The 1055874-nt window shown below is 36.2% G+C and overlaps 220 protein-coding genes, 17 long non-coding RNA genes, 10 other non-coding genes and 33 pseudogenes across 445 annotated transcripts; 132 read left to right on the top strand and 148 right to left on the bottom strand.

Moving 5' to 3' along the window:
* Window positions 1-3717: 3717 nt before the first annotated feature.
* On the top strand, window positions 3718-6432 carry LOC104739887 (deoxyribodipyrimidine photo-lyase). The gene is made up of 9 exons (XM_010460364.2): window positions 3718-4305; window positions 4511-4851; window positions 4943-5183; window positions 5291-5448; window positions 5533-5569; window positions 5661-5719; window positions 5794-5875; window positions 5959-6030; window positions 6143-6432. Exons 1-9 carry the CDS (start codon window positions 3997-3999, stop codon window positions 6326-6328), a joined length of 1485 nt encoding a protein of 494 aa, XP_010458666.1. The 5' UTR covers window positions 3718-3996; the 3' UTR covers window positions 6329-6432.
* Window positions 6433-6439: 7 nt separating this feature from the next.
* Window positions 6440-11974, bottom strand: LOC104739886 (SNARE-interacting protein KEULE). The gene is made up of 21 exons (XM_010460363.3): window positions 11592-11974; window positions 10836-10894; window positions 10663-10744; window positions 10492-10570; window positions 10350-10400; window positions 10158-10254; window positions 10007-10039; window positions 9743-9868; window positions 9477-9668; window positions 9246-9329; window positions 9058-9156; window positions 8902-8978; window positions 8578-8674; window positions 8177-8302; window positions 7993-8088; window positions 7792-7911; window positions 7638-7712; window positions 7309-7508; window positions 7015-7105; window positions 6835-6924; window positions 6440-6736 (listed from the first exon to the last, which is right to left on the bottom strand). Exons 1-21 carry the CDS (start codon window positions 11662-11664, stop codon window positions 6683-6685), a joined length of 2001 nt encoding a protein of 666 aa, XP_010458665.1. The 5' UTR covers window positions 11665-11974; the 3' UTR covers window positions 6440-6682.
* Window positions 11975-15940: 3966 nt separating this feature from the next.
* LOC147927856 (uncharacterized) lies at window positions 15941-16818 on the top strand. Its single transcript, XR_015580460.1, has 3 exons — window positions 15941-16074; window positions 16174-16418; window positions 16516-16818. It is a non-coding gene; the product is annotated as an uncharacterized LOC147927856 (long non-coding RNA).
* A 125-nt stretch (window positions 16819-16943) lies between these two features.
* On the top strand, window positions 16944-17161 carry LOC147927855 (small nucleolar RNA U3). The gene has a single exon (XR_015581240.1). It is a non-coding gene; the product is annotated as a small nucleolar RNA U3 (small nucleolar RNA).
* Window positions 17162-17307: 146 nt separating this feature from the next.
* Window positions 17308-19247, bottom strand: LOC104739885 (phosphopantothenate--cysteine ligase 1-like). Of its 4 annotated transcripts, none has more exons than XR_015580459.1 (9): window positions 19041-19229; window positions 18874-18943; window positions 18693-18737; window positions 18495-18580; window positions 18357-18409; window positions 18208-18267; window positions 17972-18073; window positions 17766-17881; window positions 17308-17683 (listed from the first exon to the last, which is right to left on the bottom strand). XR_015580459.1 is itself a non-coding variant. In XM_010460362.3 (9 exons), exons 1-9 carry the CDS (start codon window positions 19168-19170, stop codon window positions 17444-17446), a joined length of 954 nt encoding a protein of 317 aa, XP_010458664.2. In that variant the 5' UTR covers window positions 19171-19247; the 3' UTR covers window positions 17308-17443. The 4 variants fall into 4 exon arrangements, 2 of the variants coding, with proteins under 2 accessions (XP_010458664.2, XP_087341584.1); XR_015580458.1 differs by having other exon boundaries at window positions 18826-18943; window positions 19041-19226; XM_010460362.3 differs by having other exon boundaries at window positions 17766-17885; window positions 18826-18943; window positions 19041-19247.
* Window positions 19248-19678: 431 nt separating this feature from the next.
* Window positions 19679-22108, bottom strand: LOC104739884 (IRK-interacting protein). Its single transcript, XM_010460361.3, has 3 exons — window positions 21707-22108; window positions 20195-21298; window positions 19679-20106 (listed from the first exon to the last, which is right to left on the bottom strand). Exons 1-3 carry the CDS (start codon window positions 21779-21781, stop codon window positions 19783-19785), a joined length of 1503 nt encoding a protein of 500 aa, XP_010458663.1. The 5' UTR covers window positions 21782-22108; the 3' UTR covers window positions 19679-19782.
* Window positions 22109-26237: 4129 nt separating this feature from the next.
* Window positions 26238-27309, bottom strand: LOC104739883 (uncharacterized). Its single transcript, XM_010460360.3, has 2 exons — window positions 27147-27309; window positions 26238-26965 (listed from the first exon to the last, which is right to left on the bottom strand). The coding sequence occupies exons 1-2, from the start codon at window positions 27204-27206 to the stop codon at window positions 26381-26383; spliced, it is 645 nt and encodes a 214-aa protein (XP_010458662.1). The 5' UTR covers window positions 27207-27309; the 3' UTR covers window positions 26238-26380.
* A 2478-nt stretch (window positions 27310-29787) lies between these two features.
* LOC104739882 (putative calcium-binding protein CML13) lies at window positions 29788-30545 on the top strand. Its single transcript, XM_010460359.3, has one exon. It carries the CDS (start codon window positions 29931-29933, stop codon window positions 30375-30377), a length of 447 nt encoding a protein of 148 aa, XP_010458661.1. The 5' UTR covers window positions 29788-29930; the 3' UTR covers window positions 30378-30545.
* Window positions 30546-32088: 1543 nt separating this feature from the next.
* LOC104739881 (putative disease resistance protein At1g12290) lies at window positions 32089-36185 on the top strand. Of its 3 annotated transcripts, XM_010460358.3 has the most exons (3): window positions 32089-32516; window positions 32635-32745; window positions 33391-36185. In XM_010460358.3, the coding sequence occupies exon 3, from the start codon at window positions 33446-33448 to the stop codon at window positions 35975-35977; it is 2532 nt and encodes an 843-aa protein (XP_010458660.2). In that variant the 5' UTR covers window positions 32089-32516; window positions 32635-32745; window positions 33391-33445; the 3' UTR covers window positions 35978-36185. The 3 variants fall into 3 exon arrangements, with proteins under 3 accessions (XP_010458660.2, XP_087342562.1, XP_010458659.2); XM_087486436.1 differs by lacking the exon at window positions 32089-32516 and having other exon boundaries at window positions 32611-32745; XM_010460357.2 differs by lacking the exons at window positions 32089-32516; window positions 32635-32745 and having other exon boundaries at window positions 33149-36185.
* A 117-nt stretch (window positions 36186-36302) lies between these two features.
* On the top strand, window positions 36303-40484 carry LOC104743260 (disease resistance protein SUMM2). 3 transcript variants are annotated; one of them, XM_087486434.1, is made up of 5 exons: window positions 36306-36450; window positions 36553-36603; window positions 37025-37073; window positions 37165-37248; window positions 37617-40484. In XM_087486434.1, the coding sequence occupies exon 5, from the start codon at window positions 37619-37621 to the stop codon at window positions 40295-40297; it is 2679 nt and encodes an 892-aa protein (XP_087342560.1). In that variant the 5' UTR covers window positions 36306-36450; window positions 36553-36603; window positions 37025-37073; window positions 37165-37248; window positions 37617-37618; the 3' UTR covers window positions 40298-40484. The 3 variants fall into 3 exon arrangements, with proteins under 3 accessions (XP_087342561.1, XP_087342560.1, XP_087342559.1); XM_087486435.1 differs by lacking the exon at window positions 37025-37073 and having other exon boundaries at window positions 36303-36450; XM_087486433.1 differs by having other exon boundaries at window positions 36345-36450; window positions 37025-37248.
* Window positions 40477-42795, bottom strand: LOC104739880 (hsp70-Hsp90 organizing protein 1). Its single transcript, XM_010460356.3, has 7 exons — window positions 42159-42795; window positions 41726-42014; window positions 41521-41606; window positions 41196-41419; window positions 41045-41111; window positions 40882-40941; window positions 40477-40712 (listed from the first exon to the last, which is right to left on the bottom strand). The coding sequence occupies exons 1-7, from the start codon at window positions 42672-42674 to the stop codon at window positions 40599-40601; spliced, it is 1356 nt and encodes a 451-aa protein (XP_010458658.1). The 5' UTR covers window positions 42675-42795; the 3' UTR covers window positions 40477-40598.
* Window positions 42796-55232: 12437 nt separating this feature from the next.
* LOC104739879 (NAC domain-containing protein 7-like) lies at window positions 55233-58392 on the top strand. Of its 2 annotated transcripts, XM_087486431.1 has the most exons (5): window positions 55233-55731; window positions 56673-56859; window positions 56969-57240; window positions 57377-57661; window positions 57821-58392. In XM_087486431.1, exons 2-5 carry the CDS (start codon window positions 56700-56702, stop codon window positions 58130-58132), a joined length of 1029 nt encoding a protein of 342 aa, XP_087342557.1. In that variant the 5' UTR covers window positions 55233-55731; window positions 56673-56699; the 3' UTR covers window positions 58133-58392. The 2 variants fall into 2 exon arrangements, with proteins under 2 accessions (XP_087342557.1, XP_087342556.1); XM_087486430.1 differs by having other exon boundaries at window positions 55312-55731; window positions 57377-58392.
* On the bottom strand, window positions 57663-58868 carry LOC147927854 (uncharacterized). The gene is made up of 2 exons (XR_015580861.1): window positions 58708-58868; window positions 57663-57994 (listed from the first exon to the last, which is right to left on the bottom strand). It is a non-coding gene; the product is annotated as an uncharacterized LOC147927854 (long non-coding RNA).
* A 1134-nt stretch (window positions 58869-60002) lies between these two features.
* LOC104739878 (thylakoid lumenal protein TL20.3, chloroplastic) lies at window positions 60003-62664 on the bottom strand. 2 transcript variants are annotated; one of them, XM_010460351.3, is made up of 7 exons: window positions 61959-62664; window positions 61664-61852; window positions 61546-61575; window positions 61234-61340; window positions 60679-60713; window positions 60444-60572; window positions 60003-60347 (listed from the first exon to the last, which is right to left on the bottom strand). In XM_010460351.3, the coding sequence occupies exons 1-7, from the start codon at window positions 62123-62125 to the stop codon at window positions 60156-60158; spliced, it is 849 nt and encodes a 282-aa protein (XP_010458653.2). In that variant the 5' UTR covers window positions 62126-62664; the 3' UTR covers window positions 60003-60155. The 2 variants fall into 2 exon arrangements, with proteins under 2 accessions (XP_010458653.2, XP_010458652.2); XM_010460350.2 differs by having other exon boundaries at window positions 61664-61847.
* Window positions 62379-63643, bottom strand: LOC104739877 (uncharacterized). The gene is made up of 5 exons (XM_010460349.3): window positions 63311-63643; window positions 63056-63228; window positions 62900-62968; window positions 62744-62795; window positions 62379-62664 (listed from the first exon to the last, which is right to left on the bottom strand). Exons 1-5 carry the CDS (start codon window positions 63578-63580, stop codon window positions 62515-62517), a joined length of 714 nt encoding a protein of 237 aa, XP_010458651.1. The 5' UTR covers window positions 63581-63643; the 3' UTR covers window positions 62379-62514.
* Window positions 63644-63695: 52 nt separating this feature from the next.
* LOC104739876 (acid beta-fructofuranosidase 4, vacuolar-like) lies at window positions 63696-67851 on the bottom strand. 2 transcript variants are annotated; one of them, XM_087486428.1, is made up of 6 exons: window positions 67169-67851; window positions 65813-66057; window positions 64936-65553; window positions 64412-64827; window positions 64238-64325; window positions 63696-64136 (listed from the first exon to the last, which is right to left on the bottom strand). In XM_087486428.1, the coding sequence occupies exons 1-6, from the start codon at window positions 67581-67583 to the stop codon at window positions 63918-63920; spliced, it is 2001 nt and encodes a 666-aa protein (XP_087342554.1). In that variant the 5' UTR covers window positions 67584-67851; the 3' UTR covers window positions 63696-63917. The 2 variants fall into 2 exon arrangements, with proteins under 2 accessions (XP_087342554.1, XP_087342555.1); XM_087486429.1 differs by having other exon boundaries at window positions 66811-67676.
* Window positions 67852-70818: 2967 nt separating this feature from the next.
* On the bottom strand, window positions 70819-72804 carry LOC104739875 (uncharacterized). Of its 3 annotated transcripts, XM_087483225.1 has the most exons (3): window positions 71451-72804; window positions 71333-71371; window positions 70819-71186 (listed from the first exon to the last, which is right to left on the bottom strand). In XM_087483225.1, exon 1 carries the CDS (start codon window positions 72757-72759, stop codon window positions 71557-71559), a length of 1203 nt encoding a protein of 400 aa, XP_087339351.1. In that variant the 5' UTR covers window positions 72760-72804; the 3' UTR covers window positions 70819-71186; window positions 71333-71371; window positions 71451-71556. The 3 variants fall into 3 exon arrangements, with proteins under 3 accessions (XP_087339351.1, XP_087339350.1, XP_010458646.2); XM_087483224.1 differs by having other exon boundaries at window positions 71333-72804; XM_010460344.3 differs by lacking the exon at window positions 71333-71371 and having other exon boundaries at window positions 71420-72804.
* Window positions 72805-75579: 2775 nt separating this feature from the next.
* LOC104739874 (uncharacterized) lies at window positions 75580-78599 on the bottom strand. Its single transcript, XM_010460341.2, has 12 exons — window positions 78406-78599; window positions 78171-78309; window positions 77639-77717; window positions 77376-77451; window positions 77198-77281; window positions 76999-77103; window positions 76825-76905; window positions 76684-76748; window positions 76520-76589; window positions 76274-76449; window positions 76051-76189; window positions 75580-75961 (listed from the first exon to the last, which is right to left on the bottom strand). The coding sequence occupies exons 1-12, from the start codon at window positions 78553-78555 to the stop codon at window positions 75815-75817; spliced, it is 1311 nt and encodes a 436-aa protein (XP_010458643.2). The 5' UTR covers window positions 78556-78599; the 3' UTR covers window positions 75580-75814.
* A 3558-nt stretch (window positions 78600-82157) lies between these two features.
* Window positions 82158-84262, top strand: LOC104743257 (putative pectinesterase 56). Its single transcript, XM_019235970.2, has 3 exons — window positions 82158-82391; window positions 83107-83362; window positions 83487-84262. Exons 1-3 carry the CDS (start codon window positions 82215-82217, stop codon window positions 84179-84181), a joined length of 1128 nt encoding a protein of 375 aa, XP_019091515.2. The 5' UTR covers window positions 82158-82214; the 3' UTR covers window positions 84182-84262.
* Window positions 84263-88322: 4060 nt separating this feature from the next.
* On the bottom strand, window positions 88323-89037 carry LOC104743255 (uncharacterized). Its single transcript, XM_019235287.2, has one exon. The coding sequence runs from the start codon at window positions 89035-89037 to the stop codon at window positions 88408-88410; it is 630 nt and encodes a 209-aa protein (XP_019090832.1). The 3' UTR covers window positions 88323-88407.
* LOC147927853 (pentatricopeptide repeat-containing protein At1g12300, mitochondrial pseudogene) lies at window positions 88323-89895 on the bottom strand (annotated as a pseudogene). The gene has a single exon (XR_015580859.1). The product of XR_015580859.1 is annotated as a pentatricopeptide repeat-containing protein At1g12300, mitochondrial pseudogene (transcript).
* Window positions 89896-90411: 516 nt separating this feature from the next.
* On the bottom strand, window positions 90412-92761 carry LOC109128605 (uncharacterized). Its single transcript, XM_087486425.1, has one exon. The coding sequence runs from the start codon at window positions 92649-92651 to the stop codon at window positions 90924-90926; it is 1728 nt and encodes a 575-aa protein (XP_087342551.1). The 5' UTR covers window positions 92652-92761; the 3' UTR covers window positions 90412-90923.
* Window positions 92762-93159: 398 nt separating this feature from the next.
* Window positions 93160-96633, bottom strand: LOC104739873 (uncharacterized). The gene has a single exon (XM_087486426.1). It carries the CDS (start codon window positions 96058-96060, stop codon window positions 95422-95424), a length of 639 nt encoding a protein of 212 aa, XP_087342552.1. The 5' UTR covers window positions 96061-96633; the 3' UTR covers window positions 93160-95421.
* An 811-nt stretch (window positions 96634-97444) lies between these two features.
* Window positions 97445-99970, bottom strand: LOC104743252 (putative disease resistance protein At4g10780 pseudogene; annotated as a pseudogene). Its single transcript, XR_015580860.1, has one exon. The product of XR_015580860.1 is annotated as a putative disease resistance protein At4g10780 pseudogene (transcript).
* Window positions 99971-101785: 1815 nt separating this feature from the next.
* On the bottom strand, window positions 101786-103191 carry LOC104743251 (uncharacterized). Its single transcript, XM_087486615.1, has one exon. It carries the CDS (start codon window positions 103076-103078, stop codon window positions 101786-101788), a length of 1293 nt encoding a protein of 430 aa, XP_087342741.1. The 5' UTR covers window positions 103079-103191.
* A 77-nt stretch (window positions 103192-103268) lies between these two features.
* Window positions 103269-104093, bottom strand: LOC147927852 (uncharacterized). Its single transcript, XM_087485911.1, has one exon. It carries the CDS (start codon window positions 104091-104093, stop codon window positions 103269-103271), a length of 825 nt encoding a protein of 274 aa, XP_087342037.1.
* An 812-nt stretch (window positions 104094-104905) lies between these two features.
* LOC104743250 (uncharacterized) lies at window positions 104906-107235 on the bottom strand. Its single transcript, XM_087486423.1, has one exon. It carries the CDS (start codon window positions 107096-107098, stop codon window positions 105176-105178), a length of 1923 nt encoding a protein of 640 aa, XP_087342549.1. The 5' UTR covers window positions 107099-107235; the 3' UTR covers window positions 104906-105175.
* A 1406-nt stretch (window positions 107236-108641) lies between these two features.
* Window positions 108642-111165, bottom strand: LOC104739872 (flavin-containing monooxygenase FMO GS-OX-like 2). Its single transcript, XM_010460340.3, has 7 exons — window positions 110428-111165; window positions 110099-110169; window positions 109828-109980; window positions 109627-109709; window positions 109391-109526; window positions 109112-109288; window positions 108642-109017 (listed from the first exon to the last, which is right to left on the bottom strand). Exons 1-7 carry the CDS (start codon window positions 110987-110989, stop codon window positions 108802-108804), a joined length of 1398 nt encoding a protein of 465 aa, XP_010458642.2. The 5' UTR covers window positions 110990-111165; the 3' UTR covers window positions 108642-108801.
* A 1860-nt stretch (window positions 111166-113025) lies between these two features.
* Window positions 113026-115759, top strand: LOC104783551 (uncharacterized protein At3g43530-like). The gene is made up of 4 exons (XM_087485910.1): window positions 113026-113484; window positions 113616-114341; window positions 114421-114588; window positions 114698-115759. Exons 1-4 carry the CDS (start codon window positions 113227-113229, stop codon window positions 115757-115759), a joined length of 2214 nt encoding a protein of 737 aa, XP_087342036.1. The 5' UTR covers window positions 113026-113226.
* A 1300-nt stretch (window positions 115760-117059) lies between these two features.
* LOC147927851 (protein FAR-RED IMPAIRED RESPONSE 1-like) lies at window positions 117060-119226 on the bottom strand. Its single transcript, XM_087485866.1, has 2 exons — window positions 119211-119226; window positions 117060-119092 (listed from the first exon to the last, which is right to left on the bottom strand). Exons 1-2 carry the CDS (start codon window positions 119224-119226, stop codon window positions 117063-117065), a joined length of 2046 nt encoding a protein of 681 aa, XP_087341992.1. The 3' UTR covers window positions 117060-117062.
* A 2533-nt stretch (window positions 119227-121759) lies between these two features.
* LOC104743249 (putative F-box protein At1g12190 pseudogene) lies at window positions 121760-122910 on the top strand (annotated as a pseudogene).
* Window positions 122911-127878: 4968 nt separating this feature from the next.
* On the top strand, window positions 127879-129007 carry LOC104743247 (putative F-box protein At1g12190 pseudogene; annotated as a pseudogene).
* A 6575-nt stretch (window positions 129008-135582) lies between these two features.
* LOC147927850 (small nucleolar RNA R71) lies at window positions 135583-135689 on the bottom strand. Its single transcript, XR_015581148.1, has one exon. It is a non-coding gene; the product is annotated as a small nucleolar RNA R71 (small nucleolar RNA).
* A 6345-nt stretch (window positions 135690-142034) lies between these two features.
* LOC104743246 (uncharacterized) lies at window positions 142035-142829 on the bottom strand. Its single transcript, XM_010464352.2, has one exon. The coding sequence runs from the start codon at window positions 142827-142829 to the stop codon at window positions 142035-142037; it is 795 nt and encodes a 264-aa protein (XP_010462654.2).
* A 141-nt stretch (window positions 142830-142970) lies between these two features.
* On the bottom strand, window positions 142971-144082 carry LOC147927849 (uncharacterized). Its single transcript, XM_087485908.1, has 2 exons — window positions 143239-144082; window positions 142971-143137 (listed from the first exon to the last, which is right to left on the bottom strand). The coding sequence occupies exons 1-2, from the start codon at window positions 144080-144082 to the stop codon at window positions 142971-142973; spliced, it is 1011 nt and encodes a 336-aa protein (XP_087342034.1).
* Window positions 144083-147329: 3247 nt separating this feature from the next.
* On the bottom strand, window positions 147330-147749 carry LOC104739870 (14.7 kDa heat shock protein-like). Its single transcript, XM_010460339.3, has 2 exons — window positions 147704-147749; window positions 147330-147601 (listed from the first exon to the last, which is right to left on the bottom strand). The coding sequence occupies exons 1-2, from the start codon at window positions 147747-147749 to the stop codon at window positions 147330-147332; spliced, it is 318 nt and encodes a 105-aa protein (XP_010458641.1).
* A 5167-nt stretch (window positions 147750-152916) lies between these two features.
* On the top strand, window positions 152917-154004 carry LOC109128641 (putative F-box/kelch-repeat protein At1g12170 pseudogene; annotated as a pseudogene).
* Window positions 154005-155418: 1414 nt separating this feature from the next.
* Window positions 155419-156354, bottom strand: LOC104743245 (flavin-containing monooxygenase FMO GS-OX-like 1 pseudogene; annotated as a pseudogene). Its single transcript, XR_015580767.1, has 2 exons — window positions 156175-156354; window positions 155419-155911 (listed from the first exon to the last, which is right to left on the bottom strand). The product of XR_015580767.1 is annotated as a flavin-containing monooxygenase FMO GS-OX-like 1 pseudogene (transcript).
* Window positions 156355-159740: 3386 nt separating this feature from the next.
* LOC147927848 (uncharacterized protein At1g43920, Chloroplastic-like) lies at window positions 159741-160228 on the top strand. Its single transcript, XM_087485905.1, has 2 exons — window positions 159741-159899; window positions 159965-160228. The coding sequence occupies exons 1-2, from the start codon at window positions 159741-159743 to the stop codon at window positions 160226-160228; spliced, it is 423 nt and encodes a 140-aa protein (XP_087342031.1).
* Window positions 160229-160396: 168 nt separating this feature from the next.
* On the bottom strand, window positions 160397-163292 carry LOC104743244 (uncharacterized; annotated as a pseudogene).
* Window positions 163293-165071: 1779 nt separating this feature from the next.
* On the top strand, window positions 165072-166341 carry LOC104743243 (putative F-box/kelch-repeat protein At1g12170). Its single transcript, XM_087486575.1, has 2 exons — window positions 165072-165673; window positions 165824-166341. Exons 1-2 carry the CDS (start codon window positions 165130-165132, stop codon window positions 166207-166209), a joined length of 930 nt encoding a protein of 309 aa, XP_087342701.1. The 5' UTR covers window positions 165072-165129; the 3' UTR covers window positions 166210-166341.
* A 1434-nt stretch (window positions 166342-167775) lies between these two features.
* Window positions 167776-169900, bottom strand: LOC104739869 (flavin-containing monooxygenase FMO GS-OX-like 1). Its single transcript, XM_010460338.3, has 5 exons — window positions 169323-169900; window positions 169157-169227; window positions 168911-169054; window positions 168611-168829; window positions 167776-168348 (listed from the first exon to the last, which is right to left on the bottom strand). The coding sequence occupies exons 1-5, from the start codon at window positions 169864-169866 to the stop codon at window positions 167941-167943; spliced, it is 1386 nt and encodes a 461-aa protein (XP_010458640.1). The 5' UTR covers window positions 169867-169900; the 3' UTR covers window positions 167776-167940.
* Window positions 169901-170200: 300 nt separating this feature from the next.
* On the top strand, window positions 170201-172550 carry LOC147927847 (WEB family protein At1g12150-like). Its single transcript, XM_087484837.1, has 3 exons — window positions 170201-170428; window positions 170661-170857; window positions 170993-172550. The coding sequence occupies exons 2-3, from the start codon at window positions 170690-170692 to the stop codon at window positions 172463-172465; spliced, it is 1641 nt and encodes a 546-aa protein (XP_087340963.1). The 5' UTR covers window positions 170201-170428; window positions 170661-170689; the 3' UTR covers window positions 172466-172550.
* LOC104739867 (flavin-containing monooxygenase FMO GS-OX5) lies at window positions 172479-174978 on the bottom strand. Its single transcript, XM_010460335.2, has 5 exons — window positions 174297-174978; window positions 174116-174186; window positions 173464-173616; window positions 173157-173375; window positions 172479-173062 (listed from the first exon to the last, which is right to left on the bottom strand). The coding sequence occupies exons 1-5, from the start codon at window positions 174838-174840 to the stop codon at window positions 172667-172669; spliced, it is 1383 nt and encodes a 460-aa protein (XP_010458637.2). The 5' UTR covers window positions 174841-174978; the 3' UTR covers window positions 172479-172666.
* A 327-nt stretch (window positions 174979-175305) lies between these two features.
* LOC104739865 (flavin-containing monooxygenase FMO GS-OX5) lies at window positions 175306-178822 on the bottom strand. The gene is made up of 6 exons (XM_087484836.1): window positions 177959-178822; window positions 176938-177547; window positions 176759-176829; window positions 176302-176454; window positions 175989-176207; window positions 175306-175891 (listed from the first exon to the last, which is right to left on the bottom strand). Exons 1-6 carry the CDS (start codon window positions 178079-178081, stop codon window positions 175496-175498), a joined length of 1572 nt encoding a protein of 523 aa, XP_087340962.1. The 5' UTR covers window positions 178082-178822; the 3' UTR covers window positions 175306-175495.
* Window positions 177701-178746, bottom strand: LOC104739866 (flavin-containing monooxygenase FMO GS-OX-like 6). Its single transcript, XM_019236220.2, is given in 3 exon segments — window positions 177701-178473; window positions 178475-178611; window positions 178614-178746. Coding segments are annotated over 3 exon segments (558 nt in total). The 3' UTR covers window positions 177701-178185.
* Window positions 178823-180140: 1318 nt separating the features above from the next.
* LOC104739863 (uncharacterized) lies at window positions 180141-183000 on the top strand. Of its 2 annotated transcripts, none has more exons than XM_087484835.1 (3): window positions 180141-180438; window positions 181168-181334; window positions 181453-183000. In XM_087484835.1, exons 2-3 carry the CDS (start codon window positions 181218-181220, stop codon window positions 182836-182838), a joined length of 1503 nt encoding a protein of 500 aa, XP_087340961.1. In that variant the 5' UTR covers window positions 180141-180438; window positions 181168-181217; the 3' UTR covers window positions 182839-183000. The 2 variants fall into 2 exon arrangements, with proteins under 2 accessions (XP_087340961.1, XP_087340960.1); XM_087484834.1 differs by having other exon boundaries at window positions 180141-180485.
* Window positions 183001-185522: 2522 nt separating this feature from the next.
* Window positions 185523-189869, bottom strand: LOC104739862 (protein NRT1/ PTR FAMILY 6.3). The gene is made up of 5 exons (XM_010460332.2): window positions 189624-189869; window positions 189287-189464; window positions 189156-189195; window positions 188397-188971; window positions 185523-186615 (listed from the first exon to the last, which is right to left on the bottom strand). Exons 1-5 carry the CDS (start codon window positions 189733-189735, stop codon window positions 185751-185753), a joined length of 1770 nt encoding a protein of 589 aa, XP_010458634.1. The 5' UTR covers window positions 189736-189869; the 3' UTR covers window positions 185523-185750.
* Window positions 189870-201812: 11943 nt separating this feature from the next.
* LOC147927846 (uncharacterized) lies at window positions 201813-202793 on the bottom strand (annotated as a pseudogene).
* Window positions 202794-206913: 4120 nt separating this feature from the next.
* On the bottom strand, window positions 206914-208649 carry LOC147927845 (uncharacterized). The gene is made up of 2 exons (XR_015580201.1): window positions 207678-208649; window positions 206914-207446 (listed from the first exon to the last, which is right to left on the bottom strand). It is a non-coding gene; the product is annotated as an uncharacterized LOC147927845 (long non-coding RNA).
* Window positions 208650-210614: 1965 nt separating this feature from the next.
* Window positions 210615-211381, bottom strand: LOC109128801 (14 kDa proline-rich protein DC2.15 pseudogene; annotated as a pseudogene).
* Window positions 211382-213481: 2100 nt separating this feature from the next.
* LOC104739861 (putative lipid-binding protein AIR1B) lies at window positions 213482-216108 on the top strand. The gene has a single exon (XM_087484833.1). It carries the CDS (start codon window positions 213667-213669, stop codon window positions 214096-214098), a length of 432 nt encoding a protein of 143 aa, XP_087340959.1. The 5' UTR covers window positions 213482-213666; the 3' UTR covers window positions 214099-216108.
* Window positions 215382-216108, top strand: LOC104739860 (putative lipid-binding protein AIR1B pseudogene; annotated as a pseudogene).
* Window positions 216109-220198: 4090 nt separating this feature from the next.
* On the bottom strand, window positions 220199-221236 carry LOC104739859 (cytosolic calcium-binding protein 2-like). Its single transcript, XM_010460329.2, has 2 exons — window positions 220887-221236; window positions 220199-220722 (listed from the first exon to the last, which is right to left on the bottom strand). Exons 1-2 carry the CDS (start codon window positions 220899-220901, stop codon window positions 220339-220341), a joined length of 399 nt encoding a protein of 132 aa, XP_010458631.1. The 5' UTR covers window positions 220902-221236; the 3' UTR covers window positions 220199-220338.
* Window positions 221237-224402: 3166 nt separating this feature from the next.
* Window positions 224403-226343, top strand: LOC104739858 (rho GDP-dissociation inhibitor 1-like). The gene is made up of 5 exons (XM_010460328.2): window positions 224403-224855; window positions 224982-225048; window positions 225376-225600; window positions 225700-225824; window positions 226030-226343. Exons 1-5 carry the CDS (start codon window positions 224667-224669, stop codon window positions 226099-226101), a joined length of 678 nt encoding a protein of 225 aa, XP_010458630.1. The 5' UTR covers window positions 224403-224666; the 3' UTR covers window positions 226102-226343.
* A 325-nt stretch (window positions 226344-226668) lies between these two features.
* LOC104739857 (uncharacterized) lies at window positions 226669-227255 on the top strand. The gene has a single exon (XM_010460327.2). It carries the CDS (start codon window positions 226800-226802, stop codon window positions 227130-227132), a length of 333 nt encoding a protein of 110 aa, XP_010458629.1. The 5' UTR covers window positions 226669-226799; the 3' UTR covers window positions 227133-227255.
* Window positions 227256-227446: 191 nt separating this feature from the next.
* On the bottom strand, window positions 227447-228274 carry LOC104739855 (BAG family molecular chaperone regulator 5, mitochondrial pseudogene; annotated as a pseudogene). The gene has a single exon (XR_015580043.1). The product of XR_015580043.1 is annotated as a BAG family molecular chaperone regulator 5, mitochondrial pseudogene (transcript).
* Window positions 228275-228428: 154 nt separating this feature from the next.
* On the bottom strand, window positions 228429-231898 carry LOC104739856 (fumarylacetoacetase). Its single transcript, XM_010460326.3, has 15 exons — window positions 231471-231898; window positions 231027-231105; window positions 230875-230933; window positions 230672-230796; window positions 230507-230581; window positions 230189-230264; window positions 229973-230072; window positions 229830-229889; window positions 229646-229716; window positions 229509-229571; window positions 229348-229412; window positions 229165-229261; window positions 228957-229082; window positions 228745-228820; window positions 228429-228635 (listed from the first exon to the last, which is right to left on the bottom strand). The coding sequence occupies exons 1-14, from the start codon at window positions 231675-231677 to the stop codon at window positions 228758-228760; spliced, it is 1266 nt and encodes a 421-aa protein (XP_010458628.1). The 5' UTR covers window positions 231678-231898; the 3' UTR covers window positions 228429-228635; window positions 228745-228757.
* Window positions 231899-231916: 18 nt separating this feature from the next.
* LOC104739854 (leucine-rich repeat extensin-like protein 1 pseudogene) lies at window positions 231917-234569 on the bottom strand (annotated as a pseudogene). The gene has a single exon (XR_015580042.1). The product of XR_015580042.1 is annotated as a leucine-rich repeat extensin-like protein 1 pseudogene (transcript).
* Window positions 234570-237106: 2537 nt separating this feature from the next.
* Window positions 237107-238923, top strand: LOC104739853 (uncharacterized). Its single transcript, XM_010460323.2, has 2 exons — window positions 237107-237605; window positions 238227-238923. Exons 1-2 carry the CDS (start codon window positions 237230-237232, stop codon window positions 238727-238729), a joined length of 879 nt encoding a protein of 292 aa, XP_010458625.1. The 5' UTR covers window positions 237107-237229; the 3' UTR covers window positions 238730-238923.
* Window positions 238924-240015: 1092 nt separating this feature from the next.
* On the top strand, window positions 240016-241220 carry LOC104739852 (uncharacterized). Its single transcript, XM_010460321.3, has one exon. It carries the CDS (start codon window positions 240289-240291, stop codon window positions 240976-240978), a length of 690 nt encoding a protein of 229 aa, XP_010458623.1. The 5' UTR covers window positions 240016-240288; the 3' UTR covers window positions 240979-241220.
* Window positions 241221-243848: 2628 nt separating this feature from the next.
* LOC147927844 (small nucleolar RNA snoR111) lies at window positions 243849-243979 on the bottom strand. Its single transcript, XR_015581248.1, has one exon. It is a non-coding gene; the product is annotated as a small nucleolar RNA snoR111 (small nucleolar RNA).
* Window positions 243980-246536: 2557 nt separating this feature from the next.
* LOC104739851 (pyrophosphate--fructose 6-phosphate 1-phosphotransferase subunit beta 1) lies at window positions 246537-250467 on the top strand. The gene is made up of 16 exons (XM_010460320.2): window positions 246537-246921; window positions 247153-247311; window positions 247398-247519; window positions 247728-247781; window positions 247884-247990; window positions 248137-248242; window positions 248404-248467; window positions 248568-248656; window positions 248809-248940; window positions 249046-249216; window positions 249317-249432; window positions 249545-249656; window positions 249766-249850; window positions 249933-249977; window positions 250064-250132; window positions 250222-250467. Exons 1-16 carry the CDS (start codon window positions 246723-246725, stop codon window positions 250293-250295), a joined length of 1704 nt encoding a protein of 567 aa, XP_010458622.1. The 5' UTR covers window positions 246537-246722; the 3' UTR covers window positions 250296-250467.
* A 4023-nt stretch (window positions 250468-254490) lies between these two features.
* LOC147927843 (alpha-galactosidase 3-like) lies at window positions 254491-256169 on the bottom strand. 2 transcript variants are annotated; one of them, XM_087484831.1, is made up of 5 exons: window positions 255690-256169; window positions 255317-255404; window positions 255120-255184; window positions 254886-254943; window positions 254491-254792 (listed from the first exon to the last, which is right to left on the bottom strand). In XM_087484831.1, the coding sequence occupies exons 2-5, from the start codon at window positions 255397-255399 to the stop codon at window positions 254774-254776; spliced, it is 225 nt and encodes a 74-aa protein (XP_087340957.1). In that variant the 5' UTR covers window positions 255400-255404; window positions 255690-256169; the 3' UTR covers window positions 254491-254773. The 2 variants fall into 2 exon arrangements, with proteins under 2 accessions (XP_087340957.1, XP_087340958.1); XM_087484832.1 differs by having other exon boundaries at window positions 255575-255709.
* A 422-nt stretch (window positions 256170-256591) lies between these two features.
* Window positions 256592-259857, top strand: LOC104739849 (O-fucosyltransferase 2-like). Of its 9 annotated transcripts, none has more exons than XM_010460318.3 (10): window positions 256592-257404; window positions 257544-257636; window positions 257754-257847; window positions 257929-257990; window positions 258069-258157; window positions 258288-258408; window positions 258509-258652; window positions 258727-259082; window positions 259176-259416; window positions 259515-259857. In XM_010460318.3, the coding sequence occupies exons 1-10, from the start codon at window positions 257042-257044 to the stop codon at window positions 259818-259820; spliced, it is 1869 nt and encodes a 622-aa protein (XP_010458620.1). In that variant the 5' UTR covers window positions 256592-257041; the 3' UTR covers window positions 259821-259857. The 9 variants fall into 9 exon arrangements, with proteins under 9 accessions (XP_010458620.1, XP_010458619.1, XP_087340951.1 ...); XM_010460317.3 differs by having other exon boundaries at window positions 256745-257404; window positions 257751-257847; XM_087484825.1 differs by having other exon boundaries at window positions 256810-257404; window positions 258069-258166.
* Window positions 259858-260860: 1003 nt separating this feature from the next.
* Window positions 260861-265442, top strand: LOC104739848 (hyperosmolality-gated Ca2+ permeable channel 1.3). The gene is made up of 12 exons (XM_010460315.3): window positions 260861-261251; window positions 261819-262219; window positions 262346-262501; window positions 262581-262716; window positions 262800-262901; window positions 262984-263103; window positions 263190-263270; window positions 263357-263697; window positions 263778-264023; window positions 264103-264427; window positions 264581-264814; window positions 264963-265442. Exons 2-12 carry the CDS (start codon window positions 261906-261908, stop codon window positions 265224-265226), a joined length of 2319 nt encoding a protein of 772 aa, XP_010458617.2. The 5' UTR covers window positions 260861-261251; window positions 261819-261905; the 3' UTR covers window positions 265227-265442.
* Window positions 265443-266301: 859 nt separating this feature from the next.
* LOC104739846 (lysine-specific demethylase JMJ26-like) lies at window positions 266302-270684 on the top strand. The gene is made up of 13 exons (XM_010460313.2): window positions 266302-266595; window positions 266975-267527; window positions 267608-267723; window positions 267814-267913; window positions 268011-268143; window positions 268228-268291; window positions 268381-269083; window positions 269163-269492; window positions 269573-269854; window positions 269940-270012; window positions 270099-270184; window positions 270271-270390; window positions 270474-270684. The coding sequence occupies exons 2-13, from the start codon at window positions 266991-266993 to the stop codon at window positions 270546-270548; spliced, it is 2619 nt and encodes an 872-aa protein (XP_010458615.1). The 5' UTR covers window positions 266302-266595; window positions 266975-266990; the 3' UTR covers window positions 270549-270684.
* A 213-nt stretch (window positions 270685-270897) lies between these two features.
* LOC104739847 (uncharacterized) lies at window positions 270898-274609 on the top strand. Its single transcript, XM_010460314.2, has 6 exons — window positions 270898-271041; window positions 271123-271217; window positions 271875-272749; window positions 272852-273454; window positions 273752-274347; window positions 274431-274609. The coding sequence occupies exons 2-6, from the start codon at window positions 271202-271204 to the stop codon at window positions 274552-274554; spliced, it is 2214 nt and encodes a 737-aa protein (XP_010458616.1). The 5' UTR covers window positions 270898-271041; window positions 271123-271201; the 3' UTR covers window positions 274555-274609.
* A 1442-nt stretch (window positions 274610-276051) lies between these two features.
* LOC147927842 (uncharacterized) lies at window positions 276052-276495 on the bottom strand. Its single transcript, XM_087485904.1, has one exon. It carries the CDS (start codon window positions 276493-276495, stop codon window positions 276052-276054), a length of 444 nt encoding a protein of 147 aa, XP_087342030.1.
* Window positions 276496-276824: 329 nt separating this feature from the next.
* On the bottom strand, window positions 276825-278994 carry LOC147927841 (uncharacterized). Its single transcript, XM_087485903.1, has 4 exons — window positions 278335-278994; window positions 278112-278245; window positions 277373-277877; window positions 276825-277286 (listed from the first exon to the last, which is right to left on the bottom strand). The coding sequence occupies exons 1-4, from the start codon at window positions 278992-278994 to the stop codon at window positions 276825-276827; spliced, it is 1761 nt and encodes a 586-aa protein (XP_087342029.1).
* A 1697-nt stretch (window positions 278995-280691) lies between these two features.
* Window positions 280692-283259, top strand: LOC104739844 (glycosyltransferase BC10-like). Its single transcript, XM_010460310.2, has 10 exons — window positions 280692-281163; window positions 281244-281360; window positions 281446-281546; window positions 281662-281733; window positions 281836-281917; window positions 282091-282171; window positions 282337-282378; window positions 282544-282600; window positions 282678-282824; window positions 282915-283259. Exons 1-10 carry the CDS (start codon window positions 280864-280866, stop codon window positions 283080-283082), a joined length of 1167 nt encoding a protein of 388 aa, XP_010458612.1. The 5' UTR covers window positions 280692-280863; the 3' UTR covers window positions 283083-283259.
* A 5473-nt stretch (window positions 283260-288732) lies between these two features.
* LOC104743236 (F-box protein At1g11270 pseudogene) lies at window positions 288733-289940 on the bottom strand (annotated as a pseudogene).
* Window positions 289941-292059: 2119 nt separating this feature from the next.
* LOC104739843 (uncharacterized) lies at window positions 292060-294040 on the bottom strand. 2 transcript variants are annotated; one of them, XR_015580198.1, is made up of 7 exons: window positions 293599-293986; window positions 293439-293505; window positions 293155-293201; window positions 292835-292922; window positions 292604-292713; window positions 292413-292511; window positions 292060-292321 (listed from the first exon to the last, which is right to left on the bottom strand). XR_015580198.1 is itself a non-coding variant. In XM_010460309.3 (7 exons), the coding sequence occupies exons 1-7, from the start codon at window positions 293872-293874 to the stop codon at window positions 292247-292249; spliced, it is 786 nt and encodes a 261-aa protein (XP_010458611.1). In that variant the 5' UTR covers window positions 293875-294040; the 3' UTR covers window positions 292060-292246. The 2 variants fall into 2 exon arrangements, 1 of the variants encoding a protein (XP_010458611.1); XM_010460309.3 differs by having other exon boundaries at window positions 292604-292737; window positions 293599-294040.
* A 1895-nt stretch (window positions 294041-295935) lies between these two features.
* LOC104739842 (uncharacterized) lies at window positions 295936-296986 on the top strand. Its single transcript, XM_010460308.3, has one exon. It carries the CDS (start codon window positions 296292-296294, stop codon window positions 296715-296717), a length of 426 nt encoding a protein of 141 aa, XP_010458610.1. The 5' UTR covers window positions 295936-296291; the 3' UTR covers window positions 296718-296986.
* Window positions 296987-297762: 776 nt separating this feature from the next.
* On the top strand, window positions 297763-299519 carry LOC104739841 (putative pectate lyase 2). Its single transcript, XM_010460307.2, has 4 exons — window positions 297763-298478; window positions 298565-298668; window positions 298766-298904; window positions 299000-299519. The coding sequence occupies exons 1-4, from the start codon at window positions 297786-297788 to the stop codon at window positions 299219-299221; spliced, it is 1158 nt and encodes a 385-aa protein (XP_010458609.1). The 5' UTR covers window positions 297763-297785; the 3' UTR covers window positions 299222-299519.
* A 12-nt stretch (window positions 299520-299531) lies between these two features.
* On the bottom strand, window positions 299532-301141 carry LOC104739840 (wall-associated receptor kinase 3-like). The gene is made up of 3 exons (XM_010460306.2): window positions 300240-301141; window positions 299998-300039; window positions 299532-299887 (listed from the first exon to the last, which is right to left on the bottom strand). Exons 1-3 carry the CDS (start codon window positions 301057-301059, stop codon window positions 299757-299759), a joined length of 993 nt encoding a protein of 330 aa, XP_010458608.1. The 5' UTR covers window positions 301060-301141; the 3' UTR covers window positions 299532-299756.
* Window positions 301142-302491: 1350 nt separating this feature from the next.
* Window positions 302492-303056, top strand: LOC147927840 (uncharacterized). The gene is made up of 3 exons (XM_087484389.1): window positions 302492-302512; window positions 302604-302711; window positions 302903-303056. The coding sequence occupies exons 1-3, from the start codon at window positions 302492-302494 to the stop codon at window positions 303029-303031; spliced, it is 258 nt and encodes an 85-aa protein (XP_087340515.1). The 3' UTR covers window positions 303032-303056.
* A 727-nt stretch (window positions 303057-303783) lies between these two features.
* On the top strand, window positions 303784-307804 carry LOC104739839 (aspartic proteinase A1). 2 transcript variants are annotated; one of them, XM_010460304.2, is made up of 14 exons: window positions 303784-303938; window positions 304766-305118; window positions 305204-305264; window positions 305438-305532; window positions 305625-305737; window positions 305828-305996; window positions 306085-306124; window positions 306256-306320; window positions 306415-306528; window positions 306624-306688; window positions 306829-306985; window positions 307080-307199; window positions 307293-307381; window positions 307469-307804. In XM_010460304.2, the coding sequence occupies exons 2-14, from the start codon at window positions 304771-304773 to the stop codon at window positions 307551-307553; spliced, it is 1521 nt and encodes a 506-aa protein (XP_010458606.1). In that variant the 5' UTR covers window positions 303784-303938; window positions 304766-304770; the 3' UTR covers window positions 307554-307804. The 2 variants fall into 2 exon arrangements, with proteins under 2 accessions (XP_010458606.1, XP_010458607.1); XM_010460305.3 differs by having other exon boundaries at window positions 303787-304058.
* Window positions 307805-308026: 222 nt separating this feature from the next.
* On the bottom strand, window positions 308027-309485 carry LOC104739838 (uncharacterized). Its single transcript, XM_010460303.3, has 2 exons — window positions 309203-309485; window positions 308027-308736 (listed from the first exon to the last, which is right to left on the bottom strand). The coding sequence occupies exons 1-2, from the start codon at window positions 309483-309485 to the stop codon at window positions 308354-308356; spliced, it is 666 nt and encodes a 221-aa protein (XP_010458605.1). The 3' UTR covers window positions 308027-308353.
* Window positions 309486-309729: 244 nt separating this feature from the next.
* Window positions 309730-311298, top strand: LOC104739836 (pentatricopeptide repeat-containing protein At1g11900-like). Of its 2 annotated transcripts, none has more exons than XM_010460301.3 (2): window positions 309730-309853; window positions 310135-311298. In XM_010460301.3, the coding sequence occupies exon 2, from the start codon at window positions 310141-310143 to the stop codon at window positions 311170-311172; it is 1032 nt and encodes a 343-aa protein (XP_010458603.1). In that variant the 5' UTR covers window positions 309730-309853; window positions 310135-310140; the 3' UTR covers window positions 311173-311298. The 2 variants fall into 2 exon arrangements, with proteins under 2 accessions (XP_010458603.1, XP_010458602.1); XM_010460300.3 differs by having other exon boundaries at window positions 309739-309870.
* On the bottom strand, window positions 311245-313615 carry LOC104739837 (25.3 kDa vesicle transport protein SEC22-1). The gene is made up of 6 exons (XM_010460302.3): window positions 313420-313615; window positions 312653-312877; window positions 312175-312335; window positions 311926-312072; window positions 311700-311776; window positions 311245-311560 (listed from the first exon to the last, which is right to left on the bottom strand). Exons 2-6 carry the CDS (start codon window positions 312838-312840, stop codon window positions 311477-311479), a joined length of 657 nt encoding a protein of 218 aa, XP_010458604.1. The 5' UTR covers window positions 312841-312877; window positions 313420-313615; the 3' UTR covers window positions 311245-311476.
* Window positions 313527-317476, top strand: LOC104739835 (uncharacterized). 8 transcript variants are annotated; one of them, XR_015580195.1, is made up of 9 exons: window positions 313527-314411; window positions 314504-314609; window positions 314704-314796; window positions 314919-315118; window positions 315376-315554; window positions 315648-315877; window positions 315955-316130; window positions 316232-316307; window positions 316749-317476. XR_015580195.1 is itself a non-coding variant. In XM_087484820.1 (9 exons), the coding sequence occupies exons 1-9, from the start codon at window positions 314078-314080 to the stop codon at window positions 316823-316825; spliced, it is 1467 nt and encodes a 488-aa protein (XP_087340946.1). In that variant the 5' UTR covers window positions 313527-314077; the 3' UTR covers window positions 316826-316952. The 8 variants fall into 8 exon arrangements, 6 of the variants coding, with proteins under 6 accessions (XP_087340946.1, XP_010458601.2, XP_087340948.1 ...); XM_087484820.1 differs by having other exon boundaries at window positions 314919-315114; window positions 316749-316952; XR_015580194.1 differs by lacking the exon at window positions 316749-317476 and having other exon boundaries at window positions 316232-316674.
* Window positions 316969-317130, top strand: LOC147927839 (U1 spliceosomal RNA). The gene has a single exon (XR_015581052.1). It is a non-coding gene; the product is annotated as a U1 spliceosomal RNA (small nuclear RNA).
* Window positions 317319-317470, top strand: LOC147927838 (U4 spliceosomal RNA). The gene has a single exon (XR_015581242.1). It is a non-coding gene; the product is annotated as a U4 spliceosomal RNA (small nuclear RNA).
* Window positions 317477-317750: 274 nt separating the features above from the next.
* On the bottom strand, window positions 317751-320637 carry LOC104739834 (serine--tRNA ligase, chloroplastic/mitochondrial). Of its 9 annotated transcripts, none has more exons than XM_010460295.2 (10): window positions 320350-320637; window positions 320107-320258; window positions 319880-319973; window positions 319654-319802; window positions 319463-319555; window positions 318993-319172; window positions 318732-318898; window positions 318479-318613; window positions 318308-318401; window positions 317751-318215 (listed from the first exon to the last, which is right to left on the bottom strand). In XM_010460295.2, exons 1-10 carry the CDS (start codon window positions 320558-320560, stop codon window positions 317940-317942), a joined length of 1551 nt encoding a protein of 516 aa, XP_010458597.1. In that variant the 5' UTR covers window positions 320561-320637; the 3' UTR covers window positions 317751-317939. The 9 variants fall into 9 exon arrangements, with proteins under 9 accessions (XP_010458597.1, XP_087340942.1, XP_010458598.1 ...); XM_087484816.1 differs by having other exon boundaries at window positions 319880-320030; window positions 320350-320621; XM_010460296.2 differs by having other exon boundaries at window positions 320107-320255; window positions 320350-320621.
* Window positions 320638-320885: 248 nt separating this feature from the next.
* Window positions 320886-323818, bottom strand: LOC104739833 (uncharacterized). The gene is made up of 10 exons (XM_087484815.1): window positions 323622-323818; window positions 323425-323490; window positions 323026-323281; window positions 322748-322930; window positions 322507-322649; window positions 322044-322323; window positions 321779-321943; window positions 321537-321685; window positions 321274-321340; window positions 320886-321180 (listed from the first exon to the last, which is right to left on the bottom strand). The coding sequence occupies exons 2-10, from the start codon at window positions 323488-323490 to the stop codon at window positions 321125-321127; spliced, it is 1365 nt and encodes a 454-aa protein (XP_087340941.1). The 5' UTR covers window positions 323622-323818; the 3' UTR covers window positions 320886-321124.
* Window positions 323819-325501: 1683 nt separating this feature from the next.
* On the bottom strand, window positions 325502-326670 carry LOC104743235 (F-box/LRR-repeat/kelch-repeat protein At1g09650 pseudogene; annotated as a pseudogene).
* A 1411-nt stretch (window positions 326671-328081) lies between these two features.
* On the top strand, window positions 328082-329122 carry LOC104743234 (putative WRKY transcription factor 4 pseudogene; annotated as a pseudogene).
* A 2467-nt stretch (window positions 329123-331589) lies between these two features.
* LOC104739832 (aminomethyltransferase, mitochondrial) lies at window positions 331590-333957 on the bottom strand. Its single transcript, XM_010460292.2, has 4 exons — window positions 333599-333957; window positions 332651-333223; window positions 332426-332544; window positions 331590-332287 (listed from the first exon to the last, which is right to left on the bottom strand). The coding sequence occupies exons 2-4, from the start codon at window positions 333209-333211 to the stop codon at window positions 331741-331743; spliced, it is 1227 nt and encodes a 408-aa protein (XP_010458594.1). The 5' UTR covers window positions 333212-333223; window positions 333599-333957; the 3' UTR covers window positions 331590-331740.
* A 616-nt stretch (window positions 333958-334573) lies between these two features.
* On the bottom strand, window positions 334574-335169 carry LOC104739831 (uncharacterized). The gene has a single exon (XM_010460291.3). It carries the CDS (start codon window positions 335115-335117, stop codon window positions 334830-334832), a length of 288 nt encoding a protein of 95 aa, XP_010458593.1. The 5' UTR covers window positions 335118-335169; the 3' UTR covers window positions 334574-334829.
* Window positions 335170-337318: 2149 nt separating this feature from the next.
* On the bottom strand, window positions 337319-340126 carry LOC104739830 (lactoylglutathione lyase GLX1-like). Of its 2 annotated transcripts, XM_087484814.1 has the most exons (9): window positions 339672-340126; window positions 339038-339142; window positions 338820-338944; window positions 338610-338674; window positions 338301-338513; window positions 338178-338225; window positions 337974-338081; window positions 337717-337869; window positions 337319-337623 (listed from the first exon to the last, which is right to left on the bottom strand). In XM_087484814.1, exons 2-9 carry the CDS (start codon window positions 339136-339138, stop codon window positions 337582-337584), a joined length of 855 nt encoding a protein of 284 aa, XP_087340940.1. In that variant the 5' UTR covers window positions 339139-339142; window positions 339672-340126; the 3' UTR covers window positions 337319-337581. The 2 variants fall into 2 exon arrangements, with proteins under 2 accessions (XP_087340940.1, XP_087340939.1); XM_087484813.1 differs by lacking the exon at window positions 339672-340126 and having other exon boundaries at window positions 339038-339267.
* A 1782-nt stretch (window positions 340127-341908) lies between these two features.
* Window positions 341909-343529, bottom strand: LOC104777082 (uncharacterized). The gene is made up of 6 exons (XM_019231130.2): window positions 343486-343529; window positions 343067-343194; window positions 342808-342897; window positions 342577-342663; window positions 342306-342427; window positions 341909-342200 (listed from the first exon to the last, which is right to left on the bottom strand). Exons 3-6 carry the CDS (start codon window positions 342810-342812, stop codon window positions 342040-342042), a joined length of 375 nt encoding a protein of 124 aa, XP_019086675.2. The 5' UTR covers window positions 342813-342897; window positions 343067-343194; window positions 343486-343529; the 3' UTR covers window positions 341909-342039.
* A 1083-nt stretch (window positions 343530-344612) lies between these two features.
* LOC104739829 (glucan endo-1,3-beta-glucosidase 1) lies at window positions 344613-347967 on the top strand. The gene is made up of 4 exons (XM_087484812.1): window positions 344613-345177; window positions 345398-346708; window positions 347363-347390; window positions 347504-347967. Exons 1-4 carry the CDS (start codon window positions 345105-345107, stop codon window positions 347646-347648), a joined length of 1557 nt encoding a protein of 518 aa, XP_087340938.1. The 5' UTR covers window positions 344613-345104; the 3' UTR covers window positions 347649-347967.
* Window positions 347968-348082: 115 nt separating this feature from the next.
* LOC104770582 (uncharacterized) lies at window positions 348083-350144 on the top strand. The gene is made up of 4 exons (XM_010495036.2): window positions 348083-348617; window positions 348836-348984; window positions 349078-349188; window positions 349283-350144. The coding sequence occupies exons 1-4, from the start codon at window positions 348125-348127 to the stop codon at window positions 349865-349867; spliced, it is 1338 nt and encodes a 445-aa protein (XP_010493338.2). The 5' UTR covers window positions 348083-348124; the 3' UTR covers window positions 349868-350144.
* An 87-nt stretch (window positions 350145-350231) lies between these two features.
* On the bottom strand, window positions 350232-354340 carry LOC104739827 (arogenate dehydratase/prephenate dehydratase 1, chloroplastic). Its single transcript, XM_087484811.1, has 11 exons — window positions 353741-354340; window positions 352186-352253; window positions 352005-352097; window positions 351714-351914; window positions 351550-351630; window positions 351380-351475; window positions 351120-351197; window positions 350947-351036; window positions 350793-350860; window positions 350634-350715; window positions 350232-350549 (listed from the first exon to the last, which is right to left on the bottom strand). Exons 1-11 carry the CDS (start codon window positions 354168-354170, stop codon window positions 350493-350495), a joined length of 1344 nt encoding a protein of 447 aa, XP_087340937.1. The 5' UTR covers window positions 354171-354340; the 3' UTR covers window positions 350232-350492.
* A 2181-nt stretch (window positions 354341-356521) lies between these two features.
* Window positions 356522-359336, top strand: LOC104739826 (DNA N(6)-methyladenine demethylase ALKBH1A-like). Its single transcript, XM_010460283.3, has 7 exons — window positions 356522-357485; window positions 357605-357756; window positions 357869-358191; window positions 358279-358417; window positions 358514-358580; window positions 358674-358795; window positions 358933-359336. The coding sequence occupies exons 1-7, from the start codon at window positions 357385-357387 to the stop codon at window positions 359070-359072; spliced, it is 1044 nt and encodes a 347-aa protein (XP_010458585.2). The 5' UTR covers window positions 356522-357384; the 3' UTR covers window positions 359073-359336.
* LOC104743233 (berberine bridge enzyme-like 2 pseudogene) lies at window positions 359238-360629 on the bottom strand (annotated as a pseudogene). Its single transcript, XR_015580191.1, has one exon. The product of XR_015580191.1 is annotated as a berberine bridge enzyme-like 2 pseudogene (transcript).
* Window positions 360630-362137: 1508 nt separating this feature from the next.
* On the bottom strand, window positions 362138-362758 carry LOC104743232 (S-protein homolog 21-like; the record flags this gene model as incomplete). The annotated part of the gene is made up of 1 exon (XM_010464339.2): window positions 362138-362758. A coding segment is annotated over one exon (420 nt), but the record flags the coding sequence as incomplete, so codon positions are not given.
* A 275-nt stretch (window positions 362759-363033) lies between these two features.
* LOC104739825 (mediator of RNA polymerase II transcription subunit 32) lies at window positions 363034-364340 on the top strand. 2 transcript variants are annotated; one of them, XM_019236343.2, is made up of 2 exons: window positions 363034-363165; window positions 363571-364340. In XM_019236343.2, the coding sequence occupies exon 2, from the start codon at window positions 363577-363579 to the stop codon at window positions 364027-364029; it is 453 nt and encodes a 150-aa protein (XP_019091888.2). In that variant the 5' UTR covers window positions 363034-363165; window positions 363571-363576; the 3' UTR covers window positions 364030-364340. The 2 variants fall into 2 exon arrangements, with proteins under 2 accessions (XP_019091888.2, XP_019091887.2); XM_019236342.2 differs by having other exon boundaries at window positions 363080-363246.
* Window positions 364341-364418: 78 nt separating this feature from the next.
* Window positions 364419-366544, top strand: LOC104739824 (uncharacterized). Of its 2 annotated transcripts, XM_087484810.1 has the most exons (8): window positions 364419-364489; window positions 364694-364746; window positions 364943-365213; window positions 365291-365352; window positions 365570-365768; window positions 365838-365934; window positions 366020-366102; window positions 366289-366544. In XM_087484810.1, exons 2-8 carry the CDS (start codon window positions 364699-364701, stop codon window positions 366294-366296), a joined length of 768 nt encoding a protein of 255 aa, XP_087340936.1. In that variant the 5' UTR covers window positions 364419-364489; window positions 364694-364698; the 3' UTR covers window positions 366297-366544. The 2 variants fall into 2 exon arrangements, with proteins under 2 accessions (XP_087340936.1, XP_010458582.1); XM_010460280.3 differs by lacking the exon at window positions 364419-364489 and having other exon boundaries at window positions 364527-364746.
* On the bottom strand, window positions 366534-368962 carry LOC104739823 (ATP-dependent Clp protease proteolytic subunit 6, chloroplastic). The gene is made up of 9 exons (XM_010460279.3): window positions 368598-368962; window positions 368446-368507; window positions 368285-368339; window positions 367792-367993; window positions 367638-367703; window positions 367411-367551; window positions 367264-367317; window positions 367049-367141; window positions 366534-366822 (listed from the first exon to the last, which is right to left on the bottom strand). The coding sequence occupies exons 1-9, from the start codon at window positions 368690-368692 to the stop codon at window positions 366775-366777; spliced, it is 816 nt and encodes a 271-aa protein (XP_010458581.1). The 5' UTR covers window positions 368693-368962; the 3' UTR covers window positions 366534-366774.
* Window positions 368963-369557: 595 nt separating this feature from the next.
* Window positions 369558-373474, top strand: LOC104739822 (uncharacterized). 3 transcript variants are annotated; one of them, XM_087482962.1, is made up of 4 exons: window positions 369589-371022; window positions 371520-371853; window positions 372944-372973; window positions 373069-373474. In XM_087482962.1, the coding sequence occupies exons 1-4, from the start codon at window positions 369637-369639 to the stop codon at window positions 373314-373316; spliced, it is 1998 nt and encodes a 665-aa protein (XP_087339088.1). In that variant the 5' UTR covers window positions 369589-369636; the 3' UTR covers window positions 373317-373474. The 3 variants fall into 3 exon arrangements, with proteins under 3 accessions (XP_087339086.1, XP_087339088.1, XP_087339087.1); XM_087482960.1 differs by lacking the exons at window positions 372944-372973; window positions 373069-373474 and adding an exon at window positions 371967-372143 and having other exon boundaries at window positions 369558-371022; XM_087482961.1 differs by lacking the exons at window positions 369589-371022; window positions 371520-371853 and having other exon boundaries at window positions 372680-372979.
* A 1165-nt stretch (window positions 373475-374639) lies between these two features.
* Window positions 374640-375399, top strand: LOC104739821 (uncharacterized). Its single transcript, XR_015580190.1, has 2 exons — window positions 374640-375048; window positions 375140-375399. It is a non-coding gene; the product is annotated as an uncharacterized LOC104739821 (long non-coding RNA).
* Window positions 375400-375793: 394 nt separating this feature from the next.
* LOC104739820 (putative beta-1,3-galactosyltransferase 1) lies at window positions 375794-378977 on the bottom strand. 4 transcript variants are annotated; one of them, XR_015580189.1, is made up of 11 exons: window positions 378589-378977; window positions 378032-378113; window positions 377925-377953; window positions 377644-377837; window positions 377494-377557; window positions 377331-377403; window positions 377126-377246; window positions 376905-377030; window positions 376697-376822; window positions 376501-376613; window positions 375794-376316 (listed from the first exon to the last, which is right to left on the bottom strand). XR_015580189.1 is itself a non-coding variant. In XM_087484809.1 (11 exons), the coding sequence occupies exons 1-11, from the start codon at window positions 378702-378704 to the stop codon at window positions 376168-376170; spliced, it is 1155 nt and encodes a 384-aa protein (XP_087340935.1). In that variant the 5' UTR covers window positions 378705-378977; the 3' UTR covers window positions 375794-376167. The 4 variants fall into 4 exon arrangements, 2 of the variants coding, with proteins under 2 accessions (XP_087340935.1, XP_087340934.1); XR_015580188.1 differs by having other exon boundaries at window positions 377925-377956; window positions 378589-378906; XM_087484809.1 differs by having other exon boundaries at window positions 376943-377030.
* Window positions 378978-379112: 135 nt separating this feature from the next.
* Window positions 379113-384829, bottom strand: LOC104739819 (starch synthase 3, chloroplastic/amyloplastic). Its single transcript, XM_010460277.3, has 16 exons — window positions 384341-384829; window positions 383726-383789; window positions 382500-383630; window positions 382180-382394; window positions 381783-382056; window positions 381529-381704; window positions 381343-381450; window positions 381144-381253; window positions 380937-381042; window positions 380670-380840; window positions 380428-380556; window positions 380163-380345; window positions 379959-380090; window positions 379760-379871; window positions 379534-379657; window positions 379113-379457 (listed from the first exon to the last, which is right to left on the bottom strand). The coding sequence occupies exons 1-16, from the start codon at window positions 384455-384457 to the stop codon at window positions 379328-379330; spliced, it is 3282 nt and encodes a 1093-aa protein (XP_010458579.1). The 5' UTR covers window positions 384458-384829; the 3' UTR covers window positions 379113-379327.
* LOC104743231 (uncharacterized) lies at window positions 384629-387575 on the bottom strand. The gene has a single exon (XM_010464338.3). It carries the CDS (start codon window positions 387215-387217, stop codon window positions 385244-385246), a length of 1974 nt encoding a protein of 657 aa, XP_010462640.2. The 5' UTR covers window positions 387218-387575; the 3' UTR covers window positions 384629-385243.
* Window positions 387576-388204: 629 nt separating this feature from the next.
* LOC104739817 (F-box/LRR-repeat protein At2g43260-like) lies at window positions 388205-389416 on the top strand. Its single transcript, XM_010460276.2, has one exon. The coding sequence runs from the start codon at window positions 388205-388207 to the stop codon at window positions 389414-389416; it is 1212 nt and encodes a 403-aa protein (XP_010458578.1).
* Window positions 389417-392075: 2659 nt separating this feature from the next.
* Window positions 392076-393083, bottom strand: LOC104739816 (protein S40-5 pseudogene; annotated as a pseudogene). Its single transcript, XR_015580631.1, has one exon. The product of XR_015580631.1 is annotated as a protein S40-5 pseudogene (transcript).
* Window positions 393084-396572: 3489 nt separating this feature from the next.
* On the bottom strand, window positions 396573-397460 carry LOC104739815 (uncharacterized). Its single transcript, XM_019235922.2, has one exon. It carries the CDS (start codon window positions 397319-397321, stop codon window positions 396629-396631), a length of 693 nt encoding a protein of 230 aa, XP_019091467.1. The 5' UTR covers window positions 397322-397460; the 3' UTR covers window positions 396573-396628.
* A 689-nt stretch (window positions 397461-398149) lies between these two features.
* Window positions 398150-400848, bottom strand: LOC104739814 (sterol 14-demethylase). Its single transcript, XM_010460273.3, has 3 exons — window positions 400311-400848; window positions 399596-400074; window positions 398150-399344 (listed from the first exon to the last, which is right to left on the bottom strand). Exons 2-3 carry the CDS (start codon window positions 400067-400069, stop codon window positions 398352-398354), a joined length of 1467 nt encoding a protein of 488 aa, XP_010458575.2. The 5' UTR covers window positions 400070-400074; window positions 400311-400848; the 3' UTR covers window positions 398150-398351.
* A 7403-nt stretch (window positions 400849-408251) lies between these two features.
* Window positions 408252-411728, top strand: LOC104739813 (protein DETOXIFICATION 36-like). The gene is made up of 7 exons (XM_010460272.3): window positions 408252-408772; window positions 409044-409675; window positions 410428-410484; window positions 410603-410841; window positions 410942-411060; window positions 411156-411242; window positions 411396-411728. The coding sequence occupies exons 1-7, from the start codon at window positions 408458-408460 to the stop codon at window positions 411453-411455; spliced, it is 1509 nt and encodes a 502-aa protein (XP_010458574.1). The 5' UTR covers window positions 408252-408457; the 3' UTR covers window positions 411456-411728.
* Window positions 411729-415022: 3294 nt separating this feature from the next.
* LOC104739812 (heat shock 70 kDa protein 16) lies at window positions 415023-419268 on the bottom strand. The gene is made up of 10 exons (XM_010460271.2): window positions 419112-419268; window positions 417461-418738; window positions 417095-417307; window positions 416863-416958; window positions 416662-416775; window positions 416290-416481; window positions 416022-416168; window positions 415803-415931; window positions 415550-415680; window positions 415023-415423 (listed from the first exon to the last, which is right to left on the bottom strand). Exons 2-10 carry the CDS (start codon window positions 418631-418633, stop codon window positions 415321-415323), a joined length of 2298 nt encoding a protein of 765 aa, XP_010458573.2. The 5' UTR covers window positions 418634-418738; window positions 419112-419268; the 3' UTR covers window positions 415023-415320.
* A 537-nt stretch (window positions 419269-419805) lies between these two features.
* Window positions 419806-420397, bottom strand: LOC104739811 (uncharacterized). Its single transcript, XM_010460270.2, has one exon. The coding sequence runs from the start codon at window positions 420304-420306 to the stop codon at window positions 419962-419964; it is 345 nt and encodes a 114-aa protein (XP_010458572.1). The 5' UTR covers window positions 420307-420397; the 3' UTR covers window positions 419806-419961.
* A 1663-nt stretch (window positions 420398-422060) lies between these two features.
* LOC104739810 (polyadenylate-binding protein RBP45B) lies at window positions 422061-425435 on the bottom strand. Of its 2 annotated transcripts, XR_015579577.1 has the most exons (7): window positions 425049-425433; window positions 424452-424917; window positions 424108-424192; window positions 423247-423305; window positions 423027-423157; window positions 422825-422921; window positions 422061-422570 (listed from the first exon to the last, which is right to left on the bottom strand). XR_015579577.1 is itself a non-coding variant. In XM_010460268.3 (6 exons), exons 1-6 carry the CDS (start codon window positions 425310-425312, stop codon window positions 422367-422369), a joined length of 1221 nt encoding a protein of 406 aa, XP_010458570.1. In that variant the 5' UTR covers window positions 425313-425435; the 3' UTR covers window positions 422061-422366. The 2 variants fall into 2 exon arrangements, 1 of the variants encoding a protein (XP_010458570.1); XM_010460268.3 differs by lacking the exon at window positions 424108-424192 and having other exon boundaries at window positions 425049-425435.
* A 64-nt stretch (window positions 425436-425499) lies between these two features.
* Window positions 425500-425571, top strand: TRNAW-CCA (transfer RNA tryptophan (anticodon CCA)). The gene has a single exon. It is a non-coding gene; the product is annotated as a tRNA-Trp (tRNA).
* Window positions 425572-425737: 166 nt separating this feature from the next.
* Window positions 425738-427205, top strand: LOC104739808 (pentatricopeptide repeat-containing protein At1g11630, mitochondrial). The gene has a single exon (XM_010460266.3). It carries the CDS (start codon window positions 425798-425800, stop codon window positions 427010-427012), a length of 1215 nt encoding a protein of 404 aa, XP_010458568.1. The 5' UTR covers window positions 425738-425797; the 3' UTR covers window positions 427013-427205.
* Window positions 427206-427228: 23 nt separating this feature from the next.
* Window positions 427229-428355, bottom strand: LOC104739809 (putative F-box/LRR-repeat/kelch-repeat protein At1g11620 pseudogene; annotated as a pseudogene).
* A 459-nt stretch (window positions 428356-428814) lies between these two features.
* LOC104739806 (putative F-box/LRR-repeat/kelch-repeat protein At1g11620 pseudogene) lies at window positions 428815-430125 on the bottom strand (annotated as a pseudogene). Its single transcript, XR_015580753.1, has one exon. The product of XR_015580753.1 is annotated as a putative F-box/LRR-repeat/kelch-repeat protein At1g11620 pseudogene (transcript).
* A 3816-nt stretch (window positions 430126-433941) lies between these two features.
* On the bottom strand, window positions 433942-435832 carry LOC104739805 (cytochrome P450 77A3-like). Its single transcript, XM_010460263.2, has one exon. The coding sequence runs from the start codon at window positions 435677-435679 to the stop codon at window positions 434147-434149; it is 1533 nt and encodes a 510-aa protein (XP_010458565.1). The 5' UTR covers window positions 435680-435832; the 3' UTR covers window positions 433942-434146.
* A 2024-nt stretch (window positions 435833-437856) lies between these two features.
* On the bottom strand, window positions 437857-440222 carry LOC104739804 (glucose-6-phosphate/phosphate translocator 2, chloroplastic-like). Its single transcript, XM_010460262.3, has 5 exons — window positions 439546-440222; window positions 439104-439329; window positions 438790-439012; window positions 438456-438669; window positions 437857-438187 (listed from the first exon to the last, which is right to left on the bottom strand). The coding sequence occupies exons 1-5, from the start codon at window positions 440044-440046 to the stop codon at window positions 438167-438169; spliced, it is 1185 nt and encodes a 394-aa protein (XP_010458564.2). The 5' UTR covers window positions 440047-440222; the 3' UTR covers window positions 437857-438166.
* Window positions 440223-440363: 141 nt separating this feature from the next.
* LOC104739803 (uncharacterized) lies at window positions 440364-441991 on the top strand. 3 transcript variants are annotated; one of them, XR_015579346.1, is made up of 4 exons: window positions 440364-440701; window positions 441118-441380; window positions 441476-441586; window positions 441727-441991. It is a non-coding gene; the product is annotated as an uncharacterized LOC104739803 (long non-coding RNA). The 3 variants fall into 3 exon arrangements; XR_760063.3 differs by having other exon boundaries at window positions 441476-441623; XR_015579347.1 differs by having other exon boundaries at window positions 440570-440701; window positions 441204-441380; window positions 441476-441623.
* A 2453-nt stretch (window positions 441992-444444) lies between these two features.
* Window positions 444445-444921, top strand: LOC147927837 (uncharacterized). Its single transcript, XR_015579348.1, has 2 exons — window positions 444445-444656; window positions 444735-444921. It is a non-coding gene; the product is annotated as an uncharacterized LOC147927837 (long non-coding RNA).
* A 422-nt stretch (window positions 444922-445343) lies between these two features.
* Window positions 445344-448221, bottom strand: LOC104739802 (tryptophan synthase beta chain 1-like). 2 transcript variants are annotated; one of them, XR_015579345.1, is made up of 5 exons: window positions 447706-448221; window positions 446926-447291; window positions 446102-446535; window positions 445859-445948; window positions 445344-445756 (listed from the first exon to the last, which is right to left on the bottom strand). XR_015579345.1 is itself a non-coding variant. In XM_010460261.3 (5 exons), the coding sequence occupies exons 1-5, from the start codon at window positions 448015-448017 to the stop codon at window positions 445569-445571; spliced, it is 1395 nt and encodes a 464-aa protein (XP_010458563.2). In that variant the 5' UTR covers window positions 448018-448221; the 3' UTR covers window positions 445344-445568. The 2 variants fall into 2 exon arrangements, 1 of the variants encoding a protein (XP_010458563.2); XM_010460261.3 differs by having other exon boundaries at window positions 445859-445953.
* A 4923-nt stretch (window positions 448222-453144) lies between these two features.
* LOC104739801 (protein CER1-like 1) lies at window positions 453145-456862 on the top strand (annotated as a pseudogene). Its single transcript, XR_015579344.1, has 7 exons — window positions 453145-453661; window positions 453745-453964; window positions 454050-454440; window positions 455645-455752; window positions 455846-456046; window positions 456149-456422; window positions 456521-456862. The product of XR_015579344.1 is annotated as a protein CER1-like 1 (transcript).
* Window positions 456863-460499: 3637 nt separating this feature from the next.
* LOC104739800 (pectinesterase/pectinesterase inhibitor 18) lies at window positions 460500-462769 on the bottom strand. The gene is made up of 3 exons (XM_087483121.1): window positions 461956-462769; window positions 461548-461812; window positions 460500-461356 (listed from the first exon to the last, which is right to left on the bottom strand). Exons 1-3 carry the CDS (start codon window positions 462640-462642, stop codon window positions 460665-460667), a joined length of 1644 nt encoding a protein of 547 aa, XP_087339247.1. The 5' UTR covers window positions 462643-462769; the 3' UTR covers window positions 460500-460664.
* Window positions 462770-464959: 2190 nt separating this feature from the next.
* Window positions 464960-465509, bottom strand: LOC104739799 (uncharacterized). The gene has a single exon (XM_010460258.2). It carries the CDS (start codon window positions 465380-465382, stop codon window positions 465113-465115), a length of 270 nt encoding a protein of 89 aa, XP_010458560.1. The 5' UTR covers window positions 465383-465509; the 3' UTR covers window positions 464960-465112.
* A 200-nt stretch (window positions 465510-465709) lies between these two features.
* LOC104739796 (nuclear transport factor 2B) lies at window positions 465710-466579 on the bottom strand. Its single transcript, XM_010460254.3, has 2 exons — window positions 466190-466579; window positions 465710-465932 (listed from the first exon to the last, which is right to left on the bottom strand). Exons 1-2 carry the CDS (start codon window positions 466574-466576, stop codon window positions 465858-465860), a joined length of 462 nt encoding a protein of 153 aa, XP_010458556.2. The 5' UTR covers window positions 466577-466579; the 3' UTR covers window positions 465710-465857.
* A 410-nt stretch (window positions 466580-466989) lies between these two features.
* Window positions 466990-468033, bottom strand: LOC104739798 (putative dolichyl-diphosphooligosaccharide--protein glycosyltransferase subunit 3A pseudogene; annotated as a pseudogene).
* A 147-nt stretch (window positions 468034-468180) lies between these two features.
* TRNAL-UAG (transfer RNA leucine (anticodon UAG)) lies at window positions 468181-468260 on the bottom strand. The gene has a single exon. It is a non-coding gene; the product is annotated as a tRNA-Leu (tRNA).
* A 2609-nt stretch (window positions 468261-470869) lies between these two features.
* On the top strand, window positions 470870-472604 carry LOC104739795 (putative xyloglucan endotransglucosylase/hydrolase protein 8). The gene is made up of 4 exons (XM_010460253.3): window positions 470870-471171; window positions 471362-471462; window positions 471557-471759; window positions 472077-472604. Exons 1-4 carry the CDS (start codon window positions 470967-470969, stop codon window positions 472483-472485), a joined length of 918 nt encoding a protein of 305 aa, XP_010458555.1. The 5' UTR covers window positions 470870-470966; the 3' UTR covers window positions 472486-472604.
* Window positions 472605-473579: 975 nt separating this feature from the next.
* LOC104739794 (sulfite exporter TauE/SafE family protein 1-like) lies at window positions 473580-475572 on the top strand. The gene is made up of 4 exons (XM_010460252.2): window positions 473580-474482; window positions 474771-474920; window positions 475010-475138; window positions 475218-475572. The coding sequence occupies exons 1-4, from the start codon at window positions 473721-473723 to the stop codon at window positions 475524-475526; spliced, it is 1350 nt and encodes a 449-aa protein (XP_010458554.1). The 5' UTR covers window positions 473580-473720; the 3' UTR covers window positions 475527-475572.
* Window positions 475573-475669: 97 nt separating this feature from the next.
* Window positions 475670-476664, bottom strand: LOC104739793 (thioredoxin-like protein CXXS1). Its single transcript, XM_010460250.3, has 3 exons — window positions 476443-476664; window positions 476078-476200; window positions 475670-475961 (listed from the first exon to the last, which is right to left on the bottom strand). Exons 1-3 carry the CDS (start codon window positions 476518-476520, stop codon window positions 475806-475808), a joined length of 357 nt encoding a protein of 118 aa, XP_010458552.1. The 5' UTR covers window positions 476521-476664; the 3' UTR covers window positions 475670-475805.
* A 583-nt stretch (window positions 476665-477247) lies between these two features.
* LOC104739792 (putative transcription factor At1g11510) lies at window positions 477248-478547 on the top strand. The gene has a single exon (XM_010460249.3). It carries the CDS (start codon window positions 477248-477250, stop codon window positions 478394-478396), a length of 1149 nt encoding a protein of 382 aa, XP_010458551.1. The 3' UTR covers window positions 478397-478547.
* LOC104739791 (protein DESIGUAL 3) lies at window positions 478366-479373 on the bottom strand. Its single transcript, XM_010460248.3, has 3 exons — window positions 479212-479373; window positions 478910-479139; window positions 478366-478824 (listed from the first exon to the last, which is right to left on the bottom strand). Exons 1-3 carry the CDS (start codon window positions 479323-479325, stop codon window positions 478596-478598), a joined length of 573 nt encoding a protein of 190 aa, XP_010458550.1. The 5' UTR covers window positions 479326-479373; the 3' UTR covers window positions 478366-478595.
* Window positions 479374-479557: 184 nt separating this feature from the next.
* On the top strand, window positions 479558-481510 carry LOC104739790 (uncharacterized). 2 transcript variants are annotated; one of them, XM_010460245.2, is made up of 3 exons: window positions 479558-479722; window positions 479796-480579; window positions 480664-481510. In XM_010460245.2, the coding sequence occupies exons 2-3, from the start codon at window positions 480138-480140 to the stop codon at window positions 481308-481310; spliced, it is 1089 nt and encodes a 362-aa protein (XP_010458547.1). In that variant the 5' UTR covers window positions 479558-479722; window positions 479796-480137; the 3' UTR covers window positions 481311-481510. The 2 variants fall into 2 exon arrangements, with proteins under 2 accessions (XP_010458547.1, XP_087339235.1); XM_087483109.1 differs by having other exon boundaries at window positions 479560-479722; window positions 480009-480579.
* Window positions 481511-481904: 394 nt separating this feature from the next.
* On the top strand, window positions 481905-485120 carry LOC104739789 (uncharacterized). Of its 2 annotated transcripts, none has more exons than XM_087484047.1 (6): window positions 481905-482352; window positions 482606-483503; window positions 483598-483782; window positions 484132-484168; window positions 484295-484356; window positions 484455-485120. In XM_087484047.1, exons 1-6 carry the CDS (start codon window positions 482255-482257, stop codon window positions 484912-484914), a joined length of 1740 nt encoding a protein of 579 aa, XP_087340173.1. In that variant the 5' UTR covers window positions 481905-482254; the 3' UTR covers window positions 484915-485120. The 2 variants fall into 2 exon arrangements, with proteins under 2 accessions (XP_087340173.1, XP_087340174.1); XM_087484048.1 differs by having other exon boundaries at window positions 482167-482356.
* A 235-nt stretch (window positions 485121-485355) lies between these two features.
* Window positions 485356-487033, bottom strand: LOC104739787 (DNA-directed RNA polymerases II, IV and V subunit 10). Its single transcript, XM_010460242.3, has 4 exons — window positions 486781-487033; window positions 486488-486546; window positions 485652-485746; window positions 485356-485548 (listed from the first exon to the last, which is right to left on the bottom strand). The coding sequence occupies exons 1-4, from the start codon at window positions 486814-486816 to the stop codon at window positions 485523-485525; spliced, it is 216 nt and encodes a 71-aa protein (XP_010458544.1). The 5' UTR covers window positions 486817-487033; the 3' UTR covers window positions 485356-485522.
* Window positions 487034-487714: 681 nt separating this feature from the next.
* Window positions 487715-489887, top strand: LOC147927836 (uncharacterized). Its single transcript, XM_087484694.1, has 6 exons — window positions 487715-488059; window positions 488176-488293; window positions 488539-488762; window positions 488871-489063; window positions 489636-489688; window positions 489807-489887. The coding sequence occupies exons 1-6, from the start codon at window positions 487715-487717 to the stop codon at window positions 489885-489887; spliced, it is 1014 nt and encodes a 337-aa protein (XP_087340820.1).
* A 333-nt stretch (window positions 489888-490220) lies between these two features.
* Window positions 490221-492839, bottom strand: LOC104739786 (WAT1-related protein At1g11450-like). Its single transcript, XM_087483436.1, has 6 exons — window positions 492517-492839; window positions 492243-492305; window positions 491926-492042; window positions 491189-491591; window positions 490930-491081; window positions 490221-490802 (listed from the first exon to the last, which is right to left on the bottom strand). The coding sequence occupies exons 1-6, from the start codon at window positions 492585-492587 to the stop codon at window positions 490667-490669; spliced, it is 942 nt and encodes a 313-aa protein (XP_087339562.1). The 5' UTR covers window positions 492588-492839; the 3' UTR covers window positions 490221-490666.
* Window positions 492840-494206: 1367 nt separating this feature from the next.
* On the bottom strand, window positions 494207-495843 carry LOC104739785 (uncharacterized). The gene has a single exon (XM_010460241.3). It carries the CDS (start codon window positions 495532-495534, stop codon window positions 494377-494379), a length of 1158 nt encoding a protein of 385 aa, XP_010458543.2. The 5' UTR covers window positions 495535-495843; the 3' UTR covers window positions 494207-494376.
* Window positions 495844-496027: 184 nt separating this feature from the next.
* LOC104739784 (multiple organellar RNA editing factor 9, chloroplastic) lies at window positions 496028-498045 on the bottom strand. Its single transcript, XM_010460240.3, has 4 exons — window positions 497539-498045; window positions 496651-496748; window positions 496485-496550; window positions 496028-496384 (listed from the first exon to the last, which is right to left on the bottom strand). The coding sequence occupies exons 1-4, from the start codon at window positions 497904-497906 to the stop codon at window positions 496212-496214; spliced, it is 705 nt and encodes a 234-aa protein (XP_010458542.1). The 5' UTR covers window positions 497907-498045; the 3' UTR covers window positions 496028-496211.
* Window positions 498046-498270: 225 nt separating this feature from the next.
* On the top strand, window positions 498271-501218 carry LOC104739783 (DUF724 domain-containing protein 5-like). Of its 3 annotated transcripts, XM_010460239.3 has the most exons (7): window positions 498271-498730; window positions 498932-499324; window positions 499427-499547; window positions 499642-499721; window positions 499806-499890; window positions 500053-500722; window positions 500991-501218. In XM_010460239.3, exons 1-7 carry the CDS (start codon window positions 498728-498730, stop codon window positions 500992-500994), a joined length of 1356 nt encoding a protein of 451 aa, XP_010458541.2. In that variant the 5' UTR covers window positions 498271-498727; the 3' UTR covers window positions 500995-501218. The 3 variants fall into 3 exon arrangements, with proteins under 3 accessions (XP_010458541.2, XP_087339248.1, XP_087339249.1); XM_087483123.1 differs by lacking the exon at window positions 498271-498730 and having other exon boundaries at window positions 498935-499324; XM_087483122.1 differs by lacking the exons at window positions 498271-498730; window positions 500991-501218 and having other exon boundaries at window positions 500053-500726.
* A 385-nt stretch (window positions 501219-501603) lies between these two features.
* LOC104739782 (G-type lectin S-receptor-like serine/threonine-protein kinase At1g11410) lies at window positions 501604-505335 on the bottom strand. Of its 5 annotated transcripts, XM_087483119.1 has the most exons (8): window positions 505008-505335; window positions 503605-504916; window positions 503364-503483; window positions 503072-503274; window positions 502725-502935; window positions 502381-502618; window positions 502152-502296; window positions 501604-502062 (listed from the first exon to the last, which is right to left on the bottom strand). In XM_087483119.1, the coding sequence occupies exons 1-8, from the start codon at window positions 505062-505064 to the stop codon at window positions 501736-501738; spliced, it is 2613 nt and encodes an 870-aa protein (XP_087339245.1). In that variant the 5' UTR covers window positions 505065-505335; the 3' UTR covers window positions 501604-501735. The 5 variants fall into 5 exon arrangements, 2 of the variants coding, with proteins under 2 accessions (XP_087339245.1, XP_087339244.1); XR_015579342.1 differs by having other exon boundaries at window positions 503095-503274; window positions 503605-505112; XR_015579343.1 differs by having other exon boundaries at window positions 502152-502279; window positions 503095-503274; window positions 503605-505112.
* A 1188-nt stretch (window positions 505336-506523) lies between these two features.
* Window positions 506524-509272, bottom strand: LOC104739781 (partner of Y14 and mago). The gene is made up of 5 exons (XM_010460234.3): window positions 508892-509272; window positions 507707-507966; window positions 507447-507560; window positions 507132-507362; window positions 506524-506887 (listed from the first exon to the last, which is right to left on the bottom strand). Exons 2-5 carry the CDS (start codon window positions 507893-507895, stop codon window positions 506738-506740), a joined length of 684 nt encoding a protein of 227 aa, XP_010458536.1. The 5' UTR covers window positions 507896-507966; window positions 508892-509272; the 3' UTR covers window positions 506524-506737.
* On the top strand, window positions 509244-512604 carry LOC104739780 (uncharacterized). 2 transcript variants are annotated; one of them, XM_010460232.3, is made up of 5 exons: window positions 509244-509755; window positions 509973-511305; window positions 511395-511658; window positions 511780-511935; window positions 512160-512604. In XM_010460232.3, exons 1-5 carry the CDS (start codon window positions 509748-509750, stop codon window positions 512277-512279), a joined length of 1881 nt encoding a protein of 626 aa, XP_010458534.1. In that variant the 5' UTR covers window positions 509244-509747; the 3' UTR covers window positions 512280-512604. The 2 variants fall into 2 exon arrangements, with proteins under 2 accessions (XP_010458534.1, XP_010458535.1); XM_010460233.2 differs by having other exon boundaries at window positions 509267-509755; window positions 509988-511305.
* Window positions 512605-512808: 204 nt separating this feature from the next.
* LOC104739778 (uncharacterized) lies at window positions 512809-514822 on the bottom strand. The gene is made up of 5 exons (XM_010460231.3): window positions 514299-514822; window positions 513835-513898; window positions 513564-513728; window positions 513386-513451; window positions 512809-513291 (listed from the first exon to the last, which is right to left on the bottom strand). The coding sequence occupies exons 1-5, from the start codon at window positions 514622-514624 to the stop codon at window positions 513139-513141; spliced, it is 774 nt and encodes a 257-aa protein (XP_010458533.1). The 5' UTR covers window positions 514625-514822; the 3' UTR covers window positions 512809-513138.
* Window positions 514823-518306: 3484 nt separating this feature from the next.
* Window positions 518307-521448, top strand: LOC104739774 (universal stress protein PHOS32). 2 transcript variants are annotated; one of them, XM_010460225.3, is made up of 4 exons: window positions 518307-518451; window positions 518544-518801; window positions 519854-520744; window positions 521130-521448. In XM_010460225.3, the coding sequence occupies exon 3, from the start codon at window positions 519983-519985 to the stop codon at window positions 520709-520711; it is 729 nt and encodes a 242-aa protein (XP_010458527.1). In that variant the 5' UTR covers window positions 518307-518451; window positions 518544-518801; window positions 519854-519982; the 3' UTR covers window positions 520712-520744; window positions 521130-521448. The 2 variants fall into 2 exon arrangements, with proteins under 2 accessions (XP_010458527.1, XP_087340214.1); XM_087484088.1 differs by having other exon boundaries at window positions 518312-518801.
* A 212-nt stretch (window positions 521449-521660) lies between these two features.
* On the top strand, window positions 521661-524886 carry LOC104739775 (G-type lectin S-receptor-like serine/threonine-protein kinase SD1-13). The gene is made up of 7 exons (XM_010460226.3): window positions 521661-522931; window positions 523008-523115; window positions 523208-523401; window positions 523479-523689; window positions 523780-524017; window positions 524110-524260; window positions 524354-524886. Exons 1-7 carry the CDS (start codon window positions 521662-521664, stop codon window positions 524660-524662), a joined length of 2481 nt encoding a protein of 826 aa, XP_010458528.2. The 5' UTR covers window position 521661; the 3' UTR covers window positions 524663-524886.
* Window positions 524887-525078: 192 nt separating this feature from the next.
* On the top strand, window positions 525079-532144 carry LOC104739776 (G-type lectin S-receptor-like serine/threonine-protein kinase RKS1). Of its 6 annotated transcripts, none has more exons than XM_087484085.1 (9): window positions 525079-526492; window positions 526604-526723; window positions 526813-527009; window positions 527101-527311; window positions 527399-527636; window positions 527715-527859; window positions 527948-530010; window positions 530127-530254; window positions 530879-532144. In XM_087484085.1, exons 1-7 carry the CDS (start codon window positions 525217-525219, stop codon window positions 528260-528262), a joined length of 2502 nt encoding a protein of 833 aa, XP_087340211.1. In that variant the 5' UTR covers window positions 525079-525216; the 3' UTR covers window positions 528263-530010; window positions 530127-530254; window positions 530879-532144. The 6 variants fall into 6 exon arrangements, 5 of the variants coding, with proteins under 5 accessions (XP_087340211.1, XP_087340212.1, XP_087340209.1 ...); XM_087484084.1 differs by having other exon boundaries at window positions 525186-526492; window positions 527948-528215; XM_087484086.1 differs by having other exon boundaries at window positions 527948-528215; window positions 530127-532144.
* Window positions 528705-532247, bottom strand: LOC104739777 (G-type lectin S-receptor-like serine/threonine-protein kinase At1g11330). Its single transcript, XM_010460230.3, has 7 exons — window positions 530599-532247; window positions 530398-530505; window positions 530116-530309; window positions 529810-530020; window positions 529487-529724; window positions 529263-529413; window positions 528705-529184 (listed from the first exon to the last, which is right to left on the bottom strand). The coding sequence occupies exons 1-7, from the start codon at window positions 532109-532111 to the stop codon at window positions 528876-528878; spliced, it is 2724 nt and encodes a 907-aa protein (XP_010458532.1). The 5' UTR covers window positions 532112-532247; the 3' UTR covers window positions 528705-528875.
* An 883-nt stretch (window positions 532248-533130) lies between these two features.
* On the bottom strand, window positions 533131-535493 carry LOC104739773 (uncharacterized). Its single transcript, XM_010460222.3, has 3 exons — window positions 535046-535493; window positions 534407-534871; window positions 533131-534045 (listed from the first exon to the last, which is right to left on the bottom strand). Exons 1-3 carry the CDS (start codon window positions 535142-535144, stop codon window positions 533350-533352), a joined length of 1260 nt encoding a protein of 419 aa, XP_010458524.1. The 5' UTR covers window positions 535145-535493; the 3' UTR covers window positions 533131-533349.
* A 1424-nt stretch (window positions 535494-536917) lies between these two features.
* Window positions 536918-539420, top strand: LOC147927835 (meiosis-specific protein ASY2-like). The gene is made up of 4 exons (XM_087484693.1): window positions 536918-537761; window positions 537842-538009; window positions 538125-538468; window positions 538722-539420. The coding sequence occupies exons 1-4, from the start codon at window positions 536918-536920 to the stop codon at window positions 539418-539420; spliced, it is 2055 nt and encodes a 684-aa protein (XP_087340819.1).
* A 7664-nt stretch (window positions 539421-547084) lies between these two features.
* On the bottom strand, window positions 547085-548440 carry LOC147927834 (uncharacterized). The gene has a single exon (XM_087484690.1). The coding sequence runs from the start codon at window positions 548438-548440 to the stop codon at window positions 547085-547087; it is 1356 nt and encodes a 451-aa protein (XP_087340816.1).
* A 149-nt stretch (window positions 548441-548589) lies between these two features.
* LOC104739772 (MLO-like protein 2) lies at window positions 548590-551932 on the top strand. 2 transcript variants are annotated; one of them, XM_087484081.1, is made up of 15 exons: window positions 548590-548829; window positions 549106-549212; window positions 549364-549421; window positions 549569-549831; window positions 549961-550077; window positions 550163-550223; window positions 550306-550469; window positions 550583-550683; window positions 550803-550852; window positions 550930-550970; window positions 551061-551234; window positions 551316-551351; window positions 551438-551505; window positions 551617-551677; window positions 551791-551932. In XM_087484081.1, exons 1-14 carry the CDS (start codon window positions 548805-548807, stop codon window positions 551660-551662), a joined length of 1311 nt encoding a protein of 436 aa, XP_087340207.1. In that variant the 5' UTR covers window positions 548590-548804; the 3' UTR covers window positions 551663-551677; window positions 551791-551932. The 2 variants fall into 2 exon arrangements, with proteins under 2 accessions (XP_087340207.1, XP_087340208.1); XM_087484082.1 differs by lacking the exons at window positions 551617-551677; window positions 551791-551932 and having other exon boundaries at window positions 551438-551509.
* On the top strand, window positions 551791-552311 carry LOC147927833 (MLO-like protein 2 pseudogene; annotated as a pseudogene). Its single transcript, XR_015579883.1, has one exon. The product of XR_015579883.1 is annotated as an MLO-like protein 2 pseudogene (transcript).
* Window positions 552312-553075: 764 nt separating this feature from the next.
* LOC104739767 (MLO-like protein 2) lies at window positions 553076-556546 on the top strand. Its single transcript, XM_010460215.3, has 13 exons — window positions 553076-553605; window positions 553846-553903; window positions 553999-554264; window positions 554357-554473; window positions 554557-554617; window positions 554694-554857; window positions 554945-555039; window positions 555128-555177; window positions 555264-555478; window positions 555586-555621; window positions 555708-555775; window positions 555873-555933; window positions 556025-556546. The coding sequence occupies exons 1-13, from the start codon at window positions 553483-553485 to the stop codon at window positions 556436-556438; spliced, it is 1728 nt and encodes a 575-aa protein (XP_010458517.1). The 5' UTR covers window positions 553076-553482; the 3' UTR covers window positions 556439-556546.
* On the bottom strand, window positions 556420-560119 carry LOC104739768 (G-type lectin S-receptor-like serine/threonine-protein kinase At1g11300). The gene is made up of 7 exons (XM_010460216.2): window positions 558269-560119; window positions 558070-558177; window positions 557815-557993; window positions 557531-557741; window positions 557206-557443; window positions 556994-557123; window positions 556420-556912 (listed from the first exon to the last, which is right to left on the bottom strand). Exons 1-7 carry the CDS (start codon window positions 559554-559556, stop codon window positions 556604-556606), a joined length of 2463 nt encoding a protein of 820 aa, XP_010458518.2. The 5' UTR covers window positions 559557-560119; the 3' UTR covers window positions 556420-556603.
* Window positions 559837-563972, bottom strand: LOC104739769 (G-type lectin S-receptor-like serine/threonine-protein kinase At1g11300). The gene is made up of 7 exons (XM_010460217.3): window positions 561691-563972; window positions 561489-561596; window positions 561233-561411; window positions 560944-561154; window positions 560624-560861; window positions 560410-560539; window positions 559837-560329 (listed from the first exon to the last, which is right to left on the bottom strand). Exons 1-7 carry the CDS (start codon window positions 563105-563107, stop codon window positions 560021-560023), a joined length of 2592 nt encoding a protein of 863 aa, XP_010458519.1. The 5' UTR covers window positions 563108-563972; the 3' UTR covers window positions 559837-560020.
* On the top strand, window positions 563340-569734 carry LOC104739770 (G-type lectin S-receptor-like serine/threonine-protein kinase At1g11280). 2 transcript variants are annotated; one of them, XM_010460218.3, is made up of 9 exons: window positions 563340-565891; window positions 566019-566052; window positions 566523-567830; window positions 567967-568074; window positions 568254-568390; window positions 568474-568684; window positions 568787-569024; window positions 569141-569291; window positions 569368-569734. In XM_010460218.3, the coding sequence occupies exons 1-9, from the start codon at window positions 565877-565879 to the stop codon at window positions 569659-569661; spliced, it is 2496 nt and encodes an 831-aa protein (XP_010458520.2). In that variant the 5' UTR covers window positions 563340-565876; the 3' UTR covers window positions 569662-569734. The 2 variants fall into 2 exon arrangements, 1 of the variants encoding a protein (XP_010458520.2); XR_015579882.1 differs by having other exon boundaries at window positions 563445-565891; window positions 565981-566052.
* A 3133-nt stretch (window positions 569735-572867) lies between these two features.
* Window positions 572868-573177, top strand: LOC104739766 (uncharacterized). Its single transcript, XR_760062.3, has 3 exons — window positions 572868-572905; window positions 572984-573050; window positions 573138-573177. It is a non-coding gene; the product is annotated as an uncharacterized LOC104739766 (long non-coding RNA).
* A 3824-nt stretch (window positions 573178-577001) lies between these two features.
* On the bottom strand, window positions 577002-580620 carry LOC104739765 (sugar transport protein 1-like). Its single transcript, XM_087484080.1, has 4 exons — window positions 579739-580620; window positions 579179-579501; window positions 577897-578526; window positions 577002-577619 (listed from the first exon to the last, which is right to left on the bottom strand). Exons 1-4 carry the CDS (start codon window positions 579869-579871, stop codon window positions 577140-577142), a joined length of 1566 nt encoding a protein of 521 aa, XP_087340206.1. The 5' UTR covers window positions 579872-580620; the 3' UTR covers window positions 577002-577139.
* A 1663-nt stretch (window positions 580621-582283) lies between these two features.
* Window positions 582284-587631, bottom strand: LOC147927832 (uncharacterized). The gene is made up of 2 exons (XM_087484689.1): window positions 587625-587631; window positions 582284-582954 (listed from the first exon to the last, which is right to left on the bottom strand). The coding sequence occupies exons 1-2, from the start codon at window positions 587629-587631 to the stop codon at window positions 582284-582286; spliced, it is 678 nt and encodes a 225-aa protein (XP_087340815.1).
* Window positions 587632-589212: 1581 nt separating this feature from the next.
* Window positions 589213-591601, top strand: LOC104739763 (polyadenylate-binding protein-interacting protein 13-like). The gene is made up of 9 exons (XM_010460211.3): window positions 589213-589339; window positions 589831-589940; window positions 590011-590146; window positions 590286-590389; window positions 590481-590547; window positions 590637-590705; window positions 590783-590953; window positions 591035-591234; window positions 591329-591601. Exons 2-8 carry the CDS (start codon window positions 589831-589833, stop codon window positions 591080-591082), a joined length of 705 nt encoding a protein of 234 aa, XP_010458513.1. The 5' UTR covers window positions 589213-589339; the 3' UTR covers window positions 591083-591234; window positions 591329-591601.
* A 436-nt stretch (window positions 591602-592037) lies between these two features.
* Window positions 592038-593851, bottom strand: LOC104739762 (F-box protein At1g11270-like). The gene is made up of 2 exons (XM_010460210.3): window positions 593619-593851; window positions 592038-593369 (listed from the first exon to the last, which is right to left on the bottom strand). Exon 2 carries the CDS (start codon window positions 593345-593347, stop codon window positions 592133-592135), a length of 1215 nt encoding a protein of 404 aa, XP_010458512.1. The 5' UTR covers window positions 593348-593369; window positions 593619-593851; the 3' UTR covers window positions 592038-592132.
* Window positions 593852-595925: 2074 nt separating this feature from the next.
* On the bottom strand, window positions 595926-598432 carry LOC109125034 (uncharacterized; annotated as a pseudogene).
* A 431-nt stretch (window positions 598433-598863) lies between these two features.
* On the top strand, window positions 598864-599548 carry LOC147927831 (uncharacterized). Its single transcript, XR_015579522.1, has 2 exons — window positions 598864-599010; window positions 599088-599548. It is a non-coding gene; the product is annotated as an uncharacterized LOC147927831 (long non-coding RNA).
* A 3838-nt stretch (window positions 599549-603386) lies between these two features.
* Window positions 603387-605571, bottom strand: LOC104743228 (uncharacterized). Its single transcript, XM_019235435.2, has 8 exons — window positions 605269-605571; window positions 604881-605161; window positions 604621-604797; window positions 604396-604532; window positions 604269-604313; window positions 603874-604171; window positions 603608-603781; window positions 603387-603522 (listed from the first exon to the last, which is right to left on the bottom strand). Exons 2-7 carry the CDS (start codon window positions 605131-605133, stop codon window positions 603678-603680), a joined length of 1014 nt encoding a protein of 337 aa, XP_019090980.2. The 5' UTR covers window positions 605134-605161; window positions 605269-605571; the 3' UTR covers window positions 603387-603522; window positions 603608-603677.
* Window positions 605572-608571: 3000 nt separating this feature from the next.
* Window positions 608572-609875, bottom strand: LOC104739760 (F-box protein At1g61340-like). Its single transcript, XM_019235884.2, has 3 exons — window positions 609535-609875; window positions 609091-609165; window positions 608572-608998 (listed from the first exon to the last, which is right to left on the bottom strand). The coding sequence occupies exons 1-3, from the start codon at window positions 609811-609813 to the stop codon at window positions 608810-608812; spliced, it is 543 nt and encodes a 180-aa protein (XP_019091429.1). The 5' UTR covers window positions 609814-609875; the 3' UTR covers window positions 608572-608809.
* Window positions 609876-617196: 7321 nt separating this feature from the next.
* LOC104739759 (uncharacterized) lies at window positions 617197-618242 on the top strand. The gene is made up of 2 exons (XR_760061.3): window positions 617197-617657; window positions 617935-618242. It is a non-coding gene; the product is annotated as an uncharacterized LOC104739759 (long non-coding RNA).
* A 1283-nt stretch (window positions 618243-619525) lies between these two features.
* LOC104739758 (syntaxin-125-like) lies at window positions 619526-620914 on the bottom strand. The gene is made up of 2 exons (XM_010460208.2): window positions 620239-620914; window positions 619526-620140 (listed from the first exon to the last, which is right to left on the bottom strand). Exons 1-2 carry the CDS (start codon window positions 620700-620702, stop codon window positions 619708-619710), a joined length of 897 nt encoding a protein of 298 aa, XP_010458510.1. The 5' UTR covers window positions 620703-620914; the 3' UTR covers window positions 619526-619707.
* A 191-nt stretch (window positions 620915-621105) lies between these two features.
* On the top strand, window positions 621106-622722 carry LOC104739757 (uncharacterized). The gene is made up of 4 exons (XM_010460207.3): window positions 621106-621332; window positions 621480-621585; window positions 621990-622113; window positions 622271-622722. Exons 1-4 carry the CDS (start codon window positions 621208-621210, stop codon window positions 622525-622527), a joined length of 612 nt encoding a protein of 203 aa, XP_010458509.1. The 5' UTR covers window positions 621106-621207; the 3' UTR covers window positions 622528-622722.
* Window positions 622723-623399: 677 nt separating this feature from the next.
* On the top strand, window positions 623400-624780 carry LOC104739756 (uncharacterized; annotated as a pseudogene). Its single transcript, XR_015579546.1, has 2 exons — window positions 623400-624079; window positions 624213-624780. The product of XR_015579546.1 is annotated as an uncharacterized LOC104739756 (transcript).
* Window positions 624781-628338: 3558 nt separating this feature from the next.
* LOC104739755 (uncharacterized) lies at window positions 628339-629905 on the top strand. Its single transcript, XM_010460206.3, has 2 exons — window positions 628339-629124; window positions 629287-629905. The coding sequence occupies exons 1-2, from the start codon at window positions 628551-628553 to the stop codon at window positions 629682-629684; spliced, it is 972 nt and encodes a 323-aa protein (XP_010458508.1). The 5' UTR covers window positions 628339-628550; the 3' UTR covers window positions 629685-629905.
* Window positions 629906-629958: 53 nt separating this feature from the next.
* On the bottom strand, window positions 629959-632567 carry LOC104739754 (uncharacterized). Its single transcript, XM_010460205.3, has 5 exons — window positions 632490-632567; window positions 632117-632368; window positions 631458-631725; window positions 630926-631339; window positions 629959-630303 (listed from the first exon to the last, which is right to left on the bottom strand). The coding sequence occupies exons 3-5, from the start codon at window positions 631719-631721 to the stop codon at window positions 630097-630099; spliced, it is 885 nt and encodes a 294-aa protein (XP_010458507.1). The 5' UTR covers window positions 631722-631725; window positions 632117-632368; window positions 632490-632567; the 3' UTR covers window positions 629959-630096.
* A 107-nt stretch (window positions 632568-632674) lies between these two features.
* LOC104739753 (endonuclease 1) lies at window positions 632675-636179 on the top strand. Of its 2 annotated transcripts, XR_015579879.1 has the most exons (10): window positions 632687-632947; window positions 633242-633422; window positions 633589-633696; window positions 633817-633872; window positions 633984-634067; window positions 634150-634245; window positions 634353-634417; window positions 634847-634920; window positions 635090-635290; window positions 635856-636179. XR_015579879.1 is itself a non-coding variant. In XM_010460203.3 (9 exons), exons 1-9 carry the CDS (start codon window positions 632822-632824, stop codon window positions 635212-635214), a joined length of 915 nt encoding a protein of 304 aa, XP_010458505.1. In that variant the 5' UTR covers window positions 632675-632821; the 3' UTR covers window positions 635215-635434. The 2 variants fall into 2 exon arrangements, 1 of the variants encoding a protein (XP_010458505.1); XM_010460203.3 differs by lacking the exon at window positions 635856-636179 and having other exon boundaries at window positions 632675-632947; window positions 635090-635434.
* A 592-nt stretch (window positions 636180-636771) lies between these two features.
* LOC104739752 (secretory carrier-associated membrane protein 5) lies at window positions 636772-639697 on the bottom strand. Of its 3 annotated transcripts, none has more exons than XM_010460202.2 (13): window positions 639555-639697; window positions 639369-639475; window positions 638833-638955; window positions 638660-638722; window positions 638484-638517; window positions 638182-638304; window positions 637985-638047; window positions 637811-637904; window positions 637644-637689; window positions 637490-637557; window positions 637358-637406; window positions 637177-637242; window positions 636772-637072 (listed from the first exon to the last, which is right to left on the bottom strand). In XM_010460202.2, exons 2-13 carry the CDS (start codon window positions 639426-639428, stop codon window positions 636986-636988), a joined length of 876 nt encoding a protein of 291 aa, XP_010458504.1. In that variant the 5' UTR covers window positions 639429-639475; window positions 639555-639697; the 3' UTR covers window positions 636772-636985. The 3 variants fall into 3 exon arrangements, with proteins under 3 accessions (XP_010458504.1, XP_087340205.1, XP_087340204.1); XM_087484079.1 differs by having other exon boundaries at window positions 638833-638920; window positions 639555-639644; XM_087484078.1 differs by lacking the exon at window positions 639555-639697 and having other exon boundaries at window positions 638833-638920; window positions 639369-639546.
* On the top strand, window positions 637456-638202 carry LOC147927830 (uncharacterized). Its single transcript, XR_015579880.1, has 2 exons — window positions 637456-637585; window positions 637696-638202. It is a non-coding gene; the product is annotated as an uncharacterized LOC147927830 (long non-coding RNA).
* Window positions 639698-640152: 455 nt separating the features above from the next.
* Window positions 640153-644192, bottom strand: LOC104739751 (uncharacterized). Of its 4 annotated transcripts, none has more exons than XM_010460199.3 (17): window positions 643808-644192; window positions 643142-643231; window positions 642964-643054; window positions 642773-642874; window positions 642634-642663; window positions 642435-642545; window positions 642256-642339; window positions 642047-642165; window positions 641801-641902; window positions 641593-641709; window positions 641438-641503; window positions 641284-641350; window positions 641138-641191; window positions 640895-640990; window positions 640771-640797; window positions 640628-640663; window positions 640153-640535 (listed from the first exon to the last, which is right to left on the bottom strand). In XM_010460199.3, exons 3-17 carry the CDS (start codon window positions 643042-643044, stop codon window positions 640314-640316), a joined length of 1314 nt encoding a protein of 437 aa, XP_010458501.1. In that variant the 5' UTR covers window positions 643045-643054; window positions 643142-643231; window positions 643808-644192; the 3' UTR covers window positions 640153-640313. The 4 variants fall into 4 exon arrangements, with proteins under 4 accessions (XP_010458501.1, XP_010458500.2, XP_010458502.2 ...); XM_010460198.3 differs by having other exon boundaries at window positions 642628-642663; window positions 643808-644055; XM_010460200.3 differs by lacking the exon at window positions 642964-643054 and having other exon boundaries at window positions 642628-642663; window positions 643808-643999.
* A 4970-nt stretch (window positions 644193-649162) lies between these two features.
* LOC104739750 (katanin p80 WD40 repeat-containing subunit B1 homolog KTN80.1-like) lies at window positions 649163-656093 on the bottom strand. 4 transcript variants are annotated; one of them, XM_010460197.3, is made up of 19 exons: window positions 655703-656093; window positions 655146-655276; window positions 654860-654977; window positions 654479-654705; window positions 654282-654384; window positions 654070-654140; window positions 653892-653966; window positions 653661-653804; window positions 653396-653558; window positions 652436-652918; window positions 652200-652343; window positions 651610-651666; window positions 650782-651515; window positions 650590-650703; window positions 650426-650500; window positions 650228-650340; window positions 649911-650027; window positions 649749-649817; window positions 649163-649640 (listed from the first exon to the last, which is right to left on the bottom strand). In XM_010460197.3, exons 1-19 carry the CDS (start codon window positions 655725-655727, stop codon window positions 649580-649582), a joined length of 3024 nt encoding a protein of 1007 aa, XP_010458499.1. In that variant the 5' UTR covers window positions 655728-656093; the 3' UTR covers window positions 649163-649579. The 4 variants fall into 4 exon arrangements, with proteins under 4 accessions (XP_010458499.1, XP_010458498.1, XP_087339144.1 ...); XM_010460196.3 differs by having other exon boundaries at window positions 652436-652924; window positions 655703-656084; XM_087483018.1 differs by having other exon boundaries at window positions 652436-652924; window positions 654479-654710; window positions 655703-656062.
* Window positions 656094-663036: 6943 nt separating this feature from the next.
* On the bottom strand, window positions 663037-664350 carry LOC109128865 (putative F-box/kelch-repeat protein At1g13200 pseudogene; annotated as a pseudogene).
* A 520-nt stretch (window positions 664351-664870) lies between these two features.
* On the top strand, window positions 664871-666853 carry LOC104778675 (uncharacterized). The gene is made up of 5 exons (XM_087484688.1): window positions 664871-665425; window positions 665539-665961; window positions 666040-666075; window positions 666209-666430; window positions 666525-666853. The coding sequence occupies exons 1-5, from the start codon at window positions 664871-664873 to the stop codon at window positions 666675-666677; spliced, it is 1389 nt and encodes a 462-aa protein (XP_087340814.1). The 3' UTR covers window positions 666678-666853.
* Window positions 666854-667398: 545 nt separating this feature from the next.
* On the top strand, window positions 667399-668771 carry LOC104743226 (uncharacterized). The gene is made up of 2 exons (XM_010464335.2): window positions 667399-668142; window positions 668223-668771. Exons 1-2 carry the CDS (start codon window positions 667501-667503, stop codon window positions 668769-668771), a joined length of 1191 nt encoding a protein of 396 aa, XP_010462637.1. The 5' UTR covers window positions 667399-667500.
* A 3677-nt stretch (window positions 668772-672448) lies between these two features.
* On the bottom strand, window positions 672449-676986 carry LOC104739749 (protein STRUBBELIG). Its single transcript, XM_010460194.3, has 16 exons — window positions 676502-676986; window positions 675982-676111; window positions 675812-675883; window positions 675585-675650; window positions 675412-675483; window positions 675257-675328; window positions 675103-675174; window positions 674955-675020; window positions 674791-674856; window positions 674220-674710; window positions 673758-674116; window positions 673400-673671; window positions 673184-673322; window positions 672980-673095; window positions 672702-672858; window positions 672449-672619 (listed from the first exon to the last, which is right to left on the bottom strand). The coding sequence occupies exons 1-16, from the start codon at window positions 676590-676592 to the stop codon at window positions 672557-672559; spliced, it is 2304 nt and encodes a 767-aa protein (XP_010458496.1). The 5' UTR covers window positions 676593-676986; the 3' UTR covers window positions 672449-672556.
* Window positions 676987-680190: 3204 nt separating this feature from the next.
* On the bottom strand, window positions 680191-681308 carry LOC104739748 (uncharacterized). The gene has a single exon (XM_010460193.3). The coding sequence runs from the start codon at window positions 681191-681193 to the stop codon at window positions 680372-680374; it is 822 nt and encodes a 273-aa protein (XP_010458495.1). The 5' UTR covers window positions 681194-681308; the 3' UTR covers window positions 680191-680371.
* A 1417-nt stretch (window positions 681309-682725) lies between these two features.
* Window positions 682726-684325, bottom strand: LOC147927829 (uncharacterized). Its single transcript, XR_015579878.1, has 4 exons — window positions 684006-684325; window positions 683541-683611; window positions 683326-683423; window positions 682726-683237 (listed from the first exon to the last, which is right to left on the bottom strand). It is a non-coding gene; the product is annotated as an uncharacterized LOC147927829 (long non-coding RNA).
* Window positions 684326-684582: 257 nt separating this feature from the next.
* LOC104739747 (uncharacterized) lies at window positions 684583-687038 on the bottom strand. Its single transcript, XM_010460192.3, has 2 exons — window positions 686577-687038; window positions 684583-685026 (listed from the first exon to the last, which is right to left on the bottom strand). The coding sequence occupies exons 1-2, from the start codon at window positions 686898-686900 to the stop codon at window positions 684886-684888; spliced, it is 465 nt and encodes a 154-aa protein (XP_010458494.1). The 5' UTR covers window positions 686901-687038; the 3' UTR covers window positions 684583-684885.
* A 1148-nt stretch (window positions 687039-688186) lies between these two features.
* LOC104739745 (uncharacterized) lies at window positions 688187-688713 on the top strand. The gene has a single exon (XM_010460191.3). The coding sequence runs from the start codon at window positions 688325-688327 to the stop codon at window positions 688565-688567; it is 243 nt and encodes an 80-aa protein (XP_010458493.1). The 5' UTR covers window positions 688187-688324; the 3' UTR covers window positions 688568-688713.
* Window positions 688714-689366: 653 nt separating this feature from the next.
* On the bottom strand, window positions 689367-691544 carry LOC104739744 (protein GID8 homolog). Of its 2 annotated transcripts, none has more exons than XM_010460189.3 (8): window positions 691494-691544; window positions 691265-691346; window positions 691122-691145; window positions 690862-691021; window positions 690672-690778; window positions 690380-690499; window positions 690005-690173; window positions 689367-689758 (listed from the first exon to the last, which is right to left on the bottom strand). In XM_010460189.3, the coding sequence occupies exons 2-8, from the start codon at window positions 691286-691288 to the stop codon at window positions 689631-689633; spliced, it is 732 nt and encodes a 243-aa protein (XP_010458491.1). In that variant the 5' UTR covers window positions 691289-691346; window positions 691494-691544; the 3' UTR covers window positions 689367-689630. The 2 variants fall into 2 exon arrangements, with proteins under 2 accessions (XP_010458491.1, XP_010458492.1); XM_010460190.3 differs by having other exon boundaries at window positions 691265-691334.
* Window positions 691545-692051: 507 nt separating this feature from the next.
* On the top strand, window positions 692052-697975 carry LOC104739742 (helicase-like transcription factor CHR28). The gene is made up of 12 exons (XM_087484077.1): window positions 692052-692621; window positions 692714-692795; window positions 692925-693146; window positions 693262-694370; window positions 694676-694747; window positions 694962-695039; window positions 695148-695988; window positions 696078-696208; window positions 696331-696540; window positions 696672-697265; window positions 697342-697551; window positions 697641-697975. The coding sequence occupies exons 1-12, from the start codon at window positions 692466-692468 to the stop codon at window positions 697749-697751; spliced, it is 3816 nt and encodes a 1271-aa protein (XP_087340203.1). The 5' UTR covers window positions 692052-692465; the 3' UTR covers window positions 697752-697975.
* On the bottom strand, window positions 697885-699008 carry LOC104739743 (caffeoylshikimate esterase). Its single transcript, XM_010460188.3, has one exon. The coding sequence runs from the start codon at window positions 699006-699008 to the stop codon at window positions 698037-698039; it is 972 nt and encodes a 323-aa protein (XP_010458490.1). The 3' UTR covers window positions 697885-698036.
* A 6808-nt stretch (window positions 699009-705816) lies between these two features.
* On the top strand, window positions 705817-709301 carry LOC104739741 (serine carboxypeptidase-like 31). The gene is made up of 10 exons (XM_010460184.3): window positions 705817-706324; window positions 706731-706838; window positions 706953-707048; window positions 707224-707316; window positions 707495-707583; window positions 707763-708059; window positions 708162-708295; window positions 708396-708491; window positions 708711-708816; window positions 708906-709301. The coding sequence occupies exons 1-10, from the start codon at window positions 706024-706026 to the stop codon at window positions 709050-709052; spliced, it is 1467 nt and encodes a 488-aa protein (XP_010458486.1). The 5' UTR covers window positions 705817-706023; the 3' UTR covers window positions 709053-709301.
* Window positions 709302-710226: 925 nt separating this feature from the next.
* On the top strand, window positions 710227-711462 carry LOC104739740 (uncharacterized). 2 transcript variants are annotated; one of them, XR_760060.3, is made up of 4 exons: window positions 710227-710476; window positions 710552-710722; window positions 710944-711000; window positions 711164-711462. It is a non-coding gene; the product is annotated as an uncharacterized LOC104739740 (long non-coding RNA). The 2 variants fall into 2 exon arrangements; XR_015579240.1 differs by having other exon boundaries at window positions 710236-710354; window positions 710558-710722.
* A 762-nt stretch (window positions 711463-712224) lies between these two features.
* On the top strand, window positions 712225-715955 carry LOC104739738 (uncharacterized protein At4g04980-like). Of its 2 annotated transcripts, none has more exons than XM_087484074.1 (9): window positions 712225-712504; window positions 712592-712918; window positions 713271-713366; window positions 713489-713612; window positions 713704-714715; window positions 714801-714966; window positions 715054-715218; window positions 715323-715475; window positions 715581-715955. In XM_087484074.1, the coding sequence occupies exons 1-9, from the start codon at window positions 712478-712480 to the stop codon at window positions 715797-715799; spliced, it is 2289 nt and encodes a 762-aa protein (XP_087340200.1). In that variant the 5' UTR covers window positions 712225-712477; the 3' UTR covers window positions 715800-715955. The 2 variants fall into 2 exon arrangements, with proteins under 2 accessions (XP_087340200.1, XP_087340201.1); XM_087484075.1 differs by having other exon boundaries at window positions 712381-712504; window positions 713271-713357.
* Window positions 715956-716263: 308 nt separating this feature from the next.
* Window positions 716264-721534, bottom strand: LOC104739739 (wings apart-like protein 1). Of its 2 annotated transcripts, none has more exons than XM_087484072.1 (13): window positions 720906-721534; window positions 720276-720375; window positions 719801-720140; window positions 719481-719593; window positions 718926-719054; window positions 718695-718788; window positions 718489-718593; window positions 717773-718383; window positions 717422-717675; window positions 717105-717252; window positions 716901-716998; window positions 716729-716810; window positions 716264-716642 (listed from the first exon to the last, which is right to left on the bottom strand). In XM_087484072.1, the coding sequence occupies exons 1-13, from the start codon at window positions 721358-721360 to the stop codon at window positions 716559-716561; spliced, it is 2613 nt and encodes an 870-aa protein (XP_087340198.1). In that variant the 5' UTR covers window positions 721361-721534; the 3' UTR covers window positions 716264-716558. The 2 variants fall into 2 exon arrangements, with proteins under 2 accessions (XP_087340198.1, XP_087340199.1); XM_087484073.1 differs by having other exon boundaries at window positions 719471-719593; window positions 720906-721490.
* A 4092-nt stretch (window positions 721535-725626) lies between these two features.
* LOC104739735 (putative receptor-like protein kinase At1g11050) lies at window positions 725627-728045 on the bottom strand. Its single transcript, XM_010460180.3, has one exon. The coding sequence runs from the start codon at window positions 727778-727780 to the stop codon at window positions 725804-725806; it is 1977 nt and encodes a 658-aa protein (XP_010458482.1). The 5' UTR covers window positions 727781-728045; the 3' UTR covers window positions 725627-725803.
* A 589-nt stretch (window positions 728046-728634) lies between these two features.
* Window positions 728635-730746, top strand: LOC104739734 (uncharacterized). The gene is made up of 3 exons (XM_087485896.1): window positions 728635-728908; window positions 729202-729941; window positions 730034-730746. The coding sequence occupies exons 1-3, from the start codon at window positions 728768-728770 to the stop codon at window positions 730482-730484; spliced, it is 1332 nt and encodes a 443-aa protein (XP_087342022.1). The 5' UTR covers window positions 728635-728767; the 3' UTR covers window positions 730485-730746.
* Window positions 730747-731093: 347 nt separating this feature from the next.
* On the top strand, window positions 731094-731167 carry TRNAR-UCG (transfer RNA arginine (anticodon UCG)). Its single transcript has one exon. It is a non-coding gene; the product is annotated as a tRNA-Arg (tRNA).
* A 299-nt stretch (window positions 731168-731466) lies between these two features.
* LOC104739733 (uncharacterized) lies at window positions 731467-733385 on the bottom strand. Its single transcript, XM_010460178.3, has 3 exons — window positions 732566-733385; window positions 732124-732247; window positions 731467-732016 (listed from the first exon to the last, which is right to left on the bottom strand). The coding sequence occupies exons 1-3, from the start codon at window positions 733025-733027 to the stop codon at window positions 731637-731639; spliced, it is 966 nt and encodes a 321-aa protein (XP_010458480.1). The 5' UTR covers window positions 733028-733385; the 3' UTR covers window positions 731467-731636.
* Window positions 733299-733383, bottom strand: TRNAM-CAU (transfer RNA methionine (anticodon CAU)). Its single transcript is given in 2 exon segments — window positions 733299-733334; window positions 733346-733383. It is a non-coding gene; the product is annotated as a tRNA-Met (tRNA).
* Window positions 733386-733785: 400 nt separating the features above from the next.
* Window positions 733786-738211, top strand: LOC104739732 (MLO-like protein 4). Of its 2 annotated transcripts, XM_010460177.2 has the most exons (16): window positions 733786-733893; window positions 734027-734228; window positions 734606-734663; window positions 734779-734999; window positions 735096-735212; window positions 735524-735584; window positions 736016-736107; window positions 736238-736312; window positions 736493-736578; window positions 736693-736742; window positions 736835-736875; window positions 736959-737132; window positions 737228-737263; window positions 737349-737416; window positions 737490-737550; window positions 737658-738211. In XM_010460177.2, the coding sequence occupies exons 2-16, from the start codon at window positions 734103-734105 to the stop codon at window positions 738108-738110; spliced, it is 1719 nt and encodes a 572-aa protein (XP_010458479.2). In that variant the 5' UTR covers window positions 733786-733893; window positions 734027-734102; the 3' UTR covers window positions 738111-738211. The 2 variants fall into 2 exon arrangements, with proteins under 2 accessions (XP_010458479.2, XP_087340197.1); XM_087484071.1 differs by lacking the exon at window positions 733786-733893 and having other exon boundaries at window positions 733951-734228.
* Window positions 738212-739390: 1179 nt separating this feature from the next.
* LOC104739731 (zinc transporter 4, chloroplastic) lies at window positions 739391-742087 on the top strand. Its single transcript, XM_010460175.3, has 4 exons — window positions 739391-739683; window positions 739768-739825; window positions 739962-740668; window positions 740881-742087. Exons 1-4 carry the CDS (start codon window positions 739669-739671, stop codon window positions 741334-741336), a joined length of 1236 nt encoding a protein of 411 aa, XP_010458477.1. The 5' UTR covers window positions 739391-739668; the 3' UTR covers window positions 741337-742087.
* On the bottom strand, window positions 741441-742013 carry LOC104739730 (ferredoxin-1, chloroplastic). Its single transcript, XM_010460174.3, has one exon. The coding sequence runs from the start codon at window positions 742011-742013 to the stop codon at window positions 741576-741578; it is 438 nt and encodes a 145-aa protein (XP_010458476.1). The 3' UTR covers window positions 741441-741575.
* Window positions 742088-742481: 394 nt separating the features above from the next.
* Window positions 742482-747499, bottom strand: LOC104739729 (transmembrane 9 superfamily member 1). Of its 2 annotated transcripts, XM_010460173.3 has the most exons (12): window positions 747075-747301; window positions 745856-746048; window positions 745661-745765; window positions 745279-745296; window positions 745095-745192; window positions 744859-745011; window positions 744520-744654; window positions 744241-744407; window positions 744019-744113; window positions 743562-743935; window positions 743006-743279; window positions 742482-742882 (listed from the first exon to the last, which is right to left on the bottom strand). In XM_010460173.3, the coding sequence occupies exons 1-12, from the start codon at window positions 747162-747164 to the stop codon at window positions 742815-742817; spliced, it is 1770 nt and encodes a 589-aa protein (XP_010458475.1). In that variant the 5' UTR covers window positions 747165-747301; the 3' UTR covers window positions 742482-742814. The 2 variants fall into 2 exon arrangements, with proteins under 2 accessions (XP_010458475.1, XP_087340195.1); XM_087484069.1 differs by lacking the exon at window positions 745279-745296 and having other exon boundaries at window positions 745642-745765; window positions 747075-747499.
* A 347-nt stretch (window positions 747500-747846) lies between these two features.
* Window positions 747847-750641, top strand: LOC104739728 (serine/threonine-protein kinase SRK2A). The gene is made up of 9 exons (XM_087484068.1): window positions 747847-748500; window positions 748666-748740; window positions 748836-748937; window positions 749049-749102; window positions 749199-749291; window positions 749413-749505; window positions 749653-749757; window positions 749841-749939; window positions 750030-750641. Exons 1-9 carry the CDS (start codon window positions 748381-748383, stop codon window positions 750372-750374), a joined length of 1086 nt encoding a protein of 361 aa, XP_087340194.1. The 5' UTR covers window positions 747847-748380; the 3' UTR covers window positions 750375-750641.
* A 7-nt stretch (window positions 750642-750648) lies between these two features.
* Window positions 750649-758579, top strand: LOC104739727 (ATP-dependent DNA helicase Q-like 4A). 4 transcript variants are annotated; one of them, XM_087484065.1, is made up of 26 exons: window positions 750649-750921; window positions 751375-751462; window positions 751567-751725; window positions 752175-752232; window positions 752457-752858; window positions 753095-753268; window positions 753361-753491; window positions 753761-754097; window positions 754174-754305; window positions 754449-754535; window positions 754651-754778; window positions 755010-755130; window positions 755225-755376; window positions 755443-755578; window positions 755667-755790; window positions 755859-755929; window positions 756041-756109; window positions 756226-756348; window positions 756429-756587; window positions 756674-756754; window positions 756993-757154; window positions 757318-757373; window positions 757504-757630; window positions 757724-757818; window positions 757920-757997; window positions 758095-758579. In XM_087484065.1, exons 2-26 carry the CDS (start codon window positions 751458-751460, stop codon window positions 758441-758443), a joined length of 3516 nt encoding a protein of 1171 aa, XP_087340191.1. In that variant the 5' UTR covers window positions 750649-750921; window positions 751375-751457; the 3' UTR covers window positions 758444-758579. The 4 variants fall into 4 exon arrangements, with proteins under 4 accessions (XP_087340191.1, XP_087340192.1, XP_087340189.1 ...); XM_087484066.1 differs by having other exon boundaries at window positions 750671-750921; window positions 751570-751725; XM_087484063.1 differs by having other exon boundaries at window positions 750700-750921; window positions 753343-753491.
* A 166-nt stretch (window positions 758580-758745) lies between these two features.
* LOC104739725 (disease susceptibility protein LOV1) lies at window positions 758746-762009 on the top strand. 4 transcript variants are annotated; one of them, XM_010460165.2, is made up of 4 exons: window positions 758746-758805; window positions 758948-759827; window positions 759972-760124; window positions 760220-762009. In XM_010460165.2, the coding sequence occupies exons 2-4, from the start codon at window positions 758951-758953 to the stop codon at window positions 761923-761925; spliced, it is 2736 nt and encodes a 911-aa protein (XP_010458467.1). In that variant the 5' UTR covers window positions 758746-758805; window positions 758948-758950; the 3' UTR covers window positions 761926-762009. The 4 variants fall into 4 exon arrangements, with proteins under 4 accessions (XP_010458467.1, XP_087340193.1, XP_010458469.1 ...); XM_087484067.1 differs by having other exon boundaries at window positions 758765-758805; window positions 759978-760124; XM_010460167.2 differs by lacking the exon at window positions 758746-758805 and having other exon boundaries at window positions 758808-759827; window positions 759978-760124.
* LOC104739724 (pentatricopeptide repeat-containing protein At1g10910, chloroplastic) lies at window positions 761947-766170 on the bottom strand. The gene is made up of 10 exons (XM_010460163.3): window positions 765684-766170; window positions 765508-765592; window positions 765142-765402; window positions 764596-764898; window positions 764064-764168; window positions 763721-763820; window positions 763026-763345; window positions 762714-762890; window positions 762504-762632; window positions 761947-762328 (listed from the first exon to the last, which is right to left on the bottom strand). The coding sequence occupies exons 1-10, from the start codon at window positions 765944-765946 to the stop codon at window positions 762086-762088; spliced, it is 1986 nt and encodes a 661-aa protein (XP_010458465.1). The 5' UTR covers window positions 765947-766170; the 3' UTR covers window positions 761947-762085.
* A 2556-nt stretch (window positions 766171-768726) lies between these two features.
* LOC104739723 (phosphatidylinositol 4-phosphate 5-kinase 7) lies at window positions 768727-773546 on the top strand. Of its 2 annotated transcripts, none has more exons than XM_010460161.3 (10): window positions 768727-769057; window positions 769583-769696; window positions 769798-770871; window positions 771180-771347; window positions 771516-771681; window positions 771893-772003; window positions 772096-772283; window positions 772502-772656; window positions 772871-773036; window positions 773116-773546. In XM_010460161.3, exons 2-10 carry the CDS (start codon window positions 769686-769688, stop codon window positions 773393-773395), a joined length of 2319 nt encoding a protein of 772 aa, XP_010458463.1. In that variant the 5' UTR covers window positions 768727-769057; window positions 769583-769685; the 3' UTR covers window positions 773396-773546. The 2 variants fall into 2 exon arrangements, 1 of the variants encoding a protein (XP_010458463.1); XR_015579877.1 differs by having other exon boundaries at window positions 768749-769057; window positions 772502-772721.
* Window positions 773547-773926: 380 nt separating this feature from the next.
* On the bottom strand, window positions 773927-775319 carry LOC104743225 (F-box protein At1g10895 pseudogene; annotated as a pseudogene).
* Window positions 775320-780989: 5670 nt separating this feature from the next.
* On the bottom strand, window positions 780990-784478 carry LOC104739722 (uncharacterized protein At1g10890-like; annotated as a pseudogene). The gene is made up of 5 exons (XR_015580519.1): window positions 784259-784478; window positions 783720-783962; window positions 782655-782861; window positions 781899-782118; window positions 780990-781485 (listed from the first exon to the last, which is right to left on the bottom strand). The product of XR_015580519.1 is annotated as an uncharacterized protein At1g10890-like (transcript).
* A 242-nt stretch (window positions 784479-784720) lies between these two features.
* Window positions 784721-785781, top strand: LOC104739721 (EMBRYO SURROUNDING FACTOR 1.1-like; annotated as a pseudogene).
* A 1261-nt stretch (window positions 785782-787042) lies between these two features.
* On the top strand, window positions 787043-787585 carry LOC147927828 (uncharacterized). The gene is made up of 2 exons (XR_015579186.1): window positions 787043-787246; window positions 787339-787585. It is a non-coding gene; the product is annotated as an uncharacterized LOC147927828 (long non-coding RNA).
* A 354-nt stretch (window positions 787586-787939) lies between these two features.
* LOC104739713 (serine--tRNA ligase, chloroplastic/mitochondrial-like) lies at window positions 787940-790400 on the top strand. 3 transcript variants are annotated; one of them, XM_010460153.2, is made up of 6 exons: window positions 787940-788361; window positions 788632-788725; window positions 788803-788898; window positions 788997-789566; window positions 789648-789741; window positions 789837-790400. In XM_010460153.2, the coding sequence occupies exons 1-3, from the start codon at window positions 788026-788028 to the stop codon at window positions 788877-788879; spliced, it is 507 nt and encodes a 168-aa protein (XP_010458455.1). In that variant the 5' UTR covers window positions 787940-788025; the 3' UTR covers window positions 788880-788898; window positions 788997-789566; window positions 789648-789741; window positions 789837-790400. The 3 variants fall into 3 exon arrangements, with proteins under 3 accessions (XP_010458455.1, XP_010458453.1, XP_010458454.1); XM_010460151.2 differs by having other exon boundaries at window positions 787963-788361; window positions 788803-788875; XM_010460152.2 differs by having other exon boundaries at window positions 787963-788361; window positions 788803-788889.
* Window positions 790401-790932: 532 nt separating this feature from the next.
* LOC104739714 (F-box/LRR-repeat/kelch-repeat protein At1g09650-like) lies at window positions 790933-792951 on the top strand. Of its 3 annotated transcripts, XM_087482959.1 has the most exons (3): window positions 791036-791134; window positions 791223-791451; window positions 791518-792951. In XM_087482959.1, exons 2-3 carry the CDS (start codon window positions 791265-791267, stop codon window positions 792429-792431), a joined length of 1101 nt encoding a protein of 366 aa, XP_087339085.1. In that variant the 5' UTR covers window positions 791036-791134; window positions 791223-791264; the 3' UTR covers window positions 792432-792951. The 3 variants fall into 3 exon arrangements, with proteins under 3 accessions (XP_019091711.1, XP_087339085.1, XP_087339084.1); XM_019236166.2 differs by having other exon boundaries at window positions 790933-791134; window positions 791223-792951; XM_087482958.1 differs by lacking the exon at window positions 791036-791134 and having other exon boundaries at window positions 791141-791451.
* Window positions 792812-796098, top strand: LOC104739715 (pentatricopeptide repeat-containing protein At1g10910, chloroplastic-like). 4 transcript variants are annotated; one of them, XM_087482956.1, is made up of 8 exons: window positions 792812-792951; window positions 793287-793387; window positions 793485-793550; window positions 793696-793926; window positions 794136-794438; window positions 794817-794921; window positions 795060-795159; window positions 795533-796098. In XM_087482956.1, exons 1-8 carry the CDS (start codon window positions 792942-792944, stop codon window positions 795895-795897), a joined length of 1281 nt encoding a protein of 426 aa, XP_087339082.1. In that variant the 5' UTR covers window positions 792812-792941; the 3' UTR covers window positions 795898-796098. The 4 variants fall into 4 exon arrangements, with proteins under 4 accessions (XP_087339082.1, XP_019091714.1, XP_019091713.2 ...); XM_019236169.2 differs by having other exon boundaries at window positions 792827-792951; window positions 793222-793387; window positions 794146-794438; XM_019236168.2 differs by having other exon boundaries at window positions 792827-792951; window positions 793222-793387.
* Window positions 796099-798621: 2523 nt separating this feature from the next.
* LOC104739717 (glycosyltransferase BC10-like) lies at window positions 798622-799789 on the top strand (annotated as a pseudogene). Its single transcript, XR_015579184.1, has 2 exons — window positions 798622-799129; window positions 799201-799789. The product of XR_015579184.1 is annotated as a glycosyltransferase BC10-like (transcript).
* Window positions 799790-800030: 241 nt separating this feature from the next.
* LOC104739718 (uncharacterized) lies at window positions 800031-801494 on the top strand (annotated as a pseudogene). The gene is made up of 5 exons (XR_015579185.1): window positions 800031-800260; window positions 800367-800560; window positions 800681-800803; window positions 800905-801099; window positions 801198-801494. The product of XR_015579185.1 is annotated as an uncharacterized LOC104739718 (transcript).
* A 30-nt stretch (window positions 801495-801524) lies between these two features.
* On the top strand, window positions 801525-809080 carry LOC104739719 (ADP-ribosylation factor GTPase-activating protein AGD4). 3 transcript variants are annotated; one of them, XM_010460158.3, is made up of 19 exons: window positions 801525-801859; window positions 801998-802074; window positions 802417-802517; window positions 803124-803194; window positions 803518-803580; window positions 803705-803749; window positions 803935-804000; window positions 804195-804242; window positions 804332-804427; window positions 804529-804570; window positions 804747-804953; window positions 805378-805503; window positions 806050-806265; window positions 806651-806737; window positions 806826-807086; window positions 807490-807611; window positions 807759-807849; window positions 807997-808442; window positions 808689-809080. In XM_010460158.3, exons 1-19 carry the CDS (start codon window positions 801812-801814, stop codon window positions 808801-808803), a joined length of 2328 nt encoding a protein of 775 aa, XP_010458460.1. In that variant the 5' UTR covers window positions 801525-801811; the 3' UTR covers window positions 808804-809080. The 3 variants fall into 3 exon arrangements, with proteins under 3 accessions (XP_010458460.1, XP_019091708.1, XP_087339081.1); XM_019236163.2 differs by having other exon boundaries at window positions 801635-801859; window positions 804325-804427; XM_087482955.1 differs by lacking the exons at window positions 801525-801859; window positions 801998-802074; window positions 802417-802517; ... (2 more) ...; window positions 803705-803749; window positions 803935-804000 and having other exon boundaries at window positions 805378-805868.
* A 1836-nt stretch (window positions 809081-810916) lies between these two features.
* LOC104739711 (uncharacterized) lies at window positions 810917-812661 on the top strand. 2 transcript variants are annotated; one of them, XM_010460149.2, is made up of 4 exons: window positions 810917-811047; window positions 811773-811846; window positions 811980-812084; window positions 812309-812661. In XM_010460149.2, exons 2-4 carry the CDS (start codon window positions 811778-811780, stop codon window positions 812312-812314), a joined length of 180 nt encoding a protein of 59 aa, XP_010458451.1. In that variant the 5' UTR covers window positions 810917-811047; window positions 811773-811777; the 3' UTR covers window positions 812315-812661. The 2 variants fall into 2 exon arrangements, with proteins under 2 accessions (XP_010458451.1, XP_010458450.1); XM_010460148.2 differs by having other exon boundaries at window positions 812305-812661.
* LOC104739712 (inactive leucine-rich repeat receptor-like serine/threonine-protein kinase At1g60630) lies at window positions 812641-815643 on the bottom strand. The gene is made up of 2 exons (XM_010460150.3): window positions 813613-815643; window positions 812641-813508 (listed from the first exon to the last, which is right to left on the bottom strand). The coding sequence occupies exons 1-2, from the start codon at window positions 814946-814948 to the stop codon at window positions 812847-812849; spliced, it is 1998 nt and encodes a 665-aa protein (XP_010458452.1). The 5' UTR covers window positions 814949-815643; the 3' UTR covers window positions 812641-812846.
* Window positions 815644-816683: 1040 nt separating this feature from the next.
* LOC104739710 (eukaryotic translation initiation factor 3 subunit H) lies at window positions 816684-819556 on the top strand. Its single transcript, XM_087484100.1, has 12 exons — window positions 816684-816947; window positions 817080-817159; window positions 817335-817451; window positions 817554-817657; window positions 817748-817814; window positions 818084-818217; window positions 818293-818341; window positions 818481-818552; window positions 818645-818746; window positions 818832-818899; window positions 819090-819242; window positions 819333-819556. The coding sequence occupies exons 1-12, from the start codon at window positions 816938-816940 to the stop codon at window positions 819388-819390; spliced, it is 1014 nt and encodes a 337-aa protein (XP_087340226.1). The 5' UTR covers window positions 816684-816937; the 3' UTR covers window positions 819391-819556.
* Window positions 819557-823720: 4164 nt separating this feature from the next.
* LOC147927827 (pentatricopeptide repeat-containing protein At1g02370, mitochondrial-like) lies at window positions 823721-825201 on the top strand. 2 transcript variants are annotated; one of them, XR_015580980.1, is made up of 4 exons: window positions 823721-824259; window positions 824363-824681; window positions 824831-824870; window positions 824964-825201. XR_015580980.1 is itself a non-coding variant. In XM_087486605.1 (2 exons), exons 1-2 carry the CDS (start codon window positions 823858-823860, stop codon window positions 824642-824644), a joined length of 684 nt encoding a protein of 227 aa, XP_087342731.1. In that variant the 5' UTR covers window positions 823763-823857; the 3' UTR covers window positions 824645-824829. The 2 variants fall into 2 exon arrangements, 1 of the variants encoding a protein (XP_087342731.1); XM_087486605.1 differs by lacking the exons at window positions 824831-824870; window positions 824964-825201 and having other exon boundaries at window positions 823763-824259; window positions 824363-824829.
* Window positions 825202-827689: 2488 nt separating this feature from the next.
* LOC147927826 (pentatricopeptide repeat-containing protein At1g02370, mitochondrial-like) lies at window positions 827690-828677 on the top strand. Its single transcript, XM_087482954.1, has 2 exons — window positions 827690-828102; window positions 828221-828677. Exons 1-2 carry the CDS (start codon window positions 827707-827709, stop codon window positions 828512-828514), a joined length of 690 nt encoding a protein of 229 aa, XP_087339080.1. The 5' UTR covers window positions 827690-827706; the 3' UTR covers window positions 828515-828677.
* On the top strand, window positions 828635-830583 carry LOC104739709 (15-cis-zeta-carotene isomerase, chloroplastic). The gene is made up of 4 exons (XM_010460145.3): window positions 828635-829141; window positions 829227-829373; window positions 829466-829675; window positions 830137-830583. The coding sequence occupies exons 1-4, from the start codon at window positions 828725-828727 to the stop codon at window positions 830470-830472; spliced, it is 1110 nt and encodes a 369-aa protein (XP_010458447.2). The 5' UTR covers window positions 828635-828724; the 3' UTR covers window positions 830473-830583.
* Window positions 830584-830618: 35 nt separating this feature from the next.
* On the top strand, window positions 830619-837101 carry LOC104739704 (uncharacterized). Of its 11 annotated transcripts, none has more exons than XR_015579180.1 (11): window positions 830619-831142; window positions 831265-831548; window positions 832001-832100; window positions 832989-833045; window positions 833603-833708; window positions 833813-833895; window positions 834087-834148; window positions 834259-834355; window positions 834679-834939; window positions 835310-836855; window positions 836943-837101. XR_015579180.1 is itself a non-coding variant. In XM_010460142.3 (9 exons), the coding sequence occupies exons 2-9, from the start codon at window positions 831328-831330 to the stop codon at window positions 834733-834735; spliced, it is 777 nt and encodes a 258-aa protein (XP_010458444.1). In that variant the 5' UTR covers window positions 830619-831142; window positions 831265-831327; the 3' UTR covers window positions 834736-835257. The 11 variants fall into 11 exon arrangements, 4 of the variants coding, with proteins under 4 accessions (XP_010458444.1, XP_010458443.1, XP_087339079.1 ...); XR_760053.3 differs by lacking the exon at window positions 836943-837101 and having other exon boundaries at window positions 835310-835450; window positions 835585-835806; XR_015579179.1 differs by lacking the exon at window positions 836943-837101 and having other exon boundaries at window positions 835256-835450; window positions 835585-835806.
* LOC104739706 (putative aldo-keto reductase 1) lies at window positions 835278-836832 on the bottom strand (annotated as a pseudogene). Its single transcript, XR_015579178.1, has 5 exons — window positions 836610-836832; window positions 836315-836515; window positions 836057-836229; window positions 835864-835966; window positions 835278-835739 (listed from the first exon to the last, which is right to left on the bottom strand). The product of XR_015579178.1 is annotated as a putative aldo-keto reductase 1 (transcript).
* Window positions 837102-837618: 517 nt separating the features above from the next.
* LOC104739703 (uncharacterized) lies at window positions 837619-838468 on the top strand. The gene has a single exon (XM_010460140.3). The coding sequence runs from the start codon at window positions 837639-837641 to the stop codon at window positions 838371-838373; it is 735 nt and encodes a 244-aa protein (XP_010458442.1). The 5' UTR covers window positions 837619-837638; the 3' UTR covers window positions 838374-838468.
* LOC104739702 (uncharacterized) lies at window positions 838459-840107 on the bottom strand. The gene is made up of 3 exons (XM_010460139.3): window positions 839711-840107; window positions 839409-839524; window positions 838459-839310 (listed from the first exon to the last, which is right to left on the bottom strand). The coding sequence occupies exons 1-3, from the start codon at window positions 839970-839972 to the stop codon at window positions 838642-838644; spliced, it is 1047 nt and encodes a 348-aa protein (XP_010458441.1). The 5' UTR covers window positions 839973-840107; the 3' UTR covers window positions 838459-838641.
* Window positions 840108-841553: 1446 nt separating this feature from the next.
* Window positions 841554-844265, top strand: LOC104739701 (F-box protein At1g10780). Its single transcript, XM_010460136.3, has 4 exons — window positions 841554-841862; window positions 842565-843365; window positions 843457-843734; window positions 843823-844265. The coding sequence occupies exons 2-4, from the start codon at window positions 842588-842590 to the stop codon at window positions 844057-844059; spliced, it is 1293 nt and encodes a 430-aa protein (XP_010458438.2). The 5' UTR covers window positions 841554-841862; window positions 842565-842587; the 3' UTR covers window positions 844060-844265.
* Window positions 844266-844548: 283 nt separating this feature from the next.
* On the top strand, window positions 844549-845377 carry LOC104775106 (uncharacterized). Its single transcript, XM_087482952.1, has one exon. It carries the CDS (start codon window positions 844615-844617, stop codon window positions 845116-845118), a length of 504 nt encoding a protein of 167 aa, XP_087339078.1. The 5' UTR covers window positions 844549-844614; the 3' UTR covers window positions 845119-845377.
* Window positions 845378-845728: 351 nt separating this feature from the next.
* On the top strand, window positions 845729-855738 carry LOC104739700 (alpha-glucan water dikinase 1, chloroplastic). Its single transcript, XM_087485748.1, has 33 exons — window positions 845729-846185; window positions 846601-846884; window positions 847091-847132; window positions 847239-847339; window positions 847450-847528; window positions 847654-847745; window positions 847844-847997; window positions 848255-848650; window positions 848754-848861; window positions 848985-849080; window positions 849178-849318; window positions 849410-849498; window positions 849731-849865; window positions 850046-850208; window positions 850520-850609; window positions 850677-850862; window positions 850994-851056; window positions 851135-851197; window positions 851306-851365; window positions 851465-851617; window positions 851744-851827; window positions 852051-852227; window positions 852316-852422; window positions 852524-852737; window positions 852821-852924; window positions 853076-853208; window positions 853388-853513; window positions 853856-853966; window positions 854309-854407; window positions 854486-854659; window positions 854762-854854; window positions 854944-855059; window positions 855155-855738. The coding sequence occupies exons 2-33, from the start codon at window positions 846636-846638 to the stop codon at window positions 855357-855359; spliced, it is 4203 nt and encodes a 1400-aa protein (XP_087341874.1). The 5' UTR covers window positions 845729-846185; window positions 846601-846635; the 3' UTR covers window positions 855360-855738.
* A 2733-nt stretch (window positions 855739-858471) lies between these two features.
* On the top strand, window positions 858472-862335 carry LOC104739699 (protein neprosin-like). The gene is made up of 8 exons (XM_010460134.3): window positions 858472-858753; window positions 858840-859229; window positions 859626-859712; window positions 859802-860011; window positions 860714-860878; window positions 860974-861027; window positions 861115-861261; window positions 861794-862335. Exons 1-8 carry the CDS (start codon window positions 858739-858741, stop codon window positions 862169-862171), a joined length of 1446 nt encoding a protein of 481 aa, XP_010458436.1. The 5' UTR covers window positions 858472-858738; the 3' UTR covers window positions 862172-862335.
* A 2089-nt stretch (window positions 862336-864424) lies between these two features.
* On the bottom strand, window positions 864425-864890 carry LOC104739697 (EMBRYO SURROUNDING FACTOR 1.2-like; annotated as a pseudogene). The gene is made up of 2 exons (XR_015580957.1): window positions 864785-864890; window positions 864425-864687 (listed from the first exon to the last, which is right to left on the bottom strand). The product of XR_015580957.1 is annotated as an EMBRYO SURROUNDING FACTOR 1.2-like (transcript).
* Window positions 864891-866396: 1506 nt separating this feature from the next.
* Window positions 866397-869283, top strand: LOC104739696 (uncharacterized). Its single transcript, XM_010460133.3, has 8 exons — window positions 866397-867250; window positions 867355-867449; window positions 867528-867631; window positions 867732-867832; window positions 867927-868030; window positions 868146-868583; window positions 868697-868828; window positions 868914-869283. The coding sequence occupies exons 1-8, from the start codon at window positions 867011-867013 to the stop codon at window positions 869104-869106; spliced, it is 1407 nt and encodes a 468-aa protein (XP_010458435.2). The 5' UTR covers window positions 866397-867010; the 3' UTR covers window positions 869107-869283.
* Window positions 869284-872324: 3041 nt separating this feature from the next.
* On the bottom strand, window positions 872325-876120 carry LOC104743224 (AP-1 complex subunit mu-2-like). 8 transcript variants are annotated; one of them, XM_087485071.1, is made up of 14 exons: window positions 875068-876018; window positions 874797-874899; window positions 874639-874698; window positions 874351-874467; window positions 874159-874275; window positions 874007-874078; window positions 873811-873912; window positions 873657-873725; window positions 873460-873559; window positions 873271-873346; window positions 873077-873174; window positions 872846-872987; window positions 872645-872767; window positions 872325-872548 (listed from the first exon to the last, which is right to left on the bottom strand). In XM_087485071.1, exons 10-14 carry the CDS (start codon window positions 873292-873294, stop codon window positions 872480-872482), a joined length of 456 nt encoding a protein of 151 aa, XP_087341197.1. In that variant the 5' UTR covers window positions 873295-873346; window positions 873460-873559; window positions 873657-873725; window positions 873811-873912; window positions 874007-874078; window positions 874159-874275; window positions 874351-874467; window positions 874639-874698; window positions 874797-874899; window positions 875068-876018; the 3' UTR covers window positions 872325-872479. The 8 variants fall into 8 exon arrangements, with proteins under 8 accessions (XP_087341197.1, XP_087341199.1, XP_087341196.1 ...); XM_087485073.1 differs by having other exon boundaries at window positions 872325-872576; window positions 874797-876120; XM_087485070.1 differs by having other exon boundaries at window positions 874797-876120.
* On the top strand, window positions 872662-873269 carry LOC147927825 (uncharacterized). Its single transcript, XR_015580334.1, has 2 exons — window positions 872662-872789; window positions 872863-873269. It is a non-coding gene; the product is annotated as an uncharacterized LOC147927825 (long non-coding RNA).
* On the bottom strand, window positions 873850-874846 carry LOC147927824 (eukaryotic translation initiation factor 3 subunit H-like). The gene is made up of 7 exons (XM_087484687.1): window positions 874801-874846; window positions 874639-874698; window positions 874454-874467; window positions 874351-874412; window positions 874174-874234; window positions 874007-874078; window positions 873850-873912 (listed from the first exon to the last, which is right to left on the bottom strand). The coding sequence occupies exons 1-7, from the start codon at window positions 874844-874846 to the stop codon at window positions 873850-873852; spliced, it is 378 nt and encodes a 125-aa protein (XP_087340813.1).
* On the top strand, window positions 875055-877572 carry LOC147927823 (uncharacterized). The gene is made up of 3 exons (XR_015580335.1): window positions 875055-876954; window positions 877051-877181; window positions 877317-877572. It is a non-coding gene; the product is annotated as an uncharacterized LOC147927823 (long non-coding RNA).
* Window positions 877573-885866: 8294 nt separating this feature from the next.
* On the bottom strand, window positions 885867-889273 carry LOC104739695 (AP-1 complex subunit mu-2). The gene is made up of 11 exons (XM_010460132.3): window positions 888654-889273; window positions 888054-888200; window positions 887860-887922; window positions 887533-887709; window positions 887340-887443; window positions 887134-887241; window positions 886943-887039; window positions 886749-886846; window positions 886520-886661; window positions 886326-886448; window positions 885867-886214 (listed from the first exon to the last, which is right to left on the bottom strand). Exons 1-11 carry the CDS (start codon window positions 888780-888782, stop codon window positions 886116-886118), a joined length of 1287 nt encoding a protein of 428 aa, XP_010458434.1. The 5' UTR covers window positions 888783-889273; the 3' UTR covers window positions 885867-886115.
* A 31-nt stretch (window positions 889274-889304) lies between these two features.
* On the bottom strand, window positions 889305-891358 carry LOC104739693 (uncharacterized). The gene is made up of 3 exons (XM_010460129.3): window positions 890601-891358; window positions 890215-890402; window positions 889305-890113 (listed from the first exon to the last, which is right to left on the bottom strand). Exons 1-3 carry the CDS (start codon window positions 891274-891276, stop codon window positions 889628-889630), a joined length of 1350 nt encoding a protein of 449 aa, XP_010458431.1. The 5' UTR covers window positions 891277-891358; the 3' UTR covers window positions 889305-889627.
* LOC104739694 (protein POOR HOMOLOGOUS SYNAPSIS 1-like) lies at window positions 890754-894273 on the bottom strand. 2 transcript variants are annotated; one of them, XM_010460130.3, is made up of 10 exons: window positions 893912-894273; window positions 893593-893709; window positions 893385-893450; window positions 893155-893258; window positions 892909-893070; window positions 892628-892827; window positions 892488-892540; window positions 892347-892374; window positions 892187-892228; window positions 890754-891358 (listed from the first exon to the last, which is right to left on the bottom strand). In XM_010460130.3, exons 1-10 carry the CDS (start codon window positions 894188-894190, stop codon window positions 891276-891278), a joined length of 1134 nt encoding a protein of 377 aa, XP_010458432.1. In that variant the 5' UTR covers window positions 894191-894273; the 3' UTR covers window positions 890754-891275. The 2 variants fall into 2 exon arrangements, with proteins under 2 accessions (XP_010458432.1, XP_010458433.1); XM_010460131.3 differs by lacking the exon at window positions 890754-891358 and having other exon boundaries at window positions 892010-892228.
* A 321-nt stretch (window positions 894274-894594) lies between these two features.
* Window positions 894595-895172, bottom strand: LOC147927822 (uncharacterized). The gene is made up of 2 exons (XR_015580332.1): window positions 895002-895172; window positions 894595-894909 (listed from the first exon to the last, which is right to left on the bottom strand). It is a non-coding gene; the product is annotated as an uncharacterized LOC147927822 (long non-coding RNA).
* A 2516-nt stretch (window positions 895173-897688) lies between these two features.
* Window positions 897689-898259, bottom strand: LOC147927821 (uncharacterized). Its single transcript, XR_015580710.1, has 2 exons — window positions 898097-898259; window positions 897689-898004 (listed from the first exon to the last, which is right to left on the bottom strand). It is a non-coding gene; the product is annotated as an uncharacterized LOC147927821 (long non-coding RNA).
* A 1780-nt stretch (window positions 898260-900039) lies between these two features.
* On the bottom strand, window positions 900040-902342 carry LOC104743219 (ribose-phosphate pyrophosphokinase 3, chloroplastic-like). The gene is made up of 7 exons (XM_010464327.2): window positions 901791-902342; window positions 901253-901568; window positions 901059-901154; window positions 900892-900960; window positions 900626-900754; window positions 900450-900549; window positions 900040-900346 (listed from the first exon to the last, which is right to left on the bottom strand). The coding sequence occupies exons 1-7, from the start codon at window positions 902183-902185 to the stop codon at window positions 900213-900215; spliced, it is 1239 nt and encodes a 412-aa protein (XP_010462629.2). The 5' UTR covers window positions 902186-902342; the 3' UTR covers window positions 900040-900212.
* A 2442-nt stretch (window positions 902343-904784) lies between these two features.
* On the top strand, window positions 904785-905656 carry LOC104739692 (cyclin-dependent kinase inhibitor). The gene has a single exon (XM_010460128.3). The coding sequence runs from the start codon at window positions 904957-904959 to the stop codon at window positions 905290-905292; it is 336 nt and encodes a 111-aa protein (XP_010458430.1). The 5' UTR covers window positions 904785-904956; the 3' UTR covers window positions 905293-905656.
* A 5468-nt stretch (window positions 905657-911124) lies between these two features.
* On the top strand, window positions 911125-916751 carry LOC104739690 (ABC transporter B family member 10-like). Its single transcript, XM_087485063.1, has 13 exons — window positions 911125-911529; window positions 911775-911829; window positions 911931-912106; window positions 912554-912754; window positions 912848-913107; window positions 913202-913730; window positions 913814-914181; window positions 914282-914670; window positions 914767-915008; window positions 915126-915373; window positions 915455-915867; window positions 915991-916331; window positions 916417-916751. The coding sequence occupies exons 1-13, from the start codon at window positions 911275-911277 to the stop codon at window positions 916618-916620; spliced, it is 3681 nt and encodes a 1226-aa protein (XP_087341189.1). The 5' UTR covers window positions 911125-911274; the 3' UTR covers window positions 916621-916751.
* A 58-nt stretch (window positions 916752-916809) lies between these two features.
* Window positions 916810-920039, bottom strand: LOC104739691 (ATP-citrate synthase alpha chain protein 1). Of its 3 annotated transcripts, none has more exons than XM_010460127.3 (13): window positions 919883-920039; window positions 919572-919688; window positions 919234-919345; window positions 918802-918978; window positions 918551-918712; window positions 918370-918450; window positions 918225-918276; window positions 918023-918137; window positions 917853-917934; window positions 917655-917750; window positions 917464-917565; window positions 917271-917387; window positions 916810-917168 (listed from the first exon to the last, which is right to left on the bottom strand). In XM_010460127.3, exons 3-13 carry the CDS (start codon window positions 919330-919332, stop codon window positions 916980-916982), a joined length of 1272 nt encoding a protein of 423 aa, XP_010458429.1. In that variant the 5' UTR covers window positions 919333-919345; window positions 919572-919688; window positions 919883-920039; the 3' UTR covers window positions 916810-916979. The 3 variants fall into 3 exon arrangements, with proteins under 3 accessions (XP_010458429.1, XP_087341190.1, XP_087341191.1); XM_087485064.1 differs by having other exon boundaries at window positions 919792-919897; XM_087485065.1 differs by lacking the exon at window positions 919883-920039 and having other exon boundaries at window positions 919467-919631.
* LOC104739689 (uncharacterized) lies at window positions 919955-922518 on the bottom strand. The gene is made up of 9 exons (XM_010460124.3): window positions 922369-922518; window positions 921733-922065; window positions 921607-921640; window positions 921292-921516; window positions 921101-921184; window positions 920902-920967; window positions 920719-920810; window positions 920508-920555; window positions 919955-920383 (listed from the first exon to the last, which is right to left on the bottom strand). The coding sequence occupies exons 2-9, from the start codon at window positions 922041-922043 to the stop codon at window positions 920287-920289; spliced, it is 957 nt and encodes a 318-aa protein (XP_010458426.2). The 5' UTR covers window positions 922044-922065; window positions 922369-922518; the 3' UTR covers window positions 919955-920286.
* A 469-nt stretch (window positions 922519-922987) lies between these two features.
* Window positions 922988-924215, bottom strand: LOC104739688 (uncharacterized). Its single transcript, XM_010460123.3, has 4 exons — window positions 923902-924215; window positions 923699-923804; window positions 923410-923487; window positions 922988-923240 (listed from the first exon to the last, which is right to left on the bottom strand). Exons 1-4 carry the CDS (start codon window positions 923974-923976, stop codon window positions 923194-923196), a joined length of 306 nt encoding a protein of 101 aa, XP_010458425.1. The 5' UTR covers window positions 923977-924215; the 3' UTR covers window positions 922988-923193.
* A 5070-nt stretch (window positions 924216-929285) lies between these two features.
* Window positions 929286-931967, top strand: LOC104739686 (BOI-related E3 ubiquitin-protein ligase 1). The gene is made up of 5 exons (XM_010460122.3): window positions 929286-929863; window positions 930007-930063; window positions 930622-930809; window positions 930909-931267; window positions 931364-931967. Exons 3-5 carry the CDS (start codon window positions 930701-930703, stop codon window positions 931895-931897), a joined length of 1002 nt encoding a protein of 333 aa, XP_010458424.1. The 5' UTR covers window positions 929286-929863; window positions 930007-930063; window positions 930622-930700; the 3' UTR covers window positions 931898-931967.
* A 9-nt stretch (window positions 931968-931976) lies between these two features.
* LOC104739684 (uncharacterized) lies at window positions 931977-939204 on the bottom strand. Of its 50 annotated transcripts, none has more exons than XR_015580310.1 (34): window positions 939112-939204; window positions 938947-939023; window positions 938629-938693; window positions 938486-938522; window positions 938282-938377; window positions 938143-938169; window positions 937953-938019; window positions 937764-937839; window positions 937578-937690; window positions 937419-937491; window positions 937256-937303; window positions 937076-937153; window positions 936904-936989; window positions 936626-936802; window positions 936410-936487; window positions 936200-936304; window positions 935953-935997; window positions 935768-935839; window positions 935634-935687; window positions 935433-935537; window positions 935159-935258; window positions 934940-935030; window positions 934780-934812; window positions 934413-934470; window positions 934193-934290; window positions 933993-934057; window positions 933815-933904; window positions 933654-933729; window positions 933526-933564; window positions 933272-933423; window positions 933062-933185; window positions 932946-932980; window positions 932342-932644; window positions 931977-932259 (listed from the first exon to the last, which is right to left on the bottom strand). XR_015580310.1 is itself a non-coding variant. In XM_087485050.1 (34 exons), the coding sequence occupies exons 2-7, from the start codon at window positions 938985-938987 to the stop codon at window positions 938013-938015; spliced, it is 285 nt and encodes a 94-aa protein (XP_087341176.1). In that variant the 5' UTR covers window positions 938988-939023; window positions 939112-939204; the 3' UTR covers window positions 931977-932259; window positions 932342-932644; window positions 932946-932980; window positions 933062-933185; window positions 933272-933423; window positions 933526-933564; window positions 933654-933729; window positions 933815-933904; window positions 933993-934057; window positions 934193-934290; window positions 934413-934470; window positions 934780-934812; window positions 934940-935030; window positions 935159-935258; window positions 935433-935537; window positions 935634-935687; window positions 935768-935839; window positions 935953-935997; window positions 936200-936304; window positions 936410-936487; window positions 936626-936802; window positions 936904-936989; window positions 937076-937153; window positions 937256-937303; window positions 937419-937491; window positions 937578-937628; window positions 937764-937839; window positions 937953-938012. The 50 variants fall into 50 exon arrangements, 24 of the variants coding, with proteins under 24 accessions (XP_087341176.1, XP_087341180.1, XP_087341173.1 ...); XR_015580325.1 differs by having other exon boundaries at window positions 936429-936487; XR_015580328.1 differs by having other exon boundaries at window positions 936429-936487; window positions 936908-936989.
* Window positions 939205-947405: 8201 nt separating this feature from the next.
* On the top strand, window positions 947406-950237 carry LOC104739683 (polygalacturonase At1g48100). The gene is made up of 6 exons (XM_010460120.2): window positions 947406-948134; window positions 948586-948717; window positions 948802-949023; window positions 949117-949161; window positions 949259-949466; window positions 949538-950237. Exons 1-6 carry the CDS (start codon window positions 947733-947735, stop codon window positions 950122-950124), a joined length of 1596 nt encoding a protein of 531 aa, XP_010458422.1. The 5' UTR covers window positions 947406-947732; the 3' UTR covers window positions 950125-950237.
* Window positions 950238-950333: 96 nt separating this feature from the next.
* LOC104739682 (ADP-ribosylation factor 2-B-like) lies at window positions 950334-952703 on the top strand. The gene is made up of 7 exons (XM_087485036.1): window positions 950334-950581; window positions 951115-951281; window positions 951670-951740; window positions 951828-951947; window positions 952036-952154; window positions 952242-952323; window positions 952480-952703. Exons 2-7 carry the CDS (start codon window positions 951134-951136, stop codon window positions 952483-952485), a joined length of 546 nt encoding a protein of 181 aa, XP_087341162.1. The 5' UTR covers window positions 950334-950581; window positions 951115-951133; the 3' UTR covers window positions 952486-952703.
* Window positions 952704-953196: 493 nt separating this feature from the next.
* On the top strand, window positions 953197-962184 carry LOC104739679 (putative proline-rich receptor-like protein kinase PERK11). The gene is made up of 8 exons (XM_010460116.2): window positions 953197-954503; window positions 954726-955166; window positions 955435-955521; window positions 955671-955741; window positions 955880-955956; window positions 961185-961332; window positions 961415-961576; window positions 961682-962184. Exons 1-8 carry the CDS (start codon window positions 953606-953608, stop codon window positions 961919-961921), a joined length of 2124 nt encoding a protein of 707 aa, XP_010458418.2. The 5' UTR covers window positions 953197-953605; the 3' UTR covers window positions 961922-962184.
* LOC104739680 (transcription factor bHLH90-like) lies at window positions 961987-965302 on the bottom strand. 2 transcript variants are annotated; one of them, XM_010460118.3, is made up of 9 exons: window positions 964905-965141; window positions 964527-964656; window positions 963702-963893; window positions 963556-963625; window positions 963409-963477; window positions 962886-963314; window positions 962585-962785; window positions 962323-962499; window positions 961987-962239 (listed from the first exon to the last, which is right to left on the bottom strand). In XM_010460118.3, exons 2-9 carry the CDS (start codon window positions 964631-964633, stop codon window positions 962153-962155), a joined length of 1332 nt encoding a protein of 443 aa, XP_010458420.1. In that variant the 5' UTR covers window positions 964634-964656; window positions 964905-965141; the 3' UTR covers window positions 961987-962152. The 2 variants fall into 2 exon arrangements, with proteins under 2 accessions (XP_010458420.1, XP_010458419.1); XM_010460117.3 differs by having other exon boundaries at window positions 964527-965302.
* A 233-nt stretch (window positions 965303-965535) lies between these two features.
* Window positions 965536-967506, bottom strand: LOC104739678 (AMSH-like ubiquitin thioesterase 2). Its single transcript, XM_010460113.3, has 7 exons — window positions 967207-967506; window positions 967020-967109; window positions 966623-966685; window positions 966455-966529; window positions 966291-966353; window positions 966107-966159; window positions 965536-966013 (listed from the first exon to the last, which is right to left on the bottom strand). The coding sequence occupies exons 1-7, from the start codon at window positions 967345-967347 to the stop codon at window positions 965839-965841; spliced, it is 660 nt and encodes a 219-aa protein (XP_010458415.1). The 5' UTR covers window positions 967348-967506; the 3' UTR covers window positions 965536-965838.
* On the top strand, window positions 967464-968826 carry LOC104739677 (uncharacterized protein At4g28440-like). The gene is made up of 3 exons (XM_010460112.3): window positions 967464-967737; window positions 968016-968269; window positions 968432-968826. Exons 2-3 carry the CDS (start codon window positions 968038-968040, stop codon window positions 968620-968622), a joined length of 423 nt encoding a protein of 140 aa, XP_010458414.1. The 5' UTR covers window positions 967464-967737; window positions 968016-968037; the 3' UTR covers window positions 968623-968826.
* A 322-nt stretch (window positions 968827-969148) lies between these two features.
* LOC104739675 (gibberellin-regulated protein 8-like) lies at window positions 969149-969783 on the bottom strand. Of its 2 annotated transcripts, none has more exons than XM_010460111.3 (2): window positions 969600-969783; window positions 969149-969486 (listed from the first exon to the last, which is right to left on the bottom strand). In XM_010460111.3, the coding sequence occupies exons 1-2, from the start codon at window positions 969679-969681 to the stop codon at window positions 969299-969301; spliced, it is 270 nt and encodes an 89-aa protein (XP_010458413.1). In that variant the 5' UTR covers window positions 969682-969783; the 3' UTR covers window positions 969149-969298. The 2 variants fall into 2 exon arrangements, with proteins under 2 accessions (XP_010458413.1, XP_019091475.1); XM_019235930.2 differs by having other exon boundaries at window positions 969149-969483; window positions 969600-969782.
* A 1408-nt stretch (window positions 969784-971191) lies between these two features.
* LOC104739674 (transcription factor bHLH168-like) lies at window positions 971192-972660 on the top strand. The gene is made up of 3 exons (XM_010460110.2): window positions 971192-971455; window positions 971865-972185; window positions 972364-972660. Exons 1-3 carry the CDS (start codon window positions 971318-971320, stop codon window positions 972430-972432), a joined length of 528 nt encoding a protein of 175 aa, XP_010458412.2. The 5' UTR covers window positions 971192-971317; the 3' UTR covers window positions 972433-972660.
* Window positions 972661-975593: 2933 nt separating this feature from the next.
* LOC104739673 (gibberellin-regulated protein 8-like) lies at window positions 975594-976271 on the top strand. Its single transcript, XM_010460109.3, has 2 exons — window positions 975594-975840; window positions 975963-976271. The coding sequence occupies exons 1-2, from the start codon at window positions 975759-975761 to the stop codon at window positions 976145-976147; spliced, it is 267 nt and encodes an 88-aa protein (XP_010458411.1). The 5' UTR covers window positions 975594-975758; the 3' UTR covers window positions 976148-976271.
* A 902-nt stretch (window positions 976272-977173) lies between these two features.
* LOC104739671 (uncharacterized) lies at window positions 977174-979822 on the top strand. Its single transcript, XM_010460105.3, has 2 exons — window positions 977174-979005; window positions 979499-979822. The coding sequence occupies exons 1-2, from the start codon at window positions 977294-977296 to the stop codon at window positions 979503-979505; spliced, it is 1719 nt and encodes a 572-aa protein (XP_010458407.1). The 5' UTR covers window positions 977174-977293; the 3' UTR covers window positions 979506-979822.
* On the bottom strand, window positions 979765-983458 carry LOC104739672 (ubiquitin-like-specific protease 1C). Of its 4 annotated transcripts, none has more exons than XR_015580020.1 (14): window positions 982975-983414; window positions 982720-982768; window positions 982569-982636; window positions 982200-982477; window positions 981995-982034; window positions 981852-981905; window positions 981704-981733; window positions 981494-981598; window positions 981297-981399; window positions 980923-981020; window positions 980609-980731; window positions 980374-980485; window positions 980175-980282; window positions 979765-980093 (listed from the first exon to the last, which is right to left on the bottom strand). XR_015580020.1 is itself a non-coding variant. In XM_010460108.3 (14 exons), exons 1-14 carry the CDS (start codon window positions 983305-983307, stop codon window positions 979992-979994), a joined length of 1635 nt encoding a protein of 544 aa, XP_010458410.2. In that variant the 5' UTR covers window positions 983308-983458; the 3' UTR covers window positions 979765-979991. The 4 variants fall into 4 exon arrangements, 2 of the variants coding, with proteins under 2 accessions (XP_010458410.2, XP_010458409.2); XR_015580018.1 differs by having other exon boundaries at window positions 982720-982771; window positions 982975-983411; XM_010460108.3 differs by having other exon boundaries at window positions 981820-981905; window positions 982975-983458.
* Window positions 983459-983784: 326 nt separating this feature from the next.
* LOC104739670 (U-box domain-containing protein 18) lies at window positions 983785-986228 on the bottom strand. The gene has a single exon (XM_010460104.3). It carries the CDS (start codon window positions 986166-986168, stop codon window positions 984048-984050), a length of 2121 nt encoding a protein of 706 aa, XP_010458406.1. The 5' UTR covers window positions 986169-986228; the 3' UTR covers window positions 983785-984047.
* Window positions 986229-987855: 1627 nt separating this feature from the next.
* On the top strand, window positions 987856-988435 carry LOC109128600 (uncharacterized). Its single transcript, XM_019235256.2, has one exon. It carries the CDS (start codon window positions 987900-987902, stop codon window positions 988254-988256), a length of 357 nt encoding a protein of 118 aa, XP_019090801.1. The 5' UTR covers window positions 987856-987899; the 3' UTR covers window positions 988257-988435.
* A 1895-nt stretch (window positions 988436-990330) lies between these two features.
* Window positions 990331-992475, top strand: LOC104739669 (putative xyloglucan endotransglucosylase/hydrolase protein 33). The gene is made up of 4 exons (XM_010460102.2): window positions 990331-990747; window positions 991107-991207; window positions 991315-991523; window positions 991982-992475. The coding sequence occupies exons 1-4, from the start codon at window positions 990507-990509 to the stop codon at window positions 992388-992390; spliced, it is 960 nt and encodes a 319-aa protein (XP_010458404.1). The 5' UTR covers window positions 990331-990506; the 3' UTR covers window positions 992391-992475.
* Window positions 992476-992995: 520 nt separating this feature from the next.
* On the top strand, window positions 992996-996456 carry LOC104739668 (nucleobase-ascorbate transporter 8-like). The gene is made up of 14 exons (XM_087485035.1): window positions 992996-993563; window positions 993656-993753; window positions 993846-994022; window positions 994124-994224; window positions 994321-994396; window positions 994488-994547; window positions 994626-994816; window positions 994896-994992; window positions 995097-995183; window positions 995289-995347; window positions 995460-995551; window positions 995643-995720; window positions 995832-995992; window positions 996074-996456. The coding sequence occupies exons 1-14, from the start codon at window positions 993452-993454 to the stop codon at window positions 996290-996292; spliced, it is 1608 nt and encodes a 535-aa protein (XP_087341161.1). The 5' UTR covers window positions 992996-993451; the 3' UTR covers window positions 996293-996456.
* Window positions 996457-996484: 28 nt separating this feature from the next.
* LOC104743217 (RNA polymerase II C-terminal domain phosphatase-like 4 pseudogene) lies at window positions 996485-997593 on the bottom strand (annotated as a pseudogene).
* A 2676-nt stretch (window positions 997594-1000269) lies between these two features.
* LOC104739667 (uncharacterized) lies at window positions 1000270-1001434 on the top strand. The gene is made up of 3 exons (XM_010460100.3): window positions 1000270-1000718; window positions 1000801-1000901; window positions 1000986-1001434. Exons 1-3 carry the CDS (start codon window positions 1000427-1000429, stop codon window positions 1001091-1001093), a joined length of 501 nt encoding a protein of 166 aa, XP_010458402.1. The 5' UTR covers window positions 1000270-1000426; the 3' UTR covers window positions 1001094-1001434.
* A 43-nt stretch (window positions 1001435-1001477) lies between these two features.
* Window positions 1001478-1003579, bottom strand: LOC104739665 (protein PLASTID REDOX INSENSITIVE 2, chloroplastic-like). Its single transcript, XM_010460099.3, has 4 exons — window positions 1003324-1003579; window positions 1002829-1003164; window positions 1002650-1002745; window positions 1001478-1001934 (listed from the first exon to the last, which is right to left on the bottom strand). Exons 3-4 carry the CDS (start codon window positions 1002719-1002721, stop codon window positions 1001746-1001748), a joined length of 261 nt encoding a protein of 86 aa, XP_010458401.2. The 5' UTR covers window positions 1002722-1002745; window positions 1002829-1003164; window positions 1003324-1003579; the 3' UTR covers window positions 1001478-1001745.
* LOC147927820 (small nucleolar RNA U3) lies at window positions 1003321-1003538 on the bottom strand. Its single transcript, XR_015581241.1, has one exon. It is a non-coding gene; the product is annotated as a small nucleolar RNA U3 (small nucleolar RNA).
* A 138-nt stretch (window positions 1003580-1003717) lies between the features above and the next one.
* On the bottom strand, window positions 1003718-1007534 carry LOC104739664 (DNA polymerase lambda). 4 transcript variants are annotated; one of them, XM_087485033.1, is made up of 14 exons: window positions 1007173-1007534; window positions 1006871-1007011; window positions 1006217-1006537; window positions 1006002-1006080; window positions 1005798-1005928; window positions 1005572-1005634; window positions 1005248-1005427; window positions 1005107-1005160; window positions 1004926-1005014; window positions 1004747-1004837; window positions 1004488-1004568; window positions 1004279-1004346; window positions 1004095-1004203; window positions 1003718-1003999 (listed from the first exon to the last, which is right to left on the bottom strand). In XM_087485033.1, the coding sequence occupies exons 1-14, from the start codon at window positions 1007281-1007283 to the stop codon at window positions 1003901-1003903; spliced, it is 1617 nt and encodes a 538-aa protein (XP_087341159.1). In that variant the 5' UTR covers window positions 1007284-1007534; the 3' UTR covers window positions 1003718-1003900. The 4 variants fall into 4 exon arrangements, 2 of the variants coding, with proteins under 2 accessions (XP_087341159.1, XP_087341160.1); XM_087485034.1 differs by having other exon boundaries at window positions 1004095-1004179; XR_015580305.1 differs by lacking the exon at window positions 1004747-1004837.
* A 2248-nt stretch (window positions 1007535-1009782) lies between these two features.
* LOC104739663 (uncharacterized) lies at window positions 1009783-1014173 on the bottom strand. Of its 2 annotated transcripts, none has more exons than XR_015580303.1 (18): window positions 1013814-1014097; window positions 1013450-1013729; window positions 1013046-1013258; window positions 1012763-1012821; window positions 1012524-1012661; window positions 1012250-1012324; window positions 1012059-1012142; window positions 1011890-1011955; window positions 1011726-1011795; window positions 1011481-1011556; window positions 1011255-1011385; window positions 1011078-1011137; window positions 1010910-1010984; window positions 1010716-1010820; window positions 1010520-1010615; window positions 1010337-1010417; window positions 1010151-1010252; window positions 1009783-1010068 (listed from the first exon to the last, which is right to left on the bottom strand). XR_015580303.1 is itself a non-coding variant. In XM_010460097.3 (18 exons), the coding sequence occupies exons 1-18, from the start codon at window positions 1013859-1013861 to the stop codon at window positions 1010000-1010002; spliced, it is 1824 nt and encodes a 607-aa protein (XP_010458399.1). In that variant the 5' UTR covers window positions 1013862-1014173; the 3' UTR covers window positions 1009783-1009999. The 2 variants fall into 2 exon arrangements, 1 of the variants encoding a protein (XP_010458399.1); XM_010460097.3 differs by having other exon boundaries at window positions 1011890-1011951; window positions 1013814-1014173.
* LOC104739661 (iron-sulfur assembly protein IscA, chloroplastic) lies at window positions 1014110-1015549 on the top strand. Of its 2 annotated transcripts, none has more exons than XM_010460095.3 (3): window positions 1014110-1014479; window positions 1014726-1014941; window positions 1015251-1015549. In XM_010460095.3, the coding sequence occupies exons 1-3, from the start codon at window positions 1014296-1014298 to the stop codon at window positions 1015391-1015393; spliced, it is 543 nt and encodes a 180-aa protein (XP_010458397.1). In that variant the 5' UTR covers window positions 1014110-1014295; the 3' UTR covers window positions 1015394-1015549. The 2 variants fall into 2 exon arrangements, with proteins under 2 accessions (XP_010458397.1, XP_010458396.1); XM_010460094.3 differs by having other exon boundaries at window positions 1014723-1014941.
* On the bottom strand, window positions 1015249-1022308 carry LOC104739662 (RNA cytidine acetyltransferase 1). Its single transcript, XM_010460096.2, has 27 exons — window positions 1022183-1022308; window positions 1021866-1022001; window positions 1021683-1021774; window positions 1021251-1021422; window positions 1021038-1021160; window positions 1020788-1020961; window positions 1020576-1020686; window positions 1020358-1020491; window positions 1020177-1020270; window positions 1019869-1019967; window positions 1019635-1019771; window positions 1019420-1019517; window positions 1018802-1018925; window positions 1018596-1018683; window positions 1018414-1018513; window positions 1018283-1018335; window positions 1017954-1018130; window positions 1017832-1017869; window positions 1017667-1017760; window positions 1017399-1017578; window positions 1017193-1017307; window positions 1017026-1017095; window positions 1016762-1016909; window positions 1016420-1016548; window positions 1016173-1016298; window positions 1015969-1016034; window positions 1015249-1015873 (listed from the first exon to the last, which is right to left on the bottom strand). The coding sequence occupies exons 2-27, from the start codon at window positions 1021968-1021970 to the stop codon at window positions 1015634-1015636; spliced, it is 3087 nt and encodes a 1028-aa protein (XP_010458398.2). The 5' UTR covers window positions 1021971-1022001; window positions 1022183-1022308; the 3' UTR covers window positions 1015249-1015633.
* Window positions 1022309-1027185: 4877 nt separating this feature from the next.
* LOC104743216 (uncharacterized) lies at window positions 1027186-1028049 on the top strand. The gene has a single exon (XM_010464325.1). The coding sequence runs from the start codon at window positions 1027186-1027188 to the stop codon at window positions 1028047-1028049; it is 864 nt and encodes a 287-aa protein (XP_010462627.1).
* Window positions 1028050-1029795: 1746 nt separating this feature from the next.
* Window positions 1029796-1030826, top strand: LOC147927819 (uncharacterized). Its single transcript, XM_087484686.1, has 2 exons — window positions 1029796-1030017; window positions 1030065-1030826. The coding sequence occupies exons 1-2, from the start codon at window positions 1029796-1029798 to the stop codon at window positions 1030824-1030826; spliced, it is 984 nt and encodes a 327-aa protein (XP_087340812.1).
* A 4625-nt stretch (window positions 1030827-1035451) lies between these two features.
* On the bottom strand, window positions 1035452-1036228 carry LOC104739660 (zinc finger protein 5). The gene is given in 2 exon segments (XM_010460093.3): window positions 1035452-1035475; window positions 1035478-1036228. Coding segments are annotated over 2 exon segments (645 nt in total). The 5' UTR covers window positions 1036099-1036228.
* Window positions 1036229-1043813: 7585 nt separating this feature from the next.
* Window positions 1043814-1044995, bottom strand: LOC104743215 (uncharacterized). Its single transcript, XM_087484685.1, has 2 exons — window positions 1044140-1044995; window positions 1043814-1043848 (listed from the first exon to the last, which is right to left on the bottom strand). Exons 1-2 carry the CDS (start codon window positions 1044993-1044995, stop codon window positions 1043814-1043816), a joined length of 891 nt encoding a protein of 296 aa, XP_087340811.1.
* A 2160-nt stretch (window positions 1044996-1047155) lies between these two features.
* Window positions 1047156-1050520, top strand: LOC104716923 (uncharacterized). Of its 2 annotated transcripts, XM_087484762.1 has the most exons (3): window positions 1047243-1047491; window positions 1049779-1050002; window positions 1050079-1050520. In XM_087484762.1, the coding sequence occupies exons 2-3, from the start codon at window positions 1049791-1049793 to the stop codon at window positions 1050368-1050370; spliced, it is 504 nt and encodes a 167-aa protein (XP_087340888.1). In that variant the 5' UTR covers window positions 1047243-1047491; window positions 1049779-1049790; the 3' UTR covers window positions 1050371-1050520. The 2 variants fall into 2 exon arrangements, 1 of the variants encoding a protein (XP_087340888.1); XR_015580169.1 differs by lacking the exons at window positions 1049779-1050002; window positions 1050079-1050520 and adding an exon at window positions 1049207-1049673 and having other exon boundaries at window positions 1047156-1047491.
* A 3265-nt stretch (window positions 1050521-1053785) lies between these two features.
* Window positions 1053786-1055635, top strand: LOC104739659 (two-component response regulator ARR4). The gene is made up of 6 exons (XM_010460091.3): window positions 1053786-1054259; window positions 1054353-1054525; window positions 1054639-1054715; window positions 1054792-1054869; window positions 1054964-1055034; window positions 1055128-1055635. Exons 1-6 carry the CDS (start codon window positions 1054237-1054239, stop codon window positions 1055483-1055485), a joined length of 780 nt encoding a protein of 259 aa, XP_010458393.1. The 5' UTR covers window positions 1053786-1054236; the 3' UTR covers window positions 1055486-1055635.
* The last annotated feature ends 239 nt before the right edge of the window (window positions 1055636-1055874 follow it).

Raw genomic sequence — 1055874 nt, 5'->3', positions numbered from 1 at the left:
ATTTAAGTTACATACAAATAGATAAGTCAAGTACCTCTTTTATTTTTTACTCTGTCACACATACATACAGACATTCTAAAGCACTGTTATATTAAATAAGTAATTTTCATAGTAAAGTTTACTTACTAACTAATAGTAATATTTTAAAGCTCGAATCTTTATAGTCTACTGATTAAAGGGAAATTAGGTTTTACCTTAAATTATTTGACAAGGAATCATTTTCATTGAGGTGGTAATTTGTAACTATGGTGATTGAACAAGGGTGGAACCCCAAAAGTAGAAATCAATAATTATATTTATACCCCACAAATAGCAAAGTATTCTACTTTTCTAAAAAAATGAAAAAAATACACTTTTGTTTTCCTCCTTGTAAAATTTTGAACTTTCTAGCTTAGGCATTATATTCACCTCACCCACCTCCTCGAGTAGCTGATATAACAAAAACAAAAAAAACAATCAAAACTTAAATCAGGTAATTAATCAAAAAAAACCTTATTAGAATATATACATCGGCGTTCACTTTGTACGTTATCCTTTAAACAAAATTTGGAAGAGATAGAAACGTACGCTTTTTTTATTGTCTATGATTAAATAAGATACCATCTGTATTCGTGAAAAAAGAGGTGATATAGTACTGTAATTATGTACTAAAATAATTATAACAAAAATAAAGTTATTGTAATTATTGGTTTGGTATTTTTCACCATTTTGGTGGTGAGGCAGAACTTCCTGTCGGCAATGCTGACTTCTCACCAAATCTCTCTCGAATTATATGGAATATGTGTATTTTGATTTTCTTTTTGAGTTAAAAAGTTTAATAAAGCTAAAAAGAGAAATAAAATGAAGAATAAGTCTGTGATTTGAATGAGGATAACATCTTCTTTTAGTACGCAAGAATCAGTAGAACAAATTTCAATGTTGTTTTAAGAAAACTAAAGTTTATGTTTTCATCCCTTTAACAAATGGAAAAATATGACAATCTATAATAATACGCTTGTTATTTATTTACATATATATATATATATATTGATTTGTATATCGTAGTGCATATATTATAATAATATTCAGTAAACAAATACCATAGTGCACATTCTTCTTATAGAAATATGGCATTAGGTATGATCATTTTTAACGTATAGTATTACGTATGTTTTGCGTAAAAGATCTATAACAATCATTGCAATGGGTGTATTACCTTTTTCGTTTATAAATATTTCTATAGGATTTATATTGCATATGACTAATGTAATTACATTACATGTATCCCAGCTTGATGGTCAAACTTTTACAAAGATGCATCAAACACAATAACAAAAATGTTATACGTGTAACCAAAAAAAAAAAGATTTTGGCTGTATTTAGGGCATTTGATTGCGCTACTGAATAATCTCTACCACGTGGCAAGATCAGTGGCTTAGAGATGATTGCATTCGTGTGCGGTGGACGCTTGATTTCATAATCTACAGACTCTCCAGTATTATTCTTACACGTGTCTTTTCTACGAGAGTACACGTTGTATGAGTAGCAGCAGATAAATGTCTCCCATCAGTAAAGAAACAAACTACGTCGTTTTGCACTGACAAAGTTCTGAATGTTTTTTTATACTCGTTTCTACTGGCACGTGCGGTCAAACCGTCTCTGTATTTGACCACTGGATACATAGATCTCCGCAGTTTTATTTATGATGCAATAATTCTCCAGAACTGACGTCATTTAGTATTTTGAGAACATATAATAACGATTTTAAACTCTTATAAAAATGATTCACCGATCGATTTGAAAAATCCTTTATGGTTTTTTATTGTATAGAGTTAAGAAGAGTAAGCTTTGGGCAGACGACATAACGAATGATAACAACCACATTGCGGACACTAAAACATCATTTTGATTTGTGATTATTAAAGCAAGCAATCTTTATAATAACATGATCAGTATTTCTTTTTGTCCACAGATATTGCAAATTAAAAAAAAATTCTTAGCGCTACTATCTCGCGATTAATGTTTTAATTGGTTTGTAGTTTGTACCTACAAAAAAATCCCATTCTCATGTAATATCGTTGTTATCTTTTTGCTTGTTTATTATATTATGAAAATGAATACATATTATAGACTATTTATGATGAACACAATCATACTTACCCAAAAAAACAACACGACCATAAATTTATATGTTGTAAAAATAAACTAAGTTTTGAACTTAAAAAAAAAGAAATTAATATAACCAACGGCTGAAAATATAAAGCTTAAAAGATTTTATCCAAAATAAAAATAAAAAAAGGAAAGTCTATTTTTTATTTTATCTGAAGTTATGATTACATTTTTTGTAATGGCTATATTATGATACATTGGCTAAACTAAACCATAGGTGGTTTTGTCATGGTAGATGGAAAGTAAATACAAACAAGTCAAACATATACAGTACATGTAATCTAAATAATGTGTTATTTAATTCCCTGATTATCAGCTTTTGTCTCCCTATAAAGTTGATAAATTGAAAATCAGGTATATAAGACAATGATTCTGTGCAGTGCTAGGTGCTGTCATTAGGGTCTTATAATATAATTAACCCACCCAACCCCAAGTGTCTTTGTTCTAATTAAATTTTGATTTAAAAGACTGGAATAGCCTCAGTTTCATGAGTCTAGAAATCCATGGATAAGGTCAATATAATCTTTTACGTATTTCAAGTTTCTTTTATTACATTTAAATAATGAAAATTTGGTATAGTTGAGGTCAAATAAAATTTTTAACTACTGAATCGAATCAGAAATTAAGATATGGTAGGTATGCTTATAGACTAATAGTACAGGTAAATCTAAGGAATGCAAATTTTGGAATCTGTTAAAAAAAAATCACTAAGTCAGATCAAAATAATGGTAATTGTGGGAATAACCAATCTTCTGAGCACATTTTGTTATTGTTTATATATCTGTTTACATACCAAATACATGTTGTTCACCCACTATCGACGAATCGTATTGATATATTATGTGTTAAATTAATGAAAGTGAAATATTAATCATGAATTTGGTTCTTATGATAGGCTATTCATAATAATGAATTTAATTATTAGGGGCAGTTTGTGGAAAGAGCGATTATCATTCCTCATGATGTGATATAAAATGAAAAACTTATACAGTAACAGTATGTATAAAAAAAAAGCATAATGATAAAAACAGAAGGTATGTTTTCCAATTATGTATTGGAGATATTACAATGATCGTAAACCCTAGATAAGCACGATTGAGCATGTGAAGGAATAATTTGATCTAGGTTTCTTTTTTAATTTAAAGGAAATGATGAACCAAGACTATATAGGTCAATTAATCCATATATTCTTCTTTTCTTTTCTTTTTTCATCATTAATCAGCACCATCGTATAAATTTGATTCGTTTAAAAAGACGTACTTACACGTTTATCTTCTTAACAATTTCCGAATATATAACTCCAAGAAATCAAATGATTTGTTAGGATGTTCTTCATCACCACAACGCACACACAAATTCATGGATTCATGAAAGAGAATATCGAAGAACGTCATAACGAACATGTATACTGTATACACACATTACAAACCAAATATAATGGGGTAGATATAAGACGATCATGTAAAAATCGGCGATTCTTTTTAGTGAATTACACTTTGATACACATATTAAAGATAGATTCTGTGTACTACATATATATATATATATATCAAAGTGAATACTAGAATTGCATTATGCAACTTGCATAGACTATAACTAATTAATTAATCACTAGGGATGTCTCTAAGCAGCCAAGGCCAAGAGTGGGTTCAAGAAATCAACCACAAACTCACACGTGTCAATAAAGCAAATCAGCCACGTAGATCAAAGTTAAACCACAAACTCAAACAGTGCATTGTTGTCTTCCCTCCATTTTTTCGAAGACGTCGCCCGCTTCGTCGCTTAAGCAAATCCTCCGCTGTCGCACATTAGAGGAAATCCGAAAAGTTCTGGTCTCTTCTTCTCCGTATGGCGTCGTCAATCTCGGTTCAAACGGGTCGGATCCGGGTCCTAAAGAAAGGCTCATGGCAACCGTCGGATCAAACTGTGGGTCCTGTCGTTTACTGGATGTTCAGAGATCAGCGGTTGAGAGATAACTGGGCGTTGATTCACGCCGTCGATTTGGCGAACAAAACCAACGCGCCGGTGGCCGTCGTTTTCAATTTGTTCGATCAATTTCTGGGCGCAAAGGCGAGGCAATTAGGGTTTCTGTTAAAGGGTTTGCGCCAGCTTCACCGTCAAATTGATTCTCTTCAAATTCCGTTTTTTCTATTACAGGTGAGTTCCGAGCTCGATCTCACATCAAACCCAATTTTAAAATTTAGGGTTTTTACGTTCTTGTTATATATGGAGATGAGATGATAGATCAAGCGATTTGAACTTTGATTATTAACCTCAGAATTTGGTAGGTTTAATCAAATTTAGCTGTAAAGTTTTGTTCTTTACTTATCTCAAGATGAACTTTACTCTGTAACAATGTCAGGGAGATGCAAAGGAGACAATCCCTAATTTTATAGAAGAATGTGGAGCTTCACATCTGGTTACTGATTTCTCTCCTTTACGAGAAATCAGGAGTTGTAAAGATGAGGTTGTTAAGAGAACTAGTGATTCATTAGCGATACATGAGGTTGATGCTCACAATGTAGTTCCAATGTGGGCTGCTTCTGGTAAATTGGAGTACAGTGCTAGAACTATACGGGGTAAGATCAACAAACTTCTACCTGATTACCTCATTGAGTTTCCTACACTCGAACCGCCAAATAAGAAGTGGACTGGGATGGTGGATAAGGTGGATTGGGATAGCCTCATAGATAAAGTTGTAAGGTTAGGTGCTGTTTAATCTGTTTGATAACGCCGGCTACTTTATGGTTTTTTAAGATTTGAGAGTTCTATGGTGATTATGATTTGTGGATAGGGAGGGTGCAGAAGTTCCTGAGATTGAATGGTGTGTGCCGGGAGAAGATGCGGGGATTGAAGTATTGATGGGGACTAAAGATGGGTTCTTGACGAAAAGGTTGAAGAATTATTCAACGGACAGGAATAATCCTGTGAAGCCGAAAGCACTCTCTGGTCTCTCTCCTTATCTACATTTCGGGCAGATATCAGCTCAGCGATGTGCCTTAGAGGCGCGTAAAGTCCGGACTACTTCCCCTCAGGTTCATAAGCCAATCATACTCTTGAATGTGGGCAGTTTTCTCTTTCTGTGGTTACCCTTTCTTGTTCACACTCTTAGTTTGGTATTTGCGTTGTTTGTCCATTACAGGCGGTAGACACATTCTTGGAAGAAATGATTGTGCGAAGAGAACTCTCGGACAATTTTTGCTATTATCAACCTCATTATGATTCTTTGAAAGGAGCTTGGGAGTGGGCACGCAAGTCATTAATGGATCATGCTTCTGATAAAAGAGAACACATTTACTCGTACAGTTGTTTACACCTATTTTCTTTTGGAAAGCAAATCTTCCTTATCTTCTCTATTTACGTTCAGGGGTATTAATATTGTAGGTTGGAGCAGTTAGAGAAGGGACAGACAGCAGATCCTGTAAGTCACTAATCTCTCGTCGCATAGTTTGTTTGTAGCTTTGATTTTCATTTGCATCATGCGTTATTTTTCTGGTTGTTGAATCTTGCAGTTATGGAATGCTTCACAGTTGGAGATGGTTTATCAAGGGAAAATGCACGGTTTCATGAGGCAAGTAAAATCATTACTCTGCTATATAATGGCAACGACCGTAATAAGTGACATTTGTCAACATTACATTGCAGAATGTATTGGGCAAAGAAGATTCTAGAATGGACCAAGGGACCTGAAGAGGCTCTCTCAATATCCATCTATCTAAATAACAAGGTTTTACTTCCGACTTAATTTCATTCTGACCCTTTTCTTTTTGTATCTACGGATCTACCACAGATTTTCTTATGTTGATGTAGTATGAGATCGATGGTCGTGACCCTAGTGGATATGTTGGGTGTATGTGGTCTATATGCGGGGTTCATGATCAGGTTCTTTCGTTTTCTCCTCTTACTCTGACTAGAAGTGATAGTAGGATATGTTGGAGAATATTGTGCGTGTGATTAAATCTGATTTTTTGGTTTATGCTTTGACGGGTTGTAGGGGTGGAAAGAGAGGCCGGTTTTTGGGAAGATACGGTACATGAACTATGCAGGTTGCAAAAGGAAATTTAATGTGGACAGTTACATCTCTTATGTCAAGAGTTTGGTGTCAGTAACAAAGAAGAAGAGGAAAGCTGAAGAACAGCTCACCCGAGACTCTACTAATCCGAAGATATTTAGTGTTTAGTTCAACTTTGAATGCCTTGGTGTTGTTACTTGTTAGACTACATTTGTGTTATATTGTAATGAATGATTCAACATAAGAAATCTTTAACTGAATCACTTACAAAAGAGAAGATTTTGAAAAAGCAAAGAAGGATTTAAGTGATTTACACAATCGAATGTAACAAGACAATAGCCAAAGATCTAGAAGTCAACTTTATGAGTTGCTTTACATACTTATCCCACAAACAATAAGTGTACACTTACAGTGTCATGATCTCATAATCTGATATTTTATCCTTTGTTTTGTTCACTTGGTTACAAATTAGATTGAGAGATAAGAGAACAAAGACAGGGATATGATTTGAGATCTGGATTCTCATATTTGGAGATCGTCTATTGATAACTCATTTGCAGTCAGAAGCTTCAATTTCTGTGGGACACAAAGAGGAAAGAGAAGATTACTTAAATTGAGAGGATGAATTCAAAAGTTTGCCAAATCTCTGAATGTCAAGTATGTGTGTGGCTTACCGTTATGAACTGTGGAGGATCGTCGAGGCTTGTAGACCCGAGGATTACTTCTCTCTTGAGTTTTGTGGATAGCTTGTGGCATACTTTTAGCTGGAAAATCAAAGATTCCAGGAAAAGAGATGAGCAAATATATCATGATTTTAGTTCCAACAATAAAAGTCGTTTCCCATAGCTTCTAACCTCTGATCTCGTCGCTCCACCAACGATGAACACAAATATTCGCTGTCCCATCTTCCTGAAATCGCTTGATGCATGTCTCAGTACCGAATCACTGCAAGAAAGAAAAACTGATTCAGGTTAAAAAGTTTCCTTTTCACTATTTTGAAATGATGTGAGCAAGAAGAAAATTCTGAAAATGAACAATGAGACCCAAAAACGTTATGAAGTTCGACAAACAATCCAACTTATGTTTAGGTTTTATTCATATTGGATTGATCTTTGGATTCTTTGTTGGATTGTTTAAAAACAGTTTACCTTGAATATCCATCATCTGAACCTCGAGGTTTCGCCCATGTTGGTGTGCGTCTTGATCTCATCGACTGAGCAGCTTGACCTTGACTACTACTTGCTGCTGCTGGAAGTGACGTTGATCCATGGAAACTTGGGCTTGGTTCGTTCATACATGGGAAATCCTCTTTTGGCAATTCTCCTTTACTAAGTTTTTCGATGAGTTCCTGGCAAATTCCAGAATGAAAAAAACAATAAGCACATGAAAACTTGTATTATATGCTAAAAAAAATTAAAGTAGTGTCCTGTGCAAATCTTTTTTAAGGAAAATCAACAAAGCCAATTGCGATTAGTACCTCAATCATGGGATAAAACCGAGATAACTGCCATGCCGCTTCCTCTTGGCGCTCTTTCCTAACAGCTCGTTTTTTCTGCAGCCGTTAATAGGGAAAATTAAGAAGATGTACATATTTTCGTATATAGGTGGAAGATTCGGAGAGAAGACGTTACCTTGTGAAGATCAAACTTCAAAGTGAAACCTCCCGAGATACTCTTTTTGGCATCAACAGCTGAACCAAGTAATCTCATATTGTTTACCGCGGTCATGTCATCAGATGGGAGTTTGGCCAACTATAAACCAAAGCAATAAAGACTTAGATGGTGTGGATGGGAGTCAAACAAAGATCCAGAAGCACAAAGACCCCCAAGTACCTTCATTAGATTTAGACCCTTTTCACCTTCAAACTTTTCAGGGTAAATTGTTGCAAGGATCATCAACAGGCGTAACTTACCTTCACGGCTTGCCTCCTGTACATGAGTTCAAAAAAATATAAAGCTCGACAGCTGAATGTCTCAATTTACAGTACTAAATAACCACTATTAACTGGATGCAAACCTCTTGCGTACTCAAATATTTAATCACATCTTTCATCCCAGCATCACCAAAAACAAGGTCTTGTTCAAGTTGTCCAAGCTCCCGAAGACCCTGTTCTCTGATAAGGTCGTTAAGTTTTCTAGCAATCTGCAACGATAAGAAAGAGTTATATGCATTCCAAGCTTAGAGAAAAAAAAAGCCTACGAAGCGGTAACTTTGGACATCTACAGACAGCTTTGAGACACTAAATCCTATGAAATGTTAACCAAATGATACAGACTAATAGAGTACTTGTGTGTGGCACCACCATAAATTGAAAGTTATAAAATTTAAAGAAACGAACCAGGGGCTTATCACATTTGAAGTGGTGGTGGACGTAAAAAGAAAAGACAAGGGAGCGGTGCACATAACTACCGAATTACCTCTACATGGAGCGAGAGCTTGTCAATTTGTTCACTGTACTGTGGCAACGCTTGAACCATCTTCTGCAGATCCCTTGTAGAAAGCTCACCTCCATCTCTAAAAATAAGAGACGAATAAATTTGATTAAAAAAAAAGGAGAGAAAAATTGAAAGTACTTCTCCAATCATATTTGTTATAGTACGTACTACGTAGATCAACACAGAGTGTGATCAACCTGAATGACAAGAGCACAGAATCCAACAGTAAAATCCGGTTCCACCAGTTCAGGGGAAGTGTAAAAAATGCTCAAGTTACATTTACTACAAAAATAAAGTAATACCTACCTCTTACCATGCTGAAGCTGAGCAGCTTTGTTTTTCGATAAGAAGTTAGTCATCTTGTCATGCAATCTTTCACTAGCCTAATCAAAAACACAGGTCAAGAGGATTAACTTTTTTTCCAATACCAAAGTGAAATAAAGACCTAGGCATCAGACTCACATCTGCTATATGTGCATGTCGAAGCTCTAGCCAAATAGGATCGTGTTCCTCCAAGAGCACATCTTTCTTCTCTGGTTGTCCGCCTGATTTGCTTGGAATCTAAAAACTAAAAGAACATCACATGGAGTATCCAGGAAGAGAGCCATCACAAGATCACAATACCTTATACAGCAAAACAATGAACTTACCACATGTACATATTTGTTCCCTTGCATGTCCAGTAAATCGTGGCACATAGCATCATAAGTCCACTCATGTATAATAGGGGCAATCTAAACATTCAAAAAGAGCAGATGCTACTAATCATATATCATATGTAGAGGAGAAAGCATGAGCGACATAAGTAAATGGATGCAATCTTGAGTAATTAAAAAAAAGGATAGACCCATCAAATTCAGATCCATTAAACAGTTCTAAACCTGGTCTATGGATCTATCAAGGATGAGGAGCTCGCACGTTTCCGTCTGAGGGAAATTTTCAATCGATTGTTTATGTTTTGCCAGACAATTCCAGATTCCAGCTGCAAGCTTTGTGGGGATTAAATCGCGCAAAGTAGTCATTGTCAATGCATCAAGTGACTTTGCAGCTCGGTATCGTACTGCTGGAAATTCCTGTCACGTCCAAAATGATTCAGAAGAATGATCCGCAGATAATAATCATTAAACGACAGAAAAATGATTGGCACCCGTAGTGAAGCAAAGACTGTGGCAATTCGAGAAGCCATAACATTCAAACATGCATCGCCTTTTCGAGAAGTTTCATCGTCACCGAAAAGATCCTCTAAAGCTCTCTCATGATCAGTGATGAAACCCTGTATGAGTTATGTTAATAAAAGTCTCTTTCAACCCTCTTTCACATCACGAACAACACGATACCACATATGACACTGCATTTCAGACCATATGATAGAGAATAATATAAAAGCGACTAAAGTGCACAAACCAATTACCTGGCTATCAATAGCAAAAAACTCCAAATTCATCTGTAGAATAAAATTAAATGACAAGTTATCGATATGGATGTTATCACAGCTCTATAACACAGAATTGAATAGCAACAATCAGTATACACTAGAAAGTATGATTTTTTGCAATATACACCTCTCTCAATGCTCCAATCCGAGGTAACACACTCGAATCCTTTTTGATGTGACCAACCAGCTCCTTGGAAACCGGTGAACTGAAGAAAACAAATGCCCTTCACAGATGAAGAGGAACAAATAAGAAAATCAGTATTCTAAAGAAACTGTATCTAAGATAGATCAGGTAACTATCAGGGAATCATTTCCTTACTTCTTGTACAAGGGTGATTTTCCAGACATGTCTGACAAGAACATGATGACGCTGATACAACAGAATCGAACATTAATACAAGAGGAAATAACAAATGTCACATATTTTGGAAGCAAAAAAGAGAACATCAAAGATGAATTACTTCTCTTTAGTTGGCTGGATGAAATAAATCGCATCCATTGAAGGTAGAGGTTGTCTTCGTCTAAATATGTCTTCAACAACTACAGTGAAATGATAGCTTACGCCAATTAAGTTATTCCCAAATAAAGCATCAAATTGACCTAGAATATTTACAAAAATACTTCATTCTCACGTGAAACTCCTTCTTGTGTGATATCAGCCATTTTGCAGGCGTATGACATTATCTTGACAGTGAGTTTGTCCATGATGAGTACCTAAAATACGGAAAAAGAAGAAAATTTAGCAGAAAATTAGGTATCATCCCATAATCTGGGCAGCCCAAGGTGAAAGTAGCCGAAAACAAACCTTCCAGGTGGATTTTGAGCTCCCTGTCTTTGCAGATCTAAGCATCTCATACAAGAGTCCTGGGAAATAAAGAAATGTTAATGATCAGATACACTATCTCTTGTATGGAATAAAACTAAAAGAGCCTTCAGAGAAACGAGCAGTGACAGCAGTCAAAGCTTCAGACCCAAACAATACATAACATGAACTACACACCCTTAACTCTACAATGTAACTACAATAAAAATCCATGACCCTTTCTCAAAACACTAAACAGAAGACCATATCTGCCCTTTATTATACACAATACAAGATCACAAACATGTAAACAGTTTCTGTTCCTAAGTGTCCGATAGGCAGCATTGGGTTAAAATGTATCAACAACATTTTAGCTCTATTGACATCTCCCTGAAAGAACCATATGATTTGTCAATTCTATTTATAAATCCATAAACCTCATCTTATATCTTAATTATAACCTTTTTGAACCCCAAATTTTAAAAAGAAACTGTCCCAAATGCAAATTCCGCGACTAATTGAACTCAAAAATTATTCTCTACGAATTTAAAACCGCAGAGAACCTAAACATTATCTTCCTCGTGAACGTAGTAACCCAAAATCAAAAATGAAACAATCACAACTGGAAATGGACTGCTCCGCAGAATCCGGAATTAGAGATATAGATCACGAGAATCCAGAAATTAATCGACAAGTCAATCCGAATCAACGAGAGTCAAAAAATACATATAAAAATTGTGAGGTCGAGAGGGAACTCACGTTCACGAGTAATCTGCCGGAAATTCTTGTACTCGCCAGCCTGAGACGACGAATCGGAATCGGAGTAGGACATAGCTGCGATCTGCCAATTTCTTCTTCAGAACTTCTTAAAATCTCCTCCAGTCAAAATCTCCGATCGACGGATCGAACAAAAAGATTGACCGGAGACAAAGAGAGAGAGAGAGAGAGAGAGAGAGAGAGAGAGAGAGAAGATCGCGAACTAATCAAAAAAAAAAAAAAAAAAATAGAGAGAAACGACAAAATGACCGAGACGAAGACCGATGAAGAAAGCTCTAATTTTTTTTTTTTTTTGGAACGTTGTCGTTGTTGTTCTCTCTCCTTCCAATAACTTTTTTTTTTTTTTTTTTTTTTTTTAATTTTAACTAGGAATTATTTAAATTAAACTTATCTCTCTCGAAAACCGCGGTGAAGACCGTGTTGACCCGAACCGGCGATTTGAATCGGTAAACCAAACTTCTAACCTTCATTTGTGGACTAAGTTATAAATACTTAATACTCTATAAATTAATAAATTAATTAGTAAATTTTGCTGGTTCTATATCAAGTATAAAAAATAACAAATTCTGATAAAATAATAACATAATATTTTTTTTGAAATTTTTTTTGTAAAATATAATCTCAATAATATCATAAATTAATAATTATGTAATGTTATATATATATATACTATATAATAATGTATACTTCAAAATTTTGTTTTTTTCCAAAAACTCATATCTATAAAACAATTGTTATGATGTATTTTCAAACTATAATAATATAAAATACTTTATAACATGTCATAAAAATAATTAATTTTTCAAAGGTTTCAGATATCTAGATATGTATCACTTTCATTTTGATAGTTTTATAGACTATTAAAATACGACAATTGATATTATTATCCAATTTGAATTTATGTATGTCATGTGTATAAGTGATATTGTTTATAGTATTTGTAATTTATGGTCACTAATATTTTCTAAATATAATAAATTCAATTCTAAAACCTTAAAATTTATAACATCCGAAAGTCTAATTTTTTTTTTGCTAAAATTGTCTCAACTAATAATTTTTTAAAATTTAAATAATTAAAATATATATCTATAAATTAATAATTATTAATTAATATTATAAAATAATAAATTTTAATTTATAGATAATTTAATATTACTATAAATTAATAAAATGTCATAGCCGCAATAATATTAATTTATAGAGGTTTACTATAGATAAATTTGTTTATGAATGATTCAGTTGATCTTGAAAATATAATTTGGTGGAGCACCCATCAGAGAAATCTTTTAGTTATTTCTATAAACTACATGATTAACTAGAAGACGTGTACTAACTAAGTGACAAGTAAAAATAATCTTAATCTTATGCAATTAGTTAGCTATTTTCGTGCATCATTATTTGCTAAATACTAGTAAATATACTAATTGAAATTCTGGCTTTTGTGAAATACAAATATTTTAGATTCAGTATAACTCTCATTAATCAAATTGGTTTATGATGAAATTGGACATCCAAATGATGACTTTTTTTTGGACAAACATATGCTTCATTCCATTAACATAGAACACAACATACAACATAAGGATCATTGTTTAAGATACAACAAAGGAAATCAGTGATAAAAGCCAATACAACAAAGAGATAGAGGTAGATAAGGGTCATCGAGATTGTAGACTTAAGAGCTATAAGTCAATTCCTTGCAAGGGATTTGGAACCTGTGAGGTCAAGAAATAACAATGCTTCTTCCTTGAATACTTCGATGGATGAATAGAAGACCATTGTCTTGGATTGAAGACCAAACGACGTTGAGGAAGCTAAGGCTGAGAGCATCTTCAGAAAGAAGATGTCTACCCGAAAGAGGGTTTTGCCAAAGGTTTACGCAGGGTTGTTAGCGGCTTTAGGTTCAGAGGAGAGACGCTTGAAGGTGTTGTGGTAACCCCCACTACAATGAGTTGGGATCATAATGCCACTAATCTCCAGGTTCTTAGGCGGAAACTTCAAAAAGTTGATGAGAAGCAGTTTATCGGGCTCAGGAATCAGGCGAGTTAATGGAGGGAGCTTGAAGACACATTGGTAACCACAGTTCCGTATGGACTGGATCATAATGCCGATTGTATTCAAGCTGCTAACTCCAATGGCAGAGACCCTAGGTGATACTAACAACAAGTTGTCTAAAGAAATCTTTAACCAAACTAGCAACAATGGTAATTTACTAACCAAATGCAGTCTTCGAACAAAAGGTTAATAAATCTACACAAAGGTTGGCTAGAGTGGGAGAGATTTGAATTTCGATCGAACCTGGATACACGCGAAGAAAGTTCTTATGGGAACCTTGTATTAATGGCTCAAAAGCCTTAATGGGCCGAGAATTGATGGGTCCGCTAAAGGAAACCCTAGTTTTCCGGTCGGATGCAGAGGATTGTGCAAGCGGCGGCCGGGTTGAAGCGACATCTGATTCAGGAGGTGGAGCATCTCCGACGAAGGGGAGAATGCTGGGTGTGGGTTAATAGCAGAGATCTCTTCTTGGTGAGATGAGAGCCTAGATCTGAAGGTTGCTGGATCTTTTGATACGTTCTCCAGGAAAGAGGTGGGTAGCGAGTAAGAGCTGCGATACTCCGACCAAACGCTGGCCTTCTTAGATTTATAATCGGCTATTTGGTGCATGTGGTTGGGGAGAGTTCGAGAGGGATTAAAAGAGATCGAAAGCTTAAATAAAACTAGGAAGAAGAAGAAACAGAGAGTGCAAGAAACAAGAGAGAGAGATCGGGTTATGTCCCGACGCCGGCAAAGTTTTCATTTGCCGGCGTCGGAGAAGAATGTTGTTGACGGTGTCTCGATTCTCGTGTCTGGAAAAAAACGATGCTTCTTTCTTTGGGTTTTAAACGTTTATCCAAATGATTTAAGTGACAAAATGACAGAATGTCAAATAGCAAATTCAAAGTTATTTTATTCTTACTTGACTGATCATAAAATAAGCTGTACAAAAGTTGTATACTAACTAATGTATGTTGTGCATCAAAATTTAATTATGTACATGGATGTGGGATCCTGTGTCAAACTAATTATCTTTTACATGAATGATTGTGATAGGAAATTTAAATTTTAAAGCATATATTACTAACCAAATTATTCAGATTATAATCACTTGAAAGTATATTATAATTATTATATCTGGTGTAATTATTGAAAGGCTTCTTGTGTTGTGTGTCATTGTTATCTTATAAAAAGGACAATATCATTTTCTATGTTAAAAAATGACAAGAATTATCGGATACTTTATTAGTTTGAATGATTCTTGATCAAATAATTAAAACATTAACGTTAGATATAAGTATTTTGAAACTAAAATTTAGTTTATTAATGAATAAGTTGATCTATAATTATAATTTGGTAGAGCATCCATCAGAGGTCTTAATTTCTTACTGACTAGAAGACGTGTACTAAGTGACAAGTAAATAAATTAAGCTTAGTCTGATAATGCATAGTTTGTATATAATCCAGCGTTGATCAAGTTATTGATTTTTTTTTTTGTTTGTTTTCCAATTCGGGTTCATGGAGAAACCGCTCGATAACCAAAAACCGGAAAAAATGTTGAAAGAAACAAACCGGTCGGTTATCAGGAATTGATTTCTTGGATTTTAAAGGTTTTGACTGACGGTTGACTCAGGGCGCGCTTCTCTGCTTTGGTTAACACAGATCAAAGCTAGCTGCTCTTTTACCTCTTTGCTCGCTTTTCTCACCATCATCCTTCAGCTTCTGTCTCTGTTAATTTTACAGTCAAGGAATTGGAATCAGTGGGTGTAAGTAATGGAATCGAAAGCGTCAAACTTTTTAATTCGAATGAGTTTTTTTTTTTTTTTTTCTCAGTTAGAGGCTTTTGCAATAAGCTAAAACCTGTGTTTGATTGGATTTTGATGTTAGGTAACAAAAAGAAACTGGTGCGAGGATGAGGACGAACGTAGATAGTTTATCTTCATCACATTTTGTCAAAATCGGTGGTCAAGTGTGCTATGGTGCTACGACAAGAACAGACTCGACATTAACAGGTTCGCTTTTTATCAACTTTGTGTTTGAATAAATAAGATATTTGCCAAAGTTGAAGCTTATACTTGAAACCTGTTATTAGGAACTTAATTGAAGCCTAGTTAACGGGGGTTAACACATTCTTTAGTGTGAGTTTCTTTTGGTCAATTGGATCCTCAGAAACTTGACGTTTTTTCTCGTTTTCATGATGTGGGGGATGTCACGCATTGTTTGCCCATATTTGTGTTTTCTTTCACGTTTAATTTTGTTTCTTGATACATTCAGGATTTTGAAAGCTCTAACTCCACGTCTAAAACTGTCTTTGCTTATGGTCCTGACCATTCACAAGGGATTTTTGACAAAATTTGTGAAGAGTTTAAAGGAAATAAACTTCTGAAGAGAAGATCTCATCTTCAGCACCCATAGTGAAGATGTAGATAAGGTAACTTTGAGGTTCTCCACCATGACTGATTCAGTTATGTCCAGGTTGATCTCTTCCCAGCAAATCATTCAATAACAATAGGTTGTAAATTCATCACAGGTGTATCCAATGCATTTGGACTCATAGTCTGGACGGGAAACGATGTGTTGAACATAAGGTATGAATATGATATAATACATGTGACCCATCACCAAATACATACATTGTTGGTAAAGAAAGAAAAACAGATAGAGTTTTAGATGCCATGGAAACCGCAGACTGAGATTTGCTAGCAGAATCCAAAGGCTATCGACTTTGATGACACTGGACTATTCCCGGCTACTCACAGCTCTCGTGATAACCGGGTAAGGGACAAAATCCAAACACCACTTATGTTTTTTTCTTATGGTTTTAAAGTGAATGGATGATGATTTTGAAGCTGTGATAACGTTTCTTTCTCAGGGTGCTAGAGGAACTGCAAGTCTGAAACTCTCGACTGAGAAACAAGTTTTTGATTTCTTAGGATTTCCTTTGGTGAGTATGGAAAAGACTTTGGTTGTTGAAGCTAAAGAACAAAATAATTTTATTTTTGCTCGTTTTGAATAGGTTCCTCTGTAGTTTAATCGGTTCTTTTGTAATTTGTATATCCATAGGACAACTGAATTAGATGTTATGATGTTTTGTAATCTTAGAAAGCTTATGGTACTGAGGTAAACAACTTGTTGGATTTCAGACTTTCAAATTTATTTACTTTCTATTTCTAAATTAATTAATTACACGTGTCATAAGCTGTTTGGTTTTAGTGTGGAAATAAGATGTTTCAAAGTCCCACATCGGAAAAATTGTAGAAAACAAAGTTATTTATATATGGACAGAAACCATCAATGGTCACGACCTTACTTGAACAGGATCTGTTCTATAGGCTCGTACCTCTGTTTCCTTGATTTCTAAGGAGACAGGCCCTTACCCCTGGTTGATGAACCATGACCGTGCGATCAGAGCGTGATTAACGGCCACGATTATCTTCGGATGCATCCGGTGCTGTAGAGGATCGTTACTCGGCTCGGTTCTACCTTGCCGGGGTGGTCGCACGGCGGTCTGACAGGTTCCTTTTTTTATTTTCATTCTCAGACTCTCTTTTTACAAATCCACCCTCAAATCTTCCACTTTGTTGACCCGAACCGGCCGTTTGAATCAGTAAACCAAACTTCGAACCTTCATCGTGGACTGAGTCAGCCTTATCAGGATAATAAATACTAGATAAGTTCGTTCATTTATTTGTTGAAAGTATTTGAATCAAATACTCAATTCTAGGATCAGTTTATTCATATAGTCCGAACATGTCAAAAGACAAAAAAACATAAGCTCATACACGTCTTAAGGAAGATGATCAAGTGTGAGATTCTTTGATGTAAGTTGAGTGTCGATCTACGATGAGACGAATGAGATTATCTTCTACAATAGATTCAGGCTTGCCGGGATCACGTCTCACCACGACGTTACTGCTGCTTGAAACAACCACAACCTCTTCCTTGCGCGTTGACAACTCATTGGCTACAACTGCGTGCACTTTGTATTTTTGTAGAGCCTTTGTAGCCTTTTCTATCAAAATCTTCGAGTCTGTCTCAAGCTGGATACATCATACATGATCAATTATCAAATATTTGGAGAACTTTAATAAAAGTGAGAGAATAGAGAAAGAGAAGATTGACCTGAAATGATATGCAGAAAGCCTTTGGAGCCCAATTTGATCTCAAGATTGAAAGCATTTTAGGGACTTGAGCTAGTCTTATGTCTAACGGACCAGATCCTGATTCTATTTTGTGCTCTGTCTAGTTTCACCAGAAATATATAAACTACTATTAGACACAAGAACTATGTAGCCAATTAATCACAAGGGATATGAGACTCTTCTTACCATGCTATTCCATGGCACATAGAAGTCAGATACAGCAGCAGCAAGATAAAACATTGAACATGAACCCACATCTTTCAATGCTGTTGCCATCAACCGCAACATCTGTTTGTAACCCAATATTAACCAGAAACATTCACAAAAGAGAAAGTAATTTTCAGTTGCATCTATTGGTTTGTTTGGATCGCCAAGACAAAACAAGAAAGATAACTAAAGTAGCTGGTCTAAGATTCAAGAACCTGGAGATATTCATATATGGTTGAGAACGGGAGTTTTAGTAAACGACCTTCTTCTACTGCCTGCAATGTTAATTTGCAAGGTTACTACACAAGACTCAATACAAGAAACAAAAAAAAAATAATCGCTTTTTGTAAAAGAAAACACATACAGCTTGCTGGTCCATAACAGCCATCTTCACAGCTTCAGAATGTGACTCATGAACTGAAAATATAATCAAAATATGAAACAAAGGCAAATAATTACACTTGAAGATAAAAAGATTGAGAAAGAGATTGTAATGAAGAACCTCGAATGGTTTTGGCATCCGGAAACTCAAAACATTCAAGGAATGGATCATCGGGAAGAGACCGGCAAAACGGTTGGCAAGTTCCCCTTAAAGATCACATAAATAAAACCAATATCAAGAAGCACCATCATATTACCAGCAAATATAATATCACTCATCTTTCAGCAATACACAATTATAAAACTAAGAGTTACATACCTCCTATACAGAAAGATCACAGCATATCCAGCCTTGACAAAGTTCCTTAAAATAAAAAATCCAATTTTGTATTCAAGAATCTTTTTTTCATACGATTTTAGAATGATAAGTCATAAGACTAAGGAACTCTTACTCAGTAGACGCAGCACCTCTATTTCCAGAGCTGAAGTTATCGATATACCTTACGCATCGTTGCTCCAATGGAACTGTAGTTCCACCTGAAGTCACACACACGATCCTCCTCTTCTCTCCTGAAACAAAAACATATATATATATATATATTAAAGCCCATCTATATATATCATCAAGAAATCAAAATGTCACACATATACACAATTCTGATCTCACCTTGCCGCGAAGAATTCAGCTCAATGAACTGATTAAGCTTTGCTACGATCTCTTCCTTTTTCTTCAGAGGTGGTGATGTTTCGAAAAACGAACTGATTTCATCTTCCACCAACCCAGAGATCGAACTCATTTCAGTCCAAATCGCAAAACTGAATTAGTGAACTACTCTGATATGAGTGATTGGACGAACCAAAAAAAAAAAAAAAAGGTTGGGCTTTTTTATTCAAAGAATAATAATGCTCAAACTTTTGATAATCAAATCCTATATATTGGGCCTCAGATACGGCCCATAGTGATATTACCCGCGGAAATTAGCAAATGGGGGACAACTTAATTTATATAGTCAAGACTTGAGAAGTTAGATATAAGATTCTGTTTGTAATTATAGTTTATAAATATATATATATGCATGATCCACGTGACGACAACCATTAGATGCCACAATGAACAAAACAAATGTAATCAAATCCAAGATATAACGAAACCAACGAGAAAATTCCAATATTTTACTTTAGAGACTCTTTTCAATTTTCATGAATCACTTTGACAACAACAACAACTACAAATCTTCACAAACCAGTTAATTCTTAATTATATCCTTACCGAAGTCATTAACCAAACAGTTTTAAACTATTCACTTGCAAAAGCCACTTGATTTTTTTTTTTTTTAATTACAACCTCACAAGACAAGACAAAACATAAACCCCACCAATTTTATAACTGCCTTATTCAACGTACGTAATTAACCTCCTAATGGGCTACAGATGCTTATTAAACTCTTGTCGCTTTTATTACATTCCTTGACCGTACGGTCTTCAACTAATTCTTCCTCGTCGCTGACGCAATGCTTGCAGACCACCTTGCACTTAACCACACTCCCATAGACGTAAAAACCAGGCTGAACCATTGCTCTAACCAGACTCTTAAACCTTTCCCCACCAGTTTCCTCCATGTATATCGGATCAAACCGGTCATCTTTCTCCACGCGGAAGATTTGCAGACCCGGGTTCACCGAATTAGCCAACAGATGAACCAACCACACACTCTTCGACGCACCAAAGAAGGCCTACAGAACAACAAAAAAACAAACCGGTTCAATCCAATTAGTTTTGAAATAAATCATTATAAACCGCCCGGTTTAACGCTTGGCTTACCTGTAAAAGCGGTTCAGGCCAAGCTCGGTTCCAGCAAAGCATCGAAACGACGTCGCTCATTTTCCGGTCACAGAATCGGCTAAACTCCTCGGAGAAATGCTTCGTTCCTCTGCTCAACACCTCATCCCACGTGAGCTCCATCAACACATTGAACGAAGCGTAATTGGATTCACAACGATCAATCGGGTTCAAAATCCGGGTCGACCCGTTAGTCTGAAACCCGGAAGCTTCGAAATCCTCAAAGAAGGCTCTGCTCAGAATCGCTTCGAGGTAAAAGATCAGACTTTTAGGGTTCTTCGCGAAAGAGTTGATCTTTACATCGAAAGGTTGAAGAAGAAGAGAGAGTCTCTCGTAGACTTTCCCACCGACGGTTCGTAGCTGCGAGGCGAGAGATCTGCTCAAAGCTCTGATGGAAGATCGAGATTCCGATACAGAGACGAGGAACTGCTGAATGATCCTGTCGTTGAACCCGTCTTTACGAATCGGAACACTCTGTTTCTTGTTGCTACACTCATCAAGACCCGATTTGAGATTGTGGCAATAAATCTCGAGCTTGTTGAGCTTCTTCTCGAGCTCTGCCATGGATGACTTCAACCTTGAAGCTTCTATAACCGCGTCTTCTTTCTTTTTCGTGGCTTGGATCAGTTTATGAGAAAGCTCCGCCACGGCTAACCGCCACTGCTCTTCTCTCGAAGCGTCAGCGGCAGAGGAGGATGAAGAGCGGGGAGGAAGCGAAGCCGTGGCGGAGGAAGGTTTGGGGCTCCTCCGTGTGAGGGATTGGAAGATGGATTTGATTATTAGATTGGGGCTGGAGATGAAGGAAGGGTTGTTGTGGCTTTCGAGAGGTACGACTGAGAATTTGTCACGGTGAGAGTGGTGAGGTCGACACTTGTTGCAAGAGACGGCGCCTCCGTCGTCTTCGTCGTTGTCGTCGTGACGTTTTCTGTTTGAGGGTTTTCCGTTGTGGTGGAGAGGTGTTAGAGTGTGTTGGTGGTTGTTGTTACGGCGGTGGTTTGGTGTGGCGGAAGAACCACCGTCGCTACTTGGGGTTGCTCTGTTTTTGTATCTTTCTTCTTGTAGGTCTTCTTCTTCGCATTCTAGAATCTGAAAAGAACAGAGAAAAATGAAAATTATGCCAAATTGAGCGGAAAAAAAACAAAAACTTTGGATTTGTAAATGAGAGATTCGAGATTCTAATGGAATCATTGAGATCAAAGGAAGAAACTTTAGAACGAAAAGGTTACAGTTCTTGCTTCTTTCGACTTTTCCTCCATCTTCTCGAGACTAATAATTGTGGGTTTAAGGTTTAACACGTAGGTAAACACTCAAGAACAAGAAAATTCTAGCTAAACTCAAATCAATTCTACAAAAAATTTGAAAGGAAAAAACAAAAACTTTAATTTGTTACAGAGCTAAGACAAATTTAAGGTCTGTGTGGTCTTCGTCTATGGTGAACAAAGTCTTGCGTTTTTTTCTCGGGAAACAAAGAAGAAGGATTTGAGAATGACTTACAGGAGTGAACTGAAGGGATTGGTGAAGAGATGGAACAGGAGATTTGGAAGGAGACGATGAAGACGAAGGAGCCATTTTTTTTTCCTTTGCTCTCTTTTTTTTTTTTTTGGGTTTGCGTTAATATCTCACTTTTATTTTATATATACACTATATCATATGATAATATAAATTATTTATCAAGTCAATTTTGTAAAATGAATAATTTAAAGAGGAGTACTAGAATAGTGATGATTATTTTTTCTTTTGTTTTTTTTTTTTGCCTGTAAGTTTTGGTCAAATATTAAAGTTTGTTTCCATCTTAGTCGTTCAAGCTCAATACCAAAATGAAGACTATGCTCTTACTAGTCATGTTTTGTTGTCCAGAACAAATACATTTGAATCACATATTATTTTCCCCAAAACAAATTCCTCTATTATTCAACAGTACATTCATTAGAAAACAAGACATATTGTTTCTATAAAAATATATTTTTCTAAAAGTTTAAAAATTTTATATCGATCTAAAATTAACGCGTGTTAGAAAACCGTCAAAAACTTTATATTGCTATTTTTTGACACGTGGTTTTGAACTTTTGATAGAAAACGTAAAGAATCCAACTATTATTTATGAGATCATTTAATTACAAACTTACAAATCTGTTTTAGATAAAAATATTGTATCGATATAAAATTAACGCGTGTTAGAAAACCGTCAAAAACTTTATATTACTCTTTTTTGACATGTGGTTTTGAACTTTCGATAAAAACGAAGAGAATCCAACTTTTATTTCCACACTTTTAAATAAAATAGAACTTATTTAATTCACATTAAAAATAACAATTTGAAATTATCATATAGAATGGTTTTATCTTTTGGAATAACTATATATATCAAGATAAAAATCGGTTTTAATCTTTTTAAAAAAAATTTTTTTGAATGAATGTAAAATTTTAGTCAAACTAAAAAAAAAACTGTTTTACATCTATCCTGTGACTTTGTGTATATCAGATAAATTTCATAGTATAGATATAGTTTTGTAAATGATCATCATTCAGCATTTGTTTTGTTTCATCGGCTGTACCAACATAATTGTGCTTAACTTTGTATTCGCTCTACCTGTGTCACTTTTTTTTTTTTTTCAATTTTGTAACTCAAATATCTAAATTTACGTGTGTGCGTGTGTGTGTATGACTATATATATATATCAAGTGTAATGATTATAGTTTCCTTGGATATGTAAAAGAGATGTTTAATCAGGTTTCTCTTTTTCTGTTTTTCTCACCATCAATTTTGTTCATCTCGTCAGCTTGTGATCATTTCTTCTGAAACAATCAGAGTATTTTGCTAAAAGCTAGTAGGAGTATTTACATTTCACTCAATGCCCACAAATTTTATATGTATTTATGAGCTCTTAAAGAGAATCTATAGTACATACTTACACATTTTACAATAACGTACATGTAGACTATTAATCCCAAGTGCCCACTCAATTTTATGTTTTGAAACATACGGTTGGCTGTCATTGGTTACATTGATTTGAATTCCATGTATTAATTTGTGAACAAATATTTGGAAATATAAAAAAAACAAATTACAAACAAAGCTATACGTAAACGTAGGTGTATAGTCATGGGTGTAACGACAATCTCATGTCGGTAATTAAAAGAGTTTACTCACCGTATAATTTGATTTCGATGTCTTGGTGAACGTATTTACTTGGAATTATACATAAGTACAAACAAAGCTATACGTAAACGTAGGTGTATAGTTACGGGAGTAACGACAATCTCATGTCAGTAAAAAAAGAAGAGATTTATAAGCACTTTTTTTTCTTCTTTTTTCAATCTTTTCCTTTTTATAGAAATGTACAAAAAAATTTGCTTTCAGTAAATGCACATTGGGTTGCAAATAGATTTGATGTTTGTAAGTTTTGGTGTATCTAATTAATTATGTTACCATTCAGATCCCATTACAGTGGAAACTGTAAATTAAAAAAAAAAAAAAAAAAAAAAAAAAAAAAAAAAAAAAACAGCTTATAGCGAAGACTAAAAAAAAAAAAAAGACTAATTCAATAATCAAAATGCAAATCCTATCTTTAGCTTCAAGTTTTGTAAGGATAACCCTAAAAAAGGAATTTCATTTTCTTAAATGATTCCACATGCCTTTGATTGTTTTCTAATGTGATTTCGTTAGGTTAGAGCTCCGGTTGGTACGAGTAAAAACCTATTATACCTTACAATATTATTGATTTAGTGATGTAAAATATTCACCGTTAAAATTCACCACTCCACAATTTTTCACAGCGTACTGATGCTTCTTGAAGTTATACCATTATATTCATTACATGTATCTACCATTGTGATTGATAGCTAGATGTTTGTTTTTCATTAATAAACATATAAAGATATGAAGTTCCATAATTCATGAGAGAGCTCGTGAGCATGTATGTAAGAAAAACATACACATCAAATCGCTTAAAATGAAGATATCAACTTTTGAATTTATGATTTGTTGCTTAGTAATAAATATAGAGTAGGGGGAATTGTCACATTAAATTTTTTTGAGAAGAGCAACAAATGCAAATCCAGCTACCACATTTATGATATTGGTTGACCCACATTACCAAACAAAAACATCTTTTGGCCTATGACTCGTTAGATTTGTGTGCATTATTCATTGGGTCAGTCTTCTCTTTCAGCTCCCACAACTTACTTTAATTCTCATTCTATATTTCATGTGATTGTTGTTTTGAAATGAATACATAAGCATGAGAATTGAGAAAGTAAGGGGAAAAAAAGCATTTTGATTAATGTAGTTTTCAGCATACTAAGGTATTAGTCAATGCTAAGTTGCTAACTAAAGGATTCAATTCATGTAGAATCAAAACCAATATATGGCATATATGTAGCGGTAAAACATGAAGGTTATAACAATCATTCAACTCATAGTTCACCTAGAATGGTAATCACAAGATTCAAAAACGGATATTAAGTATCTATAATCTATTGGAGTACGTGATTTATCGAATGTATATATCATGCTTGAAGTTTTGATTAGGAAAAGAAAAAGCTTAGCTAATTAATACACAATGACACAAAAGTGAGGAAACAAGGGGCGTGTGATGGTAATAAATGGGAGAAAGAGAGGGTAAGATAGTCTGAAAGCTCATAATTATTTTAAATGGGGATTTTGGATTTGGGCTCTGAAAAATGGCTGACTTTGCGTGACATGTCTCTGTTCGCACCGGTTGGATCATGTGCACGTGACGCACTTCTTACCTCTCCTCCCTTCCTTTCTCATTTATTTCTCCTTTTTTTCTTGATCAACATTTTGGCCTTTTTTTACAAATAAAAAATATTAATGAAACGCATGATAATAATGGTCAGACGGACCTGCTCAGGATCCGGACAGCCCAACACCGCAGGGAACTAGGGTTCACGACAAACGCCAAACGTCATCTGTTTTTTTATTTTCATTGCCCATGTTTGTATTTTTCTGAACGTACGCGTATCACTTTTTTCAGTCATTTGTTTCTTCACTTTTGTATTATTAAACTTTTTGTGTTTATATTTGAGAATAATACAAAAAAAAAACTATCCATAATTAGCATATGTTTATTTTTAGATGGTTAGGTTTTGTGTTGATTGATTAGAGTTTAGCCAGTAAAGTCCAACCAAAAGCATTTTAAGAGCATAGAAGCCAAAACCATGAAAGGAATTGGATTAAACCATAGCGATATTACCCTTCTAACCGGTAAATTAATATCTCGACAAACTAAACCGGGAGCTAAACCATTATATGCTTGCTTCTATCTCTTGTCCCTTTGATTTCTCGTGACATTATCGACATTGAAACCTCAAACTGGAAAATGGCACGAGTCCATGACTCGATCGACGTGAGTTTATTTACTATGATTTTGTTTTATTCGAAGTTAATCTAAATCTGGTTGGAGTATGTTATACTATTCCACATTAGATGCAGAAAAAATATCATCGTATAACAAAAACGACATAAATCAATCTAGCTATCAATTGCTAATTAGTTTTGAAGTTAGAAGCATATGATTCATAAAATGCTTTAGAATGATGACTGATCTAATGGATTATTCCCACTTTGTTAGTGGTATTTGCATGAATGATGTGATGTTTCCGTTCTCATCTTAAAAAACTTGTAAATATAGATCTGACATAATATTTAAAGAAGATACGTTAATCAACTTATAAAATGGATATCCCCGTCGGTAACCGGACCTCCAAATCACTTTAGGTCGTTTTCTTAAGCACTGATGTGGGAACCCAATTACTTTTCTTGAAGGAAAAGTCAAGTATATGATTATAGTATACTAAAGAGGTTGTAATTATTCCTAAGTCATTGAGAGCACTACCAATGTAATGGGCTCAAGAACTCCTAAACAACTGTTTTAAGCCCATCACTCTATAGTGTTCTAGTGTTCATTCTGTCCCAACATGATAGATAAAGAGAAGAGAGGCAAGTGAAAAGCAATGAGAGACAGAGACACTAGTTTTGCTTAATCTGTTAACACATGTAAGCTTTCTTTACATAACAACGATCACATTTATAAGACAAACATGTTTTTCCCCAATTACAAGGACATCTATGGAATCATATGTACAAATACATATACATTAAGATCCAATAAACTATGTCTCACAATTGTATCTGTCTATTACTTTCTAGATACTAAACACATGTTCTTCTCCTGATCTCTGATCAACATGTGTGATCCATCTCCTCTTTCTATTCTCACTCTTCCCTGATGAGTTCCTAGCCGCAATATGAGCAATCTCAATACCTCCGGTGACCGGGAGAGTCACCGTCCTAACAACGTTCCGGTCTCTCAAAACCCGTCTCAAGCTCGAACACCCGTTTCTACAAACCACAACCGCTCCTCTGTTTCCAAACGCAGCGTTCCTCAACGCAGCAGCTGCGAACTCCTTGTTCCGCCAATCAACGACCAAGAAATCGATTCCTTGTAGCTCCTTCATGGCCTTTTCGGGTTCTTCAGCGACGATTGTCTCTGGTAAGTTCAAGGGAGATGAAGATGATTCTTGAATGGCTTGGAGATAAGCAGACTCTGATCTCGAGTTTTGTACTATACATATGTGTTTAGCGTTTGCGTGTTGGCTCGCTACGTTTAAGCCGATACTTAAAGCTATTCCGTCTCCGTCTGACCAAGTTTCAACAATCAGCTTCACGTTCCATCCCGCCGCCATCGCTGCTATTAGCTCCGCCGCATCCGGCGTTTCAAGATTCTCGCACTAAACAACACAAAAACAGGAAAAAAAATCTCAAATTTTACGAATATCTATCAAAACTAAGATCTGGGTTTTCCAAAAATGGGTTTCATCGTTTTGAATTGAAATTATTGGTTCTTGTGAATGATAAGAAACAGGGGTTGTTCCGGCACGATTCACCGGAAAACTAAAAATAAAAACTTACCGATTTGACGGTGTCGATATAAGCCTTGGATGCTGTTTCCGGAGACCAAACCAATTTCATTTTCTCTTTTTTTTTTTTTTCTTCTTCTTCTTCGCCTTCTCTCCTAGTCTCTCACGTTTCTTGGGTTCTTCTTCTTCTTTGTTTGGGTTTTAGCTTCAAGGTTGCTTTTTATAGACGACGTAGACAAATAAGAAAAGTCTTGTTTCATATTTTATGGATATGGCCCGTGTAGTTTAGTTTTGTTTTCTGATTTACCCCCAATACTATCGAATTTTAAAAATACCCCCAGATTTAGCTGTTAAAATCAGCGAGTGGACATAGAGAATGCGTCTGTTATGAATTAACTGAAAATAATTAAGAGTACTATTATCTTAGATTTTCGCGGTGTAAAGGTTAGATTTAGAAATTGTGTAATATTTGGGAGTGATAGGTAAATTTTCTAAGAGATTACTAAGTTTTGTTGTCTCATTCTTTTCTGTTTGAGTGTTTTCTAAAGATAAGGTTGTTTCTAGATTGTCGACGTTGACACTCTTCTAGACGAATTTGACATGTGTATCGTGTAGGCTAACGAGATTTTAACTAGTTAATCTTATATTTAGGCTTAAACGATTAATCTACTGTTTTTTGTTTTTGTTGAAGTAGTTAAGTTTTGAAGTTTTCATTCTCATACGGTAGTTTGGATTTAGTTAATATCACCCTACATCCTAATTCAAATAGAAAACAATGCTAATGAATAACATATATTTTACTAAATTTGGAAGACAAAACTAATACAAACTACTATGTTATATGTCAATATGTCATGATCGAACAAAACCGGATTTTATTTCATCGCCTAAGAAAACTAGAAGTGGATGATTAAGCTAACAAACAAAAGTTGTTCTCTACTAATGATGAAGGTATCAACATTTGAATATTCATTATATACACTTTGAGTTATCTTTTCTTAATTGGATATATATAATAGATAATGTTTCAATAGATCATTGATAAGGAGTGTTGATACTTTTTTTCAACCTAGAGATAATGGGGATTGTCATGGATAATGCAAAAATTTCAAACAAGTGAATCACACTCCAAAGAAAAGATATAAAGCATATATGGAACTCAAACATGTGAAACTAATTCAAGTGGAAGGGTGCCTTTTAAATCACATGATGATATCATATGCTATATACATTGATGGTGACCAATGCATTTAACCAAATTGTCTTTGTGCCCCATAAATCCAACTAGGTGGGACAAATCAAACCTTGTTTATAATTCCTATGTCACTTTGAAAACGACTCGATCGGCTAAGGCTTAAAGAAACTATTAATTAGGTCATGTTTATTCTTTCTATCCCACTTTCTCAACTCTTAATCATTTGTTTTATCGTGGAAGCGATTTCATTTGCCATACTTGTATGACCCCATACAAATTTTTTTTTGTGAAAAGCACTTAAAACACTAACCTTGCAAACCCACTCAAATGATCCTATTAATATTTAATTTGTAGCTAGCAAACATACGAAGACTTTATGGGGAAAAGGCGATCTTAGACTTTAAACTTCCACTAAGATGTTCACTGGTTCTCCCGCTACCTCCCGCAAACACTGCGTTTGCGGGTGGTAGCGGTTGCTAACGATTGGAACCAATCACATAAAACACTCTCAATCGCTTTCAATCGCTCCCAACTGCTTCAAACCACTGAATTTCAAAAGCTGCTTCCCGCAAGCGTTTGCGGTTGCGGGCGATTGCGGTTGGATTTATTTATTTATTTTTTATAAAAAAAATCAATGATAATGAAATTCTTTTGTGTTATATCTTCTATATAACCATTTTACTCATTTAGGACGGGAGAAAATGAAGTACGAATATGATTACAGAAATTATAAAATAAACAATTAGAAGAAAATAATATTCCAATTAACAATAACCCAAAAAACTTGATGTAAATTTAATGACACATCGCACATAAGTTCAAAAAAATCTAAATAAATATAATATTTCATCAGCATTTTTTTAAAAATAAGATTATTTGTGAAAAATATTAAAACAAATCACCAGTGACTCTTCTCAACTCTCACTTAACCATTCCTACCGATGCAACTACTGACCTATGATCTAAGAGAAAAGAGAAAAGATCTACGATCTAAAGCATATGTTTTGTCATTTATCAAATTACTTGATTAAAGTTTTGGTAAAAAGCCAAATGCATAAAGGAATAAGTATTTCAATATAAAAATTATTTGTTTTTTGAATAATTATTTTAGTATTTTTTAATAAATTTAAATTATAAATCAAGTTTAAATAATTTTTTTGTGTTTTTAAACATTTATATATAATATATCACATTTATTATGTTCCAACCGCTATTGCACCCGCTAGTCAACCAGTCGTAAACCTCCCGCAAACGCACCAATTTTAAACCGCTAAACCAGTCGTTCAAAACGTTTAATAACGCTTGAAAGTGCAACTGCTTACTTCCGCAATCTCCCGCAACCGTAACTGCAACCGCAGCATTTGAACGAGTGAGGCCGTAAGATGATTGGTTAGATAAAATTATATCAGTTTTTGCTTTGATCTCTAATTGAATAGCTAAAGTTTTTATTTTCAAAAGATAAATGGGCCAGATTTAGTTGGGCCTTGAATCTTGTATTTAAAACGGCATCGTACGAAACCTCTCTCGTTAAAAAGTTACACACGCCACACTCCGATCCCAATTTCGTTTTTGTACTGAAGAAGGAGAGAGAGAGAAACACCCGACCCGGAATCTGACCCGAAAACCCGGAAAAATCGAAGAATGGGGAAAGATGGACTGAGCGACGATCAGGTCTCGTCGATGAAGGAAGCGTTTATGCTCTTCGACACAGACGGAGACGGCAAAATCGCACCGTCGGAGCTCGGGATCCTCATGCGATCCCTCGGAGGAAACCCGACCCAAGCCCAGCTCAAATCCATCATCGCATCGGAAAGCCTCTCGTCACCGTTCGATTTCAACAGATTCCTCGATCTCATGGCGAAACACCTGAAGACGGAGCCGTTCGATCGCCAGCTCCGCGACGCGTTCAAAGTCCTCGATAAGGAAGGTACGGGGTTCGTGGCTGTAGCGGATCTGAGGCATATTCTCACCAGTATCGGAGAGAAGCTGGAGCCTAATGAGTTCGATGAGTGGATCAAGGAGGTGGATGTTGGATCCGATGGGAAGATCCGATATGAAGATTTCATAGCAAGGATGGTTGCTAAGTGAGATCTAATCTTCTTTTGTTATGAAAAATTTGAAATTTTTAAGAATTGAGAGATTCTTTGTTTTTTTGTCATTTTGTGGTTTTGCTTACTAACTTTATTATTGTTCTTCATGTTTGTTTGTTTTTTTTTTTCAATTTTAATGGAATATGATGTCTGTGTGATTCCTTTTTATCTTTATCTAATCTCTAAGAATTTGAAATTTCTAAAAAAAAAAATTTCTTTATGCCTTTGTGATTCCTTGGATTGGATCAAGTAGTCTAATCTGATTCCAATGTGCGTACTTTTGGGTTGTTGGATTTTGAAATGTATATGATTTAGATATCTAACAGTGACTTTCATAAGCTCTTTTTTTTGTGTGTGTGTGTGTGTTTGGATGACTTGATTTCATGTTTGTGCATCATATATAAGCTAGTCATAGTTAAGCATGATAGCTTTTACTGATTGAGATCCTACCATTCTCGGTCACTGCCTAGGACTGTGTTATGCTGGTATTTCATATGGAAAGTAAATGATTTGGAGATCTTGTTGTTGTTCTTACGATATTCTTCGCACGATTTTCATATGCTGTTGGGTTTCGCTATGTTGTTTTCGCTTTTGCGATTGAATGTTGTAAATGGATAACATAGAAGTTCGTCATTGTTTTTAAGGCAATCACTTTTTAGCTTATGGCACTGTAGTTCAGTTATACTTGTTATGGTAGTTTTCTTGCTTGTTATGGTAGATTTTGACATAGTAGTTCAGGCGAAACCGAAATTTCGAACTGATGCAGGTTTCATTTTGATTAGGTAGATGCAAACTTTGCATGTTCCTGTGACTTCCTACTACCATGATTTATGTGAAGATCCAAATCTCTCAAAACAATATATCCGTTAATGAATTATGAATACCACTTGTGTAACTTGTAAATCATAAGAAGTTAACAAGTATTGTAGTGGTGAAAAGAAAAGAAAATATTTAAACACGAGAATGATACCCAAAATTTCGGTTCAGTACAACCTGTGACTCGGTTAACATACAATGTCCGGTTTAGATCGGGTAAATAAGAACACTGACACCAATAGTCAATGAAATGAAAACAAGGCTCTTTAATCCCGAGTTTATGGAGTCTCCCTGGCACGAAATGAGAACTTCAATGAAAGGAGGCAGGTATGTTCCATTATCAAAACTAAAATACCTTGTATGATTTATTTACCGATGCTGAGGGAGCATCTACATGTGTCCGTTACCATTCATGTTTGAGGAAAAGCTGAGAAAGCTTCCTTTGATTCGAAGAGTGTTGTCAGGATTGAAGAAGTTGTCATCCACTCTACTCATCTGTCTTTGTATAGTCCACTTGTGTGTGAGATACAAGGTAATTGTAATATTGTATAAGGCTGATAAACAAATAAAGCTTCCATTGGAGTCTAGTAGTTGAGCTATTTTTCTCTTACCTACCTTTTGTTTCTTTTTGTTTACAGTTTTTTCTGAATGATTCTTGGAATGTGTGTGCAAGTGTTTTTTTCTAATTAACCACTCTAATATTGTTTTGCTTGTACTCTTTGGCTTGTTGAGTGTGTGTGTTTTGCCGGAGTGTTCATTGAAAAATCTTAAAAATCCTCATCAATGAGATTTCGAGCTAATAATGAGAGAGACATACATCCACGACACCGTTTTGATATTTTGGGCCATAGGCCCTCTCTTCTTAATGGATCCAAAGATATGGCTCCTGCACCACGTGAAGACATAGGTGACTCTGTCACTGCTGGGATCTGGGGAAGATGAATCAAATTGAACATAGATTCGTCTCGTTCTGTGTCTGTATTTTTTTCATTCATCACTGATAAGTTTGTTGCTCCTCTGTCTCAGTGTCGTGTGATCATCAAGTTTGTTAAGGGTTACGAGCCAACCAAAGGGGGAGTCATAATGTCATACTCTCATCAAAGATGGATTCGGGATTACGCATCTGTACGTATGGTCGAAGTAGGCAAAACCTCACCTTTCCAGCAGATCAACCATGAATTTTTTTTGAACTGATATGCTTGAGATTTGAGTAAGATTTTGCCTCCTCCGCCCATACCATACCTTTCCTTAATCCTGAGTCCATCTCTGGTGGGTAACTTACTGGAGTTCAAATCTGAGAAAGCCCTCTGCTTTTGGAAAGGTTAGACTTTTCAATTACTTTGCCTAATCTGAAGACTTTTTACACTTAAAAGATTTCACTGATCTGAAATGTTTATGGATTGCATCTTGCCATTGCTTGAATGCGTGTTTTGTTGCAGAGGGAGGTAAAATCTTGCTGTTCCTAAGCCATCATACGATTGAGTTCATGCTTCAGTTCTTGGTTGGTTGGGAAAAGCCATGACTTCCGTGTTCCAGAGCTATTAGTTCAGGTACTCATTTCAAACATTACGGTTATCTGATTCTGCATCGACCTTATGTGCTATGTATTCATGTGAATGAAGCTCTTTTGCGAATAACTTTTTTTATATTGTACTGATGACTGAGCCAGTTCCTGTAATTTGTTAAGACAAAGTTAACTTATCTGCTAAGGTGTAATTAACAGCGCTGACTATTTTTGGTATGGTTTTACGAATTAACTTGTTGTGCCTTTGAAAAAGACGGGGTTGTATTAAGCGTCAAAAATACAGATGAAGATCTGTTTTCGTTGGCAATTTCCTCATTTATTTATAGTAGAAATGAAAGTGACATAGCTACTGTAGTCGTTTCTACAACTGTCATCTTCTTTGGATTTTTGCTATATTACATATGAATTTGATGCTACCATACAAAAGAAGAAGACTTTGACTCATTCTAACAATTTTTTTTTCCTGCAAATTTCTTAGATGGGGAGAGTTATTTCTTGTCTTTCCATCTAATCTTTTCACATCTCATTTACTAATTATCAGTCTAAGATTAAGGTTCCTCGTTGCATATGTGAATCTTTCTTTGTGTGTCAAGTGCAAGATGGGTGGTTGTGTCTCTGTCCAAGTGTCATGCGATCAATTGTTGAACCATCTTTGTAAATGCTTTTGCAGAAAACTTAGTTTTATTCATAATCTCAAGGAGAATCTCACGGCTCTGGAGGAAGCCATGGAAGATCTCAAGGCTGTACGAGCTGATCTGCTATGTAAGGTGCAGACAGCAGAAGAAAGAGGTCTTCAAAGACTTCATCAAATCAAGGTATGGCTTAAGAGAGTCAAGACTATTGAATCCCAATTCAATGATCTAAATAGTAGTAGAACTGTTGAACTTCAAAGGTTGTGTTTTTATGGTGCGAGCTCCAACAACTTAAGATTGAGCTATTGCTACGGGAAAAAGGTTTTCGTGATGTTGAATGTGGTTCAAGACTTAAAATCTAAAGGGTTTTTTGAAGAGGTGGCTCATGCAGCTGTGAGAGCTATGGCTGAGGAAAGGCCTCTACAGCCTACGATTGTTGGTCAGGAAACAATTCTTGAAAAGGCATGGAACCACCTCATGGATGATGGAACCAAGATTATGGGTCTCTATGGGATGGGTGGAGTAGGAAAAACAACTCTTCTCACTCGGATCAACAATAGGTTTTGTGACACCGATGATGGCGTTGAGATAGTCATTTGGGTTGTGGTGTCTGGTGATCTACAAATACACAAGATACAAAAAGAGATTGGCGAGAAAATAGGATTTAAAGGCGTGGAATGGAACCAGAAAAGTGAAAACCAGAAGGCAGTTGACATACACAATTTTCTAAGCAAAAAGAGATTTGTGTTGCTTTTAGATGACATATGGAAGAGAGTGGAACTAACCGAGATTGGAATCCCGAATCCAACAAGTGAAAGCGGATGCAAAATAGCATTCACCACTCGCTGTCAAAGTGTATGTGCAAGCATGGGGGTTCATGATCCGATGGAAGTCCGATGTTTAGGTACAGTTGATGCGTGGGATTTGTTCAAGAAAAAAGTTGGGGAAATCACATTAAGAAGCCACCCTGACATTCCCGAAATCGCAAGAAAAGTTGCTCGAGCATGTCGTGGCTTGCCACTAGCGCTAAACGTCATTGGAGAGACAATGGCATGCAAGAAGACAACTCAAGAATGGGATCATGCAGTAGACGTTTTAACTACATATGCTGCAAATTTTGGTGCTGTGAAGGAGAAGATTCTTCCTATTTTGAAGTACAGCTATGATAATCTGGAAAGTGAGAGCGTCAAATCTTGTTTTAAATATTGCTCTCTGTTTCCTGAAGATACATTGATAGAAAAAGAGAGGCTGATAGATTATTGGATTTGCGAGGGATTCATTGATGAATATGAAAGTAAAGAAGGAGCTGTAAACAAAGGCCATGTGATACTTGGCACTCTTGTGCGTGCCTCTTTATTGGTGGAAGGAGAAAATTTCAACAACAAGTCATATGTGAAGATGCATGATGTGGTTCGTGAGATGGCCCTATGGATAGCATCTGACATCAGGACGCAGAAAGAAAATTGTATTGTACGAGCTGGTGTTGGGTTAAACGAATTACCAAAGGTGAAGGATTGGAAAGTGTTGAGAAGGATGTCATTGGTGAATAATAGGATTAAAGAGATAAATGGCAGCCCTGAGTGTCCGAAACTTACAACTTTGTTCCTTCAAGATAACCGCCTTCTGGTAAATATCTCTGGGGAGTTCTTCCGGTGTATGCCAAGGGTAGTTGTATTGGATCTATCATGGAATGTCAATCTTAAAGGATTACCGGAGCAAATATCAGAGTTGGTTTCATTGCGATATCTTGACTTGTCAGATTCAAGCATAGGGAGATTGCCAGTTGGTTTACTAAAGTTGAAAAAGCTAGTGCATCTGAATCTAGAGTCTATGTTGTGCCTTGAGAGTGTTTCAGGGATTGATCATTTGCCGAGTCTGAAGACGTTGAGGCTACTAAATTTGAGAATGTGGCTAACTATAAGCTTACTGGAGGAGCTAAAACGCTTGGAGAATTTAGAAGTTCTAACCATAGAGATCACGTCAAGTTCAGCATTGGAACAAATGTTATGCTCTCACAGGTTGGTGAGATGTCTTCAAAAGGTATCTATTAAATTTCTCGACGAAGAATCAGTCAGAATATTGACGTTGCCATCTATAAGCGATCTCCGGGAAGTCTTCATAGGAGGATGTGGAATGCGGGAGATATCGATAGAAAGGAACACAAGTCTGACAAGCCCAAGCTTTCCAAATCTATCCAAAGTTCTAATAGCTGGTTGCAATGGTCTTAAGGATTTGACGTGGTTGTTGTTTGCTCCAAACCTCACTCATCTCAATGTTTGGAACTCACGCCAAGTAGAAGAGTTAATAAGCCAAGAGAAAGCAGCCAGGGCTGGTATTGTTCCTTTCAGGAAACTAGAATACCTGCACTTGTGGGATTTACCTGAACTGAAGAGTATATATTGGAGTCCTTTGCCTTTTCCATGTCTAAATAGGATCAATGTACAAAACAAGTGTCGAAAGCTGAGAAAACTTCCACTGGATTCTCAAAGCTGCATTGTAGCGGGTGAAGAACTACTTGTCATACAATATGGAGATGAAGAGTGGAAAGAAAGAGTCGAGTGGGAGGACGAAGCGACAAGACTCCGTTTTTTACCATCATGCAAGTTGGTTTTGTATAATCGATGAACGAAAGCAAAAAGCTTGAGAAAAAACAACGGTGATATTGTTAATATACTGCCTTATCGTTCCTTTCTTAATACTCTTAGACTCTTGGTCTTAGACCACTGTCTTTGTTTTGTTACGCTTTGAAGTGTTCTTTGGATTTGAACTTTGTATGAATTTCATCTCCCTTTGTTTTGTTCTAATCTAAAAGTGTTCTACCGGTTCTTTAGAAGATTAAAATGGTGTATTCATATACTAAAATGGTGAAGGAGAAACAAAAATACTTAACATGCAGTTCAATACCTCCTCATGTATGTATTAAACAGAGTCCGGTTTAATGTCAAAAATCAGAAGGGAAAATAAGAAGATTGGGTCGAAGTTTCACATCATCAAATAGAAAACACATGACGATGTCATCTCGTTCTCGGCACCGCCTCCACCTCCGGCGGGAGCATCACCGTTTCAATCAACGGAATGGAGAACTCTTGTGCATGGGGGTAATATCGTCTTGATTTTGGTTTCAATCACTTACTTGTGTTTCTCAAAATTATTGGTTTGATGTTGTTTCGCTAAACTCTTCTTCTCTCTTAAAATCCAAGGAAGGAGAGGTTCGTGGTGCATCTGATGATAGGTTCTCCAGAAAGAAAAGGGTCAGTTTTGTTTGATGGATTGTAAAAATAATCCCTTTTTTTTTTTTTTTTAAATGTCGAAATGAAAAGGTTCTCGAGTTAGTCTTGGGTCAAGTAGCTCACCAACTCCCACAATTTTGTTCTTTGGCTTTTCGTATGGTTGAAATCAGGTTTTTTTCTGAGCTGTGAAATTTTAAGTCTTTGTCTGCTTTTGATTGTAATTTAATCTAAATGTTGTTTTATAAGCAGCTATATGAATTGCTGTTATGATTGTAGTGTTTTATTGTGTTATTTCGTATGTGGAATGTTATTGGATTTTTATGTTGGATTGTTTGAATGTGAGGTCTGACTTGTTTCTTGAAGAGGTGAAGTCTGTTCCTAAGCCATACAATTCACCAATCATCACCCATATGATGGAATTTATGGTTTTGTTTTTGGTCAGGAGAGCAGATGCATAAGCCATAAGTATCTATCTATCGTGTTTCAAATCGGTTTGATCAGGAACCAATTTCAAAAATGAGAGCCTCAAGTTCTCATCAGTCTTATTTTCATGAAATTCATTTAAAAAGAGATATTTATCAGGTTCTTGTGCTGCTTGGGAATCTCCAAAGTGAAGTTGATATACACGCAGGAATACAAATGGAGTTGCCAAGTAGGTTCATTCAGGTAATAATGTTGCTCGAATGCATCTAATGTTCTGTATCAAGTAGCGATTATATATATGTGTATGTTTTTCAATATTCTAGGGAAAAGGAACCAAAAAATCCAGAAAAAAAATAGTACTCTTTAAGACATTTCTACGAGACTTCTAACTTTTGTGTTTTGTCTTTTTTTGCATTGAAATTTCCTAATCGTGGAAAAGTGGAAAAGTCTAAATATTCTCATCAATTATGCATACAGTGACATCTTGTGTGGTTGAGAAAATCGATTATACTTCTCAATCTCCTCTGTTCACACTATTGAATAATTTTCACTCTCTCAATTGGGTTTCCAGTTTTGCTCTCTGAATCTCTCTTTTTTCTCTCTCTTTTCAGCAATGGGAGGTTGTTGCTCGGTCTCGTTACCATGCGATCAAGTCGTGAATCAAGTCTCTCAATGGTTAGGCCTCAGGGTAGGTTATATTCACAACCTCGCAGATAATCTAGCGTCTCTCAAGAAAACCATGGGACAACTCAAGGCAAAGCAAGAAGATGTGCAAGGAAGGGTACGCAGAGAAGAGTTCACAGGGCGTCATAAAAGACTTTCTCAAGTCCAGGTATGGCTTACCAATGTCCTGACCGTCGAGAAAAAATTCAGTGATCTGCTTAGCACTATGGACATTGAGCTTGAAAGGTTGTGTCTCTTTGGATATTGCTCTAAAAATGTGAAAATAAGCTATGTTTATGGGAAAAGGGTTATCCTGATGTTGAGGGAGATTGAGAGTCTTAATTCTCAAGGAGATTTTAATACGGTGACTGCCACTTCGATAGCTGAGGTTGAAGAGGTGCCTATTCAACCTACAATCGTTGGTCAGGAAACAATGCTCGAAAGGGTATGCAACCGTCTCATGGAAGACGGAGTAAAGGTTGTGGGTCTTTATGGCATGGGTGGAGTTGGCAAAACCACCCTTCTCACACAAATCAACAACAAGTTTCCTGAAAAATGTAGCGGATTTGGGATTGTGATATGGGTTGTGGTGTCTAGAACTCCGGTGATCCATAGGATTCAAGGAGAGATCGGCAAAAGACTAGGCTTTGTGGGCGAAGAGTGGGATAATAAACATGACGACCAGAGAGCTCTTGACATACACAAAGTTCTCCAGAGGCAAAAATTTGTGTTGTTGTTGGATGATATATGGGAGAAAGTTGATTTAAAAGCGCTCGGAGTCCCTTATCCAAGCAGACAAAATGGATGCAAAGTAGTCTTAACCACTCGTTCTAGAGATGTGTGTGGGCGTATGGGGGATGATGACCCGGTGGAAGTCAGTTGTCTAGAGCCCGACGAAGCCTGGGAATTGTTCCAAATGAATGTTGGAAAAAATACATTGAAAGGCCATCCAGACATACCTGAACTCGCAAGAAAAGTTGCTGGAAAATGCCGTGGCCTACCTTTAGCACTTAGTGTCATTGGCGAGACCATGACATGCAAAAGGATGGTACAAGAATGGCGTAGTGCAGTTGACGTTTTGAGTTCATATGCTGCAGAATTTTCTGGCATGGAAGACAAAGTTCTTTCAATTCTAAAGTATAGCTATGATAATTTAAACAAGGAGCCTGTGCAATCATGTTTCCTATATTGCTCTCTGTTTCCTGAAGATTATCGTATGGAGAAAGAGAGGTTGATAGACTATTGGATATGTGAGGGATTCATAGATGAAAATGAAAGTAGAGAAAGAGAACTAAGACAAGGTTATGAGATAATTGGTATCCTTGTCCGTGCATGTTTGTTGTTGGAGGAAGCAATCAATAAAGAACAAGTGAAAATGCATGATGTGGTTAGGGAGATGGCTCTATGGATATCATCTGACCTTGGGGAACATAAAGAACAGTGTATTGTGCAAGCCGGTGTTGGGTTACGTGAAGTACCGAAAGTCAAGAACTGGAGTTCTGTGAGAAGGATGTCACTGATGGAAAATGAGATTGTAACGATATCTGGCAGTCCTGAATGTGCGGAACTTACAACTCTGTTCCTTCAGAAAAACGATTCATTGCTACATATCTCGGATGAATTCTTCCGGTGTATCCCAATGCTAGTGGTTTTGGATCTATCAGGAAATTCACGTCTCCGGGAATTGCCAAAAGAAATATCTAAGTTGGTCTCCTTGCGGTATCTTGACTTGTCATGGACATACATGAAGCGGCTACCTGTCGGTTTACAAGAGTTGAAAAAGCTAAGATATTTGAGATTGGATTACATGAAGAGACTTAAGAGTATTTCAGGGATATCAAGTTTGTCAAGTTTGAGGAAATTGCAGCTTTTACAGTCTAAAATGTCGCTAGACATGAGCTTAGTGGAGGAGTTGCAGCTCTTGGAACACTTAGAAGTTGTAAACACAAGTATCAAGTCGAGCTTGGTTGGGGAGAAGTTAGTAAATGCTCCCAGGTTGGCTCAATGTCTTCAGATTGTAGTACTTAGAGGGCTTCAGGAAGAATCATCCGGAGTATTGACTTTGCCAGCTATGGATAATCTCCGTAAAGTCATCATGAGGAAGTGTGGAATGTGGGAGATAAAGATAGAGAGGACAACATTATCATGGAACAGAAGTCCCACATCTCAATGCTTTTCAAACCTCTCTACTGTGCATATAAGTAGCTGCGATGGTCTGAAAGATTTGACGTGGTTGTTGTTCGCTCCTAACCTCACTAGTCTCGAGGTTCTGGACTCAGGACTAGTAGAAGGAATAATAAGCCAAGAGAAAGCTATGACTACGAGTTTTACCATTCCTTTTCAGAAACTAGAGAGTCTACGCCTACACAATTTAGCGATGTTGAGGAACATCTACTGGCAACCTCTGCCTTTTCCATGTCTAAAGACAATCCACGTAACGCAGTGTCCTGAGCTAAGAAAGCTTCCGTTGGATTCTAAAAGTGTCATGAGGGTCGAAGAACTTGTCATTAAATACCAAGAGGAAGAATGGTATGAACGTGTTGAATGGGACGATGAAGGCACTAGACTCCGTTTCTTACCTTCCTTCAAGTTCGTTGGACCTGAATGGCAAGTTATGTATGTGCGGTAGCGATTTTAATGAATGATTCAAATTTTGTGATTGACAAAGTTGTTTTGATAAAGGAGAGTAGTTAGACATTGCTCTCTAATGGATTATGTCCAATAAAATTCATTGTACTGTAAAGCAACGCAAATTTAACTTCATTGTATAAAAAATGAAGGATCGCAGTAGATATTATATCAGAACAGTTTGAAAATATGATTGCAATTTTACTAATTTGGAATTGTTGCACATTGCAAAGATATAATAAGAGCAACAAATGAATGTACAAAAACGGATATTTTCAATGGTTCAGCTATCCTGAGTCAGTCTATTTCATCTGGACGATCCCAGCGCTAATAAGTTTTTGAATCTTGTTCATAACCATTGGATTTTGCATATGTCTCTGTGCTGCGATCAGGTTCTCTTGAAGATCGGTCAGTACCTGTTTGGAAAAAAGGATTTACATTGTTCAGAGGCATACTAACATGCAGACTCGAACCAATACCCTAAAGACAAATTCAGATACTCAGATCTATCTAGACATATCAGAACAGAGAGTTGCATCAGACATTCACAATTTAGGTGTCGGAAGACAGAGTTTGTTGCTTTACCTGTCTCATTACAGGATCTGTGAGGATGTTCTGGATTTCTGGGTCTTGCATCCCCTTGGCCTACACAAAAGAAAAGAAAAGGAGAATTCCAAGTTTGTTTCCCGGGTTTTCTTTTAACCACGAATGGGGGAAAAATAATACATGAGAAGTATCAGAATGTAACCTGTCTCTCTTTCAATTCTACAGGGGTAAGATCACCTCGACTAGCCTTGTTAATCTCTTGTACACATCTGGAGAACAGATTTGAACAACATTTAGCAAATTTATGGCAACAGATAGAAAGTTAATAATCTCTGTGTATCTGTGAATATTACCTACTAATACCGTCGAGAAGTTCCTGATTATGCGGATCATGCTTGAGACCCTCTTGGTATGTTTTCATCGCATCGTTATACTCCTTCAAGAAGAATTGAACTGTAGCTTTTCTGCTGTATCCTTTAGAGAAGGTTGGATCAATCTCAATACACTTTTCTGCATCGTTTTGTCCATCAGGCATTGCACCTAGCTTAGTGTAACACGCAGCTCGGTTGCTATATGCCTAACAAGAGTGCAAAAAAAGTAGAAAGTTACTCAAACAGTCAAAATAAAGAATCATAGTAGAAGAACTTGAGTACATATGGAAAGATGAAATGGCCTTACTTCTGGGTCTTTCGGGTTCCTTTTGATTGCTTCAGTGTAATGTTTAATAGCATCAGGATACTTCTGCTCCTTGAAAAAATCATTACCTGTATTAAAAAGCACCATATCAGCAGCAGTAAAAAATGCTAACTCTTTCTTGCTTTCGCAGCTCTACTATAAGCTTTCTTTCCCCACACTGACAAAATAAGTTTCAAAAATCAAACACCTTTTTCACGCTCTTCATCACCGATCTTGGGATCGAAATACTCCTTCAGCTCCCAGTCTTTCTTAGCTCGTTCTGCCTCTTTCAGTCTCTCCAATGTATCAGAGTTTCGATGCTCTGTAAGAGCTTTCTGGAAAGCTTCAATAGCAGGTTCATAATCTTTCGAGCAATTCACCATCTTGGTCAAAGCAGTCCCTTTCCTAGTCAAAGCTTTAGCTACCATCTTGTAATCTGTACTAAGATCTCTACCCCTTTCCACTGCCTCATCACAATCCTTAATGCACTCATTGTACTGAAATCAAAACATTTTAAAACTAATCACCAATCCATTGTCCCTCAATACCAAAGCAAAATCATCATTCTAGCCCTATCATCATCAACGTAAAAGAAAAGAACAAAAAAAAAAAAGAGCACTATACATATGAAAAATTTATACCTCTCCCAATTCAAGATAAACAGCAGCACGATTTGTGATATATGAGATATCTACATCATCAATCTCAATGGCTTTACAATAATGCTCAATGGCAACTGCGAATTCTTTCTTCGTGTACGCAGCATTCCCAAGCTCGTTCTCCTTTTTGGCTCTCTCTTTCTTGTAAACAGACGCCTCCGCATCAGCCAATCCCGATTTCAACTCCTCGTTCGTCGGATTGATATCTAAACCATTCTTGTAAGCCGTTACAGCCAAATCGAACTGGTTTAACCCTAGGAGAGCAGCTCCGAAACGGCTGTAACCTTTAGGCCAGTGAGGTTTGAGTTTAATTGTCTCATACGCGTCGGAGAGAGCATTGGCGTACTGGTGAAGTGAAGCGTGAGCAGCGGAACGGTTAGAGTAGAGGACGTGATCGGTTGGAGAAAGATCGATGGCTTCCGTGAAGTGAAGTATAGCGGAGGTGAAGTCACCGGAAGAGAAAGAAGCGTTTCCTTTAGCTTTAGCTTCTTCCGCCATGGTTGAATTGAATCTGAGATCACTCTCTCTTTGGAGCTTTCTTGGGAAAGAAAGACAGAGAGAGAGAGAACTGGGAAATAGCTTTATTATACAAAGACTCTTCTTGTTTTTGGAGGAAACTGGGGACTGTTTGGGTATGAGACTAGAGTTTGTTATATCCGGGTTTACTACTATCCTCGTTGCGTTTAATTGTGTGACATTGCTGAGAAACGGTGTCGTTTTCTTATGTTGTTGTGGAGACTCCGGTTATTAGTTGACCCATACGATTTAGTTTCCGGTTCAATTGTTTAGAGTTTCATTTCTCCGGTTCGATTTTTTTTTAATTCGCTTTTCAATTTCGTAGTAAAAGCTCTTGAACTGATACATCTTGAGCTTATTGACCAAGCTTATCAAAGAAAAGATGTTGAAGAGACTAATTATTAAGCGTAATTAAGCAAAACCGTGATAAAATCAAATTTCACTTTGCTTTTTCAAGTTGACTTGGGATATATAGTCATTGTGACATTGAAATGGTCATAAGACGTATAATACAGTATGATATATCCCTCGTTTTGGATCCAAACTCATAGGAATATATATACCTTTTTTCTTTTTTGTCAAACACATACTATATATACATACAAAGAGAGAAATAAAGAACACCGAGAACATCTCCCAAAGCCGACCAAAGTCGTCAATCGCATAAAATATTGAAAACGAAAATCAGATGCATATACTCTACATGCATGCTGATGACTAAATGATCGTCTGTTATCACATTTTACCGAAATACAAAGCAAAACGGGAAAAAGGTGTAAATGTAATTTAGATTCATCACTTTTGTGATGATTTCTTTTTGTTAAGTTCGACATTATTCATTAGCATGCATTTGGAGTATGCATGTGATTTTCGTTTTCATTAGCATGCATTTAGAGTATGTATCTGGTGTATACATTATGATATATGTGAATCCTTGCGATGCATTTCTTAATCTTTTTTTTGTTTTTAATGTTTTTAATGCATTTCTTAATCTTTTTTTTTGTTTTTAATGTTTTTAATGCATTTCTTAATAATCGACGTTTGTCTGGCCGCTTGCCAAATTCTAGAACTAGGACACATGTAAACCAGTAGTATTATGAGATATTAAAGTCTTTTTGTTTGGTATTTCAATTCTGATGGGGTTAGCTAGTTATTGATGAGAAAGAAACATTCAAATTCAATGCTTTTCGAATATATAGTTTAATCAAATTTTGTTTTTTAAAAGTATGTTTTTTTAGAAGATTCAAAAACATATTTGGTGAGATTCATATATCATGGTGCAGATTACCTATCGAGCTTTAACACGACGATCAGCACGAGAGCGGTGAAGCTAAAAACATTTACACCTTTTTCCACTTTGCTTGATTTGTCTTTTCTTTCTTTTTAGAATGGAATGAATTTTGAACATAATCATCCAATTGTTGTATACTATTATGTACTGTATGTAGTTCTCTTCAAGAAAGGAAAATTAATAGTTTGTTCGTAAAATAGGCATGTGGACTGTTAATTAGGAATGCGAGAACGGAAGGTGTAAATTTTGCTATTTTTGATATATATATATAGCTTAAAACCAAAAATCGGGATAGAGAGTGTGGTGGCCTTTTGGGGAATAGTCCACTCTGAAGCACTTTGATGCGTTTCTACCGAAGTTGACCGGATCAGTCGATAGAGTTTATCAAAAAAAACCAAAAATCCAAAATGAAAAAAATAAGACAAAAAAAACAATTTAAAAACAATTTCCTTCCATAGCCTAAATTGCAAAATCAAGGCTTCTTTATTTTCAATACACTTAACTAGAACATAAATCAATGTCGGTGTGTATATAGACTCATCATGCTCAATTAGATCTAGAAACATATTTTCTTACTCTTTTTTTTTTATATATTTTATTTTCTTAATCTTTTTGGTACCCTCTTTATTCTAATATGAGTCTCTTTTAATTTGTGTTCATTTTCTTTATCTTATGATTACTACTATAATTCGTATTATTGTTCCGAAGAAGACATATAAACCAAATGCAATCATATCGCCCATTTCCATTTACATCTTACATTTTCAAAAGCATATACTAAACGAAAAAAATAATAAATGTAACTTCTAATAATTAGACACACGCCTTGAGCTGGCCAACTGTGAAATCATGAGGGTCGGTGTGCATATTGTTTTTGCAAAATGGTTGACTTTTACAGTCATACATACTGATACAGTCAACTCAAAAGATAAATTCATTTATTTCCTTAAATTTCAGATGCGTATATGTTGACAAAAAATATCATATATATAAACCATATGCTTGCTGATGATGTTCCAAAATCGTTCCTACAAATAAAAAATATAATGAATATAATTACTTTCATGATAGTAGAATGATAAGTGTAGGTTAAGCTATTATTAGGCTCATGTTAGCTTAACCTTATGTTGTATATAAACAGAGAACACTGTACAATTTACATTTAATGAGAATTAGAATCAATTCTTTATCTTGTTCATTCATCTCAATCTAGAGTTTGTTACAGTCTGTTATGGTATCAGAGCTCTCCGATCATGAGTGCCTCTTGTATTGATCTCGTTCTCATTCAATTTCTTTTGGATTTTGCTAATTTCTGTTTCGTCATCTTCTTCGCAACGATTCGTCTTGTGTTTGCATCTCTCTTGATCTGAATTTTTCGTGTATTCTTTGATTCTATACACGATATGGCGTCTCATTCATCTTCCGCGATTCCGAATATTACAACGGCGACTCCGGTGACGAATTCGTCTTTGTGTAACGATCTTTATGAGAATCCGTTGTATCTTCACAGTACCGATCATGCTGGGCTCCAGATAGTCACTGATCGCCTCAATACTGGAGCGGAGTTTCATTCTTGGCGACGATCTGTTCGCATGGCTTTGAATGTGCGAAACAAACTTGGATTCATTGATGGTACTATTACTCAACCTTCTTCTGATCATCCTTCGTATGGTTCTTGGTCAAGATGCAATGATATGGTTAGCACTTGGTTAATGGGATCCGTTTCTAAGAAGATAGGTGCGAGTTTATTGTATATGCCTACTGCTGCTGCGATTTGGTAGAGTATTATTTCTCGCTTTAAGCAGGATGATGCTCCGCGTGTATTTGAGATAGAACAACGTCTAGGATCATTACAACAGGGCTCAATGGATGTTAGTGGCTATTATACTGAGTTAGTCACATTGTGGGAGGAATATACCAGTTATATCGAGATTCCTGTTTGTACTTGTGGGCGTTGTGAGTGTAATGCAGCGGTTTTGTGGGAGAGATTGCAGCAACGAAGTAAGGATACCAAGTTTTTGATGGGTCTTAACGATGGTTTTGATCAAACAAGGCGACATATATTGATGCTTAAGCCTATCCCGAGTATTGATGAAGTTTTCAACATGGTTCAACAAGATGAACGACAGCTGAATGTCAAGCCGATTATCAAGGCTGAGAATGTAGTGTTTCAGACGACTGGATCTTATGATGGAGCAATGTATGAGTCTGGTGAGTTTGCTGGTGCTTACAGTTCGTATCGACCAAGGAGTAATAGGCCATTGTGTACTCACTGTGGTCAGATGGGACACACGATCCAGAAGTGTTATCGTCTCCATGGCTATCCTCCTGACTACAAGCATTATGATAGTAACAATGGTGGTACTAATAATGGTGGTAATAACTCTGCTTATCGACCTACTAATTCTTTGGCTCCTCGCGGTCAGAGTTACACAGCTCCAAAATCCATGTCTAAACCATCTGAGACTAATATGCAACAGACTGTTGCTAATGTGTTCGCTGGAACACCGACTGAGCAGTTTCCATATTATCCTCCTCCACCAGTTTCTCCAATGAGCTTGGATGTTACTAAAATCTCTCAGTCTCAAGTCCAGGGGCTTATTCACCAATTGAATCAGATGTCTGCTCAAGTAGCTGCCTCAGAGCCTGTAGCTCCGGTTCCTCAGTCTTCCAGTTCAATCTCTGAAAAAGGTGTCATGGCTGTTAATTCGACTTCCGGTAATGTCTTTTCTATTTCTTCTAACTTGAGATATGAGAATCATTTGCTTACTTTCCATCATCATTGTCTTTCATCACTACAAACTGCTTTGCCTAGTGGTTCTTGGATAATTGACAGTGGGGCAACAAGTCATGTTTGCTGTGATTTGTCTAGATTTAGGGATGTTCGTGTTATATCAGGCATAACAGTTACTTTGCCAAATGGTATAAAATTGCCCATTCATCATTCTGGAAATATACATTTGTCTGCATTATTGATTCTTTATGATGTTTTACACGTTCCTGACTTTCATTTTAACCTGATTAGTGTAAGTAGTTTACTTCATCACAATCAAGGTTTTGCTCATTTTTATCCTACTTTCTGTTTTCTTCAGGGGTTTTCTCAGGACTCGATGATTGGTAGGCGTCATCTCATGCATCATCTTTACATTCTAGATTTACAATCCCTATCATCTCTCGACGTTCCTGAGTCTTCTTCTTCTGAGTTCTTTTGTAGATCCTTGTCATCTGATGCGACTCTCTGACATCATCGCCTAGGACATCCGTCAAGTGCCAAGTTACAAGTTCTTTCTGATGCATTGTCTATACCGAAGCTTAGGATATCACATGATAGTCATTGTCATGTATGTCCTCTTGCTAAACAAAAACGCTTATCTTTTCCTTTTCATAATCATATGTCCTCTCATCCATTTGACCTTGTCCATTTAGATATATGGGGACCCTTTTCTACAGAATCTGTTGAAGGTTATAGATATTTTCTTACCTTAGTAGATGATTGTACTAGAACAACATGGGTTTACTTCTTAAGAAATAAAAGTGATGTTTCGACTATTTTTCCACAGTTTTTACAGCATGTTTTTACTCAATATCAGAAAAGAATAAAAGCTATTCGTAGTGATAATGCAACTGAACTTTCATTTGATGAATTGGTTAAAGAAACTGGTATGATACATTACTTTTCTTGTGCATATACACCACAACAGAATTCAGTAGTCGAGAGGAAACACCAACATGTTTTAAATGTTGCTCGAGCTTTATTATTTCAATCGAATGTACCTCTTGCTTATTGGAGTGATTGTGTGAGTACTGCTGTGTTTCTAATCAATAGGACACCTTCTCCATTGTTAGATAATCAGACACCTTATGAGAAATTGATGAATAAAAGACCAGATTATTCTTTGCTTAGGACTTTTGGTTGCTTGTGTTATGTTAGTACTTTACAAAAGGATAGACATAAATTCACCCCTAGGGCTACTTCTTCTGTTTTCTTAGGCTATCCACCAGGTTATAAGGGTTACAAAGTACTAGATTTGGATACTAATCGCATCTCGATTACTAGGAATGTCATCTTCCATGAAAATGTTTTTCCATATAAAACTGCATCTTCGATCATTCCTGATTTTTTCAAGCATACTGTCTTGCCTGTTCCATCTCCTGATCCTTCCCCTATTCCTGATAATTCTTTGTCTTTGCCATCTCCTATTCACTCATCATCCTCTGATCCATCCTTATTGTCTTCACCTCATGCATCATCTCATTCTACTACTCGGCAAAGTAATCCTGTTGTGTCTGTTGGAGCATTACCATCACATCAGTCTAGGCGTTCACAGCGTCAGACTAAAGCTCCTAGTTACTTATCTGAGTATCACTGTGCACTTGCACAAATTTCTCCATCTTTACCTCCGAAACACACCACACCCTATCCTCTTTCTTCAGTCTTGACCTATGATACACTTTCCACCCATTTTTGTGCCAATATCCTTACATATTCTCAAGAGACAGAACCGAAAATGTTTCAACAAGCCATGGCTTCTGAGAAATGGACTGGTGCTGCGAATGCGGAGCTTACGGCTATGAAATAGAATCATACTTGGGACGTCGTTTCTCTTCCCCTGGTAAGAATGTAGTTGGTTGTAAGTGGGTTTGGACTATTAAGTACCATTCTGATGGCTCTGTTGAGCGTTATAAATCGCATTTGGTAGCGAAAGGCTACACACAGGTCGAAGGTGTTGATTATATTGAGACGTTTTCCCCTGTTGTTAAGCTGACTAGTGTGAAGCTGATGTTGGGCTTAGCAGCTAAAGAAGGATGGTCTCTAGCTCAAATGGACGTCTCGAATGCATTTTTACACAGCGACTTGGAGGAAGAGATATATATGAGCCTTCCTCAAGGCTATACTCCAGGTCCTGATGAAGTTCTTCCTCCTAACCCTGTTTGCAGACTTCGTAAATCTATATATGGATTAAAACAGGCGTCTAGGCAATGGAACAAGTTGATAACCTCTGTGTTGCTTAGTGATGGATTTCTACAATGTCCATCTGATACGGCTTTATTCGTCAAGTTTACCAAGAGAAGAATTAATGTTCTTTTTGTTTATGTTGATGATATTGCTATCGCAAGTAGCAATGATGAAGATTTAGCTGCTATTAAGACTGTGTTGCATAGCGCTTTCAAGATCAAGGACCTTGGTCAATTGAGATTTTTCCTTGGTTTAGAGATTGCTCGCTCCTCTAAAGGCATCTCTGTTTGTCAGAGGAAATATGCATTGGACTTGTTGGAGAATACAAGTCTTCTTGCTTGCAAACCAGCTGATGTTCTGATGGATCCTTATGTCAATCTTACTTAGGAGACTGGTGTACCTTTGGCGTCTGCGACTTCCTATCGTGAGCTGATTGGTCGTCTTCTTTATTTGACACTCACGCGACCGGATATTACTTATGTTGTACATAAGCTCAGTCAGTTTCTTCAGGCTCCTACTGATGTTCATTTCCATGCAGCACAAAGAATCCTGAAGTACATCAAAGGTAATCCGGGACTTGGTTTGTTTTACTCTGCAACAACAGAGAATTGTTTAAATGCATTTGCAGATGTTAGCTGGGGTGCTTGTCGTGATTCTCGACGCTCTGTTTCGGGTTACTGTGTTTTCTTAGGAACTTCATTGATCTCTTGGAAGTCCAAGAAGCAGAAGACGACTAGTCGAAGTAGTACGGAAGCAGAGTACCGTAGCTTAGCTGATGCTACCACGGAAATCATTTGGCTACAACAACTTCTTGCTGCTTTCCGGATCAAAGAGGTTCACACGGCCAAGTTGTTTTGTGATAACAAATCAGCGGTGTATTTGGCGACGAACCCTGTTTTTCACGAGAAAACCAAGCATGTGGAAATTGACTGTCATACTGTGCGTGACCAATTGAAGCTTGGTACTCTCAAGGCCATTCATGTTCCCGGTAAGGCTCAGATTGTAGACATTCTGACCAAGCCACTTCACCCGGGACTTTTTCATTCTTTCCTTGGACGAATGTCACTCTCAAGCCTTTTTCATCCTTCACATAGTTCGGTTTCTAAAGCTTGCGGGGGCGTATAATGAGTATAATTACTCTCTTGTGCAGGATAGAATGATAGGTGTAGGTTAAGCTATTATTAGGCTGATGTTAGCTTAACCTTATGTTGTATATAAACAGAGAACACTATACAGTTCACATTTAATGAGAATTAGAATCAATTCTTCATCTTGTTCATTCAGCTCAATCTAGAGTTTGTTACGGTCTGTTAAAAAACAGTTCCGTTCCGTTCCAAAGTTTTAAATTTTCAGATATCTAATTGTCATTCATTCGGTTTACTGTTTCTACTCTTGAATTGGGCAAAAAAGTTTAAAATCAATCCAAAACTATTTAAAGGTCATTATTGGTTATGTTTGTTGAGTTAGTATTCGTCGAATTGGAGACCGTCACCCAGTAAATTTTCTTATTTAATGATTCATATGGCATGAAATAATTAGTCGTTTGGTGCATGGTATAGTGATTAAAGCCATGCATTCAAACTATTGTTACGTCTAATAATTAATGATAATTAGCTTACTAATTATTAGGAATTTTAGAAAAATTTGGGCAATTAGTTATTAGATTTTTTGTGCGTTTTTATTTATTTATTACATATATAAATTGTGCATGGTGGGGCTAAATGTTATTTACTGGGACAGAGTATACTTAAACAGAAATCTTCTATAAATTATTTAAACCACAATACACATATATATATATACTCAAATTTTCTTCTTTAAATACTAACAAACATTATTAATTTTGAGCCTCATAACAAAAACCAATTTTTTAAAAATAATTCACAATTAGGACACCATATTATTTGTTTGCATGCAAATATTTTGTATCTCTCAAATACACCTTTATAAACTCTATAGCACATCGGAGATTTTGGATCACTAGTTACACATACAATAGACAATAACGTAATTATTGATTACAAAATGTCATAATGGAATTACTTAATCCGGCCTCGTTTTGGCATGGCAATAACGCCATAATCGGTTCCATGGATCGATCTTTGATCTTTTTTTTTTTTTGTTCTTTCAAGATTTACACTTGATCCGATTTCAGGTCTGGGGCCATTACAGTCAGCTTGCATGCTAACAATTTTTTTGAATATATACATACATATGGAATTGGTCTGACCAGCCTCAACTCTATAAGAAAATTGGTCAAATACTCAAATATGTATGAATTGGATCTGATTCATCTGAAGTTGAGTTTTTTCTTTTTTCTTTAAAAACTAAAATAATCGGCTCAATCTAATTCCCTAAAAGTCTAAAACTAACGAGACCAATTTGACACACTGACCTTTGACTAGCTAGCTGTTCTGCCTGTACATCATCACTATTGGTAACTGTAATCAAACCAAACATTAATTAGGATGGTAGAATCTTTCACAAGTGTTTTCACATGTAACAAATTTTTCTCATGGGACAAGAAACTGACAAAAGGAACAAACTTTCCCACGTGGTTTAATTCTTAGGGCTTCTCGTAATGATTAGGGTTATGGGACAAGTTGTGAAGAAATATGTATTCTCATCAAATGGATTTACAACACGACTTCATGCGTAAATTCCCTCTAGAGCCCTAGAACTAAAGAAAGCCTTCGACTTGGACCGTTCATTTAGTTTCGATCATATACTATATATATATGTAAATATTAAAATATTTTCTTAGGCCTTAATTACTTAATGTGTCATGATGATCATTGTTGGTTCTAAGATAATACAGTATATTGTACCAGGCCGGAAAATTTTGGAAGGGAACTCAATTTTTTCTATTTTTATAAGAAAATGTATGCCACCTTGGCCCATGCGTATATAGGATAGTATAATTAGTTGTCTTCAAGGTTTTTATACACTCAATTGAAATTGTTAACATAAATCCAATTTTTATTAAAGAAAAATAAAACTATCAATTTTTGTATTCATGGAGATTCTTCTTCTAGAATCCCGAGTTATTATTTATACATAGTGGTAACTTGCAATTTCAGCAGGATCTATGTGAAAACTAAAAAGTATTATATCAACCATTTTGTGGGTGAATTGTAACGTATAATTTTGGATTCTACAAGTAAGGAAAATATTATTTTATTCTTTTTTTAATATCCGAAAAATGTTAGGTGGTCCAATGAGAGCTCACCATTCACCAATCCAATACTGATAATTACTATATTTAACAAAAGATTTGATTAATGAAACTGTCATTTATGCCTCAATTCCGACCATTATTTTCTAGTAATCAACTAGAGAACTAGAAATACTTTGTTTTTAGAACTGGTTGGTACTATGGCATGGCGAGAATGCAGATATTTTAACAGTCTTTTCTTATTACATACTCATGTAAGACGAGAATTTGTATTCAGAGTCATTCTAATATATACTTACTAACAAAAGCATCGTGTCCCACATCTTTATTTGATTGACCATGGTTTGTCATTTTGCAACCAACATTTTATAACAAAAAAAAAAAAAAAAAAACCAGAGTTCGAAGATCATAGAAAATATAAAACCACAGAAAATATATGGTTTTGCTTACATATCGAATATTAAATAACAAAAGTATAGAATACTAATAATAATTTAATCTCAATATCAAATAGGTAATGGACAAGAGGCGAAGTGGGACCCAAAACGACACTTTTGGGATCACGGTCTTTACTTTTGCTTCACTTCTATGCTTCGTTTCAACAACACACAAAAGCAAAAAAGAAAAATATTAAACGAAATCTATATCCAATTTCCTCTCTACTACTTTTTTCTTTTGTAATTCTTTATTGTAGTTTATGTATGTGTGATTTTTTAGACACCAAATCTTTGCCCTGAAGTCCCTAACATCAGCCGCATAACCATCCGATTTTTGATGAACTTACCTAAACACAAACTATACCTATATTCTAAATATAACTTACCTAATATGTATGTTAAAAACATTATCCTGTTAGTTGGTTAGTTAATTAGTTAAATGATTACACGATATTGATATAATAGGGGTCGGGAAAAAAACTGATATAGTTAATAGGGAAATCATTTTTGTTTGTTATATTTATCATCGTTTCAAATATATATATGAATGTAATGTGACGATGGTTGGAAAATATTTTGGCATCTGGCCTTTTCGATAATGGGATTAAAATCTTTAGAGAATGATCAGAATCAGACTTGCAACTTATATACATTACATTCACGGATTAGTGTTAGAACATACTAGAAGGAGTATATATATGCAAGAAAAATATGTTTGATAAGTCAGCAAATACAAAGTTTCGCATAAATTTTCTAAATCGGGACAGAGATCAAAAGTATTCAGATGTATACTGTTCAATTCACATATTGATAATAATCACATGCACATATATATATAGAAGTTTTTTAGTTGAAGCAAGTGATGATGGGTTAAAGTCACGGTTTTTTTTTTATGGTTTTTTCATGTGAGATATGAATTTCTTGATTTTTGTTGTTGTTGTTGTTGTTATTAACACTTTTACTATTATCTCTTCCTAGATTGCTAAACGTTTGAAATGATAAAAAACAAAACTATATATGAGTTAGTTATAAAAAACAAAAATAAAGTTTTGGAGTATACTCGACCAATTTATTCTGATAACTCGCGAAGAAGCAAAATTCGTTTGTGTTAGTTTAAAAAGAAAGAAGATCATCATATTTAAGTTACAGAATGACATTATTCACTGTAAGATCAAGTAAACAAAATTAAAAGCCAAATAAAAAACAAAAATAAAAAACAGAAAATAAAGAAGAGAACGGTATAACGGGATGGGGTCCATGTGACCAACCGGCCTGCCAACAGCAAAATCATCGATGGCTCACTCCACGCCGGACCACCTCCCGCCACGTAATCACGTCATTCCTTTTTTTTTTTTTCCCTTTTTTCCATGTAAAATTTCATAAATAGAAATATCTTATGCTACCTACACATACATACATACATACAACGCGTTTGCTTTTAACATTTCAGGCTGTGTATAAAAAACTTTGTTTTCAGTTTTTTTTTTCTCTGAATATTCTCACACACTACTCTAAAAGATCTTTGAAGAATTCATTTAACACTAACTTTTCGTTGCATGCAATCTCTTTTTTTGTTACTTCAAACTTTACATAGCAACTTGTAACTTCTCTGGATCATTAGTTGGATTTAGGTGTAAATGTGTAATATACATCATTATGCGTATTTTGGCTCCTTTTTATACATATTGTTTTAGCAGTATATATTGGCAACTAGGCTTCATGTTATGACAAACTTATTATCTTTGGATTGAAAAAGGTAATCAATGACCAAAAACTTTGATTTAAAAAGTTCACGGTAAGACTTTAGATGATAATTTATTAAAAAAATTTATATGCTCAAAATAGTTAAGTAGTTTAATAAGATGAATCTTTTTATCTAGTCCATTCGACCAAAAAGGAAGTGGGTATCTGTCTATGGTTACTTTTGAAGTTCCCAAACGATGAAAACTATTCACATATGTAATAATGTATATAGACAGTAATAATTACTTTCAAAAATATCTTATATATATAAACTTGTTTTGCAGGTTATTCTTCAAGAAGATACATACACTTTCCTTATATTTTTGGTATGTCTCCACATTTTTCGTTTCATCAGAATGATTATGTGAATGCAAGGATGTATATACTGTATATTTTTTTTCTATTTCAATATTAACATAAACAATTTTATTTCATACACACAATAAAAAAAAATTGAGAGCAAAAAAATGAAAACCAAGTAATTCACTTTATTGGTGGGGTTACACTGTTTGTTGTGAATGTATTAAACTCATATGAAGTACTGAAAACTTATAACTATATTATCCTCAACTTTAATATTATATATCTCTCGATAATATGATAGTGTTGTGTGTGTCTATCAACAAAGTTTTTCTCCCAAAAACCTACCATCAAACCAGCAATATCGTTGGGAATTCTAGCTAGTTGAGTTACTTTTAGTAAGGATATTTGACATCCTTTAGCAATTAGCACAAAAAAGAAGTCCAAAATAAAACCAACAAATTAACCTTAATGCGAGGACAAAAAAAGAAGGACCTTAATGTTGATGATCAAGCATATCCATCAAGAGCTGGTGGGTGGTAATGGATGTTGCCACCTCTCTCTGTCTCTCTCTAAATCTTACTTGACTTCTTTATCCTCCTCTCTCTTCTCCCCCCCCCCCCCCCCCGAAGCTTTTGCAACAAATAAAGTCTTTCCCTCTCTCTCTCTAGGTTCAAAAGGACTCAGAAGAGAGAGAGATGTTATGATTGAAAGGGAAAGAAAGAGAGAGAGAGAGAAAGTAAAATATAATAGATTATTAGGACACGATTGTCATCTTTTGATTTGTGTCTTGTGTGCTCCCTCTTTCTTTTCTTCCTCGATTGATCTTCTTTATATAACCCTACTCTCTTTCTCTTTTCCCATTCTTTCTATCATTCCCTCTCTCTCTCTCTCTCTCTCTCTCTCTCTCGGGATCTGACCTCTTTCCAGTAACCTATTCCCGAGGAGCACTGTCAAATCTTGATCCAGTCTTTGGTCTTTCAAGGATCTCTCTTTCTCTCTCTAGTCTTGTGGTGAAAGTGTCAATTCAAACTCTTCTGATAACAAGCACGAGAGGATCATACAATAGCCGAAACATAAAGCTTTGTTAGAAGCTGTTCAAAAAGTTTCAGCTGGATCATCTAGAATTTCTTCAGGTAAACCCTAATTTTATGTCAACTTTTTATTGAATCTCCGATCGTCCCCTTTACAAATAATTTTGGGTGTTTTTTCTTATTTAGGTAAAAGTTTTTGCTTTAAGATCATCCTTGATCATCATCTTCATTAATCACCTTGATCATCATCATAATCATAATCATCATCATCTCATCATACTCATCAATGTTGCTGATATTACAAGCAAAGCAAAATATTATGTAAAAACCTAAATATTAATTTAATAAATAAACAAATAAGTAGATCGAGTTGGAGTTTTTTGGCTGAGATAATTAGAAGGTTTATTAAAATTCTATATATTAATCTAAAAGATGAATCTCTTGAGATGGATAATCATTTCTAAGAGATTGTTCTTCTCTTCTTCTTCTGATAATTACTTGTTGGTTACTTTTTTTTTGGACAAACACTTGTTGGTTACTTATATGGGGGAAAAAATCCAATACATGTTGTTATACAAGTGAAGCAATAAATAAGCAGAAATTAAAGTTGATTAATCTAGTAATGTTTGTAATTCATGCATCTAATATAACAACTTAACTATCATCATATATACTTTTTATTAAAAATTGTTCCGATAATTAATTTACTGGTTTCAGTTTTGGAAATTTCAATTCTATACCATGAATCTAAATTATTCTTACAGAAACTAATTGGTCTTCACATATTTAGATAGTTAGATGTAACAAAAACTATTTCTTGTAACAAATAAATGGATAATGTACAATAGTTCTGTCGGTTTTTATTAACTAGCTATAAGATGATTAGATGCGTAGTTAATCATATGTATATGTTGAAATAAACCAACACAGATAAATCACATTACGTAATAAATGTAACTAGCTATAACATATTCTTTTCTTCTTCTTTTTGACGTCAAGCGCTGTAACATTTATCTTATGTTCGTAAATTCATGAATTTATAGGTTATCATCGACCAAGAAGACTAAAAGATGAACTCATTTTCCCACGTTCCTCCGGGATTTAGATTTCACCCAACTGACGAAGAACTTGTAGACTACTACCTGAGGAAAAAAGTCGCATCAAAGAGAATAGAAATCGATTTCATAAAAGACATTGATCTTTACAAGATTGAGCCATGGGATCTTCAAGGTTTTCTCAATCCCATCATCTTTATCCTTTGATCCTTAAATTCACGTTCTCAATTAATTAAGGAAAGTTTTTTAAAAGTGATTTATAATTCTTTTGTGGAAATATATAGAGTTATGCAAAATTGGGCATGAAGAGCAGAGTGATTGGTACTTCTTTAGCCATAAAGACAAGAAGTATCCCACAGGGACTCGAACCAATAGAGCGACAAAAGCAGGGTTTTGGAAAGCCACGGGAAGAGATAAGGCTATATATTTGAGGCATAGTCTTATTGGTATGAGGAAAACACTTGTGTTTTACAAGGGAAGAGCCCCGAATGGACAAAAGTCCGATTGGATCATGCACGAATACCGCTTAGAAACCGATGAAAACGGAACTCCTCAGGTATTTATATATCAACCCTAAAATGTAACTTCTCTTTACAATTTATTTGGATCATACGCTAAACAATAATCTCAAACTATATATCATCTCCTAAAACTAATATAAGTGATCTCATTATATGATATTTGGGGTGTAGGAAGAAGGATGGGTTGTGTGTAGGGTTTTCAAGAAGAGACTGGCTGCAGTTAGACGAATGGGAGACTACGACTCATCGCCTTCACATTGGTACGACGATCGACTTTCTTTTATGGCCTCCGAGCTTGAGACGAATGGTCAACGACGGATTCTCCCCAATCATCATCATCAGCAACAGCACGAACACCAACAGCATATGCCATATGGACTCAATGCATCTGCCTACGCTCTCAACAACCCTAGCTTGCAATGCAAGCAAGAGATAGAACTACACTACAACCACATGGTACAACAAAATCATCTTCTTGGTGAATCTCATTTATCATTCTTCCAACTTCCTCAGCTAGAAAGTCCTAAGATTCAACAAGATAACAGTAATTGCAACTCTCTTCCTTACGGAACAAGCAACACCAATAATAACTCGAGCCATAATGCTAATTTGCAGCAATCAAATATCGCGCATGAAGAACAACTAAATCAAGGGGATCAGAGCTTCAGCTCTCTATACATGAACAACGACAACGAGCAAGTGATGGACCAAGTCACTGACTGGAGAGTTCTCGATAAATTTGTTGCTTCTCAGCTCAGCAACGAGGAGGCCGCCACTGCCTCTGCTTCTCTACAGAACAATGCCAAGGAAACAAGCAATGCTGAGTACCAAGTTGATGAAGAAAAAGATCCAAAAAGGGTTTCAGACATGGGAGAAGAATATGCAGCTTCTACTTCTTCTAGTTGTCAGATTGATCTATGGAAGTGAGCAGACAGAATATTATCTCATATAAATGCATATAAATATATATAATATACGTACACACGAACACAGTACTAATCAAGTGTAGATGATGATGGTACAGATTTATGTTTGACTTGATTTTCAATTACTACATTATTGAACTGATGTTATATGCATATAGACATTGCGTATCTATGCATGTACTCAATATGATTAACCATATGTAAACTCTAATCTAAATGTAACTTCAATATTTTTTTAATAATAATTGTCTCTTCCCACTATTTTAGTATTTAGATAATCTTCTAGCGAAATATACTCAAACACTAACAAAAAAACCTCAAATTTATCTATCACACATTCTCTCTGTAATATATCCACATCTCAATTTGTTATTTTAGATGTGTTCACTTTTTAATATAACAAATTTCAGACACTTGAATTTCATATTTCTGGACAACTATGCATGAATTATGTACTTAATATATATGTACAATAGTAAAATACACACAATCTACAAAGGTCATAAGCATATATAGCAAATTCAGAAAGAAAGAAAAAAATATACTAATAAAAAGTTGGGCTAGCTAGCGACTTACCGGAGTTGTGTTCTTGAAAATAACTACTTTAAGGAAGCTTGAAGAATATGTACAGCCATAAATAGTGAAAACGAAAGAAGGAGAAGAATGTGGCCTTGAAGGACATTCATAATTTTTAATGACATGTATGTTGGCTCGAGTCAAGATTATGTTATATAGAGACAAGCAGTGGAAAAAGAAAGAATAACCTTTTTTTTCTTTCTTTCATCTGGTCACAAGAAAGAAGAAGCTAAAGCATGTACTCTCTCATGAAGAATTTTGTAATTATTATGTTTGATTCAAGGTCGGCACAAAAAGAAACCGTAGATTATAATTTACTTGGATGGGAAACTTATTTTTTAATAAAATTACTGCATCCAATATAATTTGTAATTAAAGATTAAAACATGAATTAACTTAGACGACTAAATTCTATTAATCGATCACCAACACAATGCCACAACTGATTCATCATAATTATGGTTGTCTTATACTATGTTGCATACAGTATATACATAGGACCAAATTAGTTTTTTTTTAAAACCAGTTTGAACTTGTACATTTAACGTATTCAAACCTTTGTACAGTTAAACGAAGTATATATCTCCATCAACAACTAAACACTCCATCGCTATTCGACAAGATATTTAACCAATGGCGCGACAAATATTACTTCATTTTTTTTTATCGAATATTAGGTTTTTTTAAGAAAACAACCCTTTTTTTTTCAATTAGAAAAATATGATCGAAAATATTCCGCATTTAATTTGGTACAAGGAACATAATGATTTGGGCGTGCTCTTTGGGGTTGACAAACACGGTCCAGAGAAGTTTGGATACTGGCCACAATTTATTTTTATTGCCGGCGAATATTATAAACAAAAACTAACAATTATCAATTCCTAAGAGTTAGATTAATCACTAATACTTGTCGATACCCCGACCTTGAATCCTGAGTAACAAACAATAGGGAGCGAAGGAGCATAATAGACAATAGCATGTGACGTATCATCATTAGTGTATATCTACCTTTTCATATAAGCCAGAAATCCCAAGACCGTATTATCTTTTGACACACTAATGATTATTTAATTAATTTTGGAGTAATTATTTTATTCAATTGCTAAGCTTGTGCTAAGTGCTAACCATTTGGAAGAATACTATTGAACAAATTATGTAGTACTAAAAGTAATCAGTTATTTTAAAATACTGATCTGACAAAGTGCTAGGGGACAACCTAGGTAGAGACATTCACCGGTTAAACAGGCTTTTTTTTTTTATATCTTTTGTCTTACGAGACAAAACTGATCATTATCTTCAGTGTAATCTTTCAAGTTCTTTTTTCTTTCTTTCCAGTCATTTACAATTCAATACTCCTATTAACATACGTTGCACAACATATAAAGATACAAATGCTATATATGCATTGTAAAGTACACATGAGCTATATAAGTTATAACATATTGAAACTACTTGGCATCACAGAGTCCGGTCTTTTCATCGCAGAATCCATCACGGCCGAGCAGACGTTGAGGTGGTGCACTGAGAAGAGGAGAAGAAGGCGAGCCATATGCATTCCTCCGGCTATTCCCGCAGCCAAGACTCTTCCTCGTGTCCACTCCGGTCAATGGGTTTGTCCCGTTTGCGTATTTACACAGAGCCTTCACATAAAGATGAAAACAATTTGTCAATGGCTTTCTCAGCTTTTGATAGTGGAAGTGATGGATAAATGCAATGGTGTTGAGAAACAAAGCTACCTGTTTCTGAAGAAGATCAATCACAGCGTCACTAAAATCCGCACCTTCGATTTTGGCACCACCAAGGTCGCTCCTGGTTAGCACCGATCGGACCAGCACAGCATTTGTCAGATTGGCTTCATTTAGCACCTAACATCGCCAGAAAATAATCGAGCTTTAACCGAAAGATAAAGGCCTCATATAGTCATATGCTAGTATATGTTACAAAGCACGGTGTATAGTGTATGGTGTTTACCATGCGGTCCATCAATGTATCACTCAAATCAGCACCTGCCAAATTCACAGCTTTCATAAATACAAAACCATATTAAGATTAAGGTACACGAGAAGAGTTATTGTGAATGAAATTTCCCCTCAAAATATAAATCCTTTCAAGAGAAGATTTCTTGGCTTAACTAGTTTAGAACTTGCCAGATTTTCGTTGGACAAAGGTGGAATCAAATCCAAGTACTCAATTCTCAGATTTCTAAAACTAATTCACTTCTAGCTTTGAAAACTCTGGCATTGAATCTAAAGAGTTGAAGATAGACATCTCCAGGGTCCTAATTGCTCCAAATGGTTCCAAGGATGTAACACATAGAGTAACTGTTACCGGACTAGAAACTATCTCAAATTACTTGTGGACGCAAAGGAAATTGAGAATCAAGGAAGTTTAGTAAAAGGGTACATGAGAAGAATCGATTATGATGATTTGTGGAAGTTGTTCTCTTTCATAATTTTCTAATGCAATAAATCCACCATCATTGCAAAGAGAAGATAAGTGATAGCACAGTTGAGAGAGACTACTAACCTGAGAAGTTTGCTTTGTATGCAACTGCTTTCTCAAGATAAGCACCATTGAAGGTCGAACCACTGAAATCAGACTCTCTCATGTCTGCAGAAGTGAAGTTGGCTCTTCTGCAATAATCAATTAAGCCACTTCACACAATTAGAACAAAAATCTTGCTTCTTCAAATTGATGGTTTGTTTATTCAAGATTTCATTTAGTTAAAAATTAAGCAAAACACATAACTTCTAACTTCCTAAAGCTCAAAGCTTTGAACTTCTTTTTTTTTATGTTGATTCCAATTCTCCATTCACCAACCAAAGTCAAAAACTTTACCTGAAATTTTCATTGGAGTGAACTGTTTTGCTGCAAAACAAACAGTGCTCATCTCAGCGACCTTTTCACCATCAAAATGACCAACGAACTTCTTAAGACAAGGAACAGAATATGATACCTGAGATCAGCAGAACCGTACTGAGCAGCCGAACCAATCCCGAACTCGCCACGTGTATCGGCCTCGAACTTGTTAAGCTCTGCCATAGCCGGCAGGCCAGAGCTTGAGGCGATAACCGCAGCCGCCATTGCTGCAGATAAGATCCTCTTCCACGTGTTTGATTCTTCTGCGCTGGAACAACAACCTTCCCTTTTCGGAAGAACAGTATTAAGTTTCTGAGAATCCGAAAATTGAGAAAACAAGAAAAGACATTGAGACTCTACGTTTGCTAGTGGGGAAGTATTCGAGTCCTCACCTAGTCGTGTTTGATGAATCTCTGATTTCTGAGTTTGAACGAGCATTTAGCTGTAGACGTCTCAATGGGTATCTCTGAAAATGGTAAGGAGATCTTGAGACAGAAGACGAGGATCTTGAAATGTCAAGTGACTTCATAGGTAGAGGAGAGAGTGAAGAGAAAGCCATTGTTAAAGGTCTAAACTTTTGCAAAGAGCAGAACTCGAAATGTTTACATTCAACTTTGTGGAAGATGAGATGAATCTGGCACGTGTGACTGATATTTCCAACTTTATCCACTTTGCTTGGGCAAGGTGTGCACACGTAGGTCAGTTTTGCTCTCCTGATTTGTTCTTGACTTCTTGGTTTCAAAACTTCCCAAGTCTTGCATACAATTTCACTTAACTCAGTTCTGCCTTGTGAAACACAACACAAAAGCAGAGGAAACAACAAAAGACCGGATCTTTTAGTTTGACTTCAACAAAACTGTCAGCCATGTGGACTAACAAGGTCATACAGAATCGTTGTAATCCTATACTGATCATTAAAGTAGCAAGAGGTCCACAAAGCAAACTAGTTTAGAATGTGTAATACTCTTCGAGCTTGTCCGGATTAAAGTCAGGGTCTACAGATGCACCGTTCTTGATCTTCTCTTGAAGCTCTAAACTCTTGGGAAGTATAATCTCAGCTCCTAGACCTTGCGTAGAGAAATACCTCTCCAACAATATCTGTAACATAAGATTCAATCAGAACCATAGTAGTTACACGTTAATAACTCAATAGATCATCATGTTCTCATCGCCTTACCACAGCAGCGTATGCATCTGATCTGCTCTGTCTCTCACTCTTGCCGAGTCCCCTGGAAATCCGAATATAGAATGTTCAAACAACAATACACACACAAAAGTTCAATCCTTTAGGAGACACTAACACTAAAGCCAAAGAACAGAGAGAGAGACTAACATTACAATCATTCGGTCTGAAGCTTCTGATGTTGTCCCATGTTCATCAAATACATAAACTCTCCAACCCCTGACCAAAAAAGCAAAGAAATTTCGAATTTTTATTATATTACCTTGATATAAACACAATCTTAAGTGTGTGAGTGTGCTTCATCACCTCTCAGCGGCTTGAACAGCAAGACGTCCAGCAACAGAACGGATTTTGTTAGACTGTATCGTTTCTTTCCCATCAGAAGATCTCGGCAACCCAATTATGAATTCATCAACCTCCTCTTCTTCTGCTATTTCCAATAACCTAGTCTCGAGCTTTTGCCCTCTCGACTTCAAAACCTAATCATATATATACCGAAGTCACATTCAATTCCATCAAACCGAAAAAAAAAACGAGAGCGAGAGAAGTTTCGAAGTTTACCGTGAGAGGTTTAACGGAGTAGCCTTTACTAATAGCGATCCCGGTTCGAGATAAACCTAAATCTACGCCGAGACTGAACCCACCTCTCCAGTTCTGGTCTTTTTTCCGAACGGCATTAGGAGGGATTTCGTCAATTGACGTCGTTGCCCTCAACGCTTGAGGATAATTACGGGTTCCAACGAGAGATAATCGATGAACGTGAGGGCGATTTACGTACTTTTGGGTTCTGAATGATATTGCTCTAGAGGAGAAATACTGAAGAGAACACATTGCAATGGTAAGAAGACGAACCAGTCTCAGACGATGATGAAGCCAAAAAGACTCTGTTCAAGAACACTCCGAGCGAAACCGAAGGTTTTATTTATCTTATTAAATAAAAATCTGATTAAAGAAAAATATGTATATATTTATTTCTCCAAAATTGGAAATTCGTTATAATGATGTTTCAGTGCTCTTTTTTCTTACATGATGAATGATAGATCAAATAAAAATATTAATAATTAAACAGCTAAATAAATTGAGAAGAGAACAAAAAGAAAAAAAAAACATTATTTATTACAGATAAATCTAAAAAATGAGGTTGGGGAAGGAGTAAAAAAATAATAAATCAGGTGCGGGTGAGAGCACGGACAGCTTCCTCAGAGTAAGGATGAATAAAAGCACTGTTCATTTGCCAGACTTTAAACGAGGCAGTAACAGTTGCATCAAGAGCGTTGTTGAACAAGAAGAGCTTCGCTGCTCCATAGATTGCTGTTGTTGGATATACTCTTGACGTTATACATGTTCTTCCACCTTGTCCGAATGCTTCCACTATTGAATGATCAACCTATTTAAATTTGAAGGAAAAAAAAACATATAAATTCAAGTCCATATTGTTTTGTGTTAATGAAAAAATAAGATATCAAAGTGTGGTTAAAATAAATTTACCAAAATTCTCATGGTTAGTTTCTCTCCTTTTAGGACTGGTACGACGCTACCGTATATTGGCTTGATGACATCGTTTGCAACAGATGACCTGTTGTCATAGTAAAATGTTGTTTTCATATATTATGGTTGGATATAAAAAGTTGTTGTAGTTTATGAAGAAAAATTGATATATACCTTGAGGTGTCTGTGCAGAAGAAAGTTTTGAGTTTTGAATCTTTTCCCTTAGCTATGTAGAAGTAAACTGGTGTTTGCTCGGACAAGCTCTCAGTGGCGAGAACAGAGAATCCGAATGGCCCTAACGCATTACGGACGGTGGAGCCAGCTCCGTTTTTCTCGCAGCTGAATTCCTCAGCCTCAGCCACCACTGAAGCGTCTCCGAAGAATTTGTCGAGAGACTCTTTCTTGATTTCGAATTCTGCTTCGATGTCGAGTTGAGTCGCGGTACCTACATCAACAGGTACCACAGACCCGGGACTGAGTTCGAGATCGAATTTCTTGCTGCTTAGTCTAAGAGATTTGATTTCTTCCACTGGCGATTGAACCAAGTTCTTCCCTGTCTTTGTGTCGAGGGCAACGGTTCTTGGAATACCCTGATCATCATTGTATCAACAAAAATATCAGAAACTTGGGTTACAAGCAGCTACTAGAAAAAAAAACCTAACTTTGACAACACATAATGTCAAGGAAACAAATCATACCTGAAGAGAAGACCAACCCTTTTGTACATCTGCAGCCTCACTATCAGATTCACCAATCCAACTCCACAAGATTCTTCTACCTTTGTTCTGGTCGTAAAACGTCTTTGAAGCATAGAATTTTCCGTAATCATATCTTAAACTGGAACTCATCCCGACATCGATAGTAGGATCATCCGGGATCCATGTTCCGTTAGATTCGAAATACGTGCCTACGGCATAATGGTCGAACCTGGTGTCGTCCATGCTAGCCTTCACGATGTGCTTCACATCGGGTCCGTTGACCGATGTGTCAAGCCCTTTCCTCGCGGTCTTAGATACCGGGTAAAAGTCAACGCACTCCCACATCCCTGTGTTGGGAACTCCGTGCAACAATGTGTCAAGTTTCTCGTATGTTTTAAAATCGGTAGTGTCGTACACAAGTGAAATTCCGGTCTTGTTGATCTTGGAACCAATGGTGATCCGCCATTTTCCTTCGGGTGTTTTCCACGCAGTCGTTGGGTCACGGAAGTCCTTGGGGAGGATACCGGGAGGAGGTACTAGAACCGGATTTCCAGGGAACTTGACCCATTTCAACAAAAGTGGGTCGTTGAGGTCCTCAGGGTAGGCAAGGTTTTGCACCTAAAAACATTATATGAAGATCATTGATTAGATCATTAAACCTAATTTACATGTTCTATATCTAACTAACATACCAAAAATCTGGCTATAAACGTATTAACTCTACTATTAGTCTAACTAATAAAAACAATTGACACTATCATATCACATCTTATGTTTATTACGAACATATTGATTCAGAAGTGTTTTTTTTTTTTTAATTTTGTTTCAACAATTTAAAATAATGAAATATAAGTTGGAACATTTTCGGGGTACATACCTGCACGGCTTTGTCGGTGGAACCGGTGTAGAGCATGACTATAGAGCCATCGGGGAGGATTGTGGCTGAGCCGGTCCACACACCATTGGAGTCGTACCATTGATCAGCAACCATAGCTAAGGGCAAATGGACCCAATGGATTAGGTCCCTAGACACGGCGTGACCCCAAACAATATCACCCCATACGGCTGCGTTTGGGTTGTATTGGTAGAAGAAATGGTACCATCCCTTGTAGAACAATGGACCTGTACACAATGTAAAACATTTAATTTAATTTTACTGGGGCTAAAACGAGAATAACTCAGAAATACTGGGGACTCTTAACAGTATATAAGAAAGTTTAAGGTACCAACTCGAAAGATAGCATAGTTTTGTATACATAACATACCCCACTGGCTTTATCCAATTTGAGACAGTATCCAAACTTTGCATTCACAAGGAGCCCACTTTATACTCAAGATTACTTTTCTATGGCAACCCATGATTTGTACATATCTTTTTAGCATGGGGTAAATCCCACGTGGGTTACTACAAACTGGCAAAATAGTGTTTTTAACTAAAATAAATTTGCAATTGGTTGTGAGGTAACTCTGTTCTGATTTTGTCTCCAAACATTTTTAACCTTTTTGGTTCTAAGGTACAACAAACTGGCAAAATAGAATCCAAACTAAATAATTCTACTATTAATTTTACAATTGGTTGTGAGGTAACTCTGTTCTGATTTTGTCTGTGAACTTTTTAGCTTTTTAGTCATTAAATAATACTATTATCTTTTCTTGACTGACATTAACATTTATTACAACGTGAATTGTGTGATATGTTGTTCTGTGATCTACTACTTTTTGTCGCTCCAATTATTTCTTATAAGTTTTTTTTTTTCATACTTAAGATTTAACATTAGAAAAAAACATATATATACCAAACTAACGGGATCTAAAAGAAATTCAATTTCTTAAAACATGAAAATTCAGAACAAAAAAAAAGGAAAGTAAACTTACCATTAGGATCTGCAGAAAGATAACAATCCCAAGTTTTCCATAGAGCAGCAACACCATATTGGATCAAGATAAACAAGAAAAAAAGCAAGAAAAATATTAGAGTTGTATAATTAAATGAATCAATCACTACTGCATAATTTAGATATAAGAATATGGGTTTAACATTATATCTCTCAGATTATGGAAAAACAAATAAACATGAAAAGGAAGAATGAATATTCTATGAATTTGTAACAAAATAAAAAGGAGTATATCGTTTAATTTCTTTCTTCTTTTGCTCAAATTAAACAAATAATTAAAATGAATAATTTATTATTATGCGTTTTTTTTGTTTAATTTAAAAAGAGAAATTGCGTACCGTTCATCCAGTTCTCCTCAGGCTGGAAATGAAACGCCGTTCGTTGCCACGACAACATACTGTTGTTCCATTCGAACGCCGGCGTGTTCCGACCACCGGAAAGTTTCCACAACCCTTCATTGCTTTTCTCCGACACACCAGCAAGACGTGCACGTGACGACGACGTCGTCTTCTCTGTTTCGTCGATCGCATTCGCAGCTTCGTTGGATCTAGATCCGTCTTGTGTGGCGATAAGAGCGACGTAGAAGGCTATGAGCAAAAGCCCGAATGAGACGGCGAGGAGACCTTTATATGGTCTTCTTCTCCGGGGATGTGTTTCCGGGTCGGATCTTGACCCGTCCGGTAATTTGGTGTACGGACATGATGGCTCTTCTTCTCTGGCGGAGATTGGCAAGAGAGCATCTGAGCTCGCCATTTTTTTTTTTTTTTTGGTTTCGTTTTCGAGTTTTTTCTTTTTTTCTTTTCTTGCTGAGATTTGATGACACGAGAAAGAGCAAATGTGTTTATTATATTTATAACACCGAGAAAATGTATATTTATAAATAATAAAAAAGTTGGATTTTATTATTTATGTTTTCCTGCTTCGCTGGAAGAGAGAGAACTGGGTACAAATGTCAAAAGCAAAAAGAGTTTGGTCTCCGAATTAGAACTGTAAAAACAAAACAAAAAAAAAGAGTTTGGTCTGCAAATTAGAACTGTTAACAAAAATAAAAAGAGAGTTTGGTCTGCAAATTAGAACTGTAATTTTCTATTTGTACTAACGCCGTATTATTTAGAATATTTCATTAATATAGTAAAAACTAAAAAAAAATATTTTTAATTTTATGTATTTGTGCTGTAGAATTTTTCACCATTCGTGTGCACAAAAAAAGAAGAAGATTCTTTTACGGATTAGATCAAGAACGTAAACTAGAAAAGTTTATTTTCATAAGGAAAGCAATTGTAATCGTCCTTATCGGCTTAATTAGTCTTTTGTTTGTTTGAATGGGGGATTAGTGTGACAATGATATTTACATTGGATTGTCCACGTCGTATCATACATATCCGTATATAGATTGTTTTCAGAATTTTTAGAATACCGACTTGGGTAGATGTAGTTCCTAATATGAATTTTCAGAATTTGTGCATTGCATATAATATCTGTAAGCTTGAATAGAGTTTGATGTCCTTGTAATCTTATTGACAAGAATATATATAGAGTACATAGCGTATTACACAGGATCGTATATGAGAATATTCACAATGACAGTAATGGGAAGAATATATTTTGCATATATTCATTAACACGCCCCCGCAGTCGAATCGGGAGGTTTCCGAACGTTGAGACTGGAGCGGAAGTCGATGAAGAGTGATATTGGGATCCTTTGGTGAAGATGTCTGCATATTGAAAACTGGTGGGAACATGAAGAACACGAATTTGACCAAGCGCGACACACTCCCAAACAAATGAATATCAATCTCGACTTTTTTCTTACGTTGATGCTTGACAGGATTAGACGATAAGTAAACGGCACTAATGTTGTCACAGTACACGATCGTAGCTTTAGGCAGGGGACATTTCATCTCAAAGAGGAGGTTGCGGAGCCAAGTTGCTTCAGACACAACGATCGCAACACCGCGGTACTCGGCCTCTGCACTTAAACGAGAAACAGTCACTTGGTGTTTAGATGACCAGAAGACAAGACTATCACCAAGAAAAATGCCATAACCAGATGTAGAATGACATGTGGATGGGCAACCAGCCCAATCAGCATCAGTATAGGCAGTTAGTTGAGTGATGGAGGATTTGAAAATTTGGAGGCCATGAGAGATGGTACCCTTGATGTAGCGGAGAATACGTTTGAGAGCTTGAAAATGAGGCTCCCTAGGGTCGTGCATAAATAGACATATCTGACAGCAAAGTCAATGTCAGGGCGAGTGAAGGTGAGATATTGGAGAGCACCTGCGAGACTGCGATACAACGTAGGGTCAGAGACAGGTGCACCATCGGGAGTGAGCTTAGACTTGGTGTCCACAGGAGTGGAGCAGGGATTGCAATATGTCATGTTAGCAGGATGAATGATATTGGCGGCGTAGTTTTGCTGTTGGAGAAGCAAACCGGATGCAGTTCGAGTGACCGAGATGCCAAGGAAATAATGGAGCCGCCCAAGATCAGTCATCTCAAATTCCTTGTGAAGAGCGGCGATGATGGAGCGAAACAAAGGCGAAGTAGAAAGGGTGAGGACAATGTCATCAACATAGAGCAGGATGTAAGTAGACTGGTTGTTGTGACAATAGATGAACAATGATGGATTCACTTACACTCTGAGTGAAACCAATCTTTTTGGCAAATACCGCAAAACGATTGTACCAAGCCCGGGGAGCTTGTTTTAACTCATAGAGAGAACGCCTGAGGAGACACACATGGTCATGATTCATTTTGTCAATGAAACCCAGAGGTTAGTGCATGCAGACCGTTTCATCAAGGTCGCCATTTAAAAACGCATTTTTTACGTCAAGTTGATGGAGAGGCCAATCCTTTGCAATAGCGACATGGAGAACAGACCGAATAGTGGCAGGCTTGACAACTGGGCTAAACGTCTCATCACAATTGACTCCAAGCTGTTGAGATCTGCCGTTTGCAACGAGACGTGCTTTGTACCGCACAAGCTGACCATCCACATTAAATTTATGCCTGAAAAGCCACATAGAACGCACAATATTAGTAGCAACTGGCCGCGGAACCAAGTCCCACATTCTCTTTTTAATAAGAGCGCTATGTTCATCTCCCATGGCACCATTCCAGTTAGGATCCTTAGCTGCTTGTACGTGTGTCAAAGGAAGGGGAGACACAACGGATGTGTGGAGACAAAGACGTTGTCGGGGCGTGACAATGCCGTTTTTGCTCCGAGTTACCATAGAATGCGTGGGTAATGTTGGAGGAGGCGGAGGAGGGGTCTCGTCAGCTGGAAGGGGAGGTGTAGGCGGTAAAACAGAGATAGGAGGGGGTGGAGAAATGATGTCGGGTTCAGAAGTTGGGGTCATGACTGGAGGTTGATGAAACAGAAATGTGTCTTCATCGAAATGAATGTGTCTCGAGAATATGATTCGGCGAGTGTTCAAATCGAAGCAACGGTATCCACGGTGATCAGTAGGATAGCCGAGGAAGACACATGCCATGGAGCGAGGGGCAAGTTTATGCTGAGATTGAGGAAAAAGATTAGGATAACACAAGCAACCAAAAACACGGAGGTGAGTGTATGGGGGTGGTTTGTTGAAGAGTGTGGTGAATGGGATAGCATTGGAGATGGAAGATGATGGAGAATTTTGAGAGTATGAGCAGCCGTATGAAGGGCCTCCACCCAAAATTCTGGTGGCATATAAGCTTGGAAAAGAATGGTGCGTACTAAGTTATTAAGAGTACAAAGCATTCTCTCCGCGCGTCCGTTCTGCGGAGAGGTGTACGGACATGAGAATCGACATTTAGTGCCTTCGGCTGCAAGGTAAGAAAGGAATTGTCGATTGTTGTATTCTCCAATGTTATCACATTGAAGAGATTGAATGGGACAGCCAAATTGAGTTCGAACATAGGAAGAAAAATGAATATATTTGCTGAGCGTGTAACTTTTGCGCCTGAGAGGGTAAACCCAAACATAATTAGAAAACTGATCAAGAAAAATGACATAGTATTTTATTGCTCCAAAACTCGGTACATGAGAAGTCCAAATATCCTAGTGAGAACAATTTCAAAAGGTTTAGAAATAATAGACGAAGAAGCAGAAAAGGGAAGGTGAACATTTTTGCCAATTTCACATGCGTGACACAAACTTGGCATGTCGCTTTTATTAAAAACTAAAAAACCAGAAGAAGCAAGAGATTGTAGAACAGAGCTCCCGGGATGTCCCAAGTGACGATGCCAGAGAGTGCTACTAGATGTGGTGATGAAAGCCTGCGGTGGTGTGAGTTTGTTGGTTGGAGTCACCGCATAAAGAGGGCCTTGACTATCACATCAGAGAAGAGGAGTCTTGGTTCGAAGATCCTTAACAAGAAAGCCAAAAGGATCAAATTCGATGGTACATTGATTATCAGTGACAAAACGACGAACCGACACCAAATTTTTAATAATAGAGGGACAAACGAGAACATTTTTGAGTAGGAGAGGATGAGATGAGGAGGGAATGATACCATTACCGAGCTTAGTAACTTCAAAGGATCCATTACCGACTGTCACAATAGGAGAAGCGCTAGTATTAAAAACAGAACGAAGAGTACCTCGCAGTGATATGAGTGAGTTCTGATGTACCAAGAGTTGTTGTTTGGATCCTGTAACGTCATCGTGTTGAGAGCATGAGTGAGTTCTGATGGCAGATATGGTGATGTGGTTTGTGGCGGAGGATATGGTGACTGAATCATATGAGCTTCAGCAGGAGAGCGGTGTTGTGGAGCAGTGCCGAGGATGTCATTGGTAGGAGAGAATGATTGCTGACGTGGATAAGAAGGAGCCATCGGAAACTGCGACTGGTGTGAAGGGAAACCATAGGGCAGTGGCCATTGTGGAGGAGGTCCATACGGCCATTGTGGTGGTCCGTATGAGTGATGTTGCCAAGAATGATTACCATGATGACGCCCCTGCCACGGTTGTTTCGATTGCCACGACCACGGTTGTTATAGCCTCCTCGACCTTGGTGAGGTGGATGTTTCAAGTGTTGGTGCTCCGATGCCGTGTAGAGAACAGCGGGAGCAGAGGAGCTATCGTTGTTGTTTGGTTGTGGTTTGCTCTGTTTTGCAAGCCGATCCTCCTCCATGATAAGCATTGAGCGTGCCGTCGAGAAAGTTGGGAAGGGTGTCTTTTGTTTGATGAAGTTGATGATGTTGTCATACTTGTCGGAGAGACCATTGAGGAGATGCATAACAAGTACCCGATCTGTGACGGGAGAGTCAAGATTCGCAAGCAGATCAGCGAGATTTTTGAGTTTGTGACAGTTGTCATGAACACTAAGATCGCCAATGGTGGTTGTACGTAGTTCATGATCACACTGTAGAGAACGGGCTTCCTTGTTATCACGAAAAATATTCTCGATAGAGAGCCATAGATCACTGGTTGTGCACTTGGCTTGCATAACTGTGTCAAGGAGAGATTTGGAGAGGGTTCCATAAATCCACATCTTGACCAAGCCATCACGCTCCTTCCATGCCGTAGCAATTTCCGGTGATGGTTTACCGGTACCGTCGATGTGTTTGAGAACACTAAACGTGATGCAGTGTGTTTCAAATAACTCGCGCCACACATCGTAGTTGAATTTCTTCATATCAAGGACAATAGGGATGTAGGCCTTGATTTGGGAGATAGTGAACGGTTTTTCAGATTTTTCGGTGATGGTTGTCATGGAGAAAGAAAGAGAGGGAGAGAGACGAAAGGAGGGAAGATGTGAGAAAAGTAAAGAGAGAAGGAGGAAGAAGAAGAAGTGAACAAAAGGAGAAAAGAAAAGATTTAGAGGTCGAGAGATAGACCTAGAGCTCTGATACCATGTAAGCTTGAATATAGCTCGATGCCCTTGTAATCTTATTGACAAGAATATATATAGAGTACATAGCGTATCACACATGATCATATATGAGAATATTCACAATGACTTTAATGGGAAGAATATATTTTGCATATATTCACTAACAATATCTGATTTATCACACAAACCTAGATCCAGTAAATAATTGTATATGATTAGTGATACATGCATGAAACCAGGTCACTGAACACAATCCTATCATTATGCTGTTACTGATTCAACTGTACTACTACTTTTCACTTCAAGATTTGGAGAGTAGTTTAGAAATGTGAGACTGGGACAGAGTAATTTAAGTACAGTAAATGCTGAAGTTGGTTTCTGAATATGTTTGCTCAAGTTTAGTCATTGTCTATGATTGATGTAATTAACCAATTTTTTGCTCCCCGGCTCCCCCATTGGATACTCCCCTAAGATTAAACCACTTTGATTAATTTATATCGTAATCATGGTAAATTTGGTAATTACATTAATGCAAGCCAGTCCGAGTAAGGAGTAACGCATACGTCACATACACGCTATGCAACATATTGGGTTATAGGAAAAAGGGCATGAGAGGATTTGCTGTGTCATTTTTATAATACTATAACTTTTTTTTTTTTTTTTTTAATACTATAACCTTTGCTGTGTCATTTAAACTATTAACGAGAAAAGAAAAGTTATTCAACTTCATTTGGACCCAGATATATAGTTTTATACTACTAGTTTTATTGTTATCTAGTAACCCGAATACAAATGTTGTAGTATGACATATGTTTCTTTCACGAACCGAAGTGGTAATAATAATAGGTGTCAAAAAAGGGGTTATTTACCAGACAAGAAATTAGGGGTTCGTATCGGTTAGGTTTTTGGTGCCTATAATCACTACCTCAATTCTTGTTTCAACTTCCAGATAATTTTTTAGTACACTTAAAATTTTAAAATTATTCAAACGAATGATTCGCGACATTCCATTGTGTATCCGATCGATGCGTTTTAGTATATGCTGTAAAATGTTAAACTATGTCGAACAAGTAATCTTTATAACATTTACGTATACAATACATAAACTTTGAGTAATACGATACAAGTTAGGTAACCCATCTGAAAATGATAGCGCGAGTCGAATAGTATACGAACATTTTTCTGTTTTTGACGTCCGTGTAATAGTGATATAACTTTTTAAACGTTAAAATAATAATAATTAATCTAGAAAGACTCGAGAAACACGAGAACATGACCGGCCAAACTACTAGTTTAACTTTAAACTTTCATAATAAAGTAAAGCTCTTTGCCTAAATCATCAAATAAGTTAAAAATAACTAAGTAATTCTTATGTGTTTCGAAACCATAGTAAAGAACTAGCTAGACTCCAAAGGTCTGAGATCTCAGATCTATAAAAACATCATGGGCTAAGGAAATTTGATTTTTGTTTTTCTGGATTAATCAACAATAATTATTAGGTTCACTGGGAAAACTAGTAATGCAATCAAACTATACATCTAACCACTTGTTAGTTCGGCCAAGCACATGAATCATTTGTTTAAATATATAATACATCATCTCAATCACAATCGTCTTGTCAGAATTAGTGTCCAATAATGATGAAAAGAAATGTACCAACGCCGATTTATACAAAATAATATAGTAATTAACAATTACTATTATACACGTGAAACCTCTTGTAGCCACATAGCAATTGCATGTGGAAGCGAAGGATTGGCCAACCAAGTAAAAATGTGAAATTAATTATGGTCTCTTAATTCTTATGGCATCCACTAACCAAGTGAGATCATAAAAGAGTCTACAGTTTGTTATAATTGTGCCATATACACAAACACGGTTCAAAAGTCATGTGAAACCATTTTTCTTTTCCTCATTTTGTTTTTACAAACAAATCACTTTAAGGTTGTCTTTCTGTTTAATAGAATTTACAGCCATTTACGTGGAATCAACGAACTGGAAAAGACAAGATCTTGTATATGATTGTTGGATGTGGGAAAACTAGATCCACATGCAGAAGAAGACCGATAGGTTTTTTTTTCGGCAGAGACCACGTGCTCTGTCTCCCTATAGAAATAGTATAATCTTGATTTGTTGCTAAAACAATAATTCTAGAAAGAAAGAAAAATAGTCCGAGGAAATTTGAGAACCTTATAATTTTCGTATTGCAAAAAGTAATAATAGCGTTATCCTTTCTCCTATAAATCAAAAAGGATAAAGCAATCACTCTATTGCACTCAGATTTTTCGAATCAGTAATGAAGTTTACATTGAAATGGAGCCTATATTATTGGAATTATTGATTGATACGAACCCACAACAATCTACAATCACACACGTCGTCAAAAGAAAACACAATCAGACGGGAAAAATAATGATTGAACTAAACTCTACTAATATTTGTCAACTTTAGAAGATAAATATATATTACACTCGATAATGAAAATCGTACGTTTCTGCTTGTGTGAAAATTACTAAATCATAAGTATTATCTGATATTAAAGAGAAGTGACCACTGACCAGTGATCAGATAATGCATCTGACTGAGATGGATAAGTTTTATGTGTTCAGTCTCTTCGTTTTCTTCATGTTCCCTTTATCCTTTACCTTTATCATTTGGTTCACATAATTTCCCACTTATTTTTTGGATTTATTATTTTAGTAAGTAAACAGGACTTGGATGTCATCATGCCAATGTCCAATTTTTTTTTTGTATAAGAAAATAATTTTTGTACTTTCAGTTCATAGTCAAAATTTTAGTTTGGTTTGAAGTACTTTGAACTTTAATAGAACCAGTTGGTTTTACGAAATTAATCGGTTTAATAATTGTTCGTATAATTCGATCGGTACTAATATGCTTTGAGAGATCAGAGAACCTACTAAGTCATTTTACAGAAGAAAACAGACCCCAAAGTTTCAGATGGAACAATATGAAAAAGATTAGTTTTAGTCTCGTCTTGTAGCCGAAGTCTTAGACAAGAGACCATGATGAACTACAAGGCACACGAAAAAGAAGAAAGGGGAAAGAAGATTAAGAGGGTAGTGTTCAAGTAACATGGGCTTTTAGTTTTCTTACAGTCTTATTGATGTAGATCCTTAGTGATGAAGGGAAAAGCTTTGTTTTAGACATTAGGAGGTGGCCAAATCTTCCCAAAGAGCTCTTCAACGCGTTTAGCTTGGTTCGCATAACCCTCGACACCAGCTGATAAAAGCTCCACTGATGCAGGACCCATAGCTGAAGCCATGCTTAGCTGGTCCCATTTGACCAGCTACACCAGAATCAAACAAACAGAGTGAGACACTGGTTAAGTGAAAGCAGAAGCAAAAAGTGTGTTGGATGTATAGGTTCAAAACTAACCTCTTTGTTGGTGAAGTTGTAATGCGTTGCTGTTTCAGGAGTAAGTTTCCGAACAAATGAGTATTTTTCATCGTCGGGGATGGCAGGTGAGTCTTTGAGAGATTGCAGTACCTTTAATGGTGCAATCACATAGTCGACCCTGAGACCGAGGAGAACACTGAGAGTTAGAATGGGTTCAGAATCTGCTGATGGTCGAACCTGCAATTTGGAAGTTTGTGTTTACCCGAGAAGACTGAACAAGTCTTGTTTGTTCCGGACAGCAGCAGCCATCAGCTTGGACTTGTAACCATACTTGTGAATGTAGTTATATGATCTTCTCACCAAGGCCAAACCAGGATCTTCTCCGGATTTAATAGCAGTTTCAATCTCGGTATCTCCCGAATGATTACGCGCCCAGTCCTAAAGATTTTAAGATATTAACTTTGCCATATCACTGAACTTACTAAGCATATGTTGAGAAAATGGTTACCCTGAGGCGACCAACGAAAATCTGAATGACAGAAGCACCGGCTTGAGCAGCTGCTGCAGCTTGAGCAAAGCTGATGATATATACAAGAAGAGATTATAAAGAACAAAAATCATGTGGATGAACAGTTTTACTATTAAAGAGTCAAAAGGTATGTTCTATGGTACCTGTAAACGAAGGTTATATGCGTTTGGATTCCCTCAGATTCCAACAATCTTGCAGCTTCAATACCCTATCAGAGCGATAAGCACAACAATGAGAGACCATTAAATGGGAAAGCTTTGTTATTTGCTGAACAACAATCTTACTTGCCAAGTTGCAGGGATTTTGAATAGGAGCCGGTCGTGTGGTACATCTATTTCATTGTATAGTCTCAGCAGATCATGAACCTACACATATCATCACATCACATGTCAGTGATTTGAAGATACGGTAAACATATACCCAAATTATATTATATATGGTCTGCTTCTAGTAACTACCTTGCGGATAATGCCGTTTGTGTCATAAGCAAGACGTGCATCCACTTCAGTTGAAACTCGACCTGGAACGAGTTTGACTAGATCGCCACCTACGTTAACCATTGCCTGCACTTTCCTCATCAGTAATAAGGCAAACAAACTCTTCAAGCAGCAAAGATCTGAAAGAGAGGGAATACAGATAAGAAATAAGAAGATCAACCTTATTGGAAATGCAAGAGAGCCGAGATTCGGTGGTTTCAAGCCCTGCACAAGAAGAATCCGCCAAAGCCATGTCCACAGCATTCTAACATGATGTGAAAATGTCAAAATTAAATAAGCTCAAAACAAAAAGTGTCATATACTATCATATAAAATATCAAAACTCCTGAAATGCTTACGCGGAAAACTGTATCAGGTAGACCACAGATTCCCAGAAGAAGAGAAGAGCTAACTGTAGCTGCAGTCGGTGGGAACCTGAGCAGATCAGTAAAATACAACAAAGGTATTAATCAAGCAAAAACCAAAAAGTTATACTATCTCCAAGCCAAAAATAGGATTTCACAGTAACTAAAGGTTAGAAGTTAGACTTGTGAGGGAGCTTTTACATCTTAACATCTTAGACTAATTTATTTCTTGTATCCTTGATAAAGATATATCATACCTCTCAAAGTCATCGAAAACGACTGTATCAGGAACAATCTCGCTAAAGGCTGATACAGCATCTAGCTCATTGTTCTCACCTGGAAAAACAAAGGTTCAATAAACAATATCAATGATGGTCCAAAGCATTCCAGAAAAGTAGAAGGTTCAAAACTTCAAGAAAATTAGACACCAAAGACACAATTTTTGTTGCTAAGAACTTCACATGCAACACTTCAAATTCAACCACAAAGCAACAATGTTCAGCTAAGAACTAAAAAAGCAACCAGAAGCATCGTATCATCAATGTTAGACCAAAATGGGACTCACATCCCCTCCAAGTTAGAAAGGTCCCTGTTTTCAAACTAAAGATAGTAACTTTGTAAAGCATAGTATCCTAACAAGTGATTCCAGGCATTGCAGAAACAAACCCACATAAAAATTAAAAGCTTGAATCCTAATTAATCTTTCAAAAATCCATACTTTTTTTTTTTGTTTTCCAAGAAATCAAATCATATTGATGATGAACAAACAGGATCGATAAAAACAGATACCAGCTCCGAGAGACGAAGACGATGATGGAGAGGGAGAAGAACTAGCGGAAGCACGAATCGATCGCCGGTGACTGAAGTGAACAGCTGGAAGAGGAAGAGTAACGGAGAATCCGGCTGCGAGCATCTTCCATCGTCCCTTCTGCGAAGTTCAAAGATCGCACACATTCCCATTACATACATGCGATTGAAAAAAGAAAAAGCAAAGCAAAAGATTTGGAGAGAAGAGAGTGAGTACCTGGATCGAAGCAGAGAGAGTTGCACAAGACGGAGTTTGCAAAGAAGAGAGTGGCATTTTTTGTTGTTGTTGTTTCTTCAGTTTGATTTGATCGATCTCGATAAACACATCCAGCCGTTGATATCGTCCGATTAACATGGGTCCCGCCATCTCTAATTTATCCCAAAAAAAATGTCACAAAGATTAGTCTTTACACGACATTTTAAATTAGTCTATTGAAACTTTAATTAAGAAGAAGAACTTTAATACAGTAAAATCTCTATAAATTAATAATGTTATAACCATGAAAATCTATTAATTTATAAAGGTTTTAATTTTTTGATAAATTAATAATTATTAATTTAGAGAAAGGCTTTCCTAATTTGGTTAAAAAGTTAAAAAAAAAAGATTTAATCAATATAACTAATATTTTTATAAAATCAATTACAAGGAAAATAACAATTATTATATTTTGAATATAACACTCAAAGATTTTTATATAGTAAAAATATTAAAAAATGAACTTTAATAAAAATTGATGTGTATATATACACATATATTTATAGAATTTAATAGAATTATTAATTTATATTATTGATGGGACCATATATTTACAAAAAGATTTTTAAAAAAATTATTATATTATTATATTATCGAATTGTGTCTAAAATTACATTAATTCTATCTTGGGACCGGAAAAAATTATTAATTTATAGAGATTATTAATTTACTGAATATTAATTTATAGAGGTTCTATTGTAATGTTAATGAAACACCACTTTCGATTCGACCGGACTGTACCAGAACAGATAATTTCCAGTTATTAGTCAATTCTAAATTCAAACCGGATAATGATGGCTAAACCGGTTCCGGACCCTGAAATAGCAAAATTCGTTCGATACGACGACTCTGTCCCGTTACTTAATCTTGAATTATCACTTTGGTCATCTTATATAGCGTCACAACCAAACTACTCTATTGAAAATCACTTGCGTTCTTAGTCCTAGGCTACTACTAGCTATATAGACTCCTAGTGTGATATCTTCAGATGTAAACAAATGCAGATTTACTTTCATATGCACATCAGCACATGCATTTACAACTATTAAACTATCTTGAAGTTTTAAGATTATTTTATTATTTTCTACAATCTACATTGAAGAATTTAAACCATAAGACACTTTATGAAAAGAGCGCTTTTAAAGGGAGAAACTCTCTCAAAACCCTAGTTTTTACAGAGCGCCGTCTCTCTGCTCCGTTTGCCTCTCCGCCGCCTGCGGCTTCGCCGGCGGTGTGAGAGGGCTTTGTTCATCCTTTTTTTCTTCTGTTGTAGTGGTAGGGTAAAAGGACTCGACCTCCTCTTCTCTGGTAGCGCGAGGAGTCACCTCTGTTGCGTCGATTCGGTGCAATGGCGGATGTTACGGAGAGAGATATCGGCTCGTCTCTCCTCTCCGGGAGATTGGTGGCGGTTTGAAACTGCTTCGGGTGGCTTTCTTTGCAGTTTATGGGCGACGGATTTGGGTTCCTGAGTTGCGCCCCCTGCTTCCCCATCTCTTCGGTGGAGTAGCTAACCGGAGGCTTTCGGTGGAGTACGAGTTCTAGAGTCGACTGGTTGTTGGGGAGAATCCGTTGGATGTCGGTGGCTGAGATTTGAGGTTATCCTCAAAGCTGGTGTTCTTGAGAGCTTCCTCAACCTCTGGTTTCAGTCCGACTAAGAAGTGAGACAACATGCAGATGCGATGTGGCTAATCCGGAATTGCATCGTAAGGTGAAGATTTGCTAATCTGTGTTTCAATCTTATCATTAGATGATTAGTATTACAGGCTTTGAGTGTTTGTTTGGAGAAGTCTCGGATCATGCTGGTTTTGTTTCGCGTCCCTTGGTCGGGTCAGTCGGATATTTGTCTGTTTTTTGGCTTAGGATCTGAGCAATGAAAGCCGGAGAAACCAAGTCTTTCTGATGTTGCGCCTCTGGGTGTTGATGCTATTGGAACAAGAACTACACGCATATCATGAGGTTCAAATAGCTTGGATTTGTTTTTTGATCTTCAATATAGATTTTGGTACCTTTTGTGTTAGTAGTTGTTTTCGTATCATAGGGTTAATATTAGTTGGTTTAAGCGATGATTTCACTTTGAGTTGTAGAGTGTTATCTATCTCATAGTGGTTAAAAAATGCAATGGTTTTTCGGTCAGGTAACGTTGGATCCATTAGTGTTTCACGGCGATACTAGATCGAACCATTGCATTTGGTCTAATTCTGGTGGGGAATATTTTGTATCTTGAATTTGGATGTATTCTTTGGTTAATGAAGAATTGAAGTTGAGCCAAAAAAAAAAAAAAAAGACACCTTATGAAATGATTTTTCTTTGTGGATGATTAAACCTAACACTGTTTTGGCTACTCAGGTGAGAAAGCAATTTCATTGATCACGCACTCAAGTTTACTAGCTTCAGCTCTCCATTTTCCTCTGAATCTGAAAGCAGCCGCTGAAGCTCAGAAGATACTAACAAAGTCTATGTCCACTCTACTTTTTGGCATAAGAGATATGCCACGTTCTTGATCGGAAGCAACAAACCAAACCATCTATAGCTTATATTATTAGCCTTGTGCGAGATTTTTATCAATGAGACTATGAGGTTATAATGAATTAGGTTTTTTTACCGTGTTAGACTTTTTGTTTTCATTATATGCATTTTCCTAGATTTTGGTATTCTTTTTTTTTTTTGAATTAAGGCATGTCCAAAATCATCTCTTTTCTTGTTTTTGGATCTTAAATTAATTAATTGGATGATACTTCCAGTAATTCTACATTTCTTATGATGAGTTTATTAACAAATAAGTTTACTTAAAATTCTCTTGAAAATAAGTTTACGTTATGACTCAATCTTTTAAAAATCAGCACCAAAAAAACAAAAACCTACTAATTCACTTTGATTTAAACTTACCAATGATTAACTCGATGTATAAAGAACAATACAATAACTCTTACACTAACTAATTAATAGTCGAAAATACTACAAACCAAAATAGATTAATATCTCTTTGTTTAAAAAATATAGAATAACATTAAATTAAAAAATATTAATTTGAAAACAAAAAAATAGTCTCGCGGTGTACCGCGGGATCAAACCTAATCTTCAGAAAGGTAAACAAATGCATATTTACTTTCATATGCACATCAGCACATGCATTTATAACTATTAAATTATCTTGAAGTTTTAAGAAATTTTATAATTTTCTACAATTTACATTGAAGAATTTAAACCATAAGACACCTTATGAAATGATTTTTCTTTGTGAATGATTAAACCTAACACACTTTAATTTGCAAGAATCATTGCTTCACCTCTGCGCATTAAATTAACGTTTTAAAGGAGAGCTTAAATTAAATTTTCTTCTAGTATATACTTTTTTTTTGTTTCTTAAATTATATAATGATCAAAAAGTATAAGAATTTGATTGGAATTGAAACCAATGATATATTAAGAAAGTGTTTGGCCAGCAAAACAAATAAATTTGAATTTATGTATATCATGTGTATAAGTGATATTGTTTATAATATTTGTAATTTATGATCAATAATCTTTTCTAAATATGATAAATTAAATTCTAAAACTATAAAATTTATAATATCGAAAATCTAATCTTATTTAAACAATTAAAAATATATATAAATTAATAATTATTAATTACATTGTACATTAATATTTAATAATTAATAATTATAAATTAATTTCACTATAAATTAATATAATATCATGATGTTAACATTATTAATTTATAAAAGTTTTACTATACTTGAAGAGAGACAAAACGAACACTCTTTCTAATGGCGGTTGGTTACACAAGTCTTTCAGCTTTTTACCTTCTTCTAGTATCTTTCTCAACTCTCTTAACAATTCCATTCACTGTGAGAGACGTTGACGAACTCCAAACGGCTTCGGCTGGCTTTCCCTTGTGGCTTACTAATGATGATGACAAGAAGATTATAGGTGGCAATACCAAGGTAGTTTATTTCAAAAGCCTAAATAGATTTGTGTTATATGATTTGATAATGGAACCCAAAATAAAATATATTTTTTTCTAAATCAGAACGATATATACAAACATAAAATTATTTTGGTTTTTTAAAAATATTTGTTCTTACTTAAAAGATTGGTTTCTTTTCAGTAAACATTAGCTACTTGTGATAGCGAAAATGTTTTTATTTTTACTTTTTTGGAATTGAAGTACTTAGCTTAAATACCTTTGGAGTTTACTTACCCAATTTATTTGTCAAATGAGTATATATCTTCTCAAATTAGATAAATCACAAAAATTCAAAGATCTTCTAAATCAGCATTAAGAGAATGTATGAAGTGGCATAATTGATGTACATAACCATTGGGTTGATGTAGAGATCATATGGGTCACAAAATATCGTCATAATTGGTTTCCATAAAGTATTTATCATTGTTACACTTATATGCATTTAAACAATTATTGTTAATCGATATCAACAAATTTATTTTCTGGTAATTATATTACTAGATAATTATTACATAAACTGTTTATTAATTAAACTATGTTTTCTAGTAAAAGAAAAGGTTATATAAATTGTTACAATGGATAAAATATTTTCTAAATTTAGAATAAAATAATCATGACAAGCTAAGCAAAACTTTTACTATTGCCAAATATTTATTAAGTTTCTTATGTTTTTCTTAATAATATATTTGTAGGTCCTCAAGATGAACGCGGACATAGTAGTTGCCAAAGACAAACAGATATCGCTAAATGAAGCGATATCTGTTGTACCTGAGAACAACAAGAGAAGATTTATCGTCTATGTGAAAAAGGGCGTTTACAAGGAAACAATTAAAATTGGAAAAAGAAAGACGAATTTAATGCTCATAGGCGACGGTAGAGACATAACAATTCTTACTGGCAATTTAAACGCCAAGGATGGATACTCTATCAAAGAATCGGCCACGTTTGGTAAAATATATGTTTTCTCTACTTGTAGAATATTATTGTTTGTTATTTAAGAAAAAGAGATAATACTATTGTTTTTGTTCTATATATATCATAGTGAAATGAAAATTCTTGATAAAATTTACAGCTACTAGCGCCAACGGATTTATGGCGCTAGACATTTGGTTCCAAAACACGGCTGGGCCAGCAAAGGAACAGGCGGTTGCTCTTCGAGTGTCTGCCGATGTTTCGGTCATATATCGCTGTCGAATAGATGGCTACCAAGACACACTTTTTGCTGACATGTATCGCCAGTTCTATCGTGATTGTTATATAACAGGAACAATTGATTTTATCTTTGGAGATGCTGCAGCAGTGTTTCAAAACTGTGAGATTGTGGCGCGAAAGCCTATGAGCGGACAGAGCAACGTACTGACGTCTCAGGGACGCATTGACCCAGCGAAAAACTCTGGCTTCTCGTTTCAAGGGTGTAATATATTAGCGAGTTTGGATCTTGCTCCGATCAAAGGAACAATAAAATCATTCTTAGGACGTCCGTGGAAAACATTCTCCAGAGTGGTAATAATGCAGTCTTTCATAGACGATTTTATTGATTTGGCAGGATGGACTCCTATGTACAACGATGTTGGACGTTTATCGACGTTATTCTTTGGTGAGTATGAGAACAAGGGTCCTGGAGCAGATACTAGAAGCAGGGTTAAATGGCACGGATATAAAATGATTACTGATCCGAAGGAGGCATCGAAATTCACGGTGGCAAATCTTATTAACGGTCACTTGTGGCTTAATTCGACAGGAGTACCTTACAAGGAAGGACTCTAATTAAAGACTTGTGTTTATGTAATGTTAGTAAATAAATGTAAATCATTTGCATTATAAAAATTGGTAAAAATTTTTTTTTTTTGTATTTTATGTTATTCACCAACCAAAATATGAAAGTTTCTACTTAAAAAATCTATAGTGTAATTTTAAAAGCTACTTAACACAGCAAGGAAAATATTCAATGTCTTTTTTTTTTAACAACAACATCATATTGATTGGGGAGAGATCTTGTCGTCATACATATTATCTAGAAAAATGGACAAATATCCATTACAATTATTACATAGTATTTAGTCCTTAATCCCGCTTTTGGTAGAACATCGACACACTTAATATTACTCTATGTTTCTAGTTAATTCATGTTTTAGAATTTTACATATATTAAAGAATTTTCTGAAACAACAACAACTTTATTTTGTTAATATTACATATTTCTAAGTGTTTTTTTAAGTAATAAAATATCTTAAGGATAAGTTGAGAATCTTGGGTCAAGCTAATTATATTATTTTTTAAAACTACCATATTTTTCTTTTGGTCAAAGTCTATAACATTGAAAACTCATTTTACTATGGTAAATAGTCTATTAGCATTTAAATTTGAAAATATCTTTTAGTCTATAAAAATCTCGTCTAATTTCTCCAACATTGGAAATAGAAAAATGGTTACTTCCGTCAACAAAAAAAAAATAATGGTTCTTATTGTGGTATTATTTCTTATTGTCTCATCATATGCAATATTTAGTCTTATGATTACAAAAGGAGAGATCAACTCCATTTGCACCAAAAGAAAAGAGCTTTCTTCACTCTGTTTTGAGGTTCTAAAACCAACCTCTGAAATTGCATCATTAGATCTTTTTGGTCTCACCAAATTTTTGATCAATTATCAGACTCAAAATATATCAGATACGCTAAAGCAATTGAAATTGTTTGCAGACAACACAACTGATTTTCGTTCTCATAATATGTATCTAAGTTGTATTGAAAATTATGACAGTGCTCTATACGATAATCAGCTTTCCCTTGAATATTTGGCAGCCAAAGACTTGATGCTTTAAACCAAAGAATTGGTGGTGTGACAACAAGAATGTATGAGTGTAGTGATGATTTGTTAACAATCAAGCCAATACCGCAATCAATTATCACGATGTGTAATGTCATTGGAAATTTGTCAAGCATTATGTTAGTAATTCTTGAATATTTCATAAGAAAAGATTAAATACAATGTAATATGAAATCATAATAAAGTAATGATAATATTGTCTTGCCTAGCGTATGCCTTTTTAAAATTATGAATATACATAACAAACGCATAAGAGTCATATAATATACAGTTGACAAAACAGAAGTAAAAGAAATTAGAATTAATTGATTTTAATGTTATAGACTTTTACCAAAAGAAAAATATGGTAGTTTTAAAAATTAATAGAATTAGCTTGACCAATTAGAAGAAAAAAAAAAAAAAAAATATATATATATATATATATATATATATAGGAAAAGGAAATAGCAAAGACCAATAGGAAAAGGAAAACAGAAAAAAAAACAGAAAATATAAGAAAGAAGAATCTAACGGTTCAAAAAGAAAAAAGGAAATAGCTAACATCAAATCCTGACCGTCATAAACCTTATCTATAAATACTGTATAAGTGCTTCGACTCTTTCACATGACTTGTTCATCTATTTGTTCTCCCCTTCTTAGGTGGTGTGGTGTGATAATCTTCTAAACCCCGACGGGTCTAATGATCATCGCTACGCTACTAGTTCGTTCCTACTTGTGAAATCTTCTCTAGGGTTTGTTGATCTCTTTCAATTGCATCTCTAGTTGTTGTAGTTCTTGCTCTGTTAAAATCTTAGGATTCTGATATGTTGTGTTACATCTTCTAGGTATGATTTGTTTTCCTGTGTATTTGTTTCCTTTTTTATGTTATTTACTTGTGGTTTTTGTTTTGTTGGTTTAGGACCGTTTGTGAATGATCCTATGATTGATCGGTGATGGCTTTGACTGATCGTTTTTATTCTTCTCTGGTTTGGTTTCTAAACTGCATCGGTTGCTATTTTCTTATGGATACGTTCTGTTATTTCAGGTTTTGAAGGATGCTTGCGAGTCATGACTTTGATGGACACGCCTCTTCTCTGTTCGACATCTTCAGGGGTTTTTCTCCTTGTCTTAACACTTTTTTTTATTCTCTTTTTTGTTGTTCCTTACGTTCCTTTCTTCTTCGTCTTGCAGGTGTTTTGGAAGCGAATTATGATCAGATTCAAACATTGCATAATCTCCTTGAGGCAACATTTCAGGCTTTCGCAGGGGTTCCTTAATCGTTACTTCAAACTCATCTCTATTTGCTTCTGAATTTTCAACTTTTAATTATATGTTACTTACTCTCGTTTTCTGTTTTGGTGGTTTAGATTTGTGGAGGAGGATCCTACAATTGGTCGGTGATGGCTTTGACTGATCGTTGTCACTCTAATTCATGTTATTTATCTAAGGTTTGGTGTCTATATATCATCGGTTTCTAATTTTATTTATGAATATGTTCATGTGATTTACTTTTCGTTATGTTATTTCAGGTTTGGATGATGTTTTTATCGATGAGAGTGATGGCTTTGATGGAAATGCTTCTTCAGAGGTTTTTTCTTCTCTTAACAATTCTTTTACTCCCTTTAGTTTGTTCCTTACGTTCCTTTCTTCTTCATCTTGTAGGTGTTCTGGAAGCAATTATGATCGGATCATTATATATATTATTCTTCTCCAATGTTATGAATTTATTTATGTGGTTTACTTGTCGCTCTGTTATTTCAGGTTATAGTTGATGCTTTTATCGGTGAGAGTGGTGTCTCAAGGAGAGACAAAGAAACGCTTCGCTTCTTCTCTGTTCTAACGTATTCAACGGTTTTGTTCTTCCTCTTAACACTTCTTTCATTCTCTGATAGTTCCTTTCTTCTTCGCCGTGCAGGTGTTTTGGAATAAGTATGATATGATCGGATCATTGCATATTATTCTCCAGGCTACGTCTTTAGGCTTTCAACGCATCTCTATTTGCTTCTAAATTTTAACTCTGGTTCGGTGGTTTTTTTTAATTACATGTTACTTACTTGTCGGTTTAGATCTGTGGAGGAGGATCCTTCGATTGATCGGTGCTAGCGTTGATTGATCTTTGTCACTCGAATTCATGTTATATTATCCATCAGTGATTGTGGAGGAGTATACTAAGAAGATCTATCGGTTAATTTATTTAATTTTGGCTATTTTTGGTTAGGTGTGATCTGTCCTCTGTGTGTCTTTTATTGGTTGTTTCCAGATTTTCTGCATCAATCACTCCTCTCTGTTTCTCTGCTGATGTCTGTCTACACATATTCATATGAAAGGTGGTCTTAAGTTTCCTTCCAAACGAGTTTAATCATATACTTTTTTTTCCTCTGTAAGTAGTTTTGTATTGAATGTTATTATGTCTTTTAGATCTGCTAAGTCTGAGGTCTCTGATGTAGAAGGTTGTAACTGTGGTTTACTCTGGTTGTTTTTTCCTCTTTTCCTTGGGTATCTTTTAACAATCTGTTTGTTTCCATTGACTTTGTTATTGGATGTTTCAGGATACTAGTAATGTATATTGATCTCCCTAGTGATGTTGGCATTATCTTTTTACTTGAGGTTCTAAAAGAGAAAATGTCAGGTTACTAACTGGTTCTTCCCCTTGATTATGTTTAGGTGATGCATTATGTTGTTGGATTACAGGGGAGGCTAAATTTTTATGGATAGACTTCTAGCGAATATTTTCAGGTAGTCAGTGAAAATTGAAAACATCACCTTCCTTACATCTGGTGAAGAGGCTTATTAAGTAAGTTGTTGTTGGATTTGTTACCTCCAGATGATAGTTTCTTTCTTCCTTGGACTTATTGGCTTGCAGGTCAAAGCTTTCAGTCTAACACGTTAAAATAACCTCCATTATGGTTACTTTGATTCATATTCTACCACAGGTGTGGGTCGCTTTGACTTGCCTCTACATTGCGCAAATGCTGTTTTCTCAACTTCTCATTGTTCGGAACATAGAGGAGCCTCTTTTTGATTTGTCATGTCGTGACCATGAAGCCTACGCTGGTGTTCTCATGGGAAGCACTGTGACTGGACTGGAGTAGACTGAAAATGATTGAAGTTTGTAACAAATATTCAATTGATAAGACCAAATACATCAATCATTAAACGAGAATGGTTAGCTTATATCTCTCGTTGATTCAAGAAAGCATATCCAAAAAACTTTTGTCCAATCTACCATCCGATAGCATATCCATAACTATCTTTATAGTCGAAGCATCAGCAGCGAACCCGCACCTCTTCATTTCTTCGATTAGTTGAGCTGATTTGATTACATCACTAACTAGGAGATGAGCTCGGATTAGAGTGTTGTATGTGCAGTCGTTTGGAGCAGGCCCATCCTCTACCATTTTTGTAAACAATTTATTTGCTTCAGAGAGTGACCCTTTCTTACATAATCCTGAAATCATTATGGTGTATGCCCTATTATCAAGCTGCATTCCTTTGAGAGGGAGTCTACAGAATAAATCCCAAGCATCATCCACTTTACTAGCATTGCACATCCCGTGAATAATGATACTATACATACTAATATCAAGCTTCATCTCACTCTTCTGCATTTTTTCAAAAATTTCCAATGCTTTTTCTATTTCCCCATTGTCACACAATCCATCCAGCAAAATTTTGTAAGTCACAATATTAGGAGGAACACGACGAGAAACCATCGTTTGGAAGAGTTCTTTAGCAACCTCAAGTTTTCCCGATTGACAAAACCCTTGGATTAGAGTGCTATACGTAACTGTATTAGCAACCACCCCTCTCATAGACATTGTGCGGAGAAGTTCAAAACCATCATCGACCCGCTTAGCCTTACAATATCCATTTATTCCTTGTGATCATATCCCTGAGCAACTGCGCACCATCATCCCATCTACCATCATTACAAAAGCCTCTAATGAGAGTGTTGTAGGTAATAACATCTACTTTAAAACCTTTCACTTCCATTTCGTTGAAAAGGTTGAGTGCATCGTCGAGGTTTTCGTCTTTACAAAGACCATCGATGATGATACTGTAATGGACTACATTAAGCTTGATCTTTCTTTCTTCCATCTTTCTGAGCAACTCCATGGCCAAGGCAGTTTTGCCGGACTTGCACATTACATTTAAAACCGGTCCATATGTAGCTTCATCGGGTTAAACGTGATAGTGCTAGGCTCATACCCAAGTTTCAGGATCTTCCCCAAAACAGAATAAGCGAAACAAACTCTACCACGCCGACAGAAACAATTGATGACAATATTGAGAGAGTACAAGTCATACGCAATCCCAATCAGCTCCATCTGCTTGGAGAGAGCTAGAACGAGATCATACTGCTTTGTTCTGGCAACGGCACTAAACAATCTATTCAAATCAATGACAGTGGGAAGAGGACGAGACCTAATCATGGGTTGAAAGAGATCAACAGCATCCTCTGCCTTGATATCAGCAAGCCCACTTCTCAATCTCTCTCTGTAAGACAGATTCCTATCGCTGAAACCAGAATAGTCTCGTTGGCAGCAAGAAACTAGCTCATTCGGGCAATGGTGAAGTGAAGCATTTCTCAGAGTACCTGTCTCCAGGAAGCGAGGCTGAACAAATTTCGAAGCTTTTGTAGAGCTCCATCTCTGTATCATCATCAACTTCATCATCCAAAGCTGAATCGTTCCTTTTTCACTGTGTGTGTAATTTGCTAACCCTACAAACAGACAATGCGCACGATCTGTTGACAAAGGATTAAACCCGGTTCAATCAAAGCTATACCGGAATTGGTTTAGAAGAGATTTTACTTACTGTCACGCAAATATAATTTGTCAAATTATATATCGTCGACAGAAAAAAAAAAAAAGAAATATTACAGTATTGTTTGAGATCGTATTCGTGTAAAGATTTGTTTACTTGAAGAAGTAAGTCTTCAACATATGGAAACTATTTTTTTTGGACATCAAATGGAAACTAATGAACGCAGGACTGAGAATTGTTCAATCAAACTGTTTCGCCGAATCCAATTGATACGTAAGTCTGTCTGTATTTGCTGATACATACTCACAGTTGCAAACGTTTTCTTGGATCCTAACAGATTTTTATGTCACAATGTAAATTTCAACACTCGTTATGTTCTTACTGATACAAATATATATAGGATATTAAAAATAAAAAGAGAGAGAGAGAGAGACAAAATTCTGAACTTTAACTAGTTATAAAAGTATCTGAAAACTACATAATACAAAAGCAGAATTACATCTTTTACCTTATAATAGCTTTGTCTTCCTCAGTGACAACAAGCTCTCCATCAACAAACTCACAATACAAGAAAGGCAAACCAAGCTGCTTCTCCATCTTCTTCACTATAAACACTTGTGATTGCTCACACACTGTTACCACCGTCCCTTTCCTTCCCAGCCTCCCTGTTCTCCCAGCTCTATGAGCATAGTGAACCGCATCCGTTGGAAGCTCTAGATTCACCACCAGGTCACATTCAGCAACATCAAGACCCCTAGCAGAGAGCTCATTTGTCACTAGTACCTTAATTTCCCCGTTCTTGAACTTCTTTAGAACTATTCATTATAAACATCAATCAGTTACATTAGAACAGAAACTAAATTGTTCATAGCTAATTACTACTACTCTGTTATGGGTTTAGATGAAACAGAACAAACCAGGGCTTTCTCGTAGGCATTCACGATAGCCTATCCAAAAAGCTTTTGTTCAATCTACCATCCGATAACATATCCATAACCATCTTTATAGTGGACGCATCAGCAGCGAACCCTCCCCTTTTCATGTCTTCAATGAGTTCAGATAGTATGTTGTATGTCTTAACATCGGCCTTCACTCCTCTAAGAGGTAGACTACTGAATAAATCCCAAGCATCATCTACCTTACTATCATTGCACATCCCGTGAATGATGATGTTATAGATACCAATATCAAGTTCCATCTTACTCTTCTGCATTTTTTCAAAAATTTCCATTGCTTTTTCTAGTTCCCCATTGTCACACAACCCATCCAGCAAAATAGAATAAGTCACGATATTAGGAGGAACACGACGAGAAACCATCGCTTGGAAGAGTTCTTTAGCAACCTCAACTTTTCCCGATTGACAAAACCCTTGGATTAGAGTGCTATAAGTAACTGTATTAGCAACCACTCCTCTCAGGGACATTTTGCGGAACAATTCAAAACCATCATCGACCCGCTCAGCCTTACAATATCCATTTATGAGAATACCGTAAGTCACAATATCAGGATCACACTCTTTGCTAATCATCAGATCCAGCATCTGGTTTGCCTCGTCTAGGCGGTTCTCCTTGCAAAACCCATCTATCAAAGAAGTATATGTAATAGTAGTAGGAGATATACCTCGTCGAATCATCTCCTTGTACAGTTCTTCGGCCTCTAGAAGTTTTCCCTCTTTCACAAAACTATCAATCAAAGAGTTGAATGTGACAACGTTGGGGGCGATTCTCCTTGTGATCATATCCCTGAGCAACTGCGCACCATCATCCCATCTACCATCATTACAAAAGCCTCTAATGAGAGTGGTGTAGGTAATAACATCTGCTTTAAAACCTTTCACTTCCATTTCGTTGAAAAGGTTGAGTGCATCGTCGAGGTTTTCGTCTTTACAAAGACCATCGATGATGATACTGTAATGGACTACATTAAGCTTGATCTTTCTTTCTTCCATCTTTCTGAGCAACTCCATTGCCAAGGCAGTTTTCCCGGACTTGCACATTACATTTAAAACCGGTCCAAAGGTAACTTCATTGGGTTGACAGCCATTTTCAATCATTCGATCTATCAAAACCACAGTTTCAGACACTTTACCTTTGAGACAAAGTCCATTAACCAGAGTGTTAATGGTAATGAGATCGGGTGTCTGTCTCATTTCCACCATTCGATCAACTAATCCCACGGCTTGGGAGACTCGGCCCTCGAGACATAACCCATTAAGTAGAGTGTTAAACGTGATAGTGCTAGGCTCATACCCAAGTTTCAGGATCTTCCCCAAAACAGAATAAGCGAAACAAACTCTACCACGCCGACAGAAACAATTGATGACAATATTGAGAGAGTACAAGTCATACGCAATCCCAATCAGCTCCATCTGCTTGGAGAGAGCTAGAACGAGATCATACTGCTTTGTTCTGGCAACGGCACTAAACAATCTATTGAAATCAATGACAGTGGGAAGAGGACGAGACCTAATCATGGGTTGAAAGAGATCAACAGCATCCTCTGCCTTGATATCAGCAAGCCCACTTCTCAATCTCTCTCTGTAAGACAGATTCCTATCGCTGAAACCAGAATAGTCTCGTCCGCAACAAGACGAGAAAACATGAGTTCTTGGAGTACCTGCTCTCTCTAGAAGAAGAAGACGACGTGTCTGAACCAATCCCTTCATGACCCAAAACTATAGAATTTGAAAGCTCTTAATAAAAATAAAAATGAGTGTATGTATCAGCTTCTAATTTCATGGAGGACGCAATGGAATTGGTAAACCTAAAATCTCTCAAAATCAGATGACTGTGTTCGTCGATATGCTTCTATAACCGGCTTAAAGAGACGGTTCATATCAAACCGGTTATCTTTATCCTCCTCTGCTTCCATTCCATTATTTAGTTGTTGACGAAATAAACAATTTGTTTGTTTCGGTACCGGTTGTCTTGTACCGGTACTACTATTTCATGATTAAATCAACATTTGTTTGTTTAATGACCGTTTAATAGTGTTATTATTCTAATTAACGTATCTTATATAATTATATTAATCAGTTATCTAGACTGTGTCTGCGTTTTGATCACTTCATTGAATTTTAGAAAATAATTGTGGTGAATACTGAAATCTGAAATGGACTCCAACATTATTCGCTAAATGCACAGCTTCTTCTATAATTGTGAGTGCTAAATAAGTAATCAAATTTCTATAATATAACATAATCACTCGTACGCATGATCTACTTATATTAGTCTAGTTAAAAAATATAAATATATACAACTAAAGCAAAGAGTTGACAAATAAATATTCCTTAGAAAGAGTTAGTAACTATTTCACGAAGAGAGTGGTGACTGGTGAGCCATATGCTAAGCTCAAACCAAGCTTGTAATCCTTCTTGTTCTTATGATCCAAATTTGCAGAAAGAAGACACTCGAGTCCCACATATAATTCCTTTCCAAGAAGTGCAGATACAACACCGTTAGAATCAATTTTTCCCTGGACACGAGACTGAAACAAAAGCTCACTATTATTAGAATTTAAACGGATTTACATAAGACATTGTTTTCCATTCCATTTCACAACCTTTCTTTTGTGCAGCTCTTTCTTGAAGAAATAGCTAGAGATATTCACGCGGCCGAACCAGTATGGAGAATTGTTCTGCTGAGGTACTTCAATCCTGTGGGAGCACATGAGAGTGGCAGAATTGGTGAGGATCCAAAGGGCATCCCCAATAACCTCATGCCTTACATTCAACAAGTGGCTGTTGGACGTCTAGCTGAACTCAATGTCTACGGACATGACTATCCCACCAAGGATGGTAGTGCGGTAATTACAAATCAGACCCCAAATCTCTTGTTCAGTTTTCTGATGACTGCATTTTAGAATCCAAGCACACACTCAATGCTTCGTGTTACATCATGTAATAGTCTTGTATGATCAAACATCTTCATTCTCCCCCTTTTTAACTTAGTTTGATACTCAAGCACATCCTTTAATCACTAGTAGAACTCCCCCATAATCTTTGCTCTTAGTTCACATCAGACTTTACATTCTCTTCTGTCCCAACTTGAGTGCAAACTAAGATAAAAACAAACAACATATCATATTCACTCCCATCTGGACTACCTTAGCTCTGCAACTATCCTCTGTTTTAATGATATTTGTGAGCTGATCGTTACATCTTATATCCAAACCAACAACTCTGTTTATCTCCCCCTTGCTTGAGTGCATCAATGTGTTCAAAACTCCAAACAAATGATATTTGGTTTTGACATCTTGAGAGTTTCTGAGTTTTAAGCTTGACCTTTGTCTATGAATTCTCTGACTTTAACAACTTCATGGTGATTTCCACAAGCTTATAATTGTATCTTCAAAATCTTCAAACATTCAATTTAGAGAATAACACTATTCCTCACCTCTGACAAGAGCAACCAAATCATCTTAATAGCAACCACCACAAAATTGTATTGCCTTTGTACTTCAAATTAATCAGCATCTCCCCCAAAACCTGCAGAAAATATGCTTCATGGAATCCTTTTACTTTACCCGAAAAGTGAGTCAGATCCTTTACCAAAAAACACAACTGAAATTTGTGTTTTTCAGAAGCATCATTTTCAGTTGTGTTTTTCAGAAGCATCATCAGGAATTAATCCACTCTTTGTCTCCAACTGCAGCTTGTGCCAATATTCACACCACCAAATGAAGGCTTCACACATTCTCTGATTTGACACTTAGAAACATAACCTTCTTCTTGACAGTCCATAAGCTTCATTCCATTTGGTATTCATACCCACCTTTTAAAACTAAAAGTCTTAATCTTCAAAGACTGAAGATCCCTGAAACTTCTTTCACATTCACCATACAAAACTTTGCAAAGAAAAACACAATTATAGAAGTCTTTGAATTAACTTCTTTGAACCGCCATTCTTTGACTATGTTTACAAACTCCACATACAATATCAGAAACTAGCTCCACACTTCTAGAATGTCTCTGCAAAATTTTCTTTCATTCTGAGTTCATTTGATCGCTCATTTGATGTCTCCACAGAAACTGGTCAAATCTGAAACTTCTAATAGACTGATTCCGGAACAGACTGAAGATCCTTGAATAAAATGCAATTCAACCGTCAAAACTTCAATCCAACCGTTGAATCTCAAGTCCGTACTATCACAAAGCTCCTCACAAAATTTCAGCTTGATCAGATTACTAGACATCCATCAAACGTTGTCTTCAAACAAACATCACGAAACTGTTTTCTTCTTTCTTCTCTTATCTGGGTTGATGATGCAGTTCATATCTCCTCTTCTCTTTCTTCTCCCACATTGCTGCAGCTCTCTCTTTTTATCTCTTCAATCACACAACCTTCCTTATGATCTTTGTTAATAACATATACATTTTTACATGACCAATCGAGATCATCTCTAAAAATATGATCTGCAGACTAGCCTTCAAGAATTTATTCCACAACTTCTTGTCTTGAAGCAACTAATATTCTGCCTGGGAGACATTCTCTCAGGGACATTTTGCGGAACAATTCAAAACCATCATCGACCCGCTCAGCCTTACAATATCCATTTATGAGACTACTATAAGTCACGATATTAGGATCACAACCTTTGCTAACCATCAGGTCCAGCATCTGGTTTGCCTTGTCTAGGCGGTTCTCCTTGCAAAACCCATCTATCAAAGAACTATATGTAACAGTAGTAGGAGATATACCTCGTCGAATCATCTCCTCGTGCAGTTCTTCGGCCTCTAGAAGCTTTCCCTCTTTCACAAAACTATCAATCAAAACACTGAATGTGACAACGTTGGGGGTGATTCTCCTTGTGATCATATCCCTGAGCAACTGCGCACCATCATCCCATCTGCCATCATTACAAAAGCCTCTAATGAGAGTGGTGTAGGTAATAACATTTGCTTTAAAACCTTTCACTTCCATTTCGTTGAAAAGGTTGAGTGCATCGTCGAGGTTTTCGTCTTTGCAAAGACCATCGATGATGATACTGTAATGGACTACATCGAGCTTGATCTTTCTTTCTTCCATCTTTCTGAGCAACTCCATGGCCAAGGCAGTTTTGCCGGACTTGCACATTACATTTAAAACCGGTCCATATGTAGCTTCATCGGGTTAAACGTGATAGTGCTAGGCTCATACCCAAGTTTCAGGATCTTCCCCAAAACAGAATAAGCGTAACAAACTTTACCACGCCGACAGAAACAATTGATGACAATATTGAGAGAGTACAAGTCATACGCAATCCCAATCAGCTCCATCTGCTTGGAGAGAGCTAGAACGAGATCATACTGCTTTGTTCTGGCAACGGCACTAGACAATCTATTGAAATCAGTGACAGTGGGAAGAGGACGAGACCTAATCATGTCTTGAAAGAGATCAACAGCATCCTCTGCCTTGATATCAGCAAGCCCACTTCTCAATCTCTCTCTGTAAGACAGATTCCTATCGCTGAAACCAGAATAGTCTCGTCCGCAGCAAGAATATACCTCATTCGGGCAATGGTGAAGTGAAGCATTTCTCAGCGTACCTGTCTCCAGGAAGCGAGGCTGAACAAATTTCGAAGCTTTTTTAGAACTCCATCTCCAGATCATCATTAACTTCATCCTCTTCAAACTCACTGTGTATTCAATTTGAAAACCCTATAGAGAGAGCCATGGGACACGAGCTTCGAGACAAAACACCCCAAAACTTGCGATAAAACCGGCTCAATCAAAGCCATACCGGGATTGGTTTAGCTAAAGTTTGCGGTCACGCAAATGAAATTGGTCGAATAATGTTTTGATTTTCTTGTATCTTTGTAAAATAATGCTTTGCATGATAATATTTGAGTTTTGTTTAAGAATATTTGTATAATTAAATGGACTAGAGTTTAAATTCACCACTAATTGTTTTTTTTTTTGTTTTTCTTTTTTTTTGCCAACTAATCGACACTAATATTTGTTCGGTGATATTTGTATAATTTGACTAATTATACTCGTAGATAAAGGCTGTTAGCCTGTTCTTCTGAATTTGATTTTCTTGCATGTATGTGTTGCAAATGTTACCTGAGTCAACTCAGATTTATGGCATACTGTAAATTCAATTTGGTTTCCCATGTTGTTACTGTGGTAGAAATTTAAATTTGTTTCAGATACTTCAGACACTAAAAAAAAAGAAAAGACAAGAGAGGACCAATTTTTTTTTTGAGTTTTAACTATATCCTTCGGAACATTTTAAAATAATCATCTGCTTACGTTAACCAAACCAAAACCAAAACCAACAATCTAATTTGTGTCTTTGTTTTTAGGGAACATAAAAATTCAAAGATTAATACCGAACCAAAACAGAGGTAGAAAAAGAAATCATGAGTTGTATCTCTGTTCTAAGAGCTGTAGCTCTTTCATTATTTGGCTCATATACAAGTGTTGTTTTTGAATCCCCTAGTCTCAAATCTCAATGTTCTCAAACTTGACAAATATGATATCCCTGAAAATGCTCTCAAGTCTCCTCGCCCTTACCAGTTTCAAATGTCATACCAACTTGTAGTTTTTCTGAAGGAACAGAGTTATAAGTTCAATGACATCCTATTGCATAGCTCTCTAGTTCTTGACTTTTGGTAGTTCATCTAATCCAACGCCCGGCCTAAACAATACATCTCTCTTTTTGCGTGTCGGCAAGAAACGGAGTCTTGTGTGAAAGCAAAGGAGGAAGGGAGGTATACCATTTTGCGTGTCGGCAAGAAACGGAGTCTTGTGGCTTCATCCTCCCACTCAATCCCTTCAATCCAATCTGTAGCTTCACATTTTATGACAAACCCTTTAACTTCAGCTACGCTTTTAGAATCAAGCGGAAGCTTCCCCAGTTTGGGACATAGTTCTATGTACATTTCCCTCAGACATGGAAACAGCAAGGGAGTCCAGTAGATGCTCTCCACCACTGGTAAGTCAAGCATCACTAGAGTTTCTAGTTTTCGAAATGGAACAATACCCTGTAGCTGCTGCTGCTTATCAGTTTTCTCTTTGCTCACTACTTCTTCTAGTCTCCCTAAACTCTTCACTTCTAAATGTAAAAGGTTTGGAGCGAACAACAACCAAGTCAAATCTTTAGACCAAAACACCTTTCTATAGACACATATGAGAGGTTTGGGAAGTATGGACCACTGGGGCTACGGAGATTAGTCGGAAAAGTCAATAATTCAATAGATTCGTCCCAAATGTCTTTGATAACTACCTTTTGAATACATCTCCACAACATGCCAGAGGAAAACAGTGTCTTTAAAACATATCTTGACTTGATCTCAATGGTTAGAACTTCTAAGCGTTTCAAGAGAAGCAACTCCTTCAACCTTCCGTCAAACACGAGTTTATTGCAATAACGTAACGTTAATGTTCTTAAGCGCGACAAATTTGATATCCCATCGATGCTCCGAAGACTTGTTGTACCCTCTAGATACAGATGCATTAGTTTCTTTAATTTTTGGAGACAAGCAGGTAGTCGCACGATCAATGTTCTTGATAAATCAAGATACTTCAAGGAGACCAACTCTGATATCTCATCCGGCAATCCATCAAGACGCAAGTTCTTAGACAGATCCAAAACAACTAGCTTTGGCATACACATAAAGAATTCACCTGCAATACTTAATCTGGTCACCCTTCAAACTGTCGTAGCTATACTTTAGAATAGGAAGGATTTGGTCATCCATGCCAGAAAAATCTGCAGCATACGAATTCAGAACCTGAACCGCATGGTGCCATTCTTGTATAGTCCTCTTGCATGACATGGTCTCGCCAATGCCATTGAGCGCCAGTGGTAGGCCACAACATTTTTCGGCAACTTTTCTTGCTTGCTCAGGTATGTCTGGATGGCTTTTAAGCGTGAGTTGTCCAACCTTTTTCTTGAACAAATCCCACGAGTCATCCTTTGCTAGACACTCAACTTCCATTGGATCATCAACCCCCATGTGACCGCATACTTCCCTAGAACGAGTGGTGAATACTACTTTGCATCCATTTTCTCTTGTAGGAAATGGGACTCCAATTTCTGTTAAATCCACTTTTCTCCAAATGTCATCCAATAACAACACAAATTTCTTATTCTTCATAAGAGTGTGTATATCAGTGACCTTCTGTCTTTTCTCTTTTTGGTTCCAACCCCCTCCACCAAGGCCTAACTTCTCAGCAATCTCATCTTGAATCTTCTCAACTCGAAGATCGCTGGACACCACAATCCAAATGACAATATCAACCCCAACACTTACGCCACAAAACTTATTGTTGATCTGTGCGAGAAGAGTTGTTTTTCCTACTCCTCCCATCCCGTAGAGACCCATGATACCAGTCTCATCATCCATGAGACGGTTCCATGCCCTTTCGAGCATTGTTTCTCGACCAAAAATTATTGGTTGCAGAGGTCTTTCCTCCACCACATCTGCCACTACTGAATCAGCCACAACTTCAAAGACTCCATCAGATTTGATACTCTCAATCTCTTTCAACATCAGAAATACCCTTCTCCCGTAACGAAAGCTAGATGTTAAGTTGTTTGAACAAACACCGAAAAGACACAACCTTTGAAGTTCAACGGTTTTACAACTACTTAAATCATCAAAATGGTTCTCGATGGTCTGAACACTCGTAAGCCATACCTGGACTTCGTTAAGCCTTTGAAGACCTTTGCCCTCTTCCCTCAGCACCCTTCTTAACACATCTTCTCGCCTTGCCTTAAGTACTTCCATGGATTTCTCAAGGGCCACCAAATTCTTCTCAAGGTTACGAATATAATTACCTCTGCCACAAAAGCAGCTACCGGCACGGTTCAATACTTGATCGCAAGATAGTTGGAAAGACACACAACCCCCCATCCTGCACTTACACAAAGACAGATTCAAAATGCAACCAAGGAAGCTTAATTCACAATTAAGAACTGTGATGGTTAGGAGATCACATCTAGCCAAAAAGAAGACTTGGACTTTTGTTAGTCATATTCGTGAATGAATGATTTCGTCCAAGTCAAAAGTCGTCTCTATCACTAAGGTCCACTCCAAAAGAAAAAAGAAAAAAAAACTTTAGGGGGACCAAACTTTTTATTCACCACTTGATTGGAGATAAGACAAGAGTAACAGAAACTAACTAACTAACCATTGCAGCTCATGGAGAGAGAAACACACAGATAAGTAAAATTCAATTAAAAATTTAAAACCCATAAAAGAGATCAGGAAAATAAAGTAGAGAGTAGAGAGACAGAGATCAAACTTTGAAGCAGCAACTCAAGTAATCTCTGAAAAGCAAAGAGCATACATACTACGCAATAAGAGGGAGACATAAATTGAAGTGAGAAGGAGAGATAGAGATAGTATCTTTTTTGTTTCGAAGTAGGGACTGCATCACCCAAATTAAAAAAAAAAATACCGATCGAAATTACGAAAAAGTTTCAATTTTTTTCGAGCCCTTTTGCTCTGAACTACGTACGATTCAGAGTATCATCAAACTCAAATCTATCTTCTTAACCTCGAGATTCGATTCCGTACGGCTAAGAAAATATTGACAAACCAAACCGAAGTTTAGGTTATGGGCCTGGATCGGGAGTTGAAAATTGGAAACCTTGGAATAAAAATATGTTAGGCCGGCCCAAATTACTTAAACATATATATAGCATTGTAGCCTTAGGGTTTAGGAGGCACAAGACGTACAAGACAAGAATCATGGGGAAGCAACGCCCGCGTGGTCGAGGAGGGTGTTTCAAAAAACGTTGCCCGATGCTACGTAGCTATAAAAAAACTCAACGTTATAATTATGCAAGAAGAAGAATATGTGCGTCTCAGAAGGAATCGGATCACTCTGAGGTTACTATAGCTACCGCCGACCCTCTTCAGTAGGTGTCCATTTATTATATCTCTCTAGTGTTCACTCCTTTTTAGTCAGAATTTTTTTTTTTTTAATTTAAGTGATATATTGCAATTTCAAACGATACAGAGAGTGTATATGATCAATTAATTAATTAGCAATACGTAGCTAGCTATATGGATCGTTGTTGCTCATATATTTCTCTATGTTGAATGTTTTTTCACCTGACTGATCAGAATAGCTAAGCAAGCTCCGATCGAGTTCAAAGATACGACTCCTCCACAACTACAAGCGCAAAACTTTGGAAAAGAAGAAGAAACTCTTGATGATCAAGCGCAAATTGCCAAATCCACCATTTGAGTCAGTAATTATATATTTGGCCGCTCTCTACGACTACGTTCTCTAATTTAATACCCGGCCCGAACGGAATATGTTTTCTGATGTTTTGTAACTTTGCGATGCTTTTTTTTTTTGTTTTTGTCTTTTAAAAGACCTGTTATGCTATATGCATATGATTTTGAGAAAACCTTTGTCATGATAATTAATGTCCCCGATGGTATTGTCTCCTTGGTGTAATCGCTGGTCAAATATGTTCATTTCACTCATTTGCTCTGTTTACGTCAACAAGTGCGAACCAGAGATCTGTTTATTTCGCTGTTTCTCAATCATCTCCAAAAAAAACATTTAAAACCAAGCACAATAGCTAAGGATATTCAGGGGTTAACCAATTGTTAAAATCGCCATAAAGTTGAAATGAAGAGCATTCTTACGCTTTTCGTTGGAGGCATCATAAGGTCATCAACCATCATCATAAACAGTCAGTTTATCATTATGGATTTGTATTTGAAGAAAGAAGTTCCTCTGTCTTTGAGTCAGCCAACTCCTATATTTGAAGCAGTGGCGGATCTAAGAAAGAATTTTATCAGTGGCAACAACCATGTTTTACAAAACACATAATAACGTTTGAACAAAATATCTTATAAAAGTATCCTACGCTCACTCATAGTCTGAAATCTTTTAATCACCTTTTCATTAGTGACCAATCTAAATAAATCTTTCTCAATATAACATACTAAACAATCGCTTAAAAACTGATCTCCAATTCTGTTGCGTGATGATGTCTTCACTAGTTTCATTGCAGAGAAACACCTTTCCACACTTGCAGTAGCCACAGGCAAAGTTAAAACTAACTTCAGCAGTCTATAAACCAAAGGATGCGCAAGATGCTTTCTTGTTTCCACCATAAGACGAGAAAGATCTCCAAGATTCTTCAAATTCTTGAATCTTATATCGGCGCGTATATTGTCGATGTAGATTCCGAGTTGTTGTTCAAGACATAAACGATCCCCAAAACTAAAGTCCTCTGGGTAAAATCCAGCCAATCTCATCAACTTTGTCTTGTCAAACTCATGAAACGAGTCAAGAGGACTTAAAGAAGCCATACAAATAAGTAATTCAGTGTTTACCTCGGTAAAACGATCACTAAACTCCTGAAGTTGCATATCCAAAACAGTATAGAAACAATTAACCTTGTAATGATGCATAGTGGTTATGTTGGTTTTTTTTCTTGGCTTCCTTGAATCAACAAAATCTTCATCCATCTTGAGCACTTCAACATTATGTTTCTCACAAAAATCAGAAACATTAATCAGAAATGAATCCCATCCACCATCTCGTAGTTTTTGTAATTCTCGCTTAGTTGATTCAACCAGTGACATGGCATTCAAAATATCTTGATCCTTCCTTTGCAAAGCCATCGATAAATTCTCGGTCATCCCCAAGATGAGTAACATTAGTTGCATATAGAACACACAATCAAATGTATGAAAGTACTTGAGAAGACCATATGCTTGACGTCTTTTTGAGTCATCAACTCCTTCATCTTGAATATACTCAAGAACTTCAATGATAGAAGGAAACAACTCAACCATACGCAATAACGTTTTGTGATGAGAATTCCAACGAGTACTTCCAGGCCTTTGAAGAGAAAGCTCTTGATTCAATCCTGTTCTAGTGCTAATGTCACCACTACTAATTCCCTCCTGCACTTTATTCCGATAACTTTCTCGAATCATATCCTTCCTCTTACAAGAAGCTCCAACCACATTCAACATAGTAGAAACCATGTCAAAAAAATCACCAACACTAAAGTGTTTTTTAGCAACTGCAACGACCACCAGCTGAAGTTGATGAGCAAAACAATGGACGTAATATGCAGAACTGTTTTCCCTAGCAACCAATGATCTAAGCCCATTGAACTCACCCTTCATATTACTTGCTCCGTCATAACCTTGTCCTCTAACCTTTGTCAAGCTTAACCCATATTTTGCAAATAAACCATCAATTGCAGACTTCAGAGATAAAGAAGATGTTTCTTTCACATGAAGAACTCCAACAAATCTTTCTTTAATTGCTCCACTCTTATCAACAAACCGAAAAACAACAGCCATTTGTTCCTTGTCAGAGATATACAGACTCATCAACCAACAAAGCAAACACATCATGATCAATTTCTTCTATGATAGATTTCACAACTTCTTCTGCAAAAGAGTTTGCAATATCCTTTTGAATCACTGGAGAAATCATCTGGTTATTTTTTGGAGCATTCTCCAAAATAACCTTATGTGCACCATCATTTTGTTCTCCAGTGTATCTAATGAGCTCTAAAAAATTACCTCTATTAGCAGACTCTTTTGATTCATCATGACCACGAAAAGGTAACCCTTGTCTCAACAAGTACCTGGAAGCATCAATCGAAGCATTCAACCGGACGCGATACTCCTTTTTTACGACATCGTCTTGCTTATGCAGAGCATGTACAATAGACTGAGCTTGATTCAACAAATCATCACATTTCCTAGCAGCAATCTTATGAAATGTGTTGGGTGTATCACCCACATGATCCCTTAGTGACTCAGGCTTATTCCACAGAGAAAAACCTTCTTCCACAAACGCATAATTGTTGCCTCTTTTTGGTATCTCATCTTTAAATAAATAACAACACAAGCAATAAGCTTTATTAGTCGATGTACTATACTCTAACCAGGTAGAGTATTTACCAAACCAAGCTGAATTAAATCGCCTCAATGCAGTTCCAATTCTTTTCTGAGGAAATATATGATCATAAGGTTGACATGGACCTCTAGTTAAGTACTTGCGCCTTACTTCATCTCTTTGATTTGGATGATAATCCAATATTCTTTTTCTTTGAGCAGGATCCCACGGCAAATCATCCAAATTATCATAAATATTTGAAGCAGAAGTTGGTTTGTAATATCGCTCCATTGTTTTATCTGCAAAACTCAACTGCTCAATTATGTTTCTAAAATCAAAGTAGAAAAGGAAAGAGACTCAGACACCCGTAGAAATATAACAAAACATCTAATAAAAAAGGATCAACTTAAATTCTAGAAGCATAGAAGAAGCAAAAACGTTACCTGAATATGAGATTTTGCGTCTTTAATGGAAACGAACAAAACAAATTTTGGCTAAAAAACGAAATCAGAAAGAAAAGAAGCTGAAAAATCTCACGTTTTAGTTGTGTAATGGGGAATGAGATAAAACCAACTAAAACGAAATGGGCTTGTAGTATTCTTTTTATCAACTAAATGGGCTTCCAATTGTAACAAAATAAATTAGGCTTTCAATTCAACACAAAAATCCAAATTTATGTATTGATAAAAAACGTGGATATAAAAATGTTGGGGGCATTAAATATTTTTTTAGCAAATGCAAAAATTAAAATGGTAATAAATAACTCTTGTTTTTGAAATTTTGACCGTGGCAGCTGCCCCTCTTTACCGTGACGTGGGTCCGCCCTTGATTTGAAGTGGTATATACGAGAAGAATTCCTCTTTTAGCCTAGAAAATGCAGTCATGATCTTAGCCTCAGCCCTTAGATGATGGACTTAATTAGTGTGACACAAAAAAAAAATGGATTCACTTAAATAAGGATCAGTCAAAAGAAACTAATAATAGTATATGGTCACAAATTAGCAAATACAGACAGACGTAGGTAAGAAATTGATCTTATTTGCAAGTGCTCAGAGCGCTGTTTAGTGTTTTGAGAGTTGTTTAAACAAGGTACATTGCAAATGTAGTACAAATATGTTTTTGATACTCATTAAAACTTTTTTTCTTGAACATTAAATTTCAAAGAATAATTCAGAACCGAAACAGGGGTAGACTAAAAGAAGAAGATACAAAAACAACAATATTCTGGGTCATGGACTCATATGGCTCCTCAACGCAGCCTACAAGAAGGTAAGAAACGGTGTCATCGTGTGGCATCTTCCTCCCATTCAACTCTTTCTATCCATTCTTCCTCAGAGTATTCTATGACCAATTCTTTCTAAGATGAAAACATTCTAAGAAAGCATATCCAAAAACTTTTTGTCCAATCTACCATCGGATAACATATCCATAACTATCTTTATAGTCGAAGCATCAGCAGCGAACCTGCACCTCTTCATTTCTTCGATGAGTTCAGCTGACGTCATTACATCACTAACTAGGAGATGTGCTCGGATTAGAGTGTTGTATGTCCAATTATCTGGCTCACACCCTTCCTCCTTCATTTTTTTAAACAACAGGTCCGCTTTAGATAGTGAGCCTTTCTTACACAGTCCTCCAATCATTATGGTGTATGTCTTAACATCGGCCTTCACTCCTCTAAGAGGTAGACTACTGAATAAATCCCAAGCATCATCTACCTTACTATCATTGCACATCCCGTGAATGATGATGTTATAGATACCAATATCAAGTTCCATCTTACTCTTCTGCATTTTTTCAAAAATTTCCATTGCTTTTTCTAGTTCCCCATTGTCACACAACCCATCCAGCAAAATAGAATAAGTCACGATATCAGGAGGAACACGACGAGAAACCATCGCTTGGAAGAGTTCTTTAGCAACCTCAAGTTTTCCCGATTGACAAAACCCATGGATTAGAGTGCTATAAGTAACTGTATTAGCAACCACTCCTCTCAGGGACATTTTGCGGAACAATTCAAAACCATCATCGACCCGCTCAGCCTTACAATATCCATTTATGAGAATACCGTAAGTCACGATATTAGGATCACACCCTTTGCTAACCATCAGATCCAACATCTGGTTTGCCTTGTCTAGGCGGTTCTCCTTGCAAAACCCATCTATCAAAGAATTGTATGTAATAATATCAGGAGCTATACCTCTTGTGATCATCTCCTTGTGCAGTGTTTCGGCATCTACAAGTTTTCCCTCTTTCGCAAAACAATCAATCAATGCGTTGAATGTGACAACGTCTGGGGTGATATTCCTTGTGATCATATCCCCAAGCAACTTGGCACCATCATCCCATCTACCATCATTACAGAAGCCTCTAATGAGAGTGTTGTAGGTAATGATATTTGATTTGATCCCTTTCACTTCCATTTCGTTGAAAAGGTTGAATGCATCGTCGAGGCTCCCGTCTTTGCAAAGACCATCGATGATGGTACTGTAATGGACTACATCGAGCTTGATCTTTCTTTCTTCCATCTTTCTGAGCAACTCCATGGCCAAGGCAGTTTTGCCGGACTTGCACATTACATTTAAAACCGGTCCATATGTAACTTCATCGGGTTGACAGCCATTTTCAATCATTCGATCTATCAAAACCACAGCTTCAGACACTTTACCATTGAGACAAAGTCCATTAACCAGAGTGTTAATCGTTATGAGATTGGGTGTCTGTCCCATTTCCACCATTCGATCAACTAACTCCATAGCTTCGGGAACTCTGCCCTCGAGACATAATCCGTTAATCAGAGTTGAAAAAGTGACTGTGTCAGGCTCATACCCAAGTTTCAGGATCTTCCCCAAAACAGAATAAGCGAAACAAACTCTACCACGCCGACAGAAACAATTGATGACAATATTGAGAGAGTACAAGTCATACGCAATCCCAATCAACTCCATCTGCTTGGAGAGAGCTAGAACGAGATCATACTGCTTTGTTCTGGCAACGACACTAGACAATCTATTGAAATCAATGACAGTGGGAAGAGGACGAGACCTAATCATGGGTTGAAAGAGATCAACAGCATCCTCTGCCTTGATATCAGCAAGCCCACTTCTCAATCTCTCTCTGTAAGACAGATTCCTATCGCTGAAACCAGAATAGTCTCGTTGGCAGCAAGAAACTAGCTCATTCGGGCAATGGTGAAGTGAAGCATTTCTCAGAGTACCTGTCTCCAGGAAGCGAGGCTGAACAAATTTCGAAGCTTTTGTAGAGCTCCATCTCTGTATCATCATCAACTTCATCATCCAAAGCTGAATCGTTCCTTTTTCACTGTGTGTGTAATTTGCTAACCCTACAAACAGACAATGCGCACGATCTGTTGACAAAGGATTAAACCCGGTTCAATCAAAGCTATACCGGAATTGGTTTAGAAGAGATTTTACTTACTGTCACGCAAATATAATTTGTCAAATTATATATCGTCGACAGAAAAAAAAAAAAAGAAATATTACAGTATTGTTTGAGATCGTATTCGTGTAAAGATTTGTTTACTTGAAGAAGTAAGTCTTCAACATATGGAAACTATTTTTTTTGGACATCAAATGGAAACTAATGAACGCAGGACTGAGAATTGTTCAATCAAACTGTTTCGCCGAATCCAATTGATACGTAAGTCTGTCTGTATTTGCTGAAACGGCTGATTCCCCAGCTACGTTACAATACCTCGCGCCTTATACAGGAGCAGCCTTGGCTGAATATTTTATGTACCGTGAACAACACACTATCATAATTTATGATGATCTTTCCAAACAAGCACAAGATTATAGACAAATGTCTCTTCTATTACGAAGACCGCCAGGTCGTGAAGCTTATCCAGGAGATGTTTTTTATTTACATTCACGTCTTTTAGAAAGAGCCGCTAAATTAAGCTCTCAATTAGGTGAAGGAAGTATGACTGCCTTACCAATCGTCGAGACCCAGTCAGGAGATGTTTCAGCTTATATTCCTACTAATGTAATTTCCATTACAGATGGACAAATATTCTTATCCGCCGATCTTTTTAATGCTGGAATCAGACCTGCTATTAATGTAGGGATTTCTGTCTCGAGAGTAGGGTCCGCCGCTCAAATTAAAGCTATGAAACATGTAGCTGGAAAATTAAAATTGGAATTGGCTCAATTCGCTGAATTAGAAGCCTTTGCCCAATTTTCTTCCTCAATATCTAAAAGCCCACTTCTCAATCTCTCTTTATAAAAGCACAATAGCTAAGGATATTCAGGGGTTAACCGATTGTTAAAATCGCCATAAAGTTGAAATGAAGAGCATTCTTACGCTTTTCGTTGGAGGCATCATAAGGTCATCAACCATCATCATAAACAGTCAGTTTATCATTATGGATTTGTATTTGAGGAAAGAAGTTCCTCTGTCTTTGAGTCAGCCAACTCCTATATTTGAAGTGGTATATACGAGAAGAATTCCTCTTTTAGCCTAGAAAATGCAGTCATGATCTTAGCCTCAGCCCTCAGATGATGGACTTAATTAGTGTGACACAAAAAAAAAAATGGATTCACTTAAATAATGATCAGTCAAAAGAAACTAATAATAGTATATGGTCACAAATTAGATTTAGTGGGTACTTTAAGTAAAGAAAAAAAAAGAAGAGGAAATAGATTTAGTGGGTCCGTGTATCACAGCAAACAAAAGTAAGTCCCACTCATTCATAAAGCGCCACAAGCAAAGAAGTGCTAACTGATGATGTCATGCGTGATGAGTGCACAATCATGCTATGGCAAATTTCCTTCTTTTTTCTTTTACTTCTGAAAGGCTCACCGCATGACTACTTACATATTTTTATAAAGTCATTCCAATTATTATTGTTTCTACACTTAGTCCCCATATACATTTTTGGACACATACCAGCCATACAAGACACACTTCCAATTACAAAACATACCCCATGCATCGTTTTCACATATTTAACAAAGCTCCCACATCAATTATCAATTTGTTAAGTTTTCAGCATCGGCAACAGTTCAGGATAGCTTGACGTAAATTTGACGAAATCATCGTATGCTTCTGCGATGAGATGATCATCGTCCCAATTATCCCGATATGTAGCGGATTGTGCATAAATTCTCTTGAAACCAATGTAAAACATTTGTTCTCTCCATTTCTCTATCAGGGGATAGTCACATTGATCCGCAAGCCAATTATCATATTCAAACTGCCACAATAATTCACCAAAAGAAAAATGTTTAGCCTCCACCATTTGTTATCTTTATTGCGAAAAAATAGTGGTAAGAGATATATATGTGTACCTGAGAGTCATCAGGCATCAAATGTGTATATCTTTTGGGAATTCCCGAAGATTCAAGCTTCTCGTAGAACGTCTTAGTGTCTTCCATCATCTCGTCTTGTGATGGGAGAGATACTCGACCGGACAAGACCGCTGCGACCCACTTGCTTTGAAGCTCAAACATCGGAAAGGGGGTGATCTAAATACATCAAGTGAAACCAAACAATGAGATTATTTGCATACGCAACAAGATATTCACACACACAAAAATAAAAATGAAAACATTTTTACGATTATTAACCTGCCATGGTAAGCCAATGAACGAAAGGCCCGGGGCAAGAGCCGGAGGAAATACATGCTTATACAACGGTCCAACTCGATTATCGTCCACGGTTACTTCACCTTTTGTGTCGAGAAAGGGGAAGTAATATTTGTACCTGAAGATAGTTATAACAAGATCAAAATGGGTCAATGAAAAACGTTTTCACATATTTTATATGCTCTGTGTTTTAATGTTTAAGCCATGGTCTATCTAACCCGGTACAATGCATAATGGTATCTGCGTAAACCGTCTCTCCGTTCTCGAAAACCACCGAACCGTCTTCGCGGGCAATTTCAATCTATTGTACAATGAACGTCACCAAAAATTATTCAATGGTTTATGGAGTAAATACTTAAATCACGTAGCCTGATGAATCTTATCACAAAACAATCAACATGATTCATTAGCCTATATACCCTTGGGTGAAGCCATAGATTGTCATAACCGGGAAGTTTCTCGTAGGTCTCCGGTGAAGTCGACCTAGACGAAACATGGACTTCTTTCGCAACCTTTGCAACATCTCTGCTTATATCAACTCCACTCGCCGAGCTTCCGATCACTATCACCACCTGCAAAATTACACAACAAACAAGGAAACGATTCAACAATTAAGAGTGAAGAGAAATGTTAATATATATGAAATTGTCACAAGATTCAATATAGTATATTACATATTTCGACAAGTACCTGATCTTTGAATTGATCAGGAACACGGTAGTTGTGACTGTGAATTTGCTTGCCTGGCCATGAATCTATTCCTGAAATAAAAGCAAAATTATTGTTATTTTTCCCTAAGGAAAACCTAAATGATCCCGAAGAGAACTCTGTTTTTTTTTTTTTTTTTTTTTTTTTTTTTTTTTTCTGAATAAAGAGAACTCTGTTTTCTATATATAATGTTTATTACTTACAATAAATTTTAATGTAAATGTTTTTTAACCAATTCATATTTCAGTTAAATTAAATCCTTCTTCAATTGAAAATTTTAACTACACAACTCAGGACACTTGCTTATTTACCAGCGATAAGAGCGTGACGAGGCTCTGTATAGTGTCCGTTACAAACCATGACAGCGTCGTATATCTCGTCGGCAACACCATCGGAGCTTCTAGACTTAACCCTCCACTTCCCTCGGTCATCCTCCTCCGCCTCCACCGGCTCCGCCATAACAACCTCCGTCTCGAACCTTATCATCTCCTCGATATCGAACTCTTTAGCAAAGTCTCGCAGGTAAGCAAGAACCTCAGTATGAGCCGGATGTCTTCTCGGATCCCTCGACCCGTCATGTAGTCGGGCCGCAAAAGGGAAGTCGGTGAAACCCATGCATTCTCTGGGGATGTTGGTGCGTAGGGATCTGTAGAGGCTCGAGTGGACGACGGGTCGGGTAGGGTCGAGGCTAAGCGGGTCTGGTTCGACTTGAGAGGTATAAGCCCACACGCCTCCGATTTGGCTCCCCCGCTCTAAGACGACTACTGAGTGGCCTTCACGACGTAGCTCACGAGCAGCTACGAGTCCAGCGGCTCCGGCTCCGATTACTGCTACGTGGCGAGAGATGGATGGATCAGAATGAGTCGGTGCCATGTTAGGTTATTCTGAAATATTATTGTGAAATAATGAAGATGAAGAGATTGTGATGGTAACGAAGAGAGTAAGGTGATGGTGTTTGTTTTGATCATAACGATGTGCATTATTTATATACGAAGAAAATAGTGATACTAACGATGACGTGTCACTTCATTGTATACAATTCTTACATTAATCTCGTCTGAATATTAAATTCAGTTAAGTAGCAAGGTTCCAGCCGTGGTTAGATGTTACACTCTAAAACTGATTATAAAAATTGGTGGTTTCTAAAAAAAGCATAATCTATTATTGATTCTACAGGAAGTTGAAAATTTGATTATATATCATGAAGTTTCTTAATTATAAATATTTGCGTATACATTTTATATGGGATTTTTACAAGAGGTATAGTATACAATTTCTTGTTTATTTGATCAACTGAATGTGCTTCCACGATAATTGATTTTAAAGATGAAAAGAAATAATAATAAGGTTTAATTAAGTCATTGTAATTAGCTTTCCTTTATTAGGTTACTTTTTAATATCCGACGAAGATTGGTTACTACTTCTTTTGAAGTGTTGCCGAATGTATCTACCACCCAACAGTGTCCCAGACCATGTGTGTACTATTCAACATGGCATACAAAAAAATAAACTTTTTCTATTGTAATATATGTATGACTAAATAAATTATAGTAGAAAGGTGGATATGCATCATTAAATATTCTTACCACCATCCACATCATATTAACCAATATCATTGCTTATTTCAGATTATAGATACTAAGTGTGATAGACATGTAGCTCAAATTTTCAGAAGTGAGCTTCTTTAAAAAAAAAAAGAATCAGCAGTCGATCGATTTAGAAAGTCTGAGTAGAGAAAACGTAAGACTGATCTGTATATTAAATATAATATTGAAAATATATAATATATACCAAAATTAATTTTATGGTTGGAGACTTAAAATCGGTAAAAGCTGTATGGAGACGGCAAATACGAATCGACTACGCCATTCTTTGAAAATGAAAGACGCCAAATATGAAAAAATATCTATCAAGTTGCAAACAAAACCATTACGAAAGTAGTTTAAAAAAATGGAAACATTTTAAATTACTTTATCGACACTTTCGTCTTTTTGGACAAAACACTAACACCACAGATTATATATATCAAACTTCTTAAAAGATCTACCAATTATAGGATTTAGCTTACAACAGATGTGGTTGAATTATTGTACACGACACTATTCTTTCCTTTATCTAAAACTAACTTTTTATATACATTTTTGCATATATTAAATAATTCATACTAATTAATTTGCAATTTTGATGTCTTTTAAAATAGGTTATGCAACAACAAATATTTTTGGTGCTGTACATCTAAAAATAAAAATATACATTTTTTCTCTTTTTTTTGGTATCAATATTAAGTTTACAATATACATTCGACTAACCCCGAGACCAAAAGGTTTCCATGACATTAATTTTTTTATGTAGTTTTAACAAGCGAGTTTAGCACGGATCGAAGTGAATTTTTTTTTTTTCGAAGATGATGTGAGATGAAGTTGCAACGTTAGTATGAAGACAACAATTTCTCTGGTTCCAAAATATCATATATATTGTAGCTTGGAAAAGGATGTGGATAACATATAGTCCTGGTTTGTTAGTAACCTTTTTGTTATTCATAATTATTTTGGGGACCAAAATCTAGTATACCCTTGCAATCAAAAGTTTATTCTCATATCCCCTGCAAAAATAACAAATTATATATATATTTTTTTAAATCAAAAATGTGGTTAAAGACAAATAAACCTATATCATTTCTGTTATTTACAGATCCAACCACCTTATACCCACCCAAACCCACAAAATTCGGACAATCCAGTTGAAATCGGATCTCTCTTTTAACTACCCAACTTTTCGAATTCCTTCATTCACGACTCCACTCTCCCTCGTTCAATTCCCGTTAATTATTCTTCTCCCTCAAGTGCAACTAAGGATAACTCGATTCTGGGTAAGTTGAAATAGGTTGGGGTTTTTCGAATTTGGGTTATTTGTTTTTCAAAATCGGGTAATATGGGTTTCGATTTTCGATAATTTGGTTTTCAATTTTGGGGTTTTGTCGATTTTTTTCATGTGTTGATTCCTCAGAACGTTGAAAGTCATCATATTTTGGGGCGTTTGTTTTATGTTCAATTTGGTTTGTGGAAAAGCTTGGAACAAACGTCTGTTTCATCAGATTATGTTCAATTCTGATGAAACAAAGTCCTCCAAACGTTTGTTTCATCAGATTATGTTCAATTTGGTTTGTGGAAGTTGAAGTTGAAATCAGTTGTTGTTTTTTTGTGTGCATGTGTGGAAGAATCATAATGGTTCGTACAAAGAACCCAAGCTATGTGGAAAAATCGAATCCCCCAGCAGATCTCGAAGAAGAAGCAACTCGTGGAGATGAATCAGAACGTGATTCCGATAAAACGGACTCAATTGAGAAGTCAAATGATAAGGATTCATCGGTAAGTATCTCTCCCTATATTGGTATAACCGTATAAGAATTCGTTCTAAAAAGTATAACTGTATAACTTGGTATAACTTAGAAAGGGTATAACTTAGAAAAACTTGGTATAACTAGATATGTGTCTTGCAGGAATCTGAGGATGAATCCGATGTAATGCAACCTTTGAGTATGTACTTTGATTACTCCCAGTATACGAAGCCTTTCAAGATGTCTGGAAAGTGTTATATTTCAGAGGCGGTAAACTTATTAGGCGGTCATCTTAAGGAAGAGGAGTTGGATTGGTTCTTAGGGCACCCACAGTTCAAGCATTTCTTCCATATGCCTAAGGATTCGAATCATAAGTTGATGGGTATGTGGATGTTGTTGCTTCGCACAGCGCATTTGGAGAAGAAAAATGAATGCTGGTTCATTGTTAATGGGACTCCCATCTGGTATTCTCTCAGAGAAATGGCAATCATTTTTGGGTTATATTGCCATCAGTATCCAAAATTCAAGGATGGTTTGGGCAGTTTAAATTTTGCTCGGAAGCAATTTAAAGGTGGACAAATAATACAATATGGAGATGTCAAAGCGAAGCTACTTTCGATGAAGAAACCTTCAGAGGATCGTTTGAAGATGGCCGTACTGTATTTTTTATCTAGCGTCATCATAGGGAAGAAAAAGGGTGGAAAGAATGCACCCTCTGTGGAGCCTTTCTTTCTTAGAGCTGTGGATGATCTTGATTTGTGTAGAACATTCCCTTGGGGTCGAATGGCATTTGATGAGAACATGAAAGACATCTTTCATTTGATGGGACACTTTGGTGGAGTTGTGGGTCCACAGTGGGTCTTTCCTAGTTTCATCATTCCTTTGGAGGTAATTACTAGTTTTCAAAATGTACAACTTAGTATAACTGGATCCAACTAAACATTGAATGTTCTTGTGTTGTGTGTAGCTTCTTGCGTTTGAAGCAATTCCTGTGCTAAAGAACACCTTCCGAGAAGACGTTTCTGATTCACATGCATACCGTAACTGTCCTCGGATGTGCAAGATGAAGTTTAAAGCAAGTAAGAAGAAAGGTTTTTCTTTGAAAGAAATATATGACCAACTTGGTACAACTAAGGTTAGTTATTCATATTCATTATTTATGTAAATTACTTATCAGATTCATTATTTATGTAACTTTGGTTGATAGGAGATTGATAGTATGTTATGTTTGTTTATTTTGACAGGAGATTGATAGTATGTTAACTCCAACTCCTCGGGAGGCACGCCTTTTAGCCATGATCATAGATGAGGATGGTGGCTGTGATGATGCGGATGATCCAGTTGCTGATGGTTGGAGCAAACGTTTAATTGAAAAGCACAAGTCAATTTGGTTTGAAGAGCTTCACAATCTAGATGTGGCCGCCCGATCATTTGAGGCAAATCCGGTGATTGAGAATGTGGATCCGGATGATGTGGATCCGAATGATGTGGCTAAGGATGATGCGAATTCGGAGAATGATATGGTAGGAGGTAGCTTGATTCAGCTAAGAGCTAGCTTGATTCAGCTAGAAGATCTGGTGAAGAAGGGGTTTAAGGAAATCAACGAAAAATTTGATGACATGGATGCTAGGATCAAATCGGTGGAAACATATGTGAACTGGGAAAGAAATGGAGAAGGAGTTTTTCCAAGCGAGGAATTTGGTGCAAATGAGTGTGACAGAGTTGGTGCAAATGAGGCTATAGAGGAGGAGGATGCCGAGAAGGAGAAGGCCGAGAGGGAGAAGGCCGAGAAGGAGAAGGCTATAGAGGAGGAGAAGGCCGAGAAGGAGAAGGCCGAGAAGGAGAAGGCCGAGAAGGAGAAGGCTATAGAGGAGGAGAAGGCCGAGAAGGAGAAGGCCGAGAAGGAGAAGGCTGAGAAGGAGAAGGCCGAGAAGGAGAAGGCCGAGAGGGAGAAAGCCGAAAAGGAGAAGGCTGAAAAGGAGAAGGCGGAGAAGGAGAAGGCTGAGAGGGAGAAATCCGAGAGGGAGAATGCCGAGAAGGAGAAGGCCGAGAGGGAGAAGGCCGAGAAGGAGAAGGCCAAGAGAGAGAAGGCCGAGAGGGAGAAGGCCGAGAGGGAGAAGGATCCAATGGAGAAGGATCCAGTGGAGAAGGATCTAGTGAGATACGAGAGAAAAAAGAGAACAAGAGAAGGATCTAGTGGAGAACAACTTGGTACAAAGGTGAAGATTATAAGTAAGAAGGGGACGGGACCTTCTGTTGTCGTAAGGAGTCCTATTATAACAAGGCAGAAGCCCTCCAAAAAGTAATGAGCATGTAATCTTGTATGAGTCAGTATGTGAACTCTTTGGTTGTTTTTATGTTTTTTGTTAAGTACTCGGAATGTTTAACTAGGTACAACTCTGTTTTTTTAAGTACAACTCTATGTTTTTAAGTACAACTTGGTTGGAATGTTAAAGTCAGTATGTGAACTCTTTGTGTGTTTAAGTAGACAAAATAACGGCAGTATGTGAACTCTTTGTGTGTTTAAGCAGACAAAATAACACACAAGAACAAGACAAATTACCGGCAATCGGCAAATGGAACCAGACAAACGATCCTTAGTTATACCATTACAAAGAACAAGTTTTACTTAGTTGTACTATTACTACGTAGTTGTACCATCTTCCAAGAACAAGTTCTACTTAGTTGTACTATTACTACGTAGTTGTACCATCTTCCAAGAACAAGTTCTACTTAGTTGTACCATCTTCCGAGGAACCCAGAAATCGCAAGATAGGGAGAGAAATGATTTTTTTTGTAGGAACCCAGAAATCGCAAGAGAGGGAGAGAAATGATTTTTTTTTGACCCAGAAATCGCAAACCCGCCCTAGCATACTTGGCTTCAATTTTAATTTTTCAAATTGAAATTTTGTTTGGGACACATAAAAAACACGTGTAGCCGCCAATTTACACACGTGTAGCCGCCAATTTACACATGTGTAGCCGCCAAAATGCACTAGTTGTTCCAAGTTTTCAGATTGTACCGATCTTGACAAGTTGTACAATTCCGAATTTTTTATTGTTTTTAGTTATACCATGTCAAAACCCAATAATTTTAGTTGCACACATGGTTTACGGTTAATTGAGATACATTTACACATGTTCATGCGATCATATGTTTGAAAAGATAATTTCCTAAACTTTTGTAATTATATGTGGTTGTAAACCACATATGAACCCTTAAAGTATATGGTGTTTCATGGTAAACCTTGAATATGATGAAAATTGTTATGACAATTCTTTCTTTCAATTAGTTATATAATATTTTTGTTGTTAACAAATATCATATTTATTTTTATTTGAAAATTTATAAATAATAACTATGTTATTTTGATTTTTTTAATTATTTTTAATTATAAAATTTTAATTACAATTTTTAATTATAAATAATATATAGAATTATTTTTTTCAACTAACCTAAGGAAGATAATCACAATTTAACTGAAATAAGTTTTCCCATAAAGATAAGCAAACATGTCTATCAAGATAATCCACAAAAACAAACACACACAAACGACAATAGTTGTACCGAGGAAAAAACAAGTTTTACTAAGTTCTCCAAATAAGAAACTAAGTCCGAGAACCCTCACTATCAAACCAGCTCCTACTCGAATTTTTCTTCTTCTTCCTGCGTCCATGTTCTCCGGCTGATGGAATCCTTTTTGTTGGTTTTCTTCCTCTTTTTGTGACATAAAACTTAGGAAGAACAATCTTAGCACGTACATCGTCAGGGACCATCCACATAGACATGATAGGAACTGGATATATCGTCCTCGAATACCCCAATGTCCACTGCTCCATCCAATAGTACTTACTGCACAAGTCATGCAGTTGGATCTCATTACCAGCGTTCCTTGCTGCTTCCATCGCAGCAGCAATTGCATGCACACACGGATATCTGTCAATATCAAATTGTTTACAGTAGCACGTTTTCCTTCTCAGATCAACCACATAACTACTACCATCAACTCCAGTCACGCTGTATTCCAGAAAATAGCTGTTTAGTTCAGTCACTGGTAAGAGCTTTGCTTCAGAACACCTTGTGTGCATCAGTGTCTCAACAAAAGGGACTAGTTTCTGCTCTTTTGGAGTCTCTAAGGATATCTTCCTGTATTTGTTAAACCATTCAGCCACTTTACTAACAATCGCATCAATCATTGGTAATAACGGGTATGCCCTTGCAAATCGAAAGACACCATTGATAGATTCAACCGTATTAGTGGTGTCTATGTTGTATCTAGCTCCTGGAAAATAACATCGAGCCCATTTGTTCTGTCCTACATGATTATCAAGATAAGTACTTGCAGCTGGATACCTTCTGATAAAATCAGCATAGAGTTTCTCAAACTCAGGCTCTGTGTAAGCCTTAGCACATTCCATGAACTTCGTCGCAACTAAATCCCTGTTCACGTTTTTGCAGCTCAATGTAACATTCTGGGACAAATGATAAATACAATACCCATGATGAGATAACGGGTACACCGTATTTATTGACTTGATTAGGCTTTGATTTCTATCATAACAGAAGACCAGGTCAGGACAATCTGGTACAACTGATTTCAATTTGCTGAAAAACCAGGTCCAACTTGTATCTTTCTCACCATCAACTACACCAAATGCAATCGGATAATGGTGATGATCCGGATCTTGAGCTGTAGCCACGATTAGTACTCCACCATAGACATTTTTAATACTTGTTGCATCAACAATGATCACCTTTCTCATAGCTTTGAAGCCTTCAATGCACGCTCCCAAGGCGAAGAACAAGTACTTAAACCTCTGTGCTTCATCCAATTCAACAAATGAAATTGTACCTGGGTTCATTGTCTGCAGCATGTGCATATAACAATGCACCAACTTAAAACTATCCTCTGGAGTACCGCGAAGATCATATGCAGCTAGTTTTTTTCCTCTATTTGCGGTCGAGTAAGACACTTTAACACCAACTCTTGATTGAACCAAAGGGATGAGATTTTTGGGAGTTGGAGTGTCTATCAAACATGGGTAATCTTCACGCAAAACTGATGCAACTAAATGTGGTGTGCCTCTCCTTTTTCTCCTCATTGTACTTGTATCTGACCTCAAGCACGTATGCGTCTTGTTGTAAGTTCTGACCGAGAAACTGTTTGAATTCCCATTCCTCGCAGCTCGTAAAGACCACTTGCAACCCCTTTTAAATTCACAGCATTTAACCACAAACAACATAGTATCCGACTTCATAATAACAAACTCAAAACAGTTCTTGTGTGCAGCTTTTTCAACTAAATCTTTAACTGCTTGCTTGCTTTCAAATTCTTGACGTAAAGTCAAATCCAAACCATCTTCCCATTCACGATTTACAACTGGTGTGAACTCAGAACCTTCAATCATATCATAGTTATCTGCTATTGCTCGTTCTTCAGACTGTTCTTGATAAAGAACCATGTTCCCATCACTATTCTCCATCATCTCAAAACGTTCAGACGGCTCATTAGAATCAACTCCTCTACTTGAAATCAACTCCTCATTAAGTGAACAACCTACAGTCCCTCGACTTTGCTCATCCCCCTTATTTATTTCAACATCATTCACGACTTCCACATGCAAAACTTGGAATTGATCTGGATTCATTTCCAAGTAACACATCAGATCATCATCATCATGTATGTGTATCGGTCTCTTAGGATGCACCGATTCGGGAACGTAACTCAATTTCAGCTCAGTCATAGTTTCATCAACCTTCGCCTTTCTGCATATTTTCTGCACCAATGCAGAATAACTGACCTCTTCAATAGATGTCTCCATTCTAAGAGATTGATGAACTTTTTCTCTTGAAATCCATCTTAGTTCATTTTCCCTTGTTGCATAGTATCCCCCGTAATCAAAAACGATGACTATCCGACGATTATTATTCATTGTGCCTGAAATAAAATAAAAAACTCACATTGGAACCTCTGTCGTGTAAATAGTATTACCAAGTTGTACCAAAATTGTATCAGTTGTACCCGTTTAAGTTGTACCAAACTATTACCAGTTGTACCCGTATCAGTTATACCTAGTCTACCAGTTGTACTACATCGACTCCACAAAATCACTATTTATTTCGGAATATTTTTACGATTCAGTTCGAATGAAGTGTTACAATCCACTTAGTATGCGACCCATTTCGACACTAATACAAATGAGAATAAATTGAATGAGCATTCAAGGTATATATCCTAATTGCTTTAGGATGAACCTCAAGAACCCTAATTGCATTGGTAAATAAATGTAAGAATATCACCTGAATCTTCTGCTTTGCTTTGCTGTTTGCTTCAATCCCAATCTTTTGCTTTCGTTTGGAATCAAATCGATTTCTATAGACTCGATTTGTATCGATTGGAAGGGGGAGAGAGGAGCAAAAATGGGGGAGCGGGGACGAGGTCGGGAGAGAGAGGGGAGAGAGAAGGAACCCGATTGGTGGAGAAAAATTGATGGGGTCCACATGTTTTTAGGGGTATATGTTGGTCCATATGTTGGTCAACCTTTGTCAAAAGGTACTTAGAAAACATAAGGGTATTGATGAATAAACTTTTGATTGCAAGGGTATTGTAGAGTTTGGTCCTTATTTTGGGGTACATTTTTTTTCTTTCTAATTCAATAAAAAAGACTTTATTCATCGATACCTTTTAAAAGAGGCATAATTTGATATCACAATGATTGAACGAAGATGAGATAAAGCAAAAGAGAAGTCAACTTGTAAACGGGATACAACAAAGAAAAGTCGAAGTCATCTAAGGTTGGATAAACCTATTTAAACCAAGTTGAAAGAAAGTTTCCTGCATCTAACGAGTTGAAGAGACCGGAAAGGACCGATCAAGACCAGAGCAAGTTTCCCGCTAAGTGTGACTATGTCTTTCACTAATGGTAGCTTGGTAATATCCGTCAAGTATTTTTCTTAAAAACATTTATTTGTATTTGTAAGTACGATTAAATAATACATGTCCATCCAAATTCTTCGAAAGTCGAATCTATCGTTGGTCCCAGTAATCTCTAATACTAAAGATTAGAAGGGTCCAAGCAGGAAAGCGGAGACGCAGTCTTTATAAACCGCCCTCATATATATTTGTTTCTAAAATAGAGTTGGAACGCATGCAGTACGTACGATAAAACAAGACAAGAATCATTGCTAGAAACCAAACTCCAGTATATGAGAAATTTGAACTCAGTTCAGTTCTAACTTGGTGAAACCTCGATCGCAAACTTCCGCAATGTCGTAATCATTAAAAAAGTCGGATTGAGAGCAATATCTCTTGAGAAATTAATATTTTAATTTTGTTCTCACAAGTCACAAATGTTCACTAATAAGTACTTCAGTGGTGAGCCAAGTGCACTTTTCGACGGTCCAATCAAAATATTTAGAAAAGTTTGGAAAATATTGAAAAGCATCTCTTTCTCATGAGACATCAACATCCCATTGTAAAGTAAAAAAAGAAGAATTATTGAAGCCACATAACAAAAGTTACTAAATAAATTTTAAAACATGATAAATGCTTGCTTTATTGCTTAATAAATAATAATGCACGTCGTATAACTTTTGCCAAAGAGCCTTGCTTCTGAGAGTAGACGCGTTGGGTCTAGTTTAACTTCTAGAAGTCGGTTGAATATACAATGTTGATTTTTTATGAAGATCCCTTAAAAAAAAACATATAATTTTGAAATATATGTCGTGGAATAACTAAAAATATTAAAATATATCTTATGTTAGATTTTCAATTTACTTATTATAGATTCTAAATTATTGAAATGACCATATATATATAATTAAAAGTATATTTATTTCTTAACTTTTTAGATACATTAATTACTACAGTTGTTGTCTCATATAAAAGAGATAAAACATAACATACTATGTCATATACTCATATGATGGAGAAGTTAATCCAAGTTTACTAGTTATGATTTAAAAAATATTATAATTTTAGAGTATTTAAATTAATTCTTCTATATATATTGTATAAAACATTTTCTTTTTATTTTATTTATTTTTTATTTTATTTTTTTTGTTAACTAAGAGTAAATCCCAAGTTTATGGAGCGCCTGAGACTAATCTCTGGGGGAGATGCAGCTCACGGATAAACCTTCTCTCCGAATATTCAAATGGGCCGTTAGATAGGCCCATATCCGTGTATAGTTTCGCGCAACAAGGGAATCGAACCTGAAACGTTGTAGCGTCCCAGTCCCGCTCCTTTTATTTTTTTCTTAACTATATTTTCCCACCTCTTATTATATATTGTAAATTATGTTTGTTTACCTTCATAGTTAAATCAAAGACCAAAATGGCGCATGTGAATCTTCCCGAGGAATTGGTGGAAGAGATACTCCATCGTTGCCCATCTCTATCTCTTTCCCGATTCAGAACCGTTTCCAAAGAGTGGAATACACTTTTCAACGATACGACGTTCATCCACAAGCACTTGGCTCTGATCCGTACTCAATTCCTTTTATGGACCAATTCCAAGGTTTATTCGGTAGGTCTCAATCTCAACGACAATGATCCAAAAGTAGAGCTGCGTGAGTTAGCCTTAAATATTCAAGATTTTACTGATCATAGGACAACAAACTTTCTTCCTTGCAATGACTTATTGTTTTGTGCCTCATGGTGGTGGAACAGCAAAGCGGTTGTTTGGAACCCGTCGTTGAGACAAACTAGATGTATCAAGTCGGAGGAAGAACATTTCAGGTTTGGTGGCATAGGGTACGATAGAGGTAATCCCGGAAAGGGTTATCATATATTTGGATATAGTTATCGTCGACGAAGTGTTAAGGGAAACAACTCTATGTTTTTTAAAAGTTTTTCTATGTACAACTTTGGAAGTGTATTAATGATGTTTCAGAAGAAGAGACTTTCATAAAAGGATCAGATTCATTAGATAACAATGTGTCTTTGAATGGAAATTTGTATTGGGCTGCTTCTGACTTCACGGTTGATGAATATGTTATCCAAAGTTTCGATTTTTCTAAAGAGATATTGAAAGTCTTTTGCGTTCTACCGTGGAAGAAGAAATATTCTGATATTCCAGTCCTCTCAGTTTTTAGGGGAGATCGACTTTCAGTATTGAATAAATATAAAGGAACAAATAACATCAAGATTTGGGTGACAAAGAACCAGATTAACGAAGATGTGGAGAATGTGGTGTGGATGATAACCATGACAATTTCAATACCCATTTAAAAGGGCTCTTGTCCAAGTTACTTCATCACTGATATCTACGAAAAGAGACTCGTCATGTGTTGTAGTGACGAAAGTGGAAAGGGTTGCATTTATATTGTCAGTGGCCATGCGAGGAAGAAAATTCAAATAGATTTTGATGTTAGTGAGTTTAGTCATTGTTTCTATGATCCTAGTTTAACTCCTATTCCTTGCGAGGGTTCAGATCAAGAGACCAACAATAATTAGAAGTTTTTATTTTTTGGTTATATATTTGCTTATTGGGTTTCTTTCATCTTTTCAAGAAACTCTAATAATTATATATGACATAAATTTTATTAAGAAAATGTATATATATTTTAATTTGATGTTGTTTTTTGAAAAATGGTCCATCAAAAATGGTGCTTCATGAATTTCTTCAACAAAAAGGTTACACGTTTTAATTTGTTTTCCAAATACACAATAAAAACCTAAATCCACAATGTAACAAATTCACTTTTTAGTATGACACATTAGAATGTGAAATTACAACTATGTATTAAAACAGATCCCATCCTAATCTTATATAATACGACAAGGTTTCACTTAACTTTCCCTCTCAAACTGACATGTGGCACTTTTTTTCTTCCACACTTCTTCTCTATTACCTTCTTTGGTGAACGTCTTGTTTTTAACGTCCTACTTTCTATTAATTGCTTAACGTTTTAGAACACTAAAACTTAAGACCAATGTATATGGGCCTATGAATGAATATAATGCTAACAATAGGCCATATGTATTTTTGACAATTTCAAAATTAGAGCATGGTTAATACTTTTTAAGATTTGATGTTCTTCATCGTCAATTCAATGAACAGTGGAAAGCTAAATATTGTTTTAGTAACATTCCATTATCGCCTTTAAATCCTAATAAATTAGCTTACATTTATATCAAAAAATCAGTTTCAATGTTTATGCATAAATTTTCCAACCTCTTATTTCTCTTCATCTAAAATTCTATATTGTCCCATTAATTTTAAACGGCCAGATTCTGCTACTATAATGGCTGACTGGCTGGTTCCTTAATATGTATATTTCATTTTTGGAGAAGACTTTGAGACAGAGTGATCGAAACTGAAACTAAGAGAGAAGTTGAGACATAAAACTTTCTACCAAAGCATATTGATTGAGAAGTTGTCATGGGAAAAAAGTTCAGTCAAAGGGTTTTAAAGAGATTTTGCTAGAAGAAAACAAGCTTGGCTCATGGTGGTGATGTGAAGAATTTTCAAGTAGAGTTAGAGTAACACTTTGGAAAGGAAAGAGTTGTTCCGTATGTGGTATTTAGTTGTTCATCTAAAATTCTATATTGTCCCATTAATTTTAAACGGCCAAATTCTGCTACTATAATGGTTGACTGGCTGATTCCCAAACATGTATATTTCATGTGACATGCTCATTGATTTTTAAATGAAAATGGAGGATTTAAGATCTCAGACAAGGAACTAAAGTTTATGCCAGCATGTAAAGTAGTAGTCTGGACTGGTGGTTAGGTGGAGGAGAAAACCTTTACGGAATGACCAAACAATCAAATAAAAAATTTAGTTACTCATATTTTCTCCTTTAAGCTTTTTTCCTATTGCCATATTGAGTAAGGTGTAATAACATTTTCTGTTTTATCTCAACGAGTTCTAAAGGTTAATTACGGTATGGAGACACCATGAGCCTACGTGCATGTACACTACGACATATTCATAAAGTCAAAGGTATCCGTCACATTTTCTCTTGATAGGGAAGACTTCTTTCCGTCCTACAATCTCGCAGCTATTTACTAGAGTCACGGTGACATCTATCACAAATGAACAATGCAACTTAGCCTACGATATATATCACACAACAGTATAATTGTTTTAGAAAATGATTTTTGAGTTTAAAATTTAATTTAATTATACATTCTTTTATTTATATATTATCCTAACTTGGATATTTGTTAAGATTACTACAGATAGGGAGACCTAAAACTTAAAATAAATGATCAGATCTCTATTATATATATGTCGAAGGAAGACATTAGAAGAAACAACGTTAGACGAGGTGATTTGTAATTGATTTCAGTTAACTTGTGATATGGGATTTCAATTTCAACTTTCGCTTATGTCTTCACGTAACAACAAAATAAAGATGACGAGGATTTGCCTTAAACAATGTCGAAGTGAATAAAATCACCAAAAGGTGATCTTTATTTTATTTTATTTTTGGTTTAAAGCCACTGAATAGGCTTTGAAGTTTGAAGGATTCTTATCATTTTCCGTCTTGTGTTGACAGGACAAAAAGGTGTTTTTGATGTTAGGGGTTACCAATAGTTAAAAGGGAAATAAATCACATATTATCTGAATCTGAGGATGAAAAATGTGCAGCATTAAGGAATATAATATTTATTTTATATCTCTAAACTTCATCATCTTTAATAAAAGATTACTCATTTAATGTTGTATACACAGAGAGTTCGCCCTAGCCGTTTCTCTCCCTAGCACAACTCCCGAGCTTTCTCCTCCCGGTGGCGTCGTTTCAAATCAGCGCCGCTGGGCTGCTTTCCGTTCACCGCGGCTCTCTCCTCTTGTATCAACACTGCTTCTGGACCGATTTTGTATCCACCGGAGGTACTTGGATCTGTCACGCTACTCCGGCCATGCGTAAGCTTTAACTCTTTTCTCACCCCTCTGCTCAACCGGTGGTTCGTCTCAACGAGGTGATTCTTCCGAGACTCCAGCCATTCGATGATAAATCTGAGATCTCTAGGCTCGATGTGTGTTCTACTCTTCACCTCTCTTACCAGTTCCCCTTGAAGTCAATCCCAACACCTCCTTCCTCCTTGGGTTATTACCCCATCACCAAGTGTTCTACTTGGTTGATGCTAGAAGTGAGCTCTGTTTTGACGTTGGAACTGTGAGAGACCTGGTCGATAAAAGCGTCAATCATGGTGACCTTTTCTTATATAATATGAGAAGGTTTTCTCCTAACTTTGCATAACACAACGACATTTGGCAGCATATATTTTTGACACATATCCTCACTTCTTAATTATTAAACTATTTTAATTCATTTTTTTCAATATTACATACCTTATTTTTTATATTCACTAAATTTAAATGATATTTCTGTACTAAAAAAATATATTGACATTTATGCAATATTCTTTTAGTAATTATATATAGATATCATTTATCAATATTTAATATAATTACCATAACATTATAATTTTGCATAGGTATAATTTATCAGTATTTTATATAATTACCATAGCATTATAATTTTGCAAAGAGGAAATAATTAAATATTAATAATATAATTTTGGACAAAATAAATTTCCGATAATTAAATATTTAAATAGTAATATCATAATTTTGGAAAATATAATGTGATGGTTATTAAATTCGTTACTAATTTCAAGCTATAAAAAAATTATAATATTATAATAATTATTTGTTGACAAAAAATTATAATATTATAATAATTATTTGTTGACAAAAAATTATAATATTTGTTTCACAGTTTTTGTGCCAAAAGATCAAATCAATTTATTCTAAAATAATTTCATAATATAAAACAATATGATATTTATTTTTCTTCAATAGTAATCATTAACACAATTTATTGCATATTAATTCGACAAAACCTATGGTATATTTATTCTTTGAAATGTAACCATAACTCCCATAATGTTTGACTAAAAAAAAATCATAATCTATCTCTCACATAATTTTCTAAATTTTGTAATATTTTACTTTTTCCTTTATGTGATATTTGTAGGTTTTAAAATATATAAGTTGAGTCGAAATTTTGGAGCATATATAGAAGTGAACATGTGAAATGTGGTGGTTATTCATTAGAAAGAGTTAGATGAAGAAAGCCTTAGGAACATAACATATTCTCACTTGTAAATGTTGGTAAATATTGTTTCGAATGCCTATTTTGTATATCAATATTGTAATTTGTGTTTCTTATTATCCATTTGATAAATTATTAATATAATTTTTTTAGTTTTAGATCATAATTCATAACCCATAATAAATTTTATATCTTAGTCATAATATTTATGCTACTTATTACCCATGCTATATTTTATACAAGTGTGTTTGTATGTATTACCCATGAAAATGAGTTTAAAATGTTTGTACGTCTTGATTGTGCATCAAAACATGAAGAGTTTTATATATTATGGGATACAAACTAAATATTTTAAAGTAACATTTTATATTAACAAAAAAAATCAGTCTAACGCTTAACTAATCAATAGTCATTCATTTTAAGTGACTGAGAATACTTATTTAAAAACAAAAGAAATAACAAACATTAGATAATTTATAGAAACATAAAATATAAAGTTTTAAATATTTTAATAAATCTAAAATATGTTAAAATTATTATAAAGTTGTCTTGCGCATCACGCGAGTCTACTTCTAGTATTTAAAATAGTTTAATATATTTTACTTAATTAGCTATAAATTTTGAAGTTTATTATCATAAAACTAAAACCATACTTTAAAGTTTATTTAGTTTATGAAACATTAAATTAGATTGATTTCTTAGTTTATCTAAAAACTTACATTAATTGCTAACATTATGTATCTTAAAAGAGATAAGACTAGGCCTGGGCATATTACCCTGAACCCGAAACCCGAACCCGAATGCCCACCCGAACTAACCCGAATTAAATGTGAAAATATTTACTTAGAGGGATTTGAACCTAGTACCTTGAGCATTTAAGGGTATATCTTTAACCATTTTGTCATCTTAGTTTGTCATAATGTGAAACGTTAAATATTTATATATATACAAGTGTTCTAAAATTTATAACATAGTAAGAATTAGTCTTTTTTTTGTTTTTTTTTGTTCGTGGTTTGTTTGAGTTCGGGTATACCCGACTTATCCGAACCCAAACCCGACCCGATAGTATAAAAAATCCGAACGGGTTTTATATGTCTAAACCCGAAAACCCGAACCCGAATGCCTGATAAGACAATACTATGTCTAATGCTTGGGAAGATAATCCAAGTTTTAACACATAATATATTTTTAGTGTATGTGATTTAATTCTTTTTTTGATATACAAATTTTTTCCCCTTGTGTTCTTTTTGTCTTTTTTTTTTTTTTTTTTTTTAACTCTAATTTTTCAACATCTTATTATATATATGTTGGGTTATGTTTGTTATTATAGCTTCGTTGTTAAATGAAAGACCAAATGACGCATGTATTGCTTCCGTGGGAATTGGTAGAAGAGATACTCTACCGTGTTCCACCTCTATCTCTTATAAGATTTAGAACCGTCTGCAAGCAATGGAACGCACTCTACAATGGGAAGACGATCATGAACAAAAAATTGGCTCTCATCTGTCCGCAGTTTCTTTTGTGGACCAATTCCAAGATTTTATTCTTTAGGCATCAATTTCAACGATGATCCCAAGACTGAGATGCGTGAGTTACTCTTGGATATTCCTTTTTCGAAAGATAATACGACTACCCAATTTCTGCCTTGCGATGGTTTATTGTTTTGTAAGTCGTGGTTGTGGGAAGGTGTGGTTGCGGTTTGGAACCCGTGGTCAAGAAAGAGTAGAAGGATGGAGCATAAGGACGCAAGGTTCACATTTTGTGGCACAGGATACGATAGTGGTAGACCCGAAAAGGGTCACAAGATGTATGGGTTTAGTATTTGTCAGCGAAATGTTAATGAACCCACCTCTCAGATTTATCGGAAATTTGCTATCTACGAGTTCCAAACCAACGCGTGGAGGTATATTAAAGCTTTTTTTTTTTAGTATATAAAAGCTGATCCCGAAGAAGAGAGCACCACAAGGGGAATTTCATTTTATAATAATGTATCTTTGAATGGAAATATGTATTGGACTACTTATAGCCTAGAGAGCCGTGAATATCTTATCAAAAGTTTCGACTTTTCGAAAGAGATATTCAAAATATATTGCGTTCTACCGTGGAAGATTGATTCTTCTAATTATCCTATCCTCTATGTTTTAAGTGGGGTTCGGCTATCAGTGTTACATACATTCATAAAGCCATATGACATCGAGATTTGGGTGACAAAGAACAAGATTAACGAGGATGTGGAGAATGTAGTGTGGATGAAGTTCATGACAGTTTCAAGACCTATTACTAAGGATTATTATCCAAGTTACTTCATCGATAATGTCTATGGAAAAAGACTCGTCATGTGTTGTGGGGACGAAAATGGTAAGGCTTGCATTTATATTTTGAGGGGTGATACGTCCAAGAAGATTCAAATAGGTTTTGATTCTAATCACATTAGTCATTGTGTCTATGGTCCCAATATAGGTCCAATTCCTTGAGAGAGTTAGGATCAAGAGACGAAGAAAAATTAATTAGAACTTCTTTCGTTATATTATATGGGCTTGCTTGTAATTGGTTTTGTGGTTAGTGAGTTAAGACATCGTCCATATGCTCCTATTTTGATCTCAAATCCTTCGGATCATGAGAAGAACAATTTTAAGACTTTGAAAAAGTTCGTTTTTTATTCGATTCGTGTGTGCATTTTTTATAATAATATTTCATTTATATTATTATAAAAATTATAATTACTATTTTATAAAATTATATAAAAACTAAAATAATATAGTAAATTACTAATTCTGATATGAAAATAAATGTAATTACTAATTTTTGTATAATATATTACTTTGATATATAAAGCGCAGTTGTTTCAGTGATGAGGAGATGAGCATATAATAGCAACAAAAGATAAGATGAAGTTTGAATAATGACACAAATGAGCATGATTTGAGTTTTCTTGATTGGAGTTTTGAGTCACCAGAAAGTCAGAAACCACTCTTTTTGTTTGTTTGTTATCTATATATAATAGCAAACCCATTTTTATGGGTCAATCTAAATTTAACAGATGAGATTGTTTTTATTATCTATTTCTAACGGTTTAGATTTGTTAATGATATCAAAAGTTGCAATGTTTTGATCCAATAGTTGTGTTTCTTAGTCGTACCCGTAACTTTCAATGTTTGTACTTGTTAGTTTTCGCACCTTTTTGTTTCACACCTCTTTATATATATATATATCTTATAGACTTTGAAAAGAGTTTTTGTTCTTTTATTATTGTTTTACACCTCCAAGTTTTAAAAATTCCGAGTATTATTTTCTTTCAGTTTATTAATCAACATTGATTCACTCATCTTCGTTAAAATTTGAACTTTTTTATTTATTGATTCTTTCATCTAACTTTTGTTTGGTGTCGTTTTCCATTTATACCCGCATTGATCATCTCTTCCAAATATTAATCTAGGTAATTGATTGTGATTTCTATTTTTTCATAGATTTATATGTTTATATATATTATAGCAAACCCACTTTTAGGGTCAATTTAAATCTAACAGATGAGATTGTTTTTATATATATATTTTTTTTTTATGGACCTGGAAAAGAGTTTTTGTTCTTTGGATATTGTTTAATACCTCCAAATTTAAAAATTCTGAGTATTATTTTTTTCAATTTATTATTCAACATTGATTCACTCATCTTTGTTAAAATTTGGATTGTTTTATTTATTGATTTTTTCATCTAACTTTTGGTTGGTGTCATTTTTCATCTAATACCTGCATCGACCATCTTTTCCAAGTATTAATTTAGGTAATTGATTGTGATTTTTATGTTTTCATTAACTTATTTTTTTTGTAAATTTGGTTGGTTGGTTGCAGCTATGAGCTCTTTCTCCCTGCTTCTCTTATTTTATTATTTTTTTTTTTTTGTAAATTTCAATAGAATAATGATTTAATTTTTGTTTTAGATGAATATCTTTCAAAATTGATTATCTGTGTATGACTCAGCAAACCTAGATTCATATATCTATAACATTATTCTCTTATTGTCACTAAATCGATTTTTATATATATAATAAAAAATTATTAAATTAATTTGGTTGATTCATCTTAGTCATTATCTTTTATCTCTGACTTTTATACTATACAGTTAAAGAATTACCTTAAAGTTTTCATTCAAAATGTAAAATCAACAATGTTAGTCATTTTAATTTTTCACTTTCCGGGCAACACACGCACCGACATTATAATATTAGTAATGGTAAAGTTACTTTTGATTTGTTTCATATGTTAAAAGAAAATATATGGATTTCTAAGAAATTAACTATTGCATTAATGTACAGAAATTTGTCTTACATAAACCTGACTTTATTTTTTTTCAATTAATTATTTAATAGATTGCTTGATTTCGTTGACAAAAAAAAAGATTGCTTGATTTCATAGAGGAAATCTTTCTTTTACGGTATAAATATATATAGTTTTATTAATTATTCCATAAAACAATCAGGAGCTTTAATAATAAAACTAAACACACCAGTTACGACGATAAGTTAAATGAACTTATATATTCTATATATAAGTTCATATATTCTAGTTTTTACTCGAGGGATATTCGTTTTTTTCATCAGACTAGACTTTGCGCCTCGCAACAATGAACCAGCAATCATTACTACCCCTAACAACCAACTTCTCCGTTTTCATGATGTCGTACTGCTCGGCCGGGTTAAATCTTACATGGTTGTATCACTTTATCACTTTATCACTTATGTTTTATTAACAGATATAAGAAAATTTTGTGAAACTTTAAGTTGTATTCAAAATACCAATTTTATTTCATTCAAACTTAAGAAAATTACATTAATTTCTTATTTTTATTTTATTAATATTCTTATATTATGTTAATCACTAATTTTAACACATTAAACCTTTTTATACTTTAATCACTTTTCTATATAAGTTTATTTTTACTCTATGATTATAATAAATAATAATTGCATTTAAACTGCAAATATTTTTTCCTTATTAATTGCACGTATTTTTCTATTGAAATTAGTAATTTAATAGATAACTTTCCTATTAGATTTTTTTTTTGGTAGGAAAAGGGAGGCAAGCCCCCCTAAATTTATTCAAAAGACATTAAAATTACAATCTAACTTGTCTCGGGAACATAGTTCCACCAACATCCTCAAGCAAAATAGCATTGACACAAACTGGGACAAACTCTAACAAATGAAAACCTAATGATAATGAAAAGGCATAGGTCGCCAATCCGTCCGCGAAGCGATTAGCTTTCCTATAAACATGTGATATACGGACTATCCAGTCCCGTGATAACAAGCCATGGCACAAATGTACCGGGAAAGACAAAGGATGCGCATCACTGATCCCTGTCTTGAGAAATCCGACCACCATCTCTGAATCCAGCTCAAGTTCCAACCTTGTAACTCGCTTCTCCCAAGCAATGTGCAAACCGTAATAGACACCCCACATTTCAGCTAAAGGTGCAGAGCAAATCCCAATGTTAAGAGCAAAACCCCTAACCCAGCTCCTAGTCTCGTCCCGCAAAACTCCACCCGCAGTAGCCTGTCCAGGATTACCTCTAGACGCCCCATCAGTACTCAATTTCATCCACCCTTCACGGGGACATTTCCAACTTATCATTCTCTTGACTCTTCCCCTTTGGTCACTCGGCTCTGCCATCTTCCTATAAGCCGCCGTAACTTCTCCCGCCAAAGCCTTGAGGAACTGCACTCGGTCTCGACACTTACCATTATTTCCAAAGATAATGCCACAACGCCATTTCCACCCCCACCAAACCGTAAGTGCAAACAGTGTAGCCCAAGAGCTATCGCCTAGCATCTCAGTCCCCCCTAGATTACCATATAACCACTCAATTAAGGATTGCTCAAAGAACACCCTTCGTCGCCGAGGCAGAAGTAATCAGTTCCAAACCCCTGACATGGCTGGGCAGTCACGCAGGATATGAATAATGGTTTCCTCAGCCCCCTTACAGACATGACAAATCCCGGAAGCACATAAGTGGCTTCTGTGCCCCTCTGTATTCGTCATCAGCACATGATTCATGCCTAGCCATAAGAAAACCCGGAATCGTTCTGGTACACGCACCCTCCAAACTCGTGAGAAAAGGCTGCTAAGATCTCTTCGAGGATTACTCTCTCGTGTCAACAATAAGTAGGCAGACTTGACTGAAAACATACCATCATCCTGACCTCCCCATGATAAACGATCCCTTGCACCTGTAACATTATCAATAGCCACCGAGCTCAGCTGTAGAACCCTCTCTATGGAAACATACTGTTCAATCTGATCCCATCTCCAACCCCTACCAATCTGCCATACATCACAAACTGGGATGAGCTCCGCACCCAAAGGAAAGTTCTCTTCATTTACTGACAGGAGAGATTTCTCTGAAACCCACTTATCAGCCCAGAACCTGACATTCCGGCCATCTCCAACAACCCACCTTATATTCGGTGCAACCACCTCTCTAAGACCTACACTTCTCCACGTTGAGGACCAAGTGCCCTTAGGAACCAGCCATGTACAATCACGAATATCCTTCACCTTGTATTTTCCCCGCGAAACTTTGGTCCAGAGAATAGACTGATCATGTAACAAACGCCAACCCAAATTTGCGAGTAATACTTTATTCATATTCTACGAGGACCGTAACCCCAACCCACCTTCACTTTTATGGCGACAAATGATATGTTACGGTTTTGACTCACTTTGACCCCGTTTATTTGATAGTTTTGTAGTTGTTTGAGTCCTTTTCAGGTTATAATAAGAGGCTAGGAAGCTTAAAGCAAGGATTGGAACAGCAGGAGCAGTCGGAGCAGAAAGGAGTTGAATTGGAGCAGAAAAGCTGATTTTAGACCCAGGAGCACATGCTCCCGATTTCCGAGCACATGCTCCCAACTCTACGGATTCATGACGACACGTGGCAAGCATCTAGGCGCCGATTCCCTGCCTAATTCCCCTTATTTTAGGCGATCCTTTGTGAGAGAAAGAGGGCTGAGATCGCTTTTTAATAGGAAGATTTGAATTTGGATTCTTTCCTTATTTTTCTCTACTTGTATGCTATTTAACCTAGGGTTTTTAGGAGACAGAATATACCCTTTTTCTTTTGGGTTTTGGGAGCGACGTTTTGTGAGGGAGAAGAGCGGCTACCTTGTTTATCATTCTCTGAACCCTTTTTATTTTTATGTCATTGAATTTCTCATCTTTTGCTATGATTCATTCCTCTATGTCTAAGTAGTTTTCTTTGCTAGATTAGGGGTTTCAAAAGGGGTTTCATGGGTTAGCAACAGAACACAAATAGGGCTTTATATAATCGATTGTCTTCACTATTGTTAGACTTAATGCTTAGGTTGATTTGATCACGCAATCTATGATTCTAGGTTTATCTATTCATCAAAAGTGTAATAGGTTGCTAGAAAAGACATTAGTGGGCAAATTATCCTAGACCTGCGAAAGTTGATGTGTAGGTGATTTGTGAACTTATCATTCCTGTTCTTTAATGCTTGTCTGCGATTCTGGGCTCAAACGACAGTTTAAGGTTTATGGACCGCCGAGCATGTGCTCCGGACGTCTGAGCACGTGCTCCGCGAGTCCGCACAGAATCGATCAGATAGAGTTATTGATGCCACGACAGTGGATCAGTTTATATTTATGTTTGAGTTCTAGACTGGTACTTAACCTATGCCCTGAATAGTTGTTTAGTTGCTGTCTCTGAAATTCCCGAGAATTACCCCTGATCTAGTGTTTTGCTTATTGCATTTTTATACCGTTTTAATCGCGTTACTGTTACCAAACAAACCCAACTTTGAATTGTCTTAGCTTGAAATTGAACCAATAGAACCATAGAGTAAAACTTGGTCTTCGTGGGATTCGACCCCTAAGTACTACTTCTTTGCTGTGCACTTGCAGTAGGAAAATAGGGTTTAAAACTCTGTGTATCAACAAACACGATCCTAACAGATTAGATGTTGACGCTTCTTAGCTTCCGTACTTCCCCACAAAAAAGCTCGTGACACTTTATCTAGGTTGTCCAGGGTCGACTTTGGTAAGGATATGGTGCTCATGGTATGAACCGGAATTGATGACAGAACAGCTCTCGTCAAAGTCAATCTGCCTGCAAAACTCAAACATTGGCTTCTCCAGCCTGATAACTTCGATGAAACTCTCTCGAGAATCTCACCAAACGTCTCTTTGTTAAGCCACTTTTGTAGAACTGTCATTCCAAGATACTTACCCAGGTCCTTTGTTGCTTTAATGCCACTCTCATCACTGATCAGTTTCTCCAAGTCTCTTTGCTGTGCACTTGCAGTAGGAAAATAGGGTTTAAAACTCTGTGTATCAAGTTTTTGGCGCCGTTGCCGGGGACCAAATTTTTACCTTTGGTTTTCGGCAAAATTACTAGACTAAGACCTTACTGATTTGTCTTTCTGCTTCTTCTTTGCGTGTGTTTCAGGTGCATGTCAAGAAGATCTACAAGAAAAAACAACACCGAAGAACTAGTTGCTTTGTCAGCCGCAGAGCTCTCTTTGGCAGAAAGAACAAACCGCAAGAACAGAAAGTTTCAATCCGTCAACATGGGTGACAACAGAAACATTGAGGATATGGCTGCCGAGTTGCAGCAACTTCGACAACAGTTGGGGCAGTTGCTCCGTGCTTAACACGAAAGAGCCGCGCCGCCGCAACCGTCCATTGGGGACAAGGACAACCCGCATGTGTCCTACACCAACCGAGCTGCGATTGTTCCTCCCACCATCCCGAACCAAGATTTTGAGATCAAGCCACAGATGATCTCTCTAGTGAAGCAGTACCTATTTCACGGTCTCCCAGCTGAGATTCCGATGGACCACATCGAGAATTTTGAGGAGATATGCAGCACCACTGGTTCAAATGGGATACCGACAGGCTTTCTGAAGTGCAAGCTCTTTCCCTTCTCTCTTGCGGATAGAGCTTCACGTTGGCTGAAGTCATTGCCACCTGGGTCTCTGACATCATGGGAACAGTGTAGGTCTGCGTTTCTGGACCATTTCTACACCAAGGCTAAGACCGCTGCCCTGAGGAACAAGATTTCATCGTTCCAACAGCACACTGGAGAAGCCTTCTGCAAGGCTTGGGAGAGGTACAAAGAGTACTGTAGAGAGTGTCCGCACCATGGATTCAGTGATGAACAGATTCTGGGCATTTTCTATGATGGAGTTAAGTGGGACTACAGAAACGTTCTCAACTCGGCCAGCAATGGGGATTTTATGACAAAGTCTAAGGAAGGAGCATATCAGTTGATTGAGAACCTAGCTGTAAGCTCCAGCAACAAGACTCCTGAGTATGACAGGTCCGTGAAGGTCAACAGTGTCGATACGCAAAAGATTGACGAGTTGACAGCCAAGGTGAACCTTCTTCTGAAGAGGAGCCAGAAAACTGTCCATTTTGTCGATGAGACCGGAGACATGCCGCTAGCTCAGGAGATTTGTGATGGAGAGGATGAAACGATGGAGGTTAATTATGTGAGTGGGCAAGGTTTTGTGCAGAACAGGGGTTTCAACCCGAACTACAGAAGCCACCCGAATTTGTCCTATAGAAGCACCAACGTGGAGAACCCTCAGGATCAGGTGTATCCGCAGCAAGGAGCTCAGAATCAGATGAGTTATCAGAAAACCTTCTCAAACAACTTCCAAGGCAAACAGTTTGTGCCCACTCAAAACCGTTTCCAAGGGGGGAACCAGCAGGCATATACAAGCGCTCAGCAAGCACTGCTTTTCACCAACCAGCAGTTGGGACCTTCATCTGCTAGTAGCTCTCAGGATGAGCTCAAAAACATGATGCAACAACTCTTGGTGAATCAACAAAAAGCTTCAGTGGAAATCAACGGTAAGGTCGATACCATGTACAATGACCTTAATGGGAAGTATGAGACAGTAATGTCACATGTGAAGAAGCTCGATGTTCAGGTTGCACAGACTGCTGAAGCCGTGAAAAGAACTCCTGGGACTCTGCCCGGAAAAGGGGAAGCAAACCCGCAGAACGAGTATGTCAATGCGATTGAGCTAAGGGGAGGAAAGAAGTTACCCCCTAGAGAAGCACCATCCGCTAGGATTGACAAGGGCAAGGGTATTGCTGAAGAATACCTTCCTCAACATGCTGCTGAGACTCCACCGTTGAGTCAAAAAGAAGCCGAAGCATCCGGCGAGCATGTGCTCCCATCCAGCGAGCACGTGCTTTCGACTCCCGATCAGACCGTTCCTACTGAGGTACCTCCTGCATGCGTGTACACCCCTAGGGTTCCTTACCCAGTTCCTCCTAAGAAATCTCGCAAGGATTTGGAGGATGCAAAGTGCAAGGAGATGTTGAGAGAATTGACGGTAAAACTACCCCTAGCTGATGCTGTTCAGATGATACCTGCTTTGAAGAGATATGTGAAAGGGTTAGTTTCTGGGAGAGTATCAAGGGAAGAGAACGTGATGATGGTTTCCAGAGAGTGCAGTGCTGTGCTGCAAAACAAAGTTCTAAAGAAGAGAGATGATCCAGGGCGATTTGTCTTATCCGTGAGAATCGGTAAAACGATTTTTGCAAACTCCCTCTGTGATCTAGGTTCCAGTGTGAACCTTATGCCATATTCAGTGGCTAAAAGGCTGGGATACACGAAGTTCAAGTCTACACGGATTTTGTTAGTATTCGCGGATAGATCCACCAAGCGCCCCATAGGAGTGTTGGAGGATTTACATGTCCAGATAGGGGACACGCTTATACCAGCAGACTTTGTGGTTCTGGAACTTGAAGAAGAACCACGTGACCCCCTGATCTTGGGTAGATCATTCTTATGCACAGCTGGTGCGATTATAGATGTGCAAGGGGGAGCGATCGATCTCCAGCTGGGGGATATGATCGCAAGGTTTGAGATGAATAAGCTGCTCAAGAAACCTATGATAGATGGTCAGAATTTTGTGGTTGATGATGGTTCAGAGGTTGCACATGAGGTTACCGATGAAGTTCTCACTCTCGACCCGTTGGAGGTTGCCTTGACAAAGGCAGAAGGAATGTTGGAAGAAGACGCGGAGCACATGCTCGCAGGACGCGAGCAACCCGATGCACATGCTCGGCGAACTGAGAACAAAAGAAAAAAAGATGCGGAGCACATGCTCGCTGGACGCGAGCAACCCGATGCACATGCTCGGCGAACTGAGAACAAAAGAAGAAAAAGAGAAGAGCGATTGGGCCAGGTAAGTTTAATGAATTTCAGGCCCAGGCCCAGACTGATTTCAGTGATTTTTGAGACTAGATTGCTTTATTATCCACCACGTCGGAGGCGCCGCCTTGCCCGTTCGGAGCGCGAGAGCCCAGACGATTCCGACGCCTGATCGCGGTTACACACACCATCATTGTCCTATCCGCCTTCTTTTCTTTTCATTTTTGTTGTTATCTTTATTCTTCTTCTTGTCTAGGTCTCTCTTTGGCTTATTTTCACACCGAAGACGGTGTGAAGTAAGTCCGGGGGAGGGTCACCTATGACATTTGTTTTCTTTATTTTTCTTTTTATTGAGTCAGTTTGTCATGTGAGTCGAACCAAAACTTGTGGGAATTAGGACCGAAATCTGTGATGTTTTTAACCATTTGTGAGTTTGACCGTTTTTCCTAGTGATCATTGTTGCAGAACTAAGAGTACAGAGACGAGCTAATACCTCTTCACATTCGGACCCTTCTCCTGGTCAGAAAAGCTTCATCCCATTAAGGTTTCACCGGAAAGACTTAGACTCTACTTTATTGAAACCTAACCGGATTTAAATTCTTCTCGTTTTGGGCATTAGGATAGGGAACGTGTCACATATTCAGGACTTCTTATTCATTTTGCCAATCTTGCTGATCCTGAATAGCTAGCTCATTTTAAGTTAGTACCCACCCCGAGCCTAACCTCCTTTCAAACCACTTGCACTTGTATTTTTGTTTTCTCATTCTGTGCAGCTATGTGCAAAACGGTCGGGGAGAGCAGGACTGACACAATCTCTAACTTGCTCTTGCTGGAGAACCAAAGAGGAAAGAGCCGGACGGCCAGAGCACGTGCTCCAACCCAGCGAGCACCTGCTCCGAAATTATATACATCCGAGTCCGCGAGTTGTTTTGAGCAGAGAGAAAGCCTAGGATACGGTCCGCATGCTCCAGGGGCAATATCAGAAGAAGATCCCCCATCATCCTTCATTTCTCATCAAAAAAAAAAAAAAAACGTTTAAGGATGATGGAAAGGGACCAGAGCTAGTGTTACACACCCTCGAGCATGCGTTGTACTCTGAGGAGAAAAGAGAGGCTGAGTTTGAGAAGATAAGAAGAGGAGAGTGATTAGAGGTTGTGGACATCAATGAGTCCACTCTCCCTTACCATTTTGTGCGATATCCTGCATCTCTTTCGAAGTAATGGTAATCCCTAAACACTCTATAGCTCCACCATTAAAACAGCCTTTTATCTACCAAGCCTCGATTTCACTAGCTTAATGCCCTTAATGAGAAGCTCACGTTCTAACACATGTGGTTTGAGTTTGTTTGAGGACAAACAAAGATCTAAGTCCGGGGGAGTTGATATGTTACGGTTTTGACTCACTTTGACCCCGTTTATTTGATAGTTTTGTAGTTGTTTGAGTCCTTTTCAGGTTATAATAAGAAGCTAGGAAGCTAAAAGAAAGGATTGGAACAGCAGGAGCAGTCGGAGCAGAAAGGAGTTGAATTGGAGCAGAAAAGCTGATTTTAGACCCAGGAGCAATTGCTCCCAATTTCCGAGCACATGCTATCAACTCTACGGATTCATGACGACACGTGGCAAGCATCTAGGCGCCGATTCCCTGCCTAATTCCCCTTATTTTAGGCGATCCTTTGTGAGAGAAAGATGGCTGAGATCGCTTTTTAATAGGAAGATTTGAATTTGGATTCTTTCCTTATTTTTCTCTACTTGTATGCTATTTAACCTAGGGTTTTTAGGAGACAGAATATACACTTTTTCTTTTGGGTTTTGGGAGCGACGTTTTGTGAGGGAGAAGAGCGGCTACCTTGTTTATCATTCTCTGAACCCTTTTTATTTTTATGTCATTGAATTTCTCATCTTTTGCTATGATTCATTCCTCTATGTCTAAGTAGTTTTCTTTGCTAGATTAGGGGTTTCAAAAGGGGTTTCATGGGTTAGCAACAGAACACAAATAGGGCTTTATATAATCGATTGTCTTCACTATTGTTAGACTTAATGCTTAAGTTGATTTGATCACCCAATCTATGATTCTAGGTTTATCTATTCATCAAAAGTGTAATAGGTTGCTAGAAAAGACATTAGTGGGCAAATTATCCTAGACCTGCGAAAGTTGATGTGTAGGTGATTTGTGAACTTATCATTCCTGTTCTTTAATGATTGTCTGCGATTCTGGGCTCAAACGACAGTTTAAGGTTTATGAACCGCCGAGCATGTGCTCCGGACGTCTGAGTACGTGCTCCGCGTTTCCACACAGAATCGATCAGATAGAGTTATTGATGCCACGACAGTGGATCAGTTTATATTTATGTTTGAGTTCTAGACTGGTACTTAACCTATGCCCTGAATAGTTGTTTAGTTGCTGTCTCTGAAATTCCCGAGAATTACCCCTGATCTAGTGTTTTGCTTATTGCATTTTTATACCGTTTTAATCGCGTTACTGTTACCAAACAAACCCAACTTTGAATCGTCTTAGCTTGAAATTGAACCAATAGAACCATAGAGTAAAACTTGGTCTTCGTGGGATTCGACCCCTAAGTACTACTTCTTTGCTGTGCACTTGCAGTAGGAAAATAGGGTTTAAAACTCTGTGTATCAACAAACACGATCCTAACAGATTAGGTGTTGACGCTTCTTAGCTTCCGTACTTCCCCACAAAAAAGCTCGTGACACTTTATCTAGGTTGTCCAGGGTCGACTTTGGTAAGGATATGGTGCTCATGGTATGAACCGGAATTGATGACAGAACAGCTCTCGTCAAAGTCAATCTGCCTGCAAAACTCAAACATTGGCTTCTCCAGCCTGATAACTTCGATGAAACTCTCTCGAGAATCTCACCAAACGTCTCTTTGTTAAGCCACTTTTGTAGAACTGTCATTCCAAGATACTTACCCAGGTCCTTTGTTGCTTTAATGCCACTCTCATCACTGATCAGTTTCTCCAAGTCTCGACTCACATTACCTGAAAAGTAGATCTTCGACTTCTCCAAACTGACCTTCTGGCCGGAAGCCAGACAAAATCTCTCAAACACTCGCCTTATCACACGTATTTGTGCTACATATGCTTCAACAAACAAATTCAAGTAGTCATCAAAGAAAATATGAGACAATTTAGGACCCCCTCGAGACAACGTGATAGGCTTCCACTCCCCCGCGTTAATAGACCCGTCAATCAGGTGACACAACCTCTCAAGACAGAGAACAAACAAATATAGTGACAAAGGATCCCCTTGACATAGTCCCCTCAACGGTTTAAACGATTCATACTTCTCACCATTCCACAGTAGACTCATTGACGGACCGGTGACAGACATTATCCAATCCACCCATCTATCGGAACACCTTGCTGCCTTGAGTGTATCTGCCAGGAAGTCCCATCGAATCCTGTCATAAGCCTTCTCCAAATCCAACTTCAGAAACATCCACCCTTTATGACCCTTTTTACGACGCATCGAGTGCACCGCTTCCTGGACTACTACAATATCATCAAGGCTTAATCGGCATGGGATAAAACTGGATTGAGCCGGACCAATTAACTTAGGCATTACCTGCTTCAACCTTAAAACCATGACTTTTGTGATGACCTTGAAGAGCACATTGCAAGGACTTATTGGTCGAAACTGCATTATCCTCTCCGGCTTACTAACTTTGGGAATCAAGACAACGAGTGCATCATTAAGCCCTTCTGGTAAACTTCCAGTTTCAAAGAATTCGAGTACACACTTCTTAACTGAGTTTCCAACCGTCTCCCAACACTGTTGATAAAACACCGGTTGAAAGCCATACGGACCACGCGCTTTAAACCTCCTGCTCAATGAAAGATTTCTCCAATACTCTCACTTCCTCATGATACAAACGCACAAAACCCTCCTGTGGCAATGAATCAACAATCAGGTCAACATCATCTAACGAATATAACCTTTTGTAGTAATCCAACGCCAGCTGCTCAAGTTCTTTAGCATCCGTAACCCAGCGTCCCTCTGCATCCTTCAACATCTCAATGCGATTCCTCCTTCTCCGAATTATTGTTGAGGTGTGAAAAAGGTAGTATTCTGATCTCCCAGAACTATCCATTTTTCACGAGGTTTTTGAAACCAAATGGTTTCCTCCTGCTCGAGAGCCACATCAAACTCCTTAATCAGTTCCACCTCTTGTTGTAATAAAGAATATGTTTGCTGAATGTCCAGCAAATCCTGAACCCGTTGGATCTCTCTCACCAACTCTTCCTTACGCTTTAAGCTTTTTTTGAAGTCGAGATAGTGCTTGCAGAGTAGTAACCTGACTATCTCAAGAATTCATTAACATCTCCTTGAAACTTTCTTGCTGCAGCAAGGCCGTCTTGAAACGGAAAGGTCTTCTCCTTGGATCCACCTCCACCTCAAGGCTCAACTGAAGAAACAATGGAGCATAGTCCGAAGCAAGGAAGGGAAGATGCAAAACTAATGCATCCTGCCATTTCAGTCTCGCATGAGCATTACAGAAAACACGATCTAACCTTTTCGCCACATAAGTACTTTCCACACACCCTCTTCTCCAGGTAAACTTACTTCCCTTAAACCCCATATCAGTAAGAGAAGATGCATTCACCCATTCTCCAAATGCTAGCGAGTCCAACGAAACCCTCCCGTTGCCGCCTGTCCTCTCATCTAAGCGCAGAATTGTGTTAAAGTCCCCTCCGACAACCACCGGCTCCAAAATCCCGTGTAACATCTCCCTCAGTTTATCCCACAACCCACTTCGCCTACTAACCGTTGGATCTGTGTATACCACCACCAGGTGCATGATATCAGTCCCCTCCCCAACTGTTGAGTATATAAACTGATTATTAGCTTCCACGACCTTAACCGGACCAACCCCGAAACGCCAAAGCAACCACAGTCCACCACTTTGACCAACTGCATCCACCCGAAAGGAGTTGTCAAATCCCAATCCCTGACAGATTCTCCCGGCTCTGTCACCTCCCACATGCGCCTCAAACAAAGCTAAAATATTGGTCTTAAACTTCTTAAGCATATAACGTATGAATATTTGAAAATTAGGTTTATTCGCCCCTCGTTCGTTCCACATCAAAACGTTCATCATCACGATCATAAAAAGGAATAATAAAACCACCAGGGTCAACCGTTACGCAACCCTCAAATCCCCATCCCCGTCCGATGAGACCCGACTTTCAACAGAATCCACTTGTTTTGGATTCGAACCCAACTCCAATAGAGGTGGCCTCTAAGAAGCCGCTCCGTCAGGAGGCTCAATCAGAGTCGACTCATCAGAACCGTCACTCTCGATATTAGGGATTTCATCCTTCCGACCAGCACCATCACTCTCGACTCGGGGAATCTTACCCGAGATAGACAAACGGGTCTCCTCCTGAACCGGGCCAAAACTTAAACCTTTGGTGGGCCAATTATTAACTCTAGATCCCGACCCATTCGCACCACTGGGCTTTCGAACCCCGACCGTTTATCTTTTAAACCTCCTCTCGCGGCATTACCTGCCTTAAGTGCTCCCTTATTCGAATCCCCTTGCTTCACGCTAAATATTTTCTTGTCATTATTCTGAGGCATCTCAACATATTCATTTTCCTTATTCTCCCCTCTAGATCCAACTCCTTCCCTTATCAGTAGTGAAGAATGATATTGCCCTATCGCGTCAAAACTGTTTGATACCACGATTCCCGCATTTTCCTTAACTACCGAGATTTCCCGCAGATTCCTGCGAAAACCTCCTCCCGAGTTTTCTGCCGAAAAGGAAACTCGCTGATTCGTCTTCTCCGGCCGATTTCCGGATCGACGCACCACCGTGAACCCCTCCTCATCCTTATCTCCCCCACCAGACCGTCTTACCACCGAAGGAGGAACTACGACCACCTCCTTCTTTGTTCCTCTCTTCGGACAACCATGGACCAAATGTCCGTACCCCCCGCAACCAGAACAAATATTGGTTAAGCCTTCGTACATCACAAAATACCGTGCACCATTGATGACTACTGACCCTTTCAACGGATTTTGCAAGTCAACCTCCACATATATTCGAGCAAAACGTGCTCGCTCAACATTCAGGGTCATCGGATCTATCCTGATCGGTTTCCCCAGACTACCAGCTATTCCCATCAGGATGGCTCTATGATAGAGATTAAACGGAATATGAGACAACCTAATCCAAACCGGTGTGGTAACAATATCGTCCGTTAGTGGATCAAAGGACGGAGACCATGCTTGCACCATAAGGTAACTACTAAACACTTTCCATGGTCCCCTTGTCACAGCTGCCATATACTCCTCCTCAATTTCAAAACGAATCATGAAAAACTGCCTCGGAAAGTCGAGAACAGTCATCTCCCTCTCGGTTTCCACAATTCCCTCAACTTCCTACTTAGAACTGGGAGTGGAACATTCCTACCAAACACCTTGACAACCATACACTGCTTCCACAATCCGTCCATGGCCTCCAAAACATAATTCTGAATGGTGATCATCGGTTCTCCATGCTGACCATCCGGAAACTCCACACGCAACCTCTCTATTACATATTCATCCGGTATAACCCTCTCCGGACAAGGTCTGCCTCCACTCAGACCCCCTGTCACTTTCCTTACCCATGTTCCGGGGATATCTGGTGGATCTTCCGGTGGAGGTCCCTTGTCCCCGATATCCATCATCTCAGTCACGTTTTCAGCGGAAATCGCTTCAGACATCTCTTACAAAATCAAGAGTTTTAGAACATACTTACTTTCCTATTAGAATTAGTGATATAATAGATTATTTTTGATTTTATATACTTTCAACAATATTAATTGTAATCATTTTATTTTTATGATTTTTTAATTTTCTTATAATTATTAAATAAAATTTATTTTTACACATAAAAAAATAAATCGATATATTTCACACATGTCGCGAATATATTAAATAATAACTTTGAAAATTAAAGTTTATATAATAAGATTAGCTAACAATTGTTGATGAATTAATTAAACAAAATTTTCCAAGAATTAATTAAACAAAATTTCCCAAGAATTAATCACCCGTAGGGATGGCCGCAGTAGTCAAGGATGAGCTGGCGTCATTCGAGGTAGAAATGGCTGCAGCCGAGTAGCTGGCTTCTTCCGGTTATGATCCACTCATTGTCGATTTTTTTTTTTTTTGTAAGGAGTATTGAAAACAGAGAGACAGAGGAACCAATTTTTCTTTTTCTTTTTTCTTGTGTGTACATTCCATTGTCTTACGGGCTGTTTAAATACAGAAAATCTGGTGGGTTTGGATCCATTTAGGGAAACGGGAGAGATCAGTTGTAATTTAATTTGTGTAATTTAATTCTTTTTCTTTTTTCACTAATTTTTCAACATCGTTTTTTATCATAGCTTCGCTGTTAAATGGAAGACCAAATGACGCTTGTAATACTTCCATGGTAATATTGGTAGAAGAGATATACTCTACCGTGTTCTACCTCTATCTCTTATAAGATTTAGAACCGTGTACAAACAATGGAACATTACTAGTCAAATCATAACTTCAACATTTAGGTACAAAAGCTACAATGCGCGTAGCCGAGTTAGACAAATCTTCAAAAAAAAGCATAATAGCATTGGTGTAAACTATGTCAAAATAAAACTGTCAATTTATGTAAGATAAGATACAATACAATTCACAACAACAATAAGAGGGACGTAAATTGACTGGTAAATAATTGTAGCGCTTAGATTAAGAACAAGGAGGCGAGCGCTAGCCCATGGAAGTTCACAGAGTCAGTCAGTCAGCCCGCTAACTATCTGATGGACCACACTGGTAAGGGGCATGTCTTGGAGCGAAAATTTGGTCATATAGGTTGTCTTCTGCTCTCTTTTTTCGCTTTATATATATATTCTCCTTTTCCATTTTTGTTCATCAGGCCACATTTTTCAACATAGTTTGTATATATATTCATAGAAATATACCACTATTAAATTGGAACAGATTGAATACTCTTCAAAATTGGTGGTTGCAAAGGCAACACGAACGTGATATGTATAGTGTGTTTATATTTTCAAGACAAAATAGATACAAGTCATGATAGTTGATGATGATTCGTAGAAGGAGTAACCAAGGAGAATGTTGAAAATCTGTAAGCATGTACATATCAACTTGAAAACAAATTTCAAATACTGAAGCTTTTTATTAAATTTAGAGAGTCCATGTGGTGATTACGTTAGATGGTGGGGTTAGGTACAGATAACTAATTTATGTAACGTAAAATTCCACATGCATGCATGAAGATGATCAATTAAATCATTTTTAGTCAACAATATATCACGCAAAAAAAACAAAATCATTGTTGCCAAACATTTTGTACTGAAATAAAAATAGAAAATCTTAAGTTTTTTTTCATTACATACATAGATAATCTATTTAATTAATAATTCTTAAAGTTCTTGGCTTCTTGCATTCTCAGTTAAGTGACCCATTTATAGTTAGGTGCTGTTCGTTTCTTGATTCAGATGAATCATCTAAGTGAAGATGAATCTACTTTGCAACCTTTTTTTTTCTCTGTGGTAAAGATTGTTTCTTTTTTTCTTTACTTTATGAATCGGTTGCACCTAATTTCTTACCAACCTCGTTAACGCGTATTGATAACTTGTTGTCTTGTTACAATGGTAATTTGGAGAAAAATTGTTTTCCAGTAGATCTGAGATCATTTTTATATTCTTTGTCGTCTTCTCTCTTGTTTTTTGTTTTTTTTCTATAATCCCTTTTTCTATTTTTGTTATCTGGCCAGTAGCCACATTTTTCAACATACTTTTAAACGGTTGGGCAAGGTAAATACAAATGGTAGAAAGACTAGTTTCCTTTATTCATGAAGGGTTACCCAATTATTCCACCATGTACTTATTGGTTACTCCTTTTACAAAAAGATATATCTTCAAAATTTAATTATTCCAGTGCAATTTTCTCTTTAGTTATTTTTTCATTAAAACATCTAATTAACTCCTCAAATTTTCAGATATTTGTAATTAAAAGAACAACAAGCTGCTGTATCTTTTTTCCCTTTCGTCATTAGCACTAATTGAGTTTGAATGCGATTTTGGTTATCAATTATTTTCCAACTATTGTTTTTCAAATGTCAAAGATTCTTTCTGTACAAATGGTAAAGCTTTAGAACTTTCTCCCAATTCCCTTCCAAAAATAGAACTATTTTACACACTTCGAAAGCAGCGTACGTACGCAAGTTTTTTTTTTTTACAAAATTCATACTCAACACAACTTAGCATTTTTAGAGACGAAGCTGAGAGAAACTAGCATTAAGTTGACCGGTGGATGAAATTCTTGGACTTTCTTTGCGGTTAACATAAATTTTATATTGATTATATAAGATAAAACAAACAAAAGAGTTTAACACAACCATGAAAGATAAACAAGCTTGCTGGGTTAAACAGATAGCGAGACACACCATATATATGAAACCCTAACAATATACTAGACACACCGATTATTAAAGAGAAATTAACCCTGACAACACGGGATGGTACCGACCATGCAGATCTGTATTATTCTAGTTTTAATAAGACGTAAATTAAGCAGCAAATGTTCACTCTTCTTCTTGATTATATTAACCTTGGTGGTGCTTAGGAGCGGTGATCCAGAGCACGCCATCGACAAACTTAATCTCAGCTTTTTCCGCAGCGTAAATCTTTGGGTTACAATCGACGGAGCCGATGTATTTGCGTCCGGAGCGGTCGTTCTGGTCCATGGCTACTTCTTTAATGCCAAATTTAACGCAGGTATCTTCGTAGAAGAAGAAGATTTCTGCACAACCCGGAACAACTACCCTCGCAATGCACGAATCCTCCTTCAAAGTCCACTGGACTGGTTCGTAGTTTCCTGTTGTTATTAAATAAAAAGAACAAGATAAATTAAAGAAACAGACAGAGATTAATTAAAAGAGGAGGGGAGAAGCAACATTTTTTGATATAGAAAAGGTACCATCACTGGCGGCGGAGGTGGCTGCTCTCGAGGAAGATCCACTCATTCTCGAATTAAGATGTCTTTGGAATCTTTTGATGAGTTTAAGAGTGAGTTGATTGATTTGATGCCAATGGCGATGATCATATAGTTGCTAGCTATTTATAGACTGAAGAAGAGATTGTGATTGATCTGATGTTGTGGGTTTCACCTAACTCACTTGTTTCGTTTCGAACCTAAGTTTATAACTTCCCTCCTCTGCTAACTTTATAACATCTAATTAACTCTTCAGATTTTCAGATATTTGTAATTAAAAAAACAACAAGCTACTGAAAGACAATATTAATATGTTATTAGGTGCATCAGCTTGACCAGATTAAACACTGTGGTGGCGACGCAGTTACGATCTTCATCTCATGCACCTTCATATACACAAATAAGCGATTATATAAAATTCTCTTTTTTGTGTTATAAAATATTTTAAAATCATCCGAAAGTTTACAAATAAAATCTCATAGAATCACATCTCATTTTTCTTTTAAAAAAAAAAACTCTAAAACAAAATCACATCTACTAAAAATTTTCAAAATTTTAAAGTATTGAAATCCTATCAAATCCTTAAAATATCAAGTTTAATACCCCCACTAAGTAAATTATAAGCGTTACTATATGAATACAAATATAAGTTATGAAATCTCTATGACATGGAGCTATCTTATTATATAAAGCTTGATGTCAAAATTACTCATTAACAAGATTGTGATACGTGTCAACTGTATCGTTCAGATGTTGACACATGTCAATTCCAAATTTATTGAAATATTTAAAATGTAAAAATTCAAAACCTATCATAAAAAGGTTCTATAGAAAAGTAAAATAGAGAAAAGAAAACCTAATTTTATTTAAAATCATTTAAAGAAAAAAAAACCTTTGCAAACTTCCAAATGTAAAACAAAAGTTTTGTTTTCAAAAGGCAATTATAAAAAAAATTATAAAATTTAAACAGTTTTAAAATTTAGAAAAGATCATTATAAGGAAATTATATATATATCTTTATCATAAAATTCAAAATTAGAATATTGTTTACTTATTTTAATTTTAAGTTGCTAATTTTACAAGAAAGAAGATTTTTTGTTATATAAGATAAAAAAATGATTGTGAAAATTATACAATTAATTACTGTTTCTAAAAAATATAAATACTCACCTTGACATAAAGAAAAAGATTGTTGAAGTAAAAAAATTAAAAAAAAAAATCTATAGTCTAATATTTTTTTCACCAATCAAATAATTTATTCAAAAAGACTGTTATTTTAATATAGAAAATAGGAGTATGTAAGACTAACACATGCGTAGGACTCCAGTGAGTTAAACTCATCAAGCAGGTTGAAGAAGGACGACCAATATTCAGGGGATTGCACCATAGTGAGTAACTCAGCACAATCAGTCTCGAAATGTTGACAAGCGATTCCTACAGCAGGTAACTGACACTTCTAACTCCAAATGGAGGGGAGAGGGGCTCCGTCTTAGACATTTGGCCCCCAACAACAAGGTTCGCTCCTCACCAACGCAACACCACCAGCCCAATCATGAATGCACATTGGTTGCTTTCCAAGAACCATCAATCTTACAACTAGGTGAAGAAACCTGGATATCCGAAAACGGAGATGGAGCTGACTTGACCGCCGTAAAAAAGAGCGCTTCTTCCCATGCTAACTTGTCGCCCAAAGCTTGAGCAATATATCATTCGTCTCAATCTCTAAACCTTAATAAATATTTTTTATTTATGGCTTTCTAGATTGCCCATAAAATCTTTGGTAATTGAAGAAGTTGATCAGGATCACCCTATTGAGAGGCACCCCTCCATAAAACAAAATCCAAATTCAAGATAATTTGTTGGTAATAGTAAAGAATAATGAGTATATTTTAACAGTAAAATATATTTGCGTGTACAAATACACTTCAAGTAGTAATATAGATAGTAGATTTGTAAATGGATATACATTAGTGTATTATAGCAAAAAAAACAACTATTTTCTATAACTAAAAGTTTATCTCTTTACTTTTATACATTGTTTTACTTACGAAAAGAATTAAATAAATATATATTCTTTGTTAAATTTAATTTAATTTTAATAAATTTGAAGTCATCTACAACTATTTTCTTAACTAAAAATGTATATGTTTACTTTTTTTTCATGCAAACAATAAATTAAAAGAAAATTCTTTGATTAGTTGCCCAAGCCGGAGGGAAGGGGTTTACAAAAGAAACTTCATGGATAAGAGAGCGCGAAGCACATACAAGACAATTCACCTTCGTATTTGACGCACGCAGGATCCAAGAGATGGAGAATATTTGGAAGGACTCCAACGAGTTGAACTCATCGAGCACATTGGAGAAGAACGACAAATGTTTAGGGGACTGAACCATAGTGAGTAACTCAGCACAATCAGTCTCGAAATGTTGACAAGCGATCCCTACAGCACATATCCGCTCCATGGCCCAGTACAATGCTTCCAACTCCGAATGCAGGGGGGAGGGGCTCCGTCTTAGAGACTTGGCCCCCAACAACAAGGTTCGCTCCTTACCAATGCAACACCACCAGTCCAATCCTGAATGCACATTGGTTGCTTTCCAAGAACCATCAATCTGACAACGAGGTGAAGAAATCTGGGCGTCCAAAGACGAAGATGGAGCTGACATGACCGCCATAAAAGAGAGCGCCTCTTCCCAGGCTAACTTATCGCCCAAAGCCTGAGAAATTATTTCATTCACCTCGATCTCTAAACCTTGAAAAACTTTTTAATTTATGGCCTTCCAGATTGCCCATAAAATTCAGGGTAATTGAAGAAGTTGATCAGGATCACCCTGTTGAGAGGCATCCCTCCATAAAACAAAATCCAAGTTCCAGTACATCGACTCATATGGAAAACCCTCTGATAAGACCGGGGTCGGAGATAAATCTCAAACTTCACACGAGCGAAGACATTCAAAGAAAACATGATTAATAGACTCAACCGCAGAGTCGCACCTTCTACATCAAATATCACATTGGACACCTCCGTGTATCTATTTACTTGTATAGATAGTTTTTACTTACTAAAAATATTTACTTTATATTATTTGTTAAATTAAATTTTATTTTAAAACTCTAAATCCACACAACGGGCGGGTCCTAATCTAGTATAATGTAATCTAAATTAAAATATTATAAAAATTAAACTAGATTTTTGTTTCTTAATTTAGTTAGAACAGAACCTTAGATTATTTCAATTAAGAAAAAAAAATCAATATTCCTTTTTTATATTTAATCTATACTATTATATATATATATATATATGTTAATTACATTAAAGTTGCTAGATTATTTCAATTTTACATTAATTGCTACACTACAAAAAAAAATGGTATTACATCATTTATATTATATTTTTGCATCAGATTTAAATGATACAAAAATAATTTACATCACTTTAATGAATGATTTATATTTTGCTGATGCAAATAATTCACATCGGTTGAGACAAATATTTGTATCGATTATTGTACTTGAAGTTATTAAGTATCAATTGCAAAAAATGATACTAATTTTACATCAGTTAATATAAATGATTTTAATATTTTTCCGGTTATAGTAAGTGATGCTAAATATTTATGTGAATTTTAAATAGTTGATGTTAAGAAAATATCATTTTTAATAAATGATTCAAACAATTGTATATTTTACAATTAAAATTTTAAATTAAATCAAATATGAATAATCGATAAATTTATTGTTAGTTTTTAGAAATAATTATAAAAATTTTGCTATTTTTAATAATCAATAATTATAAATAAAATAATATAAAAATCATAAATTTCGTACAAACACGAATACATTGTTCAGAATTAAAAAAAATCCCAAAATCATAAACACTTTTCTTCCTAATTCACCATAGCCTTTGAATCTCATGATGAAAATCCTTTAGATCTTTCCATCAATGTCACTATAATCTCCATTAGGCCCGCTCAGCTCCTTCTATGTCTCATAATCCTAGAAATATTAATTGACATCATCGAAAAATGTTTTTATTCTTCTCACGGTCTCTCTCACCATCCTTCATCATCTTGATATCAAAAGTTGTAGTAAATGGAACCACTGTGACCTTAGCCTAAGGATTGTACATCGTTGACATTTTTTTTGCGATGACTTCTACGATCTTCTTCACCGGTTACACAAACGTAGACTTGAACGATTGGCGCTCTAGGGACAGTGGTATGGTTCGTTTTTTTCGCTGCGCTTGGATGGCATACGAAATGGCAAATCACTGTAAAGTTAATAATGTATTAATAAGGTATATTGATAAAAGAAAGAAGAAGAGGAAGAAGAAGAATAAGAAAAAGAAGAAGTTATATTAAAAAGAACTTTAAGAAACTGTTAAATAATGCAAAGTAAGCGTAGATTTCTAGAGAATTTTAGAGAAGTTAGGATTCACTTAATAGTGGGGAAAATGAATATTGTGTTTTCAACAATATCTTGAATTATGGTATTATGGAGGTAAGAAACAAAAAACTGACGCCCATTTAAAATAAAATTGAAAAGAAAAGAGACTTTTTTTTTTGGTTCCGCAATTAAAAAAAAAGTGATATGAAGTCATTAAAAACTGATGCTAAACTACCAGTTTTATAGGAAGTTAAGAACCGATACAGTTTTGTTTGGATGTAATTAGTATAATTTAATCAGCATCACTTTTTAATGATGTAAATCATATATCATTTTTTTAAGTGATGTTAATATAAATTGATAAACATATCAATTATTGAAGTGATGTAAATTTTTATATTTGCATCAATATGTAAAATTGATACAAATTAATTTAGTTTTGCATCAGTTTAATCAATTGATGCCACACAAATTAATAACGACATCGGTTATTGCAACTGATGTTACATTTTAATTTTTGTATCAATTATAAATAAATAATTTAATATACTATCATTTAGTTTTATGGTTCAATTTAAGTGATTTTACTTAAGCTGTTTTTTTGTAGTGCTACAACTATATTATGAAGATGTAAGATATATATATTATGTCTTATCTTGGAGAAGGTAAATCTAGCTCAATTTGAAAGATGTAAGATTATATTATTTAATTAAAAATCTTTTTTTTTTGCCTAGTTAACTTTTTTCTTTACATTTTATATACTGCATTATGCATATTATGTTGTTAGCTTCATGGTTATAGTGAAAACCAAATGATGCATGTACAATTTCCATGGGAATTGGTAGAAGAAATACTCTATCGTGTTCTGGTTCTATCTCTAATCCGATTCAAAATCGTTTGCAAACAATGGTACACACTTTTCAAAAGAAAATCATTCATCAACAACCACTCGGTTCATGTAGTACGTCCTCAATTTTTCATATGGACGCATTCCAAGATGTATTCGGTAAGCGTCAATCTCAGCAATGATCCAAAGATAAGGATGCATGAGTTATCTTTAGATATTCCTAATAATAATGTCATGGGTATACACGTCCTTCCTTGTGATGGCTTATTGTTTTGTGACGCGCGGTCATGGATTAATTAAGCTGGGATTTGGAACCCGTGGTTAAGACAAACTAGATGGATCGAGGGTAAATACAAAGATTTCATATTTCGTGGCATAGGATATGATAGTGGTAAACCTGAAAAGGTTTACAACATCTTGGGTTCAAGTAGTTATGAGAGAAAAACTGATATCTACGAGTTAGGAAATAATGAGTTGAAGTGTACAAATTCTTCTCCTCAAGTATATTTCCGCTCATGTATTGATGTGTCTTTGAATGGAAATTTATATTGGGTTGTTTTTGATTTTGAGACTGATAACTATCTTTCGAAAGTTTCGATTTTTCGAAAGAAGTGTATAAAGTTTTTTGTGTTCTACCGTGGAAGAATACGACGAACTCTTACAATTTGCCAGTTCTCTCAACCTTTAAGAAAGATCGGCTTTCAGTGTTAAAAAGAATGATTGGAGCAAATAATATAATTGAGGTTTGGGTGACAAAAAACAAGATTAATAATGACAATGGGGAGCATGTAACGTGGATAAACTTCATGACGGTTTCTATGCCTATTTCTTTGGGCTTTCGTCCAATAAGTTACTTCATCGATAGTGTTTACAAAAAGAGTTTCGTCATGTGTTGTATGGATGAAAATAAACAGCTTTGCATTTATATTGTGAGGGGCAATGCGTTGACGAAGATTCAAATAGAAGTTGAGGCTGAAGATTTTATTAATATTTGTTCCTATGTTCCCAGTTTGACCCCAGTTCCTGGAAAAAGTTCAGATTTTCAGAACTAAAAAAAATTAATATTTATTATTATGGGATGCTTGTTGTTTTTTTAACCAGTTATATAAATTGATTTAAAAATATTGTCTTATTAAAAACATATATATATAATATTTTTGTTGAAATAATAATATATACTCCCTCCGTTTCAAAATATAGGATGTTTTAACTAAAGCACGCAGATTAAGAAGTCTTTACTTTTAACAAGTTCAACCAATCAGAAACAATACTGCATAATATAAAATACTAAACTAATATAAAAGTTGCATAAAAAATTGAAAACATCATATATTATGAAACAAAAAAAACTTCTCTAAAATATCTTATATTTTGAAACGGATGGAATATTTTCAAAATATCGTAAAGAGGCATATTGACTTGAATAGAAGAAAAAGTAATAACATGTCGTTATATTGTCTTACAAGTTACATCTATGTGACATGCATAGGGTGTTATGTTATAATATACATAAACTATAAGCAAAAAGACTCATTCGAGTGCAATTTTCATTTTAATATATTTAGGTAAATTTTTCTTTTGTAACGAATTTGCTACTACTCTAATTCGATGATAGATAAACATTTAATTTTATTAAGAAAAAAGAACAGCTGATCTAGTTAAGTAGGTGGCATGATGTGTAAAATGATATCCACACAGTTAAAAATATATATAACAAAAAAAAAACGACTCTTTCCTCTGCAAACGGTTCATTATTAGAGAATTCACAATATTTAAGTTGACAAATTTGTCAAAAACAAACATTATTATAACTTTGCAACACACATTGCTTCTTCTGCTATAAATAGATAAACCTCCCCCTCATTGCTCAAATATATTCACTCAACAAAGAATCACATAACACAAACAATTTCTTTTCTTCTTCATCAGTAATGTCTAGTAGTGCAATCCTAGGTTCTGAATTGGACGCCAGCCTTGTGGTAAAGTTTCTATTTTTTTTTCCTTTTTTTTATAAATGTAAAATTTTCTTCAAAAGATTATAAATTTTATATTACTAGTTTTATTTTTAATCAATTTAGTTTGGATTTGGTGAACGATCAGATCATTTATGTCCGTCTTTAGAAAAAAAATGAGATGCAGTTTTTCTTTATAATAAAGAATGTTTTTAATCAATTTATGTGATTTTATAGGCGAGTGAGATTGACGTTGCACCAAAGACAGTGGAGGAAGAACCAGTGGTGGAGAAGGTGGAGACCAAGAAGCCCGAAGAACTCGTTGTGACAGAAACACCGGAGGTGACTCCGGTTGAACCTGAAGAAATCAACGTTTATGTCGATGTCGAGGAGTAACATGGGAAGAAACTTACTGTGACTCTCTATATTACATGTTTGCATTTGGTTCATAAATAACGAAAAATCATTGAATCATTGATCATGTTTACAACTTTTATTAAGAATGTCTCCACTAGTTCTCAACTTAACAAATTACAGTTCCAATATTCAGACTGCAACTGTTCCCTTTGTCACGTTTCAAACACCTTCCATGAATCAACAACTAAGAAGAACAATTTTGGTTCGATTTCAATTTGGCAAATTCGCGGTACACTTCTTTAATGAGTTGATCAGCGTCCCATCGATCGCGATAACAATCTCCACCAAAGAAAACTTTCTTGATAGCGACGTTGTATGGATGCGCAACCACACTGTTCTGCTATCCAGTTGAAATAATCACTTTGAGAGATCACAACTTCATCCTCCGGTTTAAATGTCCCGAGCATTGGATTCCCTTGAGGATCGGTTAGAAAATGTGTATATCTCTTAGGGATCCCCAAATCTTCAAGCTTCGCGTAGAAAGCTATAGCCTCTTCCATCATCTTATCCTCTGAAGGAAGCTTAGCCCGTCCCGACAGAACCGAAGCAACCCACTTGCTCTGGATTTCAAACATAAAGAACTGAAGTCCCTGGATTATAACAAGTTAAAGAACAAAGGTCAAACCAAGTAATGAGCCCAAAATCAAAATCAACCCACTTGTTAGAAGATCTAAACTAAGACATTATACCATCATGTATAACAAACACCTGACCATAGCTTCAAAGATAACAAAAGATTTTCAAATATTATTCTAACGTTCTTATCTTATAAAAGTGTATATTTCAAGATTATCCAAACATTCTAAATCTCTTAAAATCTACATTCTATCTAACATGTAGTAGTAATACTAACCATGAAAGGTAAACCAATAAAGGAGATCCTAGGGGCAAGTGCGGGTGGGAAAACATACTTGTAGAGTGGTCCAACACGATTATCCTCAACAGTCACATAACCGTTGGTTTTAAGAAACGGGAAATGATACTTGTAACCAGTGCAATGAACTATTGCATCAGCAAGAACCACTTTACCTTTTTTGAATACCACGGAACCATCCTCGCGGGCGCGATATATCTACATCAAAGGAATTTTTAAGAAATCAAAATGAGATTATATTCATATTCTTAACTGTCTTTTTATTTCATATTTATCTACCGGGGGATGAAGCCGTAGGTTGTTGTAACCGCTGTACGACTCAGATGTAACCCCTTTAGCTGAGATATGGACTTCTTTTGCCATGCTTGCTATGTCGCTGCTAATGTCGTTTCCACTAGCTTGACCACCTATCACTATCACTACCTACAAACATGTCAAACCACAGTCAACGTAGAGATCTTAAACGAAATTATAAGTATTTAAGGAAGTAAGATTATTAAAGTAAATAATATAATTGCAAAGACCTGATCTTTGAATTGATCTGGAATCCGATAATTGTGGCTATGGAACTGCTTTCCTGGCCATGAATCTATCCCTAAAAGACTTAAAATTTATACGAAAAGGAGCTGTTTGAGAAGAAACTGAAAAATCTACAAGAGAAGTATGGCTTGGAGAAGGAAAGATCGACAAGGTTGGAAAAAGAGTTGAATAAAAATCACAAAAATATCATAAGGTTGAACAATGGAGGTCAAAAGCTGGATGAATCTTATCGATGGGAATTGTGGGATCCCAACATCGAGGTCTGGGTTATCACAAGGAGGAGACGGTTGAGCTGTTGTCTCGTGATAAATCAGTATGCTTTGTTAAGAGTAATTTAACCCATGAAACCGAGTCAAGTACTCTGGAAAAACTGGTTCAACAGGAAGCCCTTGTAGCACTAACCAAGAACACACGAGTTCAATCTATATCCGATCCTAAACAAAAAGGTTGGACTAAATCCAAGCAAGGACGTAGGGTTTATGAATGTTTTCATTGTGGTAAACCTGGTCATGCCAGATCATTTTGTTACAAGTTTAAGAACAAGATCAAGGAGCTTTGGATGGCTAGGAAGTGCTTTATCGATCCAACTCACTTTTGCAAAGTCTGGGTTGCTAAAAAAGGATCTTTACTCTAAGGTTTCTGAACATAATGAAAGACAATATGATCAAGTAATCCAGGAAACTGAGGAAATCAACCTATGTTGCAATCTCTCGAAGATAATCATTGAAGAAAATGTTGGGGTTGAACCTGAGGGTCTACAGAAGCATGTTGCAGAACCACCTTTAAAAGAAAAAGCCACAACTGAATCAACCAGATCCAATAGTGCTGACTGGAATGATTAATCGTCAAGAGTCTTAGCTATATCTAAACAGTTTCAAAGTCACAAGAATCACTATCCTGCAGTTGCAGTTGTTAAGCAAACCTCTCATCATGATGAGATGAATTTTCAAGAAGTGTTGCAATATTGTTGTGTTTCAAATGTTGAACCTACGGATATTATAACAGCTCTTGAGGATTATTTTTGGTACAAGGCATGATAGGAAGCTTGTTGTGTCTCCCAGCTTTTATGTCTTCATCCTTGTTTTTATATGAATGTGCACTCACGCTAGGGGAGTATGATGAGATGATGATATTGGTGATGATGTTGTAGCTGAATGTGGTTGAGGCTTGTGGTTTTAGAAGATTCTAGTACTATTCACATTTGGAGCTTGAGTTGTCACATTAAAATAAAAAAGGGGCGAATGAAAGCATGAAGACTTTGATTGCTACAAGGCTAGTCTGTAGGACTCTGTAAGAGAGGTTCGTGCGTAGAAACCGTAACGGATATCGAGTGACGTGGTTGTGCTTTTAGAGACTCTTTGATTAGAGAATAAGTTATTATCATATCTATTAAGAAGATTTGGACTTATCCTTTAATAGGAAAGTATGTCATAAGAGATTCATATATATTGTGTTATTGGGGCAAACATGTTCTTTGGTCGTTCAAGAAGAATTTTTAGAGAACTAAACGAATAAGCATTTAGAGTTCTTAGGGATTTTAGTTAGATTAAGAATTGGTCAGTAACAAATCGTATTGACTGTGTGTAAATCTGATTAAACATATCTTTTCTCATGAGACATCAACATCCCATTGTAAAGTAAAAAAGAAGAATTATTGAAGTCATGAGACATCAACATCCCATTGTAAAGTAAAAAAGAAGAATTATTGAAGCCACAACATATCAAAAGTTACTAAAGAAATTTTAAAACATTGATAAATGCTTGCTTTATTGCTTAATAAATGAATGCACGTCGTATAAGCGAACTTTTGCCAAAGAGCCTTGCTTCTGAGAGTAGTCGCGTTGGGTCTAGTTTAACTTCTAGAATTCGGTCGATGATACAATGTTCATTTTTATCGACGTGTCATGAAATAACAAAAAATATTAAAATATATCTTATGTTAGATTTTCAATTTACTTACTATAGATTCTAAATTATTGAAATGACCATATATATATATAATTAAAAGTATATTTATTTCTTAACTTTTTAAATACATCTATACTAATATTTTTGCAGCACTTTTGACAAAATAATCATTTTGGAAATAGTTAACCTTCAATGCATTAACTTTAATATTAGTTACCAAAAATTTCAAAATTATTTATAGGTAAGATTTAAAAAAATAAGGAAATCTTTCTATCTTATTCAAACATAAATATATGATTCCCTTTTATTTTTATTTGAATTTATATTTAAATTATCTTGAATTATTCTATAATACATTTAGTTAATAAAAATTGTGATTTTTCCTGCATATGATATAATACAAATGTTTCAAAACGGGCATATATTAAAATATGGGTACAAAACTTCAAATATGAGAAAAACTCAACCATTTTAAGAATTCTAAATATTATAATATTTAAACTTTATATAAAGCGCCAATCTTATAAAATGTAAATGGTAACAATCTTAATAAATAACATATCAACTCAATCTAATATTTATAATACAAAACAATATATATTAAAAATTAAAATGCTATGGTGCGATTTAAAATATCTCGGGACGGGGTTATATAGCGGGATGAGTTTTATCGATATTTATATAAATTTTAAATATCATTGATTCGGTGTTATACGGGTAAATCATCATTTCATTATTTTGTTAATACTATCGGTATCAGAGGACATACATATCTAATTAAATTGATTAAATAAATATTATGTAAAAAAAAAATTATAATTGCGGTTTAAACAATAAAATTAGCAATTATTATATAATTATAACATATTTAACCAACAAATACAACTTATAATTTAAATGTTTTGGTTATAAATAATTTTCCCCGCGGTGTACCTTCCCCGTTAGTGTCAAAACGACATTGTTTGAACCCGAGCAAACGGAGGTAAAAATCCCCAAATCGATTTTATTCAAAAACAAAATCCCTAATTCTCATTTCTCCAATTTGATTTTTCGATTCTTATCTCAATTAAAAACTCTTATATCATTCCCCAACAGATATGAGTTGCAATTATGGGCAATCATGTGGTGAAAAGAAAGACCGCGGATGCCATGGTGTTCCCTCGAAGTGGCATTACGGCTTAGATGTTGTTCTCTACACATCGAACACGCAAGCAAACCCAGGAAGACCTTTCTTTCGCTGTCCAAACAGAGCAGATGTATGTAATAGAATTGTTTTGCTTTTGTGTGTTTTTGAGTTTTGATTCAAGTTTTTGTTTTTCAGGACCATTTGTTTAAACGGGTTGAAGAAGGTGTATACGAGGAGGTTGTAGATGCTTTACCAAAATTTTCAATCATTGGCAGAGAGATTGAAGATTTGAAGGAAAAGATCGAAGAACTGAAGGAAGATGGAATGTTGATCAAAAGAGACACTAAGAAATGGAAGTTGATGAGCTCATTGTGCTTGGTATATCTTACTTTTAGTGTCATTGCCATTGTGATCCTTCTTCTTAAAACCAAAAACCAGAAATTTGTTCTTGGTTACTAGAGTCTTTTGTATTGTATTTTGTGTTTGTGGTAATGTGACTTTGTAATGGTAGTTTGGCAATGAAAGACTTTGTTGCAAGATTTGTTTTGACAACAAACCAAAAAACCCAAGACAACAAAACGAAACAAAACAAATGCTTGACAACATAAATAGGTTCTACTTTGGTCCTTACCCTTGTGATCCTTGTGTTTGTGGTCTTTGTCTTTGTGATCCTTCTCCTTGTGGTCCTTGTGATTGTGATCCTTCTCCTTGTGGTCCTTGCGGTTGTGGTCCTTGCACGTGTGCTCTTGATGCGTGTGCTCTTAAGACGTGTGCTCTTGATCCATGTGAAACATGTGCTCTTGATCCTTGTGGTATTTGAGAAGATTGAGATCCAACCGATACTTGATGAGCTCCTTCTCCTTATGGTACTTGATGAGGTTGAGATACTTGTGGTACTTGATGAGCTTGTGATCCTTGTGGTTGTGGTTCCTAATAGAAGTGTAAGTAAAAAAAACTGAAACAAACACTTATATTTGTAAGCTTAAGTTGACAAAAAATCAGAAAAACCTGATATTTTCGTGGTCTTCCTCTTGGTCTCTTTGGCACACTAACAACAGTTGGATTTTTGCAAGCTTGCTTGTTGTGGCCTTCTTGATGACAGTTAGAGCATGTCATTATTCTTTTTTCCCTTGACATCTTCTTGGTATTTGAAGAAGACGAAGATTCATTTCTTCCTTTCCTCCTAGCATAGAAGGTCTTTCGGGATTTCCTCTTCTCCATGGTGGTGGCAATACAGGCAACCAGTTCAATCTAGGCCACAATGGCATCCCTTGCACAGGCCTAATACCATCAAGGTATGTCTCTCGCCACCTTTTCTTTGTGTAGTAGTCGCTGACATAATCTTCAACCTTCTCTTTTTTCCCTATTATCATACTTGTAGCATGAGAACATGGGATGCCAACCATCTGCCACTTCCTGCATCCACAACTTCTTGCATCCATATCAACACTATAACCTACACCATTCTGACATACCTCATGTATGTTGTTTCTAGCCATATATCTCTCGCAATATTGGGCTCCAGCAATTGCTTTTTCAATCTCAGCATGAGCTCTTTTGGTGAACCGTGTCTTCAACCTATTATCAGCTATGATAAACCTCTTTGCATTTCTGACCATGCACTGTCTTCTTATGTCCTCAAGCAAATCCAGCAAAGGATTTCTCCTGGCTTGTCTAATAGTCCTATTGAATGACTCACTGAGATTGTTAAGATTGTCATTACAGCAGATACCAATCTTGAAAAAAGCTCTTGACCATGTTATTGGATTTGTAAGTTGTAGAGAGTTGTATGCTTGAGGATTGTAATGCTTGAGTTCTGCCATATTGTCATTGAACTGACCTGTGGTGTAGCTGCGTGCTATCCTCCAAAAAATGTGTTGTAGTTCTTGGTCGTGACTGTCTCGCTTCCAATTATCCATTATGTGTTTTGCACATTGTCGATGCTCAGCTTGTGGAAGGATGTTACTGATTGCTTTAACTAGACCATGCAAAAAATAATTATGAAGTGTAATTAGTCAATAAGGTCTCAAAATGAAACCCGAGACAACAAAAATAAAAATATGAAAGTGAAAGTATCATACTTACCGATTGTTTATCAGAAATGAGAGCTAGAGGTGTCGTTGTAATCAGACTCAAACTTGCAGAGAGATGTCTCAATAACCAGTCTCAGTTATCATCATTTTCTATTTCTACAACTGCCCAAGCCAAAGGAACAATCCTATTGTCCCCATCCCTTCCAACTGCAGCTAGAACATGCCCTTTTATATCCCATTTTTAAAAAAGCTCCATCTACTCCTATGATAGGTCTACAAGTTTGTTTCCATGTTTCCATTTGAGCTTTAAAACAGATATACAACCGGTAAAACCTATGTTTGCTTCCAATTACTGGCCCAGGAACTGTCTCAATCTCAAATTCTGAGCCTTTGTTCTGATTCAATACCTTTGCTTAATAATCCCATATTCTTGCAAAATGTGATTCATGACTGGCCTTTCTTGCACTCATCACTTTGGTCTTCGCCTTTGCACACTGATCTGGAGTTACTTCTAAGTTATACTCCCTCTTAATCTCAGCAGCCATCTCATATTTTGTAAGCTTTGGATTCAGTCTCAGCCTTTCCTCAAACAAAAATGTTATAGAAGACCTCTTCAACATTTTTGAATATCCTGATCTAACACATATATGCTCATTCACATAAACTCTAATTTGCATCTTATGTTTCCTCTTCTCATATGAACAATACACTCTCCAAGGACACTTAACACCATCCTCATCAACATAGTAACACTTTGCACCAACTAAAAAAGCATTAGACCTATAGAGCTTAATGTCGTACCTTGTCATCAAAGAGTACATCAACACGACAAGCTTGAAGTCTTCAGGAGAGTTGTATGTTTTCGCCACCGCTAGCAAAGACTCCGGATCAGAACAATCTTTAGGAGGTGCCTCGTCTTTGTCTTCTTCTTCGATTTCATCTTCGTCGTCCGACAACAAAGGATCCGGTATCTTGTCGTCGTCCCATATATCATCACCACTATAAGAATCGGAACCAGCTTCTTCTGTTCTAACCATCTCAGGGGAAATCATCTTCGATGTTGAAGTTAGTTTCTTCAAGAGCAGCTTCATCAGCATTAGCTTCTTTGACATTAGCTTCTTCATCTCCACCACCTACTGCATCATCAACATCATTGCAATCTTCATCTCCATAAACTGCGCAGTCATCGTCACTATCATGCTCCACTGGAGGCTTATCTTCGTCATCTTCATCACTTTTTTTTTCCGTTTTTGACGCCGACGTGAAGCTCCACCTCTATCTATCTTTCCTTTATCTCCAACAACAGATTCATATACGCATACACCTCTGACATTAGAAACTGCAACGTCTTGCAGTGGAGCTCGAACTCCATCATCAACTCGAGGAGCTTCCCCTAAAGGGTTTCGATCAAACACAATTAAACTTTGTGATTCATCTTCCGATGGAGCTCCAACAAACAATATCATACCTTTATTTCTCACTTTCGGCATTTGGGACTGAGAAATCGATTGGAGAAATTCGAAAATTAGGGTTAATCGAAAAATCAAATTGGGGAAATGAGAATTAGGGATTACAATGCGAATTGGGGATTTTTGTTGTGATTGATCGATTTAAAATGGTGTCGTTTTGACACTAAGGGGGGAGGATTAACGACCTCTTAACGCTGGCTAATTGCTCCGTTTAGGAATTTAACGACATGTTTTTCCGTCCTAGTCAACAAAATTTGGTGTTTTAAACGGTAAGCCAACAGAAGTTCGTGATTAAAATGGGTGATTAAAATGGCCACAATTTGAAAGTTTGTGATTTTAATGACATTTTTTCCATATTTAAATTGACTAATTTGTTAAAAACAATCATTATTATCACTTTGCAACACATTGCTTCTGCTATAAATATATAACCTCCCCCTCATTGCTCAAATATATTCACTCAACAAAGAATCTCATAACACATACAAATTCTTTTCTTCTTCAGCAATTCTAGGTTCTGAATTGGACGCCAGCCTTGTGGTAAAGTTTCTATTTTTTTTTAATCAATCTGATCAGATCATTTATGTCCGTCTTTAGAAAAAAAAATGAGATGCAGTGTTTCTTTACAATTAAGAATGTTTTTAATCAATTTATGTGATTTTATAGGCGAGTGAGATTGACGCTGCACCAAAAACAGTGGAGGAAGAACCAGTGGTGGAGACGGTGGAGACCAAGCAGCCCGAAGAACCCGTTGTGACAGAAACACCGAAGGTGACTCCGGGTGAACCCGAAGAATTCAACGTTGATGTAGGAGTGAAATGGGAAGAAACTTATTGTGACTCTCTATATTACATGATTGCATTTAGTTCATATTATTGACCATTTGCTATACCAAATCAAATTAGAAGTCTATAGTTTCTAACTTTTTGATCTATTAAATATTTATGATATTCTTTAAAATATCAAATTTCAATATTTTGAAAATATTTCAAAATAAATTATTTAAAGTTTATTATATTATATAAAATTCAACAAAAAAATGAAATTGAATATAAATTCAATTTTTGACCCATTACTCAGTAAAAATTTTAATTCAATAGATATTATTTTTAAAGAATAATATTACTAAAGCTTGAATAGTTTTTAGATTGAACAATTTATATTTGTTTTTAAAAATTTAACTTATGGTATATCTAGAAATAAAATTATTTTTTAATTATAATTAATAATATGATAATTTAGTTTTTTCATCAAAAGATTTTACTTGATGAATAATTTAATAAAAGAAATTAATATGGTAAGTTAGATGATATCAAATGACTTTTTAGGATATTCTTAAGTGTATAACCAATTTTTGTAACCAACTTATATTTAATCTATAACCTATTTTGTAACCAACCTATAAATATTATATAGTTTACAAAGAAAATTTGTATACTTATGTAATATTATATAGGGGATATATATATATATATATATATATATATATATATGAATATTATGAAAATTAAGCTAGATTTTTTTTTCTTAATTTAGTTAAAACATAACCTTTGATTATTTCAACTAAGAAAAAAAATCAATATTCCTTTTTTTATAGTTAATCTATATTATATCTATATGTCAATTACATTAAAGTAGCTAGATTATTTCAATTTTACATTAATTGCTACAACTATATTATGAAGATGTAAGATATATATTATGTCTTATCTTGGAGAAGGTAAATTTAGCTTAATTTATAAGATGTAAGATTATATTCTTTAATTAAAAATCTTTTTTTTCCCTAGTTAACTTTTTTTGTTTAGAATTTATATATTGCATATTAAGTTGTTAGGTTCATGGTTACAGCGGAAACCAAATGATGCATGTACAACTTCCATGGGAATTGGTAGAAGAAATACTCTATCTTGTTCCGCTTCTATCTGTAATCCGATTCAAAATCATTTGCAAACAATGGTACACACTTTTCAAAAGCAAATCATTCATCCACTCGGTTCATGTACGTTCTCAATTTTTCATATGGACGGATTCCAAGATGTATTCGTTAAGCGTCAATCTCAGCAATGATCCAAAGATAAGGATGCATGAGTTACCTTTAGATATTCCTTATTTTAATAATGCCTTGCGTACAAACTTCTTTTCTTGTGATGGCTTATTGTTTTGTGACTCGTGGTCATGGCATAATAAAGCTGGGATTTGGAACCCGTGGTTAAGACAAACAAGATGGATCGAGGGTAAAGACAAAGGTTTCATATTTCGTGGCATAGGATATGATAGTGGTAAACCTGAGAAGGTTTACAACATCTTGGGTTCAAATAATGCGAGAAAAACTGATATCTACGAGTTAGAAAATAATGAGTGGAAGTGTACAAATTTTTCTCCTGAAGTACGTATCCGCACAGGTACTGATGTGTCTTTGAATGGAAATTTATATTGGGCTGTTTTTGATTATAAGACTGATAAATATCTTATCAAAAGTTTCGATTTTTCGAAAGAAGTGTCTAAAGTTTTTTGTGTTCTACCGTGGAATACGAACTCTTACAATTTGCCAGCCCTCTCAACTTTTAAGAAAGATGGGCTTTCATTGTTAAAAAGAATCATTGGAGCAAATAATATAATTGAGGTTTGGGTGACAAAAAACAAGATTAATAATGACGATGGGGAGCATGTAACGTGGATAAACTTCATGACGGTTTCTATACCTATTTCTATGGGCTTTCGTCCAAGTTACTTCATCGATAGTGTTTACAAAAAGAGTTTCGTCATGTGTTGTAAGGATAAAAATAAACAGCTTTGCATTTATATTGTGAGGGGCAATGCGTTGACGAAGATTCAAATAGACGTTGAAGCTGAAGATTTTATTCATCATTGTTCCTATGTTCCGAGTTTGACCCCAGTTCCTGGAAAAAGTTCAGATTTTCAAGAACTAAAATTTTAATACTTATTATTATGGAATGCTTGTTGTTTTTTTAACCAGTTATATAAATTGATTTAAAAGTATGTATTTAAAAAAACATATATATATGTAGATAATGTTTTTGTTAAAATAATAATATATACTTTTAAAATATCTTAAAGCGGCATATTGACTTGAATAGAAGAAAAAGTAATAATGTCGTTATACAAGGTAATATTGTCTTACAAGTCACATCTATGTGACATGGGGTGTTTGGTTATAATATACATAAACTATAAGCAAAAAGACTCGTTCGAGCGCAATTTTCGTTTAATATATTTAGATTAGGGCTAAAGCCCGCAGGCTGGTCCGGCCAGTCCTGAAAAACATCGAGCTCGAGCTTAAATATATATATTCAGAAAAAATTGGGCTTTTCAAGCTCAGTCCGTTTGGGTAATAGAGTTTTTTGGGCTTAGCTCGTCCGGCCCGGAAAGCCTTTTAACAAATATATTTGTACGTTTTTTTTTACAATTAAGAATGTTTTCAATCAATTTATGTGATTTTATAGGCGAGTGAGATTGACGTTGCACCAAAGACAGTGGAGGAAGAACCCGTTGTGACAGAAACACCGGAGGTGACTCCGGGTGAACCCAAAGAAGTCAACGTTGATGTCGATGTCGAGGAGTAAAATGGGAAGAAACTTATTGTGACTCTCTATATTACATGATTGCATTTGGTTCATATTTTCTATAAAAATGTGTGTTTATGTCGTTACGGTATCTTTGGCTTTTGGTTTGGAATGATTTGCGGTAATAAAACAAAAAGTTTGGATTTTTATTTTCGATAATTGGTAATCGTTCAATAAAAACTATGATAACTGAACCGGGAAAACTTATGTCATGAGTTAATACGGTTCGACCGGGGTCAACCGGGTTCAATTGATTTTGATGATATTTTTATAAATAATAATGAAGGATATGTTTTCTATTTTTTTTTTCAATGCTTACAACTATGATATAATTGGTTACACCAAATAAAATACTTCAATAATCATAATTTTTTTTTAAAATAATAAATTTAAAGTGTAACAAACTAACTATTACCAATAAAATATTTTAGTAATCATTCTCTTCTATTATGTACACTAGAGAAAAAAATGAACACCAAATTGATTACCAAAACATGCACTGATCAAACATCTTTTATTATCAAAATAATTGGTTTCAATAAAATTACCTTAATTTTGAAGATTTGCGGTGTGAGTTGCAGAGAACTCAAAATAAAAGAAAAAAAACTAGTATGAAAAGTAAAAAGTTTAATTACAGGACTTTTTATTTTAAGAAACCCTACTGCTAAAAATAAAACTAGAAAGGTAATTAATTGCACTCGTTTTTACAAAAAAAAAAAGTTAGAACCCGGTTTTATCCGGTTCAATGGTTCACCGGTTTTTGGGTTTTTGGCGGGTTGATATGGTTTTGTTACCGGTTCAATTTTCTTTGGGTTTTGATATTAATCCAACCCGGGTATGCTGCCGGTTCGCGGGTGAACGTGGTTCGACCGCCGGTCCGGTCCGGTATCTAAAACATTGCTTTTAACTAACACCTTAAATAACAAAAAATCATTGAATCATTGATCATGTTTACAACTTTTATTATGAATGTGTCCACTAGTACTCAACTTAACAAATAACAGTTCCCAATATTTCAGATTGTGACTGTTCCCTTTGTCACGTTTCAATCATCTTCCGGACTGGATCAACTAAGAAGAACAATCTTATTTCAATTTGGCGAATTCGCGGTACACTTCTTCAATGAGTTGATCAGCGTCCCATCGATCGCGATAACAATCTCCACCAAAGAAAACTTTCTTGATGGCGACACTGTATAGTCGCTCTCTCCAAGGTTCTATGGAAGCGCAACCACACTGTTCCGCTATCCAGTTGAAATAATCGCTTTGAGAAATCACAACTTTATCCTCCGGTTTAAAATTCCCGAGCATTGGATTCCCTTGAGGATCGGTTAGAAAATGTGTATATCTCTTAGGGATCCCCAAATCTTCAAGCTTCGCGTAGAAAGCTATAGCCTCTTCCATCATCTTATCCTCTGAAGGAAGCTTAGCCTGTCCCGACAGAACTGAAGCAACCCACTTGCTCTGGATTTCAAACATAAAGAACTGAAGTCCCTGGATTGTAACAAGTTAAAGAACAAAGGTCAAACCAAGTAATGAGCCCAAAATCAAAAAACAACCCACTTGTGAGAAGATCTAAGACATTATACCATCATGTAATTCAATAATGTTAATTACTGCCTTATGAATAGCTTCAAAGATAATCAAATATTATCCTAACGTTCTTTTCTTATAAAAGTGTATATTCAAAATTATCCAAACATTCTAAATCTCTTAAAATCTACCATTCTATCTAACATGTATTAGTAATACTAACCATGAAAGGTAAACCAATAAAGGAGATCCCAGGGGCAAGTGCGGGTGGGAAAACATGCTTGTAGAGCGGTCCAACACGGTTATCCTCAACAGTCACATAACCGTTGGTTTTAAGAAACGGGAAATGATACTTGTAACCAGTGCAATGAACTATTGCATCAGCAAAAACCACTTTCCCGTTTTTGAATACCACCGAACCATCCTCGCGGGCGCGATATATCTACATCAAAGGAATTTTTAAGAAATCAAATGAGATCATACTCATATTCTCAAACTGTCTTTTTTTTCATAATTTATCTACCGGGGGATGTAGCCGTAGGTTGTTGTAACCACTGTACGACTCGGATGTAACCCCTTTAGCTGAGATATGGACTTCTTTTGCCATGCTTGCTATGTCGCTGCTAATGTCGTTTCCACTAGCTTGACCACCTATCACTATCACTACCTATAAACATGTCAAACCACAATCAACGTAGAGATCTTAAACGAAACTATAAGTATAAAGAGCTAAGATTATTAGGTAAACTAATAGATTTTGACAAAAGACCTGATCTTTGAATTGATCTGGAATCCGATAATTGTGGCTATGGAACTGCTTTCCTGGCCATGAATCTATCCCTAAAAGACTTAAAAACGAGATAATTAAGAAATTAACCAACCACTGATTACATACTAATCACACTTTTTTAATTAAACCAAACAAAATTACTTACCAGGAATATGAGCAATACGAGGCTCAGTGTAGTGACCATTGCAAACAACGACCGCGTCGAAGGTTTCTTCGCCGGAGACACCACTAGAGCTCTTAAACTGAACTCTCCATCTACGGCTATCCTTCTCCGTCGGCTCCACACACAAAACCTCCGTCTCGAATCTGACCATTTCGTCGATCTTGAACTCCTTGGCGAAATCTTGAAGGTACATCAAGACTTCCCTGTGGTCCGGGTACCGTCTCGGGTCGCCGTCTCCGGATCTAGTTACGAACGGAAAGTCACTGAAACCCATACATTCTCGTGGTAGATTGGTGCGGAGGGATTCGTAGACGCTCGAGTGGACGACGGTTCGATCCGGGTCAACGCTAAGTGAGTCGAGTTCGACTCGATCGGTGTACATCCATAGTCCTCCAACATGTTTCTCACGCTCGAAACCGACGACGGTGTGACCTTCACGGCAAAGCTCTCGAGCTGCTACGAGTCCGGCGGCTCCTAGTCCGATCACGGCCACGTGACGACCACGTGAGAGGATTAAGCTGGTCATAGTGTGAAGTCAATTTGTCAAACAATTTGGACTGTCATTAATCAGATTCCTTAAAAGCGGTGTTGCATATTTGCTTATAATAATTGAAGAGACCCTATAGTTATTGAATATTTCTAATTCGACCTCTAATTATGTTTTACAACATTATCAAGCATTATCAATCTAAAAATCTCTACAATGCTCAAATTTACGTAGCCTCCACATATAAGATAAAATATGTTTGTTTTTTAATTGTTGTAACCAGAATTTGTTTTATTTTAGTTATTTTTTCTTATAACATTTTGATGAAAACTTGGGGGGAAATTGAAATTTTTACGAGTTCTTCTTAAAAGTCATAAATAAAATTTTTAAAAAGGAGATTTGAGACAGAGAGACGTGGGTGCAGACAGAAGAAGGAAAGGTGTCGTGCCATCAACTAAGTTTCTATAAATAGATCGAAGAGACAAAATGGATTAATAACCAATCAAAAATCCCGTTATTGTAAAGGAAGAAAGAGATTATATAAGAAGAAGACAATAAGAAAAAAAGCAAACACAAGAACACGAAGACAGAGAAACTCGAGGTACGTACATTGTCTCCTTTCGATTCATCTAATCTCTTCCAATCACGCTATTGATTGTTGTTATGCATGTCTTCACGATGTTGCTATGTAAAATCTCTTATTGTGGTTATTAGTTTTATTGAGTTTATGATACAAAAATGGGGATTATAGTATGACGATCATGTGAGGATTATGATATTTGTTTCATCTATGATTCATGTTTTCTTTGGTTTGTGTGAAAATGTTTGTGTAGGTAGAGGCAGAAGAAAAAACTAGTAGATAATGGTGAACATTAGAGTACAAAAAGGTCCTGAATCTCCGAGGACGATGGAGGTGGGAGAGATAGACACAAGAGCACCGTTCCAATCGGTAAAAGCTGCGGTGAGCTTGTTCGGAGAAGTTGTATCTAGGCAAAGAAGTACTCCAAGGAGGTCTCGCCTTTCCTCTGAGGTAATTAATTTAATAACAACTTCATGTGATCATAAATGTCTGATCAAGAACGGGTTGTATCATGTTTCTAGAGATTTTTTTATGTAATGGATTGTATGTAGGCAAAATTAAACATTTTCTTTTGATATAATTCAGAACGTTTGCGATAAAGAAACACAGCTAATGCTAGTCCACAAGGAATTCATCAAGATCAAGCAAAAGCTAGACAACGCTGAGAGCACTAGATCACGTGCTCTTGCTGATCTTTCAAAGGCAAAGAAGACGATGGATGATCTTAAAAACAAACTTGAGACAGTCAACAAGTCTAAGCAATCCGCTATTGACACCAAAGAAACTGTCCAACAGCGTGAAGAACAGCTTGAGCATGATAAGTCTCATGGCTCTCCTCCTCACCATCATGAACTTGACATTGCTAGAGAACAATATCTCTCTACCACCGTTGAACTTGATGCTGCAAAGCAACAACTCAACAAAATCAGACAGAGCTTTGATTCTGCTATGGACTTCAAAACCACAGCCTTAAACCAGGCTGCAGAAGCCCAACGTGCACTCCAAGCCAACTCTGCTAAGGTTAACGAGCTTTCTAAGGAGATTTCAGATATGAAAGATGCTATTCATCAGCTCAAGCTAGCGGCCGCTCAGAATCTGCAGGAGCACGCCAATATTGTTAAGGAGAAAGACGATTTACGAGAATGTTACAGAACTGCTGTTGAAGAGGCAGAGAAGAAACTTCTAGTCTTGAGGAAAGAATATGAGCCTGAGCTCTCAAGAACTCTTGAGGCCAAACTATTAGAGACAACCTCAGAGATTGATATTTTACGGGAGGCGATGAAGAAAGCTCATGAATCTGAGATGAACACGGTTAAAATCATTACAAATGAGCTTAACGAGGCTACGATGAGGCTACAGGAAGCAGCTGATGACGAGTCCTCTCTCCGAAGCTTGGTGAATTCTCTCAGGATGGAGCTAGAAGACTTGAGAAGAGAACGTGAAGAGCTTCAGCAGAAAGAAGCAGAGAGGTTAGAGATTGAGGAAGCAAAAAAGATGGAAGCTCTAAAGGAAGAGAGCTTGAAACTGGAGCAAATGAAATCAGAAGCTATGGAAGCAAGAAACGAAGCTGAAAACATGAATAGAAAGATAGAGAGCTTGAAGAAAGAAACCGAGACCGCAATGATAGCTGCAGAGGAAGCTGAAAAGAGACTAGAGCTTGTTATAAGAGAAGTCGAAGAGGCGAAATCAGCTGAAGAGAAAGTCCGGGAAGAGATGAAGATGATATCTCAGAAGCAAGAGAGCAAGAAACATGACGAATCATCTGGTTCAAAGATTAAAATTACGATTCAAGAGTTTGAATCTTTGAAACGTGGAGCAGGGGAAACAGAGACTGCAATCGAAAAGAAGTTGGCAGCTATAGCAACTGAACTGGAAGAGATAAACGCGAGAAAAACTGAAGCGGATACTAAGTTAGCAGCAAACCTTAAAGCGATAGAGGAGATGAAGCACGCAACAGATCTGGCTCAGAAGTCAGCAGAATCTGCAGAAGCCGCAAAGAGCGTGGTGGAAAGTGAGTTGAAGAGATGGCGTAAACAAGAAGATGTACATAATGCTTAAGGCTAATTCCATCTGTATAAAACTTTGTTTTATTCCAACATTTAAAGATAAAAAGACAATAAAAATCGTTAAGAATTAACCTAAAGTGTTTATCAAATGATAAACTTTTTGAAGGCTTTTATTCTTACACAACAACAAAGAACAACACAAAAAACACAACAACATACAGACATGTGAATCATTTGTCCAAGGAATCAATCATCATTTTCCGGATTCCAATAACTCAGAAGGAAGACTCTTGATTAGCTTCTCTCTCAAGAAACCCTCATAAGCCTCAACAATGAGATGATCATCGTCCCACTTATCACGGAAAGTGTCTGGTCGTGTGGCAAGTCTGACATAGCCGCCATCAAGTTCCTGAAATCTCCACTGCTCACCAGGCGGTGCACCAACTTGCTCGGCTATCCAGTTGAGGTATTGAACATTACCCGCACCAAGTCTATGTGTGTATCTCTTAGGAAGCCCGTGAGTATCACGTATTGCATAATCGGCAGTAACGTCTTCCATCATTTTGTCTTCTGAAGGAAGCTTGATCCGGCCGGACAAAACTGCAGCCACCCACTTGCTTTGGAGCTCAAACATAAAGAATAGCAGTGTCTGATTTAAGATTAGAAAACACAATTTGTTTAGAGAATATAAAAAAAAATCAGAAATAAAAGCCAACAAAAGTAGATTGAAAGAGAGACTTAACCATCCAGGGTACACCAACGAAGGAAAGCCCGGGAGCAAGCGCAGGTGGAAACACATGCTTGTAAAGCGGTCCAACACAGTTATCCTCAACGGTAATATAGCCATTGGTGTTGAGAAACGGGAAGTAATATTTGTAACCGGTGCAATGCACAATGGTATCAGCTTGGACAACCTTACCATTCTCAAAAACAATCGAACCATCTTCGTTTCCACTTTTGATCTACAAAAAGAAAACTGAATCAGCGACTCGTCTAGCATGATCATAGTGCTCTCTTCTGAACGATCTACAAATATTATTTGTTATTTACCATAGAGTGAAGCCATAGATTGTCAGACCCAGGAAGTTGTTTGTATGTTTCAGATGAATTCGATCTAGAAGCGATATGGACTTCTTTAGCCACTGCCATTATGTCCCTGCTGATATCAGTTCCACTCGCAAAGTTTCCTATCACTACCACCACCTGTCAAAGATTTCAGACCAACATTGTCAGATAATTGAATTCTCCTATACATTTCAGACTCAACACCAACTTACTTGAATTACTTACACCGTATATTATTCCTACTAACCTAATAGCATCTCCAGAGGTATCTTACATTAGGACTCCAACATGTCTTGTGTTACAATTTGTTTATTTTTACTTATCATTTAAATTTTTAATTTAATAACAAAAATATTACTATGAATTTATGATATTAATAAAAATATTCATTAGTTTTATTGAATGTCTAACCCAGTGGGAGTGCTCTGCACATCCCATACCATAAAGAAAATATAAAAAATTCACAAGATATTAAATTCGAATATCATCAAAGCGCAATGATGCTACTAATATAAAATGAGAAGAAAAGAAATAAAATATTTCCTTTTAAGTGTATATTGGAAATAAAAAATCAAAAGGTGTCGACATACTGATGACAAAAAAACAAAAATAAAATATTTTAAAAATCTGTAAGAACCTGATCTTTGAATGGGTCAGGAACACGGTAATTGTGGCTATGGATCTGCTTCCCAGGCCATGAATCTATGCCTGAAAATAACAAACTTATCATCAATCAAAACATAAATCACTTCAAACTCATGGAATCTATAAAATAAAATAAAAAACTTTTGGATCAGGTTTTAATAAATTAGAAGTACCAGGAACATGAGCAACTCGAGGTTCTGTATAATGTCCATTACAAACAACGACAGCATCAAAGATCTCATCACCGGAGATCCCATCAGAGTTTTTGGATTGGACCCTCCATTTCAAACCATCAGGCTCGACAAGAACCACTTCAGTATTGAATCGAACCATCTCCACGAGTTTGAATTCCCTAGCAAAGTCTTCAAGGTAAGCTAAGACTTCTTTGTGAGTAGGGTACCTTCTCGGGTCTCTAGATTCGTCGTCGTGTTGAGGCACGAAAGGGAAGTCTCTGTAGCCCATGCACTCTCTTGGGAGATTGGTTCGGAGAGAGTCGTAGACGCTCGAGTGGACTACGGTTCGATTTGGATCGAGGCTTAGTGGGTCGACCTCGCTTTCGGGTGTGTATACCCAGAGACCTCCGACTTTTGAGTCACGTTCGAAGACTACGACGGAGTGATTCTCATCGCGTAACTCTCTTGCAGCCACGAGCCCGGCGGCTCCGGCTCCGATCACAGCCACGTGGAGTGACTTGATTGTGCTCTGTGCGGGAGCCATTTTTTATTTCTTTCTTTTTTTAGATGTGACGCTATGCATACTCCATAAAATATAGTCCATCTGTTAGTTATCTTCCAGACTGGAATAACGACAAGACAAAACGTTTTATTCGTGGAATACCAAAAAATAGTATTTGATTTGACCTTTTCTGTCATTTTTTTATTCGTTGCTATCACCAACATAGGAAATTTCTAACTCTTGGTCTCGTAGGCCGTAGCGCACTTACTTTGGAACTAGTTACAGTGGGTAGAACAAACTTTGGATGGTTTGAATTTAGCGAAATCACGGTACGCTTCTTCGAGAAGTTGATCATCGTCATCACATTAATCATCACGTTAAGTATCACGAGCAAGAAACATGATGAATCATCTTGTTCAAAGATAAAAATTACGTGGTGGAAAGTGAGTTGAAGAGTTGACGTAAACAAGAAGATGTACAACATGCTTAGGGCTGGCTGATTTCATCTGTATAAAAACCTTGTTTTATTCCAACATTCAAAGATAAAAAAGACACTGAAAATTGGTTAAGAATTAATCTTAGATTAATACAAGTGTTTGTCAATGGGAAAACTTTTGACGGCTTTTATTCTACACAACAACAAAGAAGAACACAACAACACACAGACAGGCTAATCATTTGTCCAAGGAATCAATCATCAGTTTCCTGATTCCAATAACTCAGAAGGAAGACTAGTGATCAGCTTCTGTCTCAAGAAATCCTCATAAGCCTCAACAATGAGATGATCATCGTCCCACTTATCACGGAAAGTGTCTGATTGTGTGGCAAGTCTGAAATATCCCCCCTCAATTTCCTGATATCTCCATTGTTCACCGGGCGGTGCACCAACTTGCTCGGCTATCCAGTCGAGGTATCTAATCTGATTCTGACCAAGTTTATGTGTGTATCTCTTAGGAAACCCGTAAGTATCACGCATTGCATAATAGGCAGTAACGTCTTCCATCATTTTGTCTTCTGAAGGAAGTGTGACCCGACCGGACAAAACTGCAGCCACCCACTTGCTTTGTAGCTCAAACATAAAGAATTGCAGTGTCTGATTTCAGATTAAAAACACACACAATCTGATTAGAGGATGAAAAAATATCTGAAAAAAAAAAGCCAACAAAAGTAGAGTGAATGAGAAACTTAACCATCCAGGGTAAACCAATGAAGGAGAGCCCGGGAGAAAGCGCAGGTGGAAACACATGCTTGTAAAGCGGTCCAACACAGTTATCCTCAACGGTAATATAGCCATTGGTGTTGAGAAACGGGAAGTAATATTTGTAACCAGTGCAATGCACAATGGTATCAGCTTGGACAACCTTACCATTCTCAAAAACAATCGAACCATCTTCGTTTGCATTTTCTATCTACAATGAAAAAGCAAAAACTGAATCAGCAACCCGTCTAGTATGATACTAAGTTCTCTCTGATCGATTCTACATATAATATTTGTTATTTTACCATAGGGTGAAGCCATAAATTGTCGGAACCAGGAAGTAGTTTGTATGTCTTAGATGGATTCGATCTAGAAGCGATATGGACTTCTTTAGCCACTTCCTTTATGTCCCTGCTGATATCAGCCCCACTCGCAAAATTTCCTATCACTACCACCACCTTTCATAGATTCCAGAACAACAACATCGTCAGATAATTGAATCCTATAGATTTCAAACTCACCAACAACAATACTTGAATTACTCATACCACATTTTCTGACTAACTCTACCTAAGGTACTTCAAATACTATCAAAACAGAGTAACTCTTACCAATATAAAAATAAGAACAGAAATAAAGTAATTCCCTGTGTGTATAATGGAATTGAAAAAACACTTTTTCCATAGTTGTCGAATCAGAGCAAAAGCACTTTTTAAAAAGGTGCCGACAAAACAAAGAAAGATTAAACAACTCTGTGAGAACCTGGTCTTTGAATTGATCAGGAACACGGTAATTGTGGCTATGAATCTGCTTCCCTGGCCATGAATCTATGCCTGAAAATAACAAATTTCTCATCAATCAAAACATAAACCACTTCAAAAGCATCGAATCTTTATAAAAAAACCAAACTTTTGGATCGGGTTTCAATAAATTTATATTACCAGGGACATGAGCAACTCTAGGTTCTGTATAATGTCCGTTACAAACAACGACAGCATCAAAGATCTCATCACCGGAGACCCCATCTGAGTTTTTGGATTGAACCCTCCATTTCAATCCATCAGCCTCGACAAGAGTCACTTCAGTATTGAATCGAACCATCTCCACGAGGTTGAATTCTCTAGCGAAGTCTTCAAGGTAAGCTAAGACTTCTCTGTGACTAGGATACCTTCTCGTGTCTCTAGAGTCGCCGTCGTGTTCAGGTCGAGGCACGAAAGGGAAGTCTCTGTAACCCATGCACTCTCGTGGGAGATTGGTTCGGAGTGAATCGTAGACGCTTGAGTGGACTATGGTTCGATTTGGATCGAGGCTTAGTGGGTCGACCTCGCTTTCGGGTGTGTATACCCAGAGACCTCCGACTTTTGAGTCGCGTTCGAAGACTACGACGGAGTGATTCTCGCGGCGTAACTCTCTCGCAGCCACGAGCCCGGCGGCTCCGGCTCCGATCACTGCCACGTGGAGTGACTTGATTGTGCTCTGTGCGGGAGCCATTTTTTTATTTCTTTTGACGTGACGCTCTGTGCTCATTAGTTGGGTTTTATAAAGAAGCGTCTTCAATTCCGGTTAACCGGTTCGGTTTAAAAATAAACCAATTATTAGTACCGCGGAATTAAGAAATTAAAAACCCAACTGAACTAATCAAGTAATTACATGGACACATGGTGACCATAGAATAAAAAGTAACTTTTTGCAATAATTAAGCTGTAATCGACCTAAATTAAGATTCTTATATTATTATGTGTTGCATGTTCATATACTTTATTCTCAAAATACATAAAATATGTTACAAAAGTCAAACTTTGTAATATACTCCATTAATCACCTTCCATTCTGGAACCACCAAAAGAGAAAACGTTTATTTTGTGGATTACCAAAAACAAGTATTTTAATTTAACCTTTTTTATTCGTTTCACCAACATAGGAAATTTCAACTCTTGGTCTCGTAGGCCGTAGTGCACTTACTTTGGAACTAGTGGCAGTGGGTAGAACAAACTTTGGACGGTTTAAATTTAGCGAAATCACGGTACGCTTCTTCGAGAAGTTGATCATCGTCATCACATTCATCATCACGATAAGTATCATCATTTTTCTTGATGGCGATATTATATTGTTCCACTCTCCAAGGCTCAGTAGACGAGCAACCACACTTTTATAGTTAAGAGATATTTAATGGTTTTGGATACTTTAAATTACTTACCAGGAATATGAGCAAGACGAGGCTCAGTGAAATGACCATTGCAAACGACGACTGCGTCGAAGATATCTTCACCAAAGACACCTCTTGAGCTCTTAAACTGAACTATCCATTTAAGACTGTTCTCCGCCGCTGGCTCCACCCGCACGACCTCGGTCTCGAATCGGATCATCTCATCGATCTTGAACTCTTTGGTGAAATCTTGAAGGTACATCATGACTTCCCTGTGGTCCGGGTACCGTCTCGGGTCTCTGGACTCGTCATCAGGTCGAGTTACGAACGGGGAACTCACAATAGCCCATACACTCTCGTGGGAGATTGGTGCGGAGGGACTGATAGACGCTCGAATGGACGATGGTTCGATCCGGGTCGATGCTCAGTAAGTCTGTCTCGACGTATGGAGTGTAAACCCAAAGTCCTTCACTTGTTTCTGACGCTCAAAGACGGTGACCGTGTGGCCTTCACGACAAAGCTCTCGAGCTGCCACGAGCCCGGCGGCTCCGGCTCCGATCACGGCCACGTGACGTGAGATGATTGAGTTAGGCGGCGGAGCCATAGACCATAGTATTTGTTTCCATAGACAGAGTACTTATAGGTGTAAACGTTCTCAAATCTGACCCGATATTATGGATTTATTTTCCAAATCTCCCTACGTAATTCTTGTTATGGGATTGAAAATAGCGCAACCTGTTCCTGACACGCTTAAGAAAAGTGTACACGTGGCATGACTATACTTTTCTCAGCGTTTGTTTCTTTGTCCAAGTCAAACGATAACAAATTCTAAGCGTCATTCAGTAAACATTACGAGAATTAAGGTCAGCAAAAAAAATAAAAGAGGATTAATTGAGTATTGCCTATTGAAACTGAAAATTTTACAAATATAGTCAAATCAAAATTTCTATTTTATTGAAGCTATCATAGTTATAAGGTAATGTGTAGTGTGGAAGAACGTTTTATTTTATTTTCTACATTTGAAGAATTTAAATGCTCTACTTATTATATTAAGAAATTATTTGATACTCTATATTTTAAAGATCAATAAATAAAAAATTGTTCAAGAAAGGTCAATAATTCAAGAGGAGGATTACTTAACTAAAGAAAAAAAAAACAAAAAAAATGTAGAAAAACAAGAGAAGTACAACATTTTCCGAGAGAAAAAAACCCGAAAACCAAGACAGTAATGGATTCGTTTTCTACATGAAAGAAAATCAAAAATTCCAATTCCATCACCCCCGTACGTACGCTGAACGCCTAAAACGATATAATCGAGAAGGACCCCCCCCCCCCCCCCCCCCCCAAAGGAAGGTCGTACGATACTACCATATCGTTTAAACTTTAAACATTATACTACTAGTCTATTACACATTAGTATGGTTGTCAAAAAAAAAACTACAAGTTAATAATAGTAGTACTGTAGTATTTGGTTTAGATTCGTACGAGATAGTATAATAATAATAAGAGAGAGAGAGAGAAATCACATCACCCAATAAATACTTGTGGGGAGAAATTGAAATAAAAAAAGAATGAAAGAGAGATGGAAAAAAAGAGCTGGAAACTAATAACTGGGCTACTACTACAAAAAGCCTCTACTCTGTCCCAAACACTATGCTTGGTCCTCTTCTTCTTTCCTCAACTCAACCCAACACAACACAGATCTGACCATAATAATCTCCCACTACACGACAGCTGCAACAACAACAACATATATACTCTCTTTTTTTTTAAAAAATCATCAATTTAATTATATATCTTTCCTTTTTTAAAAAATCAATTGTCACGAGTAAACAACCCCATTCGATCATAATTAGAAAAAAGGAAAATAATAATAAAGTGAGGAATCCTAAAACACACACACCTAAAAAACCTTTTTGTCAAATAAACATAATATATACTCCAATAAACTTTGTTTTTTTTTTCTTCTTATAAAGTTAATAAATCTCAGAAAAAGATAGCTCATGATGTTGCACACTAACCACTAATAAGGAGAGACCCCTCTTTCTCTCTCCTCTCTCTCTCTCTCTGAGATTTTGAGAGAGTCTCTCTCTCTCTTCTCTCTCTCTCTCGCTCCTCATGATCCGATAATATAAAAAAAAAATTATTGGTGATAATTACAGATACACGTTATATGTGTATATATTGATGGAGACAATAACCATTGGAATCTGACCCATTGGATCTCATTTCTTCTTGAGATATTTTTTCTCCTGTTCTGCTCCTCTCCCAGATCTGTTCCTCAATCTCTCCATTGGTAAAGCTTCGAGCTTTATTATATCCTCTCTCTCTCTCTCTTTCTGGGTAATTCTTTAATTTTTAAATAAATAATAATTCATGTTTTTTTATAGTGTTTTCTTCCTCTTCTTCTTCTTCTTCTTATTCTTTACTATATGTTTATGTTCGTCGTGAAGTGGATGCTTTTACTTTTCCGCTTATAGCTCTTAACTGTTGAATTCGGGTTAAGGAAAATATATATTTATATCTACGTGAATGTGAAGTACTCTGAATATAGCGTTTATGGAATCTCCCACTAAAGCATTACTTATTTGTTTGCATGCTCAAGCATAATCATTAGTTTGAAAGATTTATATGTGTGTGTTGATCATCATCATATACGCTAGGTTTAGTTTTAACACTACAAGTTTAGGAGCGTTTAGCAGATATGTATTGGTTTACATAGGAACAGGATTAAGAATTCTAAATTTGATTCCTTCTTTTTTTTTAAGACCACCTGTGTGTTTTCATTTGATAACTGGTCTTAAATAATGAGCATTGATGGTGTTATTGTTTTACGTTCATGGGCTTCTTGATTCAATCTTTTGAGCTGTAGAATGAGCTTCCAGGGGTGTTCAGTTTATGAACTGATGGTTGTTTTGTTTCTCTCTTGTGTTAGAATGCTTATGTTTGATCCATTTATACAGTTTGATTTTTTAGGTATTGATCATCTCATTTTTTTTTCCGATTTTCTATTTATATATGATAGGGACGGGCCATAAGAAATAGAATAAAAGAGTTAGACCAGACGAAACTGCCATGTATTTCTTCGGTTTGTCCAAAGAAGAAGTGTTGTCACAGAAACATGTTGTATCATATAAAGAAGGGACTTGTAAGCAGAATCCAATCAATATGGTCACTCTATTTGGGAGACAGGTAAAAGATTGTGTAGCTTATTACAGAGTTTTGACCTTTTTGTTCATCATGGCCACTCTCACTCTGTTTGTGTTAAGAAGAATTGTAGAATAGATTGTTCACAAGGTTTTCATTTCAGGTGTATCAGGTGAAAAGTGAGAGCTCCATGTCCAGTGATGGATATAAGAGATTCAACTCCCCTAAGCTGTTGACAAAAGATATCGATCTTCAGCGTCCTGCAGATCACTATGCGTATATGAACTTTCATGAGACACTTGGTTCAGGGAAATTTTACGGCATTGGTGGTTCCCGAAACACCGTAGAGTTGGGATATCATTCGGGTATTGAAGCAAATAATGTGAAGGAAGCAACAGCCACAAACTGGAGTGGCAAGAGAAATCCAAGAATTGTTATTGATCTTGAAGAACCTCCTCCTCCCTCATGGGTCTCCGAAACAGAGAAAACAGAGCATGTTGCAGCTTCTGTTAGCTATGTTACTATGAGAAATCCTGAAACAAAACCGTCCTTCTTCGATCGGATCAGCTCAAACATTCTCAAGGCAGTGGATCAATCTCTTCTTGTTGAGGATGTTAGTGATAAGACAAGTAATGAGGAGGAGCCAAGTTTACTGGATCTTAATAGCGCTCCGGTTGATGAGTCTGCTGTTTCTGAGCCTCATTATTGTTTCTTACAAGATTTGAACTGTCCATACATCGAAGAGACAGAAACGAGCTGCGAGAAGAGTGGAATAGACGATGGTCCTACTCCGCTTTGCTCTCCACAATGCCAAAATGTTCATGAAAAAGACGGCACAGCATCTCCAGCTTCATATACTTCTTGCTGCACTACTGAAAACAACTCGAGGACTGAGTCAAGAAGAAGTTCTTCTCCTCGAGCATTGGAGCCTTCTTGCCGAACCCGCCTTGAGTTTCCCGTCACAGAAGAAGACTTACAGGAGGAGAATGGATGTTGTAACGAGGAGGAAGATTCATCTGAAGTGATTCAAATGGCAGCTGAATCATTAGTCCACATATCAGAGATTTCATATCAAAATCAAGACTTGCAGTTAAAGCTTGTGTCAAGAACCAACAGCTTATCTCAAGATCAAGACTTTTCAGATAAGCCCGAGATGGGTAAAGCGGAACCGGGATGTTCATGCGATTCATATGAGCGACACACGTTAGGAATAAGCGAAACCAACACTGAAGAAGACTTCTGTGTGTCATCAATGGCTCTAGATGAGCTTAATAACAACATCACAAGAGATAACAACAAAGAGATTGGACTCAAGCTGAGAAGAGGGAGAAGAATGAAGAACTTCCAAAAAGAGATACTCCCGTGCTTAACGTCGCTCTCTAGACATGAGATCCGGGAAGACATTAATATCTTGGAAGCAGTTTTGAGATCAAGAGAGTACAAGAAGATGCAGGGGAAGACGAAAGATGTCAAATTCGGAGCAAACGCAAAGAACAAACGTTCAGCGCCGCAGAGGTGCGTTGGTAAAAGAAGGCGAAACACCGAATGAAAATATCGAACCGCCTTCCCGAGTTTCTGATTCTTTCATACAATTTGCTTTCATCATGTAATCTTATAACAGTCTGTGATTTCGATTTATTTGTTTTTAACTTATGACATTGATTTATGATAAGAGGTAAAAACTAGTGAGACAGTTTCTCCTTCTCTCCCATATTGTTGTTACTTCAGCCTATCTTTACGTATGAATGCAATCTTCAACTACACCATATGGACTAAGTCCCGCTTTGAAATTTCCAAGTTAGAAGAAGTTTTCTAGCCGACCGTGTTGATTCCATCACTTCGAATTTTGAATTGTCTTAGGTCATCGTCGTGTATGTTTTGAGTCATACATAGATGGACTCAAGACCTTAGCTTAGACCAATAGATGATAAAAATTCAAATAGGCTTGAATTGTTGAACAATAACAAAAAAAGGCTTATATGTTTACATATCCAGGCCCACTTTACGAGCTAAGCCTCAGAGTCCAGACTACTCTCCAATGAGTTAGCAACCCTTTATATCAATGTATAAAAGATGCAAGTCCATAATGATTACATGGATAATAGGAAAAAAAATTGTGGAAAATATACTAGATTAGTCTCATCGGCTCTAGACTATGGGGATATTACTGTTTCGGCCAGTTAAGTTTGTATTTCATGTATTTTTCAAGTTTATTATCAATAATATCAGATGACAAAAAAAAAATACTAGATTAGTCTCATCAAATACTGCAATAAATATGTCCACTAAATATATAAACAAACCGGCATTTAAAGAAAAACTATTTCATTTTTAACTGAAAAAACTTAGAATATTTGAGTGATGAGTAAGAAATAATTAACTTTCCAGAAAATCGGAACATTCGAAGATTTTCTTGTCTATTTGTCATTGAGCTGTTACAAAAGTAAAAATGCGTGATTTTTTTCTATTATATTTTTTTAATGTTAAATATCTAATGAAAATAATATATCGAGTGATTTTTTTGCTTCCCGCCATATGAAAGTGAGATTGTTTTAAAATTGCATATTATTATTTATCACATTAATTAAAAGTTAACATTGATAATAGAATACCAAGTAGTCAAATATATACATACATCTGTTAAAAATATATACTCCCTCCATTTCAAAATATAAGATGTTTTAGAGAAGTTTTTTGTTTTACAATATAAGATGTTTTCAAGTTTCTATGCAACTTTTAAATTAGTTTAGTATTTTATATTATGTTGACTGGTTGAACTTGTTAAAAGTAAAAATTTCTTAATATGCATGTTTTTTTAATTAAAACATGTTTTAATTAAAACATCTTATATTTTTTGAAACGGTAAAAATATTTCTTATTTTTACCCACAGTTTTATAGGGGTTGCTGAATCGTCAATGTCAGCAGTGACCCCCTATGAATCTATGATGGTTCGATCTGATTGTAAAGAAGTTGTGGTATTTTGTGACAATTAGACAAAAAGAGAAAAGACAAACCAATGAAAAGATAGCCTGGGAAAAAAGTAATTCTCCCTAGTCCTCCCCCACTTTCTCTTTTCGTGTCTTTTCAAAGTCAAATAAAGACACATTAAACTAAACTAGTATATTCCTTTAAATCAAAAGTTCATAATTACTCGTTGTGATTGGCTCATGTAGTTTCCAGATCCAAAAAAAGTCTCACTTCATCACTATTGTTGTTCCACCAATCATTACAGTAAATCATATTCATATGTTACCACTTCTCAAGATATTTTCTAATTTTGTTCCTTTTGTGAAACATGTAGTGGAATTTATGCAAATTTATAGTATTTTATATTGCTGGCAATTAATGTATTAGGGCCAACCAATATTATTAAAATATGTATGACTACCAAAAAAAAGATCTCCTGTTCTTAACTTAGTAAACTACATTAAATGAAACATTAACCTAAAAAAATGAAAAACTTCTTTAACAAAAAAAAATAATAATAATAAATGAAAAACTAATTGAATTAATTAGGCTAGAGAAAAGGATACTCTCTTATAAGATATAGCGAATTCTTGAAAGAAATATCACAAGCATACTGTTAGACTAGTATATATGAATACTTAGTCCATAATTCGATGGATTTGATTGATGTCCATATGCAGAAATGGATATAATCGCTCTGCAGTATCATGCCAGAAGTGATCACATATATATATATATATATATATGTCCTCCAAACTGAGATTTTAAATCTACATGATTGGTTTGGGGATATTTGAGAAACTATTATTTTGTATCTCAAAACTAGATAAGCATCAGGAGACAATAATTAGACAAAGAAACGTGCACAGAACATTACTTACTAGTAAGTCTTAATCATGCAGCTCCCTAATTTTTCTTAATATGTGTGAAAATGTCAAAACATCCATGAGACTTAATCATGCAGCTCCCTAATTATTTAAATTAATCACTTGACCAGTAATCATCGAGAGAGAGACATTGTATTCAGTAAATTCCCAGTTCGGTAATGAATTCAGTGACACCTTCTTCTTTTTTTGGGTTAACCAAAGATTAAAAGAAAGGTGTAATAGTCCACTAGTTAATTAGTGCTGGTGTAATCACACCTTTTTAAACACAAATAAATTAAATAAGTGAAAAACGTTAATTACATAAAACCTCAAGTATTAACGCTGAAGAAAACGCGAAGTTTTTAAGTTTTTTTGACATACTGAAAAATAAAATTAAAATTAAAAATTAAAACAGAACGTTAATTGCGTCAAATCTTTGGAAATTTTACAATTTCTGCTTTTATACAGAACCCTGGGAAAACTTCACTTTTATCCCTTATCGGTCGGTCCATTATTTGTCGACTCGGAAACAAGAGGTAATTAAGAAAAATCATCATAAAATATACCACAAAATTCAAAATCAAATTTTAAACATATCAACATAGACATGCACAATGTTCATCATCATCAATGACCCATGGGAATACTCGGCTCATCATCCATCTCAATCCCGGCCTCAGCTAGTCGTTTTTCCTTGTAAACGTACCACTTTGAGAAAACGAGGAAAATTAGGAAGTTTATGGCAACAAGTACGGCCACAAGCCAATAGAAATTGTAAAGACGGCCCTTGTTGAGATCATCAGCAATCCACGGGTGAGCTTTCCCGGTGAATTTCTCAACGATGGTCACGAGAACCGAGCTGAAGAAAAACCCTAATGCCAATGTGCTCAACAATAGACCAGTGCTCATCCCTTTCATGCCTTTAGGGCACTCTCTCAAGAAGAAATCTAATTGTCCCGTGTAGATTAATGCCTCTCCGATACCGACAATAAGATATTGTGGAATGAGTAGATAAAACCCTAGAGGAAGCGTTTTGACCGTTGGACCATGGGCATGTGCGGTTCGAAGACGTTTGATCTCTACCAAAGCAGCCACAGCCATAGCCATAGATGCGAGTAAAAGCCCCAAACCGATTCGTTGAAGCGGTCTCAGACCGTGGGGGTAGTTGAATAGCTTTTTGCAAAGGCGAATGGCGACACGGTCATAGATGGCGGTGGTTAGAAGGAGGCCTCCGACGTAGAAGGCTGCCATCGCAGCTGGAGGGATCTCGAAGCTCCCCATGTGACGGTCCATCGTCTCAGATTGTGCGACTGATAATGTCGTCAACTGTGCGTGAACGGTCCAGAAGAGGATGCATGTTAGCCAAATTGGTAACATCCGCACGATTTGTTTCACTTCCTCAACATCTGTTAGTGTTGAGAGTGTCCATTTGTTGAATACGTTCGAGGTCACTGCCGCTTCCTGGTCCCTTATTGCTGCCTTGTCCAATGCACTGTGGCATCAAAAATGATATAAGGAATAATTAGAACATAATTATTGTATGATTATATATCCTTAAATTTGCATTAAAAGAATTTTTATGTGTTTCGTAGTAGTAAGCGTTGGCTTGTTATTGTGCAATAGTTACGTATGTGAAATGCCCCTAATTATTTAAATTTCATAGATTATTATTTACCAATAATACACCTTTTTGGAATATAGCCTAAGCATTGAATCAACAACATGTTGTGGAGTCAGAGATAGTTACGTGGAATCTTTTCAAGATGACGTACACCCTTCACACACCCATAGCAAGAAATATAAATATGCACATACGTAATTGTTTTTTAGAATAGTCCAGAAAAAAAAATGTTAAAAATTGAAAAATAAGGAAAAAGGTAAAAGTTTTCTCTAATGTTTTTTCAGCTATATATTACCTTAGAAAGACTCAAACAAAATATAAATGAAGCACTTAGCACGCAAAGCACGTGACGGTAGGGTTAATGTTACTGATGTTATATGCCTAACTAATTGGGTCTGTCCCGGTGAAGGTGTATAGTAGTGGAGGTCTTACGACACTAAACGTGAACGTTTTCACTACAAGACAAAACAACTGTCTCCCCTAACTTCTCGTCTCTTCTTCTTTTATTCATTTTATTTTCCAAAAAAAAAAGGAAGAAATTCAAATATATATCTAGAGATGCCAAAAAGATTTTTAATAAACTGTCTGGAATAAAAAACAATTTGATTCCTTTGGATTCTTCTGTTTCTTTGTAGGCATGCATAGGGATTGATGGATAAAAGATACTGTACTTAAGGTTTGCATAAAAAAAGATACTGTACTTACGAGTCAGGTGAATGAATATATATTTGTGTCAGTGTGTGTAATGATATACTAGTATAAGTTTTAAGGCAACATAATCAGTTAATAATAATAACAATAATATTATGAAAAATATAATTTGTCACGATTATGGAGCTACGCTTTGTGTGAAAACCAAAAATAATCAAGAGAGGCTGTCAAATTTTCTAACGTAATTGTATAGGTGAAAAGTAAAGCTGGAGAATTATATCCCACTTGCTTTTTTTTTTTTTTTAACCACTTGCATATATTAATTTGTATTATATCGTTTGAGAGACTTCTTTTCTTTTCCTACCTATGATATCAACCGAACTTGACGTGTTATCTAACGAACATACACATGCATATATACACACACTCCTAAGGAAAAAAAAAATCTACATATAAATGACAAAGTAGGGCCTTTGAACCCAAAAAAATATCTTTAAAAGTTGCAATTAGCTGTAAAAATTCGTATCCAGGACCAGTTTGGCTGTATGGTCGAGTGATAATATTATGAAAATGATACCCAAGAGACAAAACAAAAAAAAAAAATCAAGCTTTTCTAATTTAGTTTTTTTTATGGCTGTCAAAAAAAATTAAAAATCGATTTCTAATGCCAAGTAGGCATATAATCAAAAATATTTGTGGTCCCACTATAATTAAAGGACACGAGCTTTTCGAGTTATTTACCCACTTCAATTTCACATTTTTCAAGTCTATTGATACTACTATCAGATTCAATTATGGGAACCTACACTACACCTCAATTATTTGAATTAAACCATTATAATGGAATATAAAAATTTGACAATTTTTAGTCTTCAAATTATTTTTAAAAATTTTAATCTTGAATCAAGAGAAACGTACGTGGGAATTTGTTTTCTTTTTTCACTAAAATGTTTTAAAATAGATTTGGAAAACAAACGATGAGTTAATTAAAGAAATCGTACCGATATTGTTTGGTGTGAGGCAGCTTTTGTTTACCCTTCATCGCACCTTCCGCCGCAATAATATCGTCAACATCGTAGAGATATGACGGATCCGCCGGCAGCTCGAGCTTCCTATTCCTCCACGCCGCCACGATAACAGCAGCAACCTGCGTCATCGGGCTACCAACCAACTTCTTAAAACGGTAGCGGTTTGTGCCGGCCAGGAAAACGCTCAGTGCAAGCACGATCGCAAACGCGCAAATGCCATAGCCCCATTTGCGTCCAACATCGTCTTGTATGTAGACAAGGACCGTCACGGCTAATAGAGAGCCGACGTTGATACAAAAGAAGAAACGGTTGAAGAAATATGTCATTTGTGACCGTTCTTTTGGTTCGGTCTCATCGAATTGGTCCGACCCGAAACCCGAGACGCTTGCCTTCACACCTCCCGTTCCGAGGGCGGTGAGGTATAAGGCTAAGTATAGGACCGTCAGTTGTATTCCAGTTGCTTGTTCGCAATGAGACGATGTCGTTGGGTTGCATCTTGGTGGTCGAAGTCCCGGTATGATTGTTGATAGAGTTAAGATCGAAACACCCTGATAATAATCATAGTTCATACACATGAATATTAATTTTTCGGAAATTTTGTAACAAAAATAACGACTTATGTTGTTTCCTATTTCGATTTGTTTATTAGGCTAGTCAATAATTTTATTTAATTTATTTCATTTTCTTGGCTACAAGTTTTGGTAATAAAAAAGGGACTTCTATTGTCCTTACCGTGGCTTGGATTGCGGCGAATATAGCAATCGTTAGGTACCTATACAAACCAAAATAATTAATTCAATTTGTTACTTAAAAAAATAAGTTGAATGATTTAAATTTTGTTAAATATTTATTTGTATACAAACCTGCCGAGAAAGGTATCTGCGATGAAGCCACCGAGGAGACAAAGCATGAAAGAAGTTCCAAGGAAATTGGTAACGGTGTTGGCCGCCGTTGCATTGCCTAAATGCATAGTTCCCGTCAAATACGTCACCAGATTAACTCCGATACCTAACGTCGTCAGCCTCTCCACGGCCTCAATACCTTCACACAAATTTTATTTATTAACAAGTTAGATGAAGACATGGGAGATCAAACGATGCCCACAAGAAACTTATAACTTATAGTAAATGGGCCATCAGAAAATTCTAAGTGTTGTCTTCAGCATATATATTGTTGGTGTATTGTTCTATATATACTTACAGAGAATCATGGCGGCGCTGGCCCATCCGCCAGTTTTTGAGCGATCGGCGGGGCGGCCTTGGAAGTCCCAAGCATCAAGAAGGATATCAGATTTAGTTTCAGGAAGAGACATATCTTGAAGATGGTTTAGGAGTTTTTTTGCAGTTTCTGGGGGTTTGTTCTTATGGAAAAGGCTGTTTTGTTTGGGAGCTCTTGGTCTTGGTTTCTTTTGTGGTATTAAATGTGTCCATTAATACATCTATTTATACTAGGAAAGTTGCCGAGATAAATTTTTATTAATTTTTATACATAAAATAAAATATTGAAGGAAAAAGTGACACATGTGTGACTCTGATGAGTGTTGTTTGATTGGGGAGAGAATATTTAATTAAAATAATTAATATATTTGTAGAAAGAGAAAATTGAGAGAGAGAGAGACCAGAGGCTAAATCTTACCACTTCCTCTACCTTTGGAACTGTGGGTTTGAACTTTAAGTTAAAGTCATAGGTCATTTTGTCAGTGACTCAATGGCATCAAGCGCATCAATTTTACCCACCACCTGTTTTACATTTGTTCAATTTCTTGAAAATAGGGGGAATAAATATGTAAAAAATAATTGTAGTTCGATTGTGATTTTACTTCCATGGAAGATCATTTGTGTTTTTTCACGTCTGAGCTACGGAATATAATTCAAAATATTTGATTACGGTGTTAGAGACACATTTTAATCATTGTTCATTTCATTTGCATTATTGTCAACGCATATCTATTTTTGTTTTCGTTCTCATCCTTCCATTTTTCGTTTGTTCATTATCGAACTTTGCTTGTAGGCCCACGGTTATTTCCTTGTTATAAAACGTCATTATAATGATCCTTTTCTATGCTAGAAAGTCTTTTTTTTTTTTTTTTTTTTTTTTTTTTTTTTGTAATCAACTAATTCTAAACTGAGACTCATGTATATTTTCACATGTAATTATCAAATTATAGTTGTATTGCATATAATCGGAGGAAACTATTAGATTATATGAAATTCTAATCAAAACGTATAATAGAAGTCAATAAAAGTGATTCTAGCTATTTGTGTTTTTTCTTTTGTCTGTCAACAATTTAGGTCTTTGTGTTTATAGATTTGGTATGATTACATTAATGAACCAACTTTCTTCTTTTGTGTTAATGGGAAAGTCTAGCTTGAGATTTAATGGCTCAAAATGTATGCTTCTTAGACGCCACTAAAAATGAGTCATGCTAGGACATAATTATTACCTTACTTTTCATTTATTTAACGTTATAATTAAATGAAATAAAATAAAGGGTATTGTCACAGGAGTTTCATGAACTATATATATATATATAATTAGAAGCCTTGCAATTTCAATGGTTATCTTTATCTCTTTTGCAAATAGGAGGCTAGGAGCATAAAGAAGATGAAGAAACGGAGAACTCATTTTCATTTTGTATAACCAACAAAATAATAAAAATGATAACTCATCCAACAATTTGCAAGAGAGAGTATGTTACATAGTTTTATTGTAAGTCCCAAGTTCTATGTAAAATATCCACACACACACAAAAAAAACAAGTCAATAGTTCCCATGAATATGAAGAAATTGTAAATTTTAAAATTCATAAATATATATATATATATATATATATATATATATATATATATATATATATATAACCTGTGTCATGTCATGATCCATCTCTTTCTGAATTATTGGTATGCAGATCGATGAAGTTTCAACCCCATAACGAACACTTCTTCTCGTTGCTAGTTTCATATTCATAATATCTACGCTAGTATCCCCAAGAATCGATTATTTTTGTGCATATCCAAAGATTGAGGAGGAGTGAAAAAGGGGACAATGAGGAGAGTCCCATCCAAAAAGAAAAGGAGAAGGAGTGGTGAACCCACATTTGTTATCTTCTATATTGAATTAAATTGATAAATGCATCGTCTAGAAAAAAAAGAAGAAGAGAAATTAATATAATTTTATAAGATAAACCCCATATATTCAAAAATGGAAAACAAAGATGAAAATGGATGGATCAAATGTTTTAGGCGGAGCTGGCTTTGCTTATTAGATAGTAGTATATTATCTCAGGGCCCAGATTTTTGGCACGTGACATTTTCGTAGGACCATGCGAGAGATTCTCCCCCTCAACGTTGACTCGGTCATTTCAAGAGGATGAATCTATTATTGATCTTCGCACGAAAAGGAAACCACAGTTTTACTTTTGCTTCAATTTTAATTGACTTGTCCCGAAAATAACTTTTAAAAAAACTCATCAATGTACTAATAGTATTTAGAGATAACGATTTACATGTTATAGCTCAATAGCTGTATTAAAAACTCTACGATCACCTTGTAAATCAGTATGCAGAAGTACAGTATGAAACTATGAATGGTGAGTTTGTTTTTGCCCTCATTTTTTTTCACTCTTATGACTAATTATGGAAGAAATAAGTCTTTAGGATTAGCATTGAATCCTTTAGTACATTCTTATTTTTCTGGAGATAAAATGGTGATCGTGCATGTAAAGCATTCTTAAATGTAATTAGAATAGAAAGAAAAAAAACCCTTAAATGTTCTATTAAGATAATGACACATTGAGATTGAGTTACTATATATATAAATGCCCAAATTGTCTAATCTTTATTTGACTGGTTTTTATTTTACCAATTGTTTATACTTAATATGCATCAAAGTGATCACATATATATAGATCGATGAAATCAGTATTTCAATCTTAATAACAAAATCTTGTTTATCTGAATCAAAATGATTTACATCATTATTTTAGTATTGTCATTGCTTTTGCACAAAGATTCGAACCTGCAACATTGAGGTAAAATCAACCAAGGTACTTTGTTTTGACTTAGGACACTAGCTATTTTGTTAACTTGATAAATACAATTAAATTAAGCTGTAGGGTCTATTGACAACTTAATGATTTATTATTAACTATATGTTATTTATATTCCAGCAGGTGACGAAGGAAGAAAAAAAATACAGATTCATTTAAAAAAGGATTGATTGAATCATGGAGAAGAAGAGTATCGAATTAAATAATTGGGTATGGAATCCTTCTGAGTATCCCAAAGGCCACGGTTGACCAAACATAGGAATGACAACTTGTTCAATAATACAATGTTAACTAATATTGTAAATATAGTATGTTTTACGAAATTGTATTCTTCTTCTTATTATACAGGGATTATGTTAGAATTATCGGTAACGGCGTCTTGATTTCGTCACTAATTAGGAAATTAATTAACAAAGTGTTTAGGAGAAATATATGGCTAACTTGGATGGTAACGAAAACGTCCACTTGTCACAAAAAGGTAAAACAGATTATCAAATTCTTATTTGCTGACATCAAATTTGATTTTAGTTTAATGCATCCCACTCTCTCGTATACGCGCATTTGTAAATTAATCAAGCCACAATAAGATGTAATTTGAGTGAAAATACAAAATAACACTAAGTAAATAGGTACCAAACAGTATGATTTGAAAGTTTGAACCAACAACCTCCTCATTGAATCATTGTAGACACTTGCATGTACCAACGAAATTCATAATAGTTGTGAAAGTGATTTAAACCAAGTTGGTGTAAGGATAATTATACGAGATTCAATTTCGGTTTTAACAATATTCAAACGGAACTCATCCGGTTAATTTAACCATAGTTGAGTTATTTAATAACTTTGGTGTGTCTAAGTTGGACTAAATATTTAAAGCTAAAAAAATAAATGTTACAAGTTATAAGTTATAACTATTGAATAGATGACGGATGGGCGGCACAAGCTCACCCTCTCTCTCTCCTGATATATTAAAAAAAGTCAAATCCTAAATAACTAAATAATTGATATTATTGTTTTTGACTTAGGGGGACAGAACCATATAATCACGCTTTATTACGAGGGGCATGTAATTCGTGTATAGATACATATAAGAGAACTACTACATGTATATATTAAAAAAGGTGATATCTCGGGAAGCTTTTAGTGAATCATGACCGGATCCTGGGTACATGTCCAGAACTAATAAACTGACCGGATCCTAGGTACATGTCCAGAACTAATAAACTTATTTTCATCGGTTAGAAAATATATATACAATCCGCTACTTTACGACAATTCGATCTTCATCAAATGTATTTTTTTCTGCCTGATGCAGTTTACACTTAAATGAATTCATTTCTGCATATTATATGTAATTAAGCATCATTTTTAAAAAATTGATCACGGACCATAACAATTTTTGTGATATTTACACCGGCCATGAACACATTTACAGTATAAACGCAAAAATTTCATTTTACGCTTAAAACATGTGTGACCTGGATCCTTAATGGACTAATAATAGGTAAGATTTTTGAAGCAAGAGTTTTATGGAAGATGTTGAACTGAAATTTGGAATTAGAGATATGCAAAAATTAAAACAAGGAAGCAGTTATCTCTGCGAGGAAACAAATTTATAATGCTTGTAGGTATCAAAATGCTGACTAAAAGTCGGGTTTTTAAATATCAATTACATTTAATATGCAGAACTGAATTCAAGTGTTGACACTGTAACAATTAGGTTACAAATTATGATCATTAAAACTCGAGACTTAATATGTTAATGTGCATATATTTAATTGTTAGTGTATGCTTTATAACAATTAAAGATTATTTTTCTAGATTAAGGATTTACGGATAGATAATGGGAAGAGGGGGATCGAAAGTGAAAGACACCTTACATCACTGCAAAAGAAAAATGATATTGCTAAGTACGTCCAAGGCGGACGTACGTTACGGTAAACCGGTACACTTGCCACGGTTAAATTTTTCAGATTAATGTTATTTTACATGAGTTTTTAAGTATGTTCCTGCTAAAATATTTTTTATTGCCCCATTAACCTATTTTCTTCTTAGATATACTTTTTGTGTTGTGTATAATATTAAAATATCCTACAAATACAATACAAAAACTTAATTTTGTTTATATTTCCTATGTTAACAAGCCCATATTCTATTAATAAAACAAAATTTTGTTACTTATATTAACTTGAAACTAATCAAATATTTTTAACTGATATAATTTTATTTTTTAAAAAATAATAATAATTTAATATTATTGCCCCGGATAAAATAATTTTCTGGATCCGCCACTGAGTACGTCGTGATCTTTCCAACTGAACCAGACATCTAAATATGGTCTTTTTGATGTTCTCAAAAGACATCTTTTAATTATACCTAATTTTAATCAAGCAAAGACAACTTAACAGGAGGCGCGTTTGTATAAACGTCCACAAATTTCTAAAACAAAAACACAAGTTCGTCGTTTGTGTTTGAAACATTTACATATAGAGATAGCATTTCGGTTTATTTAATTCGATTCCCATTTTAATTAGCAGCTTAAATGTATACGAGCAGTTTTTTTTTTGGCATAAAAATTTAAGATAGTAATGTAACTGTAATAGTTGTTAGAAGTTTTGGTTTGTTTTGTTTGAATAAGCTTAACATGTTAAAGTTTATGATTGTTAATTATTAGTGTCGACATTGTCACATTAAAGGATATATATACATTAATTAAAAACTTGGCAATGCTACTCGAATGGTTGACTTACTAATAGATAACAATATTGCTGCCAAAACATAAACATAAATAATGAAATATTCTGATTTCATATAACATTCTATATGATGAAGCTGATGCATGCAATTATTCTCTACACCAGATGGTAATTTTGAATCTCCTATCTTAGTATAAGATAAAGTAATGCAAACCCATTTTTATTAGTTGTGTGCTAATATAAAAGGAATTAAAAGAAAAACGGTAACAAAATGCCCCAATCTTTTGTTGATGTCAAATATTTTTTTCAATATTTTTTCTATAATATTGCCCGTCTTCAATCTGTAATTTTTTAAAAGAGTAACCAAACCAAAAGTAAAACGATAAATGTGTTATATATTATTATTATTATTACTATTATTATTATTTTGAAAACCATGTCATATTTTCTTTTTAAAGATCATATGTTTTACTAACAATTATTATGATTGTTTTTTTAACGATAAATTTGTTATCTTTATTTTTTTTAAATGTACATTAGTAGTAAAAGACCTGTTATTGTTAAAGTTGCACGTTGCATATTTATAAATTATATTATCTAATTTATAGAGTGACTAAATGCTTAATTCAAGGGTTGCTTACAAAAATGGTAAGCAAATAACACCTTAACTGGTATAGAAGATTCTCTATCAATGTCCAGATATCACCAGGCAGGAAACAACTTATTATGTGGCCAACACATTCTGTCAAATGAGATTCTTTGAACTTTTTATTATTTTATCCTAAAAGGTTGGATCTTACCCTCTTCAAAACTCATTATTGCTTATATTATGGATATGCATAGCTTTTCTTCTCCTTTCATTCTTCTTGAGAGTTAAGCTAGTTGTCTTATATCATTTTTTTCAAGGATTTTCCATAGGAACACATATGCTTGCATGAGAAAGATAAAAATTCGCGATTACCATGAATGATTACATATTGAAAAAGAGATGATATCTAATAACAGTTGTTTATAAGATTTACATTATATTATTTCTTTCGATGTCTAGTTAACTAATGGACTCAATTGTTAAAGTACAAACTACGCAACTAACATGTGTCACAGTTTAGTGGATAAGAAGGTACTAGTTCAATCAATTTCAAGATGTTTAGCTACGTTTTTTTTTTATGTTAGTTTTATGGGTGGGCAACAAAAATTGCTTGTTCGTATGTATCTTAAGAATGTTGAGATTGATGTATTTGTTACTCACACTTTATGCGTTTGATGTAACCGAGCCCACGTAAAAAATTAAGAGAACCTATAACCTATGCGTTCATATATAGCTGGCTTCATGTGGTTAGCCTTGCAGTGAAGTTTGCACGTCTTGAATACTTTAAACAAAAAACATTATTGCTGCTAGAATTTCTACTCGAAACATATTACAGGATGATGTCAAAAAGAAAATTATGTTCCAAGAGATTTGATCGTTCATATTGTTTTGTCTTGGGTTTAGACTCCTAGTATTTGCGCGCACACGCACACACCTGTAGCTGTAGTCGTATATCATAATAATTTGATTAGAAAGGAATAACTTTGGGAATTTTTTTTTTTTTTTTTTTTTTTTTTGGGGAAAGTATAACATTGGGGTCATTGGTTTGAAAGACACCCATACATGTGAACAAAAAAAAAGGTTCATTTTTTTTTAATAAAGCATTAGTCTTATATTATTTGTACATATATTTCTATGAGAATTTATCTTATACCTATTTTAAAAAAAATATCAATTCTAAAAGATGTATACCATTTCGCTTAAAAGTAGTGACTGTGTGTGTACACTCTATAATGGTATAAGTTCTTAACTCGAGGAAAATAGTACTATATAACATTACTATTCATACATTATTCAAACTTTAAACATTATTCAACACTAAACATTGGGCAACTGTTTCTCATTCATATTATAACGTTGAAATATATCAATACTGTGAGTCAAAATGTCACACCCAAGTTTTCGCGTCTCGCATCTCCACTTGCTGCTTCGAGGAGTTACCCAAGAGACACTAGCTAGAAGCTCCCGTTACATAGACATATTCAACTTATAACATTATTAATAAGTTTATATATACAATTACATAAATATTTCAATGCCGTTGAAACATTGGATTTTCCGCTTCACAATGACGCTCAAGAAAATAAATGTCGTCAATGAGTTATGAACTTGATTATTACATATACTAGTATTTTTTATAGACAATATGGACTTCATATTTAGGATTTTCTATTGCAGGTTCTTAATCTTTTAATGTTTACATCATAACATCTCGATCGAGTTTTTGCATCTTAGATTTGAGTTGCAGTTTCTTAACGATTCGAATTATTTTAATAAAACGGACCAAGCTCATACTAATTATGGGCCACAGTTAGTTATATTACTAATGGGCTTAATATTTGATGGGCTAAACTATCTAGTTCTTACGGTGCGGATCTCAATTGTATAAAGTGACCATGATTTACTGGTTTTAAGTTTTATAATATTCATGTTGTTATAAATAAGTGTTTGATTTTATGGTGAATATAAATAATAAATAGAGAGAAATTTATATCTGCAAAAATATTGGGATACTGAATAAAAGAGAGATGAGAGAGAGATTTTACTTCTTCTATAATTGAAGTTTTGTAAAATGTATTCGTATGTTATAATGAACGATTCATCGCTCAATTTATAAAGGTGAAAAGAGAAGTTACAGTGCTTGCATAGTGACGATGGGCTCCACAAAATTTACGTAATATTTATCACATGCACGCATCCTTTTGTGACTTTGTGAGTTCCTCCTATTTTTGACTTTCGTAACACTCCCCCTTTGAGACCAGTGTCACTATGTCTCTTGCGTAATATCTTTTGTTGCCTCGTTAAAAACCTTTTTAGGAAACCCCAATGGGAAAAAACTTAGTAAGGTAAAAAGAGTACAACCTCGCAAGCTCCCCCTCGACTGATCAGGATCGCATCTTACAAGTCTTGTTGACGACGCATTCCAATGTTATGGACATGTTTCCTGAATATAGTTGTAGGTAATGACTTTGTGAAGAGATCTGTAGAATTCTCGGATGATCGAACATATCTTACTTCAATGTCTTTATTCTTCACAAGTTCTTGGGTGTATGAAAAGAACTTTGGAGGGATATGTTTGGTTCTATCACTTTTGATGTACCCTTCCTTTGTTTGAGCAACACATGCAACATTCTCTTCATATAAGATAGTTGGCTCTGTATTCTGATGAATTCCGCTACTTGATTTAATGTGTTGACTTATCGATCTTAGCCATACACATTCTCGACTTGCTTCATGAAGTGCGATAATTTTAGCATGATTCGAAGAAGTAGCTACGAGTGTCTGCTTTTGAGAACGCCATGATATAGCAGTGCTTCCAATCGTGAATACATATCCTGTTTGTGAACGAGTTTTGTGTGGATCTGATAGATATCCTGCATCTGCAAAACCAATCATTTGACCATTTAAATTGTTAGGATAAAATAATCCTAAATCAATAGTCCCTTGAAGATAACGAAAGACATGTTTAATCCCATTCCAATGTATTCGTGTAGGAGACGAACTAAATCTAGCCAAAAGATTAATTGAAAATGAAATATCAGGTCGAGTGCAATTTGCAAGATACATAAAGGCTCCAATTGCACTTAGATACAGAACTTCAGGACCAAGTATCTCTTCATTTTCATCAGGATCACTCTCAACATTTAATGATCTAACAACCATTAGAGTACTAAGAGGAGTTGCCTTATTCATATTAAAACGTTTTAACACTCTTTTAGTGTATATGGATTGATGCACAAATATACCCTTTTGAGTATGATCAATTTGTAGACCAAGACAAAACTTTGTCTGTCCGAGATCTTTCATCTCAAATTCCCCTTTTAAATAGTTTGTTGCTTTCTGTATTTCCTGTTGAGTTCCGATTATATTAAGATCATCAACATATACCGCGATTATCACAAATCCGATGTTTGTTTTCTTGATGAAAACACATGGGCATATAGGATCATTCACATATCCTTCTTTTGTTAAATGCTCACTGAGACGATTATACCACATACGTCCAGACTTCTTTAACCCATATAATGATCTTTACAACTTTATTGCACATAACTCTTTGGATTTAGCTTTTAATGCTTCTGGCATATTAAATCCATCAGAAACTCTCATATAAATATCAGTGTCTAATGATCCATATAAGTATGCTGTAACAACATCCATGAGACGCATCTCTAGATTTTCGCCAGCTGCTAGACTCATTAGAAATCTAAACGTTATTGCATCCATAACGGGGGAATATGTTTCCTCATAATCAATCCCGGGTCTTTGAGAAAATCCTTGAGCTACAAGGCGAGCCTTATATCTTGTATTTCATTTTTCTCATTTTGTTTTCTTACGAATACCCACTTGTATCCAACTGGTCTCACATTTTCAGGCGTGAGTACAATAGGTCCGAATACATTTCGTTTATTAAGCGAGTCAAGTTCGACTTGTATTGCATCTTTCCATTTTGTCTAATCATGTCTCTTTTGACATTCATATACAGACTTTGGTTTTGGATCCTCAGTTTTCTCATATATTTCCCTTGAAACAAGGTAAGAGAAAGTGTCATCAACATCATCGATTTTATTTCGATTCCATATCTTTCCAGTATGGATATAGTTGATAGAAATCTCATGATTTTCTTCAGGCTCATGATGCTCAATACTTTCATTAGACTCATGATTTGTTTCTTCCAATATGCTTTCTGCTATTTTGGGCATATCATGCTTTTCAGCTTCCTTTCGTTTTCTAGGATTTTTATCTTTAGAACCAACTGGCCTAGCACGCTTCAAGCGTATTCTAGACTCTCGTGTATCATCTGCTTTTCCACGTTCTTGTGGTATTTCAATTTTAGCAGGAACATTTGCAGCTGGTATATATGATTTAGTTACCGTTTTGGTATCAACAAATGCATTAGGAAGTTGATTTGCAATACTCTGCCTATGCATGATTCGTCGAACTTCTATTTCAGACTGCTTGGTAGGAGGATCAATGTGTAGCAAAGATGGTACACACCATTTGATATCTTTTCCTACTTGTTTATTTTCTCCCCCTAGAACCGGGAAAACTTTCTCATTAAAGTGACAATCGGCAAAACGTGCCGTAAAGACATCACCAGTCTATGGTTCTAGGTATCTAATAATTGATGGAGAATCACAACCAATATATATACCCAACCTTCTTTGTGGTCCCATCTTTGTACGTTATGGAGGTGCTATAGGCACATATACCGCACAACCAAAAATCCTTGGATGGGCTATATTTGGTTCTCGACCAAATGCTAACTGCAAAAGGGAATACTTATGATATACACTTGGTCTTATCCTAATAAGCGCTTCTGCATGCAAGATGGCATGTCCCCATACAGAGGTTGGAAGTTTTGATCTCATGATCAATGGTCTTGCAATCAATTGCAGACATTTAATTAATGATTCCGCCAAAACATTTTGTGTATGAACATGAGATACATGATGTTCAACTTCAATTATTGTTACCATGCAATAATCATTAAATGCTTGGGATGTGAATTCACCAGCGTTGTCCAGTCTAACTCTCTTAATAGGATAATCAGATAACTGAGCTCTTAATTTGATAATCTGAGTTAGAAATCTCGCAAATGCCAAATTTCGAGACGGTAATAGACAAACATGTGACCATCTGCTCGATGCATCAATCAACACTATATAATAGTGGAATAGTCCACATGGTGGATGTATCAGTCCACATATATCGCCTTGAATTCGTTCAAGGAACTTTGGTGATTCTTTATCAATTTTGGTTGGCGATAGCCTTATGATCAATTTTCCAAGAGAACACGCTTCACATGTCATTTTACTCCCCTGATATATCTCATTAATTTTCAGTGAATGACCATGTGAGCTCTCTATAATTTTTCGCATCATTGTAGTGCCTGAGTGACCAAGGCGATCATGCCATAATGTGAAATCTTTTGGATTTCTTTTGATCACAAGATGCGATTCTATTGCATCTATATAAGTATGATGCAAACCAGAAGGAAGTTCTGGAAATTTTTCCAACACATGCCTTTTTCCAGATTTATTAGAAGTTATATACATACACTTCTTTCCATTCTCAGTGGCAGATTGAGTTTCATATCCTTGAAGGTATATTTCTTTGAAACTCAACAAATTCTTTTTAGAATTCAGAGAATATAAGGCATTCTTTATGGAAAACTTTGTTCCATTAGGCAATACAAATTTAGCTTTACCACTTCCTTCAATCAAGTCTGTAGGACCTGATATTGTATTGACAATAATTTTTGTTGGTTTTAACTCAGAGAAAAATCTCTTATGTCTCAGAATAGTGTGTGTTGTTCCACTATCTGGTATACAAATTTCTTTGATATTTTTCCTTTTAATTGTTTTGTTTGAATCTTCATCCATTTCTGTAATAAACATAAACGTTAATAATAAAAGTAAATTTCATTTATAGAAAAACATATAATGATTATACATTTATCTTATTTTAAGAAACAATAATATTTTAAAAACAACTAAAATACATAATACTTATTAATGGCGTTACTGGAGACTACTAGTCTCACTACAAGCATTTCAGTTATCCGCATGAGCAGTCTCTTCGAACTCGTTCACGAAGTCAGATGCATCGAGGTACGATGTACCCTCAAAATGCTCCATGAGGTTTACTTCTTTCCCTTTTCCCTTTTGGGACTCTTTAAACAATTTGCAAAGATGTTCGGGGGTTCGACACACATGGGCCCAATGCCCTTTCGATCCACATCTATAACAGATGTTCTCACGCTTCTGTGCGTTACTTCCTTGGAATTCTTTTCCCTTAGAACCTTGTTCAGATCGAACTCATTTATAAGACCTCTTGTTTTGTGGTTGAAAATATCTTCCACGTCCGCGATTAAATCGACGACCACGACCTCGATAGGTTTGATTTCCTCTCTCCGGATTTTTCACATCTGTTGCATTTACTTCTGTAAATGCCTTTGTTCCCGTAGGACGGGAGTTGTGATTTTTGAGGAGAAGTTCATTATTCTTCTCCGCCAATATGAGAGTCACAATTAACTCAAAAAATCTCTTGTATCCGCAATTTCTATACATCTCTTGGAGAACTCGATGTTCTTTATGAAAAGTGAGGTAAGTCTTCTCGACCATTTCAACTTCGGTAATTGGCTTACCACAATATTTTAATTGCGATACAATCCTCAGCATAGCAGAATTACAATCCTCCACTTTCTCAAAGTCCTGAAATCTCAAGTTTTTCCAGTCCTCTAATGCATGAGGGAGAGTTATTTCTCTCTGGTTGTCAAACCGTACTTTTAAAGCTTGCCACAGCTCTGCTGGGTCTTTTATGTGCGCATAGTTATGCGTCACATTTTCATCGAGATGTTTTCTCAGGAATATTATTGCCTTGGCCTAATCTTTGGAAGGCGACATATTTTCCAATTTTATGGTCTCCGACAATTCTTGCGACTCTAAATAGAGTTCCACATCTGTCTTCCATGCTATGTAGTTTGCTCCAGTAATTTTGAGAGCTGGAAACTTAAGTTTCTCAATGTTTGCCATTAGTTATCTAAACACAAAAGCGAATAAATATTATTAGTAAGATAATTTAATTTATTTTAAAATGCCCCATTTATATTTATAATGCAAGCGATTACAAAGAACACAAATGCATAGAAAAGTAAACCGATGTTAATGGTAAATTCTTCGTGAGTAAATTCTCCAACGAAGAGACCATAAATACAAGTAATAATTGCAATTAAACAAACAATTAAAAACAAGCTAATCATTTTCTAAAATGAAAAACTAAAACCACTTTCTTTAGAAAATTTTATGAGGGGTGATGCGGTTTTAGATGAATGAAAGAGTGAAAATATGAGTGTATTTATAGATTGAAAATTACTGTTCATAGCCGTTTGAAAAGTGTAAGATTTTTGAAAAAAAATTCTTTGTGATCGTTGGTGAAAAATATTTAACATAAAATAAATCATATATTAAACGATCAATCAGTTAACATTTAGCAATTTCAGATATATGTTAATAGACAGGTGGCTGAGCCTCCTTATATATTAACCATAATGTAAATATAATTTAACGACAATATTATGGTGACAGAGTCATCCATGTGATAACAGTAAATAAATTATGGTGACGGAGTCATCCACATTATCGGCGGCTGAGCCGTCCATTGTTATGGTGCGTGAAGCAACCACTACAATAATTACTTATAGGGGCGGAATACCTCCCACTATAGTAATAAATAAATAATGGTGTTTTGAACAACCACTGAAAAATAATTTTTTTTTAACGAGGCGACATACCGCCCAATAGAATAACACATAGAGTATAATGAAATATATATTATAAATATATAATTATAACCCACCGTAGAGTGATCGTGCTGATAACGTGTTATAAATAAGTGTTTGAATTTATGGTGAATATAAATAATGAATAGAGAGAAATTTATACCCGCAGAACGATCGGGATACTGAATAAAAGAGAGACGAGAGAGAGAGATTTTACTTCTTCAATAATTGAAGTTTTGTAAAATGTATTCGTATGTTACAATAAACGATTCATTGCTCAATTTATAAAGGTAAAAAGAGAAGTTACAGTGCTTGCATAGTGACGGTGGGCTCCACAAAATTTACGTAATATTTATCACATACACGCATCCTTTTGTGACTTTGTGAGTTCCTCCTATTTTTGACTTTCGTAACACATGTCTATTTTTTCACGTGTTAGTAGTGATGCGGATACTTGCCTAGGTCGGCGGCCACCTCCCAGTCCCGGAACGTCTACTAAATTGGCTTAGTTGCCGAAGGTAAAATATATGCTACTTGAGTCTTCTGAGGATTGTTCGTGTTACCTTAAAAAAATGCTACATGTGGACGATCATACTACTAATTTGTGCTACATGTGGACGATCATGCTACAAATTTGTGCTTTGTGAAAAAAAATTACGTGTGAAGTGATACTGATATATATACTTATATAGTACGTAATATACTTCTTTGTTTTGATCAAAGGAATGTTTGGCCGATAAATGCGATTTAAAAAAGAAAATTCATTTTCTCTTGGATACAAATAAAAAAAATGTTTTTTTTTAATATGTGTTTCCAAAATAGCACCCACAACTGGCTAATTAGTATAGAGCCATTGTACAAAAGGTCGATACTTATCCGAGTCATTTAGGTCATGGACATTCCAAAAAGATATATGGGGATTCATTGGGGTTTGGATTGAGCCTCTTTCTGGGTAAAAAGAGGAATCTGACCAAGAGTAGAAGAAGAAACTTTAGAATTAAAGGGTGAAGGTATAAACAAGGGTTGAGAGGTTATTACTGAGTAGGAGTTTTTGGTAGGTGAGAAGGACTTTGGAGGGTTAGTGTTGGTGTATGGTGGCTCAGAGGGGATAAAAGGGTTAAACGAAGTGGGGGTTATTTTCTGGCCATCATATTTATTGGTTAAAGGTAGGGCAAGCGAATTGTCTGAGACCACAATAGGACGAGACACAAACTCTGCTTTCAAAGCGAGAACACAATCCACCTGAACATCCATTGGAGAGTCAGCAGTAATTGGAGACTCAAAGGTTATAACCGACTGATTAGTTTCTTTATATGGAATAACATCAATAACCATATGCTCCTCTAATTGAGATGTCTCAGTAGGTGACACAAGAGTTGGCTCAGTAGTAGGTTCCTCTAATTGGGATGTCTCAGTAGGTGACACAGGAGCTGGCTTAGTAGATACTGGAGCAACATAGTCAATCTTGATACCAACATTAGTTGACTTTATATGTGATAAAGGAGTTGACTCAAAAGGTAAATCAGTAGCCACATGAGTTTTAGGAACAGTTTGAACAACATGATCAGTTTGAGCGGTTTGAGCCGTGTGCTTGACATGATTACTATTAGGAACATGGTTTCTCTTTGCCTTAGAAGTAACAGGGGTGCAACGGTTAACCGATGTTGGACAATTTCTCATGAAATGACCAACTTCTTTACAGAGATAACATGTATGGGGGACAACCTGCGGACCAGAAGAGTTTGTAGGTGCAGCAGGTGGAGAAGACGTTGCAGGAGGTGGAGCTAGCAAACAATTCCTTAGAATATGACCCACTTCCTTACAGTGGGAGCAAATCGGAGGCACCCACGGGTATTCAACCTTCACAGTGAAGAGTGATCCATCTGCCCTTAGAACTTTAAGAAATGGGAGCAGCGGCTTAGTGGAATCAACCTCCACCTTTACATGAGCAGTACTTATACTGGTAAGATTAATGGTCCAGTCATCTGTTTATTTTGGTTCACCAATAAGTCCAGCAATGTGACTAAGCCCTTGTTGGTGAATAAGGTCAATAGGAACATCTTTTAAGTGGGCCCAGAGTGGAATGCGCTGTAGAGAAGGAGAAGATTCGTTGAAAGAGGTAGACCATTGGGACACATAAAACATAGTAGTCTCCACATAGCACGCTGAGTATGAGTGTTCGGTGCATCCCCAGCACCAATGTTTCGCGGTCCTGGATGTGGTCCATTTGGTTGTTCCATTGTGACGGGTGCGGGATGATCAGTGAGTTGACGAGCTTTTCGTGGTCTTTGTAACCGGTTGATATCGTCGATAGCAGGAAGGAAGTTCTGATGTCCTCTTGATCTGGTGTGCATGCAACGTTGCAATCAACATATTCCTGAGATGCAAAACAAACAAGCAGACAACCAAAACAAGTCAGTACTCAGAATGATATGTGTAATAAAATTTAATATTGCAAAACTTGAAATCTTAAATGTAGGAAAACGAATCCCAAATGGCAACAGCGCCAAATTGATACTAGGATTTTTGTGTATCTATCCTAGCAGGTTCAATTAACCTTATACAGTTGTAATACTTAAGGTGTCAATCCAGTTGGGAAACTTTACTATCACTCAAGATGCAATCAGGATTTCACAAGTCAAGCCAATTCAAAGAGAGTGTTTTTATCTAACAATCCTAGAATGATGAAAATGCAAAACGGAAATGAACTACAGAACTAGAAACGAAAATGTATGGCAAGAAGTAAACAAAAGTAAAAATGAAAATGATTCTAAGCATGAAGAAACGAAATTGTCTCAGGAATGTAATATCAATCAAAAAGAAAGAAGTCATGTAATCGATGTCTGTGGAGTATCCTAGTCTACAGAGTGTTTAACATGCCACAAGCAAACTATCCCTAAACAGTGAACACACGACTTAGCTAATCCAATCTCTTGACAAAAGTTACTCAAACTCAACCACTTCCAAACCTAGCTCTCGCTAGAGAAACATGATCAAGCATGGCATGAAAAACAAGTTCATTCACATCAACAAACATCATAGACAACTAATCTCTTAGGCTAGGAACGTAATCTCTGGCAATAGTTGGTCAGGCATTTCATCGAACACCTTTTGGATGCAGAAATGTCTAAAACCCAGTTCCAATTGATCATAGAGAAACTAATATTTCTAACTCTAGTCCAGAAGGGAATCATACAATCAAAGCTTAAACACTCTACATCCTAAGATCCCCCACCTAATCTATCCCATCCTCAATAACTACTACACTACTCAAATCCGAAAATCATCATCAAGGATGCAAACCCAGAAAAAATTGAAACAAGCATTCTTAGATAGATAAAAATGAGATGAACAAGTTTGTAAAACAAACCAAATGCAAAAACTCAATGAATTAAAAGATATTTGGATACAAAGTCTGAGAACGTTTTTGGAGGCTAGATAAAACCTTAAGAACAAAATGAGATAAAAGATAAGATGTCTCCGCAAAGACTTAACAAAACGTATTTATTGATAAAAACATGTAAATCCCTAAAACTTAAAACGACAAGATGAAGAGTCGGTTTTGGAATCTCCTGAAGCGTGTAAGACGGAACGTCTTCGGTCTTCCTGACATGTGCGAACGAGTGGTGGCTCGAGTGGGTGATGGTGTTGGCTCGAGTGGTGAGGATCGAGTCGACGGGCAGCGGGTCGAATTGGGTGTATACGCATCACTAAAACGATGATAACTTTTGAACCACACCTCCGATTGCTTGAAATAAACGGCATTGGAAAGATGACTCAATTCTCTACAACTTTGATGAAGACGTCGAAAGCTAAATCCTACTAGAGTGGAACGGCTCGAACGGGGTGGCTCGAATGACGGTTGGAGAGTGGCTCGAACGATGCATTCTCGACGTCTCCTAAATACCTGAAATACTCCAAAATGCACAATATATGCAAGGATGATGAAAGAACTACCTAGACATGCAAAGTGTATAGAAAAGACTAAAAAAATGATGCAAAACAATGAGTTATCCTAGCTAAATGCATGATAAATACATGCTAAAGAGAGACAAAACATAGACATATCAGTAATCATTTGACAGCCTAACAAGAACAGAGTTTCCCGCTGGGGAGAGATGGATTTCCAGGTGTTTACCTTTAACGCACATGTAGTTTAGGACACTCTGAGTAAGGTGGTAGGGCGGTATCCGACCAAAGAATTTGCATATAATAAAATCTTTATGAAGTTCAGCTCCTTTATGGAAAACTTCATCAGGAATTTCAACTCTTGGGACCCCTGATGGGGAGTAAGAGACAAGGATAACCTTTTCAAGGATTTATCTACAAATGGTTTTACTTTTGAGGCATATGAAATTGGATCAGTAGCAGTTTTAGGAGGTAATGGGACATTTAGAGAAGTGGGAGGATAATGGGAGGGGAGAGGGGGAGATGCTTTAGAGATGACAACATAACTTGGTTTAGCATTTTGAATAGGAGGGTTGGACGAATCAGGTAACTGAGAGGGAGTAGTCCCAAGAATGCCATAAAAAGATTGAGAAGAAGGAGAAAGAACAGTAGTAGAAGAAGAATTCAAGTTTTTTGTAGCTACTGTAGCATTTTCAGATCCAGAAAGAAGAGAGCCAGATCTGGGATTCAAAGATAATTTTGAAGAGGAGACCAAGTAAAAAGTCAAGAGCTGGGTCGTAGAGACAACCTCAGGAAGAAGTTGGAGAGGAAGTGTAGAAGGAGAAGTAACTTCTACATGACATGGAACGGTAGTAATTTGAGTTCTGTGAAAGTTTTTTTGTTTATGAGGAAAAAGAAGACCTGAAGCAAGAGAAGGGAAGTCAGAATGAGATGAGAGGTTATGGAGGTCTGAAGGAAAAGACGGAGGGCGGTTGAAACTACCAGCCGGAAAGTTGAGAAGAGAGACGAGAGAGTTAAGGAACCAGGAATTTGCCATTAGCTATTATTAGATTTGTGGAGAATTACTTCATGTGTGTAATTAAAAAAAAAAAAAAAAGTGTTCCGGAGGCGAACTCCTAATAAACAAATGTTCTATTCACAACTTGGCTAATTATTGCATGATCGATTTTTTTTTTTTTTTCAAAATTATTGCATGATCGATATGTAGCTACTCTCTGGATCTTGGATTTATATGAACATACAAAGAAAAATTTAAATGAATTTCTTTAAATTTTTTGTTAAACTAATAATTGAATTTAACTGATTTTACAACTTGCATCATCTTCATTATCATTTTAGCTTTTGAAAATTATATCATAATAATAATAATAATAATAATAATAATAATAATAATAATAATAATAATAATAATAATAATAATTGAATTAATCCCCCTCCATAACAAAAATTGAATTAATTTTTATCATTCAAAAATAAGAAAAAAAAGGGGTAAAGATCCACAGCCATGTCTTTCACAGAACAAAAAAAGATCCAGCCATACATGCACGTATACGTACAATTTACTTTAATTATTTTTTTACTTCTTTAGGTGGTGGCATGCGCAGATGGGTCCGTGTCACGGGTTCCAATTTCCTATTTTTTTTCCATGTTAGTATGTTACTATAATTTTATAGCTCCATATAAGTTGTAAGACTAAAAATAAAATAAATAAAAAATCTTTTAAAGGGTGTTTAAACAAAAAAAATTATCTGGTCCTTATTTGGTTTAACGTTAACTTTTTCTTTTCGTTTTGTTAGGGTCTCTACTGATTTGTTAATCTCACTCAAAAGAATTTGGCGTGGAACTCCCCGGCCTACACAGAGACCAGCAGAAGTGGCCTAAATCACTTGTCCGAATGTTATCGTGCGGATAATTAGATATATAGTAGGTACTGACCGATGGTAACCATGGGCTGAATTTTTTATTTGAGGTAAATTTGTAATAAAATATTTTGTTATTATGTTATTTTTAATAGTTTATGATTATAAATCCTTTGTTTATATAATAGCTTTTATATTTTATAAATGTTTTTTACAGAATTTAGATAATATTGTTATAAATTAAAAATTCGTTGTTGTATTTGGGTAGCTTTAAAACAACCATTATATTAATGACATATTTATATATACTGTAGTTGGTAATCGTAATTGTCAAGAGAGAGATTTTAATGGAAAACCTATCTCAATAAAACATTAGCATGTAATAATGAATAAATTTTTTTAAGTCTTTGTTAATATCACTCAATCCTTGCTATGGTTTTGAAATAGGTAAAATGTAACTAAGTAAAAACTAAAAAGAGATTATTAGTATAATCTTATTTTTGGTGAAGGAATTATTCGAGAAATAGAGAAGATATTCTTTTCTGTTGATGGAATAAAACATTCGGTAAATATATATGATACGATAAGGGGTTCAACGTGATATTTTTTCACTTTTTTAGCTGAACTGATATTATAATTTGTTTGATTTTCTGTTAAGGGGATAAGTGGATAAATATTCGGTACATATATGGGATACCGTTACAAATCTAACTTGTTTAACTGAAGTGGTTTTTTTTTTCAACGTTTTTTCTTGAATACCAATATAACATTAATCTGTTTAGTCAGATGACTAATTATTTTTTTTACCCTTAATGATTCTAACATTTTATTAACTATTCCTAATGGCATTTTGATGTAATTTTTTATACTTTAAAGATTAGATTTATTTTTGTACTTCTCAATTAATATAGTGGGATATATACCCTAAAATTCAAACTAATCCTAAATTTTACAAATACCAGTAATAACCAGCCCAAAAATGTAAGCTCATCAGAACGGTTCAGGATCTTGATTCTTGACCACCATGTTTTTTTTTTTTTTTGGGGACAAAACCAACATGATTAAATCTTTTAATTCTTGCATATAATTTACACCAGATAAATATCACATGAGATCTTTCAATATGTGCACATTTTCTAAATGTATTAAAAAGTATTTTTCATCCCATTTTCTGAATCGAAATCCAAATTATCTTGGATTGTGATACAAAGCTATGGTTGCACGCGTTTAACATATGCACGGGCGTTTCTAATTATATCATATTTTTGTTAATTTATCCGATCATTATATTGCCAAAATAGAACCGGTTTTTGGTTGTAAACCCAAACAGATAAATATTACACCAACCAAACTAGTAGTTGGAACCAAGAAGTTTCCAGAAAAATACATGCGGATTCGGTTAGCCGAGAATCAACCAAACAAACAGAGGCCAAACAACACACACATGACTAAGGTAAAATTACTCAATCGATCCATCATTTTACAAGTTATCAGGCGCAAATAAAATCAGAGGGAAGCTTTTTGCCGCAAGTGTTGATTAGCAAACTCAAGGAGATGGGAATGTCGATGTTAATCCCGAGAATGTTAGCTTTGATGGCGGTACAAAAACAAACGGCAGCTTCAAGATCGACAAGCCCTTGAAGTACTGAGCAGCAAGGGGTGTCAGGTGGGTTTCCGATGACAGTTCCGACTGCACCATCTAGTATTTTGGCGCAAACACCAAGTTTTAGGGCATCTTTCGGGCAGCTATGCGTTGTTGGATTGCTGATTGGGTTAGGGTTTGGGATTGGCTTAGTTGGCAAGCAAGTGTTACAACCACTAACACATGCGAAAAGCATGAGATTAAAAGATAAGAAGAGAGCTGCGGAAAAAGATATGAGGGATTCCATTAATCTTTAAGCTAAGCCCTAATCAATGTTAACTAACAATGTGACTAGAGGAAAGGATGTGATTAGCTTTGGGACTAAGTGTGAGCGACAGCTAGGGCTTATATAGGAGCAAGTGTGAAGGCTCCTCCGAAGTGAACCAGGCAGACTCGCATCGCATGTGTCAATAAAACTAGTGTGTAGGTGCTATTATTATAGTTACCAACTTGATACTTCTTATAAAGACTACTTTTATGCACTTTTCGCTGAATTAATTAGAAAATGATTATACAAGTACAATCTTGTTAAGTTATTTAACATGTATTTACTCATAACCAGCGGACAAAAAGTAGCAGACAGTTTATATATAGTTTCATTACCAGAATAAACATATAGTTAAATATCATTTTGTTGTCCAATGGATTACAAGACGAACCAATGGGCGATTTAGACCAATGGGCGATTGAGAAATCTTATGCAATCCCGTGAAGGGAACAATAATAAGAAATTTTCCTTTTTAAAAGTACTTTGTTTTCTTATGTGCAATAATTAAAATCATCTGTTGGGGCGCCAGGGCGGAAGGCCAAGTTGCAATTGTTTAGTAGTTTAGTTTCTAACTCTAAATTGTGATTTTGTTGATGCCAAAGAAACTCTGTATTATCACACAAACACCCAAAAAACAAAAAAAAAATATAACTCAGATGCTAAAAAACGATATGGCGATGAAAAATATATGCTACTGAGGGCTAAAACAACCACTAATTTTGATATGATAAAAGAACTATAGATAAATATAGTCCACATAACAGCACTAGTCCGCTTATTTTTTTAATTCACATTTTTCTTTGCTTGGGGATTAGATTCTGATATACAGTCGATAACTACATACGCACTCACGAGCAAGTGGGTACGTTGAACTGGAAATAAATTTACGCTTAAATTGGATGCTACAAAAAGGACGTTTATTTTTTAAAAATCTGAACCTTATAAGACGCTAATATTGGATGCTAGCAGAGGACGTTTACTTTACCTAGAGTTATTTTCCAATATATCTTTTGCAGGATTAATTTCTAATAATATTAATTAACTGTTTTAAAAATATAAAGTATCATAATTCTATAAAGGTGTTATTGAAGTTAATTTATTACTATTCTTTTTACCTAACTGTTTTTGAAAAAGTTATTTTAGTCACATGTCGGTCATGTAGTTTAATTTATATAGTAAAAGTAATTTTACACCCTTGAATGAAGCTAAATTTTTGTCTAAAAAATTGGAAATTCAGTTAGCTTTCATTTAGTATGGCTTAAACTTTAAAGCCGATCATGCTATCATAGTAAGAAATACATATATTTTGGTAAAGACAAGTCACTATGATTAAAAGATAAACGATCACGGATGCAAAATTAGACGAAAATTTTATGAATTAAAATAAATTAATAATACCTGATTTGCCATATTCTTCATAAGCTTTTGTATTTTAAAATCATCGTTAGTCATTTAAAACACTAATTTTGATCCTTCATAAGTTCATATCACACATCAAGCATCTTAAATCATTTCTTGTTGTTTTTATTCTGATCCTTTTGATGTGTAAATAGTCACTCATCTTGGTTATGTGGTAAATTATGCGTGTAAAAGTCATGGAATGTAATATTACTATATACAAATTTTGAATTATGCATCGCCAGCTAGATCAATGTAAGTAGATATCAAGATGTCTAGGTATATGTGTGTGCAGTGAGACGCTTCGTTGTACTATCATGATCCATCTTATCTTCTTTTACATTTGTTTATGAAGGGTACAAGCGAACCAGCATTTTCACTCACTTTCACATGGTTTCTATGGATACCATGCATTATTATATATATTATACGAAAGACATATTTGAAAAAGAAAAAAATTAGAAAGTCTAAATAATTTTGTGTACTTTAATGTACATTGAAGAACAACATTAACATAAAGTCTTTCTTTTCAAATTAGAAAGCCTCAAAACGTATAAATCGCAAATTTTATGTAAAACTTAGAAATGTGACATGAAAATCAGACAAAGAATAAATCAGTCACAATTCGTAACAGAACGTGTGTAAACATCCAGTTGAGGATCGATCGTGTTTCGACAACGTATTAAATCCCAAAACTAAAAGAAACTACAAATCAATTAATATACCCATACAAAATTTTCAGATTGTAGACCAAATAAAAGATTGACATCACAATTATAATTTCGTATATTCATATACCTATGGACAATATTTAAACTTCGGTGTTATAGTCATATAATATTTTGATTAATTGTAATCAATAAAATAATGATAATGGTAGTCAATCATTCATAATTTTTATAAAAAACTTCCAATAATATCTTATGGACGCTCTTGGGCTTTCCTTAAAACCACTATAAAACCTGTCTCAATTCCCTTCACTTTCTCACACCCAATTCACTCACAAGTCACAACATAGATCGCTAGTGAAACAGTATCTCCTAAACAAAGAATGGCTTCAAGAACCACAAGCTCCATAGCCCTTGTCTTGGCTCTCAATCTGCTCCTTTTCACAACAATCTCCGCCTGCGGTAGCTGCACTCCGTGCGGTGGAGGTTGCCCCTCTCCCAAGCCAAAGCCAACCCGTAAACCTAAACCAACCCCAAGCCCTAGCTCTGGCTCAAGCAAGTGCCCTAAAGACACCCTCAAGCTCGGTGTCTGCGCTAATGTGCTCAACGGCCTCCTGGACTTAACCCTTGGCAAGCCACCAGTCGAGCCATGCTGCAGCCTCATCCAAGGACTCGCCGATGTTGAAGCAGCCGTTTGCCTCTGCACCGCCCTTAAGGCTAACGTTCTTGGAATTAACCTGAACCTCCCAATCTCTCTAAGTCTGCTCCTCAATGTTTGCAGCAAACAGCTTCCTCCAGGCTTCCAATGCGAATAACCATATTGATATATAATTTAAACACACTTATGTGTATATTTTATCGTCTTGTTTGAAAGAGACAAGGTGAATCTATATACTCTTATTATTGTGTCTTTATATATTTTACTTGGTGATTTCTTCTATTCTTCTTGTTATGGTGTTCACTGGAGTCTTTTTGTCTCTTTCGGTGTGGTCCGTAAGATTCTTGAAATTTTACAGTTTTATTATTTTCCGTTACTCTTATTGGGGATATTGCTATATTGGTTTGTATTACGATTCTATGAATTAATAAAGCATTAAAATTTTATTTTATGCATTCATTGTTAATGCATATTATGTTTGGTCTATAACTCTATATATATTATATCTGCTCTACCCAAATATTTTTGTTCATAATTGTATAAAATTAACCCGTTGCCAATATATAAAATTTATCGAATATGTAGTTCTGATCGAATTTGATATCAAGTAATCGATATATACAATAATCTTACTATATACAAATTTTGAATATTTATGCAACGACAGCTAGACGAATGTTTGTAGATATGAAGATGTACTCTTTAGTATATATGTGTGTGCAGTGTGGCGCTTCGTTGTACTATTATGATCCATCTTATCTTGTTTTGCATTTGTTTGTGAAGGGCACAAGGGAACCAGCATTGTCACTCACTATCACATGGTTTCTATGGTTACCATGAATTATAAAATATCATCATACGAAAGACATATTTGAAAAAGAAAAAAAAATTTAGAAAGTCTAAATACTCTCGTATAGTTTAATGTACATTGAAGAACATTCACAAAAAGACTTTTTTTTTTTTCAAATTTAAAAGCCTAGATATGTAGAACTTAGAAATGTGATATGACATGAAAAGCAGACTAATAATGCAGCAGTCATAATTTGTAACAAAACGTACATAATATTTAGTTGGAATCGATCATGTTTCGCATCAATTACAAGACAACGTATTTATCCGATCCCAAAACTAAAAGAAACTGCATCAGTTAATAGTTAATACATCCTACAAAATTTGTAGATTGTGGATAAAAAACACAAAAACAAAAACATTGACATCACAATTTTTTTTTTTTTTTTTGATAATTACATCACAATTATCTTATGGACAATGGTAGTCAATCATTCATATTTTTTATTCTAAAAAAAAATCCAACAATATCTTATGGACACTGTTGGGATTTCCTTGAAACCACTATAAGACCTATCTCAGTTCCCTTCCTTTTCTCCACACCCAATTCACTCACAACATAGTTAGTGAACAGTATCTCCTAAACAAAGTATGGCTTCAAGAACCACAAGTTCCATATCCCTTTTCTTGGCTCTCAATCTCCTCCTTTTTACAACAATCTCCGCCTGCGGTAGCTGCTCTCCGTGCGGTGGAGGTTGCCCCTCTCCCAAGCCAAAGCCAACCCCTGAACCTAAACCAACTCCAAGCCCTAGCTCTGGCTCGAAAAAGTGCCCTAAAGACACCCTCAAGTTTGCTGTCTGCGATAATGTACTCAAAACCGTCTTCCATTACACCCTTGGCAAGCCACCAGTCGAGCCATGCTGCAGCCTCATCCAAGGACTCGCCAATCTTGAAGCAGCCGTTTGCCTCTGCACCGCCCTTAAGGCTAACGTTCTTGGAATCAACTTGGACGTCCCAATCACTCTCAGTCTGCTCCTCAATGTTTGCAGCAAAGAGCTTCCTCCTGGCTTCCAATGCGAATAACCATTGATATATAATTTAAACGCACTTATGTGCATATTTTATCTTCTTGTTTTTAAAGAGACAAGGTGAATCAATGTACTCCTATTATTGTGTCTTTATATATCTTAGTTTGTGGTTTCTTCTATTCTTCTTGTTAATTATGGTGTTCACTGGAGTCTTTTATGTCTCTGTCTGTGTGGTCCGTAAGACTTAAGATTTACATTTTCATTGTTTCCTATTACTCTTATTGGGGATATTGATGTATTGGTTCGTATTGCGATTCTATGAATTAATAAAACATTAAATTTTCTGAAAATTGTTTGGAATAAAGTTAATCTTAGTATATGAGAGTATATTTCTAACCAGTTTATTTCTGGTAGAATAAATTTCTGAAAATTGTGGCAACTTCATATATAAGACTTCTAGAATTTTTTCAAAAAAAACATTGTTATGTATCCACTCAATAAAAAGTAAAAGGCTATATACCAAAGCATTAGAATTCCAAAAATTGGGTTATCTAGCTACTGTAAGAAATGGTGAGTCACGGAAATCATTAATTTGAAAACTCAAATATACACATCAAAGATAAGATTAATAATAATATATACACAGTGCGAGATAAAGTTCGTCAAAATAGAAATAATATCAATTGTGGTTTAGATATATCATGTCGGATCCTTTTATATAAAGCATGCAATAGAATAAGTTTTACTGATAGATATAAGTATAACGAATGAATCCTTCACAAAACACCATACAGAAAGATAATTACAAGAAAACTATCAAAACTTACTAAAATATGTTTTTTCAGTTAGAATATCACGCTACGTACACAAACCTACGTTACGTACAGTACATATCTGTCAACTCTACAAATAAAATTATAACTTTTTTAAGTATCAATGGTAGAAAAAATTGTAGTTATCAGTTTGCTGGTATGTATAGTATCTATTCCCTACAAAAATTTATGCAATTCACTTGAAAATTTAATAATTTCTGAATAGAAAACGGCGACTTATTTTGAGCCACAGGTACAAGGAAAGATCTTAGTAGACATCTGTCTCACACTGTGCTCTCGGGCCTGACGTCTTGATCAGTCTTTAAAATGTTGCGTCTCTTAGCTAAAAAAAAAAAAACGTTGCGTCCTTATTACTATTGTCTTCATGTTAAGGCATTAACCGCATTACAACATTTATTTGGCTACCAATATTATTATAGATGCCCAAACATATACAAACAAATACCGCCAATATATATACTCCTGTATATAACCAAATGTGTTTTGACATGTGTGGAGGGGAGAAAATTTAGTGTGTATAAAACAAATTAATGTGTTTTGACAGCGGGGAAAGGGATTAATTCACTGGTTCTTATCTTTAGCTGAACAAGAAAAGAAAAGAAAAAAACATAAGTTATCTGGTGTCCATAGATTGGTTGCTTAATCCATAAATATTTCTAGGAAAGACGTAGATGGTTTAAGTTCAGACACTTAGGATTAATGAGTATTTTCTTCTTTTTCAATATATTTTCTTTGACTTTGGTCCGAAAACAAAAATGTAGTGTAAACAAAGGGGATAATAAGAAAAGTCATAGGATCGATCATAATATATTTATACTATTATTTATTAGTTAGGCATTTCAGCAAGTCCCACTTTTTATCTAGCGTTCGAAAAATCAAGATGAAATGTTTAAAATACGTGTATATATTATCAATGTACAAAAAAAATCACCTTCTCTCTTTTTATGCCAAAACCTAATTTAGTCTAATTCTTGAGTTTATTGTGCATATATATAATAGAAAGTAGTTTTCAGCATACATGCAATTAATGATGATAAAAAAACATGATAACATTTTTGGGATTATTTCGATAAATCTTGAATGCTCTTTAGGATAGTGATCGTTTATCGGATGAAATAGGGCTACAAGCCTACAAATGTGAAGAAAATGACAAAATCAAACGTAATGATACACCAAAGGAGTATATATCGTGTTTAATCGTGTATAGTATTTTGAAGTTAAAAGGGGATGACTTCAGTTATAACATATTCAAGATTTTATTAAAATATAAATAAAAAACATATTCAAGATTGCCCAAATCTTGATCATATATAAGATCTAACTATTAACAAAAAATTCTTTTCCGTGAATCAAGAATCTAGTGAGGGATATATTGAAGAGTAAGTTATAATATCTCTTTTGGTCGTCACATGGAAGGAAGGAACGAACATAAAGGTGTGTTTTTGTTTTGCTTCGACTTTTCGGGATAGTAGCAAGTAGCAAGTAGAAACCACTTCAATAAAAAAGTTGAAAGATACCAGATCACGTATGGTCTCAAACCACATGCATTTCGAAAGAGAAAATCATTGTATATATATGATTGGGACATTTATGCATATTAGTCCATTCTTTGTAAGAACGAACAGTTATCATCTTAACATAAAAAACTAATTAAAAGAAAAAATGGAACAGTTATCATTTGTTATCGTTGATACAAATAAATACTATATGCATACGTACTAATAATCTCAACGTTAACTGAGGTAAGCAACATACGATGCTAGTTCGTAGAGTCCAAAAATGCTAAGGAACAGAGATTCCTTTTCACGATCACTCCAATAACTAATAAATAAATTAAACATATAGAAATATTTATATAAAATAGAGGAACTTAATTACACTTTGTGAGTTTGTGTCATCACAGTTTGTGTCATCACAGTTTGCTGTCACGGTGTATTGCGTGTCATTTCAGAGTTGGATGGTCCCTAAGGAGCAATTGTAAATTCGGTGGATGCATAATGAGCCCGTGAACTCTTTTTGTTTTCTTCTTACTCTTAGTTCAGCGAATATCGCCAAAATTATTTATAATGAGGATATCGATTAATTATATGCATGGAACAGACGAACAGTAGAAGCAATCTCTATCTTTTGATTTTGAATCATGAACATCATATTGTATCATGCATGGGCTAAAATCCAAAAACAAAGTAGTGGATATATTGGAGCAAAGTTTTTGCAACGTACATATTTATCAAATTTTTGCAATGATTTCATTATTATTAACAGATTTGAATCTTTATGTATTGAGTTGTGAAATGACAAACTTTTTGTTGATATGTTTTGGATATGATCATTTGTTGTTTGCGATAGGCGATACCATAAGGCTTAGCACACTTTTTATAAACTACTAAAATGTGTGTATTTTGTGTCCATAGATTTCTCACATCTGTACAAACGTAATGGTCTATCAGATCTGTTGTAACCGATTTGTGTTTTATGTATTACTCAAACGAATAAGATCATATTAAAATTAATATAGGATTTATTTACATCATCATATATTAAATCAATCTACCAATAATTTTTATTTGTAATTATATAATAACTAGACTGCATATATGATATATAATTAAATTATTATTTTACTTAAATCTATGACAAATTCCGTTTTCTTATCACAATTTTGATAGAAAAAGTTCCATGAAAATGCGAAGGTGGGCTTGGCTCATATAACATTATTTGCCTACAGATCTCGCAGACTAAAGTAGGCCCAAATATATAAAACCAACAACACCACCAAGTGAATTCTATAAACGATATCATCATCTTTTATCTATCTGACATCTACAATAACGCATTATATAGACTTTGACTGATTCTACTGCTATCTTTTTGTAAGTATGCCTCCGCTTTCAAAAGCTTCAAGTAAAAGAGTAGCTTTGTTTTCGTCTGTAGTGGCGAATGGTTGCGTGAAAATACTCGCTATGGTTATAAACTTATGTTCTTTTCCAGAATTGTCAGATACATATATTCGAATACTCTCAAAAGCATAATTATAAGAACAAATCACCATGCATTTATCGAGTTTCATTGATGTACTCTGTAACTTTCGAAAGGGAGTAATGTGTATCAAATTTTCACGAATTTGAATTTCCATGTTAGAAAAATATATCAATTTATTTACATGCTCGCACCACGGAGATTATATATAGATTAAAAACCAAAAATCTTTTGATAAATTCACAAAATTATTATTGGGGTAACTTTGTGATTCATATACTAAAACCAAAAACGTCAGGTCGTTTGCATTCAAGATTCCATCATTGACCTTTTTGAAATTATCTAAATCATCTTGATGAAATTAAATAGAAACATTAAATTTTATTTATTAGATTCCTAGTTGGTAACGTTTATAATTAATGTCAAAAATTCCAAATAAAACCACAAAACTTATACTAGTACATCTTAAGAAATTTCCATTGCTAATTGCAAACGCTAACTTGTATATGTATGTATCTTATGAAGAAAAAAACTGAATAATGTTGTATTATGTAAATGTATTTTTTGCATGTAAACGCAAACGCAAATGGTTTTCTATCTTCCATGTTTTAAGGTTTTAAGGTTGTAATTATGTAAAAGACCCAAACATCTGATATCATTATAATAACAAACGAAAGAAAATACATAGTTATGAGATTTTGATTAAATAAATTAAAATAGAAAACGGGATGAGACCCAAAATAGGTCATATAGCTTTTTCCTTCATCTTCACTCCTCGGCCTTCTCGACGACGACTTCCTCAGCAGCCGCAACTTCAGTCGGTTTCTCCTCCTCCACAACCGTTGGAGTCTCCGTCACCTCCTCCACAACCGCCGGAGTCTCTTTCACCTCCTCTGCTTTCTTCTCCTCCTCTACAACTGCCGGGGCTTCCGTGATCACCTCTGTCTTCACTTCTTCCTCCTCTGTTTTCTTCTCTGTTTCATCATCTTTCTTCTCTGCCTCTTCCACAACGACTTCTTTGCTCGTTTCTACGACTGGTGCTTCGGTTTCTTCTTCCGCCACGGCGGTGACGGATTCTTCAGGCTGTTGGGTCACCACTGTCTTTGTTGGTACCTCAACGTTCTCTACTGCTGCTGGAGTCACTTGTTCAACCTGTAAGCGCAAAACACACCTTATTAAACGAAAAAACTGTATGCCGTTTTTTCATTAGCTTAAACAATATGATCATTAATCAAATCTTGGTAAGAGTAACAAATAATAATGACGTACAGATATAGATTTGTAATCTGAACAAGAAAAATATATAAAGACAATACCTCAACGGTGGCCATCTCGAAATGAAGAAGCTAAAGAGGACAAATATATTGACAATTATAAGATGGGGAGAAGAAAGTGTATGTGATGCTTTGGTGAGTGAAGAGATTTGATCAAGAGGTGAGGTATTTATAGTAGAAGCAAATGATTTACAATAATGTTTGTTAACAAAAGTATGTATAAATTATTAGTTTTTTTTTAGCTTGTCTACAATTAATGTCAATAAAGAATCGTGATAATGAGTATTGCACATGAAAGAATCATTTTTTGCTTATATAAAACAAAATTGTACTGTTGTCAAAAAAAAAACAAAAAAAAATTGTACCATTATACACCTCATGCCACATAGTTATAGAACATCATCACTTAACCATTACTTATCAAGTTGTAGTTAGAAAAAAAAAATCTTTAATCAATTTTCAACTAAGAAATTCAACTTTAATTTACAAAAAAAAAAAAAAAAAAAAAAAAGAGAGCAATAGAATTTCTTGAGAAGTTTATTGTTTTCTTCTTCTGCGCGATCTCAGTGAACGTTACAACAAACCTTTCATGCTATTAACGTTTGAACTCTCAATTAAACTGAACGTTACAACATCTCATGTGAACGTTGACCTCTTTTAGAAATCCCATCAGTTAAAGCTATTAAGCTACCATTAAATGTTCTTTTCACTAGGTACTGTAACGTTTGAATTCTACAGCATAAATTTAGAGGTCACATTCAACTCTCTGCGTATTCAACCTAGCTCTAATCATTTGCGATTTCGACTCATTTTATTTTTTTTGATTTTTCCTACCATTAATTTGTTTGATTTTTCACATTACATCACATGCCACGAAAGAAACAGGTTTAAAGAACTTGCTAAAACTGTGTGTATCAGTGTATATAATGATTATTATCTTTTCAACATTTTGATCAGGTTTAACGAATCTAGATTGATTATTGTCTGCCAAAGTGAATGCAATCTCTACTATTAGAGTCAACCAAAATTTGAAAAATCAATAGTTTTATTTATGAATAAAATAGAAATCGAAATTTGCGTATTTAAATTTTCACATATTTAGTACTACTGCTCTATTTTAAATTTGGTACTTCAATTTTTTTTTTTTTTTTAAATTGGTACTATATTTGACTAAGATGACGTGGCTACAAGTTAAAGCGGGCCCGTGTGAGTGTGAGCCAGGTAGGATTCGTCATGAATGTGGACCCTTGTACATCAGTTTACTTTAACTAAATAAAGATTGATTAATTTTATGATTTATCACACCAAAATAAAAATTAATTTTATGATTTTAGATTATTGTATGAAAATATAATTAACGTTACAATTTTTTTTCATTCAGTTAGAAAGATTGATTAGTTATGTAAAGCATATATATTGATGCTGGTAAAAAACAAATTGTGTGATTGATGTTTTCTCTAATAATTTTATTCTTTTTTCTTTTATTGGCAAGATGACAAGTCCTAGGTTAAAATCTTTTTGTAGAACCCGGAATGTCATTTTATATGATATTCACATTCCTACCATTATTTTTTTTTCTCTAATTAGGTTTTATATATGTTCGTTGTTGCTGGCATCAACAAGCAGTAAGAATTATTAATTATCAGTAACAATTAACAATTTTTAACATTAGATAATGTTTAGGTCTTAGAGAACCTTAAAACAATCTATATTTATTTGCGTTAAAAAAAACAATCTATATTTAAGGTTTACTTCTTCTTCTTTTTTTGTCGTCAATTTTTGGGTTTACTTTTACTTGTGGAAATATATAAGAAGAGCAAATTGTGATTATGATTTTGTTTTTTTTCTTCGAAGAAAAAGCTAAGATACAGGCAACAGGCCACGTACTCATCAGTCACTACAATCTGTAAAGAATGGCCAGCAGAAAAGCTGGTAAAAAGGATTGGACGGCTAAGATGACCCCCATGCCATTGGTCCCATTGATTGTGTATATGTATTTGTCCGAAAATTAACTAAAGACCAATAATGCATAAAGGATGATGTTACAAAATTGGAAATTTTAGGTAGAAATAGGGAGAAAAAGAGTTAGATATCTTAGGTATAAGTCAACACCGAGGGACATATCGATCAGTTATAGAAATCTACAGTACAATCTTAACATAAATAATGCATCTATCACCCCTATTGCACTGACATCACCAAAATTCAGAGGTATGAAAAAAAGGAAATACACATATATATCCCTTCCTTCTCGGGTATAAGTTTTATTAATAGATACTTTTGTTCGACGTGATTGATAAATAGTTATGATGTAGATCTGAAACGAACGTTGCAAACAATTCACTTTTGGTGTCCCAATTATGATAAACGTCCCATGTCTTGAACATGTGTAACGTTAAAGCTGGACAAAGTGAAGGACATGTGTCTGTAGAATATATTTTCTCTAACGTTTGGTTTTATACCGTTGATTTTAAAAAGAAGATCTAAATCTGATGGTAGAAGATTCATACTGTAAGGTTTATCTTAGAGAAAGGGAATCTCTTCGTCGCCAAATTAGTTGGCACTTGCAACTTGACGGTGATGAACCTTTACGAAATTCCATTTTTTTTTATAATAGGGTATTTACAAGTGTTAATCTGAAAAGGTCCGATTTTGCTCGACCAATAGCCAAAAAAACACAAAATTATATAGTACATTTTTGGACTATACGTTTATACCTGATGTCATTTTTATGCTATATACAATATTGTGACAACTAAGTGGTGGATCATGGTCCATGGATATAAAGTTCTCATATCATTAGACTTGGGGCTTGAGGCTTAACTAAACTGATAAATTCTCCCCTCTCTCTTTAACACCCCTGATTTTTAGACCAATACCTCTCCATCGCTACGACTTATGAGGTTCGCTGGTTGTCTCATGATGGTTTATAACAAAATAATTACATAGAGCAAAGCGATAAGCTTAAGTCTCCTCCATTACCTCTAAGTTTAGACCAATCTTTCCTGCCGCTGTGTCTTAAACATGAAACATGCGTCTTCCTCCTTAAGAAGTTTCCAGAGGTTCTACTAACTTCTTGCTAATTATTATCAAAAAACTTGAATATGGACTCAAACACACAACATATTTCTAAAGACTCGTAATAATATGGTGCAGTTATATATTTTATCAACAGTTATATATTTTATAGATAAAGATCTTTGTCTCGTACATGTTTTCCAATTATAACACAATTACACAAAAACTTTTTCTTATTGACAAAATAGTGTTAAAATTCTTTTTCTAAACGATTTAAGTTATATTTTTTTGATAATTTCATTGCATTTAGTCTCGATGAAAAATACATGTATATGAGACGTGAATACGTATATCGAGTTACATGCATGCATGCATGTACATTTAGTTAATTATATTGTACAAATTATACTATTTAGGAAAAATAAAATCCTGTGAACGGGAAGACTACAAGTCTTAATTAGTTATAAGGATCACCACATGACTTTTTCTTCCCAAATCCATATTTAAACATTCATCAAACAAATACACCAATTCTTTCTCCCTCTCTCGTTGTCTTATAATTCTCAATATTTCTCTTCTTGTTACTTTCTTCTCATTCTTTTTGACGAAAAACAAATCCTATAATTAGACTCTTTATTCTCTTTTTTGAAGTCTTTTAGTTGTCTCCCCTTTCTTGAATTGTTTTTTGTTGCATCCTCGTCAGTTACGTTGCATAACCATCTCCAGGAAATCATATCCAACCGTATAGAGAATTTATAGGATCCGAATTATATTAGAGACCGAATAGAGATCAGGAAAGCAAACATGGGTTTGAAAGATGAAGAGAATAAAGCTGAAGGGTCTTCAGAAGAGCCAAAGGGACAAGGGCTAAGCAGGAAAAACAGCCATAGCTCTATATGTCCGACTGATGATGATGACGAAGAGGAAGAGGAAGACAAGAAACTTGATCTTGGTCCCATGATCGCTCTCAAAGAACAGCTCGAGAAAGACAAGGTTTTGATCTCTCATAGTGTCATGTTATCATGGTTTCATAAACCTCTATGTAATAATGGGTGATTTTGTTTTTCATATCTCAACGACAATCTAATCACTTTTCTATAATTAAAAAAAAATGTGTAGGATGATGAAAGCTTGAGGAGATGGAAGGAGCAACTTCTAGGCAGCGTAGATCTTGAGGAGGTCGGAGGTAAATACCCGGTTTATATCATAGCAGATGAATCCGGTTAAAGAATTTCCAATGAGTACAAACTTTAGTCCATCTCAAATTCCATATATCTCTTGCCTCCTTTAATTGTCATCAAGTGAATTAACGTAAGATAAGACTAGACCAAGTAACCATATTTTTTTTACGTCAAATAAGCATATAAGAATATTATCTTCGTGAAAAATTACAAGAAAATAATGTGTCACTTTTTTATACTTAGATATACAGATAAGAGTTATTGTTTTTCTAGAGTTCACTAGCCCACAATGAATGTTGTTTTTCAAAGAATTTGTAGAAATGTAAATGCAGAGACTCCGGATCCGGTGGTAAAGATATTGACCTTAACACTTAGGTCACCGGAAAGAGAGGACATGGTACTAACGATCCCGGAAAACGGAAGACCGACTTCGAAAGGACCATGGTTCATTCTCAAAGAAGGCGCTAAGTACAGTCTTGTATTTACTTTCCGTGTCACCAACAACATTGTGTCCGGCCTACGGTACAGCAACACAATCTGGAAGACCGGAATTAAGGGTATTTTATCTTTTACACATTCTTTTTCCACAATTACACAAACTTTAATTTAGAAGCCTTTGTCTAATATTTTTTCTTTTAACTCTTTGTGGAGAACAGTGTATAGTAGAAAGGAGATGCTAGGGACGTTTAGTCCACAGGCGGAACCTTACAATCATGTCATGTTTGAGGAAACTGCCCCCTCTGGTTTCCTTGTTAGAGGCTCCTATTCCGTTAAATCTAAGGTACCAACACTCTAATAACTAACAGTTTTGAATATAATTGACTGAGGACTTATTGCATTTTCGATATATTAATAGTTACAACTTATATAGAGTAATGAAAAAAAAAAAAAAAAAAAAGAGTTTAAGAAAAACATCAGTTTACGGCAATTTGTAGATATTGCTGGTTTATAAAGGGATTTATTATTGTCTTTCTAACAATTTTCAGTTTGTCGATGACGATAATAAGTGCTACTTAGAGAACAACTACAACTTCGACATTCGAAAGAATTGGGTGTGATCCACCACATAATTTAATTTCTGGAAGAAGAGAGAAAAAAAAATACATATATGTACATCATTTTTTACATATTTTTACCTCTTTAATTCAAATTCTTTCATAATTTAATATTTGTTCATAGAGTTCTTCGCCTGATTTTTTTTTTGATGATTCGTCATCTCACTTGATATAGACAATTTGTTTGTTTGGTTTTCTGTATGTTACTTTTTTCGGGTTATATTTTATTTTGCAAACTAGCTAGAGATCGATTGAATTATACTTTGTTTCGAGATGCAAGAATATAACATGAATTTATTTGCTGTAAAATAAATTGACTACGTCATCGTTAGGGATTATAGATTTCTGTCAAACACATTTTTCTACTATATTTCTGTGTCACAAAAAACTATTTTTAAATGGTTGAAAAAAAATAATGAGATTGATCAAGAAGAATGCATTTAAGGAAATTGCACACTTCAAGAACAAATAATGAATGCCTCACTTAAATGCATCCTTGGTGCACAGCACTATCAATCTCGTATTTAACTCTTGTGGAAGTCACTAGAGAACCTAACCTAACCAAGTAACCAATAGACTGATATTATATAACTATTTTCTTATAAACCTCTATATAAATAAAGCCAATATCATTCTCGAAGAAGATACTAATTTCAACTCTCTCTCTCTCTCTCACACACAAACCGAAAACAAATTCCAACATGAAGAAGACCTACAAGTTTCAAAGCCTCTTCTCTTCTCTCATCTTCCTCATAATCCTGCTATCGATTTCGAGAGACACCGCCGCCACCGGCTCCGGTAGTGTCTGCCGGCATCCACCGTCACGAAACAGCTGCAAGACATGCATGGCGGAGCAAATGAATTACGTTTGTCCTAAGTGCGTGCCGGTGCTCCGATGCATGGCTCGTTGCCTTTGGGGAGGTGTGAATCAGAGGGAATGCACCACCACGTGTAGTTGCGACACCACGGCCAAGCCGTCGTTGTTCGAGTGTAAACGTTGCGTTTCCAGGTGTAAGTGTAGTTGTGCGGCTTAAGGAAATCGTAACAATCGACTTTTATTAATTAATCCCCTCTTTGATGTTTGGAAGTAATAATAATGTATCAACTGCTGGATCTTTTGTAGTTTAACCTTTATATATGTTATACATGTTGATTAATCCGTACAGTTCATATATAATCAGTATTACTAATCACATACTTACGTGAGTTTATTGAATTTTTATCTTTTAATAACGAGTGTTACTACTAACACGATTTCTTCTAGCATTAAAATGGGCCCAAATTTGAGTTTGGACTTTGGAAACGAATTCTCCTATGATCCATGACTATATTTAGAAACTACGCGACGTTTTTCATGGATGCAAGACGGCGCGTATTCCACTTCACATACATACAAAAAGATATAATTCGTTCGTGATTTTAACATAAACGGAGTAAAACAAAAAAGAGAAAGGTGCTCTAATCATTCACCGCGACACACCGGATTAATTTTTTTTTACCGCCGTGGTCATTCTCTGAGAAATCTCTGGAAACATCTGAAACCCAAATACTGAGCACAGAACCTCTCCATTTCCTCACCGCCTTTCTCTCTACACATCTCCTCCTCCACCGCTTCTTCCCAATACAAAGGCCACGCGCCGCCGCCGACTTGTCCGCCGTCAACTCCTCCGAGATCGTTGTAATTCCACCACTGAATTTCGTCTTTGGTCTCAGAGATCGAATCGAGTATTTCCTGCATCCCTACGATCTTGCGGCTCACTTTTCTCCGAGCTTCTCTGATCGACGGATCTAAACCAGGTACCGAGTCGAGTCTCAGAAGCAGAGACATCAGAATCTCGTTCATCCGAAGACGTTCCTTCTCATCGGTTCTAATGGCGTCTACCGTGTCTTGCCGTTGGATCATGCTCTGTACACGATTCGCTTCTCGATTGACGGATGAGATTGTCTTGTATAGGTTTCGGATCCTGTGAGAACGGTAGCCAGACTGGATCCTCGCTGCTGCTGCTGCTGCGGTGGAGGAGGAGTTAGTCTGGACGGTGGATTTCGCCGCCGGTGATGGAGTTTCGATCGGGATTTGTTTGGTTGATGGAGCTGGAGGGGTATTATGGTCATTGTAAAAAGTGTGGATAACGGTGGTGGTTGTTGCCGACGATGAGAATTTTTTTGAACTTTTCATTTTTTTTCTTTTCCTGTTTTTGATTTGGATGAGAATTTTTCTGACGGTGGTCGTTATTGACTCATATAACTCACTCTCACTATTAAGTTGTAAGAGTAAAAAGACCAAATTATTCAAAGTTTTTGTGACCGACCGTTACTAAAGGACACATTACTTACCACTCGATGATAATCGCTTTTATATAGAAAGTTATTAATATTCCGTTGTCTTTCTTTATAAAAGAAAACATTCAATAACATCCATTACACCAATATCGAGATAATTTTATTATTAATCGGATGGGGTTATCTACTTAATCATCATACTCCATAACCCAAGTGCGTAATCGTGCTTATGGAAATCTTTCCTTTCACCATATTTCCTGCAAATAAAGTGAAAAAATGATCTAATTAATTATTATTGGGGTCTAAATATTAATAAGTCAGGGTTATAAGGAAAATAGTTATTAATGTGATAAAAGGTACGTTTACCGGCGAGAGCAGATCAAGGGAGTGAAGGTACAATTTTCCCTGTGCATGTTCCAAATCCAACATTGTAACCATCTCCCTGCACCAATCATCGCCGTAGTTTGATTAACAAGTGTTAAGCAAAATATCATACAACAAGTTCACAATTATTTGGACTTGTTGGGACAAAAAAAAAATGAAACTTGTGTTAGTTAGCTTATACAGTAGTCTTTTACCTTGCATAAACCTGAGAAGGTCACCTCGTCACCGTCTTGGAGAAATGTCTGAGTTGTTCCGTTGAGTGATAAAGGTTTCTGTCCGTTCCAGGTTAACTCAAGTAGGCACCCATATGAATCTGGCTCCTGCGTTAAGAATCAAGAATCAAATGTCCTTGTTATGTTTTTAGTCGTCGCATGAGGAGAGAACCAGTTTGAAAGAGTTTACCGGTCCGCTTATGGTTCCGGTTCCAAGGAGATCACCAGGCCTTAAATTGCAACCATTAACGGTATGGTGTGCTAGCTGCTGCGTTATGGTCCAGTATCTGTCAAGAAAAGTTAAAAAGAGTTGGAATCTTACTGTGTTAATTATATGGAGAACTAGATAAGAGACTATAGAGGAGGAACTCACAAGTTTTGGAAGTTGCTCTTTGTCACTACACAAGAATCATCTTTGCCGGAAGGTTTCAGTTGAACCTACAAGCGGAGAAGCATGGTATTTCTTTTTTATTTAATCCACCATAATTTGTAGTTGATAGTGAAAATGAAAAATATTAAACTCCACGATGCTACCTCCAAAGAGATGTCATAATTTATAGAATCTTTCTCATCCAAATATGGCAATGGAGGTGGATCCTGCAACAATCATATCTTAGCTTAGAGAATCAATGATTGCATGGCACAAAAAGAATGTGATGCCGAGTACCAACCTGCTTGGGAGCTTGAACACCGAAAGGCTCAAGCGCATCTAAGGTAACAATCCAAGGGGATACAGTAGTCCCTACAACACAACAAATCAACATTGGCTGAAGTTCCTTACTCAAATACTCCAACTGGTATAAATGAAACAGACGTTTTGAAGCCAAATATCAATCTTGAATACTTATTTCTTACCAAAACTCTTCCCTAGGAAAGGCCCAAGAGGCACATACTCCCACGCCTGAATATCCCTAGCTATAACAACAAAAATTCCATAAAACAGGTCATGCACGGTCAAGTTAAAGATAACTCAAAGAATACTATAATGAAGTAAGTACCACTCCAGTCATTCATCAATACTAGACCAAATATATGATCCGCTGCATTATTCACGTCAATGGGATTTCCCAATTCATTTCCTGGACCAACCACAGCAGCCTGAATATCATGTGATAAAAGAGATTTTCAATGGTGTAATACTTAAACTAACAACAAATAGCATCAACTGAATCATTCTTAAGCAAATCCACACAACTGAGGCATCGGATGCTTACCATTTCAAGCTCAAAATCAAGTTTCTGAGATGGTCCAAAATACGGGACAGAGTTTCCTTGTGGATGGCCCTGACCTCTGGAAGGATACAAAAAGAAAAGGGGAAAAACAACTGACTTTAGCACTTCATCATCAATTTTTTCATATCAGTTTCAGTGTAAGAATATCTTATAAAGCCTTTAAATTAAGAACAACTATTTTTCTTGTCAAAGCATCAAGTCTTGCATGACGCATGACTTTTAATATGACGTGTGAATCCTTAACAACCATTCTCAGTATAAGAACCAAGAAAACCGATAATAAACACACAATTTCCTAACCTTGGTCGAATAATGTCGGTTCCAGAGATGACAATAGATGATGCCCTTCCATGATATGCAATAGGAAGACGAAACCTGGAAAACATAGTAATGTCATGTAAAATTTGCAGAGTCACTCGACCATTACATGAAGAAACTCTCAACTCAAAAGTAATCTAAACGCACCAATTTGGGTTTATCGCATTTTTAGGTCCACGAAACATAAGTCCACAGTTCTTTGCGTGATGCATAGATGCAAAGAAGTCTGTATAGTCCCCAATCACCATAGGAACAATCATTTCTACTTTACTCTACAAAATCCTAACCAAAATAGCTTCAAACAATCTCATCTCGCCTGTTTCAGGAACAATTTTTGTTTCAGTACTAACCATCTCATAGAATGACTTTCTCCTCAAAGCATCATTATCTCGTAAGATGGGTTCATTAGCTACACCAAAACATACCAAAACCAAAACCTTAAAAGCCAAATAACAAAGTCCGCATAATTTACATAAAACCAATAAGATCAAACAGAGCTTACATGACAAGATTCTTTGAAGCGTAGAGCGCGCTTCCTTCCACGCAGGACGTCCCATGGCCAAGAACTTATTCAAATTAGGCTGTAAACACAGAGCAAAGAAACTTAAAACATTAACAACAAGAAGAAATAGACTAGACCATGAACAAGAACCTGATCCTTATAAATAACATCACCCTACACCACTCATGTAGCTTAGTGTGACTGTGTGAGCAATCAACTATAACCATCAGATCATAAAAGAAGGTAAAAAATCACACCAAACCCAGCAATTTAGTAGAACATCCGAATTTATCGAGCTAAAAGGGATTGGATAATACAGTGAACTTGGTCAGCGACGCAATTACAGAGCTACTAACCAACTTTAACCATGGAGCAAACTTGAGAAAAATATCAGTTCCGAGGGTTATATAGTAATCCGAGTTAACAGGAATCGATAAAACGAACCTGAAGGAAGCAATCAGCGTCCTTAAGGATCGGACCATCGAAAAGTCCAGCTTCGGCAATCGCGGAGAGGTCCAGGACCAAATCGCCGATAGCGACGGCAGGACGAGGAGTGGAGTTCGATTTCGGCTTGAATACACCATAAGGGAGATTCTGGATAGGGAAGTGTGAGTCTGTACCAACATCGATAAAGGACTTCAACAACGCCATGGACAGGACGAATAAAAACACTAAAAAACGACGACGTATGAGTTCTCCGGCGAAGTTTCCCAAGCTAAATTCCCAAATCTCTCAGTAGCGAAGAGATAAAAGAGAGAGGACAGTTATTTCCAAGTAGTAGGTAGCGTTTAGATTCTTTTAAGCTGCCGTTCTTAAGATGATGACTGAGAAGTTGACGTCATATGAAAAATACAAAGATGACAGTTTATTTTAGTTTTGAGATAAGAGAATTTTATTTTTAAGTTTAATATTTATCATTATTGTTTATACAGAACATTTTAGTAACAGATACAGAGATAATAATTGACAGATGAACTTTGAAGTGAAACCTATATACTCTCCAATGCTGCTAATGCAGCTGTGTTAGGGGGAAAAAAGATAACAAAATATCCAAAAGAAGAGAAAAAATATATATGGAAAGAAAAATAACTTTCTTTAAAAATCAACAAAACACACAAATTAAAGTCTCGCAGCCAAAAGAATGTAATTGTGAGTAGTCGTTAATCATAAGGCCAGAATGCATTTTTTTACTCAATGGGGGGTTTGAAACTAGTAGTAAGACGGAGGAGAAGGAGGAGACGCATCATACGAGACACTTGGAATCGGTGGAAGAGACGTCTCCGGGTAGGAAACAGGAGACGGTGGTGGTGATGATGTGTATGAATATTCAGGAGTTGGTTCGTAAGTACTCGGTGATGCTTGTGGTGGATGCCCTTCGTTACATCCCTTTGCTGGTGGCGGAGACTGGCTTGGTGAATAGTAGTACTCAGTTGGTGGTGGAGGACTTGGTGTTTCCGACGGATAGTATACTGGTGACGGGGGTGGAGGACTTGGTGTTTCCGACGGATAGTATACAGGCGATGGTGGTGGCGGGCTTTGTGTTACTGGTGGGTAGTATACAGGCGATGGCGGTGGCGGGCTTTGTGTTACCGGTGGGTAGTATACAGGCGACGGTGGCGGTGGGCTTTGTGTTACCGGTGGGTAGTATACCGGTGATGGTGGTGGCGGGCTTTGTGTCACGGGTGCGTAGTATACCGGTGGTGGTGGTGGCGGGCTTTGTGTCACGGGTGCGTAGTATACAACAGGCGGTGGCGGAGACGATTCAGTACACGGTGGGGGTGGACTTGAGGGAGGCGGCGGTGGAGATGAGTATACGTAAGGCGGTGGCGGTGATGAGTATACGTAAGGCGGTGGCGGTGATGAGTATACGTACGGTGGAGGCGGAGATGAGTATACGTAAGGCGGTGGCGGTGATGGTGATGGCGGAGGCGGAGATGAGTATACATAAGGCGGTGGAGGAGATGAGTATACGTAAGGCGGTGGCGGTGATGAGTATACGTAAGGCGGTGGAGGAGATGAGTATACGTAAGGCGGTGGCGGTGATGAGTATACGTAAGGCGGTGGTGGAGAGTAAGCTCGAACGGTAGGGGACATTTTGGAATAAGGAGGCGGTGGTGGAGAGTATGCTCTGACGCTTGGCGACGTCTTGGACGACGGTGGTGGTGGAGGAGAGTATGCTCTGACAGTAGGCGACATTTTGGATGACGGTGGTGGGGGCGATGAGTACACGTAAACCGGTGGAGGAAGTGTCCGGAACTGGGGTGCCATCTTGAACGTGGGTGGTGGTGGAGAGAAGATGTTGAAACATCCAAACTTACTGCAATCAACAGGACGAGCAAGCAGAGATGAGCACTGCTTAGCCGATCTTTGACTAGCCAAACCTATGATACAGTTCATGGAGCCGTTCACCACAGCGTCTACTAACGAACCAGCTGCGCATACAGGGGGACGACCGGTGAAGAAGTTGGAAGAGTAAGTAAAGTTCTCAAGGTTTGAAAGCTGGCAGATACTTGGAGGAATGATTCCCGCGAAGCCATTGTTAGCCACGTGAAGCTCTTCTAAGCTCTTCATGTTTCCGATGCTAGATGGTAACGGACCTTGTAGATTGTTTGAACTGATGTCGAAAACTGTCACTTTCTTGAGGTTTCCGATTTGAGGAGGTAAACAACCGGTTAAGTTGTCGTTGGAGAGGATAAGCTCGTTGAGTGTCTTCCCCATTTGACCAATACTTCCCGGTATGCATCCTCCGAGATTGTTGTCCGCAAGAACCAAAGCGGAGACAGGGGAATTCCCCATGTTCGTGGGAATTCCATACCGAAACCGATTATGGTTCAAGAATATAGCGTCGAGCTCTCTGTCGAAGAGCTTTGACGGGATCTTGCCTTCGAACTCGTTGTAGCGGAGATCCAAGAACTTAAGGGAAGGCAAAGAGAGGACAACCTTAGGGAACTTACCGACGAATCGGTTGTTGCTAAGATCAAGCTCGTGGAGAAGCTTCATGCGATCAAACGTGAGAGGTACTTCACCGCAAAAACGGTTTGAGTTAAGATGGAATAGAGCGAGATCAGAAAGGAGACCAAGCTCGGAAGCCAAGTAACCAGCCATGTCAGCGTGGTTGAGGTCAATGCCTGCAACGACTCTGGTTTTCGGGTATGAAGGAGAAGGAGCACAGTAGATTCCATTGTAGGAGCAAACGTCCGAGCCATTCCAGTTAGCTGTGAAGTTGAAAGGATCAGAGAAGATTGCTTTTTTCCATGACTGAAGAGCAATGTAGGCTTGACGTAGGCTCGGGTTCTCAAACTTTAGACGCTTGTCTACTTTGATATGACTGCCCAAGCCGCTTTCATCGTCGTGGTCTGCTTTGATCTGTGATAAAAAAAGGGCGGAGGACAACAAGAAGAGGAAGAAGAACGAACGAAGAGGTGGGAACAACATTGTTTATGGGTCAAGAAACCCACTTTTACTAATTATGAACATCTAATATCTCTTTGTGCTTCATCTTTATAAAACGGTTTAGAAACTCCAAAGTCGTATCTCTCTCTCTCTCCAATTTTACTCTACCTTTTCGTTTTTTTTTAATCTGAATGTGTCAATTAGTGACATGTTTACACGTTGAGGAAAACGTAGAGAAGACCAAAAAGAGCTGACCTTTGCGCGGAGATGAAACCATCGTCACTGATTTTCTCAAACTTGGATGCACGTTCCTAAAGATTCTCGGCTGTTGTAGAATATAATAATCAGCGTCAACGTTAAATCATATAAAATAATATAGAGTTAAATGTGTTAATAACTCAAAATGACAATACTGCACGATCTATGGAATTAGAAGCGGTCAAAGAAAGACAAACCTGCACGCACGACCAAATGGGAACAAAACTTGGACGCATGTCTGTTGCAAAACGTGTATATATCATCATCCCTTAGATCTTTCAATCCTATGAATATTCATCAGTTGTCAAGTCTTCCTAAAGGTGAGTAATAACTAACATAAAACCGCAAGATCCATATCTTTTTTGTGTTTGTAGAATGATTTTTTCTATATAGCGTGATCATAAACGCTCTGGTTTCATTCTTTGTAGTGTCTTGAAAGCCACGTAGATAAACATAGGAACAAGGAATCTTACAGAGGCACTCAGAAATAAGTGACTCCTGGTAGGAGAAAAAAAATGTTGTGCATTCGTCTGATCAAACAAAATTTAAAGAAAATCAAAGGAAGTGTTTATTAGACATAAAATACTTCACATTTAAGCAATGTGCCCGGCAGGTAAATAAGCAAAGCTCTCACATGTAAAAACATGTGGAATTGGAGTATCTCAAATACTCTAGAGAAGATAATTTATAGGGTTGAGAACAAGTTAGGAAACTACAAAATCTGCGGATACTATTATGGTCTCTGAATCTCAATAGCTATAAGCCTATAACAAACAACATTTTATAAAGTCAAGCAAAGCTTGAATCAAGCTGTTTGATCAAGGTAAAGATGAAACCAAAGAAAATGGCCATTTTAGTGCAAATGTATATTTCTTTCTTCAGTGAGTAGGTAATGTACATTGGTCATACTGTTTCTTTCTCATATCCAAAACTATTTCCCTCATGAATTTGTGAATTTGATAAGAAACCTGCAGAACCATGGACTAGCTTCACTCACCACAATTTGTCAATATTTTGTCCCCTTATTGGTCAGCTCTCTGCTTGGTTCAATGACTTTGCCTAAAGCAATGACATTGCCTAAAGAGTCTCAGACCTCAGGTTGGACTTTTCCAACAGAGGCCTTGTTCATATACAGAGTCTAAAAGTTTGAAATTTATGCAAGATTACTGTAAAATATAAGCTTAAAGGTGAACCGGAAATGGTTATTAAAAGTGTAAAAGTTTGAAATTTATGCAAGATTACTGTAAAATATAAGCTTAAAGGTGAACCGGAAATGGTTATTAAAACTGTAGACGGCAAAAAAAAGGCACACACAAATTAGACTACGACACCTGGACTGATTCAATAAGGAATATAGTCAATTTGTGCACTAAATTACCAATCCGATATATGATCGTTGATCAGTGTTCAACCACGTTACAAAACCTAGCAGGTTTATAACCACGAATCAAAGTTCGGCCCAGATTGTGTAATAAAGCCCACAAAATCGTTTTCTTCAATCTTAAAACGTGGATATATAATTTGAGATATCTCTAAGAGTAACATCAAAACCAAAAAAACTAGTGCCATCACGTGTAATGGATAAGTTTCTATCTGAATCAAGCATCACCGGTGACAATTTAATATATTCAACTAATAATTGCATGAACACAGGAAAAACAAATAAGCGAAGGGGAAACCTTAGATACGTTGAACCTAGACAGCTTTGTCAAATTCATTGAACTTGGACGGGTTTTGAGTTCACTCCACTTCTTCTGGTCTCCGCGTTTGATGTAATAAAAGATATCTACAAAGTTAAATGATATCATCAAATCTACAAAGTTGAAAAAAAAAAAAAAGTACAAGACGTAAGATCTATCCTCAACTCGCCACGGGGCAACCTCAGTTTAACTTGCTTCGTGTACGTGTTTCCACGCGGATACTTTGTCACGGACGTTAGTAAATAAATATTGGCGTCCGTTTTACTAATGCCTTTTTCTAGTAAATTAAGTAGACAAAGAGTAGAAATAATTATAGATAAAATTTTAGCAAAAAATCTGTAGTCTGAATCTGAAAAAAGTAAATAAATTTAGTGAAAAAGAGAAGAAAATCTTTTAATTTTTCTGAAAGTGGAGTTTAGTAATTAGAGTAGCACTTATATAGAACCCATGCATCTCTTTTTCCCAAACTAGAACAATTCACTTTACTATTATCGACTAACATTAATGCTTAAGTATATTTTTTGATATTATTCGTTTTTAAGTGAAATGTATTTGGACGATATGGTGATAACAATTGAGAATCTAAAAGTTAATCAGCCAGCACATCTCAATACTGTAATTACTTTGTTAACGGGGTAATTTGGGGTTTCTCCGTTACACAAAACGCCGTTAAATCCTTTTTGTTGCACCATCATTTCACCATCCTGTTGTCATATTTTTACCATTTGTCTTACTCCGTCAAAAAGTCAAAGTCTCTGTCAACACAATGAAAACATCACTAAATAAATATTCGTGTATATATATAAACCAACGATTCTCCGAAGAAGAGAAGAAATCAGAAAAGGGCATAGAATGGTAGAGATTGTGGGGAGGTTCATGAGAACAGCGGCGGCTTTTGACGTGGCGGCGGCGCGTGCACGTCCTCCGTGCGGTAGCAGCAGCGGAAGCGATCACTCTCTGGATGACACAGCGGATCTTTGGGATATGGTCGAATCTTTTATCGACAGAGAAGTAGAAGAAGCTTCATCTAAGGAGGTTCCTGAGGAAGAAGATGATAAGTCAGATGAGGATTACGAAGATGTGAAGGAGAGGCTGCGTGAGATTCTTGAAAATCACGGAGGCGAAGAGCGGCAGAGAATAATGGATGTGGCCGTGAATGTTAGTCGGTTCGTTGTCGGAGAGAAACGTCACTTTATGGCTTATCTACGTGGCAAAGGGTTTGATGCAGGTAATAACAATGATCTTTATATGAATTTTACATTTGTATATATTTGATTCTGAGGGATTGGTTAATTTTGTTAATATCTCAAATCAGTTTGAGATATAGTTGTTGACTCTTCTAGACCTAGCTAAGCTCTTGAAGTTTTGGTCACTTGATTTTATTATATTTTATTTTTTGCTAAAGGTTGAACTATCGAAAACAAAATAAGCTTTTCGAAAGGAATGTTTGGTTTAGAGGCGTGATTACAAAACATGATTAGGAACTAAAGTTGGTCTTGAGATTGTACACTGCTTTTGTCAATAGAGTAGCACATTTGAGCTTTGAGGTTGATTAGTCATTTTATTCTTATGACGAGTTTCCAGGCTAGTAATACACAATATAGCATACGGTGACATGTAGAACAAACCACAAGGATATAGATGTAAATGTCGTATCTTAACACTTTAATTAGCATATGAAAATGGGATTTTATCCAAAAAAATATCATTATAAGATTGGTTTAAGAACAATATGTAATCGTATGTGAATTTTAATCTTATATGATGTTGTAATATTCACATTTTTACATGTTTTGGATTAAAATGTGCAAATATACTGAATTGAAATGATGAATCTCTATGTGAACAGGTCTCTGCAAGTCCCGGTGGGTGAAATTTGGTAAGAACACAGCCGGGAAGTACGAATACGTCGACGTTAAGGGAGGAGATAATAACCGTTACATCGTCGAGACTAATCTGGCCGGAGAGTTCGAGATTGCTCGGCCAACGACAAGATACCTCTCCCTCTTAGCTCAAATACCACGTGTCTTTGTGGGAACACCTGAGGAGCTAAAACAGCTTGTGAGGATCATGAGCTTTGAGATCAGACGATCAATGAAGCGAGCAGAGATTTACGTGCCGCCATGGAGAAGGAACGGTTATATGCAAGCCAAGTGGTTCGGTCACTATAAACGAACCTCTAACGAAGTGGTGAGTAAGGTTAAGAGCTGTGACTGTGGACTGCGTGTAGGGTTTGAGGAATTGGTTAAGACGACGGCGTTTAATGGTTTTAAGGAGTGGGAGAATAAGAGGAGTGGTTTGAAGGTTGGCCAGCTTACGGTGGCTTTCAACGACAGTGGATTGGGGTTGTAATTATTCTAAAATAAAGTATAGGCTCTATGAGTTAATGTTTAAGGGTTCTTTTATTATTTTTTGTAAATATAGATAAGTTTTGAGCAGCAATTATCTATAAAGTTTTTGTTTGGCTACCAACTTATTTTAAGTTGTAGACTTGTAGTGGTCTATATTATTTTGTTTAGGCAACCTTTATTAATGGGGCTTTTCACTTTCGGCCCGTTATTGGCCCGGCACTATCAGATTCCCGAAATTAAAAGAGTAGAAGACTACTTGCGATTTATTGCGTGAAAAAACTGAAATATTTGTTTCCTTTTGGTACTAATAAAACTACAAAAACAGTATGCTTAAGTTCTTAACTGTAACAAAATATCGTGAGTGGAAGAGACCAACTTATTTCATTAACATCTCACTCAATCTGACTTAGATGTTTGTTTCCTTTTGACAAATTATTGGAGTGTGGTGAGTTTCTTAGTTATAAAAGTTAATTGGATGATGAAAACTGAAAAGCTTGATAAGCATTTGCAACTCTTTCCTCCAAACTTTATTTATTAAAGCTAATTGAATGATGAAAAGGTAAGGTACACACTTAAGTGTCTTACCAATCACACCGTAAATAACCCTGTTGCAAATTGCAAGCATATTAATATTTTTCATTTTTACCACACTCCACTAACTGTAGTGACGGACTGCAAGCAAGCACCATGCACCACTATACATAAACATTGGAACCTACAAACTATACATTTATTTAAATATCATTGGTATATGAGTATGACTATATGCTAATATGCAAATGATATACTAAACAAGTGTTGGACGAAATAGTGTTGTAACTAGAGCAAACATTTTCCTGTCAACAAAGTAATAAGCATTTTAAAAGTTTGAAACAAACAAATTTCGTGAAACTAATGTACTGTATATGTTTCCAAAAACAAATGTATACTCGTATACTACGTCCAAAGCGAAGGATTGACGTGAAGTACATAAAATTGTAAAATTAAAAACAAACAGTTTATAACACACAAATATTTAATTTTTCTTTTTATTAAGTAAATTTTGTTTGTTTGTTTCGGCTTTTCAAACATTTGATGTGAATTTCCCACATGGAAGTAGTTTTTTTTTTGTTTATCGATTGTATCTAAATTATAGGTTCATTTCACATATAAATAATCAATGTTCAAAATTTTGATAAGCGTTAATCGAAATGAGTAAAAAGAATCTAAAGATGGATGACTTACTTTAATAAAATGTCTTTAAGCCAGCCGTCTGAGTTGATCAATTGGTCTAAAGATGATTGAAAATATATAAATCTTAATAACATTTTACTGTCTAATTCTTTTAACCAATTAGATGAAAATCCAAATGGTCGAGTGGTTTAGCCTTAAACCTAGTTTTACCAAATAAACAAACGTTTAGGCGGTGGATTTTTAAGACAAGAGAACAATAACTATAAAACAATACCGAAACAGACAAAACCTAATAAAACCTTTCGGTCTTTAAAGTCTCGATAACATCTACTTACACAAGTCTCTCTCTTTCTTTCATTCTCTCTCTCTTCCATAGAAAACTACAATATGAAGAAGCTCTACAGAAAAGGAACCGTACACCCATCGCCGCCGCCGCAGATAAAATCCGACGACCACCTTTATTCTCTTCTTCCGGTCGCTATCTTCTCACTAGCGGCAGTTCTCTCCCCGGAAGACCGTGAAGTTTTGGCCTATCTCATATCAACCGCTTCTTACTCCGGCGACCGAAACCCTACCTCTCGTCTGAATAAGACCAAAGCTCACAAGAAAGCTCATTTCGACAATCACTCGCCTCTCTTTAACTGTGACTGTTTCAGCTGCTACACGAGTTATTGGGTCAGATGGGACTTGTCACCGAGTCGTCAGCTTATTCACGAAATCATCGACGCTTTCGAAGATAGCTTGGAGAAGAAGAAGAACAACAACAAAAAGAAGAACGTGACCGGTAAGAAAGATCGGAGAAAGCGTCCTGTGAAGTCTTCTTCTTTGCTTCTTGCTAGCTCTAGCTTTGGTGCGGATGATTCGGAGATTCCGAGTCGACTCGGTGAGTCAGTTGTGAATTCGTGTCCGTGTTCAAGTGAGTTGGGTGATGGTGGTGGTTGCAACGGCGGTTTGGAACCAACGGAGGAGTTTTGTGGTGGAGATGCTCGTCAAGAAGCGGAAGAGGAGGAGGAGAAGGGGACCGTAAGGAGATTTGTGAGTTTCATTGGTGAGAAAGTTTTTGGTGTTTGGGGATAAGAAAATTTTTGCCGATAAAATGGCTTACAATATTTAATGAAATAAAAAGCTAAAAATGTTTTTTTCTTCTTTTCATAGTTGTGAATTTATTCACTTGGATGATATGATATCTCTAGGGCAACATGTTGTTAGATTACCCCAAAGTTTTCCAGTGGAATCATTTAATTTGTGTTTATAATGCGACAACAGTATCATTGTATTATAACATTTTGATTAGTAAAATCGTACGTATTTATTACGCTTATGCAGTCCCATTAACTATTAAGGTGTGAGTCGTGTGAGGTGTGACCACAGATTAAAATAATCAAACTTTGTGCATCACTTATTATAGTCACAGATTTAAATTATGTATATTATTGAGAACACTACAAAGTAGAATTGTTACTTCCTCGATACTAGCTATTAGCTAGACATGTGTAATTGATTAATCTTGAATAGGATTACTTTTGAAATTTGAGAGAAGCTTTTACAATACTATAATACAGTATGTGTAAATACTAGTATATATTATATTATTTCCGGTCCAAAGACCATATTTTGTGCTGCCCACCACCACAGGCATTTATATGCTACCCATGAATTGTTGTTGTCACATTATTTGTCTGTACAATTTTACCCTTTACGGATCACTCAAACTGATCTCTTTCACCAAAGCGTTAAAGTCTCAACACCAAAAACTTCCATTCCTCGGAATACTGATGCTATGTTGAAATGGAATATTATAAAAAAAAAAGATAATCACTTTTAGAACATTTCGTTAGACGTGTCGATCGAGTTGGGTTAGACTTCCGTTCTTATCAGATCGTATATATAAATTCTCAAAGCAGAAGGGTTATAAAGTATTTGTGAACTTCTCCAAACTTTTATTATTTTTTTTCAGCTGGATATTATTTAGTATCCAATTTTTTAAAAACTATTATTCTAAATTTCAGTTAAACATCTAATTGTTTAGGTAATCATGGTTCTGATTTTATATATATGGTGTTTTTTGGTTGTTTGGGATTTCATGCAACTTGGAGAATAATACTGGACCCCGTTTGCCTTATCTTTTCTACGTACAATTATTTTATTTCCTCGTTTTAATTTCGTCGAATGCAATTCTAAGAAAACATATATAAAAAATCAACTTTTGAACAAATGCGAGGCTTTAAAACGTGTATTGACGTTGTTGCTGCTGGATCGTAGGAAGGTAATTTATCATTTGTAGCATTTTACAAGGTAGTACGTAGTTAACTTGACCTATACAGTTTGAAAGTCCAATGCAAAAGCTTAAAATTACCTCTAAAAAGGTGATGTGATCATCATTCTTGTCTCTTGGGTAATGGTTTGTAACCACGATAAAAATAAAAAGTAAATAATAATTCAACTTTTTAGACAAAACGAGGGAACTAAATCCTAGAAATGCGGATTTTTTTGCATTGGGTTTGACAAAAGAAAATAGAAAGAGGAGACATAATGGCTCTGGTCTCGGTGTAACACTTTAAACACAGTTTTCAATGGCAAGTATATTTGTTTGAACTAAACGAAATAAGTATAGAAGTACTTCTGTTCTGATATGGTTTGGTTCAAAACTAAACTACGTTTTACTAATCTAAGAAAAAAATCTAAAGAGTATCCCAATTGTATGAATGATCAAAACAGTGACCAAAAAATCCATATCTTGAAAATTTAAGGTACATCTTAATAGTCGAACATTTAACAATTTCGCATTTGCGATATTATTCAAGAATTACTGATGTTTATTTTTTTTACTTTTCATTAAAATCACTTATGTGGTGATGTCAGAGTTGTCATCGTCATACTAATAAAATTTAAAAGTGTCAGACAGTCAGAGGGAAGATGTCATTGCAACTGAGGCGTGTTTGAGAGGTTCTGTTATCAGTAAGACTTGGTAGTAAAATCTCAACGCAACGTCTTTGACTCGTTTATCATCCTCTTCTTTTAGGCTTGTCACTGTTACCACGTAACAACACATTATTATCAGAAAAGTGATACTAAAAGCTAATAACGTATCGAAGTAAGTACTGTTGAATAAATCATTAGTATAAGAATTAGAGAATTATGAGATTCTCTTTCACCGTCTCTGGATACATTGCAACAAGGACTTCCAGATGGGCCGTTCTAAAGAAAAAGAGTGTCTCTGATTTTGATTGGGCCTTCCATATTTCAAGAAATCAAACTGAATTATGTACATTCGTATTATTTACTAGTTTAATAGTATAACATAATACCAGAGGCCTATCAAAATTCACTTTTTTTTTTTTGGCAAACGTCTTTAAAAGAGTAAATTTATATATATTTTGTCTTCTTATTAAGACCCTAAATACGAAAACACTGATATATATGAATATAATTTCACTGCAAAATTCACGCTAGCTATTGGTTTTAGCAAGATATATAGTCGAACTAATCTGTCCAAATACCTCTATTTTCGAACTCAAATTAGTTTTGGTAAGATAAACATATCGATTAGTATCAATTTGTTCATTCGAAACTTACTGATTTCACATCATTTTTATGATATAGTTTTGTGTTTTTGCCAATTAACAAGTTCCCACCTTTTAAGTTCGCTTTTTCTCATCATGCATCCTTGTCCAATAGAATTATATTAGAAATCTTAACTGATTTAATTTTATCGACTAATAAGGCAAACATAAACAATTCGTCCAATATCCAAATCTCGAGTTAAAGTTAAGAAATTTCAATACAAAAGTAAAAAACTTAATTTGTGAATGCGTCAGTCAACTGAATTATTTGTCCACACGGATAATAAAATTACCCAATCGGATCAAAGTGAAGAAATAATAAAATTCTTCATCCGCATTAAAACTTTAAAATTTTTACCAATTAGATCAAAAAAAAAAACTCAGATGTGGACAAGCAACAATCAGATCGTTAACCAAAAAAAGAACGACTGAAACGATATATCTCGGCCAGATTAGTTTCCCTCGCCGGTTCATTAAGGACTCAGAGACACCGTTACTCTCTCTTGCCCGATTAACAACCCCGAGGTTTTTTTCTTTTCACAAAATCAAACCCTAATAAGATTGACTAAACCAGATCCAATAAAGAGAAAACTACTAATCAACAACATTCAAAAACAACCCTACGAAATCGAGATGAGTTAGCTTTGGGTCTGCAGAGAGGTATTTATAGTATACAGAGTGATGATGTTGCCCTAGAAAACTCTAAATGACAAATTTTTATTGGGCCTTTGGGCCTAAGTTATAAATAGGCCTATTAAGATTTTGGATATAATTTTATTGTTTTTAGAAACCCACACAATTATAAATTATTTGCATACATATAATCACTCCCACGCTTACTTTAATTGGTAGGTCCTTTAGAGACACAATTAATATATCTGGGTTTGCTTGCCTGTTCGATGTGTAGAGAACAACGTTTAAGCCGCAATGACACTTCGAGGGAACACCATGGCATCCGCGGTCTTTCTTTTTATCATATGATTATCCAAAATTGTAACTCATATTTGTTGGGAATGAGATAAGAATTTTTGATTGAGATAAGAATCGAAAAATCTAATTGGGGAAATGAGAATTAGGGATTTTGTTTTCGAATGAGATCGATTTGGGGATTTTTACCTCTGTTTGCTCGGGTTTAAACGATGTCGTTTTGACACTAACGGGGAAGGATTAACGACTTATTAACGATGGCTCATTGCTTCGTTTAGGGATTTAACGACATGTCCTTTTCATCATGGTCAACTAAATATGATGATGTAAACGGTAAATCAACAGAAGTTCATGTTTAAAATGGCCTGACATAAATTTGGTGATTAAAATGGCCATAATTTGAAAGTTCGTGATTTTAATAACATTTTCCCAATTAAATATTGTGAATTCTTTAATAATTAAATGGTAAACCATTTGCAGAGGAAAGACTCTTTTTTTTTTGTTATATTTTTTTAACTGTGTAGACATCATTTTACACATCATGTCACCTACTTAACTAGACCAGCTGTTGCTTTTTCTTAATAAAATTAAATTTTTATCTATCATAGAATTATAGTAGTAGCAAATTCGTTACAAAAGAAATCTTTTAACTAAATATATTAAAATGAAAATTGCACCCGAATGAGTCTTTTTTGCTTATAGTTTATGTATATTTAACATAACACCCTATGCATGTCACATAGATGTAACTTGTAAGACAATATTACCTACATTGCTCGTTTAATTAGACCTTATAACGACATGTTGTTACTTTTTCTTCTATTCAAGTAAACATCCGCTCTTAATTTCATATATTCTCCTTTTGGTTTAAAGTCAATATGTCTCTTTACGATATTTTAAAAATATATATTATTATTTCAACAAAAATATTATATATATATATATATGTTTTTCTAATTACATACTTTTAAATCAATTTATATAACTGGTTAAAAAAACAACAAGCAGTCCATACTAATAAATATTAATATTTTAGTTTTGAAAATCTGAACTCTTTCCAGGAATTGGTGTCAAACTGGGAACATAGAAACAATGATTAATATAATCTTTAGCCTCAACGTCTATTTGAATCTTCGTCAACGCATTGCCCCTCACAATATAAATGCAAAGCTGTTCATTTTCATCCTTACAACAGATGACAAGACTCTTTTTGCAAACATTATCGATGAAGTAACTTGGACGAATGCCCAAAAAAAAAGGTACAGAAACCGTCATGAAGTTTATCCACGTTACATGCTTCCCATCGTCATTATTAATCTTGTTTTTTGTCACCCAAACCTCAATTATATTATTTGCTCCATTGATTCTTTTTAACACTGAAAGTCGATCTTTCTTAAAGGTTGAGAGGGCTGGGAAATTGTAAGAGTTCGTATTCCACGGTAGAACACAAAAAACTCTATATACTTCTTTCGAAAAATCGAAACTTTGGATAAGATAGTTATCGGTCTCATAAACAATCCAATATAAATTTCCATTCAAAGACACATCAATACATGTGCGGATACGTACTTCTGGAGAAGAATTTGTACACTTCCACTCATTATTTTCTAACTCGTAGATATCAGTTTTTCTCCCATAACCACTTGAACCATTGTGCGTGTAAATCATTGAGGCAAGCGAGTGAAATTGGTAACCATCAGCTTGATACTCTGTAATCCACATACAAAAGCCAATTGCAACAACATCAGATTCATAAACCAAAAAAAGTGAAAGATACTTTCCTTCTAGACTAAAAGGGTGAGCCCAACCATCTGATCAGCTACTGCATAAGAATGCACGATGTCCAAAAAGACAAGTAGTAGTCCTAGGCCTGTATATAGATTTAGATTATGTTTACCATGTGCTTCGTCAGCTACATTTTTGAATCAAAGGTTATAGTACATCAGAGAGAGAAGAGAGACGAGAAATACTTACCATGCGCTGTGCTTTGAGAGAGAGACGAGGGGAACGAGCAATAACAAAAAAAAGCCAATCATAACTTGACACACTCAAAAGCCCATATTTGTATTATTGGGCCTTAAGTGACGAACGTCATAGAGCATGCCGTGCACACTGGATATATCCCTAAAATACCCTTTGCCTTGTAGGATGAGGCAATTTAATTGCGGAATATACCCTTTGGGTCAAGAGTATAAATTCACACCAACCCAATGCGGAGACCTCGAAGTGAACTCTCCATTGACGCTGAAGTGAAGCAAAGGAGAGGGAAGTTATAGAAGTTAGGTTCGAAACGAAACGAGAAAAAGCGAGTTAGGTGAAAACCCTACAGAAATGGCCCCTGCTCTTGCCGTTACCCGAGATCTCGCCTCCGCCGCCGGATCTCCCGACAATGCTCCGGCGAAAGGACGTGCTTCGGTTTACAGCGAAGTTCAATCAAGCCGTATTAACAACGCTCTCCCTTTGCCTTCTGTTCTTAAAGGAGCTTTCAAAATCGTCGAAGGTCCCGCTAGTACCGCCGCCGGGAATCCAGGTTAGGGGGTTCTGATCTGATGATTTTGGATTTGTGTTTCCTTTGCTTGATCTAGATCTTGTTTAGTTTGGTGAGAAAAAATTGATTGAACTGTAATGATATTTGTGAAACTTAAGCGATTTAGTTTTGATTGTGATTTATGTATTGGCTCTCGAGGACAGATCTGTGGTTTATAGAGTTATATATAAGAGTGTTGTGGAGAATTTAGTGTTTGCTTTGATATGATTGCAGATGAGATAGCGAAGTTGTTTCCGGGTCTATATGGTCAGCCATCTGTAGCAGTGGTTCCAGATCAGAATGCACCTACTTCTGCACAGAAGTTGAAGATTGGGGTTGTTTTGTCCGGTGGTCAGGCACCTGGTGGGCACAATGTTATATCTGGACTGTTTGGTAAGGGTTTCAAAGACTTATTTTTTGTGTGTTTTAAATGATGATTTCCGTCGAATTCTAACTTACTATGCCCACTCTTGATTTAGATTACCTGCAAGAGCGTGCCAAAGGTAGCACATTTTACGGGTTCAAGGGTGGTCCAGCTGGTATCATGAAGTGCAAATATGTTGAGTTGAATGCAGAATATATTCAGCCTTACAGAAATCAGGTACTTGGGTCTGTTTTAGTTTATGGATCCATCTCACGAGCTTTGTGATTGATTTGGGATGTTAGAACTTGCATCATCATTTTTCATCTCAGTTTGTATCAAAGCTATCAACATTTACACTATGGTGAATCACATCTAGTAGAGCATAATAAGTCCTTGTGCTTGTCTTTTTATGTCAATGTGGTTATAATTCTTTCGGTTTCAACAGGGTGGTTTTGACATGATCTGCAGTGGAAGAGACAAGATTGAAACACCCGACCAGGTTGAATTTTATTTACTGTTTTAAAAAGAATTGTTAGTTTGTTACTGCTTCCAAAGCCTCTACTCCACGCAGTGAGTAATTATTAATGGCTGACATTTGCAGTTTAAACAAGCTGAAGAAACAGCAAAGAAGCTAGATTTGGATGGATTGGTGGTTATTGGTGGAGATGACTCCAACACCAATGCTTGCCTCCTCGCTGAAAACTTCAGGTAAAACTAGCTGTCAAATCTGTTTCATGTCTTGTCGTAACTTATTTATCCTAGTGTAAAGTTGTTGCTCTTGTAGATTCATGTAAACTGAATCTTGAATGCTCTGCTGATTCAGCATTTGACTTACTTTTTACTTATATCATTAGGAGTAAGAACTTGAAAACCCGAGTCATTGGGTGCCCCAAGACTATTGATGGTGATTTGAAATGCAAAGAGGTTCCTACTAGTTTTGGGTTTGATACAGCTTGCAAGGTGAGATTCCGTTTTACTCAAATTTATTCTGGGCTTTCCTTGCTTTCCCTATAACTAATTGTATTGTGTTGATTTTATTGCTTGTCAAGAATCTAATTGCTTATTCCACCAGAAAAAGTAGTTTGAAAGAAGCCTATTGAAACGTTTTATTGCTTGTGCAGATTTACTCTGAAATGATTGGGAATGTCATGATTGATGCAAGGTCAACTGGCAAGTATTATCATTGTAAGTAATTGGTTAACAGAAATTCTTGAAGTTGCATTATTTCTGTCGTGCCCTATTTGATCACTGATGGCTTGCAATCTTGTACACTTTTTCATTGCAGTTGTACGACTTATGGGCCGAGCTGCTTCCCACATTACACTTGAGTGTGCTTTACAAACTCACCCTAACATAACAATTATTGGAGAAGAGGTACGCCCTTGTTTGACTTCAAATCACCTTAGTGTTATTTGAGTCTTACTGATGTTAGAATTAGACTACATATCAGATTCATTTTGGTGACAAGTCTCAGTAGCAATCAGTCTATATTTACTTAGCTTTGATCTGAAAATACTCTTTTGCAGGTGTCCGCCCAGAAGCAGACTTTGAAGAATGTCACGGACTACATGGTAGATGTTATCTGCAAACGTGCTGAACTTGGTTACAACTATGGTGTCATACTGATTCCAGAAGGTCTGATCGATTTTATCCCCGAGGTGCGTTTTTTGAGTCAGATAATAGAAATATAGAATATACCACTTTCAAGCCAATTAATATGATTGTTTTTCAACTGATCATTACTATAATTTATGACTTCTCAGGTCCAAGAGCTGATCGCAGAACTGAATGAGATTTTGGCAAATGAGGTTGTAGATGAAAATGGGCTTTGGAAGAAGAAGCTCACCGAGCAATCATTGAAGCTGTTTGATCTTCTGCCTGAAGCGATTCAGGAGCAGCTGATGCTCGAGAGAGACCCACATGGAAATGTCCAGGTAATTGATTATTGTCCTGCTACCTCGTATTGAATTTCCACCAAGACGCAGCTTCATCTTTCATGGATTATTGATATATATTTTTCCTACATCTTGATAGGTTGCCAAGATTGAGACTGAGAAGATGCTTATTCAGATGGTTGAAAGTGAACTGGAGAAAAGAAAGCAAGTTGGTGCCTACAAGGGACAATTCATGGGACAGTCTCATTTCTTCGGGTACTTTCTCTCATTTTGTTCTTTCAATGAACCAAGACCCTATATGGGCTGCATAATACAGTGCTTATATATCTTGCGAAGGAAAAAAGCTCAATTTATTGTTTTGAAACAGGTATGAAGGAAGATGCGGCTTGCCTACAAACTTTGATGCTACATACTGTTATGCACTCGGTTATGGCGCTGGAGCACTCCTCAACAGTGGGAAAACCGGACTGATTTCTTCGGTTTGTACTCCACAATTTCCACTCAATTAGTTTTCCCTCTGTTTCTCATTTATATGTTGATTGAAACAGCCTTTGTGCTTAGAATGAGATTAGTAACTTATTGGCGCAGGTCGGGAACTTGGCTGCTCCTGTGGATGACTGGACCGTAGGTGGGACTGCTCTCACTGCCTTGATGGATGTCGAGAGGAGACACGGTAAGAAAATAAATTAATAGAGTTTGCTAAAGACACATTTGAAATATATAGGTATTAAAAATCGAGTTGTATCAACTTGCAGGTAAGTTCAAGCCTGTGATCAAGAAAGCAATGGTGGAACTTGAAGGTGACCCTTTGATTCCCATCTCTTCTCATAATTGTTAATACGGCGGTTTCATGGTCTTTGCTAAGTGACTTTTTTGGAATCTGCAGGTGCACCTTTTAAGAAATTTGCATCGCTGCGTGAGGAATGGGCATTGAAGAACCGATACATCAGCCCAGGTTCGTTGCAAACTTTTTTTTGTTTTAAAGCAAAACACCTGTTGTCTTGGATTCTTAATGTACCACCCTTTGTGGAAATATTATTGCAGGTCCGATCCAATTCACAGGGCCTGGTTCAGAAGCTCTCAGCCACACACTACTTCTGGAACTCGGGGCTCAATAGGCTCTGGATCAACGACCATTCCCTTGCTTTTCTGTTTTCCCTATAAATGTCGCATTTGGTCTCTTTCTATCTTGAATTCTACGTCCCCGTACCATTTCGGTTGTCTTTTCCTCAACATATAAGATTATTTTAATATGGACGACAGCGCCTAAATTTAATACACAGTTCTCAAGTCGGAGTGACCAATACAAAGTTCTTTGTGGTTCTATTCGGAAAATTTTAAGCTACTAGGATCAACAATTGGTAGCGTTGAAGGTTTTAATTATAACTTTCTGTAGATTATTTTAAGGGTGATTTACTCAAATTATCCAAACTATATCCAAATTAGGTAATATTACCAAAATCTACAAACAAAAGATTTTATTACTAGAATATTTCGGATATTTTCAAAATACCCAGTGTACTTTTGTTTTATGTTACTGGAAAAAATGTAATTACAAAAATGTCATTGTTCATGTTAGACGTCACGTTAAAAACGCTGACGTGTAACAATAACTCAGCCATAACGCGTTACAAAGGTATGTTGCGGCTGAGTTATGGAAAAAAACATTTGAGAAAGAGCGGACGGCTGAGTTAGAGCATAACTCAGCCAAGTGTTACGACTGACTTATCAAAATCTGGCTGAGTTAGAGCATACCTTAGCCAAGCGTTACGGCTGACTTATCAAAATCTGACTGAGTTATGCTCTAACTCAGCCGTCCTTACGGCTGAGTTTTCACCCGATGGTTGAGTTGTCAAAATTTTGGCTGAGTTATCACTACGACACGGCTGAGTTACCATTTTCCGACTGGCTGAGTTATGAAAAACGACTGACTTATGAGATGTTGTTACGGCTGAGTTATCGTACAACTCAGCCTTGATACGTTGACTTATCGTACAACTCAGCCATGATAGGCTGACTTATCGTACAACTCAGCCATTTGACGACTGACTTAGTAGCAAAAGATTAATTACTAGAATGTTATTCAGTTACGGCTGACTTATTAAACGATACGGCTGAGTTACATATTTTCAGTTGATGAAGCGGCTGAATTTGGCAGCAATTTTTTTGCTTTTTAATTACTGTAATGTTTTTCATGTTGTGACTAAGTTATAGTTTGTTTGATGGCTGAGTTTTATTTAGGCTGAGTTATTATTTGTTTGATGGCTGACTTGCCACGTCAGATGCAGCATCCATGTCAGCATTCCATGTCATCATTTTTTTCTCCGGAAATACGAAACGTCATTCGACTCTTGTTCTTCAACTGGTTAATAAGTGAACTATTTACCTTCTTATTCTACTTGTTCTTCTACTTCTTCTTCACTTTCTTCTTCACTTTCTTCTTCACCTTGTTCTTCTACTTGTTCTTCACCTTGTTCTTCTACTTCTTCTTCACCTTGTTCTTCATTTTCTTTCATGGATCCAGTTCCGGTTCTAGTTGTTTCCGGTAATTGGGTAAAGACACAGATATATGTATTTAACACCGACGATAGAGGGTGTATAGTTGTGCAGATAGATGGAGGCACAACACACGATCAGCTACGTCTCTGTGTAGAGTTTTCGGCGAAAGAGTCTACAAAAACTAGTGGAGCTAGAGGAAGTATGATTCGGCCAAGAAGTGACTCTAAAGTAGAATCTACATACGAAGTATACGGTGGGGGATTTGAAGGCACTTGTTTTGATTATGGTAAGATCGTTGACAAAGAAAACCAAGAAGAAGAAGAAGATGTCGAAGTAGCATCTGACGAAGAAGAAGACGATGAATTTTCAATCCGATTTAATGTTTTTGACGACTCTGATATATCAGCCATTAAGGATTTACAAATCACTATAACTCAGCCTTCACATGAATCGACGAGACCTTTCGTTTTCCCGTAAATATTATAACTCAGCCGTAAAGTCATATATATCAGCCATTTACTTTCATATTGTTTCTTGTGATAACTCAGCCATAAAACACTATAACTCAGTCGTAACATGAATCAACGAGACATTTCGTTTTCCTGTAAATATTATAACTCAGTCGTCAAGTCATATATATATATATATCATTCATTTACTTTCAAATTGTTTCTTGTGATAATTCAGCCATAACTCACTATAACTCAGCCGTCACATGATCTTTTGTTTTCCCGTAAATATTATAACTCAGCCGTATAGTCATATATATCATCCATTTACTTTCAGATTGTTTCTTGTGATAACTCAGCCATAACTCACTATAACTCAGCCGTCACATGACCTTTCGTTTTCCCGTAATGATTATAACTCAGCTGTAATGCGATATTTTGGCGGGAAATCATCAGTTAACCTAATAATAGACATATTCCATTCTAAATTTAATTTTGAGTTGTAATAATTTTAATATTCAATTGTTGGAGAAATACTTTTAGAAAAATTCTAAATTCGAATAATAATAATTTAATTATTTGCAATAATATCTTGTGATAAAAAACTCACTTTATGAATTTATTATGCGTGTGGATTTGAGCAGACACATAATTAGTGATTTTTCGCGCTTCCCTAACAATACTTTTTGTGACATCGACGTTTTAATACTTATTAGGAATCTGACAGAACAAAAGATCCAGGAAAGAAAGAAGAATATGTTTTCATATTATTGAGAAGACCCTAAACCGACCAAACCGAACCGAATCAGAAATAATAGACATATTTCCATTCTAAATTTAAATTTTGAGTTATAATAATTTTAATATTCAATTGTTGGAGAAATACTTTTAGAAAAATAAAATTCTAAATTTGAATAATAATTATTTAATTATTTGCAATAATATCTTGTGATAAAAAGCTCACTTTATGAATTTATTATGCGTGTGGATTTGAGCAGACACAGAATTAATGATTTTTCGCGCTTCCCTAACAACACTTTTTGTGACATCGAGAGACGTTTTAATACTTATTAGGAATCTGACATAACAAAAGACAGAGGAAAGAAAGAAGAATATGTTTTCATTATATATTTTAATTTTGAGTTATAATAATTCTAATTTACAAATATTTCATAAGTCAGCCGTTTATGTCGATAACTCAGCCATATCAGTCAATTGTTTGAAAAATACTTTTATTACAAAAAAAAATTTTAAAAATTCAAATTCAAATTTTGAATTCCTTTTAAATAAAAAAATCGCTAAAATCTCATTTATTACGCGTGTGGTTCTTAACAATAAATATAAATATTGTTTGCATCTCCCCAATAATACTTTTTGTATTCTCGAGAAGGTATATAATAAATTAATATATCCATTGCATAATTCAGCCATAACTTTACCATAACTTAGTCAACCCTCAAATTAGAATGACTAAATAACCGACCAAACCGAACCGAATCGAACCAAAAAAAATAATTTTTCCAATTTGGTATTTTTGAATTGGTATGTTTGGTTAATTTCGGTTATATTCGGCTTACTTTCGGTTATATTAGGCTAATCTACTTAATTACAATATATTTTGAGTTATTTATGGTTATATATTAATCTAACCTGCCTATAACCGGAAATAACCAAAAAAAATTTTGATTTTTAAAAAAAATATGCAAATGGTAATAATATTAGTATATCCATATTACCACCTTACACCAAGCACATTAAAACACATTAGAACCAAAACCAAAAAACAAATAATATTACTCATCTGAACCCTACATCTCAAACCTTAAACTCTAACCCTAACCCTAACCCCTAAACGTCATGTGTTGTATGTTTAACACTTTCTGGTGAGAATGTGTAAAAATCAATCTTTATATATAATTATTACTTTTTATTGGTTATAATAATTGTAATATTCATATTTCAATTGTATATTTAAATATTGAGTTATAATAATATAAATTTACAAATATTTCATAAGTCAGCCGTGTAAGTCAATAACTCAGCCATCACTTAATCACTTTGTCGGAATTTTTTTATTTTTATTCGAATTTTGAGTACTATTTTTTAATTATTTTATATAATATATTGTGAAAAAACTAATTTATAAATTTAATACGCATGTGGATCTGATATAATTATTAGTTCCAGAATATGCTTATGAATCATCTTTATTATATCGTTTTCATTAGTTTTCAATTTTAGCTCAATATTAATAAATTTAATTTAATATTCTCCTCTCTTCTCCAAGGAAAATAATGAAGCTTTCACCCAACAAAAAAAAGTAAGGGTTGACTCTTACCAAAAGAAAAAGAAAAAGAGAAGGAAATTGCTTAAAAATCCCTACATTTTACAACAATTCCCATTTTCTATAAAGGAAATTAAGTATGATTTTCAGAATTTTTAAATGGCTACGATTCGAATATTTGTATTTAACAAACTGTACACATAAATCATCACATCACTAAACTCCCACGTAACCACATTAACAATCACAAAAGCCATGTTCTTCATTTTTTATGGCCCCCGTTTTATATTCAACCCCCATGATGCTGTAATGGTTGCAGGCTCAGAGCAACGGTTCCAGAGAGCGATTACCATACGGTCACCAGTTAAAGGTCCTGACCACACCTGCAATGAAACAGTTATCACAAATTTGAGTCCTCAAGTTTGTGTTACTGCTATTTCTATGAGTCTGGTAATTCTGTGGCTCCCAATTCAAACCTGCTGACATTCTCATCTCCATTGGCTTGAATTTTCCTTCCTTGAACACCAAGTGGGTCTGCAACCAGAAATGTTCTCAGATTCTCGTTCTTTGCCAATGAATTATGTGGACAATCATGTATACAGTGAAGCTAACAAGTCAATTAATATTAGAACAATTGTGATCAATACTTTAGTGTACTAGTTCTTACTTCATAGCAGAACAGTTTTTAAGATAAAAAAATGACTGCTTACCATTCCAACCACCAGTTCCAGCATAAGCAGCCCACTTGCTATTCAAATCAGCAACTGTAGTCATACTTTCATAAACATAAAAAAGAAAGTAATGCAATCAGATCATGATTTAAACAAACCAATCCCTCTCCAAGCAAAGAAATGATCATAACTACTCAAATGACACACGAGATTTATCTAATGCAAAGAGATTTCACCTTGCCCATGTATGTATCATTGATGTCCTCAGTTGTGCGCCAACTGTTTCCAACTTCTTTTGCCCACAAGGCAGGATCATCATCACCCCTGCATACGTAAAAGACATTTTGAGTATGTACCAATCACAAAGCGAATAAAAGATTGAGCGAGCATCACGCATGGGAGGGTATCTAGAAAGCATAAACCATATCAAGTCATTCAAAAACTTATACCAAAAAGATTACATGGTACCATATCAAATCATATAAAGATCCAACCTTTTGATTGGTTTTATGCCCAGGTTGAAACAGTTGTCATATTTCAGATAATCCACACCCTGGAAATCAAGTCTACCGATAAGAAGGCCTTTAAATACAAAGAAGGATAGCACACCTTTAGGTCCTTGATGAACCTATCAAAATGCTGGCGTACACCTCTGAGAAGCTCAAGTACGAACTCATTGCTCTGGCATGGGATTTTAGTGGCTTCAAAAATAATGTATGTGAACCGAGTTTAGGCTCAGCCAATCCTAAGCTGAACTTGGGTTTCTTTCCCTCTTTGACTTTAGGAAGATTCAACTCCAGTAAACTTCTTAGCTCGTCAGTCATAACACCTACCAACATCAGATAAATCCAATTCCAGAGATCAATGATATAATCAAAACAATGAAACAAATTCAGGACGCAAACAAAAATATGAAACAACAATAAATTGAAGCGCTCTCTACAATATATATCCAGGGGTTTTGAACTATGAGGTTGAAAATAACGAGTATTTTAATTTGGTGATGTATATATATTTTTTTTTTTTTTTACTCAAAATCGAAAAATAAAACTCCATGGGTAAATTATAATTACACACAGAACACTAAACAAACATTTGAGTAATTTTCAAAAGATTTATAGATATGAATAATAAACCAACTTTTGGATAGCTAATGATGATAGGCTTTAGAGATACATCAAAATCATGCTTCTAAATTTAATACTAAGTGCTAAAGTAAGAGTCTAAATCATCAAATGGTAGTTGTAACCTTAAAATCAAAAAGTTTATACTTTCTACTTTGTAGAATATAGATGTGATTTATAGCCAACTTTTCTTTTAAACCCATTAAAAGTTAGGCTCTAAAGATACATCAAGGTCCCATGCATGCACTAATTAATCAATTTTCAAATAAATCATCTACTGGAAGATTGGTTTTGTTAATGGGTATTCTACTAGATCTGCTAATTTGAAAGCGAAATAACACTTATGACTTAACTTTATATGTATAGTAAAAACGTTTATAGATAGATAGATCCTAAAACCTATAGTTAGTCCATATATTTTGTCAAGTAGCATTATTAGTAGAATTTAGTTATTTTTTGTTTTCATATTAGCAAAATCTGTTTATGGTTTATTGGATGGTGATCAATAATTACAGAACGTGTAGTTTTCTGTTCATAGCTAAGCAAAACTGTATGGAGAAAACGAGTTTATAAAATTCAACATGCATGCGTATGGATCTAAAATTAAACTAAGGTTATACGTTAATGATATTCGAAGTTCCGAACGAAGAAAATAATATATAGACTCACTCAAATAATCTCTTTCTCTCTCTCTCTCTCTCTCTCTCACTATCATCGTTAAATTCGGCAAAGCTTTCGCTTGCTTATTTATGGCAATTTCTTACATCGATCCTTTAGTTTAGTCTCTCTCTCCCCCTTTGTCGATTCAGACACAGAGAGGAGAGAGAGACAAAGAAAATGAGACTTTTGTTGATCATGGGACAAGAGAGACTTGACGACGAAGAGAGACCCGAGTCACCTGATCTTCACGTCTACGGTGGTACACCATCTCATTCGACGCGTCTAGGCCCGATCCGGTGTTCTGCATTCGCCGGAGACCTGATCAATCCAAAACAAACGATAAAGCGAGGGAACAAGAAGAGAATACGAGCTTGTTCCGAGAGAGGAACGGCTAAAGCAGCCATTGGCGTTATCGCGATTTTGGGTTTCTTTTGCCTCGTTAATTGGTTCATGCTCTCTCGCCTTCACGAAGGTCGTGTCTGGCTTCGAAGAGGACTCTCTAAGAACCCTAACCGGAACCCAAAACTGATTCTTTCACAGGTCAATGACCTGTTTCTTCTATAATTACTTATGTTTCTTGTGTTACACTCTTTTCACATACAATTTTTTTTGTGTGTTTTTTTTTGGGTCTAATCTTAAAGTTTTATTCGATCTAACTTTATGTTGTTGTGTGAACCAGAAGGGAGAGCGTAAAAGGTTTGAAAAATCAAAGAGGAAATATAATGGAACATATGGTCGGATGTTGAGTTTGGCTTCTCATGCTTTGGGAGAGGTAAATGTAATCTTCAAAAACCAATCTTATACTTCCTTTGGCCATAACGCTGTTTTGTTACTCTTAGTTCTATTTCGCATGGTAACGGTTATTGTAATGGTGTCTGATATTTAGCAGAACAAACTTGAGCCAAAAGACTTATGGCAGGAGCCAAGGGAACAAGCTTCGGCATGGAAGCCTTGCGCTGAGAAACGTTCTTGGACTCCTAATGGTTTCTTTCTCTCTCCCTCTCTTTCTTTAAATTTGTATTACAGCTTGTTTCTTATGGAGTTTTACATGTCCTGAATTTTAGATGGCAAAAATGGATATATAATGGTAACTGCAAACGGAGGGATTAATCAACAAAGAGTTGCTGTAAGTTTTCTTCTCCTCGTCCTACAATTTATATTTAAAATTTCTCTAGTGGACTATAACTATTTCATTTCTTCACAGGTATGTAACATTGTTGTTGTAGCTCGACTGCTCAATGCGACTCTCGTCATTCCTAAGTTCATGTTGAGTGACGTTTGGACAGATGCAAGGTAACTATTGTAAGCTCTCCGTCCTCTATCTCAAACTAGCTATAACCATTTTCAAATCATATATACTTACGACAGAAGACTTGGCTTTTACATTTGTAACGGATGTATTGAACTTTGATACTTCATATAGTCAGTTTGGAGATATCTACCAAGAGGAACATTTTATGAAGTATTTGTCTCCCGATATTCGGATAGTAAAGGAACTACCAAACGATCTTCAGTCTTTGGATCTTGAACCAATCGGCAGTGTCGTGAGTTTTACATATATTCTCTCCCTAATCTTGATGCGTTCGAGTCTCATCTTTCTGTTTTCTTTTTGTTCATGTTGTTGTCACTTTTATCTCTCTTAAGGTGACAGATATAGAAATGATGAAAGAAGCCAAACCAGACTTCTATATGAAACATATTCTCCCTATACTACTCAAGAACGAAGTAGTCCATTTTGTCGGATTCGGTAACCGCTTAGCCTTTGATCCAATGCCATTTGAGTTACAGGTAGATAATTTCTTTCAGTCCTCTGCATTTCTATCTCTAGTTAGCTTCTTTGTGCTAAACTTTTTTGGAAGTAGAGGCTTCGGTGCAGATGTAATTTTCACGCGCTAAACTTCATCCCGAGAATACAAGAAACTGCGGCTTTGCTTGTGAGGAGATTACGAGGAAGCGGATCTTACGTTGCACCTCTTGATCAACAACTTCTTGGTCCAAAATTCGCTTCCTCAGTCTTGGACAATAAGTCGTCTGATCCTCCTTTGCAGCAGGAGGGTGCTTCTTCTTCTAAGTACCTTGCTCTCCATCTACGGTTTGAAATCGACATGGTGGCTCACTCTCTATGTTACTTTGGAGGAGGCAAAACAGAAGAGAAAGAGTTCGATTCTTATCGCCAAAAACACTTTCCATCTCTTTCAACTTTAACTAAAACAAAAAAGTTTGTTCCTTTTACTTCACACTCAAGCTTCCTCTTCCTTGTTTTCAAACCTAAACCTAAATTACTCTGTTTCGGTTTTCTGTTGTAATTAAGGTTCCCATCTGCTGATGTTTTGAGGACGGAAGGACTTTGTCCGTTAACACCCGAAGAAGCCGTGCTTATGCTCGCGGCTCTCGGCTTCAACCGTGAAACCCGAGTTTTTGTAGCTGGCGCAAATATATATGGAGGATCAAAACGGTTAGCCGTGTTAACAAGCTTATACCCGAACGTAGTCACCAAAGAGAAGTTACTAACACAATCCGAGCTACAACCATTCAAGAACTTTTCATCTCAGGTACATAACAAAAGCAAAACGTTTCCATGTAGCTTAATTTGATCCGTTTTAAGACCTCATATGTGTTTTTTTTTTTGTTTGTTTTCCTTTTGGTGTAGCTAGCGGCATTAGATTTCATCGCTTGTGCTGCGGCAGATGCGTTTGCGATGACGGATCCAGGGAGTCAGTTATCGTCTCTAGTATCGGGCTATCGGATATATTACGGAGGCGGGAAAATGCCGACAATAAGACCGAACAAACGGAGACTTTCGGACATATTGATGAAGAACAGTACGATAGAGTGGAACGTGTTTGAGAAAAGAGTAAGGAAAGCGAATAGACAAACAAAACATGTATCCGCTAGACCTACTGGACGCAGCGTTTACCGTTACCCAAGATGTAAAGAATGTATGTGTCATGCATGATAAAGATCAATAATAATAAAATTTCATGATTTTCCTACTTTCTACTCTCTTTTTTTGCCGTCCGGTTTTGATTTGGTTTATTGAGATGGTTAAAAGAAAGCGATTAACAATGGGTTGTTCTTCTTTTTGTAACGGTTTAACCAATTGATCCTATTTTTGTGTTATCATGTTTCGAATCAAAACGTACGAGTTGAGTTTTTTCGTTATATGATAAAGATTTTGGTGTAACATTCTGATTTACCAGACCGGATTAGTTGCATATTTGTTGTTCTAGTAATCAGAGTAGGCAAAGTTCAGAATTTCATAAAATCACATTCACAACCCACCTATACAGATCAACTGTAAAGAATGTTTTTTTTCCTTTCTCTTGGGGTTTGCAATCTGGTTTTTCTAGTAAGTTTCACAAAGATTTCGAAATCACATAAATTCAATTAAAAATACGAAAAAAAAACTAACTAATTCCTCTAAAAAAGTAGGCAAAAGTCAGAATTTCGTAGAACCAAAACAACCAATTAACATGGGGGAATCCATAAGAACAGAAGAAAGAAAAAAGTGAGAGAACCAAAGCAACTAGACTACCAGGTTCGAGGTTGTAATATTTGGCGGTTTGGTGGTGGTCATCAGCAAGTTGTGTCCCGGTGAAGACGAGCCTCTGTTGAGAAGGATGAATGCCTTGTTTCTCTTCGATCCGTTCCTTGATCCAAGCAATCGTGTCCATTACATCAACCACCAACACCCACTTAAAGCTAAAACGATGTCGTTCTTCATTCCCCGCTTTTCCATTCAAAATATGAACGTTGCTAGTGGATCATCTAAGTATTATTTTTATTGGAACGTGCAAGTCACGCTCAAAGTTCGGCGCGTGACATAATCAACAAATTCTCAATCGACGGAGAAACACACGTGGCACGTACAGGAAATACAACCGTTGCCGCCCCCACGTGGCAGATAGCTGAACTCGTGATCAAATCTAATAACAATGCACTTAAATTAATTGAAATAAATAACGCTTTACTACTACTAATGACGAAATTAACTTTGAAGAAAGAGCCAGATAGAAAACTCTGACTATACGCGGACCAACATCACCTTATTATATATATATTTAATTAAATTCACCCAAATGCGCTAATCAACAACAACCAAAAAAAAAAAAAAAAAAAAAAAAAGAGAAAGCTTTTTGGACATTTAAAAAAGTGTCTTCATCTTCTTTTCTTCCTCGTCCTCACTTTATTATTATTCCTGATCCGTGTTCTTTCAGCGTTTTTACACAGCTATATCAACGACAGACACATCGTCTCTTTTTTTTTCCCTTCTACTTTCTTTGGTTTATGTGTAAAGAATCAGACCGATCTCTCTCTCTCTCTGTTCTTTAAAGAGTTTGGTGAATGTTTTTCTCAAGCTTCTGTATGAAACAGTGACAAATCTAAGGTATACCCTTACTTCTTTAATTTGGTTTTCTAGTTTTTTCTTTTTACATTTTTTTTTCTCCTTCTTCAATTTGGTATTTAAGTAAACTAATAATTACTACTAGTTAGATTGCTTATACAGAAATTTTAGGAAAAAGTGTATTTTCTTGTCAGAAAGATACGTTACTCCAACAACAAAAAAATAAAAAACACAATTTTTTTCTGGGTTTTTGGGTTTCTTTTAGAGATTTTGATTCTAATCACTTGTTCAATGTACTAGTTTCTCAATTAAGCTTTTTTTTATATAAAATTATTAATGAGTGATGTTATTCCAAGAATGTAGAGATAAAAGTTCTATCTTTTTAGAAATGCTGTGAATTTGTTCTCTTTATCAATTCCTCCTTATCTTCTTCCTTTCTCAAAAAGATTTTATAGGTTTACCATTTAAAAAAAAAAAAATCTTTATAAATATAAATTTCCATATTAATTACTTCTTCTTGCTTTTAATAAATACACAACACAACACGCCATTTCAATGTAAAAACTTTTGTGATTTCAAAGGTTTTTTTTTTTTGAATCGATTTTGCAGGTGAAGAAGCGTTTGAATTCCAAACGGGGGATTATTAGATTTGAGATATATATAGATTGAGAGCTAAAGAGTTATTAAAGAGAAGAGATGGCAACACTAGGAGATATTGGAGTAGCAGCAACGATCAACATACTCACAGCCATCATCTTCCTTTTGGCATTTGCAATCTTGAGGATTCAACCTTTCAACGACAGGGTTTATTTCCCTAAATGGTATCTCAAAGGTATCAGAAGCAGCCCTTTGCATTCTGGTGCTCTTGTCAGCAAGTTTGTCAATGTCAACTTAGGCTCTTACCTCCGCTTCTTGAACTGGATGCCCGCTGCTCTTAAGATGCCTGAGCCTGAACTTATTGACCATGCTGGTTTGGATTCTGCTGTCTACTTGAGGATTTACTTGATTGGGTACTCATCTTTTTTGTTAATTTTTATTGTGAAAGGTTGTTGCTTTAGGCCTTTAGCATGGTTTCATCTTTAAGACTTATTATTTGTTGTTTTCTCTGTTTTTATTTATTTTTTTTTTTTAATCAGGCTTAAGATCTTTGTCCCCATTGCTTTACTTGCGTGGTCGATTCTTGTACCTGTTAATTGGACTAGTGAAGGTCTGCAACTAGCGAAGCTTCGTAATGTTACATCTAGTGATATTGATAAGTTATCCATCTCGAATATCGAACGTGGTTCAGACAGGTTTGCAAATCCTATAAAAACAAATCTCATATCTGATTCTTTCATCCTTCTATGTCTTTAAAGTTTGTGTTTTTTGAAGGTTTTGGACTCACTTGGTGATGGCTTACGCCTTTACATTCTGGACTTGCTATGTTCTGATGAAAGAGTATGAGAAAGTAGCTGCTATGCGTTTGGCATTTCTCCAGAACGAGCAACGGCGACCTGATCAGTTCACGGTAAAGCATTATTATATATGATCACTGATCAGTTTTGTTTCCTGATGTTATAACCTTTGGACTGATCCAGTTTGTTTTCACAGGTTTTGGTTAGGAACGTACCAGCAGACCCAGACGAGTCCATTAGTGAGTGTGTGGAACATTTCTTTCTAGTTAACCATCCAGACCATTATCTTACACATCAGGTTATAATCTCATTCATTACTTAGAAATAATCAGTCTTTTTTTCCCATGTTGTGTTTAAATCTTACAACTTGATTTATCCAGGTTGTGTATAATGCAAACGATTTGGCAGCACTAGTAGAGCAGAAGAAGAGCACGCAGAACTGGCTTGACTATTACCAATTGAAGTATATGAGGAACCAGGAACAAAGGCCAAAGATAAAGGTAACTAAGTGGTCTTAGACACAAACTTAAAGAAGCTTGTCTCTTTGTCTCGAAACTGTCTTATGTTGTCTTATTTGGGGAACCAGACGGGGTTTCTTGGTATATGGGGCAAAAATGTTGACGCAATCGATCATTATATAGCTGAAATCGAGAAATTAAACGAGCAAGTAAGTATCATTTGTCTTCTCATTTCTTGCTACAACACCTTTCTCAGTTAAAACTAGTCAAACCTGACTTAGCTTTTCTTGAGTAGATATCGGAGGAAAGGAAGAAAGTAAAGAAAGATGACTCGAGCATAATGCCAGCAGCTTTTGTCTCTTTTAAAACACGGTGGGGTGCTGCGGTTTGTGCACAGACACAACAGTCGAGTGATCCGACCGAATGGTTAACTGAATGGGCTCCCGAGGCAAGAGAAGTGTTTTGGTCGAACCTCGCCATACCTTATGTCTCTTTGACAGTAAGAAGACTTATAATGCACATTGCATTCTTCTTCCTCACTTTCTTCTTCATGATTCCTATAGCCTTTGTTCAATCCTTAGCAAGCATCGAAGGCATCGAGAAACATGCTCCGTTCCTCAAATCCCTCGTCGAGAAGTAATGTTTCCCTCTCTCTCTCTCTCTCTGTCTCTCCTCTCCTTGTCCACTTAGATGTTTGAATATGCTATGTTTTGCAGGGACCTTGTTAAATCGTTTATCCAAGGTTTCCTACCGGGTATTGTGTTAAAGCTCTTTCTAATATTTCTGCCGAGCATTTTGATGGTAATGTCCAAGTTCGAAGGGTTTGTATCGTTATCATCGTTAGAGAGAAGAGCGGCTTCTCGATATTATATGTTTAATCTCGTCAATGTCTTCCTTGGAAGCATAATCGCTGGCTCTGCATTTGAACAGCTCGATTCTTTCCTCAAACAATCCGCAAATCAGTAAGCTCTCTCCCTTTTCTCTATGTCTCTTGGGGGAACGTTATAGATTGTTGAGCTTATGTATTGTTGCACTTGTCAGGATTCCTAGGACGGTTGGAGTCGCCATACCGATAAAAGCAACGTTTTTTATTACATATATAATGGTGGACGGTTGGGCGGGTGTTGCAGGGGAGATTCTGAGGCTGAAACCTCTCATCTTTTTCCATATAAAGAACTTCTTCTTGGTGAAAACTGAAAAGGATAGAGAAGAAGCAATGAACCCTGGACAGATCAATTATCATGCGACAGAGCCTCGGATTCAACTCTACTTCCTCCTCGGTCTTGTCTATGCCCCTGTGACTCCTGTTCTACTCCCGTTCATTATAGTCTTCTTCGCATTGGCCTACCTCGTATTTCGTCATCAGGTTAGTAAACAAACTCTGCTTTCTTCTTTTAACATCTTCAAGATTATTTTCTCTTGTCAAACTTTTCCTTGGTAATCAACTAAACCGGATAAAGTGTTAAATCGTTTGTTCTTGAACTTTCTTGTTTGACTGTTTTTTTTGGCTTTATTGCAGATCATAAATGTGTACAATCAGGAATATGAAAGTGGGGCTAGGTTCTGGCCAGATGTTCATGGACGTATAATATCAGCATTGATCATCTCGCAAGTCCTTTTAATGGGACTACTGAGCACTAAAGGAGCCGCTCAGTCCACGCCTTTCCTCCTCGTCTTACCGATCCTCACATTTTTCTTTCACCGGTTCTGCAAAGGCCGGTACGAACCAGCATTCCTCCGTCACCCCTTGAAGGTTAGTCGACAAAAAAATCTCACATTTTTACTCAAACCAAAGGTTTTGTCATCTGTTAAGTAAAACTCTGTATTTGATTCTACTGTATGTGGCTGGTTTTGGTTAAGTATATCTTTTTGATTGAGATATCATATGGTGTGGTTTACAGGACGCAATGGTCAAAGATACATTGGAAAAAGCTAGAGAACCAAACTTTAATCTGAAACCGTATCTTCAGAAAGCATATATTCATCCGGTATTCAGAGACGACCACTATGAAGACAGTCGGTTTGATGATATGTCCAGTTATTGCGTCGAGGATTCGGATGATGAATGTGTTACTGTGCCAACGAAACGTCAGTCACGGCTAAATACTCCGGCGGCTAGCCATGTTAGCCGCGGTTCCTCGCGTTCGCCACCGTCAAAGTGTTAAAAGAGACCCCCATTGATTCACTTAAACCGGGCTTGGGTTTTATACCTTCATACAGTATATAAAGAAATTGAAAGTAACATGTTGGGAATTTTTTGTTTTTTATTAGTTTTGTTTTTATATAGTCAGATTTTGTATATTATGAGAATATTTCTGGTTCTGACTTTTGAGTATGTTTTACATTAAATATTTGGGTTTAAAATATATACTTTTCTGAAATCCCATTGGATATGTTCGTGACAATTGTTGTCTTGTTGAGGAAAAACAAATCAGTGCTAAAAGGAATCTATATCCTTATTGCCCAACGCCTCAACCATCGAAGTGTATCACACATCTGTCAATACCGAACAGGTTCGAAATTTAGTTTCTATTTTTAGTAGATAAACTACTCCCAAAGTTCCGAATCTATGCGTGGTTTTTTTATACTAAAAAAAAAACACACACACAACACTTTAGTTTCTTTTGATAAGTCAACACTTACAAAAAAAAAAAGAAGATAAGAGTCAACACTGTATTGTAGAGTATAGTATTTTTTTAGCAAAAATGGTTATACGTATTTATTTCTCTTTAAATGCTAACAATTCAAAAGAAAAAATCTGACCACCATAATAATAAATGCAAAATTGAGTAAATTACTCTCATAAATATAGAATGGTAACTGGTGGAATAGTATACATTGTACATAGGAATAATTTATTTCCATCTTTTCTTATTATACACACACACACATATAAAGAAAAAAATATTTTGGTTGAAAAAAAATTATCAAAGAAAAACATATTTCTTTATATTCAACTTTATTAACATATCTTCGTATTATTTACAGAATTAGACAGCCTAAAATTACACCCATGATTGATATCATATTAAAAAAAAACAGCTTTAGAAAAAATCTTTACTTATAAAAAAAAAACTGCAATTATGCCTAAGATTTTATCCATATTGTGTATATCGATGAGTAATTTAAGTTTGAGTAAAAAAAAAGCTTTGGGTGGATGTGACGGAGAGCGAATCAGTGGCTTCGGGGGTTCTAACAAATCGACACGCGCGCGCGTGGTTCCACTCATAATCCGAACGTACGGGTAATATGAATCAGTCGCTTTAGCTACTTTTTAGAATCGCTTCTTCTTCTTCTTCCTTCCTTCTTCTTTGACTAATTAAATTTTTTTTTTTTTTTTTTTTTTTCTATTCCTCAGAGAAACTCTTTTTTAAAAAAAACGTTTTCGAACATATCCTTTTCTTCTTTCTTTATGTTTCACTGAATCAGGAAGTTCTGAATGCGTTTCGCTTCGTTGTGTGAGAGATGTCGACTGAATTTGAGTAGATGAATAAATCTCTTGTTTGAAAAAGCTTTTATCAGTATTTTAAAAAGGTGATGCTACTCTCTATACTCTCTGACCCTGTTCCCAAGACTCCTTTTTTTTTTTTCGGTTTCTGTCGTTTAAAATTCTTATTTCTTGTTATCTTGAATCCGATATTTATGTTTCGAGTTCGTCAAGTTCTGTTTTTGTTTTAATATTACCCTAATACCCCTTGTTCCCTTCACTCGACTTAATAATCTCTCTATCTGGTTTTGGTTTTTGTGATTGTTAGGGTTTTAGAACTGTATACTAATTTGATAGTATCCATTTCGTAATGTGTGGGAGAAACCTATAATCTTGGAGACTTCGGTGTAGAATCCTTTTTCCGGTTTATTTTTTTTAAGGCTAATCCTATATAATCTGAGTCTTAATTTTTTCTGGTTTTTGCAGGTGGAAATTGAGAATTATGGAGAGTCTAGTAGTAACTGCTAATGGAGTGAACAATGGTGTGAAGGAGAAGAAGAAACTGGTTGGGGCAACGAGTCTCAGCAGTGGCTCATCGGATTTAGAAGAAGAGAGTAGTAGTGTGGAATGTGTGAAGCGAGTGTCTAACAAAACACGGAAACGCTCTAAAGCTGATGAGATTAAAGCGAAATCTTCAAGAAAGAAGAGACGAGTAGGAAGTGGTGGGGATGATGATGAATGTGAGGAAAAAAAAAAGAAGCAGAGGAGCTCTGTCAAAAGGAGAGCTAAAGAAGAAGTAGAAGAAGAAGTTGTTGATGATGAAAAGAAGAATCGGGAACGAAAACTCCAAGTTGTTCCTTTCAGCAAGGCAACATCTCGTAGCCGGAGAAAGAATTCAGATAGTGCGGATGTTTGGTTTCGTGGTAACGAGATAGATGTTGTTAGCGCTTCCAGTTCGCGTTTTGACTCTGAACTCTTGGATTCTCATCTGAAAATTGAGTATTGGAATGACTGCAGAAGCATGACAAGGAATTTGAAGGTAAAACATTTGTTCTTCTATACACAACCAGAACACATGATGTGTGAAAATCATGTTTCTTTTTTGCTTCTCCTACACAGGCAGATTTGGGAGATCTTGCAATTTGCCATCAATGCTCTCAAGGGGAAAGAAGATATCTCTTCATTTGCACTTTTTGTGAAGAAAGATTGTATTGTCTTCCATGCATAAAGAAGTGGTTAGTTTTTTTGTCCTTAACTTTTGTTACATTCTTTCTTCTGTCTATGTGCTTCAGTACCGTTTATACAAAACTTGCGGTTTGTCACAGGTACCCCCATATGACCAAGGATGATGTCATAGACCAATGTCCCTTTTGCCGCAGAACTTGCAATTGCTCCTCATGTTTGCATTCGAGTGGATTAATCGAGGTATGATTGTATTCTTACCAAAGGGTTCATAATTGAGAATTCTCAATATGATTGGTTTTTCATGAGTGCATCCTCATATGATCTGTTTGTCTTACAGACATCAAAGAGAAAGCTGAATAACGACGAAAGATTTTATCATCTTCAATACTTGATTGTGTCAATGCTTCCTTTCCTGAAAAAGTTTTGCAAAGCACAAGATCAAGAAATCGAAACCGAGGCAAAGGTTCAAGGTATATATATAGTGATCTTCCTCTACTACTAACACAAGATTTTTTTCTTGCTACAAGATAACGTAATTGATTTGTTCTATATAGGAGTAGTGGCTTCACAAGATGATATATCTGAGTCTCTATGCTCAAATGAAGAGCGCGTCTTCTGGTAAGTATCATCCTTTTGCATGTGTTTGAATAGTTACATGATATTGTATCTATTTCATATATTACTGACTTGTTATTTTTTTGCTGTAGTAACCACTGTGCAACTTCAATTGTCGACTTGCATAGAAGCTGTACAAAGTGCTCTTATGAGCTTTGTCTGAATTGTTGCGAAGAGATCCGTGGAGGAGGGCTTTCAGAACGCTCGGAAGTCAAGCTAGAATTCGAGAATAAAGGGGCCAGATATATGCATGGCGAAGATGCAGAACCAAGCTCTTCTTCTGTTTCTAAGGATGAAACTATTAATATTACATCCATTAAGTGGAATGCTGATGAAAATGGAAGCATACCGTGTGCACCAAAAGAGCTAGGCGGTTGCGGTGAATCTGTGTTGGAGCTTAAGAGAATCCTACCAGTGACTTGGATGTCAGATTTGGAGCATAAGGCAGAAACATTCTTAGCCTCTTATATTATGGATCCGACAATGTCATATTGTAGATGTTCATCTGATTTGGATGAGAGTATGAAGAGGAAGGCAGCTTCGAGGGACGGATCCAATGACAATTACCTCTACTCTCCTGATTCTTTTGATGTCCTGATGCAAGAAGAGCTTTTACATTTCCAAGAGCATTGGTCCAAAGGTGAACCAGTGATCGTTCGAAACTCTCTTGACATCACAGCTGGTTTAAGCTGGGAGCCAATGGTGATGTGGCGGGCTTTATGTGAGAATGTTGATTCACCAACTAGCACTAACATGTCTGATGTCAAAGCTATCGATTGTTTAGCTAACTGTGCGGTAAAAACTCATTTCTTATAACGTTTTTTTGAAGGTGTTTTAGAGGTTCCATAGCTCATATTGTTTCTTAATATTTCAGGTGAAGATCGATACTCGATGTTTCTTTGAAGGATATAGCAAAGGAAGAACATATGCTAACTTCTGGCCTGAGATGCTGAAGCTGAAGGATTGGCCTCCTTCAGACAAGTTTGAAAACCTCTTACCTCGCCACTGCGATGAGTTCATTTCTGCATTACCATTCCAAGAATATAGCGATCCTAGATCCGGAATCCTCAACATTGCTGCAAAACTTCCTGAACGAATCCTTAAACCAGATCTTGGTCCAAAAACCTACATTGCATATGGGACTTCAGATGAGCTTGGTAGAGGCGATTCAGTCACTAAGCTTCACTGCGATATGTCAGATGCAGTAAGTTTTCGGAATTCTTACACAATAATGTTAAATACAAATGTAGTTTGTCAAATAATATAAAGGTGTCTTGTTTGTAGGTTAATATCCTGATGCATACGGCTGAAGTAACAATAACTGAGGAGCAAAGAGCTGCAATCGAAGCTCTGAAACAGAAACACAAACAACAGAATGAGAAAGAGCTTCAGGAGCAAATTGGTTCAGAGGGAAAAGAGATTGTGAGTTATGAGAATGAGTATCATGATGAAACGGGAGGTGCACTTTGGGACATATTTAGAAGAGAAGATGTTCCTAAGCTTGAAGAGTATCTAAGGAAGCATTGCAAAGAATTCAGACATACTTTTTGCTCTCGTGTGAAAAAGGTTAGCAAATATAAAATAATCTGCGAAACGTTTCGTTTCTGAGTCTCTAGTAGGTTATTTTGGCTGATAGGATTCTTTTTGTTAGGTGTATCATCCTATACATGACCAGTATTGTTTCTTGACCGTGGAGCACAAAAGAAAACTCAAGGCGGAATTTGGTATGGTTTACTTGTAACTGTAATAACTGTGACTTCCCAACGTTATATTCATATGTTTGTTTTGATTGGTGTTCTTTGAATATAAGGGATTGAGCCATGGACATTTGTGCAAAAGTTAGGAGAAGCAGTGTTTATTCCTGCGGGTTGTCCTCATCAAGTTCGGAATCTTAAGGTTATTGTTTGAATGATTCTTGTCTTATAAACTATAACTTCTCATTGTAACTAATATAACAAATTTTTAATGTGGATTTGGAACAGTCGTGCACAAAGGTAGCTGTTGACTTTGTTTCCCCAGAGAACATAGATGAGTGTCTCCGTTTGACTGATGAGTTTCGACAACTACCTAAGAACCACAAAGCCAGAGAAGACAAACTTGAGGTGAGTCGTTTGCGGTGATTTCTAACTTTGGATTTTCTTTAATTGTTTTAATCTTCTTTGAATCTTTGGCATGTGAAAAACAGATTAAGAAGATGGTGATCTACGCAGTGGAACAAGCTCTGAAAGAAGTGGAGACATTATTGGCAGATCTCAGCTAAAAAAGCCTCTCTATGCTTTATTGTTGTTTTAGGATTGACAGCAGATTTTTTGTAGGACTGTAAAGCCATGACTATTTGTAGTTGGCTTTTGCTCTTGGGATATATATATGAAAGAATTAATAGACTAGTACATAAATCGTGGTTTATTACTAGATTAGGTCAGTTTTTTTTTTCTTACTAAAGTAGTACTACTTAATTGGTAAAAGTCGTTTAACCATTTGGTTATCTGTTTAATTGCGGGTATGCCATTTTGATTAAAAAAATCGGATTCTATCAAAAAAAATTGAAATCGTGAAACCCTAGGGAAAGTTTAATTGTGTTCTATTGTGTGGTGTCGACTTGGCGAAGCGATTGCAGAAGCGATATCGTCGGGGATTCGGACGGAGATCTCGGTGGGTGGTTAAATACATAATAGATTTCAGTACAAATTTGGGTTGGGTTTCGTTGGGAGATTATCTTGAAGGGAAAATCAGCCGCGTTGTAACGAAATAGAGTAAGGGGCGAGTATATATGATTGACGTATTTTGTTAAATCTTGTTGAAATATCTAATGGAGGGTGTGGTGTTTATGCTAGGGTTAGAATCGGCGAGAAGAAACCGGTGAGTGGCGGGGTGCTAACGAAGAAGGTTGAGTCGAAAGAATTTGGGTTAGTGATGAAAAAATCCAAAGGTAAGTGTGTGATTTGAGAGAGATGTATAATTTTGAAATTGGGTGTTTGGGATTGAGTTTGATAAAGGAGTTTAGGAGGGATATGGGAGGGTATAGGAGGAAAAGGTTAGGAGATGTTTTGTATTGTTGTTTTGTGGTGTATTTAGCGTTGGATGTAGAGTGTTGTGATAGAGTTGTAGTGAGTGTTGTGATAGTGTTTTAGAGAGTGTTGTGATAGAGTTGTAGTGAGTGTTGTGATAGTGTTTTAGAGAGTGTTGTGATAGAGTTTGATAGATGGTTGTGATAGAGGTGTGTGAGTGTTGTGATAGAGTTTTCGTGAGTGTTGTGCTAGAGTTGTAGTGAGGGTTGTGATAGAGTTTTTGTGATAGAGTTGTAGTGAGGGTTGTGATAGAGTTTTTGTGATAGAGTTTTAGTGAGTGTTGTGATAGAGTTTTCGTGAGTGTTGTGTGATAGATAGTTTAGTGAGTGTTGTGATAGAGTATGATAGATGGTTGTGAAAGAGTTGTGTGAGGGTTTTGATAGAGTTTTAGTGAGTGTTGTGATAGAGTTTGAGAGAGTGTGGTGTTTAGGGTGTAGAAAAACCAAGACTTAAGAAGATTTGTCGTTTCCGCTAATCAGGAAATAGAATCTAATATAGTATTGTGTTGTCTTTTGCAGTTAAAGGATCAAGGGCAGAGAAGAGGTACCCTCCAAGGTTGTATCCTGAAGGGAAATCGTCTTTGCAAAGACGGAGCATGCATAATAATTGCACATTGAGCAATTTTGGATTTATGAAGGAGTGCATTGGGGAAGATATGTACACGAAAATCAAAGAGAAATCGCAAGTAGGAGTTATCTTAGAACTTGCGGATAGTGATTATGTATGGTGGCCAAAGTTGGTGCACTACATATTAACTCGACAACTGGCAATAGAGAGGAGCTATGAGATGTGGGCATTGATTGAAGGGAGTCCTATCAGGTTTTCTCTTTATGAGTATGAAGACATAACAAGCCTGAAATGTGATATGATAGATAATGAGAATAAAGTGGATGTTGATCACACTCAATTCTGGGCTGAGTTAAAGGTTGATGTAGGGGTTGGTCCAAACTGGTTTGAGTTGGATGAAGCGATGAAGAATCATCGGACCTTGCTTCCTCAAATTAGAAAGAGGATTGGACTGTTGTTTGTCCTTCATGTTGGTATATTGGGACTATCTCGGCCCAGCAGGATTCCATTAGAGTATGCGAAACGAATGCTGGATATTGAGGTGTTTGAGAGATTTCCTTGGGGTCGTGTTGGATTTAAGGAGTTGAATCAGTCAATTAAAATTGTGTCCTTTGAGAACGACACATATGCTATACATGGATGTGTACATGTTCTAATTGTATGGGCATTGGAAAGTTTGGTTAACTTTGGGAAAAAATATGGGAGGAAACGGATCATTGATGATGATGATGTCGAAGTTGTTGTGCCGCTTCTTTGCTGGGGTGGAGGCCGACCAAGGATTTCAGTTGAAGCAACCTTAGTTGCAGAGAAGAAGTTAAAGAAAAAGGTAGGGTAAATATCCAGAATAAACTTAGTAAACCTGTGAATTTTATATGTTGACAAACCCTATTGATGTTTCTATTTTTATTTGTGTGTCTTTGACGTGTAGGTTGACGTTAAGCATTTGGTTTTCAGACGTGAAGAGGATATATATCCAATGTGGCCAAGGGAAAATGCAGTATTTGGAGAAAGAGTTGGTGGAAATAAGTTGTTGGATAATTTGCTACATGATCTTTTCCTCGGATGTGTAGATGAAAAAGAATGGTCCGGTGATGGAGAGGAGGGTGTCTTCGAGGACCCACCTCCTTTGAAGAAGTTTACGCCATCTTCCTGCTCCTCCACGCACAAGAGAGCAAAAGGTCCGGTGAAGCTTAAAGATTTAAATGATGATGGTGCCGATGATGTTGAGCTGGAGGGCGGGGATAAAGGGGCACTAAAAAGTGTATTAAAGGTTTTGAGTACTCTTGATTGGAAAATTGATGAAATGAATGAAAACTTGGGAGGGAAGTTGAAAAGTATTGGTGAACAAGTGAAAGAGATAGAAAAAAAGGTTTCAGTCCTTGAGAATGATGTGATCCAGTTGAAGAAAGGAAATTCTGGATTACCTGATAAGGCAGCTTTGGAAGAGAATAGAGTTAGAGAAGAAGTTCTTGCTGCCCACGATGAAGAATCAAAAACAGGGGAGGCTGGTGGTTCTGCCGAGAAAGATGAGGTATGATGGGTTTTAAATAAAATCTTTTTTTAAATTACAATGTGAAATGTTTTACAAAGAGGAGTGGTTTGTCTGTGCAGACAATGGAATAGTTGGTGGGCATTGAAACGTTTTGAAGCTTTAGTTTCTTTCTTAGCCCTGTATTATCTTCTTTTCCATTTTCCGATTCTCTTTTTAACGTTTAATTGGTTGTGTAGTCACACAAGACTTGACTTGTTGATTTAAATTTAGTATTTCAGTTTCTTAATAAATTTATTCATCCATGTTATGTGTTTCTATTAATATCTCCCGTTTTAGTCATGGGCAGTAAAGATGAAGCAAACATCGCAGGAAGATTTTCCTTTTTCATGTGCGGTGAGAAACCCTACTAAGAAATCCATGTTGCAAGCGAAGAATGCTAAAAATGTAAGAAAGGAAGGCCTTACTTGGAAGGAGAAGCTCTCGACCCCTATTACAAAGCAACCTATTGTTGTTTGCCTTCGAGATACAAGTCAGGAATTTACAACACCCAAGAACCAATGTATAACACCGTTTGCTTTAGGTGGGACTATACGTGACCAACAAAAAGCTGGAGAGGTTGGTTGTACACAGGAAAAGCAACCCGCATCGCCAGATTCAGATTCAGGTTTTTCAGACCCTATTGAAAATGCGGCTAGGAAAAATATTGAATCGGCGCTAGACAAGTTGTATTTGTTGTGTAAGGATGATGGAGAGAGTAGTCTACATAAAAGGGATAGAACCCTTGCAGCAACAAAGCTTGACCCCTACATTGGGAGTTCGGTGGTTAAGCGCATTCTTAAGGGGAAGGTACTTTCACCAAGGCATTATGATCCTTTTGAGAAAGTGTCTGCAGGCAAGGTTGACAAGTTAATGGGGTTCATAGACAATGAGCTGTTAGTCTCCCTTTTTTCATGATGTCAATTTATTGTATACTGTGTAATTATTGTGTGAATAATTGTTTAATTTTGTGTTGTAGAGAAACTGGTCTCGACACCTGCGACTCATCAGCTAATTTTTACTTAAGGATAATGACACCAAAGGAGTTGTGGCCTAAGAAAGATCCGACTTACGGTTGGTTGAAGGATGCGGTTTGTTTATGACACATTTACAGTTTATATGAATGAATATTATGGAAACAATCGGATACTAACGTTTTATTTCGAACCTTGCAGCACTTGTGTCCACTGATGCATATGCTTAGGAAAATATCTATGCAGGCGTGTCCCCCTTCTTAACCGATAGGATTGCCTTCTTAGATCCATGGTTTGTCAATCAATGGATGCAAGACTACAAGCAGTTTAACAGTCAGAAGAATTGGTTGTTCACTGATATGTATTTCAAAGTATACAATGGTCTCTACCCTAATTACGGAGTCACGAAGAAGAGGTGGGTTGATGATGTTGATGTTCTGTACTTTGCACACAACATCAACAATGACCATTGGGTAGCTGTAGAAGTGGACTTAGTGGGCAGAAAAGTTAAAGTTTATGACAATATATGCAGCTTGTACAAAGAGGATGAGGTTATGAAGTCTTGCAAGCCATATATGCGTATGGTTCCAGCGTTGATGCATATTGTCGCCACTCCTGAGAACAAAAAAAAGATGAGTGCAAGGGCTTTCACGTTTTATAGGTCTAAAACGTGTCCCCAAAACTTTTAGCAAGGGGATTGTGGAATTTTTGCATTTAAATAAATCGAGTGTTTAGCTATTGGCATTTCATACGAAGGTTTATCTGATGTTGCAATGCCCGCCATCCGACTAAAACTTGCTGCTGAGATATTTGATGAGGTTCCAGACACTGATTGCTTCATCCAAATGACTGACCCAAAACCTCGTGGTTCCGATACTGGTGGCGTTGAGTTTCTGTCACAGCGAGCAGCCTTCATATAATCACCGAGTTTCATCAAGAAGGAACTCTTTTATATTATGTACTCTAAGTTGCTAACCAATATTTTTTGAACTTCGACTGTGATGTCCAAGATTCATTTTGTATACATTACAACGTTGCATGTTCTTAGATACAAAGTATAGAACATGCAATTTTGTTATGATCTTGGGGTCGTATTTTGTAAACATGGGTTATGTATTTTGGGATACATATGGCGGTGTAAAAGTTGAAAGTTGCATGTAATGAATGATGGTGATGTGAACATCTATAATGTTGTTGGTTTTTTTGTGTATACAAAACGACTATAAAGTATATGGAACGATTGTCCTAGTAATCAACATTCATATTACACATATTCCTTACCCTAATTAAAACATGGATAATACCCACCTAATACAACTTAAAATATTACACATAACTGATACAACTTACAATATTACACAATCGAAAAAACCGTAAACGAACTGGCAAATACATCCCGACATTAGGAAAACGATACAATAATATGAAACATGATAGATTTTACCTTGCAACACATTTCTCGAAATTTATAAGCGTAGGTGAATGCGAAACAATTTTCACATATGTCAAGTCCGCTGTGATGCTCTGACCAACACAGAGGAGCAATTTCGAAATGATAATACCCATCAAAAATATGATATCCAAGAAGACCCATTTCCCTGATTTGTGTCTCAACTTGATCAGCGATCATGATAGCGTCGTGTATGTGTGGGACCTTTCTGGAAAAGCTTTCGTCAAAAGTATACCGTCTTCCAAAGCTCCACAGCAGATGAGCATCATAGCATATGCGAAGTGTGCGTATATACTATCAGTTGCGGATTCACCAAGCGTATCCAACACCGCTTGTGAAGGACTAACTTGAGTCAATATCCTTAGAGATTCAACGTATTTTGCTGTGGGATGTCCTATCTCAAGACATTTCATCAAGAAGGGCCTATAGGAGGAAGAAACATTAGCAAGTTGGCCATTGAATATAAATTCATCCAAATCTACCTCACACAAGACTTCGTTGGAGTATACAAGCTCTTTGTACGTCGGTCCCGCAGCGATAAATGGACCAAGGTTCCTAAACCCATGCTTCCCCAGACGGCGGATTATATCAGTGACCATGGGCGTCGGAATGTAAGCCATGTTGAGTTTCACTTTGTGTTAGGGTTAAGCGTGTTAGGCCAACACATTCATATGCAGCTTTTATAATGGGGTTGGAAAAAATTCATATTTTTACTCTAGAGTGGACGTAAAGTAATTTTACAGTTCACGGTTGAGAAGAATCATTAATGTGGGTTAAATGTTCCATTTAACACACACCTAACTTGGTAATGTGATAGAGGTTTAAAGTGAGAGTTTTAAAAGGAAAGAGGTCACATAATATAAGGGTGTTGTTCCAGAGTTAAATTTTGGCCACAACCAAGTCATTTACCACAGTTACAAAAAACAAACAAATATTGTCACTTAATATATTAAACATTGCATGTTTGACGATTGTGGCCGACATGTCCACAGTTTCCACAACAATGGGATTTCCTGGGCCTTTTCCTATCCATGGCAATCTCAACTGGGCCTTTAGCTCTACTCAGCTTCGGTCTTCCAGATTGAGTCCTTACATGTGGTATTTTAACTTTCTTCTCAATGAAATTGTCTGGTAATGGGCAGGTTTCATCCTTCGGCATAACTGATTTAGCATAACCATGTCTTAGATAATCTGTTCGAAAATAGGGATGGCACTTAGAAATTCTTGAAATATTTGCGGTCTCCAAGGCAGCAATTGTGTGGATACACGGTAGTTTGTCAACATCAAACACACGACAAGAACACTTATTTTGTGATAGGTTGACCACATTCATGGATGCCCCACTTCTAACTTCATATTGGTTTGGATCAATCTCTTGGACAGTTAGCAAACTTGCTCGAGCAACTCGGGCCTGTAAAGCAGAGGGCACTACATATTTAGTAGATGTAAAACGTGAAGAAGCTCATCTGCTTGACAAATAAACATATGTTATCTTACCTGGAGAAGCGTCTCAACTTGAGTAGTCAGAATAATTGTCATAAGAGCAGACTGTTTCCGTCTCGCAGCAAACCATCTAGTCAACATAATCTGTATCTCCTCTAGCAGACTAACTATGGGATACTGTCTAGCTGCTTTTAAGACATTGTTGAGAGACTCCGCTATGTTGGTGGTGGTAAAATTACACCTATCACCTGGAAAATGGAACCGACTCCACTTACTAACATCAGCCCGCACCAAATACGCGTGTAAGTCTGGGTTCGCCTGTTGCAGTTGCTGAAACAATTCATTGAACTCTTGGAGCCTATATGCAGTTGCAACCTTCTTCACCAAACCAAACGTCTCAGAGCCTTTAAATCTAACCAGAATATTTTTGTGTAGATGGTAAGTACAAATCCCACGACTAGCAAGAGGATAAACTTTTCCTATTGCTTTCCCGATGGACTTATGTCTATCTGGTATAATGGCAAGCCTTTCATCATCTTCAATAACACGACTGAGTTGTCTAAAAAACCATTCTCATGACTCATCATTTTCAGTATCGACCATAGCAAAAGCTAGAGGGTATATGTTATAGTTCCCATCTTGTGTCGTCGCCATTAGCAACGTTCCTAGATATTTTCCTTTCAAAAAGGTACCATCAAACACTATGACTTTCCTCATGAATGGGAATCCATCTATGCTAGCCCCAAATGCTATGAAAATGGATTAGAATCTATCTTCTCCATCCACTTCTAACCTAGTCAGAGTTCCGGGATTTGCTCTTCTAATCATATATAAGTACGAAGGTAGTTCTGAATATCCACTTTCATAACTACCCCTAACTAATTCACGAGCACAATTGAGAATACGATGATCTTTCCAATAACCCATCTACAACAAATTAGGAATAAGAAAATGTATAAGATCAAACATGAACTTACTGCCATATAACAATCAAGTGTAATGTTCCATACACTTACCTTTATTCCATACCGTAGATTAAGACCAGCTGCAACATGGTTTGGCACAACACCAATCCCTAAACCCCCAACGAATTCCTTGTAGAGTTCTGCCAAAATATCTGGTGTTGCTTTTCTTGCACGCCTATTCCGTTCGGTCACGGAACAACTGTGTTGCCTTTCATAAATCCAAATATGTAAAATTGGAGAATCACCAATCGTTGAAGCTCTCACCCTCCACCGACCGCCACGAACCCAACATTTCACAACATACAAAGTAGGCCTTGATTGAGGCACATAGAAGTCAAACTTTTGGACGACACTTAATATCTTCAATCTAACACACAAAGCTTTTCTTGACTCATATGTTTCCCCAACCGCTATATCAATTTCATTGATATCTAATTCCTCAAACAGACTGCGAAAACTACAATTACTTTTAGGAAACGAACAACCTGTTTTTGCTTTTGTTGTTTCCACAATTGCCTCTTCGTCGTCCTTAATTTTCTCAACTTCATTATCATTAAGCACACTATACTCTTCATCCCCTGAACTTGCTCCATCTGGGTCATCAAAACAATCAAACCTCAATTTGTTGTCTTCATCGTTTTCTTCCTCGTCTTCTCCCACTTGTCTTTTCCCTGCCGCCTTCACTTCATAGTAATCGTGACTGGTAGCCATCTCCAATTTATTGTATTTCCAGCTTTTAGAGATCTCCTCCTCCTCCCTTGAATGGACAATTTCAACACAAAGCCGACTCACTCCTTCTGCTTGACTTTGTCGGATGAGTCCTTGAAATTGTCTCCCATTACAAACAAACACCGGCGGGGTGTCCTCTGGTAATGAAAAAGCAAAGTCTTTGTTCCTAATTTGTATGATAACTTCACCTCACAAACTCTTCTATCTAACCCGAAATCCTCATACACCATTTCAACAAACTCCTCATAACCAATTCGTCTTCTCAGTCCTATCACTCTACAACCTCTTCTTGCATCCACCCTAAACACCCAACGGTTGCTAGAAAATACCCACTTCCCACATAACAAAGGGATCTCCACCATTTCTCGAGCAAATTTCTGAAAGTACTGGAATGGATGGGTTCGAGATGTGTTCGGCTAAGGAACACATCTTCAGGGCAAATTTGTCTTTTCATTTAGTAGGGAACTCCCTTTTAACCTACAAAAAATTGTTACAACTCAATAACTCTACCACCACACCAAACATAAATTCTATGGTTCTTATGCTAATTTAGTCAGTATAACTCTATCATAACATCCTTTATAAACTCTATTATCAGCTATAACTCAATCAACACCACTAGCTCTACTGTCACTTCTTATTAGTCTGCCACATAACTCAATTCCATATTATTACTTTACCATCACTTCGTGTAAGTCTATCATCAATCTCTATTTCACGCATAACTCTAACAATCTTTTTATAATTTACTCTACCACCACTAATTATAACTCTACGGCTCTGACTTAATCTACTAAATAACTCTATTGAATTTACTAAATCTACCATAACTATTTATATCTCTGTCGCATAACTCTACTACGCATGTAACTCTATCGCTTAACTATATCTCTCCCGTCACTATACTTTAATCTACCGAATAAATCTAAGTAAACCGATTAAACTATTATATAATTCTACCAATTTTAACTAAATTTACCATTACTTCTACGGTAGACTTATGGTTTGGCGAAATTTTTTCCCTCCAAAAACAGCTCTCTTTTAACACTCTCACCGATGGCATGTAACGTAATTTCCTTTTTCCGAACACATTCCGCCAAAGACTGTTTTGGCATTTATAAGCAAATCTACCTACCCCCATTCTAATAATAAACAACGATTTATGTACTAGTTTAGTAAAACTCCCTATGTATATTATGTAACATGCGTCTCTTGAAAACAATGATTCCTTTTTTTCAAATGGGGATTTTGATGTAACTTTTTGAATTGGAGGAAGCCATTGGTTTTTTTGGCAGAGGAATATTTGATGTAATCTTCTTTTGAAGAGCAAATGAAAAGGTTGCGATATTGTAACATCATAAAATGTGTAGTAACCGTAGACACCCTGTTTTGACTTCTTTTTTTTTGGTTATTATTTTAGTTTTTGATCAATGTTACCTTATATTATAATTTATAATGTACATTAAACCTCAAAGTTGAATATTTTCTATTTGTTTAGAAAGAAAATAAAATACATTTTATGTATTGGATATTATTTATATTCATAGTCAAAAAATTGTAAATAACATACCATATTATTTTGAGTTTATGACATATATTCGTAGTGTTTTCAATTTTTTCATATTAACGTAGACCCCACCAAACTTAAACGTGTACGCGCCTAACGACGTCGTTTTCAGAAGGTTTATACCGTCTCTAACTACCATCTTCGTCTACCTTTCTTTCTTTCTTCTCTCAAATGTTTTTAATTCCAATTCTTCTGAACTTTTTTTTGACTTCACAAAACCTTATAGAGAGGGAGACAGTGAGAGACTCGAATGATCGCGATTTTATCGAGGTACTACTACGACGATGACGAGGAAACCACAGCCGCAGATTCAGCCTCCGTCGTCACGTCGCGGCGGCGTCGTTTGGCTTGGATGGAAGCTCGTTATCGTTTTCTCCGCCGCGCTTTGCCTTTTCGCTCTCTTAAGGATCCAACTACATTACCATTCCGTCTCGACATTGCCGCTCTCCGTCGTCGCGAGATCTCGTACCACCACCACCACCCGGCTCCGTGAATACTCCGGCGATCCTCGTCCCAAGCTCGCTTTCCTTTTCTTAGCTCGCCGTGATCTCCCTCTTGATTTTATGTGGGATAGTTTCTTCAAGGTCCAACTCGTAGTATTAGACCCATGTCTTTTGATTTAACTCTTATAAATTCAAAATTGCTGATTCTGGTGAATTTGTAGGGTGTGGATCATGCTAATTTCTCAATCTATGTACATTCGTTGCCTGGTTTCGTGTTCAATGAAGACACTACGCGGTCTAAGTATTTCTATAATCGCCAATTGAACAATAGCATTAAGGTGAGTCTTCATTTTTAGGACTGTTCTTAAGGATTAAGAGTGGATTGAATTGAAAAACTTAGGATGAGTGTGTTTTATTATATAGGTAGTATGGGGTGAATCAAGCATGATTGCAGCTGAAAGATTGTTGCTTGCTTCTGCTTTAGAGGATCAGTCCAATCAAAGATTTGTTCTTCTCTCTGACAGGTGTGCTTCTTCTTCTTTCAGCATTACTCCATTGAGTTCGAGTTCCCTTTTGCTTGCTGAACTGTACATATGTGATTTACGCACTTATTTCAATTTGCTTTCGTCTGTTTTGCAGATGTGCTCCATTATATGACTTTGGCTATATATACAGTTATCTTATCTCTTCACCGAGGAGTTTTGTGGATAGGTAGATATGCAACTCTGAATTTTTTTGATGAGGTTTCTTAGTACTTCAGACTTGACATATATGGCCTGATTGATAACTATGATTCTTGCTTTCTATTTGCAGTTTTCTTCATACTAAAGAGACACGGTACAGTCTGAAAATGTCTCCTGTGATACCTGAAGATAAATGGCGAAAAGGATCCCAGGTTCTATCTTCACTGTCTTGCTTATGAAAACAACTTTGCTGAATTTGATTGCTTACCAAGATTTTTGAAGCCTGAGTTTCTTTTGGAAATTTAAGCATCAGGTTGTGAGGGACAAGAGGTTCCTTTTGCAGTTCATAAAGTTTATAATCTCATCCTTGTTTTATCTATTGCAGTGGATAGCTTTGATCAGAAATCATGCAGAGGTTATTGTAAATGATGGTAACGTATTCCCAGTTTTTAAGGAATTCTGCAAGGTAAAGATTTAGCTTTACGTATATTCCATTCCTCTCGTGACTGTTTAGTTTTCATTGAGTAGCAACCAGTTCACCGTTAAGCATTAAGTGAAATGTCAATCTTGATTCTTTTTTTTTGCTGAAGAAGCAAGATATTTATTTGTTGATTTCTCTTTTGGTTTGCAGAGATGTCCACCTTTAGGTACCAATGAGGCATGGTTGTTTCTTGTAAGTGATACTTCGAAGTTGAGATTTTTCATTTTATAGCAGTCTGAACCAACCAATTATGTTGATTCTTGTGTTGGTTTCAAAACAAACTCAATACTGTCTATGCTTTTAACTCTTCTTTCATAATGAATTGGTGGATTTTTTTTATGTTTGATGTGAACTCAGAAACAGAAACGGCGCAACTGCATCCCCGATGAACACTATGTGCAAACATTGCTTACGGTAATCCTCTCTGAGAAAAATCTCTCCCATTTTTATAGTTCCATATTGGTTAATGTATTCCAAACTGATATTTTCAGATGCAAGGACTAGAGAGTGAAATGGAACGACGAACGGTGACATATACTGTATGGAACGTTTCGGCTACAAAATATGAAGCCAAATCTTGGCATCCCGTCACTTTCACATTTGAAAACTCTGGCCCTGAGGAAATTAAAGAAATAAAGGTACATAAATCTTATTCTACTGGTGATCAAAATCACAACCAAATAGATCTTTGAGTAATTTTGTCGTTCTCGTTCTTTTCTTGGGGGCAGAAATTAGACCATGTCTATTATGAGTCTGAATCTCGAACTGAATGGTGTAAGGCGGATTCAAGACCAGTCCCGTGCTTTCTTTTTGCAAGGAAGTTCACGAATGAAGCTGCTATGCGCATTGTGAGCGAAGGACTAATAGGATCATCAACAAACATAACCTTATTATAACTCTGCAACAGTGTAAGCAAAGTTGTAATAACCTATCATGTAGGTCAAGCAACAGAGAGTATACATAGAGTAGGGCATAGCATTGATTTATAGAAATCCCTCATGAGTGTTACTTAATTGATTTTATATATGACGCTTAGAAGAAACCAACTCAATGAATTTTCTTTTACTTTGGAATCTTGTTTGGGTGCTAAATTTCCCCGAGGAAACTGGCTTCAATTATAAAATACGTTACGTTTAGCAAGTGTTATACCACTCTTCCTAAGAGGTACAAGTAATGTTGAGAAAAGAAGTAACCGACATAACACAAGTAATTTTTTTGACCTCCCCGTCTTCGATCAACCAAAAAACCTGAGACGGATGGCTTTTAGACGACCACTGATTACTGATACTAATCGTCATCTTCATCGTTTTAACCACTGGCGTTAAAAATCGCCACCGCGGATGAGCCTGTTTTGTTCTTGATTAGTGTGATTTAACTGGGAATGAGAGTAATAAAACCAGAGATTGAAGAAGAATGGAGGAAGATTGTGAAGTTACTATAGTGTCTGATTAGGATACTCTTTGAGAGGTTTGAGTTTTTTTTTTTCGTTTGAAGTAGGAAATTGAAATACCTTAGGAGAGAATTCTAGGTTTTGGCTAAATTCAGTTGATCAAAGTGGAGCTCTCTCTCTCTGCAGATTCGAAGTTCTCTCTTGTTTCTTACTACTTCACTCTAACTTGGTCATTCTTTTTACAAAATATCCGTATTTGTGGTACTTGACTGCTTTTTGATATTTGACTGAATCAATATGACCAATGTAACTCTTCTACCTTCTGATTCTTTTGCTGAGATAGATTGATTGATTAATTCTAGTTGATTCAGTCAAGAGTAGATTTATATGAACTTCTTTGATTTGGTGTTTAAAAGCTAATTAAGTTTGTAAATCGGCGACTTTTCCTCTTGTTTAGATTACAATCTTTTATGGTTTAAGCTGTCTCCAAACTCATAGAAAATAGTTCACACAGACCTGTCTCCAAACTCAAGATGATGATAATGAAACTGAAGAAGATTTCACAGGAGGAGATGAGGATACTGAAGTCTGTGTGGAAGATGATGAGACGGATTTTTTTTAGAGTTTTAGACTTTTAGGCTTTGATCTTAAGTTTTAAACTTTGGTTGGATTTGCTTTTACTTTGTTATCATTTCTCTGTTTCAGACTCATGATTGGCTTTGGCTTTTTCTTTGTTTTCATTTCTCTGTTATAACTATTATTGGATTGTGTTTGTTTGTGTAGTTGCGCCTCACACCAAAGGCTTCAAGTTCAAGGCTTGTTGGTTAAGCCATTGTGTTTCCTCTTTCAAGGAAAGGTTTACTATGGTTCTCGAAGTTCTTCTTTTTGACACTACGTTTTCTTACTTGTGTTTCCCATCTATGACACAACATTGTTTCTTTATGCAGGTTATTGCTTATTGGGATGAAGAATGTTATGTATATTGCATTATATGGATCTGTGGTGAGTATGTATTACCATTGTCATTGTCCCTTCTTCTGCAGAAAACTACAAGTTTCTCTTTCACTCAATCTTGCTTTCCTGGGTTTACATATATTTTCTTTATATTTCCTCTCTCTTTCAGTTCTTGTATGTGCTCTTTTGATATTGTAAACAGATTTATGTCTTCCAAATTGATGTGTATTGCAAGCTAGTTTGTATGCAACATAAGCATAATAACAATTGCTACTTGGTTCCCACTCAGGTTGCAATACTCTTGCTTGTGAGAGTAAGCTTTTTACCCAAACAATGTTGCATACACTAGACTAGAAGACAAGTGCTAGATATGGTTTTACTTATACTGCAGAACTCCCAAAGCAATTAGTACGTGACTTCCTTTGGTAAAAAGATTAAGATGTTGTTGGGACAATTTTTTAAATATTCTTTATAACTAGCATCGTAGCAAATTTATAAGGGCCAATAATAAGATTTGGGTGTATAAAGCCCCAAATGAACAAATTGTTTGTTATTTATTATTAGAGCAAAAAATGTCAAATTGGCAATGATGAACCTAATGAATTAGAAAAAAGATTTTCGCATACAAATTTTCATGTTTTTCCAAGAACAAAAAAAAATTTACTAGTACCCAAAAAAAATTTGGCTTTAGATCAATTAATCGGAGATAATTTTTTCGGCTTTGTCAATCTGAGTTAGTGAGATTTGAACACCCAAAATTTGAGCCCTATCCCATTATTCTAAATAACCATCATCAAAAATTAATAATTCATGAATTAATACACTATAAATTAATAAATTTGGTTGGTCCCAAATCCTAGTGTAAAAAATAATAAAATTTGATAAGGTAATAAGATAGTACTTTTTTGAAAATTTTCATCTAAAATATAGTTCTAATAATATCAATAATTAATAATCATCTAAATATATATATATATATATATACGTTGATATATGTATGTTTTAAAATTTAAAATTTTCTCATAGAACTCATATCTATAAAATAATTGTCATGTTGTGTTTTCAAACTATAATGATAGAAAATACTCTATAACATGTCATAAAAATAGCTAAGTTTTTTAAGTTTTCAATTTCTACATATGTACCATTTTGATTTTGATATTTTTATAGAGTATTTATAATTCATTATCAATAATGTTTTCTAAATATTACAAATTCAATTCTAAATTAATAACATCAGAAAATCTAATCTTATTTTGCTAAAATTGTCTCAATTCATAATTTTTAAAAATTAAAACAATTAAAATATATATCTATAAATTAATAATTTATAGATAAATTAATATCACTATAAATTAATAAAATGTCATGATCCCAACGTTATTAATTTATAGAAGTTTTACTGTAATTAGTAACAACCAATCTATATAAATTAGATATAGTTTTGTACCAAAATGGCTTGCTCCGACTACCAATGAAAGTAAAAACCTTTTTCTAACGTTACAAAATCTTTTGATAGTAACTAATGTTAAATTTCCCAATGTATTTGTGAAAGTGTTTGACACACCATGACGAAACCTCTGTCTCTGTAACGCCTCAAACGCCACATTGCTTAGTGACCATGTCCACTCTCAGTCCATGGGCCCACCTTCCAAAATGCGCTCAACATCTATTCCCGGCTCGTAGACCCACTCATATTCGATGGTCGGTTTGTTACGTATAGGAGACTTTGAAAACTTGTTTACCAACCTTACAAAACAACAAATGATTTTTTCCTGTGTTTTGTCATCACTCTCACAGTTCCGACAATCACTTACAGGAAGGTCACTCATCATGAAGTTCTCTGAGGACCCTTGACCAAAAAAATAAGTGCATTTTGGTGACGTATACGGCCAAATCAATTCTTTTAAACCTTTCTGCAAACCAGAGTGTCAGAGTGCTTGAGCTCATATGGATCTATCAACAACGATTTATCTTTATCCAATCTATCTATCTATGTTTGTTGTACACTTGTGTTTGATTAGCCTATTTTATCCATTCATTAGGTTGATGAGCTTTTACTCGTTATCTTCCTTTATGATTGAATGAATAATGGTAACAATTATGTTTGTAAAGAAAAAAGGGTTTATGACCAACCAATAAAGATTGAGAAATTAGAAAGAAAAAAAAATTGGCATAATTTAAGAAACAATAGAAAATTCTAAATTCCAAATAATTCAATGATAAAAATATCAATTAAATAAAATAATCTAAAAATATTACAATAAATTTTAAAATACAGTTTTAGGAAAAGAATACGCATATATTAATTTTTTTTGGTTCAATATATTAACCTTACTTATTCCCAACTGAAAAAGAAGAAAGTAGGAGAAAATTTTAGTAAAAATAAGAAAAATTTACTTTCCCATTAGAAAACAAAATTCCAATTAAGCAAAGTAGAAAGCAATGTTTTTGAATAAATTATTTAAATATGAGACAATTTATGTTTATATAGATGTAAGTATTTATAAAATTTAGAATTAATAATTATCTATATATTTTCCTTAATGTTTTTTTCTATATTTGTTTTTGTAGAATTAATAACTTAAAATTAAAAATAAGGAAATAATATTATAATTTCAAATTTTATGAAATAAATATGTATATATAATTTTCTTATAATTATTTGAATAAACTTTGTATTTTTTTTTTATAAATTCTGTATTTTTTGAAAATTATCTTTTTACATTATTAATATTTTTAAAAAACAAAATATATTTTTTTTGTAATCCAATTCTTTTAATTAAATATTAACTTTTATACATGTTAAAATCTGAAATTGATAATATGACATATGTCAAAATCTTATTAATGGCTAATTTTCAAAACTCAACTTTAAAATCAGGTTTTTTTTATTTTATTTTTTGTTATAAAGTTACACTCACCGACATGACTCTTTTTAGTTTATTATAGATTATTATAATTAAAAGAAACGACTTCGATTCTCTTTAGTAAACTAATCATATCCAACATGACCCCCACCCAACAATGTCTCAATTCGAATGATCTTTTGGAGGTTAGTTCATTGGTGGGTTATATATATATGACGCTTACTTTACAATTTTGCTTCGGTATTGACGTATTGTTGTACTAGTAAAAACCTACACAATTAAAATCCGAAGGCAAAGACGCATGTAACCAACATATCTTCACAAAACCTTTCAAGCAAGGTGATGCCCTATCGAGCGACACAAAACAATAATACTAATACACTATAACCTCTATAAATTAATACTCGCTATAAATTAATAAATTTTTTTGGTCCCAAATTGGGCCGGTGTAAAAAATAATACATTTCGATAAAATAATAAGATAATAACTTTTTTGAAAATCCTATGTAAAAATATAGTCTCATCAGTATCATAAATTAATAATCAAATAAACTAATATATATATTGAAATATGGCTCTATTGTTATTTGGCTATTCTTTAATTTGCATTCTAATAGAGTTCATTTCTAATCTTTTTCATTATTTATCTTCTCAAATCGCATCCAAAAATTGTAGAGAGTCTTAGATTCGATAATTACTTCTTTACTAACTGGTTCTAAGGTATCATAATATCTTATTCGACTTCATCATTACCATGAAATATATTACTAGCAATTTCTTGTAAACTTTAAATTTCTATCATTTATCATTTTTACCTATATAATTCTAGTAAACAATTAACATTCATCCTATTGCGATACCAAGATTATATAAATTAAAAAAATTCTTTTAAAATGTGAATGATAACAAAAGTATCTTATTTTGTAATAGAAAATTTTCAAAATTATGAAAATGAGAAAATATCTTCATAAATTAATGTTTTATTAATTTATTGATAAATTAATAATTATTAATTTATCGATAAATTAAAACATTTATAAATTAATAAAATTTCATAGTCCTACCTTATTAATTTATAGAGGTTTTACTGTAAACAGTCAGAGAAGTGGAACAGTTTTTAAACATCTTCATAACCGCTTCATAGGCATCACCTTGTTGGAACAAGTTTTTGTTATGCGTCGAACCTCTCAAGATGAGTATAATAACAAGAAGCCAACGAAAACTTCCTGATGAGTAGAAAATCATCTTTAAATTAAAAATGAAGAAGATGTTAGATTACAAATTAATTCATCAGTACAACAAATAAGAGAAAAGAAAGACAAATTAATATGATTAAACAGAGAATAGACTTGGGGAATAAAAAACACAATCTCCGTTGGTGGTAGGTGTGAAAAGGACATCATTATATTTGGTATGGAGATCATGTATCACCACTGGTTGCAAGTGCGAACGACCGCGAATTAATAACTTAGTCTTGTCTAAAATTGCTATTGGAAAGAGTGCTTCCAACCAAGTAAAAGTTTTCGTGAGATCAATGGAGCACAATTTCTTCCATGGCTCGTTGCCGCCCGAAGAATCAAACGACCATATGACTTGAGTGGGTCAATTTTTCTCGGACACGCACAAGCGGTTATCGAGGATGCACATGATGAAGTCGCCAGGCGGGTCACGCACATGCGGAAAGGGAGTTTTTGAGATGACATGAAAAGTTTCCGTGTGGAGATCCAAAGATAAAACCTTGGTTTCTTCACACTCAGTGAACCAGTAAAGTGACCCATCTAGATACACGGGGTAATGGAAAGAAATAATCCGATAGGGAGAAGCAGGGAGAATGTACCTCCAAGCGTTGGTGCTAAAGTCGAAAACTTCACAAGCGAAGTGGTAACGTTTTCTAGGCCAAACTCAGATGAATTATACAACCAAACGGGCTTGTATGTGCCTCTTACTTTGTCTTTACCGAATCCAAGCTTGGGACATGGGGTGTCAAACATTAATTATTTTCTTATACCTTTCCAAATTGAGCTGTTGAACGCTGGAAAGAGGGAAACTTCGATGCCCTCTAGTAGCGGGATTCACCACGAAACTCGGTCTGTCGATACTGTAAAGGCAAAGCACACCGTCACAACTACCATGGCTAGCTGCGGTGCCAAACGTAGGGAACCTAACCGTACAAACTACTGAAGACCCCAACACAATCTTCCTCCTTCGAGCTTCATCATCACCAAAGGACACGAAAAGAACATCTATACCTCGGGATTGCCTACAACGGATCAACTGTCGCTCCTTGAAACGCTGCGACTCGATGGTGGATTTCCAGCTCTTTGATACAGACTTGAACCTCACCAGAGACTCCACAGGAAGCCTCTCGAGGATGAGCTCTACAACATCGTGTGGTAGCAATTCCACACTCGATCGATCTCGCTTCGATTCCACAGTCGAACCATATCTTTTCAACATTGTGTCTTGTCGCTCTCTCGCGAGCTCTGTCCCTCCCCTTAGAACAAATTCTTCACGTGGCCGACATCTCATCGGAAACTTGACTTCTCCTGCACTCTTTCTTTTAGGGTTTTACTTTTATTTGGGCTTTTATTTTCAGTTGGGCTTAAACCCATAACTTTTACACCTTCTATATTTGAATATATTGAAAATCATTGATTTTTTTTTGGAGAAATTTAACCAACGTGCTAAAGTGATTAATTATTTTTTAGTAAGTTTTGAATCTATTGTCTAGATTCTTACATATTGTAGTCTGTGAATTTAATGATGGTGAAAAACTTCCCTTTTCAAAATTTTAGATAAAATAAATTTAGTGTTTAGCCAAGGTAAGCTTATTCATCTTTTACAAGTATCAACAATATCGATTATATGTGGATGTGTATGGATGGTAATGATTTACAACATATTATCAGTTTATCACAACCGATTATTGGTACAAAGTTATGTCTAATTTATGTATATTCTTACTTACTTCTTACTCAAATTTAATTTATCTCCAAATTACATTGGAATTTGTAAGAGATGATTAACCCTCACCAATAAACCTCATTTATAAAATCTTGTTGATGTGAGCTATTGTAGTTTGTGAACTGAATCTTCCTTTTTCAAAATTTTAGACATCATAAATTATGGTTATCTTGGATACAATGTTAAAATTGTTATTGATTATGTTGAAGTAGACAACCTCATTACAATGTTGATTTTGATTTCATATATAGTGATGTGGTTAAGAATGCGTTTATATATCTAAGTTGTATTTCAATTGAAAATTCATGTACCATTCATGTTCAAAATTCATGTTATTGAGTTTTGAACCAGATCAACAAAACACATATTTAAATTCAAGGTGTGAGCCAAGATTACCAACACCACATGGCTTAATTATTAAATATTGAGTTTAAAGCTAAATTATTATTTATTTGTTTTTAGTGAGATCAAAACAATTTCAATGAGAAAGTTTGGATAAACCTGATCTTTTAATTTAACGATGTGTTTTCAGATTAATTAAACTTCGATCCATAATTGCGTCTAAAAACAATAGTGGATAGGAACAAACATTGCAAATCTCATTTGGCAACTGTACTTTTGTCATTTAAAACACAAACACACTTGACAAATTTGATTTTTAATGTATGTTGGACATTGTCTTGTCTCTATATAATTTATTAATCAGCAAAGGATTGAGACTTTAAATATATATTAGGTATTAATCTAAGGTAGACCGTGGACTGAATTTTTTATTTGATGTAAATTTGTAATAATAGATTTTGTTATTATGTTATTTGTAATATTTTGTGATTATAAATTCTGTTTGTTTATACAATAATTTCTATATTTTTTAAAAAAAAAAATACAAAATTTAGATAATGTTGTTTTAAATTGAAAATTCGTTGTTGTATTTGGGTAGCTTTAAATTGACATATTTGTATATAGTTGGTAATCGTAATTGTCAAGAGAAATATTTTAATGGAAATTTTTTGTCAATAAAATATTAGCATGTAATGATAAATAAAATTGTTTAAATTTTTGTTAATATCATTCAATGATTGCTATGGATATGAAATATGGTAAAAGGATGTAACTAACATTTAAAAAAAAAGATTATTAGTATAATCTTACTTTTGGTGAAGGAATTATTCGAAAAAATATAAAAAATATTATTTTCTGTTAATGGGATAAACATTCGGTAAATATGTATGATTTACCATTATCAACGTGATATGTTTTTTATTTTCTTTAGCTAAATTGATATTATAATTTGTTTCTTCTTCTTCTGTTGAGGGGATAAGTATTACTGTATATAGGATACTGTTATAAAACAAACTTGTTTAAAGGAAGTGAATACCTATGTAACACTAAATTGTTTAGTCAGTGACTGATTATCTTTTTACCCTTAATGATTTTATCTTTTTCTTTAACTATTTATAATGACATTTTAATGTAATTTTCTATATTTTAAAGGTTAGATTTATTTTTGTACTTTTCAATTAATATAGTAACATATACAACCATATATACACACGGTCCACCTCAGCTACGACCGACTTCGAGCTAGCAAATCAAAAACAAAAAAGGGGAAAACTTCCATTAACGAATTTGTGATTTCAAAACTCTAATCTCTCTATCCATATTTTTTTGACGCTTATCTTCTAATAAAAAAAATAAAAAAAAATATTACGGGTTTAGTCGAATCAATAATAGCAAGGACAAGATGTTGTTTTGTAATGTAGTCACAAGCAAAAGCAGAGCAAATACAATGCGTATACAAATTAAAAAGACACTTTTACCATTAAAAACCTCACGCTCTTGTTCAGACTTAAAAATCAATCTCAGCACCCGCCAGTTTACTTCATTTCTTCTTAGGATACTCTCTCGCCCCAAAAATTGTAGACCCTATTCTCACATTTGTGCTTCCCAGTTCAATCTGTAACTCCCAAAGCCATTAAGAAAACTCTTAACATTTTGAGCAGATCTCAGAACTTTTTTACTTGAATCAACAATCAACAACAACTTACGGCTAACTCAAAGTCACCAGACATCCCCATAGATAGCTCACACTGCTCCTCCGGTATTCCAAGCTCCTTACACACTTCACTTCTGCATTTCGCAAGCAACTAAACAGATATATAATAAAAAACGAAAGTGAGCTCCTTTTAGTGTTCTAAATTATTACCAAACATGTTAGGTTCAAAACAGATTATATAACCTTGAAATTCTCTGGGGTTGAAGTGTAATCAGCCATCCCTATAGTCATCAACCCAGAAAACTCGAGATTGGAGCATGCTTCCTTCACGTGTTTCGCCAGTCTTACGCATCCTGAGGGTTCCACGCCGAATTTAGCTGGAAGTTTCAGTTAGGATGATCACCTCAGATAGTATTAAGAAAGGTGAAAGCTGGAAAACAATTAAAGTTGAAGAAGAATTTCTCAGACTCTTACACTCTTCGCCACTTGTATTCACTTGGACCAAGACCTTCAAGGGCTTTCTTCCGATGTTTCCAGCCACACGATCAAGCGTATTTGCAATCTATGAAGCAAATATAAACAAAATCAGAGATTGGCACATGTATATTCATTCATAAGTTAGTATGGTTTGATCTAATTGAACTCCCAATGCATCTTTACTTGTCATCACATCAAAACAAACCCATGAGATTTCATGTTTTTGCTATCTAACACCTGGAAGGAGCTATAGAACAGTTACAAACCAAATAACAAAACCCTTCTCTTACAATATACAAAAAAGAGAACTTTTTTACCTTTTCATCATCAACACTTTCCACCATCACAAGGTTAGGCACTCCAGCTAATCAATCATGCAACCAAATCAAAGAATTCAGAACAGAACATACCAAAGACTAAGAGATTTCAGAAACAAAGTGGCTCATATTCAAACCAAATTTAGTGCCAACGAACTGAAGAACTCAAGTGTGGAGTTTTTAACATCCAAATTAGTAACTCAAAAAACTGATTGCATGAAGAAGAAGAACCAAGTATTAATGATAGTAAGACTTTTGAAATGGGCAAAAAAAACCAAATTTACTTAGTAAAGGTTTCACTTTGTTGCTCTGCAAATTCCCAATGAAATGCCACTCTATATCTTCTGGAAGCTGCAAAATTTCCAAAAAAAAATCAAATTCAAGACTCTTTCTCTCTACTCAGTTTTCAATTATCCAAAGGATTCAACAAAAAAAGATGAGAACCTGAGGCGCCTTCTCGATGACCTCTTGCACATAGTTCTCACCAAAAGACCTATGACCAGCGTCGTAGACTTGACGAATCAGAGAAACTGGTTTCGTCTTGCTCACCGCTACGACCCGTATCCGATCCGACACACGACCCGCTTTCTCCGCCGCTTGGTTTACTCGCTGAAACACCGATCTCAAAGCCGCAACTCCATCAATCGCCGCCGCCGATGACATAGCCGATTCAACCACGTGTTCGTTCTCGGGCTTCTCTTCGTTTTCTAGAACGTTCATCGAGTAATCAATCACTGATCTCTTCTTTGTCACAGTTTTGTGGAAGAGATTACGAGTGCGACGCCACTGAAACAAAAGAAAAAAAAAAAAAAAAACTAAGATATGGTTACTTTCGAGGATCGAACTCGTCACCTTTATTTTTAATTTAACGCACTTGTTTCTAAAATTGTTTCTGCTTTTCAAAACCAATGTAAACCGAACCAAAATCAATTTGTAATTCCAAAACCAATGTAAAACCAAACCGAAATCAATTTATCTATGTAAGAGTCAAACCCCTTGGTGCTCTGATAACGGCTTTAATTTGAATATATTACAGCTATTGTGGAGATATCTATTTTAGATAAGTGTCATGAGATATTTGCTATAGAAACTACAATTACTTAGAGCAATGAAACAAGTTGTTCGTGAGAACGAAAAAGGGTAAATTGTTGGAAACTGAACACACATATCTTTGATTGATATTCATTTTGGCTTTCATAAAATATCCTGTTTGTTTACCACTAGTCATATATGCATTGTCTTTCATATATTCCCAAGTCTCTGAGAGAGAGCATGGTTAACTTAGTTGTGCACTTGTGTGCTACAATGTCACAGTCCCAACTTTTTCAATTGCAGTAATGTCCTTTGAATGTGACTTATTTTGTACTTGTATACGAAAATATATTAGGGTCCCAATATCCCACCAAGACCAAGTGTCCAAGTGTTCAAAGTGTCAACGCCTACTCGAGTGCTCTCATAACCGATTTTGTTCAAGTTTGAACAAAGATTCATGTAGCGTGTATTACGGAAATCTTGTATTGTACTTTGTATCCTTTTCTCACCGTATATATTTTTTTTTCGTACTTCTAATGTGGATTGTGGAGTAAATGAGTAATGTTCAACCTTTTGACAAAATAAGAAAAAAAAAAAAAAATCGTAAACATGGCACCTAAAGGCTAAAGTGTGTACAACAAAAAGACGAAAGACTTGGTTCGGTTGGGAAATTTGGATAGTGGAGTTCCGTATGCACTCTAGAAAATAGGGTTGGGCATTCGGGTAACCCGTTCGGGTTCGGGTATTACTTATTCGGGTTCGGGTAAACGGGTTTAGAAAAATAGAATTTATTGGGTATTTTTAGATATATGGGTTTGGTTCGGTTTGGGTACTATCGGGTTCGGGTCAGTTTGGGTTACAAATTTTAGAACCCGATTAGTACCCGAACTACCGGGTACCAAAAAAAATATAATTAAATTTAAATAAATTTAGTTAAATTTTGATTTACATAACAAAATATTTTAGATATTTCGATTATTTTTGATATTTAGGTATAAAACTAAATGAAATATTCAAAATTATAATCATAATTTTGAAGTAATTGCATTATATTAATGATAAATATTATAAATATGTTTATATGTTCGGGTTTAATGGGTACCCAAACGGGTACCGGGTATTACCCAACCCTAATCTGAACCCATAGGTATTAGAAAATAGAACCCAATAGGGTTTTATAAACAAACTCGTACCCAACCCAAATCCAATTTTCCAGGTCGGATTTCGGATTAAGTATTCGAGTACGATTTTTATGCCCAGGCTTACTAGAAAACATATCTTACTAAACTATCTACATATACTTTTCCTATATTATGAAAATCGAAATATTATAATTTGTAATCGAATTAACAAAATTAGTTATTGGTTTTCTATAAAAAAAAACTGAGTAGATAAGTCCTTTGAGCTTTTTAAACTTACTAATCTGCTTTGTCAGGATCAGGAAGTGATAAATTTCACCAAGGGAGTCGATGGAGACGTTACAATAATAGTTGGAATAACCTTTTTTGCTAAATTATTACTATTTCTTTAGTTTTTCTTTAGATAATAATAATAATAAATACTTGAGTATATATATATATATATATCATTATATATATATATATATATATATATCATTGTCTGATCCTGAGGAAAATATCTAGATATTTCCAAAATATCCTGGATATTGAAATTACGATAACATATATTTGGAGATATATATATGTAAGTGATACTATAGCTAAACTATACAATTGCTAAGTGAGAAAATGAATGTCATGTGTTCAACTTTTGTTCTGCCTAATTTCAGAAATTTATTCAATCTTTTTTTCTTCTACGCGAGCCTAACTCGTTTTTATACTTCTCATTTCTGAAATGTAAACTCTTCGAGTTAAATTGACCACTCCACTAAAAGAGTCTTAAAAAGTCAAATAGTTTTCTTAGACGACCTAATTGTTTAACAAACTTTTCTTTTGACCTATGCATCATTCTCTCGTCTATAAATACCCATTCACGTCGTTCCTTACTCTTCACCTAAAAACATTCATACACACACAAACACAAACAGATACCAAAGATTTTGATTGTAATTTCTCTCCTTTGATTTCTTATCCACAAGTAGAAGAATGAATACATTCAAGATATCCTATTTCATTATGGTACTCATAGTGGTCTTAGCCATTGCTATAACACTCAGCGAACCGCTAAGGGTCGAGGCGAAACATCAAGACAAGAACGGTCATCAAGAGATAGCCGCTACTGCAAGGAACAAAGGTAGGAAACGTATAGGTGCAGCAATGACATGTGACAAAAGCTCCAAAGTATGTCGTCTCAAAGGCAGTCCTGGTCGTGATTGTTGTCGTAAGAGGTGCGTCGACCTGAGAACCAACAAATTGAACTGTGGAAGATGTGGAAAGAGCTGTCAATACTCGGAGGTTTGTTGCAACGGATATTGTGTAAACCCAATGTTTGACAAGAGACACTGCGGAGGTTGCTTTAAGAAGTGTAAGAAAGGGAGATCGTGTGCCTATGGGATGTGCAACTATGCATAAAGAAACAATGCGGTATAAAGGTCATTTAAAAAAAAAGAATTTTAATTTGTTGGTTTAAATTGGATTAAATTCATATTATACATACAGATCGACATTCAAAGATTATATAGCTAGCTTAAATAAAGGTCGAGTACTTGCTATAAAAGATAGAAAGTCTTGTAAAAGTTTGTAATCATTATTATATTGTTAATTTTATTTATATGCCCATGTCTCACGCATGTTAACAATCCAATGTATTATTATTGAATAAAGTTTGAATTTATTAACTATCTTATTTCTACCTAAAAGGACTATTTAAGATAAATTTTGAAGCTTTATTTTCCACTTCAAATCCAAATTATCATAATCTCAATCTCTACTTGTAATACCAACATAAAAGTGAAAATGATCGAGGAAGTGTACGGATTTGACAGAAGTTGACTTTAGTGCCTATACGAAAAGTGTTGATGATGCCAATTTCTAAATTCTAATTGCCGTCTCAAATAGTATTCTATATACTTTTCTTAAAAAATATTACTCGTTTTCAGTCTTATTAAAAAAATAAAGCACCATTATATTAAACAAGTTGAAGTATTTACCACTATATTAAATCTGATCATTGGCACCATGTTGTATGCCTCGGCCGATACCATGCATGTCAAAAAGCAGTGTTTTGTATACCAAACTGACGAATCATAGAGTAGACTACTGACTATATTTATATATAACGAGGAAATAGTGATCACTAATTCTTCTCTAAACTTCATGTTTAACTTATAAATAAACTTATTATATAGATAATAATTAATTTGATATGTAACCAAAGTCAAACCAATCCATCGTCATCTCAAGCTCGTGCAACCACGTCTATCTATAACAAAGAGCATTGATCAAAGAAGTATTGCGAACGAAGTTTTAGTTCAAATGATAATATTGTTTCCTATCATTAGTCAACACCATCCGTGTGTCCCACCTTCTCATCTTTCAAATTGGATACATTGTCAATTTATAATAGCTGCTGCTAGGTACGTTCGTGTATATATATTTGCACACATATAGTTCAACTGAAGCCTACATATCTTCTAGCAAATGGCTTCTCTTTTCTTAACAATTTCACTTCTCTTTGCAACTTTCTCTTCTTCTCTTGTAGAAGCTGCTTATTACGGTAATGGTTACACTACCGTTCCCAAATTATTACTAAATCCTATCGATTCTTGCTGGCGTAGAAATCCTAGTTGGGCGTATAACCGTCGTGCCCTTGCGGATTGCGCGGTAGGGTTTGGAAAAGCTGCGGTTGGGGGAAAATACGGGTCGATCTACGTGGTTACAAACCCATCAGACGACCCCGAAAACCCTAGACCCGGAACTCTTAGACATGCTGTGATCCAGTCTAAACCACTATGGATCACATTCTCACGTGACATGGTCATAGTGTTGCGAAACGAGCTCATTATGAACAGCTACAAGACGATCGACGGAAGAGGTGCAAAAGTAGAAATTGCATATGGTCCATGCATAACGATCCAACATGTGAGCCACGTCATTATACATGGGATAAGTATCCATGATTGTAAACCGGGTAAGTCAGGTCGAGTGCGGAGCAGCCCGACTCATATTGGCAGCCGGAAAGGATCAGATGGTGACGCAATCGCTATTTTTGATTCTTCACATATTTGGATTGATCATTGTTACTTTTCTCGGTGTCAAGATGGTTTGATCGATGTGCTTCATGCTTCGACGGCCGTTACTATTTCTAATAACTACTTCACGCAGCATGATAAAGTAAGTTTATATCTTACATAACTTTAACTTTTTTATAATGTATTTTAATTATTTGATGATAATTAATTTACTTTGTTATTATGAAGGTGATGTTACTCGGACATAATGACAATAATGTGGAGGATAAGATCATGAGAGTTACAATTGCATTCAACCATTTTGGACCAGGTCTCATTGAGAGGATGCCAAGGTGAGTATAAATATTTTGTTACTTAGTTTAACTGAACCAGATTAGAAAAATGTTGACATGCATATGTAATTGATAATATGTCTTGATGACGTGGCAGAGTGAGGAGAGGGTATGCGCACGTAGCAAACAATAGGTACGAGAAATGGCAAATGTATGCGATCGGAGGAAGTGCTGATCCAACCATTTTTAGTGAAGGCAACTACTTCGTTGCTTCTGATGACTTTAGCAAAAAACAGGTATCTTCATTTTTAAGGCATGCTAATGTATCTATTGCCAATGATATTGAATTACAACAGTATATATATGATTAAATTCTTTTGTATATCTATAGGTGACAAAGAGAATAGATAGTGGATATGATTGGACGAGATGGAAATGGAGAACGTCCAAAGACGTTTTCAAGAACGGAGCTTACTTCGTGCCTTCAGGCTACGGAACCGTCACACCATTGTACAGAAGAGCAGAGTGGTTTCCTGTGTCCCACGGATCTCTGGCCCCTTCTCTTACTTCTTCCGCCGGTCCTCTCCGTTGCTACTCCGGCAGGATTTGCTAACTAATTATATTCAACTATATGGCTATATAGTGATTATATATAATGTTTCATAAATGTATGTAACGTTTTGTTTTGTTAATTTTTATTTCCTTTCCTTTGAAACAACGAAGCGGAGTTCCTGTATCTGAGGTGCGTTTTGTGAATTCTTCAGTACCCGGGAAGGAATTCGTATTATCTTGGAGGATTTAAATATTTTTGTTTTCTTTCAAGATTTGTATAATCAAAAAGATTTGAAGTTGACTATGTGAAAGAGTACATAGTATTTTGATTTGATGTCCATATGCTTGGTATTCCAACAGATTTACTATTCGACCAAAACGAAAATAATTAACTAGTATATATGATATACAAAAATGTTTATCCCGAAACTTGTAATATACACAAAATCAAAGATAAAAAAGACAAGAAAAAGAAAAAGAAAAAGAAAAAGGAAAAAAAAAAAAAAAAGACAAAAAAGAACGAAACAGAAGAAAAGAAGAGTGTGAGTGTGTGACCATGCTTTTGTCTTTGTATAACTATGATTTCATTAAAGCTTTTAGAAAATTCTGTTCTCATTGCTTTGAACACCACAAGTGACCGGAGCCTTGGCTCTCACTTTCCTCAAGTACCAATACACTCCACCCACAACGCCGATCGCTCCGGCCGCCGAAACTGCCGTCACTGTTCCTGTTAGCGACAAAAGTTTCCGGTTCAAATCAGGTCACAAAAGTATAGTCATAAAGTAATAAGATGACCTAAAAGTTCAAATAGTAATTATTGTAAACTTGGTGAGTTACCTGCGATTGCTCCAACGTGTTTATGCTTTAGGAGGCTTGGATCTGCAAATTTATCAAAAATGATTGAATCGTACGTATTACGGTATTAGTACTGTATAAATCAGAATCACATACTTTTTAATTTTATAATCTATATAAGAACTCAAAATAATGTCTAATAGCAGTTACGTATTTTTTAATAACATAAGATTAATTGTAGTTAGAACGAAAAAAATATTGAAAGAAAGATTTTAGTATTTTACCTTTGCAATAAGTAGTGGCGTTGCCTTGTTTGCAAAGACACAGGAAATCTCGAGTCCTCGTATTAAACCCACAAACTCCAGCACCTTTAGTAGTTTCTTGGCAAAGAAGGCACTTCATAGTCACTGGAAATTCGTAATCAACCCTAATCCCGTACTCTGGAAACTGATCATACGGTGCATTCTCCACACCCGTACTCCTCCAATACACGCTTGTATACGTCGCGCAGTTCTCCAGCATGAGCCTAAGAGACTGAGTTGCTTTCGGGTAATACGAACAACAAGAAACCCTAGACCCCAAAGCAGAGCCGCATTCAGGCAAATGCCTGCATAGGTAGCTTGAGCTATCGCAAGACGAGTCGCATCTATCTGGAAACCTTTCGCAGAAGAGCGGTTTTGGCTCGACGATCACTTTCTCGGGGTTGCAGTTGAAGAACAAGTAGTCGTTTTGAGGGGAGACAGTAAAGTGTGTGCTTGAATCAATGCTGAAAGATCTAGTGGGTCTAAAATTGTCTCGATCTTGACAGTTCCACATGAATGGATCGGAGACAAGAAGGTGAGGATCGGAGTAGCTTATGGATTTTACAGGGTATTTACCAGACGGTGTTCTAAGTTCGAGCTTGGTGTTATTGTCGGAGCAAATGAGCATGTGTCTGTAGTAAGGGCTACCACAACCGTCGTCGATGGAAAAAGGGTAATTTATTGGAATGTTGCCGCAAGAAGATCTGCAGAGATTTGATTGGGATGATGTTGTTGATGATTGAAGAAGGATGATGGCCATGAGAAGGAAGAAGAAGACTAAGTAGGAGTGAAGTGGAGACATTGCTAAAAATCAGGGGTTTTGATTTGATTATTGGGCATGTCTTAGTTATGAGATTATAATTTGGTAATGTGAAGTGTTGAGTAAGTACAGAATGTCTTGTTAAGGAGTTTAAGAATCAATCTTGTCATGTGCTTGTTAATAGTTACTTTAGAATTCTGTTTCTCTAAAAATAAATTTTAAGTCTTCTTTCTTTTTCTTTTTAGTATATAAAGTATTGATACCGATATTATGTCGAGTACACCATAAAGAACGAATTTTATCTTGGAACAAAAATTACAACTCTATATATAATAACTTGAACAAAAACATTAAAGAAACATTACATGGATGAATAAGAGTATAAATATAAGAATCACGTTAATTTATAAGATTACGTTGTGCGGCTACATAAAATAGTACGCAGCTCAAAGAGAACCGTGACAATGACATTTAGCAATTAAAACGGAATAATGTTGCAATTAAATTATGACCTTTAAAAATCAAAATTCTATAAACATATATAGTGCACGGCCACTTAATGATTTTTCTAACTTTTTAATTTCACTAAAAGTAAAAATCACAAAATCTTGCTAGTGTGGGTGGATTATCTACTGATTAAAGAATGTGTTTAAATATGACTACATGCGTTTTCAAGTTATCGACTTTTATAAGATACTCCATTTAATGTTGAAATCAAAGTTAACCGAATCTAATGTTGAAATTTTGATCCATTTTTTTTTATTCGTTTTATTTGAATGGCGCCCGGAACTAAAATCAACCGCGCACGTTGTGAAACAAATAAATAAGGCTGGATCTTAAGAATACGTACATTCGATAAATCGAACTAAAGGCACTTGCTTGTATATAAGTTAATTACCAAATGGAGCTAGCTAGCTACTCAGCGGAGCGGAGGAGTTCACAAATTTTGAATTCCAAGCACCCTATTCCAAGTGGAATCGCAAGAAGATCGTTTCTTTGAGGATCGGTGAGAGTAATGACGTACATTATAATTACGTACGTGGTATAATGTTGTTGTAACTAAGTGAAAATGGGTTGGGTGCGCGTGCGCCATACAAATTTTAATATCGTGTATTCAGTTCCGAATATCCAAAATATTTTCTTTTTAAAACTATATATTAATGGGATACTGTTGCATTGGGGTAGGCCCAATATAAACACCACATTGCATTGATCCACCATGTATAGTAATAATAGTAGAGTAATTTCAATTGTTTTTTAAAATAAAAATATAACTAGGGACCAAATTCTATGCAAAATGAAATTATAACAGATTTATAGAAATTAATCGAAGAGAATTATCCAATTCATTTCTTTTATATAGATTTTCCTAGATTTTATATTTGGATTTAAAAAAAAAAAAATATATGAAGCTCGATTTAAATAAACACACTGCAGGGATTCGTGATTAGGCCGTGAAATCGACAACTCCAAGATGGAAGATCGTGCCAATAAGGTAATTTCAATACGTAAGAACAAAAATTTCTTTGATCTCATAACTATTAATTGATATTTTCAGTAGTATTAATGTTTTGTTTTGTCTTCAGATGGCGGATTTAAAGAAATTAACATTGGAGAATGAAAAGCTAATTAAAGAAACGCTTACACTAACCCGGAAGAATCAAACTTCAGTTGAGGTTAACGCCGAATTACAGGTAACAGTAATCAGTACTTACATCCAAAGTAGATCAATTGGCTAACCAATATATACTTTCTTATCACTAATTTACTACATAGACTTTTTTTTTTTTTGGGGTCAAAATTTACTACATAGACTATAGTTCAAAATTTGTATGAATAGGTTTCCTGATCTGACGTAAACTATTTGAATTTTTTTTGTTTGCAGTTGGCGAAATTACAAGCGGAGAATGAGAAGCTTAGCGAAGCAGTTCTTACACTGACGAAGAAGAATAACATTTTACTTGAGATGCAATCTGATTTATATAAAAAGGTTATCATATTGCGCAGGAACTAGAGATAGCTATGCCAACTAGTTAATGTAGTAGTATAGTTATTAGACCTCTTTTTTTGTTTTTGTTTTTTTTTGTTTTTTGTATAATCTTGTAGTCGGAGTCGAACATTAGTGAATTTAAAGTGTTTTTGACAGGCAATAACAAGCTAAGTCCATATAGTCAATTCTTTTTTTTCCACGAGACAAAATCGAAAAAGGTCCAGAAAGTGAAATACGTACGTGAGCGTAATGATGTACATAAATACGTACGTGGTATAGAGTTGTTGTAACAAAGTGAAAAACACTCGCGAAAGAGCAGGCGAGTATATAGGTAATTTTGACAGAATGGCCAATGGGTGCGCCATCCAAAATCTTTTAATAGTACGTGTTTTGGGATCTTCAGTTCCGAATATCCCACGTGAAAATAGGTTCATATCTACTTAAAACCTTATTGGGCTTCCAATAGGCCCAATATAAACATCACATTACATTGAACTCTTCAAATCGAAACCGTTCGATTTAAAGTCATCTCAATCCAACGGTTGAGATATCAAAAGAGCACGTAATCCACTCTAACTTCGTAAACACCTGATTGATTTGTTCGCTAAATAGAAAAAAACATCGTGATACGTTCGGCCTTCCTATCCATTCGTCAACGACGAAATCTAACCGTACATCATAACTAATCCAACGGCTCGAAACGAAAGATTAGCCAACACGAAATATCTCTCTTTTTTTCTTTTGACGGGATTATACAGTGGGTCCCACCTGTAATTGTCATTTATGGGGAGACAGCGCTGTTAATTTAGCATCTCCTCTTTTCCTCTTCGTCACAGTCACCCCCATAAATGTAAAACCATCTCTCCTCTTTCTAGTTTTCTTCAACAATCCTTTCATTTCATTTCTCTGAAGAATCTGGTGCTTAGCTTTGGTGTGCTCTCCTCTCTTCTTATGTTAAAAAAAACTCATCGATTCTTCAATTTCTTTATCGTCGATTCTCTTATGTGAATTTTGTTGTTCATAGATCATTTTTTTTCTTCTGAGCAGTTAGGTAGGGGTTTTGTTTCATATTTTTTTTTTTTTTTCTGAATAGTTTTATTTTTGTAACATCTGATTAGTAGATTCGCTTAGATTTTGCTCTTTTGTCCACGATTCTTGTATTGTTCGTGGCTAATTATGGTTTCGCTAGTCATTTCATCGGTGGTTATGTATTAGGTTGGTTTGATTATGTAACCGGACTGTGTAATTGATTTGTGTTTCCATTAAATTAAGAATATGAGAATTAGTTGTATGCTATTTTTTTTCGCCTGATCGATTGTTGTTACGATACTTTCAGAGTCTTATATGTATGATTATTCTTCTGCATGTGAGTCTTGATACTGGTTGAAATGGTTTAAGGTTTTTTTTGGGGATGGATGATGTTTCTAGGGTTTTTGTTGTTATTATCAGGGTATTTGTGATTTTGCTATATTTATATCTTCCACGCTAGTGCTTCGTGGCTGATTGAGGGAGACCAAGTAATCTAATAGTAGTAATTTTTTCTACAATTTGTTGCGTGTAATATTCTCCTTCCTTATCTGTTTGAGAAGGACCGAGTAAGTCTATTTTTAGTCACTTAGTCGTAGACCTTTTACAGTTTTTTTTATGATGTTTTCAACATCCAAATATGGACAGTTGTAGTTGACTTGTGTAAGTATTGTATTTTCAGCTTGATGATCGCTTTTCTAACTTTCCTTTTTTTATCTTGTCAATGGATAGGCAAAATGAGAATATACTCTACAACGCTTGCTCTTTCACTCGTTGTGTCCTTCCTGCTGTTTTTCACTGCCTTTTCTGAGCGCAATGACGGGACCTTCAGAGTTGGCCTGAAAAAGCTTAAGCTGGATCCCAAAAACCGTCTTGCAGCACACGCTGGTTCCAAGCAAGGAGAGCCCCTGAGAGCTTACACTCTTGGAGATTCCGGAGATGCTGATGTTGTCGTCCTGAAGAATTACTTAGATGCTCAGTACTACGGTGAGATCGCTATTGGTACTCCACCTCAGAAGTTCACTGTGGTTTTCGACACTGGAAGCTCTAACCTCTGGGTGCCATCGTCAAAATGCTATTTCTCAGTAAGCAAACATTTGGTCTATAATTGTTACCTGTGATTATGTTACTTTTTAGGAGAAAACTAACTGTGCTCTGTCCCTTGTGTAGATTGCATGTCTCTTGCATCCTAAATACAAGTCGTCGCGCTCAAGCACATATGAGAAAAATGGTTGGTCTTTCTTCATTTGAAACTTTCTGCACTTGGCTTTCCCAGTTGGTAGATACTTTACTCTTCACTCAGTGCAGCCTCTAGAATTCATGTTAATGTGCAGAGGATCTTTGTCACCATTGTTAATAATATGAGCTGTGAAGTTGTAACTAACTCGCTGGTTTTTGATGCAGGAAAATCTGCCGCAATACATTATGGCACTGGTGCTATTTCTGGTTTCTTTAGTAATGATGCTGTCACCGTTGGCGATTTAGTTGTCAAGGATCAGGTAAACTATCTATCCTACCCTACGCAGCACTCTTACTTTGCATTTGTCCTTCATCGTTGACCTTCCTTCTTAACATTTGTCTATCTTATCAGGAGTTTATCGAGGCAACCAAGGAGCCTGGTATAACATTTGTTGTAGCTAAATTTGATGGAATCCTTGGTCTTGGATTCAGAGAGATCTCTGTTGGAAATGCTGCTCCTGTTTGGTATGCTTGCACTTTCTTCTTTTGATTGGGTTGAATTTACTACATTCCTTTAGTGTTAATCTAATGCCAAGATGTCTGTTTTTTATACAGGTACAACATGCTTAAACAAGGCCTTATCAAGGAACCAGTTTTTTCATTTTGGCTTAACCGTAACGCAGAGGAGGAAGAAGGTGGTGAACTTGTATTTGGAGGTGTTGATCCAAATCATTTCAAGGGCCAACATACATATGTTCCTGTGACACAAAAGGGCTACTGGCAGGTTTGTTATACATCTCTTTCTTCTGTGGGTTTTTCATTATGTTTTCCTGTGATTGTCTAACTCAAGCTATACATGTATTTTGTTATAGTTTGACATGGGTGATGTTCTCATTGGCGGCGCACCCACTGGTATGTGTAACATTGAAATCCTCGTTCTTTATAACATATATCGCTTTTCTTAACAAATTCAAAAAGGTTTAGCTACTTATGTATGTTTGCTGGTGAGAGCTGGTTCTAAAGTTTGAGTTGCTGTTATACAGGGTTCTGTGAAAGTGGCTGTTCTGCGATAGCAGATTCTGGTACATCTTTGCTTGCAGGTCCAACGGTAAGCAAGAACGAAGTGGCTTTAGCTTTATAGAATTATGGTTAGTTAAATAGTATTTGTAGTGATACTTCTATTTTTGTTTTTCTCTGTGTAGACTATTATCACCATGATAAACCATGCTATTGGTGCGGCTGGAGTTGTAAGCCAGCAGTGCAAGACTGTTGTGGATCAATATGGGCAGACCATTTTGGATTTACTTTTGTCTGAGGTTAGTATGCTTGACTAGCTAATAAAATCTGTGTGACAAATCAAATATTGTGAAAATTATTTTTACTTACCATCCGTCTCCCTTGGGCGTTGCAGACCCAACCGAAGAAAATCTGCTCGCAGATTGGTCTGTGTACTTTCGATGGCACCCGTGGTGTCAGGTAATGTTCCACTCGTCTCATTAATGTTTATAGAGAAGTTATAATCTTTAAACATTGCAATTAATCAAGATCTTCATCTTGGAATACTTTTTTTCCCTTCTGATCTTCTGATATTTGGTATGTTTATTTCAATCCTTTAGTATGGGCATTGAGTCGGTGGTGGACAAAGAAAACGCCAAATTGTCCAATGGTGTTGGAGATGCTGCATGTTCCGCATGTGAGATGGCAGTTGTGTGGATACAGAGCCAGTTGAGGCAGAACATGACTCAAGAGCGCATATTGAACTACATTAACGAGGTAACCAATGAGTGTCCATTTTAACACTTCTGGCAAACAATAGTTATTGTTGTTGTCCTGATTAGTGAATGACTTCTGTGGGTTTTCTTAACAGCTTTGTGAACGCCTTCCAAGCCCAATGGGAGAGTCTGCAGTGGACTGTACACAACTCTCAACACTGCCCACTGTTTCACTCACCATAGGAGGCAAAGTCTTTGATCTTGCTCCAGAGGAGGTATGGTGTTGAACAGTTTAGGAAAAGATTCATATTATTTAGTGAACATCATCTCCATATACTAATCTGTTGTTACTTGTATTGTGCGAGCAGTATGTTCTGAAAGTTGGCGAGGGGCCTGCGGCACAATGCATCAGTGGGTTTATTGCACTCGATGTTGCTCCACCTCGTGGACCTCTCTGGTAAACCCTTGACTTTATTACACAGTACAGTTTCTTATTCATTGCTTCCTTTTTCTAACCTCAAGTACGGTGGTAATAATATGACAGGATCTTGGGAGATGTGTTCATGGGCAAATACCACACCGTGTTTGACTTTGGTAACGAACAGGTCGGGTTTGCAGAGGCAGCGTAAACACGGGTTGGGTTGGTTTCGGGTATGGTTTTAGTATGAACAATCTGTGTCTCAAAGTGTTGTTTGTATGTTTTCTGGAGTTAAAGACTTTGAGTCGTGGTAGAAATGGTGGCGCAGGTCCTTTATCTTTAATGGTTTCCTAACGAAAAAAAGGCCTTTGTAGTTTTGAAGGCATTGGCTTTGTAAATACCTTCTGCTTAAGTAAGTTCGATGGTGAAAACTTTTAATAAAAAGCCTGCCTCCTTTGTTTATGCTTTGTAATATTGTCATACGTATTAAATGATTCGAAAGAAAACACAACGTTATAGCATGAACATTCGAGAATGATCAGCGGGTTAGTGATGAAATGAGACCTGGACCTTGAAATTAGAATTGCTCAGTCTTATATTAACGAACCTGAATCCATTGATAAAAAGGCTTGCCTTCTCCGCGAATTTTGAAGTTTAGACAGGTGTATCTGAATGAACAAGTACTTGAAAGAAATTGGAACTTTGCGGCGAACTGTATATCTATCTACATGGTAGGAAAGAAGAACCAATTCGAAGTGTTTGTTGCAAAATGAACCAGTTACAACCGAGTTACATTATCCTAGTAGAAGAATTGAGCATTTCTACATTAGCTAACACTCAAATAAGAAAGCAAACCTATCTTTGTTTTGTATTCTCTGATCTTTCCCCATCATCTGCCCCGTTAGCAAGATGCAATAACACCAAACTCCAAGCTCTCGATATCAAACTCAAAAACAAATATATTCAAATGGCAGCACCACACAGAGATCTAAAATCTTGGAGTCGAGTCTCTCAAGTATTCTTTTTGCTGCTTGAACGCGAAAGTTTCGAATCCACAGTGTGCAATTGGTCTCGAAGACCCTGGTTTTCCTCAAGCAACCGGTTAAACTCGATAAGGAACCCTTCAGATTGCTTTTGCAGAGCAACCGCACTGGTTTTTTGGGTACGGATTTCTTTAGACCTTGCTTCAAGCTCAGAGTTCAGCTGCTCTTGCCTTTTCTGAAGCGACGTTATCTCTTCTTTCAAGTTTTTAATTTCATCTAAACCTCTGGCCTTTACACCTTCCAATAATGCTCCTTCCTTCTTTATAACTTCCATAGTCTTCCTTCTTATGCGTAGTTCCCTCATGTAATGATGTAGCCTGTCTATCATTAGTCCAAGGAATAGAAAACCACCTGGAAGAAAACACCAACTAAGGTTTACCAAAAGCAGAAGAGAAACTTCCAAAAAACCAAACTGAAACTGGAAAAGCTAAGCTCATATAACAAAACCTCCTTAAGAGACTATATGGATCCCTGCAGAGCAAATTTGAATGAACTGAACAATCACACTAGCAACCAAAATTTACCAAAGCAGCCAAGGCTCTAACTGAAACCAGCTAAGCCAATTTGATAAACCAACCGATACTCTAGCAACTCCAGATACGAGAATCATCAATCTAATCGAAAATTAAAGACCTAAACCAACATTTTTAGCAAACTCCAGAGACAAGTATCAATCAACCTATGTTAGACACGAGTAAGATCCAGCACAATCACAATGATCACAAAACACTCAAGAGTTTCTAAAACAATATATGGATCTCCAACTCTGTACAAGTTATAGGCGAACCGGATCTAAGAAGAGTAGCGACGAGCTTACCCATAAGAGTCGATTCAAGGAGATGCTTAGCCATTATAACCTCATCTGTAGGGTTCACAGCACCATCCTCGATCCAACGCTTCTGGATCGCCATCATATTGTACACACTCGCCACAAAAAGCACAATAACCGTCGCCGAAACAGTCTGAATCACCACAGGTCCACGTCCACGCTTCGCACGATCCAAGCTCATGATCAACAGCTTTCGAATCGGAGTCTTAAACGAAAGCGCCACAATCACAACAACCTCGAAGAGTACAACCGCGAAGAGTAATTGCTCCATCTTCGTTTGATCTCGTAAGGAATGTGATCTTCTTTAAGGAGATAAATCAAAACAATTCAACCAAGCGAATTCGAGAAACTTTTCTCGTCGGAAAATACGAAGAAGCGAAGTTGAAGTCGCGAGGAAATTAATTAAGTCGTCAATTACATTTTTGCTTTTGAAACTTTGCTGATTTCTCTTATTAGTCCCTAAAGTTTTAGATTACTTACGAAGTAGTCTGATGTTTATTAATGAGTAATTGTAACCCAAACAATTTGATTAAAACAATCAAAACCTGAAATTGTTTAACAAGCTCTCTGGAGAAAGAGATACAGAGAGGAAGATGATGAAGTGGTCGATCGTTAAGAGAATCCCCGTATGTGGAGCAGGTTCGTTTACTTCTATGGTATGGATACTACAAAAATGCCCCAACCCTTTTCGTGATTTTATGTTTTTGTTCGATTCGATATTTCGATGATTCACTCTTTTGATTGTTACTGCTTCTACAAACGTTTGATTCGATAAAGATATGAAATTGCAAAACATTGTTGTTCTTCCGAGTCTGATTGATAAGTTGTGTTTGATTACGAAGTTTTGAAGAATTCGATTCACATTGTTTAAGCTTCTTCTTCTGTTATTGCAATTTTTTATTCTCTTGTGTATTTTGCAGAAGCATATGGTGTTAGCTCCAGTTGATTTGAGTAGGAGCTGCTCGTTCTCCGGTATGCACTCGTTCATAAACACAGGAGAAGAAGAAGAAATCGTGAAGAAGATGGTTAACCATAGTGAAAGTGGTTCGAAGGTCATCAGCAAAATCGACTACATGAATCTCGTTGAGAAGTATACAAGAGATGGGAATGTCTCTGCAGCATATGACTTGTTGCATTCCTTACAAGACAAGGACATATGCTTGCCTTTTTCAGTTTTCAAGAACCTTCTTGCAGCTGCGGGTGAGCAGAACGATATCAAGCTTTCTTGTAGAATTTTCAGGGAGGTATTGGTTTCGCCTGGTAAGGAACCATTGAGTTCAGATTGTTATCTCAACCTAGCTAGAGCATTCATTAACACGGATGATTGCACGCATTTGATTAGTCTTCTCAAAGAGATATCAGAGTCTTCTCTTCCATGTAGGTTGATAGTAATGAACAGAACTGTCCTTTCATTTTCTGAAACTAGACAGATCGATAAGGTTCTTATGATACTTGAGGAGATGAAAGAATGGGAATGTAAGCCTGATGTGATCACATACAACTCGGTTTTGGATATCTTGGGACGAGCTGGCTTAGTGAATGAGATGATGGGTGTGCTGTCAACGATGAAGGAAGATTGCGATGTACCCCTAAACATCATTACATACAACACGGTACTAAACGGGATGAGGAAAGCTTGTAGATTTGATATGTGTTTGGTGATGTACAACGAAATGGTTCAGTTTGGTATCGAGCCGGATTTGCTTAGTTATACTGCGGTGATAGACAGTTTGGGTCGGTCAGGGAACATAAAGGAATCATTGAGGCTTTTCGATGAGATGAAACAGAGACAGATTCGACCATCAGTTTATGTCTACCGAGTATTAATCGATTGCCTGAAGAAGTCGGGAGATTTTGAGAGAGCATTGCAGCTTTCAGATGAGTTGAAGAACACTTCTTCATTCGATTTGGCAGGTCCGCAAGATTTCAAGAGACACTTGCGGTCACATAGACGATAAAATAGCCTGTTTAAACTGTTATAGATTGTGTTAGAAACATATAGTACATGTATGAAATTCAAACACAGTCTATTTTTGTTTACTTATGGTTCTAATTCAATTTAAAGAAGCCTGAGAAAATGACAATGACGGTTTTTAAGAGTATAATATGACCAGTCTCATAAAAAGTTTGCATACTACAGAAGTACAAAATGTGTCAAAGTTTCTCTTTGAAAGAAGTCTGGAGATTTGAGTCCACGGTCGGGAGGTCGATATGTGTCTGGAGAAGTCTGCTAATTTCGAAAAATAGCCTTTAGGTTCCTCCTTACCATAGCTTGGTCTTGACCCAGAATAAGAGGAAAACTACACCGAGCACAATTGCAACTGGTGCCCATTTCCGGATCAAAGCCTGGTTAACCAAATTCAATGTTTCAGAACCATATGCAAACTATCTGATCTATAATACATCATGATCACAAGGAATGAGAGCATCTCATAACCGTGTGATCAATATTGCATTGTGTAATGAAAGGTATAAAAAAAATCACCTGACGGTTCAAATCTTTAGCCTTATCAGCATATTCACGAGATTCTAATGTTAACCTGCTCGACATCTGGCTCACCTCTGCATTCAGAAAAACAAGAAGAGGAAATGGTACATGGTAAGCATATTGTCCAGCTGAATATCATAAACGGAAAATTAGTGGTTGCATTTCTCCTTATTCTAAAAGCTTAATTTCATGATCATAGGACAAGGTATTGGATGGGACTTACGGTCCAGCTTTTCACCAACACCCAAGACTTCTTGCACATTCCGCGTCATTATTTGATGAACCTCATAGAGTTCATCATTCAACTTAGAAATATTTCGTTGCGTACGAGTGTCTTGGTACAGTTTCTTGGTTTTCTGTATGAATGTATCTACAAAAAAAAAAAAAGCAAAAGGGGGTAAAAGACTGAAACTAGGAAGGTAAGTTTCCAAGATACTGAATGAATACAGAAGAAAATCGACACTACACATACCGAATTTAATAAAGGCATAAGGTCGAGCAGCTGTTTCAATGTTAGGTCCATTGACACGTTCAAATTCATTCTTGAGATCTTCCAGGTATTGGAAAGCGAGTTTCTTTGGGTAAGAGCGGTCACACATTGTCAAGTAGCAAACACGTCCTTCTATGATGTAACTAAAGTTTTCTGGTCAAGGAAGCAAAATATATTTGGTTCTTTCTTTCACCATAGTTCCAAGTTAAAAGTATACAAATATGAAAAAGAAGTTTTTAAACAATGCAAGAGGATTTGAAACGTGTTATAAGCTAGAAACTGGTCCAAATCTACGAGGCTGTCAAAAGTTTGAATCTAAGTAAACTATCTGCAATCCTTATTACTATAAACATAGTTCTAATGATGTAAACTACCTAACAAATTTCTATAAAGCGGGACTTATATCTATCAATCAACATCAACAAAATGAGGGGAAAAAAAGGGCAGATGTAAAGGATACTGGAAAATATAGGGGCCAGTTTCAACAGACATTCTGGAAGCGTCATTTTGACCTCTGGAAAGATTCTTAAACAAAGCCTTGACCTGTTGCTTATACATATCAGAATCAGGTAAGTCGCGTCCATCATCGAGTCCCTCTGCTAGAGGCAACCCGTCAGTAACACGAGCTATCAAAGTCATTTTCACCATCTTCGCCTTATTCCCTTTTCCAATAATAACAAATTCACTGCAATTTTCGAAACAAGAATATGAGTCATGTAACTCACTAAATTCAACAAAACAAATCTGAAGAAGATGCATGGCAAGGCAACTGAACCACATATGTCTAAAGACTCAGGTTCTAGCAGAGAGAGAACACACAACCTTAAAGAAACTCAAACTTTTGAGTATACATCAAAAATTCAAAAGCTTCCAAAATTCCACATTGTGACAAAATTCACCACCAAAGATGTTATATTATCTACTCAATTCCAAACAAACACATCAAAAGCTTCAGTGAAATTTCATCAGAAAATTTCTGCATTCGAATCTATGTTTGACAAATTATACATACGAAAATTAAGAGAGACATCAAAGATCTTAGAAAAAAAATCAACTAAAGTTTACAAACGAAATAAATTGATCCAAGGGCTACACATATTCAGAACGTCGTATATAGCTCCGATCCCAAACGGAAGGAAGCAAAATTGAACAAAAGAAATTCTCCATGCTATGTAGATATATATATAACGGAAGATTACACTACTAGAAACATGGATTTGAACAAACCTTATACGAGCATTCAAAATTTAGTTTCTTCTCGATTCAAAGATCTGAGAACCAAAGAGAGGAAGACGATGATGATCCAAGGAAAGAGAGAAGTAAATTAGTTTTTTTTTTTTTTTTTTTTTTAATTAAAGGGTTTATCAAAGGGGATCAATTATTTATTCTTTTTTTTATTATTTTGTTTTGTCGTTCAAATACTACAATTTATGACGATCTATACGTTCTGCGTTACCCTGGCCTCACGTGATTGGCTTCGTGACGCGTTTTGTTTGACATGTCTTGATGACGTGGCGCGTTTGGCGTTTGGCGTTTTGAAACTGGTCCTTCTTTCTGATTGAACCGGCCGGTACATGAATTAAATCGAAACTCTCTAAACGAGTTAGAAGGTTTTGAAACACGGAACAAATCCGACCTTCTTCTCCGACGACGACGAACCTTCTTCCCCTCTCTTCTTCTTCAGTTCCCTTCTCTTCTCTGCTTCAAAATCACAAAATCGTCAGCTTTCTTTGTTCTGCCATCGAGAAGCATCTGTAAACCAAATCTATCTCCCTCAGATAGAGAAATCGAAAATGTTAACTTTTGTTTATTCAGTTTGATTCGTCTTCAATCTCTGTTCGAGTTTAGCAAAGGGAGGGCCTCTTTAATACGAGCTCGTGAATCGATGACAAAAGCCATGGAATCAAAATCAAGGAAAGAAAGCATCTTGATCAAGTACGCCATCTTCTCAAGACTTCTCGTTCTGTTCTTAACTCTTTTGTGGCGGAGCTTACTCCAACCGTACGATACATCCGCTGCACTCAATCCTCCTTGCTTGAATCACAAAGAAGATTCCTCTCCGTTTCTAGTAGCCAATGCAGCTTCGAGATCACTTGAAAACAGTGTCGTATGGGACAGTGTGTATTTTCTCAGAATCACCGAGTGTGGGTATGAGTATGAGCAGACTTACGCCTTTTTGCCTCTTCTTCCTTTCTTCATCTCGATCCTCTCTCGCACAGGTTTCGGAATTTAGATCTACCCACTTGATTTCCTTGTTTCTGTTGTGTCATTTCCATAGTTTCTGATTCTTTTTTTTTTTTTTTGGATTCAGTTTTTGCTCCTTTGGTTCCATTCATTGGTCTTCGAGCTGTGATGGTGTTGTCTGGTTACACGGTCAGCAACTTAGCCTTCGTATTTGCTGCTATCTATTTATTCAGGTACTTCTTTGACATTCATCTAAAACCAATCATTGTGTCTGGAAATAAGTCGAGTCATGAGTCTTCTTCAAGCTTAATTTTTTTTTGCTAACAGGGTTTCAGTTATTATCTTGAAGGACACTGAGGCATCATTCAGAGCTTCAATTATCTTCTGTTTCAATCCGGCGTCCATATTTTATTCCTCAATGTAATGTATTTAAGCTATGATCTCTCTTTAAGTTTTTATTTACTGAAAGTGAAAGTGTTCAATCTTATTAAAGTGGTGTAATTGGTAACTGAAGACCAAAACTGTTTCTTTGTGACTTCCAGATATTCAGAAAGTCTGTATGCTCTTTTTTCTATTGGAGGCGTCTATCACTTGTTATCTGGTACCAGCAATGTAGCCGTTCTCTGGTTTGCACTCTCTGGCTATGCAAGGTCCAACGGAGTTCTTAATGCTGGGTATATCTGTTTCCAGACTATGCATCGAGCATATGAAGCTTTATATCAGAAAAGGCGCATTTATGTAGGTAATACATATTTCATTGAAGTTTGAGAAATTATGACTGGAATTCAAACATTGGACTTTGTTTGTAGCATGCTTAGTCTGGATCATTCTATTTCCTAAGTTTAAGGTTGCAATGGATGAGTTTCTTGATTTAGTATCTCTCAAATTGAAGCTGCTTGATTTATCATGTAATCTCTGAATGATTTAAAGCCCATCTGTTTAACTTGCTGTCAACTCTTGAAAGGTATGGTAGCCATAATGATTTGTCTCGCTACCCAGTTGACTATGCAGGTTTTGGTGGCTGGGCTTGTTAGATGCCTTTGCATTTGTCTTCCTTTTGTCGCGTTTCAAGCTTATGGATACTATAACATTTGTCATGGACATACGATTGATGAAATGAGGCCTTGGTGCAAAGGAAGGATACCTTTGCTGTACAACTTCATTCAGATTCATTATTGGTAAGTACTTTGAACAACCTTTTCTCGTTCTTGCAAGTTTTCTTCCTTATGTTTGATTTTAAGCCTTTTATCTTCTTTTTTTCTTCCTGATAGGGGAGTAGGTTTCCTTAAATACTTTCAGTTTAAACAGCTCCCAAACTTTCTTCTCGCAACCCCAATTCTCTCTTTAGCTGTGTGTTCAATTATGAGTTACATGAAGTCTCGACCTGAGCTCTTCATTTCATTGGGGTTTCAAGCTACCAAGAAAGAAAAGAGATCAGCTGCAATGCTTTATTCTCTGAAGGATGTAGTTGAACCAAGTGTTAAAACTTCAACAAATGAAGGTATCATTTTCTTCTTTATGTTATATAATAGTTCCAAACTTAAACGTTGATGGATCCTCTCAATTTTTCCTGAGTAGGAAACCGTGACATTAGGCAGCGGAAACCTAGCAGTAAGAAGGATGTGACTGTGACCAGAGTGGCTGCAGAATCCAGCTCTCCAGAAAAATCGGGATACTTTTCAGCTGATGTCTTCCCATTTATCGTACACTTGGGTTTAATGGCAACCACGGCGTTCTTCATCATGCATGTTCAGGTTACAATCCTCAATGCCATAAAGAGAAAATTATAAACAGAATTTTAGATGAGACTAAGGTTTTACTGAGACTGCCCCTACGTGTGTTGTGGTTATTACAGGTTGCAACACGGTTCTTGTCAGCAAGCCCACCTCTTTACTGGTTTGCATCGTATCTGATTGCATCTTCAAAACATGGTAAATGGGGATACTTGATATGGTCATATTGTGCAGCCTATATCCTTCTTGGCACCTTGCTCTTCTCAAACTTTTATCCCTTCACTTGAATTCATGGTTTTGTCAGCGCATCTTTGGTGTTTTATTAGAGTACCGACACAAGGGCATAAGTTACCGGTTTCTTGTCCAGTCATGTAAATGCAGAGTACCAACCGGTTTTGTTGTTTCTGCACGATTTTAACCAATTAGTATTAGTTTTTTTGTTGTGCTCTCAGAGCTCACTGTGATCTCACTTGGCAAGACATTGATATGTTCTTTTTGGCTTGTTTGTAAAAGATTTGAAATTGAGGCGACTGTTTCATTATAAAAACGAGCTTGATCCATGGAAGTGTGGTGTTACTCTCTTTGTTTTGATTCTTCATTTATCTCTGAACTAAAATGCTTCAACTTTGTTCCTAACAGCCTATTTGGCCTCGAGTGTCTACTGTCCCACAACTGTCCTAGAGTGGATAACACACAGAAAACTCATACCGTTTTAAGCTTGTGAGAGACCAGTACGTTGTTAAAGATGAGGAGCATCAAACGGCACGCTGTCTAAGTAATAATATCCCACATCGCTTGGTGTAGAAACAATGACTGGGATTGCAGGTGTATAAATAGAGGCGTAACAGGAACAAGCAAATTACTTACCTGGACGGGGTCAACTCGTGATCAAGAAGACGAGTGGCCTAGGCTAGTGACCTCCATTGCACATTAAGGAGGGGTGCTTAGCTTAAGGTCTTCCCATGAGGAAGAGCCTACGTCATTATTTGTGGCAGGGGGGTTTGCGTCCGCGCAGCCCCTACCATTATAAGTCTTAATCTTCATATATTCTAAACAATAATAAACTAACTTAATATGTCGGCATAATATTAATGTTACGAGAGCTTATGTCTATTTTGCTCTAGGTACGGTGTCCCACATCGGAAAGAGGAGTCAAGTTGATGGGTTCGTTCGAGTATAAAAGAAAGAGGCTTTCGTAAGTTGAGAAGCATCTTTGCGCTTGGGGCAATGACGCAGCCACTGAAGTCTTAACTGAGGCGCGTCTATTGCTGGTTGAAAACTATTTCCAAACCCCCTCCCGGGTTCCAAGCTTGTCTTGGTCCCTCGAGAATTTCTGGAAGGGCTCCCTTCGGGGTAAAGCCCTACAATTTTCTAGTTCAACTTTTTTTTCATCAAAGATGAAGATTGTATATGTCACTCAATGTGCAATCAAAAACGTCAAAATAAACACAAGTAAAATTTTGGTTCAATAAACATTTACCTCGATCATTTGTCCCTCACATATGGGCAAATACTGATTGTTTTTCGAATTCGTCAACAAAAAAACACAGGTTTTTGAATTTTTTTTTTTTTTTTTTTCAGAGGTTTTTGAATTTAAGAACTAAAAATTGTTAAGTGTATATTTTCCCTTTTTAAGTACTATTGAAGCAAATAAGATCGGTTAAATAATGATATAAATGGTGTGTTTTGAGTTACATAAAACGACAAAGAACACAACAAAACTCAGTGCCTGTGAGCTGTATAATGAACAAACCTCAATTATATCAAAAAAAATTGCAGAGAGCACAAGAGGAATAACAGTAAGAAATTGCAGAGAGCTAATCATCAAAACTACTTGAGCTTCGGTTTGATGAGTTCGATGCCTCCCATGAAAGGCCTAAGAGGCTCAGGGATCACCACGGATCCATCTTCTTGCTGGTAATTCTCCAACAAACACACCATCATCCTCGGGACCGCACACGCCGTTGCGTTTAGAGTGTGCACAAACTTAGTAGCTGGAAGGTTCGCTTTGCCTTTATTAGGACCCGTCTGAAGTGGTTCAGATGGGCGGTAGCGTATTCCCAATCTCCGGCTTTGGTAATCCGTGCAGTTCGATGCACTTGATATCTAGTTCATCAGTTAGAACAGCAAGCTCAGAGGCGAAACTAAGATTTGGATCTAGTGGTCTGACACAAATAATTAAGAGTTTGTTTAATTACCTCGCCAAACCGTCCAAAACCAGGCATCCATGCTTCAATATCAAACTTACGGTAAGCTGGAGCGCCTAAATCCGCTGTGGCCATATCCAGTGTTCTGCAAAGATAAAGTTAGATTTCCGGAAGACAAAAACTGGGGTGAGAAAAGATCAGGTTCGAAATGTAGTTTCTTACTTGAAGTGTAATCCTAGAGAAGTGAACAAATCCTCTTCAATCTGAATGAGTTCGTGGTGAAAGAATTCACTATCTTCAGGTCGGCAGATGACAAACATTTCTGCTTTGCTGAACTGATGAACGCGGTAAAGACCTCTGCAAGAATTGAGAAAGTACAGGTGTTTTAAGTAGTACATATGTATACCTATGTGTATATAGAAAAAGCCAAGAACATGCACATGCTTCATGTAATAAACACTTTATTCAAACTTACTTGGTGGCGGCGCCAGCTGCACCTGCTTCAGTACGGAAGCAATGAGAGAATGCTATATATTTTAACGGTAATGCTGATTCAAGAAGAATAGAGTCCATGTGGATTCCTCCTAAGGGGATTTCAGCGGTACCAATGAGACATTGGTCAGTTCCATCTATCGAATAAACCTATTCAGAAGAATAGAAACATCATTGGCAAAAAAACAACAAAGAAAAAGGTTTACTTATCAAACAGAGTAAACACACAAGTTAGTGCTGAAACCTGAGTATTATCTCCACGAGGTTGGAAACCGCATTTCTCAACGATAGAAGATCTCACAATTTCAGGGGTTGTTAGGGGAGTATAACCCTTCTTCATGACTTGTGATAATGTCCAATTAAGAAGGGCCATCTCCAATAAAACTGCTTCATTCTTCAAATAGAAAAACTTTGAACCACTAACCTGCAAGAGTGTAAATAACAAGGAAGTTACTTCAGCTCATCTCCTTGGTTAAATTTACCAGAAAACCATAAAATTTGGTCATCAATCTATGCGTAATAGAAGGAGATAATCATTCACCAATTAACTGAACTCTACCAATTTGAACACAAAATACTCGGTCCATATGTTGTAAAGGAGAATAGTTGGCTATTGATGACATCTTTGTTCAGTAGCTAATCACATAGCAACGGTGATCCAACAACCTATGAAGTGTGCTTTAGTATCTATGGATAAGAGAAAGCGTATAATACCTCTGCAGCAGAGTCAAAATCAATGAGATCAAGATCCTTCCCAAGCTGAAGATGATCCTTGATTGGAAAATTAAACTCACGTGGACAACCAACCTACAACGATTATTATGAATGTGTTTAGAAAGACCTTTCACAGCAAAAAAAGCCATAGTCAATGCAGCAGTTGAGGGAGTTATGACCAAACTAACTACCTCCTTTCTAATTGCCGATGAATCCTCTCCTCCGACAGGAACATCAGGGTGAGTCATATTGGGTATAGACTGTGCTACGTGTTGCAGCTCATCTTTAAGCTTCACGAGGTCTTCTTCAAGAGACACAAGACTTTCCTTAAGATATTTACCTGAAGGAGAAAACGCTCTGTTATCTCTTTAGCAAAGAAGACAAGACTGACAAACAAAATGAATTCCTCATATTTACCTTCTTCTACGAGTCTGTCACGTTCAGACGGCTCCAGCTTCCCTTTCATCTTCTTTGCAACATTGTTTCTTTCCTCACGAAGCCTCTCAACTTCCTGCTATCTACAAATAAGTTCTTCCTCAAAGTAGCTGACTTTACATGTTTTCCATTACTAAGAATCCAAAATTAGAATTGAGCTAATTGCAAACAGGTTCAACGAGAGAGCAGAGTAGAAGATAAGATATAACCTTTTGGAGATTGACCATGTTCTCGTAAAGCTCAAGGACAGCATCCAAATCAGCATTCGAGTTCCTGTTCTTGATGTTGATTTCGACTGCTTCCTTATTATCCCTTATCCATTTGAAATCAATCGACGCCTTCCACTGAGGCCTCCTCGCTACTAACAAAAACAAAACGAGGAGCTTTCAGACACATTCAAAAACCAATGAAGAATTTTGAAAAAGGTAAGAGAGGAGCGAAAACTGTAGTACCGGAGGAGACGGTGGTCTGATTGGCCGGAATATCTTGTACGGCGGCGGAAGCGGAGAAGGCCCTGACTAAGAGAGGCTTACGTGGTTGAAGACGGCGGGAAAACAAACCTAGGGTTAAGGTATTGGGAAATGGTTTGAGGAAGAGGCGAGAAGAGAATGTGGAGATGGTTACAGGAACCGCCGCGGCGAGTCTCAGTTTGTGTAAACTCATCGCCCGAGAGCTTTCTCTCCGCTGACAAAAGGACGATGACTTGAAACTTTAGTTTACGGATAGCTAATTTAAACGTTGTCGTTTTGGATCTATGAGCGGTGAGAGAGATGACGTGTCAAGTTTGACTTTTAGTTTCCACGTGCTTCTCTTTGATTTGTGTTTGATGTTTCCACTATGAAAACGAAACGTAGACGTTTTTTTATGGTCCAAGTCGAAATTTTTGCCAAGGAAGAAGAAGACGAAGTTGACACAATACAACGTTGAGCTGAAAGAGCCCAAGGGGGCATGACACAATGCATGTTTGTTATTTTTCAATAGATTAACGTAGTGAAAAGTTCTTGAATTATTTCAATGGTTTTTTTTTTTGGTTTGGTCTTCTTTTGCTCAAATCACAATGTTGTGTTTTAACTTTGGAAAACTGCATTTTGTCTGCTACTTCTTTTCTCACTTTATAAAGAAACACTGACTACATGATTGGTAACTTCCGATGGTCTTCACAAGTTAACCAAACATTTGCAGCTACTAACTCCTTAGAGAAGAACAACATCAAGGGGGACTTCTTATTCAGTAATTCTTGTAATTCTTCCTCTTCCTCTTGTTTTTGTTCTTGTTCACGTTCCCTACAATGTTTTAGTTTTTCATATTCATAAAGTAAACTCCCAAGATTCTAGAGATTAGAAATCCCCAAACGTTAATCAGATATTAAAACTTGCCTTTGCTTGATTCGCCACCATGCTCCTGACGAGAAAACCGAACATTCATAGGTAAGAAGTCCAACATCTGTTTGAAAAAACAAAATGCACAAGGGGGTCAAAATTATGCAAACAAAACTACAAAGTGAGTAAGGGAAACTACTTCTGGGTTAGAGCTTGTGTTTTGACTCCTCAAAAAAAAAAAAAAAAAAAGTTATGACAATGACAAAAAATCTATTGATACAATAAGTCCTTCCGGTTTGGCTAGTAAGATGTTTCATTACCTTCCGTTGATGTGCTCTACTAGAGAGATGCGTAATGAATTCTTCAAAGCCTTTCTCTTCAACATCTTCGCAGCAAACAGAGCACATCCAGCTGGCAGATTCACCCGTTTCACTGCACTTATTATCCTCCTCAAGTGCCCCTGCTGAATCTGTGGAAAAAATATTAAAAGGTAGACCAGTTCAGCAGCAGATTTGCTGGTTATATATGTCAACAACACTGTGAGATGGGGACAAATACACACCTGTCAGATGATGAATAGAAGACTCAGAAAGAAAGCTGTATCCCTTCGATTCTAAGTAGCGAGCAATCAACGGGAAGACTTCCGGATCGGATATGACCATTATATTAGCTGGAGGTGGATTACTGAAGGTATAACGTAAAACACTATCTTCAATGTCTGAGGGTCCTGTTTCAGAAACAGAAAAGACTTGAGACTCTCTCTCTCTACTCAATTCAAGGTAAATATCCATTACAGTAGAAATGCACAAGGATGAGAAGATATTAACTGTAGATGACTTTACTGTTATCTAGAGAGATTCCACCGGCATAGACTCCTCTCAGGATGTCATTAGGGACGTCTTGTAGTACGCCAGCAGCAGTGATGGTGAGAGGACCAGAGTAGCCACTATTCTTCAGAAACCGTTTGATACTCGGACCGACCAGACGAGGATCAAAGCCAGTGGGAACCGGACACCTATTGATGTCCCAAAAGACCGATGTTACAGCCTCAAGGTTTTTCTCAGGACCCTTACTTGGTGGAGTAGGCAACAGGTCCAGGTCCAACAACTGCTTGAAAACCAAAATGCACATCCAATGGTCAAAATATAGGCAAACGAAACTAGAACTAAGAAAGGGGAAACTAAACTACTTGTGGTAATAAGGTTGTCTGACTCAAATATAGCTAGACAGTGATCAAAATGTATTATTGATACAATAAGTTTGTCCGGTTTGGTTAGGATTCTTGATTACCTCCTGTTGGTGTTGTCCGCTAGAGATATGCATGGTGAAATTATCAAAGCCGTTGTTAGCAACACCGCTTTGGCATAATGAGCAAAACCAGTAGGCAGATTCACCCGTTTCACAGCACTTATACTCCTTAAGTCCCCCTGAATCTATAGGAAAAAAAAAAAAAAAAGAATAGGCAGTTCAGTAAACAGAGTTGTTGGTTATTTTCAACAACACTATGAGAGGACAAAAAACACACACACACCTGCCGGAAGAAATCTTTCAAGAGAATCATATTGAAGAAGGTTGTATCCCATCCTTTCTAGATAGGATTGATGAGAAGAAGAGATTTTTGAATCGGATATGACCATTATGTTAGCTGGATGTGGATAGCTAGCGATAAACTCAGAAATGAGACGCTCAGTGTCTGTGGAATCTGTTTGAGAACCTGTTTCAGAAACTAAAGAACTAAGACTCTCTCTATTCATCAAGAGAAAAAAAAATCAATTAGTGTAGAAAGGCGCCACAAGGATGAGAAGATACCGTAAGGGACGTTGGTAAGAAAGATTCCACTGGAATAGACTCTCCTCAGGATGTCAATAGGGAGGTCGGTTAATAAGCCAACTGCAATGATGGTAAGAGGACCAAAGCAGCCTTTCTTCTCCAGAAACCGTTTAATGCGCGGACCAACCAGACGAGCATCACAGGAATGGGGAACCGGACACGTATTGATGTCCCAAAAGACCAATGTTAGAGCCTCTGATCTTTTAGCTCTTGTAAGAGGCAACCAGTCCCACGCCTGATTGATAACAAAATGCACATCCAAGTGAGAAAGGGAAACTTGTGGTAAAGAGGTTTTGCAAGCAGATAAGTTTAGGTAAACGAATCAAAATTTAAGAAATCTCAAAAGATATTAAAACATGACTTTGGTTGCTTCCTCACCATGAGAGTTCGATCAAAATAAACGGGGCGCGTAACATCATTATCGTTAGGTGGTAGGTCCAACATCTGCTTGAAAAAAACGCAAATGCACCATGCATGGGGTCAAAACTAGGTACGAGTGTGAAAGGGAAACGTAAGAAACAAAATATAGTTGAAGAGGACAATGAAAAAAAAAAGTGATTTGGATGCTTGTTTACCAGCTGCTGATGTTCTTCATCGTAGAGATGCGTGGCGAAATTTTCAAAGTCATGGCCAGGAGGATCACGGCAGCATAACCAGCAATTCCAGCAGGCAGATACACCTGTTTCTGTTTTCTCCTCACGTCTCCCCGAATCTGTGGGTGGGGACAGAAGAAGAAAAGTAGCAAGTTGAGCAACAGATTAATTTGCTGGTTAGTTGGACAACACTGTGAGAGAGGACAAACATACACACACACCTTTCTGAAGAAGGCTTTGAAGAGAATCGTAGGGACACGGGTGAAATATCAGGGAAGAAATTGGGATCGGATATGACCATTATATTCGCTAGAGCTGGATCCTCATATGTAAGCGTAAAAACAAGCTCCGCCGTGTCTGAGGAACCTGAGAAAAGAATAAATTCTTAAGACTCTCTCATATGTATATGCATATTTATTGTATCGAAAGGGAGGCATAAGGAAGAGGTTAGTTAACCATAGGGCACGTTAGTAAGAGAGATTCCACTGGAAAAGACTTCTCTAAGGATGTCAACAGGGACGTCTGTTAGTACGCCAGCAGCAATGATGGTGAGAGGACCATAGTATCCATATTTCTCCAAAAACCGTTTGATACACGGACGGACCCGACGAGGACTAAAGCCAGAGGGAACCGGACACAGATTGATGTCCCAAAACACCCGTGTTACAGCCCTAGCCTGCTTCCTTGTAGCATTCTTCATCATTCAAAAACCTAACTAACGAAAATTCCTGATTTGAATAAATATAAAATATATATCGATGGGGCGATTAGATAGGGTTAAGAATGGGCCTGCAGTTTATATGAATCGGCTTCTTCTTCTTTTTTTGGTGCTTGTGACACAATTTTGGTCATACCACTCATACTATCTTGTTTTGTATTTGAGTCAAGATTGGTGTTCTTATTATTAGCTTACATGAACCTGTCTTTTGTGAGATGGTCAAATAGACTAACGCAGTAAAAAGTTCTTGAATTATTTCAATGGGTTTTTGGTTTGATCTTCTCTTGCTCAAATCACAATGTTGTGTTTACTGCATTTGTCTGTACTTATAAAGCAACTTAAAACACTGATTACAGACTTCATTTGTCGCAAGGGGGGGGGGGGGGTCACAATTGGTCTTCACTCTTAATGGGTTTGTAGGTAGGTACTAGTCTATCAATTTTGAGGAAGGATGTCATATTACTTGTTTCCATCACCCTTATTGATCTTTCCTTGATTTGTAGGTTCCCATTTGTGTTCAAAGGCTATGAGGTGGATTCCGGAAAGGCTTATGAAAGATGATGGCTTCAAACCTAGTGGATCTGCAACTCAGGTTGATGAACAGAGAAGAGTAAACCAGAGGAAAAAGAAGAGAAGGCAAAACCTGTAGCAGAGGCTCCTGCTTCATCAAAATTGGATAGTGGGCTGGAAACTTCACCTCCAAAAGAGAAGCCTAGGGCTGCTTCAGGACCATCACCAAGACCTCAAATTCCTCCAAAAGGACAGGGAAAGAAGGGTGCCTAATGGAATTATGATGAGTTTGCATGCTTGATTAAGAAATTTCCCAAGACTGATGAGAATTATATTTGAGGCAAGTGATCTTTGAAATGAGTACCTTGAGAATAGAGAAGGATGCTCTCACAAGCCTCTTCGGTTTTGTAATTGTCTCCTACGTATGTATATATGAGATTTTGAATTCTAAACGGTTGTGGATCATAATCCATATGTTTTTGTGACTTGCAGAGCAAACTTGGATAGAGAAACGGTTGATGAAAGAAGCAAAGATTACACCATTAATATTATCCATTGATTGACTGACAAGACGTATGATACATAATAGAGATTAAGCCGAAGGTGGAAAAAAATAACAAAGATTTTTTTTTTTTTATGAGATAGAGATTAAACTCTGGAAATAACAAACAGGATCACCGATGGAGAAATCATGAAAAACAACATCATATGTGTTGGTTTGGAGATCAAGTTCCACCAGTGCTTCTCTTCGCTCACGACAGTAAAACAACAACTTCTTCTTCCCATCGAAAAGTGCTAGTGGCAAGAGCACGTGTGTGCATCTACCAAACCATTGAGAAGTTGTAGCCAGATCAATGGAACACATTTTGTGCCATGTCTTATTGGCTGAATTGAATGACCATATCACTTGGTTGGGCCACTTCTTCTCCGAAACGCACAAGTGGTTGTCGAGGTCGCAGATAGCGATATCTAAATCATCAACATTGGCAAAGGGAGCTTTACAGACGACTTGAAAGGCTTCGGTGTGAAGATCAAAGGACAGAATTTTGGGTTCCTCCTCGCACTCGGTGAACCAATGAAGCGAGCCATCTACATAGACAGGGTCGGGGCAACCAAAAATCCGATAAGGAGAAGCGGGAGAAACATACCTCCAAGAGTTGGTGCTAAAGTCGAAAACCTCGCAGGTAGTAGCGTTGTCTCGGCCGATCTCTGAAGAGTTGTACAGCCAAACGGGCTTGTATGTGCCCGTGATTTTGTCTTTACCGAAACCAAGACTAGGGACCACGTAATGAAGGTCGTAGAAACTACGTCCTAAGTCGAACATGAGTTGTTGTAGCTTACAGAGAGGGAGAGGGCGATACCATCTAGTGGTTGGGTTGACCACAAAACCGGATTCTGTGTGATGGTAGAGACAAACGAGACCGTCACAGCTATTATAGGGAACCAAGAATTGGGTGTTATCGGCATCCCAAGGAGTAGGGATACTGATCGATGATGATGAACCCAACACCAGTCTACTTAGAGATTCTACAACCGGGTCACGAATATCATCAGGATATAAAGAGACTATGACAACATCTGGATTACCTCTTGGAATGTATATCCTCTCTTCACAAACCCACTACTAACCGATGACGTGGGTTCAGCAACCAAGTCAGATTTTATATTCATTGCACTGACGATAGCCTGCATTTAGTGTCAGATTCTTTAAAATTAATCTGGCTTCAGAATAGAATATATCAGGAAAGATACAAACAACATGCAAGCGTTTTGCTAATGTACCTCAACATCATCTACGTCCATGTTGTAGTGGATCACTAGCTAGGAAATCTGGCTTCAGACAATTGCAACACAATTCACTCAAGCGGATCTAGTTTTTCTCATCGAAGAGGTCGGAAAAGCATTTACACTCATGTGATAGAATCTTAATGATATAGATGTGATACAAAAGAAAAGAGTCAGAGAGAGTTATGCTTAACGGGTGGCGGCATAAACTGAGATGATCCGTGTCCTTCACGAATGCTACTATGGTTGATACAAATTCATGGTGTTATATATTAATTATTATTATCTCGTAAATGGAAACTTTAATATCATATATAATTTACATGTTAAATGTTAACAAAAGAAAAGTAATATTATATAATTACTATTTTCTAGAGTTACGGTCATTCTTGCAAAAAAATTCCTCTAAATAATATATTTATGCAAATTTACCCCAACTTGAAAAAATGCAATGCAGCTAGGTTTCAAAGACTTGTGCATCACCAATCGCTTAGAGTAAGATTAAACTTGTGCATCAAAATATGCATAAATAGAATCATTCAACATATAATATAATGGCACAATCGGTTACGTATGTTACTTTTTTTGTCAAAAAGTCAATGTTTTATTCTTGTAAATAAAGAACATATTTTCAATCTACATCAAAACAATGTTGTTTGATTAACATTACAATTTTTAAAAGTAATTCATGTTTTTTTTTTTATATGATCGAGACTTATTTTTCAGATTGAGATTGATTTAGTGTTTTTTTTATTAGTTAGAGTTTTTTTTTTTACATTTTGCCTATATACAAATATAAATTCCGAATAAAAGAATATCAAGCAAGATTATAAACTGAATTTTTTTAAATGGAAATGATGATCATGATCTACAATGTTATCACCTATATATAAATCATTGTAAGAATATAAAACACGTGAAAATTAATAATGTTTACAAATATTAGTTAAAACACTTGGCTGTCACATTGTTATTCAACTTCATTGTTAATTGTCTAAAATGTTGACAATTAAGTTTTTGATTCATATCAGTTTTAATGCTGAATGATAATGTGACAAAATTTTAAATTGACTGAGACTAATGATAGTGTTAATTACTTCTGAACATAAATTGCTCAATAAGTACTTACTCAAAAAAGAAAGTAAAAGTAAATGCAAAACCAAACACACTAATATACACTTTTGGTAAAAATCACATATGAATATCAAAGTTACTCACTCTTTTGCTTCTTCATTGTTTACTTACTTTGCGGAACATAGTCCAAATGTTCCTTTAGACAAGCCTTTGTTCTTTTGATAGGGTTATATAGTTTTTGGGTTACTAGCCGGTTTCGTTTCTCTGGCTCTTCGTTTTCTTGACTCTGAATCTGTCTTACCTATTTTGATGTGTGCTTGGTTCTTGTTCTAACCTGAAATGTAACAATGTGCAGGGATCATATGGAATGACACATCAGCAAGCTCTAGCTCAGGTTACTCCTCAAGCAGTTCAAGCCAATGCCAATATGCAGCCACAAACCGAGTACCCTCCTTCCTCTCAAGTTCTATCATTTTCATCGGGTCAAGCTCATATCCCGACCTCGGCTCCACATTCTTCAGTACTAGCTCAAAGAGAAACCTCAGATGTAACCATCATCGAACACAGATCACAACAGCTGATTATGGCTAAAACTAGCGAAAATATGGGCAAAAGCAAGTTAAAGGCAGTGAGTTTCCTCGAAGCTATTACAAATGCACGAATCAAGGATGTCCTGTCAAGAAGAAGGTTGAGAGATCTCTTGATGGACAAGTAACGGAAATCATCTACAAAGGTCAGCACAATCACAAACCTCCTCAAAACACTAAGTGAGGAAACAAAGATAGCAATGCAAACCTAAATGGGAGTTCGGTAAATAACAATCTTGGGAGTTCTGAACTGGCGGCGTCACAGTATCAAACCAATAGATCCAACAAGACTAAAAGAGATCAACATGAAGCAGCAAGTCAAGCTACCACAACAAAGCACATGTCTGAGGCAATTGGAAAGGTACTTTCCATCTTTTTTGATTCTTCATTTATAAACTTACTTTGCTTCTTCACTTTTGTGACCATGGTCTCTATGTAATCTACAGAGAGTATACGAAAAAGAAAAAGAGAAGAGATCGGACACCTACGAGAGAGTAGAGAAGAAAGACCCTCTCGCTTCTTCTTCCGCTCCTTCCATCCCTGAAATTGGAAAGCCTGAAATTGGAAAGGTACGAAACACTTCCAGTAGTTAATAGGAGTTATACTGACGCCAGTCGCCAGTAGTTAGCCTTTGCTTCTTCACTTTGCTTTTTTGTTGAGGTTTCTCTGTTTGTCTTTTTCTTCAGAGCTGGAGGGATATTGTGTCAAATCTTCAGAAGAGTGCATCGTCCCTTAAGAGAGAGTATGATTGCAAGAAGATGCTCTCTAGGGCACAAAAGAGAGAGAGAGACCGATTTAAGAAGAGGTGAAGAGAGAGACTGATATAAGAAGGTTTCTTTACCGTTAATTCTCTAGAAAGTTTCTTCTGTGTCACATGCACTTGTGCTTATTGAGAAATGAACATAGAATAAGACTACCAACTCTGATCTTATTAATCAATCAGAACTATCAAGTGCGTCACAAAAAATTGGTTCGCACATAAAAAGTTGAAGTATTAAGTTTGAATTCGCCTCAAGTTTGATGTCTTCAAGTGTCCTAAATTCGATACGTATATACAGAGACGTTAGAAGCACTAGGAATCATCCAAGTTTTTGGTGTTTTTTTCACAATTTCATAGAACTTTTATCCTTTTAAACTTATCTGTTTGTTCGGAATTTTGTAGATGGAAAGATTTATAACGGATATATATAGTTGGTAGGTCATAAAATGCTGGGACGATGTAAAACCAAAAATTTGAAACCAAAAAATTCGTGTAGATAAAACCACAATTAATTTAAATAAATAAAACATTCGTTCGTTATGCTCCTTGGATCCTCTGGTCTCACAGGTGACCATAAAGTATCGCTGCTATTTATTTTTTAATATTTGTTTCGCCTTTTTGGGTAATGAGAGACCATGTGTTAAAAGCCTAACTTTACTATATCAATATTTTGCATAAACGCTTTTTTAAAGAGACCAATAGTTTCAAAGCAATCTAATACATCTTCCAGACTCGTAACTAGTTTTAGTAAGTATATAAGTGCTACAATCATTATTTGCATATTAACATGAAGTTTGTATTTATTATTGATTTAAGTAGTGGTTGATAACTTCATAATGCAATAACCGATTTGGGTTAACTGATCTTTGAAGTACAAGAAAGTGAATCCAAAATTTGTTGTCTGATATGGTCTTGGTTTGAGTTCGGTTATGTTTTGTTGGTTGATCTAATCGTAGTTAATTATCATTGTGATTATCTTAAATGAACAAGGCGTGAAAGTTTTCAGTTGCGGTTTAAAGATCTTTGATTATTATATAGAAAAGAAGTTATTCTCAAATGAAGATAAATAAACCAAATTTATTTGGTATTTTCGTTTGATGATTCAGGTAAGTAAGTATATATATAGTTCATCACTAAACCTGAAACGGCTACAAGGAAAAAGAAAAGAATAGAAAAAAAAAAAAAAAAAAAAAAAAACCCTTTTGATTACAATCCAAGGAACACTTGAAAACATATAACAAGACATGACACAGACAGTGGTAGAGAAAATACAAACAAGGTCTATGAACATAAGAGGGTATTTAGAGGGGGAAGATATTGATATTACTTTCATAGTTTCTCCATTAGGGAGAGCTTGAGAGAAAATAAAATCGGAGAGAAGAGAAATTCTTCATTCAAGTGTAAATGTGATACAAGATTAGGTTAAAAAATACGAAGAGATAACCAAAACTATACACAATATAGATAACCGGAATTAAACCAATTCTATATACACTAATACTCCCCCTCCATCTTGGATTAATTTGAATAACTTGTGTGCTCCAAGGACTGTGATGAGAAGATGTGCTTCAGCAAATGAAAGATATATGAACGTGAACGTGATATATGATATATGAAAGATGAATCAAGGAGTTGTCATCTTCTTCTTCAAATAACTATCGTGAGAGGCTTGAAACTGTAATCACAGAGCTTCTGGTTGTATTATTGGCACTGAGATCAACTCCAACTCTCAATGCCATGACATCAGCCATAAGAATTCAATGAATACAGCTCACCCTTTCTTGAAACACAGCCTACAATAACACAGCCTGAAGACCATGGAAACACCATGTGGGTGTGGACGAGATCTGCAGAGGAGCTAATGTTCTGACAAATAACTCAATAGTAGTCCATCACTGTCAACAGATGCTCAAGTAATTTTATTTTAACATGAGGTGAGCCTCACATGAACAAGCGACTGCAGAGATGATCGCAGGGTCTGTATAACAATCACAGTAACATGGAAACAAACGAAACCAGCCACAAGAGAAGCAACCACTTGCAATCCTCCTAAGTTCAGCAACAACGACATGATCCATAGCCAAGAGAGATACAGCAATTTTCAGGAATAGTTTGTAATGTTGAGACCAGTTCTAGTGAAGAACTTATCTCATTAACATGACAAAACGCATGACGATCAACCACAGATGCAGCTAGATCGAAGCATCGTGTATCAACATCAAAAGCATGGTTCTGCCTAAGCCTAAACCGTTCTAACTAAAGCTACCCCTCTCGAGGAACAACATCATCCTCATTTATGAAGATAATTCCAGAATCTTTATCCAGATAGAGCAAAGGAAGTAAACACGTACATAATACAGGAGATTGAAGGTCTGGTGGCCGTGAAAGAGATCCATATAGGAACACCGGCTCGATCATCAAGTGCAGTCCACATCAATTCCATATGCAAGATTCTGGCCAAGACTTGCTAATTAGCTCCCTCTCTCGAGGAACAACATCAACAGCAACTAAGATAATTTTAGAGATGTTCAAATCTGTAAACACATTCATAATTTGGTCTTTTACATGTGTTAAATTTATTTCAATAGAAATGAAATAAGCAATGCCCTCTTGGCAAGATATCGTACATATTTTCAGGCGAAATCAAAATAAAAGAAAAACAGAAGATCATGTTGGCTTGTAGTATTTGGTGGCCACAAACGGCATCTTTGTGATGTTGCCTTCATATGGTTTCCCACGAACCAAGATCTTGACTTTAGTCCCGGTCTTGTGCTGACCTGACTTCACATACCCCATGGCTATGTTCTTCTTCAGGTTCGGGCTAAACCCTCCACTTGTGATCTCTCCAATCTTGTTCCCACTCTCATCATGAACCTCGCTATGCGACCTTGCTGGTGGTCCTGAGGAGAAAAAACCGACCCTTCTGATTGTAGGTCCGTCTTTAAGCTGTTGGAGAATCACATCGGCGCCAAGAAATCCACCTTCGGCTCTTCTACGCTTCCCTATGGCCCATGTGAGCCCAGCTTCAACAGGAGAAATGTGTTGCTCCATGTCATTTCCATATAGACAAAGTCCTGCTTCTAACCTGAGACTGTCTCTTGCTCCTAGACCCGTAAGCCTTATCTTACCCTCGGATTTCTCCAAGATTGCTTTCGCTAGATCCACTGCGTGCTCAGATGGAACCGAAATCTCAAACCCATCTTCCCCTGTATACCTGGAAACCAAAACAGACACAATCATTACCTATGTGATCTTCAGAACTCTTACTCATGAGCTATTGTCTACTTGAACCAAGAAACAAATATATGTTATAGCATCTGACTCAAAGCGATAGTGAGACATAAGATTATACCCGGTCCTGGTAAGGAAACATGTGGAACCATTGATGTCCAGGATCTGGAATTGCCCAAAGTAAAGCTTGCTCAAGTCTTCTTTAGTCAGATGTTGAAGCACCGGAGCAGCCAAAGGACCCTACACATCACAAGGTTCACAATCGCAATGTACTGTAACTACAAGTATACAGCAACAACAGAACAGCAAATGGAACAATCTTTTGGTTCAAAAGTAATAGCCAAACCTGAAGGGCGAGAAGAGATCTCTCATCATGGATATGCCACGAGACATCACCTCCTTTGGATTTGAAAGCTTTCATGTGTTCTTCAATGTGAGCCAAATCCTTATCCCTACAACCAGCATTCACTACCAAATAGATATGGTCATCTGTCACTTTGGTAATCACAGAGTCATCAATGGCACCTCCTTTCTCATTCGTGAACACGGTCAAGCTCCCAGTTCCAGGAGCCAAACCAGCCACATCAGCAACCACAAGTGTCTCAAGAAAAGGAACGCAATCTTTGCCCTTAAGGCTCAAACCACACATATGTGCAACATCAAACAAACTCCCATTTTGCCTGCAGTTAACCGTTGAGTCAATGATGGAATCTTTGTACTGAATTGGCATACTCCAACCAGCAAAAGGAACCATCTTTCCGCCATGGGCGACATGGAAGTCATAAAGAGCCGTCTTTTTCAGGTCGGCTTCAGATGCAAAGTAGCGGCGTGACACAACCTTCTTGTCAGTTTGAGCAAGACGACGTGTTATGGATTGCCCTAGCTGCCATAGACTACCACCTCTCATCTTCTCCTCAAGCTACATAAACAGTTTGATCCAAGAACACTCAAAATCCATAAAAAAATACATTTTCAAATTCAGTGAATTGACATTGATAAACTCTTAAACTATGAATGAAGAGAGGAGATTCATGTAAAGGCAATACAATCCACAGACCACAGGCATAAAGAGAACATTTTTAAAGTCTAGAAATCATCAACAATAAGATTCAGATTCATTATATAACATCTGAAACAATCTGGGAAATCAATAATCGCAATTAGATCGAACTCTTATTGTCACAAAGAAGAGGAAGAAGAACAAATCATAGACAAATGTTGTCTGCGATCAAAATAAAAACGATTCTGTGGAAAGAAAACGTAAAAACTAAAATGGGTAGCGTAGAAATCTTACAAAGATTGAGACTTTGCCACTGGAGGAGCTTCGTCCAGTTCCAGATTCCTGATACTACTATGTAAGTATTAACTGATGGTTTTGTTGGAAGTAAATAAATGAAATAAATATTGGTATCAATGGCAAAAGGGACTTTATATATATATATATTTTCTAGGATTAAAAATATTAAAAATGGAATTAATAAAGGTTTAAAATTGAAAAGATTTGTGAATAGGAAAAATGGGAGGACAAAAGATGGGGTTGGTGGTGGTGGAGTGATCTGATCATCAGCCAAACGAAGAAAAGGCCAAAGCAACCGCATCCCCATTGAGTGGTAAGTATTCTTCTATCTTTATCTTCTTCCTTTTTTATTTTATATCAAACCCAATTATATAAGTATTTTCCGATTAAAATTTTGGAGTTGTAGACGTTTTTCTATGTTAGCATTTTTGTCATATTATTATTCCAAAAAGAATTCAGGATTTTAATATGAATATGGACTCAAAATAACACTTCTTGTCATGGTTTGACTAAGTTATCATGTATCTCAAGAAACATTTAAACCAAATTTTAGAATCAACTACTATGGAAATATGATGCAATATCAAGCTGTTTTTCAGAAATTTTTATTGCTTGTATGTGACTTAGCATTATGTTCATTTGCGATCTTGTGTTCCCTGCAACCATCAATCATGTGATCATTGGCATTTCAATATATTTTCTTTGGTTTTCACGATTTTTGGTAAGAATCTCACATCTTAAATAATATATGAATTGGGAGCTAATAAGAAATTTTACAGTTTTCTATAGTTTGATTTTTTGGTCCTTGCAACCCTTAGTTGGCCATATTGTCAAACCTTATGTCCAATACTCCAATCATATGTTTTAGTTCTTGTAGCTATAGTGTGACTATATATTTCTTGATCAACTTATAGGATTTTTTTCTTTTCATAATCGATTTATTAATAAATAAGAAAAAAAAAGTAATGCCAGTAAGAGAAACGTTGCACAGTTGCACTATTTAATCATAGATATGAAATGGCGAACGTTACACAAAATACGATTACTAGCATTACGGTAGCTAGCTAGTAGCTAAGACGTTTGATTCAAATATTGAAGTTTAAATAAAAGTTGAAATCCGAAGATTGAAGGTAACCTCTAAATTTATTAAGACAATGAAAGTGACTTAATTAGTATAATAAGCTGAGAACTAGTGAGCTCTCTCACGCACACTTGACAGTTTACACGTTCAAGGAAGGCCACCACCACCACCGAGTCCGCCACCGGCTCCCCCGCCGAAACCGCCCCCTCCACCTCCACCTAACCCTAGTCCAGCTCCGGCACCAATCCCAAGCCCACCAAGACCAGCTCCGCTATCAAGGCCAAGCCCTAGGCCACCACCGCTATCGCCGCCTCCGAGGAAAGATTTCTCATCCTTGAATTTGGTATCCCCGGACATAAGTTTCCTAGCACCGACATTGGCACAAACAAGTGCAATGAAGAGAAGCACAAGAGAGTGAGTAAATGTGCCTTTCATGTTTTGCTTTTATGTTTAAGATTCTTTTTGATTATGGTGAATCAGAGAGTTGTGTTACAAGCCTATATATAGGCAGTTATGAATACACACACACACACATATATGTAATGTTTGTGAGCAATAAATGCAAATATGTAGCGTATTAATGACGACCTACGTATGAGTACAATGTAGGTTATGTAGCGTATATAAATTAGTCTACTGAACATGTCCAACGAATTGTATTTGTATACAACGAGATTTAACTTAGCATCAATCGACTTTATAGAATCTTGTTAAGTAAATCGTCGTAATGCATGGAAACGTTATCTTAAGCAATATAAATATTTACATTTATTTGCAACTCCAAATTTTAGAGACTTGAGTTCATTTTATCAAACTTTCAGTACAATTGATCTGTTTATACGATATTCATGTGTTTTGGGAATCAATGGATGATCGACTTATATCGCTCATATATTAGTGTTAGTATCATTTCACAGTCTCATGTTAGAATATGGATGTGATCATCATCGCTAGCTCGTATATAATAATATAAACATAACACTAAATTAGGATCCGTGCTAAAGCACGGGTTGTAATTTGTTTTGTTTATTTTATAATTACCATAATGAAATATTATTTATATGATTTTGATAAGAAATAATTACATCTTGATAGGCCAAAACCATCTCAAATGACATTCCAACATTTTTGGAATAATTAGTCCAATCTTTGCCGGAATGCACTATGAATTTTTGTAGGATTTCAGATGGTTTAACATTGTGAACTGAGAAACCATCGTCATTTTTTTTTTGTGTTTAGGTATATGAATATGAGCGAGGCATTTTTTGTGAGAGGTGATTTGTATTATTTATATTGGCAGTTTTGAAGATTCTTCTGTGATTTTAAATTTAATGTAGATTAAGATATTAGAAATCACGATTAATTGTTATTATTTTTTTAGATTTTATTCCTTTTTTATGCTTACCAGTTTTTTTTATTTTGTTTACAATTAATTTGTAATATTTTGTTTCTTTTTTTTGGAAATAACGTGATAGCAATTAAATCTTTGGAGGATATATTTTGGTGTGAGCAAAAAGAGAATTAAGAATATTCTCTTTTTAAAATTTTTGGAAGCAACTGATTGATTCCTAAAATCTTCCGAAAATGAACTGTTACGGGTTACACCTACCACATAACTTGTAACAAATTAATATCAATATCAATTAATGTAAAACATATTTGTAACCAACTTATTAAAATTATATAGTCTACAAAACAATGTTGTGACTTCCGTTTTATTATATATGAGATACATTCTTAAACATTTGTTTTTGTTAATACACATTTTTAAACAATTTTTGTCCAGTAGTTTCATTTTATTGTCATAATCAGTTATCTAATTTTTGCAAGATGCAAACATGTTACCGGATGTTAAAAATGTGTGAATCGAGATGCCGTGATGGTTAGGTAAATAAGAACATAAAAAGACCCACAACCCAACCGTTTTTCAATGGATAATTTAATTGGGAGGTCAAAAGAAATACCACTATATACAGTCTATACTACTTTTGGTCCCAAATCCAAAATCAAATTTATATACACACATGATCTTGAGACCTATGAAGATCAGATCCGCCCTAAACCTAAACTAAACCGAATGACGTTAAGTTTAATTGTTTCTCTTTTAACCGGTACTGGATACATATAACTGATCGAACTTCTGCAGCATCAGTTTTCATCGGCATGTAAATGTAGCAAGCAAAGTGAAAAATAGAGATTTATGATTAGAAATTTTAGAACCTGCCGGTTTCGTAGTGGGTAGGGCTCTATATGGAATGTGTATTATAAATGGCTTTCAAAATTCGAATGATAGTTGTAGTACAAAGTGGGTGGATCCATACTCCATTAATATAGCCAACTAATTTGATCTCCTTATCTTTTTGCGGTAGTGGCTGAGTTTTCATGTGACTACATATATTGAAAACGCATGTTGTTATATTGAATACAAACACATGTTTTATATCCAAACTGTTATTTTACTCGATCCTAGTATAAGTACTACTTATCAACACTCAAACTAACAGTTTTGTTTGGCTAAGAAGGTTGTTTAAGTTCAATCAATGAATAAAACACACTCTTGTACAGAGTTTAGTTTCAATGAAATCTTTATCTAATGCTGCATATAGTTAGCCGGATTTGATAGAAGAGAAAACCGATTTGGTACGGAAAATCTTATTCTACTAAACCGTCCATACCGGAAAAACACCAAACCCTCTCAAGGTGGTGGAAACATTTTTATTCAGGGACCATAGTAGAGAAAAGCTCAAAGACAAAAAGGAACAAGCACACATAGCACGACACAAACTAAACCACATCTTCTTATTTCAGATCAAACACGACTAAGTCTTCCTTTATTTTTACCATCACATGTTTATTATAATGGTTTCGTTATCTCGAGTCTCGACCATCATCGCTCTCCTCATTCCAGTTCCTTCAGAAAATCTTTGTTGTCTACCAGCACCTGTCATTTTAAACAACCAAACCTTTTAAACACCAAATCAAAATTCCTGAAGGTTCCACCGTTAGAAACATTTTTAATGGATTGTATACTAACCGTTTTCCAGCCATCTGGGTCGAGGAATGAGACAATCTTTGTGCCAATTCCAGGAACGGGACCAGGTTCTCTAGTGATCTTTCCTCCTAGCTCTTGGCTGACTATCTTCACAACTTCACCGCTTTTGTACACATCATCAGTGCCTATTGCAATCTGTTTTATCACATTTAACCATTTAATTTATCAAAGAAATGAACACGAACCGGTTTTAATGACATCAGAAAGAGTAGCAACAAAGGCATGTCTAGAGCCCAGACCTGTGCATATGCATTTCCCTTTGTGTACTCAGTCACATCGTAGTTGTAGGTCAGCTCCAAAACTATGGATTCGTATTCTTCAGCATATCCCATCATACCAATGGTGTACTGTTTCATCCAACAACAACAAGACTCAGTAAGTCACAATGTAGCTCAAAAAGGTAAATTATGTCTACATGACAATGACTGATTACAGTACTTCACCTTGTATTCAGGTCTCTCAATCTTTCTCAAGAGTCTCATCCCGAGGGCCTGCAGGGAATTAGAAGTTTAGTTAACACTACTAATGAATATATAGACATAAAGGCAACATATTCACTGCATTACCTTTTCATAGAATTTGATGGCGCGGTCGAGATCACCAACACGAAGCATAACTTGACAGAGTGGTTCAGGAGTTGGACCCCTCTGGATGAGCTCAAAAGTGTAACCATCAGGGTCCTTCACAAACGCAATGATGCTGTTTCCACCTTTGACTGGACCAGGTTCCCTAGTGACATTTCCACCCTTGGCACGGACACTCTCAACAATTTTGGAAACCTAAACAAAAAGGTGGTTAATCCTCTCTCCGTTCAGGGCTTCACACACATACATATGTTGATTCGTGATATCCAAACACAATGTAGGAAGACTTACATCTTGAGTTGAAATGGCAAAATGCCCAAATCCAGTTCCAATATCATATGAGCTAACTCCATAATCTGCAAAACAAACGTTTTTGACTCATTTAACATTAGAACTAAGTGACTTCACTTGTGAAAAAAGCGCATAAGTTGATATTTTTGAAAGATATGAATATTGAAACAGTGCTAACAGGGAACAACAGAGAGTGAAAGAGGGCCATACTATAAGTCAGCTCCACAACAAAGTTAGATGTTTCAGGTCCAAAACCCATAAAAGCATTAGAATACTTCTCATCAGGGATATCTCTTTTCCTCAACAGCTTCATACCAAAGCAGTCAGTGTAAAACCTGGTGAGAAGTAAACAACATCATCAGATACTCCAGTCACATCAAAATGAAGAATCATAATGGTATCACAGCGGAAAGTGATAAAAGACATACTGAATGGTGCGATCAAGATCACCAACGCGGTAGACAACATGGAGAAAACGACGGTTATCCTTCTTAGGCCAATCCATCACGTCAGAGGAAGCCTCAGCCATATTTCTAAAAACAAAATTCGATTCAGCTGCTATCATTGAAACAAAGTGAACACTACAAATCGACACAAAATAGTGACACAGCCTCAACATGGAAGCGCAAGGAATCTCATTCATGTTCCCACCCCCTAAAAACTTGCTCTCTCCTGATATAAAACACAGTTAAATCCTATACAAACATATCACTAATCTCAACAACACCATATGCATTTTACAATCCCCAAAAGGTCTCAAATTTACATACCCAATGAATCGAATAATACGAATCAGTCGCTATAAACAAAAACAAAAAAAAGGAAATCAATTTCGATTTCTCAATGATCATTTATATAACACAAAGATCAGTCAAATACAACACTTAGATTCACGAATCCTATCCGAAATCAGATCCGGAAACACACCGGATTGATAGAACGAAACTGATCGGTGGAATCAGATTTTGAAAATCAAAACTTTACAACGGGACTAGAGATCATCATCTTCAACAACAACAAAACAAAACTGAAAAAAAAAAAAAAAAAAAAAAAAAAACTCACCTGGAAGATGTACGGAACGAAAAAAACTAAGCCACTCGATTCAGTCAGTGTTTTGGCAAAGATCGTCACTTTAAATAGAGTTTGAAGGTGATGTATGGATGATGATGATGACACAACACAACAGAGAGAAAATAATAATAGAGTTTTTTAATAGCAGATTGCCGACAATGTTTCTGCTACTGCCTGTGATATAGTGCGATCATCACAGACGCATTACAACCGATGGATGAATGTATTATTTGTGAAAAGATGGTGAGCCACCGTTTCTAACAGCCCTGTTATGGAACGACGCGTGGGCGCGTGAAACAGGTGTTTTTAAAACATGCTCTGTTTTCGACAGTCGGCACAGACTCAGCATAGAATGGAATCACGTTCAAGCAGAGTCGTGTTTCATGTGATGTGATCTTTGTACATTTGCCAAAAGCCGAGACACACAAAAAGAAAAAGAAAAAAAAGAGATATTTTAGAATACCTCATATATTGTCAGTAAGCTTTTTTTTTTTTTTTTTGTGATTCTTTGTGTTTGGTCTCTCTCTCTGTGCCTTGCCCGAGCATCGAACTTGCCATGCGTTGCACTGAGAGTACCGTCGCTGACCACTCGAGCTACAAGAGCTAGGCAACACACAGGCACAAAAGTTATTTATTATATGAAATGAAGCAAGAAAGCCACATTATTTATCTAAGTTAGGTGTATTTATTTTAGTTTGGTAATGTGTTTTGTCTTTTTTGTCTGAGACGTTCATGTATCATGACATTGCTATTATGATTGTTATACCGAATACCGAGGCCCCATCATTCGGTGAAATCGGTCTCAGCCCATTTAGAAAGTATTTTTTCTTTTGTTATAAACTTATAATACACATTTGTAGTGATTTTTTGTATACAAAAGTTTACATACGATAAAAAAATAATATTTGAAGGTTGATCAATTTCTTATTTATGAAATATCATAAGCTTCATATATGTTTAGTTTTGATTTTTGAAATATAGTCATTGTTCATTGTTCTTTTCGGCACTATCATAAAGAAAGAAGAAGGCTTCTTTATGCATAAAAGTGATTAGAAAGTTGTCTTCAAAATTGAATTCTCAATTCTGAACCATTGCCTAACTACATTATTTTGTTTTTACAGTTGTGTTTAAGGTGGTGGTCTCTTTCTCTAGGCCAAAGTCATCATTGAATGACAATTATTTTTTTTAATCCAATTAGTAACACAAAATAGTTATAAACGAGAACAAATGACTAAAACCTTAGCAATAGGAAACATAGATTGACACCATAAACTTTTCGTCATTTTTATGATTGATAATCATCAAACGACATTTCTCTTCAAACTAAGGTAAGAGGTGTTAAATTTGGATTTATCTTGGGTTTCTAACTAAAAACCAATTGGCAATTAGTAGATTGACTCTAACTTTTTATATATTAATGATAAACTTTTCAAGTTTCAAATGTGGAACTTGGATTGTATCCCAACAATCTCCTCTTCAAACCAAGGACCACATATGAGATTTTAACACACCTCCTCGAGATGATAACTCCATCTCGAACCGATTCCACTTGGACCGATAATAAACCTCTTATTGGGCTCCCATTATTCGGGTTAACAAGAGGCATGTCCGTATCCACTTTTCTAGGTCCACCAGAATTTTAATCTTGGGCTCTGATACCATGTTAAATTTGGGTTTATTTTGGGTTTCCAACTAAAATCCAATTGATAATTATTAGATTAACTCTAACTCTTTATATATTAATGATAAACTTTTCAAACTTCAGATATGGGACTTGGATTGTATCCCAACAATCGGGTTATAAATCAAACTCTTTGTGTATTTTCTTTTAAATAAATATGTAACTGTTTACTGTACTGTACTGTAGATTTAATCATTGCTAGACAGAGACAAAAAAATGTCACGGTTCATTTATTTTTACTATTTTTATCTGATTTTTTTAAAAAAGTTTCAGAATCTTTTAATAATGTAGTCGTTTTCTTTTCTTCTCCTCCACCCACATCATTGAATATTATTATTATGTTCAACTATTACTGTGAACACATTATTTTAGTAATATATTTATTTAGGTTCGTTTTCGTTTAGCTTAGTTAAAGTACCTCCATCAAAGAATCTTAAACAAAGTTGCTTAACACATATTTTCTTATTAATTTTGATAAAAGTTAGATTAAGAACTTCTTAAGAAGCTGTAAATTTTTATTGGTCCATTGAAAGTTGCTAAAAAGTTAGATTAAGAACTTTGTCTTATTCTTCTTCTCCCCAAACCGCATGAAAGGATACAAACTAAAACACAAATCAGTCAAACATGTTTAAATTAAACTAAAACTCATACATAAAAACAAAACTGAAACACTGAAATTCATTCATAACAAAGAAACATTAACCGATTGTGATTATATATGAAACCAAACAAGTTAGACGGTGAGAACGGTTTGAATATGAATCTGCAATTCCCAGTCAATTTCCAGCTATATATAGGCTTATCAGCAGCTTCTTCCACTTTGGCTAAGAGATAAAATCCTGCAATTTCAGCCAATTGAATCTAGAATAAGAACCAGAGGTAAGAAAGCTATAACTGCAAAAGCAAACTGAAGATATATATCAACATAAACCCTTAGCACTAACCTGCAGCCCAAAGCAAATACGTAGAATGTGTATACATTGGAGGTAATAGAATAAACATCAAGGGAATGACAATGCAATGAACAAACTGTACTAAAGCATATGGTTTAAGGTCATCGAAAAACCTGTAATATTACAGCCTCTCATCAATCCTCTCGATTACAAAGATAGCCATGATTGATGTGAAGGCAATAGTTATTTAATCCAAAACGAGTGATCAAAAACAAGAGACAATAAGCAAGTCTCAGAGAAGAGAAGAGAGAAAGAAGCGTACAAGAAGAAGATCCTAGAGGAGAGTTGCATGGTTAGGGTGAAGATGATAGTAAGAAGTTCCAAAAGCAACACCAACGTTGTTCTAAGTCTGAATCAAATTTGAAGAGTCAGAAGTCTATCTTCTTTTCAATATTCCAAATCGAAGATTCGACTTCAATAACAAAAAAAAAAAACAAATCGATAAGAAGAATCAAAACAACAAACACTAGTAGAAGGAGTAATCGAAACTAACCTCATTGAAGAAATCACCCATCCCAGAAACAGAGAGAATGGTGAACCGACGGAGAGAGAAGAGAGAAAAACAATGTCAAGCTTTCCATCACTGCAACGATAAAACAAATCTGGCTTTAAGCACAATATATGGAAGAAGCAGTGATGATCCTCAGCGAAAACAAACAACCCAATTCAAAATATAAACATCTAGTTGTGAGTAAGTGTTGTATACAGAATCAATCAACATAATAGAATTTGGTGGAAATAATAAGTCATACCTGTTAATATCAGCAATCAAGGGTGTAGCATAAACGCTAGAAGTGACTTCACTATTCCATCGCAGCTCCAATTTCTTCGGGCACTGAGTATTCAACAAAGCATCTTCATCACTCACAACGAAACGGCCCTGAAAAAAAAGGCTTAAATCGGAGAAACCAAACAGAGAGAGCCTTACGACTTACGAGCAAATAAACATATCTCCAACAATCAACGCTACCAGTTATGAAACAAAATAAATATGAACGATTCGATCATATTAATTCTGCGAATACTAATTCTCTTGCACAAATAAAATAAAAAAAAATCGATTCAGGTTCCTGAACCCAATTATGTGGATGAGATTTTGAAGAACACAAAAAATTTGGGGTTTTGGGTATTGGGATGGGGAGTGATCGACAAAGAGAATGAGAGAACAAACCTTGTGAAACTCTTTCAGGTGTTTGAGTCGCTGAAGCAGAGATTCTCACAAAGCTCTTGAGAACAACCTAGATGCAATCAGGCGGAGACAAGAACGACGGTGAACAAAAATTTGGCGGTGGATCGTAAAACTGAGAGAGAGAGAGCATAGGCGACACAAATGAGGCAAAGAAAAAAAAAATCTCTTCAACCAATCAGGAATTGACAAAACCTTGATCCTTAGTGATCCTTAAATATCTAACATAAGGATCGATCACTAGGTAATTTTGTTTTTTTTTCCATTTATCTGATTTATTTTTTTACCTAAGCAACTCTTAAGATATAGTTTACAACCTTTGATGGAGATACTCTTAGATAAGAATATAAGATCATAAGAATATAACTACTTTTTTCTTCGTAGTTTTTAAGTTTGAAGGCGATTACGATAATATTCAACATCTTGTAAATGTTTTAGAATAAAGAAGCTTGTGGCTGTAGAAATTTACTTTCTAATTTTCTATATCTAAAGATTTCTTACCATCTTTTTTCCTTTTGTAATGAAAATTTGCTTATGTTTATATTAAGGAGATGAGCTATATATATATTAATTATATAGTTTAAGAAAATGTTTATTATTTGAAATATGTAATTTATACCTAAAAGCTACAACGAGGGAATCTGATTAAGATGCCTTAACTTTTTAAACTCCATAAAACGTTCCTCTTTTCTTAGTTTTGGTTTGTTTGTTTGTACTTTTATCATAAGAGTTGCATATGTAAATTTGAAAACATTTTATATTATAAAACAAAAAACTGTTCTAAAACATCTTATATTTTGAAAAAAGGTATATTTAGTTATCTAACTATTGGTTGAGATGATAAAATCAAAATGTGTTATAATCAACAAATAAATAAAATGGGCTACCGTCTTCTAAGTTTATTCAACGAAAGCATAGGTTGTAATTGTTCTCTTTTTCTCAACTTGTAGTTCAATGTTTTTGATGGAAATATCTCAATGACCAAAAAGATAAATACACATAGAAAACTCCTAAACAGTAGAGAGTGATTCCACAAAAAGGGCATTGTTACCTTCTTACATTTGTCCACTTTTATCACATGTGGATGTGGTCAACACCAACATTCCATAGCCAATATTAAAACCAAAAAAAATATTTTCGAATTTTTTTTGTTTATCTGTGTGTACAAACAATTTATCTTTATTTTATTTTAATTTGTTTTCTTACATAATTTTACAAAAAAAATGTACCAAAATCTATTAAAGATTACATATAGTGATGTCTAGCTGGCGCTTTATCAGAATTCAAGGGTATTACGGTAAATTCAGATATGGTCTGATGCAAAAGAAACCAGTTTGTGTGGGGAGGAGCGAGCAGAGTCGGTTCACGTGGAAGCTCAGAGTCATAAATCTTTCCTTCATTCAGCCTAAACCCCCCCCCCCCCCCCCCCAAAAAAAATGTTGTCTAATCTCTCTTCTTCTTCTCCTCCTTCGTTCCTCTTTAGGTTATCTCAACCATACAGCAACAAATCTACCGGAAGATAATGCAAGAACCTCTAGCAGCCGACTCTGAATCTGAAGGGGAAGAGTTTTTGCATAATCACTTCAAGCTCAAGCTCCTCTTCAATGGCTGTCTCTAACATGCCTTCCACCGTTCCTGTTCTCTTCTTCTTCTTCTCCGTTCTTCTTTTGATTTCTGGTAAGTTTCCTAAAAATCACATTTTTTTAGTTCTAAATTCCCCCAAATTGACGAATTTTATATATTTTATATTTTCTTTAGAGTTAACACTTGGCTAAAGATTGCCTTTTTTTATTTCGAATCCAAATCTAGACAAAACCTCTATTAACTGATTTCTTAGTTTATAGTTAAAAATCATTGCCAAGTTTCGATTTTTAACTAGCTTAGTCTTGCTTTATAGGTGCAGCGAGTTCGTCGTCTTTATCTCACAATGTTAAGGTTCAGGAACAAGACAAAGATCCCTTTGTTGGTTTCAACATCGGCACAGATGTCACTAATCTCCTCTCACCGACGGAACTGGTCAAATTCCTCCAAACTCAGAAAGTAAACCACGTCAGATTATACGACGCTGATCCAGAATTGCTCAAAGCATTGGCTAAAACCAAGATACGGGTTATAATCAGTGTACCGAACAATCAGCTTCTCGCAATTGGATCTTCCAACAGTACAGCTGCGTCTTGGATTGGTCGTAATGTGGTTGCTTATTACCCTGAGACGTTAATCACAGCTATCTCTGTTGGAGATGAGGTTTTAACTACTGTGCCTTCTTCAGCTCCTTTGCTTTTACCTGCGATTGAGTCTTTGTACAATGCTCTCGTTGCTTCTAATCTCCACACTCAAATCAAGGTCTCTACGCCTCACGCAGCTTCCATCATGCTTGACACTTTCCCGCCTTCTCAAGCTTACTTTAACCAGACTTGGCATTCCATTATGCTTCCGTTGCTTCAGTTCTTGTCCAAAACTGGTTCTCCTTTGATGATGAATCTGTATCCTTACTATGTCTATATGCAGAACAAAGGCGTGGTTCCTCTCGATAACTGTTTGTTCGAGCCCTTGACGCCGACTAAAGAAATGGTTGACCCCAACACTTTGTTGCATTACACTAATGTGCTTGATGCTATGGTTGATTCTGCTTATGTCTCGATGAAAAACTTGAATGTGACTGATGTGGTTGTGCTTGTGACCGAGAGTGGGTGGCCTTCAAAAGGTGATTCGAAAGAGCCATATGCTACTATCGATAATGCTGATACGTATAACTCCAATTTGATCAAGCATATATTTGATAGATCCGGTACTCCTTTGCATCCTGAGATGACCCCAAGTGTCTACATTTATGAGCTGTTTAACGAGGATTTGAGGTCTCCTCCTATTAGTGAAGCTAGCTGGGGATTATTCTACGGGAACTCTACGCCTGTTTATTTGCTTCATGTATCTGGAAGTGGAACATTCTTAGCAAATGATACAACAAACCAGACTTACTGCATTGCTATGGATGGTGTGGATGCAAAGACTCTTCAAGCTGCATTGGATTGGTCTTGTGGACCTGGGAGAGCTAATTGTAGTGAGATTCAACCTGGCGAGAGTTGTTATCAGCCGAATAACGTGAAGGGGCATGCTTCGTTTGCTTTTAATAGTTATTACCAGAAGGAAGGAAGAGCTTCTGGTTCATGTGACTTCAAAGGTGTGGCAATGATCACTACTACAGACCCAAGTAAGCTCTTTTCGTCTCCTTCCTTTTCTTCTTTTTCGTGTTACGGTTTTCAGTTTGAAGATCTATAGTAAAAGACTTATGACAATCAAGAAGCACCTTCTGAATTTGTTAGAGTTTAGATTCTAAGTTGGGAGGGTCTGATCTGGTCTTATGCCAAAATAGAGTCTTGGTAAATACTTATATGCTGAAACTTGTGTGACTTGGGTGACTTTTAAGCTTTTCCATTCTCAATTCAGTTTCTAATCGCTGTAAGCAAGTAACACGTCCTAGACCAGTGTTAACCAGATTTTGTAGCCAATACATAGAAGGTAGTTCCCAAAGAAGGTTCTGGTGTTTATGAATCTCGAATCATGGTTGTAAATCACCTTCAGTAAAGCTTGTTTGTTTTTGGGAATCCGGAGGAATATACTGCGACCATATGGTCTCAGAAAACATCCTAGCCTTGCTTGTACCTTCTCATCCATATTCAACTCTTTTCTTCTTCATGTCTATTACTTTGGTTCATAAGCAGGCTATAACAATAAAAGTTTTGTCAAGATCATAGCCTTGTTGTGTAAATCTGTAAATGGTGTTAACTAGATCTAAAAGTCTTTCTCCTTTTTCGTGTCTTTCATTATAAAAGTTTCTAAATTAGGAAGATGCGTATGTTTTCAGGTCATGGAAGCTGCATTTTCCCGGGAAGGTATGAAAGTTTTTTTGTGTATAACAACTCCCTTTGACAACACATTATCTATATTTTTAGACGTGATACAATCATTTAAAAGCTTTCGTTAATCAATGAGATTTTTTGTGCAGCAAGAAGGTCGGAAATAGGACACAGACAGTGGTGAATTCAACTCAAGTCGCCGCGGGTGAAGCCACCTCAAGGAGTCTCTCAAGTGGCTTCTACGTCAGTATCATGATTCTTGTAACATCTTCTATGTTGCTACCATTTTGGTGATTTATCATTTTTGCACGGTGAGTTACAAGTGTTTAACTCCATTGAAGCCCATTTTGATCCCATGACGGGAACGCACTCGAACTCCAGTGCCATATAGTACCAACCAGGTCTTCATAGTGGCAACACCACTAGCCTACGAAGGTGTCAGCAAAGTTACTATTTTAGGTCTTAAAACATTTTATTAGATTGTAATTTCTTGTTTTATTTGTAGACCATTTTATTAGTCTCTTGTATTCTTGTTTGTGGCAATTAAAATTTTGTATAAAACCTGTCTTCCTTGAACATTATTGACATTGTTATACTGTATTCTCCTTTCGAATTACGGTTTTGACTCGGTTAGTTTCGGTTTAATTACGGTTCACCATTTAAGCTTTGAATTTGAGAGCCAATCGAAACGGCGCCGTGTTATACGTATAGCCGTTAAGTGGAAACCTAAGCGACAGAAGCCAAAATCGGAGAAGGGGAATTAGGGTTAAATGTCAAAAACTCGATTTTTCAGAATTCTCACAACTCTTCCAATGTCGTCATCGTCTTCCTCGACCTCTTGGTCCTGCAACAAATGCACTTTCCTCAATTCTCCATCTCAGAAACTCAATTGCATGATCTGTTTGACTCCCGTATCTCTCCCTTCTTCTTCGTCTCCTTCTCTCGCTATTTCCACGAACGATGAAGCGAAGTGGGCTTGCAAGGCTTGCACTTTCTTGAACACGTACAAGAACTCAATCTGCGATGTCTGTGGAACGCGATCGTCAGCGTCTTCTCTACTGGGCTTTGATGAATTGACTGATTCGGGTCTCGATAGTAGTAACCCTGATTCCTCCGTCGGCTCTGTTTTCTTTCCTCTTCGGCGGTGCAGCAACAAACGTAAGGCTATGGATGATGACGTCGTAGAGGTTGATGGTGGTTCTGTTGTTCGTTCTGAATCGCAGGGTGTTGTGAAGAAGAAGAACAAAGAAATTGAAACGAAAGGTCGGTTCTTTTTGTACTCCCTAGGGGTTTTAGAGGTCTGTGTGATTCTGTATGGCTCATACCTTATTTATAACTTTAATAGACTATTCTCTTGTTACTGTGTGATGTGATGTGTGTTTCATCCAAGATTTGGTGGTTTCTACTCGTTCAGCTTAATGGTTGCTTTCTATTGTTCCTTGATGCATAAGTACTTAGTTTGTCACTTTTTGTTTTTGTAGGGGAAGCTTCTGAATCAGGAACACCTTTGTCTAGTTTAAAGATCTTGAGCTACAATGTTTGGTTCCGTGAAGACCTTGAGTTGAATCTAAGGATGAGAGCTATCGGTCAGATTATTCAGCTTCATTCTCCTCATCTCATATGTTTTCAGGTCATTATTTTTTCATTTTACCACTGAGTGATGTCTATCTTCAAATTTTAGTAGTTCAGCTTTTTGACAAACGGTTTTTGTGAGGTCTTATAGGAAGTCACTCCTGCAATCTATAATATTTTCCGCAAGTCCAACTGGTGGAAAGGGTATTCTTGTTCTGTCTCAGTTGATGTGGCTGATTCGGGAGCCTACTACTGCATGCTGGTAAAAGACTCTTCCCGCTTCTACGAGGCTCTGAGCGTTTAAATTTGGATATTTCCTGTTATTTTGTAATTGACCCCTTATGGGTTATTTGCAGTTGAGCAAGCTAGGGGTGAAATCATTCAGCAGCAAAAGCTTTCGGAACTCGATAATGGGAAGAGAACTATCTATTGCAGAAGTTGAAGTTCCAGGGAGAAAGCCACTTGTCTTTGCAACAAGCCATCTCGAGAGTCCGTCTCCAGGTCCTCCAAAATGGGACCAAATGTTCAGTCGAGAACGCGTTGAACAAGCGAAAGAGGCAATCGAGATTCTTGGAGCTCATACCAACGTGATATTCGGGGGAGACATGAACTGGGATGACAAGCTAGATGGTAAATTTCCTTTACTAGACAAATGGGTCGATGCTTGGGAGGTTTTGAAACCAGGTGATATTGGTTTTACATACGACACAAAAGCAAACCCAATGTTGTCTGGCAACCGAGCTTTGCAGAAACGGTTAGACCGGATTTTGTGTCGTCTGGATGATTACAAGCTTGGTGGAATCGAGATGGTTGGGAAAGAGGCGATTCCTGAAATATCACATGTGAAAGAGAAGAAAGTGAGGGGTGATATCAAGAAGTTAGAGCTCCCGGTGTTGCCTAGCGATCATTTCGGTCTTCTTTTAACCCTTTCCCCAAAATGAGGTCAAACTACTCAGAGCTCGAAGTTTGGTTAGTATAACTTTTGTGACTATGGTCAAAAACTGTATGAAACACCAAGATTGGTGTGTAGGGTTTATCCGTTTCAAACTGATGTTAAACGGTATCTTGGTTTTAGTTTTTTTTTTTTGTTTTGTTTGGGAAAGTCCTTATTTCCTGATTGGAACTGAAAGATCAGTCTTACTGATTAACAATGCCCCACCTTTTGTAATGAGGATTAAGAAACTAATCACAAATCAATATGATCCTCACCTTTTGTAATGATCATATGGTAATCACAAGTTGATTGATTAACAATGCCCCACCTTTTGTAATGAGGATTAAGAACCAGAAACTATTTGGTATCGATTTTATTTTCCAGACAACAAATTATTCACTGATATTAACTGATTAAACCTGTTTAATGTACAAAACATGTTCTTAACAAAAGCTAGATCAACTGTTTCTGTCTCAGCAATGAAGAGTTTGAAGCTAAACTTCTAAGAGGAGAAAATGGTGAAAGAAGAGTCTTCCGGTATACCAACGCCACAAACCTTGTTCTTCTGTTTGAGTATATTCACATGGTTCTGCACGGTATGGTAACATGAAATCGATAGGAGATTTGCTCGATTATCTGACTAGGTCCATTGGATAACACCCGAGGATACGGATGAAACTTGCGAATTCCTGCAAAACCAAAAGATAAGATCTTTAGAATTGGTGAGCCTTATGACCAGCTATAAAAGCTCTGGGGTTTGCGAGGACTGGGACCTGTAGATGGCCAAGAGCGTGCTGAGCACGTGTTTCAGCCATGGAAGCTTCAAAATCAATGTAGAATAAGTAATCAAAGTACCTGTCATCATCTCAAAACAATCACTCAACTACTTCTCAAAAAAAGATGTGTGCATGTTGTGTTTGAAAACTACTTACTTAGCGCTTCCATTGTTAGAACCATCAACTACTCTTAACGGTCTTCTTCTCTGCGGACGACTTTCTATCTGAAAGAGAGCAAAATCTACGTCATATATTCCTATTTTCTGAAGAAGTTACTGATAACAGGGTCCAACTTTTCCTTGGAGCTTACCTTCGATAAATTGATGCTTCTTAAAGCAAAAACAGCCAAGGCCTTGAACAGCACACCAGGACCTTCTTCTAACGAGAACACGATACTTGTCTGAGAGAAACTTAGAGCATTACTATTGGGAACTATAAGTTTAAGCCAATTTAGTTAGTATGTATATAAAAATATGTGATTACCTTATATGGTCGATCTGTTCTTGGAATCATAGGCTCTCTCGCAAGTATAAGAAAGCGGGTCACATTGTTAGCATCATCCTGAAAACCGTCGAAAGAACAAATTATCAACGTACAGATTATGGATAATCGATATGTTTAGTATCATTCCTTCTATGTCATAAATCATTCCACTTTTTACCCAATGATGAGCATCTTAGTTTGTTGATACATTCCCATAGGTAACAAATTTATCAATAGGATAGAGGATGGAGACTAGTTACTTGTATATTCTCGGCAAGAATATCTAGGCCATATATATTTGCAGCCCGTACACTCGCGATTGCTCCTACATCGCTCTTATCGCTTGAAGAAACAGTCTGAAGAAACGCTTGATGTTTAATTGTTTTATGTGAACTGAACTAAGAATAAAGTCGTTATCTCGAGCTGTCACCTGAGCAGCAGTGGCAGTGTCTTTTGCAGAAATTCTCTGTATGCCTAAATTGTTAAGTGAATTCACACATTGATCAAGTGCCTGGAGAGAAAGAATAAATGAATAAACAGTATTCAAAATCAGTGAACTTGAAGCGAGTCTGAAGGTAATGGGTGCAATAGAACCTGAGGATGGCTTAGAACACATTTAATCTCTTCTATTTTAACACCAGGCACTCCTAAGAGACAATGATTCACAGGCAATTGGACTTCTTGGACAATGTGAAGCCTATGACGAAGAAGCAAATCATAATTACGGTGGATACTACCACCTATCGAATTCTCGATCGGTAATACTGCTTTATCCACCAACCACAGCTCAACAGCCTAAGAATCAATCACATGAAAACATAGTAAAGCACCATACCTTTTTTTGTTTGGGTATGAATATATTAGAAGTGATAGATAAATCAAAACCTGGAACGCAGCTTCAAACTGTTCACATGGCACGGTTTCACAATTTGGATATGCTTTGAGTGCTGCTGTCTCACTATATGCACCTGGTATGCCCTGCAATTGTAGAGTGTATGTAAACACAAGGAACTTAAAGAACGAGAAACACAAATTTACAGTTAGGTAAGGAGATTTAATATTTCACCTGAAATGAAATTCGCACTTTTGAATCATCACTGGCAGAAGAGTAAAGACTGTTGGCAGTTAGTGGTTCTGTAATTAAATTTAGATGTTAGGGCTTAACGAAGATATTGATAGTAACGAAGATATGACAGACAATGCACTGGAGTTTCATAATACTTCTGGGATTGGCATGTTACTGTTCATTGACAACATTTCGGAAAGCAAGTTTCGTTTCACTCAAAATAGATTTGAGAACATATTTCCCTATGACACGATACAAATGACAATGATTCATCCCTTTATGAGAGAGACTACATGAAAAGCAAGACTGAATCTCGAACATCAAGTGGAGCTACTAATATGGAAAAGGGAAACCAGTATTAACAAAACATGTCGTACCCTCCATTTTCAGTGCAGATAGTAAGCCCTATGTTGTGATGAAAATGACAATGATTGATCCATTTATGAGATAACATGACAAGAATGGACAAATCTGAAACATCAAATGCAGCTACTAATATGGAAAAAGTACTTAGTATTAACAAAAACATATCGAGTATGTCCATCTCCAAAACAGATCACTATACGTGTAGCTACTAATGATTGATCTACCCAAGAGACTACACGACAAGAAAGATCGAATCTGAAACATCAATGCAGCTACTAATATGGAAAACAGATTTTAGTATTAACAAAACATATCCAGTACTTTCCTTTTCAAACAGATCGATATACGTGTAGTCAAAAATATGCTGCAGTGCAAAGGACAATGATTGATCTATCTATGAGACTACACGACAAGAAAGATCGAATATGAAAGATCAAATGCAGCTACTAATCTGGAAAAAGAAACCAGTAATAACAAACATATCGCGTACTCCACTTTCAATGCAGATTGATACACTTGTAGGAATAAAGAATCTAGTATCAACAGAACATATCTAGTGCTCCATATTCAATAAACAATGTTGGAAATTAAAGTATTTTAGATAAGTTCACATATAGCAAAGCCTCAAGTTGCAATGCAAATGACAATGATATTGATCAATTACACGACAAGAAAGATTGAATCTTAACATCAAATGCAGCAACTAATATGGATGGTAAACAGAAGAAATCTAATGTCAAAAGACATTTGCCATTATTGGAGTCAAGAAAGTGCCGAAACATTAGTCTTGTCAATGCATAATTTAGTGTATCTATAACAGCCAAACCAACTGTTAAATTCAGCAATCTAGAGAACAAAAGTTCAGAGGACTTTCATAGAATTGTATTCACATATAAACAGAAACAAGCAACGATGCAAAGGACATGGTCATTGTTATCTCTTCAGACTTAGTCTAGGCTATTGATAAGAATGCGAAACAAAGATGAATGATCGACGACAATTGTCAGCATGTAATGGTTTCTCATCTACTTCAACAAAGAGGATCCAACAAAATCAAATTCAGCTAAACCAATCCCCTAAATATACAATTTTGAATTCGATGACCGCATAACACATAACAAACCAATCAGCATTTCCATAAAAACAATATGTTCCAATGAAACTGAGAGAAAGGGGAAGGAGAACTCACTAGGAAGCATACTCAAGTCTCTATGAAAAGTAACAGATTCAGTCTCCCGAGTCAGACCCATTTCATCAGAGGATGACTTTTTCAGCTCACGCCCATAAGGAACCTCGCCTTCAATGGCAGTGACGACAGCTCTCTGAGAAGCTGAGGAAGAAGAGCAAACCCAGAAGCAGAAACGACGGCGTTTAGCTTCGAATTCGGAGTAACCCACAAGAGGAGAACGATGATGAGTCGTTTGAGGACAAACCCAAATGGGAAAACAACAACACCTCAGAGCCATACCACACAAAAGCAAAAGTGAAGAGATTTTGTTTTTGTGTTCAGAGGAGAAATAATAAAGAAGGGGCAATGTGAAGAGAGATTTAGAGGAATTTAGGTCAACAGAAGTCTCAATGGGGCAAATGGATTTGGTAAGAAAGAATGGGAGAGTCATGGAGATAACGTCAAGTCACAACAAAAAAAAAAAAAAAAAAAAGTCTGGATTTTTTTGTTGTTTTTTTCTGGAAGGTCTTTCAAAGAAAAGAGCAAACTCTATGAATACTCTCTTAAGACGGAAAGGTCCACACTTTGCGAGACGTTTACTTATACTATACAGTACACACCATATATATCATTTTTTAATAATTGAATTATAAAATAGTTTAGCCGACAAAAAGGAAATAGATTTTTTTTTTTTTTTGCTGTGAACAATAAATAGTTTTGATGACGCATGGATATTTTATTTATTGAAAAGTAAGTGGACTTTAATTTTGACTTTATTTCTAACGGATTAAATGACTTTATTTCTAAAGGACTTTCTTAAAATTATTATGAAATAGTTATTCTAGAAATAAATTAGATGAAACAAATATAAATGAATAATTTTTTTATTCTTTATATTTTTTTATAGAGTGGATGAAAACTATTTGATATATGGTGAATTTTATAAAATATTTTTTAAAAAAAAGTAATTAGCTCTAATATATGGTAAATACGATAAAATAATTAAGTTCACGAGGAAATTGACTATTTTTCTCTCATGTTATTCATTTAATTTTTTAAAATAGTATAATATATTTTTAATTATATATTTAAATTTGGTTAATCGGCAAATTGGCACTTTTATTTAATAAGCGGAAAAAAACACTTTATATAATATAAAAAAAAATGCTTTATAAACCATTTTCCCCAAATCGTTTTTCACATCTTTATGTCTATCTCTCACCAATCTTCTCAAACAATCATCTTATTTTTTTTACAAAAATGGCGGCAGAGTGGAATGAACATGATGACTAGATCTTGCTACAAAAGTATCGGGCTTTTTCATCGGAGGAACTGAAAATTTTTGTGTGATCTCTTAGGAGGGAGATTCACTAAGGATGAGTGTTTTGATATATGTTGAATTTTATGAAATATTTAAAGAAAAAAAAATGGAATTAGCTCTAATACTAGATGAATTATCAATTTTACATTTTAGTACCATTTGAGATAAACTATTTTTCATTCAAAAGTGGCTAGCATTTTCAGTTTAAGAAAATTATTTGATATATGGTGAATTTTCTAACATATTTATATTAAAAAAAAGTAATTAGCTCTAATATTAGATGAATTATCAATTTTACATTTTAGTACCATTTGAGGTAATCTATTTTTCATCCAATTTTTTCCATTCAAAAGTGGCTAGCATTTACAATCTCAGAAAACTGTTTGATATATGGTGAATTTTATAAAATGTTAATTCAAAAAAGGAAGTAATTAGCTCTAATATTAGATGAATTATCAATTTTACATTTTAGTACCATTTGAGATAATCTATTTTTCATCCAATTTTTCATTTAAAAGTGGCTAGCATTTACAATCTAAAAAAACTGTTTGATATATGGTGAATTTTATAAAAAAAAATTTTTTAAGAAGTAATTAGCTTTAATATTAGATGAATTATCAATTTTACATTTTAGTATCATTTACAATCTAAGAAAACTGTTTGCTATATAGTGAATTTTATAAAATATATATATATTTTTAAAGTAATTAGCTCTAATATTATTTACACTAAAACTAAAAATACAACCATCTAAGACAATCTAACTTTTCTAATGTGATAGGCGGTGATGATAACATCCTATTATGTTTAACTTTGGTGTGTAGTTCACACTTGTCTTGTTTTGTTTTAGATTGGCTCAGAGAAAGACAGACTAAAAGGCGAAGCCAAACGGATGGATTTGCTTACGACTACACTCTTTGACAGCGAGAAGCACCAAGCGGTCATTATTAGGAACTCACAGATTGCTATTGGGGTAAGTGTTCCTTATTTTGAATTCTGCAGCCATTTTTCTAAAATATTAAAACAAAACTAAACTTGAAACGTTCTAATATAATTTACTTTTTTCTTTTGAATTGTTAATATCATAAAACGAATTTAGGAACAGCAAATAAAAAAGAGAAATATTCTAAAATACAATTAAACATTAAACAAAAAAAAAATATGAATCCTACACCAATTAAAAAAAGGAAAACATAACTCTAATTTAAGGAAGGGGTATTGAAACATTTTAAAGGATTTTAAAGTATTTTTAAAATCCTTTGTTATTCAATTGAGAATTTTAAAAAATCTAATGAAATCTTATGTTATTCAACTAAGATTTATAGAAAATCCTTTAAAATAATTCAGAATCCCTTGTTATTCAATCAATAGTTTATAAATCCAACTTTAAATCTCTTGTTATTCAAAATATCACAACTTTTTTTTAGAATGCTACTTTAAATGATTTTAAGAGATTTTTTTTTTCTTTTTAGTTAAAAAATACTCCTCTCAAAATCATATTCTTTGAGGTAGAATTTTGAAAGATTTCATTTTAAATAAAAAACACAGTCATGAACTTCTGCACTTTCCGCAGATCATCAACCATCTTCTCCACAGATGAACCTAAAGCTCTCTCTCTTTTCTCCATATGTGTCCTTCTCCACATGTGACAATGTAGAAGGTGAAATGAAAATTTAAAAAAATGAATTAATGCCCTACACAAATGAAAGGAGCATAAAACTCTTGGGCAACAAGGGTCAGCAAATGATGCACGAACCCTCAACCCATCGTCTCTTATTACAAGTTGCTCCCTCCTTTCCTCGTTTACTCTCATAATTGGTGCCTTTCATAACGTCTCTCTCTTTTTGTTTTTGTTTTTTTTTTTTGAAAAATATGTGAATTTCTTTAAACTGAAAGTTTGCATAAGTTATAAAAAGCATGATGCAAAGACTGTCTCTTGCCAAAAAAAATTAAAAACAAGAGAGCGTCTAAAAATTTAATACGAGAGTAGGAATCTCTAAACATACTTGAACTGCTTCCTCGTTTGCCTAAAATGACGCCTCTAACTTGTCCCTTAAATATATTTTTATTTTATTGTTCCTTAAATATATTTTTTTGTAAAATATTTCAAAATCAGGCAAAGTTTAACTAGAAAATATCATGGAATCTCATAGGATCACATTTCATTTTCCAAAAACAAAAAATAAAAAATCTAAAACACAATCAAATCTCTTAAACATCTCCTAATTCTTTCAAAATTCTAAAAATATTAAAATGTTGCCAAATCCTTTAAAATATAACTTCAATACCTCTCTAAAACTCGGCTTAAGACAGAGAGAGATTAGACATCTACCGAAGTTGGAAGATGTACGAACCGGCGAACGTCTCTGACGACGCTACGGCTTTCCGGCGAGCTGAGAAAAAATACAAACTTTACTATGAACAACATTCTAAATTCACTAGAAAGTAAGTAAAATTCCAAATTTCTCTCACTAAATCGTTCTTTCGACTTCTTCTCACTTTTGCGTTTGTTTTTGTATCCCTTCTTCCCACTACTTATATGTTTCCTCCACTTGAACTCGCAGGAAGAAGCTCCCAAAGCCGATTGATTTGTCTGATTTGCTCGATTTCGATTTGATTCTTCAAAATTTCAACAAAACTGGTGTTTTGCTTGACGGGATTAGGGTTCTCGAAGCTGTTGATTCTTCCCCAGTCTTCTGCATCGAGGATCGACCCGGTATGTTAGAAAAAAATCCCCAATTTTCCAAATTAGGATCCTAAAGACTCACTTTTTTTTTATAACAAATTTGCCTAAAACTTATGGAAGTGGGATTGTTATGATTATAAAGGTTTTTACTTTATCCCTGGTGCATTGAGTTTGGAGGAGCAATGCAAATGGATCAAAGAGAGCTTGACGACTTTTCCTCAGCCTCCTAATATAACAAACCACAATGCGATTTATGGTCCTATTGCTGATTTGTTTGATTCAGCTAAAGAAGACAAGGTGTTGGTTCAAGAGGATCTTCCTACCAACAACAACAGATGGAAGTTCTATGAAGAAGAAGAAGGTATTGCAAAAGCAAAAGAGAGAAGTTGCAAAACAGTTTCAGCTTCAGTTCTTTTGAGGAAGCTTCGATGGAGCACTCTTGGTCTACAGTTTGATTGGTCCAAGGTCAATTCTTGAACCTGTTTTGATGAGTTTTAGCAACCTATTGTGTAACCTAAATGAATGCTGAGACTTATGTCTTCTTTTTTCCAGCGTAACTATGATGTTTCTCTCCCTCATAATGACATCCCTGATGCACTTTGTCAACTAGCTAAGGAACATGCCGCCATTGCAATGCCTGCCGGGGAAGAATTTCGTCCAGAGGGTGCCATTGTAAACTATTTTGGTTTAGGTAGAATTAACCTAAAATTTTGTATTTTCTTGCTTTGGAAAAGTTTAATCTTTCGAAGATGTAGAAGTTTGAAAACCTTTTTAATTCGCTCTTTAGGTGATACCCTTGGAGGCCACCTTGATGACATGGAAGCTGACTGGAGTAAACCCATAGTTAGCATGAGGTATCTCTCTTTGCCTTCTATCTTAGCAATACGTAATCATACCTATTTTGAAGCGCAATAGTGAGTTATTTTCCTTACATTTTCCTTACGCAGCCTTGGATGTAAAGCTATTTTCCTCTTAGGCGGAAAATCAAAAGAGGATCCTCCTCATGCTATGTATCTCAGAAGTGGAGATGTTGTACTAATGGCAGGAGATGCCAGGGAGTGCTATCACGGTAACCTGCTTCACTTTACACAGTCCTTTGACACTCTATTGCAAAAAGAAGCCCGAGTTGCTCATATTGTTCTGTCTCTGATTGTGAAACTGTTAATATACAGCCTGATTTTGAGATAATATCTGTTGACTATGCAGGCATACCCCGTATCTTTACCGACGAAGAAAGTGCGGAAATTGGCGCTCTTGAATCAGAACTGTCCCGTGAAAGTGGAAGTTATTTCGCAGAGTACATCAAAACTTCGAGGATCAACATAAACATCAGGCAAGTTTTCTGAGTTGCCTGAATGCTCCTGGTGCCTATAAAAGCATCTGTATTAGCATCGAGCCAGAAGATTTGAGAAGCATCCCTTTGTTATGTTGCACTATCTTGGTTTCTTATGTCCTTAGGATCATAGAATCTCTTGATTGTGTAAGATATGAGTGGAACTGGGGTAGTTCATACAAAAGCAGATTTAATTTTGCTGAAATTTTGAGGCTTTAGACCGTTATTGATAACATTTTTATAATTACAAAAAGGAAACATCATTTTTCAGATGGCATATATATTGTACATACATATTCGTATATTGTTCTTTTGGATATCAAAAGAAACTCAGTTAGGTGCCTACACACTAACGTCTAGGTGGTTTGTTAGGCAAGGTAGGTATACTCTGTTCGTCTCTGAAGAAGTTTTGCGGATCCACGGCAGTTTTCACTTTCACCAACCGATCAAAATTCTCTCCGAAATACATTCTCCCGTAAACCTCTGCTTCTCTGTAACTGTTTGTGCCATGGCTATTAACTCCAATATCCAGATCCCTGTAATTGATATACGTGTGTCTAGGGTTCTTGGTCACATAAGGAGCCATGTAGCTATAGAAAGTTCTTGCCTTCTGCAAGAAACTGCTTTCTGCTTCTGTTCCCGGATCTTTCCAGTTCATTGAATGCTGGATTTTGTAAAGCTTAGTCCTGTGCGGGAATGGAGTCTTCGTCGTAGGCACCTCGGTCATTATCCCTCCGTATGGATTAAACACTAAACCGATCTTCCCAACTTCAATCATCTTCTTGAACAAGAAATCTAACCCTTCTTTGGTGATCTCTTTATCGATGAAATCGGACTTCCTTTTAAGGAAATATGCCGAATCAGGGTCACGGTCCAGTAGAATCTCGGGTTTAATCGCTGTGGCGTTATCGTTGTTCGCCCACCACATCACCGACTGTATCCATGTCATCTCTGTGCAATTCTCCTTCTTCAAACCAAGCTCTGGGAAATCTTTGGTTAGCAGAGTCATAACATCGTTTGAGTTCCCCAAGAACATAGCCACAACAGATGCTCGAACCGTTTGGATTTTGTTCCTAGTCACCGGCTGTAACAATAGCCTCATGAATAGACCTGGATCAGTCTTGGGAGCAACGAACTGCCATTTATGGACCATGTCAAGAGCATTCTTGTCCAAGTTTTTCTCTACTCTAAAAACGATTACGGTCGGTGGGACGGGGACAAGCTTGATTCTGAAAGCTAAGATCACACCGAAGCTCGCACCACCACCGCCGTTAATAGCCCAAAACAGATCTTCTCCCATTGCTTTGCGATCAAGAATCTGTCCATTAACGTCTATGATTTTAGTGTCGGTGACGTAATCAACTGACAGGCCGTACTTTCTGATCATGTTTCCATAACCACCGCCGCTAATGTGACCTCCAGCTCCAACCGTGGGACAAACTCCAGCAGGAAAGCCGTGAGTTTTGGTTTTTTCCCAAATCCTGTAGTAAACCTCACCGAGTGTAGCACCAGCTCCGACCCATGCAGATTCGCTGGCCGGGTCGACAGTGACGTTACGTAGATTAGACATGTCGAGGACGAAAAAAGGAACGTTAGAGACGTAGGAAATGCCTTCGTAGTCATGGCCACCACTTCGAGTTTTCAGCTGGATGTTTAGCGATTTCGTGCAGACGACGGCAGCTTGGACGTGGCTCTCAGAACGCGCAGCGATTACGATCGCGGGTTTGGGAGACGCGGTGGTGTTGAAACGCGCGTTTCGGATGTAAGCACGTAAGACGGGGGTGAAAGCTGCAGCGGTTTTTGGTAAAACAACGTCGGATAATGAGTCAGGAGGAGCTTTTGTTTGGTTTGTGAAACATTGGAGAAAGTTTTGGTAGATTGTGTCGGGAGGAAGTTCGAGCAAGAGAAGTGGAGACAAATAATGAGAATAACAAGAGAATTAAACAAAAGATCTTCATTTTTGTTTTTTTGCTTTGCTAATTGAATTTTTCTGTAGTATAAATAGTGCATGGGAGTCTTCTCTTATTTTCTGTTGTGATTCTAATCTTTGGCCACTTTTAAGATTTGTTATATTTGGTCAAAGATATTCTTGTTTCTTTGTTTTTTTTGGGGGTTTAGATTGCAATATAATCAAGTTAACTATAGAAAGAGCACAACTTTTAGAAGGCATTGTGAGAAAGATAATTGTTTTTAAGAGGTATGGTAGAATTAGGTTAGCTTTGGGAAGAGAATAGACATGTTTTACTTTCACCCTTTAAAAAAAATATGATAAGTTCCTTTGTCTATTGAAATGTTGGGAATTAAAAATAGTTACAGAGCCAAGTCCTATTGGTTTTTTAAAGAAAACATTAGTTTTATAATTGGAAGTGAAGAAAATGATATGAACCAGAGTTGGCCCTTAACTAGAACTAGAACCAACCAACCAACTCTTTACAATTATGTCCCGCGGGTTCTTATGTTTGCCACAAATGAGCTGAGAGAGACGTGGGTTTGCATATACTTATATAGCAGTTGCGATGGAGACGATGATTTGGTTCCGTCAGGTTGTCGAAAGTCAATAGTGGCAAGCCAAGCACAGAGTGTTTTAAAGGAATGGCCGACTCTGTCAGCCATGACATATTTTATTTAGGTTTAACTTTACAACAAAATCTCAGCTATAGTGATCGTAAAAGATTAATATTTTCTTGTGATGAAATGACTATTAAGGTTGAACTTCTAAATATGAAACGACATGTATTCTCGCGATGCTATTAAATTACAAATTAAATTAATGTAATGTTTTCGAGGAGCCAGAATAGCACAAACATAATACTTTATACCTCTAAAAATCATTTAGTAATGTTTAAGTCTTCTACACACAAATTAAAACATAATACTCTCTAGTTTATTTCTTTTATATGAAAACACCATTAAATGAATTCAACCAACAAGAAAACATACAATAGAAGAAAAAAAATCAAAACGAAAACAGGAAAAAATCCTTAAAACATCATTTTAATATTATAGGGATGGGAGTATTTAATAATAGGCAAGTTAGGTTAAAGAGAAACAAAAAAAAAAATGTTTTTCTTAGAATCATTATGAAATTGATCTCTCTTTGCTTTTATATTATAAGAAAAGAAAAGAGTGAGTTTTTACATGAAACAAAATTGTAATATATATATATATATATATATATATTTTATTTTACAAGTATGATCAAATCAGTGATTTGAAGAATAAGCTTTTTGAAAGATTGGATAACATATAGGAGATTTTTAATATAGCATCGATCCTTAATTAGTTCCAATTGTACATCTTATGGATACGTGTTAGCATAGTACTGTGATAGATCCCATCGTCTTGAGCAACGTAATTATAGAAGGTTCCGTGAGGCTTTCTATTGTCTTGAACATAGGCATCGAACTTCTTATGTACCTTATAATCAGCTCCTTTGGACAACGTGCACCAGATAAGTTTGTGTCCGACAACATCATCGTGGAAACTAAAGCTAAAATCTTCGCCGTTAGGTGGCATGTATTTTTCACGAACCTCTTTGTCTCCAGAGTTGCAGCGAACCTTGAGCCATTTGTTGTGTGAAAGGCTGTTTCTGAATGTCAACGTCGTCTGTTTCCCTTTAATGGAGATGACATGCTCCATATTCTGAATCATGCAAAAAGCCAAAACAACTAGAAAGATTGATATATTTTTAATTTTTTTTTAATTTTTTTTCTCTCTAGATGTTTTTATTTTATTTTTGTCGGATTAACTTGTTTGTTTTCTTGTATGTTTCAACAGTACTATATAAATTGTCTTGTGTCTCTGTTTTCAGATTTTTTTTTTTTTTTTTTTTTCTTTGGTCAGACAGATTTTTCTATTTTATGATTTGTGGTATCAAATCGTCTCCAATTAACATCAACAATAGATATGAATGGTGGAGAACCAGGTATGATTTGTGGTTTAGACTTTAAAATTTTTTAATCCGGTCTAGGTCGGTCCGGCTTGTATTGAAACCAGGCTTAATTTTAATTTTCTAAACCAGTCTTGACCTAACCAGACAAATAATAATACAAAGAAGAAGAAGAAGAAGAGTGGCACAAATCGAGAGACTCCGTTCATCTCCGGTGGTAAGTTTCTCATCTTCTCTCCGGCGGTTTGGGCTGGTTTCGTTGGATTTATGTCTAAATATTCCAAATTTCTTCAACCGGGTAATTTTATCATCTATGCTGTGAATGATCTTTATATTGTTTACTTCCGACTTGCGATTAAAAAATTCGTACATTTGCAGTTTTCGTTATGTTTATATCTCAAAGATGTAATCTTTTTAGTGATTTAGCTTCCGTTGCATCTTTTGTGTTCCTTAGATTTTGATTTGCTTAGCTTTTTAGCCTTAACGAATTCAGAATTTAGAGGTTTTAGGGTTTCTTATTTTCTAAAGATCTGTACTTTTTGCTGGGCTCTTATCTTACTTGATTCCTATTGAACTTGAAATCTCTATATTGATTTGATGATGTATTCTTGGGTGTGAGCAGTTTAACATGGATAACATTGTGGACTCATTGAACAAAGCTTACGAGAAATTTGTTCTTGCCTCGGCTAGTGTTATGGAGTCTAAAGAGAGTGCAGGAGGGCAAAAAGCATCTCTCACTGATGCTGCCTTGGAGAATTTCAAGGAGAAATGGGAACTGTTCCGTGTGGCTTGTGATCAAGCAGAGGAGTTGGTGGAGTCAGTGAAGCAGAGGATTGGATCTGAGTGTTTAGTTGATGAGGCTACTGGTTTAACTACTGCATCAGGAGGAGGCCAACCAGCGGCGGCTACTGGTGCTGCCACTAGTCTCCCGCCCATTAGTGCAGTAAGGCTTGAACAGATGAGTAGAGCTGTTCGATGGCTTGTTCTTGAGCTTCAACGTGGCTCTGGTGTAGCTCCTGGCTCGGTGCATTCCTCCTCTACTGGGTTTGATACTAGATTCGCTGAAGACTCGACTCAATAATAGTGTGTATCTCTGCCTACACACACACACACACCTTTATAACTTCGAAACAACGCTTACAACCTCAGCTTCATTACTCCTTGGTCAAGAGTGGCCAGATATATCTTCTGTTACATAATGTGATTGAAGTATTGAACCAAGCAAGTAGCAAACACTTGGGTTTTGATTTTAGTTGTTCTGATTCCTCATATGTTATGTTTTTTTAGTTGTTTTAAAAACAAAACAAAAAAATGCCTAATTTTGTTTTCTTGTACGTACAGACATTAATGTTGTTTTTCTATATTGGGTTAATCTAATCAGCTTTTAGGTTATGTATTAACCATGATTATCACGAGTTTAAGAGACCCCCAAACGAGATTATGATAGCTATATAATTCACAGCAAAACCATGATAATTAAACGCAACAAAAAGAAAAAAAAAAATTGTCTCACTCACAACAAAACCGTGACGAGAGAAAAGGTTAGAAAACACTTAACTTGGTAGAGTTTGAACTCTCGACGTCTCAGACTCTCACGATACATCGTTTTGTTTAGTTTGCAGCATACTAGGTGCTAAAACAAAACGAATTCTGGCATCTGGGGTCTCTAGACTCTAAAAAGTGTGTCCCTTTTTCTCATGTCGGCGATCTTCTGTAATTCCGTTTCGTTTTCCTGAATTTTTCAGATATTATGGATTTGAATCAATCTATGCGGCTCCTGAGTTCTTGGATTGCTCAAGTAAGTTTTTTAGTTCCTTAATTACGAGGCTTTAGTTCATTAGTGAGCAAGAACAGTCTTTTTGATGTCTACAGCCTCTTTTATATCATTATCTATGTAAAATTAGTGATGCGCTTTGAGTTTTGATTCTTCAAGCCATTGTTTCGTTTCTGACTGAGGATTCATGTTTATTTGGGTGTCCAATTTTTTTCCACAGATTGGTGTTTTAGGTCTTGATTTGCTATGGCGTTTCATACACCTTGTTGTGAGCTTGTGCTACATTGTCTCTGGTATCATTGAAGCAGTTGAAAGCTATGCCATATCGTTAGGATTGAATAAAAAGTACAGTTCCATCAATATTGAGAAACTCCGGTGTCTAGCTGTTGTGGTGGACATTGAAGAAGCTAGAGATGTTTCCAAGGTTATTGAGCTTCTGCAATGGCTAAGAACCATTGGGGTGAAACAAGTTGGTCTATTTGACTCCCAAGGTAGATGCTTTAGCTAATTGTCTCAATTGTTTTTCGTTTATCAATACAAATATGATTGCTAAAGTTTGCTTCTTTAGGTTTATTGAAGAAATCCAAAGATTTGATCCTTGGAACCGTCCCAGGTTCAGTGTTGTCAGAGGTATAATAATCTCATAGCTTCATTTAGCTCATGAATCACATCTTTAGCTTCTCTCTAGCTTCTCGAGATATAAAGGACTTGATAGATAGGAAAAGAAATGTACATATTGATATTACTATAGCATGAAAGTATCTGCAAGTGATGTCACTTTGATTTTTTCCATGAGCTTCAGATTTTAACTTTACCTTCTCAATGTATTTTTGTTCTCCTTTCTCAGGAGATTGGTGAAAAGGATTCTTCCCCTGACCAAAACCCCCTGGCATTAGAATTTATTTCATCTTCTGACAACAAAGAAGCTGTTATGAAAGCAGCAAACATACTTCTTCAGGACCACTTGAAATCTAGTCGTCCCGAGAACGATAAAGGGGAAAACTTTTTTACAGAGACTCATTTGAACGAAGCACTAAGAGTTGTTGGTTTGTGTTGCCGATCTCAAATGGAATTCAAGTCTCTTTCTAAGAAACTAATGATTTAAAATCTGGCAGGTGAGAATGTACATGCACCCGATCTGTTGCTTGTTTATGGACCTATAAGGAGCCACCTCGGCTTTCCTGCTTGGAGACTTCGATACACTGAGATAGTGTATGTACGTTTTACTCTTTTCTCTTATATCTTTAGAGCTAAGTCTCATAAGAATTTGTCTTTCTTGGTATATGTTTCTTGACAGACATATGGGATCTTTGAATTACATGAGATATGGTTCCCTTTTGAAGGCAATTCACAAGTTCACAGGTGTACACCAAAACTACGGTAAGTCTTTCATCTCCTACTATTTCACATGTGTGTGTGCGCACAAGTATATATAGAGTGAGAGAGACTACAGAAGATCAGTTCACAGTTCTTTAGACACTAAAGTTTCTACCTTCCACTTGGATTGAGTCGCCCACTAATTATATTCTGGTGTTTAACTGGGATGTTTTCGGTTTTTCTTGACAGGAACTTAACGGTGATGAGAGAGCAGAGAGTTTCAGAGATCAATTTTTGGTTTGTGATTTCCACAGTTATCTAAAGGAGACATTATTGGAGAGCTATTTGATTCAGTGCTGCCGCAGTTGTTGCCAATTTGTTCAAATTGTGTTATTACGGTTCTATGTTACATACACTCGGTACCCAAACAATATATGCCTTGGCATTGTATAGGATTTTTAAGTTTTCAACTGAATGAATAGTAACAAGGCTGGTTTTTCATAAAGTTCCGGTATGCTTAATTATCTTGGGTAACAAAAATAAAACATAAGAAGATTTCAGACTGTTTCAGAGCCAACTAAAAATGCAGCCTAGTTTTTTGTTTAGTAGACTGTAAACCAAAAAAAAAAAAAAAAACTGGTTTATACACAAATTTCAGTTACAAGTGTTCATATTCAAATGAAATTGGAAGCTTTAACATTGCAATGAGCTATCTCTGTGCATTGTCATGCTGCTTCAGTATTCTGTTTCCAATAGACCATCAATAAGCCCAAACTCAAGAGCCTGCATAAGAAAACAACCGAGAAATATCATATGTGAAACATCATGAGGAACATAACAAACAAACAAAAAAAGACAAGTCCATGAGCCATGGCTAGTCACTGGTTTTGAACCAAGGCCTCTCTATTCCTAACTACCACTGAGCCATAGCTCGATAGAAGGAATTCAAGTTAATATATTAGATTTGATTGGTAATATTAACTTAACCATGAGATCAGCGGCAAATTACCTCAGATGCGGATAAGAAACGATCTCTTTCGGTGTATTGCTGCACTTTTTCAAGAGGTTGTCCAGTGAAAGCTGCATACATCAGGTCAATTTTCTGCAAGTAGAGACAACCAAAGAGATCAATCAGATCAACTATTCAAAGTTTAGCTCCAGAGACTCGCTCGATCTGTCATATTCTTACAGAAAGAAGCATAAGGATAAAAGAGAGAGACTTACTTGTCGTGCTTCGATGGCTTCATTCACTTGTCTCCTCACGTCCTCCACATGTCCCTGCAAAATTATGTTAGCAAGAAAACAACCAAGTTCATACGCATATATGACTCTAACTAAAATGGTTTTAACAAGAAGATTGAAGAGCCATACTCCACATCCAGTTTGCGGTTGATGTATCATGACCCGAGTATTAGGCATTGCATAGCGCATTCCTTTTTCACCTCCAGCAAGAAGAAGTGCTCCTTGGCTTGCAGCTACTCCAAACGCTACCGTTCCAACTTTAGGCTTGATCTAAAAACCATTTTCGAGCAAATTCAGTAGGTTAATATACCAAAGTTTCTAGGTGATAAACACGTTATTACAGGAACAAAACTTACCCAAGACATACAGTCATAAATTGCTAAGACGGAGTAGGTGCTGCCACCAGGACAATTTAAGTACATCTGTAACAAAGATTACTTCTACTAAGTAAATATGAGATTTTACTTATATTGAAAAGTGACTGGGAAAAAAAGAGAGCTTTTGACTAACCAGGATGTCGGATTTATCATCAATAGATGCGAGAGTTACAAGCTGAGATATAACTCGCTGAGCCACCTGTGCGTTAATTGGTTGTCCGATGAAGATTATGCGGTTGCGGAATAACACAGAAGAAAGGTCTAAAGGCCCTCCAGGGGTCATCACTGAAGGCATTACAGGCGGGTTTCCTTTTTTCGCCTCAATCACTCCAAATCTAAACATTGCAACACAGAAACAAAATCAGTTGAACACTGAAAAGAGAGGTTGAGCTAAATAACAACTAACATACAACCATATACTCTAATAGTGGCATGTACCAAGAACTCTAGCAATCAATCTACCTTAGAGAAACACATAGAACTGGATAGTAAAAGAGCTAAAAGACTTAAAGAGTGCCGTAGAAACATGAACGGCAGAGTGAGCTATTGCAATTTCAATGGTGAAAACGTAAACTTTGACAGAATGGCGCATTCATAACTAGAGGGATAACAGAAATAGAGATGACCTTGGATCCTTGTTGTCAAGCTTTATTGGTGACCCAGAAACATTACTCGAAAGTCCTGAATCAAACACAACCCAATATTAGACACAAATCACTAGTAGCGGCAAACAACTCAGTGCCAACATTGAGAAGAACCTAAACACCCCCAAATGCTTTAAAGTTACCAGCTTTCAATGAATCTCCATACGGACTCGGCAGAGCTGAAACTATCCGTCTAATGGGATTCCTACACATTGGGTCATGGAATCAAATTCTTAATCGAAGCTGAAGCATAATCATGTGAAGAGTGTGATTGCGTTATCATAAAAGGTGATACCTTTGATTGTGAGATAGATACGAAGTGGGTTTAGGGTTCCGAGTTCGAGAAGAAAAGGAAAGACCGAGAGGAGGTGAAATTGCCAAACCCGCCATTACCAGAGCTCAGCTTTCTTGAGTTTTTTCTTTTTTCTTTGTTCAAAGAATCAAAAAGACGATTTTTTTGGTTTTCCGGGTTCAGGCGTGGATAGAAGATGACAGAGGACGGCAAGACTCAAGATTACTGTTTGGACACGAACTTTAACTGAGCCCAACCAAGGTACAAACAGAGCAACAGGTCCAAGAGGCTCTGCCTGAGTCAGAAGGTTTTTAAACGCCCAAAATAATACTACTATATAAATAATTTGATTAATTTCAGGAAACAACACCAATTCGCTAAACAAACGAAAAAGAGTACTTTGTGAGAAAATGAACTTTTGTGCACCATTACGAGAACCATTAGTTATTGTTTGACCACAATACTTATTTCTCCGTATAATACATTACTCAAAATTAATTAGCTTGTTTTGCATTGACTATTTTTTTTTTATACAAATATATTTCTGTTCTCATAGGAATCCCATTAATTTAAATATAAATTCATGCACCTTATCTTTGTACTGTTGAATTGTGTAAAGATCAGATTTTGAATGAAAAGTTCAAGATTTAGTCATTTGTTGTCAAACAAAGATTTAGGATTTTATATAATAAGAATATGATTCAGCTTGACCACAAGTCCACAGCATTTATTTCTCCGTATAATACATTACTCCAAATTAATTAACCTGTTTTGCATTGACTGATATATTTATTATAAAAGTATATTTCTGTTTTCATATGAATCTCATTATTTTAAATATAAATTCATGCATCTTATCTTTGTCCTGTTGAATTGTGTAAAGATCAGGTTTTGAGAAAAAAAAAATCGAGATTTAGTCATTTATTGCCAAACAAAGATTTAGGATATTCAATCTAAATAAGTATTTTAAACCATATGGTCTTGAATGTCGAGAAAAGTAATTAACTCTATTAAGTACTCACCTGCCCAAAAAAAATTATGAATGCAATTGTACATGCGTTTGACTCTTGTCCAAGATAATTTCGAAACTTACTTCTTATTCAACTCTCTCATTAGTGTCATTATAACGGTCGCCGGGAAAATCATGGCAAAGTCATCGCCGACAAATATTCCGGCCACTACGATAGAGGATTATGCTCATAGTCCCGTCCACTACGCCGTCGTTGTAGGGGATCACGCCGGTTTGACTCGTCTAGTTTCGTCATTGCCTAAACTAACCGAACCGGAACAAATCCACACCGAGTCCGACACAGTAAACCAAGAGCGAGTTGCGGAGCGAATCTCCTCCGTTCTAGACCGCCGTGACGTTCCTTTCCGAGAGACGCCTCTCCATCTAGCGGTGCGTCTCGGCGACGTTTTCGCCGCGAAGACGATCGCTTCCGCCGGAGCTGATGTCACGCTCCAGAGCGCCTCCGGTTGGAATTCTGTGCACGAGGCTTTGTGTCGTCGGAACTCAGAGATCACGGAGGCTGTTCTCCGGAACCACCACCGTTCGGCGTGGTGCAAATGGAGACGGAGGCTTCCTCATCTGATCTCCGTGCTCAGCCGCATGAGAGACTTCTACATGGAGATATCGTTTCACTTCGAGAGCTCCGTGATTCCCTTCGTCGGAAAAATCGCTCCTTCCGACACATACAAGATCTGGAAACGCGGCGGAGACTTACGCGCCGATACTTCTTTAGCAGGGTTCGACGGTTTCAAGATCCTCCGCGCGAACCAGAGCTTTCTCTTTCTTAGTGACGGAGACGAGTTTCTTGACGTGTCTCCTGGTACGTTGCTTGTGTTGAACAGAGACAATAAGACGATCTTGAACGCTTTCGAAAACGCTAAAGATCCGATTAGCGATAGCGATATAGCTGGCATTTGCGGTCAGTCTAGCGTGTACCGTCCAGGGATGGATGTTACTAAAGCTAAGCTCGTTGAGGTTACAAATTGGCGAAGGCAAGAGAAGATTGAAACCGTTGGAGAATGGAAAGCTAAAGCTTACGATATCGAAAACGTTAGTTTCAGTTTCAAATCGAGGAAAGTGGAAACAGAGTTGGACGAGAATCATCGGAGGAGTGTTACAGAGCCTTTACGGCAGCAGAGCCGGCGTTTTAACGTTGAGGAGTCTCGGGCGTCACGGGGGAGGAGGTCGGTTTCTTTACCGGAAGCGGCGATTCCGGTGGCTTCTTCTTCTGCGGAACGGATCAAAGAAAAAGAGTTTGTGAAGAGTTTGAGTCCTTTGGTTTGGTTGACGGATCAGTTTCCTTTGAAAACAGAGGAGCTGCTTCCGTTGCTTGATGTTCTAGCCAACCATGTCAAGGCTGTTCGGAGAATGCGTGAGCTGCTTACCACGAAGTTCCCGGCGGGAACTTTTCCGGTCAAGGTATAATTAAGGGCATTCTTGGGCATGACTCGTTATTTTTAGTTTCGTTGTTTTTTTTTGCTATCGTCGTAACTCAAAATTATTTTTAAAGCGTTTTGCATGATAAATTTATGAACCTTCTATCTGACGTGTCGTAATTTCATTGGTTGGGTGTTTAAAGTGATGTGACAACATCACAAATTCGGAGGAATAAACTGTACCGGTTTCGGTTTAGTTTTTGCTTTCAGATTTCAGATTTTATCTGGTTAATTAATAATGGTATTCCAATTTATTTGGTTTAGTTTGGTTCCGTTTTGAGTTTCGGTATCTATACTATACTGTAAGTCCTAAAAAGGTGGAGTTTGAAATCGTTTTTTTTTTTTGTGATCAGATCAACAGAGTTTGGTTTATATTATGGATTTTTGCGAAACCAACAAAATAAATCCAAAACCGGTTTAGATATTGCTTTTCACATATAATAGTTTGTATTTTCATCTCTTGGTTTTTTACTTTTTTAGTTGTCCATACCGGTGATACCAACAGTGAAGGTAGTCATGACATTCACCAAGTTCGTGCCTCTTCAGCCGTTGGATGAGTTCCACACACCGCTCTCAAGTTCAAAACATCTTTCAGCTGCAATGGAAGACCAACACGACGTGGATGATGACGAAAAATCCGACGACACAAGAATCTCAGCTTCACGTCCATCGTTTTCAGCGCCTTCTTGGTTGAGACTTAACATCAATGCCATCGGCAAGAGCTCACGGCGGCGTTTGAAGGAAGAAGAGCAAATGGTGGATCCATTCACAATACCAACAGGATATAAATGGACTAGCAACTCAGATAATTCAGGTAATTCTAAATTTTAGTGATCTATTATGTAACTATACTAAATTTGTTAATATGTTTTGATCACATTTCATAACAATGGGGTAATATGTCTCATGCAATTTTTCATTTTGTAGGTAAGAAAATGCAACTATCATGTGGATGTGCTAAAGTAAGTTTTCCAATGAAATAAATATCTTGGGACCATGTATGTACCTAGCTAGTGGTTTGTAATAATATTTCCATTTATGCTATTATTCGTGTTTAGTATTGGCATAATACATAAGTTTTGAAGTAAAGAGTAATGTGCAAAATATTTTTAATGAGCCAATAGTTTAGGCGCTAGATCATTTACAATCATATGTAATTTTGTTGTTGTTGTAAAAATCACTCATGACTTTTGGTGATGATCCACATTTACACAATTTAGGGGATACAAATATTCGTGATGATCTTGTTTAGACGGTGGAAGTAGTTCGATAGATTATTCGCTGATCAATAGTTATAAATTAATTAGGTTGGATGAACGTTCAGTTGTTCCAACTATATTTAATGACAAGACAGATTTGTTGAATAATAGCTCCTTGACACCAATTTGTTGTCTTTATAATCTCTGTTTCCATCATCATATCTTACCATTGGTTTATATGAAGTAGTCTTTAAATTCCTTCCTTGGCGATGTTAAGTAGAAACTAGAACGTAACAAAGTTATAGTCTTGTGGAGTAAAATGATTAAACACAAAAAAAAAAAAAAAAAATTCTTTCATAGGGTTGGCTAGGTGTTTTTTTAGATCATTGTCCGTTTCTTCTGCTTCATTTTTGGTTTTGTTTGTTTGTTTAAAAACTAAAGTTGAAAGATTCCAAAACAACGTTTGCTTTGCAAGTTGGAAACGAACTAACTTGAGTTGGCAAGTCCATTCAACGACAACCCAAATAATCATATTTAAACATTTTATATCAAAAGTAATAAAAACTTTAGATAAGACGACAACCAAAATATATAGTATAGTTACATTTACATTAGAAACACAAGATTTGACAACCCATCCACTCACTATTAGTCGTCTTTCTCCACATTTCCACTTATTTTGCTCATCTAAAATTGTTTTTTCTCTTTTTACCAAGAAGAGCTCCAAGAATCAGAGTCAAGGTATATGTTTGGTTATGTAGCATAACTTCTGCTTATATATTCATAGATGGTTTGATCACAGTTAATTATATGTTTTGTTATATATATAGGGCACATAAGATATTGGGATAACTACAAAATGGCGAGTGAAGCACCGAGTTGGGCTGATCAATGGGGGACCGGAGGAATTGGGGTGATGACGACGGAGGAGACAGCCAACAGCAAAAAAGACGTCGCGGGAAAAAAGTCCGGTAAGACTAAAGCAGGGTTTAATAAAGCCAAGATTGTTGTATTTATTGGTGTCAACTGGATGAAGAATCTTGTGCAGCGGAAGAAGAAGGACTCTATTTCTTCATAACTATAAAACGTGCTTCTGATTCTTCTTTTTTTATTTTTTTTACAATGTCTCAATCTTCTATACTAGTTTTTTAAATTCCTTAAAATGGTATTTTGGAGCTTCAGTGGTGCATCCCACGAATGAATGAAGATTTTGAGATTTAATCAACGTTCACAAAATTATACTGTCTGATGAATCGCAAAGTCACTTTATAATCCCTACTACTTCTTGTTCCGAATTATTGTTATTAGTGAATTAGTTAACCTAAGTGTTACAAATGAGACACGTATCATGACATAACAAAATTACAATTCTTTACGGATTCGACACATTCTCTTGGTTGTCAAAAGGAAAAAAAAAAACCACTCTTAATTTATAGTTCAGATGGTTGTATCAGATGATATCTTTTCAGCAAAGTCAATTATTTCTTAAGTATAGTTTTCGAATATATTTTGTTGCAAGATCTTGCAATGAAAATTTATAAACAACTCTTAAATATAAAGTTGATCACTCTATTATTGATAGGAAATCATCGAAAATTAGGACAATTATTCTATGTATGCATTTTACTTTGTAATCTATTAAAAACTTTGGAGATGTAAAAGTTGGCAAAACGAATATTTAGAAATAAGTTTTGAGACATGAGAAACAGACTCCGGTATAAGATCACTTTCATGATTTTTTTTTTGAAAGACGACGATTCATATGTTTTATGTTTTTCTAATAGGTACATAAAACATATCTTTACATTTTTTTAAGGATATATTAAAGAAATGATAGTAACTTAACAAGAAAAGAAATAAATAGGGAGGGAGAATATTTGGAAAGTTGAGCCATATTAATTTCGAAATTCAAATGTATATTGGGAGTGGCACAACCCCACCAACATGCTTGCTCTCTCTTACAAACCTCATAAATACTAAATTGAAAGCTCGTGGGAACCTTGTTCGCTTGTTCCTTTGATTAATCGTCGTTATCTACCATATAACACACACACACACACACCAAGTTACCAATATACAAAAACCCTATAAAAAAAACAAAGAAGGTGTAAACATCGGAAACAAATACATAACTATCCGAAGTTCTTCAAGAAAACAACAAAAGCAAAAACTTGTTCTTCAAAATTCATTTGAGATTATATTTGCTAATTATTGATATCATCGATTATATATAAACAAATATCAGTATTATCTTTTGAAAAAGAGTTTTTTTTATATAGAAAACAAATTCAAATTTAATAAACCAACCTCCTTTTTGGTATGGGGTTGTTGGTCTAATTTAATGCTTGTCGCTTGCCTTGCCTCTCTTTTCAACCATCTTCGTATTTATATCTTCTTCTTCACTATGCACACCCATGAACTTTGCTAATAGCCGCAATTCTATTTCTCTTCTTTGTTTCTTCTTCTAACTATTAATTGGTTTTTGACGTCTCTGAGATTATCATACGGTAAGAGTTTCTCAAGGATCCCAATGGTTCTCTCCGGTAAGTTAACATTTTTTAGTGTCCATACTCATAACTAGCTATTGTTACTTTTTTGTTTTGTTTCTTGGTTTTCTGGAGCTAACTGGAGTTAACAATCGAACGAGAGTGGTTTTATGAGAGGTAACGCGAGATATTAGTGCGGTTCAATCAAATAGTCGTCCTCTTAACTTATGGAGATCGGTGTTGTTCGATTGAGCCGTGCCAATATCACGCGGTTAACCAAAATCGCAAAGATGGTTTATCATATCCCGAACCCTAACCTTAAAGGTATGTATCATTATTTTTTTATTGGTTTCATTTCTGAATAATATTCCTTTGAATCACTATTTTAAAAAATATTATGTTTTTTACTCTACAGGCTTCGAAGGAACAAGCAACACACAACCCAAAATCCAAGTACAACTGCGATTTGCACTTCTATTTTTAGGAAGTATTTAAGGAATTATTAGTAAAAAATATATCGTAACATGCTAAGAGAGTAAATGTACTAGCTAAAATGTAAAAAAAAATCGTTTTTTAGTATCATGATGATATTTCAAAATACAATAAGTATTTACTTTGTAATTATCTGTACCTTTTTGTCTTAAATAAATGTGTGTATATGCTTCTTGTTGTTAATCTCACGAAAACTAGGAAGTCTGTCTTCTGGACTTGGTCTCTCAATAATGTTAAAATCCAAGAATTTCCATAAAATCGTTCCACATTTCCGGAAGTATGTTTGTGAGACAAACAACACATACTGTATTATATTATTTCTAGTTTAGTGAAAAATAAACATGTCCTTTTCTTGTTTCCCCGACGATGTCAATTAAACATTAGAGAATAGGAGAATTACAAACTACGTGAACAAAACAAGAGAGTCGTATTGAAAATGTGAAAATCTGATTTCATGACTTCAAAAAAAAAAGCCAGAAATCTGATCGAAATTAAATATAAAATAAATCGAATCGAATAGAAAAACTTAGGAGTTTTGAGCCTTCTTATACCAAGCCATTATCAACACAAAATATGATTTAGAAAAGCACAAAAGGAGTCCAATAACGATTTAATGAGGATGCAAAAACAAAAGGACATGTGGAATTTAATAGAAAAGCACAACAATAAGGACTCTCTGTCTGTCATAGGACAAACCAAATGTGACCAACACATTATTTCTTTGTCTCTCATTAAACTACTTCACTAACTATTTTTTGCATACCATTTATTTATTTTCTGACCAAAACCCTACTAACTGTATAACCCCACCCCCACCCAAAAATAAAAAAAATAGTATAGTCTTGAATTATTTTCACTCCTTTTTTTTTTCCTTCAAAAAATTAGCTTACTGGAATTATAAACTCCAACTTAATTAATATTAGCAAGTTTACCCATTAAGAAATTTTGTTTTCAGGAAGTTAACGTCCATAACGCATTTTGAGGTTCCCCACAACGTTCGTGAACGTCTGCCATCCTCTCGGCCGACCGACAGATTCCGCTGCATTTCCAGTCAAACGACGCAGCACAAACACTGCCCATCACTGCTTTTAGTTCACAATCTGCGTTTTCAAAAACCATAGAAGTTTTGATTAATAAAAAAGTCTATCATGTAAATATAATGATAAAATTTTACATGAGAATCCTAAATTCTGTTGTAAATCAACTTATAGTAAGACCGGTAACATCTATGGACTAAACCAAACCAAACCAAATCAAACCAGGATTAATGTTAAGGTCTTTTACCATGAGGAGAAGTACTGCAACAGAGTTTTTTCTCATCAACATGTTCTACATTCAGTCCGATGAACCAAGATCCCAACGAAACATCCTCATTCGCATACTTGTGCAGTAAATCCCTTATTCCAACGTAAGAAAATGAGATCTTTAGATTTGGTTTGCATTTAACCGCTAATACCATGTTAGGAAAAAAAAAACTTACTGGTTTATCAATATGTAAGTAGCTAGATCTTTAGATATGGCGTAAAACTGTCCCGTGGCATGGCGGAAATACTTGTTCCCTACCTCTCCAAACTTCCAATACTCCGGTTCATGGTACTTCACACTCCTGTTTTTTTAGCCACAAATATAAAAAATTCCGGAAAGATTTGCTGTTTTTACGCTGCTTAAGTACCTATACAAATGCTCACCTTAGAAGGTATATATAGGTAGTTTTTTTTTAACTTACTTTCTGGCTAGGACGGGGCCGGACTTCATGCAACCAACATAAACCCGAGGCTTGTTTCTGTGTGTGGCTAAAGTCGTCTTGAGAGTGGCTGCAAAAAAAAAAAAAAAAACAGATCAAGGCTTCAATACAAAATGGATGATTGATATAAGATAAAAAGTGAAATAAGTTTGATATTTTTATTACCAAGATTTACATGAACGTCATCATCAACTTTAATGTAGAATTCAGAATCCCACAAGGAAACAGCGGTAGCGAAAAACGTCTTTGTCTTGGCGGATAACTCCATGTAACCCTCAATATGTTCCTGTTTTGTTTATCTTAAATTGTTGAATAAAAGTAGCAAAACACACACAAAAGTTTGTAATCATCTCGCACAAGTTCATAATACCAGTCTCAAGAAATCTCCATGTATTTTCTCTTCTGCTTCAATAGCTTTATCAAGAATTCCACGAGACAACACACTGCAATCAGAACATTTCCAAGAATACATAAAAATGTCGGTATAATTGCTTTTATGTTTTTCACTACAGAACATGACTTCTTTATTGTACCTGTGTCCTATAACAAAGCGAACAATGATGCCTTTCTCTTCTTCAAGTTTCTTAAGCTTCTCTCCTGAATGATAGTTTATAAACCGAAAAAAGTTACAGTTTATGGTTAATTTACACAAGAAATCAAGAAACCAGAAACAGCCTCCTTACCTTGTGGCATCCATGTTGACCGGACCGAGTCACGTCTCTTACGACTACTAAAGGCCGTGTTAATACCGATAACCATGAAGTACTTTCTTTTCTTGGCTTCATTGGAAATGTTGAAATTCCCGGACAGTGACTCGCGTTCGGCTCTAGCAGCTACTAACTTCATCTCTAAATTTGATATGGATTTATCTAAGATCCTGCATATTTACATTCATCATCACCTAAACAAATATACTATAACAATTGTTCATTAATACATCTGGTAAAGTTTCCAAATGTTTTACCCGATAGTGTTGTTATCATAGTCCAAAACCTGCTAAGAACACAAGATTAAACAGTGTATCATCGAAATTGCCAGGTGATTGATGATGCAAAACCGTAAAAATCTTACATTCTTTCTATAACAATTACTGGAACTTAAGCTTAGTTTGGATAGTCTTGATATGCCTCTAGCTCCAGGTACATTCCACATCCTGATATAATGATGATCATTATCCCATAATCAAGCACAAATCTTTAACTCCACAAGATAAAAAAGAAACACAAAACAGAACTAAAATGCAGATCAAGTCAACATATTTCGTAGTGATACATAGTTTTGCAACAAAGAGATACAGTTACAACGTGACACCATCTGATCAAATCAGCCCAAGATATAGTTTTGTTTTCTTAATTCTTCACAAAAGCTACAAGGGATACAGATAGACCGACAAAACTCAAAGCTTAAAAAGCATGTCTCTTCACCGACAAAACTCTAAGCTTCAAAAATCTACTTAATTAAGAGAAACAAAAGAAGATTTTAGTCCCAAGAAGATGAAATTAGTAGTAACAAATTAGAAAATACCCAAATGATTAAAATTCCAGAAGACGAAGAAGAAAAAAGCTAGAATCAGACATGAACAGTGAGATACCCAAAATTCAAACACAATCATGTAGTAATAGATTTACCTGTTAGTGAAGAACATTCCAAGGCAAAAACTTGCGAGGCACAAGAGAAATACAGAGTTTCTATAAATTACATTTCTTGGAGTAAAATAGTAATCTCCTCTGTTCTTCAAAGACATTAGGAGTTGGCTTCTTGTGGATTCAAAATCCGTGAAAGCCAAAAAAAAAAAAAAAAGAAAGAAAGGGTCAATGCAAAATCAAAGATTTGTTTAATTTGGAGTCAAAAAGATTCAAGCTTTTTTTGTTTTCTTTTCTTGGTGGGTCTATTTTACAGTTCTTTTATGCACTCTCACACTCTCTCTCTCCGCATGAAGAAAGAACAAAACATACACCTGTTGTTTCACTTTATTTTATAACTTAAGAAATGGGTAACGTTTGGAAAATACAATAATGACGTTTCTAATTATAGATTTTGGAGTTGTATATCAAAATACCAAAACTGATGATTTCTTTAGCCACTTACTAATAATGATAACTGCAGCTGCAGATCAAGTACCGGGTTGTATTGCACTTTGAACCGGTTCGGGTTTAGGAGTATGTAAATTTTGAGAAATATAATCAGTGTGTGTGTATAATAAAATTACAAAGCAGGATGCAAGAATCCATCCATAGTCCTAAACGTTCATTTAATGGCAATGGGAATGTAAAAGAAGAAGAAAGGATCAAACTCAGATCTTATTAGCTAATATCTGTACATACAAAGAGTATTTGATCATAAAGTTTCCTTTTTGTTTTTTTTGTCTCACTTGCGTGCGGAGTGATAGAGCTCAAGATACTCAAGTGCAGGACGGTTCCATGACCAGTCTTGTTCCATCACCGTCTTGCACAACGAGTTGAACCATTCTCTACCATCGTACCACGCCGATATCGCCCTGCAAACACACAAGAAACACCTGTTTGATAATGCTCGAATCAAAGAGAGTGTTAGTTTAGATTTTGGTAGTTTACCTATTGAGAGCATAATCCACACCAGGAGCATCAGCCCCGTCGAAGCTGAAGCCATTAGGTTCTAGAACTTGAGCTTCTGCCCTTTCTTTATCATGGTCAACATCAAAAACTGTGTCGTAAAGTCCTATTGGACAAAGATAAACCATTACCCTGAAGTCAGCTAGCTCTTGAGTGAAATAGGTAAAAGAAAGCTTTAAGATATCTAATCATAACCAAAAACAGTTACCTCCAGTTTTTCGAACGACAGGAACAGCACCGTATCTCATGGCTATGAGCTGCGTCAGGCCACACGGCTCAAATATCGACGGTACAAGAATAAAGTCAGCCCCTGCGTAAATCTGGAGGGTACATCACATACTTAGATCAATACCAAAAGCAAACTAAGGAACAAAAAAAACGAATAAAGGTTTGTTATTTTGTTCTACCAAATGGGAGAGAGGTTCATCATAGGTTAGAACAAGCCGAGCTCGGTCTCCATGAGAAGAATGCAATTGGTTTGCCAAGTTTACGAAATCATTCTGGATCCGAGGATCTGGAGCTGAACCTAACAACACAACCTGCTTTTAAGAAAACCGGTAAGGATTGTGTATTAAGTTCATGACAGGAATTTAATAAGGCGAGAAAAGAACCTGTCCATTCCGTTCCAAGGTACGCCAAATAGCGTGCTTGATCAAATGTATTCCTTTCTGGTGAGTTAAGCGTGTAACAATTCCTACTACCGGAAGGTCAGCATTCTTTAGTCCAAGCTTGTTTTGCAATTCTTGCTTCGCTGCTTTTTTGCCTTCTACTACGTTCTCTGGAGTATAAGGTACCTAAGAAGTAAGAACCACACAAAGTGTTCAAACATCACAAGAAATTTAAAGACGGGAAAGGAGAGGATGCAATGAAGCTTACGGGAAGGAAGTTATCGTTATATGGATCCCATATTTCTGGATCGATCCCGTTTATTATTCCGTGAAACTTGTATAAATGTGGAGAGATTACAGAGTTTCCAGCAACTTCCTTGGCATACGTTGGTGAAACCTAGTAGTGTTAAGAGTAGACCGAGTTCATGTTTGTTCTCAGCTTCTTCGGAGAAAAGGCACAAAGGATATTTCTGTGATAACAGATCTCTTAAAAGGAGTTTCAGGATTTACCGTTGTAGCTTTGTCTGCAAATGTCATTGCTTTACCAATCTCATTTGCTCCAAATTCCAAATTATGAATTGTGAAGACAACACGGGTTTTAATTAAACCGTAATGCGTGTAATGATCCTTAAATAACCATGAAACCGGAGCACTGGACCAGTCGTGGCAGTGAAGAATGTCCTGTAGATGGTGCGACCACGGGTAAGAGCAGCTAGTTAGAACAAAGTAGTAATATACTTTCTAATGAGAATTCTCCAAGAGAACGTGTAGACTCACTGGATGAAAACCTCCTTGGAGAAGAAATTCAAGAGCTGCGTGACAGAAGAAACCAAATCTTCCTGCATCATCTTTACAACCGTAAACACATCCTCGCTGAAACAATCTGCAATAGTCAAGCAACAACAACAACTACTTCTTCATGCCCTCAAGAGATGATGAATGAAATGTGACAAGAGCTTAAAGAGAAATATCCATAAATCTAACCCATTTTGTGGATCTAAAAAATAAACCGAAAGGCCTTCTACTTTTCCATGCCAAACTTTTATTTCGGTTCCTCCCCAGTGATAACTTCTGTTGAATTGCAAGTCCTTCACCTATTTTCAAAAACATTCAGGACGTAGGGAGAGATGCAGAAAAGAAAAGGGAAGTGAAAACGAAGAATATGAGAAGACATGGATCTTACAAAGTTGTGCTTTAAGCAATCATACTTTGGAAAAATGATATCCACATTATGGTTTAATTCTTGAACAGCGCGAGATAAACTAGTGACGACATCACCTAGGCCTCCAACCTGCACGTATTAAATACACATAAACCTGAATACAAATACAATGTTCTGAAGGCTATAAACCCCACATCTTACGGTTACCTTTGCGATGGGTGCCATTTCAACAGCAATATGAACAATGTGCAATGGTGGTTCCTTTGATACACCTCCCACGACTGGTAAATGGTAATCCAGACCATTTTTGTTATCAAATATTCCACCATCCTCTTTATCAGAGAACACAAAGTCCATCATGTAAGCATTCAATGGGACCTTAGCTGGAAAAAGAGAAAAATTAGTCACGTATTATGTGTAACAGGCTCTAGAATGGAAACCTGTTACAACTGTAATCGTACCTGTAGTCTTCACGTGTGAGCTTCCATCATCTGCTGCTTCCATTTTCTGAGGTGGCAAAGGACCCAAGCGATGAGTCCAACGATTAAAAGAGACTCTAAACCAAATTTCAGGCTTTCCATTCAGAACCGTGTTTGTAGGATTGTAGAAGACAGTAACAGGGTTTCCCGCTTGAATCTCTAGAGGCTCGGTGTAAACCACGTCTTTCTGGGATAGAAGAAACTTTTTAAGTGTTCTTTCCTTTGTTTTGGCTTTCAAGCGAGCTGTTTTTTCCATCTGCCAATAAGAAAAGATGGATGAAGAAATGTTTTCCAATGTAGTGAAGAAGATTTGACATGTATGCCAATATAACGTAAAGAGGATAAACTGTTCTTTCTTTTAAATGTACTGATCACTGACCTTGGCACGCATAGCTTCCTCTTTTAATCGCCTTTCCTCCTGAAGTTTCCTAAACATCAGATTTTCTTCCTCTAACCAGTACATCTCTTCTGGAGTTCTTCGAGGAACAAGTGCGTGGAAATCTTGGCGACTATTATTGTCATACAGAAACGCTCCTTTAGGCGGTCCATCAGCAAAGACCCAATCAATGACTAGAGCACCACTGGGCACTACGACTACATATTGAAATGAAAAAGATCAATAAAGCAAATGGCTGTGACTACAAAATCATATCAAAATGCAAGTTTGTTCAACAAGATATGAATGTTATACATACATACCTTCAGCGAACCACCAATCTCTGCTCTTTGGATCAGCCTTCAACTCAGCATCAACAAGCTTTTCAACAATAGATAATCCCTCAACCCAATTATTAAACCCTCCATGTAACCAGAGTTCCTTGGAATTAGCCAGAGGACCTGAGCTTTTATTGTAGTATAATTTGACTTTATCTTCAGCCTTAAAATCACTTGGCTCAATGTACCAAACATTCTCAGCTGAGATTACAGCTTTCTTAATAGCCGGTTGAAGCAGTTCACGTCTCTTCTGAGTCTCAGCCTTTGCTTGTGACCTATCAGCTTCAATTGCAGCCTTTCGAGCTTCAATTATTCTCTTCTCTTCTTTTTGCCTCTCCCTCTCAGCTTCTTCCTTGGCTAACTTCTCTTGCTCTCGCAATTTCTCTTCCAGAAGAAAATTCTCAAAGTCAACTTTATCCATCCCACCTTTTATCTCTACACAGAAATCTTTTGAGTCATTGTTGTCATATACACTTTGCCCATTGAAAAACACAAAATCCACCTTATAAGCTTCTTTGGGGATATGAAGGAGACATGACCACCAATCACCATGAATCCATGTCTTTTCCAATCTCCTCGTAAAAGACTTCCATCTCCAATCGTTGAACGCCCCCATGATCAAAGCATCGGGTTCATATTTCAGATTCGATAGATTCCTGTTGAGAAACACTTCTATGTCTTCATCAGGTTTCACAACAACGGGATACACAAACATTCTATTACCCCTCGCCAAATTTTCCTTAGCAAGCGCTTCTATTTCCTTCCTACGAAGATTCTCTCTCTCAATTTTTAACTTTTGTTCTAACAAATCATCATCCTCGGTTGTTTTCTTATCCAAACGGCCACTTCCATCTTTAATATCCAAGCTATCTGACACATTCTTCTCATCAAAAACAACAGAGCCTTGTTTCTGTACATCCGCTTTAGTTTCGGGCAACTTACTAACCCCTAAAACCTCATTTGTTACTGTGGAAGTGGCATTACTATCTTTTTCACCATTCTTCTTCTGAGTTCTTTTCTGAGCACTTCCTGCTGTTGTTGGCCGCCCAAAACCTCTGGGACCTGAGCTTTTTGGTCCTGAAGCTGCCATTCTTCCTTGCTTCTTCCTTGAAAAATCTTGGTTCAAGAAAATAAGAAACGCATCAAAAGGACTGAATCAGTAATCACAATGAAAAGTTATAAACCGTATGAACAGAGTCTTGATTCTTAACCTGCACTTGCCGTGATCTGATGCAGAAACCCATTTGATTTGTATTGACTTTCCAATGAAGCAAGCTGCAAAACCAAACACGTCGATGGTAAGACAAACTAATTCAATCACCTTCTCACAAGCTCTAAGCCACAACCAAGAATACATATACTCACACCAGAGGTAAACAAGCTAGATATAAAAGATGAGACATTTGCATTTGTCTAACTCTAAACCGTGAATCTTCAGATCGGACTCTTAAACATAAAAGCTCATTAGTCCCCAAAAATCTTGTCTCTAACTTGGTTTCAAAAGTTAAGGCTTTCAATGAGCTGATGATGGTACCAAGAAAAATTGAAAATTTCTAATAGATTAAGCTCTGGTCCTACAATACATCAAATTCGAAACGAGGTTTCTAACATGAGTATCCCAATCCAGAGACCCTACCAGAGTTGAATCCTCTAAAAAAAAGAGTACATTGATTCAATTAAGGATATCCTATTCTAAAAGACGATCCCACAGAGAGAAAAAAAAAAAGTAGAGAACAGTGTGCACTTCAATTTCCGATAAAGTAGAATCCAAAGTCACATCAGCGAAAAAGATGGAGTCGGGAAGAAGAAAAAGCAAAGAGCTTTACACTAGAATTAGAGCGAGGAAAAAACCCAAGAGAAGAAGTACTGATCTTGAGCCGACCCTTCTCCTGCAAAACCGCTCCGAGACTCGCCGGTCTCTGCATCTGCCAAGACACTTCCATAGCTGCCAAAGAAGAAGAAGAAGAAGAGAGAGATAGACTAAAGAAAGTGGCCGTGTACTTCCCTTCAGGTATATGCTTGCTTAGACGAGAGAGAGAGAGAGAGAGAATGTTTGTTGTTGAAGCAGCCCCAGCCCCCTCCCACTGCCTCACCACTCTTCTTAATCACTCAAGTCTGAAACTGATCTCCTTCATTATTTTATTCTTAATTTACAAAAATTCACTAAATTAATAGTCATTAGAATCCATGCGTTGATTTAGTAGTATAGTACTATTATAAAATTGAAAAACCTAAGGTGCTCTGATATGTTGACATCTAGCAAAATTACAACAGAAGATTTTATACAAATCGCAGTCTCTCACACGCGGCCATTCATTCATTTTTTAACTTGTAGCATTCATAACGGAGATACTATACATTATTCGTCTGCTTCTCAGGTAATATTCCTTACGGTGTCTAAGCAACATAGCATCAATCTGGACGGTTGTTAATTCATAAGCAATCAAACTTGGTTAGTAACGTAAATGTAAATCAGTAAATGTATGTGGTCTTCTTCATCTTTTTTTTTCTTCTAAATACAAAAGCTCGTGACAACGAAATCGTCTCGCCGGTGCGTAACCGTCACGTGTCAGACAATCTCCTATTTACAAGTCCACGTCAGGACTAGGCACGATCCTGTTTCCAACACTGACCGTTGATTACAAGAATCCTCCAAGGCTCCCCACGTGTACGAACAAGAATACAGCCTCCACAAGAAAACCCTCCGATTGATTCAGTAGTTTAGTTTGCTACGGCCTAGGATTATCTCCAATAAGAAGTGGATGAACAATAGATCGGTATATATGTTCATGAGGTGTAACTCCTTGAAGAATCATGTTATCATGAAGCTCAATGACTTCTTTTTGACCGAGATTCTTACTAAACGAGGTGATCAAAGTTGCATATGTTATAGGATCCGGAGCAACACCTCTCTGAATCATAATCTTCAAGACCTCTTTCGCTTTCTCGTAACAACCAAACTTGCATAAGTGATTGATCAAGATGTTGCAAGTCACCAGACTGACCAACTTCTCACCGTCCTGCGTCTGCATTTGAGATAAGATGTTGACAGCTTCTTCCAGATTCCCGGTTTTGAGAGACTCGTTCAACAGCGTGTTGTAAGTTACAGCGTCTTTGCTTACCATAGCGTTCACAACCGCTTCTGCTGCACCAGCTAATCCTCTTTTGCTTAATCCATTCACAATTGAATTGTAAATCACAAGATTCGGAGTTTTCTTCATTTTGATCATACCATCATATATATCGATAGCTCTTTCCAACTTCCCTTCCTTTAGGTAACCATCAATCAAAGTACCAAACGTAATCACATCAAGAACCATACCACGAACCAACATATTTCCCAGAATCTGATCAGCACACGCCAGCTTTTTATCCTTTACCAAATGGTGCAAAAGCGTATTGTGACAAACTACATCTTCCATAAGTTTCTTCTCTGAAATCTGTCTCTGAAACTCAACAGCTTCCTTTACATATCCGTTTTTGCATAAACCTCTGACAACAATGGCATGAGTAAACTTATCAATTTGCATCTTTTTACTGATCATATCACGCAACACCCTCATTGCTCCTTCAGTATCACCTTCCATAAACAGCCAATAAACAATAGAGTTACAAATAACAGTATTAGCCACAAGTCCCTTACTTGTCATCTCATCACACAACCTTAAAGCTTCATCAGAACTTCCAGCTCTACCATACGCATCAACTAAAGCTCCATAAGTTCTTTCATTGCAACCAACACCTGAATCAACCATATCACCACGGATTCTTTCCGCCAAATCCAATCTCCCCACCTTGCAAAACCCATTGATAACCGAATTGTACGTCACAGCATTAGGTGAGACAAAGAATCCAGACATCACTCCCATCTTCCCTAAGAGCTGCAAAGCAAATCCCATATCCCCAGCCTTACAAGCTCCATCAATCATCATATTAAAACTAACAACATTAGGCCAAACCCCACACTTGAGCATCCGGTAAAACACTGATAACGCTTCAAGCAACTTATTCTCCTTACAAAACGAATAAATGACAAGATTAAAAGTATTCACATTCTCAACATACCCTAAAGAACCCAACTCCTTGTAAACCTTCCAAAACCAATCAATCTCATTCAAATTCAATAAACAACCCATAAAATTATTCAAGGCATGAACAGAAATCCAAAAACCCTCTGCTCTCGTCTTCTCAATCACTTCATAAGCTCCTTCAGGATCACTATTCTGTGTACAAGCCCTAACTAACGAATCAAACACATCAATACTCGAACCACAAGCTTTGTAACTTCGAATCAAACCCGACAAAACATGTAAAGGACTCAACTTTTCACCTTCCACAGACATCAAATCCACCATAATCGACAAAGCATCATCGAATCTTCTCGATTCCACCAGCAAATGAATCATCACACAAGAAGCTTCGAAACGATTCTCAGACTTAGCAACATTATTATTACCTAAAACCCAGTTGTAGAACTCTAGAGCTAGCTTCGGTGAGCTTCGAAACTCGCGAAGAACTCGACTTATCAACGGATTTGTGAGATTTGAGGAGAATTGATGAAGAGTGTTCCATCTTCTCTGTTTTAAATTCAAACAGAGAGCACTAAAGAGAATGTCTTCAGGCTCAGGATTCGAGAACTTCTTAGCGACGTGGAAGAAACGTACAAGGAAGCTCGTTCTTCTGGAGAAAACGTGAGCTAACATACGTTACCAGAAACAAAGTAATCAGATTACGATATCACGCTACTAAACCCTATTTGCAAAAACCCTAATTCTAGGTAGAGTTCTTTAAACGTAGAATTCGAAGGCATGATCTTCCGATAGATGAGCCTCGATACAGGGCGCTTGAAACTTCGTGATGAATAACTCCGGCGACGGCGACGGCGGCTGTGTAAGTTTTTAGTTGCAGAGAGAAAGATGAGAAACGGTACAAATAAAAAGACGACGAGGTTAAATACTTAACCAGATTACCGATTTAGAAATAACCGAAATGGTTTGGTGGTTCACAAAAAAACTTGGAACATTGAGGCTTAGATACAAAAAAAAAAAAAAAAAAAAAAAAAAAAAAAACTGTATTTTGATTAATATCTTTGTAGCCCGTTTGCTTCCGCATATTTTCTGATTAATTTATACTGAATATAAAAATTATAATTAATTAAGCTACCGCTCTATCTTATTTAACTTTTTGATTTATTTTTTTTTCCTCCGATATTCTAAACTCATTTCAAACTCATTTTTATGCGCTAATGGAGACCCAAGTCTTTTGTCCTAAAGTCAACAAGGTTCGGACAAGGACAAAAGAGTCGACCGGTTTGGTACTTTGGTTAGTATAATTAATATATATATACTAATATTTTAATCAACTCAATAAAGGGGGGGGCAAGGAAAAAGAAAACCTTATATTTATTTTCTTAACTGTCTGTATGATATTATCTTCCTTTTTTTTTCTTTTTTCTTTATCGTATATGACAGATTATCTTTCAAAAAAAAGTAATTAAAAAAAAAATGATAATATCTTTAGGGGGGAAAAAAAAAGGAAAAATAATAATAACATAACCAAATTCTAATCGGAATAGTCCTTTTGTCCTAAACGAGTCGGTTTGTTAGTATAAAAATATGTGACTAAATCACAAAGAGGCGACATAAAAACAAAAACTTGAGCGAGAGAGAGAAAGAAGAAAATTAACAAGCATGGCTTCAACAACAACAATAGCAATACCAATTGATGTCGTGGAGGAGATCCTCCAAAAGATTGCCTTGAAATCTATCATCAGATTTAAGTGCGTTTCGAAGCAATGGAAAACGTCAATCGAATCCCATAGTTTCATCGATAGACATCGGATGGATAGCTCCCGGCGCCGGAAAATCCTTTTGGCTTTCGGTTGCCGAGACCACGGAGACTACTCTCCACCGTTTCTTTTCCCCGAAGAAGAAGACGAAGACGAAGTTAAAGAAGAAGAGATCTGCTATATCGGCAACTGCGACGCTTCCCGTATCTCACTTACATGCGACGGTTTGATCTGCATCCCGGGGTCGGATTCCATTGAAGTTTGTAACCCGGCGACTCGAGTATCCCGGCGATTCCCTACCGGCGAATCTCTCGTCTCGAATCCAATCTTTCTTCATAAAGGAACCGGGGGTATCCCCGCCGAATCTCTTGTGCACCGTCAAAGATATTTAGAGCATGAACACGTGCCTAAGTTCCCGACGGCGGCACCAAGCTCGTTTGGATTCGGTAAAGATGAAGTTACCGGTGCGTATAAAGTCGTTGAGCTACGTGCTCATCCTCGTTCCTCGCTCATCGTTGGCGAGTGCAATGTTCTTGATCTCCAAACCGGGCGGTGGAGACACGTCAACATCGTTCCTTATAAGGTTTTTGCCAGGGAAAGATCCGTCTATGTCAATGGTTCCCTTCACTGGTTCACTGTTGATCTCTGGGAACCCAACGCTTCAAGAATTGTTGCGTTTGATCTTCATCTTGAAGAGATTAGAGTCGTCTCCCACCCAAACCCGATCTATTCTTCAGACGATGGCGGCACTCCCTATTTCTCTGAGCTTCTCCTCCTCCGAGACCGCCTCTCTGTATCCGAGATGAGGACCACTAATGTTCCCCATCCCCGACTCGATATCTGGAGCATGTTGGATGCAGTAAAACAAGGATGGGTTAAGATGCATTCTTTGTGTTTATGCCAACTTTATCGACCACGATCAAGTGAGACTCGCCTATTCACGCCCTTGGTGATTCTTGACGACGACCAAGGAGATGGAGGATTGCTGATTGTTTGGGATTATCAAGAGTCTTTGTTCATGTCTTACCCTAAAAATTTCCTCCTTAACAAGGTTTCTGCATACGCTCGTGTTGTTGCTTCATCTTACTTCCAAACTCTGGTTCCTGTTCCCTAAGTATGTATGTCTCCTTTGCGTTTTTTCTTTTCTTTTTTCTTTTAACATTATACTCTGCTTTTTCTTTATCACTACAAGTTGATTCATCAACATAAGTTTTGGCAAGTCCTTTACTACTTTCTTTTAGTAATCCGATAATTGAGGTTTTCAATACTTATGAAACACATCAAATATTTACTACCACCAATCTAATTGTTGGTTGGAATGACCAGTGGCGAAAGTTAACTCTCCACACTATCAAAAGAGGGATTTGTGTATAAAATCTTAATTTATTATTTCACATGCATGTTACATCTAAAAATTATGTAAATACATTTTACATAAAATGAAAATAATAATATACTATATACACAACAACAACAACAACAACAACAAATATTTGACTCGAATAAGTATTACACAAAATAAAACACAACAATATTAATACTCGAATAAATTTGACCTCCACAATCTCCGAAATATTGTCAGCAAATAGAGAGACTCATTTATCCATCAACAATGCACGATAGAATTACAAAAATAATTTCATTGAGTTATGGCTCGAATAAATTGGGGCCAAAGCTTGTACTCTCTATTTATGATATTGTATTATCTTAAGAAAATTAACATTGTTTAACATAAACCAAACTCTAATCGGAATAGCAATGACATTGATTGATAATTTGATTACGACTCAAGTCTAATTGGAGTCGGATTGTTAGATATAAATATATATATATATATACACACAGTAAGTTTCATTGAGTGAGAATAAAAAACATGGCTACTGCTTATCGTTCGTATGATGATCTCTTCGTCGAGGAGATTTTCTTAAGGCTTCCATTGAAGTAATATTATTTCTACGTCATTTTTCTACATTCCTCATATAATAAGGAACAATATTGAGGCATCGGGCAACACAATCTATTGCCATACAGGCCCAATTAAGCAAAAACTTGGAATATTGAGGCCTTTTAAGCACAGTATTTTTAATTTATTTTTATATCTCTTTAATTCACTATCACAAGCCATTTCGTTACGTATCAGCAGTTTAGATTAAGCCAGACTTTAACCCTCATTTTATGAATAATGTTCACTAGTCTCATCACGTACCATATTAAACTACCACAATTTGGGTACTTTAGACTTGCATGCTTTCGTTTGTACTTTACTCCATAAGAAGGCAATTACCAATATGTAATTTTTGGCTAACAAATCAAAATTAGAGCATTCTTATAGTCTTTCTACATCAAACAATGATTTTGGATTTGTGTCTATAAATGATAGGAATAAATTTAAAGGAATCAAATTATTGAGAGAGAGAATGTGGTGAATGGTGGAAGAGAGACTTTGAGATAAGAGTGTAAAGATATGTGGTTGAGCCCACATATATGAATTTAGGCCATGATATTATTATAGACTTCTCGATCGATCAAATTCACTTTCAAAGGTCCTTTCTTGAAAAAGGCAAAGGCATATAACTCACAAAGTGATCAACACACATTTTTTTGACAAAACTTCCCTCTCTTATGCTTTAACACAAAACACTCTCTAACTCGTGTCACTTTCTTTTGACCCCAACCATACCCTACCCCCTCCATAACCTCATCTCCATATAATATGTCTCTAGTGTTGATACATACACATATCCAAAAAACTTATAGCTGATTTGGCCTGAACTGATGAGATCCCAAGCATATGTACATACACTTATATATTTGACATATAATAAGTCTTTCGAGTGAAGTAATACGTGTTTCTAGCACTAGATATACATCCTTTTAGTTAGTTTTTGTCCAGAGTTCTATGAGTACAGAGAGAATTAGTTATATCATTAATCTTTTCAAAATGTTATAACTTTTAGTGACGTCTGTGTAAATATAAATAAGAAGATGCCATTTCATGAGCAATCATGATTTTATTTGGGAAAAATGAATTGATAATACAATGTCTTTTTCTTGCTCGTGAGTGCCCCCACTTTGAAGTGGATTCTTTGGACAGTTTACCTGTGGACACAATAATGTTGCAAGGACACATCTGTTCTCATTTAATTATACAAAACTTGCCTTTCATATCATATCAAATTACCACTTAATTAATAACTAGACCTAATATATTATTCATAATCTAATCGTTTACTATTGTAAATCAATATCGGTGCTCAATCATTAATATCCCTTGTTACGTAGTACATGACATATGATGATTCATGTACAACTAAAAATGAACACTACGAGGAAGAACATCACATAACCAATTATATTTATAGCTTAATTTTTGTTTTTGTATGCTAATTCAAAGTTTCGAAATTTTCTTGTTAATTATAATTAATTATGTTTTATAATAGTACTTGATATAATATATTCAAACTCGAAAGGAAGAATTCAGTCAAGTTCCCTCTCAAGAATTATTGCTTAGCATCGTAAGCTATCTGCTTTTTACTTTTTTTTTTTTTTTTGTCAAAAGCGTTTTATGATACTGATATAATTATAAACCTCCATTGTTCTACACCTTTTTGTAATGCTATAATGAAGACATTAAAACATTGAACGATCTTGAAATTACTCGATACAAAACAAGCAAAGAAATTTATACACAAAGCAGATGAGGTTCGTTATTAAAATTTTCCCACAATTAATTTATCAATCTGTAAAGAAAAGGAAAAAGAAAAAGAAGAGCATTTGCATGGGAAGCCAATATTAATCTTATACATCTCAAGCTTGGGATTCAAGAAAGTTGCAAAAATTTAACTCTAAGCTGACAAAATAAGCAAATATTTTTCAAAGTTCTTTTAGTTGGAAGTTTTAAAATGTTTTTTTTTCAAATTATATATTATTACTAACTTATTTATTAGCCGTAGAAGCCTGTTTGGCTCCAAATCGCGTCACGAACGCGCCTTAATTCTCGTCCTTTGAGAGTCCTTCCAACTCCTTCAAACACCGACGCGCCTCCGCCTAATCCGCCGCCAGATTTCCTGCTCCGCCGCTTTTGGCTCTTCGCTAGGTACTCATGCGGCGGCATCATCAACCCGGAATCTTCCTCGTCCTCTTCATCCGACTCGTGTATCGACTCAACCGAGTTGACCCTATATATCTTACTCCAGTCAGGCACGTTCACCGGCGCCGACGATGCCAACTGCCGCTGAACTCTTTCTCCTCCTCCCCCTCCTCCTTCTCCTCCGCAACGTATCTGATGCACGATCCTCGGCGACGACGACGCGTCCTCAAACGCCAACGACAAACCACCACCGACACGCCCATTCCTCACCACAGCATCGCGTGTGTTCCACGCTCCATGAGACTCCAGCATCTCCGGGCTATGATCGACGGCGTGTGACCAGATGTCCTCCTCCGTGAGCTCTGGTTCGTCGCTCACGTTACCGTCTCCGTAGCTGTAGCCGCTTCCAAGATACCTCTCGCTCTGGCTCATCGTCAGCTTTCGACCTCTTGCCATTGTTAAAGATTCTTTAAATCTCCACAATATTAATCACTAGTAATTGTTATACTTAAATACCTTTTAGATTATTATTATAATTGTCTTAAAACATTCAGTAGAGATTAAGTAATTAGAGATTTTGCTATAAGTTTAAAACGAAGCGAAATGAACGAGTATATATAGCATTTTAGGGTAAGCAGAAGAGTCCAAAAGTATGTATATAAATTTCAAATATACCACTATATTATAGACGTTCTTACAGAAACACCGGGTAACATTATATTTATATCTGATAAACCCTGGTTACAATTTCTAAATTTTAGTGGTCCTTCTTTAATAAGAGTTTCTTTCCACCGTTGGATTTTAATAAATTTATGAACCAACTTTTTTTTTTTGGATGGAAAAAGTTTGCACGAAAGGTGGTATGCAATTTCGTGAATGTGATTAATATTCTGCCATCTAATAAGTGCAACGAATTTTTAATTTAGACCATCTCTTTTGTGTCTTTTGGTCATATCAATTATCAAATAAAGAATCTTTGTGATCTCATATCTGGACTTCTGAAGAAATAAAGGGCTCTTATTAGAGAAATAAAAATAAGAAGGAGTAAAATCTAAATATTGAGAAATGTTAATTTGATTAAATAATGTGGATAAGTAAGCCCCTTCCCTACATTTCCCACACGTAACAGTTCACAGATAAACAATTTGGATACGCTGTAATAAGCCGAGACATGCCACGTGACGCGCTTTCCGGAGGCGCGTGTGAATCACTCCATAGTCTCTCTCTCTTTTTCATTTTTGTCAACTTGCCAAATTGGGGGAGATATAAAAAGTTGCAAATTTTAGATCACTAGTTTTTGGCAAGAAAAAAAAAATTGTTCAAGAGAAGTTTTTCTTTGCTCACGATTATTTGTAGCAAGATCAAAAGAGTTAGCCTAATTGTTTGTGTGCAACTAAGATGTTCGTAGGTGACCAAAATTGATTGATTAAGAAAGATAACAATTTTAAATTTTGGTGTTGTTGTAAAGAGTATAATGAACTTTGGCCAAGTTAAAGAGGATCATACATCTGTAAATTTTGATTGAGAACTCAGTGTTTAAATCCCAAGTGGAATCCATATATAATAACTCAAGTATATATCACACTAAAACCATTAATTAATATATAATCTGTTTTGATTGTTGATCAAATGGTGTCGCAATTTAATTCAATACTAAAAACTTGTAGTAGTACTATAATTAAAAGCAGGTCTCCCACTTTGTGACGGACTTATATAGTACAAAGAAGCCCCACTGTGTCCACATTGAACGGCTGAGAATGAGAGACACAAAGAGTATCATACATACTTCGTAAACATATCAGCTACGTACGTACGTACGTTCACGTTGTCTCTAAAAATTTTACACATCTTTAATTCTTTATTTTTCATTTTTAATTTCCCTCTTTTGAACCAATTATTTATAGTATAAAAAAATTTAGGTATATTTTTCAAAAAGGAGCAAAACAGTTCATCACGAAAAAATGACTTGAATCCCGTTTTAATGCTTGTTCTATCACGTATTATTTTCTTCATGTATTATTTCGTCAGTTCAATATAATGACGAGACAGAAGTATCAAAATTTCTTCATGCCATGTTTTCCGTAAACGAACACTCTTTCGATTATGAATCAAATTGATAGTTACACAAAACTTTTGTCTACTTCTCTTAATTTAGATCATATGAATAATAGATGAGAAAACATTTTAGTGTTTGGTTTATCCACGTATAGTAAGATCAACATATGAGAAAAGAGTTGAATGTCTTCATGATATTCAAGTATTATGTTACACTGAAAGAATATTCTTACGTTTGTGAATCCATCACAGTCACATATATGATATAATTATAGATGAGTCATGAGTGGTTCCACAAAAATATTCCACTCAATAATGCTTAATTACGAGAAAAAAAATTAAAAATACCTAAAAATATAACATAAGATCACACAAAAATACTGAAAAAGATGATACAACAACAAATTAAAAACAAAAATCCATGACACTATCGATATAACTATATATTACACGTCTAAATCAATGTAGGGATACAGTTTTAATTTGACGAACTTTCTTTTGCCCAATAATATGACGAGATTATTGGTTTTATAAGTCATGTAGTTGTCTTTTTAAGAGACGAACAAGTCGCTATGTTTACCCCACCATAGACCCCTACCACCTCTAGCTATGGCAATTGCAATAATCTAAATATTTAAATACGCTATTTATCATTTTTGTTGTGATATGGTACAAATGACTCAATCCTATGCAATAAAAGATTTACGTCTATTTGTTCTGTGTGAAATGCACCAAGCAATGGAATCCATCGTAGTCTTCTGATCAGGTCTATAGTTAGAAGGCTGTATATGATATAATTTTTGAGTTTTTATGAAAATGGCAATGGAAATTTTCTTAGGTAGGATATCTACTTTGTAGGTTCAATTCTTAGAAAAGTAGAGAGACTGCGTTACAAAACTTCTAAACCGGCAGAAGCGAGACAAGCTAGATTTCTTCTAGTTTTAAATGAAGTATTCAATTGTGAAATGGAATTTTTGGAGTTGGAAAATATAAAGAGAATAACATTGATTGGCCATGTGCAGAGCCGTAACGCTGGCCAAAGATTGGATCTCTAGATTCCATGGATCATTCATTAGCAACCAAAAAAATAGACAAAATATATGATATTTTGTTACATACATTTTATAAAGAAACAAACAAAACAAGTGACAAACGAAAAAGAAATCTAAAAATGGGGTTTTAATTTTTAAAAATATATATGACATGTAGAATTCAACAATTTATAAATACTAGTATATATGACGACAAGAACTAAAAAAGACATCCAAGAGAGGTTGACATTGATAACTTCCTTGGTCTCTAATAACAAAATGCTTATTCTAAATCAAAATGACAAATTTTGATCACAATGTTTGATTCATGTTGCACACTTGCACTAGTTTTCTAAAATTAAAGATGAAATGATTTAATAAAAAAAGTTTGGACGATGCACTGATTAAAGGCGTAAGGTAAATTTATTTATACATGTAACCATGTCCCAAAAATTATGGGAACACTTTGACCTAATGATTGGTTAAAAGATATAATTGTTTCTTTACTTTACATTGGAGCTTCAAATTCCAAACTGTGACAAAGTTGTTGCAAATGGTCGTCTTCGTAGGTTCCCCACACTAGACCAAAATCGTACTATCAAATTGCATATGTTGCCCGTTAATACTTCTATCATGAATGGAGTACGGATTATATATAGTCGTTGCGAATGGATTAATTATTACTTTTTTATTGATAAATTATCTTTTTTGTTACAATGTTTATAATCTAACGGATTTGATGTAGCTATATTGATTATTTGTGTATGTTGATAGTATTTTAAAATAACTGATAAAAAAACGCGTTGTTGTGAAAAAAAAGAGGACATATTAGAGTTAAAAACTTAATATTCTGTCTTAAAAATAATTAAGGTGTTTCATCTTAGTGTTAATTTTGCTCTATCGTAGTTTCTGTTTGTGGTTTCGGCTTTGCGATTACTACTTTTACTTTGTTTCCGTTTCGTAGTTTTTGGTCTTTTATCCGTTACTTGTGTATTTTGTAATCTGATGTCAAAAATCTATATAATATGAAACTTAACATTCTTAAAAAAAACGGACATTAAACAAATTCATCTCCGCATACTTTTCTTGCAACACATTACATTTGAGTTGATGAACAATATCTCCATCAGACACAAACTCAAATCTCTCCTCAGAATCTAATCTTATCATCTATAGGTTCCAAAGATCTTGCAATCTTTATTAAACCTTCACCTCTCCTCAGCCTCATCTCATCAATACCTCCTACTTCTTTCGCCATCTCCAAACACTTCTCTAACTCATTTACATACAAGTCCATCTCCTCGTATTTTTCTTGCAAGGAAAGTTTAGCTTCTGTGAACTTAACCCTAACCCTTTCTTCCCTCCACATCTCAGCCATCTGCAACATTTCCCTCTCCTCCTCAGTCTCGTTCCACATCCTCCTTGCATTCGCCTTCAATTCATCTATCCTTGTAACCAGTTCCTCGCACACTTTCTCCATTGTATCTCTTTCTCTTCTCAACCGATTCACTGATGATTCCATATTCAAAATCTTCTTCTTTAACCTAGAATTCTCAGCTTTAGCTCTTTTCATTTCTTCCCTCTCTTTGCTTAACTTCTCCTTCAAGTAGTCAACAGCTGGATCAGTAGTTTTTTCTCTCTCAAATCTTTGGTTTCTTATGAAACACGATACATACTTTTCGGCCTCGAGCTCTTTGATTCTCGATTGAGCCTTCCATAACTCCCCTTGAAGTTGAGGAACAAGGCTAATGTCTAGAACCTCCTCTTCTTGAAACTTCTCCCAAGGTTCAATGGAGTAATAAGTTCGGAGTGATCCCAAGTCCCACTTCGTTATGCTCTCCATCTACAGTATCGTGATTACGTACGCGAGTTAACCTAGGAAAATTTCAGAAACCAAACCAAATGAACACAAACCTAACAGATAAAGCGTTATGACGAGGAGACTTGGCGTTGAGAAGGAGGCTTTTGAAGCTTAGACGCAAGCTTCCACGCCGAGACTTGGATCCTTTTAATCAAGGTTGTCGAAAGATATTACACGGGACAAAAGTGGGCGTTGTTGTCTCCAGTGACTTGAACATGCGTCGACGGATGAAATGTGTTTTTTCCGGCGATGAAGAGAGAGAGTCAGAAGACGTTCATAAGAGACGCGATGGCAATTCTGATATTTAACCATTTGAGGGATCTAGATATAAAATTTATACATGCATTCATACCTGTGTTTACATTGCAATGCAGAGTATTAAGAAAGAAATTTGAACCATTTAAGACACTGATTTGGCACCAGATTTGGTCTCTTTACCTCCATCTATATACATATATTGTCTATATTTGTGGTCTCTTACGACTTCAAATGATATAAGACAGTTTTTACTAAATTAGTAGTCCAAGATATTCACCACAATCAAATATTTTCTTCCTAAAATAGAATTTTACCAATTAAACAATTGTGTTTTGTGTAGATGACTAATGTTTTGGTTACCTTTCATTTTTGAAAGATTCGTTCTAACAGTATTCGTAAAAAAGTTATCTGTTACGTTTTTTAAGGCATGCAATTAGACTTGACTCACCTAATCTTTGGTGTTCTGCAGTTTAACAGATTTGAGTTTGATGACCTTTGTATAGTTCACTAATGAGACTATCCGAGTAGTGACTAAGGCTAAACCATATTAAGTTACGCATAAATTCTCCATTTGAATTAGCACATTCCCCAGTTCCAACAAACTTAGAGAGCTTGAAAATAAAGTCAATTAAAGAACAGGAACAGTTAACAAAGCAGAAGAATCATCCAAACAACAAAACTAAAACCAAAGAGAGACAAAAGCAAAGCTTAAGGCAGAAGAAAAACCAAAGTTGCAATAACCTTAAACCTGTCTTCAAGAAAGCTGGCGCCGCTTGTAACGCACCATCACACTGCCTTTAACACCAACAACCATAGCGTTCCAATCTATCTCGGGGAACGGTGAAACCAACTCAAGCTCAAAGTTCCTCAACAAATGACTCCATATGGCTTTGATCTGCAGGTAAGCAAACGGCTCTCCGAGACACCCGTGCCTACCTCCACCGAATGAAATGTATGAAAATGCTCCTGCAGTTTTGTCTTCTTCTCTTCCCGGGGAGTATCTTTCTGGGTCATAGGTGTCCGGATCTTTGAAGATATGCGGTAACCGGTTGGCAAATGCAGGCGAGGTTGCAACAATGTGACCCTTTGGGATATCATATGTTTTTCCATCCCGAGCTGTCACGCTGAAATCACTGTGTGAGGCTCTCATGAGCATTATCAATGGAGGGTGAAGCCTCAACGCTTCCTTAATGCAGCGGTAGAGAACATCCATCTCGGATAAGATATCGTGATCGATCTTGTCTCCATGTTTGGCAATCAGGTTCTTCTGCTCATCAAGAGCAGCCGAGAAGTACTCTTTGTATCGCATCAGATAAGCACCAGTCCACGTGGAAGTGATAGAGCTAGTGTGTTGTCCTGCAAACAGAGCAGCAATGAGCAAACCGGTGACTTCAGATTCCGTTGTCTGTCTACCGTCTTTGTACTTTGATTCGATGAAACACTGCAACATGTCGTTCTCTGATTTGCCAGAGCTTTTCCTCGACCCTATGATTTTTGAGAAAATATCAGCAAGCTTTTCTCGGGCACGGTCACGACGTCTGTGAGCTGGAAGTGGGAGGTACGGGAAGAGAACACTGATGGGAAGCATTCCATTGTCAAGATCATGGAACAAAGCAGATACATCATCAAAAAGCTGGTCACGAACTTCTCGACCCAGTAAACATCTACTTGCAGTCAAGATGATAAGACGCTCTAACTCAACCTTCAGATCAACTTCACCAATCTCTCCCCATTTCGAGAAGTAATCCTGCCAAGAACAAGGACAAGTATTTTATATATGAAAACTACAAACAAAAAAAAAGCACACAACAACTTCTTCAGTTGAAGATTATAGCAGGAGAATCAGATCCAAGTTTTAAAAATGAATCCCAAGTATATGGCTTTATTAAGGTACTAAGGAAGCAGAAGTATGAAAGGTGAACCTAATTCATATACTCACTCATAACTCATAAGTGCAAGGAAAGAAAAAGAACTCAAAAGGCCAAAACTTTGTTATACCTCAGCTTCAGTAACCATCATATCCACATAACCCTTCAACTTGTTGACTCTAAGTGCCTCAGTGAAGAACCTAAACTGCTCCTGACGAACGGAATAGTCGACATCGAAGACAACTCCAGGACCAAAAGTAGGCACATTGAATTGATAAACTTCCTGCTGGCTAAGATCAGATTCAGAAGCTTTGAAAAAATGAGCAGAGACTTCAGGACCAATGAGAAAGGTGATCTTTTTATGAACAAGATTGACAGTGAAGACACTACCAAGCTTAGGGTATTCCTCTCTAAGCATAACAATAGGTCCTTTCAAGAATTTGATAAGACTTCCGATCAAAGGAGGCCAAGCTTTAAGAGTAGGAGGTAGACGCTTCTTCTTGGAATCAGAGGTGAAGAAGGAGAAGATGAGTTTGGCTATGACAAGTGTCGCCACTATAACCAAACCCGTCTTCAACAATTTGTTCTCTGGATCCGATTCCATGTTGACTGTCAAAATCAAAAAGATCAAAATCACAAAGAGTGTCAGAGGATTCAGATCCAGATTGGTTCCGATAGAATCGTGAGTGGTCTAATCTGGGTAAAAGGGTTTCTACAGTAGAACGAGAAACAGATCAAAACATAGAAAAAAAAGCTTAGAGAGAAACCACAGTAAGAAAGAAAGAAAAAAAAAGCAGAGTATGATTTGGTTTGAAGAGGGAGAAGAAGAAGAAGAAGAAGCTTACTTTGAAGAAGGATGATACGATGATGAGATGAGAGATGGCGCGTGGCGAAGAGCGAAGATGAAGAAAAACACAAAACGGGTCTGTGTGTGTAGATTTGCTCTGCTCTCACGATGGGAAGGGAGAGAAGAAAGTGTCGCTTTCGAAATCTAAAGGCTGAACCTTCCTCTTTACCTGATTCACTCTTTTTACTCTCTGATTCTTTTTTTTTCTGATTTCTTTTTATTTATTTTCGATTCTTTTTTTTTTAACAATCATGTGATTGGATGGTATTTTCGATTAAAAGTAAAACCAACGGCGATAAAATCAAATTAGTAAAAAAAACAAAAACTGATACTCTTAATTAATTACTTATTCACACTAATGAGTGCTACTCACACATTAAAATGTAGCATATTGTTGTGTCAGTGTCACCAATCAAAGCTTATATTCATTAAAATGCATGTTGACACTTGACAGAACTCAGAGAGTTTGGTAGATAAACTGAAAAAATTATGAGGGAAGAGTTTTGGATAAAAACGTTAAATCTGTGTCTAGTAATGATGGGGGGGGGGGGGGGGGGGGGGGGGGGTACGTTACGTAAGTTGGTGACAATTGGAGTCTCATGGCTCATTAGTTTCGGATTCGATCCACTTCAAACAACACTAATGTGCATGTGGACAACAACAACAACAAAATTGTGCATGTCGACAACGATACCAATGTAAACAACGAATAATAAATAATTCATTGTAAAAGTTTTTGTGTAATATGCCTTTAGACGGAGAAAACAAAGTAACTCAAACTATTTTTTAACTATATTATTATAAACGAAGAAGAACAACAAAGTGACCGAGTCGTAGTGAGCTCGTGGAATATTTCCTGAGATTTATATCTCTGACCACACCTTTATAGTATTATAGTAACTCCTTTGTTATTAGTGCCGATCGGATTAAGCTACGCTTTAAATTACAATAATTGTGTTGTGTGTCGATGAACCACCACCACTAGCAATCCTTTTAGATAGATAACATCTATGTTATACGCACACGGGATTCTTACAGAAATTTAACTACACCCAATACCATGAGTAATCCGGTTTAGCTTTTTTTAAGGCTTCATTAGATAACAGTATAACACTATCACAGAAAGGATTTAATAAAGCAAAAATTAAATTAAAGATCATCAAATTCATGGACAATTTATATTTTGTATAATGTTCTATCATCCTACCCTTTTTATTTAACCCACCACTCAAATCAATAATCAATACTTTTACGTTCTTTAATTTACTATATATTATGCAAATTTGCTAAAATTATAACTACTTTAGTTACTTACTAGTTAAATACTTACATGTTCTAGTCATCTACTGAAGTCGTTTCAATGTTCCATTTTATTAATTTAAAACAGTATTCAATTAGAATATTCTTTTTCTGTTATTTCATATATTAAAAAACGAATAGTAGATCTTTTTTTCCTCAGTTAGTGTCTCACAAGTCACACGACTTAGATTTTGACACTTTCTAGTTTCTTAGCTGTCACTGGAAAGAAGTATTTGTATTAAACTATTAATTATCAAAGATGGCTAAGCTAAGATACTCTAATAAGTGAAATTCAATCGATGACTAAAATCATTCCTCAGGGATATTGATGATGGGAACCATCTCGGAATATATCGTTATATAAACAATATATTGTAATGTGATAAATTTGCTGTCAATTTCTTTGTGGCAGCAATTTGCTATCAATTCAAGTTCAACTTTAAAAACGTTTTTGTTTATATATCCTTTTCTTCAACTGTGTTTAGTACTACTCTTTGGCGCTTTGTTTGTGCACTGCAATTCTCTCTCATTTCACGGCCAAGATTTTCTGATTTGTCTCTTGGGCTTGTTTTATATTAAGGCCCACTTATTATATTGGGTGTGGTTCCGTTTAGGATTCTCATATCCAAAAAAAATTAACAATGTAGAGTCTCTCTCTTTTTCTCCGCGTAATTTCCCATCGAATCAGTCGGATTTCCAACGGTTCTTAGACCCGGCTATATGTTCCGATCAGTCCAGTTTTTTTTTACATTTTTATGGCTTAACGGTCAACATAACAAACCACGAGAAGAAAAAGCAGCTCAGTTTATTCTATTGTACTCCTACCTGATTAGAACCGGACACAACCACTCTAATTATTAGTCAATTGGTGTTAATTAGATCGCACCGGTACCATGACGATAGGTTTATCTTATTAGTTCATGATTCTTGAAAATCTTTTATTATAAATATATGTTCATTGTGAGGCGCATACAAGATTTTGTTTATCAACGATGTATGTTTTAAAATTTATATATTTCATTTTTGTATCCACTGCTAAATAGTTTTTATTTACTCTAAGCTTTCTTTGTTGTTAAGGAGGTCATACTCTAAGCTTGCTCCATACATGCTTATCTTTAATACATATCAAACAAACTTTTAGGATCACCAAAAAAAAGGACATGGTAATATGCAAGCTTATTAAGATATAGTTTGATTCTTCTATAAGGAGATCACATGGACCATCTTTTTAAAATCGATTCATTTCAGTGGATGATTAACTTAATGACAACAATCATGTACATGCGAATAATGTATCCTAACGGCCCAACACTCGGATATATAGCAGAGAATTAAGAAAAGTACAGGAAAATAATTAGACGAATAAATAGCTGTCATGGTTTAGCTTTTATTAATTAACCACTAAAAAATATTGTCTTGTATCTAAGATCTTTGATGAATCTATTTAGCTTAATAGTCCCTCTAAACACGAACTTTTTTTTTTATTCATATGCATTTTCGAGATTCAGTAGATTAGAAAAAAAAAAAAAAAAAAAAAGGTATGAAAATGGCTCCCTCTTACATTAAATTTGCGAGTCTAACTAGAATAATACTACTAGTTAAGCTACTAAAAAAAAGGTAAGCTGCTTCTTTTTGTAGAATAGCGTATGAAATAAATAAAAATACATCGCAAACCTCAAGATATCGCTATATATATATTCCTCAAAATATGTGTAATATGCATAAATCTATTATTTAGTATTTATAGATTAGATACTATGCAATCCAATAAAATATCTAGCAATGGCTATAAAATACAATCCTTGTGTAACACTTATATATTAGATTAATGAGATGTTGATATTTAATTATAGTTTTAGGGTTTTCTAATTCGGCAAAACTGATTCTTACCAAACTAATTAGACCTGCTGAAACTGATGTGCAAATTAGCCCAAATAAATATAATAAATCAAATCCAGTTGTAACTTCAGCTTTATTTTGACGTTATGAAATAAACCTTCAATTATTTTGGAACTTTTTCAACAAATTGTATGTTTTATAAGGGAAAAAAAAAAAAAAAGCCAACTATGAACCCCCGATCTTAGCAGAGTCAAAAGATGTTATTTTGGGATTTAACTTTGTTCCCATAAATTCATTTTTCTTTCTTATTTGTTTCACCAACTCTGATGCTTATCAACAGTTTATCTAAAGAAGTACATAGGATCCCACGAGATTCTCGAGTTGTAGAATTATTTTACCTTGATTATATAACAACCAAATCATAAAAATCCAAACTTTACACTTTAAAAAAAAAAAGCTCTTTATGCAACATCAAAAAACTCGTAAGTTTTCAAGTTTTGGAGAGAAATAGCAACTAAAAAAGTAGATCATAAATCTAAAACTTGATAATAGACATTAAAAGATCGACTTTCTCACTTTTTGGCAATCTTTGCGACGACCTCCGTGATGAACTTGACGCCATGTTTTGTACGCCTCCATTCTAACCGTGAACCATGGTCGAAAAACCCTTCTTCGTCACCTTCTTCTTGTTGTTGTCCGTTGTAGCGACACACTTGTCATTGAAATCTATCTTTCTAAATTACGACGATTTGTGGATATATTTATTTCATGCGTAGCAAAAGGACAATAACTAGTCCCATTTTAGGCACTCTGCTGACTTTCACAAGTTCACACAATCACACAACTAATTACCCTCGTTTAATTTATTTAGAAATTCAGAAAACAAACAAGAATGTATTATAAACACATGTCCCAGAGAAATTTGTAAAATGGAAAATCTTACGATACATTGTCTCTTATTAATTACGACACTTTGTTGATATATACATAATGCATAATAAATTAAAAGACAATACAACTTCTTATACTCGGGACAAAAATTTTCGAAGGAAAAATGTTTGAATGCACATTTAGGCTCCCTAATTTGATCCTACAAAGAGGTAACGTAATTAGTTTTGTTCCACGTCTCCGATGAAATTCTTAAACTAAACTTTTTTCCATACAAAAGGTATTTGCTAAACACTCATAAAAATTTGGTCTACAACGACATGGTTACTATTAGTTTATTACTACTATAGTATAAATATAAACAGAGACTACTATTTAACATTTCTCTGCTTCGCGCTCTTGCTTAGTCACACACATACAAGTATGTGAATGTCATTTTCAATTAAGATTTTCCGAATAATCAAGGGACAAAGGAATATGTGTTCATATTAAAGAGTCATAGCACCAGTCGTCTCAATATATATTTTATACATGTATAAGATTTAGGGCTACACACTTGTGTCATTACATGCATCATATCTGTTTATTTTCTAAACGAAGTTATTATTACTTGTAACTATACGACTCATTTGTTTTTATATAATTATTTAGTTTTCATCCTTTTGATTTTATAAAATGGTTTCAAAGTTGTTAATTTCTTTTCATATGATTCAAAAAAAATTATGCAAAACTTAAATTTTATTTGATGTTTTTTTAACATTTATGTTTTATTATTACTTGAATTATTTTTGTCATATATTAAATGATGGTCTTAAGTAAAAAAAAAATAATCATACAAAAGTAACATATACTATCATTTATGTCATTTAAAATTTTATGGGTAAGAATATCTCTTATAGTACATAATTTTAAATTAATAAAAAGTTCTTAGAGAAGTGACATTGCTAGAAATTAGAACTTCTTTTAACATAAAATGGAAATATACATTAAAATGACATTCAATCACGAGGATGATATTGGTCGATTTAAACTTGGTCAAGTAATTACCACTAATATATTCTTAATACCTTGACGATTTCCTTTGTTTTTTTCTGAGAAGTACTTGTCAAATCCTCTACATAATAATATAATTAATCATATGACACTATGATTATCAATAAACAAAGCTATGAAAACATTAATCACACCTAACACTACGTACGAGTATGACGAGCTTCATATAGACCGTCCGTGTGCTTACGGCTTACCTGTGGAAGTTTGTGACTCTATAGTCAATATTCAACGTAATTTGACGTCGAGCAAAGTTTGTCTCTGTGAATTTTTAAAGCACGAGTTTGGCATGCCCAACGACGCCATGATTTTTCTATTTCTCAGCTACTTTAAATTGCTAAAAAAAGGAAAAAAAAAAAAAAAATCCATTTTCGGCTCTCGCTAATTTATATATTTTATACTTTTATTTTAATGAAATGTTTTTTTTTTTTTTTACCTTTTTTACTTTTGGAAGGGCTGTCACACACAAGTTATCGATATACTATAATTTGTAAATTGAGTTATCATTACTTATAGAATTTGCTTAAGAGTTAACCGGTATAATCTAAATTAGTTATTCTGATTTAGTTTTTTAGAATCACATGTAGAAATGTACTGGTATGATAAGAAGAGCCAGAAAACTAAAATAAATTAATGGTTTCTGTTGGAAGTTCGATCGCAGATGGGTTGCAGCTAGTACATTTTCTTTGTCGGCAACCCATAAATCATACCCGCACAGTTTTTGCAGATCGGATTGTTACATTGTAGATCTCGTTGTGTACGGGCATTAATTATTTGGTTTTATATACAAGTTCTTGAAACATTAATTTGCGAATTGATTCAAATTCATTCGTTTCATACTAAAAGTAAAAGCTTTTTCGGCTAACATTATTTTTGCTTTACAACTTTAACTGGTGATGACGGATCGAATTTATATAAAATCATGACACTCAGAAAAGCAATTATATATTAACAGAAATATCTTTAAATCATATATTTTTAAGCTTTATATTATAAATTAACAGAAATTAGCATTATAGGCTTAATATTTTTTACCTAGTCGGCCAATCGTGTACGAGAATTAGTTGGAATACGTTATTTTTTTCGTCAATATATTAAATATATATATAGCCTTGTGATCATCGTAGAAATATCAGACGAGTGACTCGTTGGTTTTCATAATTGGCACGATGCAACTGCCATATTTTCCAACGTATCTTAACTGTAAGCATTTGCAAGACTTTATTATATATTTCCTCCGTTTCAAAATATATGATATTTTAACTAAAACAAGTTCAACCAATCAGAAACAATACTGCATAATATAAAATATTAAAGTAATCTAAAAGTTGCATAGAAACTTGAAAGCATCATGTATTATGAAACAAAAAACTTTTCTAAAACATCTTATATTTTGAAATAGAGGAAGTATATGTTAATGTGATGTTGTCTTTAAAATCTGAAAATTAAATAAAATGATATAGTACTCGCCGTCTTTGATTAGCTAGTTGGGTAATGAGAATGTGATTATGACTAAAGTTATGTTATAAGAATGAAAGTTTGTAAACTAAAGTTTAGGACGAAGATGAAGATCAAATGTACATCAACATGTTCAAAAGATTTTTCAATTATATAAAGAAATTAAAGGCACGATCACGAAGGTGGTTTCGTCGCTAGCACATTGCAGGCATTCACGTAAAAGTCGTGGACGAGAAAAACTAGATTATGTCAAAATCAACTAATTAAGATATAAACAATTGGGGATGTTCATAATAAAATTTTAAAAGACACGTAATAACTGGACTGGAGTTGTATTAGTTAAGAATACAGTGTTAACCACGTTGATAAAAAAAAAAAAAAAAAGCTTTTTTGGGCCACGGTCACGTAAGATACGATACGTACGTACGTACGACGCAACTGTAACAATTAAATGTAACAGAGAGGGTCAAAACTAGAAAGGTTCCATTTTGATTTTCGGAAAGGTTACTTCATTGCTTTCTTGATTGCGGAGTGGTGTGTGTGTGTGGACTTTATTTCCGGGAGGGAGGACAATTCACGTGTTCTGCTTTGTTTTCCGCATCCGACTTTCATTCACTCCATAGAAAAAGACCACAAGTGTTGTTGTTCACAAATACTAACAATAAAAACCAGAAGTTAATTTCATCAATCATCATTATCAGTTCATCACTATTGTTATCATTAACAGTTATGAATACTTTCTATTTTCTAATAATGTACTCCGTAGTTGATACGACAAAAAATTTGTTAAGAGAACCTAACTAGTAAACGGTGACGACGAAGAGTGAAATGCTGTGAATGTAGTTTGTATGATAAAATTTGATCAATGACGTCATTTTTAATATGAAAATAAATAACATACATGGTCAGAAGTTGTAATATCTTTGTTTATATATATATGAAATTTTTAACTAGTTTATATTTGCATTAAAGTATATGCTACACGCCTACACCACATACGTTTTTAGTTAAGCTTAATGAATAATACATTAATACATTTGTGATTTTATTGTTTTTTCTTTTCTTTTTGACAGCCAATTTAATTGTTTATTTATTTCTTGAACTTCATGGATTTGCAAATCTATATATGTCAATTTGCTAAACTAATCCGGCTTATCCCACTATAATCAGTCAGGCTTGTGTAGACTAACTTGTTTCCATGTACTAGGTCATATCTGACTCATATTCTTACACGAAAGAATATACTATAAAATGATCCAAATATTTAATTATAATTACATTTTCACCTAAAGAGTCAGATACGATTAGGATTGGTTGACACGATGTGATAATGCATAGCCTTATTTTGTGTAAACATTAAATACTATTTTTTTTTTCATGAAACAGATATGATTATTAAAATAAAGGAAGAAGGCTTTTTTTCTTCTTTTTTTCAGCTTTCTTTATTTCTTGTGTTAATTAAAAAAAATGTAGACACGGCAAAATTGCCTTTATATTACAGCTCCTCTCTGAGCCAAGACGCAGAAAGATACAGACCAAACGAGCAACGAGTTCATAGATTCATAACCTTTTCTTTTTGTTCTTTCTCTTTCTTGAACAGAAAAAAAAAACATGGGTACGGAAGCTACCACCGCCGTGGACAACCTTCAGCAACCGTTGCTGGAGTCAACGAAATCGGAAGTTGACTTCAGGATGGAGAGTGTGTTAACGGACACACATTTGTCATATTTCCGGCGGATCTACTTGGCGGCGTTGATCGAGATGAAGTATCTTTTCCACTTGGCGGCTCCTGCGATCTTTGTTTACGTTATCAACAATGGCATGTCCATGGTTACTCGTATTTTCGCCGGTCGGTTAGGAAGTATGCAACTGGCAGCTGCTTCTCTCGGAAACAGCGGTTTCAATATGTTCGCCATTGGTCTCATGGTACTACTACTACTATTACTTACATTTTTCTTTTTCTTTTTCATTTCTCTTTAAATAAGTTTCACATATACAAAAAAATATACATAAACAACAGATCTGATGAAAGATTGCATCAAATATTTTATTTTATCGCATATTAAACCAGTTCTTTTAAAGTTGAATATTATGATTTAAAAAAATTAAAATTAAAAACAGAGAAAATGAAAAAACGTCTTCTCTGTTCTTCACAACCAAAGTATATCTGACTATATTTGTTTTTCCGGTGACGTAGCTTGGAATGGGAAGTGCAGTGGAGACATTATGTGGGCAAGCGCATGGAGCTCACAGATACGACATGCTTGGAGTCTACTTACAAAGATCCACGATTGTTCTTGTCCTTACGGGACTTCCAATGACCGTACTCTTCATATTCTCCAAACCTCTCCTCACTTCTTTAGGAGAGCCAGCTGACGTTGCATCAATGGCCTCAGTCTTCGTCTACGGTATGGTTCCAATGATCTTCGCATACGCAGTCAACTTCCCGATCCAAAAGTTCCTCCAGTCACAGAGCATCGTGACGCCAAGTGCGTACATCTCAGCCGCTACACTCGTCCTCCACTTAGTCCTCACTTGGCTCTCAATGTTCAAGTTTGGCTGGGGCTTACTTGGTCTCTCCGTAGTTCACAGTCTCTCGTGGTGGATCATTGTTTTGGCTCAGATTGTTTACATTAAGATCAGTCCAAGATGTCGCCGGACTTGGGTTGGTTTTAGCTGGAAAGCTTTTGATGGTCTTTGGGACTTTTTCCAGTTATCTGCGGCTTCCGCCGTCATGCTCTGCCTTGAATCTTGGTATTCTCAGATTCTTGTTCTCCTAGCCGGACTTCTTAAAGACCCTGAACTTGCTTTAGATTCTTTAGCAATCTGGTAAGTTGTTTTTTTTTTTCATGTTTTACATTTTACTTTTTATTTTCAGTATTTTAACTTATCAAGTAGGACACATAATGTGCCAAACATAAAATATAGAAATACACATACAGCCGAAAATAGATAAAAACCTTTATTTTTGGGTAACAATCGAGTACTATTAAAATTTTAGAATACTTCCAAAACTTTAGTTCCTTCCATGAAATGTAGCCGTAATTGTTACAATTTTTTTTTTTAAATGTGGATGATTTTGTTTAGTATAGAATTAATAGCAGTGAATCAGAACACTGGGTCAATAATGGTATTGTGCTGTTAATCATTTGTCCGATCAAACTCTTCAACTTTTGGCTAGTTTTTGGGAATCTCCTTTTTGAGGAACAAAAAAGTCACGTTAGTCTCAATGTATGTTTGCGTTAAAGCCAAAATCAGTGTTTTATTTTGGACGTTTCTTACTAGCTCTATTGAGAGCGTAAACTTCGTGTTGTTTCCTTGATAAACAACGGCATGCACTTCCTGTGCCTTGGAAAACTCAAAATGTATCGATAACTTCAAGACCCAACTTGGAGTACTACTAGTTTATTACAGCGACTTATTTTAAGGATTTGATTTTTTAAAGTGTATTACTGACTCTTCTGAGCAAGAAACAAAAAGTTTATTACCGACTCTTTCTTATGACTTGGTCATAACTCATAATAATATACAATTTCTTATTACTCTAAGTTATCTTACTTTATTTTTGTTTTTATTTGCAGCATGTCTATTTCGGCAATGTCATTCATGGTGTCCGTTGGATTCAACGCAGCTGCCAGGTTGGTTAAAAAAACGTTTTCTATTATTCACACATGCGAGTGGTAATAAATAAATAACACAAGTGAAGTTACAAATGGATAATAACTACTAATATTTTAAATTTATTTGTTACTACAGTGTGAGAGTTAGTAACGAATTAGGAGCTGGAAATCCAAGATCAGCAGCATTTTCAACCGCGGTAACTACGGTGGTATCATTTTTACTGTCATTGTTTGAAGCCGTCGTGATCCTCTCATGGCGTCACGTCATCAGTTACATTTTCACGGATAGTGAAGCCGTTGCTGAAGCCGTCGCCGAGCTCTCTCCTTTCTTAGCCATCACCATTGTTCTCAACGGAGTACAACCTGTTTTATCTGGTATAAATACGACAAAAACTTAAATCAATAAGTCGATTAGTTGTGATTTGTGAATAAATGATTCAATTATTGATTTTTGTTTATTTTTGGATAAAAACAGGTGTGGCTGTTGGATGTGGGTGGCAAGCATATGTGGCGTACGTTAACATTGGATGTTATTACATTGTGGGGATTCCTATTGGTTATGTTCTTGGTTTCACCTATGATATGGGAGCTAGGGTAAATTTCATTTTTTTACATGGTCTTATATTAGTTGAAGTGGTGTATTAGTGTAAAAGGTGAAATTAAATTAATCTTTTGATGATTTGGTGCAGGGAATATGGACAGGGATGATTGGGGGCACACTCATGCAAACTATTATTTTAGTCATTGTCACTTTCAGAACTGATTGGGATAAAGAGGTAAATTTCTGATTATTATTTATATCTTCATTCGTTTTTTTTGTGCAAACTTATATCTTCACTAATACAACAATTTTAGTCAGTGTGTTTTGACTATGGGTTCATTTGTTTATTTATTTGATGATATTTATATTTTTTTGGTTTTTAATTCAGGTGGCGAAGGCGTCAAGACGATTGGACCAGTGGGAAGACAGCTCTCCGCTTCTTAAGTAATAAAATAAATAAATTGATCTTTTCAAAATGAAATTAAATCAGTGTTTTCATCCGCGACCCACTCAATCTGCCGGTCGAACCGGTTGATCCGCGACCCACTCAATCTGCCGGTTTGGGTTTTGCTCTAAAACCGGGATGTTAACAAACCGGGAAAATTCAGATAAACTCGGTAAAAACCGGCGACCCGCCTTAATTAACCGACCCACCGGGTTTTGGGTTTCACTAATCAAACGATTTTAGCATTTTAATTTGAACAGATCTGTTAATTTTTCACCTTTTCTGCAAAATTTGATGAAAAACAATATTCTAGCTGGGTTTGAGTTGAAGTGACGAAGAAGAGGGAAGAGAAGAGACACGTGAGAGAGAGGGTTAAATAATTAATAGGAGAGATAACAAATCATTTTTATTAATTTTATATTTACAAGAATTTTTTATTATTATTTGGTTAGATCATCCCACTAGGTCCAAGATATATATGTATAATATATACTGATATATATACAAACAATATGCTGTCAAATATAAACAAACAAATTAAAATTAACAATTTTAAATATGATTTAGTTCTATGTAATTAAATTAAACGAGTGAACAATTATTAAAATTTAGAAATAGAAATTTGTTACATATATCAAAAATAAAAGAATAACATTATATTTATAAGATGTATAATATATATATAAATAATTATATATATTTAAATATTATGACCCGCGGTTGAACCGGGTTGACCCAATGAACCGGTGATCCGATAGCTTTCCCGGTTTAGCATCCGGTTCGGGTTTCAAAACAGTGAATTAAATCTTAGGGAGATTTGGAGGTCAATTCTATATATATTTTTCTGGTTTTCCCCAAATTGATTAAAAAGAAAAGAAAGATAAACCCTAGTTAGTTAATCAAGAGATTCGATATGCGGATCTCTTAATTAATGAATTGGAAAATAGAAAAGTTTTCAGAGGGGTTTGGAGTACGAGAACGTCAATGTACATGATTTTGTAAGGAAGTAATATTAAGAAGTAAGATTGATGATATGTTGATGCATTGTGTGAGAAAGTGAAATTTCTTGTAAACGTTTCTTGTGTATGGATCAAATAATGAAACATATATGGCTGTTATGGTCCACAATTCTTTCTTAGTAACCCTACCAAATGTGGGAATTTTTACATAATTTTTGTCACTCATATAATTCCTTACGTAATAGTTATATGATTTCAAGTGGCATGTTTTTCCATTTTGGTGATTTTGCATTTTGTTCCGTGGTGTTACAAGTTGGAACTACTTATACTATTCGTTTATAAATTATTTTGTTCTATTTTATTTCATCTATTTAATCCTTTATTTGTAATATGTAAAAGCTTATATAATAACTCTTTCTCATATAATCAATTATGTAATCTGTAAAATAGTATATGTTATAATTAAGCTAGTGAAAGCTAAGTACTCTGTATTTTCTGAAAACTTTGGGATGATTAAAGATTATTTTAAATCGTTTGAAACACTTTTGGACTATGTTTCTACAAATCCTTTGTCATAATTCATAAAAAATGTTAGGGTAGAGTCAATGGTCAATAAAAGTTAACGTAGGATAGTTTCGACGGAGGCAGAGAATAAATAATATTTGTTGAGTTGTTAGTGGGTCAACGTCAAGCGAGTCAGATTAAACTTATCATCGTCTGCAGTAATGCCAATCATAGTAAAACAAGTAATCCTATAAACTTTCAAGTGCATATAACTATTTGTATGATTTATTATTTTTTAAAGACCACAAATTATAACTATAAGATAATTTGCCATCTTAACCGACTACATGCAGTCGGTATCATCAAGTTTACATCTTAGAAGTTAGAACTACATTTCTTACGGAAACTTAACCTAAACGACGACGAAATTCACATAATATATATATATATATATATATATATATATATATATATATTATATGAGAAAAACTTTATCGTAGTTAAGTTTAGTCTGCTAAAGTAATTATCTCCATCTAACGATGACGAAATTGTTATAAGTATTCAAACTTTGTAGTGAGTGTTGTACTAGTTGGAAAACAAAAGAAGTCACGTTTATTTAGCCTTAGTCATTTTTTCTTTTCTAATACCATTATAGTAGACTATTAAACGTTCGTAAGACTAATGAGTCTCTTCGCACGAATGTTGAAAGCGAGGTGGTTATCACTGAAATAGTCAAAACCTGGTTTACTGAAACTACTTGGCTTTTGAATGAGTAAATTTTGGTGGACCAAATTCAGTTTATCATTTAGTTTTTGGATCTGATTTGATTTGATTTGGTTTGATTTACTTTGTTTGTTTCTGTCTAATAATTTAGAACAGTCATAACGTAGTTAGCATACCCTGAATAAAAGTGGAACACCATCACCATGCATGATGCATTCATACTACTAAAAAAAGATTAAACTTGGAATGAAACTTAAACTACGACAGAACCAACCCAAACTAGATTTAGTTTTAAATTCGATTCACTGATTTATCCCCCATACCAGAATACTCGTTTATGTATATATGACGTCCATCGTTTCCTTTTTTTTTTTGAAATTGCATTTATATTTAATGATAAAATTATAATGTTGACATTTAACAAAGAATACAATATTGTTAATTTTATTTATCAGCCGCCTATGTTAACTTAAAATATTACAAACGGTTTACATTTTTTCTATCTGCATTTTTTTAATAAAACTTTGGAGAATACTGTATTCTAGTTGAATAGTAACACAATACAGTATTAGCCAAAAAATAAATAAACATCAAGACTCATATCGCTAAGAATGCGATGTGACATAGCCTTTGTGTGTTTGAGCTTCCCCAATTCCCAGTCCCCAATACTAGTTTTCAATGGTCCATGTGAAGATTCATTCAGCTAAATAATACTTAAATGCTTCCATCATGTTGGTGAAGTTATTGAATATTGCGGTTGGAAACAATTCACCTCACTTATTATTTTATTTTTCTAATTCATAAGTACTGCCTGATTTCTTCAAAAGAACCACAAAATAAGAAAATGAAATGAAGAGAAAGATATAGGGTTATATATACAAGATGATGATTTTGTGTACACACACTATAGATTTAAGGACTAATTATATGGTAAATCTAGTGTTATGTAGTATAGTATTTTGTTGTTGTTGTTGTTACATGAAATGAGTGGTATGACTATAAGTTTGGTCTTATCATCTTCCACAAAATCGGCTAATTTTGTCTCGTGATCAAGAGACATACTTTGGCGAAATAGATAAAATAAAAGATTCCTACTTGTACGGCAATATTAAATGTTTATGGTTGGATCCGTCCGAGATTCGACCTCGTACGGGCAGAAAGAAACAAAATTGAACGGATGATAGGAACTGGGAGGGAATCATCTCAATTTGGGGTATACGGATCCACTCACCATCACGCGTAGTTTGATATGGTGATCTCCAACAAGACCTATCCACTTGTTATTATTCACTCGCACGGGTTTTATGTAGGACTAGTTTTAAATACTTGTAGGTCCAGAATTGGGTTGCACATGTCACGACAATCGAGCCAACAAATATAAAAGTGGTTACAAATTGAAAGTGAAATTGAAGCATATAATAGAACATTTTTCTGTTTTTTTTAAATAAATGTTTAAAATCAACCAAAAAAATATTCACCATAGGGGGGACAAAAAAGTCTTCAAAAAAGCAAAGTCGAGAAAATTTGTTTCAAATAGTTGACAAAAGAAGAAAAATCGTTTCAAATCACCGGACACGAGAGATACGCAGTGAGATTGTTTGGCCTTATTATTTTTTCCTTCTTTTTCTTGCCCCCATGTAGAATAAAAGAGTCAAAATTTAGACTTGATAGTTTCAGAAAAATCAATCAACCTCCATATCATCTGAGTTTCTACTTCCTTGTGATCCTCCATTATGTTCTGGTTTCATGGGCGGAGAGTTTGATTTCCCAATGTACTTGCACGTCCTGAAAACACATTCACATCCTTTCATCAGTTTAAATCGTTTCTATCAATTACGACCAAAGTTTGTGCGGTTATATTGTGAAGATAGCTTGAAGAGTAAATAAGAGAGAGGGTTATGTTATATTTACGCGTTAAGAGCATCAGCTTTTCTCCTGATTTCACCAGATTGCAGCTCTGGATTAGCGTCTTTGGGTAAAGATTCTTGTTCCGCGCTTCTCTCCTGAAGCCACCTCTCAGCTTTATGACATTCATCAAGAACCTGAAAACGAAAAATATAATCAGGGGTCTCATCATATAGCAATCTTGACAAACTTCTATCCATCTCATTTCAGAGTGTATTGCCAATAGAGTGAGACTTATGTTAGTAGTTTAGAACCAAACCGCGTTCTTTCGTGTAGGAGGAAGAGACTCTGCAGCCATTCGATTATCTGCAATAATTTTCAGAAGATCTTTTGATGCTTGTACTCGCTCTTCTCCATCTTTATACCGACTTTCAATAGGATCGATGAGCTGCTCAGCAATATAAGTCATTAATTAGGACATGAAAGTCATCTGCAGAGACTAACCTTTATAAACAGAACTTTTGAGAGATTTACTTACCTTTTTGATATCATTCAATTTCTCAATGTAAGCATTTGCAGATTCATCATCACCATCTTCGTAGAGCCAGTCCTCTGTTTCCTGAAGATTTCTAGCTATGCATTCCCGTTCTGACTCGGTTGCAGTGTTCCGATATGTATTTAGCATCTGCCCGTATATACAGTGTTTACTATTAATTCTTGGAAGTGATAACATCTTAAAAAGGAAACAAACAATTTTTTACCAAAAATCTAGAGGTGGGAGCTATTAAACCCAGATGGAGTAGTACCTTATCACGCATCTCATAAACAAAGGATTCAAGAGCATTTTTCTTATCCTTTGTCGATTCCATCTTCAGATCTTGCTCCACTAAAGAGTTCTCTCTCTGTTTGGCCTCCGATAACTCATCCTTTGTCAATGCACCAGATAGATTCGCAACAACTGGAATTTCCATTCTTTTGATAGCCTTAGGCTCATTACCCTACACAAGACAAAACTATATCAGGATTTTTGTAGACCAAAATGCTCTGGAAAATCTCCGGAACAACCAATTGAATGGAGATGCCAATGTTTAAGATCAGCTTTTTATTTTTCGGACCTCCGGCTTGCAGCATTCTTGCTATGCAACTATATTTTTTAGACGGTGTTAAACTATACTTACAGTAGGAGGACCTGACGAAGCGTCTAAAGTGTCATCCTTTGTAGCAGCAGATTGGTGGTTGTTTTCGGATATCACATCTTCAGATGTTATATTCTCCTTGTGATGTTCTATTAGCTGTTCAGAAATGGAAAGTTTAGACTCAAGCAAGGTAGTGATGTAAAGGCAATCATATCTGGAGAGGATTGATGAGATTGTACTTACAGAAGCTGAATCGATCGTTACAACCCCGTGGAGATTTAACTGAACTCTTACTTTGACACGTGCTGCTTCTCCATGGGAAATATGGAAAGGACCAATCTAACAAACATTACACAGCAAACTTAGAACTCCATAATATATGCAGTGCCCAATAATGGAATAACTGCCAGTGTGAACTCAGAGCTATAAAGACTGAATATAGATGCAATAAATGAAAGCCTGAAAGATAGCATACCTTAAAACTGCTTATCGGAGTCGGCAAATCTGGTGTTATTTCGTTATGGTTTGCATAAAAGGCTTCCAAACGGAAAGTGTTTTCCCTATGTAGAGTAAGAACCTTTACACTTGGAAAGACCTGGCCTTTCGGAAAGAGCAATTCATTCGATGTTGTGTTTATGGGACCTTTCTCAGATGAGAAGCCGACTGCGAAAGGGAAAGAATCTTGAACCTGAAAATAGGGGAAGCATAAACAAAAGAAACATTAGCCATTCATAGGAAATAAATCTGTTAAGGTATAAACGTCATCATGTTTTACTACACACTAACTATAACTACTGTAATAATCTTATTATTGTCCTAGATATTTTTTTTTAAAGAATACCTCATAATCTCTAACTCGAAAAACTGGACTGAGCATTGCACATTGAAGCGCACATCCTCGAGCAACACATTCACTTGCATTCACAGTCCTGCCTAGCTCCCTCTTAAACAAGGAGCTTAGCATCTTAGATATAGCTGGAATTCGGGAACCTGAACCAACTAGCTCCACAGAATGGATATGATCCAAACTTAACCCAGAGTCAGCCAAAGCCTTTTGACACGGTACAATTAACCTCTCCAACAAACCTGCTGACAACTGCTCAAACTCTTCTCTCTTGATGAAGCTCCTCACGTCCTTCTCCTTCATCAGACATTCTATATTCAGCTGTGCCTCAGCATTTGCACTCAAGACCTTTTTGAGTTTCTCACATGATGCTCTTAACCTAACACACGCCTTGGTATTTGTATATACATCTATGCTGTATTTCTCCTTAAATTCGACGGCAAAGTGGTTGAAGAGAACCTCATCAAAATCTCTCCCGCCCAAGTTTCTATCAAAAGCATGAGAACGGACTCTCATGCTTCCAGACTCAAATGATGCCACACACACTTGTGTATCGCAGTGACCAATATCGATAAACACAATGTAAGTAGGGCTCGAGTTAGCTGCCAGGTCTGTCTTGTATATACCATATCCAAGAGCAGTGGCTGTAGGATCATGCATCAATCTCAACGGCCTCAGGCCAGCAATGGCTGCAGCATCCAAATAGGCAAGTCTCTGTGCGTTTGTAAAGTAGGAAGGTATCCCAATGACACAATCTGAAACAGGAGTTTTGAGACTCTTCTCCGCGGTCTGCTTCAAATGTGAAAGCAACATGCCTAGTATCTGCACTGGACTAAACCTCTGAATCTCACCCATGTACCGAAGCTGAATTTGAATACCACCATCAGAGCCTTCGGAAGCTTCAAAAGGGAACAACCTCAGATCATTCTGAACATCAGGTTCCCTAAATTTCCTACCGATCAATCTCTTTAGCTGCGAAATGGTAGATTTGGGATGCATAGTAGCAGAGGCAGCAGCAGCAGCACCCATGAATCTCTGCTTCTCACCAAAGGAAACCATAGCAGGATTTTCTCGGTTGGACTCATCGTTCAACAAAACATCGATCCCTCTTTGCTTTGCAACCGCAATAACACAATTCTCATTCCCAACATCAAATCCTACCACACTCATTTTAGCAAACCTCAAAAAACCAAAATAGATAACTTAAAAGATCAAACTCCAATTCTAAACAGGATCTCTACACTATGAGCTTCCTGCGAATCAAACTCCTCACTTCTGCAGTACAAGAAACCAAAACCACAATCACATCAACAACTTAAGAGAATATATCAATTAAAGCAATAGGATCAATGCAACATAGAACTTAATACATGTAACCCATAAAAGGTAAGCACCAGAACCCGTAACAATCTGAGAAACGACGCTATCAACTTCACAAGAATGTGGAAATTTCAGCACTAAAATCCTCACAGGATTCGTTGACACTAAAACGGAATCAGAAAATTTTCGTATCTATTGTTCACTCTTAGATTTTCCTAAGCAAATCAACAAGAGATCTTAGATATATATACGCATTACGAAACTATAGCTCGTCAATGAGAAATCAAATCAAACGAGAAGAAGGAGAAAAGGATGAAGAAGACTATACGGTGATCAGAATCTTCGAATCGCGTGACGCTAAGACCTCCGATGACTTGGGGACGAGGACGAACGAAGAAGATGAGAGAAAAAAAAAAAAAAAAAAAAAACAAAGTTAAAGAGGGAGAGAGAGAGAGACTAAGGGAAAAAAGGGTAAAGAGAATTACAGAAAAGGAAATTTTATTTATATTTAAGTCCTTATCTATTCCATTTAATTGACATTATTACCCCAAGATTTTTTTTATTGACCTGACCTAACACCAAGATTTTTTAACTTAAATTTTGTGTCGTGCGGATTAGAATTTTTTTCACGATATCGCACGAACGTGTACACAAAGTTCAGTTGAGGTGTGATCGGGTTCAATAAATTATGTTTAATTTTCAGAAATATATTTATCAAAAAAAATCGTAGTAAGTAGTATGTATATAAAAATATGGTATAGAGGCAAAAAAATTTACATATTTATTTGTTTGGTTGATCAAATTTTGAAAACTGTCAAAACAATATAATCTATATCCGATATAACGAATGAGAGTTTGAGTAGTAATTAGTTATGAGATTACCGACTAAAATTCCATAGCCCAAATTAAAGAGCAATATAATCAGCAATACGTGTCTAGCTCACAAATATTTTTGAAGCATCATATAGTTAAATGGTTATTATTATACACTTATAAGATTGTCTCCCCCTTTGACAAAAAAAAAAAAAAAAAGATTGCTTCCCCCTTTTATGAAAAAGTAAAACTCATGATCTCTTCATATTACATTTCTTGATAAACTTTTGTAATAGAGATCAACAGAAACTCCAGAAACAAAAGAAAAAAAAATTACACAAAAACAAGAAATATGAAATTAGAAATCAAACTTCAAAAATAGGCCTAGGTAGTCCACTTGTTGCACCACCACCTTGGAAAAGCTTCTTCAACGTTCTCACGCCGTTGTGAGAATGCTTTCGAATCCCGCCAAATCTAATGGCGGATACTACGCTCCGACGCAGCTTAGTCAACCTCTTTGCGATCTTGACCTTCAACAGATAAAGCTTCAGCCGTATAAACGACGAATGAGGATCACGCCGAGAAACCAAGTCGGCTTCTTGAAGTGTTTTGTAAATCAAGAACTTGGCTCGTCGGTGAAGCACCTCTTCGGGGTCTTCCTTGTCCACCTTCGTGTAAAGGCACGGTGAAGGCCTTTTGAAGAGGGTCATGTCCGTCTTTTTGAGTTTTCCCGACGACGACTTTTGGGAAGGAGAAGGTCAATGATCAGAGAGATGAGGAGACGAGTTAATATGATTCGAGTATTTGTAGTCCTGCATTGAGCAGTGCTGGTGCACTAACTAGTCTACTTGTATACGTGTTTAGTATATTTTTTTTCCCTCGAGATATATAATTTCTTATAAGAAAAAATAATAAGAAAAATTAACTTAAAAGTCAAATCATTAAAGATAATATATAAGATAGACTTAAAATATATGAGATGGCCTGGTATGAATTTCCAGCTAACAATCCATAATTAATCCTATAAATATAATCTTTCTTCTAATTTAATTATGCGAAATGAGGTCATATTCTGTTATATTCTGTTATATACTTGTAAGATAACAATCTCAGACTAAAGATATTTCCATTTATGCCGTCCAAATATTCTAATTTATTTTCTTGCAAAATGAGGTCATTTGGTATATAGTCATAATATGACATTTCGAACTCTAGCATTTCAATTTACGAGTTTTCTAAATGTTGCCGAAATGTATGTTGCATGGAAACTCTTTTCGAGGTCCGTTTCTTGTTTCCGAAACGTTTCGAAAAACAGAAACTCGTGGAAACTCGGAAACAAGGTACAAAAACATGATTCCTAAAAATTTCTGTTTGGAAACACGATGGAAACTCCATTTCCGTTTTGGAAACATGACGGAAACTTCTTTTTTAATTTGAAACTTAATAAATAAATATTTTTAAAATATAAAACTTCATTATAGATATAAATATATAATATTATTAGTGTTTTAATTCAACTATTTAATATTTATATTTGAAGTTTTATTGTTTGAAGCTTTTTGATATGGTTTTTATGTTTGGTGTTTTATTATATATATATATATATATATAAATATATAAATCTATATATATATATATGTATATATATATGTACATATATATGTATATATATATGTACATACGTTTCCAAAATATTTCCATTTCCTAATTTTTGAAAAAAACCGTTTCCTATTTCTGAAATGTTTCGTTTCCGTATATCCGTTTCCGTTTCCATGCAACCTAGGCCGAAATCACATACAGTATGTACAATCAATATTTTAACCTCTCCTTTTTTTTTTCGTTTTGTTAAAGCATCTTCTTAATAACCTTTTATTTATATCTTTATCATTTATCGGGTATATATACCTTAGTATCTACGTTTAGAACAAATCATTAATCAATAATTTTGTTGAGTTCAAAATTCTCGAACTTATATAAATAATGATTTCAATTAATGAAGGAAATTTAGAATATTTATTGATGAAAAAGAGAAATAAGTATTCTTTAATATGACTCGGAAAATAAAGTAACAAATTTAATTATGAAAAAGAGAAAATAAAATTTCAGTTTTGTAACCAACATTTTAAATAGTACTACCCTCTATAAGACTACAAGTTTGCAAAATCTACTAAATTAATCAGATTCTTTTCTTCTGTCCTTTGGTTGGTTTGGACAAACGGGTCAAGGCAATTTTGTTTATATAATTTTCAAAGCTGAAAGCTGTTAATGTGAGGTCTATTAGATGACTTCCAGAGATTCATTATTTGTTATGTAGAATGTTAACGTTTAGAGACGCACATCCCAGTATCCCACACTGCCTCTACATAGACCTCTAAAGACTCCCCAACTGTTCTAATTCTGGATATTAGTTGTCAAGCTCTTAAGATTTTGATAAATATTGAAAGTTTTTATCAAAACAATAATCTTTCAAATCGTCCAAACATAGTAATAATTAATATCGTTCCTCAAACACTGTTTTTAAGTTTTAACATTCAACACAGTACCCAAAAATATATCAAAGCTTACGTTCTTTTCAGAAAGTGATGACAAAATTAAAAACAGAAACACCACAGAAACATTATTAAGACTTTAAGAGTGAAAAACTTAAGCAGAAGAAGACACACACACACACACACCTAAGAGAAAGAAAGACAAACCAAACTGTGTTTCGGAACACGTTCATAACAAAGTACGCAAACAACAAACAAGCAACATTAACCCTGGCTCGCGGTCAGTAGCTGAACCCGACTTGTTGCTGCTGTGGCGGTTGCTGTGGTGGTTGCTGTCCTGCCTGCTGTGGTGTCTGCTGGTAACCGCTGTATCCACCACCAGAGTAGCCACCGTAATATGCATTAGGGTCTTGCGGCACTGAGTACCCATACTGCTCCTGTCCTTGTCCATACCCACTGTAATAAAACTGGCTTGGATCCGCTGCCTGGAACCAATATCAAAAAAAGCAAATTTCATATTACCAAAAGCTATTTGGAACATTCCAAAACCATATCTCCCAACTGTTTTAGGTGATTTTATTATCAACTAGAACTCGAGCCTGAACAACATAATTCTCTAAATTTTTCATTTAAAGGAAAGGTGAGAAGATGAAGAAAGTGGCGAGAGAAGCTGGGAATAGGCCACACACAGTAAGCTGTTTCTTCCTATCTAACTTATATGCAAAGTTAAGTCAATTACTTGTTTGTTCGAAGGACTTCGGCCCCATGAGAGCCTGACGGTTGTTCCCCCCAATTGCACTCCATTCAGCATTCTCAGAGCTTCCTCAGCGCAGCTTCTGAAAAGTGCAGGTTGGTCACAAAACACATGATCAAACAGTTAGATTGGTATTCCAAAGAATAGGGTCAAATGACAGAGTTCCTAGTAGTAGCAGGGGACTTACTTCTCGGAAAATTGAACAAATCCACAACGCTTTCCGGCGGGTATTTTCACATGTACAATCTCACCATACTGGCTAAAGACATTCTTTAGATGATCATCCGTGACAGATGGATCTAATCCACCAACAAAAACCTGCACATCAACTTAAAATGCGTCAGAAATTACCCCTTTGGAAGATTACCGAGTATGACACATATGTACTATAGGAGCATATAACCCACAGTTGTGTTATTTGGATCATTATCAGTAGGTACCCCTGCAGCACCGCCCTGGTATGAATCTGCATTTACAAGGAAAAACACAGGTATAGTGAACGGAGTAAATATCTGTGAATTACACATGCAACAAACACAAATGAGACCGATTTGCAGCCTACTATAAACTTCCTAACAAAATTGAATGCAGATGAAAAGAAGGCATGAATACATATACATAACACCACTCAAACTCCAAAAGAAGGAGGAGTCTTCTGTCTGTTGATGACAAAATTGCAAAACAAGTAGAGGAACTTGCCATTTGTGAGCAATCAAAAAGGAAATGAGGAGCCACAACCACAAATGATGAGCAAATAGACAACAAGAAATGGTTTTCGGCTACTTAAGGATGGTAGGTGCAAAATTTACAAGGTAGTGGAACAAAATAATTAAAATGCCTATAGGGACACAAAGTATAGAGGAATTGTAAAGGCCAATGCTGAAAAGAATTAAAACAATATAACTATTTCTCTGGCTACCTAGAAATTGCCAAATTTGACCAACCACCTTTTTAAAAGGGTGAAACGAAATCTTTCTCAAAGAACTGCTAAAATATTGGGTGAACTTCTAACATCTAGACACACAGAAGTAGTAGAAAGGAGCTTTATGTACAGATATAAGTAAAAATTAAGTAAGAAATACGAACGTCAAGTAGAGCGGAATGAAATAGAAAAGTAAATACATAAAGAATTGACTTATAAAAGTAATAAAATAAACTGACCAAGAACTGGAATAAAGGCTGTATCGAAAAAGATAAATGGAAACCAAAGTAGGGCTGAAACGAAGGAAAGGGCTAATAAAGGACAACACATGAACTTTAAAACTGACCTAAGCATGGGCACTCAATAAGGGGATAACCATTTCAGCTGAAATCAGTTCCAGGCCTCAAGATGATAGAGAGCCTCTTGACTCCCTGCTTTGAAACAAACAGGATACAACAAGTGTGCTATAAGAGTTTTTATATTTTTAAGTTTTAACAGAATTTACTGCGGCCTGAAAGGTAAATGTAGGATGCGGCTTTAACAAAACAACGGAGTCATACTTCACAAGGCTGTTAACTAGTTGTTAAACCTAGTCACATAAATACTACAGCACAGAAATCCAAACAAATCATGTGAATGCAAGAACAAAGCAATTCTAATGTAACATTATACTTCCAATATTACACATACCTCTTTGACCAGTTACACCTTTTTTGCTAGCAGCTGGCCCAATTCTCATAGGCCTAGTAGAACAAGGAACACCATTCATCTCCGTCATAGCACGTATCTGTTCACTTTCATCAGAGAACCTAACAAAACCATATCCCTTCGTACGCGCAGTGGCTCTGTCAATAACAACCTTAGCACCCTTAACTGAAGGATAAGAGGCTCTGAACGTCTCAAGTAAGATATAATCCGTGACATCAGCAGCCAGATCACCAACAAATATAGTGTAGTCTGGTGAATCGTCCCGTTTATCTCCTGAACTCAATGATGCCCAGTTCAATCTAAAGAGCTGATCAGGAAAGCTCGGGATAGGAGTGTTGTTGAATGTTTGTAGAGTTCGTTCAGCAGCAGCATGAGACGCGAACTCAATAAAACCGTACCCTTCAACCTGGCCGGTTTGCTTGTTACGGATCACTTTAGCAGAGAGAAGCTGCGAAAATATAAAACTACTCATTAACAAGACATAACACTAATACACATATAGAAAGTTTCAAACTTTAAAAATCCAATCTTTATTAACCTCAATATCCTAATTCAAAAACAGAGATCTGAGAAAATTACCTCTCCGGTATGAGCAAAACAACCGTAGAGGAAATTCTCATCCATCCAATACTGTAAGTCACCGATCCAAAGAGTACGGATCTCGTCAGCAGTCATAGGCTGAGTTGATGGAGGAGCCGCCGCTTGAGGATTCCACATCTGTGGTGGTGGAGCAGCTCCAGCAATCCCGTAAGGAGACGGTTGCTGGTAACCGTATTGTTGTTGCGCAGAAGGAGGAGGAACGTGGTGTGGAAGGATACCTCCGGGTGGTGGCTGCTGCATCATGATCGGAGAAGAACAACTCTTTTGAATGTCTCTGACCGTATAATAATAGAATTTTGTGATGATGAAGAAGAGGATAACAAACAATGCTAAGATGAGACAGAGATAACCTTTGAGAAAGCGGCGGTTTGTAATAAAACCAGGTATATTTATTTAATATATATAACTAATTGTGATAATAGTCACCAAGGGATCCGTGGCGCAATGGTAGCGCGTCTGACTCCAGATCAGAAGGTTGCGTGTTCGATTCACGTCGGGTTCAAACCCCCGGTTTAAATGATCCTTCAACTTTTTTTTTTAATTTTTCTCTCTTACGATATCTAAAAATTCATCCGAACCGTCCAAATTGATGACTATTGACAAACATCAACGGCTCTTATGAGTTGTTTACTAACTAAACCAATTATTAAATTTTAAATTTCGAATCACGAACCGGTTTAATCCACTTCTCTCTCCACCGTCGTCTCCATTCGTCATGAACCCTACCAATGGCGTTCCTCTCCCGCATTCCAAAATCGGAATCTCTACTCCAGAACGTGACTCAATTCCGATTCCAATCTTCTTCTTCTTCATCTATCTTCTCACTAAACTCGCTCACTAGCAAACAGAAGAAGAGCCGAGCTACTCTCTCCCTTCTCAAATCCGAGAAAAATCCGAAACGGATCCTCGAAATCTGCCGGTCCGCTTCTCTCACGCCTGATTACCACGTCGACCGTATCGCCTTCTCCGTCGCGGTTGTGACACTAGCGAGAGAGAAACACTTCGCCGCTGTGTCGCAGCTACTCGACGGGTTTATCCAGAACCAACCCGATCCCAAATCCGAGAGTTTCGCAGTCCGTGCCATTATCCTATACGGCAGAGCTAACATGCTTGATCGATCTCTACATACATTTCGTAGCCTCGAGCAGTACGAGATCCCAAGGACGGTGAAGTCTTTGAACGCTCTTCTTTACGCTTGTTTGATGGCTAAAGATTACGAAGAAGCGAATCGTGTCTACCTCGAAATGCCGAAGATGTATGGTATCGAGCCTGATGTGGAAACGTATAATAGAATGATCAGAGTGTTGTGTGAGTCAGGTTCAACGAGTTCATCATACTCCATTGTTGCAGAGATGGAGAGGAACTGTGTAAAGCCTACAGCTGCTAGCTTCGGGTTAATGGTTGATGGTTTTTACAAGGCGGGGAAGTATGATGATGTGAGGAGAGTGTTGAGGATGATGGAAAGATTTGGTGTTCATGTAGGTGTTGCTACATACAACATCATGATTCAATGTTTGTGTAACAGGAAGAAATCTACTGAAGCTAAGGCGTTGCTTGATGGTGTGATCTCTAGTAGGATGAGACCTAACTCTGTGACGTATTCTCTCTTGATTCATGGGTTTTGCAGTGAGGAGAATTTGGATGAAGCTATGAATTTGTTCATTGTTATGGTTGATAGTGGGTACAAGCCTGATAGTGAATGTTACTTCACTCTGATTCATTGTTTGTGTAAAGGTGGAGACTTTGAGACTGCTTTGATCCTTTGTAGGGAGAGTATGGAGAAGAATTGGGTTCCGAGTTTTAGTGTCATGAAGTGGCTTGTTAATGGACTAGCAAGTCTTTCTAAGGTTGGTGAAGCAAAGGAGCTCATTGCACAAGTTAAAGAGAAGTTTACTAGGAATGTTGATTTGTGGAAAGAAGTCGAAGCTGCATTGCCTCAGTGAACAACAAGGAGCACACACACAAAAAAGGTCATTCGTCTTATTCAAGTGTAATTGAGTAAAGAATCTTGTCAATCTTGTCAATCTTGTCATTGAGGTTAAGTAGTTGGTGTTATCAATTTTGTCACTGAAAAGTTTTCAACATGTTGTTGTATATAAAATGTGCTAATAGCAAAAATAGAAAAGCCTTAAAATCTGAGTCATAGTTTTAAACAAATATAAATCTCTAACCTTATCTAGCCAGCTAATTAGTCTTCATCGTCTCACCTCGAAGCTCATGGAAACTGAAGCAAGCTCTCAACATAGCAGCAATCACTGAGAGTACGACCGGTACCATTGAGGCAATCAATTTTTTGGTAATCTTGATTCTCTCCCACATTAATGTAGATGCTAATACACTGCCGCTCGCTTTCGGTATATAGCGCAAGCATACCATTTTTCTCAATGAAGGAACTTAAATACTGACCAAATATCGGAAGTTGAGGTACATCAACTGTCAACACCGTGCGCCAATGCTGCTGCTTCATCACCCATAAATGTATCTTTCTAGTTCTGTAGCATTCAAGTAACAAAGAGAGTTGATCTCCTCTGAAAATCCCTAAAGAAAGGTAATTTTCCAAATCAATGGATGGAGGAGGAAGATACAAGGGCTCAAATCTCTCTTGTAAGAAATCGAAATTCTGTATCGACGTGAGTCTTTTACCATCTTTATTGTAACCTAGCCAATAAGGAGTCCCTCGCAAACACACACTTGAGAATGGTACTCCATAGAAACCATTAAAGTTTTTATCGACGACTACCTTCCAAGATTCAGATTTGAATGCGTAGACTTCAAGCCTCGATGAATTATGAGTGCTGAAACTACAACGAAACCTTACAATTTTGTAATCATAGGAACCTGATGATTGGTTACTAGTGTATCCAAGACCATACACATCCATAGAATGGTCAAATCCTTGGCTACCTTTGATCCACCTCTTTTGATTCAACAAAGGATTCGAAACCAAAAGCATACTCTTAGTGACGTATAGCAATAGACCGTCACAGTGATTCATCGCCGGTGTCAAAGCTATTGGAAACGGCAATTTCAAACCAATTTTTTCTGGTTTGTTGAAATCGATACCAACGTAAGAAATTGTGGAACCGAATGAAAGAGAAACTATGTGTTCGTTGCTGAAGATCGTGAATTGTTGCTCACGGCAACGCATGTGTAACCAGTGCTTGTTGACGAATCTAGGCTCTGCAATTAGTGTTTTCCACTGCTTGCAAGTGTATCTTAATCTTCCAAGAGATCTAGCTGGAACCCTTGAGAGTATCTCCTCTATCAAATCAGACGGAAGTTCCATAGCCGTCGTCGTTTGAGTTTGAGTGTTCATTCAAAACAATCTTAACCTATGTTTTTTTTGCCTTCAAACCTATTTTTTGCTTTTAGACGAAAGAAAGCTCCATCACGACGGACTTCGCAAAATATAGAAGCCCATTTGTGCGACTTAGGCTCAATACAACTCAAGAACACGTGTTAATTCTTTTTCCAAATGGTGGTGGTAAATTACATTTCGAATGTTTATACTTTTGTTGATTGCAGAAGCTTGTGAATTTAAAAGGGATTTTGGGGTGAAATATACTCTGCTAAGATGGCCAGTTTCTGCCAATTCGATGACAGTTTTGTTTCTTCTCAATGACTCTATACAAACAATGGAAATAATCTCAACTTCTGAAGAGAATCTTTTTGTTAAGTTAAAAGAAGAGAGCATAGTCTATGAACATATGCTCTTCAATTGTCAAAAAAAAAAAATCTCATAACATTCTTGAACATGTTGTGTATATAATATATACTTTTAAGATACTCGAATAAAACAGTCTTGATGAAAGAATGAAGTCATATGATAAGAAGTTGAAACGACCCCAACAAACTACAACAACAACCAAAAAAACGACAACGACAAGACAACATTTTTTGAATCAGATTCAAACTCATATATAAACAAACTCAACTGGGAACGGGAACCAAGGTAGGAACATAGTAGCAACAAGAACCACCAGTTGAAGGATCTATAGAAGAACATTTCACTTTTTGGAACTCTTGTTTCTTTCCCACAATGTAGATACTCATATACCCTAAACCGCGAACAGATAAAACAAGCCTACCATTCTTCTCAACGAAGTGACTTGAAAATTTAGGACACATGTAAAATTCAGGTGGAGAAACTGTCATCAGCCTACTCCAATGCTTCTTCATCACCCATAAGTGTATCTTATTTGTATCCCGACATTTATGTAACAATGAAAACCGATCTCCTCTGAAAACGCCTAGAGAAAGAGAGTTCTCCAACTTTTTAGACTCAATGCAAGAAGGAGGAAGAAACAAAGACTCAAATCTCTCTTTAGCGAAATTAAAACTCTGTATCGTCGCAAAAGGTTTACCATTAAGACAACCTAGCCAATAAGGTGTTCCTCTCAAACACACACTAGACTCTGGTAGATTAAAGAACCCTTCAAACCTTTTATCAACAACAACCCTCCAAGAATCAGATTTGAATTCATAGACTTCAATTCTTGATTTGCCAACATCACAAGGACCACAAAGAAACCTAACTATTCTGTAATCAGAATGACCTAACGATTGGTTGCTACTAATACATCCAAGGCCATATCCAGACACATACTTGAGACGGTAGCAACATTTGATCCATCTTGATTGTTGCAACAGAGGATTCAAGACTAAAAGAATATTGGATCTCATGACAAACAACAACAAACCATCAGAATGATACGTGTTCTGTACCAATAAACCTGGGGTCGAAATTGGTTGCAAAACCTGAAGGTTCAGACAAGGGATTTCAAGTTCGTCGAGGTAGATACCTACACAAGACAGTGTGGAAGTCGAGTAAGCAACTTCGGTGTTGGAACTGTGGTTGAGGACTATGAATTGTTGCACACGGCCACGCATGTTTGACAAGTGCTTCTTGATGAATCTTGGCTCAGCGATTAGGGTTTCCCACTGCTTGCATGTGGTTTTCAATCGTAACAGAGATCTAGATGGAACCCATGAGAGTATCTCCTCTATCATATCCGACGCAAGCTCCATCGTTATCGTGTCGTTTGAGGATTTTTCTTAGCACATTTGCAAAAAAAAGCTGATGTGTGAGCGTTACAGAGCTCATAATACTTTTTATGAAACAACCCTCAAACACCAAATTATTTACAATTCTCTGCCATTATATTTATTAAAATAATAAAATCAATACAATCGATCAGCCTCTCAAAAAACAGAACCTCTTCTCTCACCTATAAATATTTTTTTTTTACCATTAACATATACATCTCCACAATTCTTTGGGTGTTCCACTAGAGAATAGCAAACAACTCCAGAATTCTTCTAATTCTCCATCTACAATTTTCACATGCCTACTTTCAGAAATGTTTCTCACTTTAACACAAAGTTTCAACTAAATACTGAAACTGAAGTTGTACCTGCATCTAAAGCAGATTCTGTCCCATTGCCAAAGTTTTATGACCGTCTTTTTGCATCATAGTTCCAAAGAAATAGCCAATATAAAGCATGAACATATATAATACAGTTTTAGAATAATGTATTTCATGTCTATTAATAAATAGGAATAAATACAATTATGTCATTTTGAGAAATCCATTAATATGTGTATTTCATTTGAATAATGTCTACATAATTTCATATTCATTTCAGTTTTAAACAAGCACTTCTATTTTCATCATCTACTGATCTACATATTAGCCTTACCCCAATATATTTAAAAATATATTTTTTTGGGTCAAAAGAATCAGATATTATTTCAATATGAATATTTGATCGTGATAATAAGTTTTGTTGAAAAACAAACCAGCATGACACTACGTAACAACCGCTTTATTATTATGTTTTAACAAAAAAAAATTATTTTCCTGTTTTAATCAACTACTCCTTAATATATTCTGCTATTTAAAATAAAATAAATGTATTCCTGTAATTAGATCTCTATCAATATATAAGGATTTACTTAAAACGAATATGATAAATTAAAAGAACAAAATCCAAAGAAAAACGAATATTCGTAATCTCATTAACTCTTCAAGGCCCTTTATTTTAGGAGAAATAAATCAAGTAAGTATATACAATTTAAAATTTCCAATTTAGATGTTAATAACGTAATCCTTGATTACAGAATCTGCAAAGAAGATAAATATATCAAAGATCTTACGTGTTTTTATTCTTTTATTCTCCGAAAGTGTTTAAGTTTCCAAATTAATTTACGACATTAAATTCTTTTATATAAAACAAATATACTCCAAACCGAAAAAGGAATCATATATAACACACGCAATCTTTGATTTGCGTAGAAAAAGCGATTAACATATTAACATAAACCATAATCCTTAATTTGCAGAAGCAAATTTCGCCAAAAATCCTATATCAAAGATCTAATCATACAAGCTATATATTCGAAATTGCTTAATTGAAGGAACGGAACTCACCGAAAAATTATTTAACAAACCTAATTGTAATTACTATCCCTATAAATACGTATTACCTCCCACCATCATTTCCATCAATTCACCAAACAAACAAATTCAAAGTTTACAAGCACTATATGCTTCTTTCAACAATGTTTTTGACCTTTCAAGAATATGTGGAAGATCAATGTGAAGATCATCAGATTGTGGAATCAGTACTCAGCTACCACTGGTGAAACTATTGAAATGATCTTGATAGATGCTAAAGTAAGTTTATAGTTCTCTAATTATACTGCGTCTATTTTATTATTGGTGTATCAAAACTTTTTAATTTATATGCCATTATATACCATCACAATGACTGACTAAAGTTTTTATGTTTCTAATTGACTCTGTATTAGGAACATGATCGTCAATACGTCTAAGGAAAGAAGACATGGGATGATCCAGAACGTGTATTAAGTATATTACTATAATAGAGAGTTTTTTTCAAAAAATTGGTTTTGTATTTGCCCAGACCCATTTTTTTCCCAGGTCACTACTCTAAGGAAAGAAGATTGGGATGAAAAAGAACGTGGATTAAAATGAAGATAAATTTGATAACACGAGTTTGTTGAACCATACTCAACGATAACGCCCATAATTGTATGCTCTTACGCCAAACTATTCAAGCCAAAAACATGGATTAGAATGCCATTATTACAAAACTAATTTAGGTGTTGTGAGATTAAGGTGTTTCTGAGATTACAAAACATGGATTAAAAACATGGATTAAAAAAAACTAATATAATTTGTAGTTAAACATGATCCCGCACGTCCTCTACCTAGTAATTTATTAATTTTGTATAGTCAACAACATATGGTTAAGGGCCATTTATATGATTAAGGCCCAACATAATAAATTCACAGATCCACATATTACGCTGTCTAATTTTGATTTCAGAATATCGTAAACAAGAATTTTACACGGGTTTTAGATGAGAGCAAGAATAAATTCATTAACAAATTATAATCGAGATAAATTTCAAATCGGTTAAATTACTTAAATGGGTCCATTAGAGTTTTAGATTTGTTTGTTAAAAACAATATTATTATTTTATAAAAAAAGAGGGTTGTTTAGAACTTAATTAGAAAACAAGTCTTGGTCTAAATCAAAATATATAAGTTATGTCCACCATGAATAATAAAGTCTTGTCTTGACGAAACATCTTTCTAAGAAAACGCATTGACCCATTTCAAACAGCAAACAGCAGGGCCGACCACTATTTTCAAAATTTAATTCTTGCTAAAAAAGGAAAGAAAATTGTATTCCAATTTCAAATGTGTCTTGCTTGGTTAAACCTAGGGAAATTTAGTAGTACCTTTAGTTAAAATACTTAAATATGTACAAATTTGAAATGGGGATTTCGTTTTTACAATGTTATCAATCAACAATTTAAACCCCTTTTTAAAAAACTACTAATAATATTGAACTAAAATATTCACTTTTATATAAAAACAGTTAGGCAATAATATGTAATAAATAAAATAAGAAATTCCTCGTGATATAAAAGCAAATAAGTGAGTTCAACACTTGTTGTGGTTTTGAACTTTGAACGTCTTCTCAAAAGGAAGAATGCATAGACGTAACAAAAAGAAAAGAAAAAAACTTTCTCATAAAACTAATGCACGGTTGGGCCAACGAGAGGGTTTGGAAGGTTGGAAAATTCATGCTTGTGTAAGTACGTCCTATTGAAGCCAACACACAAACTTCAATTATTTTCACATTTATATTTTGTCTTTGGAAAGTTTGAATCTCGGCCATATCTTTACTTATTTCAAACATTCGATATATATTTTTTCAAAAATGTTTTGCAGTTTAAGACAATCAGTTTATTATACTATAATCATCTATACTTAAAAAATGTATACATTATACATGACTAATTTGAATAGAAAGTAATTTCTTTATATGGACAACTCCATACCTAAAGAGAGTAATTCATATAGTAGAATTCATCTTTCAATTTTACTCTAATTGTCGGTGGCCAAAAGCCAGTTTGATTTGTTCTCGGTAAAAAATATCTCTATATATAGTTCAATATGGGCACAACTATATATATATTATAAGTTTATAACAGGTTTATTTTTATTTTTTCATCGAAGTTAATGTTGTTCAGCGTACAGCTTGGTAGCCCCAACATATTTGGGTGGAATTTAAGTGTCCACCTTACTACTGACAATTTCATTTATATTTGATAGGTCTGCGTCAGATTTACCCATTTCGTCGTGGTACAAGATAAACTCTATTGAATTTGAATTAAATCGGAATATAACTATTAATTCTCTTTTCTCTATACTTGACTAGACTATTTATGATCTATAACGTTTATAATAGATATAACTATAGAGTGTTTGTTAAATTACAACGGCACTAATATTTCAAGTAGTTAATGAACCATTACACCTACAAACACATAAAGTTATAAACCAACCGAAACTGCATATGATTTATGTAGTATATTATACACTCCTTGAAAATAGATAAAGACAGTCCATAAACAGCATTAAAAAGTAAAAATATGAAGACAACATTAAATATAGCTAACTAAGACTAATGCGACGACGTACAAAAGGAATTAAATATTAATTATCCCACATTACGCATAGAAAACGAAACATATCCGTCTAAGTCCTTGACGTGATCTGAGCTTTAAGCGAATTTTTCATCACGACCGTGAAGGCATAAGTCTCAGTCATGTCGGGTGGAGAGTCCGGAACAGGGATCCATTTAAACGAATGGATCATCCTAGCAAGCATCAAGTTGATGTGTAGGATCCCCAAAGACCAAGCCGGGCATATCCTGCGACCCGCTCCAAAAGGCAACATCGTAACGCCACGTGTCCCGGTCCAGTCAGCATCAACACCATCCCCACCGGTTAAAAACCTATCTGGTCGAAACTTAGCTGGATCCGACCAAATCTCCGGGTTCTCGGTAACCCAAGCAGTGTAAAATTCCACATATGCCCCTGCCGGGATATCGTATCCTCCTAGCTCCGTGTCTTTCACGGCGGCGTGAGAGAGAAGAAAATGTCCCGGAGGATGTCGCCGGAGAGTCTCTTTCACGATAGCTTCCAAATAAGGCATTTTCGCCACGTCATCCTCTTCAACGACCCCGTTTTTGCCGACAACTCCAACAACTTCGTCGTACAGCTTCTCTTGAATGTTTTGGTCACTCACTAGATGACATAACGCCCACTCAAGCGTCGTTGCACTCGTGTCTGTACCGGCTGAGACGATCTCCGAACACAAAGTCACTATCTCTTCGTCTCTAAGCTCACCGCTTCTCTCGACCAGGTTCAAACCAAACAAAGAATCCACATAAGCCGCACCGATCGGACTAACCATCTCTTCGTTAGGACTCTCCTTAGCTTCAACGAACTTACGACGGTTTCTTATCAACGGAACGAGACACTCGAGCTGTGTCTTCCTCAGCTCTCTCGCTTCACGAACTTGACGCCGAAACAACGGAGTAAAAACCGGCAAAAAGTCCGGTAACGTCGGAGATGTTATGAGCATAACGTCCTTAAGAACATTCTCTATGTTTTTAATCTTTTCCTCGCTGATCTTGGCACCGAAGCAAAGACAGATCAAGATGCTACATATCGTTAGCCTACACTGACTCATAACCTCCACGAAACCTTTCTCAACATTCTCTGTTTTAATCCTTTTCATATGATTCTCCATAGCCCAAGTCCGTATCCACGAGCACTGCTTCACCCTCGGCGCCGTCACTAACTCTGTCACAAAGTTCCTCCTCAGAGTCCTCCACAAAGATCCGTACTCGGCTGAGTTTATAGCGCATTTCCCGACACTAAACATGAGCCGAATAGGCGAGTCCGGAGGACGTGAAGCGAAGGTAGGGCCGCGTTGGACTAGCGCCTCGTGGATGAGTTTTTCGTCCGTGACGATAATCATTGTACGTTGTCCCATCTGCATGGTGAATATTGGACCATACTTTTTACGTAGGTCACGCATTAAGAAGACGAAGTGGCGACGTTGGAATATGACTTGGAGTAAGTTCCCGACTAGTGGCCATCCTTTTGGTCCCGGCGGGATGTTCAGGCTGCACTGACTTTTTCCGGCGGAGGAGAACCGGCGCCACCATAGGTTGATGAAATAGAGAGCGAACAAGAATATGATAACGTCGGTAAGATCCATATTTGCTATTATTGGAGAGAGAAGGGTGGGAGAGATAAATGAAGAAGAATGTTAGATGATGTTTTGGACAAGTGAAGAGAGATTTAGGGTTCTTATTATATAGAGAAAGTATACTAACATAGAGATGAAGTGAATCTGCCAGTGCCACATGAACCAAACGAGCTGTAAATTTGTCTCACCAACCACCTGTCATCTGTGGGCATTTACTGCTTTGCCTACAGTATATAATTGGTATATGGTTTAAGTTTACAATTAGATCTTAACCTTTTTAGTAATTATCACTTTATCAGTATGAAAGTATTATAGATATGACTCTTTTTGTGTGTGTCAACCGGTATTATTGATTTAATTAAATTATAGTTTCTATAATAGCATACTTTAAGGTATATTTGTTCATAGGGTGATAGGTGACACATTAGTCATCGCATTATTCTTTGGAACAACATTAATTAGGGGATGTAAAGAAGTTTGTTGTGAGCGTCAAGTCCTATAGCTAGACTCTTTAGTCATACTTTTTGTTATTTTGTTTAAAGTTTATCTTTTTGGATAGAAAAAAATTAGTTGATCTATTCAAATCTTATCTAACACACACAAAAAAAGGTACTTCATTTCTCTGTTTAACTTATCTATCCTAGTTAAAGAGAGAATTAATTGCAAAGAAGGATGATATATTAATTGAAATAAGATGCAATTTCATAACATATTATGCAATATTAATTAGTTGCATCTCCTTAGTATAATACTATCGATCATTACTGTTATTAAAATTACGTTAAGTTAATGAGAAACAATATAAACAGTATTAGAAAAGAATTATGAGTAATTAGTATGCCAACAAATGTTCAGAACTAGACTTCTCCTATATTGGATAATATTATGCTAATAATAGAATCAATAACTGAACCACGCAATTCCAATATTCGTAGAACACACAAACTGGTTGGTCCGTGTCAAACAGTTAGACATAAGCCTCTGAGTCTTAATTACTCTCTGTACAATCTAACAGAGAAGGGTGGAGGTTAGTTCGCCAAATGTCTTTATTGGGGCAATATCCTTATTTATTTTTTGTATTTCCTTTACATTTCGGGTGTAACGTACTTTCACAATTCATTGTTTTTAAGACACAGCTAGGTTTTCTAGAACATACATACTGTATACTTTTCTTTTTAGACAGCTCTTATATTTTAACATGTATGTCAGAATCAATGTTCGTATGTACGTGGGATTAGATACGTTTCTCAACTTACAATCATTCATTCCTATAAAATCATTTCACCTACTCTTATTGTTTTAATTTCAATTGTTATATAGCTTGACTAATGACTAGTAACAGACTATTGACTAATGACTAGTAACAGACTAGTAGTGCATGTATGCACCTAATCCAAATCTATAAACAAATGTATTCATTTGATAAGAAGGAAAGAATGAACCAAAAATGTTATGAAAGTGGTAAACCAAACGAAAACAGAGCAAACCAAAAGAAAAAAAAAAACAGAGGAATCACACGAAGGTGATCAAAGCTCTCTGAGCTGATAAGATTGTAACCGCATGTCACGTACCACACTTTGGGCAATCTCATAAGCACCCAAGTACCCAACCATGTTAGATGAGGGAATACAACATATGAAAATATTATCATTCCTCCTTTTTTTTTATTACTACATAAGAAGAGCATTTTAATTAGTTGCCAAATATTGTTGCTATTCATCTTCCTTCCATTGTTGATTGCGTTGCTTCGTTAATAATAGAGAACACGTAGTCGGACGACACTAACCTCTGATTGCAGTTTAAAACATTTGTGAACGTTGATTGTTTCGGAACCGGGAGATCAATGATCGTAACTCAACATATAAACGATTTGGGAAATTGTGGGCCTGTCTTTTGGATGATCTTGAACGCAAAGAAGTGCGATGTGAACGCGCACCGCTTTTGAAGAATACGTATCACCCAATGCTTCATCTACGATGCTTACACCTTTTGTGTAGCACCAAGATTCCCATGCCTAAAGATGATCAAGGTCAACGACATACATTTTGGGTTAAACTTAAGTTAGGAAGGCACGTTGAAAAGTAAGAGCAAGAATTAATTAGGGAAAACGAAATTCTTAAGAGGATAGTCACAATGACGTAGTCTTCTTGACCAATCACCATGACACATATAAGAAGAAGAAGAAGAAAAAAGAAAAAAACTTCCAAAACGTGAAAAAGGAATCTTGCAATATATCAGTAGGTTTGTACTAAGTATTAACTTTATTAGATTATTCACTTAAGGTGAACTTTTGGATCCTTTGGAAGAAGGTAAAACTATATTATGCAAGTATAGCAGTAGGCCATGATTTTTACGGCGTTGATCTTCCAACTCCATTTGCTCAGATCCGCCGATTACACATAACCAACCCTCTTGAGATCTTCACAAGAATCATCTTTTTTCCTCTGCTCTCAGTATCTTGGTGCATCAAACTCCCCTGTGAAAACCGCTCCTCCTTCAACTCCCTGACTGCTTAGCCTGCTCAAAGATTCAAAACGAACAAATAATCAACCAAAACGCTCACTTGATCTGTGATCATTAGCAATTTAAGCTTTTTCAGAGAAACATCAAGATTGTGGCATGCTCTTATTGCCAAACAAAAAGGCATCATCTTAACGTTCACCAAAGGGCATTATTTGTGTGTTTGCTTTTCTCTCTATTGTTCTCATCTAAGAGGAAGCAGATAATGAGAAAGAAGCCTTGTGCAGACTATCAAAGCGGTCTACTGTTTACACTCTTTTTTTACCTGAGAATAGATGAAAGTTCCAAGAATCGCAATGGCAGCACCGAGGGCATTGACAGGTTTAATCGGGTTTTGAAAGATGATGATCGAGGCTACAATGACTGATATCCGCTTCATTGTGTTTCCAACGCTAAATGTCAGTGGTGAAATCTGGTCGAGGGACATGTAGGAGACTTGATTATACAGATGGTAGAAAACACTCTGCGCCACAACCCACCTGAAATTCAAACATTCAGGATCAAATACCTTATAAGGTTTTAAATCAACTTCTTAGAAAAGCTTATCTCTTTTGTTTTGTACAAAGAAATAGATCAATGAATCATTATAAATAAATTACCAGACAAAGTTTGGTCCAATTTGGGAGACAGCGTTTTGCCAACCAGCAGCCCACATTTGGGGACCTTCTACAGCAATGGCGAAAGGAGTGACAATGAGAAGAGACATCATAGATAAGCAAGCGTAGTAATTCATGCCACTCACTGACTTCCCCTTCATCCCCTTCTTAGAGAATATGTTACGAAACACAAACGCCAAATTCGATATCATAGCTCCCATAAACCCTGAAAAAACCAAGAAACACCCAATTATTTCCATCTCGCATAACATGTGTTGCACCAGCTATCTAAATCCAAAGCAACAGTTTTTGATTACCTATCATATTGAAGTTTAACTCAGTGACAGCAGCAAGAGCACATCCTCCAATAATGGGTAAGAGGGAGAGGTAAACAGGTAGAGGGAATGCCTCGCTTAAGAAGAGGCTTGAGACGAGAACGCTAAAGGCTGGTTCACTGCTTTTGATGATGTGTGTGAAGGACACTGCAACTTTTGACATACTCACTGTTGCCGCTACATGTCCAATCGTATGCGCCAAAGCCACCTGAACAATCAAACCACCATCATCACACAGTTACATCAGTACTACTAACACACATAATCTATAACAAAAATGATGAATCTTAGAGTTTCCGCACAAATTTAGGTTCCAAATTCCATACTCAAAGAACTAATCATACTAAGCCCTTTCTAAACACCAAAAGCAAGACAATTTAACAGGCAGCACCGCTAATGAAATTATGAAAGTTAGATCCTTTACCGGGAACAGAGTTTTCCAGAAATCGAGATCGGTTTTAGGAGCTTCAGCGAGTCCAGTGACCCAAGAGACGAGCATCATCAAAGACCCACAAGCGAGAGAAAGCGTCGAAGTTAGCCACGGGTAAGGAAAAGCATTCAAAACCTTCTTGTTGTAGATATTGAACACAACGTTCAAAGCCCACCAAGTCGCGAAATAGATCCCAATCTTCACCTTCTGTCCAGATTGTTCTTCAGGGACTTCGACACCGATCTTAATCGGACGAGACCGATCCGCCTCGTAAGCTCCAACCCTAAAAACATCACTCCTCCGCTGATGCGCCGCCACAAAAGTGAAATTAGACAAACTCTGAGAAGATAAAAGAGGCTTTTTAGGGAAAGGATTAGGCTTTTGGAAGTTTCCGATGATGGGTAAGGGAGAAAATTGAAGCTTTGCCGGAATTGATCGTCTTACGCCGGCGATCGCGGTTAAGGAAGGTGAAACCGGTTTAATCGAAGAAATCATCGGTTTTTAATTTGAGATTCACAATTTTACAAGATCTGAGGTATTAATGTAGTAAAGGGACTCGATCTCGAAGTGGGTTTGATGGGATGAGAAAGAGCCGTTTGATTGTTGGGAAAATGGAAGAGACAGAGAGAGATGTAAAGAGAAGGTTTTTATAGGGTAAAGGGAAGGCAGGTGAGGAGGGAAAGTAAGGTTAGCTTAGCTTGTCGACAAAAAGGAAAATTTCTGATCATGTTTAATTACGCAAACGCCCTTATATTTTGTCTATTCGTGAGCTCTATGAGATTGGAGTCTTTACTATTATTTTACGACTTGTTGTTGGGTGGCCGTAGAGCCTGTCCATGAGCTAAGCTAAGCTTAGAGCTTCTCCAACCGGGAGATTTAGCGGGGTTTGTTATGTGAAAAGTAGATATGAAAAATAAATCAAAAAAATAAAGAAAAGAATAAGACGCTAACTCTAATTTCGGATCAATAAGAGATGTCTCTTATTAAAACGTGTCACCGTCTTGTTGGAAGAAGGTTTAATACATAAAAAAAAAAAAAATTATTTCGATGTTTCATCATCATCATATCGACTGTGGTACGGCTAATCGACGAGTCGAAACCTAATCCAGAATTTATCGAATGGATCGTGAGGAGTTTTGAGCAGCGCAAGGTAATTACATATCCATGACTATGAATCTCATGCAATTACGTTGTGTCTTTGGTTTAGTTTTGGGACCCAAAATTTGGGGTTTGATTTCAGAAGATATCTAAAGGAGCTATTGGATTGAGTACTAGTGTAGTTTAGGGATTTTATAGCTGCATTGCTGAGGAATTTGAATAGCTTTATGTATCTCCCAGATCAGATTTCTCCGATTACATCTCGTTGATAGAAGAAGGTTAGGATCAGTGGATTTGTTAAGTAGTTTATTTAGTATGCTTTTAGGTTCTGTGACTTATATGTTGAGACTGACGTGAGAGGAATGTGCTTAAACCCTTTGTGATATATTATGGTCTAAGGGCTTTTCTTTGTGTACTTACCTTCAGATTGTTCAATGCTCTGTTATGCAAATCTGCGTTTTGTTGCAGACTTTATCCGCTGGAACAGTCATATTAGTCGTTGTTGTGGCTGTGCTTTTGCTTAACCCTGTTCTTGTGCCGCCTGCTTTTGCTAGCTTTCAAACGGCTACTAAAAGTACTGGTAGTGCTGTTGGTGGTAAACTCCTCCGGACTGAGGTATTGACAAGTGCCTGGATTGGTTTCTTTGCTGGTTGCTTACACACGTTGTCTACATTTATACTAATCGGCTAATCGCTGATTTGCTTAGACAAATTGGTAGAGCCTTTCATGATGTAAGTTCTGTTTTCCCTCTCTTATATGAATGATCTATGTATCTATACGTCATGTTTGCTATGGATTGATCTTATTTTTTTCTCATGGTACCCAGCTACAATCTTGGTTCCATGGTCCAACGAATTTTGCCTATATTGCATCTGTGCCTTGCAAGACAGCTAGCAGAGCAGAGAAAGAACAGTGTTTCCTCAGGCCTCTGGTTTAGGTAAAAAGAAGCCTGATGGAACAGAACCTTCTCAAAGGTCTTCTCTCAGCTGATTAAAGTACTTTTACCCCATGTAAGTGTTTTTGTTGTTTGCCCCATCTGTGTTGTTTAACTATTCCTACAAATGTTTTTGGGTGCAGGACGTTGCTTAAGTATTGTGGTTACATTGCTGTTGTGAAAATAGAGAAGGAGAATGAGGAGTTAAGCCACCTTCTCAAAGTTTTGACCTCCTTGAACAGCACAGGCCGGTGTGATACTTTATATATTGCTTCACAGTTTGCGTTTTTTTTCTTTTTCTCAGGCGAAGAAGCTTTGTAATGGGAAGTTTGTTAAGTTTGTTCATATTAAGCTTTGTAATGGGAAGTTTGTTCATTTTTGATAAATAATTTTTTTCAAAAACAAAAACCTCAAGAATAGCTTCACCATTGGAGGAGCAAAATTTTAATTACTCTTTCACAAGTTCTTATTTAAAAAAAGTACATAATATAATCTTTAAAAAATTAAAAACCTCAAAATAGCAGCCTCACCGTTGGCAATGCTCTTAGCATCCGTGTTTTGATAGAAAAGATTGAAATTAAAATTTGAGTTAATGATTTTGGTTAAGCAAAACCAATTGATTCTAATTTCCTATGTTTCGGTTTTGTCAACTGTATATTGTATGACTTTTATGCGTTTGTTATGTACTGTATGTTCATAATTTAAAGAGGCATACACTAGGCAAGACAATATTATCATTGATTTGTTACAATTTCATATTACATTTTATTTAAACTTTTCTTATGAAAAATTCGAGAATCACCAACATAATACTCGACAGATTTCCAATAACATTACACTTCATGATAATAGATTGTGGTATTGGTTTGATTGTTAATAAATCATCACTACACTCATACATTCTTGTTATCACACCACCGATTCTATCGTTTAAAGCGTCATAATTTTTGACTGCCAAATCTTGAAGAGAAATCTGATTGTCGTAAAGTGCTAAGTCATAACCGTCAATGCAACCTAGATATACAACACTTCACGACAATGCAACCTGGAAAAATCACGAGGATGATTCAAAGCTTGCTTCAAGGTGTATAACTGTAGATGGTGACACAACTTTAAGCTTCTGAAGAGACGATTATTATTAAACCTTGGAGAAGTCGAGACTACAAAAGAAGAAACATAAGCAAGGAGTGACTAAGCATGGGAAAAAGGTCTGACTAAGTGTAGCAAATACACTTATAGTAATTTAAGTATTGAATTTAAGACTTGTGTTATGTATAAATTGATGTTTGGTTTATGAAATGATGTATTTCTTTTAAAAATAGTTATTTTCTATAGATTGGATATATATCAAATTAAGCAGGTTCCACCAAATATTATAGCTTAATACAATTGCATAAAATAAGAGTCATAACAATGCATATCATAGCATCGGAAAAAACAATATATCATAGCCCATATATATCGTTATTAAAGTTGTTATTTCAAAGCATTTCATCATAACTTGTCTCTATTGCTATCAATGTGGACTTTTTTTGTAGTAAACCACAAATATATTAGGGTTTTTGAGATAATTACCTCGGTATTGCCACCTATAATTTTCTTGTTGTCATCATTAGTAAGCAACAAGGGAAAGCCATCCGAAGCCGTTTGGAGTTCGTCAACGTTTCTCACAGTGAATGAAATTGTTACGAGATTTGAGAAAGATATTAGAAGAAGGTAGAAAGATGAAAGACTTGTGTAAACAACCGCCATTGTAAAGAGTGTTCGTTCTCTCTATCTTAAGTAACTAAGTTTGATAAAGAAAAGATTGAGAAAACTGGAGAATCCAAGAAATGATATGAGATGTTGTGCTTCAATTCGTCTGACTTTATAGCTCGAGTTCACTTAGACTGTATTGCAGGAGACAAAAGCGTCTCTATCAAAACCATGGTTTTTTTAAGGATACAAACGTTTATGACACTGCAACTGGTCATTTTCTTCCATAGTTTCTTGAATTATCTATCAACTTAGCTAGTATATAGGTAATAGGTCCAGGAATATTTAAAATGGTTAGCTGCAAAAACAACAACACTGCAAATGACTAAAGAACAATGCAGGTTTAAGTGCATGCAATACGTAGTTCCATATGTGGGAAACGATAGGTTAAAAGGTCATTTTTTAAAGATAAAACGGAAAGAATTAAGCGGACAGGAATTAACCAGACAGATTATACGAAATTGCCAGATCAAGCAGACTTATGATAAAAGCAGCTTCTTTTTCTCTTTTCCTTAATTATATATTTTCACAACTTATTACAGATTACGAGTATACTAGTCTTAATTTGTTGGTCTCGCTGGCCAATCCCTATCTTGATATATCATCGGTTTCCAATCAATTACTTTCTGATTACGTATTATATATTTCAATTTTGTACGCAAACTAACCATTAACTATGTAATTTAAGCTCTCCTTCCAAGCGTTCAGAATGATCTATAGTATTTCGTTCTTTGCATTCCAAAGACCCAAACATTTGAATGCGGATGTGAAGCAATGATTCTTGCAAATTACAATTGTGTTAGGTTTGATTATCCACAAAGTAAAAAAAGAATCCTTTCATATAAGGTGTCTAATGGTTTTAATTTTTCAACAAAGAGACAAAAGTCAGGACAATAATTGATACTCAGATTATTCTTTTTATATATCATAAAAAGTAAAAACGCATAAATATATTTTGCTTATATTTTGCATGTTTTTTTCTTTATTAATTTACTTTTCTATAATAAAAAATTAATTAGATGTTAGGTACCATTACTGAAAAGAGTCAAAGCCGATAAGAAAAACAACTCTATATTAGCCTTTAATGTCTCAGCTGATAGGAAGCTGCCTTCGATGTAAGTTTATCTTTCTTCTCACTTTTGGAACCAACAGATAAAAGTGCTAACTATTTATGATTTTTTTTTTTTTTTTTTCTGATTGCAGATGAACCCTTTAAGGAGATGTTATGATATCCTTGACATATCTTGACAAGTCAGAGAGGTATCAAACATACCTCAACAAGTTCGTGTTCGTGTAAATCCTCTGCTTCACCAATACTGTAAGTAATATTCCCTGCTAGATTATTTCAATATTTCATTATAATTATTGAATTCTCATATACAACTTCCTATCTCAGGACCGTTTGAAGAAACTGAAATCAGAGCATGGAAAGTCAAATGGGGATCATCACTGTTGATATTCCCTTTATTTATCTGCTCTGTTTTGATTATGAAGGCTTTCTCTTATTATATATTTTACTCCCTTTTTAATAATACGATTTAGGGGCATGTCGATTCCTGAATGCCAGAAAGTATTACCTTCAATCTCACTCTGGAGTAAAGCTGAAAAATTCGCTTTCAAAACGTAGTCATGATTGATGATATTTCCGTCTATATATAACACCACATCCGTTGAAAATAAATAAATGTATATTGTTAACGGGAAAAAGAAAATATTAAGATATAAATAAATAAATGTAAATTATACGTTATAAATTCCTATCAAAATTATATAGTTTTGGAACAGACTTAAGTAAATTCTAGATCATGGTCCTGGATAATGACTTCAATCATACATAAAATACAAAAAGATCTTAGAAAACTAAAGAAACAACTTTTTTTTTTGTAAAGGATTAATAAAAATTGTGCCATTATTTCATTATGTGTGGAAAAATCTCAACAGTAGTATCTATAAATGTTAAATGTAGATGTAAATTAACACCTAAAAATTTAATGGTCCGTATATCTTTTGAAGCGTTTGAATATAAAATTGTAGTTACAGATCGTTCGTTCATTATACCACACATCTTAATGATAAGAAATTATCAGGGGGCTGAGTTATTTAAGGTAGCTAGCTAGTACATGGTATTTTCGATAATGATTTGATGTATTAGTAGTGATGGTTATCATGTTGCACCTATACGGCTATACGATCTCTGGAAGAGTTGAGTGTAATATGGAATCTTGCTGAGTCAACAATTAGGAAAAGATATGCCTCGTTGGATGAGAGTGTCAAGATCTTTGTCGCCACGGCCACTACAATTCACGATCACCTTGGCTCCATCACGTAGAGTAGTAATGAGTTTGTCAAGGAACGCGAGCGCATGAGACGTTTCCAGTGCCGGTATTATTCCCTCCAATCTACTCAATCGCATGCACGCTGAATTCGAAAATATATATGATTAAACGTTAATCTTTGTAATTATAATTCTTGATTAATTAGTAGCAAAGTAAACTAATATATATAGGTAGCGGGAGGTACCTTGAATGGCTTCTTGGTCTGTTGCTGTGTAGAACTCAGCTCTTCCGGTTTCTTTCAGGAAGCTAATCTCTGGTCCAACTCCTGGATACTCTAACCTACGACCAAATGTGAGGATTTTTTACGTCAATATCACGTCTTCGCTTATCACCAAACCGAGACGATTAACTCAAAGATTGTCTGAATGATTTATAAAAAAAAAAACAGGTAAACCAAATTTGTTGAGATTATAACTTTCACACTTACCCTACTCCTACGGAGTGGGGTCTGAGTATCTGTCCTTGATCATCTTGCAATAAATAGCTCATGGAACCATGGTACACACCAACATGGCCAACGGCCAAAGTAGCCGAATGTTTCCCGGAATCCAGACCGAGCCCTGCGGCCTCGACACCGACTAACCGCACATCCTCGTCTTCAACAAACTCATGGAACAAACCCAATGCATTTGAGCCACTTCCAACACAAGCTACTAATACATCAGGTTTACCACCCCATAGTTGATTAGCTTGCCTTCTTGTCTCTTTCCCAATCACGGATTGAAACTCACGTACCATTATCGGACATGGGTGCGGTCCTACGACCGTGCCCAATAAGAAGTATGTGGAATCTAGGTTCTCGACCCAATGTCGAATCGCCTCTGAACTTGCATCTTTGAATGTTCCCTCTACTGATTTCACCTATTATCATGAATTCATGATCAGTATATGTAAAACAATTTTTATGACCTGTACATGCATGGATTTTTTTTTGTTTCTACATATATATCTAAGATAAAACTCATCAACGTAAAAATCAAATTAAATTTTGTGTTAGTATAAATATTTCTGGTGAATTTTTTTCTGTTTTGTTGTTAAATTATGTACATCTTAATTATGTAATAAAGTATCTCTTATACATGGGAGTGGTCCCTTACTTTTTCTACATCCGTAACTTTTTAAAGTTGACCAAACATATGTGAAATAAACTTTATGTTCTGTGTGTTTGTTTTACTAGATAACAAAATTTATGCTGCAAAATGGACCCGGTTAAGTTCGGTTATACTGTATAAAATAGTATTGGCAAGTTACCTGAGCGCCAAGCAGTTTCATGGAAAGCACATTAGAGAATTGTTTCTCTATATCAGGAGCTCCCATGTAAACAGTACAGTCCAAGGAGAGCTTTGCACATGCAGCAGCTGTGGCGACTCCATGTTGTCCGGCTCCTGTGGCAGCCACCACACGGCTGCAACCAAGCCGCCGGGCAATCATGGCCTGAGCAAGAGCGTTATTGATTTTGTGAGACCCACAGTGGCTAAGATCTTCCCTTTTCAGGTAAATCTCAGGCCCACCTCCGATTGTTCGAGCTATGTTCTTGTAGTGTTCGGTTAGACGTCCGGCGAAGTAGAGAGGCGTTTCTCTTCCTACGTAGTCTCTTAACGCTGTGGTAAGCTCATCCTAATTGTAATCGTAATTAAAAATAAAAACTCCACATATTAATATATATATATATATATATCAATAATCATTTTTTTTAATTTTAAAAAGCTCTCTCTCTCTCTCTCTCTCTCATTATCTTTAATTTAAAATATGTGCTTTAGTTCTTTTCGTTATAAGAAAAGAAGAATATGCGTTAGTCCGTACGTTTTTTGGAATATTCATTTTTTTGGGACCGTACTAATTACTAATTCGTGTCTCCTGTGATAATTTTTTTTTTTTTGTTAAAGGTCTCCTGGGATAATATGGTCGGTTGTATTTGTAAAAAAAAAAAAAAAAAAAAAAAAAAAAAAAAAAAAAAAAATCCGCATCCAATTTATTTTTACCCGTACGTCAATCCCATCTTATAAATATGTTTATATGAAATAAGCCAACCTGAAATTTGTGGTCGCTCAAAAGAAAATTGAATTCTTCTTCGAGATCTTTCAGGCGAGACATCAATGTCTCCGGTACAAACTTCCCACCGAACCTCCCGAATTTACCGTCAACGTTGCCACAACAAAACTGGCTCTTATCGGTTTTTGTTGGGACAGAATCCGACGATGGACAACTCTCACTGCTGAGTACACTGCTTTCACGGTGGTGACGTTTTGTGGAAACTCTGTAAACAACCGAGTGTATCATACGGTGGTTTCTTGCCGGAGGAAGTAGCTTCCCTCGTACCTGGATTTTAGTGGACGACGACATATTTCTCCTTTTTTTTTTTGAATACTGATATTAATTATCTTGAGATTTTCTTAGGGAACGAGCATGTGTTGATGTGTCTTTTTATAATCTGAACGAGCATGGTTTGTTTTTTACTGCGCAATCATTTGAGTTTATACATGTTTACCACATTGTTGGATTTGTTCGGTTGTCCTCTTGATTTTTAAATATATAACTTTATTGACAACAAAATGACTATATAATGCATGTTTGTTTAGTTAAAGATCCAAATTCGATTTTTCCATGGAAATTAAAATTACGTCTCACTTTCATTTATTTATAACTAGAGAAAGATTTGATATCCGTATTTTATCTAAGATTCTCACTTATTATAGAAGTGAGTTAATAAATCTTGGATCATTCTGAAAATTTGTTACGGGTGGGGCGGGGTAAAATATTCGGAGTTTAAGCTCAGGTGTCTAAATTACGTGGCTTAGGCAAAATACTTTCACATGGAAGAATCAATCAAACTCAGGCTCTAAATAATGAATCTACCCTCTTGGCCTTGGAAACATTACCACCGCGCCACCACAAATGAGTTGAAAATATGTGTATGTAGGTAATATGTTTTAAAAAAAAAAGCCATACAAATTTTTTCCTTGTTGAAATATTATGTTAAGTTTCATAAAGGTCTAGTTCCAAAATCAACAAGGAATGAATGGATTAACATATTGACATCTGATTCTTAGTCAATCTAAAATATGAGATCTACCAAACAATGTCATAATGCATGGAAGAATTATGAACGCACTACAAATTTTGGTTTGTATAGCTACAAAAAATATTGTAGCTATTTACATATTTTCGTCACAAATTTATATTTGCTACAAATTTGTTTTGAAAATAAAAATTACACTAGGGTGATAGCTAATTAATTATTAAATGCACTGCTTCATGAGCTTTCGTTCTGCTTGAAGATAAGGTTATTCGTGTTTCTTTTTGCACCTTTAAATTGTGCTTGTACTATGCTGAAGTATGAAGTCATCAGATTTATTAAAAAGTAACATAATATGTAAATAAATTCTCAGATTATTCCTGATTAATTAGGCATTGAACAAAGGCGGATGCAAGATTACAGCTTACAGGTTCGATGTCCCCCATTCTTTGTAAGCTTATTAATCACCAGTAACTCACTCAAGTTTCTATAAAATCAGCGTTTAAAAAAAAAAAAAATCAGCGTTATTTCCTTTAAAACTAAAAATTACGAAACATTAAACTATCCTTCATTCTTTTTCTTTGTAAGTCTCATCCATATAGAAGTCTATGTAAGAGCTGGTCAATAACGTCCTACTAATATACAAACTCCGTATTTTTGACAATAAAAAGCGTATGATACTCGTTATGTGACCGACCATGAAGGAGAGTCCCGTCCCACCCATATAAAGTCTTGTACTAGAAGGAAATATTTAGCTTGGTTATACCAGCTGCCTTTAAGGTTGTCAAAACGTTTTGCTATTTATCTAAGTTTCGTATTTTAACATAAAACGTTATCGTATTAAAGACTAAAGAGCTTCTAAACCACACAATAAGAGAGAAATTGTATATCTATATCTCTATATGGTCTGTATAGGGATGATTAATCAGTATCTCACATTTTCTTCTCCTCTTTTTTTCGTTACGTCAAATTCATGGCCACTAGATATATATCACCGCAGATGTCAGCTCTGCTGCTCTATCAAACCCCACAGATCCACAAAATTCCCCTTTTTTTATATGTCGAATATGACCAGTTTGGCATCTTCAAATTACATCACATGGGCTGGTCTGCATGCTTCTTTATGGTCATGTCTCATGACTACCTCTCCTCTACCACATATCACATATATGACCCCTTTCTAGAAACCAATATTCATAAAATTCAAGTCTGTTTGTTATATATAAGGAAACTTCCCGTCGTTCGATTTTTCAACAGGTTAATGACATTAAATTTGGTGGAAGCTTTAAGTATATATATGTACGTTTGCCAAGCACACTACACGGACAAAATGTTAGAGAAAACCTTAAGTCTAGTTAAGCACACCATTACACGGAAACCTAAAGAGCCTAAACCAAGACAACGACTACAAGAAGATATTTACACGTAACCATGATTAATATGTGTTCTTTTTTTTTTTTTTTTTTGGTTTAAGAAAAATGTAGCTCCGGCGAAACGTTCCATCAATTTCGATTCTCTTTGTCTCTCACTTATTTAACATCACTAATTATGTTCTCTTCATTTCTTTTTTACACGTGAATTAAATATAGTTTACTAATCAAGTAATCATGGACACTGTATCATGAGTCTATATGAATTTAGCTATTTAATTAACGTATCAGCACTTGCGTAATTCTTTTCACTTTTATCATTCAATAAAATGCAGGTATAGGTGTAGTAGAATAAAACAATATAATCTAACTAAAAGAGTATATAAACAAAAATTCAAATTAATAGAATTCAAAAGTGAAAAATCTTAACGGCGTATTGCGGTTAAGACTTAATAGGGTTAATGAAACTTACCATCTTAAAAAAATATATAAATAAATAGATAAGAGAAGAGATGGAAATGGCATAAAAGTAAATAAGATAGAAAGTTGGGTGATCCAGTTCAAACATGAGGCCCATTTGCGTAGGCCTGTTACACTCAATAACTCAGATCGTATCCAGAGAAACCGGTTTAAAATGAAGAAAACATCGGTTCTTAATTTGGGAAATTTTACAACAACTTTTCTCGGTACTGGTGGTCGTGACTTGACTTGTGTGTACGTAAAGCGAATCTCTCCAACTCCAAGTTTGGGTGTTGCCCCCCTCCCCAATTTACTTTTTTTTTTTTTTGACCAAACATATGTTATCATTCCATTAAAATAGAAAATAACATACAAGGTACAAAAGGTTTTTAGGATACAACATAAAAGAAACTTGCCCAAAGCATAAAACAACAAAGAAGCAGATAAAGATAGAAACAATCGATAGCAAGAGTTTGAGAGCTATGAACCATATGCTAAGAAGCAGAATAGAACATGTGAGATCAAGACAAGTTGATATGATCTCCTTGAGCAGGTCAAAGGAGGAAAGGGTGGCCATTGTCTTGATTCGAAGACTAATTGGCGATGGAAGGTTCAAAGTTGACTGTCTCACTGGAGTGAGGGAGGCTACACTAGGTAGAGCTTTGATGAGAGGTCGAGCAAGGATGGAGCTCTGAGGGCCGATCGCTACTAAAGTAGTTACAGGTCCAAGGTTGAGTGAGAAGAGCTTAAAGAGCTTGTGGTAACCACTGCTCCATGGAGTAGGGGTCATAATGCCACTGCTCTTCAAGTTTCTATGAGGGGGCTTCATAAAGTAGATGATTTGCGGTTTTGAGATCTTTGCAATCCGGCGAGGTGGAAATAGGAGGTTGGTGAAGGCTCGGTAACCCCAACTCTGAGGAGGTGGGATCATAATGCCTAACTTCACCAAACTGTCTCCGTCAGAGATAACATTCCTAGGAGATCCGATAACACGGTTTTCAAAAGGCTCTTGTACCATTCTAGCAGCAATGGTGACTTAGGGATCATAAGCAGTCTTCGAACTAGTGATACAACTAAGCAAACCAATCGTTGACTAGGGTGGGAGAGAGTGCAGTTTAGATCAAACCTAGATTCACACTGAACTCGACACAAACGGTACTCAATCAAATGATAAGAAACCAATAGTCTGGTATCGAGGGAACCTCATCTTGACCAAGCAGAACGCATCAGTACTAAACAATTTGATCTTGATATGACGCAAATATAAGCGGGTGTGAGTAGGTTCCAGTGCAGGGATGAGTCATAGTCTAGACAAAGTAGACTATCTACCAGGGTTCCGGGATAAGATTGGGACCTGGGCCAAAAAGAGAACGAGGTTGGAACAAAGCAAGCCGGGTTTTGGGATTCTTCGTCAAGATCTTCAAAGGCTCCAGCGTCAACACAGAGCTCCCGTCCAACTGCAGCCAAGTAAAACACTTGGAGAGGGGATATATATCCGAGGAACGGCGAGATGTTGAGGTTGACTGTGGAAGAGGCCAGATCGAGAGATAGTCTCCAAAGGTACCAGGGCATTCGGGGGGTTGATGGATGGTCTCAGACAGCTGGGTACTCAGACGAGCAACCTCACCGAGAGAGGGAGACGGAGCAGAGATGGTGAGAAGAAGAAAACAATGCGATACCGGAGTTGAGATCTGGATTCTCAGGAGGTCTCCAGTGAAAATAAAAAAGGATACGAGCGACATTAGCAGACAGAGGAGAGGATGGAGATGACGAAACCAAAGCCCATCAACGTCGATCGAAGTCGACGCCGCCGGGGGAGAGAACCTCGGTGGTTGTGCCAGAGAGGAAAAAAGCTAGGGCAAACTCTTGTTTTATACAATGTCACATTTTGGTAGGATCCGCGTCATTTGTTAAGTGCCCCCGAATTTACTAAAAACTAAAAGGAAACAAATTTACTCTCTAACTTTACTGCTTTTGACATTCGGTTCCATATCCTCTTGCATAGTTGCATGAAAATATATATAAATAATATACCTTTTTTTGTTGTTGTTGTAATAGTTTATATTAAAATAAGATAACTAAAAAAAAAAAAATCTTAATGACTAAAACACAAAGTAGGTTTTGTAAAGGGAACCTGCATTCCGATGAATTTTGTAAATGTATATGGAAAATCAAACTAGCAAAAAAAAAAAAAGAATCGCCATTAATTTTTTCCAATCCACAACAAAACTTACAAAAAAATTTAAAACATTTAGCGATGAATAGTCATCCTAAAATAATACCATAACTGTTCAACATTTGCTCTGTCTGTGTAAGTGTTATTTTGCAAAATATGGTGAAATTTGTTTTGTCATCTTGATCTAGTCCAAATCCTCAATTAGTACACGTTGTAAGCGTTGTAACATATCAACTTTAAGTAAGCCCACCACCGGGCCACACGATGTGCTACTTCTTTGGTTTTTCTGATAATTGTATATTAATATTTTGTTACGGACCACCATGTGTTTATAGTGCCTCATCAGTAGCCAACACACAATGATGTCCCTATATATATCTGTTACACTTTAACTTGAAAACGCACTTCTTCAAACTAACTTCTTCACTTATAAGCTCAAGTACCTTTGGATGGCGTCCAGGCCGGGAGTTCTTACGGAATGGCCATGGAGTCCCCTTGGTAGCTTCAAGTACCTCTTGGTGGCCCCGCTAGCGATGGCAAGCATGCATTCGTACGTGACAACGCAAGAGGAGGAGAAGGACCTAGCAAGTCTGCTGCTAGTTGCACTCATGCTGTGGAGAATAGTTCACAGTCAGATATGGATCAGCGTGTCGCGTCAGAAGACGGCCAAGGGAAGGAAGAAGATCGTGGACAAGCCCATTGAGTTTGAGCAAGTGGACCGAGAACGCTCGTGGGACGACCAAATCATCTTCAACACTCTCTACATGTATCTCCTCAACAGCAAACTCCCAGGCTGCTCCCGCATGCCCCTCTAGAGACTAGACGGAGCCATCCTTATTGCACTACTTCACGCTGGTCCCGTCGAATTCTTATACTACTGGTTTCACAGAGCTCTCCACCACCACTTTCTCTACTCTCGCTACCATTCTCACCACCACTCCTCCATCGTCACCGAGCCCATCACGTGTATGTACCTTCACCCATCAATTTCTTCTATTCTATATAGTATATACATCATTCCATATAATATCTTTAATCAAACTTTCCAGCTGTGGTGCACCCTTTCGCCGAGCACATCGCCTACACATTACTCTTCTCCATACCCCTAGTAACGGCGTCCCTTTGTGGGGTCCTCTCCATTGGTACCGTCATTGCATACTTCACATACATTGACTTCATGAACAACTATGGACACTGCAATTTCGAGTGTTTACCTAAACGTCTCTTCCACCTATTCCCTCCCCTCAAGTTCCTCTGCTACACTCCCTCGTACGTCAACAGTCTATATACATACTTTATATGATTTGAATTCATATATATAAGTACATAACATGGGCATCAAATTATGTTGAAGGTTCCACTCGCTCCACCATACTCAGTTCAGGACCAACTACTCTCTGTTCATGCCAATCTACGACTACATCTACGGGACGACCGACAAGTGCAGCGATTCCTTATACCAAAATTCGTTGGAGAGAGAAGAGGAATCACCCGACTTCATCCACCTCACTCACCTTACCACACTCGACTCCATCTACCAAATGCACCTTGGCTTCCCATCCTTCTCCTCTCGCCCCTTGTGGTCTCGTTCCCCATGGTACCTCACTTACTCCATGTGGCCCTTCACCCTTCTCTTCTCCTTCGTTCTCACCTTCGCTCTCTCCTCATGCACCTTTGTCTTTGAGCGAAACCGTCTTCGCAACCTCACCCTTCACTCTCACCTCCTTCCCAAGTTTAGCTTTCACGTAAGCATTTTTCATTTTACATACACACACCGCAACAGTTATATTTGCGGCAGACGACGGGTTTACTTTAGAGGTAATAAGAAAAAACATACATTTTTAAAACTTAATTTGAAAAATAATACGTTTACTATTTATAATTGGCAAATTAATACCTTGACCACTGTTTGCAACTGTTCAATTCTCTTTTTTGCCATCCTCTAACATACATAATTACCTTCATGTCATTATTCCTCTTTTCTTCCCTTTTCTTGATTTTTCAAATAATTGTTAATATACATTTTTTTAGAAAACTTCTTAGCAACATTAAAATCTATATTTTTTTCTTTACAATTTGATATAAATTTTGTTTAATATTTTTTTCAATATATTATATTATTCGTACATTATTTTTAAGTGTACAGATGTTTGTACACCTTATTAAGTGTACAGATGTCTGTATACTTAAAATAGTGTACGAATTAAACATATTATATCTGTACATATGATAATATGTACGGACATCTGGACTCTTTAATAATGTGTACGGATAATATAATATATGAAATATATAACTCTGTACACTTGATAATGTGTACAGACATTTATATTCTTAATAATGTGTACAGATAATTTAATATATGAAATTATATTTAAAATTCATCAAACAAAATGCATATCAAATAATAGAGAAAAAAATATAGTTTTTTTATATCTGGAATTTGGTTTTTAAAAAAATTCATTAACTAATATTTTAGTTTTTAGATGGAAGGAAAATACAAAAAAGAAGAAAAAAAAATCTGAGCGTAAAAAAAAAAAATCTTCTTTTCTCTCCTCTTCCTTCATTCTCTCTTTTTTCTTCCGCAAAACCATCGACGGGGTTATTAAGTAATCTAACACACAAGCCCTATACTCCACTTTCATTTCAATCTCTATTACCTTCTCTCTCACACACCCTACTTTTCCAATTACAAATTGTAGTGAATATACTACATTGCTTAGCAAATAAGTTTTAAAAACGTACTAAAAGTATAACACACCCTTTACTTTATAAGTTGGATTTCATGCAAACCAAATTTTCACACACAAGATACGTAGCAAGAAAATAACACTTTACACAAAACAACCTTAAAATGAAAAAAAAAATGTATATTTTCTTGGGTATACCTTTAAGAATTTCTCATCTAAAATTTACTACTATTTTTTCCACATAAACATGTGGCGGCAGTATAAATCACAGCCCCACCATGAGTCCATAAACAAAACAATTGAGGCAGCTATCGTAGAAGCGGATGAAAAGGGTGTGAAAGTAATGAGTCTTGGCTTGATGAACACTGTAAGTTCATTAACTACTTCACAGTTATCCTATATATGAATAACTATCGGATAATTAGCTAATTAAGTAACTAATTAACTCACGATTAATGAGACGGAGGAGCTAAACGGGTACGGAGAACTGTATCTGCAAAACAATCCAAAATTGAAGATAAGGCTAGTGGATGGAACCAGCATGGCAGCTGCGGTTGTATTTAATAGCATTCCAAAAGGGACCACGGAAGTTGTCTTTAGAGCCAATCTCACAAAGGTTGCTTCAGCCGTTGTCTTTTCTTTATCTGAAAAAGACGTCAAGGTATTTGGATATATATGTGAAAGTAGAAACCACATATCAGCTTCTCAGTAAAAAATAAATAAAAAATTTGATGTGTATATATATATATATATATATTTATAGGTGGTAGTGTTCTGCGAGGAAGAATACAAAAAAACTCAGCAAATCTGGGGCTGACAAGAATCTGGTATTGTCCACAAGCAATAACTGTTACTCCTCAACAGTTTGGTTGGTGGGGGATGGACTAAGGAAAGAAGAGCAGATGAAAGCAAAAGAAGGGACCCTTTTCATTCCATTTTCTCAGTTCCCACCTGACAAACTCCGCAAGGACTGTTTCTACCACTCCACTCCAGCTATGCTTGTTCCCAAGTCTGCCCAAAACATCGACTCGTGTGAGGTATATAGCTTTGAATTAATACGTTGCTCTTATATTATAAGTCGATAGATGTGTCATGTGTGCATAATCTAGCGAATGAATGGTATTGGTTACTATAGAATTGGCTGGGAAGGAGGGTGATGAGTGCATGGAGAATAGGAGGCATAGTGCATGCGCTTGAGGGTTGGGAGGAGCATGACTGCGGCAACACTTGCAACTTCTTCCGTCTCCATGCGATCTGGGAAGCTGCTCTCCGCCATGATTTCCAGCCTCTCCTTCTTCCACTATCTCATCTATGATCATCTTATATTCATATATCTCCCCTATCTTTATTATCTACTTTGTTTGCAGTTTATCGTATTTTGTTATGGTACGGTTTAATTTAACTTGAGTTCTAGATGTAACTCATAGTTAACCCATATATGTCGTCAGTCATAATTTAATAAAATTATTTTAAGATATATCTGAGTTCGAGTTAAGTTGAGTTATAGTTGATTTACAAATTGAATATATTTTCTGTAAAATTGTTATAAAAAAATAAAATTAACATGAGTTACGATGTGTTAAATTATATTAACGGATAACAAAATAAAATAAAATATAAATGTTTATATATATATATATATATAGTGTTGGACCAACAAACACTAGCTGGAGCTTACATGCATGTCCTTGATTGGCTAGTAAGTATTTTCCAATCACTAGAGCATCTACATTGGGAAATTTTTAAGGAGTTTTTTTCAGAATTGGTATATATATATTTCAGATGATAATAATTCGATCCAATCATCCAAGCCTCCGGGCGTCCACTGCTGAATCCAGATCCATCGAATTTGTCACGTGTGATACATGCGCTTACAATACTAGACACAAACGAGATATCATATATATAGCCAGCCATATAGGACAATATCAAATTTGTCAAGTCGTTTTAAAAATGATTTACGGTGTTGATTCACTAGATTTGATTGTCGCATCGCATGATCAATACAGATTTGAATTATTCGTATCAATTGTGCATCAAGAGGAGACTTTTATTGCCTGAACTAGTTCAAGTCTGGTAGTGAAAAAACAAGACTTTTATTGCCTGAACTAGTTCAAGTCTGGTAGTGAAAGTTTTTAAAAAAAACGTGGGGGAAAATGATTGGTTACCGAAGGCCCACTTATCCAAACACAAGTCCAAGCCGGCCCGACTCATGTGTGTGTGTGGTTTTTTATATGGGTAGGAATCGTAGGAATTTCACAACTTCAGATGGAATAAAATTCTTTGTTTCATTTTTTTTTTCAACTTGCATTAATCTCACTCAAATGAATTTCAGCTAGACATAAAAAGTACATTACGTTATGATGCTTGCGGTAACAAATTCATGACTCTCAAAGGAATTCACTGAAAATGATCCGGAAAAGGGTCGGCACAAGATGCAATATTTCCAAAATTAGGTTTCAACTATTTTATGGGCATTGTTATCTCTTATTTTGGTAATCTATACTATATATACATTTAAGGAAAGATTTAAGGTATATTTTCACGGCACGTACAGACAAAATTATTTGCATGAGTTATATTGTTTGAGAGCATTCTACCTAGACTAGATAGAGCCAACGGAGATCAAATATTGTACTTACTGTTTTTGTTACCATGTTTGTGCATCTACCTAGACTGGATAGAGGCATAGAGCCAACGGAGATAAACTAGCTGAAAACAAAAACCAACCATCTACCTAGACTAGATAGAGCCAACGGAGATCAAATATTGTACTTACTGTTTTTGTTACCATGTGTGTGCATCTACCTAGACTGGATAGAGGCATAGAGCCAACGGAGATAAACTAGCTGAAGCTCAAGTTTACGGCCTCGTAAACAAAAACCAACCAAAAGTTTTGATGAAATCTTTTTTGTTTCTTTCTTTTTTTCTGTTTTGGTTGTCTAATAGGAATAAGACAATAAGAGTGAATAAGATTCGTTAGATTATTTGGCTATAAATGCTAGTTTCCTAAAATATAGAAACAAGGATTATTTTTCAAATTCAATTAAAATATAGGTTAATTTGATAATAATCTATACTAATAAAAAATATGAGCTATAGCTCTTAAGGCCGTCCACATAAGATTTTAAACAACGAATAGAAATTTGACATATCAATTATTAACATTTTATACAATTTTTGGAATTTTCTATATTAAGAATTATTTTAAACAATCTATCATGATTTGACATATCATTCATTAACATTTTTTAAATTTACAGAATTTTTTTAGAAAAAAAGAAAATTTTAAATTTATGGAAATAAAAGAACTAAGTACAATATTCCACATCAGCTAGAAATTTTTTAGACAATGGTTCAGAACCAGTATAAATAAGATTAATATGCTTCCAACAACGAATGAGCAGGAAAACTTGATTTATCAGGCGTCCAAGTTTAAAAGTTTTATTTGGTTTGATCTGCTTTTTAATTTGATCAAATTAAAACTTTAAACAGTTTCAAAAAAATATTTTAATATTTAAAATTTTAAAAGTTTAAATATTATAAATATTGAAACTTTTAAAAGTTCTTAGCTTTTAAAAAGTTTTTAAATATTATAAGTTTTAAATTTTAAAAGTTTAAAATATTATAAATATTGAAAATTTTTAAAAGGTTCAAATTTTATATTTCGAAACCTTTTAAAAGTTTAAAATATTATAAATATTGATGCAAAACATAAATTATCTTATTTATCTACATTTGTGCTTTTTATTTCTTATGAGCTGTAAAACATATTTTTGTGTATGATTTTATAGATGAGTTGATATTCTTTCATTATTTTTTTATTTTTGGGTCTAAGGAAGAAGGATTGACATCGCAAGACCTTAATTTGATGTTTGAGTCAAATTTCGAGGTTTAAAGAAGAAAGATGGACGACAAACACACTTGTTTTATTAGCTATACATAGGCATGACCAGGGTTACGGTTGTCACGGTTAAGGTTTATTAACCATCGGTTATGGTTAGTAATTTTTGTAACCTTAACCAGAACCGTTTAACAAACGGTTAAACAGTTACGTTTAAATACGGTTACGGTTCAAGCGGTTACTGTTATATACGGTTACGGTTATTTGATAATATGATACGGTTGATATTATTTGATGAGATAATATAATTGATATTATTTATTTATAATTAATATGTTCTTATAGTGTACTCATATTTCTATATATCATATGATTCATATTAAATAAATAATTATTAGTATATTTTATTATGTTTTTAAAATATTATAAATCAAGTAAGGATTTTGGTTTGAGAAGTTTCTAAACGCGTGGATCTAAAACCAAATAAGTATATGGATAAAATTGTCAATAATTGGGTGCATTTGTTGACTATGCTGGTAATCATGAATTTCACAAATTTTATGAAAAAAAACATGATTTTGTTTTTGGAGTTTGATGGGTTAACAAGTTGTGTGGTAGTCTAAAAAAGGTTTTTCAGTGGAAGAATGTGAAGAAGTTGACGAGGAAGAAGAAGAAAAAGAGTATAACGAATAACCAAAAATAAAAGTTACGATGACAATTAACACAAAATTTGACAATGAAAATGACAAGAAAGAATATGAAGAATAAGAAAACATTGAATAAAAAACACGAAAACATAGGTGGTAGCGATCAATTAAATATGAAAACAAGTTAAATTCATGATTATAAAATTGTTTCATTTTTCTGTTAATCAAAGAAAATGGTTTAGGATATGTGAGGTCATCAGTTTGATTTACCTCGCCTGGACGTCAAGTTAAATTTATGATTTTTTTAGTCAGATTTGATTTTATAACACAACTGATTTTTTTATTTTAAAAAATTGTGTATCTGAAATTTAATTTTTTTCCTTAATACTAATTTTAATTTTTTTATAAGATAATATTTTATTGCCGTAATCAATCATATATAATTTTTATCAAAATTTATCAAATAAACCCAGTGTCATCAAATAAAACACTTTAGATTCATGAGAATACTCTCAAAGTTTTGGTCCCATAAATCTTGTATTGATTTCAGTATTTGTGTGATGAAGTGAGCGTTTGAGTAGTTATTTAAAATATAAATAGGTAGTGTTGTAGACTTATAGTTATTTAAATTAAGATATGCCTCCTCACGAAATTTATTATTAAACATTAACCTAACAACTGCATGAAACAGAGCATGTCAGGTTAAGTCCATACAAAACAGAGAAAGACATCAAACTAAAACAGAGATAACATAACGCAACACAGAGTACAAAGAACATAACATTAAATCAAAGCCACTCTTGGTAAGTAACTCCAGTGGGCTTCAACCACAATCCTCCTTGAATTAGTTTGGCCACAGTGAACTGTTCGGCCTCCTTTGAGTCTCTAATAACTTTAAATCCCTTCCACTTCACTCTCTTACTCGTATCCGCTCCAGGACCACTATTCGCATACTCTCCGTAATACAATGTCGAGAGCGCAAATTCGCCATCCCAAGGGAACCAACCGGCAGGGTCGATGTGGTTGTCGATGAAAGTCTGCATGATCACTGTTCTTGAGTACAACTTCCACGGCCGTCCAAGGAACGTCTTCACAGATCCTTTTACAGGAGCAAGATCAGAGCTAGCCGTTATTTTACATCTTTGGATGGAAATGGCTGTGTTCTGGTTCTGATCCTCCCTTCCTTGAGCTGTCACCATGTTCTTTTGTCCAGCTCCAGGCTTTCGGGCAACGATGTCACAGTTCTGGAACACCACCGCAGAGTTTCCGAAGATGAAGTCCACGGTACCAGTTATGAAGCTGTCGCGGTAGAATTGTCGCAGTGTGTGCGTGTAAAGTGTGTCTTGGTACGCATCTATGCGGCAACGATTTATGACAGTTTGATCAGCACTCACGCGGAGAGCCACGGCCTGGTGCTTTGCTGGCCCGGCAGTGTTTTGGATCCATAAGTCTTGCGCCATAAACCCGTCTCCATTCGCAGCTATACATGTTTTAAACGGATCTTAAGAAACATTTGATAATTGTAATAATTTGAAAAGAAACATTTTAAGTTAATTTCACTACCATGACTAGTCCAAGTATACAAACTATTAGAATATATAAGAGTTGGTTTTAAATAGGAAAGGTCTATAATTTGAAAGACACAAATAAAAGAAAAAAATATGATATTACCAATAGTGGCTGATCTGAAGGTGGTGGATCCATCAACGACGTTCAAACTACCCGTTATGATCGTAGCGTCTTTGCCGTCACCAACAAGCATTAAGTTCTTCTTTTTCTTCCCTATGTCAATAGTTTCCTTGTAAACCCCTTTCTTCACGTATATAACATATCTTGAATTGCTATTCTCTGGTGCTGCCGCCACTGCCTCATTTACTGTTTTGTACTTTCCGCTACCGTCTTTTGCCACCACCACGTTCGCGTTCACTTTAAGTGTCTAATAGATGGACAAAGTTTTAGAATTTGATTCAACGTTGGATTAGGTAAAACCGTCAAAATAAACAAGCGAATATATCCAAAACATGTAGTTGGCCATATTAATCGTAGTAGTTGGTCAGATATGAAGTTGGTTTTGACTACCTTGGGAGCAGATTCTAACAGCTCCCTGTCGAGAGCAGTTAGCCACGACGGGAAGTGATCAAAAAGAACCATCTTGAGGTCGTCTCTAGCAGGCAAGACGGACACAAAGATGGCTAGAGCCACTCTAGCCCTAGAAACCAAGTCTTCGAGTTGTGGCTTAACTCTTGGTTCATTAGTAGTGTCTAAACACGTCATGTAATTTGTAAGGACACTGCTCAACCAAGTATGAACGTTTGAGTACGACTCAAAATTAAGGTTTCCTCCTCGGAGTTGCTCCATCGAATTCACCATCCGATCCTTTGATACATCCATCATCTCCTCGCAGTCAGCCAGAACTGCCTCGTCTCTCACACCGTTCGAGCTGGTTCTAGCCTCTTTCACCATGGTCATCGTCCTCTCAAGCCGCCACACCGAGTTCTTCAAGAACACGTGCAATAGGTCAAGACGGTTAAGCTTTGAGAGCGACAACATCGTGAATTCGGACAAGAGAACTTGGCAAGAGTCTTGGTCGTGAGTTCTATGGCAAATCTGGCTCGGTGTTAATACGGAATCATCATTAGTATAGATTAGTTGGGCTGCAAAGAAAGCTGCAGAGCCAAGAATGGCTGCAAAGGAGAGGACAAGGCATAGATTCTTGTGCTTAAGAGACTTTGGTTTGGAAAGAAGTGGTTGGTTTGAATTAGACATTTGTCTTTAGTTTAGTGGTAAAAGGATTTGTTTGTGTTGGCCTTTTTACACTAGGCGAATCATGCCATTATATAGAAAACGCTAGTGAGTGGAGTACATGATGAAGTGTTATGACTTATGATTTCCTTTTCTTAGCACATGGTTTTCACTAGCAGTGTACCAAATACACTATAAACTAAAATAAAACTTTAATTATGCTTATCTTATTTTTTATATTAAAGATGAACATTGTTACTCCCACTAGCTAGACATATTAATTTGTCTTGCCAAGTAGTCGAATTTGATAGTAGAAAAAAAACATATAGGGATGCACTCCAATAAGCAAATTAGCATGATAATCGTATTTATCCTATATTTAAATTATTAGAAAACGGAAAAAAACAATTTGTTCAAGAACATGTAAACCAAAATGACGTATATGTAAAAAATTATATTGATTAAAAATGTAAAATTACCAAAATTATTGATGTATGATAAAGAGAAAAATTTTAAGTTCCTATCAATCTATTCAAATCGACAACAAAACTCACCGATACGTAAAGAGAAAACAAGATTAGTCATGAATTAAATCAGCGTAAAAACAATTTTTCAATCAAAAGTCCGCGTCTAATAATACTCTTGTCAAACTATATTTCAGCTATAATTGACTTTAAATTATGAGTTCAGCTATGAACTGATTGTATTGTTAAATAATGGATAGTATAAGTATTGGCAACAAAACATTAACGCCAAAGATATATTGTTTGACGCTAATTATAATAATTATTTTCATCCTAAAAATTGAAAAGTAACAAGTGGTATTAGTCATCATATATTAAAACTATGATATACCCACCTAATCTGCTTTATTATATCATAGTAAAATTTTCCTTTTTAGTATATGCCCCCCCCCCCCCCCCCCCCCAAAAGTAATTGTTCTTTATCTATATATATATTTTTTTTAAAATCAAAATTAAGTTTCAAACATATGAATTTTAATCATTTCCAAATATACTATGTTAAAAGTGTTGAATAAAAGTTAAGGAGGCATGCAATGGATCGGAGCTGACGAGCTGTGGCACGATAACATGTGGTTACCTGTTGCGGAAAGCAAAACGCAATTATCCTTCTTATTTAGCTTTTTAATTTGTCGTTTGCTTAGTTAAATCAATGTTAGAGATTCGGGCGAAAAGAACGATGACTGTTACACACATGTGCGTATGGTACCAATTTAAGGTACACTATTTTTTTTTTTTTGGACATCACTCAACGTACACTATTTTAATCCTACATTCTTCTTCTTGAAAAAAAAAGTGATAGTACTATTTTACCGTCGGTCCAAAAATGATATTTATAGATGAGATTAACGATCTTCATATATTTTAACTTCAATTCATTAACATCAACATCTAAAGCAGATTATGTTAGTCTTTTCCTGTTCTTCTGTAATAAAAGATTAAAAGTGGTAGAGAAAAGTCAAAAAGATCTACTGTTGCTGTGAGTGGTAGCATGGTAAAAACATGTGGCCTTGGAGTAGGAGTAGATGGACTTGCAGTCGGCACAGAACCCAACCCAGTAGTAGTATATGTAATGTATATCCTCTCCTTACCTATTCACGGATTAAAACTTCAACAATGACTGAGATTCGTGTGCGGACAAAGATGACTGACTGATACCCACATGAGCGTTTTCAATCCAAAAATGTTACTACAAATTTCGATACAATATATAATTTAGGTAAGATAATAGTAATTAATATTTAACAAAGCATCTTCAAACTAACTAAAAAAAAGTTTATAGAAAGATGAAAAACAAATTTGTGTTCGACGACATTTAATTTGTTGCATTTTTAACGAGTACCCAAATATTTGTAACACATCACTTGTTATGATTTTCATCATTTAAACACTAGTTTGAATTGTTTGATCCTTTTTTATTCAGTCCATTGATCTGTTTATTCTATTTTAATTATATATTTTATTATTTTCCTCGTTTATTTTTTATTTACTTTCCAGTGATTGGTTAACAATATATAACTCTTTATCTGCAAGTGTAGATTAATTAAAAATTTCTTGTCTTCTCGACTTTTGTGATTGTCCAGCCACTAGGGTCATTTTCATATTTTCAATTTCTAAAAGGATAAGTCCACTAAAGTAAGAAAGAAAATACAAATTCTAGATGCACTCTTCTCAATTTAGTTGAAAAAGTCTTATATGGTCAAAACATTACTTTTATTATCGATCCAATATGTTTTTTGTCATGAAGAAAGAAAGACTCTGATTTTATAATTTTTTTTGATTAAGGTGTTAGATTCTTATACGATGTTGTATTCTCTAAAAGCATCAATTTTTTTTTTTTTTTGAGACTGGATAATGCTGATATATATCATATCATATCATACGAACAACGAAACCCGAATTTACAATCTAATCAAGCATGTAAAGGAAAAGAAGCAACTATATATTGTTGAACAATCACTAGAAAGTATTGTTTATGCGATGACCATATCGACTCCTTGATCCGTGGCTGAAAGTCCAGTGCCTCGACCTTGAAGCTGGACACAACCTGCTTGACATGCATTATCGCAAATCTCTTGCGTGGCTTCGGTCACTTTCATGCATATTGGCATACATTCTCTGTGGCATAGCGGAATTACTTTCTTACCTAGTAGTGCTTCTTGCCCTCCCACGATCTTCGTCAATGTCAATACCGTAATTATCATCAAACTCAGTGTGGCTAGGTTTCTGTTCCGACTCTTCATTTTTTAGTTCGTCAGAAAGGTTTGATCAGGGAAAGAGAGAGAGAAATGGTTTCTTGGGAGAAAAGGAAATGGTTTTGAGTAGAAGGGGATGGTCAAGATTCAAAAGATAGACATGGCCTCATATGTGTCCGATTTTTGCGTAGAGTTTTTACTATTCTAAAAACGAGTAGAGATATATTACTATTTTTAAATAACAACTGAGGGGACAAGACTATATGAGAACAAATATTCTTATTCTGCTTTATTTGTTTTAGTAGATCATGTGTATCTCCTTAATTAGTCCACTTATTCTTATAGCATGGATTTCCAGTCTACAATTACCGAATGTTTTTAGATAAACTTAAAAACTTGCTTATAGATATATGCAAATTATAGCACAGAAAAAAAAATTCAATATGTATTTTACTTAGTAGTCAAAATGAAATATTGATTTTCATTAATTATTTGACTACAAGCATTGAATTATATAATAAGTTCAACCATAGTTGAGCCGAAACATCTCATTTTGAACGAAGAAACTTCCTTGTAGAACCGGAATCAAGTGGAACGTCTGCAATTAATAAATATATCAGTCAGCTATAAAACACCTACACAGCCTCATACATACAATTTAGTAACACGACTAAAAATGGAAGATTAAATTAGATGGTCCGAGATTAACCGATGGGAAACTAGTGTCGGTTCCTTATTAGCACAAATTAAAAACATTGAAAACTAGCCATTTATTTTATCCAAGTTAACCCTTTCGTTTAATTTTAACCAAATGAAACCTCCTATTATCGATTACAAAATAGAGAAGAGATAGACCTGACTAAACCTAAGAGGATGATCCTCCCCATGTAATTGGAGGCTTCCACTCACAAACACGATTATTCCGCCACACCCCCCGGCTATTGAAGACGGCTGAGAATCAACGGTGCTGATCGAATGACGGCATTGATCGAACGGGAGTTGTTTAAGCTTATTGGAGATGTCTTCCACGCCGTAGATCTTTTGGCCTTCAAAAGTGAGCAACGACGTGGCATTGTAGAGAGTGGAAAGAGAAGATCGATCGTTGTCAAAGAGATGGTAGTAGTGATTCACAAAGGCACTTGCCACTTCTTCTTCCATTCCTTTATTTGTCTCTGCCATAGTCGAAATTTCCAAAATAAAATTGAATATGTTCTTAGCAAAACTAAAGAGGAATATAAACATGAATATTTAACTTCTAGGGTGGGGAAAAAGATGCTTAATTTGCAAAATAAGTTAGAAGAAAAGAACAAAAAAGAGTTTTTGTACTTTGAAAAAGATTTCGTATGAGTCAAGTTTTGCATAAAATCTTTTCTAAACTTTTCTCAAACCTTCACATGCACATTAGAAAGCAATCTTTCTTTGGTGGAGTATTCTTCTCAATAGACACAGAAGCAAGTCCTTTGGTATGTATAAGTCCTTACAATCAATCATTCAACACAAAATAATGGTGGATCCTAAACTTCTAAACTCGGGTATATATGTTCTCACTCAGATGAATCGCTAACAGGAAACTAGTCTTATACTATTTAAAACCATGATTGCTCAATTTCAAGAAACTTGATAACCTAAATCAAATTACCTTACGTGAAGATCAATCAATGCCGCCAACTCGATGGCCAATATGGGTAAATTTCATATTCAGTCTTCCAGTTATCCAAGTAAACAACCTGCCTCACAGCCCAAAACGATATAACCAGAGACAAAAGCATAGTCATCCTTTGCTCATTGATGTTCTTATCACGAACAAGCATATGAGTAACAAACGCCAAAAGCAACCCAACCACAGTGTACAAGAACCCTACAGTGTACCCTTCCACTCCAAGCTGCATCTCTGATCCTTCGATAAAGAAAACAAACTTACTCTCATCTTCATGATCTTTAACATACAATGGAATTTCCCTTATGATGTTAAACATCGTCCCTGAGACGCTAAAGAAGTAGACGAGAACCGCACCGGTTAACCCGATTCTCCGGTCGTGGAAAGGTGTTTCACCTTTTAGAATCTTCTTGATAAGAACCGGAGCCGAGATTATGATCAACGCAACGATGATTCCGATTTGCGTCTTTGAAAGAAGCGGTGGTCGTTGGATTGGACCAACGGTGAGTTTGGTTAACCGTTCGACGAACTCTGCCACTGATTCTGCTAACCCGGCGAAATCTCCACCGTCCATTTGATCAGATTCTGTTAAGTTCTCCGTCGTCGGGCTAACGAGGGAAATGTGCGGTAACGTCTCGACGTTGAAGCGATGGAACGAAGCTTCTGAGTGGGTTGACTCGATCTCGCAGAAGAAGAGCTTTGTTCCGTTATTAGATCCATCGTTGTTGTTGTTGGAGATGAAAGTGGAGGAGACGAGTCCGAACTCGCGGCGGAACTTTTGAAGCTTGCTATGGCTGTGGAGATTAACGGAGTCGAAGAAGATGATGAGTGAGTAAGGTCTTGGAGTGGGTACGGAGGTTAGGAATTTGGAAACGTCGTCGTCGTAGAGACGGATCACGCCTGAATCGGGGGATGATGATCTGAGCGAAACAAGCTCGTTGATGAGATCTGAGTCCGAGTCCGAATCAGCTTGGGCAAATAGTAACGGAACCAAGAAGAACAGGAAGATGATACGATGTGAGAGATTCGTCTGAACCACCATCTTGGAATCGCCGCAATATACTGGACAAGTGAAGAACTGTTCAAAATCAAAGGTGGTTTTTATGGGTTCGACGTTCGAGATTGGTGTTATTTTAGACCTTCTCGACGAGCTAGAGGGTTTGGAGTAGAGAAAAATAGTAAAAAGAGTTGACAGCTGTGGGATTTGAACCCACGCCCTTTCGGACCAGAGCCTAAATCTGGCGCCTTAGACCACTCGGCCAAACTGTCTTATTGTTTATGATACTACATACTGATATTTATTAACGGTGATATTTGAAAGCGAAGTCATACGCTTACATTTTGCTCTCTTATCAAATCTTATTAGGACCGACATGCCGACATTTTTAGATATTGTATATAAAAAGAGAAAGTCATGGATTAAATATATAGATTAAAGAGATTCATAGCTAATCGGTGATTGAAAAAGGTCTCCACAAGAGTGAGAGTTATATATACTCAAACTCAAACTAGACCATACATATTTACTAACAATTTATCTCTAGTAAATCCTTTTCATTGGTATGAATGTATTATAAATCATTTCATTTCATTAGTATGTATCATAATCTATTATATTTATATATAGTCTGAAGTAACGAGGTCGAGTTGCGTATATTTTAATATGATCAAGTAAGTGCATTCTGAGATCTGAGACATTTCATATCCATACAAATAAATTACTAATCATGTAAAAAAAGTATAGAATACCGGATAATGGAAGAGACAGTCCAATTTAATAATCGTTGTCAACCTAATAATTTAGTAACTCCAGGTATATCATTTGCCTGGATTCTTATTCATAAATCGTAACCTGATTGCTTCACGTGCCTTGTCTTGGGCTAACAAAAAAAAAAGATGAGAGAGGCAAACTCTTTTAGTTGAACAAAAACATTATGTTCTGTCCGAAGAGGCAAACTCTTTTTTTTTTTTGGATTAAAAGGGTTTCATATTCACATTGTGTATTATTTACTATATAAGATTGAAATATGTAAAAAGCTGTAACCAAAGAATTTTGTTATGGAGAATTAAATAAGAGATGTCTTTTGTTTTTTGCTTTTACATGAACACTTCAATATGGATCCCACTTCCACTTGGTGGCAGCCTGGCGATCCAATTCTCCATGTTCCGCTGTTGTTTTCTATAATTCCCAAAGTACCCCTTGCAGCACATCAATATGGTTAAAATGACCAATCTCGTCAATTTAATGAATAAACCGGTCTGTGTTTAAGTACCTAAACCGGATAAATTATAACCAAAACTGTTTTTTTTTTGACAATAAAAAGAGGGAAAGATGCAACACCAGGACTGTTTTTAGACTCAAAAGAAGTTATATAAATCCATTGAGTTTACATTGTGTTAGTTTCTCTAATTAACTTTTTTCTTTACCTATTTTTTGTCTTTTTTTTACAACTTTGTACAATATATACATCATCATTATAGAGACAATTTATGTAGTCCTCTTATCACGGATCGCCCTAATTTTCTCTCTAGCAGCCACCAAGAAAAAAAAAAAAATCTCAGATCTGAGGTCGGACTGCGGTGGCTTCTATAGCACCGGCTCCGGCCTCCTGTTTCTCTTCAGCTTTAGTTTCGTTTTGCTTCCTTGTTTTTCTTTTGATGGGATTTTGATTGGAGTTTTGTCTTTCTGGGCTTGGTTGAGAGTTAAAATCAAGATGTATTTGCAGTGGTTAGGCTCGCTTTTGTGTAGTCTACAGCTTGCAACAGCCTCCTGATTTTCCCTTGGTGGCCATCGTTTCACGCCATTCACGAAGTTCGCAATGGTTCGGGTTCGTGTTCTGCATTTGTGGCTTCGTATCTGGTGATGGTGGCTTGGGGGCTTAACCACGCTTTGGACTCCTCCTCTCCGTTTATCTAGGTAAAATCGTTTTAATTTCAAGTGTAGGCTGCGGCAGTTTCAGTGATGTTTGTCGGTTAGCATTTCATCTTCTACCACGGTTCGGGAGTTTGATCAGGCAAGGTTCTTCCGGTTCTAGAAGACTAGCTTTCGTATTCTCCTGGCTGTTTTGGATACTTTGTTGGTTTTCCCCTTTACAAGGTGACTTTGATCTTTTGTTTGATAGTGGAGATGTTTAGGCCTGCTAACTCTTTGGAGATTCTCTGATTCACTGGTTCAGTCTGGTTCGATCTTTTACCCTTCTTGATCTTTCAAGATTGGTGTTACCCAGCTTGGATATTTCGCTCTTCGACTCTGCAATTTAGATCTGATCGAGATCTAGTCTTTTGGTGTGGCTTCTATCTAGGTGGTTATCTGTCGCCTTGAGTTCGACATCCCCATATCCGGAAGAAAGTGCATGGAACTTGAAGTAGTTCTTCTTGCCGGGTTATGAAGCACAGTTTTAGGAGTTCTGTTACGGTTTCATTTAGGTAGTTTGGCTTCTCAAGAGGAGGTTTTGAGTGTCGATGGTTGGCCGAGGGCATCTTCGATACGTTCTATCAAAGAATCTCTGGAGTCCTGGTTTCCTTGGTTGGTTCGATATGTCTCCATCTTATCAGTTTCATGTGATCTTTGTCCTGTATTTGTTAGGGATTTCCTCTGGTGTCATTGTAGCATTTAGCATGTTTGTTGCTTCCCTTTCATAGGATTTTAGATTTTGGAGATATCTCCTTCTTCTTCCAAATTTAGATTTAGGGGATATATTTTTCATCCACCTGCATAAGTATGTATTTTACAAGGTTTCACTTTGGCAATATTAATAACAACAGATGACAAAAAAAAAAAATACATCATGATTATATGAAAATATTATAAAAAATAAACCGCATCAAAAGTCTAACTCAAATAATGAATTTAAAGAATTATTAGTGGTCAAAACAGTAATTTCCCGGTGTAGCAAGAAAGAAAGCTCTATATACTCTTCTCACTCACGGAACTAAAGTGAAAACTGAAATTATTGGAAGCAGAGACAAGAACTAATGGAGACGAATAGGAAAATAGTCACGAGCTGTTCTTCCATGGCGGCTCTTTTCTTCTTCATTTCGGCTCTAATGGCGTCTTCATCTATCGCAGCAACACCGACACAGTCGTTCGAAGAGAATTTCAACATCATGTGGTCTGAAAATCACTTCACGACTTCCGAGGATGGAGAGATCTGGAATCTTTCATTAGACAACGACACCGGTACGTTCAAATCCGATTTGCTTCCGGTTTAGCTAGGATCAATGCCGTCTTACTCAAAAAATTATTACACTGAGGAGACTCTGTTCCGACTTAATTCTATAGTAAAATTACATGACTGGATTTGGACCTAATCTTTTTATTCATAGATTATGATTCTAAATATTGTGATTGGATATAAAAATAAAAACAGGATGTGGATTTCAGACAAAGCACATGTACAGATTCGGATGGTTCAGTATGAAGCTAAAGCTCGTTGGCGGCGATTCCGCCGGCGTCGTCACCGCTTACTACGTGAGCCGTCGTTCTTTTTTAAATACTCAATGTTCTAAAATAAGACAATCAATTGTATGAATAACAGTTTATACTTTATACGTTTGATGAGCAGATGTGTTCGGAGAATGGAGCAGGACCGGAGAGAGACGAGATAGATTTCGAATTTCTAGGGAACCGAACCGGTGAGCCTTACATTATCCAGACCAATGTCTATAAGAACGGAACCGGGAATCGGGAGATGCGACATTCCCTCTGGTTCGACCCGACCAAGGATTACCACACCTACTCAATTCTTTGGAACAACCACCAGCTCGTGTAAGCTCCCCCCCCCCCCCCCCCCCCTCTCTTGATCTTAGCTAAATACAGAAATATCACTCATCGAACCGGGAATTTTGGGTAGTAACCGGAAGTTTATGTTTATTTAGGATTTATAATAGGTTACTGTAACCGGGAACCGTATACAAACTTCAATCTGGTCTAACTTTTTAATCAAACCGATTAAAGCTAGCCTTACTTTAACCAAATTTTAACAAAATCAAACTAGACCAAACTGAACCGAATTGGTCAGCCGAAGCTATTTTTATCGATTAGTCAACCAAAAGTCTAATCCGGTTAGCTAAAATGTAAACCAGGTTCTTCGTGGATAAAGTACCGATCAGAGTGTACAAGAACAGCGATAAAGTACCAAACAACGACTTCTTCCCGAACCAGAAGCCGATGTACTTGTTTTCCAGTATCTGGAACGGAGACGACTGGGCGACACGTGGAGGTCTCGAGAAGACCGACTGGAAAAAAGCTCCGTTCGTCTCTTCATACAAGGACTTCGCCGTCGAAGGCTGCCGTTGGAAGGATCCATTCCCTGCATGCGTCTCCACCACAACAGAGAACTGGTGGGATCAGTCCGACGCGTGGCATTTGTCCAAGACACAGAAGATGGACTATGCGTGGGTGCAGCGTAATCTCGTCGTATACGATTATTGCAAAGACACTGAGAGGTTTCCTACTCTTCCTTGGGAGTGTTCCATTAGCCCTTGGGCTTAAAAATTCAGTTTTGGTTTTGTTTTAAAAGTGTATTAAGTGGAAATGGTTAATGTAATAATATTTTTTCTTTCTTCTGGACTATATCTTCTGTTTATTTATTTGATTAATTATTTTATACAGCCTGATAATTCCATAAATTCACTATATGGTATGCAGTATGAATGGTAAATACTGAAATTACTTATATATATAAATTATAACGCTTCAGTCACAATAAGAAAAATTAGTGTGGTAAAATTGATATATCTAATCATGAATCAGCAGACGAGTAACATGTGGGGCAAACAAAAGGTTCAGCTAATAGAAGCATTTGTAATATTTTAAGAGAGCATATCTACAAAACTTCTGTCCAAATTACCTTTCGATTACATATCAATGACCATTACTACTACAGAAAATAACTTATCTCCCACATTTTTTGTCTAAACAGTCAAGTAACATTTTTAGTTATATCATATCTTGCAAATATTCAAACTTCCATCTCGTTCTCATAATTTATTTTCCAACAAAAAATGATATGTAAAAGAAAGTCAAATGTAACTTGGTGATATAGTCTTTTTTAGCTTACAAATTATCTTTTGCTATTACCAGTTACCACTTACCACTTCATACAAGTATCTTAAAATAATAAGAACAATAACAAATCTAGGGGATATGATTTCACTAATGTAATACCACTAGATCCACAATATCGTAAAAATAAAAATTGCATTAATTTGTCATCTTTAGATTTTATATTTTTTCACCAAATTGGCAAATTGTCTTTAATTAATTAATTCCGTTGTAAATATCTTGCACTAGAATTGGAGTTGACTTTATTTTTGTTTGAATAAAAAATTGCAGTTGACTAAACCCATAAGTACATAAAGAGCATCTCCATCCCTAGTGTTTAGAAGGAGATGTCTCTAGATTAGAAAAATAATAAACAAAAACAAACATTAGTTAATTTGTTTTGGTGCTTCTAAACTTAGGATATTATGTAATAAATGTTTTCACCAAGACATTAAAAACACAATATCTTAAGTTTAAAAATCACAAAATAATTTAATTAATAATATTATTTATAATTTTTTAAAATATGAAGACATCTCCCTATGAAGACAGGGATGAAGATGGTCTAAGAGTCATAAAACCAATCAATAATAATGAGCACAAAATTTCTAGCATCCCAAAAAAAAAAAAAAAATCCCCAAAAGTTTTGAAGAGTTGCACAAAGAGCACCATAAACAAAGATAATGGTAATCAATTTAGTCCCTCTACTCCTCTCCCTAATCACCATCTTCATCCCATCCGCCATCGCAGTATCTGAAACAGAAGTAGAACAACATCAGATCCTCAACACAACAAGCCAATGGCTCCATTATATCCCACCAAATCTCAAACAATCAACAACAATCGAATTCTCTATTCCCACAATAATCGCCGCCGTACTCTCGTTCTTGGCCGCCTCGATCTCGAGCGCCGGAGGAATCGGGGGAGGCGGCCTCTTCCTCTCGATAATGACGATTGTAGCTGGTCTCGAAATGAAAACAGCGTCGAGTTTCTCAGCGTTCATGGTAACAGGAGTCTCTTTAGCGAACGTTGCATGCAACATCTTCGTGAGAAACCCTAACTCAAGAGACAACAAAACCTTGATAGATTTCGATTTAGCTCTTACTGTTCAGCCGTGTCTGCTTCTTGGAGTAAGTGTTGGTGTGATCTGTAACCGTATGTTCCCTAACTGGCTCGTGTTGTTCCTCTTCGCTGTGTTTCTTGCGTGGTCAACGATGAAGACTTGTAAAAAAGGGGTTTCTTACTGGAATTTGGAGTCGGAGAAAGCTAGGATTAGGAGTCCTAGGGACGATGATGGGATCGAGGGAGCGAGATTGCCGCTTCTTGGAGAAGATGTGGGAGAGAGAGGAATGGTTAGGTTTCCATGGATGAAGCTTGGAGTTTTAGTGATCATTTGGTTACTCTTCTTCTCCATTAATCTTTTCCGCGGAAACAAATACGGTCAGGTATGATTATTTTTATGTTATTTCCCTCCACTTTTTTTGTTTTTTGTCGTAAAGAAGTGATTATTAAAATATACATGATGACAAACAATTATTTATGTTAGACTTATAATGTTTGTTTTTCCTCATATCTTTAAAGAAACAGAACAATTGTTTAGAGTTTTGATTAATATATATTTTTATAAAAAATGAATGATCGAAGTTTTGTAAACTTAACGACTTATTCTGCATCGGAATGGTCAAGAATCACGTGTATTTTTTAGTGACAGATCTTACTTTGGATTTGCACAGGGTATCATATCGATCGAGCCATGTGGAGGTCTCTACTGGTTGCTCTCTTCGCTTCAGATACCTCTCACTATCTTCTTTACTCTCTGGATTTGCTTCAGTGACAATGTCCAAAGCAACCACACATCACATAATAACCAAGACTCTGACAAGGTTCCCAAATCCCAATAATACTGCGTAGAGTTGACTAAATTAGCTATACGTTACTCAAGATCTAACATGTTTGAAACTAACTTCCACAGGTTATTGAACCGAACAAGTTTATGCTTCCAGTAATGGCTCTGTTGGCTGGAGTTTTGGGTGGCCTTTTTGGTATTGGCGGTGGAATGCTCATTAGTCCTCTTCTTCTCCAAATCGGTATAGCTCCTGAGGTATGTTTCTTGACTCAGTGTTGTTAAAATGAAAGCATCCCATTCGAACCAAAGTTTAACCATGCTCTGTACTGTACAGGTAACTGCAGCGACATGTTCTTTCATGGTTTTGTTTTCTTCATCAATGTCTGCAATCCAGTACTTATTACTAGGCATGGAACACGCTGGAACTGCTGCGATATTCGCTTTGGTTTGCTTTGTAGCGTCTCTGGTCGGACTAATGGTGGTTAAGAAGGTTATAGCCAAGTACGGGAGGGCTTCAATCATTGTGTTTGCAGTAGGTATCGTCATGGCACTCAGCACTGTACTGATGACAACACATGGAGCTCTTAATGTCTGGAATGATTTTGTCTCTGGTCGCTACATGGGTTTTAAATTACCCTGTTAACTGAAAATTATATAAATCCAACTAATAAGATATTTCATTTGGTCTCTTGAATCTTGAATAATTAAGCTAAGCTAGCATATATGACTAAACCGATACAAAAATTCACAACCTGAGATTTATCTTTGTCTGCTGCAGATTCTGACTGTAGGTAAAACAGATAGTAATTGTTTTTATAGAAATGTACACTTACACTTGAAATATCACACAAACCATATACCAAACTTACATTTCACACAAACTTTATTAGTATTCCTCTGCTCTTATTCATATACAATATTTCTAAGCAATAGGAACCACGCGTGAGGACTGAACGAAACCATCGACCCTTTTCTTGATCTCATCAGGGTTTGCACCCACAATTTTGTCCATGGCATTACCATCCTTCAAGAACAAGAAAGTTGGCATAGCCTTTACCTCTAGTCGACTCGCCACTTCCTGAGCATTCCAACATAGTAAAAACAAAGAAAAACCAATAATCATCTAGCAGTTAAGTAGTTGTTCAATTCTTTAACAAAGAAACCATGAACAAGACACATAAGTAGTAGATTTACCTTGACATCATCAACATCAACGATGAGAAACAGAGCATCTTTATAGCTAAACGCAAGCTCTTCGAAGAAAGAGTTCATAAACACAGAAGGAATACACCATGACGCTGTGAAGTGAGCGACAATCTGCAAAAAAAGAACATAAAGAAACGACCTTTTGTTGGTAATTCATATAACCAGACAAGCCAGACCCATTCATTTCACAATTTTTCTAAAAGTAAAATTCATTGGTTCATTCTCAACAGTTCATATGATATGATCATATCCTAAAGCAATGTTTTTACAAAGAATCGGTTTTAACCAAATCACAACCTCATTAAACTCTTATATCCTACAAAATCTGATTTCCTACATGAAGAGAGACTTACAGGACAACCTTGATCCTTGGCTTGACTGACATAAAAGTCCCATGATTCTGAAGAATCAACTTTAACAACTCTTGCCATATGTTTGGGAGGTTTTTTCTTTCTAATCTCTAACGTATTAGATTGGCTTCTGGTTTATCCTGTAAAAAAAGATAAATTTGTTTCAGTGTATATCTATCTACTACGATGAGATGGGACCGAGAGAGAACAAAAACTATTTGTATTAATTGACAAAAAGTGTGGCCCAATTATATTGATGAACGTTTTACAAAATATCAAAATGTCATGGCATAGATATTATTATTAGTAGGAAGATAGTAACAGATATTAAAAGAAGTTAGACCAACACAAAAGAAAAAGATTCTTTTGGACTATAGCCGACTAGGTGTTTGTTTATTAACACTATTAAGAAAAAGCGTTGACCATGCAAAAAAAAGCAAAATATCTCATCTTTTTTGTTAATCGTTTTTGTTTCCATATGACATATTTAGCCTCTCGCAGGGTTTTGTAAGTTGTAACAGTTTCTTTATAATTCCGATGAAAAAAAAAGTTAAAATTCCATATCGGATTTACCAATTTCCCATTTAAATTAAAGGAAGGAAATCGGAAATCCAAACGTCATAAAAAATTAAATAAAAGAGGAAAAAACAAAGTTTTGGAAAACAGAGAGACCTTTTTTTTTTTTTTTTTTTTTTTTTGGTTCGGTATATATAAAAAAACCCATCGAAGGAAGGAAGTGTGAGGGAGAAGCCAAAAAAATCTCAATTTCCATATCTCTAAGAGTCAGTTCACAAACCCTAAAAGATTCATGTCTAGTAAACGTTTCAATCCGCTGGAAGATCCGCCGTCGGCTTCTTCAAGCGATGATGATGAAGTTGACGCTTCTCTTGAAGAAGGTGATGAAATCGTTGGGAACTCTTCCTCTGACGAAGAATATGATGATGATGATGGTCTTCCCTCGGCACCTCCCATGAAGAATGTACTTTTTCTCCCCGCCGCAACTGGGAAGCTAGTTTCCGATTCCGAATCTGTTTCGGGGGAAGAAACCGAGTCAGACTCTGAACCCCGGAAGAAGAAAGATCAGTTTTTGACTGTGAAGCATGTGATGACCGAAACAAAAGATTCCGTTGTGAAGGATCAAGATTCCAAAAAGGTTAAAACTTCTGAGAAATCTGTGGGCAAGCGTTCTCGTCAGACGGATGAAGGAGGTGTCTCATCAACGAAGAGGGTCAAGAAGAGTGGTGGTGAAGAGACGAAGAAGACTTATTTCCAACGTGTTTGGACTGAGGACGACGAGATAGCTGTGTTGCAAGGTCTTATGGATTACAAGAATGATACTGGTGTCAGTCCGTATGATGATACTAATGGCGTTTATCAGTTGGTTAAGAAATCTGTTAGTTTTGATGTTTCTAAGATCCAGTTCATGGAAAAGCTTAGGAGTTTGAAGAAGAAGTACGAGAACAATGTTGGTAAAGCTAAGAACGGAGAGGAACCGAGTTTTGCTAAACCTCATGATCGCAAGACTTTTGAATTCTCTAAGTTAGTTTGGGGAGCTAATGGGATGGCTCTTGATTCGGTTGTGAAACCTAATGGGAAGTCTAAGAAGAGCAGTAAGTCCAAGAAAGTCGAATCTGTGAAACAAGTGATTGATTCTTCTTTGCCTAATGGTAAAAACTCTGAAGATGAGGTGACTAATAAAGGGGGAGTATCTTTGCTTGGCGTTGCGGAGATGGATGTGTTTGCCAAGTCTTCTCTTGTGAAGTCACTAGCTCGTGTTGGTGTTGATGAACTCGCTGCTGATCAAGGATTGAGTTTGCTTGCCTCGGAGGATAAGAAGAGAATCGAGGAGCAGTGGAGAGCGTTGCAAGTTAGGGAATTCGAGTTCCATTCGCAGAAGAGCGGTTTCATTCATGAAGTTGTGACAAAGATTGGTGAAGCTTTTCGATCAAACGTTTAAAAAATATATGTACTTTTGTTTTTGCCTTGTTCGCTTAGAACTCTTGCTTTTCTTTTCTTATTTCAGTTTCTATTGATTCTTGCGGATTTATCAATGTAATGGAAGGATGTTTTTAGCTAAGTGAAGCAATTATAAGTTCATTTACATCAAACATTTAGTGTCGAAAAGGCAGGATCTTAATTCTTAGGAAGAAGACTTATTATGTGCGGCTTCTGTTTGTTTGATTTTCTTGTTGTGAATTCTCTTTGTCTTCTTTTTTAGCAGCAATGGCTGAAACATAATATGCTGAAGTCACCAGTCCATGTCCTAGGCAAAATATGGCTCCAATAACGAAAAACCAACGATGCGGCAAGCTGCATAATCTCTTGGATTTCGAGTTGGCCAATGTTCCTATCATCAGCGCTGTGTAGCTGACAAGGAAAAAGATCCTAAGACCAAAAAAAAAAGGTATGTCAAAAACAAAAACAGCTGACAAGTTGAATGAAATCCAAAACGTTTTCATATTTCCATTACCAGGAGAGAACAAGGAAAGCCACTGCGAGTATCTTATTCGCCGTTGCTCTGTCGAAATCTTGCTTAGAGCGTATGTAAGTGCAGCCTCCAAGCACATTGGCTAGGACATGGACAATAAACAGTAGCACCATTGCAGCTACTCCCTCGGCAAAAGCTCCTGCGCTCGGGGTTCTTGAACATCCAGAATTCGAATGTCTTAAATGTTGTTGTTGATGATGATGATGAGGTGTCTGAAGGGGAGAAACATCAAATACAATAAAAGATTATTTAAAATGAAAATCAACTACTACATTTTTACTCACCTTGCTTTGAGCAATCTCGGCTTCGATCCCGAGGACTGTTGCTGTAATGTCTGCACATATGATCACCACAGAAACCAAGAAACCAAGTTCGCTTTCCATTTTTCCTTGATTCATAATACTAATAACCTTATTTTATTCTATTTTGATTTGATTACTGTATTTATATTTCCATTGTTCTATGAAAGAAGTTTAAAGGAGAGGAAAAGAATAAGGAGACAGCATCAGATTACTTTCCTAAGCCCTGCCTCTCACTGCAAGACAAAAGAGAGATTCGGTTTTGGTCTTTCCAAGTAAGTAAAGTTTCATTCCTTTTCTATTTATGACATTAGTTTTGGATGCTTTTCTTGTGAACTACTAGATCTAATGTAAGTTACCAAATCTATTACAGAGATATAAAAGTTCTTACTGAAATAAGAGGTTGATCACATGTTTGACTTTCTTACTTTAACAAAGTCAAAGCTCAATAGAGGCAGCATGTGGCGTTATATTCTGTTTTGGAACGTGAAGAGAGGTGAAAATTATGATTCTCATATCTTTTTTTTTTCTGTAATCACATACCTTACATGTTTATTGTAAATTTACAGGTTGTAATAGGAAAAGAATCATGCCTGGTTAAGATTTGATCAGCTTTTTTTAACATAAAACGTTTTTATTATATATTTACAGGTTGTGTAATAGAATATTTTGGTTGTAAATTTTCAATTTTCTAAAAACGTTTTTTCTTCTTAGTTTGTTCTTTCATGGTGTGATATGATATCATATGGTTATGGAAATGCTCACTCTCATTTTGGAAGCAGTTTGTCTGGATATGGTGAAGCAGGAAGAGACAGAAACAGAGCTGTCCAAACCAAAGTCAAATCTCCTTAGAATCTCTTTATAATCCACATCCCTCCTTGTGAATCCAAAGGACGGATCTTGAACAAAACATGCATGGAGTTTGGCTTTATTTAAAGAAGTCTCTAAGCTGTTGCAACGCACAGAAGTCAACTGACCGTGGTGATCCAGTGAAAAAGAACCAACTCCAGAGGACGACAAATCCAACTGGATGCTCAAGATCAATGTCAAATATGAGAGATGTATTTGTAACACATAGAGATGGAGGAGCTATGAAGAATCCAAGCTGCTACAGCTCACGGTCTCTGGAGAGCGCCAGGTTTATAAACACCACGAAAATTGAGGTCAATAACGGTTACTCGGGGAGATTCGAAGGAGAATCTTCTTCTGATTTACTTCCCGGTCGTTTTTCTGAGAGGTTTGATGTTCTTGTCTCTGACATCTACGGTTTTGGAGTTCTTTCTTGTCGAAAATGTCATGAGGGAGTCAGAGATCTTGACGCGTTTGAGGCGCATTACCTTTCTAACCATTCCGGTAACCTTTCTAACCTTTCTAACCATTCCGTTTAAGTTTTGGTCAAATGTTTTGAGGAGAATCTGTTTTGTTTTGTTTTTGCAGTCATCAAACTCTTAGCTGGAGACTTCTCAAGAACAACTGTTGAGTTAATCTGCAATATAGGCCATTCTCACAAGCTTGGCAAAACAAAAGGGAGCAACATTTCGGCGATCTTGAAAATAAAAAATCTGCAAAGAGTAGTTGCAGAGTTTGAGGATTACAGAGAACTCGTGAAAATAAGAGCGAACAAGCTTTCGAAGAAACACTCGCGGTGTATGGCTGATGGGAACGAGTTTCTTGGGTTCCACGGTACAACTCTTTCTTGCGCTCTCGGTTCCAGTAACAGCTCTTCAAACCTCTGTTTCTCGGATCAATGTGGAGTTTGTCATATTCTAAGACATGGGTTCAGTGCTAAAACAAGACCGGATGGGATTAAAGGGGTTCTCACAGCATCAACCAGCTCTACAGATCTTGAATGTATTGAGATTACCGATCAAAGAACGAACATAGGTTCATTGAAAGCTGTTGTGCTATGTAGAGTGATTGCAGGGAGGGTTCATAAACCGATGCAAAAGTTTGAAGATCCTTGTGGGTTTTCTGAGTTTGATTCGTTGGCTTTGAAAATAGGACCAAATTCTAAAATTGAAGAGTTTTTTCTTTTGAGTACTAAAGCTTTGTTACCTTGCTTTGTCATCATCTTCAAGCCTTGAAAATATTTTTTTTTAGTCTTTTTGTATAGATTTCACTTCTTCTTTTCTTGCAAAATTTGGTGGGTCTCCTCATATATTGTTCCCTTTATTATTTGTGTTATTAATTAACCTCCTCATAAACAATCTGATCGATACTAATGTGTAGATGAATACTATTTAAGGTGATTTTTAAAAATATAAGCATTTGACCGTTTTTGTTTTTGGGAAAACCTATTCAACACAATAGGCCATCAAATTATTTGTTTCCTTATACTTGTTGATTTCACGAAGAATGAGTTTGGTGGTTCTGATTTCTAGTATAATCTTAAAAGCTTTGGAGTAAGGCAGAAACACACACTGACACTGACACACAACAAAAAAAACCATTGATTCCAAAAGCTTATATACAGTATAATTTTTTGTAGCACACACACAAATACCACGACATTGATACAACTCTAAAAACTTCACGATACTCCAAAGCATCTCGTTAACTCGAAATTGATGTATTATTTTACTAAGTTACGTACACACATATCTTTTGGTGATTGCATACCACATCAGCCGAATCTGTAAGTGTAAAAAAAATCCACGTAAGCAATAGTTTATTTCAATAGGGGAAGTTCGGTATTTTAGCTCTTTTTAAGGGGCCAAAAAAGAAAAAAACATATTTCCGTCCATTGAGGAAGCAAAGGTTTTTTTTTTCTTTTTCGATATTAAAATTAAAATCCGAGAGAGAGAGAGAGGAAGAAGGAAGGAGAGAATCTGAAGAAGCTGAACCATAACCGAAGCTCTATTGAGAACCCCTCCCACACACAGCGAGAGGGAGGTAAAAAATCCCTAACCACTTTCGTCTTCTTCCCCTCTCTCGTCTCCGGCGGCGTAAAAAAACACTCAAAAGAATCTCAATCGGAGAGAAGAGAGGTAATAATAATCAAAGCCGATACGGAAGTTGCGACAAAACGATGTCGAAGAAGAATGTGGCTGGTAGCACCATGACGCTTAAGGACTTCCATGGCGGCTCTATACCATCTGATCTCCCTCTCCCTTCTGCTCCTGGAGTGTAAGTCTCCTCTCGATTCGTTTGTATTCCCTTTGGATCGCCTCTTAGTTTCTATGCTTATCGGAAATCAGTCGTATCCTTGATTTGGTTTCTGAGATTCGAGTGATGTTTCCGTTGATTTTTTTTCGTTTATACCTAGGGCTATTAGATCTATATCGAAATTTTTGTTTTCTGATTCTTTAGGTCTTTTGTTGTTATCTGCGGTTTGACATGAGTCATTTCTCCCGTTGATGATCAATTTTTGCCTTTGTAGGATTCCGAAGATTGCTACGGATCGACCTGTGTTTGACAGAGCGCCTTGGGGAACTTCAGGCGGCCGACCTGATCAGAGGACAAGGCCGAGTTCGTCTCATACTATTAGAACTTTTGATGATAAATCACTGTTTCTGCCTCACACCGCAAATATCGGACGCAATTTCAACGAGGACGAACGGAAGCCTCTGGATGGTCACTCCTCTCCTCGTAGAATGTTCAGTGATGATATTTTTCGGGTTTCCCGTCCGGAGGTGAAGACTGACTCGGTTTTAGCTGGCCGACATGGTGGTTGGTCAGCAACGGCTGGTGCTTTCCCTGGGAAGGTTAATGATGTGACTCATTCTGTGACTGGTAATGTTTGGACTGGGAGGAAGGAGGTTTCAGTGGCTAACAATGATCCGGGGCAGTCCCCATGGACTACGCAACCAGCTGTTTCTAATTTGGTCCATTCAAGTGCGCTTGACCAACTTTCTTCAGGTAGATGGCAGTCCAAGCTTTTGGTTCCGTCTCAGATGGATTTTGATGTTGTTAAGCATTCAGAGATAGAGAGCAGAGGTTTCAAGACTAATAGTCTTGTGCTTAATCAAGGGGTTGAGTCACATGGGACACGTATAGAACAGGGCCTGGTTGCTGGAGAAGGGATCCAAGGTGGTAAAAAGGTTTCCCCTGAGTCTGAAAAAATCCCTGGTCCAACTTATTTGGATGTTAAGGAAGCGAGGATTGTATCAAACAGCAGCAATAAGCCTCATCCAAATTATTCTGACGTTAGGCCTGCTGGACATTTGGTGCAATCAACTGCCCCGCCTGAAGTCGTGGAACGACCTAAGCTGAACCTGCTGCCTCGCACAAAACCTCTTGAAAACATTATTGAGAAGCCTGTGAATGATGGAAAACTGGTATTAGTTACAAAAATTTTGAGCTGCCGCTTTGGTTTTCATGTTTCCTTGTTGATCAACTGTGTTTTCTGATGGCTCAACTCTATATCTGCAGGAAAATGGTGCTTCAAATCTTATTCAACGTGATACTGTTTATGCAACACAGAAAAGTATGAACATTTCAAAACCTGGTTTGTCTGCGGATGAGATTCCTAACCAGCCGATTGAGCGCCCCAAATTAAATTTGAAGCCCGTGGCACAGTTGCTTGAGCAGCCAGAAGTTAAAACTGAAAAGGAAAGGTAAGGATGATCAAAGTTTTATCAAGCTCTGGTGGTACTTATATTTATTGTCCCAGCTCAGTAGTAATTATTTTGGATCTTTGGGACATAAGTAGTGACACAGAAGAGTTGCTTAATTTCTGATGGTAAATACTGGAAGGATTATGCTCGTGACATTTTTTGGTATCTATTCAAATTGAGATAGATGTTATCAAACTACCCTCAGAAGTCCTAGATGGTTGAATATGCTAGAACATTGAATTTAGTCCATAGTTACTTTTACTTCTCTAGAGTTATCTATTAGACCGTTTCCTTGGCTATAAGTAAATATTCTGTCAAATATGCTTACATTTTCTGGTTCATGTTGCAGAAGTGCGGTTTTTGGCGGTGCCAGACCACGAGAGCTGGTGAGTGCGTATTGTTTGTGTAACTCTCTCTTGTTAAGTTGCCTGTTTGTTCAGCATCATTTGATTTCTTGGCTGTGTAGATTCATATAGATTTTCAACCTAATTTTAATCTCTATTTGCGACTAGGTATTGAAAGAGCGAGGCATTGATGAGATCGAGCATAACAAATTGGAGCAACCGACAGACAGGTTTGGAGGATTTCTTCTCACTATCTGTACTTACTGTTCCATTGAGATCCACTATCTAATTCTAAAATCTTTTTATTACTTTTCCGACATATCAAAAGGATGGTCCCCAAACCGATCGAGAGAGTTCCAGATCATGCAATTCAAAGGCCAATGAATTCTCCCCGTGACTTGAGAACAAGGAAATTTGAGCAAAAGGACGGGAGAAATGTAAGCGACAATGCCAGATCCGAAACTCAGAGGAGAAACTGGCGTGAAAATGAAAACAAGAGCTCAAGACAGCAACAGCAGACTCAAGAGAAGACAAGACATCCATCACCAGAGACATGGCGAAAACCGGTTCCCCAGAAACCGAAATCACCAGATGGAACAGGGCTTCGTCATGGGAAAGCCGCTTCTGCCCTTGAGCTAGCTCAAGCCTACTCTCCTTTCTCTGACTCTAAATCCAGAATTGGAAGCAGCAACAGTTTTAACACCAGCCGCAACAACCAATCGCAGCAGCAACCGTTCTCTCGGTTGGTAGGATCAACAACAACATCAAGAAAGATTAATGGCTACTGAGTTATTGTTCGTTTGTTCTTTGATATGGTTTTAGTTCCGACTAATTTGATCTTGATTTCTCGAGCACATCTCATGTGGTTTGTGGGATCGTTATGAGAGATTTAAATATGATATGTTCCCTTGAAGAACGGGTCGGATTACATATGCCAAACATGGTTACATTGTGTTCTTCATTCTTCTTTGGTTATACATTTTTTCTTAACCCATGTTTGAGAATTCTTGCACAAGCATAAACACACTAAGCAGTAAGACGACTGTGTTGAATGCTACATAACTTATTTTGTTGCGTTTTATTAACTTACTAAAACCAGTGACTTCAAGTGATTTCTCAAATTATGAACTTGTGAAAACCAGTGACTGGAATTTCTTAAAGGGTTTTAGAGATGGCCATGTCTGCACCTCAATATCAAAGAAACGTGAACATCTCAAAAGGACAAATCATTCAGGTCAGAAAATATGATATTGAATCACACACACGAGAAAGTAGTGACATACATATGATTTAGATGGAATTTAAGGTTCTACACCACAGAGAACAAGTGTTTTCATACATACTAATATTTAAGCCTCTAAAGAGGAAAACTCTTCCAGCAGATTTGCATCCTCTTCTAACTGTTGTCTGATTTTTCCAGAGCTGCAAGAAAAAAGTATGTGGGTACCAGTAAATAAATAGAAGAAGACAATAGGGTCGGACTCAAAAGAAACACAGCATATATAATGAAGTTTGGAGAGTGTACTGTTGTAGTTGAGAAGCTTCTCAATCAGATCAACATGAGTCATTAGCATACGCCTGCAGCAGTATCTGACTAGCAGGAGCGCATCAAGGGCGTCCCTGCCAAAAGAGAAAACATATATTGTAAATTTCATACCTACCTATTGTGGAGCTTAAACATCGATAAGAAAGAGCCTAAAGAAAGAATCTCCTTTAAAACAAAACTTGCTTTAATTACAAGAAGAAATGCAAAACCAACACGGATTGAATAATATCTAGACACCAAGACTAAGATTCTTCTACAGATGGAAAAAGAATCAGAGGTCTTCTTCATTCACACTTATAACGGTCGAGATAGAATCTACAAACAAAACAAGATAGGCACAATAGTCTCTTCCAGTAAACACATAAAACAACAGATCATTAGCTAAAGCCTAATCTTTTTTATTGATTTGCTTCTCCAACAGATTCGCACAAAGTATGATTGGTACTAATAAGAATCATCTAGATGAGCACAATTCTAAACAAAAGCCAAATCTAGATAGGCACATAGAGATGGATTATACAATATAGGCAGGATATAGTCTCTTCCAACGAAGACAATAAACATAAAGAGAAGATTATGATAAGCTAACAACTCCTTCAACAATTAGAATAGCTATTTTCCCTCAAATAAAGAATTGGAGTTGACTAGTAGTCTCAAGTCTCAAACTTAAGTTATCATCTGCCTACAAAAAAAAAAAAAAAACTACAGAACCAATACCAAATCTGGGCAAATTTCTCTAAAACTCAAAAATAAATTACAATCTTTTTCACACAAACACAAAGTATGAATGAATAGAGCAAGTGAAAAGCTCTTACCCTTCAGTGTAGTCAAGCTGGAGAAGATCAAGATACTGATCCCATTTGTTTCCAATCACCTAAACAAAATCACAAAAGTGAATGAAGAAAGCTTAGTAATAAAGCTCAATACTTTCTTTTTATTGCTCTTTAAAGAATTGATCTAATCGACCCAGCCATAATATGGGGATAACAGAAAGAGAGAGAGAGAGAGAGTAAAGATGTCTATCTTTGTCAAATTTAGAGTAACAAAACCCCTAAAAAGACGGAGTGAACAACCCTAAATAAGACCATAGCGAATTGAAAAAACAAACCTTTCCACAAGTGAAGCAACGAACAGGGATAATCATCTTGAGGCTTGAGCTAACTTGGTCTTGTTCTTCTGTTTCTCTTTCTCTGTTAACGATTTTAGGGTTTTAGGGTGAAGAACACAAAGGGGGCCGTCTGAGAGTTGTTTGGCTTTTTGAGAGCTTCTTCAAACGACGTCGTATTAACTTTTTTTTTTTTCCTTTTTTTTTTTTTTTGACAATCGTATTAACTATATTCAAATCAAGGCTTTCCTTTAACAGTTGTTCACTTCGTTTGTGTGAGGCTATATAATATTCTCCAAACCAATAATTTTTTTTAAGATAAACGTATAATGAACACTAAATAAAAGATTGTAGACAATTCATTCATATTCACAAAAGATCTTTCAAAGAGATACCACTGATCATAAAAATAAAAAAAGGTGAAATATTTAAGAAAGAATAAAGGCAAACATTTCCCAAAATAAAAATCCTCACATTAGTTATGATCAGTCGCTCTTTCAATTTCAGACTGTTTTAGCAAAATCACAATTCGAGAAACAGTTATTCTTCTTGTGCCCTTCGAGAATTTACAACAAATTAAAGAGGTATTATTATATGATCAAATATATAATGCGACAGAGTTTATATGGGACTCAAAACTTTTATGGATTCAAGTGTCGTTGTATTGAATTTTGATTAATTCTTTCAATGGACCTAATAACAAATCTGTTTTGTTCTCTCTTACGAATTTATTCTCAGCTGAACGGAATGACGATCGAACAAAATCTGCAAAATTAGAAAAAGTAATAATTATTCAAACAGAGAGAATTATTGAACATCTCCCCCGGTTTAACTTAACAGAGAGAATAAAGGCGACTTCGTTTGTATATGTATTTTTTTTAATGATATTAGAGAATATATAGGAAAAGTTAGGTTGTGAAAAATTAGGGTTTGCGAAATGTTGAACTTGCGCCGGACTGCAGCAGCAGCTTCTCTTCATCTCTGGAAGAGAGAGATGAAGAGTGCTACGTCCACGAGAATAATGGCTTCGTTTACTTCTTCTTCTTCTGCTGAGATCGCTACCCCTCCATTGACGACAGGAGACGGAGCTTCTTCTTCTTCTTCTGCTGAGAGGGCGGCGGCAAAGAGTAGTTTCATCAAGAGAATGCGGTCTCTTACCGGTGAGACCTTAGATTTTATCACGAGGGAGGAAGATAAGAAGAGTGTTATCTTCACTCACGCGGATCTCGTCAGCTCGGCAAAGCATCTTGACAAGGAAGGCAAACATGCTTATGCTCTCGAGGTCTATCATCTATGATCCCCGCCGATGATCAAATTGTCTTCTTTCTTGTTTTTTTTTTCTTTTTTTATTTTTTTGGAGATTTATGAAAGTTTGTTTTGGTTTTTTTAATTTGTTAGATATTTGAGTGGATGGATAAAAAGAAGATGAGCTTTTCTCCATCAGAGCTTGCATATTTTGTGGATATCATTGCTAAGACCAAAGGCTTAACTGCTGTGCACGCCTACTTCAAGAAAGGTATACCTTGACTACGACCAAGTGTACCCTCGTTCCAAGAATTGACGTGACTCTCCTGCTTTTAAAGAAAACGTGGGCTATAATATAAGTCTAGCTGTTCATCACTCTCGCAAGTGAATGATTAACTAATAGTTTGTGTGTGTGGCTTTCATATGTACTCTTTGCTTTCTTTTAGTGGATACCACTTCATACATGCTCTGAATTATGTATTTCTTCTTCTTCTGATACTCCTCCATTGACGACAGGAGACGAAGCTTATTCTTCTTCTTCTTCTGCTGAGAAGGTGAAGTGTAGTATTTGGGAGAAGTTTAGTATTGTGGAGAAGCTGCGGTCTGTAATGGGTGAGACCTTAGAATTCATCATGAGGGAGAAAGAGAACAAGGGTGTTTCCATCACTCAGTCTCAGGCGGATCTCGTTAGCTCGGCAGAGCAGCTTGACAAGGAAGGCAAACATGAATATGCCCTAGAGGTCTGTCATCTCATCAATCTAACATTTTAATATATTGCTTATTTTTTATTTTTTAGATTTTAATTTGTTACTGAGTTATGAAAGTTTTCTTTTTGGTTTTTTGGTTAGATCTTAAAGTGGATAGATAAAAAGAAGATGAGTTTTTCTCCCTCGCAGCTTGCAGTTTTTGTTAATATCATTGCTAAGACTAGAGGCTTAGATGCTGCTGAAGCCTACTTCAAGAAAGTAGACCCAAATATCGACCAAATGGACACTCGTTCCAAGAATTGGCCTGCGTACGTGACTCTCCTCCTTTTGAAGCGTGAGTCAAAAAAAAAATCTGGCTAAGGCTAGCTGTAGGTCACCATCGCAATGACGTTTTAGTGAATGATTAACTAACTATTCGTTTGGTTTCACTGTGTGTGTTGTGTGGCTTTCATATATATATATATATATGTACTCTTTTGCCTTCTTTTAATTTCTCGTCGATTGAATACATTTCGAGGCTACTAACACAAAACCACAACACATTTCGAGAGGGGTATTGAACTTGTATTTGGTAGGATTTGGTATGATTTTAATATTTTAGAGTTTTGAAAGATTTGGTATGATTTTAATATTTTAGACTTTTGAAAGATTTGATTGAGTTTTTAGGAGATTTGATTATTTTTTAAAAGTTTTTATATTTAAAAAACAAAAAAATGAATGTGATTCTATGAGATTTTGTTATTAAACTTTGGGTGATTTTAGAATATTTCACAACACAAACAATTTTTTTTTTGTAAATTATTCACCTTCTTTTCTTTGTTCATTCGTATCTCTCTTACCTCCATTCTAGGGTTCTTGATCCGTTTCTCTTTAGGTTTTGTTATTTTCCCAGTAAAAATTTTTTAGCTTCAATTCGTTTGCTTTCGTGTCTTCTCCGTCTCTTCTATCTCGTCAATTTGGTCCTTATAGGGTTTTAAGATTTTCTCCTTCTTCCTTGCCCCTTTTTGTTTCGTTGGGTTAAAGCTAACCCTACATTTACTTTTTGTTACTGATTTTTTTTTTCTTTTCGGTGTTTAGGGGTTGGTGAGTTTAGTCCGGCGTGTTAAGAGAAATTGGCAAACTTGTGGTGAGGTTCTGAAGCAAAAGCATGAGTATTGATTTCCCCGGGAAAGCAGAGAATTAGTGGGAAGTGTTTTTGGTGGGAAGTGTGAAGGAGAGAAGAAGAGGAAACCTATAGGTATTCCAATTGCCTTGTAATAACTGAAAATCCTTTAAAAAACTATCCAAAAAGGTGTTATTTTATTAGACTTATTTTTCAACTAAAACAGAAAAAGTCTCATAGAATCATGTAAAGTATCAGTTTTTATTAAAGTTGTGAAATTTTGGATAACAGTAGATTTTAAGCAAGTTTTATAAATTATTAATTGAATAATAAGAAATTCTAGAGTAGTTTAAATAAGTTTACATAAATTCAAGTTGAATAACATAGGATTTTAAAAGATTTTTTAAAATCATCAATTGAATAACATAGGATTTTAAGAATACTCTAAAATCTTTTAAAATACCAAGTTCAATACCCCCTGTTAAAAGCAATCCAAGAAACAGAGCTTTTGAAACTAATTAAGAAAAATAATACTAGACTCTTTTTAGCTATTTTACCAACTTTGTTAACATATCAACTTAAGTTCAACTGATCAATGAAGATCGAATCAAAAAAACAAAGCCTTATATAGAGACCAGCTCACAAACAACCTTTTTTTTTGTTCACAACCAACTTAGATAGATTTGAAAACGCCCTGGAAAGATCTACCTGAAGCATAAGCATAAGTTGAGAAACTACCAAAAACCGATATATGAAGCATTGTTTTTTTTCCGGCGGCCGGCCAAGATACTACGACGATGGTGTTGAATCATTCTATAATAACAATATTATTTAGTTAAACGGGTGACCTAGTCTCCTTATCATTATTAATATTTTGATCTTCGTTATTCATCCGGGAAGCTTCCGTTTCTCTGTTTTTACCCCACAAGAACACGTAGAGACCAATTATTGTCACTATTGATCCAATCACACTGTATCAAAAAAGTTTTTTAAAGAATCCTAGTTAGTGTTATGATGAGCATGCCACAGACATTTACATATATGTCTAAAGCTATGTAGAAACGACATTAATTTCATAGAGATGATTGAAGAGATAACCTTCCGAGGTATAAAGGAGTGTGCAAGAGTAGGAAATCGAATAGAGTAGCCGAAAAGAGAGAAACTGGCATAATTGCTGATACGAAAACAGCTCCTAATTTCTTTATTGCCAATGTTGTTGCTACCGTCGACATTGCTTGTCCTATCACTCCCTATAATATATACGTGTATTAGATACTCCAAGTTTTTGCATCCTACCTTTATAAATTATAATATAAAACCATTTATAGATTTATGAAAATATAATATTATTACTTACAGCGTATACGATGACGCCGATCACGAATTTATCATCAATAATCCAGTCTTTAACATCTCTGCTCTTGTACAGACTCAATAGAGCACATTGGAACACTGCAAACAATGACATGAGACAAGTGCTTGAGAATTTGCAAGGGTACTTGACGCTCAAAGTCCCTTGAAACAACATCCATAGAGATAACAACACGGTTCCTATGGTTAAGTAGAGACATCCAAGAAGCCAGTTCTTGGTGTTGTCTTGAGCGGTGCTGTTGTGGGGAAGAGCCTTTATGTGAGAGTGAGAGTTTGATATATGAGGGCCTTTGTAAAATGTTAAGAACAGAGCTCCGCTTATACATATTAGAGTTCCCATCACTTTTAACATCCCTGCTTGGGTCTTTAAATTTTTTACCTTTTCAATCCTGAAAAAGAATGTAATTTAAATTGATAATTAGTATTTTGTAAGAGTATGAGTTATATATATTGCACAATAAATTTGTTCTCTTACGTTGCAAAAAGAAACAATAAAATGAGATTTAAATTTACCTACATCCAGTAGTATATGACGATCTTTTTATATTAAATATAAATTTATATACACAACAAAATTAATTAATTATACATGTATGGACTCATTACATAGTAATATTAATGAATGAAAAAGAAGTTAAGCGGTTACATAGTAATATTACTATGTATATATGGACCCATTACATATATTAATGAAAAAGACGTTAAGCGCGGTTCCATCGTTACCTGAGCATAAGAGCTAATGCGAAGGTGATTGCAGGCATCAAGCTTACCAAAGCACACGAAACAGTGGCTGACGTGTACGACAGACCAAGCAAATAGAAAAATTGCATCAAACTCGCACTGCCAATTTCAAACCCAAACAATTAGAATAATAATAAGTTAGCTAATGATGACTATGTGCTATGTACTTGAAAGAAATAATTCCTATGTAAAAACATTTCATTTGTAATTTAATATAATATTATAACATAAGAGGAAGTTTAAATGGACAACAGAAAAAAAGTATAATAAATTGAGAAATTCATAGTGAGAAGACAAACCCGAGCAAACCACTGATGAAATGATCCACCATTAGCCTAAACGTTATCTTCGGTATTATTTTCCTGTTAAGTTATTAAACACTTTAGTGGTGTTGTTAACATGTTAAAACAGAGCAATTCTCACAATCTTCAATTTTATTGGCGTGAAGAAGTACTTCATTCTTATAATTACTGTTGATAGCTAGGTGTTATATAAATACGTATATGAGAAAAAAAAAAAAAAAAAAAAAAAAACTAACATAAGAAACTCATGATATGATCGAAAATATCAAACCTTTCCAAAATATAGGCGATAGGAACTAGAATGAAAGAGGAAATAGCCATTCGATAAGCACCAATGATCATATGGTTCACACCAACATCAAGAGCTTTCTTCACTCATTCACTGAACCCATCGCTACTTGTGATATCACCATTACTATAACCGGTGGCCACTTTGCGGCTCCTCCCATATCTTCACCCATCTCTCTCTCTCTCTCGTCCTCTCTTTCTTTCTTTCTTTCTTTCTATGTGAGGTTTTATATAATCTTTATGAAAGTATGTGAGTCTGTGTGTGTGTGTGTGTTAGAAAGAGTTAAGACCCAAATGTGCTTTGAGTTTGGCAACCACAAACCTTCCTATTTATAAGAAAGTGTATGGGTTCGCTCATTCTAATGAAAAGCCTCTAAGTTGCAGAATTGTTGTATTAACTTAGTGGTATCAAAAAAAAAAAACTTAGTGGTATCAAGTTCAATTTAAATAATATTAGAATCTTACCGCTATAAAATATAAAATTTTCTAAAAGTTGATGTATAAATATTTCTTAATTTGGCGAACAATTTAAAAGTTCCCACTCACACAACTAATTGAAACTATTTATATATTCTGGTTAATTAATGTTAGATCTGAAGGAAAAGAAAACTTGCTTTGTATAGAGGATATGCATTTGTGAAGAGTGGAACAGACAAATTAAAGCACGAGCTTATTGACTATTTGAAAGAACAAAATAGTACGTTTATATATGAGGTCATCGCAAGTTTAATTGCGTCAATGCGCTGCGATATAAATTTACGATTGCTTATTTTTGTTTTTTCCCTCTTCATTATATAAGTTTATATGAGACAGCGATACATGTGCTTTATATCACACACGTTTCATGGGACGCCAATAAATTAGCTTTAATCATATTTTGTTCGTGTCATCTGCCGCGCATCTTATATATAAAAAGTACTTACCGAACTGATTTTGACAAATTAAAAGTGATCGATGTTGGTTTAGCGAGAGAAAATAAGTCATGCAAATGAAGTAAAAGTGTCGGTTTACCACAATTTATACTCATTTGCAATCTCGAACGTATTAAAACAGTTGCATGCCCCGGTGTGAACAGTTTCAAGTTTGGGCTCGTTACTTCCAAATTGCAGTTGGAGCTGTTTGTTTTTGTTTCGCCAACAACGTGAGGCTCACTAGTCTTTACAGATAAAGTTTTGGCGAATAAATTAAATCTAATATGGCAATGCCAATTGTGCTATACAGGTATCTAATCTGAATTCTGACGTAACTGGACTGATATTTAAGGATCTAGGAAAGGTTGAGTCATTAAGTGGACGGTGCAATTTCTCTCCGGTAGTGGTGCATAGACATATATTCCTTCTACTAGTTAAGGATTAATTAGATCAATGCATTAATTCTATATAAATATAGTAACATTTGAGCTTTAGTGGTTCTAACTTTTGTTTATATCTCGAATAAATTCACCAGAGTACTATAACTGATATAGAAATAGATAAGAATATTAAAAAGTAGACGTCTAAAAAAAAGAAGTTTTTAACGTTTAACCCGCCATGACGGTTATGTGTAATGCGTTATGACGTCTAATTTTGATGTAACCTTGGCACGAATTTCTCACCTGTAGATTGATAAATATCGTATTGTGACGTACCGTATAGTATAGTTTATAGAGAAAATATAAATAATTCGGTCCATCGTTGTCTTAAGAAATGATTATAGAACATTTATTGATCAACTTGAAAGTCTTGGTAATAAAGTCTGGGACAAATCAAAAAACAAAATAGCACATACTAATATACAAATAAATCAGCTTCAACATTAATATCATCCATCAACAAACAAAGAATGTTGTTCTTACCGAGTTTAATTAATACCTCCGGTAACCATAGGAGGAGATCTCAAACTGGTTTCTTTCTATTCGGTTCTCGTGGCCGTACGGATACGAATCCCCGAAAAGGTAATCGGAAGTCGTCTTCCACGGATCAGAATTGCTTTCCCAGCAAGAAACAGCGGCAGCCGCACGATCTTGTTCGTCTTCCTGACGTCTTTTGTTACGTAACACGCAAGGAAAGTAACCTCCGAATATAACCTCGCAGAGATCCGTCGCTTCTAAACCGTAACCAGACGGAATATAAAGAGCTTTCACATCTGCTTTATCTACAGTTTCAGGTTTCTCAGTTCCATAGCTTGCAATGTGATCTTCTTTCTCATTTCCATAGCTTGAACTGTGATCTTCTTCTTCTTCTTCTTCATCATCATCTTCGCTTTCATCTCCTTCTTCCTCACTTTCTTCTTTTTCTTCTTCTTTAATGGTTTCCATTGGTCTAGCTTCTTCTACCGGTTCAGCAAAAGTTACACGTTTCTTGACAACATTCTTTTGACCACCATCATAAATTCCAAGAGGCACAGGAGCGATAATCTCAGGAGGAGAGGGAGCTTTCGCGTGAGGAGCGGTTGAACAAGGGTAACAAGTCTCCACCGATGGAGGAAGAGGTTTTCCGTAGGTTGCAACGACGTCGTAGCCACCACCGTACGGCGTAGAATCGTACTCGTCGAATTCAGGCTCGTTGAAGTCCAGAGCAGAGGCTACAGATCGATGGATCATAAACTGAGGAGGGGACTCATAGGTTGTATAGAGATTCGGATCATAGAACAAGTGTTTAGGCTCAGACATGGTGGAAACAGAGTATGCAACATATGCAGAGGTTGTCTCAGTCTCTGATCCATTCCAGTTATAGAAATTATAACTCATTGGATCATAAGCAGAGTAAGCAACAGTTGCAGAGGTTGGTTCAGACTCAGATCCATTCCAGTTATAATTATTATAACTCATTGGATCATAAGCAGAGTAAGCAACAGTTGCAGAGGTTGGTTCAGACTCAGATCCATTCCAGTTATAATTATTATAACTCATTGGTTCGAAACCAAACTGTTGTTGTGGTTGATGATAATAATTGTTATCGTAGAGATTATTAACCTGATCGAAGTCGTAGGGGATTTGGTAATTCTCATAGAAATTAGCCATCTCAGATTTGATCTTGAGAGAGGTTGAAGGATGATCTTGATTGAAAGTCTCTCTCAGCTGCTGTTGAAAGAAAGAATAATTGGGTGGAGCTCTCTGTTCTGTGAATTAAAAAAAGAAAACTGATTTGAAATGCTTGGTTTAAGTCCGTCTAGTGTACTAGTGTATTATTCCATGTGATGTGTTGACAAGGTAGGGACGACTGATGTAGATGGTGAGTTGGTGACGAGTGTGTTGTAGTGACCCTACCAAAAAAGTATCCACAGACGTAATAGTTTTGTCTTGTCTGAAAATGGTGTTGAGAAAACGTGGTTAAAAGTAGTGGTGGACAAAGAAATCAAACCAGAACCAGACATATCCTAGTGAAAATCCAATCAAAGGTAAAACACTTCTAAGCTGAACCTAAGCCAAACCAAAACCCAAAAACCAACCTGAGCTTTACCACTAAGGAAATTACTGAATAACATTAGCCGAAGCCTATACTAAGGCGAAAAACTTTAAACAAATGGTTCTTTGAACTTCATCCTACAAAACAATAAATATTGTTCAAGAAGGTTTGGTGACATGTAGTATCATCATTTGATACTAGACGGATTTTACACCTGACTTCAATAAGCTAAGGACTAACAAAACGATCAAAACTCGCAAACACTCCATTATAGCAGCTATCTTATCAGCGTTTAAGAGGAATCAGAGGCGGCTGGTTCTTGTCTAGGTTTCCTCTGTTCAGGAGGTGGAGGACCGTCTCTCTTTCTTTCGTACCTCTTACTTTGATACTTTGTGTTATTGCGCTGCTTTGGTTGGTATGTCGGGTATGTGCACGGGATAATCTCTCCATTGATGTACTTGTCACCTAAAACCAAAAACGAACGATCCAATTATCAAAACAGAGATATAGAGCGAGAGACGAAGAGAGACTCTAGAAACTTTATTATCAGGCTTTGATGGGTTACCTCCGTAGTCTTTGTTCTTGACATCTATGTAGGAGTCAGGTAAAACCCAGAGAACTCCAGGCAAACCTGTGAAAAATGAAAGACCGAGCAATCAGTATGAAGGTTTTCCACGATTACAAGCATAAGCTTTCAAAAAGGGGATTGAAGCTCTTCTTGCTTAACTAACCCTTGAACTTCTCAGATGTTTCTTCGTCAATGGTGCATTGGAAGCCAGTATACGTGGTCGTACTGAATGCATACATGTTCTTCTTTGCCTCTTCCATGCTGGAAAACAGACACAAGTACCCTCAATATCCACACATAAATAACTGGTTATGCTAGAAAATAGACAGAAAGTACACAAATTGACTATAACAGCAGCACAACAGTGTAGATAGGATTCGAGTTCTCAAAAATAGCCAGCAGCAACAAATAAACCAAAGTTTTAGTCATATCTTGTGTGAGGCAAACTCATTCCCTGCCTTATCAAGGAAATTCTAGTCAGGAGTCCCAATCTAACGCTCTTCAAAAGTGTACACACTAAACCACTTTACCATACATTGCTTGCTTACACTATCCACATCAACTTTTTAACAAAGACACACCAAGAAAAACATCTGCAATTTACACATAGCTTGAAGAATATCTGCAACATCGATGCTCCTATTCCACCCACTATATAGATATCAAATCCAGACAGCATTGTTTTCCTTTCCATATGCAGCAATGTTCAATATGTTTGCACATATCAAGAGATAAATACAAATCAGCAAGAGATTACACACTGATACATTCATAACAACTTTAACCAACTTTATTCAATCATCATGTAAAGTTTAAGAACAAACTCTGGAAACTAGGTCAACTTCAAAGCAAAAGGCTTTACTCAGTTCACTAAACCTTTACCTTACATTATCATCACAAACCAAGTGAAAACCCTAATTTCATGAAACCCAAATCTTCCTATGCACAACACTGATTACAAGCAAACGAATCATGACTAGTCCATTAACAACACAATATATAACTCTTAGCTCACCAAACAGAGAGAATCAATCACAAGCGAAAAACGAACCTTCCAAGAACAGTAGCAAGAGTGTTAAGGTAAGTATCAATCATCTGGTCTCTAGTTGGAGCAGGATCCTTGGGAAACTCCATTACAATAAGCCAATGATTGTAATCGCAACCAGGTAGCATAATCGTCTCTCTCTGCTCATTACCACTGCCCCGTTTCGAAGAGTAATCCGAATCCACCGTCGCAGCTTTAACAACCGCCGCACGACGCCGAGACCCGACGGCGGAGATGCTCCGGAGCAGAGGAGTCCATGTGTCTCCTCCTCCAACGCGGATACCGGAAGGTGTAGAGAAACGATTCAGGTGGCTTACGGGGAGTAGGGTTTTGGGGAGAAGCGAAGAAGAAGAAGACGTTGTGAAGGACGCCATTGAAATTGCAGAAATTGAAAAGAGAGAGAGAGAGAGAGAGAGAGAGAGAGAGTGGGTTCACTGGTTCGACACTTTCACTACAGATTGGAAGAAGGATAAGGTTTTTTTTTTTTATAATTTACTTACCTTGCTGCAATGTGATGAAGAAGACCTATGAAACGACACCGTTTATTAGGCCCATTTGTTAGTTTGGGCCTTTTTGATATTATTATGTTTTTTTTTTACTTACCTTGCTGCGATATGATGAAGAAGACATATGAAACGACACCGTTTGAATAAGCCCATTAGTTAGTTTGGGCCCTTTTGATTATTATGTTTTTTTTGCGCTTGAAATATATATATATATATATATTTAAAAAAAAAAAAAAGCTAAATTGGAAAAAATACACTCTTCGCAAGGTGTATTGTCTTCTCGGCTTCTCCACCAGTAGTACTGACTGTGTTTGAGAGAAGGGGGAAGAGAAAAGGTCGTGTCTTTATAGTTTTTGTTTTGTGTTTTCAATTGAGGGTTTCTGAGTAAGCATACTTAGTAAAATCCAGAGATGGAGAAAATGCTTAGGTTTAAAGGTTCTTATTACAAAGCGATTCCGGAAGAAGATCCAGCGGAATCAGGAGACAAAAAGATCAAAGTTCGTTTCTTGACGCTGCTCAAGGAAGACCGTTCGGCTCCTTTTATGAAATCCGTCGATAAGAGCTTTATTCGACCAGTCCCACCTGAGAGAATCTGAACGACGGCGTCGTTTTTGAAGAAGGTTTGATGGTCGACGCTTATCTAGAAGATGGGTGGTGGACTGGTGTGGTAGTGAAAACGCTGGAGGAGGATGGTAAGTATTTTGTTTACTTAGACTCCAAAACTGACATTATTCAGTTCGAGAAAAAGAATTTGAGGGTTCATCTTGATTGGACCGGCTTCAAATGGGTCCGACCTAATAATAAGCTATGTGAATCGTTTCTTTTCTTCGGGGTTTGTTCGCATGTCAAAGTTTTTATCTTTATCCGTTTGTTATATGTTGTTGTCCTTGAAGGAATGCGGGACAATGGTGGAATTGAGAATTGATTTGGCCTGGCGTCCGGCAATTATTATCAAGGAATTGGAGAATGAGAAGAAATTTATTGTTAAGTACGACTGTTATACTTATACATTCTTCAGATGCAAGGAATCACGCATTGTAATCGTTGGTTCTCAAAGTATCAGGCCTCCGCAGCCTTCTTTTTCTGTTGGAGAGTATGATTTGTTGGATCATGTAGAGGCGTTTACTGACTTTAGGTGGCGTGAAGGTGTGGTGAGGGGGATTGTCTTTGAGGGACGATACATGGTAAGTTTCGGGGGCACAAGGGTGGCGTCGTCGCAATTCAGTCATTCAGATCTTAGGCCTTCAATGGAGTGGGAAGATGGAGTTTGGCGTACAAGAACAAAGGTGATTTATATCTCTTGGTTTCAGTGAACATTACGTTGGTTTGGTATATTTTTTAGTGGGACATCTTTGAGGCTGATTTTGAAGTGTTGTTACCATTTTCAGCCAAAACGCCAAAAACAAACTCCTTTAGACGGTAAACGAAACAAGTCAGTGGGTTTAGAAACTAAAAATGTGCAGACAAAGGCACCGCGGAGATTTGAGAGGGATGATGATGTAGTAAATGGTTAGACTCTAGTCATAACCCCACAAGTTGATTCTCATAACCCTTTTTTATATGTGCGCCATGAGATTGATTTAGAATGGTCTCTATTTTTCAGAAAAAGAATCTCGCTCACATGTATCCCCTGAGTCCATGAAGAATCAGAATGGCTTGGGAAATGAGTCAACTCGAGAAAATGTATCGTATTAGCTTAATCTTCATGATTGGTATTTTATCTTTGAGATGGCTCTCCCCTTTGTTTTTAACACTTTTTATGCACAGATGCCTAAGAAGCATAACAGCCAAGTCTACACTCGAAAGAGGAATAGAGGACAACTAGAAGACAGTTCAGACCTTAATGAGACTGGTACGTTTCAACTCTCATTGGACCTTCTTGCATTTAGAATCGGCTTGCAATGGTCAAAAGTTTGAGATCCATGAAACATCTAATGACTATTACTTACTGGTAGATACGCTAAGCAAAGTTCTTTGTTCTCATTTTTCTTTGGGTATACGTTGATATGTCCAGTGTTATCCTCAAATCGGACTTGCAATGTGGGGAAGAATTTTGTTCCTAATGTTGAGGAAACCCAAGCAAATGGTACAGAAATGGTTTTTCCTTTTGCAAAGAAGTCACCGCTTTGGAAGACATATGAATCAACAGAGGTCTTCAAGAGAGTACCACAAAGTCCACATTTCAGCCCATTGTCAAATACTAAAGAAGATTTCCGTGAAGGGCAAGCATTAGGTCTGATGGTGACTTATTCTATGTTACTGGAGAAATATAAAGATCTTGAAACCGACGTTTCTGTAAGCCAACTACATAGCCTCAAAGATTCCTTTTCAGAGCTAGAGAAATACGGGTTCAATGTTGCAACGGCTTTATCACGGATCGACAAGCTGTTGGCACTCAAAGATAGACAACTAAATATATTAGAGGAACGAAAAGGTCTTGACAAAGAGATGACAGATGAATCTAGCAATAATCGCAAGGCTAAACTAGAGTTTGATGAGATGGAACGAAAAATTCTTGAGGTGAAACAGAAGATGCTCGAGCTGCTGAGGCAAGAAGCGGCTCTGAAAGAGAAAAAGGATGCATCCAACAAAAAGATATGTCAGATTGGGTCATGTGCAAGAGATCTTGGTGTCGAGCTTGAAAATGTGGAGTTTGAGTTTGAGACGACTTTGTCGGCTCCTTGGTAAGTTCAGAAAAACAAAACTATGATGAGCTTTTTCTAAGTTGATTTAATGATTTTTTTTCTGGAGATCATTGTCCCTTCTGGATTTATGGTTGATGATGATGTTACGTTTCACTAATTAACCTTACAAGTCTTGAACCAATCACTAGTGTAGTTCGTAGGTAGAACACTCATCTCTTATTCGAATGGACTCTGGTAGTGATACAAATGCAGTTATTATTACATGGTTGTTATCTAATCTTTTTACCTTCCTTTTTGTTGATTTCAGGTGAAAGAGTAAGCATGAAGGCAAAAAAAATGCGGTAAGTGTAGCTGAAGATCAGAGTAGAATGTCTTTTTGAGTCGAAGTATCTTATGTGGTAGAGACTTGTAATCTAACTAAAAGGTCTTTTAACTCTCAAGTCCATTTTTTGGTCGTCGGTATTATAAAGCTAGTTGTCAAACATTTAAATTGTACACTACAGTATGAAATTCACAAAGACAACAAAAAACAAAATGATGGATGAATAAACAAACAGTATTAATAATCGGATTTAATTTTCTTTTGCCCTTATCCCAAGAATTCTTTTCTACGCATCCACTTTAATTTAAGTACCCTTATTATTTAAAGAAAGAAGGAAACTATCCCTTTAACAATTTTTAAATAAAAATCGAACATTCTAGTTGTACTTGTTGCCCTGGGCACGCGCGCGTGGGCATGGAGCTCGCGACCACTGAGCTACTGTGTTTTTCGTTGAATACTTACTGGTTTAATTATATTTAACCTTTAACAACTTTCATAAGGGTAATATTATCTTTTTACCATTAAAGGATTTTTTAGAAATTGTTTTGATGAAAATGGGGTATGAGATTTTAGTCCATTAATAATCTGATGCCGATAATATATAACTTTTCCTTTTCATCAGGTATTTTGTAACTTTATAAACATGATTTTGCATACGTTTATACAAATAATTTTCTATATAAACAAATATAAATATTGTGATATAAATTGATATTTGCGTTGACACTTGTTAACGACCTTGGACATCGGAGAGAGTAACGTCATTAACAGTACTACCGGTTTCTCCGGTGGGCCAATTATCTGAGCTGCCGCCACTTTTGACGTTTCTCCTCCTTCCCGCTGTAAACGCAGGATGCTTCGGAGATGGAAGATCAATGGCGTTATGACCTAACATGAAGACAACAGAGGACATGTCTGGTCTGTCCGAAGCGTTTTCTTGCACGCAAAGTAACCCAATGTGTATGCACTTCATTACTTCGCTCTCATCATAAGTCTCTTCACCCATTAAGTTATCTATGATCTCCGTTGCTTCACCTTTTTCCCATAGATCCCAAATCTACCAGACCAAGAAACATACATTTGCTGATGTTCTGTTTTTATTTCCACCCCCAAGTAATGTGAAAAAGAAAGAAGTTTTTTACTTACATGTTTCACTAGATTCAAAGACTCCTCATAGAAAGCACTATTTTTCTTTCCAGTTACGATCTCTAAGATCAATACTCCAAAGCTGTAGACGTCGGATTTAATAGAGAACTGGCCGTCCATTGCATACTCTGGTGACATGTACCCGCTGTGACAGTGAGATTGAAATGACCTTAAAGATTGAACAAAACGAAGTTGGAGAGTTTTGTAGGATTGATATAGACTAACTCACTATGTTCCAACGACTCGATTTGTGCTTCCTTCGATTTGGTTGCCCCCAAAGATTCTAGCCAGGCCAAAATCCGCAATCTTCGGTATCATATCGTTGTCAAGAAGTACATTGCTGGCTTTGAGGTCTCTGTGGATGATCCTCAGTCTTGAATCTTGATGAAGATACAAGACTCCACGAGCAATCCCTCGGATTATCCCCATTCGTTTTGGCCAAACCAACGCTGCTCTATGCTCCTCATCTAAGAGGGAAACAAGGAGAAACCAAAAAAACAGGAAATCAAATTCAAAGTCACTGATCATCCTGAATGGTGAGAATTGAATGTATAGAGGAAGTGTTTAACTTACGGAATACGAAATAGTCTAGGCTCTTGTTTGGTAAATACTCGTATACCAACATCTTCTCTTCAAATTCAACACAACATCCTAAGATCCTCACGAGATTTCGATGCTGCAACTTTGATATCAACTTGACCTCGTTCTTGAACTCTTCCATTCCTTGGCCCGAGTTCTTCGACAATCTCTTCACTGCTATCTCCATACCATTTTGCAACACGCCCTGAATAGTAACAAAGTAAACATTACCTATTACTTATTATTGAACCTAACGATTGATCTTTTGGAGAAGCGTTAACAACGATCTTGTGTATATATATTTTAGGCATATGTGAAGATGGTTTTTGCTTCTTCCATACCTTATAAACAGGACCAAACCCACCTGCTCCAAGCTTGTTTTGAAAAGCGAAGTTATTCGTTGCTGCAGCAATCGTGCTAAGCTCAAAGAGAGGCAACTCCCGGCTTCTAGATTTGTCCTCAAGCTCTTCAAGTATGAATGAGTCTTCAAGATCAAAAGAGCTAGGAGCGAAGCTTCTTGAAGCTTTTCTATGCCTATTAGACTCTGCACTTGTGCATGTTTTCAATTCATTAGCTGTGAGCTAAGCAAGCAAACACATAATCTTAAACCATCATCATCAGAGAGTTTCTTACGTCGTCGTTTCCTTATGAAACAGAACAAACTGATCATTAGTAACATCACAACTACAGCCAAACTGGTGAGGATTACAAAAAGTCTCCTCTTCCCTGATGAGCCATTTCCATTCCACCGCGCTGAAACAAGCAAACAAATAAGATAATAAGTACTTTGAATTCCTGTGCATTGATACGTCTCTTCTATCTCCTTTGTTGCAATGAAACAGAACAGTTTGCAGAGTATATGTATGATATGTACCTAACTCTGCCTTATCAACGCGTAGGTAGAAGTCTTGTCCCGAGCTCAAGTACGTCCTTGTATCCAACATATTACCGTGCCATGTCAAGCACCCTTTTTCTCCGTCTTCGCTCTCGTGGTATGCACTCGTATAAGCGACACAAGAACAGTTCTTCAAGCACCTCTGTTCGCATTCCTTCAATGTTATGTTCATATAAACATTTACAGCTGATGTATTTGGAATCTTCACTCGCTTCAACTTTGCAAACCCTTCTTTCCCGTTACATATCGAAGCTGCTTTTATCCTCGCGCAACCATCCGAAGCATCCCTTAAGAACCAATCTCGGGGTGTCCTAGGCTCGTACCCCGGTAAGCAAGAGCACTCAAACTTGTCGGTACTGGTGGAATCGCAGTAACCGTTAAAGCCACAGTGGTTGTAGATGTCACACTTATCTTCAGGAGCTGACCAGAACCCAATCCATCTCTTATCCCTCCCGTTCCAGCTGAACCTTTGCAGAGTTCCCGTCTCGTTTAGCACCATCCGTGTTATAATTGAAGCATCCAACACTCCATAAGTGATTGATACTTCATCCGGATTACTCACAAACGAGACATTGAAGATAAACTTGTTTGTCATTTCAGGCACACCGCTCCATCTCTGTCCTGTCCATGACCCAGTACGCCACCACAGAGTCGGACCCTTGTACATCATCATCTGAGGAAACCCTCTACGTTCTATCCGGTAGGTAATGTTTCCACGACCTGGGTCACCTGGTGATCTCCACGATGTCATAATACGATCCACACCATCTTGACGAGTGAATCCAAATTTCATAAAAGGAAGCAAAGTGTTTGTAGGATGATTAAAGCTCTCCCAGAAACTTTTCCCTGTGACAGGCTCAAGCAGAACAAGGTTTCCTAAATCAGTTAGCTTCGCAACTAAAGCAGGTTCTGAGATCATATCGATAACACCAGTAGACCAGAGAGGCTCTGTTCCATTGACAGATGCATACACACAAAGATTCCCTCTGCTACTGAACTTTATCAGACCAGATGTGTCATTAATAGGATGGTCTCTGTTTGCAACCCATACAACAGTCTGCTCAGATACTTGAGCATACCAAATCCCAACATACCTGAGCTTTGAATTCCCCAGGCTGAAGAATCCAAAAGAAAATCTCTTTCCTTGAGAGAACACAACATCACCATCTTTCAAAGACTGTCTTCTCTGGATCGTGTTGTCAGAGAGACAAGATTGGAACAAGAGGGATAATAAGAAAATGAAAAAGATGAAAAAGATCTTCATTCTTTGTTGGTTTCTGATCAGAGTTTGCTGAAACGTATAAATGATGTGTCTTATTAAAAGCCAAGTGGGTCTCAACTCAACTAACAACATTAACTGCAGATATCAAAATCAGTCACACCTTGTTCCGGATTTCTCTCAAAGGTTGAACTTTCAAAAGTTGTAAAAACTGATTCATGTGAGTGTTAGAGCATGACACGAACTAATATGGTTTACCAACACCGTGAAACCTTTCGTCATTGTCCACTGAATCATTTCCTTTTTCACTATGCAAGAAACAGTCCACGCCACCACAATATTAAATAAGTACTTATGTATTAAAAGACAAGCATATTATGCATTTTAACGACCTGGTTTTTACACAAATTTATTGATAGCTGAAACCTTCAAAACAAATCAGCTTTTCCAATTTTCAGATGAAACATGTTTATTCAATTGATCTTAAACAGGAGTCATCTATTCACACACTCATATTTTGGTATGTAGAGATGATGTTCTAGGTCAAAATGTATGTATGTAGATATGTCTGAATTTGGGTATGTACCTATATCAACTGTGTCTACACATACATAACACTTGCCATGCTATATCAGGTGAAGAAAAAGATGATAATGAATGACAATTAACGGTTAAAAATGAAAGAGCAACCGCCAATAAGCATAATGGAGAACAAATTGTAGAAAATAACTCCACCAGACACATTAACTACTACCCTTTAAATATATGCAAATTATTCCACGTAGAAACACTTACCATCCCAGAGCAGGTGAAGTCGTGAAGATAAAGTTGATAATGAAAAGGTATCAATAAATCATAATCAAGCAATTATAGCTTGTTTGTACAAAAAAACTTGACTGCAGGTCCAACCGGTGCATAGAATAACATTAGAATGAGCAGAAGAGAAACATGTAATTGTCCACAAATATCAGAAAGATAATACATACCTCAGTCCTCAATTTGAGTTTGCCTGCCAAGTTATTTACTAAAAGGATATCAAATGGCCCATCTCTTCTCCTTGTTCCTTTTGATCGCAATCCTGACAGTCTCACTGGAAGTTACCAAATGATATTAGGCGTAGGAAAATATCAGTTTCTTCATTATTCTTGAAGCCTAGAAAAGTAAATGTAGAACGTATTCCTTTTAGATATGGCAATTGAGCAGGACTGAAACCAGTAAGCTAAAAGTAGCTTGCACATAATCAAACATTTTCTTACCTGTGTAGCTTCTTTCTTATGGAACAGAATCATCATGGCAATTCAGAAGAGTGCAGCCACAACCAAACTGATATCAAATGGTGTTTCCGGATGAAGCATGTTTACTAAACAAATCTGTTACAGGAAACATACAAATTGTTATGTAAAGGTCTTTTTTAATGAGATGTACTTAATTGCAGAGATGTTCTCTTAGAGCATAGAGCAGCAAAGAGACGCAAATTATGTAAGCAGCAGAAACATATGTACCTATCTGGTTGTGTCTACAAATACGTATAAATCCTCCTGAACTCAATATGCTTTGGGACCGAACTCAACGCCGTTTCTAGCAAGCACTCCACCTGGACCTGAGTGATGTTTGCTATAGATAGAAATGAGTGAAAGACGAGTGATGTTTGCTACAAAAAACTTTACAGTTATATCATCTGTTTGGAAGCATTTGCTTTAAATTAGGACCAAACACAAACGCAAAGTGACATCAATTCCCATGAAGATTTAGGTAGGCATTGTGCCAAGTTCATTAATCAGATCTGACAAAACCTAAGAAGTAACAACAGCCTCGTTTTCATTGATACAAATTTGGATTGGTTCCAGAAAAAATTCATGAGAAAAGCTGCAGCCTGTCTAAAAGTTAGACCATTCATTTTGATGCTGCAGCAAGTAAAGCCTCCTTATCTTCCAGAGCCTTGAGCTCTTGTCTCCACTCCTCCAACTTAGAGAACTTTTCTAACTGCTCTGGCTTTAGATCTCGGGGAGCCGTCTTCTGCTGTTGAGCTTCCGTGAGTCGGATCTGCAAATGTTAACAGGAAACAATTAGACAAAACTGCTGGCTTGGGTAGCATTTACCTTGTCTCAGAATCAATATTGCTATGATTTGAAAAAAAGTTATCACCAGCCTCTGTCTCCAAATAGAATATTGCTACGCATTAACCTTGTTCCAAATGGTTTTCAATCAATTTCCTTCAACGCATAGGTTCTCAAATGTCTTATTTTAATTAAAGCAGCTGAGAAAGTTAGAAAGATGGAAATCTTACTTTCTTCTTAAGTGCGCGTATTCTTTTCTCTACATCTTCCCCTGTAGTTTCTGAACTGGGAGCGTCCCCAGGCACAGCATTATTGGAAGAAACATCCAAAGCCTCCATTTGAGAAGCCAATACATTCATAGATTGGGATCCATTATTTGAAGTCTCAATAGAAACAGCTTCTTCCTTGTCTACATTACTAGCTGATCCATCCTCAGAACTGTTACCTTTTTCTGCAGTAGCCTGCAGAGGTGATAATTTGGAAATAACTGAAGACCAAGCTATTAGCATATGAAGCTTACATACGTATAGAGTTAAAAAACATACCTGCAATCTCTTCTCTTTCTTTCGTTCGTTCCTCTTAGCAGATTTAGTCTTTGGTTTAGGAGCTGGATCAGGTTCATAACCTGGAGGCCCCAGTAAGTCCATCTCCTTTTTCATCTATTGCAAATTAAATACAAATTAGAAATAAAGAAGCACGCTATCCACAACCAGTACTGAGAAAAATCAAATTTAAACGATTTCTTTTCACAAAAACGATGAGTTCAAGAACAGAATACAGAGTTGAGGGAATAAGGATTCCATACCAGAGAACCTTTAGACTGATATTTGACAACTTCATCTTGTGGAACATATCCAGCTCGAATCCGGATGGGCTTCCGGAGAGTACCATCAGGTCTACGTGTGGGCTCCAGAATCCTCTCACCTTCTTTGAGATTTTTGCTAAGTTCTGCCATTTGCTTTCTTTGTTCACCGCTTTTGTTGCTGCTTCCCATCAGATTCCTTCAGATTTTCAAACACCCTTGTAACTTCTCTTCTTTTGTCAACTATCAAGTACACTGTTTTTCTGTAAGAAATTTGCAGGGTTCATTAAAAGATTCATGGTCTAAAACATTATATACGAATCTAGTATTGGTTTAACAGTGAGTTAGAACAGGTTTGTGAAAGACGCTAAATGCACACAACAGTATAGTCCATACATTTAAGTGAGTATACAAGTAACGGCAGATATTCTAAAGATCACAGAAGTCAGTAGCAAACATGTACTCAACAGCTCAAGTAACCATCTGCTAATTATTAAAGATACGTTCTTCTCACACTTTGAACAATATAAAATTTGTAGCCAAAATTATATCCAACACACAATTTCTAAATGAAGGTTTCATATCGCCAAATCGTATTGTGCTGAGCAAGGAAAAACAAAACACAAACACCCACTCTAGACCCTTATGCATTCTTATTTCCCATAACTAATTCCCCGCGTAATCATCAATATACATCAAAACCCAAACGTAGATACGAGAAGCTGCAAGCAAAATACTCAAGAAATTTGCCAAATCAGACAGCAGAGTCTCTCACTCCCCTCTTCTTACTCGTCAACGTACAAGTTCAAAGTCTAAAGCTTTCTTTCCGTCTTATCATCAAAGTATAAACCTTTGGTGATAAAATTGAATTTGGCTACTATGAGTCATAACCTCAAGCCAACTCTTTGATTACAGATCATAAAACCAATACATACCCTAAAAGAAAAGAAAAAAAAAAAAAAAAACCTTTTTCCGATTCCAAGTTAGAACGACCCTTACAGCTAAATTCAATGCCTCTAATTCGTCTCCTAATTTATAACCAATACCGAGAAGGCGAGAAATCAACCAAATTTATTTATTTAATATTTTTTCCGGCGGCCGGAGTTCCTTACACCTTGGTTCAATCATAGAGAGAGACAGAGACAGAGACAGAGAGAGGAAAGAAAAAGGTAAAAAAAAGAAACTGACCTTGGAGTTGGAGCTTTCCTCCTCCGTCGCCGGAGAGCTCAAAGTGGTTATATTATATACGATGAAAGAAGAGGATTTGTCGACCGTGAACTGACCCTAAAGAATGAGATCGAGACAGGTTAAATTGGGTTTTAACATTGATTGACAAAAAAAAATTGGGTTTTAACATTCTTCCTTCGTGTACTCTCTATTCCTTTTTTTCCAAGTGCAGTTTTAATAAACTTTATTCAAAAAAAGAAAAAAAATTGAATAACCAAAAGGTAACTAGAGCTGTAAATTTCAATTTGAGAAAAGCTAATACTTAGGTAGGGAGACAAAGTATAATAAAAACTTTGGAATGAAAGTTTAAATTAATTAAATGTGACGACGATACACACACACAAGTTGTTGTCTTTCGAGACCGACCTAATTAGGCTTCTTTTTTTTGTTTCACACACCACATTCCTTGGTTTGACAATGTCACACGTCGACGACATAAGATGATGAAATCAGAGTTTTTACTTATTTAGCGTTTAAGCCCACGAGATATCCAATTTCCTTTTCTGGGCTTCTCTCTCCGAACGAAATCACTGACCTGACCTATTCTCTCTCGTCTCGTCTCGTCTCGTCTCGTCTCCTCTCTCTCTCTCTTCTCCGTGTCGGCTTTAAGGTCTTCTCCGGTAAGGAAGCTTCTTCTTCGAAACCCAATTAACCGCCGGACGTGAAAACGCTGACCGACTAGTTCCTTTACCCTTTTCACCCTCCCAAGCTGAAGTCAATGAGAAAATGCTCCTCAGTTTTAACGTTTTAGAGATCCATACCCAACCACCAACGTTTTCGCATTTCCTCTTTGCTCCTCACCATCTTCGTCTTCGCTATGTCAAGGTTTGTCACCACTTTCTTATTTTTTTTTTATTAGGGTCTTTCTTGAATTCCTGATCGGATTCTTGTTTCCCATTTCCTCGGAGACTGATATATGATTCTTAATGTAAGCTCTCTTGTTTTTGCATAATTGTATGTATAAAGTTTCGAAATTTATGAGTTTCTATGGTTCTTATTGTTGATCGGATCCTTCTCTGTTATTGGTTTGTTGCTATTGCAGATATTTGATCTCTAGAATCGTTGGGAAACAAACGCAATCTCTTATCTCGAACAAGAAAGATATAGGAACACAATGGGGAAGCTATAGAACTGCTTTTACAGCTGCTCTAAGGTCGCCTCAGTTCAGAGTTCACTCTTCTTCGTCTCCTAGGATTCCGAGTAATGGGCATTGTACATTTTCCCTTCGTGATCTTAAAGGAAGTCTTTTGAGTAATCACCTCTCACGGAGTTATTTTGGTACTGCCTCTGCAACAAATGTAGTTAGTCACCATGCCCAAGTTGCTTGGAGAAGGCTTCATTATAAGTATTCTGCTCGTATTAGTACTATTGCTCAGGCGTTTTGCTTGTCTCTTACCCGTTCACACTTGTTAATACCTGGTATCGTTGCTGTCACTTGTGGACAAGTAGCGTGGGCGCAAAGAGCTCCTGGTTCGGCTTTAGATTACTATGCTTCAGATAAATCCCTCTATACAAGGGCAAAGAATGGTCCTATCTTCCTGTCTTCGTTACTGTTTTCGGTTATAGAGGCTTTTATTTTGATTGGGAGGGCTTTTTATATAGCTTGTTTGTTTACTCCGACTGTTTTGATGGGGTTGGTTGTGGAATCATGTGGGCCTCGTTTTAGGAAAGTATGGCTTCAGATGGTCCATCGAACTCTGGAAAGAGCAGGTCCTGCTTTTATCAAATGGGGTCAATGGGCAGCCACAAGGCCAGATCTCTTCCCCAAGGATTTGTGTTCCCAGCTCTCAAAGCTTCACAGTAATGCACCTGAGCATAGCTTTGCCTACACTAAGAAAACTATCGAGAAGGCATTTGGTCGTAAACTTTCTGAGATATTTGAGGAGTTTGACGAGGCGCCAGTAGCATCAGGGAGTATTGCCCAAGTACATAGAGCTTCTTTGAGGTTTCAGTATCCAGGACAAAAGTCCAAGTCTTCTTTGGTTGCTGTTAAAGTTAGACACCCGGGTGTTGGTGAATCGATTAGGAGAGATTTTGTGATAATTAATTTGGTGGCAAAGATATCAACTATAATTCCAGCTTTGAAATGGTTGAGATTGGACGAGAGTGTGCAACAGTTTGGTGTCTTCATGTTGTCTCAAGTTGATCTCGCGAGGGAAGCTTCTCATTTGAGCCGGTTCATATATAACTTCCGTAGATGGAAGGATGTCTCTTTCCCTAAACCTGTGTATCCGCTAGTACATCCTGCTGTTTTGGTGGAAACATATGAGCACGGAGAAAGCGTGGCACGTTATGTTGATGGAATGGATGGACATGAATGGATTAAGACTAGATTGGCTCACATCGGGACACATGCTCTCTTAAAGATGCTCCTGGTATTGCCCTCTTTGTAATCTTTTAAGATCACTTATAACTGATATCTGGTTTATCAATGCTCTTAATCTCAAGTGAACTTTTACTTCAGGTTGATAACTTTATTCACGCTGACATGCATCCGGGAAATATCCTTGTCCGGAAAAAGGCTTCCCGTGGAGGCCTTTTCAAAACGAAGAAGCCTCACATTGTTTTCCTTGATGTGGGAATGACTGCTGAACTCTCAAAGAACGACCGAGAGAACTTACTTGATTTTTTCAAGGCGGTTGCGCGTAGGGATGGCCGGACTGCTGCTGAGCGAACACTTAAATTATCAAGAAAGCAGAATTGTCCCAATCCAGAGGCTTTTATCGAGGTAATAATATTTGCTCCAAGGTTCTTTATACCTCAGGATAACAGTTTACTTATCAAATATATGGAAGATATCTTTCAAAATTCTTTCTTTTATGATGGCTAATGCTTTTAGACTCTTACAGGAAGTAGAGGAAGCATTCAAATTCTGGGGAACCCCTGAGGGAGATTTAGTACATCCAGCAGATTGTATGCACGAATTACTTGAGAAAGTAAGACGTCATAGAGTTAACATTGATGGGAATGTTTGCACTGTGATGGTGACAACATTAGTTCTCGAGGTGAGTCAAAGTCGTCCCCACTTTCAAAATTTAGTGTAGATTTTAGACCATACTAAGTTTGATGGAAGGTTTTGAAATACATTACTAAAGCTTTTATAGAAGTAGAGCTCAAAGATGTTGTCGTTGAAAATGTTTGTAGCTTTCAGCATGGTATCTACAGCTTCGTTTTATAACTCCAGAGAGATTAAATTTGCTTTCGATCTAAGTAGTCGGTTTGATAATAGGGTTGGCAACGGAAACTAGACCCAGGATATGATGTGATGCACACGTTGCAAACAATGGTGTTGAAAACCGACTGGGCTAAGTCTCTTTCTTACACGGTGGATGGTCTGATGGCGCCGTAGGAGGAAAAAGGTTCCATCTTTTTGAAGTTTTGTTTGTTATCATCATAGGAATCAAACAATTTACCACATCTTAGATGAGTGAACATAGAAAGAAAGTGCATGTTCTTGTGTTCCTCTTGTTTATTTTTTGTTTTTTTTTCTCTCTTTTGCTTTTTATTGTTATGGATTTTGGTTCATTCTAACTACATAGAATTGTATTTACGTGGTGGTTTCGGATGTTAACCACCCGTTTGTTCTCTGAACCGAAGAACAATGAACAAAAACGATGAAAAAGACTGTCTGAGAATGGTCCAGAGGATTTGAATAAAGTGTTTACATCTGTGTATGTCTCTGTGTATCAATTGTCTTCTTCGTTTTTCCCTTTTGACTTTTTGGTTTGAATTTGACAAGGGTACAGCAGCAACGAACAAGACCAAAACGCCACACAAACAATACATTGTTTATATTCTATCCATGTCTATTTTGCATTTCCATTTGACGATCAACGAGCATGATCTCTTGTATTTCAATACCTAAATACTCCTTAAGATGGTCGCTGAATGATCCAAATCTTCTTTATCTGTAAATTACAATCGTTGAATGTGATCGCCATGATCAAATGCATTATCATACAAACAGATGGCTGTATACATATAACTCGCACTGGTTCACTATTAGCATACAAATGGCCTCTCTACTCTTTTAGAAGGTTACAGGACTTTTTCATCGAACTTACATGTTTGCTATATATCACAGTTTCGAAAACAAACATGAAAGTTCTCTATCAACGGTTTGGCAAACCAATCACCATAAGCCGATGATGATACCAACGCCTATTGCAGACCTCGATTGCGGTTTATATGAACTGTCTGTGCTGTTATTAGGGTTGAGATGACATAGTTGATACAATGACTGGAGGCGAATGCAGCTCAAGAAAAGCTTTTCCTTCAGGATAGCCGCCTATGCAGAGAGTGTCTCCTCGACCATGCCAGATACCGTCATGGACATTGTTCATCTCCAGTGTTTTCGATTCCTGCATCTCACATCACATCACAAACAAGTTCAACCAAAAATGGCATAATGGATACAACTTGTTTTCAAGAGAATGATCTGTGAACAATACACACCTGAGTTAATGTACAGAATGGACAGACGAGATGGTGGATGAAATCGTCAAAGAAACTATCAGTACCCTGTCAAAAGTAAGCGTATCGAGAAAGGTCATGATGCAGAAAAGAAGAAAAATAACTTTCTCTTAACACACTCAATCAAGAGAACACAAACAAAAAGAAGGAGTGTGCTTACTCTAATGTTAAACTTCCTTCTTATCTGCATACGAAAGAAACCCAAGTAGGATCCAACCAAAAGAACAAAAGCGATAGCCAGGTAGAGAAAGCAGTGCCTTTTCGTTACAGCAAAAGCAGCAACGTTGAACAGGATACCAGCAATAAGAATCATATGAACAGCACCCTGACACATACCAAAATTGGTCAAGAGAAAGTCAGCATCTTTCCATGAGAACGAAGCTACACAAAAAATTCTAGAGATCAACCTGTATATATATAAGATCTTATACCTGAAGAAAGCAAGAACCAAAACCAGTCCTCGTCATGTTTTTCCCGAATCTATAGCATGGACAGCTGAAAACAAAATTACAAAACAAACACTATTATACATAAGTATGTATTGCTTCAAAATCACTCTTATCATGAATCATAAACAACTCAATTACTTTAAATTTACAGTAAATGTTTGTCCCATTATGCACCAAATGTTATATAGATGAAATAAACACCATAAGTCAAAGGGGACAGAAAGCAACAAAGTTAGAATATATGTTTCCCTCTCTCATATTCTGAAACAATTTGACTAAGTCAATTACCACAATAAAAGAAGTTTAGCTCATCATCAAGCAAATGTCAACACAAATCTAAATAACGAATAAAACCCAAAACTTTCTCCAGAAAAAAAAAAAAAATGTTTTTTTGGAATTAAAGAATGATATGAGATGAGGAAAGAAAAAAAAAAAAAAAAACCAACCAGGCGGATTCGATACAGAGATGACGATCCTCGAAGCAATCCATAACATCGCCTTCCCAAAGCCGCAAAACGCCGCCGCCGTAATCATCCTCCGTCGAATCGTCACCATCGTAGCTCTCGAGTTTCCTCCATTTCCCCTGAGTCTGAAGCGCAACCGTTGAGCAAAGCAGATCGAAATCCAACACAGAGATTCCTTCAAGTTCCGTCAGCCTCTCCCTCTCTTCAACCTCTCCTCCTCCGCCGCCGTCTCCGCCGTCTCTAATGTCGACGATTACTCCTCCTCCGCCTTCTCCTCCTCCACTCTCTAGTTTATCCAAATCCGCCATTGATATGAAAAAAGAGAGAGAGGGAGAGAGAGATTTATTTAGGGCTTTTCCACTTTGGTATCTTCTCCCCCTCCAAATGGATTTGTGCCTTTTTTGGTGAACGAACCGGAACGTCTTTTGATAGTATTTATTTTGTTTTTATTGTTTTCTGCTTTTTTTTTTTTTCTTTTTTTTTTTAAGCGTTAAGAGTGATTTGGCGGGTAATTAATTATTCATAAAACCCAGCTAAACGAAGAACTGTCATTATTAACGGTACAGCTGTTGCCACATCAGATATTTCGACTAGTGGAATTGAGTGCTTGATGATTCTTCTTCTTATCCTATCTTCTCATTTATACAGTAGCACTATAGTATTTCTTAATTTTAGATTTTATTTATCATTTTCCAATATGTGACAGATCAAACAAGTTTTAGTTTATATATTGTCACATGAGGTGTGTGTGAACCGATAAAAAACCGAATTAATAACGTTTCTAAAGAAAGAGGACTTGGCTAATTTAGGACTGACTACTACTACTTTATATTGTTTTTAATCGCATCTTAATTTACGTGTAAGTTGTTATTAGGATTTAGCAATTTATGAGTTTTTTTGTAGTCGTTCGTTCTACCTTCCATTAATTTAATACTTTGCTTTCCGTTTGAATACGTTTTGTTAATAGTACTAATTTGGCTACGAAACGAAAACAAAATCGTTGGCAATTAAACTGATTCGTTTCTGTCCAAATGAATGAAACAAAACTTGTAAAAGGGCTTATATCACATTAGACATTGATCCTGTACTTAATTATGTCTTGACTGGCCTAACAAGTCCCAAACCAGAACCACTACCCAAATGCTTGTGAGTTCCATAGCCTAGCTTCTTCTTCTCGTCGTAAATAAAGTAGGCTAGATCATTGTTGTTCTTCGAGTGTCTCTGTGACATCTCTTTTCACTTCCCAAAACATAAATTAATCAGAGAAGCTTCGGAATTATTTTTAGGGGTTCAACTCAAATCCCCAATCGGTCGAAAACCCTAGAAATTGGAAATTTTTTTTTTATCGAATTATCACGTGTTTCCGTTTTTATTTAACTGAGCTTTACTCCCACTTTTACAGCCGTGATGTTAAAACCCATCAATCTGACAGTTCTTAACAACAGCTAATTCTTATCTTTATAAAAGGACAAAAAACGAGAAAAACAACCCTCGCTTTTTTTAAGATTTGTGAATCAAACACCCAACTAATTAACGTTTGTAAAGAAATAGAACTATGTAAATATGGCTAATTTAGGATTAACTCATTCATGGATATAACTGTTAACTTTTTTTTAATAATAATAATCATCCATTAGCCATATGCACCACATATAATAGATATTAGATAGATAGTACTCTTAATAAATTTGTCTTTATATCATCAAGTGTAACGGTAAGGTTTGTATGTAATCAAACATATAGCTTACTACAGTCCTAAATGTTAGCTGTCGTTGCAGCCGCTCTACCCCTCCATTAATATTGTGCTTATCCTTCTGATGAAAACGTTTTTTGTCAAACAAATAGTAACAAAAAAGAAAAAAAAAATTAACCTTTCAAAACATATATACAACTGTTTGTATAACAATTTCAAAAGGACTACATGTGTAACAATTTATACATTTTGGTTTTGGTTGAATATGATCACTGTCACATGGTATAATATGATCATATTATACAAAATGACTACATGTATAACAATTTATACGATGATTCAAACAGTTGTCATATTAAAAACTAATTTAAAGTTTTACGATGATTCCACATGTAGTCGTCGTATCATATTCAACCAATTGGGTTTTGTATAAATTATAATATGATCACTGTGACATGGTATATGACAATGTACATTTTTGTTTCACTGCATGTCTGCATCAGAATTGGGTAACTTATGTCAAAAAGTCAAAATGAAACTAGGTGGAATTTAACTCCGTGAGCAGTTGGTGATATCATAACATTATCCAACACATGCAAACAAATTGGTGTAATTAATTGTATTAATATCTCATCAATAATTCTTTTACATTAACGCTTTATGAGCTCGAATTAATGTGTATATATACAGTATGGAATTGGGAGGTACCATTATTTTTTCTATTCAATTTTAATCACTTTATGATAAACTTTTATTACGAGGTTACGACTACATGTGAAAACAATGGAAATATGGAATCATCGTATAACAATTTATTAATTTATTAATGGGTTATCCACCTAGCATCATTCTAATGAATTTCACGAGTGATCACGGCTCTGCGTATATTTTTTATTATAACAATCATACAAAGCCATTTTTTTCATTCTTTCTATATATGAATGCACTTCATTATATACTAAATTTTATGCACTTCATTCTTTCAAACACACAAACGTACTGTGTTTCATGTCTGATTTAATTGTTGTTAACTTGTTAATTAATTGTATTACATATATATATATATATATTAGTATATAGTTAGGTGTGCATATGAGAATATTTGTCGTCATGCATCATTTAATCATTACAACAATAGAAACTTACAATAGCAGGTAAATAACATTTTGGCTATAAGCTAGAGACCTTCCGGTTAATAATTTTGTAGGCAGACCTTCGGGTTAGTCTTATCTTCTTCATTTGTCAGCTTCTTCATTTTTTAATCTAAACTTTGTAGGCTAATAGACCTTCATCTTCTTCATTTCTTAATCAAAAAAATTTAAGACTAAAACACCTTCACGTTAATCTCATATATCTTATTCATTTCTCTTCAACAATAGTGATCTTCTTGGTGATTCTTCTTCTAATATCTCAAACTCCTTCATGTCAAACAAGAGTGGTGGGAGTTCCATTCTCAAAGGGATAACTATTGAAATGAAATAATACTTCATTTGCACTATACATATTTGCAGTGTCATTTCAAATATCTACATCATAATAACGTTTGATATATACATCATTTCAAATATATATATATTTACCAACATTTCTCTGACTTTACTATATTTACAAAATTTAGACAAGTCAAAATGTTATTTTTACAAACCACAATCACTTGCAATATTTATCTTTATATTCCAATAAGGGTTCCTAGCATCTACATATTTTTTATTATAGAAAAGTAAATTAATAAAGAAAAAAACATGCAAAATATAAGCAAAACATAAGCAAAACATATTCATTTTTTTTTTTTACTTTTTATGATATATGAAAAGGATAATCTGAGTATCAATTATTGTCATGGCTTTTGTCTTTCTGTTGGTACCTTATTTGTCTTGTTTTTTGGATTTTAAAACAAATTTTAAAGTTTTGTGGTAAATATTATTATGGATAAACTGTTTGGTAAATAAAAAAAATTGAGTATACATGATGTTTGTTTGCAGGCCCGGCCCACAGGGGAAGCAAGTGAAGCCAAAGATTCGGACCCAAAATTTTAAAAGCCTTTTTAATTTAAAAATCTGTTAAACAAAAGGCATTTTTTTAAGGATATGTATAAAGTTTTTTTTTATTTACATTTAAAAGGTCTTTTTCATTTGTAGGATATGTAAAAGGCCTTAAAATATCAAGTGGTGACCTTTTATAAAAAACATATAACTTTTGTCATAGGTGAAAAATACACATTTTTTAAATTTTGCATAGGGCCCTCATTAATGTTGGGCCGACACTGTTTGTTTGATTCTGATAATGTGCCTTGAGCCACATTACATGTGTTCATACCTGTCCGCCTCCACGTTTGGGTTCTGCTCTGCTGCTCTTGAACCTCCATGACTTTGTCCTCTGTTGAAAGTTTTCTCCGCTTATTCTCATAACCTGATCACTAATTTGAAGCTTTTGTTTATTAATGTTGGATCATTTAGCATTAAACTCACCATTTTCTTTTAATTATTACAAATTTATTATGTCACAAGATTACTGATACTAAGATTCCTATGCAGCTGTTGATGGAGCAGGATTTATGGTCCAGGATTTGTGGATTCGGAATACCGCTGGGCCACAAAAGGGTGAGGCCGTCGCTCTCCGCATCATCGCTGATACATCAGTAGTGTATCGTTGCAGAATCGATGCATATCAAGATACTCTTTATGCTGCCTCTGGCAGACAGTTTAACAATGACGATTAACAAAACTCAGCTCTTGGCTTTGATTTTTCTCGTAGTAGCTCAAGCGAATCTGATTTCCTCCACTCTCGAGCAGGTTAAACCGACATCTTTAATTTTGTACTTTTATAATTCTTATAGAATTTACCAATTAACATCCTCATATTTAAATCTGAATTTTTTAGGCTCTTAACTGAATCACGAATAATTTGTTTTTTTTTAATATATACATCATTATATATATATTATATATATATCCTAACATTTCTTTGATTTAACTATATTTTCAAAATTTAGACAAGTCAAGAATGTTATTTTTACAAACCACAATCACTTGCAATATTTATCTTTATATTCCACTAAGGGTACCTAACATCTAATTTCTTCTTTATTATAAAAAAGTAAATTAATAAAGCAAAAAACATGCAAAATATAAGCAAAATATATTTATATGTTTTTTCTTTTTATGATATATGAAAAGGATAATCTGAGTATCAATTGTAGTCATGGCTTTTATCTCTTTGTTGTTAAGTTATTTGTTTTTATTTTTGGATTTTAAATCAAATTTTAAAGTTTTTTGGTAAATAGTATTTTTGATAAACTGTTTAAATAAGATTTTATAGTACAATAAGTTTTCAACTTTTGATTTTTATATTTTAATTTTTTTTTGCAAATAATATTTGAATAAACAGTTTTTATCTATATATGATATTTTTATTTCAAAGGAATTTAAGTGTTAGAGTTTAAATTTGTAAAAAGTAACTGAACTGACATCTCATCCTTATTATCATTTTTGGTTTAGAGGTGTTGAAAGTTCAATATATTTACACTTACTCTATAAATTTAACACTTAATTTTCTTTAAAAAAAAATTTTAACTTTTGATTTTCAAATTAGAATAATTTAAAACTATTTCGCAATGAATTATTAAAATAATGTGAAAAGAGTGAAATGGGAGTTTGATTTTTAGGATTTTGATTTTCTGTCTGATGTGGGTTTTCGGATTTAGAATTTTAAAAACCAAATAAAACCATTTATAATTTGGGTCTGGTTTAGATTTGATTGATTCTTGAAGAAATTAGTGAATTATAAACCAACTCAGGTGTTTCTTATCTGATATTTAAACGGAGATTTATTCCCATCTTTACAGCCGTTCGATCTTAAAACCCATCTAAATCGAACGAACGGCTCTTAACAAAAGACATAGAAAAGGTCTCTGTCTCTCTTTTGTTCTGTTCTCCACCGTCAAACCCAAAGCTCTTTTGATCGCCTGAGAAATATGTCTTCTCCGGGAAAATCTCCGAGATCCGACCGGAAATCACCTACAGTTATGACCGTGCAACCGTCTTCTCCCAGATTCCCAATCGGCACACCTACTGCTGGAGCACAACGTAAGATCGGTATCGCCGTCGATCTGAGCGACGAGAGTGCCTACGCAGTCCAGTGGGCTGTTCAGAACTATCTCCGATCAGGTGACGCCGTCGTTCTCCTCCACGTTCAACCTACTAGTGTACTTTACGGCGCCGATTGGGGCGCCATTGACTTGTCGCCGCAGTGGGATCCGGAGAACGTTGAGTCTCAGAAGAAGCTTGAGGACGATTTCGATATCTTCACGAACAAGAAAGCGAGTGACGTTGCTCAGCCCTTGGTTGAGGCGGATATTTCGTTTAGCATCCATATCGTGAAAGATCACGATATGAAGGAGAGGCTTTGTTTGGAGGTTGAGAGGTTAGGGTTAAGCACTTTGATTATGGGTAGCAGAGGATTCGGTGCTACGAAGCGGAGCAGTAAAGGGAGGTTGGGGAGTGTCAGTGATTACTCAGTTCATCATTGTGCTTGTCCTGTGGTTGTTGTTAGATTTCCTGATGATAAGGATGGAGAAGATGAGAGATTCAGCGAAGATGGTGCTGGGAATCTGGTAGAAAGTGATAAACTTCATACAGTTCCTGAGGTTGCTGAGGAAGAGGGAGAGAAAGATGAGTACCATGATGCTTCCGACAAGCAGTAACAGCAGCAAGCAAGGTTGACTTTGTGAATGCAGGTCAATTTCATTTTACTTGAGACTAAGTTTCATATTAAGTTTTGACCTTTAATACTACCTTCAATCTTAAGGTTTTGTATAAGGAAATTTGTTAGCGGTCATATTTCTCAGCTAGTGCTTGAATGATAGGAAGGTTCACTAAGTTACTGGTTTGTTCATGGTGATTGAGATGTGTATTTGGATTATTTGAGCCATACCATTGCCTTTAGTTGTATTCAGTGATCTCTTGATGTAATTGACCAATTAAACTACATATGCATCTATTGTAATGCAAGAGATTTGCTTGTTTGTAATTTTTTTTTGTTTTTAGTCTCAGTGATGTCTGGATATGTTAAGTCACTACTTATCTGTGATGACTGATCTTGCGTATGCTTCCATGATGCAGAAGGAGACCTCCCCTAAGGAGACATAGAAGAAAAAGAAAGCGTTCTTATGCCCTTGGTTTGTGTTCTTGAGCGCGCTTCATTGTTGTGTTTTTGGGGGTTTGGGGTGTCTCTAGATCTTCGTTGCAAGTATGGTCTTGTTTCCTTGGTTTTGTTTTAAACTCTGTGGAATTTGGGATCTGTGGAATTTGGGATGAGTGGATTCGATGACTTTTGTTGTATGTCTTTGAAAAAGCACTTAAAAGAATTTGAATGGTCTTGTATATCTCTTGGAAGTTGAATTTAGCTGGTAATAAAAACGTCTTTGACGGTTCGAAATGATATTCATATCTTCTCTTACACTTTAGTAATGTTCATAGTTGAATAATAGTCAACTGTGAGGCTTGTCGGTACTAACGATAAAAATGGATTTGAAAATTGACTTGTAGTCAATAGTTTTTTCAACTCTTTGGACATATAAATACGGATAAATGAAGCTCCATGTTTCTATGAGAAAAATAAATTGGCTATAAGCGATTGCCTGAGAGAGAACACATGGGTCGTTTCCTTCTTATTGTTACATTGTCTTTTTGCTCTTTAAGGTTATGTTTTGCTGGGGATGTTTTCTCGTTCTCTAGCGAGCTCAAGGACTCGGAGACACTCGTCTCCAATCGCAGCACCTTCAGGTTTGGTTTCTTCAGTCCGGTTAACTCCACGGGTCGCTACGCAGGAATTTGGTTCAATAAAATTTCTACGCCGCCTGCGGTGGTTTGGGTAGCAAACAGAGACAGCCCGATCAATGACTCTTCAGGAGTGATTGTGATATCCAAAGACGGGAATCTCGTGATTAAGGATGGTCGCGGACGGGTTCACTGGTCGACATATTTCTCACAACCAGTAGCTGCTAACACCACATATGCAAGGCTTCTGAATACAGGGAACCTTGTACTGCAAGGAATTTCAAACAGTGGAGATAAGATTCTGTGGGAGAGTTTCCAGCATCCTCAAAATACATTCTTGCCAACAATGATAGTTTCTACTGATTCAAGAACAGGGAGGAGCCTTAAGCTTGGATCTTGGAAAAACCGTTTTGATCCTTCGCCTGGTCGCTACTCTGCTGGTGTGATACCTTTACCATTTCCGGAGCTTGCCATCTGGAAAGATGATTTTATGGTGTGGCGTAGCGGCCCGTGGAATGGTCAGTACTTTATTGGACTACCAGAAATGAATTTCGGCGTCAATCTTTACGAGTTTACCCTTGATAATAACAACCAAGGATCCGTCTCCATGTCATATACCAATCATGACGCGCTGTTCCATTTTTTCTTGGACTCCGATGGGTATGTGGTGGAGAAATACTGGAACGAGGGTAAGCAAGAATGGAGGACCGGGATACTGTTTCCATCAAATTGTGATATATATGGTAAATGTGGCCAATTCGCCAGTTGTCAATCCCGGTTAGATCCACCTTGCAAGTGCATTAGAGGGTTTGAGCCGCGTAGTCATGCGGAGTGGAACAGAGGAAACTGGACTCGGGGATGCGTAAGAAAGAAGCCGTTGCAGTGCGAGAGACGAGACAATAATGGAAGTAGAGAGGGTGATGGGTTTTTGAGATTGATAAAGATGAAGGTTCCCAACAATCCACAGCGATATAAAGTCAGCGAACAAGACTGTCCTGAAAGCTGTCTGAAAAACTGTTCTTGTACGGCTTACACTTACGGCCAAGGGATGGGCTGTCTTCTTTGGAGCGGAAACTTGATCGATATGCAGCAGTATTTGGGCTCTGGTGTTCCTCTTTACATCCGTCTGGCAGGTTCAGAGCTCAGTAAGTATCAGTATCCCCATTTCCATAAAACTACAGTATAATAGTTCAGGTAGATTTCTCACCAAATCTTTCGTAGAATCCTCAAGCAATCGATCACTTGTGATCGCAATCACGTTGGTAGGGTGCACAGTTTTTGTCGCGGTGATTGTTCTGTTGGCACTGCGGAAGTTGGTTAAGCGCAGAGGTCAGAGTTATAGTTAATTATGTCTCTATAAATATTTGAGATTGGAAGAAAAGTTTACTTATTGTTGTATTGCTTTTCAATTAATTCAACAGAGAAAAACAGAAACACAAGGTTACTATTTGAGAGGATGGAAGCTTTAAATAATAATGAGCCTGGAGCAATACGTGTGAATCAAAAAAAGCTTAAAGAGCTACCATTGTTCGAGTATCAAATATTAGCTGCAGCAACTGACAATTTCGCTATCACAAACAAGCTCGGGGAAGGAGGCTTTGGTTCTGTTTACAAGGTTTGTAAACAATTCTCTGCTTCATTGGTACGAGTGGTTAAACAAGCTGATCCTGGAGTTAAGACTTTCGTTTGCAGGGGAAATTACGAGAAGGGCAAGAGATCGCTGTGAAGAGGCTATCACAAACGTCTGGACAAGGACTCGAAGAATTTGTGAATGAGGTGGTCGTGATTTCTAAGTTGCAACACCGGAACCTCGTCAGATTGCTTGGATTCTGCATTGAAGGAGAAGAAAGGATGCTGGTCTATGAGTTTATGCCAGGAAATTCTTTGGATGCATATCTATTTGGTAGTAGCTTAACATTGGCTTAACTCTGTTCCGTCTTTATTTCCTTGATGGCTAATGCTCATGTTGTGTGCTCCTTGCTGTGTAAACCAGACCCGGTGAAGCAAAGAATTCTTGACTGGAAGAAGCGGTTTAACATAATCGATGGGATTTGCAGAGGTCTTATGTACCTTCACAGAGATTCAAGACTAAGGATCATACACAGAGATCTAAAAGGCAGCAATATCTTGTTAGATGAGAATCTCAACCCGAAGATATCTGATTTTGGGCTTGCCAGGATTTTCCGGGGGAATGAGGATGAAGCAAGCACCCTTAGAGTGGTTGGAACATAGTGAGTCCCCACCCTAACTAACTAGTACACAAATTCCGTTGAACTTTTGTTTTATGTTTATTGATATAACTGACAAAAGCATAAACTCACAGTGGTTATATGGCACCCGAATACGCATTGGGAGGATTGTTCTCAGAGAAATCTGACGTTTTCAGCTTAGGGGTCATACTCTTAGAGATTGTAAGTGGGAGAAGAAACTCAAGCTTCTACAATGATGAGCAGAATCTAAATCTTTCAGCTTATGTAAGTCCACTTCATTAGAAATCATGGCCTTTGCTAAGCTTGTAAAGCTATTATATAACATTCTTCAAACTTTTTTCTCTCTCTTTTTACTAGGCATGGAAACTATGGAACGATGGGGAGATTACCACTCTCGTGGATCCGGCCATCCTTGAAAAGTGTTTTGAAAATGAAATACGCAGATGCGTGCACATTGGACTGTTATGTGTACAAGATCACGCAAATGATAGACCGAGCGTTTCAACGGTGATTTGGATGCTAAGTAGTGAGAACTCAAACCTTCCACAGCCAAAGCAACCCGCGTTTATTGCTAGAAGGGGCACTAAAGAAGTTGAATCTTCGGGACAAAGCCACCCAAGAGCATCGATCAACAATGTGAGCCTCACAGAAATAACAGGACGTTAGCTCTGTAAGTGAGATAAACATACCTTAGCTTTGACAGAATATATAGTTATATATCTGTATATGCAAGAGTAATTTATAGGATAAGAAGTTATAAATTTAGAATCTGGTAAGGTTATTGTATGAGGTCGCATAAATATATAGAACATGTGTATTGTAAACAGAGCATCTGAGAAAATTTATTTGGAATACATTTGCTGCTTTTTAATCCAATCATTGAACACACACATTTATGTAATCTGTAATCATAGGAGTTACTCAAAACACATATTAATGAGTTAGTCTTCTTTCGCAATCCCAACAAAAACTCTCCAATTTTAGTACGTAACTAGTGATTATTTGTGGTGTTCTTTCAGTTACTTTCTCACTTTTTAAGTCACATGAATCAGTTGAAAGTCCAACCTTTGAGAAATATCCAGAACTGGGGCGTGACTGATCAATGTTCAAAAAAGACAGAAGAAGAACTTTACAGTTCATGTCTGATCCACTTGGCTTTTAATACTTGCACAGCATTTATACATTTCAGTAACTCCTTTGCTCAGAAAACAAACACAGAAATGAAGATTTTATTCGTTATCTTCTTTTTTTTCCTCATCCAATCTTGTATCTCCGTTGATATGATCATGAGAAGACAGTCCTTGGTAGATGGTGATGTCATACTCTCTGTAGGTAAGAAATTCGCATTTGGATTCTTCAGTCTTGGGGATTCAAAGCTCCGGTATGTTGGGATTTGGTATGCTCAAATTTCTCAACAGACTGTTGTATGGGTTGCAAACAGAGACCATCCTATTAATGACACATCCGGTCTGGTAAAGTTCAGCAGCAGAGGCAATCTCTGTGTGTATGCATCCGACAATGAAACAGAGCCTATCTGGTCAACTGAAGTCTCAGATAGTATATTGGAAACAACTTTAGTTGCTAGACTCTCTGATTTAGGGAACCTTGTTCTGCTTGATCCAGTCTCAGGGAGAAGTTTCTGGGAGAGCTTTTATTACCCTACAGACACGTTTCTTCCGTTTATGAGATTAGGTTTCACACGAAAAGACGGTTTGGATCGCTTTCTGACATCATGGAGATCTCATGAGGACCCTGGTTCTGGAGACTTAACTTTGAGGATGGAACGTAGAGGGTTTCCACAGCTGATCCTGTACAAAGGTGTTATCCCTTGGTGGCGTATGGGGTCATGGACCGGGCACAGGTGGAGCGGTGTGCCTGAAATGCCAATAGGTTATATCTTCAATAACTCTTTTGTGAATAATGAGGACGAAGTATCCTTCACCTATGGTGTGACAGATGCTTCAGTCATAACAAGAACCATGGTGAACGAGACAGGAACCATGCACCGGTTCACATGGATTGCGAGGGACAAGAGATGGAACGATTTCTGGTCAGTTCCTAAAGAGCAGTGCGACAACTACGCCCATTGTGGCCCTAACGGTTACTGCGATCCCATTCGCTCAAAAATGTTCGAGTGCATATGCCTACCTGGTTTTGAGCCCATCATTCCAAGGCATTGGTTCTTGAGGGACTCTTCTGGTGGGTGTAAGAAGAAAAACAGAACTTCAATATGCAGTGAGAAGGACGGGTTTGTGAAGCTAAAGCGCATGAAGATTCCCGACACATCAGATGCAAGTGTAGATATGAACATAACATTGAAGGATTGCAAACAGAGGTGCTTGAAGAACTGTTCTTGTGTTGCTTACGCAAGCGCTTACCACGAAAGTAAAAGAGGAGCAATAGGATGCTTGACATGGCACGGCGGTATGTTGGATACAAGGACATACTTGAACTCCGGACAAGATCTCTACATACGTGTAGACAAAGAAGAGTTAGGTACATATATAAATCTATTCTTCAAGTTCTTCTTGGTTATTATAAAACAATCATTCTATTTTAACAACGAGAAAAAAAGAAACATGTCATTTATGTTCTTGCTTGTTTCAGCGCTGTGGAACAGAAATGGCTTATCAGGGAAGAGGAGAGTCCTTCTGATTCTTATCAGTTTGATTGCAGCCGTAATGTTACTAATGGTCATTTTGTTCTGTTTCATAAGGGAGCGACGAAGTAAGTAAAGTTCGAGTGATGTAGCTTTTAAACCTCATATGTTTTTTCCTTAGCTCACAGCTAACTACCGAAAACATGCTTAAGTGCAGAGTATAACAGGCATAGAAGCTCTTCAGCAACGTTCACTCCGGTACCTTTTGATTTTGAAGAATCATTCAGCTTTGAACAGGACAAGGCGAGACACCGGGAGTTACCTCTCTTTGATCTTAACACAATAGCTGCAGCAACGGATAACTTCTCTTCCCAAAACAAGCTTGGAGCAGGTGGTTTTGGACCTGTTTATAAGGTAAGGAAGAGGCAAAACCCATCTTCATCAATACTCCTCCAAAAAATAAATCTATTAAGATTAAGGAATGTTTCTTTTGTTTTCTATACAGGGCGTGTTACAGAACGGTATGGAGATAGCGGTGAAGAGGTTGTCGAGAAACTCGGGCCAAGGAATGGAAGAGTTCAAGAACGAGGTCAAGTTGATATCGAAGTTGCAGCATCGAAATCTCGTGAGGATCTTAGGATGTTGCGTTGAATTGGAAGAGAAGATGTTGATTTACGAGTATTTACCAAACAAGAGCCTAGACTATTTCATATTCCGTACGTTCACCATTTCTAACTCAGATTCAAATTTTTCATTTCTAGACTCTGAACCTTCTTGTTTCTTTCTTGTTATCCTCATGCTAGATGAAGAGAAGAGAGCGGAGTTGGACTGGCCAAAACGAATGCAGATAATTCGCGGGATTGCTCGTGGGATCTTGTATCTTCATCAAGATTCAAGACTGCGGATCATCCACAGAGATCTAAAGGCCAGCAATATACTTCTTGACAGCGAAATGATCCCTAAGATCTCGGATTTTGGCATGGCTAGAATCTTCGGGGGGAACCAAATCGAAGGATGCACAAGTCGGGTCGTTGGAACATTGTGAGTTAGTCTTTCCTAATCACCACAAAACTGTCCAAGATCTTTCAACCTTAAGTTGTTTCATGTCTTATTGCACAGCGGATATATGTCGCCGGAGTACGCAATGGAGGGCCAGTTCTCTGTTAAATCCGACGTATACAGCTTTGGAGTATTAATGTTAGAGATCATAACAGGAAAGAAGAACAGTGCTTTCCACGAGGAATCATCAAACCTAGTCGGACATGTAAGTAAACAAAAACACTGCATTTTCTTCACAAAAACAGAAGAAAAAAACAGAACATAAGCAAATGTATGTTTCTTCGTCGTTGTAGATTTGGGATCTATGGGAAAGCGGTGAAGCAACAGAGATCATAGACAAGTTAATGAATCAAGAGACTTATAATGAGAGCGAAATGATAAAGTGCATACAAATTGGGTTGCTTTGTGTGCAAGAAATCGCTTCGGATAGAGTAGACATGTCCTCTGTTCTCACCATGTTGGGTCAAAGCGCCATTGATCTTCCAAATCCGAAGCATCCAGCTTTTACTTCCGCGAGGCGAAGAGGCGGGGAAAATGGTGCTTTGCTCAAGGAGAAAACTGGTATTTCTGTTAATGATGTTACCTTCTCCGATATCCAAGGTCGTTAAAATTTAAAACAACACTCAAATGTTTTACTTCTTTTTGTATAAAAATAGAAAACTATATAGGCTAAGTTACAGGAATAAGTACTGATTTCAAAAAAATCTAACTAATGATAAAACCATTGCTAAAAAGCAAAACACAAATATGAAATTTCTTGGCAGCTCTAGAATAATTTTGTGCAGACAAAGTCAAGGTTGTTGTGTAGTTAATGAATCCATGAAAAGTCAAAACTTATCCACTATTCACGTTTGTTTCTATGTACTATAGCAAACCAACCCAAAAGACAATACCAATAATAGTGTTTTCGTTTCTTCTCTCAAGACAAACCTACTGTGGCTTCTCAAGAACATGGGTGATTTTTGTTCTTCTCCTTTTTCCTTCAGGTTCAGTTTCTTAATCCAGGTTAGTTAATTCTACAGATCTGATCATATCTAAGAATAGGTCAAGTTTCAACAAATCTCAGTTGAATAAAAGAAGAATCTCTGAATTACATTTCTTATTCATTAATCTAACCATTAAACAAACGCAGAATAACAAAACTTGTAAAGATATGAGTCACTTAAAACGTATATATTACATATTTATGTATATAAACAGACTGAAATTGGCTTGGTGAGCTTAACGCCCTGTTACAGCTGTGAGGCTCACATCATTGATAGATACCTTTTGACTACTCTGGTCAGAAGATTCAGCTTCAGAAGCTCCTCTTCTTGCTATAAACGCAGGCTGCTTCGGCCCAGCGAGGTTCGTGCTCTCGGTAGTTAGCATCCAAATCACATTTGAAACATTCGGTCTATCATTTGCAACTTCTTGCACACATAACAGTCCAATATGAACACATTTCTCTATCTCTTTCTCAAAACACTTATCAAATACAGCTGGATCTGCTAGAGAGGCACCTTCACCGTCATTCCACAGCTTCCATGCCTGTAAAAACCAAGTTTCTACGTAAGTTTCAAAAGCTTAATTAGCCATAAGTTACAAAACACTGCTTTGTACACTTACATAAGCCAAAAGGTTCAGATTACTCTCTTCCTTGTGAGAACTAGAGTTTCTTCTCCCACTAATGATCTCTAGAAATATAACCCCTAAGCTGAAAACGTCTGATTTTTCTGAAAAGAAACCTTCCATTGCATATTCCGGTGACATATAGCCACTGCAAAAAAACAAATTTTTCAATAAAACCGCATACCAAAATGTATGTTTTGTATTTAGGAATGGATTCTTACTATGTTCCAACAACCCTTCTTGTGTTAGCTTCATCTTCATTCGCTCGGAAGATTCTTGCAAGTCCGAAATCAGATATCTTCGGGTTTAGATTCTCATCTAACAAAATGTTGCTAGCTTTTAGATCTCTGTGTATGATCTTTAGTCTTGAATCTCTGTGAAGGTACAAAAGACCTCTGCAGATTCCTTCCATTATGTTGAATCTAGTCTTCCAATCAAGAATCGTTTGCTTCAATGGGTCTGAGAAAAGGTAGCAAAATCATTAGTATCCAAAGCCTAAATGGTATATAACAGAGTTAAAAACAGTGGTGATATAAGGTTTTACCAAATAGATATGCATCCAAGCTTTTCTTTGGCATGTATTCATAGACTAACATTCTTTCTTCACCTTCAATGCAACATCCAAGTAATTTCACTAGATTCCGATGTTGCAACTTTGATATCACAACAACTTCGTTCATGAGTTCCTCTAGTCCTTGTCCTGATTTCCTTGAGAGCCTCTTCACTGCAATTTCTTGCCCTTCTGGTAATTTTCCCTGAAGAAAAAACATAAACCAATCACTTAAGCTGAGATTATTTATATACATACAAATATTTCATTTACAGAATGATTCTTGTATAATGCTTTTACCTTGTAAACAGGACCAAACCCTCCTTGACCGAGCTTGTTTCTTAAAGAGAAGTTATCCGTGGATGTTGCTAACACTTGAAAATCAAATAGTGGAAGCTCTTTAAGCTTGATTTGGTTAGAAGCAGACTCATTATCACTTGTAAGTGCTTCCATTCTTTTAAACAATATCTCTGCACTTCTATCTTTCACTGGCTCTGCTAAGGAAAATGATCAATGTCTCAAACAAGTTGTGATAAAAGAAACAATCTGAAGCCAACATGTATAAGTATACAAAACTCTAACCTGGACGCTTTTTGAATTTCCTGCATGCTAAAAGAATGCAGACTGCAGCGATAAGCGTAACGCCTATCACAGGTGCTGCGATCATAATTGCTAGATTGCTATGTGTTTCTATAAGAATTGGTGAGAAAATATAAGTCAGTGAAGTCAAATTGAAGAGAACAAAAAAAGTGAGAACCGTACCACTAGAGATATTTCACTTACTAAGTTCTGAATGTGCAACTCGAATATAAAGATCAATGCCACTTCCCAAAAATGATTGCATATCAACTAAGTTACCACTCCAAAGCATGCATCCGATTCCTCTATCATAAGCATAAGCCGTGCAAGAACAGTTATCTAAACATACTTTAGGACAAACTTGTTCATTAGCTTGAGACCGTTCCGCATTGACTGGCACTTTCATCTTCTGCAGCTTAAAAAACGCATCTGCCTTCCCTCCACCACCACCACCATTACTAACATTTCTCTGTCTTTCACACAGCAATGGAGCTTTTCTCACACATCCATTACTCCACTTCCCTCCATTCCACTCTGTGCTGTTCTTTGGTACAAACCCTTTAACGCATTTACAAGGCGGGTTTTCCCTGGTATCGCAGGTCCCGTATGGACCACATCTACCATATGCATCACAGTCTGTGAATGGAAACTTTACACCGATCCTCCAAGTTCTCATAGAAGTACTCCAATCTTTCTGATATATAGCTCCGTCAGGATCCAAGTTAAAGTGATACATAAACGAGTCATTAGCATAAGACATTGAAATGGTGCCTTGGTTATCACTGTTGAGATTAAACCCATCAAGAAACAGAAGCGAATCCATATTCGGTAAACCGATGAAAACCTGACCGTTCCACGGTCCGCTACGCCACGATATATCATTGTTCTTCCAGACTAGAAGCTCAGGGAACGTGAAAGGAGCTATACCAGCTGTGTAGTTCCCTGTTGAAGGATCATCATGGCTTCTCCAAGAAGTAAGCTTCAGATTCTCTCCAGTTATACCGTTGGTTCCAAGAGTCATTCTTGGCATGAAAGAATCATAAGGATGCTTGAAACTCTCCCACAGTGTCTCGCCATTGTTTCTGTTATCTTGTAACATAAGATTCCCAGAATCCATTAGCTGAACCCAAGTAGCATTTGGAGCCACTTGTACCGTAACATTCGTCGACCATAGAAGGCGGTTCCTACCATCGGTGACCGCAAGATTCCCATCTTTATAGATCGAGATAACACCGGAAGTGTCGTTGATGGGTGTGTCTTTATTAGCAACCCAAACCACAGTTTGAAGTGGAATCTTGTCGTACCAAATCCCAACATAACGTAACCGAGTAGTGGAATTAACAGGAGTGAAGAAACCAAACCTGAAAATACTACTTTTGCACAGAAGGGTCTCTGCCGCTGAATCTTTGATCGGAGTTGAGAACGTGATCCTGTCCTGGCCAAAACAGAGTCTGAGAGAGAAGCAAGTGAATGCAAGTAGAAGAAGAACTAAACGACGACGTATGCTCACTGAAACCACCATAACTCTCTGAAACAGAGTGATTCCTCTGTTTTTCCTACAAGAGAGGTAAAAATAGTAAACTACTACTAGTCTTTTTCTCTTTGTGACTAGGTTAGAGAAATTGATGTAAGTGTTTTTTTGTTTTTCTTTCAAGGAAGATTTGTTTTCTGGTGGGAGTAATAATAATAATACTAATAATATGTTTGGTGGATTCATTGAACAGCCCACCAATCAGAAATTCAGAATAAACCACCAATCTTGACTTTTCTGTGAAATTTGGAGGAAACGATTGAAAGTGAGAGGACTACTTGCATTAGTGCGATTTCAAATGGGGTCGTTGTTTATCATTGTCGAGAGTACACTTGTTTCTTTACATTTTATAGTATTAGTAAACAAATATTACTTTTTTGACTTTTCTTTTGTTCACACTCTTTTAATGGTTATACAAAGCAACGCGTGTTTGGTGTTTAGCCGTCGTTCATCTGTTTCAAGTTGGATTAGTTCGCAAATGCTTTTGTGGGTAGCTAATTGGTTTTGGAATTTGTTGTTTAGTTAACAGTGATCTGAGTGAAGCACACAAATGTGTTCTATGAAATGTCTAAAAGAACTGTGAAAAAAATCCATGTACCAGAATAATCCACGTAAGGAGATGTTTCGCGGAAATTGGACTAGTCATGTACAATCAAATCAAAGGTCTTATCGTAGGAAAGTGTGATTGTAAATTTGTAAGAAACAACTTCGTATAAACAAGGTTATTCTTGAATTATATATAATATTGTTGAACAAAAGATTCGATTTATGGTCAGTTGAAATGGAACAGAAAGTTAAAATAAATGTAAAAGCTTTAACAAACAAATTTATCGTGTATAGATTAAACAGATGGGTCATGGGTCTCTATCGAACAACACATTACTACACGGGACGATGCGTCAAAGATGTCTTCATTATTGTATGAAGTAAGTCCTGGGAATAAGGTCATTGACTTCGGAAAAATGAAAAGTCTAGATATTTTGTATGTTCATGATAGGTGTAAGGTCACAACATACATAGCTCTCAACATCAATCAATGTAAAGTGACATACTGTTTAAGAATTCTTTAATTCACGTTTACTTGAAAATGCCAGAACTTATGTAAGGTTGCAATGAAGACATACTAATCATTGATCAATCAATTCTTCAGTTATTTTAGTTCTCCCTAAGCATAAAGCATTACGCCATTTGTTACCATGACAATAAAAGAAGCAAGTTGGTGTACTATTCCAACATAGATGTAAACAATTACTAACAAGACAACAAAGATTTTTATAAGAGACGATAGACAATAAACATTCCGACTCTTTTACCATCAAGGCACAAAAATGGTAGCTGCATTAGACACTTTTTATTTTTACCCTAAAAAATGCAGTCAGTGGTAAATAGAACCATCAATGTACATGTAATGAATAACCTTGAGATCACAGCGACCAGTGAGACTGTAGCATAAGACCTATGGTTCTTCCATTACTGTTTGTGTGATAAGCAAGACCTGGACTTAAGCTAAACCGACCGCCTATGTTGAATTTCAGATACGATTCCACCTGAAACAGATCATGATTTCTTGAACCATCAACAACTCCCCCAACACTCATGCCCCAGCCCACTTCATCCTCTGGGTTGTCTGTAATAGACACTGACCATTTCACTTGCTTTGCTCTTGAATTCTGAATTTCAATCCATCCCCCTAGTTTTGTAGACTCGTCCATTAGAGAGTCTAACTTCAAAGCAATGGAGCTAGACGACACATGATTCACGCTTCTGCTCATCTCCAGAGGCGGTGTTGATGATTCAGGCTCCACAGCAGTATGGCGCCTTAGGAAACTTACTGGAAGCGTAATGGCTCCAGCAGAGTGGCGGTTGCTAGACGGTGTGAAAATTTCGTGACAGCCGAATAGAGATAGTTTCAAACTTCTGCGAATGTGGCAAGTTACTTGCCCAAAGGTTCTGAAACAACGTTCCGTTGCCATTAAACCCTGTTCAGCTTCAAGGTTTGACATGGATTGTGCCAGTGAACCTGTGATGTTTGCCTTCCTGACTGTTAACCCTATGGCACTACCATTATGTTGGTTTAAAAGAGGTGGTCCGAGTTCAGAAACTTCTGTAAGACTCATTCCCTGCAAGTCAAAGATGTATTTGTAGCTTCGTCAATAACAATAATTTATGAGAAGTGGTAAAGAAAAAACCATGAAGAAGAATCTAACATGCCATTAGCAGAGATTCAAGTGAGAATTAAAAGATACCATCGAAATAGTATAGCTTAGAGTTTCTATCTTTAAAACCGTCAAGCTTGCTATGTTAAGGTTATATGCATCAAGCCAAACTATAAACTAAATCAATGAGAATCTGGAATCAGTTTTGAGATTCAACTATTGACCCTTTGGTGTTTAAATGATCCAAAAAATATGAATGCTGAATATAATAAAAGCAAGTACACAACCAATATAGAAATAAAAACCTGCAACAGAAGATGGATACCTGGTAAGAAGAGACTATATCAGCATCAACATCTCTGAAATGGGCACCAACAGGAATAGCAACAGCAGAGAACCAATCATTAATATCTGCCCTGTAGAAGACTTTAGCTAAAGACAACTGCTGGCTCCCTGAGAAATCACTGAGATTGCCTTCTTCCCCTTTGTATCCAGCAACGAGCTCAGCCACAAGCCTATCTGTCTCCCTAAGACTCGTTTCAAACACAAACCTTGAAAGCAATCCAGGTCTCACTCCTTCTCTATCGAAACTCTCCTCGTCAGTGTTACCAATCAGCAATATAGCTCCAAGCACATCAACCTCACCTCTCACATGAGTGCTAGTCTCTTGAAACGGACCACCTTTAGATGATTTATACGAGGAGATGATCCGCTCCACTTTCTCTTGTCTGTCTCTAAGTTTCATCAAATCCGAGAATGCTTCTCTTTGTAATCGCTTCAAGATATCGATCTGAACACAAATCCCAAACCATTTCAGAACAACAATGCAGATACACACAAATTAAAGATGGGGTTTTTAAAAGCTAAAGTTAAGAGATAACATCAATGGTGGTGATACCAAGGTTGTTACTTTTAGGGCCATTACAGACCATTTCAAACAAAGAGGATGGATGAAGAGATTTACCGGGTTCTGGCGAGAAGGACCGAAATGGCGGGATACTAAATCCTGGCTCGATTTCGCAAAGCTCTTAACTTTCTCAAACACCGAAGCAATTGGATCCATTCTTTCTCAGAAACTGATTAGGAAAGCTTGAAGAATCTGGAAAAATTCGTACCGAGCTACGAAAAAGCACCAGAGACTGTACAGAGGAAGCAGAGAGGTCTGTTCAAGAATAGAAAAAAAATTGATTAGGGTTTATTGAGTTTGGATTTTTGGGGGTTCTTTGAGAAACCTTTTTGATTTTCAAAATCTGGAATTTTTTTTCAGCCATTCGGGTTTCTTAGGTCGGTTTGATTCGGGTCTCTTCGAATTTTGATTATTTCCGGTTAAAGAGATTTGGTCGGAAGTTAAACCAATGTTATTTCACCTTTCAATAATGAAGGTTGACTTCATTGACATTTTGGAAAGTCGTGTGTTACAGTTGGAGGTCTTCTAAAATAAATAAAGAATGAATCTAGTTTGGCATGCTTGATTATTTAATGTTATTTTCTTTATTTAATATAGAGAAAACGATTGTTTAACGTCATCAAGTTTGAAACTTAAATATTATTCTAATTAAATACGTAACGTATTAAACTCATAAAAGACTCAAAGATTAAACGAAAGTCTAAAACAACCTAATAAGTAATACGTATTCTTTAATATCTATCTTATATATCACTGGTGTGGTTCCAGTTAGAAAATTCAAAACAAGAGAGGACGAGCACAAAAAGTTTATTACAGGACGAAATTTGGATTTGTATAATGTTGATGATAGGCAATGAAGATATATCTTATTAAAAATTGATTACTATAAATGAATACAATGCGTTAATTTGAGTACAATTTTTTTTATTGATAAGAAAAACATCATGTGACATCAATCTTGTAGCTATATAACAATTATTGTTGATATTGATTTGAAAATAACAATTAAATACTGTAAAAAAGGAAAAATAAAATACGAAACCAGCATTTATAGAGTCTTCAACTACTAAAAGTGCATTGATGTCGCCGACAACAAAAGGAAAAAAAAATGTAGAAACTAGGTTTCCACGATGAATTTGTTTAAGGAGGGAAACAAATTCAATAGAGTTATCTTTCTAGAAAACAGATTTAAGCCTTTGAATTGAAAGTAAAGAAGTAGAACTCAAAAGAATTAGGGTTTATTGCCAAGAATAAGAGGAGAACTCGATTATTGTCTTTTATTCTCGATGCCTTACAATGGAGAAGTCTCTCCTTCTTTATACATGTTCTAAGATTACACAATATATTAACTTTCCTTAGCGGACGAAGTGAGATATGGAAAACTGCCTTATTGCTTCAGTCGGCCGCCGTGCCGAAGTGGAAGTCGGTTCCTTCTTCTTCAAGGCTACGCTTTGGCCGAACTGACTTCTTGTTGACCTAATCAAGCCCTTAACCGGTTTCCCGGTTAAATCATCAATTAGTATTTCTGGTTTAGCTCGGTATGTCGGGGGTGTTGAATCCCGCACCAACAATTAGTCCCCCCCAGTTCCGAATATTCGAGATTCAATTCGAATGTTTCGAACTATGGGAAAAGAATATCCGATCTAATCCATGAAAACTTAATTGATTTTACCCGGATTCTCGCGTCATTTCGCCGCGAATTGTTCGGACGACACGTGTCGTTTGCATCACATCAGTTAGCCCGGAATTCGAAGAGTCGCATAGGTCATAATTTCTCTTCGTAGGGTTGCCACCCGCTCGACTCTATAAATACGTCTCCCCTTTCGTCATTTCTCATTTTCTGTCAACAACGAAAGGTAATCTGCTCCGATCTCTCTCCTATTTATTTTGTTAGTTCCGATTTTCTTCCGCACTCTCCGAACTCAGAATATGGCAAGCACATCAGAACCCATCTCTTCGCCAGAAGTCGAGGGCGAACAGCTAATTCGTCGATCTCCCAGGCGGAAAACTCTCGACCCAGAGCGTTCTGCGCAGATCGGTGAGTCGAGTAGATCGGCTTCCGAAGTCCCACCACACCTTGTTCGCTGTTCAGCAGGAACTTCATCTTCACAAGTATTGCCGTTGCCACCAGTTCGTCCTGAAGAGGAAAGCACCGAACTGACTCATGGCGTACTATCACAAGAAGAAGATCGGTTTGTTCCCTTAGGACTCTTGATCGAGGATATCGATCCCTTGTTTGACCATAAAGGACAGATTGGTGGCGAAAAGAGTTTGAGTTCGTCCAAAACCGTGAACGACATGCTGAACTCATGTGGTTTATTCAACAGCGAAGTAACAATTTTGATTCCTCGAGAGGACCAACGCCCTTGGAACCCTCCGGAAGGGTATATATGTCTATACGAATGTTACTTTACCGAATGTCGCCTCTTATTCCCAATCTCTGCGTTGATATCTCTCTACGCCCAAAGACGCAGGATAGCGATCTGCCAGTTCGTCCCCGGAGCTATTTGTAACTTCATGGCTGCCCTCACTGTAGCAGCCAAAGTCGGGGTCAATATTGGAGTTCAATGTTTTGAACAACTATCCAATTTTAAGTTATCAAAGAGTCTACACCGCTGGGAAGAGAATATAAGGCCGGCGCACAATTTCCTTATCGGTAAAAGAGTGAGCAAATTCAAGAAGTGGATGAACCACTACTTCTACGTCCGCGTCGATCAGTACTCACTCGCTAACCCATTGGGTTTCCATCAGAGAGTGTGGAATGAAAATCCTGGTAGATTTTATATTTCCAGCACGTTTTAATTGACTTCGGCACCTCTAACCAGTTTTAACTTTTTCGTGTCATGTTTCCAGATCGTCTATTCTGCGCGACGCGGCTAGCTCCAAACTACCGTCCCGTCAGAGACGCTCTATTAACCGGAAACAATCGTCAGTGGGAGTTCATCACCCGTATCCGTGTCGAAACAGCGATGGGCAAACCCAGGACGACGTTCCTAAGTTTTGCTAGGTCACTAGGACAAAGTGCGTAAACCTACCGGAGCACGTTTCCTTGAATCGGACAGTCTCCAGATCGTTCGCCGCGACACTCAGGCTGCCATTGAAGCCGACATCGACCCATCTTAGGGTCGAACCGAAGTCGATCCCATCCCGGACCAGACCGACGTCGACCCTACTCAGGCTTCTGGAGAAAACGTCAACACAGTCGATGTCGCGGAAGGAGATATTCTCCATTTGGCCTTAGAGAATGCCAATCTTTCGATCGAAGAACAGGATGTCCCGCAACTTGAAGTTGGATCCAAAAGAAGGAAGAAGAAGAAGAAGCAAACCAGAGATAACCCAGTCGCTGAGCCACAGCCGGTAGTGAACCGCAAACGCTCGGCGGAAGAAGACGGATTGGAATCTGCCGATCGATTTCGCCTGGAAAGGAGAAATGATAAGACAGATCGCTTCTCTTATCATTACTTCGGCGACTACCCTCTGGTGACCAATCGCAAAGCCTCAAGCGAGCTCTTCCGAACCTTGAAGACCTCCAGTTGAATCCTTCCGTCGGCGGATGAACTTGAATTTAAACAGGTGTTCCTTGATGTCGCCGAGTGCCACCTAATGCTATGCCGCCAAGATGAAATTTGCTTGAAATTCTAAACATCAAACTCCCATTTCACTCTTTTCACATTTTGTTTAATTTGCTTGAAATTTCAGCGGGTGAACTGACATATGTTCTTCGGGTTTGCAGACTGCCGCCAAGATGAACACGCTGACTCAATTATACGATAGGCGTGCCAAATCCAGTAAGAAGTCTGGATTGGAGCTCGAAAAGGTGAAAGAATGCGCAGAGCAAATCCGGATTGCCAGCGACGCCAAGGATGCGAGGATCAAAGAGCTCGAGGCGCTTGTTGCCGAGAAAGATGGTATCATCGCCAACTCCGAACTGAGGATTAGTGAACTGAACTCCCAAGCGCTTACTCTCGAGGAAGAGAAGAACGAACTGCAGGAATCATGCGACGGGTTAAAGGTTCAGCTCAACTTCGAAGTTAAGAGACTTCGACGGGATCGTTGGGAGAAGGTGGAGCGAACAACAATGAAAGCGCAGACTCGACTGGATAAGGTCAAGGCCTATCTACTCGAACAGGAGAAATTTCGTCCCCTGGAGGATCTGCTAAACCAAGCTTCCGGGATACAGGAAACTGTACAATATCTGGTCGAAAATGGGGCCATCATTCCGGCGGAACGAATCAAGGAGATTGACGAGAAAAAGGCCGAAGCCGAGGAGACTGTCAAGGCGATCGATGTCCTTGATCTGAATGAAAAAGATCTCAACATGTCCCCGGATCAGCTCGGCTATGGATTCCCCCCCCCCCCCCCGGAACGACGGCTCCGGACTCCGTCCAACATCCGTACGGTTCTAATGCCGATAGCTTTCAGGCCGATTTGACCGGTGCCTATGATACTTAGCTGTATTTTTGTTTCCTTCTCTTCTTTTTCTTTTGTTGTTAATCCTACGGGTCTGAGTACCCTTGTAAAACATTGTCGACTTGTTCGGCCCATTTTCTCTTTAGGGACTTAATTACCGAAATTTTTCTTTTTACCATAAAAGGAAAAACTGATAAATTTGCATTCTTACCATTTTACACGGAAAGTTGCCAATTTTGAAAAGAGGATTTTCCTCCCAATACTCGTATAAATCTATCCAGCGCTGCCTACGGATTAAACATCCCAAGAAGAACTCTCAATCAAGACAATGTCAAGCTCGGTTAGCAGCGTGGAATCCCCACTAGTTGGCAACGATGTGCCGACGTTCTCGAATGCCGAAGCTATCGAAAGGGGGATGGCGTACTACCCGAACATCCGAGCTCCCTGGATGTTGATGTTCCGCGTGAAACCGGAAGAATGGCGCGAACTGGAAGAATTTCTTCATGAGGTGGAAGATCGCCATACGGAATATCGCGATCGTCTTGCCGCATCGGAACAAGTACAGCGAGATCTGCTACTCAAACTCGAGATGCTAGAATCTCACCCAAAGGATTGGATTAAGAATGGGTTCGACAAGATAGCTGTTTTGCCGCCATGTCTTGTTGCGTACTGCGACGAATGCCGAAGGGAATCAGATTGGAGACCGACGCACATGGACCCTGTCTTGATCGATGACTTCATTCTCGACAACGTTAAGCCGTTCTACATTAATCGGCGTACAATCGGTGCCGAGCTTGCCGAGGCCGACGCCTTTTTCCGTCAGGTAGCCACTACCCTCTTTTCCTTTTTGCTTTCCTTATAAACGACCGAAATTTGTCTTCTTCGTACTAACCCGTTGTTGATTTTGCGTATGCAGATTGAGGGTACTCACCAAGAACTGACTCAAGATCTTCAGTACTTTCATATGAAGAAAGGCAGGATTGACCGACGGTTGAGGACTCTGGAATCCGAGATCGCCCTACTCAAGGCGAAAAGGAAAAGAACTACTGACCTGCTTGATGAATCCGAACAGAAGGCCAGAGCATTGGAGACTCGTTCCGAGGACTGGGAAAAGACTGGGTTGCAAATATTATGGCCAATGCCGAAGCGACTCAAGATGAGCATTCGCGAGATTGCTGCGAATGGCGCATCAGTTTGGAATTAGGATGTTTCGTTTGATAATTTTAATAAAATGCAACTGCAATATAGCAGGCGAACTTGAACTTTGCTTATCGTAAAATCTCAATAAAACTTTACAGTAATAATAAGAGATTTATTTTGCTACTTTATTCTCAAAAATGTGCCAGAAGCGAGACATCTCCCGGCTTACATCAGGCAATATTTATTAAGTGACGGTAGACAAAATCGATTAGAGCCTCAAAAGCAGGCTATGAATTTTAAACGAAGTGTGTTTGCTCGGAGAGCGAGATACTGGGCTCGACTTATCTCCTTTTTACTTTAGTTCGGTGGCCCGAGTGCGAAATTGTTCTCTGGGTTCGGCTTACCATACCATCCGAACTAAAGGTTTGGTGCGAAATAAATACTCTGGGTTCGGCTTACCCCAACAACTAAGAGATTGGGCGCGAGGGGTCGTAGGGGTCTATATTTGCCTGTATGATTTGACACTCCGGAGACTTGAGGCGATCCCGCTCCGGCTTGTGGGGACCGGTAAGATGGTCCCCGCTCTGTAATTGCTATGCGTTCTCCGCCGTCCTCTGCTTTTTTTCGATAACAGAGCACACTCGGGCTATCCTTTGGTCGCCATAAAGTGTGCAAATTCCTGTGGTGGTCGGGAATTTGAGGCAGAGGTGATAGGTCGATGGTACGGCCTGCATCAAATATATCCACGGTACCCCCAAAATGGCGTTGTAGATCGGAGGTGCATCAATGACTGCGAACTTAGTCTTCCGGGTCACTCCGCCAGCTCGTACTTGTAGTTTTACGTCGCCCATTGACATCTTAGCGACCCCATCATAGCCCGTCAGCGTTCGAGTTTCGGGTTTCAGTTGGTCTGGTGTGACGCCCATTTTTTCTAACGTTTGCCAGCATAGTACGTTGACGGTGCTCCCGGTGTCGATCAGGACTCGTTCGACGTTGAAGTCGCCCATTGTGACTTCGATAACCAAAGGGTCCGAATGGGGATGTTGGATTCCTTTGGCATCCTCCGAAGTGAATGATATCGGGTCCGAACAGAGTGAAGGTTCGCTCGGAGCTGTTCGAAGGGTGCAAACTTGTCGTGCCCTCTTCTTCAATGCGCGGACGGAGTCTGCGCAGTCCTCCGGTGGGCCAAGTATCATGGTTATTCGTCCTCGGGGAGGGGAATTGGCCCGCTCCGGGTTTTGCCCCCTCTGTCGCTTGGGAGGGCCAGGCAGTTCGTCTGCTTGGGGCGCCTCTTTTTGGTGGTTCACGAATGCTTGGTTGGCCGGCTGTTGGACTGCGTTAGGCGGTGCGTTGTAGCCTAGTCCGCCACCTGCACCGCGGCCTCCGTTAGATCGTCCGCCTCGCCATCCCCCACGGCGACCTTTGCCTCCGCGAACGCTTTTTGGCTGAAAGACAGATTCGACTTCGCCAGAGAGATACTTCCGGTACAAATAATTCTTCAGGTGGACGCACTCATGTGTGGAGTGACCGGGGGTCATGTGAAAGTCGCAGTAGAGTTCCTTCGGGTCAGACGGCTGCTTGTCTTGTTCTTCCACCTCGGAGACTGCGTGGATGACGCCCTTTTTTCGATCCTGAGGTTTGTGGTGCTTGCGGGGTTCGTGATGTTCGACCCGGTTTTTAGCCTTGGGGGGATGCGACGATTGTTCGTCGTTAGTTTTCGCGGCTATTTGAGCCTCTTCTTCCTCATCGAGCACGAATCTGGAAGCTCGATGCAGTGCGTCGTCAAGGTACTTGGGTTCCCGGATGTTGAGGTCCTTTCGTAATGGTGATCCAGGGATCAGGCCCTTTCTGAAGGCTGCCATTGCAGCGTCCTCCGGGACGTTGACCTTTGTTAGCTTCTCCTTGAATCTGTTCAAGAAACTGGCGATGGGCTCTCCTCGTTCCTGGGCCATCTCCAAGAGATCCGAACTTGTCACGCCTCGTTCGATGAGGATTCGGTAATTCTTGAGGAAAGCCTTGGACAACTGGTCGAAGTTGTCGATTGAGTTCGGCTCGAGCCTTGTGAACCATACCAAGGCAGGGCCGGAAAGGCTATCGACGAACAGCTGACAGCAACCGGCGTCCCTCTGTTCGTCGGTGAATCGTGCTTTGGACATGGTCGCCATGAAGGACGTCATGAACTGGACCGGATCTTTGTCTCCCTGATAGATTGGAAGCTTCAGGTTGACATTCGGTACGGCAGCCCGCATTATCCTTTGAGTGAAGGGTGATTGCCGAGTCACCTCGACAATTCTATCAATCTCCGGAGCCGTGCTGATAGCCCGATGGAGGAGGGTGTTCATGCCGCTGATCTGCGACTTAATTTCTTCGAGTTCGAAGCAAGGTCCGGGGTTCATGAGGCAGGCGACCGGGGCGGCCGAGCTCTCGTGTCTCCGCGAATTCGGATTCGTCGGTCGAATACTCGACGTGGTGTGAGGGGGAGGATTCCTCCTCTCGAATTGTGCATCCGAAAAGTCGAGACGACGAGTGAGACCGCCCAAGTTTGGCGATTGTCCGGCAGAGACTTGCGATGGGGTTGTCTGGGTTACCACGGCGTCGACTCTGCGATTGGTATGGGAGATCATCTGGTAAATCTCTTTCGTCATGGAGCCAAACAAGATCTTGAAGTCCTCCATGGAGATGACCTGCGGGTTCTGGACTGCCGGTGTGGCATGAACAGGGAGGTTTCCGTTCTGTGCGCCGAGCTGCTGCTCCGTGACGCGCGCATCCTCCTCGTTGCGGGGTTGTTCATCGGTGAACTCTGTGTCGAGGTTGACTAGCTCTACTTGAGTTCGCCCCGCTTCCTGGCTGGTCTCCCCTTCGGATCTGATCCCGACTGGGAGTTCGGCGGAGGTTTCGGCCGGGTTTGTCGTTGCGCTGACGTGGTGACGAGAGTACACGGCGATGGCCGGCCTGGTCGAAACGCCACCTTGTGTTGCGACGCTATCCTGAGTGGATGCAACGCCTGTGAGATCGGGCATGCCGGAGGTTGTGCGGTTTGCTTCTTGGATTTCGTTGTTGGTGATGGAAGACATTATTGTAGGGCTTTTTAGGGAGATGTTCTTAGAGAGTAAGTTTTCTAGAGACGATTTGCGTCCCCACAGACGGCGCCAATTGTAGAAACTAGGTTTCCACAATGAATTTGTTTAAGGAGGGAAACAAATTCAATAGAGTTAACTCTCTAGAAAACAGATCTAAGCCTTTGAATTGAAAGTAAAGAAGTAGAATTCAAAAAAATTAGGGTTTATTGCCAAGAATAAGAGGAGAACTCGATTATTGTCTTTTATTCTCGATGCCTTACAATGGAGAAGTCTCTCCTTCTTTATACATGTTCTAAGATTACACAATATATTAATTTTCCTTAGCGGACGAAGTGAGATATGGAAAACTGCCTTATTGCTTCAGTCGGCCGCCATGCCGAAGTGGAAGTCGGCTCCTTCTTCTTCAAGGCTATGCTTTGGCCGAACTGACTTCTTGTTGACCTAATCAAGCCCTTAACCGATTTCCCGGTTAAATCATCAATTAGTATTTCTAGTTTAGCTCGGTATGTCGGGGCTGCTGAATCCCGCACCAACAAAAAAAAAGGCTTGGTTGGTATTAGTAACTTAGTACTAATTAATAACTTAACATGCATACGAATAAATTTATGTATGCAATTATACTTCTTTCTGGTGTATGCTGTCTTCTCGTTCGTCTTTCATTTTTTGATAAAGAAGGAGACAATTGTCTCAAGCAGCATTGATTATATAAGGTTAAGGTGCTTTTAGACGTAACGTAAGTAAATTAACAAAAATCAACATCTCGCTCGTTTTATTCGAGAAAATTGTTTTTTTTATTCGCCTCACAAATTCCACGATCTAGTTATTACTATGTCGCCTCTCAGATTGATTTATAAATCATATTTACAATGTAACCATATCCATACAATATTGTTTATTATAGTATAGATTAGTTAATATTTACGCTTAAGCATATATGCATGGTTATTTTGTTGATTCTTAAACGTAAGTTTTTTTGTTTTAAAAAGGAATTGATTATAAATAAGCAAATTGAACTTAAGTTGCAATTATATTGTCTCAGTCAGTCATAAATATGAACACAATCAAGTGTTGTATATATAACTTTTTGAGTGAGTTTTTCACAATCTTATAATCCACTCTCCGTAGTTTATGTATATGTAAAGTCACTTAAGCGAATAATTATAAACATAGCTAGATCTCGTCTAGTTCAAACTCTAACCGACGAAGAAGAAAAACTATAGTTGTGTATATAGATTCTTTGTACTTTCTTTCAACTATTCTGATTTTCGCTTGGGAAAACCATCTAAAAACAGATTTAAATTATTTAATACCAGAATAGCCAATTAGAAATTTTTGTATAATTTTGTGTTTAAAAAAAAATAGATTGAGGAATTTCAAACTGTTAACTTCTCAAACCAACATCGGGGGGCTTGTTTCAAGCCGTATAAGGCTTTGTGAAGACGACATACCTTGTTAGGATGAGCGGCACCAAAACCGGGAGGCAGTTTCATGTAAACTTCTTCTTGAAGATCACCATGTAAGAACGCATTGTGAACATCTATTTGATGGATTTCCCAGTTTCGTTTGGCGGCGACATCAAGAAATAAACGAACGGTCCCCATCTTTGCAACCGGTGCAAAGGTTTCACCATAATCTTCACCTTCTTTTTGTTTGTTACCAAGTGCAACAAGACGAGATTTATACCGTTCAACCGAGCCATCTGAATTATGCTTGATTTTGTAAACCCACTGACACCCAATAGCTCTTTTACCTGGAGGTAAATCCACAATCGACAAAGTCTTGTTAGTGTCCTGCGCATCAATTTCAGTAGTCATAGACTGATGCCAGCGTTTGTCGACCACTGCCTCTTTATACGAACGGGGATCACGAGCAGTTGCAATGGCGGTCATATAAGCAACGTGAGACCCAGAAAACCGCCTCGTTGAATCGTGATTGGAGATTGGATAGTGGACCGAATAAGAAACGGCACATTCAGCGGAGTTGACGACATAGTCTTTCAAAGTCACCGGTGGTTCTCGTCTTCGTTGACTCTGCCGAGGAGGAGGCAAGACTGTCGGAGCAGCAGCAGCAGCGGATGTTGGATTTTGTCAGGGAGGTTGTGGTGGGGGCAAGGGAATCGGCACCGGAGAAGGAGAGGATGTCGAGGAAGTTGTTGACGGAGAACCAGGTGAATTAGATGCAGTCGGAGAGGAAGGCTCGTGAATCTGCGACGGAGAAGGGTGAGGATCGGGAGAGAGTGGAGCTGGTGTGACAGTTGGGCCAGAGCCCAGTGAAGATGGGCCTAATGCTGTTAATGGACTGATTTGTGAGACAGGCTCAGTTTCTGTAGACGGGCCAGAAGAAATAGAAGCCCATAACTGTGGATTGTCTTCTTCGTTCACGACTGTGGCCAACAACGGAGACTGAAAAAAGAAGGGGAATTCAGCTTCTGAGAACAACACATCTCTAGAGACAAAAAAATCTTGTGCATCGATATCAAATAATCTCCACCCCTTCTGACCGTGAGGATAACCCACAAAAACACATCTCCTACTTCTCGACTCAAATTTGTCACCATGACGTCGTGGATTATAAGCATAACAGAGACTACCAAAAACACGTAAGTGTTCATACTGTGGGGGCTTCTTATGAAGACGTTCATACGGAGTCTGATTGTTGAGCACAGGAGTTGGCGTCCGGTTGATTAAGTAAGCCGCCGTGAGAACACACTCCCCCCAAAACTCTAAGGGAAGATGAGCTTGAAAACGTAACGCTCTCGCAACATTGAGGATGTGCCGGTGTTTTCGTTCAACTCTCCCATTCTGCTCCGGCGTATAAACACAGGAACGTTCATGAACGATTCCCTCATCTTGAAAATTTTTTGTCATAGACAAAAACTCCAAACCATTGTCACTACGGACGGTGCGAACGGTTTCACCAAATTGGCGTTTCGTGAAAGCGAGAAAATTTTTTAAATGCCGAGCAACCTCTGTTTTATCGACCAACAAATATAGCCATACACCCCTTGAGTAGTCATCGACGATTGTAAAAAAATACTTAGCTCCACAATGAGATGTGGTACGGTAAGATCCCCATAAGTCACAATGTATCAATTCAAAGATGCGCTCAGTTTTATTCAAACTTAAGGGAAAAGACTGTCGAGTTTGCTTAGCACGAAGGCATACATCACAAGCTTTATTCAAATGCATAGAAGAAACAGAAACAGCAGGAAGTTGACACACAATTTTCGCCGAAGGATGTCCCATACGACTATGCCACAACTCATTATCTTTCTCCTCCTTCGTAGTGACAGCAGCCGCGAACTCCATACCAAGAAAATAAAATGTGCCACCCGCTCTAGTACCCATCCCAATCACCATCCTCGAAGTGCGGTCCTGGACCACAAGGAAGTGATCAGACATTTGCAAAACACATCTATTCTCATCCATCAATTGACCAATTGAAATCAAATCAGAGTGAAAGCCTTCTACATAAACACAGACTTCATGACCAGATCAGACCCTAAATGAACTGTCCCTTCCTTGACAGAAATTCGTTCTCTACCATCAGCCAAAATAACTAAAACTGGAGCCATCTCACGTATATTCGTCAAAACAGCTAAGTTCCCTGTCATCTGATGAGAAGCCCCCGTATCCATAATCCAAGAAGGAGAGTGAGACTTACCAGTCAACTTTTCTGTGGAGACTCCCTTTCCAGCATTAAGGATCTTCTTAATGGTTTGCCACTGATCATCGGTCAACCCGCTAACACCATCACGATCCTGATCGGTGACCACGTGATTAGCTTGTTGAGATGTGTCGATGTTCGGAACAGTCACACAATTGGCATAAGCTTGACCACGACCTCGACCTCCACTAGAGCTTGCTCCTCCACGACCACGATTCTGCAAAGATCGGCTACGTGGACGATCACCCCACCATTCGGGATATCCAATGACCGCATAGCACCGGTCTGAGACATGTCCAGTCCTGTTACAGTGTTTGCATACAACAATCTTATCCTTGTCATCATTCCGAGATTGTGAGTACCCAGTACGAGACCGTAGCTGAACAGCGAAAGCACTAGCTTCTGTCTGAATCTCTAATGCCTTGGTGCCATTCAAAATCACATCTTCCTCTTGTCTCACGAGGTTATACACCTCCTCCAAGGATGGAACCGGGTTGCGAGAAAGAAGACTCGAGCGCACCGTATGGAACAGAGTATCATCAAGTCCAAAAAGAAACTGTTGAACCTTGTCTTCCTCTCGATCACGTTCCTGGATTGTTGTAAGGTCACAGTCACATTTGCCACATTTGCAGACTCTCAAGGGACGAGAAATCGCCATGTTATCCCAGATCTTTGTCAACTTACCATAGTAAGTCTCAATAGACAAACCCCGTTGTTTGCAGCCTGCAAGTTCGACCTTAATCTGTTGTAGTCGTGGTCCATTCATCACGGAGAAACGTTTCTGCAAGTGATCCCAAAGATCCTTTGCCACATCACGATGGGAGATGTTGGACTTAAGCGCAGGATCAATGGTCATCTTGATCCAAGACACAAGGAGTGCTTGGATAGTCCACCAGTCTTCAAGGTCAGCAGATCCTTCTACAGGCCTAGGAATTGCTCCCGTAAGAAAACCAAATTTTTTGCGAGAACAGAGTGCCGTCTTCATTCCGCAAGCCCACTCGTCGTAGTTGTCTCCCTTCAACAATGGATGAGAGATGACAGCCCCTGGATTATCAGCAGAGGTCAAATCGTAAGGTGAGATCGTCCGCCTCACTTCAGTCGTGTTCACGGCATGATTACCGTTCGGGTTCGTCGGAGGATTAACACCGTCCACCATCGTCGTTCAAAGAAAACAAAAGAAACGTTTTTGTTTATAGGAAAGGTTCAGGCTCTGATACCATGAACAAATAGAGGATCCAAAAATTTTCTATGTTCTTGATGTTCGATCTTTACACATATATATAAACACAAAAAATGACAATCTGTACAAATCATATCTCTGCATATTAAGGAAACTAAATCACTCAGCTGATCTCGAGCGAATCACGTCCAACTTGATGACCAAGTCTTCTTAACCATGAGTAAACCAGAGAATAACCGGATCCATCTCCAACAAATTAGACTGTGATAACTTGGTCAGCAGTCGTCATCACTCGTCGTCACTCGTCACTCGTCACAAGAAGGAATCATAGAAAAGTCGAATGAAGGCTTCTCCAAAAGACGACGGTACGTAGTAGCCTCTCTAGTTTACAGTCCTCACATTATGTTAGGGGTCTTATCTTCTTCCCCTTTCTCCCTTCTCGCATTGCTCTCTCTATATATATTACGACACAACTGTGTGTTTTTCAAATATTCCGTAGCCTACTCAAATAAATTGAGAGCAAACAAAAAAAAACATGAAATGTCAATCTCTTTGATCTTTACTTCTCTTGTATAGAAAGATAAGACTCTCTGTAGGAATTTAGGGATTTTCTTTAAAATTAAGCTCTATGGCTCTAGCAGATCAGAAGGATTTAGAGGACACCTCGACGTGGGCAGTAGCTGTGGTTTGCTTCGTCTTACTATTTATTTCGATTGTCATCGAAAAATCTATTCACAGAATTGGAACCGTAAGTCTCTTGGAGTTGTTCCCTTCTCTGTTTATGTTTGGTCATTGCTCTAATGTGTTTCATTTGTTTACTTCTTCTCCTATCACTATCATTACTAAATCTGTAAATAATTAAAATCTCTTTTCCTTTTTTTTTTTAAATACCTAAACAGTGGTTAAAAAAGAAGCATAAGAAGGATTTATATGAAGCTCTTGAAAAGGTCAAAGCAGGTAACTGAAAAAACTAATCTGTTTTCTACTTAACTAACTTCATCCTTTATTGACAAGCTTCTTATCTTTCTTTTTTACCCACTTAACTTCACCATTATTTATTAACAAGCTTCTTGTATCTTCTATTATACTTAAAACTTGATTCAGAGCTTATGCTGCTGGGATTCATATCACTACTCCTCACAATTGGACAAACACCAATCTCAAATATCTGCATACCCAAGCATGTTGCATCGACAATGCACGCTTGCAGTGCTGAGGCTGCCCGACGAAAAGCTGAAAAGAACAAGGGAAAGAAAGAATATGGATGTGGAGAAAATTCCGGTCGAAGACTTCTTCATGAGTTAGCTGAATTTTATATCCCTAGACGAAGTTTAGCCGCCAAAGGTCTCGACGAATGCACAAAGAAGGTAACTAATAATTAATCTCCCATATATATATATATATATATATATATATATATATATATATATATATAAATATCATTCTCGGCTTGTTACACCGATCGAGTTTTGATTGCGGTTGATGAATTTTCTCAGGGACAAGTGGCTTTTGTATCTGCTTATGGAATCCACCAGCTCCATGTTTTCATCTTTGTTCTCGCAGTGGTTCATGTTATTTACTGCATTGTTACTTATGGTCTCGGAAAGTCCAAGGTAACATTTCTTGTGATTTCCAGCAGTGGCTAAAGCGAGAATCAAGAAAGATTATATTACATACATGTTTTCTTGAGTATTGCAGATGAGGATGTGGAAGCCGTGGGAGGAGGAGGCAAAGACAATAAAGTATCAGCTTTCCAACGGTGTGTAAATATAAAATATGAGTGTTGGACAAAAACTAAATACCGGAATGGGAAGTGAATAATTCTTGTTGTGCTTGTGCAGATCCTGCGAGGTCGAGGTTTGCGAGGGACACAACTTTTGGGAGAAGACATCTCAGTTTCTGGAGCAAGACGAGTGTTACACTATGGATTGTGTGTTTTTTCAGACAGTTCTTTGGATCTATCACCAAAGTTGATTACTTAACACTAAGACATGGTTTTATCACGGTAAGGAATTTATTATTTTTTATCTAATGTTTTATTATATTTTTATCTAATGTTTTATCTTAACACTCATGTCGCAAGACAAATAATCTTAAATTCTTAACTAAACTTTATAGGCGCATTTCGCTCCACGTAACCAATCAATTATTACCTACGATTTCCGTAAGCATATTCAGAGAACATTAGAGCAAGACTTCAAAACCGTTGTTGAAATCAGGTTTGGAATCTAATTTAGATATTTGCATACCTGTATATATAGAATCAGTTTTTTTTTTTGTATAGTCTGAGCAAAGCCAATTTGGATATTTTGTCTTAACGTTTTCCAACTTTATGCAGTCCGGTTATCTGGTTTGCCGCTGTGCTATTCCTCTTGACCAATACAACTGGTACTGTTCATAGCTTACCGCAAAAATTACATCTTAGCTGTATCAATAGTCTGACATCGGTTTGTTCTTTGAAACAGGATTACATTCTTACCTCTGGTTACCATTCATTCCACTAGTCGTAAGTACAATTAATATACCGATAAACAAACATTTTTTTCGGTTTTGTCTCTTTTGCCGCCAGTTTTTAACAGAATGAAAATAACTTCAGGTAAGTCTAATCGCCGGAACAAAGCTTCAAGTGATAATAACAAAAATGGGTCTAAGAACCCAACAGAAAGACGATATGGTGAGAGGCGCCCCAGTGGTTCAGCCTGGTGATGACCTCTTCTGGTTTAACAACCCACGTTTCTTTCTTTTCCTTATCCACTTGGTCCTTTTTACGGTACAATACTATATCCTTCACCGCTCGTTTACGGTAGAATATTAAACTCATGAGAATCAAAATTTCTTGATCACTTTGCAGAATGCGTTTCAACTTGCCTTCTTTGCTTGGAGTACTGTAAGCGAGCCATTTCATTTTCTTTACAAACGTCGCTGTCTCATGCCATACTAGTTGTTATGTACATAAATTTTCGATATTTGCAGTTTGAATTCGGCCTCAAGAATTGTTTCCATGAAAGCATTCCAAATGTGGTCATTAGACTTGTAGTTGGGTAAGCAAACATAATCTTGACTGTTGACTGTGAGAATTTGTCCTTTTAAGTTTTAACTGACAAAGTAGAATAATTAACCCTTTTCCCCTTTTTCTTTTATAAATCTTGCAGAGCTTTTGTACAGATACTTTGCAGCTATGTGACTCTTCCACTCTAAGCGCTTGTTACTCACGTACGTAGTACACAAACCTTATAATGTTACGTCCATACCAGATCTTGGATATATGCATGATGTTTTTTAGTTTTTTTTTCACATTGTGTTTGATAAAAAAAAAATGTGTGTAGATGGGTAGTCAACTGAAGCCAACAGTATTCAATGAAGAAGTAGCCACGGCATTAGAGAAGTGGCATCACACGGCGAAGGACCAGACTAAACACGGAAAACACTCGGAATCAAACACACCTTTCGCTAGCCGTCCAGCCACACCATTACATGAATCATCTTCAAGCCATCTCCTTCACAATGTCAATAAACAGAGCGTTGAAAGACACCCAAGTTCTCATGAACACGACCACTCTTGGGATCCTGAGTCTCAACACCAAGAAGCTGAAACTTCCACACATAATCCTCTTGCCCATGAAAGCTCAGAGAAAAAGAAGCCGGTTCTTCCATCTGAGGAACTTCCTCCTGTGAGGACTAGCAAAAGCTTCAGCAATTCTTCTTTTAAGAAATGATGATTCTTGATCTTGCGTACAGTGGGGAATTATAATAATGTTTCTATTAATTAATCATATTGTTGCATGCATCTGTTCATCATATCTGTACAAGCTGTTTTCGAATATATTTTATAAGTACTTTTGTAGTATAATAATTGACTAACAAAATAAACTAAAAATCTAGGATATTAACAACAAGAAGGAAAAAAAAAGGAACTAACCCACGTCAATGGTAAACTTATAACGGAAATTTGTGTAAGAGATAAAAGAATGACCCACATTATCAAATTGTTGCTTTCAAAAAATAATTTTTGGCCGACTTATTTTATTTCCACGAGTATGATAATTCTTGTTTGTCGTCTAACGAGTAAGCTTATTATTCTATATCCCTTTATTATTTATTTTATATTAGATAGAACAACAAACAAGTTGAAAGAAAATAAGCAGCCAAAAAAATGAATAAAAGGACGAACTTTCCAACGAGAGATCCCATTATAGTATGTCTTTCAACTCAAGTGGCCGTTTCATATATATATATATTTATATATCTTTATACAATCAAAGTAAACAAAATAAAATTCAAATTCAAAATTTGCTTATTCGTTCTTACAAACATCCAAAACCGAGTTCAACCAAAAAAATTAAACGACAAATTATAGATTATTAACAAAACATTATTTTGAACCTCAATAATAAGGCCATAGACTTCAAAGTTACTTGAGATGTTTTTAAAAAAACAATCAAAAAAGACTTCATTTTTGTTAATAGAAACAAAACATTATTTTGACCATCAATAATAAGGCCATAGACTTCAAAAGTACTCTTGAGATGTTAAAAACAAAAGGACTTCCTACCAAAAAAAAAAAAAAAAAAAAGACTTGAAAGTACTTGAGAAGTCGTCACATGTGGGAATAATACGAAAGTCAAAACGTTGAACGCTTCTTCTCCAAAAGACGAACGAACGACGTAGTATTTATTCTTATATAGACGACGAAGCCTTTAGTTTACAGTCTCTCATTACATTATACGGGTCTTATCTCTTCTCCTTCCCCCTTTCCTCTTTCGCCTTCTCTCATCATAGCTCTCTCTCTCTCTCTTTATATATTACGACACAACTCTGCTTTTCGAAAATTGCGTTTGCGTAGTAATTTAAAACTGAGAGCAAAACAAGAAGAACACGAAATCTCCGTCTCTTCTCGTGTTTTGTTTCTTTACTTCTTTTGTAATAAAATAAAAAAAAAGAAAAGAAAGACAAGATCTCTAGAAAGAAAGAGAAGAGTCATTTAGGGGTTTTTTGCTTTTGCTTTGGATTAAGCTCCAATGGCGAATCAAGTAAAAGAGCGGACTTTAGAAGAGACCTCTACGTGGGCAGTAGCTGTGGTTTGCTTCGTCTTACTATTCATTTCGATTGTCCTCGAAAAATATATTCACAAAATTGGAACCGTAAGTCGTCCCCTTTAGATAAAGTCCTTATCTCAAGATTCCTCTGTTTTGTGTTCTTGCTCTGTTTTTTTTCTCTCTCTCTCTCTCTTATAAGCTCTTCTTCCTCTGTTTTTTTTGTGTGTTCTTGATCTGCTTACTGCTCTGTTTTTCATTTTGTTTAGTTCTTCTCCTATCACTATCATTACCAAATCTGTTAATAATTAAAATCTCTGCCCAATTATTGTTTATCTACCTAAACAGTGGTTTAAAAAGAAGCACAAGAAGGCTCTTTTTGAAGCTCTTGAAAAGGTCAAAGCAGGTAACTAGAAAAAAGAACTAATATTTTTCTACTTAACTAACCTCATCCATTATGAACAAGCTACTTATATTTTCTGTACTTAAAACTTGATTCAGAGCTTATGCTGTTGGGATTCATATCACTACTCCTCACGATTGGACAAACACCAATCTCAAATATATGCATCTCCAAGCATGTTGCGTCGACAATGCACCCTTGCAGCGCTGAGGAAGAAGCTAGAAAATACCACAAGAAAGACACCGGAAAGAAAGAAGATGGAGATGGAGATAAACCCAGTCATAGACTTCTTCTTGAGTTAGCTGAATCTTATATCCCTAGACGAAGTTTAGCCACCAAAGGTTATGACAAATGTGCAGAGAAGGTAACTACTAACAATCTCCTATATATATATGAAAATCATTCTTGGCTTGTAAAAAACGATAGATTTTGATTGCGATTGATGGATTTTCTCAGGGGAAAGTGGCTTTTGTATCTGCTTATGGAATCCACCAGCTGCATATATTCATCTTTGTTCTCGCCGTGGTTCATGTTATTTACTGCATTGTTACTTATGCTCTCGGAAAGACTAAGGTAACATTTCTTGTGAATTCCGCTTTGGCCAAGGCGAGAATCAAGAAAGATTATTTATATATTTGCTTTCTTGAGTATTGCAGATGAGGAGGTGGAAGTCATGGGAGGAGGAGACTAAGACAATAGAGTATCAATATTCTAACGGTAAGTGAACCAGAGTATTCGACAAAAAATAAAGACCAAAATGGGATATTTACAGTGAATCATTCTTGTTATGCAGATCCTGAGAGGTTCAGGTTTGCGAGGGACACATCTTTTGGGAGAAGACATCTCAGTTTCTGGAGCAAGACGAGTATTACACTATGGATTGTGTGTTTTTTCAGACAGTTCTATGGATCTGTCACCAAAGTTGATTACTTAGCACTAAGACATGGTTTCATCATGGTAAGGAATTTTTACTTTTTCCCGTTATCTAATGTTTTATTATAACACTTATCTCTCAAGACAATGTTCTAACTACATTTTTTGCAGGCGCATTTGGCTCACGGGAGCGAATCAAGATTCGATTTCCGCAAGTATATTCAGAGATCCTTAGAGGAAGACTTCAAAACTGTTGTTGAAATCAGGTTTGGAACTAATAATGATTTTTTTAATTATAGTCTGAGAAAAGCCAATTTGGATATTTTGTTTTAATCTTTTGCCACCTTTATGCAGTCCGGTTATTTGGTTTGTAGCCGTGCTATTCCTCTTGACCAATACAAATGGTAAATGTTGATTGCGTACTGTGAAAATTAAGTCTTACCTGCATCAATATTTGCACAAAACTGACATCGATTTCCTTTTGAAACAGGACTACGTTCTTACCTTTGGCTCCCATTTATTCCACTAGTCGTAATTCTAATCGTTGGAACAAAGCTTCAAGTCATAATAACCAAATTGGGTCTAAGAATCCAAGAGAAAGGTGATGTGGTGAGAGGCGCCCCAGTGGTTCAGCCTGGTGATGACCTCTTCTGGTTTGGCAAGCCACGTTTCATTCTTTTCCTTATCCACTTGGTCCTTTTTACGGTACAGTACTTTTATCCTTCACCGCTCGTTTCTTCTCTTTCTTTTTTTAATTCCTAACGGTAGAAATAGAATAAACTCATGAGTACCAAAATTTCTTCACTTTACAGAATGCATTTCAACTTGCCTTCTTTGCCTGGAGTACGGTAAGCGAGCCATTTCATTCTCTTTACGAATATTGCTGTTGTTTCAGGCCATACTAATTGTTGTCATAAAATTTTCCTATTTGCAGTATGAATTTAATCTCAAGAATTGTTTCCATGAAAGCAATGCAGATGTGGTCATTAGAATTGTAGTTGGGTAAGCTCACATAATCTTGACTGTTGATTCTGAGAATTAGTCCTTTGACTGACAAAGTATAATAATAACCTTTTCTCCTATTTTACAAATCTTGCAGAGTTGTTGTGCAGATACTTTGCAGCTACGTGACTCTTCCGCTCTATGCACTTGTTACTCAGGTACTACACAACATTGAGATGTAACATAACCAGATTTTAATTATATGATCTTTTAGTTTTTTGACATTGTGTATATGAAACATGTGTGTAGATGGGTACTAAAATGAAGCCAACGGTATTTAACGAAAGAGTAGCCACGGCATTAAAGAAGTGGCATCACACAGCAAAGGACCAGACTAAACACGGAAGACACTCGGGATCAAACACACCTTTCTCTAGCCGTCCAACCACACCAACACATGGCTCATCTCCAATCCATCTCCTTCATAATTTCAATAACCGTAGCGTTGAAAGTTACCCAGCTTCTCCTTCTCCTAGATACTCTGGTCATGGTCATCATGAACACCAATTTTGGGATCCTGAGTCTCAACACCAAGAAGCTGAAACTTCCACACGTCATTCTCTTTCGCATGAAAGCTCAGAAAAGAAGCCGGCTCTTACATCTGTGGAACTTCCTCCAATAAGGACTAGCAAAAGCTTAAGAGATTTTTCTTTCAAGAGATGAGCATTCTTGATTTTTATTTATGATTTAGTACAGTGGGAATTTGTTGTATGAACAGAAATGTCTTGTCCATTACCATCTATAAAGATAGATGATATATTTCTCTGGCAATTGCTTAAGACTTTCACGAAATGACGAAATTACACATACAATTTGGTTCTGCAGGTTCTAACGTTCTGAGACATCAGTGATAGTGACATTGTTGATAGAGGCTTTAAGGTCACTGCTCTCAGAGGACTCACCTTCGAACATACGGTTTCTAGGCATAAAAGCAGGCTGTTTCGGTTCTGAAATGTCTGCAAACTCGCTGCTGAGCATAGAACACACTGTGGAAACACTTGGCCTATCATTAGCAGCGTCTTGCACACACAAAAGACCAATGTGAATGCATTTGCGTATTTCTTTCTCATAGAGTTGGTCAAAGATCTCAGGATCTACCAGACCACTCATCTCCCCTTTGTTCCAGATTGACCATACCTATTAAAAGATAGAGAAGCTTTTATGGCTTGAGAAGTTCAAGAGAGTTGAGTGTAACTTAGTAGATTTAGGTAGACTTACATAGGCTAATAGAGTTGAATGTGAGTTTCTTCTTCCACTGACAATCTCTAAGAGTATCACTCCTAAGCTGAAAACATCAGATTTCTCTGAAAACAGTCCTCCCATTGCATACTCAGGTGCCATATAGCCACTGCAGGATGTAACATCAGGTACATATATCTTAGTGGAAACAAAAAAATATATGAAACATATGGTTAGTATGAGTAACTTACTATGTTCCAACGACCCTTTGAGTGTTTGCTTCATCTTCATTCCCTAGGAAAATCCTGGCCAACCCGAAATCGGATATTTTTGGAATCAGATTCTCATCTAACAAGATGTTGCTAGCTTTCAGATCTCTGTGAATGATTATCAGCCTAGAATCTCTGTGAAGGTACAGGAGACCTCTACATATTCCATTGATTATGTTAAACCTTGTCTTCCAATCAAGAAGTTTTGCTTGCCTTGGATCTGAACAACAAATTAGCTTATGTTATTTGACCTGCAGGTGATAACACTGGAACAGATTTCGAAAACAAAAACATAGTGATACATTACCAAATATATAAAAGTCTAAGCTTTTCTTGGGCATGAACTCATAGACTAACATTCTTTCTTCTCCTGCAATGCAGCAGCCAAGCAATTTCACAAGATTTCGATGTTGCAACTTGGAAATCACAACTACTTCAGTAACAAGTTCCTCAAGCCCTTGTCCTGATGCTTGTGACAGTCTTTTCACAGCAATTTCTTGCCCTTCTTGTAACTTCCCCTGCAACAACAAAATATGTCAGCATATATTCTTGTTTTCTTGTTGCTATAAACCCTTTAAGAGTCATACTCACTTTGTAAACAGGACCAAAACCGCCTTGTCCGAGCTTATTTGTAAGAGAGAAGTTATCAGTTGCTGCAGCTAACACTTGAAACTCAAACAAAGGTAGCTCTTTCAATTTTTCTTTACTACCACCAGCTAAAGCTTCCACTCTCTTAAAAATTTGCTCTGCATCTGTTCCTATCGTTTTCGCTGAGATCGAGTCCAAAAGTTTTGTTAAAGTTTAACACGGTTATAAGAAGCAAACATAATTGAGTTAAACTCTGACCTCTTTTCTTCAAGACAATACGTCGTGCCAGAAGGACACAAGCTGCCAAAACAGTAACACAGCCTGCCAATGATGTACCAATCAAAATTGGTCTCCTGTCCTGTGTTTCTAATAGAGAATTGGCAAGACTTAGCAGAATTAGTAAAACTGCAATCACTAAAGTAGTAAATATGAGAGAAGTCGTGGAATAATACTCAACTGATTTCTGAATGAGCAAGACGGATTGAAAGATCCATTCCACTAGCATCCAACTCCTGTGAATCAACTAAGCTTCCATTCCAAATCATACAGCCATATCCTAAACCATGAGCACAAGCTATACAAGAACATGCCTGCAAACAAGTATTTAAGCATTCTGGTTCGCTGGCTTCAGATCTGCTTGCAAAGTCAGGCAATTTCATTCGCTGCAGAGTGAAAAACCAATCAGCACTCCCATTATGGTTCTGTCTTTCACACTGCAAAGTGACCTTTCTTATGCATCCACCAGTCCAGTTTCCATTGTTCCAGTCTCTAAGGTTCTTTGGCTTAAACCCTCTAATACAAGAACAAAGGGGGCTTTTTCGTGGATTGTAAGTGGCGAATTGGCCACATCGGCTGTAAAGGTCACACTCGTTTTCGGGAACTTGTGACCCTACCGTCCAGTTTCTTCTAGCCTCACTCCAATCTCTCCGGATCACAGATCCTCTATAATCCATGTAGAAGTGTCTCAAAGTTGAATCATTAGCATATGACATGGTGACTGATCCATTGTTGTCATCATTAACTATGAATCTATAAAGAAAGACCCCCGGATATACATCTGGTATACCATTAAACATCTGGCCGTTCCACGGGCCACTTCGCCACACTGTAGCGTTGTTGTTATTATTGTTGAAAATAAAGAGCTCAGGATATGCAGCAAGAACGAGTGCAGCAGTGTAGTTCCCCGGCGAAGGATCTGAAGGGTTTTTCCAAGAAGTTATCATGGCGTTTCCTCCTCCTGTTCTTTCGTTTATCCCAACCAACATATTTGGCAACCAAGAATCAGTAGGATACTTGAAGCTCTCCCAAAGATATGCATCTGTATTCACCTCTTTTAGCACAAGGTTCCCTGAATCCAAAAGCTCAGCGACAGTAGAATTGGCTCGGATTCGAGTAGAGACGTTAGTTGACCACAGAACACGCCTCTGACCATCAGTAACAACGACATTTCCATCTTCAGAAACCGAAATAACTCCAGAGGAGTCATTGATCGGTTTATCTTTGTTAGCAACCCATATCACAGTTTGTACTGAAATGCTGTTATACCATATACCAGCATATCGACTTTTGGAATTGACAGGGCTGAAGAAACCGAACCTGAACGTACGGAAGCTGGAGACTATCGTCTCAGAGTCATTGAGCTTTCCGGAAAAGAAAGCTCTTTCATGAGCTAGAGAGATACTTAAGAAGAAGCAAGACAGTGCAAGTACAAGAACAAAATGACTCAAGCTCTCATGAAGTCTCATATCTTCAGTCCCGTCCACTCAAGAACAGAAACTACCTACTTTTGGATAAAGTTTTGTGTAATATCGTTTACTCAAAAAGGCCAAACTCAACAAAGATCTTAATAGCAAGGGCTCAGCATTGAATGTAGCATTTAACACTGGTAGCTGATGGTGTGGTGAGAATTAAATTCTTAAGAGAAAAGTCCAAATACTGTTATAGTGAAAGCTAAATCAAGTGGAACTGTTCAGAAAAGAAGCCTATACTTGCATCTGATAAATTTCCTCCTATAAGCTTAAGAGATTTTTCTTGATTTTTAAGATCAGTGAGAATTTGCTATATGAAAAACAGAGTGTTTTTTTTACATCATGAAACAGAGTCTTACTAGAGCTATGAGACATAACGATCTATATAGATAGACGATATATATTCTGGCAATGCTTAAAGATTTTTGAGAATTACACATAGACTTTGGTTTCTGCAGGTTCTAACGTCCTGTGACATCGGTAATAGTGACATCATTGATAGAGGCGTGAGGGTCACTGTTCTCGGAGGACTCAGCTTCTGGAACACCGTTCCTAGATATAAAAGCAGGTTGTTTCGGTTCTGGAATGTCAACAATCTCGCTGCTGAGCATAGAACACACTGTAGAAACACTTGGCCTATCATTAGCAGATTCTTGAACACACAAAAGCCCAATGTGAACGCATTTGCGTATTTCTTTCTCATAGAGTTGGTCAAAGATCTCAGGATCTACCAGACCACTAATCTCACCTTCGTTCCAGATTGACCATACCTATAAAACAGAGAAGCTTTTATTGCTTAGAGAAATTTCTCAAGAGAGTTTAGAAACTTGGTAGAGTTTGGTAGGCTCACATAAGCTAAAAGAGTCGAGTTTGAGTTTCTTCTTCCACTGACAATCTCTAAGAGTATCACTCCTAAGCTGAAAACATCAGATTTCTCTGAAAATAGTCCCCCCATTGCATACTCAGGTGCCATATAGCCACTGCACGATACATTTATTTTCTCGGTTTTATGACTATCTTTATGAAAAAAGGGTGCAACAGATTGTTAGGGTTGAGTTACTTACTATGTTCCAACAACCCTTCGGGTGTTTGCTTCATCTTCATTCCCTGGGAAAATTCTGGCCAACCCGAAATCAGATATTTTCGGAATCAGATTCTCATCTAACAAGATGTTGCTAGCTTTCAGATCCCTGTGAATGATTCTCAGCCTAGAATCTCTGTGAAGGTACATAAGACCTCTACATATACCATTGATTATATTAAAACGTGTCTTCCAATCAAGAAGTTTTGCTCTCCTTGAGTCTGAAACACATAAGCTTCTGTTAGTGACCAATGATAACAAAAAATGGAACAGAGTTTGAAAACAAAAGTAGTGATGAATTACCAAATAGATAAAAGTCCAAGCTTTTCTTGGGCATGAACTCATAGACTAACATCCTTTCTTCTCCTGCAATGCAACAACCAAGTAACTTCACCAGATTACGATGCTGCAACTTAGAAATTACAACCACTTCATTAACAAGTTCCTCAAGCCCTTGTCCCGAAGCTCGTGATAGTCTTTTCACAGCAATTTCTTGCCCTTCTTGTAACTTCCCCTGCAATAATAATATGCCAACAGTTGTTGGAGTGATCAGAAATTCTTGTTGTCATAACTTTTTAAAAGTCATACTCACTTTGTAAACAGGACCAAAACCGCCTTGTCCAAGCTTATTTCTGAGAGAGAAATTGTCAGTAGCAGCAGCTAACACTTGAAACTCAAACAATGGCAGCTCTTTCAACTTTCCTTTGTTACCACCAGCTAAAGCTTCCACTCTCTCAAAAATTTGCTCTGCATCTGTTCCTTTCTTTTTCGCTGAGACCAAATCCGAGGTTTTGTTAAGCTGAACAGTCCAACGCTTATAAGAAGCAAACATATAGTTAAATTCTGACCTCTTTTCTTCATGACAATCCGTCGTGCCAGAAGACCACAAGCAGCCACAACAAAAATACCGCCTGCCAATGTTGCACCAATCAAAATTGGTCGCCTGTCCTGTGTTTCTAATAGAGAGTTGGCAATAAATAACAGAATTAGTAAAGCTGCAGTCACTTAAAAACAAAGAATATGAGAAAAGTTGTGGAATTAATACTCAACTGATTTCTGAATGTGCAAGACGAATATAAAGATCCATTCCACTAGCAGACAACTCCTGCGAATCCACTAAGCTTCCATTCCAAATCATGCAGCCATATCCTAAGCCATGAGCAGCAGCTATACAAGAACATGTCTGCAAACAAGTCCTTAAGCATTCTGGTTCGCTGGCTTCGGATCTTCTTGCAAAGTCAGGCAGTTTCATTCGCCGCAGCCTCAAAAACCCATCAGCACTCCCATTATTGTTCTGTCTATCACACTGCAAAGGGACCCTTCTTATGCATCCACCAGTCCAGTTTCCATTGTTCCACTCTATAAGGTTCCTTGGCCTGAACCCTTTAATGCAAGAACAAGGTGGTTTTTTCCTAGGATTGCAAGTCGCGAATTGGCCACATCGGCGGTAAAGGTCGCACTCGGTTGCCGGAACTTGTAACCCGACCGTCCAGTTTCTCCTAGCCTCACTCCAATCTCTTCGGATCACAGATCCTCTATAATCCATGTAGAAGTATCTCAAAGTTGAATCATTAGCATATGACATGGTGACAGATCCATTGGTGTCATCATTAACTATGAATCTATAAAGAAAGACTCCAGCATACACATCTGGTAAACCGTTAAACATCTGACCGTTCCACGGGCCACTTCGCCACACCGTACTATTATTATTATTGTTGTTGATTATGAAGAGCTCAGGATATGCAGCAAGGACGAGTGCAGCAGTGTAGCTCCCGGGCGAAGGATCCGAAGGGTTTCTCCAAGAAGTTATCGTGACGTTTCCTCCTCCGGTTCTTGCGTTTGTCCCAACCAACATATTTGGCAACCAAGAATCAGTAGGATACTTGAAGCTCTCCCAAAGATATGCATCGGTATTCGCCTCTTTTAGCACAAGGTTCCCTGAATCCAAAAGCTCAGCGACGGTAGAATTGGCACGAGCTTGAGTAGAGACATTAGTTGACCATAGAACACGCTTCTGACCATCTGTAACTAGGAGATTTCCATCTTCAGAAACCGAAATAACTCCAGAGGAGTCATTGATCGGTTTATCTTTGTTAGCAACCCATATCACAGTTTGTACTGAAACGCTGTTATACCATATTCCGGCATACCGACTTGTGGAATTAACAGGGCTGAAGAAACCGAACCTGAACGTGCGAAAGCTGGAAACTATAGTCTCAGAATCATTGAGCTTGCCGGAAAAGAAAACTCTTTCCTGAGCCAGAGAGACACTCAAGAAGAAGCTAGACAGTGCAAGAACAAGAACAAATGGACTCAAGCTATCATGAAGTCCCATAGCTTTAAGTACCACCCTCTCAAGAAGACAAGAACAGTCCCAGCTTGGTATAGCTTTTGCTTTCTTAATATATCTCCTGAAAAAAAAACACAAACACAACAGATCTATAAATAGCAAAGATCTCAGCATTGAATGTAAACAATGGTAGGGTCTGGAGTAGCGTCAAGTGATTCTGTAGTGTTGTGGTGAGGATTAAATTCTCAAGAGAAAAGTCCAAATATTGTTAGAAAGTCAAGTGGCACTGTTCTAAGATGATGCAAGATTTGGATTCATCATTTGTTTATTGATGGCGGTCTTCGAACGTTCAGTTGACCAAAATTGGCCCGTCTATTACGACTTGGTCTTAACTCTTAATTCACCTGAAACACGAGTGACTCACTTTCACAATCTCACGTCACTGTCAATTATTCTATGAAATCCAGACATTGAAGATAAAGTTATAGCAGTAAGAGAATGAATCGTCAGTAAAGGATTGATTTTTCAGAACAAAACCATGATGAGCTCACAATTGGTAACAACAGTTCCTCAAATCCCTAATTCCCCAAATTACCATCGTCACGTTCTCTCCCAGAGAACTTACATTCCTGCTAACGTCTACGAACACCCTGCGGCACTTCTTCTAGAGAGATGTTCTTCTCTGAAAGACCTCCGTCACATTCTTCCTCTCGTCTTCAAGAATGGTCTTTATCAGGAGCATCTTTTCCAGACGAAGCTTGTTAGCTTGTTTTGTCGCTACGGCAGCGTCGTTGAGGCTGCTCGTGTTTTTGAACCCATTGATGATAAGCTCGATGTTCTGTATCACACTATGCTTAAAGGGTATGCTAAAGTTTCGGACTTTGATCAAGCTTTGAACTTTTTTGTTCGGATGAGGTACGATGATGTTGAGCCGGTTGTGTATAACTTCACTTATCTTCTGAAAGTTTGCGGAGACGATGCAGAGCTTAGGGTGGGAAAAGAAATTCATGGGTTGTTGGTGAAGAGTGGGTTCTCGCTTGATTTATTTGCCATGGCTGGACTTGAGAATATGTATGTAAAGTGTAGGCAGGTACATGAGGCCCGCAAGGTGTTTGATAGAATGCCTGAGAGAGATTTGGTTTCTTGGAATACAATGTTGGCTGGGTATTCACAGAATGGGATGGCGAGGATGGCTTTGGAAATGGTTAATCGAATGTGTCAGGAGAATCTGAAGCCTAGTTTTATCACTGTTGTCTCTGTTTTGCCTGCTGTTTCTGCTTTGGGGTCGATGAGTATTGGTAAGGAGATTCATGGGTATGCCTTGCGGTGTGGATTTGATTCTCTTGTCAATATCTCCACTGCTTTGGTTGATATGTACGCAAAATGTGGTTCTCTGGGAACTGCTCGACAGCTCTTTGATGGGATGTTAGAAAGGAATGTTGTTTCATGGAATTCAATGATTGATGCGTATGTGCAGAATGAGAATCCTAAGGAGGCAATGGTAATATTTCAGAGGATGTTGGAGGAAGGAGTGAAACCCACTGATGTATCTGTCATGGGTGCTTTGCATGCTTGTGCTGACCTTGGGGATCTTGAGAGAGGAAGATATATTCATAAGTTACTGGTTGAGTTGGATCTTGATAGAAATGATTCGGTAGTGAACTCGTTGATCTCCATGTATTGCAAGTGCAAGGAAGTTGATACTGCAGCTTCTATATTTGGGAAACTACAGACCAGAACCCTTGTATCTTGGAACGCGATGATATTAGGATTTGCACAGAACGGACGTCCCATCGAAGCATTGAATTACTTCAGCCAGATGCAGGCTTGGACAGTGAAACCAGATACGTTTACTTATGTGAGTGTGATAACTGCTCTTGCAGAGTTGTCAGTTACACATCATGCCAAGTGGATACATGGTGTTGTTATGCGAAGTTGTTTGGACAAGAACGTGTTTGTCACTACGGCTCTAGTCGACATGTATGCGAAATGTGGAGCAATTTTGACTGCTAGAAATATTTTCGCCATGATGAGCGAGCGTCACTTGACAACATGGAATGCTATGATAGATGGATATGGGACGCATGGTAACGGGAAAGCTGCTCTGGAGTTGTTTGAAGAAATGCGAGAAGGCAACATCAAACCAAATGGTGTCACATTTCTTTCTGTTATTTCTGCTTGCAGCCACTCGGGTTTGGTGGAGACAGGACTCCAGTGCTTCCACATGATGAAGGAAAACTACAGCATAGAACCGTCAATGGACCACTATGGAGCTATTGTCGATCTTCTAGGCCGAGCTGGACGGTTGAAGGAAGCATGGGACTTTATTATGCAGATGCCCGTTAAGCCGGCTGTCAATGTATATGGTGCCATGTTAGGTGCTTGCCAGATTCATAACAATGTGAATTTCGCTGAGAAAGCAGCAGAGAGACTGTTTGAGTTGAACCCGGATGATGGGTATCATGTGCTTCTTGCAAACATATATCGTGCAGCTTCAATGTGGGAAAAGGTGGGAAAAGTGAGAGTTTCAATGTTGAGACAGGGTTTGCGCAAAACTCCTGGATGGAGTGTGGTGGAGATAAAGAATGAGGTGCATAGCTTCTTCTCAGGAAGCACAGCTCATCCCAGTTCCAAGAAGATATATGCTTTTCTTGAGAAGCTTATTTGCAAAATCAAGGAAGCTGGTTATGTTCCTGACACAAATTTAATCCTCGGCGTGGAAGATGATGTTAAAGAGCAGTTGCTGAGTAGCCACAGCGAGAAGCTGGCTATTTCTTTTGGACTCCTGAATACAACAGCTGGTACAACTATTCACGTTAGAAAGAATCTGCGGGTCTGCGCTAACTGTCACACTGCTACAAAATACATTTCCCTTGTGACCGGACGGGAAATTGTAGTACGAGACATGCAACGGTTTCACCATTTCAAGAACGGTGCCTGTTCATGCGGAGATTACTGGTGAGATGACCTCCACCCAAAACATTGATGACCTAGTCTGAAGTAGAAGCCTTCATAGAGAGCTACAATTTGTTGTATTATAAAACAAGGTGTGTGCTGATCACGAATGATGATATCTTCGCTGTAGATATATGGGCAAAGTCTCGTTTGGAAGCCTCCAGGTAATTTATTCATTTTTGCCAACTCTGTTTTTCCTTTCTTTCCCAGTACATGTGAAAGCTGAAAAGTGTTTGTTGTGGAATTGGTAGCGAAAAAGTCTTATTTCTGTTTAGACTATAGGCTACAGAGAGTACAAAATAGGAAAATTCTGGAATCATTGAAATTTCTAATGTACTATCAAACAAAGGCTTCTGTTGGACATGGACAGGGTTGATGTAAAATGAGGTTTATATTAGAATAAAGTATCCCAATTTATTTTTATATGATAATATATCTAAGGACAAGATTACATTTTCTCTTTTTCAGAGAGAGAAACGTAAGTCATCTTTCTGGTTTATTATTCTTTTCTTTCTGTTTTTGTCGTCAAATGCCTATTCAAAGAAATGAGATGTCAAAATATAAAACAATACAAATCATTTTGTCTCAGTTCTTTCAGTTAGTCAAACTTAAGGTTTTTCTTAATTACATTCAGATCTGAAGGAGAGCTCTTTTGGACACATGGGAATACACTTGGGAGAGATTGGTATTGTTCTCTTTCCTTGCTTTCTCTTGTTAAGTATATTCTTAAGTTGTGGCTATGCAGCTATAACTACTTCAAGTCCTTTGACATTGGGACAAACTCTGAGTTCCCCTGGTGGAACTTATGAGTTAGGATTCTTCACACCTAACAACTCTCAGAATCAGTATATCGGGATCTGGTTCAAGAAAATTACACCACGGGTGGTTGTGTGGGTGGCTAACAGAGAAACGCCGATCACAAATCCTGTGGCAAACCTTACTATCAGCAGTAATGGTAGTCTTATTTTGATTGACAGCAGAAAAAATGCTGTTTGGTCAACCAGAAGACCTTCCACATCTAACAACTGTCATGCAAAGCTCTTAGATACTGGAAATCTTGTCATCGTTGATGATGTTTCAGGAAATCTTTTGTGGCAAAGTTTCGAGAATCCTGGTGATACTATGTTGCCTTACTCATCGCTGATGTACAACCTTGCCAATGGGGAGAGGCGAGTACTGACTTCATGGAAAAGCCACACTGATCCAACCCCTGGTGATTTTGTAGTTCAGCTAACGCCACAAGTGCCAGCACAGATCGTTACTATGAGAGGCTCGGCACTTTATAAGAGAAGCGGTCCATGGGCTAAGACCGGGTTCACTGGCGTACCACTAATGGATGAATCGTACACAAGTCCATTCAGCCTTTCACAAGATGTAGGAAATAGAACAGGATACTTCTCTTATTTACAGAGAAATTCTGAGCTTACACGAGTTATCATAACATCAGAGGGATATCTAAAGACTTTTATGTACAATGGGACAGGCTGGGTTTTGAAATTTGTGACTCCAGCGAATTCATGTGATGTATATGGTGCATGTGGACCTTTTGGATTGTGTGTGACGTCCAATCCCACAAAGTGTAAATGCATAAGAGGGTTTGTACCGAAATACAAGGAGGCGTGGAAGGGTGGGAACACGACTTCTGGATGTGTGAGACGTACAGAATTATCTTGTCAGGCAAAATCATCTACAAAACCACAAGGAAAAGGATCAGACGTCTTCTATCGTCTGGCTAATGTAAAGCCTCCGGATCTCTACGAATACGCAAGCTTTGTGGATGCAGATCAATGCCACCAGGGTTGTCTCAACAATTGCTCTTGCACTGCTTTTGCGTATATTACTGGAATTGGATGTTTGCTTTGGAATCAAGAGCTAATAGACACAGTTAGATATTCCATTGGAGGAGAGTTTCTTTCCATTCGTCTTGCAAGTGCAGAACTGGGTAGGGCTGAAAAGACATTTTCCCATAAAGATCCATCATTTTTGTTGCATTTACTCTTTAACTTCGTTTATGAGTTCATTTCAACTGCAGTGTGGTTTTTACTTATTACAATTGTTTTTGGTGGTAAATCTCTCAGCTGGAAGCAGGAAAACCAAAATTATTGCGGGTAGTATCAGCCTTTCCATTTTTGTGATTTTAGCCTTTGCCTCATTTAAGTACTGGAGATACAGAGCGAAGCAAAATGGTGAGACACCGGATAACATAGTAGCCCTCTTTCTTTTCTTGTGCTTTGTTTTCATCTTTAATTATGTTAAAGCAGAAAAGAGGCATTTGACACCTCTATCTCGAGATCAAATTACATACTAACTCACAGACATTTGTGACTTGTTGGGCCAACTTGGGTGTTCTTCAACAATTCACAAGATTCATGGAAAAATGGTTTGGAACCACAAGAAATCTCAGGTTTAACATTCTTTGAGATGAATACTATACGAGCTGCTACCAATAACTTCAATGTTTCAAACAAACTCGGTCAAGGTGGATTTGGTCCGGTTTATAAGGTAAGTGATAATTGCTTTACTTTGGTCCTCTCATGTCTGTCACTCTTTGTTCTGTGGATGACTGTATGCAACTTTGCTTCTAGGGGAAACTGCCAGACAGGAAGGAAGTAGCCGTTAAACGCCTTTCTAGTAGCTCAGGACAGGGCACAGAAGAGTTCATGAACGAAATAAAACTCATCTCAAAACTACAACACAGAAACTTGGTTCGGCTTTTGGGATGTTGCATTGATGGGGAAGAAAAGCTACTAATTTATGAGTTTCTAGTAAACAAAAGCCTCGATAATTTTCTCTTTGGTCTGCTCCTTTTCCTGCATTTGCCTCTACATTTTTCCTTTCCCTTTTATCATATGAGAATGATCTTTCATGCTCATTAATATGCTTTATCTTATTTGCTAGATTTGACGCTAAAGCTTCAGATTGATTGGCCTAAGAGGTTCAACATCATTCAAGGTGTTGCACGTGGGCTTCTCTATCTACATCGTGACTCATGCCTGAGGGTCATACACCGAGATCTGAAGGTCAGCAATATTCTCTTGGACGAGAACATGAACCCAAAAATATCAGATTTTGGATTGGCTCGGATGTTTCGAGGAACCCAACATCAAGACAACACTCGTAGGGTTGTTGGAACTTTGTAAGTATCTATCCCAAGGACATGCTCAGTCAAAGTAGTAATAGTGTCAACTTAGCGGACGCATCTTAACATTAAACCAAATAACAAACTTAGCGGACTGTTTGGGATATGAACAGAGGATACATGTCTCCGGAGTATGCATGGACTGGGATGTTCTCAGAGAAGTCTGACATATATGCTTTCGGAGTTCTGCAGTTAGAAATCATAAGCGGGAAGAAGATTTCAAGCTTTAGCTGTGGAAAGGAAGGCAAAACCCTTCTTGAATATGTAAGACATTTTAAATTACAGTACTTATGGTGCAAACAAATTCTGAGATGTTGTCAATTTTTAAACTATATACTAGGCATGGGAATCTTGGGTCGAGACCGGTGGAGTGGATATGCTGGATCAAGATATTAGCAGCTCGTGTTCTCCAGTTGAAGTCGCTCGATGTGTTCAGATTGGTCTACTCTGCATCCAACAACAAGCTATTGATAGGCCAAACATTGCTCAAGTGGTGTCCATGATCACAAGTGCAACAGATCTTCCGACTCCAAAGCAACCAGTCTTTGCATTGCAGATTCAAGATCAAGAGAGTGTTGTCTCAATGTCAGAGTCTGTGAATCATATAACACAAACGGAGATATATGGGCGATAAAATTGTTTATTAATGATTTTATAAACAATTACAAAGAATTTGATATAATCCATATTAAAGCGACACAAAATCATCAATCAGAGTTTAGTCTACTACCATAGTTGACCATAGTTAACTTTTGTCGAATTTGTTTTCTCCGCCTATGTCATGTAGAAAACGAGTAAAGACGACGGACTTGGGTGACTTGCTGACTTTAGTTATTGGTGGCAAAGGACTTCGTTGAATTTTTTTGTCGCAAAGATGAACTTTTTCATAATTTACGATTATTATAAAGCTTGTAGACATTTTTGTGCAATGCACCTCGATTTATATATACCCATTTTCTTCTTTTTATTTGACAATCACAGAGAGTGAACTCTGGGAAATAGTAGAGAGGAGAAAATTAGTCACGAAGAAATAATTCAAAAGCACTAAAAAGGGTCTAAAATAATACTGTAAAAAGTACATATTAGAGCAAAAATAGTTGAGAGATATATTTAAGAAAAAAAAACAAAAAGTCACCGTTCTCCAAAAAAAAAGAACAATTAATTAAATTGTAAGAAAAAAAAGATTCATATAGTTAGTTATGTATGTTCATTGAATTGCTGTTTGACTTCATGCGCTAATATGGTTGACATTTCGGTTTAACGTTCAGTGTAATTTGGTTAATTCGATTTAGTGTACGATGGTTTGGTTTGGTTAGTTCGGTTAGAAGTGTGCTCCTGCTTATATATACGAATGATTAGTACTACTATTTCTTGTCATTTATGAATTAGAATAGAAACCACAATCATGATTCAATATGTTATAATGTATTTTATATTTATAAAGTTTATCTTGGCTATTAAAGTTGGGGTTACAAACATATTCTTCTTGGTTCTCTAACTGTTGGGAAAAAATGGGAGTATAATTAAATTCGGTTTATTGTTGTTTCTTATTGAATATCTATGAAAACGGTTTTGGAGTTGTGTAGTTCATTTTTTACTTTTTTAGAATACGTTTGTTTTTGGTTTTAGATAAACCGTTTTCACTATCTAGTATCTAGAAATTATATATTGTTTCAAATCGATAAATTATGTATGTTAATGAAAATCAGACCAAATTACTAACTAGCCGACTGAAGTTTTTTTTGGTCTAATTCATTTATCATCGTTTATGATTATTTAAATCCGGTTATAGACTTATAGTTTGGTCGTTTGGGTCCACCATAAGTTACAGCAATGAAATGAGAACCCAATATTTACAAACTATCAAGTGAGAAGTTATATACGTACGTACAATTTGTAAATATTTAACATACAGTTTGTACAAAAATTGATTGAGATAATATGTTGTAAATCATTATTAACCATATGTATTAAAAGAAAATCGATGTTGGAAAACAAATTAAAAATAGAAGAAGTCATATACATATGAGAAATTTACTATAATTTTTGGACTAGAGATGACCAACAAAATGAGAGAGAACTACTCTAATTACAGCTTATCTAGAAGAACAATTCTGATTTCCGGTTACGAGACTCAAAAATTGAGAGCGCAAATAAACACGCATATATTGAAAGATAACAAGAGGAGAGAAGAATGAAATTGCATACTTTATTTTGATCTCGGATTTAATTAGGGATGCAATATGGAATCTGCGTGATGAGAGAGATCACTTATTGTTGACTGTATGATATGAAGTAACCGCTGAACACTTTTGAGTCTTTGAAGTCGAGTAAAAAGAAAAAAAAATTAATAATGAAAACTAAAAAATATACATTTTATTCAACTCGTTAAGCCCTGCTAACGTGGCATACGCGCAAGCTTATGCTCTCCGCTCCCTTGTATCCGACGATTTAGCCGTTATAGAAAAAATTTGACGCACGCAAGCTTATGCATCCGATGAAATAACACTCTTGAATTTTACTATATTTCCCTTTTGAGTACTTGAGAGTGATGGGATAAAAAAAAATGGGTCTTCAATTATTCGATTCACAAATAATATTCAAACTTTGCATGTATATTAGATTTCTTATAAAAACCTGTTTAGATTATAACCTTCAAGGTGGTGTTGGAGTAAAGAATTGGGAGCATGTGCGTTGGGTGGACAACTGAAAAAAGCATTAGCTTACATTTTTATTTGGCTAAGACCATCCTCATCGCTACAACACATGGTGTGTTCTTAAGGATTTTAAAATAATAAAAATGTTGAATAATGAGTACAATTGTTCTTAAGAAATAGAAAATTGGTCTCCTGCAAGAACTGTTGAATGGTGTGTTCTTAAGTGTAGACCATTATTTAAATATTTTAGCTTCCCTAAGACCACTACAACTGATGTAGCGTTAAGGATGCCCTAAGGACCGCTTTTATAACTTGACAGAAACGATAAGATTCAACACTCTTTTCTTTTATACGTCAAGATTTAAACTCACTGTTCTCTATAATTTTAAAATGTATAGTATGTTCCCATCAATGATGACTACATATCATATCTTAGTTCATGCTTTGGAATTAGAAAGTCTTACTAGGAAAAAAAAAAACAAACTTTCATCTGCTAAATCTAATGACTAACAATATCTGATAAAATTTCATTGCTAATCTTCTCTAAGCTACTAAATCAAGAGGGTTACCGAAATGACCACAACACTTGCATCCTCAAAACCAAATTCCAATTTGCATTAGGAGAAAATATTAGTCAAGGAGATTTATTATGGAATCTTCTAATCTACGGTTACTAAAGTGAAAGGAAAAAAAATTTGCTCTTTTTCCATCATTTACCAATTAATGATCCTAATTTGCATACACATAAACGAATGATTGATTATTCCCATTATCAAAAATGAAAAATATATTTGAATACACATAAAAAAAATGAATACATATCTTCGCCACTCTCTTGTTAAAGAGTTGTGGCAAATAAACAAAATTGCTCTTTTTCCATCATTTAGTGATTTATGATCCTAATTTGAAAACACGGAAATAGAATGATTATTTCCATTATCAACAAAATAATAATAACAATAATAATAAAATAATCATATTTCAAAATAAATTAAGAGTTGTGTGGATGGGTTGAAAGCCCAAAATAATATGAAAGCCCAACAAAAGAGAGGCAAAGAAAGATGTGTAAGTAAGGGAAGTGAAACTTGTGGTCCGTCGGAGTTCCGTTTCAATGCATTTGGTACTTATAATCAACATGATGTTTAAAAAACGCAGGAGAGTTTACATCAACAGAGGCACTAAAAGGTGTTCTAGTACTAGTGCAGATCCTCCTTGCACAGGGTAATGGTTTGGTTGGCCATGGAATAAACATTGTTGGCTATATATTGATACATTTAGCTCTGTTTCCTCTGTTTGTAGATTCGTTGAAGGAATGGCTCCGGTGTTTTCGAAAGCTGCTTGGTTTTGCACTTGGAATCTTATACAGGTAAATTTCAGCGGTTGTTTATCTTGAAATTAACTGACCCTTTAGTAATTTTTCATTTGCGGACATTTTGGCTTTTGGTTTTTGTAGAATGATTTGGTTCATGGATGGGGAATGGATATGAAACTCGGGTATTGCGCACAGGTAATCCTTGTTTTCTACATAAACCACAATTCTCATTCAGGATTTTTGTTACTAAAGATCTTTTTGCAATGAACAATCTACTACTTGTAGCTCTAACAGCTCAGTTCTAATTCTGAAATATGCATAATTTGGCCTTTTTTTATTTATCATATTGTCTTTAATTCATGATCCGGTTTGAATGCTGTAGGGAGACCGGACGAAAAACGTAGGGATTGTGGATAGCGAGTATATCTTTCATCAAGGCATTCAAACTTTAGGTGAAAGTGTTCATTCTGAGAAGAAGGTATAATCTTTAGAAAGTGATATAAAAAGCACTTGTTTTGATCCGGATGACCATACAATTTTCTAATATAACCGTTGTTTTATAATATTTGGCAGACCACAGCTCGTGATGTTGGCACCAAGGTAAGTCTTATCGACGCAAAAACATTCTTCATTTCCAATTCTTTTGGTCTATAACAAAAAGAGAGCTCACTCACCTTTATGATATTCTTTTTCCTCGATATTTAAAGAGACAAGGCTATACAACCTTTGATTCAAGAATTGAGGTGAGTTAACCACTATCAAATTCTCAATCAAATTCTTTCAATAAACAACAAAAGCTAAGCATCTTAGTGTTTGTGTCGTTTAGCGAAACGAGTAGATAAGGAGACAATCGACGTGGGAGCTTCAAACTTTTAAAGAAAGATGGAACAGAGCGGTTGACGATGATAAGAACTGGATCGATCCGTCGGCATCAAACTCGATGACGACGAAAAGGAAGAGTAACGGTATTAACAGAAGATTAAGGCGTGGTGGAAGTAGTCACCGAGCAAAGCATAAGAGAAGTCAAGAGACATCAACAACAACAACAACAACACACACAAATAGCAAAAGAAGGATTTTTTATATACAAATAGATAATGTTTTCTTCATCTCATTAGTTTTATAATATTATTAATTTATTATTAGACTATATAGCTTAATAATAAAAAGAAGGATTTTTTTTTATACAAATAGATAATGTTTTCTTCATCTCCTTAGTTAGTATATATAGCTTTCTTTGAGTTGGTTGATATTGAGATTTATAAAATCTCTCATGTCCATTTTATTCTTCATCACTCAATTAACTAGTTCTAAATCAAATAAAAAGTGACCCTTCTCTCCTAACATCTAATTGAACCAATAATACAAATGAAAAGGTCTTTGAAGGTAAAAGAATAAAAAAGATATATACTTTTGGCCAAAGCCAATTTCCAACTGAGATACTTGGACCAGAAACTAGGCTTACACAATATCCAAAAGATTAAAGCTTGAAAACTTCAGCACAGAGAGTAGTTCTTTAGATTTTGAGGGAGTTCCATACTAGAAAGTTGAAAGGAAGTACTAAGCAATCATAAACTGTCACTTGTTAAGGATGAGACAAGTAAGAAGGAGAGATTTGCAAAGTAGGAAGGGTGTTCAGACAAGTTTAAAATCTTGTCTCCTCACCCTAAGAACAACCTGTGAGAAGGTTATGTGTACTGCAGAACATTCTACAGTGATCTAAAAGTAGAAGAAGGTATGTATGAGTAAAAAAAACTGAAACCGACATGTTAAAAGTTCAAAGTAAAGATAATCAAACCTCAATTTCATAGTTCTGATTTCTCCCACAGACACAGATAGAAGCACCGGTAATGCTTCTCCAAAGCTACAAAAGTTTTTCATCTAGACAATATTTTTGGGCCTCGTCTACTAGCAGCCTTAGACAGAAAGATCCGCCTTCCTCGTCAGTCAAGAGCGGGAATGCAATTCATAGAACAAAAGGGGAAAGAGTGTGATATGCCATATCCGTAATATTTTGTTTGAGATCTTTTTTTTTTTGTTAGTTAGTAATTTGGTCAAATTTTCATTAACGTAAAACTACTAAGTAGTATTGAGATCTCTTATCCACCATTTCTGTTTACTAAAAGACTATTAACAGAGATGATTAAACAAAACAAAGAACTTACATTAAATCACAAAAACCACTAAGTAAGAAATTATTTACATCCATAAAATTTGTAAATAATTAGTACAAAAATAGATTGCGATAATATGTTGTAAAATCATTATTAACCATTTGTATTAAAAGAAAATAGATGTTGGGAAAAAGTATTAAGAGATTATATACCAAAATTGGATTTGATAATGCATAAATTAACACATTGGAGAGTTTATTATTTATACTTTAGAAAAAAACTTTTTTTCGAAAATGTATTTTGATGTTTACGGTGGCAATGGCTGAATCTACAATAAATCATCTTCATACAACCTTTTCTAATCTTTATAAACCTTTATAAAATATATAATTGAAAAACTAATACGTTTTGCTGGACTTGCATTAAACGTATTATAATTTTACGTGAAACGTTACTTTTAACATATTGGCATATACATCATATGCATATGCATTATATGTATTCTAATACGTTTTTTAATTTTGTAAAACTTATAGTAAGTTATTTTTTGATGTATATCCAATATGTTAATCATAGCACTTGATACTTTGACAACAAGTAAATAGAATTAGCTCATTAATGATACTTGATACTTTGATACTTTGATAGCGTTATTTAAGAACACTGCTATATAAACGTGCAATAAAAATTTCGAGAGTATGTTACTATCATTAGCCAGGATCAAACCAAAATTGTGATTTTTTTCAACTTTAATGAGTGAAGTAAGCGAATCGGTTACGTTTAAACCGGACTGAAATACCAACCAAATTAAATTAACCCAAAAAGACATTGGGCGGTTCCGAATTACTTTCTTGGTTTCTAAGTTTCTTTTATAGTGCCAAGACTCCTTTTTCTTCTAATCTTTTAAGAGTAGTTCAAAAAAAAATTATGAGGTTTTTGGATGCTTTAACGTTGACAATTGCATAACTTTTGGTAAAACCGCATTAGTGCTCTAACATACGCCTTTGGCGGTCATATATACTGTGTCTATACGATACATGACCGTTTTAGGTATACGTTTCATAAATACGGTTTGGATTAATACTGCTTTAAACACACACCAAGAATTATAGTTGTTGTTATGATATAACATATAAGTAATCAATTCGTGAAAGTTTATGGAAAACGAAGAATCTAGGTCGAAATTTTTTTATTTTATTGATTGAGATGTTATTAACAAATACAATTAAAAACCAAGATATATAATTCCAAATTCCCAATCAGGAACCTCCTCAATCATCTTCTTCTCCGTCTCCAAAAGGCTCAAGAAGTAGTAGTGAGTTTAAGTTTGTTTGAGATTGGTGGAGAGAAATGTGAAGTGTTTAGTGGGTATTTATAGTGTTTTCACTAGGAGAAAAATGTGAAGGTTTAATTGATAATTTCTCTTTAATAGTGGATTAGTTGACTAATATCTTTTTATAGATATAGTTTGATTATTAAGGACAACTTGTCATCAACTCATTATTGTTAGCTGGTAATCTCTAAGAGTTTATATATCGTTCTAATTTAAATTAACAACTTTGTTGGTGGCATGGGCCTTCACGATTATTAAAAGTATAATCAAATATATTGTTTTTATTTCAGAAATTAATTGTGCAAAATCTCATAAATTGGTTATCACCCTTATAATTTGATTTCGATGGAGTTATATTTGTGAGATATAACATTATATCACATACTATTATCTCAACGTATCCTCCCTCTTAAGTTTTCTGCAAAATTGAAAATATAGGTCTTGCACTCTTGCAAGCTTCCTCACAGTTTTTGGGGCTTAACTTCGACCTCTATCATATAATATAATGGTAAGTGGTAACAGTAAAAAACAGCATGACGATATCAAAGAAAAATCATATGCATAATTTCACCATGTGATATTGAATTATATAAACACCAATATATCTAGTTTAATACACTTTTTCCTTTACGAAATTAGAAATTACAAATCATTTTTTCTGTCTTAAAACTCTCATTTAAAAAAAACAATGATAAATCAAACATGCTTAGTTCCTTGGTTAGTACTCTTGCCCATCTCAAGCGCATTCCCGTACTCACCATCCTCCACAAACCTTGACCAATACCAATGTGATCTCCACACTTGACCCATCTCCTCTATCGGAATCCCTTTCGTTTCCGGCAAGAATATGTATACAAATATCGACATCACCACCACGAAGAAGGCAAAAAAGAGGAATAACCCAAATTTCAAACGGCAAAGCATCATCAAGAAGATTTGCGCGATGATGAACGTGAAGATCATGTTCACCGACACCGTGATACTCTGCGCCGCCGACCTTATCTCCAACGGGAAGATTTCACTCGGCACTAACCACCCTAGCGGGCCCCACGACCAAGCAAAACCCGCCACGTAGATGCAAATAAACGTTACAACCACTATAGCATACCACTTTGGCAGCTCACCAGGGGTCCCGTCTACCCCGAACTTGGCCCCTATGCACGCTGCAACCACAGCCTACAATCACACCAGAAAAGAAAAAAACGAACCACATTTTTATCAGCACAATGATATACAAACATAAGTAGTACCCAATAAGGATTAATTTCTTATTCATCAACATATATCTACCTCTAAAACGCATCTTCATCAATATATATACACATTAATCATCCTAATGAACAATGACCAAATTACTAAATTGATCTCTAGACACATCTCTAAGTTCATATATTAGTTTAAATGTTTATATATGGATCCAAGAAATATATAAAGTAGTAATATTGTTCCTTACCTGACATATTAGCATTTGTGTACCGCCTTCAAGAAAGAGAAACCGACGTCCCCACTTATCAACACCGTAGATAGAAACAAGAGTGGCGGCGACGTTGACCGAGCCAGTGACCACGGCGGACATGAGAGAAGCATCGGTCGTGAAACCAATGGTGTTGAACAGAACCGGAGCGTAAAACATAATCACATTGATTCCGGTTAGTTGCTGAAAGAACGGAATCATAATGGCCATAGTGAGATGTGGTCGGTATTTACGGCGGAGGAGGTTTCTCCACGGGTCCTCAATCGACTGCGACTCTTTACTAGCGGCGACTAGATCGTCGAACTCCTGGCTGACGTCATCAACGCCGCGGATTCGCCTGAGCTTGGTTTTGGCCTCCTCGTGTAGGCCTCGCTCGATCATTGAGTTGGGAGTGTCGGGGAGAACGAGGGAGCCGAGGGTTATGATCAGGGCGGGAACCACCGCGCCTCCGAGACTGAGCCGCCATCCCCAACCGCCTTTGATTTTGGCGAAGAAGTAGTTGAGGACTTCGGCGACGAGGATCCCGACGGTGATGGACAGCTGGAAGCCGATGTTTAAAGATCCTCTGTATTTGTATGGAGCCATCTCAGAGAGGTATAGTGGCACGGACTGTAAACAGAGAGATTAAACAGGGTTAATTATTACGTCATTCTTGTTCTACTAGTTCAAGAACATACTGTCCGAATATGACCTTTTTTCCTAAACTAACGATCCCGTATCAATCAGAGGTTTTTTGTTTTTGTTTTTAACTTTTTAAGAGCTATTGTAATATATCCAATATGACGTCAAAACAAATATATACGTTTATTTAATCACTGAAAAAGTCGAGAAAGAGACCATAGAAAAGTTTTAAAAAAAAAACAGACCATGTGGAATTGTGGATCCTAGCCGAAAAATATCAAAAACAAATTAAAATAAGTGTTGTACCATACAGTATAAATGTGGAAAATAATGATCGTCGTTGTAAAAAAAGCAAGAAAATTAATAATGTCAACTTGACCTAACTATTTCATGATTGTGTTCAATGGATGTGGTTGGCTTGGTCCATAACTTTTTTTTTCACAAACCAAAGCACATTTATATCGGTCATATTATATAAACATAAAGTTTTTATCCGTTAAATTCTTTATAACGACACGTAACAGAGTTATTTTCAAAAAGTTGTTGGGTTTTTATCTTAGTTTAGATAATTAAATACTTATATGGTTAGTATATATAGTTGTAATAAACTAAATCCTCGTAATTATTTATAGTTACGGACCTGATTAGCGAAACCGATACCAAAACCGAGCAAGATACGACCGACAATGAGCATCCAAACGTGTTTAGCGAAGCCATTGACCAACGCTCCGGCGCAGAAGAGTATGCCCCCGAATAGCATCGAGAGCCGCCGTCCGAACCTTCTTGTCACGGTGGAAGCCACCAGCGACGAGATCAACGCCGCTAGGTACAGCGACGAAGTGAATAGCGTAAGCGTCGGGCTATCGTATTGACAATACTGATTTGATGTCGCCTCCTCTTGCTGTTTCCGGTACACCGACGGAAAAAATCTCCTGAGAAACGACGGCATCGACGTCACACCACCTGTATTATTTCAAAATTAATTTACAAAATTCCCAAAAAAAAATAAAGACGTTGAAGAGGCTTGAGGGTGTTAAAGACTATAGAAAACATATATGGCGATTTTGTAAATATTTAAAACCAAGAATTCACTAGTAGGTGTTGATGAAAATTGTAACTGCTACTTTGGGGTGTTGATGACTGCATAGATACTTGTAGGGTGGAAATGTTAAAAGACAAAAGAAATAGTGAGATAATTACCGGAGATTCCGATATCATATCCAAAGATGAGACCACCCATGGCAGCTACAACACAAGTGAAGAGAACAAAGGGAGTGAGTTTGCCGGGGTAAGCCCTTGAGCCATCTCCGACCACGAATCCACCGGCGGGCATTTTCTTTTCTTAAGAAATTATAAAACAAAACCCTTATGCAAAATCTTTAGTATTTTGTTTTGTTGGGATGGATGTTTTTGCAAAACAATAGGGAGAGTGGAAATTGAAAGGAATAGATGGAGAGATCAGAGATTAGTTATTAGAGCTAAGTTATATAGACAGTTGGGAAGAGAAGTGGAAAAATAATATGTTGAGCTGTCTTTTCGTAATTTCTTAGCTGTGTGAATCCATAATAATTTAATTTCTCCATAATAATGCTTTCTAATTAATTTATCCACATCATAAGATAATTAAACAATGTGACGTTGTTTCATGATTTTGAGCAACTTGGTAACCGTTACGTGAACATGTGTTATTAACTGCATCATTTACATTTTGACTTTATGAGCCTGTAGATTTTTTAACAATGCCATAACTTATACTACTACGGTATGTCATATTTTAGATAATAATTTCTTTTGATATACCAAATTCGGTTTATTCTAGTTTTATAAATGATAAAAATAGCAACAAATGGTAAATATGTGAAAATAGAAAGTACACTATTCTTTATACTAATTTTATTTTCTTTAATAAAAAAAAAATCTGAAAAAAATGAAATCCAACAAAAGAAACTTAACAAAATTGAAGTCAGAGAAAGTAAAAAAAGTGGCCACCACCCACCAGAGGTGTTAGGAAAGTGCGAATAAAAGTGTCGCCGATGTACGCATTGTGTAAATCAAATACTATTCGTTGACTTTTAAGACCCCACTAGATGGTTCAACGGCTCTATCCAATTCCCATATTTACACATAGCGATTAATGTTCAAGATTTTGTTTTCAGGATAATGTAACTCATTAGTTAATGTTTCTAACATCCTCAAAATTGCTATATTTAGAAATTTGAATAGAAAACCCATTAACAAAAAATACTTTATTTGAAGACGTGTTTACAATAATGATATTTAGAATGCGAATAAACACATATATAAACATCGAACCATTACTATCAGTTATTCCATACGTTAAATATCGTGAAAATATTCACTATCAATTTCCCTTTTATAAGCAAATACTTCAAAACCAAATAACCCATAACGTTTATAAATTGTGTATCACAAGATATCATAAAAAACAAATTACCAAAAGAAGAGTTAGAGGTCGGTGGATTGGTGGCAAAATTAATTGAACACGTCATGAACTAATCAGCAAGGATCGCATTTCATTCCGACGGTCCAACTAATTTTCTACTATTTGGATAACATTAAATTCGTTCTCGATAATGTTCTTGGGAAATTAATTTGTTTCATGGGATGTAGCATGGTTTTTCTTGTAATACGTGACTTCAAATTTTTCTTTACAGATAATAAAGTATTTTTCTTTGTCAATGTCGACCACTCAAAGATTTTGTTTATCTAGAAACAACATAACGATTCACTATTAGTAACGTGGAATGCTTATCCATATGTTTTCGTTTTAAAGGTATTGTTGTTAATGTTCACATCTATGAGTCAGTGGTATTAGGATAGGTTCAAGATTTGAAGGATAGATTGATCATTCATGTGTATGAGATACTCTTCTTCAATGTTACTTTATACGTAGCCATCTAGTGTCATATATAGACTTGCTGTTAATTTAGTTTTTCATATCATATTTAGTCACAGTGGCGGATCCTGAACTAAAATTAATATGGGCATATATAGCTTTTTTGATATAATAGTTATATATTTTTTTTTGCATCTCATATTTTTAAAATTTAAGTTTCTGAAAAACTTAAAAAATTCAACTTTTTTTATGAGGAATATCATTGTCATTAATTTTTACATTTTTGAAATCTAAATTGAATCAAAAATTGATCTACTGAATTTACTAGATGTAATTATTAATATTTTAGAAAGTACAAAAGCAAATAACGAAATTAACTTGTGCATTTTGGAATATAAGTAAAAAAGAAAGAAAAAATGTAATTAACAACCAATTAAAAATGTAAGAAACAAGAGAAAAAATTGTGCATACAAAATGAAAATACAAAACGTGGCATAATAAATGAAAAACAAATGATATTGGAAATATGAAACACATCATCCCCAACATCTACTCGGACACTAATAGTCATTTGATCTAAAAAGGTATAACAAACAATAGGTAATCTTTTTTTTATATAATTAGCATGGGGCGCTTGCCCCACCTAGTCCCTCTTTGGATCCGCCCGTGTTTAGTCATCCATTTCAGTCAATTATTGCTTATGGCTTTTTTTTATAACTTGGATTGTTTGCCCATAGGGTTTTTACTTTATCATGAACTGCTTGTCCATATTTACCATTGATTTTTTTTATTTTTTTATTTTTGATCAACCAATACTCTTATATTAAAATCAGATATTCATACAAGAGAAAGATAGAGTCTTTTTTGCAAGCTCATCCGCATGTCGGTTCAGGTTCCTGGGAATAAACATAAATTTGCAAGAAACGAAACTAGTAGAGAGGATGTGATATCGTGTTGAATCCCATGAAAATCCTTTGATTGGGTCTTCGAATTGATCGCCTTGACCAACAATTGAGAGTCGGAGGCGAAGGTGATGTGCATTAAACCCGATTCGATTGCAACTTCCATGGCGGTGAGAGTTGCAAGCGCTTCGGCCATCAGCGGAGATCGAACATTCAGAGCGAGGTCTGATCCCTGTCCGATAATATGGTGGCGATGGTTTTGAAAGGTCCAGCCAAGACCTGCTTTTGAATCTGAGATCCAAGACGCATCGGTGCAGCAAGTGATAGTACCGGGTAGTTGAGATTCTGTTGGAAGTCGAGGCGGTGGGTTGGTAAGGGGACTCGGCGGAACCTTGCGGATCTGGGCTTGTTGCCATTCTTTTGCATGGAGGATCGCAAGTAGGAGGGCCTCCTTCGCCGGTATCTTGATTTTACTGAAAATCAGGTTGTTGCGGGAAGTCCATATGATCCAAATGATCCATGGGAAAAGGGGTCCCTCTCCAAGACCTGTAGGGGGAAGACAAGTTAACTCATTTACCATCCGAAGACTCAGCTGAGGAGAGGAGACTCGAGAAGAATCAAAAATTTCCTTGAAGGGAGCTTTGCTCGAGATCTTAGCTGCAAAAGCATAACGGAAAAGAAAAGAAAAGATCTTAGCTTTCCATTGATTTTTTTTATTTAAGAGTCAAATACTCAAATGAAAAGAAAATTCCATAGGTAAGAAGAGTACAACTTTCAAGTAAAGAAAAACTAAAGAAAAGGTAATGGGGAAAAAGAAATTATTTAAAACAAAGGGGTTAAAGGTAAATTGCAAAAAAAGATGGACTCGTTCTTTTCCCAAGATTCGCGGCACTTGTGTGAGTTCTCTGAAGTGAGATTTGGTTATTATTAACCCAAACGCACGGAGAAATTCCCAAAATAACATAATTGTCAAAGTTCCTGGAAAAAAAATTGTGTAAATGAAATACTATAATAGTTGCTAGAGATATATATTAGTATTTATCAAAGGGCAAATGGACGAATATGACTTTTTTGGGGAGCATTTTTAAATATTAAACGTCGCAGTGAAGCATGAAGCGTGATAAAGACAATACCTTTTATAAAAAGAAAATACATTATATTTTGGTACGAATATAATAAAGGATGAAAACTAAATTTGTAAAACAAAAAATGGTCCCGTGAGGTTTTCTCAAAGTAAAACAAAAAATATAGTACTATTTTTGACATCAATATATCTGATTTGATGTTTTTTTTAAAACGTACTATTTAACAAATACTAAATACAGTACCAAAATATATCAAATAAAAACAAACAAAATAATCAACGCAAAAATGAATGAAATTATGTTTGTGGGCATATTTTCATTCAAACTTTCCTCGTCTGACTGACGTGAAGAATCATTTATAGGAATATCGGAATTATTGGCGGTTTAACGATATTTTTTATAATGAACATCAGCCAAAATACAAATATCTCATCACCTATTTGTGTCAAAAACAAAATACATTAGTGTCTTTATTTAAATTAAAATAATAAAACTAGACTTTGCGGAAAAGACATAAAACATGAATAAATAATAAATAAAAGAAAATCATTCACCTGGTACCAGATGGGGTCATATCTCATATGTACCACGAGATACACATAATTTAATTTCTGACAGATATGTTAAAATGTTTGGTTAGAGGTGTTTTAATATGGGATCCCGTTTTAATATGATCATTTAAAAATTACTCAAAAAGAAACTTAGACGAAGAAAATACGAAATCAGTGATATAAAAAAAAAATACGAAATCAATGTTATAAGAAAATTAGACGGGAAGAAACATTTGACGAAAAGATGAAATTATTCAGAAAGAAATGATTCTAATAAATTTAAAGGTGTCAAGGTCAACTAAAGGTGTGGTCACTGTGGCGCCCATTGTGTTTTGGTTTGGTTGAATCCGAATGAGAGGGGTTTACTTCAAAGACCTGTGTGGGTTCCATCGTTTGCTTGACTTCACGCGCTCAACCTGGTTTGACATTTCCTCTATTTAACGTTCGTTTCAATCGAATTTGGTTAGTTCGATTTTAAAGTACGATGGTTTGGTTTGCTTTGGTTAGTTCGGTTTGAAAGTGTACTATCATGTTTATGAAATGGTTTTTGTTTCATAATTGACAAGAATGTAAACCAATAGGTCCTGAGAATGTATAGACCAAATTATTAGTTAACCGAACGTTTTGGTCTAATTCAATTACCATCGCAGTATCAGTATCGCTTATGGTTTTTAACTCTGGTTTAATTGGGCGTATTTTTTTGGTCCACCATAAATTATGATAGCAATGAGATGAGAACCCAATAATTTATAGCTGCGACTATTGACTCCTTACAAATCCAAAGATAAACAAACATTTTGGTATGAATGGAAAAAATGTATATATATAATGTCTTGATAAAATTCCTACCTAATTAATGATCATGTCTCTAGTTTGGAATAGTGTGACATATAGGGTCCGAATGGTAACGACGAATTTGGTAGTGCGAAACTAATGATTTGAAAGTGTGGTACGGTTCAATTGCGGTACATGCGGGGTAAAAGTATTTGCGGTACAAGTGCGGTTTATGCAAAATAAGCGGTACACAATGATGTTTGATTGGTGAAAAAACTATCAGCGGTATTGTTAATATGAAATTTTTCAGTTGTTAATCAGAAATATTTTAAACATATGTTTTTCTTCAAAATAAATATTTCTGCTTTAAACATAAGTAAATTGGATTACAAATTAATCTTTTTTTCTTATCTGTTTTTTTTTATGTTTTTAATATAAAAAACTGGATTGCAAATTTTTATATAACAATGATCTAAGAGAGAAAAGAAGAGGGAGAATATATAGCCTAGATAGAATCATAGACATATATATGTGGGAGATAAAACAACAACTATACACTATTTTTAATTATAATCAAAATAATAAAATATATATAAAAATAATCCACTGCGTTTTTCTTCCGACCGCTAGGTAATAAACATATTTGAGTTGTTAGAGCAGTCCAAGGCATTTTGCCTTCTCAAAAAACGCACCCACCTCTTTTTGTTTTTTTTTTTGTAAAACCACAAATTAATAACAATTGTTGTAATTGGTGAAGGATGTGCGTTATTCATAAATCTTTTCTCAATTCCGCAAATAAAATGTCTCCATTCATAGCCACAATATAAAATATTCAAGAACGCAAAGCCATAGACTTGTTCAAAGATTACTTTGGAGTGACTATGCAATGAGAATCTTTATAAAAATATAAATTATAATCACTAAAAGTTAAGCAAACTCGTCATGTTCATGTTGCGACATTTTGTCTCTGTTATGAATTTTATATATAGTGGCATTGGCATACCAATGAAATTTCAGACATACTTTGTTTTCCTCGTAAGAGTCCAAAAAGTCCTACTTCTTTTGAATTTAAAATAGTTTTATAGATATCTACCGATGTTTAAATATGCAGAGTCGACGCTTGACTTTGATCATTTAGATTGATATTGCAGCGAAGCTCTCTTTCGTACTCGCACCAAAATCAAGGGCCAATCTGATGGATAAGTATATGGACTTATTATGTAGGCATTATATATTGAGAATAGAATCTAGACTCATCAGTTGACTCAAGTTTTCAAATATGCGTACACGACTAATATAAGTGTTGGTTTGGTAACCTAGATGGTTATTGTTCTATATATGTGAAACAAACACATGATGAATGCAAACGATTTCAACAGCAAAAGATAGAGCAAAATGAAGTCGAATCACTACTTTCTTTTTAACTACATATGCATCCTTAAGAATGATTCTATAGATTTCTGAATCCAAAACTAAGCTTTTGTGGAGTTACTGGAGTACATTAAATATATATATATATATATTTAAGCTTGTACTTTCCTTCTTCTCTTTGGTAATCGAGAGGGATCCATGGAAACTCTAAAAAGAATATTGAATCTTCTTGTCATAAAACATTCAAAATGTCTTAACACATGATTGGATTTTCAGATAATACTCAAAACCCTTGTCGACATCAACTGAAAGTTACTTGACTTTTAATTGCTTGTGTCGATAATGATTTTAAATGATATCGAAATTAAACATAAGAGCGTTGACGGACGAATCATGTTCATGCCGTGCCGAACGGCTGAAACTAATGGGCGCCACCTAAGCAATTTTACAGCAAGACTTTGCTGGTCTCTACCCCCTCCGTTGACTTTCTTTTACATCTCATTCTACGAATTATTTAGGAGAACAAATATCTAAAAGTAATATAATTAGCTTAAAAATCGTTATCTGATTAGTTGTTGTCAGCAAACTAATAGTACTAAGCTTCAAATACAAATTGATAATTGAATAATCAGTCCACTAAATAACATTCTGACGACTGCTAGTAAAGATTACTCTGGTTTTTTTTTTTTTTTTTTTTTTTTTTTTAATTAAATCAACTTTGGTATTTGATCGTTTGGGCTCCCGCATGATTGATTCATATTTAGTAATCGTAAGAAGTGATCTTGCATGAATTTTTTTATTACTATTATTACCGGGATTATTAGGTTATTTCGCAGAAACTGCTAGAAAAAGGTAAATACCCAAAAAGAAAAGAAAAACAAAGGCTTAGGCCCAACACCTTCCATGAAAATGAAATGAAATGGATGTGCTGATATCAAGCAAGAAGATCTAGAGTGATTCTAATAACTATTCCTTCTAAGCTAAGATAGAAGATGAGTCATAAGTATGCACGTTAGAGAAGACATTAGTAGAAAAAAAATGTTTATCAGCGATGCAGTTTTGTGTGGGTCAAAACTATAATCCTTCGACAAAAATGTTTAGTAGTCACCCGTGCAGCGCTTGTAAACACATATTGTTAAAGTCTTGCGAATTAGCAGATGAAAGTTTTTTTTGCCTATAAGGCTTTCTAATTCCAAAGCATGAACTAGGATATGATATCTAGTCATCATGGATGGGAACATATAATAAAATGAAAAATATAGAGAAAAGCGGGTTTGGATCTTGACGTATAAAAGAAAGAGTGTTGATATGTTATGTTTCTCTCAAGTTATAAAGCGGTCCTTAGCCAAATAAAAATGTAAGTCAATGCTTTTTTCAGTTGTCCACCCAACGCACTTGCTCCCAATTCTTTACTCCAACACCACCTTGGAGGTTAAAATCTAAAAAAGGTTTTATAAGAAATCTAATACATATGCAAAGTTTTAATATTACTTGTGAAATTGAATAACTGAAGACCCACTTTTTTGATCCCATCACTCTCACATACCTCTCATGTCTCTTAATAGAACTGAGTTGTGGTATATGAGAGAGACCATTCATATCTGAATGCTTTTTGTTCCGTTCCATACGAAACCCATATGCTTTTCCATTTCTATATACCCCCTTTTGATAATGCTAATCCCCAAAATTTTAGTTCCATTGTTCCTAAACAAATCTCTATTTTGAATCTAAGAAAAGGACAACTAACTTGTCCAAAAAATAACAGACGAAAGGGGTTGAAACTTAAAGAATGTTTGATTTATTCTGTAAACTCCGTATGTAATGTTATTGAGTTTACTTCTACTTTAATTTGATTGACAATAACAACTTCCATAGTAGCTAGTGATTACATCTAGGATTCTTTCAGGAACATTAATTTACAAATCCTAAACGCCCAAAAAACTGAAGTGTCTAATAAAAATCTGTATTATCAGTCTACTATAAAACCAAATTATTCGATTTTCGGATTGTGAACAGTACCATGAAAAATCATAGATGGCAATAACTAATTAATTATGCCCGTCGCTCTTTCTTGTTCCCAAGTTTTGAAGTAAGAAAAATTCATAGTACTTAAAACTTAAAACTAAATGACGTGAAAACATATGTCCAAGTTTGTGTGTAAGTGTATGACTTCATTATCTAGTAAATAGGAAATACATTAGTTACACACCCTCCAGATGTTGAAAAGAGAAGGTGCAAAGACTTTATTCTGCAAATTGATATTTTTAGTTAGAAAAGAAGTTAAGAATTAATGAGCAACTAAAAAAAAAATTACTGAAGCTATCTAAATGACCTAAAATATTAAACTATTTAATAGCTGAAAGATGTGACTTTTTGAAATGACCTTTTGGGTGTAAAAGTTGAAGAGTTTGCTGTGCCTAGTAGAAAAAGATAAACTGACAATATTTGATATTCTTAAATTTAGGGAAGTAGATACTAGATACAAAGTATGGTTATCTACTTACTTATCTTCATTTGGTTAAATAGTGTTGTTAACTTAAAACAAACTAGCATCAGTTGGTGTTGAATGTTATATAAGAAGAAGTGTTACAAGAACCGCTGACATTATATAATATTCTGATCAACTGTAAGGTTAACGTTATTCTTATAAGGAAACCAAATAAAACTCAATACAGATTGAATTCTGCACCTTGGTGTAAATGATATGGTTATGTATTTCATTATTTAGGGTTTAGACCTCCAACTCATTTCTCAATTTAACTAGAAAGTACACGGTAACTCTCAAAATGTATTGAGCATTTTTTTTGTTTTGTTTTTTACAGCACATACATAAATTTCCACTTAGAAATTAAAGAAGATTGCAAGTAACTTTACCAGGAATATCAATGAACCCGATTATTGCGATTGCTCAGGATACCCTTTTTAACCAAATCAATTCTACCTACTTAATAATTATATGTACACAGGAAGAGTTTATTAAAGAAAAAAAGATTAAAATGACATTTGTCCCGCACAAAAGTCATATTTTTTGTTTTTGACAAGTGAACGTTGGGGTATCCGACGCGGAAAAAGATTATTTGAAACTTAAAAAAAGTAAAAACATCCCTCGCTCTCTCTTAATTCTTCTTACGTGGCATTGACCGTTGGATCCTTAAAAAGCAACATCACTCTCTATCTCTCTTTTTTTTTCTCTCTGCAAAATCATTCCTAATCCCAAACAAAAGGAGTCGATCAATCTTACTTTCATCCAAGCAAAAGAGGGTAAATTCGAATCTAAATCCTTTCTCATCTGTTCTGTTTCATGTTAAATTAGGGTTTTGTAATTCAATTCACTGTCTGCAACTCGGTTTCTTTTTTTTTTTGTTATTCTATCATGGTTGATGCATTCAATTTAGGGTTTCATCTTTGATGAATTCAATTTAGGGTTATTGTATAGATTCTGCGTGTTGGGTTGGGGATTGAATTTGTATGGGAAAGTCTTGATCTTTGTATCTCTAATTTAGAATTCGATATTGTTAATTTGGGTTTGGGAGAATTAGTCGGAATCATGCGTATACATCTCGTATTCTCTTCATTCATTGCACGACCACTGGGTTTTTGATTGATTCATTGCACGACTAATGTGTTTATGAAGTCCGTTTGGTTGCTTCAAGAGATTGTGTGTTTACTGTCATTTTTTTTTTTTTTTTTTTTTCATGATAAAGAATCAAGAAAGACTTTTTGTATATCTCTCTCTCTCTCTTACTTTGCAGATGTCTACTGTTACTGTAAAAGTGAGCAACCTTTCTAGTGGAGCAACAGCGGGAGACCTCGACGAGGTTTTTTTCTTGGCAGGATCTATTGTGTACATAGAGATGCAAAGGTTTGGTTCTTTTTAAAAGCTTTTAGCTCTTAATTAAATTAGTTAGAATCTTAACTCTTTTTTTGTGCAGGGAGACTCAAGTGGCATTTATCAGTTTTAGGGACTTGCAAGGAGCTCAAAACGCACTTGGTTTCTCCGGAAAAATGATTGTTGATTCTCCAATCATTGTCACTATGGCTCCAGACTATCAGGCTTTAGCTTCAACGGTATGAATTTATTAAGTTTGGTTGCTTCAAGAGATTGTGTGTTTACGTCATTGTTAATATGTCTTCAAACTTGAAAAAGCTAAAAGAAAGGTATAAGTCTCACAGATTCTCTCTCTCTCTCTCTCTCTTCCTTTGACAGATGACTACTGTCAAAGTAAGCCATGTCTCCGTAGGAGCAACAGAGGGAGACCTCCAAAACGTATTCTTCCTGGCTGGTTCTATCATGTATATTGAGATGCATAGGTTTGGAATCTTAACTCTCTATAGTTCTTTAATTTTTAAAAGTTTCTGCTCTTAATTAAAATAGTCAGAATCTTAACTCTTTTTTATGCAGGGAGACTAAAGTCGCATATATCACTTTTCGGGACTTGCAAGGAGCTAAAGAAGCAGTTAATTTCTCGGTAATTTCACTTCTCAGCCTGTATCAGTTCCTCTACATGCTATTAACTTCCTTTTGAGTGATGACTAATAATTTTGTAATTCTCTTAAGGGAGCGACAATTGTTGATTCTTCAGTCACTGTGACTATGGCCCCGGATTACCAACTATCTCCTTCCTTGGTAAGTTCTTCTTATGTCATTATTTGAAAGAATGTAGTTCAGGTTTTAATTTAGCATAATTCACATATATGCTGCAGGTTCAAATGGGTACTGTAACTATCCAACTTATGTGCAAAACTCAGCGAGTAGGCCTTGTTATTGGCAAAGGCAGAGCAACCATCAAAGCCATCTTGGCTGACACTGGTGCCAATGTAACCACTTCTCCTTTAATGCCTGGATACCAAGTTGTGACCATAGCTTCGTTCGAGGTACCACTGTGGCATTGAGTCATCATCAATTTTTTCCTTGTTATCACTGGCTTGCTAAGTGTGTTTGCGTTTATTATGCAGAATGTTCAGGGATATTCATCACCCGTAGCCTCATTCATTTGTGTATGACAACCGATGCTAGGAATCATGAAGTCACCATTCTTGTCAATAATGTTAGCGTGAGTTGCATTGATGATGTCTCAGTTGAGGATTGGAGTAAATCTACTGGTTCTTTCATCACAGTGTCAAAGATGACATCTAAAGATTACTACCTGGTGAAGGTAACTTATATTGCATTTCTTCTTTTAAAATCTTTGTTGCGTTTATCTATGTTTTGTTTTCTACATTCATCTTTTCTTTTCTTTTTAAATGTAGATAAGCGGAGCAAAAGAAGCAGTTTTGAGAGCTTCTTTCAGAGTTGTGTGTCGACTGAGGGATTTTGCACTATTGTAAACACGTCTGGGTTTCTAATTACAGATATTGCTAAGAGCTAGACCGAGAAGGGGGATTTTGGTACTTCAAACAAAAATTTCTTGCATTTGTCAATTCATAGCAACAAAACATTGGTTTATCTCAACCAGAAACAAACGTATTCTTTGAATTGAACAATACAACACCAAAACAGAATGTTTTTTTTTTGTTCTTTTATTTTTTTTTCACACACGACCCAGAAAACAAAACAAAACAAAACAAAAAAAAAGATTTTCATCATACTTCTATTTTTCCACAACAGTTAGAGAATAAAGAAGAACAGGTAACCCCTACTTTTAATAACGAGGATAAACTTTATAAATATCATAACATAATGTATCATGTTTGTGATTTCTATTTTTAATAAATGACACGAAATGTTAATCATCGTATAAGAGTACACTTTCTAACCAAATGTAAGCAACTTTAGTCTCAGAAGATCAGTTAACGTCGACATCATGGACACTACTTATGCAATCTTGTGTCTTTAATTTATATAGATTGCTGTTGGAAGCAGAAGAGCACAACCATTGTTCCAATACAACTCTAATTCTCAGAATATTATTTATTGGTATCTTACTGACTTACTAAAGCACCAGTAACAGATATATAATTTTGCCAAAAAATCACCGTTCAATAGAAATGCAAAGAATTTTAAATTACAAAGGTTCATTGGTTCGAAAGAAGAAAAGAAGAAAGACAAATTAATTATGTTGATAAAGCAGAGAATAAGCTTTGGTAATAATAAACAGGATATCCACTGGTTTCAGGTCCGAAGAGTAACTCATAAGAGTTGGCATGGAGATCATGTATCATCGGTTGCTCCAAGCAATCACGACCTTGAAGCAATATCTTATTCTTGTCCAAAATTGCTATTGGCGCCAGCGGGAAGTTGAGTTCGTGAAACCAAAAGAGAGTTCCTGTGAGATCTAGCGAATACAATTTCTTCCATGTCTTGTTGCCGCCAGAAGAAGAATCATCGAACGACCATATAACTTGGGTTAGCCCCTTTCTCTCGCATACACACAAACGATTATCGAGGATGCACATGATAACTTTGTAAGGTTCGTCACGTTCAGGGGAAATGGGAGCTTTGGAGATAACTTGAAACGTTTCGGTGTGAAGATCGAAAGATAACACCTTGGGTTCTTCACACTCGGTGAGCCAATGAAGTGACCCATCTAAATACACTGGATAATGGTAATTATTTACCCGGTAAGGAGAAGCAGGGTGGACGTACCTCCAAGCATTGGTGCTAAAATCGAAAACTTCACAAGTGGTGGTGGTGACGTTGCTGTCGAGGCCGCCAAAGTCGGATGGATTATATAACCAAACCGGCTTATACGTTCCCTTGAGTTTGTCTTTACCAAATCCAAGCCTAGGAGTTGCGTAGACATAATCATGTTTATCATACCTGTCGGCGAGGAACTTCTGCAAGTTGGAAAGAGGAAAAGTCTGATGCCATCCGGTGGCGGGATTCACCACGACACTCGGTGTGTAAACACAGTAGGTGCATAGAAGACCGTCACAACTACCATGGCAGATCATGCTGCCCGTAACAGGGAACCTGAACGTACAAGCTACGGATGACCCCAACACAATTCTTTCATCAACTGTATTCGGAACATCAACATCACTAGTACCAGAGAAACTTAGGAACACTGAAAGAACGTCTGGACCTCGGGACTGCATACGACGGATGAACTGTCGCTCCTGGAAAAGGTGGGACTCGATAGTGGACTTCCAGCTCTTGGATACAGACTTGAACCTCACCAGAGACTCCACAGGAAGCCTCTCGAGGATGAGCTCTACAACATCGTGTGGTACCACCAACTCCACCAAACTGGACCGATGCCTTTTCAATACCAAACCCCTCGAGCCATCTCTTTCCGATCCAACACTCGAGCGGTCTCTTTTCAACATTGTCTTGTCTCTCTGTCTCTAACTGTTCAACACAGACGAATTGAGGCTTTAGAATATATATAGACACACACGAGCTGAGCTAGGAAAATCGAAAAAAAAAAAAAAAAAAAGAAGGAAAACTTCCATTAACGAAATTGGTAGTTTGCAAATTGCAATAAAATAAAATAAAAAATCTCAAACATAAAATACGTATTACGGATTTATTCAAAAAAAAATCTCAAACTCAAAAATCAAAGAAAATAATAACATAAATTACAGTGAAGTGAAGTACCTCACGAAATGATCCGATCAAATCCTTCTTCCTTAGAGCTTTACCAATCCCCCAGGATTCGATGTCAATGTCTCTCTCCTTTTTGAACAATTTTATTCTTCTGCATGAGCGTGCGTCGAATCGATGCGGCTCTCACAGGCGGCGGAGGAGATAGAGACAGATCTCATCGGAAATTAAGACGGACCACAAGTTACACTTCCCTTACACATCTTTGCCACTCTCTTTTGTGTTGGGCTTTCTTATTATTATTTTGGGCTTTCAACCCACAACTCTTAATTTATTTTGAAATATTATTGTGTTGGGCTTTCAACCCACAACTCTTAATTTATTTTGAAATATTATTATTTTGTTGATTATTATTATTATTTTCTATTTCCGTGTTTTCAAATTAGGATCATTAATTACTAAATGATGGAAAAAGAGCAATTTTTTTTTTTTCTGCCACAACTCTTAACATATTTTCTTTTAAGAGAGTGGCAAAGATATGTTTTCATTTGTGTATTCAAAAATATTTTTCATTTTTGATAATGGGAATAATCATTCGTTTATGTGTATTCAAATTAGGATAATTAATTAGTAAATGATGGAAACAGAGCAATTTTTTTCCCCTTCACTTTAGTAACCGTAGATTAGAAGATTCCATAACAAATCTCCTTGACGATGCAAGTGTTGTGGTCATTTCGGTGACCCTCTTGATTTAGTAGCTTAGAGAAGATTAGCAATGAAATTCTATCAGATATTGTTAGTCATTAGATTTAGCAGATGAAAGATTTTATTTTCCTAGTAAGACTTTCTAATTCCTAAGCATGAACTTGGATATGATATATAGTCATCATTCATGGGAACATACCATAAAAATATAATAATATATAGAAAAGCGGGTTTAAATCTTGACGTATAAATGAAAAGAGTGTTTGAATCTTATCGTTTCTCTCAAGTTATAAACCGGTCCTTAGCCAAATAAATAAATATGTAAGCCAATGCTTTTTTCAGTTGTCCACCACCCAACGCACATGCTACCAATTCTTTAACAACACCTTGAAGGTTGAAAACTAAAAAGGTTTTTTTTATAAGAAATCCAATATACATGCAATGTTTGAATATTACTTGTGATTAGTGAATCGAATAACTGAAAACCCACTTTTTTGATCGCATTACTCTCACATACCTCTCATGTCTCTTAATAGAACTGAGTTGTGGTATATGATCGCAAAACATTTGGTTTTGAGGATGCAAGTGTTGTGGTGATTTCGGTGTTTGATATAGGCTCTTAGGTAAGTTTCTTTGTATCCTAATCAAAATAACAAAACACAAAACAGCTTCAAGGTCCTTTCATAACAAAGAAAGATGAGGAAGTAAGTGTTCGACAAAGAGATTACAATAAAGCAAAGAGTACGGAAATTTATTCAATAAGACACACACCCAACAAACTAGTATTACTCATTAAGAGTCTTAGGAAACACACACACACCAAACTAACTTTGGTCAAAATCGTCCAAGGTAAAGTAACGGGGAAGTAGCCTTTTACGAGCCATGAGCGTATTGGGGATTTGGACACCCTTGATCTTTCTGTAAGCAGGCCAATTCTTGGCAAAAGGGTCGGTGTAGGTGAAGCCTGGATCTATTTTGTTGAAGAAGGCTTCAGCAGCAGCTTGGCCTCTAGTCTCACGAAGGAGTTCCACAGCATCTGCAAGCACGGAGGGAGAAAACTTCATCTTATTATTGGCCATCCACTCGTAGACCTACAAACAAACAAAAAAAGAATCATTATATATATTTTCAATTCTCTCTAGCTAGCTAGATCTCTCTAATAATTCAATGTTGAGCAGATAAGACAAACCTCTAGAGCTGATTCACAGTTCCCTTCGTCGGTAAGATGCTTGGCCCACTTCACGAGATGCGGACTAGTGAATGAATCACCACGCATCTCTTTCTCCATCTTGCTTTGATGATCTAAGTACGTACGGGTCATAAAACGCAACATCTCGACATACTCCGCCTTCTCCCTAGGACCGGAACATCCGTCGCCGGTCGAAAACATAACCCTTCTCGTCAACGGCGGTGGTGTAGCAATCATCATCTGTCTCTTCCAGAGATGAAGAGAACATACTGCCGTACCGCGCAAGTTCATCATGATGCTAACCCTAAACCTCACAACCCTCCCTAAGTCCCCCTACTTAATGCAGCCCGCCCCGCCGTCACAAGTAAAAAAATAAACTTAGTTTCGTTGTTCCCTACATACCCCTTTTGATAATGCTAATCCCAAAATTTAGTTTCATGTTCCGCAAGACAAAATATTGAATCATCTTTTAGTAGTAAAAGCTGTACTCTTTAAGTTAAATTTTGAAGATTACATGGACTTGGGAATTAATTTTGATGACTAAACACATTCTGTAAAAATATACACTCAAAAACTTCACAAGTAAAATAAATAAATAAAAAACAATTTTTCTTTTTAGGAATGCCAAATACCACCAAGTATGTTGTGGAATCTGTTCCTAGATAGCTTCTTCACAAGTTTCTTAGCATCATCTGTATCTTCTCTTTCAGCTACTATCTCTATGAGTTTCAAGTACCCAGAAGCTGAAATCTTTCTTCTCGCGCTGTTGCAGCTCGTTAACGACATCAATATCAAAATCAACAACTTGGTGTTACCCAAATCACTTCTCTCATCATACCTCCTGTCTTCTTGATCAAGCAACCGAAGAATGTAGCTGATCATGTTACAGTCATCCTGCAAGAACTTCTTCCTCTTCTTTGGTATTGAGAACAAGTAACAGAGTGCCTCGCTTGCCATTTCCCGGACATGTAAAGAGACTTAGCATCGAGGAACCTAACTAGCTCGGGTATAAAACCCGCATCTCCCATTATCCTCTTAACCTCCGTTGGCAAACTACATAGCCTGGATGTAACCTTCAACGCGGATTCTTGAACAGTACTCTCCCCATTTCTAAGCAAATACAGCAAATGATCTAAGAAACGGCTACCACTCAACAATGCATTCAAGTAACTCACTGATCCAAAACACAAGTTATGAATTGCCCTCAAAGCCATCTCTTTAGATTTGGAAGACGACAACGAATTGGGATCTGATACAAGCACAAGCTCTTGGATTCCTCCTTCTCTAACCAAGATCTCACGGCTCTGTTCATCACTAGAACACATCCTCCACAAAAGATCAATAGAATTTACCTGAACAACCTCATCTTTGGATCCTATAAGCTTAACAAAAGTAGAAACCATGTCTTCTTGGATCATATACCTCTTGATTTCTTCAACGCCAACTAGATTCCTCAAACACTCCACACGAGCTAGCAATCAACTCGCCACCAAACTCACCGCAAGAACAAATCTTTAAGAGAGCAGCCACTCCTCCATGAGCAGAGACAGACCAAACATTCTCTGAATTCTCAGTTAAGTTCATCAAACATCCCGCAGACGCTACTCTACCAACAACGTTACCGTTTTCAAGAACCCTAACCAAAGGACCAACCACACAAGATCTGATCAAAACAGGCTTATACGAACCAAACCCAGATATCAAAAACACAGCTTTAGAAGCTTCCTCTTGTAACCCCATCTCAGAATCCAAAAACTCAATCAAAACATTAACAATCTCGCTTACCTCAACAACGATCTTCATATACCTATCATCTTCTTCCATAGATTCATTCAACTCCAAATCCCCAAATCTTCATCCTTGTTAACAAATCCCTAACGTAAAACCTCATATCATCTCTACAAGCTTTACCAGTTACCACTAGGCTTCGAAACAACGATAGCCAACCCACGGCTGAGAATCCCAGCAGAGTAAACCAAGGAGAGACTCTTCACATGGCGTTCGAGTTTCCTAGACATGAAATCCAAATCGCTCTGCATCAAGAGCTTCCCAGTGAACGATACGTCCAAGCATCGAGACGCGAGATCGTGACACTCTTGGAGAGAATCTAGAATGGCGTTAACCGAGGTGGAGAGAGATGGGTCGAAGTCGGGATTGAGATTCTCGACGGAAGTGATTCCAGAGTAGAGGTCTTCGAGTTTGGTTCTTATCAGTTGCCATTTAACGGTGAAGGGTTTGATTGAGTGGGAGAGTGAGATTAAACAAGATATCAATTCGATTGCTTTGTCTTGATTCTTCTCCCATTGTCTCACTGTTCTTTCTCAGTGGTTTTAAAGTGAACCCTTCAAAAGAATCTATCTTTTGGAAACTAATAATGGAAGAAGAAGAAGAAGCAGAGGAAGTTTCAACTAAACTGTTTAATTGATTATTTTTTGATGGAGGAGTAAAGGAGAGAGAGAATTTTATGGAGTGGCCTTCCTGGAGCAGTGACAAGTCGACTTAGATGGAGTTGCGAGGGTTTAGATTTTAGAATATTTTTAAAATCACTTCTTATTCAATTTGGAATTTACGTAAAAATCATTTAAAATAATATACAATTGTCTTTATCCGTCCCTAGGCCTAGGCTGCTAACAGTTAACCATGAAATGTTTGAACCGATAATACCAACTGCTGGTTCTGATCTAGAGTTGTTGTTTCATTCGACGAAGTGACTTATTTTATATGTTCAATGTATATGTTTGTTACATACATTTACAATACTTGCATGTATTACTATATTTTCCAATTTAAAGAAATGGTTGAGTTTGAATATAAATTTTTTTTGAGAAAAACGATTTGTTGAATGCATTGTTATTGTTATTGTTAAGTATTGAAAGTTAAAGCACTGTTTTTGTAGCTCGTTCTAGTGTTACGAAGGTAGGTCTAAGAAAGATTCTGAACCAGGGTGGTTCGTATGCGACGAGGACCCGGTCATCCCTTCCTTCTCAATCTTTGTTTTTTTGTTTTCTCATTTGTGTGGTAAAATATTCTAAAATCACTCAAAGTTTAGTAATAAAATCTCACACAATAACATTTCATTTTCTTTTTAAAAATATAAAAACTCTAAAAAATAATCAAATCTCCTAAAAAGTCACTCAAATCATTCAATCTAAAATATTAAAATCATACCAAATCTTTTAAAATGTGAAGTTCAATACCCCATATGTGATATTGTGTATTTTGTAATATATAAAATGTATGTTTTTATATTTATTTATGAATTTTATCATTATTTGTAACTTTTATAGATATTAAGTCAAACTAATTAATTTTTGTGGATTTATTGTTCTAGCAAACCACCATCAGAATTTGCTCTAATCTGGCCCCTTAATATCTTCTAGACTTTTCAAAACCCATTAAAAACATATAATTATCTATTATCTCCTCTGAACGAGGCTGAATCAAAAAAAGGAAAACACACACCGGAATCTCGCCGGTGGAATCAACAAAAACATGACTCTCGCCGCCGATGGAATCAACGCGATGAATCATGCTTTGAGGAGAGACAACAATGTAGATAACTTCTCTTTTTTTTTTTTTCTTTTTTTTCATCTCTTTATTGGTTTTATAGGTTTGTTCTTTGGTTGCAGCATTATCATCTCCTTCCCTCGGACTATGAAGGGGCTAAATTGCGTGATTCAGCCCGCGTCTCCAACTTCCTACGTGATTTAGGATGCTTTCTGCCTGTTTCTCGGTTAGATTATTCTTATTTTGCTAACCATGTGGTTGGTAATTTAGATCTCTCATGGATCACTCCTCTGATCCGTCAAGATCTTCTAAATCTGGGAATTGTAACGGAAGATGTGTTGTATGTGGGTGTCACCGTTCCTCCTGATACTGCTGATATTAGGCTTATCAGGAATATTGGGTTTTGGAGAAATGATCATCTCACAGAGGTACGAAAGGGGTCTTAAGAAGTAAAATTCGAATAGAAATTTATCACTTTCTTTTTTTTCATATGTATATGACTTTTTCTATTTTTAATTTGTTTTCCAACATCCATTTTCTTTTAATACATATGATTAATAATGATTTACAACATATTATCTCAATCAATTTTTGTACTAAATATTTACAAATTTTACGTACGTATATAAATTTCTCACTTGATAGTTTCTCATTTCATTGCTATAATTTATGGTGGACCCAAAAGACCAAACTATAAGTCTATAACCGGATTTAAATAACCATAAACGATAATAAATGAATTAGACCAAAAAAAGCTTCAGTCGGCTAGTTAGTAATTTGGTCTGATTTTCATTAACATACATAATTAATCCATTTGAAACAATATTATTTTCCAAAACATATGATAACATGATGCTAGTTGCCATTAACTTAGTCAACATGGACCATTGTTCCAACATGTCACTGTTTATAAAAAAATATTACTTTTTATTTTTTGTCACAGACAACGTTAAGCATCCAAAGGTATATTTTACATCAATTATATGTGTATAAAAAGTAAAAACATAAATAGCCATTATATGTATATATTTTACATCAATTATATATATTTTTTGTCACGGACTTTTTAATTGATGTAAAATATATATGTATCTTATTATATAAACCTTAGTTTTCAAAATTAGTAATTCATATAATCGCGATATATGTCAAGTATATCGATAATATTTTGATATTTATGAAAAATTTATTTAATAATTATAAGAAAATTAAAAAAATCTAAAAATAAAAGGATTACAATTAATATTTTTGAAAGTATATAAAAACAAAAATAATATATTATATCACTAATTCTAATAGGAAAGTTATCTATTAAATTACTAATTTCAATGGGAAAATATGTGCAATTAATAAGGAAAATATATGCAATTTAATTACAATTCTTATTTATCATAATCATATAGTAAAAAATTAATATTTTTGAGAGTATATAAAATCAAAAGTAATATATTATATAACTAACTCTAATAGGAAAGTTATCTATTAAATTACTAATTTCAATAGGAAAATATGTGCAATTAATAAGGAAAATATATGCAATTTAATTACAATCATATAGTAAAAAGAAATTTATACAGAAAGTGATTAAAGTATAAAAGGTTTAATGTGTTAAAATTAGTGATTAACATTATATAAGAAAAATAAGTAATTAATGTAATTTTATTAAGTTTTTCAATCGGTGAATGATTTAATAGCTTATTTAATATTATGTTGTTATATATTTTGTTTTCCAAAGTTAGTAACTAATGTGATCACGACACGTGTCAATTTTAATAAATAAAGATTTTGTCATGTGTTATACAAAGCTTTGTTTTGACATATTTGTAAATTATAAGAAATTAAAATTTTAGACAATTTAATGAATATAAAAAGATAGGTCATATAAAAAAAAGATTGTTCATATATGTATATTAAAAAAATACTAGTTCTAATTTTAAATTACTAATTCTATAAGAAAAAGAAGTAAGAAAATTATACAATTAATTAATATAATACCATAATTAAATAAATTATAATGTCAATTATTAATCCTAAAATAAAAAGGATTGTAGATATTCACCTTTACATAAACAAATAATTTTCTCACGATAACGTCTTTGAATTTTAATTAATTTATGATAATGTTAGTATAGTTTTATTTAAAATTAGTTGGACAAGTAGTAAAAATATTACGTATGAGATTACAAACTATGAAACAAATATATTTAAGATATTTTTACTTTTTCAAATATAAGATAAAATTATTTTTCAGTTTATTTGTTGAGAATTATGTTTTATTAATTTTTAGTTTTTTTAAAATATTAAGTAAGAAATAAATTTGATATAATGCACATTTTTCTTGATATGAAAATTATAAATGTTACTCATTGGGATTGAGTGCATAGAATTAAAATCTAATTGATTATCATGTAAAATACAAAAAAATCATATTGCAAGATGGAGTGTATGAACTTTAAATCGAGTTAAAAAAATAAAATAAGCGGGCCTAATCTAGTATATCATAAACCAAAGTTCACTACAGCAAATTCCTTTGTTTTCACGGAAAAGATAAGTACCGATCTGGAATGTTCTGTATATATACATATCATAGTTTGCGTATCAACGTATATGGTTAACTCGTTTTTATATGATGTTGAAATCATTTGGTAGATCTATAACATGATAATTAACGAAGTTGTATGGATATTATAGCTTTCTAAAGAAACGTTGTTATATTAAGATCTGCACTGCACACTAATCGGAACTAAAGCAACGAACTAAAAGGAAACATATCTCCAAATAAATGTGATAACTTTCACGGAAACAAGAGTTGCTTTACAAGTTGTACTTTACAAGTCATTTTTTCCTCCAATCCTCATACGACGCGATTTTAATAATTATAGACTTGATTGTAACGTTTCATCAAATTTTAATAGATTTTTTTTCGTCTTAGTTTATGATGTTTATGATAACCTGGTAATGAGTATAAATTGTTGGACTTGATGTCAGAAAAAAGAACTGTTGGACGTGCATAGTTCGTCAGCATCGCATTTGCGGGCGAATGTATCTGTAGTGGGAAAAGACAACATGTGGGGGTCAAAATTAAGCAAACAACTAAAAATTAAAACAAGACTTTGGTAGCATCGGCATAGTTTTCTCTTGCAAGTTTTCTTTACTTAATCACACACCATCGGCATTCTTCAGTTATTTTTTTCTTCATGTTTCTCTACTTCTCCTTATTCCACTTTCGCTAGTAGCTACAACATTTACAGTTTCTTTAAGAAAACCCCATAATTCTTAAGATTAGAGAAATCTCAACGTTATCAGATATAATAACTTGCCTTGGTCACCATGGTTGGGAGCACACTCCTTACGAAGAAACCGAGCATTCCCACGCAACCAGTCCAACAGCTGCTTAAAAACAAAGGCAAGACGGTCAAAATTAGGCAAACAAGACTGCTTGTGAGCGACGACAAAAACGTGTTACTACAAGTCCATCTAGGATGCTTGACTACCTTCCGCTTGTGTGACCAACTAGTAACGTGAGTGGTAAAATTTCCAAACCCTTGGCCATGAAGATCGTCGCATACCGAGCAAATCCAGAAGGCATATTCACAAGTTTCATTATCCTCCTCAAGTGCCTCTGAAGCTGTCGAAAAAAAAAAAGTACAAGCTAGTTAGTTGACCAACAGACTGTAGCCAAGTAAAGTAACACTGTCAGAGAGAGAAACACACACCTGCCAAGAAAAATCTTTCAAGAGAATCACATGGAACCGGCTGAAGAATGTTGTATCCCCTCGATTCTAGCGAGAATGCATCATCAGAAGTGAAGGATTTTGCGTCGGATATGACCATTAGATTAGCTGGAGGTGGATTCCCAACCGTAAACTCACAAATTAGACGATCAACAGTGGCAAAAAACCCTGTTTCAGAAACTAAAGACATATGAGACTCTCTATTCAACAAGGAAAACATCCATTACTGAGAAAGGTGCAAAGATGAGAAGATCCTAACCAGAGGCGATGTTATTAAGAGATATTCCACTGGAATAGACTCCTTCCAGAATGTCATTAGGGACGTCTGTTAGTACGCCAATGGCAGTGATGGTGAGAGGACCAGAGTAGCCTTTATTCTCCAAAAACTGTTTAATACATGGACCTACGCGACGAGGAACACAGCCTGGTGGAACCGGACACATATTGATGTCCCAAAAGACCGATGTTACAGCCCCCAGGTCTTTCTCAGGAGGCTCACTCAGTGGTGCACTCAGGCACTGGAGTTGCTTACTTATGGGCAACAGCTCCGACAACTGCTTGAAAACCAAACGCACATCCAGTCAGAAGAAGAAGTGACAAAGGGAAATTATTTGTGATAAGAGGTTGTTTGACTAGAAAATAGTTACACAATGACAGTGAACAATTCCGCACAGTACCTTCTGTTGATGGCGTCTACTGGAGAGATGCATGGCGAAACTTCTAAATCTGTGGAAGGGAAGACTATGGTAGTTGCATAATGAGCAAATCAAGAAAGCAGACTCACCCGTTTCACTGCACTGATCCTCCTCAACTTCACCTGAGTCTGGAAAAAAAGATAAAAGTAGGTCACTTGAACAGCAGGTTTGGTGGTTATTTCAACAACAATGCTAGAGATGACAAACACGCACCTGCCACACAAAAGCGATGAAGAGAATCAATGGAAACGGCTTTAGAAGGTTGCATCTCAATGTTTGAGACTTACTCCCAAGCAAAGATTTTGGCATTGGATATGACCATTATGTTGCATAGAGGACCAGGGCTATTGGAACGCTCAAAAACGAGCTTCACAGTGTCTGAGGGACCTGTTTCAGAAACAAAAGACTTGAGTCTCTCTCTATTCATCAAGGAAAACAACCATTACTGTAGAAAGGCCCAAGGATAAGAAGATATTGACCGTAGGGGACGTTATGAAGAGTGATTCCACCGGAATAGACTTTTTCCAGAGTGTCATTAGGGACGTCTGCTAGAACGCCAATGGCTTCGATGGTGACATGACCAGAGTAGCCTTCTTTCTTCAAGAACCGTTTGATGCACAGACCGACCAGACTAGCATCAAAGCCAGGGGGAACGGGACACGAATTGATGTCCCAAAAGACCACTGTCTCACCCACAACCTTTGCAACCTCCCAGTCTATCACATGAGGAGGTGGAGGTGCATAGTTCGTCAGCATCGCATTTGCCGGCGAATGCACCTGCAGTGGAGAAAAGACAACATGTGGGGGTCAAAATTAAGCAAACAAAACTAAAAAAAAGTTAGAAATGAAAACAAGACTTTGGTAGCATCCTCACCACAGCAGCGTCGTCGTCCGGATCAGGAGGCATCCATCTTGTAGCCTTGAACAACAAATGAACATGGGGTCAAAAACTGGAAGTGACTACTAGTGCCAATGAGAAAATGTATTGGTACAATGCTTACCATCTCGTGAAGAACATCATGATGATGTTCTTCACTAGACAGATGAGCGATGAGATTTTCAAAGATTTGTCCAGGAGGATCACGGCCGCATATAAAGCAATCCCACAAGGCAGATCCACCCGTTTCCTCCTCTGAATCTGTGGGCCAGTTGATCAGCAACAGATACATTTGTTGGTTATTTCTCATCCAAACAAGACAAGAAAGTGAGAGAGGAAAAACACACACCTTCCATAATTATGCTTTCAAAAGACTCAATAGGAAACGGCTGGAGAGGGTTGTGACCATACTCTTTTAGTAAGTCAGATAAACGACCGCATTCTTTCCGAAGAGATAAAACCATAAAATTAGTTGGAGGTGGATCTATGTCGTTGGTATCAAATAGGTCTGAGATGTTTAAGTGATCTGTTTCAGAAAAACTAAAAGACTTGAGACATGATCGGTTATAGTAAAAAGAAAGGGAATAAGGATGAGAGGAAGATATTTACGGAGGGTGACGACGTTAAGATTGATTCCACTGGAAAAGACATCTCTCAGGAAGTCAACAGGTACGCCCGATAGGTCACCAAAGGCAGTGACGGTGAGATCACCACGGTAGCCATGATTCTCTAATAGCCGTTTAATACTTGGACGGACCAGACGAGGATTACAGCCCTCGGGTAGCGGACACCTATTGATGTCCCAAAGGACCGATGTGGCAGCCACAGACTCCTCTTGCGTAGCCTCCTTCATCTTCATCATTCGATGAGACGTACTCTTCTAAAAAAACCTAACGAAGAAAACCGAAATATTCAGAGAGAGAGAGAGAGAGATTGGAACACGGCCGTAATTGTTTCCGATGAATTTTGAAAAGAAACAGAGGAGCGAGAAACTTACTTGAGAGATAAGCAAGCTTGGTTGGATCTCGAAATCGACTACGGCGGTTAGGGTTTCGAAATATTTGATTAAAGAAAAATATAACAATCGTCCAGTGGAAAGACTTGAGATCAGCTCTTTGACCGCCTTAATATGAAGACGTGGTGAAGCTTCCCATACTTGGCTCAATCACATCCCTTAAAAGACTAGTTCTTTGACCGCCTAGTTTATATCGTTGACTTTAATATATCCCTTTACAGATGAGCTGGTGATTCCAGAGTAGAGTTCTTCGAGTTTGGTTCTTATCAGTTGCCATTTCACGGTGAAGGATTTGATTGAGTGAGATTAACGAAGATATCAATTCGACTGCTTTGTTCATGCTGCCTCTTGATTCTTCTCCCATCGTCACCGTTCTTTCTCAGTGGTTTCCCACGTGTTGAGAGAGAGAGAGCGTAAAACGACGTCGTTCTGGATTTAATTGCGAAATTTAAATAGACAAAATGACTCCCCTAGCCTCGAACCATTGACCTTTTGCATATAAAGCAAGCTAATTACCAATTGAGCTACATAAACTTTTGTTTTAATTCCATTAAAATTTCAGAATCGTAATCGCTAATTGTCACACTAGAGATAACAAATATTAGTTTCACCTGAGAGAGCGGCGGTCAGATTCACCGGAGAAGCATCGTCGGAGGAGGGGACGGCGAATACCAAACCCTAGCTAGGTGTTAAATGAATACCAATAGTCACATATATATTATGTTTCGTTATTGAGTTAGTATATGTATATTAGTATATATATGCGTTTGTAATAACAATAAATAGATTCAGTAGCCTAAATGATATTCAGCTTGCTATTTACATTAAGGTCATGGGTACTAATTAGCTAGGCCTAGTCATTTTTGCTGGAATCCATGTTTTTGTATATTTTAGCACAAAATCAAAAGTTCATGTTTGGAATTCAAATTATTTAAAACTATATGTATGTTTTAGCACATGTGATAGTTTGATATATGAATTCAATATAGATTGTAATTGTGCATGTATGAAAAAACCATTTTTCCTCTTTTGGAAACTAATGTAAGAGACTATGATGATGTAAATTATGTATTGTTCAATAATTATTTATGAGTTTTATCATTATTAGTAACATTTATAAATATTAAAGATTATATTGCAAATTAATTAATTTTTGAGGATTTATTGTAAGAGCAAACCACTCTCAAATCTTCGTTCGAACATTTGTTCCCCTCAAATGAGGAGGCTTATTAGAGATACCCAAAGAGAGTTAGGTTTGATATAACAACCGATATGTCTGTTTCATTCATGGAGATAATGTCGGCTAATATTGTCATATGACATGTCTCTAGTTCAACATTATCGATAATTAGTTTTTGAATGTTTACAAAAATTAAAATAAATCAAATGTATCAATTTTTCTAGTTTGATTTGTTATTTGGATGTTGTAATAATAATAAAAAGTGTGGTTTAAATGTGGTTTTCCAACTTAAGTAATATAACTGTGAATTTATCTAACATGAAACGGACGATGTTTATATTGACACCATAAGTCACTTCAAGCTCTTTGCTTTACCACGGTTCTCATTTGTGGTAACAAACCCAACCTCACAAAACTAGGATGGGCTAAGTGAACTCAAACCTCAACCTTGTCGATGTCTTGAGCTGAAAGTATTCCTAATAATGGACCAGGAGATCCACCAGATGGAGCTGGTGGAGATCCACCACACTATTATTTTACATCTTGGTTCGTTATTCCCATACTATCCTATTTAAAAGTTGCACCACACATTTCTGTAAGGTAACCACTAACCACAAATATCAATATATTGACTCGATGTGCATTTGGTGTTCGAGATGTTGCATTTTCTCTTTCAATTCTCTCTCACTTAGACATGAAATAGCTATAGATGCATTAGCCACAACTTAAGAGTAAATCTAACCAGAGAAAGCAGGTAAAAAAAAAAGGACCCATCAGATTGGAATGTATGAACAAAATCTCATTTTGGTAACTAATAGAACTAATGTCTATTATAAATGCATCTTATAATATTATATTTGATTGATAACATTATAGTGGTTGAATAATATAAGTTAAAAATATAAAATATGGAATAATAAATTATTATCTATTTCATAATATAAAATATAAATATAGTTAAATGAAAATTGTTATAATGCTAAAAAATAATTTTATAATTACGATAATAAATTATACTAGTAAACTATCTCATCAATTATAATATAAAATGAAATTAATACTATAAATTATCTTATTATATAAACCTTAGTTTTTAAAGTTAGTAATTCATATAGTCGCGACATGTGTCAAGTATCTCGATAATATTTTGACAAGCGTGAAAATAAATTTTATTTAATAATTATTAGGAAAATAAAAAAAAAAACTTTAAAATAAAAAGATTACAATTAATATTTTTAAAAGGTATATAAAACCAAAAGTAATCTGTTATATCCCTAATTCTAATAGTAAAGTTATATATTAAATTACTAATTTCAATAGGAAAATATTTTGCAAAATATAAGAAAAACATAATAATGTAATTTATCTTATTTTAATTACATTATTTTCTTATTTTGATTATCTTGATTAACAATTAAAGATTACTATTATTTTCTTAAGAAAATTACATTATTTTCTTATTTTGATTATCTTGTTATATTTAAAAAAATCATTATCTAATTCATAATGCTAACAAATTTTTATAATGCTAAAGAATTTTGGTATATGATATTTCTAGAAAATGCTTTAAAATGAAAAAAAGAACTGTTGGACGTGCAGTTCGTCAGAATCGCATTGGCCAGCGAATGCACCTCCAATGTTGTTATTAGTTTTTTGGGTTTTTGGTTTTGCTAAGGGAATTAACAAGAGATTCAAATCTTTTGTATATCTTTTCTTAAAACGAATATATAAGAATCACCAGCTCATCTCTAAATTGATATTAATCGACGATATAAATTAGGCGGTCAAAGAGCTAGTCTTTAAGGGATGTGATTGAGCCAAATATGGGAAGCTTGACCACGTGTTCATATTAAGGCGGTCAAAGAGCTGGTCTCAAGGCAGATTCCTATGAACTGTTGGCCCATGAAAACGACTCAAACATATTTAGCCCCATATATAAGGACGACTATTATATTTTTCTTCAATCAGGAATTTTTGAAACCCTAACCGCCGTAGTCGATTTCTATATCCAACCAAGCTTGCTTACCTCTCAAGTAAATTTCTAGCTCCTCTGTTTCTTTTGAAAATTCATCGGAAACGATTACGGCCGTGTTCCAAGCTTAGCATTGCAAAGGCCTTATCATCCCACTTTCTATCTAACAACAATTTACAAAGAACTATAAACCCCTAGAAGAAAGCTAAACAAGACTCCTAAAAGAGACTGGTTTCTTCAACAAAAGCTCTTGAAGAAACCGGATTGTGTGATAGCGTCTCATGTACAATCTTCTTATAATATTTGCAGCAACAATGAGAGATGTATGGGTGAAAGACATTGATCTTCAAACCCAAGTTGTTGCCATATATTCATTTGAAAAGAGCCATTGAGATTTTAGAAACTTTCTTGTGGCAGAGTATCCTCGAGAAGCCGTACTTTTTCTGCAATGGAGCTTTGATTTTATCTCCCTCGATCATTGATTCAAGTCCACTCCTCCGGGAAAACAGAGTTTTCCTTGGTGTAGTATACTCGAAATGCGATTTCTTAGCTATCAATGTCTGTGAGAGGAAAAGAAATGGTTTTGAATTAATTTCTTATATCATAAAGATTTCAATCAATCTACACTAATAAAGATACCATTTATACTTACAGCTTCTCGTATAGTCTTGGACACATTAAACAATTGCTTCAAGTATTCATGCTCCACTCCACATATAATCCTTACCTGCAAAATAAACCAATTAATTAGAATTTTAACTAACTTCAGTCTCACCTGACATCTCTTAATTGTATATACAACTACAAAAGTATGTCCATTGTTCAACAAACGAGAAAAACAAAAAAAACAACTACAAACATTAAATAATATTTCCATGAAAACGTTCCAGTATTGACTTAATTTGTTTTGTATATACCAAGGGAATATAAAACGATTAACTAGGTTTCTAACTAAGTTCAATCTCACCTTGAAACCTATTCAAGTCCAAACAAGACCTCTCTTGAAGATTCAACTACAAAAGTATGTCTTTCACAGAAACATGTAATAAAAAACTGATTAAATCTAATTCGAGTAATAATAATAAGGAGAACGAACCAAAATATCTTGAGGTAGAGCTTCGAGTTTTCCACTACTTTTCACCAATGTTTCTTCGTGGGTTTTAGTAGAATCCCGAATCTTGCTGCCTGACATCAGTATTCTCTTCCTCCCTAATCCTCTCTTATTGTACTTAACAAACTCTAACCCTAGCCCTATTCCTCCCTCAGTACCAAATACGTTTCCATTTGAGTTTGATGATGATTTCACGTCACCTAGTTTCTTCTTCCCCAATGCCATGTCTACCAGATTACGAAAACCCCACGATTCCTGCATCATCACCAGAAAAAGTATGAAACCAAGATTCAGTGAGCCCCAGAAACAGTGGTGTGGATCAAAGAGAAAACAGTGGGATGATGGGAAGAAGAAAAACATACGAAGAGAATATAGGAACAAGGAAGCACACCTTTAAAAAATGACTAACAGTGTGAGAGATTTTTACGAGAAAAATCCGAAGTGATCTGATGAGTTGTAGTTGTTAATTATCTCCTCAAATATCTCAAAGAAATATAAGTTATTTTTTTCTTTTTAAAAAAAAAAAAAACGAGGAGAAAGCAAGTGAACAACTTATAGAGTTGAGATTTTTTTTTCTTAATTAATTAAGCTAATTTAATTTAATTATCTTTTTTTCCTTTAATTTGAAACAAAAATGTACTTCCTCATTTTTTTTTATTAAGTTGGTTAAAAATAAGAACACGAAGACACACAACAAATGACTAGCCGTTTAATATGACAACGTGGAGAGTGCCAAGTGATTGCGTGGTGGGAGGATGCTTTTAGTTTTTAGGTTTTTTATTCCTAAGATTTTTTGCTGGCCAGGTGGTTCCTTCCAACCTTGGATTCCATGAATTTAGTAAAGAGCAAAACAGCTCTGACACTGTTTTACGTACTTCCCCCGAACCCACGTGTGTTGTATTTTCTTTTTCATTATCTGTGTTGCGTAATAATAATAGTACTATCATTACTATTATTTTATTCAATAACCGACCTTAGATGATTTTTATTTGGAACATGTTAATTCATTACTAATGTTTAATAGAGGCTTCCTAGAAAAGATGTTGAAAGTTTGGTGAACACCAGCACGTGCTGCTGCCTCACAAATTTGAGAGAAATAATTACAGAGCCATTTTGAACTTCTTTTTTATACACTTTATTCATCATATTTAACACTTGAACCTTTAAGTGTTTGTGATTGAGTAATAACATATTGTACTAGTTGTAAGTTGTAACCGATCCGATCGAGTGAGGATATTGATATTAATTAGTTTTAGTTCTCTAGTTGAGGTATTTCCGGCTAAAAAGAAGTTTGTCTCTGTTTACTCGAAGCTATGTGACTGCGGATTAGTCTTTGCCATTTGGAAAATAAGTATATTGGCTTGACAATAAAGCTAAGATATACGAAAACATATAATAAAGAAGTACTTGTATGATGACTGACCAAAAACTTCCGCCAACAAAGCATCTTTCACCTTTAAGTTAGGAAGAACAGAAAAAAAAAGAAAAAAAAAAGAGACAAAGCATCATTTATTCAGTTGCCAAGACAAAAGCATCATACAATGACTGAGAATATATCTTTTCCCATCTTCTTTTTTTTGTACCTTTTAAGAACCCAATGTTTCCATTGAAATAAATAAAGTAAGATGAAGAGGTAGTATGTATAATTGATCTTGTTCAGTAAACTAAGAGGAATGTCCACGGGTAAGATGTGATTATTTTAGATCCCATTCTATGTTGCCTAAAGTCTTTGATAAGTCAAGCACTTTACGGATAACAACATCATCATAGTTACTTATTTTTTAACTACATGTGTGCATTATATTATATATCTATATATAATAGCAAATCCACTTTTTTTGTGTCAACTTTTAATCCAACGGATGAGATTAGTTACAGTTTTAATCCAACGGTTTAAAATTATTAATCGTGTCGTTTCGTCGCACCCTCATCTTTCAAAAATCACATCTCTTAGTCTTCGCATCTCTTTGTTGTATCTTCTGGTTTCAAAAATCACATCCATTAATTTTTACACCTTTTAAATCACACCTCTTAGTCTTTGCATCTCTTTGTTGTACCTCCTGGTTTCAAAAATCACATCCATTAATTTTTACACCTTTTAAATCACACCTCTTAGTCTTTGCATCTCTTTGTTGTACCTCCTGGTTTCAAAAATCACATCTATTAATTTTTACACCTTTTAAATCACACCTCCTTAGTCTTTGCATCTCTTTGTTGTACCTCACGGTTTCAAAAATCATATCCATTAATTTTTACACCTTTTAATTTCACACCTCTATGTGTTACACCTCTTTGTTGTACCTCCATGTTTCACATCTATTAATTTTTATACATTTACATTTTTCACCTCTATGTCTTACACCTCTTTGTTTATTATATATAAACTTTTCTTGACTACATAAACAAGTTTCGAACAATTGTTTTCTGAGTACTAAAGAATTGTATTGTTAAAGTGTTTTTGAACTTTCAAGCATCAATCTCTAATTCAAGGTAATTTAATATTTTTGCTGCGAATGACCTGTAGTGTTTCTCGGTTAGATTATTATTACTCTTAGTCGACACTATTAAGTTCATACATTAATCTTAGTTTTAATAACTTTTAGTCTCTTCAAAATTTTTAGCCTTTCCGGTTTTCATGTTTTTGCATGGATAATGTTATTAAGTACGTGTGCCATATTTTTTGCATGGCTAATGTTTTTGATTCTCAATGTGCAGATTTTATTTTTTGACTTTCTGGAAAAACCAAAACCAAGATACGAGAGGCATGATGATATGCAGTGATGCTAGAGCTACGGATAAGCCAAAGTTTTTTAACAAACATGATATAATTATAATTTTATAGATGTTCTTATTTTAATCTATAGATAATAGCAACCCCACTTTTTTGTGTCAACTTTTAATCCAACGGATGAGATTAGTTACAGTTTTAATCCAACGGTTTAAAATTATTAATCGTGTCTTTTCGTCGCACCCCCATCTTTCAAAAATCACACCTCTTAGTCTTTGCATCTCTTTGTTGTACCTCCTGGTTTCAAAAATCACATCCATTAATTTTTACACCTTTTAAATCACACTTCTTAGTCTTTGCATCTCTTTGTTGTACCTCCTGGTTTCAAAAATCACATCCATTAATTTTTACACCTTTTAAATCACACCTCCTTAGTCTTTGCATCTCTTTGTTGTACCTCTTGGTTTCAAAAATCACATCCATTAACTTTTACACCTTTTAATTTCACACCTCTATGTGTTACACCTCTTTGTTGTACCTCCATGTTTCACATCTATTAATTTTTACACATTTACATTTCACACCTCTATGTCTTACACTTCTTTGTTTATTATATATAAACTTTTCTTGACTACATAAACAAGTTTCGAACAATTGTTTTCTGAGTACTAAAGAATTTTATTATTGAAATGTTTTTTTAACTTTAAAGCATCAATCTCTAATTCAAGGTAATTTAATATTTTTGCTGCGAATGACCTGTAGTGTTTCTCGGTTAGATTATTATTACTGTTAGTCGACACCATTAAGTTCATACATTAATCTTAGTTTTAATAACTTTTACTCTCTTCAAAATTTTTAGCCTTTCCGGTTTTCATGTTTTTGCATGGCTAATGTTATTAAGTATGTGTGTCATATTTTTTGCATGGCTAATGTTTTTGATTCTCAATGTGCAGATTTTATTTTTTGACTTTCTGGAAAAACCAAAATCAAGATACGAGAGGCATGATGATATGCAGTGATGCTAGAGCTACGGATAAGCCAAAGTTTTTTAACAAACATGGTATAACTATAATTTTATATATGTTCTTATTTTAATCTATAGATAATAGCAACCCCACTTTTTGTGTCAACTTTTAATCCAACGGATGAGATTAGTTACAGTTTTAATCCAACGGTTTAAAATTATTAATCGTGTCTTTTCGTCGCACCCCCATCTTTCAAAAAGCACACCTCTTAGTCTTTGCATCTCTTTGTTGTACCTCCTGGTTTCAAAAATCACATCCATTAATTTTTACACCTTTTAAATCACACTTCTTAGTCTTTGCATCTCTTTGTTGTACCTCCTGGTTTCAAAAATCACATCCATTAATTTTTACACCTTTTAAATCACACCTCCTTAGTCTTTGCATCTCTTTGTTGTACCTCTTGGTTTCAAAAATCACATCCATTAACTTTTACACCTTTTAATTTCACACCTCTATGTGTTACACCCCTTTGTTGTACCTCCATGTTTCACATCTATTAATTTTTACACATTTACATTTCACACCTCTATGTCTTACACTTCTTTGTTTATTATATATAAACTTTTCTTGACTACATAAACAAGTTTCGAACAATTGTTTTCTGAGTACTAAAGAATTTTATTATTGAAATGTTTTTCAACTTTCAAGCATCAATCTCTAATTCAAGGTAATTTAATATTTTTGCTGCGAATGACCTGTAGTGTTTCTCGGTTAGATTATTATTACTGTTAGTCGACACCATTAAGTTCATACATTAATCTTAGTTTTAATAACTTTTAGTCTCTTCAAAATTTTTAGCCTTTCCGGTTTTCATGTTTTTGCATGGCTAATGTTATTAAATACGTGTGCCATATTTTTTGTATGGCTAATGTTTTTGATTCTCAATGTGCAGATTTTATTTTTTGACTTTCTGGAAAAACCAAAACCAAGATACGAGAGGCATGATGATATGCAGTGATGCTAGAGCTACGGATAAGCCAAAGTTTTTTAACAAACATGGTATAACTATAATTTTATATATGTTCTTATTTTAATCTATAGATAATAGCAACCCCACTTTTTTGTGTCAACTTTTAATCCAACGGATGAGATTAGTTACAGTTTTAATCCAACGTTTAAAATTATTAATCGTGTCTTTTCGTCGCACCCCCATCTTTCAAAAATCACACATCTTAGTCTTTGCATCTCTTTGTTGTACCTCCTGGTTTCAAAAATCACATCCATTAATTTTTACACCTTTTAAATCACACTTCTTAGTCTTTGCATCTCTTTGTTGTACCTCCTGGTTTCAAAAATCACATCCATTAATTTTTACACCTTTTAAATCACACCTCCTTAGTCTTTGCATCTCTTTGTTGTACCTCTTGGTTTCAAAAATCACATCCATTAACTTTTACACCTTTTAATTTCACACCTCTATGTGTTACACCTCTTTGTTGTACCTCCATGTTTCACATCTATTAATTTTTACACATTTACATTTCACACCTCTATGTCTTACACTTCTTTGTTTATTATATATAAACTTTTCTTGACTACATAAACAAGTTTCGAACAATTGTTTTCTGAGTACTAAAGAATTTTATTATTGAAATGTTTTTTAACTTTCAAGCATCAATCTCTGATTCAAGGTAATTTAATATTTTTGCTGCGAATGACCTGTAATGTTTCTCGGTTAGATTATTATTATTGTTAGTCGACACCATTAAGTTCATACATTAATCTTAGTTTTGTTAACTTTTAGTCTCTTCAAAAATTTTAGCCTTTCCCGTTTTCATGTTTTTGCATGGCTAATGTTATTAAGTACGTGTGCCATATTTTTTGCATGGCTAATGTTTTTGATTCTCAATGTGCAGATTTTATTTTTTGACTTTCTGGAAAAACCAAAACCAAGATACGAGAGGCATGATGATATGCAGTGATGCTAGAGCTACGGATAAGCCAAAATTTTTTAACAAACATGGTATAATTATAATTTTATATATGTTCTTATTTTAACCTATTTATTTTTTCTAACAAACATGGTATAAATGTTAATTTTTTTTTTGTTTGTAGGATGTCCATTAGATGTTCATGATCCAGGTTAGTTTACATTTTTTGTAAATAAATTTTTTAAAATTTTAAGTTGAATTATAATTTCTTATACTTTCTGGGTATCAAACATTTTGATAATATATAGAAATATTACAAATGAGCATGGAAATAGAGTGCCGAAGAAAAAGCCAAACATACTTGTGACAACACAAAATTAAATTCTAGAAAGCTTAAGCACGACCAAATGACAAGTCAAGTTAGAAAGAAAAGATCTACTAAAGGTAACTTATTTAGTCTTTGATGACTTTCTAATCTGTATATACAACTTTTTTAAAACATAATGTATAACAGTCATTTTTAGAGTGATCTGGAATCTGCCAAAAAAAAATACAAGAAATTTATAAAATTAGTGTTTAACCTAAAGAAGAGAACATCAAAAGGTGAGATATTATTATCACCTGTTTCACCACATCGACTTCGTTTTCGCTGTGTTTATTGAAAAACATGATGGTACCGATTCATAGACATAAGTGGGAAATCAAATAGAGGGAGATGCAGCCTGGAAGGAGAGCAGCCGACACGTGGAATAGGATGGATTGGGAGAGACCAACATAAAATCCTCTGTTCTATATTTAATTAATTTTTTGAACTTTTGTAGTTTAATTGAATTGCTTTGATTGAATAGCTGATGAGTGTACAAGTTTTGTCTATATGCATTCTTAGTCTGTTACGTCTTGATTTTTTTTCTTTTCCAAAGAGGAATATGTGATTTGAAGCAAATATTACAAATCCATGTATCAAATGTGTTAGTAGGAAATAAGGCAATCAAGATTAACCCATTAAAAGGGAGAAAAGAAGGGGGTCTTTTGAGGGAAAACGTGAGACCAACATGCATGTAACTGTGGAAAGCATTATAGCCAAATATATATCTCTAAAAGTTGTAGCTGAAGAATGTGAGTTACTCTATACTAACCAATTAGGTTTGATTGGTCGGTCATATAAAACTTGGTTTTGTACATATCTAAAAGTGAGAGAAAAAAACATCCACAAGCATAAGTGAAATTTTATATATGGTTAAAAGTAATGTTCATAGTAAATCATTTGTATACAAACTCCACTTGCTTACAGCATTGGAATATTGATTGTGATTTGTGAATCAGTAATCTATGGAAAGAGAAATCGCGTATCAAAGTGAAGGGGAAACGAAACTCAATCCAGCCATCTACTCTGATCCCAATCTTCGACCTTCCTTCGACAAGTGGCATTTAGTATTTTCTCGATACAGTAAATAAACCAAGAGATAAGTAGCCTCGTATGTATTTCGATTGATAATGATCAACAACAAAGACAATTTCTAATAGCGAATTAAGAAAGGATACCAATATATAGCACCATATGGTCGGAGACAAACATAAATGAAATTTTATATATGGTTAAAAGTATTGTTCATAGTAAATCAAACTCTAAAAAAAGCTCACTTTTGTGTGTGACAACATAAAATATAATAACATTGAAATGAATTTTTGGCTTTTTAATCAGCAGAAAGCAATAGCAAGAAGTGAAAATGATCAAATTGATTGATAAAAAAAAAAATTTATGATGAATTACAAATGTTAAATTTCAATTTAGGATTTCACCTTTCCGTGCGGCAACACACGGATCACTTTCCTAGTAGTAATAAAATACAATTGACAACGATACGTAAGAAAATAATATAGGGAAATTTTAACTTGGTATAGATATATAAATGTTTATTCATATTTTTAGTAAAGTTATTGTTTTGTACTTGATAATAGAATATATGGCTGTATTCTATGTGGTCATGCGGTTATATAAGAGCATCTCCATTCGTTGTATTTTAAGCAAAGTTGTTAGTTTGAAAAGTTAAAAAAAAAAAAAAAAATTAAAAATCTTAATTAACTAACAATCGATCGTTATCTAAAGAGACTTTAGAAACGATGCTTATCTAACACGTACGTGTCAGCTTCTGAGTAAAATGTCAGGGAAAAAACAAAAAAAAAGAAAAGCCGTGTTTTTCTTTCTTCCATCTCGCTGTCGTCTTTTTCTCGTTTCCTCGATGAAGATTGAGGAAGAGTTTCGTCTTGATTGAGGAAGGAAACTCTTCTTACATCCATCCTGATCATTAGCTGAATTTTTCGGCTTGATTGAGGAAGATTAATTTTTGGCTTGTATAGATCAGTATGATAGCCAATGGGTTTCGGTGAATTTGAGCAACTATGATGAATCAACTATTCGGGAAACCCAAGCAGGAGTCTAATTTTGTTAACGATGTATGTTCCAATTTAGACAATCTTAAGGAGGTATGATTCAATTTCTACACTTCTCTCTGTTGTCAATCAACGTTTGATTTGGAAAAAATCGATCTTTGAAAGTGATCTCTCTACTGTTTGTTTACTAGTTTTGATCTATTTGGTTAAGACTAGAAATTCGTTTTTTTTTTTTTTTCATTTGTAAACACCATATAGTTGACTGTAAATTGAATTGGGGATTTCAAGTTTTTGTTTATGTTTGCTGTACTTTCTCATGGTTGTTGCTTGTTGCTTGTTGCTTATTATTATGTTTGTTTGCTCCTCACAGACGCTTGAAATGCTAGAGAAAAAGGAGACAATACTCTTGAAGAAGGCTGGTCAAGAGGAGTGATGCTTAACTTGTGTTCGTATACGCAGATAACTCGTCTGACGCTTCTTAGCGATCAGTTGCATTCAACTCGCATAGCATTTGTTGAATTTGCTCTGGCGAGCTCTTTTCTCCATGGGTGTAATGTTTACTTTTGCTCATTTTACTGATGAAAACAGTGTCATAATACATTCCCTATACTATTTAATTTCTTTCTCTCGAATGTAATGTTTGATTAAGGGATGAAAGATGACTTGGCATTGTTTTCAGCTGCAAACTCAGAAACTTATACTTGTTTTTGTTTTTGAGTGAACAGATAGAGGTAGATTCGATACATAGAGTGTATTAGAGGATTGTTTTCATGTTGGATTATGACATTGTTGTCATGTTGTTGCTGAACATTGGAGGATTGCAAGTGATAACTCCTCCTATAGCTGTTTTTGTTGGTTCTCATGTCATTGTGATTCCTGTACAGACCCTGCAATCATCTCTGCAGTCACTTGTTCATGTCAAGCTTTCTCATGTTATTGGGTTTCACAGAATGACAAGCCAACTCTATTGCTTATAGTTCCTCGGATCATATTTGTGGTGATACTATCTTTTAATGGCAATGCCATGAAGTTAAGAACTGTTGGTTTGCTCTTTGTATCATTGCCATGGCCTCTAGAGAATCATCACATGAAGTTAAGAACTGTTGGTTTGCTCTTTGTCTACTGTCTGCTATCTCAACTGGATCTAAATTTGGTTTTAATATCTTCTTTTTCTTCTCACGGTAAGCCCGTCAAAGACACCAGTGAGGCCAAGAATCACGTCCACAAACTAGAAGAGAGACCCGACTAGCTGGCGTTTCAGAAGAGAGATGACTACAAACATTTTATTTCCTTCTGCAAATTTTTTTTTCTATCTGTTAACCCTATTTAAAGTACAACCAATGGACCCATAAAAATATAAAGTTTCTTAAGAAGTTGTTATTTTCACTTTTATCCAAAATTTACAATTACAAAATTTTAAACAACTTTGGTAAGACTCCACCAATGGAGATGCCCTAAGGTCCTAACGATGTATAGGGTTTGAGATAGTTACATTTTTTTTTTTTTTTTTTTTTTTTTTTGGACAAACGGTTTGAGATAGTTACATTAACTTACCTTTTTACAATGCATATACATGCTTCCCTCTAACATATCAGCAATTCAGCATCAATGATTCACACAACATTGAGCCTGTTCGTTAAGTTGCCACAGCAACCACATCCTGCGACTAAAAATATAAAGGTTGCCGGAGTTTAAAACAAGTTGTCGCTTCCATTAAATCCTTGAAATGAATCGCCGCTTCCGTTAAAACAAGTCGCAGCGGCAGTGTAACTATCGCTTGTTTTTCATGGCGATATATGATACACCGGTATTCTCCGTAAAAGTAGCCGCAGCGGCAGTTTTGACGTTTATGTGGTCATGTTAACATTTAAATTTTGGCCGCCGGAAGGAGACGCAGCGGCAACGTAACGAACATGCTCATTGTCACATAAACACTAAGAATGGAGATATACCCAAAAAAATAGGATGTCAAAAGATTTACAATAATAATAACGAACCGGTTTTCAAAAATCTCTACAATTTTTTTCCATGGTTTCACCGTAATCTAACTATCCCCCATTTCATATTGAAAAGGAAACAAAAAAAGAGGAGAAAAACAAGCGAAGAGATGATTTTGAGAATCAAGTGTAAATCTTTTGCAAATTCACTTCAACAAGAGCATTATGTGAGGTAGAAGGGGAATGAGAAGGAGGACAAAGATGATGATAAAGAGGATGATGGCGTAACAAGTCCATTTCCTCGAGCTCTTTTGGTATTCCCTTGCGTCTTGGAGCTGATCAGTCCCTCTTCTCACAAACGAGCTCGCTTTTGCAACATGGCTCTCTATGTTGTTCAGTTGTTGCCCTTGAGCTTCCACTAGAGCCGCCATGTCCATGAAAACTTGGTGCAGCTCCAGTAGATTCTTCTCTATCTCCTTCACTGCATCATGTCTCTCTTGGATCTCAGATACTGTGTCTAGGATTTGACCTCTTCCTTGGTCTTGAATCGCTTTTTGGAGAAAATTCTCGCTCTCACCGCTTGCAATCAAGTTATCAATTGTTTGCTCATCAGCTTTCTCTCCAGTTATTGTGAAATACCTGCACCAATTCTAACAAAATCACATATCTTGCGAACCAAGAAAACAAACAAGAGCAATAGCTTGCAATATAAGAAACCTAGGGGAAAAAACAAAGACCTGCGTTCTACAGTTTCCTTATACTCAGCGTTCATACGGGCACGTAGACCTTGGAAACTATCCATCAAGTCCTTAAGCTTCTTCCCAAGACCACTAACCACAGACGATCGAGTCCTATCCGTTGACGAACCAGGCCCACAACCAGGGACATTACGGCTATTAGCATTAGCTTTCTCTAAGGCTTCGAGCTTCTGCTTAATGAGTTTGACCCTTTTAAGGACCAGAGCTACGTCTCCATCCATCTTAGCTCGTAACTCCTTCACCTTCTTGGCATTGTGCACCGTCTTGCACTCTTCGTTCTCGTCTTGAAGCTTCTTGTAAAGAGTCTCGACTCCTTTCATGTCATCCTTCACACTCTCAACATCCTCGAAGAATTTGTCGAGGTTCATCGTTTCTTGACCTGCCTCAACATCCCCCAGTTGAGCTTGGTTCCTCTTGAATGAATTAGAAAATAAATCGTTCATTTTCACTTTTTTTTTTTCTTTCTCTGGCTTAATTATGTACAATTTTTTTTGGTTTTGTTTTGTTTTTTTTTTTTTTTTTCTTTTAACGCTTTTGTTCAAAAGCAATAGTTTCTGATGATGAACATCAACATCGTCATCCTCTGTATGAGAGAGTACGAGGAAGAAGATGCTTAGGAAGTTTTTTGTTTTCTTAAATTTGAGTGGAAAAGAAAAAACTCAAGTTTTGTTGGAAGGTTTATTTTGTTTTATTAGAATGAGAGACACAAGCCACTTTTGGTAGTTGTCCAAAATTAGTCAATGGCATAACTTCTCTTAACCAAATTAGCTTACTTCGGTCAATGACGTTATCACCCTTCTATTGGGCCTAACCTAAAGCCCAATTAGAAGTCCAATTTTGCGTTCCTGCTTCTTCTTCTTCTTCTTCTTCCTTTCGACTTGGCTTTGATTAAAACCTCACAAACCCTAATTTTTGACCTGAAACGTTTCGTTTCCGAAGTATCCGGCAATGAAGGTAAACTTGGGTGATGAGGAGCCGGGTTCACTGGCAACGCCGGCAAGAGGTAGGCACATTGGGAAGAGAGCTCTCAGGAACAAAAGCCTCACCGTCTCTTTTGACGAGAAAGATCTCAAGTATGTATTAAAAATTCTAAAATTTACTGCTTTTGAATCTCTCCCTAATCGGATTTCAGAGTCGAAATACTCAATCTGGGTATCTTGAATCGTTGTTTGTTCGTGAAAATTAGTTCATTTTTCTGATATATGTTGTTTTGTTGGTAGGGATTTTGTGACTGGTTTTCACAAGAGGAAGAAGAAGAGAAGAAAGGACGCTCAGAAGCAGCAGGAGGAAGCTATTAGGCGGAAACGAATCGAGGCTCGTAAGAAGGTATGATGAGCATATGGAACTGTTGCTTCTCTTTGTATATCTTCTTCTTTATTCTAATGTGTGTCATTCGTCATCCATGCGTGTTACAAGATTAGTCTTAAATTCCTAGTTTTAGCTAAATTTTATGATTTATGGGAGTTTTGAATCACTATCTTTTTTAGTAAAGAGGTTGTGCCATGAGCTTGTTCTGATTCATTTCAATGGGAATTGAATTGTTTCTTTTGTTTTGAATGCAAATATTAATCCAAAATGTTAACATCTCTTAGTAAGGAATGCTCCTATTGACCTTTTGGTGGTGGATAATATGCCAGAATGATTGTTAATGTTCAGTCATTTGTATTATGTCGACATTGAGAGGTCGTCTTATTTCGTGTTGCTCTGAGTCTTATATCTGAGCTTTGCAGAGGAAATTGGAAGAGCTAATGGTTTCGGGTCAAGGCGAGGATAATGAAAATGGGGAAGCTGAAGATGGTGAAGAGGATGGAGAGGATGAAGAATCAGAGCCTGATGCTTCAGCTTCAGCTTCTGGTATTGTTTTCCTAATCACATTAGTTTTCAGCATGAAGAAATTTCATCTTTCTGTTTTTTGGAACTGAGAAGTTGGAACATAAGCATTATTTAGTGTCTTTGCTTATATGCTGGCCTTTGGTCTGATATGTGCTGTGTTTCTTTGTGGATAAAAAAGGCACGACGATGTATGACACAGGGGAGCTGAAAGTAACTGTGACAACAAGCGAGATATCTCGTGAAGAGGAAGAGCCTGTTCGCAAGGAAAAGACCCAATCAACAGAAACGGGTTCCACGGCCAGAGCCTCATCAAAGCAGCATGTGCCTGTGAGGAAATCCAAACCCATGAAGCAGAGCAGGAAACGTTCAGGCACCAAAACGATGAAGAAAAGGGAGAAGAAGAAACAAGCAAGAGGGATTAAGACTTCGCGGTAGCAATATAGATCATCTGTTGTCCTTTGAAAGTGATACTCTCGCAGCTCCTGATGGTTTGAATTCTCAAGATGTTCGGATCGGGTTTTTTATTCTGTGGTTGCAATTGTGGGTAGCAATCGGATACTGTTGAATCTTGTAGTAACGATCACATTTCTTAATCAAATTTTGTAATGTTTAAAGCCTTACTACTAAAAATCGCTTTACCGTTCTCATTAACTTGTCAACTCTCACTATACATTTGGTTTTATTGGTAGCCGGCACCAACTGCTGTGATTGAAGTTTAATCGCTGCGTTGGAGGCTGCCCGTTTTGATGGCTACCAATCGTCATTGCAGTTCAATGTTCCAATCAGAAACGGTTAAAACATCACAAACAACTGTTAATTTACCGAATCATTCTTCTAGTTTTGTACGTTGGAGGAGGATCCGATCGTGCATAAAAATCTTAGTAGTATATAGTCGGGAGAAAATAGAAATGGTAAGTACGTTACAAACAAATATGTTTGCATATCTTTCTAATTGAAAACGATCCTTCTTTCTTTTTTGTGTGTGTGTCGACTGAAAGTGAAATATTTGTTGAGAGTAAGATAACGTTAAAAATAAGTGGTTTAGTGGTCACAACTTTGGAAACAATTGAATCAAAAGAAGAAAAAAAAAACCATTAGGTCGACTAAGAAAATTAGTAAATTACAATGTTTTTCATTTTGTTCCTTATTACAACATTTTATAGACTGCTGACACGTGGCCTTAAGAAAAAAACTCAAGTGACAGTAACACAACATAAAAAAAAAAAAATACAACTTCTTCTATCATTATCAACCGTCCATCTTCCAATTCTTAGATGATCCAATCCAATAGTGTAGGTTTAGTTATATAAGCCTAAAAAGCTCCACGCCTATATAAATCATCAACAGTGGATAGATCCACAAATCGGAAAATAAGAAAAAAAAAGAAAAAAGAAAAATGGTATCGTCGATGATATCGATCAAGGCGGCATTAATCTCCACCGGAATCGCCGCAATGTCTCTGTTTCTGAAGTACTCTGTTCCAATCCAGTAGATTTCTCCGTATCGAGATTCCCGATCCTTTGGTGTTCGTTTCTCTCGTGGCTGAAACCGCCGTACATCTTCGTCGCGTCCAACGTCATAATCACCATCATCATTGCTTTCTCCAAGTTTCACCAGAGCATCGAAGAAGACCAGGAGAAAGGTGAAGAAGACAACGAGATTTTACATTGTGGCGAATACGAGTCTCATCATCAGGTTGAGCCAATCTTCGTCACCCAAGCTCCTCCGCGGCGGCTAGAGACGAAGGGTGTGAATCTGGACACGGATTTCGATTTCGCGGCGATTATTCCACCGCCGATCCTCGTGGCGGAGGTGGAGAGATCGGAGACTGTGTACGAAGATAAAGACGAGGAGGAGGCGGTTTCGAAATCGGAGGTGAATCAAGTGGTGTCTATGATTGAAGAATCGGAGAATCTCACTCCGGCTGAGAAACCTCTGGTTTCGGTTAGTTCCGGTTACCGGAAACCGGTCAAAGCGATCTCGATAGGTACGGGGATAACGATGACGTCATTCTTTCTAACGGTTATATTTGTGAATTTTCACACTATGTCGACCGTGTAGGGGGGTAAACTAGTAATTTTCTTTCGAAGCCAAATTAAATGATTTTATTATCCTTGCAGGCGGTAATAAAAAGAAGAAGGCGTTGGGAGTGGTGAGACCGAAGCGGCACGAGACTACGATTGAGAACACGTGGAAGATGGTAACGGAGGTGGGTAAGTCAACGGAGTTGACCACTCGTTTCCGGAGATCCGACACGTTGGGGAAGTGAAACGACCTGTCTTGAGGAAAGCGGAGACGTTCAGGGACGTGACTAATCATCGACAGCCGTCGTCTACGCCGCCGGTGAAGATGAAGATGAAGAAGGAGATGTCGCCGAGTAGAGATGAGCTGAATCGAAGAGTTGAGGCTTTTATAAAGAAGTGTAAGGAAGAGAGGTTTGAATCTTTCAGATTGGAGAAAGAGTTTGTGGCTTAATTACATTAGCTAGAATGCGATATTGATTTAGCTCTTTTTGCGTCTTGAGTTAATTATCGTTTTTTAATTTACTTGAATGACGGATTAAGACAATCATCTCAAACTACTTTTTGTATGAGAATTTTGATTTTGGGCATTGAGCTAGCAGGTCTTGTTTGAATCATTGTATATGAAACAATGCAGAACATTGGAAATTTGATTATTTGATATCAAGAAGTTGTAGTAGTAAGCATTATCAAGTGAACTTGAGTGAAGAGCTTATATGCAAGAACAAGATCCAACCAACAAATATTACAAATTCTTGAAGCAGAACCGGGAACACTACATTCAACAACCCATTCAAAGCGATCAAGAAAATAGATAATGAGTAACAAGTAAGAGAGATAGACCTTTTGGTCACAATAGAGTTTCGAATTTCTGATTACTCAAAATTTATGGGAAACAAACAATCGGAGAATGTTATCAGAAAATAAAAAGTTTAGTGGTAAGTGGTATAACACATTTGTGGAAAAAAAGAGTTTGTTTTGTTTAAAGCTTCGATAGTGTCAAACACCACTTACAAATATGTGTTTTAATTCTGTTTTTTCTTAAAGCGTTTAGATTTTTATATGAGAAAAGACATATGTTAAGTATAAGGAAAAAAAAAAGTCAAACATCTTTGTTTTATCTATAAGACTAATAACAGGATACATGCTTACAAAAGTGTTAATTAGTTTTCCTTCCGATCTTCTATATGGTGTTTACTTTTTACAATTTGCAAATTAATATTTGTTTAAATGAGTAAGTTGTATATTAACTTGGAAAAAATAAACATCAAACACTCTAGGCTTTAAATCTTGTTAGTTAGAGAAATCCCTTTATACTGGTAATAAACACTCACATAACGTTTTAAGATTTGTTAAAACGTTAAACACCATCTGAAAAATTAGAGACGTGTACATATGTCTAATTAATGACATGTTACGCTTTTATCAACAAAAAAATGACATGTTACGCCAATATATATATAGTAGTAGATCGAGTGAGGTTAATTCTAATTATAGAGAAATTGTTAGAGATTACCATATATATGCATGCCAAAAGGGAACGTTGCACACAAGCACACAAAATTTAGGACGTATTCATTATTCCGATCCATCGTTGGGCTTAATTCAAATGTTCACTGTCAAAAGAAACAATCACGTGTTAGATGTGACTCGTGACATATCTTGTTAAACTCCGGACAGGACAGTGAATGGTGCTTACGGATTTGCTTAGCAACGACTCTTCATCGATTAATAAACGACATGGGTCGATAATGACTCCATCGTTACGTGCAATCGTATGATTGGTCGTTTAACTATGGCGACATGTCAAAATTAACAAAACAAATTAACTATGGACGGGGCCAACTAACGGATCTTCTTGGATACTCTCTCCTCCAAAAACAGCTTCGACTCTTACTTACGCCGTGAAATCTAACGGCCGAACGTAAGACAAACTGGGCTACTCACTCTCACAACCACAGTTACATCACAGGGCAGTTGGATATGTTGTCGCGTTCTGTATTTCGACGAAGTTTCGTTTGTCTTCTCTTTTTTATGTCGGTAATGAACACATATTTTTTCTAATTATATCTTGTGCTAGATGAGATGTGAATCAAATGAAAAAGTATGATAGAATACTATTGTGGAAAGTCAAAAATAGCTTTTGAAAATTCTTACTGTCTAAGATCACAAAAGATGAATAATAATTATTCTAGCAAGATCTTTGTACTGTATGTTATATAGCAAGAATATTATGTACGTACATTTAGAAAAAATAATACATATATCAGAAATCTGGATTCATTTGAGAAATGAATTAATCCAATGATATTACTAGAAATCCTTAGGTAAAAATATAAGATAATGTTAATAACTATATTTTTTCAAAGGATAATCTAAAAATGATTTCACTTTTAAATGTTTCACATTTATTTATTCAATCCAAATAGAATCTAAAAAGAGACAATCGAATCAAACAAAGTTTAATTAAATTTATTTGACACTATTCAACTAGCTATATACGTTTGTTCTTTCGTGACAAGCTGCTATGATAACAAAACTCTTTAAGAATACCAAATAGCAACATGAGTATTTAAACAGACAATCAAAATAGTTGCATGGAAATTAAGAAAATCAACGCGAACATGGTATGATTGTTAATTTGATTATTTTTTAGACGAGTTTGAACATATTTACTTTTAACGTAGTTGTTACGAGTGAATGATTTTTTTTTCATAAAATGGTACAAGTAGTAAGACGTTCACATTGGTCAATAATTAAAAATGTGGTTATAGTTATATGATGGTGTCGTGTAACAAAATAGGCGTTAACACTTAAAATAACTTGACATGGAAAATCACATTTCCTTCTTATAACATGTAGATGTAGAATATATATCTATTTTCACACTTTTGATATTTTTATTTAATACATCAATAAAAAAAATTAACAAAAAGTAAAGAGCTTCTCTAGATATATTATGTATATGAGGAAAGGACATAAAGAATAATATCTGCGGTTTGAAGAAGCAGTAGTCGTAATTTCATCATTGCTCTAAGTGAAATCGATAGTGGTCGACAAAGAAAAAAGAAACTAAAATAGCAAAGAGTGGATAGCCACTTGAGACGAGTTGTAGTCTTGTAAAATTGACCTTTACCTTGGCTTGTTCTTAGTTCTTAGCTCTTAAGAAAAATATCTTTGTGGTTTTCCACCTTCAGAGATAGTTTTATTAAGATATCCTTCGTATTAATCCAATGACACAAGTAAGATCCTAGATCTCTGAAAAGATAATGTATCATAATAATACAATAATGTTACATGCGTTTTGGTGATATTTAATACTTAATTTGTCTTCTGGTAGAAATTAATCACTAATGATTAAAATATTTTGCTTTTTGATATCTGAAAATAAATTATTGGCATTTTTGACTAAATAAAATAAGACTAAATATATAAATAAATTAATTAATTAATGGAATTTCTTGTATCATCTTACAAACTTGAGATTATATACTAAACTTTATAGATCAAGTGATGTTTAAGCCGTTTTCCAAATGATATGATATTTTAGTATTATAATGCAAACATATTAGTATTTGTTTTACTTGATTGTCCTTATATATATGAAAGTTATAGTTATTAAAAGTAATATCGAATATTTATATTAGATATTTTACAACTTGTTTTGGTAAAGATATTTTACAACTAGTGTTTTAATTTGGTAAAGATATATAGTTGACAACTATTTGCAATACCACATTACTTATGATAAAAAAAGAACCTATAACTAGTGTTTTAATTTGGTATAATAAGTTATGAATTCGATCGCTCTACGCATATTCTTTTCTTTTGTCGACCTATACGGCTATATACATATATGTATTTTGTTTGTCTTTGAATTAACAACATACACGCAATATACCGTAAAACCTAACTAGAGGATATTAAGGCTTAAGAAAGACGTGGCTATACCGTGGGATCGTCGATTGAGAGAAACCATCGGAAACAAAAATAAGGAATTACAACGAATGGCCATACTAGGTTGACTAATAAGAGAATTTATTATTTAACGACGTAGAAAATAAAAAGAGAGAGGGAAACAATTATGAGATCAAATTCAAGAGATATTAAGTGTGGACACGTGAAGGTTGTGGTTACGTGTCGATATGCGATACGACAGAAACAATAAAATGTGTTATTCTCTACTCTTGTTCTGTTAATACACGGAGATGCACCTAGTGTATATAACTAAAACAATCATGTCCGTTCATTGCCCTATTCTCCAATCCAACGGTGTATATCAGAGATCTCATTGTCCCCTGCCTCACTCTTTAGCTCCCTATATAAATGAAGAGAATCAAGAAGAGTCAGAGCTAAGAGAAGCGTGTCAACAATACCATTACCACACACACTCCGATAAAAATATCAAGCGTTAGAGAGTGACAGTGACATATATATATGGCGTCGTGGATGAAGGCGGTGCTAATCTCTACTGGTTTCTTGGCCACGGCTATGCATCTAAAAGTCATTGTTCCCGTGGCTGTAGATTTCTCACAAGCTCCGATCCTTTTGAGCTCTTTTCTCACGTGGCTGAAACCACCGTATCTCTACGTCATCACCAACGTCATCATCGTCGTTATCTTTGTTTCTTCAAAGTTTTTCCGGAGTACTGTCTCCTCCAGCAAAGACTACGAGGTTTCTTACAGTGGCGACAATAAGTTTCAGACTGATCATCATCATCAGCAGCAGCAGAGCGCCCACCGGGCTCCTCTAAGACGGCGGAAGGAGACGAAAGATTCAGATTTCGGTTTCGTCGCCAAAGTCTCGGCGTTGATCGTCGTTAAGGAGCCGGAGGTTGTGTATGAAGAGAAGGCCGAGAGGGTAGTAGAAGCTGCTGCAACGGTAGAGGAAGAGAAGAGGTGTTTAGTGGTGGTGACCAAATCGGAAATATCACAACCTCAGGTGTTGGAGAAGCCTCTGGTTACGGCTCGGATCGGCCAACGCAAACCGGTGGTTAAGACCACACCAGCAGGTAATTCAATTTTAATATTTTAATGTATAAAAATAATTGAGAAAGACATCACGTCATACGAATTTTAGATATTTAAAATATCTAAAAACACTATTTGTTTGTTTAAAAAAAAAACTTTTAAAACACTATTTGTTAAAAGGGTAATTTCGTAATAATTTTCAGAGAGGAACTCAGTGAGAGCGTTGAGAGTGGCGAAACCGAAGAGGAACGAGACGTTAGAGAACACGTGGAAGATGATCATGGAAGGGAAGTCAGCGCTTCCGTTGACTAGTTACTACAAGAGACCTGACACGTTCGGACTTGACGAAGAGACAACAAAACAGTCTAGTGTTCTAAAGAAATCGGAGACGTTTAGTGACAGGACTAATTGTTATAACCAGTCTATGGCGGCTATGCTGCCGCCGCCTCCGCCGGTGAAGTTGGTGAAGAAGGTGAAGGTGTCACGGAGTCGGGATGAGCTGAACCGGAGAGTAGAAGCGTTTATAAAGAAGTGTAACGACGAGAGGTTCGCGTCGATGAGACTGGACGATGAAGTGGATCGTCGTGGTCTTTCGTATTAAAAACTAGTATTACGTTTTTTAAATATTTATTTTTTTGGTTGTACTCTTTTCAATACGACAATAACAAGTGAACAAAAGTAGAAAGTCACGGACAAACAAAATCTCTTATTGGTAGGTATTTGATTGGATAAGGGTGGCTCATCCATCACCTTGTGTGATATTTCATCTTAAAGTTGACAATGTAATTAACGTCATTGAATAGATCTTTTCTTTCTTCGTAATCTATTTTTATAATGACGCTTTTTCTGAGTCGGGTCTTAAATAACTAATTCCGTAATTAGAATGCTCTTTCTTTCCTAATATGAGAATACAAAAAGCAAAAAGATACATTATTTAATCACTATGGTGTTTGTAACAGAACATCAATAACATTCACATTAACCACACAAAAAAAGAAGAAGAAAAAAGCGCATCAATCCCTCTTATTCATTCGCATCTTAGCTTCAGTTTCTCCACTGTAAGGAGCAACGTGAAATGCGTACTGTTGAATGACGGAGAAGACGATCATCTCAAGACACACAAGCACGTTTTGCATAGCTTCTTCAATCTGCTCCACCTCCAGCCAGAAATGATGCGACTTTATTACTCCCATTTTCACTAATATCTCCAGCACTATTCCCTGTACAATACACATCTCCCATGTCAGAATTAAGAAACCGAACTCAGGATTCATATTGCTAGATACTAACACTTCCCAAGATAAGAGAGAAAAACAATGTGCTAAAGACATGAAATGCATTACACTTTCAGAAAGTTCAATTACTTGATCAAATGCAGTGGTGATCCTAAAATTCTATTGAGATTTTGCTAGTTTGTATCAAGGACCAATCAACAAGTTTTAAATGGCTTTGGTTCGCTATACCCAGACCGTATCTTATTACCAAACTCCTAGACCAACGAATAACCTTTTCAACCTTCAGCTCTCAACTAGATAATGTGAGGCCTATTGCTGAGCTGACAAAGCTACAAATTCCCTATTATAATAGTCATACACTAGCCTTCAACAAGATAATCTTAATAGTCTAATTCATGAAAGAGAAATAAGACGGGAAACTGCCCTTCAAACATCTTAGGATATTCTAGAGACTACTAAATATGTATCTTTCCATTATCTTTATCAGCAGAATGAAGAGAAATCCGAATTTCTTTCTCATCAGAAACAGTTTGATGAATGAAGAAGCTAGTAGACAAAGAACTACTGATCTGGTAGGCAAAAGAAAAGTCACAAACTATGTATTTACCTGCCAGAAGCAGAAGAAGACTACCCCTTGGACGCACATGAACTTCGTAAGTGGCTTATGAGGCTCCAACTCTTTGACAAAAACATGGTAGAATTTCACTAAAGAATACAATGCCAGGGAAACCGATATATTCAGAACGACGGTGAAAATCCAGCTCAACCACGCTGGATAAATCCCGAGGATCTGTAGTGTTATCATTAAGAAGGAACACACTGGGCGGATAATACAAAACTGCCATGTCCATTGCTTGAGCTGTTTCAGTGTGCGGTAATCCAGATGCATGGTGCGGGGCACGAAAAGAGTCATTGGAAAGGAATGGTGGATCTCTCTCCCTTTGTATTCATCAGGGATAATCTGTGCGCTCATCGATATGTTTACGTAACTATACATCAAAGACAAGAATGTAGCAATGACCTGAAAACAAACAGAGCAAATACAACAAATCAAGAAACAGCTAGAGAGAGAGAGAGAGAGAGAGAGAGAGAGAGAGAGAGAGAGCCAATGTAGGGTAATGAAACTAGAAGAAACCTACAAGTGCCTCATAGCAATCCTTAACGGCGTCTAGAAACATGAAGAAGGGTTTGCTTCCCTTAGCATCTAACAAACCAACAAAAGAGTTGATGGAATAAACAGGAGCCATAAGTATGATAATAATAATGGCTCTCTGTTCTTTAGGGTTCTTCCAGTAAAACAAATGCTGGGATATGAGCTGCATGGTGAAGTGCATCGAGAGCAAAACACAGAACATGGCTCCCATCACCGTGATCTCCGCAGGTGATAGAGTAGATAGATCCATCGTTCTGCATCAAAGTGAAACAATTTTAAATACACAACACTCATCCTGATTCCCACAAAACTGAACAATGTTTTGAATTCCAAACACATATGTTGTAGGCGGCACAATTAGATAAAGTGTTTATTATAGATTGAATAGTAACTAAATCATCCCTGAGACACAAGAAATTACCAGTGATTGATAAGCTAGTAAACTCACTGCTCACTACTTTGTAGCAAAATTAGGTTACAGATCTTAATACTGTGAAGACCCAGAATCAAATCAACTATAATATTCCCAAATCAAACGACGAGAAAACTGAATCGGGCTAAAAAGGTAATTACTTTGGAAATCTACTCAGGAACACTGAATTTGGAAAGATGAACATAGTCGATAGAGAGAGAGAGAAAGCAAACCTGATTGAAACAAGTGGGAGACTATCGAAGAAGACGATTCAAGTTGAGAACTTCACCGTATTTGTGATGGTGCTACGATTCTTCAATGTTGATTAGGAGGACCAAAAAAAAAGAAGTAACCAGAAGAAGCTGTTCATCTTTGACCGGTTAAAAGACTCAGAGCCAAGTCTTGTGCGACCGAAGAAAGTCACCGAAGAAGTCCTCCGTCGTAATTAACCGGCCGGTTTGGTTTGGTTGGTTTTAAATTTCGTACTGAATTTCAATTCGGTAGTTAAAACAAAGAAAACAAAACGAAAACGTTTAGCAAAATTAGGTGTTGATTTTTATATTATTATTTTGAACATACATTAGCTATTTTAAGTTTTTAACATACAGAAAAAGGATAATTGGATAATGCTGTCACAAATAAGGAATATGCCTTGGCTAATAAATTAACGACTCTTATGTTAATATCTCGTGTGCCTATTGCAAACACTTTAACGAGGAACGTATTACGTATGAGACTCGCAATATCTTGCTTGCACACAAACTCAAACATCGTATATGTTGCTTCTAATTAACCTAACTTGTAAGTCCATTCTTGTCTCTCTCTATTTATTATGTCTCTGTCTGTGTGTTCTCTTTTCAAATTTTATGAACAAAAAAAGTAGACGTTCTTATACAAGAAGAGATCATCATTTTATAAGATTTTGAAGTTTTAGAGATATGGCATCAGCTTTTAGATCATCCACGAGGATGATGATTGTATTAGGTTTATTGATATTGTGTTCAGTTTCTTCTGTCCAAAGCTGGAGCAAAGAAGGCCATATTCTTACATGTCGGATTGCGCAGGTAAGTTTATGATCGTCTATATTGTGTTTAAAATTAAGTATTTTGTTTATTGGTTTGTGTCAATCACTTTGAGCTATATAGGATATATTATACACTTATGAAGACTAATTAATTAACTCTGAAGTATGGTTATTGGTTGACTTTAAAAATCACTGTTAAAAAAGTAAAAAGTTTTCAAAATTCCATGCCTAATATTCTCATATAGATGATCATGAACGAATACAGATAAGATTGTTGGGATACCAAGGCCTATATAGAAAAAGTTTTTATGTGTGTGCTTGTGTGGTGTGACAGAATCTTTTGGAAGCCGGACCGGCACATGTAGTAGAGAATCTATTACCGGATTATGTGAAAGGAGATTTATCAGCCTTGTGTGTGTGGCCTGACCAGATCCGACATTGGTACAAGTACCGTTGGACCAGTCATCTCCATTACATCGATACTCCGGACCAAGCCTGCTCTTACGATTATTCCAGTAAGTCATAGCCGAAAACGTTTTTTAGTTAACTGAAATCTTGTTCTATTTCTATTGAACGGAGTTAACCATGACTCAAATTCTATAAAACCGCATTACTTTCAAAACATTATTAGAAGTAGGGGTAAAAAGGTGAATATAATTGAAATTTAATATTAAAAAACAGGGGATTGTCATGATCAGCATGGGTTGAAAGATATGTGTGTGGATGGAGCAATCCAAAATTTCACGTCACAGCTTCAGCATTACGGCGAAGGAACATCTGATCGTAGATGTACGTGATCATTTTTATTTCTTTACTATAACTTTGATATCAAAATGTTGATGTATTCTTGTGCTTAGTTTTTTGCTTTTCTTTTCTTTTTAATTACGTTCTTCTTGTTCAATCTTGTAGATAACATGACCGAAGCCCTTTTGTTCCTGTCTCATTTCATGGGAGATATTCATCAGGTTTACTATACTCATCATAAATCTCTCACACAAATATAGCTTTATCTTTCATGTTAGATATTTAATTAATTATGATTATTAAGTAACATGGTGTTTTTTTCCCTTAACAAGCCAATGCATGTGGGATTCACCAGTGATGAAGGAGGAAACACAATAGATTTACGTTGGTACAGACATAAATCAAATCTTCATCACGTAAGCTTCTTCTTTTGTCCCTTACAACTTTGAATTTCATTACGAAAAGAAAAGGAATAATTAGTGAGACAAAAATGTGTAGGTATGGGACAGAGAGATCATTCTCACGGCTCTGAAAGAATACTACGACAAGAACTTGGATCTCCTCCAAGAGGACCTTGTGAAGAACATCACCAATGTAATAAAATAAAAATTATTTATATATCACTATATATAAATTTTCATAATGCTTTTTTTTTTTGGTAATTTCCACCGTGACTTATAGTAATGGTTATCATATATTAGGGATTATGGCACGACGATCTATCTTCGTGGACAGACTGCAACGATCTTATCGCTTGTCCACACAAGTAAGTTTTAAATTACTTGGTTTGATATTGACTCGACGCTAGTTTAAAGCTAGCCTTACAAATCTTGATACTTTTTTTCTGGTCCAAAAATCTTGGAAAGAAGCTGAAAATGAAAATAATGGTTTTAATAATTTTTATGGAGCTGGATAGTGTTAAGTTTCACTAGAATTCAATTCAAAATCAATTAAATAGTAGTTTCAATGATTAATAGGTTTACTAATCTTATATCACATCTTATTTCCTATGTGAGATTCCTAAAAAACATGATTTAGACTCGAACATTGGTGGATATCATGATCAGATTCTTATTGAGTTTTACATCATAACTAAAGATCCGGAAGTTGGTTCTGTTTGGGTGGAGAAAATCTAATTTCGGAAACACTATATGTATAAACTTTATGAACTACTAATTGTAAATGATAAATGCAGATATGCTTCGGAGAGTATAGCGTTGGCTTGTAAATGGGGCTACAAAGGCGTGAAGTCTGGCGAAACCTTATCAGGTACGTTGTTTGCTTCTTCTTCTTTCTTGTACGCAAACAAAAGTAGTTTAAAAATGAACTCAACCAAATGAATTTAAAGTAATCGGATTTAACGATTTTTAATTGTCTCTATATTTGATTGTTATGTAGTTTTTATAAGAAAACTAAAGGAATAATAATAATTTTGCAGAGGAATATTTCAATACAAGGTTGCCAATAGTGATGAAGAGAATAGTTCAGGGAGGAGTAAGACTAGCCATGATACTAAACCGGGTTTTTAGTGACGATCATGCTGGTGTTGCTGCTGCCACTTGAATTGAACCGGACCATTCAAAAGCCTTCGATTAATTAGTAGATTATTTGGTCAATTCACAAAATTAAATAAGTAAGAGTAAGTAAGACTCGTTCTTTTCTTTGTAGCTTTTATCTATTTGACAGCTAATGCCTGCGACTGGTTTATTTACATGTGTTTGGGATTAGATCATATGCTAATTTAATAATATTACTTCATATAGTATGATTGTTTTATAGAAAACCGGTTCTAAGAAATTAGATTTATTTCATTCAACTAAACTCTGTTTATCTAAAAATATCGAGTCCAGTCCAAAACAAATATGTGAGACAAATATTGGTTCAGTTTTTGTTTGTTTCGATCATTCAGTTCAAAAATAAAGCTAAAGTTAGAGATCCAATCGACAGAAATAAATGAGAAATTTTGGCATGTAAAGGAAACTATCACAATATATATATATATATATATATATATATATATATTTTAACAAGTGAAGCTACATAGGATTTATACAAAAAGAAAAGACAAAATAACAAATGAACTCAAGAAACTAGAGAGACTAAACAAGCTCACCAATCTTATATAAGAAAATCCCACACTCTAACTAAACCACAGAAAAAGATTCTGAAAAATAAATGAAGTTGTTTCTGTGGGAAATGAGCAGCAGCAGGATTAAAGGTTTAGGATCCAAGGAAGTTTCTGGTGGAGGCACCAAAGATGGAAGCAAAAGAATTAGCAAAACCAAGCAAGATCCCAACTTTGACTTGCCCTCTCTTCGGCATCGGACGGCTACTGTGTTGTTCTCTACAACTTTTCCTAGTTCCTCTGCCTTCCATTGACTCGGAGTCAAAGTCTTGTCCGAAGTAGTGGAAGAAGAAAGAAGAAGAATGTTTGATTCACAAGGGGGACTCGTAGCTCTTATATAAATTTCGAAGTGCTCTCAAGAGTAACCTTGCTTTTGGCTAATATTACAAGCTTTATCCAATTATTATTCCACCATCTGCTTAGACGTTTCTGCCCCTCGCCGACCCTTGGATTTTTAAGATAAGATTTTACTTCATTAGTCTAGTTTAATCTAAAAAGCATAATAATTGGACTCTATCTATCCAGGTACGTTGGATCGATGGCTGCAAGCTTATAATTAACAAACTTATTAATGAAAAATATAAGTAGCTTTACGTTAAAGTGGACACCAACTTGTGTTCCCACTAAGATTAAAGATTAAAAAGTAGTAGAAAATACTCATACTCGAGGGTAGATTGGTCATCTAATAAAGGGACACAAAAGATTCTTTTACAGTCTTAAAGTGCTCCGTGATTTAATAGTTACTATAGTCTATTACAAGTGCCGTTTTGCACTAAATTCACGTGCCTAAATCCAAAAAAGCTTACATATCTTTTACGAACTCGATGCATAATGCATTAACCGAAAGTTAAATTAATAAAATGTTCTTAGTAGTTTCCAGACTAACAACAAAATTCACGTGAGAAATAAGAGTAGGGTCACACTTCACTTCAAAGTTATGGAGGAAAAAACATAGTTAACAAGAAAGATTAGGTGGATAACACGATTCATAGCAATTAGTAACAAGACTCACATATACTTTTGAGTCATATATAACAAGTATCAATAAACAATGACTAGTCTGCATTTGTTTATCAAATCTGAACTCAAAACAGATTTTTATACATGAGCTTTACTTTCACTACTTTTAAGAACAGCTGACGAAAACACAAAAAAAAGCTCAAGAAAAAAAACAATGCTTCAGAAGAGATGATTTCAATTACATTTGCATCATATGGCAGCTCTCATGGCTCCTCTTGCAGCCTCCTGTCTCAACTCATCCGCTTTCCCGCTTCCTCTGAAGTACATGTATACTTGCTGCAGAAACCAAATGGCCAATTCAAATGTTAAAAGAGTTTTTACTTGGAAACTATATTGATCTAGAGATTGAGTCTTATCAGTTTAGAGATTGGGAAAGAGACCTGAATCACCCAGATGCTGACCACTGATTCAAGGCAGAATAACCCAAACCCAATGAAGTAGAAGATCTGTTAAAAAGGAAAAGCAAGAGAACATTGATGAGTGATTGTATGATCAGGAGCCTCTACATTCAGACAAGATTTTTGGTTGCAGCCGAAAGATCAAGGGATGAATTGGGCTTACCCCGACCAGTGCTTGAGCGCTCAACACATCTATTGCAGGTAATATGCCCCTGTAAATTTGAAGATCATCAGACACTTGACACCATTAACTGTGTTAACCTCAGATGTCTCTGAAGCTTTTGAGGAAACTTACGCGAGTGATTTTCCTTTGAAGACAATAGGAGGAGCAACTGCAGCAAAGACGCAGAAAAGTATGTGGAGCTGTGACCACAAAGCAGATGAATTTTAGGTAAGTCTGTTAAAAACTATAATCTGTCACTAAAATCAGCAATAAACTAGTGGCTCACCATGTAGAACAAGAAAAACCATCCAAAGCTGAATGCACTATCACTTCTGCAGGAATTGAACACAAAGGATACATTGAGTAAGAGAATGTGGAAAAATAAATATACACTACGAACACTTTCCTCCACTTATACACAAAATTAGTGGCTAGGGATGGAGAAATAAGAACCTGAAGGCACGGTAGAGAGGCCGATACCATAACACATAGCCTCCTGGGACACCCGATATGAAGTAAATAACGGCGAGAAGCCAAATTGTTACTCCTGAAAAATATAACAAAACTCAACGCTGTAAAATATGCAGAGAAGGAATATTAGACGTGAGTACGAGAACACGAAGAGACCTTCTCCTTTGATCCAAGCTGTAGTCACGGCGATGATATTCCAGAGAAGTGCAAGAACCAACCCTGTTGGACATGGACACACACGAGTAAAAAACTTTACCATCTTATAATTTTCTTATTTAACCCATATAAGTGAAGTGAAATTATGAGTGTTTGGGAAAAGTCCTCACTCTCCAAGTAAGACTATACATACGTACCCAAATATGTTGCAAATGCAATATACTGTAGCCTTTGTAGACGAACTGGAATTTCATTTGCAATGTCATGGTGGATAAGTGGGAAGAAGGGTGGCCAGTTCTTCGCCTCGATAACAATTCCAGCTACAAAGAGAGGAGCAAAATCATATAGCTATATATAGGCAAGTAAAACTATGAATCAACCAACATAGACATATATCATAGGTTAAATTTAACACTGAATTCAAATCCTCTAAGTAACAGAACTGCAACAGGTGCAGAATAAAGGTAAATGTTCGCCTAAACTATTAAAAGATAAGTACCTCGTGCAGCAGCATCCTCTTTCCGCTTCAGATCCTACACATAAGCAAAAGAAATCATCAACTGAAAACAAAAGATACACAAAACACCTTAAAAAAAAGTTTAAAAAGATGCCACTTTTACAAAACGAAATTTCATCAGGAACCATAAAGGGTGATGCTTGAGTTAAAGTTTTCACCTGCTCTCGTCGTTTAAGCTCAGCTTCTTTGGCTTGGAGCTCCTTTTCTTTCTTCTTCAAATCCTGTATACCCACCACCAACAATGAAAGAACAGAAAAATCATTCAAACTAATTCAAATAATCCACCAAAATCACAAAAAAAGAACAATGTCAACTCCATCGCCAATCAAACCTGTGTACCAGAGCCCGGTCTGTCAAGAGGAATGTCAACGGTACGACCATAGCCAAAACCAGCAGGTTCCGGAGGCAAAGGTGATAATCTGGAATTCGAAGCAGCAGGAACACTCTCAGGATTCTAAAAGAATGTACAAAAAAACAATCTCTTAGACACCCAAAGCGGTTTACAGAATCAACGAGAAAACAACTAAAGAGTAGCAAAAACAAGAACTTTGAGCGATCTACTAGCCATAATAGAACCCAAGAAGTGACCATAGTTTCAGAAATTAGAAAAATTTCAAGAAATTTGGATTACATTGTCGAGATTTATCAAACAAAAGAGCGGATAAATCAAGAGACATAGCCAAGTGAAGCAAACACACACACACACTAGGGCAAAAAAAAAAAAAAAACCCCAAAAGATAAACCCTAAGTAAGATTCGAATACGCCAACAAATTCGATATAACTCAGAGCGAAAGAAGCCATGGAATTAGATAGAGTTCACTAGTGTAGCCGTTTGATTAAATCGGAGAGAAGAATTGAGGGCTTACAGCAAAAGGATTGACTTCATCTTGTTCGTCAAAAGGGTTCCGATCGTACCGACCAGCCATGGTTACCAAACGAACTTATCTCTCGAGTGATATCACAAAGATCACAACTTGTGAAGAAAAAAAATCAATTTCAGATCTCTTAACACTGAAACTTTGTAACGAAGAAAAGAAGAAGAAACGACTTACAAATCATATAGGATTACAGCTTTTCAGTTTTCACCTTCCTGAATTTTTTTATTTTTTTTTTTACTTAGTAATTTCTCATTATTCCTTTTTTGTTAATATTATCTTCTTTTTTAAAAAACTTGATAAAAGGAAATGGTTTAACTATAATCTATAGACATTTTAAAATTTATATATTGAAAATTTAATTAATTTTTTTTCAGTCAAACAACTGCTTTTAATTGGGTTTTCTTATCAATCAGTAAATTTAAAATTTCAATTCTAGTACTTATCTACAATCTGTCAACGTTTCCATGTGAGGGTTTCACAAATAGAGAAACTCAAAAAGTGCAGTGGAAAGAGATATTCAAATTGAAGTGTAGTATAACTGTAGGTTTGAAAAAGTGAGCTTTTGAGTCTACCTCACATCTTCATTTTATATAGTTTCTTTCTGGTCCAACCAAGTCTCTCAGTTGGAAATTGACTTTGCCAAAGTAAAAATACCTTCTTTTTTATTCTTTTAACTTCAAAGACCTTTTCATTTGTTATTATTGGTTCTGTTATGGCAGAAGTGTCACTTTTATTTGATTTAGAACTCTCTAGTTAACCGAGTGATGAAGGATAAAGTGAACATGAGAGATTTTATAAATCTCAATATGAACCAGTTCAAAGAAAGCTATATATACTAACTAAGGAAATTCTAATAATAAATTGATAATATAATTAACTAATGAGATGAAGAAAACATGATCTATGTGTGTATAAAAAAAAATCCTTCTGTTGCTATTTGTGTGTTGTTGTTGTTGTTGATGTCTCTTGACTTCTCTTATGCTTTACTCGGTGACTATTACCACCACGCCTTAATCTTCTGTTATAACCGTTACTCTTCCTTTTCGTCGTCATCGAGCTTGATGCCGACGGATCTATCCAGTTCTTGTCTTCGTCAACCGCTCTGTTCCATCTTTCTTTAAAAGTTTGAAGCTCCCACGTCGATTGTCTCCTTATCTACTCGTTTCGCCAAACGACACAAAGATGCTCAAGTCTTTCCAGTTTATTGAACACATAGACTTGATAGAGAATAAAGTCTGTTAACTCACCTCAGTTCTTGAATCAAAGGTTGTATGGCCTTGTCTCTGTAAATAACGACGAAAAAGAATATCATAAAGGTGAGTGAGCTCTCTTTTAGTTCTAGACCAAAAGAATTGGAAATGGAGAATGTTTTTGCGTCTATAAGACTTACCTTGGTGCCAACATCACGAGCTGTGGTCTGCCAAATATTATAAAACAACGGTTATATAAAAAAATGTTTGGTCGTCCGGATCAAAACAAGTGCTTTTTATATATTCACTTGCTAAAGATTATACCTTCTTCTCAGAATGAACACTTTCACCTAAAGTTTGAATGCCTTGGTGAAAGATATACTCGCTATCCACAATCCCTACGTTTTTCGTCCGGTCTCCCTACACAGCATTCAAACCGGATCAAGACAATAGGATAAGAAAAGCCAAACTATGCATATTTCAGAACTAGAACTGAGCTCTTAGAGCTACAAGGACTAGTTTGTTCATTGCAAAAAGATCATGAATGAGAGTTGTGGTCAAGATTACCTGTGCGCAATAGCCTAGTTTCATATCCATTCCCCATCCATGAACCAAATCATTCTACAAAAACCAAAAGCCAAAATGTCCGCAAATGAAAAATTACTAAAGGGTCAAGTAAATCTCTAGATAAACCACCGCAGGTGAAAACTTACCTGTATAAGATTCCAAGTGCAAAACCAAGCAGCTTTCGAAAACACCGGAGCCATTCCTTCAACGAATCTACAAACAGAGGAAACAGAGCCAAATGTATCAATATATACTGTATATAGCCAACAATGTTTATTCCATGGCCAACCAAAACAATACCCTGTGCAAGGAGGATCTGCGCTCGTATTAGAACACCTTTTAGTGCCTCTGTTGATGTAAACTCTCCTGCGTTTTTTAAACATCATGTTGATGATAAGTACCAAATGCATTGAAAACAAAAAGAACCAACACTCTCCTAAACGAAAATCTTTAACCTGTGAAATTTCTTTGTCCTAGAACGGAGTGTGATCTTATGGTGTATTTCAGTCGAGTTATGGTCCAAAGCAGGTTGAGATATCTCCAGTCCCACTGATTTAACTATCTTCAAATACCTGCAGAAAAATAGTGTCACTTAGTTTTGTAACGCTCATGATTCCTTGTAGTAAAAGGACTATAGAGTAGGTTAGGAAAAACAAATTTAACCTCTCTGGATTGAAGTTCTCTACTCCAAGATCCTCGTCCCAAAGAAAAATATAATCATAAATCGATACAACATCCGGATGGAGAAATCGTTTCGCAAACCACCTAAAATCAAGAGATGAAAATTCATAAACCAATGTTACACAGTTGAACATCTTAACATTGTTTCTATGTTATCTTCTTCAGGAGATGGATGCATCAAATGAGGAAGCAGAACAATGGAGAAGAGAGAATGATGAAGATAACTACCATTTAGTCTGGTTTTGTGCAACTATATGAATGGCTTTTGAACTCCACTCCAGATCCCGCCATTTATCCGTATTCCCATCGTAATGGAAAAGAACAATGGTGAAATTCGCCGGAAGAAACTGAGACACAAGAGCTTTTATGTTAAGAGGAAACCTCTATCTGTTCTTCAATGCCTGGGATTAGATCAACTTAAGCAAAGATTCCAATACCTTCTTTACAAGAGCGTCAACATTACCCTTTTGCTTAATTCCTACGGGTATTGCCAACAAGTTACGGTTAGTCATTTCGACACCCTGTGTTTATAACCACAACAAGACATCAGAAACTCCTCTAGCTACAGAAACATTCGATTACATATGCCGTGAAATCTTGATGCAAAAGCTCTAACCTTTGACCTCACACTACTTCTTGACCAGAGAGGCTTTAACTCAAGATCTGATCTAGGCTGTATGATTCCCTGAGGCAAGCCTTTTAATTTATCGTTAACTGCTTCAGATTCCTGAACACCATCCAACAAGTGAACTTTACATATCAAACAGGTAAATACGCAAGAAATCAAGAATACAAGACGAAAACGTTACCGTTACCATGTCAAAAGGATAATCTGTTTCTTCTATCTGAAATAACAGTGTGGAAGTAAGAGAAGAGTTAACTTATCACATACTCAAATGGCAACATCCAAAGAGATCAAACAGATAGAGAAATTGGTTCCAAGATTATTATTACCTCAGTTTGTTCAAACTGAATATTTGTGGTTTTATACCAAAAGATCAAAAGTGCTGTACACATGAGAGCTATAAAGGGCTTCATTTTCCACCCTGATTTACTCTGCATTTTTACACACCCGGATTCAAAGCTATAGTTAGAATCTGGAACACAATCTGAGGTTATACAAAGTAAAACAAAGCTAATTATACCACTTCTTGACCGTTGGTTCTTTTCTTAACAAGTGACTTCAATGATTTGATCGACTTCATAGACGGCAAACCATGTTCCATAATCTATCAGCTACAGAATTAAAGAAACCAAATTCAACCTAAAAAGACTAGCTTTTGCAGGAACTTTTTAAAATCTTTCAAGAATCAGAAAACTCACCAGACTCCACACTGCCTTTTGTGTTCTCTCCCAAGAACAGAGAACAAGAGACTGATTATTTTAAAGACCATGCATGTGAGTTATCTCAGTCTGGATATACACAAGAAAAGTAATCAATTTTAGAACCAACATTACAAAAGAGAACACTAATTACACACTAAGCAATGTAATGCACAAAAACAGCAGCAGCAAGAGAGATGGCCTTCTCTTTCAGGTTGTGTTACAAAAGAAGCTAACCTAAGAAGACGACGAATCACCTGGGACCCGAGAGAAAGCGAAACGGCTAAGCAAATTTATTTTATTTTTTAAAGGAAAATTTAATTAATTGTTTTTTAGATCTAAAAGCAGAGTTAAAATTACACGAGGGTTTTTAAAAAGCTCTCATTGATTGCAAAAAATTTATTGACAAGCTAATACGAAACGGAATACTAATATATATATATATAAAATCATCAAAATCAAAACATATCTCTCTTTATGTTTACGAAAATACAGAGAACACAGAGTCTGGTTCTAATTAACAGCGGATTTAAAAATCGACAAAGGTCAAAATGATGAAACCAATTGGTGTCAGAAAGATAGGATCTTTAGTTACAGGAGACACAAATATAGAGACCCTAGAAAACAAATAATGGAACAGAGGAGGAGGTGAAAAATTCAGAAAACCTGAAGCATGCAGAATCACTCTGTTGTGTAAATGAAAAGTAGAACAAGACAAAGAGAAGCCAGCTCGGGGAAGAAAGAGAGAAGAAAGTTTTTTTATTTGTGTTTTTGCTTTGCATGAAAGGAAGGAAGACCAAAAAATTTGGGAGATATTTTTATAGCCACGAATATGATTATTAGTTTCTGTTATCTTTCGATCTATTGATACGAAACGAAACTAAAACCTAAAATAACAGATATTTTTTTTGTTTAATGAATCGGGTTAACAGCATAATAATAATCAAATAATAAAGAAATAAATATAAATATAAAAGCTAAAATAAAATATCTTTTATTTATACTGTATAAAGTTAGCAGCGCGACTAGTGTCCTCCTACTCTCTCCTAATATGTCAAATAATACTTTTGAAGGTTGACAACAAATAAGATAAGATAATCTTACTTACTTTTGAAATTTTTTGGATTCTTCTTTACCTAATACTGATAGACTTTTTGTATACTCTCTTTTATCTTCTTATCATAATAATATCTGATATTTCTATTTTATAATTATGGAATATAGTGTTATACAGATAATAAATGATGTTTTACCTTTTTGAAACAAAATTAAATAAATTTTTCTATGTATTAAAACTAGACAGTTAATAGATAGAGATCTGATTTACAGTTGTGACAATTTTGATATAGTAGAAAATAAAACTTATTAATAAATAGTATTAAAAAAAAACAATTCCATGTTTTGCGTTCTTCCATAATTTTACAATTACTTCAATGAGACAAGAGTGTCCGTAGTTTTACTCCTTACGCAACTCCAAAACCCAATAAGTTTCCTTCTTCTTGATTTATGCAACCTATGCGACTTGCTTGCTTATACAGATGCTCATTCCTAATTCTTCTTTACGTTTTCGTTTTCTCTTTTTTTTTTTTTTTTTTTTTTGTAGATTGTTTTCGTTTCTGTAAATGCCGATAACGATATAATAAAGTGCACAAAATAAAGAACACAAAAATTTTGTTAACGAGGTTTGGTTTTTCCTACTTCCTGGGACCACGTCCAGATTTCGATTCCACTAGAACAAGAAAGCAGATACAACCTATTCGCAAACGCGTAAATTAAGCATAACCCTCTTAATTTACCGTTTTGTTCTATAACATGAAATCTTAAGGATAATTTTCTACCGTTAACTAGACTAATACCAAGCCTAGATTTAAACCAAGATAACCTAACCTTGGGCTAAACTTCCCCTGAGCCTAAACTTCAGATCTTCAACTCTCTTGAGCAACCTTTACACACACGTCACACCGACAAACAAAGAAGCTTGAACAACACAAGCACCAAACCGCTAAACTAAGCAGCACACCAACAGAAAGCTCTCTAGAGTTCTAACCTTTATGCCTCAGCTCTTTTACCTCTCTAGGACGTGCCCAACACCTCCTTATATACCCATCATGACTTCCTAATTACAATAGGAAAAAATTTCCAAATTCCATAAAAAAATAATTTTTTCCTTTTTGCTATTTTCCTTTTCCTTTTAAAACTCCAATTTAATCAACCCAATAAATAGTAGTTTTTCTCTTCAATTCATCCTTAAAACGTCTTTCAATACTGCATTCTCAAACCTTCTAGAAACTTCTCACGCACATAAAACAACAACAATCCTGTATCATTTCTTGAATCACACGGACACTACTTCAGCCATCCAATACATCTTCATTCTCCCCTTTTTGACTATGCTTGTGAACTCATCAGTTCAAACACCTAAACACATCACCAAACACATCTTCATTCTCCCCCTGAATGAGTCACAACATGGTCAAAACTAACTGGAAAATTCTCCCCGCCTTGCAATACGCAGTTGATAGCCTAGTACACCACCTCCATAGAACTCATCTTTTCTAACCCAAACCTTGTTGCGCCTTAGACCTCCATATTTATCCTCTTGAATGAACCTGAAACAATTCCTCTTAATATGTCCTTGAACTCCACAATGATAACATGTAGGACCTTGAAACCTTACATCATAAGCATTCTCCATTCGGCTCTTCTCTCTCAACAATCTGAAACACCTTGGTCTAATATGCCCAACAACACCACAATGATGGCAAACAGGTCGAAACACTTGTCTAGGTGCATTCTCCAATTCAGAAATTCTTTTACCATGCTCTTTCAAAAATACAGTCTCTGAAACACTCTTTAAAGCATTCTTTAAAGCAGTCTCTGTTACCAGTGCAGTTCCTGATGCAGACGTAATTTTTCCACTTGAAACAAACATTATATCTGATTTTGAAACTTTACCTTCAAATCCAAGTCCACACTTATCAGTCTTGCCAATACTCAGAATATGATCTAACTTCTTTGTACCATTATTAAGGCATTCTCAAATTCTTTTGAGTTTCTTCAAGTTGCACTTTAGCTTGTAACGTTTCTTCTCCCTTCTCTGTTGCATGTTTCTCTGCTTCAACGATTTTAGCCTCTAACTCGAGCTTCACCTTAATCAAAACTGAATTTTATTCAACTACCTTAAGCCAATGTGCATACAACTTCTCATAGCTCTTACCAAATTTTTCATAACTCATATCCTCTGCATCACTATCACTATCAGATTCATGTTCAGATGTAGTTGTAGGTTTTACTGCAGGTTCAGAAGCAGTTGCAGACACTGATGCAGACGCTGATGCAAACACTGATTCTGAACTATCTTCAAATGTTGTAAACGCCACAAAATTCTTCAGTTCTTCTTCTTCATCTGAATCAGTTTCAGAATCACTAGTTTCAACATTCATAGCTTTCTTCTTATACTTTTGTAGATTGGCACATTCAGACCGTACATGCCCATATCCTTTGCATTCAAAACACTGAACATTCTTTGATGAAGTCTTCATCTCTTCACCCATTCTACTTTTCTTCTCTTCGCCCTTACGCTTCAGAAATTTAGCAAATTGTCTTGATAACATAGCCATTGAATCTTCACAAGATGATACCTTAAGAGCAACTCCAATATCAACTTCCTTCTTTATTGCTTCCTTAACTTCATCATCTTTTTTCTTAACTCCTTCAGCTTCATATGCTTTGCTTAATTCAAAAGCTTTAAGAATCCCAACAAACTCATCAAAAACCATCTCATCTAAATTATGAGCTTCTTCAACTGCAGAAATTTTTGACTCAAATTTTGCAGGCAATGATCGCTTCAGTTTCTTCACAAGCTTTTTGTCTTTGTACTGCTTTCCAAGAGCAAAAGCCTCATTAGATATATCACATAAATTAGCATTGAACTCAGCCACAATTTCTTTTTCTTCCATCCTTAGATTCTCAAATTGTGATGCCAACATATCCAATTTTGTTCTCTTAACACTTGAAGTACCCTCAAACATATTCTCCAATGACTTCCACGCTTTTTGAGCTGATACACATTGAGAGATTAACTTGAAGTGGCTTGAATCAATAGCATTGTAAGTCGCTGTCTTGGCTGTCGAATTACAACTTGATAGCTTTTTCTCTGTAGCAGTCCACTTATCTCTGGGCTTAAGAACTCAACTCCTTTATCATCCACGAATTTAGGGGGCTCCCAACCAAGCTCAATCAAATTCCAACAATCTTCATCAAGGTTACTAATAAACGCTTGCATACGAACCTTCTAATACCTGTAATTCGTTGAATCAAGCAACGACGGTCTTGACATAGACGTGCCTTCTCTGTATGAATTCATCACAACTGATTCAAAGCTCTGCCTTACTTCCTGAACTACCCTCACCCTTGATCTACCCGAAACTAGACTTAATCTCTATCGATAACCCGCTCTGATACCACTTGTAAATGCGGATGAGGCAATAAAAAAGTGCATAAAATAAAGAATACAAGAACTTTGTTAACGAGGTTCGGTTTTTCCTACTCCCCGGGACCACGTCCAGATTTCGATTCCACTAGAACAAGAAAGCAAATACAACATATTCGCAAACGCGTAAATTAAGCACAACCCTCTTAATTCACCGCTCCGTTCTATAACATGAAATCTTAAGGATAATTCTCTACCCTTAACTAGACTAACACCAAGCCTAGATTTAAACCAAGATAACTTAACCTTGGGCTAAACTCCCCCTGAGCCTAGACTTCAGATCTTCAACTCTCTTGAGCAACCTTCACACACACGTCACACCGACAAACAAAGAAGCTTGAACAACACAAGCACCAAACCGCGAAACTAAACCGCACACCAACAGAAAGCTCTCTAGGGTTCTAACCTATATACTTCAGCTCTCTTACCTCTCTAGGACGTGCCCAACACCTCCTTATATACCCATCAAGACTTCCTAATCACAATAGGAGAAAATTTCCAAATTCCATAAGAAAAGAACTTTTTTCTTTTTGCTATTTTCCTTTTCCTTTTAAAACTTCAATTTAATCAACCCAATAAATAGTAGTTTTTCTCTTCAATTCATCCTCAAACCGTCCTTCTATATTGCCTTCTCAAACCTTTTAGAAACTTCTCACGCACATAAAACAACAACAATGTTGTATCATTTCTTGAATCACACGGACACTACTTCAGCCATCCAATACATCTTCATTCTCCCTTTTTGACTATACTTGTGAACTCATCAATTCAAACACCTAAATACATCACCAAACACATCTTTAGTTTCTTCTGGATACCGTTTAGATTCATTCTTCTACCGAAATATTTTCTAAATTTCAAATAAATTTCTGTTCGATTTGGATATTCTTCGGTTTGATTATAGTATGATTATGGAATTTTAAATAATGTAACGTTTGGATAAACATCGCTCCATAGTTAAGCTATCAACGCTTGGATTCTGATTTATATACTTTATATATTTGTTTGTTTGTACGTTTAACATATGATTTGTAACATACAAGGTACTCAGGTAACATCAAATATTCAAACAAATAAGAAAAAAGTTTGTTAAGACGTTAAGACTAAATCCTTCTCAAACGTGTGAGGAGTTTATAATTTTTAGTTAGTAAGGAAAAAAATAACAAAGTTTGCAAGTTTGTCGAAGATAGATCTAAAGAGTAGAAATAGATAGAGAATAGAGAGGGAATCAATAATAAGGTCATATGGTTAACAGGTGAGTTTTATCATAAATAAAACTCATGTAAGACGTTAGAGATTAAAGAAAACCCCAAATTGGTGAAAAGGTAAGACTAATGTTTTCGAATAACCCAAAATGGAAGAGTTGTAATAACGCTTTCAATTGATTAAAAGAATGTGCAACGGCATAAACTTGTTAATTTACCCCACTGTTAAGCAATTAATGAAATATAAACGCAAGGTGTCCCCTCTTTTGTTAGTTGTTACAAAAGGACAAAAGTATAATGGAAAATGACACTACACGACACATTGGTTCATATATACAGTTGCATATTGCAAACTGTTGTTTCGTGTGTCAAAAGTTTATAGAATATGAAGACTACACAATCCCATTAGGCATTAGCACATCAGTTAGGATACTAAAACTTCGAATTACACAAATATGAGTTGCAGGTTCACGGAATAATAACAAATCAAGAATAGAAGCTACTTAGGCCAAAAAATGATTTACAACAACCACTAGCTTCCAAGTATTTCTTCTGGGACTATATAGTTCCTTCCCGCAGCAGAAGACTCTGCCTCTCTCTCTATGATATATGAATGAGAATCCGCATATATAAAAACCTCAGTGAGATTGGACACAAGAGACACGAGACGCTTCTTTGCAATGTACATAACAACAACTTGCCGAGCAGTTATATGATTATTGATAGTTTTTTCGCCTGTGGCTATGGCTCTTGAAGAACTAGGTTTAATTCTTGAGCCTTTCTTGTTATTAGACCGCCTCTTCTGTATGCAGACCGAAGAAAAGAGAGACAACACAAGGGAAATAAGCAAAGAATCCGCCAAAACTATCCATTACGAAGTTGATGAAAGTAGGATGCTTAGGATGTTTACCTTGCGAGAACTGGAAGAATCCTTTGAATCTTGTGCAATCCCGCAGAACATACTTGGCAGATTTGTAGCCTGCAATATTGTGATTTAATTCCTTTTCTTGGCAAATGAGAAATAACATAGCAAACTACTTGTGGTTCCAGAGAGTGGCGTGAACTAGAATACCTTTCATCTGCATGAAGATCAACGCCGACAATTCGTGGAGCTGAGACAGTTGAGTGTATAACTGTACCGAACACTGCTACAAGCTTCAAGAGCATATCCAAGGAGACATTTACCGGCCTGCACAATCATACAACTATCTCAGATTTAACAAGACAACAGATAAAACGCATGAGTCTATAAAATATTTTTCTTTCCTCAGTCATAAGACGAGAGGACTAACGAGTTTTGAACTGACAATATTTATCAGCAAATCGTTCTTACAGCTCAAACGCAGAAAAATTATGGTCTAAGGTGGAATTATCATAAAATATGTTTACCTCTCTGTCCTGCTACCCAATAAGCTTGTGAGGACAGGAACCAATTGAGAAAACATATCCAATGTGAGAATTTCTATTTTGTCGGTTAGAATACTGATTACATCTGCTTGAACCTGTCCCCGGTATCTATGAGTTAGCTTACCTGAACATTCAAATATCAAAGAAAAGAGAAATCTACTAAGAATCTGAGATACTCACAGACTGATCTGTCAGCTTTCTCAATGCCCCGATGGCACCTTTAACATCGTTACGCTCCCAAAAATGTCTTACAATCTGCATGTTGAGAAGTCAACCACTTGCAAATGAATACTACAACAAATAGTGGTCAGGAAAAATACCAGAAAAGAAACAAGAATGCTTACTTGTAACTTTGCCAACCTCGATTGAAGAGTGCTTAAGAACTCATCATGAGTTTGCATTAGAGTATCAGTGATTTCACTATCATTTTCCCTCCCAGATATTTGAGGCTCTTCCTTCTGCACAAACCAAAAAAATCAATTACGTCTGTCATGTATACAATACTCTAGTTGCTTAGGGTAATCATTATAACGTACCTGCGGTAAGTTCTCGCAAGCTGGTTGTATTTGTGCTACATGTGTCTCATCCAGTTCTATATCGGGTACCTGATCAATCACAGTGGGTGTAGCCAGCATTTGAGTTGGACTAACTCGGTGCCTGGATGCTATATGAGATGTATCAGATGTCACATAATCAGACTGATTTAGTTTTGTGGGCATTACACGGGCCGGAGAAATCCTAGATGGACGTGATGATGTTACAGGACACTCATGAGATGTCATGTCCATTGCCTGACTGAGTGACGTATGCTTTACTCGTGCTGAAGAAGTCCTGCGTGGTCGCCTTGATGTTACAGAAGCCTCATTAGATGCGATATTTGTCGCCTGATTGATTGTCACAGGCAATCTCCGGATGGGAGAAGTTCTAGATTGTTGTGTTACAGAAGGCTCATCATATGTGACACTAGTAGCTTGACTGAATATCACTGGAACGGAAGAAGTCCTAGCTGGTTGTGTTAAAGGAGGCTCATTAGATGTCATGTTACTATCCCTATTGAGAACAACAGGCATCACTCTGGCTGGAGTACTCCTAGCTCGTCGTGTTGATATTACAGCAGTTTGTCCTGTCTGTCTTGATGTTGTATGCGGATCTTCCTGCACCGCATTAGTGTTTTGAGCTATGGTGGTACTGGCTGCTTCGGTATGAGTACTTTTTTCTCCTCTTTCAAACCTCTCAACCAACGAGCGTGTCCTCCCTGAGACAACTTTTACTGCAAACATAGTAATTTAAAGGGAAACTATAACCAGTCAACTTAAATGGGTACCAAAGAAAAACAAAGACATAAATAGTTCTGAACTCCTAACCTCCTTCAACAATCTCCATGGGATTTAATTCTCTACTGCCTCCAGGGTGTTCAGTGTCTACATGATATAATTTTTATGCCAGCCAATTAGTAATTGATTGTTGCCGCAAAACCAAGTAAGTGAACCATAACAGACTACAGATGATGTACATTAAGGCTGTTCTTTTGCTAAACGTTGCGGCAGCGACAGGTAAAGAAGAAAAACAGTGTTGCCGGAGAGCAAAATATACAGAGATGAGAGAGAAGTGTCGCAGATGATGAGCGGTGATGGAGATTGATATGTCGCTAATATTTTTCAGCGATCAATCCGATACCGTCGCGACTCAACGGATGCCATCTGCGACTCATTTAGATCTATAATTTTCAAGTCCTCGGTATCGTTTAACATTACTACTACTCCGCTTGACACGCCGTTTCAATCTACCGCTGCCGCAGCCGCAGCGTTTACCAAAAGAACAGCCTCAATGTGAAGTAAATTCAATTCAATTATATATGACAGAGTGCAAAACACGAAGCCAATCACACTTTCTTAGCAGAAAATGTCCAATTAGTCAGTTTGATTTTGAATCCTCTTTACATAAAAGTTTTTACCTGCAGGCAAGTCACGGTCTCTAGAGTGCTCCAACCCACTTTTGCTGTTGTCAGAAGTCCCAGAATCAACAGATATTGCTCGTTTTGACTCATGATACTCGCTATTCGATGACCTTTGTACACGAGGTGGTTTAAGAAGCATACCTGAGGCAAGGTTGCAGAGATATTCTTAAGATAAATCAAATATCTGACAGCTAATGTTTAATGAAACTTAAGTCTGAGAATAGGGAACCTACGATTCGCTTCATCAGTTGGTGGTTCCGATGATAAAACTTTTTCAAACTTGTCTGTAATACCCTTGATGGTAGACTCCTCCGCATCAAATGGTTTACTACCACTCTGTTCTGAAAGGAACACACTTCGAGTGTGTGGCTCCACTTGAACATCCAGTCCGCTGTTCTTCCGAGTTCTGGATTGAACAACCACTGACTGCTTTGATTCTTCGAACTTTGCTAGCGCCTTTCTTACATGAGCTGGTCTTAGCAACATACCCGATTTAGTTCTTGAGAAAGTGATAGATTCCCTTTCTGGATAAGAAGATTCCTCTCCACTATCACTATCTCGAGATACAACACTATGCATACTAGAATACTTATCTCCTGTTTGTCCAAAATATGTTGCATCCTGCTTCTCACTCGCCATAGTAGCTACTTTTCCTGATTCCAAAGGCAATGTCACTTTCAGAGATCCTGTATTTTGCGCAACATTCAAATTTCCACCTGTGGCTTTTAAACAAAGAGAGTTCAAATCAGACCAAACATAAGGAATGAACACACATAAGTGAAAGACATAGAAAAACTATGTTGATCTGGTCCAGAAACGAACATCATAGCCAAAAAGTCACATGCCATTTTCACCAAGTATAGTCTAAAGAGTAAAGACTACTTTGTTTCATGCAGTAAGGTATAAACAAAGAATTCCATGGCATTATATTTGTGACAACAAGCTTAAAGTCTAGATACCTTTCTTTGTTGCTGATCACAAGAGTTCCTACTACAGTTGCAATGGTCTACATTAAAAACACTTCTGACTAAGTCAAATAATTTTTTCAAGCATTCATCCAGGTGCCAAGATAGCAACTATATAACCCTCTTACATCAGATGCGATTTATACTGACAGATGGAAGTCTAGCATAGATCCGTCATACCAAACTTGAAAGAACATGAGCGTAAAAGCAAAATTAACATTCACTCACAGTCAACGTATATGTTCTTTATCTCTCTTGTCTCGTAATCTGGGGATGAACTACACCTTGGACCACTTCCCATTTTCTCAGACGACTGATCATCCAAGACACTGAATCTTTTCACCATGCTTCCTTTCTTATCCTCAGATCCAGCTTCATATGGCTCAAGTTGCTGCTTAAAACAAAAGGAAAAAGGAAATGAACGCAGTCCTGTTTAAAACGTTCAAGTTTCAATTTTCACATAAGGTATGGACAATCACATTAGGTTACATACCGATATATCTGAGACCCAAATCCCAATAGAATTTCGGTAATATGAACAACCAATGAACATTCCTCCGTTGATGCATAAGTCACCAAGTGTTGACCACTCCATATCAGCACCATCCCGGCAAATCACTGGTTCCCATGAATAAACCTGCATTATGAGCATGAACTTATGGTATCAATATTTGCCTCTGGACATAATCTAAGTTGTATAGTTGATCACAAAGACATTTAAAACCTTTAAGCCATCATCCAATCCACAGAAAAGAGTTTGCCCATCTGGATGAAAAGTGATTGCACGAACTTCAGTAGCCTGTGAAACAAAGGACACCACATGCAAGGAAGAAGGTTGACAATAGTGAACCCAATGCCAAATCAATACAGCCAGATTAATAACAAAACACACGGTCAGGTACCTCTGGTCTAGTAGATCCAATCAGTTCAAACGTTTCCAGATCCCAGAATTTCACAGTCCTGTCAGCAGAACCTGAATGCGAAAGGGCAGTATATGAAGTCAGAAAACCTCAAAACAAGACTTGTGGATGCAAAATAGGAAACAATCAATTAACCGTCAGGTGCCACCACTTTAGCCCTAAAACGCATGAAAAGAAACGTCAAAAACTCATACCTGTTGCTAGGAGAAACTCAAGTGGATGGAAGTCTAGGGAACGGATAGGTCCTTCATGAAACTTAAACTCATGCAAGAGCTTTCCAGCAGTCAAATCCCATACCTATTGTGTACAATGTAGAGGAAATTGTTATTAGAACAATCATTAGGGAACAAAACAATGCACAAACTCCACTTGTTGATACTGCTACTTTCACCTTAACAACGTTGTCAAGTCCTCCAGAAACGACCCAACGACCATCAGGACTAAATTTGATAGTGGTAATGCCACGAGTATGACCCTTATATGTTTGGATGCACCCCTTCTTTCTGGTATCCCAAACCCTTAGATTTGTGTCTCTGGATCCGGATGCAAGAAATTCACCAAATGGATGAAACTCAACAGCAGAACAGTTGGATCTATGTCCAGTAAAAGCTCGAACCACTACACTTCAAGAGCAAGAATGAATATATTAGACATCATTATCTGAAACAAACCCATCAATCACAAGACTTATAACTCCCTCAGACAATATAACCAGTGCCTCTAATATAATCTCTAGGGATAGTAAATGAGAAGAGAAATCAATCAGCTTTACTCTTTGCTTCTTGTAGATCCCACAGCTTTATCACACCTGAAGAAGCTCCACCTAGCACCAAAACTTCTTCGGAGTTGAAAGCTACTGAGTCAACCGGGCTTGTATGCCCACAAAGACTCTGCCAACAACACGGTAAAGAAACTATCATCATTCTTCTACCAAGACAAAATGTACAAAAAGTAATGGCTATAAAAGTACAAAGTTAAAAACTTTTGAAAGGAAGATTGCAGATGAAGACCAACGAGGAGGAAGAAATACAAAAAAGGAGAACTGAGAAATTACATACCATTAGCGAAGTGGTCTTGCCGATAGACCAAAGGTTGACCTTATAATCATCTCCACCAGTAAGAAGGAGACGTGATGTCTTCTTTCCGATACTTAGGCAATTCACATTTCCAGAATGTGCCACAAACTCCTCTAATTTCCAAATTCGAAGTCAAGAACAAACCAAAATAGCTATTTTACAGACAAATCAATATCAAAGACAAACAGAGAAAATCCAAAAGCAATGTCTTTTTTTGTCTTCTATCATCTGGTCTCGGTTTGTTCTTGAGATGACAGAGGTAGAGATTATAACCCATAAGAAATTTCATGAAAAAAATTCAAACTTGTCAAATAACAAATTACCACCAAAAAGGAACATAAAAACCCCACCACCAAACCAAATGCAGATAAACCCTAATGCTACAGTGATATAACTACCGCAAGTTCCCTTTATAAAGTTTAAGAGGTGAGACTGTGAGAGTAATCAAATATGTATAGCTAAAGTTTGTTTCTTTTTGTATTCACAGGTTTAAGTTTCCAATAATGTATATGTCACCAAAGAAGAGTATAAAAGGATACGCAGGTTATAACCACGATTCGCCATGTTCTAATCGATTTCAGTAGATTCATACGAAGATTGCATAGGAAGAAGAAGAAGAAGAAGAAGAAGCTGAGACTAAAATCTCCTCGGAAAAAAAAATTCAAATGTGACTAGACGAGACAAGACAGAGTTCAAGATTTCTCGGAGATTGAAAAGAAAATAGAAACTTGAGTCCAAGGAGAGATTGCTTCCTTGCTGCTGAGATGATTACAAATTAATAGAAGAAGCAAACGAGAACGAAGAGGTTTTTTTGAAAGAGTGGCACGAGAGCAAAGCAAGCAAGGCGGAAAAAGAAAAAAAAAATAAACAGAGACGAGGAGATTAAAATAAAAAAAGGTAAAGGGAAGAACTTTTCTTTCCACCTTTTACAGATTCTGTCATTTTCAAATTCAGTTTGTTTTTAAAAAAAAAAACATTTCTGGTTGTTGTGTTTTATTTTAATCTTATTTATTTACGTCATTAATGATATACAAATCGTTGAAAACTTCAGAGTATTGGACTGACGTAAATACCCTTCTTTCGTCATACTAATCTTATTTATTTGCGTCATTAATTACACAAATCGGCGAAAACTTCAAAGACATACCGTATCATCCGTATGTGAATTTCGGTTCACGAACAAAACAAAAAAAAAGATACGAAGTATTTTACCGGTTAATCGCAATATGATTAACCCTAATATTTTTAAGATGTCAGTCAATCACAATTTGATTGCAATGAATATAATACTCGTCAACTAATTCCATTTTAATATAACCCAACTACAACGATTTTAGTTAAGATTGAATGTCATACCAGCTCTTGCATTGAAACAATCAATACACGGATACAATCTACAACAAGATCGATCATATATAGTTAATGAAAAAAACTACCAGTACTCTACCAGTATGATTTGTATATATATATATAGTACTTAATTTTTTTTTTTTTTCAGACAAACTTTGCCAATTAGTTAACCAAGTTTGGTTGTGGGTAGTTAATTGATCACAAACTCGGAATTATTAATCATTGTTATGAAAGTTGCTAGAATGTTTTGAATAGTTTGTGTGTTGACTGGTTTTGTTCTACGTACGGCATGTGTTTGGGTTTAAACGTTCAATTTCTTGTCGACTATGTTAATATAGCCAAAGTAATGTTTTCAAATTATAAACGCAAATCTTTAAATGGGAACAAGCAAACTCTAATAAAAACAATCAAACAAATCAAGGTAATGAATCGTGGTTCCTAGATAAAGTTATATTGGTGGAGATCAAAGTCGAGCTCCTGGTTGGTATGATCTGTAGCATTTGCTTATATTTTACTAAATTGAATTGGTTAGTTAAAAATTATCGGTCTGGTTGTTATTATTTCTTTCTTTTTCGGACGTTACCACAACATGATCTAGAAGTGCTTCCCATGTTTTGGTGTTTTAAGCGTTCTTGTACAACTACGGTCAAATCTCAATCAACAACTTTATTTGGTGGCATAAAAAAACAAGAAAAGATGAGTTACACTACTACTTTCTTTAAGAAATGTTTGGTACTTATGATTGGCATAAAAACTGAAATTAAGTCAAACCAAACTTTTGATTTCTGAATGTTATTTGGAAATTATCCCATGGATGCAAACTTTAAGGATTTTGAAAGTACAACTTATTATCGAGCAAGAAAGCTCTATTTGGCAAAGTGTTACATTAGCGGATTCAAACTTTATTTCAAAACTCTTTATTTTAAAATCACATTCATTTTCTTTAAAATTTTACATTTACTTAAAAAAAGAAAGAACTAAAAGTTTCAAATTATATAAAGTTTTTGTATAGAACGTGATGATGATAATTTTAGTCTTAAAAATATTATATCATGTTTTACTGTTTTATTTGATATTTCAGATCTCCAACTGTACTGTTTTATTGGTTGAATTTTGAAAGGTGAATGAAGCTCAAGGGTTGAAATGTAGCATTTCCAACAAAAGTATTAACATAAAAGAAGCAGAAGGAAAATATGGGGGTCTTCAATAATTGAATATCAAAAAAAAAAAAAAACTACATTAGTCAAATATATTCCCGCCATTATTGATAGACTAATTAGATCGAAGAAACGAACACGCACAAAATGAAAAATACGACGCAAGCCCAATCCGGAGCTAAAACTTTGATGCAAAAGCTTTAGACATCAAAAGATAATTAACAATTTATGAGACATCAATTTTTAAAAACTCGTGGTGGTATTATGTTACAGTGGTAGAAGTCCCACATTTCTTGTTAGTAGTACAGAGTTCAAACACATGACAATATGTTGTAAAAAAAATTCTTAGTGTTTTGTTAGTGGGCCAAAATATCTTTTTTTTTTTGTGTGTTTTAGGCATAACATACACTTGGCCATAGCCAGCGCTGATACGACGAAAACCGAGATATGGGCATAAAGAAATAAAACTCTTTGCTTTGACTAGCTATCCCTAGTTAGTAGTTACATTACATGCATTTGCACGTCATTTTTAGTTTTCACCTTGAATAAAATTTGAACTCATTATTAGCCAATAGCCACAAACGAGAATCGAAACTAACCAACTTCTCTCTCCGAGTTACATTACATGCATTTGTACGTTATCAAAACAATGATGGTAGTGGCAGTGGGACTGAGAAAAGAGGGGAAGCACACATTATATCAGAGGATCTTACTAATTGCATAATGAAGAAGTTGGGCGTGGACTTGGATGATTTCAAGAACTCTGAAATCGTCATTAGCAATTTAGAGGTATGTTATATATATATTACTATTCTAAATAGCAATCCTGGTTACCTATCTTTCCTGATATATGTTGTGCTCAAATGAATAAATATTGAAGCTTACACTAATGCAGGGAATTAGTCTATTGAGTGAAACGGAACCAAAAACTGACTTTGTTGTTGAACCCACGGTACCGGTTAGTAGTGGGTTTGTGAAGAGAGGGGCAACATACATGATCTCAGATGATCTTACCATCACAGCTGCAAACTCATGGTCAGCTATTTCCTTACTGAAGGAGTTGGACACAAACTTGGATGATATGGAGGAACACGTAATTAACATCAGGAAAGCAGAGGTATGCATCTCGATTGTTCAACAAAACTTATGAATTTTCACAACCTTCTCTTCTGTTTTTTCAGTTAATTCTGTTGAGTCATACTGTAATGCAGGCTATTAATTTGCTAAAAGCTTCATTGGTGACATCCACTCCCTTGACCACCGCTCTCGGGAACTTACTTTTAAAGAAGCCTTTAGTGGAGACAAGTTTTGCTGATTACCGCGTCGAATTTCCCGGGGAGGTTGATCTTGAAGACATGCCTTAGGTTCTTATAACCATTGGTTTCTCACCCTCTCACTTGTTGACGAGTTTGAAGCTTTGGGGTCTTGCTGCGTTAGTCAAATTTAGTTTTCAGTTTCCATATGCATTTCCAGGATTTCATATCATATCAGTTCAATAATAATTATGGCTTATATGATCTATAATACAGTAATTGCTAAATTTTCTCTGTTTTTTTTTGGATTTGAAAGAAGAAGATAAATGATTTTGTTAAAAATTCTGTATAACAAATCCCATGAGGCTTAAATAATGTTGATTTCTGACAGTGTTACTAAACTATTGAGAGTATATAAGGAAATAGGGAGATTGATATTACAACCTTTTTGGATGAATGTGACTTTTGATCTGTGAAGTAGTAATATTAAGCGGTGCAGAATCATGGGAAAAGATCAAAGGGTCATAAAACGAATCTACGTACCCTAATTACTTATCTAAGATTCCGAGTGTTTCAAACAGCTATATTTGGGAACGTTAAAAAGTTTTGATGTCTTAAATATTGTTTTTTTTTGTTTGGACAAATATGTCTTAAATATTGCTTATGTGAGATACAAAATGCGCCTAATTAATTAAGATAATAAGTCAAACAAATATCTTGCTAATCAGGTCTATGAAAATACTAATATGGTATTTTATTAATTAGCACTCGTGAAGGACGAGTGCATTTAATACTTAATAGATTAATCTATCCCTTTGACATACATGCAAATATGGTATGATTAATCTCTTCATTCGTGCATTTTTGTTAAAGCAATCATTTTTAAATCTTTAAATTACTCGTTAATTTTCCAACTATAATCCGAGAGATAAATTAGGTCAAAGGGATAGAAATAGCCGACCGTGTCAATCAAGACTGCCATACTATTTAATAGTACATAACTGGTTTAGATACCTTTAAAATAATAGTATTTAAGAAACTAAATACTTTATTTGAAAATTCAGACCAAAAAGTTATGGAAACAAAACTTTCCTATATCATCATTTTCAAACAAAAAAAAATCAAATATTTTTGACCAATTCTAGATGTCGTATTAAACACAATGAGGCAATCATCAAGGATCACTAAGTAAAACAAAATTTGAAGTTAAAACTGTAAAGGATAGAGACTTTTTTCCACAACATCAAGAACTAAGACAGAGTCTATAAAGAAAATCAACCAAATTTATCAAAAAATGAGCAATCAACATATTTATAAATATATTGTAGTGGCCAAAATATATAATTAACAAAAAAAATACTTAACCACATATTCAAAAAGTTAAATTAGCCAAATATATCGGACATGATACAATAAACAATGATCAAAAGTGGTATTAATGTGTTTGGTTTTGCAAGTCGTTTACATTTACTTTTTCTGAGTAAAAGTCAAGTACTTATTGAGCAATTTATGTTCAGAAGTAATTAACACTATCAGTTTGCTAAAAAAACACTATCAGTTTGCCAAAATAATAATAATAATAATAATAATAATAATTAACACTATCATTAGTTCCTATCAATTTAAAACTTCTTCACATTAATTATCTTTTTTTGTCAACACTTCGTCACATTATCATTCAGCCTATAAAACTAATATGAATCAAAAACTTAATTGTCAACATTTTAGACAATTAACAATGAAGTTGCATAATAATGTGACAGTTAAGTGTTTTAACTAATATTTTTATACTAGTTTTGACGTGTTTTATATTCTTACAATGATTTATATATAGGTGATAACATTGTAGATCATGATCATCATTTCCATTTAAAAAAATCAGTTTATAATATTGCTATATTCTTTGATTCAGAATTCATATTTGTATATAGGCAAAATGTAAAACAAACCTCCAACTAATAAAAAACCTTAAATCAATCTCAATATAAAAATTAAGTCTCGATCGTATGAAAAAAACATGAATTATTTTTAAAAAATTAAAATGATTGCTTTAACAAAAATACGTGAATCTAGAGATTAATCAGTGTCCTTCACAAGTGCTAATTAACAAAATACCATATTTACATGCATGTCAACCAAAGAAAAGTAATATTTCATATTTGCACATGATCATCACATGATCACATTTATGAAAAATCTATTCCATAAGTTATGAGGGATTTGAGGATTAACTGATTGATTTAGTTCCTTTCATGCCTTTGCGAGATTAGTATCTGTATTTGCATAGACCTGATTAGCAAGATATTTGTTTGACTTATTATTCTTATATACGAACTCTTTTATCTTAATTAATTAGGCGCATGTTCAAACAGAATTTGTTTAAAAAATCATTTTGTATCGCTCACATAAGCCAATATTTTCAATACTATTCTTGAACTTATAACTATTCTATGGTAATGTTGCTCTTGTGAATATGGTTTTTTAATTAAGAAAGGTTCATGCTTTATGGTTGATTTGCTTTAATTGGAGAAAAGACATAAGAGAAAATGGGTGTGTAGAATTTGTAATCAAGAATCATATTTTTAACTTTAAATTCTATGGTACAATTTGTAATCAAGAATCATATTAGTATATATGGATCAATCATGTTAAATTTGGCTGTGAGTTTTGTTGAATCACTTTCTCTGTTAATAATGGGTATGTAGAAGATCATATATATATATATATATATATATATATATATTTAATCTACACAATAAAACCGGACCTCATGGGTTTGAATCACTTTCTCTGTTAATAATGGGTACGTAGAAGATCATATATATATATATATATATATATATATATATATATATATATCTAATCTACACAATAAAACCGGACCATGGTTAATAATCCAAAGAATAGATAATTAGTATGCAGTAGTAAGTAATCTACAGTTTTTACACCGGTAGATCACTTTTTTATTTTTAAATCGGAACTTTAAGATTCTTAAAAAGCCATTGTGTTGGAGAGAGAGATCGATCTAGGGTTCCAAAAATCTGTTATCCCTTCTTCGAACGCCACAGAAAAAACAGAGTCTTTGAGACACACTCGTATGTCCACATTTAATTTTCTTTATTAGATCAAAATATACTTTTACATTTTCTAACACTTTCACATATTTATAATAGTTTCTTACCACACACTTGCACCACTATACTCACTTAGACCTTAATCCTACTTAGTAGCTTTCTTACACAAGTCATGGTACTTTAACAACAAAACTTAACATCACAACACTTAGCAACTCTAGTTTTTTTTTTTTTTTTGGCAAACAGCAACTCTAGTTTAGCTAGACATTAACCAACACAACACTCCTCTCTCTAACTTAGTCAAAACAAAACAAAACAATCTCTTGTTCTGTTGGGCCTAACTTAACTAATAGCCCAATGATAATATTATTACAAACACACACAAAGCCCAACTCCTTGTTGAATCATGTCTTCATGTCTTTGTTGTTGACTCTTCACGACATCATTGTCGACTTCTTTTCCTCGTTGCTCCTTCTTCTTTGTTCTGTTGGGCTAAGAGGGAGACAAGAGACTGGACAATGTGATAAAAAAAAGTAACGTTCTACGGCCAAGCAGTCATAGTACAATGTATCGGGAGATGTTAGGGAAAGTTTGGAAAGTTTGCTTCAGGCTGATGGATAAAGACTCTTATCTTATCTTCATCACCCTAAACACGATCTCTGTTCTTTTTTTTTTCTTACTGTTTTGGCATTTCATAACCTTTCCATTGTTCCTTCTCGTATTTTCCACACACACATTCAGTCAAACTGCTTTCATGATTATGTAGTAGTCATTAACTTCTTGTTTTGACTAGTAAAAATATATAATCCCAATTCCTAATATACTCTAGGACAAAACTAAAATTCCATATAGACAATTAGTTCTTAACAATCTTAATAGAAATATATTAATTTAGATAGAATTACAACTAGTTCTGTGGATAAATAACAATTGAACTCAGACACAACTATAATGGACGCATATTAAACAAAAGAAAAGAAAAGCTCTTCTCTTCTCATCTCTTCCAAACAAGTAGTAGATCCAAGGTGGTAGGTTTGTTTTAGATATGTGAAATCAAACTTTGAAAATAAGGAACTTTTCTCTTAGACCAAGGATGTTGGAAAAATGAAGCTAGAGACTTTGTTTGGGGATCATATTTTACTAGACCGCGAGAATAGCGATGTGAGAGCAGGATCTTCTTGTCCTTGCATACTGCCACCGGTGTAGATTGATCATCCAAATCCTTGCTTCTCCAGTCATATTCACCACGAAACTGAGTCCGCGAAGAAGAACAAGAAAGCAAATCTATTGTATAAATCTTCTCCCATAACTCTTCTGATGATTTCATCCTCCAAATATCTTGGACCAACGTATTCAATTCTCTTTTTGACATGCACAAATCATTATCCAAAGTGCACATGGCAATATACCTTCAACAATAGCCGGGTTAATCTTAGGCAGCAACCGGAATGAATCGGTAAGAATATCAAAAACTACTACTTCGATTTTATCATTATATGACTCGGTAAACCAATACACCGACCCGTTTGCAAATGCTGGCCTTTGGTCGTGATATATCCTATAACTTGGGGTGCAAGGCAAATACCTCCAAGCCTTTGCCCTAAAGTCAAAAACCTCGCACTGGGTAACTCCGTTTGGACTCAAAGCATCAACATTGTACTTATCAGAATTATACAACCACACTAATTTGTAATCAATGGCCTTCGATCACGAATGCTAGATGAAAGACTGAATCTAATTCTAACCATTCTCTTATATCAAGGTTAGCCTTGTGCATCAAAATCTGAAACCTAGCTGGAGGAAGTTGTCGGAGCCACCTTATAGCCGGATTAACTACATACATGGATTGATTTTTCGGTGAATGGATGGAGAAAAGGCCATCTCAGCATCCAGAAACGGAGATATTTGTGAACCCTTGAGGGATATTGAGAATATTAGAGGATAGAAGAGAAGCCGATTCCAAGCAGAATAACCTAAAACCAAGGTCATTGTCTGGACGAGGTATTACTTTTAGTTTTAGGGGGTCTTCGTCAGTGATCACCATAACTCTAGGATGATCCACGCGTGATCGTTCGGCTATATCCAAGTGTCTCTCTGCAAAAGAGCGAGACCCGATGGTCGATCTCCATTGTTTCGAGAGAGACTTAAGTTGGAATAGTGCTTTCACCGGAAACCGCAAGAAGATTTCCTCAACAACGTCGATTGGCAAAGATGATGGAGCAGTCACTGGCTTCTCGTTTCTTCTTCTTCTTTTAATTATTCTTCTTATTATTCTTCTTCTTTTAATTATTCTTCTCTTTCTCTTTCGTTGTGTTGATGATGCAATCACCACTCGCTTCTCTGCCTCCTCCATCAGAATTGCTCTCTCTTTCTCTCCCCAAAAGTACTTATCTCTTGACGGCATGAAAGGAACTAGATAAATCATTTAATTCTCTAGATCTCTCATTACTTGTCGAATATTTCTTTCCATAAGTAAAATTATACATTTTCCATAACTACTCGATACTTTCCATCATTACGATCGATTCTTTCATCGAGAACCTCTAGTTTAGGAAACTAGGTTAATTACTCATCCCTTTATAAAGATAAGCGTGCGTTAAAAATATTCTTCCCATTGCAATTCTCTCACATCATGTCGTGTGAATGAAGCATAACTCTAGTAAAGCTATATTTCATTGCTGATAGAGAAAAGAAGATTACAGATCGATATATATATATATATATATAGAGGAACAAGAAAGGAACTATACGTACTCAGTTATAGACACGATTACAACAGAGCTTGACTTGGTTTACTCTTATTTGTGTGCTTACTTCTAATTATCTTTCTCTGGATCTACAGATCTCGGAACGTTTTTGTGGTGACATTATCAATGGCTAGTTTTCACTACGACTACTCCTTAGAGGGTCCAAGATTTAGGCTGACACTTCTAGTCGACACGGAGAAGAACAAGGTTGTGTTGGCTGAGGCGGGTAAGGGTTTTGTTGATGTGCTCTTTCGTTTTCTGGCGCTGCCAATGGGTGCTATCGTGCGATTGCTGGAAGGGTATAAGCTGAATGAGAAGCCTCATGATGTAGGCTGTTTTAACAATCTCTACAGCAGTGTATCTGATATGGGCATCCATGATTTCATGAGCGAAGCTTGTAAGGATATGCTTTTATATCCGAGGTATGTGAAAGAGAAGCAATGCAGACGGCTTAAGCTTAACATATATGATTATGATGATGATAATACCAAGTACATTAAAGAACATCATGAAAGTGGTTGTGATGAAATATTTGCCACCGAGAAGACATCTTTCCACATTACAGAAAACATGGAAGTGGAATTTGCATCTATTATTCTCGCCAGGAGGACACTTTTGAGACTCGGTTATACTAGTTTTGATAAGTTGAAGCTACAGTACGTAGATGTTCACCACAAACAGGTAACTACATTTATTTTTATTTTTGGAATCGCTCTATTATATATATGCATGCCATTACTTTGGTCCTGGTTAATTTGCTATAAGATTTATGAAATTTAAATATTTGAATCCAGGTTCTATCTCTGCTCAGTTGCTTGTTCTCTTCAGAAACTCCTTTGACTGATGTTTTTTTGAAGAAAAATAGCTCTTGTGGTATGACAAGGCCGCATGAAATGCTATTGCCAACTATATTTGTGCAAGATGGAGATGAAGCAAAGGCAGATGAAGTTGTGTCACTCAGTGTATTTGTTAGGAAGCAGGACATAAAGGTTCTTTATGCTGAAAGCGGACAAGACTTTGTGGATCTACTTTTCAGTTTCCTGGCTATCCCTTTGGAGTCCCTGTGGGAAATAACTGGAGGCAATAATATCGAACTAGGATGCATTGGCAACTTTTGTAAAAGCATGAAGAATTTGAGCTCTAGCGGAGGAAATGCAATGATTCCTTGGCAATATAAGTTGGACAAATCATTTCTTGGTGTACGTTATCAAAACAATGATGATAGTAGCAGTGGGACTGAGAAAAGAGGGCAAACACACATGATGTCAGATGATCTTACTAATTGCATAATGAAGAAGTTGGAAGTGGACTTGGATGATTTCAAGGACTCTGTAATCCACATTAGCAATTTAGAGGTATGTTATATATATATATTTACTATTCTAAATAGCAACCGTGGTTACCTATCTTTCCTGATATATGTTGTGCTCAAATGAATAAATATTGAAGCTTACACTAATGCAGGGAATTAGTCTATTGAGTGAAACGGAACCAAAAACTGACTTTGTTGTTGAACCCACGGTACCGGTTAGTAGTGGGTTTGTGAAGAGAGGGGCAACATACATGATCTCAGATGATCTTACCATCACAGCTGCAAACTCATGGTCAGCTATTTCCTTACTGAAGGAGTTGGACACAAACTTGGATGATATGGAGGAACACGTAATTAACATCAGGAAAGCAGAGGTATGCATCTCGATTGTTCAACAAAACTTATGAATTTTCACAACCTTCTCTTCTGTTTTTTCAGTTAATTCTGTTGAGTCATACTGTAATGCAGGCTATTAATTTGCTAAAAGCTTCATTGGTGACATCCACTCCCTTGACCACCGCTCTCGGGAACTTACTTTTAAAGAAGCCTTTAGTGGAGACAAGTTTTGCTGATTACCGCGTCGAATTTCCCGGGGAGGTTGATCTTGAAGACATGCCTTAGGTTCTTATAACCATTGGTTTCTCACCCTCTCACTTGTTGACGAGTTTGAAGCTTTGGGGTCTTGCTGCGTTAGTCAAATTTAGTTTTCAGTTTCCATATGCATTTCCAGGATTTCATATCATATCAGTTCAATAATAATTATGGCTTATATGATCTATAATACAGTAATTGCTAAATTTTCTCTGTTTTTTTTTGGATTTGAAAGAAGAAGATAAATGATTTTGTTAAAAATTCTGTATAACAAATCCCATGAGGCTTAAATAATGTTGATTTCTGACAGTGTTACTAAACTATTGAGAGTATATAAGGAAATAGGGAGATTGATATTACAACCTTTTTGGATGAATGTGACTTTTGATCTGTGAAGTAGTAATATTAAGCGGTGCAGAATCATGGGAAAAGATCAAAGGGTCATAAAACGAATCTACCCTAATTACTTATCTAAGATTCCGAGTGTTTCAAACAGCTATATTTGGGAACGTCAAAAGGTTTTGAATCTTTTGATGTCTTAAATCACTTTATACTCTTTATTCATTGTCACTAGCAAAAGTCAAAAAACTTTTTGGAAGACTGTAACCTTGGGAACTCAAATCATCCGTTGATACAAGTCCCATAACGTATGTGCAATTAACGAATTGAATGTAATTTAGTTGGTTTACAGGTAAAATCAAGCGATGCAAGTATTATATAATTTCTGGTTCTGTGTCTGCATCTCTGCATAATTCAAAGAAAGAAAGAAAAATTCTTGCATCAGAAGATTCAAAACTTGAAACACTGAACTTTATTTTTTTGTTCTCTCGCTTTTTTCCTTTGTGGATCTTCAATGGCTGGAGCTGCAAATTCAGAGAAACCAGTGTTGAGTCTGAGACTTCTTGTCGACAAGAAGAAGAACAAGGTTGTCTTGGCTGAGGCTGGTAAGGAATTTGTAGATGCACTCTTCAGCTTTCTGACACTACCTATGGGTACTGTTGTCAGATTGATTGAGAAATATCAGAAGAATCATATATTTGCTCAAGCCACTATGATAGGCTGTTTCAACAATCTCTACAAAAGTGTTCTTGATATAGACACCGCTAATTTCATGACGGAAGCTTGCAAGGATCTGCTTTTGTATCCGAGAAGCGTGATGGAGAATCAACGCAAACGGCTTAACCTTAACATTGATGATATTGAGATTCTTAAGCACTATATCTGCCCAAAAAGAAGGGTTTCTTGCGATTTCTATAGTAACTTTTCTTCCTCAAGATGTTGTAACTGTGGAGAACTGATGACGAAGCATATTCATTCACATAGCGGCGGTGTATACGAGGAAATATTTGTCAGCCACAAGCCCTTGTTCACCATTACTGACAATCTGATAGTGGGATTTACTTCTATAAGTCATACCCTGAAAACACTCAAAGTGTCAGGCTATTCTGATGTTGATCAGCTGCATGAGATGCATGTAGAAGTTGATCACGAAAAGGTACCATCTTATAATTGATTTTTTTCCTTGACATGCCATTACCTGAAACTTAATTTCTCTCTTATTTATGAAACATTCAGGTACTAGCTCTACTGCAGAAATTATTCTCTTCAGATACTCCCTTGACTGACGTGTTCTTAAAGAAACAGAGATCATGTGTCATTTCAAAGGTGCTTAACATGCAAAGTCTAGCTGTGTCAGAAAAATCTGGAGGCGCAGTTCAGTCAAACAAAGTAATGTCTGTCAGTGTGTTCACCAGTAAACTGGACAAGAAGGTTCTCTATATTGAAAGTGAAAAAGACTTTGTTGATCTTCTTTTTACTTTCCTGGTTCTTCCTCTGAATTCTGCATGGAAATTAGCTGGAAGCCATCTCGTGCTAGGATGCATCAATAACTTGTGTGAAAGCTTCAAGAGCTTGAGCTCTATTGAAGGGAGTAATGTATTGAACAACAAATGTATGCTTCCTTGGCATTATAGTTGCCAGCAACCTCTGCTCGATGTTTGTTATGCGGAACATCATAATGTGACTGGTTGTTGGCCTAGTTATACGACTGACGTCTTTAAACCGATTGACCCGAGATGTGATATAAGTGCTGACACATGGAGCTATTGTCTTAGTTTGTCTTAAATTCCTAAATTGTAATATTAAATGTTCATGAATGTTTTACTTGGTTTTTAATAAACTAGGTTTTGAACCCACGCTCCATTAACACATGATTTTTAATATTAAATTCCTTGCTCCAGGCTAACATATGGTTTTAAACCCACGCTCCATGCTGACACATGGTTTTTAATATTAAATTCTATTTATATTTTAATAAATATGGATTTATTTGATATATTTTAATAAAAATTATATATGATTGATTACGGTAATAAAATATTATCTCATAAAAAAAATTAAAATTAGTACTAGGAAAAAAAATTAAATTTTAGATACACAATTTTTTAAAATATAAAAATTAGTTGTGTTATAAAATCAAATCTGATAAAAAAATCATAAATTTAACTTGACGTCCAGGCGAAGCAAATCAAACTGATGACCTCACATATCCTTAACCATTTTCTTTGACCACCAGAAAAACGAAACAATTTTATAATCATGAATTTAACTCGTTTTCATATTTAATTGATCGCTACCACCTATGTTTTCGTGTTTTTATTCAATGTTTTCTTATTCTTCATATTCTTTCTTGTCATTTTAATTGTCAAATTTTGTGTTAATTGTCATCGTAACTTTTACCGTTTGGTTCTTCGTTATACTCTTTTTCTTCTTCTTCCTCGCCAACTTCTTCACATTCTTCCACTGAAAAACCTTTTTTTAGACTACCACATAACTTGTTAACCCATCAAACTCCAAGAACAAAATCATGTCTTTTCTCATAAAATTTGTGAAATTCATGATTACCAACATAGTCAACAAATGCACCCAATTATTGACAATTTTATCCATATACTTATTTGGTTTTAGATCCACGCGTTTAGAAAATTCTCAAACCAAAATCCTTACTTGATTTATAATATTTTAAAAACATAATAAAATATACTAATAATTTTTTATTTAATATGAATCATATGATATATAGAAATATGAGTACACTATAAGAACATATTAATTATAAATAAATAATATCAATTATATTATCTGATCAAATAATATCAACCGTATCATATTATCAAATAACCGCAACCGTATATAACAGTAACCGCTTGAACCGTAACCGTATTTAAACGTAACTGTTTAACCGTTTGCTAAACAGTTCTAGTTAAGGTTACAAAAATTACTAACCATAACCGATGGTTAATAAACCTTAACCGTGACAACCGTAACCCTGGTCATGCCTATGTATAGCTAATAAAACAAGAGTGTTTGTCGTCCATCTTTCTTCTTTAAACCTCGAAATTTGACTCAAACAACAAATTAAGGTCTTGCGATGTCAATCCTTCTTCCTTAGACCCAAAAATAAAAAATTAATGAAAGAATATCAACTCATCTATAAAATCATACACAAAAATATGTTTTACAACTCATAAGAAATAAAAAGCACAAATGTAGATAAATAAGATAATTTATGTTTTGCACCAATATTTATAATATTTTAAATTTTTAAAAGGTTTCGAAATATAAAATTTGAACCTTTTAAATTTTTTCAATATTTATAATATTTTAAACTTTTAAAATTTAAAACTTATAATATTTAAAAACTTTTTAAAAGCTAAGAACTTTTAAAAGTTTCAATATTTATAATATTTACTTTAAAATTTTAAATATTATAATATTTTTTTGAAACTGTTTAAAGTTTTAATTTGATCAAATAAAAAACCAGATCAAACCAAATAAAACTTTTAAACTTGGACGCCTGATAAATCAAGCTTTCCTGCTCATTCGTTGTTGGAAGCATATTAATCTTATTTATACTGTTTTTGAACCATTGTCTAAAAAATTTCTAGCTGATGTGGGATATTGTGCTTAGTTCTTTTATTTCCATAAATTTAAAATTTTCCTTTTTCTAAAAAATTCTGTAAATTTAAAAAATGTTAATGAATGACATGTCAAATCATGATAGGTTGTTTAAAATAATTCTTAACATAGAAAATTCTGGAAATTGTATAAAATGTTAATAAGTGATATGTCAAATTTCTATTGGTTGTTTAAAATCCTATGTGGACGGCCTTAGGAGCTTATAGCTCCTAAAAATATGTTTTACATCTCATAAGAAATAAAAAGCACAAATGTAGATAAATAAGATAATTTATGTTTTGCATCAATATTTATAATATTTTCAACTTTTAAAAGGTTTCGAAAAATAAAATTTGAATCTTTTAAAAATTTTCGATATTTATAATATTTTAAAATTTTAAAATTTAAAACTTATAATATTTAAAAACTTTTTAAAAGCTAAGAATTTTTAAAAGTTTCAATATTTATAATATTTAAACTTTAAAATTTTTAAATATTATAATATTTTTTTGAAACTGTTTAAAGTTTTAATTTGATCAAAAAAAACCCAGATCAAACCAAATAAAACTTTTAAACTTGGACATCTGATAAATCAAGCTTTCCTGCTCATTCGTTGTTGGAAGCATATTAATCTTATTTATACTGGTTCTGAACAATTGTCTAAAAAATTTATAGCCGATGTGGAATATTGTGCTTAGTTCTTTAATTTCCATAAATTTAAAATTTTCCTTTTTCTAAAATTTTTTGTAAATTTAAAAAATGTTAATAAATGACATGTCAAATCATAATAGGTTGTTTAAAATAATTCTAAATATAGAAAATTCTGGAAATTGTATAAATGTTAATAAATGATATGTCAAATTTCTACTGGTTGTTTAAAATCCTATGTGGACGGCTTTATTAGCTTATAGTTCATACTTTTTATTAGTATAGATTGTAACATTTACTTCTTAACGTGTTCTAACCAGTTCGAACATTTTATTCACTTTAAACGTGTCGTGCTGCTTTCACCATAGTTTCTCAATTAAAAACAACCGGAATGTCAAATAACTATGTGACAAGGTCCAATAACATAGGCTTTGATGATATAGAGGAGCAAGTTATTAACATTAGCAAAGCAGAGGTATGTATATCTTGATAGTATATATATAGGAATATTCTTGTTACAACTACTTAGATCAACTCGTATATATTGTTTTTTGTATCCCAGATTACTGGAAACTGCTATACATCTCTTTTGGCTATATAAAGCCTGGTAAATAAATGACTAGAGAGAGGGGATTTTAACCATCTTTCATATCTGTCGGTATTTTTAATTTTTTCTTTCATTATATTTGTGCTTTAGTTAACTCCGTTGATTATGGCACTACTACAGGCTATCAGAGACTGTTGAGAGCCTCATTCGTGACTTCCACTGCCTTGAACACGTACAGTTTTTGAGAGCTTACTACTCCCAAAAGAAACCGAAAGAAGAGAAAGTCTAAGACATCATTCCATGCTTCTGTTGATCTGCTTGATTCCAGTTTTAAGATTTTGTACATTGTCGACTGGCAGTTGTATTGGTTACCTTTTCTTTTATTGCGTACCACCAAGTACAAGCCATTGTTATTCAACCGTAACGTATCCTAATTTTCAGTCTAAATATGTTTTTGCTTGATTTTACGGATATCATTTCAAAATAATAACATTATCTAAACAGACGGCGACGACCCCATGACTCATTTCCATACAGCCACCAAACACAAGTGTTTTTATATTACAAAAGAAATAGGTTGTGCGATTAAAGATGATGTTGATGCCATACGAACAAGAATCTGATAATAAAATATTGGTCGTAGGCAATGTTTTTTTTTTTTTTTGAATTTAATATTAAATTATATTCAAAAGAAAATAACCGTTTTACAAAGCTTTGATAAAAAACATTTCATAACATGCTAGGGTAAGAATGTATCTTAGATCATATGTTGAAGATCTTGGACAATTTCTGATATCGGCGGCCTAAATCCCGGTTCCATCTACAGACAAAAAAAGCATCAGGCAGAGAAGTCAAAAGGGTTCAGTTAATTTATTATCTCATTTAGTTTTGGTGAACTTTACCTGCAGTGAACGTGATATGATATCTGCAAAACGTGACAAGGATTTCATTGGATATGCTCCGTGTAGCGACGGATCAACCATTCTTGTCAAGGCATCGATATCATGAAGCCGAGGAATTGCCCACTGAGCTAGTGTCTGATGTCCCCTAGGCCTTGTCCTGCAAACAACCAGTGAACCAGCGTTTTGTATTCCGTTAGTATAAGTGAAACATGTTCTCTTCTGTATTTAGAATCTTTTTTGGGTTCCATTAATTAGTTGTCTCTCTAGAGTGTAAAAACCTGTCAAATGGTCTGCGTCCGGTGAGCAGTTCTAACATCACAACCCCGAGGCTATATACATCGCTCTGACAAGTGTAGCTCCCATACTCAACCTCAGGAGCGGCATAGCCCGCCATCTACAATTTTACAAGCAAACATCATTTGCCCTTACATCACATCCATGTCAGGATTCAAAATCTTCAAAAAAACATCTTGAAAAATTACCTGACTCGTTGGGCGTGGTGGTAACATATAAGCCAAACCGCTGTCTGCAACACGTACTGAGAGCTTTCCATCAAGGAGAACCTTGGAAGACTTGAAATTCTGGTGTACAACCGGCGGTTGACATACCTCGTGAAGAAACCTGAAACCAAACTCATAAGATCCTACATGTTCCAAATATTGATAGGCATAACATTTTGAGGTTCGTTTTTTACTTACTGCAATGCCTTTGAAGCTCCTAACGCAACATTTATACGCACATTCCAAGTGAGCTTCTTGTGCAACTTGCGATCCAAATGTAGTGCATCTTGAATTGATCCGTTAGGACAGTACTCATACACAAGTAGCCTTTGACCAAACTCGTTACAGTAACCAAGAAGCTCCAATATAGGACCGCGTTTAAGCTTCAACACATTGGAGACTAAATTGAGAAAATCACCATCACTCTGCGTTCTGTTGATGGTATTGCTCAGCTTCTTAACCGCAAGAAACTACAGATCATAAGATGTCAAGAAGTAAATAAGAATGCACAGCTACATTGTAAGACCAAATGGTAGATAAGAGGAAAGCGTTACACCTTTCCATGACGAAGCTCGGCTCTGTAAACATTACCAATCGACCCTTCCCCGATTATGTTCTCTTCTGAAAAATTATTCGTGTATTGCTGAAGTGAAGCAATGGTGAAAACGGTAGCAGAAGATGAAGTATTCAAGCCCGGGGGAAAATGAGCTGCTCTCTTTGAAGCAGCATCACTGGAATGGAACTGTCTAGGTGGTTGTTGTAGCGGTTTATGCAGTGTATTAACATCCTTATTACAGTATGAAGTAGGAGGCATTGCTCTCCGGCTCTCTTCAGCTCGTGGTGGCATAGGATACCCGTATTTTCTGTCTGCAGTTCCATATCCATCGTAAGGCTTAACCATGGGCTCCCGAGAAACTGTTAAACAAAAGAAACACACCAGCAGCATTTATTTTTGGGGATAGCTAATGAGACAACTCACAAGTTTCTTTATTTTTTGGAAAGAAAAGAATCAGTGTACCTTTTCCCAGAGTGGGGGTTGGTTGAGATGGAGGTTTATTGAAGTATGGTCGTGGTAAATCTTTACGAGCTTTACTGTAATATCGGTTAGATAGTTTACTTCTGCAACATCTCCATAGTGTAACACACAAACCCGATACAAGAACAATTATGGCGACTGAAGAAATGACTAGGATGATTCTTTGCGTGGACCAGAACTTTCCTGATCCTGAACCTGAAGGAGGTGATATTTGCAAAGTTGGTTGCCCTGAACCGGAGTTCCATGGATCTCCTCCTCCTCCATTATCAGAAGGCGGTGACCAAACCAAAGGTGGTGATGGTGGTGGTTGTTGTGGCTGTAGTGGAGCAAATGGAGCAAAAGGAGCAGGAGGAACACCGGAAATAGGAGGGACACGGTTCACAGGAGGAGCATGGTGAGTAGCGGGAGGTGGATCAACTACAGGCGGAGGCGGTGGGGTTATAATCGATGTATTGAACGGTGTTCCATCTTTTCTGCAGTTATAATGAAGATGAAATTTGAATGGCTAATGAAAAGGGATGTTAAAAACAGCTTTTTCTTTAAATATACTTACTTGAAATTCGGAATTTTCAATAGATTTGGCGGTATAGGTCCTGAGAATAAGTTGTTTTCTACATTCCTGAATCAAAGTTATGAAAAAACCATAATGAGTTACTGAAATTGGCTTTATGGTTGGAGAGTTAAGAACAAAGAGTATGCAAGGTGACAGAAGATTACAAATCAGTCAAGAAAAGGTCCTCTATAACTTCAAGTGTTCCGGTGAGCTTGTTGTCCTGCAAATGCCTGCAGTCCAACCACATCAGATATAAAAGCAATGGTAACAATCTTTTTATACAGTTTCATATTCTAGAATATGTGCACTTACAATATCCTGAGAGATGCTAAGTCTCCCATGGATGAAGGTAAATGCCCGGTCAGTATGTTAGACGATAAGTCCCTGCATTTAGAAACTAAAAGCTTAAGTGATAGACCCCAAAGGGAGGAAAAAAAATGAGACTAAAGAGAGGAGAAAAGCATACAGTTTTGTCAGTTTTGTTAACTGCTGAAAGTAATCTGGTATCTCTCCTGATAGAATATTGTTTCCCAGCAACCTGAAGGGAAAAGAAAGAGTCTGTTATAAACAGAGGAAAGATCACATATGCGAGAAGCAGTATCATCTTTAACAAAGACTTACAGTTCAGATAAATCGGATAGAAAGGACAATGTAAAGGGAATATTCCCAGTGAAGCGATTGCCCGAGAGAGATCTGAAACAAGAAAACAAAACCAAAAATGGAGTGTCTTTGTAAATGTTTTAAACTGTTCAAACATAAGTACTGCCATAAACATAGTCAATTCTCAAACGCACAGGTTTCGGATGGAAGAAGGCAAAGCCTGCGGAATTGTCCCTGAAATATGATTGCTACTGAAGTCCCTGTCCATTCAAACAAGGAAAAGAGAAATTATAACCAAACCTTATATACCTATTACAGATCAAACTATAGCCAATGGTAAAATCTTGTATGTTATTTATATAGCAAGAAGCCTCAAAAGAAACAAGAAGATGAACAAAACAAGACAAGAAGCTTTGCTTACATCACTTGAATAGATGAAAAATCAGCCAAAGTATCACTTAAGCCTCCACCAACCTTCATGCCTGGTATCCTTCTGCAGCCAACAACAATAATCACCTGGTCAGAACCTGAATTGGTGATTCTAAAAGCAAACCATAACAAAGAGTTGCAAGAAAAGAAGAGGAAGTATACATTTCTGTGATGTTTGAGGAGTCACAAACCACACCTTGCCACTTTTCTCCACAAGGGTCTCCTCCAAAAGCAAGCCACTTAGATAGAGATGGTGCTCCCAAAGTGATGTACAAGTTATTAATCGCCGAAACTGCAGCGGTTAAACAACAAACAAACCCATCACAATATAATTAAATTAATCTCACACTTTTTTTCTAGAGATCAAGGAATCTTTCTGAAGATAACCATTTAATGAAAAACAACAAGAACAAATTTCTAGGTCTTGAACTAAAACCCTAAAAAGAGCTTAAGTGCCAAAAACCAAAACTTTAGGGTTTTTGAGATTAGCCTCAGAATGATCGAATCTGCCAATCTGGAGCTTCCTAGACAGCTCTATTGTTAACCTAGTTTTACCCTAAAAACTGATAAAGGTCATTTTCACTTTGACATAAGTCAAAATCTAGAGTGTTCACTTTAAACTAAAACAAGGAGACAAAGCAAAACCACCAAAAGTGAAGACTTTGCAGAGAGAGATTATTACCATCTCGTAGATTAGTGACTCCAGCTGAGAACGGCATTGTCAAGGCCAAAACAGAGAGAACAAAGAACACTTCCCATCTTGTAAAGCTCATAGCTTCAGCCTCTCTACTGAAGATGGGAAAAACCCTTGAACTTGAGATTAGACTGTTTGTTTCCAAGTAAACGAAGAATGTGATGAAGACCTCAGAAGGAAGAAGGTTGAAAACAGGGATATTCCTGATTAAAAGGTAAAGTGAATCATAATTTCGTCGGATTTTAAGGAGAGAGAAAGAAAGAAAGAGGAAAGAGATGAGTGAGTGAGAGAGAGAGTAATGTAGTGTAGTGTGTTTTGTCTCGAAGAACGAGCGGCTTACAAAAGCCAACGGCTTTGTTTTTCTCAGTTTAAGCCTTTCAAGGTTTCGTCTCAAAGTGTGAAACAGAGAAACTTTGCCAAGACTTGTCTCTCTTTAATGTTTTTTTAATTGTCGCTTTGCTTCATCTAACTATAGTTTCCTTTCGTGTATTTAATTTTGGTATTTTTCTAATGCCATCAGGTACAAAATAAGTGAATATTGCAGATTAATTCTATTTTCGTTACTTCACCTATTAAAATCCAATTAATGCAAATATCAGATATCACCACTTAATTCAGTGAGATGGGCCAAGAAAACAGTTGAAGTGAAGAAAAACTCTGCGACTTCTTTAATGGAAGAAGAGAAGTGAGAGACCCTACAAGGTCAAATTATCATCATTTTCATCCCACGTTCAATTTTGCTCTTTTGTAGGTTAGTGGTTAAATGTTGAATTTGTGAGATTGTTTTTTTTAGTTGGGTTTTTTAATTTTATTTTCTAAAGATTCTGACACCATAACACAATGTATGGGGCAATGATGTTACAGTTAAATTTCTTAAAAAGTTACAATGTCTAAGGTTAAAGCTTAATAGTTCTTTTATTAATGGCTTAAACTGAAATTATGAAAATTGTGTTAGAACTTTATGAGAAAAATAAGAAGGTAAATTTATGATTACACTTTTTGTTTTTATATTAAAGAATTCTGGTTTTTTGTGTACAGTTACAACTAACAATCACTATTTATCAATTTCTTTGGAATACATATTTTAATTTGTAAAACCAATTGTTGGTCGATGTGATGGAAGATTTGTGAACAATTCAATAATAATAATTTAATGGCATGCCATCATTCCATAATTTGAGATGAGAGTAATTTTGATATTCGTGTGTGATTATTACTGCTGAAATTCGAATGAACTATTAATGACCCGAATAATAATAACAGCAAAATCAAATGGAATGATCAAGACAGAACGAACATGGTTGGTGAGTTCAAGTTTTTCTTTTTCATTTTGTGAGGTTCCGAACTCTATCAGACAATTATGGTATCCGGACAATAATACATTTGACCACAAAACATTAGAATGGTAGGCACGAGGCAGTAATTTGTTTACACCGTTACTATATTGCTTCTTGACACTGTACTAGCAAACAAAACACCACCATTCTAATGGGCTACGAAAACAAAATATGGGCCCAAATTGGTTAATAATGTAAAGGTAAAAAGATACATCTCGCAGGCCTTATTACGCAATGAGATTGCAAATTTTCAACGGCTACTAATCTGTGAAGAAAACTATAGACTTAAGTGAAATAAAAATACTGAATCTTCAAATGAAAATACCGAATACGTTTGGTTTATTTATCTCCATTTTTTTTTGGACAAAAATTTATCTCCATTTAAGATTATATAATAATAAAAGATGTTTGGACCGCTACTTTCACGCCTTTCTTTAATCACAGTGTTCATTAACTACGTTCGATTAGATCATCCAACAAAACATAACCGAACTCAAACCAAGACCATATCAGACAACAAATTTGGATTCACTTTAATTCTGGTAGTTTAAAGATCGGTTAACCCAAATCGATTATTGCATTATGGAGTTATAAATCACTACTTAAATCAATAAATACAAACTTTATGTTAATATGCGAATAATGATTGTAGCCACTCATATACTTTACCAAAATTAGTTACCAGTTTGGAAGATATATTAGAGTGCATTCAAACTATTGGTCTCTTTAAAAAAGTGTTTATGCAAAATATAGATATTATAAAGTTAGGCTTTATAATTTTTAACATGGTCTCTCATTACCCAAAAAGGCGAAACTAAAATTAAAAAAATGCAGCGATACTTTATGGGTCACCTGTGAGACCAGAGGATCCAAGGAGCATGACGAACGAATGTTTTATTTATTTAAATTAATTGTGGTTTTATCTACACGAATTTTTTGGTTTCAAATTTTTGGTTTTACATCGTCCCAGCATTTTATGACCTACCAACTATATATATCCGTTATAAATCTTTCCATCTTCAAAATTCCGAACAAAAAGATAAGTTTAAAAGGATAAAAGTTCTATGAAATTGTGAAAAAAACACCAAAAACTTGGATGATTCCTAGTGCTTCTAACGTCTCTGTATATATGTATCGAATTTAGGACACCTGAAGATCATCAAACTTGAGCGAATTCAAACTTAATACTTCAACTTTTTATGTGCGTATCAATTTTTTTGTGACGCACTTGATATTCTGATTGATTTATATTAAATTGATCAGAGTTGGTAGTCTTATTCTATGTTCATTTCTCAATATGCACAAGTGCATGTGACACAGAAACTTTCTAGAGAATTAACGGTAAAGAAACCTTGTTATCTTTATATATATAATTCGCCGGGAATTATTCAACAAGTTCATCCAATAAATTAGTTAACGTAATGTGGGGTGCAAAAAGACAAGCAAGAAAGCGTTAAAAAAGCAAAATCTTTTACAATGCTCTCTCCAAAAGATGAGCCTACAAAAGTTAAAAACAATAATAAAGAAAATTGCTATGAAAAAGAAAAAGTTTGAATGATTTACCAGACAAACACACAAAATCGAACTTTATAGAAGAAAATATTTACTTTAAGGAAGGATCCCAATTTTGTTTTACATATGATCGGAGCTAAACTAAGATGAAGAGTTTGTATACTGTCTATGTGCTGTAATAACACTAGTTTATACACAAAATGGAACCTATTATAAACGATTCATGCAAAACCTAATAATTATTTTATACACAATATAGTTTTTACACCTTATATATACTCTACGAATCAGCAAATCTTAGACCAATATAAAACGAAGAGAACTACATTTTGATTGGAATGACGAAATCTTACGTTAAATGTTTTATTTGATCCTATAAGTCGCACAACGTATTCAAATCGTCGATTAGTTCTAGATGATAACACAAGAAATACACTACTAATTCAAAATATACGATGTTTTAATTAAAGCATGCAGATTAAGAATTCATTTTTTACAAGTTCAACCAATCAGAAACAATATTATATAATATAAAATACTAAATTAATATAAAAATTACATAAAAACTTGAAAACATCCTATATTATAAAACAAAAAACTTCTCTAAAATATCTTATATTTTGAAACGGAGTGAGTATTCATTATACATTATTTGAAATTTGTTGTTGGTTCATACGATCATAGTGTAATTGAATTTAGTAGTGTATGGTAACTTATTGGGAGTCAAAGTTACGTGACTTTGCTTGCGTCTGATTTTTGACTGTCAGAAAAAATATATAATTGATGTCATAGAAGCAAATCTTTTGCCGCCCCTACTCACACATCATATAATAATTTCTCTTTTTTTATATAATCAATAAAAACAGAAAAAATTATACAAGACACAACGAAACAAGATCCTTGACACTGGCGAAGCATGTGAAATAAAACTGAATAGATAAGTTTCTGAAAATTATAAATTCCGGCGATAATTAGAGAATATTATCCTACCGAATTAAAAATCATTCTCTCATAGAAAGATGAAACACTCTAGTGAAACAAGAGGGTTCTCAAACGTGTCGCTTGGGGCAGTATTGTAATTCCCGACAGAACCGGGCCACTTGTGATGATGACTACAATCTTGCTCCGACACGTTCTTATTCAAACCGGGTCTGACCCGACCCGGAGACTGGCTTATTTTCCTCGTTGCTACACAACTCTCCGTACTCTGTTGACTCCGAGTTGGACCCATCACGACGGACCTGTTCATCGCCGGCGACCTGGACCTTCTCTCCGATAATTCAGGCGGATCTCTCTTGCACGTACCAGACGGAACCAGTCTCACCGAGCCAGCTTCTTCTTCTCCTTCGGTGTTTCTCTTAAGAGGAGACATATCAGTTCTCCGGGTCGGATAACCAACCATGACCCGGTTCCGAGATTTCGCCGGAGATCTCTGTCTAACTACTCCCTGAGGTTTCATCTTCTTCACTTCTTCCTCGTCGTACTTCTTCACGATCGAAAGCAAACTCTCGCTCAAACTACTACACACCTCCGAAACCTCTGATCCTTTCTCCGGTTTAACAGAACCGGGCTTGGTCATAACCGGTTCTGTAGCTACGTCGTCTACGACAATTCCGGGTTTCTTCTTCTCCTCGTCTTCTTGAATCTTTATCGACGACGTCTTCTTCTCCACCGTCGAATTGTCGTCAGAGAAAGTGAGAAATGTGGTTTCGGACAAGACTTCTTTGACTACCGTCTCTTCATCGACAACGGATGGAGGTGGTGCGGTGTTCTTGCCGGAGACGAGTTCATCTTTCTGGTCAGTGGTGGCGGAACTGAGGCAACAACCCATAACAGAGGACGGTGTCGTTCAAGTGGAAATAATGAGATTTTAGTAACTCTTTTTTTTGGTGCTGTGTGATGATGGCAGCAGAGCAGAGCAGAGTGAATGTGAGAAGTGAGAGAGATTTTTTTGGGTATTTATTGGCATTAATATTTTGGATCAATCTAGAGTGACTAGTGTAACAAACTAATTTTCACCAAAGTTGTTGTTACAGTATTTATTTTATTCATAACAGTGAAACCAATAATGTTTTACGACAAAGAAATAGTTATAACCTGAAAATGCATATTAAACTCTAGATTATTCTCTAGCACACATGTAATAAATTAGTAGATTTTCTAAAAATAATTTAAAATGTCTAATTGACGTTTTTTTAAGAGCAAAGATAATAAGGTTTTCTTTTGTCATAAGTTGTTGTACCAAATGGGCTAAGTCGTTAACAACACAACAGCCTTGAAGTAAACTAAGAAAAAATGACCAGTAAGTATGAGTGTTATGCTCGTAAAATACTGCTGTCGTTCCGATTTCGAGTACATCAACATACCGTGATATGATTGGTGTATCAACACAATCGGTTTTAAAGAAGATTAGTTGAATGAGCTGACTTGGCTAAGGAGGGCAGAGACTCTTTCTCATTTAGAAGTGTTGCCGTTGAAGTTATTCTCTTTAAATACAAGCTATGTGTGCGTGGGGAGGATGATGCTTATTGTTGTTGAATGTTAGCGATGTGCTAAGTGAGAGAGTGATGTGCTCTCGTCTCTGATATTCGTTAGGTGAAGAGCTTGTGATGTGCTTGCCTTCGTCTATAGTGTGTTAGTGTTTGGGTTAGCAATAAAGAGTTAGTTACAGAGGTTACGATATCTTAAATCTATCATACCGCCATGCAAAGCATTAAAGATTGTATTATGACTTGTTTTCATTTCGAATAATGCTATACAAATTACATAGTTGTATATATATGATATTTGACAAAAGGTACAAAATCGTAAGCGAGTGGCTGAATGTGATTTTACGATATAGATAAATAGAATTATAAAAGAATTTTCTTCATGAAATGTCGAGATATATTTTCATTTTTGGACGCAAATATATACGTGCACTCTCAAATTCACATAAGCCAAACACTAGTATAAGTCAACTGTTCCGGAAAATAATTGTACAACATATGACAGAAGTACCAATTTAACATGACTAGACGAAAAGAAAAAAAATGTATATACCATTTACATAACAGTGGATATTCACATTGACTGGTGACTACACAACAAAAGAGTTACGTCTGCTTTTTAAATTCCAACAAAATTTCAGATTCTTCACTCACTTGCATTAAGATTTCACCTAGTTCGAAATCTATCTCGTTTCAAAACTACCACACTGGAAAATACTGGAATTCTAAAGCAGCACCGCATGAACGAACTCTCTTAGCTTTTCTTCTCAGCAACTACTAAGACCATCATTAGTGGAGTAACCCACTATAGTTACTCTCACATTAATTAATTATATAAATAATCATAAATTAAGTAAAGCAACCCTAAAAGAACTTAAGCAAAATCAACCTATTATTAGAGAACCCCAAAAAAGTTACTCAAGGCATATTTTACCTTATTAGTGTTTTACACTTGTTTAATTGGTTAAAATTTGGACCTATACACACTGATTCCTTTGAGTGTAGTTGTTGTTTGGTCAAGCCAAAGTGTAGCTTGATTCTGCCACATTGGCCGGTGATGTTGAGTGAATGTAGACAAACTCTAGGGATTTCCCGGATGGCAATGAGTGCATCCAAGAGGGTAGACCGAACGAATTGCATGATCTCGAGAGCCCCCAGATTGGTCCATATAGATTCTTGATCGAAAGGTTGAGACTTTTCAGAGGTCTAGAAGATTTGTTAATCACAGTTGTTGAGTATCTGTAGTAAGTCCTTCCCTTTGAGACACATGAACCAGTTACCTTCTGAACTATAGCCACTGGACCAGAAGCTGTACAACAAGTAAACAACAGAGTCAAGCCTCTGTTTAAATAGTAACTGGTCTTCGGACCACAGGAGCAGGAACCGCTGCAGGGACACAACCAAAAATCAATTAAGCAAGCTACTTTTGAGGTCCAAACTTCATCTCAAGGACATTGCAATTTCAGACACAAACCTGGAAGAAACTGGTTATAACCGGAATGACCACTGTTGAGACGACGACAAAGAAAATAAAAGACTAGTAGTGTGTAACATTCTTGTCTCCCTTGCTTACTTTTCTCGTAGAGGACGACGACAAAGTAAATAAAAGACCAGCAGTTTTTATCAAAGAGAAATATAATTTCATAAACTTTGCAGATCAAAGTGAAAACAACAATGCTGGCTAAATACCTCATTAGCAAGCCTTTCACCCATTTTATCAACACCATCAAATGTCAACGTTGCACTATTACTCTCGCTACCTGCTTCATCAGTTTCATCAAAATCAAAACAACATTCTTTGGAGTTTGAAGTGAAACAAACCAGAGCAAAAGCAAATGACAGCAACCAAACTGTTTTAACCCGACATTTACATCAAAAGAGCAACCAAATATCTAATTAGGGCTGTTGTTTTAAGTTGTCCTTATCAACTGTTGGTTGCTCAGCAACCTCTTGATTCCCAAATCAAAAGCTACTTCACAACATACACATTCACATAAATCATTGACACCCAACCCAAGTACTTTTTTTAATGTAATTATGAGAGGCGACGACATTGAATCTAATTAAGTCTATACGCCCCTGTTTTGATGTTAGACTTAATTATGAGAGGCGACGACATACAAATAGAATCGGAGAGAAAGATACCCAACATACCTTCGTTTTCTAGAGATGAAGCCGCCAGAGGCTAAGACGGAGGAGGTTTAACGGGGGAACATGATGGTTATATTGATCGAGCATCCAAATCGAGTAGATTATGATCGATACACCGATGAAAGCTTGGAGAAAATTCAGGATCTTGAGAACAGAAGCGAATAAGACATGACAACAATTGTGATTGGAAGCCGATCCGTAAACAAATCGGTGTCAATCACCAAAACCCTCGAGTTTAATCGATTTTTCCGGATTTGAAGTGAATCTATCGCCGATTCACCGTTAACCTCAAGAGAGAAATGAGAAAGGGTCGCGAAAGAGAGAGAAGAAAATGAAAAAAAAAAAAAATTTTATATATCCGACAACCAACCAAAATTTGACACGTACCGTTCCTTATGGGTTGCTTCCGCTCCTTCCTGGAGAAGCGATTCTCGCATTTTAGACAATATTATTAGATTTTTTAATTTTTTTTCGGACATAAATAAGAAAGCAACCAACTGAGTAACTCTCAGTAATCATGCTCTAAGTCATTTAACAAGCAAAAAAAACAAAACAAAAAAAAAGACAGAGAAACAAGATAAAGCCAAGACAAATCTTGAATATATGCTTAAGGCATTTATAGTAAAGGGCATAACCCAGTTTTTGATCCTAATGCTATTTACACAAAATGCGGATAAAATAATCTCCCCGAACCCAATCAATGTAGCGAAATCACCGGGAGTGAAAAAAAAACAATACGAGGAAACAAAAACATCCGATGCCAAACTCAACTCAACTCAATGTGGTTGGTCGCTCGAATGTTAAATAAGCCAATGGTGAATGGTGACGGAGATGAATAAAACAGTCTTCAACATTCTTGAATGGAGTTTGAGTTGGAGGAGTCTCATGATGAGCTAGATTGATGCTGAGACTGTGAGATTTGTTGAAGAGGACAAGGCACTGGCACTGGTGCTGGATGAGCGATGAACGTAGGGATATCATCTCCTGGCATCAATACTGATACCCCGTTTGAGTAAATAGTCATCTGCAAGGAAAACAAATTAAAAAAAATCAGATACATAATAACAACACAAAATATATCCAACAGATAGAAGAAGCAAAGATTCTCAAAATGACTCTTGTTTGATTAGCCAACAAAACACAAGCAAATGAGAATTTTGAGTGGGAGAAGACAATGACAGATCTAAACATGTGTCATTGTTCCCCAACAGCAACTCAGGTTAGAATGAAGAAAAGGGCAAACACATTTTGGTCTTAAGTTTACCATTTATGGGTCCTTCCCATGTTTTTGAATGCTTCTATCTACTCTTTTCATCACATGGTTTGTTCCATATCCATCTACAATCAATCTATTTATGCCAGTGAGTCTATTAATTAAAATGACTATTTCTAACAAGAAAATAAGGTATACAAAAGAGCATCTCAATTAATAAGATCCGCTTCATTTGGGAAGAAGAACTAAATTCCAAGTTTGAAACCCATTACATCCAAGTTTATATCTTTAGTGGGATTCAAGAGACATTTGTAACTAAACTTGAGCTAGTGTTTAGTACTAAAAGAGACAGAGAAGTCTCCAAGAATCTCTAAATTACATTCAAGTTCACATATAGATTGAAATATCAATAGTCTTCAACAGATCAATCTATCCTACTTCTACTGTTATATGAGATCAGTATCAAGCAAACTCTACAACCTCCATGGAACTATGTAAAGCAACCTACTCAAGAAGATGGAAAACAAGAATAGACTCTAGAATAGGAATAGTGTTAGGTTTCAAGAAAACCTGTGGGGTCATTTGTGTTCCTAGGAAATGTCAGTCACACATGGTTTCAGAATTTGACGTTTAGAAATCGTCTTCAATCTACAACACGCATAGTTAGTATTATAGGCGTCGACATCAATCCTTACAAATCAATCTTCTTCAACAAACAAAACTTTATTACACACTTGTTTCTTGTCTCCTTGGTCATTCATTATTAACAAGGAGAAAAAAAACAGAGAGATTCTGAATGACGAAAGAGATCAATGAATGCATCACCATTTATACATACATATACATACACTCTAGTCTCTACAGTGTGTGCATGTGTGAGTGAGTGAGAGGAAAGCTTATGAGACATCTTTAAATGTTGATGATGTAAAAGCATGTGCAATGTTGGGTCTCTTTCAATACTCAAATAGTACACAGAATCAAAAAACCCAATGATGTTTTCTTCTTCTTCTGCTTTTGGAAATGGACGTGTTCACATCAAACATGATTAATGACCTCAAATATTAATCCAAAGACTGAAACTTTTTAATTAATACCAAATTTTGCTTCATTAAACACATAATTATAAATTTTAACCAACAAATTAATAATTTAAGTTTATTAGTACTTTAGTTCATCAAAAGTGTCAAACATCAGATTGTGAAAGAAGAATGAAATCTCTAAATTAGTCAACAATTTAAGAAACAGTAATTAAGTACTAAGCAAGTAGACAATAATGCGAAAGTTAAGGAATTTGTGTGTTTTACGAAATTTATTCGCTGAAAATTTATTAAGACAAGAGAATATAAAGTGAAAAGACTTGCCTTGGGAGATTGGTAACCGAGTTTAGTTGCAGAACCATTGTGAAACCCGACCCGAGGATCCATACCCGAAAGGACCCGACTTGAAGAGGAATCTGAGTTAGTAGTAGTCGTTGCAGTAGTGGTGGTACGAATCAGTCTCTCGAAGATAGCCATAACGAGGAACATAGAGATGAGAATAGCTGTAGCAACGAAACCGAAGGAGACAGCGTTAACTGAGTCGTCAAATTGAGATTTCCACGGCTCTTCTCGCCGGAGATTCATCGGAGCTCCAATAGGTGGCCATTGTTCGTTCAAGTTCGTCTTTAGATTCGAAAGGTCTCTCATTTATGTGTAAAAAGAGGTGAAGAAGCTTCAATGTTCTTCGTTTGTAGCGGTGAAACAGAGAGAAAGAGAGAGAGAGAGATGAAGAAAGAAGGAGAAGGAGAAAGAGAGGAAGCAAGTGGGGCTAATATGTGAGAAAGTGAAAGTTTTGGGATTTTAAGAGAAAAGTTTGAAAAATAAATAAAAAAATTGTAACTTTTCGGGGACACACATGTTGTCCTTTATTGCACAGCTTTTCTCGAAACCAAAAAAAAAAAAAAACTTACAAAGGGAATAGTGTGATTTTTTTGTTAAGTAAAGTAATTAAGAGAATCTTTGAGCTTTTACTTTGAGCCATGACGAACACTTTGTTACCTATTAAAGACAGGCGTGACTCGATCATTATTTTTTTTTTAATTAACATAATTGGTTAATCCTTAAAGTACACACACACACTACACTACAGGGTCTGAGTATAAAAGTGAACATTTTGGGTTATTTTTTTTACTAAATTAACACTAGTAAAAAACATTTCCACTTCAAACCTCAACACTTTACTTTACAAGGTCATCTTGTCGACGACCCATTGTACAACTCATCGTGAAGTCATGTAATCCCAAACTCGATATCAAAACATGCAATAGATGTTGAGGTTAAACTGTTATTATAGACATAGATATCGAGTAAAAATACAATACATGTATAAAGAAGACCTTTAATAAAATAAAAAAATACACGTGTAAAGACTTTACAAGACAAGTATAGTCTTTTGAATCTCTTATTTCAAACATTGTAAAGATGAACCTAAAACACTTAATACCAATAATAAGTCTTTTAATTCTTGGTACTAATAAAATCTAAAAGAAACGAAGTATATCTATAGTTTTTTTTTTTTGTGTGTGTGTGTGTGTAGAAACAGTAAAAATAAAAAAAATGATCTCAACAACAAACGAAATTTTAGTATATCCGATTTATTTGTCAAAATTCTGATTTCAAATTTCAAAATGAGTCAATCACTAAAAAATGTTTGAATTTTTGTTTAATAAGTATTTTACACAAGATTGTGGATTTATTTACACTCTTTTGAAGTTATTAAAAAAAAAGGAATGTTAAATTCTAAAGGAAAAAAAAAAAAGAATATTATTGATTCGTTAAGATACTAGCAGACAAAGACCAAACAGTTGAACAATAAAATAAAAAAAGAAGGAGAAACAGAGTATCCGAAAATGATGTTTTGAGAGGCACTCTGCCCAAAGTTCCTTCTTCTTCTTCCTCTTCCTCTGTTATATCTCTTTCTCGTGACCCCCAATGTAAATTCCTCCCACGTATTCAACCCCCCCCAAATACATCAAAAAGCTGCTCACTTTTTCCTTATATCCAACCTCTCTTCCCTTCTTCTCCAAAAAGACGTTTTATACATAGCTTTGATCAAGAAAGTTTTTTAAAAAATGAGATTAGAGGATAGATTCGAGGTGGTGAATCAGTACCGGAAAAAGATGTTCCAGAAGGTGAAGGCCGCGGTGAAGAAGACGACGAAGAAGAAGAAGAAGAAGCAAACCATGTTTCAGTATGATCCTTGGAGTTACGCATTGAACTTTGACGACGGAGTAGAGAATCCTCAGAGAGTCTCCGGCGACTCTAATAAACTCCACAAAATCACTTTGATTTATGTTGTTTATGTCAATTTTTGACCTTGTCAAATCCCCCTCTCTCTCTCTCTCTTATTCCCTTTCTCTCCATCAAATGCATGTTATATCTTCTTTCTTTCTTTATTTGTCTGTTAGAATATTTTTTTTTCAGTGTACTGCAAAAGGTCGAAAGCTACTATCTCGACAAATCATTAGTTCTTTCTTCTCATTTCGAACCAAGCTTCTAAAAATCGATTTTGCTTTTGGTAACACTTTTTTGGTGCTTAGCTTTGTGAATATTCCAATGTAGAGACCGTAATTACTTATATTGACCACTTTGGAAAAACAACGAGACATTTTTTTGGGTAGTAATCCCTGTGTAAGTTCCAACGTTCAAAAATAATACTAGTAAGAAGTAAATTAACTTTCTATTGACCATTATGATAAACAACTACATATGAGATTTTTATTGTGTGTAAGAATTATAAATCTCGTTTTAAGTCTAGTTATGCTCTGGAAAATGCTTTGAAATTCGTTAGATGAATGCATGATACTATAATTAGATAAGATCAAATCACCTTAAATTTTATGTTTATCCACAAATCACCTTCTTGAAGTAGAAACTAGCTAGAAACACCATTGACTCGCACCTAACATTCTTCTAAATCATGATATTCCTTTTGGACAAATTAGTTTTGCAACTATCTTCTTAGGTGAGAGAGAAAGAAAAGCAAAGCCCAGAGGTTTTAAAGTACATTGAAGAACAGTGCAATAAGGAGACAAACAAGCAACTTTTTTAGTTAGTAGGTCAAACACCCCAACAAACTTCAAAACCAATTCAATAGCCCCCTTCACAGGTAGCTTTCTAGGAACCGTACCATGTTGGAGAATAAAAGCTTAACCAGTAACCTACATATATTTCTTTACTGCTACCACCAAGTGGTCCAATATTTCCCATTAGAAAGCAAAATGCCTTTTATCAATAAGTGCAATGCCAAAAACTTCATCTCAATCAAAATATACAAAATATGAAGCAATGGTCTCCTCATGTCACATTTCAGGTTATATCTCACTATATATGTTCCCCTTTGGCGCAGAGCCTTTAGTTGCTGAAAGAGGTGAAGAATCATTCTGATGTGTTTATGACTGTAACCTGGCCAGTGGGCAAAACAGTCATGCGTGGATACTCTAACTCTTCATCCAGTTGCATCTGAGTCCAATTCAGCATCTTCAACAAGTGTTGAAGTTTGGGATCTGTTTATTCACAAACATAAGACAATCATCGAGTTAGTACATTGACAGTTTCAAGAGGCAATCTGAAACAGCACATGTGGGATACTAAAGAATGTAAAAAACAGTTGTCTCACTGTAATTATGCAAGTTTTTTGGCATCATAAACAATTGATCCTACTAATTTGCAAATGAACAGTGCTAGAGGTTTTTTTAGCTCATTGTTGTAATTGCTGTCTTAAGCCATAACTTAAGAAGTTGAGCACTTACATTTTTCACCAGTCTGACTTATAAGAATCGCTGCTTCTACTTCGGCAGCTGTCTTCAACCGCTGTGAATTGGTAAGAAGCGCTCTCAGAGTCATCGGGCAGCTAGAGGTAGTAAGGTCTTCATAACCGAGCAACATAAGAGTTTTTTCCAATTCTTCCAGAAACACCCGCTGCATAAGATGTAAAAGGTTTTATCTTTTATGACAAGTGATGTGTCAGTATACACATAGATGCTTTACACATAGATAACATCATCTTTAACGATTGAAAACTAAGTAAACTATTAAGCGTATGATCATGACATTAAGATATATGGATGAAAGTCCAAAAAGATGAATCAATGTGGTTTATATAATTAACGGGTTAAGTGACCTACGTTCTGTTCTCCAAATGGTTTAAGCTCTTTCTGAGCAAACTCCAAGGCCTCATCAGTAGTCCCCAAGCGGATTATTTCTATCAACCTTTGCTGATTAAGGACAAAATTCTCCTTCAGTATCTGCAAATAGCAAAGAATCTCATGTGGTGAGAAACTGTGACCAATTAGGAATAGAAAAGCAAAAACAGATCACACACATGTCCAAGCGAAACTATAAGTTTCCATGAAAATGTGACAAGCTCCCTCCCTCCACCAATACTTATCTTAAAAAATCAATCGATCACAAATGTACCTCAGGGTTTAAAGCCTTCAGATTCTCAACAGCAACTTCAAGATCTCCGCTTTGGATAGCCTTGACAACAGCCAGTCGGCCAGCGATACTCGCAGAATCTACCTCTGCTGTTTCTTGATAAGGAATCATAACCATAACACACTAACACACAGCAGCACTACAACGAAGAAACTCAAAAAAAAAGAGATACGCTTAGTTCCAGACTCTTTTTCGAATTTCTCCACAGCTTCTAGATAACCTTCAACCACAAACAAATTCATAACGAGTCTGTTCACTTCTTCTTTCTGAATCTTCACAGTTCTCAGCAACCGCTCCCAATCTTCACTCGTTATCGATTCTTTCGATGATTCCTAAAACCAAGAAAAAAGGATTTTCAGTTCATCCAAATTCACATTCATCATCAAAATCGGATACAAAGAAAAACAAACCGATGAAGACGAAGATCATTACCGTATATCCTTCAATATCTATTATCTGAATAAGAAAAAACGAAACCAGATACAGAGTTACATTAGTTATCCTCACTCTTGATATGTATGACCACATCCCATACAAAGAAAAACAAAATCGATGAAGATGAATAGATTAATTACCTCATCATCTTCGCTATCTGCCATCTGAACAATTGAATTTTCCCGAGAAAATGTTCTCTCAAATTTGACCCTAGAAAATTCGCTTCGCGACAAACAAAGAAAGACGAGTATCGAGGTCTTTTAGTCAAAAGATCGAGCAGGATACAATAGTTTGCGTAAATTCTAAGAAAGATTAGTGCGGAGACGAGTTTTTCCGGGAAAATCGGCGAAATTTTCCGAGTAAAAGTACCTGGAGAGTGAAGGATTGCTGTGAAAACGGTTCGTGCGGTTTCTTTCTTGTGCGATTGCCTAAGAAATTTCAATCCTCTCTTATTTATATACATAAATAAACCGGGTTTTGGTCGAACCATAATTTACCGAGCGGTTTAAATACTAATAAGATTGGTTTAGCCGTTTAAGTATTAATTTCCAACAAGTAGGAAACAGATGGTTAAAACTTTCAGATATGTTTAGAGAAAAAATCTACTCATTTATTAATTGATACAATAATAAGGAAAACTAAACCCACTTTACTGTTTTGACAAAAGAGGTTAATTTATCTAAACTTTTTGGTCAAACCTGTAAACAAACATTAATGGTGTGCAGGCGTGTAGAAGATTAGGAAAAAAACAAGATATGAGTATAGAAAACGTTAAGAAATGCTGTATGATCAATGCTTTTTTCATAAGCAATTTACTTTTTTTTTTTGTTTTTGAAGTCAGCAAATTACTTTGATTGGTTAGTAGAAAACATTAATCAAATGTCGGCTCATGATTAATAATACTAATAAACAATGACCACCACCAATAGTAACAATCAAACAAAAGAAAAAAGAAAGAAGCCAACTTCTTCGACCGTTTCTTATTTTAAATCTGCGTCTCTTTCGCTTACCTTTTCTCCATTCCGGAGAGAAGAAAGAAAGGAAAAAAAAACAAAGGAACCTCACCACCGGCACTATAAAAGTCGCGTGGATCATCATCCTCCTCCCTAACTACTCTAGAACCTTCTTCTGACTAAAAATTCATCGTTTTCTAAACCTATACTCGCTAGTTTTTTGTTTTTCCCTCCCCTTCGAAATCGCAAGTCTCTCTGTGTTCGCGTGTCGGCGATTTCGTGTTTGACTAAAGCTTTCCGGGAGAAAAAAATCTCTTCTCTGAGTGTTGGATTTTGGTGGATTTAGGTTTTTGTTTCGATTTTTACAGCCTTAGGGTTTGGGTTCGTGATGAGTGAGAAGAATTCTGTGTTCCAGCCTCGTGATTCGTCGCTGTTAGAGGATGATTCTTCTACAGGCTTTGGATTTGGAAGCGAAGACGAGGATCTTATGGTTGACATTGAATCGATTTATCGGATTCTCGACGAGGATCCTACTTCTGTTGAGGTATGGTTCGGCTAAGTCTATGTGGTTCAAATGCTTACTTAATTTCTCGATTATAGTGATGGAGACTTAAATTTTTGAGTTATTACTTCCAGGTTAGTGAAGAATTGGTGACTCCGGTTGGTTCATCTGTTGTAGAGTCTGGTGAGCTTAGGAACACGCTGATGATGCAAAGTGGTTAGTAGACGTAGTGAGGAGTACTCTTTTGTTTATTTCTTTTAATTTCTCTGTAAAAACTTTGAATATTGAAGTGTGGAATTAAGTTCAGTGTTTTGATTTTTTTGATTATATATGTTTCTTGCTTAGGATCTCAGGCCACTGATTGGTTTCCTTACCGGGATATGTATGGTCCTGGAGCCTCGCAAAGTGTAATACCAGAACCAAGTTCATTTTCTGACCCTGGGAATGGAGGACTGGAAGCAGATGCGACTTGTTTCTATGACTATGGTGGCGATGTGGTCTACTATCCTGAAAATTTTGAATATGGCACTGTATCCAACCTGGATGACATGACAATTGATTCCAAATGTATGAACCTTCTCTGTGAAGTTTTTAGGTTTTATTCTCTTTAAATTTTCATGTTCCCTATCATTTGGAGCTAATATCGAGAGATTTTCTCACTGATTTTTACATCATATTGCAGGTATGCCTTGCAGCCCCACTATGATGACTCCCTATTTCAATACCTTATCTGGAAATGACTCAGGAATTGGAGCTATGCAAAATTCCTCCCTGATGTCTCATATCTCTCATGATTCCAGTCATGTTACTGATTGTGCTGATAATTGTGCCTCTTCTGGCCATACAATAGATGCATCCCTGTCCGAAGTCTCCCTTAGTTACACATTCCAGTTCCTTCCCCAAAAAGAAGAATTTGTCAATAAAATGGAGAGTGGATTTAGGGAGTGTCAGTCAGATGATGCAAGCTGGATGGTTTTTGACAGACGTGTAGGACTAGATAATGGAACTTCAGAGAGGTACTCTGGGCTTTATGTAAGCAGTGAAAGAGAACTCAGCATCCAATGTGAAAACATTCCTCCAGTTATCCCTGCTTGTGTCAAACTATATAGCAGTTTTGATGTTCATGGAGTTGATAAGGAGCTTGAGCAGCCTTATAATTGTTCAACCAGCTTTGAGGAGAAGAGAGAAGTCCATGTGAAGGTTCAACCAGAGCTTGAGTTGGAGAACACGGTTTACAGTTCAGTTCCTGAGAACTATAGTATATGTAATGATGCTCATACAGTTGAAGGAACGACTTTGCAATGGTCTGGTGGCTCTAATTGCGCAACCTCCTATCAGACAGATGTCGGGGATGAATACTCGTTTATGGCACCCCTGACTTCTTTCCCTGGCCAAGTTATTGACGGCAGAAGCTTCTATAATTGTTTTGATTCAGATGGTTGTTTGCAAAACGTAGCAGAACCTGACCCAGTAAAATCTTGCACTGAGTATTTGGATATTCTGGTAGGAGACGAGGACCATGAATATATTAGGAGGGCAGGCTTTAATCTTTCTAGTTTCAGCTCTGGAACAGTTGAAAGTCCATCTAAACGTATACCCGATCGAGATGATGATTCTGAGATCCATAAAATAGAATCTTGTGGTGAATTTGTTAATCTACACCAATATCTGGATGTGCAGACACCAGTGTTTTCTTCAGAACATTCTACAGTTAGTCGAACTTCTAATCATTGTGGAGGCTTGAAGTTTGAGTCAAACAAGGAAAACATGATCCTTCATGCTGATATGCAGGTTAGTGGTGTTTAAGCGTGTAAGCCCTTTTCTCAATTGTCCCATGTTTGTTCTTTTTTATACCTTTCTCGCCCAGACACACATACTCAGTTCCTTTATGAAGTTTTCTTGATATGCGGGAGCTTATTATTATTATTAAAGTTCTGTTCTTGTGTTCTGTGCATGAGGTATTTATTTAAGTCTTCTGATGTTGGTTGCATGTGTGATATAATGCCAAACTGCCTCTTATGAGTTTATCCCGTATTATCCCTTTCTCCTTATTTTGTTTCAGTTTCATTAGGTCTAACGATTGCTTGAAATAACAGGATCTTTCTCAGCCTATTTCTGAAGCAAAACCTCCTGACGGTGTCTTGGCAGTTTCGCTTCTTAGACATCAGGTTTGTATTTTATTAGATAAGTAGTAACATTCCCTGTAGATGTTTATAAGACAAACTGTAGAACTCAGTTTTTTGCGTGTCTAATTCTTAAGTGTCCTTCTCTTTGCTTAACTAAGATGATTTAGGCCTGAATTGTGGAAATGAATTGACATGGTTTCTCCAAGTTGATATACTTAGTGTAGATCCAATTTAACCATACATTACACATGAATAGCGGATTGCATTGGCGTGGATGTCCCAAAAGGAGACTAGCGGGAACCCCTGTTTTGGGGGGATTCTTGCTGATGATCAGGTTATATTTCTACTGTTGTAATCTATATCATGTTATCAGTTACAATACATTCAACACAACAAACATTGATCTTACTAATTTTTCTTGTGTAATTATCTTCTTTTGCAGGGACTTGGAAAAACAATTTCCACCATAGCGCTTATATTGACAGAACGGTCTACACCTTCTCTACCATGTGAAGAAGATTCAAAGAATAGAGGAAGCAATCCATTTGATCACTCTCAAGTTGTTTTCAGTGAAAAAGAAGTCGCCAAAGATAGTTTATGCAAGATGAACGGAAGGCCAGTTGCCGGAACTCTTATTGTCTGTCCCACTAGTCTGATGAGGCAATGGGCTGATGAATTACGCAAGAAGGTTACTCTTGAAGCAAATCTCTCTGTTCTTGTATACCATGGTTGCAGCAGAACAAAGGATCCTAACGAGCTAACTAAATATGATGTTGTCATCACTACATATTCCCTTGTGAGCATGGAAGTCCCGAAACAGCCTCTTGATAAAGCTGATGAGAAGGGTGGCATACATGATGGTGGAGTCGAATCTGCTGGTTTTGGCTCAAACAAAAAGGATCCGCCAAAATCTCAAAAGAAGGGCACAAAGAAGAGGAAACATATGGATTGTGAACCTGTTGTGTTTATGTCTGGTCCTCTTGCGCAAGTTTCATGGTTTAGAGTTGTTCTAGATGAAGTTCAGAGCATTAAGAATCACAAAACCCACGCTGCAAGGGCATGTTCAGGCCTTCATGCTAAGCGTAGGTGGTGTTTGTCTGGCACTCCTATCCAGAATTCAGTTGATGACCTCTACAGCTACTTCAGATTCCTGAAGTATGATCCTTATTCTAGCTACCCAACGTTTTGTGAAACGATTAAGAACCCCATCAGTAGGTACCCGATGAAAGGATATCAAACGTTGCAGGGTATCCTGAAGAAAATAATGCTTAGGCGAACCAAAGGTCAGTCTTCTTAATTCTTATTATAAAGCTAAATTTCCGTAGATGTTTCATGAAAGTTTTCTATGGGTTTTAACTAGTAAAATCATTAGATACACTTCTTGATGGAAAACCCGTAATCTCTTTACCTCCAAAGTCCATTGAGTTAAAGAGAGTGGACTTCACCAAGGAAGAACGTCATTTCTACTCAAAGTTAGAGTGCGACTCTCGTGATCAGTTCAAGGTATGGCTATGGACACATGTAGAACATGGATACGCATACATTTTATGACCTCCCATGGGTGCTACTTTGTCTATAATGATACTGAAGGCTGATTCTTTGTTTATACGTAATTGAATTGTCAGGAATATGCAGATGCTGGAACGGTGAAGCAAAACTATGTAAATATATTGTTGATGTTGTTGCGTCTTCGTCAAGCTTGTGGTCACCCTCTTCTAGTATCCAGTACGACATGGACTTCCTCAACTGAAGTGGCTAGGAAGCTTCCATATGATAACCAAACCTTTCTTCTACATCGCTTAGAAGCTTCACTAGCAATTTGTAGTATCTGCAATGACTCCTCAATAATACTTTAAACTCAAAGGCACTGCTGTGGATTCTTGAGTTGTTATCTCTCGTATTTAGATATCAAGTTACTTTATGTTCACCATGAGTTTCTTATTCTGTGTCCCTTCTTCACTTATAGGGTGCACCCAGAGATGCTGTTGTTTCAATTTGTGGTCACGTTTTCTGTAAACAGTGCATTTGCGAATTCCTTACTCGCGATAATAATCAATGCCCACTGTCATACTGCAAAGCCGGACTTGAAATTTCATCATTATTTTCCAGAGAAACACTGGAAAATGCTATGCTTGGCTTGCATAAACTTGATGCTCCATGTGATCGTACCACTTCAGATCCTGTTGGGAGGGAGGAGCCTTGTATTGAAAATTTTCCATGTGGTTCATCCAAAATCAAGGCTGCTCTAGATATCTTGCGATCACTGAGCAGGCTACCTAGTCCGAAGACTGTAATGAATGATCAGAGCTCTGAAAATGGAGAGAATAATCAGAAGCTTGACAAGTCATCCAGTTTACCTGCAACTCCAGCAAAGAGTAGCGTGGATAGTCAGGTTAAGGTGGTTGGAGAAAAAGCCATTGTGTTTACCCAATGGACAAAGATGCTGGACCTGCTTGAAGCTTGTCTTAAGAGTTCGGGTATTCAGTATAGAAGGTTTGATGGAAAAATGACGGTAGCAGCTCGAGATGCAGCAGTACAAGATTTTAATACTCTCCCTGAGGTATGCAGCTCAAGATCATCTTTTTGTCTTAGACATGAGAATAGAGATATACTGATGACTGGCTTTTTTACATTAGGTTTCTGTAATGATAATGTCTCTCAAAGCTGCTAGTCTTGGGCTAAACATGGTGGCAGCTTGTCATGTTCTGATGTTGGACTTATGGTGGAACCCGACCACTGAAGATCAAGCAATTGACAGAGCACACCGTATTGGACAGACACGATCAGTAAAAGTGGTGCGGTTCACAGTAAAAGACACAGTTGAAGACCGCATATTGGCCCTTCAGGTCTGTTCATCATTTCTGCAACGTTTTTATGTTTTTAAATTTTAGTTTCTACTAGCTAAGTTATCCTCACAAACATTAAATTGCCACAGCAAAAGAAGAGAATGATGGTAGCTTCTGCATTTGGAGAAGATGAAAAGGGTAGTCGGCAATCGCATCTCTCTGTGGAGGACTTGAACTATCTGTTCATGGCGGATACTTGAGAATCTTTTCTGACAAGCTCAGGTACATATAGTATAGAGTTTTCCGGGTTTGCGTTGCTTTTTTAGCAGAAGAGATCTTCTGAACTAACTTCAGGTTTGTGCAAACATGGAAATAGAAATAAGGTAGCTTTGCTTTGGATATAGAATGAAATTGAGCATTATAAGAAAACTCTGTAAGAACAATGAGATTGATCTATACATCAATGTCTAGTCACTTACCCAAATACCGTTTCATGATAAAATATGACTATACAAGCATTACAGCAACAATGACAATGAGTTCCATCAAACATTGGTTTTGTCTCCACCACATCTATCATTCAACCAACTAACAATATCCTTGCGAACAATGTCAATGTTGTCATCGGGTTCACCGAACAACATGGAATGCATCATCCCTTGGTAGATCTTCAATGTCTTGTCTTTGCTCTTAGCATCTTCGTACAGCTCTCTGCTCACTTCAGGATCAGTGACAACATCTGCACTTCCGTGCACAACAATGAAGGGAATGCTCACATCTTTTAGCTTCTTCCCTAAGTAATCAGTAACCCTAAGCAGCTCCATTACTGTACCTAACCTCGGTTTCTCACCGTACCTCATCGGATTCCTCTTGGCAATCGGTTTCTTCTCTTCCACTTTGATCGATTTCTCCAACAGATCTTCCGTCGGAACAATCGCCCAAGTCGGCAAGAATCTGGAGATCATAATCAGAAACTGATCAATCGGCCATTTAGGTCTCACCTTGTCAGAGATTTTACACATGGGAGCCACAAGAACCGCTCCATCGAACCCTAACGGATCAGCGAAATGGATCAAAAGACAAATCGCTCCGCCCATTGATTCTCCAAAGAGAAAGCGAGGTAAGCCATGATATTTAGGGTTCTGCTTAATCGAATTGAAGAACGAGATGATGTCATCGACGACTAGATCTACGGAAGGAACATAGGCGCGGACACCGTCAGATCTGCCATGACCTTCGATGTCGAGAGCGAAGCAAGCGAAACCCATCTGAGCCAGAAAGATGGGAGTGGACTGGAAAGTCCAGCTGACGTCATTGCCGTAGCCATGGACCATGAAGATGAGACCACGTGGCGGCGAAGAGGAAGAGGGAAGCCATGAACGAGTGAAGAGGTTGAGACCTCGAGGAGAAGTGAAGAAAGATTTGGAGCCGATGATGCCTTTGAGGTTGAAGTAGTCTTCTTCTGAAGTCTCTCCCCAGAAGTTGATCTCCGTTGTTTCTAGTTGCTGATCAGACATCGAGGAGAGAGAGAGATTAGTGTTTTTTTTTCTGAGATTTTGTGTTTTTGTTGGTGGTTTTTGGATGAAATTGTTTACGGCGTTTTTTACTTACTGTCGTTTGCTTTTGGAAAAAAAGTCGAAAAGTTTTATTTTTTGTTGGTCTCGAAACATAATAACACTGGAACAAAAACAAAAATCTCTCACTGAGACAGAGTCTTTCTCAACTGAGGAAAGGAAAAAAAAGAAGTAATCTTGGCTTCGAAGAGCAAAACAAGTTGGGCCTAAAAGAAAACAATAAAGCCCAACAACGATAAGTTTCAGACAGTGTGCTGCGACAAAGGGAAAAAGACTGAAGACGACGAAGTGTCTTAATCAACCTCAGGGCTCCGTACAAACGCGTTAATGAAACTAACATGTCATTACGATATGCGGAGAAGGAGAGGGGAACGACGATTCTTCTCTGAATCTACAAAAACTAATTATACTTTTTTGCCCCAATTAAGACTTGAGAGTAAGTATATATATACACTAAGCTTGGATTGTGAAAGTAACACTACGTACAACTACTATACCGTTATAACCCAAATAAACTTGTCAATATTTTTACTACTGTTATACTTATAGTAACTATATCAATAACAGAGTTAGATAAACTCGAATATATATATATATATATATATATATTGATCATAGGTTGATAAAATAATAGTTAGGGTTGATAGATATTTTTTAAAGCTTCAATTTTTTATGTATTTTCTTGTCAACTATATATTTGCAAACGAACAAAGTGCTTAATTTACAACAAAAGAAAAAAAAAAGATTCCATAACCTATAAAAAAAATCTCGTGTTTGTTTGTGGGAGCTAGAGTGGATATAGTCAAAAAAGCTTTCAAATGAAACTTATGTTTATGCGCACTTTCAATCTTTGGATGGATAAGAATAACTGGTAAAAAGTAAGATTTCTTGTAATACTTTGACCATCCCTAGTGAAGTTGGAATTCATCTAATCCATGTCTCGTCCAATGGTGTTGTCACATGACAACTCATCTGATCGCGCAAAGTTATCTCTCAATACGTGTTTTGTAAATATCTTTGTTTGTTGACCCCAAAAAAAACACTCTGTTTCTCTGCATGCATGGAGTGCATGACTCACGCATTAGCGTATAGAAACTTAACACTTCACGAGTTTCGATTGGATATGTGGACAGCCGAGTCTGAATGTGACAGTTGGTATTGTTCTAAGGTAATTCGGCGTGTACTAATAAACTAAACCTAATAGAAATGTCTAAAACGTTTTTCTAAAACCAGGTAAAATTTACTCCAAAAATAGTTTTCTTTTTTTTGTCTAAACAGTTTATCGCTCAACTTTTTTCGAGCACTCGACTCTGATAAACATAAAATGACAAATGTGATGAGTAAGAGAATACGAATATATAGAACCTAAGAATTTCAATATATATGGACGAATAATGTAATGCAGTAAATCCGGGTTATGTCATAGAAATGGCTAAGGAATGTAGCATATAGAACCTAAGAATTTCTAGTTGGGTCCAATCGATGGGAATTAAAAACTCTTAGGGCATGTCTCTAGTAGACTAGCAGTATGTTGTTTAGATTCCATATGCTCTTATAATCCTTCAAGTACTCATTGTAAAAGGTGGAACCTATACCTTCTATCTATAATAGTGACGATCAAACATTTCATCTTCTCCCTTTTAGTGCGCATTATTATACAACATTAGCATTAATTATCTCATGTCGTCTCTGCTTATGTTCCGTTGTCAATAGATAATCTTTGTTTTTTGCTCTTTCAATAAAAGGAATCTACCGACAAACTTGTGACTAGTTTATGTTCTTTATCTTAATGTCTATACCAGTAAAACTCCATAGAAACCAATCTGATTTTTTTCTTTCTGATAACATGAATCAAGAAAAGAATACATATTTAGAGATTAAAAAAAAAAAAAAAATTGTAGTATAGTACTTTCAAAAGTCAATTAAAACATATCGTAATTCCAAAGATCTGTACATCCCACCTAACAAAATTATTTTTTCCAAAGCATTCTCAACCAATTCTCCACGAAGTAACCCTGATAAGAATCAACATATCTTATTTAGGCGAAGCTAGCCTAGTGATTTACAAAACCAAAACTATCTCTGAAGGTAGTTAACAACGAGTCTTATAAGTCATCAACTAGTAGGAGATTGGTTATGGGATCTCTAATTAGATGGTGAAAGATTGACTCCTTAATCGTTTTCTTGATTTTCATTATCAAATGATCCATCAGTAGTATCTCAACGCGTGTCCTATTGCAGATTGTCATTATCCTAAATAATTAAAGAATACATTGACAGATTCATAATTTGTCTAGAAACATATCCCTCAAATCTTTTGGCCAATTAGGTTATTACAATTGCACATTTAAATGATATTCGTAGTTAAGTGGGTATCCATAGTTCTGAGAATCATATAAGTGGACATCCATTGGCCAATATGAACGTATGGACTCTGGTTTTACAGTTAAGGGGTCCCCATATGAACACAAACATTTTTAAATCTTCTATTTGAGTTAAGAGATATAAAATATAAATTAATTACCTAAAATTTGAAATGGCAATACAACTATTAGAAGGTGATTAGATAAATCATTAGCTTCCTATTATATAGTACAAAAATATAACCTATCGGCTAGTGGCCATTCACCAATTCAACGGATCCAAGTAGGAAAGATTAATAGAGTATTTATAATTGGAGATTACGAATCCATTTATTTATATTATTAATTTAGTCATTCCATAACAAAATAATATTTGGATTATTCACACAAATATATATATATGTATATAAGTTTTGCAATAAATTTATGAGTTATGTACTTTGTTAGAACTCAGACATTAATAAGGTGGTGTTTTCAACTTGATATTTTAAGAGGGAGGTATTCAACTGATATTTTAAAAGATTCTAAAGTATTCTTAAAATCACTTGTTATTCAATTGTTGATTTTAAAAGATTTTTTAAAATCCTATGTTATTCAACTTGGATTTATGTAAAATCATTTAAAATAATCTAAAATCTCTTGTTATTCAATCAGTTATTTATAAAACTTACTTGAAATCTACTGTTATTCAAAATATCACAACTTTAAAAAAATTGAGATTTTGAATGATTCTAAAAGACTTCTTTTTTGTTTTCTAGTTAAAAAATACCATCTCAAAATCATACCTTTTGAGATAGAATTTTAAAGGATTTGATAAAAAATAAAAAAAAATCTACGACACAAGACACTTGAGAGCTTTTATTTCGAAATTGGTTCCCAAACAAGGTTCTCGTTTCCTTTTAGTTCAGAATCAATTGTAACAGTCGACGAGCTAACTCCACCAACAGCTTGGTCAAAGTAGAGAATCAGTGGAACAGAACCCGTCTCAGAACAAAAAGTAGTGACGTTAGAAGGAGAGCCATTCAAGCACCCAACTCCAAATAGAATTACACTGGAACCAGGTGAAGGCCAAGAGGAAGTGAGAAGAGGAGACACAGATGGTAAAACCAACCACTTTGGTCATCTGGGTCCGTAAAAATAGCTTGATGTACAATTTCATACTCATCAGGAATCTTTTTCTCTGGCATAAATCCATCAGCCATGTTCCATCAGAGGTAACTTTGGTTCGAGGCATGTGACTATCAATCTAACGCTTCGGTTTCTTAAAAAACCAAAAATATTTTTGAACATGTAAATAGAGTTCCCATATAATTGAGATGTAAAATATGTTAAAATCACCCAAAGTTTAACCATCAAATCTCATAGAATCACATTTCATTTCCTTTTTTAAAAATATAAAAACTCTAAACACAACCAAATCTCCTTAAAACTCACATAAATCTTCCAAAGTCCTAAAATGTTAAAATCCTACCAAATCCTTTAAAATTTAAGTTGAATACCCCCCTCTAAGTGATTTGTGTAAAATTTACAAATTCTATGTTATTCAATCATTGATTTAAAAAAGTCTCATTAAATCTATTGTTATTGAACTAATGATTTAAAAATCTACCTTAAAATCTACTGTTATTGAAAACAATTATTTGTGGATTTAGATTTTAATAATTTTAAGGGATTCTGGAAGATTTGTAAGGATTTCTTTACTTTAATATATATATATATATATGAATCCAAATCTCATTGTTTTAGTTAGGATTTGAAAGAATTTTACAATAAATCATATTAACTTGATTTGAGATTTTATGGGTTTTTATATGATTTTGGTGATTTTAGGGAAGTTAATATAATTTATTGTAAAAAAATTTCAAATCCTACCTAAAACAATGAGATTTGGATTCATGTATTTTTAACTAAAAAAATCATCACAAATCTTCTAGACTCTCTTAAAATTATTAAAATCTAAATCCACAAACTATTTTAAATAACAGTGGATTTTAAGGTAGATTTTTAAATCATTAGTTAAATAACAATAGATTTTATAAGATTTTTTAAAATTCTTGATTGAATAACATAGAATTTGTAAATTTTACACAAATCACTTAAAAGATCAAATTGAATACACCCTCTTAGAATATTAGATTGAATACATCCCCTGAACAAAAGTGGCTCAGTAAGATTTTAATTAGCCAACGAACTGCATGGATAAATTTTGAAATCTTCATATATTTCTATGTGCACTATTGTGTTATAAAAATATGAGAATAGTATACTTTATTATCTACTAAAAATTAAGTCAACATATAAAATGAACCATGTCTTATTTTCATATATTATTAATTATTCAAGAATTTTTTATATATATATATTAACCATTTTTAGATAATGAAGCCCCAAAATTAAATCTCTCTTAGCTTTCAAATGCTCTATATTCGCATATGCAAGCTGAAAGTTATTCATGAATAATTTCTTGATATAGATATAAATAAACTAATGTTCAATGAGCATGTAATTTCTTACACTCTCATTCTTATATTAAGACTTTTTTTATATATATACATATAGACATTACCTTCCCAACAAAAAGACAAAAAAAAAAGAAAAAAAAATGTGTAGTCATTACGAAACGTAACATATATAATCGGGACATGATTTCCCTCTCATTTCTCATCAAAGAAAGTTGGATTCCATGTCATAACCATTCAACAAAACACTTTTGTTTTGCTTATTAGTTTTTCTCTAATCTTCGATCTGAACATGTATTATATAAACTATATATTGCTGAGACGTACAGCTGTCGATTTTAACTCTGCAATAATTAAGGAAAAAGCTAGTAGTATGCATACTTACGATTATCAAGCTAATTAGTGAACTATATAACGGTCAAGTGTATAACTCAGTTAATAGTTCAAGTTAGTTTTGACCAATACGATCAATTATAAAATTATCTAATCTATTCCATGTGTAGTGGTATAGTGGATTGTGTGCTAAAAAGTTCTTAGAGACTCCATGGTTCAATTCCTCTCGTTAACTATTATAGTGGTGGACAAAAAGGTCCAATATTTGATTTATTTTCTAGATGATTTAGATCTCTTCACCATTTAATTAATTAAGCTATATCCTATCTTTAAACGATTTGTACATCGAATTGAATTCAAGAATCCCAACGCATAAGGTTCGCCACAAAACTACATCATTCGACTTTGCTAATGATGAGGTTCCCATGAATTTATTTAACTCCTTTTTTTACATATATTCATAGAAAAATATCTACACAATTAAAATTAAAATTAAAGGGAACCATCAATTTGGAATATATACTCCATTTGCCTTTCTCTCAACACTCATCAGTCAGTCCTTGCTCGAAGATGTTGCAACGTGACATGTCTCTCTTTTTTTTTTAGGAATATCCGCATCATATATAACCTACGAGTCTATGACGTTAGCGATAGTTGTGAGAATTATTCGTCAGTTTCATGAATTTTGATAATGATATACTGGTTGATCTTGTAATCTTTATTCATATTGATGCAACATACTATTACTAAGTAATTTTTTTTCTTTCATATACAGTATCATATTGTAACTTGTAACAGTCTAGACATAATTTTAGTGCAGCAAAGCTGACTCGATTCAAACCCACACAGCGCTACTAAGTACATACATATCTGACTTCCATTTTAGTGGGCGATACATTATTAAAGACACCATGTGCTTAACAAGTATTACGAGTGAGCTTTTACATAAATCAGTCGAAATATTGAATCTATATAATCCAATGTTTTTTAAACATACAATTAGCAGCTGGATAATCTTTAATTTGTAGATCCACAATATTTATCGTTCGTTAATGCTATAACAAATTCTGGTTTGGTGATACAAAACAACATATTTTTAACCGATTAATTGATCAGTTGATAAAATTTGATATAATATAAATGAGTTTCGAACAAAAAGATTTTGATCAGAAGAGTGAGTCACATTCGGATTCAATATGCCAAAAAAATAAATAAAAAGTAACCACTTTAAAATTAGTTGGTAGACATACACTCCTAAATTGGTTTGGTATTGCAAAATCTACAGATACTCTACATTGACTTCTGAATCATACGTATTAAACCTTGATTAATGTATATGTGCATTATCTATTCCAGTTTTCCTATTTATATATTTCCTCACTAGTTAAGCAGAGCTTATGCTATTGTGGGGGTCTCTTAATCCGCCAAAATTCTTATTAGGTTAATAGGATAATAAATTAAATTTATATTACTTTTGGCCATGACGTGGTTCAAACCCATCGAAAAGAAAGTGCTTCATCCACTCTATATTAGTCAAGTATACGAATTCTCTCGAATTTGTCCCTATAAATCTTAGTTTTTAAGATGGAATTATTCGACCAACTGAACAAAAATTAAAGCCACCAATCGCCACATAGGAGTATTCTTCCATATCCACTTAAATAACTTTTAATTATTATTATTTTTTAACAAAGGCAAACAAAAATCTCATGATCTTAGCTTATAAATAGACACCCAAGTCTTAGATCTTTCTTCTCATCTCACTACAATTCTTGATATTATTTTTCACAACTTATACCTCAAATGGAGTATCACACCAAGAACATATCTAGTATATTAACTTTTTTGTGTCTTACGGCCCTTTTAATGTTAGCACCGGTGGTTTTCTGCACTAGAAAACACCGGTTTGATAGCCCTAAAAGGAGCTTGTTGGCCAACGAGCAAGACTTAGTGACAGATTTGCCTGGACAGCCTGATGTGAGTTTCAGACATTATGCCGGTTATGTCCCTGTCGATGAATCCAACGGACGAGCTATGTTTTACTGGTTCTTTGAGGCCATGGATCTCCCCAAAGAGAAACCTCTAGTCCTCTGGCTTAATGGAGGTAACTCAATCTTTTGATTTATATGCATGCATCAGCAACTATTTTATATATATTATATATGTTCTCCCTCATTTCATTCTAATTGATAACATGTGATTCTATACATTTCTTTATCAGTTACATATTTATGTTTATCCGTTTTGCTGTTTCTTCATACCAACATCAAATATAACTTTTTCAAAAAAAAAACATCAAATATAAAGGAAGTTAATTAGCTATAGTTTTGTCACTCTGTCGTTCACTGTTCCGCAAATTTATTTTCACGACAATTTTTTTTTCCTTCCAATGTTTAAACTAATCAAAGCTCTTACAATACAACCTAGTGCGAATTTTTTATAGTTTTGATGTTGTCTCATGAAAGAACACATTTAGAATATAATGATATATCATATATGTATATATATAGGTCCAGGTTGTTCTTCTGTGGGATATGGGGCAACACAAGAAATTGGTCCTTTTCTCGTGGACACCAACGGAAACGGACTTAACTTTAATCCATACGCATGGAATAAAGGTAATCTTTTTGTTTTTGTTTTGGTTTTTATATAATTTTCTTAGCATCACAAAATTTATATGTAAAAATGAAAATGACATTAAATGATGTAAAAAGGTTGATTTGCTGATGCAGAGGCCAACATGCTGTTTTTAGAATCTCCCGTCGGTGTTGGCTTTTCGTATTCAAACACAAGTAGCGATTATCAAAAACTTGGAGATGACTTTACAGGTAGGTCCATTATTATTTTTTCCTATCTTTTTACAAGTCCATTATTTACATATATATTATCTGTAGTCTTTGTCCTTAATTAGACGACGAGCTAGGAATATATATATAAAATATAGTACGTATGTACGTCACAACATAAACTATATGCTTTATTCTCTTTTCTAATTTCTATCAGCAAGAGACGCATACACTTTTCTTTGCAACTGGTTCGAGAAATTCCCAGAACACAAAGAAAGTACCTTCTATATCGCGGGTGAAAGTTATGCAGGTAACTCATATTAAATATTTTGTATCATTTAGTATTAATTTGTCTATATAATGAGATATTGCATGCCCTTTTTCTTTTTTTTCCTTCTTTCTAGTAACGTATTTTCATCGCGAATTATTATTATTACTAGGACTCAGACCCACGCGATGTCGCATAATATTAATTATTTTGTGTGCAGGAAAGTACGTACCCGAGCTAGCAGAAGTTGTGTACGATAACAATAACAAGAAGAATGGTTCATCGCTTATCAATCTTAAGGGTATTTTGGTACGTCTAAATCTACGTGATCTTTAACCAAAAAATATCAAACAAAATGAACCAAGATTGTAGTTTAATATTATCATGCTTTTACTATAAACTTTGCTTGATTGTTGCAAGTCTTGTGATTAGTATAAAATTGGGCTTAGACGACCTAGTGCACCTTTTTTTTTTTTTTTGCTATCTAGTTGGGGAATCCGGAGACATCAGATGCAGAAGATTGGAGAGGTTGGGTGGATTACGCATGGAGCCACGCAGTGATATCGGACGAGACGCATAGGATCATAACCAGGACATGCAATTTCAGCAGCGACAATACTTGGAGCAACGATGAGTGCAATGAGGCCGTAGCGGAAGTTCTCAAGCAGTACCACGAGATAGATATCTATAGCATCTATACCTCAGTTTGCATTGGAGATTCAGCACGATCTTCTTACTTTGATTCAGCGCTATTCAAAACGAATTCCCGCATTAGCTCTAAGAGGGTACGTGTGTGTGTAACATGTGATCCTTGAAATATATTAGAAAGCTATATGAAGTCTTTTTGAAACTTAGTATAAATGTTTTTTTTTGTTCGCATGCCGTAGATGCCACCGAGGCTCATGGGTGGATATGATCCGTGCTTAGATGATTACGCGAGAGTATTTTACAACAGAGCAGATGTTCAGAAGTCTCTTCATGCGAGTGATGGAGTTAATCTCAAGAACTGGAGCATTTGCAAGTACTCTTCCCATGATTCTTATGTCTTATATATATAGTTTCTTTTTGTATATATATGAAGGAACTTGTCTGAATATTATTTTGGTTTTCTGAGATTTCAGCATGGAGATCTTTAATAATTGGACTGGTTCAAAACCATCGGTTTTGCCTATTTACGAGAAACTTATCGCCGGAGGATTAAGAATATGGGTTTACAGGTAAAGTTCACTTAAAACCATTGAAACTAAATAAAAACAGAGGAGTAGAGTGCACACTACGGCTGTATCCTACGCCAATAACCACTATACAGTATACACTATAGCTTCTTCTACTTTGGTTGGTTATAATTTAGTAACACTTTGCAAGAAAGCTAAGTTTTCTTATCCTCCAATTTTTTTAAGCCGTTGGTTTTTGGTTTCCTTTTGTGATGGGCTCAGTGGTGACACTGACGGAAGAGTTCCTGTACTTGCCACTCGGTATAGTTTAAGCGCACTCGAATTACCCATCAAGACAGCTTGGAGGCCATGGTACCATGAGAAACAGGTATCCTTGGATCTACGTAACTTGTTATGTAAATTCTTAACTTGAGTGTATGATTAGACCGGTTGAGTTTTTTAATGATGTTACAACAGGTAAGTGGGTGGCTTCAAGAATACGAAGGTCTAACGTTCGCTACGTTCAGAGGAGCTGGACATGCGGTGCCTTGCTTCAAACCAAGCAGCTCTCTCGCCTTTTTCTCGGCGTTTCTCAGCGGAGTTCCTCCTCCACCGTCGCGGTAGAGAAGCAAGTCAACCATTAATAAGATGATTTAGTAATCTAATTTTGAGTATTTTTCAAAGATTTTGGGTTTCGTTTCGTTAACTTGTCAGACACGGGATAGGAAGAGAAAAGGGATTGTAAGAGAGGAGTTTGTATGTGAGTTATATGTTACATTCTATGTGATGATCATAATTCATAATGATCAAAAAAAAAAAAACTTTCACACTTAAAATTATGTTTAAATGAAAAATAAATAGTTTTTGGTGCAATATCAATATATTGAAATCCAAACAGGTAGCTCCAAACACTTCTTTTTTTTTTTTGCACCAAAAAGTAGTAACTAGAACATCGAATATATAAAAGTAGCTTATTTCGAACTTCAGAATTTTAAGTCTTTAACTCTATTGCAAAAGATCTATTTCTTGGAATGCCCTTTTTTAATTAGGAAGGTACCAAATGGAATATGCGAAATTTCGCTTACAAGAACATACGGTCGGAGAAAAAAGTGTATCATGGATAATTTTTGGCGGTTTTGCCATCTCAAAGAGAATATAGCAGTCTAGCAAGTTTGGCTCACATTTGTTTTGGATTTTTTTGCTAATCCTCCATTTTTCATATATATAAAAATCATTGATAACCGTAGATTTTTTTCTTAAACTTAAAATCATTAGGATCGTTTCCCCCGTTGGTCAAACAAAAGCCATGAATATGATACATGATGTATCTCTCCTATGGGTAAGAATAGAGCATGATACAGCTATGATCAAAATATTCCATTTCTTATAAAATGTTTTCATCCTTACACCATACTTACTCTGTATTAAGTATTAACATTTCTTTGATATCTTTTACCCATTCAGCCACCAAATTAAATATTTTACATTCAGTATTAAAAAGTACATATATTATAATTTTTAGTCATCTTTTTTCTTTTTGTCATCTTTCCGAGTATTGATTAGGAATTTGTTACATTTGAGAAAAAAAATAAAAGATAAGGAACGTCTTGGTACATTGTGAAAGAAAAAAGCATTACACTTTGTTTTTTGGTTATCATCCTTTATCCTATAATTCACAATTCACCTGGCCAATCAAATTCAGCCACGTCAGTTTATATTTTTTTCCATTTTGAAAAAAACAAAAATTAATAATACACGATCGTGTGAAAATAAATATTTTCTGCAAAAAAAAAGCATCATGTTTTACAAGGAAACGCATAACCTCCTTTTTGTTCATCTGCAACGTTTGCTCGACAAACATAACTGCTTACATGTTACAAAAAAATCTATCCCTAATTCTACTCCACTAACAGCTCCACGTTCAAGGTGGTTTACAACCGATCCATCTTCTATATAAATCCAATTTGCCTTGATTCTCTCTTCAATTTTCTCTGTATTTACCTCCTCTTCATTGTTTGTTTTCTTCTGGTTTTGCAATTCTCACGCTGGTAGATACCTTTTCTTTTGTTCATATGCATACCTTTTCTCTTGAATTCATATTAATTCTGGTTATTTTTTTTTAGTTTCAGGTTGAAGATGCCTCTGAATTTTACTCCTCTCAAATCTAAATTCTTTGAAAAAAGAATGGAAGATCAGACTTCTAATAGCCCGAACATATTGTCTTTGGGGATTTCCAAAAAAGGATAAACCAGAAGAATTTTCAAGAATGTAATCTTCTCCTTGTGGATGAAAAGGTATGTTCAAGTTCACTTATGCATTTTTTGACTATCTAATATTTACTATGTTCAACTTTTTAGTTTTTAAGCCAATGAAACAAGAAAACATATTTAATCCATGGTTTTACCATGTCATTACAAACGATCACGTCACGTTTTGCTGTGTTCTTCTAACTTAATCATGTACTAATTTTATAACAACTCCATATGACAAGTTATTTTGTTTGATTTTGGAACAGGGAAGTAGGTTACAATCCAAAACTTAACAGTGCTCTCTCTCTCGACGCAGTTATCTGGTAATCAACATCTTTTTGTTTGTGATATGATATGATCTATGATTATTCTGTGTCTTTCTCTTCATTCAAATCTCTGTTTCTATCAAACTCTGTTGCTGAATTTGATCTATTGGCAATCATATATAAATGTTAATTTTTATATATTGTGATCTGGTTTATGTAGAGCTATTTTCTGGTTGGAGATTATGTTGTTTCCCACGGCGACGAGTTGGGGTAATGTTTTCACGCTTTTTGGCCTTTTTCGTCAAATCAGTAGCTTTTGCCTCGGTGAGTGAGGTTCTTATAGTACGCTTCATTTCTTAGAGTACAAAAAACTGGTTGCCTGAGTTTTTCATTCTTAAATGATGTAAAGCATCTTTGTGTCTATATATGTCACCACTCTCTTATAAGTTACATGATTATTTTGTTTGCAAATCTAATGTAAATTCATATCCACATTCTCCTTCTAAGTTTTCATTGCAATTTTCTTACCATTCTTTTTCTCTTCAAACAGACAAGTGATAAAATATAAAAAAATAACCCTTGTGGTTGGCGACGATGTAAGTTTTTTACTTGCATGATTGCATCTCTTTTGGCATTTTAGCCAAAGCTCTTTCTAAGACTTGCGATCAAACCCGACCAGTAATCAAAAAGCTAGGGATTGTTACTTTTTAACAATCTTTCTCAATATTTATTAATGATTCCATATGTTTTTAGAATTTTCTTAAGATTGTGTTTACAAACTAAAAACCAAACAAACTATTACTATATTTCTCCGTTGGTTGTGCTTTAACTGAATCGTTCGATTCTGTTTTTGTTATTTAACATTCGTGAGTTCATCCGATTAGATGAAACTAAACGCATTATACGTTATATGATTAACTACATCTTGATTTTCGTTTTATTCATATATCAACAAGTGATCGATATCTATAAATCTTATTATAGTTTTGTCTCGTACGGAGTACGGGCTTAATACTAGTACTTTTATAATTTCGAGTCAAACAAAATAATTAATACTACCTATTTCTAAACATAGTAGAAAATAAGAAGATTTACAGAAAGTATTTAGCTTCCGCCATATGTTTGTCCAAGGTTCATGATCTTACTGCCGTAGGAACTTAGTCAAAGGAAATCATAAATTTCAGTCTAAAAAAGAAAACAAATCATAGAAATTGGGATTCTTATTATCTTTTAAGAGTTCCTCTTTTTACCTATATTACTTACTAAATTCCTCAATTTTTAGGATCCCTTCAGAAGCCAAAACTTCAACTTCCATTTCGGGAAAAAAAATATTAAGAAAATCTATCCATAGATACCACGTGGCGCGATTCGATAAGTGATAAGATTCACTATGTGTCTGTGGAGCGTTAGCGTTAAATAAACACACTTAGCTTCACACTTTTTATCACAACACTAAAATTAAGTCTATGTAATTATTACAAGCAAAGTATACTACCAACAAAACACTTCCAGTCTTCTCTCGTTTTCTCCGCTGATGAGTGTGAAAACCTGTAAAGTTGAGGTAACGCAATTTCTCGAAGCTTATTTTTTGATATCTCTCTATTGGTTTCTTATTTATATATGCTATTTGTTATCAACTTTGTTACAGCCTGTTAAAAGGCAAACATCACTAATTAGAAGTAGCAAGACCGAACAGCAGGATGTTAAACCTTGTTTGGTTTCTTCATCATCGCCATCGACCAAGTCTCCTAGACCTCCGTTCGTGAGCCAAAAAACTTCAAGACGTGTTGCTTCGTCGGCGGAAGAAATCAAGAATCATGCTCATAGAGAAGCGACAAAGGTATCGAGTTCGAGCTGCGGATCAAACAAATGGACAGGCACTTTCATTCTCATGGTCGAGCTTCGAAAAAAGATAATCACATTTAGAACAATCATTGATCTCCCTCCTCTTACCGGTTATCTCTCTATAATCAATGTACGTTTGCCCCTTCCGTACGTTTTTTTTAACCTATTTCAGATAATCGTATCTTTGACCTAATTTCACAGACTAATCACCATGAGAATCTAGCTCTTATATATATATATATTTTTTCCGAGGTGATCAAAATGTAAATTTTCCATTAACAAAAATGAAAATAGCTAGCTATATCTCGTCTCGTATCAATTACAAGAGAAAAAAAAAAGTTATCCCAAGTTCATATATAAGCAGTGGTCAAATAGGCAAATCAAGTGAAAATCGATTCCTCGGTGAAAACTCTACTTGATTTGTTTAATATGAATGATTTAATTGATTTGTTGTTGTTTGTTTTTCTGGCGGCTATTGCTAGATGGTGATGCGTACGATGAACGATATCCATAGGCTTTGTCCTCAGATCGTTACGAGCTCGCAAATCCTGGATATGAGACGTGCAGAGGTCGATAAGGTTTTATCTCATACAATAATAACGAAATTGTCTCTGAGACTGATTGAAGTTAAGCTCTGACCACAATTGTGATTTTTTTTTTTTTTTTTTTTTTTTTTTTTTTTTTTGTATTTTGCAAACAGTTGCTTGACAATTTTTACAACGCTTTGAAATCAATTGGAGATTCATGCATGGACGACCACGAGTGGATCGTCAAATCCAAGTATAGGAACAGTAGCATTAGGAAGAATATGTCCGATCGACTTGGTAAAAATATTATTTCAAACTCCTATGATTAATGTTCACTCTTGCTCATCATATATAAAAGTTGTTTGTAACACAATCTCTTTGGTTACAGTGGAAAAGGTGATAGCTGCATTAGATGGACTGATTATGGGGATGAACGAGAGGCTAGAGAACAGCAATGACGAAATGAAGGAAAAGGCTAGTCCGCGGAGTAAAACATCTAGCGGCGCCAGAACAGAGTCATTGGTAAAGCAACCGACCACGCCAAGAAAGGTGTTGAGTCCATCTAGTAAAGTTAAAGACTTTGCAATCTCTGTGTCAAATCTTCCTAGAAATGTGACAATGCAAGCGCTTGTAAAGCTGAGTCCTATTGATGTAAAGCGTCTCGCTATCCAACATCTTTGCCAGCAGAAAGAAGCTCAGAGTAAGAATGGTGAGAGTGATGATGAGAGATTTAAAGAGAACAAGAATGAAACAGAGAAGACTGAGAAGATGGAGCAAGCCAAAGAAGCTATTCTTGAGGAAAAAGATAGTGTGAAGAATCAGATTGATGATAAAAATTGTTCAAAAGTTTCAGGAAAATCTAAAAATTTTCCGACATCTTTGGCTCTGCCTCCTTCTCCACCTTTACCACCACCTCCAATGGCTGCCGGAAAAGGTTTGACTGTTCCGTCTCTTCCACCTCCAGGGACCGCACCACCGCTACTTCCAATGGCAGCGGGAAAAGGAGTGGCTGCTCCACCTCTTCCACCTCCAGGGGCTGCACCACCGCTACTTCCAATGGCAGCGGGAAAAGGAGTGGCTGTTCCGTCTCTTCCACCTCCAAGGAATGCAGCACTACCGTCAGCACCGCCACTTCCAATGGCTGCCGGAGAAGGACCTGGTGCTCCACCACCACCTCCACCAGGCGCAAGAGGAGTCTTGGAAGCCAAGAAACCAACTAGTAAACTGAAGAGATCAACCCAATTGGGGACTCTCTTTAGATTCCTTAAGGCGAAACTAGAAGGGAAGAATCCTGAAGTAAGATCTCGTGTCGCTCCAGCAGTAAATAAAGGCGAGACTGGAAGTGCTTTAGCCAGTGGAAAGCAAGGAATGGCTGATGCTCTTGTTGAGATAACAAAGAAGTAATTCGCATCTCACTTCATCTATAACCAACAAAACTAAACTAGGCAAAAACTCATACTTGATTTATGTTTTATGGCTACACAGGTCTCCTTATTTTCAGAAGATAGAAGAGGATGTTCGAGTATATATGAATTCAATCAAGGAGCTTAAGACAGAGATTACCAAGTTCCAGAATAAGGACATTACTGAGCTTCAGAAGTTACACCATCGTGTTGAATCGGTTCTTGACAAACTAGAAGATGAAACACAGGTAAACTGTGAAGACAACATAAGTGATCCATGTCTTCATCATATATGTTCTGATTTTGTGATCACAAGAACGTTTGAACTTATATAGGTTCTAGCAAGATGTGAAGGGTTTCCGCATAGTAAACTCGAAGCAATAAGAATGGCTGTTGCATTGTACTCGAAGATGCAGGGTATAATCAAAGAGCTAAAGAACTGGAAGATGGAGTCCCCGGCTGACCAACTTCTCGACAAGACTGAAGGTTACTTTGCAAAGGCAAGTCATAGGAAAAGTGATTTTGCTATAGTTTCTTCGCCTTTCTTTTTGGTTCTTTCCTTTTCCAGGTAGCTGAACTGATCTGAATAGAATGATTGAAACAGATCAGAAAAGAGATTGAAACTCTAGACCGAATCAAAGCAGAAGAGGAAAAGAAGTTCAAGGCCAGTAACATCCATTTCGACTTCAATATCCTTGTTCAGATTAAGGAATTAATGGTTGATATCTCTTCTGGCTGCATGGAACTGGCATTGAAGGTAAGACTAACCAATGAGATCAAAACCTTAATACTTGCAACACACTTTCTGATCACTTTTTTTGATACCCATTTAACCGAAAGCCTCTCGGTTCAAATCTCACAGGAAAAGAGAGAGGCAAAGATTGCATCGCAAACTACTGCAGAATCACGATGGGCAAAGCCGAATACGAAGAATAAGACTTCAAAATGGGCTAAAACACTTTGGAGGGCATTTCAGTTTGCGTTCAGAGTATACACATTTGCTGGTGGGCACGACGATCGTGCTGATAAGCTTACAAAAGAGTTGGGTAAGGAGATCGAACAAATTCTTGGAAACCAATGACTCGTGACTTCGCCCACCCCTCTTTAGTCTTACTATATATCTCAGCCTGAAAAATGGAGTCTTGTTAGAAGACATTTAAAGAGAAATAGTGTTTTGGATAACATTTTGTAATGTAATTTACCAGAAAGCTGTTGTAATCTCATGATTCTTCTCACTGATCCGCAATCGCAAACTGTGGACATGTGGCTGCTGCTTTTGATCAGCCAATAAAGATCAAACTGAGGTAGGAAAGCGACGGTGAGAGAAGATATCATAAACACAGTTTTTATCTCAAATAAGAGAGTGCTAAAACGAATTAATAAAAATATGCATAAAATGGATTAATTATTTTTTTGCCGAGTTTTTTTACAGCTTCAAGTAATTCCAAAACTCAGACACGCTACGAGATATCAAAACGTAAGACGTTATCTACAAGATAGTCGATGTTTACATACATATAACGATGGAACAGATTAGAAGACAAAGGTCGTAGAGCAAACTTGTATATATGATTTAGTCAAGAAAACTACAAAAGAATGGAGTGTAAGAGTAAGAGTAAGAGTAAAACTGTAAAAGACAACTAAAACAACCCTAAGCCGAGACAGACAGTAAAACTCTAAAAGATAGAACTAACGTACTAATAGTAGCCTTATATCATACATCAACATGATCACCAGAGTTAGTGATCACCCCAAAGCATTCCAAGTGTTTCTTTTCTTGCAGAAGCTGTACACAGAAAATGGAGAATGAATAATTAATGTTCCCTTTGATGATCCCATTTCACGGTAATTTGCAGGATTTAATCACTTCCATCACTGCTTTATGCGTCTCCGGAGGGATCATTTTCAGAGTCATGTGAAATGCCTGAAGAACAAACATAGTACACAATCACTTCAACGGATTCTCCTAGCCTAAAATTGAATAGCCATAAGGTGTTAAAAGGTACATACCACAAATCTTTCCAAGACCGGTACAAGAATCGCGAGTTTGCGTTTCGGGAGATAGTCCTTGATGGAGTTGCGTATACTACTACTGCTAGTGGGGTCCAAGAGCATGTTTAGTTTCTAGTAGAAGATTAGATGGATTATGACATATATACTGAGATTGAAAACAAAAAAGTACCTTTCGGTTGAAAGAAAGGCGAGTAGTAGAGCAGAGTACGCCTCCACAATCATCTTTTCCGCTTCCTTTTCACCTTCTAGAACAGCTTCTTCATCATCCTGAATACAAAAAAAAAAGGAAAAAAAAAACACAGCAGGTTTAATACTAAAAGCCTGTTCTGTGGATTTCGAAATTCAAGTAAACAACAGTGATACGGCTACTCACTAAGGTGAATGTAGTTGTGTCTTCTTTGGCCTCTGCTGATCCTTGATTAGTGAGAAAGATTGAACATAGTAAAGGAATCATTTGCTGTTCACTCTCTTGCAACCCTTCTGGTTTTGTGATAGGAACACTAGCTGAAGCAAGCCGTGATCTACAAAAATATCAGTTGCTTGATTAGAAAACAGATACCAATACCAATTCCGCTGTGACTAGTTTAACTTGTATTGACTCGACCACATGATAGTGTTAATAGAGTGTGACCGCAATAAAGCAAAATCTAAAACGTTATTGGTAAAAGCTGAGATTTTGTTTGCACCAACCTGTTCACTCCGTCTTTCTCAACCAAATTTACCAGCAATCCCAAGATGGCAACAAGAAATTCTAACTCCTGATCTGTAAGATGTGCGTCTTTCTTCTGATGGGATGATCCCCTCATTTCCATCTCACTGAAAAGCAGAGATATGGTGAAAGACGGGAAGTGTCTGGCAATTAATTCAGCCATGCTTTCAAGCCCTCTGCACCCACCAACTTGCCGACAACCGACAGCGTTGTCATTTGTTAAGTTCATCAAAACCTGCAAATAGATAATCTTGAACTAAATTTTTGCTACTCCGGCTAAGAGAATTACCCCACAGACCAGCAAACAGGTGTTAACAGACTAAGAAAATTACCTTTACGGCTGTTAAAAGGCAATCAGATAAAAGACATAGACATTCTTCATCAACGTCATTTGTACAAGAAGATGGTTGCAGCGATGTACTGCAGTCTCTGTCACTTGATTCTTCTTGGGAATCCAACCTATGGTTTGATGATTCATCTTGGCTCGAGAACAGCTGATAGAAACTGTCATCTTTACTTTGTTTGTAGCATCCTTTCTTCTTTTGAGCTCTAGAATGCTTTTGCTTTACGGACACTACTGCCCACTTGGAAGGTTGAGAATCTTCCAAATCAAACGCAAAAGGATCTTCGCTGTCCTCAGGGGATGCAAAACCTCCATTATTTTTACAGCTTGGTTCTCCAGCTTGACTAGTCCTTAAAGTACTTCTGGCAATGCCACTACCCAATGACGCTAATCTCCCTGCAAATGTACCAGATATGGTGGAACCCACTCTTGTTTTTGACGTAGTAGGCTCATTCCCAGACACACTTGATTGAGACCCCGACATTGATGTTGGTGAGGAATCTAAATGGATTATGGAATGACTTCTTTGGGATACACTCTTGGAGACAGAGCCAACAGTCGAGCATGTATCTGAACTGATTGTCACAACCTCATTGGCAACTGCAAAAGAGAGAAGCGGCTTAGCATAGAAAAATACAGAGACCAAAGGGGGAATAGAGAGAATGAGAGGAGACAGACTCATTTGTGGCTATAAGAATAATTTACCTTTCCGATCTGCTCCCAAGATAGAATCACAATTACCACCATTTGAATAGTGAGGATTCACGTTGTTCCTATTCGGACTTGGAAAACCTCCACGTAGGTGAAGACCTGGCCATCAGTCCAACCAGAAATCAGGATAAGAGAAGATAGACCGAGAGGAAGTCATAATGTGTAACAATTCAAAACAAGACATGGTATCAATTGCACACCTGAAAGCATCTTAATGACACTTATTGTGAGCTCTGTGAAAGACATTTTGGATTCATGAGAGCCCAAACATTTCTTAAATTCGAGCAAATGATTCTGAAACACACAATTAGCATTAGAGTTATATTATAATAGGCATTGAGTTATATATACTGCAACTTGATAACAATTGATTAACGTCTCAATCTCAAGAATATTGTCATGAATCTAGAAACCAATATACTATATAATACCTGGTTGTCTGTGCTGAGGAACGTAGCATTTTCCATGATTTTCAGACATTTCAGAAGCAACATTAAACTCTGTTTATGCAGATTATCTTTCTTTTCCTGGACGGAAAGTGCGTCATTCTCCACCCAGCGCTGCATATATCTTCTGTATTAGATTCTTTCAATAAATATAAAATAATGCAATTGCAAACTGCCAGTAATGAATGAAGATAATCACGACAAAGGAGAGTATACATGAACCTGCCAGCAATAGAAGTGTCTTATATTATTGCAAATTTGTCAAAAAAATACGTATTCTGAGTTTAAACAAAGTCATTTACCACTGCAAATACGGTCAACAAGTAATCTATCTTTCAATATACAATGTAAAAGAAAGTACATTCACTTAAACAACTTTTCAGCAGTAAACTGGACTTAAACAAAGAATAGACCCTGAAAATACCTATACAATTACAAAATTAACAACCTAAGATGCTTTATACAAGTTATCGTAGACTGCAATGTCTATCTTATAATAAAAAATACTAATGCAGATGAAAAAAACATACAGGTTCACACCTCCATAATAGCGTGACAATCCATAACCACCTCAAGGACTGCATCAAGTCCTCCTAGTTCTCGCAGTTTCTCCTTGAAATTCCCTCCGGTCTTTTTCACAGAACCAGAAGTATCTGCATGAGGGGAAATGAACTAAATTACTGACAATAAACAAAAGATCACAATATTATCACCTTAGAATCTACGCTAATAGGAAAGCAAAATAAATTACTGGAGAGGAAAGGAACATTTAAGCAAAATAAATCTAACTATATCTAAGATGATCCCGAAATAGTTAGCTAGTCATTAGTTCCAACAGAAGAGGCAAAACTTTTAAATACCATCAAAAGAAATTTTGGATAAGCACGCCCTCTCCATGGCCAACAAAGCTACCCATTTCGTACTTAGCTCAGGCCTCGTTGTTTCAGTTTTACAGCCATCATTCATTTTCATTTCTTTGCAATTAACAAGAAGTTCCTGAACTCTTGAAAGTATATCACTGGAGCTTGGATCATTTATTTTCGCTGGATCCCTTGCTGCATCAACATCTTTAAGTAATGACAAGAGCTTAAATCCTATATTGTGTGGCTTCCCTTGGGTGCTAGTGACAACCACAGGTTTCAACAACTTTATCAGAAACTTGATACACTCGGGTGACTCCATAAAGTGTTCGTCTTGACCCTGGAGTCATGAAAATGAACTGGTAAATTTAAATACGGAGAATGTGAAATAGTGATAGAGAAAGAAAAGCAAAATGTCAATGGATCAAACATTATACATTAAAAACATATAAAGCAGCATCTGCAAGTCACTTACATCAGCAGTTAGCACAAAGAAAAGAGTGGCTGCGGCAAGATTGCTTGGTATGTCATCAAGGCTAAGAACCAATATCGCATCAATTATGGATTGGGAAATCCTGAAACAATAAGCTCCCACAAAATTAGATAATCTTTTCGTCAGAGTTCATGATACTCAAGCATCCATTTAGGATTTCTCATGGACAAACACAAAATCTCCAATACTTGGGAGAGAATTAGACATATATATATTCCTAAAACCTTACTTTGAGTGCATCATAATACAAACCCTATTCAGCAATATACACTCCAATCCACCACAACCCAGAAATACACAAAAGTTCTCAACACTAACATGCCCTAATCCTCTTCAGACAATCATAAAGACTAAATCCATCACAAATCTGATTCACACAAGAAGCGAACTTCAAAACCATTGACATTGTCGGCATCGAAGAATTTGTATACAGATCGTGCCCTAAATCCAGAAGACCGAAAAATAATGAAAAACCCAGAACTCAAACAGATCTTTTACACAAAACCCACAAGCCAATTAAGAGAATTTCTCAAAAATCAAACCCCAGAAAAGAATTGGGGAGATCGAAAAAAACCTAAGAAAAGAGGGCTAAGTAAAGGCGTGTGTGTGTACCCCTGAGCTCTCAAGGAGCGACGCTGGTGTTGAGATGCGCAAATCGAGAGCAAAGAAGACAAGCTAGCTCTTCTGATCCTCAGCTGTTGTCCTTTCCTCAACCCATCAAGCGCAAAGTTAACCTCATCCTCATGCTCCATCAGCTCACCAAACTCCTGAGCCTCGAGCAAAGTAGAAGTAAAACCGAAAGCCTCACCGTTCCTCACTCTCTTCGCCCTCCGTACGCCTCCTCCTCCGTTCTGTGGATAATCATCTCGGAAACTTGACCTCGAGGAAGAATGCCAAAGAGAGGAAGACTCTTGACTGGAGAAAGGAAGAAGAGAGTAATCTATAGGTTCGATGTCCGGCGACGAAGATGAAGAGAGATACTCTGTCTGCGAAACGGTGTCGTTAAGAGAGTCGGATAAGGTCCTCGGAATACCCGGCTTACGGCGGCCGTAGGTTCGCTCCATCATCGCCGAGACGAGTCGTTGAATTTGCAATTTTTGGGGTTGATTTTTTTTTAGGTGAGGAATCCGAAAACAAAGGGGTATTTCGGGAATAAACACAAAATATTAAAGTGCGCTCGTAAATAATAAGATCTGTAGCTCTGAATGAAGAAGAAGACTAGAAGAGCTGCTAACGTGATTGGCCGTTACTTTTACTAACCTTTTTATTAAAATGTTTTAAAATTTAATTAACTATGTTTTAAATATTAGTATGGGAAACAAAAAAAAAAAAAAAAACATTTGACACTCTGGGACTTCAAATTACATAATTATACAATGAACATGATGATACAGTATACACAATACTTTTATGTTTTTTTAGGTTCAGTACTTCAGTTTATCCTCCTTGGTTTAAATGGTTAAACAGATCGAGTTTAAAGTGATAAATTGGCATCAAAGGTTCACAGAGAATTTAATCAAAAACAATTATTATTTTTACTTCACAAAAAAATAAAAAAATAAAAAAAATTAACAAAAGGAGACAAAAATGCTTAAGTTTGTCTTTTTGGTCTCGCTTTTTTTCACTGCAATACGTTAGTTCTTCTATTTTTGGATGGTACAATTTGCATGCCAGAGATTTTTCTTCTGGTTATATAATTAGTCTCGTAAAATTATCATTCTGATTTTTTTTCTAACGATTTTTCTTCACAATCATTTTTGTTCGGTGTTAAGTTTTGCCAAAGGCTACTTTTTTCAGTGGTATCGTTTTCTTACGGTAAACCATATCATATATTGAAAATTAAATTGGATTTAAGTTATTGTACAAAACTTTGTTTGAAATAAAAAAACATGCACAATACATTGTTTGTTGTTATGTTCATACCAAAAAAAAAAAAAAAAGAATTTTACGGATCAACAATAATAGTACTACTTTTTCTAATTTTATGTATCAATTTATGTAATTTTCTTATCTATATACAAATATATATTACAAAACAAAATCGGCATTCATAACCCTATCTCATATCAGTTTAGTATTTGATTTATTTTTAATTTGGTTTAGACAATAAATAATTATATTACATTAAAAAAAATGGAAAGAAAAAGTGATGTATCTATTTAGGATAGAAAACATGTCTTGTCCCGCCTCAAGAACTATCAAACCTGGCCAAAAATATCAAAACTTCTCAAATCGAATGATCTTTAGAAGATTGTATAGTATTCTTAAAATAATTTGTTATTCAATTGATGATTTTTAAAAATTTTCCAAAATCCTATGTTATTCAATTTGGAATCTATGTAAAATCATTTGAAATCATTTACAATATCTTGTTATTTAATCAATGATTTACAAAACTTATTTAAAATCTACTGTTATTCAAAATATCATAACTTTTTAAAAAAATACTACTTTGAATGATTCTACAAAACTTTTATTTGTTTTTTTAGCTGAAAAAAATGAATAACAAATCATACATTTTGAGGTAGAATTTCAGATGATTTCATAAAAAAAAATCAACAGTCAATACAATACAGTGGCGTGATATCTATAAAAGGGCAGTGGCGTGATATCTTCTCGAGACACTCATCACACAAATTGTGGTTTCTAGATAGGTACAAGAACTTGATCCTTGACTTGACAATCAGTTCATTGTCATAGTCTTCCACTACAAAATTCGTCCCTTCAATAATCATGCACCTCAGGGAAACACATCTTTCGATGATGGTAAAGAATGATAAACCAGTCAACTTGGAACAGAAACTAAAGTTCACAAAGGTTAAACGCGGAAAGAACATCGCTAGTTTCATAATCATATCATCAGAGAGGAAATTAGCTCCGTTAAGGTTCAAGTGAAGCACTGTTTGGTACTTAGAAAGCAAGTACGATAGCCCATCGAAAGTAAAACCCTGGCAATTGGAGGGAAGAAGCTTCTTTAGAGGCAACTTGGCATCAACAATAAAACAGAGCAACTCATCGAATAAAAACGAATCGGAGAGATCAAGGTCAATCAATCGGAGAGATCAAGGTCTCGTGAAAAATATGAGTAACAAATCATACCTTCTGAAGCTTCTTCTCTTTCTCTCTCTCAAAACCAACTTTTCCTCCTTCTCTTTCTCTCTATACAATCCTCGATTTGGGGATTTTTACTAGTTCAGTATAATCTGGGTTGCGAAGAATTTTATAGCTTTGTTTAATCCAAAATCAAGAAAGGAACCTCTCTCTGCCTTATTACTAGTTCAGTATATTAGCTTTGTTTAATCCGAAGATTGAATCTTTTGTTTAATCCAAGATTGAAATTGATAATGATCTCTAGCTGTGAATATAATAATAGCTTTGTTCAATTTTGTTTAATAGCTTTGTTTGATTTTTATCTCCCATCTACGTAACGTTGGGTAAGTTCATCAATTCATTCACAACCCAAATTAATCTGGAACCTCTCTTTGAAGTTTCTCCTGCACCTTCACAAACACAAATAAGCGATTGTATAAATTTTTTTTTTATTTTTTTGTGTTATAAAATATTCTAAAATCATCCAAAATTTACTAATAAAATCTCATAGAATTTAATAGAATCACATATTATTTTCCTTTTCTTCTAATAGAAAAACTCTAAAACACAATCAAATTTCCTAAAATCTTTCAAAATTCTAAAATATTGAAATCCTATCAAATCCTAAAAAAAACAAGTTTAATACCTCCCGTAAATTGTCTGGATAAATCCAACTCAGTAGCTCTGCCCCATAACAATTTTGCTATTTTTATCCGTAAAAATCTTGTTTTTCTTGAAATAAGGCTCTCAAAATAATATCTAATATTTACGTATTCTGAAGTTGGTATGTACAGTTACTCAAGTGAGATTTGAGAATCGAATACAACTACCTTAAAAAAAGATTAGTTTATCCAGATCTTTGTCATATATTTTATAAAGAATATTTGGATATTATATTACTTTTGAGAAACTATGATAAGATGAAGATATTCTCTACTAGCTTATCAAAAATTGTAACAGAATATAATAGTATCAACATTCCCGAAATTTGTGTATGTCGTTAATGTTGTTTACTTGTTTCCCTTTCTGTGCTACTAACTATGATTGTGACTGTATAATATATTCTATATAAATCAACCAAAACAGAAATTGTAACTCTAGTATCAACTTTCCAAATGTTTTGTATATCGTTGTCCTTTTTTTTGCAGATAATTCGAAATTAAATTCGGAAATCTTGGCTGAGTTGAATGTGTTGAGATCGGATTTGATATGAATTTAAATTGATTTGATCATTTTAATAATTAATATTTTGCTAATGATGGAAAGTTCAAAATTTAACGTATGCGCTGACCAAAAACAGTATTCAAGATATTCAGGGAATATATTATTCTACCATATATATTCATTTGAAGTGATAAATTGGCAGGATCATGTGTTTCTTCCTATAAATACATCCACCACTATATACATTTGATCAAGGTTCACAGAGAACTTTATCAAAAACAATTGTTATTTTTTACTTTACAAAAAAAAAAAAGACTAACAAATGGATACAAAAATGCTTAAGATTGTCTTCTTGGCCTCACTTTTTTTCACAGCAACACGTAAGTTATTCTTTTTTGGGTGGTTCAATTTGTATGGCAGAGATTTTTCTTCTGGTTTAAATAGTCTCGTAAAATCCAAGAATATAATATAATCACAATATACAATAATGATAATTTTGTTCTTTTTCTAATGATTTTTTCAAACACATTTTTGTTCGGTGTAATAAACTTTGCCAGGGACTAGTTTTATTTTAATGATATAGGTTTCATACTGTAAACCACATAATATATTAAAAATTAAATTGGATTTAAGTTATAGTACAAAGCTCTGTTTGAAAGAGAGAAAAAAACATACATAATACATTATTTGATGTTGATGTTCATAAAAAAATAGGATCTACAGGTAATACTTTCTTTTTTATCTAATTTTATGTATCAATTTATGTACTTTTCTTATCTATATACAAATAAATTTTATAACAGGCAAAAAAGAAAAAAAAAAAAAATACACAAATTATGATGATTGCAGAATTTTACATGGTGGCTGAGGCGAGAGGACCAATAACTATTCCAAGGTGCACCAATGCCAATGTGGAAATCTGCGCATTATGGTGCGGCAATAACTGTGAAGTATGTGCGTGCGTAAATCATTACTGCAGTTGTGAAGCCTTCCTTCCTCCAGGACCACCACGAGTATCTCCAGGAGGACCTCCACGAGCCACCGTCCTCCCAGCATCCAAGCCTTCGACTCTTGCTTAATTTAATCAAAGTTTTTCTTAAAAGGAACTTTACATACATGTATGTGTTTCTTATGATATTCTACAATATTTCGAAATTGGTTTACATGATTTGAAATCTAAAAAAAATGTGACCCTTGCATTCCAAAGTATTTACAAAACCAAAATATACACTTTCACAAATGAGCCTAGTTTTTTTTCATCGGAGCATATCTCCGGAATGTATTTGTATCCCGCTAAGCGTAGGCGATATAGTGAAACCGTTACCATCCATTCGGTATGAAGGATGCGAGAGCGGGACTGGTCGATCCGGAATTGGAGGAACTTCGATGTCTCCTTCAAGCATTTTCAATGCATCCAATATTGTTGGCCTTAAAGCAACCAATACATGAGCACACAAAATCCCAACTTGCAAGAATCTCTCCATTATCCCTTTCGGATTAGACATCCCTGAGCCTTCGTCTCTCAACAAAGACTGGTCAAGAGCTTCCTCTGTTTTCCCAGCTTTAACCAAAGACCAAGCCCAATCCGTGATCAGAAACGTGTTCGGCGATCCGGAAGTAGACATATCAAGAGCTTTCCTTCCGCACATTATCTCCAACACAACAACACCAAAGCTATACACATCGCTTTTCTCTGTTAACTGACCATAAAGCGCGTACTCGGGAGCCAAATAACCATGTGTTCCCGCCACTCTAGTAGTGAGATGAGACTCACCATCTCTACTCTGTTTCGCTAAACCGAAATCAGCTACCCTCGCTCTCATATCAACATCTAACAATATGTTAGTACCTTTGATATCACGGTGGTAAATCGCAGGTTTCACACCGTAATGCAAATAAGCCAACCCTTTGGCTACATCCAAAATGATGCTCTTCCTCTGAGGCCAGCTAAATGGTATTATCTTCTGAGTCTCTCCCTTAGGAAACAAATGATCATCAAGGTTTCCATTAGACATGTAGTCATAAACAAGACATCTCTGACTCTGACTATCATCATCAACCATACTACAACCTCTAAGCGGAACAAGGTTCCTATGTTTCAAATTGCTAATAATCTCAACCTCGTTACGAAACTCAGCATCCCCTTGAAACTCAGATTCTATCACCTTCTTAACCGCGATAACCGATCCATCCGGTAAAACACCTTTGTAAACGAAACCAAACCCGCCTCGACCGATGAAATTTTTCTGAGAGAAGTTGTTAGTTGCCTTCTCAAGTTCCTCGATTTTGAACCAGATTGAGCCAGTGTTTGGTCTCCATCTCGGTCTAGACTCTTGATCCACCTCCCAACCAGCTTCTCCCTTTTTAACAAACCGGAAATACAAACAAACAAAACCGGCAATAACCAGAGCTCCGAAGATAGATCCGGTTACCCCTGAAACAATAGCCACCGTGTGTTTCTTCTTCTTTGGGATCAACGGAGATGTCAAGCTCAAAGAGAAGAGACAAGAGAGAGCATCATCACCCTCAGGTCCTTTCTCATTAACGATACCAGCAGCGTAAAGAACAGCGAAATGGTAACAACCGAGACCGTGAGAGCTATTACCATCAAGACCGATGAGCTGCTTCTGAACCTTAAACCCAGCCGCCACACAAGCGTCGCATCGGGAGAGATCTGTTAGACCACTGCTACAGGAGGAGTCAAGCGCCGACTTGGGACCGAGACGAGAGACCCAATCTTGAGTCGTTTGGATTCCGGCACAGGTGTCGTTAGTGATGACGAATTGGCCCGGATCGAAGCAGAGGGAAGTGAGATTCGAAGAGAGAGAGAGCGCGTCGAGCTTCGTCTGGAGGTTGTTGATACAAGAGACGGAAGTAGCGAGATTAGGGAGACGGAAGTTGGATGTTTGTTTGAGACGACGAGCTAGAGGGATTCCGATTAGGGTTAAGATAGCTTGACAGCAACTGGTTTTGCTGTTGACTGATTTGTCGTAGCTTAGACAGTCAGTTGTGTTCCATGGGATTGTTAGGACATGGGAGAAATCTAAAGGACAAGTTGGTGACGGAGACGGAGATTGAGCAACAACAACGCAGGTTGAGAAGAGGAGGAGAAGAGAAAGAAGAAGTAAGAAGAGGAAACGAAGGTTCACCATTGGTGAAATCGGAGATATGGGTTTTGGGGAATTTGAGGTCTTTTGGTGGTGCGAAAGTGAGTGATTGATTCTGGCGGCCATGAAAGTTGGGATTCTTGTTTCTCTTGTGGGTTTGGGTCAAAGAGGCTGCTTTGATATGTTGACTTTTGGGAAGTAACATGGGAAACTCAGTGCTTGTTTGTCCCCACCTGCAACTAACTGCCAACACTATAAACGTTACGTTGTCGTTGTTGAACATATTCTTTAGTGACCACGTTTCAATTTACTCTTTGTTAATAATGTGGGAAAAAAGTGGAAAAGCATGTAATATATAATTAGTGTAAGATTGAAAGAGATTTGAGTTACGTCTAAATGTAGATTTGCATCTACCTTTACACAAATTAATCAAAAAAAATCTAAACGATAAGACAAAGAAAAAAAGTGAAAAAGGTCAACCAGAGATTCGGAAAAAACCTATAAAAAAAAAAGTCAAGTAGATATATCATTTTAAACAGTCGACCAAACCTCTTACGTGGCGTGGAGCATGTTATAGGAAATGGGGATCCACTATTACAGAGAAAATTAGTATTATATGCAAACATTACAACACTATACATTCGAAACAGCTAGCTGATCATGTTGCAGACAAAGATCTTATAAATACATTGCAATCGAAACAGCTACGTGTCAATATGATCAGGCACTTTCGATGAATAACAAATGTACCGCTACCAAATGTATCTTCAATGGTTAAATGCCTTCAAATAGGAAATTATTAGTTGGTGAGTTCAATACTTTTAATTGATCATACAGTCCTTCCTAGTAAAATGTTATTAGGAGGAATTTTATTTATGTTTAATACTAACAGTTAAACATAAAAATATATACCAAAATTAATTAAGAAACAAAAGGAACAGAAATTTCCTAATAAAAGCTTCCCCCGCAAACAACTCGGCTCTTCGTCTGTCTGGTCATCTAATTTCTCAATCATTGCACACACGACAACAAAGTTTCCTAATCTCTCTCTCTTCCTCTGTTTTCTCTTTCCGCCAATTTCCCGATCATCATCTTCTTCTTCTTCTGGATGCAATGGGGACTCCTCGGTCGCCGGCCACAGATTTCTTCGGCATTTCCAAGACAGCATGCAAAGCCTACAAGTCCCTCGTCACCAAATTGCACCCTCTCTCCTCTTCTCATCGCAAATCCGAATCCCACTCCGACGCCGATTCCGTACGTTATCATCTCTTCTCCATGCAAATTTCCAATTCTATACAAATGTGACTAACGCGATTTAGTAGTGATCATCATTCCATTTACGTTTTCACATATTTAGCAATAAAGTTTTTTTTTTAATATCTCGAATAATAGCATAGAAAATATATAAAATTGTTCGCCACATTGATCAATCGTAGAATTTGAAATTCTGTTTCGTAAAAAAAATAAAAATCCCAAATTTCAGTTTTCAAATAAATACAGATCGTAAGAACGTTAAAGAATGAATCGTGTTTGTAAAACATTTACAGGCAATCCACCAAAGATATCTAGAGGAGAAATTTGCGGAGGAGGATGATCTTATCGCTGCTAGGAGAAGTCTCCGGTTACAGAGCATGGACGATAGCTCCTTCTTCAAACGCCGATCTTCTCTCTTATCAAACTCAAGTAGCCGCCGTAGCCACACGCCGCAAGCTAGACCAACCTACCTCTCCTCCTCCGGTTCTTCCAACCACCGTTCTGCTTTCTCCCGAAGCACTAGCCGTAGAGACGAAGGTAGCAGCCACGGCGGAGGGAGAAGCCACGGTTTGAAATCACGTCCGATCTCGAACAACGCGAGTCCGATGACGTCGCCTTTTACAAGTCCGAGAGGGAAAGATCAAACCTTAGGTGATTTATTTGGTTCCATACAAGGAGTAACGTCTCCTCCAAGCTCTAGTCCGATCAACGGCGTGAAACAATCTTCTCCGTCGTCGATATCGAAGAGCGCTAGCAAAAGAGATAAAGAAGATAGAGGCTCTGCGAGTTCGGCGACGTCGACGTCTTTGCCGTTTTCTAAGAGCAAGAGCACGAGACAGCAAGAGAGGGACGCGGCTGGGTCAGTAGGGAAGAGTATAAGCCGGAGGAGCACAACGCCGATAGTGTTTTCACAGTCTACACCACCGAAAAAACCACCGGCTGTAGAGAAAAAGCTTGAATGTACGTTGGAAGAACTCTGCCATGGCGGAGTCAAGAACATCAAGATCAAAAGAGATATCATTACCGATGAAGGGTTTGTTTCTTTGCTCCAAATCTCATTTTTTATTTGCATTTTGAGTTTTATTTGTAACCAACAAATGATTCATTATGTTCTGTAATGAACAGGTTGATTAAGCAACAAGAAGAGATGTTAAGAGTGAACATCAAACCGGGATGGAAGAAAGGGACAAAGATCACATTTGAAGGAGTAGGGAACGAAAAACCGGGCTATCTCCCGGAAGATATAACATTCGTTGTCGAAGAGAAGAGACATCCTTTGTTCAAAAGACGCGGAGATGACTTAGAGATTTGTGTAGAGATTTCTCTTTTAAAGGCTTTAACTGGATGTAAACTCTCGGTGCCATTATTGACCGGCGAGTCAATGTCGATAACTGTAGGAGATGTGATCTTCCATGGATTTGAGAAGGCGATCAAAGGTCAAGGTATGCCAAATGTTAAAGAAGAAGGTAAGCGAGGGGATTTGAAAATAACGTTTCTAGTGAATTTCCCGGAAACGTTGAGTGAAGAACAACGGTCAATGGCCTATGAGGTTTTAAAAGATTGTTCTTGGGCATAATAAGGCTTTTTTTAATATTACATATATGTGTGTCTTCATGCCTTTCACTTGTTCTTCGTTGTATATAATACGAGTTGAGGGTTTGATGCGTTAAATTGTGATTCGTTTAGGCTTACTTTATTGTTTTCTTCGTAACAATCATTTTCTTAGATTGAGCTGTTTTATGTGGTTCTTGCTGTGAATGATACAGTTGTCTTGTTCCGCACCTATGTAGTTTCTTGTCATTGTTGTGAAGGTAAATGCATAATTTGGGTTTTTGGCATTTCCTTGTGGCTGGCCTAAAAGATTTTTTTTTTTTGATAAAGACTTGCGAAAGCCTAACGGTCTTCAACGGTAAGTAGGTTTTCTCAAGCAACAAATGAATAGATTGTCAATTTCATAGGAAGTATATATTTGTAATAAATATGGCATCCCAGACGAAAAATTTGGATTAGTTCTTTACTTCTTTTAAGGCATGGAAAACGTTTAGTGAAGAAGATTGATTTATAAATCTCGATCAACAAAGTCAACTAAAGTTTCACAATCTCCTGACAGTCCTCAATTGTATTTGGATTGGATTAAAAACACGGTTTAACTATATATTTACCAATATGTAATAAAATATTCAAAGACCGCATAGCGCAGTGGATTAGCGCGTCTGACTTCGGATCAGAAGGTCGTGGGTTCGACTCCCACTGTGGTCGTATTTTTTTCTTGTTCTGATATCTAGTTTTGGAGTTATCTAGGACATTTTAAGCTGCACAGCACGATATCTATCCGTAATCTTTCACTTACCAGATGCTCTTAATTATTTACAAGTATCTCATTGCTTTTTAGAAACTGTTATTCAAAGGAACAATAAGTATCTCTGATGAGAGTTTTCTGTGAGACAAAAACATTGGTTAATAAAAATTCAAGAAAGAGTAAAACCGAAACAATTCTATAGACTCTGTTTGTAAATTTGAATCTCAATGTCTTTAGTATTCACTAAAATGCAATAGCATTGCTTCAACTCATATATATATATAGAGAGACGACAACATACATTAGGTACTTCAACATTGGGTGATAAAGAAAAGAAACACTCTGTGGACAAAGATGTATGAACTTGTTTCTCTAATGTACCTGAAACTCCATTAGAACCTTTTTTTATTGCACAGTGAAAAGAAACGGTCACAGAAGTTTCAGCATTTTAAGTCTTCCTTCGTGCTCTGCATCCAGCTTTGGGGGAGTGTAACTTCCGTGAAGATCCTCCACAATGTACTCCTTTGTGAGCTCTCGCTTGGTGAGAATATGGTAATGTCTCTGCCATATCCTTTGGATAGCCATAGTAGTAGCAAGAAAACCATAAGCTAAACCAAGAATGGCGAAGATGACGACAAAGACAACAACAAGAGCAAAACAAGCTTCCATTGAAGCAGGGAAACAATCCAAGACACCCCATCCGTAACAGCAGTTCTGGCATCCAGCCATCCTCGGGTCATTACCGTTGATGGCAGAGCAATGTAGAATGATTCCAAGAAATCCAGTCAGCACAAAGAAGGATACAACCCCTAAGATTCATGATACACCAAATGTTTAACCGCGTGTCAGGATTCTTTCTAGATCCATAGTATTCCAAATGTACTTTAGTTACAAAATGAAAGAATTGAGTAAATACCGATGCAGTAATAAAACGGGATGGGATGTTTGGACAAGATACGATCCCAATCATCGTTGAAAGAGTTCCGAAATTCTCCATCTTTGTCCATCATATATGCAAGTCCAGCCATAACAGCTATAACCTAGAATTGTCAACAACCTTCTTCTTATCAGGCATCAAAATGATTCAGTGTCTTTAAGACTCTTAAAGATGTTTCTTTGAATTTTCAGTCAATTTCTATGGAAAACAAAACACAAGTCACACAAAACCATCTGACAGTCTCAAGTTCTATTGTCAAACCATGTGAAATTGCGCAGTGACCAGGTCAAGATTCGAAATCTAGATACAATTTGTGACTCAAATAATGACAACAGACAAAAACTATCTTAATAAATGCCTCATGAAAACTGCAATTACAAGAACTATAAAGTAAAGCTGACAGATAGAGAGAGATACTCACAGTCTGCACAGCTACGAAAACCAAAAGCACATCTCTAGCGACAAAGAGTCTGAATTTAGCTTTGCGACGCCAAGAGTTGTTATCCTCAAAAGGTTCGACTCTGAGATGAAACTGAGCTTTGCAGGTGGTACAGTGAGAGAAAGCAAAACCTTCTTTAACAGATCGCCAATGATCGAGACATGACCGATGCACAAACTGCTGAGTGCCTTTGCACATACACGGTGATATCAATTCGTCGCCTAACAATTCGCTATCGTCCTCCAAACAAATACGACAGCAAGGAGCTGACGAAGCATCGTTCTCCAAATCTTCTTCAGTTTTTATCTCATCGCTAGTCTCTTCTGCTACCACCACAACAGACGCCGAAGGAGATGAAGAATTGGTGTGATCACCCAACAATGGAGCGGAATCACTAAGCTTTTGCGAATCCGGTGGCTGCAATTGTACTTCACCTTGCATCATTGATCAACCCTTCGCTAACCCTAAATTTCCAGACACAAATTTTTTTATGGTAGAAATCAATCGTCGTTCGAGATCATAGAGGAAGGATTTGAATCGGATTAAACATATTCGGGTCTCTGAGATATTGATCGGCGGGGAAAAAACAAACGTGCGAAGATGTGAGAAGAAGATTATAGAAGTGGAAGAGAGACAAAAACTGGGAAAGAAGAAGGTCAACAATGTCAGAGAGAGAGAGAGAGAGAGGGAATTGAAAAAGATGGGAAAAGGAAATTGGGGTGAGAGAGGCTCGAACTCTCGACCTCAGGATCACTCAGTAGCTATGAGACCTACGCGCTAGCCAACTGCGCCACCACCCCAATGATGTGATGTTGTACACGTATTTTATAGTTATCTAATCTTAGTAAACAGTCATCACTACTCAGTTTAAAAGGTACACGTAAAGTCTAACATTAACCGATTAGTAAATGATCGGTTGAGTTGTTGCTGGTAGATTGTGATAGGGTTCATAGTAGATGTAGATTGCTGCTATAAATTTGGTTTGTAATAAAATTGTATGAAATGGCCTAAATGTGGTTTGATATCTGATCCTACTAATTTAATATTCCATTTAATTCGGACAATGATTGATTGAAACTCTCCTGATAAACCGATTTAGATAATCAAACCGGACTCTGTTATCATCGATATATGATTGAACCGGCCGGTCAAGTCCGGCTATTGAATTGCATTATTAAGTTTAGGTTCTTTTAACGACATTTAGGGGGAAGAGCACATGAGAAGCATTAATTGAAAGCAAATGAATAAAGAAAGAGAAGAGACCGTTGGAGAAAGACGAGGAAGCAACCATGTGCTATGGTTTCTACTTGGTACAGCATTCCATGAGCTTTCTCTTCTTCTTCTCTTTGACTATATTTTTTTATTTTAAGCAAAAATATATATATATATATATATATAAAAAGCTAAACTTTTTATTACTACTCCCTCTTCTCGTAATCACAGATGCAGATCGATTCTCCTTTTTTCTCGGGAGAAAAGTTTGTTCTTGCGACTTTCCCGGAAGATCTCTTCTCCGGAGATGGAGCATATGATGAAAGAAGGGAGGTCTCTTGCAGAGACGCCGACTTACTCTGTTGCTTCCGTTGTTACTGTTTTGATCTTTGTTTGCTTTCTCGTTGAACGAGCCATTTACAGATTTGGCAAGGTGAGGTTTTTTTGGTTTTTTTGGTTTTTTTTAGTTTTATGCTTTATGCATACTATGTGTTTGTTGAAATGCTCAGCTCAGAAAAACATGAGTGTGAGTAAAAAAGTGTTTTATGAGTTTTCTGCACTTGGTTGGGGTACTAAAGTCTCTTTCTTTCTTTGATTAGTGAACAGAACACGTTTTAATCTGAGAATGGGTACTTGAAAGTGAGAATTTTTATGCACGAGTTTGTTAATTGACATATATGTCTATAAAGTCTCTTTCTTTCTTTGATTAGTGTACAGCACATGTTTTTTCTGAGAATGGGTACTAGAAAGTGAGAAATTTAATGGACGAGTTTATTCATGGACTTTTGTGTTTGTGTTCGTGTATTTCAGTGGTTAAAGAAGACTAGAAGAAAGGCACTTTTTACTTCGCTTGAGAAGATGAAAGAGGGTATGTCAAATATACCCGTGGTGAAGCTGCGGCGCTTATAAATTTTGCTAGAAATAGTAAAGATGCTTTCTTTTTCTTTTGGTTTGATTTTGACTTGTGAAATTTTTCTCGGTAGAGTTGATGTTGCTGGGACTTATATCACTGCTGTTGTCACAAAGCGCGAGATGGATATCAGAAATCTGTGTAAACTCCTCCCTTTTCAATAGTAAATTCTACATTTGCTCCGAAGAGGACTACGGAATCCATAAGAAAGTTCTTCTGGAACACACACCTTCTACAAACAACACTTCCTTACCTCATCACGGAATACATGAAGCCTCTCATCAATGTGGTCATGTAAATGTCTAGTTGTCTACTTATATATCAACTTTAAAGCCTCTTTTCCGTTTGACCTTTAATAATTGCTGAACTAGTTTTTGGATCCAATGTCAGGGCCGTGAACCATTTGTGTCGTATGAGGGCCTCGAACAACTCCTAAGATTCTTGTTTGTCCTGGGTATCACTCATGTTCTGTACAGTGGCATTGCCATCGGTTTAGCCATGAGCAAGGTACACTTTCTAGCTCCTGAATCTTCAAATTGTGTTACAATTATACTCTTGGGTATTTCTATGTTTCTCGAGGGGAAGACAATCGACATATACTGTACACTATAACCTTCATCTTCATGTTTAGAGTATGTAGAGAACCCTCTATGATCAAAAATATTTTGTGCTCTTAAGTTATGTCAATAGATTGTATCTTCAATTTATATATTGAGGGAAAACCATCGATATTAACATTTGTGTACAAAGAGCTTTGTTAAGATTATACAGACGAACAGATCAATACAATCTGAAACAGTGTTGTCTTTTTATCACAGATTTACAGTTGGAGAAAATGGGAAACCCAAGCGATCATCATGGCTGAATCAGATATCCATGGTAAATAACAAGACATGTCTGTCTCTCCTTCAAATAAAAGCACATGCGGGACTCAGTTACCTTAGTATTAGGAGCAGCATGAGACTAGGACTATGTTCAGTATACATAGGTTGTTCATTCATGAACTCGCTTGAGCTGTGGTGATGCTTTTATGCAGCATTTGCAAAATTCTCTTCATCTTAACTAGCAGGTCTAAGACACTGAACTATTATAGATACAGATATAGGGAAAAAATAAACCCTTTCTAGCCAAGTATTATCACTTATACAGGATTGACATGAACTGGGTTGGGAAGAGACGTACAGGCTATCTTGTCTGTGATTTCCGTTTTTTCACAAACAGATAATTCATTGTTACAGATTTTCCTTAACACTTAGGATGCTTTCGTTGTTACTCATATATACCCTTGTCTTCTTGACTTTGTTCAACAGCAAAGAAGACCAAGGTGATGAAGCGTCAGGCTACGTTTGTCTTCCATCATGCCTCTCATCCCTGGAGTAACAATCGTTTTCTCATTTGGATGGTAACTCCCCATGCTTTTACCTTAAGCTGTATAGTTTTCAAAAAGTTTCATATCTCCATTATTACATGTTTCTTCAGAATCTATTTTTTACGGCATTTCTCCAGCTGTAAAATATATGTTTGCATTGCAGCTTTGTTTCTTGCGGCAATTTAGAGGCTCTATACGAAAGTCTGACTACTTCGCACTTCGGTTAGGTTTCCTCACTGTGAGTAACATAGTACCTTCTTTATCTCGTTTCTCAGTCTTTCCCTTCATATATACTTATGTACTACTTTTCTGGAGTGAAGGTTGATCTTAGTATCTTTGTTCTCAAAACTTCTCATTTAATCTGGTAGCTGGCATGATTTGTGTACTGAATCCGTTCTTCATTACTTTGAAATTTCAGAAACATAACTTGCCATTTACATACAACTTCCATATGTATATGGTACGGACGATGGAAGATGAGTTTCATGGCATTGTAGGAATTAGGTAGGCGTTTCTTAGAAATGAAGTTTATCAAAGACTCTTTATTCAACTGTTTTCAGAAGATTTCATAAGGGGTCACAGAATGGGACTGATGCATGTTTCTTGATGAATCAACAGCTGGCCGCTTTGGGTTTACGCTATAGTATGCATCTGCATAAATGTTCATGGTAACTCATCGGTTACATAAAAACAAAGTACATTGAAATTTGTATCTCCATATTTAAGCCTTGTCTTTACTAATTCGGTAGTTTCATTGCAGGCCTGAATATGTACTTTTGGTTATCATTCATCCCTGCCATTGTAAGTAACAAAGCAAGAATAAGTAAAAAGCTTGAAATTCATAAACACTCAGAGAATGTGTTTGTATTTGTTTGTTGTTTAAGCTTGTCATGTTGGTTGGAACCAAACTAGAGCACGTTGTCTCGAAGCTTGCTCTCGAGGTTAAGGAGCAGCAGACAGGCACAACTAATGGGGCTCAAGTCAAACCACGTGACGGACTCTTCTGGTTTGGGAAACCAGAAATTCTGCTGCGGTTGATACAGTTTATCATTTTTCAGGTAATGAGTTTTTCTTTCCCAGTTTTTTACAAGCCATGAGCCATGATTTTTGTTTATTCACAGACATGATCCTTACATATTTCCTGGTAATACAGAATGCGTTTGAGATGGCAACGTTCATCTGGTTCTTGGTAAGGCCACCTTATAAAAATACTGGCATCAATCCTTATATGTGAAGTTTTCTATTTCTGAAAAACCCTTCATTTCGTATATAAGTGGGGAATCAAGGAAAGATCTTGCTTCATGAAGAACCATGTGATGATATCAAGCCGGCTAATTTCTGGGTGCGTTTCCAAATACATAACAATTTGCAGCAACCACCTGTCTCTAAGGGTTTTTATTTTCTGGTGAATGCAGGGTTCTCGTTCAGTTCTGGTGTAGTTATGGCACTGTGCCTCTCAACGTAATCGTCACTCAGGTTCGTCAAAACTTATCATATAAATCTACAAGTTCCATAATCTGAAAGCCTATTCACAGGTCTATGACTTAACATCGTTCATAAATTTTATGGATTCACCTGAACAGATGGGATCTCGGCACAAGAAAGCTGTGATAGCAGAGAGCGTAAGAGACTCACTTCACAGCTGGTGCAAGAGAGTGAAAGAGAGGTCAAAGCAGACAAGATCAGTGTGTTCTCTAGATACAGCAACAATAGACGAGAGAGACGAGATGACAGTAGGGACATTGTCGAGGAGCTCGTCGATGACTTCACTGAATCAAATTACCATAAACTCTGTAGACCAAGCAGAGTCTATATTCGGAGCAGCAGCTTCATCGAGCAGTCCTCAAGAGGAATACACCTCGAGGGTCGAAGAATATCTGTCTGAAACATTCAATAACATTGGTTCGGTGCCACCTTTAAACGATGAGATTGAGATTGAGATAGAAGGGGAGGAAGATAATGGAAGGAGGGGAAGTGGGAGTGATGAGAATGGTGATGCTGGAGAAACACTTCTTGAGTTGTTTAGGAGGACTTGATACTATCTCCGCTTTTAGAAGCTTCGTTAAGTTGTAAATTACTTGACATACACACATACAAGAATACGTTTAACAAAAGTAAAAATCTTCTTTTGAACCAAGTCGCCTTGGTCCTTTAAGATCACTTCTGAGTCATAAAAAAAAAAAACAAAAAAAAAACAAAAAATCTTCTTTTGTTTGGTCATTCCGATATTAAGCAGTCTTTTGGTCGTTTTACTTTGGTTTAGGGAAATATTAATCGGAGCTAAAACAACAAAACGAACTTTGCTTACAGAAAACAATCTCTAATCTGATTTGGGTCTATAGGGCCAAGTCCATTCGATAGCAAAATAGCCGTTGGTCCGTGTTATTTGGATAAGCCTTGGAGAGGTGTTGTACGTGATATTTTTGTTTTAAAAATATGATGAAATATTTAAATTTTTTATTATCTAACTTGTTCTAATTTATTTTTGGGTATCAGTACTACAAATATATTATTCCTATATATATTATTCCAATATTATGAACATCAAAATGTAGTTTTATTTTCAATTCTACTTTTAAATTATCTAATTTGGTGGGGCTAACTAGTTTATTAATCATGATAATTCACTTGAAAACGTCAACTCATATATCTATTCTATGACTCAATAAGGTACTTATGGCAATCGAAGTGGATAATTCCAGTGTTCTGGTATCTACTTTCTTAGCTACTGTTGGTCATGATTTGCTTGGATTGGCCTCCAACACATAAACCCACACGGTATAGTACCGATTGGCCTCCGTGATACTAAACACCGAAAAGATTTAGGAGGCAGCTTGTTGGTAAGTGGAACAAATGGTTAAAAAAAAAATGAATATTTTGGACAAAAGAAACACTTGTTATTAAGTTGCAATCATTCTGTCTTACATTATTTATTTTTTATATTTTTATATTTTTTTACTTCTTTAACATCCCCATTGAAATAAGCATTTGCATTCAATTGTACTTCATTATATACTAAAAAAAAAAAAATCACACCGTCATTGCATTAGCACTAATATAGATTATCAAATGCATTACCACATTGCATCATCAATCCATCACAGGTTATTATTATATCAACAACAAAAAGAAAAAAAACAAATGTTACAATCACAACATTTTACATCGAAAAAGACAATCGTACATTCTCACTACATACTTTATAATACTAGTATTGAAGATGGGGAGCTTAGTTCCATAAATTACTCCTTTTATGTTTTTTTTTTTTTTTTTATTTAGAAAAAGAAATAAAAGTGAGAGAGAAAAAAAACAGAATAACGTGAAAATGTCGACATAATGGCTAAGTATAGACAAAGATTGGGGGAAGCTCTGTTAACATCCGCGTCATGAGTGTTCAACATGCCACTGAGCTAAGCTAACCCAATTCGTAATCGCAAACGCCCTGACGATGTCGTCACTCTTTCGCTCTTTCTCCTCCTCCAAGTTGCCTTCTTTTCGATTTCTCTCTTATATTTTATTTTTTATAGTCTCTCTCTCTCTCACCTTTCTGCTTCTTCTTGATCCCGAGAAGACGAAGACACTCTTGTTGTTCCCATGTTCATCGTCGATGTTAGATAATTCCTCCCTCCCTTGGGATTCGTCTCCGTCTCTCCAATTCTTTATAATTCTCTTCTCTATGCTCTTTCTTTATAGGTTCTTTGGAAATTGTTTCCTCTATACACATTTGGATCAGAAACAGATTCTCTCTCAGGTATTTCATCGAACACTTACCCTACAAAAATTCACTGTGATCTCTGTTCTTGATTTATTCTTATCTGATGTAGAATTGAGATTCTGAATTGCGTTCTCTGTTGCTATATGGACCCCAAAAAAAAAAAAAACAAAAGAGTCCATTTTGCAGATAGTTCCCGAGGAAATGGCTTCTTCTACCACTAAAATCCTCTGTGATGCTGGAGAATCAGACCTTTGTCGAGACGATTCAGCTGCATTCCTCCTTAAGTTTGTAGCCATTGCTTCGATTCTACTAGCTGGAGCTGCAGGTGTGGCCATACCTCTCGTTGGACGGAACCGTCGGTTTCTTCAAACTGAAGGGAATCTATTTGTAGCTGCTAAAGCTTTTGCAGCTGGTGTCATACTCGCCACTGGCTTTGTCCATATGCTTGCAGGCGGCACTGAAGCTCTGAGTAATCCGTGTTTACCTGATTATCCGTGGTCTAAGTTTCCTTTTCCTGGTTTCTTTGCAATGATTGCTGCTTTAGTTACTCTGCTTGTTGATTTCATGGGGACACAGTACTATGAGAGGAAGCAAGAGAGTAGTAGTAGTAATCAGGCTGCTAGTGAAGCCAGTGGTCGTGAAGAGACATCTGTTGTTCCCGTTGTGGACAGAGTAAATGAGAACAAAGTTTTTGGTGAAGAAGACGGTGGTGGGATTCACATTGTTGGTATTCGTGCTCATGCCGCTCATCATAGACATAGTCACTCTAATGGCCATGGTACATGCGATGGACATGCTCAAGGACATTCACATGGACATGGGCATGTGCATGGGATTTCTGATGTTGAAAATGGAGCTAGGCATGTTGTTGTTTCTCAGGTTTGAAATCTCGTATCCCTTTCACAGTTTTGTGATTCATATATCAAAGTAGAAGCTTGTGTGTTTGTGTTTGTGTTAAGAATAGGCTTACAAACACTTCTAGAACCTCAAAAGCTAGCTTGTATAAATCGTTTCCACTTCCTTTGCAATGTGTGGGATCTATGCATCATCTTATCGATTTATCTAACCCTTTGTAATGATGGATATTGCAGATATTGGAGCTTGGCATTGTGTCGCACTCAATCATCATCGGTTTATCCCTTGGTGTATCACAATCTCCATGCACGATCAGGCCTCTCATTGCAGCTCTATCATTTCACCAATTCTTTGAAGGATTTGCGCTAGGAGGCTGCATCTCTCAGGCACAGTTCAGGAACAAATCAGCGACCATAATGGCTTGCTTCTTCGCCTTAACCACACCGGTAGGTATCGGGATTGGAACAGCAGTGGCTTCGTCTTTCAACTCGCATAGCCCAGGAGCTTTGGTCACTGAGGGCATACTGGACTCGCTCTCGGCTGGGATACTGGTGTACATGGCTCTGGTGGACCTCATCGCAGCTGATTTTCTAAGCAAAAGGATGAGTTGTAATGTGAGGCTTCAAGTTGTGTCTTATGTAATGTTGTTCCTTGGAGCTGGACTTATGTCCGCACTCGCCATTTGGGCTTGACTCTTCTATTAGATTACAACATATTATCTTCTGTAGATTCGAAAATAATAATATACGCCTTCTGCTTATCTTTTTCACATTCATTCTTAGAAGAAACAAGAAAATTGAAAGAACAAAGATATATAAATTTATTAATTGATCTTATATAAGGATGAACCAAATTAGGGCGACATTAGTGAAGTAACAATAGAGATGGCTTATACAACAAGGGATCACATTCATTAAAAAGCTTTAAAAATTTAAGCAAGTTCTTCTTCTTTGTGGGTTTCGATGACGACATCAGAAGTCGGCCAAGCCATACAGGTCAAGACATAACCCATTTCCATCTGTTCATCGTCTAAGAAGCTCTGTTCCGACTGGTCAACGGAGCCAGATACCACTTTCCCGACGCAACTCGAGCAAGCACCGGCACGGCATGAGTAGGGCAAGTCCATTCCGGCATCCTCTGCAGCGTCGAGGACGAAGACGTCACTTGCGCACTCCACTTCTTTTTCGCCCTCCGGTGTGATGAACTTGACCTTGTAGGCGGTGACGCGACCGCCGCGTGCGGTGGAGGATTTGAGGCCGAAGAGGGATTGTGTGTTGGCCGCTGGGAGAGATCTGAGGCTCATTGGTGTCTGTTGACGGCGGAGGAAAGAGGTGCTTACGATGGCGCCTGAGAGAGCACTGGAAGCCATTGTTGAAACTTGAAAGATGATAAAAAAATTCTACGGATTATGTGAGAGTCTGTTGTGTGTGGCCTTGTGAAAATGGCGTCGAAAGTGCGAGGGGGTGAGGATTATAAAGGAAGTGTATCTACCACGTGGCATACGATGTGTGGGTTCTTGTGTTATCCTCTTGAAGGGTTGTCTCTGTGTCTGTTGTTTTGCATGTGTTGCAATATCTCGTTGGTTAGAGAGTACAATATGTGGTTTAGACTTGGGGACAAGTATTCGGCACTAGGAAGATTCCGGAGTTGCGTGGGTTACAAAGAAATTGCTGAATATGCTTCAAATTGTAAAAATAATGGAAAGAAACAGAATCCGCACCTTTTTTTACATCTTTTATTACTAGTCTTAATAATAAGCACGAGAGTTACTGTCTTCCAGGTTCCAGCACATGACCATACCTCGCTTTTAACCTCTTTCCCGTGAAATTATCCTACGTGACCACATAAATTCTGGGATGTATACATACAAAAATAAAGGATTCTATCCAAGGACACCATATTCAATGATCTAAGTGAATTGAAGTAAATACGAACCAAAAAAAAAAAAGATGGGGAAAAAGATTACAGGTAGTAGTAGTATAGTACACCACTCAATTCTAATCTAAAGAGAACAATTCACTTACCAAAAAGGGAAGAAAAAAAGAAGATGAAAGAGAAAAAGCCCCCATTGAAGAATATATATATGTTCCTTCAATATAATATATAACCTCATAAGAAGCTTCCTTCTAATTGGATGTGTTATCTCCATTTTTTTCGTTTACCTCTTCTTCTAGTCGCACTTGATGTTTCTGTAGATCCTCCTTACAAACAGATTTGATCCCAAGTATCCAACAGCTCCTGCCAAAATTTTCACAACAGGGTTTAGTCAAATCATTAACACCAACTGCTAGTTTTGCATAGAATATATATATATATATATATATAGATAGATAGAGAGAGAGAGAGAGAGAGTAAGCCCACCGCAAAGGATTCCAAGGCCAAGACAAAACATCATGGTGTATCCAAAGTAGAAACTCGTCTGGAAGAATCCAGACATCTTGGTCTTTACGTAGTAGTAATAGATAGAGTATAAGTAGACATAGACAGCCGTCGACGCAGCAGAGAAGAAGGAAGTCCATTGCCAGTGATAGTTCTCTGCATTCAGCAAGAAATATGTTCCCACGATTGTCACACACACCGTCACTATGACTAGAATCACAAAAACCAGCAGCATGAATCCATACACATAGTAGACCTGTCGAACCAGAACAAACAAAACAAAAAACTTTCAGAAAATAGCCAATCAAATTTACTTCAGCTTCTCAAACTTTAGCTATAGGTATACTATAACTAGCCTAGTTGTAGCAGTTGTGAGCAGGTAGAGAGGACAAAAATTACTGATGGGGCTAGATTTGAAGGGTTTGAATTGACAAAAATTACTGATGGGGCTAGTCTCATAAATCAAATCTCTCTGGTTTGAATTGGCAAGAGTTAGCAGTTTCATAGCTTTGTTCTTATCAAAAGCAACTACTTTTACCTTGTAATTCCAAAAGGATGTGAAGACAAAGTACATCTCAATGAAGATGCTTCCAAAGGGTAGCAAACCTCCCATCAGGGAGACAACCGATGGAGTCAAGTACCATTTTTTCTCAGGGATTGGACGTGGAATGGTCTTCACACGGCAGGGATTGTTTGGAGCACCACTCCAATTTCTTCCAACGACTGTCCCAAGGAGGGCTAAAGGGAAGGAAATGAAACCCCAAATTACAAACACAACCACCATTGTCCCAAAAGGAATAGCCGCAAGAGATCCATAGAATATGGCAATGGTGTTAAGAAGAAATCCAATTCCGAAGCACAAAAAGGGGAAGAGCGAAGCCGTGAGGACCATGCACTTGATCCAATGTTTACCTGATAAACCAGCATTATAATTACTTCAATATTTAGAAAGGAAAGCTACACTGGAGTGGTACACCAAGTAGAGTAAGTCATACCCCCGCTTCTTGAGTACATTCCACCGCTCACATAACCAGAGACAAAGGAAGTCAGAGCATAGCAAACTATGAAAGTTGTGACGATAGCTCCTCTCCTGAAATAATTGGAATACAAGGTGAGCAACTTCCAAATTTACAAGCATATCAAAAATACTACAAAGAATATAGGAAAAACAACAGCACAAAAGATTGGTCGCAAGTGACATGAAGTGTCATACATACCCAACGTAGAGAGTTCCCACGATGGCCATTAATATGACAAGAAGAACCAGCAACGCCAACTGAGCACCTGTGCCAACTACAGCTGAGAGAAGAACTAGACTACTTGCTGGCCTGAAGACATCTCCGTGCACAAGTTTCCAACCAGATTCTTCACTTACATCCCGTTCCTGCACTCAACAATTCTAATGTTAGATGTGGTATACAGCCTTGCACTTAGAAATAAAGAAAGAAGTGTTGGACAGACTGCCAATTGACAAATAGAAGTTGAGGAGACATCACCAAGCTCTCAAGATCATCATCTTCTCGAGCATACTTTGCATAATCATTTCTGAGAGTCCTCATCAATATCATTGAGACCAACCCAGTGAGGAAAATAACCATCATAAACGAGTTAAAGATGGAGAACCAGTGGATCTGCAAGAAAGAAAAAAACTCTTAGAAGGCTTCTAAAGCAAGAACAGAAATCTTCAAGAGATGGAATTTAGAAATATGCTAAATTTTGTAAGAACAAGCTTCATATGGGGCATTCAGGGTGATACATTATAACCCTGTGAACCAATTTAAATCAAAGAGAATACAGAAGGAATAAGGACTAATACAGAGCACGCTAACAGTTACCTGGTGTTCAAAGAACGGATAATCAAGATATACGTCAAAACGGCGAGCAAAAGTGACATTCGTTGGAATCCATTGCACAGAATACGTCAGGTCCACTGTTCTCCCTGCTTCTAATGGCCTTGGGTTGTCTTGAGTGAGATTAACATGAATGATCTATCAAAAATATATAAATAAGATCACAGCATATAGTACACATGATTTTCATACTAATGCTTAATGGCGTAGCGACATCTAACCTGGTCTTTGTTGTATTTGACAACGATGTTCTTATGTGTGTAGAGGACATGCTTGCCGTTTTCACTGTTTTTGTCAGGATGCAGCTCACCCACAAAGCCTACAACAGCAATGATACAGTGTTAAAACTATCTAAAACTGAAAAAAGAAAACTGGATGTTTCAAGTAAATATACAAAGGTCATACCCCACAAAGGTAGATCATCTGAAGATAGAACCACCCGATGAAAGTCCACGCAAATGATATGGCACAGAAAAATGAGAAATAAGGTTAGCAATCCAAAGAAAATACCTTTCCAGCTCCATAATGTGCGAAATAGTAAACATATGTAAAATAAAGTCTCCTACAACTCAGAAAGCCATAAATGATATTGGTAATGCAGTGAAGAAAATACAGTGAATTTTAAATATGCATTATGGAAAAAGAACCTAAAGCAAACTAAGCAAATAGAAAATGTTTCCAAACTTTATTTAGTAGGAAACTGCTACATCTTTTCTCTGGAAATAATAAAACTTCTTCTTTTCATGCTATTTCAGCGGCAATGTGTACAAGGAAATGTGAAACATACCCATAAAAAATTCAAACCAGTAGCTAGATTCAATGGCATCTTTAAAATGCTTGACCTTAGCTTCATCGAGTTCAAGCGGACAGATGACGTTTCTGTCAACATTCTCTGTGGAAAAAAACAGAAAAGATGTAGTAATTAGAGCACAAGTAAGATAACTAGTATGAAACAGAAGCTAGTATAAGAATTACAACATACTCAAGAACTTTATCGCAATTTCACTGTCAATCAGCTCATTTCCACCAAGAACTTCACCAAGACCACCCCATTTGTGAACGTTGTTTGCAGATGGACGACAAAACGGAAGACTGTAATAGTTGTATGTTTCTTGTGGATTGTTATATGGGCCAACTTTGTTCACCCACAGGGTAACCTGCTCATCGGCTTGATACTGAAAAAAGGTAATTCCAGAAGCATTGAGTTGACAGAAATGAAAAAAATGTACAAGCTTATGGGATCAACTAGAAAGAGGGTGTACGAACGAAATACTTAATCAATGAGAACAGAACTAAGAATATCAAACCTAGACAGTTGACATATAGATATTGGTAAAAGGTTAAGTGCAATATCATTTCGAAGAATCAAGAGTAAACGTCTTCACACAAACGACTCAGGATATGACATCAAATTTTCATCATTCATAATTTGTTCACTATAGTTCTGGTTCCACAGAAATAAAGACTAATCCTCTAATAAGGCTAACAGATCGAGCTAGCAATAATGCATAATCCGCCTCTATCAATCATCTTTCACGCAGAATAATAGTTGGAATTAAATTTACATGTACATAAAGTTAACTATGACAGTTCTTGTGAGAGTAAGGAGGCAGAAGGAGCAAAAGCATTGAAGCCCTGGATCTCATGATATCCAATATCACAAAGGCAAGAACTAATATGAGCTAAAACTGACCATAGACAAAAGAGGGCAGGTGTGACACTTTCAATATCAAATTGGAAAATTTGTTTACACATTTTAGATCTCGGAAGTAAGAACTATAAGATCTATATACGGGACAAATGTATATCTCACTTCAACTGCTTTTAAAATTCGCTTTGGAGATCACAGAGGGGAAACAATAAATTAGATGCCACTCAATAACATAAGTCATTGTTTGAACATCCAATAAACTACCACGTTCATAAGCTGGGGGTTTTGAGTATCAAACAAAACGAGAATCTCAATCCCATAGCAAAACCTAATATCACATAGTTAAGGAATTCAAAAAACAAAAAAAGACTCAAATACTTAGCAACGAAGAAGAAATTGGATGGAAGCTCGAGGATCCTATCCATCCGAAAACGAACAGATCCACTAAATCAATCGGAAGCACCATGCAAATCACAAGATCTAGGGACACATTACTCAAGAGTGGAGCTTGCATTAAAACAAAAACGGCTAGAGATCTGAGTCATATTACCTTGTGATCTGAATCGGATGCGAACGTAGGAGCGAGAAGGGAAACGAGAAGAAGTAAGAAGACGGAGACAGAGGCGGAGGAAGACGGCATCGTGAAAACCGGCGGACGATCAGATCTGAGGGAAGAGGGGGGGGGGGAGCGAGAGACCCGACGATATCGAGAGAGAGAGAGATCCTCAGCTCAGTGTTTTCACTTTGATGAGATTTTTGGGTAATAGAAAAAATAATAATAATTATAAGGCTTTTACACAACTTATGTGTTTTTCTTGTTGTTTTTTTTGTTATTACTCGATCAATTGGGCGGGCCTATGGACGTAAAACAAAAAAAAAACGTAAAACAGCTAAAAAGCCCATACATAAAAACGAACGGTCGTCGGTTGGTCAATTCCTCTCCGCAAGCAGCAGCTATGTATGTTGTTGTTACATGTGAACAATGGCAACGTGCACAGACTAATGTATAATTTCGAGCAAAATATACGGTTTACTTGTACTGAGTTACAAAATCTTGTAGTAAAATGACTATGGTAGAAAATTATTAAGCTGCTGGGAAATTTTGTTGTTGTTTACAGCAGCATATAGAAATTTTTTTGTTGCTTACAGAAGAATTTAGTAACGTGAAATAGATTGATATGGTCATTGGTAACATTATGAACGTAATAACAAGGGCAATCGAATGAGCATGGGAAACATGTATGGATAGCATTGGAAACTTGTGGGTCCCGCATTTTATTTTTATTTTAGAAAAAAAAATCTAATATCGTTTCATATCAATCCCCTAATTAATTTTAAAATAAATAAAATTTTAAAAAGCATATCATGCTGAGAAGAGTTCAAGCTTAGCCGTGGATATTCTTTATTAATTTATACTCATCATTATTCTCTGAAAAAAGAAAAAAAAAAAAAAATTGCAACAAAACACGAAAGAAAGAAAGGTCGATTATTCTTCGCTTTGCCTTGAAATCTCTTCAATCTATCTATCCTCCAAATCTCCAAAAAAAAAAAAAAAAAAAAAAAAAAAAAAAAAGATTGAACCTTTCCTAATCGTCATCTCATCTCTATTTCCTTTCTTTCTTTAGCGAATCGCGAGATCTCGGATTCGCATCATTTGATTTTGGGATACTGTCTTTGTTTTCCTGTCTTTGTTTCTTTCTATGATTTCACGTGAATTTTAATTCTGAGCTGGCTACTAGGGCTTCTTCTTCTACTTCTTGGAGAGAGCTTTTTTTAAAAGGGAGATTCTTTTTCTTTCTGTTTTGTCTCTGTTTGGAATTTTTTTTTTTTTAGGGTTGTCTGATTTTTCGAGATATATGGACAAGTACGAGCTGGTGAAAGACATCGGTGCTGGGAATTTTGGTGTGGCCAGGCTCATGAAGGTTAAAAACTCCAAGGAACTTGTTGCCATGAAGTACATCGAGCGTGGTCCTAAGGTAATAAATAATCCTTTCTTATCCCCCCCCCCCCCCCCCCCCCCCCAGATTAGCATAAATAAAGAATAGCTTGGTGTTTTGTGCATAATAAAAAGTGGATTTTTTACAATTATTAGAGTTGTAGAGTGAGTATATTGGCTTTGTTGTTGTTTTTTTTGATAACAGATTGATGAGAACGTGGCAAGAGAGATCATTAATCACCGATCACTTCGTCATCCGAATATCATTCGTTTTAAGGAGGTTTAGTGAATTTCTCTTACTGTTTTGACATTGGGTGGTGATGAAGTTGATAAATCTTATAACTTTTCCATCTCTGATCGGTGTGGGTTTTACAGGTGGTGTTGACTCCAACTCATCTTGCCATTGCTATGGAATATGCTGCTGGTGGTGAGCTCTTCGAACGTATATGTACTGCTGGAAGATTTAGCGAGGATGAGGTGAGATTTGTCATTTTGAGTTCCTGGCGTCTTCTCCTGATATAATATTTAGGATATGTTTCGGAGTTCTGTATGGTCTTTCTAAGTTTTGTTCTTTTGTCTCGTTTTCAGGCAAGATATTTCTTCCAGCAACTTATATCAGGTGTTAGCTATTGCCATGCTATGGTAAGGCAGAGAGAATTACATTAACAGATTTACTTATCCCTTTAATGTTTTGAAATCGTTTTGTTTATCAATCTTGTGCCCATTTTTGTCTCTCAGCAAATATGTCATAGAGATCTGAAGCTCGAGAACACGCTCCTGGATGGCAGCCCTGCTCCACGTCTGAAAATCTGTGATTTTGGTTATTCCAAGGTTTTTCTTGGCACTATAAAGAAAACATCCAAGTTTTTTGACCTTGTTTGTGAGATTCTCTTTTGTTCTTCACCTTTGTGGGAAAAGCATTTTCAAGCGTTTTGTTCTTCTTCTTTTGTAGTCCTCTTTGCTACACTCTAGGCCCAAATCAACAGTTGGAACTCCAGCGTATATTGCACCTGAGGTCCTTTCTCGGAGAGAATATGATGGCAAGGTAATGACAAGCATCACGCACAGTGCAAAGAACTTGCACAAATCAATTGGTTTCGATGAAACTTGTCATGCTCTCTACTTTTGTTTGATTTTGAATATGTAAAGTTATCCTCGTGGAAGCCACTAAGATTAATATTTCCTCTCTTAGATGGCTGATGTATGGTCTTGTGGTGTGACTCTCTATGTCATGCTGGTTGGAGCATACCCATTTGAAGACCAGGAAGACCCCAAAAACTTCAGGAAAACAATACAAGTAGGTTTCTGTTTCATGTTTTTGCATATCTCGCTTGTAAGTAGGCTACATCCTATTCATCATTGTGCGATTTTGTTATACAGAAAATCATGGCTGTTCAATACAAGATCCCGGACTACGTCCATATCTCACAGGATTGTAAACATCTCCTTTCCCGGATATTTGTTGCCAATTCTCTCAAGGTATATATATTTGTCACCAATTCACCCAAGCAAAAATGTTTTCAGAGTATGGTCTTAATTGACAATTGAGCTACTTGCTTGTTTTTGCAGAGGATTACTATTGCTGAGATCAAGAAACACCCATGGTTCCTGAAGAACTTGCCAAGGGAACTCACAGAGACAGCTCAAGCTACATATTTCAGAAAAGAGAACCCAACCTTTTCCTTCCAGACAGCTGAAGAGATCATGAAGATAGTGGCTGACGCCAAAACGCCACCTCCGGTTTCTCGATCCATTGGAGGTTTTGGCTGGGGAGGTGCAGAAGGAAAAGAGGAAGATGCAGAAGACGTGGAGGAGGAAGAAGAGGAGGAAGTGGAAGAAGAAGAAGACGATGAAGATGAATACGACAAAACTGTAAAGGAAGTACACGCAAGTGGAGAAGTCAGATTAAGTTGATATCTTGGTTTTTTTGGTTTGTGTAAGATAAAAAAGTTCTCTTTGGTTTGTTGAAACTTAAAAAATCTCTGTTCTTCTCGTGTTTGCCTTTTACAATGCTTTTTGGGTTTTGGTTTCCTTTTATTACGGTTTTGGAGATTTGTAAAATTTGCAGTATAAGAAAAACAAACGGAGGGTGACGATGAGACTTTGCTACACATTGTGCTATGAACATTGTATAACCTCGAATAAAGATTTTGTAATTAGATTTTATTGAAAAATATAAAATTTACAATTCTGGAATGTTGAAAAAATTTAAACCGATAATTGAAATGTTACAAAATTCAAAATAAATTGTTTTATTTTATGCGTCGGAAAATGTGAATATTAGAGGGGGAAACTATCCCGCCATTAGTGAACCGCATGATCCTCTACGGCCGTGAGCTCAAGTCGGTGGTGGCCACCATTTTATCCTCTACTTCGTCTCGCCGACTTCCCGGGTTGTTTCGCCGTCGGAGTGCTAAAGTGACGGTGTATTGAGCAAAAAAGACTCCTCTGAATCTCAAATGTATTGTTCTTTGGCTTTCGTTTCGCATTCAAATTCTAGGGTTTTCGTTCTATCTCGCACCGATACGTTTCTTCGTACTCCTGTTAATCTTTCTGTTTAGTTTTCGATTAGGGGTTTTCGTTTTCCGTGGATAAAGATTAATCCTTTAGAGTCATGACTGATTCGATTCACTTCAATTTTCAATTTTTTTTGGGAGTATATTTATCGTTTTTCAAATGCTGAAATTGGTGGGTGTAATTAACTAGCAGATTCGTTATATCACTGGATTTTGTGTTTGACGTAGCATCCTCAATCGGTAATTTGGCAGATTTCTGTAATTCGCATTAGATTTGGTAACTGTGTATGTATAGAGTCAGTGACGATGTGTAAAGTTTTTTAGTTCTTGTTGGCGTTTATCATCAGCACCCACTAATCTGAACGCAAATTCTTTTTTTTTTATGTGTGTTTATAAAGTTACTTAATTGCGGTGGCAAGGGAAGATGTTCCAATTTACTTGAACCTCATCAGCATGTTGAACCTCTGATTCACCGAGTCAAATGAGGTAAGATTGATCTTTTCCCTTGTTCACTCTGGTTTATTCCAAAATTTTCGGGCAGATCTTATTTTTTTTTTGTTTGATCTCACTTACTCACTGTTAAAATGCAGTAGGAGTTATCTTCCTGAAGTTCAGAAACCTAGAGGTCCTCAAACGAATTGGTCGGAACATGCAAAGGCGCTCGAGAGTCCATCGTCCGTGACTAAGTTTCTGAGCTCCAATGTCCTGTATGCTCTAGAAAGTCAAAAGCCTAGAGATATGGCTGCAAGGTATTATGGCTTTCGACAACAATCATCTCCTTCTGTCTTCTGTCATTGTTTCTTAATTGTCATATACTTTGGCCCAGTACTATCTGCTGTTTGAATTCATAGACTTAACTATGATTGAAGTCAGTGATTAAGGATAGCTTTCTACCACATTGTGTTTTATGGCTTCCAGCAGCATTTGATTCTGTGTGCCAATGCGTGTTTGTTTTCCTATCAATAGCTTTGTACAATTATATGTGCGTAATATGTTCTCCGGCTTTTGTATTGGTCGACTTTCATACAACCAAACTGCCCGAAATAATATTAAATGATATGTGCGTTGTATGTCTCTTTGATGTTTCTCGTAAGAGTATGTGAGTGCTGGAATTCTTGTGAGGTTTTCTTTGTCTTCTTAAATCTGTTTACCTATGTGATTCACAAGTATTTGAAAGCTCTGTACTCTTTTTGCTTAGGTCTATCTCGTTTCCCAGTGTGAATGTGCATACTTTGGCGCACCCGCAAGTTGCAAAGGTAATATCTTTTTAGCTGAGAGTTAAGTTTTTAACTGATGTATACCCCTTGTCATAAGTAGGATTTCATTACATGTTTTTCCTCTTCTCTTTCCGTTTCTTTAAAATAACATTTTAGCTCATCGTAGATTCTATGTTCCCCTAGTTGTGGTTGACCTTCCCTTTTTAGATAGACCTCTCTTCATGAACTCTACATATTTAGTTAATAGTATCCTATGTTGGCAGGCTTGGCGTGCTCTTTCAAGTCTCTCAATAAATAATGCCTACCTAAGACCTGGCTTTACTCCCCCCGTTGATGACGGTGGTACCAATGGCTCATTTTCTGCAAGAGAGAGATCCACCGTGAAAGTTGTATCTAGCACTGATGGTTCTTTTTATATGAACAATCGACAAAACCAAAGTGCATTGAATGTTTCAGGAACTGGAAGATCCTTTCACAGTTTTCCGTCCTCTGTCCGTGGTGATGATGAAATAATTGCTGAAAAGTTTCCACGGGTAAACGATGAATCAGAACCCAGATGCACGCATTTAAATGGTGTGGAGAAATCATTCAGGAATTCTGCATTCCCATCTGAGCAGTTGGAATCTGGAAAAGCATGTCTTGACAATATTGATGACATACTTGAGGTAATGTTGTTGCTGAAAGTAGCACATCGTTTTTCCTTATGTAGTACTCCTATGTAAACAAGCCACTTTTCTCAATTTTGTATAAGCATCTGTAAGTGGTAGCATATTTCCGTGACATTAAAATCAAAACCATTATAGGGAGTACCTTCTGGTACAAAGTTTCATACATGCTTATGTAGAATATTGGTTTGTGGTGAAAATACGTCAACTCAAGCATGTTAACACTTTGTGTGCAGAATATTGATGTCGACCAAATTGTGATGGAACACTACCATTCTACTGGTACTCCGCAGCCATCAGTATCTAACTTTTCGTTGAGAACTCCACCTGTGGTTAGAAGTGCTTCCAGATTTGAAGAAGACTCTTGTCTGCCTCCTGAATTATGTTCCAACTGTAGTCATGGAATAAAGGTATGAATCTGCTTTTCTCTTCTTGTTTTTTGCTTTAATGGTTTTGAAATCCATTGGTTTTCTCATGTTATTAGATGTTTGGATCTACTCAGTTAGGGCTTTGTCCAGAAGCTTCAACCCATGTGGAACAAATGAAGGACGTGTTGCTTTCAATATCAAATGAACTTCTTGACGATGCTACTGACCTGAGTCCTGAGCGTGTTCAACAGCTTCGTCAAGAGAGGTTTATAGCTCAACCAATTTTGTTCCCATTTTTCGTGGCTGTTTAATTTGCCTTTTTCTATAAGAGTAATAACAATTTAGTTTCCTTTCGGAGGCTGTAGTATGTTCTAGCAAAATATAGCAGAAATAGTACAGGGAGAATAGAGTAGGCTTAAAGAGATAATAGGCAGCGCATCTGTTTCTTGAGTTTGAGTATTTAGTTGTATCACAAGTGTGAGTATGTCTTGACTTGTTCAGTTTCTAATGAGTCTCAACTTGTGTTGTTGCTAGGTTACAGCTGAAGAAGCAAATTCAGCAGCTTGAGAACCATATCCGAGATAAAGATAGTAAAAAATCTCAGTTTTTGTCATCTACAGCTACTCGTACTTTCCAGTATGAAACACCTAAATCAACAAGTTATAAAATGGATCATCCACAAACTGATTTTCGACCACTTCCTAGTGACCAAGGAAGATATGTCTGTGATAGCTGGAATATGCCAAGAGATTCTTCATTTTCTGTAGAGAGGGAACAATATGTTCCGAAGATTATTGACGTGACCTACACCGAAGGTTCAAGCGACAAAAGATGGAGCAGTCATGATTTTCCCTGGACAAGAAAATTGGAGGTGATTAGCTGACTTTCTCTCTTATTTTTGGTTCATTTACGTTCCTTGTACTCATGTGTTTCCTTGCAATGTTCAGATTAATAATAAAAAAGTATTTGGAAATCACTCGTTTCGACCAAACCAGAGAGAAATCATCAATGCAACAATGAGTGGCTCTGATGTTTTTGTTTTGATGCCAACTGGAGGAGGGAAGAGTTTGACATATCAGGTCACCATTATATTTTAATGTCACTATGATTCTTCAATCTACTTCTTGTTTTTAACTGAGATAGTTGTATCCATCCTACAGAAAGGAGATAAACGATTCAATTTGTGTTCTCCAAACTGTTTACTAACATCTTATTTTGGCAGCTCCCCGCTCTGATCTGTCCAGGAATAACATTAGTCATTTCTCCACTTGTGTCACTTATTCAAGACCAGATAATGAACCTACTGCAGGTGAACACTTCAGAAACCACCAGAGATTCTATTTATATCTTCTGTTTCATTGATGAATTGTTATCCTAGAGAATTATATCCTTTTCACGCTTTGATTTCTGAATCATGGTCACAGGCCAATATACCCGCTGCTTCCCTAAGTGCCGGCATGGAATGGGCTGAACAACTGAAGATCTTTCAGGAGCTGAAAAACGAGCATTCAAAGTACAAATTACTATATGTCACACCTGAAAAAGTGGCAAAGTGAGTTGTTATTTTTTCTCTTTCTGTTTTGTTTTTATTTGCTTTGTATTCCTCTTTTAATTTCCTCGGGTAGGATATATTAGGACCTATGCATCATGCAGTACTACATAAGGTTTCTTATGATTCTAGAGTAGTTATTAGCATAGATGTGGGCAATTAATGCCAGGGTCACCACACTGAGATATATTATTGATAACACGTAGCTAACATGTATCTCTTTCTTGGCTGCAGAAGCGATTCTCTCTTGAGGCATCTAGAAAACTTAAATTCTCGTGGTTTGCTTTCTCGTTTTGTTATTGATGAAGCTCATTGTGTGAGCCAGTGGGGCCATGACTTTCGGCCAGACTACCAGGTTAGGCCTTCAGAAGCTTCAAACAAGGCTCTCTTACTTTTCGACAAACATGACTTTCCTTTTTTACCTACCAAAAGTATTGTGGAATACGCAGAGTCTTGGTATTCTGAAGCAGAAGTTTCCCGGCATTCCCGTGTTAGCTTTAACAGCTACAGCAACAGCCAGTGTGAAAGAAGATGTTGTACAAGCCCTTGGCCTTGTTAACTGTGTTGTGTTCCGGCAAAGTTTTAATCGCCCAAATCTATGGTAAGGTAAAACTGCCTAGACCTCTATAAATGTATTTCAGAATGCTGCTTACCAAAAAGTTTGCAGGTATTCTGTTGTTCCCAAGACAAAGAAGTGTCTGGAAGATATTGACAAATTTATTAAGGAAAATCATTTTGATGAGTGTGGAATTATATACTGTCTTTCAAGAATGGACTGCGAAAAAGTCTCTGAAAAGTTGCAGGTTGGTCATTTGTATATTGAAGCTTTATCAAGTCCTGTGCATATCACAAATATTGTGTTTAAACGTACAATTGGATACTATTTTTCAGGAGTTTGGTCATAAAGCAGCATTCTACCATGGCAGTATGGAGCCTGAGCAACGTGCCTTTGTACAGACACAATGGAGCAAGGACGAAATCAATATAATATGTGCTACTGTGGCATTTGGAATGGGTACTGGTTTTTGCTAATGTTGTTTTAAATCATTAAATGTTGCTGCCCATTAACATTGCATATTTCAGGAATCAACAAGCCTGATGTCCGCTATGTTATTCATCACTCACTCCCGAAGTCTATAGAAGGCTATCATCAGGTATTTATTATACAATCAATCATGGAAATCTCATTTAACTGATTCAACAAAAAGCTAGATACTGGTATTTCTTCTAGCGACTCACATAAGCTATATTTTTTCAAATCCAAGGAATGTGGTCGTGCTGGCAGAGATGGTCAGAGGTCATCTTGTGTTTTGTATTATGGTTATGGCGACTATGTAAGTGCATATAAACTATCATATTGTATTTTCTAGTCCGCTTTGTTAGTCTGGAACTTCTTCTTTCATCTTTCTGCTCTTGGTCATGTTTATGCATATACACAATATTATTTCAGATACGAGTTAAACATATGATTAGCCAAGGAGGAGTTGACCAAAGCCCCATGGCAACTGGGTATAATCGTGTAGCAAGTTCAGGGAGGATACTTGAAACAAATACCGAAAACCTTCTACGCATGGTACTTTAATGTGAAGATTCCTACTTTTTGCTTTTGAGGGTATACTAGCTAAGATGTTTCTTCACATTTTATTGCTTCAGGTAAGTTACTGCGAAAATGAGGTGGACTGCCGGCGATTCCTACAGCTAGTGCATTTCGGTGAAAAATTCGATTCCACGAACTGCAAAAAGACGTGTGATAACTGTTGCAGTACTCAGAGTTTGATAGACAAAGATGTCACCTTGATCACAAAGCAACTGGTATGGAAATCACTAAAAGCTTACCATGTATATCACTTGTTAGATGTGTTATTATTGGTCACGTGTATATCACTTGTTTTGCACAGGTTGAACTGGTGAAGCAAACAGGAGAAAGGTTTTCTTCAGCTCATATTCTTGAAGTCTACAGAGGTTCCTTAAACCAAATGGTATGGACTAATTATAATAATCCTTAATTCCTTCAAGGTTTAGGAGAGATTCCTACGCATATATTCTGTGTCTCTTCCAGATTATGCTAGATATTATAACCTGTATCGCCTCATAAACCATGGTCTCTTTTTTTATACTTGTTAAAGACTAATTGTTAATGAAAGCATTGGCTTGCCCAGCAATACAACCAGTGTGGCTTTGTTTTCTTGTGAAAGTAACTGTCTTCTTTGCATCTAGGTCAAGAAACACAGACATGAGACTTTGCAGCTGCATGGAGCTGGAAAACAATTATCAAAACTTGAAGTTTCTCGTATCTTGCACTATCTTGTAACTGAGGACATTCTTGTGGAAGATGTTCGGAAAAGTGATATGTATGGATCTGTGTCATCGTTGCTCAAGGTATTTAGTTCTAAATAAATTTCACTTCGTTTCTCTCTCTCATTGATGATTGGAGATGATAGTAGCTGACTGGAACCCTGATTGTCTCTGTGTGAGCATTTAACATTTCATTTTTCAAGCGGTTACACACCTAACCTCTATTTACCTACCTATTTGTATCTAGGTGAATAACGCAAAGGCTTCCGTACTATTTTCTGGAAGTCAGACTGTAATGATGAGGTATGACTTTGCGTATATCTTTCATTAAGGTTCACAGGAACTAGGTTTAAGCAAATCATTGCAATTAACTGTGTTTGCGTTAACGGCTTGTAAAACGTACTTTAGCTAAAACTCCCATAATCTGTTGCAGATTCCCGTCTTCTGTAAAAGTACTAAAGCCAAGTAAACCTGGGGCAACCCCTGCAAAAGGTCCGCTAACATCAGAGAAGCAAAGTACTCTTCCACTTTCCACAGAAGATGCTCCTCCAAAAGATTTGGTATAGCTCTTTGAGTTCAGACTCTTTTTTTCCTAGTGACATTAATCTACCACTCTGAATCGCTGAGGTTGCTTCGTTGATCTTTTTCTCTAGAATCTCTCCGCCAACATGTACACAGCCTTGAGGAAGCTTCGTACAGCTCTTGTCAAAGAAGCCCCTGATGGTGTCATGGCATATCATATATTCATGTAAGTCCGAAAACCGTTCCACTTCTCGTTTCCCAAGTTCTGTACTTGATCACGGTCAGTTTGATTCATACCTCACAAAATCTCTCTGTTTGTGGTGGCAGCAATTCAACACTACAGCAGATAAGCAGACGAATTCCGAGAACCAAAGAGGAACTCCTTGAAATCAATGGCCTTGGGAAGTAAGTTGTGCTTTTCTCTACAACCTCTACTCTTAATCACCAAACCAATGAAGAAAAAACTAAAAGTGTTTGATGATGTCTTTAAACTCTGTTTCAGGGCCAAAGTAAGCAAGTACGGTGATCGGCTGTTGGAAACAATAGAATCAACGGTAAACGAGTACTACGGAACCAATAAGAAAGACTCCATAATCAGCAACGACAGTCCCGATTCAGGGAAGAGGAGAAGAGACGAGAACATTAGTCCAAATGTAGCCGAGGATGATGATTTCGAAGTGAGCCCAAGTCAGTCCTGCAAGAAAACAGTGAGAAGCAAAAGCAATGATGTTCTTCATGGTGAATGTGCAGATGGAGATCGAGTAGGCATGGTAATGGAGAAGCTTGATTTTGATTTCGAAGACGAAGATGGGTCAGAGATACGACCGGAGGGAAGAGTATTACCTTGGTGAAGTTGTGACCACTGAAATTGTAGTTGTAACTTGTAAAGAATTTTTGCTGTAATACTTTGTTACCTTGTTAAAGTCGCGATGTACATTAACGTTCAGTAGATCGCATAAACTATTTATCAGATGTGGACTTCTTTGATGGTCGTTGTTTTCTTTAATCACCATATATTGGGAATTTGGGATTTGATAATATTGAAGAGTTACAGGTGGCGATGGATCATTAATCATAAGAGATGTTATCGTGGAGACTCCTCAGCCAGTGGATTCAACTCTCACTTTACTCTTTTTTAGCTGAGTTTTATAACAAAATGCAACCCTCTTTTTGTCGTGACCACATAACCAAGTAGCAGAGCTGATTACAGAAGGTAAATTTTGTCATTTTTTCATATTCTTTAGTCTGCTTCATTTGCATTAATCCGTCGTTTGTACTTCGAATTATTACAAGATCTTTTTTCACGATTTCTTGTCTCACTAGAACGATCTGTCCATGAAAATTTCTCGTAAAAGGTTATGGCTGAAGGAGTTGTGTTGTTTGGAGTTCAGAAGCTTTGGGAGCTTCTGAATCGAGAATCTTCTCGATTAAATGGAATCAATGAGCAAGTTGATGAACTAAAGCGTCAGCTGGGAAGGTTACAGTCGTTGTTGGAAGATGCAGATGCCAAGAAACATGAAAGTAAAAGGGTGAGAAACTTCTTGGAAGACGTTAAGGACATCGCTTATGATGCTGAGGATATAATCGAATTCTTTCTTTTAAAAGAATTTAGAGGAAAAGAAAAAGGGATCAAGAAGCATGTGAGAAAACTTGCTTCCTTCTTAGTCGACCGACGGAAATTTGCTTCAGATATTGAAGGCATCACTAAGAAGATCTCTGAGTTGATTGGGGAAATGCAGAGTTTAGGGATACAAGAGATCATCGATGGTGGTCGTTCGTTGTCGCTGCAAGAAAGACAAATGAAGCAAAGGGAGATCCGGCAAACGTTTGCTAACAGTTCCGAAAGCGATCTTGTTGGGGTGGAAGAGAGTGTTGAAGCATTAGTTGGTCATTTGGTGGAGAATGATAACATTCAAGTGGTTTCTATATCTGGCATGGGAGGTATTGGTAAAACCACTCTCGCAAGACAAGTCTTTCATCATGATATGGTACAACGTCATTTCTATGGTTTCGCGTGGGTTTGTGTTTCCCAACAGTTTACGCAGAAGCATATTTGGCAGAAGATCTGGCAAGAACTTCAACCACATGATGGGGACATTTCACATATGGACGAGCATATACTCCAGGGTAAGCTCTTTAAGTTGCTGGAAACCGGTAGATATTTGGTTGTCCTTGACGATGTATGGAAAGAAGAAGACTGGGACCGAATTAAAGCAGTGTTTCCGGGAAAAAAAGGTTAGCTCTTATGGTCCATAGACCATAGATAAGGCACTTTTTTGTTTAAATTATACTATGTGATTGTAAAAACAAAGTTATGAAGTAAGCAAGACGCACACACTGCTCATAAATTCATTTTCTTCCCTATTATGTATGGATAAGTTGCAGGTTGGAAGATGCTACTTACTTCTCGCAATGAACGTGTTGGGTTACATGCAGATCCAACATGTTTTACTTTTAGACCAAGAATCCTTACACCCATAGAAAGTTGGAAGCTATGTGAGAAGATAGTGTTCCACAGGAGAGACCAAACTGGTAAATTTTCATATTTAAAATTTAAGACCAAGAATCTTGTGAATTTTATTTCGTGGTTCACATCTTAAAAGTTATTACCTTGTGACTTTATGTAGAAGTAAGGGTTGATGAAGATATGGAAGCCCTAGGAAAGGAAATGGTCACATATTGTGGAGGACTACCATTAGCAGTTAAAGTTCTGGGAGGCTTATTAGCTGAAAAACATACAGTTGCCGAGTGGAAAAGAGTGTGTGACAATATTGGACCCCAGATCGTAGGAGGATCTAGCTTAGATGACAATAATCTCAATTCGATTTACAGAGTATTGTCTCTAAGCTATGAAGATTTGCCAATGCGTTTAAAGCATTGCTTCCTTTACTTAGCTCATTTTCCAGAAGATTACAATATAAATGTGGGGAGATTGTTCAATTACTGGGCTGCAGAAGGAATCATAACTTCATTTTACGATGGATCAACCATCCGAGACAGTGGAGAAGACTACCTAAACGAGCTAGTGAGGAGAAATATGGTTACTATTGACAAAAAATATATGTTTTTGAGAAACATATATTGTTGTCAAATGCATGACATGATGAGAGAAGTATGTTTGTCAAAAGCCAAAGAAGAGAACTTCCTAGAAATCGTCAAAGTCCCAACATCTACCTCTGCCATCAATGCTCAGCCTCCTAGTAAATCTCGCAGACTCTCTGTAAACGGTGGTAATGCCCTTCAAAACCTGGGACAAACAAACAAAAAAAAAGTTAGAACTCTTTTGTTTTTTGGAGTTGAGGATGACTTTTGTATACAATCGACAACCCCAAGCTTCCTAAGTTTATCATTGCTCAGGGTGTTGGATCTTGCTGGGGTAAGGTTTCAAGGAGGGAAGCTACCTTCGAGCATTGGAGATCTCATCCACTTGAGATTTTTGAGCTTACGCAGGGCTTGGGTATCTCATCTACCTTCTTCTCTGCGGAATCTAAAGCTTCTACTCTATTTGAACTTAGGCTTCAATGGGATGGCTCATGTGCCAAATGTTCTGAAAGAGATGCTAGAGTTGAGGTACCTTCAGTTGCCAATGTCAATGCATGATAAAACAATGTTGGAATTGTGTGATCTAGTGAACTTGGAGTCTTTGATGAATTTTTCAACAAAGTACAGTAGCGTGATGGACCTCCTCCACATGACTAAGCTCAGGGAGCTCAGTTTATTTATCGATGACGGGTATACTTCTGAAACTCTATCCTCATCTCTCCGTCAATTGAGAGCCCTGGAGGTGCTCCATTTATACGACAAGCCAGAAAATCGTGTGGCTTATCATGGGGGAGAAATTGTTCTGGATTGCATTCATCTAAAAGAATTAGAGTTGGCGATGCATATGCCAAGGTTTCCTGAGCAATATCAATTCCATCCCAACCTTTCACACATATATCTATGGTGTTGCTGCATGGAGGAGGATCCATTCCTGATTCTAGAAAAGCTGCTTCATTTGAAGTCGGTTATATTAACATTTGGTGCTTTCATTGGGAAGAGAATGGTATGCTCAAAAGGTGGATTTACTCAGTTATGTTTTCTAAAACTAGAATATCTAGAAGAGTTAGAAGAGTGGATAGTCGAAGAAGGGTCGATGCCATGTCTTCGTGTTTTGACTATACGTGATTGCAAAAAGCTGAAGTTTCCGGATGGGATCAGATACATAACTTCCTTAAAGGAATTGACGATTGTAGGAATAAAGACGTGGATGGAGAAATTGGTACAAGGTGGGGAAGATTACTACAAAGTCGAAAACATTCCCAATGTTCAATTCATCAACTGTGACGAATAAGGAAAATACTAGCTTTTAATCTTTTTAGGCAAGAAATCGTTTCATATTATATAAGATTCTATTCAATTTTGGCGCATTTACAAATTTGACTCTCATCTATTTCATGATACATACATAAATTACATTCTACAAAAAGAGACAGCGAAAAAGTACATCCATATTAAGAACCTCTAAATTTCGGCTTAGATCGAGATTTAGTTATCGGCCTTGAAGCTACATGATGCTTTGACAAAATCTCTGCGATGATTAGCCGACCAAACAAATGAGAATTCTTGAGAATGAGGTTTCTTGTGGTGAAGTCAACAATGTATCCTTGACCAGGCATCCATTGTAGGAGTTGAAGAAGCAATTCTTTTTTCTCGGACTGTGAAATGTATCGAGAAATCGCAATCTCAAACTGAACCTAAAAACAAAACAACACAGAGCATGCAAGAAAGAAGGAGAAATGAGATCCGATATGATTGAAAAAGAACGAAACATTTTTTTCCTTATTTCTACAATAATTCAACTGTAATGTGAATTGTTGCCAAGCAAAACGTTGACAAATAGCTTTAAATTGTTCCCGGTTGGATACTTACCTGATCAATTTTGTGGCCAGAACCATGTAAGACCTTCAGAACATCGTTCACTAAGTTAATATTTCCCGAGATCATAAAAGCTCTGCCAAATTTCTTTAAAGTAGGCTGTGAGATCATCTTTGCATTGTCCTGAAACAGAATTATGACCAAATTAGACCATTAACACGATGGATCGAATGCAAAAACTTGCTCCAGAGAGGGATTTCAAACCTTCACTACAACATATGCGTCTTTAAGGAGATTTCCTTGGATTAGAGTGTGAAGAATTTTCTCATGCAGCTCTTTGCAGATAGTTCTTTTGCTATATCGCAACATATTGTAGACCGAGAATGCTTCCGACTGAGCTCTAATCTTGCCAAGATGGTAAATCAGGGATGAACAAAGTTCCTACAAATTTCAAAGAGAGCTAAATTTTGCAGTGTCTAGCATTACTTACTTACTAAAAAAACAAATACAAGAAGCTACGAAGCAAGATTTGTAGATTAGAACTATAAAAACAAGCAATGTCTTGATGCTAGTTACCTCCTCAAGACGGTGGCCTTTGCTGTCCATATCAAGTATGGTTTGGTACGCAAGCAGGTACAACTTCTCCTTGATGAAATATTTGATCAAGATATGGAAAGTATTGTAGTCAGGACTAACGGCTTGCTCATCCATTTTCTTCATCATTCGCATAACACTTTCCATATCTCCTGCTCTGCAATAGGCACAGAGCATTGTGTTTAACATTACCAAGTCGCATTTTGCATAAGTGGTTTCAGAGTTCCTTGACAGTTCGTTTGCCTCCTCGAAACGCTTACTTCGACATAAAGCAGATATCATGATGCTGTTAGCATAGCCATCTGAAACAGGAAACTGACATCATTGTCCAGAAAAATAGGGAACTGGTTTCTGTAGAGATGCGGATAGGATAACCAAATACTCCTTACTGGTTTCTTTATCAGGTTTTGAGAAATCTGAGAAAATATCTAACCATAAGACACCCTAATTGTAGCAAATTGCTGACTCATAAGAGATAGATCTTCAAAGACAGAATGACTTTTTCAATCCAAGTTATTGACAAATCCTGTATTGAGTCTATAAATAGTGTTCATCCCAAGATTTCATTGCAAAATATTCCCGATCCTATTTTGAACAGCAGTGAAAGCAGCAACCATTGAAGAGTCAAGAATGAAATATAAAAAGCTAACTAATCAGCAGTTAGAATAAATACATACCAGATTTAACACCTTTCCCTTTCATATCATCAAAGATTGACCTCGCTTCTTCTAATTTTCCCGCCTTTGAAAGACCATCCATCAGCATACAATATGGCATCTAGAGAAGAAAACAAAATTTTGACCATAAGATAATTGCCGAGTAAACAGGAACACTATATGAGCTCTACTTACTATGTTATTCTATGATAACAAACCGTACCAATAAGCTACGTTTAGTATAGTGTAACCAAGTATTGTCCACTGATAGTCACACCATGATAAATTATTGGTGATGTTTACTCCATGCTCTTTTCTAGAATATCACAGCCAGATTTGCTGAAAAATAATATTGTCTAATTACCTCATTCTCGGCGTACCCTGCAGATTCAAGTTCAGAGAGTAATTCTCTTGATCTATCAAACAACCCTCCTTTGATATAAACCTTTAGTAAAGTTGTCATCATCACCTGCAAATATTTCCAGATAGAGTTATAAAAGCAAGCTGAGAGAACCAATCTCTTATATAATAACAAGCAAAATGAATCATGTGAACAATCCTTCAATTAAACATAAAAAAATCCAAAGAGAAGAATTACGAAAAGAAATAAGATGAAGCTAAAACAATCATGTGAAATCTGAACCATGTTTAGAGAGAATTGACGTCTAAACCATGTTTAGATAGAAGATATCTAAACAATTTCTTCACTCTTACAGGGCATTTCTTGAGGGGTATAATCAACAGAAAATGGTTGTTACAAGTCATTCAAACAAATTCATCTATCACAGTAGACAACAACCGCACAGTATTGATTTACAAAAAAAAAAAAAAAAAAAAAAAAAACCGCACAGTATTTCAGTGACTGCATGAGATGAGAAATACTGACAAAAACAAACCTTGTTAGGCACTAATCCTATTGATTTCATCTCAGCCATCAGCTCATCAGCTTTCTTGTAATCTCCTTTCCAAGAATAAGAATTGAGCAAGGAGCTGTAATGATATATGTTTGGCGAATGACCTTCAGCTTTCATCTGCCGGATAAAGTTTTCAGCTTCTTCACATCGACCGTTTGAAGCACAAACGGCCAGGACAGTCCCATACATCACACTATCCATTTGTATTCCATTGTGTGGCAGCTCTCCAACGAGTTCCATAGCCTTATGGTATCCATTTTTAACCTTGATACAACCTGCAAGCAGCTAGAAAACCAAAGAGAAAATATATCATAGAAGCCGAACAAAACGAGATGTTGCATATGCAGTCATGGTTCTTTCACCTAAACAAAAAAATCCCAAAATGCAGAAACATTTCAATACGTCTCTCAATGAGTTAAACGATCTAAATATCGGGTGAAAGGAGGAATCGTTTTAAGCTTCAAGGGAAGAAAATAAGTGAAACTATTTCGTCATTTACTGATGTAGTGAAAACTCGAGCTGGCATACCGTGTTATACGTAACCACATCTGGTTGCAGACCATCACGCTTCATCTGATCAAACAATTTGATGCAGCTGTCAAGCTTTCCATTCTTGACCAGACAACTAAGAATAGAATTACATATAAAGACATTGATTTTGGTTGACTCGTCTGGAATGCTGTTGTATATCTCCAGCGCCTTGGAAACATTTTTAGCCCCCACAAACTTGATGCAACTGCTGTAAGTTGAAACACTAATCTTTCCACGTTGTTGCATCCATTCAAAGAGCTAAAACGAAAGATTACAAACATAAAACACACATTAATAATACACATCTTGGAAAAAATATAGTATAATCCTACTTGATATGAATCCATGTTCAAATCAACAGACCTGTATAAGATCCTGCAATCTTCCGGAGATTCCGAAATCACGCAAAATCACATTCAAGTCTTGAACCTTCAAAACTCTTGCTAATCTGCAGAGAGGAACAGTAATATCATGAGAAGAGACAATCACATGATGATTAAGCAGAATTGAAGATAAGTTCGGTGATAAATAGTAACCACCTCTGCAGAGAGGAGAGAAAATCGGAGGAGCGTTGGACTTTAGAGATGGCGGATTTTCTCGTCAGGTAGGCAGTGGAATGACGTTTCGAACGAGGAGCTTCTGTTACGGTCGCCGGTGATTCAACGGCGGTTGTTGCCGCCGCGGAAGTGAGGATTCGTAAGGATACGGCGGGAAGGGAGAGAGAGGAAGAGGAACGAGAGCAGTGAGTGTTGAAGAAGAGATGAGGACATCGTAGTTCGAATCCCAGAACTGGCGTCTCCATTTTTTATTTTTTTCCGAGCTCACCGGTGGAGCGAGTCTGCTTCTTTGGGCATGCTCCAGTTTCCTGAACCTGAAAGTATCAAAATACCCCGATTTCAGTTTTTTCTCGAGAGTGGTGCTATTACGAGAGTGAAGGGTATTATAGTAAATTAAGAGAAAGGTCCGGCGAAATTACCCTATCCCCATCCTAAACTTACTTATCCGACAACAGTTATTTTCGTCTTTGGAGTTTTTTTAAATTACGTTTAAATTAAAACTTGTTCTAAAAATGGGCTTTTAAGCAGATATAAATGGGCCTTATTGTACATACTATTAAATTGAACATATTGTCTAACAGGCCATAATGTTTAAAAAGTGCAACACCAAAAGCTTGTGAATTGTGCTATTTCAGAGAATTGTCCTTATCAAAATTGAGTTAATCCAATTGCAATTGGTAACGAAAGAGTTCTGAGAGGTACATGCAGTAACAAAAATACTTGTGATGTATGCATGACACATAAAAACGATTATAAGTTGTCAGATAGTCTCATTGACATGACGCATGTATGTTGCTAACCTTTTACATGTGTTTTCCCTTATTCTGAAAACATAGTTTCTGATCTAGATTATGTATTTGATGATAAGTAATAATTAAGAGAGAAAGAAAAGAAAAAAAAAGAAATGAGAGATTCTTTGCAACGAATTGTACGGCAGGAGACCGACAAAGAACAGCACAGCCCCACTTCCCTTTCTCTTCATACGTTTCGTGACACCCACTTCACCATTCTTTTCTTCATTTTCTTCGCTTTAAACAATTTTTATTGACTTCTTAACGTACCAAAGTTGGTATTTAAAAGTTAACTAAGAACTCATATATAAATGAAATGTAAAATTATACTATTTCATACTACGCTAGCTAGGACTATCTAGGAGGTATTGCAGATCACATATGCAAGTAAATGTAATTTACCACCCACCTTTATAATAACTTACACCGTCATAATTAATGGAATATGTTGCTTTTTTTTTTTTTTCAATTGACATCACCGTCATTGACTCATTGGAATAGTTTGTAGTACGATAATCTCTTGTTATAATACAGTCATTGGAATAGTATAGTTTTACTTTTTGTATTATATTGAGAGAATACGCATACAAAGCAAAAGGGAATTCGACTGTTGCATCATTATCAGACGGATTTAACGCACAGAAGAAAGAATGAAAAAAACAAATACTTGAACTTCATAATTTTAAATCAATAAACATTAAATAAAAAAGCAGAAGCAACAAAAATTAACAAGCAAATATTGTAAAGGGCCCTATCATCGTTTGTCTTCTTTTGTTGTGTTGTCATGGTTCACGAAGTCGCAATCACTCATGAGTTGCGATATATTCAATCTTTTAACAACATCGTCCATATCTCTTATAGTAGTAGTATTACCCGTCGACGTCAACATCGTCCGCATGTAAATTCTAGTTATTAAAAATCTTCAGCAGAACATTATTTCAGTGGTCGGGCTTTTTTTATATTCAGCGATATCTGAATCTGATCCTGGACGGTGCTCTGTCTTTTTCTGATTTTAAATCATTCATAGCCTTAAATGCCATTTAATTGGGTTTCCAAAACCTATGACAGGCTATTCCATCTGACCAACAAAACAGTTTAGAGGAGGTTGGTCCGATCTGATATATATTCAACAGAAACGGATTTTTTTCTCAAGATTTTGATAAGTTATTGTTACTATACACGTTTTCTCGAGAGTTTGGAGTAAGTCAACTTCAGAAATGCTTAAGTTTTTTTGTTCCCAATAAATCTTTAGGTGCGAAAGTCATGATAAGAAAATAATTAATTTCAACGTAAGAATTCGTACATATTGTAAAACTGATCGATATTGGTTGACCTAATTGTGCAACTTTTCTAACATTTGAAAATAGTTTGTTGAATTTTTACGGAAAAATGGTTGAACTGATACACTTTACATTATTCAATAACTACACAAACGCACACAAAAAGCTTTTATGCGACCGAGAGCCCTGTGGGTTAATTGGCTTGGCCACTCAACATGTTTCAAAAGTTTAAATATCGATTTTGCTTCTTTTTTTTTTTTTGGGCGAACAATCTCGATTTTGCTTAAGATCAGAGGATTTATATCTGTTTTGTCCTATACAATTTATGTCAACTGTAAACATGTAAAAAAAATATACTGTGAAATGAATAAAAATATCTAATTATACATATACTATATTTGTAAGACATTAGCTATGGATCGGAGAAGAAGATGAGCTAGCTACACATACATGTCTTTAGGAAAAGAAACATGATCGAGCTAGACGTGTGTTATATGGGATTAATAATCAAATGAAGGTTGCATTAAAATAAGGATGGATTATGGATTGTGTCACTCCTGGATGATATGACAGTCTGACAATCTTATACGATAATTATAGATGATCCCGACTCATTCTTGTTTGTTTTGGGTTTAAAACTAATGATTATTGGGTTGACTGTAATCAGATAACATAAATTTGGCTGGTAAAGTTAACAATTTATTTTTGCGATTATTTTATATTTGCATGAAAAAAATATAAGTTAGATACTAATTTATGGATCTCCTCATCTCTCTACAATATCATATCATAAAGTAATATGCAAGATCATAAAAAAAAAAAAGTTTAGTTGGAGAGATTAGACAACGGAGTAAGATGTGACTGATGGCGTACAATTTAAGTTTAAGAATTAGATTCGAAAACAAAAAGAAAGCATTTAGCCAAGTTTTCATATGCTCTTTTAATAAGAGTATCGTATTTCACATGACTCTAAAATAACATTATGTATCCATTTTTTTTTTTTTTTTTGCCGTCAAGTCCATAATTATTATCAACCAATCAGTATGTAATAAAATAATAATATTAAAAAAAAAAAAAAAAAAAGGTCTAAAACAAAATTCGCTAGAAAAAGAAAGGCGTTTGAATGGAACCTTGGGTGCATGGGGAGACTAACACTAATAAAAATATATGTATTTTACAATTCAAAGAATAAATTCTCTCAACCGAACAAAGCTTTGGTTCAATCTTTAAGTGTTTTCTTCTTCTCTTTCTCTTCTTCGATTTCACATACAAGCTCAACATCTGGGTAAGTTAGTTAGTTTCTATCCTCCTGCGAGAACCCGGGTCCAATCTATTTTTTTTAATTCAGCGAAATCTATGAAATTTGTTACTTGTAAACGTCATGGTCTGAGATTCTTACTTCTTCGATTTCATTTACTCAATTAGCTTATTTAAGTTTTTGTATGATTACTTTTCGCTTAGGAATGCTTTGGTACCGAGTACTGGTTTTGCTCTGTCTGTGACTTCTTCCAGGGTTTAGTATATCGATGAGCAGTCATTATCTGGGGAAGAAATTCTAGTTTAGATTTACACAAATTTCTATTGCTTCAACCTAATTTTAGCTGACTTTGAAGTTTATTCTCCAGTCCAGGGAAACCAAAAAAAAAAAAAAAAAATCTGTCATTTTCTGGCATTTCTGCATCATTGTCTGGAAATTTTTTGAATTTGGATTTGTACAGTGCTAAATAGAAAGGGCATATCGATTGGTGATGATGAATTGAGTTGAAACATGTGTTGTCTGCTTGCAATTTTTGATCTTGGTTTTTCTCAGCTTTATGCAGAGAGAGTCTGTCATTTGCACAAGAAGACGGCTTAAACATCATATGTAAGTCATAAACTATGTTCTAGGATCACCACAAGCTTAATTAGCCCAGATGGATTTCAGGTTTGCTTTTTTTCCAATTGTTCATGAATCTTCCTTTTATTTTGTATTTTTTTCTTTTAGCTTGTTTTTAAAGTATAAGATACTTTGTCTATCCTTTTTAGGTCTGGAGATAGAGAATTCCCAAATGGTGATTTCTATTCTGGTGAAGTCAAAGGATTACTTCCTAATGGGAAGGGAAAGTATGTTTGGTCAGATGGGACTATCTATGAGGGAGACTGGGATCAAGGCAAAATCTCTGGTAAAGGGAAGCTTTTTTGGTCATCTGGAGCCAAATACGAGGGAGATTTCTCTGGTGGTTACCTTCATGGCTATGGCACCATGACCTCACCTGATGACTCTGTCTATAGTGGAACCTGGAGAATGAATGTAAGGCATGGCCTTGGCAGGAAAGAGTACTGTAACTCTGATCTATATGACGGTTCTTGGAAAGAAGGGTTACAAGATGGGCGTGGTAGTTATTCTTGGACTAATGGAAATAGGTACATTGGGAGTTGGAAAAAGGGTAAGATGTGTGAGAGAGGAGTTATGAGATGGGCAAATGGTGATCTTTACGACGGTTTCTGGTTAAACGGCTTTAGACATGGCTCTGGCGTTTATAAGTTTGCTGATGGATGTTTGTATTATGGGACCTGGTCCCGAGGTCTTAAAGACGGCAAGGGGGTCTTTTATCCTGCTGGAAGTAAACAACCATCTCTGAAGAAGTGGTGTCGCTCTCTTGAATATGATGACACTGGAAAGTTTGTACTTTCTCGTAGTGCATCAGTAAATGTTGAGGAGCTAAGGAGTTCAAACACTGTGACAAGAAGTCTTTCTGTGGAAACTTCAGCTGGTGAAATGGCGAAACATTCAGGTAGAATATCAGATAGGTACACGGACGATATTTGGAGGTCCTGTGATCCTCCAAGAGACTTTACAACATGTCATGTGCCGTTATCTAAGTCTGCACGGTTTTCTGGCTCTGGCCAAAGCGAGGGACAAGATAAAAACCGTATTGTTTACGAAAGGGAATACATGCAAGGAATTTTGATTAGAGAAACTATTATGAGTTCTGTTGACAGGTCACACAAAATTAAACCTCCACTTCGTCCTAAAGAAGTCAGGGCCCGGTCTTTACTGACCTTTCTAAGGGGGGAACACAACTATTATCTCATGGTAAATCTCCAACTTGGCATCAGGTAAACGAAATCAACACTCTAAGCTTATGACCAACATATGTTAAAATATTATTCTTTGTTAAACATATCAAGCTGGAGAGCTCTGCTATAGACTATGATTGTTGGAACTACAATATTTTCGCGGTCTTACAAATGGCACATTATATGTATTCGTTTCTGCTATATGGCTTGATTTTAGACTCACATTCACATACAGACAAAGACGCAACCTGTTTGCATATGATGGCATCATAGATATACTGCATACTTTACAAAGATTAGATATATTTAGTTCTTCCTCTAACACAATAATCTTTTGACGTTCACAGGTATACTGTTGGAAAAATTACACCAGTTCCTAGGCGAGAAGTGCGTGCTTCAGACTTTGGTAAGAACGCCAGAACAAAAATGTTCTTCCCTAGAGACGGCTCCAACTTTACACCTCCACACAAATCTATCGACTTCTCTTGGAAAGACTATTGTCCTATGGTTTTCAGGTAAAACAGTTTTCTTAAGGCAAATACCAAAGAAGTTTATGTAGAATTAGAGTAAATAATCTATCAATGTGTATATTATTTTTGGAGATTGGTCTCAAGTTATGAAACAAGTAGTTATCTGCTCTTTAAATTAATAAACTGTGTGCCTTTTTCGATGGAATGTTTCAGGAATTTGAGGGAGATGTTCAAATTAGATGCTGCAGAGTATATGATGTCTATTTGTGGTGATGATGGCCTGACAGAAATTTCTTCTCCCGGGAAAAGTGGCAGTATCTTCTACCTTTCTCATGACGACAGATTTGTGATCAAGACATTAAAAAAATCTGAGTTGCAGGTTTGAACTTACTGACAAAGCGTTAATTTTACTATTTCTTGTCTTCACCAATAATAGTGGTTTAAGGTGATATTGTAAGCCCTTCTTAGTATGTCACAGAAACAATTTCTTAGTATATTGCTAAACTCTTAAGTTTGTGGTGGTAACGTTCTAAATGTCAGTATTACAGAAACTGAGGACTAAAATCATCCAGCTCTTTTTTGCTTTCTAGGTTCTACTCAGAATGTTGCCTAAGTACTATGAACATGTAGGGTACCATGAAAACACACTTATAACCAAATTCTTTGGTGTTCACAGAATAACACTCAAGTGGGGGAAAAAGGTAAGAACTTCTCTGGTCACAGTTATTGCTTAAATTTCATTGTGTTTCCATTTTGCTTTTTAGCATGAGATTTGTTTGCGGTCTTTTGATAGGTACGTTTTGTGGTCATGGGGAATATGTTCTGCACAGAATTGAAAATTCATCGTCGTTATGATCTTAAGGGTTCATCTCAAGGGAGATTTACTGAGAAGACTAAAATTCAAGAAAAGACCACACTGAAAGATCTTGATCTAGCTTATGAATTTCATATGGACAAGCTGTTACGCGAAGCCCTCTTCAAGTGAGTGCAATAACTTTTACTTTATATCATTTCCGTTGTGAAAGATGTGCTATACTCAGGCTGAATGATACATTGTCGAAGATTTCTTGCAAAGGGAAACCATTAGCTTTTCTGAAATCACTGACAGCTTCTTGGAACACCAAATCCTAAACAGCTTTGTTTTAAATTTGTTAGTTTCTAATTGTTCGTGGAACCTCCTTCTTTTCCCCACATGGCAGGCAAATTTACTTAGACTGCTCGTTCTTGGAATCTCTGAACATCATTGACTACAGTCTTTTACTGGGATTACACTTTAGAGCTCCTGGTCAGCTTAATGATATCCTTGAGCCTCCAAATGCAATGTCAGATCAAGAAAGCGTTTCTTCTGTAGATGGTAGGTGCCAGTGTTTCAAGAGGATACCTTTTGCACATCATATAAAAGTTTTTTTGATGGCTTAGGTAATTTGGCCGTGAGTTTGAATTCTGTCAGTATCCTAACGACAAGCTTTTAAGCCACTTAATGTCTTTATATCGGTGGAAGATTACAGAACTGAGAAGTAAAGAAATGGGGAATGTATAACTTACCTTTGCGCCTTTTATTCTTTCAGTTGGTTTGACTCAGGAACTCTCCATTCCTCCAAAAGGATTGCTTTTGGTTACTCATGAACCCAATTCCGTGAATACTGCCCCGGGTCCTCACATCAGAGGAAGCACACTCAGAGCATTTTCCGTTGGCGAGCAGGAAGTTGATCTTATTCTTCCCGGAACTGCAAGGTTACTCATTTCCTCTTTTGCTTTCTTCATTCGACCCGGTGCTTATAGCTGAACAACGCCACTGGATCTATTGTTTTAGGCTGCGAGTACAATTAGGAGTGAACATGCCGGCCCAAGCTCATCACAAGCTTGTTGAGGACAAGGAAGAGTCGGCGACAATTGAGCTGTTTGAAGTATACGATGTGGTTGTGTACATGGGAATCATAGATATTTTGCAGGAGTATAACACCAAGAAGAAAGTGGAGCATACCTGCAAGTCTTTGCAGTATGATCCGATGACAATATCTGTGACCGAACCTTCGATTTACTCAAAACGCTTTGTTAATTTTCTACACAAGGTATTCCCAGAAGAAAGGTAGGATCAACAATTTTCTTCTAAATGCTTTTTACACATCCTTGATGTACATTGACACTTCAGAAAGCTCATAGTGAAAGTATTTGTAATTTTGATATGATTAAATTTGCTGTAAAATCAATGCGCCTATGAATGACCATACATACCTTAAATCTCTTCTCTGTATCACACATTTTATTAAAATCCTATGACAGAGACTGGTCTGGCTTGGCTACTGTTACGCTTGTAAGAAGCCTGGCAGTCCTTGAACTAAAGGAAGATCAGTCTTTGCTCAATGCCAGTTTTATGACCCATTGAGTCCATTCAACCAACTGAAGCACATACAAGGAGTATCTGCAGTCACCTTCCTCATACCTCCAGTAAGCTGCAAAACCAAAATGCTGGTTTTGCAAATGCATCTCATACGTGGACCTCAAGTGGGAATGTTCCAGTAGCCATCACTACAAACAATCTAACGCTGTCTCTACTACTTCAGCCAGCTAAATTAAAGCTTAATTTATCGTTTAATGAGAGATTTTGAACAAGGAGATGAAAATAGCAAAAACAGATTAGGAATTTGATTAGCAGCAGTAGACAGCGCGGTTTTGTTCAAAAGGACATGAAAATTGAAAGAAAAAAAAAAGACTGAAAGTAAAAAAGGGAGATGCACAAAATTATGGAAATTGAAAGAAACTAGCTAAGCTATCTGCACTAAACTTGGAACATAAGAAGAAGAACAGACAAGTGGGATGCAAAACATGGGCCAAGTATATCCAACTTTGCCAGTCGCGAGATTAGGAGCTTCTCCGATCTTGACAGATTTGAAGTATCCATCTTGGCCAATGATGTAAGCTGTTTGGTAGCGACAGGTCAGGCCAGGTCTATATCTGTCAAGATCAAAAACCACGGCGACTTTGTTCTCCTCGTCAATGAAGAAACTCGCAGCCATAAAGTCAAACCGAAAACCAGTGAGTGGACTCATATCCAGTTTCAAAAACATGATCCACGACACTGCATTGGGGTCGATGTTAGTGGAAACCCAAATGTCCATCTCGTATGGTTCATAGCGCTGGTACAGGATGGAGAGCTGCTCTTCTTTAACACAGGACAGAGTGAGAGTCTCTTCGAAGTAAGAGTGAAAAGGCAGAGGAAGACGCGGCCCAAATCTCTCTGCCGTAAAATCAAAACAGAGTAAAAAGTCTTCAGTCCCTGACGTATCTATATCTTGGGGTCCCTCCTCTTCTTCGTCGAAGATTAGTTTCTCTGTGGCGAAAAACTAAGTGTTTCCCTTGACAGACACGCCACGTTGATAAAACGCTATATCCCAGTCGGAAGTGACATCAAGAACCCTCCATGAATCAAGGCTGAAATCGTAGATTTCGTACCGGAGAATGTGTTTTGCGTCACGGAGGTAATCATCATCCACAAACCTCAAGATTTTGTGGTTACGACTGTTCTTGTCATAACCAAGAGCATACCTGTCCAATCTGTGGAAATCGTGTTGGGGTTGGAACTGGATCCACCTCGTTTGTCCCAAGTAGGGATTCCAGACCAAGACCCTCGTCAAGTGTCTTTGATAACGCATAACAATAAACCATCGCAGTGAAAGATTTTAGATACCTCGATTTGGTCAAGTGTACTTATCTGCTTTATAGATGGTGGCTCGACGACGTTGCGGACTCCTTGGAGATCATATCTCAAGGAACAAACCCTTGAATCCATCATCATGAATCCCAGAAACTGCTTCTCTTTAGCGACAAAAACCCCCTTTTTGGATAAAGTATTCCACGTTTTGTAAACAGATCGCACTGTTTTCAGACATGTCATCGGAACCCTGCAAAGTATCTCAGCTACCATGTTTTCGTCAAGGTCAGACATCCTCGTCATTGTAACAAAACAAACAGGAGCGGCTGTAACCACAATTAAAGACTTGTTTGCTTATACTACTAAACTAGATAAATCTAGCGATTTGTGTCTTTTATTTAATGATGATGGATTTTAAAAAGTTTATTAAAATACTATATTTATAACCCGCATGTTGCGCGAGACTATACTTTTTATTGTTATTAATGTGAATCGTTAAATATAATTATAATTATCAATATTAAAATAAAAATCTGTATGTATGTCAAATTTATTTTATTAAGCGATATATAACTTCTATTTCTTTTAATATTTTTCACAATTAATTCTTTTTTTTCCATCATACTTATATCTACTCTATTTTCACATTTTATTATCTCACTGGTAATATATTGATTATGAAAACATATCATAACTATTTTTCATATTTTTCATATTTTTCATCTTCCAATACTTTTTCTAATCGGTTCAGTGATCATTAATTACTAACATAGATGTAAAAAAATCTTAGAGAATATATCCACCATTTGTCGCGAAGTTTCTTTGACAGTGTTGTACTACACATATATTTTGCTTTATAGTAATGAATCTCATAATTGGACTTGTTTCTATCCATAAACATCATATTATAACTCAAATATTACATTTTATCTTAAATTGTTTGAAAAAAGAAAAATTATGTTCACATATATATATTTTTACTTAAAATATATATAGTCTACTATGTTTCTAATATTTATATAGTGTCTTTTATTTTAATTCTCCTAAATCTACAAAGTCATAAGATTCATCTAACTTTTAAATATGTGTACTTATGCTAAAATATAACTCTTTTTAATTTTAATTAAGAAATTTTACAATCTACCACTACTATTATAATCCCCTATATATTAATAAAAAAGCACTCTCACAAAAAAGCTGAGGTGTTGCGCTCACAGAGCTCTTGTACCAATCTAATAAATACTCTTACTTTTCATTAATATTTACATAAATATGTCATTGAAATATTATAAGCCAATATTTTTTTATTAATTTTAAAAATGAAAGATTTAATCAACTATTAATTAAAAAATGTATTTAATTTATCATTTTTATAACCTATTTACTTATAAAAAGTAAATTATATTTCATAAACAAGAAAAAAAATATTCATTTATTTATCACTTTTATCATTTTTCTCATTGCATTTTTAAACTTAGAATTAATTTAAATTAAATCTATTAGTTTAAAATAGTTTTTAATCTATTTAATGGTATAGTGATATTGATAATAATGTGAAACATAAAATATGTGAATTTTATTTTTAGAAATACAAAAAGATATCAATACACCACCTTAAAATTCTTTTCCAAGTTCAAATATTTCACGGGTGAATTGTATTTTACAGAAAATAAACGCAAATTTGAATAAACGAAAAAAAAATTACTTACATATTTTGTTTTATACAAACAAATCTTAAATCTCAAATAATAATTTTACTAATAATATTTTATTTAAATCGATTTATCCTGCACGTAATGCGGGTTGGTACCTAGTTGTTTTTATTACAAATAACTTTCTCAATTTCTTCTTAGTATTTTTCACTATTCTCTTTTTGGTGTCTGTGATGTTCATAATAAGTTTTCTTCAATATGTTTTATTTCAAGTAGCCTTATACATTTCTCTTAAATATACACATAATTTTAATTTTTGAGCACTTGATTAATATTTTTTCCTTTTTTTTTGGATATACCTTTGTTTAACAAATTTCACCATTTTTCAATTTTGAAAAAGATAGATAATATTGATCATTAATATATATATATATATATATATATATTATTAACTATATTATACTATAATTGAAAATAATAATATATACCAACTTTTAATCTAATTTAACACCAAAAATTGAATAACCTCTTGATTTAAAAAACCTTTAAATTTTTGTGTTTGTTTTTGGGAAAAAAAACTCTTATTTTCTTTATCCTAATAAATGTAAATCTTGAAAGTAATTGTTTTTTCATTAAATATATGATAGCTCTATTTTTCTCCTCTTTCTAGTTTTTTTCAAATATTTACACAATTATTATATATTATGATAAAAATAAGGGGGATTTTCAAAAATACCCCTTTTCCTATGTCACTTTTTAAAAATACCCTTTCATGTTGGTCATTTTCAAAAATACCCCTTTTCGATGAATAAAATCACTAAATTCTAAACCCTAAACTCCAAATACTAAACCCTAACCCCTCAAAACTATATCCTAAAATATAAAATGAGAACCCAAACCTAAAAAAAAATCTAAAAATTAATTTAACACATTAAAATTATGTAAAAGAGGATACAAATGAAAATGTTCAAAAAGAGGGTATTTTTGAAAAGGGGTATCCCAAAAAGGGTATTTTTAACAAATTCTCTAAAAATAACTAATTTTATATTTATGTAATCTATGTTCATATTTTACTTTGATATTTTTTTTGGTTGTATTTTTTTTCATTTCGTTTTTATTTTACATTTTAGTTTAAATTATTGTTTTAATAATAATTAAAATAATTAAAATGAGTGAATTAATTGATGCATTAATTTTAGATTTTATGTACTTTAATTATGTGGATTTATTTATTAAAATTGAAAATAAGAAGTGATGAGGTGGATGAATGAGAAGAGAGAAAAGCTAACTTTATATATATATATATATATATACTGTTATTTAAATGATTTAAAAACCTACTTTAAAAATCTAATGTTAGAATTGATGATTTAAAAATTTACTTTAAAATCCACTATTATTCAAAACAGTTTGTGAATTTGAATTAATCACTTTTATGGATTTGTGATTATCATGAAATAATAATCATTTAATAGTTTAAAATTGGAACATAAGAAGAGCACACAAGTGGGACGCAAAATATGGAGGGAAGTATATCCAACTCTGCCAAGTTTCGCGACATTAGGAGCTTCTCCGATCTTGACAGATTTGAAGTATCCATCTTGGCCAATGATGTAAGCTGTTTGGTAATCAGATGAGAGCTAGCGACCCTTAGCTTCAACATTTACTGATTTGGTTTCAAGGTAACAAACATTACATTACGACTTTGATAAATTGATATATGAGAGCACATCGATTTGGCTGCAATCTTTGATATATAAATCAGTATTAACTCTTTATGTCTGTAAGCTAAAGGGAACAGAGCAAACTCAATAGAAAGACTACAGGAGAGAGTATCAAGGTATGTTTATTCAATAATCAGTATCACATTAATCTACTACTTTCAATTCACATACTCATGATAACAATATGTAGCAGAGGCATAATATCTTTATGATAAAAGAAAATTAAAAAGGTAACATAAATTTTCTAAGTATGTTGTCTCCATCTATCATATGACACTATCATAGTGTACTAATACAAACCGGGGAAAGTCCTGAGTCCTCAGATAGTGTACTAATACAAACCCTGGAAAGTCAGTAGAAAAAATGGAAAGAGTTTGAGTAGTAGATCAGTAGATTTAATAATTCTCGCCAACGTGACAGAGCGAACAGTCTGATTGTTGTAATCGTATTATATACACAATCCACTAACACTAAATTTTGATCTGAAGTATAAACAACGCTATTTAGATTCTTGTACAATCAAATCAAACAATTACAGAATTAATTGTTTCCATAATTGTAATCGCTAAATTAGAGTTTTAATCTCATATTCTATATTTTTGTTACCTAATCAGCCACCGTACAAACATTTTACTGAGATTATTCATTGTGTTGTATCTTCAAAGGTAGATCGCGGAGAGATAAATGTGGATCGCCAAGAATCTTGGATAGATAATTGTGATTGACTTAAAGGGAAGTGTGTGTAACAATCTTCAGATCATTTCATTTTATACTTTGCAAGTAATACTTTTTTGGTCATATTTAGAAACTTTAGTAATAATAATAAGTCACCTGAGAAAATCTTTTTTGTTTTGCAATTACCTTAGACTTCTTTACTAAATAAATAAAATATTTTCTCAACTAGATCTATCATATATGTGATTATCCTCACATAATAATAATTATTAAATAATCTTCAAGATTTTTTTTATACTATTATTTATCTTTGTTACCTAATCAGCAACCGTATAAACTTTTTATTGAGATATGAACTGTACATGGATCAAAGAACTTTATATCATGAATATTATTCATCGTGGTTGTATCTTCAACGGTAGATCATTGAAAATCACGAAGAGATAAATGTGCATAGCCAAGAATCTTGAAGAGTTAATTGTGATTGCGGATTATAAAGGAAGCGTGTGTAACAAATCTTCAGGTTATTTCCTTTTATACTTTGTAAGTGTAATACTTTTTGTTCATATTTTACCCTTTGAGACCTAATTAATAATATAGTCACCTAAGGTTTATTTTTTAATTACCTTATACTGCTTAACTAAAATAGATAAAAATATCAGTAGGAAAGAGTAGTAGATAGATCAATAGAAATAATATTATTCTCACCAAAGTTCCAGGGAGTACAGTTTGATTATTGTAGTCGTTCACACGAAGCCAATTTGCATTGTTGTCAAAGTAATGAGCTGCTCTAATCTTGTAGAGCCCCGTGGTGTTTGGCGGGATGTTCTCCGAGCTTGGGAAAACATCAGGGAATTTCTGAAGCAGTTTGAATAGGAGATGGACTTGCACTGCGTCTAACTAAGCGGCTTCGGACCATCGGAGGATGTTGTTCGATCGTTGTCCTCCTGCACAACAACAACAAAGAGAGAGAGAGACGGGGTTAAACATCAAAGATTCTTGTAATCAGAAGACTTGTAAATCAAGAATAAACACAACCCACAAATATTTAGGGTTTCTTTTTAGATTAAATTCTTGTATCAGAAGAATAAACATCAATCAACTGTTGTAATCAACACACCTACTAATATTTAGGTCTTAATCAGACGTATCTTTAGAGTATCGTCTCCCGGAAACGTGGAGAGATAGAGGATGAGAGATTGAGGGTAATATTTTTCTACGGATTATTATTTGGGATTCTTTTCTCAACATATGGGATTGCCCTCATATAATAATTACTAGTAAATAATCCTCAGGATTTTTTTTTTTTTTTTGTCTGTTGTTTTATTATTATGGAAGTAATGTTACATATTTTGTGATGATGGGATGATAAATTTCGCTATAGATTAAAAAGAAGAATATCATGAATATTATTCATGGTGGTTGTATCTTCAATGGTAGATCACTAAAAATCGCGAAGAGATAAATGTGCATAGTCAAGAATTTTGAAGAGATAATTGTGATTGCCGATTATAAAGGAAACGTGTGTAACAAATCTTCAGGTTATTTCCTTTTATACTTTGTAAGTGTAATACTTTTTGTTCATATTTTACCCTTTGAGACCTAAGTAATACTATAGTCACCTGAGGTTTTTTTTTTAATTACCTCTTATACTGCTTAGCTAAAATAGATTAAATCTTTTTTCAACTATATATATATGATTATCCAAATATAATAATATCTTCAGGTTATTTACTTTTATGCTTTACAAGTAATACTTTTTTGGTCATTTATCCTCTGAGACCTAAGTAATAATAATAAATCACCTTAGAAAAACTTTTTTTTTGTAATTACCTAGACTTCTTTACTAAATAGATAATGTGATTATTCTCGTATAATAATATAATTAAATAATCTTCAGTATTTATTTTTCTTTTTTTTGTTGTTTAATTATTATGGAAGTAAGAACAGATGTTACATATTTGGAGATAAATTTCGCTATAGATTAAAAAGAAGAATGACCACTGTGTGTATCATCATCATTCACCACCTTCTCCATCCAACCATTAACTTAACGTAAAATTACAAACGAGAAACTAGAATTACATTTGAAAATAAAAGCCATAATAAAGTTTCAGCTCCAACAAGGTAGCACTAATAACAATAATCATAAAGCAACTTTGAGATGAAGAAAGATACATATCCATATCACAATCCTTTTTATCTTCTTGCATTCACTTGGAGCTTAAGGCAAAAGACAATTTAGGCCGAGATTTCTTTTTACCTAACAGTTTCATCTGTTTGAGACGTTCTTCTTCCTCCTCCGCTTTCTTCCTTCGCATCGCTTCTTCTTTCTGTCGTTGCAGCTCCTCGAGCTCCCGATACCGTTCCTCCTCTTTCCTTTGCCTCTCCATTGCTTCTTTTCTCTGAGCTTCTTCCACTCTCTTTAGGTTCTCCTCTGCTATTCTCTCCATCTCTTCTTTCTCTTGTTGCTCTCTTTCCTGCGACAAACACCGCATCGCGCCCTGAAAAAAGGCTCTCTCATTTCAACAAGACTCCATGATGGACAGATTTTACAATACCGAATTTTAGTAAGCAATTTGAATTCATTCTAATAAGCCACAAGCAAATTCTTGTCCAACCATGTCACTGCGTAACAAGGAATCTGACAAGAGCATCATCAATCTAATAAAATGAGAAATTGCCCAACAGTCTCCACCTAGAAAACTAAAGCAGCTCATAAAAATAGCAATTCTTTTTCCCTTTCGGTCACTCTACTCTAGAAGTGAAGTCACATGAAACTCAGCAAGAAAAGAACATTTTATGAAAGAATGACCATCAACATGTGGAAGCTTTTCGACCAAAAAAAAAGATTCTTAGAATTGAGAAGGGCATTAGGGTTTATTCACGTTACCTCTTTTTCTTTAGCCTCAATAAGAGAAGCCTCCTTCTCCTTATCAAGTTGAACCGCGACTTCTTCAATAAGTCTCTTCCGTCCTTCCTCCAGCAGCGTTAAAAGTTCCATTTTGATTTTCTCACACTGTAAGCTTTCTTCGACCTTTCTTCGAATAGCTTCTTCAACCCGTTTCACAGTTTCTTCCTCTATTAGCTTCAGTTCCGCTTCACGTTGTCGCCTGGTAGAAAATATAGTGAAAAGTTAGAGGACACCCACAGCAGATTCAGAATCTTGAATATCACCTGAACTTTCTCATGTCCTGATGTCTTCAATCTTGAAGAGCAAAACCAAAAATTTATTCCAAATCCGAGAAAAATTGGTGAAACTTTTTTTGTAACCACTCCTCCCAACGCCCAGGGTAAATTTCGTGAAGTATTATTTTTTATCACCATAACACAAGCAAACCTTCACCAAGGTTATTCTTGTGCTTTTGACATATTTACATCTCTAACTCAATCATGATCCATGTAATGACTCACGGTAACTCATCAAAATCGAGATACTATGAACATTTGTGCCATCAGAGGATCAAATATAAACAAGTCAAAGATAGCTTAGGAAGCCTGTGAGAGAATACCGTGAAACCTGTTGCACTTTGAAGACTAACAATCAAGGACTTCCACACTAGACAGTCTACACTAGAATCATATTTGATAACAAAAACCTTATTTCACCATAACATCCATCTTACTTCAAATTTTTGTATTGATTTACCTTTTTCGCTCTTCCTCTTCTCTTTTAAGTTTTTCTCCATTCCTATGTTTAGCCGACTCGAGGGTTGCGGAAGGAGATCTTTTTGCAGGAGATGGAGTTGAGCTTCTACTCTTTTGTCTTTTGTAACGTTTTGGAGTTGGAGAACGTCTCTTAGGAGTAACAGAACGACTTCAGTGGCGCTTAGGAGAGATAGAACGACTTTTTCGTCTGTACAATACCCCAAATAAAACAGTAAGCAAAAGGTGCAACTAACGAACTACCACACACGTGAAGACTAACCATCAGGTAGCCTACAATTTCACATAAAGGAAACAAAAGTATGTGCAGTTACCTCATACACTGTAAAGAATTATCAGCTCCAACTTTTATCACACGAAGAAACTAACGAGACAAGGGATCAATGAAATAACACCAAACAGCTATCCATCACCAGCTCATTTCCCCTCCCGTGGAAAGGGAAGAAATTGAGCTTTTTATAATGGTAAGAGCATGTATCATTTTCCTACCTTCTCAGCCATCTTCTCAACAAATTACTATATTATCTTACTTAGAAAAATGTAATGGTTCTGTCTCTTTATTGCTAACAAACTTGACTTAAAAATAACTTAACAGTTGCTCCTGAAACTGATTCTAACAAATAATCACACCATCTAGACATACCCCTAGAATATATACTAGAACAGAAGATCAGTACTCTCAATATTTCAACTTCACTAATGTCTTTACTGATTCAGGCTGCATTGCCTAAAACCGCAACTTTACACACTGCTCACAACAGCCAAATATACAATATATTTCCAAAAAGAAACATCACTCAAAAAAATCGTACGATAGAACCGGCAGCATCCAGACATTGCAATCCCTTTTAGAGAAGGGTAGAAATATAAGTGGGAACTTTTAGTAAAAGCAATTGAGAAAGATGAGATATGAGTACAGCTTAACTAAATAAACATTACATATTCTATAAACAAACGTGTTGGACCAATCATTCTTACAGTTCTATTCGTGTAAAATAAACCAATGATGATAACAAAGGAAAAGCGAAGAAAACATTACGGGTACCACCTGCTATACGAATAAGAAGAGTATGGAGAAGGGCTTCTATCTCTTCTAGTCCTCCTGCTATGCCTATGCCTTACAGGAGACCTTGACTTCTTTCTGCGACGTGAAGGTGATGGAGACGGTGACCTCGATCTTGACAAATCCCTAGGCATCTCTAAAAATCCCTAGAGCAGTATCTTCCTATAGAACAAGTTCAGCTTCAATCTCTGAACTTGCAAGGAAAAATCAGGACTTGTTCTGCAAAATCTAAATACAAAAGCTCAAAGTTAACAATTGAAATAGCCGCTTTGCCAAATCACACGATTAGAAAACGTAATCCCACATAGCATACAAACATAGACCTAGCAGCAATTTCAGATTTAATCCAAGGAACTCATCATCGAGCAGGTAAATTACTAAATCTAATAACTACTTAATTTCCTTTACGTTTCCTGAAGTAGGGGCTACATAATAAAACCCTAAGAGGACTAAATCTCTGCATAAAACAAAACATTGAAACCATAAAAAGCTTCTGGGAAAAATAGCTGAATCGCCCGACTTACACCGAGAATCGCGTTGTTGTTGGATCGCCGCAAGAGTCAACACGGAGATAGAGGAAGATGGATGTGCAACAATATTACGCAGGAGCAGAATTCGTCGGATTCATTACACAACATATAGAGATTTGCTTTTCTAGACGATGAGCGACGACAGTTTTTTTTTTTTTTTTTTTTTTTTAAATTAAGATTGGTTGATAAGTAGCCATGGAAAAAAAATACAAAAGCCTTTTGGGCTTAAATATGAGCCCTTTTATATTTGTTAAGTTTTTTTTTTCTTTTTTTTTGTATCAGTAAAAAGAAAAAGGAAGATATTAATATCTCAAAATATTTGCTTTGCTTAGCTACTGTAAGCTTCACTATCTCCTATATATTGATGGACATTGATTAAGCTTTCTACTTAACAACAACCCAAATGGATTCTTGAAAAGGCACAACACAATATTTTCTGAGACATCCAAAATTACCATGAAATCATCAAATTCATCTCTCATATCCATACTTATGCTCTCTCTCTCTTTGCTCTACATCAATGTACAGTATGTATATATAGGATTAATTACTCATATATTTCAAAAATGCCTTTTTAAATTGTTTAAACATCGTCAAAGTTGGGTTGATGTGTGTTTCAAAATTGATGTGAGGATGAAAGAAAGCGAGATAGGAAGATATAACAAAAAAGGAAAATCACATTTTAAACCTTCAAAATATCACTGATGTGTCTTTCTAAATTAATGTGAGGATGAAGGTAAGCAGAGATAGGAAGATATAACAAAAAAGAAAATCACATTTTAAACCTTCAAAGTACCACCGAGTAGCACTTTAAAGCTTGAGATTATTTCACTAACATTATATACCTTTAAAATGATTTTACTAACACTTTAAACCTTAAAACTAATTTTCATGTTTGCCATTAAAGATGATGGAATAGTAATATCCGTCAACATGAAACAGTTAAACTATGCTAGTTTAATTTAAATACTTGTTTAATTTATTTAATTTTATTTTATTTAATTATTTATTATGATTGATAAAAAATAAATAAAAAAATAAAAAAATACATCAAAGCAAAAAAATGATGAATCAAAGGCAAGGTTAAAACATTTGACAAATTTATATTTTTCTCTTTTTATTTATTTAATAAAACTTAAACTAATTAAAATTTAAATTAAACCACCATAGTTGAACTATTTTGCGTTGACGGATATTATTATTCCGTTATTTTTTATGGTGGTATAAACATGAAAGTTAGTTTCAAGTTTTAAAGTGTTAGTAAAATCATTTTGAAGGTTTATAGTGTTAGTGAAATTCTCTTGAAATTTAAAGTCCTACTCAATGACACTTTGAAGGTTTAAAATGTGATTTTCCCTATCACAAAATCTTTATACCTCCATGTTTCCTTGACTATTGCGACTATGTTTTCAAAAGAGATTGTTAATTATTGTTGCGGGACAAATCTAAATCTTTGCTGGGAAGACCAACACTAGTGCAACACCCATTGTCCTCCTCTTAAACCATAAATAAACTGATCGATGTACATCTTTACTTATTCAAATTTCAGAGTTTTCCAAAAATTCTTATAATGCTTATAATAATTGTATCACTTTAAAAGACTAGAACCACGTAAAGAATCATTACCTGACATGTGAGATAATAGACAATATAAAGTATAAAATATGGTACTTATACATTTTCTCCAATATACTTTTTCACATTTACACATAAATGAACACGATCATAACCAAAAAAACTAATCAATGATGGAAGTAGCTCTTATAACCTAAAACACCTTCCCAATCCCTAAACCCTAATTTAAATTTTTGTTTTTAAGGGCATTTAGGATTCTTGCCTGGTCCTCCGTAATAAAAGTAACTCCCCCAAGCCCGGTTAGAACCACCTTGAATATCGTAACAATTCGTATGATCCGCAAGTACTTTAAGATTAGGAGAAGGGACCAAAGTGTTATCCCAATCAACTACTTGGATGTTTCTGAAATAAGAAGATTTCGTGAACCCTTCCTCTGCAAAATGTCCACTTCAATTCCCATCTGTGTTGAAGTGTGGCCTCCATTTTGTGAATTTATGACTTCGCCACCGTATTGGACCATGCTCGCGTGCTCCTTCAGGTGTGTGAACAAGAACGAAGGCCAATACCCGACTAGAGTACCCGACCCGAATTCCAGCCACCAATTCCCATGCTTCGGATCCTGACCATCAAACATAGTACGTATATAATGTAGTAAAAACACACGTAAAAATATATTCAGTGACAATAAACTTAAGATGAATTTTAATGCACTGACTTAACAATAAAGAATAAATATGTTGTACTTTATATATAAAAAAGAACTAAGTGATCTAAGTGCAATGTCAGGAGGTAAGTCGATTTGTAGAAGGCACCATCACACTTGAGATCGAGTCCCAGCTCCTACGAATGTAAGAATTTGGCTAATGGACCGACCAGTTGTGGTCCGATAGTTGACAAAAAAAAAAAAAAAAACTAAGCATGCCTTTAATTATGACCCCATGTGACAGGTTAGCTAGCTCTATAGGAAATAAATAGTACTATATAATTACATTGATAACTCATGAGGAGCCATGCTCCTAGCATTGCTTTGAGAGTCATTATGTTGAACTATCTGGTGACAAATGTATCAAAGAATGGAAAAAAAAAAAGAATAACTTAGAGCAAAAGTAAAGAGTTTGTAATAAGTGGTATAATACTCAAGTATACTTCTCTTTTTGTTATCTCTTAAAATGATAAAAAAGAGAAAAAGATAGAGCATCTTCTAATTAAAGCATGCAGTAAATTGTTTTCCTTTTCCTGTACCCAATTTTCAAAGATAGAAAATGAATAAATATTGTAAGTAGAGTGTGACTAGAGGAGAGAATATTTTGATGATAAATAAGATCAGTCCAAGTTGTACCTTGCCTATGAATGCTCGGTTTTCTCGTCAGGAGGATGCTTCCTACCATGGTGGCGAATCAAGCAAAGGCAAGTTTTAATATCTCTGATTAACGTTTGGGGGTTTCTAACCTCTAGAATCTTGGGAGTTTTCTTAATGAATGAAAACTAAAACATTGTAGGTAAAGTGCAAAAAACGGAAGACGTGAACAAGAACAAAAAGAAGAGGAAGAGGAAGAATTACAAGAATTACAAGAATAACTGAATAAGAAGTCGTCCCTTGGTGTTGTTCTTCTCTAAGGACGGTGAATGGTTTGTTCTACTTGTTTGGTTAACTTGTGAAGACCATCGGAAGGTCACCAATCATGTAGTCAGTGTTTCTTTATAAGTGCAAGGAATATAACATGAGAAAATAAGTAGCAGACAAAATGCAGTTTTACAAACTTAAACACAACATTGAGATTTGAGCAAAAGAAGATCAAACCAAAAAAAAACAATTGAATAATTCAAGAACTTTTCACTACGTTAATCTTATCAACCATCATCATCTCACAAAAAAAAAAAAAAAACATGCATTGCGTCATGCCCCTTTGGCTCTTTCAGCTCAACGTTGTATTGTGTCAACTTCGTCTTCTTCTTCCTTAGAAAAAATTTCGACAACATAAAAAACTTTAGCTTAGAATAGACCATCAAAAACGTCGTCGTTTCGTTTTCATAGACGAAACGTCAACACAAATCAAACTTGACACGTCATCTCTCTCACTACTCACAGATCAAAACGGCAACGTTTAAATAGCAATCCGTATAAACTAAAAAATCAAGTCATCGTCGTTGTCTCGTCTTTGTCAGCAGAGAGAAGCTCTCCGGCGATGCGTTTACACAAACTGAGACTCGCCGCGGCGGTTCCTGTAACCATCTCCACATTCTCTTCTCGCCTCTTCCTCAATCCATTTCCCAATAACTTAACCCTAGGTTTGTTTTCTCGCCGTCTTCAACCCCGTAAGCCTCTCTTAGTCAGAGCCTTCTCCGCTTCCGCCGCCGTACAAGATATCCCGGCCACTCAGCCTCAGTGGAAGGCGTCGATTGATTTCAAATGGATAAGGGATAATAAGGAAGCAGTCGAAATCAACATCAAGAACAGGAATTCTAATGCTAATTTGGATGCTGTCCTTGAGCTTTACGAGAACATGCTCAACCTCCAAAAGGTTATATCTTATCTTCTACTCTGCTCTCTCGTTGAACCTGTTAGCAGTTAGCTCAATTCTAATTTTGGATTCTTAGTAATAGAAACATGTAAAGTCAGCTACTTTGACGAAGAACTTATTTTGTTAGTTTCTGGATAGGATAATCATGGAGTGTTGGTGACAAAGACTAGTTTTAGTCTCTGGTTAGATTTGAGAGATTTTTGAATTGAATTGTTTTTTTTTTCTTTTTTTATCGTCTCGGTTCAGCTAATGAACGATTGCAGATAGCAGGAAGTTGAGAGGCTTCGTGAGGAAAGAAACAATGTTGCAAAGAAGATGAAAGGGAAGCTGGAGCCGTCTGAACGTGATAGACTCGTAGAAGAAGGTTAATATGAGGAGTCCATTTTGTTTGTCAGTCTTGTCTTCTTTGCTAAGAGATAATAAAGCAATTTCGCACTTCAGGTAAAAATCTGAAGGAAAGTCTTGTAACTCTTGAAGAAGACCTCGTGAAGCTTAAAGATGGACAGGACAAATCGTGAGCTTCTATAGGTTCCAGAGGCAATTTGAATTTGCAAATGGGGGATGTATATTGTTAGGTTAGATACATTGAGGTCTTGAAATCCATTCGTGCTGACTTGTGATTCTTCTTCTTACAGATATTAACATTTGCTCAAAATCAAAAGAACAGTCTAAGATTGAACAAGATCGACTAGCAAGACGCATTCAAGAATTCAGGACACAGTCTGAATTAGACAGCCAACAGCTAGCCGCTAACGCAGAACCCTCTGGTGTTAACGGAAACCGTGTTGGTGGAACCATCCCTTATAAAAATACCGAAACAAGTTTAACAGCAGACAATACGCGTTTCTGATTTCATTCTTGCAAGAATCGAGAGCAATTTATGTTTTACATTTTGTTTCCTATAGCTCTTTTGTGTTTGCTTCGTTCTCATGAAAGTGTTTTTGTGGTGATCGATTGGTTAAGAAAGTTATAAGTGTTTTCTTCTCACCAGAGGGGGATAGGTTAAGGTAGGATATGACTGTTAAGAAGATGGAACAGTCCTTAATCTAAAAACTCATACTTGCAGAGGTCTTTATGGCGTTCATCAGTTCAGCAAAGCAGAGATGTTCGTCATATGCCGACCTGAAGATAGTGAATTCTTCCACCACGAACTCATTCAGATTGAAGAGGATTAATTTGTTCACTTCTCTAGGATTGCACTTCAAGTAAGAAACTACATTTTGAATCCGATCTTTTCTCACCAAAAACAGTTCTTGTCTTCCGGAAATCTAACTTTATCTTTGCAGAACACTGGATATGGCCACAGCGGATTTAGGCGCTCCAGCTTACCGTAAGTTTGATATTGAAGCATGGATGCCTGGTTTTGGACGGTTTGGCGAGGTAATTAAAGAAACTATTAATTATTTGTGTCCGACCACTAGATATCCAAATCTTTAGTTTCGCCTCTGAGCTTGCTGTTCTAACTTATGAACTAGATATCAAGCGCACCACTTGAGTATTCCGTTGTAGTTGGTGATTAAGAGGTGGTTACTCCGACGAGCAGACTGGTGTCGGAGATGGTTCTCACTGAAGACGATATTGTTTCTCTCCATAAAAGAGGAAGTCTGAAAATCTCTCCCCAAATAGGAGGAAGTCGAAGTTAGCGAGTTCACATCAGGAGAGAGCCGAGATACACCAGAGATCTTTCCGAAGTAGCATGAAGACCATATCTGACCGAAAGCAAGACCGTGAGAGAGGCCAGATCCGAGAACTCAGCCAAATTGCGGTGTTAGGAGGTTGGAGAGTTGATGTATTTGATGAACATGGGACAAGTCAGAAGCTTCAGACAGAATGATCTATGTTCATGGTTTTAGAATGAAATAGTGTCTCCGACAGAATGATTGTAACTTTTGTGTGAATTGCTGTTTGAACATTCTATATTCCTCATTCAGGGGGCTCAGCAAGAGTGAGAGACAGAGCAGATCAGATGCATACGCTGCTGTGGTATGATAGCTTTTGAGTTCGTAACATGATATATATAGATACTATGGTTCTTTTAATGAATCTTTATGCTACAGATATTGTTGGAGAGGTATATTTCTCTAGGTAAGGTCTAGGAACTGGGATTATACTTCCCAGGAGTTTTAAGAGCTTCATGACATTTTAATGAAAAAATGAGAGGGAGAAATATAGTCGCAAAAAAAAAAAAAAAAAAAAAAAAAGTGTCTTTGAAAGTAAAGATGGAAAACGGCTAAGCAGGTTATTGATGTCATTTACCTTGAGAGCCTAAAGTAAAGCCTATATGCGTGTGTGGAATATACATCTTAGCACCTGGTCTTCGTCATGCTTTTCACGTGTCAACAAACTGGTGTCAACCAGAAAAATAATGTTGTCGAGACCGCAAACAAACTTAAAACGTATTCAAAAGTTTATGTAGGCAGACCCAGTCAGATACTGAGGGAATAGTATGATGACGTATTGTATAATATATCTGACTTTGAAGACAAGATCCTGGCCGTCGGTGTAAAACTCGTATTTGGGTTCTGAGAGGCTTAAATAAAAATCAAAAGCCCAAGAAGAAAAAAAAAACCAAAAAAACCAAAAAAAAACAGAGATAGGGTTCGAACAGGTGTCGGAGTTTAGGTTTAGGAGATCTGTGTCTGTCGTGTGGAGATATATATATATATATAGAGAGAGAGAGAAGTTGTTTCTGTTTTCCTTGACGAAAAGGGAATTGTTGAGTTTTGCCTATTCCTTGGAAGGTTTTCCTGTTTGTTTATTTGGGAGATTACTGGTTTGGTTTTTTTTTTTTTTTTTTCTTTTTTATAAATATAGGACATAACCCTCCTCCTATAAAATTTAATCTCTTCTTCATCATCAAGGGTCTTCGGGGGTGTCGTGTCTGCTCAACAACAATCGCAAGAATGTCAATAAAAAAGCTACGCTGCTTGAGTATATTGGAATCGCTTCCCCACGATTGCGTAGAGCGTATCCTAGAGAGACTTGATGTGGATTCTCTGATGAGATTAAAGGGTGTATCGAAACAATGGAAATCAACGATCGAATCTCCATTCTTCCAACGAAGACAGTTGACACATCGTCAGCAATCAGGTAATCCAGATGTTCTCATGGTCTCTTTACATCCTGATGATGAAGATATTGATCACCCGATTGTAGAATCTCTAAGTACATTGGTGTTGGGTTCATCATCATCGGTCCATATCCCTACTCCTTGGGATATGGATAACATCCGATTCTTCGTTTCCCATAATACCTGTGACGGTCTCGCTTGTCTCTACATGTACCGCAAACCCGGTTTTGTGGTCAACCCAACCACTAGATGGTATCGGCCTCTCCCTCTCTGTAACCTACAACAACTCATGTTCGACTTAGGAGATAATTTCTTCCATACTTTCTTGGACCTTCATTACGTGGTCTCTAATCTTGGTTTTGGTAAAGACAAAATCACGGGCACATACAAGCCCGTTTGGCTATACAACTCTTCAGAGATTGGCCTAGACAACGCTACTACCTGCGAGGTTTTCGACTTTAGCACCAACGCTTGGAGGTCTGTTTCTCCCGCTGCTCCCTGTCGGATTGTTGCTTGGCCCGAGCCTGTCTGTGTAGATGGGTCGCTTCATTGGTTCACCGAGTGCGAGGAAACCAAAATTCTGTCCTTGGATCTTCACACCGAAGCCTTTCAAGTCGTCTGTAATGCTCCCTTTGCCAATGTTCGTGCTTCCGATATCGTCATGTGCGACCTCGACAACCACTTGTGCGTTTCGGAGATGAAGTGGCCCAACCAAGTCATATGGTCACTCAATTCAGCCAATAAGACATGGCACAAAATGTGTTCCATTGATCTGACTACAATTTCTCAATGGTTTCGTGTTCACAAATGCGCGCTCATGCCACTAGCACTCTTCGATGGGAAGAAGAAGAAGCAGAAGAAGTTGTTGTTTTACGCTCGTGAGCTAAGGGAAGCACTGCTGGAACTTGATCTCGAAACCAATACATATGATATTCTTTTTGATAATTACTCCATTGGTTTTCCTGTTTGTTATTTCCAGAGTTTAATCTCTATTTCATAAAAAAAAAATATATATCTTTGTTACTATTTCTATATGCATCATAAGTCTTGTCAGTCAATCATTGGATCATATTATGGTGTGTAATCTTTGCTTCTTTCTTCAACCTTTTCTCTATCCCAAGTTGTTTGCTCTGCATGTCCTAAAAATATACTACATGATTATGATCCACAACCTTTTAGAATTCAAAATCCCATATATACTTCGTGAGAGGAGTGGACGAGAGAATAGTTTAGACTTTAGAGTTATCCGGGAAAAAGAGGTGAAGAATATAATTTCGGATTTAGATTTTAGATAGTGAGATCTTTGACTTCATTTCTGATTTAGTTATGTTTGTGCCAACTCTTTTTTGGTGGCCAAATTTTGTTATTACTAATTTTTATATTTTTCTCTTCTTTTTTTGTGATTATCAGATAATTTACAGGTGAAAATTAAACAAAATAATCAGAGAGTTGCAATCGTATACTAAGAAAAATCGAAGAACAAGCGTAGGAGTCAGTCATATCCACACTGATGAGTCTCGGTTAGTTTTCTCACTATTTCGTTGTTTTCCTTTCGAGTTCCATCCAAATAGACCGATCGTTTTATGATTTTCACATTAATTTTTATTTAGATCCAGTGATGATCATTGTGGCATTTGCTTGCTTGATTTGATTGCGTAACACTCACTCAGTTTTTTCAAAAATATGCTTTTTAAACGTGCTTGGTTCGAATGCTCTTTAAAAGTATCCCCTGAATTTGTGTGATAGATGTTATGATGGTCTAGTAACATTCATTCATCTTTTCCGGTCAGAGTTGCTGCTGTGATCTGTGTGTTTTCTGCGATTTTAAAGTAAAATCATCGTTTCATGGTAACAGAAGCTCCTCGTTCGAAACGTCATTCCACTGCCTACCTGACGAGAAAATCCGCCGTTTCTGAAGTTCAACGCTCCCTCCGATTTTCTCTCCTCTCTGCAGAGGTGGTTACTATTTATCACCGAAATTTATCTTCAATTCTGCTTAATCAATCATCATGTGATTGTCTCCAGTTGTCATGATGTTACTGTTCCTCTCAAGGTTCAAGACTTGAATGTGATTTTGCGTGATTTCGGAATCTCCGGAAGATTGCAGGATCTTATACAGGTTTGTTGATTTTAACATGGATTCATATTAAGTAGGAATTATACTAACTATATTGTTTCCAAGATGTGCATAAATTAATTTGTGTGTTTTGATGTTTGTAATCTTTCTTTTTACCTCTTTGATTGGATGCAAACAACATGGAAAGATTAGTGTTTCAACTTACAGCAGTTGCATCAAGTTTGTGGGGGCTAAAAATGTCTCCAAGGCACTGGAGATATACCACAGCATTCCAGACGAGTCAACCAAAATCAATGTCTTTATATGTAACTCCATTCTTAGTTGTCTGGTCAAGAATGGGAAGCTTGAAAGCTGCATCAAATTGTTTGATCAGATGAAGCGTGATGGTCTGAAACCAGATGTGGTTACGTATAACACGGTATGCCAGCTGACGTTTTCACTTTTCACTACATCAGTAAATGACGAAATAGTTTCACAAAGCTTAAACCGGTTTAACCTGAGATTGAGAGACGTACTGAAATATTTCTGCATTTTGGGATTTCAAGTTTAGGTGAAAGAACCATGACTGCATATGCAACATCTCGTTTTGTTCGGCTTCTATGATATATTTTCTCTTTGAACTTCTAGCTGCTTGCAGGTTGTATCAAGGTTAAAAATGGATACCCTAATGCTATGGAACTCGTTGGAGAGCTGCCACATACTGGAATACAAATGGATGGTGTGATGTATGGGACTGTCTTGGCCGTTTGTGCTTCAATTGGTCGATCTGAAGAAGCTGAAAACTTTATCCGGCGGATGAAAGCTGAAGGTCATTCGCTAAACATATACCATTACAGCTCTTTGCTCAATTCTTATTCTTGGAAAGGAGATTACAAGAAAGCTGATGAGCTGATGACCGAGATGAAATCAATAGGATTAGTGCCTAACAAGGTTTGTTTTTGTCAGTATTTCTCATCTCATGCAATCATACTGTCTGGTTTTTGACCCCTGTTATAGATGAATTTGTTTGAATGACTTGTAACAACCTATTATCTGCTGATTACACCCCTCAAGAAATGCCCTGTAAGAGTGAAGAAATTGTTTAGATATCTTGTATCTAAACATGGTTTAGACGTCAATTCTCTCTTAACATGGTTCAGATTTCACATGATTTTTTTAGCTTCATCTTATTTCTTTTCGTAATTCTTCTCTTTGGATTTATTTTTTTTAATTGAAGGATTGTTCACATGATTCTTTTGCTTGTTTGTATTATATCAGAGATTGGTTTCCTCAGCTCACTTTTATAACTCTATCTGGAAATATTTGCAGGTGATGATGACAACTTTACTAAAGGTTTATATTAAAGGAGGGTTGTTTGATAGATCAAGAGAATTACTCTCTGAACTTGAATCTGCTGGGTACGCCGAGAATGAGGTAATTAGACAATATTATTTTTCAGCAAATCTAAACGTAGCTTATTGGTATGGTTTGCTATCATGGTATAAGAGCTCATATAGTGTTCCTGTTTACTCGGCAATTATCTTATGGTCAAAATTTTGTTTTCTTCTCTAGATGCCATATTGTATGTTGATGGATGGGCTTTCAAAGGCAGGAAAGTTAGAAGAAGCGAGGTCAATCTTTGATGATATGAAAGGGAAAGGTGTTAAATCTGGTATGATTTTATTTAAACTGCTGATAAGTTAGCTTTTATATTTCATTTTTGACTCTTTACTGGTTGCTGCTTTTACTGCTGTTCAATAGAGGATCAGGAATATTTTTCAATGATATCTTGGGGTGAATTCATAGACTCAATCCTGGATTTGTCAAATAACTAGGATTGAAAAAAACTCATTATGTCCTTGAAGATCTACCTCTTATGAGTTAGCAATTTGCTACAATTAGGGGTGTCTTATGGTTAGATATTTTCTCATATTTGTCAGAACCTGATAAAGAAACCAGTATGGAGTATGTGGTTCTCCTATCCGTATCTCTACAGAAACCAGTTTCCTATTTTTCTAGACAATGATGTCAGTTTCCTGTTTCAGATGGCTATGCAAACAGCATCATGATATCTGCTTTATGTCGAAGTAAGCGTTTCGAGGAGGCAAACGAACTGTCAAGGGACTCTGAAACCACTTATGCAAATTGCGACTTGGTAATGTTAAACACAATGCTCTGTGCCTATTGCAGAGCAGGAGGTATGGAAAGTGTTATGCGAATGATGAAGAAAATGGATGAGCAAGCCGTTAGTCCTGACTATAATACTTTCCATATCTTGATCAAATATTTCATCGAGGAGAAGCTGCACCTGCTTGCGTACCAAACCATACTTGATATGCACAGCAAAGGCCACCGCCTTGAGGAGGTAACCAGCATCAAGACATTGCTTGTTTTTATAGTTCTAATATAGAAATCTTGCTTCGTAGCTTCTTGTATTTGTTTTCTAGTAAGTAATGCTAGACAATGCAAAATTTAGCTCTCGATTTAGGGTTTGTTTTCTTTCCTTTTAAGTTTGTTTTTCTTCTTCTACCCAAATGGGCCAAGCCCAACGTATTCGTCCAATAACTTTATAAAATAACAATATAGGGCCATTGGCTGTCCAACCCAGAAATTGTCTAATTACTTAAATATAGGCCCATTAGCAGTCCAACTTAATAAAAAGCATTAATCACGGTTTATACTTTATACTTAACTCCCTTGAAAATAATGTATATGATGAAACCATACATGTAAAATTACTTGACTAATTTTAATAGTGTTAAATGACTGTATATACTTTCTTTTTTTTTAAGATGGTGAACTATAAAGAAGAGTTTTTTTTTTTTTTTCAATTTTACAGTATATATATATATATATATATATGAATATAAAATAAAATACAAACTCAGAATGTATTGAAATAAGACAACGAAACAAGAGATATATCCATCAGAAGATTGTTTAAGACAGATAAACGACGAAATCAGAGACAGCTCTCATATGCATATTCATGTTTTCCCTCTTTGTGTCAACATCAGTGTATGTCTAGATTTCTTCATATGTAGTATATAATAATCATTTAACTGTCTTTTTGTCATTTTCAATGTTGGTTAATGACGTGTGGTTTCAATGTTGGTTAATGTCGTGTGGTTTCAAAAATTATAAAAAATTCTCTCAATTATGAGTTTTATATCATTATTTTAATAAGAGACCTATAACTATTTGGATTCTTTTCCTTATATTATGTATTCAGAAAATTTATTATAACCACGATTGTTACAAAATTTATCAGAATGTTTATGCCGGTTATGTTGATTGGTTTATTTACTATTGAGACTTGGTTTTGGTGATAGTATTTAAGTTGTAATCTTTTGTTATTAACTCTTTAATGAAGCATTTTATAAAGATAAGAAAAGTTTGTTAAGAACTGAAATGGTATCATAGCTATGCTTCATTTAGTCAAAATCTGTATAATTTAACCATTAAAGGTTTTTTTTTTAAAAAAAAAATCACCAAAAACAAAAGAGAGATCTTATCAAAATTTTGCCAATAATCACTCATTACTCATATGCTACCAAAAAAAAAAAAAAAAACATCTCTTTTAAAGCACCCAAAGTCCCAAACAACGTTTATATCCATCCCACAATATGTGTTTACATAAAAACTTATATGGTTCTACATACTCAAATCAAATATCTCACCTGGTCATCATGTTGGTTTGCTATTGTAAACCGGTCTGATCTTATTAGTGTGATTGCCGTTCACACCACTCGCTTCAACGAATAGCTCGGCTGTGATCATACTTAATGAAAGTTGAAGATATCGACCAAAATATTTGGCAATTTACCGAAATCTCAAAGATCATGATCGAAGGTTGGGAAACCAATGTTAATTATTTTTTTTGGCAAAATATACACAATATATCCGTGATTTATCATATAGTTGTCAAACGTATGTTTTATTGTTTTTTTGATTAGTATAGAGAGATTTACCTTATAGTTAAATGTGCATCTTTCTTGGCTGTGTGAAAGCACCTAGCTTGTATTTTGAAGCTATTTTTCATCCCATTCTCAAATCTCGTAAGTCACTATTGTTATTATGTTGCATACTAAAGAAGATGATGTAAAACTACCACACCACCAATACACCGATTATGTTTTTGTGTAGGTGTTATTTGCCTGATTTGAATAGAATAATAACCATTTAGCATATTTAATTTACGTAGGTCGAGAATCCCACTTTCTTATTTGTTGCTACTATTGGCGGAGGCCTAGACACAAGGAGGACGAAAAAGTTACAAGGTAATTAAAAAAAACACACACACACATAACGCCTGGCCTCTTTGGTTAATCTTCTATTTAACGTTTTAACTTTTTTTTTTTTTTTTTTAGCATAATGATGCTTTAACATTACCGCAAATTTCATGCTCTTTATCCTCTTCTCTGTTTTTTTACTTGACAAGTCACAAAATCACGTTTCACTAAAACCCACAATTCTCATGCATATATAGTTCATCATCTCACACTACTGCGCATGCATCACACAAACATGATCATGCTGCCTAGCTAGGTTTAAGTAAATATATACTAAATCCTGAGTTTGAAACACTTTTCCTTGTTTGTAGATAACATCTTAAAATATGTTGTATTCTATTATTCACCGCAATCAACATAATAAATTGTGGAAACTTTCGATCCCTATTATATGCCTATTTGTGGCCAAAACGGTTATCTTATTTAAAATTGTGCTAAGCACCACTTTTCAGTTTTTCACTAAATTTCAGACACAAACATTCGTAGGCACAAGACATATAATTGTATATATATAAAATTATATACACAAGACGTACACTAAATTGTATATATATATATAATTATATACACACTATTACACACACGAAAAAAAGAGGACTTTAATTAAACGAGTTACCTAGAGCAAAGCCAAGAACGAAGAGCGAATAATTAATTATGTCAAAACCTTGTTTAGTGTAAAAGGTTTCTTATTGATAACGTGAAGAGGGCTGCCCCTTATATATGTGCTTACAACATTAACCTAGATACAGAATAGGAAATAGCTAAACTATACAACAATTATATAGTAATTACACAACATATCCCTCTTCATAATAAATTAATTAATATACGCAAAACTAAATATGAAGAAGCAGAAGATCGCAACCGTTTGTCAAAGAACTCAACTTACGGATGAAAAAAGAACCGATCAGTCTTCGATATGTTCACATGCTCGGCACCGTGGTCTTCTTCACCTCCATCGTCATCCTCCTCGCTCTTTACCTTAACCAACGTCTCCAAACATCACTCTTCTTGGTCGAAGAACATCACAGTACACTCTCCTTAAATCCACTAACTTCTCCTCGCTCTCATCCTCCTTCTCCTTCTCATCGCAGCTCTAGTAGTAATATTACAGACGAGGAGCTGATGCGGCGAGCAGCGATGGCACCACGCAGCGCCATGATGAACGGGACTCATCCAAAAGTTGCGTTCATGTTTTTGACAAGGTGGAATTTGCCGTTGTCCCCTCTTTGGGAAATGTTCTTCAAAGGACACGAAGGGTTTTATTCCATTTACGTTCATACCTCACCAGAGTTCACCGAGGAGCCGCCCCAGTCTTCAGTGTTTTACAAGAAACGCATTCCAAGCAAGGTATGCTTACATATATTCACATTCTCTAATTAGGTTTTACAAGGTATGAGATAGTTTGAAAATGTTTGTAGTCAGTTGAGTGGGGGAGATCGTCGATGATGGACGCAGAGAAGCGTCTTTTATCTCACGTGTTTCTAGAACCTTCCAACGCACGCTTCGTCCTCCTCTCAGAGACTTGCATCCCTCTCTTCAACTTCACCACAGTCTACACTTACCTAACGCGCTCCACACACTCTTTCTTTGGCTCGTTAGACGACCCAAGGCCCATGGGACGAGGCCGTTACACATCCAAGATCCTCCCATTCGTGGCGCTATCTGATTGGCGTAAAGGAAACCAGTGGTTCGAGGTCTCGCGTAGAGTCGCCGCCGAGATCGTCTCCGACCGCCGGTACTTGTTTAAGGATCACTGCCGCCCGCCGTGCTACATCGACGAGCATTATCTTCCGACGTTGGTTAATAAGATATGTCCGGAGATGAGTTGGAATCGGACCGTGACGTGGGTGTGGATTGGTCAAAGAGGTGGGTCACATCCAGTTATTCGGGTCGAATTGTAGCTACGAGGGTGAGGTGACGAATGTGTGTTTTCTTTTCGGGAGGAAGTTTCATGTGAGCACCCTCAAGCCTCTCATGAACATTGCTCCATATTGATATGGACTTTAATTAAGACTTATTCAATATTTCTTTCCAAAATATATAGACATTAATTATTGACCAAAAAATACTTGAAATTAGTGTGGCTGAATTAAACTAAAGAAAACAAAAAAAAGTGGCCAAATGGTCAACTTTCTTGGAGTGCAAATCAAGTTCTGAATAAGAGAATTTTAAAATTGTATAGAGAGAGACAACAAGTTTATATTCAGAGTCTCAACTCTCAAGTAAGCAACTGTCTTCCATTTGTAAACCTTTATCTTAAACACTTTTCTTCTATTCTTTATATTTCTTGAGGCTATAGCTATGGAGGTGGCATATACTGGAAGGAAAAAAGCTAGTCGAAATGTAGGACATCAAGATATTGTTGGACTCAAGAAGAGTCGATATCACTATGAAAAGTCAATAGAAGCGAATGAGAAGATGGTAGAGGAGATGCGACAACAAATGCTTCAGATCGAGAAACAATTCATAGAGAAAACAGTATGTTAGTTGTGTAATTCTATGTCTCTCTCTGACTACTACTACATATATATATATTATTGCGGATCGAATTAACTAAGCTGGTGAATGTTACGCTCAAGCACAGCTTGTTCGTGAACAGTACATCTCAGGACTAGAAAACAATTTGCGTCATAGATAGATGACAGGCTGATGGTGAACTTTCCGAATTGCCCTAAGAAGATGGAGCTAGGCAAACTAACTTTTACTAATAACGCGTATCGTGACAAGAAGGCGGCTGTTATATAATTTTCGTCCGGGGAACGAGAAATTAATATCCATGTTAGAAACCGTTTATATCACATATATATATCCTCTGTTTTGATCTATGATTATTGACCTCAAAGTGTTATACAAATTTTACTCGATAGCATTTTAATTATTTTACTATATATGTTACAGAACCTGAACCATCAGATGTTACACAAGGCTCATTGCATGGGTGGTGAGAGACGCCTTCTTAAGATGCTGAATCCAAATAAGGATACAGAACCTGTTATTTCGCTTGCGCAAGTTAAAGAACAAGTTAAGTATTGTAACCTTCAATATTTGATATTCTATATATCAGAATTGTGATTCAAAATTAAAGTGTGGGTTGTGATTGATGTGTTTTTCCCGTAGAACAGATGAGGAAGTTATATTGTTCAATGAAATGGCCATATTTGAATAGCACAAGCACGAGCACAATGGATGAAGAAACATATGAGAGAAAGCTAAGGGAACTTGAATGTGAGAGAGATCAAGTGTTTGTTAATGCTCCTTCTAAAGCCTCTCTATGGAAATTATTACCTTCTACAAAGGACTTACGCAACCAGATCAAGGTCTGATAGTTCCATTTTTGATGTGTATGTAAAAGAAAAGTTTGGTTTCGGTTAAGTTCTGATCTAGCCGTTATTTTTTTCTGTAATTTAAATATAAGGCTATGGAGGCAGAAGATGAAGAAAAGAGGAAAAAGGTATTGGAAAGAAGAAAGAAGATAGAGTCAAAGGGAAAGAAAGATAAAGAAGACAGAGAATGAGATCAAGTCTATGAGAAAGATGATAGATCGGATTCACATCAGAAAGCAGAAAGCTTTGGAAATCATTTCACATGAAAGGACTTGTTTAGAGGCAATCACATAAGTTTATTGACTTATTATTAATGTAACGTCCAATAAACACTATATTTCAAACAAAAATTCCCATAACAATTAATAATGAACATCATTATGTTTCAAAAGCCCTACCTTGTAACTCAACATTTGTTTAAAAGACACATAAAAATAGGTTTTAAAAATAAAGATACGTAGAAGAGGGGTATATTTGAAAATACGAAAAAGTTGTGGATTCTTCTAGCTAATTTCTAAAAGCAATCACTATCACCATCATTCATCATCACCAACTGAAAAGGCTTCTGGATCTCGCCAGATCCCATCGTCGAACCGAACCGAATCAGACATCCAAATTTCTGGACTCACTTCTCCGGTCAAGTCGAGTCTTCACTCTTTGGTCTCAAAGTTTCTTCCTTTTTTTTTTTTTTTTTTTGGTTTCACCAATGGCGACCTTTATCAATCTCGAGGATTCCCCAATGTTTCAGAAACAGGTACATTGATTGGAACAGCTTTCGTATATTATTTTTGCCTTCTGGATTTCAAAATTCAGTCTTTTTTTTTTTGTATAAATTGTGTGACTTTATCACCTTAATTGTTGTGTTGCGTCTGTTTCTCATTGATTCAATCAGGTTTGTTCATTGGAGGGGACAGCTGATGAGCTTAAAGACCGTTGTCAGAAGCTACACAAAGGTGTTAAGAAGTTCATGTATGTCAAAATCTACCCTTTTCTTTGCTACCTTCTTTAATCTTGTCCTCTCATCTTTCTGTGTGAACATAAATAAGATGTCAAGAACATTTTCTCAAAGTAGAAGTTGGATTTTTTGGTACCATTTTGTCTCTTCTCATTAATTGGCAAATACTGTTTTTCCGTTTTCATGTAAAACTTCGATTGTTGTATGTTGTTGGCTTTATGACTTGCTTTCTTTTCCATTTCAATACATTTTGCCATCGCCTTATTTTGTTGCTACTCCACTTTTGTCATTTGTATCTACGTGGCCAGGCGTGTTATCAGTGCCTGACAGTTTTTGCATTACTTTTATTTTTGTAGGGCAAGTTTGGGAGAGGCATCCAAAGGAGAAAGTGCCTTTGCTGATTGTCTGGAAGCATTTGGTGCTGGACATGATGATCCTATCAGTCTTTCAATTGGAGGTTACTGATTTTGCATCTTTCTTGCTATTATGAGTCTATCTGCTATGATTTACCACTTTATTCCTTTCATGAGTGATAAGTGACTGAGTGATGCAAATATTCTTTGGTGCTATTAAACTATTCAATAAGTAGCACAATTTTAGTATTGAAGTTGAGCCTTACTGTGTTTCTTAGTTATGTAGATCTTATTGGACATCTAGATTAGTCATGGAATAAGTATTGGTAGTGGGAAACAAATAGGAAATTATTCACCTAGGTATGTTAGTTCAAGATTTTTGGAAGCTTTCAGAATCACAGGAGGCACTTCTAGCATGTGGTTACCTTAAAGTGATTTAGTAAAGAATGGGATTTTTAGCTTTCATAGACTATCATGTTTCTTATTATTGATTGTTAACAAGTTAAGTAGATTGATTTTGTTTACTAAGACAGAGTCTACTTAAACCGCTCTTACTTGGCTTATGATATAGTTCTTCTTAGCTTAATACATCATCTAAGTTTATGTTTGTTCTCAGCATTGCCTTTTGTAACCTACATTTTATAATTTCTAAGAACTTAAAATGTCTTGTTTCTAACCTATTTGATTGTTAATCTTTGAAATGACACCAGGTCCAGTTATATCCAAATTCATAAATACTCTTCGAGAGCTTTCTTCTTACAAGGAGTTTCTTTGCTCACAGGTATGCTCACTGTATCTTGTGAACAAATAATAAATGCCAGCAAAGACTAACAGATGCCTATCTTCATTGAGAGCATATTTTTGTTCGGTACTTAAAAGAAGATTTGGTTAGTGTAGTGGTCTTCGTTGATTCAAGGATTCATATCTTGATATTTTTTCTGAAAATATTTGTTTGAGTTACTAACTTACTAATTAACTCTGTGGAAAGGAAAGATGTAAAAGTAGGATAGTTTGTTTAAAATGCCAAATCTGTAGTTGATTTTAGTGCAAATGCCTTAACTCTTTATATAACAGTTGTGGTATTTTATGGGGAAAAATTTATAGGTGGAGCATGTGTTGCTTGAGAGGTTGATGAACTTTATTAATGTTGATCTACAAGAAGCTAAGGTATTCGTTTTCTCTTCTTAGTCTGACTTTGATCAATAGTTTCTTAGTCTTGCACCACAACTATATATCGACAACTATTCCGGTCACATTCTAATCAACCCTATGCCGTTTCTACCCTTTGTAGGAGTCTCGGCATCGATTTGATAAAGCTGCTCATTCGTACGATCAGGTACTTGGTTATAGAGTCTATAGCTCTCTTAATTTCTTGTGCTTGCAGTTGTACGCACGTTTTCTTCGCCTAATTAAAAAATGTTTTGTAGGTTGGTGTTGCCACCACAAGAATGCACAGAACTTAAACATTGCATGACATTCTTCATCTGAACTGGTGTGATGAGTTTTCTTATCTGCTTGTAGTCGCGTGAGAAGTTTGTGTCTTTAAAGAAGAATACAAAAGGAGAAATTGTTGCAGAGTTGGAAGAGGTAGAACATTTGATTCTTATGTATATCTTTTTGTTTGTTTCTCTTCGTGGCTACTAAGAGAAAGTGAATCCAAAAATCGCGCCTAAGCACATATATAATAAGTAGATGTTGTCGTTTCTTAATATATTTACCATGCGGTGTGCTTTTTTTCCCCAGCATGTTAACTTACCTGTGCCGTCATATTTGAATGACAGGATCTGGAGAACTCAAAGTCAACATTTGAGAAGAGCCGTTTCAATCTAGTATGCTGATTCTAGTAACCGCAGCCATTGTTATTTACTTTCGACATATCTACTTTGAAGTAAATTTTTGCATTGGTTGAAGAATGCAGGTAAATTCATTGATGACTATTGAAGCTAAAAAGAAGTATGAGTTTTTAGAATCCATAAGTGCAATTATGGATGCCCATCTGAGATATTTTAAACTTGTAAGGTCTCTAATTTTCCATTTTGAATCTTTACCATGTAAGACCCGACTAAGTTTGACATTTGTGATTGTGGCCCTTAATTTGATCTCTTTGTGTTTCAGGGATATGACTTGTTGAGTCAACTGGAACCATTTATTCATCAGGTACAAACTTGTACTCAACTTGATGTCTCAATATTTTAGGTGGGCAGGACAAATCGTGAGCTTCTATAGTTTCCAGAGGCAATATGAATTTGCAAATGGGGGATGTTTATTGTTAGGTTAGATACATTGAGGTCTTGAAATCCATTCGTGCTGACTTGTGATTGTTCTTCTTACAGATATTAACATTTGCTCAACAATCAAAAGAACAGTCTAAGATTGAACAAGATCGACTAGCAAGACGCATTCAAGAATTCAGGACACAGTCTGAATTAGACAGCCAACAGCTAGCCGCTAACGCAGAACCCTCTGGTGTTAACGGAAACCGTGTTGGTGGAACCATCCCTTATAAAAATACCGAAACAAGTTTAACAGCAGACAAGGAAGTACGCGTTTCTGATTTCATTCTTGCAAGAATCGAGAGCATTTTATGTTTTACATTTTGTTTCCCATAGCTCTTTTGTGTTTGCTTTGTTCTCATGAAAGTGTTTTTGTGGTGATCGATTGGTTAAGAAAGTTATAAGTGTTTTTTTCTCACCAGAGGGGGATAGGTTAAGGTAGGATATTACTGTTAAGAAGATGGAACAGTCCTTATACTGGATTTAGATGCTTAACTCTTGCTTGTTTCTGTCTTTTACTGTCTGTGTCAGTTACCTTATAGCGCATACAAAAAATTTCCTAACATCTTGTGCGCCAGTGTGATTATACAACATATAGAGACTCGTTTTTTTTAGTTATTATTTGACACTAATATTCCCAGCCCAGCTGAACTTGTTATTGTCTTACAGAGTTCCTTTTTGTACGATGCAGGTAATTAAACAGGGGTATTTATTAAAGCGTTCATCAAGTTTGAGAACTGATTGGAAAAGAAAGTTTTTTGTCCTTGATAGTCATGGTTCTATGTACTATTATAGAAGTAATGGTAATAAATCAATGGTACGTATGCACTCTTTTTCCTGCCTCATTTCCATGAGAGACGTCCATAAGGCCTTTCAAATTTGGTCATTCGTTCTACATGCTAATTGTTACAATTTCTTAAATCTCACTGATTGTTCCATGAATCCTTCATTTCCCCTGAAATGAATAATTCATTTGTTACGAAACAGTACGACAATAAATAATAGAAACAGGTCGAGCAAATGATAAGATTGTTGTATCAGCTTTAAGATTTAACTCTATAATATCTTGTGATAGAAAGTCTCTAAAAATGTAGTGGATATTGAGATAAGTCTATCAGATCATCATCATCAACTGCAGAACATTTTCCTAATTTGGCACGAGAGTATTAACCCTTTATTGAGGTAGTTGCATGCATATTTTACCTGGTACTTCCTCATGTATTGTTTATATCTATATAAGTATAGATTGCAGAACTAGTTTATCTGTCTAACAGTTTAAGCAAGTCCTATACCTCTCTTTATATTATACTCATAGTTTCTGTTTGTTTACAACGGTTGATTCTTTTGCTATTCGTATTCTCAGGGATCTCAGCATCACTATAGTGGTTCATCTGACCATAATACTGGTGTATTTGGTCGATTCCGTGCAAGACATAACCGATCAGGTTCGCTCACTGAGGGCAGCTTAGGCTGTAATACTATCGATCTTCGCACTTCTTTGATAAAACTAGACGCAGAAGACATGGATCTTCGGCTCTGTTTCAGAATTATTTCTCCTCAAAAAACTTACACACTTCAGGTACCCAGTTTACTCGCCATAGGGCTAGGTTGCAAGTCACAGGGCATACATAATACTGTTTTTTTGTTTTGTTGGGTTCCTCCAAATTCATTATATGAAACACAGAGCTGTGCTCTTTATATATTCTTTCAAAGTGTATACTAGACCCCAGTCCTTACCTTGCAGACAACCTACATGGACCCTCGTAGCAAGTGTATCGTTGATTCATGTCAATCTTACTTTCTTTTTGCTTTTTTGATTTCCCCTTAAAATTCGGTTGGTTTTAGCGCTGATATATCTAGTTGGTGCTGTTCAGTCATAGATATAGTCTCTTTATCCTGGTTCATTCTTCTTTTCCTAATCTAAGTACTTCAGAATCGTAACAGCACTTATCTTACCTTACCAGGCTGAAAATGGAGCAGATAGGATGGACTGGGTAAATAAGATCACTACAGCTATAGGGACGCTTCTCAATTCTCATTTTCTACAACAGGTTGACACAATGAGCGTCTGGCTTCTCTTTCATTTACACAACTGAATTGATATCAAAGCCTTATTGCTAATACAGAACATTTTTGCAGTCACCAGTGCGATACTTGGATAGAGACAACACTAGTTCTGTTCCTGCTAATGCTGTCGTCTCCGGGGATCAAATTCGACTTAATGATGCAAAAGGAAATATTGGGGATGATGTCTCTACAATACTCAGAGGAATTCCTGGCAATAATGCATGTGCAGAGTGCAATGCTCCCGAGCCAGATTGGGCTTCACTTAACCTTGGAGTTTTGTTGTGCATTCAATGCTCTGGTGTTCACAGGAATCTCGGGGTTCATATATCCAAGGTATGAAGTATGAACTATTCCTAGAACAATTTTTGGAACACTCGTTAGCCTCTACCCCTATTATATTAGTTAGCCCTCCTGCCTTAACTCTTGGTACCTAGACACTTTGAATCAAGGCTTGCTTGTAATTTCCGTTGTATTAGCTAGTCTTATACCACGTCGGTAAATTCTATCTCTTCGTCAGCCAGAATTTGTAGAACTCAATGTGGTATTCTGAAGTTTCTAAGTAAAATTGACCCCACCAGGGTTTGGATTTGTTGCAAAAGTCAACATCACTGTAGTTATATAACACTAGGAGGGGTCAAGTATCCGGATAAAGTTGGGTCATGGATGTTTCTTTGGTGGGCCTCTAAGTGCTATATCTCGAAGCTGAGTCACAAATGTTTTACCCCACAAATTGCAGGTGAGGTCCCTTTCATTGGATGTGAAAGTGTGGGAGCCAACCATCTTGGACTTATTCCGAAATTTGGGTAATGCATACTGTAACTCACTGTGGGAGGGACTACTTCACCATGAAAATGACGGGTATGATTTCTAACGATAAATATTTGGTTTGTATTCCAAGTATAAACAAATGATCAAAACACTGTATCTTCCAACCGTCTCCTGAACCATAAATCATGCATGTAACTGTTGAGATACATCATGATAAACAGTGTTGACTTTTTGCAGTGAGGAAGGATCAACTTTGTCGCGTGCTTCAATTTCAAAACCACGTCCAGAAGATTCCTTTAGTGTGAAGGAGAAATACATCTTAGGAAAGGTATGGCATTAGTTCTTTCCTTTAGATGTCCAAGTCTTGAAATCTATCTTCACGGTCACAAGGAGTAAATTAGATTATGCTTTGTGAAAAGGCAAAGATGCAAAAAGCAACAACTAAACCCGATTGATGTTTTGTGGTTTTCGTCAGTACCTGGAGAAAGCATTAGTCATCAAAGATGAAAGCGAAGCAAACCCTTCTGCTGCGAGTAGAATTTGGGAAGCTGTTCAAAGCAGAAATATACGAGAAATCTATCGACTGATAGTAACTGCTGGGGATGTGAATATCATCAATACGAAGTTCGATGATATAACTGATATCGATGCGTATCACCATGTTGATGCAGCAGATAAATCAGTAAAGAAAAGACATGACCCAACTGTCTGTCTGAGAATCAAAGAATCCAACGAACCAGGAAACTGTCTTCAAGGCTGTTCCTTGCTCCATGTGGCTTGTCACATTGGTGACTCTGTCTTGCTTGAACTGTTGTTACAGTTTGGTGCTGACCTAAACCTGAGAGATTATCATGGAAGGACTCCGTTACACCATTGCATATCATCAAGGAACCACAAATTTGCAAAGATTCTACTGCGAAGGTACATTTTCACATTTCAGAAAGGCACTCTTCAATGGTTTACGTTATATTTTTGGATCGAACGAATATTAGGACTTAGGAGACTCAAACTAAAACCTCCTAGTTAGTTCCGCATACCGTTGATTGATTCCACTGCTCTGTTTCTTTGGAGCTTGGCTCCTCCATTGCATTTTTCTTGAATAAGTCCTTAGATAAGGAAACAAAATGGTTGTTAATATTTTCTTTATATTTGTTTGTGTAAACGCAGAGGAGCACGTCCATCGATAGAGGATGATGGAGGGCTAAGCGTGCTGGAAAGAGCGATGGAAATGGGAGCCATAACGGATGAAGAGCTCTTTCTTCTCTTAGCCGAGTGCGCATAAACAACACTGCACAGCTTAGAATTGCCTTACGAAGACCATAAAATGCAAAATCATGCAACGACAGGGTGGTGGTACAAGGTCAAGCTACTACAATTCCGCAAAATCATGGTCACACAGATATGACCACCTATGTAATGTCAGTTACCACATTTTTTTTTTTTCAATTGTCGCTTTTGCGTTTGCATTTGAGTTTACGTGTAAAAAGTAATTTTACTTTATTCCAATTCATTTTATATGCTTTTGCCGATTGATAAAAAAAAAAAAACAAAGTTACAAATATTTGCTTAGATAAAAGTGGATACAATTGGAAAAAGTTGCGTTGAATTGTGATTTTGTATAAATATTTTGGTAAAAAAATCATCATTAAGAAAGATAAGATATTGTGATTAACATTTTCGATTAGATTTTATTACATTTATTCCATCCAAGTATTTATATATAGTCAAATGGCAAATGATTAATTACGCAAATCTTACAAATAAGTTTAGAACAAAAAAAATGGACTTAAGGTTTTGTAGTGTACACTATTTGACAAAAAAATTATAGACTCGAGGATTCTTACTGTAGACTTCAGCATAACAAAAATAAATCAAAGCATTGTACTCAAACTTCAAAGATTTAAAGAGCAAATAATCAAACTTTTGGAAATCAAAACAGAAATATCATCGATATCTATTGTTTGGCAAAAACAAAACAGAAATATCATCCCAAAATAGTAGATCATAGTTGAAAACATGTAGAAAATGTAGATTTTCTTCTTATTATATAAAACAGAAAAAATGTAATCCAAAAGTCATGATTTATAGTTAAAAGTTTGGAGTTTTTTACAAGATAATGAAATTTTTGACAACTTCGACTGACTAAGTCCGAGTTGAGTCCGATAATGAATCTTAACTATAAACTAGGACAGCAAGAGTCAATATTTTCTTTTGAAAAGTTATTTTGTTTGAGATAATATTTATTTTAATATTATAATTGTTTGGTAAATCTATATAGATCTTTTTGAATACTAATTATTTCAGATTATTATAGTATTTTAATTTGTTTGGTGCATATTACAGTTTTATATTGTTTGTTTGTTGTATTTGCATCATTATTTTGTGAAATATTTTGAAGTAGTAATTATTATATTGTAATTGTGAGAATTATATTGTAATTGTGAGCAAATAAAATTTATTAATTTATCAACAACATAAATTTAGTTTTACCAACCCGCCAATGTGAAAAATTAAAAATTAAAACATACATTTTTCTTCATAGTTTGAGCAATATATTTTTGTTTTTAAAAATTCAGATCACAATATATGTAAATTTTTTTATTAACCATAAGTATTATATTATAATTCAAAACAATTTGTAAATAAAAATAAAAGAAATATGATAGGAGAATCATAATTTAAAATCTTAACAAAATCTTCGAAATCTAGTTATTAAAAATAATCATATTGTCTATTTGTATATAAAATTTTAGTTTTTGATTGGTTTATATTTGAAAAACTTATTTAGTAACTTTTGTCTATAATTAATTAGAGAGAGTAATTTTTTTTTGAAAATTATTAATTATTTAAAACAATGACATGACAATATAATTTTCTACGCTTTACAAGATTAGATTCATATTTGTACTTTTCAATTAACATAATAGGATATGCCATAAAAACACTAAAAAAAAAAAATAAGATGCACAAAACCTGAATTAGTTTCTTAAACATTATTATTAATATGAAAAAATAATTCAAAAGAGTCATATCCAACTTAGCTAAGATAAGGATAGTGTGGTTAACATTTTTGATTAGATTTTAAAATATTGCATCCAAATATATATATATATATATATGTATTTTCAAATAGCAAATAATTAATTAGCAAATCTTACAAATAAAAAATTAGAACAAAAAATGTACTTAAAAAATATTAATAATACAGATATGGCATCACTATGTGAATATCATCAATACGAATAATAAAATTGATTATATAATTGAGAAGGAGATACATACATATGCACTAAACCGGAAGAGAGCTGAAAGATAATTTTGTCTTAAACCCGAATCCGATCAAACCGATTATTCGGTTGATGATCGGTTATTTGAAATTGCTAAACCGAACCAAAATTGAGTTGACCGATGTGCAAAGAGCCACGCTATTCCCCAACCGCAGAGGCCGCCAAATTGTGAAGAAAACCACACCCTTTCGCAAAACCTCTTCGTCGACGTTGAATCCGTTTCTTACCCTCCGTCGCCGGTAAGTCGGAAACCCTCAATCTTTCTTTAGATCCTGTCTTGTCTTTCTCCGGGATTGTTTATTTTCTTTAAGCTCTTGATCATAATTACTCGCGGAAAATGGGAACAAAGGAATCATTTTTTTAATATTTTTCCTAAACTCTGAGTAAAAGAGAGATTTTAGGATTCATCAAAGGTTAAGATTATTAGAAAGTGTAGTTCTTTGGATTCGTCATGATCATCAAAGGAAAAAGGAAGGATTTTTTTATGTTTATTTGTATCCTCCATTATTCGAGTTCAGATCGGAATGGGACTTTTTAGACTGTTCCCCAATAGGCAGTAGTAGCTAAGCTTTTATTATTTTGTGAAGCTCAACTGCAATTTGTTAGTTTTGAGTTCGATGCTTTGACTTGATAATGGTGGTGATTTCTAGTAAGTGGAACCACTCATAGACATAGTTACCATATATGTGCAGTTGTTCGTGTGTTTGGAGGGATTTTCAGATTATGTGTAGTTGTTGATTTTTCTCACAACACTCCCTTGAGGCTCTGTGATTAATCATTGCATTACCTTGATTACTCATTTGTTAAGAACATGCTCTGATGGATCGGTTTGCCTTTTTGGTTGGATTTGAGGACTATGTTTTTGTTTGCATTTGTTGATTGTTACTGTAGATCCTTGAGACTCTGCTGTTAAGCATCACAATAATTCTGATGTATTGGTTGCCTTTTTTTGCATAATGAACAGTTGAGATGGCGAAGTCTTGTAAGGGTCTTGCTGAAGAGCTTGTGAAGTGTCTCAGTGACTCGATCTGTGTCAAGGTAGTATGAAATATGTCTGAACATATATGAAGAGACACTGGCTTTTTTACAAAATTCTAGTTAGTGTAGTATTACATTACCTGCTTAGCTAATTACCAATTTACTTCATTCTGTATTTCTGTTTTTGGTGTAGGACGAGAAACGGTCAATTCGGGACTGCGCTGGTGAAAAAAGCCCATGTATACCCAGTGAGTGTGTTGGTTTAAGGGAAACCTACTTCAATTGTAAAAGAGGACAGGTATGTTTTGCTTTCATTAGCCTCAATTTGTAATGATAATGTCATTTTGCAATCCTGCATGATGTTTAAAGATTAGAAGCCACAGTCCAAATGTATAAGAATAAGCATGCTTGCGAATACTTAGAGAGTATTACATTCAACCATTAGAGAAACAATTGTAAAGCATAGATTATTAATTCTTGAACTGATGATGTATTGGACATTATTGTGTTTTCTCTAGGTAGACATGAGAGCCAGGATTCGAGGAAACAAAGGCTACTAACAAAAGAGATAAATATCGGAGACTGAGCACCTGCTTGCTCGATATCACATTTTCAATTTGTTATTTTTGTGTTCCTTTTTTTGTATCAATCCCTTTGATTTCTATTAGTTGCAGCACAATATGAAGGGGCAAGGCAGAGTGTCTTACCAACTTAGTTTCTTGCCATGTCATGATGTCAATATCAAGTTAGGCTTGTTCCTATACTCAACTTGATTTCTTTTGCTCTTTAAAGTTGTAATACATGGGACCAGATGCTATTGAATCTCATTGTGTAGCTTAAAGAAAGAGTAAGAATGAAAACAAAGATTCTTCCGATTCTTCCAATTACTCAATGGCCACATTTCAAATTGACCAAGTCAACATATCTTATGCAAGTCCTACAAGGTCGATGAATCAAAATGGCGTTACAAAAGAAAAAGAAGCTTTACACTATGAACCCTACTTCAAGAATCACACGAGTCATTCTACGAAAGCAATGAAGAAGGCCCAGCCAGTTTTCTCTAAATGCTCACTTGATCATCCCTTGGCAAGCTCTGAACGGTATCCGACCATCTCCCTGGCGAATGCTCGCTACTGTTAGACGAGAATGGTGCTTCGGCCCTTGCATCCCTCACCATTTTCAGCACCTCTCTCATCACAGGCCTGTTTTCTGGTTGAATGGTCACGCAAACCGTTGCAATACTTAAAAGTGCCTGAAGTTTCTCCTCTGATGCTTCGTTGCCTGAAGAAGTCGGTTCCTCGCCTGATTCAGTCTCTTCCTCTCTCACTGCACGCACCCATCTAGAGATATCTGACCCGTATTCTTGAACAAGGTCCTGGAACGGTGTTCTACCTGTTAGAAGCTCAAGAAGAAGAACCCCGAAGCTATAGACATCAGCTGGCTGTGTAGAGGCTTTCCTTGGGTCTCTGCACTCTGGAGCTTTGTAAAAGAGAGAGACTGCGCTTGTTTCTTCAACCGAGTCAGGGTCATGGAGAGTGCTGAGGCCATAATCCGTGAGGCAAGACTCGAAATCAGGACCTAACAAGACATTGGACGATTTCAAGTTCCCATGTGTCAGGCCAGGATTCTGATGAATGTAGAGCAGAGCAGAGGCCAAGTCCTCGGCTATTTTCAGGCATGAAGTCCAGTGAAGAGGTTTCCCACTTCCAGAAGCCCTAGTTCCTGCAAACAAACACACACAATGAAGCTGGCGAATGTATCCAAGTTTCTATCCAAACAATCAAATCTCTGCATTAAAGGTGTATATACAGCCATCAGATACTTACCGTGAATAAGAGTGAAGAGACTGCCATTGGGGAAGTAATCGTACACGAGCAAGCGTTCTTCTTTGGCTTGGAAATAGGCTCTGAGAGGCACCAGGTTCGGGTGTTTGAGTTGTCCCAGGATCTCAACATGTCTCTTGAACTCCTCCATGCGAGGATACCTAGCGTTCTTGAGCCTCTTCACAGTAACAATGAACCCAGACTCCATCACAGCCTTGTAAGTGCTCCCCAATGTACCTCTTCCCAGCGTCTCAGCCGAAGCTTTAAGCAGATCTTCCATAGTATATCTCACCACCGTCTCACCTGAATCATGAGTCCCGAGGAAAACTAGAGTTCCCACTGCTCCTTCTTCTCCTCTTTCCCATGAGAAACCTCTGTCTTTCCTCTCAACGTCTCTCTCTGCCTCCGCAGATGTAGTAGCTCCTTCTCCTTCAGCTATACCTTTGCCTTTCCTATCTTCCCTCGGCGCTTCGCTCCGTCGCTTCCGCCGCCAGCAAACGATAAGCAGCGTCAACAGGAAGATGAGGATTAGTACTCCGCCGACGACACTTCCGGCTATAATCCCGATTAGCTTCGCTTTGTTCTTCTTCGACTTAGGTGTCGGCGTTGGTTTCCCAGACGGCGCAGGCGAGATTACGCATGGATTTTGAATCTGATCGCCGCAAAGAGCGACGTTTCCGGTAAACGAAGACTCATCGAACTGCTTCAAAGCACGTGTCGGTGGAATCTGACCGGAGAGGTGATTGTTAGATACATTGAAGTATCTGAGACTCGTCTGGTTAAGAGGAGGGATTGAACCAATGAAGAGATTGTCCTGAACATTGAGCGTGTAGAGCCGAGAGAGACGGAGTAACGAGCTAGGGATTCGACCGGACAATCTGTTACCGGAGAGTACAATGGTTTTCAAACGGTGAAGAGAGGTGAGTGACTCCGGGAACTGGCCGGAGAAGTTGTTGTCGTTGAGAAAAACCGATTTGAGATTGACTAAACCGGAGAGATCAGGGATTGAACCGGAGAGAGAGTTGGATTTGAAACTAAGAACCCTAAGTTGATCCAATTGGTTCAAACTCTTGTCGTCGAGTGAGCCGGTGAGATTCAAAAACTCAAGAACAAGTTTGGAGACTCTTCCGTTCATACATTCTCTAACACCTTGCCAGTTGCAGAGATCTGTTCCTCGCCATGGAATCGAATTAGAAGGATCGATTGAAGATTTCAAGGTGAGTAGAGCTTGGACGTCGCTAGATCTCGCCGGAGTAACTAAAGAGAAGAATGCTACTGTAAATGCAAAGACTACTAGTAACAACGACGACGTCATCGATGATGAAGAAGAAGAAGCCATTGAATCAATGAAATCGAAAGAGTGAGTTGTATATTCTCCGTCCTTAAAGCTCTCAGAAATGATTGATACAGCTCGAAATCGAGGATTCCATTAAAGAAGAAAAGCTGTGCCCATGAATCTCTCGTCAAAGCTATCACTTTCCATTTTTAGTCACTTTCCAGATCTGCCCCATTAAGCTAAATCATCTCGATCGAAGTAAAAAAGGAAAGTTCAAAAAAAAAGAGAAGAAGCTCTGCTTATTAATGGTGGAAGGAAGTAACTCGTCTGGTTGTGAGTATGAGCAAGAAGAAGAAGTATTAAATTTTTCTCTCTCAGTTCTCACTTACTTTCTGAGTATCTTTACTCGAAGTTTTTGGTCGAGGAAGATGTCATCACGTGAAGCCATGCTTCAAAAACGTAACTTTTTTTTTGTTGTCTCTCTCTCTCTCACACTCACTCACTCACTCTGCCTTCTTCAATGCATTCATGAATATAAGCAGTATTATTATTATATAAATCATTAATAAATTAGTTTTATGAAGGAGAGACGAAGGAGAAGGAAATAAAAAAGAGAACGAAGAAATAATAAATCAGGTAAAGTTTTTTGTCTTTATTGTTATCGTTGTTATTACTTTGCCAAGGAGGAGGATTCAGAGACAGATAGATTTTGGGGCCAAGTGGGTAGTTGTTGTTGTTGTTACTGCTGTTTGAGAAATATTTATATAATTGGTGTTGAACTGTTGTGGTATGGAGCAGAAGCAATGTGGTAGGCTGTGTGAATTAATTTTGTAGAGATAATAATTTAGAGTAAAGAGAGACATTGTATTTCAATTTTATTCAATTCATGTCTGGTTCATCTTGCCTCTCTCTACCCAATTATTGGGACTTGCTTTATTTGAAAATTTGATTCCTACCTCTCTTTTTTCTTGTTGAACCTTCACATGATTTTATAATATTAGGAGTAGTAAGGATTGGATTTTTGCTTGGGAAGAAATTTAACATTCATGGACCATGGTTGGTATTCAATTTTGGTTTTAAAGCTAACAAAAAAACGAGGATGTTGAAGTGTTATTAAATTACGAATTTATTAGTTTGCTTAGCTTAAGCGTGATGAAAAATGTAATAAAGAAGAAGAAAGAGAGGTGTGAATTGAGTTCACGTAAAGGCTGAGTTTAAAATAGTATATTTAAAACCAGCAGCGGTCCACCAGTCAGTCCAACACCTAAAGAGACTGCAGTCATTAAATTGGCTTCCCATCAAATATTTGTTGACTTCATTGACCTTCACCAGTTCCATCGTCATGATTCATGAAGTTTGAGTCCATCCATAATACTAAACTACATGACATTTAAATACGATTTTTTTTTTTACATTTTCATACGGTCGTTTCTCTTTCTCTACAATTTGCCGTATATTTAGGACATTGTTGATTTTCTTACTGGACTAATGAGAACCGACCATGTATGTCTTTTAGACTTTTTTTCTATTGTTTGTTTATTCAAATTTCAAAGTCAAAGATAAGACTTCGAATTAGTCCTCATTCTCGATTAAACCCTAATAAAACCAGATGGGATTTGGAGGGAAAAATTCTAAAAAAGTTTTGGATTCTTGTTGATTTCATTGACCTTCAGTATATATCATGGGCCTTTAACATAATAGAAAATAGATCTTGGCCTTTTTACAAGAGAAAAGCATTATTGGTCCATGGGCCGTGGGTGGTCAATCCTCATCATATAATCTGAAAACATTTAGGGTCATTCAGCAAGTATCTCAATTTTGAGGGCTGTTTTTGCGATTTTTGTTGAGTAACTTTTTTTCTTTTTTTTTTTTTTGTTTTGCGAATCCTCCACGAGAAGAAGCCCTATCAAACACATAAAGCGCTTTGTTTTTTTTCTCTCTCTAGCAAATCTCCGCAGCCGGCAAAACAAATATCACATCGTTAGGGTTTCACGGCGGGGAATCAAAAGTTCCTGAACTACGAAGCTTCACTATCCACCAAAGACTATTTCAATGGCAACCAGTGAGTACACTTTCGCCTAATCCGTTCTTCACTTACACATTAGAATCTACGCTAGCTCAAAATTTTCTCGTCTGTGTTTGACGATTTCTGTTTTATGTCTTGCTGAGTTGATTCCGTGGTTTGTTTCTGCAGTGGCTAGGTCGTTTCTGCAAGCGATATCGAAGGATGAGGTTGTAGCTCCTCCGCTTAGAGTTGTTCAGATCGAAGGATTGGTAACCGTCTTCCTACTGTTTCTCTGATTTTATGAATTTTTTAGGGTTGATTTAAGAGTTTGCTACGGTGTGATTGGTCTCGTTATGTTCCCATTCCTTTTATATATTTAGAATTCCGATTATTATTTGATGGAAGTTGTGATGATGAGGAGGATTTTGTATGTTGATGTGATAGGCTGTGCTAAAGATAATCAAACACTGCAAGGAGTTTGCACCGACCCTTGTCACTGGACAGCTTCTTGGGCTTGATGTTGGTAGCGTCCTTGAAGTTACCAATTGTTTTCCTTTCCCGGTCTGTTGAAGAATTTTACACTCATTTTCTAAGGATTTAAGAGCTTGTCCATGATTGATGTACATGTGACTTACCTGCAATTTGTATCTTGAACGAGGACAGGTCAGGGATGATGAAGAAGAAATTGAAGCTGATGGTGCGAATTATCAGCTTGAGATGATGAGATGTCTGAGGGAGGTTAATGTTGACAACAACACTGTTGGGTGGTAGGTTTTTTTTTAATGTCATCAGTTTGTGTTCACTTGTTTAATATTCTTTTGTGAATGTATATAAGATCTGCTTTAATTTTGTTTCAGGTATCAATCTACAGTTCTTGGTTCTTATCAGACCGTGGAACTCATTGAGACCTTCATGAATTACCAGGTACTTGCCAAGATCATGTCTACCATGTGAAAATAACATTCTAGATTTTGGATTTGATCTATTCATATGGTTTGCTGGAAAGTTATATTATATGTATAGCATGGCCACTCTAGTGTACAGTAGGGGCATCTATTCTGGTGTAAAAGTTGATTGAAAAGAGTAAACTGGAACATGAAAATATATGCGGAGACTTTTGTCCCCAACTCTGTTACAATTCCTTTGCAAAATCAAGATATGAACTTTAACAAATTATTCTTCTCCATCTACAGGAGAACATCAAGAGGTGTGTGTGCATCATATATGATCCCTCTAAAGCTGACCTAGGTGTCTTAGCTTTGAAGGCGCTGAAGCTTTCAGATTCGTTTATGGAGTTGTACCGAGGTGGAAACTTCACTGGCGAAAAGTATGCATCTTGATCCATCTAGGTTTCTTAAACCACATTAGATAGTTGTAATGTATTATTTACTCTCTTTGTTAGGTTGAGAGAGAAGAATTTCTCCTGGATGGGTATTTTTGAAGAAATACCTGTAAGTCTCTAGCTCTCTACTATGTTGAAGCCTTACCAACTAATCTTTTTGACGTAAATACTAAATAGGTTGGAACTGTTCCTGATTATATGTTCCTCTGACAAAAAAAATTGGTTTCAATGTTACTTTCTTTTAACAGATCAAGGTTTCAAACTCTGCACTTGTCAGTGCCTTCATGACCGAACTGGAGACTGATACACCTGTCTCACAGGTACAGTACTAGAATCTGGATAGTGTTTCTCGCATGCTGTGTCAGTATTCCAGATTTTGACTCGTAATACTACTGTATTTTCTCTTTTCTAGGGCGATTATGATCGTCTACACTCATCAACCACTCCTTTCCTTGAGAACAATATGGAGTTTTTGATTAAATGCATGGATGATTTATCTATGGAACAGCAAAAGGTGTGGCCTATTCTGCATTCTTGTTCAATTCCCATCCTCAGAAGTCAGACCTATCATAATGTAGTATCTTAATTTATGTTTCCAGTTCCAATATTACTACCGGAACCTGTCTCGTCAGCAAGCGCAGCAGCAAGCCTGGCTCCAGAAGAGAAGGTAGGTCGATTTATATTTCCAGCAGAATACTTTTTGTTCTAGTTCTGGTCCGATTTGTTTTACTCCCTCGTTATCTTGGAAGGTGATATAAGTTTAGTTACAGAGTAGGGAATGTCCTATAGATAGTTTCTTATGATTTTGCTCGTTTTGTTGTTCTTCCAAATAACTAAGAGGTTTGTTTGGTTTGTAGGACCGAAAACATGGCTCGTAAATCAGCTGGAGAAGAGCCTTTGCCTGAAGAGGATCCTTCAAACCCAATATTCAAACCGATCCCTGAACCATCAAGGCTAGAGAGTTTCCTCATCACAAACCAAGTCTCAAACTTCTGTGGCCAAATCAATGGGTATGTTCTCGTGTTTACTCTTTATAACACCGTTTCACCATTTCTAGCTTTTGGAAAGAGACTAAAAATGTGTCACCCGTTGCAATGCAGAGTGGCTGGCCAGAACTTCAGCAGGCTTTACCTGACCAAAGCATTGCACGAAAACTGATTGCAAGACTAGCCAAGTTTTTGTTTTCGAGCCAAGAAAGTGAGAGAGTTGGTTGATATAACCGGATCCTACATTTGTTTTTTTTCCTGACAGTTTAATTTTTTTTTGTTGTGAAGTCTTCTTATGCTTATTGAGAAATTATTGAAATCTTGAAAGATCAATCTGATATCGGACCTCTCTGATTTCATTACAACAAATTATAATTGGTATTAGTTAAGAGTGAACATAGATTATGTTTAGGTTAGGAATGTAGGATAATAAACCGACACTGGACAATAATAAAAAAAAAGGAACCTAATAAAAACACACTACATCTTTTTCAATTGTTTACGAGTGAAAACCCCAAGTAGCTTGTGCTCTTGTTGATTCGCGATGGAAAATATCTCCAAGTTCCTCCTAGTTAACTTGTTTTCTTGTTGTTTCGGGATCGTTGGAGGATCAGGATTCAGGACGGTCCCAAGTTGCTGATCCCGGGCAAAAGATATATACTAACCATTTTATATCAATTTAATTACCAAATTTACAATTACGAAACTAATAAACTAAAAAATTATGTTTCTTATTTTTTGGAACTCTGCTTAGACAACTTCTGGTTTTAACAAAACATTTTTAACATTCAATTCCTCCTTTATATGACCAGACTACCGGTTTAATTATACTCAAAACAACTAGATTAGGATATGCGGTACACCGCGGGACAAATTATTTATAACTAAAACATTTAAATTATAAATTGTATTTGTTGGTTAAATATGTTATAATTATATAATAATTGTTAATTTTATAGTTTAAAGTTTAAACCATATAATATTGCAATATAATTTAATTAGATATGTCTATTCTCGGATACCGATAATGTTAACAAAATAATGAAATGATATTTTACCCGTTTAACACCAAATTAATGATATTTTAAATTTATATAAATATCGACAAAATCCATCCCGCTATATAACTCCGTCTCGAGATATTTTAACTCGCACTATACAATCTTAATTTTTAATATGTATTGCTTTGTATTATAAGTATTAGATTGAGTTGATGTGTTATTTATTAAGGTTGTAACCATTAACATTTTATAAAGTTTAACTTTCTAAAAAATATAAATATTATAAATATTTCTACTTTTTATAAAATATAAATATTTATAATATTTTACTTTTTAAAAACATAAATATTTATAATATTTTACTTTTTAAAAATCTTTAAAATAAAAAACTGGAATAAACCAAATAAAAGTTTTTAAGTTTGAATGCATGATAAATCAAACTTTCTACTCATTTGTATTATGAATCATTTTGGTCTCTTATATAGTATGACTTTGAACTATTGTCCAATTTTTTTAGGCGATTTGGGATATTGTACTCGTATTTTTTTATTCATCTATCGAGTAATATATGTCCGTTTTTAAAAATTTGTATTACATCATATGCAGGAAAAAATCACAATTTTTATTAACTAAATGTATTATAAAAAATTCAAGATAATTTAAATATAAATTCAAATAAATATGAAAAGAAATCATATTTTTATATTTGAACGAGGTAGAAAGATTTCCTTATTTTTTTAAATCTTACTTATAATTAATTTTGAAAATTTTGTTAACTAATATTAAAGTCAATGCATTAAATGTATAAACTTTCCAAAAAGTATTTTTGAGCAAAAACTGCTGCAAAAATACTAGTAGATATATAATTTCAAAAGAATTAAATTCGGTTACACAGCTATGTGTACTCCAAAATATTTAAAAAATCTAAAAATAATCAAATCCCACAAAAATATCAACTTCAATACAACACACTAGGGTTTGCAAAAACTGTGAGAAATGAACTTCTACCGCCGCATTCTGATGGCCCCCGGTTCTCTCCACCACTTGAAGAAGGTTGTTACTGCTCGCCTTCGAGTGGCATCCAGAACTATCGTATCTGGAAGGTGGCGTGTTCAAGTCCCGCTGCTGCGCCGTTTTCAGCAGGCGTGGAGACCTCTGAAGCTACTCCTCCGATCAAGGCTGATCTATGCGACGGTGCTTCTTCTTCTGCTGAGAAGACGAAGGTGGCAAGTAATATGGAGAAGAGGAAAGTCTTTCAGAAGCTGAAGTCTCTTACGGTTGAGACCGTAGAACTCATCATAAGGGAGGGCAGTAAGAAAGGTCTTTACGTCAGTCAGGGGGATCTCATCGGATGGATTAAGATTCTTACATACAAGTTCCGTAAACCTGAAAACGCTCTCGAGGTCTGACGTCCAACATTAATGAGTTTATTAGAGAGAAGAAACGTTTCGTTTATATAATTTTTTATTGTGTCGGATCATATTTGGTTTTAACTAAGCAATATATATGTCTTAATTTTGTAGATCTTCCGGTGGATGGATGGTAAGAGGGTGGTATTTTCTCCCTCCCAGTTTGAACTCTATGTGGATCTTATTGCCAAGGTTGATGGCTTAGAAGCGGCTCGTAAGTTCTTCAATAAAGTAGATCCAGAGTTCAACAACTTTAACCCTAAAGCCAAGAAAAGTCTTGTTTACTTGAAGCTCTATCCCTCGACCCAAGTTAGCAACGAAGAAGATTTTTGTCTGGAGGCGGATGGAGGAGGAGGAGAAGAAGGAGAAGGAGAAGGAGAAGAAGAAGGAGGTTCCCCAATCAAGTTCTCATTTCAGGAGAAAACGTTCTAATATTACCGGGCGGGTAGTAAGGCGTATTTAAGATGCGTTATCAGTGGGTTACGCTGTGCCTTCTGGCCATTTTAGCGGAATATATGATGTGTCTCTTAGTCAATAAATCAAGGCTTTCAGATTTCCTCTTTGTGCCTTGCCTTCCCTTGTCCAAAACAACCCCATGTTAAGCTTCTACATGTAATCTCTTTACGACAATCTGTTGGTTCATTGTTATAATATTTTACTAGTAGACTACTTTCGTTTCATAGATGACTTTAATAACTCAACATGCTCCACCGGTTTCATTTCAGTTTTGTTTATATATTTATGGTTTGGATAAAGGTTACTTTAAGCGAGATCTGCACATTTGGAACTAATGAACAAGCTTGATCAGTGCTATAGGATTCAATTTGTATTAGAATTTGATCAGAATTTGGATTACAATCTGATCAGAATCTATATATCTTTATACATATATATATATATATAACACCTAATGAGTGGTGTTTTCTTTGCCAAAGGTTATAGGAAGAATGGTTATAGGAAGAATCATTGAGCGATAACTTTGTAGTAGTGGTATGTCAATGCTTGTATATATATATTGTTATATCTCTCTAGCATGGGCCGAATATAAAGAATAGTACTGAAACTGACTTATGTTGCTGGCTAATGAGTTACTTGACGAGATGATGGACTTGCAAGAATCCTTAGTTAACAAATTTACAATTACCTACCAATATTTATGTTTTCTTATTTTTTGAACTTTGCTATACTTATGATGTAGACAATTTTTTGTTTTAACTAAACATTCAATTTCTCGTGTATATGAATAATTAACTAGGCGTTCACCCGCGGTACACCGCGGGAATAAATTATAAATTAATGTATTTTAAATAATACTTTTAATTTATTTAGTTTTCAAATTCCCAATTAATTAAATTTTATCTAATTAATTAATAATTTTGTTTAGAATGTTTTTTCTTATTCTTGCGTTTTATACAGTTTATAACCTAATTACAATAAATTTGTTATTAGACAGAAGAAAAAAATTTAAAACACTTAGTTTTGTTTTTTATAATTAAACAGGGATATAAGCATATATTGTATGTTAGTGTATATTTTTATGTGTATACATTTTTTTTTTTGGAATATTAAGAATATGTTGTAGTATGTGTAATATTTTGTAGTTCATATACTAAATAATTTATAAGTTAATTTTCCAAACTATGAATGAAAATCTATAGTATATGAAATAAACTAATAATTTTAGTGTTGGTTCTATAGTCCAAACCCACCATGTTAGGCGGATCACACAACATGTTCAAAGATTTTTTAATCCGCAAAAACTCATCATACGAAACCCGTGAAAGTAAAATATAATATGTGAGGCTAAAAGTCACATTTTATCAAATGAGTTTTTCAAAATTTTAAAGAACAATACCTCTTCACTCACCTTCTTATAAAATTTTAAAGAAATAAAATCTGTATACAATTATGTTTGTTACCTTTTAAAACAATTAGTTTATATTAAAAAAATCAAATATAAGTAGAATTAATTTATTTATTAAATTAATTATTTAATGCTAATGGTATTTTTGTAAATAAGTGTTAACTTGAGGATTTATTTTATAAATGTCTCCAAAAATGTATATATAGATGACTTCCAGATTAATTCTATAAACCAACAATTAATATATAATTTTTTTTTAAGAAAACGAAATTCAGTTACAATATTTAAAAGTCTAAAAATAATCAAAATCCCACAAAAATACAACTTCAATACAACCGACTAGGGTTAGCAAAAACTGAGAGAAAATGAACTTCTGCCGCCGCATTCTGATGGCTCCCGGTTCTCTTCACCACTGGAAGAAGGTTGTTAGTGCTCCTCCGCCTTCGACTGGCGTCCAGAACTATCGTATCTGGAAGGTGGCTTGTTCAAGTCCCGCTGCTGCGCCGTTTTCAGCTGGCGTGGAGACCTCTGAAGTTACTCCTCCTCCGATCAAGGCTGATCTATGCGACGATGCTTCTTCTTCTGCTGAGAAGGCCAAGATGCTGAAGAGGGATACCTTTCATAAGATGAGGCGTCTTACGGTTGAGACCATAGACCTCATCATAAGGGAGGAAGAGAAGAAGGGTGTTTACGTCAATCAGGAGGATCTCTTCAGATGGGCGAAGCTTCTTACATACAAGTACCGTAAACCTGAAAACGCCCTCGAGGTCTGAAGTCCAACATAATTGAGTTTATTAGAGAGAAGAAACGTTTCGTTTATGCGGATAATTATTTTTAACTAAGCAGTATATGTTTGTTAATTTGTTGTAGATCTTCCGGTGGATGGACAGTAAGAAGATGATATTTGGTCCCTACGAGCTACAACTTTATGTGCATCTTGTTTGCCAGCTTATAAGCACAGAAGCGGCTCGAGAGTTGTTCAATAGAGGAGACCCAAACTTCGACAGAAGTGATCCTAAAGCCAAGAATCAGCCTGCTTACAAGATGATCTCTTATTGGTATCGTGTTAACTTCAAAAATTCTCTGTTGAGGAAAGCTGAATTTACCAAGGAAGATTTGTTGCATATGGTCCGCTGCCAGACGCGTCGTTAGTTTGGTTACGCTAGCTGTGCCTTCTGGGCCTTGTATGGTGGGTGTGTTTTGGTTAATAAAAGCGTTGTTAGTTGGCTTTCAGATTTACTCTTTTTTAATTTTGCCCTTCTTTCAATCTCTTGTCGAAAAGAAAACAACCTTATGCATTTTGCTCTGATCAGCTTCAATGTAACTTTCTTTTGACAGATCAAGGTTTCAAACTCTGCACTTGTCACCTGTCTCACAGGTACAATACTAGAATCTGGATAGTAGTGTTCTTCGCATGCTGTCAGTATTCCAGATTTTGACTCGTAGTACTTCTGTATTTTCTCTTTTCTAGGGAGATTATGATCGTCTACACTCATCAACCACTCCTTTCCTTGAGAACAATATGGCATTTTTGATTAAATGCATGGATGATTTATCTATGGAACAGCAAAAGGTGTGGCTTATTCTGCAATCTTTGTTTAATTCTCATCCTCAGAAGTCAGAACTACATTAACGCCATATCTTGATATATTTTCCCAGTTCCAATTATATATATATATCATAACCCGAAAAAAAGCTAAATAATGCCACCGTGACAATTTTTGTTGAAATCGGGGAAATCATAATTGGTATTAGTTAAGAGTTAACATAGATTATGTTTGGCGAAGGAATGTAGGATAATAAACCGACACTGCACGATTTTTAAAAAAGGAACCTAATAAAAACACACTACATCTTTTTCAATTGTTTACGAGTGAAAACCCCAAGTAGCTTGTGCTCTTGTTGATTCGCGATGGAAGATATCTCCCATGTTCCTCAATTGTTTCCGAGTCTCGCAGGAAAATTAACCTAGTTAACTTGTGTTCTTGTTGTTTCGGGATACAGGATCAGGACGATCCCGAGTTGCTGATCCTGGGCAAAAGAAACATATACTAACCATTTCAATATTTCATATCAATTTAATTACCAAATTTACAAGTTACAACTACGGAACTAATAAACCAATATTTATGTTTTCTTATTTTTTGAACTTTGCTTAGACAATTTTTGGTTTTAACTAAACATTTAACATTCAATTCCTCCTTTATATGATGACTACCGGTTTAATTATATACTCAAACAATATACAATTTCAAAATAATTAAATTCGGTTACACAGTGTACTCCAAATATTTAAAAATCTAAAAATAGTCAAATCCCACAAAAATATCATCTTCAATACAACACACTAGGGTTTGCAAAAACTGTGAGAAATGAACTTCTACCGCCGCATTCTGATGGCCCCCGGTTCTCTTCACCACTGGAAGAAGGTTGTTACTGCTCCTCCGCCTTCGACTGGCGTCCAGAACTATCGTATCTGGAAGTGGAAGGTGGCTTGTTCAAGTCCCGCTGCTGCGCCGTTTTCAACTTGCGTGGAGACCTCTGAAGCTACTCCTCCTATCAAGGCTGATCTATGCGACGGTGCTTCTTCTTCTGCTGAGAAGACGAAGGTGGCAAGTAATACGGAGAAGAGGAAAATCTTTCAGAAGCTGAAGTCTCTTACGGTTAAGACCGTAGAACTCATCATAAGGGAGGACCAGAAGAAGGGTCTTTTCGTCAGTCAGGGGGTTCTCATCGAATGGGTTGAGCTCCTTACATACAAGTACCGTAAACCTGAAAACGCCCTCGAGGTCTGACGTCCAACATTAATGAGTTTAGTAGAGAGTTTAGTTTATATAATTTTTTATTGCGTCGGATCATATTTGGTTTTAACTAAGCAATATATATATGTCTTAATTTTGTAGATCTTCCGGTGGATGGATAGTAAGGAGGTGGTATTTTCTCCCTCTCAGTTTGAACTCTATGTGGATCTTATTGCCAAGGTTGATGGCTTAGAAGCGGCTCGTAAGTTCTTCAATAAAGTAGACCCAGAGTTCGACAACTTTGACCGTAAAGCCGAGAATCGTCCTGTTTACTTAAAGCTCTATCCATCGACCCAAGTTAGCGACGAAGAAGATTTTAGTGATGAGGAGGAGGAGGAGGAGGAGGAGGAGGAGGTACCCCAATCAAATTCTCATTTGATGAGAAAACGTTCTAATATTACAGAGCGTGAGAAGTGGCAGATGGTAAGGGGGACCGTAAGGCCTATTTAAGATGTGTTATCAGTGGGTTACGCTGTGCCTTCTGGCCGTTTTAGTCAATAAATCAAGGCTTTCAGAGCTACTCTTTGCCTTCCCTTGTCCAAAACAACCCCATGTTAAGCTTCTGTACGTAATCTCTTTACGACAATCTGTTTGGTTCATTGTTATAATATTTTACTAGTATTCATATATAACTTAAATAACTCAACAACTCCACCGGTTTCATTTCAGTTTTGTTTATATATTTATGGTTTTGGATAAAGGTTAGTTTAACCGACAGATCTTCACATTTGGAACTAATGAAAATGCTTGATCAGTGCTATATATATGATTCAATTAGTAATTAAATTTGATCAGAATTTGGATTACAATTTGATCAGAATCTATATATATATATACATTATATATAACACAAATGAGTGGTGTTTTCTTTGCCGAAGGTTAGAATGCATTGAGGGATAACTTTGTAGTAGTGGTATGTCAATGCTTCTTATAACACCTTTTTTTTTGTATGCTACATTATTGTTATTTCTCTCGCATGGGCCGAATATGTGTAGACAAAAGTTATTATAAAGTCTAGTACTGAAACTGACTTATGTTGCTGGCAGTATGAGTTACTTGACGAGGTGATGGACTTTGGCAAGAATCCTTTAGTTAACAAATTTACAATTACCGAACTAATAAACCAGTATTTATGTTTTCTTATCTTTTGAACCTTGCTACTATATATGATGTAGACAATTTTTTTGTTTTAACTAAACATTCAGTTTCTCCTTTACCGGATTAATTATATAAACAAACAATATATATTTCAAAAAAAAAAACTAAATTCAGTTACAATATTCAAAAATCTAAAAAAAAATCAAATCCCTCAAAAGGAGGTTCCCCAATATTCAAAAATCTAAAAATAATCAAATATCCCACAAAAATACAACTTCAATACAACCGACTAGGGTTTGCAAAAACTGAGAGAAAATGAACTTCTGCCGCCGCATTCTGATGGCTCCCGGTTCTCTTCACCACTTGAAGAAGGTTGTTAGTGCTCCTCCGCCTTCGACTGGCGTCCAGAACTATCGTATCTGGAAGGTGGCTTGTTCAAGTCCCGCTGCTGCGCCGTTTTCAGCTGGCGTGGAGACCTCTGAAGTTTCTTCTTCAGAGGATGATCTATGCGACGATGCTTCTTCTTCTGCTGAGAAGGAGAAGGTGCTGAACAGGGAGACCTTTCACAAGCTGAGGCGTCTTACGGTTGAGACCATAGATCTCATCATAAGGGAGGAAGAGAAGAAGGGCGTTTACGTCACTCAGGCGGATCTCTTCAGATGGGCGAAGCTTCTTACTAACAAGTACCGTAAACCTGAAAACGCCCTCGAGGTCTTGACGTCCAACATTAATGAGTTTATTAGAAACGTTTCGTTTATATAATTTTTTATTGTGTCGTCGGTCGGATATTATTTTAACTAAGCAATTAATATATGTAAATTTGTTGTAGATCTTCCGGTGGATGGAGAGTAAGAAGATGATTTTTTCACCCTACGAGCTAGAACTTTATGTGGATCTTGTTAGCCAGGTGATAAGCATAGAAGCGGCTCAAGAGTTGTTCGATAAAGTAGACCCAAACTTCGACAGAGATGATCCTAAAGCCAAGAATCAGCCTGCTTTCGAGATGCTCGAGTATTGGTATCGTGTTTACTTCGAAAACTCTCCGTTTAGAAATGTTGAAATTGCCGAGGAACATGGGATACGGATGATGAAGAAGCGTCGTCTTAGATCTATTCTTTCTTAAATTTTCCCCCCTTCTTTCAGTCTCTTGTCGAAAAAAAAACAACAACCTTATTTATGTTTTATGACCCATCTGTGTATGCGTCTCTCTATTGGTTTGTTACACCGTACTAAAAAAAATGATACACTAACCAAATAAAATAAAATAAATTGAAACGCATTTAAAACGACACGTTTCGTTGCTTCTTCTTCTTTCATCTCAACAACAACAACAATGGCGGTCCATCATCTTCTTCTTCTCTCTAGCCCTCCTTCGCCTCTTCTACTTCTTCCTCCTTCTCCTCGCCGTCTTAACTTCGCCTTACCCCGCCGTATCCCAACTCATCCTCGTCTCCAACACTCGACCAGCTTCCTTTCTCATTCGTCACCGGTAATTCGGAAAATTCTCGTCCGTAGCACACTCCGGGAAGACAAACCCGTCGCTTCAGACGCCGCCGAGAGTCCGACTCTACTGATCGGTGAGGATTCCGCTGCTTTTGAATTAGGTAAACAGAAGATCGTTTCCTGGGTTTATTTCGGTGTTGTCCTTGGAGTTGTTCTCTTCATCCTCAACCTTGTTTGGATCGATAACTCCACCGGTTTTGGAAAATCATACATCGATGCCGTCTCTAACATCTCCGGTTCACCGGAGGTATCTGACAATTAAACCAAATTTCAAATTGAAGGCAAAATTACTTTCAGATATTTGATTGGTTGAAACCACACTGTATTTGCAGGTTGCTATGTTAATGCTTATCCTCATATTTGCAACTGTACATAGTGGTTTAGCTAGTCTCAGGGATATAGGAGAGAAGCTTATTGGTGAACGAGCGTTTCGTGTTTTGTTTGCTGGAACATCTCTTCCTTTAGCTATGAGCACCATTGTGAGTACTTACTCTCTCTTACTCTGCACATCTTGGGTTTGTCAACGAGCTCTCTAATGGTCTTATGCAGTGCCTTGTTCTTCTTCTTTCAGGTTTACTTTATAAATCACAGATATGATGGGTCACAGTTATGGCAGATTCAGGGTGTTCCTGGAATCCATGAAGCTATTTGGTTTGCTAATTTTGTATCCTTCTTCTTTCTCTATCCTTCAACTTTCAATCTTCTGGAGGTAGCAGCTGTTGACAAACCCAAGATGCATCTGTGGGAGACCGGCATCATGAGAATTACTCGACATCCTCAGGTACTGAACATTTTACTTAATGATCTAGTATGCATACACATATGAGCACATTTTGTTTCATTTTGTGTTTCAGAAACTTGAAAATATACTGAAAGATTGGATTTTTATGAACCGAGGTTTATATAAGTGGTTGTGTTAATGAGACCCCAATTATGAGAATCACTCATGTGCTGGTTTAGTGGCCATTGCCCCTGGTAATACCACCCTTTACATCAGCACAACCAAAATATCCTCATTCTGCTGTCTCCATTACCTCAATAATTGATTACTTGATATTGCTTTTGTCTTAACTCTTTAAGTTTCAACAATGTGTTTGCAAAAACTTGATGATATGTTGAAAGATAGGCTTCTTAGCTTTAGTTTTGGATTGTTCTCGTCTCTCTTCATCTTCAAGAACCAAGACATGGCTGTGTTAATGAGACTCTAATGTTGTATATCCTTTCTCTCTCTTGTATTCTCAGATGGTTGGACAAATCGTTTGGTGTTTAGCACACACACTCTGGATAGGAAACTCTGTAGCTGCATCAGCATCTCTTGGTTTGATCGCACACCACTTGTTTGGGGCATGGAATGGAGACAGGAGGTTAGCTAAAAGATATGGAGAAGCGTTTGAAAGCATCAAGAAGAGAACAAGTGTGATTCCATTTGCTGCCATATTGGAAGGACGCCAAGTTTTACCTGAGGATTACTACAAAGAGTTTGTCCGGTTGCCGTATCTTGCAATCACTGCGTTAACGGTTGGGGCATATTTTGCTCACCCGCTAATGCAAGGTGCAAGCTTTAGGCTTCATTGGTAGTTTCTTTGTATATCTTATAAAAAAAACTAAGAATGTATACAAAAATCATCATCATTTTGTTTGTTTGTGATACTTATCAAAATTAAAAGTATAGCAATTGGAAGACAAAAACAGTCATACGTGATAATGATATGCCAAGATCGCCCATCGAAATCTAGATTTGATATCTACTTATTATTGATGCCTTCAGAGATATCTCTAAAAGTTAACAAAGCTCATTGGTTTAAAACTCTTTTTTTTTTTCTTTTTTTTTGGTAAACATATACTCAAATCAATTTTGCAAGATTTTATAACTAAGAAGAAGAATAAATAAATAAAAAGGAAAAAAGGAGCCAAAAGAAAATAATAAAGGCAAAGGCATAATATTGAATACAAAAGTGGCTCTCTCTGCAAAACAGAGAAGAGATACAAAAAACAAACCAATTACTACTAAACAAACAAACAAACAAACACACACTCTCTCTCTCTCTCTCTTCATTCCCCATTGGAGTTTGCAATTTGCTGTCAACTCCTCTCATCATCTTCTTCTTCTTCTCACATCGCATCTTTTCATTCTTCAATACTCGCCGGGGGAGCTGTTTCCGGCGTCTTCTCTCTTGTCGGCGCTGATTAGAGCTCTTTCTGTAGCTTCCTGGAGTGCTCTTTCTTCTTTGTTGATGCCAAATCTGAGGCGAGTTGCTCATCTTATGTTTTTATGTCTCTTTCAGTCTTTTTCCTGACCTTTGTTTTTTAAATTTGATTCCGTCTGCTGAATTCTGAATTGCTAAAACCCTAAACTGGATATGTTTGTAGGCTCAAATTCATCAGCTCTTCAATAATAATAATATCATCAGCTCTCTAAGGGAGGGAAGGGGAATGATTCCAATGGATTATAATAATAATAACCACTGCGCTCCTAGTTCTAGCACCACCACCGGCCTTGTCTTTCCGGCTAATTACAGTGTAAATGCGATTAACGGGTTTCCTCACCCGGCTGTGGATTCTTCGGCGGCTGCTGGAGTCAAACAAGAATCCAATGCTTTGGTTATGGATTGGTCCGTTGAGGAGCAGTATGTTTTGGAGAACGGCCTTGCAAAGTAGGTATCTTCTTTTTTTAATCTGCAAAAGTGTCTTGTTCATTCGTAGCTTTTCGAACTATATGATTTAATTTTTTTTTTTTTGTTACAAAAAACAAAATCATAAAGTTGAAATCGGGAATTGTTTTTTTTTTATAAGAAATCAATAGTGGGCACATTATATTCTCAATGGTGGACTATTAAAGTATGTTCCTTTGTTCCTTCCAATATAAAGAAGAGAAGTATCGCCTTTGTGTGTTCCATGAAACGTTATATAGCGTATATTGTTAAAGGTTTGGGACCATTAGTCAGTTCAGGTTTTGCTCTAAGTAACTCATTTCTCAATATTGATTTTGTTACGAATGATTAGCTGAGATTGTTTTCTGGTTACCTTGGGTTTCTTAGAGCCTGTAATGTTGTTCTTCTATTTGTTCGCATGCATGATGACATCTTTATTTCTTTTCCGTTTGTAGATTAAAAGATGAACCGAAAATTTCAAAGTATGTCAAGATCGCTGCAACTCTACCTGATAAGACTGTAAGGGATGTAGCATTGAGGTGTAGATGGATGACGGTAAGTTTGTAATGTTTTACTACTTTTTGTTTAAGTTTCCTTGGGCTGTGTTCATACTTCTTGTTTGTTTATGAGCATATTTGTCATCTTCTTTTTGCTTGCTAGAGAATTGCTTAGCAGTTTCTAGCATTCTTTTTTTTCAAATCGTATGTGGCTGTTATTGGAGGAGGGATATTACTGTTAAAAGCATATGCTTAATATGAGGGTATCAGCATAATGATGCAACTTTGCTTGTGTGCTTTTTCATAAAGATAAAGTCCTACACAAAAAGAAGTTAGAGGTTCTATTGATGAAAAGTATCCCTGCCATGTCGTAAAGATTGTCTAAAGACTAGTAAAGGATGACCAAAAAGAGAAAATGACAAGTATTGCTGACGCTATATCAGTCTTTCTATTAGCTTTTGAGTCCATGATTGTTGAGGGAATTGTTGGAAAAGGAAATAAGCCTAAAGCTTTTTCTTAATTATTTCTTTAGTTATCCTGATATAGATATCTTACTTTTATGGGTGATCCTATCCTTTTTGTAGTTATAGAAATTTATGCTGTCTTTGATCAGAAGTTCTAATAAACCTATGGAGTTTTTTTAAATGATTATTTGCCCACAGCATGGGTTACATACATCTTAATGTTAATTGTTTTTCTGTTTGGATAATAAAGTGGAACGAAGTGAATTAATGAAGTACAGTGCTATTATCATCATATTACCATCTCCTTCATGTCTCTGTCCTGTCATAATTGACCTGAGTTCTCAATCAGATATATGATGTAATCACAAAATCACTCCCTTTTTCTTTTCATTGAGTGCTTGTTCTTTATTTTATCTTTCACTTGATATCTATCATGATCTTTTTAAGTTTCTCTTGGCTAAGTTGGGCATCTTTTTTCACAGCGAAAACGGAGGAAAAGAGAAGATAAATATGCCGCTAAGAACCTTAGCAATAGGAAGGTATGCTTGGCCACCTGAACCTTTCTTGTATCGTATTTTACTAGCGGATAGATTAATGGAGCTAGGTGGCCTCATTTACTATTTGGGTTAAAAGAGACTTTCCCAAAGATGTGACTTTTATTCATGCAAATCTGTGAAAACGTTTTCAACCAAGAACCTTAACTATATAATTGCCTAAATTACTTGTATGGTGGGTTTTTCATGAGAACATATTTTGTTAGTTCTTGACTAAAGAAAAAATTACCACCACGATCGGTGTTTGTTGTAATTGACTGGACACTCATTAAAGTTTCTGATCGGTTTTCCATTGACTGATGGGCAGCAAATGATGTGGATCCAACTATGCAGAAGTATTAGCATATGTTACTTTAACATCAGTATCTGAGCTTATGGGCATATTAGTAATGATAATTTTTTTGTAATGATTGTTATGACATATATTAAAGGGTTAGTATGTGTTTCATACCATGTGCATTCTCTTTGCTGGGTCTTATGAGCTTTGGTAAATCAGTATACTTTTGAACTTGGTTCTAAAGACCATGCTTCTTCATGTTAAGGTGGTGGATACATCCCCAGAACTGAACATGCTATCCAGTGTGCCACAACAAAATGCTTTATATGTCATGAACAATACGTGCCACAGTTCACGCATGCCTTTTGAAGGTCTAGTGCTCTTTTAAATTCTTTGCTCTTCTGGGTTGTGTGATCGTGAAAAGAAATGAAATCAAATTGTCAGCTAGGTTCCTTTGTTGAACTCTTCTTCTCAGGTTCAAGTGAAGCGGTAATGGATCTTCTACAGCAAAACGCTCAAGCTTTAAGTCAAATTTCTAACAACCTCTCTGCGTGGAAGGTAATTTATTCCTGCAATCTTTTGGGGTTAGTTGTGTGAGAAGATTAACGGACCAAAATTGTCAGACAAGATAAATCGAACATTGTATACCAGATTTCCCACTTGAAAAGAATTTGATACTGTTGGGTTTGGTTTCTCATTATCCGTTGATATGTAATTTGCTCACAGATATCCTAACTTAGTGCATACAGCTGCAGGATAACATCAGTCTCTTTCATCAGGCAAGATATAATATCAGCGTCATTCTGACTGAGTATGTGGATCCATAGCAAATTTGTTTTTCCCAATTGAGACATTGCATCTGTTTTCTTTTCCGTTCTATAATCAAAGCTTCAATTGCTTAACGCTTACTTTCTTCTGCAGCATGAAGGAAATGCCTGGTATCATGAGCCGGATGCCGGCTCTGCCCGTTTCAATTAATGATGATCTCGCAAGCAGTTTATTATCGAGTACAACACAGGTAATAAATTTTGCTGTAATATGTCAAAATAGCTAATCCTGAAAAGTTCTCCATGCGACCTCAAATAAGCAGAGCTTCTTGACCCTAAAAGAGTAAAAGTGTTAAGAATTTGAGTTAATCTATCTTGAACAAAGACATTGTCCTTGCGTCATGTTAAGAAACTGAGTTAATACTCTAGCAGAGCAGAGCCAGGAATGGAACAAAATAAGATAAAAGATCTTAACATATAAACCATTAATGTTCTTCAGTTTATTGATCTCGGTGCATTTTCCTTGGAAGCTTACCATGTTTGATGTTAAGTTGATTGTTTTCCTGTCTCACAGCCAGTATCTTACACCATTCCACCAAGTGTCCACCTGAAGCAAGAGCCGAGAAGTTGATGGGGAAAGCCGGATTTTGACCGATGCTAAAGTATATAGCTTAAGTACCTGGTACGTGGAAATGTTTTCGTGAACGACATGGGAATGTTATCAACTGCAGCCGCCGCTTCAGGACACCAGATACAACAATCGGTATTGGTTAAATCCTTGTGCTCTCGGGTAATTTGACAGAGATCGATGAACTACACTCCCTCTAAGGCCAAGGTAAAATCTTTGACCCGCACAAAATGCTCTGACCGTGGATCAAACATAGGATTCCTTGAAATTCATAGAAGACGGCATAGGTTGATGGAACTCAAAAGCCTTTTGCTGTAATCTTGTTGATGCTTAAATTAGTATAATAACAGTTCTTCTGAGTTTGGTCTTCAGAGGCCGATTATGTGTAATACAAATTCTAGTTAAGGCAATAATTTTTTATCCACTAGGTACATGTTCTTCATTTTCGTAGTTTATGATGTGATACAAATCATTGTATGTGTATATCGTCACCTTTCTCAATTCATTGTTAAAATGTTTGCAGAATCTTCAGTCCTAATGAGAGATTTACTTCAAAGTTTTATTACTATTACGACAGAAACAGACAGACAATAATGTAGCTAAAAGACGACAATGAAAAGTAGTTCAGAACACAACTCAGCACGATGGCAGAGCAAAACTATTACAGCTGGTTTATGCAGTCCAAGAAGACAATGGTGGAGTTTCAGAATTCTTATAGGTAACTATATTGTGTCTGATCTTTCTCCTTTCACAGAACCTGGGCGTCCCATGGCTTCAAGCTCGGCCATCTCTTCGATAGTAAGTTCTACAGATAAAGCTCCTATGTTCTGATTAAGGTTTTTGATCTTGGAGGTTCCGGGAATTGGGCAGACATCATTTCCTTGGTGATGAACCCATGCCAAAGCTAATTGCGCAGGCGTGCAGCTTTTCTTTTCTGCCATAGCATTGACCTTTTCATAGAGAATCTTGTTGTGGTCTAAGTTCTCTTGCTGAAATCTTGGTAAACCCTGGAATAGATCAAAACATAGTTTTAATAACAACATACCGAGATGATACTCATTTCTCGTCTTGACTACGCTTATCTGAGACAGTGACCATTCATGTAATCATGTGATGAACCCATGGACTTGCCTTTCTGTAGTCACCATTGTCCATATTCTCAATGAACTTAGGTCCTGCAGCAAAGAAGCCCCGTCCCAGAGGACTGTAAGCTACAATTCCAATCCCCAGCTCCCTGGAGAAAGTAAAGCAAAGGATGAACATTACAAGGTGAAGATATTAAAATTATAGTAAGGAAGAGGAATGTTTGCTGAAGATTCTGCACCTGCAAGTAGGAATTATATCTTCTTCAACATCTCTCGACCACAAAGACCATTCTAATTGTACCGCAGTTAGCGGGTGAACAGCATGGGCTCTCCTTATAGTCGAGGCAGAGGCTTCAGACAAACCAGTGTACTTTATCTTCCCCTCTTCAACTAGCTTCTTTAGTTCTCCAATCTTTGGACAGGGAGACAACACCATAACAGTCAGCTCATGGATTCAAGAAAGAAGAAAGATTGCCAAGAAAATAAAAGAAGCTTACAGTGACTTCAATGGGGACAGTAGTATCGATCCTATGCTGATAATAGAGATCGATGCTACTAACTCCTAAACGCCTTAAGCTCGCTTCACACGCAGCCCTCACATAGGCTGGATCTCCCCTGTAACCCCATTTCTCATCTTCATAGAGAATCCCAAATTTGGTCGCCAGTTCCACTTTCTCCCTCATCCCATCTTTCAAAGCCTGATTACATCACATAACAAAACAATTTCAAAACCCTAGACCCTAGGCATCTCAATAGAGTGTGGAAAAAGATGGAAAATCTCGAAGTCAGAACCTGGCCAAGGAGCAACTCGTTGGTCTCGGGACCGTAGATGTCAGATGTGTCGAGGAGCGTGATGCCGGAATGTAATAGCGTGGTGAATGAGAGCAACGAGATCTGTCTCCACCTTGGTAGTTCCGTCGAAGATGGAAAGTCCCATACAACCAAGACCTTGAGCCGAAACTTCAAGACCTTGGCTTCCAAGCTTGATCCTTCGCACTCCACTTGCACTCGCCATGGATTCTAATATCTCTTTGGAAGGTTTTAAAGATTCCTCACACTTTTGCAATTAGTTAAAGCTGTAGATCTAAGAATTTAATGAGTTTTTTTTTTTTTTTTTGCAAGCAGTTTCGAGATGAGTTTATAAGAGCGGAATCCAATTAGCTATGCCGCCAACTTGAACTAGCCTATTGCTATCATAGTCAATGTAAAGACGAATTTGAAGTCTAAAACAAAGGGTCAAAGTTGAAAAATAATAAATAATCAAATATCTTTTTTTTGTTTTGACCTCAAATATCTTAACATTATGGGCATCAAAGTCTTGTAATAAATTTTACGTTATTTTGCAGTATTTTGATATGTCTAAAATCTAAACAAATAAATATCTCTGCACTATTCGCGTCAAAGAAGGAACAATCTTGTAATAGAACTTAACGTAATTTGCAGTATTTTGATGTGTGTAAAACAAGCACTAGCAAAATCTTATACAGAATTAATGAATTTTTCTTACACTTGAAATATATTTTGAATTTGTGTCAATTAATGGGATAGTCTTTCAGATTTGGCAAGTGTTTCTTTACCTAAGAAATAGTAAAGTTATAACAAACCACCAGACTAAAATCGACTTTTCTATCGTCGTTCCTAATTCCTAAAAGAGAGATAAATAAAAACACAAGCTTGCGTCATATCTCAGGATTACTTGCCTTTCAAGTCATTTTCCAAAAAAGAACTACTTTCTTAAACCAATTAAAATTTGGTTGCCTTCCTTTAAAGCTCATAATATCACCCATTTACCAACAACTTTCCAAATCTTTTCATCTCTCCATGAATTCTATTAGCACCGGAGCAGTTGAAAATGTCGAATTCTCCATCCAAAATCTAATAAGGAGTTGGTGCAGACGGCAAAAATGGCGACAACTCTGCCTCTTCTCTCCAAAAGAACAACAACAAGAAGTACTCATCTCCATCAAACAACAATGGAGAATCACTTTATCAGAGTTCCTAGAGTCATACCAAGTTCACCTTTTCACCATCTTCTTGCTTTCTCTCGACATCATCTTAACGTCCCTCGAATTGTCTTCTTCTCTGCTCTCCTGCACATCAGTCAAGAAAGCTGAAACCGAGAATGAATGGTTCCGCTGGGGAGGAACCACGATTCTTAGCATCCTTGCCGTTAAATCCATTGCACTGGCTGTTGCTATGGGGAAATCATTCTTCATGCAACCGGGTTGTGTAATGGATGGTGCACTTGCGATTGTAGCTCTGATTCTTCAGGTGCTTCTTGAGAAGAAAGGGACAGGTTTCATCGTGGTGGTGAGTTTGTGGCGGGTTCTGAGGGTTGTGGAGACTGCGTTTGAGCTTAGTGATGAAGCCATTGAAGTGCAGATAGATAGAATCATCAGCCAGTTTCAAGCTCTTAGTAAAGAGAATAGAACATTGCTAGAGACTCTTGCAGAGAAAGATGAAGTAATTAAGAAGCTAGAGGAAGAGCTTAATCACTTCAAAGAAAATGGCGATTTTCTAATTGTGAAAAACCAACCATATCTAGGGAGGCTATAAAAACTCAATATATGCAGAATCTGAAATCCCCTGTTGTATTAAATTTAATAGATTGTTTAAAGCAGTTAATTCAAAGAAGTAACAATTAAACTCAAGCTGCATCTCATTAGAATAAAGAACTTATGTTTCATACAACCTTGATGAGGCCATTAGTTCTAAGAAGAAACACTGACACGTCCTTCCCAGAAGAATCAAGATTAAAAGAGAAACTGCTTTGGCAATTTCGGTAAGAAAGCTTCATTTAAAGACTTCAACACAGAGAAGGGTATTAAGCTGGAGTTGGTGTTGGTGCCATCACTGACGCAGGATCAAGAATTTCGCCTTCCAGGTTTGTTGAGATAGTAATACGTTTGACTTCACCAAAAACTGTGTTGTCTAGACCGAGATTGTTAGCACTACTAGATGTTTGACTGATTGTTTGAATGATGTGTGCAAAATGGTCCAATCTCTGCTGAAGGTTGACTCTTATGGTTATGACAAGATAAACCTGAACAAGTACCGGTGGAGATAATGTAGATCCATGTATATTGGTGAGTCGGAAATAAATACTCTCCTGTGGCTCCAAACACAACGTAACCGCAAGTTTACCACTTAGATTTCGAGCATGGCGGCTATCTCGTAGTATCTCGGACATTGGTATATTGAGTGTAAAATTGAGAAGATTCCCTACATATCCAATGGAAGGTACAGGGATAGATCCACTGGGATCTACAGAGATTCCCCCAGGAAATTTCAAAACCTGAAAAGAATGTGGCTTCCCAAAACATGTTGTGGTCAGGTTCAGCTTCGATCTTTGTTCAAACAGGTTAACAAAAGACGATCGGAGTGAATTTAACGACTGTGTGCTTATTTCGTAGCCAGCAGAGACAGGTACAACTGCAAACTCCACATCTGTATACTTACATGAACATGACTGACGCAGAGACAGAACAGTCACCTGTTCAACAGTAACTAGATATATATTAGCCCTCTTATTAAAAGCAGAAATCAAAAACACTACATTGCATAAGTTTTTAAGAAAATGTTCTTTATAACCTTGGTGTCGTTCGAAAGAGGTATGCTCCGAAAGATATCATCCTCTAGTCTTCCTTTTTGGGAGATAACCTCAGAAACTGGTTTTCGAAGTTTGAAGGAAGCTTGTACTGAAGCAGCTGGTTTAAAACAAAAAGAAGCAAGAGAAATTTTTTAGATATAAAGTGTGTCAGTCATATGAGATCTTTCAAGACTCACTACTAGAACCAGAGACAGCTTATGTACTTAAAGTCTCCACCTTTAAATCAGTAAGGGTTCTCTTAAAATCTGGTAAAGTATTAAACTTTTTGTTGAAAGACACTTACCATTGTAGTTCATTGTATCATTAGCATGGGGTTGAGACATGGGCGGAGCTAGTGTATGAGATCGACTGGGGAATAGGCAGAAGATCGTAGGAAGAAGAATCGCTAAGCTTACGACCAAAACAATGAGACATCGGAGACTAAAGAAACGCGACAGAGCAGAGTAACAGCTCTGACCGAAGAATCGAGAAGCTTGATGAGGGTTCTCAGGGTTGAGGTTCTGCTGCTGCTGATCGACATCGTTCGCTCTTGGCTGTTTTTTCATTGCAAGAGTGAGTATATGAAAAAAAAGAACAACTCAGGTGATTTTGTCTTGAGGAAGAAGAAAACAAAAGAGGAGGTTGGCTCAACCAACTTTTGAGCACAAGAAAGCTAATAGTGAAAAAAGGTGGTGTGGTGTGAGAAAAGTAAAACATGATCTTACAACATATATATATTAGTCATTCCATCTGGATATGTTTTTGACATCTGGATAACAAAAAAAATAAAGAGCCAATTTGAGAGATTTTCTTTTAATGAGAGCTAATGTAATATACTCCCTCTATTACACAAAGAGTGTCATTTTGATACATTGCACACAAATTAAGAAAAACTTGAATTATACATATTTGTCCTTATTTAATGAGTAATTAATTATTCAAATTTAATAAAAAGAGTTTTGCGTTAAGAGTAGAATAAGAAATTTGATGTAAAAAATTATATTGGAAATATAAAGTGACATTCTTTGTGAAACAAAAAAATCAGTGTAGAATGACACTCTTTGTGAAACAGAGGGAGTATATACTTTTTTTTTGTCAAAATTGTTTACTCATTAGGTATGGTGATGTTTATCAATTTTTGAAATCTTTGATACAAAAAGTTTCTATGTATATTTTATAGTTTAAAATCATATTTAAATATAAGTTAATTGTGTTCAAATACATGTGGCGGTAGTCATTTATTCGAAAAGACGCGGGTAATCAGTTTTGAAAAAGTGCAGGTAATCAATTTTTTTTTAAAACGCAGGTAATGATAAGTTAAATTTTTAATAAAATATAAAAATTGAACATATCAGTTAATTAAATAGAGAAGTAAGCATTTCATTAAAGAAAATATCTTAACTTGATCAAATAAAATAGTTGCATTTATCATATTTTATGTGATAGAATATATGAATTCAACTATGTCAATTTTTTTTGTTAGTAATTTTAATATAATTTCACTTATATCATTAATTGTTTTTTATTTTTATTTTTAAACAGTATATTATGAATGTTCTATTTTTTAAAGAGAAAAATGGTTTGTGTCTTTTTTTTTTTTGATAATAAATGGTTTTTGTATACTTCAGATATTTCATTACAATGAAAGTAGAAAACAAAAATCATACCAAAAAAAAACATCATATGCAATTAATAAAATAATAAACTAAAAGAGCAACATGGCATAAAATGGTTTTCAGTATATATTAGGTGTGCTTCTTTTGTAATCTTTACATACCCTTCAAATAGTATAGTTTAATTTAATAAAATATAGATATGTTTTTACAAAAGAAAAATATCTTTTTACCTGTAACCCACTTTCTTACCTACACAATAATAAAAAGGTTAATTTTATTATTAATTAGTTTCCTAAATTTTAATTCATAATATCTTCAAGTTTATATTTTGCCAAGCTTCTTCATAAACTTTACAAGGTATATAATATAAAATAACCTAAAATCTACACCTTTCCTTAAATTTTTTTTTATTGTCAATAATATCTACAATATGCAGGATTGAATCCAATGGTGAATCAATAACAATACTAAAGACAAATTATTATGTGTCATACATATATCTGCCTTGTATTAAAAAAATGAAATACACTCACTACACTAGGGCTACACAGTTGAAAACTTGAAATTAAATAAGAAAAACAAATAAAAAATTATTTTTAAAAAAGCTGCGGAAATGTTTTGTAAATTTGAAAAGAGAAAGTGAGATCTCTCTCTCTCTCTCTCTCTCTCTCTCTTTTATTTTTCAAAATTTGAAACACTCCGCCATTCCGTCTCTCTTCACGCGCCACTCTCTCTTTCAAATAACCCAAAAATCCCCCTTCTCTTCCTTCTCCCCAGATTTGAGATTTCAGTTCTTGCTCTATCTCGACCCAACCCCCAGATTTAGAGATTTATTATTCAGTAAGATACTTAAACTCTCTCATTTGCTTTTCTTCGCACCTTCTCTTTTGTGTGTGTGTGTGTGTGTTTTTTTTAAGGGGCTTCTTCTTCTTCTTCTTCACCTGTAATTGATCTAATAAGAAGCTCATCTTACAAAAATGTTTGTTTTTTTTTCCAATACCCTTTAATTTCTCCCGGGATCTAATCTGTGGATTTTGTTTGTCTTGTAAATAGTTTTGCAATGTGGGTTTCATCTCTTCTTCTTCTTTGTCTCTCGATTCTAACATTTTTGTAGCTATTTTTGTTCCTGGAAAAATGTGGTCATTCTAGGGTTCTTGTTCGATTCTGTCTTGTATTTGGGGCATTTGTTATAGGATATTATCATATGAGCTTGCAATTTTCAGATCTCTAGCCTAATTATATTTGGGGGGAATTTATCGATAGCTCTCTCAACTTAAGATCTAGACATTAAAAAGAAATTGTGTATTCAATTTTGCTTTCATTATAATGTTGCTGTTGAGAATTTTTTTTTTTTAATTTTATTTTGGGGGTTTAGTTAGTACTTAGTTGTAGTAGTAGACAAGCTTTGTCATTTTCGATATTCATGGATTTATGATGATGATGATGCCCATTTAATTGCATTGAAGATGTGTAATTTTATACTACTATAGTTTTGTTCATTTTAACTGACTGACCCACCAACTGTTCGATGAATTGTCTCAGCCAACAAAAGAAAAAAAAAACAAATGGACTCTCTTCCTGATGCGCTCCTTCAATACATTCTTTCCAACATGACCGCTGCAAAAGATGTGGCTGCTTGCAACTGCGTCTCCAACCGATGGAAAGAGTCTACTGACTCTGTTCAGAAAATTACATTCCTCCGGAATTCTTTCGATAGCATCATCTCCAAGACTGATGATGATGATGATGACACCATCTCCAAGACTGTTGAATCTGACACCATCGTTCGCAAGATGATTTCCTCTTTCCGTCGTCTTGAGGAGCTTGTGGTCTACAGCCCATTCTCTAGCTGTGGTCTAGCTTCTTGGATGACGCAAGTGGGTTCTTCTCTTAAGCTATTGGAGCTGAGAATGGATAATCTCGCTAGCGAGGATGCTATTGTAGAGGGTCCTTTGAAGCTTGACTGCGTTGGCGTGGCTAAGAATTTGGAGACTTTGAGGCTTTGGGGTGTTTTGATGATGAGCCCTCCCAAGTGGGATATGTTCCCTAACCTTCGCTGCCTCGAAATAGTTGGAGCAAGAACTGATGATGCCACACTGTGTCATGCTCTCCGTGCATGCCCGAATCTGAGTAACTTGCTTCTGCTAGCCTGTGAGGGAGTTAAGTCCATATCGATCGATCTGCCATACTTGGAGCACTGTAAGCTGGATTTCTATGGACCAGGTAACAGCGTGCTAGTCCTCACTAGTCCGAGGTTACTGTCCCTTGATGTTCAAGGCTGTAGCTTTATCCGAGTCCCTGAAACCAGATTCTTAAAGACCCTATCCATCTCCAATATTGCTGGTAAACATTTATGAGCCTACTACTTGTTTGGTTCCTTCCATTACCATCTGCAAATGTCATTTGTCTTACTTTGTCTCTGACTGGTTAACAGGGAGAGTTTACATGGTAGATTTTCATAACCTTTCCTCGCTTGAGGACTTGTCGATTCGGGGTATACAATGGTGTTGGGATGCGTTATGCATAATGCTGCAGCAAGCAAGAGACGTGAAGCGTCTCTTTATGAAGGTCGAGTTCACGGGCAATGAGTCCCTTCAACCTTTTCCTGAGATTGATTTTGTCGAGTTCTTCAATAACCATCCAAAGCTTCAAACATTCGACATCCATGGAGCAATGTTCGCTGCACTTTGCCAGAAGAACAGCCTAAAGAAGGTAAAGATACACTCTTCTTCATCAGAAACGTTCCATATGAAATCAAAATCTTACTTACCAATAATGTTAACCTCCATTCTCTTTGCAGCTTGAGACAGGATTTGCAATACCGTGTTTGGAGGAGGTTACTATCACAGTAAGATCTCCACTGAACGCAGAACAGAAGATGAACACGCTCGAGTCGCTTGTGAGATATGCAAGAGTTTTGAAACGAATGGTGATAAGGATTCTTCGGATGAAGAGCAATCACAGCAGTGCAGATGATTTCTGCGATGACATCTGCAAGTTCCGGTACATGCATCAGCATCTTGTTAAAATTGAATGAAATAATTCTTTTACCTGCTAATCTTAAAATTTCGGCCATTGATTTCTGTTTCTCATTGTATTCGCTGAGCATTTCTAGTTTGAACTCTTGGGTAAAATTTTTGTTTCCTGATTCATGGTTTTGAACTTTTGACTCTAATGCCATTTTAGAACTTTTCCCTGCTGTTGTTGTCTTTAAAAGGAATGATATGAACACATTTGGTTTTACTGTTTTCTTGTTCTTATATATATATATATATATATATATATATATTTACATTAGTTCTCGTATACAAATCAATATTAATATACTTACTTATGTGTCAATCAAACACCTATTTTCATATGCTTAAAAAAGATAAAGAAGATAATCTCCTAAAAACAAGACAAACCTCACAGATTGCATTACACTACCAAAATAAAACGAGATAACGCAAAACACGCACAGCCAACAATTTCATAACCATAAAAAAAACTTCTCTATATATAACAACGTTACCTCCAGCATTGAAAAATTACCTAGTGCTAATTCTTCTCTAACAAACTAAGATTTAAAATAAAGAAAGACTCAAATAAAATGGCGGGCCGCGACACATTCCAGCTGCGTTTCGTGGCTGTCGCGGCATCCGCCGCCGTATTGATCTTTCTCATGGCTGGTCAAGTCGCGGAATCGCGCATGATCAACATCTGCTCTCACACAGCGTATCCATCTTTGTGCCGACCTCTAGTGAAACGAATCACGAACCCTAGACGAGCCACGCACCGAACCATACAGGCGTTAGAGGCCAAGACAAAAGTGGCTCTAGCCGAAGCAGCTAGGTTCAAAGACGGTAACCAAGCGATCAGCACGTGTTACGGGACGTTGAGCGACGCGATATACAATTTGGCGAGTGCGAGGAAGAGCATAAGGAAACGCGACGTCGTGGGGACCAACACGTTCCTAACAGCGGCAGTGTCAGATTACGGCGCATGCGTGGACGGGTTTATTGAGACGGGTCAGGTTAATGCGGTCCAGAACGTAGCGGTTGACTTGAGGAAGATTAGCAGCAATTGCTTGACGTTGTCTACATTGATTAGCTGATCGATTAAGAGAACTTTTTATTAATTTTTCTCAAAACAAAAAAAAAAACAAAAAAAAAAACACTAATTAATTTCGTCTATCTTTTTTTTTTTTTTTTTGTTGTTGTTATTTTTGTTTTGGGGGAGGCTGTTTGTTGATCCATGTCATTCGTATGTAACGACGCCACTGGGTGTAATTAATTATATTTTGATTTCGTGTAATTAACAATTGCTAGCAGAATTTTTTCTTATGATATAATTCCAAAAATTTGTTGGAACAATTGTTTTCCATTCTTTTCTTTCCTTTTCAGCCTTTGATTTTTATTTATCAACATGCATTTATACATGTAACATGTCACGAGGCAAAAAATACAAACGAGTTTGGATTGTAAACTATTGGACCATATTAACATGTATGTATTCATTTTTCACAATGTGTAGGAAAACCTCTTTGTAGAGAAGCACCCACACACAAGAAAACACACAAAATAAGCTTAGCTAGCAAAAGAATTGACATGATTGAACAAGTGGGCTTTTGCTTTGGGACACTTACAAGAATAGAAAGATAAACAAAAATATCTTCAGCACAATTCGTGGTTTGTGAATACAAGATAACCCAAAAAAAAAAACATGTCGACCAAATTTTTTAAAAAAAAAATACAAGAGAAGAACGAACGAATCATAAAAATATCAAAACAAAAAGACAAAAGAAGCAAAAAAAAAAATCAACGGTGAGAAGATTCTTCTGTAAATAAAAATTAGGAAAAAAGGGAAAATATAAAGGAAAAAAAGGTGGGGTGGGGTACACAAGTGAACCGTCCATCAGCGAGCGTATCAGTGGGATTTCTAATCCCCGTGCCGTTCCTCCTACGTGACTCGAATCACGAAGCGCCACGTAGCGTAATCGCTGGATAAAGTTCCGTTTTAACTTCGATTACACGTGAGTGAGTGCCAGTGAAGTAGTCCAAATACCCAAAGAGAGAAGAGAGACCCAGCAGCACCACACTAGTAGTCAAATTCTGGGATCTTCATCTCTCTCTCTCTCTCTCTCTGATTCTTCAGATTCTTTGTTTCGGTTCGCCAAAACAGGTGATTTTGATTTTGAATTTTGAATGTACCCCTTCAATTCCGATTTGCTTTACTGTTTCTGTTATTCGAGTTTGCGGAATTACAATTTTATTTGGATTGAAAAAAAATAATTTGCAAAGTTTTCGCCACTAAAGCGAAGAGCCGATTCTTTTCTTCTGTATGTAAAAATTGCACATGTTGTTGTTCCATTGGCTCAAGTAACTAATTTGAGAAGTTTGTCTTCTAACTGAAAGTTAAAAGAACAAAAGAAAACAAGTGTTTTCTTTTTTTTTGGGGTTGTCTAACTTAAACTCTCTGTGTCATTAGATTCTTCTTTTTTGAGACAAAATAGTATAACTTGTTCCTTTTTCCATCTATATGTCAAAAGCTTGATTGTTTTTTTTGTATATTATATAATCTCTACTTTACTTGACAGATCCGGCAAGTTTTGATTCACCGAAGAAAGAAAGCATGAGTAACTCTGTTGTCCATAACTTACTAAACCGGGGTTTGATTCGTCCTGTTACTTTCGACCATCAAAACAAGCTCAACTCTTCTTCTTCTTGCGTTCCTTCTGTTTCTGTTAATTCAAAGAAGATTAGCAGATCCAATTTGTACGGGAAAGGTCTTAGTAAGACAGGTAGGACTCTCATCACTGAAACTGGTAGACCTGTCTCTTTTGTCCCACGAGCTGTTCTTGCCATGGATCCTGCTTCTCAGGTACTTTTCATCACCAGTATTGACATTGTTTTTTGAATGTGATTAATTTTGGTTGCAACTACTCAATGTATGTTAGATGTTTGATGTCCAAAAACTCTTCATAGACCTGTGTGAACTGATAGTTTTACTTGCTTGCTTGAGTATATCAAATGCATATAAGATGGTTATCATATCCATATGTGCTAAATTTTTTCATCCTTGGACAGGCAACCGAGAAATTTGATCTTGACGGAAATATTGACTTACTGGTATGTGTAGCCTTACGGATAGTAAATAATGGATATTATATTCTTGTTGGGATTTTGTAGCCACAATATTTATGCAATGGTAGGTTTTATGGATGTAATTGAATAGGTCGAAGTCACTTCTACAGCTGTAAGAGAAGTAAATATCCAGATCGCTCATACAAGTGACTCATTGCTTCTTCACTGGGGTGCAATTCGTGACAACAAAGAGTAATGCCCTTTGTAAATCATGTTCAACTTGCCTAGTTAATAGGTTTCTTCAAGCTTGTTATGGCACATGGTTTAATTAATTTTACTTTGTTTCTTATTTTCCGTGTCAGCAAATGGGTTCTACCTTCTCGCTCTCCGGATAGAACTATAAACTACAAGAACAGAGCGCTTAGAACTCCATTTGTGAAAGTAAGTTTTGAATTCATTCCTCAACGTACATTGAATCGCTACTTGTTGTGATGGTATGATTTCCAGCTGCTACCTGTGTGTGTAACTTAAGATTTCCAAACAATGCTTTGGATTTTCATTTGCAGTCCGGTGACAACTCTTACCTTAAACTAGAGATAGATGATCGTGCCATACACGCTGTTGAGTTTCTTATTTTTGACGAAAGTCGGAACAAGTGGTGAGCATGTTTTCTTCTCTTCTTGCTATTAAGCCAGAACATAGAGCTACCTAGTTCTGTTTAATTATTGTCGTTTCTCATGATCTTGACATATGCAGGTATAAAAATAATGGGCAAAATTTTCGTATAAACTTACCCACGGAAAGGAATGTGGAAAACAGAGTTTCTGTTCCTGAAGACCTTGTACAGATCCAAGCATATCTTAGATGGGAACGTAAGGGTAAACAAATGTACAACCCTGAGAAAGAGAAGGTAAGTTCAGGAATCACTTTCTGGTACAACTTTCATTTAGATGTTAATTCTGGTATATTTGACTGATCAGCAAATGAATGATTATATTGCCAAAATAATACTTGAATAAGATTGATTGGTGTCATGAAATAAGTATATATCGTTGGTTTATCTGGTAAACCTGTATAGATATTGGATGCATTTATATCAACTACTCTTCATTTTGGGTATATCCATTATTTTGAAGTGAAGTAGAATAATTAGTCTTCGATTAATAGGAGGAATATGAAGCTGCCCGTATGGAGCTACATGAAGAAATGATGCGAGGTGCTTCAGTGGAAGATCTCCGAGCAAAGTTGTTGAAGAAAGATAACACTAATGAATCTCCAAAATCTAATGATACTTCATCCAGTGGACGAGAGACACAGACAAAAGTTTCCAAACAACCAGAGCGTAAAAAAAATTATCGCATTGAGAAGATCCAGCGTAAGGGAAGGGACCTGAATAAGCTTATCTATAAGCATGTTGCTGATTTTGTTGAACCAAAATCCAATTCTTCAAATGAACCACGGTCCTTAACAACTCTGGAGATATACGCCAAAGCAAAGGAGGAACAAGAAACCACTCCGGTCTTTAGCAAGAAAACATTCAAGCTTGAAGGCAGCGCGATTTTGGTCAGTTGAGAGTATCTCTCTTTCTCTTGTTTCTATATCTATTTGGGTTGGATATACATCCACAACTATTTCCTAATGGCAAGTCATTGCATCTTCTATATAGGTTCTTGTCACTAAACTTCCCGGAAAGACGAAAATTCATCTGGCAACTGATTTTAAAGAGCCGGTTACCCTTCACTGGGCTTTGTCACAAAATGGTGGAGAGTGGTTGGTAAGATATTTCTTCTTTATTTCTCAAACAAGAACATACTTTGAAATTAAGATCATCTGCTTCTCAATCACATGTCTGGTTTGGTCTCTTTTCCTCTAAATTTATGAGATATTGACACTGCAGGACCCACCTTCAGATATACTGCCTCCAAACTCTTTGCCAGTACGTGATGCTGTTGATACAAAACTGACCATGACATCAACAGATCTTCCTAGTCCGGTATGACTGACCAAACCTATTTATATACTGTATATGTTTACTACCATTTGGATCCAGAGATGGTATGTAAAAGGCCTCATGTTAACCAAAAATGTAGGTTCAAACTTTTGAGCTGGAGATAGAAGGCGACAGCTACAAGGGCATGCCGTTTGTACTCAATGCTGGTGAAAGGTGGATTAAAAATAATGACAGTGACTTTTATGTGGACTTTTCTAAAGAAGAAAAACATATTCAGAAGGTTCCTCTTCCTTCTTGGTCTGCTATAAACCACTTTCAATTGCACCCTATTGTCCCATAAATGCTTAAATTTCAGTTGTTCTATTTTATAGGATTATGGTGATGGAAAAGGTACAGCCAAGAATTTACTGGATAAAATTGCAGATTTGGAGAGTGAGGCCCAGAAGTCTTTCATGCATCGGTCAGTTTTATGGTCAAGCATCCTGGTTCTTATTTCGTTTTTCAGACTTTTAGAAGTTTAATTAGTATTCCCTATTCAAAACATTTGCTACTCAACTTTACGTGTTTCGTTAGTCTTTATCAAAATTATATTTTTCAGCGATACATCTCTTTTGTGCATGAAGTGATTTGCAACTTCCAGTAAACACTCTGATTTTTCTGAAGGGTCACATCTTGCTTTTTTTTCTTTCTAGATTCAACATTGCAGCAGATCTTGTGGACGACGCAAAAAATGCTGGTCAACTGGGCTTTGCAGGGATCCTAGTCTGGATGAGGTTTATGGCGACAAGACAGCTTGTGTGGAACAAAAACTATAATGTTAAGCCACGGTACAGTTCAAATAGTGATGAAAGTTTAGACTCTGCCCACCTCTCTTATTCAGCCCCAAGGGAAATATAAGCAAATCTTATGGGAGCCTTCTAAGTTGTTCTGACATCTGAAAATGATACCTTCATTTAATTGAACATACATCGTCTCATTATTTTACACAACGCACCACTTTATTTCAGGGAGATAAGCAAAGCGCAAGATAGGCTTACGGACGTTCTCCAGGATCTTTATGCAAGTTCGCCAGAGTACAGAGAACTTTTGAGGATGATAATGTCTACTGTTGGTCGAGGGGGTGAAGGAGATGTCGGGCAGCGAATCCGAGACGAAATTCTAGTCATCCAGGTTGGTCTTTAGATTTCTTATTATCTTTAAAAGAAGATTTTACTTCCGACTGAACATTGAAGGAAATGAGGAGAAAAGCTCTACAAGAATAAATCCCCAAAATTCCAGGGTTGGAAGTCTATTTCATTAACTTTCTGGGAATGGATTCCCTATTTTTCCTACTCTCCCACACTTTTCTTTAATAAAACAGAGTTGTGGCCGTGTTGAGCATGTCTATCTGGCTTATTAAGATGATGGGAGTCCCTCATTACTCATTAGCCTGTAACTTCTATATTCATATGAAGCATTAAGAGTGAACTTTCTGCTTGCAGAGGAAAAATGACTGCAAGGGTGGAATTATGGAGGAGTGGCATCAGAAGTTGCATAATAACACTAGTCCAGATGATGTTGTCATCTGTCAGGTATTGGAGCTTGTGCCCTTCCGGTTCCAATTTTATAATCCTTCTTTTGACACTTTTATTGCTGTAGGCATTGATGGATTATGTCAAAAGTGACTTTGACATGAGTGTTTACTGGAAGACCTTGAACGATAATGGCATAACCAAAGAGCGACTCTTAAGTTATGATCGTGCCATACATTCTGAACCAAGTTTTAGAAGAGAACAAAAGGATGGTCTTTTGCGTGATCTTGGACACTATATGAGGACTTTAAAGGTTACTTCCCCATGTTTATGTTAGTTGCTTTGTCGAATATAGGATTCTTCAGCAAACTTGGTCTTATTTCCTCCTTTTCCTTTTCTTACTAAGAGAAATCATATAATTTGTGGTCTTCTTTGTTTTTCTAGGCTGTTCATTCAGGGGCAGATCTTGAGTCGGCTATTCAAAATTGCATGGGCTACCAAGATGACGTAATGCCACTATACTGAAAAGTTACAGTTAATGATTCTTCTTGGAATTGACAACTGAAAATTTGTGTTGTCCTTCAGGGTGAAGGTTTCATGGTTGGGGTGCAAATAAATCCTGTATCAGGACTGCCTTCTGGATATCCAGTAACTTTTCTCTCATGTCTCATCTTCCTTACTCATTTTAAGAATTTAATTCACCTGTCAAATCAATACAACTTACAGTCTTACACTGTGTGGTACTTCCCTCAACAGGACTTGCTTCGTTTCGTTCTAGAACATGTTGAAGAAAAGAATGTAGAACCACTTCTTGAGGTGTAATGTTTTCCTAATTACTAGGCCGATTTTATTTATACTATTTAATTTGATTACTTTGATTCTTACATTTACCATGAGAATAAATATGTGGTGTAGGGTTTGCTTGAAGCTCGCCAAGAGATAAGGCCGCTTCTGATGAAGTCCCATGACCGCCTCAAGGATATGTTATTCTTGGACCTGGCTCTCGATTCTACTGTCAGAACAGCTATTGAAAGAGGATATGAACAATTGAATGATGCTGGACCTGAGGTTAGTCTTCATTCATCATCATGATAGTTTGTTTGTGAGCATCAGTGTCAACAGTTACAGATTGGCCTTTTTTTCATCTTTTCTTCCAGATAATTTATTTTCTTATTTAATGCTTTCTTATCGCAGAAAATCATGTACTTCATCAGCCTAGTTCTTGAAAATCTTGCCCTTTCTTCAGATGACAATGAAGACCTTATCTACTGCTTGAAGGTAAATTGAATAAACAGCCAATTTTCCATGTATATTATGTAACATTATCCGTAGACTGGTTTCATCAAGATTTAGCATCTTGGATTCTTTAATTGTGTTTACTCACATAGCTAAGTTCTATACATAGTTTAGAACTCTCTACGTCGTCCTATGGCTACAGGTCAATGGCGTAATACGTGAAGAATTTAGACAATATGCATGATTCTAATCTTCTGCTTTGCAGGGATGGCAATTTGCCCTCGACATGTGCAAGAGCAAAAAAGATCATTGGGCTCTGTATGCAAAATCTGTTCTCGACAGAAGCAGACTAGCACTGGCAAGCAAAGCTGAGAGGTACCTTGAAATTTTGCAACCATCGGCTGAATATCTTGGATCTTGTCTCGGCGTCGAGCAATGGGCTGTAAGTTACACTTCTCTGAACCTGTCGTCCTATTTCTTCCGTATCTTACTATAGAGAGGTTTAGATATTATTTTAACTACTTTACCAGGTTACCATATTTACTGAAGAGATCATTCGAGCTGGATCTGCAGCAGCACTGTCGTCACTTGTTAACCGACTTGACCCAGTTCTTAGGCAGACTGCAAACTTGGGAAGGTCTGTGACTGTGCTTCTGTAGCAACTATCAAGTTGTATATATTGTCGTCCGGTAGTTAAACATCAGAAAATCTAATGTTGCTTCTTTTTCTCTTGATCAGTTGGCAGGTCATTAGTCCTGTTGAGGTCGTCGGATATGTCATTGTTGTGGATGAATTGCTCACTGTACAAAATAAAACCTACGACAGACCTACAATTATAGTTGCAAACAGAGTGAGAGGAGAGGAGGAAATTCCTGATGGTGCAGTTGCAGTTCTGACACCTGACATGCCGGATGTACTATCTCATGTTTCTGTTCGAGCAAGAAATGGAAAGGTAATATATCTCGTCATGTTGTCAAATGGTTCCTAAATGCTTGTGACCTGTTCATTTAACTTTGTCTGGATTCTCATTTGCAGATCTGCTTTGCCACATGTTTTGATTCTGGAATCTTATCCGATCTGCAAGGAATGGATGGAAAACTGTTGAGCCTACAACCAACCTCTGCAGATGTAGTCTATAAGTAATCATCCTTGTTTGCTATATTCCAGATAACTTAGCTGAGATATTCTCTCCTTTTGTTGTGTTAGACAGATTAAGTAGAATTGCTTAATTCATTTTGAGAGGAAACTTTGGGCAAAATGATGTTCTTACTTATTTTTTGTTTTCCTCAGAGAGGTAAACGATAGTGAGCTTTCGACTCTAAGTTCGGACAACATAGAAGATGCCCCTCCAAGCATCTCTTTGGTCAAGAAACAGTTTGCGGGTAGATATGCTATATCATCTGAGGAGTTCACAAGTGACTTGGTTAGTGTGTAATGTTATTGGATTCATACTTTCCCGTCTGAATCGCTTTTAGTAGCTCTTTCACTTCTGTTTTCATAATAAAGATCGAATAAGATAGTTCGTTAATTTTGTATGAACTTTCTCATGTTTTAAATATCTGACTTCACGGATTTTGGTGATACACCCCCATTATTTTCTAGGTTGGTGCTAAATCAAGAAATATTGGATATCTGAAAGGAAAAGTTCCTTCATGGGTTGGTATCCCAACTTCAGTTGCGTTGCCATTTGGTGTTTTTGAGAAGGTTATCTCCGAAAAGGCGAATCAGGTAGGATAATAGACACTCTCAAATCATTCTGGCTCAAAACAAATATGAAGACACTTTACTGAAATTTCGCTACCCGTATGGTTTATTTGTTCTTTACTGGTGGTATTCATCTGGATATATTAGAGTATAGATTGTTCCAATGCTTCTCTAGTAGTATTATGGAATTGCTAAGAACATACATATCTTTCATGAGGTCTCCCCAGAAGTCCTGATGCCTTGGTGTGCATGACTATCATGAAGTTATTGCTGTCAAAACCAATATATCTTGAGACTTTGCTTTTCCATGATTAGCTTCACCCTACCTCACTTCCCACTCACTCTCTTTCCTTCTGAATGTGGCAGACGGTGAATGAGAAATTGCTAGTATTGAAGAAAACTCTTGATGGGGGGGACCAAGGTGCTCTGAAGGAAATTCGAGAGACACTGCTGGGACTAGTTGCACCCGCAGAACTGGTATGTTCATATTTTTGTTAGAAACTTGAGACACAACTCTGATCTGAGCTGCGGTTGTTTATTTTCGCAACACATGCTGTTAACCACAATAAATTATACGTTCGGACCCTAAAGCGCTGTTCTTTGGACTGATTCCGTACCATCAAACCATTTTGCTTTTAGTTTATGCATATTTGTTGCTTAACTTTTGGTATTATCTGCCTAATGCTGTGGATCAGCTTGATGCCTAAAATTCTAATAAGAGTGCATTTGGTCGGAAAAGCTTAAATTTCCTTTGTGGAAATTGAGTGAAATATAGAGAATTGCTAAGATAAGTGCCTCTGTAATGGTTCTGGTGCTCAGGTTGAAGAACTGAAAAGTACTATGAAAAGTTCTGACATGCCATGGCCGGGTGATGAAGGTGAACAGAGATGGGAGCAAGCTTGGGAAGCCATTAAAAAGGTGAAATCTTGAGTATAAGGGGCATTGCTGTTTAATATGAAGATGTCAAATCTCACTAACCGGCTATCTAAATTTCAGGTCTGGGCTTCAAAATGGAATGAGAGAGCGTACTTCAGCACGAGAAAAGTAAAACTGGATCATGACTATCTCTGCATGGCTGTTTTGGTCCAAGAAGTCATCAATGCGGATTACGCATTTGTTATTCACACAACGAACCCATCTTCTGGAGATTCATCAGAGATTTACGCTGAGGTAAAAGCTCCTTGTTCCCCTCCAATCCTACTCATACCCGGTATGATCGGGTTCTTCTTCCAAGTTCCAACTTCACTCTCACTGTTGTTTTTTTGGTTTCAGGTTGTCAAAGGCCTTGGTGAAACTCTTGTAGGAGCATATCCCGGTCGGTCTTTAAGTTTCATCTGCAAGAAAGACAACCTCGATTCGCCTCTGGTACTAAAGCTAACCACTGGTGTTTTATTATTAGAAACTGCGAATAGGATATTATCAAACCTGCTGATGAGATTTAAAACATCATTCAGGTGTTGGGATACCCAAGCAAACCAATTGGGCTGTTCATTAGACGTTCAATCATCTTCAGATCTGACTCCAATGGAGAAGATCTCGAAGGTTATGCAGGTGCAGGCCTTTATGACAGGTAATATAAACAGTCTCAAAACCTCTTATTGCTTTCTTGATCTCATCATTTAACAACACCTTAACAAGGAACCTCTCCTTCCTTTTTCTTTGTAGTGTACCAATGGACGAGGAAGACAAAGTTGTGCTGGATTACACAACAGATCCTCTGATTACTGACGAGAGCTTCCAGAAAAAGATTCTCTCAGACATCGCACGCGCCGGAGATGCAATTGAGAAACTCTATGGAACTGCACAAGACATTGAAGGTGTGATCAGAGACGGGAAGCTCTATGTCGTCCAGACAAGACCACAAGTGTGATCAAATTCTTCGACCACTTGTGTTACGTTACGTTTTCTGCCCAGTAAACTTCTTATTTGCTCTATAAGCACAGAGTATAGCATAAGCATATAGTCGATTACAATATGTGTAGTACAAAAACATTTGGCATTACCATTAAGATATAAAAAAAAAAAAACAAGTGTTAATTAGAGTTGGGTGCTTCCAGCTTTTCTGCTTTTGCTTCTTGAAGTTTGACTGCAACTAAAAACTGCGTCGTTTCAGTAGAGTCAAAAGACTCATAACATAGATAGACTACACTTTTTAAACTCTTAAAGTTAAATTCTAGTTACCTTAGGTAAGTTATATTTAACTATATGGGGTCAAAACTATATCAATAAATAATGATTTTTCCTTTTTCCCGAGTAATTTTCGTTTGAGCTTTTACACGCCCGTAATTTGGCAATATTCACGAAATAATTAGATGCAATTAAAGATGATCCTTTTTGTTTCTATGTTAAGTTAACTGCCAAATGATACATGTCGATTCATCCACCACTCTCTTTGACTTTGTTTTCTGTGTTTCTTTCTCAGTTTTTTGGTTTGTACTAATTTAATATATGTAATATGTACTGGAATCTCGCAGATGACCTTCTCTGAAGCCAACCACCACACCAGTTAGTTCAGTTAACAGAAATGCATATCGACCGACATTTAATGCACACAAATTCGGTTGTGTGTATGTTAATAGAAATCACAATACACAAAGATCACACAACGGTTTGACCATATGATCCAACCACCATGCAATAATGACATACATTTGTGTATAAATCATATATATGGCGGTTACTGCATACCATAAGCGAAGCAAATTATTGGTTATAAACATAAAGTTTCAATCAGGAGCCTAAGTTAACTAGATTTCGAAATTATTTCGTACTAATGTTCGTCTATAAATTTGATGTTCTCTACCGATATTGTCTAATATTCTCGACAAATTATATGTAAAACATCAAAGAAAACTCACTGTTGAATATTGATCTCATCTTTATACTATGGCGTGTCTATACATGCAGAAGAAAAGTAATTATACATACTTGGAAAATTGTGCTACTCACGATAAACATATGGTAATGAGTTAGTTTTGACATTGACGCAAAATAAACCAAGGATTAATTTAGAATGAATAATCGATATTCGTACTCAATGCTTAATTAACAAGTTTAAGGTTGTTTTTCATCCTTTGAGAATCCACTAATGGTGGAAATGTGGAAGAATCTTTAACCCATGACTTGGTGCATGGATTATGGAAATATATGATTACGAGTCTGACTCTCAAGTTATGCAACATATAAAAGTATATAATATTATGAATGTTGTTGGTTGAATAATACAATATATAGTATGGCTTATTGATTATTCATCATGGACCGCGAGGGTAATCATGTCCGTCCATGTTAGACACAATTAAAGATTGTCTTTCCTGAAATCGATGGGGAAAAAACTAAATTTGTGAAGCACAAAACTAAGTACTACTAGTGTATAAAACTGTACGTATTCAGATTAAACTCCTTTTATGCTATTTAGGTTTAGAATATTGAAAAATACGATACCATAATCAAGAGAGAGAGAGCAATAAGTAATGATAATTGGTTGGAATAAATTAAGAATGGCATGCATGGATGGGTCCCCAACATACGCACTCGAGCATGCATTGCTAATACCCAGCCGCGCGTGCCAACACAACCATCAACCATGTTATACTAGTTACTAGTATATTAAACTTTCTTATATTAGACTTTAAATGTATTGAGCAACATATAACATCAACGTTTATAAACCAAAACTTATTAATAATATCAAATTTGGTTACCCATTTTCTAATTTTTTTTTGTTTGATGGATTAACTATTGTCGACAAGTTACACAGTCTGAAAAAATAATTAATTTTTCTTAAACCAAAAAGGAATTATATATAGACCCATATTTTATTGATAAAGAAAAAATGAATTTCATATGCTGTAAATTATTGAATTATCTTAAATTTTTGCTATTTAACTCTGATTAGAGCATTACAAGTTTAATAATATGATGGAAATAATATTTAATAATATATTATGTTTTGTAAAAGAAAAGAAAAAGGAGAGAGTAGCTGACAGAAGGAACATATAGGGAAGAGAGAAAAGAGAAAAAGCTAAATTCAAGAATCAACAATAAGAAAAAAGTGAATTATTTGCAAAATTCTCTCTTCGTCTCTAAAAGATACAGAAAATGTTTTTTTTTTTTTTGTTAACGAAAAGACTCAAAGTGAACACAAACTAACACAAGATAAAACAAAGAAGAAGAAACACATAATTTTGACTGTCATTATCATAAGGAACACAGAAAACACAGGACTTTCCTTTTATCTTTGGCTATATACATATATTCACACACACACACAACATACAATGTTTCAGGCTTTGTATCGCTAATTGGGAACACTTCTCCTCCCCCAAACTTTTCTTTCTCTTTTGACCATATGATTTTAAAATAGCTCATTTTTTTCATTTTTGGATTGATCATAGTATATAATAGAAAAAATATTGTATTTAGACTCATGTATGTGTTTTCTCTTTTGATAATTTATCGTTAGCAATATTTATAACGAAAAAAAAAAAAAAAAAATATATATATATATATATAGCATCAATTCTACGGATGGAAACTAAGGTTTGAGGTCTAATATTAGGGTATGGTCCATCTACATTTTATCGTTGCTGTCATAGAATTGACCTTTTAACAGATTTTACGATAGTTTGAATTACACAGTCCATATAGTCCAAAAAATCCGATATAACAGGTACAATGCTTTGAATAAGATTTATAAAATTTTAAAAGAGATTACCATTCTTAAGCTGTCTCATTAATTAAAACAGAGACGTTTAAACTAAGATTATTTCTTGTCCTCTGTTCCAGCTAAAATTGTTTTTAGGTAATTTACGGAGGAAGTGTTCATACTCATTTTCTTAAGCCATGGACCAACCCCAATAAAAAAAGAGAAAAGCATCGTAGTTAGATTTTGCTTAGTCACACTTTATGTCGTCACTTTATGTCAGTGGGGCTTTTATGATTTTGTCATTTTATCTAATCTTTGGTTCTTCTGTATTCTTGGAGGTTAAAGTAAACAAAGGCATGAATGATTTCATCACAACCCAAGTACTTATAACACCAACACAAAACACACATAGAAACATTTAGACTATTACTTGAAGACACCACAATTCCATAAACCTCTTTTGATACACTTCCTCTCCCTCTCTCTCTCTCTCTCTCTCTCTCTCTTTCTTTTTTTGTTAACATTAAGAAGACCCCAAGAAGACAATAAGAGTGTTTCTTGATTCTTTATTTGGGGTTTGAGATGAAGAAATTTAGCTTTAATGGCTTTGGAAATGGTGAGAGCTTGAGGAGATTATAAAATAATTCAAGGGGGTTTTTGTCTTCTTTTGCTCACTTTCTCATTTTTTTTAATAATATCAAGAGAAATCGTTTTGGGGTCTTGATGGGAGGAGGTGAGTTCGTGTTGAGGAAACCCAGAAACGGCAATAAATGCCGTCGTTTCGATCGATGCAATACAATGAGACAAACAGAAACAGAGTCGTTCTCAGAAGAAACAAGAATGATAACAAGAGAAAGAAGACGAGGAAGAAGAAGAAGAAGAAGAAGCTTCTTCTTAGATATGATCCTTTTGTTACGTACTTGTTCCTCTAACATTCTTTTCCTCTCTCTTCTTCTCTTGTCTTCTTCTGTCTTATCCGAGAATCTCTCACCCAGAAACCAAACTCTCCGGCCACTCGAAGAGCTTAATAAGCTCAAAGCCATTAACCAACATCTCAGGAAGATCAATAAACCTTCCGTCAAGACAATTCATGTAAGTGAGATGAGATTTATCGTTCGTAATCATCTTTTTTAGAAACACAATCTCCTTCTTTCTCCCCTCTGTATGTTTTCATTTCCTATGTCTCATTAGAAAACACTCTCATACAGTACTCTGTTTCTGGCTCTGTATGCTCTGTTTCAAGAACTTGTTCTGTTTCTGATTCTTTATGTTCTGTTTCAAGAACTCGCTCTGTTTCTGATTCTTTATGCTCTGTTTCAGAAACACACACGCTCTTGTATTCCTCTTCTGTTTCGGATTCTTCCTTCCCTCGTTTTCAAATCACTCTTCTTCCTCTTATTGTGTTTCTGATTCGTTGCCCTCTCTTTTCTGGACACTCTTTCTCTTACTCTAATTGTCTGATTCATGGTCCCCTTATTGTTATTGCAGAGCCCTGACGGTGACATCATAGACTGTGTTTTATCACATCACCAGCCAGCATTTGATCATCCCAGATTAAGAGGACAGAGGCCAATGGTACGCATACCATATTGCTAAATCTTAAACTTAACAGTTAATGAAATGATGAACTAATTTAAAAGCTTTGTGAACTTAAATTACTGAAGGAACCTCCTGAGAGGCCAAGAGGGCACAACAGGAGAGGATTGAGACCAAAGAGCTTCCAGTTGTGGGGAATGGAGGGAGAGACATGTGATGAAGGAACTGTCCCTATCAGAAGAACAAAAGCAGAAGACATTCTCAGATCAAACTCTGTTTCTAGCTTTGGCAAGAAACTCAGACATTACAGAAGAGACACTAGCAGTAATGGCCATGAAGTAAGATTTTCATCTCCTTTTTTTTGTTCTTTTTCTTTTTGAAGTTTATTTCATTTCAAAAGTTTATTTTATTTCAAAAAAATAAAATCAAAGAACATTGTTCATATGAAAATTTAGATAGATAATTGATAACATATGCTAAAGGTCCACCTATACTATAACCAAAATTCTAAAGAGAAATATTTTCGTGTCCGAAGTTTTAGTAAAATTCGAAATTCGAATTCTTGGTATGAAAATGTAAGTATTTTGAAATGGATGGAATTATTTATTTATTTATTTACTACTACTATCTTTGGACGTGAGGAAAAAAGTGGTCAACGAAATTGGCAAGTGTTTTCACTTCCTTTTTAAACTTTAAAATTTATCTTTTTAGAATTGTAGGAAAAAAAAGATAAGGTAGACAAGCTTGTCGGTAAAAAAAAAAAAAAAAAGAGAGAGAATAGTGTTGTTATACACACTACAAAAAAACTTCTTTTGATTAAATGATTAACCCTCTTCTACATCCTGTCAGCATATATTTTTTCCCCCAAGTAATATGACAACACAATTTAATCCAAATGTAAAAAAAAAATGGAAAACACAAACTCTCACGATGATTTATACAGCTCTGCCAAGTTTCTATAATATCTCGTTTATTTTAAGAGGGAATACACTTTAAATATATATTCTATCGGTTGTGTCAATGACTCATAAAAAAAATAGCACGCGGTGGGATACGTGAGCGGAGAGAAATACTATGGGGCAAAAGCAAGCATAAATGTGTGGGCGCCTCAGGTCCAGAACCAATACGAATTTAGTTTATCTCAGATTTGGATTATCTCTGGTTCCTTCGGTAATGATCTCAACACCATTGAAGCTGGCTGGCAGGTACTTAATTACTATCATCAAACCAAATCATTTTTAATATGTTATAATTAGCTAGTATCAATTGCTAACTGTGGATCATAATTATCTGCCATTAGGTGAGTCCAGAGCTCTATGGAGATAATTACCCAAGATTCTTTACTTACTGGACTGTAAGTAATCTGCCTTTTTGTATTTGTTTATATATTGTTTAGAGTTTAAAGAATATTATGAATTACTTCTTATGTTTTTGGTGACAGAACGATGCATATCAAGCAACTGGTTGCTACAATCTCTTGTGTTCCGGTTTTGTCCAAACCAATAGTGAGATTGCGATTGGAGCTGCAATATCTCCCTCGTCTTCATACAAGGGTGGACAATTCGATATTACTCTCCTGATTTGGAAGGTACAACTTGACTTTATCTAATTTATCATCAAAATATTCTCTCCTCTGCTCACACTCTAGCTTACAATATTCATTCATTTTCTTATCTTTGAAAATTGGGTATACAGTACAGGAAAAGAAAAAACAATATACTGCATATATATGCTTTAATTAGAAGATCTTTTTCTCTTTTTATCATTTTAAGAGAAAACTAAAAGAGAAGTATACTTGAGTATCATACCACTTATTACAAACTCTTTACTTTTGCTCTAAGTTATCCTTTTTTTCCATTCTTTGATACATTTGTCCCCAAATAGTTCAACATACTGACTCTCAAAGCAATGCTAGGAGCATGGCTCCTCATGAGTTATCAAATTAATAGTACTATTTATTTTCTCTAGCTAGCCTCACATGGGGTCATAATTAAAGGCATGCTTAGTCCTTTTTTTATATATAAAGTAGAACATATTTATTCTTTATTGTTAAGTGCTTAAAAATTCATCTTAAGTTTATTGTCACTGAATATATTTTACGTGTGTTTTTAATACATTAGGATCCGAAGCATGGGAATTGGTGGCTGGAATTCGGGTCGGGTATTCTAGTCGGGTATTGGCCATCGTTCTTGTTCACACACCTGAAGGAGCACGCGAGCATGGTCCAATACGGTGGCGAAGTCGTAAACTCACAAAATGGAGGAGGTCACACTTCAACACAGATGGGAAGTGGACATTTTGCAGAGGAAGGGTTCACGAAATCTTCTTATTTCAGAAACATCCAAGTAGTTGATTGGGATAACAATTTGGTCCCTTCTCCTAATCTTAAAGTACTTGCGGATCATCCGAATTGTTACGATATTCAAGGTGGTTCTAACCGGGCTTGGGGGAGTTATTTTTATTACGGAGGACCAGGCAAGAATCCTAAATGCCCTTAAAAACAAAAATTTAAATTAGGGTTTAGGGATTGGGAAGGTGTTTTAGGTTATAAGAGCCACTTTCATCATTTATTAGTTTTTTTTTGTTATGATCATGTTCATTTATGTGTAAATGTGAAAAAGTATATTGGAGGAAATGTACAAGTGCCATATGTTATACTTTATATTGTCTATCATCTCACATGTCAGGTAATGATTTATTCTTTACCTGGTTCTAGTCTTTAAAGTGATACAATTAAGCATTATAAGAATGTTTGGAAAACTCTGAAATTTGAATAAGTAGATATGTACATCAGGTTATTTATTATAGTTTGAGAGGAGGACAATGGGTGTTGGTCTTCCCAGCAAAGATTTAGATTTGTCCCGCAACAATAACAATCTCTTTTGAAAACATAGTCGCAATAGTCAAGGAAACATGGAGGTATAAAGATTTTGTTCTTGTTCGACCTTCCTATCTCCCTTAATTACCTACATCCTCACACCTACACATCAATATTAACACACCCCAGCTTTGACGATGTTCACAGCCTAGCTATCCGTTGAAGCGAGTGGTGTACGGCAATCACACCAATAAGAACAGACCGGTTTACATGAGCAAACCAACATGATGACCAGGTCAAAAGATGGAGTCATGACGTGGAGATATTTGATTTGAGTATGTAGAACATATATATACGCACGTTTTTATGTAAACACATATTTGTGGGATAGATATAACGTTGGGACTTTGGGTGCTTTAAAAGCGTTTTTTTTTTGCTAGCATATATGAGTAATGAGTGATTATTGGTAACATTTTGATCAGATCTCTCTTTTGTTTTCAGTGATTCAAAAAAAAAAAACAATAATAAATTTCTCAATACATAATATAATTAAAGAAAATAATCCAAATAGTTATATATAGTTCTCTTATTAAAATGGGAGGACAATAGGGACTAGAATCGCAATCTCTTCGGTTTTTCGTACATAGCTTTGGATTTTTGATACAGCACCAACATGGCCATTTAGCGAAAATTTTACCACATTGAGCAGGGCCACACGGCGGGATATAGAACTTGCTCTCTGTTTCTCTAACATCTATATGCATGCCTACGCATTTGAAACCACACGTCATTAACCAACATTAAAAATGACAAAAAAAAGACAAAGAAATGGTTATTATACACACATATATATGAAGAAGTCTAGACATATACTGATGGTGAACAAAGAGGGAAAACATGAATATGCATATGAGAGCTGTCTCTGATTTCATCGTTTATTTGTCTTAAACAATCTTCTGATGGAATATCTCTTGTTTCGTTTGTCTTATTTCAATACATTCTGAGTTTGTATTTTATATTCATATATATAGACTGTAAAATTGAAATGAAAACTCTTCTTACACTATATATTGTTCACCATCTTAAAAAAATAAACTATATACAATCATTAAACACTATTTAAATTAGTCAAGTAATTTTCCTTTTCTATATTTTTTTAGACTATAGTATTGAAATGAAAATAGTTCTTACATATATGGTTCATCATATGATTAAAGTTAAGAACTTTAGCAGTTTATATCAAATCTTTAGAAAATGCAATCGAAATCATATTATAAAGAAAATTAAGATAATTGTATGGAATGTTCTTATTTTAATTGAAACAAATAGTGACATTAGGAGTAGTAGTATAATTCAGCACTATAATGCTTCGTTGTATATCGGTTTATGAAAGTTTTAAACTTTAGGATGAGGACAATGAGTGTTGCAATAGTGTTTGTCATAGCATTGATTTTCCGTTTTCGTTTGATCCGCAACAATAACAGTTTCTTCTTAAACTGAAAGTTTAACATGAAACATGAAAACATGTTGGTACATAGATTTTGGTACATAGATTTTGTTCCACCTTCTTATATCTCTAACCTCCATCCTCACACCTGCACGTTGAATTTAAACACACATCAACCCAAATTTTATGACGAAAAAGCAATTTCAATAAATAAACTTTTCTATATATCAGAAAACCTATATTTTACATACATTGATTTAGAGCAAATAGAGTGAGCATGAGTATGCAGACAGAGAGTACATATATATGTGATATTTTCATGGTTGGATGTCCCAAAACATATTATTGTATTTTTTGATTATATATATGAGTTGTTGTAATATACAGAAAATTAATCAATATATTACAAGATATAGAAAAGCCTAAATTACAATAACTATAAGAAGTAAGTATAATTTATATTTTTGAGTTTTGAAATGCAATAAATTTAGTTTTTAACCATACTAATTTCTTTCTCAAATATTAATACAAGTTTTTTTACCCATTAATTTTCTAAAAGATTAAACTTTAAAGGAGGACAACGGAGGCTGGACTCGCATATTTTTTGGGTATTATAACAAATCGTTTGATCATGAAAACAACACCAACAATTCCGTTTGAAAAAACCTCTTCGCCGCATTTGGCAGGAACACAATTTGATATTTGGAGCTTGCTCACGCTATCAATTTTTCTAACATCCACGTGCATGCCTACACATTTGAAACTACAAATTATTAACCAAACATTGACAATAAACGAAAACAAAGAGAGGTTTGCTATATGTTTATGAAAATACTTTATACATACATTGTTGTAGAGCAAAGAAAGAGAACATGAATATGAAGAATATAACTGTTGGTGATTTCATCGTTTGTTTTGTCTTAGACAACAATTTTATGATTTATTTGCTCTAATTTAGTTGTCTTAGTAAAGTACAGTATATGAAATCTCCTATATTTATAGTCACGTATATTAGTGTTTCATCGTCTTATTGATTATCTAAACTAGTCAACTAATTTTGTAGTCAAATGATTTCATTTTTTTTTACCAAAACTGAATGTACTTAATTACTATAGAGAATTTGCCAAGTGTAGTAGATTTATCAAAAAAGTCAATAGCACTAACTTTTACTTTGACTACCTTCCAGTCAAACTTTTGTTCCTTGGCCAAATGTAGTCAAGGTACGACTCTAGAGTCTAGATTTCCCAAATTGTGTACCTTTCTTTTGAACACAAAAGAAAAAAAAAAACAACTTCTCTAGTAGTATCTTGTATTCAAAAATTAAATATATTCTTATCGACATGTTATATACTAACACATAAATAAATCAATTTGTATCAGTATTAATTAGACTATATCGGGAAGTACTTATTGAAATTTATAAAGGAAAATGAATCTACGGATTATGAACACATTGTAACTTTTAATCTTGTTCGTTGAGCTTTAAGGACCAATTTCAATGAATGTGAATTTTGGCCACTAGCTACAATATTATATTTCTTCTGTATCACAAATGATGATGTTTTAGGATTTTTACATAGATTAAAATTTTTTTTTTAATGTTTAGATATAAATGCATTATTTATTTATAATAACATTTCTTATAACTATTAACCAATAGTAATTTACCATACTTTAATATTTTTATTTAACGGTTTTTGAAAATTACAATATTTTAGCATTAATTGATAAAAATCAATCTTTGTGATATAATAAAAAAATCCTAGAAAATCATTTATTATGATATAAAGGCAGTAGTGATACTCCATATATACCTTATTTATTTCACAATTTTTGTATCTCGGTCTTGGGAATTGGAGATAGAACACCGTAGTGTATGCATAGGCTAGTGGAAACCACAATTTTTTTTAATGCACACTTGACCGCTGTTGCAGTATCTCAAGATAAGTCTAATACGCTAATTAAGACTAAAAGCCTAGGATATCCGAAAAAAGGAAGAATATGAAAAAAAACTGAATTAATTAACCTTTAATTCCCCGAATATTATCAAGCCATCAAGTAGTCTGCCTCACACACTATTCTGAATCTCATAATTTTTCTAACACGACAATAGATCATTTCCTAAAAAGGAAAAGAACAATTTGGATATAAGTATATTACTACCTCTTTACCAATTTGGAAAGAAACTGCAAGCCATGTGCATTAGTTCCCCGCGAATTTACGTTGTCCATGCTTAAATTAACCTTTTTTTTTTTTTCACAAACCATTCCATATATATAAACAGATCTTAACACATATCCGCACTTATCCATATTCACGTAACACAATTACACACATTGTGAGAGAAAAAATAATAATTAGAGCTAAAACATTGTGATTAAAAAATAAAATGGATAAGGTTACAGATAAGCAGAAAGGTAGATTACATAAATAATACAGTTGGTCGGATTCTATGAACGAACGAACCCTTCCAGCCCCGATCCAGCCCCACTTCTTCCCACCGTTTCTCTCAACCAATCACACAACTCCTCAAAAAATACCCAATCAAATATTTTAGTGGACCCTGACATTACAATATTGCGGAAACTCGAAATTTCATAGAGACAGAGAGAGAGAGAGAGAGAGAGAGAGAGGTCACCACTGTTACACATGGCGTGATTAAATCAATTTTTTTTTTTTGGGTATTAAAAGAAGAAATAGTACTAGTTGTTGTTGTTTGGTGAGAGGTGGGCAGATACAAGTGGATAACAAAGTTTTTATTGGATGATAAAGAGAGACAGATAGAAAGAGAGAGAGAGAGCCGTATTTTGTTCCATAATTTTCTCTCTGTGGGAAAAAAAAAATAAAAGTATTCTTTTTTTTGGAAATTTTCTTTCTTTTTTTTTCTGGGTTTTCGCCAAAGGAGCATCCTTTATGTTGTTCTTTTGAAAGAAGACTCCCTCTCTGTATTTTGTCTCCCCTGTTCTTGGGGAGTTTCTTTTTTATTTTTATTTGAGGAGGATAAAGGAATCTCCTTTATCTCGATTTTGGCTCAAATTCCCGATTTTTGATTTCGAGGGAAGAAGAAGAACGATGTTCAAGTTGTGGGTGATGACTTCTCTTCAACTCGCGGAGCTCTTTGTGAGCTCCATTGTCCATTTGCTTTATGGGTTTTATATATTCAGCTCCGCCGTTGCCGGAGATATCTCCCAGACGTTGAATGATTACTTGTTTAAGTCCAATGACGTTGGAGAAACAGGTCAAAATCTCACCAATGTTGAGGGTTTGCCTCCTATTGTATTGGTTCATGGCATCTTTGGATTTGGCAAAGGGGTAAACAAAAAACCATAATTAAATTACTCAAAAAAATTGGTTCTTTTGTTTGTTAGATTTCTCTGTTTTGAGGGTTTTGATCTTATTGTTTTTGATTTGATTAGAGGTTAGGAGGCTTATCATACTTTGGTGGTGCTGAGAAGAAAGATGAGAGGGTTCTTGTTCCTGATTTGGGTTCCTTAACTAGCATCTATGATAGGTATCGGATTCGTTTTTTGCCTCAGTTGAAGCCACGTTTTGATCTGTATTGTGCTGATGATAACAATGGTGTTTCCAGGGCAAGGGAATTGTTCTATTACTTGAAAGGAGGTAGGGTTGATTTTGGCGAGGAGCATAGTGAGGCTTGTGGACATTCTCGGTTTGGCAGAAGATACGATGAAGGTTAGATTTTGATCTCAATGCTCGCTCATTGGAAGACATTAATTATGTATCCAAATGTTTTCATCTTGAATGTAAAATCTGACTTTGGTATGTGTTCAAGGGCAATACCCTGAATGGGATGAGGATCATCCTATCCATTTTGTGGGGCATTCAGCCGGTGCTCAAGTTGTGCGTGTGTTGCAGCAAATGCTTGCAGATAAGGTTTGAGCTGAATCCTTCTTTTAGTGAAACTTCTTGTTTAAGCTCTGTTTTGACTATGATGCTAACATATGTCTCAAAACGTGATGGTAATTAGGCATTTGAAGGGTTTGAAGACACGAATGAGAATTGGGTTCTGAGTGTGACATCTTTATCCGGGGCATTCAATGGAACTACTAGGACTTACTTAGATGGCATGCGGTTAGTTTCCATTCTGAAATTTTTTATAGTTTGATCTGACTTCAAGCAAATGTAAGTTCTTGTAAAGCCAAGATCTTTTGTCCTGATTGTTGATTCCTATTGCTGCGGTTTACAGGACAGATGATGGAATGAGCATGAAACCGATATGTCTGTTGCAGCTATGTCGTATAGGTGTGCTCATGTACGACTGGTTGGATATTTCATGGCTAAAGACTTATTACAATTTCGGATTCGATCACTTCAACATTTCTTGGAAGAAAACTGGTGTGAGAGGTCTCGTTGATTGCCTTATGGGAAACGCAGGTCCTTTTGCTTCTGGCGATTGGATCTTACCTGATCTCACGATCCAAGGCTCAACAAGTATTAATACCAATCTCCAGACGTTTCCAAACACTTACTACTTCAGCTACGCGACTAAACGCACCCGCAGAATCATGGGAATGACAATTCCTTCAGGTGTTCTTGGAATCCACCCGATGCTCTTTCTCCGCGTCTTTCAGATGAGCCAATGGAGATTCCCACAAGAGGTATCTCCTCCTTATAAAGGCTACAGGTACACAACAACAAAAAAAGATTCAAACTTTCAACATTCATTCTTGAAGCTCTTGATCAGTCCTTTGTTTAACATTGTTCTAAGAAAAGAATGTTTTTGAATTTTGAATAAAGGGATGAGGAATGGCAAGAGAACGATGGGGCATTGAACACAATATCAATGACGCATCCGAGGCTACCCGTTGAGCATCCAAGTCGTTTCATAAGAAGTGATTCAGAGTGTCAAACATTAGAACCAGGCATCTGGTGAGTGAATCATATTTCAACAAAATTCCTTTAAGAGTGGAAAATGAATATTGATGGAATCAAAACTTGGTCTTTTTTGTTGCAGGTATTATAAGATAGTGGAAGCAGATCACATAATGTTCATAGTGAATAGAGAGAGAGCTGGAGTTCAGTTTGATCTAATATACGACAGTATCTTCCAACGTTGCAGGAAACATGTTTTTAGAAAGATTCCTCAGACTCTCCCTAATCTATCTCCTTCTCCTCGTTCACCCAGAAGAAACAATTTTGTACATTGATCATTTTTAAGAAAAATGTTGTAGGGTTGATATATGTTGAGGGCTTAAAGTTTTTTCTAGGCTATTAATTTATTAATACAGATCTCATTCATTGTTCTTCTTATTCTCTCTCGATTTGTTGTACTATAAAACAATACATTTTCATTATAAAAATTATAATATATGTTATTTGGTCAATGTTGCTCTTCTGCCTAATCAAATCCCTTAGGGGACGCCCACGAAGCTAAGTATATCGATCACACTCGTCGTTTTCTCTTCTGTTACGCCGTGATGAGATGTCCCCTGTTCAATCTCTAAAGACCATCATACTATGCAACACTCGTTTTTAAGATAGCCAGCTTCCTTTTAACTAATAGGCCAGAAAGCTTTTCCATTTCTAACCTACGGGCTACGGCTTATTTAGGAAGCAGACGCAGATTCTAGATCATTCATGGAAAGGCCAATGACGCAAATGAGCATAAGAACCAACAGTCAGAAGCTAGTAAAGCTGTAAGGGACAACTAATTCAGCATATATAGCAACCAAGATCAAACGCCGTGAATTTGATTTATAGTAGCTTTGATCAGTGTAGCATGATACTAGATGATACTAGAGTGAAAGAAGAGATATATACCACATTATTGCAGTCATTAGTTTTGACGAGATTAGTACATTTAAGCCAGGATGAGAGAGGTAAGAGTGTCTTCTTAGACACACAATTAAAACATTCACATATACACGCTTGTACCACATGTTCTTGTTATACTATTGTCTAAGATTTAATGACTTAATATTTATCTATCTAATCAGACTAAATTATAAATACTAATAATATATTATGGTAAAACCTCTAGTTCAATGAAGATGATCTTAGACTATGTACAATGGTAAACTCTTTCAACATCATCTTCTTTCTATTTTATCTAATAATTCAACACCCAGTCAATTTTTACACTCTACAATAAATTTGTTTTATAATGTTCAACAATCTATTCCCATCATTTTATTTCTTATTCTTATTTTCATCTTTTAACTACAAATTAATATGAATTAGTGGCTAAAATAATTTAAAGTTAAATATTTATTTTCTTATTTTTATTTCATATTCTTATACTAAGTCGCAAACAATAAAGGTCTTCAATCACACATATAAAAGAGTTGACTTGAAAATTGATAATCACTGTTTACGAGTAAGTAAAATAATTTTGAGCGTAGAAAGAATCATTGTTGGTATCTATTTCACAAAAGATGATTTTTATGTGTGCGGATCAAATGAAAGAAATCTTTATTGATAGAGTATAAAAAACTTTGATTAATACTTGTCTTAACTTTGGAAGTTTTTAATAAGCTCTATGTCTTAACTTCCCTCCTTTCGGTTTAAAACTGTAAAGACTTTCTCCAAGCTTGCTGCTCTCATCACTCCTTCCGTTGTTAATCTGCTAACATACGAAGGTTTACTTCTTATACTATTATTGTATTCACTAAATTTGTTTTTTGACTTAGCCGATACATGTTATTGTATTCACTAATTTTTTTTTTTTATTGAGCCGATACAATTTGTTATGTTGGTGGAGTCATTATAAATACCACTGAGAAATACTTACATGTGCACACAGGGTCTACGACGACATGGATCGACTTAGACATATCCACAATATCAGACACAATTTAAGGTGGTAAGGATATTGATATGAATTAATATTGTTTATATATATATATATATATTATTAAACTCAACTGGTAATAAACATAATATTATTATTTTTAACTATAAATTCAACACAAATACTAACGATATTTTAAACATTATTAAACTCAATTGGTGATATTGATATTGAATTATGTTAGTATTGTTCATATATATTGTTCATAATATATCAATCATTATTGTATCAAACCATAATAGGTGGACATCATTTTGAGCAACGAACAAGTTCTATATGGTGAAGTTTCCTTTTTTGATGCGGATAATGACTTGGCTATTGTAGATACGTATAGCCAAAGTCTCAAATTCTGCCTTGCTACTTTTGGTATCTCCAAAAATGCATTAGTGGGTGATTTGGTGTTAGCAGTTGGCTATCCCTATGGATTGTCTCAGTCATTATCTATGGGTGTTATTAGGTAATCAAACAGATTGTGCGTTAAACATGGTAAATTCTTTTTTTATAAATATTGTTGATTACTTTTGTGTTTTGCATTGATGGAATCTGTGATATCGTGAAGGAGAAGAAGTGGATGAGGTTTGACGAAGGCTGAGTGGTTTGAAACTATATATTTGACACTTATTTTAAGTTATGCGTTTATGTAAAGAATTTGGGAATCATAAAAGTAATGAATTTATTATTGTGTTTGCTAATTCCTCTCATATTTTGATCTTGTTCGAACAAATACACATGGTGAAAAAGTTGTGCAAAACCTTTATCCAAACTGATTGTGTCTTAAACGGGTAAATTAATTTTATAAATATTGTTGATTGTGTTCGTGTTTTATATTGATATTTGATGTTGCAGGACCGGATGCCCACGACGTTGGGTTTTGCAATACCCAGCGATAGCTTTTGTGAAGTGGTCAGAGAAAAAAATTGGATGAAGAGAGTTCAACCACCGAAAACCAGATGCAAGGAAACCATGAGCAAGGAAGAAGTTTACCAAATCTCAGTGGTTTGGCATAATCTTAGTGTGTAAAGACTTTTGAGCAAGACTTGTGAATGATTTGTGTGTCGTTTGACGCTATTTTTTTTTTTTCAATCAAACTCCATAGAACTATATAGATACAGACGAGCTTACATGGAAAAAACAGAAATCTCGTGCTCTTGCACATTTCGCAAGTTTATCGGTACGGATATTATCCTCTCGAGGAATATATCTAATACTAAAATTAGCAAATCTATCTCTTAAATGAACAAAATTCTTCAATTTTGATGAAAAGATCGATCTGAACAATTCGTAGCAAAAAGGACCTTATCCAAATCCATCGCTAATAAACACTCTATAGCCCAAATAAAATATCTAACTCTCCATGTGAAGTGACACTATTTTGACACTTGTTTTATGGAATGATGATTTGTCGTGTTGTTTACATATTTTATTGTTATTTTACTCGAGTCCAAAATCGAACCTTTCCACGGTAATTAACAGAAAAGAACCCAAAAGAATTCGATGTTTAGTCAAATATAAAACTGTTGTAAAAAGCTTACAGAAAAAAAAAAAAAAAAAAAAAAAAAAAAAAAAAAAAAAAGAGATCACCAACAATCAATTCACATAAATATGGCTTCTAAAACAACCTTAACCACAAATTTCATCAGCCAACGTTAAACAATGATCTTCGTCTGCTTTGTATTCGTTGACAATGGCTTAAATAAAAAAACAGATCTCACATGAGTCTCAGCTCGTACTCACCAGTCACCAGCCATGGTTATATATCTCACCCATGGAAGAGCTTGGTACCCACTCTTCTCAATGATCTTCAGGTATCGAAACACGCATCAGGTTCTGCTCTCAGAAGTCAGAAGGAACACGATATATATTATTATAAACTGATCACTGTGAGCAATACCGACCTGTATTCCAAAAACTGTGAAGTATGGGATCTCGAATTTGACACGGATTGGAGCTTTTCGCTCAGGTGTTGCTTCCTCTGCGGTTATACTTGGAAGATGAAACTCTCCTCTCAACATATACTCCTACATTGTTTCAAAAATTCATGTAAGCATTCAAGTTTATATGGCCAAGTGTTATTACATTAAACTATAAGAACTTACCTTGTTTCCTGGGAAAGATTTGATTTTCCAGACCAGTGCATCCTTCTCGGGAGCATATGCAGCGGACCCAAGAGATGTTCTGACACTGGGGTTAGATGCATCGGTTGGTACGGGCAACTCAATCTCAACCTTTGTTGCAGTGCTGCAGATTAAGGAACTCTTATCGAAACGTTTCAAAGTAATGGTTAAAAACGTAAAATCAAAAAAGTCACACAAGGATTATTTAGTCACCTTCTCTCCTTGAATTGGCTTCTAGCTTTTACAAGCATCTCAACACGACTTCTGGAATGCCTCTCTATCTGCGCTTCCACCCATATAAGAGGCTTTATCTGAACAAGTATTATGTGAAAATAAGTTATGTTATGAGATTTAAGTTGCTTTCAGAAGGGGGCAAAACCATTTGTGCAATATTCCATATTTCAAACCTGAGTACTCAGTCTATACGTCATTAGATCAAAAGATATCGTCCTGTCGTTCTCAAAACGGGCCAATCGAACACACCTACATGTTGAAGAAAGAGACATGAAAAAACTCAAGTATCAAATCGAGTTACTAAAATATGGTCTGGATAAAGTGATTGTCAAGAATGTTTGGAGCTGCAAGAGGATACATACTGATGAAATTTGATGTCCTCCAAATCAATGGCTTTTCCTTTTGTTGCTTTAGACAATAGTTATAGGACATTCCCTACTCTTGTAACTAAACTTGTGTCACCTTCCAAGATAACGAGGGAGTAAAACAAATCGGACCAGAACTAGAACCAAGACCAAGAGAACAAAAAATATTCTGCTTGAAATATAAATGGACCTACCTTCTCTTATGGAGCCAGACTTGCTGTTGCGCTTGCTGACGAGACAGGTTCCGGTAGTAGTATTGGCCACTGGAAACACAAATTAAGATATTACACTAAGATAGTTCTGACTTCTGAGGATGGGAATTGAACAAGAATGCATAATAGGCCACACCTTTTGTTGTTGCATAGATAAATCATCCATGCATTTAATCTAAAATGCCATATTGTTCTCAAGGAAAGGAGCGGTTGATGAGTGTAGACGATCATAATCGCCCTAGAAAAGAGAAAATACAGTAGTATTACGAGTCAAAAGCTGGAATACTGACACACATCATGCGAGGAACACTATCCAGATTCTAGTATTGTACCTGTGAGACAGGTGTATCAGTCTCCAGTTCGGCCATGAAGGCACTGAAAAGTGCAGAGTTTGAAACCTTGATCTGTCAAAAGAAAAGAAAGTTACGTTGAAACCAATTTTTTTTTTGTCAGAGGCAACATATAACCAGGTAACAGTTCCAACCTATTTAGTATTTACTTCAAAAAGATTAGCTGGTAAGACTTCAACATAGAAGAGAGCTAGAGACTTGCAGGTATGTCTTCAAAAATACCCATCCAGGAAAAATTCTTCTCTCTCAACCTAACAAAGAGAGTAAATAAAACATGACAACTATCTTATGGGGTTCAAGAAACCTATATGGATCAAGAGACATACTTTTCGCCATTAAAGTTTCCACCTCGGTACAACTCCATAAAGGAATCTGAAAGCTTCAACGCCTAGGTCCGCTTAAGAGGGATCATATAGGATGCACACACACCTCTTGATGTTTTCCTGTAGATAAAGACGGTTTACGCTTTGCAATCAATTTTTACACTAGAATAATTGTACACTAGAGTGGCCATGCGATACATATAATATAACTTTCCAGCAAACCATATGAATAGATCAAATCCAGAATCTAGAATGTTATAATCACATGGTAGACATGATCTTGACAAGTACCTGGTAATTCATGAAGGTCTAAATGAGTTCCACGATCTGTTAGGAACCAAGAACTGCAGACTGATACCGGAAACAAAATGAAAGCAGATCTTAGATACATTCGTAAAAGAATATTATTGAACAAGTGAAGTCAGACTGATGACAAGAAGAAAACCTACCAACCAACAGTGTTGTTGTCAACATTAACAACCTCCCTCAGACATCTCATCATCTCAAGCTGATAGTTGGCACCATCAGCTTCTTCAATTCATCATCCCTGACCTGTCCACGTTCAAGATACAAATTGCAGGTAAATCACATGTACATCAACCATGGACAAGCTCTTCAATCCTTCAAAATGCGAAGGTCAATGAAGTCAAAAAATATGTTGATGGGAAGCCAATTAAATGACTGCAAGTCTCTTTAGGTGTTGGACTGACTCAGCCTTACTTTACGTGAACTCAATTCACATCTCTTTCTTCTTCTTTATCACGCTTGAGCTAAGCAAACTAATAAATTCGTAATTAATGGCTTCTTCTTCTTCTTCATCGATTACGTCGTTGTTGTTACTAGTAGTCTTTGCATGTACAGTAGTATTCCTCTGTTTGGTTACTCCGGCAAGATCTCTAGCGACGTCCAAGCTCTACTCAGCTTGAAATCTTCAATCGATCCGTCTAATTCGATTCCATGGCGACGAACAGATCTCTGCAACTAGCAAGGTGATAGAGAGAGAATGTATGAACGGAAGAGTATCCAAGCTTGTTCTTGAGTTTTTTGAATCTTCTCACTGGCTCACTCGACGACAAGAGAGTTTGAACCAATTGGATCAACTTAGGGTTCTTAGTTTCAATCCCTGATCTCTCCGGTTTAGTCAATCTCAAATCGGTTTTTCTCAACGACAACAACTTCTCCGGCCAGTTCTCTCCGGTCGAATCCCTAGGTCGTTGCTCCATCTTTCTCGACTCTACACGCTCACTGTTCAGGACAATCTCTCCATTGGCTCAATCCCTCCTATTAACCAGACGAGTCTCAGACACTTCAATCTATCTAATAATCCGCTCTCTGGTCAAATACCACCGACTCAAGCTTTGATTGAAGCAGTTCGATGAGTTCTCGTTTACCGAAAACGTCGCTCTTTGCTGAATCTCGCCTGCGCCGTCAACTTTATAAAAGAGATGTATGTTTCCAATGGTGAAGTTTTGATTGTAAGATGTCTCCTGGTCTCGGGCGGATTGATTGTAAGTTTCGATAATACAGTTCAATTAGTAGGATTTTTCGGCGGTGGATCTGAAATTTCATCAGAAAACACAAGTTGAATTTATGGTAATGCTACTACATGAAATTTTCAATTTGCTTCAACCTCTCTGTGAATTTTGAAAATATTCCAACTTGGATTTGATTGTTCTTTGATTTGTAGTTAATCTTTGCTTTAAGTTTTTGAAGGTAACGAATATAGATAGCCAGTTGTTATGTATGTGATCGACACTTTACGCACCAGATAACATAAGTGACTTCTTTTCCTTGTTTTCTTTTTATTTATTGATGTTAGCTGTAAGCTTTAAGTGTTTTTTTTTTTTTGATGAATTCTTATGGTAACAAATTACAAGCGTTTGGGGCCGTTGAAACTTCTATGTCTCTATTTGCAACAAATTACAAACTCAGAACTCGATTAACAAAGTTTCCAAGGTTGCTCAACAACTCGTCATTCAGTCAATTTTACAATATATATGGTATAGAAAATGTGTATTGCAAGGTGTATGTGTTAACAAGCCAAGCCAACTATAACAAACTCTGTTTATGCATATACTTCTAATAGAAGAGAGAACCAATAATAGATGTCTTGCTCTACGTTTGATCGTTTGGAATGTGTATAGATATATGGTGCTTGTTTTGACTCGTGATCAATTTTCCCCTCCTGTTGAACTTTCTTACGAAATTTTTTCCTCCGATCCAAGAGATCAGATTCTCTCCTCAATCCTCATTACTATCTGTGTCGGTTCTAAGATGCCAAAACAAGAGTTTGAGGAGGTATGGTTATATATGCTAAAACAGGAGTTTGAGGAGGTATGGTTTGTTCTCTCCTCAATCCTCATTACTATATGTGTCCCTCCTGTTTGTTCTCTACTTCTACTTTTACTTTCTTACGTGTTACGAGTTCTACTCATACGTGTTTGTTTAATTTTTTTTTTCAACCTTTTTATCATCGGTTAATTTTTTCTCATCTCCTATTCTACTTAACAGATGACCGCACACCCTACCCACCTTTTGATTTGGACACTTTCTCCAAGTTAGCTGCTGTCATCACTCCATCGGTCGTTAATTTGATAACATACGAAGGTATTGTATTCACTTACTTATTATTTATTTATTTATTTATTTTGACTCAGCCGATACATATTATATTCACTAATTAATTCTTTTTTTTTTACCTAGACGATGCAATCTGTTATGGAGCTGGAATTATTATCAGCACCACAGGAAAGATATTAACTTGTGCACACACACTGTACGACGACATGTTTCGTCTGAAACATGATTCAGATTATCAGGCGGAAACTAAAATGGTATGTATCAATAATATTGTTCGATATTGTAAACATTTTTAAACTCAATTGGATATTGAATTATATCTGTATTGTTATCAATTATTTCAATTGGATATTGAATTATATTTGTATTGTTATCAATTATTTTATTAGGTGGACATCTTTAGTAACAAACAAGTGGTGTATGGTCAAGTTTCTTTCCTTGATGCTTACAATGACTTGGCAAGACTTGAGTAAGTAATTTAACTATAAAAATGATTTGTCGTGTCGTTTCACATAACAATTGTCAATTAGGATGAGTTCATTCTTATCCCATATCGAATTGGCTGATGTAATTATGGTGTTCTTGTTATACTATTGTCTAAGATTTAATGACTCAATCACACATGAAAAAGAGTTGACTTGAAAATTGATAATCACTGTTTACGAGTAAGTAGAATAATTTTGAGTGTAGAAAGAATCATTGTTGGTATCTATTTCACAAAAGACGGTTTTTATGTGTTCGGTTCAAATGTAAGAAATATTTATTGATAGAGTATAAAAATGATGAATTTTGATAGAGAAATCAAGAATAAAAATATTAATTTACTATAATATAATGGATCTCAAATAATTGGGGGTAAATCTTAAAAAAAAAAAATTCAACAATCAGTAATGTTAACAACACACGTTTCAATCTTTATATCACTCCTAACAACCTCGATACCACATGGACACTATCTCTCTCTCTTTTAAGTTTCAATTCAACATGTTGAACTTATTCAATTATGTTTAATCCACCTCATATTCAACAAATTTTTCGATACATCTTTGCACCAATTCAACAATTTAATAATTTTTTTCAATAGCACCATTGTAAGTAGTCTTATAGCAAATAATACTAAATAGCGATTGTATTAATACTTGAAGCTTTACTTGACTAAATTTTTTGTATGGATGTGGAATCATTATAAGTACTCATGGAAAAATACTAACATGTGCCCACAATGTCTACAACATCACAAACTTAAGAGTCTTTTTGTAGCACTAACTTACTCACAAGTCTTTATATAACATCAGGCAGTGGAGCAACATGACCAAATAACATATATTATAATGAGATTTTTTATTGTCTTTGCTAATTCCTTATTGTGTTTAGGAAGTAATGAATTTCTTATTGTGTTTGCTAATTCCTCTCATATTTTGATCTTGTTTGTCTTACACAAGTTTGGTTAAACGTCCCCGTTCGGAAATACACATGATAAAAAGTTTGTGCAAAACTTTTATTCGAACTGATTGTGTCTTAAAGACGGTAAATTAATTTTATAAATATTGTTGATTGTGTTCGTGTTTTACATTGATATTTGATGCTGCAGGACGGGATGCCCATGACATTTTATTTGTTTGATTTTATGTTTTAACCATTACTTTGATTAATACTTGTCTTAAACTTTGGAAGTTTTCAATAAGCTCTATGTGATTTAACACTTTGTCGCAAGAATTGATAGTTTATAAAAAGACTAGTGAGACAACTTTTTCATTGGTGATATCTAATGATGTTGGTATATAGAAAAACATTCCAATAGAGAATGAGTGTGTACAATCTTATTTTATTGTTATTTATATTTTTCTCATATCCGACTTCTCTGTTTATTCATTATTTACCAATTAAGGTGACCTGAGTAAGTTAATACGTATATAAAAAAGACTTCTGAATATGACATTTCGCATAGCGATTAGGAAGAGGTCATTCTTAGCCCATATCGAATTCGATGATGTCACCTAATCTCATGTAGGTGGCGTTATATAAAATGTCGTTACAATTACTCTAGTTTTATAGTCATAGAATAAAAGCTATAGAAAGAGCAATGTGCCAGGGTTTTCGAGCCGCGTGTCGGTCCGTACGATTTTTTAAAAATGCTCTCAGGCGCTTTGTTGAGGTGTGTCTACCTAATTCCCGACCAAAGAATTTCCGCCGCACCTACCAAGTTTAGCCACCACTTTAGTCGTCGTCCACCGCAATTACTTTTTCCGGCGAGGGTTTTTTCCACATTTTACAGTTTTTTTGCCTTTGTATTCACCTGAGGACACCCACTAGACTGCAAAGGTGCTCAAAGGAGCCTGCGGGGCTCGTCCCATGGCTTCCAAAAATCCTACAAAAGTTGATTCGTTCTCCAATTCAGCTATGGTTTGGTTGTTAGCTAATGGAAAGAGCTTCCTCAACTCAAAAGAGAGGACAACCTGACCTCTGTTTTTTACTGTCTAAGTACAGTCGGGGAGTTTCTGTTTTCTCTCCTTTTGTTTTGTTCGCAACACAACTTACGAGCTCCTCTCGTTTCCTTACGTTTACGTTTACGTACGTGTTACGTTTTTTTTTCTACAGTCTTTTGTTGGTTTTGCCTTCAGCTAGTTTCTAACGACTCTCTCCGGTCGTCAACCAACAAGCTCTCTAAATCTCGACACAAGGAAGCAAACACTACAGACGAGTTCTGTCTTTCCCTTTTTCTTACAAAGCTTCCCTGCTCTCCTTACCTAGTTTTCCTCCCTATTGTAGTACGAGCCTACTCACACCATGTCTGGGCGATATACTCGAGAGGAAAAAGGGAAAAGTTCGGATAGATCTTTCACTTGGAATAGAGACAAGCCACTACTGCTCCCAGATGAAGATGACTCTGAGCTGATTGAAGCTCACAAGCTGACTCTAATAGGGAGAGTTACAAATCCAGATGTTCAACGCACAAATGCTATTGTGGGTTTCTTCCCTCAGGTTTGGCGTTTGGAAGGAAGAATAACAGGAAAAGAACTGGGCAGAGAAAAGTTCATGTTCAAGTTTAAAACAAAATCAGAACTGCTTGGTGTCCTAGCAAAAGCCCCGTTTCATTTTAAGAAATGGATGGTGGTTATTCAGAGATGGGAGCCAATTTTCTCTGATGCCTTCCTATGTTACATACCCTTCTGGATAAAGACCCCCACTCTCCCAGTCAATAGATGGACCCATGCAACATTCAAAATCATTGGAGATGAGCTGGGAAAATACCTAAACCATGATGCAACAGAAGGAAGGGTACAAGTGCAAATTAACGCACTCAAGCCACTCATAATGAAGAAGATTATTCAATCACCCTCTGGAAGAGAGATGACACTTGAGCTTGAATATGAAAATCTTGAAAAGCATTGTTTTATTTGTCATTCTCTCACCCACGAAGGAAAAGCATGCAAGCTGAAACCTCCATCAACTGAGGCAGAGTTTCCACTAGGTCTCAACCAACAACAAACCCTGCAAAAAATTGAGGATCACAGGAAGAAGATAGAAGAGAGGAAACGAGCCCCCACTTTCTATACAAACAACGTGAGCAGAGCAAGGTACCAACCTTACATGAGGTCTCATAGATCCCAAGTGGAGGACAGAGGCAAACCTTATAGGACTCAAAGTCAACCTCAGAGCATATCTAGACAAAGCGAGTCTAGGTACAGAGTTGAAGCAGATGACTATTCAGTCGGGAATAGTGATAGAAGAAGAGATAATCTGATCTCCAACAGGGGAACTGAGGCCTTCATGAAATCTTACTCTCAAGTGCGGACCTCCTCGTCCTTTAGAGATCGTGGACTCTCCTACACTCATGAGGCATGACAACGGTACGCACAAAAGTATGTACCTAAACGCAACCCCATAGTTTCTAGGGAGGAAAAAGATGACACCTCTAGTAACTCTCGACTGCAGAATTCAGCTTTAGAGAGAGTTGATACCCCAATCTTACCTCCGGCCACCAATTCTGCTTCGATCATGAATCATACCCTCCAATCGGGTCTTTTAGTTCAATCAGGACCTCTTTGTAATGAAGAGGAGATACAGGAAGAACCGTTACAAGAACGGGCCACCTCTCCTAATAGAATCCCAAGAATAACTAGTGGTGAACTAGGAGAAGGGTCGAGTGGTTCCCGAAACAGAAGACATGCACTTGAACGAATAAACAACCCCTCTCCAAGCTCCGAAAGGACTCTGCAATCTGGTCGCAAGGTTCAAGCAGGCCTATCGGTTAGTTTCAACAGAGCTACAAGAAGTTGCAGTTCACTACCTTGGGGCAGAGGGAATTGGAGAAGGAGAGGTACTCACTGCTAAATCTCTTCGGGACACTGCATCACATCTTTCACCACTGCAGCCTAATGATGCTTCAAGTATTCATCAAAGACTCTCTTTCCCGTCAACAGAAGAAATTCTCTGCAGTCCCATTGAAGGTCATGTGAAACCACCATTAGCAAAACGATTGGGAAGAAAAGTTCAACCGCAACGAAGAACTTCTCAGGTTAAGACCTCAGCAAACGGTCGCACAAAGACCCCAACAGTGAAAAAAGTGAATCCAAAGGCTAAACAACCAAAAGGAGCTTCAAGGAAAACTATCCCTTGCAGCCCACTTCAAGGAGCAAGCACAAGAAAGAGGAACTCAATAAGACAAACAACAACCTCCAAGAAGAAGCTGTGTGTAGATACAGCTAGGGATAGTACTCAAAATGAATGCTTACCTCTTAATGAGGTGGAACAATGTAATCTCAATGTTACGTCTACTTCTAAGGCCGTAGTGCCTTCATCTTGTAAGGGTTCGGTGGTTTTCCAGAAGCCACCCAATGTTGATCAATGATTACAACCAGTTGGAACTGTCAAGGACTTGGAAACTCCCTTACAGTTCGACGCCTTAGGGAGATACGACTGGATATCTTCCCGGACATAACGTTTCTTATGGAAACAAAGAATCAAGACGACTTTGTTCACCGTGTTTTCCAGTGGATGGGTTACAAAAATGAATTCACAGTCCCACCAATTGGCCTTAGTGGCGGCCTTGCCCTGTTTTGGAAGGAAGATGTGGAGCTAGAGATTCTAGACTCCTCACCAAACTTCATTGACACAAAGGTAAAGGTGAAAGCAAAAACGCTATACATAACCTTCGTTTATGGTGATCCGATAGTGAGTAAACGTAAAGAGGTGTGGGATAAACTATCAGATTTGGGAGCAAACAGAGATTTACCATGGCTGCTCATGGGTGATTTCAATGATATATTAGATAACTCTGAGAAAAGAGGAGGAAGACTAAGACATGAGGGGTCCTTCATTGAGTTCAGAAGTTTTGTTTTTAGCAATGGCCTTTGGGATGTAAAACACTCAGGAAACCCGTTATCTTGGAGGGGAATGAGACATTTACACTTTGTACGTGCCAGACTAGACCGGGCAATGGGAAATAATGCATGGATGGAGAGCTTTCCATCAAGTAGATCAGAGTACCTTAGATATGAGGGAGTAGATCATAGGCCAGTGGTTACTTATTTAGATGATTCAAGGGTTAAAAAAAGGGGTATGTTCAGATTTGATAACCGACTAAGGGAGAAAGAAGAAGTGACAAAGCTAATTCAAGAAGCTTGGAACAGCTTAGATAATGCTTCAGTGGCGACCAAGATCTCTCATTGTCGAAAAGAGATAATAAAATGGGCAAAGGAACAAAACCAAAACAGTGCTAAAATAATCTCAGAATCCCAACAAGCGCTGGAAGCAACCTTGTCTGCAGATACCCCTGACCCCGAGGAAATAGGAAGGCACACAGCGATCCTTGAAAAAGCTTATCTAGAAGAAGAAAAGTTTTGGAAACAGCGTAGCAGAGTGATGTGGCTGCAAAGTGGTGATCGTAACACAAGTTATTTCCATGCGACAACCCGGAACAGAAGAACTATAAACAGATTCACGGTCTTGGAAACTGAAAACGGGATCGCAGTGCATGAGGAGCCACAAATGGTGAAGGTTATTTCTGATTTCTATAATGATCTTTTTAAGTCAAATGAGAACTCAGACTTTAGTGTGGTGGAAGAAGCCTTGGAGACAAAAATCTCAGAAGAACAGAATGCCAAGCTTACAAAAATTCCAGATGCCAAGGAAATTAAAGATGCTGCTTTCTCCATCCATCCTGCAAAGGCGCCAGGGCCAGATGGTTTCTCGGCAGGTTTTTACCGAAGCTATTGGGACATCATTGGAAAGGACATTATAGCAGAAACTCAAAAATTCTTTGTCTCTAAAGTGTTCCCCACAAACTTCAATGCAACACATGTTCGACTAATACCCAAAGGTTTGGGTCCACGGAAAGTCTCTGACTACTGTCCTATTGCCTTGTGCAATGTTTCTTACAAAATTGTGGCAAAGATTCTCACCAAACGGCTCCAACCACTACTTCAGAGTATTATTTCAGAAACTCAATCCGCCTTTGTCCCAAAACGCGCCATCTCGGATAATGTCCTCATTACACATGAGACACTGCACTACCTTCGCAACTCTAAGGCAAAGAAGAAGTGTGCTATGGCGGTTAAAACGGATATGAGCAAAGCTTATGATAGAATAGAGTGGGATTTTCTTAGGAAAGTGATGGAACGTCTAGGGTTTAGCAACACATGGATAGAGTGGATCATGGAGTGCGTTTCAACAGTCACTTACTCTTACCTAATAAATGGAGATGCAAAAGGTCAAGTTATCCCGTCAAGAGGACTACGCCAGGGTGATCCGCTCTCCCCTTATCTCTTTATCTTATGTACAGAGGTTTTATCGGGGTTATGCAAACAAGCCCAACTAGATGGTTCATTACCGGGAGTGAAGGTGGCAAGACAAAGCCCTTTGGTAAACCATTTGCTTTTCGCCGATGATACAATGTTTTTCATGAGGTCGGATCAAAAGAGCTGCAATAGCTTAACAAAAATTCTTCAAAAGTACGAGAGAGCAAGTGGTCAACGTATCAATGTAGATAAATCTTCTATCACATTCTCGGCTAAAACCTCAAGAGAGATGAAGACAAAGGTTAAAAGAGATCTTGGTATCCAAAAAGAGGGTGGAAATGGCAAGTACCTAGGACTACCAGAGAACTTTGGAAGAAGAAAAAGTGATGTTTTTGAATCTATTGTAGACAAAATAAGACAGAGATCCCACAGTTGGTCTTCACGGACCCTATCGGAAGCGGGTAAACAAGTCTTACTGAAATCTGTTCTTTCTTCAATGCCATCATATGCAATGACTTGCTTCAAGTTACCAGGTTCTCTTTGTAAGAGAATCCAATCAGTTCTAACTAGATTTTGGTGGGATGATAAACCTGACAAGCAAAAAATGAGTTGGGTAGCATGGACAAAACTTACAAGACCAAAAAATGCAGGTGGGCTCGGGTTTAGAGACATGGAACGTTTCAATGACGCCTTACTAGCCAAAATAGCCTGGAGACTACTCAAGGAACCTAATACACTGCTGGCTCGTGTCCTCTTAGGCAAATACTGCCACTCTTACTCTTTTATGGAGTGTTCTATTCCGTCAAATCCCTCTCATGGCTGGAGAAGTATCATGGCTGGTCGTAATGTGATAAAACAAGGTGCAGGATGGCTAATAGGTAATGGAGAAAGCGTTAAGATTTGGCGAGACCCGTGGCTCTCTACTACCACTCCTCTCTGCCCCTATGGCCCCATAAGAGAGCACCAAGAGGGAGAAACGGTTTCCAGCCTTCTCGACCCATCTACCAATCAATGGAACTGGAGTAAAATCAGAGAAGAACTACCACAGTATGTGGATTGCATCAAACAAATCCCCCTGGCCCCGTCAAGGAGAGAGGACCAACTAGTTTGGCTACCTGTCAAATCTGGGCAGTATACCACAAGATCTGGTTATGGTATAACTTCCACTTTTGATATCCCAGATGTTGCTTTAAACTTCAACTGGCAATCTCATCTGTGGAAGCTTCACACCTCTCCAAAAGTTAAAAACTTTCTGTGGAAAGCTATGTCTGATGCGTTACCGGTGGGGGAACAACTAGCTCGACGAGGACTAAATGCAGAGGTCACATGTCGCAGTTGTGGAGAAACAGAATCAGTCTCTCACCTTCTTCTACATTGCAGGCGTGCAAAAGAGGTGTGGCTTAAGGCTCCCATTCTCCATCTGGAAATAAGCTCCACAACAACTATAGAAGACTTTCTCTCCTTAGCGAAGCATAAGTGCAATCTACCTCCGTCGGGGGTATCAAAGGGGGAGTTGTATCCATGGATTCGTTGGCAGCTATCGCTTGCCCGCAACAGCTTAGTTTTTGAGGACAAAGAGATCCCTGTTTCAGACATTCTGATAAGAGCGATAAAATCTGCGAGAGAATGGCAAGAAGCCCAAAATATGTTGACGACCCCTCGGCTAACCACGGATCAACCGGAACAACCAGTACAAACGTCTAGTTGCAAAGTGTTTGTGGATGCTGCATGGAATTCCACGACCGGTAACGGAGGTTTTGGATGGGCTGTAGTGAACGCAGATTCTGCATATGAAGAACGCTTCTCCGATCACAAAGAAAGCATAGGCTCAGCTTTAATAGCGGAAGCATGGGCAGTTTTTTTGGCTTTGAAACATTCTCTCCTCTTGAATAAAACAGAGCTGCAACTCTTCTCGGACTGTCAAAGCCTTATCAATGAAGATGGCTTCCACATTGAGCTTTTTGGACTCTTACAAGATATCCGAGAACTTCGAAGTAGTTTTGATGCTATATCTTTCACCTTTATTCCTCGTCTTGCCAATCATGTGGCAGATTCGTTAGCAAAAGAGGCTTTAGCCTTCTGTGACTTATTGGGTTTAAACTCTATTTCTATTTAATGAAAGCTATTTGGTGACCAAAAAAAAAAGAATAAAAGCTATAGATATCAAGTGAAAAAAAGAGAGGAAGCGCATAAAATCGGTTTTGAGAGATACCAAAAAGTACTTACTAATAGAAAAACTATCGTAAAAACTTTAAAATCTTACAGAAAGAAAAAAAGAAAAGAAAAGAAGAAAAACAATCCACAAGAATATGGCTTCTAAAACAACCTTCACCGCAAATTTCATCAGCTATAATATTTCAATCTTTTCCCTTATTTTTTTTTTAACGATCTTCCTCTGCTTTGTTCGTTGACAATGGCTAAAATAAATGTTAAACAAAAACACAGATCTCACATGAGTCTCAGTTCGTACTCACCAGCCATGGTTATATATCTCACCCATGGAAGAGCTTGGTACCCACTCTTCTCAATGATCTTCAGGTATCGAACCTTTAATACAAATAATTATCACGCATCAGGTTTTTGCTTTCAGATTTTAATGCAGTAGTATTGAACACACACGATACATATGACAAACTGATCACTGTTAGCAATACCGACCTGTATTCCTGAAACTGTGAAGTATGGGATCTCGAATTTGACACGGATTGGAGCTTTTCGCTCAGGTGTTGATTCCTCTGCCGTTATACTTGGAAGATGAAACTCTGCTCGCAACATATACTCCTACATTGTTTCAAAACTTCATGTAAGCATTTGACTATGGTAAAGTGTTACATTAAACTATAAGAACTTACCTTGTTCCCTGGAAAAGATTTGATTTTCCAGACCAGTGCATCTTTTTCGGGAGCATATGCGGCAGACCCAAGAGATGTTCTTACATTGGGGTTAGATGCATCGGTTGGTACGGGCAACTCCATCTCAACATTTGTTGCAGTGCTGCAGATTAAGGAACTCTTATCGAAACGATTCAAAGTAACAGTTAAAACGTAAAATCAAACAAGTCACACAAGGATTGTTAGTTACCTTCTCTCCTTGAATTGGCTTCTAGCTTTTACTAGCATCTCAACACGACTTCTGGAATGCCGCTCTATCTGCGCTTCCACCCATATAAGAGGCTTTACCTGAACAAGTATAATGTGAAAATAAAAAAATATCATGAGATTTAATTTGTTTAAGAAGGGGACAAAACCATTTGTGCAGTAGTCCACATTTCAAACCTGAGTACTGAGTCTATACGTCATTAGATCAAAAGACCCATCGGGTGGTATGAAAGATATCGTCCTGTCGTTTTCAAAACGGGCTAATCGAACACACCTAACATTTTGAAGAAAGAGACATGTAAAAACTCAAAAATTGGGCTGGATAAAGTGATTGTCAAGAATGTCTGAAGTTGCAGGAGGATACATACTGATGAAATTTGATGTCCTCCAAATCAATGGCTTTTCCTTTTGTTGCTCGTCCCTGCGCCTCCAACAATACTCTATCATTCAGGCCTAGCTTACACTCCGGCATTCCACTGTAATAACAAGGATAAAGAAGCAGATTGTCAAAGAAGAGGGACCTTTTTTTATAATCTAAAATGCTTTGGTTGACTAGGAACACTAGAGAACGCACCTCAAGTATGTTCGCATCTTCAACGCTCCAACGACATCAGACCTGACAATTTGCCCATTACTGTTCACAAGGATATTTACACTCTCAATTACATCCAAGAAAACCTGGAAAACAAAACATACGTCTGTCAACATTTGAAAACTTAAAACATTAGAAAAGTAAAATGTTCCCTGCTTGAAAAGTAAGCACCTACTTCGTTTTTCTTAAACTGTAAGCCCTCACTCCTCCATGAGACAGCATTTGTGACAGCCATTGGAGGTCGCTGTGTAACTTCCATTCTATAAGCATCAGTCTTGATGAATTCACTAAGGATTCTCGCCTCAGTATACTGAGGGTAACCAAAGTCCATCATCTCGTCAAGTAACTCATACTGCCAGCAACATAAGTCAATTTCAGTACCTACCTTTCAAAATAATTTTTGCCCACACACATCCATTCCATGCAATAGAAATAACAATATATAGCATACAAAAAAAAACAAAAGGTGTTAAAAGAGCAGATGGGAGAAGCATTGACATACCACTACCACAAAGTTATCCCTCAATGATTCTTCCTCTAACTCCTCAAAGTAATGCTTAAAAACCTACAAAACAATATAAGAAACACATAAATGAAAAAGTATCATATGAAAACAGTGCCGTTCTTTATATTCTATATCCTCCAACCGGGGGAAACAGATGGAAATGCAAAAACTGAATCACTAGGGAAGCTTACATCGACAACGCGATGCAAGAAGAAGAGAAGACTGGCAGCATTACAGTTCTGTCTGGACGCTATCATCAAGTAAATGTTACTATGCTGTACAAACATGTAGGTCACCCCATTATCATAAGCAACCGGATCGTTTGATTGTGAATCACCCTGAAAAATAATTAGACGAAAGTAAGCAAACCCGCAAAGAAAACACTACTTACGAAAGTAAATAGTATCGATTCTGATCAAATTTTTATCCAAATTGAATCCTCCTATAAGCACTGATCAAGCTTGTTCATTAGTTCCAAATGTTCAAACTTCCGTATCGTAAAATCACAAGAATCTCAGAAGGACTAGTGGCATCAGATCACAAAGACAGATCACTATCTTATCTAAGAATTCTATTAGCAAGCTTCCATACAATCGGGTCTATTGCTTAGAACACTTTTTCGAATTCTATTGGCGAATCTCCCAAAGATGGAAATTAGAAACGAATCCATGACTCTCGTTCATTGCATCCAAGTACTCTTTAGAACTCACATCATCCAAGTACCAAAACAGAAACTAAAAACACCGAATCGCAAATCCAGAAAGCAAAGATCAGAAGAGAGAGTAAAACACCTCTTTCTCGATGAGTTTGGTGAAGAAACGCTCAGCTTGAGCAGCTGTGACATCGCCACGGTAATCGCGCCACACCAGAACACGGCCCTTGATATCGAGCAGAAACAGCGCTGAGGCCGCCCCTGCCATGTTCTTCTTCTTCTTCCCTCCCTGTTTCTCAACCGATTGCGAATCAGATCCGATCAAACAGATGGATTAACCCAACGAGATCTGAAGAATTTTATGCTTCGCTGGAGAAGAAGGACCAACGTCAAAGAGAAGAAGGAGCTAAGATCATCTGGTGCAGCTGAGTGGTTCCTCGATAAAGTCTTATTCACGATCTGACGAATTCGTTCTGGTTCGTGGTTGGATTCATAATACAGAGAGACACACAAAACACACAATAAAATAAAATAAAACCGATGGGAGTAAATAAGTGCAGCTATCAAATTCAGCTTCGCATTACTCTATAATAGAGTCTCTGTTGTCCAAAACATAACATAATGCCTTCAGATTTCACCGTTACGACACCGTTTTTGTATTAAAAACACACACCCACATTTGCTACTTGTATGAACTCTTTTGCTTTTCGTAGTCGTGATTCATTATTGACAATTGTGAGAAGTACGTTTCCATTGGGTAATTGAGATCTCTAAGATGTAATCATGTATAAATAATAAACTAAACACATTTCATCTAAGTTTAATGCCTTTCAATATCTTCATTACATAGGCGAGAAAGAGATATAGAGTGAGAACAATACAAATGAAATTGAAGTGATCAAAGTAATCTTCTGTACATGTTTCAATCAAAACCTTTTTTTTTTTTCTTTTCTTCCTTTCTTCTCTTTGAGAGCAACCATCATTAAAACCACAAACAATCAAACTCGCCCAGATGACTTTCCACGATTTGACTCAGCACACATCATTATGTTCAATTCTATTTGCTTCGATCTCGTGGAGACAGGGCAGAGCAACAAGCCAGATGATGATGTATCATGTTTCTTTTTGGTCTGTGCCCTTTGATGTAATCTTAGACTTGAGTGCTAAGCTACTTATATCGTCGTCTCCTTCTAGATCACTGAAAGAAACATCATCCTCATTCACTGTAAACATTGGAGCCCAAGAATTAGCTGAATCTTCTTCTTCTGGCCAATCATCATCATCATCGTCATCAACAATATCTTTAGGTGTTAGGCTAAGGCTTGCACTATTTTTATCATTCTTCTGGATTGGTTTTTCATCAATAACAGCCTTATCGACAAACTGAGCGTTTTCAGACCCGTGTTCGAAATCACGATACATGATTGAAGGAGGTTCAAAAGCATATATTCTCGGAGACAAAAACTCAGGAGGAGCATGGTTGTAGTAATTTGAAGGCGACGGTGAAATGTCTTCTTCAAGAATTTTATCTCTACTTTCTTTAGAAGAATGGGTTTGATTCTGAAGCTCTTTCATCCACAATGCTCTTGCATCCATCACCTGAAACAATTTTTATTGAGTTAAACAAGTCAACAACAAACAACAAATCATTTTGGATTGGATTCAAGACATAAGAATAAGAAGAGAAGAGGTTTTCTTACCTGTGGGGAAGACAAAAGATGAGCATCGTGTTTATTGAGCCTTGAAAGAAGAAGAACAAAATAGACTTTCCAGAAGTAACCATCAGTCATATGGCATGGACAAAGCTCAATTCTCAATGCAGCTAACCTCGGAGCAAGACGTTCAATAGCTAAAGCATGACCTCTTTGAGCATCAGTCATTTCCAAATCTACCAAAAGAAGAAGATAAAAACATTGAAGAACAAAAAAAAAACAAACCTTTTGATATGTATATAGAAAACAAGTCAAAATCAATGAAGACTAAAAAAGGCCAAAAAACTTGACTTGTGAAAATTTCAAAAAATTTTAAATTAATCCAAAAATTGACACAATAAATTGAATGAATGAATGAGAATGTAAAAGGTTACCATCAAGATCTTCGTCAGGATCAAGAGGAAAATCCAACCAAGTTTCTGGATGCATTGCTATGTTCCTCGCAAATGCCAACACTTCGTCCGTCAGAGCAACCGCAGCGATCTCTTCTTCTTCATCATCAGTTTCCTCCTCCTCTTCTTCTTCTTCTTCGTCCTCCTCAACAAGAGGATCATTAAACACATGTTGGACACCATTTTCGTCCAAATCCCAGCTCCTAACCCTAATTCCAGTCTCCGGCGTATCACTTCCAACACACGATTTGTCCCGATCTGAAGGCCGAGATTGATCCGGTCTAAGATCCGAAGAACGCGATTGGTACAACTCAGGATCTGAAGACCGCGATTGATTCATCAACCTGGGATGATGATGATGATGATGATTCGATAGATCGGAGGAGGAAGAAGAAGATGATCCATCTGGTAACGGAGCGAGAAAGTTGGCAACGCCGCGAAATTGACGCGTGAGGGTATGGCCAAGCTCTGTCAAATCGTCTTTAACCCCACGCGCTTGAGCCTCATCTTCCGGTGACAAACGAACGGCGTTTCTATCGGAATAATCGTGTATTTGCGGTGAAAATATCCGGGTGCTCGTGTTGTCTTCTTCGTCGTCGGCGGTGGCGTCATCGTCTCCGATTCCCTCGTATAAGCTTTCGAGAAAATTCGAAAACATTATGATTTCAATTCTTTTGTCTTTTGTTTTTCTTTTCTCATTAATCTATTGATCCAGTTGTGCTCTCTCGTTGACTCAAAACCTATACCCAAAAAAAAAAAAAAATGTGTTTTGTTAAATTTTTTGGCCAACAAACCCCATACAAATTAAAATATTATACAGTTGTAATTTATTTTAATTCCCTACAAACTTTAATCTCTTTCCTCCCAAAATGTAATTGGTATATATATATATATATAGTGTTAATTACGTAAAAGTCGGATATCAGTACATTAATTCACTAGAGTCTAATTTACACATGTCATTTAAACAAATCGAATGTTTTGGAAATAGAATGAGCTTATGATTATTGATAAAGATTATACTTTGAACATTGGTCGAAGCAGATATTTTGAACATTGGTCGAAGCAAAGCTCTTTATTAATATTCAGATTCGGAAAATATAAGCACTCTAAGCTAATATATATATATATATATATATTTTTTTTTTGATCAAATCACTCTAAGCTAATATTTATGTCTTGTAAACTTGTACGTACTGTGATGGCTGCTTCGCCACAAAAGTGTATCCTTTTAAGTTCTTTATCTACATATGTAATGCTAGGAGAATTTGCAACGTGTTATGTAGACAGAGTAATCTGGTCCCATGGAGTAATCAGGTCTCTTATTAGAACTTTATGTGTTTTAGTAGCTATCATATATCTGATGTATTTAACAAGGATCCAGTAAATAATTTCTTGGCAATTGTTATCACTTTATCTGAATAACGATGTCTTCTACCAATGTTGCTCCTTTTTTAATCTCAATTGATTAAACAACATATGTTTTCGATCAATGAACATAAGACTAGAAATGAAAATAAGATGGATATATATTTGTGATGAAGATGAAACTTAGAGAATCCAGTTACCTCCAATTTCTTCCATAATTCTCTCTACTTTCTGCAGCATATCTGGATAATGAGAAAAATCAATTGTTACATGAACAGTATAATCAGAAAATTCACTTAAAGCTGAAATCTAACGTTAATATTATATAGTCTGTGTTTAAGTAGTGGAGAGAATGCTCACCTTGAAATGAAGAATCTTCCATGTAGTTCTGCAAGAACAAAAAAAGTTGGAAATCCCAAATCAGAAGATAACAATAGAATTGTGTTCATGTGTCGAAAGAGAGTTTTGTGGAAAAAACTATCGGGTTTGTTTATGTTGTACCAGTATCTGTGACTTTAGATCAGGATCCTGCTTTACAGTTGTTTGGCCTGCATCTATAGGGAGAAAATGTGTTAATAATGTATGAAAGAGGTGATATTTCTCAAGCTTAGAACAAAGCAAGATCAATGAATAAAATGTACCTAGAGTGGAGTTGGGGAAGCAACCAGAGAGTAAGGTGGTGAAACTTGGAGGGAGATTGTTGGAACTCTGGTTGGGGATTCGACTTATGGCAGACTGTGGTTGGTATAAGGTTTGTCTAGTATCGTATTCAAGTCTTGGTAGCATTTCAGGAACATAACTATCAAGAAGATTACCCATATTTGGCTCTTCCCCAGTGGCTCTGTAGAGAAGATTTTACCAAATATCTCTTAATTGTTGGCTGAAAGCACTTGTACAAATTCACAACAGTGTAATGCGATACCTGGAGACAGTCTCATCTGAAGGGTTGTAATCTGATTGGAAAGAAACTTCGGACCTAGATTCAAATTTTTGGTTCTGAGCTTCATACTCAAGTCTTGGTAGTTGCATTTCAGGAACATAACTGTTAAGAGGTTTCACCATACTTGGCTTTTCCTCAGTGGCTCTGCAAACAGGATTTACCACATATAAATAGTTTCGCTTGAGCACTGGTACAAATTTCACAACACTGTAACCAATGTGATCTAACCTGCGGATTCTTCCATTTGAAGGGTTGTAACCTGACTGGAAAGAAACCTCGCACATAGTTTCATTTCTCTGGTTCCCAGCTTCCTCTAAACCCTTAAGCTTCTCCTGCAAACATAACAAAAAAAACAGAAACCAATCGGCTCTGATTCGAACTTATAAACTGAATTCAAAGGTTAATGAAAACATCAATCTCCTTCTGATCAACATGCAAGGAAGCTATTTGCTGCTAACCTTAAGAGTTACCACAAAGTCCAATGCTGCATCACATGTAGAAAACCTTAAAGCAAATTTTTGGATCTGGATAAAAACAACAACAAGCGAAATTAAAACCACATGATCTTCTTCGATTCTACAAACTCATGAACAGTAAGTAATTAATCTGTTAATTCCAGAAAAAAATAAAATCCAAAAAGTGATTATAAGCGTAAAGAGAATTTGCCTCGTTTGCAGAATCATTATAGCTAACAAAAATCGCTCGACTACCACGAGATGGAAACCCAGAAACACAAGACATCTGTGGCCATGTGAAATTCAGCTTCGAAATGTAGTGTTCTTCCTGTATAATTTGAGATTAAACACCGTTAATCGCACTTTTAAAACCTCAATCAAACATATCTACATCGCGATTTACGAATTCGATTAAGCTTAAACCATCGCGAAAACACAAACCTAAACACCCGATCTATAAAACAACAAAATAGAAGAGAACGAGAGAGATCATCATAAAAAAAAAAAAAAAAAAAAAAAAATCAACTCACAAGGAGTTTGCCGCCGAGTTGGACGGAGAGAATCACATCGGATCTGTTCAATTCGTCGACCAACTGGAGAGACACGTTCGAAGAAGACGTCGACAACCACGTCCCGTATGGCGGATAATACAGCTCTCTCTTCCCGACGGGTTTCAGACCTGGATACGGAAAGGGAGAAGACGGAAACTGAACAAATCGAGCATAGCTTATCTGCCATCGGGAAAATTCTGGAGCTGCCACCGCGTTTCCACGGTGGTGGTGGACTGATGCTGTTAGAGATCCCGCCATCTTCCTTCAGATATTATTTTTCTCCGTTTCGAATTTTTTCTTTTTCACCTTTTTTTTTCTTTCTGTTACGCTCAACGAAGTTTAAAGTCGACTGTTGCTCTGCTCAGATTAAAAATATTTCATTTGGGTCCAAAGGCCCAAGCCCAGTAACGATGTCTTTAGATATTAAGGTGTTAAATTCGGTTCAAGTTTGGTTTGGTTTGGTTCTGGTTCTGATTTTTATATTTGTTACTGAATAAAAAACACAAATTTTTGGTTTTCTCTATTTTTGCCAAGTTGGTTCCGTTTCAATTTCTAGGCTGTAAAGAAGAATATATTCAAATTACCATTTCTTGATGTCAAAAAATAACAGAATTATTTAAATTTGGATGTAGAAGCACACACACACATACAGTAAATGTATATAGCATAAACTTCAACTTTATTTGATTAAACATAATAATAGTATATAAAGAGAACTATTACAAGCAAGCATTATATATAAGACTGCTTGCAAAAGCTGGGGAATTGCATCAGTAAATGACAGTATTAAAACTTACATTTCATGTTGCAATAGTCGCGAGCCGTATTGCCGAACCAACAGGCTTGCGGCAAGACATCCCTTAAACGTTCGCAGCACCAACAATGAGGTACCAAAGCATGACATGGGCCAGGCACACACTCTTGACTAACGTTTTCGGAGATCGTTTCTTCCATCTCTCTAACCTCCTTGCTCACACCTACACATCGATTTGATTTTAAACACAAATCAGATTTTTGGATAAAAGAATTGACATTTGGATTTAGATATATATAAGAAGCTTATACTTACACTCATGAAGAGCCAAGAGAGAGAGCATGACTATGCAGATTAGAGCTATATGTGAATGTGATGACTTCTTCATAGTTTGGATGTCTCAACTCTCAAGTCTCAACTCTCAAATTATGGGATGTGTTTTGTTTTGTTTTGTTTTGTTGTCTTATGAATCGTTGTAATTTGTTCATTCCAAACTTAATCAGTATATATATATAAGACATAGAGACGTTTTAGTTAAGAAATACAACAATTTGAGATAATATCTCTTTGTTTTGCAAGATTTAATATATTTCAAATGTCTTGGTCAAAATTTCCAATATCTCTAATTCTCTATTAAGAAATTCAATTATTCTTTTCGATTTGTTTCCTTATTAGTGAACGTTCCAACTATCATTTTTATTGGGTCAAGAGTAAATTTTAAGATTTCATTTGAAAGAATACAACATAATGAATAGGCCATATTAGTAGATAACTATAAATTTTTAAAAATTAAGAAAATGACCATGTGTCAGAAAACTAACGTAATTAACCTTTTTGAGAGAGGGAAAATTTTAAAACTGCTCTTAAACAATAGACAATGATACAACACAATAGTTTATTGTTATTTATGAAAACATGTCATTTAATTTAAAAATCACGAAAAAGCATATCATTTGGATAAACAAAGTGTTTTTGATATTAAAATTATGTTTGCGGAAGAAATCACATATTCCCTCTGTCCCTAATAAATTGTTGTTTCAACATTATCACACATATTAAGAAAAGTTTAATTTTTATTTATAAATTAATTTAGAATTACTTTTTGGTAGATAAAGAAACCATAAATTAATTGATAAATGACATGTGTCAAAAAACATAAAATAATATGATTGTTTTAGTTTTTTAATCTAAAAAAATAATCTTAATAAATAACGTGTAATACAAAAAAACATCAATTTATTAGAGACAGCAGGAGTATAATCTTAATAAATAACATGTAATACAAAAAACATCATGTTAAAGAGAAGTTTTTTGTTATTAAGTGTAGTTTTGAAGAAGTCGTGTATTACAAAAAAACGACAGATATTTTAAAAAAGAAGTTTTGTAAATTTGTAACCCCTCTGACAAGCGTCTTAATGTACACTAAAGTTAGTTTGTTAACTTTTTTTTTAATGCTATAGTCATTTAGTATATATAGTATATTGAGTATCTGGTGACACAATAAACAATTAACCATACCGAAGCAAGTGGAATACAAGTGAAAAATAGTTTCACACTTCTTTTTTTCTATTTGTTGATTCTGTTTCAAATTTGAAGGCTGTAAAAAGTAAAAAAATGATTAATAGAAATCGAATGATATCAAGATCGTTTCTTTAGTCAAAATGTATGTCTAAATTTGGAATATATTGACGATATTTTGACAAGTTATTTTTAACTTTTAGTTAGAACCCTAAAGAAAAAAATTGATTTAAACAATTGTTAACTACGTTTTAGACGCAGAAGCAAACATAACAGTAACGTTTATATATACCTTGCGAGACGTTTCTTTATTTTGTAAATAAAATAGGACTAGTTCATGCTTCCATTGTTTTATCAAGGGTTTAAACTTAAGTTACATTGCATGTTGCAAAAGTCGTGACCAGTTGTGCCTGACCAGCAATGTTCTAAATGTTTGCAGCACCAACAATGAGGTACCATAGCATGGCATGGGCCAGAGTACCACTCTTCAATAACGTTTTGGGAGTTCGGTCCCTCAATCTCTCTAACCTCCATCCTCATACCTACCTACACATATGACATATCGATAATCGATCGATTTGATTTTAAACAGTAAACACAAACCAACGTTTGAGAATAAATAAGAAAGGAAAGACATTCGAAGAAATGTTTATGTAAGAATAACTTATGTGAACACTTATGCATACAACGAGGGTAAACATGAGCATTGATAATAGAGCTATATGTGATAATTTCATGGTTTGGCTGTGTATTGTGATTTTTTTGTCTTATTGAGTTGCTGTAATTTATACACAAAACTTAATCATATACAAAGCTAATATTTATATAGCCATATAGGATACCTATTGAAATATTAATATGCATAGATTTATGAAAAACAAAAGTTGTATAGGATATTTCCACAGCCAGTTACAGCCTATGAATCGTATCAGTTAGGCTTTAGTAAGCAAATTTAAAGTCACACTGACTAAAGACAGAAAATATTTCTTCTTTTTGTTTTATTGGAGAATATAAAATTGTAAATACATTATGATAACTTAAATTTAAATAGCTAAAAATAGTAATAAGAAAATCCAAATAATGCAGTGTCATTAGTTTACGTTTGTCACGTAAACAAGCTTTATTTTCCGAAGGAATTTATTTGTCTGTCAAGTATACAAAACGAAGTGAAATGAAACATTATTACATTATTGGATTTTCCTACACCAAAGTTCTAAAGGTTGCTACGTTTAGATACAGTATTAAGGTGTTAAATTCGGTTCATGTTTGGTTTGGTTCTGATTCTGATTTTTATTTTTGTCGATGAAAAAAAAAATAGTACGAGTTTTTGGTTAAGTTTCTTTCTCTATTTTTGCCAAGTTGGTTCCGTTTCAATTTCTAGGCTGTAAAAAACAATATATTCAAATTACCATTTCTTGATGTCAAAAATAACAGAATTATTTAAATTTGGATGTAGAAGCGCACACACACATACAGTATATGTATAGCAGAAAATTCAACTTTATTTGATTTAACAAAATAGTAAATAAAGAGAACTATTACAAGCAAGCATTATATAAGACTGCTTGGAAAAGCTGGGGAATTGCATCAGTAGCAACAGTATTACAATTTACAACTTACATTTCATGTTGCAATAGTCGCGAGCCGTATTGCCGAACCAACAGGCTTGCGGCAAGACATCCCTTAAACGTTCGCAGCACCAACAATGAGGTACCAAAGCATGACATGGGCCAGGCACACACTCTTGACTAACGTTTTCGGAGATCGTTTCTTCCATCTCTCTAACCTCCTTGCTCACACCTACACATCGATTTGATTTTAAACACAAATCAGATTTTTGGATAAAAGAATTGACATTTGGATTTAGATATATATAAGAAGCTTATACTTACACTCATGAAGAGCCAAGAGAGAGAGCATGACTATGCAGATTAGAGCTATATGTGATGACTTCATAGTTTGGATGTCTCAAGTCTCAACTCTCAAATTATGGAATGTGTTTTGTTTTTTTTTTTTTTTTGTCTTATTAATCGTTGTAATTCGTTCACTCCAAACTTAATCAGTATATATATATATATATATATAAAAGACAGAGAGACGTTTTGGTTAAAAAGTACAACAATTTGAGATAATATCTCTTGATTTTGCAAGATTCAATATTCAAATGTCTTGGTCAAAATTTCCAGTATCTCTAATTCTCTATTAAGAAATTCAATTATTCTTTTTCGATTTGTTTCCTTATTAGTGAACGTTCCAACTATCATTTTTTATTGGGTCAAGAGTAAATTTTAAGATTTCATTTGAACGAATACAACATAATAGGCCAATATTAGTAGATAACGATAAATTTTTAAAAATTAAGAAAATGACTGTGTTAGAAAAATATAGGTAATTACTGTTTATGAGAGAGAGAAAAATTCAAAACTGCTCTTAAACAAAAGACAAAGATACAATACAATAGTTTACTATTATTTATGAAAACATGTCACTGAATTTAAAAATCACGAAAAAGCATATCATTTGATAAACAAAGTGTTTTTGATATTAAAATTATGTTTGCGGAAGAAATCACATATTCCCTCTTTCCCTAATAAATAAATTTTTATTTGTAAATTAATTTCAAATTATTTTTTGATAGATAAAGAAACTATAAACTAATTGATAAATGACATGTGTCAAAAAACATAAAATAATATGATTGTTTTAGTTTTTTAATCTAAAAAATAATCTTAATAAATAACATGTAATATAAAAAAACAACATGTTAAAAAGAGAAGTTTTTTGTTATTAAGTGTATTACAAAAAAACGACATATATTAAAAAAAAAAAGTTTTGTAAATTTGTAACCCCTCGGCAAGCGTATTAATGTAGACTAAAGTTAGTTTGTTAACTTTTTTTTAATGCTATAGTCATTTAGTATCTCCTTTTTAATAAAAGAGAAGTACACAACATAGTTTTTGTAGATTTTATATTTTTAATAAATGGTTACAAATAGTTATAAATAGGTTATAGATTAATCTATATATTAATCGGTTACACATAAATATTGGGTGCAACCTTAATTGGGGATATTCCAAATTGATAATTTATATATTAATGGTAACAAATAAAATCATGGATATTCCAAACTGTATTTTTAGAAGATTTTAGTCCTATATCAAGTTGTTTTCAAAGATCTTTAAACATAATATTACAAATTTATTTTCCACAGATTTTATTGATAAACCACAACGTTCAATAAAAATTAGGACATGTGCTAGAGCAAGGATTGAAATATTTTTTATTTATATTATAATTTTAAGACTTGCATACTTCAGCACGGGTTAAATTTTTATATACTCTAGCACGGAAAATACTGGACACACTCTAGCACAGGTTAATAATTTTATATACTCTAGCACGGATTAAAATTAACAATATAAGAATTACATAATAGATTTACATTTTATGAGTGATATTTACCATAAAAATTATTTGTATGAGTTGCATCAAAATAATATTATAAACAATTATATATATAATATTTTAAAAATAATTAAAAATAATATTATCTGGCTATAGCATGGATCCAAATCTAGTATATAGTATATTGAGTATCACGTGACACAATAAACAATTAACCAAAAGTTGTATAGGATCTTTCCACAGCCAGATACAGCCTATGAATCGTATCAGTTAGGCTTTACTAAGCATTTAAAGTCACACTGACTAAAGACAGAAAATATTTCTTCTTTTTTTTTTTGTTGGAGAATATAAATACAAGGTTACAACTTTAATTTAACTAGCTAAAAATAGTAATAAGAAAATCCAATAATGCAGTGTACACAAAAAGAAGTGAAATGAAACATTATTATATTATTGGATTTTCCTACATTAAAAACAAAACAAACAAACAACCTCTTTCAATGGAAAATGCTTCAATCGAGACTATACACCAAAGTTCATAAATCAGCTTTGTCCAAACCCAAAAATTACTTGCAGCTGGATTCCTACTCGAATAACAGAAGCTTAAACTTGAAGAGCAGAAGCGATGGAGCCAGCCAGGCTAAGAACTTCAAAAGGAGGTTTATTCATCACCTCTTTCACAGTCAACCCACACGAGTCTGTGATCCAGAAATAGCTCAGACCTTCCGCGGGATCACCTGCACCACGGAAAGACAAATTACAAGATTTTAAGCATGTCGCAAAGAAACAGAACATGATTCTGTTTAGACTGAGTCAAAACATTTGTATAATAGTTGTAACCTGTAGTGTCAAGCTTGAAACGATTCCATGAACTCTTGGGGAAGATCCCGTGTGTTACATATGCGCTAATTTTCGCTGCTCCATGTGCAGCTAAGACTTTCTGAAGGGGGCAAGAATTAGTGGTTAGTTATGAATAAGTGAGAACACTTTTTGAGAGTTGGATCTGAGTAAAGTACCTGGCATTCAATTAGTGTGCCACCCGACTGAACCAAATCATCGACAATCACAACGTGCCTTCCTTCAGCGTCTCCCTCTTTAATACGCACTATTCGTTTGTCTCCCATTCTTACCTTGTTGCAAACAATCTGAAAGACAAAGAGGATAACTTGGCAAATCAAATTAATGTTCAGATTTGCTGTTCAAGACTGGATGATGCAATGCTTGCTTGGAGTTAAAACGTTCCACACTGTAAGATGCTAATGAATGGTGGTCAGTGTATTACCGTTGGATAATGTTGGAGTTGTTTGTGGAAACGTTTCCATGCTCCATCATCTGGGAATGCAATAGATATCTGAAACAAATGAAGAACAGCAACCAAAAATGAATTGCATCTTGTTAATATCTACTCTACATGATAGAATTGTGACAACCAGAGGGAAAGAGACTTACGTTATCGGAGTCAGGTAGGCTCTGGAGTCTGCTCTTGAGCAATGGTATACCACTTTCAAAGCAAGGGAGTATAGTATCGCCAAAATAGAATCTTTCCTACAAAATCCAAACAGAAAACAGGCAAAATCTAGATGAAACCATCGACAACAAAAAGAGAGAAGTCATGAGCATTGATCATGGTTGTAAACAAAGACCTGCAAGGCATGTATATCAAAGGTAACTAAGCTAGTAGGTCCTCCTCTAGAAGCCGGTATATTTGAGAGTATCCTAGCGAGAGTGAAAGCAGTCGCCACATCTCCTTCATCTTCCATTCTCTCAGAAGTTCCAGTGGGGAAGAAAGGAAGAACAAGTGTAAACGAGGAAACAAAAAGCTTAGGCAGAGCATAAATAACCGAGAGTTGCTCGAAGATCACAGCAGGTGAGCTGAACGAAGCCAAGAAAGCAACGTGCTGCCCACGAATGCCTTGAGCATTTTGTATGAACAAATTAGGGAACCCATCATCAAATTTCCTAAAAAAAACAAGAACAACGATTGTGATTACTTAGTGATCAAGAACCTTAAACCTCTTCCAACTAATTTGAATCCGCTTAAAGGTCTCGACTTTACAGAGCTAACTCATCTCAAGGTCTCGAATTTGAACTCGCATTGTCAAAAAATCAATTTTTTTGAAAACCAAACCCATGATGAATCTGGAATGAATTAGATAGAGAGATGAGAGGGTTTTAATTTACTTCCAATTGATGCTTCGTAGCTCGATGCAATCAGATTGAGATACAATTCTCTCGGCGAGATCTTTAGTCTCGTCGCTGTGGAAGAGACATACGCGCTTGGAACACTTGGCACCGGATTCCGACGCCGACGCCGCCGCCATGGATATCGAAGAAGATGAATTCGGATTAATTAGGCTGATGGGATCTCCATTGGATAAGAAATCGAGGCTCCGGTGACCCGACGACTGGTTCTCTAAGCTTCTGACTCCGCACTTCACGCAGCGATTACCGACTGTAGCAGTTTTGAAATTAAGCAAAGACGAAGAAGACGATAACGACGAGGAAAAAGAAGAGCTAAATCGAGACAGGGAGAGTGAAGCAGCGGTGGTTGCATTCGCCGGAGAAATAGCCGCCATTACCGAACACGAAGGGTCAAGATTACGAATTTTCCGGCGGATATCTTCAAATTAATTAACGAATTCTTTTTTTGGGGGGGGGGGGGGGGGTGTGTGTGTGTTTATAAGAAAAAATCTGACATGTGGCGAAGACTATGCTGAATGACATAAACACCCCTATCTGTCAAATGGGGCACGTTATAAAAGTTGTTGGATAGTTTCGGTTTAATTTACCTAAGTAGTTAACCATCGGTTCGGTTCGAGTTTTTGATTTTATCCGAATACCGAAATCGAAACTCGGTTCAGGATTGCTGCAACCTGAATGTTAAGTACAAATATAAACAGAAAACTATACGGTTTGTATTGGTTTAGTTATAAAGGGAGATTCGGTTAATTTCCGGTTCAAGAGGACAAATTTGGGAAGATATACGCGCCGGCTATGAGGAAAAAGAAAATGGTGTTAGTGTAAGTTGAAACTAAAAAAAAGCATTATAATTTAGAAGTTTCAAACTATCAAAATAGTATTCTTTAACTAGTATTATTCCATTGGTAAACAAGAGGCTGCTACAAATATGTATATTTTAGGATTTCGTGCACTAATAAAATAATGGTTTACGAAAACTGAAATTCAGAAGACTACTTAGTAAAGGTCAATCTAGATAGGCAAACTCGAGCTAAAGTAATCACAAAATTGGTCGTTGCCAAAAAAAAATGGACACCGAGCAAAAACCTCTCAATAAAATGTTTTGAGAGGGTGCTAAAGAAGAATGACTTTTGAGCATCAAACGTTCGAATCTATACTTGACCGGCGGTGATTATTAGAAAATCAAAACATAGGAGTAGGACCGTCCAATTGAACTCTTGAATCTCACACACTCAACGACTCTTTGTCTCTTTCCATCTCGTTACTCCATTTATTATTACTTGCATCTAAAAGGATATATTTATTACTATTTCTGTTCCTAAATGCTTTGACATTTTCATATATCTCTTTTTTTTTTTTTTTTTATAACTTGTTGGTTGGAAAAATAATATATCAACCATTAAATAATAGTATTCAGTGTGGAAAAAAAAACATAAAATGGGAAAATCATTTTAATCTACAAATTAATTGATTAGTAACCAAAAAAAAAAAATCTCAAAACATTAATCAATTAGAAACAGAGGAGTATATACAAGAAACTAATAGTATTACATATACAGTACTATTAGCTCGGTGTATTAAAAAGATGTGCTAAAAATAAATGCATATGAACTACAGAAGTATTAAATACATATAGTTATTTTAAATTCACCTAGCCTATTAGCTCACGCGTTTCCTCGGGTTCCCTATTCTCAATTTCTCATTTAAAACTCATTTTTGTTTATCTCTTCACGGGCTCTCTCTGTTCATATGAACTCTTCTTTCTTGATCAGATATAATCCTCCCATTTCGTTTTCATTTGACTATGTCTTTTTTACATTGATACATAAGACCATGGAACTTAAACATTGATACAACTGAGAAGCAAATAGAGTTATGTATTATGTATAAAGACACTAAATACAGTTACATTAAATTCACCTAGCTAGCTAATTAGGTCATTTTCAAAATTTTAAATTCCTAGGTCATTTTCATTATAGATCATGCAGCCTGCACGTAACTTTAATTGCATTTGAGGTTTATCTTATCTGTGAAACCAACAAATTTATTAAGCTTATAAACTGTGTAAATACGATCTTAATTTAGTAAATGATTTTTAAATTCATTATAATAATATAATATAAATTTTAAATGTACAAAACATCATAGACGAGTTTTTAGCCATTTTGGCCACGTAGTTGATACACTTCACCGGATAAGATGATGGTTTTCACGTTTGTTAATATGGGCGTGTTAAAACTTAGGACAAACAAAATGCTGAAAACAATACTGAGCGAGACAAAAACAAAAAGAAAGAGAAAAAGAGTTTTTGTTTATCCATTATATAGTTACCAATGATTTTCTAAAATCCTTGATTTGTCCTTTCAAACATATCAAAAATTATGTTTTAACTTCAATCCTGTTTGCACAAAAAAAAAAAAAAAAAAACTTCAATCCTATATATAAGAAACAATCGATCGAGTTACATATTTTGTATTTGTGTTCCGAAGACTTGCATAACTGTTTACTTAAATAAGCTCATATCTATAGTTTAAAAGCTTTTTAAAGAAGTTGGTTCCATAAGAGAAACCTCAAATGCAATATTTAAAGTAACCTGCAGGCCGCATGATCTAGCCCTAATAAAAATGACCTAGAAATTAAAAATTTGAAAACTTTAGGAATCGTTTGCTTACTTCTCTCATGCTCCTTTATTCCCTCCAAGTACTCTCTGCCCTCACTCATCAGTAAACAAGTAATAAATATGATGAGTATTTTTTAAAGTACGTACAACTCTATATCACTGTCTTTATATAATTTTTAAATTATTTCGGTCCAATAATTAAATTTGAAAATATAAAAAAAACAAATAACCTTATCAATAATTTATATTCATAAAAAGAGGAAAATTACCGAACTGAATCGACATCACTGCCGATCTGATGTAATTAATACGTTGTTGACTATAAAACCATCCTCTGAGAAAAAATGTCCCCTTCACTTCATACTCGCGAGTCGCCACCAAAGTTCACCACACACAATAAAAGTAACTTACAGTATTTTTTTAAAAAAGAGAGAGAGAAAACAAAACGTCTCACTCAATCCCTCCCTCCACATATTGATCCTTAACAAATCCCCTGTTTTCTCCACTTCACGTCCGAGAGAAGAAGTCATGGGAATATCAAACCAACCTCACCACCACCAACTCGAAGGAGGTGAGATACGAGAAACTGCCGACGGTAAAAAATGGGTCATCGCTGGAATTACCTCACGTTCGCCGCTCAAGCAGATTAATCTATCCCCAGGTGTCACAGTCACCGAAACAGAGGATCAAGATCAGTGTCCTACAACACCTACGGCTGTTTCCTTCAGAATTCCAAGGGTTCAGCCGTGTCCAGCGGCTCCAAGGAAGAGTAAGCCGTCCTCTAAATGCAGTTACAGCGCGGCCACTAGAGAATTCTTCTCTCCGCCTGACCTCGAAACCGTTTTCATTCAGAGAGCTAGTTAACTCTGTTTTCACAAGTCTCTCACCTCTCTCTCTCTCTCTCTCTCTTTCTAACCTTCTCTAGGGTTTCAAATCATAGGATAATATATTCTCTCTGTTTTAGCTTAAATTCTCGATTCTGGTTTAGCACTTGGGTTCTTGAACTAAGAAACTAAATTTACTCTATTTGCTTGTATCAATGTTAGGTGTTAGGACACTAATCAAGGTTAGTGAATAGAAAGTGTTTCATGTTTATGTACATTTCATCTCCTCCTGTTTTCAGTAGAATTTAGGTATATAATTTTTACCTTTTTTCCATTTACAATTTTTGTATTTTAATTTCTTGATCTTGGTTATTTTTAGTCATTCTTTAATTTAGCACTCAAAATCATTTGAAAAAGAAACTAAAAAATATTGTATATATATATATATACATGTCATTCTTTCTCAATGTAGTTATATTTTCATGGAAGTTTGAGATGATATTAACAATCACTAACAATATGGTTCACAGATCAAAAGTTTTACACTTTATCTACCTTATTGTTTACTTTTATCTCTATCTTTTTTTTTTTTAGACAAAAACTCTTTACAAATAAAAAGTAATCTTTCTTCTTTGTTTAAAAACTAAAAGAATCTGTTTTTATTCATTTCTAAAATGGTTGGAAACTTGAAAGAATGCAAAAATCTCTCTCTTTATATCCAAAGAACACGGGAGTGTCTTCTTCTCGTTAGATCTCAACAATCTCTTCATTTTATCGCAAAAATTTTCCACCACTTGGAGTGTTCTAACAGTTGTATATGTACATGATAATGCACGCATTTATTGTTTACATCATTCGCATAATCTAGGACATGGTTGGAGAATTTTTGTTAAAGAAGCTTTTCTTTTGTTATACATCAAAAACTTTATTTGGGGGTGGCATCTAATCGGTTTTCCCGGTTTTTTTTGTTTTTTCTCATTCCAAAAATTTTACATGAACTGAGTAAGATATGTTTAATTTTCACTTTTAAACAGTTTTATAAAACACAACTTTAAGAATTTTCAAACTGTATCTGTCAATCTGTCATTTTAAATTTGATCTGCTTTAAAAATATTTGTCGACCTGTTTGGAGTTCTTTATATTTTGTTTAACTTATGCACAAAAATGCATGCAATTACGTTGGTAATATTTTAAATGCGTCAGAAATAAATAAAGGATTTTTTTAATATGCATCAAACGTCATTCGATGATAAGTGACAGCCACCGACGACGCAAGTGGAATCCTAGAAAAGAATACGCCAAAAAGTTTTTAGTTATGTTCTCATTGTATCAAAATTTCCAAATTTTGGAAGTTTTCGATCGGTTTTGTAATAGTATTATTTTTGTCTTCTTTTCCGTCGAATAATATTATTTTTGTCTAAATAACTATTATCGTACTATACATATCATCATCTTTTTTAGTTTTTTTTTTTGTGGTTTTCCTTATTTTAATATGTGTATATGATGTTACGAATATGCGAATATAGTCTCTTTCTTGGTAGCATGATTGTACATAATGCTGTGGTTTGAAATTTTGAATGTGATCAATAATTATACGGCTCATTTGTCAGGTTAAACCACATCTATATTAACATATTATAATACGGAATCTTATTGTAGTAGTATATATGCTTACAAAGGTTAACCTTTTTATCAATAGAAAAGAAAAAGAGATTAGTAATATTATAAGTGGCGAAGTAGCAATCTATTCATGTAAATGAACAAGCCTTTTCTTGTGAGTGAATTAACTAGCAGTTGATTTACCTCTTGAAGTTTTTCCCCATATTTTGGATCAAATTTGAGTGCCTCCATGTTGTGGTACACGGTGTGTGCACACGTCAATCTTCTCATAGGTGTTTATGATAATTCCAGCACCAAAACAACCTACAATATGTAAGCCAAAGTAAAAAAAAAACTTAGCGATTACAATTACTATTAGTATTACTGACTATATAAGAAGTATACCTTTCGGTTGTTTCCAGATTAACAACGGAAGAAATGATGCGCCGAGCAAGCTTGGAGAACATTTTTAACCCGAAAGGTGAAAACGGTTCGTGGTCATCTGTTAAGTAAAATAAATAAGAGATAATTTTAAAAAAAAATTAACAGATGATCAAGTCCTACTTTTCCAATTACTTTCCAAATGAAGAAAAAGTACCACCTAAACGACGTCAAAGCTAGAAAGAAGAAAAGTCTCGTCAACATGACAAAGTTTGAAAGTGAATTACTGCTCGTCAGTATTAGTGTAAAATGTATTACTTATTTCTTTTATGTATTTCTCCTCTCCTCCTTGTTGACTGAACAAATAATGTATATCCAACATCCTTACAGTTACAAAAAAAAATAAAAGAAAACAAATGTATGAATGTTACCTTTTAAAAGAAAACATATTTGGAGAATCACATTGAAAAAGGTGCTAATTATTGGACTCCACATGGTTAAAGATCCCATAATTTGGCGATCCCGGTGCGTTGTACTTGAAAGAGCCGATAACCTCATCCTTCAAAAACTGAAAATTGTACTATTATAAAGTTATTTTAGTGCGAGTTTTAAGTATAATTATTGCAAAAAAGAAATGAAAATGAGTAATATCATTAGATCGTAGAAAGAAATTGACCAGTAAATTAATCGGTGAAGATTTCAAACTGCATTGACACTTGCTATGTTTTTCTAGACACGTGGTTTAACCAACAATTCAATAGTTCATGTTGGATAATGCAACTTATCCGTATAAGAAGCAGTTATAGCGACGTGAAAGAAAGAAAAAAAATCTGACCAAATTCAGAGGAATTATTACAAATTTTCTATGCGTCTTTGGTTACAAACTACATCTAATTTGAGTTAATAACCTTTTCACTGCAACAAAAGCTTTGTTATGTTGTATACATTTCCTTTTTTATATATTACTAGATTTGATGCCAAACATTTCCCAAGAAAAGAACAACATATACATGCAACGACATGTTTGTACACAGATTAAAACAATAGGTAACAAATGGAGTAAATTTCATATATAATATTAACCACAATTATATATGGATCTTTCCGTCTTCATAACATCAAAAAGGAAATTATTAAAACTTTCACCTAGCTATTTGCTCGCCATGTTCAACCTGTTGTCTGTTTGACGAACCATATATGCAATTCTTTCTGTCATCCCAAATGTGGTTTAGTTGTCTAATTCAAATTGGATGTAAAAAGTCTAACAAAGAGTTTATGTCCAGAGAAGTTTGAAGAGTATAAACGCAAGTCATTTCGCAAAAAAATTTGTTTGTTTTTCTTTTCATGTCTTTTTGGTTTGTCTAATTCAAAATCAGCTTTTACTAATATTTTATAACATTGTGTAAAGCATATTTTTTCGCTGGGCATCAAACTAGGAGCACAACAGAACCAACCATTGGGTTTAACAACTAGGCCACCATATCCGGTGATTAAAACAAATGCATTAACCAGAGTGCATGGACAGAAAAAACGTGGAAACATAGGAACGCACAACTACTCAAAGAAAGAAGTCAGCAACAACGTAGCATGCACTTGTCGAGTGAGCTTTTGTCGTTTCTTGTAGTTGAAATTTCTAAAAGGTTCCTTTCTTTTTGTTAGATAAGTTTTTTCTTATGTTAAAGTTGTTAAATAAGTTACTTATTTAATAAACCATATTTACTTTCATTTTTCGTTTGATTTCTAATGTTTTTCTTAGTTGTATGTTTCTTCCGTTTGTAATGTCTTTTTTATCTACTAATGATACCATCAACAATGAGATCCGATACATTTTACAAACACCGCCAGCTTAAGTTGGATTTACTTCAATCAGATGACAAAAACGATGACACTGAAATTTCACTGTTTAAGATGGATTCTTTCACCTCTTTTTACTAAATTTTAAAAGCATTACCAAGGATGCGAAACCATAATTTACGTACACAGGACTCATGAGGTTTGACGTCAATGATTCCAGAATCGTACAATGATACGGAACCAACCATTTTGCTAATTATAATTCATTGACTAAAAACTAATTTTAGCACTTAAAATAACTTACAAAACATTTCTTTCTTTCAGATAATATCATAAAGGGTAAAACTGTCAATTGAAGCAAACATGAGAATCTAGCACCTTTTTTATTTCCCGCGAATGCGTATGCGATGATGCAGCACCACTTATCTATTTAACGGCAAAACAACTGAATATTTTAATTCTTTTGGGAAAAAAGAAAGTGAAGAAAGTGGCAAACTTTGAGTTGGACTATGACTTGGACCAAACATAAAATGTGATATCACTATCCAATAATTATCAACTCCACCTTCGAAGATAAAATAAAATAAGCCTCCTTCTAATCTCGTCATCTCTATATATATTAGCCCATTGAGATAAAGATTTCACCCACAAATCTTCAAACTCAAAATAGTTCATACAAAAAGAAAATAATAAAAAAAAATCGTCAAGGGAATGAAACCGGCAGAAAAAATGCAGACAAAGCCATTCAAGGAGGAGTCAGAGGAACACCACTTTGGAAAATATCCTCAACAGTTTGTTTAGCTTTGGCCATGAGAAGCGAGAAGACAAGAAAAACAAAAACAAAGCTTTTCTTTTTTATCTTATGGTAACGGCAAAACGGCAAGTCATATATCGGCATCAGGCTCGTGTTCGAGTTCTATTGATTTTGATTTCGGTGGTATGATCGATCTTAAGCTGTTTTAAGATTCGTATGCTACGGAATCCAATCATCTTTTTTTTAATATTATGTTCAATGAGAAATTAAGAAAATCATAATTTGGGTCGTCTTGTGATGTGTGTTTCTTTAATTTCCAGTGTTTTGGTAATAAAATTGGATTATGTTTGCTCATGATGTTTCTTTATTAATTTTCATGTTTCTATGATAGTGAATTTATAATAAGAAATTCTTAAAACTTGTTTTTTTTCCTCTCGATCGTGTATCTGGAAATCTTGATTGTCCCTAAAGGCCTAACCTGTTTGTTCCATGGAATTTTTAAAATTATAAAGCTAATTACCATCACCTCAGTCATATATATATATATATATATATATGTCATACAAAGCTTCAGTTGGAGATCAGTGAAACATCTACATAATATTCTAATGCAAGAACTAATTTCACATTTAAAGGAAGAAATAAACCATATACTGGCGGAATAAAAGAAAAGAAGAGAAACCCATATACTATACAGATACGGTACTAAATTGACAAATACACCTGAACTGTCCCATTGAATTTTGATGGTATAATAAAAAAATATAGGATTCTATATTGTGAGTCGAATCATACGAATCAATCCTATATATGTTGATAGCGACGATTAATACATATGTTAAAATATTTTAATGATCAGTTACAGATATATGGATTGTCATTTTCTTTTTGAGTCTTTCTCTAATTCCATTTATATTTGATATTCGTGTACTTAAAATGGAATATTTTTTCGCCAAAAGAAATTGGAATATCTAATTTTTCTATCTAAACGTTTTTGCTAGTAAAGTATTACTTGTCGTTACCATTTTTCCAATATTTTCTGATTTTTTTCCTATAAAATTTTGCTTAGCATGCAGCCAGCTTTTAAATTTATATTCTTACTTATAAAGTATAGACATGCATGCATTCCTAAATGATATCTCTTACCTCTTCTTGAATCGAATTTTCTATACTTCTTTATTGCATTTACGATGAATATATGAACAAATTGGCTTAAAAAAATAAAATAGTTTGGTATAAAAATAAAATAAAAACAATACTAGAAATAAAACTCTATTTAGAAGATTATTATATTATGGAAATTATTATATTTAGAAGATCAAGACTAGAAATAAAATAAAACTCATAGTTTGCAGTTACATACAAAACTAGTTTTATGTCCACTAATTAAAGATCTCCTCTCCTATATATAAGATACCATCTCATTTCTGGTGTCTCTCTCGAACCAAAATCTCTACTCCCTTTCTCTCTAGTTTCTCCACTCAAAAGTGCAAAATGCAGCCGTCTGGCGATTCAGCAACAGAAGCCTTGGCAGCGACCAAGAAGAAGAAGGAGCGGCCAAGTGTGTCATTTCTTAAGCTCTTCTCCTTTGCTGATTTCTACGATTGCGTTCTGATGGCTCTTGGATCCATTGGTGCTTGCATTCACGGAGCCTCCGTTCCAGTTTTCTTCATCTTCTTCGGCAAACTCATCAACATCATCGGTCTAGCTTATCTCTTCCCGCGAGAAGCTTCTCACAAAGTCGCCAAGGTTCATATATATCCTCCACTTTATCTTTTATGTCCAAGATTTGCAGTTAAGGAGTAACATTTTGATGAACACGTATCCTAAAGTGGTTTAATTAAGATTTAATAAATCAAAATTTTCTTCAAAATAAAACTATCTTCTTCTTATTAGGTTTAAATTTGGTCAAAATGCTATTTAATTCATATGATGAAAGACATCTTGACTGATCTGTACCGGTCGCTTAAGTTTTTATTTCTCTGGTTGTGCAGTACTCGTTGGATTTTGTATATCTAAGTGTGGTGATACTCTTCTCATCATGGATAGGTAAATAACATAATAAAGAATGCATTAATTAAATCAAGGAAACATTATTATTACTAGTATATTTTAAGATAAGACAAAATAAAATAAATGAATGGAAACAGAGGTTGCATGCTGGATGCACACGGGAGAGAGACAAGCGGCGAAGATGAGAAAAGCTTATTTGCGGTCAATGTTAAGTCAAGACATAAGCTTGTTCGACACCGAATCTTCCACCGGAGAAGTTATATCCGCCATCACCTCCGACATCCTCGTCGTCCAAGACGCTATCTCCGAGAAGGTACGCTAAATCAAAATCAAATTAACCGGTATTTGGTTGTGTTTTCGTAGGTGTAGTACTGGTCTTAGTTATTCCAATCTGCTAATTAGTTTGTACAATATTTTTGGTTCAAATACAGTAACAATTTTTTTCTTTTCCATTGTTTTTTGGTAGATACATGAATAATATATTTTAATTATGATAAAAATTAATAATACTTAATCATAAAGATACAATGAACTTTATCTATAGTATTCTTCTATATGTGAAATGATTCTATAGTATTATGGATCTTTTAGTTTTCTTCAAGCATGCGCTTGTCTTATTTTTGTTTTTTCAAAGTCAATAAGTATTATGGCCTTACTCCAATAATAATAGAAAGATTTTTGCATGCATAATTTTTAAATGTGTTCACCTGAATCCGGTTCATGGTGTATAATAACCGTATGACCGGTACTTTTGTCACAGGTAGGGAATTTCTTGCACTACATAAGCCGGTTCATAGCCGGTTTTGTGATCGGATTTACTAGCGTGTGGCAAATTAGTCTTGTCACTCTCGCTATAGTCCCACTCATCGCTCTCGCTGGCGGAATCTACGCTTTTGTGGGCACTGGACTTATCGCCCGTGTCCGAAAATCATACGTCAAGGCCAACGAAATCGCAGAAGAGGTTTAGTAACTTGCGAAACAAGAAAACTATCTGAATGTGAACTTTCTTTTGTATTTTGATATCATATAAGTAAACTTCTCTGTTTGAATTTAGGTGATCGGGAATGTGAGGACCGTACAAGCCTTCACGGGAGAAGAAAAGGCGGTGAGTTCATACCTAGGAGCTTTGAAGAACACTTACACTTACGGGAGAAAAGCCGGTTTAGCCAAAGGACTAGGACTTGGTTCGATGCACTGTGTCCTGTTTTTATCTTGGGCTTTACTCATCTGGTTCACTAGCATCATTGTTCACAAGAGAATCGCTAATGGTGGCGAATCTTTCACGACCATGCTCAACGTTGTCATCGCTGGCTTGTAATATAAAGCTTCTTGATAACTTGCTCTGTTCATTGCCCGTGTTACTTTTTTTTCTTGATATTAGGTCTCTGTTTCTGGGGGTTTTGTACAGGTCTCTTGGTCAGGCGGCTCCAGATATTTCCACATTCATACGAGCGAGAGCTGCTGCATATCCGATTATTCAGATGATTGACCGGAACACGGAGGTGAAAACAGGTCGTAAACTCGGGGAAGTAGTCGGAGACATTCATCTTAAGGACGTGACTTTCACTTACCCGTCTCGCCCTGACGTGGTGATCTTTGACAAGCTAAACCTTGTGATCCCTGCGGGAAAAGTAGTGGCTCTTGTCGGTGGAAGCGGGTCCGGGAAAAGCACCTTAATATCGTTAATTGAAAGGTTCTACGAGCCTACCCAAGGGGCGGTGATGCTAGACGGGAACGATATCAGATACTTGGATCTTAAGTGGCTAAGAGGACATATTGGTCTGGTTAATCAAGAGCATGCCCTGTTTGCAACCACGATTCGTGAGAACATTATGTATGGTAAAGAAGATGCCACCACTGAAGATATCACCCATGCCGCAAAGCTCACGGAAGCTATTTCATTCATCAACAACCTCCCGGAAGGATTCGAAACCCAGGTCTTGTTAAAAAAGGATAGCTTAGAATACAAGAAATTAAAAACTAGAAACCCTAAATTTTGCTTGCTATTCGGTGTTAACAGGTAGGTGAGAGAGGGATTCAGCTATCTGGCGGGCAGAAGCAGAGGATCACGATTTCGAGAGCAATAGTAAAAAATCCGTCGATACTCTTACTTGATGAGGCAACAAGCGCACTAGACGCAGAGTCAGAGAAAAGCGTGCAGGAAGCTTTGGACAGAGTGATGGTTGGGAGGACGACGATCGTGGTGGCTCATAGACTCTCTACCGTAAGAAATGCTGACATCATAGCTGTCGTTGGAGGAGGGAAGATCATCGAGTCTGGAAGCCACAACGAACTCATCTCTAACCCAGATGGAGCTTACTCTTCTCTTCTTCGTATCCAAGAAGCTGCCAACCCTAACTTGAACCACACTCAAAGCTTACCAATCAGGTACCAATTGTACTTGCTTATATTCTTTTTTCCCGTATCTCAAACAGACTGAAACTTAAAAAAATAAACAAAAATACTCTGTTTTCTTTTGTTTTTGCAGTACAACCCCCTCGCCGGAACTACCAATAACAAAGACGGACCATTTCTCCATTCATCAACATGTAAAACAACCGGACACAAGTAGACATGCCAAAGTAACGTTGGGACGTTTATACTCTATGATACGTCCAGACTGGAAGTACGGAATATGTGGCACGTTAGGTTCCTTTGTTGCGGGAGCTCTAATGCCGCTTTTTGCGCTTGGGATCTCAGAGGCTTTAGTATCTTATTACATGGACTGGGACACAACTCAACACGAGGTCAAGAGAATCTCTATCCTCTTCTGTTGTGCCTCCGTCATCACTGTCATCTCACATGCCATTGAGCATACTAGCTTCGGTATTATGGGTGAGCGTCTCACTCTCCGAGTCCGACAGAAGATGTTTTCAGGTATTCACAAACACAACAACCGCGGTCTAAATCCTATCATTAGTTGTCTTAACATCGGTTGATCTAAATGTGTGATTGTTTTTCTTCTTGGTTTAGCAATCCTGAGGAATGAAATCGGGTGGTTTGATAAGGTCGATAACACTAGCTCGATGTTGGCCTCGCGGCTTGAAAGTGATGCGGCTTTACTTAAAACCATTGTGGTCGATAGATCGACGATTCTACTAGAGAATTTAGGTCTTGTTGTGACATCTTTCATCATTTCTTTTATACTCAATTGGCGTCTCACTCTTGTTGTCTTGGCCACATACCCCTTGATTATAAGCGGTCATATCAGCGAGGTAAAACTAAGCTTTTTGCCTTCTTTATATAAATTTCTGCGGTTGGTGTACATACTTTTTTTTTGGTTGCCAATCATGTTCTTACATAGTTTTTCTTTCTTGGTTGCTTTTGTTTAGAAACTTTTCATGCAAGGGTATGGAGGAAACTTGAGTAAAGCGTATTTAAAGGCTAACATGTTGGCCGGAGAGTCTATTAGCAACATTCGAACCGTGGCAGCCTTTTGTGCCGAGGAGAAGGTTCTAGATCTTTATTCTAAAGAGCTTCTAGAACCTTCCAAACGTTCTTTCAGGCGGGGACAGATGGCCGGTATTTTGTACGGTGTTTCTCAGTTCTTCATCTTCTCCTCCTACGGCCTTGCCCTTTGGTATATATATAAACAGTTCCACACACATAGTATAAGACTGTGAAGATTGAAACTTTATTGAAAGCTAAGATGTTTTTACAGGTACGGATCGATTTTGATGGGGAAAGGATTGTCAACTTTCGAATCTGTGATTAAAACATTCATGGTTTTGATCGTAACGGCGTTAGTGATGGGTGAAGTGTTGGCTCTAGCCCCGGATCTTCTTAAAGGAAACCAGATGGTTGCTTCAGTTTTCGAGCTATTGGACAGAAGAACTAAAGTTGTTGGAGATACTGGCGAGGAGCTAAGTAATGTGGAAGGCAAAATTGAGCTCAAAGATGTTCATTTCAGTTATCCTTCACGGCCTGATGTGACTATTTTCAGTGATTTTAACCTAAAAGTTCGTTCTGGCAAAAGCATGGCGCTAGTGGGACAAAGCGGGTCAGGGAAAAGCTCAGTCCTTTCACTCATTCTCAGATTCTACGATCCTACAGCTGGAATAATCATGATTGACGGTGAGCCAGCTCTTGACACAATAATTTCAATCACAAGAAACTCTGAGTACCACATGTTTCTTGCATCACAAGCCATTTGTTATTTGGTTTGAGTAAGCTGATTTTATCTTTCAACCTCTACAGGACAAGACATCAAGAAGCTGAAACTTAATTCAATGCGAAGACACATCGGTCTGGTTCAACAAGAACCTGCTCTTTTTGCGACGTCCATCTATGAGAACATCCTGTACGGTAAAGAAGGAGCTTCTGAATCTGAAGTCATGGAAGCAGCTAAGCTTGCAAACGCTCACAGCTTCATCAGTTCTCTTCCGGAAGGTTACTCAACAAAAGTCGGTGAACGAGGCATTCAGATGTCAGGTGGCCAGCGACAGAGGATCGCTATAGCTAGAGCCGTCCTCAAGAATCCCGAGATTCTGCTCCTTGACGAAGCCACAAGCGCCTTGGACGTTGAATCAGAGCGTGTGGTATGTAGGCTTTTTTCATTAAGATTTAGAGTTTTGCTCGAGATTTTCTACAGAGACTTACAGGTTTATACTAATGTATTGTTAGGTCCAACAAGCATTGGATCAGTTAATGAAGAACAGGACCACCGTGGTGGTAGCTCACCGGCTATCAACAATCAAGAACTCAGATATGATAAGTGTGATACAAGAAGGTAAGATCATACAGCAAGGCAGCCACAGTAGCCTCGTTAAGGACAAGAATGGTCCTTACTCTAAACTTATCAGTCTTCAGCGATCAGCAGCAAAGTAATCAATCCTTGGGAGTTATTATTGAATTGTCAAAACTCTTGTTTGTTTTTTCTTCTTCCACATTTCGATTTATTCGATATGATTATGCCACCCATCCTTTATGCTATTCATCTTGATTCACCCGTCTCAAAACGGAACCTCTAACCTTAGGTTACTTACAATCATAGAAAAAGAAAACAGAGGCAAAAAATTAACAAGAGTAACAACGATTATTGAATCTGAGGAGTACGTACTTTCAGGGAAAGAGAATCGAACCACAAGAGATTTCAAGAAGAAATAGTAATTACTTAGCTTGAGTAATCTTGAAAGACAAAGTAGATAGAATAGAAGCTCTAATAAAACAAAGGTGCTGAGAGAGGCTTAGGCTGCTGCTGTGATGTACTCGATTGCCTCCTTGCAGATACCAGTCATAGTTGCTTCTGGACCGTAAACCTCAATGGGAACACCGATTTCATCTCCAAGGGCTCGCATTTTAGCAAGTCCCTTTTGGTAATTTGGTCCTCCTCTCCTCACAAATATATGCATCCTTGCTGCTTTCAGCTTTGATTCCTGTTAAGAAAGATAATAATCACAATATGAGAAAATATGTTTTGCTTTTGATATCTTTAGTCAGTAATGAATCTGAGAGAAGCTCAAGGTTTCTTGACTTACCTTTTCTTTAAGAGCGCGGATTATGCCATTGAAAGTAGCAGCGACGTCAGTGAAGTTTGCAATTCCGCCTCCAATCACAAGAGCTCTGGTTTTTCCATCCGGGTTAGCTGTAGCACACTGCAGTACTGTAATGTTATTATCCAGTCACAGGAACAAAATGTCCTATGGAAGGTGAAAATAAGTTTAATCTTACATCGATAACGACCCTGGCATACTGCAAGACTTCATCTTCTTTGGGCGCTCCACTGTATTCAGCATAGTTCCCAAGTTCAGATGCATACCCAAGATCTCCAACCTAAATTAATTTTGTTATAATGTTGGACTTGTTTCAGGGGAAAAATGCAGAAAGTCTCAGTAATGATTCTGATTCTTAAGGAAACATACAGTATCAGCATAGATGACACTTGCTCCTCCACCAGCTACCATTGTCCAAATACGTCCCTTGGGATTCAGAACGGTAAACTTCAAAGACGCACTTGTCTGCCACCACAATAGGTGCATATTAAAGAAAGCTCTTTACTAGTCAAAAAACGATGAAGCAGACAGACGTTTTTTATTATATTAATGGCACAACGATGATACCTTCTCATCCAGTCCATGGATAAAGCTCTCTGTGGGACTCATTACCCTTCCAAATGGCATAGGAAATTCAATGTCGCCCCATCTGCATGTTCGAGGGCTTAGTTAGTTAATGTGCACATTCTCAAAGTTCTTAAGCACAAAGAGTTTGGAAGTCTGCGAGTGAAACTTACTTTTTAAAGTTTTTGAAGGCGGCAGTATCATCAAGCTCACCCCTCATATCAAGAGGATAAGGACTTCCATCAACTAGAGTGAAAGGATTCATCTCCAAGAAAGTGAAATCAAGATCTAGCACACCAAAGGAAATAACAAAAATGCTTAGTTTATATCACAGTAATGGAGAATTGATCTGTAGGTTCAGCTATCCTGCCATACCTTGGAATAAGGTGAAGATGACTTTGATAAATTCTTCAATTTCAGCCTTGATCTGTGCATGGAAATGTTTAAAGAGTCTAAGTCATGAGTCCAATTTCTATGTCATGTTCACAGCCCTATAATCCAACTTAAAAGAGTCTATTACCTCTAAGGGAAGAGTTGCAACAAGAGGTGCACATATTTCAGGTGTGAGGGAAGCACCCGTTGGTAGAACTATTGTCTTGACCTGTGGAAGAAATTTAAGTCTCAGCAAAATTTTCATCTTTATGATGCAAGATACTGAATTAGACATATGTGAAAAAAAAAAAAAATGAATTCCAAAACACCTTGTCCCAGTTCTCCTCAATGTCAATCCCTCCACACTCTGAAAAGCTTATGCTGCAACCAAGCCTATCCGAGACAACATTAAGATAATACTCTTCACTGTGTGGAACAAATGGTTCAACGATGAATGTTGTAATGGGTCCTTTGCATCCACTCATCTCTACCTGCAGATAATTAGATAGAAAAAGATTGAGTGAAAATGGTCTACTCAAGAGAATGGCTGAGACAGCACAAAACAAAAAAAAGGGTGAACCTCTTTGCCCAAACGCTCTTTAACAAAAGTGGCAACATCAGCAAAATCTAATTTCAAGGCAACCAAACCACTCTTCCCACGCTTTCCAAACAACATATCGGGTTTCACCACCAGCTTCTCGGACGAGAGCCAAGGTTCCTTTTCTACTAGCTCATTTAGATCAGTTGTTTCATTAATCTGCACACAGGAAAAAAACAAAACAGTAAACGACATAGATCAAAAGAGATGCTTAACGCAATCACCATAAATGAGGGAATTAGGTCTAAAGCTATACACTTTAGACCCACCAAAGACTTAAAATTCGAAGTACAAAACTGCATTATTGGCAAAACGCTGCAAAACTTAGCTTACTCAAGTGCCTAATGTTGGAGAAACCAATGTCCTAAAACCAAAAAAAAAGAAAGACCAGATCCAAAGGAAAGAGATTTAAACCTGAACGGATCTGATAGGAAGCTCTTTGCCAGAAAGCCTTTTGAAGTGTTCCTTAACCAATCTCTTTGAGTCGTACTCTCTGATCTTCTTCCTTGCCATTTCGAAACAAATACTGCAGAAATAGAAACGAAGATCAAAACCCCACCGCGAAAACTGATAAAATCTCACAGATCCAGAGACAGATCAAACTCGAAATCACTTGTTTCCGAAACAAATCTGAGATGTGAGTGTACCACGCAACAAACTCTCAAATATCCAAAGAATCAAACGAGAATGTTCATTCGTTCATTCACAAATTGGATCAAAGCGCCATGAGAAGAAGAGTGGATCGTACTTACCGTTGAGAGAATGAGGTAGCTTCACCACAGGTTAGTTCAACAACTAGACTCTTCTTCTTCTTTGCCTTCCATTCTTATGGACCCCTTTATAGTATCCAACTTACAAATCAAATCATCCTTTATAAAAAAATACGGTTAAAAACTTTATTACAGCCAAGATACCAAATATCAAAAAAGAAAATCCAAGTATTGCATTAGAAATTGTAAAGATTTAACAAACATTAGCAAGACTTTGCAGTTACGCATCCCTTAAAAAAAAAAAAAGCTGGTGGGATTGTTCAGTTGTTCATTCAATTTCAGAGTATGCTTACCTAACTCGTAGACATACGTTTCAACTTCAACCATTCGTTTTGTGTCACATATGATATAATAATAACCAAAAATAACTAAAATGATTTTATTTTTTTCTCATAATTGTTTGTCACATCTTTACAACAAGGGAATTGTATTAAAGAGACTTTAATAATCATAAACAACTTAACAAGAAGACCTACAAATAAACGTTTTTGAGTGTTGGATAATTTTGAGATCCCTTGGAATTTACACTTTTCTTTCTTCTGGCTACCCCTCTTACCTACACAGAGGGTTTGACTTTCTAGTTGACTACGACCATGACTTTTGTTGATTCCCCATGTGTGTTTGTTTATTCTCTCTCTCGTGAACAAGAATCTCAACAGATGGAAGATGTAAATTGAATTCATGGCAACCAAAACTTTCACGAGTTGTGACGCTGCAGCAAGTAATTCTTCAGCTTTATGATCAAAGCAAAGACTGCAAAGCATGGTATATGCATCACTGCCACTCCCAAGTACCTGCACACAAGCATTAGTACAAGATAATTAATAACAATGGTCTCTTTTTATATCGTTGAATTTGTTTTTTGTTGGAGATTTTACGTGATACCATACTAAGTGTGCAGAGTTTTATAAAACGTACCATAAGGGTGCGTATGGTGAAGACAGATTAAGAAATTGGTATGGCCACCTGCAAAACATGTAAAACAAGAACCCTTATAACTCTTTAAAGACATAAGTTGACCATTTCGAGCAGTCAGAAAGTCAGTACATATGTATGAGTTAAACATTTGGGGCCAAAATGATGGAAACTTTTGCCTCTATGAAGATGAGAAAACATAAGAAGTGTGTACCATAAGTTCTTGAAGGCATGTATTATCCACTGGTAAGCCACGTAAATGCAGCTCCAAAGTACGAAGTAAGAGATCCTGAACAGTGGGAACCGCTGGATAAGGGACAACGAAAGATCACTGTTAGTGTTTTGATAAAAAGGCGGGAGGTCCTTGTATCTGCAGACTTCAGTTTTGAAGGCTTACCAAGAAATTGAGACTTGTATCACCGAGGAGAAAAACAGCGTTGAGAGAATGCATACAAACATCAAGCTGCAATCGAAATAGCACATGTAAGAACACATATTTATTGTTGACTTGTCAATAACGATTGCCAGAGAAAAGGGATCATATCAAAGGAATCCAATTTCTAAAAAATGGGAATGGTAACAGAGTCAGAACTTACAAAACTCAGCCTATAACCTTCAGTAAACGGGTAGATTATCGCCCAAAACACAATATCTGTTAGAATAACAGCACCTGCACAAGTCTGCCACAACAAGAAAACTTTGTTAGACATTTTGAAGTTTTTGAGCTGGCATTGTAGTCTTCACTCTCAACAACAAGATGATTTGGGAGAAAAAGAAAGACACGTACTTGGAAAAGGATCTGAAAGATGTAAACCCAAAACGCAGCTGTTTCTCTGACGGGTGCTTCTGACTGCGTATTGGGGGATTTTGAAGTGTCTGCCGTCCCATCAAGGGTGAGTGGTGGTCTATAAGTGCCTTGTTCTGCATCACCTATACTTGTATAACTCTCCATGTTTCCACCAGCTTTTTTATGGTAGACGCAGCATCCATAGACAGATAGCAAAGAAGCATACTACGAAAAGAAAAGAGCCACGAATTTAGTGCCTAAAACTAAAACTAAGACGGTAACCTCAAAGTTCATCAGAGTTCCCAAGAGATATACCCCGAAGTAGAGTGTGACAAGAGCAAATGTCCACCTGTTACAGCAAAAAGATTGGATCTTTTTCATTAATCTCAAAGAATCAGATATGAGAATGAGAGAAGGAAAGTTAAATGATTTAAAACTCACTGAGTATAGAAGTAAAATATGCCACCTCCATCACGCACAACACTGGAGATGAGTATAGACAACATTGCAACAAATGAGAATACTCTAAAGGCAAGCAAAAAGAGAGGGTGGATTCTCTTAAAACATGTGGTCCAAGCTTCTTCTTGGAACAATGTCCCGGGTAGTTCTCGCAGGCCCTCGCGTTGTCTTCTCTTGCCTTCATATCTCCAAATCAGAATTGCAGCTAAAACTAATGGAGCTAAGAGGATTAATGCACAGAGGAGAACCCTCCAATTCAGCCAGTAACTTAAAGCTGTGGTATCATCAGCCATGGCCAGTCAGTCAATGAGAGTCCTAAGATTCCACCAAAAGCAATGAAGAACATTATCACTATGAAACATTAACACTAATTCGCGTTGCTAAGAGTGACGAACGTATCTGCAACAATCTTAAAGACTTTTGGAACTTGAACTATTCACAATATTGCAAACTAGTGTAAAAGGTTAGACCTTTTTTGCACTAACTGACAAAAATCAGCATAATTGGAACAAGAACTTGCGATATAACCCACTTTTCCAATATTCTGAATCAAAAATTCCTACAAGCTAAAAAAATCAGAACAAAAAGAGAGGTGAATCCTAAAAAACAGAGGATTACTTGTAGATTAGAAGACCCTTTTGTTTTCCAAAAGATTCAGAGGAGACTCTCTTCTAACGCATCCTCTAAACGAAACGAAGATGCTGAGAGCCTCCAGAGAGCATCCAACAATTGTCCCGATATAAACGGAATCGTCCACAAAATCGCAATAAACTTTTACACGTCCGGTTATGTTCGGTTTAAGATATTTGTCGGTTCAACCTACCTACGCGGCTACGCCACAAAAAGAAACCGAACAGGTGACCGCAATTGCTTCTTTAACTTATCTTGAACCGGAAGTAACCGGACTTAAATATCTACTATTTTGTCAAAGAATTTATTATTTTATTTTGTTTTTTAGGACGAATATGCTCATCAAATAGGGTATCCAGTTGTTGTTGTCCAAAATGTTTAATAGAATATACTGGAACCAATTTTCATTTTCATTTGTAGATCTTTGCAATAAATAATAAGATTTAAATTTCCAACGTATTTTTCCTATGCTAACCGGGTTGGTTAAATCTCTGTGTCATATATATATATAGAGTACAGTTTATAATTTAAGTGACCATCATGGTTTTGATTAAAAGCAAATATGTAATAGCAATTGATTGACGCGTTATAAAACCTTTAGCCAAAATTGTCGGTAAAATAAACTGCATCTTAATAGGCAACCTTAAAAATAGTTTACACAAGAAAAGTCTATATATAAATAGCATATATGTTTCCATCGTAGGAATAGGTGTACCAATTAAATATGATGCCTAGGTCTACTACATATAAATTTAGTTCGAGCTTTTAATTTTCTCCTATATATATATAAGCTGGAAGCCTATACCAAAGTCTTCATTGTATCTTTCTCGCGAACCTCGGCGATCTCCGAACATGTCCGCCTGATAAACAAAATTTTGATTAATAAAAAAAAAGAGGATAAACACTTCATCAAAATCGTTTTAAACAACATAATATATTTGATGTTTGGTCGATATGATCGCTGAAAATTTTAACTAAAATTAATTAACCAAAAAAAAGACACATGTTATTAAACCCACAAATTCTTACTTAGGAAGGGCCTGGGAGAGACGAAATGCCCATACGTTTCAAAGAAGTCCTTATTTTCTCTTTGAAGTCCTCTCCAAACTACCAAACAGAAAACATTTTATAATATGTACTATTGAATATATGAATGATGAGCATGATCCAAGAAACTCTTACCAATATTTTCTCTTAATTTCTTTGATTTAATTTGTTTTCACATAACATGTTTAACGAAAGATGTTTTGAAACAATTTGGATATATAGTCGACTGTGAACAATAGTATGCTATATATGTAACGTTGTAAAGACTAACCGGTGAGGGTAACGACTGGTAGAATGCTTGCGTGGTGGTCTAACGCCTTGACGCATTCATCACGAGTCATACGGAGTAGAATGCACCTCTCTATCATATGTTGAACCTAACAAAACCAATTCCACTAATAGTGAAAACTAAAAATATTATATATGTTTAGTATGCGTGTGTGTGTGTGTGTGTGTAACTGTGTATATATGTACCATGCGAATGTATGTATGTGGTTGGCAGTGGAGACAAGGGAGGTTGTGTTGTGATTCATCACGATGAGTACACATTATCTTGCTCTTCTCAATTGCTCTTTTGAAGATAGTTCTTCTTCTTCTTCTCCTTCGATCTTCAGTTATTTGGGAACAAATCCAAGAACTTTGGAATTATGAGTTATAACGGAAAGGAACAAAACATGAAGATATTTTCTGTGACAAAATTAGGAAGCTTCTAAATATAGATACACATGCATATACATACGCAGATACACATGTGGATATATGGGATAGTGTCATTTAATGAGTTATCCAAGAGAGATCCAAGTGAAGGGCTAAAAATAGAGGAGAGGATCCAAAGGATAGATTCTCTATCCTTCACTTTTTCAACTTGGATCACATTTTATTTTATTAGTTGGGACTAACTTGTCTTCTGACTATGACTTCACAGTTTGCCTTTGTTTTTTTTCTTGCTTTCTGGGACATAGGTTCTCGACCAAACTTTTACTTTAATTAGGGTTCATTTGTCAGTTACTTAACAGGGCAAGTTAATGGGGATTACAAAGACTAGTTACCGGACGAAATACTTTTGGAAGGCTTTAGTCGTTTAGAAACCAAGAAATGATTTTTAAATATTTGTACCAACTCATTTCACAACTTGAATTTCATTTATTTTTGGACAATTATTGCAAGAAAACCGACACTATTCTAACCCAAACCGAGTTTTACCTTATATGATTAACATTTGCCGTGTAAAAAATAACACATCATGGTTATATTTATAGAGTGATTAATCGCTAGATACTGTATTAGGGCAATAAATCGTTAATTTCAGGAACATAGCAAAATATTTTATATCAGTTCGAAATTTTGTTACATAAAATAAGATCTGGTATAAATTTTCTTTAAAATTAGTGAATTTCATAATTTAGTGTTAATTTAAACCTACTTGCTTTATATGTGTTAAGTAATATTCAAATACTAAAAAGACGACGTGAAAATATGTTATATATTTAACACCCTTCTGTTATTTTCACGTCATATACTTATATTACAAGGAAATTATATAAAAGTTGTCAAAAAAAAAAAGGAAATTATATAAACGTGAAAATATGTCTCATATATCTAACAACAATTTCTCATATAACATATATTCTAGTTTATATAGTTCCCTTGGACCGGAACGAATTTTATTTGGAATAGAGTGTTAAACGGTTAAACCCGATATCTGCCTGACTACCTTCAAACATATCACAAAAGTGACTGGTCCCTCGTAAACGTTAACTTCTGAATTGTGTGGCCAACCAAATGCCACTTAAATCATCAGTACACGACAAGTTTTTGTGTATGGAGGCAAATTGAAAGTTAAACTATGAGGCTCCCCGCAAATTCAGTAGATTAGTGTGTGGTTCTTGTGACTTGCGAGTCTGTGTGTGTCTTGAATGGCCCTTACGCCTACCAACCTGCAGGTCTGATCAACGCTTGTGCAATCACGGTAACTGCTCTCTAATTTTATATAAAAATTAAGCTTCTTTAACAAATGAAATTGGGGTTTACATAATTGCCTAATAATTAATTGAGCTTTCAAATGAAGTTGCCGGAGGTTTTATTTCAATAAGGGATTGATTTTGTGGTTGAGAAAAAAGTAATCGTTAAAACATGTCAATACTAACTCATCATGATTATCGTCCAAATCTTGATTCTTGAACAACCAAAGTGGTTTCAGATATGGTTGGACTTAGGGTACTAAATTATTCTATTGTACGAAGAATAACTTACGCGTCATCACTAGATTACGTTAGCGGATTGCTACTATTATATGTTCTTTTAAATTACGAATATTTTTTCTTCCGAAACTGTAGTAAAAGAAAAAATGTACATTTCAAAAACTAGGTAACAGTACCACTATAATAAAAAGCATTAGCATAGGGCTTGCATGCAGCATTAGTAGACTATCATCATGCATCACATCAAAATTGCAGTTTACCCAATCAAAGCACGATGAGAAGCAGAGACTCAAACATTTCAGAGGCAAAATAGACACTACCTCACAAGGATTAAAAGGGCTACAAGATATTTAATGAATGTGATTATATATTTATATGTGAACAACCGAACAAAGAACAAACATATGGAAAGATTCTCTTAATAGTAGTAACAATATGAAGATGATAATATACACATGAAACTTTATAATAATGGGTACAAGGAGACTTAATAATTAATACTATGATATATTGTGGTTCCGGTCTAGAAGGTGGCTGCTATGTTGGAGCTTGGTTTGGGTACTTAGTTCAGTTATTGATGGGTTATATCCGGTTCACTAACTACAACATACAGTAAAACCTCTATAAATTAATACTCTATAAATTAATAAACACTATAAATTAATAAATTTTGCTAGTCCCAAGTCGGGCCAGCGTAAAAAATAACAAAATTTGATAAGATAATAAGATAATAATTTTTTTGAAATCTCCATGTAAAATATAGTCCCAATAATATCATAAATTAATAATCATGTAAATTTACATATATATAATGTATGTTTCTCCTAAAGCTCATATCTATAAAACAATTGTTATGTTGTATTTTCAAACTATAATAATATACAATATTCTGCAACATGCCAAAAAATAGCTAATTTTTTGAAATTTTCAATTTCTAGATATTCATCTTTTACATTTTGATATTTTGATTGACTATTAAAATACAACAATTGATATTATTATTCATAAATTTGAATTTATGTATGTCATGTGTATAAGTGAATTTGTCTATTGTATTTGTAATTTATTGTTAATAATGTTTTCTATATATTACAAATTCAATTCCAATACCATAAAATTTACAAAAACCGAAAGTAAAATTATATTTTGCCAAAATTGTCTCAATTCATAATTTTAAATATTCAAACTATTAAAATATATCTATAAATTAATAATTATTAATTTACACTATATAATAATAATTATTAATTTATAGATAAATTAATATCACTATAAATTAATAAAATGTCTTGGTCCCAACATTATTAATTTATAGAGGTTTTACTGTATATGAAGCATCTTCTTTTTTTCTCAAAGTGAATAGCTCCCCAACTGAAGCTTAGATTGTTGTAACAAGTTAGAGATTCTCCTAGATTTCATCGTTTCTGTTTAGTTCTCTCTATATATAATGTAATCACAAATCCTTAGTCAATACACAGAAATTCATCGACATTGTTTTGTTTCAGACTAATTCTTCCATTGAATTGAAGACCAAATAAATTCCTTCCACATAAATACCAGATCATGGATGGTTTACTTACGGAAACCCTGTGGAAAACATATATACCAAACCAATGAACCATGCATGAGTGGCTTGCTTTTCAGACTAGTCAAGCCAGCCGGATTTATCAATATAGCCAGAATCTCACAACCAATCATACATAACATTAAATACTGTTTTAGAACGTTACAAAACGCTCACAAGAATTATTGTATATACAGTTCACAGATGTTAAATGTCTGAACTGAAAAAAATCTGATAAAGATAAACTAAATTAAATTGGTGTAGTAGTTTGGCAAATGAAATTAGCTTTTTACTACTATAAGTTGAGTGCCTAGTGGAAAGTGAAAACAAATTTTGACATTTGCTACCACGAATTTCAGATGACAGTTTCAAAACTAGTCTTGGAAAATTACAAAAAAAAAAAAAAAAAAAGGTCAAGGGTTTCATACCTACATGCCCGTTAATTTTGGTTTGTCCTGCAGGTTCAATATCTTTGTTACATGATGTTCAATGGCCCTTACAATCTATTCTACTAGACCGTCAATATTGAAATAATAGGATCTTATCAGTCTGGAGAGAAATCAAAGTTAACACAACTTGAAAGAAAAGCAAAGGTATGCAATGGACATAGTCAAAAAAAGCTAAATTGTATATAACAAAATCTTCAACCAAATATTGATTGGATATCGTGTAAACGTTACAAAACAAAATATAGTACAGATAATAATAAATTGATTGCGTCTGTGTGGTTGCAACCACTAGAAAAGCCTTTTGCTTTTTCTATTTTTTCAAACACGCATCTGAATTATATTCCCTCTTCTCTTTTCTGTTTTTTGTTTTTTTTTTCTTAAGTTAGAAAATTAATATTCCTATTTTTTTTACGAAGGTTAATTTATAGTATAAGATTTATTACTACAGTGTTGCATATTTTCGAAGCAAGTAAGTAACAATAATAATTATTGCATCCGACAAACCTGGCGTGCGACGGTTTGGTCCGGTCCACGTCTTCCCAGAAAGTCACGGTAACTAACTTACTCCAACCAACAGCTTCTTTCTTCTTTCCCCACCCCCCCCCCCCCGCCAAAACTTACCCGCCATATTTGCCCAACGACCAGGCGCGTGTGTCCCACTCGCATTTAAACGGCTCCTTCCTATTCTGACTGACTAAAGAAGAGAGATCACGGCTAAACACGTTCCTCGTTGATACCTTCTCCGTTACCGTCGCATGAGAATTTGAGTTTTTTTTTTTGGCAAACGAGAATTTGAGTTTTAAGTTTAAAAATGTATCTTAAAAGACCAGAGTGCCCCTACGCGTTAGTTGAATACAACAATCTCTGCTTTGTTCTACACTTCAATTCTACTACCGTCATAATTCCCACACTGTGGAATCCGTGTCCATGCCTGACTTTGAATTTGACGTAAGACGATAATTCATTTATTATTATCATCTCCATTCACATTCATTATTGCATTATACTATATAGAAAAAAGCAAATACAGTGTTTGATGGTCGTTGAGAGTGATTTGATTATAAAAAAATAGGGAGACAGAGTTTGATTTTCTAATAAACAAATATCTTTTCATAATGTATAATACGTAGTGCAACATCGGTGTTCGTCGTTCGTGGTATGGATGTAATCGGTTCGGTGGAATATTTTTAAATTATTTTATATATATAATAACGTCCCTCGTTGTATTGACTTCGAAAGAATCCAATTTTAATTGTTCACATGTAACGTCCTAGATAACTTGTAAGAATATTAAAGAATCCAATGGTAAAATACACTAAAAATATGTACATTTTCAAAATGACCAATCTATGACGCAGTTATGTAATTTAAAGAAAAAAACAAATCATAGTTAACATAGCCTAAATTAGTAATCTCATCCCATCATTTAAATTAATAACAATGTCGGTGATAAACACGTTTTGAAAATACGATTTCATTTTTTGCCCCGACAAATTACGATATTGTTATAGATATATTTGAAATATAACTTCTTGAAATTGCTAAAACTTGTAAGGGTAACGCGCCTTGTGATTATCTTCCATAACTTCTTGTACTTATTCAACTAAAATTAGTTTCAAAACGCACCATCTTAATAAATGGTTTATCACAATTAATAGGATTGATAAATCAGTCAAACCTATAGTTTTATGGGAATTAGCAAAAAGAAAGGAAACCAGAAAAAAAAAAATGGGAAGGTAATAATGAAAAGTTGGCGTAATGAAAGAGAGAGAGAGAGATACACAACTCACGAAAGCAAAGCAAAGAACGAGAGAAAGAAAGCACCACCACCACCGGTTCTCTTGTTTGGTGTTTACACATTTTACACTTATCAAAACCATTTTTTTGGATTATTAATAAAAACTTGAATTTGTCCCCAAACCCAACTTCCCCCACTTCTTCCACCACTGTCCCGCTCCATCGCACCCGCTTTGCTTACATTACCATTACCATTACCATTACCCATCATTCATTTTTTCTTTCTTTCTTCTTCTTCCGTTTCTTTTGCCTCTTTCTTTTGTCTTCTTCCTTTGAATTTTCATTTTATATTTAAAACCAAAGAAAGAAAAACAAAACCTTTTTTTTTGTGGCTTTTAATTTATTGGGTCTTGTTCTTCTTCTATTAGCCGTTTCATCTCTTCACAAAAGCATCTTCTTTTCTCTGTCAAGATCCTGAATCATCGGTTCGTCTCCTCTCGATTTCTTAACCTTTTTTTTTTTTTTGATAAAGAAAATTATGAGCTATATAAAACATATCAAACTTTGTTTATTTTTTTCCATGAGTTTATGAGGATTTTTTCCTTTTTGGTTTTTCTTATATATGCAGGATCTGAAAGGGAAACTAGAGTTTCTTGAATCTTCTTGGAAATCTCTGTAAAAAAAGGTATACTTCTTTTTATTCCTTCTTCTTCTTCTTGTATTCGTTATTATTATTTTTTTCTTTTTTTTGGAAAATTACAATATATTTAGGGTTTCTGTTTCTGGGTTATATGAGTTATGACTCGTTCTTTCAACTTTTTTTTGTCATCTTTCCATGTTCCTAGAGATTTACCTCAATTCAGTATCAGTAAGTTACATATTTATTTGGAACTTTGACTTTTGAAACAATCAAATCATTCACTTTTATATCCCCCCCCCCCCCCCGGTTCATCAGGCAAATTCATATAAATCTTTATTGCTTAGGTAAAAAAAATAAACATTTTACATTCCTCCACAAGTCTTTCTTTACATTTTGGTTTTCATTATATATAAATAACATCAACTCTGTTTTTATGATCCAGCATTGTCTCTCTTTTACAATATTCTCTGCTCTGTAACTCTGTTTGGTATTTGGACTTCTAACTTTATATAGACTATGATTCATGTTTTTTTTCTTTCATTTGAGGAGTATGTTCATTATTGATTTGTCTCGTATAATGACTCCCTTTTCCTTTAACTGCAGGTTTTATATTCTTCTGTTAGTACTCTAGATCAACCGAGAGAGTCGCATACTTAACATTCCTAATACTTTGTTGAGGAAGATGCTAAGTGGAAACAATGGAAACACCGTTCCACCGGTTTTCATGAACGAGAACCAGTTGCAATACCAGACTAACGTACAACCGAATCAGCTTCATTTGTTCAATACCAGTAAGTCTTTTGGTTTCTCATTGTATCATATAATCTCAAACTTTGGCATCAATCACTCTTAGAAACTTACAATTCTTTTGTTTTTTTATTATTGTGCAGTGGGAGGTGGATGCACTGTTGTTGATCCAGTTAACTATTTTGCTAACGATAACCTCGTTCCAATGATTCGGCCTAACAAAAGAGGAAGGGAAGCTGAAAACTTTAGTAATATTCTAAGACAGCAGAAGCTTCAGATGTCTTTGAACTATAATCATAACAACATTGGTGTTCGAGAAGAAGTCCCTAAGGAGAATATAGTCTCAACTGGTCTTAGACTATCTTATGATGATGATGAACGCAACTCTTCGGTGACTTCTGCTAGTGGTAGCATTGTAGGTGCTTCTCCTATCTTCGATGATAGTCTTAGGACTGACCTCCATAGACAAAAAGATGAGCTTGACCAGTTCATCAGGAACCAGGTACTGATTGTCTCTGCATCTACTCTGTTTTTTTCGTTTTAAGGTTCTTTGATTTGTAATGTTTTTTGTTTACTTGTGTGTGTGTGTGTAATTCAGGCAGCTCAAATGGCGAAAGGTGTGAGGGATATGAAACAGAGACACATTGCGTCTTTTCTCACCACATTAGAGAAAGGACTGAGCAAGAAGCTTCAAGAGAAAGATCACGAGATCAATGACATGAACAAGAAGAATAAGGAGCTCGTGGAGCGGATAAAGCAAGTGGCGATGGAAGCTCAGAATTGGCACTACAGAGCAAAGTACAATGAGTCTGTGGTTAATGTCTTAAAGGCAAATCTCCAACAAGCAATGTCACACAACAACAATGTCATGGCTGCTGCAGACCAAGGCAAAGAAGGGTTTGGAGACAGCGAGATAGATGATGCAGCTTCGTCATACATTGATCCAAACAAGAAGAACAATAACATGGGGAGTCAGAGGATGAGATGCAAAATGTGCAGCGCAAAGGAAGTATCGGTGTTGCTTGTGCCATGTCGGCACTTGAGTTTGTGTACAGAATGCGATGTATTCACTAAGATTTGTCCTGTATGCAAGTCTTTGAAAACTTCTAGCGTTCAAGTCTTCTTTTCTTGAATTTGTGAACAAATAGATCAGAAGAAAACAAGTAAAAAAAAAAAAAGAGAATGATATATAAGTCTTTCAATTCCTACTCTTTTATAAAACAAATTATCTTTAATCATGTAAAAATTATTTGTATCGGAAGTGTTATTCTGAATCTCTTGTGGACTAGTGTTTAGAAAGAAAAAAAAGATTTATGAGTTCTTCCCATAGACCTTAAACACTAGTATCCTTGGTTAAACATCATCCTTGAACTTGAAAGAAACAAAGCGTTGCAGCAGATCTCTTTCTTTCCCGGTAGCTTGATTGAAACCCGAATGAAAATGAAGAGCTCAGGCCGAAGACTTCATGAATGATTGCATAAGGGTCTGCCAAATCTAGTGTTGAGTGGTCTATTAGAGCCAGAAGAAACATTTACTTGAGAAGCTCTGCTCTAGTACTGAAACTACTACTACTTACTAGTTTCAAGCTCTGCTCGATGAGACAGGAAGCAAAAGGGTCGTCTCTCATCTTTTCATCATATCATAGCCTTACTACAGGAATCACTAAGCCCTTTTTTTATCAACTTTAAGCAAGAGACGAAGAAAGAAGTCGAAAACAAGTAGATATGGTATCATCGGAGGAGGAGGGGAGCTACTATTTTGTTTTTTTCAGCCAATCACAAGGCCGCACAAAACGTGAGTTGCGCGAGTGTAGCCAATTCTTGTGTAGCCCAATTCATGCCCTTGATTTAAACTCTTATTGTTTCCACAGCAAAACTTCCTACAACAAGACCATAAGTTTTACTTAACGACGAAATTATTAGATGAACATTGCATGGTTTTGCTGCACGTAAAATACCAAAACAATTAGAAGGACAATGTGTATTCATTTTCGAAACACCAGGAAAAGTGTAAAATTCATTCCCCTAACCACTAAAACTATGATTCTAGAGGCATAGGCAATAATAGTTTGCCCAGAATCTGTGTATATCCTGAGCTTAAGGCCCTTGCTGTGAACATAACATCAAGAAAAACTGCAGAACAAGAAATGAAACCAGGAATCAAAAACAAGTGTTTAATACCTTGTTGTCACGAGCAATTTCAGCCCAGCAATCACCTGAGGAACAAAATCAAGATTTCAGTAGTGTGAAGAACAATATAAACTCATAAATCAAATAAAACTATTATATCACATTACCTTGGGCGTCATCAAACTTATGCCATGTCTCAGGAGCTGACCTCAGATAAGAGGAGTAATGACCAAAGTATGCTATATTCCCAAGATGCTCCACAATGGCAGGAAGATGGTATTTTGTAGAAACCTGAAGAAACAAAATGATAACCAGTTAGGATGTTAAGACATAAAAATCTCAAGATGATTTTATGGAACCAAAAGCTGGTCACTTACTTGGGAATCTTGGTTACCAGTGCTCATGTAAGGGGAGCAAGTCCAAACTCGAATGGGACCTCGACATGTTTGGATATATCTTTCCCATATATAACCACGTCAGGCTATAATGTACTCTTCCCCATATATAACCACGTCGGTCCATAAGCAAGCTGCAAAATGAAATCAAACATCAGAATACTTAAAAAAACATTATTCATAAGACATATCTTAAGATAACGTTTTCAATCAAAGATCTGAAGTACGCTCTGCACCTTAAAACAAATAATTGGTTTCCAAAATGAGACGGTGACCTGCAAAGACAAAACAAAGCAGAATTATGTTACAAACAAACATCGATAGTAAGTAAAATTGAGTCGATGATAAGACTGTTGTGGCATACATATTAGGAAGACTGTTGTCGATAAGAAGCTTCTGGAGCTCAAGAGAAATCTTCATAGCCTCTCATGATTTGGGATCTGAATAAAAAATGATCAAAATCTTTGTAACCAATGTGAGAATCATTCAAGTACAAAAGTTTGTGGCTGTCAAAATTGAACAAACCTTAGTAACAGTTGGCATTCTGCAAAATAGGAACGGAGAGAGAACATAGTAGTAGTGATCTGCTGCGTTGTCTCCAAGCCATAGTTTAACCTGAAAAATATTAACATGTTATTAGAAGAAAAATTACCAAAGTGAATATTCAGAAACAAATAAAAGAGGTGTGTTTCGAGCAAGGAACCCATGAGAACGCTTGAGGACGATCAGTGAAAGCCATCAGTGAGTGATAAAAGCATCATCCAAACCCTGAAATAACAAAAGCGACAAGTAAATATTAACATGTAATTAATTAGAAGAAGAAAAAAACCACAGAACCAAAGTGAAAATTCCGAAACAAATAAAAGATATGAGCAAATTGAGATGCGTTTAAGAACAAGGAACCTGTGGCCTGAAGACGTATCATGGAGAAGATGTTAGCACAGAGAAAAGGAGTGTTCATTTAGAGCCATAACTGATCGATAAAAGGCATCATCCAAAACCTGAAAAAAACATAAGGGAAGAGACAAGTAATTAGCATGAACATATATAAAGCAACCGATGCAATTTAGAAACGAAACCCTAGCAAGAAAAAACAAGCAAGTAGAAGCGGAAGAACACTAGCTGAAGATGTAGCCCAGGAGAAGAGTCTTTATCAAAGCCATCACTGATTCATCCAAAATCTGAAATAACAGAAGGACAAGTAAAATCGAATGAACATATATATTAAAGAAAGAAAAAGCACCGATGCAATTTAGAAACCAAACCCTAGAATAGAAGAATAACATGAATTAGGGTGACAATGATCAATCAAAGTCATCACCGATCAATCAGAGCATAGTCCACAAATTTAAATCAACAAAACAAAACACGACAATTAAGTAATATTGTAAATTCAATTTAGAAACCCAAAGTGGAAATTAAGAAGCAGCTATAACGACGCAGAGGAGGAAATGAGCGACAAAAGTTCATTAAAAAAAGAGAGAGCAAACCAGCGACCAATCATAGGCACCATCAACCACAAGCTGCTAACAACAGAAGAAGAGACAAGTAAAAATAAGATTTAGAAATCAAAACCGTAGGCGAAGTGAAGATTCAGAAGAGGAACGCACACTTTCATATGGTATGCAACAACATATTCTAACTTGTTACCTGGTCGGCCAGCTTGTAGCTGTGAGTTCGCATATACTCCTTTCCAATGTACAAAGTTGGCAATGACACCTAGAAAAAGATAATATTCAACCTGCATAAACACATTTTGTCAACGTTATCAGACGACTATTACAATGCGTTAGGGCTAAGTATGTATCATTTTGGACACAAGGTTACAGATTTTAGCTTTAAAGATAACAAGAGTAACATGATGATTACCCTGTCAATAGCCTAGCGAGAGCGAGATAGGCAGCCATGGCTTGGTCACCCTCCTCTTGGGCGGCAAAATAATTACCAAAACCTATCCAGGCAATAGAATCTGGAAACACAAAATAAAACGTATCAAGAGAATCTGAAAAAACACAATAAGACACAGAACAGAGGTAATTGTGGTTGTAACATGGAAGTCATTTGCGAAATAGAACAGAAGTAAAGAAGGGAGCACTTCACAGAGAAACCAACAGAGATATAGGGCAAGAGACCAGATAGTTACCTGATGCTTATCTCTTGTAGAACCTTGAATATAACAAACAACAGGGTATTAGGCTTGAAACGTAGATGCTAGCTCACTAGGAAGATCAGGGACATTACTGTTAACCTGCAAAATTCAAAAACATAGCAAAAACGCACCATCACAAGTATGATGTAACATGAGAAACCAGCAGAGATATAGGGCAAGACACCAGTTAGTAACCTGATGTTTCTCTCTTCGAACCCTCCCACAAATTAATCCCAGAGCCTGGACGGTCTGCATCAAAGAGACATAGGTATTTAATTTCACTTATATAGAAGGAAAGAAAAAAAATCGGTTAAGAGGAAGAACACTACCTGAAGATGTAGCGCAGAGAAGACAACCGTCCATCAGAACCATCACCGACCGAGCAAAGCATCCTCCACAATCTAAAATAACAGATCGGTAAAGATCAAATGAACATAAGAATATGATCAAACACTAGAAATAGGTGCAGCATGATAGATACATAGGAAAAAGGGGAAAGAGACCAGTTAGTAACCTGTTTCGAAGATGATTTTGTCACCTTCTGCTAGCACATCATTTCCTACAAGGTGCATGCAAAACACAATGTGCAGGTCAAATAAATTCCTTTCAGAGAGAATTATGTGTTAAGACTGATTTTATTCTATAACTGAAGTCAAGTTTAGATGCCAAGACTATCGTTCAAAACCTTAAAATGTATATCCCTGAGACAAGAGGTCATTAGTCACGACATTGATACCAATACAAGGATAAGTTACACGTACCTGGACAATTTCATTAAGATCGTCTTCCCTCTGCAACAACTCTCTGGACTTTGTCCTGATGTTGATGATATCTGGATCGAACTTCTCACAGAAAGATCCCAATGCCTGAAGAAAAGAAAAAAAAAAAGAAGCAAATTTTATATACAAGAATTCGAGATAGTAAACCAAGACATGTTTAAACTGAGAATATGTAAGCACAAAGTTGAATACTTTTGAGTAGGAAATCAACCAATTAATAGAGGGAAAATGTTTTCTCTGGGATAGCTTTTTGTCCAAACCCCAGAAGACCTGCAAAAGAAAAGGAAAACATAAACGGTGCTAAAATACGTGTCTGCGACAGTTCTAAAACCACACACAATCTGGTTTATCTCAATCGAGTACATGTACAATGAAAGAAAGATAGGGAAGCAGCCATGAAAGACATACCTGCACAATACTAAGGGTTGCAGTCTTGCAGAGGTGACAGGATCTGAAAAGTCTCCTCCAGGAGGTGAAACTGCATCAACGATTGTAACACTTCCATCACGTTCTGGTCCACCCAAGACATTTTACTTTACTAGCATCAACAGTTGTAAACTTGTAATGATTAAATAATGTACTCTTCTGAGAGAAAAACAAAGAAGACCACAAATGAAAATTCGTGTTAGTAAATAAGAAGTGGGGGAAAAGGACAAAAATAAAACAGAGAAAACGAGAGTCATAACTGACAAGGATGAATCAAACCATCACCGACAGATTTTAGCAGCCTCCTCCTCAATCACCAATCAATCATAGCACTATCCTCCACAATCTGAAACAATAAAAGAAGGAAAAGTGAATAACATGGAATATAAAAGTGAAAATTCAGAAGCGAATACTAAGTTCAGGCAAACTTACTTCTTTGTATTGCTGCAGGGAACCATTGTTGTGACATTATGACAAGCTAGTATAGAACGTATTTGACAATCCTTGAGGCTGATGCAACAAAAAAACATGCATACCAAAGTTAACTAGAGACAAGAGATAAAGAAATAAGCAGACATATATACTAAGCACGTCTCATATTTACCAACTTACCCCCTCCATATTGCTGCAGGGAACAATTGTTGGTTTTGGCACCACCACCTGAGAGAAAAACAAAGAAGACCAAAAATATAAAATTCGTATTAGTAAATAAGAAGTGGGGGAGAAAGGCCAAAAGTCAAACAGAGAAAACGATAGTGACAAGAATGAATCAAACCATCAGTGACAGATTTTAGCAGCCTCCACTTCAATCACCAATCGATCATAGTATCCTCCTCCTCTTCCACAATCTGAAACAATAAAAGAAGGAGAAGTGAATAACATGGAATATAAAGTGAAAAATTCAGAAGCGAATACTAAGTTCAGGCAAACTTACCCCTCCATATTGCTGCAGGGAAGCATTGTTGTGACATTATGACAAGCTAGTCTAGAGCGTATTTGACAATTTTTGAGGTTGATGCAACCAAAAAACATGCATACCAAAGTTAACTAGAGACAAGAGATAAAAAAAAATAAGCAGACATATATATAATAAGCACTTCTCATATAACTGCAAACTTACCCCCTCCATATTGCTGCAGGGAACAATTGTTGTGATCCTTTCACATTATGCCAAGCTGTTGGTTTTTCACCAGCTCCTGAGAAAAAAGACAAAGAATACCAAAAATAAGAAGTCGTGTTAGTAAATAAGAAGTCGGTAAAAAGGAAAAAATTAAACAGAGAAAACGAGAGTGAGAAGGATGAATCAAACCATCACCGACAGATTTTAGCAGCCTCCTCCTCAATCACCAATCGATCATAGTATCCTCCTCTACAATCTGAAACAATAAAAGGAGGAGAAAAGTTCAGAAGCAAATACTAAGTTTAGATCAACGTAGAAGCCAAAACCAATATAGAAATCAAAATCTAGAAGTTAAGAATTCAGAGTCGAAAGCCATAACTGGATTGTAACACGCTTCCAAAAACACCTGCGAAGAAGATAGAAGAAACGTGTAAGTAAATAAACAAAGAAAAAAAACAACACGCTATATGAGAAAGTGAGCAGGGAAAACCTAAGCAAAACAGAACAAATCTTTATACCAGAAACCATAAATGGTCTTGCGCTTAAGCAAGTCATCATCATCTCCACCAATGCCTTTCTCTGGTAATCCTGAGCAAATATGCCAATCCTTGAGGCTGATGCAACAAAAAGAAAACATGTATAGCAAAGTTAGGTAGAGACAAAAGATAAAGAAATAACCAGACATATACAATAATCACACGCCTCATGACTGCAAAACTTACCCCATCCATGTTGCTACAGGAAAAAATTGTTGTGATCCTTTGACAACATCCATAAATTACAGTGGCGAATACTAAGTTCAGGATCAACGTGACGAGAAGTTAAAAAAAAAAAAACAATTTAGAAATCAAACCCCTAGAATTACAAGTTGAGAATTCAGAGTCGAAAGGCCATAACTGGATCATAAATAATATACGCTTCCAAAAAAACCTGCGAAGAAGACAGAAGACGAAACGTGTGTAAGTAAATAAACAAAGAAACAATGACATCAACAAGCACGCCAATGTGAAATTTCTTGTTAAGTAATTTGGGAAAGTCTCTTCTCTAATTCTACAATCTGATTTTTTTTTAAAAAAAATCGAACCCTATAAGAAGACAGAGCAATTCAGAATCCAAAGCGAATAATTCGTTTCCCAAAAAAAAAACAACGATAAAAGAGAAGCCTTAAGAGGAAGAACACTACCTCCTGAAGATGATGTAGCCACAGAGAAGACTACGATCCATCACTGACCGACCATCAAAGCATCATCCTTCTCCAATCTATAAAAAGATTGCGAAGACAAAAGTTAATTATCGAATAATTAAAAAGGCTTTTGAACGATTCAATTTAGTTAGTAAGAATACAAACCCTAGAAGAATGAATAGGAACGATACGATGACAACAAAGAAGAAGAAGGACAGCTATGGGACTGAAAGACAGAGAGCCGGAGGAGATCACTACTACTGTAGTATTTATAGAGATAATAATAACTAGATGGACGGTCATGATTTGATCCGTCTGATATCTCAGCGGTTAAGATTAAAAGTCACAAAGTCGGTAGTCAAATAACTTTGACTCTTTTGTCCACCTGGCGCTCCATCACTAAACTTTTCCTTTTTTTCTCTATATATTTCCTTTTCCTATTTTAATTTTTTCATATTCCTTTTTTTATTATTAATATTATTGTTGCCTAATTGAAAAAAAAAAAACCAAAAAGAGATGTAACCGTTGCCGAGATAACAACAATTTATTGACCGTTTATTAAAAAAAAAATATCCGCAAATATATTAATAAAAAACAAAAAAATGAAAATTTTTGGCTTTTAATTTATATTTACACAGCCATAAAAGGGAGTCGGGCTCCTTCAAATCCTCAACACACCATAAAGCCAAAAGAAACTCCCCACTGTCAGCCCATATATAGCTCAGTAAGCGCCAAACACACTTCAAAATCCAGCAAGTATGAATCAAAAGATTGCAGAAGATCCAAGAACGAAAACTTGAATAAACACGACACAGGTCCAGCCTTCTGCATCAGACACAGAGAGCTCAGGCTTTTAGCAGACATAAAAAAGCATTCAATACAAAATCTACTTACAACGCCAAAAGCTGGAAAACAGAGAATGAAGCTCAGATCTTGTATATAAAAACACTTGAATAATATCATAAGTAAGTAGTTCTTGTGGTTAAGGTAATCATCATGTTGTATTTAATAAGAGTCATCTCCGGACCTATATGTTCACCATATTTTGAAAGTCACATTAGCTTTACCCATTCACGAAAGACCAAAGACAACTCTAAATATGTCGGAATCAGGTTGCAATTACAAGACCTTTTGATAGTGTGGATTTGTACTTCTTTAGTTCTTCCCCTATCAAACGTTTTAGTAGTACTAGAGCTTTTTTATAGGGATGAGACGAACCGGTACGAACCGCAGTTTCGGTAGTATGGTTTAGGGTTAAACCCCGATCGGCTGATTTAAACCCTGAACCATAGTCGTCTCATTCTATGCATCTGCTTCTTAGTGGGCTCAGAAATTTTTAGAAAAGCCCATATTGGTTTTTCTATCTAGACGCTTTCTAAAACAAGCAACAATAATAAACCGAAAACAGCCAGTTAAAACCGAAACTACGTCGTATGGGTCTGGCACAAAGATGTCTAAAACGTGTTGAATTCATTTTTGTTCAATGGACAAGACACAAGAGAACCTCAATATCATTATTTCTTAATCATCGGCTTGATTTTTTGCCATAGGAAAACAAATACAGAAATACTCTATAAATTTTAACTTAGTTCATCGAGAGAGGCAGAGCCAGCCTTGGAGAAACCAACCTGGTTTTTGGACTTGACGTTACTTTTCTATTGTGTTTTATTCGATTGAGCGGCCGACGTTGCGAACACACTCGTTAGCGCGCGCTATGTTGGTGAGAGGTTTAGCATAGTACTATACAGAGTTTAATTAGGTGGACCAATTTTCGTCGATTCAACATAAATAATATACATGTGATCATCATTCATCACTGACATTTGTATTTATTTTTACATACCGTAAAATGTATACGTATATGCATGTACAAATATATGTATGCATCTACCATCCAAATGTTGAATGATGACTGAGTGATGGTCTAGTGTAATAAGAACAAAACGGTTCGGACAAGAGAGAGTGGGAAAAGATACAAATTTTGTCTCTATGAATTTATGAGGCAACATATAACAGTAAATATTATTGCGACGTCGGCTCCTTTTCTTCAATTGAAAAAAAAAAGGAGTAGATTTTATTTACAAGCCATAAAAAAATAAAACTCAGCTTGTCGTTACAATCTAATTTTATGTTAAGGGTCAATGTTCCGCAATCCATATATAGCTCTACTTAGTTTGATTTTCCTTTCCAGTTTCCACATTATTAAAAAATCAGCTTGTCACCTTTTGCGGAACATTGACGCTTAACATAAAATTAATGGCACAACCGCACAAGATTGCGAATTCCTTGAGCTGAGAACAATATAAAACAAACTACACATATAAACGTAATTAGTGTAGGGGGGAATTGATCATGATGAAAGACAAAATCGAAACAACAATATGTTATATAGTAGTATAGGAGTACAGTAACTATTGTTCCAAATTTATTTACTTTTTCTGAATGAAAATTAGACAATCAAAACCAAAACAGTAATAAAAGAATTATAGGATGATTTAAAACAAATATATTAGACAATAGACCATGGAATCATGGAAGGATTTTAGCGTAAATTGCGAAGCCTTTGCATGGAGTTGATCACGGGGAGCCAACAAAAGAAAAAAGAACATTATAAATTTATAACAAGAGAAAAAAGGTTCACGAGAGAGGCTTTGCGCTTGAAGACGGCATATAGAACTCAGCTTTAAATTTCGTAAAGCCAGAAGATAAAACAAAAATTAACTAATCCAAAATCAAAAAAGAAATAATAGCCACATAAAGCAAATAACATGTGAAAAATATATTTACTTACGGTTTACGAAGAATATTAAAAGATTTTCTTTTGAATGGGGTTAATATAAAATCTTAGTAGTGCGTGGATTAACACTATATAATTTGGCTAGCTTTATGCGTCTAATAAGTACAAAAGAAACATGATGACGAAGGTTTTTTTTCCCCTAGATGTGAGGACATCGGGCAAAACATATTGATTCTAATTCGAAATCGTCTCAACATATATATATATATATATTGTTCAAGATCTTATCATCTTATCAACATATTCGATTTCTCGAATTCTTCAAGTATATATAACATATATAACTTCTTCTCACTTATTAGTGACTACGTGTATTATATATAGTATTATATTATACTAGATTAGGACCCGCCCGATATGCGGGTTTAGAGCTTTCAAAATAAAACTAAATTTAACAAAGAATATGAAATAAATATTTTTAGTAAGTAAAAATTATCTATAAAAATAAATTGATATACAAAGTTGTCCAATATGATATTTGGGGTAAAAGGTGTGACTCTGAAGTTGATGCTATTAATCATTTTTTCTTTGAATGCTCTCGTTCGTGTGAAGTTTGGGATTTATCTCTAACTCTGGTCTCGTCAGAGGATTTTCTATATGAGTCGGTGTACTTGAATTTGGAATTTATTTTCTGGAGGTGTGCCTCTCAACAGGGTAATCCTGATCAAATTCTTCAATTACCATGGATTTTATTGGCAATCTGGAAGGCCATAAATAAAATAAAAAAGGTTCAAGGTTTAGAGATCGAGGTGAATGATATAATTGCTCAGGCTTTGGGCGATAAGTTAGCATGGTTCTTGGAAAGCAACCAATGTGCATTCAAGATTGGGCTAGTGGTGTTGCGTTGGTGAGGAGTGAACTTTGTTGTTGGGGGCCAAGTGACTAAGACGGAGCCCTCCCCCTACATTCGGAGTTAGAAGCGTTGTTGTGGGTAATGGAGTGGAAACGTGTTGAAGTGATCGTTTGTCAACATTTCGAGACTGAGTTACTCACTATTGTGGAGTCCCTAAAGATTGGATGTCCTTCCTTCTCCAACTTGCTCGATGAGTTTAACTTGCTGGAGTCCTTCCCACTATTCTATATCTCATGGATCCCGCATGTGTCAAATACGAAGGCAGATTGTCTTGCCCGTGCTTCACGTTTTTTTACCTCCTGACCGTGGCGTCGTTCTTCCCCCACCATCTGACGACGATTCCGGTGATGGTTTGCCTGACCACTCCTCCAACTTTCTGGAAAGGCTCATCATTTTGTAAGACCCCAAGGCTCGAACATCTTAACTCCTTCACGTATCTTCGGCTTGAACCCAATCATGAGAACCAACTCCAGCACCTTCTCTATCACCTCCAAAGCGTTGGACGCTAGAGCAATGAAGTCTTTACAATACTTCCCGGTGGACTTGTCTTAACGGATTAGTAAGAGCCTTTTCCTGCACATATATCATGTGCCACATAGAAGTTTCCCACCCCAAGAACGGATTATGATATGTTTCTCATCGATACCATATTAACACATCGCCATCAAAGCACATACGGACTGCCTTAAGCTTCTCCTTCTCCGAGAAATCTTCCACCTCGAAGTACTACTCCACAAGTTGTATCCAGCCTTCTACGTTCTCGCCATTGAACAAAGAAATCTCTATTCTCCGCGTCAGCGGTTTCTACATATGAGATACTACATATTTTTATATGTAATAAGATTTTTTTTCTTTTAGGATTAAACCAAGAATTCAATATAACATAGAATTGTTTTGTATAAATATAATTATTGTAGAAGGATTTTCTTTAGGAACTACATGTATCTTTATCATAATATTATCTTTATAATTATTTTATGATTAGTAATTTTTTTATTTCTTTAAAGATTTCTTTTTTAAATATAAATTTATGTAAAATTAACATTTGTCATGATCTTATGAGTTAGTAATTTTTTTAATTGACACATGTCACGATCTGGTGAGTTACTAACTTTGAGAATCAAGATTTATATAATAAAATTTTTCGCAATTGCGTAAAGTTAAATAAAAAACGTAGAAGACAGGTAACTAATGATATATAGTTTTTGGCGTATCAGAGAAATGGTACGGGCCACAAAAATATAAGTTTCGCTTTAAAGAAAAAAAAAAAAGAGAGATTGGCACGAAATCATAAAGAGTCGAGCTGTGAAGTCAAAGGGCATATATACATTTTTGTTATTATTACATTACCAATAATTACAAAACTCTCGTGCACCTCACAGATTCGTCCATATTGTTTGTTATCTGTATACATTATTAGACAAATATAATAATCGCATCGATTCTTGACTTATTCCATGTATGAGTTGTTTTATACGTAAAAATATGATCTAAAACAAGATTTATGAGCATCCACGTATGTATTTTTTTTTCTTGATTATCTCATTAAAGGTCTAATGAGTATAATATGAAATATTGTTACATTAATTAAACTGCCAGATAATTTAGATTTTCCGATATTCTGCATGTTATCGCGGGCGGATCCTAATCAAAGCCATTTTGAATAATTCACATGCCATTTACGGATTGACTGATTAATCGGATTAGATGGCCGTGTAATCGGATTAGATGGACGTTAATGAAAGATCAGACAGTAACTACGAACGCACGTACACTGGTTTGACCCATAAGTGGCTTGCAAACGACGACTGATATATGTACGTGTAAAGAAGTTTTTGAACATTGTTTTTTACCGTCTCGTAACTAAGAGCAGCAACAGCAACAAAGATAGGCAACATGTTAGGTCCACCTATAAGTCTTCGATTTTATAAATGCAACTTTAGGCTTAGTTTTAATAAATGTTTTGTCTGACACATCTCTTGATCCTTCACGATTCTTTCCTTATTACAAAAAAAAAATTGAAATAAATAAGGCTTCTTTTGTTCTTATTTGTCTCGTGCAACAATGAACAGTGGCATTATTGATAATCTTGACGATACAGAGGGTCATTTAGAAGCATCTATTGATTTGGACCTATATATACGTATACATTGGCTGCGTATGTAAAAACTGAAACTACCTGTAATCTCAGTAAAGAAGCCAACATGACTCTGGTCTCTGACTATATCTTCACATATTTAAATCAAACTTAATGAAAACGATTTAAACTTTCATGGTTCTTCGTGTACTGTGACAGTATATAATAGTAATATTGTTGTAACTAGTATTAATTATTAGGAACCAATTATGTGTGCAAGCAAGATGATCGATCGTAATATAGTAAAAGCAACACAAAAATAAACCATAACAAAAAAAAAAGTTAGGTATTATCGATGTAATAGCCACAATCTTTATCAAACAATGTTTTAAATCTAACAATTCATTTGAAATTTATTTGTTTGTTGACTACCACGATCAACGTTTCATGTGATGATATTCTTGTCACAATAATATGCTTTTTTTTTTCAGAAAAAAAAATAATTCTTTTTTGTTGTTGTTTATTTTAAACTGAAGAATCAGAAATATTCATACATAGCCAGCAGCTTTTTGGCTGTCAAGAAGGGGAACTCTGTCGAATCACATATATGTTTTCATCACATGATACTTTACTATTGCAGAATAGTAAATCCATAATTAATAACATCATTTATAATTATAATTCTAAAAATCCAGAAAGAAAATTAAATAATATAGTTCTGTATTTTATGTTTTTTCTCTATTAGGACAAAACAAGTACTTACTCATTTTTTTTCCTTACGACAGTTGAAGTTAGCATCCTTTTGTATTTACTCCTTACTTTAAGTTCTATTTGACAGAGAAATGGTGTGAAACTATGAGCGCACAAAGCTTTTCCTGAATCCCAAAGATGGTTTATGCTTATGATCCGTACATGCTTGATAACTGCAAATATATATATATCAACAAATGTCTTAATATTTTCTTATCTTTAATGTACTGTGGTTTAATTAATAGCTCGTAGCCATTTATTAGCTCTGATTAGAAAGGAGAGTAATTTTAGAAGTGAAGTTAAGATCGTCTAATTATTTCGTTTGAAAAAAAAAAATACAAATGTAACAGAATATGAACTATATATAATCCGAGCACCCTACATTCTTCTCATGTACTATATATTCTATCATTTTGTTACAATTTCTTTGGTTTATTTCTATTAATCTTAATCATCAAATCCATTGAATATGTTCACTCAATTCGAAAAAGTATTTCACGATTACCATATATATATATATATATATATAGCACAATATTGCCGAACAAAGTAATTTATTTGATATACAAAAATAACAAACAAATTATTCACAAACAATGCCGACAGCTCGTGAAGAAAGAAATGAAAAACAATGTCGACAACATTTTGTTTCAAATTTTTCATTATAGTTAGTGTATCTACATATATTAGAAAAAATAATGTAAAAGAAAAATATGAGGACCTAAAGAAACAAGCTTCAGTTACTTTCTGTTTTCTGTTTTTGCTCTTTCCTTTAATAGCAGTCTTTTTTCTTGAATAATAAATGAAATTTAATCTAGAATGGATTCGACATAAATATAAAATAGTAAAAAAAATGAGAGAAATATATAATTAAATAAACAAAAAATGATTGGAGGAGCTGTGAATACAAAAGCAATGCCCGTGAAGTAGTGCATGTGAGTACTAAAAGAGATGTTATAATCAGTGCCCCATTGACAACATATAGACCCACTCACGAGTCTCTTTCGTTTTATATATATTCTTATTATACAATATGTTTTAATATATTAATTTCGTAAGAAAATTATAACGAGACAGAATTTTTAAAGAATGTTTCTCAGCAAATTTTTTAATTCTGTTCATTTATTTCATTTGCCCAATTTCTTTTATTTTAATCTAGTTTTGAGATTTCAATTATCCACTTCTCCTTTTTGGTTACAGATTTTGATTATCAACTTGGGATAATGAGAAAATCTCATACTAATTTGATTAATCATCGCGTTTCAGTAAAATAAAATGTGTTAATTGTTAGTTATTTTATTAGAAGGCAGATTTTCTAATATCAGTTAATTGGAAATTTTTACCAATCTTTTGTTTCTGTTTTTTTTTCTGATAAAATATTTTCTTCTCTTTATTAAGCATGGTGTTCTTAAAATAGTGATTGCAATATTTTTAAAATGTCCATTTTTTCAACATGGCATCTTGAATTTCTACACCACACTGTCACAGTAAATATGAAAATCATACGACACTCTTATAATGTTAATACGACAGATCCAACACATGCATGTCTTGCATACACACATGCTTGTATCCATCTATACGTACATATATACTCAAATTAAACAAAACGCAAGAGCCTAAAATTGAATATACACCACATTATAAGAATCCCCACTTCACGGTGCTTCATATACAACAGTCAGGCAATTACATGTGTTCAGATATACATGTGTGTAATGGCAACCAAATTAGATGAGCTTTTAACCAACCATTTATTTCCACGTGGCATACATATCAGTATATCATCCCTTGCTCATACACAGTTACTCCACAATTCAGGTTTTGACCGATTGATTGGGTGTAAGACTAAAACTTTTTTACCTACGGTCAATATTTCTACCCATAAATAAACTAAGCTCCAAATACTAATTCACGAGTATATCACTGTCAATATCATCATTATCCAACTAAAATCAAACATAATGGTCCTATTGTCATATATGGATAAATTGTACATAGCTTAGATTTATTCGTTTGTTTAGTAATCTTTTTATATAATGATAAGTAACTAATCAACAATATGGAAAATAAAGGACATTATTGATACAGTATCGTTTTCGATTATAAAATAAACTTCCCATATTGAAAACCCGTGAGCCTCTCTACATTCTTGGACTGCTTCCTTATATAAATCTCATCAAAAACCTTCTCTTTCTTCAACCAAAACCAAAGTCTCTTTCTTAGTCTCTTCAACCACCACAACACTCTTCGTTTTTTTTTTTCGTCTCACAACACTCTTCGTTTAGACAACAACAACAACAACAAAAATGATAATGAGAAGAAGTTTAAGTGTGAGAAGCATCACGATGATGATACTAATGGCGGTTTTGGTCTGGTCTGTAACATTAGAGACCTGCATTGCTAGAAGAGGAAGGCATTGGAGACATAACCGCAGAGGCTCTTCTGACTTGTCTGATTCCTTGTCAACCAAGAAACCGAAGAGCCATGGGCACAGTCACCATAGTTCTCACAACAACCATCACCACAAGTCTAAACCTAAACCGAAACCGAAGCAGAAAACGCCGCCAAAAGCTAACGACAATAACCCTCCGGTGGTTTCACGGCCACCTAAAGTCCAACCACCACCTCTTCCGCCGCTAAAGGGATCTCAAGTTTTCAACGTGATGGACTTTGGGGCAAAGGGTGATGGCAAATGTGATGACACTAAGGTACAATTCAAAAGCTAATTTAATTTCGTTACCCGTACAGTTTTTTAATCCTAGTGGTTGTGTCTATTTGATTAATTAGAGCATTTTATATTTCCTTTTCATGAGAATACTTTTTTTTATCAAAAAGAAAATTACAGTTGAGAGATCACTGAGACAACACGAGACAGAACAAGGAAATTAAAAAAAACAGAGCTCAGAAAAAGTTTTCTCTGTCTGTAAAAGTCACCTAACTTTTTTATTTATTCTCTCCAAACTATTACATTGCGCCAAAAATAAAAAGACAAACGAATATAAAGTTAGTGACAACAGAAATAACAGATTGCAAATGGGACCATAAGTCACAAGCCTCAATAACTATAGTAATAGCTCTGTAGAACAAATGGGCGATTAGGGTTTTTTTAGTTTAGTTAATGAAAATAATTAAACAGAGTTTCATAATGTTAATTTGCAGGCGTTTGAAGCGGCTTGGGCGGCGGTTTGCAAAACTGAGGCATCGATGATGATCGTACCACCTGAATACACTTTCCTTGTTGGTCCAATCTCATTCTCTGGTCCTTATTGTCAAGCTAACATTGTGTTTCAGGTGAGAATTTGATGTTTTTTAAAAAGAAAAAGTGTATTCTGTTTAGTGTTAAGAAATCTAAATTTTGTACTATGAGTATTGTAGCTTGATGGTACGATCATAGCTCCAACGGATTCAAAGTCATGGGGAAAAGGGTTAATGTGGTGGATTGATTTCACAAAACTGAAAGGAATTAAAGTACAAGGGAAAGGTGTCATTGATGGAAGAGGCTCTGGTTGGTGGCAACAAGATTACCCTTTCATTGATGGTGAGACCAAACTCATCGTCCCTTTGTACAATTCTACTCACAAACACCCTCCAATGCCGGTAAATTCATCTCCCTTCTTCTTCTTCATTAATTGTCTCATTTACACAAATCTTCATCTATGATCAAACTCTGTTCTGTTTTACATTTGACAGTTAAGAAGTGAGCTTGATGGGAGAATGCCAAGCATCAAACCAACGGTGAGAAATGAAAAAGCAAAACAGAGGTTTTGTACGTATTGTGATATTTTAAGCATAATTGGTTTTTTTACTGTGTTGTGTTTCTTGTTTCGTTTAGGCACTGAGATTCTCTGGGAGTCTAGGCGTGGAAGTGACTGGTATAACTATCCAAAACAGTCCTCAATGTCATCTCAAATTCGATAACTGCGTAGGGGTTTCGGTGCATGACATTGTCGTTTCTTCACCTGGTGACAGTCCAAACACTGATGGTATTCACCTCCAGAACACCAAAGATGTCCTCATTCATAGTGCTACTCTCGCTTGCGGTATGTACTTCAAAGTCTTGAATCTTGAATCTTGAATGATGATGAATCCTGAATTCTTGATACTTGTGCAGGAGATGATTGCATCTCGATACAAACTGGTTGCTCGAATGTGTACGTGCACAATGTGAACTGTGGACCGGGCCACGGGATCAGCATTGGTAGTCTCGGCAAAGAAGGCACAAAAGCCTGCGTCTCGAACATAACAGTGCGAGATGTAGCGATGCACAACACGATGACAGGTGTCCGGATCAAGACATGGCAAGGAGGAGTAGGATCCGTGAAAGGGATACTCTTCTCAAACATTCAACTCAACGAAGTCCAGCTTCCAATAGTGATAGACCAGTTCTACTGCGACCATAGCAAATGCAAGAACCAGACATCAGCGGTTGCAGTGGAAGGAGTGACTTACGAGAGGATAAAAGGAACTTACACCTTGAAACCGGTGCATTTCGCTTGCAGCGATAGCTTCCCGTGCGTTGATGTGCAGTTATCTTCAATTGAGCTTAAACCGGTTCAAGAACGGTATCATATGTATGATCCTTTTTGCTGGCAGACATTTGGTGAGCTCGGCACTCCAACTCTTCCTCCCATTGATTGTTTACAGATTGGGAAGCCTCCGAGAAACAAGGTTCATGAGTCCGATCACGATGTGTGTTGACGGATTCTGCAAGTAACAAAAATGTAGATTAATGTATATCTTTCTTTAGCCTATATAAACCTACTACTATTACTACAACTACTTGATACGAATTTAATGTTTAGTTCTTAAAATGATGTCTCTTTCAACTTGAATTAATGCCTCACCTTGTTAACCAATACCAAGTGATGATCTCATCTATATTGATACTGAACTGCAACATTGAAGTTGAACTAAAGATTGATTTGCAATTTACAAATATTAGGGGTTATTTTTAAGAAATAGATAAAATTTGTGGGTGCTTTAATATACTAAACAATAATAGGAGGGGTGCTAGTGAAAGTTGAAAATTCACAATTACAAATCACAAATCACAAATCAACACAAAGTACCAATTTTTTTCCAATCACAAAATCAAGTCTTGTGCTGCTGATTTGAAAGCTTGTCGCTCGCTTTAGATCCCTTCAATTTTCGAAAGGTAAAGCTCCAAAGCTTTCAGATTCGTCTTGCTTCTTTTAGGGGTTTCTGGATCTTGCATATTCTGATTTCCTTGAGAAAGTTATCTTAAGTATCTGAGTTGTTATGTTTCGGAGAAAACTGAATCTCGTTTCGTTATTTCGTTAGATTGTAGTTGAACAATCGTGTATCTTGGGATACAGATTAGGCTTTGTTACAATTCCATCATGTAATCGTGATCGATATGTGTTTGATACAATTGTTGAGTAATGAAAAAGTTTCTGATCTCTCATTAAGTGGATCCATGTAATAGAAGAGGCCATGTTGAATCTTAATTATGCACAAGAGTAAGAAAAAAGAGTTTTTTTTGTTTTTTGTATTTGGTGTTGAATTTATCCGATTGACTATATTTGAATGCTTTTTGTGTTACTATGGTTGCGTTATAGATGCATTCAATCTAATTTGGTGTAAAAAGGAACAATTTTTAGGAATGGAGAAACAATGTTGAGTTTGCGAAATTGTTGTTTATGGGAGTGTGATGTTTTGACATTTCAGGATCAACAGTTGAAGGAAAATGGGGCTTTCATTTGCGAAGCTTTTCAGCCGGCTTTTTGCCAAGAAGGAGATGAGGATCCTTATGGTGGGTCTCGATGCTGCTGGTAAGACTACCATTTTGTACAAGCTCAAGCTTGGTGAGATTGTAACCACCATTCCCACCATTGGTAAGTCTTCTAACCAGGCATACTTTCTCCTTTTTACTTCTATCAGATCAATTGAATTGCTTAGCCTGTTGGATATTTACATCTGTCTGTTGTTAAGATGCTTGTGTCAGTGTGGCCTCTTTTCCATGTAATTCTCACATAAGGTGTTGTTTTAGGGTTACTTGAAATCCTGGTAGTCTGAATTGGATTTGTAGGCCAATACTTTAGTTTTGTTTCAGAAAACTAGCAAGAAGGGATCATTTTATTCTTCTCGCTAATTGTCTCTGTTGGCTTAGAATGCAACTTTTTTGAAACAATGTCAACTGGTGGATTACAAATACTACTTGAACGAGTGGTTAGAGTTTAACTTAGTTAGACAATGAGACTTGCTAAATAAATTGTTGTACAGGGTTTAATGTGGAGACGGTTGAGTACAAGAACATCAGCTTCACAGTCTGGGATGTCGGGGGTCAGGACAAGGTTTGTACTATGTTATGGTGTTTGCAAAAACCTCTTTGGAAAGACTGAAGAAAGAGGAAACATTTATCAACGTATTCTCTCTTACAGATCCGTCCCTTGTGGAGACACTACTTCCAAAACACTCAAGGTCTGATATTTGTGGTTGACAGCAATGACAGAGACCGTGTTGTTGAAGCGAGAGATGAACTTCACAGGATGTTGAATGAAGTATGTTTTTGATGCTACATAATTATGTTACATGTTTTCACGTGTTAATCCCTAATAAGTTTGTCCTTTTGGTGATTTGTAACTGCAGGATGAGCTGAGGGATGCAGTACTGCTTGTGTTTGCCAACAAGCAAGATCTTCCAAACGCAATGAATGCTGCTGAGATAACTGATAAGCTTGGCCTTCACTCTCTCCGGCAACGCCACTGGTAATTTATAATTTAAACCCGGCCAGGAGGATTTGTTATGTACTATTGCATAACTTGACAAACACATTGCTTGCTCTCTCTTTCCAGGTACATCCAAAGCACATGCGCAACCAGCGGTGAAGGGCTCTATGAAGGTCTGGATTGGCTTTCCAACAACATTGCTAGCAAAGTAAGACTTTCAGAATTTTGATTTGATAGACTTATTTGGTTCAGGTCATGAACATTTTTTTGACTCTGTTAGTTGACTGATTTCATTCCTACTCTAGTGGATTAGAGCAATTATCTTGACGTTTGATTTCGGCTCTTTCTTTTACTTGAATCGCAGGCTTGAGGTTATATCGACCAGATATTTTTGGTGAGGGGATTGAAAGATTCTTCTCCGGAGTCAACTTTATCTCTTGTGGTTTAAGACACCTGATTGATTTGTTTCATGTTGAACATTCATTATGTTTCCTTTTTGCTTACCCTTCTTGAATTTGAATTCTTCTAGTCATAAGACATCTTTTTTTTTTTTTTTTTTTTTCTTTCTAATGAGTAAAAAATTTCACATCTCTGGTCTTTTACAAGGTAAACTGGTTTATTTGATTTGTTTTCTTCTTATAATATTTAAACCTGCAATAATAACTCCCTGAAGAAATTATGGTCAATATCATAACGTGTGTGCTGAGATTCTATTTACCCAACTCTCTTCCAAATACCACTTGAAGTTATAATGCGTTAAGGGTTTCACCGTGAGGTCCGTGACCAATAATATTTCATGGGAAGAGCTTAAATTATACTATGTTATTCTAAACCGGATTTTGATTTCTTTCTTCAGACATTTAAAAAAAAAATTAATAGAATCAGACACTTTATTAAGAGAAAATAATAATATATTTTAGAAAGATTAACGTACGCGGCATTCCCGACAATGAAGGTGAATGGTAAATCTTCTAGATATTGGTACTCTTCTTTCCTACAATTATTTACTGTAAAAATAAAAATAAAACAATCAAGTGAATTTTTAGCCTATTTTCTTAGTAATTTTTAGAATTCAATTGTTGAGATATGAGAGACTTTCTATTTTTATACCCAAAAAGAAATCACGACTTGAAACAAAAAAATATCCAAGTAAAAAAAATTCATCAAACCAACAAAATCTGATTCGAGTTGATAAAAAATCTATCCTCTTCCTATCTTCCTTGTTATGCAAGAAACCCTATTGGCCTAGATTTTTTATTTTTCTTTCTTTTGTTAATTTCCACAAATCCTGGTGACCCCATAAACACATAATCTTGAGAAACCGATACATTGTTTTTAAAATTTAGAATCGTGGATCTCTGAGGAATTTAAATCCGTCTTGGTTGGATCCCAAAATAAATAGTCCCTTTCTTGTTCCACAAGGAGCCTCTTTAAGAGCAAATTCAAACATGTAAAGGAGAGAAAGATAAAGACAAAAAGGGTGAATAGAAATGGACAGAGTCCAGCAACAAGCAGATTTGATCGGAAAGAAGATTTCCCCGTTTGTAGCACAGCCGACAAATGTCGGAGGATTCACTGATCAGAAAACCACTGCCGATTCCCAGACGACACAGCCTCCAGCTACGTCACCTCCTGCTCCTCCACCCCCAGAGGGTGGCGGTGGCGGCTCACAATCATCTCCCCCGCCCGTAACGGCTGCTCCCCCACCACCGAATCAACCTCCTAATACAACTCCACCTCCAACGCCTCCTTCTAATTCCCCTCCACCTTCTATAACTCCACCTCCTTCACCTGCTCAGCCTCAACCCCCGCCTCAATCAACCCCAAGCGGAGATTCTCCAGTGGTAGTTCCTTTGCCAAGGCCTCAGTCTCCTCCTATTTCTTTTCTTCCTCCTCCTACCGTAGTTACTCAGCAACCGGAGACAAGACCTAACAATGGTGAACCACAAAACCCCATTAACAACCCTATTTCTCCTCCGTCTCTCCCTTTTACTCCCTTTTCGCCGCCTGTTGGGGAAGTTTCCGGTAGCCAAGGGTCTCCTCCATTTACATCTTTATTGCCTCCGGTGATTCCCCTAAACCCTAATATTCCACAGCCGTTGGATTCACTTTTGGCAGGAGGATTAAATCGTGTACCCTCGTCCCCTCCTTCCCTCTCCGGCTCCAATAACAATTCTGAAGGCTCTAATAGCAATAATGCGAATAGTAACGGAAATGGACAACAACATAATTACACCGAGAAGACAATGATCGGTATTGGGATCGCAGGTGTGTTAGTCATTTTATTCGTTGCTGCCGTTTTCTTTGTTAGGAGGAAACAAAAGAAAGGTTCTTCTTCTCCCCGCTCTAACCAGTATTTGCCACCTGCTAATGTCTCTGTAAATACAGGTAAGAAAATTTTTACTTTTCGTTCTTTGCCTCGGTCTAGCTCTTGATTCTTGATTCTTGATTCTTGATTCTTGATTCTTGATTCTTTGATTCTTTGTTGTTGTTTCTTGACATGTTGTTATGATTCTTGTCTTAACCTTGTTTGATTCTTGTTTCTTGCATGCTCTTGTTATTGATTTTTTCGTTCTAGTTTTGTTCTCCTGACCCTTGTTCTTGTCGCAGAGGAATTCATTCAGTATAGGCATAAACCTGGACATGGGAACAACTCAGCGCAAAACTCATCACCAGATACTAACAGTCTCGGGAACCCAAAACCTGGTAGAACAACACCTGACTCCGCAGTATTAGGGACTTCAAAGATCATTTTCACCTTTGAAGAGCTAAGCCAAATAACGGAAGGATTTTCCAAGAGATTTGTGGTAGGAGAAGGTGGGTTCGGGTGTGTCTACAAGGGCATCCTTTATGAGGGAAAGACAGTGGCGATCAAACAGCTAAAGTCGGTCAGCGCAGAAGGATATAGAGAGTTCAAAGCTGAAGTAGAGATCATTAGCAGGGTGCATCATAGGCACTTGGTGTCTCTTGTTGGTTATTGCATCTCTGAACAACATAGATTCCTCATCTATGAGTTTGTCCCCAACAATACTTTGGATTACCATTTACATGGTACGTTCTTTCTCTTACAATACAATCTCTATTTGTGTTTCATAAAACTATATATTTTTCTTAATTTCTTCAAAACCGTTGATTATATATATGAGAATTGCATTTTGGATTTAGACTTGTGTTAGACATTTTAAATTTGTCTTCCTAGGTACATCTTCATAATTATTGATAGGACACTCTTGAGCGGAAATAGAGACTAATCTACTATAGTTAAACCGGTCGGGGGAGTTATTTTGTTACTAATATTGTCTTATGTTGTTATTGTCAGGCAAAGACTTGCCAGTTCTGGAATGGAGTAGAAGAGTCAGGATTGCAATAGGCGCAGCCAAAGGTCTTGCTTATCTACATGAAGATTGTGAGTATACCCTTTACATTTTTTTTTTAATAATTATCTTCCTAATGGAATATGAATATATTTCCTAGCTTCCTAGGTATAAAAGCTATATATAGTTAAAGGAAAACAAATGTTACAAGCTGAACTTTCTTTTATGAATTGCATAATAGGTCACCCGAAGATTATCCATAGGGACATCAAATCGTCAAACATTCTGTTGGATGATGAATTCGAAGCTCAGGCAAAGTCAATATTTTAGTTATTTATTTTTCTTCTATTTTACTGTCTTAAAAAAAAAAAAAAAAATTAGTATGATTTTCTGTATTCTGATTGTGATGTTCTTCACCGAGAGGATTTTGATTTGCTCCATACGTAACAGGTCGCAGACTTCGGACTTGCCAGACTGAACGATACTGCACAGTCCCACATATCAACGCGTGTCATGGGCACATTTGGGTACTGTCATTTCTCCTTTTTAAAATATAACCAACTTAAAAAAAAAACAATTTTATACTGAAAACTTTGTAGTTTAGTCGCTTTCGTTTAGATAAAAGAAGAGATGAGAAAAGTTTGTTACGGAAAGTTCCAAAAACTTTTCTTCTTTTATTCAATGCCTCAAAGGACTGTACATGTGAGTTGTTATATACAGATAAAAATATCTAATCTGAGTTAACCAACTAAGTTAACCAACTAAGCTAACCAATCTATTTACTAAACCGAATAATCAATTCCAATAGTCCCCCTCAAGATGAGATATATATGTTATGAACACTCATCTTGGATAGTAAATGATGAAACTGATCGGGGAATAGAGGTTTGGTAAGAATATCAGCCACTTGATCCTCTGTATTAACATGAAGCATCTTCAAGAGGCCCTTATCTAGCTTCTCACGGGCGGTGTGACAGTCAATCTCAATATGTTTAGTCCGTTCGTGAAAAACAGGATTGGTAGCAATGTATATAGCAGCGGTACTATCGGAGAAGAGAATCGGGATTGACCCTGTATCAATCTTCAAATCAGAGAGCAAAATAGCAAGCCAAGCCATTTCACATGAAGCCAAAGCTAAAGCTCTATATTCCGCTTCTGCAGAAGATCTTGAAATAGTAGGCTGTTTCTTCGAACACCATGAAATGAGTGAAGAGCCCAAAAACATGGAAAAACCGGTTGTGGATCTTCTACTGTCTGGACAAGAGCCATAAGAAGCATCTGCAAATCCTTTTAGGGTGAGATCAGAATCTGCAGAGTAGAAGAGACCTTGACCAATAGTGCCTTTTATATATTGAAGAACCTGATAAACCGCAATGAGATGAGCAGAACGTGGAGCTGATGAAAACTGACATAACTTGTTCACAGCAAATGTGATATCTGGCCGAGTTATGGTTATATACATCAAACGCCCAACAAGACTTCTGTACATTGCTTTATCTTCGAGTAACTCTCCTGATGTTTTGGAAAGCTTTAAGTTGGGAATCATTGGAGTAGGAGCTGGTTTACAGGCCAACATACCAGTAGAAGAGAGTAACTCCAATGCATATTTGCGTTGACATATAGAAATCCCCTCAATATTCCTGGAAATTTCCAAGCCTAAGAAATACTTCAAAGGACCAAGTTCTCGCAGTTTGAAACAGAGTTTGAGAACATTTGTCAACTGAGCAGCTGATGTTTCTATTGTACTCGCGATCACAATGTCATCAACATAGACAAGAACTGCCAAAAACTCACTCTCTCCATGTTTGACAAATAAAGTGTGATCACCATGAGCTTTAATGAAACCAAGCTGTAGGAGACAAGTAGAGAACTTCAAAAACCATTGCCGAGATGCCTGTTTTAGACCATAAATCGATTTCTTGAGGCGACAAACAGCGTTTTTAGGCAATTGGTCCCCCTTAATGTCAGCATATCCCTCCGGCAACTTCATATATATTTCCTCCTCCAAATCACCATTCAAAAAGGCATTGGAAATATCTAACTGATTAAGAAACCATTTCTTTGATGCAGAGATCTTCAAAAGCAACTTCGCAGTAGCCATTTTAGCCACAGGAGAGAAAGTTTCATTATAGTCTAACCCTTCCTTCTGTGTGTAACCCTTAGCTACCAAGCAAGCTTTGTATCTCTCTAGACTCCCATCAGCATGAAACTTCAACGTGAAAACCCACTTACAATCCACTGCTTTCTTCCCTTTAGGTAAACTTGTAACATCCCAAGTGTTTGTTCTTTCCATAGCTCCAATCTCCGAATCTACAACATCACACCATTCTTTGGAATTCTTTGCCTCAGAATATGATTGAGGGATTGGAATTTGAGTGATATGATTAATGTAAGACAAATGTGAGGGAGAAAGTTTGGAATAGGAAAGATAAGATGAAATGGGAAAAGCGACATCACTATCAAGGGAATAACAGTGATAGTCTTTTAAGTGAGCAGGAGGTTTCTTAGCTCGATGAGATAAAGAAATTTGTGTTGGTGGAGAGGGTTGTGAAGAAGGAATTGAAAAATTATTACCTGGAGACAAAGAATCCATCGATGTGATCATTTCAGCAGACAAGTCAGATTGGCTCTCTTTTGCCAAGGGAAACACCTCTTCACAAAACTCAACATTTCTAGATATAAAAACTCTGTTAGTCTCCAAATCCATTATCTTGTAACCCTTATAACCAGCAGGGTAACCAAGGAAGACGCAAGCCTTTGATCGAGGTTGAAACTTATGTCTCTGATTTGGAGAAGTAGATCCATAACAAAGACAACCGAAAGTCTTAATCTGATCATAAACAGGCTTCTTACCAGTGAGGATTTCAAAAGGAGTCCTATTTGAGAGCAGAGCAGAGGGTGTTCTGTTAATAAGAAACACTGCAGTTAGAATGCAATCTCCCCAGTAGGCTAAAGGGACTTGAGACTGAAACATGAGAGCCCTTGCTACATTTAGTATATGTTGGTGCTTGCGTTCCACAACAGAGTTTTGCTCTGGTGTTTCTGGGCATGAATGGTAAGAGGTGATCCCATGTTCTCTATAAAACTCAGTAAACCGCAATTCTGGAGCGTTATCTGATCTTACTGCCTTTACTTTCACGTTATACTGATTCTCTACTTGTTTAATGTATGCTGGAAACACTTTCAATACTTCTGATTTAGTTTTGAGAAGATAAACCCATGTAGCACGTGAATGATCATCCACTATTGTCAAAAAATGCTTATATCCATCAACAGTTTCCACTGAAAAAGGTCTCCATAAGTCAATATGTAACAACTCAAAGGTCGAATTACATAGATTGTTTGATGAGGAGAAAGACAACTTCTTTTGCTTAGTCAAATGACAAATATGATAGTAAGCTGAGCCTTTATTCTTGTGCCTTGATGTTCCCAAAACTTCTGATATAGCATCCAGTCGTGAATAAGAAGGGTGTCCAAGCCTCTTGTGCCACATGTTAATGTCCACCACTGCATTCACTGAGACTGATGGAGGTGGAGGGGTTGTGTCTAGCACATAGAGGTTTCCAATCCTTCTACCTTGTCCAATGGTCGACCCCCTGGTAAGATCCTGTATTTCACAGCAAGAAGGATCAAAAATCACCCTGGAACCTAAACTGGATGTCAAAGAGCTGATGCTGATCAGATTCAAGCGAAATTCAGGGATAAACAGAACATTGCAGAGAATCATGTCACTGTTAAGTCTTATTTTCCCTATACCACTGATTTTAACCGTTGATCCTGTTGGCAGATTGACATAGCTTTCAATAGTAGTATCCAGTGAGATAAAACTGTTTCGATCATATGAAACATGGTGAGTTGCACCAGAGTCAATCACCCATGTTCCACTTGAAAGAATATGTTGAGAAACTGCCAGGATGCCAACAAAGTAAAGGGTAGAAGGTGAGAAAGAGATACCAGTGTGATCAACCGCAGAATGGGATGGTCCTGCATCAGTGTTAGTAGAGGTAGAAGGTGTCTGCAACTTTGCACTGAAGAGAGCCACAAAGTGTTGAATCTGATCCTTAGTAAGATTGCCAATCAAACTTTTTACTTTGTCATTTGAAGAAACATGTGTTGATATCATGGCAACCGGAGCAGCAACAATATGCGGCTTCTGTGACTTATCAGAAATCTTGCCTTTGTATCCAGGTGGGAAGCCATGTTTCTTGTAGCACCTCTCTGCAATGTGACCAACTTTGTTGCAAAATGAGCAGATAGGACATCCTTTATTAGGTCCATTCTGCACATAGCAAATCATTTGTGGTTCTGCAGAAGTATCATTAACCATCGAAGTCATTTCTGAAACCTGAAACGCAGCTGGCTGAGCAATGGTGGGAGAGAAATTCTTTTGACTATCATCTTGGTCAAGAATGTTGTAAACTTCCACAAGTGAAGGAAGCACTTTCTTAGCAATGATATGTCTTCTCACAATTGCATAAGATTCATTCAAACCTGCCAAGAATTTAACTGTCTTTGATCTCTCTACCTTTTTCTGCCATCTAGCTGCCTTACCACAAATACAAGGCTCATCCAACTCCTCTGTATTATCTAGCTGATCCCACAGTATTTTCAACTGAGTAAAGTATTCAAAGAGAGACATGGTACCTTGGCGTAAGTCTTGAATCTGCTGAGTCAGATTGTATGTGCGTGGCAAGTTGGTCATGTGAAAACGACCATAAATGTCACGCCATACAGAGCTAGCATCACGGATACGAAGGATACTGCGATAAATCTGAGGAGACACACAGTTCAACAACCAAGCTTTGACCATGCTATTACATCTAGACCATAGACGAAAATTGCTATCTGATTCAAGTGGTCTAGATAAGGTTCCATCAATAAAACCTATCTTGTTCTTTGCATCTAAAGCTATCAGCACAGCTTCACTCCAGTCATCATAATTTGTTCCATCAAGTTGAATAGAAATAATATTAAAACCTAGATGATCAGCACTATGCATAAAAAACGGAGAATGAGTCGGATCCATGAAATTTGGTGTTGGTTCAGCTCGCGAAGCTTCAATAGCTTGAGATCCAGCTGCTGAAGGAGAGATCAGAGGAGAAACAACAACGCCAGTAGATCGCGACGACTTCCGTGTAGCTGAGCTCGTCGAAGTCTTCAAACGAGCTGGTTTCTGAGAGGCTCGAGCAACAGTCACCATCGATGCTTGTAACGAACAAATGGGATGAAGAATCGAGCTCGAAAACGAAGAAAAGAGATCGAAATCAGAGTAGATCTGAGCTTGATAGCTCTGATACCATATTACGATCAAAGATAGAAGAAGAGATGAGAAAAGTTTGTTACAGAAAGTTCCAAAAACTTTTCTTCTTTTATTCAATGCCTCAAAGGACTGTACATGTGAGTTGTTATATACAGATAAAAATATCTAATCTGAGTTAACCAACTAAGCTAACCAATCTATTTACTAAACCGAATAATCAATTCCAATACTTTCCCTTACATATGAGCTTTTGATCCTCATTTCCCTATTGGTGCAAATATATACATATCTTCTAAAATTATAGTACGTGATTTCACAACGTTCGTTTTTATTTTTAAAAATGGTGAATATCACTAAAACATTTGGATGACATCATTTTTTCCAAATATGATAAATGTTATACAGTGTTTCACTATTCTCTTTTAAACCGATTCCAAAAATTGTTATCATAATGTTAGGATGATCATCATGTTTATTACATATGAATACATACAGGTATTTAGCTCCAGAATATGCTTCAAGTGGAAAACTAACTGATCGATCAGACGTGTTTTCATTTGGAGTTGTGCTGCTCGAACTCATAACCGGTCGCAAACCTGTTGATACATCTCAACCTTTGGGTGAAGAGAGTCTCGTTGAATGGGTATTTTAGTTTTTTAATTTCCTTTGTAGATATATCAAGTTACGTTACAAAATGAAATACAATAATTTTTGTGTTTTGGCAGGCACGTCCACGATTAATCGAGGCCATTGAAAAAGGTGACATCAGCGAAGTAGTGGATCCACGGCTGGAGATGCATTACATTGAAGGTGAAGTCTATAGAATGATCGAAACGGCAGCGTCTTGCGTTAGGCATTCAGCTCTAAAACGACCTCGTATGGTTCAGGTCAGAAATAGAAATACTTGACTCTACGTCTCTACCGTAATAAACACAGCTTCATAGAGAGAAACAAAACCCTCTGAACGACTCAGAGTGTCCCCTTTTTCGCAGGTGGTAAGAGCTCTGGACACGCGAGAAGACTTGTCGGATCTGACAAACGGAGTTAAAGTCGGTCAAAGTACGGTCTACAACTCGGGTCAATACAGTAATGAGATTCGAATTTTCAGACGAGCCTCTGAGGATTCCTCGGATCTCGGTAATACTAACTCTGGCTACTACCCAAGCCAAGACTACACGACTAGCCATGAATCTGAGAGCCGAGCCTTCAACACAACTCACCGGAACCGCTGAAACCGATCATTTACGGAAGTTGTTGTGTTTTTTTGTTTTCTGGGTTCTTTGGGACCCTTTAGGAATTTTTAAAGAAAATATCTTAACGAACTCGAAACCAGTACCCAGAAGAACATATATAGTTTCAAAATGTAAATTTGTCACCAAAAAGCTTGTGAGAATCAAAATCTCAGTAGTAACTTGTGGCTGAAGCAAACAAAATATTTGACCTATCTTTTTTGGGGTTATGTACTATGTTTTCATATCGATTGTCTGATTCATCATCATCTTGAGCAGCGAATCTCTCAGATCTCCAGATGCAATTCCGTCTTTGTTCGCCTAAAAAAATTCAAACTTTTATCAGATTTTAAGAATCTGTGATTGAAGTGTAGATTCAATGGGATATGTGAACAAGTTATTACCTTGACATTGAGAACTGTCATGGCTGTGAGATCATGTTTGGTGAAGTTGACGTTGATGATCTCAAGTCCACATGAGTCTACAGCTTCTATCAACCTCTTAAATCCACCTCGTTTATGCTCCTGCCCAACCCGAATCAAGAAATCTCGCTCACCAATCTCGTAGGCTTCAAGATTCACCTTGAAAGAAACCAGAAACAGAGGAGTTGGTAGGATTTTACAGGTCAGATATGGTTGATTTTGAGGCTCTATATTTGAATAATACCTCGTTTTTCTTCATTTTCTTGTTGAGTTTAGAGGAAAGTTTTTCAGCTTCTGGATCAGCTATTGCAGATTCTTCCTCTGCAGCGATTTCTTTGTCTTCCTTCTCGTTGATTCCTTTAAGTTCATCTTCAAGCTTCTTCTTCTCCAGTAGCAGTTCATTGATGTAATCAACCGCATCAGTGAAAATTCCAATTTTGTTCATCTGCATATAGGCATAAAGAAATGGATATTATAATCCAATCAAAAGGGCTATTGATCACAAGAAGAGTGATCCAGAAACCGCATTGAGTTTCAGAAGTAACCTTTGTGATTTTAGGGACTACGGCTCTTAGAGCATACATGGCCTGATTAATCTTATCTCTTCTTTTTCTCTCTGAAAGAAGATTCTTTGATTTGAAGTGTTCCTTAGGAAGCCTCTTATTAGCTTGACAATCCATGGCGTTTTGCACCACGGGATCCTCCTTGTTCATTACCAAACATGGCGCTTGTTCCTCCTTATGTAATTCCCCACAGTGAGCATTCGGGTGATTTCCAAAACGATTCTGAGTTTCACTGGAGTGATTGGAGACGCTAGATGAGCCCCCACCTTCAAAGCTGAGATTCACACCGCTACTCATAGACTCCTCTGCTCCAGGAGTGATCCTAAATTGCAGCCTTTGTTCAGGGAATGGTTCAGAGACGGCGTTACAACGCGATACAATCATATCAACAATGGTTTCGTCAAACGGTTTCTGAAACAACCAAAAAAGAGGACAACTTTTTACGAAGTTACTACCAAAACCAATGACTGATTTTTTATAGAAATGCATGCTAACATGTTTTTACCATTTTGAAGGAGAAGAGCTCAACGAGACCATCACTCACAGGAACAAGAACCCGTGTGTTGAAAATGTCCTGCCAAGAACAATCCAGATCAGACTGTTCTTATGATCAAACAAGTAAAACAAGGCTGAAGAAGAGAGCCTTTTTTACCTTTTCAGATCCAGGACCTGAATTAACCAACCATTTAGGAGATTTTGACATCACTACTTCTCCATGAATCCTGTAATTAAGAAGAAAGCTTTTATATCATTTTTGAAACAATAAACTCAAAATGGGTTTAAAAGATTAAAACATACCCAGGATAGAGAGGCATGAAGAGAGGAAAATGAGAAAGAGCTTCACAAGCTAAGGTTCTTATACGATGCTTGTTGTGTTCATCTCTGCAGAAAAAAGCTTTCTGTTTTCTCTCGGTTCCTTCTGCGGTTTCAAGCTTAATGTTCTTATCAACATAACCACCACTGCAGCAGCATCCCACCCATTCGATAAACCTGGCAAATCATGTGGAATTAAAAATAATTACCGGCTGATTTAAGAAACTAGGGTGTAACTGTGAAGATCATAAAACCCAGAGATCAAACAAGTTTTTCATCAATACAAACTTACTAAAGCCAGAGAGAAGAAGACAAAACCAAGACCAGACAAAGAAGTTTATAATATTCAAACTCTGAAAATTTGGTAATCCAGAGGTAGATGGTAAAGACAAAAACACGCACACAACAAGAAAAATTACCAGTATGTCAAACCTGTGCTACTGAAAACACAAATCACCATGAAATCTCAAAAATTGATAGAACAGAGCAATAAATTGTTAGGGATTAATCTAAAAAATGGAAACTTTGAGACCAAAGCGATTCAGGAAACCAGTAACAGAGCCAAATAAAAAACAAAACGTCCCAATCCAGAAAGCAAGGTTAACGACAAGCATGAAAAACCCATCAGTATAGATAAAAATGGAAGCTTTTTAACTGAACCCAATAACAGAGCCAAAAACAAAATGTCCCAATCCTTTGAAAACTCATTAGTATTGATAAAAAAATGGAAGCTTTTTTCACTAAAAAGAAACAGTAACATAGCTGCATGAACAACGAAACAAAGAAACCCAGAAAGGAGAGAGTGTGTACCTAGAAGGATCATCACCAAGTTTCCAGATAACACAGAAGTCCCAAGTTTTGGAATCGACAAAGGGTCGAAGAAACTCCTTCACTCTCTCACCACCTCTCATCATCATATCTTTCACTCTCACTCACTCTTCTGCAACAGCAAGGGAAAGCCAAACAAAAAAGCCTGAATCTTTTGTGGTCTCTTTTGGTCTTACTTATAAATTGATGTAAGGAGAGAGAAAGAGAAAGAGAGATGTTTGGCATATATACACAGCAGTTGCCCTGTCAAAACAAATCATACTGGGAATATACGATCGTACAAGACAATGGTAACCAACTTCGCTTTTTGAATTAAAACCCAGAGAGAGAGAGAGAGAAAGAAGAGTGAATCGTCTGTACCCAAATCCGTGACAGAGGTGACTGTGACATCTGTAGAGAGGGAGAGACTAAGATAAAGATGGTTTTTTTTACTCTGACTGTACGAACAAAGTTATCATGTGCTTGAAAACGGCCATAAAGGGAGGGCTTTGAACCAAACAAAAGAAAAGAAAGGACTGTATGGGTTTTTTTGATAGCAACGCTTAACAATATGAAATGACAAAAGCTTTTCTTTTTGTTTCTTCACTTCATAAAACCATACTCTTTTGTACTCTTTACTTTAATAAGGAAACGAGCTTTGAGAGCTTTCTTATTTTCACAAAAAAAGTTTGGACCTTTGGTTCTGTTTTTGGCTTTGTACTCTTGTTTCATGTGAACAAAGATATTTGGAAAATTTCTTTACTAATAGATATTTTTATTACCAGGGCTGCTTCATGGCTATTCTGTATCTAATGATTCAATCAGAACAAGAAATGAAAACGAAGAAAATGAATAACGTTTGAAACAGTCAAAGTTGAAGTTTTAAAAAATGTCCCGTCTTTTCAGAAGTTCAACTCTGCTCATCAGTCATCACTGGCAAGGTTAATAGCAGAATTAAATGGCGATATATGATAAGATAGTGATGAGAAATATAAAACAAATAGAAGACAGGTTATACACTTACAGATATTATTCATTTACCAAGCACACCAACAGTGTCTATTGTCATTGTTTAAGTGTTCTTCCATAATGGAGTCAAATGATCAAAATATTAAGACATTTCAATTTATGATACAGTTACTTACCTTAATTTATTAACATTTGTGTTGTTCATAACCCCAATCTGACAGTCTTCTCAGACCAAGTATACAGTTCCGGTTACGAGTTACAGTTATTATTGACATCCTTAGCCAAGAGTGGCTTAAGCTTGAACCTTTTTACTGATAACTGATAAGGCCATGGAAGGGTCGTTACCTTAGCGCAGATCAAAAATCTCGAACCTAAGGTTAGAGTTCTTGTAGACGTTTGAGCAATGCTCATAAACTGGGTTCCCATCTTCTGGTTCTTTGTGCGGGTGGAATCCAGTCTCGGAACAGCTTCTCAGTACCTCCATTCCTCCTGGATCCGTTAGCTTAAATATTCCGTAACTCCTGAAAAACCAGTTTGAGAGTTCATCAAGGAAATAGGTTGAATGTATCATTGACTCCATGGTAACGGATTAAGATAACTTTGGAAGCACGTACTTAGAGCTATCGGTTGGAGCCACGACGATTCCAAAAGCCTCCGGCACCATTACCTAAAAGGTACATGATAGGAAAAGTGAGAGCTGAATCGTCTCAAACCATGTATATATGCAATAGAGGGAACACAACTCTTAGTGACAGCGTATTGCTTTTGTCTGTCAGATGGTATATTTGGATTCAGTACCTGGTATGAGTAATGTGTATGCAGATCTACTGATGACATGAAACAACCCTGAGAAGGATGAGTCTGTAAAAGAATCATAAACTCATTATAGTAAGTTAAGACAATGCACTTAAACATATCACTAAACATCTTAAAATATGGAGGGAGAAGAGAGAGATATATACATGAATCCATCCTACGGGATAAAGTTCTCTTTCGTTCTGTATGGAAAACACGTCCACTTCATTCATAGCTTGACACTGCCAATTTTAAGCACCAAGTTAGCAACCATTATTACATTGAGCACCACGAAATGACTGAAAGAAATCTTTCAAAGATAGATAGATACTCACAGAATTAGAAGTTGATACTTGCTTAGGTATTATCAGCGTGGTTACATAAAAAATTCCTTTTTCCTGCAGCATGATCAAAAATATTCAAGTGATTAACAACAACATATCAGGTCTATGAATCCTGAAACAGAGAAGCAAAGCAACCATGAGTCCCTCATGACCATAAAAAGAAAGCTAAAATCTCTTATCAGGTCCACCAAAACACCTCCTCCAAGTGATTTCAAAACGCATGAATCGATTAGAGTAAACTGATAAAAAAATCAATTTTTCAAAACCCTTTCTTTAGCAGAACAATAATAAAGTCAGTGACTTGCTAAGGAGTTTCATTTTCAGACTTTCCCATCAAAGTAATCAACTTTGTGAAGAAGAAAGCAAAAAAAAAAAACAACAATCTTACAAGAAAGGCAGCAAGAGTCCCACAAGTCTCGAGGTCCTTCTCAGTGTTCTCTCTCGCAAGCTCAGTGAAATCTTCCAACAATCTTTCTGACTAAATATATATTAAGAACAAACAACAACAACTGTTAGCTCAATAATCGAGTCCGACACAAAAATAATCACGGAGAAGGAAGTAAATTTCGACTTACGATATGAACATCTCTGAGTATACTATTGGTTTCCGAGGATTCGCCGGGACCGGAGAATGAGACCCGAGAAACGTGAGAAGATTTACATGTTCCGCCCTCAATAAAAGAGAGCGAAGGAGATGGAGACGAGAGCGTTACCATGGAAGCAAAAAAACAAGCATCGGCTCCTCCCTCTAGTGGATGAGTGGGGAAAGACGAATCAGAAAAAAAAACTCGCCGACTTCAGTGAACAGATTCTTGATAGACCAAACCGGTCGGTTTAGAGAACATTCAATTCAATTCAAGGGTGTAATTTCAATTAGTCAAAAAGTTCTAGGGGCGATCTCGAATATGTACAAAAATACAAGGGGTAGTTTTAATGAAGATAGTTCATAAACGCGACACGTGTCCAGGTCAATGATCTACGGTGAGTAATGAATAAAAAGACCGCCGCGTCGTCTCTGTCTTTGTGTTTATCGCCTCTCAAACTCAACAAAACAGATCTAAATCGCTCAAAGTCGTCGTCGTCTCTCTTCTCCCGAAATCAAAAACGTAAGTTCCATAAACCCTAGCGTGATTACACTTCTTGTCAATTTCATCTCTCTGATCTGAGATTTGAGCAAATGTGTTAGATTTTCTATTCTGCGTTTTTTGATGCATGTGTTTATGTTTGATGAGTTAAATTAGGTTCTGTAGGAGATTAGATGCGTAATCTGTAACTCTTGTTGTGTTTAATTGGTTTTTGATGGTCTAATCAGATATATGAAATTGCTTTGTTGATCTCAAAATTGTATTGTTTTTTTTTTTTTTTTTTTATTGTATATGGCTAGGGTTGTTATATATAAAAAAGAAATGGCTGAGGCAACGCCTGCTTTGAGGAAGCCAGTGTTCACAAAGGTTAATGAGCTGAGACCAGGAACCAACGGTCACTCACTCAACGTCAAAGTTGTTAGCACTAAGATGGTGATGCAGAGAGGAGGTGGAGGTCGTCCCAGTGGTCCTCAGGCTCGTCAGATGCGTATTGCTGAGTGTTTAGTTGGTGATGAGACTGGAATCATTATCTTTACTGCTAGAAACGACCAAGGTTAGAAAGAACACTCATGTTTGTTGTGAATTTCATAAATAATATTAAGGAAAATGGGATTTGCTATACTTTAATACAGTATATAAATCTTGAATTTTGGATACTAGGGTATGTCTCGTGTGATTTGTAATTGATGTTATGATTCTTTTTTTTATCGATCAGTGGATTTGATGAAAGAGGGCAGTGTAGTGACTCTGCGCAATGCAAAGATCGACATGTACAAGGGGTCTATGAGGCTTGCGGTTGATAGATGGGGACGTGTTGAAGTTGCGGAAGAGCCTACAGACATCACCGTCAAAGAAGATAACAATCTTTCGCTGATTGAGTATGAGCTTGTGAGCGTCGAAACTTGATATGTTTCCTCCAACAAAAAGAAAGAAAGCAGACTCAGCAAAACTGTTCTTTGTTTTGAAAATCTCAGGTTGCCCTCTTTTTTTGTAGATTGATTCTCTCTATTTACACATATCATGGGATCTTTCTCTTGTTTTTAGTATTCGTATTTTTACATGGAAATTTTTATAAATGGATACTCTCACGCAGAGATTAGTTTGGTCCAATGAGTTTTATGTTATTATTGAACCAATGAAGTCGTTCACATCGAAACAACCTTACATTTTTGCATTGGTCGACGCAACTGGTAAATTCTGTTGTTAATTACATGATTAAACCGATTTTTTGTTTATGACAATTGAGAAAGTAAACTCTCAAATATGTATTCCATCATAGTATATTCGCCAAATAGGTTGGTGAATATATATATTATCAAGAAGTTGATTTGCATTGCACTAGTGTTAGTAAGACATGTACAATGGTTCCAACATGTTTTTGTGTCTAGAAATTTGGGAAATTATTGTTATCCAAAGAAGCGTACTATAGCAAGAATCAGATGAAGACTTTTTTTTGGTAAAAGGTTAAATTGCTCACAGGTTTTTATTTCATATATATAACATAGATGAGATTAAATTTTCCATACATAAAAATATGTAGATATTATTAGGCATGCGATGAGGACTTTCAAAGCATATTTGTTCAGGGACACTTGGATCCACCTTGGGAGTTTTTCATATCACGGTAGCAAGGACATTCATCTTTGTTTCCATAAGTGCCTGATGGAACACATTTACACTTCTGGCAACATATATTGCAGTCCTTGATGCACTCTTCATGTTGTCTGTCATTCTTTGAGCATCTCACATTGCACTTTCCACCGCATGCTGCTAATTCATTTAAGCATTGCATATATAAAATGTTAGATTAATTTCATACAAGCAGTGGTTAAAAATGATTAATAAACCTACAATAACTAACTAGATTTAAGCATTACACTTACACGAATCAGCGCTTGAAAGTACGAAAAATGAAGACATGAGGAGAAGAGAGATAATGAAGAATTGTATCACTATGAGTTTCATCTTCACTTTTGGTTAGATTTCAAAACCTTTATCTTTATTTCTCGATAAGAGTAAAAAATAAAACTTGAAGATTGCGAAGAAAAAGTAGTGATGATGATGATGAAATGTGACTACAAAGGGGGTTACTTATAGTTGACAATTTGAAGTGAAATATTTATTATCTTTATCCAATTTAAATAAAAAATTTACAAATAAAAGATTTCTTACTTATTATTTCAATAACCAATATTGAAGCATCTATAAATTAGAAATCTGTTTTTTAGAGAGTGTTATTAAATTGAATAACAACAGATTTTACATAAAATTTAAGCACTATTTAAATTACAAACTAATAACACCCCTTATTATCTGTATTTAGAGTATAACAATAACAATAAAAAATTGCTCAACTTGATCATTTTCAAAATAATAGCTGATTCGGGAGTGTTTTTCTTCTGGTCAGGGAATTTTTTTTCCTTTTGTGGTTATAATTCATAACGGCAAGTTTCGTATAGTGCATATTGATTTGACAACTTAAAAAGGAAAAAAAAAATCATACGCGAGTTGACAGAAGCCATGTGCGGAAAAAAAAAAGAATATAGCAATTAACAGCGACAACTAGGCGATATACATACAGTCGTTTATACCCAAAATAGGATAGATATACAAGTCGTTATTGGATTAGAATACATTGAACATCTTGCAAAATTAGGAAAAACATGTTTTGCGGCTAACAACATGTTTTCCATCAGTTTTGCAAACACCTTGATTGATTATTGCTACCATTATTAGTTTTTGAAAGCGATTTGCTAGATTATGCCTAACATTATTGACCGGACCCAAAAGCTATGAACTAATTAACCGGACTATCAATGACCAACGGTGGGGTTTATTCGTTTGATCACTCTACAACAAATGGAAACAGGTTTTTATTTATTGATCCGTTTCCGTTCTAGCCCCCTACCCCACCTCAGCTCTCAAGTCTCATCAAATATCGAATCAATCAACTGTGGTCTAACAGTACGATCTTTAATTTACATCGTGTCCGAGAAATAAGCTACCTAGGTTAGGTTCCAAGACTTTTGCCCCCCAAAGAAAAAAGGTTCCAAGACTCAACATCTTCGGTGAACGCTTAGATCATTATATTCCATGTAGACTTGGTCCAAGTCTTAATATTAAACGACATCTCGAGTGAATCATGTTAACAATGCCGACAAAAAATGTTATCACCTTAATTTTTATAAGGAATGGCTTGTGGTCTTTTTTAAAGATTGAACATACTTGTAAAATTGAATCTCTGAACATTTAAAAAAAAAAGTTGAATCTCTGAACACCAAGTTCTAGAAATGAGTCCAACAGTAATACCAACTAATTAAAAAAATTATTCGAACTTTTTGGAATATCTATAAAGGTAAAATTTACAAAGTAAAAGTCTTAAGTAGTGTGTAAGCTCATGGACGCAAGCACAAAAGCCATGACTTTGTTTGCGAAACATCATTTTCCTCTATAATTACGCAGCTCTTTCTCTCAAAATTGAGATTTGTGACTCTCTCTGACCCATGCCTTTTTTTTTTTATCGCTTTATATATAAAGAGAAATGGATTTGAAAAGAGAGAAACATATTTCATAGTAACATAATAAAAGAAAAACAAAAAGAATGGAAAGGGCAAGAGAAATAGGAGAAGGAAGCTCATCGTCGTTTAGGGAACAACGAAACCTCAGAGAGAAAGAGCGACGTATGCGCATGAAACACCTCTTCTCTATACTCTCTTCTCATGTTTCTCCCACTCGTAGGGTCCGTTTATATCTCTCTCTTGTCTCTAACATTTTTACAATATTATATATATATATATATATATGTGTATATGTAACTACACCATTTTCTTAGATGTACACGGTGGTGTCGTCTAATGGCCTAGCCACTTACGAACCCGCGCGCCTATGCTGCGTAAACCATAGATTTTTAGATATTGGGTTTACTAGTCCAATTCTCAATGCTAGCTTGTGGCCGGTCTCACTCTCTAGCCAATGCAGCATTTAGCTAGGGTTCCCAGTATTCGTATAGAAAAGTTTTAAAACAAATGATTCATATATAGACATATATTTGCCTTTTATGTTTTAGTTAATATATTGATTATAAGCAAAGTTTTGCTAAAAATCATGGAAGTGATTAGTTTATTTTGTGCTTTTATTGTCATTAACAGTTGCCAGTGCCTCAACTTATAGATCAATCGGTATCATATATGATCCAACTGAAAGAGAAGGTAAACTATTTGAGGGAGAAGAAAAGGACATTGTTAAGAGGAAAAGTCCAGAATCGCTCTGAAGGGTCGTCGTCACATCAGCCAAAACTCAGTATTAATTCACGGGATTCGACCATAGAAATGAATCTGGTTATGGATTCAAACATAAAAAGAGTATCGTTACGTGAGCTTGTGAGTGTTTTTGAAGAAGAAGGAGCTCAAGTTATGAGCGCCAATCTTCAGAACTTGAATAATATGACCTTTTATACCATCATAGCCCAGGTATGTATGAACTCATCCACACGTCTTGTTTGTATATCTATTACAAAGACACATGCATGCATGTGGATTACGTCTTTCTTTCTTTTACGGCTTATGTGCGGTGTGCCCCGTCTTTTAAATAGAGTTTTGAACTAATTTTGAAGGATTATATAGTAATCGCCTAAATGAATATCTTCAGGCTATCATATCTCGGATCGGGATTGATTCATCAAGGATAGAGGAGAGAGTAAGGTGTATAATCTCATGATTTTTTTTCTTGAGCTTTATTGTATCGCAAGTCATTAGTCTACACGCTAGTTTGTTTGCAATACTTATATGGTTTTTTCTTTAAAAATGTGTTTGTTCTCTATACATGAGATCTCAATTTTTTTTGTTTTTCTTTTCTTTAAGAGTGTATTAACCCTATTAAGGTTTAAGATGAAAAGAATGAAAAATGTCTTCATAAAAAAAATTAATAAAAATAAATATGGCCACATTTGGAGTTTGGAGTTTTTAGTAGCAGGGACATTCATCTTTGTTTTCGTAAGTGCCCGAAGGAACACAATTACACTTGTCGCAACATATTTTGTAGTACTGTGAGTCACTTCTCATGTTGTTCGGCCTTGGAGCATCTCACATTACACTTTCCACCACATGCTGCTAATTCGTTCATCATCAAATATAGAATATTATAATTATTGCTAGACAACTTAGCTCAAAGGATAATTAAGTATACTTAATTTCACGAATCAGAAAGTATGAAAAGGATGTGAGGAGCATAAACATTATATATGAAGAATAGAACCTCGAGCTTCATCTTCATTTTGGATATAAAAAAATTAAAAAAAAATCTCTCGATTTAAGTTTGTTACCTAATAAAGACGAGAAAAAACAAAACGTAATGTTTACAACCAAAATGCAAAAGAAAACAAATGGTGATGACTTGGGGGAGGATGAAATTGTGGCTGCAAAAAGAGTATTACTAATAGTGTGAAATTTTGAAGCGAAATATTTGTTATCTATTGTGGACTAGACAATTCACCAAATCATAGTTACGGAGAGGCTCATCCTTGAAGCCATAGTTGTAGGGATTCACCAAATCTTTGGTGATTGCGACGACGACGAGCCAAGCAAATATATCTTCTTCTTGTGAGCCCAAATGACTAGTTTCTTCGTGTGGAATTCAAATATTTGAAGAAAGAAAAAAATTAACATGTGAAAAATGCAAAAAGATTAAAATTGGCACGTATTGCAGTTTCCAAGAAAGTGGTCAAGCGGCAAGACGATTTATATACAGTGTTCTTCCATAAGTATCTATCATTGTACGATTTGCTAAAACTTGGATGACACATTTTAATTACTCGGTTGCGAAATCATGACTAACATCTACCTGGACTCTCCAAGCAAGACTCAACAAGCTACACAAGTCTTAATTTTCTGTCTTTGTATTCATCTCCCGTGGACGTTTAAATCATCGTTCCATGTAGCTAGACGTTCTCTAGTGAATGATGTAGACATTAATACGGCCAAAGAGAGTTGTGGCCTTTAATAATTTCTAGGTTGTGTCCCTTTCCTTGTGTGATAATGATAGCTTGTTGAATAATCTTAGTTAGTTTATGGCCTGTGATACTATACTTAGGATGATATATATGTGCACCTGATTAATCGAACATGGGATTGTTTGATTAAGTGGTCCCAGTTCTATCGGTATACAAAACAATTTTCCTTTTCTATTCGTTGATGGGAACGTAGTACACATATTAGTAGTACTTTTGTAAGGAATGCATTTTTATTTAAAAGAGAGAATTGAAAATGATTAGGGGGAGAGATACAGAGAGGTGAATTTGAAAAGAGAGAAACATATTATAGTAACACAATAAAAGAAAAAAAGAAAAAAATGAATAGGGGGAGAGAAATAGGAGAAGGAAGCGAAACCTCAGAGCCACGAATGCGCATGAAAAACCTCTTCTCATGTTTCTCCCACTCGTAGGGTACTTTTCTCTCTATATATATGATCACTTCCTAGCTAGTAGTATAACTCTCTTTTTCTATCTATATGTTTATATATTAGATTGTACATGTGTTTTATATATGCGTATATACAATAATACAAACATATATCTACGTACACAATTATTGTTAATTATATGTACGCATTATTCTTAAGAACTGATTTCTGATTAGGCAGTAGTCCCTCTATGAACACCCAATTAGCTCTTAACTGATTTCTGTTACAAGTAGGGTCGTTCCTTCTGGAAAAATACTTAGGTTCATCCACCCCCTCTTCTTTCAGTCAATCAGAATCTTCCATCTAATATTTCATTAAAAAAATAAATCAAAATTAAATTAAAAAATAAAACAAATTAAAGAAACAAATTATGTATACTTTTAATTAAGTAAAGTTAAATATTGGTTTGGTTTAGATTTTTAAAATTATAACAAAATTATATATCGGTTTGGGTTTACAAATGAAATGGTTAGAATTTAAATTTTACAATTAAAACGAAATTATATGTCGGTTTGGGTTTACAAACGAGGTGGTTAGAGTTTAGATTTTATAATTAGAATGAAATTATATGTCGGTTTGGGTTCATAAATGAGATGGTTAGGGTTTAGATTTTGCAGGTAGAACGAAATTATATGTCGGTTTGGATTCATAAATGAGATGTTAGGCTTTAGATTTTACAAGTAGAACGAAATTATATGTTGGTTTGGGTTCACAAATGAGATGGTTAGGATTTAGATTTTACAAGTAGAACGAAATTATATGTTGGTTTGTGTTTATTAAAGAAGAGTTTAAGTTTTTAGTTTTATAATAATGTATACAAATTTTATTTATATATTTTATAAGGCGGTGAACGAGAGGTTCACCCCTCCAAGTATTGTTAGGTTCACCCCTCCAAGTATTGTTGCCAAGTATTGTTCCTCCTTCTGCCGATATTCGTTCGTGAGAATCAACCATATATAGAAATGAATCTGCTTTTTTTTTTGTTTTAAATTTTAATATATTTTCTCTGTGCAAAGGGAAATGAATCTGATTATGATTTTTTTTTTCTTTTTTAAGTTGTCAACTATTTTCAATATCCACTACACGAAACTTGCCGTTTAAGTATTATTAATTATATAATTTATAACCACACAAGTAAAAATAAAATAAAAATTCCCTGAGCAGAGAAACACTTCCGAATTAGCCATTATATTGTAAATATTAAAGTTGAGCAATTTATTATAGTCTTTTTTTTATATAGTCTAGATAGAGATAATATCTATGTACTATAAAGAAGTTTTATTGGTTTTGTAATTTAAATGGTTTTTTTAATAATTATAAATGTCATGTAGAATCTGATGCTAATCAATCCAATAATATCATTTAAGAAACAAATTACTAATTCGTAAATACATTGACATAACAAGTAAGAAATATTTCATTTGTAAATTTTTTATTCATTTCACTTCAAATTCTTAACTATAAGTAATCCCCCTTTGTAGTCACATCTCATCATCATCACTACTGTTTCTTTGCAATCTTTAAGTTTTCTTCTTTACTATTATCGAAATAAAGATAAAGGTTTTGAAATCTAATCAAAAGTGAAGATGAAACTCATAGTGATACAATTCTTCATAATCTCTCTTCTCTTCACGTCTTCATTTTTCGCACTTTCAAGCGCTGATTCGTGTAAGTATTATACTTAAAATTTAGTTACTTATATATTGTAGATAAATTTATCATTTAAAACCCACTGCTTGTCTGAGATTTCTAACATTTTACATGCAATTAATGCTTAAATGAATTAACAGCATGCGGTGAAAAGTGCAATGTGAGATGCTCAAAGAATGACAGAAAACATGAAGAGTGCATCAAGGACTGCAATATATGTTGCGGGAAGTGTAACTGTGTTCCATCGGGCACTTATGGAAACAAAGATGAATGTCCTTGCTACCGTGATATAAAAAACTCCAAAGGAGGACCCAAGTGTCCTTGAACATATATGCTTTGAAAGTCCTCATCGCATGCCTAATAATATCTACATATTTTTATGTATGGAAAATGTAATCTCATGTACGTTTAATGTATGATGAAATAAAATCTGTGCTTTACTAATGAAATTTTTTGTTATCTTTAAAACCTAAACACATTAAGAATAAATCATGTCAAGGTTTTCTTATATGATTATATCTCTCTCAGCTTTATTTTTACTGAGACCTACAGCTTCTGGTGATTAATGCGGAGTCTCTCGTTAATCTGGTTCTTGCTATTGTATGTTTTTTTGGATAACAATATTTTTTTCCAAATTTCTAGAGTTACTTTCGAATAGCCATTTTTATTTTCACAATGTCATCGTGCACACAAAAACATGTTGGAACCATTGTACATGTCTTACTAACTAATGCAGTGAAAATCAAATTGTTGATAATATACATTCACCCACCTATTTGGCGAATATACTATAATGGAATATATATTTGAGAGTTTACTTTCTCAATTGTCATAAACCAAAATCTACAAGGGGTTTAATCATGTAATTAATAGATTTTGAAGAATCATCTATGGATATATGTATATATTTTGAAGCATGAAATTCCAAACAAAAAAAACAAAGTCTCTCCATATAAATAAATTTTGTTGGTATGCTCTTCACGTTGCAAAAATCTCTCGAAAAAATTGTTAACCAAAAAAAACAAACTAATATAACAATCGCGTGCGACTGAACCTAGTTAATTATAATTAAGTCTACGCTAGTGTTTAGTATTTAAAAGCAAATAATTTACACGTTACTCTAGCAGCTCTTCGTTATCTTTGTACGAAGTTGTTATGAAAATGTATCGTATGAGTTACGGAGATATGACCAAGCTAATAAGTAAACATTATTGTACTCGATCACTTAACGACAAGAAACCTTAATTAACTTGTTTCTTCCGGTTTATATCGGTTTGACTTGGTGTGATTTTTACCCGGGGACGTAAATGTCAAAACAAATACATTAGCGGGGTGAATTTGAAAACAAAACAAACGTCAGGGGTCAATCTTTCAAAATTGGAACCCTTATTGGATTTAGGAATTTTAAAACCCTTAAGAGAAACAGAGGCGAAGAAACAAAGAACACTTTGGTGTGAGCAGAATCGTAGAGATGGATCTGATTCAATCATACGAAGAAGATGAAGCCGTCGAATCATCACCGGAATCTTCACCGCTTCGTATGTTAAAGGCGAAATCATCAGCACCGGAGGTTGACGATACAGCGCTAGCTCTCACGGTGGCTAACGTGAATCAATCGAATTCGAAGCCGATTAATCCGACTCAACATGTCGTCGTGTTTAACCCTACCCATGATCAGCTCTGGGCTCCGATAGTCGGCCCCGCGCACCCGTATGCGAAAGACGGGATCGCTCAGGGGATGCGGAATCACAAGCTAGGGTTTGTGGAAGATGCTTCGATTGGATCCTTTGTGTTTGATGAGCAGCACAATACGTTTCAGAAGCATGGTTACGCGGCTGATCCGTCTGGGATGAATTACGTCGGCGACGTGGAGGCGTTGAGGAAGAACGACGGTGAATCGGTTTATAATGTCCGGCAGAGTGAGCAGAAGCGGAGGAAGATTGAGAAGAACAAAGAGGAGAGAGATGGGGAAGAGAAGAAGGAAGAGATTGAGCCGGAGGCTGAGAATCCGGCGAGTGAAGCTTGGCTTACGAGGAATAGGAAGAGTCCTTGGTCGAGGAAGAGGGAGGTTGTTCAGGGAGAGTTAACGGAGGAGCAGAAGAAGTATGCGGAGGAGCATGCCAAGAAGAAGGAAGAGAAGGGACAGCAAAACGAAGCTAAAGGAGAGCATTACGCGGATAAGAGTACCTTCCATGGCAAAGAGGAGAAAGATTACCAAGGGAGGTCTTGGATTGAGGCTCCGAAAGATGCAAAGGCCAACAACGATCATTGTTACATTCCAAAACGTTTGGTTCATACATGGAGTGGTCACACGAAAGGTGTTTCTGCTATTAGGTTCTTCCCAAAGCATGGACATTTGCTTCTCTCTGCAGGTATGGATTGTAAGGTTAAGATTTGGGATGTGTATAACTCTGGTAAATGCATGAGGACCTACATGGGTCACGGCAAAGCTGTTAGGGATATTTGCTTCTCCAATGATGGGACTAAGTTCTTAACTGCTGGCTATGATAAGAACATTAAGTATTGGGACACGGAGACTGGCCAGGTTATCTCGACTTTCTCCACTGGGAAGATTCCATATGTGGTTAAGCTGAATCCGGATGATGACAAGCAAAACATTTTGTTGGCTGGTATGAGTGATAAGAAGATTGTGCAGTGGGATATTAACACGGGGGAGATTACACAGGAGTATGATCAGCACTTGGGTGCAGTTAATACAATCACGTTTGTGGACAATAACAGAAGATTTGTCACATCTAGCGATGATAAGTCTCTGCGAGTGTGGGAATTCGGAATCCCGGTGGTTATCAAGTATATCAGTGAGCCCCATATGCACTCTATGCCTTCGATTTCTGTCCACCCGAATGGTAATTGGCTTGCTGCGCAGAGCTTGGATAACCAGATTCTGATCTACAGTACCCGAGAAAGGTTTCAGCTGAATAAAAAGAAGAGGTTTGCAGGGCACATTGCTGCTGGTTATGCATGCCAAGTTAATTTCTCGCCAGATGGACGGTTTGTAATGTCAGGAGATGGTGAGGGTAAGTGCTGGTTTTGGGACTGGAAGAGCTGCAAAGTCTTTAGGACTCTTAAGTGTCACAATGGAGTATGCATTGGAGCCGAGTGGCATCCTCTGGAGCAGAGTAAAGTCGCAACATGTGGCTGGGACGGCTTGATTAAGTACTGGTAAGTAACCTTCTTCCAATCTGTTTGGTTTATTTATGTGTTTATCATTATGCATGCCTTGTTTTACTTAACAGATGCATAATAGTTGTTGGTTTTAAATAAGTGTAGCAAAGCTAGAGTTCTCGTATGAGTAGCATGCATGTAGGATGCGTCTTAAAACTTTAGGAATCAGATCTCTTATAGCCCTATTCGCTGGATGATAGTTTAAACTGAGAAAATATTAGAGAGACAGACAACTCGATGGATTCATTAGTACATATGTTATAAAAGGGATAATGAATTCCACTATATGTTGCACTATCAGCAATTATGATTTTGCTATTAGGCGGATAATAAAACTAATCTCTACATTGATTTATTACTCACCAAGAATTTACTCTATTTTGTAAGATCTCTCTGATCATTAGATTCATTATTAGTAACAAATTATAATCTCGTGGCTATAGAAGTCAGTCATATTGTTTGATACTGATGTTTTGTTGCGTATTTGCAGGGACTAAAAGAAGACAAAAGCATCACTGAGAAAGAGAGAGTAGTAGAAGGCGAGAAATCATGGCGTAGCCTGGGCTAATACAGAATGCTGCATCTTTGGGATACAAACCCGCTTTAAGTTTTGCTTTCCTCTGTGTTTTAGGTTCTTCAATGTTGTAACAATTTGAGTTAAATGGATTATGTAGAGGGGAGACTAAAACAATTTTTTAATGCTTGAGAGAAACTGTTGACTGAGTCGTTATAAAGATAGCATGTAAGACGTGAAGATTTGCAAAAGCTGTGTTATTTGAACCTTTGCAGCAATGTTAGCTTTCATTCGGATTCATTACTATTTGCCTATTGGCTCGTAGTTGTTTTGTTATGATTACATCATGCTTAGTTACTACAGGACTTACAAGAAAAGGACCCGTGAACGAAAAAATTTTCTTTCATTTCTTAGTTAAGAGAGACCAAACTCAACACGGATCTCAAAGATTTTCTGTTCTATACAGCTTTTAATCTGTTTGGTTACCCTTGCGGAAAAGTTCAACGAGAATGTTCCAGATTTTGATCCTTATAGCCGAAGCTTCATCGGGTTTAAACCACTTCTTGTGAATCTGGAGATGGACTCAAGAAAACGAGTTAGTGCTAACAAACATATACTTTAGAAGAGATCAGGAGGTAGAAGAGAAACGTACCATTCCCAAATCCTTCAGTTTCAGCCTTTGAGGAGCTTCTTCGATGAAACGTTTTATAAAGAAGAGCACAAACAAACCACAGTCGAAATCATTCTTCTGTTGTGGAACCTGAGTTGGTGGTGAAATAAAAAATAGATGAATACTATAATTTGTCTTTAAACACTATATATTGCAACGTAAGAAGTGATGAAGGACTAGCCTGCACTTCAGCTTCGTTGATCATATTGGGAAGGTCTCTCCATACTTTTGCTGAAATTGGTATATCCATTGAAGCATCTTGGTTTAGATAGTTCCATTCCTCTCTCAGAAACCTGCAACAATAAGTTGTAATTAAAACCATAAATTTAGAATATATATATGAAGATGGTCTTAACACTCAGAAACTTTATGTAATCAGCATCAAATCATTGGTACGGGTTCCTAGAGTCTCTCACCTTTTGACATTATTGAAAATTAAACTTCTTGGGTGAAGTCCCAATGAATCTAAGTGAATTATAGTCAATCCCGATTCGTCTTCCTGGTCTGGGATGCAAATTATAACCAAGCTCCAGTGGAGACTGAAACATCCAAGAGGAAGAAAAAGACCAATAAACTATTTATCAACGGGTACAGACTGAGATGCGATAACTCTGATCTAAGATAGCAGTTTTTTGCACAATCCTCAGAGCTTAGACGACAAAAAACTACTCTTCATGCCATGAAGATGCAATCATAGGATTCAATAGACAACGGTCAGCAAATTACTTACTCTTCATGTATTGGAATAAATATATATGATTTACGGAATAGATCTAAACCCTTCCACCACCGCCTGAACCTTACAAAAAATGCATCCTTGTCATTACCCTGATCATATTGAAAGGTGAAGACGAAGAGACCGATCAACACAAATAACCAAGAAGAAATCACAAGATGCAAAAGAAGAGGTAGTATTATCATTTCCGTCTCAATTCTTGTTAAAGTTGCATATGAATTATTTAGATTCAACCTTCTATAATAGAATACTGAAACTTAAACCATCTTGAGGGCTTTAAATATTTTCAGATGCAAAACCAAAAATAATGAGCTGAGAACCAATGATTTGTCATTCTATTATTCAGAGACATCAGGGAAAAGAATCACCTTGTATGAAACAGCTTCTGTGAGCTTCTTATAGAAAAACGTATTGAAGAAATGACAATGAGCAGCTGTCTCATTCGTTGAAAATACATGGTGCTGCAAGAACCTAGTCAAACAGAAGCGAAAATAATCACATAAAAGCCATAACATGAGAGAGAGAGATAATAATGCAAGTATGCAAATCGGTACTTAAGAAACACCTGAGGTAGAAATTTATAACTGGCGACTTAAGATATTCTCCAGGTGAAAGACATTTCAGATCTTCAAGAGACACTTGAACAAGGTCTCGCCCGTCCCTTTGATCACTAGATGAAATGAGAAAAAAGAAAAAAAAAAAAATAGTTATTTATCTTATTGACGATCACACTTAGTAAAACATAACACCAACTACAAGGTAATGTTTTACCCACCTTGATGGGTAGTATATATCTTCCGGTAACCTGCAGATTTCACCAAAATTTAGGTTATTCCAACAAGGAAGGGTCAGTCAATTGATGAAGATAAACAGAAGTAACTCTATTTTCACCCTTCAGGAAGTTCACATGCTTCCTCTAGTACCATTGGAGACTGAGGTTCATCTTCATCCAAATTAATCACTTGATCATCTGATTTCTATAACAAAAGTGTCAAAACGGGTGCTAATGTCCTTTTATAAATTAATTACGTACAAGAATACAATTGTATGGCATAAGATGACATACCTTCTTGCACTGTGATGGTGTTGTTTTCACACTCCACTCCCTGTGATAAAAAGATGCACATATCAGTAACATACTAAATTCTCTTCTGAACAATGGTTAGCCAGGGCCACAGGGTATGGCATACATAGTAGTAACCAAGAATCTTGAACTTGAAAAGACATGCAAGAAAATCTCTGAAGCAGTAGCAGAGAGAAAAGATATAGACCTGGGAGTTTCATAGCCAACTTCATCGTCGTCGTCATCATCATCGTCGACTAATAAATAAGGAGAAGACTCCTTTGGCTTTGCTTTACCATAAGCTTCGTTGAGTTTTCGATTCCCTTTTGGATCCTTAGATCCAGAATAAAAGTTCTTTTCACTTACATTACACTTACTTAATCTTGGCAGCGATCGCCACCCATTACTTTTCTCTATTATAGAATCTCTATTGGATTTTCCTTTCCAGCTTCCACGTTCCAAATCTTGTGTTTTGTCATTAAATAGCTTCACGGGTTGAACAAAGTAAATCAATTAGCATCAAGAAGCAGGCACGTAAAAAGATTTTAAACAACAGGGAATGTAACAAACGCCATACTTTGGGATTGTCACTCGACCTTTGTCTAGAGGAGTCTTTTGAGGCTGTATTCTCTTGTCTAGACACACCTGGAAGAACTTAACATATTAAGAGACAAAGTTTTGCACTTTACACCAACATTAGCTGGGGGATAAACCTGACAACAAGATACCTGAGCTTTTCGGTTGCTCCAGAATCTGGCATGCATCATTGTCCGCATCCTGCTAAAATAAGTACGTGTCACAAGACATTGTATCAGATAAATCCATCCATCTTTAAAAAACAGAGAGCCATATCATATTTAGCCAAACAAAACCAGAACTATAGTACTAAACAAGTGAAAAGGTTAAGAACCAATGAGAAGCTTTAGCCAGAAAGAAACTTGAACCAATCAGATCCTCCAAAGTCCAAACACATAGTAACATACCGGTTTGGTCCGTTGCAACATCCTTCGCTGCTTCTCGTACTCAATGTCTCCAATTCTGTTGCGGGTTTTGTCGCCTTTATCTGGCAACTTGTCACCTAAAAGAATAAGAAGTGATCTCTGACGCTTCAGATGCTCGTCTAATTCGTTATCACTGAGGGATCGCACGCAAACGGCGGATTCCTCGCCGGAGAGAGTTGGCTCAGGCGGCGGAATTTTGTCAGTTCCGATGATCTCCAGCTCGGGAACATCTTCCTCGGCCAAAGCATCGTCCCAATCTATGTTGAACTTTGTCTTCACCACACGATCTAACTCGATTACTCTTTGCCTCTTCATCTCTCTTCATCAATGAAAAAAACTACCGATATATTATTATTTAGGTTTTGGTTTCTTGAATTCTCCGGCTTATTTTTTTTTTTTTCTCTTTTTAATAATTCTTGCAACTTTTTGTGTGGTTTCTTCGAAAATATTTTATAAAAATACATCTAATTTATTTTACTTAGATAATAGGCTTCTAATTCAAATCCAATAAATATATTACAAAAAAAAATTCTATATAAATTAGATTATGGGCTTCTATATAAATTATTTTTATCAAAATCGTCCTATATTTTACGTGTGATTTTCTAAAAAATAACAAAAATAAATAATATATCTTAAAAATAATTAGCTTTCCAGTCAAATCCAGTTCAAAATTAAAATTAGAAAACTCTATATGAATTATAGATTATAAGTTTCTAACTCAAAAAAAGTTAAGTACCAAAATATATTTTTAATGTTAATTTTAGGTCACAAGGTGCATTAAAAAGCTAATTTGTTTGCTTTCATATTGTAATTGTTATTATTAATTCATTTATACATCCAGAAAGAAAAAAAAAATACAGTATGAAGTATGGACTATGGACACAGCTTCTTAAAAAACATGAAGCTTATTGCCATCCCTCTTTGTCTTTGGTTTATACAACAAATACTTACATATGTTAAAAAAAAATAGATAAATGAATTTCACCCTATAAGCTTCTTTTTGGTAAAATAACTCTTTTAAATACTCAAGAGTTACTGTGTACCAACCAAAATCACCAGGCGTGAACGAATCGTCCTCTTTGAAGACTTGGATCAACTGAACCGGACGAACCGGTTTTCCTCTCCTGGAACTCATGGATCATTCTGATAAGCGCACTAGCCTTTTTGCTTCCTCCATATTCGCCGTTACTTAACACCGTGTAAAGCGACCCCATAACCAACGAGTTCTTCACTAGAACCCCAACGACGTCACGACCTCCGTTAAGACAAAGGTTCAAAATCAGACCAACACAGTGCTGTTTCACCGCCGGCGAAACATCCGACGAAGATAAAACCTTTACCGCGAGTTTCAAACCGCCACGTCGGATCACCCCAATCGTCCCATCAGGATACTCTGCCAGCTTCGCAAGCGTCGCTAAACAATCCGCCGTGAGTTCGCCGCTGGTATCTTCCGATCTCAACAGATCAAGAAGTATAGGAACAGCTCCGGCGGCGAGTACACGCCAATGGTTATCAGATTGCATCAACAAACCCATAACCGCGAGCAACGCGTTTCGTTTTGCCGAACCGCCGTAATCTTCTCCTTTAACGATCTTCATCAGTCCCGAAATCGAATCTTGGTTTTCTCCGATCAGTTTGCTGTAATCTTCAACGGAAGAGAGATAGAACAGAGCAGAAGCAGCGTATAGTCTCGTCTCTGTTTTAGCTCCTTCGTTGAGAATCTCTACGATGATCTTTAACCCTTCTCCAACAATCTTGGATTTACCAGTAACGTGCTTTGAAAGATTCAAGATCCCAGCCATTGCGTTTTCTTGAACCTTGGAATCTCCGGAGGTAAGAAGCCTTAAGAGTGGACTCACGGCACCAGCTTTAACCAGACAAGACCTGTTAAAACTACTTGTCTTGGTCTGAACACGAATCTCTCTCACGGCTCTGTAAATCATCTCTTCGCCGCCATTGAGTAGCTCCGAAGTGAGAAACTTTGCTATGAGTTTCGCAGCTCCCTTTGCAGCCAAACTCTCCGGCACCACGTCGTCTTGAGTCTTCCTTCTCCGGCCAACAACAATACTCGTCAAAACGATGCCGTTTGTTCTGCAGTGCTTATAAATCACTCGCCTCACGGAAACGTTGTCAACCAAATCAGTACTCGCGAGAGTCTTTCCGGTTTTAGGGCACGTGATGTTACCGGATCCGATCCATTTTGTAATGGAGCTCCGATCATATGTGTGCCCTGTTTCTATAACCACAGGATCCATCATAATCTCTAGTGAGATTGGACAAAGGAGATCCTCAACTTTTAATCCTCGAATCAAGTCTTGGTCTTTGACACTATCATCTACGTTATGATGATGATGATGATCATCTCTCTCCATCCGTCGAAGTATAACGCATCTGCAATAGCATATGAACCCCATTAAGCTACTGAGAAGCTCGACTCGAACGTTACTATTCTTCTTCTTCTTCTTCTTCTCATCTAACCGCTCCGCAGCTATCTCTTCTCCGAGAAAGTTAATTTCTTTGACGCAGTCTCCCCATTTTCTGATCCCTACGTAATCCAGAATCAGGTTTATTTCATCTGGATCGGGACTAACTCTGTTCGAGAACAGAGCAAGGATCCGATTTACAGAGCTCATGACTCGTATATCATTTGTTTCAGGTTCGACTCCAAACTTACGAGTTTGCCGCACCACTAAGTCAACCAGATCGTTGACTTCGCTCGGTAAGTCAACGGATGCGACAGGGAACGCGCCAAGACTGGTGGATATGGATCGAGTTAGGACCCGGAGATGATCCGAGACTTGATCAGAGTTCATCATCATACATAGCCTAGCTCCGTCTCCTGTGCAGTCTTCTACAAGGAACTTGAGCTTCTGGAATATGACGTGGATCTCCTTGAGACTCAAGACGGCAGCAGAGTCGTGGTGGAAATAGCGTCTCGGAGTCCCGACTCGGATCCGGATCTCTTCAAAGACGAGAACTAGGTTTTGGATCCGCCTTAGAGTTTCTCTGAAGCTTTGTTTATTTGTGGAGAAGCGTTTCGACTTGAATGTGAGAATGTCGCCGGCAAGTTGAATGAGAGAGTCGAGTAAGGTGACTATGGAGATTGATTCGCATGGTTGCACAGCCGGAAACGTCAGGATCCGACGACCTGACCCGGTCTTAGTATGGATCATGCTGCTATGACTTTTTAAGATCAAAGTTTGTTTTTGGATGTTTGTAATTGTTTTTTCGAGTAACACGGCGACATGGAAGGTGGGGGAAATTATATAAAGAGTTGACAAAGGTTTGAGACGCGTGGCGATATATAATTGGTTAATGTAACTTGGAAACCCTGACCATTGACAGTGTGCCACGTGAGAACCGTCGAAAACGAGGAAGAGGGAGGTTGCTTCGTAGATCGTAGTGGAGTGTGTGAGGATCCACGTGGTCATGAAGTTACGTGCATGGAGTCTGCCGACATTTGGTACGACCCCATGTGTAAGGATATATATAGGATATTTCCTCTTTCATTTATTCAATTATATCATAAATTCTTGTAAGTACAGTATTACTTTTTCGATACGAGTGATTAATTTCATGACTTAGTCTAGATAGTTGAGATACTTACGGAAAACGATACTATATATGTTTTATCTGATTATTTCATTTGTATGCATTTTGATTATAAAACTTATGGCAATGAACATGATTTTTGGGATTTGTGATCATAGTACACAATTTGCTTTGTTAACCTATCGTGGGTTGTGTAACTATATCCATAGCATTTTCCACCAATAATCACTCATTAGCAACACACGGAAAGAAAGAAAAAAACATGGTGTAACAGAATATCTTCGTTTCACTCTCTAAGTTTTTTAAGCTAGAAACCCTTTAACAAAAAAAAAAAAGTTTTTTAAGCTAGTCAAGAACATTATTACTTATTATTTCGTTTTTGTTATCAGCCGAATATATTATCTTCTTTGGATATAATTCTTTTTGTCTATAATCACATCATATGTCACAAGTAGTCGTTATATTATAGTGAAAGTAACCTTTTTAATCACCATTCTTGGCATTATCCCGGAAAATAATTCGAAGCCATGCCCGATCTATTGGCTTGTTGAAGCTTCATCACCTTCAAATTTTTCAGATATATTATTTTGAAAATACCATATTTTATTTTGGAATCTTATTAGGTTTGTTACCTGAGATGCTATAAAGTTGGATATTTCCAGGTGGTGCTCTTTAGTTTATCAGCTTGGACTGTCGATTCTGAGGAGTTGTTATAATATTCGGGAACAATGGCCGGTTGAGTTATTAGTGGACCATCTCTTATAAAAATGCAAGAACTAATCATTCAAAGGCAAAGTCAACCGTTGATTATTTTTTATGGACTTGCTTTGAGTTTTTTTTTCTTTTTCTGTCCCAAATTCATTTAGAGGAAAACGAATAAGAAGCAACATGTATGTACTTGTTAGTTTGTTATTTATTTGGTTGAGCATTTACTTGGAATTATCACGGGAACATCATAATTTCGTGCCACTTTGTCCCGGCTGTCCATCAGGAAATATCATCTCATTATAATGTCATGCCATTTGTAATAAAAATCAAACCGATTCGAATCAAATTTAAAATTAAATCGAAGGATTATAAACCGGTTTCATAAAGATGTACTGGCTTAGTTATCGGATTCGTCTTCTTAATACTATTCAATCAATGTCGCCCGTTTCATCATCGGACGTTTTGATTCTGTTTTAATTTGAAAACGACTAATTTAAGACTCCAAGACGTTTTGATCATCACAATTAATATCATAGCACTGTTTTCGTATAAATAAACGGGTAAGGATCTTGTTATTGTTCATCAATCGAAAAACAAACTTCACATAGAGTCAATATTTTCATCAATTCTAAGATTTCTCAGTTATGTCTATCAAGAATGTGCTTCTTCTTCTAGTGATCATATCAGTTGTTGTCTCTACAAACGCTCAGCTACCACAATTTCCCATTCCTTTTCCATTCCAACCCAGCCCCGGCATGCCAGGGTTCCCCGATATTGCAAAATGTTGGTCATCCGTGATGAATATTCCAGGATGCATCACAGAAATTTCTCAAGCCATACTTAGTGGACGATTTGGCAACATTGGTCCAGCTTGCTGCAAAGCATTTTTGGAAGGTGAAACTAACTGCTTGCCGAAACTCCCATTGAATCCATTTTTTCCTCCAATGTTGAAAGAGCAATGTTCAAGAATTGCAGGCGCAATTCCTCCTGCCACGAAGTAAAATTTTTAACTATAAGAGCTAGCTATGTTAATCGTTTGATGTTTAGCTGTTTTCTCTCTATTTTTCCTTGTCGACGTTTAGTTGTTTGCTTAAGCTAAAGTTAGTTTTACATTCAAGGATTACAAATTTACAATAATATAATGTTAGCAATATATGAATAAATTTTTCTTTTCAATAAATTATTAGTCATTATCTGCTTATGATCTATATAATTCTGGTTAACATGGTCACTGGTCAGAGCTGATCCGATCCTTCTCTCCCCCCATGACATACACACTTGGCCCATCCTTATAGGCCCCCATAATAAGCCCAGATAATCGTTTTTGTCAGGGCAAAGGCTAACCAACCTTGTCCGTTTATAACGATTCCATCTTAACACAAAGTATAGTAGATCGTCCTTTATCAGGACTAGGTCTTGCAACTTGCATCTAGCATCATAAATCAAGCACAAACATTCTAACGATACAAAAAGGTTAAAAAGAAAAATTGATCGCTTCCACATAAAAAACAACTAAGTTTTTGTTTAGATTCATAAAACAAATCCTACCTTACACCATGTGAGTTGTTGTGTGAGTGTGACAATTAGGAAGTTCGGAGCCATTAAACTTAATGTAAGATCTGCACCGCGTCATATTACTCATATTTGTTACCTTATGACAGACCTAGAAAATATTTTACCGCAAACATATCTACTTTGAATTATCAACCTTGTTATTGGAATCTGAGGAAGTAATATATATAGGAATAATTAATTAGAAATAATAATATAGATCTCGTAATCTTTAGATAAAAATAATTATAAACGTATGATTTTGTGTTGTGAAAAAAAAAAATGATTGTGTGTTGTGGAGTTTGTTAGGGTGACATGATCAAGATGAGAGGATACGTGATGTTGCGCGCCGAATTTAAAATTACACTCATAAGAACAATATATATGATAATAAGAATAAAATCAAGAAGAAAACAAATAAAATAAGACATAACTATCAATTATAATTAAATGAATGCTGAAAATGCAGATTTGATTGGTTGGTTAAGGTTTGATATGAACCATCTGTAAACTGCCAGCCTGAGAGTTGCTGTATTGAATTGCATGTCACAACTTGTTTATGTTTACATCACAAACTCTCTTGTCCTTTTTCGTCTCTTCTTGTCTTCAATTAATTAAATGAAAATAATGATTACTTTTAACATTTTCATTTTTTTTAGGTTTACTGTTATATTTTATCTATTTTCAACTTAAACGTTTATTTTTTGAAAAATAACTAGTAAAAAAAAAGAAGTAAAAATATAGAATTGTCAAAAGAAAATATGAGTTACATGCCAAAATTTTAAAAATGTTAAGGTAGTAGTTTCAACTTCACATAATGTTTAGAATACTCTATCAAATAATTCCAAAAATACATTCGGTGTGTTAATTAAGAAGATGTTCTGATCCAAATTTAATAACAAGACAAACAAAAGGTGTAGCAAATTAATTATTTCTATAAAAGAGGGAGAGATAAAACAAAGTTTGGCAAAAGAGGAAAGGAGAAGTCAAAGCATGGTATAGCATTACCATGCCCACTTCATCATGAAGTCGTATATACACGTTAATGTGTATGTGTGCATTTGTGTATAATACTAGTAATTAGTAAGGTTTAATCTTATAAATTATAATTAATGAAGCAAAAACTTAATTGTATCAAATCAATGAAAGAGGGAAACAGAATTGCCCACATGCATATGTCCCAAACCTGAAAGAAAAAGTGTGTTAGTCTGACATGTGCTGCAGCAACATTGAATTCAATGTTTTCCTTTGGTAATAAGAAACTTTTCTGAAATTTTATGGAGAAGTGTATGTATGCTGCTAGTGATTTGATTCTGAAATTATGATAATCGAAGAATCATAAACAGCCAAACTAATCACTTGGGAACTCTTGAACGGAGCCAACGTCGTCACATGCATGAATTCTTATTTTATATGTTTTCTTAACTTTTTTTTAATAGATTGAGACAATTTATTTACGAACATTCTTCAGTAACAACTAACAACTAGCAAGACAAAAGAGTCCATTATGGTGGTCTCTTTTCTAACGAGGATCAATCAGAACAGAGGTAAGAGCCAGCTTGTCTACAACTCATTGTGTCAAATACCCAATTCACCCCCTCTCACTGTCCCACCCTTACCTCTATGGCTCTATATATATACACCACTGACACAGATAACATACTATATACAAACTAATCAGTAATCAAACACAAACGAGAATGGCGTCTTTGATGAAGAAGTACAACATGAAGATTATTTGGGAAACAGCAGTTGTGTTTTGTCTCTGTTCATTGTCTTTTGTTTCTTCACACAGCAGGAAATTCACAACACCAAGCGTAACTCGCCTCACTGATCAATTTAGTAAGATCGCCATTGAAAGTGGCTTCTCCAGACGTTTCGGGGATCGCAATATTGTAGTCAATGGCTCCCTCGCAAAGCTCACTCTCGACAAATCATCTGGTAATACAACTCTGCTCAATTCTGTTATGTTTTTGATTCCTCTGTTTTTTTATTTTCCCTTTATTTATGATCAACTCCTAACTAAATATATAATGAAAACATGTTAATTGCTTTAGTCAAGTAAGTTACTTTATCATATAGTCCTTAAATCTTAATACATAAAGAAACATAAATGGTCGGATTCGCATTCACCAAAATCTTGACATTTTGAAAAGTATGATTTTCTTAGTTCATAACCTTCTTTTATTGTTAAAATCAAACTTATATTTTCTTTGTGATGATTTGCATATTATTCACAAAACTTATATCTATGATCTATATATGTGAATAATTTATATATGATATTGACATATTTGCAGGAGCTGGGTTGATGTCAAAGAACAAGTATCAATATGGTTTCTTCAGTGCAAGACTCAAGCTTCCTGCTGGATTTGCCTCTGGTGTTGTGGTTGCTTTCTATGTAAGTATAATATGATCTATAGTTATAAAATGAGTAGTGTTGATCATCATATATAGTTTTTTTCTTTTGAAGATACATACTAATGTATATTTTCGATATGCATGCAGTTATCAAACGCAGAGAGTTATCCGAAAAGCCACGACGAGATAGACATAGAATTGTTGGGTAGAAGTAGGAGAGATGATTGGACGATCCAAACGAATGTGTATGCAAATGGAAGTACGAGAACGGGAAGAGAGGAGAAGTTCTACTTTTGGTTTGATCCAACGCAAGCCTTTCACGACTATACCCTCATTTGGAACTCCCACCATACTGTGTAAGTCACACTCATGATTCATGACTATGATCATCTTCTTCTTAGTTCCTTAAGAATTAGTATTGATTATATTGTCATTCAAAATAAGAAAAGAAAACGTTATGGGCCAAAGAAAAGTCAACACAAACAAAAACATTATACATAGGTTCATGAATCCTAAGGCAATGCATTCATGGAGGTAGTAACTAGAATGTATTTTTAGACATTAGATTAATTATCATAATGACCATTTGTCATCTACTAAAGTTACAAATCCACCTAATGCATGTTGACAAACAAAAACAAAGATACAAGCTGATATATTCTTAGATTAATACAATATATTTAGGGATTGGTTTTTAATACTCAATAATATTTTATTTGAACAGAAGGAAACTCAATATTTTTTTAAAATACTAACTGTGATTAATCCCTAATGTTTTATGTCAATTAACTAAACCGGTGTATGGATTTTACAGATTTTTGGTAGACAACATTCCGGTTAGGCAGTTTCCGAACCGGGGGGCCTTCACAAGCGCGTACCCGTCTAAACCGATGTCTCTATACGTCACCGTTTGGGACGGTTCAGAGTGGGCCACTAAAGGTGGTAAGTACCCCGTCAACTACAAGTACAGTCCCTTCGTGGTTTCCGTAGCTGACGTCGAGTTAAGTGGCTGCTCCGTTAACAACGGCTCCTCTACCGGGACCGGGCCATGCACCAAGTCGGGCGGGTCGGTTTCGAGTTTGGACCCTGTTGATGGTCAGGATTTTGCCACGTTGTCGAAGAATCAGATCAATGCCATGGACTGGGCTAGGAGGAAGCTAATGTTCTATTCTTATTGTAGTGATAAGTCGAGATACAAAGTCATGCCTGCTGAGTGCAACTGATTTTTTTTAATTACTTATTGACACACACACTGTTAATGTTACCCTCTCAAATATTCATTTTTTCTAATGATATAATTTTACTCAACATATTAGCGGTTGAAAGTAAGGTTTCAAATTTTGTCTTCTTATATTTTTCTTACAATATTCTCTTACAAAAATGATTACAATTTTAAAACACTTGTCTAACGTTGGATATAATCTAGTTGATATAACAGCATTGAATTTGAATTACTGTATGCTCCCTCATGTGTAAATCCAACGGTGAAGATTGAAACACATATATTTAAAATTTACTTTAACCATTACTTGTTAAAATAAAATCCAAAATGTTTCTAAAAAGACAATAAGGGTTCACTCTATATCACTCGTCAGAATCTACACTTGACTCATTGTTATTTTAAGCCATTATATGACAGAAACGTGAAGCAAGAGAAATAATGCGGAAAACCTATATCTAACGTGGTTTTTACTTTTTGAAATTATTTATAAATGAGACCAAAGTTAATCAAGAAACTTATTTACTAAAAGGCTTTTTTAATTTATAATAGAATCATAATATCATATAGTTGACAAGTATATGTTTAATTTCTTTGACTACATTAAATAACTTAAATCTACTAGTCATTCACGCTCTTCAACAAATTCAATGCAGGCTTTCATTATGTTTTGTCATACTCTCTCCCTTTGGTTTCCTCAATTGTAGTTTTTTTCTTCTTCAAAGTCGTAACGTAAACTTACAAAACTCTTTCTTTTTCCATAAAACGTTCCTTACATTTATTCTCTCTGCGACTCTGCCAACACCCCACACACAACACTCTTTTTTTCTCTCGTCATCTTCCTTCTTTCACTTTCAGTTTCTGAGCGTTTCAGTTTCCGTATTTTCTAAACTTGTTTAATCATAATTTTGGTTTTTCACTTCTCTTTTGTGGGTTTTGTTGAAGATCCACACAACAAGCTTCACCCACTTTTACTTTTTTCGGGTTTATCCAAGAAGTTCCGAGCTTTCCATCTCTTTATGTTATTTTCTTGAGGTTTTGGGTTTCCACCGGAAAAAGAAGAAAATGGCAGGAGAAAATGCAGAGCCGCCGCAGAAACAGGAAGATCTTCAGCCTCATCCGGTAAAGGATCAACTTTACGGTATCACTTACTGCCTCACAACTTCTCCTCCTTGGCGTAAGCTCTTCCTCACATATTTCACTTACCATGACCAAAATTTGTGAAAAACTAAAGATTTCTAAAATTAGCCTTATATTTGTTGGGATCAGCGGAGACAATACTTCTGGGGTTTCAACACTACTTAGTGATGCTTGGAACGACTGTTCTCATTCCAACAATGTTAGCTTCAAAGATTGATGGAAGAAACGTAAGTCTTTTTTAGAAAAATTGTTACAAAGACATAAGACTCTCTCGGGTCTGTAAAATTGGTTATTTTTTGTCTTTTTGACTCAAATGCAGGAAGATAAGGTAAAGTTGATTCAGACATTGCTCTTTGTTTCTGGACTCAACACGTTACTGCAAAGCTGGTTTGGGACTCGTCTTCCTGCTGTCATTAGTGCTTCTTACACCTATGTGCCAACAACAATGTCAATCATCTTAGCTACTCGGTACGATGACATTATGGATCCTCAAGAGGTTGGTGAAGGAGGAAGTCAGGAATTACATTATCTCTTTGTTTTGTGTAAGTTTGGTTACTAAGTCAACTAGGTGTGCTTTTTTTGTTTCCTTGTTTGCAGAAATTTGAAAAGATCATGCGTGGAATACAAGGTGCTCTTATTTTTGCCTCAGTTCTTCAGATCCTTCTTGGTTTCAGCGGCCTTTGGCGCAATGTAGTAAGGTTAGAATTCCTTGCATGTAAAACAGAGATTCCTCTGTTTCTTGATGATGGCGTTTTCGGGTCTACATTGTTTGTTTTTGTTTCTCTTGTTTTTAGGTACTTGAGTCCCTTATCAGCTGTGCCTCTTGTAGCATTTTCCGGCTTTGGGCTATATGAACAAGGATTCCCTATGGTATGTATACATATACATGCTCATAGAGTTAATTGTGCTCTTGGATAGTATTTACTTTAAACTCCTGAGTTTTGTGTTCTGCTCATTACAGCTAGCAAAATGCATTGAGATTGGACTGCCTGAGATCATACTACTTATCCTATTCTCACAGGTTAATGTCCTTCCCATAACCAATTTGTCAAATTGTTACCAAATGTGGGTATTTATACCATTTTGTTGGTGTCTGCAGTACATTCCTCATCTGATGCAAGTAGAAAGATTCTCCATCTTCTTCCACCGGTTCGCCGTGATATTTTCAGTGGCCATTGTATGGCTTTATGCATACATTCTCACCATTGGTGGGGCTTATAGTAACACAGGAAGCAATACTCAAATCAGTTGCAGACCTGATCATGCTGGCATCATTAGCGCCGCTCCATGGTATATATAGATCATTAAATTTTATATATTCTTCTGGTTTACCTAGACCGGTTTTGTAATGCTAAGCTTGTTGATTCAGGATTCGAGTGCCTTATCCTAGTCAATGGGGAACTCCTACTTTTAATGCAGGAGATATTTTCGCTATGATGGCTGCTTCTTTCGTTTCTCTTGTTGAGGTCAAACGCTAAATCTCTCTCCCTTTTTTTTTCCCACTATATGTTATAAAAACTTCGAGGCATACTTATGTATTTGATCCTTGTGACTGTGATCACTGGAACAGTCCACAGGGACATACATTTCTGTATCAAGGTATGCAAGTGCAACACCAATCCCACCTTCTGTGCTGAGCCGTGGAATCTGTTGGCAGGTGAAACGAAAAAACACCATGAAACTCATATAAGGCTTAAAACTATTTATATCTATTGAATCATCAAAACAGTCTCAATACTAATGTGGTTCTCTTGTTTTTAAGGGATTTGGAATTCTTCTATGTGGATTATTTGGAGCAGGAAATGCAACAGCCGTGTCTGTGTAAGTAAACACAGTTTCATCTCTAAACTCGAAAACAAAAATAAAACCAGAAAAAGACTTTCTTATTCGAAAACAACATGATGTTCAAACGGTTTCTTGATGATCCTTGTAGGGAGAATGCTGGTTTATTGGCTTTAACAAGGGTTGGTAGCAGAAGAGTAATTCAAGTATCAGCCGGATTCATGATCTTCTTCTCCATTCTTGGTATATTCTCTCAGATTCCATAGCGCATTTTTCGTGTAATAAATCTACAATTCTGAAGCTTCTTAACATACATAGAGCTTCATTTTTTCAGGTAAATTGGGGGCCATCTTTGCTTTAATTCCAGCCCCTATCATCGCAGCTCTTTACTGTTTGTTCTTCTCATATCTTGGTACAGTTCTTGAAACTACTGAAACAGAGTGTTCTGTTTTTTTTTTTTTTTTTTTTGGAACCACAATGAATAATACATATCTTGGCTCAAAACCAAAAACAAAACTCCCAGGTGCTGGTGGTCTAAGTCTACTCCAGTTCTGCAATCTCAACAGTTTCAGAACAAAGTTCATTCTAGGATTCTCCATCTTCATGGGCTTATCAATACCTCAATACTTCTACCAGTACACAATTGTCCATGATTATGGACCCGTTCACACATCCGCAACATGGGTAAGAACACTAGAAACCACATATTCTTAACACCGGTATCATCAAATAAACTAACCCTCAAATTGTTCTCATTTACTGCAGTTCAACATCATCATAAACGTTCCTTTCTCATCTAAAGCGTTTGTTTCCGGGATTTTGGCCTTATTTCTAGACATGACATTGCCTCCTAAGGACAAGACAGCAAAGAAAGATCGAGGATCCGAATGGTGGAAGCGATTTAGATCGTTCAAAACCGATAACAGAAGTGCAGAGTTCTACTCTTTGCCTCTCAATCTCAGCAAATATTTTCCTTCTCACTGATTAAATGACATTTTAAACATTTTTAGAACCAGAGTTATATCGACTCAGTATCCTATGAAAGCAAAATGAAACTATATATAGTAAAGATGGAACTTTTGTATTCTTATTCAGCTCAAAGGCTTACAATGCCACAAATGGCTTATTTATTATACACTTGACATAAACCCTAATGCTCACAAACAGATATCAGAATCAGCTTACACATAGTGAATCGAGGGCTACAAATTGATTTGACAGCTTGATGATCGCTTTATGATTTGACTTCTTTGTGACTGTTTCCGTCGTACGGTGTTGGGGTGAGGCAGACGCAGCTTCCTCCCTAGTTCCTCTTGTTTTGTCTTCAGGTGGAGCTTGCTCTTTCTCTTTTATGGTTTTGTCTCGAGGTGAAGTGGCCGTTGGAATCGATTTGAGCTTACCGGGATTTGCTTCATTCTGCATTCGGAGCAAACACTCTGCTTCTGCTGGAGTCTTTAGACTGATGTTGTTAACATCCTTCCCTCGTTTCAGCACTTGTTTCAGGACTGAGCTCACTTTTCTACTTGTGTCCTCAAAGAATAGGCAATGAGTTCGCTTCAAAACGTTAAGAACAGTACTAAGTGCTCCATCTGATTCGCTCTCGTCCATCTTTAACTCCGATAGAGACTTGGAAAACTTCATCGGAGCTTGAAGCAAAACTCCTTAATCTGTATCAAATTATCTCGATGCCTATTTGACCAAACATACTTCCAGTCATCAACAATAAGAACAGAGTCTTCATTTACCAGCACAACGTCAAGATTCTTCTCATACATCACGGTACTATCATCACGAGAAATAATCCGATCCCCAAAGTACACTCCTTCAGGATCCAACAACTTAGCCATCGCTCGAGCGTAAGATCTATTGGCATTTGTGTATATGTACATCTCAAACATCTCGCTTGCTTCTTTTAGAAACGTTCTTACGAAGGGTCTCAGTTTAGTCATACGTCCGACTGACGCCACCGACACCGTGAAGAGAAGAAGCCTCTCTCTGTCCTCTAGGGTTAGGGTTTTCAGGTAGTCTTCATCTGTTGTGATGTTGTTGATTCTAGTTGCGTTAAGCAACGTATGGTCTAAATCAAGGAATAAGTAGAGCTTTCTCTGGCTTTCCATGATTCTCATATCGGATTTACGGATCCGGTTTTTTTCGTCTCGACTCAGTCTTAGACCCGGGTGTATACATCGGAGCGAAACACCAGTTTCATCCAGATTCTTGCTACACACGATACACGGACTGCCGAAGGAATATGGGTGCTTGCAATTTCGAGTTAGGGTTTCCATGCTTCCTCCTTCTCTTTGATCCGATGATATAAGAAAGTATCTGTTGGGACTTGGGATTTTCTTGTGAATCTCTTTGTCCCGATGATACACATAAACCTCTCTTCTTATTTATTAAATCTCTGTTTGTGAATCTCTTTCTTTCTTATTCTCTTTTCTCTTTGGTTTTCTTATGATTAAAACTCTAACACAAGCACCCTAATTATATATATAGTTATGATTCTAACACACAAATAGTAAATTGCTAATTCTTATTGTAACACTTTCCACTTTTCTTTGTTTGCCTTTTCTTCATGATTTCCTTTGTCACTTGATTTTCTTCTTTTCTTGATCAGTTTCCTTTTCCTTGTATAAAAAACGGATATATTCCTTTTCATGTGACTTTTTTTGAATCAATTGGGCTTTTGTTGGATTTGGGTCTAGTTTTTATTCTCTAATTGCTTTGTTAAAAACCAACTTTTGTGTTGTATAAATAAATAGTGACACAATGAATGGTGTTTAAAAAAAAAAGAAATAGTGATACAGTATTACAAATTTTGTCATGGAGATTATGAATTTTTTTTCTTATATTTTTTAAGTATTTATATTCCATATTAACATCTTATGAAAATTTTATGTTAGAATTTCAGTATATCACTTTAACCAAACATGAAAATTTCCATCAAAAGTTGTTTTTTTTTTGGGAGCAAAAACATCATATCAAGTGAACATTTAGTCGAAGGTTGCTTCTGTTAGCGTCGTTTCATATTCATATCATCAATATGTTTCATGCGATCAAGTGTTTGAGTATTAAAATTTTAAAATGATCATCTATACTTAATTGTTTAAAATCCTAAATTCTGATTATGATGTGCTTTACTTTTTTACAATGAGTTGAGACTAATTTTTAGTTTTTGAGGAAAGCACACACTCTCTCACTTTTTATTGGATTCTTGTTCATGCATGTGATCAAATTTCAGTAGTAACTAATTGGGATACGAATTGTTGGATATATTCATTGATCAAAACTATTAGATGGTTAGTTACTAGGTTTTGTTTGTGTTTAACGAAAAGGTATATTATTTAAACTTACGATGTTGTTTAACATTATCAAAAAACTGACTATCGATGTTGGCCCTAACCAAAAACGAAAGGACACTATTTACAATCTTAAATCTTGATTTGTTACGTGTTGGTTGCCGCATAACGTGATTTGGTCTCTCTAGTACTACTAACACAATACTATAATTAAAATGCCATGCACAAGTAATAAAACACGCAATTTTAAACGTAAAGTCTTTTACAAAATATTAATATTTTCCGTTGTTTACTTTTTTTTTGAATTACTAACGCTCGTACATCCCCTCAGGTCACGGATCAGAGCATTTTATATGGTTCTCTTCTAAGTATTGTCCCTCGAACCGGCGACATATAGACTTTGCTAGAGAATCTTTACCAGTTGAGCTATCGACGCTTGGTTCCGTTGTTTACTTTTACATCGACCTGAACGTGAAACTAGTTGCTGCGAGTAATTTAACCAGGGAAAGAATTGAAATTTCTCTCTATTATTTGATCTCTAGATCAAAATCCGTCACATCTTGATATATAATGCGACCTCTTTGGAAGATAACAACAACCAGCAAAACTAATTACACGACTAATCTAACTACATCTATTACATAATAATTAGTTGAACTTCACTTGTGTGTAACGCCTTAAGAAGGAGACTTTAGCATGCGTGCGTTGTTTTAGTAATTTTTATTGGAAGGAAAATGATGTTAGGGTAGGGAAAGAGGAGAAAACAACGAGAGAAATATCCAACAATATCAAATAAATAAAAGTTGATGATAAATGATATGATAGTATAAAGTAAGTATAAACTATGTTTTCTGCTTTTCTTTTTATGAATGAAGTAGATTATACAACAATTAAGGGAGACGTTATTTAAAAATAGATGATCGTTGGTGGAAATGCATTGGATCTTGCAAAAGAGTAAACAGAATTCTTCATTACGTTTAATGTTTCAAGTATTTTATAAACGCTCTGTTTTGCCCGTTGACAACACAATCTCTTGTTTTCCCCTGTTACAAGTTACTAGCACCTAGTATTAGTTATCAACCAAAAATCTAATTTATTACAAAATCTGAAATTTGTACATTCTAAAGTATAAAAGTATATTCAAGTATGGTAAATAATTGAACATGTTACAAAATTACAAGGAAGCTTTGGACAAATTATCCGTGTTAGATCGATTCATAGAATAATTCAAATCTTAACTTAGGTTTAGAGATATATATATATGCTATGAGTTGCATGCAAATCACCTATGTCATACAGTATTTGTTTGCCTAGCTCATTATCACACAGTCACATACCATTCACACTTATTCTAATGTACTTATCTCACTTTTTTTTACACATAATCACAAACCATGATAGTAGTAGTAGTAGGAGGACATCTTAATCATCCTTCTCTTCTATCGGCGTCGCCACACCTGTCCAAATCTAACCGACTTTTAAATTCCGACCAATCCTTATTCCTTATTCAATTTCCAAAACATAAAAAGCAGTTTACAGATGGGGACTCACAGTCAAATCTACATTAATCATAACAAATAATATATACTTATAAAACCATAATATAAAATTTGGGCTTTCACATGTTTATATATAAGTAAAGCTAAAGTGAGAAGGCAGAGTGTGTGGACCTACCCTCGCCGGAAAACAAAAAACACTTTTTTTTCCCTCTGTTTCTCTTTCTTTTTTCACAGAGTCTCTTTACAACTCTGTTTTTTCTTCTTCTTCTTCTTCTTCTTCTTCTTCTTCTTCTTCTTAAATCATAAAATTCCTTCTGAAAATGGGGAATTGTCAGGCGGTGAACGCGGCGGTTCTGGTGTTACAGCATCCCGGCGGGAAAATTGATCGTTACTATGGCTCTGTATCCGTCACCGAGGTCATGAGTATGTACCCTGGCCACTACGTCTCTCTCATCGTTCCTTTGACAGAGGAGGAAGAGAAGAATATTCCGGGAGCGGTGAAGCGAGACGATAAGAAACAAAGGAAGGCTGTGAGGTTCACACGTGTTCAGCTTCTCCGCCCGACTGAGAATCTCGTCCTCGGCCACGCTTATAGGCTTATTACTTCACAAGGTTTCTTCTTCTTTTTTTGTTTCTTTCTTATGTTTTCATTCGTGTGATTTGAATTTACGATTGAATATTGTAAGTTTTACAGAAGTGATGAAGGTTTTACGGGAAAAGAAATCAGCCAAGTCGAAGAAGCATCAGATTGAGACAACGACGACAGTGAAGAAGTTGTCCGAGAAGAAAGTTCGGGTAGATTCCTCTAACTGATGGATTTTGTCATCTTTTAGACAAAATATAGTTAATGTGGGTTTGTTTGTTTTATATATATGGTAGGAAAAGAAACAAGGGAAGCAATTTCGTGTGTTAACGAACTCAACTTCCCTCTTAAAGTCCAAAACATGGAGGCCGTCTCTTCAGAGCATCTCCGAAGCTACAAACTGAATGTTTTTGGTTTTTGTTCGAGAGACAAGACAGTGTATCTGGATCTAGAATGGAGAACCTGATCCGGAACCACCTTACTGAATAAATTTTGGTTCCTTTTTTTCCTGGTTATGACAAGGGTGAAGTCTTAGATCAAGATGTGGAGAGATAAAGCTCAAGAAAGCCAACAGAACAGAGCTTCTTCTTCCTTTTTTTTTCTCTCTATCGTCGATGTATATATTTTCGCAGATGGAGAAATCGATGGAAGTTTGTAAGAAGTGTGGTTTTTGTTGTTGTAATATCGATTCAGAGGAAACATAGACTTCTGAATTAGAACAATAAAGAGCTTTGTTGTTGTTATCTTTCATTCTCTCTTTTTCTTGTTACAAAAGTCGTTTGGGCAAATTTACACTAAAAAGGTTTTTGATCAAATATTAAATGGCGTCACAACAACATGGTAATCTTGAATCAACAACACTTAACAGATCTGACGTACATAGATTCGACCATCAGGTGAAAAACAGTTGATGCGGCAAAAGAATACTACAACAGAGCTTATTAACTACCAAATTTGCAAATTAATCTCCGAGTTTTACTGAGGACACTTCTATACTCTGAGACAACACTACTGAACTAAATAACTCAAAAGGACTATATTTTGATGCTTGGAGGACTAATCAGTACCGGTCCACTCCTTCCAGTCCTTGTCTACATGATTCTGAGCCCATTTAATAGCTGCTCGTGCAGCTTGTGGACCTCCAGGCAATTCCCTTTCATTGAGAGTATCCGCCATGTCAATGAAAGGTATGACCAAGAGTGTACCAGGTCCTCCATACTCACTGCGCAAGAACGTCTCGAAGATCTGTCAAGAACCACAATGGTCCAAAGCAAAAACCGTTAACTCCCGAGTCTCATGCCAAGAATTATAACAGACTTAGAGAATGGTTTTAAGGTATCACGCAACAAAAACTTCCAAGCAATTTTTGGTAAACCAGATTTAGATTTATATCCCTTACCAAGGCTCTTTTCCGGATCATTATTAAGACCACAACATCTTGGATCCGAGTTAATGAAATTATACCCTCTCATTTTCAAACCATACTAACCTTTTGCTGAACTCTCTACATAGGTTTAAACTCAAAACCGCTCATGTAATTCTAAACTGAGTCACATGACCCTCTCCATTCTAGACCTCTAGCTCAACTAGTATAAGATCACTATATATTTTCCCAAGATTTGCAGGAAAATGCTGTATAATCACAACCCTAAAAACGAGGCATCAACATATTACAAAGGACATGTTCTAAACAGGCATACTCATTTGACAGCACAAAATGACTAGAGATAGAGATTATCTTAAACAACTTCAGATAAGATGAATCAGGATTCTAGGTCAGAAAAGACAAGACGAGATTTGAAGCATTTCTAACTTACTCACTCTATGTGTATTTGCAAGTCAAATGTCAAGAAAACATCAGAAGCTGAGACTAAACAATTCACCACTTTTGAAAAACCACAATTCAAGACATCTCACTTAAGATATTACAAGTGTGAAAGTGAGAAAGATTTAAGAATACCTCAGTGCAGACTCCGACAATTTCATCAACAGAGTCTTCAAAAAGGTCCCTTGTAGATAGTTTCTTTAACATATGGTCCCTAAATTTCTCAGTCTCCTGGTATTATCACACATCAATTAGGTTTCAATCATCCATCAAAATTGAGTGAAGAAAAAAGAAAAGAGGAAGTGAGCTCTCACAGCTTCGGCAAATTCAGGTATGGGCTCCGGAAACTTGTACTCGGCAGCTCTGCAAACGAACCCTCTCCGGGAAAGTGAAGAAAGAGAAAAGTCCCTCACTTTGGTTCTACATCGCTGTTTAAACAACTGGGTCGATTTGATTGAGCACGATACTGCAGCTGGTGAAGAGATAATTGGAAGAGCGCAACGGAAGGACGAAGAAGAAGAAGAAGATGAATTGACTTGAAGAAGCCGTGAAGAGAAGAGAGCCGTGAAGAGAAGAGAGCTTCGTGCATAGATGATGAAGCCATTTTACTAACAACGGTTCGCTTCACTCTTCAAACCTTATCTTTTTCTCTGCGAACATTACCAAAAAGCTGAGGGTTTTAGCGAGGTTTCAATTCTTAAGAATTTAATATTTCAGGGTGAAATTGTAAGTAATACAAAGATTTGGGTTCAAATTGTAACAAAAAGGAAAAAGAAAGTCATGACTCATGAGGGTGGAAAAAAAGGAACCTGTCAGACCGCCGTGCGACCACCCCGGCAAGGTATAACCGAGCCGAGTAACGATCCTCTACAGCACCGGAAGCATCCGAGGATGTTCGTAGCCGTTAATCACGCTCTGATCGCACGGTCATGGTTCATCAACCAGGGTTAAGGGCCTGTCTCTTTAGAAATCAGGGAAACAGAGGTACGAGCCTATAGAACAGATCCTGTTCAAGTAAGGTCGTGATCATTGATGCTTTCTGTCCATATATAAACAACTTTGTTTTCTACAATCTTTCCGATGTGGGACTTTGAAACATCTTATAACCAAACAGCTTATGACACGTGTAATTATTTATTTTAGAAGAGGACAATAAATTTTTTAATCTGAGATCCTCCAAGTTGTTTCTTCAGTACCATAAGCTTTATGAGTTTAAAACCTTAAAGATATACAAAACATCATAACATCTAATTCAGTTGTTCAAGGATATACAATTACAAAAATAAGTAAATAACCGATTAAACTACAGAACCTATTCAAAACGAGCAAAAGAAAAAGATTGTTCTTTAGCTTCAACAACCAAAGGCTTTTCCTTTGGTGATTCCTTTAGAGATTCCTCTCGTGTGGCTCCATCCAAGGAAATCCTAAGAAATCGAAAACTTGTTTCTCAGTCGAGAGTTTCAGACTTGCAGTTCCTCTAGCACCCTGAGAAAGAAACACGATCACAGCTCCAAAATCATCACTCATTCACTTTTAAACCAACTATAGGAAAAATTCATGTATTCGCTTATCTCCCTTACCCGGTTGCCACTAGAGCTGTGAGTAGCCGGGAATAGTCCAGTGTCATCAAGTCGAAAGCCTTTGGATTCTGCTAGCAATCTCAGCCTGTGGTTTCCATGGCATATAAAACTATATCTGTTTTTCTTTCTTTACCAACAATGTATGTATTTGGTGATGTTCACATGTACTATATCATATTCATACCTTCTGTTCAGCACATCGTTTCCCGTCCAGGCTATGAGTCCAAATGCATATATATCCCTTGGATACACCTGTGATCAATTTATGACCTATTGTTATTGAATGATCTGATGGGAAGAGATCAACCTAGTGATAATTGAATCAATCATGGTCAACCCAACTTAGCACTTTTTTGCAATAAGCTTTGATATGAGGAGTTTTTCTGGTGTTACCTTAAAATCGATACGGCGCCGTAGTTCCTGACCAGGATAAGTGCACAGGCCAAAATACGTGTCAACGCCTGAATCAGTACCCTGCACAATAAGGGCAATCATTGAGGAGAAGTTTTTGTAACACGCGCAATCTTGGGAGAACAAATCTTTATCTAATGCAAAAAGAGATCATTTTAAAAGATACTGAAATAATTGAAGTAATGTGTTTTTGATGATTGACAGAACAAATGCAGAAGACACTGGAATAAATTAAAGTTACCTCTTCACTGTGGGTGCTGAAGATAAGATCTTCTCTTAGAAAGTTTATTTCTTTTAAACGTTTTACAAACTTTGTCAAAAATCCCTTGTGACTGGTCAGGACAATAAGCAAAAACCGTTTAAAGTTAACTTCGCTACGGGAAGATTAGCATGAAGTTGAGGTAAGAAGATTGTAGGTACCTTTGTCCATCAGGATGTGTGATAACTATATCTAGATCTCCACAAGTAGCTTTCCCACGTCTATATGATCCTCCACATACGATATTCACCTGAAGTTAAGATGCTTTCATGCCATGGTTAGAGTTCCACTAAACTGTCATCACCCAAATATGGAACAAACCGATAACTATAATGCTCATACATCAGGCAAAGTTTCCTCGCCGACTCTCTGTAGAAGTTGTTCCATCTCTTGCACCTACAATACAGAAAGTGAGGAAATATGAGGAGAAAATGAAGGATAATAAAGACAAACAAAATTCACGTTGAAGCCTAAGAATCACACCTCGTGACGTGGAATTCTTGTTCTGATATCATCAAAATATTTCAACCCCAACCTCTGTGCATGCGTTAGTGAATCCTCATTCTTCAATTCTTCTAGCGTGCGATGTCCTTTCTCATATAGCTTGAGTGCAGTTGCAGGACCGATACCCCAAACTTCCCCAAACAAACTAATCGTACGAACCTTCAATCAAAGTAAGTAAACATTTGAAGTGGTAACAGTAAACGTTGGAGAGATATCAGACACGCCTAGCTTCAGGTCATTGATAGTATCTTCTTCAAGGTAAAAAAGGAAAAAGCAAAGAAAAGCAAATGGCCTCTACATTACCTTTTCATCTGTTTCAAAATGTTCCAATTTGGACAACTTCCCTGTTGTCACGATCTCTTGAATCTGCCAAATTCAGGTAAAGGAATAAAGATTTGTTCTCACAGAAATACATGAAGGTTATGGATAGGCACTCAGAAAAGAGAATGCATTGGTTTATGCAACGCTTGCCAACATTTTATCAAAAAATCGACATACACAAAAATATATGAAGCATTTCTTCACTTACATGATCTCTCATTGACTTTCCAATTCCAGGGAGGTGTTTGAGCTGATCAACGCTTTCAATCCTAGTGGGGAACTTTTCAATGACAGGAATAGCTTTGTAATAGCTAAAGGACCGCCTATCTTCACCCAAAGCTTTTGACAGAAAAGAAAGAGTTATGTTACTTAGTTCATATAAGAAAGTATAGTATAATACCATGGATCGTACCTCTATAAATGTTTATTAGCTTTCCAAATATCTCAGTGATATTTCTGTTCAAGTCGGGTGGTTTGTAGACTGATGTGGACTACAAAACAAAAGAAGATCAAATAAGAACATCCATAGCAACAACATTCCTGCTGAGAAAGCAGAAAACGCAAACAACAACTTGTAGTATAGTTAACTCCTAGGAAAAAAAAAAAGAACTCATCAGTCAGGCTTACCTCTGACTGTGGACTAATAGTGGAAGTGTCTGCAATGCCTTCGCCAGGGCTGGCACTAGTAGAGGGAACACTGCAACTTGTAGGTGAATCTGGTGATCCTTGTGCATCGTTTTGGCCTTGTAAGCCTTTGAAGTCACCAACATCAGGGGAACCTTTAGTTCGTTTTGGAGTTGAAGGTTGATCATCACCACCACTTACAGCAGGTAAAGACTTGTTGGGGTCTTGAATTTCATCTGAGTCAATTTTGAGAAGATACAAGTCTTCATTAGCCTTCTCTCCTGCAGTTAGGCTATCTTCTAACCACTGGTAAAGCATAAGACGCTGCAAGGAACAACCAATGTATAAACTCTTCACCATCTTGCTCACAAATACAAATTCAAGAAGAGAAATATCAGGTCACCAACAAAGGCTACCGAAGACTAAAGCGAGATACCAAACACATAAATGTCGAAATTATAATAATAAAACTGATTTCAGACAGTTCATCAGAAGAAAAACAACAATGCGACTTTAAACCAAACAAGGAAGAAATCAAATTTTTAACACTTGAAACCAAATGTTTAACAGAAAGCATTCAACTTTGCCGTTCCCAAGTAATCTAATCGTTGATACAACTCATGAACAACACACAATAGATAGAAGAAGCCAACTCACTCCTTTAAAATGTGAGAGACGTTTTTTGTCAAACTTGTCGAGAAGAGCTTGGGGATTCATAGCAAGAAGATGAGTGACTTTGTTAGTTAACCGATCTTCCTCGATAACAGCACCCATTTGAACCAGCTTCTGCTTCCAGATCTTTCAAATTCATATAGCAATAAAAACAGACATAGCATGCAAAAGCAATCAGAAACATTCATGCTGTCCAATTTAATATCTCCTAAGTAATTTAACATATGGATTGATCAAAACTTTTTTTTTAGTTGTTCGAGTAAATTAAAAAAAAAAAAAAAAAAAACCTGCAATCGACGACGCTGGACTCCGATTTCGACCATATAAACTATCATTCCGGCGAACATCCCTTCCGGGTCCGGAGACGGCGACCGGTTTCTCCCTCGCTTTGCCGCCATTTTTCTTGCTCACTCTTTTTTTTTTTTTTTTCTTCCCCAACTTCTCTCTCTAGATTTTTTTTTGTGTCTTTCAATGCAGGAGGAGTAGTACCCAATTATGTTGGTTTTCTACGAACCGAATCGAAAACCAGACCGAGATAACCTGTCCTTAACCGGATTTAGTGTTTATAGCTAATTCGGCTTTCTTGAACACAAATCTCTGAACTAACCAATTTTCGTGATTTTTACAAAGGACTTCTAAAGTAGTAGTTATGACTTCTAACGCCACAAATTAGAGAATTTATAATTTAAATTAATTCGTAAATACAATACACCGGGCGTAAGTCATCAATCTGGTTATACTACTCGTATATAATCACCGCAAAATCTTAAAGCCCATCATTTTGTATTAGGAGGGCCCATATATCCCAAAGTCAGTTCATATAAATACAAAGAACATTTATTTTGTTTAGGCCGAAGAATCATTGGTTCATTATTCATTTAAACTAATTACAATGAGTGTTAAAGATTCAAATAATAATATATATATATATATATATATTTTTTAAATTATTAGATCAATTAGATAGAAATGGGTTTTTCTTGCGGCGTTTGACATGTGAGAACAAATACGTATGGGATCGGAATAAATAAAATACATGTTCGGTCTAATCTTTTTGTTTTAAAATTGATAAGAATGAAATGATTTAGATTTTTTGGGTTATAAATATAGTACTTGTTAGGTTTTCTATTTGATACTATATTTTGTATAGTTAATATCTGGATACTTTTTTAGAAAACTAAATGGCTTGCTAGATTCTTATTTGATTATGATATTTCTAAAATTTCATTCAAACAAAAAAAAATTGATTATATCACATGTTTTTGGTTTATTTTGTTTGAATGAAATTTAAGAAATATTATAATCAAATAAGAATATACCTGATTAATGCTATGATAGCATTAAAGGATAGTGATGACCATGTATTTGCTATATGTACCATCGTGAACTGTGGTGTTTTTCGACGAAAACATGCCAACGAAAAGAAAAGTACTATGCGTCTCCAACAAATGCGTCTGAACAAAGAACCTTTGAAGTCTACAATGCTGGTTTCAAACAAAAAAACCAAACATGTGATATAATCAAAAAGTATAATAATTTTTTGTTTGAATGTAATTTTTTGGTTTTTTTGGTTTGAATGAAATATTTTAGAAATATTATAATCAAATAAGAATCTCCCGACTTATTTAGTTTACTTGAAAAAAATATATAGATATTGAGGTTTTGGAAGGAGAATGATGTAGAAAGAAAGCACATTAGAGTGTTACCAACAAACTCAAAGAACATTATTTCCAAGTGGCGGTAAGGAGTTACAATCTCTTAACAAAAGGAAAGTGTGGGTATGGAATCAAATTGGAGGGTACAAAGCTAGATTACGTTATACTTTCTGCCAGCAGAGACATAACTCAGTTTTGCCATAGAGAAGTGTTATCATGTTTCAGAGGAGTTGAGAACTCAAGTCTACATAGAGCTTGGTTATGAATATTATTGTCTTGGTAATCATTTGGACGAAGCATTCACAACCGTTGTCGTTGTACCTCATGTATTAAAGAGCATCTCTCACAACACTGATAATTCTTCTCCTGGTCGATTATCAGCAATAGATGCTCTTAGAGGGGCACTAGCTTCATACAAATATCTCGGGGAAGCTGATAAAGTTGAAGTCGCATGCGCTTGTGTTGAGTTAGCGAGGTGTCACCATAGTCGCTGCAAAAGGTTTTTACGAGTAATGTCATCAGAAAGCCAATGAGCACCCTCTTTTGGCAGATGAGAATTATAAGAAATCATTGGACGCAATAGCGGACCTACGTTCAAGGGAATGGGGTTAGATGACCCCATTTAAATTACAAATTGTTTGTTATGTTATGTAGTACGTAAGAGTAAACTTATCTCATTTGGTTAAAACATAACTCATTTAACCCTTCTAAGTTCTAACCAGAGTTCTAACTCACTTGACCCGTCGCCTTTGTTTTTCTTTTCTAAAAAGGTTAATTATATATAATATGACCCATTGAAAACCAATTCAGGGTCGTGCCTTTGAATTTGGACGTTCAAGGCTACGTCCTTCGTGTTTGTAAAGAAATCAAACTTTGTAAGTGCTCGATCCATAGATTTGAAAATTTGGCCATTCATGCATTTGCGTGATGCCGTATTTTAATGTTCTGTTTTGTTTAGTTTCAGATGCTCGAGTCGGACTTGTCTTGTTTTCTTGAAGGATGTCACATTTCGAAGGAAGATGAGAAAGAATTAAACAAGGAGCTTCTCTTAAAAATTTGGGCCCGACTGCAAACAATTCTGAAGCATATGGTGGCTGTATACTCACCGACAGCAGGAGGAGCAAACAAGTCTGGAACACTAAAGAGCTGTATTTAGCATCACTCAAAGGCAACGAGGCTAAGTGATTGCATAGCATGCATGCATTGTGGACAGCTGGAGTTGAATAAGATCTTAAGCCTCTCTTTTCTTCGTCACACCAAACACCATTTTTTCATTAAACTTTTCTTTTCAATGAAATTGAATCCTACCGTAAATCCCACCAAAAAAAAAACAAAAAGAACAATTTTCTCTCGTTTGAACTTTGAATCATCACCCCAGACGTTAATAAAGAATGAGACGACAACTATTGGTGCAAAAATTACAGAGTGACAAAGTCTTCTTCACTTCAGTTTGTCTCTCCTAGAAGAAAATTTCTACTTCCTTTTCAGTCATCTCTAGAACATGATCTCTAGCGTCCGTCAATGCACTCTGGGGATTAAACAAACAAATAATCAGCAACCAGAATCTTTCATGACGAAAACATTGGAAATACATGTGTGTTCTTCTTTACCTGTCCAAACTTGGTGATGAAGTTGTTCCCAAGGTTTATCGATGTAACCGTCACATCTTCATTGGCCTTTAGAGCTTGAGCAATGGCGAATGCCCCATCATCCTGCAAATGACCCAGGATAATAAGATCAAGCTGTTTACAAAAGAAGAGAAGTACTATTGATGTACAAAGTAGCTTCTCTGTTACCCGTATTTCATTGAATCCTAGATCCATGGATGTCAGAGCTTCATTAACTACCTTCAAGCTCCGAGCTAAGCAGGAAGCTCCCTGAAAACAACAACCATTCGCAATTGTAAAAAAAAAAAGCATATTTGGTAGAAATATTGTAAGTACATATATAAAACAAGCTGAATGCTGATAAAATTTAACCTCATCTCTAAGTCCATTTGCCCGCAAGTCCAAAACCGAGATCGTGTTGTTATATCTCAACATGTCTGCAACATGTTCAGCACCCTTTGCAGCTATCTGCAAGACATAGGAATGAAAATCAAACAATGATAAAACGAAATAAGCAATTGTGAAAAGTATTCATTTTTGTAGACAAAGAATTATGGACATGCTTTACCTGGCACCAACCAAGTTTGAGCGTCTTTACATTTCCATGGAACTTGAGAATTTCAGATAATGCTTTAGCGCCGTCGGGTCCTATGGGATTATAACCAACCTCTAACTGAGGAAATAATGACACTGCCAGTGTCATTATCATCCAAGCTATAAGTGAACAAGGAAACAAAGATGAGAGTGATTTTTGGCACTGACCGTCGTAATAATTGCATTATCTTTCAGAGCTTGAGCTATCGCATTAACTCCCTCCGCGTGGATGTTATTTCCACCCTAAATTACAAAAATGTGTTAGCAGAACAAATAGTTCGATTTGGACGCAAGGTACAAAACTTAGGGAAACTGGAGAAGATGGTCACTTCTCACCAGGTCAATGGTTGCAATCGAACGGTTTTGCTTCAGAGCATCTGCAATCTTCTCAGCTCCCTGAAACCATTGAAAATCGTTAAGATAGACAACAGAGCAAAAAGAGACAAGGTTTTCAGATATTAGAGAAGCAACAGACACAATCCAGCTTCATTGTTACAAATTGTATGTAGGTACCTCATCGCCTATATCATTCATGTACAGGTTCAGCCAAACCAAGCTCTTGCTTCTCTTGATGTATTCTGCTACATAGAAGGCACCCTTTGCAGCGATGGAGTTGTTACCAAGATCTAGCAAAGCCAGTTTCCCTGCGCACAAAAATGCATCTCAGTATAACTACTGATCTACAGTAGAGGTAAGGAAGAGTTAATATAGACGTATGAAGAGTGCTCTATTAAAAAACCTTTGTGGGAAGATAGACCAGCCATCAAAGCTCGAATCCCTTCGTCTCCAATAGAGTTTCCATGCAAATGAAGTTCCTGTGGGTAGAAAAGCCAAGGGAACAGATCAACTATTGATGACATTAATTCATTGGTTGTCTTTAATGAGATCAGAAAGTACCTTTAAAGCATCATATAAGATAACACATCTAAAGTCTAAAGAAATGGTATACGATATACACAGAAAGAGACATGAGGAAATTTGTACCCGTAAAGACTTATTACCCTCAAGCCCTTTAGCTAAAGCATTGGCACCCAAAGCACCACCGTAGTTTCCACTGATACAGATCCATAAATCAGTATGTCAGAGATATATACACAAAATAAAAAGAAAGCCCAAAAGAAAACATCCACTTATAATCCTAAACTCACTTGAGATGTAAATTGCGTATTGTATTATTCTCAGGAAGAGCTCCAGCAAGACTTGTGAATCCCTACCTCCATTTCAAAAGAAGGGAAAAAGACACAACAGATTAAATTCATAAACCTGGGTGATTAATTATAAAATATAACGGTATACACATGATCAGAAAGAACTTACAGAATAGTCAATCATGTTATTATTCAGCTCAATAATCCTCAGGGTTGAATTTCTCTTCAACAACTCTGCAATTTCCTTTGCACCCTGCGCAAGAACAGTGGAACTATTTAAAGCATGAAAACATTTTAAAGGATTGTGACTAACTTAGGAGATTGAAAAACATGTAAAACAAAGCATCTTCTCAAACAAACCTCATCTCCTATATCAGTACTGTTCAGCTGAAGTATCTCGATGCTAGAATTTTCCATCAGTGTAGCGCATAAAGTCTGCCATTACAAGAAAAAACGAATGAGAAACCCTTCTCAGAAAGGAACGTACACACAGAGAATAAGCTCAATATTATTTTAGAGCTAAAGATCTAGGCAGAAATCGATGTGTTCTCCTCTCTTGATTGAACTGGGGATTTTTCTACCATCAGACACCCGGTAATTGAACTTAAAACTACTATATAATATTTCCACTAACCTTAGCTCCTTCATCACCGATAGGGTTTCCAGAGAGGTTAAGAACTTTCAACATAATATTTGATTGAAGAACACCGTCAAAGGCTTTAACTCCTGCAGCTGTAATTCCATTTGCAGAAAAACTGACTTCCTCTACAGTCTGAAACACAAACATGGATATGGTTACTCAATCAACATAAGAATATCAGGACTTTGATGAGTTGGCAGATAACAGATGTGAAAACAAGAGAGAACTATAACCTGATTATACCCAAGGCTTTCAGCAAGAAAGAATAATCCTTCATCCCCAAAGTTGCATCCTGCAAATTAATACACAGGTGAGCTATATCCATTGGCTCTACACACACTGTCATGAAAACTTCAGCCATTATGACAAAAGAAAGATGGTACTACCGATCACATTTAATTTTAATAAAGTTGTCTGTCCCGGCAAAGGATAAATTCCACACTTAGGGCAAAGAGATGAGGAAATAGAAAGAGCAAATAAGTAATGTCATAACAGTTGTTGAATCATTCAATGCACCTGACATGTCAACACTTCTGAACGACCTGAGTTCTTTTGCAAATTCATTAAGCCTCTGCTTGGCCTCTCTATCAACCTTTGCAGCAAATCCTTGTAACAAATTAGTACCGGCCCCAATGGACCATTTCACTCCCTGTGAAGAAGATTTGTTTTCTCCAGCAGAAGTCTTTGGAGCCTTTGGAGACATGAACTTCTCAACCACTTTCCACAAAACTGTCAGCTGAAAACACAAATTAGTATCGACGATTTGAGAGAAAAGATGAAACTTTTCTCATTAAATATCTCTCGTATTGATACCAAATACCTAATCTACCATACCAAGCAAACTAATATCCCTCTCAGTTAACTTACACATGAAAGGATGAGAAAACAAAACAAGCTCTAGTAGCAAGCAATGCGCGTACCGAAAGTGACGACAGCAAATGAGCCCAAGGGCAAGACGGAAGACGCAATCTGCTGGACTTTAGCATTAGGAAAACCACTAGCCGCCTGTGACTCCTTGTAAACCCTACTACTACGCTTCGAGCCTCCCTCAGAGTTATACGACGCTTTGATCACCGGAAGTCTCGGACTTCGGTTGAGAACCACCACCGGAGAAACACACAATCGGTTCCTAGAAACGGAGCTACCCAAAGATTCCGGATTTAACCCAGTCCTCCTCCATTGGCCAAACCCAGAAGAAGCCTTCTCAAATTTCAAAAAACGGTGTTAGAATCCAAAAAGAAGTGAAAAAGAACAAGTGATTGAAGAGTTAGAATTACTACTTACCTTGGGAAGAGAGTGGAGATTGAGAGAGCTGGTGGAAGAAGACGCCATTAAAAGAGCCACTTAATTATGCATAGACGCGTGAGATATGCACTGTGTGAACTGAACTCTGAAGAAGATGAAGAAATAAGAAGAGACCAAAGCGACGAATCAGAGAAGAGAAGAAACGATGAAGAAGATGAAGTTTGTTTCCTTCGCGCTCTGTGTGTGTGTGTCTTCTTCCTTTAGGTTCGGGTAAGACCCAACTTATAACCGGGTCAAAATCGGGTTTAAATTTATGACCCGATAGCTACGAAAGAGACATGCTTTTAGGGTTCATAAATCATAAAACAAAAATAAAATAAAATCAATCACACACCAACCTGAAAACAAATAACATGTGGACTTAAAACTTTCATTGAGTGCAAAGATTTGTTTTTTTTTTTTGCTCTCTTAGGGTCTTCTTCTAATACACGCATTTGAGAGGTTCCTCAACTCAGGCGATTATGGCGTTTGCTGGAATCACGACTACTTCAAATCCAACTTTTCTTGGGCTAAGGATCTCTAACACAAGTTTACGTTCTGTGGTTTCATGTAATTCGATTTCATTTCCTTGTTTGTCATATGTGAATCTCAATCTCAATCTCAGTAGGAGAAACCGTCTCTATGTTCGATCCACTTCAGTTCCAGGTTCGTCTTTTTGTTTGATTTTACGAAATTGCTCTGCTTTATGTCTTGTTATTGCCACTTTTTGTTTAAAAATCAGATTTTTTTTCTTTGAAATTGATGATTTTGATTGCTTATATGTATCTGAGGATTCTAGAAAGCTGAGAAATATTTGTGACATAGATTAGATATGTCTCCTCTTAATTCTGCTCTAGTTTGGATTGCTTTGTTTACGAGAATTTAAAGAGGCTTGTTGAATTTTCTCAGCAGCACCTTCAATGGAAGGACTGAAGCCGGCGATATCTCTGTCTGATAATGCACTTAAGCATCTGAGTAAGATGAGATCAGAACGTGGGGAAGATTTGTGCTTGAGAATCGGTGTCAAACAAGGAGGATGCTCCGGGATGTCTTACACGATGGACTTTGAGAACAGAGCTAACGCTAGACCAGATGATTCCAACATTGAATACGAAGGATTCACTATAGGTAACTATCCTGATCCTTCTATTCTGATATAATAAGGTCTACTGATAAGATCAGCAAGTTGGTTGATGATGTAGACTCCGCCATACTTATAGAATATGCATGTCATTTTCTGTGTGTTGAAGCAAAAGAGTTGAGGTTGTTCGATAATGTTCTTGGCTAAAGTTTTAGACTCGTGTTGTCAAGTAGATGGTACAGATGAATACATTGCTGCCCATTTCTTGAACTAGACTCTAGTTTATTGTTGTCTTCTGCAGTCGAGTGGTTATACATCTGTAAAGTGAAAGCTCTGTTTTTTCAATTCTTTTGCAGTTTGTGATCCGAAGAGCATGCTCTTCCTTTTTGGAATGCAGCTTGATTACAGCGATGCTTTGATTGGTGGAGGCTTCTCTTTCACGAACCCTAACGCTACACAAACCTGTGGATGTGGCAAGTCTTTTGCTGCAGAGATGTGAACCAGTTTGACATATTGCTGTAAAAGATTAATATAGTTATAGTTCAACAGAAAACTTTGTACTATGGTTGTAGAATGCCCAAACAGAATCTGTAAGTTTTTTTCTTTTCATTTTGTGATCAAACCAAAATTTTAATAAATATTCAGATTCTGATTACAGATTCATAGAAAACCCAATGATCAAAATTTTCTGGTCACTGTTACAAAAAAAAAAAAGCAATTGTTTACATGAACTCCCCCATCATGCTCTTCTCTTCTTGTTGGACCTGGAGGAGTGCTTATCATTGCCTCTCTTTTTGGCGGATTTGTCAAAACCACTTGGCTTCTCTTTCTTGTTATCTGTTTTGGTGGACTCAATACTTATAAGACCACTTGAAGAGATCTTAGACTTTTGCAAAGCCTCAGCGTCTTTGTCCCCAATAGCAAATTGTTCAAGCAGCTCGGGATCCAACAATTCTTCTATCTTTGCCCTCATTTGTTCCTTTAAACCCAAACATTTGAAAGTGTGAATTATGTTTCGACCTTACATGGCAACCAAAATAGTATATACGCATGCACAGAAACAAAAGTGATTACCTCAACTTCTCTAGCTCCTTCCCTGAGATCTTCGTCTACTGATACATTGTGAGGCTCAAGCACTCTCTGCAACCAAAAGCCACCATGAATCATTTCAATCAGATATTCATGTGTGTATTTGTTAATTTCCAAAAATGAGGGAGGATATTATGACTGTAGAAAAGAACACGGAAGTATATTGTTAACTTTTCCATCTGAACTTACATCTTTCAACCGAGGTAAAGTGGATTCAATCTCTTTTGTTGCGATTCCATTCAAATATTTGTATAACTTCTTTCCAACCTTCAATAGAAGAGAGTGTATTTGTCCCCTCTCTAACTGCATTTGTCTCTGCAAGCAACGTAAATATTCAGCATCCCAGAAGTGTCTACAAGTTATCTCCACATATGTGGTGCAACATAACGCAGCATTCCAGATCATCGAAAGTTAATTAAGAGTAGACTTGTTATACCTCGATGCTCGAGAACTCCGACTCCTGCAAGCCCAAACACAGGAGTACAGATGCTTGAACATATGACAGCGAGACCGGGAGCTTCTCTTGAAAATAATGATGAGCTAAAGTTTTGCAGATGTCGTAAACCTTTGGAAAGATAACAAAGTAAAAAATCGTTACCAAACGAGAAGACAGAATATCAAGCTTGAACAAGTGGTTGGTATTTGTCTCAATCTGTTAGCAGAATTATATCCCTGTGTAATTTATTTAAGCAGATTACATATCCCAATATATTGCTTACGCAGAATAAATCCGTAAATATTTCCATAAATTGCGTGAATTTCAGAAAGTTGATCTAACCAGATTGAAGTCAACGAGATTGGCAGTGTATGCTCTGAGTCTCTCCATATCATAAGGTGAAAGGACACCGGCGAGTTTCTTCAAAAATCCATCTGGTGAATTCCCCGAAGAATCAACTTCTGGGAAGTTGATCGTAGGGTTCAAGACACTAGACAAAAGAGAGAAATGAGAATATTATCAACACAAAAAGTATAATGTCAAACCTACAATAGTATTGCAGAAAAGGTCCAAAGTTGCATGGGAAACGAAATGATTAGCGCTAACCTCATTGCAAGTTTATAATCCATCTTCTTGAATTTATCGCTCAACAGCTTAGAAAACCTTATCCTGAAATCTGAACAGAGTAGAAGAATTGGCCAAAACATTAAATTAAAACAAGCCATACTTGGGAGATACAGAAACAATTGATTTCAGTTAACGAATCAATGAACCTTTATAGAAGGGAGCAAAGAAGCCCAGTTCATCCGACTCATCAACTTCGAATTCGTCGTTGCTTAATGTTAATGGTTTCAGAAGCATACATGTGTGCTCACCAGTCACAGCACTCTGATACAACCATATATAGAAATTGTGTTATGAACTACTAGAAAATGCAAGAATAAGCAATTCAGGAGAAGGGAGAAGAGATATTCTCAACTGGTATTTGACTGATGTAGAATGGAGCAAATTTATGTTTTCCCCAGAAACGGAAAAGGTCCAAAGTAAGCCCAAAAGAGACACCGAGGTAGTGGAGTCTCTCAGGTCGTCGATCACGAAGAGGAACCAGCAAAGGTGGAAGATTGACACGAGGCTTTATCTGTTCCTCAAGCAATGAAACCTATGGAAAAACAAAAAAAAAACTAAGTAAGAACTGGAATGCATTATACAAAACCCCACAAGGATAGATTTAAAACAAAATCAAAAACCTTTTCAGCAGCCTCGGTAACTCTAACTGGTGAAGGCTCCACATCCAGTTCATCATCACCTTCTGATATTGAAGCTAGCTGACCCTCAAAGTATCTGCACGTATCAATCAATTAAATATCTGCATGTATTAATCAATTACGTTGTACTTGTAATCATGCATTTACCTGGTCAAGAGTTCAACCGCAGCAGACCCATATCCCATCTACATAGAATGTAATCAAGAATTTGTTAGTCTCTCAGGGAAACCTATAAGATAAATAAAAGTGAGCATAATAAGAAAATTTACTTTCATAGCATTGGGGTGGACTGCTATGCGTACTATACGGGCACCAGAAAGCTTTGGAAAAACAACGTCCCGGAACTGTTCACAGAACTTCCATGGTATTTGATCTCCATGTGGTGAATGACCTTCTCTTAAACTTTTTTCGGCCGATTTCCGAGATATCTGTCCTTCGAGACAGACCTGCAAAAATATCAATTTCAATGATTTACATCCAGAATCAATCACATAAGAACGCCAAGATGCATCTGCTTTTATTAAATGTTAGTCCAACTAACTGTTTTTCTCCAAACAAACAATTCTAAAAACCAGAACAGAAAGTAAGAAATCTATACCTGGACAACACACAGAATATCAGGGAGCTGGTTTTTGGTCTCATCAACAGGACCTGTACCAAATAGAAATTAAGGCAATAATCTAGTCTGATGATTATCTCTAACAATGAAAAGGAGGAACAATTGCATACCGAGCAAGACAAACAAATGATGAGCAGGAGCATCCGCCAGAAGTTGAAGATCATTAGGAGAATTCTTGTAATGAGAAGAGACACAAAGTGCCATCATTCGCTGCAGAATGCCACTTAATGCATTAACAACAAAATATAGGTAGCTAATGTACTTGGTTAGTAAAATAAACTATTATAATTACCTGTAAAAACAGCTCGCTGTCTTTGTGATAAGAAAATAAGGTGTCACGGTTGACATAATAAAGATCACACTGACTTGGCAGAGGATGGCTACAAAAACAAGAAAAGAAAACAGTTATTACAAGAAAAGAAAACAGTCATTAGATCACTCGTTGGCAAGAACGGGTAGCAACATTTTATCTATTTTGACTGAAAGAAATCTCAATACCAAGCAGGATTTGGAAGACAATTAGCAACATCAAGGCATAGTAATCCATTAAGCCAGGATTCAATTGGATCTCCAGAAGCGTATCTAATAGATTCACTGAGTTCTATTTTCTTGAAAAGGCAACCTGAATCCAAAGAAACTTCAGACAGTCAGGGAGTTCCCTGAGATAACGATTCACATCAACTAGAGGGCTTAGGGAAAAAAGGATATCTAATACTACATACTAAAATATGAAAGTAGTAATCAAAAATGAATATGAACACCCATCAGACACAGTAATCTAAAATCTAAAATTACATTTCTTGACTACTCAGCATGAAGTTTCAGTCGAGTCAACCTTCAGAGACCCTTAAGGCCTGACTTAACAACAAAAGTTACGTTCTTGGAAAAAAATATTCACACCAATTCCTCAATCCTAGGCATTGGACAATAGTTTACTCAAAAAACATAAACATAGTACGAAAATACTAGCAACACTTTTTTCTTCATAAGCCACTACACAGCGATAATTTAAAAAGATGAACTTCAATGTCCTTAAAGATAATATTGGGATCTTTACAAAAAAATCTCATGATTACCACTTGCCAAAAGTATAAACTAGATGTAGCAGTTACATACCAGAAAGAGAGCCTTCAGCACCAGTAAAAGGGGCTCGGCTTTGCTCTTCTAACTGTTGGAGGAGTTTGAGGGACAAAGATCTACCAGTGCCCTCATAGCTTTGGCAAAGAAAGGCAAACAAACAAAAATCAGTAGCCTGACTGACCCAAATTACACACACCATGCATATTAACTTTCAATATTTTGGTAATGTAATTTACTCCTGTTTCACATACCCACTGATAGTAGATGATAAGAAAACTAGGTAAGGGCCAAGTAGAGACTTCACAACTGGCAAAGGAATAGCTGCCGCTTCGTCAATAACCAACAGCTCCACTTGTGAGAGCTTCTCGTGTTCATGTGGTTGGATATACTGCATGAAAACAAAAACAAAAAACAGAAAATTAAGCAACTTAGTGATCGACACAAACTACGGCTAGTAAAGAAAAAAAAACAAGGATTGAACAAACCTGGATAGTTTGCCTGTGCTGCTTGAAGATATTTATCCGTACGATTGCTTTATTAAAGTCAGGATTCACACTTCTCACAACATCATATTCAAGATGTTCCTACATAATATATAGTTGAGGATAGTGTTCAGGAAACTATATGGATATCTCGAATTAACACGCAAAACACTCTTTCTTCTTCCTCAATATAGTGCATATTTCAAATCTATGACTACACCAGCAAACAGGCAACGAAATGGAAAAAGCCCAACATGGAAAATTTCTAGAAAAATGCCTCATACATATCCAGAAAGAAAAGTTCACATTACCTTGTATTCAAGTGCATCGAAACCTTTGCAAACAAACTCGAATAACGTTTTCAAGTTATCTGGGCTTGGTGCTGTTACGTAAATATTAGAGTACCTAACAGCAAATAAGATAAAGTGCCAATAAGATAGCAAATATTATTGGAACAAACATGAATAAATGAGTACAATAACTCAAGCCTACCCAGCAGCGACAGCCCCAGCAATAGCTAGACCAAGTGCAGCAGATTTTCCACGCCCACGACTAGCAATCAGAGCAACAATGCTGCGGAGGGTCTTATCCAGTATTGCATCAAAAAACGTGACAACAGCTTTACCCTACAAACGACAAAGCACATATTCAATCCTAATCCAAAGTGATGTTATCTTAATCCAATGTACACAGGTGACTAAACCACATACCTGATCCAATGTACAACACTTATTAATCAAAGGACCAACAGGAAAATCATCGTTTAGTGCATCTTTCAAACTCTTCAGGTCTCGTTCTGCCTCAGAAAGCCCTTCCGAATCCTTTTATTACAAACACATGAAAGTAAAAAAGTAAAGATGCTAACTGGTGTGATGAAATACAAAAAAAATTAAACAACCCATGAATCTGTTATAAAGTTTACCTCCTTTGTTGGAACTCGAGTTATAGATCTGATATGAGACGAAAGTGGCAATATATTCAGCTCATCATCCATGACAACGCATGCTTTGCAAGACGCCAGTGATAACAGAAATCGCTCATTGAAACGTCTGGACGCTTCAGAGTGTGACTCAGTTCGAAATCTATCATGCACATCCTGATATGAATAGAACCAATCATGTAACTTCAAATAAGTAGCTAAGTAACATAACTACGAAAGTCAGTGTCAATACCATAACCATGGTGCAAAGACTGGTAAGTGAACCAAGCGATTGTAATAGTAATACAACAAGCCCACCCCCTTCAACCGTCTCTATTGTTCGTGCTAGTAGATTTGGAGTTAGAGCTTCAAAATCCTGGATGTAGAAACAAAATTAGACGTGAAAGAAAATAAAAATATGAGTACGCTGCAGCAAAAATAGTTCTTCTGCCATTATCAAGGGTACCTGTAAGATGCACATGCCAAAAGTATTCCCAAGAATTCTTTCAGAATCCTTGTACAAACAATGCGTGACATCTCCCACATCAAGAAAAAGAGAGAAAGCGTCAAGTTTTTCAGGATCCAATTGTCCTCTCTCCTTCATCTTCTTCAACTGCTTCGAACGTTTCTTATTGTGACTGCACACAACAAAACCAATTCCATTCTTAAAATTTACAACCAAGTTGTCCACAGATATTCCACAAATATTCGTAAAATAGTTCACAAAGTAAGGTTCCATCATTCTCGACATGGAAAGACCAAAAGAAACTCACACTAAAGAATGTGTTGACCCGTTAACTAGGCTTCAATTAAGCCACTAATAACAAAGTTTCAGGTAAAAGCTTCAACTTTGGGAAATATCTTATTCATTCAAACACAAGGTTGATAAAAATCGAACCTGCTAATGTCGAGTCTGTTCTTGTAGCACCATAGCACACTTGTGTTGGACTTGGCCACCGATTTTGACAAAATGTGATGAAGATTAACTATCTATTACATAACGAATTAGAAACGCATTAGACTTTGATCCCCGAGGAGGAAAATGCAAAGTATAAATCCTCGATAAAAAAGCAATATTTACCTGGTCACGAGCCTTGTCACCAACGATGACAAACATGGAACGGTGTCTGAGTTTAACACCGTTTTCAATCAGAGTCCTAATACGTTCGTCTACCTTCTTCCTCATCTTCGCACTAGTTTCTTCTTTGTTTCCTAACCTTCAAGCCCAAATCAAAATTCAATCAAACACAGCTTATTGTAAAGCCAAAGTCATAGGCTTTGCTATCTAATTGAGAAAAAAACAAAACTCAATTTGAATAAAGTTTGAAGCTTTCGATTCCATTACTTACGCTAACTGATTCCAATTCCTTAATTGTGAAACTAAAACAGAGAACGAACCTGAAGGATGATGGTGAGGGAAGCGAGCAAAGAGGTGGTGAAGAGCAGCTAGCTAGCTTTGATATGTGTCTGTCTGTGGTAACCAAAGCAGAGAAGCGCGCCCTAAGTCAACCGTCAGTCAAAACCTTAAAACCCTAGAAATAAATTCCAGATAACCGACCGGTTTGTTTCTTTTTAACATTTTTCCCGGTTTGTGGTTATCGATCGGGTTTTTACATTTCGAGGTTTAAACCGAATTGGAAAGCAAAAAAAATCAATAACATGATCAACGGTGGATCTTTTATATTGTAAGATTAAAAGTTCTGAAAGATTAGGACTCTTTTACTACAATTTTTATTTTATTTTTTTGTCATAGACTATTTACTACAATTTCTTAAAATATCTTTAGAAAGAAATCGATTCCTGCACACGACGTGAAACGAATATTTACTATTTTGCGAATAATGATGAACGCAAATAGCCAACTATGCATTAGATTAAGCTTAATTTATATTTTACTTGTCACTTAGTACACGTCTTGTAATCACGTAGTTTCTGGAAGAAATTAAGATCTCTCTGATGGGTGCTCTACCAAATTATTTTTATAGATCAACTGATTCATTTATAAAATCAATTTTATTTTCATAAACTTACATCTAACGCTAATGTTTTAAATTAGATCAAGAATCATTCAACTATTATAGTAACCGATAATTCTTGTCCTTTGTTTTACGTAGAAAATGATATTGTCCTTTTTATAAGATAACAAGTACACACAACACACAACACAAGGAGTCTTTCAAAAGATTACACCTGATATAATAATTCAAATATAACAATTATTTAAGTATTGCGTTATGTATAGTTTTCTTCTTGACGGTCAAACATAACGCTTCATAATGACCAATCAATAGCTTTGTTAAATACTAATAAACCTTGCTTTTAAGAAAGCAATAATGCCAATAATAACAATAATAAAAGTTATAATGGAGGCATATATGACATTTTACTAAATTATAATCCATTAATTGAAAGAAATATATAGGATGGGTGGTACAGATGGCGAAGTCTTGTTCAACTAAATGTTTAATCAATTTAGATCAACAAGCTAACCTTACCTGGCTTGGATCTATCTTTGTCTCCCACGACATTAGATAACATTATCTCTTCTTTAAACAAAATATCATTTCGAAATTGATAATTAGTGTTTTCGTTATTTAGTCATTAGCTATCCTCCATTATGATTATATATATGCCATGATAACATGTTGCATGTATGCTAATAAACATACGAAAACTCTTATATTAGGTAGCAACTTTATTTTTAATTTAGGGAAAATTACGGTTTTCGAAACTATATCTAGACAACTGCTAATTATGTCCTCAATTCTATAACGCTCCATCAAAACCGATCATCACTGTAATGCTCGTGGATCATCCTAGTCCACATATGCCACTATCTCAATTGCAACCACAAACAGACCACACCATGCACGATCAACATCTTTGAAGTTTATCATCACAGGCAAAGGATTGAAGTTTATCATCATAGGCAAAGGATTCGAGCAAACCTATCGCATCTCTTTTATCAAAATGGAGGGGACGTCCTGAGTAATTAAGGTATACGAAAACAGATAAGAAATTACATGATTTTACGTTAGGAAAGATCATTTATGTACAAATGTTTTTGCTAGAATTCAGAAAACAAAAGAAAAAGGAATCAGAAAGCTACAAATTTACAACTGTTATTACGCAAATTCCAACTTGGTCGAACGCTCGTATTTTATGTACTCATATGCAAGGAGCGACGTTTCAAAGTTAAACAAAAACATATATTACCAAAAATAGGAAACATACGAAATGGACAATAAAGGAAAACCTTTTTCTTAAATAAAAGTAATAATGAAATGGGATAAGCATCTAAATACACACACATAAGCAAAATGGAGTTCCGTTGGTGTCGGAAGTGACATGTGTCTACACAATTAAAGGAACCTCCAACATTGGATGTTGGATCTTAAGCTTATCATTCTAATCACGCTATTGATTAAAATATACAACCTGCCGACTCCATTTAAAATATTTAATATGTATTTTTATAAGTGGTACAATTATGAATTGTTGCACAGGTTTATTTAGAAACTTAATGGGAAATTTCGAATCAATCCTAAACCAAATCTATTTGAAAGAATAAAATCTAAGTCAAGCAATGTCACCACTAAAATTCACTTATTCGGTTCGTTGTAGGAGTATTATTCAGACTTCACATATATATCTCTCTTATTGTCTCAAAAGAAATGAAGTCAAATAATCAAAACTATTCGTCTCTATGTTTTGTTTATACATACATTTGTAGCCAACAAAACTGTAGTCTCGATTAATCGGTTTAGAGTAAAAAGGTTACAGATATGAAAAATCCAAATTATATACATACACATCTAATTGCAAATTATATATATACATACAAATCCAAATTATACAAGAGTGTAAGAAAATTTCGGTAACTTTTTTTTTTGCCAGAAGATGAATTATTTATAATAAACTAAAGGTATGTTTGAAAATAGTAAGCACAAAAATGCCATATAAGCGTCCCAAAGTAAAATCCATATTACAATGTAAATAACTCCTAATTAGGTTAGAGTCTGGATTTGTGTAATTCAAGACGGTATCTTATACATATGTGGTGGTATAATGCAAACGAAAATTGGAAAGGGGGTGCGACATTTGTCTTTACAACATTTTTTCAGCATTTGTATTAATGTTTTTTTCTTTTTCTTTTTGAACTAAATATCATATTTTAACTTGTGAGATGGAATTTCTAATTACATTTTTTTTTTTGAAATTTGACTATAAATCAAATTGAAGCGTGTACGCGTACATGCACGTATAAACACATGTATGCACTACTTGTAATGGGAATATACGTAAGACTGGAAGTATATCTATATGTACATATCGTAATAAAAAAAAATTAAAATGTACAATTGCAGTTAAAAAAAAGGTACAATTAGAGAAGAACGTACGCATGGGCCATAAATAGACTAAGCAACAAGAAAGTGATAATGTTTCAACATGTTTCCTCCATCAATTAAGCAATGCACCATTTATTAACACAGCATAAAATAACGAATGACAAAACTACAGAACCTTGTAGAGTTGAGATTTTGTTAAACTATATACGATTGTATGAAGCTAAGGAATATATATATATATATTTTTTTGGACGAAAAACTAAGGAACAAGAAAATGATTTTGGAGGGCATAAAGAAGGGAGGGTTGACTTTCTAAAATAGAGTTGACTTTTTCTCTCAAACACGCGATTCTCTTCTTTTTCGATCCACCTTCGCTGATCACGGCGTCGGTCTCCACCGCCCCTCATGGGCAAACAAAGACCTAAAAATAAGCCTCTCCGCGGTACTCCCACTGGGTCCGCAACCTCTGTCTCCTCCCCCTCAACTCATACTCCGCCAGAGTCTCCAATCTTTGCTGGGGAAGCCTCGATCTGCTCTCCAACAAAAGTATTGCCTACATCCCTTGAGGTGTCAGCCAACAATGAAACGTCCGCCACTGCCACAGTCCCTCCTGCAGGGACAGTCGTTGTGGCTCCCGGAAACCCTAGACCCCCAATTTCTAGGGCAGAGGCTACACCCGCCACTAACCCGGTTGTTGTACCTTCAATTGATGTTCAAGCTACAATTGGGGAGCAATTGTGCCCTAATAGTATTACCGTTCAGGCGATTTCACCTCCAATTGGAGTTAATCCGGTGACTCCCCCGCAACTTGAAGAAGCTTCCCCATGGAAAGCTCTAGTTAAAGACTCCTCTAATCCCCTGCAGAAAAGAGGTACCCCTTTCACTCTCGAATCAGGTGAAACCTGCGTGACTATCCCCAACATAGTCATTGAGAAAAACAAAAAAGCTTGGAATAGCTTTATCCTAGGCCAATTCTATGAAGAACCTCCCACCAGAGGTGCGGTGCACGCTATTGTGAATGGTATCTGGAGTAAGCAACGCAGAGATATTACAATCTCCAAAATGGAGGGTCACTCTTTTCTTTTCAAAGTCCCCTGCCCGAATGCTCGAAGACGAATTCTTAGCCAGTGTCTGTGGCAAGTCGATGGCCAAACGATGTTCGTCACAAAATGGTCCCCTGACATTACTCCAAAGAAGTCGAAGCTGTCACTTGTTCCCGTCTGGCTTGACTTTCATGGTGTCCCCCTGGAATTCTTCAATCGTGAAGGTCTTGAGCATATTGCTGGTTTGGTAGGACACCCGGTATGTCTTCACCCTCACACGGAGAAGCTAATCAACATTGAGGTGGAGAAGGTGTACACGGTCGTTGACCCGCGTAAACTACTCCCTGAGGCTGTCAACGCTAGATTTGAATCCGGCCAAATTAAGAGAATCCGCGTTTCCAGTCCATGGTTGCCTTCTGTGTGCAGTCATTGCAAAAAGATAGGCCACACCATATCTAGATGCACCTTTGCTCCTCCTCTATGTAATGTTTGTGGCTCAGTAAAACATACTGGTTTGCTTTGTCCCCGAGTAAAGAAGGATAAAAGCAATGGTAAGGCCCCTCTTCTTAGTCATCTGCCAATTGTTGAGAAAGGTGCCTCAGTGATCCCTCATAAACCCTCAACTACTCATCTGATCCCTGTGCCTCCTCTCGATAAACAAAACTCCGCTGGGAAGTCTAAAGTTGGGCCGCAAGTACAGGGAGAAGCGAGTATCAGTATGGTACCCCCTCGGTCTGCCTACCACACATTGCCTTCAACTCTCAGTCTCAATCAGGAGGGTGCAAACCTTTGTGTAGACCTGACAACGAGTCTTTTCTCTCATGTGCCTCCGGGGCTGGAGGATATTCAAGGGAACAACTCGGAGTATGATAGTGCCTCAGACGAGGATGATAACCCAGAAGTTGACTCTGATCATTTCCTCAAAGTTATCTCCAAGCGTCTCCTGAAGAAGAAGGATTCTCGAGCAAGGGTTAGAGGCCCTTTATCCCTCTAAATCTATATCCCCTTTATGGATATTTTTTGTCGTAATGTAAGAGGTTTAAACGACCCTGTAAAGCGAAGAAATTTTAGGAATTGGCTAAAGCATCATAAGCCTCTTTTTGGTGGGATTCTAGAAACCCATATTAGTCCTGACAAAGCACAGCGTATCTTGTCTTCTGTGGCTTCAGGATGGTCTTTTGCGGCTAACTATCCTTTCTCAGATCTTGGAAAGATCTGGGTCCTTTGGTACCCTTCGGTGCAAGTAACAATTTTGTCTTCTTCTCTCCAGATGATGGTATGGATGGTGCAGTTACCTTTTGTGTTTGAGGAACTCGTTGTCTCGGTAGTCTATGTTTCCTCAGTGTGTAGTGAGGAACGTAAAGCCTTATGGCAGGAGCTTCAAGATCTATCTCACTCGCATCTTGTCTTGAACAAACCGTGGTTAGTCATCGGGGACTTTAACCAGACACTTTACCCACATGAACACTCTGTGACACCCACTGCCTCATCTTCTAGAGGAATGCGTGCCCTCAGTCAATGCCTGTCCATTGCCAAGCTATCAGATCTGCCTTTCTATGGTAATACGTTCACTTGGTCAAACAAACAAGATACAAGACACGTGGCAAAGAAACTAGACAAAATCCTTGTTAATGATGATTGGTTCTGCTGCTTTCCATCCTCCATAGGAGTTTACGGTGAACCTGGGTTCTCGGATCATAGCCCTTGCTGCGTCTTCTTGGATACAGAAAAACCGAAGCAGAGATCCCTCTTCAAGTTCTTGACCCTTCTCAATCGCAATCCTGACTTCTCTCCGCTAGTAAATCTGTGGTGGAATGCCCTCTCTTTTGATTGTTCCAAGATGTTGAAGCTCTCCAAAAAGCTAAAAGAATGAATGGGAATCATTAGAGTATTCGCTAAAGATAATTACTCGGATATTGAAAAGCGTGTGAAAGAAGCATATGAAGACCTTCAGATCTGTCAACAGGCTCTGCTAAGATCTCCTTCTCCTCAGACGATTGAGAGTGAAAAAACTGCTCATAGACAATGGTGCATCTTATCTCAAGCTGAGGAATCCTATCTAAGACAAAAGGCGCGCATCTGTTGGCTTGAGGAAGGAGATAAGAACTTGAAGTTCTTTCACAGAATCATCCGCTCTCGTCAACTTCAAAACCAGATACTTTACCTGTTTGATGAAAATGACCAGATGGTAGACTCAAAGCAAGGAATTCAAAAGCTAGCGGTGGACTACTTTCAACGTTTTCTTGGAACTGAATCTTCAGCCAACCCTCCCTCGGTAGAGTGTATAGCCTCTATTGTTCCTAAAAGGTGCTCTGTCTCCGCAATACATGCTCTGTCCACTCCTGTCACCCCTGAGGAAGTTAAAACAACGGTGTTCTCTCTCCCGAAAAACAAGGCGCATGGACCAGACGGTTATCCTGTTGAGTTCTTCACAGCTCAATGGGATATTGTGGGTTCGGATCTCGTTGGTGCAGTTCTTGAGTTTTTCAATTCTGGCAAGATTCTCAAGCAGTGGAACTCTACGCTTCTTACTCTTATCCCCAAGACATCAAACAGGGCAAAAATGACTGATTTCCGTCCCATTGCGTGCTGCAACACAATTTACAAGGTTATTTCAAAGCTCTTGGCAAATAAACTCAAGTCTGTCTTATCGGACCTTATCTCAAATACTCAGTCAGCCTTCATACCAGGGCGTCTCTTAGTGGAAAATGTTCTCCTGGCGACAGAGCTTATCCAGGGGTACAATCAGAAGCGGATATCACATCGTGGCATGTTAAAGGTTGACCTCAGGAAAGCGTTTGACTCTGTCCACTGGGTTTTCATCATCAATGTTCTTAAGGCCATGGAGTTTCCAGAGCATTTCGTTAATCTGATTAGAGAGTGTGTTCCGACACCGTCTTTCTCAGTTTCTGCCAATGGGGAATCTTATGGCTACTTTAAAGGTGCAAAGGGGCTTCGTCAAGGTGACTCAATATCCCCTTATTTGTTCACCCTAGCCATGGAGGTGTTCTCTCAAATGTTAAACACTCAATACAACAATACCTGTATTGGACACCATCCTTCAGCAGAGAACCCGCAGGTAACTCATTTGGCTTTTGCAGATGACATAATGGTGTTTTTTGATGGAAGATACAACTCCCTGGAAAACATCACTAAGGTCCTCCTTGACTTCTCTGAGATCTCGGGATTGCATACGAACATGGACAAGACTGATTTGTTCATCGCAGGAGTGAACCAGCCTGAAACCGAATGGATGGCCTCTATTGGTTTCAAGTTTGGTTCACTGCCCATTCAGTACCTTGGACTGCCACTGATGCATCGTAAGCTCCGTATGGCAGAGTACAAGCCCCTAATAGACAGAATCTCAGCAAACTTCTCCAACTGGTCTGCTCGTGCTCTGTCATATGCAGGAAGAAAGGAACTCATTTCCTCTGTTATATACGGCACCATAAACTTTTGGGCTTCTGCCTTCATCCTCTCCAAAGGGTGTTTGCAGAACATTGAGAGTCTATGTGCTAACTTTTTGTGGACAGGTGATATAACGAAAAAAGCAAATGCAAAAGTAGCTTGATCAACTCTCTGTTTACCTAAGGAAGAAGGGGGATTGGGTTTTAGACGAATGGCCACCTGGAACAGAACGTTATGCCTAAAGCTCATTTGGAGGCTTCTTTCTGCAGCGGATTCTCTATGGGTTCAATGGATTAAGAACAACAAAATAAGAGATGAGATTCTTTGGAAAATTGACGAGAAGAAGCATACCTCCTGGACGTGGAAAACTCTGCTTCATCTTCGACCCTTAGCCAATTCTTTCTTGAGATGCGTCGTGGGCAATGGACAGCAGGCAAGCTTTTGGTTCGACAACTGGACTCCATTCGGACAATTATTTAGTTCCTGGGGCCAACAGGGCCAGTTCAAACCGGTATTCCTCTAAATGGGACTGTGGCACTTGCTTCCTCTCCGAATGGCTGGCTCCTACGTCCAGCTCGATCTCCTCAAGCTGAAATGCTTCAGTTTTATCTAACAACTGTTCAGTGTCCGGCTCAAAGTTTAGACCAGGATTGTTTCCATTGGTGCACGCAAGGTAACACTACTGGTACTTGCAGTACTAAACACACCTGGGAAACACTAAGGGAGAGACAAGAAGCACTTGTTTGGACAAAGCATGTGTGGTACAAAGGTGTTATCCCAAGACACGCCTTCATGATGTGGCTAACGCATCTAAATCGGCTCCCCACGAGAACCAGGTTGGCAAGCTGGGGAATGCAGATTGAAATTACCTGTTGCATCTGTGGTACTTTTCCTGAGACTCGTGATTATCTCTTCCTCCATTGCGAGTACAGCGAAGACATCTGGTTGCAAATAACAACGAGACTAAGGTACAATTCTTTTGTCTTTCACACATGGGAGGCATTTTCATCATGGCTCGACATACCTGATTCTTCCTCAAAGCTCTTCCTTCGGCGTTTGGTTGCTCAGGCAATCCTCTACGCCATCTGGATAGAAAGGAACAATCGTCTGCATAACCACATCACGACACCGGCCCATATTCTGTTCAAGATGGTGGACAGGCAGATAAGGAATGCAATCATAGCAAAGAATCATCGGAAACCATTCAAGCATCTTATGCAAGATTGGCTAAAATTTCTCTAATGCAATAGTTTTAGCACTTTCTAAGATAGCTCTCGTTTTTTTATTTTTTTTGAGCAAGATCTTTCTTTTTGTACCCAAGTTATTGTATCATGTACAGTAAAACCTCTATAAATTAATAATGTTGGGACCAAGACATTTTATTAATTTATAGTGATATTAATTTATAGATATATTTTTAATTGTTTATTTTTTTTTAAATTATGAATTGGAACAATTATAGCAAAATAAGATTAAACTTTCGGATGTTATAAATTTTATGGTTTAGGAATTGAACTTTTAATATTTATAAAGCATTATTGACAATAAATTACAAATACTATAAACAAATTGACTTATACACATGACATACATAAATTCAAATTTATGAATAATAATAATATTAATTCTCATATTTTAATAATCTGTCTAATTATCAAATTGTAAATGATGCATATCTAAAAATTAAAACTTTAAAATTTAATTATTTGTATGACATGTTATAAAATATTTTAGAGATATCATTATAGTTTGAAAATACAACATTACAAATGTTCTATAGAAATGAGTTTTAGGAGAAACATACACTATTATATCAGTATATATATATATATAAATTTACATGATTATTAATTTATGATATTATTGGGACCATATTTTACATTGAGATTTCAAAAAAATTATTATCTTATTATCTTATCGAATATTGTTAATTTTTATATTGGTCCGATTTGGGACCAGCAAAATTTATTAATTTATAGTGATTATTAATTTATAGAGGTTTTACTGTACAATATATTTTCTTCAATGGAAATTCACAAAAAAATTTTTAAAAAAAGAGAAAATGATTTTGTTTGATCACTATGGCGTATTGTTATCATTCCATAATATATCAATAGTTGTTCCACGCTATAGTAATTTGTTTTTGTTTTCGGGAGACGATGGTAGGATCGAGAATTTTCTGGATACACTACAAGAAAAAGCTACATTGATAGCAGTAGAAGATAGCTTATTTTCCTGAACTGCTATAGAAGATAAATATTTTATTTTGATTACTTATAATAGCATTAAAACAATGTTATGACAAAAAATCAGTAAGCGGGAAGACAAAATCACTTGTTCCGCCAAAATATAGGGAAAATTTTCAGATTTTACATCAAAAATAGTTTTGAGTGCCAAGGAAAAAAAAAACTTTGAACGGAGAAAGAAAATAAATAAAAGAAAGAAAACCTTCCACGACTCTTCTCCTCCATAGCCTCTCGTCTCCATCGAGTTTTTCTCCGTCTGTTAATAAAAAAAAAAAATTCCGACGAATACTGATAGTGAAACTTTCTCTCACTATATTCGCAAAGAAGACACCATCATTGAATCGAATTCAGATCACACAATTCGCCATAGATAACTCAACTACAGATCTGTTATCTCGATCGGAAACCGCCGTAACTCGACATCCTCTCTTTCGATCTGATTCCATAACCGTGAAGCCTCTCCCGAATCTCTCGTTCCAGCGTCTTTATCCTCCTACAAAGCTAATGTTCAGTCCTCTTCTCTCCGTCGTCCTTCATCCGGAGATCTACTCACTTCTTCCGGCGATTTCCTCCGTCTCTGGGATATTAACCAAGATTCTTCCACAGTTGAGCCTATCTCGGTTCTCAACAACAGGAAAATGAGTGAGTTCTGTAATTCTTTAGGTTCATTTGGGTTGAAACAACTCAACACATTCTCATTTATGTTGCAAAGTTTATGCGTTTTTTGTGATTCTCTTTAGGTTCATTTGTGTTGAATGTTAATTGATTTATCACTAGTGTTACTGCTTTGGTATTTTGGGGAAAGTGCTGAACTTTGTTGGGTTTCTTCTTTTGTGATCCTTTATATTTGTTGTTGTCGCATAGAGAAGCTTCTTTTTTCTTGTACTCAATAGACAGGTTAGTATTTTGAACGGTTTAGTTAGTATATTATTGTGGCTGTTGTTGTTTTCTCTAAACGTTTAACCCCATTTTAGGTTTTTCCATTGAGCGATGGGCAATAGTGAAGGTACCATAAAGCATCTATTTGTGGGTTGTTAGTTGTTTGTTCTCCTACTGGTTCTTGATGTTCAGTTTCATGTTCAAGGCTTGTCTTAGTCGCAGGTGCCATCTATTATTCATACTGATACTTGTTTTTTCCTTATTAGAGATCCTTTTCATGATGTAAAGAGCAAAGAAGAGACAAGTAAACCCCTTTATGATTCACTCCTTTCAGGTAAGTATTATTTCCCTTATACTCTTATTAAACCTTTAGGTCTGCAGCTATTGATGCATATTTGTTTCAAACTTAATTTGGTTCAATCTGTTTGATTCTTAGAACCTCCTGATTTAAGTATTTGGTTTTCAAGCTATGTCTATGAATCACCGATGCTGGATGGTTTTTGTGAAGAAAGGGTCTAAGAAGAAGGTTAGTTTTTAAAAAAAAATTTATAAAACATCTCTTGTCATATCCCTCGTAAATCATAATGCATCATGACTTCTTTCTATTGTGTTTTCTCTTGTAGTGATGTTACGTTATATATATACTCTTGTAGTGATGTTAAGTAACATATATAAATCCCAAGGTTTGCTTTTTTTCTTTTTTCCGTAATACTTTAGTTTAGTAAACCTGAATTGAAGTTCTGCATATGTAATGATATGGTTATCTGTTGATTGTAAATCTTATTGGCTATTACAAGTTATACTAATTTGGTTTATATCCTCAGATTTGGTCTCACTATAAGTGTTTCATGTTCCAGCGTTTTGCTGCTGTAATTCTGCGTATTTGAGAGCTTGGATTTGGGATGATGATGGATTCTGGAGAACATAAGCTTGAAGAAGTAGTTGTCCCGTTTAAAGGGAAGAGCTGTAAGAAGATACGTAAAACTCTTATGTTTATTTTGTTACAACATATCCCAGAGATTTGTGGAGCACGCCTCTGCTAGAGCTTCTCTATAAGCTTGAAGAAGCAGTCTGGTCTTCTTACTTCTTTTGCTTACCCTTTGTAGGGAGGCTTGGGCGAGGTTGTTCTATGTTTCTGCCGCTTTTAGTGAGTATCTTGTAGAACTTAACTATTTTTTCTCTCTTATATCTTTGAATTCTATGTTTCTCTCTTACATCTTTGAATTCTATGTTTCTCTCTTATATCTTTGAATTCTATTTCTTGTAAGTATGTTGTAGAACAAGTGATGTTATCGAGCCTATGATAATGCCCCGGTGGTATGTTAATGGCAACATGATTGGGAAGGAAGCTCTTGGTGTTGCCACCACTGATGAAAAAAAGAAGCCCGAGTTTATACCAAAGCAATACACAGCAGAATGGTGAAGGTTTTTTTCATTTACCCCATCTATTATCATTCTTATTGCACCATTGTACGGATAAGCTGTGATAGCTGTTGCACCATTGCAGCAACATGTCCTATTGAGGATGCAACAGGTCCAGGCTCTCCAACTAAGAAAACTCTATCGCATTCACCGGAATCTCAGGTAAATGTTTTCGATATGTTATGAAGTTGTTTTTGTCAAGTCATGATTGTTGGTTGGCTTATATTATTTGGCATTGCAGCGTATCAATGAAGTCAAGAAGTGCAGACTGATGGATATTACCGGAAAGAAGCTGGTTGTTGCTGAAGGACGATGGGCAACAAACGATCCAAACCAAAAGGTTCACTTTCGTTTGGGTTCTAATGCAGTTAAAGTGTGGGTAGATATTGTCAAGGTAAGCGGTGCAGCAGTTTGGAAGCCATCAGAAGAAATCGAGATGATGGAAGATGCCCTTGGCACAGTCATTGCATAGCCAGAGGACAAAGTGATCATCATGTCTTAAATTAACCATGAGGTTTACTGACTCCTACTTTAGACTTACAATCTATCTTATGGATTTGCTTTTTATCTTCAGACTTGTCTTGTTCCTTATGGATTTTAAACTTTGTGTTATGTACTATGTATTATGTTTGATTGTGAAATGGTGAATTAGGGATTTAATATTAATACAGGTTCCGGATCAATTTCAAAATAACATGAAAACAGTGTTCTCAAAACACTTATAATCGCATCTAAAATCCTGCTATAACAGAATATATTATAGCATAAAGATATTGCTTACGAAAACTGAATTAAACCGTTTAACTAACGTGTTATGGTAGAATCACCTAACATAGCGTGTATAATGACTTATAACATTATCTTTAAAAATTTGAAAAGCGGGATAATATAGCATTTCTGTACTGCTATGGTATAATAATATATCATAGCATACGAATTCTGCGCTATCATATGTGAGGTACCTACAATAACAGTGGCCTAACATAGCGTTTGTAAAAGAGCTATGAATTACATATTATAGCGTTTCTCTCGTGCTAACAATGTAAATATTTGTTGTAGTGATAACTAATCTATTTGAGTTTTTTTTTAATATTTTCTTTTCTTTTTGAATATTTCTACAACATCACTTGGATTATGAATTTTTAAAGAACATACATTAACCTAGCTAATAAATAAAACTCAAATTGCATCACGAACACTATGTTTCGTGTTTTTTTTTCCTTCTTTTTTCCCAAAATAAACCACTAGTATATAATCTTAATCATATATATATATATATATATATATATATATATATATATATATATATATATATCTTTGTTATGCCGTATCTCCGGTGAGACCTATAGATGAAGATCCAGCGACTTAATGCTTCTCTTTGAACCAGAACGAGAAGTCAGATCTCTCTGGAACTGAATCATGTTCGGTCGTACACCGTACATCTTACCCATCTCACCGCTTTGTTCATTAAGATCTTGACATGTGTTCTTACTACCGAAGCTAATCTGCGATGACATCGGCGACCAGTCCTCGTTATACACGCCCATCTGATTATTATTATTCACATGCATGGAGGAGAACGCACAATACGACGGCGTTTGGTATGTTCCCTGAAACGCCGTCATTATTGGTTGTTGGTGGCTGGTGAGGTAATATCCGATGCTGGCTCGTCGAGCTTGGAGCTGAAGCCTCTTCTTCTTCAACCTCTCCTTCTTGTGAGCGTTTTGGTGACCTCCCAAAGCTTGAGAATTTGCGAACTCTTTGCCACAGTATTGGCATTCGAGTCTTTTCATCACTGTCAACGACGTCGTCGTCGTGTTTGTGGACGAGCTCACGCTTTCCGCCGTCGTGATTTCCAGCGAACGGTTGCCACTGATGAGTTCGAAGCCGAATAGCTTTATCGTCTTGTCGGAGGACGAGCCCGAAGAACTTTCGCCTGTTCGAGACATTGTCGGAGATATAGACATATATCTGTGTATCTATGTGTATATGTGTTTGTCGATGGGGTTTAATTAGCTTAAGGAGATGTGTAAATGATCTTCTTTATATAGCAAATAAAGAGAGGCGAAGGACGTTTAGTTTAATAATTTGTATTTAATGATGCATTGCATCTGTAATATAATATATATTGTATGTCTAAGGAGTTTTATATTGTTGAGAAGGGCTTTTTATATTAGTCACGAACAGCATCGAGTTATAATATTTTAGGGTTTATAATAAAATTCTTTGTTTGAATCTAAGGTGTGACAAGAAATGATCTTGGAAAATAAACCTTGATAGGTACAAGTACAATAAGTATTACACTAACACGGAAGAGGTTTATACATATGTGGATACCACGCGCATACATATATATATAGGAACGTTATATAACAAAGACTGGGATAGAAAATTCTTAATACTAAAAATATATATGAAGACTTAACTTGTCAACTTGTTTTTATCTTTGTCTTATGCATTATATATACATTTGCTTAATTGTGATAACCTTTACTTTTAAATATTGTGGGAAAATACTTTCTGTTTAGTGCGTGAATAAAATAGTTAGATTAAGTTGAGATACGATACATTTAAAAAGTATATATGAAAAGGCATGCAGCGATCACACCACTTGTGACAAATAATACAAAAGTTATATTCTAAGCTACAAGAGAAGATTAAGATGTTAATATCTTATTATTGATATATACTATCAAAAGTCAAAGAAAGATAGGAAATAAAATAAAGCTAACCAATTTAGCCCCAAAAAACTATTATAATCAACATGGAAGCTGAAGAATAATACTCTGATCCCTAAAATAATATTAAAAATTCACTCTATTTGAATGACGCATGTCCATCATAATTTTAAAGCGAATAAACGAAATGTTCACTCAAGAGCAATGCAACAAAATATAAACGAATCGTCGTCGGTTCGGTATTCACTAAAAAGGAAAAAAGAAACAAAAATAGTCTATAAATTTACTGGATATTCTTATTATAGTGATGTATTCTCTTGTGATACTACTATTCATTGATGTTTTACAGTTTTCCCATCAATTAAAGTTGCTCGCAAAGAGATCTGATGATGGAGCATGAATTGAAGCTTTTTTGTAATTTATCTCAATGTTTTCCACCTAAACCAAATCTTATTTGTCTAATTACGTACTGTGAGAAAAGAAAGAAAAAGCCTATCTTGACCATGTTTAATGAATGCATATTAAATAATGAAATTAAAATAGGGAGAATGGTTAGTTGCCAAATGAAGGAATACAAGAAGTGGGCAATGATGCAAGCATCTATACTATTTAACAAGTAAAAACTATATTCATAAGTCTAATCTTCAAAACAAGATCTTGGGCAAATCTTCATAAAGCATGAGAAGACAATATTTTATACAGAAAGAAATTTGGTATTAAAAAAAGGTATAGATTATTCTATTTTCAGGTGAATCAAGTCATGAGATAATCTTATTTTAATAAAAATAAGTATAATGAAATGGCATTTGGTTTGGACAGTTGTTCCATTAAGACCCCACTGCTCTGTAACTTAAAAGATAGATCAAGACAATTAATTAAAATAATATTAATTAATCCCTCATTAGGTGTTATAATTGTATTACTTCATACAACCTAAGATCTCTGATTGGTGGACTTTCTTGGCACCAAATTGGTGTCTCATGCAATCAAACGCTCTTTCCTCTCTCTCAGGTCCTTTGTTTTTAAAGTATATTATAGCAACCGAGGGAAAGAATAATTCCAAATAAGTATGCTGTCAACAATAATCTTATATTTATCCAATAGCATGTGGAATAATTTAGCTCATTATGGTTTTTTTTCAAAAGTTTCTTTGTGGTGGCTACTGGGTGGGTGGGTTGGTTTCTATATTATTTGATATAGTAAACTTATATATTAATATATATATATATATATATATATTAGTTATTGAATTATGTCCACCTCACCTTCTCTTGTTATATTATATATTGGTATCCATCAAACAACTTAACATTACAATTCAAAACCCATTCTGAAAAATTAGTTAGTCTAGTGTACCCGTAAAACCTGTTCTATTCGACCATGTTTAAGGTTTAACTCTAGTCTTGACCTTTTTTTTTTTTTGTGTGTTAAAAGATTAGATGTAGTTGTATCCCATTGGGTAGTAATTGTCTCTTTATAATTAAGGAAACTTATAAGGGTTGTACGAGTATCACAACTAATTAATACATCGAAACATCTAAAGACGATATACTAACCAATTCTATATAACAGAAATTAAAATATTTCCTATCTCGATAACAATGTAATTGTTGACACTTGACGGTGTATACAACATTCTATGCTTAGCATGCATTCGAGACTTCGAGTTCAAGAACAAAGACAGAACTTTTTTACAAAAATAATAAAGAGTTGAGAAACGCTTAACGTAAAAAGGTGTACTAAATTTGATAAAATCTTACGTATTAGTAGTATTTTGAGTTATTTATCTACTACTATTTAATATGTTCATTTGGCACACGCAAACTTGTTAGTTTGCAGATAAACTAAATAATTATAATTCCCTGTTTTAAGTTTGGAAAGAAAATAAAAACGAGAACTAGCACATGCATGTTTAGTGTAAGAAATAAATCAATAAATTAAGTTGAATTAGTTAACATTTATAATTAGGTCGAAGATAATTAAGAATATCAAAAGGTGGTCCCCCGGAGTTTGCCTCTCCGATTAATCAAATCCTCTTGCTTCTCTTCTAGACGACTCCAAGAGCACTTGAACCTTAATTATATCATACTTATTTGATATATTTATTGAAAAAGAAAAGAACGTAACACCACCAAGAATGTCAAGATCAGGATTTTAAAACTATACTGTTTTATATAGCTAATGTATCAATAAATGAGAAAATAAACAATCATTATAGATCTAAACGGAGAAGTCAGGATTTCTGAACTTCAAGGTATTAGTTTTACTTAAAAAGTTGGCTGGGATTATTATTTCAAAAGTGACAAGTGAAATCGATCGATAATTCGATATTGCGATTGAAATTGATACGGCTTTGGTTTGGTTTAATTGTCCGACCCTAATGAATACCTGTAATATGGATCAGACACAGACACCACTGGGTCTGGGCCTTCGCTAAAAGCTTTACTAGCTACTTCGATTGCCAACCCCAACCTTTTCAGTTTTCAGGTTATATTTAGATTCTTTATCATATTTTTATCTTTATATATGACTGAAGAATGTTCGCCTCCATGGGCTGATACAAATCATACAATTAGTGAGAAATAAAATAAAGAAGCCTAATTGGTGTTTTAAGGCCCATAAATTTTAAGGAAATTTCTACATTAGGGGAAAATGTCATTAAAATCACGAATTTTCAAATTGTGGCCATTTTAATCACCAACTTTATGTAAAGCCATTATAAACATGAACTTCTGTTGACTTACCGTTTAAAACACCAAATTTTGTTAACCACGATGAATGTCGTTTCCTAAACGGAGCAATTAGCCGACGTTGAAAAGTCGTTAATCCTTCCCCGTTAGTGTCAAAACGACACCGTTTTAAATCGATCAAACATAACAAAATTGGGAAAAAAACCACAATTAAACATTTCTCCTAACCCTAATTTTCGATTTTCCCCAATCGATTTCTCAGTCCCAAATGCCGAAAGTGAGAAATAAAGGTGTGATATCGTTTATTGGAGCTCCACCAGAAGATGAATCACTAAGTTTAATTGTGTTTGATCGAAACCCTTTAGAGGAAGCTCCTCGAGTTGATGATGGAGTTTGAGCTCCACCGCAAGACGTTGCAGTTTCTAATGCCAGAGATGAACCGGTTGTATGCGTATCTGAATCTGTTGTTGGAGATAAAGGAAAGAGAGATAGAGGTGGAGCTTCACGTCAGCGTCGAAAACGGAAAAAAAAAGAAGTGATGAAGATGACGAAGTGGAGCCTCCAGTGGAGCATGACAATGACGATGACTGCGCGGTTTATGGAGATGAAGATTGCAATGATGTTGATGATGCAGTAGGTGGTGGAGTTGAAGAAGCTAATGTCGAAGAAGCTGCTCTTGAAGAAGTTAACTTAAACATTGAAGAAGCTAACTTAAACATTGAAGATGATTTCCCTGAGATGGTTAGAACAGAGGAAGCTGGTTCTGATTCTGACAGTGGTGATAATATATGGGAAGACGATAAAATACCGGATCCTTTTGTTTGATCGATTTAAAACGGTGTCGTTTTGACACTAACAGGAGAAGATTAACGACCTCTTAACGCCAGCTAGTTCCTCCGTTTAGGAATTTAATGACATGTTCTTTCCATCGTGGTCAACAAAATCTGGTGTTTTAAACGCTAAGTCAACGGAAGTTCATGTTTATAATGGCCTTACATAAAGTTGGTGATTATAATGACCACAATTTGAAAGTTCGTGATTTTAATGATATTTTTCTCATTATTAATATTGTTTGGAAAGTGTTTCTGATCTCTATCTAAACTGTCTTGTGCTCTTCTATGTCAAAAACCTTATTCAGTATAAAAGATTTTCTTATTTCTCAAGTTGTGTAGGCAATGCCTTATATACGATTACAATATTTAACCCAATACGAAAGTACGGAAATAACCCAAATATACAACATTTATATGTTAATTACACAAATGAGCCCTGGCTCATAATACCCCCCCCCCCCTCCCCCCCCCCCCCCCCCCCCCCCCCCCGCAAGCTGGAGTATGAAGATCACGAATACCCAACTTGAGGAAAAACTCATCAAACTCCTTGCGACCAAGAGCCTTCGTAAGAATATCAGCCAACTGAACCTTAGTCGAAACATGCTGAGGAGCAATAACACCTTTAACAATCTCATCTCGAATAAAATGACAATCCGACTCAATATGTTTCGTTCTTTCATGAAAAACAGGATTTTTACTCAGGTGAATAGTAGCCTCATTATCGCAATGAAGTGGCACCAGAGCAGAACAATCAACACCCATGGAGAAAAGAACCTCCCGCAACCACAAAATCTCACACACAGTCTCCGACATGGCACGGTACTCTGCTTCAGCCGAAGAACGAGAGACGATATCCTGTTTCCGTGTCTTCCAAGAAAACGGAGATCCTCCCAATTGAATAAACCAGGTAGTTAGGGATCGTCGTTGCAACGGACAACTATTATAATCAGCATCACACCAAGCCGAGAGACGAAGATCAGTACCAGCTCGGAGTAAAATACCCTGACCCGGATTGCCCTTGAGGTAACAAACAACACGACAAGCTGCCTGCCAATGTTCCACCTTCAGAGCATTCATGAACTGAGACAAAATATGGATGGCATAGGAGAGATTCCGGTTGAGTAACAGCCAGATAAATGAGACGGCCAACTAAACGTCGATAGTGAAAAGGATCAGGTAACAACTCACCATCTACTGTAGCCAAATGATGATTTTGTTCTATCGGATGAGACACCGGTTTAGCGCCAAGTAAACCCGTGTCGGAAATAATATCAAGCTTGTACTTGCGTTGAGAGAGATACATACCTGTCGAATTTCGAGCAACTTCAATACCCAAAAAATACTTAGAGATACCAAAATCCTTCATATGAAAACAAGAACTTAAGTATTCTTTAAAATCAGTGATGACCATAGAGGAGCTCCCGGTAACAATAAGATCATCAACATAGACAAGGACATGAATGTGACGATCGTCAGCAGCAAATGTGAACAAAGAGTAGTCCTTTAAACTCTGAGTGAAACCATAGTCCTTAAGAGCAGTAGAAAGCTTTGAAAACCAGCAACGAGGCGCCTGGTTTAGACCGTAAAGAGACTTGTGTAAACGGCAGACTTGAGTTTTATCAGCAGTACGGAAACCCGGAGGAGGACGAATGAACACTTCTTTTTCCAAATCACCATGAAGAAAAGCATTATAGACATCCATTTAATCCATTTCCCAATCTCGAGAAACCGCAACCTCCAAAAATGACCGCACCGTCATCATCTTACAAACAAGTGCAAAAGTCTCCTTATAATCCAGACCCTCAGTCTGATTATTACTGAGAACAACAAGTCGAGCCTTGTAACGCACAAGCGTTCTATCAGATCTGCATTTCAATGTAAACACCCATTTGCAACCAAGAGCTTTCTTCCCTGGAGGCAAAGTTTCAGCCGTCCATGTACCTTGGTCTTCAAGAGCAATGATTTCGACACGAACTGCTTCACGCCAATTTTCATCTTCAAAAGCCTCAGCATATGTGCGAGGAATAACACCAGCAGTTATTGCAGCGAGAAACGCACGATGATGGACCAAGAACTGAGAACAATCAACATAAGAGTCAATCGGATACCAACTAGATTCAAATAAAACATCATCATGCTCCAAATGAGTCATGTTAGTCACATAACCATCAAGACGTTTAGATTTAAACTTTGGACGACATCCTTTTCCCATAGGAACAACATCATCATCATCATCAACAGAAGAGAAAATACACTCATAAGTCTCAGCAGAGACATTGGGAGATATAGGGGATGTCAGAGAAAGAGAAACCTCACTCTCCGGTGAAGACGGCGTAGGACTCACAGGAGGAGATGCCGGAGAAGAGACATCCGATATAGTAGTATCAGTTGTGATCCCCGAGACCTCAACACGAGGACTATCAGCCAACGCAGTAGGCAGAGTCGGAACCAAAGCCGACACAAAAACATCATCCTCGTCGTCCGGTATATAAGGACGAGGAGTCAATGTAGTCAAGGGGATATGAGACTCCAAAGGAACCTCAGCAAAAGGATATTCATTCTCAAGAAACACAACATCACGAGATGTAGAAATCGCACCACTCTCAAGATCATATATCTTCCATCCCTTCTTCCCGTAAGGGTAACCAAGAAAAACAGAACGATTGCTCTGAGAAGCAAACTTATCGCCGCCATGACGTTCATTATGAGCATAGCATAAGCAACCAAACACTTGTAAATGATTCATAGGCGGTGGTCTGTTGTAGAGCATCTCGAAAGGAGTCTTACCTTGTAAAACCACCGTAGGTTTTCTATTAATTAAATAACATGCCGTAAGAACACAATAGCTCCAAAACTCCACCGGAAGGTGAGCTTGAAACCGCAAAGCCCATGCAACATTAAGGATGTGTCGACGCTTCCGTTTGACTCTCCCGTTCTGTTGCGGTGTACCAACACATGAAGTCTCGTGAATTATGCCTCTCTCGCGGAAAAAACCACCAAGACTCAGAAACTCGGATCCATTATCCCTTCTAATAGTTTTTACTTGCTTGGCGAACTGCCGTTCAACCATAGAAATGTAGTCACGCAAAGTAGAAGTAGTATGAGACTTGTTTGGCAACAAATAAAGCCACACAACACGAGAATAATCATCAACAATGGTGAAAAAAATCGAGAGTCACATATTGTCGTTGTCCGATACGGACCCCATAAATCACAATGAACCAGATCAAAAACCGCAGAAGTTTTATTATTGCTCAAAGGAAAAGAGTCTCGTGTTTGCTTGGAACGAATACAAACGTCACATGTTTTGGAATCAAAAACATTACTACTACTACTAGAATCAGAAAACTGCATCAGCTCCATGGTCGTGGACGAGGGGTGTCCCAAACAACGGTGCCATACATCCTTAGGTTGTTGATCCAAAGCTCGTGTCACCGCTGTAGAAGCCATCCCTCGGTAAAAATACAGACCATTGTCTTGTTCACCCGCTCCAATCACCGTCTGTGTGATGCGGTCCTGAACAACACAAATCTTATCAGATATCTGAAAGATACAACTCCTATCTCTAGTTAACTGAGAAACCGATATAAGATGGCATTGCAAGCAATCAACAAAAAACCACATTAAGTAACCGAAGATGAGACCTAAGAGAAACTGTCCCTTGCTTAGTCGAAATAGTGAACCGACCATCCGACAATTTTATGAACATAGGTGCCATATCACAAACATCCAAGAGAAAATCAAGACTACCCGTCATGTGATTCGATGCACCGGTGTCAATGTTCCAAGATTCAATGAAAAACTTACCCGAAAGGTGATCATTAGTACTAGCTTTCCTTGTATTCAGCATATCCTTTAGCTTTTTCCACTCTTGATCTCTTAAACCACTAAACCCCACACGATCCGCCTCCGTGATCGATGTAGAGCCCATAAACACCGGTGACGAAGTCGCGACATGATGGACTTGTGGCGTCTCAACACGCTTTGGAGGAACAGTTGCCACCCGACAATCGACAGTGGAAGTGCCAGAACTACCTGGCAGAATGTTGGGCAGTTTAGAACGTGGCCGATCGCCCCACCACCATGGATAACTGATCTTGCGAAAACAATGATCAGCTAAATGGCCTTTCCGTCCACAGCTCGTACATAACGCAGACGGATCACGCAATTGTGATGACGTAGCCATACGAGGAGTACTTTGAACAGCGAAACTAGCTCCTTCATTCCGTGCTTCCAACAAACGACTAGCACGCTTAGATTCCTCATCTTGCGAGACAACCTGATATGCCTCATCAACAGACGGAAGTGGATCACGGGAAAGAAGAGATGACTTGACAGCCCCAAACAGACTTTCATCAAGCCCCATCAAAAATTGATGCAGCTTATCTTCTTCCCGTTCTTTCGCAATTTCTTCAACCATCTTGGCACGTTGAAAATCCGCAAGACTCGTCCATAGCTTGGTCAGCTTCCCATAATATGCCTCAACAGCCGATCCTTTTTGCTGACAATTTGCCAATTCAGTTTTAATACGTTGTACTCTCTGTCCATTCTTCACAGAAAACCGCTTTTGTATTTGAGACCATAGGTCATGAGAGATTTCATGATGAGACAAAGAGCTGTTCAAATCCGGTGCTACCGTGAGTCTGATCCAAGAGACTACCATGGCATTATTTGCCCACTAGTCTTCAAGATCATCAGAATCATCATTAGGTTGAGGGATAGTACCATCTACAAAACCAAATTTCGTTCTTGCCCGTAAAGCAAGTCGAAGGTTCATTGCCCACTCATCATAGTTAGGGCCACGAAGTTGTGGTTGTGAAATCACAGACCGGGGATTATCTCCAGCAGAGAGATCATACGAATCGATCCGACGCCGTGCCGACTCAACCCGTGCCTTGGATCCGGAAGTCAGAGAAGAACTCATTTTAGAAACAGAGTCTTCCTCTGACATGATTTAAGATATGTATACCGACAGAATGATCAAGTATACTAAGGTCAAGGAAAAGAGAAAATAAAACGAAGATTTAAGCTTTAACAAGTATAGGTATAGAGGATCGAAGAACCTAAAATTTTAGGTTCAGCTCTGTACCATATCAAAAACCTTATTCGGTATAAAATGTTTTCTTATTTTTTCAAGTTGTGTAAGCAATGCCTTATATACGATTACAATATTTAACCTAATACGAAAATACGGAAATAACCCAAATATACAACATTTATATGTTAATTACATAAATGAGCCATAGCTCATAATATTCTAGGTGTCTCGAAAATTTTGTAATTATAGCTTTGTACCTACTAAGAAATGGAAGTAACTTAAAATTGGTGTTAGAGCCCAAATTTTCCTTAAAATATGACAAACGTTATTTTTTTCTTCGCCAAAGATGAAAATGTCTTCATCTAATATTGATGTTTAAAATTTTGATTAAACAAGAAAAATAGCATAATTTGGAAACAAAAGAAAAAAAGAAAAAAAAAAAGCTCACCTAGATATTGAGCTAGGATTAGGAATATAGAGACTATATGAAAGATAAAGAGGTCTGAATATATCAATCGGAGGCATAACCGAAACCAACGTAGAAGCGAAGAATACCAAGGAATGAGAAAGACTAATGGTTCTTTTCTTTGTTAAAGTGTCATTCATAAGAGATCCAACAATGCATTGTGGCTATTTGTATTTAGATAGGAGCTTGTGATTGTCAAACAAAAGTTAAGGATCTCACATTGAAAATTAGAAAAACATAAAGCAATATATATGTTGGGTAGCTTTCTGTCATCAAAATCAAGTTTTCGATTTATTTTGATTGGTAGTTGACATTAACCAAACTTTTAGTGATAGAAAATTTGTGATATATATAATGTAATATATATATATATATATGAACTAATCTACTAGTCATACCATTTGATATGTAGTAGTAATTTCATGATTTCTTTTGAAATTGAAGTATTTTTCAAATTTGTAATTAAAAATATTAGTATAGATGTATTAAAAAAGAAACATAAAGTCATAAACCAATCCATCCATTGCTAATCAATATTAATATTGATATCCGTATGAATCAGGGGATATTTTGGAGATGTTGAAATATAAAAGATTTACAGTAAAACCTCTATAAATTAATAATGTTGGAACCAAGACATTTTATTAATTTATAGTGATATTAATTTATCTATAAATTAATAATTATTAATTTACACTGTAAATTAATAATTATTAATTTATAGATATATTTTAATTGTTTATTTTTTTTTTAATTATGAATTGGAACAATTATAGCAAAATAAGATTAAACTTTCGGATGTTATAAATTTTATGGTTTAGGAATTGAACTTGTAATATTTATAAAGCATTATTGACAATAAATTACAAATACTATAAACAAATTGACTTATACACATGACATACATAAATTCAAATTTATGAATAATAATAATATTAATTCTCATATTTTAATAATCTGTCTAATTATCAAATTGTAAATGATGCATATCTAAAAATTAAAACTTTAAAATTTAATTATTTGTATGACATGTTATAAAATATTTTAGAGATATCATTATAGTTTGAAAATACAACATTACAAATGTTCTATAGAAATGAGTTTTAGAAGAAACATACACTATTATATCAGTATATATATATATATATATATATAAATTTACATGATTATTAATTTATGATATTATTGGGACCATATTTTACATTGAGACCATCCACAATGGCGTGGATTTGGCCCGTCCCCAATATTTATTGGATTTAAATTTAAATGAAAAAAGCCCAATATCTGAAAAACGGTTCTTATTTGGGGACGTTTTTTTACCGTCCTCTTCGCCACGTGTAGCCGTGTGATTTGTTCTCGAATAAGCTAGGTCTAAAAAAAATGTATTCGGGAGACAAAATCATCCCGAGTTCTTTCTTCTCCCTCTTGACGGCGACCACGAAGGCGATTCGATCCTCCACGACGTTCTGTTCTTTTCACCGGAAAATCTTGCCAGATTAACGAAGCCGATCTTCTGTCGCATCCGAAGCCGGTCCGATCTTCAATACCTAAGACGTCCAGCGGTTCGATCTTCTCTCCCGAAGCGATCTGTCCCTGTCACCCGAAGCTTGTCCGGCGGTTCGAGCTTCTCTCCCGATGATATCCGTCTAAATAAGGTTAGTCTTCTTCCCACTACATGAGATTTAACCTTGATTGGCGCCGATTATCGAATTAGGGTTAGGGATTTGGGATTATCGAATTAGGGTTAGATAATTAGGGTTTGCGAATTAGGGTAATTGAATTAGGGTTATTCAATTAGGGTTAATTAATTGGGGTTATTGAATTAGGGTTATTGATTTAGGGATATTGAATTAGGGTAAATGATTTAGGTTATGTTTCTTTGGTGTTTTTTTTGTTTTTTTCATTTGTTCGATGGATCGTTATGTCTCTGTGTGAAGATCGAGTTGTGTCTGTGTCGTTTGTCCTTTGCTGTAGTTGTTGATCTTATAAACATGTTTGTGTCTTGGTCAAAATTTTTTTAAAACATTGAGTATCGTTAAACTTTGGTTTTTTTTTCTTAAATGTTAAAGGATCATCATCTTTGTGTCTCGGTCTATTTTTTTAACATTGAGATAGGTTAAATTTTTTTTTATCAAGGTTTTCAATTTGGTGATTGTTGTGTCATTGGTATGGTTGGTAAAATGTTTTTGACATTGATTTTGATACAACTTTTGGTTGATTAAGATAGTCATTGTCATTCGTATGATTTTTGGATAAATTTTTTTAACAATGTCATTCGTATGATGTCTCGCATTGATTCGTATGGTTGTGTTTTTTTTTAGGTTTCTCATTTGGTAGTTGTAATGTTTACTTGTAATAAATTGGTAGCATTGTTGTGTAGTTGGTTGTATTTAATTTTAGTGTTGTTTGTTCATAGTTTCTTGTTTAATTTGGTAGTTGTAATGTGTACTTGTCATAAATTGTGATTAGACATTTGTTGTTTGGTCTTTAAGTTTTGATAGTTATTGCAAGTAAGGTTTTAAACCATAAATCTCTTTCATTTATCTTCCCTTTCTCACTTGTAAATGATATTCACTTCTCTTCTATACTCGCATCTCTTATCTTCGCATTCCTTCTCTTCTATACCCGCTTCTAATCTCTGCTTTTCTCTTCTCTTCTCTTCGCATTGATCATCTTCTATACCCGCTTCTCTTCTCTGCTCTTATCTTCTCTTCTCCTCGCATTCCTTCTCTTCCTTATCCGTTTCTTCCTATGGATTCTAATAATCCCTTCTTTCAGTCTTCTTCTTACTTCAACTTGCTTAACAGTCAAGAAGAAGGTGGTTTAAATGATAACTTTCATTGGGAAAGTTATCCACCTTCTGGACAGAGCTCACAACCTTCTCCTCACAGCTCCCAACCTTCTCCTCACAGCTCCCAACCTTCTCCTCACAGCTCGCAAGAAACACCAAAAGAGCGCAAGGAGAGAAAGACATGGACACCTGCTGATGATGAAGTCTTGATCTCCGCATGGCTCAACACTTCAAAAGATCCCATCGTTGCAAATCAACAAAAGGGAGGAAGCTTCTGGAGCAGGATTCAAAAATACTATTGTGACACTCCTCACGCTAGAAACGGTGGGGAACAGATGCTGGTGACACATTGCAAGCAGCGTTGGCACAAGATAAATGACCATACTAACAAGTTCTGTGCCGCATTCGCAGCTGCGGAGAGACAGAACAGCTCTGGTCATTCTGAAAATGATATCATGAAGAATGCACATGATATCTACTTCGCTGCCCATAACAAGAGATTCAACCTTGAACATTGTTGGTTTCGTTTAAGGTTTGAGCAGAAATTTCTATCCCTTAACACTATTAACACGACCCCAGCTCAGCCTGCAACAAAGAGGAAACAAGCTGGTGAAGGTTCGCAGTCATCAAGCTGCAGTGTTGAGGAGTCTGAGAAGAGGCCAGAAGGGATCAAGGCTGCCAAGGCGAAGAGGAACAATGCTCAGTCCACAAACGTGAAGACTCTTGCTGAGTATAAGAGCATGTGGGATGTCAAGAAAGAGGAATTAGCTGAAAAGGAGAAACTACAGAAGCTGGCCATCCTAGACACTCTCCTAGCCAAAAAAGAACCCTTGAGTGCGAGTGAAGAAATCATCATGAACAAGATAGTGTCCCAGTATTTCTGATATTATAGAATGTGTTTGTTGTTTGTTTTTCTTGCTTAGTACTCGGCTTATGTATTTGATTTGTATTCCCTGGTTGTTTGATTTGTATTTCCTGTTTAAGTATTTCTTGCTCAGTTGTGTATTTCTTGTTTCAATCTAAATTAATATAAGTCTATTTTAGTACTCGGCTATTGTAATTTCTAGTAACTCGGCTATTGTATAAACTAACTTAATCAGATTGTGTATTGTTGTACTAAGTCTAATCTGCTTCTTCTTGTTTATCTTCAGGTTACGTAAGACATGGGCCACGACTATAGCTATTCCCAGCCTTCTTCATCTGATCTGGCTGATAAGTACTCAGAGGACACTGCGGATAGAGAGCTAGATGCATTGATTCGTATGGATGAAGCAGAGTCGAGGCAATACCCACCTCAACCGGAGGTGGAGCATGGATTCCCGAAGGAATGTTATTGTGGTGCGAAGCCTTTTTTAACCAACTGCTACAACAGAAGGTATGTGATGAAGTATAAGTTTAAATAAAGTATAAGTGTAAGTTTCGTATACGTACTAACTCCTTATTTATTGCAGGTTCTTCACATGTCCAAATGTCGATGATGGTGAGATGCATATTCACAAGTGGTGGGATGTGGCTGTAATGGAGGAGTTGAGGGACAGTGATAGACGATATGAAGTGATGGCTGAGAAGGTAGATTACTTAACCTTGTTCAATGATGAGAGTAACGCAACTGAACAGAAACTGGTAAGGTTGGAGAATGTAGTTAATGAGATATGTAAGGAAAATAAGTTAAGAAAATTTACTGATTTGCTGGTTGTAGGTGTAATCATCATTTTCACATGTATTTTGTTCATGTTGGTGTAATGATTTACACGGGTACTTGTTGTTTTCTTATCATGTATGTTGTTTTGTTTTGGTCTCTCACGGGTATTACATGTATTTTGACTACGGACGTGTTGGTCTCTGTCACGGGTACTTGTTGTTGGTGTAATCATGTATGTTCTTTTGTTTTGGTCTCTCACGGGTTACAAACTGGAACTCCACTATATATATGATAACTCACACCAAACACGACCAAACCAACAACACAAGTCATTTCTTTATCTTCCTTTCTTCATAACCAAAGTAGCAACTCATTTCATCAAATAAGATCAAAGCAACAAAATACTCTCGCTCTCTTCCTTTAACTTCCATTCTCTTCTTCTCTCTTTAATACAAAGTCATTTCTTCATTTCTTTTCCTTTCTCTTGAAATGGGATCATCTTCAAACCATTATCATTACCATGGAGATGATGATCACTATCACTACCAAGCAGATGATAGTGATCATTTTGATGCTTATTTAGAAAATATTTATGATGTCTCCCAAAATATCCCCGAACCAAACCAGCCACAAGAAAGGATTTTTATCGAGCGAAACCGGGAAGAAGGCCACAATAATCTTTGGAATGATTATTTTAGTGACACTCCCACATATCCAGAATATTTATTCCGGCAACGGTTTCGCATGCACAAGCCACTGTTCATGCGAATTGTGCAACGTCTCTCTACCGAAATCCAATATTTCCGCCAAAGCCAGGATGCAACCGGACGTGCTGGTCTTTCACCTATACAAAAATGTACTGCAGCAATTCGTCAATTGGCATATGGTACTTCGTCTGACAGTGTTGACGAGTATGTCCGAATTGGTGCTTCGACAGCTCGAGAATGTTTGCACGAATTTACCGCCGGCATCATCCAAGTGTTTGGAGATGAATACTTAAGACGTCCTACACAGGAGGATCTACAAAGACTACTCTTTCAGAATGAACAGCGTGGATTTCCCGGGATGATTGGTAGCATTGACTGTATGCATTGGGGGTGGAAGAATTGTCCCACGGCTTGGAAAGGCATGTATTCACGGTCAACCGGAAAACCTACAATTGTGTTGGAAGCAGTAGCTTCGTATGACCTCTGGATATGGCATGCCTTTTTTGGAGCTCCAGGTACTATGAACGATCTTAATATTCTTGATCGATCTAATGTTTTTGATGACATAATAACCGGTCAAGCTCCGGAAGTCAACTTTGTTGTCAACGGAAGGGAGTACAACTTGGCGTACTATCTCACTGATGGTATTTATCCAAATTGGGCAACTTTTATTCAATCAATCCGACTTCCACAAGGTAGGAAAAAATCTCTCTTTTCTAAAAAACAAGAAGCTGTTAGGAAAGATGTTGAGCGTGCCTTTGGAGTCTTGCAAGCTAGATTCGCCGTTATTAAAAATCCGTCTCGTTTATGGGATAAAAACAAAATGGCAAATGTAATAAGATCATGCATAATACTCCATAATATGATTGTCGAAGACGAACGACATACATACAGTTACCGAAACATTATTTCTGAATTTCAACACGGAGAACATGTGGATCAAACATTTACCGTTGGTGCCGCCGGTGTGGGTTCAAATATCAGCAGTACGATTACTCGTCAAACAAGACTTCGGGATAAACAAGCTCATGATCAACTAAAACATGATTTGATTGAGCATATTTGGACAAACTTTGGACATCTTCCGGATAATGAAGTTTGATTTTAAAATTTCTATGAGTTGAATAAAATGTTTGTTTTGGTTTTGATGTTTTTATGTTATATTTTTAATGTTATTAATTTCTAAATTGTATGTTTTTGTATTTTCTTTCTTTAAATAATTAATCTTTAAACTTTCAAAATAATATTATTTTATTTGGGGGACCAAACCCAAATACACACCAATGCTCCTACTAAAAATAAGAAACCCTCAAAATATTAGTATTAAATGTGGGGGACCAAAAAAAGTCCCACACCATTGTGGATGGTCTGAGATTTCAAAAAAATTATTATCTTATTATCTTATCGAATATTGTTAATTTTTACACTGGCCCGACTTGGGACCAGCAAAATTTATTAATTTATAGTGATTATTAATTTATATAGGTTTTACTGTAGTTTTACATGATTTTGAATACTATAATTAGGTCAACAAATGAGTTACTTTATTGCTAGAAATATATATTCTTATGAAGGAGGTTTTAATTAAGAAGACTGAGAAAATACTTACAATAATAATGATTAGAGTAAAAAGATGCTCCAAACCTCAATCGAGTACTAAAATAAAATTTATTAAAAGGAAAATGTCAATGTCTTTATTTATTTTTTAATTGATGTTCAAAGTTCATAGAAAAAAAAAGAAAGATATAACATTGAGTTTTATGTGCGACACGTCGATCACAACTATTATGGATTTATTTGTTCAACTCTCGATTTCTAGTTGACATCATGAAGATTTGATCCATCATTCGTTGGCCCATATCGTTTGAAAAATCAATTCACAAATCAAATCTTAAATGTCGCATAAATTGTTTTATAAAAATGGGCATACCCATTTGTAAGTTTTTTTTTAAAACACGCGTAATTGAGCATTTTTCTTTCTTCTTTTGTTAGATGTTGCAGTGAAATTTTTAGTTTTTGTTTGAAACAATGTATATTTTTTAACAAACGAGTTTGACAAAGAAAAAAACGAAATCAACAAAAGAGAAAAAATTTCTTTTAACTAAACATTATAATCTCGTGAAAATTGACCAATTTAACAAAATTAATAAACACTTTTTAATGATATACAACTAATTAAGTAAAAAAAAAAATAGATTGGGTGGAGAAAGACAAAGCAAAAGCAATCTCGAAGATTTGATACGCTGTGCTGTGGTGTCTAAAAGAGTGAAACAGCAAATTATGTTTGGAAGAAAAAAAAAAAAAAAAAGGAAAGTCTAAATGACCCCACCACCACTTAATATTATAAATTGTTCTTAACTAAATATTAGTGGACCCTCTCTTTTAGATTTCATGGGTCCCGCGGATCTTAATTTTAATGTGGACGTCAATGCATTTCTTTATTATTATTAAAATGTCTTTTTTTTTTTTTTTTACGAATTTGAAAACGATATAAATAAATTACAGTTTTGGAATTAAATTGTTTGGATAACATAGATTTGTAGTATAAGCTAGTCAGATACTCAGATGTATATTGATTTACTCGTCAACTTTAACATGGTTATATGAATTAGTACATTTGTATAATACAAAATGATAAAGTAGAAGAAACTGGCCAATCAACACATAGAACAGTTAAAAAGACCAAACGGAGCGGCCCGCATCTACTATGAATTGAAATGGTGATTCCATTTTTCAAGTTTTTTTTCACTCACACTCATTTGACCAAATATATATAGTAATTATCTCCACCATCTTCTTCTATTTGCATACATATACTTTATTTGTAAATTATTTCGATTCCTTTGTACGGATATATCTCCTCTCTATTATTTATTCGCTTTTAGGAATATTTTTTTTTCCTTCTCTCTCGATGATATTCGTAAAATAGCCCCCCCCCACCGGATTTTCAGAAATCTCATTTTTTTAATAAATACTATTTTTGTTTTCAAAGATTAAAAAACAAAAGTTCATTTTATTTTTTTCAACCCTAAAAGCACGGCACAAAAGAAAACTAATTAATAAAACATACATCTTTTCACATAAATAGGAAACCGAAGATTTTGTTGGATTTTCCTCGCTGTAAACTTCAAAAAAAAAAAAAATTGAAAACAAAAAGACAAACAAATTAAAAAAAAACAGGTTGATTTTTTTTTTTTGTTGAAAGGGGGAAAAAAAAGACAACACAGAAATATAAAAAACTGTCTAAAGGAAGACACAAGATGGGGAAAGAAAAGAAACAGATGTGAGCTCTTCTTCTTCTGCTTCATCATCTCTTTCTCTCTCTGTTTTATTATCATCAGTTACTACTTAGTATAAACTCGTCGTCTATGGGCAGAGACGGTGGCGTTTCTTGTTTAAGGAGAGCAGAGATGAATATGATGAGCGTTGGAGGAATGGAATCTGCACCAGCACCGTTGGATTTAGAAGAAGTTCATGTCTTAGCCGTTGATGACAGTCTCGTTGATCGTATTGTCATTGAGAGATTGCTTCGTATCACCTCTTGTAAAGGTTCCCCTTCTTCTTCTTCTTCTTCTTTTTTTTTTTTGTTTTTTATAATAATCCTCCTCGCCGGAAAAATATAAAATTAAAACTCGGGTGGTTTGGTTTATTAATTATGACAGTAACGGCGGTAGATAGTGGATGGCGTGCTTTGGAATTTCTAGGGTTAGATAATGACAAAGCTTCTGCTCAACTCGATGTAAGTTTTCTAACTAATAGAGATTGATCAGGACGAATACGAATTCGTGATTTATTTTTTACGAAAATGAAAACAGAGATTGAAGGTTGATTTGATCATCACTGATTACTGTATGCCTGGTATGACTGGTTACGAGCTTCTCAAGAAGATCAAGGTCTCTTTCTTCTCTCCCCCGGCCCGCCCATTTTTTTTTTTGTCTTTTTCTGAACAATGTATAATTTTTTTTTTCCCGATGTGATCTGAAACAGGAATCGTCTAATTTTAGAGAAGTTCCGGTTGTAATCATGTCTTCCGAGAACGTAATGACAAGGATCGATCGGTGAGAGAGTGACTCTTGTCGATACTTTTTATAACAGATTTTGTGATTTGTTAAGAAACTAATGGGATATATGCATGATGAATGATGGAACAGATGCCTTGAGGAAGGTGCTCAAGATTTCTTACTGAAACCGGTGAAGCTCGCCGACGTCAAACGCCTCAGAAGTCACTTAGCTACTAAAGACGTTAAACTTTCCACCGGTAACAAACGGAAGCTTCCTGAAGATTCTGATTCCGTTACTATTACTCCGCCGTCTCCGTCGTTGACTATTTCTCCTGAATCGTCTCCGCCGTTGACTATCTCGCCTCACTCGTCGGATTCTTCTTCTTCTCTGGTGGAGATGTTTTCGTCCTCGCCAATTGATGACGATGAAGATGAGGATGTGTTAACATCGTCGCCGGAGGAATCGCCGATACGGAGGCAGAAGATGAGGAGTCCCGGATTAGATTAGTAGTGGGGGCAAAAAACTTTCTTTTTTTGTTTTTCTGGGACGCCGTGTAATATCTATCTCCGTTAACTTGTTTTACCTTTGACGGTGTTTTTTAATTGCACGTTGACTTAACGCCGTCAAATTTATAGATGTCCTTTTTTTTTTACAAAATCTCGCTCCACGTGGGCCTTTTCCTTTTCCTTATTAAAAGCTTTCTTCGAATTTTCTTATTCCTTTCATTTTATTTTCCTTAAAAGTTTTTTCTTTTATTTGTTTTTATATTTTTTTTGTTTGGTAATTAAGGCAAATTATCTCATGGGTCTGGTAATATGATCTTACTAAGTTATGAACCTGCATAGACAAGCAATGTATATAAAATTATAGAGACATTTAGGATCCCATGTGTCAAT

Source organism: Camelina sativa, chromosome 14, assembly GCF_030686135.1.
Source record: "Camelina sativa cultivar CO46 ecotype springtype chromosome 14, ASM3068613v1".
Classification (NCBI taxonomy): Eukaryota; Viridiplantae; Streptophyta; class Magnoliopsida; order Brassicales; family Brassicaceae; genus Camelina; species Camelina sativa.
Note: the sequence above shows the minus strand (reverse complement) of the source record. Positions and strands in the feature narration are given on the sequence as shown.

What these genes read in the sequence shown, in the direction of transcription:
- LOC104739887 (XM_010460364.2), top strand. Translation starts at nt 3,997, where the DNA reads ATGGCGTCGTCAATCTCGGTTCAAACGGGTCGGATCCGGGTCCTAAAG. An exon ending in AAAAGAGAACACATTTACTC is followed by an intron (nt 5,449 to 5,532) that starts GTACAGTTGTTT and finishes TTAATATTGTAG; the next exon opens with GTTGGAGCAGTTAGAGAAGG. An exon ending in AGGGACAGACAGCAGATCCT is followed by an intron (nt 5,570 to 5,660) that starts GTAAGTCACTAA and finishes TGAATCTTGCAG; the next exon opens with TTATGGAATGCTTCACAGTT.
- LOC104739886 (XM_010460363.3), bottom strand. Translation starts at nt 11,664, where the DNA reads ATGTCCTACTCCGATTCCGATTCGTCGTCTCAGGCTGGCGAGTACAAG. An exon ending in ATCCAGCCAACTAAAGAGAA is followed by an intron (nt 10,401 to 10,491) that starts GTAATTCATCTT and finishes CTGTTGTATCAG; the next exon opens with CGTCATCATGTTCTTGTCAG. An exon ending in GACATGCACATATAGCAGAT is followed by an intron (nt 8,979 to 9,057) that starts GTGAGTCTGATG and finishes GTTTTTGATTAG; the next exon opens with GCTAGTGAAAGATTGCATGA.
- LOC104739885 (XM_010460362.3), bottom strand. Translation starts at nt 19,170, where the DNA reads ATGAGTTCGATCTCTGGGTTGGTGGAAGATGAAATCAGTTCGTTTTTC. An exon ending in GTGATCTTTCTGTATAGGAG is followed by an intron (nt 18,581 to 18,692) that starts GTATGTAACTCT and finishes GTGATCTTTAAG; the next exon opens with GGGAACTTGCCAACCGTTTT. An exon ending in GGATGCCAAAACCATTCGAG is followed by an intron (nt 18,410 to 18,494) that starts GTTCTTCATTAC and finishes TTATATTTTCAG; the next exon opens with TTCATGAGTCACATTCTGAA.
- LOC104739884 (XM_010460361.3), bottom strand. Translation starts at nt 21,781, where the DNA reads ATGGCTCCTTCGTCTTCATCGTCTCCTTCCAAATCTCCTGTTCCATCT. An exon ending in AATCCCTTCAGTTCACTCCT is followed by an intron (nt 21,299 to 21,706) that starts GTAAGTCATTCT and finishes TGTTCTTTTCAG; the next exon opens with ATTCTAGAATGCGAAGAAGA. An exon ending in GGCCTGAACCGCTTTTACAG is followed by an intron (nt 20,107 to 20,194) that starts GTAAGCCAAGCG and finishes GTTGTTCTGTAG; the next exon opens with GCCTTCTTTGGTGCGTCGAA.
- LOC104739883 (XM_010460360.3), bottom strand. Translation starts at nt 27,206, where the DNA reads ATGAAATTGGTTTGGTCTCCGGAAACAGCATCCAAGGCTTATATCGAC. An exon ending in ATATCGACACCGTCAAATCG is followed by an intron (nt 26,966 to 27,146) that starts GTAAGTTTTTAT and finishes TGTGTTGTTTAG; the next exon opens with TGCGAGAATCTTGAAACGCC.
- LOC104739882 (XM_010460359.3), top strand. Translation starts at nt 29,931, where the DNA reads ATGGGGAAAGATGGACTGAGCGACGATCAGGTCTCGTCGATGAAGGAA.
- LOC104739881 (XM_010460357.2), top strand. Translation starts at nt 33,320, where the DNA reads ATGGGTGGTTGTGTCTCTGTCCAAGTGTCATGCGATCAATTGTTGAAC.
- LOC104743260 (XM_087486435.1), top strand. Translation starts at nt 37,619, where the DNA reads ATGGGAGGTTGTTGCTCGGTCTCGTTACCATGCGATCAAGTCGTGAAT.
- LOC104739880 (XM_010460356.3), bottom strand. Translation starts at nt 42,674, where the DNA reads ATGGCGGAAGAAGCTAAAGCTAAAGGAAACGCTTCTTTCTCTTCCGGT. An exon ending in GGAACCCGAAAGACCCAGAA is followed by an intron (nt 41,420 to 41,520) that starts GTAAGGCCATTT and finishes CACTCTTGTTAG; the next exon opens with GCATATAGCAACCGAGCTGC. An exon ending in CAGATCCTGTAATGAGACAG is followed by an intron (nt 40,713 to 40,881) that starts GTAAAGCAACAA and finishes TTTTCCAAACAG; the next exon opens with GTACTGACCGATCTTCAAGA.
- LOC104739879 (XM_087486430.1), top strand. Translation starts at nt 56,700, where the DNA reads ATGAACTCATTTTCCCACGTTCCTCCGGGATTTAGATTTCACCCAACT. An exon ending in TGAGCCATGGGATCTTCAAG is followed by an intron (nt 56,860 to 56,968) that starts GTTTTCTCAATC and finishes GGAAATATATAG; the next exon opens with AGTTATGCAAAATTGGGCAT. An exon ending in ATGAAAACGGAACTCCTCAG is followed by an intron (nt 57,241 to 57,376) that starts GTATTTATATAT and finishes TTTGGGGTGTAG; the next exon opens with GAAGAAGGATGGGTTGTGTG.
- LOC104739878 (XM_010460351.3), bottom strand. Translation starts at nt 62,125, where the DNA reads ATGGCTTTCTCTTCACTCTCTCCTCTACCTATGAAGTCACTTGACATT. An exon ending in ATACATTGATGGACCGCATG is followed by an intron (nt 60,573 to 60,678) that starts GTAAACACCATA and finishes TGGCGATGTTAG; the next exon opens with GTGCTAAATGAAGCCAATCT. An exon ending in TTGATCTTCTTCAGAAACAG is followed by an intron (nt 60,348 to 60,443) that starts GTAGCTTTGTTT and finishes CTTTATGTGAAG; the next exon opens with GCTCTGTGTAAATACGCAAA.
- LOC104739877 (XM_010460349.3), bottom strand. Translation starts at nt 63,580, where the DNA reads ATGTGTTCTCTTCAGTATTTCTCCTCTAGAGCAATATCATTCAGAACC. An exon ending in ACTCCGTTAAACCTCTCACG is followed by an intron (nt 63,229 to 63,310) that starts GTAAACTTCGAA and finishes ATATATGATTAG; the next exon opens with GTTTTGAAGTCGAGAGGGCA. An exon ending in GCTGTTCAAGCCGCTGAGAG is followed by an intron (nt 62,969 to 63,055) that starts GTGATGAAGCAC and finishes TTTTTTGGTCAG; the next exon opens with GGGTTGGAGAGTTTATGTAT.
- LOC104739876 (XM_087486428.1), bottom strand. Translation starts at nt 67,583, where the DNA reads ATGGCGAGCTCAGATGCTCTCTTGCCAATCTCCGCCAGAGAAGAAGAG. An exon ending in TGAGGAGAACTGGATGAACG is followed by an intron (nt 66,058 to 67,168) that starts GTACGCAATTTC and finishes CATTGTGTACAG; the next exon opens with GTCCATTGTTCTACAAGGGA. An exon ending in AACTAACCATGAGAATTTTG is followed by an intron (nt 64,137 to 64,237) that starts GTAAATTTATTT and finishes AAATTTAAATAG; the next exon opens with GTTGATCATTCAATAGTGGA.
- LOC104739875 (XM_087483224.1), bottom strand. Translation starts at nt 72,759, where the DNA reads ATGATCATGTGTGATACGCTATGTACTCTATATATATTCTTGTCAATA.
- LOC104739874 (XM_010460341.2), bottom strand. Translation starts at nt 78,555, where the DNA reads ATGGCGGGACCCATGTTAATCGGACGATATCAACGGCTGGATGTGTTT. An exon ending in CTCTCTCTGCTTCGATCCAG is followed by an intron (nt 78,310 to 78,405) that starts GTACTCACTCTC and finishes TGAACTTCGCAG; the next exon opens with AAGGGACGATGGAAGATGCT. An exon ending in GTCTTCGTCTCTCGGAGCTG is followed by an intron (nt 77,718 to 78,170) that starts GTATCTGTTTTT and finishes TTGTTTTTCCAG; the next exon opens with GTGAGAACAATGAGCTAGAT.
- LOC104743257 (XM_019235970.2), top strand. Translation starts at nt 82,215, where the DNA reads ATGGCGGTTGGTTACACAAGTCTTTCAGCTTTTTACCTTCTTCTAGTA. An exon ending in TTATAGGTGGCAATACCAAG is followed by an intron (nt 82,392 to 83,106) that starts GTAGTTTATTTC and finishes ATATATTTGTAG; the next exon opens with GTCCTCAAGATGAACGCGGA. An exon ending in CAAAGAATCGGCCACGTTTG is followed by an intron (nt 83,363 to 83,486) that starts GTAAAATATATG and finishes TAAAATTTACAG; the next exon opens with CTACTAGCGCCAACGGATTT.
- LOC104743255 (XM_019235287.2), bottom strand. Translation starts at nt 89,037, where the DNA reads ATGTCTATGAGAGGGGTGGTTGCTAATACAGTTACGTATAGCACTCTA.
- LOC109128605 (XM_087486425.1), bottom strand. Translation starts at nt 92,651, where the DNA reads ATGAAGGGATTGGTTCAGACACGTCGTCTTCTTCTTCTAGAGAGAGCA.
- LOC104739873 (XM_087486426.1), bottom strand. Translation starts at nt 96,060, where the DNA reads ATGTGCAAGTCCGGCAAAACTGCCTTGGCCATGGAGTTGCTCAGAAAG.
- LOC104743251 (XM_087486615.1), bottom strand. Translation starts at nt 103,078, where the DNA reads ATGAAGGGTGAGTTCAATGGGCTTAGATCATTGGTTGCTAGGGAAAAC.
- LOC147927852 (XM_087485911.1), bottom strand. Translation starts at nt 104,093, where the DNA reads ATGGAGCGATATTACAAACCAACTTCTGCTTCAAATATTTATGATAAT.
- LOC104743250 (XM_087486423.1), bottom strand. Translation starts at nt 107,098, where the DNA reads ATGATGAAGTTGATGATGATACAGAGATGGAGCTCTACAAAAGCTTCG.
- LOC104739872 (XM_010460340.3), bottom strand. Translation starts at nt 110,989, where the DNA reads ATGGCACCGACTCATTCTGATCCATCCATCTCTCGCCACGTAGCAGTA. An exon ending in ATCTATGGCTTCACCCAAGG is followed by an intron (nt 109,710 to 109,827) that starts GTATATAGGCTA and finishes ATTGTACAATAG; the next exon opens with ATTGAAATTGCCCGCGAAGA. An exon ending in TCATTGGCTTACCATGGCAG is followed by an intron (nt 109,289 to 109,390) that starts GTTAATAATCGT and finishes TGATGTATTTAG; the next exon opens with ATCACCCCCTTTCCGATGTT.
- LOC104783551 (XM_087485910.1), top strand. Translation starts at nt 113,227, where the DNA reads ATGAAACAAAGTCCTCCAAACGTTTGTTTCATCAGATTATGTTCAATT. An exon ending in GTTTCATCATTCCTTTGGAG is followed by an intron (nt 114,342 to 114,420) that starts GTAATTACTAGT and finishes TGTTGTGTGTAG; the next exon opens with CTTCTTGCGTTTGAAGCAAT. An exon ending in ACCAACTTGGTACAACTAAG is followed by an intron (nt 114,589 to 114,697) that starts GTTAGTTATTCA and finishes TTATTTTGACAG; the next exon opens with GAGATTGATAGTATGTTAAC.
- LOC104743246 (XM_010464352.2), bottom strand. Translation starts at nt 142,829, where the DNA reads ATGATGAACGTTTTGATGTGGAACGAACGAGGGGCGAATAAACCTAAT.
- LOC147927849 (XM_087485908.1), bottom strand. Translation starts at nt 144,082, where the DNA reads ATGACTGTTCTCGACTTTCCGAGGCAGTTTTTCATGATTCGTTTTGAA. An exon ending in TAAGGGAGCACTTAAGGCAG is followed by an intron (nt 143,138 to 143,238) that starts GTAATGCCGCGA and finishes GGCCCACCAAAG; the next exon opens with GTTTAAGTTTTGGCCCGGTT.
- LOC104739870 (XM_010460339.3), bottom strand. Translation starts at nt 147,749, where the DNA reads ATGAGTGGATCTTCCTCGAGAGCAGCCACCTCCGCCGCCAGTGATG. An exon ending in CACCTCCGCCGCCAGTGATG is followed by an intron (nt 147,602 to 147,703) that starts GTACCTTTTCTA and finishes TAATAACAACAG; the next exon opens with GAAACTACGAACCAGTCCAG.
- LOC147927848 (XM_087485905.1), top strand. Translation starts at nt 159,741, where the DNA reads ATGAGTTGCAATTATGGGCAATCATGTGGTGAAAAGAAAGACCGCGGA. An exon ending in GCTGTCCAAACAGAGCAGAT is followed by an intron (nt 159,900 to 159,964) that starts GTATGTAATAGA and finishes TTTGTTTTTCAG; the next exon opens with GACCATTTGTTTAAACGGGT.
- LOC104743243 (XM_087486575.1), top strand. Translation starts at nt 165,130, where the DNA reads ATGATGCATGTACAACTTCCATGGGAATTGGTAGAAGAAATACTCTAT. An exon ending in TGAAGTACGTATCCGCACAG is followed by an intron (nt 165,674 to 165,823) that starts GTACTGATGTGT and finishes ACAATTTGCCAG; the next exon opens with CCCTCTCAACTTTTAAGAAA.
- LOC104739869 (XM_010460338.3), bottom strand. Translation starts at nt 169,866, where the DNA reads ATGACCAGCTTAATCCTCTCACGTGGTCGTCACGTGGCCGTGATCGGA. An exon ending in CAGATCAATTCAAAGATCAG is followed by an intron (nt 169,055 to 169,156) that starts GTCTTTTGTCAA and finishes ACATGTTTATAG; the next exon opens with GTAGTGATAGTGATAGGTGG. An exon ending in ACCTACGGCTACATCCCCCG is followed by an intron (nt 168,830 to 168,910) that starts GTAGATAAATTA and finishes CCTTTGATGTAG; the next exon opens with ATATATCGCGCCCGCGAGGA.
- LOC147927847 (XM_087484837.1), top strand. Translation starts at nt 170,690, where the DNA reads ATGGTGAACATTAGAGTACAAAAAGGTCCTGAATCTCCGAGGACGATG. An exon ending in GGTCTCGCCTTTCCTCTGAG is followed by an intron (nt 170,858 to 170,992) that starts GTAATTAATTTA and finishes GATATAATTCAG; the next exon opens with AACGTTTGCGATAAAGAAAC.
- LOC104739867 (XM_010460335.2), bottom strand. Translation starts at nt 174,840, where the DNA reads ATGGCTCCCGCACAGAGCACAATCAAGTCACTCCACGTGGCTGTGATC. An exon ending in CTGACCCATTCAAAGATCAG is followed by an intron (nt 173,617 to 174,115) that starts GTTCTTACAGAT and finishes AATCTTTGACAG; the next exon opens with GTGGTGGTAGTGATAGGAAA. An exon ending in ATCTATGGCTTCACTCTATG is followed by an intron (nt 173,376 to 173,463) that starts GTAAATAACAAA and finishes TTCTTTTTGTAG; the next exon opens with ATCAAAAGTGGAAACGAAGA.
- LOC104739865 (XM_087484836.1), bottom strand. Translation starts at nt 178,081, where the DNA reads ATGATGATACTTATCGTGATGATGAATGTGATGACGATGATCAACTTC. An exon ending in TAGAGTTGCTCATGTCCCTG is followed by an intron (nt 176,830 to 176,937) that starts GTAATATAAATT and finishes TGTTATTTTCAG; the next exon opens with GCATAGATTCATGGCCAGGG. An exon ending in CTGATCAATTCAAAGACCAG is followed by an intron (nt 176,455 to 176,758) that starts GTTCTCACAGAG and finishes AATCTATGAAAG; the next exon opens with GTGGTGGTAGTGATAGGAAA.
- LOC104739863 (XM_087484835.1), top strand. Translation starts at nt 181,218, where the DNA reads ATGTATTTCTTCGGTTTGTCCAAAGAAGAAGTGTTGTCACAGAAACAT. An exon ending in TCACTCTATTTGGGAGACAG is followed by an intron (nt 181,335 to 181,452) that starts GTAAAAGATTGT and finishes TTTTCATTTCAG; the next exon opens with GTGTATCAGGTGAAAAGTGA.
- LOC104739862 (XM_010460332.2), bottom strand. Translation starts at nt 189,735, where the DNA reads ATGTCTCTTCCTGAAACTAAATCTGATATCCTTCTTGATGCTTGGGAC. An exon ending in CAGCGCCGCCATGATTCTCT is followed by an intron (nt 189,465 to 189,623) that starts GTAAGTATATAT and finishes ATTTGTGTGAAG; the next exon opens with GTATTGAGGCCGTGGAGAGG. An exon ending in GCAGATACCTTTCTCGGCAG is followed by an intron (nt 189,196 to 189,286) that starts GTTTGTATACAA and finishes TGGTTTGTATAG; the next exon opens with GTACCTAACGATTGCTATAT.
- LOC104739861 (XM_087484833.1), top strand. Translation starts at nt 213,667, where the DNA reads ATGGCTTCAAGAACCACAAGCTCCATAGCCCTTGTCTTGGCTCTCAAT.
- LOC104739858 (XM_010460328.2), top strand. Translation starts at nt 224,667, where the DNA reads ATGGGTTTGAAAGATGAAGAGAATAAAGCTGAAGGGTCTTCAGAAGAG. An exon ending in AACAGCTCGAGAAAGACAAG is followed by an intron (nt 224,856 to 224,981) that starts GTTTTGATCTCT and finishes AAAAATGTGTAG; the next exon opens with GATGATGAAAGCTTGAGGAG. An exon ending in CTGGAAGACCGGAATTAAGG is followed by an intron (nt 225,601 to 225,699) that starts GTATTTTATCTT and finishes TGTGGAGAACAG; the next exon opens with TGTATAGTAGAAAGGAGATG.
- LOC104739857 (XM_010460327.2), top strand. Translation starts at nt 226,800, where the DNA reads ATGAAGAAGACCTACAAGTTTCAAAGCCTCTTCTCTTCTCTCATCTTC.
- LOC104739856 (XM_010460326.3), bottom strand. Translation starts at nt 231,677, where the DNA reads ATGGCGTTGTTGAAGTCCTTTATCGATGTTGGTACAGACTCACACTTC. An exon ending in GTGTTCAAGCTCCCAAGCAG is followed by an intron (nt 229,572 to 229,645) that starts GTTGGTACTCGG and finishes TGATTGTTGCAG; the next exon opens with GATCCACCTCCATTGCCATA. An exon ending in AAGAGCAACTTCCAAAACTT is followed by an intron (nt 229,262 to 229,347) that starts GTGAGTTCCTCC and finishes TTTTCTTGACAG; the next exon opens with ATACTGGACCATAACGCAGC.
- LOC104739853 (XM_010460323.2), top strand. Translation starts at nt 237,230, where the DNA reads ATGGTAGAGATTGTGGGGAGGTTCATGAGAACAGCGGCGGCTTTTGAC. An exon ending in TGGCAAAGGGTTTGATGCAG is followed by an intron (nt 237,606 to 238,226) that starts GTAATAACAATG and finishes CTATGTGAACAG; the next exon opens with GTCTCTGCAAGTCCCGGTGG.
- LOC104739852 (XM_010460321.3), top strand. Translation starts at nt 240,289, where the DNA reads ATGAAGAAGCTCTACAGAAAAGGAACCGTACACCCATCGCCGCCGCCG.
- LOC104739851 (XM_010460320.2), top strand. Translation starts at nt 246,723, where the DNA reads ATGGCCCCTGCTCTTGCCGTTACCCGAGATCTCGCCTCCGCCGCCGGA. An exon ending in TAACAATTATTGGAGAAGAG is followed by an intron (nt 248,657 to 248,808) that starts GTACGCCCTTGT and finishes ACTCTTTTGCAG; the next exon opens with GTGTCCGCCCAGAAGCAGAC. An exon ending in GGATGTCGAGAGGAGACACG is followed by an intron (nt 249,851 to 249,932) that starts GTAAGAAAATAA and finishes ATCAACTTGCAG; the next exon opens with GTAAGTTCAAGCCTGTGATC.
- LOC147927843 (XM_087484831.1), bottom strand. Translation starts at nt 255,399, where the DNA reads ATGATGATCCTGCCTTGTGGGCAAAAGAAGTTGGAAACAGTTGGCGCA. An exon ending in ATGATACATACATGGGCAAG is followed by an intron (nt 255,185 to 255,316) that starts GTGAAATCTCTT and finishes TGTTTATGAAAG; the next exon opens with TATGACTACAGTTGCTGATT. An exon ending in TGGAACTGGTGGTTGGAATG is followed by an intron (nt 254,944 to 255,119) that starts GTAAGCAGTCAT and finishes TTCTGGTTGCAG; the next exon opens with ACCCACTTGGTGTTCAAGGA.
- LOC104739849 (XM_010460316.3), top strand. Translation starts at nt 257,042, where the DNA reads ATGAGACTTTTGTTGATCATGGGACAAGAGAGACTTGACGACGAAGAG. An exon ending in CAAAACTGATTCTTTCACAG is followed by an intron (nt 257,405 to 257,543) that starts GTCAATGACCTG and finishes TGTGTGAACCAG; the next exon opens with AAGGGAGAGCGTAAAAGGTT. An exon ending in CAATGCCATTTGAGTTACAG is followed by an intron (nt 258,653 to 258,726) that starts GTAGATAATTTC and finishes TTTTGGAAGTAG; the next exon opens with AGGCTTCGGTGCAGATGTAA.
- LOC104739848 (XM_010460315.3), top strand. Translation starts at nt 261,906, where the DNA reads ATGGCAACACTAGGAGATATTGGAGTAGCAGCAACGATCAACATACTC. An exon ending in AACAAAGGCCAAAGATAAAG is followed by an intron (nt 263,104 to 263,189) that starts GTAACTAAGTGG and finishes TTGGGGAACCAG; the next exon opens with ACGGGGTTTCTTGGTATATG. An exon ending in TCGAGAAATTAAACGAGCAA is followed by an intron (nt 263,271 to 263,356) that starts GTAAGTATCATT and finishes TTTCTTGAGTAG; the next exon opens with ATATCGGAGGAAAGGAAGAA.
- LOC104739846 (XM_010460313.2), top strand. Translation starts at nt 266,991, where the DNA reads ATGGAGAGTCTAGTAGTAACTGCTAATGGAGTGAACAATGGTGTGAAG. An exon ending in ATCAAGTTCGGAATCTTAAG is followed by an intron (nt 270,185 to 270,270) that starts GTTATTGTTTGA and finishes GATTTGGAACAG; the next exon opens with TCGTGCACAAAGGTAGCTGT. An exon ending in CCAGAGAAGACAAACTTGAG is followed by an intron (nt 270,391 to 270,473) that starts GTGAGTCGTTTG and finishes TGTGAAAAACAG; the next exon opens with ATTAAGAAGATGGTGATCTA.
- LOC104739847 (XM_010460314.2), top strand. An exon ending in GTTCTGCCGAGAAAGATGAG is followed by an intron (nt 273,455 to 273,751) that starts GTATGATGGGTT and finishes CTCCCGTTTTAG; the next exon opens with TCATGGGCAGTAAAGATGAA. An exon ending in GGGTTCATAGACAATGAGCT is followed by an intron (nt 274,348 to 274,430) that starts GTTAGTCTCCCT and finishes TTTGTGTTGTAG; the next exon opens with AGAAACTGGTCTCGACACCT.
- LOC147927842 (XM_087485904.1), bottom strand. Translation starts at nt 276,495, where the DNA reads ATGGCTTACATTCCGACGCCCATGGTCACTGATATAATCCGCCGTCTG.
- LOC147927841 (XM_087485903.1), bottom strand. Translation starts at nt 278,994, where the DNA reads ATGGCTACCAGTCACGATTACTATGAAGTGAAGGCGGCAGGGAAAAGA. An exon ending in ATCTACGGTATGGAATAAAG is followed by an intron (nt 278,246 to 278,334) that starts GTAAGTGTATGG and finishes AATTTGTTGTAG; the next exon opens with ATGGGTTATTGGAAAGATCA. An exon ending in AATCCCGGAACTCTGACTAG is followed by an intron (nt 277,878 to 278,111) that starts GTTAGAAGTGGA and finishes ATGGTTTTTTAG; the next exon opens with ACAACTCAGTCGTGTTATTG.
- LOC104739844 (XM_010460310.2), top strand. Translation starts at nt 280,864, where the DNA reads ATGACGAGGAAACCACAGCCGCAGATTCAGCCTCCGTCGTCACGTCGC. An exon ending in TGTGGGATAGTTTCTTCAAG is followed by an intron (nt 281,164 to 281,243) that starts GTCCAACTCGTA and finishes GTGAATTTGTAG; the next exon opens with GGTGTGGATCATGCTAATTT. An exon ending in AATTGAACAATAGCATTAAG is followed by an intron (nt 281,361 to 281,445) that starts GTGAGTCTTCAT and finishes TTTATTATATAG; the next exon opens with GTAGTATGGGGTGAATCAAG.
- LOC104739843 (XM_010460309.3), bottom strand. Translation starts at nt 293,874, where the DNA reads ATGAACGTTCTAGAAAACGAAGAGAAGCCCGAGAACGAACACGTGGTT. An exon ending in GAATACAAGTGGCGAAGAGT is followed by an intron (nt 292,738 to 292,834) that starts GTAAGAGTCTGA and finishes TGAAACTTCCAG; the next exon opens with CTAAATTCGGCGTGGAACCC. An exon ending in CAACCCCAGAGAATTTCAAG is followed by an intron (nt 292,512 to 292,603) that starts GTTATATAATCT and finishes ATATCTGTTTAG; the next exon opens with TTGCTTGCGAAATGCAGAAG.
- LOC104739842 (XM_010460308.3), top strand. Translation starts at nt 296,292, where the DNA reads ATGAATACATTCAAGATATCCTATTTCATTATGGTACTCATAGTGGTC.
- LOC104739841 (XM_010460307.2), top strand. Translation starts at nt 297,786, where the DNA reads ATGGCTTCTCTTTTCTTAACAATTTCACTTCTCTTTGCAACTTTCTCT. An exon ending in ACTTCACGCAGCATGATAAA is followed by an intron (nt 298,479 to 298,564) that starts GTAAGTTTATAT and finishes GTTATTATGAAG; the next exon opens with GTGATGTTACTCGGACATAA. An exon ending in CTCATTGAGAGGATGCCAAG is followed by an intron (nt 298,669 to 298,765) that starts GTGAGTATAAAT and finishes ATGACGTGGCAG; the next exon opens with AGTGAGGAGAGGGTATGCGC.
- LOC104739840 (XM_010460306.2), bottom strand. Translation starts at nt 301,059, where the DNA reads ATGTCTCCACTTCACTCCTACTTAGTCTTCTTCTTCCTTCTCATGGCC. An exon ending in CGCCACTACTTATTGCAAAG is followed by an intron (nt 300,040 to 300,239) that starts GTAAAATACTAA and finishes ATAAATTTGCAG; the next exon opens with ATCCAAGCCTCCTAAAGCAT. An exon ending in ACACGTTGGAGCAATCGCAG is followed by an intron (nt 299,888 to 299,997) that starts GTAACTCACCAA and finishes TGTCGCTAACAG; the next exon opens with GAACAGTGACGGCAGTTTCG.
- LOC147927840 (XM_087484389.1), top strand. Translation starts at nt 302,492, where the DNA reads ATGGAAGATCGTGCCAATAAG. An exon ending in TGGAAGATCGTGCCAATAAG is followed by an intron (nt 302,513 to 302,603) that starts GTAATTTCAATA and finishes TTTTGTCTTCAG; the next exon opens with ATGGCGGATTTAAAGAAATT. An exon ending in AGGTTAACGCCGAATTACAG is followed by an intron (nt 302,712 to 302,902) that starts GTAACAGTAATC and finishes TTTTGTTTGCAG; the next exon opens with TTGGCGAAATTACAAGCGGA.
- LOC104739839 (XM_010460304.2), top strand. Translation starts at nt 304,771, where the DNA reads ATGAGAATATACTCTACAACGCTTGCTCTTTCACTCGTTGTGTCCTTC. An exon ending in GGAAATGCTGCTCCTGTTTG is followed by an intron (nt 305,738 to 305,827) that starts GTATGCTTGCAC and finishes TTTTTTATACAG; the next exon opens with GTACAACATGCTTAAACAAG. An exon ending in CACAAAAGGGCTACTGGCAG is followed by an intron (nt 305,997 to 306,084) that starts GTTTGTTATACA and finishes ATTTTGTTATAG; the next exon opens with TTTGACATGGGTGATGTTCT.
- LOC104739838 (XM_010460303.3), bottom strand. Translation starts at nt 309,485, where the DNA reads ATGGAGCAATTACTCTTCGCGGTTGTACTCTTCGAGGTTGTTGTGATT. An exon ending in CCTTGAATCGACTCTTATGG is followed by an intron (nt 308,737 to 309,202) that starts GTAAGCTCGTCG and finishes GTTTTCTTCCAG; the next exon opens with GTGGTTTTCTATTCCTTGGA.
- LOC104739836 (XM_010460300.3), top strand. Translation starts at nt 309,808, where the DNA reads ATGATGAAGTGGTCGATCGTTAAGAGAATCCCCGTATGTGGAGCAGGT. An exon ending in CAGGTTCGTTTACTTCTATG is followed by an intron (nt 309,871 to 310,134) that starts GTATGGATACTA and finishes TGTATTTTGCAG; the next exon opens with AAGCATATGGTGTTAGCTCC.
- LOC104739837 (XM_010460302.3), bottom strand. Translation starts at nt 312,840, where the DNA reads ATGGTGAAAATGACTTTGATAGCTCGTGTTACTGACGGGTTGCCTCTA. An exon ending in TTATGCCTTTATTAAATTCG is followed by an intron (nt 312,073 to 312,174) that starts GTATGTGTAGTG and finishes TTTTTTTTGTAG; the next exon opens with ATACATTCATACAGAAAACC. An exon ending in TGTTGGTGAAAAGCTGGACC is followed by an intron (nt 311,777 to 311,925) that starts GTAAGTCCCATC and finishes TTCTGAATGCAG; the next exon opens with AGGTGAGCCAGATGTCGAGC.
- LOC104739835 (XM_010460299.3), top strand. Translation starts at nt 314,078, where the DNA reads ATGACAAAAGCCATGGAATCAAAATCAAGGAAAGAAAGCATCTTGATC. An exon ending in TCCATATTTTATTCCTCAAT is followed by an intron (nt 314,797 to 314,918) that starts GTAATGTATTTA and finishes TGTGACTTCCAG; the next exon opens with ATATTCAGAAAGTCTGTATG. An exon ending in TCTTCATCATGCATGTTCAG is followed by an intron (nt 316,131 to 316,231) that starts GTTACAATCCTC and finishes TGGTTATTACAG; the next exon opens with GTTGCAACACGGTTCTTGTC.
- LOC104739834 (XM_010460295.2), bottom strand. Translation starts at nt 320,560, where the DNA reads ATGAGTTTACACAAACTGAGACTCGCCGCGGCGGTTCCTGTAACCATC. An exon ending in ACATGGTCAATCTCCAAAAG is followed by an intron (nt 319,974 to 320,106) that starts GTTATATCTTAT and finishes TGTAGATAGCAG; the next exon opens with GAAGTTGAGAGGCTTCGTGA. An exon ending in CTCGTGGAGATAATACTCAG is followed by an intron (nt 318,899 to 318,992) that starts GTTTCAGCACTA and finishes TCTTCTGAATAG; the next exon opens with GTTTATTCGATAGATGGAAC.
- LOC104739833 (XM_087484815.1), bottom strand. Translation starts at nt 323,490, where the DNA reads ATGTTGGACCTACCACCTAACGATAATGATGTTACGCGCCCCGTTTAT. An exon ending in TTCTATTCATCATCTGACAG is followed by an intron (nt 321,686 to 321,778) that starts GTGTGTATTTGT and finishes TTTTTTCCACAG; the next exon opens with ATTCAGCAGGGGCACTTGAG. An exon ending in TGGTGGCGAATCAAGCAAAG is followed by an intron (nt 321,181 to 321,273) that starts GCAAGTTTTAAT and finishes AAAACATTGTAG; the next exon opens with GGAACGTGAACAAGAACAAA.
- LOC104739832 (XM_010460292.2), bottom strand. Translation starts at nt 333,211, where the DNA reads ATGAGAGGTGGTAGTCTATGGCAGCTAGGGCAATCCATAACACGTCGT. An exon ending in GATCTCTTCTCGCCCTTCAG is followed by an intron (nt 332,545 to 332,650) that starts GTTTGGCTATTA and finishes TGTGATGTGTAG; the next exon opens with GGTCCTTTGGCTGCTCCGGT. An exon ending in TGTTTCCTTACCAGGACCGG is followed by an intron (nt 332,288 to 332,425) that starts GTATAATCTTAT and finishes TTTGGTTTCCAG; the next exon opens with GTATACAGGGGAAGATGGGT.
- LOC104739831 (XM_010460291.3), bottom strand. Translation starts at nt 335,117, where the DNA reads ATGAAAGGCACATTTACTCACTCTCTTGTGCTTCTCTTCATTGCACTT.
- LOC104739830 (XM_087484813.1), bottom strand. Translation starts at nt 339,252, where the DNA reads ATGAATGAGATTCCTTGCGCTTCCATGTTGAGGCTGTGTCACTATTTT. An exon ending in TTGAGAGACCTGAATACAAG is followed by an intron (nt 338,082 to 338,177) that starts GTGAAGTACTGT and finishes TGGATGAAACAG; the next exon opens with TACACCATTGGTATGATGGG. An exon ending in AGGGAAATGCATATGCACAG is followed by an intron (nt 337,870 to 337,973) that starts GTCTGGGCTCTA and finishes GTGATAAAACAG; the next exon opens with ATTGCAATAGGCACTGATGA.
- LOC104777082 (XM_019231130.2), bottom strand. An exon ending in TCCTCTAGGATCTTCTTCTT is followed by an intron (nt 342,428 to 342,576) that starts GTACGCTTCTTT and finishes GTAATATTACAG; the next exon opens with GTTTTTCGATGACCTTAAAC. An exon ending in GTATTTGCTTTGGGCTGCAG is followed by an intron (nt 342,201 to 342,305) that starts GTTAGTGCTAAG and finishes CTGAAATTGCAG; the next exon opens with GATTTTATCTCTTAGCCAAA.
- LOC104739829 (XM_087484812.1), top strand. Translation starts at nt 345,105, where the DNA reads ATGGCTGTCTCTAACATGCCTTCCACCGTTCCTGTTCTCTTCTTCTTC. An exon ending in CGTTCTTCTTTTGATTTCTG is followed by an intron (nt 345,178 to 345,397) that starts GTAAGTTTCCTA and finishes CTTGCTTTATAG; the next exon opens with GTGCAGCGAGTTCGTCGTCT. An exon ending in AGCTGCATTTTCCCGGGAAG is followed by an intron (nt 347,391 to 347,503) that starts GTATGAAAGTTT and finishes TTTTTTGTGCAG; the next exon opens with CAAGAAGGTCGGAAATAGGA.
- LOC104770582 (XM_010495036.2), top strand. Translation starts at nt 348,125, where the DNA reads ATGTCAAAAACTCGATTTTTCAGAATTCTCACAACTCTTCCAATGTCG. An exon ending in CAAAGAAATTGAAACGAAAG is followed by an intron (nt 348,618 to 348,835) that starts GTCGGTTCTTTT and finishes TTGTTTTTGTAG; the next exon opens with GGGAAGCTTCTGAATCAGGA. An exon ending in CTCATCTCATATGTTTTCAG is followed by an intron (nt 348,985 to 349,077) that starts GTCATTATTTTT and finishes GAGGTCTTATAG; the next exon opens with GAAGTCACTCCTGCAATCTA.
- LOC104739827 (XM_087484811.1), bottom strand. Translation starts at nt 354,170, where the DNA reads ATGACTCTCCCATTCTTTCTTACCAAATCCATTTGCCCCATTGAGACT. An exon ending in AGTTTGAAGCTGCGTTCCAG is followed by an intron (nt 351,915 to 352,004) that starts GTTTTGATTTAT and finishes ATTGATTCTTAG; the next exon opens with GCTGTTGAGCTGTGGTTGGT. An exon ending in GTGTTCTAAGCCATCCTCAG is followed by an intron (nt 351,631 to 351,713) that starts GTTCTATTGCAC and finishes CTTTCTCTCCAG; the next exon opens with GCACTTGATCAATGTGTGAA.
- LOC104739826 (XM_010460283.3), top strand. Translation starts at nt 357,385, where the DNA reads ATGTACGAACCGGCGAACGTCTCTGACGACGCTACGGCTTTCCGGCGA. An exon ending in CTGCATCGAGGATCGACCCG is followed by an intron (nt 357,757 to 357,868) that starts GTATGTTAGAAA and finishes ATGATTATAAAG; the next exon opens with GTTTTTACTTTATCCCTGGT. An exon ending in AAACCCATAGTTAGCATGAG is followed by an intron (nt 358,581 to 358,673) that starts GTATCTCTCTTT and finishes TTCCTTACGCAG; the next exon opens with CCTTGGATGTAAAGCTATTT.
- LOC104739825 (XM_019236343.2), top strand. Translation starts at nt 363,577, where the DNA reads ATGGATAACATTGTGGACTCATTGAACAAAGCTTACGAGAAATTTGTT.
- LOC104739824 (XM_087484810.1), top strand. Translation starts at nt 364,699, where the DNA reads ATGGATTTGAATCAATCTATGCGGCTCCTGAGTTCTTGGATTGCTCAA. An exon ending in TGGTCTATTTGACTCCCAAG is followed by an intron (nt 365,214 to 365,290) that starts GTAGATGCTTTA and finishes TTGCTTCTTTAG; the next exon opens with GTTTATTGAAGAAATCCAAA. An exon ending in CAGGTTCAGTGTTGTCAGAG is followed by an intron (nt 365,353 to 365,569) that starts GTATAATAATCT and finishes CTCCTTTCTCAG; the next exon opens with GAGATTGGTGAAAAGGATTC.
- LOC104739823 (XM_010460279.3), bottom strand. Translation starts at nt 368,692, where the DNA reads ATGGCGGGTTTGGCAATTTCACCTCCTCTCGGTCTTTCCTTTTCTTCT. An exon ending in TATCTATCTCACAATCAAAG is followed by an intron (nt 368,508 to 368,597) that starts GTATCACCTTTT and finishes CCCAATGTGTAG; the next exon opens with GAATCCCATTAGACGGATAG. An exon ending in ATGATAAATCCGACATCCTG is followed by an intron (nt 367,704 to 367,791) that starts GTTAGTCAAAAG and finishes TCTTTGTTACAG; the next exon opens with ATGTACTTAAATTGTCCTGG.
- LOC104739822 (XM_087482962.1), top strand. Translation starts at nt 369,637, where the DNA reads ATGCAATTGTACATGCGTTTGACTCTTGTCCAAGATAATTTCGAAACT. An exon ending in CGGGAACTTTTCCGGTCAAG is followed by an intron (nt 371,023 to 371,519) that starts GTATAATTAAGG and finishes TTACTTTTTTAG; the next exon opens with TTGTCCATACCGGTGATACC. An exon ending in GAAGAGCTCCAAGAATCAGA is followed by an intron (nt 372,974 to 373,068) that starts GTCAAGGTATAT and finishes TTATATATATAG; the next exon opens with GGCACATAAGATATTGGGAT.
- LOC104739820 (XM_087484808.1), bottom strand. Translation starts at nt 378,704, where the DNA reads ATGTCTTTGAAGAACAGAGGAGATTACTATTTTACTCCAAGAAATGTA. An exon ending in GTCAACATGGATGCCACAAG is followed by an intron (nt 377,558 to 377,643) that starts GTAAGGAGGCTG and finishes ACTATCATTCAG; the next exon opens with GAGAGAAGCTTAAGAAACTT. An exon ending in CGCTTTGTTATAGGACACAG is followed by an intron (nt 377,404 to 377,493) that starts GTACAATAAAGA and finishes TTCTGATTGCAG; the next exon opens with TGTGTTGTCTCGTGGAATTC.
- LOC104739819 (XM_010460277.3), bottom strand. Translation starts at nt 384,457, where the DNA reads ATGGAAGTGTCTTGGCAGATGCAGAGACCGGCGAGTCTCGGAGCGGTT. An exon ending in TTTTTAGATCCACAAAATGG is followed by an intron (nt 381,043 to 381,143) that starts GTTAGATTTATG and finishes TGACTATTGCAG; the next exon opens with ATTGTTTCAGCGAGGATGTG. An exon ending in GTGGATTATGCTCTCAATAG is followed by an intron (nt 379,458 to 379,533) that starts GTAAACTACCAA and finishes GTGTGTTTGCAG; the next exon opens with GGCGATATCGGCGTGGTACG.
- LOC104743231 (XM_010464338.3), bottom strand. Translation starts at nt 387,217, where the DNA reads ATGTTAGCTCACGTTTTCTCCAGAAGAACGAGCTTCCTTGTACGTTTC.
- LOC104739817 (XM_010460276.2), top strand. Translation starts at nt 388,205, where the DNA reads ATGGCTTCAACAACAACAATAGCAATACCAATTGATGTCGTGGAGGAG.
- LOC104739815 (XM_019235922.2), bottom strand. Translation starts at nt 397,321, where the DNA reads ATGGAGAGCATAACGAAGTGGGACTTGGGATCACTCCGAACTTATTAC.
- LOC104739814 (XM_010460273.3), bottom strand. Translation starts at nt 400,069, where the DNA reads ATGGAATCGGATCCAGAGAACAAATTGTTGAAGACGGGTTTGGTTATA. An exon ending in TGATGGTTACTGAAGCTGAG is followed by an intron (nt 399,345 to 399,595) that starts GTATAACAAAGT and finishes TGTTCTTGGCAG; the next exon opens with GATTACTTCTCGAAATGGGG.
- LOC104739813 (XM_010460272.3), top strand. Translation starts at nt 408,458, where the DNA reads ATGGGTACGGAAGCTACCACCGCCGTGGACAACCTTCAGCAACCGTTG. An exon ending in TGTTCGCCATTGGTCTCATG is followed by an intron (nt 408,773 to 409,043) that starts GTACTACTACTA and finishes CCGGTGACGTAG; the next exon opens with CTTGGAATGGGAAGTGCAGT. An exon ending in TTAGATTCTTTAGCAATCTG is followed by an intron (nt 409,676 to 410,427) that starts GTAAGTTGTTTT and finishes TTTTATTTGCAG; the next exon opens with CATGTCTATTTCGGCAATGT.
- LOC104739812 (XM_010460271.2), bottom strand. Translation starts at nt 418,633, where the DNA reads ATGAGTGTGGTAGGATTTGATGTTGGGAATGAGAATTGTGTTATTGCG. An exon ending in AATTGAATGATATCAAAAAG is followed by an intron (nt 415,932 to 416,021) that starts GTAAGTAAATCT and finishes ATTGCTGAGCAG; the next exon opens with CTCATCGATCCTATTGAAAG. An exon ending in AAAGCTGATGCTCTTAACGC is followed by an intron (nt 415,424 to 415,549) that starts GTAAATATAACA and finishes ATGTGTTTTCAG; the next exon opens with GACGTGCAAGTACATTGGGA.
- LOC104739811 (XM_010460270.2), bottom strand. Translation starts at nt 420,306, where the DNA reads ATGACCCTCTTCAAAAGGCCTTCACCGTGCCTTTACACGAAGGTGGAC.
- LOC104739810 (XM_010460268.3), bottom strand. Translation starts at nt 425,312, where the DNA reads ATGATGCAGCAGCCACCACCCGGAGGTATCCTTCCACACCACGTTCCT. An exon ending in AGGTGTAACTGGTCAAAGAG is followed by an intron (nt 423,306 to 424,451) that starts GTATGTGTAATA and finishes TTGTAAATGCAG; the next exon opens with ATTCATACCAGGGCGGTGCT. An exon ending in GAAGTCCTTCGAACAAACAA is followed by an intron (nt 422,571 to 422,824) that starts GTAATTGACTTA and finishes TATTGGTTCCAG; the next exon opens with GCAGCGGATCCAAGCCAGTT.
- LOC104739808 (XM_010460266.3), top strand. Translation starts at nt 425,798, where the DNA reads ATGGCGTTCCTCTCCCGCATTCCAAAATCGGAATCTCTACTCCAGAAC.
- LOC104739805 (XM_010460263.2), bottom strand. Translation starts at nt 435,679, where the DNA reads ATGGATCTTACCGACGTTATCATATTCTTGTTCGCTCTCTATTTCATC.
- LOC104739804 (XM_010460262.3), bottom strand. Translation starts at nt 440,046, where the DNA reads ATGATTTCTTCGATTAAACCGGTTTCACCTTCCTTAACCGCGATCGCC. An exon ending in TCTGGAAAACTCTGTTCCCG is followed by an intron (nt 439,330 to 439,545) that starts GTAAAGGATCTA and finishes TTGATTGTTCAG; the next exon opens with GTGGCTTTGGCGCATACGAT. An exon ending in ATTGGACCAAACTTTGTCTG is followed by an intron (nt 438,670 to 438,789) that starts GTAATTTATTTA and finishes TTTGAATTTCAG; the next exon opens with GTGGGTTGTGGCGCAGAGTG.
- LOC104739802 (XM_010460261.3), bottom strand. Translation starts at nt 448,017, where the DNA reads ATGTCGTCGTCCACTAAAATCCAGGTACGAGGGAAGCTACTTCCTCCG. An exon ending in TGAAACTGCTTGGCGCTCAG is followed by an intron (nt 446,536 to 446,925) that starts GTAACTTGCCAA and finishes TCATGATAATAG; the next exon opens with GTGAAATCAGTAGAGGGAAC. An exon ending in AGACCAAGAAGCCATTCAAG is followed by an intron (nt 445,757 to 445,858) that starts GTACCTCCCGCT and finishes TTTCGAATTCAG; the next exon opens with CGTGCATGCGATTGAGTAGA.
- LOC104739800 (XM_087483121.1), bottom strand. Translation starts at nt 462,642, where the DNA reads ATGTCTAATTCAAACCAACCACTTCTTTCCAAACCAAAGTCTCTTAAG. An exon ending in TGTTAGAATCTGCTCCCAAG is followed by an intron (nt 461,813 to 461,955) that starts GTAGTCAAAACC and finishes TCCATCTATTAG; the next exon opens with ACACTTAAAGTGAACGCGAA. An exon ending in CTTCAGATCAGCCACTATTG is followed by an intron (nt 461,357 to 461,547) that starts GTAATATCATAT and finishes AAACATGTATAG; the next exon opens with CTGCGAATGGAGACGGGTTT.
- LOC104739799 (XM_010460258.2), bottom strand. Translation starts at nt 465,382, where the DNA reads ATGAAGAGTCGGAACAGAAACCTAGCCACACTGAGTTTGATGATAATT.
- LOC104739796 (XM_010460254.3), bottom strand. Translation starts at nt 466,576, where the DNA reads ATGTTTATATTCCTCTTTAGTTTTGCTAAGAACATATTCAATTTTATT. An exon ending in ATCCTCTTAGGTTTAGTCAG is followed by an intron (nt 465,933 to 466,189) that starts GTCTATCTCTTC and finishes TATTAATTGCAG; the next exon opens with ACGTTCCACTTGATTCCGGT.
- LOC104739795 (XM_010460253.3), top strand. Translation starts at nt 470,967, where the DNA reads ATGGAGACGAATAGGAAAATAGTCACGAGCTGTTCTTCCATGGCGGCT. An exon ending in TTCATTAGACAACGACACCG is followed by an intron (nt 471,172 to 471,361) that starts GTACGTTCAAAT and finishes AAATAAAAACAG; the next exon opens with GATGTGGATTTCAGACAAAG. An exon ending in TGGAACAACCACCAGCTCGT is followed by an intron (nt 471,760 to 472,076) that starts GTAAGCTCCCCC and finishes AATGTAAACCAG; the next exon opens with GTTCTTCGTGGATAAAGTAC.
- LOC104739794 (XM_010460252.2), top strand. Translation starts at nt 473,721, where the DNA reads ATGGTAATCAATTTAGTCCCTCTACTCCTCTCCCTAATCACCATCTTC. An exon ending in ATAACCAAGACTCTGACAAG is followed by an intron (nt 474,921 to 475,009) that starts GTTCCCAAATCC and finishes TAACTTCCACAG; the next exon opens with GTTATTGAACCGAACAAGTT. An exon ending in AAATCGGTATAGCTCCTGAG is followed by an intron (nt 475,139 to 475,217) that starts GTATGTTTCTTG and finishes TGTACTGTACAG; the next exon opens with GTAACTGCAGCGACATGTTC.
- LOC104739793 (XM_010460250.3), bottom strand. Translation starts at nt 476,520, where the DNA reads ATGGCAAGAGTTGTTAAAGTTGATTCTTCAGAATCATGGGACTTTTAT. An exon ending in CCAAGGATCAAGGTTGTCCT is followed by an intron (nt 476,201 to 476,442) that starts GTAAGTCTCTCT and finishes CTTTTTTTGCAG; the next exon opens with ATTGTCGCTCACTTCACAGC. An exon ending in TTGATGTTGATGATGTCAAG is followed by an intron (nt 475,962 to 476,077) that starts GTAAATCTACTA and finishes TGGAATGCTCAG; the next exon opens with GAAGTGGCGAGTCGACTAGA.
- LOC104739792 (XM_010460249.3), top strand. Translation starts at nt 477,248, where the DNA reads ATGTCTAGTAAACGTTTCAATCCGCTGGAAGATCCGCCGTCGGCTTCT.
- LOC104739791 (XM_010460248.3), bottom strand. Translation starts at nt 479,325, where the DNA reads ATGAATCAAGGAAAAATGGAAAGCGAACTTGGTTTCTTGGTTTCTGTG. An exon ending in CCGAGATTGCTCAAAGCAAG is followed by an intron (nt 479,140 to 479,211) that starts GTGAGTAAAAAT and finishes TCTCCCCTTCAG; the next exon opens with ACACCTCATCATCATCATCA. An exon ending in GCTTTCCTTGTTCTCTCCTG is followed by an intron (nt 478,825 to 478,909) that starts GTAATGGAAATA and finishes TTTTGGTCTTAG; the next exon opens with GATCTTTTTCCTTGTCAGCT.
- LOC104739790 (XM_010460245.2), top strand. Translation starts at nt 480,138, where the DNA reads ATGCATGGAGTTTGGCTTTATTTAAAGAAGTCTCTAAGCTGTTGCAAC. An exon ending in TTACCTTTCTAACCATTCCG is followed by an intron (nt 480,580 to 480,663) that starts GTAACCTTTCTA and finishes TTGTTTTTGCAG; the next exon opens with TCATCAAACTCTTAGCTGGA.
- LOC104739789 (XM_087484047.1), top strand. Translation starts at nt 482,255, where the DNA reads ATGTCGAAGAAGAATGTGGCTGGTAGCACCATGACGCTTAAGGACTTC. An exon ending in CTGTGAATGATGGAAAACTG is followed by an intron (nt 483,504 to 483,597) that starts GTATTAGTTACA and finishes CTATATCTGCAG; the next exon opens with GAAAATGGTGCTTCAAATCT. An exon ending in GTGCCAGACCACGAGAGCTG is followed by an intron (nt 484,169 to 484,294) that starts GTGAGTGCGTAT and finishes ATTTGCGACTAG; the next exon opens with GTATTGAAAGAGCGAGGCAT.
- LOC104739787 (XM_010460242.3), bottom strand. Translation starts at nt 486,816, where the DNA reads ATGATTATCCCTGTTCGTTGCTTCACTTGTGGAAAG. An exon ending in CAGCTTGACTACACTGAAGG is followed by an intron (nt 485,747 to 486,487) that starts GTAAGAGCTTTT and finishes CTCTTTTGGCAG; the next exon opens with GGACGCCCTTGATGCGCTCC. An exon ending in GAAGCTTCTCAACTACAACA is followed by an intron (nt 485,549 to 485,651) that starts GTACACTCTCCA and finishes TTTTTCTTGCAG; the next exon opens with CTCTGGAAAAATCAGACAAC.
- LOC147927836 (XM_087484694.1), top strand. Translation starts at nt 487,715, where the DNA reads ATGTTGAACTTGCGCCGGACTGCAGCAGCAGCTTCTCTTCATCTCTGG. An exon ending in GCACGCCTACTTCAAGAAAG is followed by an intron (nt 488,294 to 488,538) that starts GTATACCTTGAC and finishes CATTGACGACAG; the next exon opens with GAGACGAAGCTTATTCTTCT. An exon ending in TCTTCTATCTCGTCAATTTG is followed by an intron (nt 489,689 to 489,806) that starts GTCCTTATAGGG and finishes TTCGGTGTTTAG; the next exon opens with GGGTTGGTGAGTTTAGTCCG.
- LOC104739786 (XM_087483436.1), bottom strand. Translation starts at nt 492,587, where the DNA reads ATGATCATTGGTGCTTATCGAATGGCTATTTCCTCTTTCATTCTAGTT. An exon ending in ATCGCCTATATTTTGGAAAG is followed by an intron (nt 492,306 to 492,516) that starts GTTTGATATTTT and finishes ATAACTTAACAG; the next exon opens with GAAAATAATACCGAAGATAA. An exon ending in GCATTAGCTCTTATGCTCAG is followed by an intron (nt 491,592 to 491,925) that starts GTAACGATGGAA and finishes ATTCTTTTTCAG; the next exon opens with GATTGAAAAGGTAAAAAATT.
- LOC104739785 (XM_010460241.3), bottom strand. Translation starts at nt 495,534, where the DNA reads ATGGCTAATTTCTATGAGAATTACCAAATCCCCTACGACTTCGATCAG.
- LOC104739784 (XM_010460240.3), bottom strand. Translation starts at nt 497,906, where the DNA reads ATGGCGTCCTTCACAACGTCTTCTTCTTCTTCGCTTCTCCCCAAAACC. An exon ending in CTTGCTACTGTTCTTGGAAG is followed by an intron (nt 496,749 to 497,538) that starts GTTCGTTTTTCG and finishes TCTGTTTTCCAG; the next exon opens with CATGGAAGAGGCAAAGAAGA. An exon ending in CAAGAACAAAGACTACGGAG is followed by an intron (nt 496,385 to 496,484) that starts GTAACCCATCAA and finishes TTTTGGTTTTAG; the next exon opens with GTGACAAGTACATCAATGGA.
- LOC104739783 (XM_010460239.3), top strand. An exon ending in GGATGATGATGTAGTAAATG is followed by an intron (nt 499,548 to 499,641) that starts GTTAGACTCTAG and finishes TCTATTTTTCAG; the next exon opens with AAAAAGAATCTCGCTCACAT. An exon ending in TTCAGACCTTAATGAGACTG is followed by an intron (nt 499,891 to 500,052) that starts GTACGTTTCAAC and finishes TGATATGTCCAG; the next exon opens with TGTTATCCTCAAATCGGACT.
- LOC104739782 (XM_087483118.1), bottom strand. Translation starts at nt 504,979, where the DNA reads ATGTTGTTAGTTGAGTTGAGACCCACTTGGCTTTTAATAAGACACATC. An exon ending in CGTTGATAAGGCAGAGTTAG is followed by an intron (nt 503,484 to 503,604) that starts GTACATATCATA and finishes TGCTTGTTTCAG; the next exon opens with CGCGGTGGAATGGAAATGGC. An exon ending in TTTCATAAGGAAACGACGAC is followed by an intron (nt 503,275 to 503,363) that starts GTAAGAAACTCT and finishes GCACAAGTGCAG; the next exon opens with AGTCTAATAGGCATAGAAAA.
- LOC104739781 (XM_010460234.3), bottom strand. Translation starts at nt 507,895, where the DNA reads ATGGGAAGCAGCAACAAAAGCGGTGAACAAAGAAAGCAAATGGCAGAA. An exon ending in AGAAAGAGAAGAGATTGCAG is followed by an intron (nt 507,363 to 507,446) that starts GTATGTTTTTTA and finishes TCACCTCTGCAG; the next exon opens with GCTACTGCAGAAAAAGGTAA. An exon ending in TACGCGCACTTAAGAAGAAA is followed by an intron (nt 506,888 to 507,131) that starts GTAAGATTTCCA and finishes TAACATTTGCAG; the next exon opens with ATCCGACTCACGGAAGCTCA.
- LOC104739780 (XM_010460232.3), top strand. An exon ending in CTCTCTTAAAGATGCTCCTG is followed by an intron (nt 511,306 to 511,394) that starts GTATTGCCCTCT and finishes CTTTTACTTCAG; the next exon opens with GTTGATAACTTTATTCACGC. An exon ending in TGACAACATTAGTTCTCGAG is followed by an intron (nt 511,936 to 512,159) that starts GTGAGTCAAAGT and finishes GTTTGATAATAG; the next exon opens with GGTTGGCAACGGAAACTAGA.
- LOC104739778 (XM_010460231.3), bottom strand. Translation starts at nt 514,624, where the DNA reads ATGGCGGATTTGGATAAACTAGAGAGTGGAGGAGGAGAAGGCGGAGGA. An exon ending in CTCTGTATCGAATCCGCCTG is followed by an intron (nt 513,899 to 514,298) that starts GTTGGTTTTTTT and finishes TTTTGTTTTCAG; the next exon opens with CTGTCCATGCTATAGATTCG. An exon ending in CATTCTGTACATTAACTCAG is followed by an intron (nt 513,292 to 513,385) that starts GTGTGTATTGTT and finishes TGTGAGATGCAG; the next exon opens with GAATCGAAAACACTGGAGAT.
- LOC104739774 (XM_010460225.3), top strand. Translation starts at nt 519,983, where the DNA reads ATGTCTTCTCCGGGAAAATCTCCGAGATCCGACCGGAAATCACCTACA.
- LOC104739775 (XM_010460226.3), top strand. Translation starts at nt 521,662, where the DNA reads ATGGGTCGTTTCCTTCTTATTGTTACATTGTCTTTTTGCTCTTTAAGG. An exon ending in TCTGGCAGGTTCAGAGCTCA is followed by an intron (nt 522,932 to 523,007) that starts GTAAGTATCAGT and finishes AATCTTTCGTAG; the next exon opens with AATCCTCAAGCAATCGATCA. An exon ending in TTTGGATGCATATCTATTTG is followed by an intron (nt 523,690 to 523,779) that starts GTAGTAGCTTAA and finishes TGTGTAAACCAG; the next exon opens with ACCCGGTGAAGCAAAGAATT.
- LOC104739776 (XM_087484083.1), top strand. Translation starts at nt 525,217, where the DNA reads ATGAAGATTTTATTCGTTATCTTCTTTTTTTTCCTCATCCAATCTTGT. An exon ending in TGTAGACAAAGAAGAGTTAG is followed by an intron (nt 526,493 to 526,603) that starts GTACATATATAA and finishes TGCTTGTTTCAG; the next exon opens with CGCTGTGGAACAGAAATGGC. An exon ending in GTTTTGGACCTGTTTATAAG is followed by an intron (nt 527,010 to 527,100) that starts GTAAGGAAGAGG and finishes TTTTCTATACAG; the next exon opens with GGCGTGTTACAGAACGGTAT.
- LOC104739777 (XM_010460230.3), bottom strand. Translation starts at nt 532,111, where the DNA reads ATGAATCCACCAAACATATTATTAGTATTATTATTATTACTCCCACCA. An exon ending in AGTTGCACATTCAGAACTTA is followed by an intron (nt 530,506 to 530,598) that starts GTAAGTGAAATA and finishes CAATTCTTATAG; the next exon opens with AAACACATAGCAATCTAGCA. An exon ending in GGTTTGGTCCTGTTTACAAG is followed by an intron (nt 530,021 to 530,115) that starts GTAAAAGCATTA and finishes TTTTTTCTTCAG; the next exon opens with GGAAAATTACCAGAAGGGCA.
- LOC104739773 (XM_010460222.3), bottom strand. Translation starts at nt 535,144, where the DNA reads ATGGATCCAATTGCTTCGGTGTTTGAGAAAGTTAAGAGCTTTGCGAAA. An exon ending in GTCCTTCTCGCCAGAACCCG is followed by an intron (nt 534,872 to 535,045) that starts GTAAATCTCTTC and finishes ATTTGTGTTCAG; the next exon opens with ATCGATATCTTGAAGCGATT. An exon ending in ATATAGTCTCTTCTTACCAG is followed by an intron (nt 534,046 to 534,406) that starts GTATCCATCTTC and finishes TTTGACTTGCAG; the next exon opens with GGAATGAGTCTTACAGAAGT.
- LOC147927835 (XM_087484693.1), top strand. Translation starts at nt 536,918, where the DNA reads ATGGCAAGCACATCAGAACCCATCTCTTCGCCAGAAGTCGAGGGCGAA. An exon ending in TGCTAGGTCACTAGGACAAA is followed by an intron (nt 538,010 to 538,124) that starts GTGCGTAAACCT and finishes GTCGAACCGAAG; the next exon opens with TCGATCCCATCCCGGACCAG. An exon ending in ACTTCGGCGACTACCCTCTG is followed by an intron (nt 538,469 to 538,721) that starts GTGACCAATCGC and finishes TCGGGTTTGCAG; the next exon opens with ACTGCCGCCAAGATGAACAC.
- LOC147927834 (XM_087484690.1), bottom strand. Translation starts at nt 548,440, where the DNA reads ATGGTGGACGGTGTTAATCCTCCGACGAACCCGAACGGTAATCATGCC.
- LOC104739772 (XM_087484081.1), top strand. Translation starts at nt 548,805, where the DNA reads ATGAAGGCTTCTCCAAAAGACGACG. An exon ending in GGCTTCTCCAAAAGACGACG is followed by an intron (nt 548,830 to 549,105) that starts GTACGTAGTAGC and finishes TGGCTCTAGCAG; the next exon opens with ATCAGAAGGATTTAGAGGAC. An exon ending in TCGACGAATGCACAAAGAAG is followed by an intron (nt 549,832 to 549,960) that starts GTAACTAATAAT and finishes GAATTTTCTCAG; the next exon opens with GGACAAGTGGCTTTTGTATC.
- LOC104739767 (XM_010460215.3), top strand. Translation starts at nt 553,483, where the DNA reads ATGGCGAATCAAGTAAAAGAGCGGACTTTAGAAGAGACCTCTACGTGG. An exon ending in ATGACAAATGTGCAGAGAAG is followed by an intron (nt 554,265 to 554,356) that starts GTAACTACTAAC and finishes GGATTTTCTCAG; the next exon opens with GGGAAAGTGGCTTTTGTATC. An exon ending in ATGCTCTCGGAAAGACTAAG is followed by an intron (nt 554,474 to 554,556) that starts GTAACATTTCTT and finishes TGAGTATTGCAG; the next exon opens with ATGAGGAGGTGGAAGTCATG.
- LOC104739768 (XM_010460216.2), bottom strand. Translation starts at nt 559,556, where the DNA reads ATGAGACTTCATGAGAGCTTGAGTCATTTTGTTCTTGTACTTGCACTG. An exon ending in TCTTGCTCATTCAGAAATCA is followed by an intron (nt 558,178 to 558,268) that starts GTTGAGTATTAT and finishes ATTCTCTATTAG; the next exon opens with AAACACAGGACAGGAGACCA. An exon ending in CTTAGACTTTTATATATTTG is followed by an intron (nt 557,444 to 557,530) that starts GTAATGTATCAC and finishes TTTGTTGTTCAG; the next exon opens with ATCCAAGGCAAGCAAAACTT.
- LOC104739769 (XM_010460217.3), bottom strand. Translation starts at nt 563,107, where the DNA reads ATGCTGAGATCTTTGCTATTTATAGATCTGTTGTGTTTGTGTTTTTTT. An exon ending in TCTTGCACATTCAGAAATCA is followed by an intron (nt 561,597 to 561,690) that starts GTTGAGTATTAA and finishes ACTCTCTATTAG; the next exon opens with AAACACAGGACAGGCGACCA. An exon ending in GATTGTCATGAAGAAAAGAG is followed by an intron (nt 561,412 to 561,488) that starts GTCAGAATTTAA and finishes ATTTGGTCTCAG; the next exon opens with CGAAAAAGAAAGGAACAGAT.
- LOC104739770 (XM_010460218.3), top strand. An exon ending in TCTTGCAAGTGCAGAACTGG is followed by an intron (nt 567,831 to 567,966) that starts GTAGGGCTGAAA and finishes TAAATCTCTCAG; the next exon opens with CTGGAAGCAGGAAAACCAAA. An exon ending in ATACAGAGCGAAGCAAAATG is followed by an intron (nt 568,075 to 568,253) that starts GTGAGACACCGG and finishes ACAATTCACAAG; the next exon opens with ATTCATGGAAAAATGGTTTG.
- LOC104739765 (XM_087484080.1), bottom strand. Translation starts at nt 579,871, where the DNA reads ATGCCCGCCGGTGGATTCGTGGTCGGAGATGGCTCAAGGGCTTACCCC. An exon ending in ATATGATATCGGAATCTCCG is followed by an intron (nt 579,502 to 579,738) that starts GTAATTATCTCA and finishes GAAATAATACAG; the next exon opens with GTGGTGTGACGTCGATGCCG. An exon ending in GTATCGGTTTCGCTAATCAG is followed by an intron (nt 578,527 to 579,178) that starts GTCCGTAACTAT and finishes CTCTGTTTACAG; the next exon opens with TCCGTGCCACTATACCTCTC.
- LOC104739763 (XM_010460211.3), top strand. Translation starts at nt 589,831, where the DNA reads ATGTCTACTGTTACTGTAAAAGTGAGCAACCTTTCTAGTGGAGCAACA. An exon ending in GTGTACATAGAGATGCAAAG is followed by an intron (nt 589,941 to 590,010) that starts GTTTGGTTCTTT and finishes TTTTTTGTGCAG; the next exon opens with GGAGACTCAAGTGGCATTTA. An exon ending in ATCAGGCTTTAGCTTCAACG is followed by an intron (nt 590,147 to 590,285) that starts GTATGAATTTAT and finishes TTCCTTTGACAG; the next exon opens with ATGACTACTGTCAAAGTAAG.
- LOC104739762 (XM_010460210.3), bottom strand. Translation starts at nt 593,347, where the DNA reads ATGTTGAAAAGAGACCGCTCGAGTGTTGGATCGGAAAGAGATGGCTCG.
- LOC104743228 (XM_019235435.2), bottom strand. Translation starts at nt 605,133, where the DNA reads ATGATGAAGATGAAGGAGGCTACGCAAGAGGAGTCTGTGGCTGCCACA. An exon ending in CGGACGACGACGCTGCTGTG is followed by an intron (nt 604,172 to 604,268) that starts GTGAGGATGCTA and finishes TCTCCACTGCAG; the next exon opens with GTGCATTCGCCGGCAAATGC. An exon ending in TCTTCATAACGTCCCCTACG is followed by an intron (nt 603,782 to 603,873) that starts GTCAATATCTTC and finishes TTTCTGAAACAG; the next exon opens with GTCCCTCAGACACTGTGAAG.
- LOC104739760 (XM_019235884.2), bottom strand. Translation starts at nt 609,813, where the DNA reads ATGATGCAGGAATCGTGGGGTTTTCGTAATCTGGTAGACATGGCATTG. An exon ending in CTCTACCTCAAGATATTTTG is followed by an intron (nt 609,166 to 609,534) that starts GTTCGTTCTCCT and finishes TTTATTTTGCAG; the next exon opens with GTAAGGATTATATGTGGAGT. An exon ending in CCAAGACTATACGAGAAGCT is followed by an intron (nt 608,999 to 609,090) that starts GTAAGTATAAAT and finishes TTCCTCTCACAG; the next exon opens with ACATTGATAGCTAAGAAATC.
- LOC104739758 (XM_010460208.2), bottom strand. Translation starts at nt 620,702, where the DNA reads ATGAACGATTTATTTTCTAATTCATTCAAGAGGAACCAAGCTCAACTG. An exon ending in AAGGAAACTGTAGAACGCAG is followed by an intron (nt 620,141 to 620,238) that starts GTCTTTGTTTTT and finishes GAATTGGTGCAG; the next exon opens with GTATTTCACAATAACTGGAG.
- LOC104739757 (XM_010460207.3), top strand. Translation starts at nt 621,208, where the DNA reads ATGAAGGTAAACTTGGGTGATGAGGAGCCGGGTTCACTGGCAACGCCG. An exon ending in TTTGACGAGAAAGATCTCAA is followed by an intron (nt 621,333 to 621,479) that starts GTATGTATTAAA and finishes TTTTGTTGGTAG; the next exon opens with GGATTTTGTGACTGGTTTTC. An exon ending in GAATCGAGGCTCGTAAGAAG is followed by an intron (nt 621,586 to 621,989) that starts GTATGATGAGCA and finishes TGAGCTTTGCAG; the next exon opens with AGGAAATTGGAAGAGCTAAT.
- LOC104739755 (XM_010460206.3), top strand. Translation starts at nt 628,551, where the DNA reads ATGGCGTCGTGGATGAAGGCGGTGCTAATCTCTACTGGTTTCTTGGCC. An exon ending in GGTTAAGACCACACCAGCAG is followed by an intron (nt 629,125 to 629,286) that starts GTAATTCAATTT and finishes AATAATTTTCAG; the next exon opens with AGAGGAACTCAGTGAGAGCG.
- LOC104739754 (XM_010460205.3), bottom strand. Translation starts at nt 631,721, where the DNA reads ATGGATCTATCTACTCTATCACCTGCGGAGATCACGGTGATGGGAGCC. An exon ending in AGGATTGCTATGAGGCACTT is followed by an intron (nt 631,340 to 631,457) that starts GTAGGTTTCTTC and finishes GTTTGTTTTCAG; the next exon opens with GTCATTGCTACATTCTTGTC. An exon ending in TCTTCTTCTGCTTCTGGCAG is followed by an intron (nt 630,304 to 630,925) that starts GTAAATACATAG and finishes TGTATTGTACAG; the next exon opens with GGAATAGTGCTGGAGATATT.
- LOC104739753 (XM_010460203.3), top strand. Translation starts at nt 632,822, where the DNA reads ATGGCATCAGCTTTTAGATCATCCACGAGGATGATGATTGTATTAGGT. An exon ending in ATAAATCAAATCTTCATCAC is followed by an intron (nt 634,068 to 634,149) that starts GTAAGCTTCTTC and finishes AAAAATGTGTAG; the next exon opens with GTATGGGACAGAGAGATCAT. An exon ending in TTGTGAAGAACATCACCAAT is followed by an intron (nt 634,246 to 634,352) that starts GTAATAAAATAA and finishes ATCATATATTAG; the next exon opens with GGATTATGGCACGACGATCT.
- LOC104739752 (XM_010460202.2), bottom strand. Translation starts at nt 639,428, where the DNA reads ATGGCTGGTCGGTACGATCGGAACCCTTTTGACGAACAAGATGAAGTC. An exon ending in ATGAAGTCAATCCTTTTGCT is followed by an intron (nt 638,956 to 639,368) that starts GTAAGCCCTCAA and finishes ACATTCTTTTAG; the next exon opens with AATCCTGAGAGTGTTCCTGC. An exon ending in AGCTTAAACGACGAGAGCAG is followed by an intron (nt 638,518 to 638,659) that starts GTGAAAACTTTA and finishes GCTTATGTGTAG; the next exon opens with GATCTGAAGCGGAAAGAGGA.
- LOC104739751 (XM_010460198.3), bottom strand. Translation starts at nt 643,044, where the DNA reads ATGGAACATGGTTTGCCGTCTATGAAGTCGATCAAATCATTGAAGTCA. An exon ending in GAGAACTTCAATCCAGAGAG is followed by an intron (nt 641,710 to 641,800) that starts GTTAAATTTGTT and finishes ATTTTTCTGCAG; the next exon opens with GTATTTGAAGATAGTTAAAT. An exon ending in CTCGTGATGTTGGCACCAAG is followed by an intron (nt 640,664 to 640,770) that starts GTAAGTCTTATA and finishes CGTTATTTACAG; the next exon opens with AGACAAGGCCATACAACCTT.
- LOC104739750 (XM_010460196.3), bottom strand. Translation starts at nt 655,727, where the DNA reads ATGGCGAATCGTGGTTATAACCTGC. An exon ending in GGATCTACAAGAAGCAAAGA is followed by an intron (nt 654,706 to 654,859) that starts GTAAAGCTGATT and finishes CTTGAAGTGTAG; the next exon opens with TGGTTCGAGCTTTTACTGGA. An exon ending in AAAGAACATATACGTTGACT is followed by an intron (nt 652,925 to 653,395) that starts GTGAGTGAATGT and finishes TTTGTTTAAAAG; the next exon opens with CCACAGGTGGAAATTTGAAT.
- LOC104778675 (XM_087484688.1), top strand. Translation starts at nt 664,871, where the DNA reads ATGGCTAGTTTTCACTACGACTACTCCTTAGAGGGTCCAAGATTTAGG. An exon ending in GTGTACGTTATCAAAACAAT is followed by an intron (nt 665,962 to 666,039) that starts GATGATAGTAGC and finishes TGCATAATGAAG; the next exon opens with AAGTTGGAAGTGGACTTGGA. An exon ending in TGGATGATTTCAAGGACTCT is followed by an intron (nt 666,076 to 666,208) that starts GTAATCCACATT and finishes ACACTAATGCAG; the next exon opens with GGAATTAGTCTATTGAGTGA.
- LOC104743226 (XM_010464335.2), top strand. Translation starts at nt 667,501, where the DNA reads ATGGCTGGAGCTGCAAATTCAGAGAAACCAGTGTTGAGTCTGAGACTT. An exon ending in TAGAAGTTGATCACGAAAAG is followed by an intron (nt 668,143 to 668,222) that starts GTACCATCTTAT and finishes TGAAACATTCAG; the next exon opens with GTACTAGCTCTACTGCAGAA.
- LOC104739749 (XM_010460194.3), bottom strand. Translation starts at nt 676,592, where the DNA reads ATGAGCTTTACAAGATGGGAAGTGTTCTTTGTTCTCTCTGTTTTGGCC. An exon ending in GGACGCAGACCATTTGACAG is followed by an intron (nt 672,859 to 672,979) that starts GTTTTTACACTC and finishes GGTTGTTTGCAG; the next exon opens with GACAAGGCCTAGGGGACATC. An exon ending in TCATATCACGTTCACTGCAG is followed by an intron (nt 672,620 to 672,701) that starts GTAAAGTTCACC and finishes TTTTGTCTGTAG; the next exon opens with ATGGAACCGGGATTTAGGCC.
- LOC104739748 (XM_010460193.3), bottom strand. Translation starts at nt 681,193, where the DNA reads ATGGGTTGTTGCCTCAGTTCCGCCACCACTGACCAGAAAGATGAACTC.
- LOC104739747 (XM_010460192.3), bottom strand. Translation starts at nt 686,900, where the DNA reads ATGAGAGACCTTTCGAATCTAAAGACGAACTTGAACGAACAATGGCCA. An exon ending in TCGGTTACCAATCTCCCAAG is followed by an intron (nt 685,027 to 686,576) that starts GCAAGTCTTTTC and finishes TTTTCCTTGCAG; the next exon opens with ATGACTATTTACTCAAACGG.
- LOC104739745 (XM_010460191.3), top strand. Translation starts at nt 688,325, where the DNA reads ATGAGATTAGAGGATAGATTCGAGGTGGTGAATCAGTACCGGAAAAAG.
- LOC104739744 (XM_010460189.3), bottom strand. Translation starts at nt 691,288, where the DNA reads ATGGCAGATAGCGAAGATGATGAG. An exon ending in AAAAGAGTCTGGAACTAAGC is followed by an intron (nt 690,779 to 690,861) that starts GTATCTCTTTTT and finishes ATCAAGAAACAG; the next exon opens with CAGAGGTAGATTCTGCGAGT. An exon ending in AACCATTTGGAGAACAGAAC is followed by an intron (nt 690,174 to 690,379) that starts GTAGGTCACTTA and finishes CATCTTATGCAG; the next exon opens with CGGGTGTTTCTGGAAGAATT.
- LOC104739742 (XM_087484077.1), top strand. Translation starts at nt 692,466, where the DNA reads ATGAGTGAGAAGAATTCTGTGTTCCAGCCTCGTGATTCGTCGCTGTTA. An exon ending in CATGACAATTGATTCCAAAT is followed by an intron (nt 693,147 to 693,261) that starts GTATGAACCTTC and finishes ATCATATTGCAG; the next exon opens with GTATGCCTTGCAGCCCCACT. An exon ending in TCCTTCATGCTGATATGCAG is followed by an intron (nt 694,371 to 694,675) that starts GTTAGTGGTGTT and finishes TTGAAATAACAG; the next exon opens with GATCTTTCTCAGCCTATTTC.
- LOC104739743 (XM_010460188.3), bottom strand. Translation starts at nt 699,008, where the DNA reads ATGTCTGATCAGCAACTAGAAACAACGGAGATCAACTTCTGGGGAGAG.
- LOC104739741 (XM_010460184.3), top strand. Translation starts at nt 706,024, where the DNA reads ATGGAGTATCACACCAAGAACATATCTAGTATATTAACTTTTTTGTGT. An exon ending in CGCGGGTGAAAGTTATGCAG is followed by an intron (nt 707,317 to 707,494) that starts GTAACTCATATT and finishes TTTTGTGTGCAG; the next exon opens with GAAAGTACGTACCCGAGCTA. An exon ending in AAGAACTGGAGCATTTGCAA is followed by an intron (nt 708,296 to 708,395) that starts GTACTCTTCCCA and finishes CTGAGATTTCAG; the next exon opens with CATGGAGATCTTTAATAATT.
- LOC104739738 (XM_087484074.1), top strand. Translation starts at nt 712,478, where the DNA reads ATGAGTGTGAAAACCTGTAAAGTTGAG. An exon ending in GTTATCTCTCTATAATCAAT is followed by an intron (nt 712,919 to 713,270) that starts GTACGTTTGCCC and finishes GGCTATTGCTAG; the next exon opens with ATGGTGATGCGTACGATGAA. An exon ending in GCATGGAACTGGCATTGAAG is followed by an intron (nt 715,476 to 715,580) that starts GTAAGACTAACC and finishes CAAATCTCACAG; the next exon opens with GAAAAGAGAGAGGCAAAGAT.
- LOC104739739 (XM_087484072.1), bottom strand. Translation starts at nt 721,360, where the DNA reads ATGATGGAGCGAACCTACGGCCGCCGTAAGCCGGGTATTCCGAGGACC. An exon ending in TCTTTGTGCTAACTGCTGAT is followed by an intron (nt 720,141 to 720,275) that starts GTAAGTGACTTG and finishes TCATGACTCCAG; the next exon opens with GGTCAAGACGAACACTTTAT. An exon ending in GAGAAAGACGGAGTGAACAG is followed by an intron (nt 717,253 to 717,421) that starts GTTGGTGCAAAC and finishes ATATTTTTGTAG; the next exon opens with ATCACGGCTTGCTTCAGCTA.
- LOC104739735 (XM_010460180.3), bottom strand. Translation starts at nt 727,780, where the DNA reads ATGGCCGCCAGAATCAATCACTCACTTTCGCACCACCAAAAGACCTCA.
- LOC104739734 (XM_087485896.1), top strand. Translation starts at nt 728,768, where the DNA reads ATGGGGACTCCTCGGTCGCCGGCCACAGATTTCTTCGGCATTTCCAAG. An exon ending in CCCACTCCGACGCCGATTCC is followed by an intron (nt 728,909 to 729,201) that starts GTACGTTATCAT and finishes AAACATTTACAG; the next exon opens with GCAATCCACCAAAGATATCT. An exon ending in GATATCATTACCGATGAAGG is followed by an intron (nt 729,942 to 730,033) that starts GTTTGTTTCTTT and finishes TGTAATGAACAG; the next exon opens with GTTGATTAAGCAACAAGAAG.
- LOC104739733 (XM_010460178.3), bottom strand. Translation starts at nt 733,027, where the DNA reads ATGATGCAAGGTGAAGTACAATTGCAGCCACCGGATTCGCAAAAGCTT. An exon ending in TTTTCGTAGCTGTGCAGACT is followed by an intron (nt 732,248 to 732,565) that starts GTGAGTATCTCT and finishes TGACAATTCTAG; the next exon opens with GTTATAGCTGTTATGGCTGG. An exon ending in CCCGTTTTATTACTGCATCG is followed by an intron (nt 732,017 to 732,123) that starts GTATTTACTCAA and finishes CATGAATCTTAG; the next exon opens with GGGTTGTATCCTTCTTTGTG.
- LOC104739732 (XM_010460177.2), top strand. Translation starts at nt 734,103, where the DNA reads ATGGAGCATATGATGAAAGAAGGGAGGTCTCTTGCAGAGACGCCGACT. An exon ending in TTCGGTTAGGTTTCCTCACT is followed by an intron (nt 736,313 to 736,492) that starts GTGAGTAACATA and finishes TTGAAATTTCAG; the next exon opens with AAACATAACTTGCCATTTAC. An exon ending in CATCTGCATAAATGTTCATG is followed by an intron (nt 736,743 to 736,834) that starts GTAACTCATCGG and finishes GTTTCATTGCAG; the next exon opens with GCCTGAATATGTACTTTTGG.
- LOC104739731 (XM_010460175.3), top strand. An exon ending in AGAAACAGATTCTCTCTCAG is followed by an intron (nt 739,826 to 739,961) that starts GTATTTCATCGA and finishes AAAAAACAAAAG; the next exon opens with AGTCCATTTTGCAGATAGTT. An exon ending in GGCATGTTGTTGTTTCTCAG is followed by an intron (nt 740,669 to 740,880) that starts GTTTGAAATCTC and finishes TGGATATTGCAG; the next exon opens with ATATTGGAGCTTGGCATTGT.
- LOC104739730 (XM_010460174.3), bottom strand. Translation starts at nt 742,013, where the DNA reads ATGGCTTCCAGTGCTCTCTCAGGCGCCATCGTAAGCACCTCTTTCCTC.
- LOC104739729 (XM_010460173.3), bottom strand. Translation starts at nt 747,164, where the DNA reads ATGCCGTCTTCCTCCGCCTCTGTCTCCGTCTTCTTACTTCTTCTCGTT. An exon ending in AATGTACTCAAGAAGCGGGG is followed by an intron (nt 743,936 to 744,018) that starts GTATGACTTACT and finishes CTGGTTTATCAG; the next exon opens with GTAAACATTGGATCAAGTGC. An exon ending in CATCCTTTTGGAATTACAAG is followed by an intron (nt 743,280 to 743,561) that starts GTAAAAGTAGTT and finishes CTGGTTCGACAG; the next exon opens with GTCTACTATGTGTATGGATT.
- LOC104739728 (XM_087484068.1), top strand. Translation starts at nt 748,381, where the DNA reads ATGGACAAGTACGAGCTGGTGAAAGACATCGGTGCTGGGAATTTTGGT. An exon ending in ATATCATTCGTTTTAAGGAG is followed by an intron (nt 748,741 to 748,835) that starts GTTTAGTGAATT and finishes TGGGTTTTACAG; the next exon opens with GTGGTGTTGACTCCAACTCA. An exon ending in GGAGAGAATATGATGGCAAG is followed by an intron (nt 749,506 to 749,652) that starts GTAATGACAAGC and finishes TTCCTCTCTTAG; the next exon opens with ATGGCTGATGTATGGTCTTG.
- LOC104739727 (XM_087484063.1), top strand. An exon ending in TTTAATCGCCCAAATCTATG is followed by an intron (nt 755,377 to 755,442) that starts GTAAGGTAAAAC and finishes AAAAGTTTGCAG; the next exon opens with GTATTCTGTTGTTCCCAAGA. An exon ending in GAAATCAATGGCCTTGGGAA is followed by an intron (nt 757,998 to 758,094) that starts GTAAGTTGTGCT and finishes ACTCTGTTTCAG; the next exon opens with GGCCAAAGTAAGCAAGTACG.
- LOC104739725 (XM_010460165.2), top strand. Translation starts at nt 758,951, where the DNA reads ATGGCTGAAGGAGTTGTGTTGTTTGGAGTTCAGAAGCTTTGGGAGCTT. An exon ending in AGTGTTTCCGGGAAAAAAAG is followed by an intron (nt 759,828 to 759,971) that starts GTTAGCTCTTAT and finishes TGTATGGATAAG; the next exon opens with TTGCAGGTTGGAAGATGCTA. An exon ending in CCACAGGAGAGACCAAACTG is followed by an intron (nt 760,125 to 760,219) that starts GTAAATTTTCAT and finishes GACTTTATGTAG; the next exon opens with AAGTAAGGGTTGATGAAGAT.
- LOC104739724 (XM_010460163.3), bottom strand. Translation starts at nt 765,946, where the DNA reads ATGGAGACGCCAGTTCTGGGATTCGAACTACGATGTCCTCATCTCTTC. An exon ending in GATTGCAGGATCTTATACAG is followed by an intron (nt 765,403 to 765,507) that starts GTCTGTTGATTT and finishes CTTTCGTTTTAG; the next exon opens with CTCTTTGAATGGATGCAACA. An exon ending in TAGGATTAGTGCCTAACAAG is followed by an intron (nt 764,169 to 764,595) that starts GTTTGTTTTTGT and finishes AAATATTTGCAG; the next exon opens with GTGATGATGACAACTTTACT.
- LOC104739723 (XM_010460161.3), top strand. An exon ending in TAAAAAAATCTGAGTTGCAG is followed by an intron (nt 771,682 to 771,892) that starts GTTTGAACTTAC and finishes TTTGCTTTCTAG; the next exon opens with GTTCTACTCAGAATGTTGCC. An exon ending in AAGCGTTTCTTCTGTAGATG is followed by an intron (nt 772,657 to 772,870) that starts GTAGGTGCCAGT and finishes TTATTCTTTCAG; the next exon opens with TTGGTTTGACTCAGGAACTC.
- LOC104739713 (XM_010460151.2), top strand. Translation starts at nt 788,026, where the DNA reads ATGCGTTTACACAAACTGAGACTCGCCGCGGCGGTTCCTGTAACCATC. An exon ending in ACATGCTCAACCTCCAAAAG is followed by an intron (nt 788,362 to 788,631) that starts GTTATATCTTAT and finishes TGCAGATAGCAG; the next exon opens with GAAGTTGAGAGGCTTCGTGA. An exon ending in TGATAGACTCGTAGAAGAAG is followed by an intron (nt 788,726 to 788,802) that starts GTTAATATGAGG and finishes TTCGCACTTCAG; the next exon opens with GTAAAAATCTGAAGGAAAGT.
- LOC104739714 (XM_019236166.2), top strand. Translation starts at nt 791,265, where the DNA reads ATGTCAATAAAAAAGCTACGCTGCTTGAGTATATTGGAATCGCTTCCC.
- LOC104739715 (XM_087482956.1), top strand. An exon ending in TTTCTCTCCTCTCTGCAGAG is followed by an intron (nt 793,388 to 793,484) that starts GTGGTTACTATT and finishes GTTCCTCTCAAG; the next exon opens with GTTCAAGACTTGAATGTGAT. An exon ending in GATTGCAGGATCTTATACAG is followed by an intron (nt 793,551 to 793,695) that starts GTTTGTTGATTT and finishes CAACATGGAAAG; the next exon opens with ATTAGTGTTTCAACTTACAG.
- LOC104739719 (XM_010460158.3), top strand. Translation starts at nt 801,812, where the DNA reads ATGGCGACCTTTATCAATCTCGAGGATTCCCCAATGTTTCAGAAACAG. An exon ending in AAAAAACTTACACACTTCAG is followed by an intron (nt 806,266 to 806,650) that starts GTACCCAGTTTA and finishes TTACCTTACCAG; the next exon opens with GCTGAAAATGGAGCAGATAG. An exon ending in CTTCACCATGAAAATGACGG is followed by an intron (nt 807,612 to 807,758) that starts GTATGATTTCTA and finishes GACTTTTTGCAG; the next exon opens with TGAGGAAGGATCAACTTTGT.
- LOC104739711 (XM_010460148.2), top strand. Translation starts at nt 811,778, where the DNA reads ATGGCGAAGTCTTGTAAGGGTCTTGCTGAAGAGCTTGTGAAGTGTCTC. An exon ending in GTGACTCGATCTGTGTCAAG is followed by an intron (nt 811,847 to 811,979) that starts GTAGTATGAAAT and finishes TTTTTGGTGTAG; the next exon opens with GACGAGAAACGGTCAATTCG. An exon ending in TCAATTGTAAAAGAGGACAG is followed by an intron (nt 812,085 to 812,304) that starts GTATGTTTTGCT and finishes TGTTTTCTCTAG; the next exon opens with GTAGACATGAGAGCCAGGAT.
- LOC104739712 (XM_010460150.3), bottom strand. Translation starts at nt 814,948, where the DNA reads ATGGCTTCTTCTTCTTCATCATCGATGACGTCGTCGTTGTTACTAGTA. An exon ending in TCTCTTCACTCTTATTCACG is followed by an intron (nt 813,509 to 813,612) that starts GTAAGTATCTGA and finishes GTTTGTTTGCAG; the next exon opens with GAACTAGGGCTTCTGGAAGT.
- LOC104739710 (XM_087484100.1), top strand. An exon ending in GACAACAACACTGTTGGGTG is followed by an intron (nt 817,658 to 817,747) that starts GTAGGTTTTTTT and finishes ATTTTGTTTCAG; the next exon opens with GTATCAATCTACAGTTCTTG. An exon ending in TTCTGTGGCCAAATCAATGG is followed by an intron (nt 819,243 to 819,332) that starts GTATGTTCTCGT and finishes GTTGCAATGCAG; the next exon opens with AGTGGCTGGCCAGAACTTCA.
- LOC147927827 (XM_087486605.1), top strand. Translation starts at nt 823,858, where the DNA reads ATGAACTTCTGCCGCCGCATTCTGATGGCTCCCGGTTCTCTTCACCAC. An exon ending in AACCTGAAAACGCCCTCGAG is followed by an intron (nt 824,260 to 824,362) that starts GTCTGAAGTCCA and finishes AATTTGTTGTAG; the next exon opens with ATCTTCCGGTGGATGGACAG.
- LOC147927826 (XM_087482954.1), top strand. Translation starts at nt 827,707, where the DNA reads ATGAACTTCTGCCGCCGCATTCTGATGGCTCCCGGTTCTCTTCACCAC. An exon ending in AACCTGAAAACGCCCTCGAG is followed by an intron (nt 828,103 to 828,220) that starts GTCTTGACGTCC and finishes AATTTGTTGTAG; the next exon opens with ATCTTCCGGTGGATGGAGAG.
- LOC104739709 (XM_010460145.3), top strand. Translation starts at nt 828,725, where the DNA reads ATGGCGGTCCATCATCTTCTTCTTCTCTCTAGCCCTCCTTCGCCTCTT. An exon ending in CTTTAGCTATGAGCACCATT is followed by an intron (nt 829,374 to 829,465) that starts GTGAGTACTTAC and finishes TTCTTCTTTCAG; the next exon opens with GTTTACTTTATAAATCACAG. An exon ending in GAATTACTCGACATCCTCAG is followed by an intron (nt 829,676 to 830,136) that starts GTACTGAACATT and finishes TTGTATTCTCAG; the next exon opens with ATGGTTGGACAAATCGTTTG.
- LOC104739704 (XM_010460141.3), top strand. Translation starts at nt 831,328, where the DNA reads ATGATTCCAATGGATTATAATAATAATAACCACTGCGCTCCTAGTTCT. An exon ending in ACAACCTCTCTGCGTGGAAG is followed by an intron (nt 833,896 to 834,086) that starts GTAATTTATTCC and finishes TAGTGCATACAG; the next exon opens with CTGCAGGATAACATCAGTCT. An exon ending in ATCAGCGTCATTCTGACTGA is followed by an intron (nt 834,149 to 834,258) that starts GTATGTGGATCC and finishes TTTCTTCTGCAG; the next exon opens with CATGAAGGAAATGCCTGGTA.
- LOC104739703 (XM_010460140.3), top strand. Translation starts at nt 837,639, where the DNA reads ATGAATTCTATTAGCACCGGAGCAGTTGAAAATGTCGAATTCTCCATC.
- LOC104739702 (XM_010460139.3), bottom strand. Translation starts at nt 839,972, where the DNA reads ATGAAAAAACAGCCAAGAGCGAACGATGTCGATCAGCAGCAGCAGAAC. An exon ending in TGATACAATGAACTACAATG is followed by an intron (nt 839,525 to 839,710) that starts GTAAGTGTCTTT and finishes GTTTTAAACCAG; the next exon opens with CTGCTTCAGTACAAGCTTCC. An exon ending in CTCTTTCGAACGACACCAAG is followed by an intron (nt 839,311 to 839,408) that starts GTTATAAAGAAC and finishes ACTGTTGAACAG; the next exon opens with GTGACTGTTCTGTCTCTGCG.
- LOC104739701 (XM_010460136.3), top strand. Translation starts at nt 842,588, where the DNA reads ATGGACTCTCTTCCTGATGCGCTCCTTCAATACATTCTTTCCAACATG. An exon ending in ATCCATCTCCAATATTGCTG is followed by an intron (nt 843,366 to 843,456) that starts GTAAACATTTAT and finishes ACTGGTTAACAG; the next exon opens with GGAGAGTTTACATGGTAGAT. An exon ending in AGAAGAACAGCCTAAAGAAG is followed by an intron (nt 843,735 to 843,822) that starts GTAAAGATACAC and finishes TTCTCTTTGCAG; the next exon opens with CTTGAGACAGGATTTGCAAT.
- LOC104775106 (XM_087482952.1), top strand. Translation starts at nt 844,615, where the DNA reads ATGGCGGGCCGCGACACATTCCAGCTGCGTTTCGTGGCTGTCGCGGCA.
- LOC104739700 (XM_087485748.1), top strand. Translation starts at nt 846,636, where the DNA reads ATGAGTAACTCTGTTGTCCATAACTTACTAAACCGGGGTTTGATTCGT. An exon ending in ACCTTATCTACTGCTTGAAG is followed by an intron (nt 851,828 to 852,050) that starts GTAAATTGAATA and finishes TCTGCTTTGCAG; the next exon opens with GGATGGCAATTTGCCCTCGA. An exon ending in GGTGCAGGCCTTTATGACAG is followed by an intron (nt 855,060 to 855,154) that starts GTAATATAAACA and finishes TTTTCTTTGTAG; the next exon opens with TGTACCAATGGACGAGGAAG.
- LOC104739699 (XM_010460134.3), top strand. An exon ending in CTTCCGTCAAGACAATTCAT is followed by an intron (nt 859,230 to 859,625) that starts GTAAGTGAGATG and finishes TTGTTATTGCAG; the next exon opens with AGCCCTGACGGTGACATCAT. An exon ending in GATTCTTTACTTACTGGACT is followed by an intron (nt 861,028 to 861,114) that starts GTAAGTAATCTG and finishes TTTTGGTGACAG; the next exon opens with AACGATGCATATCAAGCAAC.
- LOC104739696 (XM_010460133.3), top strand. Translation starts at nt 867,011, where the DNA reads ATGTTCAAGTTGTGGGTGATGACTTCTCTTCAACTCGCGGAGCTCTTT. An exon ending in TTAACTAGCATCTATGATAG is followed by an intron (nt 867,450 to 867,527) that starts GTATCGGATTCG and finishes TGGTGTTTCCAG; the next exon opens with GGCAAGGGAATTGTTCTATT. An exon ending in ACATTAGAACCAGGCATCTG is followed by an intron (nt 868,829 to 868,913) that starts GTGAGTGAATCA and finishes TTTTTGTTGCAG; the next exon opens with GTATTATAAGATAGTGGAAG.
- LOC104743224 (XM_087485067.1), bottom strand. Translation starts at nt 873,294, where the DNA reads ATGACGTATAGACTGAGTACTCAG. An exon ending in AGCCAATTCAAGGAGAGAAG is followed by an intron (nt 872,988 to 873,076) that starts GTGACTAAATAA and finishes CTTAATCTGCAG; the next exon opens with CACTGCAACAAAGGTTGAGA. An exon ending in AATCTTTCCCAGGAAACAAG is followed by an intron (nt 872,768 to 872,845) that starts GTAAGTTCTTAT and finishes GAAACAATGTAG; the next exon opens with GAGTATATGTTGAGAGGAGA.
- LOC147927824 (XM_087484687.1), bottom strand. Translation starts at nt 874,846, where the DNA reads ATGAGATGTCTGAGGGAGGTTGTTAATGTTGACAACAACACTGTTG. An exon ending in TGTTGACAACAACACTGTTG is followed by an intron (nt 874,699 to 874,800) that starts GTTGGTAGGTTT and finishes TTCCGGTATCAG; the next exon opens with TCTGCAGTTCTTGGTTCCTA. An exon ending in CTGATACACCTGTCTCACAG is followed by an intron (nt 873,913 to 874,006) that starts GTACAATACTAG and finishes TCTCTTTTCTAG; the next exon opens with GGCGATTATGATCGTCTACA.
- LOC104739695 (XM_010460132.3), bottom strand. Translation starts at nt 888,782, where the DNA reads ATGGCAGGGGCGGCCTCAGCGCTGTTTCTGCTCGATATCAAGGGCCGT. An exon ending in CCAAACTCATCGAGAAAGAG is followed by an intron (nt 888,201 to 888,653) that starts GTGTTTTACTCT and finishes ATTATTTTTCAG; the next exon opens with GGTGATTCACAATCAAACGA. An exon ending in TCTTGCATCGCGTTGTCGAT is followed by an intron (nt 887,923 to 888,053) that starts GTAAGCTTCCCT and finishes ATTGTTTTGTAG; the next exon opens with GTTTTTAAGCATTACTTTGA.
- LOC104739693 (XM_010460129.3), bottom strand. Translation starts at nt 891,276, where the DNA reads ATGTTTTCGAATTTTCTCGAAAGCTTATACGAGGGAATCGGAGACGAT. An exon ending in TCCTGACGAAGATCTTGATG is followed by an intron (nt 890,403 to 890,600) that starts GTAACCTTTTAC and finishes TTCTTTTGGTAG; the next exon opens with ATTTGGAAATGACTGATGCT. An exon ending in ATCTTTTGTCTTCCCCACAG is followed by an intron (nt 890,114 to 890,214) that starts GTAAGAAAACCT and finishes AAATTGTTTCAG; the next exon opens with GTGATGGATGCAAGAGCATT.
- LOC104739694 (XM_010460130.3), bottom strand. Translation starts at nt 894,190, where the DNA reads ATGGCGGGATCTCTAACAGCATCAGTCCACCACCACCGTGGAAACGCG. An exon ending in ACTTTGTGGTAACTCTTAAG is followed by an intron (nt 893,259 to 893,384) that starts GTTAGCAGCAAA and finishes TTATGTTTGCAG; the next exon opens with GAGAAGCTTAAGGGTTTAGA. An exon ending in TCAGATGAGACTGTCTCCAG is followed by an intron (nt 892,828 to 892,908) that starts GTATCGCATTAC and finishes TCTTCTCTACAG; the next exon opens with AGCCACTGGGGAAGAGCCAA.
- LOC104743219 (XM_010464327.2), bottom strand. Translation starts at nt 902,185, where the DNA reads ATGGCGGCTATTTCTCCGGCGAATGCAACCACCGCTGCTTCACTCTCC. An exon ending in GCACACTAATTGAATGCCAG is followed by an intron (nt 900,550 to 900,625) that starts GTACTTTACTCA and finishes TGCCCCCTTCAG; the next exon opens with AAAGTCTTAGCTGCACATGG. An exon ending in TTTCAAGCTTGACACTACAG is followed by an intron (nt 900,347 to 900,449) that starts GTTACAACTATT and finishes TCCGTGGTGCAG; the next exon opens with GTGATCCCGCGGAAGGTCTG.
- LOC104739692 (XM_010460128.3), top strand. Translation starts at nt 904,957, where the DNA reads ATGGGAATATCAAACCAACCTCACCACCACCAACTCGAAGGAGGTGAG.
- LOC104739690 (XM_087485063.1), top strand. Translation starts at nt 911,275, where the DNA reads ATGCAGCCGTCTGGCGATTCAGCAACAGAAGCCTTGGCAGCGACCAAG. An exon ending in TCCTACGGCCTTGCCCTTTG is followed by an intron (nt 915,374 to 915,454) that starts GTATATATATAA and finishes ATGTTTTTACAG; the next exon opens with GTACGGATCGATTTTGATGG. An exon ending in TGGAATAATCATGATTGACG is followed by an intron (nt 915,868 to 915,990) that starts GTGAGCCAGCTC and finishes CAACCTCTACAG; the next exon opens with GACAAGACATCAAGAAGCTG.
- LOC104739691 (XM_010460127.3), bottom strand. Translation starts at nt 919,332, where the DNA reads ATGGCAAGGAAGAAGATCAGAGAGTACGACTCAAAGAGATTGGTTAAG. An exon ending in GCCTTCAAAAACTTTAAAAA is followed by an intron (nt 917,935 to 918,022) that starts GTAAGTTTCACT and finishes TCGAACATGCAG; the next exon opens with ATGGGGCGACATTGAATTTC. An exon ending in GTGTCATCTATGCTGATACT is followed by an intron (nt 917,566 to 917,654) that starts GTATGTTTCCTT and finishes AAATTAATTTAG; the next exon opens with GTTGGAGATCTTGGGTATGC.
- LOC104739689 (XM_010460124.3), bottom strand. Translation starts at nt 922,043, where the DNA reads ATGGCTGATGATACCACAGCTTTAAGTTACTGGCTGAATTGGAGGGTT. An exon ending in TTGTCACACTCTACTTCGGG is followed by an intron (nt 921,517 to 921,606) that starts GTATATCTCTTG and finishes TTCTTTTCGTAG; the next exon opens with TATGCTTCTTTGCTATCTGT. An exon ending in CATGCCTTCAAGAACTTATG is followed by an intron (nt 920,556 to 920,718) that starts GTACACACTTCT and finishes CATGTTTTGCAG; the next exon opens with GTGGCCATACCAATTTCTTA.
- LOC104739688 (XM_010460123.3), bottom strand. Translation starts at nt 923,976, where the DNA reads ATGTGTACTCATCGTGATGAATCACAACACAACCTCCCTTGTCTCCAC. An exon ending in CACATACATACATTCGCATG is followed by an intron (nt 923,805 to 923,901) that starts GTACATATATAC and finishes TGGTTTTGTTAG; the next exon opens with GTTCAACATATGATAGAGAG. An exon ending in CTCTCCCAGGCCCTTCCTAA is followed by an intron (nt 923,241 to 923,409) that starts GTAAGAATTTGT and finishes TTTGTTTATCAG; the next exon opens with GCGGACATGTTCGGAGATCG.
- LOC104739686 (XM_010460122.3), top strand. Translation starts at nt 930,701, where the DNA reads ATGCTAAGTGGAAACAATGGAAACACCGTTCCACCGGTTTTCATGAAC. An exon ending in GCTTCATTTGTTCAATACCA is followed by an intron (nt 930,810 to 930,908) that starts GTAAGTCTTTTG and finishes ATTATTGTGCAG; the next exon opens with TGGGAGGTGGATGCACTGTT. An exon ending in ACCAGTTCATCAGGAACCAG is followed by an intron (nt 931,268 to 931,363) that starts GTACTGATTGTC and finishes TGTGTAATTCAG; the next exon opens with GCAGCTCAAATGGCGAAAGG.
- LOC104739684 (XM_087485038.1), bottom strand. Translation starts at nt 938,987, where the DNA reads ATGGATCGTAGTCTTCTCTGTGGCTACATCATCTTCAGGAG. An exon ending in CTCAACTTGTAATTCTAGGG is followed by an intron (nt 938,378 to 938,616) that starts GTTTGATTTCTA and finishes TTGTTGCATCAG; the next exon opens with CCTCAAGGATTGGCATATTT. An exon ending in AAGACCATTTATGGTTTCTG is followed by an intron (nt 938,170 to 938,281) that starts GTATAAAGATTT and finishes TCTTCTTCGCAG; the next exon opens with GTGTTTTTGGAAGCGTGTTA.
- LOC104739683 (XM_010460120.2), top strand. Translation starts at nt 947,733, where the DNA reads ATGATAATGAGAAGAAGTTTAAGTGTGAGAAGCATCACGATGATGATA. An exon ending in AAGCTAACATTGTGTTTCAG is followed by an intron (nt 948,718 to 948,801) that starts GTGAGAATTTGA and finishes TGAGTATTGTAG; the next exon opens with CTTGATGGTACGATCATAGC. An exon ending in TAGTGCTACTCTCGCTTGCG is followed by an intron (nt 949,467 to 949,537) that starts GTATGTACTTCA and finishes ATACTTGTGCAG; the next exon opens with GAGATGATTGCATCTCGATA.
- LOC104739682 (XM_087485036.1), top strand. Translation starts at nt 951,134, where the DNA reads ATGGGGCTTTCATTTGCGAAGCTTTTCAGCCGGCTTTTTGCCAAGAAG. An exon ending in ATGTCGGGGGTCAGGACAAG is followed by an intron (nt 951,741 to 951,827) that starts GTTTGTACTATG and finishes TCTCTCTTACAG; the next exon opens with ATCCGTCCCTTGTGGAGACA. An exon ending in TCTCTCCGGCAACGCCACTG is followed by an intron (nt 952,155 to 952,241) that starts GTAATTTATAAT and finishes CTCTCTTTCCAG; the next exon opens with GTACATCCAAAGCACATGCG.
- LOC104739679 (XM_010460116.2), top strand. Translation starts at nt 953,606, where the DNA reads ATGGACAGAGTCCAGCAACAAGCAGATTTGATCGGAAAGAAGATTTCC. An exon ending in TAATGTCTCTGTAAATACAG is followed by an intron (nt 954,504 to 954,725) that starts GTAAGAAAATTT and finishes TTCTTGTCGCAG; the next exon opens with AGGAATTCATTCAGTATAGG. An exon ending in AACGACCTCGTATGGTTCAG is followed by an intron (nt 961,577 to 961,681) that starts GTCAGAAATAGA and finishes CCTTTTTCGCAG; the next exon opens with GTGGTAAGAGCTCTGGACAC.
- LOC104739680 (XM_010460117.3), bottom strand. Translation starts at nt 964,633, where the DNA reads ATGATGATGAGAGGTGGTGAGAGAGTGAAGGAGTTTCTTCGACCCTTT. An exon ending in CAGGTCCTGGATCTGAAAAG is followed by an intron (nt 963,478 to 963,555) that starts GTAAAAAAGGCT and finishes TGTTCTTGGCAG; the next exon opens with GACATTTTCAACACACGGGT. An exon ending in AGAAAATGAAGAAAAACGAG is followed by an intron (nt 962,500 to 962,584) that starts GTATTATTCAAA and finishes GTTTCTTTCAAG; the next exon opens with GTGAATCTTGAAGCCTACGA.
- LOC104739678 (XM_010460113.3), bottom strand. Translation starts at nt 967,347, where the DNA reads ATGGTAACGCTCTCGTCTCCATCTCCTTCGCTCTCTTTTATTGAGGGC. An exon ending in ATACACATTACTCATACCAG is followed by an intron (nt 966,160 to 966,290) that starts GTACTGAATCCA and finishes TGTACCTTTTAG; the next exon opens with GTAATGGTGCCGGAGGCTTT. An exon ending in GCTCCAACCGATAGCTCTAA is followed by an intron (nt 966,014 to 966,106) that starts GTACGTGCTTCC and finishes CTGGTTTTTCAG; the next exon opens with GAGTTACGGAATATTTAAGC.
- LOC104739677 (XM_010460112.3), top strand. Translation starts at nt 968,038, where the DNA reads ATGGCTGAGGCAACGCCTGCTTTGAGGAAGCCAGTGTTCACAAAGGTT. An exon ending in TACTGCTAGAAACGACCAAG is followed by an intron (nt 968,270 to 968,431) that starts GTTAGAAAGAAC and finishes TTTATCGATCAG; the next exon opens with TGGATTTGATGAAAGAGGGC.
- LOC104739675 (XM_010460111.3), bottom strand. Translation starts at nt 969,681, where the DNA reads ATGAAACTCATAGTGATACAATTCTTCATTATCTCTCTTCTCCTCATG. An exon ending in ACTTTCAAGCGCTGATTCGT is followed by an intron (nt 969,487 to 969,599) that starts GTAAGTGTAATG and finishes TAAATGAATTAG; the next exon opens with CAGCATGCGGTGGAAAGTGC.
- LOC104739674 (XM_010460110.2), top strand. Translation starts at nt 971,318, where the DNA reads ATGGAAAGGGCAAGAGAAATAGGAGAAGGAAGCTCATCGTCGTTTAGG. An exon ending in ATGTTTCTCCCACTCGTAGG is followed by an intron (nt 971,456 to 971,864) that starts GTCCGTTTATAT and finishes TGTCATTAACAG; the next exon opens with TTGCCAGTGCCTCAACTTAT. An exon ending in TTTATACCATCATAGCCCAG is followed by an intron (nt 972,186 to 972,363) that starts GTATGTATGAAC and finishes GAATATCTTCAG; the next exon opens with GCTATCATATCTCGGATCGG.
- LOC104739673 (XM_010460109.3), top strand. Translation starts at nt 975,759, where the DNA reads ATGAAACTCATAGTGATACAATTCTTCATAATCTCTCTTCTCTTCACG. An exon ending in ACTTTCAAGCGCTGATTCGT is followed by an intron (nt 975,841 to 975,962) that starts GTAAGTATTATA and finishes ATGAATTAACAG; the next exon opens with CATGCGGTGAAAAGTGCAAT.
- LOC104739671 (XM_010460105.3), top strand. Translation starts at nt 977,294, where the DNA reads ATGGATCTGATTCAATCATACGAAGAAGATGAAGCCGTCGAATCATCA.
- LOC104739672 (XM_010460107.3), bottom strand. Translation starts at nt 983,307, where the DNA reads ATGAAGAGGCAAAGAGTAATCGAGTTAGATCGTGTGGTGAAGACAAAG. An exon ending in GGTCGAGTGACAATCCCAAA is followed by an intron (nt 982,478 to 982,568) that starts GTATGGCGTTTG and finishes CAACCCGTGAAG; the next exon opens with CTATTTAATGACAAAACACA. An exon ending in GTTGGCTATGAAACTCCCAG is followed by an intron (nt 982,035 to 982,199) that starts GTCTATATCTTT and finishes TTTTTATCACAG; the next exon opens with GGAGTGGAGTGTGAAAACAA.
- LOC104739670 (XM_010460104.3), bottom strand. Translation starts at nt 986,168, where the DNA reads ATGATCCATACTAAGACCGGGTCAGGTCGTCGGATCCTGACGTTTCCG.
- LOC109128600 (XM_019235256.2), top strand. Translation starts at nt 987,900, where the DNA reads ATGTCTATCAAGAATGTGCTTCTTCTTCTAGTGATCATATCAGTTGTT.
- LOC104739669 (XM_010460102.2), top strand. Translation starts at nt 990,507, where the DNA reads ATGGCGTCTTTGATGAAGAAGTACAACATGAAGATTATTTGGGAAACA. An exon ending in GTGTTGTGGTTGCTTTCTAT is followed by an intron (nt 991,208 to 991,314) that starts GTAAGTATAATA and finishes ATATGCATGCAG; the next exon opens with TTATCAAACGCAGAGAGTTA. An exon ending in TGGAACTCCCACCATACTGT is followed by an intron (nt 991,524 to 991,981) that starts GTAAGTCACACT and finishes TGGATTTTACAG; the next exon opens with ATTTTTGGTAGACAACATTC.
- LOC104739668 (XM_087485035.1), top strand. Translation starts at nt 993,452, where the DNA reads ATGGCAGGAGAAAATGCAGAGCCGCCGCAGAAACAGGAAGATCTTCAG. An exon ending in TACTTATCCTATTCTCACAG is followed by an intron (nt 994,548 to 994,625) that starts GTTAATGTCCTT and finishes TGGTGTCTGCAG; the next exon opens with TACATTCCTCATCTGATGCA. An exon ending in GCCGTGGAATCTGTTGGCAG is followed by an intron (nt 995,184 to 995,288) that starts GTGAAACGAAAA and finishes CTTGTTTTTAAG; the next exon opens with GGATTTGGAATTCTTCTATG.
- LOC104739667 (XM_010460100.3), top strand. Translation starts at nt 1,000,427, where the DNA reads ATGGGGAATTGTCAGGCGGTGAACGCGGCGGTTCTGGTGTTACAGCAT. An exon ending in TAGGCTTATTACTTCACAAG is followed by an intron (nt 1,000,719 to 1,000,800) that starts GTTTCTTCTTCT and finishes TAAGTTTTACAG; the next exon opens with AAGTGATGAAGGTTTTACGG. An exon ending in TGTCCGAGAAGAAAGTTCGG is followed by an intron (nt 1,000,902 to 1,000,985) that starts GTAGATTCCTCT and finishes TATATATGGTAG; the next exon opens with GAAAAGAAACAAGGGAAGCA.
- LOC104739665 (XM_010460099.3), bottom strand. Translation starts at nt 1,002,721, where the DNA reads ATGTTAAAGAAACTATCTACAAGGGACCTTTTTGAAGACTCTGTTGAT. An exon ending in TTGTCGGAGTCTGCACTGAG is followed by an intron (nt 1,001,935 to 1,002,649) that starts GTATTCTTAAAT and finishes GGTTCTTGACAG; the next exon opens with ATCTTCGAGACGTTCTTGCG.
- LOC104739664 (XM_087485033.1), bottom strand. Translation starts at nt 1,007,283, where the DNA reads ATGGCGGCAAAGCGAGGGAGAAACCGGTCGCCGTCTCCGGACCCGGAA. An exon ending in GTCTCTCACATTTTAAAGGA is followed by an intron (nt 1,006,538 to 1,006,870) that starts GTGAGTTGGCTT and finishes TGTTCCTTGCAG; the next exon opens with CGTCTTATGCTTTACCAGTG. An exon ending in GCGAGGAAACTTTGCCTGAT is followed by an intron (nt 1,005,015 to 1,005,106) that starts GTATGAGCATTA and finishes TCTTAACTTCAG; the next exon opens with GTGAATATCGTATGTGGAGG.
- LOC104739663 (XM_010460097.3), bottom strand. Translation starts at nt 1,013,861, where the DNA reads ATGGCGTCTTCTTCCACCAGCTCTCTCAATCTCCACTCTCTTCCCAAG. An exon ending in AAAGCCTTGGGTATAATCAG is followed by an intron (nt 1,012,662 to 1,012,762) that starts GTTATAGTTCTC and finishes TTTGTGTTTCAG; the next exon opens with ACTGTAGAGGAAGTCAGTTT. An exon ending in ATAATGCAATTATTACGACG is followed by an intron (nt 1,010,821 to 1,010,909) that starts GTCAGTGCCAAA and finishes TTATTTCCTCAG; the next exon opens with TTAGAGGTTGGTTATAATCC.
- LOC104739661 (XM_010460094.3), top strand. Translation starts at nt 1,014,296, where the DNA reads ATGGCGTTTGCTGGAATCACGACTACTTCAAATCCAACTTTTCTTGGG. An exon ending in TCGATCCACTTCAGTTCCAG is followed by an intron (nt 1,014,480 to 1,014,722) that starts GTTCGTCTTTTT and finishes GAATTTTCTCAG; the next exon opens with CAGCACCTTCAATGGAAGGA. An exon ending in ATACGAAGGATTCACTATAG is followed by an intron (nt 1,014,942 to 1,015,250) that starts GTAACTATCCTG and finishes ATTCTTTTGCAG; the next exon opens with TTTGTGATCCGAAGAGCATG.
- LOC104739662 (XM_010460096.2), bottom strand. Translation starts at nt 1,021,970, where the DNA reads ATGAGGAAGAAGGTAGACGAACGTATTAGGACTCTGATTGAAAACGGT. An exon ending in GTGACAAGGCTCGTGACCAG is followed by an intron (nt 1,021,775 to 1,021,865) that starts GTAAATATTGCT and finishes GTTATGTAATAG; the next exon opens with ATAGTTAATCTTCATCACAT. An exon ending in TCGATGCACTTGAATACAAG is followed by an intron (nt 1,019,968 to 1,020,176) that starts GTAATGTGAACT and finishes TATATTATGTAG; the next exon opens with GAACATCTTGAATATGATGT.
- LOC104743216 (XM_010464325.1), top strand. Translation starts at nt 1,027,186, where the DNA reads ATGGATATTTTTTGTCGTAATGTAAGAGGTTTAAACGACCCTGTAAAG.
- LOC147927819 (XM_087484686.1), top strand. Translation starts at nt 1,029,796, where the DNA reads ATGGCCACCTGGAACAGAACGTTATGCCTAAAGCTCATTTGGAGGCTT. An exon ending in TCGTGGGCAATGGACAGCAG is followed by an intron (nt 1,030,018 to 1,030,064) that starts GCAAGCTTTTGG and finishes ACAATTATTTAG; the next exon opens with TTCCTGGGGCCAACAGGGCC.
- LOC104743215 (XM_087484685.1), bottom strand. Translation starts at nt 1,044,995, where the DNA reads ATGGTAGTCTCTTGGATCAGACTCACGGTAGCACCGGATTTGAACAGC. An exon ending in TACTAATGATCACCTTTCGG is followed by an intron (nt 1,043,849 to 1,044,139) that starts GTAAGTTTTTCA and finishes TGTGTTGTTCAG; the next exon opens with GACCGCATCACACAGACGGT.
- LOC104716923 (XM_087484762.1), top strand. Translation starts at nt 1,049,791, where the DNA reads ATGGGCCACGACTATAGCTATTCCCAGCCTTCTTCATCTGATCTGGCT. An exon ending in ACCAACTGCTACAACAGAAG is followed by an intron (nt 1,050,003 to 1,050,078) that starts GTATGTGATGAA and finishes TATTTATTGCAG; the next exon opens with GTTCTTCACATGTCCAAATG.
- LOC104739659 (XM_010460091.3), top strand. Translation starts at nt 1,054,237, where the DNA reads ATGGGGAAAGAAAAGAAACAGAT. An exon ending in GGGAAAGAAAAGAAACAGAT is followed by an intron (nt 1,054,260 to 1,054,352) that starts GTGAGCTCTTCT and finishes GTCTATGGGCAG; the next exon opens with AGACGGTGGCGTTTCTTGTT. An exon ending in TCGTATCACCTCTTGTAAAG is followed by an intron (nt 1,054,526 to 1,054,638) that starts GTTCCCCTTCTT and finishes TAATTATGACAG; the next exon opens with TAACGGCGGTAGATAGTGGA.